The sequence below is a fragment of the Fusarium falciforme genome, chromosome 1 (genome assembly GCF_026873545.1).
Source record: "Fusarium falciforme chromosome 1, complete sequence".
NCBI lineage: Eukaryota > Fungi > Ascomycota > Sordariomycetes > Hypocreales > Nectriaceae > Fusarium > Fusarium falciforme.
This window is the reverse complement of record NC_070544.1, coordinates 3,151,673-4,170,388: the sequence shown is the minus strand read 5'-3', so window position 1 is coordinate 4,170,388 and position 1,018,716 is coordinate 3,151,673. Positions and strand designations below refer to the sequence as shown.

At 54.0% G+C, this 1,018,716-nt stretch overlaps 305 protein-coding genes and 3 pseudogenes across 308 annotated transcripts, besides 3 other annotated features; 161 read left to right on the top strand and 147 right to left on the bottom strand.

Annotated features, from left to right (window-relative positions):
* Positions 1–8,402: 8,402 nt before the first annotated feature.
* NCS54_00117700 (Hypothetical protein) lies at positions 8,403–9,606 on the bottom strand (the record flags this gene model as incomplete). Its single annotated transcript, XM_053146811.1, has 3 exons — positions 8,403–8,913; positions 8,968–9,485; positions 9,538–9,606. The coding sequence occupies 3 exons, from the start codon at positions 9,604–9,606 to the stop codon at positions 8,403–8,405; spliced, it is 1,098 nt and encodes a 365-aa protein (XP_053002786.1).
* An 885-nt stretch (positions 9,607–10,491) lies between these two features.
* On the top strand, positions 10,492–12,241 carry NCS54_00117600 (AA-permease domain-containing protein; the record flags this gene model as incomplete). The annotated part of the gene is made up of 4 exons (XM_053146810.1): positions 10,492–10,899; positions 10,981–10,987; positions 11,094–11,755; positions 11,837–12,241. The coding sequence occupies 4 exons, from the start codon at positions 10,492–10,494 to the stop codon at positions 12,239–12,241; spliced, it is 1,482 nt and encodes a 493-aa protein (XP_053002785.1).
* Positions 12,242–14,383: 2,142 nt separating this feature from the next.
* Positions 14,384–17,434, bottom strand: NCS54_00117500 (HET domain-containing protein; the record flags this gene model as incomplete). Its single annotated transcript, XM_053146809.1, has 1 exon — positions 14,384–17,434. One exon carries the CDS (start codon positions 17,432–17,434, stop codon positions 14,384–14,386), a length of 3,051 nt encoding a protein of 1,016 aa, XP_053002784.1.
* A 1,214-nt stretch (positions 17,435–18,648) lies between these two features.
* NCS54_00117400 (Hypothetical protein) lies at positions 18,649–19,335 on the bottom strand (the record flags this gene model as incomplete). The annotated part of the gene is made up of 2 exons (XM_053146808.1): positions 18,649–18,880; positions 18,929–19,335. 2 exons carry the CDS (start codon positions 19,333–19,335, stop codon positions 18,649–18,651), a joined length of 639 nt encoding a protein of 212 aa, XP_053002783.1.
* A 2,423-nt stretch (positions 19,336–21,758) lies between these two features.
* Positions 21,759–24,847, top strand: NCS54_00117300 (Lgl-C domain-containing protein; the record flags this gene model as incomplete). Its single annotated transcript, XM_053146807.1, has 3 exons — positions 21,759–21,877; positions 21,968–24,072; positions 24,120–24,847. 3 exons carry the CDS (start codon positions 21,759–21,761, stop codon positions 24,845–24,847), a joined length of 2,952 nt encoding a protein of 983 aa, XP_053002782.1.
* Positions 24,848–25,183: 336 nt separating this feature from the next.
* On the bottom strand, positions 25,184–26,029 carry NCS54_00117200 (Hypothetical protein; the record flags this gene model as incomplete). The annotated part of the gene is made up of 1 exon (XM_053146806.1): positions 25,184–26,029. The coding sequence occupies one exon, from the start codon at positions 26,027–26,029 to the stop codon at positions 25,184–25,186; it is 846 nt and encodes a 281-aa protein (XP_053002781.1).
* A 1,545-nt stretch (positions 26,030–27,574) lies between these two features.
* NCS54_00117100 (Hypothetical protein) lies at positions 27,575–28,693 on the top strand (the record flags this gene model as incomplete). Its single annotated transcript, XM_053146805.1, has 1 exon — positions 27,575–28,693. One exon carries the CDS (start codon positions 27,575–27,577, stop codon positions 28,691–28,693), a length of 1,119 nt encoding a protein of 372 aa, XP_053002780.1.
* A 14,431-nt stretch (positions 28,694–43,124) lies between these two features.
* NCS54_00117000 (MFS domain-containing protein) lies at positions 43,125–44,898 on the top strand (the record flags this gene model as incomplete). Its single annotated transcript, XM_053146804.1, has 4 exons — positions 43,125–43,429; positions 43,482–43,858; positions 43,914–44,457; positions 44,514–44,898. The coding sequence occupies 4 exons, from the start codon at positions 43,125–43,127 to the stop codon at positions 44,896–44,898; spliced, it is 1,611 nt and encodes a 536-aa protein (XP_053002779.1).
* A 1,863-nt stretch (positions 44,899–46,761) lies between these two features.
* On the bottom strand, positions 46,762–49,774 carry NCS54_00116900 (Hypothetical protein; the record flags this gene model as incomplete). The annotated part of the gene is made up of 2 exons (XM_053146803.1): positions 46,762–49,368; positions 49,424–49,774. The coding sequence occupies 2 exons, from the start codon at positions 49,772–49,774 to the stop codon at positions 46,762–46,764; spliced, it is 2,958 nt and encodes a 985-aa protein (XP_053002778.1).
* A 1,658-nt stretch (positions 49,775–51,432) lies between these two features.
* Positions 51,433–54,527, bottom strand: NCS54_00116800 (MRNA 3'-end-processing protein RNA14; the record flags this gene model as incomplete). The annotated part of the gene is made up of 4 exons (XM_053146802.1): positions 51,433–52,337; positions 52,387–53,395; positions 53,445–53,876; positions 53,928–54,527. 4 exons carry the CDS (start codon positions 54,525–54,527, stop codon positions 51,433–51,435), a joined length of 2,946 nt encoding a protein of 981 aa, XP_053002777.1.
* Positions 54,528–55,612: 1,085 nt separating this feature from the next.
* Positions 55,613–56,592, top strand: NCS54_00116700 (Histone chaperone; the record flags this gene model as incomplete). Its single annotated transcript, XM_053146801.1, has 4 exons — positions 55,613–55,721; positions 55,773–55,812; positions 55,867–56,175; positions 56,226–56,592. The coding sequence occupies 4 exons, from the start codon at positions 55,613–55,615 to the stop codon at positions 56,590–56,592; spliced, it is 825 nt and encodes a 274-aa protein (XP_053002776.1).
* A 938-nt stretch (positions 56,593–57,530) lies between these two features.
* NCS54_00116600 (Hypothetical protein) lies at positions 57,531–58,264 on the bottom strand (the record flags this gene model as incomplete). Its single annotated transcript, XM_053146800.1, has 3 exons — positions 58,075–58,264; positions 57,923–58,010; positions 57,531–57,873 (listed from the first exon to the last, which is right to left on the bottom strand). Exons 1-3 carry the CDS (start codon positions 58,175–58,177, stop codon positions 57,531–57,533), a joined length of 534 nt encoding a protein of 177 aa, XP_053002775.1. The 5' UTR covers positions 58,178–58,264.
* Positions 58,265–59,061: 797 nt separating this feature from the next.
* On the top strand, positions 59,062–61,543 carry NCS54_00116500 (Hypothetical protein; the record flags this gene model as incomplete). Its single annotated transcript, XM_053146799.1, has 4 exons — positions 59,062–59,864; positions 59,924–60,605; positions 60,661–61,116; positions 61,196–61,543. 4 exons carry the CDS (start codon positions 59,062–59,064, stop codon positions 61,541–61,543), a joined length of 2,289 nt encoding a protein of 762 aa, XP_053002774.1.
* Positions 61,544–62,770: 1,227 nt separating this feature from the next.
* On the bottom strand, positions 62,771–65,326 carry NCS54_00116400 (Ras-GAP domain-containing protein; the record flags this gene model as incomplete). Its single annotated transcript, XM_053146798.1, has 5 exons — positions 62,771–62,931; positions 62,982–64,575; positions 64,625–64,873; positions 64,926–65,059; positions 65,125–65,326. 5 exons carry the CDS (start codon positions 65,324–65,326, stop codon positions 62,771–62,773), a joined length of 2,340 nt encoding a protein of 779 aa, XP_053002773.1.
* Positions 65,327–71,199: 5,873 nt separating this feature from the next.
* On the bottom strand, positions 71,200–71,688 carry NCS54_00116300 (Hypothetical protein; the record flags this gene model as incomplete). The annotated part of the gene is made up of 1 exon (XM_053146797.1): positions 71,200–71,688. The coding sequence occupies exon 1, from the start codon at positions 71,674–71,676 to the stop codon at positions 71,200–71,202; it is 477 nt and encodes a 158-aa protein (XP_053002772.1). The 5' UTR covers positions 71,677–71,688.
* Positions 71,689–72,549: 861 nt separating this feature from the next.
* On the top strand, positions 72,550–73,398 carry NCS54_00116200 (Thioredoxin domain-containing protein; the record flags this gene model as incomplete). Its single annotated transcript, XM_053146796.1, has 4 exons — positions 72,550–72,971; positions 73,038–73,083; positions 73,140–73,305; positions 73,370–73,398. Exons 1-4 carry the CDS (start codon positions 72,658–72,660, stop codon positions 73,396–73,398), a joined length of 555 nt encoding a protein of 184 aa, XP_053002771.1. The 5' UTR covers positions 72,550–72,657.
* Positions 73,399–82,371: 8,973 nt separating this feature from the next.
* Positions 82,372–83,304, top strand: NCS54_00116100 (Transcriptional activator HAP2; the record flags this gene model as incomplete). Its single annotated transcript, XM_053146795.1, has 1 exon — positions 82,372–83,304. The coding sequence occupies one exon, from the start codon at positions 82,372–82,374 to the stop codon at positions 83,302–83,304; it is 933 nt and encodes a 310-aa protein (XP_053002770.1).
* Positions 83,305–84,792: 1,488 nt separating this feature from the next.
* NCS54_00116000 (APH domain-containing protein) lies at positions 84,793–89,167 on the top strand (the record flags this gene model as incomplete). Its single annotated transcript, XM_053146794.1, has 9 exons — positions 84,793–84,891; positions 84,957–85,573; positions 85,624–86,004; positions 86,092–86,119; positions 86,709–87,033; positions 87,084–87,735; positions 87,791–88,108; positions 88,159–88,222; positions 88,289–89,167. 9 exons carry the CDS (start codon positions 84,793–84,795, stop codon positions 89,165–89,167), a joined length of 3,363 nt encoding a protein of 1,120 aa, XP_053002769.1.
* An 875-nt stretch (positions 89,168–90,042) lies between these two features.
* On the top strand, positions 90,043–90,822 carry NCS54_00115900 (Hypothetical protein; the record flags this gene model as incomplete). The annotated part of the gene is made up of 1 exon (XM_053146793.1): positions 90,043–90,822. The coding sequence occupies exon 1, from the start codon at positions 90,049–90,051 to the stop codon at positions 90,820–90,822; it is 774 nt and encodes a 257-aa protein (XP_053002768.1). The 5' UTR covers positions 90,043–90,048.
* Positions 90,823–91,136: 314 nt separating this feature from the next.
* NCS54_00115800 (Small nuclear ribonucleoprotein Sm D1) lies at positions 91,137–91,669 on the bottom strand (the record flags this gene model as incomplete). Its single annotated transcript, XM_053146792.1, has 3 exons — positions 91,137–91,438; positions 91,500–91,549; positions 91,656–91,669. 3 exons carry the CDS (start codon positions 91,667–91,669, stop codon positions 91,137–91,139), a joined length of 366 nt encoding a protein of 121 aa, XP_053002767.1.
* Positions 91,670–92,376: 707 nt separating this feature from the next.
* NCS54_00115700 (Hypothetical protein) lies at positions 92,377–95,050 on the top strand (the record flags this gene model as incomplete). The annotated part of the gene is made up of 3 exons (XM_053146791.1): positions 92,377–92,445; positions 92,546–94,818; positions 94,873–95,050. 3 exons carry the CDS (start codon positions 92,377–92,379, stop codon positions 95,048–95,050), a joined length of 2,520 nt encoding a protein of 839 aa, XP_053002766.1.
* Positions 95,051–95,797: 747 nt separating this feature from the next.
* NCS54_00115600 (U6 snRNA-associated Sm-like protein LSm2) lies at positions 95,798–96,275 on the top strand (the record flags this gene model as incomplete). Its single annotated transcript, XM_053146790.1, has 4 exons — positions 95,798–95,811; positions 95,881–96,028; positions 96,080–96,182; positions 96,244–96,275. 4 exons carry the CDS (start codon positions 95,798–95,800, stop codon positions 96,273–96,275), a joined length of 297 nt encoding a protein of 98 aa, XP_053002765.1.
* Positions 96,276–96,516: 241 nt separating this feature from the next.
* NCS54_00115500 (Hypothetical protein) lies at positions 96,517–99,033 on the bottom strand (the record flags this gene model as incomplete). Its single annotated transcript, XM_053146789.1, has 1 exon — positions 96,517–99,033. One exon carries the CDS (start codon positions 99,031–99,033, stop codon positions 96,517–96,519), a length of 2,517 nt encoding a protein of 838 aa, XP_053002764.1.
* Positions 99,034–100,099: 1,066 nt separating this feature from the next.
* NCS54_00115400 (Hypothetical protein) lies at positions 100,100–100,606 on the top strand (the record flags this gene model as incomplete). The annotated part of the gene is made up of 1 exon (XM_053146788.1): positions 100,100–100,606. One exon carries the CDS (start codon positions 100,100–100,102, stop codon positions 100,604–100,606), a length of 507 nt encoding a protein of 168 aa, XP_053002763.1.
* Positions 100,607–100,853: 247 nt separating this feature from the next.
* NCS54_00115300 (G-PROTEIN-RECEP-F1-2 domain-containing protein) lies at positions 100,854–102,357 on the bottom strand (the record flags this gene model as incomplete). Its single annotated transcript, XM_053146787.1, has 2 exons — positions 100,854–101,603; positions 101,662–102,357. 2 exons carry the CDS (start codon positions 102,355–102,357, stop codon positions 100,854–100,856), a joined length of 1,446 nt encoding a protein of 481 aa, XP_053002762.1.
* Positions 102,358–104,961: 2,604 nt separating this feature from the next.
* NCS54_00115200 (Protein kinase domain-containing protein) lies at positions 104,962–107,469 on the top strand (the record flags this gene model as incomplete). Its single annotated transcript, XM_053146786.1, has 1 exon — positions 104,962–107,469. The coding sequence occupies one exon, from the start codon at positions 104,962–104,964 to the stop codon at positions 107,467–107,469; it is 2,508 nt and encodes an 835-aa protein (XP_053002761.1).
* Positions 107,470–107,675: 206 nt separating this feature from the next.
* On the bottom strand, positions 107,676–110,737 carry NCS54_00115100 (Telomere-reg-2 domain-containing protein; the record flags this gene model as incomplete). The annotated part of the gene is made up of 3 exons (XM_053146785.1): positions 107,676–109,372; positions 109,425–109,853; positions 109,906–110,737. 3 exons carry the CDS (start codon positions 110,735–110,737, stop codon positions 107,676–107,678), a joined length of 2,958 nt encoding a protein of 985 aa, XP_053002760.1.
* Positions 110,738–111,250: 513 nt separating this feature from the next.
* NCS54_00115000 (NEDD8-activating enzyme E1 catalytic subunit) lies at positions 111,251–112,936 on the top strand (the record flags this gene model as incomplete). Its single annotated transcript, XM_053146784.1, has 4 exons — positions 111,251–111,459; positions 111,516–111,614; positions 111,665–111,670; positions 111,724–112,936. The coding sequence occupies 4 exons, from the start codon at positions 111,251–111,253 to the stop codon at positions 112,934–112,936; spliced, it is 1,527 nt and encodes a 508-aa protein (XP_053002759.1).
* Positions 112,937–113,260: 324 nt separating this feature from the next.
* Positions 113,261–114,573, bottom strand: NCS54_00114900 (DNA-directed RNA polymerases I and III subunit RPAC1; the record flags this gene model as incomplete). The annotated part of the gene is made up of 2 exons (XM_053146783.1): positions 114,394–114,573; positions 113,261–114,340 (listed from the first exon to the last, which is right to left on the bottom strand). Exons 1-2 carry the CDS (start codon positions 114,457–114,459, stop codon positions 113,261–113,263), a joined length of 1,146 nt encoding a protein of 381 aa, XP_053002758.1. The 5' UTR covers positions 114,460–114,573.
* Positions 114,574–115,531: 958 nt separating this feature from the next.
* Positions 115,532–115,897, top strand: NCS54_00114800 (Hypothetical protein; the record flags this gene model as incomplete). The annotated part of the gene is made up of 2 exons (XM_053146782.1): positions 115,532–115,680; positions 115,738–115,897. Exons 1-2 carry the CDS (start codon positions 115,664–115,666, stop codon positions 115,895–115,897), a joined length of 177 nt encoding a protein of 58 aa, XP_053002757.1. The 5' UTR covers positions 115,532–115,663.
* Positions 115,898–116,233: 336 nt separating this feature from the next.
* On the bottom strand, positions 116,234–120,868 carry NCS54_00114700 (Hypothetical protein; the record flags this gene model as incomplete). The annotated part of the gene is made up of 3 exons (XM_053146781.1): positions 116,234–119,967; positions 120,022–120,676; positions 120,767–120,868. 3 exons carry the CDS (start codon positions 120,866–120,868, stop codon positions 116,234–116,236), a joined length of 4,491 nt encoding a protein of 1,496 aa, XP_053002756.1.
* A 684-nt stretch (positions 120,869–121,552) lies between these two features.
* On the top strand, positions 121,553–122,487 carry NCS54_00114600 (Proteasome endopeptidase complex; the record flags this gene model as incomplete). The annotated part of the gene is made up of 2 exons (XM_053146780.1): positions 121,553–121,678; positions 121,798–122,487. 2 exons carry the CDS (start codon positions 121,553–121,555, stop codon positions 122,485–122,487), a joined length of 816 nt encoding a protein of 271 aa, XP_053002755.1.
* A 657-nt stretch (positions 122,488–123,144) lies between these two features.
* On the bottom strand, positions 123,145–125,477 carry NCS54_00114500 (Hypothetical protein; the record flags this gene model as incomplete). The annotated part of the gene is made up of 3 exons (XM_053146779.1): positions 123,145–123,253; positions 123,313–123,451; positions 123,503–125,477. 3 exons carry the CDS (start codon positions 125,475–125,477, stop codon positions 123,145–123,147), a joined length of 2,223 nt encoding a protein of 740 aa, XP_053002754.1.
* A 4,247-nt stretch (positions 125,478–129,724) lies between these two features.
* Positions 129,725–131,444, bottom strand: NCS54_00114400 (Hypothetical protein; the record flags this gene model as incomplete). The annotated part of the gene is made up of 3 exons (XM_053146778.1): positions 131,003–131,444; positions 129,956–130,905; positions 129,725–129,898 (listed from the first exon to the last, which is right to left on the bottom strand). Exons 1-3 carry the CDS (start codon positions 131,193–131,195, stop codon positions 129,725–129,727), a joined length of 1,317 nt encoding a protein of 438 aa, XP_053002753.1. The 5' UTR covers positions 131,196–131,444.
* Positions 131,445–131,963: 519 nt separating this feature from the next.
* Positions 131,964–133,003, top strand: NCS54_00114300 (Hypothetical protein; the record flags this gene model as incomplete). Its single annotated transcript, XM_053146777.1, has 4 exons — positions 131,964–132,015; positions 132,068–132,193; positions 132,245–132,354; positions 132,407–133,003. 4 exons carry the CDS (start codon positions 131,964–131,966, stop codon positions 133,001–133,003), a joined length of 885 nt encoding a protein of 294 aa, XP_053002752.1.
* A 1,103-nt stretch (positions 133,004–134,106) lies between these two features.
* NCS54_00114200 (Hypothetical protein) lies at positions 134,107–136,756 on the bottom strand (the record flags this gene model as incomplete). Its single annotated transcript, XM_053146776.1, has 3 exons — positions 134,107–134,383; positions 134,438–136,384; positions 136,443–136,756. 3 exons carry the CDS (start codon positions 136,754–136,756, stop codon positions 134,107–134,109), a joined length of 2,538 nt encoding a protein of 845 aa, XP_053002751.1.
* A 1,418-nt stretch (positions 136,757–138,174) lies between these two features.
* NCS54_00114100 (CBF domain-containing protein) lies at positions 138,175–139,939 on the bottom strand (the record flags this gene model as incomplete). Its single annotated transcript, XM_053146775.1, has 3 exons — positions 138,175–138,342; positions 138,395–139,280; positions 139,332–139,939. 3 exons carry the CDS (start codon positions 139,937–139,939, stop codon positions 138,175–138,177), a joined length of 1,662 nt encoding a protein of 553 aa, XP_053002750.1.
* A 358-nt stretch (positions 139,940–140,297) lies between these two features.
* Positions 140,298–141,221, top strand: NCS54_00114000 (ATP synthase subunit 4; the record flags this gene model as incomplete). The annotated part of the gene is made up of 4 exons (XM_053146774.1): positions 140,298–140,328; positions 140,415–140,863; positions 140,924–141,146; positions 141,199–141,221. The coding sequence occupies 4 exons, from the start codon at positions 140,298–140,300 to the stop codon at positions 141,219–141,221; spliced, it is 726 nt and encodes a 241-aa protein (XP_053002749.1).
* A 676-nt stretch (positions 141,222–141,897) lies between these two features.
* NCS54_00113900 (Hypothetical protein) lies at positions 141,898–144,051 on the bottom strand (the record flags this gene model as incomplete). The annotated part of the gene is made up of 2 exons (XM_053146773.1): positions 141,898–142,483; positions 142,598–144,051. 2 exons carry the CDS (start codon positions 144,049–144,051, stop codon positions 141,898–141,900), a joined length of 2,040 nt encoding a protein of 679 aa, XP_053002748.1.
* A 566-nt stretch (positions 144,052–144,617) lies between these two features.
* NCS54_00113800 (Ubiquinone biosynthesis monooxygenase COQ6, mitochondrial) lies at positions 144,618–146,127 on the top strand (the record flags this gene model as incomplete). The annotated part of the gene is made up of 2 exons (XM_053146772.1): positions 144,618–144,786; positions 144,833–146,127. 2 exons carry the CDS (start codon positions 144,618–144,620, stop codon positions 146,125–146,127), a joined length of 1,464 nt encoding a protein of 487 aa, XP_053002747.1.
* Positions 146,128–146,400: 273 nt separating this feature from the next.
* NCS54_00113700 (NADH-ubiquinone oxidoreductase 49 kDa subunit, mitochondrial) lies at positions 146,401–147,916 on the bottom strand (the record flags this gene model as incomplete). The annotated part of the gene is made up of 3 exons (XM_053146771.1): positions 146,401–146,417; positions 146,473–147,214; positions 147,269–147,916. 3 exons carry the CDS (start codon positions 147,914–147,916, stop codon positions 146,401–146,403), a joined length of 1,407 nt encoding a protein of 468 aa, XP_053002746.1.
* Positions 147,917–148,754: 838 nt separating this feature from the next.
* On the bottom strand, positions 148,755–149,405 carry NCS54_00113600 (N-acetyltransferase domain-containing protein; the record flags this gene model as incomplete). The annotated part of the gene is made up of 1 exon (XM_053146770.1): positions 148,755–149,405. One exon carries the CDS (start codon positions 149,403–149,405, stop codon positions 148,755–148,757), a length of 651 nt encoding a protein of 216 aa, XP_053002745.1.
* Positions 149,406–150,613: 1,208 nt separating this feature from the next.
* NCS54_00113500 (Zn(2)-C6 fungal-type domain-containing protein) lies at positions 150,614–153,609 on the bottom strand (the record flags this gene model as incomplete). Its single annotated transcript, XM_053146769.1, has 4 exons — positions 150,614–151,488; positions 151,574–152,060; positions 152,615–152,671; positions 152,764–153,609. The coding sequence occupies 4 exons, from the start codon at positions 153,607–153,609 to the stop codon at positions 150,614–150,616; spliced, it is 2,265 nt and encodes a 754-aa protein (XP_053002744.1).
* Positions 153,610–157,448: 3,839 nt separating this feature from the next.
* NCS54_00113400 (Glycosyltransferase family 31) lies at positions 157,449–158,882 on the bottom strand (the record flags this gene model as incomplete). Its single annotated transcript, XM_053146768.1, has 2 exons — positions 157,449–158,252; positions 158,322–158,882. 2 exons carry the CDS (start codon positions 158,880–158,882, stop codon positions 157,449–157,451), a joined length of 1,365 nt encoding a protein of 454 aa, XP_053002743.1.
* Positions 158,883–160,574: 1,692 nt separating this feature from the next.
* Positions 160,575–162,431, bottom strand: NCS54_00113300 (Ubiquitin carboxyl-terminal hydrolase; the record flags this gene model as incomplete). Its single annotated transcript, XM_053146767.1, has 1 exon — positions 160,575–162,431. One exon carries the CDS (start codon positions 162,429–162,431, stop codon positions 160,575–160,577), a length of 1,857 nt encoding a protein of 618 aa, XP_053002742.1.
* A 1,189-nt stretch (positions 162,432–163,620) lies between these two features.
* NCS54_00113200 (Hypothetical protein) lies at positions 163,621–164,625 on the bottom strand (the record flags this gene model as incomplete). The annotated part of the gene is made up of 1 exon (XM_053146766.1): positions 163,621–164,625. The coding sequence occupies one exon, from the start codon at positions 164,623–164,625 to the stop codon at positions 163,621–163,623; it is 1,005 nt and encodes a 334-aa protein (XP_053002741.1).
* A 612-nt stretch (positions 164,626–165,237) lies between these two features.
* On the top strand, positions 165,238–166,431 carry NCS54_00113100 (Hypothetical protein; the record flags this gene model as incomplete). Its single annotated transcript, XM_053146765.1, has 1 exon — positions 165,238–166,431. One exon carries the CDS (start codon positions 165,238–165,240, stop codon positions 166,429–166,431), a length of 1,194 nt encoding a protein of 397 aa, XP_053002740.1.
* Positions 166,432–166,716: 285 nt separating this feature from the next.
* NCS54_00113000 (Autophagy-related protein 11) lies at positions 166,717–171,226 on the bottom strand (the record flags this gene model as incomplete). The annotated part of the gene is made up of 4 exons (XM_053146764.1): positions 171,111–171,226; positions 170,945–171,056; positions 166,886–170,899; positions 166,717–166,830 (listed from the first exon to the last, which is right to left on the bottom strand). The coding sequence occupies exons 1-4, from the start codon at positions 171,176–171,178 to the stop codon at positions 166,717–166,719; spliced, it is 4,308 nt and encodes a 1,435-aa protein (XP_053002739.1). The 5' UTR covers positions 171,179–171,226.
* Positions 171,227–171,545: 319 nt separating this feature from the next.
* Positions 171,546–172,362, top strand: NCS54_00112900 (CENP-H domain-containing protein; the record flags this gene model as incomplete). Its single annotated transcript, XM_053146763.1, has 3 exons — positions 171,546–171,720; positions 171,771–171,936; positions 171,987–172,362. Exons 1-3 carry the CDS (start codon positions 171,561–171,563, stop codon positions 172,360–172,362), a joined length of 702 nt encoding a protein of 233 aa, XP_053002738.1. The 5' UTR covers positions 171,546–171,560.
* Positions 172,363–176,424: 4,062 nt separating this feature from the next.
* On the top strand, positions 176,425–177,552 carry NCS54_00112800 (Structure-specific recognition protein 1; the record flags this gene model as incomplete). Its single annotated transcript, XM_053146762.1, has 3 exons — positions 176,425–177,117; positions 177,256–177,473; positions 177,523–177,552. Exons 1-3 carry the CDS (start codon positions 177,060–177,062, stop codon positions 177,550–177,552), a joined length of 306 nt encoding a protein of 101 aa, XP_053002737.1. The 5' UTR covers positions 176,425–177,059.
* Positions 177,553–179,973: 2,421 nt separating this feature from the next.
* On the top strand, positions 179,974–181,914 carry NCS54_00112700 (Hypothetical protein; the record flags this gene model as incomplete). The annotated part of the gene is made up of 10 exons (XM_053146761.1): positions 179,974–180,440; positions 180,495–180,571; positions 180,619–180,689; positions 180,743–180,813; positions 180,867–180,941; positions 180,990–181,216; positions 181,274–181,385; positions 181,435–181,562; positions 181,619–181,780; positions 181,832–181,914. The coding sequence occupies 10 exons, from the start codon at positions 179,974–179,976 to the stop codon at positions 181,912–181,914; spliced, it is 1,473 nt and encodes a 490-aa protein (XP_053002736.1).
* Positions 181,915–182,481: 567 nt separating this feature from the next.
* On the bottom strand, positions 182,482–184,615 carry NCS54_00112600 (Hypothetical protein; the record flags this gene model as incomplete). The annotated part of the gene is made up of 5 exons (XM_053146760.1): positions 184,446–184,615; positions 184,175–184,272; positions 183,898–184,101; positions 182,831–183,844; positions 182,482–182,774 (listed from the first exon to the last, which is right to left on the bottom strand). The coding sequence occupies exons 1-5, from the start codon at positions 184,496–184,498 to the stop codon at positions 182,482–182,484; spliced, it is 1,662 nt and encodes a 553-aa protein (XP_053002735.1). The 5' UTR covers positions 184,499–184,615.
* Positions 184,616–185,118: 503 nt separating this feature from the next.
* On the bottom strand, positions 185,119–185,900 carry NCS54_00112500 (Exonuclease domain-containing protein; the record flags this gene model as incomplete). The annotated part of the gene is made up of 2 exons (XM_053146759.1): positions 185,781–185,900; positions 185,119–185,691 (listed from the first exon to the last, which is right to left on the bottom strand). The coding sequence occupies exons 1-2, from the start codon at positions 185,856–185,858 to the stop codon at positions 185,119–185,121; spliced, it is 651 nt and encodes a 216-aa protein (XP_053002734.1). The 5' UTR covers positions 185,859–185,900.
* A 457-nt stretch (positions 185,901–186,357) lies between these two features.
* NCS54_00112400 (Hypothetical protein) lies at positions 186,358–187,980 on the top strand (the record flags this gene model as incomplete). The annotated part of the gene is made up of 1 exon (XM_053146758.1): positions 186,358–187,980. The coding sequence occupies one exon, from the start codon at positions 186,358–186,360 to the stop codon at positions 187,978–187,980; it is 1,623 nt and encodes a 540-aa protein (XP_053002733.1).
* A 399-nt stretch (positions 187,981–188,379) lies between these two features.
* Positions 188,380–190,244, bottom strand: NCS54_00112300 (Hypothetical protein; the record flags this gene model as incomplete). The annotated part of the gene is made up of 3 exons (XM_053146757.1): positions 189,728–190,244; positions 189,392–189,560; positions 188,380–189,310 (listed from the first exon to the last, which is right to left on the bottom strand). The coding sequence occupies exons 1-3, from the start codon at positions 189,993–189,995 to the stop codon at positions 188,380–188,382; spliced, it is 1,368 nt and encodes a 455-aa protein (XP_053002732.1). The 5' UTR covers positions 189,996–190,244.
* A 3,535-nt stretch (positions 190,245–193,779) lies between these two features.
* On the top strand, positions 193,780–194,337 carry NCS54_00112200 (Cupin-2 domain-containing protein; the record flags this gene model as incomplete). The annotated part of the gene is made up of 1 exon (XM_053146756.1): positions 193,780–194,337. The coding sequence occupies one exon, from the start codon at positions 193,780–193,782 to the stop codon at positions 194,335–194,337; it is 558 nt and encodes a 185-aa protein (XP_053002731.1).
* Positions 194,338–194,500: 163 nt separating this feature from the next.
* On the bottom strand, positions 194,501–195,676 carry NCS54_00112100 (Nudix hydrolase domain-containing protein; the record flags this gene model as incomplete). The annotated part of the gene is made up of 1 exon (XM_053146755.1): positions 194,501–195,676. The coding sequence occupies one exon, from the start codon at positions 195,674–195,676 to the stop codon at positions 194,501–194,503; it is 1,176 nt and encodes a 391-aa protein (XP_053002730.1).
* Positions 195,677–196,819: 1,143 nt separating this feature from the next.
* NCS54_00112000 (Hypothetical protein) lies at positions 196,820–197,155 on the bottom strand (the record flags this gene model as incomplete). The annotated part of the gene is made up of 1 exon (XM_053146754.1): positions 196,820–197,155. The coding sequence occupies one exon, from the start codon at positions 197,153–197,155 to the stop codon at positions 196,820–196,822; it is 336 nt and encodes a 111-aa protein (XP_053002729.1).
* A 1,632-nt stretch (positions 197,156–198,787) lies between these two features.
* Positions 198,788–199,736, bottom strand: NCS54_00111900 (Hypothetical protein; the record flags this gene model as incomplete). The annotated part of the gene is made up of 2 exons (XM_053146753.1): positions 198,788–199,347; positions 199,406–199,736. 2 exons carry the CDS (start codon positions 199,734–199,736, stop codon positions 198,788–198,790), a joined length of 891 nt encoding a protein of 296 aa, XP_053002728.1.
* Positions 199,737–200,629: 893 nt separating this feature from the next.
* NCS54_00111800 (Hypothetical protein) lies at positions 200,630–201,327 on the top strand (the record flags this gene model as incomplete). The annotated part of the gene is made up of 3 exons (XM_053146752.1): positions 200,630–200,749; positions 200,858–201,096; positions 201,186–201,327. 3 exons carry the CDS (start codon positions 200,630–200,632, stop codon positions 201,325–201,327), a joined length of 501 nt encoding a protein of 166 aa, XP_053002727.1.
* A 453-nt stretch (positions 201,328–201,780) lies between these two features.
* Positions 201,781–202,904, top strand: NCS54_00111700 (Hypothetical protein; the record flags this gene model as incomplete). The annotated part of the gene is made up of 4 exons (XM_053146751.1): positions 201,781–201,907; positions 201,964–202,128; positions 202,208–202,288; positions 202,435–202,904. 4 exons carry the CDS (start codon positions 201,781–201,783, stop codon positions 202,902–202,904), a joined length of 843 nt encoding a protein of 280 aa, XP_053002726.1.
* Positions 202,905–203,600: 696 nt separating this feature from the next.
* On the bottom strand, positions 203,601–204,362 carry NCS54_00111600 (Hypothetical protein; the record flags this gene model as incomplete). The annotated part of the gene is made up of 4 exons (XM_053146750.1): positions 203,601–203,670; positions 203,722–204,018; positions 204,139–204,215; positions 204,348–204,362. 4 exons carry the CDS (start codon positions 204,360–204,362, stop codon positions 203,601–203,603), a joined length of 459 nt encoding a protein of 152 aa, XP_053002725.1.
* Positions 204,363–206,493: 2,131 nt separating this feature from the next.
* NCS54_00111500 (Hypothetical protein) lies at positions 206,494–207,700 on the top strand (the record flags this gene model as incomplete). The annotated part of the gene is made up of 2 exons (XM_053146749.1): positions 206,494–206,957; positions 207,004–207,700. The coding sequence occupies 2 exons, from the start codon at positions 206,494–206,496 to the stop codon at positions 207,698–207,700; spliced, it is 1,161 nt and encodes a 386-aa protein (XP_053002724.1).
* Positions 207,701–209,344: 1,644 nt separating this feature from the next.
* NCS54_00111400 (Tubulin alpha chain) lies at positions 209,345–211,098 on the top strand (the record flags this gene model as incomplete). The annotated part of the gene is made up of 5 exons (XM_053146748.1): positions 209,345–209,356; positions 209,555–209,613; positions 209,687–209,997; positions 210,065–210,568; positions 210,623–211,098. The coding sequence occupies 5 exons, from the start codon at positions 209,345–209,347 to the stop codon at positions 211,096–211,098; spliced, it is 1,362 nt and encodes a 453-aa protein (XP_053002723.1).
* An 813-nt stretch (positions 211,099–211,911) lies between these two features.
* On the bottom strand, positions 211,912–213,793 carry NCS54_00111300 (Nucleolar protein 12; the record flags this gene model as incomplete). The annotated part of the gene is made up of 4 exons (XM_053146747.1): positions 211,912–212,403; positions 212,464–213,603; positions 213,657–213,723; positions 213,783–213,793. The coding sequence occupies 4 exons, from the start codon at positions 213,791–213,793 to the stop codon at positions 211,912–211,914; spliced, it is 1,710 nt and encodes a 569-aa protein (XP_053002722.1).
* A 685-nt stretch (positions 213,794–214,478) lies between these two features.
* NCS54_00111200 (Hypothetical protein) lies at positions 214,479–216,567 on the top strand (the record flags this gene model as incomplete). Its single annotated transcript, XM_053146746.1, has 3 exons — positions 214,479–215,572; positions 215,621–216,104; positions 216,160–216,567. The coding sequence occupies 3 exons, from the start codon at positions 214,479–214,481 to the stop codon at positions 216,565–216,567; spliced, it is 1,986 nt and encodes a 661-aa protein (XP_053002721.1).
* Positions 216,568–217,066: 499 nt separating this feature from the next.
* On the bottom strand, positions 217,067–217,400 carry NCS54_00111100 (Cytochrome c oxidase assembly factor 3; the record flags this gene model as incomplete). Its single annotated transcript, XM_053146745.1, has 3 exons — positions 217,067–217,155; positions 217,204–217,328; positions 217,390–217,400. The coding sequence occupies 3 exons, from the start codon at positions 217,398–217,400 to the stop codon at positions 217,067–217,069; spliced, it is 225 nt and encodes a 74-aa protein (XP_053002720.1).
* A 649-nt stretch (positions 217,401–218,049) lies between these two features.
* On the top strand, positions 218,050–220,421 carry NCS54_00111000 (SYMPK-PTA1-N domain-containing protein; the record flags this gene model as incomplete). Its single annotated transcript, XM_053146744.1, has 5 exons — positions 218,050–218,384; positions 218,439–218,604; positions 218,658–218,785; positions 218,844–220,246; positions 220,297–220,421. The coding sequence occupies 5 exons, from the start codon at positions 218,050–218,052 to the stop codon at positions 220,419–220,421; spliced, it is 2,157 nt and encodes a 718-aa protein (XP_053002719.1).
* Positions 220,422–222,343: 1,922 nt separating this feature from the next.
* On the top strand, positions 222,344–223,865 carry NCS54_00110900 (Hypothetical protein; the record flags this gene model as incomplete). The annotated part of the gene is made up of 2 exons (XM_053146743.1): positions 222,344–222,398; positions 222,682–223,865. The coding sequence occupies 2 exons, from the start codon at positions 222,344–222,346 to the stop codon at positions 223,863–223,865; spliced, it is 1,239 nt and encodes a 412-aa protein (XP_053002718.1).
* Positions 223,866–225,550: 1,685 nt separating this feature from the next.
* Positions 225,551–228,995, top strand: NCS54_00110800 (Hypothetical protein; the record flags this gene model as incomplete). The annotated part of the gene is made up of 4 exons (XM_053146742.1): positions 225,551–225,652; positions 225,705–226,262; positions 226,312–228,419; positions 228,476–228,995. The coding sequence occupies 4 exons, from the start codon at positions 225,551–225,553 to the stop codon at positions 228,993–228,995; spliced, it is 3,288 nt and encodes a 1,095-aa protein (XP_053002717.1).
* A 2,242-nt stretch (positions 228,996–231,237) lies between these two features.
* On the bottom strand, positions 231,238–234,038 carry NCS54_00110700 (Zn(2)-C6 fungal-type domain-containing protein; the record flags this gene model as incomplete). Its single annotated transcript, XM_053146741.1, has 7 exons — positions 231,238–231,956; positions 232,049–232,245; positions 232,295–232,369; positions 232,428–232,483; positions 232,543–233,413; positions 233,543–233,655; positions 233,949–234,038. The coding sequence occupies 7 exons, from the start codon at positions 234,036–234,038 to the stop codon at positions 231,238–231,240; spliced, it is 2,121 nt and encodes a 706-aa protein (XP_053002716.1).
* A 4,484-nt stretch (positions 234,039–238,522) lies between these two features.
* Positions 238,523–240,523, top strand: NCS54_00110600 (Hypothetical protein; the record flags this gene model as incomplete). The annotated part of the gene is made up of 5 exons (XM_053146740.1): positions 238,523–238,568; positions 238,678–238,778; positions 238,838–240,185; positions 240,234–240,401; positions 240,453–240,523. 5 exons carry the CDS (start codon positions 238,523–238,525, stop codon positions 240,521–240,523), a joined length of 1,734 nt encoding a protein of 577 aa, XP_053002715.1.
* A 355-nt stretch (positions 240,524–240,878) lies between these two features.
* Positions 240,879–242,340, bottom strand: NCS54_00110500 (Hypothetical protein; the record flags this gene model as incomplete). Its single annotated transcript, XM_053146739.1, has 2 exons — positions 240,879–241,669; positions 241,719–242,340. 2 exons carry the CDS (start codon positions 242,338–242,340, stop codon positions 240,879–240,881), a joined length of 1,413 nt encoding a protein of 470 aa, XP_053002714.1.
* Positions 242,341–243,581: 1,241 nt separating this feature from the next.
* NCS54_00110400 (2,4-dienoyl-CoA reductase ((3E)-enoyl-CoA-producing)) lies at positions 243,582–244,670 on the bottom strand (the record flags this gene model as incomplete). The annotated part of the gene is made up of 4 exons (XM_053146738.1): positions 243,582–244,191; positions 244,239–244,303; positions 244,357–244,550; positions 244,616–244,670. The coding sequence occupies 4 exons, from the start codon at positions 244,668–244,670 to the stop codon at positions 243,582–243,584; spliced, it is 924 nt and encodes a 307-aa protein (XP_053002713.1).
* A 10,440-nt stretch (positions 244,671–255,110) lies between these two features.
* NCS54_00110300 (MAP kinase kinase kinase) lies at positions 255,111–259,176 on the top strand (the record flags this gene model as incomplete). Its single annotated transcript, XM_053146737.1, has 2 exons — positions 255,111–258,579; positions 258,635–259,176. The coding sequence occupies 2 exons, from the start codon at positions 255,111–255,113 to the stop codon at positions 259,174–259,176; spliced, it is 4,011 nt and encodes a 1,336-aa protein (XP_053002712.1).
* A 621-nt stretch (positions 259,177–259,797) lies between these two features.
* Positions 259,798–260,456, top strand: NCS54_00110200 (Cytidine deaminase; the record flags this gene model as incomplete). Its single annotated transcript, XM_053146736.1, has 3 exons — positions 259,798–260,162; positions 260,256–260,337; positions 260,394–260,456. Exons 1-3 carry the CDS (start codon positions 259,810–259,812, stop codon positions 260,454–260,456), a joined length of 498 nt encoding a protein of 165 aa, XP_053002711.1. The 5' UTR covers positions 259,798–259,809.
* A 2,255-nt stretch (positions 260,457–262,711) lies between these two features.
* On the top strand, positions 262,712–264,895 carry NCS54_00110100 (MFS domain-containing protein; the record flags this gene model as incomplete). The annotated part of the gene is made up of 8 exons (XM_053146735.1): positions 262,712–262,733; positions 262,790–263,012; positions 263,068–263,224; positions 263,275–263,336; positions 263,388–263,758; positions 264,016–264,454; positions 264,508–264,600; positions 264,667–264,895. 8 exons carry the CDS (start codon positions 262,712–262,714, stop codon positions 264,893–264,895), a joined length of 1,596 nt encoding a protein of 531 aa, XP_053002710.1.
* Positions 264,896–268,129: 3,234 nt separating this feature from the next.
* NCS54_00110000 (Hypothetical protein) lies at positions 268,130–269,125 on the top strand (the record flags this gene model as incomplete). Its single annotated transcript, XM_053146734.1, has 1 exon — positions 268,130–269,125. One exon carries the CDS (start codon positions 268,130–268,132, stop codon positions 269,123–269,125), a length of 996 nt encoding a protein of 331 aa, XP_053002709.1.
* A 1,015-nt stretch (positions 269,126–270,140) lies between these two features.
* On the top strand, positions 270,141–272,760 carry NCS54_00109900 (Hypothetical protein; the record flags this gene model as incomplete). Its single annotated transcript, XM_053146733.1, has 3 exons — positions 270,141–270,224; positions 270,274–272,460; positions 272,512–272,760. 3 exons carry the CDS (start codon positions 270,141–270,143, stop codon positions 272,758–272,760), a joined length of 2,520 nt encoding a protein of 839 aa, XP_053002708.1.
* A 679-nt stretch (positions 272,761–273,439) lies between these two features.
* NCS54_00109800 (Hypothetical protein) lies at positions 273,440–274,879 on the bottom strand (the record flags this gene model as incomplete). The annotated part of the gene is made up of 2 exons (XM_053146732.1): positions 273,440–273,927; positions 273,979–274,879. 2 exons carry the CDS (start codon positions 274,877–274,879, stop codon positions 273,440–273,442), a joined length of 1,389 nt encoding a protein of 462 aa, XP_053002707.1.
* A 542-nt stretch (positions 274,880–275,421) lies between these two features.
* On the top strand, positions 275,422–277,581 carry NCS54_00109700 (Hypothetical protein; the record flags this gene model as incomplete). The annotated part of the gene is made up of 9 exons (XM_053146731.1): positions 275,422–275,480; positions 275,534–276,107; positions 276,160–276,204; positions 276,266–276,332; positions 276,382–276,625; positions 276,676–276,778; positions 276,826–276,926; positions 276,975–277,197; positions 277,249–277,581. 9 exons carry the CDS (start codon positions 275,422–275,424, stop codon positions 277,579–277,581), a joined length of 1,749 nt encoding a protein of 582 aa, XP_053002706.1.
* Positions 277,582–277,954: 373 nt separating this feature from the next.
* NCS54_00109600 (Hypothetical protein) lies at positions 277,955–279,505 on the bottom strand (the record flags this gene model as incomplete). Its single annotated transcript, XM_053146730.1, has 2 exons — positions 277,955–278,462; positions 278,514–279,505. The coding sequence occupies 2 exons, from the start codon at positions 279,503–279,505 to the stop codon at positions 277,955–277,957; spliced, it is 1,500 nt and encodes a 499-aa protein (XP_053002705.1).
* A 4,448-nt stretch (positions 279,506–283,953) lies between these two features.
* NCS54_00109500 (GPI-anchored domain-containing protein) lies at positions 283,954–284,849 on the top strand (the record flags this gene model as incomplete). Its single annotated transcript, XM_053146729.1, has 2 exons — positions 283,954–284,185; positions 284,239–284,849. 2 exons carry the CDS (start codon positions 283,954–283,956, stop codon positions 284,847–284,849), a joined length of 843 nt encoding a protein of 280 aa, XP_053002704.1.
* Positions 284,850–286,613: 1,764 nt separating this feature from the next.
* Positions 286,614–288,274, bottom strand: NCS54_00109400 (Nitrate/nitrite transporter; the record flags this gene model as incomplete). The annotated part of the gene is made up of 3 exons (XM_053146728.1): positions 286,614–287,634; positions 287,701–288,069; positions 288,123–288,274. 3 exons carry the CDS (start codon positions 288,272–288,274, stop codon positions 286,614–286,616), a joined length of 1,542 nt encoding a protein of 513 aa, XP_053002703.1.
* A 2,372-nt stretch (positions 288,275–290,646) lies between these two features.
* NCS54_00109300 (Hypothetical protein) lies at positions 290,647–291,786 on the top strand (the record flags this gene model as incomplete). The annotated part of the gene is made up of 3 exons (XM_053146727.1): positions 290,647–290,849; positions 290,923–291,655; positions 291,703–291,786. 3 exons carry the CDS (start codon positions 290,647–290,649, stop codon positions 291,784–291,786), a joined length of 1,020 nt encoding a protein of 339 aa, XP_053002702.1.
* Positions 291,787–294,294: 2,508 nt separating this feature from the next.
* On the top strand, positions 294,295–297,067 carry NCS54_00109200 (Hypothetical protein; the record flags this gene model as incomplete). The annotated part of the gene is made up of 2 exons (XM_053146726.1): positions 294,295–295,038; positions 295,088–297,067. 2 exons carry the CDS (start codon positions 294,295–294,297, stop codon positions 297,065–297,067), a joined length of 2,724 nt encoding a protein of 907 aa, XP_053002701.1.
* A 1,272-nt stretch (positions 297,068–298,339) lies between these two features.
* Positions 298,340–299,047, top strand: NCS54_00109100 (Hypothetical protein; the record flags this gene model as incomplete). The annotated part of the gene is made up of 1 exon (XM_053146725.1): positions 298,340–299,047. Exon 1 carries the CDS (start codon positions 298,517–298,519, stop codon positions 299,045–299,047), a length of 531 nt encoding a protein of 176 aa, XP_053002700.1. The 5' UTR covers positions 298,340–298,516.
* Positions 299,048–299,438: 391 nt separating this feature from the next.
* Positions 299,439–300,498, bottom strand: NCS54_00109000 (GPN-loop GTPase 3; the record flags this gene model as incomplete). The annotated part of the gene is made up of 2 exons (XM_053146724.1): positions 299,439–300,290; positions 300,451–300,498. The coding sequence occupies 2 exons, from the start codon at positions 300,496–300,498 to the stop codon at positions 299,439–299,441; spliced, it is 900 nt and encodes a 299-aa protein (XP_053002699.1).
* Positions 300,499–301,405: 907 nt separating this feature from the next.
* NCS54_00108900 (S-adenosylmethionine synthase) lies at positions 301,406–303,485 on the top strand (the record flags this gene model as incomplete). Its single annotated transcript, XM_053146723.1, has 5 exons — positions 301,406–301,409; positions 301,913–301,927; positions 301,985–302,160; positions 302,301–302,966; positions 303,024–303,485. 5 exons carry the CDS (start codon positions 301,406–301,408, stop codon positions 303,483–303,485), a joined length of 1,323 nt encoding a protein of 440 aa, XP_053002698.1.
* A 6,752-nt stretch (positions 303,486–310,237) lies between these two features.
* NCS54_00108800 (Hypothetical protein) lies at positions 310,238–310,849 on the top strand (the record flags this gene model as incomplete). Its single annotated transcript, XM_053146722.1, has 1 exon — positions 310,238–310,849. One exon carries the CDS (start codon positions 310,238–310,240, stop codon positions 310,847–310,849), a length of 612 nt encoding a protein of 203 aa, XP_053002697.1.
* Positions 310,850–312,626: 1,777 nt separating this feature from the next.
* Positions 312,627–314,042, top strand: NCS54_00108700 (PLCXc domain-containing protein; the record flags this gene model as incomplete). Its single annotated transcript, XM_053146721.1, has 1 exon — positions 312,627–314,042. One exon carries the CDS (start codon positions 312,627–312,629, stop codon positions 314,040–314,042), a length of 1,416 nt encoding a protein of 471 aa, XP_053002696.1.
* Positions 314,043–315,800: 1,758 nt separating this feature from the next.
* NCS54_00108600 (Hypothetical protein) lies at positions 315,801–317,123 on the top strand (the record flags this gene model as incomplete). Its single annotated transcript, XM_053146720.1, has 1 exon — positions 315,801–317,123. The coding sequence occupies one exon, from the start codon at positions 315,801–315,803 to the stop codon at positions 317,121–317,123; it is 1,323 nt and encodes a 440-aa protein (XP_053002695.1).
* Positions 317,124–318,245: 1,122 nt separating this feature from the next.
* Positions 318,246–319,311, top strand: NCS54_00108500 (MaoC-like domain-containing protein; the record flags this gene model as incomplete). Its single annotated transcript, XM_053146719.1, has 3 exons — positions 318,246–318,365; positions 318,424–318,472; positions 318,542–319,311. The coding sequence occupies 3 exons, from the start codon at positions 318,246–318,248 to the stop codon at positions 319,309–319,311; spliced, it is 939 nt and encodes a 312-aa protein (XP_053002694.1).
* A 434-nt stretch (positions 319,312–319,745) lies between these two features.
* Positions 319,746–321,577, top strand: NCS54_00108400 (CAP-Gly domain-containing protein; the record flags this gene model as incomplete). The annotated part of the gene is made up of 3 exons (XM_053146718.1): positions 319,746–319,917; positions 319,974–320,376; positions 320,434–321,577. 3 exons carry the CDS (start codon positions 319,746–319,748, stop codon positions 321,575–321,577), a joined length of 1,719 nt encoding a protein of 572 aa, XP_053002693.1.
* Positions 321,578–321,781: 204 nt separating this feature from the next.
* On the top strand, positions 321,782–322,645 carry NCS54_00108300 (C3H1-type domain-containing protein; the record flags this gene model as incomplete). Its single annotated transcript, XM_053146717.1, has 1 exon — positions 321,782–322,645. The coding sequence occupies one exon, from the start codon at positions 321,782–321,784 to the stop codon at positions 322,643–322,645; it is 864 nt and encodes a 287-aa protein (XP_053002692.1).
* A 180-nt stretch (positions 322,646–322,825) lies between these two features.
* Positions 322,826–324,572, bottom strand: NCS54_00108200 (Alpha-1,2-Mannosidase; the record flags this gene model as incomplete). The annotated part of the gene is made up of 2 exons (XM_053146716.1): positions 322,826–322,942; positions 322,998–324,572. 2 exons carry the CDS (start codon positions 324,570–324,572, stop codon positions 322,826–322,828), a joined length of 1,692 nt encoding a protein of 563 aa, XP_053002691.1.
* A 2,168-nt stretch (positions 324,573–326,740) lies between these two features.
* Positions 326,741–327,834, top strand: NCS54_00108100 (Aldo-ket-red domain-containing protein; the record flags this gene model as incomplete). The annotated part of the gene is made up of 3 exons (XM_053146715.1): positions 326,741–326,792; positions 326,845–327,416; positions 327,469–327,834. 3 exons carry the CDS (start codon positions 326,741–326,743, stop codon positions 327,832–327,834), a joined length of 990 nt encoding a protein of 329 aa, XP_053002690.1.
* A 759-nt stretch (positions 327,835–328,593) lies between these two features.
* Positions 328,594–330,738, bottom strand: NCS54_00108000 (Hypothetical protein; the record flags this gene model as incomplete). The annotated part of the gene is made up of 2 exons (XM_053146714.1): positions 328,594–330,546; positions 330,616–330,738. 2 exons carry the CDS (start codon positions 330,736–330,738, stop codon positions 328,594–328,596), a joined length of 2,076 nt encoding a protein of 691 aa, XP_053002689.1.
* Positions 330,739–331,416: 678 nt separating this feature from the next.
* Positions 331,417–331,958, top strand: NCS54_00107900 (ATP synthase subunit e, mitochondrial; the record flags this gene model as incomplete). The annotated part of the gene is made up of 3 exons (XM_053146713.1): positions 331,417–331,437; positions 331,587–331,767; positions 331,885–331,958. The coding sequence occupies 3 exons, from the start codon at positions 331,417–331,419 to the stop codon at positions 331,956–331,958; spliced, it is 276 nt and encodes a 91-aa protein (XP_053002688.1).
* An 860-nt stretch (positions 331,959–332,818) lies between these two features.
* On the top strand, positions 332,819–335,322 carry NCS54_00107800 (annotated as a pseudogene). The gene is made up of 5 exons: positions 332,819–332,951; positions 333,053–333,076; positions 333,136–333,810; positions 333,863–335,000; positions 335,052–335,322.
* Positions 332,819–335,322: a sequence feature.
* Positions 335,323–336,493: 1,171 nt separating this feature from the next.
* Positions 336,494–339,821, top strand: NCS54_00107700 (Hypothetical protein; the record flags this gene model as incomplete). The annotated part of the gene is made up of 3 exons (XM_053146712.1): positions 336,494–337,870; positions 337,923–339,603; positions 339,664–339,821. 3 exons carry the CDS (start codon positions 336,494–336,496, stop codon positions 339,819–339,821), a joined length of 3,216 nt encoding a protein of 1,071 aa, XP_053002687.1.
* Positions 339,822–340,609: 788 nt separating this feature from the next.
* Positions 340,610–344,338, bottom strand: NCS54_00107600 (Hypothetical protein; the record flags this gene model as incomplete). The annotated part of the gene is made up of 3 exons (XM_053146711.1): positions 340,610–343,186; positions 343,242–344,254; positions 344,314–344,338. The coding sequence occupies 3 exons, from the start codon at positions 344,336–344,338 to the stop codon at positions 340,610–340,612; spliced, it is 3,615 nt and encodes a 1,204-aa protein (XP_053002686.1).
* Positions 344,339–345,767: 1,429 nt separating this feature from the next.
* On the bottom strand, positions 345,768–350,709 carry NCS54_00107500 (Hypothetical protein; the record flags this gene model as incomplete). Its single annotated transcript, XM_053146710.1, has 4 exons — positions 345,768–349,475; positions 349,542–349,699; positions 349,816–350,208; positions 350,694–350,709. 4 exons carry the CDS (start codon positions 350,707–350,709, stop codon positions 345,768–345,770), a joined length of 4,275 nt encoding a protein of 1,424 aa, XP_053002685.1.
* Positions 350,710–355,555: 4,846 nt separating this feature from the next.
* NCS54_00107400 (Protein phosphatase) lies at positions 355,556–356,821 on the top strand (the record flags this gene model as incomplete). The annotated part of the gene is made up of 3 exons (XM_053146709.1): positions 355,556–355,977; positions 356,033–356,712; positions 356,766–356,821. 3 exons carry the CDS (start codon positions 355,556–355,558, stop codon positions 356,819–356,821), a joined length of 1,158 nt encoding a protein of 385 aa, XP_053002684.1.
* Positions 356,822–357,286: 465 nt separating this feature from the next.
* On the top strand, positions 357,287–358,266 carry NCS54_00107300 (Hypothetical protein; the record flags this gene model as incomplete). Its single annotated transcript, XM_053146708.1, has 3 exons — positions 357,287–357,374; positions 357,425–357,514; positions 357,563–358,266. 3 exons carry the CDS (start codon positions 357,287–357,289, stop codon positions 358,264–358,266), a joined length of 882 nt encoding a protein of 293 aa, XP_053002683.1.
* Positions 358,267–359,274: 1,008 nt separating this feature from the next.
* On the top strand, positions 359,275–362,724 carry NCS54_00107200 (Hypothetical protein; the record flags this gene model as incomplete). Its single annotated transcript, XM_053146707.1, has 2 exons — positions 359,275–361,311; positions 361,363–362,724. 2 exons carry the CDS (start codon positions 359,275–359,277, stop codon positions 362,722–362,724), a joined length of 3,399 nt encoding a protein of 1,132 aa, XP_053002682.1.
* Positions 362,725–365,705: 2,981 nt separating this feature from the next.
* On the top strand, positions 365,706–366,966 carry NCS54_00107100 (Hypothetical protein; the record flags this gene model as incomplete). Its single annotated transcript, XM_053146706.1, has 2 exons — positions 365,706–366,156; positions 366,218–366,966. The coding sequence occupies 2 exons, from the start codon at positions 365,706–365,708 to the stop codon at positions 366,964–366,966; spliced, it is 1,200 nt and encodes a 399-aa protein (XP_053002681.1).
* Positions 366,967–367,689: 723 nt separating this feature from the next.
* Positions 367,690–368,476, bottom strand: NCS54_00107000 (Golgi apparatus membrane protein TVP23; the record flags this gene model as incomplete). Its single annotated transcript, XM_053146705.1, has 4 exons — positions 367,690–367,847; positions 367,928–368,211; positions 368,271–368,319; positions 368,380–368,476. 4 exons carry the CDS (start codon positions 368,474–368,476, stop codon positions 367,690–367,692), a joined length of 588 nt encoding a protein of 195 aa, XP_053002680.1.
* A 547-nt stretch (positions 368,477–369,023) lies between these two features.
* NCS54_00106900 (Hypothetical protein) lies at positions 369,024–370,043 on the top strand (the record flags this gene model as incomplete). The annotated part of the gene is made up of 2 exons (XM_053146704.1): positions 369,024–369,069; positions 369,127–370,043. 2 exons carry the CDS (start codon positions 369,024–369,026, stop codon positions 370,041–370,043), a joined length of 963 nt encoding a protein of 320 aa, XP_053002679.1.
* Positions 370,044–375,597: 5,554 nt separating this feature from the next.
* On the top strand, positions 375,598–376,433 carry NCS54_00106800 (RRM domain-containing protein; the record flags this gene model as incomplete). Its single annotated transcript, XM_053146703.1, has 5 exons — positions 375,598–375,617; positions 375,671–375,743; positions 375,866–375,972; positions 376,057–376,286; positions 376,339–376,433. 5 exons carry the CDS (start codon positions 375,598–375,600, stop codon positions 376,431–376,433), a joined length of 525 nt encoding a protein of 174 aa, XP_053002678.1.
* Positions 376,434–377,031: 598 nt separating this feature from the next.
* On the bottom strand, positions 377,032–377,998 carry NCS54_00106700 (Gamma-glutamylcyclotransferase; the record flags this gene model as incomplete). The annotated part of the gene is made up of 2 exons (XM_053146702.1): positions 377,032–377,587; positions 377,946–377,998. 2 exons carry the CDS (start codon positions 377,996–377,998, stop codon positions 377,032–377,034), a joined length of 609 nt encoding a protein of 202 aa, XP_053002677.1.
* A 1,357-nt stretch (positions 377,999–379,355) lies between these two features.
* NCS54_00106600 (Hypothetical protein) lies at positions 379,356–380,583 on the top strand (the record flags this gene model as incomplete). Its single annotated transcript, XM_053146701.1, has 4 exons — positions 379,356–379,561; positions 379,660–379,678; positions 379,758–380,049; positions 380,120–380,583. Exons 1-4 carry the CDS (start codon positions 379,521–379,523, stop codon positions 380,581–380,583), a joined length of 816 nt encoding a protein of 271 aa, XP_053002676.1. The 5' UTR covers positions 379,356–379,520.
* Positions 380,584–386,228: 5,645 nt separating this feature from the next.
* On the top strand, positions 386,229–387,923 carry NCS54_00106500 (Hypothetical protein; the record flags this gene model as incomplete). The annotated part of the gene is made up of 4 exons (XM_053146700.1): positions 386,229–386,342; positions 386,525–386,917; positions 386,985–387,440; positions 387,495–387,923. 4 exons carry the CDS (start codon positions 386,229–386,231, stop codon positions 387,921–387,923), a joined length of 1,392 nt encoding a protein of 463 aa, XP_053002675.1.
* Positions 387,924–388,502: 579 nt separating this feature from the next.
* Positions 388,503–389,678, bottom strand: NCS54_00106400 (Hypothetical protein; the record flags this gene model as incomplete). The annotated part of the gene is made up of 3 exons (XM_053146699.1): positions 388,503–388,771; positions 388,827–389,203; positions 389,260–389,678. The coding sequence occupies 3 exons, from the start codon at positions 389,676–389,678 to the stop codon at positions 388,503–388,505; spliced, it is 1,065 nt and encodes a 354-aa protein (XP_053002674.1).
* A 389-nt stretch (positions 389,679–390,067) lies between these two features.
* NCS54_00106300 (Acylphosphatase-like domain-containing protein) lies at positions 390,068–390,552 on the top strand (the record flags this gene model as incomplete). Its single annotated transcript, XM_053146698.1, has 5 exons — positions 390,068–390,079; positions 390,131–390,161; positions 390,209–390,221; positions 390,279–390,348; positions 390,403–390,552. The coding sequence occupies 5 exons, from the start codon at positions 390,068–390,070 to the stop codon at positions 390,550–390,552; spliced, it is 276 nt and encodes a 91-aa protein (XP_053002673.1).
* Positions 390,553–390,726: 174 nt separating this feature from the next.
* Positions 390,727–393,666, bottom strand: NCS54_00106200 (Hypothetical protein; the record flags this gene model as incomplete). Its single annotated transcript, XM_053146697.1, has 1 exon — positions 390,727–393,666. The coding sequence occupies one exon, from the start codon at positions 393,664–393,666 to the stop codon at positions 390,727–390,729; it is 2,940 nt and encodes a 979-aa protein (XP_053002672.1).
* Positions 393,667–394,466: 800 nt separating this feature from the next.
* NCS54_00106100 (Hypothetical protein) lies at positions 394,467–396,145 on the top strand (the record flags this gene model as incomplete). Its single annotated transcript, XM_053146696.1, has 2 exons — positions 394,467–394,717; positions 394,771–396,145. The coding sequence occupies exons 1-2, from the start codon at positions 394,476–394,478 to the stop codon at positions 396,143–396,145; spliced, it is 1,617 nt and encodes a 538-aa protein (XP_053002671.1). The 5' UTR covers positions 394,467–394,475.
* A 3,622-nt stretch (positions 396,146–399,767) lies between these two features.
* Positions 399,768–400,676, top strand: NCS54_00106000 (Hypothetical protein; the record flags this gene model as incomplete). Its single annotated transcript, XM_053146695.1, has 1 exon — positions 399,768–400,676. The coding sequence occupies one exon, from the start codon at positions 399,768–399,770 to the stop codon at positions 400,674–400,676; it is 909 nt and encodes a 302-aa protein (XP_053002670.1).
* A 1,281-nt stretch (positions 400,677–401,957) lies between these two features.
* NCS54_00105900 (Terpene synthase) lies at positions 401,958–403,089 on the top strand (the record flags this gene model as incomplete). Its single annotated transcript, XM_053146694.1, has 2 exons — positions 401,958–402,970; positions 403,020–403,089. The coding sequence occupies 2 exons, from the start codon at positions 401,958–401,960 to the stop codon at positions 403,087–403,089; spliced, it is 1,083 nt and encodes a 360-aa protein (XP_053002669.1).
* Positions 403,090–403,268: 179 nt separating this feature from the next.
* NCS54_00105800 (NodB-like proteiny domain-containing protein) lies at positions 403,269–404,231 on the bottom strand (the record flags this gene model as incomplete). Its single annotated transcript, XM_053146693.1, has 1 exon — positions 403,269–404,231. The coding sequence occupies exon 1, from the start codon at positions 404,076–404,078 to the stop codon at positions 403,269–403,271; it is 810 nt and encodes a 269-aa protein (XP_053002668.1). The 5' UTR covers positions 404,079–404,231.
* Positions 404,232–406,134: 1,903 nt separating this feature from the next.
* On the top strand, positions 406,135–406,801 carry NCS54_00105700 (Hypothetical protein; the record flags this gene model as incomplete). Its single annotated transcript, XM_053146692.1, has 2 exons — positions 406,135–406,688; positions 406,738–406,801. The coding sequence occupies 2 exons, from the start codon at positions 406,135–406,137 to the stop codon at positions 406,799–406,801; spliced, it is 618 nt and encodes a 205-aa protein (XP_053002667.1).
* Positions 406,802–407,434: 633 nt separating this feature from the next.
* On the bottom strand, positions 407,435–408,821 carry NCS54_00105600 (Hypothetical protein; the record flags this gene model as incomplete). The annotated part of the gene is made up of 2 exons (XM_053146691.1): positions 407,435–408,466; positions 408,588–408,821. 2 exons carry the CDS (start codon positions 408,819–408,821, stop codon positions 407,435–407,437), a joined length of 1,266 nt encoding a protein of 421 aa, XP_053002666.1.
* Positions 408,822–409,831: 1,010 nt separating this feature from the next.
* On the bottom strand, positions 409,832–410,899 carry NCS54_00105500 (Hypothetical protein; the record flags this gene model as incomplete). Its single annotated transcript, XM_053146690.1, has 4 exons — positions 409,832–410,215; positions 410,369–410,509; positions 410,563–410,591; positions 410,722–410,899. The coding sequence occupies 4 exons, from the start codon at positions 410,897–410,899 to the stop codon at positions 409,832–409,834; spliced, it is 732 nt and encodes a 243-aa protein (XP_053002665.1).
* Positions 410,900–412,942: 2,043 nt separating this feature from the next.
* On the top strand, positions 412,943–414,316 carry NCS54_00105400 (Hypothetical protein; the record flags this gene model as incomplete). The annotated part of the gene is made up of 2 exons (XM_053146689.1): positions 412,943–413,381; positions 414,294–414,316. 2 exons carry the CDS (start codon positions 412,943–412,945, stop codon positions 414,314–414,316), a joined length of 462 nt encoding a protein of 153 aa, XP_053002664.1.
* Positions 414,317–414,363: 47 nt separating this feature from the next.
* Positions 414,364–415,398, top strand: NCS54_00105300 (Methyltransf-11 domain-containing protein; the record flags this gene model as incomplete). The annotated part of the gene is made up of 4 exons (XM_053146688.1): positions 414,364–414,717; positions 414,792–414,802; positions 414,853–414,938; positions 414,995–415,398. 4 exons carry the CDS (start codon positions 414,364–414,366, stop codon positions 415,396–415,398), a joined length of 855 nt encoding a protein of 284 aa, XP_053002663.1.
* A 62-nt stretch (positions 415,399–415,460) lies between these two features.
* On the bottom strand, positions 415,461–415,914 carry NCS54_00105200 (U6 snRNA-associated Sm-like protein LSm6; the record flags this gene model as incomplete). The annotated part of the gene is made up of 3 exons (XM_053146687.1): positions 415,722–415,914; positions 415,542–415,655; positions 415,461–415,486 (listed from the first exon to the last, which is right to left on the bottom strand). The coding sequence occupies exons 1-3, from the start codon at positions 415,831–415,833 to the stop codon at positions 415,461–415,463; spliced, it is 252 nt and encodes an 83-aa protein (XP_053002662.1). The 5' UTR covers positions 415,834–415,914.
* Positions 415,915–416,307: 393 nt separating this feature from the next.
* Positions 416,308–417,887, top strand: NCS54_00105100 (Ubiquitin-like domain-containing protein; the record flags this gene model as incomplete). The annotated part of the gene is made up of 2 exons (XM_053146686.1): positions 416,308–416,753; positions 416,804–417,887. 2 exons carry the CDS (start codon positions 416,308–416,310, stop codon positions 417,885–417,887), a joined length of 1,530 nt encoding a protein of 509 aa, XP_053002661.1.
* Positions 417,888–418,596: 709 nt separating this feature from the next.
* On the bottom strand, positions 418,597–420,468 carry NCS54_00105000 (Deacetylase sirtuin-type domain-containing protein; the record flags this gene model as incomplete). The annotated part of the gene is made up of 1 exon (XM_053146685.1): positions 418,597–420,468. The coding sequence occupies one exon, from the start codon at positions 420,466–420,468 to the stop codon at positions 418,597–418,599; it is 1,872 nt and encodes a 623-aa protein (XP_053002660.1).
* Positions 420,469–422,861: 2,393 nt separating this feature from the next.
* On the bottom strand, positions 422,862–424,514 carry NCS54_00104900 (Rhomboid domain-containing protein; the record flags this gene model as incomplete). The annotated part of the gene is made up of 1 exon (XM_053146684.1): positions 422,862–424,514. One exon carries the CDS (start codon positions 424,512–424,514, stop codon positions 422,862–422,864), a length of 1,653 nt encoding a protein of 550 aa, XP_053002659.1.
* A 384-nt stretch (positions 424,515–424,898) lies between these two features.
* On the top strand, positions 424,899–425,534 carry NCS54_00104800 (Hypothetical protein; the record flags this gene model as incomplete). The annotated part of the gene is made up of 1 exon (XM_053146683.1): positions 424,899–425,534. The coding sequence occupies one exon, from the start codon at positions 424,899–424,901 to the stop codon at positions 425,532–425,534; it is 636 nt and encodes a 211-aa protein (XP_053002658.1).
* Positions 425,535–426,212: 678 nt separating this feature from the next.
* On the bottom strand, positions 426,213–427,442 carry NCS54_00104700 (Hypothetical protein; the record flags this gene model as incomplete). Its single annotated transcript, XM_053146682.1, has 1 exon — positions 426,213–427,442. The coding sequence occupies one exon, from the start codon at positions 427,440–427,442 to the stop codon at positions 426,213–426,215; it is 1,230 nt and encodes a 409-aa protein (XP_053002657.1).
* A 3,924-nt stretch (positions 427,443–431,366) lies between these two features.
* Positions 431,367–432,596, bottom strand: NCS54_00104600 (Hypothetical protein; the record flags this gene model as incomplete). The annotated part of the gene is made up of 1 exon (XM_053146681.1): positions 431,367–432,596. One exon carries the CDS (start codon positions 432,594–432,596, stop codon positions 431,367–431,369), a length of 1,230 nt encoding a protein of 409 aa, XP_053002656.1.
* Positions 432,597–434,338: 1,742 nt separating this feature from the next.
* Positions 434,339–435,793, top strand: NCS54_00104500 (IU-nuc-hydro domain-containing protein; the record flags this gene model as incomplete). The annotated part of the gene is made up of 4 exons (XM_053146680.1): positions 434,339–434,378; positions 434,426–434,528; positions 434,580–434,749; positions 434,808–435,793. 4 exons carry the CDS (start codon positions 434,339–434,341, stop codon positions 435,791–435,793), a joined length of 1,299 nt encoding a protein of 432 aa, XP_053002655.1.
* Positions 435,794–436,043: 250 nt separating this feature from the next.
* Positions 436,044–436,453, bottom strand: NCS54_00104400 (U6 snRNA-associated Sm-like protein LSm8; the record flags this gene model as incomplete). The annotated part of the gene is made up of 3 exons (XM_053146679.1): positions 436,044–436,238; positions 436,294–436,370; positions 436,426–436,453. 3 exons carry the CDS (start codon positions 436,451–436,453, stop codon positions 436,044–436,046), a joined length of 300 nt encoding a protein of 99 aa, XP_053002654.1.
* A 1,962-nt stretch (positions 436,454–438,415) lies between these two features.
* Positions 438,416–439,839, bottom strand: NCS54_00104300 (CYCLIN domain-containing protein; the record flags this gene model as incomplete). The annotated part of the gene is made up of 2 exons (XM_053146678.1): positions 438,416–439,261; positions 439,372–439,839. 2 exons carry the CDS (start codon positions 439,837–439,839, stop codon positions 438,416–438,418), a joined length of 1,314 nt encoding a protein of 437 aa, XP_053002653.1.
* A 495-nt stretch (positions 439,840–440,334) lies between these two features.
* On the bottom strand, positions 440,335–441,894 carry NCS54_00104200 (Hypothetical protein; the record flags this gene model as incomplete). Its single annotated transcript, XM_053146677.1, has 1 exon — positions 440,335–441,894. The coding sequence occupies one exon, from the start codon at positions 441,892–441,894 to the stop codon at positions 440,335–440,337; it is 1,560 nt and encodes a 519-aa protein (XP_053002652.1).
* Positions 441,895–443,311: 1,417 nt separating this feature from the next.
* NCS54_00104100 (Hypothetical protein) lies at positions 443,312–444,847 on the top strand (the record flags this gene model as incomplete). The annotated part of the gene is made up of 1 exon (XM_053146676.1): positions 443,312–444,847. One exon carries the CDS (start codon positions 443,312–443,314, stop codon positions 444,845–444,847), a length of 1,536 nt encoding a protein of 511 aa, XP_053002651.1.
* A 2,432-nt stretch (positions 444,848–447,279) lies between these two features.
* Positions 447,280–448,641, top strand: NCS54_00104000 (DOMON domain-containing protein; the record flags this gene model as incomplete). Its single annotated transcript, XM_053146675.1, has 3 exons — positions 447,280–447,325; positions 447,381–448,234; positions 448,294–448,641. 3 exons carry the CDS (start codon positions 447,280–447,282, stop codon positions 448,639–448,641), a joined length of 1,248 nt encoding a protein of 415 aa, XP_053002650.1.
* Positions 448,642–449,385: 744 nt separating this feature from the next.
* NCS54_00103900 (Hypothetical protein) lies at positions 449,386–450,130 on the top strand (the record flags this gene model as incomplete). Its single annotated transcript, XM_053146674.1, has 3 exons — positions 449,386–449,412; positions 449,491–449,584; positions 449,859–450,130. The coding sequence occupies 3 exons, from the start codon at positions 449,386–449,388 to the stop codon at positions 450,128–450,130; spliced, it is 393 nt and encodes a 130-aa protein (XP_053002649.1).
* Positions 450,131–451,193: 1,063 nt separating this feature from the next.
* NCS54_00103800 (Hypothetical protein) lies at positions 451,194–453,939 on the bottom strand (the record flags this gene model as incomplete). Its single annotated transcript, XM_053146673.1, has 2 exons — positions 451,194–452,646; positions 452,699–453,939. 2 exons carry the CDS (start codon positions 453,937–453,939, stop codon positions 451,194–451,196), a joined length of 2,694 nt encoding a protein of 897 aa, XP_053002648.1.
* A 1,236-nt stretch (positions 453,940–455,175) lies between these two features.
* On the bottom strand, positions 455,176–455,550 carry NCS54_00103700 (Hypothetical protein; the record flags this gene model as incomplete). The annotated part of the gene is made up of 2 exons (XM_053146672.1): positions 455,176–455,413; positions 455,471–455,550. The coding sequence occupies 2 exons, from the start codon at positions 455,548–455,550 to the stop codon at positions 455,176–455,178; spliced, it is 318 nt and encodes a 105-aa protein (XP_053002647.1).
* Positions 455,551–459,328: 3,778 nt separating this feature from the next.
* NCS54_00103600 (Hypothetical protein) lies at positions 459,329–459,857 on the bottom strand (the record flags this gene model as incomplete). Its single annotated transcript, XM_053146671.1, has 2 exons — positions 459,500–459,857; positions 459,329–459,441 (listed from the first exon to the last, which is right to left on the bottom strand). Exons 1-2 carry the CDS (start codon positions 459,633–459,635, stop codon positions 459,329–459,331), a joined length of 249 nt encoding a protein of 82 aa, XP_053002646.1. The 5' UTR covers positions 459,636–459,857.
* Positions 459,858–460,148: 291 nt separating this feature from the next.
* NCS54_00103500 (Hypothetical protein) lies at positions 460,149–461,212 on the top strand (the record flags this gene model as incomplete). Its single annotated transcript, XM_053146670.1, has 2 exons — positions 460,149–460,480; positions 460,546–461,212. Exons 1-2 carry the CDS (start codon positions 460,314–460,316, stop codon positions 461,210–461,212), a joined length of 834 nt encoding a protein of 277 aa, XP_053002645.1. The 5' UTR covers positions 460,149–460,313.
* Positions 461,213–461,240: 28 nt separating this feature from the next.
* Positions 461,241–462,974, bottom strand: NCS54_00103400 (Nuclear architecture-related protein 1; the record flags this gene model as incomplete). Its single annotated transcript, XM_053146669.1, has 1 exon — positions 461,241–462,974. The coding sequence occupies one exon, from the start codon at positions 462,972–462,974 to the stop codon at positions 461,241–461,243; it is 1,734 nt and encodes a 577-aa protein (XP_053002644.1).
* A 748-nt stretch (positions 462,975–463,722) lies between these two features.
* On the top strand, positions 463,723–464,403 carry NCS54_00103300 (Hypothetical protein; the record flags this gene model as incomplete). The annotated part of the gene is made up of 4 exons (XM_053146668.1): positions 463,723–463,728; positions 463,783–463,900; positions 463,948–464,052; positions 464,108–464,403. The coding sequence occupies 4 exons, from the start codon at positions 463,723–463,725 to the stop codon at positions 464,401–464,403; spliced, it is 525 nt and encodes a 174-aa protein (XP_053002643.1).
* Positions 464,404–464,642: 239 nt separating this feature from the next.
* NCS54_00103200 (Hypothetical protein) lies at positions 464,643–465,971 on the bottom strand (the record flags this gene model as incomplete). Its single annotated transcript, XM_053146667.1, has 2 exons — positions 465,287–465,971; positions 464,643–465,232 (listed from the first exon to the last, which is right to left on the bottom strand). The coding sequence occupies exons 1-2, from the start codon at positions 465,798–465,800 to the stop codon at positions 464,643–464,645; spliced, it is 1,104 nt and encodes a 367-aa protein (XP_053002642.1). The 5' UTR covers positions 465,801–465,971.
* Positions 465,972–466,509: 538 nt separating this feature from the next.
* Positions 466,510–467,844, bottom strand: NCS54_00103100 (Phospho-2-dehydro-3-deoxyheptonate aldolase; the record flags this gene model as incomplete). Its single annotated transcript, XM_053146666.1, has 4 exons — positions 466,510–466,667; positions 466,718–467,620; positions 467,713–467,770; positions 467,839–467,844. 4 exons carry the CDS (start codon positions 467,842–467,844, stop codon positions 466,510–466,512), a joined length of 1,125 nt encoding a protein of 374 aa, XP_053002641.1.
* A 1,350-nt stretch (positions 467,845–469,194) lies between these two features.
* On the bottom strand, positions 469,195–471,166 carry NCS54_00103000 (Peptidylprolyl isomerase; the record flags this gene model as incomplete). Its single annotated transcript, XM_053146665.1, has 3 exons — positions 469,195–469,332; positions 469,389–471,049; positions 471,097–471,166. 3 exons carry the CDS (start codon positions 471,164–471,166, stop codon positions 469,195–469,197), a joined length of 1,869 nt encoding a protein of 622 aa, XP_053002640.1.
* A 446-nt stretch (positions 471,167–471,612) lies between these two features.
* On the top strand, positions 471,613–472,371 carry NCS54_00102900 (Hypothetical protein; the record flags this gene model as incomplete). The annotated part of the gene is made up of 2 exons (XM_053146664.1): positions 471,613–472,142; positions 472,197–472,371. 2 exons carry the CDS (start codon positions 471,613–471,615, stop codon positions 472,369–472,371), a joined length of 705 nt encoding a protein of 234 aa, XP_053002639.1.
* Positions 472,372–472,976: 605 nt separating this feature from the next.
* NCS54_00102800 (DNA replication complex GINS protein SLD5) lies at positions 472,977–473,753 on the top strand (the record flags this gene model as incomplete). Its single annotated transcript, XM_053146663.1, has 3 exons — positions 472,977–473,101; positions 473,160–473,340; positions 473,394–473,753. The coding sequence occupies 3 exons, from the start codon at positions 472,977–472,979 to the stop codon at positions 473,751–473,753; spliced, it is 666 nt and encodes a 221-aa protein (XP_053002638.1).
* A 506-nt stretch (positions 473,754–474,259) lies between these two features.
* On the top strand, positions 474,260–475,012 carry NCS54_00102700 (Hypothetical protein; the record flags this gene model as incomplete). Its single annotated transcript, XM_053146662.1, has 1 exon — positions 474,260–475,012. The coding sequence occupies one exon, from the start codon at positions 474,260–474,262 to the stop codon at positions 475,010–475,012; it is 753 nt and encodes a 250-aa protein (XP_053002637.1).
* A 371-nt stretch (positions 475,013–475,383) lies between these two features.
* NCS54_00102600 (Hypothetical protein) lies at positions 475,384–479,391 on the bottom strand (the record flags this gene model as incomplete). The annotated part of the gene is made up of 1 exon (XM_053146661.1): positions 475,384–479,391. One exon carries the CDS (start codon positions 479,389–479,391, stop codon positions 475,384–475,386), a length of 4,008 nt encoding a protein of 1,335 aa, XP_053002636.1.
* A 5,003-nt stretch (positions 479,392–484,394) lies between these two features.
* NCS54_00102500 (Hypothetical protein) lies at positions 484,395–485,251 on the top strand (the record flags this gene model as incomplete). The annotated part of the gene is made up of 3 exons (XM_053146660.1): positions 484,395–484,396; positions 484,477–485,011; positions 485,063–485,251. Coding segments are annotated over 3 exons (726 nt in total).
* Positions 485,252–485,362: 111 nt separating this feature from the next.
* Positions 485,363–487,111, bottom strand: NCS54_00102400 (Hypothetical protein; the record flags this gene model as incomplete). Its single annotated transcript, XM_053146659.1, has 1 exon — positions 485,363–487,111. The coding sequence occupies one exon, from the start codon at positions 487,109–487,111 to the stop codon at positions 485,363–485,365; it is 1,749 nt and encodes a 582-aa protein (XP_053002634.1).
* A 324-nt stretch (positions 487,112–487,435) lies between these two features.
* NCS54_00102300 (Hypothetical protein) lies at positions 487,436–490,020 on the bottom strand (the record flags this gene model as incomplete). The annotated part of the gene is made up of 4 exons (XM_053146658.1): positions 487,436–488,411; positions 488,466–488,756; positions 488,810–489,486; positions 489,607–490,020. The coding sequence occupies 4 exons, from the start codon at positions 490,018–490,020 to the stop codon at positions 487,436–487,438; spliced, it is 2,358 nt and encodes a 785-aa protein (XP_053002633.1).
* Positions 490,021–491,285: 1,265 nt separating this feature from the next.
* Positions 491,286–492,129, top strand: NCS54_00102200 (Hypothetical protein; the record flags this gene model as incomplete). Its single annotated transcript, XM_053146657.1, has 3 exons — positions 491,286–491,430; positions 491,477–491,769; positions 491,824–492,129. 3 exons carry the CDS (start codon positions 491,286–491,288, stop codon positions 492,127–492,129), a joined length of 744 nt encoding a protein of 247 aa, XP_053002632.1.
* Positions 492,130–492,808: 679 nt separating this feature from the next.
* Positions 492,809–494,043, top strand: NCS54_00102100 (Hypothetical protein; the record flags this gene model as incomplete). The annotated part of the gene is made up of 2 exons (XM_053146656.1): positions 492,809–493,199; positions 493,295–494,043. The coding sequence occupies 2 exons, from the start codon at positions 492,809–492,811 to the stop codon at positions 494,041–494,043; spliced, it is 1,140 nt and encodes a 379-aa protein (XP_053002631.1).
* Positions 494,044–497,954: 3,911 nt separating this feature from the next.
* On the top strand, positions 497,955–500,105 carry NCS54_00102000 (Hypothetical protein; the record flags this gene model as incomplete). Its single annotated transcript, XM_053146655.1, has 4 exons — positions 497,955–498,214; positions 498,287–498,666; positions 498,718–499,758; positions 499,813–500,105. 4 exons carry the CDS (start codon positions 497,955–497,957, stop codon positions 500,103–500,105), a joined length of 1,974 nt encoding a protein of 657 aa, XP_053002630.1.
* A 3,625-nt stretch (positions 500,106–503,730) lies between these two features.
* Positions 503,731–505,501, bottom strand: NCS54_00101900 (Methylmalonate-semialdehyde dehydrogenase; the record flags this gene model as incomplete). Its single annotated transcript, XM_053146654.1, has 2 exons — positions 503,731–504,785; positions 504,838–505,501. 2 exons carry the CDS (start codon positions 505,499–505,501, stop codon positions 503,731–503,733), a joined length of 1,719 nt encoding a protein of 572 aa, XP_053002629.1.
* A 1,096-nt stretch (positions 505,502–506,597) lies between these two features.
* On the bottom strand, positions 506,598–508,503 carry NCS54_00101800 (Hypothetical protein; the record flags this gene model as incomplete). The annotated part of the gene is made up of 4 exons (XM_053146653.1): positions 506,598–507,101; positions 507,151–507,935; positions 507,996–508,287; positions 508,387–508,503. The coding sequence occupies 4 exons, from the start codon at positions 508,501–508,503 to the stop codon at positions 506,598–506,600; spliced, it is 1,698 nt and encodes a 565-aa protein (XP_053002628.1).
* Positions 508,504–510,027: 1,524 nt separating this feature from the next.
* Positions 510,028–510,673, bottom strand: NCS54_00101700 (Hypothetical protein; the record flags this gene model as incomplete). Its single annotated transcript, XM_053146652.1, has 2 exons — positions 510,028–510,459; positions 510,515–510,673. The coding sequence occupies 2 exons, from the start codon at positions 510,671–510,673 to the stop codon at positions 510,028–510,030; spliced, it is 591 nt and encodes a 196-aa protein (XP_053002627.1).
* Positions 510,674–513,889: 3,216 nt separating this feature from the next.
* NCS54_00101600 (Methylthioribulose-1-phosphate dehydratase) lies at positions 513,890–514,986 on the top strand (the record flags this gene model as incomplete). The annotated part of the gene is made up of 3 exons (XM_053146651.1): positions 513,890–514,059; positions 514,304–514,828; positions 514,893–514,986. The coding sequence occupies 3 exons, from the start codon at positions 513,890–513,892 to the stop codon at positions 514,984–514,986; spliced, it is 789 nt and encodes a 262-aa protein (XP_053002626.1).
* Positions 514,987–515,962: 976 nt separating this feature from the next.
* On the bottom strand, positions 515,963–517,188 carry NCS54_00101500 (Hypothetical protein; the record flags this gene model as incomplete). The annotated part of the gene is made up of 2 exons (XM_053146650.1): positions 515,963–516,839; positions 516,893–517,188. The coding sequence occupies 2 exons, from the start codon at positions 517,186–517,188 to the stop codon at positions 515,963–515,965; spliced, it is 1,173 nt and encodes a 390-aa protein (XP_053002625.1).
* Positions 517,189–517,417: 229 nt separating this feature from the next.
* Positions 517,418–517,818, top strand: NCS54_00101400 (Hypothetical protein; the record flags this gene model as incomplete). Its single annotated transcript, XM_053146649.1, has 2 exons — positions 517,418–517,652; positions 517,706–517,818. Exons 1-2 carry the CDS (start codon positions 517,472–517,474, stop codon positions 517,816–517,818), a joined length of 294 nt encoding a protein of 97 aa, XP_053002624.1. The 5' UTR covers positions 517,418–517,471.
* Positions 517,819–518,035: 217 nt separating this feature from the next.
* On the bottom strand, positions 518,036–519,723 carry NCS54_00101300 (Inorganic diphosphatase; the record flags this gene model as incomplete). Its single annotated transcript, XM_053146648.1, has 5 exons — positions 519,037–519,723; positions 518,765–518,884; positions 518,364–518,707; positions 518,228–518,311; positions 518,036–518,177 (listed from the first exon to the last, which is right to left on the bottom strand). Exons 1-5 carry the CDS (start codon positions 519,610–519,612, stop codon positions 518,036–518,038), a joined length of 1,266 nt encoding a protein of 421 aa, XP_053002623.1. The 5' UTR covers positions 519,613–519,723.
* Positions 519,724–520,857: 1,134 nt separating this feature from the next.
* NCS54_00101200 (Hypothetical protein) lies at positions 520,858–521,911 on the bottom strand (the record flags this gene model as incomplete). The annotated part of the gene is made up of 2 exons (XM_053146647.1): positions 520,858–521,244; positions 521,297–521,911. The coding sequence occupies 2 exons, from the start codon at positions 521,909–521,911 to the stop codon at positions 520,858–520,860; spliced, it is 1,002 nt and encodes a 333-aa protein (XP_053002622.1).
* A 1,154-nt stretch (positions 521,912–523,065) lies between these two features.
* On the bottom strand, positions 523,066–523,278 carry NCS54_00101100 (Hypothetical protein; the record flags this gene model as incomplete). The annotated part of the gene is made up of 1 exon (XM_053146646.1): positions 523,066–523,278. The coding sequence occupies one exon, from the start codon at positions 523,276–523,278 to the stop codon at positions 523,066–523,068; it is 213 nt and encodes a 70-aa protein (XP_053002621.1).
* Positions 523,279–524,447: 1,169 nt separating this feature from the next.
* Positions 524,448–526,031, bottom strand: NCS54_00101000 (Dolichyl-diphosphooligosaccharide--protein glycosyltransferase subunit 1; the record flags this gene model as incomplete). The annotated part of the gene is made up of 3 exons (XM_053146645.1): positions 524,448–524,727; positions 524,780–525,631; positions 525,691–526,031. The coding sequence occupies 3 exons, from the start codon at positions 526,029–526,031 to the stop codon at positions 524,448–524,450; spliced, it is 1,473 nt and encodes a 490-aa protein (XP_053002620.1).
* A 1,480-nt stretch (positions 526,032–527,511) lies between these two features.
* NCS54_00100900 (Phosphotransferase) lies at positions 527,512–529,874 on the top strand (the record flags this gene model as incomplete). Its single annotated transcript, XM_053146644.1, has 6 exons — positions 527,512–527,551; positions 528,227–528,349; positions 528,406–528,431; positions 528,484–528,894; positions 528,946–529,400; positions 529,451–529,874. 6 exons carry the CDS (start codon positions 527,512–527,514, stop codon positions 529,872–529,874), a joined length of 1,479 nt encoding a protein of 492 aa, XP_053002619.1.
* A 175-nt stretch (positions 529,875–530,049) lies between these two features.
* On the bottom strand, positions 530,050–531,400 carry NCS54_00100800 (Arginine N-methyltransferase 2; the record flags this gene model as incomplete). The annotated part of the gene is made up of 2 exons (XM_053146643.1): positions 530,050–530,084; positions 530,137–531,400. 2 exons carry the CDS (start codon positions 531,398–531,400, stop codon positions 530,050–530,052), a joined length of 1,299 nt encoding a protein of 432 aa, XP_053002618.1.
* A 1,332-nt stretch (positions 531,401–532,732) lies between these two features.
* NCS54_00100700 (SPX domain-containing protein) lies at positions 532,733–535,247 on the top strand (the record flags this gene model as incomplete). The annotated part of the gene is made up of 3 exons (XM_053146642.1): positions 532,733–533,260; positions 533,311–534,912; positions 534,966–535,247. The coding sequence occupies 3 exons, from the start codon at positions 532,733–532,735 to the stop codon at positions 535,245–535,247; spliced, it is 2,412 nt and encodes an 803-aa protein (XP_053002617.1).
* A 588-nt stretch (positions 535,248–535,835) lies between these two features.
* Positions 535,836–537,589, top strand: NCS54_00100600 (Hypothetical protein; the record flags this gene model as incomplete). The annotated part of the gene is made up of 3 exons (XM_053146641.1): positions 535,836–536,018; positions 536,072–536,812; positions 536,861–537,589. The coding sequence occupies 3 exons, from the start codon at positions 535,836–535,838 to the stop codon at positions 537,587–537,589; spliced, it is 1,653 nt and encodes a 550-aa protein (XP_053002616.1).
* A 204-nt stretch (positions 537,590–537,793) lies between these two features.
* Positions 537,794–540,956, bottom strand: NCS54_00100500 (DNA helicase; the record flags this gene model as incomplete). The annotated part of the gene is made up of 3 exons (XM_053146640.1): positions 537,794–539,652; positions 539,706–540,578; positions 540,626–540,956. The coding sequence occupies 3 exons, from the start codon at positions 540,954–540,956 to the stop codon at positions 537,794–537,796; spliced, it is 3,063 nt and encodes a 1,020-aa protein (XP_053002615.1).
* Positions 540,957–541,284: 328 nt separating this feature from the next.
* Positions 541,285–542,014, top strand: NCS54_00100400 (Coatomer subunit zeta; the record flags this gene model as incomplete). Its single annotated transcript, XM_053146639.1, has 3 exons — positions 541,285–541,396; positions 541,471–541,711; positions 541,774–542,014. The coding sequence occupies 3 exons, from the start codon at positions 541,285–541,287 to the stop codon at positions 542,012–542,014; spliced, it is 594 nt and encodes a 197-aa protein (XP_053002614.1).
* Positions 542,015–542,176: 162 nt separating this feature from the next.
* Positions 542,177–543,718, bottom strand: NCS54_00100300 (Threonylcarbamoyl-AMP synthase; the record flags this gene model as incomplete). Its single annotated transcript, XM_053146638.1, has 1 exon — positions 542,177–543,718. One exon carries the CDS (start codon positions 543,716–543,718, stop codon positions 542,177–542,179), a length of 1,542 nt encoding a protein of 513 aa, XP_053002613.1.
* Positions 543,719–544,095: 377 nt separating this feature from the next.
* NCS54_00100200 (Conserved oligomeric Golgi complex subunit 4) lies at positions 544,096–550,323 on the bottom strand (the record flags this gene model as incomplete). The annotated part of the gene is made up of 6 exons (XM_053146637.1): positions 544,096–545,292; positions 545,341–546,541; positions 546,993–547,485; positions 547,534–548,865; positions 548,917–550,090; positions 550,156–550,323. The coding sequence occupies 6 exons, from the start codon at positions 550,321–550,323 to the stop codon at positions 544,096–544,098; spliced, it is 5,565 nt and encodes a 1,854-aa protein (XP_053002612.1).
* Positions 550,324–551,631: 1,308 nt separating this feature from the next.
* Positions 551,632–553,559, top strand: NCS54_00100100 (Hypothetical protein; the record flags this gene model as incomplete). The annotated part of the gene is made up of 2 exons (XM_053146636.1): positions 551,632–551,895; positions 551,946–553,559. 2 exons carry the CDS (start codon positions 551,632–551,634, stop codon positions 553,557–553,559), a joined length of 1,878 nt encoding a protein of 625 aa, XP_053002611.1.
* A 482-nt stretch (positions 553,560–554,041) lies between these two features.
* NCS54_00100000 (Tubulin-specific chaperone A) lies at positions 554,042–554,604 on the top strand (the record flags this gene model as incomplete). The annotated part of the gene is made up of 2 exons (XM_053146635.1): positions 554,042–554,365; positions 554,425–554,604. The coding sequence occupies exons 1-2, from the start codon at positions 554,186–554,188 to the stop codon at positions 554,602–554,604; spliced, it is 360 nt and encodes a 119-aa protein (XP_053002610.1). The 5' UTR covers positions 554,042–554,185.
* Positions 554,605–554,771: 167 nt separating this feature from the next.
* On the bottom strand, positions 554,772–555,839 carry NCS54_00099900 (Hypothetical protein; the record flags this gene model as incomplete). Its single annotated transcript, XM_053146634.1, has 1 exon — positions 554,772–555,839. One exon carries the CDS (start codon positions 555,837–555,839, stop codon positions 554,772–554,774), a length of 1,068 nt encoding a protein of 355 aa, XP_053002609.1.
* A 415-nt stretch (positions 555,840–556,254) lies between these two features.
* Positions 556,255–557,806, top strand: NCS54_00099800 (Hypothetical protein; the record flags this gene model as incomplete). The annotated part of the gene is made up of 4 exons (XM_053146633.1): positions 556,255–556,303; positions 556,359–556,433; positions 556,485–557,073; positions 557,119–557,806. The coding sequence occupies 4 exons, from the start codon at positions 556,255–556,257 to the stop codon at positions 557,804–557,806; spliced, it is 1,401 nt and encodes a 466-aa protein (XP_053002608.1).
* A 1,237-nt stretch (positions 557,807–559,043) lies between these two features.
* On the top strand, positions 559,044–561,107 carry NCS54_00099700 (Hypothetical protein; the record flags this gene model as incomplete). The annotated part of the gene is made up of 5 exons (XM_053146632.1): positions 559,044–559,711; positions 559,900–560,113; positions 560,170–560,316; positions 560,637–560,701; positions 561,056–561,107. The coding sequence occupies 5 exons, from the start codon at positions 559,044–559,046 to the stop codon at positions 561,105–561,107; spliced, it is 1,146 nt and encodes a 381-aa protein (XP_053002607.1).
* A 2,651-nt stretch (positions 561,108–563,758) lies between these two features.
* Positions 563,759–565,648, bottom strand: NCS54_00099600 (Hypothetical protein; the record flags this gene model as incomplete). Its single annotated transcript, XM_053146631.1, has 2 exons — positions 563,759–564,833; positions 564,888–565,648. The coding sequence occupies 2 exons, from the start codon at positions 565,646–565,648 to the stop codon at positions 563,759–563,761; spliced, it is 1,836 nt and encodes a 611-aa protein (XP_053002606.1).
* Positions 565,649–570,452: 4,804 nt separating this feature from the next.
* On the top strand, positions 570,453–571,040 carry NCS54_00099500 (annotated as a pseudogene). Its single transcript has 2 exons — positions 570,453–570,572; positions 570,678–571,040.
* Positions 570,453–571,040: a sequence feature.
* Positions 571,041–574,226: 3,186 nt separating this feature from the next.
* NCS54_00099400 (Hypothetical protein) lies at positions 574,227–574,936 on the top strand (the record flags this gene model as incomplete). The annotated part of the gene is made up of 3 exons (XM_053146630.1): positions 574,227–574,274; positions 574,350–574,662; positions 574,770–574,936. 3 exons carry the CDS (start codon positions 574,227–574,229, stop codon positions 574,934–574,936), a joined length of 528 nt encoding a protein of 175 aa, XP_053002605.1.
* Positions 574,937–575,411: 475 nt separating this feature from the next.
* On the bottom strand, positions 575,412–577,363 carry NCS54_00099300 (Hypothetical protein; the record flags this gene model as incomplete). The annotated part of the gene is made up of 4 exons (XM_053146629.1): positions 575,412–575,958; positions 576,010–576,121; positions 576,176–576,534; positions 577,341–577,363. The coding sequence occupies 4 exons, from the start codon at positions 577,361–577,363 to the stop codon at positions 575,412–575,414; spliced, it is 1,041 nt and encodes a 346-aa protein (XP_053002604.1).
* Positions 577,364–578,079: 716 nt separating this feature from the next.
* NCS54_00099200 (Hypothetical protein) lies at positions 578,080–579,363 on the top strand (the record flags this gene model as incomplete). The annotated part of the gene is made up of 2 exons (XM_053146628.1): positions 578,080–578,337; positions 578,389–579,363. 2 exons carry the CDS (start codon positions 578,080–578,082, stop codon positions 579,361–579,363), a joined length of 1,233 nt encoding a protein of 410 aa, XP_053002603.1.
* Positions 579,364–580,006: 643 nt separating this feature from the next.
* On the top strand, positions 580,007–581,905 carry NCS54_00099100 (PNPLA domain-containing protein; the record flags this gene model as incomplete). Its single annotated transcript, XM_053146627.1, has 4 exons — positions 580,007–580,066; positions 580,135–580,265; positions 580,315–581,122; positions 581,174–581,905. 4 exons carry the CDS (start codon positions 580,007–580,009, stop codon positions 581,903–581,905), a joined length of 1,731 nt encoding a protein of 576 aa, XP_053002602.1.
* A 464-nt stretch (positions 581,906–582,369) lies between these two features.
* Positions 582,370–583,380, top strand: NCS54_00099000 (Abhydrolase-2 domain-containing protein; the record flags this gene model as incomplete). The annotated part of the gene is made up of 1 exon (XM_053146626.1): positions 582,370–583,380. One exon carries the CDS (start codon positions 582,370–582,372, stop codon positions 583,378–583,380), a length of 1,011 nt encoding a protein of 336 aa, XP_053002601.1.
* Positions 583,381–585,380: 2,000 nt separating this feature from the next.
* NCS54_00098900 (Hypothetical protein) lies at positions 585,381–585,974 on the top strand (the record flags this gene model as incomplete). Its single annotated transcript, XM_053146625.1, has 1 exon — positions 585,381–585,974. The coding sequence occupies one exon, from the start codon at positions 585,381–585,383 to the stop codon at positions 585,972–585,974; it is 594 nt and encodes a 197-aa protein (XP_053002600.1).
* Positions 585,975–587,491: 1,517 nt separating this feature from the next.
* NCS54_00098800 (GPI-anchored domain-containing protein) lies at positions 587,492–588,328 on the bottom strand (the record flags this gene model as incomplete). Its single annotated transcript, XM_053146624.1, has 3 exons — positions 587,492–587,631; positions 587,685–588,083; positions 588,136–588,328. 3 exons carry the CDS (start codon positions 588,326–588,328, stop codon positions 587,492–587,494), a joined length of 732 nt encoding a protein of 243 aa, XP_053002599.1.
* A 5,105-nt stretch (positions 588,329–593,433) lies between these two features.
* NCS54_00098700 (UTP--glucose-1-phosphate uridylyltransferase) lies at positions 593,434–595,520 on the bottom strand (the record flags this gene model as incomplete). The annotated part of the gene is made up of 4 exons (XM_053146623.1): positions 593,434–594,724; positions 594,781–594,857; positions 594,914–595,009; positions 595,416–595,520. 4 exons carry the CDS (start codon positions 595,518–595,520, stop codon positions 593,434–593,436), a joined length of 1,569 nt encoding a protein of 522 aa, XP_053002598.1.
* Positions 595,521–598,196: 2,676 nt separating this feature from the next.
* Positions 598,197–598,919, top strand: NCS54_00098600 (Hypothetical protein; the record flags this gene model as incomplete). Its single annotated transcript, XM_053146622.1, has 2 exons — positions 598,197–598,724; positions 598,776–598,919. The coding sequence occupies 2 exons, from the start codon at positions 598,197–598,199 to the stop codon at positions 598,917–598,919; spliced, it is 672 nt and encodes a 223-aa protein (XP_053002597.1).
* A 195-nt stretch (positions 598,920–599,114) lies between these two features.
* NCS54_00098500 (FolB domain-containing protein) lies at positions 599,115–600,060 on the bottom strand (the record flags this gene model as incomplete). Its single annotated transcript, XM_053146621.1, has 2 exons — positions 599,115–599,345; positions 599,395–600,060. 2 exons carry the CDS (start codon positions 600,058–600,060, stop codon positions 599,115–599,117), a joined length of 897 nt encoding a protein of 298 aa, XP_053002596.1.
* A 7,686-nt stretch (positions 600,061–607,746) lies between these two features.
* NCS54_00098400 (G-PROTEIN-RECEP-F2-4 domain-containing protein) lies at positions 607,747–609,371 on the top strand (the record flags this gene model as incomplete). Its single annotated transcript, XM_053146620.1, has 4 exons — positions 607,747–607,825; positions 607,877–608,115; positions 608,167–608,937; positions 608,988–609,371. The coding sequence occupies 4 exons, from the start codon at positions 607,747–607,749 to the stop codon at positions 609,369–609,371; spliced, it is 1,473 nt and encodes a 490-aa protein (XP_053002595.1).
* A 3,105-nt stretch (positions 609,372–612,476) lies between these two features.
* Positions 612,477–613,976, top strand: NCS54_00098300 (Cellulase domain-containing protein; the record flags this gene model as incomplete). Its single annotated transcript, XM_053146619.1, has 1 exon — positions 612,477–613,976. One exon carries the CDS (start codon positions 612,477–612,479, stop codon positions 613,974–613,976), a length of 1,500 nt encoding a protein of 499 aa, XP_053002594.1.
* Positions 613,977–614,501: 525 nt separating this feature from the next.
* Positions 614,502–616,920, top strand: NCS54_00098200 (Hypothetical protein; the record flags this gene model as incomplete). The annotated part of the gene is made up of 3 exons (XM_053146618.1): positions 614,502–614,591; positions 614,635–614,874; positions 614,929–616,920. 3 exons carry the CDS (start codon positions 614,502–614,504, stop codon positions 616,918–616,920), a joined length of 2,322 nt encoding a protein of 773 aa, XP_053002593.1.
* A 4,076-nt stretch (positions 616,921–620,996) lies between these two features.
* Positions 620,997–622,644, top strand: NCS54_00098100 (Ammonium transporter; the record flags this gene model as incomplete). Its single annotated transcript, XM_053146617.1, has 3 exons — positions 620,997–621,066; positions 621,135–622,058; positions 622,109–622,644. The coding sequence occupies 3 exons, from the start codon at positions 620,997–620,999 to the stop codon at positions 622,642–622,644; spliced, it is 1,530 nt and encodes a 509-aa protein (XP_053002592.1).
* Positions 622,645–623,199: 555 nt separating this feature from the next.
* Positions 623,200–625,210, bottom strand: NCS54_00098000 (3-phytase; the record flags this gene model as incomplete). Its single annotated transcript, XM_053146616.1, has 6 exons — positions 623,200–623,766; positions 623,817–624,022; positions 624,077–624,219; positions 624,268–624,329; positions 624,391–624,458; positions 624,511–625,210. The coding sequence occupies 6 exons, from the start codon at positions 625,208–625,210 to the stop codon at positions 623,200–623,202; spliced, it is 1,746 nt and encodes a 581-aa protein (XP_053002591.1).
* A 2,717-nt stretch (positions 625,211–627,927) lies between these two features.
* Positions 627,928–629,396, bottom strand: NCS54_00097900 (TauD domain-containing protein; the record flags this gene model as incomplete). The annotated part of the gene is made up of 5 exons (XM_053146615.1): positions 627,928–628,372; positions 628,446–628,600; positions 628,689–628,756; positions 628,824–629,054; positions 629,153–629,396. The coding sequence occupies 5 exons, from the start codon at positions 629,394–629,396 to the stop codon at positions 627,928–627,930; spliced, it is 1,143 nt and encodes a 380-aa protein (XP_053002590.1).
* A 2,915-nt stretch (positions 629,397–632,311) lies between these two features.
* On the bottom strand, positions 632,312–635,034 carry NCS54_00097800 (Hypothetical protein; the record flags this gene model as incomplete). Its single annotated transcript, XM_053146614.1, has 6 exons — positions 634,566–635,034; positions 633,811–634,478; positions 632,871–633,740; positions 632,767–632,809; positions 632,538–632,693; positions 632,312–632,415 (listed from the first exon to the last, which is right to left on the bottom strand). The coding sequence occupies exons 1-6, from the start codon at positions 634,786–634,788 to the stop codon at positions 632,312–632,314; spliced, it is 2,064 nt and encodes a 687-aa protein (XP_053002589.1). The 5' UTR covers positions 634,789–635,034.
* Positions 635,035–640,366: 5,332 nt separating this feature from the next.
* NCS54_00097700 (Protein kinase domain-containing protein) lies at positions 640,367–642,094 on the top strand (the record flags this gene model as incomplete). The annotated part of the gene is made up of 1 exon (XM_053146613.1): positions 640,367–642,094. The coding sequence occupies one exon, from the start codon at positions 640,367–640,369 to the stop codon at positions 642,092–642,094; it is 1,728 nt and encodes a 575-aa protein (XP_053002588.1).
* A 338-nt stretch (positions 642,095–642,432) lies between these two features.
* NCS54_00097600 (SWIM-type domain-containing protein) lies at positions 642,433–643,845 on the bottom strand (the record flags this gene model as incomplete). The annotated part of the gene is made up of 1 exon (XM_053146612.1): positions 642,433–643,845. One exon carries the CDS (start codon positions 643,843–643,845, stop codon positions 642,433–642,435), a length of 1,413 nt encoding a protein of 470 aa, XP_053002587.1.
* A 3,221-nt stretch (positions 643,846–647,066) lies between these two features.
* Positions 647,067–647,946, bottom strand: NCS54_00097500 (RRM domain-containing protein; the record flags this gene model as incomplete). The annotated part of the gene is made up of 5 exons (XM_053146611.1): positions 647,798–647,946; positions 647,611–647,634; positions 647,498–647,554; positions 647,267–647,394; positions 647,067–647,167 (listed from the first exon to the last, which is right to left on the bottom strand). Exons 1-5 carry the CDS (start codon positions 647,836–647,838, stop codon positions 647,067–647,069), a joined length of 351 nt encoding a protein of 116 aa, XP_053002586.1. The 5' UTR covers positions 647,839–647,946.
* A 1,379-nt stretch (positions 647,947–649,325) lies between these two features.
* Positions 649,326–650,957, top strand: NCS54_00097400 (Hypothetical protein; the record flags this gene model as incomplete). The annotated part of the gene is made up of 1 exon (XM_053146610.1): positions 649,326–650,957. The coding sequence occupies one exon, from the start codon at positions 649,326–649,328 to the stop codon at positions 650,955–650,957; it is 1,632 nt and encodes a 543-aa protein (XP_053002585.1).
* A 909-nt stretch (positions 650,958–651,866) lies between these two features.
* On the top strand, positions 651,867–652,936 carry NCS54_00097300 (Hypothetical protein; the record flags this gene model as incomplete). The annotated part of the gene is made up of 4 exons (XM_053146609.1): positions 651,867–652,030; positions 652,084–652,196; positions 652,256–652,749; positions 652,799–652,936. The coding sequence occupies 4 exons, from the start codon at positions 651,867–651,869 to the stop codon at positions 652,934–652,936; spliced, it is 909 nt and encodes a 302-aa protein (XP_053002584.1).
* A 1,463-nt stretch (positions 652,937–654,399) lies between these two features.
* NCS54_00097200 (MFS domain-containing protein) lies at positions 654,400–656,305 on the bottom strand (the record flags this gene model as incomplete). The annotated part of the gene is made up of 3 exons (XM_053146608.1): positions 654,400–655,331; positions 655,391–656,007; positions 656,067–656,305. 3 exons carry the CDS (start codon positions 656,303–656,305, stop codon positions 654,400–654,402), a joined length of 1,788 nt encoding a protein of 595 aa, XP_053002583.1.
* Positions 656,306–658,000: 1,695 nt separating this feature from the next.
* Positions 658,001–658,639, bottom strand: NCS54_00097100 (N-acetyltransferase domain-containing protein; the record flags this gene model as incomplete). Its single annotated transcript, XM_053146607.1, has 1 exon — positions 658,001–658,639. The coding sequence occupies one exon, from the start codon at positions 658,637–658,639 to the stop codon at positions 658,001–658,003; it is 639 nt and encodes a 212-aa protein (XP_053002582.1).
* A 2,637-nt stretch (positions 658,640–661,276) lies between these two features.
* Positions 661,277–665,382, top strand: NCS54_00097000 (Hypothetical protein; the record flags this gene model as incomplete). Its single annotated transcript, XM_053146606.1, has 2 exons — positions 661,277–661,330; positions 661,411–665,382. 2 exons carry the CDS (start codon positions 661,277–661,279, stop codon positions 665,380–665,382), a joined length of 4,026 nt encoding a protein of 1,341 aa, XP_053002581.1.
* A 376-nt stretch (positions 665,383–665,758) lies between these two features.
* NCS54_00096900 (Protein kinase domain-containing protein) lies at positions 665,759–667,599 on the top strand (the record flags this gene model as incomplete). The annotated part of the gene is made up of 3 exons (XM_053146605.1): positions 665,759–666,275; positions 666,340–666,378; positions 666,446–667,599. 3 exons carry the CDS (start codon positions 665,759–665,761, stop codon positions 667,597–667,599), a joined length of 1,710 nt encoding a protein of 569 aa, XP_053002580.1.
* Positions 667,600–668,402: 803 nt separating this feature from the next.
* On the bottom strand, positions 668,403–670,523 carry NCS54_00096800 (Protein-tyrosine-phosphatase; the record flags this gene model as incomplete). Its single annotated transcript, XM_053146604.1, has 3 exons — positions 668,403–669,907; positions 669,963–670,268; positions 670,466–670,523. The coding sequence occupies 3 exons, from the start codon at positions 670,521–670,523 to the stop codon at positions 668,403–668,405; spliced, it is 1,869 nt and encodes a 622-aa protein (XP_053002579.1).
* A 1,226-nt stretch (positions 670,524–671,749) lies between these two features.
* NCS54_00096700 (Hypothetical protein) lies at positions 671,750–672,256 on the top strand (the record flags this gene model as incomplete). Its single annotated transcript, XM_053146603.1, has 2 exons — positions 671,750–671,787; positions 671,944–672,256. 2 exons carry the CDS (start codon positions 671,750–671,752, stop codon positions 672,254–672,256), a joined length of 351 nt encoding a protein of 116 aa, XP_053002578.1.
* Positions 672,257–672,692: 436 nt separating this feature from the next.
* NCS54_00096600 (BHLH domain-containing protein) lies at positions 672,693–674,704 on the bottom strand (the record flags this gene model as incomplete). The annotated part of the gene is made up of 2 exons (XM_053146602.1): positions 672,693–674,099; positions 674,174–674,704. The coding sequence occupies 2 exons, from the start codon at positions 674,702–674,704 to the stop codon at positions 672,693–672,695; spliced, it is 1,938 nt and encodes a 645-aa protein (XP_053002577.1).
* A 4,449-nt stretch (positions 674,705–679,153) lies between these two features.
* NCS54_00096500 (Hypothetical protein) lies at positions 679,154–681,415 on the bottom strand (the record flags this gene model as incomplete). The annotated part of the gene is made up of 1 exon (XM_053146601.1): positions 679,154–681,415. The coding sequence occupies one exon, from the start codon at positions 681,413–681,415 to the stop codon at positions 679,154–679,156; it is 2,262 nt and encodes a 753-aa protein (XP_053002576.1).
* A 4,133-nt stretch (positions 681,416–685,548) lies between these two features.
* Positions 685,549–687,761, bottom strand: NCS54_00096400 (Hypothetical protein; the record flags this gene model as incomplete). Its single annotated transcript, XM_053146600.1, has 3 exons — positions 685,549–685,593; positions 685,651–687,087; positions 687,270–687,761. 3 exons carry the CDS (start codon positions 687,759–687,761, stop codon positions 685,549–685,551), a joined length of 1,974 nt encoding a protein of 657 aa, XP_053002575.1.
* A 1,129-nt stretch (positions 687,762–688,890) lies between these two features.
* On the top strand, positions 688,891–692,139 carry NCS54_00096300 (ATP-dependent DNA helicase; the record flags this gene model as incomplete). Its single annotated transcript, XM_053146599.1, has 1 exon — positions 688,891–692,139. One exon carries the CDS (start codon positions 688,891–688,893, stop codon positions 692,137–692,139), a length of 3,249 nt encoding a protein of 1,082 aa, XP_053002574.1.
* A 1,017-nt stretch (positions 692,140–693,156) lies between these two features.
* On the top strand, positions 693,157–693,974 carry NCS54_00096200 (Hypothetical protein; the record flags this gene model as incomplete). Its single annotated transcript, XM_053146598.1, has 2 exons — positions 693,157–693,219; positions 693,453–693,974. 2 exons carry the CDS (start codon positions 693,157–693,159, stop codon positions 693,972–693,974), a joined length of 585 nt encoding a protein of 194 aa, XP_053002573.1.
* Positions 693,975–694,330: 356 nt separating this feature from the next.
* NCS54_00096100 (Hypothetical protein) lies at positions 694,331–700,223 on the bottom strand (the record flags this gene model as incomplete). The annotated part of the gene is made up of 6 exons (XM_053146597.1): positions 694,331–695,655; positions 695,706–695,953; positions 696,009–696,803; positions 696,850–697,982; positions 698,035–699,498; positions 699,552–700,223. The coding sequence occupies 6 exons, from the start codon at positions 700,221–700,223 to the stop codon at positions 694,331–694,333; spliced, it is 5,637 nt and encodes a 1,878-aa protein (XP_053002572.1).
* Positions 700,224–702,557: 2,334 nt separating this feature from the next.
* Positions 702,558–704,750, top strand: NCS54_00096000 (Hypothetical protein; the record flags this gene model as incomplete). Its single annotated transcript, XM_053146596.1, has 1 exon — positions 702,558–704,750. One exon carries the CDS (start codon positions 702,558–702,560, stop codon positions 704,748–704,750), a length of 2,193 nt encoding a protein of 730 aa, XP_053002571.1.
* Positions 704,751–705,337: 587 nt separating this feature from the next.
* NCS54_00095900 (Hypothetical protein) lies at positions 705,338–710,510 on the top strand (the record flags this gene model as incomplete). The annotated part of the gene is made up of 2 exons (XM_053146595.1): positions 705,338–705,758; positions 705,808–710,510. 2 exons carry the CDS (start codon positions 705,338–705,340, stop codon positions 710,508–710,510), a joined length of 5,124 nt encoding a protein of 1,707 aa, XP_053002570.1.
* A 1,193-nt stretch (positions 710,511–711,703) lies between these two features.
* NCS54_00095800 (Hypothetical protein) lies at positions 711,704–714,967 on the bottom strand (the record flags this gene model as incomplete). The annotated part of the gene is made up of 1 exon (XM_053146594.1): positions 711,704–714,967. The coding sequence occupies one exon, from the start codon at positions 714,965–714,967 to the stop codon at positions 711,704–711,706; it is 3,264 nt and encodes a 1,087-aa protein (XP_053002569.1).
* Positions 714,968–719,047: 4,080 nt separating this feature from the next.
* Positions 719,048–720,637, top strand: NCS54_00095700 (Hypothetical protein; the record flags this gene model as incomplete). The annotated part of the gene is made up of 1 exon (XM_053146593.1): positions 719,048–720,637. The coding sequence occupies one exon, from the start codon at positions 719,048–719,050 to the stop codon at positions 720,635–720,637; it is 1,590 nt and encodes a 529-aa protein (XP_053002568.1).
* Positions 720,638–721,300: 663 nt separating this feature from the next.
* Positions 721,301–722,398, bottom strand: NCS54_00095600 (SHSP domain-containing protein; the record flags this gene model as incomplete). The annotated part of the gene is made up of 1 exon (XM_053146592.1): positions 721,301–722,398. The coding sequence occupies one exon, from the start codon at positions 722,396–722,398 to the stop codon at positions 721,301–721,303; it is 1,098 nt and encodes a 365-aa protein (XP_053002567.1).
* Positions 722,399–723,444: 1,046 nt separating this feature from the next.
* NCS54_00095500 (Abhydrolase-3 domain-containing protein) lies at positions 723,445–724,601 on the bottom strand (the record flags this gene model as incomplete). The annotated part of the gene is made up of 4 exons (XM_053146591.1): positions 724,539–724,601; positions 724,092–724,484; positions 723,776–724,043; positions 723,445–723,725 (listed from the first exon to the last, which is right to left on the bottom strand). Exons 1-4 carry the CDS (start codon positions 724,593–724,595, stop codon positions 723,445–723,447), a joined length of 999 nt encoding a protein of 332 aa, XP_053002566.1. The 5' UTR covers positions 724,596–724,601.
* Positions 724,602–725,406: 805 nt separating this feature from the next.
* On the top strand, positions 725,407–725,776 carry NCS54_00095400 (Hypothetical protein; the record flags this gene model as incomplete). The annotated part of the gene is made up of 3 exons (XM_053146590.1): positions 725,407–725,467; positions 725,524–725,561; positions 725,636–725,776. 3 exons carry the CDS (start codon positions 725,407–725,409, stop codon positions 725,774–725,776), a joined length of 240 nt encoding a protein of 79 aa, XP_053002565.1.
* Positions 725,777–726,129: 353 nt separating this feature from the next.
* Positions 726,130–726,620, bottom strand: NCS54_00095300 (Hypothetical protein; the record flags this gene model as incomplete). The annotated part of the gene is made up of 3 exons (XM_053146589.1): positions 726,130–726,307; positions 726,365–726,477; positions 726,531–726,620. 3 exons carry the CDS (start codon positions 726,618–726,620, stop codon positions 726,130–726,132), a joined length of 381 nt encoding a protein of 126 aa, XP_053002564.1.
* Positions 726,621–727,004: 384 nt separating this feature from the next.
* On the bottom strand, positions 727,005–728,773 carry NCS54_00095200 (T-complex protein 1 subunit delta; the record flags this gene model as incomplete). The annotated part of the gene is made up of 4 exons (XM_053146588.1): positions 727,005–727,847; positions 727,898–728,553; positions 728,607–728,658; positions 728,711–728,773. The coding sequence occupies 4 exons, from the start codon at positions 728,771–728,773 to the stop codon at positions 727,005–727,007; spliced, it is 1,614 nt and encodes a 537-aa protein (XP_053002563.1).
* Positions 728,774–729,230: 457 nt separating this feature from the next.
* Positions 729,231–730,706, top strand: NCS54_00095100 (26S protease regulatory subunit 7; the record flags this gene model as incomplete). The annotated part of the gene is made up of 4 exons (XM_053146587.1): positions 729,231–729,233; positions 729,284–729,375; positions 729,432–729,546; positions 729,594–730,706. The coding sequence occupies 4 exons, from the start codon at positions 729,231–729,233 to the stop codon at positions 730,704–730,706; spliced, it is 1,323 nt and encodes a 440-aa protein (XP_053002562.1).
* A 753-nt stretch (positions 730,707–731,459) lies between these two features.
* Positions 731,460–732,320, bottom strand: NCS54_00095000 (Hypothetical protein; the record flags this gene model as incomplete). Its single annotated transcript, XM_053146586.1, has 1 exon — positions 731,460–732,320. Exon 1 carries the CDS (start codon positions 732,123–732,125, stop codon positions 731,460–731,462), a length of 666 nt encoding a protein of 221 aa, XP_053002561.1. The 5' UTR covers positions 732,126–732,320.
* Positions 732,321–733,235: 915 nt separating this feature from the next.
* NCS54_00094900 (Hypothetical protein) lies at positions 733,236–734,566 on the bottom strand (the record flags this gene model as incomplete). The annotated part of the gene is made up of 4 exons (XM_053146585.1): positions 733,236–733,908; positions 733,969–734,031; positions 734,173–734,330; positions 734,492–734,566. 4 exons carry the CDS (start codon positions 734,564–734,566, stop codon positions 733,236–733,238), a joined length of 969 nt encoding a protein of 322 aa, XP_053002560.1.
* A 453-nt stretch (positions 734,567–735,019) lies between these two features.
* On the top strand, positions 735,020–736,457 carry NCS54_00094800 (Hypothetical protein; the record flags this gene model as incomplete). Its single annotated transcript, XM_053146584.1, has 2 exons — positions 735,020–735,337; positions 735,393–736,457. The coding sequence occupies exons 1-2, from the start codon at positions 735,143–735,145 to the stop codon at positions 736,455–736,457; spliced, it is 1,260 nt and encodes a 419-aa protein (XP_053002559.1). The 5' UTR covers positions 735,020–735,142.
* A 748-nt stretch (positions 736,458–737,205) lies between these two features.
* Positions 737,206–738,006, bottom strand: NCS54_00094700 (Hypothetical protein; the record flags this gene model as incomplete). Its single annotated transcript, XM_053146583.1, has 1 exon — positions 737,206–738,006. The coding sequence occupies one exon, from the start codon at positions 738,004–738,006 to the stop codon at positions 737,206–737,208; it is 801 nt and encodes a 266-aa protein (XP_053002558.1).
* Positions 738,007–740,168: 2,162 nt separating this feature from the next.
* On the top strand, positions 740,169–741,179 carry NCS54_00094600 (Proteasome subunit alpha type; the record flags this gene model as incomplete). The annotated part of the gene is made up of 3 exons (XM_053146582.1): positions 740,169–740,171; positions 740,247–740,471; positions 740,532–741,179. 3 exons carry the CDS (start codon positions 740,169–740,171, stop codon positions 741,177–741,179), a joined length of 876 nt encoding a protein of 291 aa, XP_053002557.1.
* A 174-nt stretch (positions 741,180–741,353) lies between these two features.
* NCS54_00094500 (Hypothetical protein) lies at positions 741,354–744,465 on the bottom strand (the record flags this gene model as incomplete). Its single annotated transcript, XM_053146581.1, has 2 exons — positions 743,409–744,465; positions 741,354–743,362 (listed from the first exon to the last, which is right to left on the bottom strand). The coding sequence occupies exons 1-2, from the start codon at positions 744,433–744,435 to the stop codon at positions 741,354–741,356; spliced, it is 3,036 nt and encodes a 1,011-aa protein (XP_053002556.1). The 5' UTR covers positions 744,436–744,465.
* An 11,837-nt stretch (positions 744,466–756,302) lies between these two features.
* On the top strand, positions 756,303–758,159 carry NCS54_00094400 (M-phase inducer phosphatase; the record flags this gene model as incomplete). Its single annotated transcript, XM_053146580.1, has 4 exons — positions 756,303–756,550; positions 756,611–756,678; positions 756,753–756,969; positions 757,025–758,159. 4 exons carry the CDS (start codon positions 756,303–756,305, stop codon positions 758,157–758,159), a joined length of 1,668 nt encoding a protein of 555 aa, XP_053002555.1.
* Positions 758,160–759,761: 1,602 nt separating this feature from the next.
* On the bottom strand, positions 759,762–761,444 carry NCS54_00094300 (Hypothetical protein; the record flags this gene model as incomplete). Its single annotated transcript, XM_053146579.1, has 2 exons — positions 759,762–761,373; positions 761,428–761,444. 2 exons carry the CDS (start codon positions 761,442–761,444, stop codon positions 759,762–759,764), a joined length of 1,629 nt encoding a protein of 542 aa, XP_053002554.1.
* Positions 761,445–761,757: 313 nt separating this feature from the next.
* On the top strand, positions 761,758–769,724 carry NCS54_00094200 (DRIM domain-containing protein; the record flags this gene model as incomplete). Its single annotated transcript, XM_053146578.1, has 2 exons — positions 761,758–763,139; positions 763,187–769,724. 2 exons carry the CDS (start codon positions 761,758–761,760, stop codon positions 769,722–769,724), a joined length of 7,920 nt encoding a protein of 2,639 aa, XP_053002553.1.
* A 263-nt stretch (positions 769,725–769,987) lies between these two features.
* On the bottom strand, positions 769,988–770,521 carry NCS54_00094100 (DNL-type domain-containing protein; the record flags this gene model as incomplete). Its single annotated transcript, XM_053146577.1, has 1 exon — positions 769,988–770,521. One exon carries the CDS (start codon positions 770,519–770,521, stop codon positions 769,988–769,990), a length of 534 nt encoding a protein of 177 aa, XP_053002552.1.
* Positions 770,522–772,436: 1,915 nt separating this feature from the next.
* On the top strand, positions 772,437–774,226 carry NCS54_00094000 (Hypothetical protein; the record flags this gene model as incomplete). The annotated part of the gene is made up of 2 exons (XM_053146576.1): positions 772,437–774,080; positions 774,131–774,226. The coding sequence occupies 2 exons, from the start codon at positions 772,437–772,439 to the stop codon at positions 774,224–774,226; spliced, it is 1,740 nt and encodes a 579-aa protein (XP_053002551.1).
* Positions 774,227–777,381: 3,155 nt separating this feature from the next.
* On the top strand, positions 777,382–779,009 carry NCS54_00093900 (Glucanase; the record flags this gene model as incomplete). Its single annotated transcript, XM_053146575.1, has 3 exons — positions 777,382–777,990; positions 778,044–778,610; positions 778,662–779,009. The coding sequence occupies 3 exons, from the start codon at positions 777,382–777,384 to the stop codon at positions 779,007–779,009; spliced, it is 1,524 nt and encodes a 507-aa protein (XP_053002550.1).
* Positions 779,010–779,740: 731 nt separating this feature from the next.
* Positions 779,741–781,670, bottom strand: NCS54_00093800 (Hypothetical protein; the record flags this gene model as incomplete). Its single annotated transcript, XM_053146574.1, has 7 exons — positions 779,741–780,134; positions 780,190–780,405; positions 780,458–780,980; positions 781,040–781,190; positions 781,287–781,373; positions 781,446–781,493; positions 781,578–781,670. The coding sequence occupies 7 exons, from the start codon at positions 781,668–781,670 to the stop codon at positions 779,741–779,743; spliced, it is 1,512 nt and encodes a 503-aa protein (XP_053002549.1).
* A 2,582-nt stretch (positions 781,671–784,252) lies between these two features.
* NCS54_00093700 (Zn(2)-C6 fungal-type domain-containing protein) lies at positions 784,253–786,538 on the bottom strand (the record flags this gene model as incomplete). The annotated part of the gene is made up of 6 exons (XM_053146573.1): positions 784,253–785,213; positions 785,275–785,880; positions 785,941–786,168; positions 786,225–786,325; positions 786,385–786,404; positions 786,469–786,538. The coding sequence occupies 6 exons, from the start codon at positions 786,536–786,538 to the stop codon at positions 784,253–784,255; spliced, it is 1,986 nt and encodes a 661-aa protein (XP_053002548.1).
* A 3,261-nt stretch (positions 786,539–789,799) lies between these two features.
* Positions 789,800–792,814, top strand: NCS54_00093600 (Zn(2)-C6 fungal-type domain-containing protein; the record flags this gene model as incomplete). Its single annotated transcript, XM_053146572.1, has 4 exons — positions 789,800–790,033; positions 790,108–790,621; positions 790,674–791,415; positions 791,470–792,814. The coding sequence occupies 4 exons, from the start codon at positions 789,800–789,802 to the stop codon at positions 792,812–792,814; spliced, it is 2,835 nt and encodes a 944-aa protein (XP_053002547.1).
* Positions 792,815–793,221: 407 nt separating this feature from the next.
* NCS54_00093500 (Hypothetical protein) lies at positions 793,222–795,495 on the bottom strand (the record flags this gene model as incomplete). Its single annotated transcript, XM_053146571.1, has 1 exon — positions 793,222–795,495. One exon carries the CDS (start codon positions 795,493–795,495, stop codon positions 793,222–793,224), a length of 2,274 nt encoding a protein of 757 aa, XP_053002546.1.
* A 900-nt stretch (positions 795,496–796,395) lies between these two features.
* On the bottom strand, positions 796,396–798,257 carry NCS54_00093400 (Aminotran-5 domain-containing protein; the record flags this gene model as incomplete). Its single annotated transcript, XM_053146570.1, has 5 exons — positions 796,396–796,594; positions 796,640–796,766; positions 796,819–797,062; positions 797,113–798,026; positions 798,086–798,257. 5 exons carry the CDS (start codon positions 798,255–798,257, stop codon positions 796,396–796,398), a joined length of 1,656 nt encoding a protein of 551 aa, XP_053002545.1.
* A 1,910-nt stretch (positions 798,258–800,167) lies between these two features.
* NCS54_00093300 (Hypothetical protein) lies at positions 800,168–801,235 on the bottom strand (the record flags this gene model as incomplete). Its single annotated transcript, XM_053146569.1, has 2 exons — positions 800,770–801,235; positions 800,168–800,718 (listed from the first exon to the last, which is right to left on the bottom strand). Exons 1-2 carry the CDS (start codon positions 801,023–801,025, stop codon positions 800,168–800,170), a joined length of 807 nt encoding a protein of 268 aa, XP_053002544.1. The 5' UTR covers positions 801,026–801,235.
* Positions 801,236–803,061: 1,826 nt separating this feature from the next.
* On the top strand, positions 803,062–803,600 carry NCS54_00093200 (Hypothetical protein; the record flags this gene model as incomplete). The annotated part of the gene is made up of 3 exons (XM_053146568.1): positions 803,062–803,222; positions 803,282–803,432; positions 803,526–803,600. Exons 1-3 carry the CDS (start codon positions 803,185–803,187, stop codon positions 803,598–803,600), a joined length of 264 nt encoding a protein of 87 aa, XP_053002543.1. The 5' UTR covers positions 803,062–803,184.
* A 1,021-nt stretch (positions 803,601–804,621) lies between these two features.
* On the top strand, positions 804,622–805,684 carry NCS54_00093100 (Hypothetical protein; the record flags this gene model as incomplete). The annotated part of the gene is made up of 4 exons (XM_053146567.1): positions 804,622–804,646; positions 804,710–805,114; positions 805,165–805,446; positions 805,500–805,684. The coding sequence occupies 4 exons, from the start codon at positions 804,622–804,624 to the stop codon at positions 805,682–805,684; spliced, it is 897 nt and encodes a 298-aa protein (XP_053002542.1).
* A 224-nt stretch (positions 805,685–805,908) lies between these two features.
* On the bottom strand, positions 805,909–806,559 carry NCS54_00093000 (Hypothetical protein; the record flags this gene model as incomplete). The annotated part of the gene is made up of 1 exon (XM_053146566.1): positions 805,909–806,559. The coding sequence occupies one exon, from the start codon at positions 806,557–806,559 to the stop codon at positions 805,909–805,911; it is 651 nt and encodes a 216-aa protein (XP_053002541.1).
* An 899-nt stretch (positions 806,560–807,458) lies between these two features.
* Positions 807,459–809,358, bottom strand: NCS54_00092900 (Hypothetical protein; the record flags this gene model as incomplete). Its single annotated transcript, XM_053146565.1, has 3 exons — positions 807,459–807,614; positions 807,668–809,150; positions 809,213–809,358. The coding sequence occupies 3 exons, from the start codon at positions 809,356–809,358 to the stop codon at positions 807,459–807,461; spliced, it is 1,785 nt and encodes a 594-aa protein (XP_053002540.1).
* Positions 809,359–810,626: 1,268 nt separating this feature from the next.
* Positions 810,627–813,215, top strand: NCS54_00092800 (Hypothetical protein; the record flags this gene model as incomplete). Its single annotated transcript, XM_053146564.1, has 5 exons — positions 810,627–812,091; positions 812,138–812,215; positions 812,268–812,440; positions 812,490–813,106; positions 813,173–813,215. The coding sequence occupies 5 exons, from the start codon at positions 810,627–810,629 to the stop codon at positions 813,213–813,215; spliced, it is 2,376 nt and encodes a 791-aa protein (XP_053002539.1).
* A 517-nt stretch (positions 813,216–813,732) lies between these two features.
* Positions 813,733–814,851, top strand: NCS54_00092700 (RNA-ligase domain-containing protein; the record flags this gene model as incomplete). The annotated part of the gene is made up of 1 exon (XM_053146563.1): positions 813,733–814,851. One exon carries the CDS (start codon positions 813,733–813,735, stop codon positions 814,849–814,851), a length of 1,119 nt encoding a protein of 372 aa, XP_053002538.1.
* Positions 814,852–815,173: 322 nt separating this feature from the next.
* On the bottom strand, positions 815,174–817,525 carry NCS54_00092600 (TRP-N domain-containing protein; the record flags this gene model as incomplete). Its single annotated transcript, XM_053146562.1, has 2 exons — positions 815,174–815,580; positions 815,638–817,525. The coding sequence occupies 2 exons, from the start codon at positions 817,523–817,525 to the stop codon at positions 815,174–815,176; spliced, it is 2,295 nt and encodes a 764-aa protein (XP_053002537.1).
* Positions 817,526–820,962: 3,437 nt separating this feature from the next.
* On the bottom strand, positions 820,963–824,358 carry NCS54_00092500 (C2H2-type domain-containing protein; the record flags this gene model as incomplete). Its single annotated transcript, XM_053146561.1, has 1 exon — positions 820,963–824,358. One exon carries the CDS (start codon positions 824,356–824,358, stop codon positions 820,963–820,965), a length of 3,396 nt encoding a protein of 1,131 aa, XP_053002536.1.
* Positions 824,359–827,468: 3,110 nt separating this feature from the next.
* Positions 827,469–828,134, top strand: NCS54_00092400 (Hypothetical protein; the record flags this gene model as incomplete). Its single annotated transcript, XM_053146560.1, has 3 exons — positions 827,469–827,477; positions 827,548–827,615; positions 827,801–828,134. The coding sequence occupies 3 exons, from the start codon at positions 827,469–827,471 to the stop codon at positions 828,132–828,134; spliced, it is 411 nt and encodes a 136-aa protein (XP_053002535.1).
* A 2,530-nt stretch (positions 828,135–830,664) lies between these two features.
* NCS54_00092300 (Zn(2)-C6 fungal-type domain-containing protein) lies at positions 830,665–832,187 on the bottom strand (the record flags this gene model as incomplete). The annotated part of the gene is made up of 3 exons (XM_053146559.1): positions 831,767–832,187; positions 831,377–831,712; positions 830,665–831,323 (listed from the first exon to the last, which is right to left on the bottom strand). The coding sequence occupies exons 1-3, from the start codon at positions 832,170–832,172 to the stop codon at positions 830,665–830,667; spliced, it is 1,401 nt and encodes a 466-aa protein (XP_053002534.1). The 5' UTR covers positions 832,173–832,187.
* Positions 832,188–840,204: 8,017 nt separating this feature from the next.
* Positions 840,205–842,109, top strand: NCS54_00092200 (Protein phosphatase methylesterase 1; the record flags this gene model as incomplete). The annotated part of the gene is made up of 4 exons (XM_053146558.1): positions 840,205–840,350; positions 840,484–841,005; positions 841,058–841,878; positions 841,943–842,109. Exons 1-4 carry the CDS (start codon positions 840,244–840,246, stop codon positions 842,107–842,109), a joined length of 1,617 nt encoding a protein of 538 aa, XP_053002533.1. The 5' UTR covers positions 840,205–840,243.
* A 901-nt stretch (positions 842,110–843,010) lies between these two features.
* Positions 843,011–843,864, top strand: NCS54_00092100 (CFEM domain-containing protein; the record flags this gene model as incomplete). Its single annotated transcript, XM_053146557.1, has 2 exons — positions 843,011–843,298; positions 843,400–843,864. The coding sequence occupies 2 exons, from the start codon at positions 843,011–843,013 to the stop codon at positions 843,862–843,864; spliced, it is 753 nt and encodes a 250-aa protein (XP_053002532.1).
* Positions 843,865–844,686: 822 nt separating this feature from the next.
* NCS54_00092000 (Ribulose-phosphate 3-epimerase) lies at positions 844,687–845,621 on the top strand (the record flags this gene model as incomplete). The annotated part of the gene is made up of 4 exons (XM_053146556.1): positions 844,687–844,802; positions 844,869–844,995; positions 845,058–845,303; positions 845,358–845,621. The coding sequence occupies 4 exons, from the start codon at positions 844,687–844,689 to the stop codon at positions 845,619–845,621; spliced, it is 753 nt and encodes a 250-aa protein (XP_053002531.1).
* A 782-nt stretch (positions 845,622–846,403) lies between these two features.
* On the top strand, positions 846,404–848,493 carry NCS54_00091900 (Fe2OG dioxygenase domain-containing protein; the record flags this gene model as incomplete). The annotated part of the gene is made up of 2 exons (XM_053146555.1): positions 846,404–846,551; positions 846,617–848,493. Exons 1-2 carry the CDS (start codon positions 846,488–846,490, stop codon positions 848,491–848,493), a joined length of 1,941 nt encoding a protein of 646 aa, XP_053002530.1. The 5' UTR covers positions 846,404–846,487.
* Positions 848,494–848,928: 435 nt separating this feature from the next.
* Positions 848,929–850,128, bottom strand: NCS54_00091800 (Hypothetical protein; the record flags this gene model as incomplete). The annotated part of the gene is made up of 1 exon (XM_053146554.1): positions 848,929–850,128. One exon carries the CDS (start codon positions 850,126–850,128, stop codon positions 848,929–848,931), a length of 1,200 nt encoding a protein of 399 aa, XP_053002529.1.
* Positions 850,129–851,851: 1,723 nt separating this feature from the next.
* NCS54_00091700 (CUE domain-containing protein) lies at positions 851,852–854,880 on the top strand (the record flags this gene model as incomplete). Its single annotated transcript, XM_053146553.1, has 2 exons — positions 851,852–852,152; positions 852,311–854,880. The coding sequence occupies 2 exons, from the start codon at positions 851,852–851,854 to the stop codon at positions 854,878–854,880; spliced, it is 2,871 nt and encodes a 956-aa protein (XP_053002528.1).
* Positions 854,881–856,648: 1,768 nt separating this feature from the next.
* On the top strand, positions 856,649–858,570 carry NCS54_00091600 (MFS domain-containing protein; the record flags this gene model as incomplete). The annotated part of the gene is made up of 4 exons (XM_053146552.1): positions 856,649–856,936; positions 856,987–857,250; positions 857,301–857,391; positions 857,441–858,570. The coding sequence occupies 4 exons, from the start codon at positions 856,649–856,651 to the stop codon at positions 858,568–858,570; spliced, it is 1,773 nt and encodes a 590-aa protein (XP_053002527.1).
* A 384-nt stretch (positions 858,571–858,954) lies between these two features.
* On the top strand, positions 858,955–860,375 carry NCS54_00091500 (Sacchrp-dh-NADP domain-containing protein; the record flags this gene model as incomplete). The annotated part of the gene is made up of 4 exons (XM_053146551.1): positions 858,955–859,126; positions 859,179–859,335; positions 859,385–859,457; positions 859,509–860,375. The coding sequence occupies 4 exons, from the start codon at positions 858,955–858,957 to the stop codon at positions 860,373–860,375; spliced, it is 1,269 nt and encodes a 422-aa protein (XP_053002526.1).
* Positions 860,376–860,569: 194 nt separating this feature from the next.
* NCS54_00091400 (Phospholipid-transporting ATPase) lies at positions 860,570–865,010 on the bottom strand (the record flags this gene model as incomplete). Its single annotated transcript, XM_053146550.1, has 3 exons — positions 860,570–861,023; positions 861,078–864,550; positions 864,609–865,010. The coding sequence occupies 3 exons, from the start codon at positions 865,008–865,010 to the stop codon at positions 860,570–860,572; spliced, it is 4,329 nt and encodes a 1,442-aa protein (XP_053002525.1).
* Positions 865,011–866,766: 1,756 nt separating this feature from the next.
* Positions 866,767–868,116, bottom strand: NCS54_00091300 (Asparaginase; the record flags this gene model as incomplete). Its single annotated transcript, XM_053146549.1, has 1 exon — positions 866,767–868,116. The coding sequence occupies one exon, from the start codon at positions 868,114–868,116 to the stop codon at positions 866,767–866,769; it is 1,350 nt and encodes a 449-aa protein (XP_053002524.1).
* Positions 868,117–872,065: 3,949 nt separating this feature from the next.
* On the bottom strand, positions 872,066–873,109 carry NCS54_00091200 (TFIIB-type domain-containing protein; the record flags this gene model as incomplete). The annotated part of the gene is made up of 1 exon (XM_053146548.1): positions 872,066–873,109. The coding sequence occupies one exon, from the start codon at positions 873,107–873,109 to the stop codon at positions 872,066–872,068; it is 1,044 nt and encodes a 347-aa protein (XP_053002523.1).
* Positions 873,110–873,764: 655 nt separating this feature from the next.
* NCS54_00091100 (Hypothetical protein) lies at positions 873,765–875,363 on the top strand (the record flags this gene model as incomplete). The annotated part of the gene is made up of 2 exons (XM_053146547.1): positions 873,765–874,407; positions 874,458–875,363. Exons 1-2 carry the CDS (start codon positions 874,090–874,092, stop codon positions 875,361–875,363), a joined length of 1,224 nt encoding a protein of 407 aa, XP_053002522.1. The 5' UTR covers positions 873,765–874,089.
* Positions 875,364–875,624: 261 nt separating this feature from the next.
* NCS54_00091000 (Hypothetical protein) lies at positions 875,625–876,095 on the bottom strand (the record flags this gene model as incomplete). Its single annotated transcript, XM_053146546.1, has 1 exon — positions 875,625–876,095. One exon carries the CDS (start codon positions 876,093–876,095, stop codon positions 875,625–875,627), a length of 471 nt encoding a protein of 156 aa, XP_053002521.1.
* Positions 876,096–877,831: 1,736 nt separating this feature from the next.
* Positions 877,832–879,361, top strand: NCS54_00090900 (Hypothetical protein; the record flags this gene model as incomplete). The annotated part of the gene is made up of 5 exons (XM_053146545.1): positions 877,832–877,975; positions 878,029–878,060; positions 878,127–878,253; positions 878,305–878,809; positions 878,856–879,361. 5 exons carry the CDS (start codon positions 877,832–877,834, stop codon positions 879,359–879,361), a joined length of 1,314 nt encoding a protein of 437 aa, XP_053002520.1.
* A 194-nt stretch (positions 879,362–879,555) lies between these two features.
* On the top strand, positions 879,556–881,079 carry NCS54_00090800 (Hypothetical protein; the record flags this gene model as incomplete). Its single annotated transcript, XM_053146544.1, has 2 exons — positions 879,556–880,527; positions 880,585–881,079. Exons 1-2 carry the CDS (start codon positions 879,748–879,750, stop codon positions 881,077–881,079), a joined length of 1,275 nt encoding a protein of 424 aa, XP_053002519.1. The 5' UTR covers positions 879,556–879,747.
* A 436-nt stretch (positions 881,080–881,515) lies between these two features.
* NCS54_00090700 (Hypothetical protein) lies at positions 881,516–882,418 on the bottom strand (the record flags this gene model as incomplete). The annotated part of the gene is made up of 1 exon (XM_053146543.1): positions 881,516–882,418. One exon carries the CDS (start codon positions 882,416–882,418, stop codon positions 881,516–881,518), a length of 903 nt encoding a protein of 300 aa, XP_053002518.1.
* Positions 882,419–886,491: 4,073 nt separating this feature from the next.
* On the bottom strand, positions 886,492–887,547 carry NCS54_00090600 (Hypothetical protein; the record flags this gene model as incomplete). Its single annotated transcript, XM_053146542.1, has 3 exons — positions 886,492–886,708; positions 886,823–887,071; positions 887,159–887,547. 3 exons carry the CDS (start codon positions 887,545–887,547, stop codon positions 886,492–886,494), a joined length of 855 nt encoding a protein of 284 aa, XP_053002517.1.
* Positions 887,548–888,762: 1,215 nt separating this feature from the next.
* NCS54_00090500 (Glutamine amidotransferase type-2 domain-containing protein) lies at positions 888,763–890,570 on the bottom strand (the record flags this gene model as incomplete). The annotated part of the gene is made up of 4 exons (XM_053146541.1): positions 888,763–888,834; positions 888,897–889,433; positions 889,481–889,891; positions 889,944–890,570. 4 exons carry the CDS (start codon positions 890,568–890,570, stop codon positions 888,763–888,765), a joined length of 1,647 nt encoding a protein of 548 aa, XP_053002516.1.
* A 2,053-nt stretch (positions 890,571–892,623) lies between these two features.
* On the bottom strand, positions 892,624–894,966 carry NCS54_00090400 (Zinc finger transcription factor ace1; the record flags this gene model as incomplete). The annotated part of the gene is made up of 3 exons (XM_053146540.1): positions 892,624–893,887; positions 893,939–894,153; positions 894,217–894,966. 3 exons carry the CDS (start codon positions 894,964–894,966, stop codon positions 892,624–892,626), a joined length of 2,229 nt encoding a protein of 742 aa, XP_053002515.1.
* A 5,788-nt stretch (positions 894,967–900,754) lies between these two features.
* Positions 900,755–902,272, top strand: NCS54_00090300 (Hypothetical protein; the record flags this gene model as incomplete). Its single annotated transcript, XM_053146539.1, has 2 exons — positions 900,755–902,080; positions 902,141–902,272. The coding sequence occupies 2 exons, from the start codon at positions 900,755–900,757 to the stop codon at positions 902,270–902,272; spliced, it is 1,458 nt and encodes a 485-aa protein (XP_053002514.1).
* A 237-nt stretch (positions 902,273–902,509) lies between these two features.
* NCS54_00090200 (Hypothetical protein) lies at positions 902,510–903,961 on the bottom strand (the record flags this gene model as incomplete). The annotated part of the gene is made up of 3 exons (XM_053146538.1): positions 902,510–902,925; positions 902,974–903,202; positions 903,263–903,961. The coding sequence occupies 3 exons, from the start codon at positions 903,959–903,961 to the stop codon at positions 902,510–902,512; spliced, it is 1,344 nt and encodes a 447-aa protein (XP_053002513.1).
* Positions 903,962–905,365: 1,404 nt separating this feature from the next.
* Positions 905,366–907,779, bottom strand: NCS54_00090100 (Dolichyl-phosphate-mannose--protein mannosyltransferase; the record flags this gene model as incomplete). Its single annotated transcript, XM_053146537.1, has 3 exons — positions 905,366–905,784; positions 905,834–907,469; positions 907,528–907,779. 3 exons carry the CDS (start codon positions 907,777–907,779, stop codon positions 905,366–905,368), a joined length of 2,307 nt encoding a protein of 768 aa, XP_053002512.1.
* A 1,814-nt stretch (positions 907,780–909,593) lies between these two features.
* NCS54_00090000 (Hypothetical protein) lies at positions 909,594–910,139 on the top strand (the record flags this gene model as incomplete). The annotated part of the gene is made up of 4 exons (XM_053146536.1): positions 909,594–909,636; positions 909,696–909,709; positions 909,766–909,969; positions 910,023–910,139. The coding sequence occupies 4 exons, from the start codon at positions 909,594–909,596 to the stop codon at positions 910,137–910,139; spliced, it is 378 nt and encodes a 125-aa protein (XP_053002511.1).
* A 189-nt stretch (positions 910,140–910,328) lies between these two features.
* On the bottom strand, positions 910,329–911,159 carry NCS54_00089900 (Hypothetical protein; the record flags this gene model as incomplete). Its single annotated transcript, XM_053146535.1, has 1 exon — positions 910,329–911,159. The coding sequence occupies one exon, from the start codon at positions 911,157–911,159 to the stop codon at positions 910,329–910,331; it is 831 nt and encodes a 276-aa protein (XP_053002510.1).
* Positions 911,160–911,392: 233 nt separating this feature from the next.
* Positions 911,393–912,607, bottom strand: NCS54_00089800 (Actin-related protein 2/3 complex subunit; the record flags this gene model as incomplete). The annotated part of the gene is made up of 3 exons (XM_053146534.1): positions 911,393–911,433; positions 911,490–912,317; positions 912,385–912,607. 3 exons carry the CDS (start codon positions 912,605–912,607, stop codon positions 911,393–911,395), a joined length of 1,092 nt encoding a protein of 363 aa, XP_053002509.1.
* A 405-nt stretch (positions 912,608–913,012) lies between these two features.
* Positions 913,013–913,711, top strand: NCS54_00089700 (RRM domain-containing protein; the record flags this gene model as incomplete). The annotated part of the gene is made up of 3 exons (XM_053146533.1): positions 913,013–913,092; positions 913,142–913,358; positions 913,415–913,711. The coding sequence occupies 3 exons, from the start codon at positions 913,013–913,015 to the stop codon at positions 913,709–913,711; spliced, it is 594 nt and encodes a 197-aa protein (XP_053002508.1).
* A 73-nt stretch (positions 913,712–913,784) lies between these two features.
* NCS54_00089600 (Hypothetical protein) lies at positions 913,785–914,645 on the bottom strand (the record flags this gene model as incomplete). The annotated part of the gene is made up of 3 exons (XM_053146532.1): positions 913,785–913,949; positions 914,047–914,268; positions 914,328–914,645. 3 exons carry the CDS (start codon positions 914,643–914,645, stop codon positions 913,785–913,787), a joined length of 705 nt encoding a protein of 234 aa, XP_053002507.1.
* Positions 914,646–915,161: 516 nt separating this feature from the next.
* On the top strand, positions 915,162–917,377 carry NCS54_00089500 (Alpha-1,2-Mannosidase; the record flags this gene model as incomplete). Its single annotated transcript, XM_053146531.1, has 3 exons — positions 915,162–915,687; positions 915,748–917,087; positions 917,144–917,377. Exons 1-3 carry the CDS (start codon positions 915,186–915,188, stop codon positions 917,375–917,377), a joined length of 2,076 nt encoding a protein of 691 aa, XP_053002506.1. The 5' UTR covers positions 915,162–915,185.
* A 2,012-nt stretch (positions 917,378–919,389) lies between these two features.
* NCS54_00089400 (AA-permease domain-containing protein) lies at positions 919,390–921,412 on the top strand (the record flags this gene model as incomplete). Its single annotated transcript, XM_053146530.1, has 4 exons — positions 919,390–919,726; positions 919,794–920,001; positions 920,063–920,272; positions 920,350–921,412. The coding sequence occupies 4 exons, from the start codon at positions 919,390–919,392 to the stop codon at positions 921,410–921,412; spliced, it is 1,818 nt and encodes a 605-aa protein (XP_053002505.1).
* An 871-nt stretch (positions 921,413–922,283) lies between these two features.
* Positions 922,284–924,143, bottom strand: NCS54_00089300 (Hypothetical protein; the record flags this gene model as incomplete). The annotated part of the gene is made up of 2 exons (XM_053146529.1): positions 922,284–923,771; positions 923,841–924,143. 2 exons carry the CDS (start codon positions 924,141–924,143, stop codon positions 922,284–922,286), a joined length of 1,791 nt encoding a protein of 596 aa, XP_053002504.1.
* Positions 924,144–926,265: 2,122 nt separating this feature from the next.
* On the top strand, positions 926,266–931,004 carry NCS54_00089200 (Vacuolar protein sorting/targeting protein 10; the record flags this gene model as incomplete). Its single annotated transcript, XM_053146528.1, has 2 exons — positions 926,266–930,332; positions 930,383–931,004. The coding sequence occupies exons 1-2, from the start codon at positions 926,404–926,406 to the stop codon at positions 931,002–931,004; spliced, it is 4,551 nt and encodes a 1,516-aa protein (XP_053002503.1). The 5' UTR covers positions 926,266–926,403.
* A 1,249-nt stretch (positions 931,005–932,253) lies between these two features.
* NCS54_00089100 (Hypothetical protein) lies at positions 932,254–935,609 on the bottom strand (the record flags this gene model as incomplete). The annotated part of the gene is made up of 2 exons (XM_053146527.1): positions 932,254–933,711; positions 934,746–935,609. 2 exons carry the CDS (start codon positions 935,607–935,609, stop codon positions 932,254–932,256), a joined length of 2,322 nt encoding a protein of 773 aa, XP_053002502.1.
* Positions 935,610–939,957: 4,348 nt separating this feature from the next.
* Positions 939,958–943,166, top strand: NCS54_00089000 (Mediator of RNA polymerase II transcription subunit 16; the record flags this gene model as incomplete). Its single annotated transcript, XM_053146526.1, has 8 exons — positions 939,958–940,124; positions 940,176–940,530; positions 940,582–940,834; positions 940,884–941,534; positions 941,581–941,700; positions 941,750–941,863; positions 941,914–942,195; positions 942,253–943,166. The coding sequence occupies 8 exons, from the start codon at positions 939,958–939,960 to the stop codon at positions 943,164–943,166; spliced, it is 2,856 nt and encodes a 951-aa protein (XP_053002501.1).
* A 3,771-nt stretch (positions 943,167–946,937) lies between these two features.
* On the top strand, positions 946,938–950,488 carry NCS54_00088900 (Hypothetical protein; the record flags this gene model as incomplete). The annotated part of the gene is made up of 3 exons (XM_053146525.1): positions 946,938–947,440; positions 947,529–948,216; positions 948,299–950,488. 3 exons carry the CDS (start codon positions 946,938–946,940, stop codon positions 950,486–950,488), a joined length of 3,381 nt encoding a protein of 1,126 aa, XP_053002500.1.
* A 3,257-nt stretch (positions 950,489–953,745) lies between these two features.
* Positions 953,746–955,803, top strand: NCS54_00088800 (Ammonium transporter; the record flags this gene model as incomplete). The annotated part of the gene is made up of 4 exons (XM_053146524.1): positions 953,746–954,099; positions 954,239–954,303; positions 954,409–955,169; positions 955,226–955,803. The coding sequence occupies 4 exons, from the start codon at positions 953,746–953,748 to the stop codon at positions 955,801–955,803; spliced, it is 1,758 nt and encodes a 585-aa protein (XP_053002499.1).
* Positions 955,804–956,481: 678 nt separating this feature from the next.
* On the top strand, positions 956,482–956,859 carry NCS54_00088700 (Hypothetical protein; the record flags this gene model as incomplete). The annotated part of the gene is made up of 1 exon (XM_053146523.1): positions 956,482–956,859. The coding sequence occupies one exon, from the start codon at positions 956,482–956,484 to the stop codon at positions 956,857–956,859; it is 378 nt and encodes a 125-aa protein (XP_053002498.1).
* A 1,797-nt stretch (positions 956,860–958,656) lies between these two features.
* On the top strand, positions 958,657–961,113 carry NCS54_00088600 (DNA polymerase lambda; the record flags this gene model as incomplete). Its single annotated transcript, XM_053146522.1, has 1 exon — positions 958,657–961,113. One exon carries the CDS (start codon positions 958,657–958,659, stop codon positions 961,111–961,113), a length of 2,457 nt encoding a protein of 818 aa, XP_053002497.1.
* A 1,047-nt stretch (positions 961,114–962,160) lies between these two features.
* On the top strand, positions 962,161–963,101 carry NCS54_00088500 (Hypothetical protein; the record flags this gene model as incomplete). The annotated part of the gene is made up of 5 exons (XM_053146521.1): positions 962,161–962,193; positions 962,259–962,374; positions 962,436–962,462; positions 962,525–962,655; positions 962,725–963,101. 5 exons carry the CDS (start codon positions 962,161–962,163, stop codon positions 963,099–963,101), a joined length of 684 nt encoding a protein of 227 aa, XP_053002496.1.
* A 787-nt stretch (positions 963,102–963,888) lies between these two features.
* On the top strand, positions 963,889–965,163 carry NCS54_00088400 (COP9 signalosome complex subunit 4; the record flags this gene model as incomplete). The annotated part of the gene is made up of 1 exon (XM_053146520.1): positions 963,889–965,163. The coding sequence occupies one exon, from the start codon at positions 963,889–963,891 to the stop codon at positions 965,161–965,163; it is 1,275 nt and encodes a 424-aa protein (XP_053002495.1).
* Positions 965,164–965,373: 210 nt separating this feature from the next.
* On the bottom strand, positions 965,374–966,699 carry NCS54_00088300 (SGNH-hydro domain-containing protein; the record flags this gene model as incomplete). Its single annotated transcript, XM_053146519.1, has 4 exons — positions 965,374–965,653; positions 965,745–965,933; positions 965,984–966,029; positions 966,153–966,699. The coding sequence occupies 4 exons, from the start codon at positions 966,697–966,699 to the stop codon at positions 965,374–965,376; spliced, it is 1,062 nt and encodes a 353-aa protein (XP_053002494.1).
* A 1,043-nt stretch (positions 966,700–967,742) lies between these two features.
* Positions 967,743–970,304, bottom strand: NCS54_00088200 (Hypothetical protein; the record flags this gene model as incomplete). The annotated part of the gene is made up of 1 exon (XM_053146518.1): positions 967,743–970,304. One exon carries the CDS (start codon positions 970,302–970,304, stop codon positions 967,743–967,745), a length of 2,562 nt encoding a protein of 853 aa, XP_053002493.1.
* Positions 970,305–970,746: 442 nt separating this feature from the next.
* Positions 970,747–972,078, bottom strand: NCS54_00088100 (Hypothetical protein; the record flags this gene model as incomplete). Its single annotated transcript, XM_053146517.1, has 3 exons — positions 970,747–970,853; positions 970,901–971,533; positions 971,589–972,078. 3 exons carry the CDS (start codon positions 972,076–972,078, stop codon positions 970,747–970,749), a joined length of 1,230 nt encoding a protein of 409 aa, XP_053002492.1.
* A 301-nt stretch (positions 972,079–972,379) lies between these two features.
* On the top strand, positions 972,380–973,940 carry NCS54_00088000 (Hypothetical protein; the record flags this gene model as incomplete). Its single annotated transcript, XM_053146516.1, has 2 exons — positions 972,380–972,976; positions 973,338–973,940. The coding sequence occupies 2 exons, from the start codon at positions 972,380–972,382 to the stop codon at positions 973,938–973,940; spliced, it is 1,200 nt and encodes a 399-aa protein (XP_053002491.1).
* Positions 973,941–974,589: 649 nt separating this feature from the next.
* On the top strand, positions 974,590–978,130 carry NCS54_00087900 (Hypothetical protein; the record flags this gene model as incomplete). Its single annotated transcript, XM_053146515.1, has 3 exons — positions 974,590–977,331; positions 977,381–977,472; positions 977,524–978,130. The coding sequence occupies 3 exons, from the start codon at positions 974,590–974,592 to the stop codon at positions 978,128–978,130; spliced, it is 3,441 nt and encodes a 1,146-aa protein (XP_053002490.1).
* Positions 978,131–980,426: 2,296 nt separating this feature from the next.
* NCS54_00087800 lies at positions 980,427–983,901 on the top strand (annotated as a pseudogene). Its single transcript has 3 exons — positions 980,427–980,653; positions 981,484–982,206; positions 982,290–983,901.
* Positions 980,427–983,901: a sequence feature.
* Positions 983,902–984,928: 1,027 nt separating this feature from the next.
* Positions 984,929–988,656, bottom strand: NCS54_00087700 (Hypothetical protein; the record flags this gene model as incomplete). The annotated part of the gene is made up of 2 exons (XM_053146514.1): positions 984,929–987,106; positions 987,166–988,656. The coding sequence occupies 2 exons, from the start codon at positions 988,654–988,656 to the stop codon at positions 984,929–984,931; spliced, it is 3,669 nt and encodes a 1,222-aa protein (XP_053002489.1).
* A 4,550-nt stretch (positions 988,657–993,206) lies between these two features.
* Positions 993,207–994,970, top strand: NCS54_00087600 (Hypothetical protein; the record flags this gene model as incomplete). Its single annotated transcript, XM_053146513.1, has 4 exons — positions 993,207–993,810; positions 993,858–994,243; positions 994,294–994,819; positions 994,867–994,970. 4 exons carry the CDS (start codon positions 993,207–993,209, stop codon positions 994,968–994,970), a joined length of 1,620 nt encoding a protein of 539 aa, XP_053002488.1.
* Positions 994,971–996,491: 1,521 nt separating this feature from the next.
* On the top strand, positions 996,492–999,006 carry NCS54_00087500 (Hypothetical protein; the record flags this gene model as incomplete). Its single annotated transcript, XM_053146512.1, has 7 exons — positions 996,492–996,546; positions 996,817–997,568; positions 997,661–997,775; positions 997,846–998,171; positions 998,226–998,565; positions 998,617–998,811; positions 998,864–999,006. The coding sequence occupies 7 exons, from the start codon at positions 996,492–996,494 to the stop codon at positions 999,004–999,006; spliced, it is 1,926 nt and encodes a 641-aa protein (XP_053002487.1).
* A 219-nt stretch (positions 999,007–999,225) lies between these two features.
* Positions 999,226–1,001,109, bottom strand: NCS54_00087400 (Ppx-GppA domain-containing protein; the record flags this gene model as incomplete). The annotated part of the gene is made up of 3 exons (XM_053146511.1): positions 999,226–999,415; positions 999,471–1,000,940; positions 1,001,000–1,001,109. 3 exons carry the CDS (start codon positions 1,001,107–1,001,109, stop codon positions 999,226–999,228), a joined length of 1,770 nt encoding a protein of 589 aa, XP_053002486.1.
* Positions 1,001,110–1,006,827: 5,718 nt separating this feature from the next.
* On the top strand, positions 1,006,828–1,008,765 carry NCS54_00087300 (Hypothetical protein; the record flags this gene model as incomplete). Its single annotated transcript, XM_053146510.1, has 1 exon — positions 1,006,828–1,008,765. One exon carries the CDS (start codon positions 1,006,828–1,006,830, stop codon positions 1,008,763–1,008,765), a length of 1,938 nt encoding a protein of 645 aa, XP_053002485.1.
* Positions 1,008,766–1,010,072: 1,307 nt separating this feature from the next.
* On the bottom strand, positions 1,010,073–1,011,173 carry NCS54_00087200 (BTB domain-containing protein; the record flags this gene model as incomplete). Its single annotated transcript, XM_053146509.1, has 1 exon — positions 1,010,073–1,011,173. One exon carries the CDS (start codon positions 1,011,171–1,011,173, stop codon positions 1,010,073–1,010,075), a length of 1,101 nt encoding a protein of 366 aa, XP_053002484.1.
* A 2,075-nt stretch (positions 1,011,174–1,013,248) lies between these two features.
* On the bottom strand, positions 1,013,249–1,015,651 carry NCS54_00087100 (Hypothetical protein; the record flags this gene model as incomplete). Its single annotated transcript, XM_053146508.1, has 3 exons — positions 1,013,249–1,014,277; positions 1,014,330–1,014,854; positions 1,014,980–1,015,651. The coding sequence occupies 3 exons, from the start codon at positions 1,015,649–1,015,651 to the stop codon at positions 1,013,249–1,013,251; spliced, it is 2,226 nt and encodes a 741-aa protein (XP_053002483.1).
* A 1,056-nt stretch (positions 1,015,652–1,016,707) lies between these two features.
* On the bottom strand, positions 1,016,708–1,018,199 carry NCS54_00087000 (Annexin; the record flags this gene model as incomplete). Its single annotated transcript, XM_053146507.1, has 3 exons — positions 1,016,708–1,016,995; positions 1,017,045–1,018,093; positions 1,018,160–1,018,199. The coding sequence occupies 3 exons, from the start codon at positions 1,018,197–1,018,199 to the stop codon at positions 1,016,708–1,016,710; spliced, it is 1,377 nt and encodes a 458-aa protein (XP_053002482.1).
* Positions 1,018,200–1,018,716: the final 517 nt, after the last annotated feature.

Here is a 1,018,716-nt window from a genome sequence, read left to right as displayed (position 1 = left end):
ATAATCTTTTATAATAAAGTAATTAAATAAAAATAAATTAAAAAATTCCTTTATAAATAAAAATTCTAAAGTAAATCTAGAGGAATTATATAGGTTTTTTAAGGCTTCTTAGGCCTTATAAGTAATATTTATATACTTAATTTATAAAAGTAAGCTATCCTCTAAGTATAGACAAATTATAATTAAAGCTTCTTAGCTTTTAGCTATAAGGCTTTTTTTTATAGTAATAGAAATATAAAGCTTTTTTTTAGTTAATAAAGCTTCTAGCCTTAAGGCCTAAGTTATATAATTTTTATTTCTAACAAGGGAAGAAATATTATATTTATTATTAGTTATTTTTAAATAATTAATTTTTAAGTATTTTTATATATATAAAAATACTTAAAGTTATAGTCTTTTTAAGACTTATAAAGAAGAGCTTAAAAGTAGCTTTTTCTTTATATAGCTTTTAAGCTAGCTTTACTAGATTTTACTAGTTTTTAGCTAGTTATAGCTAATATATAATCCTTATTAAGAAAATCTCTAATTAAAAGGTATTTTTTTAAGAGGAGCTTTTTTTTATATAAGAAATTATATAAAGTTATAAAAAGAATATCTCTATTAAATAGAGAAATAAAGGGGTATAGGGTAGCTAAAACCCTTGATTTTCCCTTAATTATAAAGAGATAAATAATTAAAAAAGAGATAAATAATTAAAAAAGAATATTCTTTAATATCTAAAGGCTTATTATAGTCTATTATATAAGCTAAGTAACCAGGCTTATAACTTATAAAAGACTAAAAAATATAGGAAATATAGTTTTTAAAGACTATAGGGTAGGTAATAGAGATAAGAGGTAAATAGGTAGTGAAATTAGTTTTTATAAAAAGCTAATTAGCTAGGTAAGGAATTATAAAGTAATAAAAGTGGGTTAAAAGTAAGATAGGGTTAAAATAGAAAAGATTAGCTTCTAATTAGTATTCTTATTACTTATATTATATTAAGATCTAAGGAGCTATTTCTAGAAGAAGGTATATAGCTTATATAGTAAACTGCTCAGAATCTATTAGCCTAATTCGGATAAAAGTTATACTATTAGATAGCCCTAATTCCGGGCTTTAAGGCCTTATTAGTTTTACTAATAACAGATAACTAAAAGCCGAGTTATAGCATAATAGAAACTAAAACCTATAGGGTTTTAAACTAGGATATTTAAAACTAAATAGGAAATACCCTATAAAAGGAGATAGGCTTAATAGTATTATTAAGCTTATAATAAAGCCCTAAGTCCAAAGTTATATAACCTTCCTGAAAGAGAAATAAGCCTAAAAAGGGTAATATTAATACTTTCTTATATCTTACTTATCTAAGTAGTTATTACTTAGGTAAGCTATTTATAAGAAAGCGCATAAGCTAAAATATAGGGTAATATAATCCTAGGCTTATATCCTATAAGCGTATTTTTTTAAAACTTTATTTATAAAAGACCTTCTTAGAAGTAAGGTATTTTATAATAAGCTATTATTATTAAATTATATCTCTAATTAACTAGGTTATAGCTCTTTTAAAAGACCTCTTTTATATTACCTATAATATAACTTTAAAGAGCTAGCTTAAGTATACCTTATAATAATTAGAGTTATATTAAGCTGTAAAAGAATTATACTTATTATTAAGGCGACTACTAGCTTTTACTCTTATTAAGTAAGGCTATAGTCCCTCCTAGAGTCTAGCTATTATAAGAACTTAATATTATATTCTCTAGTATATCTTATAGTCTAATAGAAAGATAGGTTAATCTAGGATATTATCTTTTTATTTAAGTAGCATATAATTAATATAGTCCTTAAGTAAGATCTTAGGGTATAATACCTCTTTATAAGATATAAACTTTATTATAAAAGTATTATTATAAATAGCTATTATAATAATATAAAAGAGAAGGTAAATAAACTTAATTAGGACCTAGGTAATACTAAAGGTTAAATTATAGAGGTTAGTATAGTATATTACTACCGCAAGTTAATATAAAGTACCTTGCGCTCTAGTCTCTTTTAATCTTATTTTCGTGCTACTTTATATATTAAATATAAATACTTATAATAGGCTAGACTTTTATTAGATTAGTAGGGTCTCTTAGCTAGCTAACCTTAATATCCTTATACTTTATATGCCTTAAGCTCTTATACTGCTAGCCGCTAATACTACTGAGGATAATATTCCCTGAGAATAAGATTTACTGGGAAGGTTTATAAAGGATACTAGATGCCTTCTCTTTAATGGTTTAGAGGATAAGTAGTAGATCCTTTATTATTATCTCTTTTTTTATAAATTGCTAGCGCTAGGTTAGGCTAAGCCTATTAGCTAGCCTGGGAATTAACTTAAATCTTAGTTAATTAAATATCTAAGATTAATAGTAACTATACTGGGTAAGTCTTATCTTTCTAATTAGTCTAGTAGGGCCAGACTTAACGCTGCTATAGGTTAAGTAGTATAATATAAAGTGCTATGTATTTGCATTTAGTTAATAATAGAATTACTTTAATATATTATTATTTGCGATGTAAACTAATATAGATTATATATTTTATAGCATCGCTGCATTATTTATATCTTTTTTAGTCTTATACTTATTAGGGCCTATATAGGGTATAGATATTTTAGAGTTTAAGATATATATCTCGAGGAAACTCTTAAATATATTAATAGCATCGTGCGAGCTAGTATATAGCTATAGCTATGTCTTATTACTATTAAGCTTGCTAGCTTTAGTAAACCTAGGAGTATTAATTAGCTAAAGGCCCTAAGCTAGGTTAGCTAGGATAAACTTACTAAGTCTACTCCGCCTAGACTTTATTTTAAAGCGCTAGGGTCTTCTTATATAAGCCCGCACTTTTCTTTAGCGTAGGCTTACTATGGTTTCTTTCTAAGATTGCCTAGATGGCCTTACTAGAGTCTACCTGGATTCTAGGTATACCTTGTTTCTAAGGCTTCTAAGATAATAAGTCTATTAGCTAGGCTATAACTTAAGACCGGGGATTATGTATAGGCAGCTATTATTATTGCCGAGAAAGAAAACATAAAAGGTAAAGAAGGTATATAGAGGAGAGGGGAAAGATAGGAGGGTAAGGTAAGTAAAGAAGCATAGCTTAATCCTCTTAATTTTAGTACTATAGGGCTAGATCCTAGAATTAAGATACCTCTTTTTATGATATCCTAGGAAGAATATATTAAAGAGGAAGGGGCGTGTCTTTCTCCCTTTCTTCCCCTGGGAGCGCTTAAAGTAGTAGGCAGAGGGGAGGCGCTAAAGCCCGTCTGTGCCGGGAAGACGGAGTATAAAAATGGTTGGCATTCTCAATGGCCGGCGCGCGTCTTTACCTAGAAACGGTGCGGAGGTAGGGAGCGGTATTAGCGGGGACTAAAACGCCCTAGAGGGCCGAAAGTGGAGATAGGAGCGGAGAAAACCCGGGACGCTTGATCTATGAGGCCGCTATGCGATGGCTGTCGGTTAAACTCTGGGATAAAAATGCCTAATGTCCGGAGTCCCGTCCGCTCTCCTATAGATAAGCTAGTGAGGGGCGGATTAGTAGTTGGGTCGGTGACGACTAGTGAATCCCCGCTGTTGTATGTTTTTTGCGTCTTGTTTTACTTTTTGCCAGTCTGCTCAGTGTTGTTGCAACTCGGTGCAACGATAATGCGTAGACTTGAGCTCGCAATTTCACACCGTCCAAACAGATACATCTGTGCCAGGTGGTTTGCATAAAGTACAGACTACTAAATGGCTGCGCTCTGCTCTGATGGGAAATTCCCCGTAAGTGTTGTGGGGAAGGTTGACTTAGCTTTCTGGCGGCGTTCATCTGTGACCTTCAGGCGTAGAGCCTCAACCAGCATAGGTGATCAAACCATGATAGCATCCTCGCCCTACTTTTTCTCTCTGCACGATCTCTGTGTGCTGTCGCTCAACATTTAACATTGGATCGCTTCCGGGGCTCTTCCGTTTCGAACCTCCCTGTACCTCGGACACTTCCCCGGACGGCCAGCCCCCTTCAAGGTCACAGCCATCAATCAGATCGATGAATCGCTAGGAACTTCCATTACTGCTTGCACACCCTCCTCTCATTGTTACTGGGCGCCGTAGTACGACTACCGCTTTCCTTGGCTGCCATAGGAGCTCTAGAGCCGACCGGCTTCACCGAGCCGGGTGGTCGAAGCGTCACGAATGCCGGGCACCCTGCGCTCTCTGAATACCTAGGTAGGTACTTGCGGCTCAGCCTAGCATGATGAGGGCAAGAATTGCCGCAAGCCGGTTGGCAAGGATGAATGCTATGATGCTGGGACGGCAAATCAGCGACGCCCAGGCACAGCCGTCTCACCTCGTGGCCGCGGCGGCCGGAAGACGCAAGGGCGCGCTTGTCTTCATTGTGCAACAGAGACTTGCTGCGATTACATGCGCCGGGAATGCAGCGAGTCGTCCCCGGCGTCAATCTGGGGCTTCCGTTTGGTGTGGAAGCCGAGGAAGTAGGCAAGTAGTCAGCGGATGACTTGGGGCGTGTTCCGGTCCTTCACATTGGGGACGGGGAACCAAATACGTGCAGGTTCTGATGACGTGGAGTGGAGCGAATGCTGCACTGGGCTGCCGGTCCGGGCTGCCGCCAAGGCGCCTACATAGTCTACTGCAAAGAAGGTGTATGGAAGGTCGCTGACCGCGTCGTCGAAGGTTTTCGGTGTGACATTTCCATTTACGGTGTTCCGGTTAATTGGATTGACATGAGCTATTCTATAATTGAAGCTACCTAATGTGACGCGACGTGTCGCTGGCGACTGGACATCCATGCTTCCAATATGACAACAAATAAGGAAAGAAAAGCGGGAATGAGGTAAAGACAGAAATGCGTCTCAGCGACGCTATACACCATGAAGCGACAAAGGCAACACAGCAAATTGCAAAACCCCGTCATGGCCTCCATGCCATGAACTAAGAAGCGATGCCGACAGGGTCCAACTTTGCGGGGCGAACCGTGCCTTGCTGGCGACCAGAAAACTGGGCTCCAACCTCAGCCAAGAGACTCTCGTGTGGAGGTGCAGTTTTGGGGTCGTGTGAGAGGGCGCTGTACAGAGGGTCGTCGAGGCTGATGCGGCACCGCGCACCAGGGACGTGGGAGGGGTCTTGGAGGGTTTCGCTGACAGGTCTCCCGCTCCCGCTGCACGTGTCGTTGAGGTACCGAAGCATTAGGTGCAATCTGCCCGTTTCCTGCTGTGGAGCCTCCAGGATCTTGGCACGCTCCCGGGGGCTAAGCCGTGTTAGGAGGTCCCACAAATTGACGAATAGCGGAGCAGCTGGCTTACAAGCTCCGCGACTGGCCTGGGCCGTTGGGCTCGACCGAGCCGTGGTGAGCCTTGAATGAAATGGTAGACATTGCCGTTGAAAAGGTGCGAAGCTGATGGTGTTTCTATGTAGAAGAGCAGCTCTTAGGGAGCTTAGAGAAGTAAAAACAACAGTAGATTCGGGTAGAGAAGGGCAAAGGATAAGCCGTAGTGCAGGTACTGGCCAGTCCTCCAAAGGATAGGTATTCAAGTGCAAAAAAAACGAGAACAGCGCAAGGCACAAGGACGGGCAGAGGTTTGCTTGATGCAGGTCGTATTTATTTCGTTTCTTAGAGAAGTCTTCGTCATGGAGCAGAATACAAGGAGAGCGAAGCTGGGCTTTATAACACATTTTCACCTCACAAGAGAGACTCGCGGCCCGCGCCATGCATCGCACACCTGTGAATTAAAAAGAGTTGGAAAGTTGGGGGAGTTTAGAAGATGATTGGCTTTCTCCAAAGCCCGAGACCCAAAAAAGAAAAAGGCTTGGACCAGAGAGGTCAGCCAAACACGCCACAGAAGTATATGGTACGGGAGGTGCAGTGTTCTAGCCGTGACGGACGAGGTATCCAAGACGCGCCCGTTGGCCAGCCACGACACAAAGGCCCCCGGAACTCAGGGCGTTAGGTGGTGTCATCCGCCACTAACTCCCCCGCTGTGCCAATTTTCTCGGCGCCCGATATGATTGGCGTCCCACGGGGACTCAACCATTCTTGGTTTCTGTGAAAGCAGATCATGGAGCACAAGTGTGCTACAGTCCCGTAGAGCCCAGTACTACATACTGCAATATACCGCCATTTGTCTCACTCGCTGAGTTGGCCAATTATAGGCGCGCGATGTCATCTTGATTTATCCGAGTTCCTGCACCCGTTGGGATTGGCGAAGAAGCAGTCACTGATCTCGGGCAAAACAGCTCTCTAAGCCACTCATTCAGTGTTGAGAGAAGAGTCGGAGGGCAAAAGAAAAGAAGTAGAAGAAGCAGCTAGAAAGACAAGTGCGCTATTCCACCTTCAAGATTTGTGTATTAAAAAAAGGCTTAGGACTCGAGGACGGAACTTTCATCCCTTCTCGGCCGGTCTATCGGCCGAGAACTGGGCACCAATACCAGCCAGATCCTTGGCCGAGATCGCGTCCTTTGGCATTGTGACGCTAGGGGCTGGACGCAGCGAAACCGCGTCTCGGCTGGGCTGTGCTACATGGAGGGGGTTTTGTAGCCGGGAGTTGACGGGCTCTGCAGGGTCGCAAAGATGGAGCGACGATCTTGTTGCTGCTCCATCTTGGAGCAGGCGTTGGTGGAGGCCATCTTGTTGGCTGCGATTGATCCTTATTTCGCATCAGTGTCAGGCCCAAAGTCTCGTCATTCGCCGAGAACACGACATACTCAATGTGCTTTCCATTAATAGAGGGGCATGAGCCATGAACTGCATCGACAGAAGACTTGGTCATGATGGGTTCGTTTGGGGCTGTAGTGTGAAGATGGGGGTAGCCAGTATCTCAAAGGAGCTTGAAGACAAGTGTGGAAACCGGCCAGGTAGGAATCATATAATGTATTAGAGTTAGAGAGGGAAGAGCACCTAGTGGAAGAGAATTGTTTGCTTGGGGAAGATGAGATTGCCTGCTATCGAGGGGAATCCGATCTCCTATTTATACTGCTTCTGGTAAGAGTCAGGATGCATGGGTCTCTCCAACACGAAGGCCAAGTGCTAGTCAATGCTGAGAGAACAGTAACTTGGAAGAAGTGCAAGTCTAGTGGGCGGGCAGATGAGCCAGTCTTCCCGCCGCGTTGCAGATGAAGGCGCCCGGGAGCTCAAGACTCAAACGAGAGCAACTGTGATCCATGTGGAGAAACTACTGCGGCACAATACCCTGCTGCCACGCGAGTGACAGGCATCAGGGATCCGTGACTGGGATAAGCTGGCTAGCTGGCTCGTTGAAACGGGATAGTGTGAACGACTGGGCCGCTTGACCCCTCAAGAATCGCGGGGTCCATCATGCGAGCTGTGCGAGCTGTAGGACTGGTCGATCTGTGCTCAAATTCCCTGCCCCTGATGCGCAGCACGTGTGCCTTTCGCGCCCGTCAACGATGGATAGAGGTGAGAGAAGAGCGGACCACTCGGACATTGCACTGTGCATAGGAACGCAACAATACCTAGCTCCAAGCTGATGGTAGAACACCCCGTACTGTTACTGATGGATAAAAACTTGGTACTGCCTTGTTGTCCCACCCCCACTGCCATCTAGATCTACAATCTCACGTCTTCTGTCTCCTCGACCCCCTGCCAGCCTTTTTTTCAGCTATGCTACCTCTCGGCACGTGTGGTTACTCTATCCCCAACGGAACCGGAGAGAGCGATGTGACATTGGGCCGTGCACGAGGCAGAGAGGCGTTGAAACTTGACAGATAGCATTAATCCTGGATCAGGATAAGGGGTTGACTCGTATCACACGGTGCCGACGAACGGATGATGACGGACACAGGACGGGATAGACGCTTCTCTGACCACCCTGCATTAGTTCCTAGGCCGCTGAGCTATAACATGCCCTTCTATTGATGCTCAAGAGCGGTATGTACGGGCGCATGCTGCAGGTTGAGGAGCACAGCGCTGACGTTCGAGAAGACTCATGGAGCTGTGATCTGCTGCACCCCTGGACCCGGCAACAAAGGTTCCACGCATACTTCCATGCCGGCTGGCAAGCTGAACTGCGAGCTTTCGTTCTCCAGGTCGAGTCGGGTTGCACAACACCGAGTGGCTGGGTCCCTCGCGCGCCCGCATACTTGCGTCTCTGGAAATGCACCTTCGGTAGCGGACGCATCAGACTGTACATGGATGGAAGAGTGTGTGCCTGCTGACACTGGCCGCACGGCTACGCAAGTCAGTGTCCAATTGCTTTTTCCGTAAAGTCCTTGTTTACTATGCAGGTCTTTGAGGCCCGTCGTGTTCCTAAGCCTGCAAGTAGCTACCTTCCGAATTTGGACGAATGGCGCCAACCAGGCTGAGCTCTGTCATGCACTCCCTCCCGCACAGGCGGGGCTCACTCTCTCTACGAGATTCACTCTTCAATCTCGGGGCACGTTTATTTTATCTATCCGATATGCAATTGATGTCTCTTGCTTATGGAAAGTCCCGCAGAAGCCAAAGGCCTGCAGTATATCCGCCTTCATATCTTCAACATCCTCCACACCACAGCTGACCCGGATCAGCCTGGGGTCTCTTCCCTCGTCGCTCATGGCACGCCACTTCGTCAGGCTTTCGACACCACCAAGACTCATCGCATGCTGGAAGATGTACAGCCTGCTCGGCAGTCTCCGCACGTGCTCCTCCTTGTTCATCCAGATGGAAAAGACTGGCCCAAAGCCCCCGGGCATCTGCTTCCGAAGCCACCCACCCTTGAGGTCTGCTTCTTGCAGAGACGTATGCTGTACTTTGTCGATCATCTTTCCGACTAGAGAGCCGGGCTTCTGGACCTCCTCGTGGAGCCAAGGCACCAGCTTCTCGGCAGTTTGGGGCTGCTTGATCACGCGAAGGTGAAGAGTTCGCAGCGATCGGATACCGAGCCAGCCCTCGAAGCTACCAACGATTGATCCCATCACTCTGCGATCCTGATACAGGGTCTCTACCTACTCCTTTCGATCCTGATGCACGACCAGGACGCCGCAGAGCATATCGGAATGGCCTCCAATGTACTTGGTACCGCTATGCATGACGATGTCGCCACCATACTGGAGAGGATCCTGCAGAGGAGGAGATGCAAAGGTCGCATCAACTGAAATGTAAGCCCCAGCCTGACGAGCCTTTGCGACATAGTATTCCAAGTTGCGGGCTTCCCCAGTGGGATTGAGTGGCGTCTCAATGTGCAGAAGATCCCCGCGCCCGAGCTGATTCAGATCCTGAAGGGTCAGCTTCTCTACCCCTGTCACTCGGTCCTGGAGTATGATGCTTCGGTGAACGCCGTGGTAGCCCTCGCCGATAAAGATGCGCTTGGGCGTTAGCAGGGGCATGATGGCATGGAACGAGGCAAGGCCACTCGAGTATGTCACAACACCACCGCCTCCAAAGGGATTGTGCAAGGCTGTCTCGAAGCGGGTTGAGTTAGGGCCATTGTAACGTGAGTAGATGCGGGAGTTAAATGGTGCATTCGGCTGCTATCAGTCAGCTGGGCTCCGAAGAAACAGGGTCAAGATGGTAACTTACGTCCTTGTTCTGCATCGGCACCAACTGTTCAAGGTCTCGATGGTATCGATAGTTGACAGCAACTTGCATGGGGGGAGCAATGGCACTATGAGGCTTGAGAAGTCATCAGCATGGATTGCCCTGGTAACCATGCCCATGTTAGGCAAGGTCTTGTGAAGGGCCTGCACCGTCAGGACAAAGGTTTTAGATGTTGCGTCTTCCTGAACTGATCCTATGATGTCTGAGTCTTGAGCTAGGTTGGACTTTGGTGTCTTGCTCCAGATCTGCTTGGGGAACTCACAGGACCTCGAACAGGGAGGCTCTTTATCGCTTACAGACTCTGGAAGTGTCCATCACACAAGCAAGAGTAAGTCAGGGAACCATTACGTGTGGACAAATCACTGATTTTCCGTGTATTCGCAAAACCCTCAATTGGGCGCCGGTCCTCGACAATAGGGCGCTCCTCAAGGCGCGGCTGGACCAAGCAAGGTCACCCTACCAGCACTATCAAGCCGTTGTAGTCCGCACCCTTTGCGAGGTTACAGGGAACCGTCATCGCCCAAGACTTAGAGATACCAATGGCATCACGATCCGAAATCTCCAAGCTTATCTCGATCGTGCACCCGTGGAGCGTCCTCGAGTGAGAGCCCACTACCTCTGCTTCCCCGGAGATGAGGAAACTCAGATCCTGGGGTATCCACGAATAGGTCAGTCCCTATCTACACTTTACTTTTCAGCTTCGACGTCCGGATATCGCTGGCGAAATTTGGCATCACGGAGATGTCATGTGGAGCTCTGGTATTACCCCAGACTCCTTCGCTAGGAGGATACTGAGTATTTTACCCCTTGGGCAGCTCCCATTTTTAGTGCTATAGATCAGCCCAAGTTCTCTTCTTTGAAAGAGACCTGTTCTTGGAAGCATCACTCTTGTCTGGCATCCTTAACTTCTCCCTCTTTGACTCTTCACCCCTGATCATGGCTTCCAAGGCCAATCAGATGGAGGCAGGCGAAAAAGCCGTCGCCTACGACGCCCGAAGCAACTCATCAGATGTTGCTGCAGGCACCATGGCCACCCATGAAGCTGCCATTGTAAACGCGCCCTTGGACATGTCGGAGCTGAAGGACATGAACAAGGGTCTGCACTCGCGTCACTTGCAGATGATGGCCCTCGCCGGAGCCATTGGAACTGGTCTGTTTCTCAGCTCTGGGCGCGCCTTTGCTCAGGCCGGACCGATTGGAACGTTCCTTGGATATACCCTGATTGGCTTCTCGGCTGCTGGCGTTGTTCTCGCTGTGGCTGAGATGGCGGCCCTTGTCCCGTTGAGTGGAGGCATCATGAGATATGCCGAGGTCTTTATCGACCCAGCCTTGTCGTTTGCAATGGTTGGAATCCGGTCTATAAGGGTATCAGCTTTATCCCCACTGACATTGTTGCCGCTGCGGTCCTGAGGTCGAAGTGAACAGCGCTGTGGTATGAGTTTTCTCCTGAGATTTGGAAGTGTGGCTGCTAAGTAGTATCTACAGTGGATTACCATCCTTGGACTCTTGATGGCCTTCACCAACTTCTTGTTTGTTAGGGTTTTTTGGTGACCTCGAGTTCGGATTTGCCATGCTCCAGATTGCTCTCATCTTTATCGTCAACATCAGGGCGGCTATTATCATTGCCGGTGGCGGTCCCAATGTGACACTCTTGGATTTAGATATTAGAAAAGTTGGTGATTATTTATTGTGGCCTATAACTTTAAATGTCAATCAAGGCTTCTCTATAGACCCACGCCCCTTTGTGCAGTATATGGGCATCCAAGGATCTCTCGGGCGGTTGATAGGATTATATACCACCTTTCCGAATACCTTCTCTGGAATTGAAAACACATCCCTGGCCGCTGCGGAGACTGCGAATGCTCGAAGAGTGATTCCTCAGGCTGCAAAGCGAGTCTTCTGGCGAATCCTGATCTTCTACAGCTTGACCATGTTCCTGGTCGGCCTGGTCGTTCCCTCCAACGATGATCAGCTCCTCAAGTCAAAGGGCACAGCTGCGTCTCCCTTTGTTATTTCTGCTTCACTGGCTGGCATCAAGGTTATCCCGCATGTCATCAACGCCATCGTTGTAACTTCAGCTTGGTCCTGCGGCAACTACGGTATGATGAGTTATATCCGCTACCTCTTTGGTCTGGTGAAGAACAGACACGCGCCTCGCGTCTTTACTCGTCTCAACCGATTCAGGATTCCATATGTGGCCGTCAGTCTTTTTACTCTGTTCATAGCTCTTGGATACTTGACCACGTCTCAAGGAGCATCCACTATCTTTACCTGGTTGTAGGATCTCCTGTCCATCGCGATCTTGGTCAACTGGACAGTCATCTTGATAACCTACCTTTTTTTCTTCTACGGCTGCAAGGTACAAGGCATCGACCGCAACGAGCTGCCCTACAGGTCTCCTTTCCAGCCTTACTTTAGCTGGGCCTGTATTAGCCTGTTCATCCTGATCCTTATCACGTCTGGATGGCAGAACTTTGTCCATGGCCACTGGAATACCAAGTCCTTTATGTCTTCTTATTTCAACATCCCGTTAGCCCTGATCTTGTACTTTGGATTCAGGTTTTACAAAAAAACCAAGATCATTCTTGATGAGATCCCTATCCGCGCGTTCCTGGACATTGCAAACGCTGATCCACCGCCCCCGCTGAAACCGAAGGAAATCCGGAAGCTCAACTTTCTCTGGTAGAGCAGTCACTTGGGGCTTGTACTTGGACCTGGATATTGGATTTGGGGTATGGGGTATGGATGTTCTCTTCGAAGTCACTAGCTAGCTGTCGATGCTGTAACTCATGGTCACTATTTGCAAACCTCGATTTCAACCAATTACAATCCGGTATGGTGTAGTGGCTAACATTTCGCGCTCTCATCAACTCAGTTGAGAGATCCTTAACCGCGGAGCCCAGGGTTCGATTCCCTGTACCGGAGAAGTCTTCTTTTTGCCCTTAGCTTCGATACTTGAAGAAGCCATTCGCTGTGGAGCATCTATCAATAAACGATAAAGTTTTTGTTTATCTTTCTTTTGTTGGATGATGAGAGCTTGCTTAATTATAAAGGAGTGCATCCAGACAACGTTGAGATTAATGAGCTCAGAGCGAGGAATCAATGAGACACCAGGAACTTGGGAGACGTTTCTCTACCTCGTCGTTAACTGGAACGCCCCAATTCACCCCTAACCTGCACATCGTGCCAAGAGACGTTTTGTAAAACGGCACTTAGGGACTCATGTTTACTGAGGGACTAATAGTAATAGACCTATCAAGTCGAGGATGGATTGCGTAAGTTAACTCTTGGTCAGCTCCTCATTGCTGCTGCTCTCCGAGCTTCTATAAAGTAAAATCTCTTATCTTGTGGGTTATCATTTGATTTTAGGACAGCTTGGCGAGCTTGATATCATGCTAATAACAGGGAATCACGCAAGCGATGGTCTAGGGCAGCATATTGTCTAGTCCCTTGTCCTTGTAACCCTACCGCCCCGCTTCCTCTGTGTCCCTGTTCCGCGGATGCTAAGCCTTGATCTCATGGCTGAGGTTATCCACACAGAACGGGAGCCAATCATGTCACGATCCGGCAACAACCCAGAGATGGACAAAGTAGCGATGATTAACTCTAAGTGCATTGACGATGAGTATGCAACGTGCTAACATAGTAGTAATGCCGTATTAATGACATTTGGACGCCCTAACATGAAAGCAGACTGGCTATATGACGCTGTCCCACTGCCAGTGATGATAGATGATGACTTTCTAGACACGCAAGCGAACCCTCCCGCAGTTCGTCCTGATGGCAGAACCACCGAAGTTGCCTCCTTTGTTGAATCTTGAGCTTTATAGTATCGTCAACGGCTCCCTTCTTCAGCTGTACATGAGCCCTAAAGAGAACAAAGTAAAAGAACACGATTTCTGGACTTCTATACTCCAGCTCGTTCCATACCCAGCAGCTCAGTTGTGCACATACAAGTACGTATAAAGATTTTCTCATCTAACGGCAGCGTATCATCCTGCGAGCGCGGTGAGTGGTGTGATTTTTCTTGTTAATTCTCTGAAGAGCTGACAGAATCAAAAGATATCTTCATGTGAGGATGCTGGTTCTCAGACTAATAGATGCCGAGTTCTACCTCAAGCAGGCGAAATTAAATGATCTTCAAGACACCTGCGGAAAGACAAGAGTATGTCACAAAAGCTTGTAGAAGAGTGTTTCGTTCTCTACTTTGAAGCTGCGCATGAGGCCATCGATATATTTCAACCGAACTTGGGCCTTGACACAATGACAAACCCAATCCCTGCATAGTAGTTTAGTGTATTATATAAGAAAACCATCCCAGGATATAAGGAGCTCAGTCACTCGAATAATCTAGTCGTGTATACTGCAGCGACAACTCTTCTAGTTGAGCGGTGCAGGCCTACGGACCCGAGTGCTTCGATACCTGAGCCGCGGCATGCCAATACTCCCTGAAACCAAGCCATTCAGCTATTGAGGGCATATTCGCGAGTAGGAGAGTCAGCCGAACGTTGCGTGGCGGCTCTAGAAATTCTTTCATCCAAGATCAAAGGCCAGTCAAGATCTGAGGAAGAAGTCGACGAAGAGCTGCCACTCAGGGAAATACGAGAAGTCATGTTACAAGATGGTATGAGAGAATTAGGGGATATAGGAGACCCCCTCGGTTGCTCTTGATTTCGAGGGGATGGACTTTATTGTCAACGATATGCTTTGGTTCAACTCATCTGCAGACGACATATTGTTCTAGTATTAACCTTTGGAAACGCAAATACGGTGATATCCGAGAGTAAGAAACCGTTCTACATGAAAAGACATGACACAACATGGCCCCTCAGACAAGAGTGATGGTGTGCTCAAACCGAGTCTCGTCATCGATCCACATTGGTCTGACAGGTGTAGATCCATACGAGGGATAGGATTCATTCCATGCCAAGAGTCCAAGCCCCAGCCGGCGAAACCGAGTGAGAGTCTCATCGGCTGGTTCCAGCATCAGGAGCATTTTGGCAGGGTGCGACTTCTTGAGAAGGTAACTGCTCAATCCTCGATTCTTCTCGCAGCTATAACCTAGCAAATCGAAGGCGTAATAGTCCTCTCGTGATTCGTAGCTTTTGCGGTCCCAGAAAGGATACAGTGAGAGCGGCCTCTTGTCTACCTTGATAGAGAAGTCCTTGAGAAGGCGTGAGGGATACAGAGATCCCTTGAGTGTGAGAGAGCCTGAGACCTGTATTGTGCTGTCGTCGACCTTGGCGTCCGTTGAGACTAATACTGCGAGTGGGATGATGCCTTCGTGCGTCTCTGGCCTGGGAGCGAAGCAAAACGACACGTCAGTTGGTTGAGACACCCACGACCATGTGGGGAAAACAACTTCTGGCGTGTCAGATGGCTTGACCTTCCAACAGAGATTTTGAAGCAAGTTATCTCCCATCATTATCCCTCCTAGGCACGTGCTTTGGAGCTGCTTCTCCATATATCTAGAGAACCCGAGGAAAGCTGGCAGACGTTCGGAAGCTTTGGATAGTGTCAGCTTGGAGTATCTCTCGACTTGCTTCATCCAGAAAGTGGACAAGCCAGAAGAACCCCCTTGAAGCAGCCTATTTCTTGCCTCTTGCCACTCATTTGTGCTCAGTGAACTAGTCGGGGTGGGATCTGCTTCTGTTGTGTGCCTACAAGGGCACTCCCAGTGCAGCATCCCGTCCCCAAAGTGTAATATCCTGCGGCTGAAGAGATGCTCCTGGAATGCCCAGACTTGCGAATGAATCGGGCCCTCCCTCACAACAGACCGCTTGACCAGCCACCTTCGTGACAAGGTATAGCATCGATTGACGCCAGCCTTGAAATACTCACGGTCCTTCTTGCATCCCCATACTTCGGTAGGCACTATGGATAGTGACCGGGTAGATCGAGGGCAAAATAGCCTATCCGAAGTACTGTTTGCAACCAAGCTGGAGATGGTCAGCTCGGCGTGTGAGAATATCTCGGGGATTCTTTGGACATGATAACCCCAGTCTCGGCGGTCATCTTGAATAATGCAGAGTGCTTCAATCCAGATGTATTCAATTCCTAGGCCTCTGGTTGCCAGTATAGCCTCTTGGAAAAGGGTTGGAAGTTTCTCGAACGGAATCTCTTTCATATGCGTCTCAAGATTGGCTTGTGTCGTTTGAGCTGCGATGTCTGACGACTCTCTGCAGTAAGATAACGCAGTATATGGCATCGAGTCAGTCACGCCTTCGATAAGGACGATATGATCCAGGCCATCTCCGACTCGCACTAATCTCAGCGGGTACTCTTTCTCAGGGGTCTGCAGGTCCTTTGGATATTGTTGGCAAGCTGAATGCTGTGGTGAAAACCTGCAATTGCCAAGCCAGGCTCTTGCTGTAAAGAAAGCTTGTTCCGAGCCAGTTCCGAGAAGCTCCTCGTCATGAGTAACTTTGATATTAGAGATTATGTCTTCATCTTGTTCCGAGACCCGGAACCGCTCATACAACTGTCCGCATTGAACTTCTATGTTATCAGACACATGGAGGAGGACAGCGTTGCTGGTTTCCTGAGTTTCAGTTTCTATGCGGACATCTTTGGTCCCGGCTGAGGAGGGTTCTCCTTTACCTGGCCCCATTTGCGTTCGTGCGTGGTCTAGAGTGTCCGCCATGAGATTGCAAAGGGGGCAACCGTTGGACGCAGACGCTTCCAGTTGCTGCCAGTTCTCATGAACTTGGAAATCAAATCTTGGGCTATAGTTGTCCTTGATCGAGTAGTGGCGTAGCAGTGACTGAAACTTGTAACAGCGATTGCAGAGGTTTCCTCGGCCTTCCCAGCTCTTTGATGCAGCCATTCCGTGAATATTGTCGAGGAATCTTTCAATCATACTCTCGGCTGCTTGGAGAATCATTGCTGAAGGCGCTGACCTGTCATTGTGTGGATAGTCAACCTGAGACATGATATGACAGTACACTGGATATAGCTCAGCTGGCGGGACGAGTAGTTTGCTGGTTGAAACCGCAAGGAGTTTCTTTGAAGAGTTTCTCTCATTGGGAAACGACGATGTTGTTGCGGGCGATGGTGATAGTTGAAGACCATAAGATATTAGAAGGGCCATTACTCGCGAGTTCCCAGCCAGTAGAGCAAGATCCAGAAGATTCCATCCATCCGAGGAAAGCCAGGAGCAGTCTGCCCCATTTTCCAGAAGTAAACGCATCATGGAAAGGTTTCCAGCCCATATGGCTCTGTGGATAGGTAGAACACCTTCAGAGCCATCGGCTCTGATCGCATTACTAAGGCGGAGCTTGTCATGAATGGTGGGAGCATTTGCATCAGCTCCATGGCTGAGTAAGAAGAAGATTTCATCCCGACGATCCTCCAAGAGGGCCTGATGAAGTGGTGTCAAGCCGTGGAAGTTGTATATGTCCGGGTTTGCGCCTGCTTGAAGAATCAACTCTGCCGTTTCGAAGTCCTTGTGAGCTAGAGCCTGATGGAGTGGCGTGTTCCGAAAGAACCAAAGAGGACCCGGCGGTAGAGGAGGAATGTTGATGCAGCACCCGTATGGAGGTCCCATTTTGGGCAAAGGGGGGTCCATCTCGCTCTGAGCCCAGGTAATATTCATGTTGATGCCATTCTGTAGACCTAGTCTGATTTTCTTGGCAAAGAGCTTCTTGTTGGACTGCCAAAACTCATCAGGCCCGTCCTGGTTCTCACATCCGACTGCCGCCAGTAAGCTGTGAGCTGTTGGTACCGAAGGATTTGTTGAAACGGGAGAAATTTCTGGCGCTGAAGAAGCTGCTTGAGTAGATGAAGCCGTAGCGGATGGCTTGGAGCGCTTGGAGCCCCGTAAGAGATTGAAAAACTCGAACGGCACATCCCCGTGTTTCCGATGCTCCTCCTGTAGCATCCTGAAATCGGATACAATATCATCAAGTACCATTTCCATCGCGAAAGAGGTTTGTGAAGACATTCTAAAGAGGGAAATGGTGTCGTTTGATGCCGAGGGGGTTGTATTAAGATCCAGAGAAATGAGAGGAGGGCGACGTTCTTTTGTAACCGACAGAGGTAGTGTCCTTGTACAATACAGGCAAGCATTGCGATCCGTGGTGCCTTCCTCGTGGTGGGGTTGCAGAGAGTGGGTGGTCCGGGCACTTCCAACATTAATTCATGGAGAGACTCGACGCTCTTGAAAAGAATTGGAGGACTTGAAAAAGTCTCCTGCAATAGTGTCTGGGAAAGGTAGCCATTACTCACATTTTGATCGAACAAGTAATCAGCTTGCCCTTTCTGAACTACGCCTCATGGTACCGCCGTAAAGTATCATAAACACGCCACGCCATTGTTGGTTGTTGGTTGTGATGAAACATCCGTGTTTGGGGCGGAGCGTGAGAGCCAGGGTATCCTGGAAGGATATGAGGCACCTGGAATGACTGGGTTAAATCAAGGATGGAATGAGGCAATGTCCAAGAGAAAGGAATGTCTCCAACCTGGTATTGAAGATCCAGCATCGATGAAGGACTCTCTCGTCGTCGTGGTAATTCTGGGTCAAGTTTTTCAGTTGGGTATTAACATGCGGCTCAGGTAACATGGACATGTTGTGGAATGGCTTCACTCACCTTCAATAACCTTTCTTGTCAATGTCGAGACTTGTTTTCCCTCTGCTGATGAAAATAAAGTTGGAGCATATGAGTAGGCGCAATATCTGGTTCGTTCTTCAACATATTGGCTTTCAAACTATGTATATGAGAAAGAAACTTGGAAAAATTCAAAAAGAGAAAATGTAACGGACCATAAACCCCGGGCCTGCCAAGTGACTTCATAATCTCATCTAAAAGGTAAAAGAGAATAAAAAGTCTTTACAAGAAGTGTAAAAAGTATGAGCGAAACCTCGGCATCCTCTCTATTTGAGAAACAAATAAACTCCGAACACACGCCCCCTCCATAATCAATACATTTGCAAGACATCCTGTGTCTTGTATCGCTTTCTTGTGCGTTTCTCATGTCGTACCGGTCGTTTCAATGCCGTCTGGCACAATATTCTGTCTGTGGGCTTCTGCAGTGCCACGTCATGTGTGTCATTTCTTCTGTCGTTCAACATGGGAGAGTCACTGTTCGCCTCTCTCAGATATGTGGGTGATCTGGATGCGCAGTCCTCATGTGCCGATCAAAGTTGTCTTTGCGGCTGTAGACATGCCCAGACATCGCTTTGCGGCAGCCTTCTACTTTGCATTGGTAGCCCTCGCCCTTGCGGTGCGTTCTCATGTGTCTTGTCAGGTCCTTCTGTGTGGCAAACGCCTTGTCACATCCTGAGAAGAGGCAAGAGAAGTACTTGATGTGGTACTTTTGGTGCTTTCTAGTTGCGTGTTAGTCTCTGAGAGATTTGCAATACTTTGAAACTTACGCAAGATCAGAGGGACGTCGGAAAGCTTTGCCGCATTGGCACAGATTGCGATCACTGCTCTCTGCAGAACCCATCCAGGTGTAAGCCTCTTCTGAGGCGTTTGGGGGACTTGAGGTGGCGACAGAGGACGAGGATGCACCGCCGTACTCCTGAGGTGGCCACATCTGGTGATCATCTACCTGCTGCACCTCATTGTAGTCTCCTCCTACGCGGTAGGGGAACTGGGATCCGGAGTGTGATTGGTTGGCGTAGTGGTTGCTGAAGGCGTAGGAGCGAGGGTCTGAGGGTTGCTGGTCTGGGTAGAAGCCCGAGGATGAGGATGAGGATGGCCATTGCTGGTAGCGAGCATTGGGATCCGGGTGGCGATACTGATCCGCGGATACCTCGCTAATCGGGTTGTAGCTCATGTCGGGAGGTATGTAATGTGAGGAGGATTGTGGATGGGTGGATGTGTGATGGTGTTGATGGTAATGTCGATCGATGCTATTCTACGCTCGGTACCCATAGGAGGGTTGGCAGAAGCAGTTAAAGAGACAGTTAAATTTGCCAGACCGGGCCTGATGCCCAGTCTCGTTAGGCCTAGGCCATGCTGGCCCTGGAATTAATTGGGCCTCGAGTCAACTACCTATGTTCAGGGCAGAAAGAGTAGGGCTCGGGAATTGAGTCGTCAACGTGGTGACCACGATGTGGTAGGTACCTGCGTACTCGATGTGAGCCCGACTGACAGCAAAGCAGCCCAGCTGGCCGTTTTCGCGGCCGGCAGAATGACCTGCTTATTGGAAGAGTCCCAGCGAGCCATTGCAGCCAAAGAGAGTCGCAGGGCTTCCTTAAGAGGCCCACGTCAGAGGCCAGGTGAGGGGCACGGGTTGCTGCAAGTCAATGGTCTCGATGGGTGCCCAACCGACACGTCGTCTCGATTGATTACACGTTGTAACTTCTCGTCATTTTACACCCCTCCCCGTCTCCAAACACCCAATGACGACACTGAGCCCGCGAGATCTGGCCAAGGGGTAAGAGACGGTGGGCTTGCTGACCTATGCGGGAATGAATGCCTTGCATTTCCCTTCCCGCCGCGGCGTTCAGCTTTTCGGGCCCAACACGATCTTATCCTGTGCAGGCGAGGCGAAGCGTCACTTGGACATGACTGGGCACCGACGTGGACAAGTATGGGACCCATTACAGCCTTATATGCATCCTCCGGGCTCCTTTTCGTTACACGTGGACGATTGGCTTTGCTGCTCGGGGACCCTGAGGGTGTCGCTTGGTCTCGACTGAAGCCCACCATCTCGATACCGCAAGCCTTGAGGCTTGGTTCAGGGTATTAATCTGCCGTGGAATATTAATGGCTCATGTACTCTACTCGAACTGTCATGGAACCGCCCTGTTTCTTGTCAGGTTACTGAGCTGTCAAGACTGTCACGGGATGGTTCTGCTCCTATGCCTAAACGTCGTAGCACGACAGGTGTCGGACACTAATGCGTGTAATTTCGTTCATCCCATGGACATGGATGAGGGTTTGAGAATTGTTTGGGATGGGTGACGCATAGGTTTGGTTGGATGAGAACTTGCAGCTTTGAATTGGCGGCTGGTTGACGAGACACTTTCCAGAACGCCTCGCGAAGGAGTGGGTATACCAGCCGATAATTCCAAACCAACACAAGAATAGATCGAGAGAAGAGAGAACATACCTCGATGTGAATAGACTATCGTTGTCATGCTGGAGTTGTCCACAGCTGGCCACGGGTTTCTAGAGTTTGATCATCTGATGAGTGCGGTTTTCTGCAACTCGCCCGCAAAGAGACAACAAGCAATATCTAGAAACCTTGTGCAACTATATTCAAATATTCGCGAGACTTTATAATGCCTAATTAAGGCAAGGAAAAATTCTACTAAAACTAGCCAAGATTTCAACGCCATCGGCATAGCTCAACGCAAGACACAGATTTAGGAGCGAGACGCGCTCAGTTGTGAGAAGAAGAACCCGCACAGACAAATGAATTTATATACACTTTGAAGAACGCATATCGGCAATCATGGTTCATCGGCAATCAAGGAACGACATGGATCCTCGCGTTGGCACCTGCACTTGCACTTGCACTTGGCCAAACCAACCAGCGGTGAGATATAAACCACCGTAGATCTATGCAACTCACTATCAAAGCGCTGCTCAAACGCACAGACTAACCAAAGCCACTCGGTAGCTAGTTGCAACGGTCGACATACTATGTATGTGTCCTGCACGTGAACTAGCAACAGCCATTCTCAACATTTTTTGAGAATCTGGCCACGCCAAGCTTCCGGATCTGCCGGTGTTCCGCCTCGGCTTGACAGCATTGGTCGAATCTTGGGATTAATCACGCTTCGGGGTCTTGGGGAAAAAAACGAGAGAAGAGCACTGACTGGCTTTGTTCCAATGCGAGTCTGAGTTTGGGGCTGTGCAGCCAAGACTCATGGGCCGTGGTTGATGAGAGATTGGACGTTGTGGAGCAAAAAGAGAAGAGATTTGTCGATGGTGACGGGCTGTATTTGAGAGTTGAACAAAAGTAAAAAGTCGCAATAGGTATATAGTTGAAAGCAAGAGGTAGGAGACGTGCAAGTTGGGAGATAGAAGGAAAGCTATCGGCATTAGTATCAGGTGCTACGGGAACCACAGTATATACAGTGCTCTTGTTACTGTCTTACCCGCACGGACCATGCATGACGTTGGCACTCGGAAGCTCTGGCTCAGGCTCCCTCCCCCACTAAAAACACTTGGGGTCAAGAGCTCCCTCTCGAGCTCTGCGACAAGAGCTAACTTCAACAACACCAGCTGAGCAAGCATCATCTCAAGATGGCGGCTTTCCTGCGAGGCAAGCAGACGGGCATGCAAAATGACTTGTCCGCGAGCATCAGACCCGAGCTATTCCTGCCTGACGACCAAGCCAGATACGGGATAAATTCCCAAATAAGGTGACCAGCCAGACTCCATGCATTCCCGCCCAACCCCGCCAGCCAGTTTCTAGTTGTCCCTTCTCTCAAACCCTCTCTGACTCTCGCCAGCTGCTACGCATACGAGCCCGTCCAGTCCCTCCTAGCCATCGGAACCAGCGAGACCAAGTTCGGCCCCGGAAAGATATACGTCTTTGGCCAGCGCCGTGTCCAAAAGATCCTCCAGCCTCCCCGAAACACTTCCTTCCGCATCCTACAGTTCTGCGCGAACCGCCTCGTCAGTGTCGATGCCAAAAATGAGCTGGGAGTCTGGGATCTCGATACGGGCGACCGAGTTGCCGCCATGGTTGTCGCTGGTCAGGTCGCCTGTCTCCTGACAGATCCCATGCTGGATTGGGCCTTTATTGGCTTGCAGAATGGCGACGTAATGGCCTTTGACCTTGATCGAGGAAGCTTAGCTCGATCTTTCCGCCTGCCCAATTTCTGGAAGGAGAAGGACCCCAGCGCAAAGATCTCCAACCTTGTGTCCATGTCGCTTCACCCTCGAGACGTCGGGAAGCTGCTGTTGGCCTACACCAACGGAGCCGTCTCCTACTCGTTCAAGCAGAACCGAGCTGTGCAATTCTACGAATACGTCCTCCCAGCGGGTGCTCCGGGAGGCAACGGCGTGGCTGCCGACACAGTCCGAAAGCCAAGAGTCACACACGCCTTGTGGCATCCCTCAGGAACCTTCATTTTGACCGCTCATGAAGATGGAAGTCTGGTTTTCTGGGATCCCAAGGAGGAAAAGGTCATTATGGCCAGGACACTTACTGAGTTCAATGTCAACCAGCCATCACCCGATGTGTCTCCGTCCTTGAACGAGCCCATCATCAAGATTGCCTGGTGCTGCAAGGAGAACTGTGACGACAGTGGTCTGCTGATCGCGGGTGGACAAAAGCCCGACGCATCGCCCAAAGGCCTGACCTTTATTGATCTTGGACAGACGCCGGTTTATGCCACCTCAACATGGCAAGTTCTTGCAAACTACACTCGAGGAAAGCGGCAAACTCCCCTTCCCCTCCCCGCTGGCGCCCAGGCTGTCGATTTCCTCCTCATCCCTCGCTTCTCGCCCCATTTTGCCGGTGCCCAGGATCCTATCGCCGTCATCACCCTCTTGTCGTCTGGTGAGCTCATCACAATGAGCTTTCCCTCTGGATACCCAATCAGTCCTACCAATCAACTTCACCCCTCTGTCTCTTTTGTTCATCCATTCGTCACAAAGGTCAATGTGTCATGTCTAGAAAGACCTAGATGGTTGTCCATGTTTGAGAAGCGTAACCAAGGAGAGCTGCTGGTGAAGGGAGGCGCTGAAGCCCAAAGACCTCGAAAGAGATACGAAGAGCGCACCATCATCCAAGCTGCTCATGCCGATAGCACCATCAGAATATGGGACTCTGGTCATGCCGACGACATCGAGAACGGGACTCAACTTCAGGTGGATGTGGCTCGAGCACTCGACCGATTTGATGATATCGACATCACATGCATGAGCATGGCACCCAGCACAGGAGAGTTTGTAGTAGGAACACGAACAGGCGAGGCCATCATCTTCCGCTGGGGCGGCAACCGCTTCTTCGGCCAAGACAAGCCGCCACAACTTGACCCAAACCCGAAGGGTCTTACTGATATCAGTTTGAGGGCTGAACCGGGTCTCAAGGAAGGTCTTCAGCCAGCCATTCTATACGAAATGGTGTCAGGACCCATCACGGCTGTGCAAGTGTCCAACGTCGGCTTCGTGGCCGTGGGTTCAGAATTGGGATTTCTGACAATCATCGACCTCAGAGGACCTGCCATCATTTTCCAGGCTCCCATGACTGACTTTGCAAAGCAAGACAAGCGCTCTACCTTCTTGAAGGGTCATCACCACTCAGCCTCGGAGCCACAAAAGGAGTGGCCTGTCGTGATCGAGTTTGGCGTCATGACTTTAGATGAGGACAAATATTCAAGTATTTGCTGCTTTGTGGGAACAAATCTGGGCAAGGTCGTCACCTTCAAGCTGCTCCCGGGTCAGGATGGAACGTATACTGCTCAGCCAGCGGGCGTCGTCTCCTTTGACGGCAAGATCATTTCACTCAGTCCCATCGAGGCTGATACTGGAAAGCCAGCCTTTGCTACTGGACCAATAGTCGCAGGCCTCAGAGAAGGACGCCAAGTCAATGGCGTGGTGGTAGCAGGTTTGTCTCTCCAGCCAATATGGTGATTCACGACTGACAGGTTACAGTTACACAAACCGAGATTCGCATCTTCAGACCAGCCAACTCCAAGGGCGCATCCAAGGAGTTCGACAACATCCTATGCGACGCGGCCTGCGTAGCGGAGCTTGAGTTGCAAGGTTTTGCCGTTGTAGGCGTGTTCGGAGACAGAACAGCAAGGGCATTCTCTATACCCGGTCTGAAAGAGATAGGTAAAGCAGACCTGCCCATGATGGACGTAAGCCGGAGCACAGCCTCGATCGTGACCCAGACGGGAGACATCTTTGCCTGGTCAGGGCCTAGCGAATTGGCTGTCATTCACGTCTGGGGCACAGGCAAGGGACCCCAACAGTCGCCCGATACCATGATCAACCCAAAGCTGGAATGTCCTCCTCGGCCGACCATCTCCAACCTCCAGTGGATCTCGGGAACACAATACATTTCTCCGACAGACCTGGATCTACTCGTTGGTGGTCCTGATCGACCACCAAGCCAGCGGATGCTAGATGCAGCTGCCGCTGAGCAACGTGCCGCTAGAACCGGCGAGCCCTTGGCATCAGGCTCAAATACCCAAGAAGGGTGGGGAGACTACCTGACAAGGCAGCTGAATGAGAGGACGGAGAAGCTCAACATGATGGGTGACAATATGGAGAATCTTCAGGAACAGAGCGCGGGATGGGCAAATGACGTGAACAAGTTTATCAGCAAGCAAAAGAGGAACGTGGTACTGGGAGGGCTCAAGGGCAAATTTTTCTAAGATGTTGAGAATGTTGTTGATGTGTTTAATTCCCGGACTGTCGATAGATACCACATGGAATGTATTGTGCTTTGGCGAGATGGACATTGCAGCACTTGCATACAGTGTCATGACAAGCAGAGGATAAATGATTTGGCCCTAAAGGCTTCTATTAAGCAGATAACTTGACCAAGTTGCACTACAACTATACTGAAACGAGTGTCCCAGCAAAGGGCCAAGGGTAGGGGGGATCGGTCACTTGACTCAACCCGAACATCTCTTAAAAGGGGGGCGAAGAAAAGGAAAAGAACAGAAAGGAGGCCGTGAAATCATCTTCAACTTTGCTTGTAGACCCCCTCAGCCCACACTTGTGCGACGCTGGCCAGGGGTTACAGGCTTCCACTTCTCGTCTTCTCCATGGGCAGGGCCGAATGATCCCGAATGCGCAGCCCATGTGTTGCGCTGCTTAGGGCCTGACAGAAGGCCACCCGTCGTCACCATACTGCTCGTCGGGTTGGATTTGCGTGGATCCTGCCCGTTGTCAGGAGGGGATTGAGGTAGCCCTGTGTGCGGAGGAGTGCCCGGTTCTGAGCTTGCCGGGAACGAAGCGTGAGGCACGGGGCTGTCCGGGCCGTTTTGGACAGCTTCCTCCAAGCTGAAAGTCGAACCTGGAGGTAGCCCCGAGCCGAACATTGTCGACGAGAAATTGCGCGGTCGCTCCGGCTCCGACCCCGAATCTGGCCCAGACTCTAGCCCAAATCCCGGCTCAGCCTCCTGTCCCAGCCGCTCGGCTTGGGCGATCCGCACCGCCAGTCCCGCATTCTCCATCCTCAGGCGCGCACTCACCTGCATCAGCTGCTCATTGCGGTGGCTGATTTCATCTTTCTGTTCGCGAAGGACTCTGTTCTCCTCCATCACATCGTCCATATCCTCCCGAATTTCCGAGTTCTGCTGGAAGGCGGCGTTCTTGTGTCTCTGCTCTTCAAGCCGCAACTCGTACTCCTTTTCCCGTCGCTCACGTTCCTGTTTCCAGAGCTCGGCCTGGTGTTGTAGAACCAGAGCGAACTGTTCAAGATTCTTCTCGGCCTCCTCTTTGTAATATCTTCCGCCTAGCAAGCAACTGCAAACCAGAAGAAGGGCACCCACAATGCCCAGGGCAATGGCAAACCCGACCTGCCAGAATACCAGTTCCGAGACCGCCATGGAGAGCACAGGGGGGAAATCAGGTTGTTGCAAGTTATCTGGTGATAACGATCTCGGTGTGTTCCCAGCGTACAAGACAGATAAAGTGCAACTGTCGGGTTGAGTGGTGATGTCTCGGCCAGTTCAGCAGGAGCTGGAACTTGGCGTGGCAACACAGAAGCCTTTTAAGGGAGGACCGGCGATCTGGACTTTGTTGGCTTCTCACCAGATGCGAGAATTGTTCATGGCGTTTGTGTGTGCTCAGTGCTCATCTTCAACCCGCATCAATGTCAACAATGCCTTGTTCACTCCAGCCACAGAACAAAAGACTGACTGAAAGCCCCGTATTCAACCCCCAACATCAATATTATCATGTTCGCTCGGGTCTCGATCGTGTTCGCGTCTCGGCGGAGTCTTCGTCGTTGAACATCGGCAGTTCTCTTTTATCGAATTGTCGGTTCGCGAGAGCATCAGCAAGAGGTCAATGTTTTTTGAATTTCGTCAACGCCATGGAAGCAGATCATCAAGAAGACTTTGCAATCCGATCAGAGCGCGTCGTATGGCTCGTCTTTGTCTGGTGCGTCTCCGTTTACTTTTTCGCGACAAGGCAACAAAGCCGATTCGGGAAGGCAGCTAGACAAGGCGAACCACTGTGTCTTCCCGAATCAGGCCATCATGTGACAGGCTGGCTTCACTGCATTTCAAGGCTTCTGTGATGCCTTGGATCGGGAGGTGAAGCCATCGCGGGGACTTTCGTGGGCGAACAGCCAACGCTTGCAGATCTTGACATGTCTCAGGCTCTCAGCTAGACGCTTTGAGTCGTACGCTGCCCAAGACATCTCTTTAAGCATCTTCACGGGTGTCGCGCCAAATGAAAACGTCAGAAATCCTCACGTCTGAGCCTTACGACTTGTCTTCCCGTTTCTGGGTGATGTTGTCAAGGGAGGTCGATTGTCGCGTGCCAAGCACACTGTCGAGGCTCCCTTGTGTAGGAATTCCAACCGCTACAGCCGAGACACATCTGCTGAGAGACGCATTAAGCTTATAGCTGCTGCCAGACCCCCCGGGATGCCGTTCAGAGCAGATCGACGTGAAACCACTTGACCTTGCAACCGGTGGTCTCGCCCTAGAGCGGCGGATCCGTTTCATTCCACCAGATGCTTTCTGTCAAGTCTGGGTGCCATGTCTCTCCTCTTGATGTCTCATTCGTCCATACCGCAGCCGTGCCTGAATTCTGTCTCAGCTGTTGCTGCGAGGAGGGCTGAAACCGGCCACTCTGCTAACGTTTGACTGGAACGTTGTCGGAATCTCGAAGTCGTAGGCCAGGCGAAACCATTGTAGAGTTCAGCCCTCATTCCATAAAAACCCAGTTTTCCCCTGAGTGCCAGAAGGAGGAATGATATCGACAACAAGATTCCACCACGAGCTACTTAAACGCCAGACAAGAGCCCTCCTCTCATCTGACTCACAAGTTGTTTTAAGCAATCAACATTCACCCCGTCTTTCTTTTCTCTTTCTTCAAGTCATTCCTTCTCTTTTTCTTTGTTCTTTGTCATTCTAGTCAAGATGGCCAAGTCTCTTCTCCTTGCCAGCCTTATCACCGCTGGCGTTTATGCTCAGTCGACTCCTGACCCCAGTCTCATCAAAGGTGGCGAGTTCCAGCATCTGGGTTGCGTTGCCATCAAGCCTGGAACCTTTCCTCGACAGTTTGACTTAGGTCAAGCCGGCTGCACATCGTCTTGTTCGACCAATGGCAACATCATCGCCTTCCACGGTAACTCCTGTGCTTGCGATCGCCTTGATTTGTCGCCGAAGCCGATCCCCTACCGGGTGACGAAGGTGGACAACGCGCTATGCAATCAATGGTGCGACCCGGCCGACAAGTCCAAGGGAACCTGTGGAGGTGCTACCATCCGCGGCTGGCCGGTCTATGACCTCTACAAGAGGAACGATGCCAGGGTCGTCTTTGTGCCGTTCCCAGGCGACGTCGCTACTCCTGTAGCCCCTGGACAGACGCCCGCCCCGGTCCCCAATGACCCAGGACACAAGCCCGGCGATGTCTTCCACGACTGCCCCCCAGATGTCGTTGACTGCCCCTATCGCACAAAGTGCCCTGGCGGCAACTGTGACGGTAGCAAGCCTATCCCTCAGCCTTGCCACGGATGTAGCCTCCCCGGCGGTGGCAAGAACTGGACTGCTCCTGCGTGTCCTCCTGGCGGCTGCCCTCCTGGTCAAGGTCCTACTCCTGACGGCGGAGATCAAAATGGACAAAGCGGAAATGGTGGGAATGGCGATAATGGTGGTCAGGGAGGTAACAACGGAGGAGCTGGAGGAGACGCTGGAGGACAGGACTCTGGCAACGGATCTCAAGGAGGCCAGAGCGATGGTAGCAGCTCAGGAAACGGCGGTGATTCGGGCAATGGGGACTCTGGGAGCCAGTCTGGTAGCGACGCAACCGGAGGACAAGATGGCTCTGGCCAGGACGGTGCTGGTCAAGGAGGTGATGGAACGGATAGTGGAAGCAGCGCGGGTGGTTCCGACCAGGGCTCTCAGGGGCAGGGTCAAGGTGATCAGTCCGGATGCACTGGAACAACTTGCCCGACTCCCGTCAGCTTGGGTATCAAGGCTGAGGCTGGAAGCTTGATGTTTGCAGTCTTCGCCGGTGTCTTGGTTGGTCTGTGGTAAAAAGCTCGGGATCGGGGTGGGAGAGGAAGGTCGCATTCGTCTTTGCATTGATTTCGTATAGAAAACGGGAACGGAGTCTTGCTTTTGTTTAACGTTAGCTTTGTCAAAGCTATAATATTTGTCTTGGATCTTTACCTTTCTGCTGCAACCTGCTGCCCAGTGAAGTACACCACCTATTTTCTGCGATGTCGGCGATGCTTGCGGCATCTACATGGCACAAAATCACATCGGAAGGCTCCGTCCGCTTTGGCCGTGACTTGTGTAGAGGCGTGTCCGCGTTCACTGACACTGGGAGGGAGTGTAGAGGAGGTGCATCAGGAGGGCCGGCCAAGTCATCTTTCCGAGAAATATTTCGGGGTGGTAGAACGAATTGGTAGAACTTTGTGCCTTCGAGTTCAAGTTCGAACGCAGAGAGCGCTTGGTCAAAGAGAGAGTTTGGTTGCAAAAGACGGGAGCTTGTCGAGTTTGAGGAAGTTCGCTCACGTCGCCGAGAACATCTTCACGTGACAAAAATATCATAACCACACTCAAGGCAGTTACCCCGCATTAGCATCCTCTATTATTTTGTCACAAATACCCAACCGTTAACATTTGCATCGTCTTCATGACTTCTCTACATCATGTTTCAGATGCCAATCTCGCGTCCGTGTGATGGTGTCACAATTTTATTCAGTCCAATTATTCTTATCTCAGCACCTGATATTACAGCATCCACACACACTACTTCGGCGAAGCCGCCATCCTTGGTGAGCACGCGACCTAATTACTTGACCTTGACTGCTGTCAACTGAGATTAATCCTGTCTAATTTTGGAAACCGTCTGTCTGTGAGACCTAGAAGTTGGAGGGTGAGAGATACAGAAAAAAGTGAGGCTGTAATTTCATGTACCTGACCTCTTTAAACCCCTGAAGGTCGCAGCAACGGCCACGCCAATGCACGACAGCGAATGAGGACGCGACTGCAGGCAGCAGGGTCCCCAGTTAAAAAAAACTGTAAAAAGGGGAAGAATTATGAGTTTGCAGAGCATGTGTGGTCGTTCAAGAGTCAAGTGAAGCAAGTTCGGGGCGGGCGAGAGTACCGAAAGTATTAGATACTACCTAGATTACCAGCCCTACGAAGTAGTACGGCTCTAACGACGATCGTATCTCCCTGATGAGATCCCGCTAAGAGTAGCCTGAAAGATTCCGAGGCCGAGACGGCTGCAATCCCGGTAGCATGGTAAACGAGCCGTTCGTCGGCAATCCAACCCCCCGCCGTCGTGGATCCGGGTCCGAAAGAGGCGAGTTGCGGGGACCTGGGGCCGTCTGGATCATGACAGCTCATTGACACGTCCGATTTATATGAGCAGCAAATTAATATTGAGATCATGCAGGAACGTGTCTCATAATTGATGTAGCACGCCACAACAGGCCACATCAACCTGTAATCCCGTGCCATTGTTCATCAAACATGACGGGTATGTCTCGAAGAAATTTTCAAGACGGATGCGGCACAGCCCACCCTCTCGAGGCAGAACTGCAGTCTCGTCATCAGTTGGCCCTGGTTTAATAAAAGCACGAGCCACACTCCCTAAAGCTGCAGTCAGGAAAGACGAATGATTGCGATTCACGTGGCCCAACTCGTGACAGGTTTGCCATCTCTGACCTTCTATACCTCCCAAATCGAGCTGAGAGCATGGGCTACGTTTCAAATCTAGGTAGCCCTTTCGCTAATACTCTTCCCTGTCTCTCTCCGCACACAATCCCAGGGTTCGAAATGGATCCATACCACACCACTGTAACTGTTGAGTTGACAACTATACGAGAACAGGTTGTTGAGAGACGTAAACACCCAACAACTGCCAGGATCTATGTCCAGGGTTTTCTGTTCGTGTGGACGTTAGGAAATGATCAGCAAGTGCGAGTTCGCGGGCCTGTTTGGAGACGCGTCGAGATACGCATAGTTCCAGAGGTGTCACAGTGGCCATCGTGGCTGGTGGATGATGCTTCGGTATTGTCTGTACACAGGAGGAGTTCTGCTTTAGGATGGCTGCATTGTGCTTGAGGGAGTTGCGTGTCGGGAAGAGTCAGGTATCAATCCTTTAGTTTCCACTGTTGAACACTCACCCCTGGACTCAAGACCAATCAGTAAAGTCTTAACAACTGAAAAGAAGAACTTTCAACAGCGACAATTGTTTATTTACAAACAAACGGTAACCGGGCAGAAACGTGTTATCTCGACGCACTGATCGTGTCTCGGTTCAGTCAAGGCAACAAGGCGACCAAGGCGAACCAACCATTTGAGCCTCATTGTATCGGCGATTGCACTTTTTGCAGTGTCATGACCCATGCTCTCGTCCAAGCTTTATTGCCTATTCGTTTTCGGATCGGAGGGTGACTTCAGTCTACGCGACTGCGACCCTCTTAGGCAAGGCTCCCTAGACAAAACTCGAGCTGTCAAAAGGGCAACTAAAGCAAATTCACAGGGTTTGTATCAGCTGAGAAGCACGTCAATCTTGCTTCCGCCATAGGATGTCTGTGCTCAACCCTCACAGGTCGTGCCAACCCTGAAGACCCTATTCCAACCACTGGACGATAACCAAAGGTCAGCTAACGGGAGCGTCGTCCCGTGTTGGTGACAAGCGCCAGCAATAAACGGCAAGGCCCTCAATGGAGATGCTTACGTCACATCAAAGTGACTACCTACCTAGGTTGCCTTGTGGGTTTGGAAGACAAGGCAGCCGAGCGGAAATAAGAGGGCACCAAATGCAGGCAAGACTTTTTCAACCTGCCGATTGCGTCTGTTAGAGGAATCCACCAGTCAGAGGCAAGATCGAGTCGTGCACGGTTTGTTCCAAGGGGCGTGGAAGCAGAGAGAAGGGAGCAGCCAAGGCCTCTTAGCCTCCCAAAACCAACAAACCATACAGGGACCAGACCCTCTCAAACATCCCTCCTTCACCGAAAAATGCACCTGTGGCTTAATTGTAATATCTGCCCTCGCCGCTCTTGTCATGTTTGCCCCCCCGTCGATTGATCCGGACTGTGTGTGCGGGCCGAACCTGCAGACCCGTATCTTGCAGACCAACATCTCACCGGAGGGCGGCCAAAGAGACTCGACAGCACAGACTGAGCCCTAGAGAACAATCTCTTTGTGACGTGTGCAAATGCAGGTCCACCAGATAGCCATGCTTCTGTGATGACTCCGAGAACATGGTGCTGGTTATGAGTCGATGTCTCAGCTGCAACTCCACGCGGAGCTGAGCCGCCTGGCAATGTCGAGCGAGGACTGGGGACCACCGTCTCCGGAGGTGGGGTTGCTTCATCCACCATGATGGCAGTTGGAACTGGATCCTAACCAAGGAAATGGGCGGCCTCTGGAATGCAAGCGCTCCCTCTCTGGGATGGACACTGGCGATCCCCATGTTTCACAACAGTCAGCTGTCTGCTGTAACTGGTGATTTCTCTGGTCACCAGCGACGCCATAGCAGCCAAGACGCCCGAGACGCTCAAGCTCCACTATGCGGCTCTTCAGGCCGCTCGCCTCCGGCATTTGTCCACCCGGGGAATCGAGCCTCTCCCCCGCCCAACGCACCTTTGAGGCTTGCCTCTGCTTTGAGCCCAGGACGCAGATCAAACGAAGCCGATCCGAGCGGGCTCTATTCATGAACACCTGGCCGAGCCAAGATGGACCCTCTCCTGCATGAACTGATGAAATGCCAGCACATCGACGTACCGTTACAAGTCATCGGATCCGGCACTAGCCTCCCTTGTATTGTTGCAAGAGATTGTCCGCCTCGCGCCCCGGCTCCCTTCCGGCCGCTGTGGCGCTCGTCATCATTGCCTACCTAGTCCCTACACCTCGCGTCGAGCTAGACCTACTAACACAACTGTTTTCTCTTTCCTCATCCCGTCTGCCACTTGTTTCATCTAACCTACCCACCTACCTACCTACCTACCTACCCCGTCGTCTCTTCTCTCAACTGCTCTTTTCTTTTTCCATCTCTTCTACTCATTGGAGCAACCAACCAGGTAAGTAGCCACTCTACCGTTGGTCTTTATTCCTTGCTGAATCCCTCTAGTCCCTTGCTCGCCGACACGCTACTGCGGCTGTCTCGATCTTGTCCTTCTTGGGCCCTCCTTACCTCGCCATGAAGCGTCAAGCTGTCAAGACGCGCCCTAGTCACCCACATGGCTTTCTAGGGTCGAGACGATCGTTATGTCTCGATGGGATGCTTCTTCCTTGTTGATTGAACGACGGACTATAAATAGGCTGGCTTCATCCTATGCCTGCTGTTTTTGCCAGAGCCTTGGAGTCTTCATCACGCCCATCGACTTTAGACTTTCCAGGCAGTCCTCTGTACAGTCGCCATTGAACAACAAGGAGACCCAACAATCCCTTCGACGTGCCCATCCCAGGGCGAGTCTTGGTTCTTCATCCAGGGTACTATGCCTTTAAGTGTTACCTTGCGGAGCCTCCCTTGTACTGACGACTAGTACTTTTCGAAGTTGCTACGACGAACTATCAAACGCGTCGACACCTCCACCGACCGAGACGATAATGGACCGCTACCTTCGAGCCTGCGATGACCCGCTGTCGGTGTTCAACCTCCGATATACCGACCCTTCTCGCAGATATCACTTCGTGGTGATAACATGTTACCGGCGTTCCCGTTTGCTCTGGGTTTGGATCTTGTCAGGCTCAGATGCTATTGAGCTGGATATACGCCTGAATTTACGTGATACCCCTTGAGCAGAAGCTACCTACGATGGCCTCCAAGCGTTCCAAACATACGGCGTACCGAATACTCCAAGAGTAGCCACAAAATATCGAACGCGTTTATAGTGGCTCCAAGAGGTTGGCTGCCGAAGTCTGATCTCCTTGGGGGACATCACGATGGGAACTGCAGCATCAGATCCCATCTTGGTCTTCAAGACGATTTTTTTGAAGAAAAATCTACACTGGCTCTTTCGGGCCGTCATATTTACTAACCCTGACTCCTAATGCTCGGGTTGGTCGATGGCGCTATGGTGCATAGCCAGATAATATTCATCCTTGCTTCAACATCCATTCTTGTGGGTGATGCTCGCTGAGGTTCTCATCCTCGAGTGACAGAAACATAGGTTGATGAAACTATTTGGTTCTACCCCTACAGAAGCTTTCTGCTACTTCTCTTCTCTCTTTTCCTGTTCTCTGTCGGAGATTTTACAACGGTTGAACGCATTTTGCTAAGCATGTCTTCTCGCCTGCTTCAGCTTCCCCAGAAACCGACAAGTCCTGTTGTAATATCCCAAGCCCCTTTACCCCTTATCTTTAGTTTATTCTGTTAATCTTGTCTTGAAAAGACGTAATACGACATTCCTTTCTCCCTACCCCAACCTTCGTGCCCGACATCGTCGCCATCCTGAGTCCCGCCCTTCTGTTCCAGCAACACACCTGGGTTATGTGTCATCTGTATACTCCCCCATCCATCCTCTCGATTATATACAATCAACCCTCCAACCCAGTAGATTCTCAATTACCATCATAGACCATTCAGCTTGTCTCACTCGAAGTCGTTGTAGCTGATTGGCTGGGCTCTATCAGCTCTGATAGGCCAATCAGCACCAACTATTTCCGCGATAGGGAAGCAAGATAAGATAAGGGACTAATAAAGCCTCCCTTCTCGCACTGCCATCGTTCTTGTTTCCAAGCCGAGTAACTTGTAGTTGGACTAGAATGGATAACGAATAGAATGTGGGAGTACTAGGAGAGTAGCTGGGCCGATCAGCTGATAAGATGGGGGATGGCGGTCTTAGAATCTAGATGCCCTGTCAGGCTGTATCTAACGAAGCTTATACCCTTTCTTCGCCACGATGCCTCTTGAGTAGCTAATTAAAGATTTACTATTGGCTAGTCTATTTCGCATTGCCTGTATTACAAGTTGCCCACGAGGATCCTTCTTAATCGTTTGGTGAGAGGATTTTTTCAGACAAGCATAGCATCCAGCACCTTTCGTTTATTTTGATCAACCTCTATCGTGAGTATCTATTCTCGATATAAGGAAAAGAGCTTCTTTTCTAGTGTCTTAACACGCAGAAACAGTCAAAAATCGTCCACGACGACAAGTCTCGCCCAGATCCTATCCTGGTATCCCAAAGCAGGGCCGCTGATGGCCTTGGGAGCCCATGACTCTAGCCTGCTCTATCAATTTCCCTTCTTCTTGTTAAGAATGGGCGCACTATAGAACAATACTTCGTCCCACGAGAAAATAAAGCTCATCATCCTGGACTCGGTGTTTCCTTTTCACGGTCAAATTGTGTGTGTGTGTGCGTGTGTGTGTGGACTTGTGATGACGCTTGGCAAAAGAACTCTACGGAGTCAGGTCAACCAACCGTGATGGCGCAAAACCGCACCATGGTAGAATCTTCCATTCGTTTCTGGTGTGAATGGCCTGATTGTCTCAGAGCCTCGTCTTTCCCCATTGCACTTTGGCCCCCAGTTCCCACCTCAGTGCGTCTCAGCATCACAGCGTAATCGGGTAACACGGCTATTGCGTTTGATTAGGTCAGGTTGTCCCCTGATACATGAAAGATGATTGTACAAGATACCCTCCTCCAATGTGATTTCGACCGACAGTGGGTGATTTCTGTCGCCGTGATTCGTGAGTGAGGCCTTTGTGTGCGTTGGGCTTGGAACGTTACAGGGTTGAAGCGGACACTCCGTCTTGAAACTCTGTTTTTATAGGCCACAACTGGACTGTACTCCTGTCTAGATCCCTTTCTTTGCATGGTCCGGGGGTGGGAGAGTGGTGAGATTGGGCCATTTGCCGCGGATGGTGCCCTGAAGATTCGAGTATCCACCGTGAAGAGAGGCACATAGCCTATGTACCAACGGGATTAACAGCCGACCAGCCCATGCCGCGCACAGTTCAGCTTCATATCATGGCATACACACCAACAAGGTCTGTATCGCGCTCTCGGCTCGGGCCTTGCTAGTCCCGAAAGTTATCGAGATATTCAAGTTCCAGATGATGACAGTCCTTCCCAAGTCTCCCTGCCACGTTGATCCATTGCATTCTCTTCTCTCTCCTCGCACTCTGTCTGCATACGGGGATTTGAAACCGCCACCGGCACTGTTGCCGGAATTGAGTCCCATTGGCCACACCAGCGACGAAGCACGCTGGGCACTGTTTACGATGACGATTCTAACACGCTTCTCCCCAGATCTGGACCGATCCTCATTGAGACATGATTACAACTCCGACATCCAACCATTATTCAAATCAGATTGCTTTAATTATTCTCGAACAAAGAATGCATAGGTAGCTGTCTTTGCTTCTATTCCATCTCCGTGGGGAAGACAAGATTGAGACCTTTGCCGTACGACACCAACGTCTTGCCCCGTGCCATTCACTTGACAATCGATCAGATTCCACTGTTTATCACCCTTCTCGGAATATGTCCCGTACTAGTTCTTGAGACAGCAGAACTCGAGTGAAACAAACGACGGCCGAGTACTCTCCCAAGACTCCACTACTTCGTCCTCGCGATCGACCTGGCTGCACTCGCCAGACCCCCCCTACCTTGCCCAGGTCGCGCTACAGCAACGCGCCCTTTGGCCTAGGCTCTAGCAGTCTCTTGCCAAGGTCAGAGTGCCGGCCAAGCGCGATTCTCTTTGCACTTGGCCTTCAAGACGGCCATGAGCATCGTCTCAGGGGAACTGGGCCTACACATTGACGATGATATTGATACGACATATCATCCGGGACATCCTTCGAGACCCATTTCGCCCTAGACTTTCAGCTTGAAGTTCCACATGTTAGGGCGTGCTACCTAAGATGCCACTAAAATGGATGGGCCGTGACGGAGTTGAAGGGGGGGTGGGGGACTGCTAAACTCAGCTTCCAGCCCTGTTGGCTCCCGCTCCTTCAGCAGCGCGGTGGGCGCCAGGTAGGCTTCGCATACGTAGACCAGGAAGGGGCCAAAACAACACGTAGGCTCCTGTGCAAATTTTTTCATCAATTGAGACAACAACATGGTCTCCTGGAAAAGGGGGAGGAATCACACCTGTCAATAACAACCTTATCCGCAAGATAAACGAGCATCGTGCAGGAATTGCGCAGTAGCGCAGGCGGATGAAGATCCGGAGCTCCGCTTCAGTGCTTTAGGCGATGGGTATTCCAGCTCCTCGGGGCGGTGGTGGGCGAGAGTGCAAGGCACGAGAAAGACGAGTGGGGTGGTCTCGACAGTGTTGCGCAAACAAGTTCAAGAGGACGCGACCAACATGCCTACAGGTGAGGCTGACGGAAGTTTGAATTGTGCAGAAATCAGTGTAAGGCTCACTGGCGGGCGGAGGGCTCAAATTGACGCGCTCATGTTTCATCCTGGTGAGTCAACAGCCAACGCTGAGCAATTGGCAGTTTAGGTACTCGGTACCCTCTGTAAACCCCAGCCTCTCCTTGCAGCTGCCAAACAAGGCGGTATCTGTTCTTTGTAGCCACAGTACATTTAAGACGGTGCGTGGCTCTGGTGGGAGACCGTTTCCAATGGAGAAGAGAGCAGTCGTCTCTTCAGGGGCCATGTATCAGCTAACTCCTTTCCCACGGGACGGGTAAGATGATTGAGATTCTTCAAGAAGCAAATTTATCTTCGTCTTGGACAAGAAATGAGTAAGAGACATGCGCAGGGTCTGTGGAGAACTATGAACTCTGCCCAACGGCCGCTCTAGCTGAAGATATCGACCCCAAGATCATCGCCAGCTTGGCCATCAGGGTGATAAACTACCTGAAAGCGACCCGGAGCGACAGACTCGGCGAATAATATGGTGCCGTCGCCATGAACGGTAATCACCAGCGGAGATGCGGAGCGCGCTTGCGCTGGCGACGGACTGAAGCGGCTGCAAACAGCCCTGAGCATGAGGCCTTTGCTCACTGTCGGCCACTAATTTAGCTCTCCCGCATCAGTAACAGTGATCAATCATACCGCTGGTGAATTGTAGCCAAGCCGAAGAGACGGGGAGGAGAGGCGTGATGACACACGCCCCCTTTCTCTGCTCAGCGCACTACGGGGCACGTCGCTCAGGGCAATCATTGTCGCCTGGCCCTCACCTCAACGCTGGACCCAGGGGCAGACAGTTCTCTCTGGTCTCTGGGGAGAGAAAACAATGCTAGCAGGCGCTTCCCCAGGCGATATCGAACGAGTGAGGCGTCATACTTTTGGAGTCGGGTGCGCCTAACCCATAAAAGCAAGCCCGTTGATCCATCTCAAGTCTTGTTGTCTCTCATCTCACTACCAGGGGTCCAAACTCCCATCGTAACAGTCAACATGACAAACACGCCCAATGAGATCTAGTCCTTTCCTCAGGCAGAGCCTCACGGGGGGGGGGATGGTGGTATGGCGGAAGTTCATGACTCGAGAACCGAGCTGCCTGAACGAGCACGCAAGTGAGGCTTACACAGGCGCTCACCGTATTTTTCCTGCCGCTGAACAGGCTCTCCAACTGTGCCTCGCGCAGTAGAGTGATTGGCTTCGCCGGCCTCGATGTAGAGCATTCGTATGTTGGGTGAGCAGAACAGTGTTGACTCAATACCTGGGAAGCAAAGAGGCGATCCACACCAAGACGCGATGCCAATTTTCTCGGTCGCATCTAGAGTATCGTCTCTCATTCCGCCGCTCTCACTCAGCGGATGCGAAGCAAAGTAGGCAAGCTGATTTCATCTCAACACACCCGATGCAGGGGCTCCATCACCGGCGATCTGCGCCAAGCTCTTTTTGGTCGCTCAGGCCACCATGCGCATGGCGATTTCAACCTGTTTCCAGGCGAAACAGGCGCACCATCAATCAGTGTTGCAATGTCCAATAGGCAGCGCGCCTCGGCGCAGCACGAAATGGGTGGACTGTCGCCAGGCAGAGCGTCAAAGCCAACACAACACATGTTGACACTCGAAACTCACAAGAGTGCTGATTGTCGAATCCAAGCCTAGATATGGAGGGAAACCGTAACAAACCTCATCGTCGAAGCGACGAGACGGCATGTCGTCAACTGGATGATTGTTTCCCCGTACGAAACACTACGGCGATCTGATCCATTGCGGCGCCGTTGGATGGGTCCCGGACTGTAAGCGTGGCATGCAAGCATGCCTCAGCCTCTCTAAAACTCAAGCATGGATTGATCCCGCTATACAGACCCCTCCCGCTGTCAATGTCGATAGGGAAGCAAGCGAAATGGAAAAAAGAAAAGAAAGGCGCAGCAGTGGTGGTGGGGGGGCTTGGGGGTGTGAGTCGTCAAAGGTGTGGAAGCAACGGAGAGAAAAAAAGAAAATGTGATTAGAAAGAGACATGGCTTGCTCTGTCATCATCGTCTCCCTTGGTGTTTGAGTGCAAAGCTCTTATGCTGGGCACTTGGGGAATTCATGGTAAATGACTCAGTTGACGGCTACAGTACCATCAGCGCAGTGGCTACGACTTGCGTATAAGTACCTACTGTAAAGTGTACAAATTGTGCGACAGAGTAATTACAGCTCCTGCTGGGCTCAGCCGGATCCGGCGCAGGGATGGGGGATCCATGGCGGTGAGCACATCTCCCTGGTGGCCTCCAGGCAGCCCCGCTGAGATGCCTGCAGGGACGTACATGAAGCATGGATATTGTGCAGGCTTGCATAAAATCAGTCCAACACCACGCTCCAGCCTTGGGCACACAAAATCCAGTCAACTCATAAGTCAACGCCCGTAGAGAGTGGGCAAGGGGATCCTGGCGCAACAGCACGGGGCTCCGGTAATACGAAGCCAGTAAATACGGGAAGGAATGATCGAGATAGCTTCCGTTAGAGTTGGCCGCTTGCAGCTGGGTACCGTAGTCGTCAAGTTATTCCCGTGCTACACCACCACGAGCCACATCAGGCAAGAACACTAATAGGCAATTGACTACGGTTGCGTAAAATGCGCTGTTTAATCCAAGACAAGACACCGGCTATCTTCTGGCTCAACCGGGTATGTGGTGAGGAAAGTGAAACACCCACGTCTCTCCAGCCATGTTGACGTCGCACAACGCCCTTGGCCAAGCCAAAGAGACCATACGAGCTGGGCGGAAGCAAGACAAGGCTGTGGGAATCCCTCCTCCCCCTCCTTTGTGTGATTGCCGGGGGCTACCTTCCTGGAGAAAAGCGGCCCGGCGAGAGAGGGGGTAAGCTGTGACATCCACTTCTGCTCTTCCCCCGGTCCCCAGCTCGATCGCAATCACAATTACCCTCTCAACGAGGACGTTTGTCTCCCTTTCCCTCGCCTCGTTTGAGCTTATCACGGTGAAGCGGCTTGCAGACCGGCATACGCCATGTCCGTCTGACCACCGAGTCATCCAGTGATCTGTCACTTTTTGCTTTATGCCATGAACTTCTTGAAGCTCGGGTGAGCTCTATCTGCCCTAGCCCTCCCATTCCCCTCGTCTCTCGACTGTTGTTTCTTGTCCAAGACATCTACTAACCATAATCGCATAGTCTGCCGACGACTCAACGCACGACCGACTCCCTCCCGCTTTCCAAGCCCGCACGCTACTGCAACCTAAGGGACGAGCCGACGCCGTCCCTCCAACTAATTCCCGTCTCGTCTCCCTTGCATGGTGGTCTCTGAAATACCACCAAGGATGAGGAGTGCGAGACATCGTCAGTTTTCCATGGCTCCAGGATGACGGCGAGGGAATGCCTACCGACCGGCAAGTCGAGATCTCTTGCAGCTTCTCCGGACTACTTAAGGGGAACGGAGAATCTGGGCAATGGATTTCTTGATGTCACTGCTCTTCGCCAAGATTCTTCAAGCACAGGTGGAACGCTCCTCCCCGTCCGGAACACGGCTCAGCTCTTCACGTGGCACGGCACGATTCTCTAAGCAGGAAACGCTTATTTAGCATATTGAGAATGAGTTCCCAGGATAGCAGAGACCAGCAGAGTCTTTGGCTATCAGTGACAAGGTACGATTCAGACACAGCATCCATTCATCGCGAGGCCATTCCCTTTCCAGCACAAATCTATCTCTACTATGCTGGCATCTGACTAACCGTACCGTTTACAGCAGCGAAGACCACGACGGCAACGCCCAGGCCGGCCAACCCCCCTTTCCTTCGATCGAGCTCCCTTACACATTGGCTCGCTACCTGGACACTCCCGCCCGCGATGATCCATTCTCCACATATGTTCTTCGCGACGGGAGTGTTACCCAAGCCATAATCAACCTGTTGTCTCTTTGTGTCCGTCTCCGACGAAACATGGAGGATGTCAGGGCTGATCTGGCCGGGCTTGGGGCCCAATTTTGGTACACTTGAGCTCATACAAAGCGCCTTGCATCATTCAGTCAACTGTTTCATGCCCGCTTCGGCCAGAGAGAGGTGCAAAGCTTTGAATGGCACCCGATACAAATGCCCGCGCGATTCGAAGGGGACCGAGTGCAGAGTTTAAGGGTCCATCAACTCTCTTTGTTACCTGTATCCACTCGCCAGCATGCTCCATCGCCCTTTTCATATCAGCCAAGGATCTTCAGAGACTTCCATGGAAAGGGATGATTCGGGTAGCAGCACTCCTGTCATTCGGTCGTCCACAACAGTAATCTACAAACCTACGCCTTACCGACGCCCTACCCATGCTCCTTCGCCATCAGCACGCAGGTCAAAGAGAAAAGTTACGAGCTGTCGGGATTGACTCCCGTCAGTTCCAGAGATGTCGGTCCTTTAGTCCACTATGACCAGGGAAGGCTGCCTGCTTCGGCTCGTTGCATAAGACTGCCATTTCTTTGCTTGCTTGTTTCTTTCATGCTTGAATTTACTCTTGTTATTTTTTTAAGCCGATCCTACGCCAAACTGTTGTCCTTTATTCGCCTTCTTGACAGTCGTGGCGGGATTTGTCACTCCAGCAAGCGCCAGACTCTCTTTGTACGCCGACCAAGGCCATATTTAACATTTACATTTGATCCATATCATGATTCTATTCGTTGATAACACATATCTGCCCCTGCTTGTTACAATCACAGGTTTTTACCTTCGTGGAGGTTTGCCTTTGGAAGCAAATAGCTACCCGTCTCCCCCGAGTTTGATTTTGGTATCGCTGGATAGTGACGGGCCGGGCTTTGTCGCGTCAATATTGCTTCCCTTCTCGCCTGGTAGCCTCGATTAATGAACAGTTTTCTTTCCCTCGCCTTTCACTTTGTCTCAATCAAACAGTATTAGACCGGACGCATCCGCAGGAGAACTATTAACCCAACAGCGAGACTTGAACTTCTACTGCTGCAGAAACTTGGATATCAACAAGACTGAAAGACAGATGGAACCAGGTCGCCTTCCATTTCGTTGCCCTTTAGGTATGGCCTTTGGTGCCATTTTAACACGAAATCCATGTCATGTCTCCGTGGCCTGTCTGTAAGTGGGTTCAATTGCCTTGTTTTATCCCTCACTTCATCCCTGGCTGACTCCATCGGCGCTTTCGCTTCGCTGCAGCTTAGTTCTTTGATGCCACTGTTTGGACGATCCTTCTAGCTCTTATACACATTAAATCGTTTCTAAGTCTAGGTCTTCCGCATCTTGACCCGTTGTTTTCACTTCAGAAGCAGCGATTAGCGTCGAGCTAGCACCCACCCCCAATCTGGAACCCCCAACCATCTCCAGATCGTCAGCAAGCTTCCCCAGATCGACATGGCGCATTGGTATGTATCAAGTTTCCAACTATAATATCGGATTGGTGGGAAATAACGGCGTCGCTAAGACCCCTGATTTGAGGGAATTTCTCGGCATCTGCGTCGGTTAGATGCGATCGCCTCAAGGGAGTACGGCACGGCTAAGCGATTCGCCAAGCAGATCTCCGGACCCAACAGTTATTGCCGTGATTGAATCGCTCGGGGCTTGATCAAATACCGACAGGGAAACTCATGATTGTCGGCCTTGAGATCCACGGAAAGGATCATCATGACGAGGTCGTACTCCAGCTTCGCAGGATGGACACGGACCACGATAAGGACAGGGCCTAGGAGCGATATCGGCACCTTGAAGGTTCAGCTCCCAGCCAGACACCGCCTTTTTTATTCAATTAGCTAATGGTTGTCGTTTTGAACTCGGAGCCGCCCTCGATTCATCAGCGAAATTGCTCAGTCGGGAGGGCAGCTTGAGGAAGCCCCGCAAACCCCACCATGAAACCATCACGACTCCAACAGTGGTTCTCTCCCCAAGCTTGTGCGGGAGTCGTTCGTTTCTATCCTCTAGGGGACTTGGGCTGTGTGTGGAGATGCTCCACCAAATCCCTTCCTCGACCCATTTCTAGGGCCCAGCTTGCGTCGTTATCGGCGAGCCGATCTGCTCCTCCTGGGGTACCTATAAAGCCGCCATCGCTCATCTTCTTCTGCCATTCTCTCGCCAGTTTCTCGCAGGATCTGGCAGATCTGGCCGATTTTATAAGATTGGAGGAATTATATACCGAGTCCCTTTTATTCTGCGCTCCACCATGGCCGGCACCGACGTTCATGCCGCCCCGCCGGCGACCAAGCCCCATAAGCAACCTTCAAGCAACGACATCGGTCACCATGAAGTCGAAGAGGGTGTCGGAGAGATTAACGAGAGCTCTGTAGTGAAACCTGGATATCTCGACACACAACAGCACGCGATGTACGTCGAGGCGCTTGCCCAGTACCCGACCGACGACGACATTGATCCGGAGAAGGAGAAAAGGGTCCTGAGGAAGATTGATATGAGGATCATTCCTCTACTAGGCATCTGCTACTTCTTTTACTACGTGGATAAGACCACTCTGTAAGTTCTTTGAGTCGTACACGCGAGTTCATGGCTGACCAGCCTCGTATAGCTCATACGCTGCTATCTTTGGCCTCAAGGAGGACCTCAACCTTCAAGGCGACGAGTACTCGTGGCTCTCGAGTAGCTTCTACTTTGGCTGGCTGCTCTGGGCCATCCCGTCCAACCTCCTCATGCAGCGCAGCCCGCCAGCCTACTACCTGGCCTTCAACATCTTCATGTGGGGGGCTCTCCTCATGGCTCAGGCCGCGGCGCACAACTTCGGTGGCCTCCTCGCTCTTCGCGTCCTGTCGGGAGCCTTTGAAGCCATCGCCGACCCGGCTTTCATGCTCATCACGTCGATGTACTATACCCGTGCTGAGCAGCCAAGCCGCATCGCGGCTTGGTATGCCTTTAACGGCGTCGGTGTCGCGGGTGGAGGGTTGATCGGTCAGTATTCGCCCTCAGTATTGCTGTTCAACAGTATTAACTTGCTCCTCAATAGGGTATGGTATCGGTAACATCAAGGGAGCTCTTCAGTCCTGGCGCTACGAGTTCCTCGTGGTCGGCGCCTTTTGCGCAGCCTGGGCCATCACCCTGCTGTTCATGCTACCAAACTCTCCCAGAACCATCTGGGGCTTCAGTCACGACGAGAAACTTATCATGATCGCCCGTATCCGCCGCAATCAGACGGGCATCGAACAGCGCAAGATCAATTGGGGCCAGGTCAAGGAGGCTTACCTCGACTACAAGACATGGCTCTTCACTCTGCTCGGGTTCGTGTCCAACATCCCCAGCGGCGGCATCTCCAACTTCTCGACGCTCGTCATCAAGGGCCTCGGCTTTGACACGCTCCACACTGCCCTCCTGGGCATCCCTCAGGGCGTGTTCGTCATCATTTGGATCGGCCTGGGTGCGCTGGCGAATAGGTACATGCCTCCTAACAGTCGGACACTTGTCTGCGCCATCTTCATGCTCCCCACTATCGCCGGCGCGCTCGGCTTCCTCCTTGCTCCTACTGATGCTTATGTCGGTCGCTTAATCTGCTTGTGAGTACCAATTGAGTTCCTCATCCCACTCAAAACCGCGCTGACGACTCTCAAAGTTACCTCACTGGCTCCTACCAGGCCTCGTTCGTCATCTGCCTTTCTCTCATCACCTCCAACACGGGCGGGCAGTCCAAAAAGATGATCGTGTCGGGCATGATCTGGTTCGGCGCCTGCATTGGCAACATCGCCAGCCCCTTTTTCTACCGCTCCGAGCAGGCCCCCTCTTACCACCTGGGCATTGGTTCGCTTCTCGTCTCCAACTGCATTGAGCTCGCCCTCTTCTTCGTCTTCCGCTATTCGTTCATGTGGGAGAACAAACGCAAGGAGAGGCAACGTGAGGCCCTCCGGGTAGCGGGTGACGGTGCGACTGATGAGTTGAACGCGACCGCGTTCAATGACCTAACAGATAAGGAGAACCCCAACTTTGTGTACGTATATTAGAGCTGGCGCATGCTTTGCATGGTACGCAGTACGCAGTCGTGACAAAAAACTTGAGACACTAGGACGGCTGCGCTTCATTGAGCCAATAAAGAGTCTTTACTTGATAGCCTGACTATGAGCTGAATAAGAGATAAAAAAACAAATAATATGATGAATCTTTGAATATTCTATTTATTTACCTCTGGTATTTTTCTTATATTTTATTTATTGTATTTAGGGACTATTTTGCATTAGAAGTTAGATAGGGTTGATTTCGGATCTCATGTTTCTTTATGACTACGTGCATGGGACGCAAACTTTAACCTGTTTACCCTATACTGTATGTCCTTGGTGAAGAAAAAGCAATATATGACTGGCCAATCAGCCGTCGCCATGAAGACACCTCATGACTGAGCAATTCCATGGGCGAAGGCTGAGCAAAATCCAACCAATCTTTCTAGCAATGTCATTCTGGCCCTTCCCTAACCCATGTCGAACCCTCTTGAGCACTTCTTTCCGAGTCTTCTCCAACTGAGGGCTCTCCCTCCCCATGTCCTTTTATCCATTTGAAGGTTTATATGGCTCGGATAAAGCAAGACCACCAGAGTATGACATGGCACATGATCATGACAGGGGAAAGCATCCCATCCACCCACTTCCCTCCTCCCAAGCATCGTCCCTCCAAGCCAAGGCATGTCGTTGATCTAGAGTTGCACACGACGGGGCCTGACGAAAGAGCCTCAAACTAAATCCCTGCCTCGTCCCGTCCCATCCCCCCTTAGTGCCCGCCCAGGATGTGTCCGCACCCCCTCCCTCCCCTTGGGACCCCCACGGGAAAAGCCAAGCAGGGGGGCGTACAGAAATCTGTTTCTTGTGCTTCCTTTCAGGGTCGACGCCGTGCCCACCTTCTCCAGGATCGGATCTTGCAGTCGTGTGTGTGTGACTTGTGATGCATCAAAACTCCACCCACCACCAGCACCCCCCATTCCTGACCCTCTTCACACCCTCCCCTTGCCTGCCGCTTCCCTATTGAAGGGTACTGGACGCGTTGAATCCTTTGGATGGACACTGTGTGGATGGTGTCACAGTTGCATAACTTGGTTAGGGGGGAACCAACGAAGCTGGTACCGACGGGTTGGTAGAGATGTCTGTACTATTTCATGGAGAGAAATTGGAGAATTACAGCTTTGAACCATGATTTAGTCCTTTGCAACATGGTGGGACGGATATTTCCATCAAGAGCTGGGCATTGATTACATTCATTGCATTGTGGGTGGGCGATTCTAGTGTTTTTCATTACCCACAGAAATCGAGGCCTGCTTTAAGAGGCGAGGCATTGACAAATTACTCTGCATAATCCCCCAACCTCATACGTATGTACATATCCATTACTTACCCCAAAACTTATACCTTAGGTACTGCCCAAGACACGCAGCAACGCGAGCAGCTCATCCAACCACTCTGAACCGTGACAAGCCGCCCATCATAGCTGAGCCATATATTGCCCAAATCTAATCCCTCTCCGCTTCCATCCTCCCAACCTTCATCACGACATTATCACATTGACTTCACTTTAAAGAAATAGAGACAACCTCATGTGCCGGGTCAAATCACTGATATTGATCCAGAACTATTTTTAGAAAACATGAAAACAACCTCCACCGCCACTCTTCCACCAAACCGGTCGCCCCTTTTAGTTTGTTGATCTCTTCACGCATATTGCGCCAGTGATCAGATCGCTCGCATGCAGTCCATGCCCTACCCTCCGCCCTAGCGATCGCTCCTCTTCAGCCTGTGTTATCCATCACAAGCATCACCTTTCCGCCACATCACCTACGCTGTCCGTCGCGAATCTGTGCCACCTATCCGAGTCGATTACATCCATCAGATGTACCACATGGTGCTTCGGAAGAAGCTGCGCTGTCGCTGCTCACCATCAATGGCGTTCTCTCCGACTCTGCCACCAAGAGGCAGCAATGGGGGCGCATCAGCACCTCGGTCAGGTCCGCCCAGAGAAATACCGCGGGCAACCTTCTCGCGAATCATCTCGTGACCCTTGGGACCAGCTCGGAAACCCTCACTGGTGGCGATGTTCTCATGTGCCCGAGCTCGAGCACTAGCGAGATGGGCATAGTAGACAGCCGGGTGTAGGGAAACCGGAGTAGTCGAGCGAGCGTACGAGTAACACTGCTGGTAAATCATCTTCTGGAGATCGTTGATGGGCATGCCCATCTCGTCAAGAATCACATGGTAGTGGACAGGCCGAGCTGTGCCTTGAATGGCGACATGCGAGCTGAGATAGAAGTCAAACATGAACGGGTGAGTAACCTCCTTCTCGACCAAGGTACCGGGAAGAGGATTGCCGTTCTTGTCGCCCTTCTGGGGGAAGAACCGAATGTGATGTCGCTTAGTAGCGACGATGACCGTGAACTTGGGCAGAGGGGCCTTGGCAGGCAACTTCTCACGGAGAAAGTTCTTGATCTCTGCGATCTCCTGATCAATCACGTAGGCGAACTGACCCTCGCCAACTCCATCTCTGAAGTACATGACATGCGCGGGGAGCTTTCCGGGGTGGTTGACCTTCCACTGCTCGAGAAGGGACCCAAACATCATTCGCATGTTGCCGGGCGTCAGCATCTCGACACGGTAGCCGTTGGTCTCGACAAGTGCAGCGTAACGTGTGGCATCTTTGTCGACAGACATGGTCATGGCAGCTGTAGAGGGAGATGTGCCGCCAGGGGCAGTGTGAGAGACATCCACACCAATCATGATGGTTGGGCGGTTCTCGGGGAAGAAGGTAGGAGTCTTCCAAAGGGGAGGAGTACAGGCAGTCGCGCCGCCCAGCTTTGCGTTGACCTTCATGCACACATTGGAGTGATACTGACCATTGTTCTTTTGGACATGACTGCCCAGAACCACCTGAGTGAGGATGCCGAATCTGCAGTCGGCAGACTTCTTGAGGCGCTCGTAGGTTCCGCTGTTCTTCTTGGACACAACAACAAACAAAAGCTGCGTGTAGCCCTTCTTCTTTGTAATCTCCTCATGAGCCCACTGAACCGCAGCTGCAGCATCGAAGCGCAAGTTTCCTGGAGTGTTGAGCATGATAGCGTCGCCAAGCACCTTGCCTCCGTGACCGATGAAAGTGCTCTTGAAAGTGTTGGCGAACTGCAACAGTACGGGGAGAGTAACAGGCTGTTCGAGAGCAATGAAACCCCAGTTCATCAAGGGTGCGGCGTTCTGCTTCCAGAACTTCTTTCCACGAAGGTCCCAACGACCAGCAAACTTGGGCTCGGCCGTGCCAGTGCCAAACTTGACAGTTGGGGGAGGGAGAATTCGAGCCTCGGTTCTGGAGAACTGAGGTTCAAACGAGACGCCATACTCCTTCAAAAAGGGGTCTTCACCGATGCGGAGCGAAGCTGCGCCCTGCTGGATGTCCCTCTTGCGGATGGGAGGACGGGTGACAGCAATCTTGATCATGGCCGCGGTTTGATCAGGGTTCAACTTGAAGGGGTAGCGCTGCATTGGCTCGACGATAGCGAGCTCAACAGGGATCATTCCTCCCTTGCCAGCATCGATGAGTGGGAGGTTGGCCAGTCTGAGGTTGACGTTGTACTTCTTGCGGTAGTAGTCCAAAACGGACACCTCCTTGCCGTCGCACTCGAAAGTGTATGTCTTCGCCGTGCAACCATGCTCACCATACTTCTCGTTGAAGCTGAAGTCCATGATGGTGTAGACCTTGTCGACATTGGGGCGATCTCGGTGCTTGACCTTGAACTTGAGCCGGCGCAGCTTTCGAAGCTGCTTAAAAGCATCCGAAGAAGCCCAACGGCCGGTCTTGTCTCGGACGGGCTTCAGCACTTCCCAAAGGGAGGCAGGAGTGTGTCCCTGGAACTTCCGGTCCAAGGTGGCCAAGAAGTGGCACATCAACTTGTCGACTGTCTGGTTTCCAATCCAGAAGCAAGTGTTGGCGACATCAATGTTGTAACCGAGTCCGACACCTCTCTGCGCGAGGTTGTGGCTCATTCGAACCGAGGCGTAAGTTCCCTTGTGGACCTCGACGACGGTGCCATCGAGAAGGGGCGTGACTTGCTTGCTCGCGGGATCGTAAAAGTTGCGCTTGATGGCGAGCAGGTTCTGAGACGGGAATTGTCGAACAAGGTGATCCAGGAAGTTCAGTGCTTCTTGGACACTGTTGTTGAAGGACATCTTGTGCTCGAGGTAGCCCTGAAGAGCGGCGACCTGGATCTCGGTCGTCTTGCGAATCGTGACATGGAACTTGCCTCCGTCGCGGGCCTTGACTTTGCCCTCGTCGAGATCGATAGTGAACCGAAGTTCTCCACGCTCAACAAGTGCAGGACCCCAAGCAAGCTTCTTTCCATCGAAGAGCCACTTGTCGCCCTTGAAGGGGCGAAGCTGTCGCTTGGTGACCTCGTGGGCCCAAATCTTTTTCATGACTGGGCCGAGCTTGTCAGGGTTGGGCGAGATGAAGATCTGAAGTCATTGTCAGTAATGAGCAAGAAGTGGGCATGGAACGATTGGTACTCACATCATACTGATGGATCTTCTTGCTGAAGTCAAACTTGGTCATCCGGTACTGGTTGACCTCGATCTGTTCGGGCTTGCCTTCGGTGTTGAACTTGCCGTTTCGCAGCGTGAACAAGTCCTTCTTGGTCTCGGACACGTATGCATCAGGCGGCAATTCCATGCGGGTGTTTCCCTGATCCTGTTGCTGTTGAGGCTTGGCAGGGTCGAAACCTGGACCCTGGGCCCATCCAGCTGCAGGGCCACGGGAAGAAGAGCGTGCGGTTGAGCCACCAGGAGACTGAGAGGGTCGTCTCCCAGAGCCAGAAGAGCCACCCGACCCGGAGGGGCCAGGGGAACGTCCTCTGTCGGACATGATGGCGACTGAGTCTGAAAAAGTAAGCAACTGAGATCAAGGAGATGAGTGATGGTAGGTAATGGTAGTGCTGGGTGGAAGAGTGGTTGATCGAAGTCTGGTGGAGGAAGAGAGGAAGAGGAGGAAGAGGGAAGAGGGAGAGGGAGGCAAGATTTATAGCCCTCGGCCAGGCGAAGACTACAAGGCAAAGAGGGGGAACTTACCGGCAACGAGAAAGGTGGAATGCCTTGCTTGCGCAGACCGCGGTCGTGGAGCGAGAGTTTGTTCTAGCTGGTGTGAGGATCACAGCAACGAGTAGGAGAAACAGAAGATGGAAAGGGGAAGGAAGCTGTGCTTGCAGAAGCTTGCACAAGTGTTGGAGGTGCTTGGTTGAGGACCCAAGCGGAGAGAAGAGGTGTGTGCGAGGGTGAAGAAGGTGGAAGGAAAGGAAGAGAAGAGGGCGGGGAGAGATGGAATATATAGAGAGGGAGACGGGGGGACTGTGACTCACGGTTGCACTCGAGCTTGAGCAAGAGGGAAAGAGAGAGATGAAGATTCTTAGGATGACGAGCAGGATCTGCAGCTCCTCCGGGGGTGAGAGAAGAAGGTGAGGAGAAGGTGCGGTGGAGGGGTGAAGAAGAGGAGAGAAGACCCTGTTGGGCAAGCGCTGTAAACTGACCGCGCTTGAACCTATTCTCTCAGGCAGAAAAACACCCCGCAACTAAGGGCAACGAACACACGGAAGGAGGGGGGAATTTAATGTCTCCAACGAGGGAAGGAGCAGACACTGTTGACCGGATGCACCGCGCGATGTGGCGCTCTAGGTAGACAGGTCACGGTTGATTGCGTCTTATCTACCAAACAGATTGATTAACAAATCTTCATAGGGCATAATTGATGTTCAATTATGGTGCGTATGGTTTTAATTTGGTCCCAGCTTAATCTATTGTCCCAAATTTTGCGAGTTACAGTAGGGGGGGCATCACGCTGTCACTTGATGTTGGGCCCGCCACACGTGGTTTGAGGGGCTGGCAAGTCAAACGCATGCAATTGTTGTAAACCAGGTGTCTTGAAAACCAGGTGTTACTGCAATACGTCCGGCAATAGAAAACAAATCTATGTGGTTACAGGGGAAAGCCGCGGTCATGTGCGTGGTAGGCGTGTTGTGTGGCCAATTAATCTCGTGCTGTGGCTATCCGTCATTGTATCAAGCTCCAACCGAGACAGCGGCAACGTCGTTTGCAACACGGATAAATAGCACGCAATAATGATCTGGTCATCAAACAGGAAGACGGCACAGATACAGCACTTGGGCAATCAGAGGAAACCAGACACGACACTCACACGCAACAAACCGCTCGATACCTAATCCAACGAGTTATATTGATACCATCCTATGTGATTGGTAAAGCTATGAATGAAACGCATCCCAGCCCAACCCGTCATCTTCTCGCCGTCTTTGCACACATCTTCACCTTGGCAAGCAATATCCTCCGTGACAGCCACCGCTTGGGCATGTCGTCGATCCCCCTTCCGAACGCCGAACCCATGCGAGGCAAAAGACAAACCGACCCGATCCTCCAACGTCATCCAAGTCCCATTTTGCAACCCCAGGCAAATACTCAACAGTAATATTAGTGGCATCATGTTTGCGCATCGCGATCCGGCCTCTATCGACCTTAATATCGGTACCCGTACTGTCCTGGCGGCGGCGCGCCGTATCCACTGGGCGCCTGCTGCCAAGCCGACGACGCACCACCCGACTCGGGTGGAGGATAGGGATTGGCCTGGTAGCCGCCACCGCTCTCTGGCCGCAAGGGAGAGTTCCGGTACCCGCCAGCTGCCGACGACACTCTTCCGTAAGGGCTCAGCGGCCGGTTGCCGTACTCGCCGGAAGACTGCCGCGCGTGAGACGGGTTGTTGTAGCGCTGTTGGCCACCTCCCGTCGCCTTCAACGTGGCAGCATCGGGCAGGCTGGTGTCCCGGAGAATGTTGACCAACGCTGAGGGGTTGAGGCGCTGCACGTCAAAGCTCTGGGCCGGTGGGAGAATGTTGAGAAGGAAAGTGATGTCTCTGTGGAGTGCCGATGCCTGGTTCCGACGTTGTTGGTCGAGCCGACGGCCAGCCGCACCCTTAAGGGGTGACACTCCCCGAGCAAGTCGCTTGGGGGGGTTCAACTCCTCGTCATCGATACCCAGAGGTCGCTTCGGTGATGCAGTGGCCCGTACGTATTGTGGTCGGGGGCTCTGCTCCTGTCTGGCCGGAAGTGGGCTGTCTCGGAGCGAGATAGGCTGTTCAACCACGGGCACGGCCTGCTTGGGCCGCATCTGCACTGCCTTTGAGATGATGAGAGGGGTCGAGATTGGATCAAACTTGTCAGAAGAAAAGCGAGAAACAAAGTAGTTGAGCTTGGGGTCCTCTGGGAAGAGCTCTGCCATCCGGTCCTCCAGCTTGGAGATCTGTGATAGCTCTCCGTACTGTGATTCATACTTATGGAAGTAGGCGTACAGGGGTTTGGCCTTGGCCAAGGTCTCGGGCTTGGAAATAAGCCTGTTGACACAAGTCTCGAATACGACTCGGGCATCTGTCATACGGTCAGTCTTGGTCTTGGTCGCTGGATATGTACCACCTACTGGTTGTGTCGTCCTTGGAATGGAGATACTTCAAGTACTCTATCATGAACATCTCATCGTTGGGGAACAAGCGAGCACCGCGCTCAAAGATCTTGGCGCCGACGGGGTCCTTGTAGACCACAGATTCGAGCAGTGCGACTGCAACATACACATCGCTCGTAAGTCGTCCCTTTTGGCGCGCGTCCGTAAAGACCTTGCGCAGACCGCCCTCTGACTGGTTGCCTTTTCCTTGAATACGGCGCATAGCTCGAGCAAGGGCAATCCAGACGTACGAGATGGTACGCGACAATAGCAGCGTCTCGCTCGAGTAGGATTTTTGAATGGCGAGGATCCTTTCCTCCATCGGGGACCTCTTAGGCTTGTCATCGTCATCATCGTCGGCATCGTTCTGCTCGATCGATGCCTGAACGGGATCTTGCGCCGCTGCCTGTTTCAAGGCCGTCACCTCCATTTTCTCTCGCTCCTTGACCTTGTCTCCCATCTCATACAAGGTCTCGAGCACATCGTCGTAGGGCTTGCGGACTGCCTTGGCATATTCCGACTTGTCACCCTCTTTGGCTGGGTAGTTGGCTTCGATGTGGTCAGCATGCTTCAGAGCAAGCAAAACACTCTCTGGGTTCGCCCGAATGCCCTCCAGAAGCAGTTCGGTGCCCATCTCCTTGTCGTTCTCGCGCACATTGTTCTGGAAGCACCACTCCGCGGCGTCCACCCAAATCTCCGGCCAGAATCGCGTTGCCATCAATGCTTGCTTGTAGCAATAGAGAACCCTCTGGTTGAAGACCTTGGGCTCGTCAACCTTGAGCACCAGCGGATCCTCCTTTTCCCAAGCAATCCACTTCTTCCACATCTCGATTTGATCCCGGAACTCTTGGTCGCCGTCGAAACCAGGAGCAGGAGGAAGCCTTGGAAGGTTTGTGCGCTTGAGGTGTCGTGTAATGTTGTCGAGCGCGATGTTAGCACTCTTGGCTGACATGTATCCCGGTGATCGTTCTTGGATGAACTTGCGACCCTATCGGCCAAGGTTAGTACATTCATCAAGCAGATGAAATGAGACTTACAGTCATCTTGTTTAGTCCCATCTCAAACTGGTCATACTCCTTCCACAGGTTGTTAACAGTGAGCATGGGCACTGAAATAGCGCGCTGATAGACCTTGCGCAGCTGGTCCATCTTTTGCTGATCCTGCCATCCTGTGCCACCAATCTGGCCTGGGCCGTTCTTGACAAACTGGACGTAATCCTGCCAGATGTTGCCCGAATCCCGATCCACACCGATGTTGTCGATAACAAACTCGTAGGATTGTGTGATGGTCCTTCGAGCTTGCCCAGACGCATCGTTGTTTAGGTCGTTGCGCCGACGGATGTAGTTGAGGTAGACGGTCCACAGCTTGACGTTGGGGACAGTCATGAGGCATCTTCCAAAGAGCTGCTCAGCGTCGACAAAGTTATCGAGTCCAAGCTCCATCTCGATCCATTCGACCCAGATATCAGCCTTCGAAAGGGTCAGCTACTACACCGTATAGAGTCTGGGTTGTCAACTTACAGCTTGCGGGAAGATTTCTAGAAATCGGTTGTAAGTAGTTCGAGCCTGGTCCAGTCTGCTGGAGCGTCTGTGGTCGGCAATCAGATTAAGCCACGCATCCATATCTCCACGGGGATCCTGCTTGACACGAGCTTCGAGCAGGGCAACTGGATCGAGACCACCAAAGGCTGGAGTCACATTGGATGAGGCAGCAGGAGAAGGAACGGCGGCAGGGGCTGGGATATTGGTTTGGTGAGACGCAGTAGAAGGCTCCGGCTGGTTTTGAGGTGGAACAGATTCCACCTTGGGAGCATCAGAAGCTGGTTCCTCATCCTCGTCATCGTCAGATGCCTCCACTATGAAACCACCGGACATCTTTGGCTTGGAAGGCTGACGTTGAGCCGTGGCGGAAGCAGCTTTTTCAGGGACCTGGACGGGAGTGCCAATCGTGACCGACTCTGGATCATATTCTCCTCCATCTTCTGTACCATTATCCGCCGCATCACCAGAGACAAGGGAGTCTTGAGCAAAGTTATCAACTTGTTCCTCGCTATGCTGAACTTGATCACCCTGGGGAGCCCCAACATCCTCTCCGCCCCATGAAGCACCTTCGGCAGCCATATTGTAAGGTTCAAGAATAGCACCGGAGGGAAAGATCGGGGTCGCGACTCGAGCGCCGGCTACGAGCGCGTCGTCGATGGGCAGGGCGCTGCTCCAAGGCCACAGGGGCTAAGCGTGAAGGGCACTTGCTCGCGATCTGGCAGTCGGTGACGAAAAAGCAGAAACTGGATGTACGTCTTTCGGGAGAGAAATCGCGTTTGCGTCGATCGTAGAAGCGCGACGGAACCGATTGAAGGGAGTAAGGCCCCTGATGCGGTAGTTGAAGATGTGGTGAGACTTGTCGCGACCACGGGCAAGCTCAGAGACGAGCCAACTGGCCCCGATTGAGAAAAAGCTAGACTCGGCGATAAGGAGAGAAAAACCTAAAAGCGGCAGAATAAGCGCCACATATAGTAAGCAAAGACGGTCGAAAGTCGTGTCGTGGCTCAAGCTAGAGCGCAGATGTTTGAGGAGAGCCTGCAATGTCCGAAAGCTTCAACAAAGAACGAAGAGCCTTGAGCAAGTTGAGACGGCAGAAACCGAAAGCGGCCTAGTGGACTCTAGGCGGTGATAGAGCCGCAGGCAGGCAGCTCTGCATGTGGGACCTGAGGACCAAGAGCGCAAGCAGTCGCAATAGAAGACATCACATGACATCTCAGCTGACTCGTAATTTCCCTTGATGCTTCCAGTCTGGTTAGGTTCGCGTCTACCTTGTGGTCCATGCAACCCCTCTACGCGGGGTGCGACCCGAAAACGCGTCCGTCCATGCCCATGCCCATTGTTCTTGCCTTGCCGCCCTGGCTTTTTCCTCGACCACCCATCGCCCATCGCAACCACTTTCGATCCGCTCTTGTTTTCTTTGCTCTTTCAAACCAAACCACTAGCTCGCCGCTCTATATCGTGCAGCACTATCCACGCTATCTCCCCCCTTTTTCTCCATCTATTTTTTGCTGCGCTTCTTGTCATACGCTTTATCAAGAGTAGACTCTCTCATACACCATCACCGTCCTCTACAGCCTTCCGTTGCCTCTCGCATTGCGCATTCTTCGACTTCGCTTTGCCACCCATCGCAAACACCCATCAGTCTCTCCTCCTCCCTAGCCAACATGTCTGTCGTGTCGCTCCTGGGCGTCAAGGTGAACAACAACCCTGCCAAGTTCACCGACAAGTACGAGTTTGAGATCACTTTCGAGTGCCTCGAGCAGCTCGAGAAGGGTTCGTTTGACCTCTACCTTGTGCAAAATCCGCGTCGCTAATTCAGAACAGATCTCGAGTGGAAGCTCACCTACGTTGGATCTGCCACCTCGTAAGCTAGAGCTTCTTTGTTCTCATCACACCGCTTCTTTCTAACGCCCCGCAGCGATCAATGGGACCAAGAACTCGACTCCCTCCTCGTCGGCCCCATCCCCGTCGGCGTTAACAAGTTCATCTTCGAGGCCGACGCCCCCAACACCTCACGCATCCCCGAGACCGACATCCTTGGCGTTACTGTCATCCTCCTGACCTGCGCCTACGATGGACGAGAATTTGTTCGAGTTGGCTACTACGTCAACAATGAATACGACTCGGAGGAGCTCAACGCGGAACCTCCAGCCAAGCCCATCATCGAGCGGGTGAGGCGAAACGTTTTGGCAGAGAAGCCCCGAGTGACTCGCTTTGCCATCAAGTGGTTAGTCGAATAAGTTGTCCATCAAAAATGCCCGAAGCTAACATGACCAGGGATTCCGAGGCTTCTGCTCCTGCCGAGTTCCCCCCCGAGCAACCTGAGGCCGATCTTGTCGCTGACGGCGACGAATACGGTGCAGAGGAGGCCGCAGAGGAAGCTGCCGAGGCGGAGGCTGCGGCCAAGGCCAAGAACGGAGAGGACTCCGAGATGGCTGGTGTGGAGAATGAGACAGAGACCGCCCAGGAAGAGGACGAGATGTCTGAAGACGGCAGTGTCGACATCGAGGGCGAGAGCGAGGATGAGCTCGAAGAGGAGGAGGCCGAGGGTGAAGGTGAGGGACAGGGTGACGACGCCATGGAGGTTGACGGCGCCGAGAAGCCCGCAGCGCCGGCGGCCAAGCCCGTCACTGTGGCGTCCTAGGGACAGCCTGCAATGGTTGGTTCGCTGTTGGCTGCGTCGGCATTTGTCGAGACATGCACCTGATCTGGACTTTGACGGTGATGGATATTAACATATCGGGTTGGAGGATGTTGATTGTCTAATAGAGTTACGAGGACACGAAGGGAATGATATCAGGGGAACAATGGTTTGGAGGCTTGGAGCTAGGCGGAAAACACGTTAGGTCTGTCGGATGAGGGACTCTAGACAGCAGAGTTTCGATACGACGTGCATAGAATCCTGTTAAACTTACAGAGAGACCGAGACATGCAGCTGTCAGTTGTGCTGATGCCATCATGTCAAGGTCACACGGACGATTTCAATGCAGGGTGGGAGGTGTCAAAGCAGAGCCAGCCGAAGTCGGCACGTGGAGGGATGCATCCGAGGTGAGGCTCAAGGTGCTAGGACGGGCGTATCACTAGGCCGGTACGTAAGAGGATTTGCTCAAGCACAAGCGCCCACGAGTAGAAGTTGGCCCAGACCAGTCTATCTGCCTCTGAAACGACAATCTCTTGACGCTCAATCACGGGCGAAGTAATCAAACCCCCGCGATATGGCGCCCCCTTCACTTTGAACCTCCCCCACGGTTCGCCCGGCTCCTTGAGAGGTGTTGGCGGACCATGATGACGTACCTGGGTCGCAAAGCTATTGAGGCAGACAGCTTCGCTTCGGTGGAATTATCAAGCAACCTTCAATGCCGATCGAAAGCCCATCCGTCACGTGCGTAACCATGGCTGCACATCATCTTCCCACAGAGGCCAAGAAATAATCAAGACACACCACACCAGCACGCAGGCCTTAGTTTACCCTTTTCTAAGGGGTGCTCCTGAGGTATAATAAGGAGAGTAAAATAATACATGAAAATTACCCAAAGTATTAATTCTATTAGAGTATTATTTTTAAATGGGGTTTGATAGCCTTTAAGGCCTACTCCGTACTCTCCTGACTGTGTCAGCCAGGTGCTGAAGTACACCGGCGGGCAGCACTATATCATCCTCTCCTTGCCGTGGCGCTCTGAGGAAGAGGAGCTCGAAATCCAGTCGTAATGGTCCTCCGGACACATTGTCAACCGTTTCCGTGTTGAGCCCTCGGCTGATGGTGATGACCTGAGAACGGCTGGGCTCGAGGCTTGCTGTATCGCCCTGCGCAGCTTGCCACCTTTCAATGATGATGTCCTCAGAACTCGGGTCGAACTTGACGAGGAGAACAATATTGACTTGATGATCCGAGGCGCTGAACCACCACTTCATGTCGCTTCTCAGGCTCTCCAGGGACTAAGAATGGCCTGCTTCGATGACGAGCGTCGGCCAACAAGGACCTAGGCGACTTATTTGACCACCGCTCGAGTCTCCCTCGCTCTCGCTCATTGTCGATGTCGGTATAGTCTTGCTGGGAGACATCTGCGATGAGGAGCTGGTTAGTTACCTTGGTAGGTATCTACAAATCAGACAGATAGCAACATACTTTGCACCACAAGGGCATCTCGGGTACCGCCAGCATAGATCTCTTCAAACAACTTTGATACAGTGGTGAACTGGATCGTGATGGCGGATTCGTCAGACGCCATGGTGCAAAGGTTGGTCTTGACAGAAAGCTGGCAGTAAAGGACATCATTTGCTATGCTCTCCCAAGGGTAATCATCAAAATATTCAAAGTTTATTACATGATTTTGGAAAAAATTATTTCTTTGTTAGTAATTTTGTTATTACCATTAACGAAATTTAGGTATAAGAAAGGTAGAATGCTAAGAGGAGTTAGAGAGACTCTCTGTCGTCCTCATCTCTTGTTTTCCCTTGACCTGTGTGCTACTGTAGTTTCAATGGTTTTAAGCAACTTTCTAGGCCTATCAAATGCCGATACAACCAACAACCAACAAGAGCTCATCTGTGCAACCATCACGACCGCGGAAGAAGCGTCATACCGTCTTGAGCCGTCATGAGCCGAGCCGAAGCGACGAGATCGACCAACGCCCTTCGGGTACAGCCTCAACCTTCTTCTCCCCCTTCAAAGTCCTACGAATCCTCTTCTGCACTCCGACTTGCCCGCCTGAGTCAAGCTCAAACCTCCTACAGCCCTGTTACAGACAAGCGTCCGTCCGTCCTGCTGTGCTGCCCCCCCACGTGCGACAAGGTGTCGACGTGCTCGGTTGCCTTGTCGCGCTAGAAGCAGCTTAATCGTGCATCCTCTCGCCCTACTGCGCAGAAGGATTTTGTTTGCCCTTCTGCTTTAGCCATGGAGGTTGACCGAGCTGGGCTCAGCCGCAGATCCGTCGGGGTCCTCCGAAGCATCGTGCTGCCCAACCTGAGGTGAAGGGGGGTTGAGGAAGAGTAGAAATAGGCCTCTACTCTCCCGCCCATATCGACATGCTCCAATATCTTCATAGCCCTGTTCAGTTCAATTTGAATATGGGCATTCATCCATAATCTTTAGCCAAGTGACGTTTATGTGTCAATGACCACAGCAACACCAGCACAGCCAACTCCACAAGCTCTAGACGACTTCGTCAGGGCAGCCGACCTCTTCCATGATCAATATGTCCGCACTCTGCGCGGCCTCCAAGATAGCCTCGCCCCTCGACGGCGTGAGACTGTCGAGGGCGCCTTCACGCCACCCCTGAGAGCGGACAGCGGTCCCATCTTTGCAACTGACTCTGCCCGTCTATCTCCCCTGCATCGTCGCCCTCGAGCCTCTACTTTTGAGAGCACGAGAGAGCGGCCGTCCTTCACTGCTGAGTCTCGCCCCTTTACGAGCTCTCCAAGTGGTAGCCATCGCGCCGTCTACACGCAGGATGACGATGTCAACTTCATCCCGCTGCTGGACTCGACTGGCACCGCAACCACACGTGAGGTCGAGGACTATGCACTCAATGTAGTCCGGAGTCCCCTCAAACAGATGCACTTGTCTGACGATGCGCTCCTGCGCTATCTCCGTGACACAGACTTCACGCCAGAAATGGCCTCTCTCCTCGACGAGGCCATCAAGCGCCGAGCCGACATCAACCTGTCTGCGCCCTTTCGTGACTTTGCCGCTTATGAGCGCGAGTGTTACAATCAGTGTACCTTTGAAGTCTACGAGGTCTGTAGGAACCTCGAGATGAAGAAGTTGAGCGCAGACAGTGATTCTGAGGACCCGTCCGACGTCAAGGACAATTGTACTGAGCAGGATGAGAGTCCGACTGATGGTGTCGATGTCCCAACTGTGTGGGATACTATTCGAGATGTCAATATGAATAGTGAGTCTGTTGGCCGTATCACGTACGTACCCATCCCATGTGTATTTGAGGATGAAGCAGAGAAACTGACACGAATGGCAGTATCGTCCAGGAGCCAACGCCTCTCACTCTGGCTGCTCTTCACGTTGCCATGTCCTCTCACTTTGACATGTCTGAGCTGCTGAAATATCTCCTTACTGATCAGCCAAACCCTGGCCGCACTCATGCGTTCATGAACCGCGCTTATGAACGACCCCCTTCCCCAGCTATATCCAGCTCGCCCTTTATCTCCCCCTCTTCACCAATGTCTTTACCTGTGGAACTACCGCCGCCCCCTCGGACCACGGCCAATCTCCGTCAGCGCTCTTTCTTCTTCGCCTTCAAGTACTACACCGTCGTCAGCCCAAAGCTAGAACCTGCTCCTTGGCAGCGCTTCGACAAGCGTCCTTCTGACAAACGCAGTGGCGACCACATCGACATTGCCGAGTGCGGTGCCGTTCTGGCTCTCTCTCTCGGGGGTGAGTCCACCAGGGCGCCCCCTTGGCGATCACGCCGGGAGCGTACGAGAGAGGGTGTCTTATTTGAGACCTTTGGGCCGTGGCATCTTCTCGCTATCCAGAGCTTCCCAGACAACTCCCACACAGTTCGGGGCGAGGAGTACCAGCGCAAGAAGTATATCAACGGACCATCCGCGTTCCTAGACCTCCTCATTTCAGAATATCGAGACGCCAGAACGCGCAACCAGTTCCTTCACGAGAGAGTTACCAAGCTCATCACTCCTCCTGTAACTTCCCTTCCCCTATCTACTCAGTTGATCCTCGACTAACAGGGAGTGACAGACCGAGTTCATGTTTGACCCCAAGCTGCGTGACAAGCTTCTCTTTGAGGACAAGCACTTCACTTACATTCGACGCTACTTCTGGGCGTACAACACCCTGGCCGTGGTTAACAACAGCATCAGGGCCATGATGGACGCCTACTACGAGACCTTCACTGACAGTTTCTGGGCTGGCACCCACGCGACTCTGTGGCCACATCCGTCACCAGAGACTGCTGATGCTGCCGCCTATCGTGAGCACATGGCCAACTTGCGCCGTGAGCTTGACAAGGTTGTCCAGGAACTTGGTGAGGTGCTCAAGCAGAACGCCCGCACCCGCAAGGAGATTGAAAACCTTAGGGATCAACTCTTCAGCGGAAGCTCCATCAAGGAGAGTCGGAGGGCCATCGAGCAGGGAGACAATATCCGCATCCTTACCATGATTAGCATGATCTTTCTGCCCCTGACCTTTGTCACGGTAAGTCCCTATCCGAAACACTTGCATTAAATTCTACCGTCTCGTCAGTGTTGCAAAGACCTTCACTAACATCTTCTAGTCCGTCTTTGGCATGACAGTCTTCACCATCCCCGCAACAGACTGGCGCTTCGCCCTCACCATGATCTTAGTCTGCGTCCCATTCATGTTACTCATAACCCTCCTCCAGACCCGCTCATTCGGCCTCCTCCTTCGCAAGCTCGCCGTCGTCGGTGCTGTACCCGCCCGTCTCCTGCGCCGCAAGACCCGTGACACGGACATCCCGGACAGCCGCTCCGTCGCCCGGTTGAGACGCAGCAGCGGCACGTGGCCGTGGCTGCGGACCGGCGGTGGGAGGTTGACGTGGCCCTGGGGCGGGGAACCCCCTAGGGATGAGGTGAACGACATGGAGAGGGGAGAGCGTGTTTGATATGATATGTGTTTGCTATGATGTCTTTTGTGCAACGTTATACTTTCTTTGGTTCGATAACAGATTGTGACAACACTTTTCATTATCTAAGGTTTGGTTTTGTACATGGTACTGTAACGGATTATGACGGCCACGGTTATGATTTATGAGATGAGAAAGAATGCTTAGAACTAGAGAGATACCTCCTGTCGCTATCACACATGTATAGTTACCAAGAATGTACTTGTATCTACATCCTTGCCCAGCTCGTTCACTCCCCTTTCAGACTTAACCCTCGCCAATCTGCCAGCAATTAATCTCCAGGCGGCTCTGCCGTCTTACATCCGGGGCGTGATTCATTCTTGAGGCCTACCTCGACCTCCAGCGAATCACGTTCCAGAAGAGGCCGTAAGCAGGGCTCATCTCTGACCCGGCCTGCCAACTCATCTAACCCGGCATGGCAGGTAGTCGGTACACGTTCTCATTGGCACGGTCGCTACCTGGGGACGTGGACGTGGCAAGCAGGTGAAACAAACGTTGGTACCATTCACAAGCCTCCATCACGACGAGTTTGGCAGTCCATGTCTCACTTGGCCCGGTCACTTCACTTCACAACAGTCATTGTAGAACTTGGCATAACTAGCATCATATTGACATATACACATACATAGATTAACAAAGCTAGCACAGCTGGGACATGTACAGTATCGCAGACATTGAAATCCTTCCTTCATTACGAGCATGACTCCAGACTAGGCGCCAACTATCCCTCCGTCTGAGCCATCACTCCTCGTGTCCCAACGGAACAGTTCGTCCCGTGAACAAACTACCAGCATGCATACATAGGTAATCAAGGCGCCGCATACAAACTCCCACTGCGGACCAGCCGAAGCAGAATACCGCCGTCCAAGAAACAAGCAAGGAAGCAAGCAAGCGTTCGGTATATAAAAGAAGCAAACCCCCAGCGTACCCATCAATCACTCACAAAGAACACATGAAACAGACGCTCATGTCGAGAAGAAAAACTGACAAATGAAAACAGCACAAAAGAAACAATGGGTAACAATCCTCCCAGCCAGTCAGCTTACTGACCAAAGGTAGTAGTAGTAGGTAAAGAGAACAGAATATTCCGTGGTATCAGTGTCCATAACGCCAAGCCCCTCCGTTTGATGTGGTCGTAGTACATGGATCAATATGCGTCGAGATGGATGTTCGGCTGAGAGTCGTGTGTGTGTTGTCATACATCGTCTACCAGCCCTTCTTTCGAGCGAAGCGCTTGTTGAGCAGAGCCAGCACCTTTGGCACGTTGAACTGGACGTATTCAAGGTCCAGATCGTCCTGGTTGTCCTTTTGCATCTCAAGCAGGTCATCCAGCTTGAGGTCCAGTTCGAGCAAACCCCTGTTGCGGCCTGTACTTGGATTAGCATGTTACTCGGCTCAGAATTACCAGGAAACTTACCCTTGTAATGCAAGGAAATAACAAAGGTTCCCGGCAAGGGACTTGTAAAGTTGAAGTAAATGTTAGCCCGTCTGTTGTCGGGAACATTGCTCTTCTGAATGACACCCTCCTTCTCGAGTTGCTGATGGGTGAACTTGTAAGGACCAAGGACCTGCTGCTTCTGCTGCTTTCTCTTTGTGCCCTCACTCTGCGATCGCACATTATGCAGGTAGCTCTTGTAGGTCTCGAGCTGTCCGTTGAGGTAGACGTTGTGGTCTCGGATCGTCTTGTACACCTCCTGCAGCTTCGCCGTCTCGGTAAGCACACCCTCCTTGAGAGAGCCCAGGTGTTGGAGCTCCTGTTCAACTTCATCTCGAAGGAGTCCAAATTGGTCGCTCTTGTCGATGACGCGCAGTTCTTGAAGCTGAGACAACAGCTCCATGGCCCGAATACCCTTCCGAACCATCACAGCATCGTTGCGGCTTGTTGCGGCGGCGTCTGCGATGCGCTCGAGTCGGAGCGGACGACGGGCCACGCTGCTCGTGGAAGGAATCGATCGCATAACCTGCACAAAGATGGACTTGGCTTCCATAAAATACACTTCCTCCTGCGTGATATCCAGGGCTGCTGTCAGGTCGTCGATGGCCGTCTCCCATCTGCTGAACAGAGGGAGGTTGATGACCCTGTTCTCCTTGCGCGGCACTTGGGCTGGTGATGTTCCGAGCTCGGACATGATGATGGCGAGGTGCGAGCTTTCGTCTTTGCACAGTTCGGCGTGGTGCTTGTCGATCAATCCGTGCATGGCGTACACTTCGTTGAGAGTAATTTCGAGCTCGAGGTCTTTCTTAGACAGCGCGACGTAATTGTCCATCTCGAGGCTCTCGTAAAAGTCCTGGACCTCGCAAAGATCGAGCATGAACTTGTTGATCCTGTCCTTGTTCTGATGGATAAACGGCTGAAGCTTGGCCATGTACGGCTCCTTGGCGTAGGATGGCTTGTTTGCGAGGTTCTGGAGCATCTTGGCGATGTAGGTCAGGGTTCGTCGCGGTCGCTCGGCCGGGGTTCCATCGATGAGCATATACGATTTCGGCGTGACGATGGCTGGGTTGATGAAGCGCAGGAAGAAGAATCCACCGATCAAAGTGCAAATAACCTGGTCGTTAGCATCTGGGTATTTGCGCTTGGTCAAACTCCTGATCTGCTTGCAGATCCATCGAATGCCATATGGCGCCTCTTCAAGCCCCTCAATGATGGTGGTCAAGAAGCCATTAGCAATCTCGGTCAGCATCGTCAGACGGGGCTCGATGATAGCCTGGACCTGAGGGTTCTCAGCAGCTTGCTCGCCCGTAATTCCCTTGGGGAGATGAGGGGGCAGCTGGCCGGTATCCTCCTCGATCTGCTCAATCATGCGCTCATACACCTTGAGCGGGTTAATTTCCAGGTCCAGGTCCCTCAGCTCGATCAAGCCATTGATTCTATCAGCAAGCACGGACTTGAGGAAACTCTGACCGGGTCCTCTTCGAGTGTAGGTGGTCATCATTCGGGAAACGGGGGTGTTAGCGCGAAGGAGGGAGGAGTAGTCGGGCGTGTTATCGAATTGGTATGTCAAGACAGACTAGGAAAGAGGTGAGCTCTGAATGGTTCAAATCATCGACAAGATGTACCTGGAACATAGTGAGAAGAAGATGCTCTTCGCGGCTTTCATACTGGTTTCCGTAGATGGTAAACATGACAGTCTGCAGCAGCGAGTCGATCTCCGCCATCGAGACGAGCCTACACAGGTGGGCAATGTGCCTGGGCTCGGATTGCAGAAGAAACAAGAGGTTGCCGTATTTTTGCGTCTTGTCGTCGTTAGGAAAGACACCTTGCTGCATCTCGAGAGCATCCTCGAGGTGGCTCGCGACTTCATTTTGCTACAGATAGCGTTAGAATCAACTCTCTTCGTCGAGACCATTCTAGTCATACCTCTTCCAAAGCCATACGGTTCTGAATAAGTAGCGCAATCCGCGAATCAAGATATCGCACATCCTTCTCAAGAACGAAGTTCTTCTTGGACTGAGATGAGATCTTGGACTTGAGATCACGAAGTGCTTTTTGGGCTGTAGAGAAGGTGGTTAATCATTTAACCTTGATCTTGGGATTCTTCACGGCATGTAATGCTTACCTTTAGCGAGGTCATCCTCAATCTGAAGGTCTCCTTCGTTGGCCGAGATGGACATGTACAGGGCCGACATGGAGTAGCGCTTGGATTGGCGCGCAGAGCGCGAACCATCGTAGGAAGACATTGTGTTTTGGCGTGATATAGGTTGGAACGACGAGGAAGAGGCAGTAGAGGCTCGGGAAGGGGTCTGCAACATGACGGACATGGTGTTGTTGATGGCGAGCAACGGCTTGGGAAAGCGATCAGGCTCGCGGGCCTCTTGACCTCATACAGCGCCTGATGGCGGCAGCGATGTTGAGCTCAGGCGTCTCAACGGCCAAGGCAGTTGGAAAGGCGACGGTCGAGGTCGATGTCTCGGTTGCGGCGAGCCGAAATGAGAAACGCGGAGAACGGTAAAGGGCGTTGTCGAGCGATGCGAAGTCGATGGTGTCGTGTCTGAATGGACTTGGGTGCGATGAAGCGAAAAGCGTTGCAAATTCGAGAGAAGCAATAGTCGAGCGATTTTCGTGTATACAGTACTCGAGCAAAGTGGCAGGCGTCGATTTCAAGCTAATGACGATGGATCAGGCGCAACTAGGATGCGGTCGACACGAGACGAGGGCGAAGCAGGCAGACAGGGTCAGAGCAAAGGACCAAGCAGGGGCGATAGCAACAGGTGACGGCGACTCAATCGAGCGGCTCTGCGTGTCGCTCAGCGGACGTCGAAGACCCGAGTTCTCACAAGGAGCGCAGGAGGCGATCGAGGAGGATGGAAGCGCAAAAAGGACGACAAGCGACGGCGGGCAGATGGTGATAACGAAAGTGGAGGTGGCAGCGGTGGAGGTAGGTGGTGTTGGTGCTGGTGGTAGCAGTAGTGGTAGTGGTGGTGGTAGAAAAGGGTAAGGGGGGGCCGTGATGGAATTGTACAGGCGAGGCGGCGAGAGGTACCTGAGCAAGGCAGGTACTTGGCGTGCGGCGGCTCAGGTCACGGACTGCAAGGTACCTAGGCTGGGCTGAGGAGTATTATCGGGCAGATTTATGCACGGCTGAGACGCGGATTTCAGGAGGGAGAGACGGCGCGTGGGACGGTCGGTGGAGAGCGGGCGTCCAAAGCTGCAGGGTCATGCGGGTTTGTGTGTGTGGGGAGCAAGGAAGGATGGATGGAATCGAGAGAGAGCGAAACGAGAAGGGTGACCAAGGACGTACGACAGACGATGGTCTAAGGGATGATGGAGGGTGACAGAAGGAAACGATCGACGCTTGGAAGAAGCAGAAGAAGAAGCACGAGCATGAAGCAGAACAAGGCCAAGGGTGACAACAACAAGAGAGCAAAGAAAGCAGGAGTCAGGGGTAACACTAAGAGGGAGGGATGAATCGATACGGATGGGAATGGATGTGATGGATGCTCTCAGGTTGCAGGTTGGGGTGACGGACGGACACTGAGGAGAGCAAGAAAAAAAAAGGTACAGAATCGGTACCTGATGATGTCCCCGAGGTGGTGGTGGTGGGAATGCAAGAGCGTGGCCAAGCCAGATGTTTAGGCTGCACAGACGGGCGATCCAATAGACGGGAGGCTTCCATTCAGCTTCGAGGTAGCTCCAGGTACTTAGGTTTGGCAAAGCATTCGAGACCCTTTGAGCGTTGCAGCCAGCTCCAACTGTCCTGTAACCATCCGCTACGACAATCACTAGACGGCCAGAGACGGGCATGGACAACGCCTATTCTCGCTCCGCAGTCTCTTGGGTTACAACAACAGACATCAGCCAAGAGTCGCTCACGGCAACAGGGATGCCGGGGTTGAATAAGGGACAAGGACAAAGACGGCCAAGACTGTCCTAGGCGCCCCCGGCTGGGATCAGGGGCAGAGACGAAACCTACTGTACCTGCCCGTCCATGCCCTGGACCTGAGGAAGGTGGAGTCTGCCCAGAGGCACTGCAGCGTTGGAGCGGGCGGACGGGCTCTCGCAGCGGGAACCCACAGGGCAGAGAATCCCCTAGACGGCCCATCACCTAGCCCAACCTAACGTTTGAAGCAACATCCATAGCATCCATTGCATCGACTACTACCATCAGTCAATGCCATTGACATCTTTCGAAACAATTCCTCGCTTCCGGTTCCCGATCCGAGACCTTTTCTGTTTATAAAAGTCAAAAGAATGGTCTCTCGTTTATTCGCCCCGCGGCTGGAAATCGCCTCTTTCAATCTACCTCCCGGGTGGAACGGAGGCGTCAACGGCGAGGAGGGAGTTCTTCCTCTCTTTGGTCTCAATGTGTCCGGCTCGGGTAGTACAAAAAAGCCTCTGACAGAATGAAGAGTGGTTGAAGGATGAACAAGCGGAATTGATCATCCTCTGACCGCCAGAGCCTTGAGAGGTCGATCACGACGATGATCTCTGTTGAGGCTTCTGTTCCAAGTTTCTCAAGACCAAGGACAAGGGGGAGAAAACTTTGAACGGAGGTTCTCTTCCCGGACGCGGAACATGGTCATCTTCATGGCCCGTTCGTCTCTCTTTCACACGCATTCACGTCCGGGCCTCGAAAGCTGCGGCCTTCTTGATGCCCGAGCTGAGGGGACTGACAGAAACGAATGAGAAATAGTATGGCATGGCAACGGCTTTTCACTATTGTTCCAGGCACATAACAGAGGATGTCTGGGCCGACGCAGGGGAGGGGGCCATTGACAGCTACTGGAGGGTCGCCGCAGGACCTCACTGGTGGACGGGCTGCAGACCCAAAACAGCTCTTTTGTCTTTTGTGCCTGGGAGAAACGGACACTTGAGGGGCAACGGAGAGGGAGGGGGAAGAGAAAGAGGGGGGGGGAAGCCGAAATCCTTGTCCACCGAAGCCAGGGGCAGATTGGACCGTCGCCAGTTTTTTTTTCTCGCCCAGGCACAGGCTCCAGTATTAAAGTGCCTGCTTCCGTGCTTATGCACGTTACGGGTCGCTGTGGATGCCCGCGTGCGTGGGATGATGGAGGGGCTGGAGCCGGCCCAGACGCGTGAAAGGGTGCCTGTCCTGTCCGGAGGAGGGGGGATTTGGTGACGGATGGTTTGTTGCTGGTGGTGACGGCGAGATCTGACTGCGATTGAGGACGAGTATCGTCGTCGTCAACCGCCGCGCATGCGCAATTCTCTCTGCCTCGTCCTCTTGCAATTTCACCGCAGAGATTGCTCCCGTGATGGCCAATCTCTTGTGCTATAGGCCCGTCTGACCGCTGTGACCGAGTGAGGTCATAATGCGGGTAGCGAGCTCACGGTCTTGAAAATCAGATCAGCTCCATCCATCAAAAACTCCCCAGCATCCACTTCCATTATTACGGTACGGTACATTACTTCAGGCCATTATCGAGAAAATTTCTTCCAGGTCACAAAGTGATCTTCCTTCCGTGGGCCTGCCCTGTTCCACGAACAGTCCAAGCTCCCGTCTTCTGCGCCGCAATTTGACTAGGTAGAGAGACACCTTGTTTCCATGTCCGGGCTGTCAGTCAACCCATTCCAAGCGCCAATAGCACCTTATTAACCTTGGTACATTTACCTAGATGCAATCCCCTTGCTGCATGTCTCGCATCATCCATCATCACTCTCTGTGTCTTTCCCTCTAGGATCCCATGTCCCCCTGTTCCGTGCTGTGCCCTCTTGGCAGGTCATCGTCCCCCCCGGCCTGCCATGCGACCTCCCCTTGCCATGTATGGACCCGGGTTCCCAGGCTCCCTGTCGTGCGGGCGGCGATTCCAGTTGCGAAGAGGGCCTTGTCGATCGGCCGAGTGGGCAAAACGACACCATCAAGGAGCGATACAACCGAGCCCTGAAGATCAACTTGGGGTCGCTGTTGAAGATAAGCACCGATAATTTCAGATGCCCGTTTCAAGGCTCAAAGACCCTATGCCCAGCGAGCGGTCGTTGGTGACATTCACACGCAAAAGTCTCCGCCAGAAGAGCATATCCTATCATCCATCCATAACAAGATGCAACACAAACCCCCACATTCTCGTCTCAAGCCTCGTCGTGTTGCCCAGGTCCTGCCAAAGCCCAGTTCGTCCACCAGGGAGACGGGTCAAGCCACTTTCGCATCCATCCATACATCACGGGCTAGTGGCCATCACCACCTCGGCGCACGACCAGGCTTGTCAAAGGCCCATGTGCCACTCGGCCACTCTCCATCCAGAGATCAACGTCTTTCTTTAAATGATCATGATCGTTTTGCCTAAACCCGGCGTGGTTACGCTGCACTTTCGAGGTGGCTAGTCCGATCCAGGGCCTAGACGACGCCAGCTCTTGACTGGCCTCGAGATGGCTTGGATTGCTTGGATAACTGGGCGTCGGATTGTGCCAATCAACAAGTCATGGCTCAGAGACGGCTTCGTGCCACACAACCATTACAGACAATGGACGTCACCCGCCTGATATATCACGTCCACTCTCGTTTAATTAGGAGAGCCTGCAACCCCGACTCCGCCGCCAACGGGAGGATGAGGAGACTCGACAGCAACCTCTCGTCAAGTTGCAGTGCAGTACACGACAAGACAAGACGCCTCGCATGTATTCAGCTCGCTGGTTAGCCTGTCGGATCTAGAGCCCGATGGAAAAAGAAAGCAGATGTCAAAGCGGGTGTTGAACTAGTAGTCCTAGTCCCAACGCCCAGATGCATAACGAGATGGCGTCCATGAGAACCACCTTGTGCATCAAGGAGAAGCGAGCCTTGGTCCCTTATCCTTATCTCTGGACATACGCAACTAGGTAGTATTTCCTCGTCGGCATATTAGCCTCCGTCGTCGACGAGAATGTTCCGCGTGAGTCGTCATTTCCAACCCGCCTCAGCGCTTGTCACTTCTGGCTTCACCCGCATTCGAGCCCGGGATGCTAATCCCGCCTACGTATGCGAGTCAAGTCCACTTCCCACGTGCCGGCGGCTTTTTGCGCTTGCGCGCTCTCTCTCTCTCTCTTTCTTTGGTTGACGTCTAACAAAACCGTCCAACTGCCGTGCATGCGTTGCGTTGCGTTGCGTTGCGTTGCGCGTGCGTGACTCGATATTGTCTGACCTATGGGAGAATTGCGTCCGAGTCTGCGGCGCAACCTTGTCGGGATACATGTCAGTTCTTGACCGGCGACTGTGCAACACGCGATATCGCGACTCCGACTGCAGGGAGGCGCCTTGCACATCCAGTCGACTGAGCTAGTCGAGTCGACAGTATTCCTGATATTCTTCGCCCGGCCAGCATTAGGTTTCCCCATCACTTCCAGGTTCTGCCCCTGCCAACCCCAACATCTGGGGTTCCGGACGAGCCGTTTAAGCCAACATCTACAAGTACAGGTTTCTGAAACGAAGACCGTTGAACGGGGACGCACCCGGTCCATCACGGCCGGCTCATCCGACGCAGTGTGGTGCACCCGGTATATGTAGCCTGCCACCCTTGCCCTCGGTTGATTCCGGTGCCAGGTTCTAAACCTGCTTGAATGATCAACTCCTCCGTGTCAAGTCGGGGCTGAGCCTCAGAGGTTGACGCATCGATGCTACTCAGTCTCCCATGTTCACCGCCAACCCCTTGCGAGAGGCCAGGGGTTGCTCGGCCAATAGCTTGATTACCTTGTTTCTATAGGGGAGGGCGTACGTATGCTGATCTCAGCGTCGCTGAAACTAGCATGTGAAACTATAGCACATGGTGCGATATACGCTTTGCTTCTGTATTTAGATGCTTAGCATACCTGCTACTAATAGAACGTGTTTCGTCACCTCTATATCATTATGCTGTGTTCCATGCTTCTTGCCGAGATGATCAGGTCAGTTACACGGGGAGTTGTCATGCCAGGTGGAAAAGACTCTTGACGAGTATCATGTTCAGCGCATTTCTCTAGGTATTGCCTCCATCGCATGATGTGTACACATGTGCAAATCTCGTTCCCTCAAGTTCCCAGACAACCCTCAGTTCTGCCCAGTCCGCGGCGCAAGCAACGTAGATGTCCCGACGTGGACGGTCTCTCCAACACCCGCTTCCGCGCGGCCACGCTCGTGAAACACGCCCGATTCGTCAATGTACCAGTCCTTGGGCTTCCTTTCTATGAGCATGCCCCGGATTCTCAGCGCCTCAAGCACGCTTGTCACCTATTCAATCGAGTCTTGAGGCGGGAGGTCTGAGCCATCGGGGACGCTCCCAGGGGCGTAGATGGCGGATGGGTCAGGAGTTGGGATCGAATTGATAATGTCGGGAAGGTGCTGTTCGGCGTCCTTCTTCCAGATGAAACCGACGGGTGCATCGGTGGCCAGGTGAGTGTGGCGCCCCATGTTGGCGTATTGAGTGACGCTGAGCCTGAATTTGCTGGAGCCTGGCCAGCGATGGGTCTCGTAGAGGATACCGCCGAGTTTTTCATCCTCGGAGGTCTGGATGAAGATGGCGCTTCTGATTTCTTCATCCGGTCGAGGGCTAATTCCATCGTCACATGTGCCTCCTTCGTCTGCGGGAACACCAACAGTGAAGTCAACGATACGCACAACGTAGATATGCTCGAGCCAGGGCGGTTCCGTTGCGAAGAAACCCCGCAAGCGTCCCCAGGCCACATAGTCCACCTTATCAGCAGCCATAGTCGATACTGAACGAGTGCTTCGAGGAGAGGAGAGGAGTGGCTGCTTGGCGATTAGGATGAGGAGTTGGTGCCTCGGCAACGAGGGAGTGACATGAACTCGTTTCTTGTGCCGTAGTGGCAGTGTAGGTGCAGTGTATGTCGCGAAGTATTCCTGGCTTGGAGGAGGAAGTTGTGGGCGAAAGGCCGAGGAGATGGAAGGGAAGTGTTGCTCGTTGGGTGAGTTGTTTGTGTGAAGGCGGAGAATTGTCGAGGGCAGGAGCGCACGTCAGTACATTTTTATCTATTGAGGGTTATTGAGGGCTATTGAAGAGTGTGAATGAGCCGAATTAGGTGAATTTGGGCGTTTGTTTTCCCCAACAGGCAAACGGATAAAGCTCTAGATTGTTCTGCCTGGCGGGCATTGCTTCGGCAGGTGCCAACACCCGGCAGGAGCATCACAAGGCCCTGGATCCCATTCGATGAAAAACTGTCTATCAGAAGATCAGGAAGACTCACTCCATTCATCAACCAGCTTGGATTTCATTATGTACAGACTATAATCGTCTTATTACTTCGATAGCGGTTCTAACAATGGGTTCAAGAAGATGCTTCCCGAGTTCACTTGCAGTTCACTTCCCGATGCAGAGAACAAGTGTATGGTCACAACCAAGTCAAGCTGAAGCATGCTCCCAATGGTGAAAATAATTACAAGTTATAAATCAGCGTAATATTCTACACTACTTGCCTACTCTCGACAAAAACACACAAGAGCCAACAGTGAGACAAGAAACTTGAAGGGTGAAGTTGGAGTACGTATCTCTTAGCGTGGTGGATCGTGAACCCAAACCCGTGATGTCATTGGACTTGCCCTGGCTGTCTCAAGCTCCCCAAGCTCCTCAACGACAACCTCCCCGCAAACAACCCTCAGACACGATTGGCAACCCGACACCCGCCAGGAACATCGCGTATCCCCAGAGCAGCTTCAATTGACCCTCGCAAAATGGCCTTCCGAGCTTCTTTCCGCCGCGCCGCCCTCGCCAGGCCCGCCACCGTCGCACGCAGCTTCCACTCGACCCCTCGAGCTATGGTCCGCGTCGGCCAGGAGATCCCCGACCTCGACGTCCTGGTCGAAGACTCGCCCGGAAACAAGGTCAACCTCGCCGAGGAGTTCAAGTCGGGCAACGGCTACATCGTCGGCGTCCCCGCCGCCTTCTCCGGCACCTGCTCCAGCAAACATGTGCCCTCATACATGAACCACCCCAAGCTCAAGGAGGCCGGCCAAGTCTTTGTCGTGTCTGTCAACGACCCCTTCGTGTGAGTTTCCTGGCTCAAATTATCTTTCGGCCTCGTTGCGTGCCCAATGCTGACTTCATCCCGCAGTATGAAGGCCTGGAGCGAGCAGCTGGATCCCGCCAAGCAGACCGGAGTGAGTAAATGAATATTGCCACGGGCATGTGTTTTTTGAGTTAACTCATTCCACAGATCCGATTCCTCGGTGACCCTACTGGGGAGTTCACCAAGGCTCTGGATCTTGGCTTTGATGCGTACGCCATTTTCGGAGGTATGCGAGGTAAACGCTATGCTCTCAAGGTTGAGGACGGCAAGGTCAAGGAGGCGCATGTTGAGCCTGACAACACTGGAAGCAGTGGTAAGTCATTGTTATGTAATATCGGCTCCGCTCCGGCTCCGTGGCTAACATCGTTGCCATCCAGTGTCCATGGCCGAGCAGGTGCTGGGTTAAGTACGGGACATGGTCCCAGTGCGAACATCGAACTCCAGTGCCATCTGTGTGGAATATGTATAACTGCAGATAGAATCCGTGTAGTGGATTGGAAATTGATACAGGTTACTTCTTTGACCCCAGTTCCACTCCCATTCGCCAGTCTACCACATGAATCCGAGCTCAAGTCACTCACAAAACTCGTTGTCGAGATCGAATCTGGGTTTTCATTATGACGTTTGCAGTCTCTCCTTTACTCGTCTCTATTGTCTCTTTACCTTCCTCGGGGAGTGACTCGAGCTGTTGGGGACCGGTTAATGGCGGCACGAATGACATCTTCATTACAGAGCAAAGCTCATGGACCCGATGAGACCAGATTTCTCGGTCACTTGCCTTGATTGTGGCATTTCATACCGGGAATACCTTCCAATTTGGTCCATTTTGGGGTGCGTTGTATTGTTCAGCCAAGTCCACCAGTACCAGTGAAGGGCACTCTAAGTGTATGCCGTGGATGAAAGTGGCGGAAAGTATATGGCCCGGACGGGTCTATGGTAGGCACCTCGAGCTTATCATGCGTGTTGTGTTTGAATCTATTGGCCCACGTTGACTCTTGCTAGACAATAAAGCACCAGCTCTAGTCAAGCTTTGAGTACACAACACCCAAGTTGGGTTTGGGTTTGCTCAGTGACCGTCATTTGGCGACAACCGCCAGTGATAGTGTTATTCCCGGTTATTGTGTTTTGTCTAATTGGTGGCTGTACCGCACTTGCGGTGAGGGTATTTTGATGAGATGGTTGAATTCACAACAATCAACTCCTAAGCACTGATGTAAGTGAACACACCCCCTTTGAAGTTACATAGCATGCCAGTAGGCACTGGATCGAATTTGCGCAGAGGAGATATTTTAATTGTACGTCTTTGCATGCCAAAAGTGACAAAATTACTATAACTAGCTACTTTGAACAAGAGTATGAGGGAGGACCAGTGTTCGTGATGTCGTTGTCTACCCTGCATCTCGGTCGATATGAGAGTTTCAACCATATCCAGCCTCCTCGCCCAAACCGGAATGCACAACTCTGTCATTGGTTTATACAGTAGCCGATTCGACACTAACGGAAGCCATTGGTCGATTATTCGAGACGTTTTTCAGTGAAGCCAACCGAGTTTGGGATGAAAAACACTCAAGTCTTACGATAGCCGTGGAGTTACATCCACGCCAAGCCAGGAAATTACCTCCCAACAAGCAACTCACCAACCTCCTCTTCAGTTGCAATTTGACAAGTGGCGAGATATTACAGTGATTAATCATAATGGCATTACGAGCTGGTGACATGTCACAGGGGCTCAATTGAAGTCTCAAGGCAGAGTGATATTACGGTCACAGCATCAAAAAAAGCCCGTCATCAATATCACACGGAAATACCGCGTCGCGCCTCGGCTCTAACAGACAGAAGCAAGGAACCCCCGAGGCTCTAGAGCCGCCCTGGCCCGAGATGACGATCGCCGCGTGCGGCCCCGCGAAAGCTCGGATGAGCTCTCTTGGTCGATTTCGAGCCAAAAGCTGTGGCGACAAATGAGAGGCCGTCGCAAGGGGAGCGGGCTCGTCACGAACAGGGGAGAGCTAATTGCGGTTTTGGGACGCGTCTGGGACGTGATATCCTGCCTGAGTGGACGGGTTAAGCGCGCAGCAAGGAAAGGCATTGGGCAGTTTCTTCCCTCGTCAAGGCGAATCGGAGCGGCATGGTGACGGCCGCGTGCGACCCGGGCCTAGTCCCGGGGGCGCCGAGTATGACGGGAGAAGGGCTCTAGAATTCGAGCTGTGACTTGTGTGATAGTAGGTGATATCTCTAGGGGTACGAGTCGTGTTGCGGTGATAGTGACGAGGAGGATGATGGAAACAGGTCCGTGACGGGCGTCCGTGTCGAGGAGCTGAAAGGGATGACGGAGCAATACGAGCCCCGAGAGAGACCGACCGACCGTCCGGGCAAAAGGCGAGGCTGCTCAAGTTACTGGGCAGCAGATGTCAATGTCAGAAAGGGAGAATGTTGCGTGCATGTTGGGAGCAAGCAGTTCGAAGTGGTGCCAGGCTGGCAGCGCAGGTGGGCTGATGAGTGGGAGACAAAAGTCAACAACTTTTGGAACAGAGGAGGCACGCGAATACGGCTTCGTAGGTTTTCCTCCGCCGCCATGCAAAGACGCCCGCAATCTTTGTCAAGCCAGACGGACCTTTGCATTCGAGTACATGGCTTGCCTGATGGCATATCCAGGGCTTGCAGCCCAGCGACGCCAACATACAGCACAGCCAAGGTGAGGCGGACAGGCCGATTCTAGGGGTGCAGACCCGACCCTCGATGCAATTCATCGGGCTTTGATGCGATCCATCCATTACCTTGCCTGGCAACTCTGATACATCTGTTGAGACGACAACGTGTCAAGCCCAAGCACAACCCATACAATAGAGGTGGCCAGGCCAGGCCGACCGACGTTGGGCCCCCTCAGGCCCAGACTTTGTCCATCCCCGTAGATCATACAGGGCGGCTACGTGCATCGCGTTGTGATGTGGGATGATTGGGATGCCATCAACGCATGGCGCATGTGTTCCGTCATCACCGTAATCAATCACATGCGGCAAGGGGACGGCAGAGATGAATGCGTCATGGCTTTAGAGAGCAGAGAAAGAAGTTGTGTGAGCCTCTTGGGCATGGCCAATCGGAAGATTATCGAGACGGGTGCGTTGTTTGTCCAATCGATCCTTGAAGCCTCGGCGTGTTTGAGCGGCCATGCCGTTGATGCTCCCGCCTTTCAGAAGCTGGCAGCCCAACCCCATCCTCATCTCATCCACACTGAAGCCCATCCACACCCATGGGACCAACCACATCAACACCTCCCTACGTAGGCAGTAGACCATCCCCCTCCTTGAATACAATGCTCGATGGCCCAAGGACGCCAAAGACACTGGCATTCACACCACCACGCGGTAGAGCCCCACCACCCGAGACGTGCGAAACATGGCGGGGAGCTATAACGGCAGCAGATGACCGTACAGCAGGAGAAGTAGGTAGAAGCAAGCAGCAGCAGCAGCAGCAGCAGCTTTGCATGCGATGCGTGAGAAGAGGCACAACCGACAACGCACCAACGTAGCACTCCCCCATCGTCCTCGCTGGCCGGTCTCCAGTCTGACCTGACTTGTGCAGTCGAGCTTGTATGCCTTGATACAGACGCGTCAACGTATGCCATTGTCCGTCTTGACCGGAAAACCCATTAGTGAGCAGGTAATGTACGCGCCGCGTCCACGCGTGAAAATTGACCACCGGAGAGGCAGAATCAGAGGCCCACGGACCCTTCGGCAGGTCGTCCCGCACATCCATCCCAACGAGGTGCTACGACCGTGCCACCTTGATCCACAGGGCCAGGATCCACGGCCACTCACCGACTCATAGCGCTCACGTACGAACTGCTGCGGCCGGCATCCAAGGCCCCATCCCATCCCATCCCCTCGACACGGTCGGTACATTGGTTGTTGACGACAGGGCTCGAACGGCAGTGGCATTGGATCCATCCATGGGATTGGAAGCGAGCGTCGGGTGCCTCTGCATGATATCTGCTGCCCTCGACAGCTTCAAGTCCCAGCACGGCACTCAACTCCCCTCCCCTCCTCGAGCGTCTGGTTTGTAAAAAGCTGGCATCAATGCAGTTAGCTGGCACCAGCAACAAGCAGACACGGACTCGGAACCAGCACTCGCAGATCCGAGAGAGTGCAGTACCGTGACTGCCTGCCTGCCTGCCTGCCTGCCTGACTGCGTGAATGAGCCACAGGCCATGGCAAAAAGCCAAAACAAAATCAAGCACACGAGGCTGGCATTGCATTTGTCTCTGATGAGATGCGACCAGTGACGGAGGTGTCCAGATCGCCGGATTCAGGTTCGGCACACCGACATTTCTATTCGTCTCTTGGTGATCAATACTCTCGATCCCTGGGTGGCTGCTACTGTGCGGCTGCTACCTTGCTCTGCCAGCGCCAGCCCAGCCTGCTTGCTTGGTCTGTTTCGCTGCCGTGCAAGTGACCGAAAAGAGGCGAATTTCGCGTCGTCACGTGGAGCCGAGTTGGTCCTTGGGTGTGTGATTTCACGCCTAACTCCATGCTAGCCCAGATCAGAGAAACCCGACGCCACGAGCGGTTCCGGCGCTGGAGCCCAACCCAGTCACAGCAACACGGGACGGAGCAAAGTAATGAATTTGGGAGAGCCTGCTGAGGCCAGCATCAGCAACACCAGCAGGCAAGCAGGCAAGCAACAGCCTGAATGAGTCCAGGTCCAGGATCTGTCGTCAAAGTCCCGCCCAGCCAGCCTTGATGGGGTGGAAATCGATAGCGTATCGATAGGGGATGCTGAGGCTGGAGCCATGTTGGCGCTGCGAACCAACACTCAAAAATGTGAGACAAGTCACATCGAACGGCAGCACATCGACATCCATCATCGGCAGGACGCTCACTGTAACGGCCAGCCCCGTGAGTCAACAAAGCCCAGCCCAGTCACCGCTTTGTCGTGGTCCAGAGCAGGACAGGCTGCCTCTGACCTCATTCTAGCTTCGGTACTTTGGAGCTGAAGCTCCAACAAGCTCACTCCAAGCTTCCCAGCAGCTTCAGCAACGCGGCCTTGTGTCCCCCGTCGTCCGCCGGAAGGTTAAAAAAAGTCTTGGGGCTAATTTTAGTCCCCGAGCCGGATTGCCAGCTCATCCACACACCATCCATCATGGGCGGTGATCGGCCGACAAGAAGGAGGGGGTGAAGACAGCTCGAGCTTGGTTGCAAGTTCTGTCGTCACCGGTTTTGCAACACCCACGCAGGCAGCCTGTTGCTGGAGCAGAGGCATCAAGGAGACAACAAGTTGGGAGAAGCGGTCAGGGACCAGCCTGAGAGAAAGAGGAAAAAAACAAGAGTGGCTGAGCAAGCTAAAAAGGACGAGGCAAAAAAATAAGACAATACGAGACAAGCCCAAAATCATTTTTTTTTGGCTCCTGCGAGTGGCCCATTTTTGCTGAGCGTTTCGTAATCACCCCCCGTCCTGCATTCCAAGGTGAGAATTCGCAGAGGAGAAAAAAAAGAGTTGAACGAAGAGCGGGGTCAGTCGTGAGGGAGACGGAAGGCAGAACATGGAGCGCGTCAGATAAAGGGATGTATCCAAGATCTGATACTTGGGGCACCGGATCACGGCTCACGGGCCAGGGCCATCGAGGGTTGTGCTGCCGGGAAGAAAATAGATAGAATGGAAGACAAGTCGGTGCCCGAGACTATCATGACTTGAAGCTTGCAGATGAGGCAAAAATTACCTGATATTGACTGATGTCGAGCAGCTGGCCAACAAAAAGCCGCAATTCACAGGTCAAGGTGAAAAGCTCTCTGCCCGTGGTGCGGTACGGTGCGGGAAACCGTCATCCGGAGCCCGAGGCCGAGCCAAGACCAGCCCAAAAAAACCTCCCCTCACACCCCCCCCTGGACTGCTGCCTCAGGACTCAAAGGTTCAGCCCTTGCGTCACGCTATGCCCCTCGAATCAGATTTCGGCCTCACACCCCAGCCACCTATGCGAGCCCCACCCAAGGCTGCTTCCGCCAGTCACAAGTCTACAAAGAGTCTGGAGCCCGCCCCTCAAATCATCTCGTCGCATTTCCCTCGTCCTTTCTCGCGGCCTTTCCTCCTTCACGGCCAATCAATCTTCCTGCTCTCCTTCTCGTCCACTCAGCAAGCAATCAGATTCGTCCCAGGCCTCGAAACACTTAATTGTGTCTACTGGCCAGCCATTCACAAATCGCATCCAATCTCGCCTTGATTGGATCCCACGCGCGCGCAAACGCTCCCGTGAACCGCGACCGATAAACGCTCTGCCCTTGCTTTCCAGTTGGCCCGTCCGAGAGACAAGCTTCTGCCTCCGCCCGCCTTGAGCTTCTGCCATTCGCTCATCGCGCGCCGAACCGCCCCAAACGGTAATGCACGACGCCCAGAAACTGTAGTTATACTACAGTTTCCAAAAGCTTGTTCACCAATAGGACTAACACGCGCCTTATCGACAACAGATACCCTCACCTCACCTCCATCAATAGCTTGGTGTCGATACTCGTGCTGTTCTTCAGCCGCGAATTCCATCGCCCAACTCCCTCCCCAACAGCCAATCTACCTACGTTTCAGGTTGTTTCTTTTCAGCTCCAAGGGTGTTTTTCAGCTCTCCGCTTAAACATCCTGGGTCTCTTGCGTCTGCTAAGCCAAAAAGACCTGCTGCGAAACAACTGCCGCGTTGCCGCGTTACCCTCCCCTCTTGGTCTGCACCACTCGCACATTCACGCATTCCACACAACTCTCACATATCTGATTCAACTCCCAACCCCCTCTTATCCTGTCTTACCTCTCCACACCCGGCTCTACTCTTTGACTCGACCGAGTCAAGGCCAACGTTGCGACTTCGTGGGGCACTCGTCTCATACACGCGGCTGTCAGCGGACAATTGTTTTGAAAGTCTGACCAGACGCGTCCGGGTCTCTTGACTTAGCGAGCTAGCATCGGGATCTCTCGCACCCTGGCCTTTTCTGACAAAGCGATTCCTCAGCCGTCACGGTCGCTTCCGGTTCGGACCATCTTTAGCCTGGCCCTTGCCGTCCGTCATCTGGTGGCCCGTCAGACAATTAATTACTTTACTGGCAAGGCTCACGCTGCCGCGCGACAAAACGACCAGCCCTCATCACTCGCCCGAGACAGCCCACCCACCCCAAATCAAATCCACCACGCACCACCAGCAAATCAGCTCGCTTTTCTCACCTCGCTTCGCCTTTTCAACATCTCAACCACAAGGCCTATCATCGTCGCCAGCATCGTCTTGATCCTCTCCATTGGCCGCTTTGTCCGTCACCTGACGACTTCTGCCTGCGGATCCCGATTTACCCCAGATTCAACTCTCGTCTCAACTGGCCTTGTGTGAATCAAGGTCGTGCGAGTAAGCTCTGAGCGCGCCGAAGCTTCCTACGTATCCCGCTCATCAACCGTGCATCCGCGCCTCGTGTGCATCTGTCGGTTTCCTGCATCACAAAAGGTACGTAGAGCCGCTTCTACTTGCTTTTCACCATATGCCCCAAGCTCCCCTTCCAGAGCACTTCCCTTTGAGGCCATCCCTCTTCATCTGGGCGCATACGCGACAGCGCGTCGTTCGCAGCTGGGGCAGGCAGTCGACCGTGTCAGCACACCCAGCATTGTCTCTGCCTCGTCTCCAAAACGCGTCTTTTCTTTTTGGCATTTTCACTGGCGCGCATTTCTGCCGCTTGCCCACGGCTCACTCCAACCTTGGCCGCTGCGCTGCACTGCATGGTTCTGGTGTCACTTACACTGACTCGACGTCGCCGATAATCTACCGCGTTTCATGCTGACAACGCGATCACAGCTGCCGCACCTCTGTCACGGCTTGAAATTCAAGCGAGGCACTCCTACACGCCATTGCTGTACGTACAAGTTTTTCCATTTTGGTTCTTTTACCCCCAGTGTTCTGGCAGAAGGGCGGTCGCGTGGAATTCGAGCACGCCCTCTTTCGTTTCGCTCGCCGCCGACCTGCCTGATTCAAACGTCACCGACCAGACATGCCACTCTGGTTTCCACTCCACCACATAAGCATCATCCCCTCTTCCCCCCACGAAACAGCCTACTCGGGTGTCCGCTTCGTGACACAGAGTCAATGATGTTGTTGAAAGAGATATTGTCCCCTGGTTCTCGCTTTCACCCCTATCCTTGTCGTTCAGCCTTGATATGCACACCCGTCCCTTTGTTTGCGTCCCGTTCCTCTGGCCAGCCAATACCCCGCTCTGGCACCCTGTTACAAGGCGCAGGGCCGCAGCTATCCAGAGTCCCGGAAGGGAATCGAGTCTCCGCCACCAACCAGCTTGGGCGCCGCCTTGCCTTGCCTCGATGCGAGTCCAACGGCGCTTATCTGGATGAGTGCAGCCCAAGGGCAGGTCGCTTCCCATGGCCATAGCGGACCGATTCAACCTCATCCGTCTCGGCATCGTCACTGACGATCAGACATGGGGTTGGCCAGGGACGTGACGAAAAGCGGTAGAAGCTGGAGTCGAGAGTACCAGTGTCTCTTGACATGGCCGTCACCAGTCTGCTCGGCGCAACATGCTTCCCTCTGCTTTGAGGCCTCGAGTCAAAGCCCTTGCTTCCAACTCGAGGCCTGGCCAGCCTAGCACGCCGGGATGGGCTGGTGGGCCCGCCTGTTGCATATTCCGTCATGCATGGGACTCTGGGCTGCCAACGCATCAAGAGTGGCTTTCCAGACGCGCATTTTGCACCCCTTCCCGCTCCCGTTGCCCGCCCCCGTTTTTCTTTCCACGGTCCCACCCCTTCATCCTAGCCTAGCATATATACAGCGTAGCTAACGCCTATGGTTGGACAGTTTTCTCCAGACAAAGCAACTGACCAGCCAGTGCTGTCTCTCGTCGCTCCTTGCCGTCTTCTCGGCCGCCATCTTGTTCCCTTGCCTAAACGGCGCCGCTTACTTCTCACGTGGCTGTGTGAACCGCCGCATCAGCCACTACAGGCAGTATCCAGCCACGACATCAGCTCGCATATGCTGTGGTTGACCGTCTGAGAGACCGCTTCTGCCCCATTTCAGCTTGCCACCTCACACACGTATGCCCAATCACTTGGGTACGCCTTCTCCCAGATCTGTCGCGATTAGAGCATCTTGAAGAGAGGGCTCCTGACTCGACAGCCCAACTCTACCCAAGCCAAACAGCTGGACCTTAAACCCACAACTCTCCAACTCGGTTTCCCATTGCATTGCAACTATTCGTCATTTGCTTCTCTGTCGAACGGATTTTTGGACGTCAGAATTGTTACGCGTCTTACATCTTTGGTCGAATCCAGCTCTGAACCCCAACACGCCATTAACGAATTGAAACGCGACGAGGACGCCTATCCTCGACACCTGCCAATCAAACTGGATTGCTAGTGGATAATGGACTACGGCCAATATCAACAGCAAGGACAAAACACAAACTCAGGCTACGCGAACTCTGGTGCTGCTAACAACATCACTTCGCCCACAAACAACATCAACCAGCACACGGTGCAGACGTCGCCCATTATCCCCCAGCAGCAGCACCAGGCTCAGCCTCAAGGACACAACATGTATCAACCACAATACGGCGTGCCACAGCAGGGCATGCAGCAAGTTTATGGCATGCCCGGAATCCAGGCGGCCGCAATGGCTGCGACCGCTGCCGCGTCTGGCTCCAATTATGGTTATATGCCCTCAGATCCCAACATGCCTCAAAGCTCCCCTCGTATGGGCGGCGCCACCGCTAAGAAGGACAATCGCCAGTCTCCTCGCATGAACAACATGACACAGATTCCCGCCCGCCGAATGAGCCAGGTCACCAGCCCTGGGGTTCCCAACGCGTCGACCATGATGAGCCACGCCGGCGCGCGACCGGGCGTTGCCCCACCTCAAATGCCGGCCGCACAGATGCAACATCCGCAATCCCCGGAGATGCCGGCCGGAGGCGGCGTTGAGGAATCGCCACTATATGTCAATGCCAAGCAGTTTCATCGAATTCTCAAGCGGCGTGTTGCCCGACAAAAGCTTGAGGAACAGCTTCGACTGACCTCGAAAGGCCGAAAACCCTACCTTCACGAATCGCGACATAACCACGCAATGCGCCGTCCGCGTGGCCCTGGTGGTCGATTCCTCACAGCAGAAGAAGTCGCCGCTATGGAGCGCGACGCTGGCAAGGGAGACGGCAAAGCTGATGATTCCGCGGCCGGAGATAAGGCGTCTGGATCCGCAGGAACCAAGCGCAAGTCTGCAGCCGACTCTTCGTCAACGAACAAGAGAGCTAAGACGGACACAGCGAGCCCAAGGGACGACGAAGATGAAGACGAGGGTTGATCGTATACTATATGTATAAATCACCCAAGTCTCCTTTGTTGACCTATAAGCGGTTTACGACGTCACGACAGCAGCACGATTGTTCCTTCTTTTCAACTCCCCACTCGAGTCTATCTAGGGGGTCGGCGACGGGCGAGGGGGTTTATTGTCGACCGGACGGGGGTGTCTTCGGTTAATATGGGTCTGTGTCTTTTTTCTCAAGTTTTGACACCTTCGTTTACGGCTCTTACAGGGCTGTCAGGGCCATGCCAGGACCCGGCAGCTCTCTTTCTTGAAATTTTTTTTTTTTGTTTCATTGTAATACAGCACTGGACTGGCAACAGCATGTCACGCCTGTACTCGGATGGGTGTGGCCTCAGGAATATCGGATGGACAGAATGCATGGACGATTCAACATGATGGATACCCCCTCTTTGTTATTTCGTTCGGGCCTTTCTCCTTTGTCTTTTTCGATTCTCTCATTCTTATTTTTGTCGAACTCTTTGAAGATGGTTCGCAGCTCGTGCAACGTGGGTCTGGCACCAACGAAGTCAGTCACTTGGCTGCTGATGCATATTGCCCATGTATGTGGGCAGGCATTACAATACAAGTTGACAATCGAGGGCGGGATGGAGAGGAGAACAACAAACCCGAATATGCGAAAAAGAAGAAAAAAGAAAAAAGAAGAATATTTTGTCACATGTTAAATACTTCGGGAAGAGAGAAGAATTGAGGACTGGTTTATGGACTTGGTGCTCCTCGTGGCCCCATGGATGTATAAGTTTAGAGTTGCCGCCGAGTATGATTCAATGCCGGATCACCAGTAGCAGAGGGAGACAGTGTCTGAAAATCTAAGCGTGTACATGATTTACACTTTGTTGTTTAATTTGGCCCGTTGTTCTCCGTTGTGAATGTGTAAGTGGCAGTATTAACATGGGAATAAAACAGGCATAACATTTGGTAGATTCTTCAAGATTCTCATCTATCTAGGTATTTGGCATAAGTGAATGACTGTCACTACAACACATGGTAAAGCTATGGTGACCAACCCTTCATGTCTGGCTTGTCCACTTACCACTGTCTAGCCATCCATGAATGTCTTTGATAAGCGTAGCCGATCTCAGCCAGATGAACCGATTGTTCATTGGCTCGGGATCAAAATGCGGCCCCTCATTAGTCTCCATGGCAAGATGCCGAGGAGACGTGACACAATGTGGAGAGATTGGGGAAGAGGGGCAAGGCATGGCCCGCGGCGATGAACTGTATGTAACCTGACCGACCCCAGATTTGGACCTCGGCATGTCCTAGAACGGGGGACCTCAGCTGCAACATAAGCATGTAAAAGCGACCTGGCGACCCCGGTCAGACTGACTTGGGGTTTGTTTAGCTGTCGAGACTTTTATAACCTTCTCCTGTCACATACAATTTACGTCTCGCGAGACCTGGAAGCTCCCTTCTTCACCACTGAGCAGCCCACATCATTAAGACAAGGAACCAACACTCTTGGTCATGGCTGGCAGGGTACGGCAGCCCGTCGACGAGGCGGCGCTCGAGAGGTACATCTCGGATAATGTGCCAGCTATCAAGACGCCGATTGATCTGAAGCAGGTGAGCTCACGACCGCCTTTCGACTATGGGAATGGCTGCGATGCTGACCATGTGACGTCAATCAGTTCGGCTTTGGTCAATCCAACCCCACGTACCAGATCACGGCCGCTGATGGTCAGCGCTTCGTGATGCGAAAGAAGCCTCCTGGAAAGCTCCTCTCCAAGACGGCGCACAAGGTTGAGCGTGAATATCGCATCATGCACGCTCTCGAGCACACTGACCTTCCGGTGCCCAAGACGTACTGCTTGTGTGAGGATGACTCGGTCATCGGCACCCCGTTCTACATCATGGAGTTTCTCGATGGGCGCATCTTTGAGGACTTTACCATGCCGGGTGTCGAGCCCGCTGAGCGCGAGGCCATGTGGCGCGACGCTGTGGTAACGCTCGCGCGCTTCCACGCTGTCGATTATCAAAAGGTTGGTCTGGAGAAGTTTGGCAGGGCATCGGGGTTCTACCCTCGACAGATCAACACATGGGTCACCATCTGCGGGAGCCAGGAGAAGGCCGTGGACGTGGAGACGAAGGAGGCCGTTGGGAGGCTTCCCAACTTTGACGAGACGGTGCGCTTCTTCAAGAATGAGCGACTGCAGCCCAAGGACCGGGCGACTCTTGTGCATGGCGACTACAAGATTGACAACCTGGTGTTTCACAAGACGGAGCCGAGAGTCATTGGCATTCTAGAGTATGTTTTCACCTTATTGTTGGTGATATATGGCTGACTTTCTGGGATAGCTGGGAGATGGCCACGATCGGCCATCCTCTATCCGACGTGTGCAACTTCTTGACCAACTTCTACACTTCCAAATACCCGGGAACAACGCCCTACGACGTGTCCAAGTTCCTCCCCGGACGGACGCCGGGCCTGCCACAGCCGGAGCAGATCCTGGAGTGGTACACGGTGGAGAGTGGGTACGACCCCCGAGCCGAGGTGCCATGGGGCATGGCCTTTAGCATCTGGAAGCTGGCGGGCGTGTGCCAGGGGATCGCGGCGCGGTACGCGGCGAGGCAGGCGAGCAGCGAAAAGGCCAAGCATTACTCGATGACCAGGGGACCGCTGGCAAAGGTCGCTTGGGAGTTGGCCAAGGAGGCTGGGGCTGGCAAGGAGGCAAAGCTGTGAGGGAAGGGATGTGTAATTAGGGGTGGTGCTTTGACAGGGTATGCATGTGTTTTAGAGAGTTGATACAGATCATAAGTATCTAGATCTATGCGCATGAAAGATATGGTGATTGTAGGTTGTCTTCTTGTTAGTGTCTATCCATGGTTCTGTGCACATTTCACGCACGTGGACGCCAAGTCTCCAATGAACGATGGACTGCAACCCAACAAATGAAGCCTCACATCCTAGTTGGAGTCCCCCTTCAGGGTCCTTATCTAATGCCTGATCTGATTTGCTTCCATCAGGTCCTGTCAAAAGATGCATAAGAAACTTGGCCCACGCCGATCCAGGTTCGCCACGTTTTTCGCCCAGGCCCAGCAGACTCGTCCAATCAGTGGCGCAGTTCTAGTGCGACATCAGCGAGATTCAAGATCCAAAACACTGAGCGTTTATGACGTTGCGCGTTGCCAAAGGGATTCGATTTCATTTCCTGCATAGTTTTTCTCTTCTTCAAGGCTTTGGACGTGCATTGAATCTTGATCTTGATTGACTCTTCTTGCCAAGGCTTAAATACCCTTAGATACTGCCTGAGCCTTCTTATCTTGGTAGCCAGGTTAATCGCTCGCTTGGCCCTTCGGACTTTTGAAAACTCATCTCTTCAACAACCCGACGACGCGATCATTTCACCATCTCCAACGCCTCACTTGATTGACCACCTCAGGCCGGCCCGTCAATGGCTGGCAACATCCGCCGGCGCATCACGCTGCCGGATCCCGGATTCGATCCGAGAGCGGACGAGAGGCGTCCTCTGTTGGGCACCCGCCTCAGCACGAGCGGCGTCGAGAACGCCGAGGCCGTCTACAGCTGCATGACGGATCCTCACAGCCACTTGCCCGTGTACACCAACATCCACCGCATCCGTCGCGACATTATCAGCGTGGTTGAGGACTATCTGAGCCTGGAGCAGCTGCAGGACCTGAGGATCAACGTCACTGTTGTGAGGCCGCTGGTGGACAAGTTCTATGGCCTGAATGACATTTCCATCAGTGAGATAGACTCAACCTCATTCTCACAACTTCTTACTGACCTATCATAGTCTACTGTCTACTGGTCAACCGTGCTCAGTTCCTCGATGAACAGTCTCATCTGAACAACAGACACAATGTCAATTTTACGCGCGCCACCCTGTGCGAGCTCATCGCGACACGCATCCTCCGTCGCTTCGGCGAGGCTCACGGCGGCCACGAAGGCCTCCTCCTGTTGGCCCACATCCTCGTCGCCGGCTTCGAGCCCTTCCAGAACGCCCCTGATGAGATCCGCGCCGAGGCGGAGCGCATCACCACCTGGGTTCATCAAAAGACCCTGCCGTCTCTCGAGATTGCCATTGTGACTGAGAGCAAGCATTTCTTGAGCTCTGCTACTTGTCAAAAGGTTGTAACTGCCATCTACGAGGGTCGCATCGTCTACACCCCTTCGACTTTCTGGGACATCATCCCCGATCACTATAAGTTGAAGCCTATATCTATCTACGAGCCTCGCGAGTCGCCTCTTCTCAACCAATACCGGCTCATTGTCCCCCGCACCCGAAACATCCTCGAGTCCCTCCAATTCGCAGTGTTACTCGCTCTCTATTTTAGCGTCATGATTCTAAGGAGCCAGGGCCTACACAATGGCGTCGAGGTTGCCTTTGCCATCTTTGCTTTTGGATGGGGTCTGGACCAGTTTGCTACCATCCTGGCACACGGATGGTGAGTTCACACCCATCACCACTTGATTTTTCACGAGTTTGCTGACCGTGTTTAGGAACGTGTATACCCAGAACCTCTGGTCATTCCTCGATGTCGCCTTTGTCCTTATCTATTGGGTATACCTCATCCTACGCATCTACGGATGGCGTCTTGATGACACAAATATGATTGAGCAAGCATACGACGTGCTCGCGCTCGCCGCTCCTGTGTTGGTCCCGCGGTTGGCGTTCAACCTACTCAGTGACAACTTGGTCTTCTTATCCCTTAGGTCGATGGTGGCCGATTTCTTCTTTCTGACAGCACTGTCAGCTTGGTGTTTTCTCGGCTTCTTGCTGTCGCTTCTCTGGCTTGGCGAGGGAGCTCACCCCATAGTGTAGGTCTCGCTCAGACACCTTGACAAGTCTTGGACTGACAATATTCTAGGACCATCTCGAAATGGATGATCTACATCTGGTTTGGGCTTGACGGTACAGGCATCCAACGATCGGTTAGTACATGACACTCCTCTTCCTATCGAGTTTTCTCAATATAGAGATGTCTAACTTGTATCCAGACCGAGTTTCACTGGCTATTAGGGCCTAGTGTCATGGTGGCCTTTGCTTTCCTGGGCAACACACTGTTTCTCACGATCCTGGTGTCCATGTTGTCCAACACCTTTAGCAACATTTCGTCCAACGCCCTGCAAGAGATCAACTTTCGACGAGCAGTCCTCACCCTCGAGGGTGTCAAGGCCGACGCTGTCTTTGCGTATCAACCCCCGTTCAACATCCTCGCAGTGTTTCTGTTCATCCCCCTCAAGTTCATCGTCAACCCCCGGTGGTTCCACAAGATCCACGTCGCGGCTGTCAAGACCCTTAACTTCCCAGTACTTATACTCATCGCCGTTGCTGAGCGCCGCCTGCTCTGGCCTTCTCGGGTTGTCGAGGACCCTACCGAGGTCAAGGCTCCACCGCCGACCAAGAGTCGGTTCTGGAAAAAGTGGCGGTTAACCGTCCACCGAGATTTGCGCGCCGTGTTCCAGGTCCCGCCACCGGATACGGTGCACGACGATATCGCCGTCGACGACGACTTGACGCATCATCTCATCCGAAGACAGTTTACGCGGAATGCGACAGCTGAGCTCGACCATAATCGTCCGAGCGACCCTAGTGTTCGACGCCCGTCGCGACGTGATTCCATGTTCCCGGGCATCCCACAGAAGCTTCGAGGGTCATTCTCCGACGCCGACGTCTTGGAGGGAACGGCAGAGAGGCTCGCAAACATGGAAAGGGCCATGCGTAGGATGGAAACTATGCTCTCACGGCTCGTCCCATCCAGCGAGGAAGCAATTGACGATGATAGTAACGACGCTGAGCTAGACGAGAGTGGTACACTTAGAGACGATAACACGGCAGCATCTTCATTCAGGGGCTTGATGGATCGGGTTTCATAAGCATTGCGAGGAGTGTTTTTTTAGGGTGTGATTCTCATCAGAATGCGTTAGGAGAGGCACTGACTGACTGACTGGTCTGGCGTTTGCATGCGAGGGCTTGGATACTGATTCACAGGCCCTGGCCCAATAAGTTTTTCTCAACAATACAACTTTCTTTATCAATGAACATCTCGCACGATATCTCCCACCTTCAAGTTCGCCCAACCTCAAACAGCCATCAACATGTGCATCCTAACCTGCTTCGAGCACAAAGACTGCAAGCACATCTGGGTCGTCGTCACGGAGCCGTGCGAGCCGCTCATGGGTCTCAACAACTGCCCGACCTTTTGCGACGGCACGGCCAAGCAACCACCCAAATACTATCGCACGAAGAGCCGACCCTGCCCTCGCTGTGATCTTCACGGCGAGTACGATCGTCACCTGGTCCGGATGGTTGAGGGTATGGGATGGGGGATCAAGTGGGGGGTTGGGCCTGGAAGAGATGATTGGGGTTGCGAAATGAAGTGTGTGGTTCTTTGAGGACTTTCATCGAGTCATGATGAACGGATGGGTGATGATGGAAGGTCAAGATGACTTGTTGAAGCAGGACCGTTAAGAGTGTCTAAAGCTGGGTTGCGATGGAAGCCCTGAAGAGGTCCTATACATGTTCTCGATACGACCCCGTGTCTCGACATCGCACACCACCGAGGCATCTGAAATTCAACAATTCATTGCTCTTTCTTTCTTTGTTTTCCTCTTGGTTGATATTGGCAGCTCCGATACTTGAACTCTAGCTGAATCACGTGCCGCACCCACTTTCCGGCGTAATGGTTTTTCTCATCGTGCAGCTTGTGAAGCTTCACAACTCAACTACATCTCATAACCCCCCAATATTATACACCATGTTACCGACCCCGGACACTTCTCACGTCCCCTACGAGCGAGTCTACGAGCCTGCAGAAGACTCCTACCTCCTCCTAGATACGCTCTCATCCGCAACAGAGGCTGCATTTCTTAACCAAGCTTTCCCAGATGCTGCTCCCCTTGTGGTGGAGGTCGGCACTGGCTCAGGAGTCGTCCTCGCCTTTGTCAACGCCCATGCGCAGACTCTCTTTGGTACACGCAACATCCTCACCGCGGGCGTCGACATGAATGCCTTTGCGTGCCGCGCCACTGTCGGTACCGTTGGCAAAGCTGAGTCTGACAATGTCAACACCCACGGCTTGTACCTGGGCTCGTGCATGGGCGACCTCGTCACCCCTTGGCGTGAGGGCTCTGTTGACGTCCTCATCTTCAACCCGCCATATGTGCCCACGCCTGAGATGCCTGCTCGACCCGAGTCGTTTGCCGCCGATGATCTGGCTGTGAGCGCGAAACCCTCCTTCGATGACGACTCATACCTCTTGGCTTTGTCGTACGCTGGTGGGCTAGACGGTATGGAGACAACCGACAGGCTTATCGAAGGGCTACCGCGAGTCCTCTCCCGTCGTGGATGTGCCTACATCCTCCTCTGTGCCCAGAACAAGCCTGAAGAGGTCAAGCAGCGCATCCAAGGATTCGGACCCGAGTGGCGGACTCTTACCGTGGGGACCAGCGGCAAGCAGGCTGGCTGGGAGAAACTGCAGATCGTGCGAATATGGCGAGACTATGCGAACCCAGCGGAGGAACAGGTATAGCGAAGGAGATGCCGGGTTGGAGGCGCGCAAGAGCATGTATTCAGATATCTTTCCATACCAAACAAGCGATACCCACCCGCCGATGATTCATACAGTTTTTAGGGCCAAGCATCCCGAACGCCAATCCATTGGTGAATAGTTGATATCGTCGTGATACCGTTTGATAAAACCCCTCACGTCGTCGCGCCCCGTCCGCGATCCCGATCTCTTCAAGCCCTACTCGACCTTCTCCCATTCATCTCTCCGTCTGTATACCCATTCGTGTGACCATTGATTCTATTCGTGTGGCCATTGGTCCCATCCGTGTAGCCATTCTAAGGTCGTCCTCCCCGTCCGCGGCCGCGACCACGTCCTCTGCCGCCACCCCTGCCGCGCCCTCGGCCACCGCCCCGCTCGGCCTCCTTGCGGGCCTTGTTCTTGGGCTTGGGCGCATCGTCGATGAGGAGGGTGTCGAGGGGTAACGAGTCGGGGAGGATAAAGTATCGGATGGTGGAGCCTCGGATGTTCATGGTGTCGAGAGAGACGGGGTCCTGGCCCTTGATCGTCATCTTGACGTTGCGGAGGGCCGTGTTCATCTGGGGGGAGACGGAGGAGATGGTGCCGTGGACGATGGTGCCTGTACCAAGGTCAGTGTTAAGCTCGAGAGTTTGTGAATGAGGGGTATGCTGCTCCCGTACCATTCTTCAACTCAATTGTCACCGTCTCGTTGGCGCATTTCATTAGGAATCTGGTCGTGACATGTTAGCCCAGGAGCTCGTGCTTGAAAGAGAAAGCTCAGCATAATCTCCCAACTGCGGCGCGGCGCATGATGTGGAAGGGGGGTTTGAGCTTACCGAACGAGCTTCATCTTGGCGGCTTATAAGTATAAAATGCGCTTCAGCCGCTAAGAGATGTTGAGTGGTGAATGCTCAAAAGTCGGTCGGTTGAGGTTCGGTCTCGCGCGCGTCGTGGATTCGGCGTGAGGCTGAGGCTGCAACACGGCCTCGAGAAAGTCGGTCGGAAAAATCCAGGTTCGGGAGCTGGGAAGGTGCACGTGACGTTTCCTGTGCTGGACGGGAAGGTCGATGTTTGCTCGAGAGTTTCCCACGTGACCGGCTGAGCCTCGGGCAAGCGCCCACATGTTGCCCCGGACCAAAGTTAATTGGGCGGCCTTATCGATAAGAAGTTCGGGGCGCTCAGTAACCCAGTTCGCGGACCAGCTGGAGACCGAATGGCCACCCATAAATTGGATTGCAGCCTCGTCTCGTCAATCCTGAGCATGTCATCCTTCACGAAGCTCGCCTGATGCCTGTGCCCCGAGTTTCCTCTTCTCCCCCTGGACCATCTGCTGGATACTCGGGGTCAGAATCCTCCGTTCCGTTGCATTAACTGACTCTCTCTTGCTTCTTTGCCTGTAGCGCAGCGGCCCTTCTACCCCCGCCTCGAGACCGACTCCCCTCTACCGTTACCCCACTATCCTCTGAGTTCAAGCCAACCCGAGCCACGCGAACGCGTTCTGCCTGCATTAATTTGATACTTGACGACGACATCTCGAGAGATCTTGGGCACGGCAACATGATATCCGGAAGAGGCGGATCTGGCGCACGAGCTGGGCGGATTCGGCCCCCTCGTCGCATCGTGCGTGTAAGTCTGGAAAGCGCCCTTCCGTGGATATGTCAAGAATTCGATCTATGCAAGGGGAGGCCATGTGCTTGGGTGAAGTATACTGACCTCACTGTTTCAGCCGAACGAACGCGACGAAGGAGGCGACTTTGAGGCTTGCTGGAACATGCTCAAGGAGGCCCTTCGCGACATCCACCAGAAGAACTGCAGTCGACTGTCCTTCGAAGAACTCTATCGCGCAGCCTACAAAATTGTTCTTAAGAAGAAAGGTGAGGCCTTGTATGATCGGGTCAAGGCTTTCGAAGAGCAGTGGTTTGCCGATCATGTTATTCCCAAGATCCGAGACCTCGTTACCACGAGCCTGATCAACATCGGCGTCGAGCGAACATCGGTGACGTCGGTCAACGAGAGACGTCAAACGGGAGAAAAGTTCCTCAAGGGACTACGAGACACGTGGGAGGATCACAACATGTCGATGAACATGACGGCCGATATTCTCATGTACCTCGATCGAGGCTATTCACATCTCGAGGCTCAGCGAGTACCCATCTTCGCCACCACCATCGCCCTCTTCCGAGATCACATCCTACGTTCTTGCCTGAACTCCAACACCAAGGATACCGTCATTGATATCCTGATATCCGTCATCCTGGACCAGATCGATATGGAGCGTGAGGGAGATATTATCGACAGAAACCTTGTTCGAAGCTGCAGTCGTATGCTTAGTTGTCTCTACGAGACTGAAGAGGAGAGCGAGAACGACAAGTTATACCTCACCGTATTCGAGCCTCGATTCCTCGCCAACAGCAAAGCGTATTATGCCGCGGAAGGCAAGAAGCTTTTACGTGAGTCAGATGCCGGCACCTGGCTTCGACACACGCAGCAGCGACTAAACGAGGAAATTGACCGGTGCGGGACTACGATTGAGTTGGAGACGTTACCAAAGGTTACGGAAACCATCGACCAGGAGCTCATTGTCGCCCACATGTCCGAGTTCCTCGCGCTGGAAGGGAGCGGGTTGAGATGGATGATCGACAACGACAAGATTGACGAACTCTCTATCCTTTACCGTCTTATCTCGCGAGTCGACCCCAAGAAAACGGCACTTAAAGAAATCCTGCAGCACCGTGTGGTTGAGCTTGGTTTGGAGATTGAGAAAAACCTCAAGAGCACCGATTTCTCGACTGGCCATGGTGAAGGCGAGGATGGTGGCGAAGGAGACAAGGCAAAGACTTTGAACCCTGCTGCGCAGCAGACAGCTGCTGCTGTCAAGTGGGTGGATGATGTGTTGCGTCTGAAGGACAAGTTTGATGCTCTCTGGACGCAGTGCTTCCAGAACGACTTGATCATCCAGAGCGCCCTGACCAAGAGCTTCTCCGACTTTATCAACATGTTTGCTCGGTGCTCTGAATACGTCTCGTTGTTTATCGATGATAACCTGAAGAGGGGCATCAAAGGCAAGACGGAGGCCGAGGTTGATGTCGTCCTTGAAAAGGCAATTGTTCTGATTCGGTACCTGCAGGATAGGGACCTGTTCCAGACGTATTACCAGAGACACCTGGCACGACGACTTCTCCACGGAAAGTCGGAGAGCCATGACGTGGAAAAACAAATCATTTCTCGGATGAAACAAGAAATGGGCCAGCAGTTCACTAGCAAGTTTGAGGGCATGTTCAGAGACCTGGCCACTTCCTCTGATCTTAGCAGCGGCTACCGAGACCACATCCGCAACGTTGGTGACGGTGCCAAGGTCATAGATCTCAACATCAACGTGCTCACGACAAACTATTGGCCTCCTGAAGTCATGGGTCGAACTGCACAGATTGGCGAGGGTTCTCGGGTGACGTGCGAATACCCACCTGAGGTGCAACGACTACAGGCGAGCTTCGAGCAGTTCTACCTTACCAACCGCAACGGACGCAAGCTCACATGGATTGGCACAACTGGAAGTGCCGATGTCAAATGTACATTCCCAGCGATCCCTGGCAAGTCTGGTCCGTTGGCTCGTGAGCGGAGATATGAGATCAATGTGCCAACATTTGGCATGGTTGTTCTACTACTCTTCAACGACCTGGCCGAGGGCGAGTCTCTCAGCTTTGAGGAGATTCAAGCCAAGACCAACATCTCGACCCCGGATCTTATGCGAACTCTAACGGCCATCGCTGTGGCACCCAAATCACGCGTCCTGGCCAAGGAGCCCCTGTCCAAGTCGGTGAAGCCCACTGACAAGTTCTCCTTCAACGCCTCCTTCCAGAGCAAGACGATCAGAATCAAGGCGCCCATCATCAACGCAGTATCCAAGGTTGAGGACACCAGTGAGAGAAAGAAGACCGAGGAAAAGAACAACCAGACGAGAGCTCACATTGTCGACGCGGCGGTTGTGAGAATCATGAAGTACGTATTTGGGATGGCGAACCACAGGCATACAAACATACTAACCAACTACAGGTCCCGCAAGGAACTCAGCCACTCACAGCTCGTCAGCGAAGTTCTCACTCAGCTCTCTGGCCGGTTCCGACCCGAAGTGTCCCTCATCAAGAAGCGTATCGAGGATCTCATCGCCAGAGAGTACCTGGAGCGACCCGACGAGGACGGCATGCCATCACTGTACCGCTACGTGGCCTAAATCCGCCATGGCTAATGTCACGAAATCACGAAAGGAGAAAAGTGAAAACCACCATTTACTGGGCTTTGCATGGCGTTGGGAGGGGGCATGGATCTCGATTGATTTAACTACATAACGTAGCACATGAACTGGGCACGGGGGCGCTTTTTACTGCGTGACCCAGCTGAGCTGTATTGGAAAGCGAGGGTGTGCATACGGGAAACAAGGTGCTCGCTTCTGCATAAAGAAAACGCCATTTGACGTGTTCCTGAGATGTTTTATTCACATCCAGGGGAGGTGTATCAAGGCGGATGGGAGTTGTATGGTTTGTCCTGTTCAAGGACTGTGTAACTACAGAGTGAATATGAAGTAGACTGAATGCCCGATAGAATTAAGAACAGGAGATCTAAGTATAGGAATTGTATTTATAGCACTAAGTCACATTTGCTCGTTTTCTCTGAATTGGCACTTGATCCGCGAGTGACATGCCCTGATGGGAGGTGATTGAGAGTTTGATACAGTCACGTGACCATAACCGTCGTGTGCCTAGGCGTTCATGATGGAGATCCTGCACCACCAACCAACTAAATCGCCCACGTCCTCAGCTAAACCATTCTTGTACGCCGTTAAAGTCCGTGAATCAATCAAGAAGGCCCTCTACCTCTTGCACACGGATAAAAATCTCATTTAAGCGTAACACTAAGGCGTTGCGAGGCTCAGAAACCCCGGCTCATTCTCTCACTCACCCTCATCCGCCGACGAAACAAGATGCTCTTCTTCAGGTACTCATTCACCCCCTCCTCCTAACGTAACCTCTCATACCTGTTTGTATGCTGACACAAATATTCAAGCTTCTTCAAGACCCTCATCGACCACGAGGTCACGGTCGAGCTCAAGAATGACATCCAGCTCAAGGGCATCCTCAAGAGCGTGGACCAGTATCTCAACATCAAGCTTGACGACATCCAGGTTGTCGAGGAGCTCAAGTACCCCCACATGGTGCGCCCCCTTTTACTGTCATCAATTTTTACAGCACTGACCATGTGATAGAGCTCCGTTAAGAACGTCTTCATCCGTGGTTCCGTGGTGAGATATGTCCACCTCCCCGCTGCGTCGGTGGACACGCAGCTGCTGGAGGATGCCACCCGAAGGGGTAAGTAGCCCTGAATTTTTTTTTACTAGAGAGAGATGAGACTGACTTGGGTGGGTTATAGAAGCTGCGGCTCAGCAGGCAAAGGCCAAGTAGACGGGGTGTTATGAAAGCAAAGCGACGTGTCATGGAATAGATTCCCAACAAGGGAGAGATGCATGGATAACTTGGAGTGGCAAAAGGGGGATTCATGTGGCGTTGGCTCCTGATATGGATAATGAAATGCTCTTCTTTTCCCATACCGTGCTTGTGATGCTGTCATGACGAGACATTAGATGGCCAAACGAGGCTTTACTTTACAGGCTACTGTACAAGATCCTATCCTACAACCATTTCACTACCAATATGCCCCCCCTCCCTTGCCCGATTTACCATCCCACAAATCCTTTTCTGATATCTTCTCATCGTCTTCACCTTCAATGAGCGGCACTACAATGCCTCCCCTTCTCCTCTCTGCCATCCAACGATCTATCCAACCCTTCATTCTTTTCCTGGACTGCTCACTGCCCACGTTGACGGTTGGGACCACCCTTTCAATCCTCAAACTCATGACAAACATGGCCAGCTCCCGGAAACTGCTGTGTTCCGAGTATGGTACGCCGAAGCACATGGCTTCCTTAGTGCTGCCCCTCTGTGGCACAAAGTCTTTGTATCCAAAACGGGTTCGCCAACCCTTGCCGTGAAGGATCTGCTCTGTCTGGATGCTTCCGGGTGAAGTATTCGCCCCGATAGCCTTGCCGGCAGGCCTGAAGTTCCAGCCACTGGGACGGAAGCCCACGATGCGACTGAAGTGAGGTTTGTAGCTGTTGAGATACTCCTGGAGAGTCTCGGCGCGTAGCTCCATTAGCATCTGCATATGAACCTGTGCCTCGATGGGGTCAGAAGTAAGCAGAGCCGTCAGCTCTGGGTCACCGAGTTGCTTGCATATCTTGATCTTTCCGGGTGATGCAAAGATCTTGGACTTTAATGCCTTGGCGATGGAGATGCAGATGCGTTCCTTGCCGATCGAGTAGGTACCGCATATTACCAACAACCGCTTCCGAGGTCCTTTCTTAGCACCGTCTTTCCCTGCTTCGTTGGATTTTGGGCCCTTGAAGAACTTGCTGACGCCCTGAGTTCCCTGGGCACTGGCTTTGTCCCATACATCATCTTTGCAATCAGGGTCAGGCGACATTGATCCGCACAAGTCGGCACAGGCTTTGATGACGTCGTTTTGGGGCGGGAACGAGTAACGGGGATTGAGATATGTCGTGTCCAAGTAGCAGATGTCAATCTTTTGCTGCTTGACCTTCCCCGAGATGGAGTCGACGATTTCTGGTTTGAGGAGTGGATGCTGGACTTGAGCAGGACAAGCCCGAAAGTCTCCGCAATGCAAGATGCGCTGAACTCGACTGCCTATCCCATGCTTCATGGTCTTCTGAAAGAGGAACAGGGAGCTCCCTGGACAGTGGTTTGCAGGTATCATGGTGACTGATGCCCCATCAGTTCCGGGGATGTCGTAGGGCTTCTCAAACTCGAGCTCGACAACCCATTTCTCTGCCGTTCGAAGTTGTTGCTTGACCAGACTACCAGTGACCTTGCTACAGTATATAGGCCCGTGTCTCCATTTCGCTGTTAGGCCGATGTAGTGGTCGCTGTGAAAGTGGCTCAAAAAGTACGCCTTGCAACCCTCGACAGCGCCATACCGGAAGGCATCGACGCAGATGGAGAACCCAGGCATGATCTTGTAAAAGGGGCACGTCCTCTCATAAGCCTGCTTCCCTCGAGAAGAGTGTTCAGCAGCAGCGGCTTCTGCCCACGCCGAATCCTCAGCATTGTTTGACATGAGCTTTGCAAATGCTGATTTAGGCGCGGAGCCTGAGGGATTCATCTTGAAAGGATTGGCTTGGCCGGGTCTAGGAATAGCAGCCCGCTCAAACCTTTTAATGATCTCAGTCGACTCCGCCTTGGAAGGCCCCGGTGGCTTTTCCGGGGCTTGGTTCTCTTTGTTTGATAAGGGGATTGGATTTCCGTCGAGGCAAGAGTTGACATGTCGAGTTGCTTCATCCGTCGAGATGCCGGCTAGACTCCCGTTGCAAATGGGGCAACTCTCTATCATGGAACCATCATCGAGGGTGTCGTCTGCAAAGTCTTCATGCTCAACGCCCCCGGCTTCTTCAGCCTCGAGCCGGGCTTGCTCCCTCATGAACCGCATCTCACGTGTCTCTTCGCCTTCGAGGTCGTCTAATTCGAGTAAGTCTTCATCGGCGACGTCCTGGAGGTGGTCGAATTGTTCGTATGTCGAGTCGTCCTGTTTCAACGTGGGGGTCCTGCTTTCTGCGTCCTTGTTGTCGTCCTTAGCAAAACCGTCCATTTGGACCTCGTGATTTGGGGGTAGCTTTGTACATTGGCCAGTCTCTTTAGTTTCCTTGTTGGCGGTATTTGTCTCGGGTTCGTCCTCGCCTTCGTCCTCGCTATCCGAGTCCATCACGAAAGGGGTCTTGATCTTGGGCTTTGGTTGCTTTGGCCGTGAGTCATTCCCTGCCTCGGGAGGCGACGAAGGTTGATCCGCCGTGACTACAGTCTCAATTTTTATAATGGTCTCCTTCTTTACCGCATTCTCGGGTTCTTCGCTTAGCTTCCTTCTCTTGCTGGGCGATTCATCCTCGTTGTATCGAGCCGTGTCGTCGGCAGTGTAAACGTCTTCATCATCGACAGTTTGCGGCGCTGCACCCAAGAAAAGCGACGTCTCCTGCTTCCCTTCCTTTTTGAAGAAGCTGAGGATGCTCTGGTTGGCCTTGACGGGCTTTTTTGAGAAGTTGGAAGCGGGCTTCCTTGGTGTGCGGGATCGATTGGATTTGGTTGACGTAACCATTGTGAAGGGTGATTTGAGACGATGGAAACCAGAGGCGTTGAATTACTGCATGAAAAATCCAAGAAAAGCCTAATCGGGAAGGATTGAGATGGGGATCAACGCCCAAGAGGCAGACACGACGACTTGCGAGGAGCACGAGAATCAGTCAAAGTGGGATGGGGGTTAACGCTACACGCGAGACCGCGCTGGGAGGCAAAGTGGGAATCGCGAAGTCACATGACGTCTACGTGGGTGTCTTGGGGATTGCCATAACCGCCCTGACGATCGAAGGCAACCATTTACACTGCACATATTTCGAACTATATTCAATCCTTGGCAACCTGAATGGAATTGTGCTATTATCTATTAATTTTGATGAGAAAAATTGTCAGTTTTACTTTACTCATCTTTTCAAGCCTTGTTGCTTGATTTGTATGCTTTAGCGATGGCTCGTCATTGAATTCCTTGGCGAAGCAATGACCACTTCGAAATCTGAACAGACTAGGATGTCATGAGAAGGGAAAAGAAGAGCACATACCCTTAATACGAGCCATTGGAGCATCTGCTTCAGAATATGACGGGCAAGATGATTTTACCAATATTGAATGCGACATCACAATATCCTCACAACAATCACTGCGGTTCGACCCGTGCCGTCACGACTTGACAACCATCAACGCATGGACGCTCAGACAAGACGAGACAATAGCCGTCCGGGCTGTAATAGCAGCCGCAGCTACTGTAGCTAATCACCACCGAGGCGCAACATGAGGAGATGAGGGTTGCATCTCTCCTCCCATGAAACTGGAATCCCCATACCTCTAACCCGGGCAAATGCTACTCTACCATGCGCTACGCTATGATGTCTCGCTCTTAAAACCAGGGCGCCACCTCCGCCGCCATCTTCAGCCTTTACCCGCCAACTACAAACCTGTCACTGGCTCAGCGGTACAGTTACTGTATCATCCCGCAATCAACACACCAAAACGCCCGCGCAAAACCATAACCAGCCCTCCCTCCAACAGCTGCAGCCACATGAGCTTCCCGCCACGTCCGTGACGCCTCTTTATTTCTCCTCGAGGAAAACATGTTCCGGACTACGGCCCAGATCCGGCACGTCTCAGCCATCCCCGCCGGCATCCCAGCGTCCAAGGGTGTCGAGATGCTGCACGACCACGAGTTCTTCATCAAGTGCGACCCTCACATGATCAAGTACGAGGCTCTGCAGACGTCCCAGGATCCAGCGCCTGCACCTCCTCCCGGGGGCCAGCCCGTCGTCGCCTCGCCCAAGTGCTATTCAATCACAGACAGGGTGCATGCCCTACCGGCGGGCCTCTGGGACTCCGACGTTGTCAGCAATGCAGAGTTCTTTAACCTTGAGAGGGGGGTCTTCATCCGCATGAGAGGTCCGATGGGCATGGTACTGGAGACGGTGTGGCAGATCGAGGAGGCAGAAGATGGGAGGTGCGAGATCGTCGAGGATGTCGTCATTGCATGTTCTAGATTGCTTGTGGGTGTGGTCAAAGGTTCGTGCGAGGATGGGTGGAAAGGGGTGCATGGCAAGATGGTCGAGAGGCTAAAGGGATCTTCGTGACACCAAGTAAGCTTATCCAGACAGTGTGTGCGGTGTGGTAGAAGGCTTCACGGAACTTGTTTTATAGAGATGTCTTGATAGAAATGCTTAGATTAAAAGACTAGATCTTGACTATGGTATGATCCAAGAGTACAGAATGTTGGGTATCTAGATATGTATGGATAGGTGTTCTCGGTCTATATACAGCATGTCTCGGTACCCTCAATCAAATAATAAATGGGGTCTGAGCGAGTCACAAAGGCCTGCCCTAGAAACTCCTCATGACATGCTTCTCTCCGCTGCTCAGCGATGGAGTCTGGCTCATCGACGGGTCAGGGAATCTCGGATCTCTATCCTTGTCCACCTCAATCTCCACCGCCACGGACGTGACCACGTCCATCTGGATGGCTATCTCGTCGCGTGCTGCACTCCTTAGAGACTCCTGGCTGAGGGTCCGGGTGCGCAGGGCTCCTGATACCTTGTCAGACCTGCTCCCTAGTCGTTGCCACCATCCACCAACTCCGCCCATGCCGGCGGAATGGGACTCTCCGCCTTGGATCCAGATAGTGTTGCCGTACCGGTTGGCAGGGGTACGCATAAAGGCAAAGGTCTCGAGGCCCGTGTCCTCAATATCGACATCGTCTTTGGAACCGAAAACAATGGCATGTCGGGTCGTGCCGAACAGCAGGCAATCAAAGGATCCGTTGCTGGCGATGAGGGTTCCGGCGAAGCAGTAGTATCCCATAGGAACGTGGGCACCAGCCATGGTGGCGATACGGCCGAGGGCGAGAGGAAGAGTACACATGACGTAGATCAGAGGGTACACAAGAAAGGCCGGGTTGTGGTTGAACTTGACTCGAGTGTTATTCGAGCCGTCTTTTTCTGCGGTCTCCTTGGCCTGTCGTCTCAACGATATGTATATGGCGATGTAGAGAACACTGGTTGTGACGAGAGAAAGGAAAATAAAAAGGTAATGAGTGAGTAGTCGAAGATTCTCGTAGGCGTCGTTAATCCAGCACTTGAATCGTGTTAGTACAGTAGCAATCGATGAGTGACCTCCTTGATAGGAGACTTACCCATGGGCCTGCGCGAACATAGTAACCCCCGACATTCCTGCCATTATTTGTGGCTAGCAAAGGGATAATAGCTAGCGAGTAGACAAATATCCAAATGGCTACAATGACTGCGTACAAGATCCTTTGGGGTGGTCGATAGTCTTTGACGACGGAGAGATATGTGTGGACGGCAATGGCTGTAATGAATAAACTGGATGACAAGTCCCCGTTGGAATCAAAGAGACCTTGAACAAAGCAGGTAGGAGTGTTGATAAAGATGCCGCCTCTTTGAATCCAGGTGACGCTCAGAAGAAAGGCAGCGCCCTGGTGCATATCGGCGATGATGAGGTTGAAGACGAGAATGAGGAACTGGTTGGGAGGGTTGTTTCCGGCAGCCTTGATGCGATCGGCGCTCTGGCCGTGTACTGCCCTCGAAGACTGCCCCTGAGGCCCAAACGGCCCCTCCTGATAGGTAAAGTCGGTCACGGGTTGAGGGTCGGGGATGTTTCTCGCGATGTTGTCGGCGCGAGTCTTCTTCTGGATGTGCCATGCCAGGAGTTTGTAGGTCAAGTATAGAAAGAGAGTTGAGGCGAGGAGGAAGGAGAGCAGAGCAAAGACGGAGATGGCGATGAGACCGTTGCGGAGGCTGGCTGGCAGAGGCGCGATGGACTCGCTTTCCGAGTGCGCCTTCAAGTACTCTTCACCTACGGTTGCCATGATGGTGGTGATGCTGCTGGGCTTCGGGCTGCATGGAGTCCGGCAGTCATCAAGAAGCAGATGGGAAACTGAATGATGGATATTGAAGATAGATACAGACCAAAAAGGCCAAGGGATTCAAGCCTCGACATGGAACAAGGTTCTTTTTGAGCATCTTCTTACGGATACTGCCCTGTAATACTTGAACGACCCTGAGCGTGGGATCCAGCCCTCATGCGCCCTCCCACCTCCCGGGCAGGACTAGCTACTGTAAGGTAACTGCCGTATCGGTAGTAGCATTTCAGAGGCCCTTCGATCCAACAGTTCGCGCCAGATGTAAGCCGAGTATCCGATGATGAGGCGAGGTGTGGCTCGAGCCTATCACGGACACCATCAAGGACGCACCGTTCAGCACTCTCGCACACTCCCGGCCAGGGGGATCGATGCAGATGCAGGTACTGACTCGTGAGTCTCAAAGGGACAAAAGGAGGCACGGACGTGGGGAATGAGATCGGCGTCACGGGGAGTCGAGGCTAGGGGCCGGGCTTTGACGGGACTAGCCAAGATGACCGCGATCTTGGGAGTTGATGGCTTAGATGGAGAGGCTTTCCGTTGGAAGCTTGTTTAGTAGAGGGCTTTTGGCTTGTGATGAGGGAGATGAATGCATGACGCCAACCCGAACAATGTCGGGACCTACCGCCGATGTGTGTTTCAACGATTCGAGTCGATATTTGTCATGCTCGTAGTGGTTTCGATGGTCTCGGTATTGCTTCCAACTCTGATATCGTCTTCAGGCCGCACTACCCAGCACCTTGGAATGGGTCAGATGGGCCATACCAGCAGAAACCAGTCAAACCGCCGAGAGGTGATCGACGGATAAAGCCTCGCGCCTCGATTAGTAACCACCGAGAGCAGGCTCGCTCATTCCGAGCTGGCACCAACGGTTGGCGTTTGCTTGGTGTTGGCCAAGTCCATTCAGCTGGGACCAAAAAAACCGCCAGCCATTGGAAGCTCTCCAAAGCGAAGCCCCTTTCTCTTCTGTTTCAAGCCTTGTCCTTCTGGGGAAGGCGGCTGCAGGTGTGCTTTGACGCTGAACAGAGGCAATACCCGGGCGTAGTTGGTGGCCATGGCCGCGGACTTGTTTCGCAGCCCGTTCAAATAAAGGCGCCCCTTGACAACAAGGGGAACCAGTAGCCCGAGACATTTGCAGAATGTTGTTTGTCAGACTATGGCGATGAGCTCGAGGCTCGATAAACGTCGCGATCAAACAGACTTCTTTCAGTGTCATTCCGTGGCGCGTTGCCTCGGTCGCGCACGGACAGCTTCTGTATCTGCAAGCCTCGGCATCGTTCTTTGGCGAAGTGACCGATCCTAGTGGTTTAGGTGACGGCGGGCGCCATCGCGCACTGGACTATTGGGTCCTCTTTATCGGCCGAATCCCCAACCCCTGGGACCCGTCGGCGAATGAGATCCCGGGTCGGGGTGGTCTTCAAATGTCCGGTCTTTATCGGGTACTGTACGCTTGTCGATCGTTGTTCTAATGGAAACTCCAGGCAGCCATGATCACCCGTCTCAGCCCTGACTAGGCAGCTGCCTGCGGCCTGGAAGGATTCTGAAGCGATTCGACGAGAATGATTGACATTGACGTGGGATCGTCAGGTTCTGTATTTCAGTCCTCAGATTCAAGGCTTCATAGACGATGCGTCCGAGTATAAAAGAGCTCTCATGCTCCCCGACTCTAGCACTCTCTTCTTTCCTCCTCAGCTTCCTTTGCCATTCGGCTTAGATCAAGTGTAGTATCTGTTCTTGCACAGGTTAACCCCTGGCATGGGTTCATCGCCCTTCCAAACTAGTTGACTTTAATTTTTTGCTTCGCCGGGGTTCAGCTCTTGGTTGCGCTTGCGTAGCCCAAGCCCGCCCCAGAGTGTCCTTGGTATCACACTGCCTCCAAGTGACGCGAAGTTTCTTTAGTTCGCTGCTTTTCATTGCACTTTTGCTGGTTGCACTAGCGATGCGAAGAAGGGCACTTTTGATAGTTGGTTGCGCTGGCTCATGCGCTGAAGGATTAGCTCGCGTGTCGGTTTCAACTGTGGCGTGGATGAACTGGGTAAAAGCACGAGAGAACTTAAAAAGTTGGTTGATTTTGATTCAGGCCAGACTGATAATGGAGGGGAACTAATACGCAAAATCCGAGCCAGGGGTTGGTTCTGAAGACAATTCCCGTCCCGTCGTCTTTGTTGTCTTCTATTGTGCTGGCACACTCACTAGCCACCTTGACTCGTCCTGCACCGCCACATCCCCCGCCCATTGGCTACCAGGATGGCGGCTGCTGTGACACGAGGCTCGTGCGTGCCGTGTCAGACACTGAACGACAAGCGTCAAGTGGCCCCTTTCCAACATGTCCAACGATCTCAATTTCAACACCACCCATCTTCGCTTCTCGTTTTCCGGTCAAGGATCACGGCCGCCCAGTTTAGCGACACGTGGTCAGGCTAAGGATACCATGACGTGAACCAAACGGTCCTTCCCCAAGCTCTCTAGTCCCGCCAAACGCCCCAAGCCCAAGTCCGTCTTCTCCCCGGCTCAGGCAGCTCAGCCCTAGACGGGCACCAAGATCCCATCAACATGGCGTCGCTCCAGGTTAGAGGCCCGGACTTCTCCGTCACCAAGCAAAAGGCCATCGAGGATGCCAAGAAGATGCAAAAGCTCGTCACCGAGCAGTGCTCAAAGACCGGAAAGGACCCCCCTCAGTACCGCCTATCGGAGCTCATCGGCAAGGGCAGCTTCGGCCGCGTCTACAAGGCCACTTCTCTAACGACAAACCAACTGGTCGCTGTCAAGATTATCGATATTGAGGAGAGTGACACTGCCATTCCCAACCCCAAGCTCGCCGACACATACAGCGACTTGCTCAAGGAGATCAGCGCCCTGAAGTTGTTGAGCGACACGGGCGCAAAGAACATCAACCATGTCATCGAGGCCCTGCCGGTAGGCCAGTCCATGTGGATGATCACAGAGTACTGCGCTGGAGGCAGTGTGGCCACCCTCATGAAGCCAACCTCACCCGGTGGTCTCCAAGAGAAATGGATAATACCCATCCTGCGCGAGGTGGCTGAGGCAGTCCACTGGGTACACAAGGAGGGCATCATCCACCGAGATATCAAGTGCGCAAACATTCTCGTCACCGAGGTTGGAGACGTTCAGCTCTGCGATTTCGGTGTTGCCGGTGTTATCGAGACCAAGTTTGACAAACGTTCAACCGTCATCGGCACGCCGCATTGGATGGCCCCCGAGCTCTTTGATCCTGCTGCCTCGTACGGCACTGAAGTTGACATCTGGGCCTTTGGTGCCATGGTTTACGAGATTGCCTCGGGCTTGCCGCCCAATGTGGCGGCTGGCATGGATTTCAACAGGCTGGGCTCCTATCTGAAGCAACATATCCCTCGCCTCGAAGGTGATCGATATTCACCGGGCCTGAAAGACCTTGTGGCGTATTGCTTGGAGGACGATCCCAAGAAGCGCCCGACAATCGAGGAGGTTCAACATCATCGATACATACATAACACGCAGGAGATGTTCCCGACATCTACTCTCGCACAGCTGGTTAAGGGTTACAAGTTGTGGGAAGCTAAGGGCGGAAACCGCAAATCTCTCTTCTCTGCAGGAGGAGCTCAAGGGCCCTCAGATTTCGCGCCGACAGGATACGAAAACGATGAGTGGAATTTTAGTACGACCGCTGCATTCGATCAACAAGTCCTTAAGATGGATAATGACCAAGCGGTCTATGATGTCTACGGGTCTAATATCGACCTCAGGCAAGATGGCTACGACGATGCGTCACGCACCCAGAAGCCAAAGTCGCGCCGACGTCCTCCGCCACATCTGCCTTCGGTTAAAGCGCCTCTGGAGAAGCTCTTTGATCCGAATACCATTTCGAACTATGAGGACAACTCCCGGGCGTACTATGGTCGTTTTCCTCCCCCCTCCCTAGACTATCCCCCTCCTCCTCCCCCGGCTTCGGACTTGCCCCTGCGAGATGACTCGTCCCAGTCCCAGGGCGTGAGGGAATCTCTGATTGATCTTGACGCGTCTTTGGACGGGAGCAACCTCTCCGAGTTTGTTGATATGAACACCATCCGGGCGGGGGATCCTAGAGCATCGACAGACTATGACTTTGGCGATGTGTCTTACAACAAGCCGCCCCTTAGTGATCCGGAACTGAACAACAATCGGCGGACTCAAGATTGGAAATTCCCATCCATGGCTCCGCCTGCCTCAGCGAACCCGGAGATGTTCAGGTTCCCCTTCAATGATGACCAGGGGCCGAGCACCAGCCGTCTCATTCACCCACCCACTGAGCCAATCCAACCGTCCTCTCAGTTTAATGATCTGGCAGTTCCTTCGCCAATAAATAACCGAGCGTCGTCAGGGAGTCTCATCGATCTAGATATGAGTCTAGCAGACCCTATCAATGATTATCCTCGACCATCTACATCACACTCAGACGTGGGCTCGATAGCTGGCTCAGAAATGGGCGGAGCGAACCCGTTCGAGTTGGAGAAGCACGCCTCTCTTTATGTGATGCCCAATACTATCCGGGAACCCTCCATCTATGTATCAGACGACTCGGAGTACGCCAATGCCATCGCGGATCTCTCCCTCAACGACACCCAACGGCACGATCCCCAACCGTCATTCCAGCAACCACAACCGCTATTCCAAGCCCAGCAGCCACCGCCACAAGGGCCATCCCAACCCCCGCAAACAAACGGCAGCGAGAGGCCATACTCTTTGAGTGAATTCGCGGATACGGACCCCGAGTCATTCACTCCCCAGCCAACAACAATCGCCGAGATCCCCCGCCAACCATCGCCTCTACAGGAGCCGCCACCATCGTTTCAAGACGATTACACCCGCTCGTTCCAGCAAAGGCCATTCATTCCACCTGCCCCTACTGCGCCTTCGCCCCGGGTGATGGAGGGTCAGGCGTCGTCTGAGCAGGTCAAGGAGGAACTTCGTCGTATGGCCATGAGCCTCAGCGACCATCTCAATCAGGCGAATACATACCTGTCAGGCCTGCCCATTCGTCGAGCGAGCACGACCAGGGTCGAGTCTATTGGCGACACGCCTTGATCTACGTTTGCATTACCAAGCTAGGATAGGTAGGAGAGATGATATAATTTGGTCACACTCGGAATGAGTTTGGTAGCATCTTTGGGCCTTGGATCCGGGACGGATGCCGTCTTGCCTGACATGACGTATGATCATGAATCTTAATCACGAATAGAATGCCTCAATAATAGTCTTGATCCCATCTTTGGCTTCTTTGTTTGGACTACCTATTGAAACCCAATCATGTCTCCCATCAACAAAGCCTGATACTTCTCAATGGCCTCACCCAACTTGATCAACACGCCTGCAGCCAACATCTTGACCTCATTCTCCTCCCCACCGTCCTCTCCTCTCGTTCTCTCAAATACCATGGCTACCCACTCTCTCGTCTCCATCACCTCCCTGCCCTGCGCTTCGCAGAGTCGACGCATGTCGCCACCGTTGACCTCTAAGAGTGAAGCCATGGCCACGAGCCATCCTTTCATAGCACCGAGATCGCCCAAGACATGTACCCTTACGCCGAGAAGCAGATCCCACAACTCCGCCGTCAGCTGAGGAAGCGAAAGTGTGGAAGGTCCCGCGGCATGGACGATGATACCGAGAGTCTGCAGATACAGTGCCAGGAGTGCGGGATTGAGGATGATGGGCTTTGCAGAGCGGAGGGCGACCTGGAAGTGAGCCGTGAGCGGCGAGAAGAAGGACGACGCGAGGAGGGCAGCCGTGGTGTTGGGGATGGCGCGCACACGAGGCTTGGACTTGGACTTGGACTTGTAACGTGCTGTGAAGCTCTGAAGCTTGAGGATATCCGGCCCCGTGTTGGCATCAGCAGCTTCTGCGGCTAGGGGGGCGAGGAAAGAGGATGTTAGGGATTGAGAGATGCTGTCAAGGGCATTGGGGGGGAGTGCCTTGAGCTGGGAAGCAGGGAGGACGTTGGTATTGCTGTTACTGGCGGGTTCGAGGTAGAGCTGTTCCATCTTCTCAGGGAGTCGTTTGGATGGGAAAGCAGCAGCTGACTGATACTGCGATACTTCAAAGCCAGCTAGCTCACGCGCCGATAGACCGAGGGTGATAAGAATTGAGGTTCGCTGAGAAAGGGAGTAGTCGCCCTCGAAAAACGTGCGTGCGAACCAAGGTGCCATGGTCTTGGGTTGAGAGACTACCAAGGCAACCATACCCTGAAGCCGCAGATCTTGAAAGTCGTCCATCTCGAATTTGTCCTGTATGCCCACGAGCAGCCCAGCCAACTCGTCGGCATGGTAGCTGACCTCGGTGCCGTAGTTTGCCTTGCGACGGATGAGGACCGGTGCGGTCTGGAGGGCGAGCTTCTGCTTGTCGTACGATTCTGAGTCGCGGAAGAAGGTGATGAGGTCTCGAATGTAGACGGGAGGCTTTGGTCTGTTGCGTTCAACCAGCGTAGCATCGTCATCGGAATCCTCGGGGTCGGAGTCTTTGGAATAGGGAGCAAGATCGTCATCTTCTTCATCAGAAGAACCGATCTCCTCGATGATAGCCTTTGGCTTGACCTCGGCGATAAGAGGCTTCTTCTTCTGCTTTTGTTTCTTCTGGGCAGGTTTGGGTTTTGTCGTAGACTTCCGAGGTTGGGTTAACGTCTCTGTTGCAGGATCTGATAGGATGGGCTCAATGGGTCCTATAGCATCAGAGACCTTTGTGAGGCTCTTGAGCTGCTGCGCCTCTTCGGTTTCCGTCTCTTCCATCTTGAAATCCAGTCGTTTCTTGTTGTCGTCGATAAGAGCTGAGAGGGATTCTCCAACAACTAGACCGAGGAATTGCGCCCTGGCCTGGCTAGAGCCGATTCTGTTGGAGATAGTGGTCATGTATGAGCCTGCCCGCATGAGCAGAGTCAGCTTGATGGGCGAAAGCCTGTGCACATAGCCAGCGGCGAGGAGCAAGATTTGAGTGTGAACTGGAAATTGTTAGTGCTTCAGATTCTACTGGTTTGGACAGGTGTATCTTACCATCCTGCTGTAGTATTGCCGCATGTTTTATGTACAACTCATCTCCGAACTGAGCAAGAGACTTCTCCAAGACAGTAGTAATAGCATCTCGGTCCTGTGAAAGGGCAGCTATTACAGCACGGCGGATGCCGATGCCGTCGCCAAGTCCAGCACCAGAGGATGAGGCGCACCAGTCTATCATAATATTCCTCCTCGCCTCATCGTCTAGGGTTAGTTGCTTGATTATGTTTGCAGCTGCAGAGACTTTCTCGTCGGAAGATGTGTCGCCGAGGTCTAGGTGGCCAAGATGCTTCTGGGAAATATGCTGGAGAACAAGATGGAGGATTTTCTTGGATGATCGTGGCTGGCTGAAGGCCAAATTGACGAAATAACTGGGGGAAACACCTTTAGAAAGGAGAAGCCTATCAATGGCAATCTTGATGAGAGTTTCTAGGGCATGGTGAGCAAAAGAGATGAATATAGGCATGCTATACAATCTTACCTGAGTGATGAAGGGATAATGACTTCTGGAAGAGGTCAGAGCAGAATGTCATCTCTTCGGCCCTGGGTGAAGACTTGACCCATGACACAGTACTGTTCCCCATCCATCTGCTATACTCCAGTCCATCGGCTATCCAGTGACTCTCGTTACGCACTCGATCGCGCCCGACAATCTCGAGGGCCTCGGCAGAGACGGACACGATCTGGCCGTTTGTGAGTAGAGAGCCAAGTTTCTGCGCCTGAACTCTCTGAAGACCTGCGTTGGTAAGCGGCTTCACTGACGAGGCCCATATCTCGCGGATCGATTCGAAACCACGCAGGAGAGAGGCTAGCATATCCAAGAGAATGCCGAGGTTGAGAGAAATATCACTGCGCTTCTCCTCTTTCCCGCCCAGCCGTGATTCTTGAATGAGAGCTCTGATCTGAGTCATGGTCGCGTTGAGACCTGTTGAGCTACGGAGGCAGCGCAGCAGGAGCTCAACATGAGGTTCCTCTGACGAGTCATCGTGCTCGGCAGCTCCCTCAACAAGCAGCGTGTAGTAGTTTGGTACAATCTCGGAAACTAGAAGGTACACGATGGCGGCGCTCTTCGGGTTTGGAGTTTGGAATGAGAAGCCGTCGGATGCAGGCTTGTCGCCATTTAGGAATTTTAGGACTGCGATGAGAGTGTCGTAATCTGGCTGGCTCTTGAGAGCGTCCAAAGCTTCATCCGGAGTCGAGATGGAAGTGATCTTTTTATGCTCAATGATCGGCTTCACTTCTGTTAAGAGCTGTTGAGGCTCGTTTCGAGGCTTGAGATAGGTGGTGCTGACGGGGGTGAGTAGGTCGTCCATGGTGATGGTTGATAAACCATATGTTGATAATATGCCGTAGACGCCCGAAACCTTGTAATGAATATTCAATCGTGACCCATAATGTGTGTGTCAAGAGGAGGAGCATGCAAAGCCCAACTAAACTGGTGAAGTTGACAAGGTCAAATTTACAAGCTGAGCTGGTGACCGTGATACTGGTACCTCAGTGGGCTCTGGTGGGGTGTGAGCCTTCTGCAGCCACGGGCCGCCACAACAGAAGCTTCCACTGCAGGTACCTCGTGGAGCTGGGCTGTGCTACCAGGTTTAATTCTCGAAACTTATTCATATCAGTAGATTTAGGATTACAGTTATAGATCCGTTGAGAATTCAATCAAAAGAATAAACAAACATGCTTTCCCTCTCTTTTCTCTGTCTTTTCCTATATATGGTCGTCATTCCTTTCCCGCTCCTGCCTGGTAAAGACCGTCAACCTGAGACAGTCAACCCCACATTCACCGACGCTCACCGAAGCTCACCGCGCCACCTGGAGCAATCATGATGCTCCCCGCGAACGCACGGATCCCCCAGATCTGTTCTGCCTTGTGCACCTCGACCATCTCCCCCATCTTACACCTCCTACACCTGATTTCCCCCTCGATCTTTAGAAAGCCTGATTGGAATCCTTGGGCCATGAGTGTCGATACTCTAGAACCTGCTGCTGCTGCGTCTCCTGCTTCAGCGGCCGACATTGAAGAGAGACGATGGTAAGGGAGCTAGCTACCTAGTCGACGATCCATCACCTGCTGACCGCAACCAAAAGGAAGTATCTCAACCACATCCGTCGAAATCCAGGCCCCTATACCGACCCCGATGCAACCGGTCCAGAGTTTCTCGAGCAGTTTGACAAGTTCAAGGTTCTGTAAGTCGTCCCGTCCGAGCTATCTAGAGCTATCGTGCTAACCTAGCCAGCGTCATGTCTGTCTATAACCCCCCCGAGCTTCGATCCGTACTCGTACTGACTACAACAGCGGCGCTGGTGGCCTAGGATGCGAAATCCTCAAGAACCTCGCCATGTCGCGATTCAAAAACATTCACGTAATAGACATGGGTCCGTCCGCCACCCCCTCCACCGCTACTGACATGACCATCAGCTCACGGCGCTCTCCAGATACCATCGACATCTCCAACCTGAACCGACAGTTCCTCTTCCGCAAGTCCGATGTCGGCAAGTACAAGGCCGAGGTGGCCGCCGAGTTCGTGCAGAAGAGGGTCAAGGGCGTGTCCATCACGGCGCACAACAACCGCATCCAGGACTTTGACGAGGAGTTCTACAACCAGTTCCAGCTCATCATCTGCGGCCTGGACAGCATCGAGGCGCGTCGGTGGATCAACGCCATGCTGGTGTCCATCGCGGAGGAGGGTAAGGACCCCGATGCGATAAAGCCACTCATCGACGGTGGCACCGAGGGCTTCAAGGGCCAGGCCAGAGTCATCATACCATCCATAACCTCGTGCATTGAGTGCCAACTGGACATGCACGCCCCACGTGCAGCTGTCCCGCTCTGCACCATCGCCTCGATCCCGCGACAGCCTGAGCACTGCATCGAGTGGGCCCATGTCATTGCCTGGGAGCAGGAGAAGCCGTTCCCCAAGCTCGACAAGGATGATCCGGAGCACGTCACCTGGCTGTTCCAGAAGGCCCTGATCCGCGCCCAAGAGTTTGGTATCTCGGGCGTGACGTATTCCCTAACGCAAGGTACCATCAAGAACATTATCCCGGCCATTGCATCCACCAATGCCATCATTGCTGCCGCCTGCTGTAACGAGGCCTTCAAGATTGCCACTGGCTCGGCCCCATGTCTGGGATTCGAGTCCAACTATATGATGTACTCGGGGAACGACAGCATCTACACCTACACTTTCAAGCACGAGAAGAAGGATGACTGCCCCGTCTGCGGACGCCAAGCCCGCCCTCTTGAAGTCGACCCCAAGATTACCCTGCAAGACCTCATCGACTCGTTCGCTGTACGACCCGAGGCCCAGCTCAAGAAGCCATCCATCCGCGCCGAGAGCAAGACCCTGTACATGCAGTTCCCCCCTGGCCTAGAAGAGCAGACACGTCCCAACTTGAGCAAGTCACTCAATGAGCTTGGTCTTGAGGAAGGGCAGGAGATTGTAGTAACCGACCCCGCATTCCCCCTCGAGTTCAACTTCTTCCTCAAGTTCAAGGCGAGTTCCTGATTGGGGGGTCAGGAGATAGACACGGCGTTTGGGTTTTTTTGGGGCATTTTCGGGCGTTGGACATGATGATGCAGAAAAGACTATGACGACGCAGACACAACCAAGAATAGAAGGAGTGAGCATCGATTGTCATGATGAAATGGAGAAGAAATGACTGGCGAAGATGAAGAAGGTGGTCATGGTATCATTCCTTTTTATCTAACCGTAGAGACCGCAAGAAAAAGATGAAGCAGCAACAAGACAAGACGATTATGATACAGCCGCAATAGAGAACAACCTAAACAATCAAGACTCCCCAAGACCCATGCATGCTTGCCCTGTTGACTACCGCACCATGTTGACAACCTGCTGCTCGAGCTTCTTGCACTTGAGCTTGAGGTGCTTGACCGACTCGAGGAAAAGCTCGTCGCTGTCCCACTGCCCTGTGCTCTCGATGGAGAAGATGAAGTGATCCCTCCTCCGGCCCAGCTTGACCTTGCCCTCAAACTCCTCATGCCGTAGGACCTCGCGGCTGACGGTATCCTTCATGGCATCCACCACCACAGCCTTGGTCTCGCCCTCGTGGCCCTCGTAACCGCTGCCAGCCTGCGCAGCTTCCTCGGCGGTGACGCGCTCAAGACCAATGACACCCTGAGGGAAGCACTTGGCAAACTTGTCGGCGTCGGCACCCAGGATGGGCTTGGTGATGGTGATGGTGGGCAGGAGGCGGTACGAGGCGGTTGCGACGGGGGAGAACTTGGCGTGGTCGGCGCCGATGCCCTTGTGCATGTGCATGGCGAGGTTGATGGTCTGGCGCGGGCGCAGCTTGGCGATGAGGATGTCCGGGTTCGTCGGGGCGATGGCGTCCTCCCCGCTAAAGTACTCGACCTGCCTCCCCGTGGGGACAAAGACGATGTCGCGGGCGTAGACGTGGGCGTTGTTGTAGGCCTTGAGGGGGTCATTCTCGGTGGGAGAGGCGTCCGGGTTCACGGTGCACGTCACGTTGAGCTCGAGGCGGACCGTGTTGTAGTCGAAGCAGCCCGAGAAGGGGTCCTCTCCGGGCTCGGGCTTCTTATACCACTTGAGGAAGTCGCGGAGGCCCTCGCGGCCGCCCTTGAAGGGGACGAGGCCGAGTCGGTGGGCGAGGACCTCATCCTGGATGACGGATGTGTTGTTCTCGATGTAGACGTTCTCGACGGCGAGCGTGGGGATCTCGGCGAGGAGGATGCGGCGGAAGGCGTTGGCGAGCGAGGCGTCGATGCCGACGAGGGAGAAGGACGACAGGAACTGGTCGTTCTGGTGGAAGCCCACAGAGAAGCCCTCGCGGAACCGCTCAATGGTGAAGGCGGCGTCCTCGCCGGGGTGGTGTCCGGGGTAGTCGGTCGAAGAGATGTTGGTCACCGTCTCCTTGTTGATACCTACGGTCTGGCGCATGGAAAAGTTAGAACAATAATTTGAGAGGGATCAATTGACGTTACCTGGCGGCGCGCAGTTTCCTCCGCATCGGGAGCCCTCCTCCACGCAGCCTGCTGTGTGGGATGCATCTTGAAATCACTATGCGCTCGCGCGGGTTGGATATAGGTACAGACAGGTTGGTGTGAAGGGCGATGGCTGGTAGAGAGCAGGAACCAAACAATTTTTTGAAGGGTGCCCCTCCTCGGTGAGCGGTGAAAAAATCAAGGTGAGCCAAGGTGAACAACGTCCCCAGATAAAAACTTGGGAGAGGAAGGAGCAGAGAAAAAAAAAAGAGACCCACAGTAGCACGGCGCAGACATGGCCCCACCCCGAGACCGCCGACCGGTGACCTGGCCTAAGCTTCGGTGGCTGTTCCATTGAAATGTGAAAGCGGACCGGCGCAGGAGAGCCCCACCAGAGGACGACCGGAGTTTTGAGTGTGAAAAAAAGAATGGGCCGATTTACAAGACGAGCGTGAGTCGAGGGGCAGATGTCAAAATCATGTGGAATGTGTGGGATGGAAAAAAGTTGCAATCAATCAAACCAATTGCAGAATTGAATTATCAAATGCAAACTATGATAAGTGTCATGATTCATACTTGGCAGGTGTTGTGTTTGCTCTCATCAAGACCTGCGACTTCGGCCTCGCCTCTAAACAAGGAAAAACCATAGAGATCCCTGGGAAAGCAAGAAGCAGAGCCTCTCGCTTACACGACCACAGATGCGGTGCGGTTCCTCCGTTGTCCAACTCGCCGCTCACCGGGCCGGCCTCGTAGTCCAAGTTCAGATCAGCACATGCCCACACCCCCAGCATTCTCCGCGACCTGGACCCCTGGGCTGCGACTCGCTCTCCTCTCTCGGGCAAGGATCTCACGGACGAGCAACTGCGCAGCAGAAGGTGTCACGCGCACTCTGATCCCCCGCTGCAGAGCAGAGATTCCCCCATCGCTTCCCTGCCCGGGCAACCCGGACGACGTCAGTCCCGTGCCCAGCTTTCCAGTAGCCCATCCCTGTCCCAGCAGAGTACTACCTAGATGATGCCGGTCACACGTAGAGGCTCCCTTGGAGTCACCAGAACGTAACCGGTCCGGCCTTGGAGATTTCTGCCAGACTCCAAAACTATATAATGCCTGTCCAATTCCCTCTTGGTGTTCGATTTGCTTGTTCAATCCATCATCACCATCAAAGCAATCAATCAGCCTTGACAATCAAGACTCTCAAAGCCTTAATCAACTACACAACCAAAACCAAAACCACAACCACAACCACAACCAACCCTCCACAACCTTCAAGATGCTCTCCTTCGTCAAGTAATTCACCCCCGCCGCAGCTCCAATCAAAGCACTCGCAATACTAACAAGACCCAGCTACACTCCTCGAACTCACCCCGAGCACAAGAACAAGGACCACTGCCGGGTTCCTTCTACGCCTACGGCTGCTATCCCTCGCACCATGCCCACCGAGACCCCGGCTGTCGAGTCCAAGCCTGCTGTCCCTCGATCTGTTCCCTCTACCACTACCTCTTGAGTCGATAATTCGGCTTCGTATGCATCATGTATCTTGATTAATATCTGGGGATGAATACCCATGGAGTCAGGTGTTATTTGGGCCAAGCAATAGGAAAGAAGGAATTAATAAAAACTTGACATCATTTTGATAACCTCAAACTACTCGTTTTCTTATCTCCCACAACTTGATTAACCCAGGATAAGTACAGAATCCAAAGAATACATTAGCTGAGTGCTTCTCCCGACCAATTGATACACTATCTAAGCTCTAAACTACAGTTGCTTGGTTATTTCGTTTGTTTCATGTGCTATTCATCCTCAACTTCTCTCTACCCATATCCCAGTCTTCTTGCCATTATTCAATATCCTCCATGTTCCACACATTGACGCCTCTCTTCTCGACGCTCCCCTTGAGTTTCTGGAGAACTGCCTGTCTGCGCGCCCTCTTCTCCATCAGGTCGCCCTTCTCTTCCCGGCTGAAACCACTGAGCTTCTTGCGAGGGGGGGTGGCCCGCACCGACGCACCCAAGGAAACGCTGCCCGCGAAACTGTGGCGAAGAGTTCGCGCAGGCGTCGAATCAGGAGAGAACATGATGCTCCTCCTTGCCTGAGGTGTCATTGGGGATCCCTCTCGGCTCGAACCGCCCAGATGGACCTTGCGCAGCTGGTTCTCCAGGACGTCAATGTCTCCACTTCGCTTCTCAACCATGGCCGTCATCTTGGTAATGGTACGGATCACGGCGTCCACCGTCGGCACGCTTGTCTTGCCCTTGCCTGAAGCGCTCGAGACTGATGCAATTCGTGTCTTGAGCAGCGTCAGTGATTCTTCCGCCTCGGCAACAAGCTTCGAGAACTTGGCAAACTCCCGTCTGAGTTCGTTCTGCTGTGTTGCTTGCTCCGCACTCAGTGGCATAGACCGTGTCACTTCGGCCTGGTCAGGGTCCGTCCTGATCATGAGGATCTTCTTGAGATCTTCCTGCTTAGCCCGTAGGCGGTGCATATCTCTTGTCAGTTCGTGGCATGCGTCGAGCTTAGCTTCCAAGTCACGAACACGACCATCCTCAAGATCCGGGTACAGCTCGTTGTCCAGAACTTCCCCAAGCTCATCAATCTCGCAAAGAACCCAATCATCGGGATCCTCGAGATCATCCTTGGTTCGTCCACCTTGCTTACATTCCTCAGTGTGACCCTTGATGAATGACTTGACAGTGCGCGCGTTGAGGCCGAGCGTGTCAATCATCGAGTTGATATCTCGATAGACTGCCTCGACTTGGCTTGGGATGCTCTCCTTGGCGGGAGGTGCAACGTTGGAGTGAGCCACGAACTCATCTAGCGTCAAGCTGCCCTCAACCTCGGATGCGAGAATCTTCTGCACTTCGTCATCCTCCTCATCCACGAGTGGTTGGGTTTCCGCTGCCTCCTGTTTCGCCTTCAACTTCCGGTGCTGAACCATGAACGGATCCTCCGGCGCGCTGGTATCCCTACTTGTGATAGAAGCCCCCATCTGAGACTGTCTGGGACCGAGGATTTGCGATGCCATTCCGGGGGCGCTCACTGACCTCATTGCTTCCGATCTCATCACTCGGTTTGGTATAGCACTCCGAACCGGGCTAGGGGACCTGGGGCTGGTCGCGGTCGGGCGTGGGAACAAGGGAGCATTGCGGCTGATTTCGCCAAACAGGGGCCGGGATGATTCTTGGTTGGCCCTGCTGCTACCAAGAGCAGGCCCGCCCAAACCACCAAACGAGCTTTGAGGGGTGAAGCCAGGTGTGGGGGTTAGGCCACTGACGCTTGGGCTCAGGTCTTTGGCAACGTCGATACCACTACCTTCCGAGCCATCGTCGTCATCCTCATCCTCATCCTCCAGATCACTCTCATCCTCAGTTGACTCGGGAACCGAGGGCACAAAGGAAGGCTCCTTTGAGGGGGCCTTGGGAGCAACAAAATCGGGAGGTAACGGAGCATCGTTTGGTTCCGCGGCGGGCTTCTTTGCTGGCTTGGTAAAGTCTGGTGGCAAGGGAGCACTTAGTGCAGCCGTCGACTTATCTGAGGGCTTGGACACATTGACAAAGTCGGGCGGTAGTGGGGCGTCTGTAGCATCGCTTGACTTTGCTGAGTCTGCAGGCTTGCTCGTCTTTTTCGTTGACAGGAAGTCTGGCGGCAAAGGAGCTGCTTCGGGTTTAGCAGGAGCTGTCGCCACTGCGAATGGATTAGAGGGAGCAGCAGAAGTAGCTGATGAAGAAGACGAATCGCCGAGAGGAAAGGCAGTCCTGCTCGTGATATCAGGAGGCAGGGGAGCGTCTTGTTCCACTTTGACCTTTGGTGTGTCCGCATCAGGGACTGACTTTTGTCCGAAAATCCCTGTATATCCTGTCGTTTTGGCCGCCGTTTGTGGAGTTCCAAATATGCTTGCCTTGGGCGTGCTTTGCTGGGATCCAAATAGACCTCCAGGCTTGGGTGTAGCGGATGAGGATCCAAACAAGCCACCAGGCTTTGGAGTTTCTGACTTGGTACCGAATAGAGTCGACGAACCAAACTTGGAAGGCTGTCCAAAGACAGAGCTTTGGGGGGCAGGCGAGGTAGGAAACCCAAACTTGGATGGTGCTGGGGTAGTTGTCGGAGTGGTAGATTCGGGGCTCTGGGGCGTAGGGAATAACGAGCTTTTGGGTTTAGCAGGAGTCTCTTGAGGCGTCTCAGCAGCCGTATCCATATCCTCATCCTTCGCCGCGGATGTAGTGATGGTGGGTTTGCTAGCAGCGTCGTTGAGAGCAGAGCCAAACCCACTTCCAAACATGGAGGATTGTCCACTTGGCTTAACATCGTCCTTGGCAGATCCATCCGGCTTGAATGAACTTTGTAGCTTAAAAGGAGTGGAGCCGAATGGATTGCTGGAAGGTTGATCTGGCTTGGGTGGGAAAGCTGTCTCGGTTTTAGAGGTAGAGGCAAAAGGACTTGCTGCTGGCTTGTCTCCGCTGCCAAATACACTGCTGCTGGTGTTGTTGTTAGAAACAGAAGCGAAGCCGCTTTGGCTGGCGAAACCAGCAAATCCCCCAGAGGCGCCTGATTGGTTAGATGAGGCTGCCTTGCCAAAGGGGCTGGTGTTGTTGTTGTTATTCGCAAAACTGGAAAAGCCAGACTGCCCAAAAGCAGGAGTCGATCCCGTTCCACTTGATGCAGCCGCCCAAGGGGAGCTCTTCGCGCCCAGCTGTGACGACTGTCCAAAGCCAATAGCGCTGGGCTTGCCGAAAGCTGGTGCAGAAGAGGGTGCTGCGTTGCTGAAGCCGCTCGATCCAAACACAGCACCACCCGTGCTGGGGGCTGCGGCGCCGGAGCCTCCTGAACCCCAAAGCGAAGGCTTCTGTCCGAGTTGAGAGGACGAGCCAAACGCAGGGGCGGCAGCTGATGAGCCGAAGGCGGAGGCGTTACCAAACGGAGATGCAGAAGGTGCTGCTGCTGCTGGAGCCGCCTGAGCTGGTGCAGGGGGGGCAGAGCCCTCTACGGCAGTTAGGTGAGGATAGGATGTGCCTTGCCTGATGGAATCGTTGTAGACAACCCACCACGCGCATAGAATACCCTCATGCGTCAGAACCCAAAATCCAGGAAGGGGCCCTGGTGATTCCTCCAGCTCGACATCCGAAGGGATGGGCTTATAGACCTTTTCCGTGCCAGACAAGTCCAGTGCAACGCCCACGGGTGTCGAGTCATCCATGGAGTCGGTCATAGGGAGAGTCGGTCTCTTGGTGTCATCCAAAAACTCGGTCGTAGTGAAGACACCGGTGATGGAGTCGGCCGGTTTATCGGTAGCCAAAGCGGTCTTGGATCGACTCAATACACCCATCTCAGTGGCAGCAGTAGAAGAGACGATGAGAAGGTCCTGGAGAGCGGGTGGGAAGTCCCGGAGTCGTAGAATAGTATGGTGAGGAGTCTTTTCTGAACCAAAGGGCTCAACGGGGTCCGTTAGCTTTTGGAAGTTGAAAGATGATGGCGGTTGGCGCGTGATGATGTGGTAAATGGATGTTGGTGGAGACTCGTTGTTCGATGTGTGAATAGACAGGAAGAGATTGTTTTCCAGCCAAGTAAGAGATGATACTATCAGGGTGTTAGCCTTACTGAGGTCTTGTTAGATATCTTGAAATCGCTTACCGTGAAAGTCGCCCATGTTAGGGGGCTTGGGGATCTCCCCCTTAGCCTCTCCTTCCGGTGTCATCTGAGCTATTGTGCCATCACCCAATCCCGCGCACAGCTGCTTGCCTTTGGAGCTCCAGCTGATACAGCTGACCTGGTTCTTGAGGGGGTTGCTGATCTGACGCTCCTTCAGATTCGCCATGTGCAAATTGCCGCCGTTGGTTACAATGGCACACAGCTCAGCCTTCTCGGGTGTTGGGTTTGGGATCATAGCTCGAAGGGTTTCGCCATTCGTCGACAGCTCAAAGGCAGAGTTTGTCGAGCCCGAGAGGAGGCTCTGCACTTCGTAAACGGCCAATCCACCACCAGATTCAGCTGAGAGAATCAGGTAGTTCTCGTCTGCGGTAAAGGCGAGTTGCGACACCCGCATGGGCATGGCAATCTTGAGCTGAGGCTCGAATGCGCGAATGTCGGAGTCGCCATTCTTTTCTGATTCGAATGCTTTTCGGACGGATTCAGTGGTGGCGATGATGACCTGGTCGGGTCCGGCAGCAGCGACAAGACCCTTTCGCGAAGCAACACTCAGGAGCGACGCGGTTGAAGATGGAAGAGATGACCACGCAGAGGTCAGACGAACTTTGGCGTCGCCGGCGATGGTAAGAAAGCCTAGATCCTGTATTTGGCGCAAGTGGTTAGCATGGCCTCAATGGGCGAGCAAAACAAATCCAGCCTCAAGATGCCATCAACACAAGCGCAAACTCACCTCTGTCTGGATAGTCTCCAAATCAGGACCTGAAGTAAGCCCTCCTGCTCCGCCGGCGCCCCCAAGCATGGAGTTTCCAGAATTACCGAAGCCGAAAGCCATGACTGTAGCAGAGTAGCCGGCCTTGACTTGGAGAAGAGGACCCAGAGTTCAATAAATTTGCCCTTCGCATGAGAGTGGGCTGGGAAGACCGGGGGAGCTTTTGCTTTGCTTTCGCGCAAGGCTTAGGCAGGCGGTGGTAGGCCAGGGGACGTGCTCAGTGCGAACGCCAGCAAATAATCGTGATTGGCCAGCTGAAGCGCCAGGAGCCCAGCAAGCAATGGATCGAGACGGATGGTTAACCAGAATCTGGGGCGCGTTGTCGATGATGTCCAAAGAAGAAGAAAGTGAGTGCGAATTGGGAGCAAGATATTGTTTCACGACGAAATTCGCAACTGCTTGCTTCCCAGAGTTCGCCTCGCCTCGACTGCGGTGACTTTTTGGAGCTTTATCATCACGTGCCGAAGCTCGAGCCACCGCCAACAACCAGCCTCTACCTGCGCGCCACAGCCCAATCAGAGCGTGTCCCTGGGGTAGCTCAACGACGTGCCTCTGCCTCTGGAAGGCAGCTTTTAGCCTCGTCATCAGCTCTGCCTTGTTAACCTCAACTCGTCGCTGTGAACCACATCCCAACCACAAAGATACCCCCGAACGACTGTCCCATCCTGCGATACCGTGCCTGTCGATAACACCTGGAATTACGCATAAACTGAGATATTGAATCGGGGAAACCAACGTCACTTCACGATGCCCGGCTTCGACTTCTCCAACTACAACCGCAATGCGGCCCTCCACGCCCGAGGAGTCCCTCTGCCAAAGGCCACCAGTACTGGAACAACCATTGTTGGATGCATATTCGATGGCGGTGTGGTGGTGAGTACTTCGGCGTCCCTCTTATGGCGCATGCTTTAATTCTCTGGACGGGACTATCGTCATGACGATAAGAGCTCCCCATCACAAGCACCACCCACTGACATGGCGTCCATCGATAGATCGCAGCCGATACCCGAGCCACATCTGGCCCCATCGTCGCCGACAAGAACTGTGAGAAGCTTCACTACATCTCTCCTCAGATTTGGTGCGCTGGTGCTGGTACAGCCGCCGACACCGAGTTCACCACCGCCCTCATCTCCTCCCAGCTCGAGCTGCACTCCCTTTCCACCGGCCGCAAGCCCCGCGTCGTCACTTGCATGACCCTCCTGAAGCAGCACCTCTTCCGCTACCAGGGCTACATCGGCGCCTACCTCGTCGTCGCCGGTGTCGATCCCACCGGCACCCACCTCTTCACCGTCCACGCCCACGGTAGCACCGACAAGCTCCCCTACGTCACCATGGGCAGTGGTAGCTTGGCCGCCATGAGCGTCTTTGAGACCCAGTGGAAGCCCGACCTCAGCCAGGAGGAGGCGGTGAAGCTGGCGAGCGACGCCATCCTGGCGGGTGTCTGGAACGATCTGGGCTCTGGTTCCAACGTGGATGTGGCCATCATCACCAAGGAGAAGACGACATTGAAGAGAAACTACATCACGCCCAACGAGAAGGAGCCCAAGCTGCAGAGTTACGCCTTCCCCAAGGGCACGACAGCCGTGCTGAACGAGAAGATCATTACCAAGAACGAGATTGGGCGGTACGTTAGCGTGGAAGAGGTGCCTCTTGACGACTCGAAGATGGATGTCGACACCTAAGCGCCTAGATTATGCGTGGGCAGTTAGATGGTTAGAGCGTGGCATGTAACAACACAATCCGGGCACACTATAAACTGGAGCATTGAACTTGTCTTCATTTGATCTCCAAGAGGTGACCATTGATGTTCGTCTAGAGGTGAACAGCTGCAGCTTGTTTGTTTGGCTAGCATTATGATTCTCGAAAGAAGCATCCAAGCTCCATACATGCTTCCAGCTGCACCCCGTGGATATGTCCACTATCTCTATGTGCAAAGAAGGTTACAAGAATAGAATAGAATAATAACAGCCAACCGATCTGCTATGCGCAAATCGGTGCCATACAATCGCCTCTGCCAGGCCACGAAAGCCGTAGCCCGTGCTGGGGATTAAATCATCGCTAAAAACCCCCCATCCCAAAATCCAAGCCCGGTACAGAAGCGAAGTTAACTCCCTTTGTCCAAACCACATCATTGCTCTCCCTGAGCAACGTCGCGCTTGTGGTATGTCGTATGATCAGTCAAGTGTTGCGCCTAAGTCGGTGCATAGAGCACAAGAATACTCCTCCCAGAAAACCCATGAATCCCAAATGCGATGCGCAACTCAAACTCCGATGAAATGGGTATGTCGAAGATCTCATCATTATCGTGGTAGGCGTGTCAAATAAAGCGGCTCGTGAGCTCACTTCCGTCCAAACATGGTTCGGGTTCGAGATTTACTCCGAGCCTTCTTCTTATCCTTCTTGGGTGCGCTTGAGTCTTCGTCATCATCGTACTTGGCTTTGTGAATCCTGTAGCATGGCAGTTAGTAACGGGTCACAATGAGACGCCTGTCTCAGCAGATACATACCAGCTGTTTCCAACCATGCTCATACCCTTGGCTTCAGCCATACGATAGAACTTGGCACTCTTCTTGAGGTTCTTCTTACAACCTATGCCCTGTGCATAGCAGAAGCCAGCCTCAGCCAGTGCATCGACATCGCCCCAGTCTAGTTCTCAGTTAGTGACAACTCATCGACAGTTGAGGCATATAGACTTACTGCCAGCGATCTCAAAGCACCTCAGCGCCAGAGACTTATCCTGCTCGATGCCCCATCCGTTCATATGACTAACACCAAGTTCGTAAATGCTGAGAGCGAATTGCGCCTTTCGAGTTCTCCTCTCAACGACATCGACATGCTTGCCCTCCTTGACTTGATCCTCGTCATCCGCAATCTCGACACTGGCATATTCGGCCGCCTTCCTGAGCCATTCAACGCCCTCCTTCTGGTTCGCCCGCATGCCCCATCCGTGACGACAGGCAAGCGCATACAGGAGCATGGCGGTAGGATCGTTCAGTCGGGCCGCGTATCGAAGGTGATATGTCGACTCCTTCAGGGATCCGTTCTCATGGCATTCTATGCCCTTTGCGAGATGCTCCTCTGCCGACATTTCTGAAGCAGTGGGAGCCGCAGACCGAGCCGTAGGCGGTGGTCGGATCGTGCTAGCGGTGTCGCTGGTTGTGGTGGAAACAGGGGTCCTGCCTCGACCCCTGGGTGCATCTTCTGAAGATCGTGGGTCGTCGATTGAAGGTCTCTCGGGACTAGAAGGTGCCTGCGGCATTGGAGGCACCGCTGTTTCTGAGTAGACCTTTCTCAGATCTGTCGATGGTCTTGGCATCGGGCTGCTAGGTGTCAAGGAATCCTCTGGGACAATCTTGGCTGAAGAGCTGGATGGGCGGGTGGGAGGCGAAGGAGGAGCGTCAGCATGGATTCGCTGCACATTGCTAGGAGGAACCATAGGTTGTTCCCATCGGTAAGAGGCTTGTGTTGGATGTTCAACGGGCTCGGCTCGCTGAATAGTCTTGCCTCTGGGTAGTGAAAACTTGGAGTAAATGTACGACGGTGCGCCTTTGTCGTCGGTCTGTTGCTCTAGAAAGGCTTCGCTATGCATGCTCACTGGTGTATGGGCCGTGTCATCAGCCAAGATGAATGAAGGTTGGCTATCGGAAGAGGCTTGTCTCAGAGGTGACTCCATACCAGGCGTGCCAGACCTGCTGAGAGGTCTTGAGAAGTTGAAGGACGGTCGGGGAAGAGCAGACGTTTCCGAGCTCACTGAAGGCGATCTTTGAAAAGAGCCAATGCCTGGGGATGTCACTGCGCCGTTAAAGGCGGCGCTCCCAGAAGAGAGCTTTCGTGGAGGTAACGAATGAAATGAGCTAGCCATATTACCGGTTGACTCTTCATCGGTAGGTAGTAGGGGGGTGGAAACGGTGCTGGATGATCTCCTCGTAAACATGGTTTGAGGGGGCGCGAGTCCAAGCTCATCGAACGAAGGCTGCTTCGGCTTGTGAGGGGAGCCACTGACAGATCCATTGATAGAACCACTGATTGACCCGCTAGGTCGTCGGTGAGAAGAGAGTGAGGCCGCGTCTTCCTTTCGAGAAGGGGATGATTCGGTTCGCCTATCAGACTGCGATTGAGTTTCACTGCGCAACGGTGAAGGTGAGCGCTCTCTCCTAGCACCAAAAAAGGGGTCTGTCTCGTCAATCTGGTTTAGCAGAGGGCGAGACCGAGCTGGATCACGAGCAGGTACTGCTGGTATATCCTCATCTGGGGTAGGGGGTATGCGGCTCATTCGTGGATGCATCGAGACTGGTCGGTCGGCATCATCGCTAAACGCGTCCTCCAGCTCTACGTCCGTCCTCGGGCCAAAACTAGAACCAGGGCGATCACCAGCCTCAGACCCAGAATCTTGGGACATGGACCGAAAGTATTCAGACCGCCCCTGAACAATCAAAGGGCTCTCGACAGTGAGGGGGGGAAGTCGGCTCATCCTGTTGCCCTCTTTGGCGCTCTCTTGTAATTGCCTTGCGAGCAACCGGCTCTGCATGGCAAAGGCGTCCAACGGGGACAACTCGGGGGGGATTTCGCCGGCGACATGAAGGCGAGGTGAACGGAGAGGTTTGGAGACGGTGGAAATATTCGAATGCTGCGAGTCGGATCGCAAGTCCAAAATGGACGGTCGTGTCGACATGGTTGGTCGCTCTGAAGTACAACTCTAGCGGTAGAGTCTGGTGCCCATGCAGATATTACTATTATGGAAAATCGAATGCGCTATGCGGAAGCGCAACTGAGATTGTCCCTCTCGAGAGTTCCGCCAAAAATCAACGCAACCAGAGAGTGTAGCAGGAGAGTTGGCTGTATTATTCGTTGCTTTGACGCTCGGTTGCAGTGAGGAAGGACCAGGATCCAAGATGGTCGGGAGAACAGGCCGAGCGATTGTCAAAGAGCAGGGGGGCACCGGTATTAACAAGGCGTTACAAAGCTGCGGCAGACATTGGGGGTCGACAAAGAATGGATGATGGCGAACAGACGTCAGGAACGGCGAGACGAGGGTGACGGCGAAAGACAGCCAAGCAGTGATCGGCGGCGGAAGAGGGATCTTTGCGCGGGCCGCGCTATGCGATTAGTGCCACGAGAAGCTCGATGGAACGGAGTTGAAACGAGCGACGGCCACTACGACCAAGAGGAAATCGGCGACGCAGACGGAAGACGGGGTTCGAGATTGTCGGAGATGTGAACGGCGCAACGCGGAGCCGTGCTATGCTTTGTATGTATGCTCTGCGGCGGCGGCGGTGTTGTTGACGGGTCTCGGGTCTTCGTGGGGTGACGGGGCGACGCCCTTCCTTCGTTGATGGGGCCAAGATGAGACGAAGCGCGAACGAGTATTAGAACGAGGGGGAGGATAAAAACACCGAGAGAACGAGCGGCCAAGTATGCGAATGACGACTCGGAGTAAAAAGAGGAAGCGACGAGAACAGGGGAGTCGTAGTAGAGGAGGGAGGATGGATGGTGTTTGTAGACGGGAAGTAGGATTAAGGTCTAAGGTATCTGTAGAGAGCATAGACTTGCGGCCCTAGCTAAGGTAGTGTCTCTCTCGTCCTTCCCCCCAAGCAATAGCCCCCAAGCGCGAACAGGGAACTAATTTACCTTGCCCTGGGTGGCTTTATTAGACCTTGGTTACAGTGCAGAAGATTGATGGATGCGATGTGGAAAGAGTGGAGAGGAGGTGATGGATCATGGATGGATCCCGTCGGGTCCCTTTTGGATGGACCCAGGGTGGAGGGATACCGGATGGGGAGAGGGAGGTCTATGGCGTTGTGCTGTGCAACACTCCAAGAGGACAAGGCATTTTGATTAGGTCGGTCTTGCATTACGCTGTATTCTGCATCCAGCCAGCCCAGCCGGAGAGTGACTATCAAAGGGGCTTTGCCTTCACGGATGTCATGTCATGGATCCAAGTGCTGACTGACCTTTTGATCTCGCCAACTTCGCCTCAAGTTCTCTTCAATGTTGTTGATGTGGATGCCCTCTCTCCACCAGGTCTGTGCTGATGAGGTGTTCTGTACATACTCTTGGCCAAAAGGCTGCACAAGATCCAATTCTCTCAGAGGGCGTGGCGGCGCAGCGATGCACCGATAATCCATGTCCAAAATACGAGGCCCTTGACCTGCACTATTACGCTGCATGTTTCCCTCCCCGCTCTGCGCTGCGCTGCACAACGCCGACCCTCGTGGCAAGTCTAATAAGCTGGTCCCTCTAGACCATCCCCCCATGACCGAAAGGAGGCGTTCTCTTGGACTCGAATAGTCCCACCCGCTCCCAGGCCCCAGGACCATCACCAGGGTTCGAGTTGATATTGACGGGCGGGGACCGAGTCCAACTGAAGACGGAGGCATGTCCGTCTACAGTAAAGGGGATCTCGAGTGTAATATGGATTCAAGTCAGTCGTACCCAGGGAGATTTTATTGCTCGCCCGTCAAGGCTACCAACTCGGGAAGGCAACCTCTTGCTCGCAGTTGCATCCAATTTCGCTGTTTTCCAAGGACCAGCAGCCGCGGTCGCACAAGCAAAAAAACGGCCTCGACGCCTCATTTCGGTGCCTTGCATGCGTCTTGCACATTCTACCACCCTACGGCCGTCATTGTTTTCTTTATTCTACCACTTGATCCCCAGCTTCTTCCCCCATCTCCAACAATAACTGTCTTGCTCCCTTGTTCTCGTCCAAAAGCAAAGGGGAGAGATCCAAAGACCTCCAGGGTGTGTCTCTCTCTCACTTGTCAGACCCCAACCCAAGACGACGGCAAAACAATGAGACCAGACCAGGGTCGGCCGGCTTGAGGCTCCACAGACTCCATGGCTCCAGTGTAAAGTACTTGTCTTATTGCAGCCACTTCCCAGTCTGGGGTACATGCTCTAGGCCTTCCATTGTTATCTTTGTTATGAGAAGCCTATTATCTGACTGTCAGAAGGCATATGCCTGGTGATGGATGCACTACCTGGCCATTGATAAACCGTTGCCGGTCAGACTCAGCCTCGACATCTGCCAGACAACCTATTTTAGCGCTGGCTCCCGTTGTCAATGGTTCACCTCGGGTCGGGTATCTGAACCTCGCCTCTCTTCATCGCCCCCTTTCAGCTCTCCAGGATTACCCTACCCTTTCCTGTCTGCCTGTCTGTTCTCGGCCCCTGGTACAGAGGAGAGGTCTAGACAATGATTGCTTGGCTGTCTGGACTCTTCCGATCTCGTTTAGCCTTGTGTGCTACGTACGCACGCACGTATGTAGCAACGGTCTCGCCTAGCCAAGCTCATTTGTTGTCTCTGGCGGTCCATCCAAGACCCAGTTCTGCATGCCAGCCGAGTTGAAAACAGCCACAAAACATAGGTCTCGTCAACAGGCCTCGCCTCTCAGCATACTCCGTACTGTATGCGCCTCCGCCTCCGCCTCTGCCTCTTGATTACGACTAGTTCACGCCCGGCCCCAGTTCTCTCTCGCTCACGAGTTTTTTATAGTAACTGATGACCAGCGCTAGTCCACCAAGACAGCGACCCAGGCCACAAAGGCAAATTACACGCGTAAACGTCTTTCTTTTCCGTCTTTATCGGAGCCTTGACGTGGAGCGCTGCAACTGCTGCTTCAGCCGCAGCGAATGGCGCAAATCATAATTCTGTTTACCTCAAAAGGTCAAGCCACGCCGTGTCACTGGTGCCAGATGGAGTGCGGCCTTGGATGCCACGACGGCCCACGTATTACAGAGCCTGACGCAAGGGCACAGGGAATGACGCAGGCGGCCCTTTGTTGCCGACAGCGGACGGGACAATTGGATCCCACCTCAAACCGGTTGCTAGGTACTCCGTACATGTGGCTACGGTTTCACCACTGTCATGGCCGAATCTTGCATCTACCCGTTCCACCAAGGGTACTGTACATCATCTGAAGTTCTTCCTCCACCCGACGACAGTGTGTAGTACAGTACTCTGCAAGGGAGCGCAGAGATCGCTAGCAGCCATTCATTGTTCTGTCCCTCACCTGTCAATCGCAAATGAACGATCACCCAAGATGGGCCAATCAGACACCCTGCCTGCACTTCTCCTGAGTCCTCTTACACAGTCCATCCATCTATCTTGCAGCCATTGTCTCTATAAGAGAATCAAGTGGTCAAGACGCATTCAAGTCTCATTTTGAGCCTCTTCACTTTGTTATGCCTTCTCCAGCGGCACCTACCAATGAAACACATCCCGTCACACTGTCCAGCTTCCGACCCCGGTCCTTATCCCGCCGGTGTTTCTCGACTGTCCATGATCCAAGGACATGGTCCCCTGCTGACAGCACCGCTTGACTCAGTCCTCGATTGGTCCCTGAGCACGAGGACTTTGTGCACAATAATCTCACAATCTCGTCACTAATCTCCGTGCTCGCACAAGGCCAGGCACAAGCCAAGGTTCGCCAACCTCAAGGATGTGCCTACTTTCTCCACAACGTCTTCAACGATCGATCCCCTGCTTCAGGGGTTATACGGACGAGTACGCGCAATTGGCCCAGAGAGGATGACAGAATCTCCCAGGTACGATGTCGGTCATTTGCAGATCTCAATTCCCACCCGCTGCCGGATTTGAAACTGTCTTCAATCGGACGCTGTTTTACATAGCCGCCCTCATGAGACATGTGAAAGCACATCTTATAATTCACCCTTCTCTCTCCCCAGTTGACGTTCCATGACCAAGGTTCCTGAACAAGATGCATGTGCCATCAGGTTCATGGCGTCTGCTCTCATGATTTGATAATGCTCCTTAAGAATTCCCAACTATTCCAGAACGCCTAACCCACCAATGCATAGGGAGCATTGGACTTTTACAATAGCTACATAGGTCCCTCACCATAGCTGGCCGTACCTTGCTCATACTCACTCGTTCCCACATCGCATCTATATACTCTCTGCTTACATGTCCTTGGATCGCATCTTCTTGAGACGAGCGGCACCCTCGAACAGTCCGCGGTCAACCGCCGCAGCAACAGTCAGAGTTCCACCAACAATGGCGCAGAGTCCAGCAAGGAAACCGCTAAAGGTCTTGCCCTTCTCCTCGCGGTTGACGACCTTCATGGGGGAAATATCCTACAGCCATCGTTAGTTTCGATTCACTTGTCAAGACAACCACCATAGGGCACTTACATAGGAGAAGAAGACGCCAGGGATACCACCACTGGTATGCTGGCGCTCAGCGTGGCCTTCAGCGGCGTCGTTGCCGCCAGCCAAACTCCTCTTGTGGCTAGTGACAGAGTACTGGTGAGTCTCGACACTGCCATCCTCGGAGTAACCGTAGGCTCCGAGGCTCGTGTCGTCCTGCAGGAGGCCGGCGATCTTGAGACCCTTGCTGTCCCAGCCCAGAGGGAGGTACGATGTAGGGACAATCTTTACAAAGTACATGAAGTTGAAGTTGGGATCCTTGATATCCTGGCGGGTACCGTCAAGAGGGTTCTGATGGTGGTTGGTCCAGGGCGTTCCCTTGCTGCCGACCTTACGAGCGACTTCGTCGGGGAGCTGAGGACCAAAGCGGAGGGAGTGGATGATATGGGTGAAGTCGTGCGCCTTGCCCTTGGGAGCATCCCAGTAGTTCTTCAGATCGTGAACGTGCATGTTGCCGCTGCTGAAGCTTCGTCCAGGAGCAAAGTGGAAGTTGCCAATAACCTTGTTCACGCGCAGGCCACCCTCAATGCGGCAACCTTCCTCACGCTGAGCATCCAGCTTCTCAGCATAGTGCTCGCGCTCACACTGCTCAACGCCCTCTCCACGACCAAAGGCCCACGACGCCTGGGCGTAGGCTTCACGAACTTCGTCGCAAGTCTGGCAGCAGCCGGCCTTTCGGGCATTCGCAGGGGGCTGAGCGCCGTAGCAGCCACCGCAGTAGGAGGGATCGAGGTGGGCGGCAGCATCATCGTGAAGGGAGAGGGACTTGGAGTCGATATCGGCGCCGCCCTTGGACTGGGGTTGAAGACGGACTTTGTTGACACCGTGCATGACGCCGTGCTGCTGCTCGCCAGAGACATCCATGACATCGAGGGTCAGGAGCTCGCAGGGCATCTTGGGGAATGTGATGTTGAGGTGGATCTCCATTCGCTCTCCTGTAAATCACATCCACGTCAGCAACTCGCAACTTTGGGGTCGCAACAGGGAAGAAATCGCGGCTCTATCCCCGGGGACCTAGACGTTATCCCATACCTCGTCCTCTATCCACAATCAACTCGGGGTGTATCTCGACCCGGCGATACTCTGACCATTCACCCCAGGCCAGGAAGATGACGACGATCAGAGACACGATAGTGACAATACCACCACTTGTGGTTCGAATTCGCGCCTCGTCGACTGTCTTGGTGAAGGCATCGAGCCTTGTGAACCTCGACTTGGGAGGCATTTTTGGAGAAGCGTGTCGTTTGTTGGATGCGACGAGGTTCGAGACGGGTATAAGTTGGTAGGTATGAATGCGACAGCAGCGCGGGTCGCTAAAGAGCAGCTGGAAAGGAGAACAGGCTTCAGGAGCAACCACAAGAAGATGGGCAAGAAAAGGATCAAATGCAGCGAATGAGAGACAGCATTCGTCGAGAGTGGCTGCGGACCGGCACCTCACACTCGAGCAGCAAAAAGAGGAAGAAGCGAAGCAATGCGAGAATAAAGAGTTTGGATTGTTCCTATTCTCACATTTCTTAAAGGCCACCTTTTTCCAACTGCGGCTGACTACCTAGTACGGCACCTATCTCTTGGTCCTTCCGCGCCTAGCTTGGGGCCTGCCTGCCTCAGAACAGGGTCCCCCCTCCGTGGTATCTTCAATTGAGCTAAGCCTAAAAAGGCTTGATCCCGAGCTTCAAGGCACTGGGCCGGAAAATCTCCGGTTTCTATTGGAGCTTCGCATGCGTCAGGTAAGCTCTGGTTCAGCCTGCCGCTGTAGGTCCACTAAATCAGATCGCAAGGCTGAGAAATTCCACCCATCACTCTCTTCCAACTTTCCTACACCATCACCATTTCTCTCTGCAACCGCCATCTAAACCAACTATTCCGGTTTAGATAGTTTCCTCGTTCGTTTCCATACTCTGCGCCGCACTTACACATTCTCGACAAACACGCGATCTTCTCTTTTCGTATACGAGATAATCTTCTTTGTTGCCTCCCCGGCCGCCTATTCAACATGTCGACGAGGCCACCCTCTCGCGTTGTGTTTGTGGGCAACATCCCATATGGTAGGCGCCGCCAGCTATGTCCGTGGCTTACTGTATCTGACTAGGCTCGCAGGACTCACCGAGGAGCAAATCACCGAAATCTTCAGCAGCGCCGGCAAGGTCGAACGCTTTCGCCTCGTCTACGATTCCGAGACTGGACGACCAAAGGGCTTTGGCTTTGCAGACTACCCGGATACCGGTACGATTCCTCGATCGCCGACATACATTCACTTCTAACCGACCTTGATAGACTCGGCCTCCTCAGCTGTGCGCAATCTGAACGACTACGAGATCATGGGCAGGAAGCTTCGCGTTGACTTCTCTAACGAGCAGAAGAGCACCGATGAAGACAAGGACCAGGTACTACGCGCGCGAGTTCTATTCAGATTCATACTCTAACCTTGGACACCAGGGCGGCTCAGGCTATAACCCACACGGCTCTAATGGCGCCGGCCCCAGTTACAGCTCTCAGCCAAGCACTCTCCCTCCTCTGCCCGCCGGAAAGGAGCTTCCGCACGGCGTCACCTGCACCGATGCTATCTCGCGCACTCTTGAAACCCTCCCGCCTCCCCAGCTGCTCGACATTCTTTCTCAGATGAAGACCCTCGCGACCAACGAACCTCAGCGAGCTGCCGAGCTTCTCCAGCAAGCACCACAGTTGGCATACGCAGTGTTTCAGGCTCTTCTTCTCATGGGTCTCGTCTCCCCCGAAGCTATTCAGTCGGTCGTCGAGCCCGGAGCACCCCCACCGGCTGCTGCCTATCCTCCCGCCCCAATGCCTGGCTACCCCGGAGCGAGTAACACTCCTCCAGTCGCCAGTATGCCATATCAGGCGCCTGCTCAGCCCTACGGTGCTCCTGCCGCTGCGCCCGCGCCGGCTGCCCAAGATCCTGATGCTCTAATGCGAGCTGTCATGGAGCTTCCCCAATCTCAGATTGACATGCTTCCTGAGGCTGAGAGGCAACAGATTTTGGCTCTCCGGGCTACATTTGCTGGTCAGCGGAGGTGATGCCATGTATAGATACATTCGTGCGCAGTTATTCGCCAATCGTGTTGAGTCAAGAGACTCGCCAGGGGCGTCTCGCATCATGCACTTGGAGGGTATTTGGATGTATTAGGCGTTCAGGCGCAGATATGGGCCATTGATTTACATAGTCCAGGCGGAAGCATATTCCCTAACTAGTTACTGATCGTAGGGTGAGGGTTGGTAGCCAGATGATGCGACATTGCAGTTGTCCGGACGTCCTTTCTGGTGGTCACAACTCCGTCATGCCGAGAAGAAGAGGGTAACACGGCGGTATCTTTAAAGCCAGTTGCCGTTGTGAGGGCTATCGTCATGATGGTGTAAGAGAGGCAACGCGATTGCAATAGTTATCGGACAGGGATTGAACAGATACCCGCGACTGAGGTTAACCAAAAAGAAAATGAAACAGTATTGTATTCCCGGTGTCATTTTGAATACCCACGAATTGTCTGGGTTCAGATGCGAAACCCAGTTGTGTTTCCGGGGTGATGTAGGGTAGTGAGGACCAAAGGCAGTGGGCAAGAATGACAGCTGCTATTCCACGTAATCAATCTATTCAGCCGTGCATGAACCAGTTGATCTATGTTGAGGCTCGTTGGTGCAATTCGTTTCCGATTTTTAAATTTGGTGCGAAGTACATCTAGTACACATTGCAGAGGGGTTTCCTTTGCGTATCTTCAACACTATAATCAAGAAGGCAGTCACAATACCCAAGATACTTGGTTTTCGCTACGGCTCGCGCCCCAAAAGACATGTCAATTTTATGTATGCCCTCCCATGTAAACCGCACACCGAAAAGTATTGGGAACCCAAACTACCCAGCGCCAGATGCACTGTCTGGATGGCGCCCCCAAAGCCCCCCTAAACCAACCAGCCATTTCCAGAGGAACAAGTACTGTACCGTGATAAACTCCAGGCCTACAGGTTGAAAATGCCAATAGGCAAATACAAAAGAAAGAAGAAAAAAAAGAGGGAGCGCGGCAAGACTGTACTGTGTGCCAACCGCTATATCGTGTGTGCCCAACTCTTGAAAGTAACACTCTTGCGTGTATCCTTCGCTTCGGCTCGCCTAGATGTTGGTGCGCCCCTTATACAATGTTGTATACCCTCTTGGCTATCATGTAGCATGCGAATCCAAAGAAAAGGAGACCAGCCGTGATCCAGACGAACCAGGTGAGGTCGCCTTCATACTCTTGACCGGGCACCCAGACGTTCATACCCCACAGACCGGTGATGATGTTCATGGGGAGTACGATGGTGCCCAGGACGGTGAGCTTACCGAGCACGTCGGCCGTTTGTTCCTGGCGCTCGTTCATGCGAATGTTTATCTGGGCGAGGTAGTTGCCATGAGATCGAGCAAGTATTCTGTGTGCGTCAGTACAACTTTGTCCCTTGGTCTTATACACGTATGCAACTCACTTTTCGTAATGGCCAAGGTTGGCAGTCATGGTGATGATGTGGTCTTGGATATCACCAAGATAGAGGCCAATCTCGGACCGAGGCGCAACTTCCCACCGCTCATTGCAGCGCTTGGCGAATCCTTTGATAACATCCGCCTTGTTGCCCAGCAAGCGGTATAGACTCATGACCCTCTTTCTGCAGTCACCTACACGTCGAAGCATGTCACTATTAGGATCAGACGTTGTGACGGCGTCGTCTGGCTTCGAGTTATCTTCCTTCAACCGCTTATCGGCGGATGAATGTAGCTTGAGGATGGCGTCGTCAATCTCGTCTACCTCATCCTCGATATTCTGTATCAAGGGCTGAAAGACATCCGTGATGTCGTCGATAATGGCATACGAGATCCAGTCCGAAGATAGTATCAAGTAGTCGCGCAACTGACGAATTCGTCGACGGACGTTGGCAGGATGCGGCGTCTTGGAGAAGTGGAAGCTCAGGACGCCTTCTCGGAAGACAACCACATACATATCGACAGGCTCCAGGAAGTTTTCGCTGTTGTTGTCTTGATCAAAGGTTCGATAGTTGACAAAGTAGTAGTGCCGGAAGAGCTCAACCTTCTCGCGAGCCTCCTGCAGCATGATATCTTCTGCAGTAAGTGGATGGATGCCAAATGCTTTGGATATGACCTTCATCTCTGGTTCAGTGGGACAGAGTACATCAAGCCACCAGACTGGTCGCTCGCCATATCTCAGGATCTTGTCTTTTGAACCCGCCGTAGTGTCCTGTGAGATGTGCAACAAGCTCTCTTCTGCTGACTTGCGGCCCGACGGAGTAGCCCGCCCTGACTCGCTTCTCGAGGCTACATGTGCCAATGGATCTTTCGAGGGGGATGCCGTTCCCTCAGGCCGGGTCTCTAGAGTATCGCGGGTGGCTGACAACGAGGGTTGGCGCGTATTAGCCTTGGACTCGCTATCTGTCCCCGAGCCCTGATTGCGAGTCTTGGTGGGAATGGTGACAGGGTCCAAATCCTCCTCATCAGACTCATCATCGGAGAGAATTCTGGGATCTGGAATGAAGAGTTCTCGAAAGCCCCCACCGGGCTGGACAAGCTCGGATATTGTCTGGCTGTGAATCGTGCTCTGGAACTCCTCGTTGAAATAAGTGAACCGATATGGCGTTTCCTCATCTGACTGGAACCAGCCTTTGCGCAACGGGCGGAGTCGTCCATTAATGAGCTGCGGCTCCGTGATCTTCTTGACGCGACGTTCCTCGGTTCGGTCCTCCTTCTCCATGTGACTCCATTCTTCCAGGATGGACAAGTCGGGCCATTGACCGCGACGACGGCGTGTTCGATACTGGCGTTGCTCCTGTCCTCGTGACTGAGGCTCGTCATCTCCTATTTCGGACATACCAGGACCTGGGAAGCAAACATCCTGCTCAGCCTCAGCCACCATTCTTCGACCAAGCTCAGGTCGATTATCCCTTAGAACACTCCCAACATCAGAAAGGCCGTCAATCTCGCCTATCAAGCGATGTGGGGAGTCGTCACGGACGCTGCCGAGTTCATCCCGTATCATGACATCCCCTAGACTGAGTTCTATGCGATCGGCGGTGCCAAATGTGGGAGAGCCCGGCATGGATGGCGGATGGTTGACATCGTAACGGTCCTTTGCGCCAGATGAAGTTCCTAGCCTTGTCATGGAGGACTTGTTGGAGGGTCGTCGACTTCGGCTGTGACTTGATACCGCATCACTTGCGCCGTAGCCAGATAGGCCAGTCTGTGAACGTCGTAGCCTCGATTCGCCTAGCAAAGGCGCAGATTCATCCCACTGCGAATGTTCTGGATGCTCCTCTTCGGCGGAAACAGCTGGGATCGAGCGGAGACGGTTGCTACTTGGACCTGTGAAGGGCGAGACCGGAGCCGGGACCGTCGATGATCGTCTGGGACGCATAGGGTGGTGGCCACTGAGTTGCATATTAGTGGGATGTTATAGAACCAATTGTTCATGCAAGCCAAGCTCACCGATGATCTAGCAATGCTTCGCTATCAATGCTCGCGTCGCTCAAATTGGCCTTGGGGAGGTTGAAGAAACCCTCCCCGGCAGCCTCCTCAGCCTCGTCGCGTCCATCATCCTCGTCAAACGCCGCAAAACTCTTTCTGCGAGCGCGCTTCTTCTTGCCACCTCGGTGTCCCTTCCTCTTCCTGGGCTTGGGTCGATCGGGGGTAGAGTTGGAGGCGGAGGCGGAGCCAGAGGCAGCCGGTCGTTGGGTGGGAGTGCCAGGCGATTGAGTATTGCTTGGGTTGGCCAAGTTGCTAAAGCGATTGTTCGAAGCCATATCGTGCTCCTGAAGACAGGGACACTATGGAATTATGTGAAAAGGAGAAGAAAAGGAAGCGTCCAAGGTTGTGGGAAAGTCGTAGGAATGACTGCGCTGTGCCACCAAGCCGCAAATCCATGGATCAGTGATGATGTCAGCTCCCTGGGGCTACCTGCCTACAGTTTGGCGCCTGCATCGGCCAGCTACAGGGGGGCGCTCGCCTGGAGCAATAATTGGCCCAGGGCACTTTTAGCTGGGTTCCCACTAACCGGCCACCAAAGTTACCGTCGGGTCAATCCCCGCAGCGGGGGGGCGATGAGAGTTGGGGTTGCAGAGAAAGGTAAAAAGGAGGTCAGTGTCAGAAGTGAATATCATCATGGTTGTAGATCGACAACATTTCTGGTGTTGAACCCAGTTCCTCCTTGTCTCTTCTTCCCTGCCTTCTGGTATGCGACTCAAAGACAGCAATGTCGGTCATGCCTTGCAGCCTGGATGCACATGTCTGCTCCACACTCACCACTCAATCGGCCATATCCGGCCCTCGCCAACTTGGGGCTTCAAGGCGTTACCACATGACAACTGTTGGGTCTTAGACTCACCACGCTCACTCGCTGGGTTCCCGGTGACATGTGTCCAGCTGAGGACGTTTCTCGCTAAACAACATGTTAGCCGAATGTCCTCTTTTCATCTTTACCGCAACATCAAAGAGGAGCCAGCGAGTTGTCATGATCATGGTGTCCAACATCACCGGCCCCACTAGCTATCGGCTGTCACCACTAGCTCAGTATCACGTCCGGCACGCGCCGTCAAGCCAGCGCAATATACTGCAACACCACATAGCCTATCACAAGCAAAGGCGTGGTGGCAGAGTGGTCTAATGCGATAGACTAGAAATCTATTCTCTTCGGAGGCGTCTGTTCGAATCAGGCCCACGTCGATTCATTTTTTGCCTTGTTTCACGACTGGTGAGGATTTGCTCTTGGTGTTTCTGTTGCCACCGAGACGATAACTCAGCATCGTTTCTTTTTTGCCACCACTGCCTCTTCTCTCGGATTAGGCACCTAAGGTTGCAGGATAGGTAGCAAGAGTGCCCCTGCTTTGAGAACTTGCGCCGTCGTGTGAGGCTTATCAATAAGCACTCAGCAACCCTAGCAACGACTTATACCACATCTTGTGCAAGGAAATACAGCATTTTGACGTCAAGGCATGTTTCAGCGCCGCAGCTCGCCTATCCAGCTGCATTGAAACCTGTGTCCATACTGAGACTAACAAAGTATCCATTGCATATCATTCTAGAGTAACAACTTTTGGTGGAATGCCCAAACACATTGCCATTTGCGCCATGTTCCTCACATCTCTAAGAATTACACGCGAGTCTAACTTGGGTATACGCAACAAACCAGCTTTTGCCATCCTTACAGTCCGTTAAACCGTCTTCACGCAACTTCAGCGGTCTGGGGCGATCCCCCAAAGTCCCACAGCTTGACAAGCAGGCTGTCGGGCTCAGCGTCACCGGCCTCATGAGGCAAGAAGACTTTTTTGGGAATGTGGAACTCGACCACAGGTGCCTTCTTGACGTTCTTGGTCATCTCGGCCTCGAGGAGCTATACGATGGTTAGAACCTTGTCATCAATCTCACACGTAGAAACAACTTACAGTAGCATATGAGTGGTCGAGGAAATCCTCAATGTTGTAAGAAACTTTGGTGAACTGCTCAGAGATGACCTTGGTAATAGTGGCAACGTTCGGGTGATAATGAGACTGGAGCTGCACAAGCTCCCAGAGACAGCTGTCAATCGCCTGCGTCTCCATTGGGTCCGTCTCCTCCGGCAGGAATGGGTCCTCAGCGCCATGTTCGCTCATGTGCTTCTTGACCTCGGGGTCCCTCTCCTCTCGGTGAATCATGAATGTGCATGTCGGGTGACGCTTAAGCAGGTTGTAAATCCAAGGGGTCACAAAGACGATGGCGCTGGGGGGCGCATTCAGCGAAAGCCGGGCGAGGCGCTTGATAAAGCTGGCGACGAGCGCCGCCGGAAGATGGGTTGAGGCGAGGAAGGTGTCCAATAGGCGGAAGAATCGTGATCGGTGCTTGGAGTGAAGAATATCGCGATCCAGAAGGGAGTAGAGTTTTGTGTAGAAGGAGGGGTAGTCCAGATTCCGCTCCGAGATCAAGTAAAAGACACCCGAAAGGGCTAGGAGGGACATGGAACCGCCGACGTCGTAAGAGTTGGTCAGGAAGTCGGCGAGCAGCTCGGGCTTTGTGAACCAGGGAGCAATCACGGTCGAGATGATGTCGAGTATCCGCTTGCGCTGCTCCTTTTCCTCGGCGAGGGTCATGATGGCAAGCCATGCCTCTTGGCCTTGCTTCTTGTGCTGGGTGACATTTCGAAGAGGATGAGCCTTCTTCTTTGGCCGTGGGACGTAATAATCCTCCAGCTCATCAGCGGACTCTGGGACGCCATCCAGAGCTGACAAGAGCGCAAAGCATCGATCAAAGAGTTCTGGTGAAGCATTGTCGTCTGACTGTTTCTCTACAATGTATCTAGGCATAGGTTAGCCGAGACTGTTGATCGGAGGTTTCAAGGCCACGTACTTGACTGAGCTGAATGTAAAGTAGCGGATGTCGTCGTACTGCTCAGCAAACTCCTCGATATAGACATTGCTTGCGTCCTCATTCTCACTCACAAGGAGTGATTCCATAATGTCGCGATGGAATGCCCGAGGGAAAATGTACTCCTCCTTGTCGTACATGAACTGCCCCTCAGCCTTGAGCGTCCTCATGCAAAGAGTCAGGGCGGTCGGGGCCAGCTCCTCATCCCGAAGCATTGCGAGCAGAGTCTTCTTAAACTCTCCGAACTGCTCCTTGAGCCAGCCGACCACGACCAAGTCCTTCTCGGATAGGCTCTTCTTGGCGATGAGAGCACCCTGGGTGAGCAACCGCACAAAGATGCGGCAGAGCGCGACGGTCGCCAGCATGCTCTCGGGCTCGCCCTTTTTGAAGTCATTGGCGGTGCTGAGGAGGACGGTGATGTCGTTGTAGTTCTTCCTCGACTCTAGAATGCCTTGCTCCATGAGAAGGATCTTGGCGTTGGGATCCTCGGACTCATCGCTGGCGCTTGATGACCTCCGTCTCTTGGTGGGCTTCTCTTGAGTTGAGGACCTCTTGCGCTTGGAGCGCTCTTCTGTAGCGGCCTTGGGCATTTCTGTCGCGTTTTCTTAGGCGTATCTGCTATACAATAAGATTAAAAAGAAAAGAAAGAAAAAAAGGTCCCAAATATTGCCGGTTCTGTTACAGGTCTCAAAAACTTCGGTTCATTCAAGTTCATAAAGTTCAACGTCCAGAAATCTTTACTTGACTGTTGAAATTTCGCCCAATCACAGCTGACCCCGGCGCCAAGACCCTCCCACGGCAAAATCCCGGCCGCTCCAGATCCCCTCCGATTTTCAAGGTCACGTGCATCTGATTGTTGCCGAGCTAGCGCGATAAAACCTCAACCTCACTTCCAGCTCCCCGATCAACGACAAGCCCACGATACCCCCATCACGTAACCATCTCACAATGGCGTCACGCTTGGCCCGAAGCGCCGTCGGTACGTTCTGAGAGCCCTCGATACTCGATCCCGGCCCAATTCCATCTCAATTGGCCCTCGCGACGACTCTTTCTGACCCCAAACAGGCGCTCCCCTCCTCCGACCCGTCCTCGCCCGCCGAGCCGCCCCTGCCATCTCCGCCGCCGCCGTGCGATTCAACAGCAATGTCCCCGCCGAGGAGCCCAAGAAGAAGGCCCAGAGCCTCATCGACGCCCTCCCCGGAAACAGCCTGCTCAGCAAGACCGCCATCCTGAGCTCCGCCGCCGGTCTCTCCATCTACGGCATCTCCAGCGAGTACTACGTCATGAACGAGGAGACCATCATCGCCATCTGCCTGCTCTCCGTCTGGGGTGGTCTGATCAAGTACGGTGGCCCTGCCTACAAGGAGTGGGCCGAGTCGCAGAACAACAAGATCAAGAACATCCTCAACAGCGCCCGTGCCGACCACACCGAGGCCGTCAAGGGCCGCATTGAGGACGTCAAGCAGATGGGCAGCGTCGTCGAGATCACCAAGAACCTGTTTGAGGTTTCCAAGGTAATTCCGAGATGGCCGTCGGACCCCGAGGTGATATATACTGATGGTACTGCGTGTTAGGAAACCGCCAAGCTCGAGGCTGAGGCTTTCGAGCTCGAGCAGAAGACCGCCCTGGCCGCCGAGGCTAAGAGCGTCCTTGACTCCTGGGTCCGATACGAGGGCCAGGTCAAGCAGCGACAGCAGAAGGAGCTCGCTCAGTCTGTCATCGCCAAGGTCCAGAAGGAGCTCGAGAACCCCAAGGTCCTCCAGCAGATCCTCCAGCAGAGCGTTGCCGACGTTGAGAGTGCGTGGATTCCTCCTGGATATCCAATTGACTATGCTGACATAATTTACAGAGATCGTCGCCGCCAAGCAATAGATGACCAACCGCCGCTAGAGTCTCGATCCCTAGATTCCACGGTTTCCCTTTGTACCCCTTTTGTGTCATAAAACAACACCTGTGCATTAGCCGAATCAATCAAGACCCTAGTTCCTTCAGCGCTGGAAAGTTGTTGCCTGTGAGATACGTCAAGATAGGGTCAATTGCGTTTCAATTGGGGTTGTCGGAGCTATAATTTGCTCTTCGGGAAAGGTCGGGATCTCCGATATCGCCTATCCTATCTTCCGAGTTGAGCAAAAAATCAAAACAAATATCAACACTCGATGTCGTCTATTCTCTTTGACAGTGACTCAATTGGTATTGCTAAGCAATTGTCAATCTCGGGCAATGCCATCTAGCAATGGGTTATGCTCGCCGGGTGGACGAGCCGACATGACGCGTCCCACGCTTCACCACACCAAGCATCACAGATCGAAACGATCTTACAAGAATGTTCAGTAAGAAATTATTGTGCGTCTGTACATGAGTAATTATACACTCGAGAAAACCAGTAATCCTCAACGCCGGCCATCTGCTCCATGGATTCAAGATCCAAAGCATAGGTAACCACCCACCCATCCGCCCAGCGCATCAAGACCAATAGATAAAAAAGAAATATGGTAAAGGACTGTCTGTTGTGAAAACAGATCAGAAGAATCTGCTGTGAGAACAGCTATTAGTAGATCGGCCTCGGATCTTCCCACTTCTTGGGTTCCGGAGTCCCCTTTGCTGCTGGAGACTCATCCACTCCAGGGCCGAGTGATACGCGCCCACTTCGTCGTCTTCTAGCTCCATCGCCTGCGACAGGACCAATCCACTCCCAAGCACGTCCGACTTCGCCGCTGCGACCTTCTCTTTGACTGGTTCGAACATTGCTGTTTTGCTCAACCACAGCTCGCACTCTCTGCCAGATGCGCTCACGCTCCGAGAGCGAATGCACGGAGCGTAGGATATCGTCTCTCAAGTTAGGCAGAAACAACCAAGGGTCATCGATATCTTCCTCGCCCAGCTCCTTCTGGTTGGCCAATCTTCCCAGAACCAAGTCAACCAGAGCAGGAATCTGAGCCGAAGTGGCGACATGCTTGCGATACCGGGCTCGCATGTACAAGACAGTCAAGATTGACGTCACTAAAAGTCCAATTGTGAGTCGATATCTTGCCAGGCTGAGTCTGAGCGATCGTTTGAGCGCGCAGGTGAGCGGAAGGCGAGCGAGAGACGTGGACGATAGCCGTCGTTCTGGAAGATCGGGGGAACCGGGCGGTCTGTAGGGTCAATAGTGGATCTGGTTAGTGTCTTGGTCAGAAACGGTTTGAGATAATGTCGTCGTTGTCGCGGAGCCCGTTGTCGACGCGTGTGGATAAAGAGATGGAACTTACGGTGCTGTCTCGACAATCTCGATTTCTTCCCTTGCAGTAACCTCTCCAATGGCAGCAGCCCAGAGCTCATCAAACTCATCCTCGTTGAGTCTCTTGGAGCGCTTTCGGCTGACAGTCTTCTTAAGTTCCTGTTCGGGGATGGCAGGAGACTCCTCCTTTTTGCCATCCTCAGTAACAAGCTCTCCACACTCATACTTGGCCCGGCGTTCTCTGAGCTCTTCAATGGCCTTGTCGGCCACAGCCTTGACTCGTCGCGCCTTTTCACCATCAGGTTCACAGGTAGGTGGCAGAGGAACTAGGCCACCAAAGGACAGGGGGTGCGGCTTGAGAATAAAGTCATGCTCGCATTGAACAGAAAAGTCCTTGAAGCAGTAGGCGTGCTGAGGGCAAGGTTCGCACTGAGGCTCGATGTATGGGAGGAGAGCGTCAGGAACAGGAATCTCCGGTGGAACCAACGACTTCGCTGGTGCTCCGATCCCACAGTAGCCGACGGCCATCTTCTCCTGCCGATACCAGGCAAGATACGCGCCCAAGAGGGCCATGAAGAGGACCAGCAGGGGCGCGCCAAGACCACCCTTGCGAGCGACCTGACCAGCAGGTTTGCGCGGTTCAATCGTAGTCTCCCCTCTGCTTGCTGCCTCCTCTAGCTCGAGTTGCTCATCAGGAGTGAACTCCTCGCCAGGCTCAAGCAGATCAGGAGTCGGCTCACGATACTTGGGAGTTGGCTCGCGATACTTGGGAGTCGGGGCTTCAAGCGTCTCTTCATAATTATCGGAATAACCATCTGTTCGTCGCCTCGAAGTCGATTTGACGCTTCGGATAGTGTCTCCGCCGCCGGTTGTGCGTCGTCGGTTGGTTGGAGTCTTTTGAGCGGGTGAGCTCCCACTCTGGAATGGGTTGTCGTATGTGAAGACGCTCTCATCGGGATCTGGCATGATGGTCTCCTCCTCCTCGGGCTCCGCCTTGATCTTAGGTGTAACGGTTCGTCGGGTCTGACGGGTCGAGCGAGGAGCCTCATAGTCATCGTGGTCATCGACATGGGAGAGTGCCCGGCTCACGGATCGTGTGCTCCGCTTCGTCGGGCTTCTAAGCCTAGAGGCGGGGGTTGCGGGGACATCATCCTCAGTCTTGATGCCTCTTGAGACCTTTCGAGGAGACTTGGATCGCCGTTTCGAGACTGATGGGGGGGCAAGATCATAGTCGTCCCAGGTACCCGTGTCTTCGGCGCTACCGGCATTGACGATACCCATGCTAGATCGCTTGGCTCTTGCCCGCTGGGCTCGGAGCTTGGGAGCCTGAGACAAGACATGCTCCTCGACTAGCTCGACCAGCTGTGCCTTCTTTGCTGTTGCGGGGTACTCGACGTTGTGGGTGACGAGTATAGATCGTAGTCGCGGGATGGTGACTTTGTGGGCGTCAAAGCCCTCCTCGAGGTAATCCTCAACGTCAGCCATGATGTCTGCTCTGTTGGAGCTTGGGATATGGTAGGACAAGTTGCAAAGGATGGATGAGTGTGGGATGGCCGCAGATCATAGACCGTCCACGTTGTGTAGGTGGTGAGGTCACGCAGCAGGATCAACAACAAAGATAGCTGCACTTTGCGCCCGCGTTATCACCTGAAACCGCAATGGTCGCAGCGCAGTCGCGAGTAGCGTCTTGCAAAAGATGCCCAGGCGGCGTGAGAAATTCTTGCTCGAGGTGGGGTGATGGACTTTTCCCTCTCGTCTGGACAGATTGTTGATACAAAGACCCTTGACGCAATGATAAAGTTGATAGCGCCGTTGTCTGTGGCAACTGGAGCCTGGAACTTGCACGTTCCTTGTCACTTGACCCGTGCGGTGGTCGCACCGCCACAGTTAGCCACAGTGTGCCACATTTGTCCCGCGAGCTATCGAACGATTGAGGGACGACATTCGCTGGGGAGCTTCAAGCGATGTCTCATCCCACATCGTGAGTCGTGATTTGCCTTTCACGACGGCGTTCTTCTGGCATTGAGAGCTCAATTGACTTTTCACACATCATGCTAGCCAGAAGGTCTGTTTTGGGACAGTCCAGCTTTGTCTGTCAGAGCTGTGTACGCCAATACCAGTCCCAGATCCGCCGGGCGTCCACTGCCGCTCAAGACAACATTTACGATGTCGTCTGTGTTGGGGGTGGCCCAGCGGGCCTGAGCTTGCTCACAGCTCTTCGTAAGTTACTGCATCACTATTGAGAAACTTGCTAACGTCAAATCAGGAGCCAATCCTGTCACCGCCGGCCTGCGAGTCGCTCTCGTCGAAGCCCAGGATCTCTCCAAGGTCTCGTCGTTCTCGCTCCCTCCCACCCAATTCTCCAACCGATGCAGCTCCCTCACCCCCTCCTCGGCCCGATATCTCGACACGATAGGCGCATGGCAGCACATGAAGCGCGAGCGTATCCAGGACTATCAGGAAATGCAGGTGTGGGATGGAGTGACGGGCGCCCGCATCGAGTTCGACTGGCCTCCGGGCTCCGCCGCCGACAAGACGATCGCTTACATGGCCGAGAACCTCAACCTGACGTCTGGACTTCTCAAGAGGCTCCATGAACTTGGCGGGGTGGATATTTTCGACAAGACCAAGGTGGAGAATATTGACCTGGGCAAGGAGACTGAAGAGGTCGATCTGAGCGAGTGGCCGATCGTCCAGCTTTCAGGTGGCCATTCCCTAGCGGCACGTCTTCTCATCGGCGCAGATGGAGCCAACAGTCCTGTGCGTACTTTTGCTGGTATTAACAGCCGCGGCTGGGACTATGGCAGACACGGCGTTGTGGCAACTCTTGAGTTGGAGGGTGATGGCTGGGGCGGCGAGTTCAGCAAAATTGCCTACCAGCGTTTCTTGCCCACAGGTCCCGTTGCGATGCTGCCCCTTCCTGGTAACCATGCTTCGTTGGTCTGGTCTACCACGCCAGAGAAGGCTGCCCTTCTCAAGAGCCTCTCCCCCAAGGACTTTATCGCCATGGTCAATGCCGCTTTCCGTCTGAGCCCTGTCGACATTGGCTTCATGCACACTCAAGCAGATGGCCAGGCGGAAGAGCTCTCATGGCGCATGCAGCACACGACCGTTGATGCCGAGTCGATCCCCCAGGCCGTCGTTGGCGTCCAGGATGGCACTGTCGCATCTTTCCCCCTCAAGTTGCGTCATGCCGACACTTATACCGGCGAACGCGTTGCCCTCGTTGGCGATGCGGCGCACACCATCCACCCCCTCGCTGGCCAGGGCCTGAACCAGGGTCAGGGCGATGTTCAGAGCCTGGCCAAGACCATCGAGTACGCTGTGTCTCACGGTCAGGATTTGGGTACGCAGCTGTCTCTTGAGTCGTACAACAGTGAGCGCTATGCCGCCAACCACGTCATTCTCGGCGTTTGCGACAAGCTTCACAGGCTCTACTCTGTAGAGAGCGGTCCTCTAGTTCCGTTGCGCTCAGTTGGTCTCAGGGCTGTCAATGCCTTTGGACCCCTGAAGAATTTCTTCATGCAACAAGCTTCAGGCACTGGCATCAAGCTGCTGTAAAACTCCTCTGTACTCCCCTTAACGCATGTACTCTTGATCTGTAACATTAGACTTGCACATACATAATCACTCTAGGGCAGGTCAAAAGCCAAAAAAAAAAAAAGTTGGAACTGACATGTTTCATTGATACCTCACAGCACAACATCACCTCTACCTACATAGCTTCTCGCTCGAGCGCACGACATTTGCGGGAGTATTTACCGTGGTCTCCCTATCAGCTATGATTACAAACAAAAGGAACCCATTCTAATCTTCTTTCTTTTCCACTCGACTTTACCGATCGACCTCACCTATGATGGTTGTTAGCATGTGCATATTCTACCGCAAAAAACCAGAGTGACTTACCAAACACCAGATCCATAGTACCAATAACCGCCACAGCATCAGCCAGCAAGTGGCCCTTGGAGACGTGATCGAAACCGCCCAGGTGAGCGAAACCGGGGGCTCGGATGTGGCATCGGTATGGCCGCTCGCTGCCGTCGCTGACGACGTAGACACCCATCTCGCCCTTGGGGGCCTCGATGGCGGAGTAGGTCTCACCAGGAGGAACGGCGTAACCCTTGGTGTAGAGAAGGAAGTGGTGGATAAGAGCCTCCATGTTCTCCTTCATGGCGGATCGGGGGGGAGGAGAGACCTTGTAGTCCTCGACGCGGATGGGGCCGGCGGGCATCTTGTTCAGGCACTGGTGGATGATGCGGAGGGACTGTCGGAACTCCTCCATTCGGCAGAGGTATCGGTCGTAGCAGTCTCCGTTGGTTCCGACGGGGACGTCGAACTCGACCTGGTCGTAGGCATCGTAGGGCTGGCTCTTTCGGATATCCCATGGCACGCCGGAACCTCGGAGCATGACACCGGTGAAGGAGAGGTTCAGCGCCTCGGAGGCGGGAACGACACCGACACCCCTCAATCGCTCAATCCAGATACGGTTGTCGGTCAACATCTCCTCGGTCTCGTCGATACGGTCGCCGAACTGGGTGGCCCACTGGTAAATGTCGTCGAGGAGACCAACGGGGATATCCTGGTGAACACCGCCAGGTCGGACGTAGGCGGCGTGGAGACGGGCACCCGAGACACGCTCGTAGAATTCCTTGATAGTGGTCAATTTCTGTTATTCTCAACCAATTGCCCGCCATTGACCTACCATGAGCTTCTCACGCTCCTCGAAACCCCACAGGAAAGGCGTCAAAGCACCAACATCCATGGCGTGAGAGAGGACGGACATCAGGTGGTTAAGGACACGAGTGATCTCGCCAAAGAGGGTTCGGATGAACTTGGCACGCTCGGGAATCTCGACATTGAGCAGCTTCTCGACGGCGAGGGCGAAGCATTGCTCGTTGGTCATCATGGAGACGTAGTCGAGTCGGTCAAAGTAAGGCAGAGCCTGGAGATATGTCTTGTACTCGATCAACTTCTCGGTACCTCGGTGCAGCAGACCGACGTGGGGGTCGGCGCGGACAATCTCCTCGCCATTGAGCTCGAGAATCAGACGCAACACACCGTGGGCGGCGGGATGCTGAGGACCAAAGTTGACAGTGTAGTGTCGGACCTTACGGTCCTCGACCGAGTTCTCGCGCGACTTTCTGGTGGCACCGGGCAGCTGGCGGGACAGGCCGTAGGGATCGCTAGGATTGGCAAAGTCCTCGTCGACGGGGACGAGTCTGGTGCCGACGGGTTCGGCAGCAGCGTACTTTCGCAGGGAAGTCGTCGAGAAGGGGCGAGCGGCGAGGGCAGCGGGCCGCATTCGACACAGGCTCTGGGCGCCTCGGCTGGCGAGTCTGAGGGAGGCCATTGTGAGAGGAGCGGAGAGGGAGGGTCGGCCGTGAGTGAGGCGAGATTAAGAGAGTCTCCCAGGAGGACCTCTGGCTCGAGGTCAATGGCTGGTTGATGGAGGGGAATTCGCCTTGGTGGTTGTGCCCGTCATCTCCCGCGGTCCGGGGATCTCTGTTGAAACCTGGGAGCTTTGCTCTTGGTGGTGGGCCGGACTATTGTTGATGCGGGGGTTTGCCCAATCAACGTCTGACCATTACTCGTTCGTTTTTATACAATTACCCGAGCGTCCGCCATCACCAATTGTCCAATCCATCTCGGCCGAGAATTGATAGATATAGCAATGTGACTGTAAAGCTCGGGAAAAATTTAATAAAATTATTCTCGATCTATTTTACATCATTCGAATACAATTGAAGCAGTAGTAATGTTCCTGGGCCTGTACTATTTCTGCAATGTGAGGTAGACTTCCAGCCAAGTTTCATCCTCCATGTACGGCGTCATCCACATAGCGTTACCTATGTACTGAGCAGTTAGGAAATCGCCACAACTCAACACCAAGTCCAATAGTCTATGTGTAATACAATCAAGCATTCATCTAATCAGGTATAATGCAATTGATTACGAGTTTGACTTGTATCAGTAGCTAATCGTGTTTCAGCAACAATGAGATAGTCACTCGACTAAAATGTATGACACATTTAGTATGAGTATAGCGCAAGAGGTGAATCAACAATTATGTCAGGCCTTTTTGACATAAACTCCATGTATATCCTCACGACTAGCTAACACGCGAACCAAGCCTACGAAGTCCATATGCCTCTACTCCTAGTCATCTCCTTCCTTCCTCCCCAATCCCATCATGAATCTCTCACCAACTCCTTCACCCCCTCAAGATCACTCCTCAATAACCCAAAGTTGACCACATCCATCAGCACACCAAGCTTCTCCGCTGCTCCCCTCCTCGTCCCCTCCTCAACAAACCCGCACTTCTTCATGACCCTCTGGCTCGCCTCGTTGCGCCCGAATGCCTCCCCTTCGATTCTGTTTAGCCCAGGCCACGTATCAAAGCACCACCGTACAAACGCCCCGATCGCCTCAGTCGCGTACCCCTTGCCCCACGACGCAGAACCCAACCAGTAACCCAGCTCCCATGTCCGAAAGTAGACGTCGCCCTTGGCAATGATGCCCACGCCGCCGATGAAGCGCGGCTCAGGGGATGGGTTGTCCGCCGTGAGAGGCTTGATGAAGATGCCGTTGTGATGGGGGTAGGCCGTGCCGTCGGGCTTACACGCCGTGGAGAGAAAGGCCTCAGCGTCCGATAGTCTATATGGCGATGGGAACCCCGCTCGGAGATTGGCCGGGACTAAGGTGTCGTTGCCCGTCTCGGCCATGGCTGGGGCATCGGAGAGGAAGTATCGGCGGATGATGAGCCGTTCCGTCTCCAAGAGGATAGTGCCGGCCTCCTCACTAGGGGGTGAGGGCGAGGATAGTATAGTAGGACCCGCCATCTTGGACGGGGATACCTAGGACAAGTAATATGGAACTCGGGTCAAGGTTGGTTGAACAGACACGTAGTTTATCCCTGGAGAGACCAGTGATGGTGGTTTTCAGTTGTGAGTTTCCAACCACAGTTCTAGGCGGAAGGAATCTCATATACTATGCTAGGGTGGACATGATTCACCGATAACGCACAGTCACATCTGCTGATTTACAGAGGATCTTATTCTCCTCCGGAGCTAGTGGTTTTCAGGTAGGTGCTCGTATTCCTCGCAGAACAAGCTGACTGATCGTGGGGCTGACCTTGTCCTGTTGGCTACTTGGTGTCAACATCCCAGATCCTTGACTCATTCGGAGAGTTGCAAGGCTACGCACGACACAACAATAGAGCTGTCTCAACCAAAGCTAATCAACCAACCATTGCTGGCAAGGCGAACTAGGCAGGCAATCTTGCACCGACAACGCTCTCCCGGAAACATGGCCTAGGCCGCTTGTCTATTCCTTCGCATCTCTTACACCTCCACCTCGCCTTGCTTTGCTTTGCTCTGCCTTGCCGCGCCTTGTCTTGCCTTGCACGCTCAAACGGCCGTCATATCGTACATGGGTATGGCTGCCACTGCGTGGCTTCTAGAATTCCTCCAAGCTGTGTGGTATCCCTTTCCTTGCAGAAATCGCTCCATGTTCAGTCTCTACCGGTGCCTTTTCTCTGCCCAGGACAAAAAAAAAAGAAAAGAAAAAAAAAAGAAAACCGCCGCCTCCTTCTCCCTCTCTGCCGTGTCGCAGGAGCATTAGTTGTACAACTCAGCCAGTCTAGGCCATTACTATCTGCAAACGCCTCGGCCAATAGCTCTGTAGGCCGTCCAAACTTAGGGGGAATAAAGAAAAGACAAAGTGCCTCCCACATCCCCGTAGGGAACAAACGCCCAAAGCAAACAAAACGAAAAAAAAAGCAGTCAGACAAAGAAACTTTTATGTGAACCCCTCGCCATGCCTCCCAAACGATGCAACGAATACAAGCGAGATAGCCGCTCCAGAGTAACAAGGTGGTGCTTTTGATAGGAAAGGTGGGTGAAAAGAGTGACGGGCGAGTCGACTCCAACTCTGTTTAAAACATAAGAAAATTAACCTGAAGGTGATATATCGAAACCGGTTCTCGTCCACAATCAAGCTCGGGCAATGGTATCCATGGTATAACCGCTCAAGCGGCCTCGGCTGCTGCCTAAGTCCTCCGAGTAACGTTGACGCCCGGGTTGACAAACGATCTGTAGGCAATATCGCTGAACCGCCGCACCACGTTGGTTGTGCCACCTGTGACTTGAGACTCGTCCAGGATAAACTTGGACGCGACTGCGAGCCTGTTCTTGGGGTCGCTCTCGTCCAGGTGCGCGGGAATTGTGTTGCCATAACTAGGGTCGAAGTGAGGCGACAGTTCCCGGACAACAGCAATCGAGTAGAGAACATCTCGATTCTCGCGACCATCAAGAAGATAACGCATCCGGGTCAGAACATCGTCCCTCGCTTTGACGGCTGGCTGTAGTGTTGGGTTCTCGCGTATGCGGACAAATTCTGCAAGATTGTACCAGAAATCAAATTGACGGGTCCGATGAGGGTCGACATCCTGCAAAGGCGGGCAAAGGGGGTTGGCCTGCAAATAGTCACCACACAATAGTGCTTCCACAACCTTGACGCGGTTCTTAGCCTCGTTCGCGTCACCATCTCGAGGTAGTGCCATGGCACCCATGGGAGGTGCCTGGTCAGGGGACTGGTACGAGGTTCGAGCAAGCTCCCACACAATACGTGTTTCGAGAATACCAGAATACGCCATCTGGGCATGGTCGTTGGCCCTCACGGCCTCCAGGATGTTGAGAAAGGACGCCATCAAATCCATCAAGCGTGGGTCCCGAGGAAACGACATCTTTCCACTCTCCGCGAAGTAGTACCACCCGGTCTCAAAGAAGGAGCTCAGCCCGGGTGCGTACATCTCATGATACACCTTGGTCACCTCATTGAGGACTTCCTCGGTTTGAGCCGTCTGTTGGGTAGGTGGGGCTGCGCCCAGGAGGTCGATAATCTCATCGATCTTCATTTTCTTGGCTGTCGAAAACATGCGTAAGCGGATGTTCTCACAGCAGCGCAGCAAACGACGAACGAGGGGAAAATCAAAAGTAGGGGGCGCCACCTCTGAGATGCAGGTTGTTGTCCACCATAGGCTTTTGGTCAACTGGTCTTGAGCCGTCCTGGGCCGATGATGAAGCTAGGCTTTGCAGTGCCGGATCGATTGCGGATGAGTATTCGTATCCGGACTCGGACTTGATGGGAGGAGACGCGACGGTGGAGAGGCTGGACTCGTAGCTGAGCGAGGTGATGGACGGGTTGGGGCTGGCAGTGGTCGCATGTGCAGTAGCGTAGGAGCTTGGGAGCATAGACGGCTGACTACCGTAGGAGTTGGTCGCCCGTGCAGGTAGGCCCGGGTTGGTCGCGATTGACGAGGGGATCGTCGAGGGCACAGAGCTCGGTATCGCAGGTGGAGTGCGTTGGCTCGAGGGCGCAGGCTGGATATTCGACGACGATTGACCGCCCGGTTGCTGTCGAAAGATCGGATCGTATCCGAGACACTCGCGTTTTGACTTTTTGCAGTTGTTGCAGGTAGGATGAGTCTCGTCGCACTGGCACAGAATATGTTAGAGATTGGTGTTGGGCGGGGTGGGCATCTCCACCAGAGAGAGAAAATAGGTAGGGCGAGGTGGGCAAGCAGCTGGCTGGCAGTGCCGCAGCATGCGAGACGCCGCACAAGGCGCGACACGACAAAACGGCCAATGACAAGCTCAGCAAAGCTCAGCAAACGGCCTCCAAACGGTTTCTCCGTCAGTGGCTTACTTGCGAGGTAAGCTTGCAACCTGGGCGAGCTTGGGGCGCGCATTGTCTCGGACAGAGGGAGGCTCTACTGGGAGGAAGAAACATTGACCACGGACGCTACGTGAGTTTGAGTCTTGCTCGCTTCTGCTGTAGCTCCATGGCAAACGAGCAAATCTGCAAGGAACCGCCAGTACAATGCAACCATCTCGGTCAGCTTGTGACCGGCCGTGGCTCGCTGGATGTGTATCTTGCTCCCTTTTCCCCCTCCCAGCCCAACCTCCCAAGAAACCGCGTCTCGTCTCGTCACGTAGGGCAAAACCTTGAGCCGCAAGAGGAATTCAACAACGATGAAATCACAGCTTACCTTGATCCTGCGCTTTCGGCAGGTTAAACATCCTGTCTTGGTCCGACGCTTAATTTCCTACCACGGATGAATCCCGCGTCAGCTCACTCTCCTCACCGTACTTTCACACAAGACCTCTTGAGAGGTCGAACTTCGAGCTTCTAACACACCTTTTTTGGCCCCCTATGTCCCAACAGTCGTGGATCGTGCGGGAGCGCGTATCGAGACATGGGGTCCGAGGGGATCCCGTAACCCGCAGCCATCGGCATTCCGTGGTGGCCATAGAATGGCAAACCTCCCGACACAGGCGCCATGGGCATACTCATCTGCATGCCCTGGGGATTCGTCACGGACGGCCCCGGTTGTTGGGGGACCGGATCGATCGTACGCATGCTCGGTAGTGACATGACGTTGCTCCCAACGGGCATGGGATTTGGTCGATAGGCATCGACGGGTTGTTGACTCGTCACAGCAGGATAAGAAGCATACTGAGCGGTGGTCGCGCCAACCGTCGTGGCGTACGGCGTCGAGGGACCCGGATAGCTCACAGGCTGGCCATGGGGAGCTCCTGGGTGCTGGTTGGACATTTCCGGATTGGACGAGGGCGTCGATGCACCCTCGGAGGCCCTGCTGTCGCCGTTCTGCTGAGGGACCGCGGACGGGGCAGCAGAGACAACAGCAGCCGAGGCCGGCGTATATGTCGGCGCGGATGAGGCAGCGGGGACGTCGGGGTCAGCGGCGGGCACGGGTGCGGAGGGAAGAGCTGCGGAGGCGGTCGAGGCGGTCGGGTTATCCGATGGTGTTGAGGAAGAGGTGCCAGCAATGGCGACGGCGATGGACGGGAGGGTCGTATCGGCTGCAGCAGTTTGGGGCGCGGTTGCTGAACTGGCGGCGTAGGCTGGGGGAGCAGCAGACGCGGCGATGGGAGCTAGAGAGGGAGATGTCGACGTCGGAGCAGAAACTAGAGGGTTGCTGGGAGAGTCGCCGTGACTCTGCCCTTGGACTTCTTGAGCCATGTTGTTTTTAATTAGAAATTTTTATGGAGCCACGAGGCAAGAGTCAGGAATAACGAGAGGCGACCGGGGTGAGGCGACCCTAGGCCACGGAGGAGGACCTGGTGCTGGGCAGGGAAGGTGAATAGCAGCAGCCCAGGGCGTGGAAGCAGCAGGGGGACAAGAGGCGTGTAAGAGGGGCAGGTCTCGTCTCCGGAACCAGGGCCGAGAGCAGCGGGCCCCGTACAAGCAAGCTACCGTGGTGAGCGCGATACGATGCGGCTTGCGATGCGCCTGCGGCAGAGGCAAGAGGCAAAAGCCGTGATGGTGGACTGGGCCAAGGCCAACAACAGGTGACGAGGCGCTACCGCGACAGGCAGATGGGGAGCGGGATCGGAGACGGGAGACAGAGGATGGCTCCAGGAGATCGGGAACAAACGGGGATGGGGGATGGATTGGATCGACTCGCTGTCGTCGTCGAACATCGAGGTCACTCTACCCCCTGCCCGGCTGCCGCGTGGTAGTGGTAGTGGTGGTGGGAGTGGTGACCGTGGTGGTGGTGTTGGCCGCAAATTGTAAGTTTCTAGTGGGGACAGCCGGGCTTGGTAGGCCGATGTGCCATGCGGAACGATCGATACTCGACGAACAAGCGCGCGAGCTTCTTTCTCCCTGTGAGAAGAATCCAGCCTAGGCAGGGAAAGAGAAAAAGCGAGAGGTAGGGGGAACGGGCAAATGGAGACAAACGGGGGGGCAAAATTAGTCTCCAATCGTGGGGACAGGCAGGACAAGAGGCCGAATACAACCTGGGCGCTGCGCTCGCTCGCTTGCTCTCGGGGGGGAGAAGGAGGTTTGAAGATGGGAAACAAGTCGGATTAATGTTTTGCGAGAGACGGGGCCGGGAGGCTCAAAAGAGGTTGGGGGACGAAAAAAAATAAGTTTTTTTTAATTAATTTTTTTATTTCTCCCTCCCGTCTCTTTGGGCAATCAGCCGCGCGGAAGAATAGAAGCTCCAGCTCGAGCTACAGAGAGGCTTTTGCTCGAAGGCAGCTGCATTAGCGGCGCATCCTGCTCATGCTCCTGCCACAAACGACCAGCATGAACAAGCTGATTGAACGGTCGGGTTTTTTTAATCCGAGCAGTAAAGGCGTTCAAGCTTTCTAGAGCTTCCATCCTGGCAGTGGCAGTGGAGGTCATAGTACTGGTTGTATCAGGGCATGAGAATCTACGGTTCCATCCAACTGCAGGCAGGTCCCTTGGAAGCAACCTCCCTCAGCCAGGCTTTACCCCCTTGGGCAAGTCTAACGGCAGCTCATTATTTTGGCAGCTGGACCTGAGCTGGGTAGATACGGTAGGCAGGTACCTACCGTACCCAAGCTCCCTCTGCGAAACAACAAGTGACCCTGTCCATAAGGCATGACCGCGGATATAGCATGGATTGACCTTTCTTGGCATGGAGCTGGCGAGCATAGGTAGCACTCCTTGGCTTCCATGACTTTTGTGAAGAGGGCACGCGGCTCAGCACAAGTGCGACTAGGGGGGTGGGCATTGGATAGGATATGGATCCGGGACAGATCCATGGATGGGATTAACCACTTGCATCAGCATCCTCCGGGACGGAATCGCACTTTGTCCCCGTCCAACAGGGACCGGGGTTTTTTTTTTTTTTTTTTGGTTTTTTTCTGTAATCTCTTGTCGCACCGGGAAGGAAAGGGAAGGGAAAGATGGGTGTCTGACAGGAAATCCCAGACCATGCATCATGGTAAAACATCAAAACTCCATCTGGACAAGCACAAGCCTGGGCAAACCCAGTAACCAGAGAGTGAAAGAAGAAAGAGCTTTGATAGCAGGGCGCACGCCCGTGCTTGATTGTGTGCCACTCATGGTTCGTAGGGAGCAAGGGGCAGCGAAGCTCGTCCACCCAACAGTCGAGGACACACACCCCCCTTTTTCCCGACAAGTCCGTCTATTCGTGCCTTTGGCGGTGACAAGTCGTATGTGCGTCGTGGTGGTGGTGGTTCAGGAGTGAGCTGGGAACGACTGAGAAAGGCCGCTTGGACTGACCTTAGGGGTATGTACTTCGCAAGACAAGACGACCAGGTTCGGGTAATGGCAGGCCAGATGACAGGTGCCTACCTATGGAGTAAAGAAAGGCAAGGTTCTGTTTTCTCTTTTCTCCCTCTGGGTACGATACGCAAATCAAATCAAATCAAATCATGGGCGGACGTGGACGTGGGAACTCCAAGGGGCGTGCTGGCATCGGACCCATCGGGCTCGTTCCTCCACTGTCCAACGACCAGACAAATGGAAACTGTCAGGCCAGGGCCCTGTTTCCCTCCATTGGATCCATTGCTTCCAGGTCCCATCCATCCCCCGCAAGCCACTGGACCCCACGAGTGAACAAGTCCCTAAAACCCTTAGCTCCCAGGGAGGTCCCAAGACGCTAATGTACCTACTCAATTACCCGAGCCCGTCCAGCTGGTGACAGCGAACCTACCCAAACCTTCACAAACCCACATTTGATCCAATCTCACGGGAATCCATCTCAGTTGGGCACACGCGAGGTTGACGAACGGGGTGAGCAAGCACCAGCCATCCAGCCATAACCTACAGTACCGATCGTCACAGAAAATCCCCGATCCTCGGCTCGTCATTCTAGCGTCATAATTACTGTACAGGACAGCACAGGGCAGCATATTTCCATATCTCCATCTCTACAGAAGGTGTGCTATACCCGGGCGGTCCTTCCCATGGAAGCAATAGCAAGCACAGCACAGCACATGGAAGGTACAACGGTACCCGCCAAGCCACCGTCAAATTTCCTCGCTGCCCACACTCCCCCCCAATCTCATCTCATCTCCCCCCTGGACCGACCGGCCTTTGGGAACCTTTTTTTCCCCTTCCCTAGGTTCTTCCCTTTCTTCCAATTTCTCATACCCCCTGGTACTTATCATCTTTCTTGTGTAACCTCACCATGCCATGTTCCATCTCCAGGAGGCAGATGCCTAAACAGGAGGGGAAAGGGCTCCAAACGGGTCCTGGACTGCCTCAGTCAGAGTGACACAGCCGGCCGTTGTTTGCCTTCAGCCATGTCTGAGTTTGACTGACTCTCGCAGCTCTTCTTCAGCTGCTGCGACTGATTCAGTTCTCAGCTCGACACCTCCATCTGATGGAACCAAAGGAAGACCCTCTCCACACTCAGCCGACCCGACGCCAATCCAACCATGGCTTCGTCAACACTCGCTCGCTCGCTGGATGGACGGGTGGATGGATCCTGGCACACAACCATCAGCAAACATCCCAGTTGACAGACGCGGCGGGAAGCAAGCGAGCGAAAGCCGTCAACAAGGGGCTGCAGACTGTCTGGCCAACCACGTCCCCTTCGCGCATCTCACCATCTCGCCTTGGTGACTCGCCTGCGATTAGCTCCCGAATTCCTGGAACGTCGGTCGGGCTTTACCGCCGTAGCCTCCCCCGGCCCCCTCCGTACGATGGGGATCCACGTTCCAGTGTCCCTCTCCACGCCGGTTATCCAAATCGGTCGGCTCTTGAGTCGCGAGCCCGGCCGTGCATGCTGTTCCAATGGGACGCCGTGCTTTTGCTTTGCTGTCTAAAAGGGGCAAGCTATGACAACCTATGGCAACCTATGATACATGATATGATACACCGTCTGACGAACTCCATGCGTGCCATACCGCCAGGCGAAGCCGCCTATCCTTGCAAAACAATGCACCGGAGCCCATCCCAAACCATACCCTCTGTCCCGGACTCGAATTCGACAGCTGGGCTGGGCTGGATGGAGCCCCTAGCCGAACTGAATTCTCGGATCCTCCCTTTCTCAGCTGCACAGAAGCTCACCATCCCCATCATGAGCAGGCTCTGAGCAGTGGCTTCACCTCAGGCCAGTTCACCCCCGATGCCTTTGCCGTAGCGCCATCCGCCCCCAGCAGAACCCAAGGGCTCGTGTGACACCTCTCGCTCTCCATCTCGTATGTCCATGCCAAGCACCGCCGACCGCTCTGCTGGCACCGCGTCTGACAGGCGTTTGCGCTCCTCACATCCCCCCACGAACGCGTGTGCTCGTCAGGCTTGCCCACATGGTCGGCCGTCAATTCGGTCGGTCGTCCCTCGAGCGTCGACATGGGAGAGCCCCCGAACAGTTCCCATACGTCGCGCCATAGCACTGGTTGGTCTCTTTCGGCGAGCGTCTGCCCCACGTGGCGCATCTCGCCGGGTTTGCGCAGGCCGTGGAAGGAGACCAGGGGCGAACAAAAACGGTCGCCCCAGATGCGCGTGATTGACGGCGGTTCGCCGTTAAAGTGATGGTTGTAGCTCTCCTCGATATAGATCCCCAGCTTCTGGAGCGTTGTGGCTACGAGCCTGTCACCCCACGTCTCAGTCATGGACTCGGCGTATGCTTCCTGGACGATGCCCGGGTGCTCAAAGAGGCGCCTCATGGCCTCTCCGGAGATGAGAATGCCAGATCCTCCGTGCCCAAAGCGAGCCTTGAAGTCCCCAACGGCGTTGCCAATGTACTGAGGCTTGCGGTAGTCGACATGACCCAGCAGGAGCTCCAGCGAAGGGCGGACTAGAAAGGTATCATCGTCCAGGATGATGTACCACTTCTTGCCGGGTAGCTCCTTGTAGATCATCTCCATGCCCATGATGAACTGCATGAGGTTAGTTTTGGTATCCATATTTGGCCAACGCCAACCAACTATCGGAAGGGACGGACATACCTTGAGTGCATCTAACTCCCAGCCGAAGCTCTGGCCAATTCTCAGAGCCTCATCCTCATCTCCTGACTCGAGCTTTTCCTGGAGGCTCCTGTACTTGACCAGCCTCGGGTAATTGTCAACCTTGCCTCGGATCTTGGTCTCCATGACTCTCTTGATGGCATCATGCACAGTGACGCCCATCAGCGCCGCATCCGTCTGGTTCACCGTGGTCCAATCGCCAACGACGAGAAAACTCTGACCCTCCTTTCCCAGATAGCCGCCGGTTGAGGCAAACGCAGCGAGCTGGTCGGGCACGCGGTGGCGGGTACCATAGCCGGTCTTGATGAGGTAGCCGACCTCGGTGCTCAGATCCACGCTATACCGCGCCGGTGCTCGGAGCCATGCGTCACGGTCTGTCGTGGCGCCGCGTAAAAGGTTGAAGAAGCGTGATATGTTGAAGACGAGGGCCAAGCGGATGGCTGAGTCATGTGGGAGAATGGAGTAGATGATGAAGAGGGAGAGGATGATTAGGATGAAGGGAGTCTTGAGACGACGACGGAGGCGGCGAGAAAGTATAGCCATTTTGGGAAATAGGTGAGTTTAGAATGTGGTGATGTGAGTGAAGGCGTATAGAGATGAGATGAGGCTCAGGGGGGAGCCGATGTGACTTGTTGAGGTGCCAATTTTGCGCCGCACCATTCTCATGAGGCTACTATTCTCATGAAGCTCTCATAACCGCAAAGGAAACGTTTCTTCTTTGTCAATGCCTTGATCCAAGTGAGAAAACGTCAATGCAGACGTGTGCTGATCCCTTGCCCACTCTGGACCACTGAAATGGGCAAGTCGTAGCTGTAGGTTTTTTGCGTCTACAATTTCAGCATGAATAAAGGGAAAATAACACAACCAGCTTCAATCCGAGGACTCCAGAATCCAGATGAAAAGAAAGGAGCGAAATGATGATTATCGATGAGGCCAGATGCAACAAAATCAGGCTTGGAACAGCAACGACCAAGGCTGGGCCGTCATGCTTGACGTTGGCCTCGACTCCTTTTGATGACTCAGCAGCCGCGGGTGCAAGGGATGGGAGGAACATGATTGGCTGCTAGGGTGATGCGCAATCTTGTGAATCCCTCCAAGGCAGATTTGGATCGTGAAATGTTTCAATTGGCTTCCTGTATACCCTATATCGATTCCTCTTTTCATCGATGATGGAGTCTGCCGGTTTCTATCGCCATTAATACTTTGTATTTAGTCAAACTGGGTACTTCAGATATGACAAAATACCTAGTACAATCACACAACATAGTCGGCCCGTCCATCCAAGGCGACAAGGAGAGCCAACATAAACAAACAAGGATGTTGTTTCAAAGCCAACACAAGTGATCACCGAACCCTCGTCAAAATAGAATTTAGCCATTTTTCCCATTCTTCTCGTATCAGCCAAGAAACTCTATCTTGCCTAATATGTACACACCATGACCGTAACTGGACAAAGGCTGTATTGAGACAGCTGTTCATGATATGCATCATGCGCATGATGACAGGGATATTGATTGTGTTCCCTGTGGTCATCACTCGAGCAAGTGTCTCGGCAGGTGTTGTTGACAATCTGCAGGCTACAAGCACCCTGCCCTCGGAAACATGCCAGTGGTTCTGCAGTCTGCAACAGGCTGACATGGTGTGTCTTCTAGAAGGCCACCCTAGGCTGTGTGGTAGCATCCAATATCGGTATCCCACAATGTCATCGTTTGGGTTGCGGTTGAGCTTGAGCAACTAATTGACGTGAGGAACAGCCGAAACAGAGCCTCTTAAACACCAGGAAAGAGAATAGCTCCGACGATGTACTGTACTTCCATGCTCCAGTTCTCCAGACAAGATATATAGAGGGACTATCGCTCTAAGAGATGCGCTGTATTGATTTTTCATATGCAGGTACGCCTGGTACCGTTCTATCTTCTTCTGAAAGACCGTCACCATCTACAAAAGCCGCTCAACTTCAACCCCGTCTTCCCACCCCAAAAAAAGTGCTGATATCCTTCATCAAGAAACAATGGAATCTAAACCACATCGAAACACCGGCATTTTGCAACGCCAACCCATGCAAGAAAAATAAATAAACAAGCATGAAGATGAAACACGGGCCGACTTTTCACCAAAAAGTCTCGGCCACGCCCCCTTTGAGTAGAGCAAACATCAACAGTAACAAATACACATCCATCACTTCGTGGCACATGATCAACGGCCCGAGATCAGACGCCTCCGAGCCGAAGCCCACTAGGAATCCTTCTCGAGCTCGTAGAATAGCAGATACACCTCCCGCTGCATGCCCAGCACCTCGCTGGTCTTTGCCTCGCGCACCTTTTCGTCGTTGACCCGCCACCACTTGTCCGTCGTCTTGCGCCTCCTTGATCGTTTAGGCGGCGAAACCACTGGCTTTGGGGGTGACGGGCTGTCGTGTGTCTGCTTCGGAGACGTGAGCTTGGAGAGCGCCGACTTGGTGGATGCGGCGACAGAGCGAAGACTGACAGTCTCGGAGTCCTTCTTGCCTATTGCTGGGAGGCTGATCGACGTGCGCAGATCCGAGGGAACGCTCCTCGGAGGAGCAGCCATTGACTCCAGTGACGGCGTTGACGAGCTGTCGCCCGACGATGCCGATAGGAGATCAGGGGTCGAGATTGCCGGGCTGTGCGTCGGGCGAGCCCCAATCACGGGAGTGGAAATAGGCGTCGGGGTCTTGCTGTAGACCTCGGAAGGCTGGAAAGTGTTTGGGTTGGAGTAGGGAGCAGGGAGATTTTGCCGCCTGAAGGCCTCGTAGTGACCACTGTTATGTCCACCACGATGGGTTACAAGGCCTAGAAGCTTGTACTTCCTCTGGTCCATCAAGCCACCCAGGGGCAGTTGTTCTGGGAAAGAGACCTTGGCAGAGTTCTTCTGCGTCATTTGCCCAGCGTCATAGATGGACCGCGAGAGGTGAATGGCCAGGATCTTGGGAAAGATTGACATGCGAGTCGTCTTTGCGATTCTCCGCTTGGGCGCATACCGCATATCCCCAAGCTCCACATCCTCTGGGGGGTTCTCGGGGTCGGTGTCAATGGCGTACTGCAGCTTATCGAGGCTTTCCTGGGCTTGCGCCTTGAAGCTGTCAGATGTCGACTTGGCAATCTCGTCTTTTAGGTTGTTCCTTGTCTGCAGCAGGCGGCACATCTCGCACTTGAAGTCGTCAATAAACTCGGTCTTGAAGATTCCGTCAAAGCACCCGTTGAGGGTTGTGCTCGAGACCTGTGGCACAGCCAGTGTGATGGTACAAAAGGTTTCCTCCCGTGGCTTGGTCTTGTATCGACAGGTCTGGCACTCTAGATGGGACTCGTATTTTCCCTCCATGGGGAAGCCCTCCTCTATTTCAATTGGTAATTGGCCGTTGATCTGGGGGATCTCGGCTTCCGTGGACGGTTCAATGGCAGAATCACCGTTGTCGTTGCTGGCTGACTGCTCCTGTGACGATCCATCGCTATCATTCCCGTTGACCTGGCTGCTCGACGCTTGATCGAGGCTCACGGTGCTGGGCCTGGCTATGAGACCTCTCCGAGCGTGGAGTCTTGCGCGCTGGCCGCAGTGATACTCATCCTTGAGCCGCTCAGCGACAATCTGCAGGAACTCCTGCGCGTCCTGCTGCTGGCGGCTGATCCTCTGCTTAAAAGCAGCCTCCAGGACCTTGACGAACTGGAAAGGCGAGATGGACTTCCTATAGATGGGGCGTTCGTTAAGCGCATCCAGCATCTCCTTCAATCCCTGGGTGACGAGGCCCTCCTGCAGACCCTGTAGTTTCCATTGGGCCATCTGCTTGCCCTCGGGCTGGACGAGACTGGCATAGACGGCAGGATCCTCAATACGGCGACGGTGCGTTTCGCGGATCAGGTAGACGCGCAGCTCCCCGAGGCCGGCCAGGGCCTGGAGGACCGAGTTGATGAAGCAGTCATTGGCCTGGTTCCGCAGACCGACAATGGACTTCTTCTTTGAGCTCGCGGGATCGTGGTCGATGGAAAAGTTGGGCGCAAAGACGTAGATGAGGGCGGCGGCGGCGAGAGAGGCTCCGGCGGCGTAGGTGACGACCGACGCCGACTTGTCGGGCATGGTCAACGGGGGGCGGAGCGGGAACCGTTCAAACGGTGCTCGGAAGGATCGGGATCTCGGGGGGTTTCGAGGGTCGAGCAGCAGCAGCAGCAGCAAGTGGGAATCAAGCTCAAGTCTGACAGGTCAAACGGTTTTACAGCAGGCTGTGGCGCGCGGGCATGCCCGGTGCTGTTTTTTTTCTTTATGCGAGGGAGGGTTGGGTTACGGATAGAGTTTCAGAGCCTTTTTTTTGTGTTCTGCTGCTAGCTGCTGTCTGGGACGGCCGACGAGGACATGGCAAGGTCGAAGATGCCAGAGAGAGGAGTCGGGACGGGAGGAATGCTGTGGAGGGATGCAACCAAGACTGTAACCCAAATCTCAAGGCCAAAAAAGAAAAAGAAAAAAGTTCCGAATGGCGGCGTGGAGCGTCGAACCGCAGCAAAAGGGCGTATGTATTTTTTGGGGGGGCAGCAAGGTGGTTTCCAATCCGATGGCGATGGCGGGTTTTCTGGAAAAAGCGAAGCCGGAGCTCGCTGCGAAAGAATGGGCCGAACCCGCTGAAGGGTCGCCCTATTCAGGCAGGTCGCAAGGGGGGGAGCAGCTCGGGTACGGGGCTCCGGTGGAGGATTTCTAGCGTCCTTTTGGGGCTTCGGTGGATCCCCCGCCCCCTCTCCTTCCCCCGGGAACAGGCCTCGGAAGCTTCGGTGGGGGAAATGTCGTTTGCTGCTGACCACCAAACGTACCAGCGAGGCGCGGATATCTGCTACCCTGGACCTTCACCGTTTCCCGTTAAACCCGCGGATGGACTGCGAAATCGCGGGGCCCTCGAGTGAGGGGGAGGGGCTCTGATCCGCGTACTAGCAATAATAGTCCGAAGAGGTGCATTTCCATTTGTCTGCGTTACTGTTGATCTGCTGTTGTTTTTGCCGTTTTGCCGGATCACCAGAACTTGGCGGTCGGTCTCAAGATCCACAACTCGCCGAACGTGGGGAACAAGGCACCGAGTTTCCAACAACTCAGCAGAAATATCCACAGATTACAGATATTCACGAGATCTCCACTCGATACCAGATGATTCATATACAAGTTGTACAGGGAAGCCTAGTTTTGCGTCGGTGTGAATAATCATTTACAAACGCCTTCGAGGTCTAGACCGTCCTCGTCTCTACCTGGTATTATATCTCAAGTTATCTATATCGTGACTTGCTTGTCAAGACTCCTCCACAACGGTCCCTTGCCAATCCCACAAGCTTCCATCTAATGCTCCTCGCCTCACCCACGTTGTCACCAGCTCTCGGGGCATCTCGTCGCCGTAGAACGAGGTGGGAACATCGTACAGCTCAACCGTCATGCGTTTCTTGGGGTCAATCTGCTTCCAGCGATCCGTCTTGACCCCCCTCCACACGAACCCGGCGTCCAGCAGCACGATCTTGATGTCCCGGTCGAGTTTGGCGTCATCCCGGGGCAGCTTATGAAAGTACTCATCCTTGATGTTGGTGGCCTCGACATTGAGGGACCGCGCGAGGATGACATGCTGCAGCTTGGGGAGCGTCGCAATGTCCCACCACAGCCAGTGGCTGTCCACCGGCGCCCCGAACAGCGTGAGGCGCTCGAGGTCGGGCCATAGCCTCCATACGTCCGTGGGGCTGTCGGGGACACTCAGCGCCGGATAGTCGCCGAGGCAGACAAATTCCTGCAGCCTGTGCAGCCGCTCAAACCCCTCGCGGAGGGTTCTCCGGATGCTGAGGTGGTCATCGAGGGGATCCAGGCTCTGAAATGGCATGAGAACCACCAGCCTCCTCAGCGTCTCGCAGACCTCGCAAAAGAGCTCCCGCACCCAGATCGCCGTGGGCTGATCATCGAGGGATTCACCGAACGGAGCCAGATAGAGAGATGTGATGTTCCGCAGGGACAAGACGGGCGGCAGGCTCGGGACAAAGCGAGGGACGCAGAGCAAGAGGTCGGCCAGGCGGCGGTCCGTGTCGATATAGAGGCATCGCTCTCGCAGAAGCCGAGTGGCCAATCGGTACGTGTCGCGCGAGACCCGGGTCAAGGCGAGGAGCGTCTTTGTCGAGATGTGCGACGGCGGTATCAAGGCGCGAGGATTCGAGGGGAGGACGGACTCGATGATGTGGTAGAGCAGCTCGGTAGGCAGAACGCGCATCGAGGCTGGCGCGTCAGGCTGCGCCTGCGCCTGTGACGTTTGAGAGATCATTGCCATTGACGAGATGGCAGCCTACATGGCTGGTTCCCCATTGAAGACTCGCGCTTCGGGCGTCGGGTGCGGTTGGAGTTTGTATAAAAAGAGGCGGTCCAAAGGCGCCGTCGCCCGCTAGGAGAGAGGGACTCAGCCTTATCGAGCGTCATGACAAGGGTTGCGATAAGCGACAATACCGACGCCAGGAACGTTTACTGGAAGCTGACGTCAGCGGTCTAACTCAGTGCAACTCTACCAACAACACCATGCTAATTGATTCAAAGCCATGATGGCTCAGAAACTCACTGACCTGAAAGATATATCACTGCTAACTTTAGAGTCTCTTGTTGTTCCCATCGAATCGTGCAACCCGAATTAGAACAAGGACAAAGACGCAAAAAGACCCCTATGCCCACGCCCTCCAAGTCTGGTTGTGAACACCACCATGCCTTTGTCTATAAACATCAAAGCAAGAACAATGAAGGGCAAAATGACCAAACATTTGACTTGGTATAAGTATAGCATAAAATTCTTCCAACTCGAGCTTTTGTGATCAGCCTCGAGAACAACAATCCACCCCAATACTAACAACACGATACTTACTACACACAGATCAGTACAGCTACCAACATGGCCAACAAACTAAGCAACAAGACCGAACCAGTCGACCGGGTGGCAATCTCTCACACTCTCGAGCTTGCGAAGCGTGACACACAAAAGGACAAGTGCTGGATAAGCGAAGCCCTTGACGGCGAGATGACCTGCCGAAAGCACAGCGAATACTTCTCCACCATTGTCTACACTCGAGGGGAACTCCAGAAGCCCACCTCAGGGCTGGACGGGAGAACGGATGGGTATCTTCGCGGAAAGATCGAAGTTGTACCTTCTGAGAAGAGTTGCATCTTTGACTTGCCTATCGCCGACAGGAAGGGTATCCCTGGGTGTTGTTTTCCTAGGTGTTCCCCCGAAAAAGAGACCTGCTTCAGGGAGGAACTCATCAACCACCATTTCGCAAACCGCGTCCACGTCTATGATCGTTTCAAGGGCGAGGAGTACATGGAACGCCTGTTGGATAAGGCAGCGGTGATGCTTGACGGGATCAAGAAGCGTGTGTCGGAGGCACCAAAAGGCGGCGACATCAAGTCCCTTGATGCAGCCATCGAGGCGCTCACGGTTGTTGACTTCACCGAGGTCGTTGAGGAGACCCCTCTTCTAAGTACCAGGTTGCTTGACAATGTTCCCTTTTCTGTTGACTTGTTTGGCGGACAGAACGGCCCCAACGCTCAGGCGTGGACAAGACGGCTGAAGTCAGACGACCCCCTCCTCGAGTGCCAGCACATACGCCATCTCATGATTCGCAAAGGTGACAAGCTATTGACTTCGATAGTGCACCGCACTTTTTCTTCCCTGATCCCCCTTCAACAGTTGGGGGATATCGATCATGTTGCTGTGGAAAGGTACTGCCGCGATCGATATGCCCTGTTTGACCTCGAATGGTCGCTTCTTAGCAACCTTGAGAGCCTCTGCCTAGATATCCGTGGCATCAATGAAGAAAGGCACCAACCACTCGAGACCCTGTTCGTCAAGATGGGTAAGCATCTTCGTCTCAAGACTCTTGTTCTCATCGGTGTCCCCCACTTGATCGACTTCAACTCGGTCGGCAGTAAGGAGTATGTTGCGCAACAAGAGGACGACGAGTTTCTGGTATTCCCAGGGGATAAACACAATCCTTCCACCGAACTCACCAACTACATCCACTTCCTCAAGGAATGCCTTTGCCCAGGCGGCGAGCTGCGCCTGGTTGTGACAAACTCCCAGACTTGACACGATTGCTCAAATGTTGTGTATTGACTGTTGACAGACACCATTGAGAGTTGGTCCGAGATTGCCCAGACAGTTCTCACGTCGGTGCCTCCATAGATAGCTGTCAAAATCAAACAAAACATTGCCCTTATCTACCGTCCCGCCTGTATATCATAGGACAAAGGAAAAGTGTCGCTGATGCATCCAGTAGAAACACCCTTCCATAACACCATGATGAAGGCTTCCCAGGAGTTTTGGCTCAGACCGTGACAAGTGAAATCCTACTCAAACAATCGCACATCTGGACTACTTTCTTCCGCCACCCTCATAGTTGTAGTCCACACTCCACAGTGAATCCCATACAACCGACTTCTTCGTCTGGCTCTCAATCGAGTCCTCCCGCTGCACCGCAATCCGAGGCTGCCAAGTGGCCATCAGCAACCTAGGGTCCTAGAAGGGAGTCGACGTTTCGTACCTCGTCCGGTCGGGCGCCGCCGCCTTTTGCTGATGACTCGCTCGGGGGCGACTTGGCAGGGTTGTCCGCTTGTTCGTTCCTCTGCGCGTCTTGGCCGTCTGCTGCTGCCCGGTGTGCAGTGCTGGCATTGGTCGGCGTGAGAAGCCCTCCTTGTGTGGGACTCGCGCCGGAAGGGGTGTCTGTTGGGTGAGCTCGGAGTGAGTTTGTTTCACTGGCCAGGGCGCTGTTCTTTAACAAAGTCGTACCTCCAAGCTGGAACGGTAGAGCCTTTCTGGACCCGGTGCTGCTGCGTCTGCTCTCGAGACTCTTGGATAGAGTCTTGTTGATACCCTCGATACTGGCGACGCTGTCACGACTCTTACCCCTGGCGCCCGTGGCGTGGGTATGTATGTTTGCTGTCGCTTCCACCGTGTTGGCTGCCACCGTTGACTTGCCCATGCCCGGAGTCGAAGGAGCCCCTGGTTTGTCCTCGAAGGCATCGATTAGATACCACCGTAGACCATCTGAGAGCTGGAAGGGATTGTCATTCTCCTCGTCGTTGATCGAGTCCGTCTCGTTGCTCGGCTGTAGACTCTTCGAGAGGTCCACCACACGTTCCTGGATCCGTGAGATTCGAGCAACAAGCCACTCCCGGTGACGGAGTCGATGAGCATCCTGCTCTCGGAGAAAATAGTGAGGGAATCCGACATTAAAGGCCGCCCATGCTCCAGCCTGCTGGTTACGCGTCGGTAGGAACAAGGCGAGATCACCCTCCTTGAAGTGCTTGAACGCAATCTTTTCGTGCGAGTCCTTTTGCAAGTGGTGAGCCTTTTCCCGGTAAGCCCGTGCCTCTCGTTGCCATTTCCGTGCCATGTGTTCCACTTCTTTAATTCTGCGGTAAATGGTCTCCGAGAATAGGTCCATGTCGAAATTGCCAAGCTTGTTCATGAACGCCTCGTACTTCTCGCCCTCAGCTTGCATGTCCGAGTTGCTGAGCCAGTAGAGGAGCTCAAGATCCGTGCTGTCGGCCATGGCACGGCTCAGCGTTCCTGATCGACGGAGAGATGAGCCAGGGTCGGATGAGTCGTTGGGGTTCTGAGCGTTCCTCTCGGCTCGCGGAATCTTGGTAACCGTCACCTCCCCATCCTTCCGCGTAATGGCGAAGCCCACCCGCTCGAGAAGACGACACATGCGGTCGTTTTGCGAGTACAGTCGCTGTGTTAGATCCTTTGTCTTCTCGTCTCGTTGCTCATATTGGGTGTTCAGAGTAGACAGCTTGCCCTGGAGGGCTTCAACCTTCTCCTGGAACAGGTGAAGCTCTTCCTCCAGACTGCCGACCTGAGACTGCTTCGATGCTACCTCTTCCGTCAGTGTCATCACCTTTTTCTCCTCTTCCTCGACCCTCTTTTGCAAGGCTTCCGAGCCAGTTTCACCATCACTGAGTTTAGCACGTAGCTCAGTCAGCTGCTCTCTGCCATCTGCTAGCTCCTTTTCCAGAGCAGAGACCTTTGCCTCTTCCTTGGAGAGGCTCTCCCGAAGGTGGACAGTTGTGATTTCGTCTTCAGAAAGCTTTGAATCCTTTTCAGAAATCTGTTCCCGCAGTTCCTTGGCGGTTGCTGTGAGGTGCTCCACATCAGTCTTGAGCAGATCAATGTCGGCATCTGAGTTGCGCAGCTTGGCAATGATCTCCGTCGCTACAGCAAGGAGAGAGTCTGAGAGATCCACCAAGTTGTCAGGGATGGCAACATCGGGTGAAAGCTCCGCATAGAGCTTTATCAAGGCCTGCCACTGATTTTCAGAGGTCTCCTCGGCAGTCGCCAACATTCTTGAGGCATTGCGAGCTTCCTCCTGAGCTGACTGCACCTGTCGCTCCAAAGTCTCCTGCTGCTCCCTCTGGATCCTCGTCTCTTTCCTGAGAAATTCGACTTGGCCCTGAGCCTTGAGAGCATCGTCCTGGCGTTGCTTGTTGATTTGCTCAATCTCAGCCTCAAGCTCCTCCACTCTGACAACATAGCCAGCCTTTTCGTGCTGCCTAGACTCATCGAAATGCTCGATTTCGTCCTCAGTGTCCTCCAGGCGGGCTTTGAGAGTCTTGATCTCGCTCTCCAGTGACTTCCTTTCTTCCAGAAACTCGCGCTTGAATGCCTCCATGTTTTCGAGTAGATCCTTCTTGGTGGTGTTAACCTCTTGAATCTGGCCGTTCAGGTCCTCATGTCGGCGTTTCAAGTCTTCATTGTGGCTCTTCACATCCTCATGCTGGGTTGTTTGGGCCGCGAGCTCTTGTTGTAGACGAGTCGAACGCTGCTTCTCTTCCCGTAGCTCATTCTCCAACTGAGTGACACGGCGTAGTAATGGATCCAAGCCATCTGAAGATCGTCTGCGGTCATCGAACCGACTTGATCTGACCGAAGAACCGGAGTTGCCCCTTTCGCGTTGTTGAGGAGGACCTGAAGGATGGAAGAGATTTCCCGGACGGGTTGCCTGGCTCTGCCGATGTAATAGGTCTTCCAACCGCCGAACCCGACTCTCAGCTGTCTTGAGCTTGTTCTCGAGTTTGCCCTTGTCATCCTGGAGCGACCGGAGGAGATCATCATCTCCTCGAATCATCAGTCCGCTCCTTCCAAGAGCTGCCTCATGCACGCTCCCATTCTTAAAGGCCTTGAGTCTCTTGGACTGCTGCTTTGTCGGATGATCAAGATCTTGCACAAGCTTCACCACGTCGCCTAGAACAGCCTGATCAATATCTTGCTCTTGCAGGATCTGAATGAAATCTGTCAGATCCTCCTTTGTCACTGAAGGCCAGGGAATGTCTTCTCCAAGCAAGTTGACTTCGAGACCCATGACATTCGTGTCCAGGTCTGGTCCATACATACTGCCAATCATCTTCTGCCATTTGCGCCGCCGCTTCGACTCTTCGTCTTGAAAAAGCGCCATCTCGTTGGCCAGGGTCGACGAATCAGTCTTGACCTTGTCGACCCATTCTCGGCGTCGAACAGCTTCTGCCACAAAGGCAGCGTACATATAAGGGAGCTGATGGATCAGACGCAAGTAATCAAATGTTGTCATGTCATCCTCGGACTGGTTGAGCACGTTGATCTGGGTCTTGACATTGCTGTGTAGAGATGTAATCTCTGTGACGTATCGCATAAACTTGGCTGACTCGGAGGCAATGGAGTTGCGCGCATCGGTGGCATAGTGAAGCATGTCGTCCATCTCCTGGGCTCGCATTTTCAATGTTGGCACCATATGCTCAGTGTGAATAGAGGCTGTCTTGGACGCCTGGGCGAGGTCGCGTTGCGAATTGCTGTATGATAGAGCCGTGCGATAGTCAGAGTCCATCTGTTTCACCACCGCCTCGATGTCCTCGAGGAGCTGCGCAGAGTCGGCGCTATGAGTTAGAGCAGAACGGCTCATCAACTTCTCAAAGTCGCCGATCAATGCTTCCAAGCCCTGGTACATGCGCGAAGCCGCATTGTCGAGTTCTTTGGCCTTATCACTGAACCTCCGATGAGCGGTTGGTGCTAGCTTCCCTGCCTTTTTGGCAGTATCCAGCTCGATCAGGTCTTCCAGGGTCGGCTTGGACTTCTTAACCTCTCGTCGAGTCATGAATTTGACCATCAGGGGCGAAATTGGGGTATTCTTCGCCAGCTCGAGACATCGCTCCCATCTCGATACCAAGTTTCCATGCTCTTCTAAGGTTGGTGTGACCCATTTCTTCAGGTCAGTGTATTTCGGTTCAATCTGCTTGATGCTGATTTCGAGGTTGGTTACCGCGGCATCCAGGCACTTGATGATGACGTCGATTTCGTCGTATCGTGCGTGTGTTGCCGCATTCATGTGTCCGCAGTCTTCCGCCAGGCGCATCGCCCAGTTGCGGCGATCTTGGTACAGGGTTTGCCATGATGATATCGCTTGTACGTCGTCGATCGAGTTCGGCGCACTCGTGATAGCGTAAGGCTTCGGCGCAGAGATTGGGACGATCAGGTTTGCGGCTCCCGACGCGCTTATTCGGATGTCGTAGATAAAGACTTCTTTCTTTGGGCGAGTTAGAGACGATTTGTCTTTGGACGTGTTACACACCTCCGCATGCAGGTTGGCAAACTTGACGGTGCGCCCGTGAGGGGTCAAGGCGACGATATGCTGAGGTGGGATCGAGGTGTTCCTGGAGACCCAGGCCTTGAGATCATCGAGGCTGCGGCCAAGTTAGCAAGCAATCGGAAACAGGATCTGACATGGCGAGTCATACACGGAGAACTGTGCGATATCGACCTCCAGCCGCTGGCCCGTATGGGCTATCAACACCTGGAGAGCCATCCCGAGACATCTCCCATGGAAAGCGATGCCGCGATGCGCGACCGGCGAGGGCGAGAACGTGGGCCAGGGAATATATGAACAGAATCACCGGAGCTTAGCACGATAAGACCGGTGTTTAGCGATGCCTGACTTTCTCATAAAGTGTGTGTATTCGCGTGACGAAAGTTAGACCGACATCCAAGCCACCCGTGATTGTCCTTGGGAGTGCATGTTAGCGTGACCGGTGCCTTGTGACGGTTGCCTGCGCTTATTGGTAGTATACGCCACAGTCTTCAGCCGCATTGCACAGCCACATTAGCACTATCGCGCATATGCTTTCACGACGCGGTTGTCTGGTTGAGGTTATCGACACGAAGAGAAGAACAGTGATATTTCCTTTCTCATGGCGGACTCGATCGATCAGCCCATGGCCAACGGCCAGGATGAAGCATCTCATTTGCCCATATCAGAAGATGAGGAGAAGGTCCTTGCACTCTATGACAGAATACAGGAGCTTCGGTTAGAAATCGCAATCATCAACGCGCAGCGCTCTCACCAGCCAGGTTTGTTTCTGCGAGCAGAAACTCTGTCCCATAAGCTCACATACCCGCAGATGAATCATCATCATTCACATCAGAAGAAACACGCAAGGCGCAGTTGGAGCTTCTCGAGTCGAGGGCAAAGTATGTCCTGAGGAACGAGGTGATTGACACCATTGTCATGGCCAACCCGATCCTCAAAGCCGTTCATGGCGGGACAGAAGCTGCACCTGTTGAACGGTTTGGTCCCCTGTTTTCCCACACAATCACGCATGGCTGACATTCACCAGTGAGCTTCTCCCATATGTGGAACGCAGAGACGAGGCATCCATTGCGGTTGCCCAGGAGGCGGCCAAGACTGGCAGAGTTTGGGACGAATTGACCTCCACGCAGAGCGATACTTTGCTTGCCTCTCGGAAAAACGTGGCATCAACGGCAGAGCTATTTGAGCTCGCAGAGGAGGCCAAGCAAAAGAAGAGCATTCCACCGAATAACACCAAGATGATGCAAGAGCAAGCGAAACTCGAGGCAGAGCTCAAGGTGAGCAAGCAGAAATGGAGAGTAATGAAGGGCGTGGCAAGCGGGATAATCGCTGGCAGCGGGATCGACTGGGCGCGCGATGATGAGCTACTCGATGTTGTTCTTGACCCTGAGATGGAAGAATGATACCACACATGACACCCAGTTTTCGAGAATGTTCATCGTGACTACTCCAACCACAACTGGGAATGGCCTCCGCACCGGTCTGCATCCCGGCGAGAATCCGGCTCTCGAGTGAGATACGTACCCCCGAGATGGAGACTCGAGATCTGCTGGGGTTTCTCGAGGGCTCAAAGAAAACTCTGATGACGCGCCTTGAGCCGTGAGTTTGCGACTAGCGATGCGCGTCGACGGCAGTGCCTGGAACAGCTCGTCATGCAAATGCAGGTGTCAGGCTTCGAATCATGGACCCATCTCTTCTGGTCATCTTCCCTTGCTCGATTTCCCAAGAATTCGCCAGTCCCAGCAGGTGATTTCCCTCGTCTCCATCCACCAGGAACTCCCGATAGGGCTTAGCAGATGTAGGGAGCTATGACCATCGCGTTGATGCACGTGATATGGCTTGGCGATTTCGAGGTACGCACGGCACTGGGAGCTCGGACGTCGACAAGAATGACAGCAGAAACGACAAGGAAGCACGAGAAGTTGGGAAAAATCAATCATGGGGTGATAGGGGGGAGTCGTTCTGATCCGGAAAATCCGCTGCGGAAATCATTCTCCCAATCTCCCTGGGAAACAATGAATGACCAGACCAGATCGGCAAGCCACAAGAGTCGTCACTAGCCCCGGGTTGGGCAGCCATCGAGGCGCGCTGAACCTTGCGCGTTTTGCCATTTCCCTCAGGTCAGCAGCAAGTAAGGAGCACGACAGAAAGCAGGTGGCAGGGAATAGAAAGGGGCAGAAAGACGAGCCCTGCCAGGAAGAAGAGCGAGTGGAGAGGAACGCAGAGTGTTTGCGTGGGTGGGGGACGCTCAGCTCCCCTTCTGAGCTCTGGCGCGAGCCCAGAGCCCGCTCGGCGCCCAGGTACAGCACAGTATCAGATGCCAGGAGGACTACATGACCACCCAAAGACAGGTGTGTCGCGTACCCGCTGGAAGTCTCTGCTGGTACCTCTCTCGTGGGCCACTTACGGCGTGCCTCTGCACCTTGTTTTGGCCCGGCGCGACCAAATGGCGCGCACAGCCCAGACAAGCCCATCCAGACAAGCCCGGCAAACCCGCCCTCGCCGGCCAATTTGCTTGCTTGTCTCTTTGCTCCGGCTGCACCTTGCCTTGGAGGCTAGGAGTTCCTCCTACCACGCCCATTACCTTCACCACGCCCGGCGCGCGGTAGCCCACCAAGGCCTTTTCGCACGACTCGTGGTACCCGCTGCGCCCGCAGACAATGTATGCGTCATGAGGTATCCCTCGTCATCTGCCATTTCTTGTTGCCTGTCTTGGCCGTGTTTTTCTCGGTGCGTTTGAGAGCACTGATGTGCATGGCATCGAGGGGCAATGACCGATGATGCACCTCCTGCGTATGATCTTCGTCTTGTTCTCCGCAGAACTCGCTTGAAGAAGGAATGCCAGTCGACAACCCCGAACTGCGGTGATACACTCAATGGCACACAATACCAGCCTTTCCGCGCTGGAAGCTAGGACCGTATTGTGTCCTTGCACACTGACTCTGGAAGAGTGGCATGGGAAACGAGGGCCAGGCTTTCAGCAGTTGGCTGGGGTGTGGTCTCAAACCAAATGGTGCCTCTCAAGCTCGCTTCGGGGAACCATGAAAACGTGCTGTTAGTTAGAGCGCCTATTGTGATGATGTTTGGACTCTGTCTTCTCCCCTTCAAGGCAAGGCGGCACAGGGAGGTGTCGTTGCGTTGAGGCCGGTATGAAGGGGATGGCTGTGAGGAGGCGAGCATCCAATCCATGTGAGGAGGGTACGCGCTGGCTTGTACCTGTACATTGAAAATTCGTATGACGGTACTTCTCCGTCATGCATGATCAAAGTACCCCGCCAGTCCATCGTTGCTCCAGTTATCAGCAGGAAGCATAATCCATAAGTCGCCGGGGGAAAAATCCCAATGGTCTAGAACTGATGGGAGACAGTCACGGAGGCGACCCAGAGTTGATCGTGCGTAGGCAAAATTGGCTGGCGTGAGAGCATAATCAGAAGAACCATGGGCGCCGAAAGCCGTAACAAGAGGCGAGATGATGTCGTCCAGAGCAGGTAAGGACCAGCCTGTTACGCCCATTGTATCAATATCATCTCTGCTGGCCATCGGAGGTTGTGCAAGTGATACAAATGTCTCTAGGTAGTGTCATCGCCAAGTGTGCACATACGGTATGCTTGAGGCAGTAGCCTCGGCGTATCGCAGCGCAGGGGTGTGAGAGTTGGAGAGTGAGGTAAAACATAGCCCGAGATTGTCTTGGGCACAGGATAGCGCTGGGGTTTCCAGAGACAACGTCCATCTGCCTGCCCGTCTACCAAACGGCAGAGCTGGGAACAGAGACGAGCCCGAAAGCGGGTGGTCGCATTTGGTCGCCCGGTTGCCCGGCACGGATTCTTTGTCTGAACAAGATCGGATACTTTCCCCAGTCTTAGCATGCTCCGATGCCAGGGTGCAACAGTGATATTCGTGGTGGTGAGGTGAGGGTGCTCCGCCGTAGCAGCGCCAAACTCTGAATTAGCAACACAATGAGCATCCACCACCGTCTCTCAATCACCAGCCAGCCTCCCACCGAGTACGGCAAGGTATCACTTTTCAGAGAGCCACTTTTTGTGGGCGACAATCTGCCCTGCTGACGGGTGTTTTCTTAGCAAGAGGAGCGTCGACGTTTCGAGTCGAGTCCCAGAGCAGAGGCGGCTGGGCTGGAGCCAAACGACTAACAAGGAGCCGGCCAGTATCAAGTCTACTCAAGACAAGGACCGATGGGCGAGACACGAGGAAGACGCGCTTGGGCAAGTGACAGACAGACAGCCCGAGATGGCGTTGGATGGAGTCGGGAAACGTCAGCGCCTGGTACGCCAGTCCGCTGCGGGTTGAGCACGCGGGTTAAAGTTCCTCTGCCGCTGGCGCAGGAGCTCACTCCTAGTCCAGCCAGGTATGGAGGTAAGGTAATGTAGTCCACAGTCACGGTCCGTAATGGCAATGTTGTACGCAGCAGGCAATGGTGTGGCACAAGTAACGAGAGCAAAGAAACAAATGGCGCGCAGACAGGGAGGAGGGTGTCAGTAGCGTCCATGTCGAGCGCGACTGGAAGCCCGAGATTGATTGATGAAGGATAGCGGCCTCAGGGAGGTGGAGGTGGAGGGACTGGGAAGTGGTGGAGGGAGACAACGGATGAGGGCGGCGGCAGGGCACGGGTACGGTATCACCCAGAGAACCCGCTGGACTGAGCTCGTTGACTGGGCAAGGACGAGACTGAGCGGCGGCCGGGCAGGGAGACGGAGACAGCGTGAGCAGAGAGAGCCGGAGAAGGAGAGGGGAGGGGAGAGGCACAGAGTGTGGTCAACAACAAGGGTGATCACTCATGGCCAAAGAGGGGCTTGCGAGTCCCAGTCGAAGTCCCGTCGGCCCCCCCAAAAAAAAGGCCTTGGGTCCAGGTATACGGTGCGGATTGCGCAGCAAGTGTCGCGGTACAAGGCCCTTGTACTGTACCTCGGCGCGGCGGGCTGCGTGCGGCTTGTACCTGTACAGTACCACGCAATAATAGCAGCAGGACCACAGGCTTGCGGGCTGGTGAGTGGCCAAAGGCAGGTGCTTCTGAGGAGCTTGGATGTCCGGGCTCGGTTTGAGTCCTGGTCGCTCTCCCCCAGCACCAAGGAAGGGCCAAGGGGGGAAGAGGGCAGGCAGGTGTGGCAGGTACTTGGTACAGGCTGCTCTGCTGCGACAGTACCTCCTACTAGCACCAGCACCAGGCCAGCACCAGGCAAGCAAGCTCGAGGCACCGCAGCCCAGAGTGCGCGCGCGCACCCATTTTTTCGTCAAAGGGCAGGAAGGGTCCGAAGGGAAGGGAAGGAAGGGGGGTCTCGTCTAAGAAGCAAGCACCGCACCCAGTTGTTGCCAGTGCCCAGCATAACAGTCCGTCCAAGTGTGGTAGCTGGGCAGGCCGCGTTCCCTCCCCACGCACAATCAGCTCCCCATAGTAAAAAGGCTGCCTTGGCCTCCCCCCATACATTTTCCCTCCCTCTCTCCTCTCCCATACAATCTCTCACCCAAAATCCTCCCTCATACCCGCGTCTCTCTATACCTACTCGTCCACGCTCGACACGTCTTTGTGGTGAGTACCTTCCTCTGCGACGCGCATCACCAGAACCAGCACCACATACCCATTCTCTTATTCTTTGCCGCATCTGCTCGTGCGAATTGCGTCGCGTCAACTCTCCGATCTCGTTTTTATCTTTGTTGAAAAACCTGATCATCTTGGGAGTTGCGCGCTGCTTCGTCGCTCGCGTTGCATCATCTTCACCTTCGCCTTTTGCGCGCCCGTCTAAGCAAGCATAGCTGACCAAAGCGCATCACAGTTCACGACATCACCACCACTTTCTCGTTCCCAAATTCATTTCCAAGGTACGCGCCTTCCCTGAATTCAGCTTTTTCTTTGCACCAAACACGGATTTTCACGCGACGAGGAACGCAATTGCGTTTGCGCCTCAACCACCATCTCCTCGAACCACCTATTGCCCGAGCTTAGCTTGAGCTACCCCTCGTCATTTACATCGCGTCAACCGCGTTGGCTCTTTCAGCTCTCTCCCCAGCGCACTTCCTCCATCACTTCACCTTCGCGCATTCCAAGTCTTGAGCAAGTTTGACTCACACTCCATAGAACACATCCAAAATGCCTAAGGCTGCTGCTGGCAAGCGTGGAAAGGTTGAGAAGAAGCGAGGCAAGAAGGGTAAGTCCTGATTCAACCCCGATCTGTCTGATCCGGTACCGCCATTGGCAGCTGCCGCATACACTCTTGTGTCGGCGCATAACCCAATCGTGTTGCCTACGATCAAGACACACAAGGGACAATAGCTAACTTGTCCAGACCCCAACGCCCCCAAGCGTGGCCTCTCTGCCTACATGTTCTTCGCCAACGAGCAGCGTGAGAACGTTCGTGAGGAGAACCCCGGCATCTCTTTCGGCCAGGTCGGCAAGCTCCTCGGTGAGCGATGGAAGGCCCTGAACGAGAAGCAGCGTGCCCCCTATGAGGCCAAGGCTGCTGCCGACAAGAAGCGATACGAAGATGAGAAGCAGGCTTACAACGTACGTGTGACCGCAGACTTGGATGACTTCGTGGCTAATTATTGTGCAGGCCGACCAGGAAGAGGAGGAGTCCTCCTAGACAGAGGCACCACACTGAGAGGCACCAAGCGCTGATGAACGCAATGTGACTGGGAATAGTCACCGCATTCAGAGTCGCATCGGAGATGCTCGCACTTGACGTCCTTCTCTTTCCTTGTATTTTGGTCTCGGCGGTGTTGTATGATGGCACAGGATGGGTGCTTTGCTTTTTCATTTTTGTTACCGGAAACTCAAAGGGATATGGTCGTTCGACGCGTTATTAAGGTCTAGAGGGCGGCTGGTCGAGCTGCATGCTCCCACTCGAACGCCCATGATCATGAGCATCTGATAATGAGCTCGGGTCATCAATGAGGAATAAGATGCTTGTACAAAGCATGGGAGCTTCAGCAACACGAAATATTTGATGTGCAAAATACATGACAGCCAACGCGATTTGCGAACCCACTAGGCACTGTATGAAATGGAAGTGAGACTATGCATGATGTATGTTGATGCGATGTGTGTTGTTGACCTGGTGATGAATGTGTGAGGCTGGCGCTGATGGTGAGACTCAAGTGACGGGTCAATTGAGGCCAGTGATGTGCGGCTGATGTGCGGCTGATGTGTGGCTAGTGGTGGCTTGCTGGTGGTGTTGAGATGGGCAGATGAGGAAGGCGCTGCTATTGACAACACGGGGGCCGGGGGTATTCCTCGGTACCCAGCTTAGTCGCTGACCTATGATACTCAGACTATCTAACATCGATACTGATTTGCAATAATAATTGCTTGTTGGGAGATAGAATTTCATAGACATATGTAATCTATATATTCTTTTGCTTATATCATATTTTTTTTCATAATCATGTCGTATTTCAGTGCCTTGGAATAATGTTCAACTTGTCGACTCTTCAGGTACTGATAGTCGAGGCTTTTCGCATATACAAGGCGACACTTCTGTTCCCCCCACTGTCGACGAAGCGAGGTTTCGAAACATGCTTGGCTGGGTCGAGATCTCATCACCTCCATCACGTTCCGAAACCCAATACAACTATGCTTCTCGTCAGCATCGTCCAGAGGAACCACGTTGTCGTATCGAGCGAGGCAACCAGTCGCAGGGCACAGAGGGTTGCGACCCAGCCAAGGGACAAGGAGTGAGAAGAGACAAGTGAGCTGCCATCCTCGGCCTCTTATACCTCACACATGACATGAAGGCTGTCATGACTCGGCTGTCATGGATGTGCAACCCCACGGCAGAGCGCGGCGAGAGTGGCATCATGTCGTGGCCGGCCGAGCCTCATGGCCAGGATGGCCCCTTGAGCAAGGCTCGAGCTTGAGCACGAGGGCGCCGTTGAGCCGACGACCACCCAGGATGGAGTGGAGTTTGGGCGTTGAGAAGCGCACGAGGCGAGGACCTGCACCCCAGCACAGACGCTGTTCCCAAGCGCTTTGAAGGCGCTTTGAGGTCGTCGAGGGCCTTTGCGATCTCCATCATCATCAGATTTCTCCACACAAAGTCCACCTGCCGCGGATGCACCACCAGAGTCGCCGCCGTCGCAACACGTCGCACCTCGACCCTGAGTGGACGGCGGCCTCGAAGAATGGTCATCCTTCACCCATTTCCGTTGTCTCCCCAGCGCCAGTGCCCACCCACTCCCCGATCTAGCCCAGTCGCCGGCCCCGAGCTCCTCATGCATTGGTCTGGCGTCATGTCGAGAGACGCTTGCTATCGTGGCAACGCCTGAGAAGTTGACTCGCCGAGGCGCGCCAATTCCCCAGCTCAATTCGGCCATACACACTGCGCAATTGCCCCCCAATGTGTTTGCGTGCTGCTGGTGTTGATGGAACCTCAAAGTTGATGTCCCGCAGAGCTCGTCCTCGGGAAATGCGGGATATGGGCATCAGGTGGTCAAGACCCTTGTTTAGTTGGAGGACAAGACGAATCCCCAAAGAGCCTCCCGACATTACGTGCATCGACCTGATGGGCTCACTCATGGAGCACGATAGGAACCGTGCACCAACCACGTCAGGGAAGGCCATGGGTATGGGTAGACTGGTGCGGGTGCACCCTCTGGATGGTGTTGAACAGATTGCCCGGCTCGCATCACACGTTTGTTGACGACCTGCATCGGCCGTCCCCTCATCTCCTATCCTGCCCTATTATTATTTACACGTCTCCTTTTCTTTACCCTTGACTTAATCCTTGGTTCCTATCTAGAAATAGGATATCCAACAAACCATCGATATTCATCCATCTCTCAGCACCCTCCATCTACTCAGAGTTACTTCGCTCCCCGACCCCACGACAACTTCCCCGCCGGCGAGCACCTCCTCCTCACCGCATTTGGTACCTCGATCGATTATTCCTCATCAGTATCAAGAGACCACAAGGACAGCACTGGGAGGAAATAGGAAAACCGGCATATACACCATTCACTCTAATACTCAACTCATCCTCATAGGATGAAATAATCCCTAATCGACCATGGACTCGCTTTCCCTCTCTCCTACCAACATGGAAATGGTCCCAAGCGGCCAGCTTGGGCTGCATCTACTTCAAGGCTGTCTGCTCGAGGCACAACGGGCAGACAAGGTTGCATTTCATCTCGTAGGGCTTCGCAATTCTCTTCCCGAAGCCCCTCACGCCCATCTGGTTGTCACTACGGAGGAGATCAGGATCTCGGCCCAACTGCTCCGTGAACTCGCCGAGTACTCCCAGACCCATTTCTCCCGCGTCCCTGTTGTGCTCGATTATCTGGAAATCATCCTTCCCTGTCTGTCACGATCCCTGCGAGACATCACCACACACTATGAGGACAGGACACTCACCAAGGAGAACCGTTGGCGAAAGATGTATCATTCCATGACCCAAGAAGCGGGAGGTCTCTCACTACCCCAACGCTTTATCCTCTACAACCATTTCTTGACATTGTTGCGCGAGCTGCTAACCAGGTTGGCTCCAACATCGCCCAACGCTTGTGAATCCCATCCACTGACACCCGTAAGGTCACCAAACTTTGACTTCAACTCCATGGAAAGCGTTCGGCTGCAGATCATGCAACTGCGAGAAGCCAGAGGCATCCGTAAGTGTAGACGTTCCCAACATAGACATGATGCTAATCATGAGAAGCCCCTCCTCCTATCCGCCTAAACCCCTCGATTCGTCCCGATGTCATACTAGACGACTCGAACCTCACTTCGGTCAGTTCACGTTGAACACATTGATAATGGGCACATCTCTGACGGGGCCGTAGAGCGTACACTGGGCCGAGCAAATCTTTTCCCTACCTTTGCCTTCCCGAACTGCACTCAAGCACCAGCATTCGTGAGTTCTCCATGTAACTCATAACATGATCTGCTCCAACTAACTATTTCCAGGTCCAAGTCATACGGCCCACATCTTCCCTGGAACCAAATCAGGATGCCCAGCGATGCAAGGGTTCTATTTATGCGGTAAGATCAGACCTCCGCTTATACGCGACAATCCACTTACACGAACAGCCCGTTTAATGAACGGCAAATAACCCTGATCGTCTATCAGAGCACCCGAGATAGGTGCCCATACTTCCTCCTACGGATCTATCACATGGGGAGCCCCTGGTTCTCACTCCGCGGCGCACATGAACTGTGCGTTGAACGTGATGGAAGCAGCTTACAGTTCTGGCGGTGGAGTCCGAATGAAGGTTGCGCCAAGCTGTGGGCGAACCTATGTTTCATGACCTGGGAAGGTATATCTCCCTTTCCATGATGGTTTTTGGGTTGTCTCGGTAGCTGACTTGACATAGAACTTGTTCTCATGTACTGCTGTTTTGTGTCATTCAAGACGCGCAACAGTCTTACCGTTCAAGTTGCTACAGAGGACCTCATCCTACGGGGTGAGCGCAAGTTGTTTCAAGCGTAAGCTTCACAGCGTAGTTTTTTCCTATTAAAAAACTAACCATTACAGTCGAATTGTCGATGATGGTTTTATGCACTCCCTCATCGTCTATGAGGATACAATGACAAAGGGCCTCCGCCTCCACGCCGCTGTCTGGGACGGCGAACTCCGCCAATGTCCCGTGTGGACGGCATTCAGTATGTCAAACCCCCGGCTTCAACTGCTAAATCTCTTGGGTGGCTAACTCTCGCAGTCACTCACCAGTCTGCTTCACCGAAATGGATCAAGCGGGTCAGCAAGACAAAGGTACGGCTCGCCGACGTCCAGCTCTACGTCTTTTGCCAGGAGTATCGGCAGCAAAATCAGCGACGAGGCGCTGCTGGTGCCTTTGAGATTTGCTTCGTCAGCGAAGAGGGTAAGTTTGACCCGTTTAGCAGTCAAACCCATATCTCACACTTTGTCTTAGCGACGAAACGATTCAAGGAACTATTTGCCCCGTCGACCGACATGAGCACAACGACAGCAACAGAATCACCAACCAAGACCTAAGAGGATAATTCGCTTCTCGCTACGTCCAAGATTGACACATCAACCATCTACCTCTTGTATTTTTTTTTTCCTTCTCTTTTACTTTTCTTCTTCTTTCCTCTTTATTCTTCTATTCTCTCTCATCTACAGCGTTTGGTTTCGATTCATCTTTTTAGCGACGGCGCCCAACGAGTATTTACTTCAGCAACGGTTTGACGGTTTTTTACGAGCAACGACCTACTTCACTTTTGTCGATCAAGAGTCACGGGACAAGATTGTACGATAGCCAGCAGGGCTTCACTTTTCTCCTTGGTCAGTTGGAAGGGCACGTCTCGTGTTTTTCGATATTGAGAATTGTTTTTCCTTTTTTTTCCCTTCATGTCGTGATGTCTGTCAGTTTGAGCTGCCGTATTCCTTGGTTCTCAGCACACCCTCTGTTTTCATCTCAGTTGGTTTGTCTCAAGAACGCTCAATTTGTCATATATATGCATGCATGCGAATAACAATTTCAGAATCTCAGAATTATCTTTTACTTTGCTTCCATCTCTTTCGTCCAGCAGCCAGATGACCAGCTCTCGCGCTTCTCGTTTAGGTCTTGACGTCGGGCTCGTCACGGCCAACATGCTCCTTGAACTTGAGGAGCTCCGTGGCGAACTTGACCTCCTCCTTCAGGAAGTCCTGAGCATCCAGTTCGTATTTCGAGGGGTCGCTAGTGTGCTGCTCGATGTACAGACGGATTGTGGCTCCCGAGGAGCCAGTGCCCGAAAGTCGGACAACGATTCGGCTACCAGAGGAGAAACCGGCATACAGGCCCTGGTTGGAGGCCACGGAGCCATCGAGGTCCGTGTAGGAGAAGTTGCCAGCCTTGGTGACGGTGCGGCCTGGGGGTGTTAGTTAGGGAGGACATTCAGAAAGTTAGCATCAGGATCTCACTCACCCTCAATGGTGCTGCCGACAAAGTTGGGGTCAGCAACGAGCTTGTTCAGCTCACCAACAACTTTGTTGGCGCCATCCGAGTCGACATTCTCATAGTCGTAACGGGTGAAGAAGGTACGTCCATACTTGGTCCAGAACTCCTTCTGGATCTCCTTGATCGAGGGAGTGACATCGGGGTTCTCAACACCGACACCGGCAATGATGTTGAGCCAGGCAATGACAGCCCACAGACCATCCTTCTCACGGATGTGGTCACTACCAGTTCCAAAACTCTCCTCGCCGCAGATAGAAAGCTTCTTAGCGTCAAAGAGGGCGCAGAAGAACTTCCAGCCGGTAGGCACCTCGTAGCTGTTGAGGCCCTGGGCCTTGGCAACGAGGTCAACGGCACCGCTGGTAGGCATGGAACGAGCGAGGCCGTTGACGCCGTTCTTCTTGAAGTAGGGGATGAGGTGAGCATAGTGGGCGATGATGGCCAGAGAGTCGCCAGGAGAAACAAAGGCATTGGCGCCGTAGATCATGTTTCGGTCGCCATCACCATCGGAAGCGGCACCGAAGGGGATGTTGTTCTTGTCGACAACCTCGACGAGGGAGTGGGCATAGGTGAGGTTAGGGTCGGGGTGGCCACCACCAAAGTCGGGCTTGGGCACGCAGTTCTGGGTCGAGTCGGACAGGCCAAGTTCCTGCTCAAAGATAGCCTTTCCGTAGGGGCCAGTGACACCGTGGAGGCCATCGAAGAGGATCTTGAAGTCGGGGTGGGTAGAGAAGAACTTCTTGATCAGGTCAAAGTCGAAGATGTCTTTGAGCATAGCAACATAGTCGGCCGTGCTGTCGATGATCTCGACCTCGAGGTCGCCATAAGTCTGGGTACCGACGGTAGAGATGTCGATGTCGGGGATCGAAGCGATCTTGTAGGATGTCAAGGTCTTGGAGGCCTCGTAGATCTTGTTGGTGACGGACTCGGGGGCAGGGCCGCCATTGGAGAGGTTGTACTTGATACCGAAATCGTTCTCGGGACCTTGTGATTGTTAGGGAGATGTAGAGAGGGGAGAATCTGGCATTGAAACCTACCACCAGGGTTGTGGCTGGCAGTCAGGAGGATACCTCCGGTAGCCTTGCGAAGGCGAATGACATGACTGGCAGCAGGAGTGGAGAGAATGCCGTTCTGGCCGATGACGAGCTTCTTGACGCCGTAGGCGGCACCAATCTTGGCAATCAGTTGGATAACCTCGGGGTTCCAGTATCGGCCATCGCCACCAATGACGAGGAAAGAACCTATCACATGGATCAGATCATGGCTCGTGTCGTCCGCGGTGGAGGACGTTTCTCGGGTCCCGGCATAGCATACCCTCAACTCCCTCAGGGATGGACAGCAGGATGCTGGTGATGAAGGACTCGCTGTAGTGCGGCTTCTGGAAGACGACGACCTTCTTGCGAAGCCCGGAGCTGTGAGGATTGCAGATCAGTACAGATTCTAATGGAACGAGCAAGCGAGGGCAAATCTCAAAGATAAACAAGCCTTGAGCAGCTCTCGGGAGTAAACGGTGTGGGATGGAGAAGGCCGGAGCTCGCTCAATGGGTGTGGGTGGCGGGGTTGAGAAGATGGAGGGACAACGTACGTTCCGGGCTTCTGGTCCTGAAAAGGTGTGAACTCGACGGTCTGGACGCTCATGGCTGTAGGATACGAGGGCACAGGAAGAAAGAAAGGAAAGGTTTGTTGATTGTTGAGGAAGAGGAATGAAGAAGGGGAAAAGGTGGTGAGACTGAGACAGAACCCACCCAACGACGGGACGGACACGACCTTGCTTTGGGCAAGAAGCGGCGGGGAGGGAGGAGAGGAGCTTCCAATCTTGGGGAAAGCTGTTTGTTGGTGGTGGTGGGGTTTGGAGGGGATGATATCACTTGCGCTAATGGAGGGGCGGCACAATTGGCACTGTGCTATTAAGATTGATCGTGTGCATTGTACAGTGCGGTACAGTGAAGTAGACGGAGTTCGTTGAGGGGCTCCTAGCGCGAAGAGCTCTCATGATGCCATAGCTTGTCCACTCCTTGTTCCAAGACATTTGTGAGTACCATATTGAGCAGTCCATATACAGAAACTATAGATCAATGGCATCAAGCTAGCTGCAGCCAATTCATGACATACACCTTGTGTCATGTCATGTCATGTCATGTCCCTCATTGAGCTCCTCGACTAGCTCATGAGCTTGGCACGACAGCTCCCATGCTCACCGCACCAGCTCCAGAACATGAAAAAGAACGGATACTCAATAATATACCCACCTATCTCGCCTAGGAATGCGCAGCCTTGGCCCCCTTGCTCTTACCAGCCGGGGCCGCGTCAAACGTCGGTCGAAAAATGACCTCCCGGTAGTATCTCGCCTCCTCGATGCTCTCCAGGATGTCGTCCCTGGCCTTGTGCCGGCCCTTCTTGTTGGGCACCTTGTTGACGATCCTCTTTGCGCACCATCGCCTCGCCGCCTCCTTGATGGAGCTCACGTCGAGGATCCGGTGGTGCAGGTGCTTCATCACACGGCCGTAGGGCTCCCGGCGGAGGAACGCCCGGTCACAGTGCACGCTGTTGCCCGCCAGCAGGCCCCGGCGGCGCTCCGGGATGAACCTCGTCACGTACTCGTGCAGCGCCGAGGCCGCCTCCTCCGGCGTCGTGGTCGAGGCCAGGACCGCGGCGGTGAGGCCAGAGTCGGCGTGGGTCTTTGTGCACCAGTCATCCATCTGGTCCAGGCGGGACTGCGGCCAGTGGACGACGGCGTGGAAGCCCTCCTCGTCAAGGATCTCGAGGTTGCCCGTGGTGATTATGCAGTAGATCTCGAGGATCTCATCATTGTCCTGGTCGAGACCAGTCATCTAAGTGAGGCAGGCATGTGAGCATAAAATTCACCACTGACGGTAGTTCATCTGCAGCCACTGAGTGCAACGTTGAAGTCGAAACGTACCTCGCAGTCGATCCAGACGAGGGGATCATCGCTGGCGCTCTTGGGCTGGTTATCAGCCTGACCTTCTACCGTGGCCATAATTCGAGGTTTTCTCTTTTCTTCTTCTGGATGTGGACGGTTGCATGTAACCTCCAAGGCTTCAGTCGCTAGTAGTGGACGAGCTTGCAGCAGTGGAGCATAACAGAGCCCACTAACAGCGACTGCATCCGCTTCCAACCCCCGTGATCCAGCGTCAAACCAACGCGCTGGAACGTTGCGTATTCTAATTCGCGACCCCTCATTGGCTTCTTTGACGCCATCTCACCAACTGCCGGATGTTGTTGACGGCTCAACTCGAGAGATACGACAGGTTATGAAGCAAGCCATTGCAGATTGCATGTCCCAATTATCACTATCGAACATATTTTGTCTGCCTGCGACTGTTGCCTGAATACAACCACCAAAAAGTCAGGTGTCTGAGGCTTGCATAAGTCCGTTCTCACTCACAAGGCAGACGTTTAAACTCAACAACCTCAACTTATATAAACGGCATACTCGACTCACAAACCATCTACGAATCTACACAACCTCATTGACAATGGCCTCAATAAAGAAAATGATCTCCAAGCTTACAACATCTGAAAAGCGAGAGGCCGTCCCAGAGCAGTCTTCATTCCGTGTCATACCTCCCCCAAAGCCCGACATGTCAGAAACCCCTCCTCGCTTCCTCATCATCGGCGCCGGCTCGCGAGGCCGCAACTACGCAGAGGCCATCGACAGCGTCACCAATGGCGTCGTCGCCGCTGTCGCAGAGCCCCTCAAGTTCAAGCGAGAAACCCTCGGTCGCCGCCACATCTGGGGTGATGGTGAGCCTGGGGAGGGCCAGTCGTTCCTGGACTGGCGAGACTTTCTCAAGTATGAGCAGGATCGGCGGAGGAGGGCTGCTGCAGGCGAGGAGAATGTCCCTGAGGGTGTGGACGGGGCCTTTGTGTGTGTCTTGGACGAGATGCATCGCGAAGTCGTCGTCGGCTTGGCACCCCTTGGGCTTCACATCATGTGCGAGAAGCCCCTTGCCTGCTCTCTTCAGGACTGCCTTGACATGTACAAGGCTCTTCGTCCCTCGCGAGCTTCCAAGGTCTTCTCGATCGGCCACGTCCTGCGATACAGCCCGCACAACATGATGCTACGCAGACTGCTCCTCGAGGAGCGCGTCATCGGAGACATCTTGAGCGTCGTTCACACCGAGCCTGTGGGTTGGTGGCACTTTACACACTCATATGTCAGAGGCAACTGGCGCAGCGAGAAGACTACGGCGCCCTCGCTGCTAACCAAGAGTTGTCACGACATCGACCTTCTACTATGGCTGCTTTGCTCCCCTGAGAAGGCGGGACAAGGAGAACCTCACCTCCCCGAGACTGTCTCTTCATCTGGCAGCCTCCAATTCTTCAAGAAGAGCCGCAAGCCCAAGGCCGCGGGGGATGCCACCAACTGCACAAAGTGCCCCCTGGGAGACGAAGGCTGCAAGTTCTCAGCCAAGAACATCTACCTCGGTCCCAAGCTCAACGGCCTAGGGGCGGGCAACACGAGATGGCCCATCAGCGTCGTCGTCCACGACATCGAGGACTACCCCTCACGGATAGCCAAGGAGGAGGTCCTGACCCAAGCCCTCGAGGACGACTACGACGAGTCTACTCCCAAGTCCGAAGTCAAGTCCCGCAACTGGTTCGGCCGCTGCGTCTTTGAGGCTGACAACGATGTCTGCGACGACCAGGTCGTCACCATCACTTGGCCAGAGTCCAACAAACCAGCCAAAATGGCAACCTTCCACATGGTCGCCCAGACCAAAAAGATCTGTCAGCGCTACTCCAACATCTACGGGGAGCACGGCGAGATCTACGCCGACTCGGCCAAGATCGTCGTCGAGGACTTCAACACGGGCAAGACGCACACATACCGCCCGGGCATCGAGGACCACGGCCATGGCGGTGGTGACTTGGGCCTCACACGCCAATTTGTCATGGCATGCGATCGTGTCAAGAACCACGGTTGGGAAGCACCTCGGGCTCAGGACGAGTTCATCGGCTGCACTCTCGACGAGGTTTTGCGCAGCCATGCCATGGTGTTTGCCGCCGAGGAAGCCAGGCTCGGCCGCAAGGTTCTCGACTGGGAGCAGTGGTGGAAGCAGGCTGTTGGGGAGCAGTTGGATAGTGGCGAAGCATAGACCCGCATGAGGCTCTGAGGCAAAGAGAAATCGGATGAAAACGACATGGGATGAAAAATGACAAGTCTATAATTGTTGGTTGTTGGCTGGTTCATTCGTTGGTTGCGAGATAGATTGACGATCCGGGATATCGGCTGGAATATTGACTGGGATATTGGGCATTATAATATTGGGTCCTCATGAACTAAACAACCCCAGATACGACCGCGCTAGAAACGAGGTATAATACAAATTCATGCAATTAATATAATAACCATGCAATTCGACTTGTCTTGCCTTCATGTTCCATTCCCTCGTCTTCCCAGAAAGGCAACAGACTCTTATCAGTCACCTTTGAAATTCCACCTCTTGACATAAAAAGAAACCCTCTTCGCTCTCATGATACCAGTGGCGAGGCTCCTAACCAAGCTCAGCGCGGTTGTTCTCGTTACCGATGGGGTTGACAGCAGGCAGCTCCTGGGCCTCATGCTGCTGGGGCGCAGGGGAATGTGTGTTGTGTCCAGCGAAACCAGGCTCGCCCTCCTTGGGACCGGGGCTGGGTGTGATGCCACCAGGAGGAGGTGAAGTGGACTGGGCAGGCTGGTAACCACCGGCACCGTACTGAGCGGGGTACTGGCCCTGCTGGCCATAACCTTGCTGCTGGGGATACTGGTTCTGGAAGCCCTGCTGCGGTTGGGCGTAGCCACCATAGTTTTGAGGAGGAGGAGAGTAAGCCTGCTGGCCGTAGGCGGCAGCCGCATTGGGGTCGTATGGCTGTTGGTAGCCGGGCTGGAAGTTGGAGGGCACACCTGATGGGTAGGCAGCGTTGGACGGAGATGAAGGAACAAAGCTGGGGCCGGGGCTTTGAGGGTTCTGGGGGTTCTGAGTCTGGGCCATAGCGGGAGCCACGGGAGGGGTGCCGTTGGAGGGAGGAGTCGTTCCGGGAGTCGTCTTCTTGTTGCGGCGACGGAACAAAAGGAAGCCAGCGAGACCAACAAGACCAAGAGCGGCGACACCACCGACAGTGCCACCAGCAATGGCACCGACATTGGGGCCGTCATCGTCGTCGCCGCCGTTCGTGGTCTGCGAGGGAGATGGGTCGACCGTGACAGTAACGTCCGAGGCGTCAGTTCCAGTAGCGGTACCACTTGCAGTAGAATCGCCCGCGTCGTCGGTGGTGCTCGATTCGTCATCGGTCGCGGTAGACTCATCATCGCTGTTGGTGGTAGCCAAAGGGTCGGAGAAGAACAGGCTTCCAGTGCCCGAGGTGACGGAGCAGGCCAAGACTGTGAACGACTCGCCCTTGCTCGTTCCAGTCAAGGTATAGCAGGCGGGGTACGCAGAGGAGCCACTGTTCGTGTTAGTTAGCAAAGAGCCGTAAAAAGAAACACAACCTTGGCCAAATTGCCAAGCATATGAGAATCAAACGTACCAGCACATGGTCTGGAAGTCGTCGAGGATGTCGCAATCACCAGCCGAAGAAGCCTCGTAGTCGATACACTTTGTCTTGATCGCGTTGCAAGATCGTCCAGTCTCACAGCAGCCAACGTATCCGGCATCAGAAGCGCAAGAAGCGTCGCTAGAAACGCAGGTGAAGGAGTCTATGAAAATGCAATGTTAATAAGTTGGTCTTGGTGACTAGGTTAGATGCACTGGTGTATGTCATTCGAGGTGAAGCGCCTGGATATCTCGCCAGCGCTCCATAGATAGACACGCGTCTAACCGCCTTCGAATAGAGCTCAGTCGGGTTTGAATGGTGTCAACTCACTTCCTAGTGAACCCCAACCGCAGGTCTGGGACAACTCAGCTCGCTTGCCCAGGGCAAAGCGCAAATCCATGGCACCAGCGAGTCTGGGTGCATTGGTAGGGACAGGCGACCATCCAATGGCCATCTGGTGGTCCTCGCCAGCATCAGGGCCCAGGTGGCCCGTCTGTACTGGAGCATCGAGCGTGGAATCGGCAGCCGGCTTAAGCCAGGCGGCAGTGGCAGGTGAGCCAAGGGCTCCCAGAGCCAAAAGGGCAGCGGAGCGATACATTGCGCTGAACCTGTATAGCTTCTCCAAGCTCCGGTTTGGGTTTCGAGTTGGCGATGTGTTGGGTGAAGCTTTCCTCCCTCGCTTCCGAGTTCCTCTCACTCTGCAATTGCAATTGTTGTCGTCGGGCTGACAGCAGTTAATAGGGGTCCGCCGATCCTTGGTGTGAGTGAGTCCCTTCCTCCACGATATGTTGAAGCTGTCCGACACTGATTCAAGCGGGACGCTTTGCCAGAGGGTCGCGACAAGCAGGTGAGCGAGATGTGCAGATTCCAGAAACCAGAGGTGCGGCAGAGCAGGGATCAACGGGGGTTTTGTTTCTCTCTCTTTGGCTTGTCTCTCTCTGACTCTGCCTAGGAAGGTTGCCGGGCCCTTCGTACATGAGCAGCCCTCCGTGGGCGGCGTGACGCCTTGAGTGCAGCGCAGCCCAGTACATGTGGTGCCAGAGTGATACAGGGACCCCGGACCAGCCTAGCGGAAAGTTCAATGGCCACAGGGGACTCATGGGTGTTCAAATTGGGCGCCTCAGCCCCTGCTAGCCCTGCTCTAATCCTAGTAGAGTGGCGCTGCTAGGTGACATTTATTGGCGCCAGCAGCCTTAGCGTCTAGAGCTGAAAAGCTAGCCGTCCTCATTGGAGCTCTGGACTGAGAATGGACCACCGTCCCCCGGGCCTCTGCGAGAGTCGACCCAGAAAAAAAACAGCTCAACCAGCTCACATGGTTCTGCGAATCTCAACGTTGCTGTTCCACTCGTAGACAATGGAGATAAACTCATGGCGGGGAAAATACCTTCTGCCGATGCAATACAGTCATGGCGATGCTTGCCGTTGACATTGTGTACCTTGGCCGTCTCATCTGAGCCTCCATGGTCTCTTGCAAACGAAGCATCGTCAACGGAGAGAGCAGCATCCGGTGGAGCTGTTGACAACTCCGCTGTCCGGTGATGGGGCTTGCTGACTGTATCTCTTATTTGACGAGCACCGACACCCTCCAGGACTCAGCCCAGCGAGGTACCCCCTTGGGGACCAAGACCTCGATCATGTTGGACATGCCAAGTGATGCAGCGGAGTAGCGGACATCGACAGGTGGGCAGTACGTAAAGATATGCCTATTGTTCCTGGAGGGCTGCGCCATCCTCGAGTATGGCCCAGGCCAGGTCTTTGCTGCTGCCCGTTGCTTGGGCTTGTTCTCTTGAGGAGGCGCATGAGGCTGCGTTCTGGAACGAGCTCAAGGGGGCCGCCGCCGATCGATTTGAAGGGTGCCATTTTTGGATGCCCTCCATGTTGCTCACTTTTCCGGTTCTGTGTCGTGTCGTATCGTGTCAGTCAAGCATCTCATGTCGCTGCTCTGGTCAATGACGAGAGTGTATCCGTGTGCAAACTTTCGACCCTGTGATGCAACTGTTCCCGTGCGTTTGGAGTCCAAACATTGTCCATGCGCTTCCCCTATAATCAAATCAATGTCAATAATAGCTAATATTGCTTGAGGAGGCCGTCTCTGATGCGGGTAAGTGATTGGTCGCTGCTTTCTTTGTCGGCCACCCACCCCTCATATTCCTTCTCTCCACCATCATGCTCGGCCTACCAGCAGCAAGCAGATTGTTTCTCAGCCTAGGGCCGACATTGGCCCCCGTTTACGAGGGTTTGCATGGCGCGCCGTTTGTTCTGATCCATATCCTCGCAGCGAGGCAGCGCAGCCTCCCGTTCTCCTTGCACTTGACGTCGACTCACAGGCTAACAGGCGTCCCCTGTTCATCTGTTGTCGCCCGGCTGCAGTGATTTTGCTGATCGTACCTAATCGAGGCAGCACGGATTTTATCGGTCAAGTGGCAGCTCCAGGGCATGGATTTGTGGTGCGGGTAGCCGACCTTGTTGCTCCTCATCCCAGTGTTGGTCCTCAGTGTTGGACTGCTATGTGCGGCTCAAGCAGCCTCACCGTTGCACTTTGGTCAGCATCTTCACCGCTGAAGACTCCGGGCGGACAACACGAGCGCCCCCTGCCGAGACAGCGTGTGGACGACTGTGGCCGTCCGAGACAGCAAAACCATGCATTCACGGGCGAGGGATTGCTGGCTGATTGCTCATATCCCAGAGGCATGGGCAAGGAGCCCAAAATCGCAAAGCTCCTTGAGCCGGTTCGCCGCTAAAAGCTGACACTGCCTGGCGGCTCGGGGCTCAGTTGACCCGATGGCGTTTGAGTGTCGATTTAGGCCCTGTTGAAACGGTAAGGCGGACCTTTCCCGCTCCAGTGTGGCCTGGAGAGGCGGAACTGGCAGGGCAGGGGCGAGAGGAAATTTGATGGTGGGCGGGCGTCGGCAGCTTGTCCAGGGCAGCCATCCACGGGTTGGCTGGTTGACCGCATGAAATTGATGCAGGCGAAGGACTGGAGTGGGCGATGAAGGATTCAAGTGATGTGGACTTGGAATGGGGGCTGTGGAGAGCCGATGCATGGATCTTATCCATGGACATTGAACCGGGGGAAGTTGCATCTGAATTCCACCTTCACTTACCCATTTTATGTGGGGCTGGAAAAAGCGCATCTACCCTACAACTCACGGTGATCCGTGGATTTGACGTTATTCACGGACTTTTCGGCATCAACTTCTCGGTGAGTCTCAGCTATTATATTTTACAGCTATTAGCAGTCGTTAACATTGAGCTTTGTTGTATTTAGCGGGTGAATAAGATACAATGTTGGTCGTATGTTGGTGGAGCTCTGAACCTGGTAAATCGTAGAAGCGACAGACAAGCCCTATGAACAAGCTTGGCACTTCCTCCCACTTTACGAGAATCACATCTCGAAGCATATTCCGGCATCTGTTGGAACTCCTTGTCACCTCGAGGCGACCAAATACTTATCCTATCTGCCATCTCGGCTGTTCACACTTATCCAGGGTCCTGACCGGCCTGGTTGGCCGTTACCGGAAAGCCTCGTCGATAGTCTCATGCGCCCACTTAGCAACAAGGCAGACTAGGCCAGCCAGTCGATGGACTCACTCTGCCGGGTTATCTTGCTTGATCAACTTGCGGTGACAGGCCGGCTGACAGTTTGACCAGCACCCCATGCCTCTTTTATCACGAGGAACAACAAAGTCATCAAGGTCTCCACGGGCTTGCCGAGCCTGACAAACGAAACCCTCAATGGCCCTACACAATTCCTCATTTCCTTGGCATATCGCAGTTTCAGCCTTGCCAATTTTTCCCCCTCCCTTGGCGTGAGGGTAAAATGGGACGTTTAGCGACGGGCCCCGGTACGGTACGTACCTTGCTGAAACACGATGGAACCCCGGAACGGGCAGGCACCCCATCCGAATCCGGAAACAGACGCGGGATCGGTCTGTGGATACCCTGCCCCCCTTCTCGCTTAGTGATGCACATGCTTACCCAATCTCGAAACACCACCAAAGTCCCGTGCAAACTCCACGGAACTTGGTGATGTGTAATGCTCGCGATGGCTTCAGACGATGGACCTTGGGCGGAGGAATTGAGGTTGACTAATGTAACAGATGGAGGAAATGGAAGAGCGCCATTGGCCCGTCCATTGACATCCACTGCTCAAGTTGACGTCCTATTGGTTGGCTGTTCATGTCACCATGACTTCACATGGAATGTAGTTCCTCGAGATGGGATTTTAGACAACTATAAAGAGCAAGAGTTCTTCTGCGAATACAAAGACACGAGAATCAGAAAGAAACTCACAAGAACACAATAAACGAACAAGTTACAAAAATCAAGCATCCCATCCGAACACCACATCCAAGTTCACAGCCAACAACAACCACTTCACAATGTCTTCTCAGCCTAAGCCTCTCCCTCCCGTCAAGCGATACATCACCACACATGATGCCGAGGGAAATGCAATCTGGGACGAATCTGTTCCCCTCGAGGTCGAGGAGCAGCGTAGCGGCGGCTTCTCCATCCACTCATCGTACATCCACCTGGACAACTCTCACGACCTCAACAGTGGAAACGACCTCAAGGCTTACAGGGAGCACCCTTATGAGAAGGATCTCGCTCCAGAGTCTGGATCTACTCTCCGAGTCGTTGACTTTTGGCCCGGCTTCCCGGCCGTCATGCACCGGACCGCTAGCATCGACTATGGCGTTGTGATCGAGGGCGAGGTTGACTGTGTCCTCGACAACGGCGCCACCAGAACCTTCCGGAGAGGCGATATAATCATTCAGAGGGGGACCAACCATGCCTGGAAGAACTCGGGAACTGAGGTGGCTCGTGTCTGCTTCACACTTCTGCCTTCGGCCCCCATCAAGGTCCAGGGCAAGGAGCTTGAGGTTCATGGCATGGCTGACCTGGGAAGAATTGCAGAGGAGGCAAGCAACATTGTATAGGAACGTATTAAGAGAAGCCACTTTATCATTATCTTTACCTCTTACCGGGCCTAGCCAAAATGCGTGGCCATGAATACATCCAAGACTTTTGCTCTAAGCATTTTCTGTATCCCCCTAACCGCTGAATCCAGGGAGGCTACCCAAAACGCCATTTTGATAATCCCTACCAACCGTCTAAAACCCGAAATTCATCTTGTGCAAACTTGAATGGGAGTGGTCGTCGTAGTCCTGTTATGATGTCTCCCAGCCTGGCTTCGTCTGCCCCCGAGACAAGTCCCTTGCGGACCATAAAGTCAACCATGACTAGCCCGCAGTTAGGTTTCCAGTCTAGAGAATGGAGGCTCTGCTTGACCTCGTCCACCGAAAGAGCTTCAAACCTTTCGATACCACGCTCCTCAGCATGCGGCTGAAAGCTTGTGTCAACCCTGAGATCGTACACGAAGCGGACTCCAGGCTCCAGATGACCTTCGTTCATGAGACCTGCATTACGGTCCTTGCAGTCATAGAAGGTGATGGCAGGAGCCTGTTCGACTGAGCCAACCAGTCTTGTAGTGCCATCCTCCTGGCCCATAAAGACCTCTCTGGTGTTGAGGTCGATATGCAAGCCCGCCTCTTCCCGTGCCTCTCGTTTCAGGGTGACGCACGGGGACAAGACTCCCGATACTCGATCAGTTGGATCCATGCCGCCTGCGACAACCTGGTCCAGCATACCCGAGTAGCTGACATTAACGCTCTTGGCCCGATGCGAGACCCAGATGCGGTCGATGTTCTCCCTGCCGTCCACCTGCTTGACGGTGTAGACGTTGAGGTGGACTCCCACCGTGACAACCCCGAACAGCCCTCGGATAGGTAGGGGAATGGTGAGATCTTGCCGTTTGCTATCGGCAACATGAAGAGGTTGGAATTCTCGCCGTGGCACATCCTTAGCGAGCCAAGGGTCAATGCAGTTGTTGAACCGCCCACGGTTCAGGAGACATAGGTTCGAGAAGACTCTGCAACATGCCGTCGCAATGTTCTCACCTGCTTGGGTTTTGGGGTTGAGAAGGATAGTCCGTGTGACTTGGTTGAGGGTAAAGTTCTCATCCCATACCATGTCTCGTTGGACGTCGTCCTTCATGTAGCCCACAACTTCGTCGATGCCATGAATGTGGAACGCCCAGACATCCTCTAGGGCCACGGCATCGATCTTGTTCCCCTGCTGAACGACTCCGTAGAGCGAGGTCATATCGAGAGAGTGAGAGGGGGTTCCAGGATATATCGGTTCTGCCGAAGAGCACTGATTGAGGCATGAAGATTGAGCAGTTTCCACCGAGGGCTTGGCCAATCGTGTTGAAGCCATCATGACTCGCGTGACCATAAGGTTCCCAACCAGGGATTTAAGAACCACAGGAGAGGTCGTTAATGAAGGTATTCCCAGAGGATAAGAGAGTGAAGATGTAGGATTCAAAAATCCACACGAGGTCGGCTTGGGCAGGTAGTTATACCAGTTCCTGGTCCGTGAACCATGGACAGGCAGGTGCTCATGTCATGGGCGATTGTGTCCGTACCGTAGTGGCCACAGGCTTTTGCTCTTGTCATTGACCGAAATGTTTATTTCCCGCCATTTCCCTCTCCGAGATTCGCGGCGGAATCCGCTTTGGTACTGCATCCCGTCCATCCGTGAATCCTTGACCGAGCTGAGGTTGTCTCTCTGCAGGCGGCTCTGTGGTCCCTCCACTGTAGACAGGTAACTACAGCAGCCCTCTCCGAGTCATGAGGACGAAGGCTGTACGACAGTCGGGCCGTGTATGAGTGCCCGGGAGGTTGCTCACGCACGTTTCGAGTCGGGTTGGTTGTTGTTCAGCGTTGATTGTCTGGAACACACATGGCCGTGTAGAGCTGAGCTGGGTGCCCTGAGCGAAAACAAGGTGAGGCAAATGCACATGTAGCGTGACTAGCAGCTGGAGCACACGCCAGAGGAGAACGTCTCACCGAAAAAAAAGTGTTGGTTGCTGGATTTACGGCGGGTCAACAAGCTTGACCGCCCGCTTAATGGCATTAGTTCTTCCATCAATTACAAGGAATCAGGTCGATCTTTGCATTTTTTTCTTCTTCTTCTTTCTCATCGCAATTCAATTTGCTAACTAGGTATGTACTCGCAACGACCGTGTCCCCCTTGAGACCATCATCTCTTGGCTCTGGGTACCTATCACGACCAATTCCAGTGGTCTTTCTTTGTACCGGTAGAGCGGTCCTCGCCGGGACCTCGTGTCGTCAAGTGTCTTTGGGTGACACTAAAGGTAAAGCAAAGCATCCAATCCATTGATTCCCATATTGTCATTGTCCTCTTGCGCCTTTGTTCCCTTTCCCTATCCCTATCCCTTTCCAGGTTGAATTTCCCTTGGTATGTCCAATTTACATGCTCGTTCGTTTCGTCATTTCAATTTCCCTTTGCCTCTCTTACACGCAGACCCGACCCATTGCATCTTGGCGCGTCCAAAACTCAATGGGCAGCAGTATGCCGAGTGACTGCTGGGCCAGGATACGTCGCCGCCTTGGCAAAGGGACTCTCGTAGAGGCTCGTGCCGGCCGAGGCAGCAGCGGCAGCGGCGACGGCGGCGGCTGTGGACGTGTCCTCGATGGCCTGCTGTGCGAGTACCGGTGTGGAAAGGGTCGCTGTCGCGGTACAGACGTTACATAGCTCCATCTGAGGTTCGGGTGTGAGGCAGTAGAAGGGGCTCGAGCATTTACGAGCGCAGCGGGTGAAGTCGATGACCGTCTCGCCGAGGCTACGGTGGCAGACCTTGCACATCCGCTGAGCGATTACGGTATGGCACATGTTGAAGGTAGTAGTAGTAGATGTGTAGTCTGGCGCCTAGGTGTGGTGTCGTGGAGAGGAGGGGTGGTAGTGGAGTAGGTAGAGATGGGGGAGAAGAGGCTAGGTAGGTAGGCAGTGAGGAACAGGTAAATAGTAGTAGAAGCTGGGCTTCAAAAAAGTGTTGAACTCCTGATTGTTTAGTTGTTTTGTAGCACAGATTGAAAGAGGCCTCGCTGCAGTGACAACGTCAGCATCCTGGGGCGCAGTGGCAATCGCTGTCGATGTGAGAGGCTTATATGCGTTTGCCAGGCATGTATGGATGGATAGAGAAAGAAGAACAACAGCCTTATCTGACCAAGGCGCAAACACGGAGGCGACCCGATCAAGCCAAGGGGGCTTTGCCGTTCCTTTTAATGTCCCGCAGACAAGTCAAGGTTCAGGACTGTTTGGGGGCAAAGAAACGCACGTACAAGTGACTGCTACATGACGCAGACCAGTCTGAAAGAGACTACCAACAGTACAGTGTCAACCTAGGTAAATTACCTTTTCAAAGGGTAAAAAAAAGAGGGGAGTCGAGACGCCTTGGGAGGGAGCGTGTGTCACCACACAAAGCCATCATCTGACCGTTTCGCCTGGGCTTGGAGCCAGGGGGAAGAAGAGCACAAGGAGCCAAGATGAGGCAGAGAATCACAAACACGGACAAGCGGCCGGTAGGCATGGGAGTAAGTGGGTGTGAGAGGGCCAGCGAATTTGCTGGCCTCACTGCTACTGTAGGCATGTACCATACGGCACTGTACAGTAGCCGTGGCGGGAGTGGCTAACCTAAGGCTGTCTTGTCATGGAGAATGTGATTTGATCGGTCGAGGTGTTTGTTGTTGTTCAAGGCATGCGAAAGAGAGAGAGAGTGTGTGGGATGCCAAGATGATGCATTTGTGACCATTGGAACCTTCCCCGCATTACGCCAGCCGCGAAAAGGGTTAAAAAGTACCTCGCTCTAGCACTGGACGGAATTTACCTTGAGGCTATGGACCTCTTGCAAGGACTCTCCCTGGGGCATGCCATTCCTATTAGGCCCGATGAGGTGCTGGCTGCCGCTGCTTTGCGGGGAGGCACAGCGACGAGATAAGCCAGCCCCAGGGCACGGTATGTCCGGCGCCCAGGTACAGTACAGTAGTTATGGATGGTGTTGGATCGAATGTAGACATGCTCATGACGACACGCGTCCCGGCCCGTCTCTCCAAGCCCCTCTGTTCCTCTATCACCCGAGCTCTAATCGCGGGGAACACCTCCGACTGGGTCAGGGTCAATTGGCTTGTCCGGAGCTTTGACGGCTTCCCGCTTTGTCTGGCAACGGCTTCATCACAGTCAAGTCTCTCTGTGCTACTTCTCACGTCACGGCTTGATCATCGGGGCAGCTTATCTCTGGCCAAACGCTGGCAACTGTCTGCCTATCCATCTCATCGCCGAGCTGAACCGTACATGTCTGTCCCTTGCTGACCGTCAAACAAACGGGATGATGTGAGACAGGGGACGCCGACTGGGCGCTGAAAATGTACATTCAATATGCGCGCCCTCAAACAGGATCGGCAATGATACAAATCGTGGTCGGCTGAATATACTCTCCGTTCTAGAGGGTACCATCTCGATCCCGTTTCACAGAAACGTGCCTCTCATCCCATCCATGTATCTCTTGTCCACCTCGTCAGCGTCCTCCCCAGCCTCACCACCCTGCATCCTGCGCTCGAGGTTCTCCCCCCCGTCGCGAGGCCCAACAAAGTATCTCAGCTTTGTCGAATCCTCCGTAGCCGCCGTCCAAATCGTCATGGCCGCCTCCGACGCCGCCATGCTCTGGCCCCGCATGGCCCCGAACCGCTGGAGCGTCCTCTCGACAAAGGCGCCGTATCTCTCCTTGATCTCTGGCGTCATCTTGTCCAATCCTGCCATCTGCATCGACGTCTGCCCAAAGTTGGTCTCGCTGATGCCGCCATGTGGACAGACCAGCTTCACCCGGATAGGGGGGTTCACACCCTCCATCTCGTACACCAGCGACTCCATGAAAATGTTCATGGCTGCTTTGCTGGCTCCATAGGGTCCGATGAGTGGCAGCCCAAAATGCCCTCCGCCTGACCCAACATAGATGATACGGGAAGGTGATTCTACCTGACTTGTCGCGCGCATGTGAGGGATGAATTCTTTGATGAGGCCCATGGTCCCTATTCACTCGTCAGCATGCAGCCCTCCGCCATGATGCGGATTGTAACAGCACCATACCGAAAACGTTGACTTCAAAGTTGTCCCGGATGGCATCAATGTCCAGTTGCTCCAAGACGCCGTATTGGCCGTATCCTGCATTGTTGACAAGGACGTCGATCTGGCCAAACTTTCCGGTAGCTCCCGCGATGGCTGGTCCAAAGGTCTGGGCCTTGGACAAATCAAGGTACTGGACAAGGAGAGATCCCGATCCCTTGTCCAACGCTTGGAGGGCTGGGGAAGACGTATCTCGAGCTGTGGCTGCAACGTTCCAGCCTTTCGAGAGAAACAGCTTGGTTGCAGCCAAACCAACGCCAGAATTCGCGCCAGTGATGAATGCTGTTTTTGCCATGATGCTTGAGACGTGTTCTTGAACCTGACGGTCTATGGCCATTCTGCCGGCCCATGGCCTTTTAAATCCATATAAAAGGCCATAATATCTCACCGAGAAAAGAGAATTATCTCATCCACGCCCAAATATGAATCCACCTTGGTGTTTTTACAAGCTGGCTCACCTCAGCCACTTGGCTGAATCAAAGGAGATTGGCTTGCTGAATACGCCACGACCCATCGAGACGATCCGAAATTTGAGGAGATAAAGGTGCCCATATTGTGGACTAATCAGGAGGAGAAACTTCATTGATAACCTGGTTTTTGGACAGGCCCAACTCGGGTAGGACGGAAACGAGTGGGCTGCTCAAGTCAGCCATTGTCGTCGGCGGATTGTGACGTATGAAGTGAAGCGACGAGCTAGCTTGAATTGATGAGTCGCAACTTTCTCGGAGATAGTCAGTATCGATAGAAATAAAGTTTTGATTTCCCTGGGTGTTGATGGAACAAGATGTTGAAGTTAGCGTTCACTGAAGAGCTTGTAAGAACATGGTGTGGACTGGTAGGGCCAGGTTCATCAGGTACTGAGCTGTAAATCATAGGCTTCTATGTGTTGGGGAGAAAACATCTCTAATGAAGCCCGCCCATACCATGCAATTGCCGTCATAGAAACTGGTGCAACTTCCTTGACGTCTGTTTACCTCGACGTTGTTGATTCTTGACTCATCTTGGTGCTAAACAGCTAAATTACCAACTTCCGAGACATGATTGGTCAACGGTTGCACAGCTGTCTTACGTAACCCGGGATGAACCCGCGGACCGGCGACAACCTCATCCGGTGGATTTGGATGCGGCTTCTTCCCACGAGGAACACACGATCAATCGCTCAATTGAACGCCGCCCATCCCGCCCAACATGTTCGCCGCACGACAGAGGGCAGCCTGCGTGGCCCGACAGCTGCAGCGGACAGCGCGGACCTACGCTTCCGAGGCCCACGGCCACCACAAGCCCGCCGAGGTCAACGAGTCGTTCAGCGTACGTCAAAACACCCGCAACGCCGCCATCACGTCGTCTACGGTCCCCGCGCGCCTCCCGGATGAGGCCAATGGCAATCTCGCGTGCTGACCTGACCTGCCCTTCTAGACCGGATCTCTCCTCACCGTCGGCGCCTTCTTCGGCACCGTCCTCTTCTACCAGTTCGTCCCCAAGGAGGGTGACAAGTCTGTCTTCCTCAGCCTCATCGACAAGTACCAGTCGCGCGCCAAGGACTGGGAGGAGATCAACGCTCTACACACCAAGGCCATGGAACAGGCTGGCTTCGACCGAAACCTCTTTGAGAACGGCGGAAACAAGCACCGATTCGTCGATGTCACATACCCCGAGTTCGTCATCCCCTCCTGCCCCTACTCTTCGATGATGAGCAATAGGGAGGAGAGAAGTCACATTCAACAATTGCTAATAAAAGAGACAGGGCCATTCAATCCTACTCTCCCCGAAACAACCAGGCTGGCCATCTTGCCAACATGGAATACGTTGTCGAGCACTTCCGACAAAAGCACCTCGAGGAGGAGGAGCGGAAAGCGAAGAAGCTGGCCGCCCAGAAGCAGGAATGAAGGGATGTACATTAGAACGTGGACCGGCACACATGAATTCATTTCTCATTCAGTCAGGGACTACTGTCGCTTCGCAACTGCTTATTTGTCGTGTGTCGACGGTGCTGTCACTTCCCCATTTCAAAAGGCAAGTGTCCTCGATGATCCCAATACCGATGACTGCGGTCGAACCTACTCCCGCACGATGATGCCTTCCGTCCGCTTGAGATCACGTTGGCTCCTGAGCCAGCTAACTTGGATCTGATGGATGGCAGCTACGATACGCACCTGGATATGGTCATGACCTCTTCTTCCCGGTGCGAAATCTTTTCCCTTTCTTCTCTTCAACACTCAACATCTTGGATTCCATCAGTCGTTCATCGTCCACATCGCTAGTTATTTATTAAGAGAATCACTACTCACTCAACCGTCCACCGAGCATTTACTGTCCAATCAAGTCCCACAGAATCAATCATGGCAGCTGAAAAGAGAACACAGTATGGCCCCTTGGTTTCCGGTTCTCTCTACGACGCTGACGTTGATAGGCTTACCTCGTTGACCGACCTCGGTGACTGGTCTCATGATAGAGCCAACGTTCCTGGTATGCTGCCCACATGTGAACCCTTTGTGCTCGACGTCCTGCTCACAGAGATCCAGCATCCTCTTCACAGTCGCAACCAGAGGCTTCTCAAACAGCAGAGCATGGATTGTTCCGTCCTTTGGAGTCTAGTGACCCTGCGGGAGACATGAGCAACCCTCCAAACCGTGATCTAACGGATGCATTCCATCGTGCACGTTCTTCCTCGCCAAGGGATGCTCATGGTATGTTATACACCCTTTATCCTGGAACTGGGGTAGCACTGTAGGTCAATTGTTGGACTTCCAGCTCACAGTGATGCAGGAACGTCTTCACGACATGGATCAGGGAGTCCCGAAAGCATACAGCCAGTACCCCCAGCTCTAGAAAACACTCTCGGTTCAGGTACGTTACCGATCCAGAGACTTGCCCTGTTTGAATGTGTCCCCACCTGCTTTCTTGCACCCCTCGAAGCAAGACAGTTTAGCTATACATGTGGAAGCATGACATATTATACCTCGGCATGTTCACAGAGTTGACAACAAACTCAGGTGCCACTTCCAAATCCACAGCCACCGCCGTGGAAGAGCCTCCGCAAGAGAACTTGGATGCCGTCGACGTCCGCGACGCCATCGACAACCCTGACCCACGGCGCGGCGTTTGTGCGCGTCTCAGCATGGCTGCAGGCCGCCGGATTATCCACGAGACCCCGCTATTTTCCTGCGACAAACCTCGTTGGCATTGGCGACGTCACCAAAGAATTGCCCTTGCGTGGACTGAGTTGAACGGGCCAACCCGTGAGGAACTTCAACATGAATTTGCCGGCCTGCGAGGGCTGAGCACTCGGGCAGGCTTGTCAGAGAGCCAGCGCCGACAGCTGGAGGGCTTTGTCAAGACATATGCCTCCGCAGACACGAGCGGGAGCAGAGTCCACATCTGCAAAATCGCATCACACATCAACCATGCCTGCGGTAGATGCGCCAATGCAAAGGCTTGGGCCGAATCTGATCACCCGAACTAGATGTCCGTCAGGCTCCTCAGGCCTGTCAGTGCGGGCGAGCAGATCCTCATCAATTACAATAAAAAACACCCCCCCTGTCTTGTGTGTGGCACAAAGCGGACACACAAGAGATCTGAGAATCAACGGCGAGACACACACGTGAATCCCCCACAACAACCCCAAGAGACTCAGCAATATCCCGTACAAGACCAGCAGCAACCCCCAGAAGACCAGCAACAACCTCAAGCAGACCAGCAACAGCCTCATGAAGACCAGCAACAGCATGCCTCACGATCCCAACAACAACCCCAGACGAGGGGCCAGCGCCTCAGACAGAGACTTCGGAGGGTAGGTAGATGGCTCGGCCCTGACGAGGCATTTGGTGGTAGAGTCGGTCTCGGAGACGTTGGGAATTGGGGTATCTGAGGTGATGCGTGATGTAGCCTGAGGAGTTCGAATTTGAATGTTCACGAGATGGGCAACAAGTGTGGCAGACGACCAGGAAAGACGGCATGAAACAAGCGTCACCAGATTATGAAACATCAGCGATAGTCAAGGGTAGTCATCAAGCGGACAATGCTCCTTTATTGTACTTTCGTGGTACCCATTGTCATCAGCAACTTTGATAGATGCGTTTGCCCATCTACCAGAACCAGTCCTTTTCGCCCATAAATGTCCGTGAATGCAGAAACCACCCAAGACCGCACCGCAACCTTCTTACTTGAGGGGAATGAAACGAGAAGAGTGCGTGGCACCAATACCGGGCCTACCGTGCTTGACAGGCTTGCTAGGGGAGGGTCAGCGTTTGCGATTTTGCACAAGTGATCGGGAAACGTACTATGAGATAGAGAACTCAGCCAGGTAGTGACCAACCATCTCAGGCTTGATCTCGACCTGGTTGAACTCCTTGCCGGAGTAGATACCAATAACGCTACCAATCATCTCGGGGACGACAATCATGTCTCGGAGGTGGGTCTTGACGAGGTCGGGCTTCTCGTTGGGCTTGGCCTCCTGCTTGGCCTTTCGGAGCTTCTTGATGAGGCCCATGGGGCGGCGCTTCAGGCCACGGTTGATCCTGCGGCGGGCGCGAGCGTGGACAACATCGCGGAGCTGGTCGGAGGAGAGGTCGAGGAGCCTATTGGGAGGGAGCAGATATCAGCATGAGTCGTTCTGTGCAGTCCCCTTGCCCATTATCCAAAGATGCAATCATTTCCATGGTCGAGCGGGGGAGCGCAGGGTCGTGGTATCAACATACTGGTCGAGGTCGATTCCTCGGTAAGAGAACTTTCGGAAGGCTCTCTTCTTCTTGAGCTCGGCGGCCTCCTCAGCGTTCTATCAACCAGGCACAAGTCAGTCAAATTCCATGTCCATTTTTCATTGCATTGTCGGCGAGCGGTGGCAGGTGAGCTCGACGGCGGCGGCGCGGCGGTTGACGAGAGGGAGAGGAATCGAGGGCACACGTACGTATTCGTCAGCCATGATCGCGGTGTTGTGTTGATTGAATTCGCTGATCTACCGAAGAGCGAATATGGATGGGCCGGGATGGAGTCGACTTTGAAGGCGGTTGTTGAGTCGCTTGGGGGCAGCAGGGTACGAATTGGAGCCAAAATTCTGGCAGTAGGGTTTTCGTGCCCTTCACCCCTCATGTCATGTGACCTTGAGATGACCTGTGTGATTTCAAAAACCGGGGAAGCGAATTCTCAAGAATGGAAGCCGGAAAAAGGGTGCGCCGAGGTTCCGGGTTCGCTGAAGGCTTGCATCAGATGTGTGGTGAATGCAGGTGGGGTGGCCCGAGCTCCGATACATCCCTGTCCGGTTTTCGGTGCCGGAACGGCGCGACCTTACGGTAGCTGCATGCCCGAGACCCAAGACGTCCAAGACTTGACCTCTCTGATCCATGAGCTCATCCACGTTTCAACCTTAGAAAGAAGCAAAAGGAGAGGGGCAAGAGTTGCGAATTTGCTTTGCCAATGCTGTACGGGTACGGATACACGGCGCAAGTTTGCGGGTGGAATGCGTACCAAGACCTGCACCGCATTTTCGACCTGAATGACCCTATTCGCGCCAAGTACCCTGGTACCACCATAACCTTATCGGCCTGCCGTCAACTCAGACAGTTTGCCCATCCACCGCAAGACATCAGCCAACCGGGCTACCGAGCAACCTTGTTCCCCTTGCCCGCTTCTTTTGTCTTTTCCCTCTTTTTCTCTGTTGGTTGGAATAAAGAAGCGAGCAAACCCAGCCAAGACAACCGGCTCGCATCCCCTCCCGTCATCTTCTTGCTACTGTCCACTCTCGCCTCTCTTTTGTGTCCTCGTCCTACACTGGGCGGTGCAACCTCGCCCGTGTTGTGGTTTGCTCGGCGCTGACACCTCTGCCTGTGTCGAGTTGCGCTTCTTGAGATCCTACAACTGCCTGTTCCCGGAGATGGGGTGATGAACCCATTTTGAATCACCAGGATGACGAAAGACAAAGTGATGGGTCGTCGCCGAGTCCCCGGTTTCGCTGCAATGCCATCGTCGCATGCGAGGTCGCTCTGCTGTGGCTCTCGGTGGGCACGATTTCCAAGACTCCCAAGACTTCCAAGACCGCATATTCGGCACAGCGAAGCCGGCTTCATTTCCCCCTCGTCAGAGGCCCCGAGTCGCCCAGGAACCCGCGACTCATCAGCCAAGACCATGGCACTGGGGCCAAAAGGCTCGGCTTTTGCTGGCCGGCCGCTACGAGCATTGGCCAGCGCCCGCCTGGGCAGATTGGTCATGGGCGCCCCAAAATGAGCAGAGCTCGGCGTTTTCTCGCAGCGCAGCGCATCGCATCGCGTCGACCATCTCTGTCCATATATATATGGTGCATTGGCGATGGTGAGTAGACGGCCGCCTTCGCCGCTACAGAGCCGTAACTACCTGTACCGCAGCGCAGCCGGGATCCGTGATGTGGGAGCAAAACCTCCATGTTCCGACGGAGCTGCGACCAAGACGACAGGCAAGCGGCAAATGCCCAGACTCGCAGCGGTCAACGTGGACAATGTATCGGTGCAATGCTGGGCTTGGCGTTTCTCGGCATCCACCCGTGATAAGATTTCGCCAAGACTTCAAAGGCCTCAGAAGGGGGAACACCAACGCTACCTGTCGTCTCGCTGCTGGCATGGACCAGTTCTCTTCTTGTCCGGCTCTTTTCGTTCCTTAGCTTCTCTTGTCGTGTCTTGTCCTTCTTGTCCCTGCTCTGCTTCCTTGTCTCCTCGTCCATCCCCATTCCATCCGCCTACTTCATATTCTCCTGCTGTCCTCCGCCCGGATGGCCTTCCAACTCGCCAGAGACGCCGTCCTCGACCTTGTCATCGCCTGCGCATTCGCCCTGACGTGAAGCCTCGTGAGCCCCTCCGCCGCGACTCTGCGCTCCCCGTCGCCTTCCCAACACCACGAGCCAGCTCCACGCGCTGCAGCATCCAGCACAGCAACCGACCGCAGGCCCCGGATGGACGAGATTGGCGATTGTTGCTGAACCGCCGACTAAACTGCAAGCAAGGCACGGCCTGTGCAGCTTGTAGTTGAATCGGCCTGGCGGCCCAGATTCTTGCAAGCTTGGGGATCCATCGCGGCCGCTTGATATCATGTCGTCCCTCGAGGATGCAGAGTCGTTGACTCTCTCCAGCACCGATTCGAGTAACCCGTCTTCGTCATCAGCCGCTCCCTCGTCAACCGTATCTCTTTCCAACCAGACACCGACCCCGACATCTCCAGTGCTGGCGCCCTCGCCAACCGACGATGACCTCGACGATTACCAGACATTTCCTCCAATGACTACTCCCTGGACCGTGCCAATCAGCTGTACATGGACCTATGATGCGGAGAGAGTGCCAGAGCCTGGCGCCACAGGTCCTGTTGCGTGGCTCGACCTGGAACCTATCCCTGGGGCCAAGTCGCTATCCTGTTACCCTGACGGCATGTTCACAGATGGTCGCACTGGTGTTTTCAGTCCAGCTACATGTCCTCACGGGTGGACGACGGCAGAGCTACGCGTAGATACCGATGAGGCCCATGACGATGCAACCACCACAGCTGTCTGTTGTTCATCGTAAGTCCTCCAGTAGACGTGGAATGAATCACGCTGATCATTGTAGGGCATATTCCTTGGATGGCAATTTGTGCAAGCGATTAGTGCCCACAGTGGTGGCGGTTCCCATCACATACAACCACACTGCACGTTCATACGACGTTCTATCTGATTCAACAACCACGCTATACAGCGCAACAATTGCTGTCTACACAATTCGAGCGCTTTTCAAAGACGGAGACAAGGATGCATTGGGACTTAAAGACGAGGATGACATTGGCCCTCATCGGCCAGCCAAGACCTTGTCTCTGGCGGCACGCATTGGTATTGGAGTTGGTGTCGCGGTTTTTGTGCTATTTGTGATCGGAGCGATCGCCTACTTCCTTGTCCGCAGAGACCGAGTTCGATCAGAGAAGAAGCGGGCACACGAGCTCGACGTTATGCGTGCCAGACATGGCACTGGCGGATTGGGAGACGATTTCTATGCTGCGGCCAACGGACACCACAGGAGAGACAGGAACCGCCACGGAGAGCCACCCCCTGCATACGAGGCTGCGACAGATTCGACCAGCGTGACGGACAATGACAGTCGCCTGAGCGATGATTTGACGACGAGGGATGAGGAGCTCAGGGCATTGCAAGTCCAGAAGGCGGCGATCCAGCGCCGCATCGAGGAGCTAGAGCGGAGCGAGTCGAACCAGGACCAGAACCAGAACCAGGACCAGAACCAGAACCAGAACCAGGATCAGAGCCGACAGCACTGAACGGCTGGTGCCTAAAACTGAAGAAGAGGAGGAGGGTGAGGGATCATGAATTAGACGGGAAACGGCCTACTATACCTCCATATGATACCACTTTGCACGGTCCCAGCGTGTTGCTGAGGACCATTTGTTTTGAGTAAATACCTACAAATGCTGGAGGGATTGAGCGGCTAGGCTACACGGGAAAAGGCATAGGTTAAAAACAATTAATTCTCATCTTTTTGACTTTCTCTCAATTTGATATCTGCGGTGTTGGACAGGATGATGACATCCGGATGAGAAAGCATGACCTGTCATACGGTGCTCACTGTATTTCTAGTGTATCAACAACCTTGAAATACCCATGGATACATCGAGAATCCCAGACTTGATCACCGATGAAGCTCTTGGCGTCAAGAGCCATGACGAGATCCAACCACATAGAGACTGCCAATGTCGATTCATTAAAGATGGCCTCATCCAACATTCCTTTCAGAATGTGGTTGCCTTCAGCTCCTTGTCCGAGAACACACCCACTCCTAGATCGCGATTGGTTTGCGGTCCTGTAGAGGTTGCAGCAAGGCAACAGAGCAGCTGCGGATTTGACTGGACAATCGCGCACGACCCAGACGCATAGGGACGGTTCCTGGATGGAAGCCTCGGGGTCGTCAGGTGCATGAATCTTGAGGCATCTCTGATCTCAAGGTTCGCGTATCTAGGCAGCATCTAAACGGATCCATGGATGGTCATTTGCATGAATTGGGATGCTTGGCGTGGTAGTCAACATCTGAGGTTTGTCTCTGAAGCAATTCTTTGTCCTTTCGTTGAGATGAACCTCGTATATACTCCGTAGTGTCCGCTACCGGAACTGTTAGTGTAGTCAAGGTTTAGGCTTCTGACAGCTTGATGAATACTATCAAGCTCACCTAGGAATAGGCAACCGTTTTGAAACCCAATAAAGTCAATTGAATCTTGTCAGCTTTTAGAGACACCTAGATGGAAACATCACGTCATGTTGCCCGTTAAAGGTTGCCCTGCAACATCTTTGACAGGTGTCACGACACGGCGGATCAAGGGTCATTCTGTCGCCTCCAGGAGCACGGGGCAACTCAGCACAGCTAACCGATCTGTATCCATACAGTACCTAACTAGGTACGGATACCTATGGAGCAGCTCGAGCCACCATCAGCCATTCGCATCAGCAACATTTGCCGGGGCAGAGAGGCCGTTGGTAGCATGTTAGCACCTCTGCTCGCACACCACACGAGCCGCCCCTGGCAAGGCAAAGTTGCAGTTCCCTCGCCCGCCAGGGGTCCCCATGCTGCGCTTTCAATTGGCGGTGAGGCACCACGGGGGTACCTGGTGGCTGCGCGGGAATTGGCTGGCGCCAGAGGTACCCCGTGGGATAACCTGAGACACTGGAGCTGCTTTTTTGGCGCGCGCGGCCCATGGTTTGTTTGTTGTCGACCCCGCCAATGCCCACCTCCTGCGGGCACCCACTCACCTACACCTACAGAACCTCCATCCCCAAACACCCGCCGGAAAATCATCACCACGCCCCCGTCTCCCCCTTCCCCTTCTCTTCCTCAAGCGCTGCGCGCGTATATCTCTCTCCCATTCCCCCAACTCCACCTCTGGTCGTAGCTCCCTTAGCTTCGTTCATACACAATGAAGGGCGAGGTAAGTTGCATTGCATCCATATGTTGTCGCCGTGAGACCACTCCCTGCCAGCGAGCTCAACTGCCAGCAGCAGCTTCCCGCTCCCGGCATGGCGTCGGCTGTTCCACTTGGTGTCCTCTGGCTGGGACCCCTATCGTCCACCAAGACCACCACCAAAAACGAAGCTTGCGATGCTGATGCTGATGCTCTGTGATCCAGATTCTTCACCTCCACCTGGGCCAGGCTGGTACCCAGCTCGGTAACTCTGCTTGGGAGCTGTACGTCCACCATCACCGCTACCGTCGCCATCGTTCGACCCCCGGCCCCGAAGCTGACCGATATCTTGAATAGCTACCTCCTCGAGCACGGCCTCGGCCCCGATGGTCGTCCCGACCCCAATGCTGGTGATATTGGTGAGGGAGGCTCCTTCGAGACCTTTTTCACCGAGACGAGCAGCGGCAAGCATGTTCCTCGCTCCATCTTTGTCGATCTTGACCCCTCTCCCATTGACGAGATCCGAACTGGTGGTTACCGCCAGCTCTTCCACCCCGAGCTGTTGATCAGCGGCAAGGAAGATGCTGCCAACAACTATGCTCGTGGCCACTACACCATTGGCAAGGAGATGGTCGACAATGTCATGGACCGCATCCGCCGCGTGGCTGGTGAGTTTCGCAAACCCTGAGGCTGCGCGCCTCACCCCTTGGAACCCTTGCTAAATCGAACGACCAGACAACTGCCACTCTCTCCAGGGTTTCCTTATCTTCCACTCCTTCGGCGGTGGTACCGGCTCCGGTTTCGGTGCTCTCCTCCTCGAGCGCCTCTCTACCGAGTACGGCAAGAAGTCTAAGCTCGAGTTCGCCGTGTACCCTGCTCCCCGAACCTCGACCGCCGTTGTTGAGCCCTACAACGCCGTTTTGTCGACTCACAGCACCATTGAGAACTCTGACTGCACGTTCCTCGTCGACAACGAGGCCGTCTACGATATCTGCCGTCGTAACCTCGATATCCCCCGTCCTTCGTACGAGCACCTGAACCGCTTGATCGCCCAGGTTGTCAGCTCCATCACCTCGTCTCTCCGATTCGATGGTGCTCTCAACGTCGATCTCAACGAGTTCCAGACCAACCTGGTTCCTTACCCTCGAATTCACTACCCCCTCATCAGCTACGCTCCTGTCATCTCCTCTGCCAAGAGCGAGCACGAGAGCTTCAAGGTCCACGACCTCACCTTCCAGTGTAAGTGATGATCGCAACTTGGTCATGGACGACAATTGTACTGACGTTTCCCAGGCTTCGAGCCCAACAACCAGATGGTGGTTTGCGACCCCCGAAACGGTAAGTACATGGCCGTCGCTCTTCTGTACCGTGGAGATGTTGTCCCCCGCGACTGCAACGCTGCCATTGCTGCCCTCAAGGCCAAGGCCTCATTCAACCTCGTCGAGTGGTGCCCTACTGGTTTCAAGCTCGGCATCAACTACCAGAAGCCCATGGCTGTTCCCGCGGCTCCCGAGGATGGTGGTCTTGCTTCCGTCAAGCGATCCGTTTCCATGCTTTCCAACACCACTGCCATCGCCGAGGCCTGGTCGCGTCTTGACTACAAGTTCGACCTCATGCACAGCAAGCGTGCCTTCGTCCACTGGTACGTCGGCGAGGGTATGGAGGAAGGCGAGTTCACCGAGGCCCGTGAGGATCTTGCTGCTCTGGAGAAGGATTACGAGGAGGTTGCTGCCGACTCGTTCGAGCCCGAGGAGGAGGTCGAGTACTAGACAGTTGCATCTTGGGACTGGCTTGTATAACCTCTTTCGACTTCTTTCAAGGCGTGTTGAAGCGATGGTCTTGCCAGGGCTCGCGCCTATGGCGATGCAATGTACAGAGAAGAGAGCTGTGGATTATGTTGATTAAGATTCCCGATATTTGTTGTTGGGTGGCACATGGAGGGGGGAAGGATGTGTTTACCACCAGACGCCAAAGTTTGGCTCAGGGTATCCCGCTAGCACGTGGTCTTTTTCTCTTGGAGCCAGGTCCTAATAGACGAGGTTATCCCTTGACGCAAGTTGGCACTTATTTCTGATAAAGCAGGCAAGTAAAATTTGATGATATCTGTTTCTTCTTTAATGAGAGTAAATTGGAGTACCTCTGGCTTGATTGGTGTGAAATGTGGTTGTGCAGAGTTAATATGGTTGGTTTGCGGTATTATACTATCAGCCACAGAGTTACTCTAATGCTGTTTGCTTGGCCATGTACGAAGGTGCTGTTAGTGATATACAACATTTCAGTTGAGGAAAGCATGTCAGCAAGCATTTAGGTTACAATGTAATAAAAAAAAGATGCCTAGAATCATAGCATTAAAAAAGCAAACTTGCTCAATATCCGAACTGAACTCGTGAGCTTGAGGAATATGTACTTCTATCTCATCTAAGCAACCTTTACGGCTGTGGCCAAAATTCACAGCACAACTTTTCCGATCCCCGTGCGGGCGCGGGGCCCTTCTCAAACATCCGCTTTCCGCACTCAAAGCCCACACGGCCCCTTCTCACCAACTACCCCATCCATGCGTCATCCGCTGTCGAGAATCAGCATCAGCTCTTCTTCTTCCACTCGGCAGCTCTCCTGGCGCTTCGATTTTGCGGCTTGCCTCCCTTGGCCTTGGGCTTGTTCTTGTTCTTGCCCTTCTTGCCAAACTTGAGGTCCTTGGGCAGAGCGTCCCTGGATGTGGCACGTCGGCCTTCAAAGATGACCTGCTCTGGAGTCTTGATCTCGTCAAGGGGGTTAGGAACCTCTTCGGAAGAGCCCTTTGTGGGACGCTTTCCGTGACGCTGCTGAATAGCGGCGGAGCGGCCGAGGAGTTTGCTTGTGCGGCCAGCCATGGACTGCTCCTCAGGTGTCGCCTTGGGCTTGTACTTCATGCTCTTGGGTGCGCCGTTGGTGGCCATAGCCTTGGCCTTGGCTCGCTCCTGAGCGAGGGCCGTCTTGCGAGGATCCTTGGCTCGAGTAACACGCAGCTTGCGGGGAAGCATGGGCGGGAACTTCTTGTCATCAAGGAGCAGGGCGGCCTCGACATCATTGGCGTCCTACAAATCCTGTTAGCCCTTGTTTCATCCGTGTAAGTGGCAAACTTTGCCGAGACTTACATAAAACTGCACATAGGCGATGCCCTTGCCTACGCGAGTCTTGGAGTCTCGGACAACTCGGACATTTTCGACCTTGCCCTGAGTGCTAAAGGTGCGCCATAGGCCCTCCTCAACATCGGACGGAGTCTTGTTTCGCTTCTTCTGTGTAGTATCTCCATCGGCGTTGGTGGCGAGGATAGTCTCGTCATCAACGAATCCCAAGTTGCCAACAAACACGCATCGACGGTGGTCTGTGGGACTGGGGTGAGCGACACTGTCCACCCTCAGGTGTCGGTCAAGCACCTGGGTGCCATTGAGCTTTGCGACGGCCTCCCGAGCAGCTGCGATAGTCGAGTACACGACATAGGCATTGGCCGACTTGGTTGTGGCGTCCATCAGCGACTTGGTGATGTAGGCCGCGCGCTTTGGCAGAGAGCCGCCTGCGTATGCGACAGAGCGGAAGCGAATGGACTCAATGGTCTGTGGTGGAGATGCATCCTTTTCCAAGATGGAAGAGAGATGGGCCATGAGCGTCTTCTTGGCCGTCTTGGAGGATATAGCTTCGGTGGAAACGTTGGCAAGGAAGACTGTCCGAGCTGCCTTTTCCAGATCCGAGGACTTGTCTTCCTTGGCCAGTGTCTCGTGGACGGGGATATCGCTCTCGTCGCCGCTGGCGTCGTCGTCCTCACCCTCAGCCTTCTCACCGTCTTCTTTTGAGCCATCGTTCTTCTGTCGCTTGCCCGCACGCTCAGCCTCCTCCTCTGCAGCAACTTTGCTCAGGTAGTTGCCCTCGAGGTCGTCATTATCATTCTTGCGCTTTCGTTTCCGGTCCTTCTTTTCTTTGCCTTCGGCGGCATCGATAATAGCATCGAGTTCGGCTGGCGCATCTGTCATGGGCTCGTCTGCACTCTCTGCGTCGTCTTCATCCCCTTCGCTGTCCTCTTGCTCTTCAGCCTCAGAGTCTTGCTCATCCTCGTCCTCATCCTCATCATCCTCCCCATAGCTCAGCTCCTCACTGATTTCCGAAAGCACTTCGTCGTCCTCGTCGTCTTCTTCACCGTTCTCCTCCTCCAAGACTACCTTTGGTTGGGGTGCTTCTCGCGGCTTCTGTTCCAACAATGCCGAGTATCTTGACTTGGCGGGAGCCTTGGTAGGACCAGCCTATAATTGATTAGCCAGGAGGGCAGAGAAGACAACAATGTCGCAAAACTTACGCTGGCCGCAAACAGAGCGTCGAGTGTGGGGTCCACAGCCTTGGAAGAGGCCGTCAAGCCCTTTGTGCTGCTTCAGTCAGGATTTTCCATTGTTTGCACGAGACGAGCAATGGTAGAAGAACTCACCGTTTAGCCATGATTTCAGAGACTTGTTTCTGACAGAATCGGCCAACTCGCTAACCTGCTGCAAAAAAAAGTGCCAGCCTCTGGATCGCGACTGGAAAAAGGCACAGAAAAAGTCCAGCTCCAGAGGGTCCACATGAACCTCTGGGTGGGCGTGGATTTGGAGTGTGCCGGAAGCCTTGCTGGCCGGAACAATGCGTCATTGGCCTGAGCCAGGTGCTCCATCATGGCACACCCCCCGAGGCCAGTTTCTGCCGCGGATGACCGCTTTTGCCCCGTCATTCTCAGCCCGCTCTCGGTTTTCCTCTGGCGACTGGCGCAGGCCCTGGCCCCCCAGCGCAAACCGGCACCGTCCACCGTCCATCTCCGTCCTCTCTCTGTCCCCTCCTCTCAACTCAACCGTCCGTCACCGGAAGCCCTTGGCCTTGTCAGCACCTCTCGCGTCTTCCATGCCACAGCAGGACAAAGGCTGTTTCAATCAGCTTCGCTTTAACTCGGCTTTGCCTCTTCAAGTCCACTCTTCACGACACCCGATCCCCAATCACCCAGCTGCCGTTCCTCATCACTCGTCTCCACGGTCGCGCTGCTCCGACCTACCTGCCGATCACCACCACCACTCTTCTGCACCCGATACTGCAAGCCTACCTGCTCTCTCCATTGAGCAAGGCCATAGACACGTCATCGCGTCTTTCAACAACCATGGCGGCGACCGCTACCGCGCCCCCGCCCCTCTCCTCACCTGCAGTTGGGGTTGTTGATCATGAGGACAGCAACATCTCCAGTCCCCTCAGCGAGGTTGACACCAAGGACGACAACGACGAGGACATTGAACACATGCATCTTGACAATGACGACGAAGACAGCACCAGGCCGACCCCCAAGAAGAAGCCTCATGCCACCTCCGATTCTGACAGCGTCCTCTCCGATGCCCACACCTCGGACGGCAACGATACTGAAGCAGAGACTGAGCGGCTCTACGACACCCCGAGGCACCAGCGACAGAGGGACGTCGTTGTAGACCAATTCAACGAGGGCCAAGTCTTTGAGCACACCCCGAGCAAGCTCCGAAGAACCGCCAACCTAGACGACCATCACGACGACGAATCCACCATGGGAGACGACGCCTCTATAGGCTCTCCAACAATCGGAATAGAATCCCCATCGAAACCTGCGACAAAGCACGACGCGGCATTGGAAGATGACCATAGAAATGACTCCCAAGACCGCAAGCGAAAGCGCTCACCAGCCGCCGATCAGTCAGAAACCGAGCAGCCACTTAGGAAGCGGACCAGCTCGGTCCCAGTGGCTGATACAGAGACTCCCCAGCAAGCCGAGGATACAGTCATGCATGAAGATGAACCAACTCCAGCCAACGAGAGTAGCGGCACACAAACTCCTGCTGAAGAGGTAGACGTCTCTCCACGAAAGAAGTCCACAGCTCGCGAGGATGGAGCAGCAGAGCGTACAACTCGCGCGGCAAAGAAGGGCACGCGCGGATCAAAACGCAAAGCGGCAGCCGCCGCCGAGGCCGATCATGACACAGACAATGGCAGCCATGACGGGGCCCGTGATAGTGCCCGGGGGACTGATGTAGAGCAACATGGAGAGGAGCTGGAGGCTGATGCGGACGAAGAGGTTGATGCAGCTACTGCGCACGATGAAGAGAGTAAGGATCGCCCGGCCAACATTCCCAACTCGGTTGACCATACTCACCCAACGACAGTGGAGCGAAAACACGCCGCGTTTAAGGATTGGACACATATCGAGGAGATGTTTGGGGTATTCAGAGACAGGTAGGCCTCGGTTCATCACCTTTGGTGGATTGCGCTGACACCATCTAGACTGTACAAGGACCGGCTTCAACGGCTCGAGGAAGAGGAACAGTCCCTCATCGCCAGCGTCCCAACACACCCCGAGTACCTTAACATGAAGCAGTGCCTGGATGACAGGTTGGAGCAGAAGCTCCGAGAGATCAACAATGAGCTCGAATATCGCGTCAAGGCACATGAGAGGCGCGCAGTTGCTCAGCGAGCTCAAGTCTGGGGTCAATACTATCAGGCGGTACGAGAGAAGCGAGAAAAGACGCTGGAGGCTCTCAACCAGGAGTGGTACGACATTCAAACAGCAAGGCGAAGCGCGCATAGCCTGCAAGATTGCGGCCTGCTCTTCCCCAAGGATCCTGCCCAGCGAGTACGGAATGCCATCGCCTACAACACGGAGGTTTCGACTCTGGCCAGCATAGCCAAGTATGAAGGATTCCCTGCAGGGCCAGAAATGACGGGAGCGTCTCCCTCGGAACTTGATGATGACCTGGCTGCCATTGAGGTATGTTGACAAAGTCAGGTCAACTCCCCGAGACTGCTGAGCTGACTTGTGTAAGCGAGCCAAACGAGCCCGGCAAAAGCCACCACCACAGCGACGCGAAGAGTACTATACGCCGCCATTCGATCGCCTTGGCCCAGCGGGTGAGCAGTTCCTCCGGGAGACGCCTTGGGCCAACCCAAACCACCTAGCCCACAAGATGTATCCAACACCGGTGGCGACGGTTGAGGGACAAGCGGAGAATGCGGCCAGTCGCGCAGTACCGCAGGGCCAGATTCCGGCTGCAGCGGATATCAAGTCCAACCTGAACGCCGCGCATCCTAAGCAACACTCACCCTCATTGCCAAACAGGTTGTCAGAATCCCCCGAGTTGGCACGGACAATGATCAACTCAGCTCATAACCCAATGAAACGGGTTGGCAGCCTCTCGAGTGTAAGCCGAGGGTCGAAAGCAGCCGCAGCTTGAGCAATTGATTGCACAAACTGGTGCATTTCAGCTCATCCCTATTATAGGACTTGTTAGGAAAGGATGGAGTATATTGCTTTTGTACTCGTTTTGTGATACCCATGGAAAACAATCGGCCGAAGCTCGGATGTATTCGATTTTCCTTTTTCTGTCTGGACTCGAACATGGTTAGAGCATTGGGTGTGTCTACGGTGGACAGCGCGGGTCTTTTGATGACGGTTGGAGAGGGGCAGAATCTTGGTTGCAGCGGGCGAGGGCTCGCGGGCTTCGAGAACTATTGTACAATGGTGGTCGTTTATTCATACATGTTGCGCAGAAGAGTTCGCCAACGTGTTGTACAGGAAGGCTCTGGGGTTATAACAGGCGTTTTGTGTGGCAGGTAGCATGAATGGCATAGCTGCGTTGGTGTTCTTCCTCCTTTTAACTTCTTCAATGCTTTGACTTGCAACCGTGATCTAAGAGATGATTCCCCAGGCGTGCAGCCTATCATATGTAGAATTTACTTAGAAGAGGCGGGTTTCCGAGGCTCATCAGGGACCTTGACATCTTCAAAGTTGTCCTGGCCAACGGCGTTGAGGGTATAGTAATCTAGGCAGTGTAAGCGCGTGGTGGTAACATGGAGGCGGCTCGTCGTACAGATGGCTCCGACAACGGTCAAGAGGCCAAGACCGGTGACAGCGTTCTTGAAAAGATAAGGTCGTCGGGCTCGAACGAGGGCAGGGCCTTGTCGCAGGCGGCGATCGTAGTATGTCGATTGCGGGCTGGTTCGGAGGTCATGATCAGTCCACTATGCACAATAATGTAGAACCTAGATGGACGAACCTGGGAGGCATTTTGGAGATGGCAAATATTAGCACGAGAATAAATCAAGAGCAGAGAAAGTAGAAGCCGGACAAATTGACAGTTGCTGGATTATCAGTCGGCGCTTCAAATGGTTGTCGATGCGCCAGAGTCACTTCAGTGGAAGATCTTTGCGGCTGAACCTCGGCTGGGGGCACGCCTGTCGTGACGTCTGAGGTACCTTTCCTCTGGTGGAGCTAAAGCGTGCGTTGCAAGGGTCTGTTCCACGTCCCGTCTTCTTTACTTCCCGCGTCGTCGCCAAAACTTGGAGCCCAGCTTCTACATACATTGTTCGCCCTTTGTCACAAAGACGACGACGCGCAGCGCACGCCCGGGAAGCTGATGCGCCTCGAATCAAAAGCCTTGCGACACCGGATATTCGATACTGGACCTCTGTTTCCATCTTTGCTGATGCTGGGCCTTTGATGCGGAGGATGCCAAAAAGTACACAACTGGCAAGCTCAGCAGCCTAGTCGCGCGACCACCCTCCAAGAGCCGCATTGCCATCCTCACAGCTGCCGCCGCTGCTACCATCGCCCGCTCCTCTTCAACTCATGGTACCCTTTTCGTCCAGTCATAGCTAGACCTTTGGTTCTCTCCCTGCTACCATCCTTGCCGATCGAAGATATTCAGTAAACAACCATGGCAGCGAATCTGTCAGTGTCGGACCAGATCCGGCAGCTCAACGATGCCCGAAAGCTCGTCCTGGGAGACGTCAAATACTATCCAAGCATCGTCAGAGGAATTCTCCCCATCATTGGACCGAACGCGGCGATCGAACTTCGACGATGGGGCGCCGAATTCCTCGCCGAGGCCTTTGCGACGCCAGCGCTGCCGAACGGAGAGAAGGAGACGATGCAGCCCTACGTACTGGCGACACTAGAATCGATGATGGAGAATGATCGAGAAGACCCCCAAGTCATCCGGAGCGTGATCCAGTGCGCTGCCAGCATCTATCCGCTAGCGTTGAGGTGGATGTACGTCCGCACTCCCTAACCTTGTACAGGTTGAGACTAATGTTTGCGATGCAGCATAAATAACAGCTACGATACGATTACGTGGCAGAGAATGGTGGCAATCAAGCAGAAGATTTTACGGATATGGGACAACGCAGCCCCTTCCGTGAGGATCTGCTGCATAAAGTTTGCGCAACGTGTGGTTTTGGCTCAGAGTGTCGCTTCTGGTGCTGAGCTCAGAGTATGGCTTCTAGAGATTGGTTCGCACAGGATATCGCTAACGCATAATACCAGTATGGTGGCACTCTCGATGTCTCCTTGGATAAAGTCCCCCCGGGCCACCAGTCCCTTGACCCCCGGAATTTGGAGGCAGAAGCATCAGGGCTCCTGGACCGAATGCTTATAGTGCTTCAAGAGAGCAGGTGAGAGTGACGGTAACACAGACTCCGGTCTCGGCAGCTGACTCGTTGTGAACTGTAGTGATGCATTGGTCGTAGATGCGACACTCAATTGCTTGTCTATTCTCGTGAGAACGCGCCCGGCAACCTCGAATCGAGTTGTCAATGCTCTTCTCAACTTCAACCCCCTCAAGCTCGCAAACTCACCCCTCACACCCAAAACTCGCGTCATGATGAAATCGATGGAGAAGACAAGTCGACTGCTCTTGATCCACCTGATGAAGCGAGATCCTCACAACCCCATGACGCCCAGGATTCAGCAGCACGTAGAGCGTATGATGCGCACCATGGCTGAGATATTCGACGACTCGGGAAGGAAACGGCCTCTCGCGGCCCAGCACCATGACGGATATGACGCTAAACGACAACGGCTGACTCCCGCCCAGATCCAGGTGCCCCCGTTGGGTCCTGGCACGCACAGCCTGGCAGATGTGTTCACATTGATCGATAATGACGCTCTAAGGAACTTTGACATCTTCCAGGTCCCTGCACCAATGGTGGCCAAGATCGCAGTCACGACGCTTGCGAGTATCGATCAGCAAGTGTTGGCCAAGGCGGTTGATGGTATCCGTGGACGTCTAGACGCCCTTGCCAGTGCCCCGGCTCCCGAACTGAACCCCAATACCGCCCCGCTGGGCGTGGATGAGGATGACGACGACTACGAGCCCGACTTTTATCAGGCTGAGGATACAGAACAAATCCTCAACAAGCTAGATAGCGCTCCTGTCCACGATGCGTCATCAGGTCTAGAGGACAGCCTTGCTTTGAAGTCGTTCCACCTTCACCAACCCCAGGCACTGACACCAGAAACGGCTCTAACAGCGGGTAACGGGACTGTGACGCGGGTGATTGAGATGATGAAATCTTTAGAGGATCCATCAAAGAAGAGCAAGGCTGGCTTCAATAGGCTAGCTGCCAGCTCTGGAAACCGAGACTCGTGGATGACGATACTGGCACGACTGGCGACGCGGTCAGTGGCTGGCCTCGAGGGAGTATCTGTGAAGGACGAGGGTGACCCATCAGCACCGCAATCCCTCAGCAGTAACATCCGCGACGTGCTCTATGCCTACGTGATGGAGGACTTCCGAAAACACATCGACGTGGCAGTTTCGTGGCTGTGTGAAGAGTGGTACAACGACAAGCTACAGCAGAAGACAGGCGGTGATCGACTGCTGCACTACGAAAAGTGCTGCCTGCGGCTGATTGATGGATTCTTGCCATATCTGAACGCCCAGGACAAGGTGCTCACGCGATTCCTGAGCGAGATTCCGGAGCTGAACCGGAATATTCTATCTCGGGTGAAGCACATGTGTCGCGATCCCAGCATTGTGCAGTTGGCCCTAACAAGCCTGCTCTACTTGGTCATGATGCGACCGCCTATCAAGGAAATTGCTCTGGATACGGTGCAAGACATATGGATCGAGTGTAAGTTGAACATGTATCCTGTTTAGTGACATGTGCTGACTTGTTTTTAGTCGAGGAGGCGAGGCCTATGGCGGGCAAGTATCTGTCCAAGTATCGGCCTGCTTTCATGGAGGCAGGACGGGAGGCAGCTGGCGACAATGCTGGGCAGGCGACAGCACCAGCCATCGCAGCTTGAAGCCCTCTGGCCTGAAACAGCCATGGCATAAGATGGGGAAATTTGGCGACGAAAGTGCAAGGCAGCCGCGAATGATGCTTTCGGATTGTATTAAAATGTAAAGGCTACAGACGACGGAATTGGGTGGTCATGATGAGCGGCTGGTGGTGGGACACGGCTCGCTTTCGGAGCGCCCACACGGATGGATACACATCAACTATAAACAAAGAGGGCGGGCCGTCGAAAACTGGCCCGAAAACAAGGGCATTCATTGGGAGGCGTTTCAAGGGGCAACGTTGCGATGCTGCACATAACACAGGCTGGGTCTAGAGATGATGGACAGGGAACAGCCAGATACCTCACTGTCGGGCTGTATGATTATTGTATCAAGTGGCTGCAAAAGAATTGAACCAGGGGCGAGCATCTTTCGATGCAAGCCGAGCACGGATACGTGATGGATGTGAATGGAAGCGGGCACACATCAGGGATATTGATGTGTATCACGACATGGATGAGATGAGTTTGAGCAAATAACGGTGGAAGAATTGACGGGCTATGAAGCCTAGTGGTCATAATTGGCATGGCAAGTTTCTATTCTCAGAAGCAGATGGCTGAATGAATGGTTCTCAAGGCCTCGCTGGGGATGACGCGAGCAGAGATAAAGAGATAATGCATACGAGACGTCTGAATAAAACCTTGGCGTTCAGAATGGAGTTCAGCAAGGCCGACAGCTCGTCGTAATGTGATGCGTATTAGCAGCCTAGGCTCCAAGAAATGCAATTTGGGGATCAGGCGTTGGGACGTTGACGGGAACAGGAATGAAGGTCATGATGAGTGGCGGGTTGAAGCCTCGACAGAAGGGCCCATTATCGTCATGCCACTTCCTTGACGAATTCAAGCCTATCTCTTAGTGAGGGTTCAGCCTCAACTGGGCATTCCTGGAATTCCTATCTGAAAGCGCATGAGAGATGAGATTCCTCTTGCTTGAACTGTGATACAAGGCCTTGGCGGCCGAGCCGGGCCATGCCCTCCAGGCCGGGACCCCCCTGCAGGCTCACCGGAGCATCCTGGGTCCTCACGGGCGCTTTTCCCAAGGGTTCCATTCAGGTCGTAAACATGGGTTGCGTGTTTTGGGAAATCCCGTCATGCCCCGGAATCTCATGTTGCTGTGGCATCAGCGTCTAGAGTTTCAACCTGAAGGTCCGTGACGTCCATCGGCCCCAGGGCGGGATTGATTAGCTATTCTATTCGTGCTGCTCATGCTCATGCTCATGCCCAAATCTTACATTCTCTTCTTTCATCTTCCATCCCTGGTCGCAGTTAGCACGGCGTGCACATATTTGCTTCTTCTGCTTCATCTCGCGATTTCCGCCCACTGACAAAACCTGGCCGATCAATCTCTACAGAGACCCGGACTTCACATTAAACAGGAGTCAAAAAGAGCCGTGAGCGGGCCCCCCGGAGCAAGTGTCCGTCAAACCAGACCAGTTTTATTGCGGGATTGGATACGGACCATCCTCCACTTACCCGTCGAACCATCTAACGCGGCGTCCTTCCAACGGCGGGCGGCGGTGACGGCAGAACGGGGGACCAGCGGGAGAGCCACCTCAGCGAGCGGGAGCCAACCCAAGATTGAACGCCAACGCCAGCGCCAGTCAGCGTAACCCAGCCAGAGGCCCAAACTAACAGCCCAGCCATCCCTCCCTTGAGAAAAAAAAAAAAAAACAAAGAAAAAAAAGAGGCGAAGGCTGTGCGTGTGTTTACTTTACTTGGCTTGCCGATTAATCTATTGTGCTGCACTGGTCGACGCTTACGCCGGGGAGAAGCTTGCTTGCTTGCTTGTCCAATCCTCCTCCTCCCTTTTTCGCAACTTTACCCAACAACAACAAACATCAACTTCCATCAACAACAGGCACCCCCCTTCCGCCTCTTGTCCCGGTGCAATGCGGAATCGCCTGCACAAAAAGGAATTTTCCATTCACAAGGACGCTGTCAACGGTACGTACGTACGCATACCGCACAGAGGATGCTCAGATAGAGTCTACCTATCTACGAATATTCAGCTGCATCTCTTGATGCCGCCCCATCTTTGAAACAGCTCCCCACATCTTGACGGGGCGCATCTGCATTCCCTCCGTCCCGTCCTGCTCGTCCAATGTCTTCTCACCCTCAGCCCTCAGCCTCACTCACTCACTTAACTCCCGCAAAAACTCTTTCCACTCCTCCGCATGAATGTCGGCCGTCGAAAAAAACTTGCGCTAATCTCACCCACTCTCTCCAGCCGCCGCCTCTCTCGCCGCCAGATTCACCGAACTACATGCTCCCGCCGAGAAGGAAAAGACCCTGACGCCTGCCTCCACCGGCTCCATCAACAGCATGAAAGGCCGGAGCCCTGCGACCTACAAGCCGGCAGTTGCCAGGTCGAGCACTATCCGGAGCGTACCCAGCTTCGAGGGCTCCGAGTCAAGCCCCGACAGCAAGCATAGCGCCTTTTCGAGTAGTGTCAACAGCACCGCCAGCGCCATGTCCAACAACCCCGAGCCGAACCACCACGCCCAGACCCCCGTCAAGGCCAAGGCCGACCCAAACAACACATCAACGACACCCTCTCGCTGGAGCACAGGCGCACCTCGAGTGGTAGAACCTACCCCGGAACCAGATCATTCCACAATGTCAGACGGACCCGAACACGCGGACGGTCAATGGGACTCGACGATTGGCAAGGCGGGTTTGGGCAAAACTGGGCGTGTTATCAACAAGCTCGTCAGCGACAATGAATCCCTCAAGCGAGATATTCAGATCGAGCGCCTGAAAGCCGACGAGGCCAAGCAGGCCGCAAAGTTGGTTGAGGACAAGATGGAGCGCATCGTCAGCGACTATGAGAGCCGGCTCCTCGAAGCCAACGTCACAAAGACTCTGCTGGCTCGCAAGGAACGCCAGGTCGAATCGCTAACAGCCACCGTCGACCTCGAAAAGAAAAAGACGGTCAGCGCCCTAGAGCGGGAAAGGAACTGGAAGGACGAAATGGAGAAGACAAGGAAGGAGACGACAGTCCAGGTGGAAGAGGCAACAAATTATGCACAGCTGATGGAAGGCCGATACAACGCCATCTCTTCACACTGGCGGGATCAAGGCGACGAGGTGAAGCGGGCCGTTTCCAAAATGAAGACCGAGATCGATCAACTAAACGAAGAGCGACGGAAAGACGACGACAAGATACAGACACTGAAGGACCTCTGCGACCAACAAGACAGCAACATCAAGCAGCTTCGGCATGAAAAGGAAGAAATCGCCCGCATGTTTGAAGAGTACAAGAAGGCTCAAGAGGAAGCACTCAAGGACATCAAGACCAACGCAAGGAAGCGAGAGGATGAGCAAGAGCGCCTATTAGAGCAGTCCAGAGAGGCACTCGCCAAGCTGAAGTGGGCGTTGAACGTCAAGGAGAACGTCAAAGGCGCGCAATGATTTCAGCCCCGCGCATGTCGTGAGGGGCCAGCCTCTCGTTTCCACTCAATACTCGGATCAGGTCGAACAAAGAGGTTGACTTGACCTCTTACTGAACCCGACTGCTCCGAGGCTCTATCAGCACCCATCTCGTCCTGCCGCTTACTCCAGTTACCCTCTCTCCTCTTGATGTTTCATCAACAGCTCCTCGATTTCACGTCTACGAACACTGTCACGACCACTGCTGCCTTGATACCACTCATTGTATACCTTGTTGTTGCTGTTTGCTTCTTTCTTCACTTCAGATAGATGGACTGGACATTTACCTACTGGATATGGCTTTGTTTTTCTCCCCAGTCTCACCCCGACTCGCCCTTGGGGTCTTGGGGTCGGCAGGGATAGGCGCTACTGGCGTTGGGCGTGCCTCTCTGGCACTGGAAGTTTGGTGCCACTCTGCTCAGCTCAGGTGGCTCGTTGAATTCGGATATTGCCCTACTTTGAGGGAAACGGACTTGGGAAAAATAGAAAAAGAATGGAACCTGGGATTTTCTTGGAGGCGGCTGATAAGAGGGACAACCCAAGGCAAAGGCAAAGGGTTAAGCCAACTTTTCTTGTCCTTGGGAAGACGTGGGATACCCAAGCAGCCAATGAATATATTATTTGAGCGCGTATTGCTTTCGGATCCATGCACGTCAAAGCTGGTTGTCCTTCTTTGTTTGCAAGAATGCTCCCGAGCCCGTTCACAAGTTGAGACCAGCTCATCAACCCCCGATGACCCAACCCGCCCAGTCTATAAGAACTTTATCACAACCATAGTAATAATAATACTTAGAAGAGATGAGATTTCTATGAGATACCTACCTTATCTTTACTTCTTTATCGGTCAGTGATTCACTGCCGTAGCTCCTTAATTCACAGTCGTGAAGGCCGATGCCGCACGGTCTATCAGTGTTTGTCACTTGCCAACAACTGCCCGCGGGAAGGTGCATAGGAGAAGAATCCGATGCGCCTTCCTTCTTTCTTACCACCTGATCAGGTACCCCTCCTTCTTTAGTTTCTGATCTTGTTGTGAGAAATCTCTGCTTTCTTCTAACACCTCCCATCACGAACCCAGGCCCATCAACAAAAGGGGCTACTTTCCACCGAGTTCTTTACATCGCGGCGTATTAAGTCTTAAGGCACATTCTCTAGTTTTCTAGGCCCTCCTTCGAGGGTAGTTCTCTTCTTCTGCCTTATTACCCCCGTACCGTTGGCTCTGCCGGCCGCGACCGCCTCGATCATATCGACAAGACCTTCAAGCCTTAACTCACGAACAAGCGGCCGCGATACCACAACCTTGAACATCACGCGGCTAATCCTCCTTGCCGGATTTATTCTATTCGCGAGACCTGGACCCTCGTGCTGCCTTATCCGACCGAGCGACCCGCGGCCGCTTTCGCCTTACCTTCTCGGACTCGTTACCACGCCGCATCTCAGGTAGCGCTGCGACAGGGAGGGTGGCCATGCTATTTGCTACCGTCTTTTAGATTTCTTGTAACATTTGATTTCATCTGTGGCAAATGACTGTTTCCCGTATCTTGCCTCTTTACTAAGGTGTGTTGATCTACGCGGTTCTCAATTCTCAACAGATGTCGCGAACGTACTAACACTACTGCTTGAGAAACCCACCTAGGATCAGCATCCCAATCAAGGATGCAATAATAACCATGGCAGGCTTTATCGAATTTTACATCTCATGCAACCCTCCGTTGTTACCTGAAGGAGTCTCCTTGGTCATGACAGATCTGCAAGATTCTCTGGGCTCCTCGGTAAGTTCAGCGTGAAGAGTAAACATTTTGGCTCTAATACATTGTTGTGCAGAAAGTCCTCGAGATTCTCTATGACCCCCAAGTACCGTGGTTCAAGGTCATCGCCTATGTCGAATACCAAGCCGAGATACTCCGATGGATGCAGTCTCGGTTGGAACAGCTACTCGAAGAAGAAGCCGGTGCCATTGACCAAGACGCTGATCAAGAGGATGAGTTTGACATTGGGGGATCCAAGGTTCAGCCAGACGTCGAGGTCCTGGCAGACAAGCCTCACATTGTTTCATGGCCAGTGTACTCTGAGGGATTGGAGGCAAGCGTGGGAAAATACGACACCTTCCGATTCCCTCAGCACATCCAAGAACTCCCCCACAAAACAATATGGAGAGGCCTCGAATGTGTTGAAGGGGCTACCATCTCAGATTTGACCTCCAAGTTCGACATCTTATGGCCGACCTTGGACTCCAAGACCAGTTTGCGGAAGCTTGAAGAGCCTGGGAATCTTCAGGTGACATACAACTGCACCGAGACTCTGGCCTATATTGGAACCGAAAGCGATGCACAGTCCCTGGAAACCGCGATACGGAAGCTTGACACGCTCCTGAGCTTCATGGTAATTCTCGACTTCTTCCTATCTCATACAGGATTTCTAACAATCTCAGGATGCCCCCTTCACCAAGGAATCGCATCTGATACTCGCAGAAGCGGCACGCCCATTTCGAGTCTCATACCAGTGTCTAACACATACCGGTCTTTCGAACTTGACATACATGGACCCCACCATCACTTTCGGAGCTGATCAAGAGCGCAAGCTGATTGAAGGAGCCGCGTCTTTGAGAGTTGTAACAGCAGATGCCAGGGGCCGCTTGAGTCTCGACCCTACTGTGTACCCCTTGGAGCACAAGTTAGCCAAAGACCCAAAGCTCGGATTCAGTCCATTTGCTCACTATGAGTACACGAACAAACGCTCCAATACTTCAGATTCAACAGAGATTCGGAGTATCCATCAGACCCGTCGACAACAGCAGCTGCTCAAGAAAGCCGCACAGCCCGTCAAGACACCCAAAGAAACAAGCAGAATCTCCAAGGGACTTGTTAACATCGAGAACGAAGGAAACGAACCCAAGATACTCAGTTCCGCGACCGGCAAGAAGAAAGTACAGAAAGAGACTGGGTTGGAAGGAATCCTCTTCTCAGAATTGCGTGGCGATTCCTGGCAGGGCTCAAGGTCACCACTTCCAACCGAAACTTCAGTTGCAAATTGGATCAACGGCATCGAGCTTAATTACGCTAAAGGGAGTCTGGAACTGATCCCCGGCCTTTCAGAGGGAAATGAAGTTCAGCATGGTATCACCCCTGATATGACTGCATCGGTCATGACGCTCGCTGGTGGTGCTCTTCTTGACCTGGGATCAGACGATCTTCAAGCTGGTCTCGAACAAACTCCCAAAAACAGCGAGACACAGCACTTGGAACTGCTCAATTTTGAAGAAATGGTTCCCTCTCGTCAACCCGTTGGTGTTCGGACACCAAAGCTGAGGCCCGGGGACGATTCTATCCCAAACCTATTGGATTCGGAGTCCCCTGTTAAGGAATTCCATGGGATGTTTGCTCATGTTGACCCCTTTACCCTCGCGGTGGAGACTGGCCTGAATCAAGGTGGCAACACATGTGAGAAACAGAAAACACTGCCGCCAGGAGAGAGTTTGATGGACTATCTCGACTGTCATGTCCACACACCTGCACTAATGGATTCCATGGACAGAGACAAGCAGAAATCTCAGTCTGGAAAGGAAAACAAATCGGTGGCGGGTCACAGTTCCGGCGTGGTATTTGGAAAGCAGGGAGATGCTACCAAAGAATTCTTCCAGACCATGAGGCAAAAAGCGGCCTCCCGTCCTACCTGGGCCAATATCGCTTCGAAGAAGAAACCTACGGAAGGGCAAAACGAGGAGGCTCCTTTTGGCCCAAACGTTCGAGTTTCGACTGTCCTGGCGATTCCCAAGCCAGCAGGTTCAGAGCAGAAGGAGAATCGCACTCGTGTCAACGCCATGGGATCTCAAACATTTTTGGAAAATGAGCCTCCATCCCAAAACGATGGTCCATCTAGAGGAAAGAGCTTGGGGTTGGCGACAGTTTCGAGAGATACCAGCCTACCGGCCAGTGCTACGCGAGCTGTCCCAGGGATGGACCTGGTGACTCCAGATTTCATGGAAGGCATCGAAGTGGTTGCAAAGGCTGAAGGAAAACTTCAGGAACTATTAAGGATTCTACAAGTCACGCCTGGTCTGATTTGTCTAGAAGCAAAGTTTGGCAGGGTGTGCTTCAAGAATCAGCCGCCATCCTTGGTCAACATTGGGCAAGGCCCTGCTTGGTCGTCAGAATCAGTGTTGGACAGACTCAACAGCAACGAACATGAGAGTCAGGGCACCGTTGGCTTCTACACGATTCTGACGACCAATGGCGCGGAAGCTGATCTTCTTTCGCAGCTGACTGCTAGTAAGACTTCATGGATGCTCAGGGAAAAACAGGTCTACTATGAACTCGTCTGCAGATCTCACGACGGGGTGACTTCCCTTGTGGTCAAGGTGGACGCCAATACGTTTGAGTATGAATGCCTCCCCACAACTCAGGAGCTATCTCATCTGTATGTTCACTGCGCCAGACGGGCCTGGGACATCAAATTTGCGATTAGCCGGATGGACTTGGAGGCGGTGCCTGAAGACTTCAAGCTCTTTGCAAGGTCATTGGTTGACTCAATGAGTATCTCGTAAGTTGGATGATTCTTGTTAGAGCAATCTGTCTATTGGACTAACTCTTATAAAGGTCAAAGAACACGGGGCAGATCGAGATCGAGGCCGACCAGGATGTTAGGTTTGGATGGCAAATTGAGAGAATCAACATTCGGCACCTCGCAAAGTATCGGAATGGGCCCAAGGGCCGCAGCTGCTTGACAATCACAATGACACGTATCGTCAAGAAGTTTCCAAATGCGTCAAACAAGCACAAGACCAAATTCCGAGGTCAAACAGTTCCTACGACGCCACCTGGAAAGGGATCACCTACACAGTGGTTCGAGGCTCACATTTCGTCTACACGGGCAGAGAAACTCTTTGAGGAAAACTTGGGCCTGGTGTTTGGGGAAAGAACGCGCTGGACGGTCGAAAAGCTCATGGAGGATGGTATTTTGTCGGCTCTCTGCGAGCCCGCGTTGAGAATGGTGACAAAAATGGACCATATCGGCGAGTCAAACAGCACCTCGCAGGGCTTTCGGACGACTGGAGGACAGGCCTATGGCACAATTGACAATACCAGAGACGGGAAGCAAGAGTACCAGTTCTGGTAAAGAATGAATGGATGGGATGGAATGGAAGTTTGTGAGAGGGTGTAGGGTGGAAGTGGGACACGAGGGTATGCGAATTGTTTGTTGATTGTGCATGGAATGGTTTTATGGGATGTGCGAACTGGTTGATTTGATTTGATTTGATTTGGCGGGTACGAAAAGGTGACAACTCGTCGAGGCATGAGCTTGATTAAGCTTGTCTTGTCATGAAAGATATGATGGTCCGTGTTTAGAGACACGGGGAGGGATCAGATAGACGAGTTAGAAAATATCATGATCCTTGCTTAGAGGTCCCCTCAGTACGTAGCGCCAAGCAACTACTCGGTGAATGCTAGCCGTTTGATCTAATTAATGATGACGCTGATTGAGCCCATTTGGGTAAACATTGATGCAGAAGAAGATGCGTCGGTGTTGAATGATTGATAATCAAGTCTTTATCACTCAGTTTCTCGTGCATGGTAGTTGTCCATTGATGCTGCTGCACAAATGGTACTACGCCGCACACAAGCCGCGGCCCGACCGTTCCACGCGAAGCAGCGGTGACGTTGTAAGGGCATGATATCTCTGCGAGAGCTTCAACTATGTGCCCGATAACTTGATACGCGCAGATTCAATTGGACGAAGGGCGGTGGACTCTCTGCTGCTTTTTCGCGGTGAAGCCGAGATGATGGGTACTTGCAGAAGAGACTCGGGTCCGAGGTTCAAGTTTACTGCCCAGAGCTTCAGATATTGGCACCCGGAAATGGTCAGCTTCTGACACCATGTTTCACAAAGAAGAAGAAAAAAAAAAAAAAAAATCCTATCGGCCGAGCCGAATGATGAATGGGAATTTTTTAACCCCACTGATGCACCTCATATCAACTACCGCAGGGCGCCGCCTCCGCCTCCGCCTCCGCCGCCGGACAATAAAATCCCACGCTCAAACGGCCGAGAGAGGATTGGATCCCCCCCCCACCTGGCCCCCCCGGCCCGTGCCGTCGGTTTCGCCGTTTTCGGGCGCCACGAGGGATGGGGGAATGCGAGGAAACAAAACGGGGTTTTAAAATCCGGGATCTGACGTGGACGAGCAGTAAGTAGTGTTTCAGTGCAAGTGCTGTTACGTAGTGGCTGCTTAGCCCTACGCCCTGTGTTTGTTATTCCACCAACTATGGAACCTAGTTAACCTGGAGGGCTAGCAAGTAAGCTTCCCGGTCTGAAAGCTGGACGCCGCCCGCCGCCGCCGCCGCTAACGGACCCGGGCGTGGCTCCTCGGGGAGCCGGCCGACAGAGGTGTCTCGGGACGGGCAGGTCCACGGATGACTTTGGAGTCAGTGATTTTAATTCAACATTTGGAGAGCGGGTAGCTTGAAATTATGCTAGATTTGACAAGACTACCTTCATTACTGCACAATCCCAGTCACAGTGCATCATATAGTGTACATCGACCCATGCTTGGACTGTGTGTGTCACCTGTCAACCCATTCCCCAATCCGTTCCCTCTCAACCCTCTGGCGAATGACTGTTCCTCCCTAACGTACGGTCCAGGGATAGGGGCTCGTATCCCAAGCATCACCCATTCAATTGTTGGTCCAGTCATTGATAACCCAGACACGCACTCTTGACCTCTCACCTCCTGGTCGCCTGCCCCCCCCCTCATCGTCGTCTCGTGTCTTTGCGTGTCTTGCCTGGGCCGCGTCGGCCAATGAGCTTGCTACAATCAGTGATCTTCATCGACCCCAAATCTTATCGTGATCGGTTCGCTGCCCATAAATCGGTCCCAGGGAGTGCATTGGCTCGTATCAGCCAGCTCTTGGAACCTGCCTTGCCCGCTCATATTGCCATCCAGACGAGACCTTGAGCCAATGTGACCGGTTTGATCGGCAGCAGCCAAGACAACGTTGAGACGAGGGAAATGAAGAAAGAGCGCGTGTCAAGGATGCCCTCCTACCCATGGCGGGAAAATCAAAGGCAGTAGGTGGTGAGTGGGCATGTGTAGGTTGGGTATCAATACTAGATTCTTTCAGAGCCTGTCCCCCCCTTGACGTGATCAACATGGCTTCGTCCAAACGCCTCTATAATCTTTCAACTGTCTCAAACCAACTTTTGAGCACCCAAAGATGACGCTTGGTCTCCAAGGCTGAAAAAATCATGCCACGCTTCGCCAAAACCCGCCATGTCAAGCGCAGAAATCCATCAGTCTTCAACCCATCGCTGCCCCAACTATTGCAGCCTCTAGATCATATCCTCCTCCTCTTCTTCTTCTTCCTCAGTCGTCCAGTCGGTAGATCAAGCGAATGATATTCCAGCACCAGTTCGCCGTCGAGTCTATCTTCTTCATGTCGCGTAGCCAATCTAGATATGCATTCACACTCTCAGTAGCTTCCACGTCGAAGCGTTGCCCGCAAAGCGACGACCGAATTCGTAGCAGCATTGGGTGCTGCTGCGATAGATGCAGAAGGATGAGAATTCCAAACAGGTTCTGTGACCAGAAGAAGGTGGTTGGCACCAGTCTCTTGTTGGTGCACGGCGGTGACAGGGCAATCGGCCACTTGAGCGACGCCTTGAGACACTCTGCCGCACCTTCGGCGTCTTCGCGCGTCAAGCTCTCTGGGTGGTGGAGAGCCTTGAACACGCATGGCCGGTAGATTAGATACTTGTTGTAGTAATATCGGGTTCGGAGGAGTGCCACCTGGATATCGGCAGCGTATGGGTAGCTCGCAGGGGGAGCGTCGAGGTCAGGGGTAAACATGTACGTGCTCTGCAGAGGCTGACCGGTGTAGACAGCGCCGAAGGCATCGTGAGAGGGGTCTGAGAAACCCATCGACTGATTCAAGCTGTCTTGCCATCGAAGGTGGCCTGGGAGCATACCCCGCCATTGATCAAGTTGCGCGTCGAGCTGCTTCATCAGAGCCGGGCTACCACTGCTAGACGACCCTGTAAAAGACCCAAAACCTGGCAGAGGAAGAGCCGAGCCCATCCCAAATGCTGAGACGTGTTAGCATCACTGGTCGCTATCACAGGGTTGAGGGGTATCCTGAAAGGAGTACTAGCCACAGCTAGACCTCCTGATCACTAACCCTTGCTGAGAGTCGAGTGGAAACTCGCAGAAAGCCTCCGCAAGACAATATGTGATGCAAAGTGTTCCTGGAAATGGGTTGCTTGGTTGCCAATATAGTCGTCGTCGGTGATAGGCCCGCTAAAGTCTGGGAGGCCGATGCCATCGTCCAGCTTCTCCAGTCCAGTCAGGGGCAGCCCAAACTCCATATGAAAACACCTATATGGGCCATCAGCACAGAACGTCCGAACGCAAGTAGTCTTCATACGTTTCCATGATGGAGCAATGCCAAAATATCCGCTTAATCAAATCTGCTCGAGGGCCATGAAGCTCATTGGGTTTGCTGTGTTTGTTAGTATGACTTAGTGTGCACCGACCTGCTTCTGAACGGGGGCTCAAACCTTGTTATCAAAGCCTGGCAAGCCAAGGACGCGTACACTGTCATCCTCCAACACTCCTGTAGAACAAGTTAGCACAACATTGTCCAGTCCGGTCGAGTCTCAGCTCAGCATTTACCAGGGCCTGTCCGCAGCTCTGGTGGTACAGTGCCGCCAGTGCAAACATCTGAATATTCTCCAGGCTGACCTCGCTAAGTGCGAATCCCATTCGTTTTCTTGCTTCATTAAAGTACCCGAGGCCAGGTGGCCGATCAATAGTCCCCCCCTTGATCCCTGATGGGCGTTGTTTGTACGCAGATATCGGAACTTCAGAAGTCGTGAGCGCCACCTCTCCGAGGGCAAGGACGAGTAGTACAAGCGACGAGATGGCTCCTTCCTGAAACCCATTGTTGAGGATGGATGTGAGTGTGTTGGAGTTGAACCATTGCCGGTCCATGATGGGGTGGAGGAAGTTGATGACATCAAAGTAGCCCTTGCTGAGACGTTGCATCGTCTCCCAGTCGACACTGGGAGGGCTGAGGTTGAGAGCTGACGGAGAGCCCGTGAGCTGCAGTGGCACCTGAAGGCTGGCGTTGCCCGAAAGGCCCACTGGTTGGAGGCCCTCTGAAGGGAGAGCGATGCTTGAGTCACGGAGCCCCCTTGGGAACGCGGGAATATCGTGCTCGCCCAGTGGCGATGGGGGCTTTTGGCCGAGGCTCTCGAACATCTGGCGCATGAAAGGCCACTCCAGCATCCTGGACACTGAAGAGTCATAGCGATAGCCTCCCCCTTGGTGGGAAGGCGTCGGGCTCGTTGAGGGGAGAGATGCCCCCGGAAGAGGATCTTGGGTTTCGGGGTCCACCAGAAGCGGCGTGCTCGCGGGATAGGCGGTTGCCGACTGCGAAGTGCTAAAGAGGGGAGGAGTCGTGGTTTCTCTGAGGCCCAAGTTGTCTATCTTGGACTCAACAGTTTTGAGGCGGTCTAGGATCTCAACCAAGGTCTTGTCCTTCCTACAAGTAAAGTTTAGCACACTTGAACAGCCAGTGGCGGACGGCGGCCGAGAAAACAACGGCACCACCGTGGAATGGCCATGCTCTGCTCCCATGCCGCTTTGCCAGGCTCTTTTTCATAAGACATACTTTGTGGGTTGAGGTTCTCGGTATCGGCAGTCAAGCTTGAATCTCTGACACGTACCACATTTTGGCCTCTGTTCATCACATCTCTGCTTTCGGTTGCGGCACGTCTCACAGGCCTAGAGGCACATCAGCTGCAGCTCGGATCGACTTGATGGAGATGTACATCTCCAGCGGATGGAGCAAAGACATGCGATGCAGGGGCAGATGGGAGTTGTTGGCATCCATGGAGAGCAGAAGGGGACAACATTGGGGGGATCCTGTCCTGCCCTGCGATGGCCCCATGGATGAGGGGACCGATAGCCAGGATCTTCAACAGGGAACAGAACAAAGACATCCATCAAGAGACGGGTAGAATGAATGAATGAATGAATGGACCAGATGCTCAGAGACGGGCAAATCTTCAACGTACCTGAGCTGCAATGGCGCCGCGTTCTTTCCGACTGGTTTGCGGCCCAGGCCCGGGTGAGACGTTGCTGGATGATGGTGGCCCAGCGTCCATAGTGGGATGGAAGGGGCAGCTTTCTGACCGTATGCTCACATGTGAGTGCGACGAGAGAGGAATTGGGAAAACAGCAGCTCTAAAAAGCTCTCTAAGATGACTGTAATTCCCAGATGTAATCGGTAGGCTCCATTGGGCAGGGCGCCCCGAGGCGAAAGAAAAGGTGGTTGAGCGTTGAGCTCAGGTGGCCCCGTCCAGGGAGCGGCGATGTGCGACGCTTCGCAAGCGGGCAGGCCAGGCGAGGGTGAGAATAAAATAGGAGGGGCAGGACAACAAGAATGCACGCACAAGGGAGCTGAGGCGGGCGGCCAGCGGGAGAAGGAGACGACAGGACAGGACCAGACTAGGGGGGGCGTTAAATGGGGTACGTGAAGTGAAGCAAAGCAAGCGCTTCTCGACGAAGAAAAACGGCTTGCAGACGTTCGCGGGATGGGATGCAAAGGCGGCCGGGCGTTGCTTTGGCTCGCAGGGCAGGGGAACGATGGACGAGTAACAACCACGGGGCGGCTAGAGAGGCCGTGGTGTTGGGATATGGCGAGACATCTTTGGGGAGAGAGTTTTTCAGCACGCGGAGACGAGTGAGGGCGCGGAAAAGATTCGCAAATGGGGACTGGCAGGATGTGAACTGAACTCGACCGGAGCCAAGTCCGACTCCGACGAGAGACGAGGGGAACAAATACAAGACTCGACAGAAGTCGAAGCTCCTGAGCTCCCCCAGCTCGAGGCGGTTGGCAATCCGTCAGAGCTGCCAAAAGGCCTCGTCCGAGCAGCCACCAGGTGGTGGGAGCCCAGGGAAGTGGAGGGTATCCAGGAAAATCAAACCGTCCTGGCCCAGCTCCGTGGTGAGAGTGAGCCCACGCAGAGCAACACAACGCACGCAACGCATCAAGCCCCGGCGGCGCCTGACTGATACACGGTGCACCTCGGCGCCGCGCCGCACCGCACCGCACCACCGCCGCACAGCTCTCATTGCCTGTTCTGCTCTGTTGCGCTTCCGCTTCCACTTTCAAGGGTGGTGTTGATGCGCTGCACTGCCCAGCACCATACCGTGACCTCAGCCGTGGACGCACCGTTAAGCTTGGGCCGCCCCCCGGGGGAAGGCATCGTCACTGGCGTCCCTGAGGTAGCATCCGTGCCCGCTGGACGTCATCGCCGGATCTCACCACGGGCCGGGATCGAGCTCCCTCTCCCCTCCGACCTTGGGGGTTCGGTTCCTCTCATGACAGCTTGCCAGATCCAGAGCCCACTCACACCCCGATCGATACGCGCGCATACACACCAAACGTCTAAATCGGCCAAACACGCGACAGAGAACGTTTAAGAACTCGCGCTTCATCGTCTGATGCACACTCCCTCTGGCGTCAACGCCGTCGTTGCCACTGCCGGGTGCCCGCTCTCTGCGTGATCGTCCAACCCCGTCCACCATCCGCACCGACCGGCCGGAGCCTGTGAGGACACAAACCGTTCTGCTGGGAGGCATCCATCGTGTGTGGGGGAGACGGTCACCGCGTCCGCTTCGGCCTTGCTTGCTTGCCCTCCTTTTTTTTTTCTTTCCTTTTTTTCTTCTCTCTTCAACCCTTGCTTGTGCCGGTGCCTCTGTCGCTGCAAGTGCGTCGTGGCGGCGGTAGCGCCTCGCGATCGGCCTTCTCCATGCCCACATCCTTAGCGCGCGCCGGCCCTGGGAAGCAACAAGCAACTTTTTCTTCATCAATCAGGTGCCTGTGCCTGTGCCTGACCTGGGACCCATGGCAGCGTCATTTCTGCGTCTCAATCGAGTCGACCGCTGCGTTCCCTACCCACGACAATTGTCTAATTTGAGCTCGACACACGATGCAAGTCAGCGAGTGACGAATGTCGATGCAACCATCAGTAGTTGTGGCAGAACCTTGCGTGCATGGCGCTGTGGCACAGTCGAGCACAGTCCCACAGAACAATGGCATTTCGCCAAACGGCCATTGCTAATTAGCATCTGACCGCTTATGGGCATTCCCCAAACCCGATCCTGTGGTGGTCTCCTTCAGCTTAAAATTCGGTTGAGTGGCTTATTCACCACCTCGACGGACTGCTCGAAAATGGACCGGGATACCATGATATCACTTCTCATAGGACCGGGAACTGTAGCTGCATATCATAAGCTCGGGTCAACCCCCGCTGTGGTGGTCCACGGGCCAAGCCATGTGTACCAGACAATCTGGTGTGTAGCGTAGCGAATCCTCAGAGCGTTTGTCCGTTGGAAATAAGGCTGAGTTCAGCCAGGGCCTGATTTAGCCACGATCGGCATGTCATTCTCGGCTGAAAGAATAGAAGAAGAAAGGTTGGAGGTTGACTAAAAAGCCAGAGCCGCAATATGCAGGGAACCGGGGGCACAAGGCCAACGCCCGGGAGGTCCGCCAACCATTGTGTGCCGTGAGGATGTGGATTGTCACCTTTCACACTCATCTCAGCTGAACAAGGTGTTTGTGTAGATCACGATCCTTGGTAGGATTTTCTGGTCCAGTATCCAATAGCCTTGCCGTACGGGCGCTTTCAAGATGGTTTGAGCAGGGGGAAGCCTGGCTGGACGCTGGCACCCAACTGCTGGATCCCGTCCTTGGCCTCGTGGGAGGAGTTGTTTCCGGACGTTTTTAACCCCCACATCTTCTGAAGGTTGTGCTAGGAGGAGCGCCACTTGGGTGTTGCACGTCGGCGGTAGCGTCGTAGTCGTCCGTCCTTGTTCCTACAGCAGGTAGTATCGGTAGCAGTAACGTATGCTTAGGTATCAATGCCAAAAGAGCGCAACGTTGGCTGATGGGACAGCCCATCCATGCCCCTGCTCGATTTTGGAGTTTTCAAAGGGCGACTGCTGATTGCTTGCAAGGAGTAACGGAACATGGAGCAGTTGGTGATAGGTCATATTCAAGCATCAAGGTAGCACGACGCTAGCAACGTCCGCTGAACATGCCAACATGTTTGTGGGCTCGGCACTCTAATGTTCCTGGGGGGGGGAGTTCAGCCAGCTGGTCCCTTGAAAGTGTGCGCATGACGCACGAACGGAGGCAACGAGACACTCAGCTTTTCCGGGTTGTTGCTGGTTGGCAACCGCCAGCTGTGGACCACTAGAATTCCCCAGAGCCGCTTCCATGGCTGAGACGTCGGCCGTGGCTGAAGAAGTCTCCGAACAAGCAACGCGATGCGACGAGGAATCGGCGACTCCAGCGAGGGGGATGAAGGGCCCCCAGGACCAGGGTCCCGCTGGGCCTAAAACTAATGTCGCAAGATGGGGGATCTAAAGGCGCACCCGAGGGCTCCCCGACAGGAGTCGAGCAACGGCGGGCAAGGGTTTGACGGCATCAAAGAGGGTCGATGGAGTCGCTAAGGTTCTGCTGGGTCCAGTGAGGGACGAGAATGAACTGAGAGCAGAGCAAAAGAAGTAACAAAGGTCATCATAGAGTCGTCATCATGCCGAAACGACGCTTCTCGTCATTCAAAGTGACTCGACAACTTGACAAGTAACGCTTGCGACTGGTGAGAGGGAGAAGCGGTGTCTCAGGCCCTCAATTTCTGCGGCGAACAGCATCCACCAATGGACCCTCCCCCTCGGGCTCTGTCTTAGGGGACGAGGCCCAGAACACGCCTCAACGCGTTTTCATGCAAGTGCCATACATCCATACCACCCACGGCAGTAACACCTTCTTTCCGCGCCCTACCCACCCACGCGAGGTAGGTATGTACCTTGCGTTACCGAGGCACCTTCCCCTTGGTGTTGGTGCCACTGCCAGCCCGTCCCCGTCCGTGTAAGTTTACTTGTAACACCTTGCATTGGTCCAGGGAGCAGCTGCCAGTTTTCCTGATCTGCTGCTGCTAAAAGAGGTGTGATGCTGAGGTAAGGACCTGATTGGGCCGAGGGCAGATAACTCCAGATCCGGAAGTAGTAACGACGAATGCATGAGACGATATGACGTACACTCCAGGCCAAAGATGGTGTTATACAGGGTTGATTGCAGCATCAATATAATCTTATCCGACTGGGCAGAACACCATCATTAGCCCAAAGCCATGGGAAACATGAATCGTGAAAGAAGGTTCTCTGTGATCGACAATTCGGCCTTGATTGGATGGTTGAATGTGCGGATATGGGTAAATGGGACCTCCCCCCCCCCACTACCGGCACCTGGCTTTAGCAGTTGTTCCACTCCGGCTTAACCCTCTTCGGCAAGTCAAATTCACAGAACGGAAAAGGAGGGTCTTCCATCTCCACCCATTCTTTGCACGGATCCCATTCCCAAGCACCGACGCCCGTTTCTGGAAGAGGTGAACCAGCCCTGCCTGTCTGTATCATCACCTTGTGCCGCCGGAGAACACGGCGAGTAAGACAAACTCTTTGTCCTGTGTGGTCGCAGCTTGCCCTTGGCACGCAGCGTGCCATGCCCTAGCTGTCGGGTGGGTGCCTTTGCTGTGCTCCACTCACTTCATCGAGCTTGATCGAAGCTCACGTCCTTGCGAAGATGGCATTGGGGATCCTTGAGGCTCCGGGTGTCGAGCATGTCCCTGGTATGTTTTGATGATCATCTTGATTCCCCTTGATGTGCGCGGTACTTGGCCGCTCGCCAGGCTCTGCCCCCAACATGTTGATCGATCATGACACGCTGACACCGCAAAGGTACGACCCGGTACTTCGATGACCCTTCTCAGCCCCAGGCCGCCAACGAACATCATGAAAACCTCAAGTTCGATAGGAGTGGGAAAGAACCCATCATTCTAGTACGCGTCATGTATTCTCGTCGGTCTATAGGTGGCCATAGCACTGACGCAAACCCCAGATTCCTCAGCCATCCGATGATCCGAACGATCCGCTAAACTGGCCACTCTGGCGACGCGACCTCATCACCTTCCTGCTCTGCTTCGCCGGCATTCTTGCTACCGCCCTTGGTCCCATCCTCGCCGCCAATACCATCACGATTGCGCTTGATTTCTCAAAGGACTTCACCAAGGTCGCCCTGCTGACTGGATACTTTCTGCTGGGTTGCGGCGCGGGTGCCATCTTCTTCGTTCCGTCCGGTCGTATCTGGGGGAAACGCCACCTCTTTCTCGTCGGAATATGTATCCTCATCGCTTCGAGCGCCTGGGCTGGTTCTGTCGGTACCAATTATGGCAGCTTCATCGGTGCCAGAATTATCCAGGGTGTCGGATGTGCTCCTTTTGAGAGTCTGCTCAATGCGGCTGTTGGTGATCTATACTTTGTCCACCAAAGAGGTGTTCGCATGGCTTTTACCAACCTAGCCGTCTTTGGCGGTGCCTTCTTCACTCCTATCGTTGTTGGAAAGATCACAGAGGCATTGGGCTGGGATTGGACATTCTACTTTGTTGCCATCTTCCTCGCGGCTACCTTGCCCGCCGTGTTCTTGTTCTGCCCCGAGACAGCGTATCGTCGAGCAGCGAACTTGAATACCGACACGGTTGTCGAACCTGAGACTGGGCCATCGGAAATCAGCGAACACAAACACGAGGCATCGGCGTCTGAGCCACAACCTGACTCTTCGCCTACTGAAGAGCGAGCCGGGAGCGGGGTGAGCCAGACAGGATTTGTCGCCTTTCCCAAGTCAAACGCCCTTCAACCCATCGGCGATATCAACACTCCCAAGAAGACGTTTATTCAGTCAATCTCGCTATTCGACGGCCGAAAAACAAATGACCGATATTGGGTTCTGTTGTTGCGGCCGTTTCCTCTGCTGACCCATCCCGCCTTCATCTGGGGTTGCCTGATTCAGGGAACCATGATTGGCTGGACCGTCTTCATTGGAGTCATCGTGGCAGCGATCTTCATTGGGCCTCCCTACTATTGGGGTGAGGTCATGGCCGGATATACCTACACGGGTGCATTCATTGGTGCCCTCGCTGGCTTCATCTTGGCGGGCCTGCTTGCTGACTCGAGCGTCAAATATCTGACCAAGCTCAACAAGGGCGTTTACGAGCCCGAGTTTCGCATTCTGCTGGTGATCCCCATGATGATTATCGGTGGTATTGGACTGTATGGGTTTGGCCTAACAGCTGGCAAAGTCCTGGAGGGCAGATACACGTACCATGTGCCCTTGGTCTTCTTTGGCTTCGAGGTTGCCGGCATGGTGATTGGTGCCGTGGCAAGCTCTCTATACATTGTTGATGCTTATCGTAGGTTCATGGTTGCCATTGTTGGGTCCCTCTTGCTAACTCTGCCAGGCGATCTTACTATTGAAGGGTTTACCATCATGATCATCTTCAAGAACTTTTTCAGCTTCGTCTTGACGTTTTTCGCGTACAACTGGATCAACGACGGTGGTATCGAACGTACAATGATATCCATCGCCTCTATTCAAGTTGGAGTCTGCCTTCTAAGTGTTCCCATGTGTGAGTTGAATGGTCACGACAACAGTTGAAGCAGTACTGATGTTTTTGCAGATGTTTACGGGAAACGTGTTCGAGCCTTTTACTATCGCCATGATCTTCTTGCTCTGACCGGTCTTCGGTGAAGAGAATGCACGACACAACCTTGCTGCTTGTTCCACATTATTAGAAAAGGGGTTGGATGCTAGATGGACGTATTGATTGATGGCCGCGTGGCCTAGATGTCATTTCATATTAATGTTTAGTACTTCTTGTGAGGTTTGGGGATCCTTGACTGGGCTTGAAGGTTTTCAGTTTTCAGTTTTTAGCATGACTGTTGGAGCAATCATGATTCACCGACTCAAGTTGTCTTGTCACTTTTTTTTTTTCGCTCGTCAGTTACGATATCTCAATCAAACAGTTAATGCAAGCCTAGCCATGCAATCCTATCAATGTTCATTATTCTAAGCGTCCAACCTTGAAGCTTTACCGTCCAGCTCCTCATGCCTTGACACCACCATTGGCCGAGCGAGCAGCAGCAAGAGTTGACTTCTTGACCAAGCGCAGACCACCAAGCAGCAACACAAGCAGCTCAATACCCAGGATGACAGCCAAGGTGACCAGAGCGCCAATAACACCAGCAACAGCCTTTGAGATACCGTTGCCAGAGCCAGAGCCAGAGTCAGAGTCAGAGCCAGAGCTAGAAGTAGAGGTGCCGTTGCCAGAGCAGGCGCCGTCGCTGTTTCCGCAGAGCTTGCACCATTCCGCGTCGTCCTCGATGGCAAACTTGGACATGCCAGTCTTGAAGTCCTTCCAAGGCAGTGTCTCCTCCTTCTGACCAAAGAGAGGGAACAGCTTGGGGGTGTTCTCGGCCGCAGTACCGTTGGCAAAGTAGAAGCGCACCTTGACATCGTCGACGGTGGGCTTGGTGGCGTTGGTAACAAGCTCGATAGCCATGGAGGAGGCGTAGTCGCAGATACCCAGAAAGTCCGAGGATGCCTTGTCAAGACCCGCAGATCCGAAGAAGGCCATAAAGGTACCGTAGGCGCCGAACTGGATGTTGAACTTGGGATGTCCTGGTTGACCGTTGGCCAGGGGCTCCAGAGACTCGAGGATCTGGCCGGCGAGGACAGCTCCGGCCACAGCACGAGAGGCATCAGTTTTGTTGTAGGCAAGGTTCCACTCATGGACAGAAGCGAGATTGTAGAGCCTGTCAAGAGTAGGCTTGTTGAGAAGATTGTCAGATGGGATGCTGGAGTTGTGAATGCGAGCAACATTGATGAGGTCAAAGACTGGACGTATCAGCATTCATGTACTTTTACCAAGAGCTGCTTGACATACTTGAGTAGGCGTTCTTGAAGGTAGCATTAGCCTCCCCGTAAGTGCCATTAATCACGGGAAGGAGGTCTTTATAGAAATCAAGAGAGCCTTGATACGATGCCTTGTACTCGGTGGAGGACAAGTAGGCATTTGAGCTGACCTCGGCGTTGGTGCAGCCGCTGTTTCCCTGGAGCCATGCGCTGTTCTCAGAGTCCTTGGCACTGGCAGCGTTGGCGACAGAGTTGACGGGGATATACTGGTATCCGCTGAGGGGAGCCTCAACCTTGGTGCCGTTGGCGAGGGTCTCGATCCGCTTGGCGGGAGGGTAAAGGCCCTGGAGGAAGACAAGAGCCGAGTTCTGCAACACGGCGTCCACGGGGGCGGTCACGTCGAGCTGGGAGAGGACGGCAGTGTCAGAGCTGAGACCTTTGATCTTGCGAGAAGCATCGTTGTCGACATAAGTGTCACGGTACCACTCGCCCGAGGAATGGACCTCATCAGCTCCGAGGGCAGTTAGATTGACGGGCTTCCAGGCCTTGGCAGTGCGGTCGCCATGACGGTGGAAGACATAGATACCCAGAACATCCTCAGCCGCGGCGAGGGAGGGGATAGAGAGGAGGAGGGGGAGAATGTTTGTAAGCATTGGGGGCAGTAGTTGATGTCGATGTCGACTGAAGCTATACACACGGGGGGTATCAGAGAAGAGGGACGGCAGACCAGACAATGCCAGCAAGAAGAGACTGGAGCCGCACTCGCCAACAAGAATAGAGAAGCAAAAAGAGAAGAGAAAGAAAGAGAGAAGAGAGATCGAGAAAAGTAATGGCACGAGACCAAAGATAACATTATCTTTAGCCTTATTTTGTGATGGAGGGATAGTGGGAAGATCTTGCCCCGCCCTCGGCTTGAACTTGCCGTGTTTGCTGCTTCAAGGATGGGGGGCAACTCGCGAATGGATGGTCGAGCCTGCCCTTGGCAGGGCCAGCTTCCTAATCGGACGAGTAGCAGTAGAGTCACGATGATCCAATTCCACGGGAAGGGGAAAACCTGCGGTCTTTTTGGGTGGGATGCGGATGGAGTCAGACCCCGCTGAAGGAGCTCAGACTCCATCTTTTTTTTCCCCATTGCTCGATGATGCCTGGTTCTGTTGTTCAATTGGACTCATTGGTTGGATGTAGATGCTGCAGAGTCTCTGCAGAAAAGGCTAACGGCTGACGATCAACGTTATTGCCTCTCTCTTCTCTGTATCATGGCCTGAATCAAGCTTACAAGCTCGCAAGCTCACAAGCTCTCCCCCCAGTGTGTGGCTTGCCATGGCGGCCGCTAATGCAGCCTGTTCGGCCCCGGCACTGATCTTCTTGGCATCCAACGGGCATCGGCTCGGAGGTGATTGGACATCGGCCGGCTCGCGGTTGCATTTGATCATCGATGCCGTCTTACAGGCCGGATTCCTCGGGACACTCTATCGGTGCAAGACCCGGGTGCTCCTCCGTCCCATTCACCTCATCAATAGCTGGCAAAACATCTGAGCCAACTTAAGTCCGGATGCTGTATGAGAAAATATCTGCTGTTTCTTGCCAAAAATGGGGTTCACCATCTTCCCCCATCCTTGAATGTTTGGTGCCGAATAGCCGGTGGTGATCCTCCCAAAAAGGGCATCAGCTCATGCATCACCGGAGATGTCAGAATCGAGTAGAGTGCATATCAGATCTTATCTATCGTGCGATATAAACATCTCCGCATCTCCGTCTACCTCATCCTAGTCTTGCTGAGAAGCCAAACAGCCTCTTCTCTTCTATCAAAACACGACTTTGCTCTATCCATCTTCCCATATCAAAATCACCTCGCACATCAATTGCGAGTCCTGTATATATCATCAATCCAACCTCACAGCTTCGCCTTGCCATTCTTTCGCGGATCCCTCAACTTCTGTGAAAACTCGCCCTTGAGCAGGTAGTCCGGATACTCCATGTTCACGTCGATTCCAACGCTGATGGCGCCCTGGCGCCTCCACGCCGCGCCGTCCACCGCCAGAACTTGTCCGTTAACGTAGCTCCCGGCTTCGCTGAAGAGGAACACGGTCGCGTCGGCAATATCCCGCACCGTTCCAAGTCGGCCAGACGGAATTCCCTTGAGGTACTGTTTGCGCTCGGGTACCTCCTCGCTGCCCAGTCGCGCCAGGCCTTCGGTGCCTTCAATACCTCCCGGCGCAATCACGTTGCTCGTCACTCCTCGTGGTCCGTATTCCAGGGCTACCGATGCCATGAGCGAGTCGATGGATGCTTTGGCTGCTGAGACATGCGCCTGGAGTGGCATGCCGGTGTAGTGGAATGTCGCTGAAACGTAAATAATTCGAGGGTTTGCGCTGCGCAGTAGGTGAGGCATCGTGGCCTTGATCGTGTTGAAAGTGCCCAAGACATCAATATCCATAACCGACTTGAACGCGTTGGAGCTCATGCCTTCTATCGGCGCAACAAAGTTGCCCGCCGCTCCAGCACTGTCTTTGTTAGCAGCAAAGATCTTGATTCAAAGACGAAGCCTTACATGACCAAATCAATGCCCCCAAGTTCCTTTACGCATCGCTCTGCAGCAGCTTGCAGACTCTCGACCTAAGGTAGGGCCGTCAGTACTCAAGCCAACCCAGATGCTGGGACAATCTCACCTTTCGGACATCGCAGCCTCCAATTCCAATCACCTTTGCCCCTGGCCTCACAGTTTCAATGTCTTTGGCTGCCGCCTCGGTCTTCTCGACGTTTCTCCCTATGATGCATGCATTCGCGCCCAGACGGACCAGCGCTCGTGTCTGCATGCTGCAGATGCTACCGGCCCCGCCAGTCACAAAGACAACGCGACCATCTATGACACAGTTAGCATGAGAAACTTGGACGGTTTCACATGAGCACCACGGGGCCGGAACTCACCAAAGATCCCATCTCTCCAGACCGGGCTGAGGTAGGTTGACTCGGGAACAGACATTGTGGTTGGTCAGGTCTCACAATAACAGACTATATATGTGATTGATTAAGGGGGGGAAGAAGCAACAAGACGAGACACGCGAAAAGATGCCAAAAAGGAACGCGATATATGAAGTATGAATGAATGCGGAGGAAGTCCAGCTGAGGTGAAATGGAGTTCGTCCCAACCCCGGCTACGTAAGCGGAGCCGTGTGCGTGCCTCGGCTCGGGGTGGGTCTCGAAAAAAACAAGCAGAGAATCTGGGGTCGGCCCCGCTTCACTCACACGTCTCGGCCGAGTCGCGCCGTCCTCTCTCCCGAGGCTCGGGCCGCTGCTGGACCACGCACATCCCATGCGCTCCTCACATGTCAAGGACCGGGTTTTTTTTCTGGTATCGACACGAGGTTCAGAGCGCAACTCATAAAGCTCAGACAATCTATGTAGATCTGATTACTAGATACGATACCCGCTGCATCTACGAGGGCAGGGCTGCAGAGATGCCGAGCTTCTCCACCACACTCTGAATCAAGCAATGGCAAAAAAGGGGGTGGTTTTTCTCCTCATGCAAGATCCTGCAAAGCTTCTATTAAACGAGTGGACGTTGAGACTCGTTCCTGGACTGCGGGCCCTCGTAATACCAAGGTCTCGTCTCAGCTTTAAAGACAAAAAAGCCCGTCCGTCCCCACCACAGGCAGGCTGGCGTCTTCGTCCCGAGTAACTTTTTGGGCCGTGTTCCAGAAATAAATGACGTGCGGCCTCTGAATTGACCAACGAGATTACTCTGAGCACGTTCCAATTTGGCAGACTGCACAATATTTCCAGGTACTCAACCCACAGGCAATGGACGGCGTGTTTCGTCTAAGCAGAGTCGTTGTCCTTTGCGGCTCGGCACGTAGCTTCACCCCCCGCCGGCATTTTTCAGCTTGGGTCGCCCTGTGGTCTCGCAGCAATTTACTCGCAGGTTGCCAATAATACAAACTGACGAGTCAATTCAACGCCTGCCCGCCTTGTCTTACCCGTCACATACCTACCGATATAACGTTGCTTATGCGAGGATAAGGTAGGTAGCCCGGTACGTGGCTCCAGCTCCCCCCATCTGCACGGGCGTGGCACTAACACGGCGCGCAAGCCTTGATTCCGCGCCCAGTTCCCAGCCAAAGAAACGGGTGCCACAGGGGGTGAGAGTGAGGGGGGCACCGTCAGGTCAGAAAAAAAAAGCGAGGGAAAACGGGCCAAGAAAGTGACGGCACGGGACGACTTCATCTGAAGTCTAAGCGACCCCGAAACATTGGCTCTCCTGAGACGGTGGCTGCAGGGATATATCTGGCGAGATCTGGCTTTCCAGGATGGCCTCTCCTGCAATGCACTGCACTGCAGAGTAAAAAGCCCTGCCTTGCTTCCTGTCGCCTTTTTGGGTCTCTTTTCCCCCCATCCCTATCCCTATCTGCATCTATCCCAGCAGGGTCTAGGTCGCCTTGTCCGAGGGCACATCCTCAACCTCCCGCGCGGCACCCTCGGGTCATGATACCCAAGTCGCCAAGACGTCCGTCGCGCTTATTTCTCCCCCCCCTCTCCCGCCCCTCGCTCCCCGCAGTCTGAAACTTATCCCCGGTCATGTCCGTCCTCTGATCTTTCCCACTTCTTGCCTCTTGTCTCGGTCGTCAACGTGCCTCTGCGGCAAAGGGGCGGGGGAGGCTTGTCTAGCGAGCTGTCAGAAACTGGAAAGGGTGGGAGGGGCTCTGGGGCCGACCAACAGTACAGTTCCATCCCGTCTCATGATGGACGCTCATGTTATCCCAAATGCAGCCAAAAGAGACCACGGGCCAGGAACAGCCCTGTTCCTCAATATCAAAAAGTGTTGCCACGATATGATGCCCGTGGGAAGCGCCATGGCTGACTGACATACCAATCTCTACCAACATCATCACATCACATCTGCCAGCCAGACGTCCCCAGCATGCTGACATATCTGTTCACACTAGTTCACTCGACACAATCGAAGTGGTTGCAAACCCCTTCTGCACTCCAACAACGACAATTGGCCATCCACAGTAGCCTAAATGACACTTGAAACTCATATCATTTTCCAATATTTTTAACACCGTAGAGTCACGCCTGCCCTGCTATTCCATGGGGTTGGCCATTCGAAGAAGCCCCCCGACCTAAGTCGTTCAGAACAAGTACAATGATATCCCATGTATCCCTTTCTTTCCCAAATAACCCAATACGCCAGAATAGTATACAATTTCCAGATCCTGCTGAATACGGGCCTTCCAGGCAAAAGCACAAGTCTAAATTTTCAAAGCCAACTCCCAGAGGCAATACCGAATCCAGGTCTGCCTTGTCGTGGCTCTCCCTTTCGAACACCTCGTCCATTATTAAGTTATTGCTGCTTAGCTTTGTTGGCATCCGGGCTGCCACTGATATTCGATCGTAGGAGGCCTTGTCTGGGGAGCACGATACCCAGCCATTATTGAGAGGGCAGTTCCTCAGCACATTCTCCTGTCTGCCGTCAAGGGGCCCGCCGCTGAAGCTGACAATGACGACATTTTCATGTTGAAATCCCGGTCCGAGTACCTTAGAGCTCGAAGAAGCACATTCGTGCCCTTGAGCCTATCGACCAGAGTCGATAGCACGGTCTTCTCGACGGGCGGGTTCAATCTTTGTGAAGTAGATGGAAGAAGCCAGCCTGCCTGCTTCAGCCGCAACACAACGGACAGCTCTCAGGTAGCACAATGTAGCGCTCATGGGGGCCTTTTGGGCAAGCATGCTTTCGACTGCCATCGGTCGACGTCTTGCAGAAATGGGTGCCAGGATCCGTGCAGGACGTGTAAATGTAGTAGTTCTTGGTGAAGTCGCACATGGTGACATAGAAAACACTTTACTGCGAGGCAAAATTAGAACGAAATTGCCAAAAAAGGGTGGGGGAAAAAATGTATAGTTTTCTAAGGGGGAAGTGCAGTCATACCGGAGGACGGAGATTTAGCTTTACGCCTGTAGGAAGAACCCGGAGGAATTGGTCGTGGTATTGCGCGAGACGAGTATTTTACAACAACGACAACAGCCACCAAGTGCTTCTCAAGATTGCGCCGTCTGCTAGACGCCGTAATTAATTGATGTCGTTGAGAATCGGTATCAGATGGGACAATGGGTAAAGATGAGGTGGTGGCGTTTATAACAGGCCTCGGGCTGCAGAGTTGAGACTGATGGTGGGCTCCAAGCTTTTGACGTAGGTCAGAGGTCGGGTTGGCTTGCTTTATCAGGGAAATCTTAAATAAAGAAAGGACTGGACAGGCGCAAAGGGATCGGTGAAGGGGGTGGGATGGATTGGATTGGATTAGATTGGATCCAATGGATGTAAAGCCTGTGAGGACTGGCGATGGTTGTGGATGGGGGATCGGGACGGGGACAGAGGGTCCCTTAAGACACGGCGCCGATGAGACCGTGCCATGTCCCGTGTCTGGGTCGGGGAGCAATGACGCCTTTGCTTCAGAGAGAGACGGACGGGGATGCCAGAGGAAAGCAGCTAGTACAGACAGGAAAGGACAGGACAGACCAGACATTCTGCCCGGCCCAGGGTCTGATCTGTCCGTGTGCCATGTCGTGTCGAGTTCCAGGTCCGGGTCTGTGACGGCGAGTGGAGCGGGTTCGTCACTTTGGAGCTGGTGGGGGGAAATTTAGGCCTGCTCAAGGGCTCCAAATCTCGAACCACGGGGTTGCAGTAGGTAGCACTCACGGGCCAGCTCGCAGCGGTGGTACCGGGAGCCGACGTACCCTTCAATCAGTGAGGTGCAGTGCAGCCATCCCATGGAGCAGCAGAAGCGCAGTGTCGTGCAGCGCGGTCCTGTGCGGTGCAGTCGCTGAGCTCTGGCCGTTGGACGCCGGCCTCGATGGGTTGTGCAGGGCGAGTCGAGCAGACGCTGCGAGCGATTCAGTAGACGCCAGGGCACGCACCATCAGCTCCAGTCTCGACTTCCATTCTCTGTTGCATCCCTGTACGCTGCTGTTTGGATCAGCCATCCATCCGCAACGTCCACGGACAGAAGGGTTGCTCTGCCTATGTTTCTGCTCCTCCAAGCCCGGCAAGCCGGATTGATCCAAGAGGGCATTCCGACTTCCGCCTCAATGCCCCTAGACGTCAACAAACGGCGGCCGTCAAGAGGGAAAAATGAGAATGCCGCGTACCTCCGGTGCCCGAACCGCCGCCCGTCGGGATGGCGTCTCAATGGCGTCAACAGTGGGAGTTGCACAAACTCTGTGGGGTGGGATTCCTTCCCGCACCCTGAGGGCCGGATGATACTGTATCTGCCCTCCTTCTCCCAGTCTTCCATCGGCCGCCAGTACTATTGGGGTCAGCGCCACGGCGGAGTGGCCCTGGCGATGGATCCTTGGATGTTCAACGTTTGCGCTTTCGTGATGCGAATTTCTAGCGGCCGGAACTTGGGCCGTCTTGTGTAGGCGGGCGGGTCGGGAGCCACGGATGACTTCCCTGCTGACGCGCCGGCATCTTGACGCTCGATTGGAATGGATTCACAGGCGTTATCCTAGGTATTCAACTCGTAAACCAGGGGGTGGGAAAGGGGGAGTCTCAAATTCTTCAACGGCCAATGGTCGCCGTGGCGAGCGAATCCTTACCTTGGGATCTCGATAGGTACAGTAGTACTGAAGCCCAAATGCCGGACACATGCAAATTGCTTGCAGAGGACCTATCTCAGGCCCGCGAGAGCTTGCAGTGCCAGCACAGCACTGCACACAGCATTGTACAGCATAGCACTGGCTTCGGATGCCGACCTCTGGGCAAGGGGATACCACGCACACTGAGCACTCAATGGCCTGGCATACCTGACTAGGAGATCCGTGAGTGCAACCGAGCTCACCACATTCTGCCATCCATCCATGCGTGCAGGGCACGATGATGCCCCAAGCACCCAGCACCCAGCACCAAGGGCCTCAGCAACCTTTTCAGACAAGAGGTTGCAGGGGTCGCTAGCGTCGCAGGTTGGCAAAAGTTGCTGATGACGGGACTGCCTACGAAAGCGTACGCAGCCAGCCAGGCAGTCCACCCATCAAGGCCTTGCATCTGTTGGGTTGGGCGTTGGCGGTGGAGATGGTGGTGGACTGTCTTGGCGGCTCTCAAATTTGAAGCTGCGGATGCCGTGGCACGGTGCCTTCTCCTTCCTCCATTAGATGGAGGCCATGTTCCTGAGCAAGCCAGTAGGAGGGGACCTCCCAGTTGCTCGCTGAGATCAGTGCGTCTTATGAGGCAGCCGAAGCAGGAGCTGGAACTGGAGCTGGCATGAGCGGGTTTCCACTGTCCACTCATTCGTAGCTTCCCTTTTTCTGTGCCTTGGTCCTTGCTTCTCACTCCTTGTTCCTGTCAACGGCGAAGTTTTGAGGAAGGACATTGGAAGAAAAGGTGGTGCCTTCCTTTCCACTTTTTTACTCCCGCCTCCACCTCCATGCAGCATCCCATCTCCACCTCCGCTTTCATCCATCCGTCGCTTTGGCTTTCCTGCATCGTACCGCCCTTGCAAATCAGCCCTGGCCTGGGTGAGTCTGCTGCTGCAGTTCTGCACGCTAGGATGCAGCACAGAATATCCATTCGGGTACCTTGGTAGCTTCCTTCGGAAGCAAACATCTGGTCTCTTATTTTCCTCTCATCTTCAATCTTCAGGTCTTGTCTCGTTGTGCTACATCTTGGTCCTCACCTTGTCCCTGCTGCCCACCAACTCCCGCCCCGTGATCTATCTTGGTCGGCTGTTGGTGTTGGTATCAAGTTACGGCCCAAGCACGCCGATCAACAAACCGCCCATGCCCTGGGCCGCCAGCAACCCTGGTTGCCACGCACGCTCGCGGACTACCAGACGGTGACACTGCCTATTGGCTCCACTGCCTCGAAACCCTCGGTGTGATCGCCTAGCAGAGGCTGGCCAAACATCAAGAGGCATTTGGTTGCTTGACATGTCAAATCCAGCCCAAATCCGGGGTGAACCTCTGGCTCTCCACCAAGCTGTGACAGCCAGCGAGGCGAACCTTCGGGTACCTACAGTACATGGTTCTCCTTCTGCGTCTCGTACATCAGACTGGTCAGCCCTAGCCAGGGTTTGGCCTTCCGACCCCACGCCCGGCGGCATCTTTCTGGCATGGTCTGGTTTCTTGCTTTCGGCATCACCAAAGCTTTCGTCTCCTCATCAACCCACCAGCCAACTGCACCCATGGGCCTGTTCGGATGCCCCAGTCCAGGCAGAACCATCCTCTGCTCCTCTGTCACCAACGCAAGAGGGCTCCACGGCCTCATTCACCTCGGCACACCCTGTCCTGGATTCGAGACTGCGCAGCCTCGCACCCAGGTTCCCTCGTCAAGCTTGATATTCCGGGCTCAAAGCTCAGGAACGGCCTAGCAAGATGCCCCGCACACGACAAGGTGCAAGGTTCCATCGCCACGGCACACTACGGGTACCGTTTTACCTGCATCACTAGAGAGCTGCAAAAAGAAAAACCTCGATGACTTCCATGCACACCAGCAGGATTCTAGTGTGGGTTGATGCAAAGATTGATTGACCTTTGATCAAGCGGAGCAGCATGCAGCACTGGTTCACCAAATGCACCAACCACGTTTTACTCGGCTGGTCAGGCCATGGAAGGCAACGAGAACGACGCTTGCCATGGAGCCGGTTAGCCTTGACAGCTTTGGCCTGCTAGTCCGGTCACAAAGCGGCTTCTATTCCCTCAGACATGTTGATTGAGGTGCAATGACCAACTAATACATGAGCATTGGCCATGGCAGCAACATGGTTATCCACCAGGACCTCGCGAGTATCCGCGATGACCAGGATACGGTCCCTTTGCGCCGATTTCATATCATCTCGATGAGATTGACCGCATGCCAAGAAGTCTATTGGAACCAACGACCGAGTAGCCTCATGAATCAGGATACCCTCCTGGAGCGCCTCAAGGTGCGCCAAGGGCTACGAAGATCTTCAGCTCAGGCGTCATGGCAAACAATGCACATTAGTGATCAAAGCTGAAAGCCAACATCGGCAGGGCACTCCCTTGTTCGATTCCCGGAGGCTTTGCTCATTGAGAAGCAGATTCGTCCCGGGACTTGTTGGTAAAAATGGATCGCAATCTTCCTTTGTTCAGCTCGAGATAACCAAAGAGATGCTGACTGTGGATTCAAGATCATGACGTGAGGTTTTGGTGCATCTGGGCCAAACAACGCCTCAGTCAATCTAACGCTGAACTATTGGCCCTCATCAAGGCAGGACATGTCCGACGGCGTCGCGTACTAGTTTAGGAGCAACCATGATCGAAGCGATGCTCCGTTGAGGTCGACAGAAGCTTCCAATTCCATTCAACCCTTGCTGGAAGCGTGTCAGTGTGGACACAGCTCGGCTTTTGCTGGTGCTGGTGCTACCCAAGCGCGAATTGGCTTTCCAGGCCGCGTGGTGTTTGCAACGGAGCCGCCACGGCCGTAAGCCTCCACGCATGGCTACAAACCCTGGAAGTACCTCGACGACTTGTCCATGGCCGGGCACTTGAGGTGGTCTAGCAGAAACGAAGGGGAACAAACTTCCAACCGATGCTCATATCATGCCAGGCTCCCCACTGGGCTCGGAGAAGGGATCGGGGAGATTGAATCACGCGAGTAGAGGATATCCTGGACTGATGGAATGCGCCCATGTCGCCAGCCACAGCCGTGCCATGTCGATCAGAGGCAGAAGCCGTCCCCATACCCACCTAGCGTGGCCCTCACCAGCCACTATTCGATGCCAAAAATGCAGTCGCCACGTGGAAAAGATCAAACGTTCAACTCTAAACACCGTCACTTGCAGACAAATCGATACTCGAGGGCTCACGGACTTGGGTGAGAAGGGGCCAGCAGTCGACCTGGTCGTATCTGCCCAGAAACAGGTGCCCCAAGGAGAAGGGATCCGAGCCACCGACTGTCTCCAAAATCCTTTATTTGTCTTCCCTCTCCTTACCGGATCGGGCCAGCGGCATCAGGTCAAAGCGCTGTCCAGAGTTTCATCTAAGCCATTAGTGTCCAAATTACAGTTCCCTGAGTTTCGCGCTTCATCTGCTACACGACGGCCGGTGTCTGGAGGGCTTCTGACCGAACCACCCAGGTGGTCTTATCCCGCGCAGCGCAACGCAGCGCAGCGTGCCGGGTGCTTCGGCCTGCCGACTTGGAGGCTCCTGGAGGGACGGACAGAAGTGCCCATGTGCTCTGTAACTGACTCGAGGCCAGTTGCCTGCGCGTTAATATGCGAGTCCATCGTGTTTCGCTCGGACTTTTTTGGTCGCCCCTCATGCAATTCTGTTCATGCAGGCTTGAGGCGCCATCCCCATTGGTATTGTTTGCTCTTGTTTAGTAAGTCGCACGAGGCTATATCGGCAAGTTGCGATTCTGCTATTGCTACACTTTGCAGACCGACATTGGATAATATCTGCAAGACTGCAGGATGACTCGTCACACGTTCGCTTCGTGCCAGCAACCAGGTTGGTGGTTGTCGTCGCTGCAGTCTACCTGATCACATGGATGTTGGGTGCAAAAGTTCTGGATGTGTGAATGAACCTCGGGTTACCCCCGGTACGAATTAGACCGGCTTTCGGTTTGTTGTCTCTATTATACCGGTTGACCAGCAACGCTTGGTGATCTTGCAGTGGAGTCTGTGTCCTCGAGTGACGTAGCTGCCAAGAGTGTAATGGGAGGTTTGCTGCAGCCAGGAGTTTGGTGTGATCTTGAGGTGGGGAAGCTGGTTGAAGGTGTAAGTAAGGACCTTCAACGTCCAGTTATACCTACAGGTGGAGTACAGTATCTACCCCCCTCGGGGAGAAGAACCCACGAATGCCCCGTCAGTTCCATCAACACACATCCTCGTTTACGCTAGATAACACGTCCTATTCAGGAACAGGGCAATTATCGGTTCCCCTCATTTGACTCCGTCCGCTACGAGTTCCCTAGGTTCCCGACTGGATCCAGCAGCTGTTGGAAGTCGCACCGGAGCGTGTGCCATCCTTGCTGAGGGCCAGTCCGTCCCTAAGCACTCTTGGAGATGGTGTTTAGGGTGCTACGAAATGTACGTGGTTGAAGACCACCATAGCCCTCCAGCTCTAAACCAGTTTACTTTGTAAGTCTCAGCACGATGTCCAGAGCTAGACTATTAGAACTATCTCCTGGGGGTAATACAGCATCAGGAAGTATTCAACCATTATGGCTACTCACATATATTCTCGTTCGGTGAGCTGCATCTTGTTGTGGAGGCAAACATCTTTGAGTCCCCTGCAGTTTAACTCATGGCTGGTATAACCACATTGCAGTCATGGAACTGCAGACTGGTGGTAAACACCCATGCGGATGAAACCCTCGGGGCATACTCTGTGAATTCTCCCATTATTATTTGTTATCTCAGTACTTATTGGTGTGTCATCGCATGGTCAATACGATACATGTCACTATTCCGACTGGGACTATCCACATGTTTAGGGTAACTCGAGGTAACTGAGCGACAGTGGCACCAAGTGACTCATGGGGAGCCCAAGGCTATATCTAGACTTTTTATCATATGCAGTAAGAGTCGATCTCCCCGGTGCAAGAAACCAGTTGAGCCAACGTTGACGATTGCCATTGCCGTGTGTCAAGCGAGGTGCCACAACATCGATGTGACATGCACCCACCCATAAGGACAGGGACATCAACCAGGTTGTATGGAAGGATAATCAATCCGTCCAACCGGACTCAAGAAAAATGGGCGCCTCTTCACATGTCATCGAATAGGTAGGTACCAAAAAACATTTCACAATGTTTAGTGATAGTCAAATTGGGAGTCTGAGGAAAAAGAACGGCACGTGGTAGTATCGGTCGCATTACTGTCCTGGCCCATTTTGCACTTGGCAGGTGAATGTTTACCTGTCGAACAAGGCCCGCTTGACACACAACCGTATTGACGCACATTAACGGTTTCCCACGTTTTCAAGGGCTCAATCCAATGCCATCCATCCATGATAGCACGGAAAGGAGCAAGCAGCCACAAGGAGCTCGTGCAACACTCTCATGAGGTGGTACCACCAGCCACAGCTAAACCCGGTCTTAGCCGCACGAGCCACGCGGAGAGGCCAATCACAAGCGCGAATGAGGCGTAAATTTGCCTTGGTTGCGCGCGCTTCTCTGCTGAGCGAGCCTGACGGAGCCCACTCCGTCGCCACTCCTCCATGCGATTCATCTCGATTTGCCTGCAACGCAACGGAAGCTCCCCCGAGCTTCAACCCCCCATGGCCATCCTCGATCTATCATAAACCGTCCGCCCGGCATCTCGAGAAGAAGCGCACTTCTCCACATGCTGGCCCTTATCGCCTTCCACGACTCCTTTTCCTCTTCTGCCATCGAGTCCACACGCCGCGTTGAGGGGCTATCGGTTTCCACCTCCATCTGGGTGCTGGCCCAGACAAAGGCACTAGGATGACCGAGTTATCACCGCGAGGGGTACGGTTCTCGGGCACCGAAGACGAGCACTGCGACAAGATCAACAGCCACCGACACGACGGTACGAACGAATCCAATGGCGACCCCCATGCGACAGAGCGTCAAGACGAGCTGGGCACACTGTCCCGGTACACAGAATCATCGGGCCATACCGGATCGTTGACCTCACTGCATCCTGGGACCGTCACCAACGGAAACCCCAAGTCACAGCGAGGCAGCACCGGTGATGATGGCGCCGGATATGCCAACGGCAGTTGGCCACAGCGGCCGCTGGGTCCCGCGAGGACGCCCTCGAGCACGTACAATCCGGCAACGTCGAGAAAACCAGGCCATCCACAAGCAACCCCATCCTTCACCGAGTCCATCCGATCGTCATCCAAGACACGCCCACTAAAGACCGAGAGCAGATTTCGCGCCCAGGAGCGAGCATATGTACAGAAACTCCGGCAAGACTATAGCGGTGGATACTTTACATCGTATTCGAGCATGAACGGGAACGATTCGGATTCGGAAGGGGAGACTCCGTCATCAGAGGGCCCATACGATGATCGTTTTGATCAAGAAACCATCATGTTTTATGGGAATGACAACCTCCAACCCACAGACGAAGACCTAAAAGACCCAGAAAACCGCGAGAGGCTCGAGTGGCATGGCATGCTGGAGGCTGTCTTGACGGGAGACGTCGTACGGCAAGAGAAGAAACGGTTGATTGGCTCAGCCGACCAGCAGGCCGGCAAATCCGCTCACAAGACCGAGCTATGGTTAGGCATTCGTTCCAAGGTCTGCGGAAGACATGTCCCTGTCCAGAGGCGAATGCTTGAGGAAGCTCGAACTACCTTGGACCGCACGCTGGAAGAAATTATCAACTTTGAAGTCAAAGGAGAGAGCGAGGTTGGAAAACCACCATATGAGCAAGTCAAGGACATGGTGAAGAAGATCGAGAAGTGCGAGAACCTGTATCCTTCCTGGTCTGCGCTCGCAGCAGAACACAAGGCGGCAGATTCCCCAGCTTTCAAGGAAGCGCACGAAGCAATCATTTCGTGGTACAACACAAACGAAATGATCAACACCGAGCTCTCTATTCTGAAGAAATGGGTGGGCAATGATGATCTGGATTTTACACGAACCAAGCAAAGGTCTCCCGCTGTCAACGGCATCAGCAACGACGAGACTTCATTCCTGGACAGGCTCATGAAGGAGGATGGACTTCAATCTCTGTACAACGACGACGACGAGAAGGGTATGCTCGTGCCCATATCGACTGTCATCAACAAGGCCAAGGGCACGCTCATCAGGAATTCTGCCCCTTTCCGCAAGCGGCATCTTCCACCGTATCTCGAGGAACTTCTCACGCTCATCAGCTTCCCCTCACGCCTTATCGAAGAGATTACTCGAACACGTTTGGCCTATGCTCGGAGAGTTAAGGAATCTGCCCAGCAAAACCCCCTGATGCAAAACCAGATGATATCTCAGTTCCAACTTCTGCTCAAGTTCGCCATTCGAATCAAGCTGGAATGCACCTCCATCGCGAATCCAGAGCCAGGATGGGACTTGCCCCCTTGCATCGACGAGTCTTTCGACCAAGTTGTGCTGGAAGCACTAAAGTATTATTTCAAGATGCTGAACTGGAAACTGAGCGGCAACAAGAACACGTTCAAGGAAGCAGAACTACTATTCCAAGAATGGGACTTTGCCAACGAAATCGGCAGCCATCTGCAGCGTGGTCACATCGAAGTGGCGGAGCAGTTCAGTTCATTGACTTTCAAGGCTTTGAACAGACTGAGTCAGACTTTCGAGAAGGAGTTGCAGGCGAAGCCCAAGGAGAGCGCAACAGAGATGAGCAAGCGTTACAAGGCTTGCCTTGATTCGGTTCGAGTTCGTCAACGAATGCTTCAACGATTCAGCCGAATGTTGAGTGACAACTACGAACATGCGTCGGATTACAGCATCTCGTTTACCCCAGAGACAATGCAGAAATTCTACGATCAGCTGGTTGCCTCTGCACACTTCCAGGTGGACACGGGAGTTTTTGAGCAGGACAACACATATGTCATTGCGTCCCCTCATCTACGGGAGAGGCTCGAGGACGTTCAGGTTATGATGGCCATAACGTCCCAGGATCAGTTCCCTGACGAGCTCGGGGAGCAATACCTACTCATTCTTCGACCTGAAGATCCGCTCAACTGGTTCGGCGAAACAATCCCTGTGCCATTGCGAGATCAGAACATCGACTTGAAGCGAGGTCACATTCGACTTTGTGCTTCTAGCCCCCAAACACTGCACAATGCGCGAAGGGCGTTCCTCGATGCAGTGGATATGCATGTTGACCTTGTGCAAGAGTCGAGGTCCAACATTCACAAAGTCAACACGAGGCTGACCGAGCTGAGGAGGGTGGCATACAAGCTTTCAAACACTTTCATGGACAGTGTCGAGATCATCAGGAAGCAAGCCCGGGGCAAAGACTGCCAAGAATTGATTCAGACATGTTTTGTGTTTGCTACAGAATTTGGTCAACGATCGTTGCTCTATATGGACAGCAACAGACGGCAGATGAACAATCTCAAGCTGACCAAGCTCGCACTGGACTGGGTGAGTTTCATCTGCGATGACTGCATCGCGTCGGATCGAAAGACGTTTCGCTGGGCTGTCCTTGCGCTCGAATTCGCAATGGGCATGACGCGAGGACGTCACATCTTGGCACTTGGAGAGGATGAGTACGCCAAGCTTCGTTCCAAGGTTGCAGGGTGCATGTCGTTGCTTATCTCGCACTTCGACATCATGGGCGCCAGATCGAACCTTGCGGCCCAAGCCGAAAAGGAGCGAATCGAAGCGCTGGTGGGGCAATTTAGGAAGCTGGACAAGAATAGGATGTTGAACGACGAGGAGGCTTCCCGCTGCATCACAGAGCAGCGCATGGAAGAGTTGGAGAGAGTGGACGAGTACCGACGGGAGAAGGTGGCCGAGAGACAGGGAGTCGGACGAGTACTGGAAGGTAACAACGAAGTCGACCGATCGCTGGCATATCTCTCGTCGTCTGCAACCAACGTCACTATGCGCTGGCAACAAGGCCAGTTTGTGGGAGGCGGAACATTTGGCAACGTCTACGCCGCGATGAACCTCGACACAGGCCACTTGATGGCGGTCAAGGAGATTCGACTGCAGGATCCCAAGCTCATCCCGACAATCGCCGAGGCGATCAGGGAAGAGATGGGTGTGCTCGAGGTCCTGGACCACCCGAACGTGGTGTCTTACTACGGCATTGAAGTCCACCGAGATAGGGTGTACATCTTTATGGAGTTTTGCTCAGGGGGATCTCTGGCCAACCTCTTGGAGCATGGTCGAATCGAAGACGAGCAGGTTATTATGGTGTATGCTCTTCAGTTGCTCGAGGGTCTTGTCTATCTGCACGAGAGCGGCATTGCCCATCGAGACATCAAGCCTGAAAGTAAGTTTTGCATCTCGACTTGTCACCAGAGCGGAGAAGGCTAACCGTTGAAAAGATATCCTCCTCGACCACAATGGTATCATCAAGTATGTGGATTTTGGCGCAGCCAAGGTGATTGCTCGTCAAGGCCGCACGCTTGCGGACCGGCAAACATCGATGCCAAACAGGTCTATGACTGGTACACCCATGTACATGTCACCAGAGGTGATCAAGGGCGAAAATCCCGGTAAGCCTGGGGCAGTCGATATCTGGTCCCTTGGCTGCGTCATCCTAGAGATGGCGACTGGCAGAAGGCCGTGGGCACAGCTCGACAACGAATGGGCCATCATGTACAACATTGCCCAAGGCAACCCACCTCAGCTCCCGCCCCCTGACCAGCTCAGCCCGCAAGGAATCGACTTCCTGAAGAGATGCTTCGCACGGGATCCTCGAAACCGCTCGTCGGCGGTTGAACTCTTGCAGCATGAATGGATAACATCGATTCGAAGCCAGGTGGTGGAACCGGCCACGCCGAGCGACACAAGCGGCTCAGCCCAGTCAACACCAACAGTCAGCTCAACGTCAAGCAGACTGGGTGGTGTTGATGGATTTTATTAGGGGTTCAAGTCCAACAGCGCCTTCTGACATGGCAGGGGGGGGACGAGTTGGGATGAGATTGAGCCTTGTTGAGGAAGAGGAGGTGAAACAAAGGAAAGGAAAGGAAAGGTAAATGGAACGAGGACATATTCTATCGTTTGCTCGAGCACCAGTCTCTAATAGGTAGCTGGGCAGATCTACATGAGCGACGAGTTCGGAGTTTTTGTACATAGGCATTTGTAATGAGATTGGCTACTGGGGAGGAAAAGCGTGGGTGCATGATGGTCATGATAGCAATAAACAAGGAGGCCACAGGATACGAGATACCATCTAATAATGCATATGGATTTGGCAGGATCGAAAGATGCTGACTTTGTTCATGATCATGTGCAGTAACCAACTGCCGAGGGGTGATAAGAGGTAAACGGCCGAGGGTCCGTCGTCTCGGCGCTTCAGCCCCGCAGCCACGGAGGCGCCCGATGCGGAGATGATGGATGTCATTGATAAAGGGCGGCCCGCACCGCGGGACACGGCACCTTCCTTGTCTAGGTACGTGGCCCGGCCTATCTCATCTCAGCTGGGCAACACATAACTACCCCTCCCTCCTCCCTTCGATCACTCCCTTTCAACAACAGCGTAGAAAAGTCAACTGCAATGGAGACTCCAGAGACTATTTCCAAAGGCGACGCCGCCAGGACCGCCGAGATCTGTGAGCAACACGGCATCACGCCGACCGAGTTCTCGGAGCTCCGCCAGCGCGCGACGGCAGCCAAGGCGACGGCTTACTGCCCGTACAGCCGGTTCCGGGTCGGGGCCACGGTGCTCTCGGGCGAGGGCCAGTTCATCGACGGCGCAAACGTGGAGAACGCGTCATACCCCGTGGGGACGTGTGCCGAGCGCGTCGCCCTGGGCACCGCCGTGACGGGCGGCCATCGCGGGTTCCGGGCCATCGCCGTCGCCACCGACATTGCGCCTCCGGCGAGCCCCTGCGGCATGTGCAGGCAGTTGTGAGTCCCATCGTCGGGGGTGTAAGAGGCGAGGCGGGGCCAGTAAAAAGTGAGGCAGGTTTGCTGACAAGGTGAGTTGTCTGGGCGATGTAGTATTCGAGAGTTTTGCACGCTGGAGACGCCAATCATCATGTTTGACAAGAATGAGGACTTTGTCGTTGTGAAGCTTGGTCAGGTCAGTTGTGTGGTCATTTCTCACCTGTTGAACATGAACTCATTCAATGCGCGCAGCTTTTACCCATGTCTTTTGGACCTGATCAACTTCCTCCGCCTGGAGCTCTCAGCAGGACATAAAGGAGCCAAAACGAAACTAATAGCGAGGGCGATGTTGGTATAAGGTTCACCGCGGCACCCGAATTTTCATACGATGGTGTTTCGCGCGTGCGTCTGCACCTGCGTCCATGGCTGGCCAGATCGCATGGCGATGGACGTTGATTGGGTTACATCCGCTGCATCGTTGGAGGGGAGAAGGATGCCATGTGCCTGACCCCCCTCCCTCGGCACGGGAGATTTCGAAAGCCTCCAATAGGCGATGAAGCCAGTAGATGGCCAACAGGCTCGAGTCATCTGGGATGCTTCCATGCAGTTCAGGGCTGGCGGCAAAGGCAGGGAGTGTGCACCTGAGTGCTTGAGCTGTTCGCCTGTATGTAGGAGCTGAAATCAGACATGCTTATTTATGACCCGAATACAGATGTTGTTTATGCTCAACTGTTGTGTTGATAACGACCAGATAACTCATATGACCAAAAATGACCCGAGTCCCATTCTGAGTTCTCTACTCATACGTTCGCCATATCAGGGAATCCTTCTGTTGTCTCAGTGTCTTATTCAAGGGAGAGTGGGTGATAACTAGGATGTGTAGGGGGCCTTGTCTTGGAACCACAACATAGGGTAATCGGCCACCACAAGACAGGTTCGCTCTCTAATTCCAATGCAAACTGGGTGATAACCGAGCGAGATGTCGACCGCCTATCTTGGAGATTTGCAGTCTACCGGTATTTGTAGATAGTGCCACTTGAGTAGGGCATCGATTTCGCCTACTATCCGAGCTCTACAGCACAAGGGTTATATTCCATTACTATAACATAGGTGTTTATTAGATTAATATCAGGTAGAATAAAAACTGGTCGAGCAGATATTGAGCTAGAATTCACCCAAAAACACTCATAACAGTAGTCTTGATTTACAACTAATTCGACACATGATCACATCCTCTTTATGCGCCTCAGCTATTACTATTACCCTCCCAGGCAATAGGCATAACCCCGAGAGCCCCGCGCAGCTCGTACGACACTACGGGCCCAGAATATGAAGACGAAGGCCAAGAGGGCTTCTGCCGTGAAGGGCAGGAAGAGCACTCTTGAACCCTGTCGGGACAAGACATGCAGGCTGCCGAATGATTCAGATGTGCGACAGCTGATACAACGCAACCTAGGGAATGAGAGTGATAGCAGCAGGACTGGCAACCCAGTCCTTGATGTAAGGAGGACGTTTTCTTCTACTCGGCCGCTCCGAGGTTCTGGTAATCAAGAACCTGGCAAATGATCGACGATAGATTGGCAATCGCGGAGGAGTGGACGCTTACACGAGATCCAGAAAATAAGCTACTACACTAGGGATGGAAGGCACGGAGAGAAGCACGGCCCGCCGAGATCATGACCTTCACACCATTCTCACGACTTGGAGACAACTTCTAGACCCTCGGTCCTCTCACCCGTGAGCAAGCTTATTCTTGTTAACCTACCCACCCTCGGAAAAGATTGCGACCCTGGCCTCTTGGCCGTCCACTCGGGAGCTTCGCTGTCAGTCCACGATTTCCCTCCTAGGGCTGGTGCACCGATCCTCCATACATTGAGTCTCCCCCGCATAATGCCGTTATGTGAGCTTCACATATACCCTGCCACCTTTGCTCATCCGTTATCAAATCCGCACCAATCGCTTGTGCCCAAGTCGGCCCGAATACTTCCAAGAGCCAACATCTTGCTTCTTGACGCCAAGAGCCTCAAAATGATCAGCGTTGTGACGGCTAACACCAGTTCATATCCACGTCGCCCGGCAGGAGCTATCACACGCGTCAAGCTCGGCTCAAACTCCTGATCATAAAACATGCTGACAATGAGATCAGTACTTCTATGACAAGAAAAAGCCAAGAAGGTCTCTTCTTGCGCGCCTATGAAAAGCCGGTGCTGACAGCTGATCCCTCCATCTGCCTTGGAAGGAAGGATCATGACTCCCTAGCTCAGCGAACTCTTCACCAAGGCTGATTGATCTTGATCTCCAAACATATTGAGTCTCGGCGGGACCAGAGCGTATCAAGACGAATCACCAGTGCCGAGCCTCTCTATGGCCCATTATGAGCGGGTCACCACGACCCGATGACCTGGGGAATCATGGGCAGCTTGATGAAATTCTGTACTGCAATCCCCAGACAGAGACCGCGGCTTGAAGCATAAATCCGGAGCGCCTCCGACGCTGCTCTTCTCTCGAACCGATGTCTTCATTCAACCTCGCCAAGGCGGTCAATCTTGTGCATAGTGAACTGGTTTACAATGGCGAAACTTCCAAAGATCAGTACGTTCTACAGTGATTATATATGTATTGACGCTCACTAAAGTCTCTTTTAACAGCCAATACTTACTTTGTGGCCCTCGTGGCCACAGTCGGTGGCATGCTCTTCGGTTTCGATATCTCGTCCATTGCTGCTCTCGTCATTCGACCCCAGTACATTGAGTACTTTGACAATCCTAGCGGTGTTAGACAAGGAGCAATTGGGTCTGCTCTTGCCGCTGGATCTGTGTTTGGCAGTTTAATTGCCGGCCCCATCTCTGACAAATGGGGTCGTCGTGACAGGTATAGTGTCACCTTTGCATGAGCCCCTGGCTCATTGCTAATAAGCAGTCTCTAGCATCATGTTTGCCTGTCTATGGTGGATTCTGGGTACAGCACTTCAGGTGGCTGTCAACGGATTCGGTATGCTTGTGGCCGGTCGCTTCCTTAATGGAGTCTGCGTAGGCATCACTTCTTCTCAGGTTCCTGTGTACCTGGCCGAGATTGCCAAGAGAGTAAGTCTTGTCAAATTTCAACTTGTACTTCATGTACTCACTAACTATAGGAACGCCGTGGGCGTATCATCATCATCCAGCAGCTGGCTATTGAATGGGGAATTCTGATCATGTAAGTTCAGCCCCCCTTCAGTGAAGACAACAACTGACTTCATACTCCCAGGTACTTCATTGGATACGGCTGCGGTTTCATCCCAGGAACTGCTTCTTTCAGAACTGCATGGGGGACCCAGTTTATTCCCTGCGTTGTCCTCATGATCGGCCTTCCCTTCCTCCCTCGTTCTCCTCGTTGGCTGGCTAAGGTTGGCCGCGAGGAGGAGGCCATCCAGACTCTGGCAGACATTCAAGCCAGAGGAGACAGAAATGATGCCCTAGTCATTGCAGAATGGCGAGAAATCTCCGAGACCTTGGCTGCTGAGCGTGAAGCCGGCGGAGGTTGGCGCAAGTTCTTCAAGAATGGGATGTGGAAGAGAACAATGGCTGGACTTTCTGTTCAAGCCTGGCAACAGATGAGTGGAGCCAATGTGATAGTCTGTGAGTTTTTATCATATTCACCTTTAAATAAGCGAAAACGATCAAGATTTGAAGGAGTTGTGGTGTTTTTTCATGTTTCATGGTCTGGATACCGCATCGTGATCAGACCCGGGTTGATTTGGCCCCACTTCGGCCTCCGTGTGGTGGAGTGGAATCCGGCCCCACCTGCACTATCCACACCGGCTCACCCCGATGGGCTCCTATCACCAGCACTTTGAAAGAAAACCTATTGTTCATAAGCTAACCTGGCATCCCAGATTACATGACGTACGTCTTCCAGATGGCCAATCTTCAGGGAAACATCAACCTCATCGCCTCGGGTGTCCAGTATGCTCTCTTTATCCTGTTCACATCGATCATGTTCCCATTCATCGACAAGACTGGACGACGCACACTTCTGGTTTGGGGCTCCATCGGCATGGCAGTGTGTCACTTCATCGTTGCTGCGATGCTAGGTGCCTACTCAGTGCCCGTTCCCGGCGGTGTTGAAGGCAACGCCAATGTGGTGATGAGAGTCACCGGCTCCCCGGCCTATACCGTCATCGCATTTAGCTATCTCTTGATCATTGTTTACGCACTCACCCTGGCTCCTGTGGCCTGGATTTACGCAGCCGAAGTTTGGTCTACAGGCACTCGAGCGACGGGTATGGCCATGGCAGCCGAGGCCAACTGGCTCTTCAACTTTGCTCTTGGAATGTAAGTGAATGAGTGAAGACGTTGGACATAAATTCCCGCTTATGACTACTCAGGTTCACCCCCCCAGGATTCAAGAACATTCAGTACAAGATCTTTGTCATCTTTGGTGTTTTGTGTATCGGATCTGCTCTCCAGGCCTATTTTACGTGAGTACCAGACCTTGGCTTGATACCCATCCAGCAATTCGACCAGCTCATTAACGGACGAACCAGATACCCTGAGACATGCGGAAAGACAATCGAAGAAGTGGAGGAGCTCTTCAAGAAGGGAGCGCCCCCAGCATGGAAGACAAAGAAGGGAGAGTCACGTCTTGTTGCGCAAGTGGAAGCCGTACAAGAAGCCAAGGACCATGGCAAATTGGACGAGGTTCTGGGGGATGCACCTCTTCCGGGTACTACTGGAGAGAAGGGCGTGACGGACACTGCTGGGCGCGGGAATTAAATGCGAGTCAGATTGAGTACGCGGAGCGAATTCGGAGAGTTGGGTTTCGAGAAGAGGGTGGCTATTTCATGGTGAGGCAGATAGAATCTGTCTTGTGTGATGGAAGGCGCATAGACTTTAGAGTATATGTAGCTGTGCAAGATCTATCTTGGCTAGGTCAAGCCATGGGCTAACAGTGTGAGATGTGAAGCCGTGCGATCTAGGATGGCCTATTCCCAGCCACCAAAACAAGGGTTGCCTTGAGAATTGCTGGTCAGTTATTGGATGAGCTTAATTCGACTAGATCATGACATAGACAGTGACGTGTCTGGAGGGATTCGCCGTGATGCGTGAGTCGGCATTAAGCGAGACCCCTGAAATTCCCCGGAGAAGGCGATTGTGAGTGGGATCGAGAGTCAAGAAGGAAGCTGGTTGATGGAATTAATCGTGAGGATATGGTTCTGCAGGAGGCACCGCCAAGGACATCACGCGTAGATGGCTCGTAAGAGAAAGGGACGAAATCTCGTGTCACTTTTTGGCGGTGTTTGAACGGTGAGGGTTTTATCGGCCGATGATTTATGTTAAACGTCTAGGTTTGCAGATAAGAGGGAACTCGGCACCATGAGAGCTTATAGGTGTCAAATGACCTCGTTCTGGTCCTTGATAATGTTAGAGGGTAAATTCGAGGGGGACGCGGGATGCGGCCAGAGCCTCTTTGCTGGCGGCATCTAAAAATGGAACTGGCTGTCCTGTCGTGCAGTAGTGCAGGATCCTTGGCAAGAGACCAAGGTTTAGAAAATCCGGGGTTCAGCTGCGATGGGATAGTTTGGTTGTTTTGCTTGTTGAGATCCAATGGAGTTGGAGGATACCGTTGCTGGTTCAATCTTGTGCAGCTCATGCAAGGCGGCAATAGCAACAAAACAACAAAAAGGAATAATCTCTTTGACTGCGCGAAGGCTCCCATTGGGTATCTTGCAGGGATCTCAGCCAATTGCGATTAGTATCTCTCTTCGCTCACCCAAATTGAGATACAGGCCTAACACATTGCGACCAAACTAGCGAGCGGCTTAGATAGTGACCTAGTAGTGGAGACCGGTACCGTGTGGGAGCCTTCGCGCAGTCAAAGAGATACGAGATGCTCATGCTGGGCAACCTGGAAACCTGTAACCAGAGCGAGACGTCATGATGGAGACTTTGACCCTTGCCCCCCTGTGCCGTCGAGATGGGCGCTGCCCAATGAGCTGGGTGCATCCCCGTTTCTCCGTTCACAGGCTTGTCTTGGAGCCTGGGCGCATCCCTGTGCGCGAAGAGTGACCGACTGGACCAGTCAGAGGAGAGGGCGTCAAGCGTTTAAACTGACGGGCCACTGAGCGGCGAGCGACACTTGACTGACTCGGACGGTGAGAGGGAGCAGATTGGTGGCCACTGGCTTTGCGATTCATTCAATGGCGGGTTAAGCGCAACGCAGGTGCAGCATGTGATGGGTGGATGAAAGGAATTGGCCGTGCATGACGAAGGATGGCTTACTCAGGTACTATCTATGCATGCATGGATGCATGCTCGGTTCATGCTCCCCTTTTGCTGCTGCATAAGAGTCAGTCAAAGGCCGCCGTGGGCTGAGCCATTTGCGGCCTTTTCACAGATTTGTTGCTCCCCTCTTGGCGCCTCGCTCGCAAAAAACGCAAAAGCCCAGGCAAGGCTCGAGCTCTTCGGTCTCCCCCGTGAAGGGGTCCACGAGGCCCCTAGAGACCCGGGCATTCGGCAATGGTGAGCCCAGGGGATCCCGGAGAATTGGGAGAGCAAAAAGGGAGGATGAGTCTGGACTACCTATGAATCTCGGAGCAAGTGAGACACTGGCCACAGAGGCGAATGGCCTACAACGGCCGGCACCGACACAGGGAGTTGACCCGGGGATTGGGAATTGTAGACGGACATGTTCTGGAAGGGCGGCGTTGACGATGGGACGGAACCTGTGATCCGGGGCCACCATTGGACATGTAGCTCCTGAAGATCTCCCCTAGGCTGTTGCGCATCGCCATGTTTACTAGTTGCCTAGCTAAAGAGATGGGCACTGAATCAAGGGCGCAAGACGACGTAGCACGTTGCCGTGGATCTTGAGAGGGTTATTGTTTTGTTGTTGATGAGGGGGAACGGAATGCGTCAATGCCCCGACGACGATCGAGACCCCCCGCATGTATGTTAATCTGAGTACCAACAAACAGAGAATTCACCGTTGGCACCAGACATGTTCTCGTCTTGTTCTCCCGTTCCAACGATGGAAGGGCGCAGCCTGCCTGTCTGGAATGTTATGTAGCTTAGGAGTGGCGCCGGCGGTTTTGTTGTTTTGTTTTAGAGCCGGGTCTGCCCCGTCGCGTTTTTGCCGCCGCCGCCTCTGGCAGCCATGCTACATGTCCACAGGTACAGGAGGGACACCGCCCTGACAGAGGAGTTACCCACTGGCCGTCAACCTCCGCCGCCGCTAAAGGGCCCCTAGCGGGCTTGTCGCACGTTCCCCCAGGTCTGCTCCATCGGTGGGTGGCCCCCCTCCACTCCACCCAAGGTACCTTCCACCCTTGACCGTCACACGCGCCCAGTGTCACTCGTGCTTGTCACTCACACCCGACACTCACAGCGTCCTCCCTCAGCTCAGCTCCCGTCGTCCTCTTGAAATCTCCCATCACCTTTCTTTTAACGCCTCACGACCTAAACGCCGCTTATCTCGCTCCTTTTCTCCTCCTTCTATCTCCTCCCTCCCATCCCTTCTTCCGCCACCACCACCTCTTTTCTCGCCGACTCCCTCGAATCTTCGTCCTTGGACCTTGTTCGCCGCTCCTCACAGGTTCCTTCATCGCCTGCCCTCTTACAGCTCTCCTCCATCTCTCCACACATCGAGAACCGCCATTTCCAGCCCGATTCTGAACCTTCCAACCTTGTTCGACCCCGCCTCTGCAGCGACTTTCATCAATCCCGCGAGCTTGTGCTTTTGAGGCGGCTTGTTCTTGGCTCGGATCTGCGAGAGCTGCACCGCCTAGAGATAGCTCCAAGCAACCGACTCTTGCCGTCGGCATAGCTTCGCTTCTCAGCACCACATCCGATCATCGCTTCCCCTACCGAAATCCTCGAAGCGCCTGGCCATCGCCTGCCGCCCACACACCGATCAAGCTTCGGCCGACACATGCCACCGTTGACGCCCTGACGACAGCGGTTGGCCCCAAGTTCCATCCGTGCCTCCATCCACCGATTACCAATCTCGACATGGAGCCTGTTCCTGAGACGGAGCGGATGGAGGAGTTCCGGCCTGCTCTTGTCTCCTCGTCTCCTGTGGTTCCCCCAACCGCTCCCGCTCTGCGGATTCCTAATCCAAACTCCGTCTCGACCCTCAACATTGACCTGCCTCGAAAGCCGCCAAACCTGAGACGCAGCACCGACCCTAGTCCGACATCGCCAGCTTCACCCTCGTGGTCCACCACCACCTTCATCCCATACCGCCCACGCACTACCTCTCCCCTCTCTGGTGCTCATTCTCGATCCCGCTCCACCACCAGCCTGGCGCCCCCAATGTCTCGTACTCAATCCATGCCCGGAGTCAACGGCTCAGGACATATTCTCTATTCGCCCCAGCGTCGCCAAACCAGTCCCTCAGGATCTCCGAGCCGCGTTCGAATCCCGCGGAAGCCTGCCGATGAGGCCTTTCCGCCAATTTCTCCCGTTCGAACATCTGTACTAGAACCCGAGCGGAGGCACGGGGAGAGGCGAAGCAGCTCCCCCATTCTGGGCTTCTCATCAAGCACTCCTGCTCGACTGCGTCGGCCATCGTCTCCTCTGAGAACCATTGCATCATCCAGCACCGGCTCCCTGGCAACCTTTCCTCCAACTCCATCCTCATCAATCTCATCTACTTCGTCCTACCGGAGCTACGATGCTCTGTCGGGGAGCTACGGAACCACTTACTCATCAGTCCCTTCAACACCAACTTCAACCAGATCACGAAGCCCCAGCATTTCTAGCTTGGAGACTATTCCTGACACGCCTGATGCCGAAGAAGCTGCGTTGGAAGCCGAGCGAATTGCGCAGCTCAAAGCTGCCGCGGATGCCGCCGAGGGTAACGACTCGTCGGACTCAAAGGGGAAAGATGGGCAGCCCCGGGGACGCACAATGGGATTTGGGTCCAGAGACAAACGGAAGCGTTGGAGTGTATGCGGAGCGGAGCGGAGAGGGGATCTCGATCTGGAGACGATTTGGGAAGATTGATTGGTCGAGAACGAGACTTGAAGTTGAAGCATGGGGGATAATGGCTTGGGATCGCCGCGGCATCTCGCACATGGATGGCGGGACCGAGGCCAGCAAGGAAGGACGAGACAGACGTTGCTTTACAGTACATGACAGGACCAGGACCTTGGCAGACACGATTGCATCACGGACGGCGGATTGGTTGTTTGACGGTTGCTTGTTTTTGTTTTTTTCCGGCATCAGCATATGGTTTCTCGTTTTTTTACTCTTACAAAGGGCACGACGGCGATTGCGTGACCCTCTTGATACCCATTCCAGCACATCTGCATTATCCATCCCGACAGGAGGATCACCTATCACACAGCCATAGGTCAGGCCAATTGACTTGGCTGAGCTGTGCGAACCTGTATTCTAGGGCGAATTACACACACTCACACTCGCACTCACACTGTCCCTATCATATCTTGATTGTCGTTTGCGCGAGGTGGGCGGGATGAAACCAAAGGGCGATTGAATCTATCGGCAATAGAACAAACCCACACCCACAAGACTTCAACTCTCGTGTCCCGTCCCGTCGCCTCGTCCGTGTCTCGATTGGCGAATTATAATGTCAGTCGCGTTCAATCAATAGGGACCTGGTGTTCAATAAAAACACGAAAATGTCTCTGGTTCCCCTCGTCGGATCTGGGCAGACATTGCTTTTGTCTCCCTTTGTGTCCATTGTATGTGCGATTGCGGTGTCAACTCCCTTGAACGGATCAACAGCCCCACGACCGCCCCTTGAAAGGGCTCCCGACGCTCCCTCTTCAATCTACCACCCTTTGAAAATCTTCAATATTCGTCCCTTTTGATTGACAATTGATTCCTTGAGCAGCAGCCCTCGACAAGATGAAGTCGCACTTAAAGGCCATGGGATGCGTCCCAGAGATACAACTCTCACCACCAGACTCAGCATCTTCCCTCACACTCTCACAGCAGCCTCATCTGTTCACTGGCTGCTCTTTTCCTATTTTCATCTTGATACACAGTCTGCAGCATGCTTCTGCCTACACTCATCGGCGCCGCTGGCCTTTTGGCCACGGCTGTCGAGGCCGCTCCGCGGGGCACTTGGTTCCACAAGGTATGGGTTTGAAAGATACAGAAACCGACATGTTCTGACAGTGATCCAGCTTCGACGAGATGACCAAGAATCGCAGGGTTCTGCAGCAAGAATGGCTGCTCGATCTGATTCTCAGGCTCCCAACTATGCAAATGCTTACAGCCAGCCTGATGTCTACACTCCTGGCGCCAAGTACGCCTCTCCTGACACATACACCAAGGTCGACTCTCAATATGCTGCTCCCAAAAACACATCCACTTCGACCGTCAACTCCAAGACTCTCAAGTCGGATATTGAGTGCCCTACCGGCGGTATCTACGTCTCAACTACGACTCTCGACCTGACTGTCACCGTCACTGCCTCTTCAAATATGTCTTACACCATCTGCCGCGACTGCACCCAGACCGTCACCCGCAACGGTACCGTTTATCTGCCTGGTGGCAAGTATGTTTCTACGCTATCATACGACAAGGAGACCAATGCTGCGTACCCGATTGCCGAGACCACGAACCGTGGCGGCGAGTATAACACTGGCTCTCCTTACCATCCTATCAACGCGACCTATCTCCCACCAAAGACAAAAGATGTCGAAGACCCTGATGAAACTGAATCCTGCACGGATGATTTCCCTTACATGAACTTGACTATCGCCGCTCCTATGTATACTACGCCCGTTGACAAACACGTCTCCGCGAGTGGCTACCAGTCTGCCATCTACAACACTCCCAGCGGTTACAAATCTGATGCTCCCGTCTATACCAGACCAGCCTACGCCAAGCCCGTGTACCCTGAGCCCGGTCACAGCAACTCTTCGATCGAGACTCCGGCCTACACTAAGCCTGTGTATACAAAGCCCGTCTACCCCCGCCCTTCTGGCTCTGGTAACTCTACCATCCTGCCCCCGGTTTACACTAAGCCTTCTTACCCTGATCCATCTGGCAACTCGAGCACCCCTCCTGCGTATACTAAGCCCGTTTATACGAAGCCTGTCTACCCAGAGCCCAACAACTCGAGTATCGTGCCCACCGTCTACACCCCACCAGTCTACACCAAGCCTGCCTACACTGAGCCTGTGATCCCTGGCAACTCGTCGGCTACTCCTCCCGTCTACACAAAGTCCGCCGATCCCTCCGTGTACACGCCTCCTGTCTACACTAAGCCGGTGTACCCTGAAACTCCGGTTCCTGGCAACTCTTCGACGGCCTCTACCAAGTCTGCTGACCCGACTGTTTATACACCTCCCGTCTATACCAAGCCAGTGTACCCTCACCCTGTGACTCCTGGTAACTCCTCTACCGGCGAGGCCCCGGTTTATACCCCGCCCGCCAACACCAAGCCCGTCTACTCGAACCCCGTGGTCCCCGGTAACTCGTCCACAGTCTCTCCTGTGTTTACCACTCCTGTTGATCCGTCGGTGTACACGCCTCCCGCCTACACCAAGCCAGCTTACTCGGAGCCCATCATTCCTGGAAACTCTTCCACCAACGATGATCCCATCTACACTCCCCCGGTCAACACCAAGCCAGCTTACCCCGGGTCCGTTATTTCCAGCAGCTCGTCTACCAACGAGGCTCCCGTTTACACACCCGTCAACACCACACCTGTTTACTCTGACCCTGTCGCCTCTGGAAACTCTTCAATGACTCCTCCGGTCTACACCAAGCCAGTCGAGACTCCCGTCTACTCAAAGCCTGTCACCACGAAGCCTGTTGATACGCCTGTTTACTCGCCCCCGGTTTACACCAAGCCCATCTTCTCCAGCGAGTCTTCAGATGCTTATCCCCTTCCATCCCCTCCTAGCAACTCGACGATTCCTCCCGTGCTCCCTGTTTCTTCCAGCGATTCGTCGTCTGCTGTTGACCCGACCTTCACTCCTGAAGCCTCGACCTCGCAGGGTAGCTCTGTCTCTGTCTCGACTACCTTTGACCCAGCGTCCACCTCGATTGAGCCAACAACCCTCCCCGTGACGCCTTTCCTGACAACCACGACTTCAATCGAGTCCTCGACCACTGAGCCATGCATCATCGACACCTCCATGGTCCCCATCTCATCATCTTATCTCAACACCACGGCCACCACATCGAGTGCCCCCACAGAAACCATCTGCGAGGATGATGCCGAGAACGGTGCTCCCAGGAGCAACACTGCCTACTGTGGTGTCAAGGGTAAGGCTACGGGAATGAACTTCCTCGCCGAGTTTAGCGAAGACAGCTACGGCATGCCCGTCACCCTCGAAGGCTGCTACCAGTTCTGCAAGGTAAGTTTCTACTTCTCCTGATTTCGTACCAAGTGCTAACAAACGATCTAGCTTGACCTGCCATCCACCCGCGGCTGCGAAGCCTACCGCTTCTACCACAACGGCAGCGGCGCTCCCCGCTGTGCCGTCTACGGCCTACCCGTCTACAAAGACATCCGCGAGATCGACTCGACAGTCGAAGACGTCTGGTACGACATCAGCTGCGGTTCCCCCTCCAAGTACCAAGACGACACCAAGACCGACAACCAGTCGAGCGGAATAGGGGCATCCCTCAAGCTTGGTCTCGGCCTGAATTACTAAACACCCCCCTCCTTGATGACAAGACACGTTTTCTTTTTCCTTTGTAACAGCTTCATGGGAGTCGGAGTTTTAAGGGGGGGAGGTTTTCACTTTAATACCTAATTCGAGAAGGGAAAGGGGGAGAGTGATATAAGTGTGTGGCTTTGTACGAAAGTAGTTGCTATTGCGATTGGAGAAGAGCATACATATGTCCATGCGGATTCCGTGTCCCCTGATGGGACGGTTTAATATGTAATTTCTTTTTAGTTATTGTTCAAATGAAAAGCAATTAATCTGTTGAAAGTTTGGCTGCAGTTTATTGTGATGGTGTCTCAAGACCTAGGTGAGAGGGGAAAACTACTGGTATTGTTCGGTGATCGTGGGATGCCCTTGAACGCCGCTGCTGACCAAGACAGGCATCCAGGTTGCCATCTTTTCCGATTACATTTATTATGGGAGTATCACAGTGGAATTTGGGAGAGTAGTACAAACATCTACACGACCCGAGTTGATGCTGTCTATCTGCTCTCGCTATCTGATCCCATGAGCAAAGATGATCAACCGTTGGCCCAGAGCCAGCACATATCGTAAACCCATTTATCCGGGCTCCAAATTCATCAATGTCTCCCAATCTCAGAATCCATCCCTTGGTTCAGGAAGTTGTCCTCAACTTCTCCTCCTTCATTCCTTTCTGGCAGGTCTAATCGCAGACCACATCAGCCTTGATGAGCAGCATCGAGGATTCGTAGTTCTGGCCGTCTGCGTTTCCAGCCTTGTAGAGGAAGGGCGAAATAACCATTTTGACAATGCTCTCCGAGGACGGCTCGGTTTCGTAGCCAACTACATCCATGCTGCTTGAGTTGTATCGCTGACGCTTTGAATGGTCCTGGCAATGGTCTTTCCAATGGAGCTGGAAGAGTGCCTTGGAACACATGAACATCTGGTCTAGCTCGACGGCACACTCGACAATGACCTTGATTTCATCGTTGACCTTTTCTGCCATATCAGAGCTGGCGTTTTGGGCCGAGAGGAATGGCATCAGGCGTTTGGTTTCGATGTTGGCAAGGGCACTCGCGCCTCCTGACTCACAGCCCCAGAGCTGATCGAGAATGCCCGATCCTTGAGCAAGCCATCTCGCAGCTTGCTGGCAAATCTCAGAGCGCTCTAGAGCTTTCTCTCCGAGACGATCTTCAAATATTAGCTCACGCTTTGAGAAAGTCCAAGATGGATGTTACTTACTGATGAGGTTTTTCTGGACAGTCTTGAGGCCGGCCATCCTAGGGCCACCCCAGAGGCGAGTACCAACGTTAAATACTTTGCCGTTGACCATGCGCCACAGGTAACCTTGGAGAAGAAACTCTCGGTAGTCTTGGTCATGAATCTCTTTTTGATGTGACTGCGAGATCCAACTCAGCCGAGAAAGAGCGATCTGATCAAGCCGCTGAGATGGAGGACTCTTTGCCAAAGAATGGGCCAATGTGTGAATGTTGTAGCTGAGAATCCTCCACTTGTCCACAACAGCATCGTCTGTCGCCTTGGTAGAGTTGGCAAGGGCTCCTCCATCCGCGAGGCGTCTTTGCTCGTCTCTCTCGCAGAGAGCCTTGTCGAGTTTGGTGCAGGCGATTCTGTGTTTGGTGCGCATCTCTTTGAAATCCTCGCTGAGTTTCTGGTTTGTTTGGTTTGCCAGATTCAGTCGCTCCTCAAGCGAGGCAACTTTGCTCACTAGATGGTGCTGAGTGAATTGTTGCGCCCAGTTTGTGAAGAACTCCTCGATGCGCTGGAACCCCAGGCTGAGATTCGTAGATATGTTTTGCCCCATCGCCTGGTTCAAAACGATCCTGTCCTCTGCGTTTGCAGCACGGATTTCCTGTAGGATCTCTTGGTGTCTCCCTTCCTGAATGTCCAAAAGGTCTTCCACGGTCCAGTCGTCAGACCGCTCTCGATCTTGGGGTTCGTGCTCGTGGTTGTTGGCGCCGGTTGCCAGGTCCAGCTGAGCGTGATGAGATGGAGAGGCTGCAGTGCTGTCGGTGTTGGTGTCCCTGATGTTTTCAAGTTGTTCCTTTTTAACACCAAAAGATCCAGATGTAGGCTCAGGTGGATAGGAGCCACCCGTGTCGTGGCACTGCGGTTCAGAGCTCATGGCCAACAACGCCAAAGTCGATGCATAAACTCGCGTAGATACGATGAACGCACGTCCTAGGGCAAAGGATCTTTCAGGGAAGACTCTTTATTGGTGAAAGCCTGATCTGAAGAGACTTCTTTGGTGTTCGGATAGGGGACGGGTGACGGCACAGGGCTGAGATGGTATTGAGTGAGTGCGTGGAGTGTGGGTGCAGGAGAGATGTTAGAGAAAGAGAGAAGGTCAGTGAAGAAGGGAGAAAATGTGAAGAAATTCCAAGCCTACTTGCATACCTAGGTAACTCGATCCGTTGAGCAGGCAGGTGGCAGTGATTCACTGACCGACGGGTGCATGCATGTCCTTAAGGGCACTCACCACTTCCAACTCTGTATTCACCCTCTCCGTGTATCAGATAAAAACTCTTACTCCCGTCGCTCCTGGTTCAATCTCCATCTCTTCTCCTCCAACATTGAAAAGTTGGACAACTACCTACTTACCAACTTACCAACCAACCATCCTACCTACCTACCAACCAGACCGACTGATCTTGGCTACGACCAAAGATGGCAACGAACCATCCAACCGAGGATGCTATCATCATTGGCATCGATTTTGGGACGACGTGGGTTTACTCACAACACATCAGCAGGTGTGTGCTAACACTTGTTTGCTTAGATACTCGGGTGTCGCCTTGGCATACTCACGGGAGCCAAACGACATTGCGATCGTGACAAGCTGGGAGGCCGAGCTAAACCACTGCTCAGATAAAGAGAAAGCACCAACTCAGCTGTTGTACGACAGCAATAACGATACCACCTGGGGATACTCCATCCCTGCCGACGAAGACGCCTTGAAGTGGTTCAAGCTCCTGTTGCTCAAGAGAGGCGACATTCCAGCCGATGTCGCGACATCTGAACAGCTCTCCAACGCTCGTCACCTGCAGGAAGCGACAGGCAAGCAGCCCGTCGAAACCATTGCTTGCTTTCTCAGGAAGCTATGGAAACATGGCATCGAGTCCATCAAGCGCAGTATCGGCACCGAGCTGCTAAACAAGTCCAAGTTCCATGTCGTCATCACCTTTCCAGCCATCTGGCCTCCCTACGCTCAGAGACACATGAAGAAAGCTGCAGGCCTCTCTGGCATCCTTGATGCTCGATCATGCGGCGCCACCACGATTCGTTTCGTTTCAGAGCCCGAAGCAGCGGCTCTGGCTACTATCCAGGACCTTTCAAAGAGGTCAACCATCAAGGTATTCCATCTACATCTCACTTGAGGTGGACCGGACTAACATCCATGGCTAGCCAGATGATACCATCATTGTCTGCGATGCTGGAGGCGGAACAGTCGTGAGTTTGCTCCCACCAACACCAAGCATGGCTTTAGGTAGCCCCGACTAAAATGAACAAGGACCTCATCAGCTATAAGATCCAATCGACAGAGCCATTCGTCGTCAAGGAGTGTGTCAAAGGAGATGGCAAGTGACCAAAACCTCACGATAGAGTTAGCTTGCTAACTACGAACAGGAGCCCTGTGTGGTGGAGTCTTTCTCGACGAAAACTTCCTCAATCTCATCAAATCCAAGGTCCCGAGAGGAGCTTGGGATCAAGTCAGCAAAGCAGCGGAAAAGAGATTCCTCAACGACGGGTGGGAGCACGGCATCAAGCCGCAGTTTGCGAATCAGCAAAGAACTTGGCTGGTTGATCTGCCCGACGCCTGCAATGACGCTCCCCGGAAGGTCAAACGCCGCCGTGCATTTGAGCTCACCTCGTATGTTCATACTCTCTCTCTACGGCAAAAAGGCTAACAGGATTTCCTAGGGACGAGATTCTGTCTGTATTTTCTCCCATTGTCGACAAGATTGTCTCCTTGGTGCGCCGCCAGTATGATGCCATTGAAAGAAAGTACTCTCAGCACCCAAAGGTCAGTTCTTCACCCATTCCCTAAGAAGCCTATGCCAACTCGTATAGCACATCATTCTCGTCGGCGGTTTTGGTCGTTGCCGATATCTTTTTGACCGGCTGCAGACCGAGTTTGACTCGTCAGTCCTACAGGCTCAGGGTAGCAAACCGTGAGTGGTATTATCCAAACCAAGGAATGACTTGACTAACACCCTCAGGTGGACTGCTATCTGCCGTGGCGCTGTCGTTCACGAGCTTTCCAAGCAGAACCTTTCTGTAGACATTGGTGTGAGGGTAGAGGCAAGGATTGCCCGCATGAGTTACGGTGTCACCAACAGCTCGGTCTTCGATGATTTCAAGCATCTACAGACTGACAAGTACTGGTCCAAGAAGGAACAGAGGTACAAGGCCATGAACCAAATGACGTGGTTCTTGAAAGAGGTAACTAATAAAACGAGCCAAGGCCGAAGTTCTCACTGACATGTTTCGCAGGGAGATGACATTACCAACAAACGTCCAGTCCGACATTCTTTTTACCAGCTCTACTCAGAACCCGTGGGGTCTGTCAAGAATGATATACACTGTTCCGCGTCCTACCCAGTTCCCTCGAGAAATGACCACACCGTTGAACGGCTGTGCACAATCAGATGGAACAAGCATGCGAGCCTCGGGTCGCTCCCACTGTATACCAACCCCATCGGAGACGCCTACCACGAGCTGAATTATACCGTCGAGATGACATGCGAAGATGGGACTGTCGACTTTGCAGTCTACCACGATGGGCAGCGGGTTGGGGCGCAAAACGTCGAGGTTGAGTTTGACTGAGACTTTAACCTTGGTCTTGTTACTCTCGTGAGTACACTGAGGTGATCAAAATGGACCGGTGCGTTGCAGTTCGGGGAGGGGGGAGTCATGGTCGTCTTGCTTTTGGGGAACGAGGAACGGCGTGCTGGATTTTTTTGGACTGTGCCTGAAAACGGTCGAGACAAGTGTCTCATGGCAGCAGAGATGAGCATTTATTGCAAGGCTCGAGCCTCAGGTCTAGGATCTCACATTCATGAGGAGCTAGCAGTGCGCAGGAAACACGTGTAAGATGTAAAGATCAATCTAGGACAGGCACAGAAAATGTTTGGACATCTTGGTCCATCCCATGATAGATTCATTAAACGCCTTCGCTATCCATACGGGGTGTGATGGTCTAAGCATCTGCCATGTCGACATCTTCTTGCTTCATCGACAGCTCGTCCCTTGAGCTTTGGTCCTCTTTGACTGTTGTCCCATTGGTCACAGGAGCATCTCTGATGTGTCGATACACCCTGACTGTGTTATCCTGGCCCCCGCTGACCATTGTCTCTTCATGAACATCCACCCAAAAGCACACGCCCGCGTGGCCCTCAACCCTCTGCAAAACATTCTTGGACACGACGTCCCAGAGCACGATGCTCCCGTCCTCACTGGCAGAGGCGATGAAAGGGGCGCCGTCCAAGACACCAAAACAGCCACCAACGGCAAACTTTTCATTAAGGTGGCCTTGGTACGTCTTCTTGACGCTACCGGCGACATAATCCCATAGGCGAATGCAGTTGTCTAGGTTAAAGGCCAGGACAAAGCGGCCATTGGGAGAGAAACAGACGTTGGTCACGGCTGGGTTGTCTTCGTGGACGAGGGTACGGAGACATTGGCCTGTTGATGTATCCCAGACACGACTATACACATATTAGCAAGCAACACTCATCCGCAGTGAATGTGATTCTTACATCAAACCGTCTGTTGAGCAACTCACGACCAGCGTTCCGTCGCAACAAAAGTCAATCCCACTGACAGGATCACTATGCGCAGGCAAACTACGCATGAGTCTACCCGCCCTCACGTCCCATAGAAAAACAGCCTCATCGTAGGATCCGCTGGCAAGAATGTTGCCCTTTGGCGAGAAAGCCAAACAGTGGATGTAATTATGGTGACCCTTCAGAGGCGCCATCTCCTGGCCAGCTTCCGTCTTTCGGGCAGTAGTCTTCGGCCGACCTGTAACACGATCCCAAAGGCGAATGGCCTTGTCGTCTGAGCCGCTCGCAATAGTGTTGCTATCAGGTGTCCATGCGAGACAGCTCACACCGGCCATGTGGCCAAACAGTGTATCCATATGCGCGCCCGTCGCCGCATCCCAGATCTTGACGGTGGCATCTGCAGATGCAGAGGCGATGAAGCGCCCGTTGGGAGATATTCGGACCTGGGAGATGGGCTTGGTGTGGCCGTGGAGGACAAGGCGGGCGCGGTAGTTGGGCTTGAAGGGTTCGGGGGGAGGAGTCGGTTGCGGAGCTCGAGGTGAGAGCGAGTCTGTTCGGGAGCGTGTGGATGATGATTGGGATCGAGAGCGTGAGCGTGAGGAGCGGGGTGATCGTGATCGGGAGACTGAAGGCGAGGAAAGGCGCGAGCGCATGCGGGAGTCGGAGCGGGTGGTCGACCTGGAACGCGATCTTGACCGTGATCTTGAGCGCGAGGTACGACGGCTCTGCTCATCATAGTATTTTCGATTGGCGCCGTCATCGCCGGGGCTCGGACTCATAGTCCTACTATTTCGGCGATGCTCACGTATCGAGAGCTTTCGTATCCCCTGGTGGGCAGAAGGCGAACGGCTCGCATCGTCATCCTCGCCGTCGCGTCGAGGCGCGTAAGGGGGAGATGAATCGCCATGCGTCTTGCGACGCTTGCCGCGGGGCGAATCGCCAGAACGCTCGTCGTCGGAAGCCATCGCGAATGGCAGCTCAGCCACGTTGAATTTAGGTAGTTCCAGGCCCCAGAGGGTGGGAGGTCGTCAGGACGAGGCTGACAGCTGGAGTCAAAGAACCAATGTGGGGCACGAGGCTGAGGAGCTGAAGCTGTGTTGTCCAAGAGAAGAACGTGATTGGTCAGCGCCCTCGCAAGCCACTCCTGAAGATCCGGAGACTACCAGAGGTTGGGGAAGCGGAACGGCCAAATTCATTGGCCTTGCAATTTTCATGCAGCGATTCGTTCTTCAAGCCTGGCGCCAGGCTACTCATCTCCGCTGTGACACGGGAGTTGACCAGCGAAACCATTGGCTGCGGCCAGAACAGCTGAGGGACGACGAGTCATCAAACGACCGACCTACAATCCTAGTTTTTTCGCGACTCCTATATGGAGTTGGACAAAAAGATTGATTGCTTTCAGCTCCTCCTAGCCCGGTATGACTGTGCTTCCATCGGAGAAAGAAGCTTCCTTAATTACCACAATTGCCGCCCTGTCTCTCAGATGGGCAGCTCGCACCATGCGGGCGGTCGGTAGTTCAGCCATGGCGCTCGGTTTGCGGCATTCCGTGCGTCGTCTACTGGTTCTTCTCCCGGTCAGCCGCCCCCCCTTTCACAGCTGCCGGGCCTCAGATCAGGTCTGTCTGTGATAGGGGACGGTTAGGCAATTAAACTATCTATTTTTGCAGCAGCGGCGCGACTGGGAAGTTTACCCCGTGAAAAAAATGCAGCTCTGGAAGCCAATGGTCAATAGGGGGATACCGAATGCCCCCCGAGTTGCACAGTCAATACAATCCAGGCTATTGATCGCGTGCCGCGCGCCATGTGGCTCTGAGGAAAGAAGGAGGACAGACAGTGGCGTTCCCTTGTTGTGCTGTGTTTCTCAGTTGTGGGCTGTTTCTGCATGCGGGTAATGGTTGCCCTTTTTCTTCTCTGCTGGTTGAAACCAATGGCCAAGTCGTCGAGACCGTACCATGTTTTGCTTTTTGTTTCTGCTTCTTGTGCTTGTGTGTTCTTTTCTTAGAATCAAACCCATTCTCCCTGTTTTGACTCAAGGCGTCTCTTGTCAGTCAAGACATCCCTTGTCTGCTCTCACTCATCCTTTTTCATGGTCGGCCCGTGGACGAGGTCGAGGTGAGACACTCTTCGGAACTGGGCTTGAGTCGTGCTCTGTCTCCGACTGAAGGAGAGATCCTGGTCGACGTTCCGACCGTTCGTCTGGTCCATTCCGGCCTTTACCACATACCGAGAACGGGCCTTGGCTAGATGGCGCAAATCGACTTCATCGCCGTCTGACAGCTCTTGGCCAAAATCCCTCACCATTCGCTCGGGATGTTTCGAGGACGGGCCACTCAGGAGGCTTCCAGACTACTGGGCAGTTCCAACTATCGCCATCAAGCATTACAGTGGCGTACCCGGAGCTGAAGCCTACTTGCGACTAGCAAGTCACAATAGGCGCGTTCCAGACGCCGCCGGGCTGGTGTAGTTTACACCTACCCAGCGCTACGGCTCAGCTGTGGCTGTTTAGGGGACGAGCCGTTTGTGGCAGAGAAGACCGTTGTATAGCGACCGGCTCGGGCGTCAACGTTTAATTGGCGAATTTCCTGAATTAACCTCCCATCCTGCTTGCGGAGAAGCATCACAGGACAGGTTTGAGGAATTGCACTTTCATGCCCCGAGATGACAGCATACAGGGTCTTGGCCATCCTATTCGCCCTTCCTTGTAAAGCGACCGAGACAGTGCTGGCGAATAATGGCCGCCCACTGGCTCGGGTGGCTTTTGCCCTGATCGACGAACACATGGGGGCGCGTCATTGTGCCGCATTCAACCAGGCAGGGCAAGCAAGGCAAGGCAGGTCGCGTCAGAGATGTCCTAATTGCAGCAGCAGATTTCGCAGATTAGATGCGGACGATGCTGCCGGTGTCATTGGTGGAGGAAGGGCGGTAAAGAAAGGAAAGGCTGAAGGCGTCTTTGTCGGCTTGCCACAGGTAAGCGGAAGGATCTAGGGTCCTCGTCAGGGGATGAGAGCGCCGCAGATGAGGTGCTCCATCTGATCCATGCCCTGCTTGGGGGGCGAAGGAGCACTGGCCATGAGGGGATTACTGACTTCGATATGGATGCTTGCTACTGTGTTCCATGCGAATTGCCTGTTGGCCGCGTCTTGACAGTGTGAAACTCGAATGTCGGTTATATTCTGCAAGGCGGTGCAGCTTGTCAGCGATTTCAGATAGAGTGTTTATGGGCCTGTCGGTCAGAAGTTCAAACATTCTAAGCCAACAAGAATGTTGGTCGTGTGCCCTCTGACCTTGAATACACCCTCTTGTCAAGTCAGGCTGAGCAGCCAACCCCATACAACTCTGCAGAGTCGCAGTGTCCAGATGGTGCCATAGTACCCCATGATCGCACTCCAAACTTTCCGATTTGCGTTTTGCTCCTCTTGGGCATTACCCCTTTACTATTCCAAGATTGCCCCCCCGCTGCCAAAGACCGGCCTTGTAGCCGTCACGGCGCCGCCTCGCCTATTCGAAATGGCACCCCGTCCAAGTCCAAGCGAAGCGGCGACTCTGGGCGGCCGGCTGCCCAGCCGGCTGGGGTCGGTGCTAAGAAGGGCAGTAAGCAGCCCTACGAGCCACAGCGGCTGGGCGAGGCCCTATTAGAGGCGTTTCTGGAGAAAGAAGGTGAAGGCCTCGGCCTGGCTGTCAAGTTTGTCTGCAGCCGCCGTGTGTGTGACGGGGCCTTTTTGTTTGCTCCAGGAGGGCGGGCACCCGGTGCGTTGTGCTGTCAATCGAGTTGACGTAGTACAACACGAATCTATACAACGTTGTACGAAGCAACAGACTTTGGGAGCTTGCCTTGCTGCCCGCTGATTCTCTCGGCGACTCCCACATACGGCAAGTGAGCAGGGAAGAGGTCGAGCCGGGTTTGCATGTAAGCTGCTGGCAGGCGATTGGCCTGGGGAGTTGCATCGCCCTGGACTTTTGGCTCGAGCGTTTCATGACCTGTCGGGATCTTCCATGGAAGCGTCCGTCAATGAAAGGACGACTCTCTTCCCTTCCCTTCGGTTCAATCAATCTGCGACTTTTGTTTCTTTGCCCCGGGCTCGCATTTTACGAGCGGCATATAGCATAAGCATATTCAACCATGCAACATTAAACACTGCGCTGCGAGGCCGAGGCCCAGACTCAAGGTCTAGACGGCAGCATCTCGATAGCGTCTCCAGCGGGTAAACGGCCTTCCTTCTCCCCCGAAAGAGCCTGAATCCTTAGAGAAGAAGGTCTGGACAGGCGCGCCATCCATGGGGCATGGATTCGGAGCAATCAGTTTGACGGAGACTGGATGGGATGGGATGCCAAGCGGGGGTCGCCGACTCTGCGCCCCCCGCGTGCGGCCAATCGCCAGACCCTCGCCCACTCAAGTTAAATTGCCCTCTGCTGCTAGACGGTGTTCGAAGAAGGGCTTGCAGGGGGGGTCCCATAATAGAGCCTGAGAGCACTCGGGCTCGTGGCCCGATCTCAGTCTGGGCCCGCTGCGAGACTGAGGTGCCCAGGTTCCTGCTCCTCCAAAACTCTGCGTGTGCTGCCCCTGGCCGACGAGGGGGGAACCTAACTGTGATCGGTCTGGCCCGAATTGCCCGGCAGATTGGATGGACGGCTGTCGACGAGGTTCGTTGGCGCGAGTAGTGAGAGCGAAAGCGACTTGCCGGTTGGTGACTCTGACTGGCGCAAGGGCATAGGGAGCAGCGCTCAGGGGGATGAGGACATGCACTAACACTGCTGCCAATTAGCTGCTGCCTGCCCTGGATGCGAGATTCAATGCCCTGCGCCGACTTTTGCTGCCCCCTGGGCTAGCTTCGTTAGCCGTTGAACACGCGCCTTCACCGACCAACCGTCCCGCAGGCTGTGTGTGGAGGAGGAAGAGAAGCGGTCGGGTACGTACCAAGCCCTGGTGAGAAGGTCGCAGGAGCTGCAAGCGCCGACGCAGGCACACACACACACAGCCAGGCACAGGCACAGGGAACAAGACCAGGGGCAGGACAGGGCAGCATCTGCGGCGTCCTGGTACCTGCTTTAGCGTCATCCTTGGCGTCAATGGTCTGTCGAGGGTTCGCCCAACCTGGAAATTGTCTCGGGGGTACGTACCGCACGCCTCGTGCCTCGTGCCTCAGGCCCCACGCCCTCACGACCGCTCACCCCCCTCGAGCCTCCTCCGGCATTTATCTCTAAAAACCCCCGGCTTCATTCTCAATTTTCCTTCTCTTCTCTCTCCCTCTCAACCATCCAGCACATACCAACCAGTCACTCTTTTCGGCTTTTAGCCTACCACATTCTTTTTACCAACACTCTCGGTTGCCTTGTGCTCCCTCCAACTCCCTTCCAACCCCAGTCTTTCCCTGTTTTTATATACAGTAATTTCTAAATCAACAAAACCGCCAAAATGCAGTTCACCATCTCTGCCGCCGCCTTCCTGGCTTTCGCTGCCAAGGCTTTCGCCCAGACCGCCGACTTCGACCCCATCTTCAAGCCCGAGGCTTGGCAGTCCGTTGCCGCCGGCCAGAGCTTCCAGATCACCTGGGACGCTCCCGCCAAGTACGCTGGCCAGCTCGTCACCATCTCCCTGATCGGTGGTGACTCCCAGAACACCCAGGTCCCCATCAAGGACATTGCCAGTGAGTAGCAACGCGCGCACCAATTAGAAAGCAAATAACTAACAACCAACCAGCTGGTGTCTCCAACGACGCTGAGGCTTACAACTGGGCTGTTGATGCTTCCCTCGGTGACAAGAACGTCTACGGTCTCGTCATCAAGCTGGAGAGCAACCCCGAGGTCTTCCAGTACTCCAACCCCTTCAAGATTGCTGGCTCCGACAAGCCCGCTTCCGAGAAGCCCACCAAGGCCGCCGAGCCCACCTACGAGGCCCCCGTCTACGGCGATGATGGCACCGCCACCCTCACCGCCCACTACGGCTCCAAGACTGTCTCCGTCTCCCAGGTCTACAACGCTCCCCACACCACCGTTGTCGCCGTCGAGAAGACCCTGACCGTCCCTTGCAACACCACCGAGCCTGCTACCACCTTCGTCCCTGTTGTCAAGACCGCCTCTGTCCCCTGCAACGGTACTGCCACTGCCACTGGCCCTGCTGCTCCTCCCGTCTACACCCACCCTTCCAACCCCCCTGCTCAGAGCAACCCCGTTCCTCCCGTCTACCCCTCCCAGCCTGCTGCTCCCCCTGCTGCTGGCACCCCCACCCCCGTTCCCGTCTCCGGTGCTGCCCGCTTCGGCGCTCCCGTCGCCGTTGTCGCCGGTCTCGTCATGGCCGCTTTCGCTCTGTAAGCGAAGCAAAACCGCGTACCAGTATCATATTTTGGTTTCTACGTGGTGTCATGACGGCATGACTGCATTTAGAGGGTTTCTTGTTACTTCTGGTATGGAGCAGTCTGGGTATCCGGCCTTTTTTGCGCACATACGTTGATTTGGTAATTCCCGAGCTTGGAAGGTATTCTGGATTGTTAATGTATTTGAGGAAAAAACTTTTTAAAACCCACTTGGGTTATTTGTCTTGATCAAGCCCTTTCTGATGTAGCTGCCGCGTGTTTCCTTGCTGCTACGTCTAATAGACATATGACCCAGCTTTGTGTGTTTACTTAGTGGTAATGTCATAATGAAATGTCACTGATGTTCTTGAACTTGATACGTCCATTATCTACAGGCTGTTGCTTGTTGCATGACTTAGTGAGTTGTCTTGAAGGATTTCCTCGAAACAGTAGGCCATAAGCACATTGTCCTTGCGGTTCCGTAACACTTGATCTATCTGAAGCAACCTCTAGCTGACATCTAATCTCATCTATTGTCAGGCTGACAATAACCAGTCCAACATCCTGCTCTCATCCAGCCTCTACCCAGCATTCCCTTGTCACGCAAGCGTACCGCTCATCTGTCAAAGAATCCTTTCCGAAGCCGCAATCTAGCAACGCCAACGCCCAGCGCCACGACTCAAGATGAGACCCCACGCTGGAATGGAATGCCCCAGCATTTGCGATGCCCGTTTCATCGTGCCCGGGAGTGGCGCCGCAGTGTGTGCGCATAGGCTTGCGGCCACCCTGCCGCGCACTGGAATGCTCCCGTTTCCCAGGATTTCCCGCCAACTGAAGGATGATCCAGAGTCGCAGCACCTCGTACCGAGAGATGGAAGAATTGAATAAGCGTCAAACTTTATGCCAGGATAGCCTGCCTGGTTGTGAAATTAGCAAGGGATATAGTTGTGCCTAGTATATAATATACCTCAGTTTGTTGGTTAGAGTTTGGATATTTTGATGAGGACTCTACGTTGTACGAGTTTCACACCAAGAATCGGCAAGGATCTTCACCTGTCACCACTTTTTTGCTTTGGAGCGTTTATCCCTTGTTCACCGGGCAAGCACTAAAGAAAACCGGGCTCCCTATGCCCTTGACTTGATGTCATGGGTGGTTGAGCAAGCTCCCAAGGGTGGTGGTCAAATTGTCTAATCCTGGGTGAAATGTCGAGAACAAAAGACACATACGATTGCGTACGCAAGAGGTCTCAGATTCGTCGTCGGGTTTCACAGCGTTCTTCTGCCCTTGAAATGAAAAGGGACAAACAAAAAAAAAAAAAAACCTAGAAATTCGCCGCGCTTTCTGCACGCCCTCCCTTGGGCGCGTGCCTGATCGGCAGGGGCACCTCATCTTGTCTCATTCTGCACGTCATTGTCTCGGCGACTGACAGCAAGACGCGATCGGCGGCTGTCACATCAATGAATGACGAGCTGTCAAGGAAAGCAAGTCGGGTGAGATCGTCGGTCGGTAGTTGCTTCTGCACGTGTGTCCCTAGGATCGAGGGAGTAATTATATTGAAATGACAAGGGGTGCGCAGCGAGATGGAAAGTTCCATGTTGAATAGCTTTCGACAGTAAAACACAAACATCGTCGTCGGATGCGACGGGATATCCTAGCCATAACCATAACCCATACTCCAGCTCTATCTGCCCATTTTTCTATCTTGGCGCATCTCGTGGCGCCTCATCCATTAAACACCCTAGAGACCCTAACAGGTACTGTGTCTATACCCACAACTCCACATCAGTGACCGCCCACCTGTCCCTTGGGCAGGGGAGGGATCCAGCACACCGCAAGGTTGAGCGCAATGTGAATGATGCCAATGACCCAGAAGCCCATCGCAAAGTCCTTGCCCTGGTTCATGAAGCGGAAGATGATGGCAAAGATGACGCCGCCGAGGTTACCGCCGCCGCCCGTGAGTCCGGACAGGATACCGTTGGCAAAGGGGTGGACGTGCGGCACAAGCGCAAAGTTGGCACCGTTGCCCGCCTCGTGAAAGACCGACATGAGCACGATGAGGCCGACAAAGGTGCCCACAGTGCCACCGTTGGACTCGGCCGGGTTCACTCGGCCGATGAGGATGAGCAGAGCGCCAGTCAACAGACCACAAACCGTGATCCATCCCTTCTTGAGCCAAAGGTTACGTCCAAACTTGTTGTACAGAATATCGGCAATCACACCACCGAGGGGTCGGTTGACAAAGTTGAGGAATCCAAAGATGGCAGCGTAGTTGCTCGCCTTGGTCTGGTCCAGGTGCGGGAAGTTCTTCTTCAGGTACGCGCTCAGCACAGCGTTGATGGCAAGCTCGCCGCCAAAGGAGCAAGCGTAGGTAGCAACGTGAAACAAGGTCTGGGGAGAGTAGAGAACAGGGAGCGCCTCCTTGAGGCTGGGCTTGACCACAATCTCACCCTGCGCAATCTCCATGGCCTCGTTGCGTGTAATCGAATGCTCGTGGTCACCAACCTTGACGCTCTTTTCGCAGCCAGGGCTGTTCTCCTCATCCGATCCTGAGCGATCCGGTGTACCCACTGGTGTAACATCACCAGAAGAAGAAACACCATGTGCTTCCATGTTCTTGCGGACCTGCTGGGCCTGGTCGTCCCAGTCTCCCATGGGGCTGTCGGGGCAGAGCAGGAGCATGCCCACACCGCAGACAATCAAGCAGATCAGAGGAACAATGAACGTCACTCTCCAGGCCTTGGAGGGGGTCAGGCCTTGGTGAGCAACCAAAGAGTCGAAGACAGCAGGCATGATGAAATAGGTGCTAGATTCCCAGTTAGTATTTCATGTTCTGCCATCGTTGTCTTGTGAAGGTATAGGGTTGGCTTACATTCCACCGCCAGCATTTCCCCATCCACCAGCCAAGGCATTCGCGGTGCCGACAACGTTCTTGTCAAAGAAACCGGTGCACCAAACTTGGCAAGGCACAAAGGTTGCGCCCAGAATACCGATAAAGAATCGAGAGATGTAGAGGCCGGTTGCGTTCTTGACAAGGGGTGCAAGGCCGATAGGGAAGCAACCAAGAAGGATCAGGTAAGCAAAAACTCGTCGTGGTCCAAACTGATCACATAGCGGTCCCGTAATGAATCGAAGGAAGAAAGTAGCCGATAGCGAGACGATGTTGGAGTTGGCGACTTGGGCAGGCGTAAGGTGGAGGTCCTTCTTGATAGTGACAGTCAATAGGGGAGGGAACGTGTACCTAGAGTCTTGTCAATACATCACAGTCAAGCAAGTCCCGTTCAAATAACTCACCATGCCCAGAAAGCGAGCATGAAACCCATCCAGGAGAAGAAGAAAACACGGCCATAGATGTCGACGGGGTTGAGTACTGGCACACTTCGAGCTTTCCGGCTGATGGGGTTGACCTCAGGGGCCTTCCACATATGGGTGATTTGAAAACCCATGATGAACGGGCTGGTCGTTGAACTCAAAGAGACCTCAAGATATGTCGTCGATTCTCGTGGAAGCGATCGAATAGTAAAAGGAGGGTCGAGAGTCTGTGGCGACTGTGTTGTTGGTTGCTGGTGTCGAGCCTGTTGATCCTGTTTAAGAAGGATGATGCCCAGCACATATATACAAGAACAATTCGGTCCTCTTCAAGAACCAAAATGTAGGGCAATCTAGAAAATTGCATCTCCGGATCTCCTATGAATGTCCTGCAAGTTTCAAGTCGATAATGCGCCTCTATCTGTGTTTGTGAAGTCTCACCGAGGGCACAGGTGAGAACAGACGTGATGCTCCGGAGCCCGGAGATGCTTGAACCAGATTCCTGCCCACGGTTCCGTGCTGATCCGATAACGACGGGAGTGACGACGGGGGTTAGAGCGGGCCGTCTTGGTGGGAGTGACAGAGCCTCCGGGGCTACAACAACTGTCCCCTGAGCCGGACAAGGGACTAGCCTCGGCAACGGCCACCTAGAGTCCGTGTACAGCTGATTCGGAGTAACGCCTATCGGGTTCTGAAGCTCGTGTAGTCTAGTTTTTCAACAGACTATCTGGTTCCCCTTATACGGCGAGCGAGCTGTCTTTTGAAACCCTGGTCCAGTAACGATAGGGGATCACTCCTCAGAATAGGGTCAACCCACATAATGAAGCTTCCCTGCAGATTATGATTATGCAACTTCCAGGTCCCGCGTCTCAAGAGGTGCAATTCCAAGGATTCGTTCCAGCGTGGGCATGGCAAAGATAAGGCCTGCACCACAAGCAGGCTATGAGATGGCCATATGCCGACGGTACTGGCCTGACCGACACCACTAGGTGCGGCTCAAGCTCCCCATCTATGATAAGCAGATCGTCCAGAGACAAATAATCATGCTACCATTGGCTCAGGGTCCTGACGTAACGGGTAACGGGCGACGAAAGACGATGATAAGAACAAGGCTGGCGCGATCCTGGGGGCGCTGCGACGGTGTCCGGCCGATGTATGGCTAGTGTCCAACAGTTGAGAGATAAGGTCGTAGTGGTGTTAAGAGGATGGTTTGTGAATCTCCGCGGAGCAAACTGTGGCGGGGTAGGGGCCATATATAGGTAGGAGGCGATAAAGGGCGACAAGGCGCTAGCCAATAGTCCTATCTCGTTGCGGCCGTTGAAAGGTGGTGTCGTCGTGTCAAACAGGGTGGGATCCCGGACAGGCGGGAGAGTTATCATCGATCCCCGGTAATCGGATCGTTGAATCTGGCCTTTGGCGGAAAGCTCAATGGTTAAGGAGAGTTCGTTGGCCAGCAATCGCTGCCCCTGGACGGGCGCAGAGGTCCCTGTTGCACCAAACCACGTGCCTAGCGCGTCTTGGAACTGTGAGAGAAAAAGGCTGAACCTCCCAGTGAGCAAGCCATCGAGAGAAGCACTCGCTTCTTCAATCCAGTCAATTCGGTTTCCCTGGCTGCGTGGAATGCTCAAAGACCTGACAAGACTTTTGTCTGGCGACTTAGCCAAACCCAAATATCCACCAACAGCATGCGACGACTCGGCAAAATGCTGCGATAGGCTGCCACGTTCAAACTTGAAACTGGTTCACGGTTGAGCGCCAAAAACCCAAATTCCCTTTCTGACCCCTTGGGAATTCTTGTCGGTTCTGGAAGCAATGGAGCGTCGATGAGGATGAGCCTGGCCCTATGTTTGTCGCAGGACGCTTGACGCATCGCTTAGGCCTCGTAATCTTCAGAGGAATGAGGCTCGAACAGTCCAAAATTTCGCTTGACTCGCGGCGAATCCGTGTTGCTCGTCTTATATAGCTCAGCGAGTTCAATGTCTTTCCAGTCTTCCTCGGCCGAGATTCTCGCTCAAGAAGCAAAGACATGATGCATGGTTGAAATTATCATGGAAACTTGAAGTACCTAAAGCATCACTGGCGGCGATGCCTCTCGGCGCTAAACCGGAGACGGTAAGAGGGGCAACTCGGGCTCTGAGTGGAGGGAAGGAGGGGTCTGAATTTTTTCTGCGATAATTCCTCGAAATGCCCCTCCATGATCGGACTCTCTCTCTTGGTGGGGTCCGAGAATTATTGTTTCTCTCTTCTTCAATTTTCCATCTTTGGAGTAACTGATCCAAGCCGTGTCCCCAAGGTATGAGGCTCTTTGCTGATCTCTTGGTCTCTTTCCCCTCATCACGTGCGTCGCACTGACGTAGGCTCCTCGTCAGAAGCGTAACAACCAGCTCTCAACGAGAACAGTGGGGTTCCTCAGTGTGACGCATCGTGAGTGAGAGGCGTCCTGTCCTCAAGATTCAGACTGACACTTATCTCTAGATATAATACCATTTCTGAGTCTCACTTAGTCGCAATGGCTGCTCCTGAAGTTCCCAAGACCTGCAAGGTCATCACCGCCGACACCATCGCCAAGGGACTCCTCACCGAGGTCAAGGAGACGCTGGCCAAGGTTCAAGGTTCCAACCCCGGCGAGCCTACGCTTGCTGCGTTCCTCGCCAATGGTGATCCCGCCGCCGTCAAGTACGCCGAGTGGTCTAAGAAGACGTGTGAAGAGAAGTGAGACTTTCCTGTGGACTGTCGCCTGTCTGTCGGGTGATGCCCCTGGGCTTGGCGCTGATGTATAGCATAGCGGCTTCAAGTTCGACCTCCGAACGGTTGACAAGGAGCTCCTCGAGGAGGAGATCATGAAGGCCAACGATGACGAGAGCGTCGACGGCATGATCGTCTACTACCCCATCTTCCCCCAGAACCCTACCCACGACAAGTACGTCCAGGAGACTGTCGAGCTCGGCAAGGACGTTGAGGGTCTTCGACACAAGCACATTCACAACATGTACCACAACATTCGCTTCCTGGATGCCCCCGAGAACCGCAAGAAGTCTATTCTGCCCTGCACTCCTCTTGCCGTTGTCAAGATCCTCGAGTACCTGCAGATCTACAACCCCATCCTGGCCTCGGGCAACCGACTTTTCGGAAAGACCATCACCGTCATTAACCGATCAGAGGTCAACGGCCGTCCTCTTGCCGCTCTTCTCGCCAACGACGGTGCTACCGTTTACTCTGTGGATGTCACTGGCGTCCAACTCTTCACCCGAGGACAGGGTATCAAGAAGGCCCGCCACCAGGTCGAGGACAAGGAGGGCTGGGGATTGAAGGACTGCCTTCCTCTGAGCGACGTCGTTATCGGCGGTGTCCCCGTCGAGTCTTTCAAGGTCCCTACCGAGCTCATCCGTGATGGTGCTGTTTGCATCAACTTCTCCTCGTACAGGAACTTTGACGGCCCTGCCATCAAGGAGAAGGCCTCGATCTATGTGCCCTCTGTCGGCAAGGTCACTATTGCTATTCTGTTGAGAAACTTGGTGGTAAGACATTGTAATCCCCCATAACCATCTTGATGCTGACCGGCTAGCGCCTCATTGCCAACCGACCGTCCAAGGATGAGTCGGACAAGAAGAACATCGAGGCCCGGGCTGAGGCCTTTGCTGACGACTAGATATCGTCCCTGGATGCTTGACATTCATGATTGGAGGGAGCTTTGAGAGATGATACCTGCGATTGCTTTGGGTTAGACCATGGAAAAGTAGAATGTTTTGGGACTTGAAACTTTGAGATAACAAAAACAAAGGAAAATGCTTTTATTGATTCAGGAGTCACATTAGATATGGGATAAATCAGAAAAGTTGGGAGAATGGTACGACATGAGACTTTGTTCAACACAATCAATGGGTTGAGATGCGGCCGCTGTGATGAAGCCCTGCCTCAGTATCATGTCCAGCCAGTGAGACAACCGAGCCCATGGTGGGAATCTTGCGATTAGCCATGAAGAAATTCTGAAAATACCAGTGAGACATGGCAAAATCGCCATTGGGTTTTAATTACTCGACTCATGAGCAATTCGCCATGACAGTTCATCTATGAGATCTCATGATCGCTGTTGGGTCCCATGCTCAAAACGTTATCGAGATAGCTTATCCCGACAATAGCCTGTGTTTGTATTACATTTCAAACTGATAAATGACAGTTGCGGCTTTGAAAAGCCAAGCCAACCCTCATTGACTCTCAGCGGTTCGTCAAACATAACAAGTTGTCTCATCTGGACTCCTCCAATATTCGCCGCCCATCATCATGACCCAGTCCGGCAGTCATTGGCCCCGCAGAGTTGCAGTTGAGGCTGCATCTGGAATACGGGGGATTGGACAATGGTGATGAGATTGAAAAGGTGAGAGCGTGCCACGTTGGCACATTTCGCCCTGCGCATCTCATCACTTGGTATCGGGAGCGAAATATTCACCTTGTCGCACTGGGCCTGTCGTGACGCTAAGAGCCCGAGTTGGCTCCTGAATGGTACATCTCAACCACAGCCATCTCAAGTCCATGAGAACTATCAACAACCATCAAAAAAGGGTAGATAGACACATGCCTCGAACCTCGGTGGTCCATTTTCGTCCAGTGTCGTCCCAGGAGAGCGGTGAGCCATTGGGAACGATGGGGAACCCCTTTCTCCCACGCGTCCTTGCGTCCTTGGTGCTTGGTCCATGATCCTTGTCCATGATGGAATGGAAATTAACTGGTGCAACATCTCCATGTGCTACCAGCCATCCATGGTACCGGAGCATACCCAATTGGAAAAAGGGCCAGCGGCTACTGTACCTACCTCTTTGGCGACGACGGATCATGGTTCTATTATCGGACTCGGTTCACATCTAGGGCGGCCATCCCTTTTTCTTGTGATGAGAGCAATGCAATGTGTGTCGCACGGAGCAGATCTCAGAGTAGCACCCATCGCGAGTCCTCATAAGTCTTCCGACGCGAAAATTCGTGCTTGATTTTTCACTGCGACCTCATTAATATTACTTCTGTTTCAATCCCACAGAGCAAAAGCCGCCAATCAAGGCCAAAGGGACGCGCTAACAAGAGCCAGGTGCCCATCCATCCGTCAGGTCTCGAAAGAAGCAGCGAAACAAAGCGGGCTCCCGTGTTTCCCGTTTCATATGGACTACGGGACCGGGCCTGCGATCCATTTCAATTCCACGCTGAAGGTCCCCTAATTAGAAGTTCCCCAACGTTCCATCCGTTAGTCCCTGGAGGGGGGGCTTGACGCCGCCGCAATCTGAGGCTTCATTCCATCCATTCCACGGCCGGCTTTCCCTCATCAGTTCCCGTTCCCGTTGCACCACCCCTGACCAGCGCCATCGAAGCTTTTTCTCGAGTCTCGGCTAAAGCCAGCGCTTCTCTCGCCTGCCTCTTGTGAAAGCAAGCCATCCATCTGAGAGGTCCTCAGGTCTTGTCTTGGACGCAGACACACGCGCGCGCGCGCGGGGGAAGAAGGGATCCATCCATTGGATTGAAGCTGCATAATCGCTTGCCCGTCCGAGCTGAAAGCTCCATGCCGGGAGTTGCCAATTGGTACGTACCTACCTACCCTCACGGGCGTACCGTACATCACCATCACATCTCCAGTTTTTTGCTACTTCGACATCCATCTTCCTCCCCTTGGCTTTTCAAGCCTCTTCTTAGACATGCCAAATTGGCCTCTCGCTGACTGCGTCTTTCGCTACTAGAACGCCTTCTTCGATCCAGTCTCTTGCTCCGCGCTGCTTCTTTCTTTCGTCTCTACTCACCTGTCGCTCGCTCCCTATCACCTCGTGCTTCTTTTCTTTGTCAGATCGACATCCTGACTTCCACCCGCCGCCGCTTCTAGCTTTTGCGCCACGGTGCCATCTGTCGACTAACCGGACGTCACCAAAGACAACACCTCCAATACTATCGAATCACGGAAGCGCCCAGCTGCCGACAGCAAAAAGAGAACAAAGCCTTCTGCAAGTCAACCTGCGTGCGTCGCCGACTCGAGGCCGGCTGTCCAGTTCTGACTTGGCACCGTGTCCTGAATCCCCCGGACGGCTTGATCGACGCGCCAACAGATAAAACTCTCCCCGATCAAAACATTCAACAAGCAAGTTACCTGGTCAGCCCCTTACTCGAGCTACAACGCCGAACTACAATGGCAGCGCAGGCCATGCATGCTCACGGTCGCGATGTCCGCCATGGAAAATCCGGCTCTGGCTCGTCCCTGAATTACGGGCCGGTGCCTGGATCGCCTACTCTGACGAACCCCGATATGATCTTGCCCGATTACGATTGCGATGAGTCCCTCGATGATCGCTCCCAGTCTCCCATTTTGATGTGGAACAATGGCCGAACAAACGACATGCGCTATCACCTCCCTCCGTCGCAAAACCCCTTTGTCGCCGGACCCATGAACATGGCCCCCTCAACACCCATCATCTACGGAAATGGAACTATGCTGTCGGATATCGGCGAGGTGACCGAGGTTGAGAGTGTTGTTGGAAGGGGACAGCGCCGCCCTTCATCACACCTGTCCGACGATGACCCTACTATGACTATGCCGCCTTCGTCCACAATGGGCGTGTCGCGCATCAAGACGAGGTCGCAAATCTTGTCGCGCGAGAGAAGGTCATCGCTCGAATCCAACTCCACAATCACATCTCAAGGCCATGGCGCCCCCTTTGCCGACTTTGACGATTCCGTCAGTGTTGACGATATTAATTTCCAGGGCGACGATGAGGAGAGCATGGCTTCCTCATATGTCGAGGGAACCCCTGCGCAGGAGCCCAGGGCCGCTCGTGTTCCCCGTACACAGGCTGTCGGCGAGGAGCGGTATTCCACCAGCTCTCTTAGTGATAGAGCAGAGCAGATCCTAGCCAACGCGAAGCAAAGATTAACAGTAAGGTCTGCGCCTTAGATATTAGGAGGCTGTGCTAACGATATTATAGACGATGGAAGGAAACCTATCGAGAGCGAGAAGCTCGCTTTACTACTCCCCCATGTCTGACGGCTCAACACCATCTCCCCCGATCGTCCGACCTGCGACATCCCTCCAAGACTCTACCGATCCTTTAGGAATGGGTCACTCGAGGATGCAAAGTGACATCAGTTTACAAGACGACTTTGGTGGCTCTGGATACCCTCAGCGATCTGCTAGTGCCTTGGGAGCTGCAGGAGGCTACCGCCAACCTTTGACTTCGTCCAGAAGCGCTGATGCGCTGGGGGGATATGGCAATTCAACACACAAAACTCCGCTTTATGCTCTGGATACGACCCTGGAAGCCCTGAGCGAGGATGAAGATGGTTTCAATGGCAACAGGCATCGAGACAGCGTTCAAAGTTTCAACATGCAAAGTCCAACGTTCGGCTCATTTGTTGACAAGGATATAACCCGATCAGCGTCAGTTGCGCAAGTTCGCGACTTGAAAGATCAGATGAAGGATCTGAGAGGCAAAATCTCGAGTCTGAAAGAACAAGCACGAGCCGATAGTCTAAAACGCCGCAGTCTACAGAGCCTCCGGACACCCAGCCCATTTACTCACGCGAGGTGGGACCAAGGATTCCTTGAGCCTCGGAGGGTTAAGGGTGCTGGACCTGAGACAGTGCCCTGGCAGGCTCCTTGGAACACTGATCCGACTAACAACGACGCGGATGCCAAGGACACGCCTGATCAGGAGGTGGAAGAAGCGCCAAGTATCAAATATGAGGACACTCCCGAAGCCAATCCTGAGGCAGCGCAAGTCGAAGAGAGAAAACCACCTCTACCAGCTCCTGAACCTGTCGTTGAGGACGAGCCAAAGTCGAATAGCGCCGATGAGCTCGATAACAAGGGCGAGAACTGGGGAGGCGACCTGGAGGGAGTACGAGCAGAAGGGGATGAGGAAGTACAACCTGATCTGCAATACAGTCCGCAGGATAATGTGCCAGACAACGCGCCGGATAACGTGCCAGACAATGTGGAGGAGGATGTGGAGGTTGATCTACAAAATTATCCTCAAGGCGAACAAGAGGGCGAAGAGGGTGAGTTCGTGGACTATGGGAGCGAGAGCGGCGAGTCCCTATACCACGATACCTTGCAGCACCCTGTCTCGCACGAGGATCGCGAGGATGCATTCGACTATGAGCACTTCTTTCTTCACTCAGCAATGGGGACAATCAGCCAGCAGCGACTAGGACGACGAGGGAGCTGGGGCAGCGTGAGCTCAGAAGACTCAGTGGAGACCACACGAGGTCCTTTGCCTGACCTTGACCGAAGAACAAGCATCGACACGATATCTTCATTCGATACCTTTGCGACGGCAACCGAGGGACGCGCAAGCCGTACCTCGACAATTGACGATACGACTGAGACTATTCTGGAAACGCCTGAAGACTCGGATGGACCTCCTACTTCCAAGCGTACCACGTTCGGGGGCTTCCAGTTTCCGCACAATAGCACCCACAGCTCCAGGAATAATTCTGTTGACTTCCATCAACCTCATGGCCGACGCAACACGGTGGTTCACCGGCCGACTAATAGTGTAGTCGCTTCGTCTAATCATCGACCGTCTGTTTCATCTTTCGAGTCGACAGGGACCAACAGAAGCTTCCCTCTTGTCAACAAGTCCAAGGCTACTACCGGGGTTTTGACACCTACGGACAGTACCCCTGGCGGGTCTCCGGATCCAGAACTGAAGCAAATCTCGGAGACACTTATGAACGGAGCAACCAATTTGGGGGGCACGGGCAGTGGGCAGAGCAGCGGGAGGTCTTCTGCAGTGCAAGGGCTGGCAAAGGAAGATGGGATCCTGGTAGAAAGGCTCGTGGCCAGCCTCGGCAAATGCGTCCTGGGATTGACGGAAGCATCAAGGGCCAGCTCAGAGGCTCGAATGTACCGGAGGAGGATTGATGCAGCACGGCGCATACTGGAAGGGCTAGAGGAATGTTAATGTTGGGATACGGCCTCAAACTTGGGATGGGCAAGGTTAGATGGGGGGGTGGCTTTGATGTAGGTCTGGGTCGGCGCTTTGCATGGCAGACAACCTACATATGGTGCTCCAGTTCGGAGCAAACGGAGTTGAGAGCTGTCTTGGATTAGATCAGGTTCGCGTTCGATACCCTTCAGTCTAGCGAATCATCTTTACTTGAGTTGTTGCATACAGTTGTGCTGCGTTGCTGTTTGTGTGGATTCTCCTTGTGGGTGAGTGACAATTACCCAGGAGAGGGGCGAATTTCCACTGTTTGACGTGTCAATCAGGATATCATTGATGGGCTGCCATCTACACCGGTTGTTCCAGTGGTAAGATGACAGACTTGGGTTGAGACAAAGAGGATGCAAAACCCCAGCAACGTTTGTGGCCTTGCGAAAACACACAGGTTGCACGAGGCACAATTCATCAGTTGGCCGCTTAAACAAGAGTAATTGTTCATGCGACGCATTTAGCAGGCTGCCGACTACATTACAATTAAAATCGAGACGGTTTCGTGATGATAGAGATGTTGTCTTGCAGTCGATGTATCGTCAAGTATCAACCATGTCTTCGCGAGCGGAGAGAAATGCGCGGCTCCCAGGATAGGTCTTCTATGCCATTAAGGACCGATACGTTCACCAACGGGGGGCTGGCGCAACGGTAGCGCGGTAAGTCATTACAAAACATCAATTCAAAAATCAAAATTCTAATTCCCTCATTAGTCAGATTCCAGTACACTGGAATTTCCTGAAGGTTAAGGGTTCAAATCCCTTGTCCCTCATCTCCTACAAATTCTTTTTTTGCTGATTTTGGCATCTTTTTTTATTTGTTTGATTTGGACATCTTGGTTCTTTTTGTCTCGTAGAATGCCCATGTCCCAAGGTATACCAGGGAGTATATAATCTTCATAGTATACTTAACTAGATGTTCGTGCCTTATATCAAATTGAATGTGCGGTTATACCTACTATCCAAGCAACCCTGGCCACGCTTGCCTTTACTAGTAACTATTAACAGTAGGTTGGTTGATGAATTCTGTGTTAACTGGTGTCGGTTTATCACATGTCAACACGTAAAGAGTGAATGCATATTCCGTCCACCACGATCGGGTATTCGCATTCACACAAGCAAGTCATTTATATGGAAAGAACTGCCCATGTACAATAGCATTCAATGTCACCATTATTTTCTCCGATCCCGTTGACGTGATGGTGCGCTGCCTTTCACCATTCACCTGGCCAAGAACGCGGAAGTTACCCTGCACCGCTACACCGCTAATAAAAAGCCACGCATCAAATCCTACCAAACCTTCTCCAAAACCCCAGCGATACTAGCTTTGTCCCGCCCATCTACAACGGCGCTGGTCTACTTCGGCTGCACAAAAGACCCCAGAAAGAAGACATCGCGAAACGGTGTCGTCGTCGCAGACATGGAATCGCCGACGCTGGCAACGAGTCTCCTCTCGGCGCTCCTGCCGCCGGATCTTGTCGACTCGATCAACAAACACGTCCTCCATCCGCGAGCGCCCATCCAGATCCTCCTGCGCCACGTCCTCGTCCAGGCGCAGAACCTCCTCGATACGGCGGCTCCCATCATCGAACCACTCTTCGACCGCCTCATGACGGCCATGGCCGAGAACCAGGGCCTCGTCGGCGTCATCGCCTCCCTTCTCGTCCTCGCCACCTTTCTCATCATCCTCAACTGGATCCGGCGCCTGCTCATGTGGTGGACGCGGCTGGCCATGCGCATCGCGACCTGGGCAATCCTCTTCGCCATAGCCGCCTGGGTGTGGGAGCGCGGCGTCTTTGAGAGCGCCAAGGACATGGCCATCGCGGGAGGAAAGGTGGCGGGATACCTGGCGGTTATCAAGGACGTCTGGCTGGAGGAGTACAACAAGTACGAGGCCCAGCAGGGCATGGCGGGTTCGGGCGGAACGAAATCGGGAGCGAGGTCGAGATGATGATGCGACAAGGAATGATTTTTTTATGACCGGGCCACAGCAACAACCAAACCAAACCACCAGCGATGATTCCGTCCTGCCGAGAACAGCAACAACTATTTGGATACCCTGAGAAGGACGCACGATAGGAAAACTCGCAACGACGCACGAAGATATGCAAACGAAGGAGACTACCTACATAATTACCTATACTTTGGCAGAAAGAGACGGAAAGCTGGATTGTCTCGGCGAGAGTTGAGACCATGGACAACCATGCCTTTATTCAGGTCGGTCTCGTACTAAACGACGCAAATAACGCCAGCGCTATGCAATACTATCAAGATCCCATGCAAACTTTGATATCCCATGTCCCTGAATGTGCCATCTTTTCCTCGTAGTCACTATCTGACCGTTAATCCTGATCCTCAAACTCTTCGTCGTTCGGTTCCTTGGGATCCTGGGCCTCGTGGAACTGGATGCAGTCGTCAATAAAGCTCAGGATAGCTGCTACACTGTCCTCATTGGTCACGTCCAGCTTGAGATAGTTGATCATGCTGAAGCTCTCGATCAAACCGGCTACGGCACGGTTTAGACGCCGGAAGCTGGCGCCCTTCATGACTTGATCCTTCTCATCTGGCGGCCTAGAGGTATCGTCCTCGCCCTCGGGTCCCTCTGTGATGCGACGCGTACGCTCGATGGGGTCGTCGTCAAGGAGGGCCACGTCGGGAGTGAGGAAGCGCTTCAGATCCTTCTTCTTGACCTGACCCTTGACGAGGTCCATCTTGGATAGAAGGTTGATGTGAGGCACCTCAAGCATCAGCATGGCACTCATGGCGCTGAGCGTACCGGAGAAGAACTTGGCGCGGTCAACCACAAAGGTGGCCTCGAGGAGGTAGACGGCGGCCATGCGGATGTCGAGGGCGCCAGGCTGTGACAGAAACTTGACCAATGCAGGTAAGATGGGGACATGTGTGTAGAGCTCGATCTGGCCTGGCATATCGAAGATGATTAGATATTCCTCAGTTAGAGAGTCGAGAGCCTCGGTCAGCCAGTCGAGATTCTCCATGAGGAACTCGAAGCAGTAAATGAGGCCGCCATTGGGCCCCAGGCCGACCTCCTCCATGGCATCCTTGAGGGAGATGAGCTCCTTGATGTCAAGGTCGGGCTGATGCTCAAACGTCTCGGCAGCAGGGTCGAGGTTGACGTAAAAGGCGGACCGGCGGTTGAGCTGGAGATGAGTGATGAGGGCGGCGCAAAAGGTGGACTGCAGGCGACAGCCGGTTAGCCAGGGGACGTTGGGGGAATGGCAAGCACGCAATTGAAGAGTGCATATCGGGCATGATGATGCAAGACTTGAGTGAGTCAAGGCTGATGATGATGATGACAACAGGGAGAAGAAGGGTTTCGTTTCGCGCCCAACGTACCTTGCCCGCGCCCGCGGGGCCCATGACCATGGCACCGAACTTGCTCATATTGAATGAAGCCGGGGATTGTTGATGATGGGGGGTTGGTGTTTTCGTCAAGTCGACAGGGGAGCTTCTGCGATCACCTCTAGCTTCCCCGTTGGGTACCCCGAGCTATCTAAGCTGCCCCGCCTGATAAGGGTCCAGTCCTTGGATGAAAGCGAGACCGGGGACTCTCTGTTAAGGACGTGCAGAGGCGCAAGGTCTAGGTAGTGGCTACAGGCAGTTCCCGGCTCGGTTGGGCGTCAGCGAGTGCTACACAGCCTTTGAGAATACAGTAATGCCAGTTGACGGTGACGACGCGGGAGTGAAGGTGGTCAAACTTTGACGTCGTCGGGCAAGGTGGGGTTGTGTGAAAAAAAAGAGCTGGGATAGATTTTTTTTTCGCACCCTGTCCCGGGCATTATGGCGGGCAATTTTTTTTTTTACTCTCCGGTCCCTCGCTGACTTTCTCAGTGTCTGCCCCGCCCCATCATGCCCAGGCTAAACGGCCATCATGATGGCTCCACGTCCCCGTCCATGTCCATGTCCATGGCTCATCCCGATTAACCTCCCTCCCTCGTGCTTCTCCGCCCGATTGCGCTCTTCGGACGTCGGCGCACGTGTATGGAAGGCGGTCAGGGTACTGGCCAGGGTGGTCATGGAGGAGGAATCGAGGCCGACTGGTTCGGCACGGCAGCCCATGTGCCCCCGGGGGCAGCCAGTCATTGAGGTTCTATCAGTCCCAGGAACCCAGCGTACTTTAGCGGGGATAGAAGGCGTTCCGTGCCCTCTCGTTGGGCTGGGTTCAAGGAACGGCGGGCGGCAAGTCGATGGCGCAATTCTGCTGCAAATTTCGGCGTCCGAGACAATCAAGAACCTCCCCCTCCAAGTTTGCTCTGCCTACCCCTCCATGACGGCTACCGCTGCCGATAGCATGTGTACATGGTCTCCACGCTAGCTCCCCATAGTGGACGCATGTACTCTCTTAATATCTGGCCCTGTAGATCAACAAACTGCCGCGACCGACGGCCGGTCAACAACTTTTTTTTTTCTTCGACATCCCCCGCCTCTTCGTCCCCTGCTCCAACAAGAAAGCCAAGCCAAGCCAATCCATTGAACCAGCCCCTCGCATATAGCATTAGGCATTGCTCTGCATAGGTAGGGGCCAGATATGTACATAGTAGCTCGTCAATTGATTCGACTCATTCGCAAGACGTCAAGGTCTCACTGCCCCTTGATTCCCGTGCAAAGTGACATAAGCTGCCCGAGTCCAAAAGTGCCCGACTCGATCCAAATTCCCACCCCCCACTTGCTCGACGTATTCGCACATCCCCCTCCCTCCCGCCTTTTCTTTCCTTCACCTCCCGCTCGATTCTTTTTTTCTTCTCTTCCTTCTACATCCTCTTCCACTTCTTCAATCCTCCCTCCCTCGGCTCTCCAGCGTCTACTCTCCGTGGTACGTCTTCGTCCCAATTGCTTCATTGTCGATGTATATCTAACAATCTGTCTCCAGTGACTCCGTTCTCCCGGTCATCACAGTTGGACTTCCCCGCGCGGCACAGCTTTCCGTCACCTCTCATCCTCCCCTCCCTTTCATCTCACATAATGTCTGCTACCAACGGCACCAACGGCGTCCACGCCGAGCTTTCCAGCTGGAAGCACTACAACGAGGGATCTTTCCTCTTCACCGTAGGTCCCTCCTCGTCTCGCCTATCCCCGAGATTGCGACCCCGAGCCCGGCCTTCATCGGCATTCACACCACGGTCTTAAACCGAGGCTTCATGCATCAATTGTTCCCCTCCTCGACCCCGCTGCTAACATTCATCCAGTCCGAGTCCGTCGGCGAGGGCCACCCCGACAAGATCGCTGATCAGGTTTCGGACGCCATTCTCGATGCCTGCCTGCGGGAGGACCCCCTCTCCAAGGTTGCTTGCGAGACTGCCACCAAGACCGGTATGATCATGGTCTTTGGCGAGATCACCACCAAGGCCAAGCTCGACTACCAGAAGGTCGTCCGTGAGGCCATCAAGGACATCGGCTACGATGACTCCGAGAAGGGCTTCGACTACAAGACCTGCAACCTGCTCGTCGCCATTGAGCAGCAGTCCCCCGATATCGCTCAGGGTCTTCACTATGATGAGGCCCTTGAGAAGCTCGGTGCCGGTGACCAGGGTATCATGTTCGGCTATGCCACCGACGAGACCCCTGAGCTCTTCCCCCTGACCCTCCTCTTCGCCCACAAGCTCAACGCTGCCATGTCCGCTGCCCGCCGCGACGGCTCCCTCCCCTGGCTCCGACCCGACACCAAGACCCAGGTCACCATCGAGTACCGCCATGACAACGGCGCTGTCGTTCCCCAGCGCGTCCACACCGTCGTCGTCTCTGCCCAGCACTCTCCCGACATCACCACCGAGGCTCTCCGAAAGGAGATCAAGGAGAAGATCATCAAGCAGGTCATCCCCGCCAAGTACCTTGATGACAACACCATCTACCACGTGAGTTCTTGATCACTCTTAGTCAGTGAGCCATTTGATATTAACAAGTCTTTTCAGATTCAACCCTCTGGCCTCTTCATTATTGGTGGTCCCCAGGGTGATGCTGGTCTGACCGGCCGCAAGATCATTGTCGACACCTACGGTGGCTGGGGTGCCCACGGTGGTGGTGCCTTCTCCGGCAAGGACTTCTCCAAGGTCGACCGATCTGCCGCCTACGTCGGCCGATGGATCGCCAAGTCTCTGGTCAACGCCGGCCTCTGCCGACGTGCCCTTGTCCAGCTCTCGTACGCCATTGGTGTCGCCGAGCCCCTCTCCATCTACGTTGACTCCTACGGCACCTCCGAGAAGACCTCTGAGGAGCTTGTCCAGATCATCCGGGACAACTTCGACCTCCGACCTGGTGTCATCGTCCGGGAGCTCAACCTGGACCAGCCCATCTACCTCCAGACGGCTAAGAACGGTCACTTCGGTACCAACCAGAGCTTCAGCTGGGAGCAGCCCAAGGAGCTCAAGTTCTAAGCCATCAACCTCGCGAAGTTTCGTGAAGGGAAGAGAGTATTCAACAGCTCTCTGCATATATTCATCCTAGATGTTTAATCAGTCCATTTGATTTGGCAACTCAAGGCGGCGTACGGTTCTCAACGAAACCTTTGTATCTCCCACCGGAAGGGAGGGCGGGCGGTTTCCGGCTTCTGTTTTGTTCTGTTTTTCCAAAAAAGCCATTATTTTGGTTCCACGGCTGCGGGAAATTTCTTTCGCGATATACCAGGCATGGAGTGGGCGTCTTTCAACAAAGACATTTTAGGGCAAACCTGCATTTGTGAGGCGAAGCAAAAAGTCAAAGACTTGCATTACGACGATACCCTGACGACAAGGGGATGACAAAAAGAGACACGACACATACTTATGAACGTGGCGCTTGACGGGGAAACAAAAGAACTTCAACATCTTTTCTTTCCTGGATCTCTAGCCGAGCTTTTGCAGTAAGCGGGCGAGAGCTGAGATATGGCGGTGGATGGATCGACATTCTCGATCTTGGGTTAGGCATGAGAAGATAGGACGACAGTTAGATGCGTCCTGCGGCTGCGGTAGTAGACGGCAGCCAGAACCATGAAATGAAAGAAACCAAGTTCACGGTCATTCTTGATAGTCTTGATCCCTGTGAAGTTCCCTGTGAAGTTCCCTGTGAAGCAAATCGAACATGTGATGTCAACGATGGCCGACAACGGAGCGATAATCATTGTCATGAGGCTCATGGCCGCAAACGGACATGACGAACCTTGCTGCTACCTGTCTGACTGATACCCGGCTGTGTTGATGCCGCCGGCAATCTTACACACGGGAACCTCACGGGAACCCGCCCGGGGACGTCTCACTTCTCACACATACATGGCCGGCAATTCAAACCGTTATCACATAGCCGGCACGCCGTTATTAGACCCCCTCCACGGCAACTTCAAGATGACCGGACTCGGCAGTTGGCGTTACAAATTACCTCTGAAGGTTGAGTTCTAGAAGGCCTCTGGACCCCTTTGTCAGGGCGGAAGCATCCGGATAGGCAGCAACAGTTCTGCTTTTTGACTTCGGCAATGGTTCAAATGTGATGTCATCTCTATCTTCATGACTCCCTGCGTTGTGTATCAACTAACAAGGACTCGCTTGTGATGGCCAATCTTGGTCTAAGCTAGATAGGACAATACAGGGACAGACCATAGATGGATGGTTGGATAGCGCCAATCGAAGAAAGAGATCTTTGTCTCTTGTCAGATATTAACATTCGAGATGAAACGCGAAGCGCGAGGCCAGTTCAGCAGAGCGGAGCCCAGAGGCCAGCATGCCACCTTTGAGAGTCGCCCGTGACCCTTCGGTATTCCATCACATTACTCCTGGCACAGGACCCGTCTATATTGACTCTCTGCCGCACAAGTTTACACCCTGATGACCAGCATGTCTCACCCAAGCAAGGGAGAGGGATCCTTGAGCTCCAGTCAAGCTTGATGCTCAACGCCAGAATTCCTCAAAGCTACTAGCCACAGACGGGCCGTGGTTCGGCGTGGCTCAGGGAGACGGCATACGGGACACCAGAAACGGGGAGACGAGAAACTCTGAGCATAAGGTGGCCTCATGGTGGGCTATGGGGAAAGTAGAATTGCCCCTGGATCTAAACAGGCGAATCAAGATGAAGATGAGAGATACAGCCATTGTCTTCCTGGAGCCTTCAAGCCGTTTTTACTGTGAGTAATTGTCGAGTTCGTCACATCCTATTCCGGTGGCATGCCGCCGGATCTGGACTCTTCGACCCCATCTTGACCACGTTTGACGGTTATTGTCTGTCCGTTTTCATCTTGAGCGGCGAGCGAGTGGGAGAAACCGAACGGTTATCGAGGTTGAGAGAAGATAGCTATGCGTTGGAGCGACAACAAAAGGCCAAGAGAATTTGGCCGAGACTAGGGAAGTCTGCTTGAGGCGGTGAATGATGTGAGGCTGTTGATGAGGCCCAGCCGCGTCTTTGCGCAAGCGAATAAACGCTCGCCCATAGAGAGAAGCCTACTCGGATACGATCCAATAATGATCTGCCATGTCACTGCCGTTCGTTCTGGACCACTTATGCCAAAGGTTCATTAAGCGAGCTGTTCCTGCGCTTGGTGGATGGGTGTGAGGGCGCCAGTTTCGGAACTCATCTCATGCAGGAGTCTGGTCTACCGCATGGTTTTCGATGTCATGTTCAACGTCGTAATAGCCTATCTCTCAAGTTCTGTCTCATGACCTTGCGTTTCGTCCTGCCGTTGATGATCTGGTAAGACAAAGGCTGGTATCATATCATGGGCATATTTCCTGTGTTCGAGTCAAGAAAACAAGCTGGCAAGGCAGTTTGTGAGTCCCCTGAGTCAAATCTTGCTCTCAATAACCACCCACTTAGCTGCGTGCGCTAATGGGAAGCAAATCTTTCCTTCCGTCATATTACGCATTTCTCCTTGACAGTCATCTATGTATTCAGGCATCAATACACATTGGCATCCACGCGGCACAAAGAACGATGCTTCCTTTCTTCCTAAAGAGGGACTAGTTCTTGTCCTAGGATGATCGAGTTTGCATCAATGGAGGGTTGCGAGCGCAGGATCAAGTGCCGGTAACAGAGCCCGTGGCCGCGTTTTCGGGGGATGGGAAGTGGTCGTCCGTACAGTTGCGGCCCCGTATACCACGAGGATGAACAAACGTTAAGGCGTTATGTAGGTTGGGTGCGAGGTCGGTGAGTGCCACACCCGCAGAGTCCCTTCTGCAGCCCACGCACCCGGAGAATCAGAGAGCCTTTCCCAGCCGTCCATCCTGGTTGCACCCAAGACAACGCCGGCGCCTTGGCATAGAGATGCTTCCTTGATAGCTCTCAAAGGCCATAGGTGGTAGGGCTGGCACGAGGTGCACAGCCAAGGGTAGAGGCATGATCCGGAATTTCCGAAGCTGAATCGACAGCGTGAACTTGTCAAAGGTCGTAAAGGTCAGAATAGCATCATACCTTAAGAGAAGCATGTGTCAGGACCAAATAATCCACGAAATCCATAGGTATCAGCTATGGCGGAGAGCAAGTCAGGGGTTCATAGCAAGAATTCGAAAAAGCACTCTTGACCTGGTAACCGAGGGTGCGGTTGGCGCTTGCGGTCCGCTTTGGACTATTGGTATACCTGGGAGCAGGCTTCGACATGGTCTGCCACTTGGCGGTGGGCAGGATCAATCCTGTCGGTAGGCTATCCCTAACCTACTCCGTAGTAGTTTGGGATGATGGAGAACAGCCACAACATAAAACCGTGAGAGGATAGCCAAGCGAATAGGAACCATGGGACAATTCTCAGCGCACATTCCCGGGCGAGAAGCCTCTTGGTCGTCTGATTTGAGGGAGTTCACTCTGGCTGCTCCCTCTTTCTATGAGTTGCTTCAGCTCATGACGCCAGCCGCTGCGTCCAGCTGATTGTTGTTCTTCTTAAGGTGGTTCCCGTGTGATCCATCTTCTCGTCAGAAATCTCCATTGTGCATTTCTCCCAACAACTTGTGAAGAGGGGGGCGTGTACTAAAGCTACCCAACAGGGTAGGATGAAACACATAGATAGTGAATCTGGTGTGAGATGAATAGGACAAGACGTAGCAGCGATACCAAGGAAGTCTCATCATGAAGGTGGGCACCCTCTGCTTGAAACAAGAGTCAAGCCATCAAGGCCAGCCGCAGATGAGCAGCCAATCTCCAAACAGGCATCGGCACTTTCTGACGAAAGCCTATGTAAGGATGTAGAACAAGGCCCCAGGTTTCCAAACTTTTGTGTCTGGGCTGAATGCGAAATACCCGTGCTATTATCCCATCCGATGCCCGTCGAATGGAGATGAAGCGAAAAATGACGACGCTTAGCTGGCTAAGCTACTCAACTTCTGAGTTGTCAGACACTGTTGGCCTGTTCTCTCTTCTGAATAGCACACTATCACGACCGTGAGCGAGGTTCGGAGTAATTCACGGTAGCACTGGCCACCACCTGGCATTGTCCACCCAAACCCAACAGACCGGATGAGCAGAGGATCATCCCGGCACGCCATTATAGCGTAGTCACTGCACTGGTATCCGAAAACTGGGCAAGGTAGGCAGAGGAGGCGAAAAAGGCGAAAAAGGGGGCGAGATGGGGACCAAGGACGGTCCTAACTTGGACAAACAACAGAACCGAGGAGATGGTTTGGCAGTCGGTGCGGCCGGGAGGTCGCTTGGCTTGGATCTGTAGGAGGGGACGGATGCCAGAGATGAAGCCGCACACCACCCAAGGGCTGGGCGAGGGCGCCATGTGCACTTGCATCTTGGGCCCTTCCTTGGTGGAGTGATGTTCATTCGTGTGTCAACAACAGGCGAAGTTGCCCGCTGTGGCATACGTGACGAGTGGCTTGGCTGGAGATGGAAGGGGAAGAGGCCGCAGAGGGTGTGATGAAGCGTAAGCTGTCGCGCCAAAGGGTGACGCGGGTGACCAAGGAGGCAGATGGCGTCACTCTCGTTCATGTGTTTGTCGTGAAGTCATGCAGTTGGCCGACGCCCCCGCACGGAGAGGACATAGGGAAAATAGGTGTGCGCTGTGCTTCAGCTGCGGCCTGAAGATGGAGCCGTGACACTGTGTTGGTGGAAGCCCTTTTCTTCCTTGGCTCGGGAAGTGGGAGGAGTGTGAGGGAGGGAGATGGAGATGGAGAGTGAGAGTCGAGGTTTCCAAGAGCAAGAGGTGAGATGGTTGCGGCAGGCTCACTCGAGAGCCCCGTGAAAGCGGGTCCGGGGCGCGGGCGCTAAACCTAATCTGAAGCTCAATAGGCGGCAGGTGCCCGTGCGCCTATTCAGCCCGGCCGGTCGGGACTGCGGGCTGGCAGGGGCTGTCGGACAACAATAGCAAGCGCGGCGTGGGGACAATAGGAAGCTGCAAGCCCCGTCAAGCCCCGTCAGGCCGCGCCCCACCTTCCCACCTGCCAACCACGTCCTGCTCCTCCTTCCGTGTCCGCAACCCACACCCACCGACGTCTCGCCGGTCCGTTTAGACAATAGACTTGAGGCATCCCTCCACCCAGCCAAGGCAAAGGTACACGTTATTCCTGCCGGGAATGAGCCACTCCTGTCTCATATTGGTGACAATGCTGATCACAGCGTGGAAAGTGATGATCACCCTGTCTTCTTTCCCTTTTCTGATAGATCCTTTCTGCTTTGGACGAGTCCTCATCTTTCTTGGCGTGCGTAATTTGGTTCTTGTTGATTCTCCGAACCCCTTGCCTACCTCCCATCCGTTTACCAAGGGAAATATGACGGCGTCCCGACGATGCACGCGAGAGATGACGACACTAATGCACGGGACGTTGTATGCTTTGATGTCTCCAGCCAGAACCCTCGCTATTTCGCCTCATTGAAGGAACATTGCAGTGGAGACTGCGGCCGGCAGTTTGAATAGGTAGCACTCAGGCACCCAACAAAGACGGAACGCCCAAAAGATGAATTCAATGAGCCGGCTACCTGCCCGCCTGCCCGCCTGCCCTGCAAACGCCGTGGCATGAATAGCTGATCCACAGAAAACCACAATGCTCCTTGTAGTACTTTTCGCCTGCGACTAACCTTGCCCCATCCGGTACTAGAGCTCATCCCATTCCACGGAGATGGTATTCAATGGGTGGCCCTCGCGTTGGTTTCAAGCCGCGTGGTGGAGGGGGAGTGCTTGTACCCTGAGACGAGCAGAATACATGATAGAACAGTGAGAGATGCTCACAAGAGCAAGTCTAAAGTCCGTCCTTGCCGCAGCAAGCGCCCACCCGTTAAACTCGGCCGACCCAGAAGTCCATGCCATAGCGTGGACAACCATCCATCCATAGTGTGTTGACGACTCAGTCACGCCCCAGCACAGTGGGCGTGCCGAGCCTGATTGAGCAACCTGTCGAGACCAAGGTGTGTCTAAATCGATTCACTCGCCTCATTGACTTGTCCATCTACGGTCATTCTTCTTTGCCCATTGTGGTCGCGGTATCACATCCACCACTCCCCGGCCAGCCCAGCCGGGAAATGATGGCTTGCAAGGTCCATGCATGTCATGGCGGCAGCAAAACAAACGCACCTACGCCCAAGCACATACACACACCCGGACGGGTAGATTACTGTTTTTCTTTTCAGATCCCTGTTTGTTGCTGATTGTGAAAAAAAAGAGAATGCCCATGGCGGCTCCACGGACGCACAATCAATAAGTGAATCAGGTATTGACTACCCATCTTTACACCTGGATGGGTAGTATTGTCTTGTATTCACTACCCACGCTCGACGTGGGGATAGCTTCCCCTTTTCTCTTTTCCTGCTTCTTCACCTCTGGGTCTATATGTAGATATTCTTCCCGTCCTAAACTTCAACCTTTCTTGTTCTCTAGCTACATCTAGAATCGCCCCCTTTCCTCCACCACGTACCTTACGCGCCAGTGACAAGCCCGCTGTGGGTGGCGCAAAGCTCTCGACCATTACTACCCCATCCATCCTTTCCTATTGTGTCCAGGTCCACTCCTTGTTACCCGTTGGAATCAACGGCGATCACATCGTTGAGAAACTTCTATATATGACCTCGCTGTCGTCACAATCCTGTCACATCTGAATCAGGAACACACTCACCCCTCCACCCTCGACAACATCTCTTGACAGTGATTCACATATATCTCTGTGTCACTCCAGCTGTCCAAGTCATAAACTCCAAACTCATCTCCATCTCCTCCTTTCACATCAACACCTTTTCCAACATCATGGATGCCCCAAACAACACCACTCAGCCCCAGGACTCTCAGACCACCGTTCCCAAGGACAACTCCCCTCCTCCCGCATACACTCCTCGAAGAGTACCCGACCTCACTGCTCTTACAGCCCGTGCTATCCAGGCACGACAAGGGCTTGCTAGCATGATCCACAACATCCAGTCCCAGCAGCAGCAAGCCCCCTATGCTACCCTTCACCCTGGTGCTGTGGCCGATGATCAAGATGAGGCTTCCGAAGATAGCTCACCCATTTGCTTGCGGATCAACACTGCAGTCAACATATCACGCGGCAACAACATTGTGTGCCTGACGGCAACACCTGCGGAGCAAGCCAATGCCATCTCCAGAGCTGTTGTCCAGGCTCTGAACGAGGGTAGCTCTGGGAGATGCGGAATCCCCATGATTGATGAGTCAGGTTGCCCTCGGCCTCTCAAGATTGAGGTTGATGCCGGTATTGTCGTTGAAGGCACTGGCAATGTTGTCGGTAGCCGCGAGGTGGTCGGCGAGCTTCTTCGACGCCGAGCTGAAGCACCACTCCGACGACCCCGAGAAGAAGATGAGGAGGAGGCATCAGCTGCAAAGCGACGCCGAGCCAGCGAGTGAGAAAAGGTACTGGGTCTTGGATATGGTAGTTTCACTACCTTTTGAGCTTGGAATTCCTTTCTCTGGGTGTCGAAGACGGCACTCACACTCTTCATCCCACTTACCCATCCTATCCGCCACTCTTCTGGTGATTAATTGGGGAAGGATGATGCAACGTGTTTTTCATTGTTTTCTTATTCTCTTCAGGCAAAAAAAATCGTTTCTGGATCTGTTACGGAGCGTGGTGAATCCCGAGAGCGTTTTGGATTGAGACTTTGGGCTTTGATACCAAAGTTGGAGCGAGCAAGATACAAGAAAATTGGGCCTTGGACTGGCTGGCATTTGGAGATGGGGATGGGAGCCCGGGATGGCCAAGAACTGGTGACTTTTGGAGTTTAGGCAAGGGCAGCTTGGAGGCTGGCATGTAGCACAAAGAAGGGAGGAAGGGACATCCATCGGACAGGAAACGAGTCGTTTACAGACGAGGCAGGAATCAAATTATGACGAATTGACGAATGAAACAACTTTGCTCTTCTCCATTTACAAAACGTCGCAAATTTCAAGTCTGCAAATTTGAGTGTCGCCATTCTCCCTCCTACAATCTCCAACCATGGACCACTCACCCCATCTTCCCAGTACTGTGCCCCTTTGCCCTTCTTTTAGAACCGTTGCTAATATTGGCCTTTTCCAGATTCTCCCTATTCTATTCGTGCCATATCTCAATGAATTAACCTTTTCGCTTAGCGCCCTCAGTCGTATCTCGGTCAATAACTGTGTGCTCCTCAACGCCATACCCGCCGTCATCGCGCCTACGACGCTATGGCGTCTGCGTTTTCTTCCTCCTCGCACAGTCAAACATCACCACACCCCTTATTCTGCGCCCGTCTCCTACCGATGGAATGGTAGCTCCCCCGGTCTCCCCCAAGAAGCGCACGGCCGTCCTGTCCCTCGGTCCCTCCATCGCGATCCCAGTTCAGAGGATCGGGATCAGCCAGCCCAAGCCAGTCCAGTCCATCGGGGCTGGTTCCATGTTAGCGGGATGCCACTTTCGAGAACCTTCAATACATGACGGGAACTTACTCAACAGGACTTACCCTGGAATACTCGGGTTTTATTGGAGCTTTTACTTTTACGGTACCTGTATTGATCATGGATCTGGCAATCCTCCTCTCATGCTCCACCTGCTCGACCTGAGCACGTCATTGACACCGTTGAAGAACTCAAATCTGCCAGGTGGCCGTCTATCTCTTGGTACACTTAGGAAGGAGCACCTCGAGGCTCCCTCTAGGTTGAGGACGCGTGCTGGAACCGTGGGATACTGCTGGCTGGTTGCAGGGTTCTTTGGCCACCCTAGCGCCGACACCCACCGACATGGATGCCATACAGTACTGTGCAATTGCTACGGACGGACTGGTGGGGGAGAGCAGCAGCCTCAGCCCTCTCAGGGCCGTTTTTCAGCTGCTTCTGCACCTCTCGCCGCGTCTTGGCCACTTTGCCCTGCCACGCTGTCCCCGCCCTGAGCTTCGAATGTCCAATTGACCCCGCGCGCTGATCTCTGCTTGGGCAGCTCCCCACCTCACCCATGGTTTCGACCCTCGTCCCTGCGCCAGGAGCCGTTTTCTGCCCCTGCCCCTCCTCCCAGCCTGCCCTTACTCCTGAGCTCACCTCAACATTGGGAGATCAACTTCTCTGCCGATTGTCGATCTCCTCAACTTCTTCTCGGCCTGGCCGTCGTTAGCCCCCTTGAGTCTTCGCGCCCTCCATCTCAACCACGCTTTATTCTGCGACAACAGCAAATATGGCGAATCTTAACATTCGAAATCTCACCATCAACCCAATTGAGCTTATCGAGGTAGAACGCTTCGAGGGCGAACGTGTCTCGACGGGAAACATCCTCTCAAACGTGACCAACAAAGTCACTGGCTTCATCAATGCCACCGACTTCAGCTCCCACCAAACCCATGCCAAAGGCGATGCGATCCACAAGGAAAAGGCGTCTGTGAAGGTCGAACCCTTCAAGACCAAAGACACCAACATTCGATCCGCCGATAAGCACAAAGAGGTTGTTCGCCTTACCTTCAAATATGAGGACCACAAGTACGAGGTCGACATTCCGAGCCCGTCCAAGAAGTCTTCTGTTATGAAGAAGCTCGATGGCGGTAAGCACGACCTGACAGTTGTCTATACTTCGAATGGAGCCTTCCTTGCCATCTTTTCCTCGGCCCGTCTCAACAGCTGGATGAAGGAGCTTCACGATGAATGGCCCCTCCCGCTGCTCTCCATTCCAGGAACTCACAACTCGCCCACCTGCCACACCGCCCTCCCCTCGGTTCGATGCCAGGCTGTTGGCGTCCCAGAACAGCTGCGCAATGGCGTCCGTTTCCTTGACATCCGTGTCTCCGCGAACCCCGACAACGATGAACTTGCTCTGGTTCATAGCGTGTTCCCTATCTCCTTGACTGGAACCAAGTACTTCAAGGATATGCTTGAAGACATTTACAAGTTCCTTGACGAGAACCCCAGTGAGACTATCCTGATGAGCATCAAGCGGGAGGGCACTGGAAAGGCAACCGATGAACAGCTCGGAAAGTACCTCAAGGCCAGCTATGTCGATAAGAAGCGGAACCGTTGGTGGACCGAGCCCAAGCTTCCCACTCTCGGCCGCGCACGTGGACGGATCGTTATCGTCCGCCGATTTAACCTAGACAACGAAATGAAGAAGTCGTGCTGGGACGGCCGAGGCTGGGGCATCGATGCGGCTGCTTGGCCTGATAATTGCGAGGACGGCAAGTGTGGTGGTGGTTTCATCCGCGTCCAGGACTTTTACGAGATCACCGAGAGCGACAACATCGAAAAGAAGATTGACTACACGCGTCGCCAGCTCGAGCGTGCCGCTGAGCAAAACTTTTTCATCAGCGGAATGGCTGGCCACAAGGAGGGCGCCACCATCCCGCCGTTCTTTGTCAATTTCCTGAGCGCGAGCAACTTTTTCAACGCCACGTGCTGGCCGGAGCGCATTGCTCAAAAGGTCAACCCATCCGTGATTGAGTATCTGTGCATTCGCCACGGTGAGGATGGCATGGGTCCCAAGAAGCTCAAGATTGGTTCTGCCAGCACTGGTATTGTTGTCACAGACTGGGTGGGCGCCAACGATGACTGGGATCTCATCCGATGCATCGTGGGCATGAACGCGAAGCTGCAGGTCAAGCACTAGTGGTGATGACCAGACCAACCACCCGCCAGTGGTTGAACAGGGCAACGCAAACGACCGCGATGGGTGTTGTGGTGTTTGTGATGGGTATTACACTTGGGAGGCAGGTTATTTAGACTTGGATACATAGCACGTCACGCCGACACGAATGCCAATATGAATCACTAAAAGGTATAAATTGGGTATTGTGGTTTTATTCATCTACTCTTCATGAATCATAAATCATGCACCTGTCAATACTGGTCAGCCATGCCCCATGCTGATTATAAGATGAAAGCGGAGAGATGGGAACCAGATCAGTTCTCCAAGGTGAATTGATTGTTCATCATGATGAACTCAGGGATAGAACAATAGATAGTAAGAAGTCATCATAAGGTAGGGGAGGGGAGGTACGAAGAGAGGTGTCTTACCATGATGTGATGGACGGAGCGTAAGTACAACGACAACGTAAGTTACCTACGACGAGCTTATTAGTACAGCGTCGCTTCATAGCTTCATGGTTGGTGCAAGAAGTGTGAAAAATCTACGCAAGTTAGTGACGGGCCTCCAAGATGGGAAGAGGCAGATGCGTACCAATGGAATCAGATGTTGATATTGTGTTCATATCCCGACAAGCCCGAAGGTTGCGAGTCAAACAGTGTGAATACTTTGAAACAACTCATCATGCAAAGAGATGGAGCAGAAGAAGAGAATTCTTTTTCTAGGTACCTGGATCCTCAATAGTCAGCCGCCGGGTTCCTCAGCCAGACATGGAGACAAGAATCCAATTCCAAAAGAGCCACGATCAGGTGACGAAGTGTCAACAAGAGGTCCCACCACACACCCGCCACAAGGATTTGTACGTCCTTGCTTTTCTAGGGCGGGAGGCAGCAGTGCTCGTTATGTCCGCCCGTTCGTTCAAATCTTCATCATATAGTGGCGAGGCTCGGGAGAGAAGAGACAGATTGCATTACCTATTGACAACGCGAGTTAGCAATTTGCGTCAACAGACAGGCGGCAAAGCAATGATGCGTTGTGATCTCCAGTCAGACAAGGCTGAAACTAATACAACAGTATCCACATAGTATATTAAGAATGAGGAATCCCTGGTGTCGTTTTGTTCATCACACGGAGAGGGGGAGGAAGCAAAGTGTAGAAAGAAAGAGCTAACCTTTTGATCATGGAAGAAACGAGCGCGTCAGGCGGACGCGCAACGCGAGGGAAAGAGCCGAGAAAAAACCAAACAAACTGCAGCCTGTCAGTAAAAGCTCCTGACAAGGTGTCCTCAATGTTGGGATCCAAAGCTTTCTCAGTGTAATTCTAGAGATTGCTAATCACCATGGTTTTGGTATGATTTGGATTGTTCGTGTAAAGTAATCATCATAGAAAGGTCCAGGTCGCGGGGAAGAGGAGAGAGGTCTTACCTAGAAGCAATTGAAGGTCATGGTCACGCAGGGTCGACGACACACTCGTGTCGAGAGCGCAAACCAGACCTTGAAGGATGAAGTTTTTGAGAAGAAGAAGAATCAAAAAATTTCTTGGAGCGCGAAGATATGGGTGCTGACTGAGCGGATACGCTAGGCCACTTTGGGTCTAGAGTGCCCCGCAATCTCTGCCACGGCAGCTGTGTGGCGGTGCTGCCGAGATCCTCCGTTATCTGGATTGTGGCGAATCTTATCGCCGCATAAAGGGCCCCAACTCCCGAGCTGGATGCCTCGCCTCCCCCCTCTACATCTCACTCTCCAACCCCAAGTTGGATCGGAAACGATACGAAACCTCAAGATGGCGTCCTTAGAGGCGCTGTTGGGTCCCATGGCCCGGCGGCTCCTCCGAGTCGCCGTGGCCAAAACCACAAACGTGGTTCGGACCAAGCTCGTCCTTATGACGCGGCCGCTGCAGTCCGAGTTCCACCATCTTACACTCAAGACCGCCAGAGTCGCCCGCCAGCCAATTCACCCCGTCGCTGTCCTCCGGCAGCAGAAGCGCCATACCCGATGGTTCTCGAGCTCCGCTGCTCAGAATATCAACCGTGTGGTTAGGAGATTTGTTAGCTCCGAGCCCAAGGCCGCCCGGTTCGACCGATCCCAGCTCCCGGTCTCCAACACCTCTCGCCGTGTTGGACAGTTCTCCGGCCGAGCCCCTTTCGCCAGCACGCTCCGTCCGAACTTGACCGGAGGTGCTATGCCCCGGACCGCCGGCGGGTACAGTCTCGGAGGCGGAGCTCGGTACTTCTCGCATACCCCGGCCGCTCCGGCCCAGGTTGTGCAGAATGTCTCGCAGGCCATGAGGGCCTTCTTCCTCTCTGGGCAGAAGCTCCGATACGACGGCCTCGGACCCCACGGTGACCGTCAGTATCGCGCCGTGTCACCCGTGGAGGATGAAGCGATGCGAAAGTTCTCTTCCATCCCTCACACCGCTCCCGGCGCCTTTGTCGACTTCCAGCTCAGCCCCACCGTCACGGCTCTCAGCCCTCTCGCTGCCGCCATCCCCTTTGCGTCTGAGACCTCCGGTTTCAAGGCCGAGGCCGCCCTCGCCGGCGCTTCCCTCAACACTGAGGGTTTCCTCGATGTTCTGTCTGCTGATTTTGGCCGAGCATTGCAGGATCTCACCGCGATATTTGCGGATCTCCGCAGACTTGCAATTTTAGGCGACCTTCCGGTTCTTTTAGAGAAGCACAACACTTTGCGAGTCCGGTTCCCTGGAGTCGACGCTGAAACCATTGAGCGACTATGCGATGACATTGGGGTTCAGCGTGGAGTTGTTGGTCAGGACCCCAACTTTGACACTGAAGTTGGCGTCCCGATGGCCCTCAAGTTTCCCTTTGCTCCTGACACCACCAAGTCAGCAATGTCACCGACCATGTCGGTCCGATCTGTGGAGGGTTACGACTTTGAACAAGTGTCTTCCCTGGACGACGATGACTTTGTTCGAGAAGCCTTTATGGATGAGATGGCTGACAACCCCTGGTTGACTGAGACCGAGGGATACGAGACCATGTCACCTCCGGCTAGCTCCATGGCGGGACCTTCGGAAGACTACGAGGGTCTTGAAGGGATCTATCGATTTCTGGAGGAATGTGACAGAGCCAAGGGAAGAGTTGGCTAAGCCAATTGATTTTGAGCGAACCGATACCAGAATGCGGCAACTATCCATTGCTGAGCATCAACATTTGACGATCTACACTCTTTTGTACAGTTTTTGAAACGACAGCAGCTAGCACTGATGCCGTATATGTAGCTAGCCATCAATTGATCTCTTTGAGTACACCTTGTCAGTCTTGTGACTCGTAGAGTAAGGTCGGACATGAAGTGGGATAGGGCTCACCGGCCACCGGAACACCCGCCCCTGTTTTAAGCGGGAGGACCCCTGACTAGTTTGGCTAAGCTGAGTCAAAGGGTCCTATCGGGGAGTTGCCCAGGTTGGTCTAATGAAGCATCAGGTTTGGGTTGTTGAGCCGAGGTAGCTTGTGGGCGGCCTGCCGGCGAGGGGCGGTCCTGCTGGAGCAGGTTGGTGCGGGTAGAGAGGTCCTGGAGAAGCATGCCAAAAGAGATGAGCTGGGCACAGCGGTGCTGGCACTCAGCTGATGAGGAAGACATGGTTGAGCGATGCTGCTTCTGTTGCTGGGCGCTTGGCTAGTGTTGATGTTAGTGGCGAGTTTTGATAAGCTAACGTTGGGGAGCTGGCAAAAATAAGGTAGGTGGGTGGAGATGTGTCAGAAGAGAGCAGGTGGCAGCAAGGGTGGGTTGCGCTCGGTTGCACTTTTATTTTAGTTAGCGATTATCTAGATAATCAGTTGTTGTCTCTCCTCCGTCTCCGTCTCCGTTTCCGGTTCTGGGCACACATCCCATCTTGACACTCTGTCTTTGAGGTTGGCGAGGGACTTTTGGCTGTGCATCTGGCGGCTGCAGCTGTCGCCCAAGGGATAGGGTAGCTCGTAAAAGAGCTCTTTCTTGGCTGACGCCCATTGATAATGGTCACGCTGTGCTCCACAGCTCCGTGAGCCTCGGCTCCGAGCGACCAAGCCATGAGGCATCCATCGTACCAGTGTAATTACACAGGCCGGAATCGCTGCCAAGAGATGGGCTGCTTTTTTACGAGTTCAGCCCTTCGGGGCGCTGGGACGGGGTAGGACAAAAGGCGAGGCCCTTCCGGCCGTTGAGAAGGGAGGGAGATACTCAGACACATCCCTCTTGTTGCTTCTCTTCAGTTTACATACATACATACATTATGTCTGGACCAGGCGTTGGTTATCAATATCCTCCTCAGAGAGTTTCGTGGTTGAGACGAGATGTCTTGCTCTTTGCCAACACAGTTGGCTGTACCGACGATGAGCTTCAGTTCCTCTACGTGAGTTGACAATTCCAGTCTCAAGGCGAGACGGACAGGTTGCTGAGCAGCCCTACAGGAACTTCACCCCAGCTTTACCGTCTTCCCGACATACCCCGTAGCTCTCCGTGAGTTCTAATAATGCCCTCGGTTTCAGATGTATGTGCTTAGCTTACTGATGGTTCACTCAACTCTAGTCTTCAAGGGCGACACACAGGACGTGGTGGACTTTTACGCAGCCCAGAAGGCCGTCAAGATCCCCGGAGTGCCAGACTTTGACCCGAGCCGTGTAGTCGACGGACAGCGCAAGATGGAGTTCCTGAAGCGGCTTCCCGTGTCGTCCGAGGGCAAAAGGTTCGAGTTCCGCACAAAGGTGATTGGGGTCTACGACAAGGGCCACCCCGGCAGCGTAGTCGAGACGCAGTCGGACTTGGTGGACGCGGGCAACGGAGAAGTCTACTCACGGGTGACAACCAGCTCGTTCTATGTCGCGCAGGGGAACTGGGGGGGACCCAAGGGCCCGCCGACGGTTAGCTTCCCTCCGCCGGTAGACGAGAAGCCCGATTTGGTGCTAGAGCACCAGTCAACCAAGCAGTCGGGCCTGCTGTACCGCCTCAACGGCGACTACAACCCGCTCCACGCCACGCCCGAGCCGGGGGCGGGCATGGGCTTTCGGGGCTCCATCATGCACGGCCTCTACTCGTGGAACATGGCCTGCCACGAGATTCTGAAGGAGCTGGGCGGCAGCAACCCGGCCAACCTCAGGGAGTTCCAGGCGAGGTTTGCCAGCCCGGTGATTCCCGGGGACAAGCTCATCACGAGCGTGTGGCGGACGGGGCAGAAGACGGACCAGTACGAAGAGGTACGGTTCACCGTTCAGGTGGCAGGGGGCAAGGTGTGCCTGACAAACGGAAGGGCGCTGGTCAGAGTTGTCGCCAAGGAGAAGGAGAAGAAGAGCCGGTTGTGATTGATGCATTAACGTGAGCGTGTGTTGTTAGTGTTGCCGTTCGCTGTTGTGCTCTTGGACAGTCTTGGCTTGTCTCGATTTTGTCTAGCGAGGCGGGCCTCTGCTTTTGCTTTGTGTTTGCCAGCGACAAAGATACCTCTTTTAATCAAACATTTTCTTAAAAAAAGTGTGCAACCGTGAAATTGTTTCAATCGGAAACTTGCATTGGTTGTATTTGTCGATAATTGCTGCTGCCTCTTGTGTTGCTGCAATTTGCTGTTGTAGGCTACACAAATTCTCTCTCACCCACACCACGGATGATGCTTCAAATTCTGCTGCCTGAGTCGGACTCTCTTCTCAACAACGCAACAACGATCGGCCGCCATCAGCCATGACCATCATCAAGTCGCGCACTCAATAAAAGCCAATATCAATCTCCCTAAATAACCGTCATCATGTCATCCTCCCACCGAATTGGGCAGCGCGTCTCCTACGATGGAGCCCTCTGCACCGTGAGGTTCGTCGGTGAGGTCGCAGGCACCACGGGTACCTGGCTCGGAGTGGAATGGGACGACTCGGCCCGGGGCAAACATGACGGATGCCACAAGGGCGTCCGATACTTTACATGTAACGCGAGATACCGGTCTAGATTTCTCTCTGGCTGACTGACGACCCGGCCACAGGCAAATCAAAGTCCCCCACCGCTGCATCCTTTGTTCGGCCTTCGCGCCCTGCTGACCCGCCGCGGCACTTTCTGGCAGCCGTCAACCACAAGTACGCCTCCGAGTATACCCTTCCCGACGGCCGGAGGGCAGCCGAGGAGATCATCTTCTTCGGGAAGCGTGCAGAGGAGGTCGGCTTCGAGAAGATCCGAAGGAAGCAGGCCAATGTGGCCGAGCTCACCGTCGTCATCCTTGAGGACCTGCAGGTCGCTACCCCGAGGGCTGAGGATGAGGAGGAGGGCGTCATAGCCAAGACGTGTCCCAAGATCACCCAGCTTGACCTTAGCCGCAACTTGTTTGAGCGGCTTGACCCTGTGCTCGACATCTGTCGTGAGCTGCCAAACCTTCAGCATCTGAGCATCAAGTGTGTCCCCTTCCCGGTCTGTCGCAAACAGCAAACAACGCACTAACACGATCCTAGTGGAAACCGTTTCCAAGATGTTCTGGACAATCAAACCACGGGTGTGATTGATGGCGTCAAGGAGTTGTCGCTTGAAGAGACAATGCTGAGTTGGGAAGAAGTCTGCCACATCGCCGTCAAATGCCCCATCCTGGCTGCACTTGATGCTGGTTCAAATCACCTTCATAGCCTCCCTCCTGTCAACTTTGGAACTCTTGCATCTACTCTGACTTCAATCAACCTTGAGATAAACGAGTTTACGACACTTGCCGACATCAGCACCCTCACAGCTCTCAAGGCCCTCCGCAACATCCACCTCAAAGGGAACAACATCTCGGCTGTCGCACCAGAAGGCTCTGAAGGTCCCATGTTCTCCGACTCTGTCCAGTATCTCGACGTTTCCTACAACAACATCCAGTCATGGACCTTTGTGGATCAGCTACCCAAGCACTTTCCAGGTCTAACAGGTTTGCGGATTGGACACAACCCATTCTACGATGCAGCCGACATCGATGCCAAGGCTTCATCCGCAGAAGAGTCTCACATGTTCACCGTGGCCCGTCTTGCCTCACTCAAGTCTCTCAACTTTAGCCAGGTCACGCCTGCTGACCGCACCAACGCCGAGATGTTTTACCTCTCTCGTATTGGAAAACAGCTCGCGGCCGTGCCAGAGAATGCAGAGGCGGAAGTTTTAGCCCATCATCCTCGTTATGCTCAACTTTGCGAGATGTATGGCGAGCCAACCATCAACCGCCGGTTAGCGGTCAACCCTGCATTTCTTGAAGCTAGGTTAGTTACAGTTGGTTTCCACTTGGGCAAAGGCGAAGAGAAGGTCACACAGATTCCCAAATCATACGACATCTACGCTGTGAAAGGAGTTGCTGGAAAACTATTTGACATGTCTCCCCTCAAGATGGGACTCGTCTGGGAGACTGGCGAGTGGGATCCCGTGGCCGGCTTCGATGACCAAGAGGGAGACAGCAGCGACGAGGAGGAAGCCGAAGAAGAGAGGGAACGAAAAGGGATAGACACACACGCCGCGGAGGATAGCTCAGGCAAGGCAGGACGATGGGTCAAGAGAGAGGTGGAACTCAAGGACGGGCCCAGACAGCTGGGCTACTGCGTGGACGGGTTGGATGTCAAGATCCGCGTGGAGGTTCGATAGTTGGACAAACCCTCCGCGAAACTGCATGTGTACTGGCTTCGTGTTTGTCTATTGCAAACTGTGAGTGCCTGTGAAACAAGACACGCAAGATTGACAATCCAAGAACAGTCCTCCTATATATAAAGACAGAGATCTCCCAGGAATATTGCGAGTTGTCGTCTGCTAAACACGTTCACTCATTCCACATCAAAAGCTCTCCAAACTATGACTCCCAGGCCTCTATTCTTTCTGATCAGGCCTGGCCTGGAGCAAATCACTCCCAACGGCCAGGTTCTCGTCCGTCCTGGAACAGCTGTTCCTCTCATCCCCGCTGACATGCTCCCCGAATGGCTGGAAATCATCGGAGTCCCCCGGTATCTGCCCCAAGAGCGGACAGAAGACATGATCAACCTGGGACCCTTTCACGCCGAGGCCGGGACTTACCAGTTGAAGTTTGCCTCTATCTCAGATGATAGCGAAAAGGAGCAGTTGTACTCCGACGACGATGCCTCGACCACTTGCCCTTCCAAGACCGAACCCAGCTCTTCCCCGCCACCTTCTGAAGCCGGCGAGCTTGAGGACAAGGCAAAGCCTACACTGGCCTTGCCGGCTCCAAAGAAGCTCAAACCCGCGCAGGGCCTCGCCTCGAGCCGGCACAACCCCCTCAACAACAGCCAGGAGCTAGAGCACACAATGACTACGTCGCCGACTCCAGTTATGACATCCCCGTGCCGACATTGGTGCCGCTACGGGGCGTGCAGATGGGGGCTCTCATGCCGATTCAAACACGCCATGCCGACGACACCCGAGGGTCTCGCAGAGGTTGGACTCGAGACGTTCCCGGACTGGTGGCTCCAAGCACGGGGTGTCATGCCAATGCCACCAGAGGTGATTCGTGCCGCAGAAACGCGCAAGTCGGTCAAGAAGAGGAAGCAGAAGGTGGTGTCTCAGCGTCAGGTCAACGATGGTGGACAGCAGGGGCAAAAGATTATGAATCGACCAGTGGTGGATGCCAATGTGACGGTGGTCAGAGAGATCAAGGGTGGACAGAAAATGGAAGCAGCGGAAGGGATGCTAATTGAGATCTAAGTCCATGATAGGACAAGGTTGTAGCTGTGATGTCGCAATTGAGATAAAGATGCGCATGTGGGATATTATCGTGTGTATATTCTAGCCTAACGTCGTCATAGACGGGTCTCGTGTTCCCCTGTATCCAAGATGCAATCGCTAATTATTTATACATAGTAATTCTAGGTGCCAACTCTCCTACTATGGTCGTCGGAAAGGGTGGGCTTCTGTATTCAACACATACTCATCTAGGTTCACCAAGTCTGGGGGTGAGAAGATGAGGTAAAAATACTTGAGGGTCTCGGATAGCCAGAAACTCTGCGTCGATATGTTAGCATACTGACATCAATCACTAACAAGGGGGTTTACTTACCTCCATCGAATCGGTTTGGGCAGTCTCTGTATTAGTGACATCCTCGATGGCCGCATTGGCATGCGGGGTGGTGGTGTAGCGGACGATGGCTTGGAACATATCCCACGCCATGTCCTGCCACTGGGGATCGGCCGTGATCCGATACATAATGAAGATGCTCTCGATGGCTTCCGGCCGGAGGATATATCGCGGGTCCCGGGCATTCCGAAAGCCTGGGGAGAGAGATTCCTTCTCAGGGACCCATCGTTCCTTTTCCCATTCGCACGGCTCGAGGGTCGGGCAAGACACAAGGTTGAAAATCTCGGGCATCATGCCCGTGGGAAATGCCTTGTATGCCCACCCGCAGCCTCGGGCAAGTCTCTCTCCAATATCAACATGCTCCTCGATGTTTAGGAGCTTTCCGGCCAATGCAAACATGCCTCCGGCAAAGCAGGTGAGATGTTGACTCTCGGTGACCAACTCGGCCTTGTCGTCGTTGACGTGAACGTCACCAGAGAATAGAATGTCATCCTTCTCTGGTAGCATAGGTCGGTAGAGAAGATGCTTGATGACGGTATCAGAGGCCATACGATACATAGACTCGTAATTCGTATCCAAGCCGCCCAGTAGCGCGTGCATCTTCGGTAGATACTCATAAAGGGAGTCGGCTAGTGCTCCGAGGGAGAAGGTGTTGTCGTTTGCTTGCTCATTCTGAAAGTTGAGGCAGAGAGGCCACATTCCCGGTAAGCGCGTGTCGTTCTGGATTGTCACCAGGAACTGCGTCACGCGATCTGTAGCATCGTAGAACTTGGGATCGCCGGTGAGCTGCGAGAGCTTTGTGAATTCCATCACCAAGGAGCTAGGGGACGCAGACGGGTCGTGGACGCCGGCAACCTGCTTTCCAGTCCGGGCGTCTTCAAAGTTGAGCCAGAAGCCAGGCAGACGATTGGGGGTGTCAAAGGCGACGTAGAGCATCTCGCCGAGTTCGACGGCCTTCTTGAGTAGAACCTCCTCGCCGCTTAGTTCGTAGGCGCTAAGAAGACCTCCAAGGTGACGGATCGTCGTCTCAAACAAGTTGACGGCGCCATCGTGAGTTTCACCCCAGTTGAGCGTGGCAGCCGCTTGAGCAGCCTCATTGAATTCCTCCTTAAGGTCCATAATCCAAAGGGTGTCCAGAGAATCCACTAAGGTTGCCGCCCATCCTCCAAAGGTGTCCTTTCCATTGGCGGAGATGGGCGTCAGCTCATCCCTCATCCATGCATACTGCTTGTATGACCTGTAGCTGCGTAGAAACTCATCACGGACGGCCTTTTGGCGGCTCTTGGTAGTTGAAGTTAGGTGGAATCTGCCCTGGTTGGCCTGGACTTGGGGTAACTTGCGAGGCTTATCCGTCGGCAAGGGCTTGATGGATGAAGGAGGATGAAATTGCGGCAGAGTAGACCAATTGAAGGAGCTTGGTATAAACTCCAGGCCGCTCGTCTTAGGCGCAGACAAAGACGCAGAAGTAGATAGAAGGTGCCAAAGCAATATTATCCCGGCAAAAGCGGCGACCAGCGCCGTGCTTGGCGATAAGGATGGTTGCGAGAGCAAGATCATAGTGTATCAAATAAGCTTGCAGTAGAAGAATTTAAGAAAAGAGAGAAAGTCGACAACTCGTCGACGGGAAATGAGAGACGCTTAGAAATGGAACTATTTGGTCTGGCCCTGGGTAGTTGGGGGAATTAGTACGTCGTGTATCTGCCCCCGACTCCCCGAGGAAGGGCCCACGTGAGGAACATGGCGCTTGTGAATTGCCGCCGGCCGCAGCCGCAGGATGCAACCGTTTCGATTAAAAAGCCCATACGGATGTGACGAATTAGTACTTTGTAGGCCTTCTTCATTGAACACTTGCATGCCCTCGTCGACTCCCTCAGCAGATCCGGCAGTGACTACGGGTCCTAAAATGTGATCACGCCCATCTATTGGCTGGCTGCAAGGCAAGCCATAGTGGGTGCAGACGGGCGCTAGCAGCGCAGAGCCAGTAAAGAACCATACACAGGTCTTGGCGGATCCGCAGTTCCTACCGGATCTGCTGCGGGACGGGAGCGATACGGGAGATATCCCTGTTGAAACACGGGTATGCACTCAACTTGTCGCTCGTTACTACCTGACAACGTGGAAATTACCTCTTTGAACAGCGCTCCGGGCGCGTAATAGGCTTTGAAATGTGCAGGCTTTATGGTGTTGGTTGTGTCTCTTTGATCCTACGTCGCGGTCGTGATCCACAGCTGAGAAAGCCGGCGATACTGGGGACTCCATCGATGGTTCCCTTGGGCAGATCGAGGACAAGGTGAGAGACGTCTACGACGACTACACAGGCACTCTGGGCTGTCACCATCTCGGACATCTGGGTCAGCTTCCGTGATGGCTCTGAAGAGAGCATATTTCCTTCCAACAATGCGTTACCATGCTGTATCGTCCCCAAGAGGCAACTCCTTCTCGAGGCGCCAGGCGCGTACGTTGGCAAGTGACTGGGTTCAAACACACAGACCCCATACGGCCTCCACTGGTCAGCACGTTCTTTGATGCAGATAAAGTGCACGCCGATTCCTTAATCTTGACTATCAGGTGCCAACCAACACTCTGGTTAGAGTCGTTGGCGAAATCACCTTCCACCTCGATCCGGGTCCGCAGATCCGGGTTCCAAGCGACCAGTACATCGCGCCCTTTGTAGACATCGATCGCAAAAGGGCTCAGGCTACGAAGCACAACGCCATAGAGCTCTGGATGAATGGTGTTACCGACCAGCCCGCGAGTCTTTGACGAGGACACTGCCAATAAGTTCGTGAAGCTACCAGCGGGGTGATCCAACCATCTGTCATCTGTTAGTGCAACATCAACAAAAGAAGAGGAGACGCCGGCCGAGGAGCGGGAGGAAGGAGCCTCTGCTCCCCCCGGAGCCGTCATCGGTGGAGCAGTCGCCGGCTCCGTAGTCCGACTGGATGTAATTGGTCTGGGAATCTTCTTCATCCTCCGCCGAAGAAGAGATGCCAGATCAAGTAATGAAGCTGTTGCCGACCAAGGTACAGTCATTAGAATACGCGCCGAGATATCTGCCTGTGGCCCGTCACAAGAAATGCCAGTGTCCAAACTGATGCCCCTGGAGATGCAGGGATAGTCTCACTTTGCAAATGAGATGGATGGCAACACGTATTATTCTATCCAAGGACGGAAATGAATGAAAGACTCACGAACTTGATAAATTTTGAGTAATGGTCGGGATTTCATATTTTGTGTCAATGTAGGCATTTACTCGTTGATACAGTAGAAACGTTGTTGGTGACGGTTTTTGGTGAATCTGATCTGCTTGCTCCATATAGACGTCATACTACCCTCCTCGACAAGTAGATGCCATTTAACAATCAATCCTAATAGATGGGATCAACTATTTCCATTGCGGGTTTATAGAACCTAGCCTTGCTCCTATCTCCATGCTCCTTGCATTAGGCGGAACTTGCCGGCGGGTCTCGGCACGCGGCGTGGAGCTTGACGGGTTTATCTAACCAGGCGAGGCTGTAAACCCGACAATGATACACATGGAGTTACACCCAAGACCGATGGAAGGATTAACGAAGTGAATATAAAATGGATGTTTATATCGTTCAGGATAGAATCATTTAGCAGCAGCATCAGTTAACAATTGACTTCCAACATCTCCTCTACATCTTAGCTTGTACTTCCAAGGACCTTTATTCAGTTGCCACCTCATTCATACCAAGTCCAATATGCCTCAGATTCTTGGAAAGGAAGTCGGTGCCCTTGGCTATGGCCTCATGGGTATGAACTCACTGTACTCAACCCACATGGCATCTCAACTAACAACCCACAGGCCTCACGTGGCGTCCTACTCCTCCCCCTCTGGACCAGGCTATCGAGGCCATGCGCACTGCCCTCGAAAACGGATGCAACGTCTGGAACGGCGCCGAGTTCTACGGCACTCCCGAGTACAACTCCATGACACTTCTCAAGCACTACTTCACCAAGTATCCCGAGGATGCTGACAAGGTCTTCCTCGTCATCAAGGGTGGTCACGATCTCGACAACCACATGCCCAACGGCACACCCGAGGGCATCCGGCGATCTCTTGACAACATCATCAGCCAACTCGGTGGAACTAAGAAGGTTGATGCCTTTGCCTGCTCGAGAAGAGACCCTAACGTCTCCCTCGAGGAGACCTTTGGCGTCATCCAGAAGGAGTACATCGACACGGGTAAGATCGGTGGCATCTCTCTCTCCGAGTGCAGCGCCCAGACCATTCACGAGGCTGCCAAGATCACCAAGATCGTTGCCGTCGAGGTTGAGCTGAGCATGTTCTCCATCGACATCCTCAGAAACGGGGTTGCCGAAGCTTGTGCTGAGCATGACATCCCAGTTCTGGCCTATGCGCCTATTGGCCGTGGTGTAAGTAAAACCAGCTTCATGCAAACAGCTCTAGTTCTAATCACTATCATAGATGCTCTCTGGTCGATTCAAGGATGCTTCCGAGTTCAAGGAATTGGGTATTGTCTCCATCATGCCACGCTTCCAGCCCGAAGCCTTCCAGCACAACCTCAAGCTCGTCCAAGAAGTCGAGGCTCTCGCCAAAAAGAAGGACTGCACCCCAGCCCAGCTGGCAATTGCCTGGGCGAGGGGGCTCAGCAAGCGCCATCATCTACCTACCATCATCCCCATCCCGGGAGCCAGCACAGCGGCCCGAGTCAGGGAGAACACTCAGTACTTCCAGCTCACCGAGGAGGAGATGCAGGCTATCCGGCCACTGGTGGACAGCTTTGAGGCTGCTGGTGCCCGTTACCCTGCGGGAGTGCCCATGGAGACCTAAAAGTAGTTGGAAAGGGAATCTGTTGATGAATTAGCATGCTATCTAGGATATACCAGACAACAATTGCAAGAGATTGAATATTTTCAGCTAGAGTTTGTCCACAGGATGCCAAATTGGCATTCAGAATTGCAGAATTCATAAAAATGAATGCCATCATGAAATGTTCAATGAGTCGCGAGAAGAAGAAAATGACTTACCAATGCAACTAGTCACCGCCATTCAACGTGTCTGGTCACAAGGTCAGACACGAGAAGGCGATGAACCTCCAGCAGCTGAGCAGTGCTGAGCGGCTGGTGCCTGTCTCATCTCCGGTGGTTTTTTTGGAGTAGGTAAGAGGTAGACAGAGGACAGTTGTTGAGGCTCAAGCGAAAAGTTGGTAAACATTCAGGTGGATCTGATGCACGTGACGTTCAATCTCATTGGGACTGGTGAGGATGACAGGGGGCTTGCCTGTCAACAGACGAATTCAAGAATAAATTACATGGTGTGAGTTGATAGAGTTCTATAGACTCTAGATTCCTAGATAAAGGCTCCAAGAATGTTAGTTAGCTGGCTTCGTCCAATAAAGCCTGGAGAGTAGTGTCTATACTTGAGTGATCGGGATCGGGACCTGAACAGCTTCAGAATGCATGATTAGACAGCCTCGATAATTCTCACAGGATATAAAATCTCACGGGGTATACAATCATCTTCTCTGGTCAACTACCTGAAGACACAAGAAATGCGCCCACTATGCCGCCAATACTCCAACACACGTCCTTAATCCATCAACGCGCCATTCGACCCTACGGCTTCAAGTCTATTCACAAGCTTCTTCACGTTTGCCCAGTCCTCATTCTTCAAGCCCTCCTTGCCTCCCAGACCGCTGGCCACCTCAAACACTGTGAGGGATCCGTCGATACCACCAGTGGCAAGACGCTTTCCATCGTTGGGCTCCCATGCCACCTTGTTCAGACTCTTTGAAAGCATGGTTCTACCGTCCTTTCGAGCACTGGGTGATATCCGCGACACAGGTTCCTCAGTTTCGACAGCGATATCCCAGAGCTCGAGCCAGCCGGCACCGTCTACCAAGGCAAAAATGTTGGGCTTGACAGGTGACCACTTGGCGTCGTAGACGACATCCTCGCGCACAAAGTCGATCAGGGGTGAGATAGTACCATCCCCAGAGCCAATGGTGGAAGTTGCTGCAGGTGCCCGAACCTTCCAGAGCTTCACGCTCCAATCCAGTGATGAAGAGATGACCAAGTCACCCAGATCCACTGGACCTCTGGCAGGATGGAAGTCGACTGACATGACAGGTGCAGTGTGTCCCTTGTAGCTGATCTTCTTGTCCACGCCGGCCTTGGCACCAGCTCGGTCGTATCGATGGCAGGGGAAGATGGTGCCCTCCTCGCTACCGACGAGGAAGAATGTAGGATCTGTATCCGGGAAAGAAAGGCACGTCGGGCTCACATCTTCAACAGCCACCTTGGCCTGGCTGGGGTTCTTCAGCTCGAGCAACTCCTGAGGCTGGGCGAACACGTCCATGGTCCAGCCACACACAACGCCATCAGTTGAGCAAGAAATGATGTTGTTGGCGTTTTGAGTACCAACGATATCGACCGAATAGATAGGATGAGCGTGTCCATATCCGGTCAAGGGAGTCTTTTGAACGGGTGCCGCCTTTGCTCTTGTATCCCAGAGCAACACTTGGCCACTGTATGAGCCACCGATGATGAGGTTGTTGTGGTAAGGCGAGAACTTTGCCGTCAGGATATCCGACTGCGCTGTAAAGACGTATTCTGGGCGATCTTGCATGTGAAGGTTCCAGACCTGAACCAAGCCATCAGGTTCGTGGGGCGCCGTTGGGTTCTTGGTGTAAGATGCGAGAACGAGCTCGCTAAATTTGGGCGAGAAGTCGATTCCGCTGATCATGCGCTTCTTGGACCATCGATCATCAAAGAATTGAGCCACCTCCTTCACCCTATGCTTTCCGCGGCCGCCGGTGTTGCCAGTTTCCTCGTCTTCGTCCTCGACATCTTGGCCTTGTAGCGCATAGTCGGTAAGGATATCGTACGTCTCTTGATCAAGGGCTCTCTCAATCACTTTGGTAGACTTTTCCAGGAAGTCGACAAACTCGTCTGACTGCGCCACGGCGTCGAGTTCTTCGGCAGTGAGATTCCTTGAAGGATAGTTCATCGACGTGCTCGGGGGTACCACGCCATCGGTCAGGAACTCCTTTGTCGCCCTTAGTTCTTCCTCCACCTCTTCCCTGATCTTCTGTCGGAGCTCCTCCTCTCGATCCCGTTCTCTCCTGCTCAGCCTCTTGCTGGGCGTCGAAGTTGCTACGGGTATATCATCGGCTTCTGAAATGAGAGACTGAGCTCTGGTTCTGTTTGGGGTCGTCCATTCCTCAGTTGTTTGAACACCTTTACTGTATGAGAAGACCTCTTTTACGGGAGACGGTGGGCACTCGAAGACGGTGGTGAGGGGAACAGTGGTGAGGCTCGGGGGTAGGACAAGAGGCTGGATATGACCGGGAGAGGCGACTTCGGAAGTCTCGTTGCTGAGTTCGCCAGCACTCAATACGCTGTTCGGACGGCTGCCACGAGGGGCCGGAGAGGCAGCGCCTCCTGTGACGGTGGAGCCAGGTCTGCTGTCGCCCACCAAGCTGTTGATGAGCGATTCAATCTCGCGGCGGTTATCTGCTCTTCCGGGAGTCGGGGATATCAACTGCGGTGAAGAGACAATATGTCAACGAGGGGTTCCAATTCCAAGGCGGTGGAGGGTCAGGGGACCAACGTCGCTAGGGGTGCCTATGCTCGAGCGACTGGCGGTCGCCTGGCTGGCCCGAAGCTCTCTCTGCCGCTTAAGCTCTGCGAGCTTTGCTTTCTTTGCTAGGATTTCATCTCGACGTTGCTGCATGGTGGAGGTTCCACGGTCCCATCGCGGGACAGGTCGATCTCTGAGAAGCTATGGATGGCGGGATTCGCAGGTGATGGGGGGCGCAGAGGCGCAAGTCGTGGGCGGACGCGGTTTGATAGTAACACGAGAGAAAAGGACAAGTTGATCCCGGTGTAGCGTGGCGCGTCTTTGTGGTTAAGATCGCGTTGTTTGGAGTAATGATGCAGTGTATGGACAAAGTTGGTAAGTACTTTGAGTAGCTGCTGAATGGGGGTCCAATTGGATGCGACAGCCCGTCCAGCAAACTTGCACCCCGGGAGCCCCTGCACAGGGGACAAGTCAGGGACAGTGCTCAGTGGGAGTGCCAGGTGCCAATGGAACGGTACGTACCTGGAAGATTGAGATTCAGCCTGGCACGTGATCCCGTCGACCGGCTCACTGTCACTGGCTCCAGCTCCCGTCGTTCGCCCGAGCTCCCAGCCGCCAGCGGCTGCTTTTTTGGTTTTACAGCGAAACCTGGAAAAACTGCGACTTTTCCCGACGTCTTTTCAATTCTTCACCTCAAGCCGACGCACCTAATTCCCTCGAGCCACCCCCGACAGGGTCCATTGACAAGCCATTGTCGACCCACGACTATCGTCTGTACCGATCCTCTCGCTTTCCCACTCGATCGCGCAGTTTTTGCGACCCGATTCCCCAATGGCTTCGACCGGAGTGAACGTGCGTGTTATCCTTCCTTATCCACGCCGATTCGGCCGCCCGCTCGACCGTGTCCCGACCCCGAGCACTCGACAACGCCGGAAACGCGACCTTCTGGGCGGCACAATCGCCCCGTGCCTTGACGACGAGGCTAATTGAGTTATTTCCAGGTTTTGCGGTGGTCCGCCCTCGGCCTGGGCGTCTTCTACGGCTTCACCCACCAGCGGGCTATCTTCGCTGCCCAAAAAGCCGAGCACGCCCAGCACGAGTACGAGAAGAAGGAGAAGTTGATCCAGCAGGCCAAGGCGGAGTTTGCGAAGCAGAAGAACCCTACATCAGCTGCTGACTCTGGTATGTCGGCTCCGGCATCGTTGCCCCAATCTGCCCCCCTAGGGAGCAATGGGAGGGCGGCATTTTGCATCTCATGCATCCCGACCGTTGAGGATGCCCCGGGCTAACTCTGGACAGTGATTACCGACCCCGCGGATCCCAAGTTCGACCTCGAGAAGCTGCTGCTGAAGGTTGCCAAGGAGAACCCTTAAGATGGGGTCGTGGCGAAGGGAAAAGCGTAAGAGTGGATGAGGCGGAAGAACAGATGGAAAGTCACGGGCGAAAAGGTCGGCCAACCGTAGGGAAACAAATCCACCGGAGGCATAATCCGAGCCTCGAGCCTCGACTCAAGACTCGGTGTATGATTTGAGGATATACGTGGCGGTCCTGCATAGATGTTTCCTTAGGTCCCTGCTACACAAGTGTACGGGTGTACAATATAACAACTTTAGACGACAAAACGTCAATGGCTTGGTTTACAACTTGCTGCACCTGGATTGTCTGGAAGTGAAAGGAGTACAAGCTGGCACCGGAGCTGGTCTTTGCCATTGAGATGATGCAAAGGGCAGAGAAAGCAATTGAGCAATATTTCAGGCATATGATGAGCTGCAGGTGCCAAGACAGTCAGCAATTGTCATTTTGACCTTCAATGGGCGAAATCTCCTTCAATGGACTCCCCCAAACTAATTGAATAGCAAGCAGCTGTGCCATCACTCCCCCTCTCGGCCGATTCATCAGGTTGACGTAGAATGACCTGGTCGTCATTGGATAACTGAGCTCCTGGGGAAGAGCCGGCGAAACTGCGGCTCCGGCGGGCGCCCCGGCTGTGCAGTGGAGGGGAGGGGACGGGGCCACGGGGGGACGCGCGCTGCCTCATAAAAGGAAAGAGAGGTACGTACCTCAAACGGCCCCATCCACCTTCCTCCCCCTGTGGTGTGTGTGGCCACAGCTGGCATAAGCTCCAAGCTGTCCTTCTTGCTTCCCCAGTGGAGTTTCAACATCTCGGGCCCGTCTCGTCTGTCTTCGACAAGTTGCATCAACTCCAAGGGGCAACCATCGTCGACAATCGCAGCTCATCATGGCGGCCAACAACCAAGATGTGCTTTCCGCGGTGACCGGCAAAGACACGAGGACCCTGCTTAGGGTCGTTATCCTTCTTCTCATTGCCGGCGCTGCCATTTCCAGTCGTCTTTTCTCTGTGATTCGTAAGTCTTTCCCCTGCCCATGATACACGCACTGCACTGTGGGAGAAGCTCTCCAGCGCAGGCTCTCGATGAAGAATCGGCTGCTAACTCGTTTCGCGCAGGTTTTGAAAGCATTATCCACGAGTGTTAGTCCATCCCCAGATACTAACGAGGCGTCGAAGCCGTCGAGCTAACCCCATGATAGTCGACCCGTGGTTCAACTTCCGAGCGACGAAATACTTGGTCGCCAATGGATTCTACAAGTTTTGGGACTGGTTCGATGACCGGACATGGTATCCTCTCGGGCGGGTTACCGGAGGCACCCTCTATCCTGGTCTCATGGTGACGAGCGGCGTCATCTACCACGCCCTTCGCTACCTCACTGTCCCCGTCGACATTCGAAACATTTGCGTTCTTCTCGCCCCTGCCTTCTCGGGCCTGACTGCCTACGCGTCCTATCTTCTCACCAACGAGATGACCACCTCGCCATCCGCTGGTCTTCTTGCTGCCATCTTTATGGGAATCGCCCCCGGTTACATCTCGCGATCCGTTGCTGGCAGCTACGATAACGAGGCCATTGCCATCTTCCTCCTCGTCTTCACCTTCTTCCTCTGGATCAAGGCTCTCAAGCTGGGTTCGATGCTCTGGGGCGCGCTCTGCGCGCTGTCCTACGGCTACATGGTCGCCTCATGGGGTGGATACGCCTTCATCACATGTCTGCTGCCGGTGCACGCCCTCACTCTGATTGCCATGGGCCGATACAGCACTCGCCTGTATGTCAGCTACACAACGTGGTACGCGCTGGGCACGTTGGCTAGCATGCAAATTCCCTTTGTCGGTTTCTTGCCTGTCAAGACTAGCGAGCATATGCCTGCGCTAGGTATGATACATCTAAGAGTACCAGCTGTGTTCCAATGCTAATCCTTCTCCAGGCATCTTTGGTTTCGTTCAGTTGATCGGCTTCATCCAGTACGTTCGATCTGCCATTTCTGGCAAGCAGTTCCAGACTTTCGTTTACACTATCTTGTTCGCGGTATTCGGTGTTGGCGTCGCCGGCGTTGTCGGCCTGACCTCCCTTGGATACATTGCCCCCTGGAACGGTCGATTCTACTCTCTGTGGGATACCAGCTACGCCAAGATTCACATTCCCATCATTGCCTCCGTCTCGGAGCACCAGCCTACCGCCTGGCCATCTTTCTTCTTTGATCTCAACTTCCTCATCTGGCTCTTCCCTGCCGGTGTTTACATGTGCTTCCAGAACCTGCGGGATGAGCATGTCTTCGTTGTCGTCTACTCTCTCTTCGCCAGCTACTTTGCCGGTGTCATGGTCCGTCTCATGTTGACGCTGACCCCTGTCGTCTGTGTTGCTGCCGCCATTGCGGTCTCTCAGGTTCTCGACACTTATCTTCAGATCAAGACTCCCAGCCCCGAGGATGTTGCCAAGGCTGGTGACGCCTCTAAGACTGCCAAGGGTGGTCTGCGAGCGACGCAGAAGCCCAAGGTTGGCATTTACACGACTCTCTCCAAGATTGTTGTGACTGCTGCCATGACCGTCTACCTGCTCATGTTTGTGACTCACTGCACCTGGGTCACCTCCAACGCCTACTCGTCGCCCTCGGTCGTTTTGGCCAGCCGAATGCCTGATGGTAGCCAGCACATCATTGATGACTACCGAGAGGCGTACCAGTGGCTTCGCCAGAACACCAAGGAGGACGCCAAGATCATGTCGTGGTGGGACTACGGTTACCAGATTGGTGGCATGGCGGACCGCCCTACTCTGGTTGACAACAACACGTGGAACAACACGCACATCGCGACGGTGGGCAAGGCCATGAGCTCCCGTGAGGAGGTCAGCTACCCCATCATGCGCCAGCACGAGGTCGACTACGTTCTCATTGTGTTTGGTGGTCTCCTCGGATACTCGGGAGATGATATCAACAAGTTCCTCTGGATGGTCCGTATTGCCGAGGGTATCTGGCCCGATGAGGTCAAGGAGCGCAACTTCTTCACGCCTCGCGGCGAGTACAAGGTGGATGCCGATGCCACCGAGACAATGAAGAACAGCTTGATGTGAGTATTACTCTTGTTTTAGGGGAAACCTGATATTGACAACTATTCTAGGTACAAGATGTCGTACTACAACTACGCCAACCTGTTCCCCGCTGGCCAGGTTGCTGATCGCGTGCGTGGTGTCCGGTTGCCTGACCAGGGCCCGGTCCTCAACACGATGGAGGAGGCCTTCACCAGCGAGAACTGGATCATCCGCATCTACAAGGTCAAGGACCTTGACAACGTGGGCCGTGACCACGCGGCTGCTGCGGCGTTTGATCGTGGCCAGAAGAAGAAGAAGTCGCAGAAGAAGAGGGGCGCCCGTGTTCTCCGGGTTGACTAGATGGAGTTGAGTAGGTTTGCGCGGGATTACATAGGGAAAGGATAAAGGATGCCCATATGGGATGCATGTAGACAAAAGCGCATTCGAAATGTATATCACTGTATTATTTTGACTGAAGCTGACACGGAAGAGGCCGGGTTTCTTTGTGTTGGTGTGATGTAGTCGGCTCCCTATATAGCAGCCTACCGCATCCAGCTCCGAAGCGTCCGTTTGCTGCGATGTTACAGTTCATTGTCTTCAAACGCGAGAGACGGAGCAGACGGAGCATGACGAAATAGGATATTGTTTCTCAAAGACAAAGCGGCCGTTTGCTGTGATGAATTGTCAAGGCAATACGATGTAAACGGAGGATGAAAGGGATTGGGCAAGAGCGCAAGATGGGAAAATGAAAGAAGGCGCAACTAATGCAACTTCCTACGAGGCCATCTTTACTCGTCCTCATCTCTTTGAACTCACATCTGTTCATCTTCATCTTTACACTCGCAACCATCTTCATCGTCACACTTCTTCGCCTTGAGTCAGCAAACAAAGCTTTCACCTCTGAGATTCCGCGGTCACGAAGCTTTGATCTCCCCGAGTTACGGCAAAAGATTCGACCGGAAGGCATTTAAAGTGATCGGTATATCAAGAATATCGGGCACGAGTCATTGTGTCAGCCTCTGCGGCCTTTACGGGAGCATTCGGTGAGTTGGCTGGGTTGGGTGAAACGGCTGAGGATCGACACTGACTCCTATTTCCAGACTTGAGCAGCGAGGACACCAAAGAAACTGGCAAAGTTATCAAAAGCATTCTATCATCCAAGGTATGTCTTTGGATTTCCGAAAAACCGAAGGCCACCAGTGGTTGGTGGGTGGCAGTGCATACTGACAGCTGCCAGTTCCGCCAGCTGGCAACAGCTGTTCAGACAAGTCGACGCGCACACGGGCCCTCTAGCCAGGCAAACGAGATCCAAGAGTCCTGAACGCGTCTCTCTTGGTTATTGCGTGTTAAAACTTTCAATCTGAACCTCACATCTCCAACCTCATTCCTCCATCTCACCCCTATCATCTACCACCCACCACAGTCACTCATTTGACCTCAAACCGATCCGCCCCTAGACTTGTTTCTTCACCGAATAGACCGAAGCCACGACTTGTTTCGCCTTCTTGTGCTCCTTCTGGGTTGCTAAACTATGGGCCTTTTCAGCAAAGCTCGCGGCCGGCGTGGTCCGAATGTTGACCTCCTGGCGGCGGCCTTTGGCCTCCCATTTACGCCTGGCGGACGATCTGGTGGCAAGAATGGTCGCATCAGGATTGAATATGATTCTGGGGACGATGAAGAAGAAGAATTGGATTCACAGTCTGAGAGCTCTGCTCCCTCTGACGACGAGGAAGAGGTCCGCATCGAGAGACGTCCTTCACTGAGGAAGAGAGACAAGGAGAAGAACAAGAAGGAGAAGAAGAGCCTTTCCAAGAGACGACACTACCATCGCCACCATCGAAGGTCCTCCTCTTCCCTCTCCAACTCCAAGAGGTCCTCGGCCTCTTTCTCGACCTCTCGCCGGCCATCTGCCCACGCCATGCCCAAGCATGTCGTTGCTTCCCGTGTACGACCCTCAGCAACATTCCCGCCTCTCACACCCCTTCATGAGTCGGGAAACCACTGTACTATTCCCGCTTCGGCTTTTTCTGCGTCTAATCTTAATCAACCTTTTGGTGCTGTGCCCGTTCGGCCACAGCAACCAGTGTACTATCAAAACCCAGTTGCTTTTGTACCAAATCGACCATCGACTGTTCAGGTGCCGGTCCAGACGGCCCAGTATCTCACCAGCGATATTGCGCAACCTACCGCCGCGCCTCCTCGTTCCAAGTCACCAATCGAGAAATCCAAGGAGCGAAGCCATGGAAGCACCATTTCTGACTGGGCTGAAGACTCGGGGCCCTACGCCAAAGAACTGCAGCGCATTCAGAAGCGCATCGACGGAAAGATGACGGATCTGTCAAAGCAGCCGGCCAATCAGTTTCTACGTCAAGACCTTCGTTCTCTCCAAGACAAGCTCAACTCGACACTGAACAAGGCCATATCGGGCAAGGCCACGATGCATGCCAGACTCCCGTCGGCATCTACCACGCCCGGCTCTCCTCTGTTGAGACTCAAATCACCACAGTTTCCCTCCGAGAACACTCTTGGTGAGACCCGAATCACCCAGAGAGCCATTCAGCAAGAACTACAAAGCCAGGGAGATCAGAGCCCGGAGCGCGGTGACGAATTTCACTTCTGCTACTATTGCGGCGTTTCTCGCTCCGAAAGATTTCATAAAAAGTATCCCTACCCTCCGGATGGAATACGAAAGCTCAGTATCTGTGCGGAATGCCAGGACATGAGGGTCAAGCGAGGGGTGGCCGAGGGCTATCATTTTTGCTTCAGCTGCGGCTCTGCGCGATCTAGAGAGTTTCACAGGGAGCATCCCGTCCTCCCAGGCGAGCCCATCCTGCGAAACTATTGCGGCAACTGCCGGATGGAGGTCCAAGGCGAAATTGGCCTTGTCGAGATGTCTGTCCTTGGCACAGTGAGTTTCTACACGACAACTTTGGAACTCCTCACTAACAATATTTTTGAAGGGCTCTCCAGATAAAAGGACGCGGTGGACACCTCTCGAATCCGATCCTGATGACGAAGTCGACTCCATGGTCCCTCAGTGTGCGAGCACCCGTGGGCCGTCTCGTGTTAGAGATCAGTTTCTCAAGTCTCCAGTTCCGCATAGAAGAGCCCCCTCTCCTCGACGCTACGGCACAACGGACAAGAAACACCGCGACAGGGACCAGATTCACGAGTCCCCAGCTCCCAAGAGAGAGGCTTATTCTCGAAATCAGGAAGCTCGGTACAGAGAGCCTCGTGACAGACGCTCTGAGCCCCTTGGTCCTAACGACGCTCGTCCGAACCATCGAAATGTCTCCCCGCTGTCCCCGGATTATCCTACTCGTGTCACTGGATCTGCTAGCCGCAGAGCTCAGCGTCGCTCTTCTGGACAGATAGATGCCGAGTCTATTCCTCGACCCGAGAAGCCTGCCAACTATCGAGCACCTTACATCGAAGATCTCGCGCCAGGACATCGTTCTCGAGGACATACTCCCACTCCATTCGATGAATCACATGTGCGTGAGAGTGGTAGACCTTCGTCCCGTTTGACTAAAGAGAGATCGCCCATGGAGCACCCCGGACGGGCAAAGGAACAACCATTCGAGCATGCTCGACCTCGAGAGGCGTCCATCGAGTCCGATAGATCCGGTGACTCTATCCCGGCCTCATCCAAGTCGTCTGGCAGCAAGGCTGTGCGATTCAATGACTCTGTTGACATTCGAACGACTCTGCCAACAGATACTGAGGCTTCTGAGGCTGAGGCTGACACTCCTCTCGAAAACAAGAGATATTCTCGACCTCCCAGCTCGCCTCTGATCTCTCGCCAGAAGTCTAGTTTTCCCAACTCCCACGGAAAGGACAAGGATACCCGCGACTACCTTCACCCTCATCGTGATCGGTCTTCGATGAAGAGTCCGGGGTCAGGTTTCCGAACCCCTGAAAGCTTCAGAACGACGACTCCTTCTAAAGGATACTCTCAGGGCGCATTCAGCAGAGACTTTGATCGATCCGAAGACCGTGGTTTCTATTTTAACCCTAGATCTCCTCACGAGACCAAGTTTGCCGACGAGAGTGGGTTCCGAAGTCCATTTGCCTACACTGCCGACGAGTCCAAGGACACTCACAATCACTATGAGGAGTACTTGGAGTCTACTACTTCATTGCCATCCTTCCTCCCCTCGGGTGGCGGCTTCGGTTCCTTCTTCAACAAGTCCAAGAACAAGGCGTCGCCTCCCCCTGGAAGTCGGGCTAGTCCCTTTGGCCGCCACCAATCTGGCCACGACTTCAATGAGACTGCTGGAGACTACCAGGAAGGATTCGGCGCTTACAAGTCGGCCGACAGTTATGGGACACCCTGCCCAGGGCCTCAGCCTTACACGAACGTCAACACTGCCTTTACTGATGGCGACTTCTACACTTCAGCTGCAGACGATGCCGGAAGCAACCCTTACTACACGCCCCGCAAGCGTCGGTTCCCTGGGTTCTCCTTCTACAGCACCCCTGACGGCTGCTCTGAGAAGTCAGCCAAGCAGAGCAACCCTCCCAGCTCCCCTGGCAAGCCGGACGAGTTCTACTGGAACAACGGGTTCAACCCCGTCCCCATTGTTGAGGAGGCAGGTTCCTTCTTCGAGATCTCCTCTGATTGCGCGAATGATCTTCTTGGTAAGCTCGCCGAGATACACACTTGTATCATCTTTCCGTTGCTAACAGACAACTCAACAGAGTACCACACCCTCTCCGACGCCTCCTCCATCGAGACGGACGACGACGAGGATGGCTCCGACAGAGACTTTAGCACCTCGGACGAAGACACTGACGAGAACATTGTCACCGAAGGCAAGCTCGTACTTCATCCTACCTCGGGCAGCGATTCTGCCTAAGGCCTGGTGGCACTCAACTGGGTTCCATTCTCAACAATGTTACAACCTACACACACGCCCTGAAGCCCTGCTACAGAGGCACCCGTCTCAATAAGAGACGTGATGGCGAATATTTGACTTTTTGGAGGGGACTTATGAATGATATATGTTGGAAGGGTGAGAGTTGATCTCTGGACGGACATGGTGAACCTAGGGAATGAATGAGGTCATGACACTGTACTATTACTATTAATGCCGCGAGCGGCCATTGATGTATGATTAGTTTTCATCATCTAGACTAGCTCTTCGAGAAGTCAAGAGAGCCTGATGAAATAAACGGTTTGTCAAATCATTCACTAGGTGTCGCTTGTGACTTATTACAAGTACCCTGTCTCATGAGAACACGTCAAGTGCTGTGATAACAACCACTTGTTCACCGCACAACAGACACAAACCCATTTACATCATATATCATTTTCTATTTATGTTGTTTTTCTGTCTTGACCCATGTACACCCCCACAAAGTAAGTCCCTAACCCATCCATGCCGAGTTGCCGTCCGTCATCCGTTAGAGATGAGCCCATGAGCCCAAAGGCGATTCCAAATACCACTCAAGTATAACAGCAATCATGATTCTTGTCTTCGCCTGCCAAGGCCGTGCCCGATTACCCTTCCATAATGCTAATCCCACAAACACAGCCCGTTGCTCCTCCTATGTTCCCGAATGACGCGCTTGCTTTTCTGTGTAATGTGCCAAGAGCCCAATGATGAAGAAGCTCCTGGAGTCAATTTCGTAGTTCCGCCATTCTTCATGGCACGGGCATGGTGTTCTCCTTGTCTGGAGATAGACGAGACATTGGCGCTCCGAATACGTAGCTCGTCGGGGGCGCGCTTGCTGGTGAAGCCATTCGCGAAAGCGGCGTCTGTCTTGAGACCGTGGTAAGATATTCAATCGCCTCCAGTCGCTTCGCCTGGAATGCTCGACTGCGTTCACGCTCCCGTTCCACATGAATCAGACGTTCCTCCCAATCCGCCTTGATCTGCTCGCCCCTCTTCTTCCTCTCAGCCACATCCTTGATGCGCTTCTCTGTCTTCTGGCAAGCAGCGTCCAGCTTCTGGGCAAGGGCTGCGGAGGCCAGCCTCGGCGACTTATCCTCTCCACGTTCTTGGGCAGAAGCACCCCAGAAGCACCGAAAGACGAGCGTGGTTTGTTTGCCGTTGCCGTCTGAGCCCCAAATTGCTATCGAGTCCCCGTTATAGACTCGAGCCCAGTGATGTGCTGGTCCGCTGTGGTTCTTAGCATCAGACGAAGCAAGCAAGTAGCCATTGATGTGAATTCCAACTGAGGCCTTGGTCGAGATGTAGAAGCAGTACGAGTTCGGGTCTCCTCCATTGCGAAGCCACGGAGGGGGCACCTTGGCAGGGTCCTTTGCAGGGTCAAAGCCATCTCCGTCTCTCCAAAGAAGCAGTTTCAGTGCATACTTGGGTACTCGTGCATCCAACTTGTCCTCAAACACCTCAGTATTCGCCGGTCCACGCCCGAATGACACCAGTGTGTCAGTGACAGGAAAGGAGATGGGGAGACATGACTGAGGGTGGGACTCGAACATCCCGACGGCTTGTCTGTTGGGCTCCTCTTCCGGGACTGGCACAATGATTGGGTTGTGCACAGGAAGGGTGTCGGGGATCTGAGAGTTATCAACGGGAGCCGCAGTCGGCGGAAACTCCATCGCGTCATCAGTCGTGCCCTGATTCTCAAAAGTCAGAGGCATCCGCGAGTTTGACCGGCCTAGTGTAGCTCGTCCTCCTGTCCGTGGAACAGGGGGAAAGTATTTCATAGCCAGATCCCAGAGAGGAGTCTTTCCTGGCGCAAACTCCTCGCTCCTCTCAACAGCAGCCTTCTGAAAGGCGTTGTATTGAAGGTGAGTCATTTCCGGGTAGTTGAAATGCCAAGTCGCCTTGTCCTGCTCCCAGAAGCCCTGCTTGTTGTAGGGGCCGTCGAGTTGTCGTCCTGAGCCCAGTCTTTCGATCTGCGGCACTTGAGCCAGCAGTTTGTACTCCTCCAAATTCTCATTTGCCAGGTTCTCGATATTGTTCTCTGACTTGAGCCTCTTCATAGTGGGCTTTCCCACGGGTGTGCTATCAAACTCATCGCTTGTATCTTGTGAGGGGGGCTTGCGTTTGCTGGTGTTAAATTCTGCCGACTGCAGAGAGTAGTTCGAGGGTGCAAGGTTCTGCACGACGGAGTCATTGCCACCCAAGCTCTGAGAAGCCACGTCTTCCACCAGACTCTGCAGCTGATCATCCGACTGGTTCTGGGCGATAGAAATGTTGGTCTGACGATGAGTTCGGCGGTTCCTACGCCTTGGCGTGGCAGAATCGTCTGACTGATAGGCTTCGTCCACATCCTTGCCTAAAATTTCGGTTTGCCCTCCGCTGAGGTTGCTCGCTTGCAGGTTGAGCAGGTCTTCCGGGATAACTCCTGAGCTGCCAATTGCAGAGATGCCCACTTCGCCAAATAGTCTCGGTTGTTGTGTCTCTGGTCGCCCGCTGAAGTTCTCCTTTTCTGATTCCTCGCCCATGGAGTCGCTGATTCTGTCTTCCTCGAAGTGACGCTGCTGAAGCTGGGAAAAGTTTCCAAGCATATCCTCATCCTCTGAGATCTCATCAAACGATTGTGACGCGCTTATTACCGACTCCATGCCAGTGGACCACGGATGGTTCTCCAACTCCTTGACCGTTGCACGGTGCTCGGGCCGTCTCTGAAGCATTCTGCAAAGAAACTCGATGGCGTTTTCTGAAACGTCGTTTCGCTGCAGAGGCGTAATGTTCAATCGGGTCGTCATAATCTTGTGTAACAGCTCGGAATAGCTGATCCCGCTCTTGACGGGATAAGGAGGTGAGCCTGTCAAAGTATAGAATAGCACGCCGCCCAGCGACCAAATGTCAACCGCGTGGCTGTATCTCTGGCGGGGTGCGCGCCGCATCCTCTTACCTCGACTACGCACTCCGTTGTCGTCATACTCCTCGTACTCGGTGTACACCTCTGGGGCACAGTAAAGCAGCGTTCCGCAAAACGTTCGTAAGAAGGTCTGCTCGCTGTCCACCATTTTTGACAGGCCAAAGTCTGTAAGTTTGAGATCGATAGGGTTCAGCGAGTTGATGAGAATGTTGTCGGGCTTGACATCTCGATGAGTGATGTTGTTGGCATGCAAGTATCCCAAAGCGCTCAATAGTTGTGCTGACATGATCCGAACAACGCCTTCGGTCAAAGCTCCCTGGTCCGAGATGAGTTTGCCCAGATCGCCCCCTGGAACGTATTCCATAATGATGATGAGCAGCCGGTCATCCCATTCAAAGTGCTCTATATAGCGAACGATGTTGGGCTACAAACTCGCGGTCAGTTTCAGTAGGGGTATGAGAGCAGCCTCGAGAACTCACGTGTTGTACCCGCTGCATAATCTTCATCTCATTCTCAACCTTTTGGTCCAAAACGCCGTTCTTGATGAAGCGGCGCTTCTCAAGCTCCTTGGCCGCATAGGGCAGGCCGTCGTATTTGGAAGTTACCTTGTGAACCACAGCAAACGCTCCCTTTCCGATTGATCCGGTTCGATTGTACTTTCCAGAGCCAGTCCACTCCCGTTGAGTCTCTCTCCTGTTACGTGGTGATCGCGAGTTGGCTTGCGTGATCTCGCCAGTCCCTTCTCTCTTAAATCGAGCCTGGACGGGATCCTTGAAGAGGTCGACGTGACCGCCGGGCCCGGGAGTGATGGTTTCGGTCTGGTGCTTCAACTGATGGCGGACGAAGAAAGCTTCAACCTTGTCGGTATAAGCCTGGTCGTATTCATTATCACGACGCGGAATGCGGACACGGAAGGTAAGGTCCCTAGCCTCTTGGTGAAGGTAGACTTTGATGATGGAGCCAGAGGTCAAGACCCATTTTGTCAGGGGAGGATTAGTGTTTCCTCTGGCGTTCGGATTGGCATGGGCGGTCAGCAGGTTGCCGTCGGCCCAAGTACCGTTGGTAGATTGATCCTCGATCATGACCGAGCCATACTCGTTCACATAGATGCGAAAATGAATGTTGCTGACCCTCTTGAGCGGGTCGTGCTTGAAGACAATATCGCAACGCCCTGGATTGCGACCAAAGACGAAGCCGGCCGCAGGGTTGTTGAGCTGGGCTGAGAGACGCAAGATGATGGCATGGCTGCCGGTATTCGTCGGGTTGGCGAGAAAGCGACCGGCCTGGTCCTCGAAGTCGTAGTCCGGCTCGACACCGTCCGCTTCGTCCTTACCGATGATGTGAGGAGAGTCCTCCTGGACCAGACGCTGTAGCTCGAGGCGGGCCGAGTCGGAATGGGGGTAGAGTACGCATATTATGTCGGAGATGTCTTCGTCTGAGAAGCCCGAATTCTGCTTCCCGACTCGGCGCGGGTCGAGGACATTCTGTGTTGCTGTTGGGAGCCTAGGTCAGCCTGGGCAAGAGCTGGATCGAGTCGGAGGCGAAGCATACCTTGCGTGGGCTCGTCGCCGTCCATTGGGAGCGACCCGAGCAGCCTACGCCGCGAAGCAATGCCAGATTGCCGTTTTGGAAGTTATCGAAGGCTGCGACGGTGCAACGGGTGAGATCGTGGAAGAGAGTTGCGCGGCGGTCGCAGGCGCAAACGTTCAAGGCGGGAGGTTTTGGGCGCAGGCAGGATCGATCGCTTTCTGTACGTGGGACAAGTTGGGGGAAGCTGTGGATTATCCCTGTTCGGTCGCGTCGGAGTTGTCTTGTGCGAGGAAGAAGAGTAAGTAAGAAAGAAAACAAAAAAAGAGGCAGAGATGTCTGGAGGAATCGAGAGCCAAGAGAGGGGAGCGGGATGGAAAAAGAAACCACAAGCACCGAAGGAAGGGACGAGGGACGTCACGACAGTCTAAGGACTTCCTTTGGTGGCCCTGGTTGGCTAGGGCCGATCTCTCAGTGAATGAGGGTGAGAGAACTAACAACCCAGGCATGGAGGGAACCATTTCAACTGGTCAGCGCTTCAGGCCCTTCACAGGTCAATTAGGCACCCTCTGATGTCTCCTAGGGGCCGCCTCTTTAGCGACTTTTGGCGCCATGAACCACCTACAAAGCAATTCCTCAGCGGCGGGGAAGTGAATCGAGGTGCCGTGATCACCAACGAAAGACCCCTGCTTGGTGGATGCCTCAGCAACAAAGCTCATCTGATTACACAGAAACCAGCCTTTGTCAACAGGGTCACGTCACGTTCTCTTCTCTTCGCTTCTCCCGAATTCACGCGAGTCCGCGAAAAGAAACCTGAGGCGCGTCCAAGTCACGCGCATCGCCGCAGCCTACGAGAGAAGCCCCAGCCAACGTCAACGGTCAGCCGCCATAGACAATGCCCGGCCTCGAGACTCGCCTTCAGAGTTGGCCTGGATAGAAAAAGTCACTGGACACCAACGCCTGCCAGGGAGTCTCAGGTTCGCCCAGGCCCCACAGTCTCCACCGATCGAGAGGCCACCAGGGACTTTGGTCGATGGCTTCATCCGTGACAAGCCAGCCTCTGACAACCACTCGCTCAACGCCGTAACTAACGTTGAGAACTCAATTGCACGGCCTGGGAAACACATCTTACTTGAACTCAGCCAATCCATCTTGATACTTTGGCTCATTCTTACCAACACAGACAACGCCAGTATTCGAAATAAGATATGCCAGATTCAACATGCATCTATCTTGTTTATTGCTTTTCCTAAATAAATGCAGATGCTTCCTATGCCCACCATGATATGCAAGGCTGCTTCTCGATCGTTGTCGTCAAATCATCCGCTCTACTCTTACATCCTCCAAACGCCCGTGTATGCATGCATCAATGCCTACTCCATATAGTCTTCCCATGCTCATGTTATTCTCCATCAACATCCGCGTACTGCATCTAGCTAGAGACCCCATCTTGTCAATTTCGCTCCATCATTCATAACTTAAAATGCCTGCCCCTGGTACTGTGGGTGGACATTGCGCGGCGCCTGTTGAGATCCGGGCGCCGGGCCATACTGACCCTGTGGCGGCGCGAACCGGGGGTCAACCTGCTGCGGTGTCCGGAGCGGCCGCGAGAAACTGGCTGGTTGTCCGTAACCTCCCGCCTGCTGGGTTCCGCCATACGGCATTCCCCCAGCGCCATACTGACCGCCTCCGCCTCCTCGACCCATAGTGCTGTATGCGCCGCCCATCTGCTGCTGCTGATAGGCTTGTTGCTGGTATGCTGCTTGCTGTTGAGCCATTTGCTGCTGCTGTGCCAGCTGCTGTTGCATCATTTGTTGCTGAGCCATCTGCTGTTGCGCCATCTGTTGTTGAGCCAGCTGTTGCTGGTGCTGCTGAGAGACCTGTTGTTGGTATGCCATGGCGGCCTGCTGTTGCTGTCGCTGGTTGATCGCATGCTGTACTGCCTGGCTGCTCATCCCCTGCTTTATCTGCTGCTTCTCCCGTTCTCGGGCTTCGATGGCGGCGACCAAACCTGAGCCAGACGAGGCTTGTCGCTGGTGACCCAACATAGCGGAACCTTGGGATCCCTGCCGTTGATGCCCGGGCACACTGATCAATGGCGCCCCCGTCAGACGAGCAACCTGCTCCTGCTCGCGAGCGCTAAGATGAGTGGGTGCATCTCCCGAGCTGGCAAAATTGAGAGCCGAGTTCGCACCGCGTGACCCAGGACGGGAGAGCAATTCAGCTGAACTACTTCGTGAATGCCGACCTGGGCCACCTTGGAGGCCCTGAAGCATGTCGTAAGAACTGGTGCGCTTCATTGATCCGCCGGGCGTAGTAGGTCGACCTCCACTCAGCGTGTTGCTAGAGGCGCTGCGAGCATGGGCCGCTCTCTGCTGTACAAACTGCTCAGCACTGAGGCCTTGGGAGGTGGACGGTGCGGCCGATGCACCTGGCTGCCATGCCATCGTTCGCTTCATGTCTTCGGAATCCTTGCGTCCATGAGATCCCTGGGATCCATGGGATCCAGATGACTTGTGCGCTGGCGGTGTTGGCCGTTGGTCCGCAGGAGAATAAGGCCTTTGAGCCGGGTTTGATCCAGGAGTCAGAGCACTAGGTGCTCTGTTGTGCTGTTGCGTGGCGCCGTAGTTAATGGTCGGCCCAAAGTTGATCTCTGGGATGTCATAGCCGGCGTCTCGTGGCATTTCAGGCTCGTCACTGCCACCAACTGTCTTGAGAACTCCAGCGCGAGGTCGCTCCATAGACTTCTTGGTTTCATTAGACTTGTGGGTGCTGGCATAGTCGATGCTGTTCACAGAAGAGCTGTCGTCGTAATGGCTGCTCTGGCCGCTCCTGTTGCTGCCCTGTCGTTGAGGTGGGGGCGGCCTTCTGTCAGAGGTTGGGGTGCCCACAGGTCGGCGGCCTTGATCAAATGCATAGTGGTCGATAATCTCATTGGCTGTCACGACACTGCTGGTCGACATGGTTGACGCCTTGGGTTCTTCAAAGGTCGGCGCTTCAAAAGTCGGCGCTCTCTCGGGCACAGGCTTTCGATGGGCCATCTGCATGGGAGGTCCATGTGGCCCGGGGGGCCCCGGGGGTCCAGGAGGTCCAGGGGGGCCAGGAGATCGGCCGGGGCCTGGCCGAAAGTTGCCGTAAGGACCAGGAGGTGGTGGGCCATGGCCTGGCGGTGGGGGTCCGTTGCCTCGGGCCCGGGGATCTGAGGGTCTCCGGCCGTCGGGTCCGGGGCCTCGGGGGTCTGAAGGCTTCCGTCCATCAGGTCCGGGACGACGAGGATCGGAGGGTCGCCGTCCATCAGGTCCAGGTCCAGGGCGACGAGGGTCCGAAGGTCGCCGTCCATCGGGTCCCATGTCGGGTCGACGGTTGGGGTTTTGCGGATGAGGGGAGCGTGGAGGGCCCATGCCTGGGGGCATGGGAGACCGCTGACCGTCCGAGGTTCCAGGTCGGGAGTTCGGCCCACGCGCATAAGGGCTTGGAGGTCCGTAGGGGGACTGGGCTAGGGGGGATCGAGATCGTTGTTTTTGGAGATTGAGCGGTGGTGGGAGGTTGTTGGAGGAGGGATCCTGGTTTGGCGGACTTAAAGCTTCACGCGAGCGGTTGTCGTTAGCAGATATCCCTACGGAGTTGGCGTGTGATTGAGGTACCGATGGTCCAGATCTCGCAGCGTCCACCTCGCCTTCTCGTGGAGAAGGATTCGAATCATTTGGTCCGCCCAAGCCTCCAGCCGTAGCCAGCTGGGCAAGCGTGGAGCTAGAAAGCCTGCTGTTAGCCCGCCGGAGCTCAGGAGAGTGGTACGCTTTGCTGACGGGCCGGGCCTGGGGCCCATGGTTGAAAGCCGGGGGTCGTGAAACGGGCTCCGGAGTATGCATCTTTCGCATGCCATCCAAATCTCTCAAAGGTGGAGAGCCTGAAGCACCCCGGTTGTGTTCATAACCATTGCCGAGCTCAGCAGGGGCCTGGTTTTGATATTGGCCGCCCACAGGGGTTGGGCCACGCTGGGGCGAACCAGAATAGGGGCTGTTGCCATTGAAATCATGACGAGGAGGAGGAGGGTCGGCCAGATGGTTAGGGTCAGAGGAGTTGCGGCCATGACCTTGGCCAAAGGCCACCCGTGATGGGTCGGCAGGTGCAGAATCCGTTCGCGTGCGCTCAGTCAGTGAGAATGAACGCGAGGACCTGGTAGGACCTTGCTGGTCTTGGAACCCGATTCTCTGTTTCGCACCGTCTCCAAAGCTTAGTCTGACGCTCTTCCGACTGTTACTTCGGGATCGTGTAGTCGGGGCATCATCCATGGCATTCATCCTTGTCCCCGTCGCTTCCTTCAGCTTCTTTCTCCACTCTCTCTCGCCCCAGTTAGAGCTACCATCTTCGAGAATCAGGTTGGAGACGTCGAGGTTTTCGAGATAACCGTAACGTGAACTCTTGGGCATGGCAAACATCAGAGATCGGGAGTCGAGGATGCTGGCAACGAGCTTTCCCGGACGGCCGTACAGGCCAAAGGTATCCCAGGTGGGGAAGAGGAACCGGAGCAACATCTCAAAGCCAGTGACGGCTGGGTGAGTCTCGGGCATGATGAAAACGAACCCCTCGGTAGACGACGGTGGGTCGGTGTGGATAGCAATGTTACCCTCGATTTTGAGCAGCGTCGAAGCCTCGATCAGTGACTTGGCTTGAGGATAGATGGCATATGCCGAGTAAGCGTCCGTGATTGTCGCAATCGGCTGAGCCTTCTTTTGCTTCTTGCCGTCCTTGCGCTGGTCGTAAAACTTGATATCTCCCTTCAGAGTTGGGACTGGAGAACGGTCATATGGCGACCTCTTCTTCATCTCCTTCTGGAGCTTTGCGTACTCCTTCTCGTCGGGCGGTGTGATGACACACCAGCATCTTCTCCAAGGAACACCGGCACCGAAACGGACCCTAACCCATTCTTCGGTCTTGAACCGCGACCTCTCCATGATGACGCCAATATTGTTAAGTGTTTTACCCTTGCCAGCAATGAGGGCACCGGTATAGGCCTCTTGCATTGTGGAATGCTCAAACATGGCGAGCCGGATTCCAGCGGTCCATTGTAGCAGTGAATGCCGCGAGTTGAAGTGAAGGAGATAGCGGTTCCTTCCGGCTGTTGAGATGCTCAGGATGTTCTGTAGGGGCTGTTCATCGCTAGATCTCGTGGGCAAAGATTCGATCTATTGCGGTCGTGTTAGTCTTTCGCAGGTGACAATTCACATGCGTTAAGGGACGAGGCCAATTACCATCTTAATAGACGCATCTGTCAAGTTGATAAACTTGGGCAGGACCTCGCCATCCTCGCCGGCGGCATCGAGCTCGGCAGCGTCCCATAGTGACAGGACGGTTCCCACGAGCTGGGCAAAGCATTCGGTCCAGGTTCTATCAGGGTTCGGGCGGCCCTCTGTCAACTAGTTAGCTCGAAATGCACGTGTGAATGGGCCGCCTCAAGTGGAGGGGGCTTGGCGGTAGGGGCTCTGTGGGGGGAGGGGACAAGAGGGTGTGCGAGATCAAGCATACGTGTATTCTGATCGTCGAGCTTGAGGAAATATCCTTCCTGGTACAGCTTGTTGGAGTGGCTGTTAAGGAAGGAAAAGATGGGCTGAAGCTCCGGAATCGTGTCCTCTGTGATATCCATGATGGGCGGTTGGTGTGCCAGGACCATAGACGGGGGTCGTGATGAGCTGCGTCGACGAGGGGGCGTATCAATGGGTGAACCGCTCACAGGCGTGCCATAATCCGGTCGTGACGGCGGTGTAGTTGGTCGAGAGATGTCGTTGCTGACTCTATGATCGGGGAAGGGCTCGTTGACAGATGTCGTCTTGCGGTGTCCGTACGGCGAGCCGGAGGGGGGAGAGGACGAAGGAGGTGGTGTCTTTGTGCCCGCAGAGAACTGGGACATAAAAGAAAGGACTAGATATTCAACCAACAGGTTAGCACCAGGACGGGATGAGGTGAGATAATATGGCTTCCCGGGGGGCCGAGACCAGAGGGAGGGAGAATGGAGTCCGGCCGGGTCGGGTGTCCCTTGGGCTCAGGGACCCTGCTGAACGGGCTGCCAGTCCCCTGAATGTGCTAGCCCAGGGAATTTTGGACCGGCGCCAGTGGAACTTAACCCAGCCCGTGGGACTTGTGTGTTCCCCCGCCGTAGCGAGAACGACGCACGCCCAGAAGACCCGACTTCCCCCCTGCGGCGGGTGTCGCAGGCGGCGGCGGGGAGCGTCAACTGCCCGTCCAGTGGGCGCCGGGCAGGGACCGCTAGTGCCACCGGGTGGGCGCTCTCTCGTCTCGGCGCGCACGTCCACCATCTGCTGATGGCGCATGCGAAGAGGCAGCCCTGGCGGGCGGACAGGGCCTGAGCTGGAATGGGATTCTTTTACGAATGCACGAATACGCACCTCGATTTCGACCCATGTTGACGAAGCGGCCGGTTCAACCGGGGCAGATCTGTGAGACAGGAGATGAAAATCGAGGCTGTTAATCCTCGTTCGCTCGGCGGGAAGGGAGAGACAGTCAATTGATCCGGCTGTGCGCAAGGGATGCCCAGAGCAAGGGGAACGCCGAGAGATGAAGGGGTTGCGCCAGCCACGACGATGACGATGTGTGTTGTCGTACACGGATGGACAAGTGTCTTTGATAGTTAACTATTGCTTGTCCTCGATGATCGGTCAAGTCAGGGCGAAACCGAAACCGACAGACAAAAAAGTAGAGAGAGGCCAAGCAGCCCTTGCGTTTTTGGGACGTGGCTGGATGATTAACGTTATTGTACGTTGAGACTCTAGACTCCCTTTGGGGCTCGGCGCCGGTCTGTATCCATCAAAAGGTGGTGCTCTGGCGGATGCGTCGGACGACTGGCATGTCAGTTCTTAGCCGTGCCAAGGGTAAAAGGACATCCAGGTCGCAATCTGGCAGTCGGGACGCAATGGACAGGCGAGAGCGACTGCGATACACGGCAAGACAGGCGACACAGGGCTTGGCTCTGCTGCAGCCGGTTAATATAATCACTGAATACGCGGGACGAGGTGGCCGGCGTCGGGCTTGGAGGATCGTCGTCGGGTCGGTGGTGGTGGGGGTAGGAATACGTCGTCGCGGTGCGTCGGTGCGTGCGTGCGTGCGTCCTCCGGAGCTGCGGGCTCCCGTAGCTTAAATCTGTTGGAGGAGGCTGGCAAGACCCAGAGCCAGAGGTTTTTTCTTGGAAGGTGAAAGAAGGAGGGTTGTCCCAAACCAAGGTTTTCTATGTCGCGATGCTCGGCCGGCGCGGGGGTCCCTCTTTTAAATCTTGCGAGCTGGAGCACGAGACGCGCGGAGCGAGCGGGAGGAGGGTCCAGTCCAGCTGCGTGCGTCTTTCTTGCTTGCTTGCTCCGTCCGTCGATGGGATGGTCTGCCTTTGAGTGGTAACGGGCCAAAATGTTGGTTGACCAATATGGCATACGTCACCGACGAGCGGCCGCGGGCTGGGCGAGAAGTCTAAGTGCACGTCCAGAACCGAACGCCCTCACTAAAAATGACCCTCTTTTCACCGAGTGGGCAATAGCAATGTCGGTGAGTCGAGTGACAGACTGGCTGGATGCGACAAAGGATGGTGAAAGCAGGGGCCGGGCCAGAAGCAGACAACTAAGAGGTTCACAAAGGAAACGGCAGAACGAGGCCGGAAGAGGGAGGGGATGTTACATGTGTGGGAGAATCACCAGAGAGGATCATTGTTTCTCTAAATACTTTTTGGTCGTCGTGTCAAATACGCCTCTCATGAAACGAAAATAGTCACGGAAACGCAGAGCAGGTACGAGATCGGGTGTGTGCCTTCCCTCTCCGAACGACAGAGGCGACTGAGTGGACGGCAAAGAAATCTCATGTATAAGCGGGCTGTTTTCCTGTATGCGATTCGATTGTGAGAGAGATGCCGCCCAACCATCCCAGCACTGGCCCCAGTTATCCATGATCCAAACAAGATCCAGACGTGCGTGGTGCAACATGAGAAGACGGCGCGCGTCTGCGCATCTTGGCGCCAGCTTTTCCAGGTTTCATGACGGTCTTCGAGACGGCTTTTCCCTGGCCAAGCACGCGATACACCAGCAGCCAAGCCATGGCACGGCACGACAGAAGATGGTGAATGGCAAAAAGCCTTTCTCTCTCGCTCCTGTCTGTCTCACAGAGTTGCCGGTTGTAGGTTGGTTACCCTGCCGCTGCAGTCGTTGCCGCCGCTCCACTGAGGCCGTCGTCTTCATCATCGCCCAGAACGAGAAAACGAGAATGCTTGCCAGCAGTGGCTGGGGTCCCAAGAGGCCCCCCCAGTCATGAGGTGGAGTCCCTCCCACGATGGATGGCATGGATTCGCCGTCACTGACGCCAGTTCCCAATCGTCGGGGCTGTCGGTCGTTCAATGCTACTACTGCCGTCCCCACGCACGAGCTTCAGCGATCTAGAGCCAGCCACTCCGGTTCGTCATCAGTTGTGTCGCATGTTTCGCGCTGCTACCGTCGAGTCCGCTTCACTGGGCTCGCTGGCTCACTGCCGCGCTGGTCGAAACCGCGCCGAGCCGGGGTGGAAGCCGGCTCTCGTATTGCTCAGTGGTGTCCTCTGCCAAGCCTCAACATCATGTCTCTCGGTGACGCTGCTCCACCATCCCGCTGTCTGTAAGTGCGTCTCGAGGCGCCTGAATGCCGCTAGAACGTCCACTCAGCGCGACAAGGGGTCCTGCAAGGCGAAAAAGCGGGCTCTAATAGTGCTTCTATATCCGCTCTAGCTACGGGTCATGTAAAGCTTGGCACACCGTCGAGCAGCCTTTTTGTCAGAATGCGTTTCTCGTCTTGCGTCAGGATATTGGATCTACCTTGGCAATTCCACGAATACTAGACTTTGAAATGAGGTGTGCCTGGCGGCTTTCTCCTCACCTATTGACTGAATACCCAACTATGCAAGCATAGGTACTATCTCCAGGCTCTTCGACAGATAGATTTTCACGTTCCACGTCGTCACTTCTACTGGGGTGGTCTGGACCACGAGCGGCCGCCAATCCCACATCCTAGCCTGCGCAAGGGCTTCCATGGAAACAAACCAGGGGTCCTCTCACACAGAAACAAACCTGGAGAAGGTCAAGACGACGATTCAGAGTCAGAGGAAAGTAACTCTGTCCCGGATTCCAAATTGTGGAGGCTGTGCGTACTCTCACCACTTGGCAAAGGCTGGATACGCAGTCCAGTCAGTACATGCGGCATGACCGGAGGGAACCCTTGGTGCCCTCCGCGTTGTTGTTCACCCTGAGTCTGACGGGCGTGTCATGCATCATGCGGCGTAGAAATGCATCCAAGATCACCGCATCTTGGTGCTCTAATTCCCACACAAACATGTCAGGGCAAGATTAATCGCCAACCCACCCGGCAACATCGGCTTCCCCTTAACCATGCATGCTCACTCAGCCGCCAACGATCCGCCCAGAGTTCCAATCACGACAACCCTGGCGTATACGCTCACCGGGCGGTTAACATCAAAGGCCAAGAGCTTGCGCGTCAAACAATGGGGAACTCGTCAGTCTTGATTGTAATCGGCAACACCTTCAAAGTCTGTACGTGCTAATACGGTACAAGACGGCAACCCCCCCGTGCCATCAGCCAGGTTCCACCTTGTTTGATCGTCAGGCATTTGAGAGCCGACAACTCACTCACCCTCTGGTTCAACCATACTGTACGTGCTACGTATATGATACATACGGGCGCTCATGCTTGCTGGGATCACGTTTGCACGGAGGTCGGCATGATCGGGTCACCCGACGCTACTGGTGCAAGGTAGAGAGAATTTCAAGATGGCACCAAATTGGGAAATGGGCCTCCTGGCTCCAGTTGAATATCACCATTTATCCCAACCCCTTACGTCATGTCTTGTAGTTGCTGCCAAGTGCCAAGTTGCGATAGTTCTCGTTCATTTGAACCAGGGCATTACTATGTAGTATGGCAGAAAAATATGTGTGCTCGCCTGGACTTATACGAATATTCGTCAATAATACGATGCAACAAAACTGCCCCCAATTCTTAAAGTTTTCGCTTCATTACGAAAACTCTCTCAGTAGCATTGTTAATTTGTGGCAGAAGAACTTATCCGTCTGCATGTGCCCCCAATATTTTCCTGCCTACCTACCGTTGAAGCGCATGGAACTATGGGCTGTAGTGTGCAGTTATGGGACCCTCCTGGTAGGAACTATCAGGGACTAGGATAAGACGTGATGATAGGAGTCCCAATAAAATGCGTCATCTGGCAGTCTTCATTTCGTCGATGTTGATGGCTTGCTCAAGGGAGTGGAGGACACCAATATCATTAGGGCGCCCTGTGGTCGAGTCCTCTATTCTTGGCATTGGATCCAATGCTCGATCCTCCGGATCTGGTTCAAACAAGGTGCGGCACTCTTCTACACAGACACACCTTATTTGTGATCTTCAGGTTGGGCGTTTCATGACGTGTAGATGCTCACCTTTTGCGGTTGGCGACAACACGTGGTGCCTCCAAATCCAGACGGCTTGTTGTTTGTTGTGGTTTTTGTCTTTGACCACAACAGGACTGTCACTTTGAGTCAGGCAAGATCATAACAGTGGCGCATTGCTGCTTGTGACCCCCTCCACCATGGTCGCAAAACGCATCCATCATTGACATCATAGAGGCTTCTTGGCTCTGCCGGTTGTCCAGCTTCCCCAGATAACCATCTCCCTCAACTGTTTCTCAGCTGTTGAGAATATGGGGTAGCTCTAGGTTGGGCGAGGCGACGCCATGTGCTGCTCTGATTGGGCGCTGCACCCTCACGGACGATCCCCGAAGCTCAACTTTTCGAGGACAGCTTCTTACAAAAGCAGCAGGTCGACCGCAGGCCACAGAGGAGCCCGTCCCCCTTCAGGGAGCGATAGGGGAAATTTTTACCATGAGCCCCTCGGCTTAGCCGTCCCCTTCTCGGTTGGGGTCAACAAGGGGCTCGGTTTCTAGCGGGAGAGGGCAGCATGTTGCTAGTGTTTCTGAGCCATTGGTCGCCCTGACTCAAAAGTTGTCTCTCTGTTCTGGATGACGCCCTTTTTCTGGTGCGGTGCGGTATCGGGCTTATCACGTGTCCTTGTCGGTGATCTCAGCTACCTTGCCTGGTATCTCGCGAGTTGGTCGCCCAGACCACTCCTCGGATCGCTACCTATCTGTGGTCATCTCTCTTGCAGAGAGCAAAGCAGCAATCCCATCACAGGTTGCGGCCAGCAACTCCACGGGGCTGCGCCTGGCTTTCACAGCTGGAATGCCCAGTCCACCATCTTCAACTCTGGCGGCCCTCCCGACAACCTTCCTACCATCGCTCACGGTGCGACGCCTGGCACACACGACGACATGGCGACCATGTCGCGAGAGGTGGTTCGCTTCCGCAGCGACACCGCTTTCACATAACCCTCCCGTTTTGCCCTTTCGATTCGAAACTGGCATCGGCCTGTTCGCCAAACGAACGCCCCGCCCGTTCCCCCCGCCATTTCTCTCCCCTCCGTCTACGTCCTTCACAGATCCTCTGAGTACGCATCACCAGAGCCGCGACCGTCGCGCCTTTGTCAACGGGGAGCTTATCAGGGGCAAGACGAACGGCGACGATGCTGTCTACGCCAGCGATTATTTCATCTGTGCCAACGACGGTGTGGGAGCCTGGGCGACCCGTCCGAGAGGGCATGCTGGGTACATTGCCGGACAACTTCCGAGGTTATCATAACTTTTACTGACCTCGGTGCAGACTCTGGTCAAGACTGATTCTTCATTTCTGGTCGGCTGCTATTGAGGAGCAGCGCATCCGTTGTCTCTCATCGGAGCCTCCTCAAGAACCTGACCCCGTTGCCACTCTACAGACCGCGTACGAACAGACCCTCGAAGCGACAACGTCGCACGACTGCTTAGGTACAACGACGGCCTGTGGCGCGCAGTTGCACTTCAAAACCTGCCCAGACGACGAGGCGCAAACATCGCCTGTTCTCTACGTAACTAATGTCGGCGACTGCAAGGTCATGGTCCTCCGACCAAGTGCCGAGAGGGTGATTTACAAGACGGTGGAGCAGTGGCACTGGTTCGACTGCCCGCGGCAGCTGGGGACCAACAGCCCCGACACGCCCACCAGCAATGCGGTTATGGACAAGGTCGACCTAGAAGTTGGCGACATTGTGCTTGCGATGAGCGACGGGGTAATCGACAATCTCTGGGAACATGAGATTGTAACAAGGATACTCAAGAGCGTGAGGGAATGGGAGTCTGGGGAGCACGCAGAGGCGCACCAGGGTGATCGCACCGGTGGTCGCAATGGAGGGATGAGGATAGCGGCACAAGATCTTATGGCTGCTGCAAAGGAGATTGCCGTGGATCCTTTCGCTGAAAGTCCATTCATGGAGCATGCGATCGAAGAAGGCTTGGCGAGTGAGGGTGGTGAGTACTGGCGCAGTTTGCTTTGTCGAAGACAGCCCGACTAACATGACCAGGAAAACTCGACGATATCAGCGTTGTCGCAGCCCTCTGCGTAAAAAACGAGATCTGACGTCAACAGTCTCTTTGCTGGACAACTGAGACGCTCTACAGGGACTTGCAGTAGACTTGGGAGAGTGTCATGTCATGTGGAATGATGCTCCGACTACAGGGTATACAGATAATTGAACGGGCGCAATACGGGATCGGATAGTACTTATAATGAATGATGCTCCAGGCGGATTTAAATTACATAGAAAGAAGTATACTAAGATCAAGATATAGCATAGGTATACAAACCAGAAGAGAGCTGCAGCTTGACATGATCATGGCGAACCGTCGGTGTTGGTGGGATAGCGGGGCATGCAAGAGAGGAGCAACCATGGATGGACCCGCCTCTTATCGCACGTGCCGCAGATTGGCCGGTCGAGCTGATAAGAAATTTATTTTCTGTTGCTCGTCTTCAACGCCGTCGCATCCAGCTTGTTGAACCTCAGTCACCTACCTTGTGCCCTATTCCGCCAATCGCGTATCGAAAATGAGAGGCAAGAGATCGAAGCAGTACCGGAAGCTCATGGAGCAATTCTCCATGACTTTTGGCTTCCGTGAACCGTACCAGGTCCTCGGTAAGTTGTCGCGACTTGCGCCTGAGAAGATGAAGCTTACCCAAATTCAGTCGATGCCGAGATGGTGCAAGACTCTTCTCGCTTCAAGATGGACCTTGAGCCAGCATTGTCGAGAACGGTCCATGGCAAGGTTAAGCCCAGTACGTCTGCCAGCAAAACGAGTCCCGAACGAGTCCTAACAACCCCAGTGATTACGCAGTGCGAGATTCGAAAACTCTACGCCAAAAAGAACGAACCCGGTGTGAGCGCAGCCATTGATCTAGCCAAAACCCTGGAGCGAAGACGATGTGGTCACCATCCCGACGAGTACCCCGAACCGTTGAGCACGCAGGAATGCCTTCGATCCGTTGTCGACCCCAAGAACACGAACCAGAACAAGCACCGCTATGTGGTTGCCAGCCAGGATCAGGATGTGCGAAGAATGCTACGGGGTATCAAAGGCGTCCCTCTGATCTACATCAAGCGAAGCGTCATGATTCTGGAGCCAATGGCCGACGAGAGTGTCCAGGTCCGAGCCCGTGAAGAGAGGAGCAAGTTCCGGGCCGAGCTCAAGAATGCTCTGGGCAAGCGAAAGCGAGAAGACGGGGACTCAGACGATGAAAAGGACAAGGCTCAGGCTGGCGATGGAGAGGCTCTTTCAGCAGAAGAGCAAAAGAAGAAAAAGAAAAAGAGTTACGGCACCAAGGGACCGAACCCACTGTCAGTCCAGAAGTCCAAGAAGAAGCAAGAAGGACAGTCGCGAAAACCAGCAGGATCCGAGAAGAAGGAGGACACACAAGAAGCCCCTGCCAAGAGAAAGAGACGGCGGAAGAACAAGGCTACCACTTCAACGGCCGATCAGGGAGAGGCCAAGGCTGAGCCTGTCGAGGCCGCAGGGGAAGCAGAGAGTTGAGGCATGAAGTGAAGGATCGGTTGTGGCAGGATTCCAAGACAGGAATGTTGCTGGAGGGGCGCATCACAAGCGAAGAACGTGTTCATATTGGCCTACTAGGAGGAGTATTCGCTGGTACAGATACCCGAGGAATATAGCACAGGCGAAGAGAAGGCCAAGGGGCGTAATCAAAAGGATATAGATTTTGTCACGAGCGTGTAATCCTAAAATGGAAGTCAAGATTATCTCATATGCCAGCCAACAGCTAGAGCTTATTGCCCACACTAAACGAACGGCTCTCGGCAAGGACTCATTACCTCGGGCATTTAATGAAAAAGACATCAAGGGCCGCGTGAGGCATGTGAGTGCGAAATTGGCCGGGGCTTGCAAGTGATGGCATGGAGTCGTGAACTGAAGTGATGGATTGGAGACCCATCATGCCATGCCATCCATGGATCCATCCTGGATGCATGCCCGCCCCCCCACTGCAAAACTCACGAAACGTCCACTAAGCAGCCACTGGAAGTCCCGCCAGCCGCTACCATCCGCCAGGACCACCCGCCGCCGACTCAGCCATCCGATGGGCCCACCCCACCTAATGTCAAGTCATCCATCCTTCTTGGAGTCCCGTCAATATAGGAGGTTTCTGAGAGAGGGACGAGGGTTCGTAAGTTCGCCCTTCTTTCTTACAGCAAGTCTGCTCAATCCCTGACATCGGGGGGTGGTCTATCTGGTCGATTCACCACCTACATCATCCTACTTTACTCGCCAATCGGCCCCCAACCCTGACGAGAGTCTTCTGTCTCGCAGCTACCGCGAGGGCCAGGGTCCGTCTTCAGACTACAGCGAGTCCTCTGGGTCGAATAGTGACAGACCGCGGCCCTTTCGATTCTCCCGATATCCGATCCTTCTCAGATCCTGTGTCGGCTTCTCGACGACTTGTCTCTGTCCCAAAGAGAGTCCTATTCGAACCACAGACGCCACACGTCACCCTGAATAGTGCTAGGACCCGCCGACCGTCGAGACATCATGACTACACAGGCCGTCGAAGTGGATGACTTTGGCCTCCCCATTAGGCGTTATCCCACTCCCAAGAACGATGCAGCTGTCGAGCCGATCACAGAAGAGAAGGGCAGCTCGGCCACAAATGCTATAGGCGGTGAACAACCGAAAGCTCCTGAGGAGAAAGCAGACAAGACTTCAAACACCGCCGTTCCCGAGGCCACGAAGCCAGTCGATAATGACGATGACGACTTCAAGGATGCCCGCTCTCAACAGCCTACACCTGTCGAAGAACCAGCCTCGAAACCGTCTGCTCCACAGGAACCGCCTGCGCCGGTCGTGTCCAAGCCCGTGGTACAAACAAAATCCCCTGAGCCAAACACGGCATCCACCAGCGACTCCAAATTGAAGGAACCCGCAGAACCACAGACTGAGGCGACCGAACCCTCGAAAAAGCCTGCGAATGTTGAAGTATCGGTCGGCAAAGATCAACCATCCCATGCCACCGAGTCGAAATCGAATCCTCCCTCTCCCACAGCCGCTCGGGGCCGCGGGACCAGCAATGCTAGCCACCGAGAAGGCGTGTCCGAGTTTTCCCACCAGCACATTTCTACAAAGGTCGAGGAAAAGGAGAACGAAGATGATGGGTGGCAGGAAATGCCGTCATATGCCAGATATGATATGTATAATGACGATAACAAGTTGATTGCCAAGGAATACGACCCCGAGGAGGATGAGAAATATGGCTACGCAGGACTTGGAGGTGCCGGCAAGGGCTATACCCGTGTCCTCGTAGACGACGATGCCGAGTCGGCAACGAGCATGGACGACAACACACAGTACCTCTTCAGGCCGACCAATGGAACGAGTATGGTTGACGACGATGAGGGGCGTGATGCCATCTCCCAGATGCAAGCGACCAAGGATCTTCTCACAGAAGGACAGAGGGTCGCATACGTCGGATTGGTACGACTGGAGATTGTCAAGATGGTGAAGGAGGCAGAAACCCTAGAGACAACCAGGAAGACGAAAAAGGAAGTGAGCCTCTCATCTGAAGCCATGATGATGTGGGGACAAAAGATGATGCTCCGACTATACGCTCACATGGAAATCAACGAGGCCGAGCAGGTCATGATCGAGCAGCTCGCTGATCATGGAGTCATGCCCCAGGACCTATCACCAGCACTCAACACTAACGCGAGAGTGGCGAATCCCATGGCTGACAGCGCCTCAGGAGGCACCTCGACGCCTGGCACGCCGTCGCTGTTCTCGGGAGACGAGACGCCGACAGAAGCCCCTCCACCTTATGAGGCCCCTGACGTCGAGGAACTTCCCGACGTCAAGACTCCCTCGCAGCTTCCAACAACTGCCAAAATCGATATTGACCTCCGTTGGACCGTCCTCTGCGATCTGTTTCTGATTCTAATCGCGGATTCGGTCTACGATGCACGCTCAAGGGTTCTACTGGAGCGGGTCGGTCAGAGCCTTGATATCTCGTGGCTCGACATCTGTCGATTCGAGAAGAAGGTCACGGAAGCGTTGGAAATGCAGCAAGCCGCCGAAAAGGAGAACTGGAACGAGGACGAGCATACAGAGGCCCGCAGGAAGAGGGCATTGACTCGACGTTACGTTATGATGGGCCTGGCTACCGTGGGTGGTGGATTGGTAATTGGTCTCTCGGCTGGACTGCTGGCACCCGTCATCGGTGCTGGTTTAGCTACTGGCCTGACGGCCATCGGAGTGACGGGTACGAGTGGTTTCCTGGGCGGTGTTGGTGGTGCAGCCATCATCACATCGGGTGCAGCGACGACAGGAAGTATCATCGGCGGCAGGGCGGCCGGCCGAAGAACCGGCGCAGTTAAGACGTTTGAGTACCGGCCATTGCACAACAACAAACGTGTCAACCTTATCGTGACCGTTTCAGGGTGGCTGACGGGCAAGGTCGATGATGTTCGGTTGCCTTTCAGTACAGTGGACCCTGTTATGGGAGACCTTTATTCAGTCCTATTCGAACCCGAGATGCTTCGAAGTATGGGAGACACCATTAATATCCTGGCTACCGAGGTAAGTTCTATAACCTATTGTAAATGGACAAGCTTGTCTAACGAGCAATAGGCTCTCACTCAGAGTATCCAACAAATTCTAGGTGCCACCATTCTGGCCGCTCTCATGTCGGCACTACAGCTCCCGATAATCCTTACCAAACTTTCATATCTCATCGATAACCCATGGGCAGTTTCTCTAGATCGAGCCACCTCTGCTGGTAAGATTCTAGCAGATTCCTTGCTCGAGCGTAACCTGGGAACTCGCCCAATCACGCTCGTTGGATTCTCCATCGGAGCTCGAGTCGTCTTTTCTTGCCTACAGGAGCTGTCTAAGAAGGGCGCGGTTGGTATAGTTCAAAACGTTTACATGTTCGGCTCGCCCATCGTTGTGAACAAGGACGAGTATATCCGAGCCAAGACGGTGGTTTCTGGGCGGTTTGTCAACGCCTTCAACCGCAACGACTGGATCCTGGGATACCTGTTCCGACTGACGAGCGGAGGCATCCGTCGAGTTGCGGGTCTGGCTCCGATCGAGGACATGCCCTGGATTGAGAACATGGATGTGACGGATCTCGTGGTGGGTCATATGGACTATCGACAACAGATGCCAACCCTGCTTATGAGGTGCGGATGGTCTGTGGAGAGCGAGGAGTTTGTTGAAATTGAGGACCCGGATCCGGAAAATCACGCCGAGCGACAGAGGGAGCTTATCAACGAGATCGAAGAGGCACGAAGAGAGCTAGAAAAGGAGGGAAAGTCGAAGAAGAGCGGGCGGTTCAGCTTCTTTGGGCGACGAAAGAACGCAGACAAGCAAGACTGGGAGATCTACGACGACACGAAAGGCAAGGGTGAGGCTAAGGGCGAGGCCAGCACCAAGGATGAGGACGCCAACCGGGGCGTGCTGTTTGATATTGATGCAATCAGGGCAGAGATTGCCAAAGATGCACGCGGGGGCAACTCAGAGGAGATCCAGGTGAGGGAGATCAAGTCAACGCTGCCTCCGATGAAGTTGGATATGGCGTCGATTCCATCGTCTCCGGCGGCCGCCAACACTTCTCGAGACGACCTAACTGCAACGCGGGACTCGCGTGAAGCTGGGGTATCACAGGAGCGCTCGCGCAGTTACACACCGAGTTACACCAGACAAGCATCGCCGCCGGACTATGGCGCAGCGTATGGTGGTGGATTTGGCTCGGGACATGGCAATGCATACGGCTCGGCCCGGGATGAGGACGAGATCCAGATGACGTTTGATACGTCGTTTGACGATCCTCCACGATCGACAACAGTGCCACCAAAGGAGGAGACACCGAACCGGCCAGAGATCAAGTCGTCTCACACGCTGCCAACCATGACCATACGAGACCCCTGGAATGACCCGGATGATGACGACTTTGGCAAGGAGAAGGAGATTTCGATGACATTTGCGTAAACCTGCCAGGCTGGAGTTCTTTTATGGGCGACATGAACGGGGGACAATCAGGATGACGGGATGAGGCAATCTGCACCTATCCGAAGGCGTTTCTTGGTTGATGGGTGAGGAAGGGGATGGATGTTAGATTCCCGGCCAGCCTTTTCAAGTTTGTTCGGAGGCGTAGCTTATTTTTGGATGTTGTCGCGATCCTTGGAGCAAAACGGGCCTGGCATTAGTCTCATATCTACGTGGTATGAGCAACGAGCAGATGAACAAAGCAGCAAGCAGTACAGGACAGAGAAGATATATCATACCCACCATCACATATAAAAGGTTCGACGGGGAAGACATTGACCAATCATGGGAAAGATTGTGTGATGTGGATGGTAGCCTTTGTTTTGCAGTCGAGTCTGACGGATCTATATTAAGCATAGGTAGGCATGGATGTCACTGGGCACGTTTGATCCTCCTTTATTCACCAGTTCGCTACACGACAAGTAGCATAATACACGTGTCCCACGGGCCTTGATCCATGGCATTGGCAAGGGAACAACGAGGCTCGAGGGGAGGGGCCGTACGACAACGGTCGGTGGCGAAAAAGGGCGTTGAAGCGAAGAGCCGACAGTGCAAGGTAACGCAAGGAAAAGAGGTGTTTCCAAGAGAGCGGCTGAATGTACAAAAGTGCAACAGCATAGCCGAGAGGGAAGAGGAGGAAAACTCCGTTGCCCGAGTGAGGCTTTGCACATGCCACGGCTTGTTAGATTGGTCGAGGGGGAGGGATGGAAGCAAGGATGGCAGGCGATTCGCCAGCCAAGACGATAGGGATGGGATATTATCAGCAGCTTCACACTTGAATGGGTTGGCTTCTCTGATGGTGGCTCCATTTTGTTCTCGAAGACGACGCTGACAGCGGGAGACGAGGACTGGCACTGTCCTCCTAGCCTCCCTCCGTCTATTGTCGTTAGACGACGGATGATGGATCTACAGTATGTACACACGGACAACTCGGGGGCGGCGAAAAACAAAAACCGCAGACGCATGCTGTTGGATCCATCCCATCCCTCTCTGATCCTGCGACCATCATGTCTGAGGCGTCAAGCCTGATCGGCGGAGATGGGATATTCTAGGTATGGATGTTCATTTACCGCACCACGACGACAACAACAGACAGGGAGGAGATCGCAAGGCCACGAGACTGGATCAGTCGTCGATATTTGATGCCGTATTGGAATCAATTCATTAAATACCCCGACCGACAGAACCGAACCAAACCAGTTCTCTCATAAGCATCAGCAGGAGAAGAGCTGACGGGGCTTAGCGCCAATAAGTGTAAGACGACGCGCCGACCATTGAGCAATCTAGCGGACGCCCGACTGTACTCGAGGTGGAACCCCCCCCCTGGGATTACTCTCAAGCCTTTCCTGTCAGCCGCACCGGGGATCCAATTGGGCTGGGGTACGGGTGGGGTGCTCCAACGCGGGCGTTTCATAGGGCAGAATCCCTTTTCGTGGAAGGCAGTCGCCGACGGGGGCTTGCACCGCCCCTCCCCACTCTTTCCCTCTCCAGCTAAGGGTTGTCTTGCCGTAATACTGGGGAGGTACCTTGAAGTAGCTCGGGCGTATTAAAGGTTCAGTTGGTTGATCAGTTTGATGGTTGTTTTTATTGACAGATCTAATGGATGGCTTCTTCCAAAACGTTCACCTGCACACACTGTCTAGATAAAACGCTCGTCAGAAAAAAGATGCGCATGGCTGCAGGTGTTACATGTTTGCACATTTGATAATTCCCGCTCACTCTCACAGGTTTTTCTCCACTTCCATGTCAGATCCAACAAAAATCCATGGATCCTTTTCATTCCCATTCCTCGTCAGTCATCCGAGAGCAGACTCATTCAGCGCCTAGTGCTTACCGATACACTCCGGTACTTGTGGTTCAAGAATCCAAGGGTCCTAGTCCGCGCAACCCCCCAAGCCTTCTTGCTGGGCTTATTTTGCATCTTAGCTGAGGGATGGGCTGTGTTTTTTTCCGCACCTTGATGAGACGGTGAGAGACGGACGACTCAGAGCCTCGTGGTGAATTGGGCATTGCGTTGGCCAAATATCTTGACCGCTTAGCATTGACACGACATGTTGCAAACCCATCTGCGTTTCAGACTTGATGCATTAGACGGACGGCGGATACATGCCATGCTGTAGCTGGCCGTTGCTTTGCACCCGTTGATGAGCGACATGCACTAAGAACCCACGATTGTCTGGCGTCCGGTGCTGGTGAGTCGCCGTGATTGCTGTAATCGGCTTGACGGCCTGTTGGTGGTACTGTACCCTTGCCCCGAGGTACCTGGTTGTACATTCCGCGGTGGTGCCTCGTACAGGGTCTTACTTGCCGGGCTGAAGACGCCTGGGCTTGCCTGGGCTGGGCCACCTCACGCTTGACCTCTATCTGGATGGTTGCTTCGGGGGAAGGAGGGATGGAGTGTGGTGCAAGCCCAGCCCAGTATCCCAGCCAGCCCAGCCAGCCTGGCTTGCCGCAGCAAGGTCACATTGGCCCCCGGCACCACCCCCGTCAGCCCAGTCAAGCACAAGCAACCTAGCACAGTCCATCCCAGCCCGGAAGGCCCTCGCTCGCTCTCACTCTTACTCTTTCTTGTCTTTGTTTCCTCTGCTTCACTTTTTGCGTCTTACATCGATCACCGAAAAACACCAATTCTCCCATCTGTGGTGATCTTCCATTTCGCTGTCCCCTGGGACTAATAGTCCCATCCTCTGGACCTGGAGCAACACCAATAAACCACCACGAGAACGAGTTCACGATCACGACGACGAATCCTTGAGTTGAGCCTCTTCCCTGGCCGAGGCGTGTTGGGCTTTTGAGCGAGCGGAGCGTACGATTCTTTGGGCGACAAGGCCGAGCCGAAAAACCGTGTGAAAGAGTTTCCACATTAGAAGGATAGCCGTTTCGAAACCCGACATTCACTCGACTTGATCGACAACAGACTTAAGATGGAGGCAGTGACAGAGACCCGTATCAAGGATGACGCCAAAGAATTGGCTGAAAATCCCAGCGGCAGTGGAGGCGGTGGCTTGGAGGGAGAAAGTCCCGAGCAAGAAAGCGGAACTGCGACCACTGGCACAGCAGCTGCTGCAACAGAGACTGCCAGGACAGACAAAGGCGGCATGCCGGGGACCAATTCAGGACAGAATCAAGGCGGCGGCAGCTTAGGGGGTACTGGCGGTGGCCAGTCGACAACATATGTCGAATTCCCCAGGGGCAATGACTACGTTCCCGTCTATTACATGCGTGACGGCACCGCCGCCATCCAGTACAGCACCAACGACATCGTCCTGAAGAACATTTACTGGCAAACAACCGGCTCAGGTGGCAATAAAATTGCTAATGCCGTTTACAAGTCTGGGGATGACAAACCTGAATTTACCAAGGGGTTTCAGCAAGGTGTGTTGCTTTGACTATACTATCATGTGTGTTTTTGCTTGCTAATTTATATCCCTTGAAGTCACCGACGATCAACTTACACTCTTGCTTGATGAAGCCATCCTGAAGGGGTACTTTGACAAGACCATGGAGATTCTGGTTGACTGGGAGTCCGAGGACAAAAAGTTTACTGGCAGCACTCGTTCGCTCTACTTCAGTGTCAGTAACAAATCCCAAACCGACACAACGTTGCAGGAGAAAATAGCGGCCTCGGCCAGTAGCGAGGTATCTCTCGAGACGACAACCGCGGCGACAGCCACCTCCTCTGCTTCAGCAACAGATTCTGCCTCGGACTCTAGTGGAGGAGGTGGTGGACTATCCACTGGTGCAAAGGCAGGCATTGCTGTGGGCGCTGTGATCGGTGGTCTCTTGATCATTGGTGCATTGGCCTTTTTTCTCCTCCGCCGACGTCGTCGCAGCAAGCAGCTCGGCGAGGACTACACCTCTCAGCAAGCGTACACTGTGGACAAGGAGACTCACGGTCGTGCTACGGATTCACCCAACTCTCCCTACTCGGATGAGAACCAAGTTCAGCCCGTCGCACTCCAGAATATCAGCCACGATCACGAGGAGCAGACGGCCCGCGGAACTCCTACACCGAACAACCTCCCTCGCACATCTACGGGTTCCCGCAACGCCCCTACGCCCCAGGGCATGTCATCCAATGTGGCTCACCTGGTCGAGGATGGCATGACGGCCGAGGAGATTCGGAGGCTGGAGGAAGAGGAACGAGAGCTGGACGACGAGATCGAGCGTGCTGCAAGACGGTAGTGCTGCTTCGCTTTGCTTCGCCTGGGCAAGGCCGTTTGTTGCCTGTCGACCAGAGAAGTCGAAGGGCATCATGTTTACGCGCGTCATTGGGCTTGGAGTTCTGGATCGTCACTTTTATCATTCTCTTCACTATCGCTTGTCGGGTCGGCCACTCGTGTACCCTGCTTGATTCGTTCGTCGTCGTCGTAGCGTTGCCACATGTGCCTCGCCCGCTTGGCTGAGGTGCCCCTGCATGGCTAGCTGGTTATGTGTTTGGAGAAATACCATGGATGTTCTGCGAGATGATGAAGGGTAAAAAATCTATCAGCTCGTTTGGATGTATATTGATGTAGCGTTAAGAAGTATGGACTCAAGTTATGAGGGTAATATTACACACTTTGGATTCACTCATTTCGTCTGGCCTGCCCGTCAAATGGTGGCACTCAGACTTGTACCTTTCAAAACGTCCATAGCCCTTTTTGATACAATAAGATGGAAGTAATAGATAATTGATTGTATAGTCGTACATATTTTGCCCTATACCTAGGCGCCGAAACCGCAGAAATCTTGCCCGTAAAACCGCAACCTGATACCTCATTCCCTTACTCTACAAATTGGATGGCCCCAATGATCCTGCTCCTGGACAACGAAACACGTCTCCCGTCTTCTTTTCAACGACTCCCTCGAAAGGCTAGGAATGGAAAAGGTTTGCCTTGAGGGTTACTAGCGTGTGCTGACATTTGATCAGCTGCGCGAGAACCAGTTGCTAACCATGTTGGTCGCGATGCTGCCTGCCAGGTTGCTGGTGCCAAAGGCGCTGCCGGCGAGGTTGGAGGCGTTGCTGAACTTGTCGCAGCGGGAGAAGGCGAGGGTGTTCATGATGGTCAGGACAAGAGCGATGACTAGAGGGAGAGTTAGCGGAATATTTCATGGGACAGGGTGTGAAGCTATTCGGAGCTTCAATAGCGAGGATCAAACGTACTGACGAGCGGCAGCCACATAAAGGACAGCGACACAAGCGCCAGGATGGCCATGATGACCCAGAGCATGGGCTGCAGGTACAGGGCGAGCCAGAAGAAGCGGCTGTCGGTGGCGTTGACCACCTTTGTGCCGGGCTCGCTGCTCTCAAACACCCACTGCGAGTCTCCCGTCTGGGGGTCGACCTCGTTCCACCACCGGAGGCCGACGAGGCGGCGGCCCGCAATGTTCTTGATGTAGTAGAAGTCGGCGGCGAGGAGGAGGATGGTGATGATGAAGATCATGATCCTGGTGTACAATGTCAGTGGTCTTTGCAAGGTTTGTAGGGAATCGTGGTGTAGACGCACATGCTATCTGTCAACAAGAGACCACCTAGAAAGTAGACCAGGATGCTCGCTGCGTTTATACACTGTCAGCAATTGCGCCTCTGAAAGCTGTCGCCAGAGAAAAGCTCACCTATCCGGAAAGCGAGAAACGTCAGGAGCGTGATGGGATGCGCGCTGAGGCGCCAGCTGAGAGAGCCGGCCGCGGGCTGTGGTTGCGTGGCATCCATGTTTCAACGATTGTGCGAATTCGGTGACGGAAGAGGATATGCGATGCGCTTGATATGCGCGAGGCGATTCGGGCTCGTTCGTCTCTCGATGTGTCTGTGTGTGTGTGTGTGTCGTGGGTAGCGATTAAAGTGGTTGAGTTGAAGCTACCTGTTCATCCCCCGTAAGCTGTGGCCTTGAGCCGCGCAACGGTTGGCCCTTAGTAAAGGGATGATGATCAAGAACCCCTGTCTGACACGGCCCGTTGCGGAAGGCGGTCGTGCATGGCACAATTCCACAACAGGAAGCACCCCAGGTACCCTCGGCCCTTGATGAACTGCCGGCGGGCGGACGTCATGAGCTCGTGCGGGTCCAGCTTCGGCGTATAAGCCGTATCCGAGTCGGCATTCAACCTTCTCCTCTTCGGCGTCTTGGTATTTGAAGCTGAGTAGTAGTTGTTATAAACAGCCCAACGTCGACGCATATAATTTATCCAAGCTTTGTAGCCCGTTACTAGGAAACAACCTTCCAAACCACATCTTAATCAGAGGCCCCAAAAAGACCGTCACCATGGCCGCGCGATCTGCTTCCATCATCCGCCGCTCATTGCTATATGGTACTTTACTTTTGAACCCTTCAATTATTTGAAACTGCCACTGACAATCCTCTCTAGTTCCGGGCTCATCTCAAAAGATGCTCACAAAGTCCCTAGGCCTGCACTCAGATAACGTCACATATGACTTGGAAGACTCCGTTACCCCCTCTCTCAAAGACACTGCCCGGAACCAGCTGAGGGACCACATCTCAGGCCTCGACGCCCGGCCCTCCGGAATCTCAGAGCTTGCCGTCCGCATAAATGCTGTGTCCACTCCATTCGCACTGTCCGACCTGACTGCCCTCGCCCCTCTCCGCCATGTTGATGCTGTCGTGGTTCCCAAGGTCAACTCGGCTGCCGATTTGACCTTTGTAACCGACGTCCTCCGACACGTTGCTCCGGAGCGCCACGCACCCGATGCAGAGAATCCCATCAAAATCCTCGCCCTCATCGAGTCGGCACGCTCCGTCATGAATCTCTCCGAGATCTGCAAGGCATCCCCTTATTTGAGTGGCTTTATCTTTGCCGCTGAGGATTTCGCCCTGGATCTGTCCATAACTCGAACACCCTCTTTAACCGAATTCCTATACGCCAGGTCTGCCATTGTTACCGCTGCCCGCGCTGCCGAGCTTCCAAGCGCCATTGATCTTGTCTGCACATCCTACAAGGGAGAACAAGGTCTCAAAACTCTCGAGGAGGAATGTGCTGGGGGCAAAGCCATGGGCTTCAACGGCAAGCAATGCATTCATCCCACTCAGGTCCAAGTGGCCCAGCGTATGTTTGCTCCGGACCAGCAGGAGGTCGAGTGGGCTATTAGGGTCGCAATTGCTGATGCAAAGGCCTCTGTCTCTGGAAGAGGTGCATGGACGCTTGATGGTAAGATGATCGATGTTCCTGTTGTAGGGAAAGCCAACGCCGTCATCGCCAAGGCAGAGCAATGCGGTATTGATGTCGAGGGCTTGCGGACGAAATGGAAGGACCAGGAGCCTGAATAAGGAGAGCCAGTTAGCCACCTCTATACATGTATCGCCTCTCAAAGTGTCGAGTTCATGATTCTAACCCTAGAACCAGTTTGGCCTCCAAAATGAAATCATTTCGGCTTCGGCTTCTGCGCAATCTTCGTCCGTGGCAGTCCTTCCCAAGAAACGCCTTGGTGTATTAAGAGGATTATCCCAATCCACAAACGAGCCCTGACGTCCTTGACCACCGGGCTCCCTTTGCTGGAGTGGGGGTTGCGAATTCCTCGAGGCCGGCCTTGTTATCTCACTGGCCTCGAAATTGTCACCACCCATAGCGACCCCATATGGATCTTGTGGTCCATTCCATCTCTCCATTACCTCATTTTCGATTCTTTCGATGAACGCCACCATGGTTTCTTCACCATTATATTGTCGGAACACTCTAGAATCTTTCTCATTGGGGAGGAATTCGTCTTGTTCATAGATCAGGGGCTCCGGCCTGGCTGGATGCGGTGTTGGGATAGGCGTGAGGGTGGAAACCCTATGATGGAGAGATTCTGGGTACCGGGTGCCAAAATCTGATAGAGGTGCTGGTGTGCCTTGGTACCTCTGCCAGCCATAGTGCCTTGGATGCCTCGCGGCATGTTCCCAAGATTGAGGCGTCGAAAGTCGCTGTGGCAAGGGTTGAACAGAAGGACGGTCTTTCCAGAGACTTGAATCTGGGCCAATGCCAAGGTCAAGGCCTCGGTTGGCACTGCGGATATAGTGATGGCCTCCTTCTGATGTTTCAGAAATGGACTCGGGGCGTTTTTCAAAGCATGAACCTTTGTCCGCTTGTGTAGGAACTGGACAAGTAAGGGCCTGATGTCCTTTGCCATCTGTTGCCTGATCCCCTGAGTCAAGACAGTGGGATGTCACGGATGTATTTGGGTTGCCAGCTTCAATTCGATTGGGGTCTCCGCTAGGCATCGAAAGATCTTTTGATTGCTGTTCCGAAGTCAAAGGATTGGTTGATAGTGATGTCCCAGCTGCTGTACTTTGGTGACTGTGATCCGCTGTCACTGGGAGTGGTTGGTTTGGTCTTTCTGATCTCTCCATCTCAGGGCTAACCATCACTCCTCTGTCTTCGTATGATACGCGCCTGTGTGGATGCGATTTTGATGTCTCGACAGGATCTGACGTGTGGTCATTGGTATCAGGGACAGTCGATGGCTGTTTTCGGCGATGCCCAATTCGAGACAGAAATTCTGTGCCGCTAAAAACTCCTGTCTTAATGAGGTCTTCGGGCACATATTCAGGTGTTTTGGAGTCCCGGACAGACACTGCCTGGTTTGCCGATCCTGAGCGGCCTCGTTGAGGTAGAGATGAGCTTTTGCCTGGCCTGGAACCATGGCAACTCTCGAAACTGATGCCACGATATCCAGATCCCCACGAGGTGTTCTGTGATGTGGGCCTTGTCTCTTGCGGTTGAGTTGCTAGTCTCCCACTTCCCGCGCTCCTTGAAGTTATGGTGCTAAGAGCTGGGGTTGATTGGCGGGAGCTCGAGGGATGCACGAGATGCCTCTCGAAGCCGTTCCTATTCCCCTCTTGTCGGATCTCTTTACTATTCCTGGCACCATGCCCCTTTGCCGACTCTTCTGGCTTCTCCAAGAAACGCATTTCGTTGAACCTGAGGTCGCCAACTGCCTCATAGTAAGTAAAGGATATTAGCACGGGCAGAGCTACACACGTTCTCTTCCAGCATAGGCAGAACTTCGAACATTCGAGGACATGCCGGCTCGAAGTTCGGGATCCAACTAAGATATGGCACGTTAGCGTCGTTCCCAGCTTGCGTTCCCTGTTAATAGACATGACATACAGTTATCCTAGAGGTTCCGAGAAAACTTGATGTAAAGTTGTTCATGACGTCTCGGCTCGAACGAAGTCGAGATTTCTTTGCCCGGGTCTGTTTTCTCGCCCCTTTCGCTTCGCCTTTAGCTGCTCGCGCTTTTCCGTCATCTCGTTTCCTCGAATCATAACGATCAGGTCGGGTTTTGTGTCTGGGCCGTCTTTCGAAAGCAAAGTCATCGGAAGTGAAGTTGGGGGATTGTTGACGCTCTGGTGACCGATGTCTCTTTCTATTTTCCTTATCAGACTCCATCGCCACGGATTCTTCATATCCCCCTGTTGAATAGCTGCCATTGTCAAATCTTTCGGGGCTTCTGGCAATCGGCTGGTCTCGATCAAAGCGTCGTTCTCCTTGTTGGCGATTATGCAAAGGGATGGGTGCAATGGGAAGATTATAAGGACGCCAATCTAACGAGCGACTGCGATCGAGATCTTGGTTGAAGCTATCTTGGTGATTGGTGACCTCATCTTCAGGCGATGTTTGATTCAACCAAGAACGAACAGGGCCAAAATCATCGGAGCCGGCCTCTGGGACATTTTGCGCAAAGCTCCTGGCAGGGCCGTGTTGGTCTTCATGCCATGCGCTTGGATGACCGTGGTCTCGATGATAACACATTCAGGTCGTCGCAGTCAAAAAGGAGGGGATCGAGGATACAGAAATCAAAGGGCTTTGGGGAACACCCAGAAAACAGGATCAGAAGTGCATCGTGAGAGTTGCTCATCACAAATCTTGAGCGAACTAAGCAGCTGTCATGGTGCAAGGTTGCTCTTGCTGCCACTTGCCTCGCTAGGGGTGGAAAAGAGAAACCTGGGCAGGACTTCTCCTGGGTAGGCAAAAGGGCAGGAAAGAAAGTCCATCGCTCTTGAATTCGAGAGTACCTTCCTTCCTATTTACCTAGGTATCTATCTGCCAATGGAAGGCTCTCCTGGGAAAATACAGAAGGGCGTGATGAGGAGGTGCACCGTCCCCACCGACTGTGCCTGACTGACGTCTGAAGTTTCGATTGAATTGCATCAAAACATCATCAATCGCCTCAAACATCAAGAAACAAGTTTTTCGCCTCCCTTTCTATCTACCCAGGTAGCTGGCACCTTTGTCGCGAGTTGGAAATTGCGGATATGTTGCATCTCTTGACGAGTCCTTCGCTTCTCAGGGTCTTCACCGACAGCAGGTCCCGCATGGTCGCGATTGAATGCTCTGTCGCAAGTCATGTTTCACCTGCAATTCACCCAGGCATGCGTTTCGTGTACTCGGCATGAATACCTGGCATGGAAGAATACCCATGCCATCGGTTTCAACTCGAATCAGCCGACAATGCGTAAAGTTTCAATCTCCGTTGGGCCAAGCGATGAATGGTCCCTGAGATGGAGATGGACCGACACGGGTATTTGTCTTGGCGTCGAGTAGGGGGCCAGATCAACCGGCTAAGGCGCTGCCAAGGTAGCATCGCATCAACGCTTAATCTGGCGTTTCAACGCGCTGCATCTGCCAGCACAACCGTTGACACGGATTTCGCTTACGAGTCTCTAATTCGTCCTTGACTTGGTTCTTTGCAGATTTCCGCGACAAGACACCAAACCGGAGCGGTGGACAATGCGGAATCGCGGGGACTGCGGTGGGTTGTGAGGCCCCATCTTTCCATCCCGTCTCCAGAAAGCACAATACGAAGGAGCGCGAGACTACCCCTTGGCACACGCGTGTTTCATGCGATGGTTACGAGTCGGAGTCATCGGGGCTCTGGGGTGGCTTGCATTCGGTTTACCGCCAAGCTGATGGTTTCCACGTCGTCGAAAGATGTCGGGACGCAATACAATTCCAGAGTCCGGATACTGCTGGTTTATTCAAGCATGGCACATACTTGCAGCATACCCTTGCCTCGATCTCCCCTCTCTCCTGCTGCGGCCTTCCCGGCTTCTCGAACGATCTACAAAACGGAACAATCGATGGCAACGATGGTTCGCAGACGTGTCGTTCTATTTATTCCCCGTCTCGGCTTGTTGGACGGTGCCGCCGCCCCTGAATCAATGCCCTCCACAACCAGGTGGAAGAGGGGCAGCACGTGTTTGAGATAGGTCTCTGGCGAAGCGGGGCTCGAAACAAGATGGTGAAAGGAGAGCACCAGCATACGAAGAGGGCGGCACGTTCAAGGTCAGGCACGGGGACGGGGTGCGTGGCATCTTTGCGGCATAGGGCAGCATGAGGGAGAGATTCGTCGTTGCAACAAGCAAGTCTTGGGTATCAATTCTTGGACGGATGGCGGCCAATTGGCTGCATGTGGCAGGTTTCCAATGTCTCTCATTCACATTGTCCATGGCGCAGGCCGGTGTCTTGTCCCGATATAAGCTACCTACCAAAAGCGCAAGGAGCAAGGACCGGGATGCTGGGGCATGTGGGTTGAGGGGGCTATGCGAGCAACGAATGGAATTGGCATAGAATGATGAGAAGGGGCAAGATCATCGGGCAGTTATGCTTGGCCTAGGGGCACAGAGCTATTTGAGCTAGCCGCGGTGCTTGGCTTTTGCGTGGAGAGGCTGCTGCCAGGATGTGGAGGGGGGCCGTCGTCATCACAGACCCGCATGAGCGTCCTCTCATGCCCTTGGACGCCAGTGTCTGCCCCCCCCATCGCCACGGTGAGGTTGGTGGGCATTGCGTTCCCCCTGTGCTTGCCGTGCGTGCTTGCTTCTTCCGCCTAAAGCTTGTTTGGAAGAAGGGCCCTGGGTCCCTGCCAGTGCCAGACGCAGACGACGAAACGTCCATCCGTGGCCCATGCTCATGGCACCCCGGCCTGTCGCGGTGACGGTTCACCCAGCACTGCCTCCACGGATGAGCCCACCGGAGGATCGACGGGAGGAGGGAGACTTGGACCTGAGCTATAAAGGATGGCGGAAATGAAGCGAGCGAGCGAGTGAGCGCCATCCATCTGCATGTGCTGCTTGACATTGGGCTCGCCTGCTAAGACCAAGACCAACTAATCCAAGCCCAGTCCAGAGTTGAGTCTAGAGACAGGCAGACGACAAGATACCCCTGGCCGGCATCGTCATTCAACGCCGGTACCGATCCGGACTACAGATACAACGTGCCTAACCTTGCCTCGCTGCAGGGTGCATACATAACCTCCACGGTCACGCTCCGCCCGCGCCCTCAAAGACCCCTCTCGTCCTTTTGTCTGTCCTGTCGTCTAAGCTACTGCGTCCGCACCATCTTCCCGTCTTTGGAGCTCCACTCTCATCTTTCTCCCTGAACTTCAAATCCATCCACGTTTACCTGTCAGCTATCTCGATAATTAGCGCACGAGTCCAGCTGCTCCGGTGCAAGATCGAGTGCGCCTTTGACAGAGCTGTCAGTATTCATACCTGCCTGAGGCAATATAGGTATGTCCTCTCGCTCTCTGCGGCTTCCTATTCTTCTGCCCTGTCTGCGACTGTGATTGCGATTGCGCCGCCTGCGAATGTAAGCGCGCGCTTCCAGTCGAGGCCACGCGTGGTTTGCCAGCAACATGTCCCTTTCCATGGCTGTGACGGCAGAGTCTGTCTAGCTATCTACCTCTCTTTGATAAAGACGAAGATGCGCAACTCTAATTCTCAGCCTCACGGTCTTGCGACGTCTTGCTGATGAACCGTCGAATGCCGGAGAACCGGACCGTTGCCGTTCTTTGAACCACAACTAACACTTGGACAGATTCAAGACCCCACGATATCCATCATGTCGAAGCTTTTCATCGGGTTTGTCAAATCACCATGTGAGCGGTTATCGCATTGTACTGACCCAAGATAAGTGGCCTAGCATGGCACACTGAGGAGGCTACTCTTCGCCAGAAGTTCGAGGAGTTTGGCCCCGTCGAGGAAGCTGTATGTGACTCCGTTCCTTTCTTCTCCCGCTGGCAAGGCACTCCTGGTTCTGCATTCTCTTGTGGCTCTGGTGCGAGTGCTCGCTAGAGTACGAAGCGGCTTCTAACAATGGACACGGAAAGGTTGTGGTCAAGGACCGCGATACCGGCCGCAGCCGCGGCTTTGGATTTGTGCGATACACCCAGGAGGGAGACGCCCAGAAAGCCATCGCCACCATGAACAACGTCGAGTACGAGTCACTCTGTTTCCTCTTTCCGATGGCAGATTCGCTGTGATCGATCGCCTGTTGGCAGTGAGGTCTAACATGTACTAGGTTTGACGGACGAACGATTCGAGTTGACAAGGCATCCGACAACGGCCCCCGAGGCGGATTCGGCAGAGGTGGCGGCGGCTTTGGACGAGGCTTCGGAGGGCCTATGCCGTACGGCATGGGTCCCCCTGGACCCGGCTATCAAGTCCCACCCCCGAACATGTACGCTCCGATGCCGTATGGTCGTGGTTACCCTCCGCCGCAGCAGCAGGCTTACGGCACGCCTCCCCAAGGTATGTTTGAGTGATGACAGCTCCAGGCTGCGCAAGGCTAATTGCTCTATAGGATTCGTGGCGCCGCAGTTTGGATACCCCGACCCATCTCAGCAGCAGCTCCCTCCTCAGCCCCAGCAACCTCCCCAGGGCGGACGAGGCTATTAGTCGACTGTAGCTAGAGGCGCATCAGGAGTGGGCCACGAGGGCCGTTCAGAGGGTTGGAGAGACATGGCGAGGGTCAATGATTTCGACGAGTTTCGGCACCTGGGCTTTGCGAATCCTTTGTATGACTGGGTGATTAGGCATCGGTGAGCACGCTGGACGCAGAATTATACCCGGGCGCTTAGGTTGAGACATGGTAAAAGGCATGGCATTTGGGGTTGCCATCTTGACACGGCCGTTTTATTAATGACTTTGTGCGGGAAGACAATGGAGATTGCCTTGTTGGGCGGGCAAATGCAACCTAGTGCTATTTGGATCCTTTCCCTTTTGTCTCGTGAGGTCACCCTTGTCAAGCTTTTGCATCGCTGAACTGGTTATATGACCTTGGCTATCAGTGGAATTGGTTCTGAATCGTAGGTCTCACCGAGCACCACGTTCTCGTACTGCTAGTGTGGACAAGGCATTCATTCCACGACGTAATTGAGGTTGTTGGATGTATTGTGTCTAACCCTGTATTGACCAGCCAGGTAGGACCTTCTATACGTGTCTGTATGTCTATGCTATACCAGGATACAGTCTATTCAAGCGATATGCCTTCCTCTCAGGGGCTTGGGTCTTCAATCTCTTCCGCCTCTTCGGTGCTGTGCTTTTGCTGATGGGTGGTCGGCGTAGGGTTCAGGTGTGCGATTTTGCCGCTGCTCCGGAGCTCCCTGACACGGCGAGCGAGGTCGTGGATGTGAACATCGCCGCTGTCCGGAGCCAATTCATTGAGGGCTTCCTCGAGGTTTAGGAGGTAGTCAATGTTGGGGCCGCTGGGCCCTTGACTGCGGGCAATGTGCTCGGCAAGCTCCTGGGGATCCTGAGGGCCGACGAACTGGTCATTCTCCGGAGTGCCGATGTAGACGAGGGTGTTGATCGAGGAAGAGCCGTCGGCGGGGTGAAAGGGGGCGTAGTGGATAGAGTAACCATTGATCTCGCGGATGTCAAGATATTCCTTGACCTCGGCGACCTTTTCGGGAATGATTCGGTAAGCGACACCCCAGACGCGCTCCGGTGCAGATGCGTGACCGTCTTTATCCTTTAGCTGTTCCCAGTAAGACCTCTCAATAAGAGTGACAACACGACCGGGAGCCTCGGGTGTGCCTCGGTGATCCTGGCTGGAGGATACTGTTAGTAAGAACCGTTGTCTTATTCGTCAAGTGTTGGAGTCATGCCTGGCCTGTGAGAGAGTCAGCTGGACGAACTCGACGTGGTCAGCCAATTGAGGGTATTCAGACCTGCCAGAAACGTCGGACATAGCCGTTGACCCATCCAGGGATTCTCCGATCTTGGAAGGCGAGTGTCAGCGAACTGGTGACAAGGGTTGAGACATCGGGTGAGTTAGTTACCGAAGTGTGGCGGAGGCTTCCAGATGAGGCTCCTATAAATCACGGAGAGGGCTGCGTCAGTATTGGGAATCAATCAATATTTGGATGCGACGGCTGCGTAGCCACATCAGAGAGAGCTGAGGCGCACCCGTATCCGTATAACCAGAACTCGGAGGTGTCTTGGGCGTTTTGGACGGTCATGGCTGAGGTTGAGGTCAAGGACTGGAATCAAGGTGTATTAATAATGGTGTTGAGCATATTGCCGAGACTTGCGAGGTGCGTACTTGGTCGGTTGTGCAAGACGGAATGGAATAGTGGACTAGACGAGGTCCTTAAGCCGCTCTAGATAGTCTAAGGCAAGGTGTAAGTGAGTAAATGCTATAACAGCCCGTGATAATAGGTTGCTCGGTAGTTGTGACTCTCAAGACAAGATGGGGAGGACAGGGGCAAGCATGGATGGATGGATGGGAACGGGAATGCCTTGTCCCATCGATCCAATGCGATGAGGTGACCTACGGATGGGCCAGTAAGAGGCAAGCATCCAATGGATGTCAAGGGCCCTATACGCGGGAAGCCGCAGCCGCAGACGATCCAGAAGGCGGGCCGGCAAGAGATTGAAATCCATCCATTCCCATCCCATGCACGGATGGACCCAGTCCAGTCCATGTGTAAAGACGGTGGATCACGATAGATGGCCGCTGCCCCCTCCGCGCCTCCACCGAGATTGGATGGATGCTGTGCTCGAGGTGGCTGAGGCCATCCTCTGCAGTGGCTCATGGGCGCCCGGTGTCACTGACAGATTAGTTACTGCACCTGGAGATGGGCAGACGCTGACTTGCAGATGGAAGCGCTCCATGGAATCGCCCATCCAGCGTCTGGCGCCTCCATCTATCCCTACAGGGCGTTCCACGGGGCGCTTCAGGGGACTACGTACCGTAAAGACGGATATCGGCCTGCCTAGGGGCCAAGCCAAGACAAGCCAAGCCCAGCCATGAGAGGTTGCTCGCAGCGCAGTCAGGCTTCCTCGTTCCTCAGCCTGAATTGGATGCGAGCCCGACGACGTAATCCCGTCTCCAGAACCATCAGCTTGAGCAGGGGAAGGTGCAAGGGCATGTCAGGCTTTACGCAGCAGGTCCTTGCTTCCCTTGCAAATTGGCCAAGTTGTCCGCGTGCCTTCCCTTGATCTCTTGAAAAAAAATCCTTCTCTAATACAAACATCATTTCTCCCATTCACCTACAACCACACACACATATATCTTTCACCTCTCAGAAACCGACGTCACCAGGCTCTCGTCACGCTTGAAACCATCCGCTGCTCGCGTGTGATCGCCAAACCTGGTCCGTCAGATAAAACCCTGGAAGTCGTTTCTCCGACCCTGGGGCTCGTTCTCGCTCTCTCGTCGTCGCCCATAAATTCCCACGCTCAGCCACACTTGCTCACTTCGACGCTCCACCAACAAGACAACACTGCCCCACGCTCATACTCCTCCCTGGGCCTTACCGAGAACCAAGCGCAAAAAAAGGCACGCAGCCATCTGTGACGCTCAGTCCAGTCCAAGCCCAGCCCAGCGGCACCCTTCAGCCGCGCACCACCACCTCAGCCCGACCTCAAAAACCCCCGTCATACTCGACGTCCTACTTGCTCTCCTCCGTTCTTAAAAGGTTCTCCTACCGATCCAACTCTTCTCCAGGACAACAAGACTCTTGGATCACACAAATCACTATGGCTTACAACCGTCCCTTCGATGAGGATGCTCTCCCCAGGTGAGTTGCCCCTCATTCCCCCGCGCCAACCAGCGGTGGTTCTGCGATGCGCCCAGGACAACGTCACGATACCAGTGCTAACCACGCGCCTCGTACAGATTTGCCGAGCCAGACCCCGTACGTTTCGCCTGTTCTCCCATGCTGATGGGTCAGCCATCGAGGGAGGAAGCACATCATATTGACCTTGTATTTGCAGAAACCCGGCCAGTCGAGGACTCCTGCCCCGCAACAACCCCCTCCACAGCAGTATCACCAGCAGCAGCCTCGATATGATAAGCCCTTGCCAGTTCACCGAGACTCTCGATCTCAGTCGATAGGCCAGCAGCATGGCTACGGTCACATGTCGCCGCCTCCAAACCCTGGCGCGAGACCGCCTCAGCCTCACAGCCGTTCTACCCTCAATTCGCGACCTCCCCCTTCACCCGCCCTTGATGGCTCTGGTTCCGACCCTTCGCTTTTGCCCCTATTCCGCGCCGTAGACAAGGATGGTGAGTATCGTCTGTTGATGCCCTTCCTGCAAGGGGCAGCTTTACGAGCAACCTGCTGACCCTTATCCAGGGACTGGTCATCTCTCTGAAAGGGAGCTCTCCGCCGCGCTAGTCAACGGTGACTGGACCGCCTTCGACCCCCACACCGTTCGCATGATGATCCGAATGTTTGACTCGGACCGGAGTGGCACTATTGGTTTTGAGGAGTTCTGCGGTCTATGGTCCTTCTTGGCCTCATGGCGAACCCTGTTCGATCGTTTCGACGCCGATCACAGCGGCAACATCTCTCTGTCCGAATTCAACAACGCCCTCGTCGCATTTCGATATCGACTCAGTCCCCAGTTCGTGGAACTGCTTTTCAACACATACGACAAGCGCAACGAGGGTGTCATGAGCTTTGATCTCTTTGTCCAGAGCTGCATCTCTCTGAAGCGCATGACGGATGTGTTTAAGAAGTACGACGACGACCGCGACGGATACATCACACTAAGTTTTGAGGACTTCCTGACAGAAATCCTCAAGCAGCTCAAGTAAATGATTAAAACGGCGATGTAGTTTTGGAGATTTTGGACATTGAAAATGAACTCCTAGGACTGGAGTGTTATATGGATCAAGTCTTACATAGGACTGTGATACGACCCCAAGGGAGGAAGCCAGCATGCATGATATGGCGGGGTGTATAACGGAGACGGCTGGGTACATGAAGTGGCAAGATGGAATGGACAGGTGGATGATACCCTAGGTCGAGGCTGCGGATCCTGACTTAGAGACCGGGACTTGCCTTTGATACATCACATATGAATTTATGTTGAACAACTCGACGCAGTCCCAAGTTGGTTATACCGTCATATGGGTTCATAAGGTTCCTTGACAACTGGATGCCAGACGCGAAGTCGGGTTCAGGACGAGCAACGGGCGCCGGGTTGTTCAGAGCATCTTTGTGAGACTTCCCTATGGGTAGCTTGCCCTGGCTACAAGGGCCTGAGGAGTTACATACACTCCGTTTCCACCCAAGTCTATATCTTTGAGTTGCACGAGTGCCTTCTTCCGTGATTTAATCGTGCGAAGTCGGCGCAACGAGTGCGATAATCCTGCTGGCAATAAATGTAGCACAGTGAGGCATTCCACCAGGCGACCATTGCCGTGGCAGGCGACAATGAGTCTAATGTCCGATCAGCTCATACGCCTCTCTCGGCGCAATCATCTGTCAGTCCTATACATAAGGGCTTAAGGGGTCCGATTCCTAGTCTCCAATCAGACATCCCAGGCGAACGCAAGAAGAATAGTATTACCCCTGTGACCGCACGGTTCAACAGTTTGACGTCGATTGTGGGGAGAAACGCCACTAAGCAGATATATTGACCGAGTTTCCATAAGAGATGCTCCAGTCGGCAATCTGCTGGGGGGAAGCTTCCAAGAAGCTTGGGTTGGTGGCTCTGTGTTGATCGGGGGCTTTCAAGTAACCTGTAAGGGTCATTGGCTTTCCAGAACATGCGAACATGCCTATATCGAGTGGGATACGACAAGTTGTGATCGGTGCATGTGTGATTTCGGGGGTCGCAAATGGACCTCTCAGAGAAGCCATTCAGATCGTCTGCTTGGAGATCAGCGCCGATTGGCCTGGCTCGTCGTTGGAGGTCTAGACTTCCAAGACAACCCGACAGAGAGCCCAGGCTCGACCATCATCTGATAGTTGCATTGGGTTGTCTGGTGTGGTCCAGGTCATGGAACAAGCCTGTTAGTCCGTGTAAAAAAGGTAGCAGAAGGAGATGGCCGACGAGACGGGTGGCACAAATCTGCAAAGTCGCATTCCTCCGTTCCAACATGTCGGTTTGGCAGCGGACGCTGTTGTATGCCCACTCACGTTTCTGCAGTGCTTATCGGTGGAGTGATGAGCGACCGACGCGAGCTTGGTGCTGGGCTGTGTGTCGGTCGGTCGCATAAAATGATGGTGGCATCCGCTTCTTTTCTGATAACATGCTCAAGTGGTAAGGGTAGCAGATGATTATTTCCACGATTTCGAGGCTCGAATGATGGGTGGTGGGTTATTGAATTCGGCCGAGTCTCGCAGCTGCTCAGATCGATAAGAAACATAACGATGCCCAGACTTGATAATTGAGGGAAGGGAATGTCGTTTTCAACCTCATGCTGGTAAGATTGATAATCCTCGGTGAAGGAACAAGGAAAGTGAGAAGCCTCGTCTCGCCAAACCCATGGCTTTTCAGTCATGGACGACCGGCGTTCCGTGCTCCATTGTCTTACAAGACGGCCAGTTGAGCTCCAAGTTGACTAACTGGAAATTGTTCAATGGGCACACCCATGCCTTCAGGGTTCTGGAACCACGGACACAACGTGGCTATCGCGGCAACAGCATGGTAACCAGCCATTTGAGCCAAGCAAGAGGTGGAGATTTGGGTCTCGAAGGCGCGAACAGGAAGCAGCCTATTGACTCTACCTCTGTCGAGCATGGATGTCCGTCCAAGGTTTTTGTTTTTTTGGTGGTCATGGGATCGAACCCAAGTTGCCCCAAGCTCCGCCCGCCTATGGATTGCGACCCGACAACGAGCCTTTTTATTCCCTCTCTTTGCCAATGCAGTCCAAGTCGAAGGGCTAACCCGGTTGTTTCCTGGGAAGCGGCGTGGACCACGCGGGGAAGCTCTCGATAGGCATCTGAGTCCAATACCCAAGATTGGCAGACCTGATATGGATAGTTTCGAGACTCAAGACGTTGCTCATCCATCTCAAAGGGAAGCTCAGGACAGCCAAAAGACTGGCTACCCTGGAGAAGAGAAAAAAAGACGTTGCCGCCAGTCGTTATTTGTTGCTCGCCCGGCGCCCTTCATCCATCTCCACCCCAGTTGGCCCCCACACGCATTTCCACCTCTCCCACTGGATATTCCCACCCCTTCTCTGGCAGCTGGGAGCTTCCGTACCCGGTTTGTGACTCTGCCAGGAAGCACATCAGCCCTGAGCTGTCGGCGAGCTTCAGCAGTTGCTCGCTGACTGTGCCAGGCTTACGGTTCCAGGCCCGGAAGGTATCTCCGAAGTCGAGAGCGAGGGCGCGATAGTGAACATGTCCGTCATGGAGCTGAGCATCTGAGGTACCGTCGACGATTGCCGCTGGGGTGAGATTCGCAGTGGCCGGTGGTTGCGGCGCGGGGTCACCGCCCTGAGGGCCTCGAAAATAAAGCCGGACTTATCGTGGGCGCGACCTCGGTTCCGCGGTCTTGGGTTGGATGTGTGCGCTTCATCCTTCGAGTCTTGCGACGCTCGCTGCCATTCCCGGTCCCTTTGTTCCAGGCGACTCCCCTAGCAGCATGCCATGCCTTGTCATCGGCGTCCCTCAAGCTCGTTCGTGCGCTTTCAACCGGACCTGCAGCTGGCTGGCTGCCTCGCTCGAGTCAAGCGACAGATTTGACGTGATGGACAGGAGTAAATTCTTGTCCACTCTATCGCCACATGATTTTGGACGTTTCGGACATCAGCTCACCGCCTTCCTAGGAGGCGAACGACCCGATGAGAAGGGTGTAGCGCTTTGCAGCTTTGCCCGAGTCGAATAATGATGGAAGCGAGGGGGAGGACCCTTCACTTGTCTGACTCTGCGCACGCCCGTCCTGCACCTTCAGCAATGCCGGTTCCGTACTCGTAGGGCGAGGAGCTGCCCGCTCCCCTGGCCGGTGATGTCACCGTCTCACAAGACCCGAGACTGTGGTGACAAGGGCTCCAAGTTGGGCTGTGGGCAAGACTCGTGCCCCCAATCGCTCTGCTGCGCATCAGCTCTTCTCCAATGAATAGAGCTTCTCGAAGCTTGCCCCCTCTCGCCAGCTACCCTCCTCCACCACCAAATCGAAAAAGAAAATTCCATCATCCCCTTTCTCGAAAGGAAAAAAAAGGAGCTGCATACCCCTTAAAGCAGGACATGATTCAATATTCTTCTGACTGTGGGGGGCAACGACTCTCACGTCGAATCTCTCCATGTCCACGGCTGCGAACCGTCGCATTCCAAACGCCACATCGGCCTCTGTGATTCCAGCTCAAGTCTAGTCGCCCAGGGCTTGAGCTCCAGCTTCCAACAGCATTGTGTAGCTATGGTCCCGTGGACCAGTTCGTGGCGAGAGTCATGCAGAGGTACTCGTCGTGTACATGTGATAACCACGTCCGGAGTTGGCTTAGGGACAGGATCCGTGAGTGGCAGTTGACCTTGGGTTTCGGCCCCGCCGACCCTGGCCATTCTCCAGACATGGCCAACCTTGGAGGCGCCGGGCCTTTTCTTGCGACATGCTAGGTACCTGTCGCAAGCCGATGGTGTCGACGAGGCCCGGCCGGCCGGGTGTAGGTATTGGTTCTGGCATTGGCATCGCAGGGGGACGTGATCCGCGACCCAGTTCAGCTGCTGATTGACTGGCTCGAGACTTTTGCCTTGGTACTGTGCTGTGGTGGTTAGCTCTGCCTCCACCGATCGCATCTCTTGCAAGCAAGCTCTGGCAATGGACCAAGAGAAGGGGACCTTGAACAAACCTGAACAAGGGACCAGCTCCACCTCAAATGGAGCTTGCTCCCCTGCTTCCTGGCTCTTGGGGGAGCTTCTCGGGGCCTGCAGCACCTTTCACAGGGCAGCAACGTCTGGACATAAACAGCCAAGGGACGTCTGCTCTGCTTCTCAACCTCCATCCGTCCAGACAAGAAGCTCCACCGCCAGCCACCCCCCTCTCCACTGCTGCCACCACCCCTCCCGAGTCATTGCAATGGGAGCCAATTGATTTGCCCGCGCAGGCGCTTGGGCCATGCCCTTCTCGAGCTGCTGATGCTTGCTGATACCTGTTTTGGTGTTGTGCTCTGCTACTGGACGAAGCAGGCTCTTCCGGACCCTGCTACAGCAGCTTTCTCAAAGGCCTGGAGGATTGCAAGATTGAAAGCTTGCCTGCCCCAGTCAAGTCCCAGTCCGTCAAACTCCGTCCCATTCTGGCGCCCAGGCTGCAGCCAGACAGAGGGCAGGAAAAGAGTGGCAGAGGGTTTTTGCTTCTCGCATGGGCCTAGAAGGCTGCTAGACAGCTCCCGTACCCGCACCCCCGGAGCTACGTCCTGACGCCATTGGTCCCGGGCGATAAGTCGTTCGAGGCAGCTGAGATCGCCAGTGGTGGAGGCGGAGGTCTGGCAGTCGAAGGAGGCATGGGAGAGCTCGCTCAGGCTCAGGCTGTGGTTGTGGTGCCCTTGTCGAGGTCGTCGAGGTTTTATCGCCTGCAGTTATTGTTGCTGTGCGGAAGCACACTTCGGTACCGGCCTGGATCCGTTGCCCACACGCCCTCCCGCAAGTTTTTTTTCTCTCTCTCTCTTGCTGGATGTAATTTTTTCCCTTCCCTCGGTCGGGGTCCGCCTGTGTGTTTCTCACTCCAAGCTTGGTCATCTGGTCCGTGAGTGATCTTTGTGTCTGGTGTGTGAGTGTGGACGAGCGAGTGAAACGTCTGGAGCACCGAAATGCTCTTGTTCTTGCTTGTGTAAGAGAACAGAGCTCAGCTCGGCACCACACACCACACACTCGCCGACACACACCCTTTGTCTGTCTGCCTCTTGCACTCACTCCTTTGCTCTTGCCTTCTTGTTCGCTCTTATTACTCACCTGTTCTCACACGCTTTACCCAAAAACATCTTTTGCCTCCCACCTTCCGTCTTTTTTTTTTCTACCTTCTAAAGCTCCATCCTCCGATCCTCTTTCCTTTCCCACTCCATACTTTACCTACCTCTCCTCCTTCCCCTCCGTACCTTCTTCCTTGCTACTCAGCCACCCTCCTCTCGACGGATCATCCGTCTTCTCTCGAACTTTTTTGCTGTTCTCGTCGATTCTCGACACTTCAACAACGTTTTACAGCATTTTAACTCGAATCGATCCCATTGCTTAGCTTCAACGACGTATCAATCGCAACTTCGCTCGACCCTCGCAATCGCATACGCCACTACCGCCGCATAATTGGACCGATTCCGAAACGGTTCCTGTAGCAAGCTTGCTCATGCTCAAGGGCAGCTCATCTCGCTTTTAACGAGCTGCGCCTTGAAATGTCCCTAGCTTTTACAGCTTCATTACCGTCAATTGAAATTATCGCCTCTACAAATACAGCTTCATCGCCAGCATCTTATCGCTACACAACCCCCGCCAGCAAGCCATTGCGCATGGTGGGGTCAAGATGCCGCCTCGATCTTCCTTAACGTCCTCTTTCTCAATTACAGACTCTAACAATGAAGTGGTCTGTCCCCTTAGAAATCAAGATGGCTCCAGCTGTCGCAAAAGGTGTATCGGGGTAAGTCTCCCACGTCTGGTTTCCTTTTCTCTGTCCCTGCGTCTGGGCTTGGTCTCCCGAACCTGCACCCGCCCGACCTTTTCGTCATGTCTCACCACCCTACCTCGCCAGTGTACTGAGCTGGAGAGCGTCTCATGTTTCTCGGGAACGTCCCTCATCTGACCTTGAATTACCAAATATAGGAAAAGAGATATCGTTCAATGCAGGAACATATCCGTCGAGCACACCCCGAACACTACATTTCCAAGCTTCCGGCGACCGAAGAGAGCTTCCTGCTAATGATCAATACCCCACCGTCGGAGCGTCGCCATCCCGATCAGACCTCAGCTCCAACAGCTCAGGGTTTGTCCCACTCTCAGCCCGGCTTGCCCCCGCCCGTTGACCACCTTCAAGGCTTTCACGAGCGACACAATTATCACCGCGACGAGTCCAGCAACCCAGGAACTCCCCGCCGGGTGGAGGACCTCGGCGGTGCTGGACCTCCGTCTGGTCCTATGCTTGGCACTGCCAGTGCAGCAGCCGCCCTGGCTGAGCTGCATGGCGTCAAAAGTGAGCGGGACATGGATTTCGATAGTGTAAGTTGAGCTACCCCGCCGCCTATCGATAACAGAGGCATCGGCGACCAGGGCTAATGATGAACAGGAATATTATTCAGATATGGATGCTCGGCGAAGGCCGCGAACATCAATTGAATTGCCGCCTCTTAACCTCTCGAATCACGATATCACCAGCGACCCTTATTCCTCGGCCAAGTCCAACAGACAGCGCGACTTTCTTCCATCTATCCTCGCAAACTCACCTCCCGGGAGATCATCAACCCTTCCACCCCTCCAACGCCCCCTTGGTCCTAGCCGTCCCCGCAAACAGTCAGTAACAAAGCGAGGAAGGGAGGCTCACCATAAGAAGAAGAATTCGAGAGGATCCGCAACCGACTGGCTGCGGAGAATCCAAAATGAAGAGCGATACAGACCGGGGAATGATAGAAAAGCCATTTCTGTCGAACCCTCTACAGATTTCGGGAAAAGATGGGAAGATCTCATCGACGCAGCTGATCAGGCTGCCTCTGCTGCTGGAGATATTGATGAAGATCGAACTCCTGTATGTCCGGACCTCAATTTTCAATACCTGATAGCGTTACTAACGACTCAACAGGTCCCACAGTCTCCGGTCTCAATGCACAGGGCATCTTTGCCGCCATTTTCCCACCAAACGCAATTCCAACCTGGCAACTACCAAGCTTCACCTCTCCAACAGGCTCTGACACCTCCATCCTATGGCCAAGATGCTGTAGAGCCATTCCCATCTGTTGAGAGTGGTGAGAGCGGCGAAAACTTTCACATTGGGTCCCGGGGGCTTTCTGATTCTTCACCGACATACTCGGCCCAGAACATTCAGATTTATTGTGCCGCTTGCCAGGGCTTCTCCCTGCTCAAGGACTCATACGCATGCACTGAGTGTATCTGTGGCCTCTGCCCGACTTGTGTCGAGGTGCTCATGGCCGAGCATGGAGCACGAAGGAAGTGTCCCCGCTGCGCTACAATCGGCGGACGGTTCAAGCCTTTCCAGCTCGACATTAGATGAGTGATTCCTTGAGAATCACTATTTCTTTTTCTTTTTTCTTCTTCTTGCTCTTCGTTAAGTTACCATTTAGGGGGTTCATGAGGCTTCTTTCACATTGATGCGGCGTTAGGGCATATGACGGGAGCAGATGGACCTGCACACGATCAAGACGGCGAATCATGGTCTCCCCTGGCACCGCCTGTGCCAAATGACTTTCCATTCCTTTTTATATAGGGCGCTGCTGCCCTCTTGGGATATTTCTTTTTTTGCTACAATGGGTTGGGTAAAGGAGTTTTTGGTTTCAACTCGGGGAACATGGATGGATATTGGAAGTATCTCCATGATTCACCCGTTGGTTAGGTTTCTGGGTCGACAGAAGGATATAACATCGATCATTACAGACTAGGCAGTCAATACGAACAAGGGAACTCGAATCGTTAAATATCCTGTGTCGAATCAAGTTGTGAACAATCGTATATATTCTATTGATGCATGATAATGTGTACGTGATAGTTACCCAAGCCAAGCCAACCCAATGTGTGTACCCATGTGACGAACCGAAAACACCTATAGAACAAGGATGAGAACGCCCCATTGACTTTATTTCTTGCCTTCCTTCTCCTTCTTGAGTAATAGGTCCCTCATTTGTGCCCGAACATTGCGACTGCCACCCAGTTTTGGGCCCTTGAGGACATCCTCGGACCCAGGTCGTGCAGGTTGGTTGGCGGGCTTCTTTTTCCGCAGCTGTCTCTGAGCCACGTCCTCAAGGAACTGTTGGCGGAACTCTTCGGCCAGTCGGTCATCGGCCGCGCCGTCCTGTTCAACTTCGGAGGCCTTGTTGGCCTGATCGGGCATTTCGTACACGTCCACTGGTGGAATTGTTAGACCATCTTTCATGTATGAGTTCAGGGAATATCAACGTACGCCGAGTTTCACGGAGGACTTCTTCAACGAGCTGGTCTCGCTTTATGGCGTCGCTGCCACGACGGTTTCGCGGGCGCCACCGCTTGCCGTCCCTCCCAAGCCTGGGCTTCTTTGCGCGGCGCCCCTGCGGGACGTCCTCTTGGGCGCCGCCGCCGCCCTGCGTTATGCGCTCCGTTCTGGCCACGTTGCGGTCCCGTACATCGTCGCCGAGGTCAATCTCCATCAGGTGGCCCTGCATGACCTCGCGGCCGCTGGTCTCCTTTGGTGGCGCGGATGTCGCATGCGGCGCAGCGTCGGATCTAGGTGCGGAGGATGATTTGCTCTGGGATGCGTTCCCACTCGCGCGATTAGACAGCCGGGATTCTATGTACTCCATCCTTGAATGATTAGTTGTGCGTGGTGGGAGGTGCGGTGCCCGAGGGGTCAGACGTACATGTGCTTGTCGTTGAGGTCGGCCAGCATTCCGGTCTGGTGGGTGAATCGATTCGCGACGCTGTTTAGCACGGCGTCGTGTGAGGCCTCGTCTGATTCTCGGGGCACGAGAGCGCGCTCGTGGTTGATCTCGTCGTCGGGTCGGTTCGAGTTGCGAAAGGCGACGCCGCCAAGTCGTCCTCTCCGCGCGTTTCGCAGCCGCAGCGCCGCGGCGACAGAAGCATCTCCGTCATCTTCGTTTGTATCTTTCTGCGCTGCTGTGTCCTCGGGTGCCGTAGCGGTCGCGCTGACGGGAGACTTTGGAGTGTCTGCAGAGTCTTGATCTTGGTCTTCGGTGCGCTGGCGGTAAGCCTTTCGTTTCTTGCCGGCGCGGAACCGTATGGGCTCCGGCGCCGCTTCTGCAGTCGGAGCAGTATCCATGGACGGCTACCGGCTTGCTTGCGATGGTGTGTGTGAATGGTTTGTTTGTTCGTGGTTCAAAGGAGCTGGGGATGGATTGATCTGCTCTGGGTGACATCCGGCTGGTGACATCAACTAGCCAAAACCTTATCTTATCGATGGACCCGCAAATTACCCGCTACAGTGTCTAAGACAAGCTTGCCTTGGGTTGAGCAAGATTGGATGACATTAAAAGCCATAGCAACTCTAGGTCTGGGTCTCCTATAAAGTGTAGCTATTATTTATGCAAGATCGTTTAATGCACGCACTGTAGTTGCTGTGTAACACACCTGTCCCTCCATCCCTACATCTCTCTGCACTTGCAGCTCCTATCAAACGTGACGACTTGCCTTGTACACCAAACCGCAACCATGACGAAGCGGGTATGCAATCTCATTCTCAGCTGTACAGGCCCATCACTGACATGCCTCAAGGTATACTTTGTCGTTCACGGAACTGTCCAAGGCATGTTTGTCCCGCGTCATTCCAGAGCTCTCAACTGACGTCACCAGGTGTCGGCTTCCGGTACGAAGCTCTGTCCCACTGAGATGTTCCGAGAGCGGCATATCTAACCAAGAGCAGATACTTTACGCGGAAGAAGGCTCGAGAGTATGGGGTCACAGGATGGTGCCGAAATACGCGGGATAATACGGTGATTCCAGACACTGCGTTCGATTATTTGCGGTAGTACTGACTGCTTGGGCAGGTCGAGGGCGAGGCCCAAGCCACCGAAGATATCCTAACCAAGTTCCTCAAGGATGTGGATTATGGGCCCAGGCATGCCAGAGTGACCAAGGTCGTAAAGGAAGACCGGGAGATTGTCGAGGGAGAAGACAGTTTTGATGTCACACGCTGAGCAAACAAGACGCAATACCTAAAAGCAGAAACAACACAATCCTACAAGAGAGAGCACTGAGAACAAGCAAGGTATTACTTAGGAAACAAGCCAATAACAAGGTACACCAAGTTTGCCTAACCCAGAACGCTGGCTCATGTTCAATTATATTCTAATGCTATATGATACCCATCGCTAGAACCCTCTCCCCCGCCTCTTGATGACGGGCTTCTTCACAGCTCCTTGCGTCACAAACTTCTTCCCGTCTGAGCCAATCTTCTTCTTCTTCTGAGACCGCTCCTCCTCCGCGTGCTTCCGGTCCTCCTCTTTTCGCTTGTCATCAGCCATCTTAGCCTCAATCTCCATCTTCCGGTTGAACTCGACCTCGGTGATTCGCTTCTCCCTCACCGAGTATCCCTTCTCCTTGACCGAGTAGAAGACGCCTCCCAGGTCAGCTAGCCAATGCGGGTCCACCGCCGTAACCGTTGACACATAAACCTTGGAGGTGAGGATCAACTCGTGATACACGACGTAGTCGGGCGGGTGCCCGGCGTAGAGGGCACTCGTGGGATGTAGTTGTACTCCAAGGTTCGTCCGCAGGTTGATGTATTCCCCTGAACCCTTGTATTTGGCGGCCTGATGGTAGTATCCAGAGCAGATGCACTTCCGGACAATATCCCAGTCCATCCCGCAGCTCGTCAGTTCCATCTTTTGCATTCGAATGATATCCAAGAGCTGCTCACGAATCTCCTTGGCTCGCCTCAACGACTTGGGGTGCAAAAAGTGCTTGACACACCAGCCATCTGAATAGCCATTGGCCTTCCAATTCGTATAAACTTGGAGGTACGTCAAGTGATCAGACTCGTGCACCCAAAACTTTTCACGGGCAGCATCAGCCTCATCTTGTCTCTCTTTGGGCCGATAGAAGACGTTGGGGACTGAGAGCATGGACACGATCGTGATCATCTCCTCACTGCAGCCATACTCTTCTGCCGTAATAAGCAGCTTGGACAAGGATGGGTCCATAGGGAAAGCGCTCATCTTCCTCCCGAGTTCTGTGAGCTCGCCAAGGTTGTCCAAGGCCCCGAGGGCCCAGAGATCAAACATCGAGGTCGTGATAGTATCCTGGGGAGGGGGGTCCATAAAGTCAAAGTCCAAGAGGTCTTTGACACCTAGTGACTTGAGCATCAGGACTGTGTTGGCAAGGTTGGTGCGCTGGATTTCAGGAATCGTTTGCAAGTAGAGGTCTTCCTTGAACTCCTTCTCCGTGAATAGTCGGAACGCCTTTCCAGGCCCAGTTCGACCAGCACGACCCGAACGCTGCGAGGCATTCGCCTGCGAGATTGGTGTGATCTGGAGGGTATCCATACCAATCTTGGGGTTGTAGACTTTCATCTTGGAGTAACCAGCATCCACCACGTACTTGATACCATCAACCGTTAGACTTGTCTCGGCAATGTTGGTGGCAACGATACACTTGCGGACACCAGGTGCAGCCTTGTCGAAAATCTTAGCCTGGAGATCTGCTGGCATCTGACTGTAAATGGGCAGGATACTGAGCTTGGGCGGATCATTGAGCGCATCCAGTCGTTTCTGGATCAGCTCGCAGGTAATTTCAATATCTTCCTGACCCGTCATGAAAACCAAGATGTCGCCAGGGCCCATGGAGACGTGAATCGACAGTACCTGGTGGACAGCTTGGTCGACGTAATCCTCCACCGGAGACCGATGGAACATGACATCAACAGGAAACGTTCGACCGGGGATGATAAACTCGGGGGCGCCCCCGAAGAAGTCGGAGAAACGCTTCGAGTTCATTGTGGCAGAGGTGACAATGAGCTTCAAATCGCGACGCCGTTGGAGAATCTTCTTAAACAGACCCATCAGGATATCCGTGTTCAGCGCACGCTCGTGCGCCTCGTCCATGATGACGCACGAGTATCTGTCCAGGTCGGGCTCATTGAGGGACTCTCGAAGAAGGACACCGTCTGTCATGTACTTGATGACCGTCTCCTTGCTGGTGCAGTCTTCGAAACGGATCGCATAACCGACGGTACTTCCGAGCTTCACCTCCATCTCTTCAGCCACTCGTTTCGCCACACTCATTGCCGCAACTCGACGTGGTTGTGTGCATCCGATCATGCCAGTGCTTCCGTATCCGTCCTCGTGGAGAAACTGGGTCAACTGGGTCGTCTTGCCCGAACCCGTTTCACCCACGCAGATGACCACCTGGTTCTCCCTGATGACGCGGAGGAGATCCTCGCGAACTGCAAAAGCAGGAAGGTATTCTCGCTGCTCCCGTAATGTCTTGCTCTGGCTGAAGTTACTTGCGCCGTCTGATTTCTTCATGTGCTCGCTGAACTTGTTGCCCTTGCGCTCACTGTGGTCGACATCATCCTCAGCCGGCACCGGTAACGCAGAGTCGCCATCCTCGTCCTTCGCCCCCATGATGTTTCCCAGTGTCGTGCCGGTCATGCTTGTAGCTTCCTTGGCCTGTCGCTGTCGCTCTCGTTGCTGCCGTGCTTCCTTGACTACCTTGCTGCCCTTTCGACTGAATACAGCCATGTGACTCTGAGGGTCCTTTACCGCAGGGATTGGTTCGAGCTGCTTGGTGAAAATCGTCCTGCCGTCCAAGAATGGCGGGCGCAGATCATGCACCAGCAAATGGACTCGGGTCGTCTCGTCGTCGTCGAAATCGGCTGCCACGTCTCTTCGTTGCGCAACACCTGACTGGAGCATTCGATTCGTCTCCCAGGCATCATTTTCCCGCTGTCTCTGTTCCCGTCGGGCGTCGAACCGGCTCGACATCTTTTCGTGCTGTACTGATTCTTGTCGTTGTGTCTCCCATGTTGATTCGTAAGAGCCAAAGGGGTTATGGGTATCATCTCCAAACGTGTGGCCTCCAAATTCATCGCCTCCGTACCAGTCGCGATCCAGTACTAACGAGTCTTCTTCGGTTGGTGCTGGTCCTTCAGGCTCCCGAGGAGGTGTAGGCGCGTACCGCGACTGCGCTCGAGGGGTTGAGCCGCGCGACGATCCATTTTGAAACCTTTGATGCGGGTGTGGGCGCGCGGAATCCAGCCGGCGCCTCTTTGGATTGGGATTGTATCCGTCGTATTCTCGATCGTCGGCCATTTTAGCGGTGGTGAAGTTTTGCGTTGTTGACCGAACAGTCTAAAAGACGATTCTCGTACCAGAAAACAATCAAGCTGCCTAGGTGGTGAGATAAGATAAGGCGGAGATCACGTGCAATGTGACATCTCATAGAGGGTATGAATTGAGTTCCCTTCCTCATGGATATCAGAATTCTGTATATTAATACATCTTTAACTATTTATTTTTATGACTCGTCAAATGCGCGAACAGTATAATAACGATCAGCAGCTCGGCTGGTCGAAATGACTGCAACTAAGGAATGTGATCTAAACACCCTGTACTTCCACGCCAGAGCCGGGATATACAACTTGGATGGGGGATGCCCAGCCTTGCATAACAGTTGATGTTTGAGCAATATAGGTGATTATGGTACTTTCTTGAGGTGATTGAGGTGTTCAGATAATATTGTTTCCTACCAAGTAGTGAAGTCTCATATAGCATTTTTTGTCGCTGAGATCTGGACGGCAGCAAAAGACACACCTTAAGTCATATGCTCAGAAGTTGAAGATCATTTACATTACCGAGCGATCTTAAAGTAAAGCAAATAGCAAGCAAGTTGAGCTCGTGAACCCATCTAGACGGCAGTTCATGAATTTCAGCAACCACCGGGCTACTTGGTAGGTATTTGACCAATGCAACTCAACCTCCAGACCAAGCCAAGCGGATTTTCAAAATCCTTATCGATAAACCCCACCAAGAAATTTTTGGAGGAAATTTATCTGGAGCGCCCACCTCTGCACCGCAACTGGGCTTCATCAAGACCATCAGAAGATACCCCGACAGTCACAATGTCGTCCATGATCACAGCCTCGCAATGGGTCCCCAGGGGCTTCGCTGCGCCCTTCCCCAAGAAGTACACACTCGACGAGGCCGAGTTTGAGCGGATAGCGGAGCTCGCAAAGCTCCAGCTCGACGACGCCCAAGAAGACCTGGAGGAGGCGCAGGAGAGCGCTGCCAAAGATGGTGCCAAGGATAAGGAGGAGGATGCGGACATGAAGGATGATGACGATAAGCCGGCCGAGAAGACAAAGTATGTAGCTCGAGAGACGACTGACGATACGGCAGACTAACAGAGGCGTCTAGGATTGACATTAACGACGATGACTTGAAGGAGTATGACCTGGAACATTATGACGACGACGACGAAGAAGAAGATAAGCCCGGCCAAGGCGAGGGCATGAGCATGTTTGGCAACATCAAATCGCTTGCCTACTACGAGTCGAATAAGGAGGACCCTTACATCACAATCGACGCCGACAAGTTGGACGAGGAAGAGGACCGGGAAGACCTCCAGATCCTGGCGACGGACAACCTGATTGTGTCGGCCAAGGTAGAAGATGAGATGGCTCACCTCGAGGTCTACGTCTACGAGGATGCCGCCGACAACCTCTACGTGCACCACGACATCATGCTCCCCGCCATCCCGCTGTGCGTCGAGTGGTTTGACATGCCCGTTAACAAGCCCGACGCGGAGAAGGATGCGACGGGTAACTTTGTGGCGGTCGGTACCATGGACCCGGATATCGAGATCTGGGACCTCGATACCATCGACTGCATGTACCCCAACGCCATCCTCGGCCAGGGGGGCAACGCCGAGGAGGAGAAGAAGCTCAAGAAGAAGAAGAAGAAGTCCAAGAAGGCCAATGACCAGTTCCACGTCGACGCGGTCCTCTCGCTGGCCGCCAACCGACAGCACCGCAACCTGTTGGCCTCTGCCTCGGCCGACAAGACGGTCAAGCTGTGGGATCTCAACACCACAAAGTGCGCCAAGTCGTACACCTACCACACTGACAAGGTGTGCTCCTTGGCGTGGCACGCGACCGAGGCGACCGTTTTGCTGAGTGGTAGCTACGATCGCACCGTGGTGGCGGCCGACATGCGCGCGCCGGACGCAAAGGCACCCCGATGGGGAGTCGAGAGCGACGTCGAGAACGTGCGGTGGGATCCCCACGACCCCAACTTCTTCTTCGTCTCGACTGAGAACGGTGTCATTCACTACCACGACATCCGAAATGCGCCGTCCGACCCGACGCACACCAAGGCGGTCTGGACGCTGCAGGCCCACGACGAGTCGGTGTCGTCGTTCGACATCAACCCCGTGGTCCCCGGGTACATGGCCACCGGCTCGACCGACAAGACAGTCAAGCTGTGGAACATCCAGCCGACTGGGCCGTCGGTCGTGGTCTCGCGCAACCTCGACGTCGGAAAGGTCTTTTCCACCACGTTCGCTCCCGATCCGGAGGTTGCGTTCCGTCTCGCCGTTGCCGGCAGCAAGGGCACAATGCACGTGTGGGATACCAGCACCAACGCGTCGGTGCGCAAGGCCTTTGCCCAGCGGGTGCCGGAGCAGAGCGGCAAGTCTGAGGACCGCCTGGTTGGTGTGAACAAGGACGATGACAGCTCGAGCGACGATGAGGGAGATGAGAAGGAGGATGATGATTCGATGGATGAGGATTAATCGAGAATCCGGCCATGCCGAAGAGGTGAATCAGGAAGAGAAGAAACCGATATCCCCGATCTGGATTGGAATCATGTCTCACTCGACCCCTAAGGCGACCCTAGTGGGCAATGTCTCTGGCCCATATCGAAGCCATGTCTTGCTCAATTGGGGGCTCCCATAAACTACGAGCTTGGAGGAAACACACCGGCGTACAAGGACTGTTTCACAGCGGGAGGACTGGATGAATACAACGTGGACTAGATAGATTAGGCAAACGGGAACGGAAAAGCAACATTCTCAAACATCACAGCCCGTTTTGGGTCAACGGGGCGAAGCGCATAGCATAGGATTTGCCCCTGCAGGACAAGGCTGAATTAAGTGAACCTACACACACAAGACTAGGAAGCCGTGCCAAACTGACTGTTCCGTGCCGTGATTGAGCAATTGATCATGATGCTCTTGTGGATGGGTCGGCTCATTAAAGATCGAACCCGATTGCGTCAAAGGCGCACAAAATAGGCCGGTGGTACTTGGCGCAACGCATCGTACGCTCACAGACACTTGTACTATCAAAAGTAGGTGGTGTAATTTGCCTTGCAAATGAGTCCTTGTGCGCTGCATCACAAGATCATGAGAGTGAGAGAGCTTGTGCCAATGTCTGGTACCTGCATGGCATGGCCGTGCTGGGATGACGGTGGTGCATGATGGTCCCAAGACACTCACTGAATTTGGCGGTTGAAGCTGTGACCCTTCTTGACGTTCGTTAATCGACGGTGGAGGATCGTCCAACCCAAAAATACCACGAGATGGATGAGCAGGGGCCTCCTCCGGCTGATGGTCTCTTGTCTCCTCTCATATTAAGGCACCCTGCCCAAAGGAGACGGGCGCGAAGCAGGGGTTTGGGAGGAACTGTAATGTGACCTTGTGTTGTTCATCGAGTAGTGCGCAGGCGTTGGCGTCAAGGTCTAATGAGTGATGAATGATGATGAACTGGTCTATCAGGCTCTTTAGTCGTGTTCTTGCATCTCGTCACGTCCGGATCGCTTCCCAGGTCTCCAGCTGTCGCCTAGCCGGGCCCGCTTGCGCAGGCACAAGGGGACGTGTCCAGGGGCCTGAAACAGGAGGGACGGTAAGGGCGCTCGAGGCGTCGAGACAAGGGTCCAATGAGCGAGGGACGGCTGTTTCTCGAGCGGGATCAGCCATGACCCCCATGGCGGCGAACCTGGGCCTTGAGCGAGTGTGGAGAGAACGTGGACGAGCAGCTGGAGAAGGGGCCAACCACGGCCTGAAGAGGCCCTGTGCCGTGACGGCCCTGAGGGACGCCTCAATCTCTCCCCGACGAGGCCATGTTACGGTTCGTCTTGCTTCCTCAATGGACCAAGGTTCCTTAATGAACGGGGTATCCTAGATGATCGGGGCGCGGCGTGGCTTCGTGGCGGGAGACGCGCCCGCGCACACACAGCCCAGACGGTTCATCCCATCCGGAGACGATGGGATGGCATGCTCAAATCTCTAGCCAGTAATTGAGTTGCGGGCTTGATCAGGCCAGAAGCCAACTAGTGGGTCGCTGGAAGCAGAAATCAGGACGCAGGCCAGGGAAAGACAAACGTTTGCGGGTGCGTATCGTCGGGTTGTGCGCTGGCCAGCTGGGCTAGAGCAAGGACAACTCATCACCGCCGTACAGTGCATCTTGCGTCCGGTGAGCCAAGCTGTCAAAGAGAGTTGGGCGTCGACTGCAGTTGAGTGCTTGCAGGTTGCATCCATCCCTGGTGATTTTGGGCCAACGGATGTGACTCGGTAGATGGACACTTGTTCCTTCTTCAGGCCCGCTCCAACGTTGGCGACTGGTTGGGTTGGCGTAGCGCGCGGGTCGGTGCAAGTCAGTGAGTGGTGGGATGGATTGTGTGCAAGAGTTGGTGCGTGATGCTGGAGGGTTGTATTGAACGGTGAATGGGAGTGTAGGGTTCCTGGTGGGGGAGTCGCGTCCCCAACGTCGAAAAAAACGTGACTGTTGTTGATGGAGGGGAGGGTTGAACAAAAGGCCGCATCCAATCTGCACAGCACAACCCAGCACAAAGCCAACCTACCTAGGGAGGACGGACCGGACCCAAAATGGTGAGAGGGGGGACAAAGCAAAGCCCAACGAGGGAGGCAAAAAGAAGAAAATTGGAAAGAAGGACGAAAAAGACGCGGTGGGACCACGATGGGCCGCATGGTGCAGTGCATGTCCATGTGCTTCCGTCTTTGAGCGTGTAAGTTGAAGCGCGTCTACCACGGCAATAGATTCTAGATACACACACACACACACACACACGCATTGTTTTGCAACGATTTACAGCTGACGCATTGCCGAGGGTGGCACAAAGAAACAAAGAGATACCGCCCCTGCACTGAATAATGCAGTCGGGCCACCGATCTTGCCATTCACAGCTGGGAAGAGACATCAGCTGGTTTTCTGTTGGCGCCGGCCGCGGGCTTTTCTCCCTCTCGCCCTAAGAGGAGGAGAAAGAGGAGCCGGCGGAAAGCCACTTCAGTGGAGCGAAGACCAGGGAGGGTACGAGAGATAACATGCCATTGGACAGAGGCCTGCATCTGTTCCACTCGCCTTGGAAAACCCACGTTGGCGCGGAGCCAGGGTGTGTTGCTTTCTCGGAGCCTTAGCCAGGGGCGTCGGCATGGGTGGGAAGCCCTTCGGCCAACGAGGGCTCGCATGCGGTCAGGGGACAGGGACAGGGGTCCCTTGGATAAAAGCCTCCAAGGGGCGGCCTGGCCGTTGCAAGTTGGGAGAGAGTCAAGCCTTGAGTCGACTGAGCACTGAGCAGTCACCTCCGTCGACACTGAAAAAGGAAATGGTGCAAAGGATCCATATCTTTTGTTTCGTCCCCCCGTCCCCGCGTCCACACTCCTCGATCCTCTCTTTTTCTCTCCCTTCCATCCTCCAAACGCATCGCCTCTCCTTGCTGCGTCGAAAGGCCTCGTTTGTATTTTCAATTCTTTTGAAAGCGTCCGCCGATTCACGATCGCCACTCTCTCCGGTCGTGTCCGCCTCTCAGTGCGCTTGATTTATACCATTCTCTCATTATCACTCCCATTGGACGACTGCTTCGCCCACCTTTTTTCAGTGCTCGGCACATCCCCGTCGCAGGATCGATCGAACCTCCCGGATACCGACCGATACACACCGTTTCGACGTTGAACGTTCATTTACAACCAGTGCAAACCAGCTGTTATCACTGCACAGACAGTGTCAAAGCTAAACCACTCTCCCTTTTCAGAAACCCGCAACTAGACGTCGCAATCCTGCTCTAGAAGTTGGAACTCTTACGCTCAAGGACTGGACTCCTTGTCTCACTACATATCCAACAAACCAAACCAAATACACCCTCGCACGACTCTCTCGCAAACCTCACTCAACTGGCACCTGCTGGCAAAGATTTACTGCAAAATTGTAGCCTGTCTCTGCTGTCTTGAGTCAGTGCAACGACGCTCGAGCATCCCTCCATCACAAGACGCCTTAAAATTAGTTCACCATTGGATGCAACTCGCCTCACCACCAGCACTTCCAAGTTGCATATAGCCCGCCAAACCGCCAAATTTCGCAACAGACAACTCGAGGAATTAATAGTCGAAATTTTTCAAAATGTCGCTCTCTCGAGCCTTCACCACCCGCAAGAACAAGCTCAGCGGGCATCATGATCTTGCCGACATGACCAAGTCGCCTCAGCGCAGCAACTCGGCCCGCGACCGACACCACCTCCCGATCCTGCGCCACAAGATCTCTGGCCCCATCCAGCTCATTCACACCACCAACATGCTCTCCTACAACGCCCCCGACATCCCGCAAGCCCTCCGCAGCAAGTCTTCTCTCCGATCTGAAGACTCCAACTCCGAGGCGCCCTCGACTGCCGAATCGACACCGCCGACAAGCCCCGATGTCTCGCCCGTGGAGGATTGCCCTGGTCCCGAGCCGAACCACCTGTCAACCTACTTCATGGTCTCAGACAACAAGCCCGTCGTGACGCTGCCCAAGATCGCTGAAGCTCCCGCCATCCCCAAGCGATCGCCCTCTCACACCAAGCAGAACTCATACGAGGCCATTGCCCGTCAACGATCCGTCTCGCGCATGTCCAAGGATTCTGAGCACTCCGTGTCGACAAAGGCCAGCTTCACCTTCTCACGATCATCCTCCACCTCGACCCGAGCCTCATCAGCCTCTTACGCCTCTGCCGGCCAGACCCAGAAGCCTGCAGCAAAGCCCGCACCCGCCCCAGTGGCCGCCCCAGCTCCTCCGCCCTCCTTCCAGCAGCGAACTCCTCTCAAGGACTCACACCCGTTCGGTCAAGAGCTAGCTCAGGTGACTGAGCTCGCCGAGGAGTACAGCGCCAAGACATCGAACAGCAAGGACGAGGAGGAGGACTTGAAATACATCAGGTCCAATGGCCTCCACAAATTCAGCGCCGAAGACTACCTGGGCGATGTCCAAAGTCTCCTGTCCAGCTTCTTCCCAGAGGTGTCACACGCCAAGCCAACAACACCCCTATGGATCTAGACAACCCATGATTCGCCACCGGCATACCGGTTTCTCTATTCGGCTGTACATATTTGATAGACATCTTACGACCACGAAGAGGGTGCGGGGCGCAACAACAAAAAGTCCTGGGCAGGACGACGGTGGATGGATGAGCAAGGTACATAACTCGGGCGCTGTATACAGCGACGTTTATTCTCTCCCTTGAAAAATTTCCTTTTTTTATGTCTGGTCTACCTTGGATGTGTTGGCTTTTGGAGGAAAGGAAAGGAAAGGAAGGGAAGGGAAGGATTGGGAACGATGGATGGAATACCATTGATTGTGACCGACGCCTGGCTAGGCACTATTCCCTGGCTGGAGTCGGCGATGGGCGTTGAAACGGGAATGGGAATGGGAATACCTTTTTTCTTTTTTGATCGATTCTTTTTTTGATCGACCGACTTGTTCATGATTGTGTATCTTATGATGTGGATACAGTACCGCTCTCTCTCTCACGCCATACAAGGCAGAATTTCATTTCATTTCACTTGACCTTACTTTCTCTCGTTGCCGATTCCCGAATTGTGCAGGACTGCTCATGATCCATTCATTGATTACTGTGCCAACCTGCATGCATTTGTGCCATGAAACACCTTGAAACGGCCTATCACTCAGGAGATGTTATGCGGTGCATCTGCAAATAGATCCTTCGTCCGCCCTCCCTTAGCCCCCCTTGTCATCCCGCAAGGAACACTGCAGGATCGGAAACACGTCTCGTTTACTAGAAACCGGCACTCAAATTAAACCAATATGAGGCTGGTGCTATTAAGCGGTTTCAACTAGTCGTCGTCGTCGTCGTCACCCCGTTGTCGGAAAAAAAAAAAAGGGTCATGGGCTGGAATTTAACTTGTGGATTTTGTCAGCCATGGCGTTTGAATTCTTCGAAAAAGAAGACGCCTCCTTTTCCCGTTTAGACTTTTTTTTTACCGTGGAAAATTCGAAACGAGTTTATTTGAGACTAGAGGCTTGAACAGAGGAATGGGTCCCGACAACCCGGGTGGTGCTGTTGGGGAATGATGGATGGTGTTCCCGTCTCGAGGCGCAATTGTGGTCAAGAGCCTGATGAGAGTTTACGGGACAAACCGCTCTCTTGAATAGAGGCAATTGTAATTCGATGCCGCAGAATATTGAACTCATCATTACCTTCAATTCCTCCTCTGTCTTGGCGTGATTCGTGATCTTGGTCATCTTACACGTAGGGCTGGAACACGACCCATTTCCCTCCTCCAAACCACCTCGACAAGCCAGCTTGCAGCTCTTACAATGAAGGCAAGCCGCCTCAGCCAAGCAGCCATAGTGGCCGCCCTCCGCGGCCAGACCCTCAGAATACCAGACCTCAGAGCCGTCTTCCGCTCATGGCCGCGTGCCCATCTCAACCGCCACCACGCGCACATTGCGCCCATTGTCGACAACGCCATCGACCACATGGCAGTGACATACCCGCTCGTCGCCAGCCGGAAGCGGGACGGCATCGCCCGTCTGACAGCTTTCTGGTACCCCCAGGCTCGCAAGACACAGCTCGAGACCTTGGCGCTGTACACGGCTTGGCTGGTTTGCTGGGATGACGCCGTGGATGCCAACGAGGGGGATCTGGCTGCCGACTTTGCTCGGGCTGAACGATGGAGATGTCAGACGCTTGATATGATTCAGAGTGCTTTGGCAATTGATGGGACGAACACGCATGTTGAAGAGCCAGCATATGGAGACGACCCCATCAACCGCGTGTTCCAAGAGTTTGGGTCTCGCTTCTGCGAGACAGCACCGGTCGACCAACGTCGCCGCTTACACTGCGAGATCCGGGCATTCATCACTGCATGCGCCACAGAGCAAAAACTTCGCTTGGAACGTCAAATCCCCGATTTCAGTTCCTACATGGACCTGCGGGTGGCCACCATCGGCGGCACAATGCTCTGTAGTCTCGTCCCGTATGCCACAGATGAGCCATTGCCGGCAGCTCTGACCTCGGCGCCCGAGATCGGTCGGATGTGGCTACAGGCGTGCATCCTCCTCAGCCTCTTGAACGATATGCTATCTCTCAAGAAGGAACTGCGAACCGACTGTGTCATCAATGCGGTTTCGGCGCTCGTTGAGCCGGGGATAAGCCTGGATGAGATCGTGGCACAACTAGAGCAAAGGATGAGGACGGCAGTGAAGGAGTTTGATGAGGCAGCAGAAAGACTACTTCAGATGGCAGGACCTGATGAGGACTTGACAGGTCTAGTCAGGAGGTATGTTGATGGGTGCCGTGCAACTGTCACGGGCACATTGGAATTTACGTCTGTGTTCCTCATCCAATCTTGAAATAGGTGTGCTAACAAACTCTAGGCTGACATCCCCCAGATACAAGATTGCTAAACTCGTCCAACAAGATGGGTCATTAGAGATTATTCTTTGAGTACGCCATAATCCCATTGTCCATATACAAACAAAATCCATGAAATGCTGCCTCCTCCATTAACAACTCCGGGTGTTCCATGCATATCGCCGCAATCTTCTGTACAGCCTTCTATATACCAAATCCCCACACCATTATGCTTTATTCAAGGTCAGATACGCCTCTCAGCAGATAATATCTCACTGTCTTAGGTTCTGTGACGACACAGATTTCACGAGCTCAGTGATGGTGACAATCTTGTACCCCTGCCGCTTAAGCTCGGGAAGAACGGTACGCAGCATGGGCAGTGTCCACGACCTTCTATCGTGGCAGATGATAATAGCACCTGGATGAGCCATGCTCAAGATGTGTTTGGCGTTGGTGTCTGGGTAAGGAATCTGAGGGTCGTGTGGATAAACACTCCCCAGCGTTATGCGAAAGCCCTGGTTTCCCAGCACATCACGCATTCGCCAGTTGAATAGGCCCGAGCCTGGACGGAAGTAGTTGTTGTCGAGGATCTTTCCATTGGCTGCGTACGCCTCTGTCAGCATCTCCTTCACCATGTGAACCTCCTTTAGCAGCTGCTCATTGCTGAGTGACCTCGAGGGCTCATCGTGCATGGCATGGTTGCCCAGCTCGTGGCCGTTCTTGACCAGCTTGACCAGTTTATCCTTGCGACCCTCGACCTGGGACCCTATGACAAAGAAGGTGGCATGTGCATCGTTCTCCTGCAGAACCTGCATAATCTCGTCCGTGTGTGCGGAGGGCGCATCGTCGATGGATAGGGCGATGATCTTTTGGTCGGTCGTCTCCTCGAAGAGAACGTCGGGATATTTCCTGCGCAGCCAGCCGATGAGGAAACGCGGAGGCTTGTAGATGCAGTATGCCGAGTAGAAGGGAAAGACCAGGAGGCCTACGAGGACGACGAGGGCGATGAGAGTCGCCATGCGGTTGCGCCTGACCCTTCGCCGGAGCTTGGTGGGCAGGCGGAAGAGGGAGAGTCGGACCATTGGGGCATCTAGCAAGAGTTGCGGCAGCCAGAGGACCCACACACGAGAATGTGTAGCCCGCGCATGCTCCTCCCTGAGGCGTCGATATGGGAGGAGAGGGAGGGAGGCTGTTGTTGGAGATGCAAGTTGAGCCTCGAGCGTGGTGTAGTGGAGGGGATGGAAAGAGGTGAAAAGGGATGCGCCATGTTGGCTGCGGATGTGTCAGGTAAGTGGAGCCGCATGCACGTCGCTTGTACCTGCTTGCGCTTATGCACGGCGCCTGTCCTGACCAGTCAGACGAGAAGAAGTGGCGGGGGCCTCCCTTGGGTCTATGCTGTCAAGCGCGAAAAAGTGGCTTCCCTGTGGGACCAAAAATACATGGGACTGTTTTGGCTGCATTGTCCGCCGTGATGTTTCTGAATTTTTTTCACTTACTGGGCAACTTAAAAATCTCTTTAAATATCATACTAGTAATAATATTTTCTGGCTTATTATCCTACTGGCATGGCACTTATTAAAATCTGTTTATGCTTGATTGTTCTTTAAATGTTTCTCTGATAATACTTTCAATTCAACTGTGACCAGGGAAACAATGTTTCTACGAGGGGGGCTCCGACTCAGGCCCGTGCACTGGGCTGAGACGCGCATTGCCCTGTGGCACAGGGAGGCGCCACGGAACCCACCTGGCACCCCTGCCAGATTGGCGAGTAATTGAGGCGCGACGGCCCAAAAATGGCACAAACCGATCCCGGCTAGCTCGGCTCCCAGTGCGCGAGTGCGATCGGCAGGTGGGGCATCCGCGCTTAAGCCACACCTTGCAAGGCAGATTATTGGGACGTTAGGCGATCGTGGTGTCTGGTGAATTGGCTTCGATCTGCCGCGCCGTGGCTGGTGTTTGGTGCTCGGGATGGCTGGGCTAATGTTGGTTCCCGTCAGGGGCGCTTGTTTGGGAATCATTTTGCGCGGTGTGGAGTTTCCTCTTGCATACGGGCATCGAGATCTGGAGACAGGATGGATGGACAGCAGGTTATGGGATGTCACAGAGCGTGATTGTTGCCCAGGACATAGTTCATAGAGTCAGAAGATGTTTTGCCTCTGAAACTTTATGGGCATCCATCATGCTCAGCTTATGGTGAAACAGAGAGTGTCTTGCATCGGATGGATAAGATGCCGTCATGCTTAGTAGCACGATCTGATTCCAAGGCCTCTACTTTCGCAAACATGCCCGGTTTACTCAAGGTTAGTCCTCGTGAGGAACTTGTCCTCCGAGAAAGCCGACGTCTAGTCAAAAATTTTCATCCCATCCGCATCGTGAGGGTGATCTGCATGGTGAATCGATGGGCTCCCTCAGACTAGACTTGGCAGGGAATAGTGGAATAGAAGCCAAGCTTTTGCTTAAGCGATGCTCGATTAAGAGGATGGCGGGCGATAATTAATCTCCTATTGGTCTGCCCTATGATACAAGCGGTTCAAACGCATATGCTGCGGACCATCTCTTGTCGTCTCAGACGTCTCGGTAGGTTCTGATGGGCGGCCTGCGGGGAATGACCCTCCACCAGACCCTTGCCCTGTCGCTTCTCGCAACCAAAAAAACCATGCTTCTATGCCTATTCTGGAAACGCAGCTGACAGGCGCCTCGGCATGGTGCTGGGGTCGATCCCAGTCGCTACATTGCAGAGCATAGCACGGCCACACTTTCTTGCCAGGCCCAGCCCTCTGATTGGCCGCGTCAAAGGCCTCCCGGAATCCCCGCAGGGAATAGTAGCTTCAGCCACAGGCGCTGATGGGGCGCGAGCTTGGACAGGGAGCGGGTGCGGATGGATACCGTCACTAGACATGTCAGGGACAGAGAAACTGCGTGCAGCCATGGATTTGATAAATATGACGATCCCAGACGTGGTGTTGAAGATGCATCATCATTCGTGTCATTGTGTGTTTACAACTACACTTTGTTTCGTATATCATCTGCGACAACTCACTACTAGCAACTCCAGATCATCACAGCAATCATCAGCACTCAACCAGCGAACTCTCGCCTACATCGTCCAATCAGATAACCCATTCCTTGACGGCAGTCATGGATCGCCGACAAGACTACAACAACTACCACCGCTCTTCTGAGAGCTCCCGGCAGTGGAGCGACGAGGCAGTCCGGGGCAGCTGGGACTCGAGCTTCCAGCGGGCCTCTGCAGTATCATCACCACCAGACCAGACCTCGTCGAGGAGAAGGATAAGCCCGAATGCGTACGATAGACGGCAAAACATGGTCAACCAGTGGCTCGGGCAGCAGCAGTTTCAGCAGCACCCTCAGGAACCCACCGTGGCCATGGACGCTGTTTCGGACTTTACGACTCCCACAACCTCTCCTGCCATCAGCGACTCTGCAACCTTTACATCCCGAACTGGAGATTACTATCAGATGCACGCTACGACAAACGACTACCTGGCTCCCCCTTCAAGAAACTCGGTACCTTACCGACCATATGACAACGGCGCTCCCTCTTCATCCCGAGACCCGGCACCTCGGACCATGGATTACCGCACCGTCGACTACCGTCAGACTGACTACCACCAGTCTGAAGACCAAGACCTGCGCGGGATAGGGGCATTTGCAAGCACAGACAGCTCTCGGTATGTTCCCAGCATGGGATATTACAGATCAGCACTAACACGAACATAGACGGAAAGTCAAGTACAAGCCACTGAGCAGCTGGCATGGCCTCTGGCTCCCTCCTCCCGAGTGATCGTCACACACCCACTTAACGATTCATTCCTAACGTTTCTTCACTTCACATCAAAGCACCAAGAACCAAAAAAAAAAACAGATACACGGGTATGGCGCATTTCTTCTGTCAAGATTTACGATTCCTCTTTTTTCTCTCTTCTTCTTCTTCTCTCTTCTCTTCTTCTTCTTCTTCTCTTCTCTCGCTTCCCACTTTTCACTTTGGGGCCGTGGTGGACTTGGGGGTTTACGGATGACCATGGGTTTCGGCGTTCTTTATTGGGGAAAAAGCTGCTTCACACTCGCTTGGAAGACCAGTGTCTTGAGTGTTTTTTTCTGGCCTGGCTTTTGTTGGTATAGATTTCTTGGGTCTTCTTCTCTTTCTCTCTTCTCTTGTCGCGAGTTCTCGATTCTCGAGAATTCCTGACCCTTTTTCTACATTCGCTTCATTCTCCGGCCACTCGTTCTGTCGGCTTCCATCATAGATTAGAGGGGGATCTTTGCCATTGGTCTTTTTTTTCTTTTTTTTTCCTTTTGTTATTCAAAGATCAATTCTTTCTCCATCCGTGTCTGGGCTGATATCTCATTTCGTTTCTAACGTCTCTGAACCGCTCTAGTAACCTGGTCTATCTATACTTTGCTTCCTCTACTGGCCTCACTTTTCCTTCCTCAAGGCCTCCAGACCTTGGAGAAGATCCTGCTTCAGGTCCTCCAGACCCTCGACACCAATACTAACCCGCAACAGCCGCTTGTCAACATTGGGATCTGTCATGGCTCGCCACTCGATCAGACTCTCGACGCCACCCAGGCTGGTAGCGTGATGGAATAGCCGCAGCTTGTTGGGAAGACGCTTGGCAACCTCACCATCGCTCAAGTACAGCGAGAAGACGGGGCCATAGCCGTTGGGCATCTGCTCCCGCAGCCAGCTGCCTTCAACGGCCGCCTCGGGCTGAAGACTCGCGTGCTGGATGCGTTCCACGAGGGCGCCCACTGCGGATGAAGCATCCTTCTTCTGCTCAGCGAGCCAAGCCACCAGCGCGGTTGCCGTCTCGCTCTGGCGGAGGACTCGCAACTCGAGGGTGCGCAGAGAGCGAATACCCAACCAACCCTCCAGGCTACCCATGACAGAACCGAGAATAAGACGATCCTCGATGAGGGCCCTGGCCCAGTCCTTGTGCTTAGGGTTGACGGACAGAGTACCGCAAAGCATATCTGAGTGACCGCCAAAGTACTTTGTGCCGCTGTGCATCACTACATCAACATCATACTTGAAGGGGTCCTGCAGGGGCGGCGGCGCAAAGGTCGCATCGACAGTGAGATAGGCGCCAGCCTTCTTGGCCTTTTCAGCATAGGCAGCCAGGTTGCGAGCCTCACCGGTCGGGTTGAGAGGTGTCTCGACATGGATGACGTCGCCGGGCTGGAGGTCCTCGACGGGACAGTCCAGGGGCAGCTGCTGAAGACCTGTGAGGCGGTTGAGGATGCGAATGACACCATGGCAACCGTGGTAGCCGTCGCCGATAGCGATGCGCTTCGGGTTGAGGTGCACGAGCATGGCGTGGAAGGCCGAGAGGCCCGAAGAGTAAGTAATGGTGGGAGCACCGAGCAGCGAGGTGAGGACGGCCTCGAGACGGGTCGTGTTGGGGCCGGTGGCCCGGGAGTAGACGTGAGAGTCTAGGGGAGCATTGGGCTGCGCGAGTCAGCATTGGCTGTTGGACTCTATGGTCGTTGCTGTGGTCTTTGGTCTTGAGTGGACTTGTCGACCAAGTACACCAACAAGATCAAAGGATCGTCAAGGTGAGAGCACTCACGTCGATGTTGTCCCAGGACTTGAGCTGCTCCGGATCATCACTGTAGCGGAAAGTTGTGCTGACGTGCAGCGCCGGTGCGACAGCCCGGTGAGCCTGAATTCCGTCGTCGGCGTGGACGGCGCGGGAGGAGAGCGACAGTCCGGCGACGGAGCTCTCGAGTCGGGCCCGGGAGTCGTCGGTGCCGTCCGGAGCGGGGACGGAGTCTGTGCCGTTGGCAGTCTTTTCAAGAGCCATCTTTGCCTTTCGTTCCTCCTTCTTTCTTTCTTTTTTCTTCTTGTTTTTTGAGACACCTGCCTCTCTTCTTCTGCAAAGTTCAAGTGAACAAGCAGCCGATGCAGCCGATGCAGCCGATTGTTGGCCGACGTGGGTTGGAGGTGAGGGGCAACCTTGGTGGTGTAAAACAGGAAGAAGCTGTACTTGACAAGACAAGATACGCCGCCTCAAATGAGTTCAACAGACGGGGGAAAGAAGCTGCTTTTAAAGGTTTGAGAAGAGAGGAGGAAAAGAAGCCCTTTGTCCCCCCGACAATTCGTGACGATGACTCGCAAATTCGACATTGGCTAACCGCGCGCCCTCCGAGGAGCATGAGCGGGGCTCTTATCCAACGATTACAGCACGCCATTAGCAGTGGGTGAATTTGACATCAGCTGGAGGGTGGGTAATGGGCTTCTATCTCTCCGTCATCGGCCGCGGTTAGCAGCCGCGGTTTGAATCGGATCTGCTCTTGTTTTGTGACGAGATTGATGCGAGATGCTGTCAGGTACGGGAATGAGGCTGTCAGCTGCACTCGTGTTTGGTGTTTATTCTTGTTGGCGAAACCAATAGACTTTAGACCAGGTCTGCTGATACCGTATATGGTTCAGCTGCAAGTCAATGACTCTGACAACACTCTGGACATCACAGAAACGCATAGCTGCAGATGCTTTGTAGAGCATAAATCTTGTCATTACCATTAAGTAGCTCATATTTTCCTCCTTCTCTTTGGGACATAGCCCTTGCCACATACCATTCATCTTGGGCAGTTCATAATGCCGCATCAGTCGCAAATAGCCACTTCCAGTCAAATAGAGCGAGAGTCCTCGGGCCTCTGACCGAGCTGTACCCAATGGATCCGTAACGAATGCGTTTCTAGCCTGACCCTGATCCTGACCCGGTTACCGTGAACGCCGGGGTAAAGAAAACGAAAACTCCAGGTATCTCTAATACATTCATACAAGGGCGAAACTTTGGTTGTGGTCTTCTTCTCATTGCATCTCCTGGCCTTCGGACGAGACTGTCACCTTGGGCGGCGCGTTTGTGTTGTTGTCCATGGGGCCAAGCTCTGAACCCTGGCCACTCTGAGCTCTCTTGCGGCCGTGCATGAGGAAGCGGGAAACGGCGGGTTGGGTCGAGGTGGTGTCCTTTTCGCGGGACTCGGAGAATTTGGAAAAGAAGCTGCGCTTTTGGGGCTGGGCCTGAGACTGCTTGTGGTCATCGAGACCAACATCTTCGAAGCGTTCCTCGGCGGTGGGCGGTTGCTTGAAAGATCGCTCGACTGCCGATCTGGGGAGACGAGGAAGGCGGGCAGAATCGAGGCTCTGGCGCGGGGGAAAGTCTGGGTTGGGCACTGGTGATCGCGCGGAAATGTCCTAATGTCATCGGGTCAGTTCAGTTCAGTTCAGTCGTACGTTGGGATTGGGGTGAATGCCAAGCAGCAACGGTCGCGCAATGGACCGAGGGTCAATTGGGGGCGACCGTGCCCGAGGCAAGGGACAGGGAAGGGACGAGAGGAGAGCACGCACAAATGATCTGCGGTAGGAATCGAAAGACTCTCGGGAGATGGAGAAGTGCTCAATATCGCCGAAGCTGCTGCGGGTGTCTGTCGAGTTGCGGGTTGAGAGGTACTTGCGCGGCCACTGTCCTTTCTCCTCGGTCGGGGATGGCTATGCGCGGTCAGCTTAGTTGGTGAGAAAAAGTGAGTGAAATATCGACTTACAGGAAGATAGACGCCACTGTCATTGACAACTGTTGCGCGAGACTTGAATTAGCCAACTTGGTCTTGTGACTGAATGCCGGATTGCGCCGCCTGTCTCAGTCCCCCTCTCTGCGGTGAGGGGCATGATGGATGATCGGGCAACGGGCAGTCAAGACATACCACTCATCTTGTACTCGCCAGTGTCATGGTTCTTGGTATTCCGGATGCTGAGGACCGAAGTGGCCTTGGAACCGACAGTGTCGACCTTTTCAAAGCCGGGGGCGGTATCAGGGCGCTGGTTCTCATCCTGGACGACGATGCTGCCAGGGCGGCGGGCGAAGGGGTTACGGATAGGCATGGTTGATGGATGGATAGATGATCTCTGCTGGAAAGAGATGTTTTTTTGCTTGCTTTTGCTGTTTACAAAAAGTTGAGTTTGGAGGAGGATAAAAGCTTAAAATAAAGGGAGTCGGAGGTGGGACAAGAATAAGAATACGCCGAGTCCAAGTGGGAAGGAGACGACGAACGAGACGGAAGATGAACGGGGGCAGGAACAGGAACAGGAACAAGAGTAAAGACAAGGAGCACGGGAGGGTCGGGGCACGTTTAATTGATTCGAGTTTGACCTGCCCTGGGACCGGGGACGGGGACGGGAGCACGGACAAGAAGAAACCGAGAATCAGATGTGGCACATGTCTCTGCTGAGGGTGTGAAACGATGCAGAATAGCCTGGCTGTATCGAGTCAAGAGGCAGAATGGACCGATTGCGCATGTAGGGAGGAAATACGCCAACAAATCAGGAGACGGCGGCAACAAGAGCGGCAGTACCAAGCACAAACAGAGTAAAAAAGCTTCGACAAGCATTTGCACAGCCATGGCCCAGAAAACGCATGTCAGCCGAGCATCAGCATCCGCGGATCCATCGCCAGCGCAGCAGATCGACCTAGAGCCAGGTCCCGGGTTCAGGGACTTGATTTACCCCCAAACCTGCCAAGCTTGGAAACTGTACCTCTCTCTGTCTGGTCAAGCCTCGGGGCGGCCGTCCCTCGACGGCATCTGATCGACACCGATGCCCCGACTGTGCCCTCCATTCTTTCGTCACCCCTCAATTAATCCGGCGCCGCATCTGTGCCGTATTGGGCCATCGTCAACGTTGGGTCCGAATATCCTTGGCAGACTTGTCGATGACGACTTGGAGAGAAAGATGGGCTAGATCAACATGGTGTGGTCTAATCACCTTGGAAGAAGGAGAAATGTTCCGTCGAAAGAAGAAAAGTCCGGTCCATCCGAGCCGGTGGATCGATCCCTACCTCCATCCGTCCATCGACTCGCCTCACAGGGTCCGACCCGCGGCCCCCGATCCGTTCTTGCATCGGGGCTTGTTTGCTCAGAGCAGCAACGTCGGCCGATGTGAGTTTCCGGCCACTGACGGGACTCATCAGGTGCACGGCATGGGCTTGATTGCTGTTCGCTTCTTGCTGTTGCGACTTTGCGGCTGTTGCTCTGTACATATGCCAACACCCGAAACATGTTTCAATGGATGGACATTGGCCCGTGTTCAAGGTGAAGCGAACTATGGTGATGCTCTACCTAGTATAATACCACCTACTTTAATCCTAATCGCCATCTTTATTTGATCGAGTCTTGAAAATGGTTTGCCCGGCACCTGTGCATCTACTGATGCTACCTGAGTAGGTGGGCAAGGCAGTCAACAGCAACACGACTATGCAAGACCAATCAATAACTCCAATATCCAAACGCATACATACTCCCTGTCTCGGAAACTTCCTGTCTCCAACTAAACAAGCAAACTTGCTAGTTCCCGCACTCCCTGTCCTGGTTCTCAAACCGATCCAACGGTGCCATTGGATCCAATATCAGATCCCTCCCCATATGCAGGTTTGCGCCTTCGTCTCGTATTTAGGATGTACCACCAGCAGCCAAGCGAGGTTCCTCTGTTTATATTCATCGTCGACCGCATGCCTCTCTGTTTGATCAGCCACAAACCGGTTCGGCCAGCCCACGAACATGTCCGTCCGCCATGATCCATTGTCCGTGGCCTTGCAGTGACACTGCGCGGGGGAAGAACTGAAGGCCCGTCCTGCCAACTTCAGCATACCTGCCTCGTCTATCCCGTGGTTCCTTCCCTTCCATGCTCAAGGCGATCGAGATACCACGTGCTCATCCCTAAACGACGCCCCATCTACCCCAGGAGCTCATCTCTTCATCACCTTAGGCCTCCCTCGTCCTTCTATCAGGCACCCGGTTGTCCTTCACTGTCGCTTTTTTGAACCTGATTGTCACCATTTTGGAACCACCACCACTCGATGTCTTGAAAACAATATTCAATCTTTCTTTCTTTCACGCTCTTTCTCAACGGTCCTTCTCTTACTGCATCATCATGAGTGTCTTCTTTGTCGACTGGGAGCTTTGGCAAGAAATGACCTTTGCAAGTACCATGCCGCCTCTTTGTTGGCAAACCACTCAAAGAATTGTCACTAACCGTCAACTTCCACCCCAGGTCCTCGGCTGCTGTATCGTCCTTGTCCTTGCCGTCGGCCTCATCAAGCTTTGGTGGACGAACCGCGCTATGCGCCGCCTGGAACTCATCGACGAGGAGAAGCGCGCTCGGGTTTCTCTCATGTCGCACTGCGGCATCGAGAACCTGCGACCTCCCGAGATCCCTTTTGGCATTCGTGCTATTCAGAACGGCGTACAGGTGGAAGGTATCTGGATCTCGCGCCCTGATACCCCCGAGTCCAGCCAAAAGACCCCAGGTGCCACCCTCGTCGGCCATCGAGTGGAGATGTCAAAGGGGAAGGGCAGGATGGTTGAACTTGGTAAAACATGTTCGAATCCGAGTATCGGGTCTCAGAGTATCCCGACTCATCGACCCCAACAAGACGACACTATTTCACCCGTCGAGCCCTTCAACCACCACACACAGCTGGGTCAGGCTGAGCCAGTTCAGCCCATATCTACGCCACCCCATCAGAATCTTTGCTCAGGGCGCCAAAGAAACTGGCGAAGGAGCGACACTTCGACATCGACGAGTCTCCGAGATCCTTTTGGCACTCCCGCACAGACGCCAACGACTTGGTCCTTAAGTCAAGTATCTGCTGTCGGCTCAGAGCTGGATTACACAATGTCTGAATTGGCACCCAGCGTCACAGAGCAGACGAGCTTTCGGCATGGCGTGACCAGAGCGACGCGGGGAAGAGTAGAGCTCCCGACGGGATTCAGGCCAGACATAGCAGAGCGCGCACCAGATGTTACACATTGCCAGACCGACAGGCTTCACCAGCGGGTCGAACATCGGCCTGCCGCTAACAGAGCAAGCCCATGCCGGACAAAGTTGCAACAAGCTCTGAGGTCAGAGAAACGGCTGCTTTCCAGGTCATCAACAAGTTAGCAAATCTATGCTTGGTTCTTCTTGATGTGTCTCCTCACTTGATATTGTAGAACTGAGAATGGCTGAAGGCCTGAGATCTTTTGTCCTCATTCAATCTCCAACAAGGATCGTCGTCCGCTGCAAATCCGTCGGGCCGTTTCAGGCTCCGGATCTGATGACACAGTCGGAGACCAGATCTAAGTGCCATTGCACCATTAAGGCCGCCCCTTGGCGAGGGGTCCGCATCGCGGGGAAGCGAACGACCTGCTCAGGGTATAAAAGGCGACGACGACCCCGTTCAACCTCGTTCCTCTTTTTCTTTCCTTCTTCACTCTTCTCTAACGTACTGACTCCTTTACAGACAAACAGAAGAGTGACCAATAGAAACTAAAACTGAAATTGCGTGATTTGTAGACAGAAATCTCCACAAAATGGCTTCCCAGGTTGTTAATGATGTTGCTACCAAGGGCTTCAACGATGCGCAGTCTTATGACACGCACCGGCCCTCTTACCCTCCAGAGTCTGTCAGTAGTCTCCTTGGGCACCTGGGGCTCGAGGGTAAATCTGGTAGCAAGGTCCTTGACCTCGCGGCCGGTACCGGCAAGTTCACCGAGCTGCTGGCTGCGAGGCCCGAGGGGTACGAGATTGTGGCTGTAGAGCCTCTCGACTCTATGCGGGACAACCTGGCGGCAAAGAAGCTCCCCAATGTGGACGTCCGAGGCGGGACGGCGGCCGAGATGAAGGATGTGGAGGATGGGTGGGCGGATGGGTGTATCGTGGCTCAGGTAAGCTATATATCGTTGGAGGCTTCCTAGTGATGCTTTGAGGGTTAGCCAAAGTCAAACTAATACCATCATAGGCATTTCACTGGTAAGATAGCAGCAGCAGATATTCGGGTGGAGGTTCTAAACAAGTCCAAGGTTCGCAAAGGAAGAAGCTCTCCAAGAGATTCACCGGGTCCTCAAGCCCGGTGCCAAGCTCGGTCTGATCTGGAATGCCGAAGACTGTAAGATATCTCTTGGTCCCCGGCTAGGGTTTCTCAAAACTGACAGCATCCTCAAGACAACCGCCCAGAGAGCTGGCCCCCCTCCACTCAGTGGGAGCACGAGCTGAGCGAGCTCAACTTCAACGAAAAGGCTGACGAGGAGCCCCGCTTCCGGCACTTGCTCTGGAAGAAGGTGTTTGAGCGCCAGGCTCAAGCAGAGTCGCCATTCTTCACAACGCCTATCGAGACTCAAAAGATCAAGTGGTCGGTGTGGCTGACTCCGGAGGCTCTCTGGGACCGGGTGAACACGCTTAGCTGGAATGCGATCCGTGAGGGGGAGGAGAGGCGAGTTTTCAGAGAGAAGTTTGACAAGATCGTCAAGGAGGGTGATGGGACTTTCAATGAGAAGGGCGAGATTGAGGTCCACGGGTGCACGTTCTTTGCATGGACCACACGTCTGGAGGGAGCTGTGCGTTCTTGAAGGGCAACAGGCACATCGCTTTTGGATGAGGATCAATCAGGTTTTCATTATGCATTAAGCGTTCATGAGTCTGCCGAGATGTACATAACTATAGGTCTCGTCAGCTCGGTGGTCTAAATGAAAGCGAGAGAATGAATACTCACCGTTGTTTCCTCTAACAAAGGCGTCACCGTACTCTCTGCGCTTCTGTCCGTTGACAAATTCAGTGGTCTTTTCCAAAGCAATGTTCATGTATCCATCCACAGACTGGAGCTCGCCTATTCTGCTCGTCAGCTATTGCCCTGGACATGTGCGGACGTCGATGTGATGCAGCACACACTCACCCTTGTAGACGACGCCCGAGTTGAGCTTGACAGTGACGGGGTTGCCGATGATATCACTCAGGAAGCTAGAGGGGTCCTTACCCTCGCCCTGCGAAATGTTGCCGTTCTCCATGGTGTCGAGTGTCGGTTGGAGATGATGGATGTTGTGGTTGATAGTCTTGGTGGAGTTTGGTTTTGGAGGAACCACACCAAAGAATTGATGCCTTGTCGTGGTGTTAAGGTTGTTGAGAGTGCGCCGCCTTCTCGCACTGTGGCGCACCCTCTCCCGCCGTGAGGCCCCCTAACGCCCCGTTACAGAGGGCGAGGGCGCCTGGAGGGGTATTTCAGCGGGTCCCCCGCTTGCTATTTCTTTGGGCTCTTGGCCAACCTCACAAACAATCCCGCCCGTCGACGGGGACCTACGCCACTCCACGGCGCGTAAAGTGCTACTATCCGTGTTTGTGCCATCACACAAAGAAACAGACAATAACCCGACCAACGTCCCTGATGCACTATAAGAAGAGAGCCCGGGGCCTGTTTTTGCTACTACTACAACTACCTACTACCAATCAACCACTAGACTGACCCAACACTCAACTCGGCCATCATGGAGGACAAAGGCGCGGCGTCGCCGCCAATAGTCAAGAAGAAGCTCCCCTTCAAGCCCACTGCGCTGCGCCGATTCGCCGCGCCCAAGCCCACGCCCACGCAGCCTGACGAGAAGGAGGAGGAGGTCAAGGAGAGCGACGATGATGGGCTGTCCCTGTTCCGGCGCTCAAAGGAGATGGCGCCCATCGTTGCCGCGGACCGCGAGAGGCGCCTCAAGAGGCATCAGAAGCACCAGATGGACGTCGAGCGTCGCACTAGGGAGGCCGCGCGGGAGAAACGTGCGCGGGAGGAGTCGGAAGAGGGTGTGAATCAGGACGAACCCGTTGTCAGTGACGAAATTGGTCCCGAAGTTGCTGCTGGTTCTCAGTCTTCGCCTGCTCGACCAAGGAGCAGTGAAGTTGCTGAACAACCGCCTGCTACTCAGGATACAACTGATCGCGCAAGGTTAGAGATGCTATCTACAATATCGCGCGCTTCAACTGACAACCTCGCAGTGAACTCGTAACCCCTCCACCCTCGAAGCGATCAAGGCTCAGCTCCAGCTCTTCCTCCAAGAAACCCCTACCAGCCCTGGAACTCGACGAAGACGACGACGAACCATTCCGAGACGCATCGCCAACTCCCTTTCAGAGGAAACCGAGCACCCCGAGTCGAGCGCCAAAGATGGTTAAACCCCCGTCAGCGCCTACCAATGTCATCTCGATAGATTCTGACTCTGATTCGGATGATGTCTCCCTCAAGCCCACCTCTGTACCAGCGTCCCGTCGCAGTGCTAGCATCGTGGAACTCGTGGACCGCACCTCTTCAAGGCAATCACCAAAAGAACCGTCGCCGCCCCCTGAGGACGACGAATTTGCAGAGTACGTCCGCAAGGCCAAGGAGCGGCGTGACAGGGATCAAGCACTGCTGCAGACGGGCCTGGACGGCAAGCCAAAGAAGGAATTCGTCGACATTCTCATAACGAGCCAGGTCCCGGGCACCAGGCCGCTCAAGCTCAAGTACCTCTTTGACAAACCTTTCCGCCTCACCCGTGAGACTTGGTCAAGCTACCAGAACAAGTCGGGCGTGTCCATCCCCGTCGACGACGTGATTTTGACGTGGCGCAAGAAGAAGATTTACAACACTTCGACTCTCCTCAGCCTGGGCATCAGACCCCAGGGCGATGGGCGCGTCATCGCAGATGGTCAGGGGTCAGAAGGGTTTGAGGACAACCGCTCCCTCGTGCACGTGGAGGCGTGGACGCCCGAACTCTTCCAGGAAATGGAGCGCAACGAGGAGCTCCGACGGAGGCGAGAAGCCGGCGACATCTCTGAGGAGGACGAGGACCAAGAGGAGGAGCCGGCCGACGACATCAAGCTCAAGGTGATACTCAAGTCGCGGGACCTCGAGGACCTCGGCCTAACGATACGGCCCGAGACGACGGTCGAGACGCTCATCACCTGCTTCCGCGCCCAGCGCAAGGTCGATCCGAACAAGCAGATTGGACTGTGGTGGGACGGCGACCGCCTCGAGGAGCACGTCACGATGGAGGAGGCCGAGATTGAGGACATGGACACGCTCGAGGTGTACATCCAGTGATTGGGGAAGATATGGGATACCCATGATGTTTGCATTCGGCGATTGGAAGGCAGCTGGTGGATTTGGAACGAACTGGATTATCGCGAGACGACAGAGACATCTTTGGCTGCGAATGAGGGCATGGCGCTGAAGGATACCTACCTGCTACACATGATGATGATGATACCCAGGAATATGATTTCTAGTCGTTAGTTGCGAACAAATACTTTCACAGCGAGTCTCACTTGGCATGGAAGTTTCGATTGCCCATTGAGGTTCATTCATGTTATGAATTGTATGATACAGTTATTATGTATTTGGCTTAAAATGATGACCCCTGTCTGCCGAGTCTAGCTCGTGGCATAGACAGATCCCCAACGCCTCTATTCCCCCAAGGCCGAACCGGGCGTGGTTTTCCATGGCCTTGATCGTAACAAAACAAAACAAAACAAATAACCAGCCGCGAGACGAATGATGTATCTCCTAGTAATACATAAGATGCGCCGCCTCCCCAGCCGCTCGCTCCAAGCCGTGGCAGCGTGCGTGCTTCATAATCTGCAACCAACCGAACCGCCCAACCCCCCCTCCCCCCCAAATACGCCGCCAATGCCAAAGAATCCACGTTACATGACGTGAGCCATATGTAGGGCCCTATTCTATTGTTCAAAGAACAAAAAAGAAAGACATTGCTCCGTTCCTTTTGTTTTCCATAAAAACCAGGGGTGAAAAATTAATCAATCAGTCTGCGCAGACTCGCAGGAACTGACTTGGGAGAGATGGTATCGGGCGCCCGTCTCGACGGCGCCATGGTGGGAGACGAGGGAGGACCAGAACTGGAATCGTCCGCCCTCTCGCTCGACTCGTGCTTGTAGAGAAAGTTTTCCTGAGATACCCTGCGCGCGGGGCGCAGAGGGGGGAGGGCGGTGGTATCCTTGACCGGGACATCCCGTTTCGACGGCCCGTTCGGTCCATTTTTCGTCGTCTTTGCCTGAGCTGCGACATTTTTGACCGCCTTGAAACTCTGCATGGCTGACTTCTTGGGTGGATCGGCTGGGAGGGGTCGCCTGCCCGGCTTGCGACCGCGAGGCTTGGTGACCTTGTTCGGCTTGTCGTTTGTCGATGCTTTGCCAGTGAAGGAAATTTTGCTCTGCTTGGTCTTTGCAGGCTTCTTGGCCGCCGAGATCTTGGGGCTTGCGTTGGGTGTCGGAATTCCTTGCACCTGCTCGAACTGCTTCGGCTTTCCTGAAAGCTCTGTCTCGATATCGGGATTCACAGGAATATTGACTGCGAATGTTGTCTTGCTGCGGCGCTCCTGGCTCTGGAGATGCTCTTCCTGAGAGACCTCATAGTCATCTCCAACAGGACAATCCCAGGGGGGAAGGGCGGCTAGCCGAGCAACGTTGTCGCACTTAGACCGCACCACGATGTCCCAGCAGTTCTTCAAATCAACGCCCTTCGGTTCGCTGTCCAGGTTAATCCAAGCAGTGATGCCATCTCGACGACCTCGGGCGACCTGGCACATTTCCTTGACAAGTCTGCGAGTTCCGGGAATCTTCAATGTTGTACCAACAACCAAGACGGCGTCAGGTCGTGCCTTAAGGTCGGCGCGAGACACGTTTCCGATAGCCTCCTCATCGGGGTTGAACTCATTGTAGAGCACAAATCGCGGTCGTAGTCTGCCGATACCGTGGCTTCGCTTTCCAGCATGGGCAGTTCGAACCTGGTCATCAACCACACAGGCGCCGCAAAGTGGGGCCTCTGCACCATCGAAAACACTGCCATCGAAGGGTTGGAGTTGGCCACACTTGGTACAGACCATCTTTTCGAGGCTGCCGTGCAGCTGGATCGTAGCCGGCCATGGTCCTTTGGGGTTGAGAGGAATATTTGTAGCGAGAGGTTTCATCGACGTGTCGATACAGTCAATGTTTTGCGAATAAAGGCGCAGTAGACGGCCTTCCTGGGCCAATGACGCTAGTAGGTGGTGAAAGGGGGTGGGCTTCGCGCTCTGCGTCATCTGGGCCATTTCCCGGACCATCTTGTGAAAAGACCGCGTGGTCGCATCGTGCTTGTAGACCGACGCATCGAAAAGGTGCTTGCCAGATCCTGCGAGTTTATGCTGGCTTTTGGCGGTAGCGAACAATCCCGTAGCGGAGCGGAAGTCGGGAATCCCAGCAGAAACAGAAATACCAGCGCCAGCAATGACAACAATCTTCTTCTTCTTGCGCAGCGCAGTCACTAGCCTCTCCATTTGGCGACTGTCCTCAGGCGTAAACTCCTCGTCGGGCTTCATCAGATCCAGGTACTCGGTGGTGCGCTCTTTCGGGGGCGAAATTCGGCGCTTCTTGGCGGGCGGAGGACCGTCGGCCGAGTCATCGAGAGCTTTGCTGACGATCTCGTGGTCGAAGATGGGCTCGCCGAGCTTGACAGGAGACTGAATGCCTGAGACGGTGGTGGACGTCGGTGAGGGATAGCGCTTGGCCGGGTCGACGGGCATATCGGGCGAGGAAGGCAGGGATGGCGTTTTTGAGAGGTTTGAGAGCGGCGATGAGAGGGTCGACTGCTCCGAGTCGGAAAGGGCTGTTAAAGGACTTGAGGTGCTCATGGCGAGCCGAGATGCTCCTTGTGAGAATTGTGTAGAAGCGAGAAAACGAGGAGCGTGGGCGAGGCCGAGGTTTAAAGGAGAAGGCGCGAGGGAGGTGTGTGCTTGCTCCAACTCTACCTCATGGCGCAAAAAAGGAAAAGTCGCAGGAGGGTCGTGGGTATGTGTGTCTTTGTGCGGGTTGAACTGAGCTGAACAGTCGAGTCTTTAGAGCGGGAACCGGGGAATAAAGAAAATGGGTTCAACGGGTTGTTGTGCGGAATCCGTACGTAGCAAAGGGAACAATAGGAGCGAGTGTTGATTCAAAAGTTGGAAGAAGAGAGAGAGAAGGAAGGAGAAGAGGCAAATCTCGGGGGAAAGTAAAGGTAATGACTGAGAACCGAGTTAAACGGAGGCGGCTCCAGATCGGCAGAGCGGGTTCGGGGGGGAGTAGCTTGTAGCAGCGTCTGCAGGGCCTTGACCAGTCGAATGGGAACCAGCAACAAGCAAGGTACAGTAGGGAAAACAGCCGGGGGCCCTGGGAGCGAGCAAAGGATGGAGTGTGTTGATTAGCGTTTTCGCTACCCACCAGCCACAGCGCCCAAAGAGCCAGAGCCTGCGCAGGATCGCGGCAAAGACTTTCAGGTTTCTGGTGGTGGTGGGGATGTTAAAGTTGGGCCGCCCCTGGGAAAAGGAACCGGCGGGTTTAGGTGGGCCGACTCTTTGGTCCGGGGTGTGTGAATGGTGAATGTGGCTGGAGACCGGTTCTGGTTGGTTTGTTGATGTTTACGTCGTGTGGCCTTGTTGTGGTCAGGAAAGAGGGCCAGCCAGCCAACAGTGAGATCCGGGCGGTGCGTGAGCTGATGCTCGTCAATGCCACAGTTGTGCTGACTGTAGGTAGGCAGATTTGCGCTGAGACGTCAAGTATTCAGACACATCGAGGTTGACAAGCCTGGGCCATGATGCAGGCACACGACTCACATCGAGTTACGGATGAAAGAACCAGATGACAAAAACTATCTATTACCGACCGCTTTGCGCCATCTTTGTGTATCAGCAATTAATCCCGCAGTGCTCACCCAGTTAGCCTGGCCGGCGTAAATTCGTCCAAATGCCACACATTCACTCATGCAACATGAGGACACCGCCGAGTCTTGCAAACGCCCATCCCGTCCCTCCCTACCGAGAGACTGGCATGGCCATGATTCACATCTGCTGCATGCAGCGTGGCTGGTACTTCTGTCTGACACAAGCCCCCCTAATTGGTTCGTCTCATCTTCCATCATCCCCATTTTCCATCCCACAAAGCCAGTCATTATCCTTTGACACGTCACCCAAGCCTTCGCACCACGACCAGTCAGTTCAGTCGAGGAATATCCCTTGTTCTTTAGCTACTATTATGCAGATGTGAAGTTCTTTCATCGTTTAATATGGATGCATCTAACCGGCCTGTTTATGTCACATTGCAGGTGCTTGTACCACCTTCAAGTTCTTTTGGTTCCAGACCAAGGAGTTGTCCAACATCACGTGCCTGATCACCATAGCAAGCTGCATTAGTTTCTAGGCAAATCACTTGCTTGATCTTCTCAACCTCATTTCGGAAATTGTGCTTTTCCCCGTTAATCCAAACGTGAGGCATATTCACGCATGGGCGCTTGCCGAGAAACGGATTGCCTAGAAAAGCTGTACTGCGCATCCGTTACCACAGTTAGCCCAGCGTTGAAACTCTACACCCCTCAGTAACCAGAGTAACCCGACGCAACCTTTGAGTCTACCCAAGAGTCGAAGGAAACCTCATTAACTCCTCGAGTGTATATCTACTCCAGCTCACTAATATCAGGTCAAGCTACGACAAAGAGACTGCCACTACCCACGAGAAGCAAACAGACTTGATGAACTGCATAAACAACCAACCCAGCAAACCAAACAGGACAGGCCGATACACTAGTGGCCCACACCGACTCCTTGACACCATGAAACCATCCTGTCAACAATAACCCATGCCCACAAACACCGTCCCCAGCCCGCAATTCTCGGCAAGCGTCGACCATGGTGATCCGGTCATGTCTTGGTTGCCAGAGAGACGCGCCACACTCTGGCATCATCGTCCGGGGTCTAAACTTCCCTAGACCCCACAGTCCCCACCGTGAATCTCTTGCAGGCCCCACGCGAGATCTAGCGCGATAGGCGCGCGTACTACGCGCCAACTTCGCGCCATCTAAAGTGACAGCCCAGGGGAAGTTACAAGATGTTAGCAGATCATTATCTTCTTCAAAGTATCTTCGTCAGAGTAGTGCGTTATTCCAGTCGTACACGTAATTCTAGGGTATGCCAAAAGTTCTGTATAATACATTGGTTCAAACAACTCCGTCTACTTTCACCCCGTCTACTCGGCCACCCGAGAAGCAGTCCCCTTTCTACTGCGACGGGGTTGCAGTCTGACCTTGTCCAGCAGACATGTCAATCACCTTGCGCTCGCGCTTCTCCCCGGAGCGATTGAGGTATTCGATGCCCAAAATACCCGCAAACATGCCAACGATGTGCGACGCAATATCAACCTTGAACTTGGCCGTCTTGCCAAAGGCTGCAAGCTGAGGCACAAATAGGAGAGCAAGGAACACGATTCCATGCACACCGTTTTCCGGAAGACCAAAGAATCTGAAGCCATCATCACGGTGCTCCCAGAAGTACGCTGAGCACAGGCCTAGAGTAGCACCCGAGGCGCCCAGTGACGTGATGCTTAACCAGCCGCGAAGCGTATATGTTACCAAGCTGCCAAGGAAGCCAACGGCACCGCAACCCAGGTAGAGTGCCAGGAAATTGGCACGGCCGACTTCGTCATGAACGAGGCTGCCAATGAGCCAAAGGGGGGCCATGTTGATAAATAGATGGCTGAGCTTCTGGTGGGAGAAGGGTGAGGTGAACATGGTCACGGGCTTGACGGTTGCCACAACAAAGATCATGTATTTGTTGAACATGGACCAGAGAGGAGGGAACTTCCAGCCGGCCCAGACAAGCACGTTGATCGCAATTATGGCACCCAGTGTCGCATGGGCTGTCGAGATGTCAGGGAACACGCGGTATCTGGCGTCGGGCTCCTCATAGACTGTGGCGACGGCAGCAAGGAAACCAATGACGAGAGCAACAACGGTAGCAGAGGGCAGGATGCGCTCCCAGGCCTTGAGCTCCGGGGGCGCCTCCAGGTCGGATTGGGCCTTTCGGTGGTACTCGGCGATGCGGGGGTTCGTGATCTGGCGCTCCTTCTTCTCGCCGACCTTGGCGAGAGGACCGGAAGCCACTTCTCCCCTAGCCTCGGCCGCCTTACGCTCCTCCTCCTCGGCAGCCTCCTGTGCCTTGCGCTTGGCGACATTGCGCGCTCGTATCTCGTCAAACTTGCTGTGGCCGTAGACGGGGTCAGGCGTATAAGACGAAGCGGGAGCCTTGGCCTCTTCCTTCTTAGCGGCTTCCTTTGCAAGCTTCTCGTTCTCTGCGGCCTCCATCTCTTGTTCCAACTGCGCAAGTTCGTCCTCGGCCCGCAGACCTGCATTGATCACTTCATCCACGGGAACCGACTTTCGCAGATATTTCAGCGCCTTTTCGATTTGGTCCTTGGTAAACGATGCCGTGTGGATAGCAAAGGCTGGGTCGTCGAGGGTGCCGGCAACTCGGCGGCCATGGAGGATGCGAAGCAGATGGTTGGCCCTCTTGGCATTGATGCCCTTTCCAAAGACCCCGAGCACTTCTCCATCTTTGAGATCTATATTTCTAAACGGCAGGCCGACCTGGTCTCTGTAGTCCTTTGGTAGGTCCTCATATTTTCGGATCGTCCTATCGGAGAAGAGCGTTCGTCGGGTCTCGTAGGAGGGATATTGTGTCACAAAAGCCGCATTGTGACTCCTAGCATCCGAAGAAGAAAGGCACAGGCCTTGTCGACTCCGGGATGCACATCCAGATATCCATCTTGTGGGCGCAAACGGCTGCGGTGCTGAAGACGAAGCCTTGGAGGCCACGCCGCGGAGGGCGGACCTCAGCAGGACTCGGGAGGAATTGGAGCAGGCAAAGAGGCTCATTGTGAAGAGATTGATGCGCAGGACGCGCTCACGGGAGCCACTGGCTCAGGAAAGAGGGAGGCCAGAAGAGCCAGACGCGGGGTGAGGAGCAATGATGGTATGATGGGGGGTTTTAGTGCATGAATTAATTTTGGGATCCATGAGGCCGAGGATTTTCGACGAACAATTCGACGGACAGACCGGCAGGGATCGCCCGAGACGGAGGGGTACGTACCGACACACGGAAGCCTGGCAAACCCCCACCATGATTAAGCTGCCCCGCGATTCTCTTTGGATCTTTAACTTGGAGCTTCCAATATCTAGCTTCCACCTAACATCTAAGCTTGTCGATTCCTCTCGAGGCATAACGATCATCTCACCAGCGACATACATACAGTCGCCATCATGTCAACATCCGCCGATACACGCCCCATCGCTCCCGAGCGCTTCGCCGCCGCCCTCAAGGACCTCTCAGTTGGGATGCTCCACCTCAAGGTCCTTGAGATTCGCAACTCGATCGCACACCTAGAATACTCCAACGACCAGCTCAAGCCCTTTGCCGAGGGCACCGCTACTGCGCTCTCCGACTCGTCGACCCCTGCCGCCGCCCAAGAGCCCGACCAGGACTGCATAGACGCTATCAAGGAGAACGAGGTGGTCATCGACCGTATGGCAGAGCGCATCGCCCTCATCCGTGCAGAGGTCGAGGACCGCGGGATCAGCTGGACAGAATTCCAGAGCCGTGATGAGGTAGCTTCACGAGGGGAGGGCGACGGCGAAAAAGCCAGCGTCGAGGTCAACGGAGATACACAGCCCAGCGAGACTGCTGCCTCAACCTCAGCACCCACCGAGAGCCGTCATGAGGCGTGGAGCGACGGCACCTTCCAGACGGGCACGATTCGGAACGGCGAGATTCATATGGACCGTGACGCAGGCCGGCCTGAGGGTGGCAGCCTGAGCGATGAGCAGCTACAAAGAGCACTGGAGGCACGAATGAGGAACCTGGAGACGGATGACGACGAGGGAGGCATGCACCTGTGAAGGACCGGACTAGGACTTGGAAAACGACGAAAAACACTACGTGAACGGCGTTCAGGAGGCGAAGAGCATCATGGCGGTTAATACCCAAAAAGGAACCCGACATTATCAAGACGATAATGACATCGTAATCAGGGGTTTGCATGCATCACGGTCACTGCGAGGACAGGACACCTTGAGGTTTGAATCCAATTTTGTTATTTTTTTCAACATCTCAGCTATAAAAAAGGGTGCTGAGGAATGCCCTCGGTACTATCAGACGCGAGGGGTCAAGTTGATTGATGATTGCGCCGTTGGCGATTAAAACCATGTATCGCCTCCCTTTTTTTGCAAGAAAAGAAGAACAGAAAAAAAAGCATGGCCCATACCAACGCCTGTTTGCTATGCGACCTATTTCCCACTCCAGACCATTCCCATAGAAAATGCTTATAGACAAAAAAGAGGAAAGAAACAATATCAACAGAGGCCTAATCCAAAAGGGAAAACGTGCAGAGAAAATCAGAGGGGGTGAGGAAGAAAGGAGACGGAGTAATGTGAGACATTGTGTCTGAAGGGGAGGGAATGCCAGGGATCATTGCCCAGCAGGGAGAGACGGTGTTGAAGAAAGTCGTGTGGGGGGGTTGCCATGGCTTTGGAACCGTGGCTTGGAGGGTTGATTCAGTTGCAGACTACTAGTCAACTCTAGTCGCTGTCGTCACCGACGGGGGACGCGGCTCCCGAGAGCCTCTTTGATCGAGTCGACCTCTGTCGCTTGGATCGCTTCGAGGCTAGTCGACTGTTGTTTGCCGACCTCGTGCTCATGATGGTCTCGAGCTTTGGCCGTTGGGCGGCGTGGCCAGCGGACGAAGGCGCGCGGCGTGTGCTCAAGCTCATGGCGCTTTGCGAAAAGGGAATCGGGGCGTCAGAGTCTGAATCGTCCGAAGAATCGAGTCCAGGTGGAGCGATGACGGGTCGTAGTCGTGACCGCCTCTTTGCGAATCCGTTATCCAGCGAGTCGTCGGATGCGTCGAACGAGAGGCTTCGTGTGCGGTGGATGCTGAGGGATCGGTTCGTTCGAGTGAGGAAGAGGGATTCGATGAGTTCGGTTTCGGTGGGGTTGGTGTTCTCCCGCTTGAGCTTCTCCATAACAAGCTTCTCCTGAACCAGGCGACCGAGCTGAACATCTTCGCCGATCAGAGTCCTGCCGCTTGACTTGCTTCCTGAGCTGCCTGCGCGGCTCACGGGAACCTTGCCCTCCATGATCTTGGCCGGGGGTGGTGGCTGCAACATCCATTGGTGGGCATTACGCGAGGGGATCTTGCTGCTGACGACGGGTGGGTGGTACTCGTTGATGGGAGGGTTCTTGGGGAAGTAAAAGTCGTGACGTTGCTGCTCTGTCACCTCCTTCTCGAGACCGAGGGTGGACTCGATCAACCTTCCAGCGGAGTCGCGCGCCTTGGAAATGGCATCCATCAACTTTTGGCCTGACCATTGTCCCCATAGCTCCTCGTCTTCGCGTTGGTAACCTCGCCTTCGGTTCCAGTCGTCTGACAGCTCCTCATCCTCTGCGATGACCGATGTGCTGGCGCCCACATGTGTCCGGCTTAATACGGGGTTCGTCTGTTCGGATATGCTGACAACGCTGCTGTCGCCGCCGGAGCTGGTGAGACCGCGCTGGCTCGAGTTCTTGCTGGCCGACTTCTTGGGTAAACTAGGTCCCATGCTAATCTCCTCCTGCCAGTAAGGGTTGGTGTTGAACGGTTGAGGGTGCTGGTAGGCTGTCGGTTGCTCGCCCTCGAGCTCTTGTCTCGCCTTTTCCTGGCGCTCCTTCTTGGCCTGCTCGCGTGCTTTTTGTCGATGCCGTACCTGGGCGCATGGTGTGCAGGCGAGGATATAGAAGACGGCGGATTGGATTGCGACGGGGAGAGACATGGTAGTCGTCGGTCGTCGCCTTTATCGGGCGGCACCCGGCATAAATGAGTTGTTTGACTTGGGTCTTGTAATAATTGAAACGGCACGAAGTAGACGGGAAAAAGAAAAGGCGCAATAAAAAAGGATGGCTGCGTCGTCTTTACACCACAAGGCACACAAACATGAGAGAGAGATATGGAACGAGAAAGGGGCCTAGACCAGCAGAGCGCAGATTGATTGTCGTGGTGCGGGCTGGGGTGTGCGCAACTGTGGAAACCACCTAACGTAGGCAGGCAGGCAGGCAGACTGAGGGAACCCGGAGGAGTAGGTAAAAAGAGGCGGAAACCGGGGATTGATGAGTGTAAATGAAATGGTCTTGTTTCGGTGGACGAGGCGTGGCGCCTCTGCAAGTTCAAAGTGGGAGTTTGGGCCAACGCCAGCAGTGGCCAGAACGGTCCGCAATGGGGATAAACGAAGGATGGGCTGAAACCGAAAAGAGGAGTAAGAAGGAGGAGGGTTCAGTTCAGTCCGTAAGGATTGAATAGAAAAGCTGCCGTTTTCCCTTCTACCTTGGGTCTTGGTATACCCCTTTCGTCCTCGGTTCGGAATGCTGTATCACTGCGTAGGCCCGTCTTCCTCGTGTGGGGAGATTGGAGAGACCCAGCAGTAGATGGTAGTGCAATAACTGATGAACGTGTCTCGTACCGTTCCTGGGCGGTAATAAAGGGGCGGCGACGTTTCACAGCCAGGTGCGGCGGGCACTAGCCGAGTGAGAGGTGGGAAAAACGGGACGGAGGAGGGGGCTTTTTTGGTGGCACTGAGCACCGAACGGTCAGGGTAGAGCTGATGGTCTGGCTAGGCTGAGAGTCGATTGATTTGTGCTGCGCGGTCGGCCGCAATTGATGGGCAATCATGGGAGATTTGATGGCCGTCGGTCGTCGTGTGTCGTCGGTGTCGGGATGCGGACAAGGGTCTGACCCGTCGTTATATACGTAGCTCCGTTGCCGAATGGAGCGGAGGAGGTGGCGGTGATGAAATGGTGCCGCTTCTGCGATGCGATGCGATGCGCTGCGCTGCTGCGGCGACGCGAATCACACAGGCAGACAACCCGTCAGTTAAGACAAATAGCGCAGGCTGGGCGAGCAGAGCGAGCTGCTGCTGCCGCTTCTGCAAGCAAACCTAGCTGTGCGGTTGGAGTTGCAGCGCGCTACTGTAGCACTCGAGAGGTTGGCTTCGACAGGCCCTGACCTATCTGCGGGCTTATCCACGATGCATTCAGGGCGAGGGCCCGACCGTACCTGGGAAACTGAGTTGCAATAGTCGGTAGACAATGTGGAATGACAAGAAGTCGACGCAGTCAATTCATTTATCTGCAATGCCACGGTGGTATGTCAAACTCAATCGACTCAAGACACGCAAGCCCCGACAAGAGGATTCCCACCAAAAGGGTAATGGCGAGGCGTATCATCAACTCTCGTCTGCATATCCATGACCCCATGGATCCTTCCATCCTCTTGACGGGGGAGGGGAGGGGGGAAGCATGGACGCCAGGGACCTTCCAACAAGGGCGCCAGTCCACCAATAACCCAGGTACCTAGCGCCTAGCTACTGTAACCCCCCCCCCCCGCCGTCGCCTTGGTCGCTGGGTGGGGTCGGGTGCCGCGGGTGGCCTAGACCTTCTGAGACTCTTGCAAACCCGCATGAGGGTCAGGAAACACGCGTCATTTGGAGGGAGCACGTTGGAGTAAGTCAAACAGTCGATGATATTGTTAGGCTTGCAATAGACAATTAATTGTGTGTGCAATCCTTGATGTTTGATATTTTATATTTAGATACTTAGCCCTTCCCTCCTTGGACCAGAGAAACAACTCACAGGCCCAAATCAGACCATCAACTCGATAGTCACCGTCATTGTCCATCAATGGCCGTCTCATCCAAGTCTCAGCTTTCAAAAGATGCAACACAACAAAAATTGTCATTGCGCACCCAACCTCAACGTTACATTGAAATCTATCGTACGCATGAACCAAGCGGAAAATAACTGTCCATGGATTCGTACCCTTACAACCTCTCGAAAACTGTCCTCGCCATGTGCTGTCGATACGGCGGTAAGTTTAATGTTTGTTAGCCGGTTGTCCAACACGAGGCACCAAACTCTGCTGCCGCCTCTTCCAGCCTCCATCCGCCTGGTGACGTCTTTGGCTCTTCACCGCGCATCCCAATTGTCTTTTTCTCTTTCCCTTTCTCGCCTCGATCTAAAATCTTTCAAGATCAGATCTTTGTCTCCGTAATCATAGTGCCCCCCCTCCCCGGCTCTGCCGATCTCATACTTTTTTGCAGTACCGTTCATTCCGGTTTGCCTCTTGTCTTTCGTCACCCGCGATCCATAGTAATCCATCCCGCCCACCGGCGTCCCGCATCCCGTAATCCCCGGCTCGGCCTTGGGTGCCGTGTCTGCTCTACGCCTATTGGATACCAGCTCCGGAAACACACCAATCCACTCCCTCTCTCGGTCCAACTCGTTCCCTCATCATCCGGCTTGGCGCGGCCAAGCTGCCCAGCCGACGTGTGCGGTGCGTGTCCCCAACCCATCCTTTTACGCTCTACTCGTCGTCGCATCGCCAGAGCATGGCATGCATACATGAGCCCGCATCACCTCATCCTATTCGCTCCACCACCACCATGCAAGGGCCTCCTCTTTTTTGAGAGGCTCCAGCACCGGTGCCGCTTCTCGTTCATCATGAAAGTTAGTCTGCATCTGAGCTCTTTTTTTTTCTCCTCCCGCCACTCCTGACTGTATGTAGTCTCATGCATGTGAGCCAGACGGTTAAGCCGGGGCGTCATGATGGAGTCCGAGCTATGGATCTCACCCATGAACTCTCCGCAGATATCAAACCACAGCAACTTTTGACGAGACAAGACAACTGGCAAATCGATATCGGCCTTCGCCAAGATCCAATCGTTTCCTCGCTTCTGGGGTTGTTACATGCCACCCCCAATTGACCTCCCTGGGCACCCATGATGAATCCATGACTCTCCCGTCATCCATCTCATCATACCGCAACTTCCCTAACCCGCCCTGCACTTACCTATTAACCGCCTCCTCAGTTCGTGTAAGCCTCAAAACCCCCTCCAGAAACGCCGTGGCTTCTGCATTCCTCACGCCACAGATGCCTCTATCCGACCTTGGCCTCCTCCAGCCATTGCTACCTACATAATTGCAGTAATACACCCCTTGCGAGCCCTTGCCCTTGCCCGTGCCCTGCCTCCAAGACGTGGACACAAACCTTATCCTTGCCTTGACCGCCAGCTCCAAGCAGGGCGTTCAAATCCCATGGCCGAGGTAGGCAGTTGGTCTTTCGAGTCCTAACCAAGCCCAGCCTATCCCCTCATACTGCACACTACTCAGGCAGCAATACAGGACATCATTTCAATACTTGATTCGCAGCTAATTATCACTCGTTTTGTTCTCTTCCTCTTGGCGATCATTGTCGCGTGCTTATGAGCTACCAATACATACATACATGACCCAGCTTCCTCGTGTCCCCCCTTTCAGCCTATATCTCGACCGTAGGCTTCCCTCGATCCCACGGCTGGCATGTGCCTCTCGCTTTTAGACCGTAGATGTGAACTGTGTCCGTGATGTATTCCATCGGATTCGTTATCTTCGACGTGGTGTCTCGCTTCGATAGAATAAACCTCGACCATGAAACCTGAACTCCCAACCACAAACGCTTGTGCTACCGCACCCGACCATGGTCCTGACAATGTCTGTCTGGGACATCGTCTGAGGATCCAATTTTTCGCAGGAAGGGGGAAAAAACTGAAGAAAGGAAAGTTGCCAACTAGAAAACAGTGAAAGGGAAAGAGAAATAAACGTGTTCCGAGACACGTTGTGTACAGAATTGGGCGAGGATGCCGTTAGAGAGAGGGTGTTTGTTATCTTCAAACGTCCCACTCCTCCTCCTCCTCTTCCTCCTCATCGGCAACGTCGTTCTTGTTGGTCAGAGCCGAGAACGATCCAAAGGACTGGGTGGGCTTGGAAGCCTTGTTGCCAATGGGCTGCTGGGGCTGAGCGGCGGGACGAGCAGAGGGCTCGTCGCTGGATTCAACCGAAGGCGCCTTCTTGGAAGCCTTCTTCGACTTGGTCTTGACAGTGCTCCACTCGTCGTCATTGTCCTTGAGCATCTCAATCTGCTCCTCCTCCGAGGGGAGGGACTCGGTCCAGTTGCCACCAGCAGGCTTGGGGGCGTTGACGGCGTTGGCAGGGGCTTGCTCATAGGTGTCGAGAGGCTGGTGGAAACCGTTCGTCTTGGGAGCTTCGGGGGCCTTGGGGGCACCCTCCTTCCAGACAGACTTGGCAGCCTGAGCAGCCATGAACTGAGAACCATCCTTAGCAGCACGGCCCTCAGCAACGCGAGCAGTGCGGCGCTGCTTCTCCTCGAGGACCTTGCGCTCCTTCTCAGCCTCCTCACGAGCAGCCTTGGCGGCCTCGGCCTTCTTGCGGTTCTGACGCTGCTTCTTGGTCTCAACAGGGGCAGCGGCCTTGGGGGCCTTCTTGTTCTTCTTCTTCTCCTCGGTATCGGTCAGACGCAGAATGCTGGGGCGGGCCGGGGCGGCCTCGAGCATGTCGGAGACGTCGCCGGCAACAGCAACGGCGGGGCCAACCTCGGGCGAGGTGACGGAAGACTGGTCGTCATCGGCGTCGGCACCGGTGGTAGAAGAAGGCGCCGACTCCTTGTCCTCGGTCGCACCAGCCATCTTGTTGGCGCGGGACTGCTTGACAGACTTCTCTCGCTGCTTGCCAGAGTCCGCCTTGGCCGCAAACTTGGTGCCTTCCTTGGCCTTGGCGAGTTGTCTGGCGAATTCGCGGTTATCGACTTCATCCTTATCGTTGGAATTGCTCAGCCAGGCGCTTGTGTCGGGTGCTTTAGCCTCTTCCTTGGCCTTGGATGCCTTCTTAGAGGCTTCCTGAGCCTCCGAAGCAAAGGTTTCCATGCGCTGCTTCTTCTTCCTATCCTCCTTGCGAGGCTCAGCCTGCTGGGTCTTGGCCGTTCTCACAGGAGCAGCCTTGGCCTGGTGCTTTTGCGAGGAGTAGTGGTAGGCCACATAGCCGACGCCAAAGATGGCAATATAGCCGGCAATTGTGTAGAGCATACTCATATCGTCAGACATTGTAAATTGGTGATGGGTAGAAATGTGATTGTGGCGATTCGGGTTTGACTCGAGCTTCGGACGAGGAACGGATCGAGGTCGAGTTCGAGCTTGGGGTTCAGGGGATGAGCGGGACGCAGGAGCGTAAGAGTGACGAGCGAATTGGTCAACGACCGAGAAGAAAAACCAAAGACTGGTGCAAAGGTTGATGGTTCAAGATTGGGGAGCAAGGACGAGAGGCTATGCGCAGGCGCGAATTGGAGTTGCACCTAGAGGTAGAGGGACCGCTAAGCTGTCGCAATCATGAGGCCAGATTGTCTTCAACAGCAAATCGGATGCCCACGCAGGGTAAGCGTCGACGGCGTGGGAGATAACGGATGAAAAGGAAGAGAAAAGAGTCGATGATGAAGAAGAAGGAGAAAGGGGGAGAGGAGTCGGAAGTCGGTCGAGAACAAGTCAAGAGCTTGGCGCAAAACGAGAAGAAGACACCAGGTGGCTTGAAGTCAGCCAGCCAGTCGTTTCTGCGCAACCTGAGGCGAGGAAGGGTCGCGGGATTGACTGAAATGGCCCCGAGCTGCAGGGGATGTGACGGGCAGTTCGCTCTGAAGGTAGCGCAGCGGCGGGGGCTTCTTAGGGGCCCTCAGAGTTGGGAATATCGAGTGGGGACGGTCGCAGGGAGAGGTACCTCGACAGCCAAAGATGGGTGAAGTGGTACACGTGTCGGTTTGATTGAGGACAGGCGCAGGCAATTTCACTGCGAGGCTTTCGATAGTTGATGTTCAGATGAAGCTGAGTCGTGGGGCAAATGAGTGTTGGTGGATGGAAATATGAGGGTAGGGTTTGGTGAGGAGAAGGTTATGATGATGATGAGAGGAGGACGAGGTAATTCCACCTCCTGCAGTTGAGATCTCGACTGCTTTTTGAGCAACTGGAGTAAATGGACAGGTGGACTCTATTGACGACAATACGAAGCCAGGGGCGCTCAGGGGAGGCCGGCTAGGGAGGAAGACCCCCGGAGAATGGAGTCTTGGGGCATTTCCGGCACCCTGGCTCTGGCGCTACAGCACCTGCTCTAGTGGGAGATGTAGCGAGTCCTCCAGTAAACCCAAATGACAATGGTACGGTCACGTGCGCATGAGGTGGTCGAGTTTGTGTTACTCAGCGAACAATACGCAAGCTTCTGCGGCACCCGATTGGATGCCCTCGTGAGCTCACTCCTAGAGCCAAGACCACCCAAGTTGCACAGGTCTCACAAGCTCCCTGACGCCTTGGAACTGTATAACCTCTCGGGCTGCTGACGGGATGACAGGTGCTCGTGTAGAGCTTCCTCAGAACGTCGCTCCCAACCTCATATCACGTAGCAGACAAAACTAGCTCTACAGCCGGAGATCGACATGTCTCATGAACTGAGAACTGGACCCTCCAGGCTTATCTCAGCAGTTGTCACCCCACCTGCCCAAAACTGACAAGGAGGGGAAACCCCAAGCAAGCTCCATGTGAAGCCGCGAGCAAAACAAGTGAATCAAGTTGCTTCATCTCTATCAACCATTAGCTTCAAGTAGCTTTCCTTATCTTTTTGGTTTAGTTGACTTGGCTCTATTGGACATTCTTATTCGATCCCACCGCTCCTTCCCTTTTGGAATTTGCGCATATCTCTCCGCCTTACTTTCACCGTCTCTCGCCTCTCTCTAAGGACCCTTATTACCTGCAACACTGAACTTTTTGCCGAATTCTAGAAATCACTCAGTCTCACAACTACCAGAATGGCTCCTAAGCAAAAGATCATTATCGATACAGACCCAGGTATGGAGCCAACTTCTCTCTTTCCATTATCCTCTAACAAGCTCAAGGTGTCGATGACATCCTGGCTCTGCTTCTGGCTCTAAGTGCCAGTCCTGAAGAGCTTGAGGTTCTCATGGTATCCGTCACATACGGCAATGTTCCTCTCCAAAGGTGACCCCACAGCTTGACTTGGTTTCCAGTGCCCGACTAATACTATGGTAGCTGCCTCCGAAACGTTGTGTCTCTCTTCCATGTTCTTGGAAAGGAACTCGAGTGGAGAAAGTCCTCTGGTAGGACTGAAGGCTACGAGGCCATGAAGGCGAGCAAGCCTATTGTCGCTGTCGGTCCGGAACATGCTCTCTGCGACGAGGAGCTTATGGCAGACTACTTCCGTGAGCTCCAACTGATCCTTGCTGGCTCTGTTCGATCGCACTAACAGGGTTGGCTTAGACGGCGCCGATGGCTTGCATAACGTTCATGAGGCTCATCCTGACCTCTCTCCTTCGGAGACTTGGAGGGAGCTTTTCAAGGAGGGTGCAGCAGGTGCTCAAGACTACTCTCCCTTCTTCACCCCCTCCAAGGCCCCAGCCCACAAGGAGATCCTTCGTCTGCTTAAGGAGAACCCCGTTGACACCATCTCGATCTTGGCTGTTGGACCTCTGACCAATGTGGCCATGGCAGCTGCAGAGGACCCTGAGACATTCCTCCGCGTGAAGGAGCTTGTGGTCATGGGCGGAGCCGTGGACTGCGAGGGTAATGTAACTCCTGTCGCCGAGTTTAACTGCTACGCGGATGCTGTGGCAGCCGCTCGGGTATACGCCTTGACGTCGTTCAACCCACGCTTCACGATGCCGGCAGTGCCCCAGGAGCTCTCGACACTGCCTCCTTACCCGGCCAAGCTCTCTCGGCAGCTCAAGCTGACACTTTGCCCACTTGACATCACAACTCCTCATCTCATTAACAAGAACTATTTCGCGGCAAATATCAAGGCCCACATCGATGCTGGAAGCCCCCTTGCCCAGTGGGTGTCCCATTTTGTCACTGGTGCATTCCAAAAGATCGAAGACATGGAGGGAGATGACAATGAGCCTGGGCTTTCTTTGCATGATCCCTTGACTGTCTGGTACATGCTGACCCGGGATGACCCCAAGTGGAAGACGCCTGAGAAGCTGGAGGATATCCGTGTCGAGACCAGCGGTCAGTGGACACGCGGCATGCATGTCGTTGACCGCAGGCTCAGGGTGAAGCCGGCCGAGGTTGCTGTCGCCCTCTCAGCGAACCCAGACGAAGACCCTCATATTCAGACCCTCGACCAGGTTCCAGGTGACGACATGTTTTGGTTGAGCGTGCGCAAGGGCAACCGTGTCAACCGTGTGATTGACTCTCCCGGCCACGATATCTTCAAGGAGGTGCTGATGCAGAGGATCTTTGGCTAGGATGGCCCGGCACTCGCTGGTCATGTGCCGGCTCTATATAGTCGATGAATCCAAGTATATGAATCGAAGTGGCCGTCTTCAAGGCCAGAATGAATTGTCTAAACTCCTTGTACTCGAACGCCAGACCCTGCCAATTGCACAAGACAGGTGACTCCAGTCTTCCCGCCATAGATGCCGTACCCTAGAAAAGAAACACGTGGGAATAATAATGCAGTGTAGGTGACCCCTCTTCTGTGTTGACGGTGATGCTCTAAATGTGTTTTATGCCTCCGATCGCTGAGCCCTTGACTTCTGTCCAGTTGATGCTATCGTCAAGCGCCTCGTCCACGAGGCCGATGGAGCAGACATTGTCGCCACGCACGAGGTATAGGCCCAGGGGCACTTGGGCTGAGGGTTCCGGATCGTCGGGTGTTCGGATAATACGCTCTATCGCATTGTTCAAGACCTGGGAGTGATCGGTAAGCGGAGGCTCCAGTAGAGGGGAGGGGTAAGGCACGCACCAAGTTTGTTGTGTTGTCGCAGGCTGCTAGGGTTCCGACGAGAATTCTCGAGTCTGCTGTGACGATCAGGACTTTCTCTGTGGTACGTGTCAGCTGTTATCAGGTCCCCCGAGCTTTGTGGTGGTGATTTACTGTTTAGGTATCCGCCGAGAGTAGCCATGGTGTCGACGGGGCGAGGTATGCCTTCAGAGGGCCTATGTGGGAGTATGTTCGGTTTCAAGCGGACGTCTGAATTCTATGTATGCGCTCGTATGAAATTGGCGGCAGGACACGGCGGTGTTGGTGGTTGAGTGTCGGGTGAAGCTGTTTCGATATTCACAGAGGGCTGCCGAGTTGGACTTTTTGGAGGAGCTTCTGAGAGGTCGACGCTAACCCACTTTAGGCACCATTTGCACGACACCGCAGGACAAAGCTTCCTGTATGATGGCAAAGACGCACGCGAGGCAGCGAGTGTTTATTTGTAATTTTTCAGGATAGTTTGGCCAGTATTTGAACGCAAGCTTGCATAATTCTTCGCTATTCCCCGTGACTGGCTGGTTTTGTTTAGGAAAGGTACAAATCACTGGGTATCGGGCTTCATCTGCTAGGATGGGAATCGAGAGCAAAACATACATGCTGCACTGCAAGCTCGCGACCCGAACAAAGGGAGTGCAGTGACGACAGATCAAGCAAGAACTACGCAAGTAGATATACTAAGTGAAACGTCGTGATGCAGCTAGACGAGAGTAAGACTTGGTGAAGGAGACAATCAGCGAGGAATCCATGATGAATGGGCTACCCTAGAGATGGCGATCACGTCGACAGCAGCAGTCCTTTGGCAAGGCGTCGACTAGACGGCATCAGAGGTCAATGAAATGCCGAGACAAAACCAGCAGGAGAGAACTTGAATATATATCTTGGGACAGTGATGTGAGTAAATCCTGCGTTGACAAACAATGACCACGTCTTCGCAACACACACGGGGAGCTGGCAGGCAGTGGGCCACACATCAATCAAGTTTCGGCATATCTACGAGTCTTCTTCACCACCCAGGCAAGCCTGAGAAAGCAATGAAAACGGAGCTCAACAAGTGTGAAATTCGCGTCACCTGGAGGCAGTGTAATACCAGGGACACTGTGGGCGGGATCGTGTGCAAGCACAGAGGAAGCCGCCCTACTGCCAAAAATAGGAATAATCACGATTGGTCTCCTTAGAGACCTTTCAGAGATTAAACTGAAAAGAACAGATACTACACTTGATCTAAGCCAAAAGGCAAAGAGAGCTAAGGAGAAAGGAAAAAGAAGATAAAATTGTGAGAGGGAAGGCGAGGTTATATAGCTGATGCCTGCTGGGCGGTGAGGAGGGCTGATTGGCAGAATTTTGGCGGTGCGGCCTGAGGCTCTGCTTTTTGAGATTGCGGTGAGGCTGGAAGGCAGCAGTGACCCGCTGTCAAGTGGGTTTGGGTAACCAGAAAGGGCTGGTGGGAGATTGGCATTGGAATCACCGCCATTTTGAGGCTCTGATTTGCAAAGATGGGAATGGGTAGAGAGGAGAGAGGGTAGTACATGCATCAAGGTTGCGTTCATGCCGGTAGAAAGCATGATGATCTCCCGTTCTGGATTGCGAATATTCACGAACGAGTTGCCGAGACAATCAAGTAATTCTGCATGATTGAATGTCTCGGGCCATAAACGCAGGTGTTGTTGAAACACCACAAGTCGTGGTGGGGAATGGGCACGATAGCTTCACCGACCGTGTCGAACAAGCAAGAGTGGAGGCCAAAAAGGCACGATGCTCACTCGGCAAACATGTGTCCCATGTTCATACGCTGAAAGAGCGGGAATACCAACATAGATCATAAAACGTTTATATTTGCGGCTCGCAGAACCGTCTTTTAGCAATTTCATCTATGGTGCCTTGAATGATCATCAGAAAATACCTGCGTCGCTGGTGCGTCTACCAACTGCATCCAAACGCCAAACCCTGGGAGCGCCCTCCCTTGTGCCGTACTGTCCATACCCTTCAGACGATGCCTTGCAAAATACCGATTACCCCCCTCAAATAGACACAGATTTGCAACTAACTGGAAAAGACCGGAACGCCTCTTGGTCTCATACTAATACAAAGCCAGTGCCTCGCCGTCTCACTCCTCGACCAGCTCGCCCTCTTCATCCTCCGAGTGCCTGGCTCGCTTCTCAGCCCTTTCGTTCTTGGGTTCGCCATCGTCGGGCTCTCTCCGTTTTAGAGGTGATCGTGGTGCATAGTCGTTCTCCTCTGACTTGGACTGCGATCCTCCTTCTCGGCCGTCCTTGCTGATGCCGTTGACTCTGGAAGCGGCGCCAGGGCTTCGACTCGCCCGGTCGCCCTCCATCGGGGTGCCTGTTGTCGATGACAGTGTGTCGGGCTGGCTCAGGAGGGTATCGCCTCGCCGTCGGGTGTTCTCAAGGTGAAAGGCTGGGGATGGCAGCGACGGGTTCTGCTTTCTAAGCGGATTCTCCGTGTAAAACTCACGCATCACCTCAATAGCCTTGGAGCACCGATCCTCATCGCCCTTCAAGTGCTTCCACCAGGGTTCGCCGTCAATATCGTCTATCTGCTGGTTCGTGTGCACGCTGGCGAAGAAGATTGCACTAATGGCGACGTCTCGCGCCTCGATCAAGAGTGGGATGGCCGTCAAGCAGGCATCGTTGCAGAACGCCCAGGCGGCTTGTCGCAGATGCTTGTTGTGCACGATCTCGAGCTTGCCCAGAAGCTTGAATAGGTGTTGGTAGGGGTTGTCGATCATGAGGTCGAATGTCAGCTGTTCCAGCATGACCTCCTCGTACGTCAGGATGCTGTCTCGCCATCGCCAGTACTCCTTGCTCTGCTCGTCGATGATGAGCTTGGCGTTCTTCTGCGCGACCTTGGCAACCGCGATGATGATGTCCTTTGTTTTCCGACAGTTCTCCTCGACCTTGTTTGCCAAGAAGAGAGCTGTGGCAGCGATGTTCTGGTGGAGAAGTGTCAGTGACGTGTTACGGTGAGCTGCATGAAAGATCGAGGGGCACATTGTCATGGTGTCTGTGATACCGGGAGGGGTTGAGGGTTGAAATGACTTACGTAGTGATGTATGCCGCCCTTCTCTGGGAGCATTTGGCAGCGCATGTAGAAGCGATGGAAGAAGACGCCGGCCACCCAGAGTGTTATCTGAGGCAGGTCAAGCATGACCCCAGCTTGGTAGATAAAGTTGACACCCTTGGCTCTGCGCATCCTCTCCTCGGCCGGCGCGAGGCCCTCGATGATGCTGGGCGTGCTTCGCACCTCGTTGGAGGTGAAAGACCATTGGTTGGGACCGGCTCTTGGTGTTTGTGCGCCAGACTGCGCCGGCGACGCCTGGCTCCGGCGCCGCTGGGGTCTCGGGGGAGATGTTCGTGTCGAGTGCTGGGGAGGAGTAGGAACTGCCGGGGGGACCGCATCGCGTCGTCGGGGAGATCGTGATCTGGAATCGCGTTCCGGTCGAGGGTTTGCGGGCAGGCTCGGAGGCTGATAGCCTTCCCTGGGAGGTCGGTAGCGATCGATGCTCGCCATGGCTGTAGCAGAGAGCTTGGATTCGCGATGCTCGGGAAAGAGCGACGATGTTGGTTGGTAGAGAAGCCTCGACTGTTCTGAGACTAGAGGCGAAGATGGTGATCAACAGAAAAAAAGTGTCGAGGTATAGAAGTCAAAGAAACCTGACTTTGGCGACGAGGTTGGCGGCAGGGGCACGGCAAACTAAAGCAAACTACCTAAATCGCACAGGGTGGCGTCACATGATCCGGTGGGGGGTGTGGCACTACCAAAAGGGAAGATTCAATGCAACTCCACCTACTCCGTATTGAGGGAATGATAAAGTGAATCAATCCGGATAATTCTTCTGTTTGCTTCGGATGAAAAGTTCCCCTTTTGGAAATACAAACATCGTCAATGCAACCACCCGAGAAAACAATCATCAGGCAGCTCAGTTGTTTGCTACCGAAAGAAGCAGTAAAATTTTGGGGTATCAAAAGCGCAGTCCGTTTTACCCAGATCTATCCACCCACCTCATTAGATGCCCTCACCGTCGTTGCGGCCCCAGAGCTTGACCGTGCGGTCATGTCCTCCGCTGACAATCCATTTTCCGTCTCTGCTGTAATCTACACTCGCAACCGGTCCAGTATGTCCGCTGAGCGTCTGCACCAGCGTCCAGTCATCGGCCGAGAAGATTTTGACATTTTTGTCGAAACCACTCGAAACAAAGAATGTACTTGACTTTTTGGGGAGCTGGGCACCTTTGTCATCAACACCAGGGGGTATTCCGTCCAACGGATCATCAAGGCCCTTGTACCAGCGCATATCAGACACAGCGCTGGTGTGCGCACCAATTCCACCAGTCCGCTGCACCTTTCGGACATCCCAGCACTTGATCCAGCCATCAGCGGATCCTGATAAGACCCGGTGCCCGTCGGAGCTCCAGTCTAGAGCGTGAATGGGTTTGATGTGGCCATCGAGGTGACCATCCAGAATCATGATGGTGCGCCCGGTTCGCAGATCCCAGATTCTCCCGATGCTGTCCAGACCGGCGCTTGCCAGTAATGATCCATCCGTGTTGAAACTGACAGCATAAACACCTCTCGAGTGACCCTCCTGGAGGAGGACCTCGGCCGTTGTCTCCACGTCCCAGAGCCTCCACGAAGTATCCTCAGATGCGGAGGCTAGATAACGGCCAGAAGGATGAAATTCGATGCGACAAACTCGCTGCGAATGGCCCTGAAGAGTTGACAGGGGCGTGTCCTGGTTCAGTGACCAGAGATGAACGAGGCCCTCGGCACCGCCTGATGCCAGGTTGACTGTGTCAGGAGAAATGTTGTTTTCTGGAAGGGTGGCACCCGGGAACCAAGACAGGCCGCTGATTTTGTTGGTATGGCCACGGAAGGTCATCTTTTCTGTCAAGGTCGGTATCTCAACCAACTTGACCTGTCCACCCCAGTTGCCTACAGCAACCATCTCTCCATTTGGTGATATCCTGGTCATGCTGACGTGTCGTTCTCCAACTGTCTGACTGCCCTGAAGCTCAAAAGCTTGCAACCTTTCCTTGATCTGTTTTCGAAACTTGACATGGGTGCGTAGGGGTATAGTCGCCTCGGCTTTTTGGAACTGCACCCTCTTCTTTGCTCGAGGCAGGGAGTACTCGGCCAGCTTGATTCGGGCCTTGAGAAGCTCCGGGCCACCTCTTGAGTAGAATTCTTCCTCCTGTTCCTCTTGCGCTTCGTCTGCGGCGTCCTCCATGGTGATGTCACCACTCTCCAAACCGTCCATCTCGGCCTGGATCGTGAGAAGCTCGCGCAATCGGTCTCGGCGGTCGACAGGTCCTTCTCCAAAGAGGGTCATGGGTTCCCCCATCTCCCTGAGCTTTGCGCGAACTCGTCCATCGTCGGTCGGTACAGCGATTGTGGCGGCGAGTCGCTTTCGATTGAACTGGTTGAGAATAGCAGAAGCTTTTTCGGGCGCGACACCGGTCCCTCCCATGTGAAGGTCGTAATCGTGATCATCGGGGAGGTCCTCCAAGGCGATGCCTTGGTTCGGTTCGGCGTCCTCCACATACGCCTGCCGCGATGGATGCATCATCTTGCCGGAAGATGAAGAACTGACGAATAGGATCTCTCAGTGAATGTGTAAACGAATGAATCAGATTGGATGAGTCTGGAGGCTGAATCACTGAGTTGCGACGTTGGTGACGCCTGTAATTTTGTCGATGACGGGTGCTGGCTCAAGCTGCCTACGCGATATTGGCGGACGTGAAATTTCCAGAGCTTCACGTCTGGACGGCGCTTTGTTTCGCCGGCGGCCGACGACAGCCCGTGTTCCAAGTTCAAAGAGGCAGGTTGTTTGGGGTTTAGCGCTCCTTGGAGACTCTAGCGCAAAGAGACCCCCTGTAAATCGGAACCCGACCGTTGCTGCCCGCTTGATCGCCGCATGCTCCAAGCCTGTCAGGTTATTGGTGATGTCAGGTCTCCAGATTGTCGGGGCTCGCTTAATGCGTGCGGTCAGCAGTGGATGGAGCCTTCTTCGTTGGCGAGAGGTATTTACGGGGCGAGAGGGGCGAGAGGGAGGCGGCGTCTGCAGAGGCAGAGCTTGTTTGCCCGAGGGATGGATGGACAAAAAGGCGGTGCTAGGCAGTCAGCCACGAGAAGTCAGAAAAGGGGCATCATATGATGAAGGTTAATCTTGATGTCGCTCCTGTTGGCCCATGACACGTAGGTTTGTTTTAATATTGGGTTTCTAGATTCCAGCAGCCACCTTCGGCGCCTCTCTCCCCCTGACTTCAGGGGCTATTTTTACGTACGAAGTACGACATGGTTACTGGCAGCCGCTTGTTAGCCTGGGGCCCTTTAATTCCTCCCCGCGTTCCAAATGGGCAGCGCGACAGGGGCCACCAGCCCGTGGCCTGGACTCTTGTCGTGGCGTGGTGTAGCGGACCGGGTTGGTATTGGTGGCACCAAATGCTGCAGGACACATTTTGGGCGTCCACGGGCCTGCAGTCAGTCCAAGCCCGCCAGAAAAAAGCCGGCCAGATGCCCTGTAGCGTCGGATGCCGCAGCGGGTGTGCCGCCTGAATGGACCGGGCAGCCCAGGGCCACCAACTTTTTTCCAATTTTTCCATTTTAATTCTCGGCCCGTCCTTTGTCTTTCCAGACTCCCTTCCTCTTCCTCTTTACACCATTTTGGTGAACAAGATCCCTTGTTTCGACTTCCTCCAGCCCTCGACCACTGCCAAATGCATATAGCAAAGCCCGCCGTCTTCCGTACTTCCTTCTTCCGCTACCAGATGCGTGTATCGTCGAGCTTCTACGAGATCGAGCGTCACTTCGAATCCCAGCCCCGCGCAGATCCGGAGCGTCGACGCGGATTCGCCTGAAATTCGCAACCCTTCGCACTTGTCCCTGACTGACAGAGGACGAGTGCTCGTGTGTAGTGGTGGTCAGAGGACAACCGTGCCGTTCCGAACCCTCGAGACCTTTTACCACTTCGCATCTTTCCCATCATGATAAGCCAGGCGCCCACCGCGGTCACCACCGTCCGCGGCTTCCAGGCTACACCTGTCGCCTCTGGCGACGAGGACTCCGACCATGGACACAACGAGACTCCAAGGCGCAAGAACCATGGCGGGCGAACCCTCATCAACGATGTCGTTAGCGCCAACTGCAGCCCTACCATTCGCGCCACATCCTCCCCTGCCATGTCAGGCATCGCCAAGTTGCGCCTGCAGATGGAGCCTCTGAGCCTTGACGGCGGCTCTCCCTGCCACTCCATGAGCCGCGCCGGAAGTCAGCAAGGCCTGGAATTTCGAAAGCAAATCATCAGCCGCACTCAGAGCCGAGAGGATGTCCGCAGCGAGGCCGGTAGTGAGGGTTCGGAGGGCTCCGTTAGTTACGAAGTCAACCTCGAAAACGACTTTGTTAGCGAGAGTGTCCGCGGACGTAGTGGATACTTTGAAACCCTTGAGGGTGGCCTCAACCCCAACCGCAAGATGACTTCGGAGGATTTTGAGCAGCTTCGGTGTCTTGGCAAGGGTACCTACGGCACCGTCCTCCTTGTCAAGCAGCGCGCAACTGGACGGCTCTACGCGCAGAAGCAGTTCAAGAAGGCCTCACTGGTGGTTCACAAGAAGCTGGTTGAGCAGACCAAGACCGAGCGACAGATTCTTGAGTCGGTCAACAGGCACCCTTTTGTCGTCAAGTTGTTCTATGCCTTCCAGGATCAGGAACAGCTGTATTTGATTCTCGAATATGGACAGGGCGGTGAACTCTTTACCCACCTGAACACAGAGAAGATGTTTTCGGAGGATGTGGCGTCGTTTTACATGGCAGAGATGCTCCTGGCCATTTCGCATCTCCACAATGACCTGGGCGTCGTCTACCGTGATCTCAAGCCAGAGAACTGCCTCCTGGATGCGGATGGCCACCTGCTGCTCACCGACTTTGGGTTGTCCAAGGTGGCTGTCGACCAGAACGAGAGCTGCAACTCGATGCTCGGGACGGTCGAGTACATGGCGCCTGAGGTTGTGCTGGGCAAGAAGTACGGCAAGGCGGTCGACTGGTGGTCGTTTGGCGCGCTCGGATACGACCTGATGACTGGAAACCCGCCTTTCCGTGGACAGAATCATGCTAAGATCCAGGACAACATCGTCAAGCAGAAGCTAGTGCTTCCATACTTCTTGAGCCCAGATGCCAAGGACCTCCTCACTCGCCTTCTTCGCAAGGACCCCAAGAAGCGACTCGGCGCGGTGATGCCCAAGGACCTCCAGACCATGAAGAAGCATCGATTCTTCCGCAAGCTCGACTGGAAGAAGCTAGCGGCCCGGGAGCTTGAGCCGCCGATCCAACCCATGATCACGGACCCCGAGCTGGCCGAGAACTTCGCCCCCGAGTTCACGGAGCTATCCATCAGCCCGACAATGACCAACAAGGATGCCTGGCCCCGGAGCGCCCCTAAGGATGACCTCTTTGGCGGGTTCAGCTTTGTGGCATCGTCGAGCTTGCTGAACAACGATGCGTTCGCAGCCTTTGCTCAGACCTGAGAGATGTGGTTAGCGAGAATTGAGCAGCAGAACATAGGGGACGAGGAGTTTGGGGTTGGGCCAATGGAGCAGTTTGGCGTATTTGCGAGCGGCGTGTCTTTTTTGCCTTTCGTCTTTTTTCTTTCTTGAGCTCTTAGATCCACGCACAGCTAGAGATGGCTGTCTGACAATGAACGGCCTAGAGTCGGCTAGAGATATTACAGTACAATAGACTCTTTGAATGTTGCACGGAATGTCGCGTCTCCGTGTAGCATCACATTTCGCAGCGAGTGACGATGATGATGCATGTGCCAACAGTGTGCGAGACGACTGGTCCTTGTCAGATCGGTAATGCTCGAGAGAGGAGCCAGCTGTGCGAGTACAACGTAAGCAGAGGCTGAGCTGGCAGATGGTGAGAGAAGTGCAGCTTGAGCGAAGCGATGCAGCATCATGATGGACATGACAGGGGAAGGGTCAAGGGAAGAGTTGGACAAACAGACTCTCACATAATCGGGTCACGACATCCGGCGCAGGGATGAGACAGCTCTGTCCGTCTTTCCATGCTGTCGTATAGTGCAACCAATCTAGCCGAGAGGCTCAGTGATTGCTAGCGCCGGCATCTGCTGTGGACTTTACGGAGCCGGTCAGTTACTGGACAATTGCCGACCGAGGTCCATTGATTCTCTTGTGTAGATGTCATGGGTCTGGGTGTTATGTGTTGATGTTTGATAGCCCGCATGGCACGTATTCGCGTCCAACAAAAAAGGTAAACTTTCCTCCACCTCCCTATCTATACCGAATCGGAAAGAAAGGATTGGACGCAAACAGGATCTTGACACTATCATGATGCCCTCTTTTTTCTTCTGCCGATTCCAATGCTTGTCTGAGATATCTGCAACTAGAGTTTCTCCCCCCGGACGCCGAGAAGGAGGGCCACGCAATCACCCAAGCGCGAGGCGTCGATACCTGCATGCCACAGCTTCAAGATTTCAGTCTTGGCGACGCAGGATCGACTGCTCAGTCATGAATGAATCATCAAAGAGTCAAATCATAGGGAGGAATTAAGCATGAATACGCCAAGACCGGGATCCTCTCTTGTGCACAGAGCTCGTTGAATGGACCTTGCGTATCGCTAATTTCCATAGAGTTTTGTTGTTTTACCCCCTTCTTGTAGTAACCCTTGTCTGGTCTGGGGAAGAAGGGTTGTCCTGGCTGACGTACTCTTCTCGAGTTCTAGACCTTGGCGCTGGTTTATTTTGCAAATTCAGCTTCTGCAATTGGACGCGCCGTCTTTACTTTGTGGAGGCCTCTTCCCCATGCGACTTTGACGTCCAAACGTGCCAGTGACATGCACGGATGCCCCAGCTCATAAGGCGATACGAAGGACTGGCTTGTGCGCCCGAAGCAGATGGTAGAGGGAAAGCTTCGCCAAGTTCATCATCTCGGCCGCAAACCTTCGTAGATTGAGGTCTCGGCGACCACGTGGGATAGGACATGTGGGATGGCCCGCCGGGAGTATGAAACCCTCCGCCGGGGGAACAAGCAGCAGCAAGAAAGCTGTCTCTATCGGGACATGATTTTCCAGCATAGGCATCGTAGAGTCTGGCATTCCCTGGCCCCAATACCGATGGGTCCAATTCCCGGGTGGGCTGTGTTGATTTAAGCTCGATCTACCGACGCTATCGCGGTAGGGGTCGGCCGCCCTTCCTCACGTACCCAGAACCATGAAGCAGACTGTGCGTAGTAACCGGGACCTCGCTGGCCGATTGCTGTGGTATTCCTCATAGCGTCAGCACCTTTTTCAAAGAGGGACCAATAACGGCGGCTTCAACACACTGTTTTCCCTTCAAAGTGGCTTATTCGAGCCAATCGCAGACCTGGACAAACGGCTTGACCATCTCGTCTCCTACACCCTCGCCGAGTTGCCGAATCCGCAGCAACGGTTTGAGCCCATGATAGCGTGGCAGTGTGATGAAACCCTATTTGCGCGCTGGTCCCAGAGGAGAAACGGTCTGGGCTGGGTACCAAAGGGCGGAGCCGAAGCTGACGACAGCATCACAGTCGAGCTCATGCTCATGCTGTGCCGTGCCCATCTTCTTTGACCATTACCCCGTGTCTTGCCAATGCACGCCCCCCTGCTTGGCGCTTCTCTTTGATCGTCCCCCTTCCATTTGATGACGGAACTACCCCAATTAGAGCTCATCTGCCGAGCCTCTAGCCTGCATGGGATTCGTAAGGCAGTGGAGGGCATGTCTCTGGTGCCGGGCGTGGCTTGCAGTCCGCGGCTACCACGTAGCGCACGCAACCCATCACCGTTTCGAGATGGGCCTGACCGTGTTACAAGAGGCGCCCCCCATCTGTGCACATATATGACCATCGATGTGCCCTCCTTGTGGGTTATTCCATCTTGACTGTTTCTCACAATCAGAATCCACCAGAGATCTCGATCCAATATGAAGTCGACAGTTGGCACACTATTAGCTTCCACGGCGGCATTGTGTGAGTGACTCTCAATGCCATCGTATATCCCCCGACTAACACGGCCTTTTTCTAGACGTCCGCGGCACATCAGCCGTCACCTCGGCCTTCTGCCCCAACGATGGAGACGTCTGTTTCCGCTGGGGCGTCCCAGAGGCGTCCGCCAGCTCGGGCTCTGGCAACATCTACTTCCAGATGGAAGCTCCCAGCAGCGTCCAATGGGCCGGCCTCGGTATCGGTTCCGGCATGTCAGGCGCCGAGATGTTCCTCATCTACCAGAACGGCGACGGCAACGTGACTCTCAGCACACGGACTGGCACCGGCCATGTTATGCCCCAATACACAAGGCGGACAGCAGTTGAACTCCTCGCCGGCTCTGGCGTCTCTGGCGGCAAGCTGATTGCCAACATTCGGTGCGGTGACTGCGATAGTCTTGACTTTGAGGGATCCAACTCGTGGATCGCGGCCTGGAAGAATGGTGACTCCCTAGACTCGACCAGTGTCTCGGAGAGAATCAGCGAGCACGACGAGCATAGCAGCTTCTCTGTCAACTTTGCTCAGGCATCCATGAGCTCTGATAGCAACCCTTTCACTTCTAGCAGTGACGATTCCGACTCGAATTCCGATTCAGACTCCAAGACTGGCTCTGGCTCTGGCTCCGGTTCTGGCTCCGGTTCTGGCTCCGGCTCCGGCTCCGGCTCCGATTCCAACTCTGGTGTTGTAACCGAGTCCTCTGGCCCGAGCAAGACCGTGCTGAGAGCTCACGGTATCATCATGTCCATCGTATTCCTTGCTGCATACCCCCTGGGAGCTGTTCTGATGCCCATCATTGGAAAATGGTTTGTCCACGCCGGCTGGCAGTTCATCGCCTTCCTGGGTATGTGGGCTGGCTTCGGTCTGGGTTACGTCTATGCCCGCGACGGGGGCTATGTAAGTCAACCTTTTGAATGCACTCGCATCGTGACTCCGTGCTAACGTGTTACTCATAGTGGTGGCAGCAAACCCACACCAAGATGGGCACAATTGTTGTTGCGCTGATGGGTCTCCAACCCATTCTTGGATTCGCCCATCACCGATACTTTAGAAGCCATGGCAAGCGAGGGGTCATCAGCCACGTCCATATCTGGTTCGGTCGAATCCTCATGATCCTTGGTATCATCAACGGAGGACTGGGCCTGCAGCTTGCAAGCTCCTCCAAGGGATATATCATTGCCTACTCGGTCATTGCTGGTATCGCGGCCCTGGTTTACACTGGTAGTATCTTTGTTGGCGGCATGAGGAGGACGGCTCGCGCCAAGTCAATCTCTCCGCAAATGTCCCAGGAGGAGCAGCGATAAGGTCGGAGGATTGATGCCATGAATGATTGGGCGTTGAATAATTTAGGAGCTCAAGGATGTGATACCACGGGAAGGCCGGGAATATGAGCCGAAAATGACGGATAGAACAGATCGGCTCCTGAATCATTCCTTTTTTTTTTTTTGTGTATTTCTTTTTTGGTATATCAAAAGACTCTTGATCGATAGCTTGTTTGACTTTACCATATGGACACGGGGCCATGGAATGGGATCCTCTCATAGATCCAAGTCGAATCATCATGGCTCATGGCGTGAGAGGGTATCGGACGATGAAGTCATGAGGGTTATGTAGGGGGCACTCGCCACAATTGATGCCGTAGTTGATGGGGAAGAATTCTGAAGCCGTCATGTGAGCATTGTGAGATGTATTGGAGAATCGCCATGAGAGAAGAAAATAATACGGGCAAAAAGAAGCCCAGTATAAGTCGTCAATGTTGGATCAAGCAAGCTTATTCCCAGCAGCCGAAAGCTGTGCAGCAAGATCGCCAATCTGGGTCCAGATCTGGCCAATCGTTCCCCTCCAAAGCCACGTGACATCAGCCACCCGTAAAGCTCCGGGCAACCGTGCGAGCGGCCTGAGGCATCAACACCGCGATAGCAAGGCCGAACCGCTCTAGCCGGGGGGGCGAGCGCCTGTCTTGCCTGCACTCTCACGATTTTTCCCCAAAACCCTCAATTCCCCCATCTCCCCGGAGTACCCAATTGAGCCACGACCAGCCATCCAAAATGCTCAGCCAACTGTCCCGGGTTTCGGTAAGCGATTGATCCCTCGAATTCTCCATACCAAGTCTGCCCGAGAGCGAGGAGCGCTGACGAGAACTTCTTTTATAGCGCGCTCGCTCCGCCGTTGCGGCCGTTTCTCGAGTCGCCCGACCCAATGCCGTCCAGATGAGGGGCTTCATTGCTCCCACCGTCTCTCGGAGAGGTAAGATGCTGTCCCTGCCGATGCCTTGATCCCCCGCCGTTGCGATTTCCGACTCCTTCTCGCCCTGTGTCGATTCCTCATTGTCGTCGGTCGGATCTGTCCTATAGCCGAAGCTGCGCTCCACCCGAGCTCCGACGTCGCCAAAGCCTCCACGATCAGACTCGGGATAACGTCCACCATCTCCATTCGCAGTCCCAACGCCCAATGCGCCCCAGCAACGCCTGAATCCGTCCGATGGTTGCTCAATTGCTGACTTGACACCCCTCTCCAACAGCCGACTTCGTCCAGGAGCTCTACCTCAAGGAGCTCAAGGCCTACAAGATCCCCGCCGTCAAGGAGACCGACTCTGAGGGCCAGGTCCAGACCTTCAACGCCCCCAAGACCCCCGCCTCCCCTGAGGAGACCGACCTCGCTGGCAGCTTGAAGGAGTACGAGAGCATGGCCGTCGAGATTGAGGGCCAGGACACCTCTGCCCAGACCGCCTCTGGCACCCCCGAGGTCGCCGACTGGCTCGAGGCCGAGGAGGAGGATGAGGCTCACCACTAAGCGCCTTTCCTCGCGAGGATACCTAGCTGACCCGGACTTGGCACCTCGGGCCACTTCCCGCCGCCCGAGGCGCCGCTAGATGGGGATAGAAAAAGAGGGAGAGGTTGACAACAACTCAGCCTTGGAGGAGAGTTGGGCTGCGAGAAGCAGTGGAATGGGGATTATAATCCTGTGTACTTTTTCCTAAAATCCAACCTCATGGTTGCCTGTAGGAACTCATTGCGAAATGTGAATGCCAAATGAAGCACAAGCAACTGATACCATCAAATTGCCCGAATCCTAGTGAGAGTGGCCCTTTGGCTCACTCTGGAGTATTGATGATGGCGTCTGCCCTTGGGTCCAACAATGGCTCAACGTCATCCGCTCGGACATGGTGTAGATAACACTGCAGAACTGTTGATCTAGTCATCTACGTCACTAGTGCTTTCTGATGTCGACATTGATTTCTGACATCTTGACTTGATTGCATTCCTAAAGAAACGAAGCTGTTACAGCATGTACTATCAAGTGCCTGGATAATCCACAACTCGCGTCAACCATCGTCTAGTGGCAAGCAACGTCATCTATCGCACACTCACACAAACCACCGTGACTACATCATCACTATACTATTTCAGGCACAAACAACGCTCAGCAAAACTCAAATGGGTGCACTAGATCCCTTCTAGGGTTCCCGGCAACCCGTCATTTTCTTTGGCATTCTCATTCATTACTGCTTATGGCCCTTCCAGTTGAGGCACACACTCGAGGGGGAAACCTCTTTCTCACCCCCCTTTGTTTTGTTTGTTTGCACAACCATAAAACGCCATGAATCCTGTTCAGCACGATCGATGACCAATGCAATGCAATACCATCCGACCTCGATGCAAATAATTCCACAATTAATCATCCACGGCCCACATGCAAACAGAATGGCGGCGGGTCTGGTTTGGGTTGGGTTGGGTTTTTTGGCTTGCGAAATATTACTTTTTGTTTCTTCTTATGACACGGATAGAATCCCCCCTAATCATCGTCGAAACGCCGTGAAGCTGATCCGGGTGCAAAATGCAAATACCTGCCCGGGTTATACGTCAAAGTGTGAGCCTCCCACCATGTGCTCATCGTGAGCAGAAGTCTTCACAATGCCGCTCATCCGGTTCGCCTTTCTGAGGTCGATGTCGTCCAGGTTGTCCCAGTCGTCGTTATCGTGGTGCCCGTGAGCGTCATCCATATCTTCGTCGTCCATTCGAGCTCGGTCTCGCATGTGATCATCCAGCGCGCTTTCGTCCACAAACGTGAAGCCCTGGAAGTTGGCTTGCACCGAGGGAGAGAGGGGAGTCGAAGCCGCGTAGCCCCTGGCCAGTGCCGCCGCACGTTCGTTGAGAGATCCGTTCTGATCCAGCGCAGTCGTGAACTCGGGGTCAAAGTACGACACGTCGGTCTCAGACTTCAACTTGGGCTTGAACGGAGGAGTGATGAGTTTCTTAGAAAGCAGCGTCCAGTCAATGTCACCAAAGAAGGAGTGCCTCTTTAACTCCTCTGCGTCGTCAGTAGCGCCCAGTCGGTGCTTGGGGTTACGGTTCAATAGTCCCTTGACAAAGTTTCGGCCCTCTTGTGAGAGCGTGTCTCGGGGGAACCGCACCTTGCCGAAAGCAATATTCTTATACATTTGCTGCGTGTCTTCGGCGTAGAAAGGACTCCAGCCGCAGCACATCTCAAACACCAAGACACCGAGTGACCAGAAGTCCACCATCTTGGTATAGCCAGACTCATCGAGGAGAACTTCTGGCGCAAGGTACTCAGTTGTGCCGCAGAATGTGTTGGTCGTGTCATTCTTGGTGAGGTTGGCCTTGGATAGACCGAAATCGCACAGAGCAATGTGCCCATTGGCGTCCAGAAGGATGTTCTCAGGCTTCAGGTCCCGATACACAATGTCGTTGTTGTGGAGGTGTTGAATGGCCAAGATCAGCTCGGCAATGTAGAACTTAGCGCGCTTCTCGTCGAATCGTCCCTCCTTTTGGAGATGCCAGAACAATTCTCCTCCAGACATGTAGTCGGTAACAAGGTAAAGTTCTGAGGGCGTCTGGAAAGAGAACTTGAGACCGACGATGAATGGTGAGTCAGACATGGCTGTTCGAACGAGAATGTTACGCTCTCCGACGGTGTGGGCGACTTCCTTCTTTTGCACGATAACCTTCTTCTGGAGAACCTTCATGGCGTAGATGCGCTGCGTATCCTTCTTTCGCACTTGATAAACCTGGCCGAAAGTGCCCTTGCCAATCAACTTGAGAATATCAAAGTCGGTTGGACCAAAGTGCTTCTTCTCGGCTCTGTGATAGACGGCCTGGACGTAGATCTCGCCAGTGGGCGCATTCTCTGCCATTGTATCGGCATGACCCTGGAGCTGGAACCATCCTTGGACAACTGCATCGGGGTCTCTGCTGGCCTGGAAATCGACATGGCCGAGAAACTCCTCACCCGAGGCGGCATGGTCATATACCGAAATGTCAACCAGCATCTCGGAGCTCACGACATCGCTATGGCTGGTCAGTATCTTGACTCTGGTACCTGACTTGGTTAGCAACTTACAATTCTGCTTCGGCATCCCATTTGGGGTTCGTGAAGGAAAGCCGGGCCGACCGATTCCTGAAAGTGTTGTAGTCACTGATGCTGGTGTTGCTGCTCTGGCGGCTTCTCATGGGGATAGCCATTGGGCGGCCAGAATCGCTGCCCTGTCGCTGGATGGGAATTCCACCCATGCCGGGTGTGGCGACACTGAGGTTGTCATCTTCTTCAGTGTGCCTGGGGCCGCTTGAGATGAGTTCACTGCGCTGAAAAACGACCACGACGTAAGGATCTCGGCTCTTTCTAAGTCCCCGAGCCTCGTTGATCTTGATAGTCAGCTTTCCCTTGGCAGCCGGCGCCTGTGTGCCGCCTGAGCTCCTGGGAGTCTGAGTGCCGCTGACTTCAGCGCCATCGTGGCTGGTCCTCCCGGAGGAGAGGGCCCTGCCATCGGAACCGGACGGTCGAGCAGCCGACATTGCTCGAGTAGGAGTTGAGGGGCCGCTCTTGAACGTCATACGAGTTAGCTCCTTGAGTCCATCAAGAGAGTACCACTTGCCGGGGGCTGCAGGGCGAGCACTCGGAGTGGAACGTGCTTCAGGTTGTGAGGGAGGATCAGAGTCCTTGAGAGGTGCTGCGTGGTTGGAGTCGAGCTTGGGGGGCAATGGGTCATTGGAGGGTTGGTAATGGGTAGTGGTGAAGAGGGATGCTGCAGATTTCTTGGTTTGCGACTGTGTTAAAGACTTTGCAGCGGCAGCGGCTTTGCCGTCGGCCCCTGAATCTGGGGCTGCAAAAATCATATCCTGGGAAATAGAGCCCCCAGAAGATGAGGGCTGAGAAGTGGGTGGGGATGGGTAGGGGTTGGAAAGTTTGGGCTCATCCCGCTCCTTGCTTCTTGGCTCGAGACCGAGAGGCTCATGTTGAAGAAGCAAACGATCTGAAGCCAAAGAGGCACACTCGCGAGAGGAGCTTTCGGTGTGCGCCTGCAACTGCAGGTCGGTTGGTGGAGTGGGCTGGATTTGCTTTCGGTCTAGAGTGACAGCGCTCTGGGAAGAACGATTGGGCTTGGGCGAAGACAGACTGTGACTGGTTGTACTAGAAGGGCGTTGACGAACCTGGCCGAAGTAGCTCATGATGCCGGGCAAGCGTTTGTCCTGTAGATCGGGTTGAGGAGTAGCTACACCAGATCGAGGAGTATCGAAACCGATGTGATCGGCGCCATCCTCGTCAGCGGCCGCGGACCTGGTGGTTTGGTTAAACCCATGCATTTTGTAAGAGATTTCCAGTGAGTGAATAAATGCTTTTGCGCCGATGCAGCAGCGCGGGGAAGTGCAAAGTGGGAACACTAGTTCATGACGGCTGCCAAGCGCGTCGACTAGAGGGGAAACAGGGCAAAAGGTCGTGAGGGAACAGGCGGCGGCGACGAGCAATAGCGGCAGTGGTGGGCTCTGACGATGCGACTATGACGAGAAAAACACGGGATCGAAAAAGGCCTTTCAAGGTCAAGAGGGCCAGTGGTGTGTTCGCTCTGGTGTGGATGCGGGCAGCGCGCCAGGACCAGCAGTAATAAAAAATGCGAGGCCTTGCCGAGAGCGGCCGTGTAAGACGAAGCGCGAGCGAGGGGACAAGTGGAGGCTTGGGACCTCGATGGATGTCGACGGGAGTCGAGGGAAAGGGGGATGACGAGATGAATTTTTCACCTCGCTCCGGAAAAGAAAGCTCGATATGCAGCCGGGGGTGGGCTTGTCCAGAGGCTTGTCTGACCGAGGGGAGCAGGACGTGGTTGCTTGTATGTATGTATCTTGCGTGGGAGGCACGGAGCGGACGTGGGAGCGAGAGCTGATGGCGGGGTCGGAGGCGATGGGATGGAAACGCAGGGACTGACTGACTCCAAGACCGGCCGACTGGACCCAATCACGGAGGAGGCGAGTCAGGCCTTGCGACAGAGCCAGAAGCAGAGGAGCTGTCTCTTGCATGTGGGAATGCCGCCGGGGCCATTCTTTGGAGCCGGAGCCAAGTCAGGTTTTGGAACCCAACGGCTCCGAGACGACGGTGACTGCTTGGTTGGTTCCACTGTGATGGCAAAGTTGAGGGTTTGACAAGGCCTTGATTGGAGTCTGCGTCCTTGCATCGAAACCGCCAACTCCTGCTCTCTTCTCCAGGGATCGAGACTCGCTGTGCTGCCCAAGAGTGCTGCCGACGTCCCGTCAGGAATTTGAGGGCTCTGGTGGTCCACTGACGGACGATCCGTAGCACCACATGCCCTAGCCGCAAGTCCGCCAACGCCCTACGGCCGGCGACCTCCAGTGCCTGGACCTCCTAGAGTGCCTGCAGCGCAGGGCAGCAGCGGTGCGGGCTGAGCTCAGCAACTTGCAGATGTTCAGGGCGCTGTCATGGCGTGGGATTGATGCTTGATCAAGCGCAGGGCTTGAGCGAGAGCTCCAGGAGGGTTTCCATGGTGGGTTCCATGGCAGGCGGTGTCGAGGACCGGGGGGCCACTGGAACTAGCCGGAACAGGAGGCTGACTCGAGGAGGCGCTGCTGAAGCTGCTGGGCTCGAGTGCTGAAGGGCCCGTCATCGTTGCCACCATCGAGCTCCAAGACGCCTGGGCCTGGTGAGGGGCTTGCCAACTTCCCTGGGATCAAGCCGGGATATTCGATGTCGGGAGTAGGGCCCCAGCTTGGGACCGCAACGAGATCCCAACGGATATGTAGAAAATGGGCAAGAGATTTGGAGGGAGGACTGAACGGAAGGGTGCAAAACTGTAATTGGACATGGAGAATGAAAGCAAGCACGAACCTTGACATCATGGCCTGGGTGGCCCTTCGTAGGAGGTCAAAGCCTCCGGGGTTTGAAGCAGCGCTCTCAGTGCCTGACATGGCGGCAAAGAGCTGGGATGGGGGAAGCTGCCGCGGCTTAGAAACAGGGCCGACTTGTTGCGGCGGCGGCGGCGGCGGAGGAGGAGAGGGGCGAGGTAGGTAGTGTGAGCAAGGTGAGTCGTCGAATGTCGTCGGGGTTGGGCGTCGCTGGCCCCGGAATAGCTGCGTGGTGGGTTGAGAGCAGGACGAGGGCGTGGTGAGAGACGAGGGCCCTCGCAGTGAGCAGGGAATGCGATGGTTTAATGTTGAGAGAGGGGGAAAGATTAGGATGGCGCGGGCAGGCAGAGAGAAGTGATGGATATGATAATTAGACGTCTTTGGGGCGAAGTGAGTGAGGGTGTGGGCTGGGGGAGTTTAGAGGCACCCGTACAGTGCGATGCAACGGAGCTGCGATTGATTGATGAGTGGATGGAGGGGGATGGATTCCCAGCAGAACCCAATGAAGAATGGATATGGATGCCGCTGCAACAGACCTAACGTTATCCCGACCGAGGCTCCTGCTTCCTGATACTGTACCTCGACAGCTCAGGACAGGACAGTCGGGACTAGGATTCAAACGGGCGAGCTTATCAGAGGTGGAGTTTGTGCATTGTTGATGTTTGCCTGATGCTGATGGGAAGCTTATTAGAGGTTTGTCCTCACCTGCTTCCTCACTTGGGTACCTCACTTTTCATCCAAGCTTTTTTTTTGAGGTCGGGATAGTCTGGGCTGCTTACATCACCTTCTGTTCTGGGCGTTTTCAGGCTTACAGCCTTGTTCTGCTTGCATCTACCTTATGGCTTCTCGACCTTGGTACTTTCAGGCTGTCTCTGCATTGCAGTTTACAAGATGGCGTCGAAGCTGGCTCGGCGCCATCCGCGCAAGCCTCAGAACCAACAACAAACAGGACCAGGCCCGCTCCCAACCCCGCCTCTCGATGAAATGATGGCGCCATGAGACTCGCAATGTTAGCGTGGGCAAGAGTGCTTTAAAGGGCTGGTGGCAGGTATATGATGTATCTATCGGATCCTCTGCCATCGAGCGGGAGGTCTGCACGGCATACGGGAAGGATGGGCTTGAGCTGAGTTTCAGTGCTGACCTTTGCTGACGGGATGGAACAGAACAGAACAGCGGTGTCCAGGTTCATTCTGGAAGATGCGAGTAGAAGCAGCTCCAGCTGGTCTGGGATCAGGTCCCGTCGGTCGTGATAGGCACACGCTGCGGATTACTACAAGAGGCCGGTCACAGTGCGTATTGCCCGGCCGCTGCACAGCTCAGGCTTCAGGCTCAAGCTGGCGGGAGGCGATCTTGGCCGGTCTGGTAGGTGGTCGTTTGGTGCAATCTTGGTGGGGCTTGTTTTCCATTTTTACTTGATTCGGCGGGGTTCAACAAGAGATCTCCAAGCTTCTGATTGCATGCTCCCCTCACTTGAGCCCTCACCATCATCAGCTACAAACGCTTCCGGCGCCGCACCTCACTCTTGGCAGAATGTACGTGCTGGATTGGTGCGTACTTGTCCAGCAGCTAGCTCGATTCCACTCAAGATGAGACGACGGTGAACGTTCCTGGAGTTCCTATGGAGTATTGCTCCCCAGCAATAGGCCCTGGAGGGGTTCAGTCGACCTGACGGATGACGTCTTTGCCAGTCATGAAGCCCGAGACACGTCCGTTGGTGCCAAGACCAGACCGATATCTGCACCTCTCTCTCTCTGGCCCACGGCACGACAATAAAATAAGACGACATGTGCGTCTCCTAGGCCATTCACTCATTGCTTCTCCTCATTCATCTTCATGATCACGCGGGCCACTCTATCGAGCCACGCTTCTTCGGCTCGGGGCGACTCCCGCGACCCGTCATGTTTGAGAGAGGTCTAGCTCTCTCTTGGTATGTTGGACGTTGCTTGATTGCTCACATGGAAGCTGGGGAATCCCAGCAATCGCCACAAACATGACCCTCCCTGCCCAGCTTGAGAGCCCGACCTTGAACCATTGGCCATCACTTGGGGAACCAGTTCCGCTGCTGTCACCATCGCACACACACACGGACACACTCTCACCCTCACATGTTGTGCTCCAATTCCAAATACCCGGTTGCGTCCCCAGGCCCCCGGGCTGCTAGGCTGATGTGTGTGATCCTTTTTGGAACGTCAGGCCCGATATCTGTGTCTGCCAAAATGTGTCATGGCTAGCCGAGATCGACACGAGTCGGTTACCGTTTCCATCCCTTTGGCCGACAGGGTTGACTGCAACATGGGTCTTGCCACTATCACCGGCCTCAACATTTCGCTAATGTCATTCGAGAATGCTACATACGTGTTGCTGCAAAAACACATACATTTATTAATTAGTAAACCGTGGTTGAATCTGCGCCCTGTGTTTTGACCCTCTCAACATGACTGGATGGCAAACTGCGGGAAACGCTGCATCGAGACTAGCTGGTATTAGAACGCCTAGTTATGCAGGCAGCCTTGAAGCAATGATATTTACACACTGTCACTGACTATATACACCTTGTAATCCGTTCATCTCCAATTGACCTTGTCTCGGTTGCCTTGAAACCATATGTTGTACAATAATCACTGCCAATCACGACAGGAGTGGACGGACCAAGCCACCCCTCGGGCAACACAGCCAAATGGCCATCGTCCATTCGCAAATCCCATCAAGAGCTCGGTCCCGATGGGATGGTCACCCCGCGACCTGATCGACTCCCTGCCTCTGCAGCACCTCCGCATGTCTGTCAACTTGCTACGGCTTCATTGGGCTGCACCCCGGCTGTGACACCCCGGACCAGACACCTTCGAATACAGACCTGTACCCGGTCAGGTGCGATGCCGCCCGCAAGTCATTTCTTCTTATTTCCCCCTGCTCGGATATCTTGCATCTCGGATGGATGGGCGAGGAGCATGCCTGGAAGATCACAGCACCTGAGTGGTAACCTCGGGTCTCGTTGATCGATACTGCGGCCATACCGACATCAGCTTACAGCCAAGCTGACACCATTGTCTACGCAAGGGGGCTATGGTCGGCAGTGCCAGTTTTCATATGCCTTGCATTCACGCAGGAACCAACTCCCGTTTGCAGTAGTATGCACGTGATGGAGTTATCCCTTGATTCCAGGAGGACACGACTAGGTAGGCGATTTGCCTTTTGGGTGTGTATTCGTAATATTCAAGAATGTCAAGGATACACGATGAACTAGTATATTTGCCGGGTTTCCCGCAAGAATGCTTGTATTGCATTGCGGCTCATCGTATTGTAGATTAAGAGTTGCCATGACCACAGAACTTGGGGTAAAAAGGCTGAAATCCGATTATTAGTGTGACAAATTCTTAGAGTATAAGACTTGAATTTTACGCGAGTTCGACCGGGGCGATAGAGCTTCTTCGAGGTTGTTGTGTATGTCCCTCTTGACTGAGGATTGGATACGGGGTTTCTTGCAATTCCATATTGGTACACATACAAATACGAGCCTTTGACATATGCGACTGGAATTCACGACTTGCATACCTAGCTGAACTAGGCGATACAGGGGTTGGAATCTCTGAGACAACTTCACCTCCAAGTCGACGACGTGCAGGCCACTCCAAGTTAAGGCAGCAATCCACAACGCCGGCTATCCTAACAACCGCCAGTAGAGTTTATCCCTGAATCACCATGGCACTGATCTTAGAAAGGTCTTTGGGTCCCATCAATGCCCACAGTCTCCGTGTAGAACCACGTTCCCATTACTGAACCCCGTCTAGCCCTGATACTGACCGTTCCTCGCCAGACTGAAAGTCATGTTGAGAGTTACAACTCATTTCTTGGACTGCTCGATGACCTGAAGCCACTTCTTTTCCATCTCAGGTGTTACCCCCGGGGGGTACGTGGTTGACTGCTTCCGAGGGGCGAGCGGGTCTGGGTAGCTCACTATAGTGTTGTCAGCCCGAGCGACTGATGATGAGAACCCAACATCTCCAGCACTTACGCATATTGAAGGTTTGGTCTGTAAGTCTTAGCCTAGCTGCCTCATACTCCTCAGCTACTCTTCTGGCACTGGTATTGGCAGCTCGATCAGCCATTTCACGTTGGATCATGGGCGAGAGACGTGGACCACCAGCCATGTTGAAATAACAACGGAACTCTTGCGATGGATATGGTAGGGGGAATAATGGGAAATAAGAAGAGCAACAGATTATGTGAGGCACAGCTGGAAATAATAGCGATGGTTTGAGACTTGCGGCAGAAGACGACGTATCAACAGAAAGAGAGGAGAGGTGGTGATTCAGCTGATGCTTGCGTCTCGTCTCAAAGGCTGAGCTTCCCTTCGCCTGCCCCACCAACCAGCAGCCACCCCGCAACTTCCATACCTGCCCACCTCACCTAGGACCAGCCCAAACTGACCTGAACTGCCCAGCTAAAGATCTGGGCTTGACAGAAGCGACTTCGGAGATACAAGCGCGGCAGGCGGTCGTGTCGCCGTTCGGCGGGTTGCGCCCAGGTCCCTCGCGTTTCCCAGGTTGGCGTAATCCTCAGCGGGCCACCTTCCTTGAAGCGCTGCGCTGCTCTCCTGCACAGGCAAGAAAAAAACGTAGGTCCCCCATACGTCGTGAGTTTCCTCCCAGCTTTTGGGCCTCCATTCAGCCTATTTTCTTCCCAACAACAACCACCCAAACGCTCTTGCTTCACCCCATGCTCAACCCTGCGATCCCGGACCAGATTTCAAGACACAAACGGAGACGAAGGCCTTGACATATCTAGATCACCGCAGTCACCATTTGGAAAGCCCTCCTGAATTGACCATGTCCAAGAACAAGGCGCCTGTTCCTGATGCTTGGGAAGACGACTGGGAGGCCCAGGCCGACAAGGCCGTGAACGAGCCTGAGCAATCGGCGCCCCAGGCTCCTCTCACCAAGGCTGAGCGCCTTGCTCAGCACGCTGAACAAAATCGGAAGCTGTGGGAGTCTGCGTACGTCCCCTCAGCGTTGCGATTGACATGCTAGTCCAGTTCTTTGCTGACGCTCTTTGCGACAGGGACACTCCCCAAACCTTTCACTACATAGAAGCCAGCTCCAACTCAGGCGTCCCCCTCACAACCCCCTTCAAGCCCCAGGTCAAGGTGCTCAGCCGGAAGCCCGTCATCGCCAAGCGGGATCCCGTGACTGGCATGTCCCAGCTGACCGTCGACGACGACAACGAGGAGGCCAAGAAGGAGGTACCCATGAGCCCAGAAGAGATTCGTGCCAAGCAAAAGCGAGACCGAGAGGAGAAGCAGCGGCGGTACGAGGAGGCCCGAGCCAAGATCTTTGGCGAGTCAAACCCGTCGTCAGGAGCCTCATCTCCGGGCACAGTTACCCCACCGCGGTCGGATGGGCACTTCAGTGGTCGTGGTCGGGGTAGGGGAAGAGGCGGATATAGGAACAGCGAGAATCGCCAGTATGACAATCGCCAGTACGACAACCGCTCGTTTGACGCCCCGAGGAGGCAGAACATGTCAGGTTCCGGCCGAGAGCTGTACGATCCGAACTACACCCCGAAGTCTGAACCCAACAACCAAAGGCGACAGCCCGACCAGCCATCGCCTAGGAGGAACCAGACACCCCAGGACGAGCAGCAGCAGCAGCAGGCTCCCATTCGAACACCAAGAGGACCAGACGGAAGTGGACGGGGAGGGTTTGGCTTCGCTCGAAGAGGAGGCTAGGGCAGTTGATTATTTCTATCGACTAGCTTTACCATCCGCCTCCAATCTTTCCCGCCAGCTGTACCACCCTCTCGGTATCTGTGGCTGTGTCTTTACCAACGTCGCTAATCACCTCACGATAGCTCGTGAATGCCAGTCTATCAAGTCCTATGCCTGTGATCTCCGCCCAATGCGCCAGGGTATCATTTATGTATGAGTGGGAGATGCCGCCAACGACATGCTCGAATGTTTCCTCGCCAACCTCGATGCCGGCCTCTTCTCCCGAGAAGTAGGCCTCGTCAACTTCTGCTAGCCAGTCCTTTTGCTCCTGCGGACCTGGCTTTCCGGAATAATTCCTTCGCTCCATGACGACGGGGTCGTCAACCTTGATTTGACCGCCACCGTTGGTACAGCCTCCGGGGCATGCCATGACCTCGACATAGCTGTGCTCGAGGGATGCCGCCTTTCCTGCCGGCTTGCGAGCGCTTCCAAAGGGCTTTCCGCCAGGCATTCGGGACGGTCTGGCTGGTTTCAGGCGCCTAACGAGGTTCTGAATATTCCTGAAGCCATAATATCTGGCGGCACGGAAAACTGGCTCGCCATTCACAACCACAGAGTACTCGGCAACATCAACATTGCGACCACGGGTGTGAACAATCTCTGCGCCTGGTGTTTGCGCTGCTCGGCTTTGAAGGATGTGGTGCAACAAGCCTCCTGAAGTACCCGCCTCGCGAGGTAGATTTCTGGACCGTCGACGCGGGAAGAGGAAGTCGTGGATTTTGGGATCGGGGAACGGCGTCAGAGTCGGGCTGGGTGGTGCCGTCTTGGGTACATCGAAGAAATTGAGTCCCCTTGACTCTGCAAGCATGAGAATCTCCTTGCTCGTGATGACGCAGTCAACATCCCGAACTCCTCGACCACGAGATTCGCCTCCTGCCCAGACCTCCTCCGTCAACTCTTCCCGACTGGCTTCAAGTTTCTTATCAAAGCATGGCATAACGGCCAGGTGCCAGATGCGGCTGGGGGCGATATCGAGTGTTCGGCTTAGGGTTGTCTTGAGAATGGTGCCCATCAAAGCCTGCGGTGACTTGACCTTCGAGAGATGTGGGAGGACATGAGGGTGTGTTTTCTCGGCATAGCAAACCCAGCCGGGGCATGAGGATGCCAGGATGGGTTTCGCAGGTGTGGCCATGCCAGCCCGCGCCGAGTTGAGGACTTCTTCAGCACCGAGCACAAGGGTAGCCTCCCTCGCGACATTGGTGTCGACCACCCATGTGAAGCCGTTCTTCCATTGCCCGCCGTTGGCAATACCGTCCGGCCCACGCAACAGATTGCTCAGCATGTGCCCGACATCCTTCTCTGAGACGCTCCCACCGCAGGCTGCGGCAAGGTTGGCCCTTGTTTGAGGGCTCACACTAGCCACAAAGAGCTTCGCGTTCTCATTCTCCAAGCCCTCGACCCTGAACCGGCCACTATCGTCGGTGACGACCCTCAAGGCCGGTGCCGCATCAAGTGTGGTGAGGACCTCGGCATGGCTCTGAAGACTCACGAGCACAGCCTCGGCGGATGTTACGCAGCCAGAGCATGCAAGGCAATCTGTGAGAGAGATCTGGGCGGGGGCATTGGGATTGGCCGCGGGTTGCTGGCCGTCGAGGATGACCTCAGTCTCGAGGGACTGCGATTGCGGGGGCGGGGCGGCGGGGAGGGTCTCGATGGGTTTGATGCACGCGACACCGGGGGAGATGAAGTCGTTGAGGTCGTCGGCGGAGAGAATGGCACTCATGGCGCCTGGTGTTGAATCGCGATATAGAGAGGGAGGGAGGACGGCGGCGACGACGACAACACAGGAGTATCAGGAAGTTGTTTGGTATAGAGTTGAGTGACGGATGCGCCCAAGTGGAAGCCGGGGAGTTGTTGACTCTAGTTTTTTTTTACTGGGGACGGACCCTCGACGCAAAGGCGGCTGACAAATAAATAAACCTCTGCAAATCTTCAGGTGCAAATCAAGACGTTATGATTGGAAAGATTGTGACGGACAAGAGAAAGAAACAACTCCGTGAGTCAACGGGCAGAGCAAGATAAGAAGTGCAGGGCGATAGACGGGCGGCGCCCGGCTTAGACCAAGGGCTGTTTTAGTAACTCCTCGGAAATCCCGATACAGGCAGGCAGGCTTGGGAAGGCTCCGTTCTTAGGGAGAGCGGGCAATGAAAATGTGAGGATTTGCAATGGTTTTTTGTCGCCTGTGCCTGCGGGACTAGAGATGCGAGATCGGCCTCCTCTCCCGTGCGTGGCAAAGTCCGGAAAATGCTACAACGGACGGATCGGGATATGGGCCGTTCGTAAGCGGGTCGGTCGCCAAATGCACCGTGGTGACGTCGATGGGGGAGGATCCCCCCCCATGTCAAAGGACAGCTCCCCATGATGGAACCATCTTGAGCTTCAGCTTCAGCTATAGCTTCTAAACCACCAACTAGGTCTTTTCGCAGATTCTTATTTGATATTTGATCTATCAAAGACATCAATTCGTCACAATGAGTGTACGATCCCTACCCATAAGTTTCATTCATTCAACTTGCTGACACGCACCACAGGCCATCGCGACATACAGCATCGGGAATCTCGCCTGGCTGAGCACCCAGGCGTTCCCGCTCATCCTCTGGCCGTCCTTTGTCGGCTCCATCCTTCGCTCCGGGGGCGGCGAACCAACTCGTGAGATACTCTCAAGCTGTGTGAGGAATGGGTGCTAATGTGTGCAGCCCTTGAGACGTACTTTGCCCGCTCCCTAGGCTTCGCCCTCCTCGCCCTGGGCCTCATTGTCATCATCCTCTCTGGCGTCCTCCCTCTCGATACCTCCTCAGATGGTACCTCAACCCTCCCTCCAAGTCCCTCGACGACCTCACTAACCACTATCTTCAGAGGCATCCTCCGACGGAACGACCCCCTCGCCCTACGCCTCGGCCGCCGTCCTCATATCCATGCTACACCACGCCTCGACCGCCTTCTACTGCTACGGCTGGTTTGCCTGGACTCGCGAGACTGGATACCTACTCGGCTGCGTTGGGAGCGCCATCTTTGCCACCTTTGCGCTGTACTGCATCATGTTTGCCAGCGACAAAGCCATGACCAGCCGCTACCACAAGTTTGACCAGAGCACGAGCGGGTTCCCCTTCAAGAACTCGCAGTCGTATCGAGCCAAGAAGAAGGCCCTGTAACAACACATCCTATTTGTATAAGCTGAATCATGATTTCATTGTACGGTCTCGAACATCTGACGACCTATGCTGCTGCTGGAGCTCTCCCCAAAAGTCTCGTAGCCAACTCCATCAACTCCACATCCGTTTAGATATAATAATACAAGGTCACCGACCGTATCGGAGACCGTGGCTGGCTCCCAGTTGCGATGCCCCGACTGGAAAAGAGAAAGAACAAAAAACGCCATTAAAAACCCCAATCATGCAGCAACACCCGCCGCCTTTGTCCCGTTGGTGGATGCCACAACCTCTCCTTGTGCGCCGTTTGCCCGCTCTCCCTCGACGCTCTCTACAGTGCCGGGGATGTGTACATCGGCAGCTCCAGTCAGGATAGCCTGTCGCCGCTCATGCCAGTTCACCTCACTCTTAATCACCTGGGCGAGGAGCACCTCCTTCTCGAGCCACTCCTTATAGTAGACATCCTCCCACTCCTTGCACTCCTTCTTCAGCGACTCACCCACCTCTTCAGCCCACTTGGCCTCCCAGTAGCACTTTCGGTACAGCTTGTCGACAGGATAGGCGAGCTCCTCGGCTGCGAAGAGGTCCTCGGTCAGGGGCGTAAAGTACTCCGAGGTGTGGTCGTCGCCGTTGGCAGCTTCGTCCATGTCGTCGTGGGCACCTTGCGATTGCTGGTTGGTCTTGATGATGATCTTGAGCTTGCCTCCCTTGCCCTGGGGGCCCGACTGCATCGACTTGGGGACGGGATCAGAGGGACGAAGAGCCTCAGTCTCGTGGACTGTCCTCATATGCTTTGCCAATGCATCTGACCGAGTGAAAGACCTATCGCACTCTAGGAAATCATCAGTATAAGCTATCGCGTATCGCGAGTCAAGGTGCGCCGTACCTGGCAAGTAGCAGTAGAAGGGCTTCTCTCTGGTATGGCTGCGCATGTGTGCCTTGAGGGCATAGCCGCTGGCATGGGGGAGACCCTTCCTGTTGCAACTTCTCCATTCGCATGTATACTTCTTTTGCCGATTCTCAATGTGCGAGTTGTGGATATGCTCGACCAGCTTATCCATGTTGCCCTGGTCACCAGCCGGGCAACCGTCCCAGTCGCAAACGGTCACTTGGTCCTGGAAGTCCTCCTCATCGAGACGCGCATTGATCGGAGAGCTGGGGATGTCGCCCGACGTGTCGGATGAGACATCAGACATGCCCTCGAGAGGGTCAGGCTCTGGTACAGTCTCGGGCTCAGCGTCGGGGACGACGGCAGAGGATGTTGTAGAGCCAGCATCGACCCGTTGGCGCTTGGAGGGTCGCAAATTCGTCTCGTACAGCTCATGGCCGTCCTCCTCGTAAGGCTCCGACTCGTCCATGGAGGACAGGGGAGACTCGGCGGGTGAATAGTCGCGTGCCATAATCGCGCCAGACACAGGAACCGCGTCTCCTTTTGTCGATGAAACCCGTTGATGGCTCCAGGAGCGATGATTGAAGATGGAGGAGTGAGAGTAGTGATGGACGTCGATAGGGATCGCGAGATAGTGATTAGGATTGAGCGATCGCAATGAGCGATTTTGGGCTTGAGTGGGTGAAGGGTCGAGATGACGGAATTATCAGTTGGATTGGGCTTGCTCAAAAAACGCCAGTTGGAAGCTCAGATAGCACAGTGTGGATAGTGGAGCTTGGTGTGGCGTGTAACCTTACAAATATGAGCATTGGCCGTACAGTGTGCGTGACTGAGCACAAACAGTATGCGATGTCGCTCGCGCGCCCCAGTAACGGGAACTAGCGAGGCAGACACAGACACCATCAACAGCCTCGTTTCATATCATTCAATGCTTTTGATTGCTTCCATTCTCTCTTGCTCGGTCAAACACGGAGCGCAGCGTAGGCGCCTTCTTTTGTTGAATGCGCCCTCAGTCATCGTACCATGTTTGATGCTTTTATCTATCCCGAAAATCAACACCCTTATAAACTCCAAGCCTCGAAACGAAATGCGCGACCTATTGCGACAAGACACAGTCCTAATCCCAGGCCCAGGACTCATTGTTGAAACATCCAGTGACGACCATGACCATCTTCCTCGTCGCCAAGTTCGGCGCACCCAACCCTCCAAACTCCTACAGCTTAGGCGCCGTTGACGCCGGCGAGCTTACGGCGGTCCTTGACAGCCTGTGCCAGAGTCTCTAGCGTTGTGACTGTGTCCTCCCAGTTGATGCAGGCATCCGTGATGCTCACGCCGTACTTGAGACCAGACTTGCCCTCGGCAGGAACTTTTTGGTTGCCTTAACTCTGTTAGTCTGCATTCGAATGGTACGACTTGTTGGTAACTTACCCTCGTTGACGTTGCTCTCAATCATGACACCCATGATGGCGTCCTCACCCTTGGAGATCTGGCTGGCGATATCGGCGGCCACCTTAGGCTGGTTCTTGTGGTTCTTGAGAGAGTTGCCGTGGCTGCAGTCGACCATAAGTCGCTGTCGCACACCCTTCTTGGCCAGGGCCTCCTTGGCAGCAGCGATGCTCTCGGCGTCGTAGTTTGTGCCCTTGGAACCACCTCGGAGGATTACGAAGCAGTCATGGTTGCCCTCAGTGCCGACAATGGCGACGACACCAGGCTTGGTGACGGAAAGGAAGTGATGGGGGTGCTCGGCGGCGCCAATGGCATCAATGGCCACATTCAATGAGCCATCAGTGCCGTTCTTGAAGCCGACGGGGAAACTGAGACCACTGGCAAGCTCACGGTGAAGCTGGCTCTCAGTGGTACGGGCGCCAATGGCGCCGACTGACAGCAGATCGGCAAGGAACTGAGGAGAGATAGTATCCAGCATCTCGCTGGCAATGGGCATGCCCTTGGAGGTGAGGTCGACAAAGAGCTGTCGCGAGACTCGCAGGCCCTTGTTGATCTTGAAGCTACCGTCAATGTCGGGGTCGTTGATCAGACCCTTCCAGCCAACGGTGGTGCGGGGCTTCTCGAGGTAGGATCGCATGACGATGAGGAGTTCATCCTTGTGCTTCTCCTTCTCCTTGAGGAGGAGGTCGCAGTAGGCGAGAGCGGCCTCGGGGTCGTGGATGGAGCAGGGTCCGATGACGACGAGCAGGCGCTGCTTCTCGTCGGTGCCATTGACGACGGCGACAGTCTCGTTGCGGCCCTCGAGCACTGTCTTCTTGGACTCGGCGGTCTGGGGGATCTCGTGCTGGAGCAGATCGGGGGGAGTCAGAGGGTTGTAGCCGCGGACTAAGAGCTGGTGAGCACCGGTCGAGATCAAGCGCGCCGGCAGACATAGAGGTCGCCGGGGCGAATATAGATTGCCAGGAGATATTACTCACTTCTCCAATCCTCAGACTCGGCTTGGTTGCCGACATTCTTGTTCTGGATGAAGAACTGCTGCGCTACTCGTGAGTCACCCCGCCAAAGGAACAAAGGGAGCAGGGAGCTTGGGAGAGTAGACGTACAGACATGGTGACTGTGATGGCGGGGTAGAAGACGGGAGATACAAGTCAATGGTAGAGATCAAGTCCAATTAGACAAGAGGAGAAGATAGAGAGAGATAGGATATGAAGACGGAAAGAAGGAAAATTACAGCAACGAGAGGAAAAAAAGTATACAATTATATTTCCGTACCCTGAGGTGACCCCGTCCCTTTGCGCCGGCGTCGGTGTGTCACACTCGCTGCTTCCTCCAAAAACTCGAAAGAAGTCACTCCATGGTTGCCAAACTGCCCCGCATGATTGGAGGAGCCGCCTGTTGCCCCCGCCATTCCCGCGCCGGTTTTAGCAGACGATCCAAGGGGAGTACATCGATTGCGCGCGTGGGCCTGGTGGCAGATCGGGTACCCTCATTGTTGCGACGGTTTTTTTTCTCTCCCCTGCCTCGACACCCTCTAAATTAATTGGCTTGAGTCACTCCATCCTTCTTCGCGGGAGTTGAAAAAAGGGCAGACAACCTTACGGTACAGTACAAAAAAAAAAAACTAAGGTAGTTAAGTTAACCGCCACCTTTCTAGCGCTTGTTGCGCTAGGGAACTCCGATTCTATTGTTTCGCCAGAGCTGAACCTGCTTGCTTCCTTCTTTCCATGCGCCGCTTCCATTGTCAATGCCACGTCCCCCAGCCATGTCGTCTGTGTCAAGCATGTCAATCTCTCGTCTTCCAAAGGGCTCAACATGTCCCTTGCAGCCGTGATTTTGACTTTACACGTCCCCACAGCTACGCCCTGAGAACAAACCCCTGGAACACGCCCCAGCCTGTACTGTCCTCATTGGCCGGTTACGTCATTTGGGCTGGTATTTGCTGTTGTTGTCGCCTCATGCTCTGGGCAGGCAAGTTGAGGAAACACACCACCCCAACGTCCTGTCTCGGAAGGTAAAAAGACAGGAAGAAGATTTCCTGTGTAGCACAGGTGGCTGGACTCTCTCCCGCCGGGAATTGAACCCGGGTCTCAAGCGTGACAAGCTTGCATACTGACCACTATACTACGGAAGATGTGCGGTTGTGATCAACCACTGTAGTGAGAGTTCGATGTCTGCTGGTTTGGAGATGCGGTATATAAACCAAGAAACCTGCCAGCTCAGAGAGGAAACGAGAAGGATGTTGTTTGGCATGTGACGCAGCTCGTCTAGCAGGAACTTATTGAAGAAAAGGAAGGCACTAGGACAAAGTATGTACCGCCAGAGCAGGTGCAAGGGGGAGCACCAAGGCCAAGTTGGAGAAACTGCTTGGAGAAACTGCCGGCTGTGCACGTTCAGGACCACGCATAGAACACCTTGAGCAGACAACCCTCATCCGCCCATGAGCGCCTTGTGTCATTGTTCTATATAATATCAATGTTGAGGACCTTGATATCCTCCTCCGGCTTCTCCTTGTGTGTCCGCACATTCTCAATCTTGTGGATAACATCAAATCCTTGTGTTGCGCGACCAAAGATGGTATGCTTGCCGTCCAGCCAGGGCTACATTACAGGTCAGTCACACATCTTCTCATTATCGTAAAGATAGGGGAACTTACAGTCTTTTCTGTCGTAATAAAGAACTGACTGGCGTTCGTGTTGGGGCCTGCATTGGCCATGCTCACCGTGTACGGCTTGTCGTGCTTCAAGCTGCTAAACTCGTCCTCAAACTCGCGTCCCCAGATACTCTCGCCTCCTGTTCCGTCACCCAAAGGGTCTCCGCCCTGGATCATGAACTTGCGGATGACACGGTGGAAGATGGTGCTGTTGTAGTAGCCGCTCTTGCAATGTGTGACAAAGTTTTCGACCGTCTTTGGTGCTGCGTCGGGGAACAGCCGGATGTGAATGTCTCCGTACGTGGTATGGATCACAGCTCCTGTGCCCGTCTCGGCCTTTTTCACCTGTGAGTCCTTCTTCTGGCCCAGCATCGTGGGTCGCTCGTTCTGAACGTCTCGCGTTGACTTGGAAACATCTTCTTCGTTGTTGAACATATAGAATCGGACCTTGCCAACACCCGTCGCCACCAGGATTGGATCTCGGGTCTCAGACTCCTGGAGTAGTGGGTTGCTGGAAGCACCCATCTCCACAGTTGTAACCCCCTTCTTCTGAGGTTGACCTTGGTAGATGGCTAGGTTAACAGCACGGAAGTTTTCCTCCTTTCCGTACACCTTGACCACTTGGTTGGTATATGTGTTGAGAACCTTGATCCCCAGCATCGAACCATAGATGATAAAGTTGCCCGACTCGTCAAAGATGACATTGGACTTGTACTTGAGCGTTTGCGACTCAATGTCCCTCTCATGGGCGGTTCTTCGGCCAAACTCGACGTTATCCAGCTTGTTTGCCCCAGTACCCGCTCGGTGCATCTCCTCGATGGCCTGAAGGGATTCGTCGTACTCTCGGTGCAGCTTGGCCGTCGCGAAGTCGAAGATGCGAATTTTTCGGTCCGGCAAGGAAAATGTTGCGAGATATTTGCCGTTGGGGGATATAGAGAGACATGAAGGTACGGACTTTGCCTTTTTGAAATCAAACAGGTTGGTCGAGCTCTTGTACTCAAAGACCCCTTCGGGCTTCTCATAGTTGCCACTCGGTCGCCAGTACTCCAGCATTCCACCCTCGTCGGCGGAAACGACGCAGTCGTATTGCTCATTGAACGTCATCAGATGGACCGGCTTCCTGTGCAAGCCCTTGATGGTGTGAATGGCCTCCTCCTTTTCTCCTCTTCCGTCGTAAATGTGTATCAGGGGCTTCGCTTGCTCGGAAACAGCAAGCAGTGGCAACGAGGCGCCCTTGGAGTGAACCCAGCAGACACAGTTTGGTGTGTAGTTGAGTGAAATCATGGACAGGAGGTCAAAAGTGATCACATCAAAGATCTTGATCGTCTCGTCGGCGCCAGCAGTCGCAAAGCTCCGTCCATCCTTGCTCACGGAAACCGACACGATCTCGCCATTGTGCGCCTTGAACTCCTTGACGAACTCGATACCCTGGGCGATCTTCTTCCAAAACTTGACGACGCCGTCCACAGAAGATGTGATGAGGAACTCGGTCAGGGGCGTCCATGTCGCAAAGAGGATCTGCTCCTTGTGCATCAGGGACTTTGAGTATCGCGTAGACTTGGGCAGGGCGGCGACGTAGAGCTTTTCGTGAGGGAGGACTCGTCGCTTCTTCTTTGGCGCTTCCGAGGGCAGCTGAGGGCCCATGTCATCGTCGGAGGAGCTGTCTGGAAACTGGTTAGCTTGGTGATGGGAACGCGACAGATGAACATACCTGATGCATCGTCGCGGAATTCGGAGTGACTGCGCTTCTGGGAGCGATTGTCGTCATCGTCCGCTGCCATTTCAAGTGTCGCCTTCAAGGCCCCAACTTTGGTTCAAGATAGTTTCGAAAGTCGACACGAGTATCAAGTCTTGATGCCTGTTGTCGTTGTACTTGAGTGTCGCGACTGGATCGCCGCAGGATCGTCGCCCAGGCAAAAAGTCAGCCTCATGTGGCGCGACCTTGAATTGTGGCTGGTGCTCCAACTTCACACTGTAACCCACCAACGTGAGCTTACTCAGGCTTGCTTCCTTGCAGGCCGAGGTCCACATTGAGGTCATGACGGGTTCACGCCAGGTCCGAGACTCCGGGGACGGGTCAAACCACTTGGATCCTGATCTCATGTCGTCTGTAAATAGAGAAGGACACCTTTTATTTTGTCCGGTTTATTCAATCAAGGTTGTTCTTTCGCCGCTTGCCGCTTAGACTTGGACTCGAAACAACTCCATCATCTATCATCTAAACACAATGGCAGCACACCCTCTTCAGCGACTCACGTCGCCCTCCCGCTCCGTCTCACTCCTTCTTCACGTTCTTGGTTTGGCCTCGTTCAGCTACAACTTCCACTTCCTGATGGTGTGGGAGACGCCTCTTTCTGAATCATATGGCTGGCATTTCCAATTTCTCACCATCATCGGCCTCACTGCATCTCTCATCGCCTTTGCCCTTGGAGTCTTGGCCGACCTCACTCTGAGCCATGCGCTTTTCCAGGCCAAGAACGCCGTGGCCGTCCTCGCTACGCCTCTAGAGGTTGTCATTTCCATCCTCTACTGGGGCATTAGGTTCATCGACCCCAATCTGCTCATGGCCGACGACTTTGTTCTGGACATGTTACCGGATATGGGCTTCCACCTCGCGCCGGCTGTCTTTTTGACACTTGATCTGATCCTTCTGAGCCCGCCGTGGACCATCCCAGCCTATACTATCATGGCAATCAGCACGGTTGTTGCGTTTGCCTACTGGTACTGGGTCGAGCTTTGCTTCAGTCACAACGGATGGTAGGTCCTTACGCGGTCTAATGATGAGATACGATTATGCTTACTCAACAACAGGTACCCATACCCTCTGTTTGAGCTTCTATCTACGGAGCAGCGTGTGCTATTGTTCACCTTTTCTGCTGGGTTGGTTACCGTCTCGTCCTCATGCCTCAAGTGGGTTTACGCGCGAGTCAATGGTTACCAGGCTGCTCAAAAGGAGGCTTACAAGCCTCTCAAGAAGGTCCAATGATTTATTCATGGTGACTATATTAGTTACTCCCAACCAAAATCACAAGAGAACAGAGGCTTCATGGCATTACTCGTCCTGATGGCAGTGTCCGAGAGCAGGAGCGGGATGAAGGACGGCGAGAGAGAAAACGAGGCGATAGACGACAGAGATGGTTATATAGAAATCTCGCAGTCTAGAATAACGACGTGGTAGGGCAATATAATCATCAGATGTAGGTACTTGTAAGTCGAAGTGCATGGTCTGAGAAGACTACAAGAAGGGTGAGGATTGAGCAACGCCGATGACTTGGTGTTAATGGTGCAGCCTTCTAACATAAGAAATAAAACGACATATTCATTTCTCTAAATATTGGCGCTGAATATTCGCTAAGAGTTTCCTTGGTATGGATGACATGTTCTTGTTTATCGATGAGACGGAGGCAAGAGTCAAGGTGCGAGATGGCGGGGACTTTCGCCCCGCTCCCACAGAAACTGTGCTTCTCAAACATCACCAACCAACCCCACCACCACCTGTACTTCAAGGCCGTTTTACAGCAAAACACTGCAGCTTGCGCTAGCTCACACAGTTTCGGCCTCTTCCATTGCTTCGCCAGTATTTCTCACGTGATGGATATCGACGACATTCTCCGCCAGGTTGACCCCGTCTCCCACGGTGTCCCAAGTGAGACGCGCGACCTGCAGGCCTTGACGCGTCTCTGGGTCGCCGAGCGCTCAGCGCCAGAGCTGCTCGAGTGAGTAGAAATGGATGGATACTAGTCTCGAATACTGTGACTGACTGGTTTTCTGCAGATGGCCCACTGATGGCCTGTTTGAGCGCGTCAATGCCCGCATCAAGTCCCAGATCGAAAAGGTCGAGGACATGACGGGCGACATGGACCCCAAGACAAACTTTGCCCTCATCGTTATTCAGACAGAGTTGGAGAGGTACAAGTTCCTCGTCAGGAGCTATCTGCGAGCCCGCATTGCCAAGGTCAGTTGCACAGGCTCATGGGCCAGAACACGCAGCTAACTGTCTCCTTCAAGATCGACAAGCACACCCTCCACTACCTCTCAAGCCAGGAACTCAGGGAGAGGCTCTCCCCAACAGAGGTGGCCTACGCGACAAGGCACCAGGCTCTACTGCACAACCACTATCTCTCGTCCTTCCTGGCGTCGTTTCCGCAGCAACTGCAGAATCTCAACGACACCGCCGGCAACATCAGCATGATTGACTCGCCCGACCTGGACACTGCCGTCTTCATCCGTATGCTCAAGGATAGGGATGTCCACGGCGAGGGCACCGACGCCGACGTTACTCTTCCAGCAGAGAATGGCGACATCCTCATCCTCAGATGGTCCAGCGCCAAGCACTTGGTCGAAGCGGGTGACGCCGAGCTCGTGTGAGCCCAGACTCATTACTTCCCGGGGCCTTTATCTATTCGACTGCTCAGTGAATGAAGCTGGACACACAGCAATTCTGCTCACATAAGCCACACAAGGCTGGTCCAACTGATATATAGGCTGAACTGCTGTTTCATCATCAACCCTAACACCACGGGGCACGCGGGCTCCATCCAAGTCACGCAATTGGTTCCTCGAGACTCCAAGTATTCATTTTTGATCACCATGACTCAATATTCAGAGGATTTTGTCATCAAGACTTGGTCTAGGTGGTTTCCCAAAAGGGTAATCAATCTCAGAGTGGCCTCGATGCCCTAGTCCAATCACGGACTTAGGATTCATGAACGGCCAACATCGGAGATAGCATCTCAAAGGCGACGGCATGTCTTCAAGATGAGTTATTCAAATCATCTATATGCCATTCTCGATGGTATAAAGAAGGACCTCATTCCTCGATGAATTGGACATATCAGATCACATCAGCACAGCACCTCAATCAACACACAACCATGTCTTCCAACACCATCACCCCCGAAACCACCATCGTCCTCGTCACCGGCGCCAACCAAGGCATCGGCCTCGAGGTTGTCAAGAAGCTTACGGCTGAGCATCCAGACTACCACGTCATTCTCTCCGGCCGCCGCCCAGACGCCGTGCAAGAGGCCGCCTCCTCCTTCCAGGCCCAAGGCCTCCGTGTCTCCCCCCTCGTCCTCGACATCACCTCAGACGAGAGCATCGCTGCTGCAGCCAAGTCCATCCAAGACACCTACGGCCGTCTTGATGTTCTCATCAACAACAGCGCCATTTCGGGCCTCAGCTTGAACGTTTCTCCCCGCGCTCGCATGCAGACCGTCTTCGACACCAACGTCATCGGCACTAGTCTCGTCACAGACGCCCTGCTCCCGCTCCTCGAGCGCTCGAACAAGACGCGCCGCATCGTCTTTGTCACCTCCGCCCTCGGCAGCCTGGCCCAAAAGGCTGACCCGGCGTCTGGCCTTCACAAGCCTGACTATGGCGTCTACACGTACAGCAAGTCGGCCTTGAACATGATGGCCCTTCACTACGCCATCAGATATGAAGACGATCCGCAGTGGAAGATCAACATTGTCTGCCCGGGACACCACTGCGGGACCACACTGAATGGATTCCGGGGAGCTGAGGACCCCAGCCTTGGAGCTGTCAGCATTTGCCAAGCTGCCACTCTTGGAGCGGATGGCAAGACGGGCACATTTACGGATGACAAGGGCACCATTCCTTGGTAGATACTCGAGGCCAGTAGCTGAGCTCATCATATAGATCAATGCGAGAGACTCGTGTTAAACGTGCATCCGTCGTTATAATTTGCCTGATATGGTATCCTCTGCAAAATGTTATGCCTCGACTCTAAGTGCTACGAATACGTGCGTAAAATCAATAGTCGGCCCAAACGCCATCGCCAGGCTGTCACCTTGGTGCACAAGCCGGCAACTTGCTCCCTTTACTCTCTATGTGTCCATATATCCTATCCTATCCTGTCCAATCCTGTCCTGTCCCGTCCTGTCCTATCCTTCTTTTCCTCATTTCATTCATGTCTTGAAATAAAGTCTAACGAATGGCTGAAATCAATATCCACGCATCATCCAAGAGATCGAATCTAAACCTGGCTGTGCGAGGTGCTGGGTCGTCCCTCCCAGACACCCTGTCCACGCTGCTGCATTCCTTGCCAGCGGTATGGCATCAGGGCGCTACGGAGGCCGACGCTGTGTAGGCGTCGCTGATCCTGTAGCCCGACAAAGCCAACTGAGCCAGCTGAGGGCTGACGGCGGTGGCTCGAATCCTTGTGCCACACACCGCTGGCGCTCTTGGGAGGCTCGCCAGTGGGGGATTCATCACCGTCGCGGTGGAAAGGTTCCGCCTCGATATCGAGGGTCAGCGCGGTTGAGTAACGGCGCGAAGGGAGAGTGTTGGTACGGGGACGAGGACGAGCAAGTACCAGGGGAAGATTGGCACTATCAATCGAAGGAGGGGCTGGTCCTTGGTCCTTCTCGGACACAGGAGGCGTTCCGAAGTAGTCAGGCGTAGGGAGCGCGTTGAGAGGAGCCGAGGCGATGCGTGGCAGCTCAGCACGTCCGTCGCGGAGAGCAGACGAGGGCTCCAGGTTGGGGGACTCTGAGCCATCAGTGACGGCCGAGTCAGGGATTTCCTCGAGAACTGTCTCAAGGGGAGTTGCAAGCATCTCGGTAGGCGTGGCAGGGATAGACGAAGCTTCATCGTCGTCCACAGGCTTGGGCTGCTCAATCGCAGCCGCATTCACTTCCTGGGCGACTTCAGGAGACTCGGTGATTTCGACCTTGGGAGCATCAGTCTCAGATGGCTTCTCAGAGGCTTGCTCGGCAGCAGGTACAGCAAGGGGTTCTTGCAACAAAGGCGAAGATTCCACCTCGGCGCTTTCGGCAACGGCAGGCGTTTGAACCTTGTCCTCCTTGGCTGTCTCCTTGGCCTGCTCCTCCATAGAGATGCCGGAGTCGCTAGATCCTCGAACCGTCTCGGGCAGGGCGTCTTCGGCCTTGTGGGACAGCTCCTTGGATTCCTCGGGAATGACAGGTTCCTTGGACTCGACGACCTTCTCCTGAGCAGGCTCCTCCGAAGACTCCGGCTTGGGTGCATCAACAGTAGAAGTCTCCGCAAGTGGCTCAGTAGGCTCCTTAGACTGAGGCTCCTCGACCTGAGAGTGAGTTGAGGGAGGCTTAGGGAAGTCATTGATAACAGTCTCTTCCTGAGGTTTCTTCGAGGCGACGTCGCTTTCTGTAGCCTCAAGAGCGACCGGGCTGGCCTTTGGAGTTTGCACTTCAGACTCGTTGGCCAGATGTGTCTCCTTCTCATCCGCCTCAGTCTTCTCAGCAGCTACGACAGGGACAGCAGGCGCAGTGGCCTCAGCTGTCTCAGCGTCTCCACGAAGGCTGGCTGGAGGGGTGGTCCCGAAGCTCGTCTCAGATCTTGTGTGAGGCACAATGGCCTGAGGGTCTGACGGAGCATCGCGAGCATCGACCATCTCCCACTGCTCATCTTGCGAAGTATGAGGTGTCTCATTCTTCTGGGCAGTCGAAGCGGGAGCTTCGGTAGGTTCGGCAACCTGAGGTGCCAAGTCAACAGACTCCTTCTCAGGAGCGACCTCGATTTTGGCATCAGGCTCAGCTGCCTTAGGTGCCTCAACAGGTGTTTCCGTCTGCTTGGGAGTAGGTTCCTCGGGCTTGAGCTCTTCGACCACAGGCGAGGCCGGCGTGCTCGAGTGTTCCAAGACACCCTCAGTTGGAAGCTTCTCTTCAGCCGCCTTGGCCTCTTGGGTCTCAGGCACAGGTGCAGGCTTCTCAGGCTCTTCTTCCTTCTGGGCGGCTGGGGAGACAGGGGCGTCATCCTTCTTGGGCTCAGCCAAAGGAGAGTCCAAGCCGCCAGAGAGGTCGGGCATGCGAGTATCAAGAGATCGGCGAGCCGCTCTTCTTTCCGGGGTCTCGATCGGAGGCTCTTTTGTGAGCTGGATGGGCTCGTCGTCGTCATTGATAGGACGATGGAATTGGACCACTCCGCTAGCAATGGCGTCCATGTCGGACTGCTCTTGGTAGATGATCCTACGTCCGTCGTCGATGATTCGAAGTCCCTCGTTGGACTGGTCCTGGGCCAAAGCACGCGAGGACTTGGGGGTTACAACGATACTGTCTCGGGGGCTGATGCTATCAGTATCCACCAAGCTCGGAGTAGACGGGGGTTCGGACTGGTTCTCGTCGTCTGCGATGAAGTCGGCCATGTAACCGTTCTTCTTGGCCATCTCGAGACCAGATGGTACTCGGCGCAGGTCAGGCGAAGGAGCTGCTGGCGAGGGAGGAGCCTGGGGGCTATCTCTCAAGTTCGTCTGGCCAATCTTCTTTGACAGCGTATGCTCGGAACGGGAGCTGCCCAGAGATCCCGACATGGAAACCTCAGACTCAGGTCGGGGGAGTGAGGCAGAAGCGGTCAGCGAGGGGGTGGGCGCAACTGACGATGTGGCTCCAATTGATGGAGGGGGTACAATCGACGATGCCGCTCCGATGGAGGAGGCAGCAGCACCTCTTGACTTGAGACGCAGGTTTGGTAGCGTGTCAGGACAGTCAATGGCGCAAGTGTCCTTGCACAGCATCGTGATATCGGAACGGATGCGCTCCTTCAGGTGAGCCTCGAGGGCCTTTCTCTCCAAGTCAGGAGAGGCAAACTTCTCCAGAGGAATGCTATCATCCCCACCAGCACCGTCAAGGAAGCCATCGTAGATGAGGTGGCCTCGCTTATGAACGGTCATGGTGGCGAGCGCATCCTCATGGTGCTCCAGCACGTTGCTGATGCCAGTTTGAAGGCGTTCCATGACAGCCTCAATGGTTTGACGGCAATAAGTGACCGAGTGGTCAAGCCGAACAACAAGAGGTTCGTGAACAGACCAATTCTTTCCACGGAGTTCACGGATAGTCAGGGTGAGGTCATCCAGAGAACGCATAGACTTGTCAGTCATATCGCGAGCCTTCTCCAGCTTGGCCTTGACCTGGTTGGCGAACTCGTCAAAGTCGCGACCCTGAGGATCATTAAACAAGACCTTGCTTGTTTGGATGCGATGGGAAAAGTAAGTGTAATCAGGGCCAAGGTTGTTGCGAACCTTGACCATGATATCGACGGCTCCATCCTCAATGTGGGTGCAGCCACCGCTACCCTCAAACCCATTGCAAGTCTTGTGGCGCTTATCGAATTTGCGCTTACAAGAGTCGACAGGGTCAATTACGAGGTTGGAGACACGGGTCATCAGCTCCTCGCCGAGAAGCAGGGTCAGGGGGGAAGGCTGGCGACTATCAATCTTGATAGAGGCATTCCGGTTCTCTGGGTAGCGGGTGGCACAGCGACTGCGCAAAAAGAGCTCAATTGTATAGCCCGAAACGAGTTCGAAAGATTGGGTGTCGTTGGCGAACCGGGATCGGGGAATGCAGGCGGTGGATTGCGGTCGGCCGGTGCACGGCCGGACAGTTTCGGACTCGGCGTTGGCCGGCTCGGGATCGGCAGCGTCAGACCACCGGAAGCCGGGATCGTGGCGCACCAAAAACAAGCCAACAATGCGGTCGGTAGCATTGACAACTTCGCGAGCGTCGTCATGGGTCAGCTCGTACTCCTGGAAAGAGCGTAGCGACTTTTCTACAAGAATGAGGCCATCGCGTTCCACGCGGTATGTGATGCGATAGCGCAGTGGCTTGACATCACGATGGGGCTTGCGGAGTGGGTCGAGAGCGGTAGAATCGTGGCGTGTGATAAGCTCTGCAGAGCAATGCTGGAGGCGCGAGAGCAGCGCTTGGCAGATACGATCCGAGGCCTTCAGCTGAGGTGAGGCCTCATAGTCGCGTACGTGCTCGGTGCCGATTGGGCTCTCAAACTTGACCTGGACGTGTACTCGGAGGCCGGGCTTGACGTTGGCGAGCTTCTGAGAAGATGAAGTTGAAGGCAATACGACAGACGACGGCCGGGGGAGGTCCGAATTTCGGGTCTTTTTCCGGCCTAGGAGCGGGAAGCGGCGCTTGGTACCCGCTAAAGAAAATGAAGGCGACGAAGATGCGACGGAGTGTCCGTCTCCCGAGGTACTCGGCCGTCGGAGCGGCATCTTGGGTCGATTTCACGGGCAGACTCGTTTCCTAACTTTTTCTCCGTGATCGATTGGAAAGGTGCGCAGGTGTGAAAGTGAAGGTTGGGGTTTCGGTCCTCAATGACACGAAGGGTCCATCGAGGACGGCGCAGGCACGATTGGAGGTTCTGGAGAACGAGGCCGAAGGTGGAAGAGGTCAATTGGCGACAGAGGGCGAGTTTAAGAGAAGAGAAGGAGAAAAAAGATTCAAATCGCGAGGCTGGAAGAGTAAAAAAGAGGCAGGAAAAGCAATGAACAAGCGGAGGCGGAGGCGGGGATGCCAGTTGCGACTAGTTGAGTGATCGACTGAGACCTGGGCGGAGTCGCAAAAATCTCGACAGCAGGGGAAAAAAAAGGGCTCGGTCGGTCAAGCTCGGTTCCAGATAACGAGAGGTTATTAATGGATCAATGGCCGGAGAGGCTTTCCCAAGATTGTGCAGCGCAGCGCAGTGCAGTTGGTGGGTGATGTGCTGGGCGCGCAGTAGTTTCCCCCGATCTAATGCGATGGACGTTGAAGGGCAAGAAAAGGTCGTGGCTGGTCCTGAAGGCGGTCGGCCTGCAAGTGAGCGAGCTAGAGTGAACCGCTGGAGCTTGAAGGATCTCGAAATGGAAAAGAGCGAGTTCTCACTGGCGAGCAAGAGGGAAGAGACTGGAACCTGAGGGGAGGGGCGCATGAAGTGCGGCGGGTCACTTTTAAAGAGGTTTATCGCATCGCATGCTTCTGACCTGCGTGCTTGCTTGCGTGCGCGCCCCATTCATTGCTCATTGCTTGCTTCTCGCCTAAGCACTGCTGGAGCCGCTGGTGGCTCATTGCCTTGGCTTGGCCGTGCCCGGTAAAGCAATGCTCATGCACCAATTGATGCCGGTGCCAATGACTGGATGGATCGATTTCCCCCCGGGTCAGATTGGCAGGACCCGAGCATCTTGCCCGTGTGCCTCTGGGCCAAAGTGGACTGTCAATCTTGTCATGATCCAACCTTTTGCTGTGCCGGGACGCGCCGGCGTGGAGGGGGAGGGGGGTGGTCCCTGTGGACTCCTGTGAAAGCCTCCGTGGGTTCTTCGTAGGCAGGGTTGTGCATCATGCCACGCCGCGCTGACCGTGAGGGCGTGACCCATGCCTTCCGGCCGGGTTGAAGCCCGTCGAGTTCGTGACGGGGGAGGGTGTGGTCTGATGTCGGCCTTTTTCGTGCATTGTCGTCAATCTCTCAGCTTCGGCCGGTTCCTGGCTACGCCGTACCTGAGATGATGCCTGAGGCGAGTATCTTTTGGTGGATAGGTACCTAGGTCGGTAGATATCTTCAGTTCCATGACTGAATCCAGGCCGTGCGCACCTGCCGTCAGCGTCCTTGGCCATCACACATGCTCGGCCAGCACCCGTAACCCTCTGTGGGTTCAGCGGATATTGGGGGTTGGTCACCCATCTCCAGGCGGCATGGCATCCCCCAAAAAGCAAAATGGAAAGTCCAACGTTGGTCCAAGTCCGTGCCTGTACCTGCCCGTGCCTGCTCTGCCTGGTGGAGGCAGGCACAAGCTCGGGCGCCACTTGCCTCCTTCCCCTTCCTTCAACGCCCTGGCTCATCGTCCGATATGGGCGGGTTCAACTTGTCTTGAAAACTTAACTCCTAGGATTCCCAACTCCAGGTTCAGTCTCGGGCTCGAGCTTCCTGCTCGCCTCAGATCAGAATCCAGAAGCCAACTGTGTTCTTCTCCATCTTTGGTTTTCTAGCCTCCTCAGCTGAGAGGAAGTCTCCATGGATACAGCTGAAGCAGGACCCTTCAGGGTCTTTTCTCCTGTCAGTGTCCTCTGTTCCCGTTCTCGCTAATACAGACGAACCCCTCTCTTCATCTCGTCTTGCTCTCAGGTCTCGGCATCTGGGACGAGTAAAAGAGGGCGATCGGGGGATTCATCCCTGCTCCCGGTCACAATCCACGCCACAGGTTACTCGCATACCAGGTCTTGACGATCACGGGAGTGGGATTGTGATACCTAGCGGTGATTGATGATGGATCCTGAGCATCTGACCGACCTGGATCCATGGTGAGTTCGAGGTCAGCCAGCCTCTTGGAAGTTTCTTTTCCTGACTCCGATGGATTGGTTGGCTGCATTCCGGTGGCATCATGTCTGATCTTTTTTGGTTTTTATTGTCTTGATTCTTGTTCGCTCATTTTGGCTCGGCAATGAGTAGCCCGATCAGAGCTGGCCAACCAAACTCGAGCCTTTGAGCCTTAGACCCCTACAGGCTGCACCACTCCATTCCTCTCGATACCACAGTCTTGCAGAAGCAGCAGCGAGTGGACGAGATTGGAAAACAACATAGTCTCAGCCAAGCCGTGCCTCAATTGTACAACGAGTTCGAGACAGAAGGTCTGGCCAACCCGTCACCCACGCCCTGCGGACACATCCCGCGCTCCCTGCAATGCATTGACTTGCCCACGCTGCAAGGCGCAATTTGGCGGTTGGCCGCTGCTCTGGTACAAAAGAAAAACCTTCAAAATCTGAAAGCTCTCGCATGAGCCTGCGTGGGTTGGCACCCGGTTAGCGATGGGATCCTTGAGTCCAGGATCCAGACGTCACCATCTGCCCACTGCGAATTGTCCCAGCCATTGGTCCAGGTCTGTTGCTCATCCAACTTGCCAAAGTCGGATCATGCTTGCGCGGGCTTTCCAGGCTTCTCCATTCTTTTGGTACGGGGTGCCATTTTACACACATTGCGTTGCAGCGCATTGCAGGGCTGAGACTCTTCCTCTTCTGTCAGATGTGATTCCTCGAGTCTTTGTCTTGTTTCTGAGGTCCTCTTTAACCATAGCCCGGCCAATCCTGCTCAACTCAACCCTGGTCTTCCATCCCTGCCCCGTTGATCCGACATCCAACTCCCGTGCCTCGACAATCGCCAGAACCGACACATACCACAACAAGAAACTCTTCGACTCGATGAGCATCATACATCCGAGGTCAGTGCCTGTTTACCAACCCATGTTTCCATCCACCCGATTCTCTCCGGCTGCACATGCCAGCTTATCGTCCATCTACATACCCTACACCAATACGGCACCTATCATCCCGCATCTTCCCCTTCTGCCTCATGAGATCGCACCACTCTTCCTTACTCGGACACTGCCTCGCATTCCCTACTTGTTCAGTTGTCCCCCGCTTCAACGGCTGTCTCCATCCCCTCACATACTGTACATGAACCCGTGCACAAGTTGTCTCCGATGCACCGGGACCGGCAACCCCATCAAAGTCTTCCCCGGCTTTCATCCGTCTGGAGCAGACATGCCTCGTTATCGGTCACGACCAGGACTTGTCCCGATGATGACCGGCACCCGCCGGCCGTGCTCAATCACCCACTACACCGACCTGGCTATGTCCGTTCATTCCCGGTATAGTTGTCTGACTTTTCGGAGCCAACCTAGGGCTCATCTGGAAGAATCCTGATTAATGGGCACTGCCTACCTGCCATATAGGTTAACTCTCCACCCAGGGCAGCATAAGTCCGTGACTGTAAATCCAGGCAACATAGAGTTGCAACCCACGTAGAATCACCACCCCGTAACTCTATAGACTGCAAGCGGCTTTGCCGGGAACCATCTGACCGGCACAGCCCGAAAATGATCATGAATCGGGATTCGGTAGCGGCCACACGGAATTGTATCGGCATGGTAGGTCCCATGAACTGTCATGCTCTCCTCAAAACGCTGCACCTTCATCCGTCGTCAACGTGGCATTGAGGCAACAACGACAACAACAACAACAACACCCAAGCTGTCGTGGCCAACTCCAAGACGAAGGAAGTCCAAAGAGGAATTTTTGGATTGAGGCCCCATGCAGCAGAAAAGCCCACTCATGACCCCGGATTCCAACCGGCGTCGAAACTCGGCTTGCTTGGTGCCACGTTCTGAAGATCCACGTCACTGCAGGTAATTAATAAGGCATCAAACAACATGACTGACTTGCATGAGCAGATGCGAATCAACTGCGGAGCGCAAGCGAAGGGCGCCTAAGACTCCCAAAGGACACTAGTTAGCGACAAACAACAGGGAGTCCTTGGGTCCTTGACGTTGGGCTAAGCTCCTGGCAGGCGAGCTAGGAGCTGGAGTACCGGTAGTCAGGGCCAGGAAGTCGTGGCCATGGCCTCCTTCCTGGGCCTCGAAACCAAAACTTGCCTATTTGGGTAACCCACTCCCGAAATAGAAACACCATGGAAAACTCGCGATATCTGTTATTGAGAGTAAAAAGAGAGATGCAAAGAGCATCAATGAGCAAAAAATAACAGTTGACGGCGAATGGGATTGCTCCCGCCAGGGCTTGAACCTGAGACCTTCGCATCACCGATATTACAGTGTAAACTGAAGTATTAGTACGACGCTCTAACCAACTGAGCTACGGAAGCCGATCAACTGTTGAAGGTACTGTCCATTTCGCGGAATATGTCAGTTCACACCCTGGAGCTTCTGAGTTGAGGTTGCTGCACCTATCCAACAACACCTCCAGAGCCCTGTTCCTTGGCCGAAGGAGACATAGGTGAATTATTTCATGTGTCTAGCTCTGTTGTGCAACTCGGTAGAGCCCACCAGTCATACCTTCGATAATCCCCTGATGAGAAACGGCAACATACCTAGGCATGTGAATACCAGTGTAAACATGAACCCCTGTTGAGGAAGTTATTTTTTTTTATTTTATTTTATTTTTCAAAGGCCTATCGGACAGGACTCAGATGAGCATCAAATATAACAGGTGGTAAGTGCAAGGTCGGAACTATGATTTAATATTGCTTTGTAAACCCTTGTGGAGTGAATCAAAGTCGAGGAGCGGGCTTGTGTCCCCATTACATCGATGCAATGGGTTTAGGGATGCCTCGGTGCCGTGTCTTCTTCGCCTGACGGCTTCAGCTGTTCAGGGGAAGAGTGGCTGCCACACTGGGCGCGTCCTGTAGAGCGCCTTGAGAGGAGGTTTCGACGGCAAGTCGCATAGCAAGCAATAGATGTGGGTGGCTATTTCAATTCAAGATTGAACTTGCTAATCCTATTTGTCGAATTTGAGCTAAAGAGAGTACCACAATTTAGGAATACCCGTCTATTTGAGAATCCAACCGGCATCTTGCATTTGGGACATGCCGCCAGGCGTTCTGCGGCGAGTTGCATACCGCGAGTTAACAGCATTCGTGCGCGATGTCAAAACATTTCAGGCCTATTCACACCTCATTTACTCAACACTTTCCACTTTCAACACACTGCTGGTAGTTTATCTTTGCCGACCTTTGGTTCACCTTCCTCTCTATTAAACTACTCGACCTGGACTCAGGGCTCGCCTGACTTAGAAGCCTCATCTGCCAGCCAAACATACAAGACAATGTATCAACTTCGACGATTTGCCACCTCGATGTATCGCTGGATCAAAAATGATGCAGCAGGAGAGTCATCCAAGGTGTTCGCTGACCTGACTGTCAGCTCTGCGAATCCCTCCAAATCCAAGCGCAAGGTCTGGCTTGTCACCCAGTGGAAGGTTTACATCCAGAAGGGCACTTTGGAAGACTTCCTGCGTCTCTGCGTCGACCTCGGTCTCTCTGGTGACCTTGGTACCAAGAAGAAGTGCCGCAAAGTATGTCAACATGCTAGTATATAGAAGCATCTCGAGATTGACTTGCGCCAGGCGATCAGGGGTGTGAACGTCAATATTTGGCAGTTCCTGCGGAGCAACAAAAAGCCCGATGATGTCTGGTTTTTCAAAAACAGATACGGCCTGATCAGATACACGAAAAACACCAAGTCCTTTTACCCAAAGGACAACCTTGGCAAGGAGGATCCGGTTAGGGACTTATTGAGGGTTATGGATGAATAGCCAGATGTGTGTATGTTGTACGTTAGGGGAATCAAGTCACCGGGGATGGACAAGCCACACAAGCAAACAAGTTGTCGATAATCATACGCCGTTCTCATGCTCATTATGTGCCTAACTCCTAATCTCCCACAATCGAATTTTACCCGTGTCGTTTCCAACCGCCAGCAAATCACTCTGTCGTCCAAAAGCAACCGCTGAGATTCTACCAAGAGGTGTCTGCTCCGTGGGCCAGTTACGGTAGACCGTGCAGCTCGGCAGATGCACCAGTCGTAGCGCGTCCTTCTTGTGCTGGCTTCCAAAGGCCATGAGCTGGCCATCGGGGGAGAAGGCAATGTGTGTGATGGGGGTGACGAGCTGCTCAAAGACTCGGGCGGGTGTCGGTCGCTCCTTAATGGTAAACTCCTCTGCGTTGGGCACAATGAGTTCGGCTCGGTCGTAGATGTTTGTGATGCCACTGTTGGAACCGATGGCAACCCAGCGATCCTCGCCTAGATTCGTCGGGCCTTGGTGGCCACCGAGAGCTAGGACGATACCGCCAACACAACCCTCGTCGTTCCAGACACCCACGAAAGAACGGGACTCCATGCTGTACTCGCCAACCTGTCCGTCCTTGCCCAGGATGGTCATTCCGTCTCCAGTGCTCCACCAAGCAAAATCAGCAATTCCGTTGACACTCGAGAGTCTGGCAGCGGCGATCCACTGCATTGATGTTGTGCTGATTACGTTGATGATACCGCCGCCCTTCTTGGTAGAAGCCACAATCGCCATATATCTACCGCAAGGGCTGAGCTTGAATCGTTCCATGGTCTTGTGCTCCAGTCGGTGGCCGAGAATCTGCGTCGTCTTCTGCACCGTGCCCGACTGCAGGTCCCAGTGGTGAAAGTATTTCCGTCGTCCAGCGAAAAACACCCTGTCGCCCTTGGGATACATGAACTCGGCCCTTCGCACGTCAACCTGCTTGACTTGTACCGACATCAACTGAGGATTAGGCGTGGGATGCGCGGAGGGTGCGATGTGGTGAAGGTACAGAACAGATGCTGTGCTCGATGACAGGAGGACTGGGTACTCTGGGTGGAAGGAGAGGGAGGTAACAGGGGCCTTGTGCTGGTCTGGAATCTCTCTCGTCCTCTGGATGTCGATAACTTCGGGTCGTAGTCGTCGCTTCTTTGTCGATCCAGCTCCAGCCAGGCGGTTGACGTCGCGGAGAAACTTCTCGAGGGGCTGGGCAGAGATCTCAGAGTCGGAATCGCTATCGGCATCAGAAGAGTCGGAAGCTGCAGAGGACCGTCGCCTCCTCTTGCTAGGTCGCCCGTCTGCTTCGCGAGCCCATGCCGGCGCTGGGTTCAGTCGGAGGTACTGCTGTCGCAATCTTCTGCTGTACTCGGTTCCGTTGACGAGGTCTTCGGCCTCCGTTAATCGCAGCTTTCGTAGGCGCGTGGCTCCGGCGAGAGAGATGACCAATCGTTCGTCGTCGCTGTCTTCCCAAGCGGGGGCATTGCCGTCTACAGGCTTCGTAGACTTGGTGACTTCAGCGCCTGCGGCTGGCCCAGAGCCCGTGTCGAGCATGAAAAGATCCGCATCGTCGACATCCTCCAGCCCAGCAGTGTCCTGCCCCACGAGCTCAAGCTCCTTGCCCTCTGCCTCCTTGCTAGAATCAAAAAGCCAATCGTCCTTGAACAATTGCGCTCGGAAGCTCGCCTTGTTGCCCAGGACCAATCGCTCCAGCTCCTCTTCGTCCGAGTCCTTGTCGTAGAGGGCGACGGTCGGTTTTTGCTTTGGAACCTCATCTTCCGAGTCGAAATGATCCTCGCTCTCAGAGGACGTGAGGTCCTGCATGTCTTCGTCTTGTGGCGGCGCCATTGTTGCTACTGAGTCTCGCGACGGGTGGGAAGTCTGTAGGTTCTGGCTTGGGCGAAATGTCGATGGGCGTGGAATTTTTTTAGAGGGTCCTCACAGCCTTGCATGAGCGACGGGCTGTGATAGGCTCGTCTTACTAGTGGGAGAGCGGAAAGTTGACCAATCACGTGTAAGTGATGCGGAGAGGCTGACAACAACCCTAACCCTGGAAATATACGAATGCATGAACTTCATGAACGTCAATGAACTTGAATATACTCGTGTTGATGCCTAGGGTATTCTTATATATTTCCCATTCCCTTTTCAATCCCCCTTCAAACGTCCCAATCATAGAGCTGCCGCCTGCGCCAAAACCTTCTCCAGCCGGTGCAAGTCGGGACTCACAGACTCTGGAGACTTGAGTGTGAGAACAGAGCCCGCCTGGGCCACGTCAATCAGATTCTCAACCTTGCCACCCTGAGCCAAACCAGAGATCAATACGCCAAAGAATGTGTCGCCGACTCCATTGACGGACACGATCTTCTTGACCCTCTCAGCGGCTGAAAACATCCTCATGTATAGACCGCCAACGCTTGGGTGATCACTTGTCGCTCGAGCAAGAATGTACTCTTCAGAGTCGGGGTCCTTAAGTCGAGGGTCGTCTCGGCCAAGGATAGTGGTCAGAAGAACGCCCTGAGGTCCAAGTTTTGTCACGATAGTCGGGATATAGGGGAGGAGTTGAACAGACTGAACGGGGACTCCTGCGTCTGTCAGCTCTGCCGAGGTAGCTCTGACGAAGCGATCCCGAGCTCCCCTCATTCCAAAAGCATCGATGACGTCAAACCACTCAGGAGAGTCAAAGTAACCATTGTCACGAGCCGCAGTATACATGGCCTCCAACTCATAGCTGTTTGGCGACGCGATATCAACAGTGGGCTTTGGGAAGACCCGAAGCTTCGGGTGTCCCTTCTGGCGGCAGAAGAGGTTCATCGACTTGGCTGTCGACACGGGCTCGAAGGCGACCTTGCAGCCTTGATCTTGACCTGCCTTTAGCCAAGCCCGTATGTCCTTTTCACTCCAGTTGCCATCGACCACCAACCACTTAGGCTTGGTGCCTCGGACAGCGGATTTCCAGTACTCGGGAAATGAGTGATGCGTGAAGATTCCCATGTCGGCCATGGCCATGACCAGATTCTTGTTGGCATCGTTGACAGCAACGTATTGGGCTGTCCTGTTGGAACCGTGATACTCGTGCCCAAGCTGTCGGATGTAAGTCGTATCCAGACCCGAGGCCCTGAGCCCGTTTAGGACAGTCTTTCCAGCGCTGGATTTTGCATCAGCATTTATGCGAGGGTCGTCTTTCCGACTTTTTACTTACACATCGTCGCCGATCATGCTGCAGAGTCTAACTCGGGCATGCTTGCTCACGGAGTGTGCAGCAAGCGCGACGTTGTGGCCGACGCCTCCGATGGACTGGCTGATGCTGGATGGATTCGAGGTATGGAGGACAGGGGAGGCATCGCCTGACTTGGGGGCGGAGTAGTCACAGCTCAGGTCAATGGCTACGGACCCGGCGACAAGGATATCGGCCTTGCTATCCGCAGCGACATCAGGTTCCTGGGGCTGAGAGGGGGCAGCAGGTAGAGCAGCAGGTGTTGCATTGCTACTGCTACAATTAGAGTTACGTTATTCCCAGACCATGCAATCATCGCCGCAACTTACAAAGTCTTCACGGGCTCGGACCCGGGAGACATGAGCTTCGATAGCTCGACTGCGACGTTGGTGGCTCGGGTGATGTTGGATGTCACTAGTTCCTTGTTGGCGATGACCGCCTTCTCCCCCGTGAGCTGCTTCAGCCTTCCCAGGATGTACGGCGTGTTGGCGCTTCCAGTGAAGCCCTTCTCGTTGGCCTCCCTGACAGCCTGCTCGATGTAGTCCTGCATCTTGGGGGCTGGGATGCCGAACTTCTCGGGAATCGGGTTCGCAAAGAGCAGACCCGACTCGATGCCGAGCTTCTCCTGGGCCAGGATGATGGCAGCGGCCTCCTTCTCGGTGTAGACAACAGAAGGGCTCTTGACACCGCTGTCCCGGGCCCAGAATGCAGGAAAGTCAATATTTCCAGACCTACCGTCGGCAAAGGTCGACACATAAGCACCCTGGGTCTCGAGGAACTCGAGAGTCCTCGGGATGTCGAGGAAACCCTTGCAACCACTGCTAATAACGGCAACCCGGGTTCGGCCCAGCTCGGTGAGATCAGCAGAGATGTCCATCGAGTCCTGTCCACCACGATGGACACCACCCAGGCCACCAGTGCCAAAGACTCGGATACCGGCGAGCCTTGCCAGCAGCATAGTTCCGGCGATGGTAGTTCCTCCATGAATCTTACGTCCTGTGAGTCCCTAGATAGTCCGAATTAGTCATGTGCGATGATTGCTGGGTGCATGAAAGCAAAGAAATCCTCTGATTGTCGACGATTATAGCCGAACTATCATCGTTCGCAAAAACAAACTCCCTCTTACCATTCCCGTGAGGTAGGCGATATCTCTTCTGGATGCCTTGACAGCACTTCCACTCTCAATCATCCGAACAACCTCCTCTGGAGAGGCACCGACTTTGGGCACTCCATCAACAATGGCAATAATAGCCGGGATACCTCCATGGCTGCGGACGAGCTCCGAGTGCTCACGGGCCAGGTCATTGCCCAACGCTCCGTGGGTGTAAATGGTTGACTCGAGAGCCACGACAGGCTTGTTACTGGCAACAGCGTCGGCAACTTCATCCGTGACCTTGAGCAGCTCTCGTACGCCAGCCAGTGACGCGGCCGCGCTCATGAGGCGGCGCTGGGCATGGACCGGCCGAGCCCCGGGGCCGGAGCAGCGCCACATGGAAGGGCCATGCCGGGAGATAAGGCTGGGTAGCCGCGGAGTCAGCATGGTGCCGGCTAGCTAAGCGGTAAAGAAGGCGCAATTGGTAACTTGTAGGGAACCCTTGATGAATGGCGTGGTTGATGTGATGTGATGAGCAAGCAGAGTTGTGTTGGTGGATTGGTTGGCGGGGTTGATTTGATAAGCCAATATGGATGGAGATGGAGGTTATCAAAAGCTCCGATAGGCGAACTCGCAGCGCTTGCCACTTGAACAACGTAACAAGGACCAGTAAGAGACAATTGCCCGAGTCGAGATTCGTAGGATTCGATGGTGTTTGTCTAGAAAAAGCTCCACAAGATGCACGCAGCCTGATTTCCAACGTCCGTTCTGCGAGCCAAAAGCCACGCTTTCGGGGCCCTGGGGCTAGAACACAAGGAAGCGGGCGCCTCACTCGGCCGTCGGAGGGCGCCGTCGGTAACGACGAAAGTGGCTCTCTTTTTCTGTTCCTGTCCCGCCAAGAGAGAAAATGGAAGGGCAAGAAAAATGCCATTTCTCCACTTGATTTCTTTCCGCTGTGTGGGTGAGTGGAGTCCTTCAACCGCCACAACCGATCGATGCGAGTTTGTGGGATCTGGATCGCCATGGTTTTTCCTTTTCCTTGACGTTATGGATCCTTCGAGAGTGTTGCCATATGGATTGGATGTTCAACTCGGCTATATCGAGGACACATATATGCGACCAAAGCAACCTGACCTGTCAAACTCGCATGGTTTGACATGACATGAACCATCTCTAGAACGTGGTTTCAAGGGTTGCTTCGCGTCTGCACAGATTGGGTCCCGTGTGCTTGTCAAAGTCTCTTTTATGCAAGCTAGTCCCTGCCTCCGTTCGAGTTAATTCACAAATAGTTGTTGGGCCGCCATCTGATCCCTGCCCAGGGCTCGACTTTCAGACTTCAGATGAGACAGACATGGATCTGAGGGAATGGACTTGCTTTTTGACAGGCGCAAGATGAGACATGCCGCGGAATATTCTACACCGACTCTATATTTACTTCTTGACTTCTCTCTGACACTGATAGAGCATCCTGAGGCATTGGAAGAATACACACATGATTAACCGGCTGAATATCCGTGTCATCTCGCTTCTCTCTTTTGCCCAGAAATGACCCCTCCAAAAACGCCTGTCCAGGGTATGGACACACCTATCTGGAGAGATTTGACGGACGTCATTTCCGGTTTCAAGTTGTAGATATAGGCAATTAATTCCATCATGATTCCTTTGGTGATTCTCTCCCCGGTTTCACACTTTTACTGTGCACATCTGCCATCATGACAGTGTCACGACTGCTCGTGCCGCTGCTGTTCCTGGCTGGACAGTCGCTGGCGGGTAACTTTACCATTTCCAACGGCCAGATCTTCACCCCTGGCTTCGTTGTGCTAAATGCCCCTCAACCAGACACTCCTTTGGGAGGTGGTAGGTAACATGCGCTCGACACCAACGCTCTGCTAATACCCTCAAGACACGCTACATGTCTCTATTGACGTGACGGCCAACGGCAAGCTACCGCTGCCACCATACGAAGAAGATGCTCCCAGCCAGATTTTCAGCATAGAGATGTTTCTCTACAGTTACACCACGAGACGCAACTTTACTATCTCGAATGGCACGGCTAGCGCCAACAACGCGAGCCTCGGCGATATCATGGCGCAGGAACCCCACAGCACCGTGAAACACGTCAACTGGATCTGGCCCGATTGTTTGGTGGGCGACGGCAAGCCGGAGGATGACGAGAGCGACCGGGGCATTTATAATGTATTTGAATGGTATCTCGCCCCAACTTACATGATGCTGACTTATATACTGTAGATCTCTATCCGGCAAAATTTTAGACTCAACGGCAATGACTACTATACCATTTTCGACGTCCCTATTTCCGTCACTAATTCGATCGAAGAGGATGACGATCGCCCCTCTTGCGACGACTTGTCCAATGAGCTGCTTTCATATGAAGATGTCGACGCAGAGACGGCTAACGAGGTCGGCGTACTGTTTGCCCCAGGAGATGCGACAGAGGTTGAGGCGGGGGACAAGGACTCTGGGGCGTCGATCGCCAATCTGGGGTTGATGGCATATGCTGGGGGGTTGGTGGGCATAATGGCTGCAATCCTGTAAATATTGACCGTCGTTAAATATCTGGCCGCCCTTAAGACGGAGCTCCTACTTGATCAAGCCCGTCCACCGCTGCCCAAGACATTCCAACCTCAATGATGGCTGTTGAAATAGCCTATCCCATCTACGCCACCAACCAGCATAACTCGGCTAGCCAATGCAGGTCACCACTTCGCCAAACCAACCAGCCTCTCACAACCCGCTCCCATCCTCCAACGGCGGCCCATTGCGGGGTTGACCATGCCTCGCCGAGGCTGTCCGTCACGGTCCGTGTAAGTGATGCACTCACTGCAACATCGCGGATCTGCCCTCTTGGTCCTCAACAGGCAAACATTCGCTAGCCGTGTCTCGGCTAGAGCACTATGCCGAAAAGTTGGCGAATGGCTTTCCCAACGCAGCTCTGACTCTCCACCCCCTCGCAAACAGCTTGCCCAATGTGTAGTAAACTCTCACGGACGCCATCATGGGATAGCGTGCCGAGGCTCCAATGAAGTGAAAGCAGGAGCTGCGAGCTCGAGATGCGAGAGCTGCCATTTTTGTTAAAGAAGAGACCATCACCCGTCCGTTGATTCCGTGGCTTCGCACTCTAATTTCCTTGAGAACTCGGCTCTCTATCTCGCGAGCCGGCGATACCGTTCATCACTTACACGTCCATCCGGCCCCACCGAGCATCACCACCGTCATGCCGATGCATCAAGGTCTGATTCCACGCGAGGGCTTCTGTGCCGATGTCGTCCTTCGCCTCTTCCGTCGTACCGTGCTAAACCCGGCCCTCTTGTTCCCACTTGTGCTGCTCGCTCGCTTCACAAAGTCGGGCCAAGACCTCGCCAAACTCCATCCCGCCTCCCGACATCTCGGGACGCTCTTCTGCGTCGCCCTTGCCCGCTGGGCCAGCGATTGGGCGTCGGAAAAGGCTCAAAATAATTGGGTCAACGACAAGTATGATTGGACTCGAGAGATTGTGCTGGTAACTGGCGGTGCCGGAGGCATCGGAGGCCATATGGTCAAGCTGCTCGATGAGCGGGGCATAACGGTCGTGGTCCTGGATGTCCAGCCCATGTCCTTCGCCGTCTGTCCGTTCTCCCGCCTCAATCTCCGTTCTCCGGACCCCGGTCCGGAGGTGCAGAGTAAAGAGTGAAGTGAATGATGCTAACTTTAACGCGAGCAGCGGCCAACGTGCACCACTTTCAATGCGACCTTCGCTCGCCCGAAAACGTGGAAGCCGTGGCCGAAAAGGTCAGGGCTCAGGTCGGACACCCGACTGTCGTCATCAACAACGCCGGCGTGGCCCGGGGCAAGACGGTATTGGAAGCTGAGCCGGGCGACGTCCGCTTCACTTTCGACGTCAACTCGCTTGCACCGTTTTGGACGGCCAGGACGTTTGTCCCCGATATGGTCGCCAACAACCATGGCATGATTGTCACTGTGACATCGTACGCCGCCTGGCTGACGATTCCCAACATGGTTGATTATGGAGCTTCCAAGGCCGCCTCATTGGCTCTCCACGAGGGCTTGACGGCCGAGCTGACTACGAGATACAACGCCCCCAAGGTCCGGACGGTGATAGTCCACCCGGGCCACACAAAGACCGCTCTCTTTACTGGCTATGACCAAAAAACGGACTTTCTCATGCCGCAGCTTGAGCCTGAGACTGTGGCTGACGCCGTCGTCAAGCAGGTTCTCACAGGACGCAGCGGCTACGTTGTTATCCCGGGATTCGGCATGATTCTGTCCGCTCTTCGTATGCTGCCGGATTGGTATGCCATTCCACTGAGAGCCAAGGCGCAGTCGTATATGAACAACTTTAGGGGTAGACAGGTGATTGAGGACGTGGACGCCGCTTATGAGGACGATCATCATCTTAAGAGGGGCACAAATGATACGACTGAGAGCGCAGTGCTGGTCCCTGGCGTCTAGGCCGTTGTCGGGGGCATGATGAATGATGCAGACGCTGCTAGGAGAAGGTTAGCTGGCCAAACGTGGCGGGCTGAAGCAAGAAAGCCTCGGCATGCCGGGCATCTGTCGAGCTAAACAAGCTCCATAGTAAGAGGGACGAGGCAAGGGAGAAGGCCAAGAGAGAAGCCAGTGAGCGGGGAGTTGAGAGTTCATCGTGTCCAACAAGTCCATAATGGATGTGGGTTGCATAACTTCCATGACTAACATACCGTACGACGCTCAGATATCGATTACAATCCCAGCAACCAAAAGAAAAGAAAAGAAAAGAAAATTCTTTATGAAAAATTCTTTTAGCCGGTGATAGAGATAATCGCAAGGATCTGATGATGGTGCTGCCACAATCGACCCGAGTCAAGGGATTTCGAATTGGACAACGGGTATTCGAGGCGGGGCTGCAAAGGGAAGGCAAGGGACCAGGCCAGGCACTGGCTCTATCTTCGGTGTAAAAAAGGTCCGACAAGAGGACACGGAGCTTGCTTCGCCTTACGAACCTCCCATGTAAGAGAGAGGGCGTGCGCAGGAGCTTGGGCGTCAAAGTCCGAGTCCGTTTCTGCTTGTCTCCGGGGTGAGGCTCGGGATCCAATATGAAACGGCACGAGAGGCAGGCCCGTGCATCGTATCGTCTCCGGGACCGACGGTTGGTACCTGGGTACATCCACATGCATAGCAGGCTCTAGATTTGGTCGGGGATGCGTTTGGTGGTGTTGGTGATGGCTGTTGGCCGTTGGCATTGCGTCTGGGCGAGCGAATCCCCGAGTCCGACAAGGTGCCGGTGCATATGAATGTTGCCAGGCTCGAGTGATGGTCAGGCATGGATTGTGCTTGGTGATTCGATCAATTGACGGACCAACAGGCGTGTGTGTATATACCGTAGACGAGAGAGTGAGTCCAGCTACCAGGCGCAAGATGCGCTCGCTTACTGCGGCGTCAGCTCAAGACAGCAAAGCACATTGCCATAAACGGCGGCGGCAGCGGCAGCGGTAGCGGTAACGGAACATAATCGACTGCGGACGGGTTCAGGGTCTCGCAGGGTATCCAGCCTGCCGGACCATCATGAGATGATCATCGTTCGCTGCATGTCGTGGCGAGGGACCCATATTACCATTGTCAATTTGACAGTTGGGGCTGCTCCCAGGGCAGTAAGTAGTTAGTTACATAGACCGCATCTGCGGGACTAGGACTGGGGTCCAACGGCTGGATGACGGGAGATGACTGAAGAAGGAAGCAGAACCTGAGCGTTATCATCTGGCAAGGCGGTGTTGCTGTTGCTGTCCCGTAATAAGCCATGAGCCGCAGATTGGATACTACAGTATCCATGGTTGACGCTGCGAGAAATCCCCGACCATCAGCATGGCAATAAACATGAACCACGGCAGAAGCCAAGACCTGGCCGTGTCAGCTTGAATGAACTACTGCCAGATCCCATCTGGATCATGGACCGAGAGCCCTACGAGTCGAGTTAGTGCGGACACGAGAGCATATGATGTTGGCTCTGTTGCAGATTTGCTCCGAGTCCCCGAATCCCCACGCCTGCCATCTCAGCTGGAGCACGTCCGTCTGCCGAGCCATCTGTGTGCTGGCCAAACCCGTCATCTATCTGGCGAAACGTCGTGGGAACGGCCGGGGAAACCGGTGTGGGAGATGGGCTGGGTCCGCCTCACCCGTGCTGGGCCATGGATGGCTCCATCTGATGACTGCCTCGCAACCAGTCCAGTCCACGTACGTACGTACCGTACATAGCCTGTCCTGGCCATGACGACTATCGAACTGAAAGAGTTGCGAGCGCGAGAGAGGGCAGGCGGAGGAACTCTACATGAGGCCACTTCAGACCCCGACCCTCCATCACTCAGGTGCTGGCCTTGTCCAGCTCACTGCACCATATACCAAAAGGGCAGAATAGGTTAGCATATGCGGACAGGACGTTGCACGAAATACAACCTACAGCCCAGAAAGTAGCTGACCCCCAGTACCGGAGCAGTCAGTCACACAGCTCTCACACACACGCACGCACGTTTTCATCGGAACTAGCAGGTGCATGAGTGGATTCGCCCAGCAACGGCGCAAGCTCGGCACGGGTTCAACGTCTTTTTGTCTTGGGTTGTGAAGATGGTGGTGGTCACAGTACGTACTGTTTGCATGTGGTGATGAATGAGGAGGATTGGTCTGGCCTGGGCGCATAGCGTGGGCGAGCGTTCTAGGCGGATCTTTGGATCATGTTGCTTCTTTCCCCTCATGCTGTCTGTATCATAGGTCCATTCGTAGAAGCTGTCAGCATCTCCCCGGCGGCTTCTGGACTTGTCAATTGATCTTGGCTACAGATGCTTATTTCCGCACTCGATGGAGACGGGGCGCTTGAGGCATCTCTTGAATCAAAAATGCGGGCATCTTTCTTTTTTGTCTTGCTGCTGCTTCTCCAACAACAAACTCCATTCTTGCTTCATCTTAGCGGGCTGCCCTCTGGGGTCGACCCAGCCGCAAGGAACATTTGTCATTCGGCGACCAATCAGATCCGTCCATCATCTGGCGGAGCCGGCGCTGCACAGGCGGATGTGGACCCCTCGTGGACTTTCGAGGACTCTTGAGGGGATCCAGGCCAAGAGAAAAAAGAGTCAAAGTCAAGGCCGCTACTGCGCGGGCAGGGTCCCAGGAAGGGCCCTGGAAGCTACCCAGACCCAGTGGACCGTGTCAACCGTGTCGGCTGAGTGGACCGTGTGGGAGCGCGCCAGCAAAATCTCCCGCGAAATCAGCCCATTTCTGTCTCCTCATCAGGTCTTGCGGCGCATGTCCCCGACCCGCCTCCGCCTGCTGGGCGCTGGCGACAATCGTGTCATGCCATTTTTTTTTCTGAAGGCAATTGTGACCCGACTTCCACCTGCCCTTTGCCCTTTGCCCTTGGTCTTTGGTCCTTGGCTGGTCCTTCCTGCCTGACCCTGTCCGTCCTTTTCACTGATCCCCCTTCCTTCTTGCCCCGAACAAGCAAGTGCCCAGGTACAGCAACGGTACAGCCTACCTATACCTACGACAGAACGGTACACCCCCCCCTCCCTCGTCTCGTAGCCCCCGGTCGCTACTTCCCACCATCCCCGACTCTCCGGCACCTGCCCTGTCTGCCTGCGCGCCCGTTCGTCGGTCGGTCTTCCCTACCTGACCTATATCTGCCTTTTGGGGTCGGAATAGCTTCATACTTAGTCCTCTCTCCCCTCTCTTCTTCTTCTTCTCTTCTTCACCTCGGTGTCCCCCTCCGTGCCCCGTCGTCCTCGCCCTCGGCCCCGTCGTCGCCGTCACCGTTGTCTCGCCGTCGTTTGTCGTGGTCCTCTTTGCGCCTGCGTGCCCATCAGCCCGTAGCTTGTCAGCCAGTCACAGCTCGTCCAATCGTCGCCTTGCCCCGCGACGCTCGACAGCCCCATCTATCATCCACTCTCCAACTCGTCGATCTATTCTATCATATATCCAATTAGTCCTGCGCTCCCCTCCCGCCGAATCCAACAAGTCCCCTTCGACGTTGTCGATTCTTTGATCCTGATATCGGCCCCTCCTAAAATCCGCATCGAACCCTGGTTGCGAGGATCCCTCAAACGACAGCGGGGAGCTTGGACAAATCCCCGAAGAGTGATACGGCACTTGTCGACCGCGTGGACGGACCATCTCGGAGGATATCACCTCACCGGGCATCGCCTCGCAGACCCCCTCACCGCGACCTCCCACAAACTTCTCGCCAGCCTACTTCCTGCAGCATCCTCTACCCTTTCGCCCACCCGTTCGCCCGCCGCCTGTGCCTGTCGCAACCGCTTCAGGACGGCACTCTGTCCACCGCCAGATCTGACAGAGGTCGTCCATGATCTTGTCATCTTCCTGACATCTTCCACCATATAATGGTTCCCGGCGTTATTCAGCCTGATACACCAATGACACCAATGGACGACCCATTCAGCCGCGCGCGCCAGGAAGGCTCGCCTCCCCCGACCCAGGACCCTCTCGCCCTTCTTAGAAGCCTGCCTGAGCCCCCTCTAGAATGCCAAGTATGCATTGTCGGCGCAGGTCCCGCCGGCCTGATGCTGGCCGCCAACCTGACTAGATTTGGCATCAACGTTGAGGTTGTCGATGATCGAGCAGACCAGACACCTGTGGGAAGGTAATGCTCCATTCTTAACCCGGCTTTGCTGGGTAACTACCCCAGAAATTCCCAATTGACCCGTGTAAACAGAGCCGATGGCTTGCAACCAAAGACGATCGAGACCTTCCGACAGATGCGATTATCAGACACTTTGCTACAACGTGGTGTCCGTGTCTTCGACATTTCCTTCTGGCGCAGTACAGCGGACGAGCCCCTTCACCGACTCGGCCGCGAAGTTCACTACCCGCCTATTATCGATGTCCTCGACCCCTACATTCTTCTTGTTCACCAGGGCATGGTTGAAGGCCTCTTCCTCGAAGACATGAAGAAGCGTGGCAAGGAGGTTCGCCGAAACATGGCTTTCGAGTCGTACAATGTCTCCGACAACGCATCGGGACCCCTTCAGGTCAACTGTCGTACCAATGTCACCCAGGATAAGCGATCTGTCCTGACCCAATTCCTGGTCGGCTGTGAGTGATGATGCGTCTTGCCACGATCGCATGAAAACTGACTTGTCATAGGCGACGGCGCGCACTCCAAGGTTCGCAAGAGCATCCCGGATGTCAAGGCTGTTGGTATGTCCCAGGCGGCCATCTGGGGTGTCCTGGATGGAGAGTTGATTACGGATTTCCCCGATATCTGGTCCAAGACCCTCGTCTACTCGCAGGAGCATGGATCAATTCTCATTGTTCCCCGAGAGAGGAACATGACTCGATTTTATATCGAGCTCAAGGCAGGCGCCAAATTTGATCGTCGCGACCTGGGCCAGGAATTCATCATGAAGCGTGCCAAGCAGATAATGGCGCCCTTCCAGTTGGAGTGGAAGTACATTGAATGGTTTGGTCGCTACCAGGTCGGCCAGCGAGTCGCCAGCCGGTTCAGCGACGGCCACCTCAGGGCATTCCTTGCTGGTGATGCCAGTCACACGCACTCTCCCAAGTCGGCGCAGGGTATGAACACCTCAATGCACGACTCATGGAACCTGTCTTGGAAGCTGAACTTGGCGGTTCGCGGCCTGGCTAAGCCGGTCCTGCTTGAGAGTTATGAGGAAGAGCGTCGCAAGATCGCATTGGATCTGGTCAACTTTGACTATGAGCACGCTAACCAGATCGCCGGTGGAGACGCCATTGCCCTTGCCGAGAACTTCAGGACCAACGTCCGATTCATCTCTGGTATCGGTGCCGAGTACGGTGAAAATGCCATCAACCGACCTGGAGTGGGCAACAACCACTTTGTTATGGGAGATGTCAAGCCTGGTTGCCTTTTGCCCCCTGCCAAGGTGACTCGTTACATCGATTCCAACCCTGTCGATATCCAGCTTGACATTCCCATGCTGGGTCAGTTCCGCATCTACCTCCTGATGTGGGATGTTCAGCAGTCGGGCCCTTTCCTCGAGACTTTCTGCCGAGCCATTGCTGGCACCGACTCTTTCATCAGCAGGCTATCTGCCGCAGCTAGTGCGTCATATGCCAACCAACCGCGGAACTCTGCCCCCGAGGATATCTACTACCGGCCAGAGCGATACACCGTCGTCAGCCACCTCTTCACATTTGCTCTCATCAGTGAGTCACCCTTATTTTCAGTGTGGACTACCCACCGTGCTAACCATAACCCAGCAACCATGCCCAAGACAGAAATCGAGATCTCGGACCTCCCCCCTCTCCTGCAGGACAGCCGATGGACCTTCTATCTCGACGACATTCCGGACCAGGACACCCGTGGCTCGCTGTGCACCAACAAGTGGCTCGGCAGCCTTGGACCTGGCGAGGTGGCCATTGTCAACGTGCGCCCCGACGGCTACGTTGGCTCTCTTGGCAGATGGGACTCGGGCGTGGACGACTCTGGTGTCGAAGCTGCTCGATGGCTTGACGAGTACTATGACGGATTTATGCAACTCCCAACGCAGTAAGCCCAGAGGGCGATAATGAGTTTATAGACATGAGCAGCTGGAGCCCACGCGACCACTTGCACCCACCTCACCCCCGATTCAAGGACCAGCGATAGCGGACCCCCTTCCAACTCGAGGGAAGAGAACCCCCTCGATGGCGACATCATCTTGTTTGTATATCCGGGAGCACGGAGTTTTCATTTTGTTGTTTTCGTCTTTGATACCGAAATCCCTCGCCCTGCCTACTGAGCTTGGGCTGGCCTCGGCGAAGGAAAAAAAAGGGGGGATTGGCTAATCGCCACTCCTAAAACCTAGAAAGAGAAGGGGGAAGAGAAGGGGGCACATTTAAAGATGGACCATCTGTATGGAAGATAGAAGAGGAGGGGGGTCAAGGCAACGACGGTATTATCTGTCTGCTGTCTAAAAAAGGGGGATGATGCTACTGAACCAACGACATGTGAGATAGCTAGTAGCTGCTCCTATGCAATTCATTTTATTTGTGATGCCATCTAACTTGTCCTTGTCGACTGAGTCGTTGTCTTGGCTGTCATCCATGTTGCCTATGACCCGTGGTGTTGCCACCTGGACCTGTTGTCATTTGGCCGTGTTCTCTCAATACCTACATGCCCTGTCGTATGTGCCACATGATGCCTCCACTCTTGCTCTAAAACCGCAGTACGTTAATATGGCCGTCTGTGTCCTCGCCCACCAGCCATCGCTCATCACCATAAATGCAGCCCTTGGCCGTTAAGCTGTCAAACCTGCCCAAGAAGAATGATAACTGCTCATGCCCCAATGGGTGCTCCCTGAGTAGATTCCCCTCCCACTTATCTGTGTGATGAGGATAGATGCCGGGCGGAAAAGAGACAGTGATGTCTTGGCGGCGAAAGAACTGGAGGGCCTTGAAACGTACGCCCGCGGCCGTGTCGTGGGCTTGGGACACGGTGACGTAGGGAAAGCTTTCATGGCGCCAACACTGGGGTCTACTTGAGCATGAACAATGGAACGGAGTATGCCCTCTCTGTATCCTCTGCCACCTCGCCAGACCTGGTGTCGTGTTTTGAGATTGATGGAAGTAGTGAGCGTCGAAGAAAGGTAAGTCGCCTCTGACAGGAGGAGCCTTTACCAGATACATTTCTTTCCACGTCGGGCCAATATCCGATAAAGGGATACCGGTTGACTGAACACAGTGCCCAACTCCCGAGGATGGGCCTGCATGGGGGCCTGCAAGTAAGTCATGATCGACTTCGACAAGGTAGACATGGCCACAGGCCGTGCCAGTGTGGTCATCCTGGGTGACACTGTCGAGTTCCAGGCTTCGTAGACGGGGGGCAAAATTCTGCGACAGCCCCAGATGCTGGAGGGTGCTTGTTGGGTGTGTCAATATGCGTCGCGGCTCACTACGTTCTGGACGCGGGCCTGGCCCTGGGGAACTAATGTCTCAGACGATCAACTCCTCTAAAGGATTAACAACAGTGAAAGCTAGATCCGTGGTCGGAATCCATTTGTATAGGGAAAAGTGTGTGTTGTTATGGGTGCAAAAGAAACGGCCCTCATGGCCTAAGGGTCTGTCCATGCTGAACAACTGAGATGGGCCTCTTGATGAGAAGGCCTGCTGGGAAAGCCGTTCGTCTCGGAGGTTCTTATTAGACTCGCTGCTTAGCTGTGGCAGTGCTGGTTGTTGCATGATGATGTCAAACGCCTCGATGAAGAAGCGACATCCTGAATCTGACTTCACCACAAAGGCGAACAGTAGAACACTATGACTGACATGGACCCGAATGAGAGATCCACCAGAGAGTCGAAATGGCACGACACATTCATCACCCGTTTCAATATCCCTAGCCCGGAAATCTAACACATCCAGTCTTTTCGAATTCGGAGCAAGGTAGATGATCAAGCCCTGGTTGGGGGCATATGTCCAGAAAGGATCCCAGTGATGGAAGTCGGCGGTCAGATTGCGCCCATGCATGAATCTGTTCCAAGGCTTCACCCCGTGAGAAACCTGGAGATCCTTTCTTATAACGATCTCGCTTCGTCTCCATGGCTTCCCCTGGCTGAGATGCCAGTAACGACGCGCCAACCGTGCGAAGACGGTGGCCCAATCCGTGGTGTCGAGGTCATTGTCTTCTATCTCTGAACGATTCTCTCCCGTGGCCAAACCCTGACGAACTCTTGCTTCTCGTGCCCGGGGAAAGAAGTCAAGAATCAAGCTCATGCAGAGGGCTTGGCTTGTGAGAGTGTTTTGCAGTGTCTTTGAGACCCGTCGAGGCCGGACAATTTCGTGTGGAGGGACAAGGCAGAATATTTGGAGGAAAAGTGAATATGGAAGATTAACAAGTCCATCTAACCCAGCTTGCGATCTGCAAGAGGGGGCATGTGAATCTCCTGGCCGGCCGTTACTCGCGGCAGGGACGAGATCTTGAGGGTGATTCGGTTGGTTGTCGCTTGCGAGCGAGCGCCCTTGAGAGTTCCGGCTTTGGTTGCTGCTCTCGGGAAGAGAGAGGTGTTGTGAGCCACGTAGTTGCCTATACTTCCTAGGAAACCCAGGAAAGGAGAGAGTAGAAGATCGATCTGGCTGAGTATCTTGCATGGGTGAAGGGGGTCCTCAAGTGCCATCCAGGCAGCTGGTATTCTCTGATGAAGAGACAGGACGAGAGTCGTCGGACGGGACAAGAGTCTGCGGGAAAGAAGAAGACGAGCCATCGAAGCTGTCATGGCGAGTCTTTGGTGCGTGCCAGGCTTTGTCGTCGATAATGGGCTCACCGGCCGTGATGCGGATGGAATCACGGCTCTTGCGTCCAGACTTGCGTTGTTGATATCTGCGGCATGGTCGAGAGAAGACCTTGCTTTTTCGCTTGAGCCACACTTTAAAAGAGCGAGGGTGGAAGATTCTGGGCTTCATGCTCTTCCCCTGAATAATGTCGTTGGTCGTATGTCTCGTGACTTGGCTGGCGACGCAAGAGAAAGAGGAAGGGGCGAGGAAGAGCAAGAGCGAGGAAGTCCAAAAGCTATAAAAGCTCTTTGGATCTAAAGTGAATTCCATCCAATGCCACTTCCCGTATTCACATCAATGGGAAGAATCGTCCCAGCCATGGATGTCATGACCCCTGTGAATGAGGCGTTAAACCCCGTCAACCTCGTCTTTGTTCTGTTTGAAGTTTGGGGGTTTATCGGCTCTTGACCAAACGCTAGTTGACTTGCCCACGCCACGGGCTCTTGATCAGGCAAAGTGCTGGGCGCATGGGGGGAAGCCTGTGCTTCATCTGTGCGCTTCTTGTTTGGTTGCTTGTGTTGCATTCGATCCTGGTTAAGCTTCCCGCGTTGCAACCGTGCATGCGACAAGTGTGCGGAGATGCAGGAACCCATGCTTGCTTCAGGCGAGAAGGATATGACAAGACACAATGTTAGATAAGTGCACGAGTAATGTCAGGACTGGTATGTAAATCTGCCGAGAAACTGGCTGTCGTTTTGATATTCTCAATGGCTCAACTTGAAACCAAAATGAGGCCTGCTCTGCGCCCCTGTTTGTGACTAGTAATTATAGTCCTTGCTTCCACCACTCATTCATTCATTCATTCTCCTTCTCCTGCTTTTGAACCCATCGCTTAATTTCAATATCATTCAATTCCATCATGCAACCCTTTTATTGATGAGTAGGCATGGCCACATCAGCCTTCTTAGCCACAGCATCAGCACTCTGCCACAGAGCAGTCACCGTCTTGAGCTGAGTGTAGAAGTTGATACCGGGTCGGCCGTAGAAGGTGTTGGCACCACCACCAGCAATGCTCTTCTTGTTACCGGTGAAGGAGAACATGGGCAGAGGGACAGGGATGGGCACGTTGATACCCACCTGACCGGCCTCGATGCGCTTGCGGAAGGTCTCGCCAGTGGCGCCAGATCGGGTGAAGATGGCAGTGCCGTTGCCATACTCGTTCTTGTTGATCAGATCAATAGCATCGTCGATGGTGTCGACGTTGAGGCACACCAGGACGGGACCAAAGATCTCCTCCTTGTAGCAGGTCATGTCAGGGGTGACGTTGGAGATGATGGTAGGGCCGACCCAGTTTCCGTTGGGGTACTTGCTGGGCTTGAAGCCACGGCCATCGAGGAGGATAGTGGCACCCTCCTTCTCGGCAGAGGCAATGAGGCTCTCAATGCGCTCCTTGCTCTGAGGAGAGATGACGGGTCCGAGGTCGGCACCCTGCTCGAAGCCACCGTTGACGTTGAGCTCCCTAGCTCGCTCGGCGACCTCAGTGAGCCACTCCTTAGTCTCACCAACCATGACGAGGGTGCTCAGAGCCATGCAGCGCTGACCGGCAGCACCAAAGGCGGCGCCAACAACGCTGTTGATGAAGTGGTTCTTGTTGGCATCAGGAAGGACAGCGGCGTGGTTCTTGGCACCCAGGTTGGCCTGGACACGCTTGCCATTGGCAGAACCGCGGCTGAAGATGTACTCTCCGGCCTTGTTGCCACCAACGAAGCTGACGGCCTTGATGGCGGGCTCATCGAGGATAAAGTCGACGGTGCGGTGGGCGCCGTGAATGATGTTGACGACACCCTCGGGGAAGCCAGCCTTCTGGACAAGCTCGGCAAGGATCATGGCGGCACCAGGGTCGCGCTCAGAGGGCTTGAGAATGAGTGTGTTGCCAGTGATGGTGGCAATGGGAATACACCAAAGAGGAATCATAGCAGGGAAGTCTACGTATATGTTAGCAAGAGCCCAATGGTAGTTTAGGAACTAAGTACTCACTGAAGGGGCAGATAGCAGCCGTAACGCCCAGAGGCTCACGGTAGGTTCGGGTCTCCATGTCCTTGGACACCTCGAGGACCTCGCCCTTGAGAAGCTCTGGGGCGGCGATGGCGGCCTCGGCGACCTGGAGACCGCGGAGGACGTCACCCTTGGCGTCAGCAAAGGTCTTGCCCTGCTCGAGGGTGATGCTGGCGGCGAGGCGGTCCCAGTTCTCGCGGATGAGCTGGACGAAGCGGAACATGATCTGCTGGCGCGAGATGACGGTAGTGTTCTTCCAAGACTCAAAGGCTTTCTCGGCGCTGGCGACGGCCGCCTTCATCTCCTCGTCGGTCATCTGGGGGACACGGGTGACGAGGTTGTTGGTGGCCGGGTCGTGCAGCTCAATGAACTTGTCCGTCTTTGAGGAGACGAACTCATTGTTAATGAAGTATGGGGTGTCGACGGCCTCGAGCTTCTCGTGTGTGGTGGGATAACTCGTGGCGGTCGAGGCCAGGGCGGCAGTGACGGGCTGGAGCTGCTTGGCCGTGGCGTGTATCCGCCTGGCAGCGACCGACGAGGGACCGTTGGAGGTCATTCTGGAGGAGGCGAGGAGGGATGATCGAGACGAGGCAGCCGGAGAGGAGCGGCTGGAGGCGCTCATGCCGCGGGAGATGAGGCGACGCATGATGGCGACAGGGAGGGAGGTAGGTTGTGTGTAAGTGAGGGAGCAAGAGATGGAGGGGCAAGGGGAGAAAAGAGGAATAGCAATTGGACTCTTCAATCCACGAGGAATCAACCTGCAGCTCAGATGGATCGAAAGAATGCACAGGTCATGGGTTCTCGACACCTTTTATACTGGATAGGTGTGCACCGGTAGCTGTGCCGGTGCGGAGGCGACACCGTCAATGTGGGGGGCGTACCTACCATGTGTGATAAGCTCTCTCCAGGGCTCTTTCCCCCTCCAGCTCCAAAAAAACGGCTGCAGAGTGTGGGGTAATATCAAGGTTGCCGTCCTGCGCCCCGATCTCTGTGCCGATGCCGCCAGTTGCCGTCTATGCCGATGGATCCCCGGTCTTGCCTCACCCGGCCTTCGTCCTCCGTCTCTTGTCCTCTCAATGGCCGAGGTTGGGACTCTCTGGGCCCGGTTGTGAGAACGCCGAACTAGTGCGGACAGCCTCAACGCCTCCCGTCTCCCTTTGCCTGCCTAATCGGGCAATCCAACTATCTCCAACAACCTGCCTCATCAAGATGTTCGCGTCGTCTCCACGAAGGGCAACCGCCTGTCAAGAACTAGAGTATCGCAAGTTAAAAAAGAAAACGTTATCGCGACGAAGAGATCACATGGCCCTAGAAGGCGCCGGTGAGCCACTATGTATAGACAAGGTTGTTCTCAAATTCTTGCCTATCTGGGTCAATAAGCTGAGACTGACTCGACTACCTCAAACTATCAACCAAGGCAGGCAGAACCTGGCTAAACACCATTCAAAACGATAAAATCAAATGCCTGCGCCGTGCTTTCAAATTCCTTTCGTCATGACCCAAGCTTATCAGTAATGACAAGCGGCGGGTCAGGTATAAGTGAAGTCGCTTCAACAAAGTATCAACAAATTGATACTGCTGTTGCTCCCTTGATGCATGTGAAATCAGGTAACTGATCAAAACTGACACTCCCTCTTACGCATTCCTATCATCTCTTTTCTGGAGCACATTTCTTTTGCTTGTTTTAGATGTCATTGCCTTCGCAAATCAACACCTGTCCGCCAAGATCTATCAACTGTCCCTTACGACTGGCTGCGAGTGGTACGCTTGCTAGCCTCACCCTTGGCCTTCTCTGCGCCAGTGGTCGTGGCCTCAGCGGCCTTGTCCTTGACCTCCTTCGCCTTGTCCTTCGCCTTCTCAGCAGTCTTCTGGACAGCGGGAGACGAGGTGCCAAGGTTCACCAGAGCGGCGAGGAAGGCAACAGAGACCACAAAGATGGCGGCGATGCCACCGGCGACCTCAGGAACGAACTTGACAGCCTGGATGGGATCATTGGCAGCGATAGCAAGGAAGAGATCAAGCTTCTCCTTGACGTAGAACACGGGGTCATCAAGGAACTTGAGGTCGTTGGGAGACTTGGGGTCCTTGTCCTGCTTGGGCTTCTCAGCCTCGAACAGAGCCTTCTCGACGGGGTGCTTGAGGCCAAAGGTCTCCTCGGCGAGCTTGTTGGCATCCTCAACAGAGTGGCCGATGTAGATGTTGTCGAAGAGGATGTCGTTCTGCATGGTCCAGATCTCGAAGCCAATCTATCACCAGTTAGTTGCTGCGACACCGTAGTCACTCAAGAAAACTTACAGCTCCCATAGGCTCAAAGTTGGCAGGGGTCTTGTCCTCATAGTAGTCAGGGTTCTTGATCTTGCGGGGAGCCCAGGTTCCCTTGTAGGCAGGGTTCTCGACGTAGGGCGCAGTCCACTTGCCCTTGTAGTCGGGGTTGCGCTTCATGGGCTTGGTCCAGGGACCGCAGCCAGAGACATCACCACACTTGGGGTTGGGGACGGTGGGGGCGATCCAGTCACCATCCTCCTCATCATCCCAGTCCTCGGGCTTCTCAGCCTCAGGGTCGGGGATGGTGATGGCCTCCTCCTCAAGCCAGTCATCGGGCTTGGTGGCATCCTCGTCAACAATCTCGTAAGGAGCCTCCTCGTCCCAGTCCTCAGGCTTCTTGGCCTCGGGGTCGGGAATGCGGGCCTGGTCAACCCAGTCATCGGGCTTGGTGTCCTTGGGGTCGTCAATCTCGGCGGGAGGGTTGACGGCGGGGAGGAAGTCCTCAAGAAGGCTACCAGTCTTGACCTCCTCGTTGTTCTGCTTGATGACGTAGGTGTTGTTGGGGTGGACGATCAGAGTGTAGAGCTCGGTCGTCTTGACGATCTTGGCGGTGGGAGGAGAGCTGAGGTGCTTCTCCTCGTACTCGCCAGTCTTGGGGTTCTTGTGGTTGAAGATGAAGTGGACCTTGTTGGTGTGGCCGCACTTGTCAGGACCAAACATGATCACATAAGGAGTGGTGTTGGCGAACTCCTCCTGGTGAAGAGCCTTGTTGTCTCGGAGGAGCTTCATGTAGGCACCACCACACTCGAGGCCGTCTAAAGGACATGTTAGCACGCCGCGACCATCTACGGCTGGGTTTCACGGGTAAATCTTACTCTGAAGCTTGACCTCGTACTGGACGACGAGGGTCTTGCCCTTGTTGTCAATCTTCTTGGGGAACTTGGCCGAGATGGCATGGTGAGCAGCGGGGTTCTTGACAACGAGACCCTTGTCGCCCTCCATTCCCTTGTAGACGACGGGCTCCTCGACGGACCACTCGCCGACGTAGGCCCATTCTTCGCCCTCCTTGTCGGAGCCGGCCGTGTCCTTCTTCGCGTGAGAGGGCTTCCATCGCTGGTCCCAGTCGTCGGTGAACTGCTCAAGGAAGTCGGCCTTGATGGTGGTGGGCTACAGGACAGAGTGTCAGCTTCCAATTGATCGCAGCACATGCTCATGAGAGCTCTGATGGTTGTCAAGAGCTCGGGAAGCGCGTTGGTGAGGACCTACAGTGAAAGTCGGCAACTTGGGCACAGCAGCAGAAGCCTCATCGGGCTTGGTCTCCTCAGCGTGGACGTTGCCAGCGAGGAGAGCAGCCGAGAGGGCCGCGACAGCGTTAATCTTCATGATGAAAGTGGTGACAAGGTAGCTCCGTGGAGGACGGGTAGTTCCAGACGTCACCAGTCGCGCGGCGCGTGTAAAAGAGGAATTGGACGAGAGGGTAGGACACAATCGCAACAGAGACCACGCTCGATGAGGGGATTCCCAGCGCTCGAGGAGAGAAAAGTTTCCAAGAGGTTGGAGGAAAAGAAGCCGGGAGGGAGGTGACGAAGAGGTGGCGTCTTTAGAAAGAAATGGTGGAGAGCTGTTTGGCGTTGGAGATGGAGCTTGAGGACACGTAGAAGCTCACTCAGAGCCGCCCTAAATTTCAGGGATCACACACACGGCAAGGCGCAGGGCGGGGGGTACAGTGGCCCGCTAAGCAGGAAGGTGCGGCGTTGTGCGGGTGCCGAACGTGGGCAGGGCAGGTCCAGGTACCTTGCCGGCGATTCTTGGGGGCGGGGAACTTCCACCTCAGGCAATGGATGCCTCGGCGCGGAAGCTTAGTTTGGTTGTGAATTTCCCGTAGAAGGCTCGAGAAGATGAGGTGGCCGGGCCCATTGGTAATATCATACTGCTTTGAAAAAGGCCGGCCTATTCACCGTGCAAGTCAATTCCGAGGCTGCAGTGAACAATGGAGAAGCCTTTTCCGGAATTCTATTGTCGTCCAGAAGAACAATCCCGGAAGCTTGCCAACTAGTGAAATGCAGGACAGGCAGGACCCTTTTCTTTATGGAACCACTGCCGTCGAGCATGATTCGCTGGTGCTGTTGGACTTGTTCAACTCGCTCCCGCATTCAAAGCAAATAGTTTCATGAGCGGCTAAACTGCCTATCTGGGAATCGAGCACTTCATCATGCCGCCAGTGACATCAGTGATAAGGAAAACCGTTATCCCACGGGAGCAATCATGATGACTTGCTTTGAGTTAGTCGGTCCTAAGGGAATCGAGAACTGGACGAGAACTGGAAGAGGGGCTTCGTGGCGTCAAGGGTACCGGTACATCTGCAGGCCGAGTGTCATTGAAGATGAACATGTAGAGATGTCAACCGACATAAGCTCGAGAGCATGCAGTGAGTAAAATGAGACACATCTCGATCTGCCAAAGTTACATGAGAATTCTGGCCGATATTACAAGGCCAGCCTCGCAGCCTTTCCCTGACAAAGTCACCTGCAATCACTCTCCGAGGTCTTCATTTCGCTTACACACATAGTGAGCGCCTCGTTGTCCCAATCGGTAGTCGTGGACCAATCATGGTAGCCGGGTCCACACAATTCACAACTTCACTGTTTCATGCACTTCGCGAGGAGGGAATGAATGATTTCAGGTGACGCAGAGCGCCAAAAAGTGGTATTGTATTCATGCCCATGTCTTGAGCTTGTATGTGAACGCAAAACGTGTCCCAAATTTGTCCATGAAAAAACGACCACCGGGAGGTCCTCCTCTCATGCTGCCAACATGTTCATGTGATATCAAACTCCATCCATCATTACCGCTCTAGCAAACCCACTACATCCTTCCAATCAACCAGACACCAAAGGGCTGTCCAATTTACAGAGCAAGGACGGCAGCGAAGAGACCCAGGAGAGAGACGCCACCGACGAGGGCGGGAGCAGCGTTGCCAGTCTCGCTGGAGGAAGCAGCAGTGCCGGAAGCAGTGCCAGAGGCCTCAGACTCGGAAGCGGTCTCGGAAGCATTTTCGTCGGAGGCAGAAGCAGAGGCGGCGGCAGTGGAGTCAGCTTCGGTGCCAGTGGCAGTGGCCTTGGAGCCAGCCTTGCTGCTGGAGTCCTTCTCTTCATCGGAGCTGCCAGAGGCGGCGGTCTCGCGGGGAGTACCGTCAACGGTCTTCCAGTAGTTGTTGGCAACACAATCCTGGAGACAGGCAGCGTACTTCTGGGTGTCGGCCTCGGAACCCTTGCCCTTGGGGCAGCCGGCGACACAATCGTTGGTGGCGTTGACCTGCTTCTCGTTGGGAGAAGGGACCTGGTTGGTGATGTTAGTGGCTTGTAGGCAGCGTGTGAAACTCTGGGCAACGTACAGTGATGCAGTAAGACTGGCACTTGACATCACCAGCATCGCAGGCGTCAATGCAGTCGATCTGGGACTGCTGGGCGGGGGAGAGCGAAGCAGTGGCAGTACCCTGGGCAGAGGCCATGGCAGCGAAGGCGCCGGCAACGAGGACGGAGGTGAAACGCATCTTGATGGAGTTGTTAGGGTTTGGAAATTAGAATTAGTAGTGTAAACAAGAGATAGATCTCAAGCGAGAGTTGTGAAGAAGAGTCGAGTTGTCTAACGAACGACGATTGAGTTGACAGCAAAGGTGAGGAGGAAGGGAAACTCAATGGCACGCGACGGGGTCTGCGAGGTCCTTATGAAGGGCAGACCACGGCAAAGGGGCCGCGGCCCCAGGCCACCAGAAATGCTCAGAGCCAGGGGAAAGCCCCCCAAGTCACAAGTCACCATCAATGTCGCCAAAGTCAACAACAGCTCAGGGTCAAAGCCGCAGCAAGCAGGGGCAAGCAGTCGCGCCAAGGCTGGCCTAGTCCATCGGGGATGGAACCCATGTTCTCACATGGGGGGGAGGAGACCCATGCCGGGGCGCCAGGATTGCAGCCATTGGGTCGTCTCGGTTCAGGATTGTGGATTGCTTGGGGCCCAGCATGATTCGGCCTGATTAAGCCGGTTGCCGCGTCGGGGCGGAGCTGTCTGGAGGGCTGCTGTTTGGTGTTCGTGCATGATGGTTTGTTGTTGTCAGTCTGCCTGTATCATATCAACTTTTTGCCCACCCAGGATGTAGGCACTCTCGTGATTCAACCACTGGCAACACGTCCGCAGTGCATCGTGGCACAGTAGCCACCAGGTCATCGAGCCCGAGTACATACAGTACAGAACAGCTCTATCCTGTCGACATGGTCTGCCGATCAACCGTGTTGGGATGTGTCAAGGTGTGTCTGGGGAAGCCCGCCGACCTCAATTTTAAATTTGCAAGCCATGATCCAGCAGACCAGCACTAATTTGCCGTCCCTGGCGGCCCTGGCCTGCGGGCTGCCATGGCCTGACCGGGGGGAAACGGCCACTTGAGCGTCTCGTCCCTGCAATTCCGGCTCCATGCAGATCGTGTGCAGTTTTTTTTTTCTTTCTTTGCCTCGCGTTGATTTTCTCTTTTGTCTCGACATGTCTTGTGCCATTGATCGATGATCGAGCAAAAGCCAGCCGTATGATATGGAAGACGTTGGGATAGGACCCACTCATGGATGATCCTCCACTCCTCCATCCATCCATCATGACCCAGCTTCGCCTCCTTTCTGGCTCGTGTTGCATAGGTTGCCCGGGCGAGATGGCCACCATCCGGATGGATGCCCAGGCGGCCAGACCTGCTCCCTTTGTCTGGACTCGGGCTGTCTTCCACCACTGAACCCCAAGTTTCCAGCGCTGATATGACGCTCGCCCGTTGTGATGTTTCTAGGCTCGGCGTCTAGTTACCGGTGCTAGCGTCGGATCTCTCAACGTCGATTGGACTCGAGCCTGTCTCAGGGGGTGGCAGCGAGCTAGACGATAATAGGCCTTGGGGGCGACGGTGGAGTGAAGCTGGAATCTCTCTGAGACATCCAAATTGGTCGGGCGATGCTCGAGATCCAACGTAAACAGCAGCACACACACTCGAGAGGCGCAATGCTTTCATCTGCCCAGCGCCATCGTCGAGACAGAATTCGGGGGTTCTGCGCCATTCCCGGACAGAAGAAGAGTTCCAGAGCCCCCCAAGACATTTATTCTGCTGGCATATGCAGGTGCTCGTCCATGACCAAAGGATGCAGTCAAGCGTCGTCAGTCAATCACGCGCCGTCACCACTCAACAAACTCTCTTGGCTGCTTCAAGTGGTCTGCCTCGTCTAGATAGCAAACAATGAATGGATGCGCTTCCTGCACAGCACAAGCTTTTTCCGCGACAGCTCGCCGCTGGTGGCGCGTCTGCCGGCGCGTGTCGGAAGCTGTGTGGGTGAGTGATGGCTCTCTGTGCTGTGACCTGTAACGCCGTCTGGTTAGCTGACCATTGGCCTGTCTTTTTGTTGTCGCCTCGCATGAATACGAGCCTAGACCCAGACCCGCTAGCAAATTCCCCGGCGTCCCCCGTCCCCCCATATCCTTCTCATTAGGGGCCGAGCAGGCCTCTGTGGTACCCTGGGCTGGCGCTGCGAGCTGAAAGCGATCCAGCCGATCCAGGGACGGAGGCGTGACACTGGTTGCCGTGCTGTGATGTGGACGGGTTAATGTCCACCGTTATCAGAGGTTCCAGTCCAGGGTCCGAGACGCCCAGGCCTCTTCCAAGGCAGTCAGTCTTTCGCCTACCTATTGAAGATTGCTTCCCCGTTGATGACCAGTCATCACGCAAGCGAAAACCTCCCTGTCAATGGCAGTTGGCTGGCCCGCCCTGATCGAGTCACTCAGATGAGATGAGCCTTGGGGACCTGGGTTCATGCACCGAGATGATTTCCAACGCCATCCCCGTCGGCAGCTATCAATGCGTGACAGACAATGTCCATCCATCCCTCCATCCAATCCAATGTCATTGGTACCTGAGGCATCCGTTCAATCTCCTTCGCCTTTCGACCGCTCCTCGGCTCCCCCGTTTCCGTAAAATCCACCTACCATTTCGCTTGTGTCCCGTTCCTATTCATAGCTCACCGTCGCTTTGGTTCCTTGCCACTCCAACGCAATACAACATCAATTATCAAGGCCAAGCAAGGCAGATGCCATGTAGATTACGTAGGGCAGCGACACATGATCCTGGATGCGAAAACTCTGCTCCTTGTTAGATGCATCTTGGGTAGCCTTCGAGGAGCGTATCCTTGGGCTTCTGAGGTTACTTCTGGTTCTCCCAACGTGGCCCAGTGGCAGCCAGGGAGCGTCCAACGTTGTCGAGCCGTCGTTTCTGATTGTTAAGGTTGCTCGAGCCTGGGCAGCCATGACCTCACTTCTGGCAGGGTACGTTTTCCCACTTCGGATTGGTTAAAAATTCTATTCTCGAGACCCACAATCTCAAAAGGACGGTGACGGGCAATGGCACGGAGCACTCAGCAGCACCTGCCCGGAAATCCGGGTCTCTTCAGCCAGTAGCAGGCCTCTTACCCAGGTCCAAGGCAGGTGCGGCGTCCGATTAAGATTGAACAAACTGCCCATTTCTCGCCATTTTGGCGCCAACATCTGCTGCCATCGCATTACTCTCCGCTCGGCATCATCTCATTCTCCCTCCCGTGCATCGCAAGCCATCGTCCTGCCGCTACCACTACCGTCAGGGCTCCGTATTCCGCCTCAGCCGCTCCGATTGAGATCGGAGCAACGCCCCGGACCATCTTCCAGACCCGGCCAATCTTAGGCCTCTCCGGCACGCCTGGGTTCCGGCGTTCAAGACGCAATGCCCGAGTTCTACGACGAGGCGGCGGAGCAGCAGCGTCCGACTGGTGATGCCCTCATCACTTCCGAGGACCCCAACCACCCAGCCAACTTGATTCCTTCGCTGTGCGCCAAGTTCTGGACCCTCGGCTGGGTCACGGGAACCGGAGGAGGATGCTCTATTCGAGATGAGTATGTTTTCAGCCCAACAATCTAAATTACCTCGCCACCCCGCCTTAATCTCGTCTCGAGCAAGAGTTGTTCAGCTGCAATTGACTCGCGCTACTTGCGAATCATGTGTTAGTTGCTCTTCTCAAGTGAGGAAAGATGCTCTGTTTCAGCTGGGTTATCGACATGGCTTTCTCAAGCCTTGTTGAAGCTCAATTCCTAACAGGAATTGCCTCATTTGTGAATGATGCTCACAGTAATGTCTTAGTGACCTAGTCTACATTGCCCCTTCAGGCGTCCAGAAGGAGCTCATGAAGAACACCGACATCTATGTCATGGCCATCTCTGAGCAGGACCCCAACCATAACAAGTTGAAGCAGCGCACGTACCTGCGCTCACCCCCCTGCTACAAGCCCTCTCAATGCACTCCTCTGTTCCTCGCAGCCTTTACCCGCCGGGGTGCTGGCTGCTGCATCCATACTCACTCTCAGTGGGCTGTGCTTGTCACTCTGTTGCTCGAGGCCCAGGGCCCTGGAAAGGACCGTGTCTTTGAGATCAACAACATCGAGCAAATCAAGGGTTTTGGACGTGGAATGACCAAGACTGGTAACCTGGGTTATCATGATACCCTCCGTATTCCCGTGATTGAGAACACTCCTCATGAGGAAGACTTGACCGAGTACCTCGAGGAGGCCATGGACAAGTACCCCGATACATATGCAGTCCTCGTCCGACGTCACGGTGTCTACGTATGGGGTGACAATGTGCACAAGGCCAAGACCCAGTGTGAAAGGTGAGTTCACAATTCTGGTTATAGGTCGTTTATTGAATAGATCGGATGACTAACATTGACCAAGTCTCGACTACCTTTTCCAGCTGGCAGTTGAGATGAAGAAGCTCGGTCTTCCATGGATCAGCGATGTCCCCCAGATCGCTCCCCAGCGAACCTGATTTTGAATCACACGGCGTTTCAACCGCTAAATGCAACCATATACGCCCCTTTCAACGAGGGTCGATCTCTCGCTTTGTCTCAAATGCAGGTTCTGGTTGAATCTCGATTCTCATCATGGCTGCGATGCTGCTCCCGTCGCACCTCCAGATACGTCTCTAGTTCCACCTCCAGCAATCTCGCCAACCCCGCCACTCTGCTTGCCCACAAAGACTCGAGGGCGCTTTGAACTACCAAATAGACGATGATTCAGGTCGAAGGGGAGCTCCAAGGTTATAGGCTTGAAGGGCTTCTTGGGGCCAGTGGACGATTTCTCGTCTGGTCCGGCGGGAAGGCAAAAACACATGATGGCGACAGGGGTATGATTCGAGTCGTTTCGCCCAGAGTGGTTCAAAAGGAGTAAAGGGTCATAAGGTGGAGTTTTCAATCTTTATAGAAATTTGGATGTCGATGGTATATCACTCCAAAAGAGGTCAGGGGGGCGTTGAATAGAAAAAAAAAATGTTTAATACGCAAAACGTCGCCTAGGACATCTCCTTTAAAGAGCAATGAACCAGTATGCCCAGTGGAGTCCTATCCTTGATGTGCGGCTGCGCATCACTCCTTCATGCCAAGGCATTCAGCCATAATCACGCTACAGTTGTTTTCGTATCCAATCCAATGTTCCATGCAGAAGGATTCCCTCAGCCTTGGACGCCCTGTGAACGGGGCCAGCAGGCAACAGCTCCAGGAGTATCGTCATCGTGTCATCTCACGGCATGAGTTGGACAACTGACCAGAGATGTTGCTCAAATACGAAATATTATACCAGGATAGCTTCGCTGATAAGAATGCTAGACTTGATGTGAGTTGAGTCGTTCTCTGCAGTAGCCAAAGAGCCATTATACTGTTGCGGGCTCCCGGGTATGAGTGAATGACTGATAAACCATTCAAAAGGTCTTTGATTGTATTGGCAAAAGGCGAGTATTATTATTAAACCTAGAGCTCGTCTCTAGACCGTTGTTGGTCTACAACCTCGGGCTCTTCCCACATTCTCTTCTTGGTATTCCGGGCACTGTCAGCATCCCCCTCTTCTGTGATATTGTCCTGCTCATTCGCTTCCTCGATAACATTCAGGATCTTATCCACCTCCTCCAGCACCTCCGCCTCCTTCTCAGTGCCCACTTGGACAGTAGGTAGATCCTCCGCGGGCAGACCTTCCACGGGGACCCCCTGACTTACATCTCCAACCTCTTCCACTTTGGCGCCGCCGGACCCCGCGCGCATCACCGTGCCGCCGGCCGTGGTTCCCACCCCGAACAATACTCGGAGGGGCAGCCACACGAGCCACCACAGCGGCCCGTATAATATCCTCCGGAAGAACAGCCAGCAAAACGTCGTGAGGAGCATGTAAACGGCCGTCTGCAGGTACCAGGTGTCGGACTTTTGTGACTGCACCAGCGTCCCTAGCAGACTCCGCGAGTTGGCCAGCATCGTATCCAGCGAGCTGTACGATTCGTTGAGCTCCTTAAGCGCCGCCGAAGACTCGGTAAGTGTCTGGTGCGCAAACTCGCTGCGCGCCAGCTCCGCCTGAATAATGTCGTGCGTGCGCCGCAGGGCGTTGGTCACATTGGCGCTCGCCCCGACCGCCTCCCGGTCCTCCCCTGAGAGACTAGACGACTGGTGCTGTTGGACCGCGTGGTGTTGGCGCGCATGGCGGACGGCGGCCGAGGGCTTTTCGTCGTCTGGGTGCAGGGAGCCGGCTTCTGAAGTGGGTTGCGAGAACGAAGTAACCATGAGCTCGCGCTCAAGCCTTTGCGCCTGCAAGAGGCTCTGCTTTGCGGATAGTCGTGCCTTTCGAAAGGATAAGCGGCAACTATAGATTGTCAGTCAGCGATATCCAAGACTCCCAGCCATCATGAACCATACCTCGCAAGCTCCTTTCCAATCTTTTCCACCCCTTCCCTCAACCTTGCCCTATCATGCTCCGCCGCGCGAACAAACTCCGCCTCTTCATGTAGGAGCTCATACTCCTCCTCTCCGTCCCGCAGAGTACCTGTGATCTCGGTGCTGAGCTCCCCGCTGACGCTGTTCTCCTCGTCGGTGGCCAGGGGCACGGAGCCAGGCTGAAACTTGAGGGTTGCAAGCCGGTCGATGAGCTCCTTGAGCTGGGTGGTGGTCTCCTGCAGAGCCGTTAGGCGCTCCTGCAGACCCTCGAATGACATGTTGAGCTTTTGAAAGGAACAGATTCGCTAGCGGGGAAAAGTAAACGTCTGTGGTGGGCAAAAGTTGTTAATTCAGTTTCATATCGAAACGTGGTCCCCCCAGGATCATGACGTTGCAGTTGTCGAGTCGGCCCCACCAAGGCGATATGCATCTACCGGGGCCACTTTCTCAACACCGAAATTTCAGCATCACGAAGCAGTCAGTTGAGCAACCTCTTTAAGTGACGTTCGATCCCCTCAAGTCCCGCCAATTGCACGCACGCTGCGTCCCCACGTCGTCGAGATGATTACCAAATTCATGACCGAGGTCACGGCCAAGTTCAACCCGTTCTCGGCTTGCGCAAAGCCCGCTCGCCTATTCCTGACGTTTATGCCTCCGACTGCCCGAGCGAACGGCACAACCATCACCACGACTATCCTGCCCCGAGACTCGAAAGAGCCCAGTTCTCTGCGTGTCAAGTTCAGTGCGTCATTCATATAGATTGCTCAAGGGCGATCAATGGCTAATCCAGCGCAGAGGATGGCAAGGAGCTCGACTTCAACTGTCAAAAGATCAACATCAAGGGATTGGTCGAGGAGGTAGACCGTCACTCTCGTCAGCTGCAGAAGACGGCCGATTTGACCGATTAAATACCAACTACATTGTACCACCAATTATGCATCAACGGCGTTTTGAGGAAGCGAGGACTCCTGTCCATGTTACGGAGCCAATGGGACGACATCACAAGTCTTGTACAGTATAACGGCAATTGATCATTTTTTTTGTATTCTTCTGTCATGCTTCACTTTTTCAAATCTTATGCGTCGGATAGATTTGTATTTTTTACATGAGAACGCCTTTTTACGCTTAAGCGGAGGCACCGCTGATGAAGAACCACTTGTCAATGGAGCTGTCAATCTTCTCGGCGGGAAGCTCCTCGTTGGGGGGCAGAGGAGGCAGCTGGTCAGGAGAAACACGGGAAGGAGACTGCTGGACAGTGACGTTGGTGCTGGATGATGGTCAGTACAAGTATGGCAGCAACATATTGAGGTTACTCACGTAGAGACGCCACCGGGGGCAGTCTTGCCAGTGATGAGGCGGTCCCAGGCCTCGGCGCACTCGCGGACAACATCAAGAGCGTAGCTGGACATTTGTTAGAAACTGATGCCGACAGATACATCAGGGACCGGCTCACCTCTTGTTCTTGCACTCGCCAGTGAAGGCAAACTGGTTCTCGGGCTTGCCATCGGGGATCTTGTAGATACGGAACCACTCGTTGGTGGCACGGAGGAGACCGGGCAGGTGTCGCTCGACGTCCTCAACGTCGTTCAGCTTGGCAGCAAGAGGGTCGTTGATGTCAATGACAATGACCTTCCAGTCAGTCTCCTCCTCGTCGAGAAGGGCCATGACACCGAGGACCTTGACCTGCTTGACCTGGCCAGTGTAGCCGACGAGCTCGCCGATCTCGCAGACATCGAGAGGATCGTTGTCACCCTTGGCCTTGGTCTCGGGGTGGATGGAGTTGGGGTCCTCCCAGGTCTATTCATGGGTGTGAGCGGTCTGGATTGGAGTCGTATCAGACTTGGAATATCTTACCTGGGGGAAGGCACCGTAGTTCCAGAGGTAACCCTTGTGGGGGAAGCAGTTTCGGACGTATCGAAGCTTGCCCTTCTTGATGTCCTGCTTGATGGGGTTGAGGAGCTCCTCCTTGGAGATCTGGTGGGTAGATTGTCAGCATGGGGTCGGTTTGGAGAGACGGTGATGCCCAAGCGAGGGGTAGGGGTAATTTTTTGCAGGCACACGACAGCTACCAAGGTAGCTCGAACAGCGCAACAAGAGGGCGTAGAGGAGCAATTGACGGAACATACCTCGAGCTTGGCATTGGTCCATCGAGGAATCTCAACAACCATGTTCAGGATGGTCTGCTCCTGGTTGGCGTAGAGGGGGATATCGTGGAAGGGAGAGATGGGCTGGCCATCCTGCTCGATGTAGACGCGGTGCTCGAGGGTGTTGGGAGCCGCAACCTTGCGGACGGTGTAAGGAGAAGCCATCTTGTTCTGCTTTGGTGCGGAAACGCTTGATGGAGAAGAAGTAAAGTGTCGAGCGAGCTGGGCAGTTCGACGAGAAGAAGTTTCAAGAGTCGAAGAAGAGGAAGAGGTGGTGGATGGAGGGGGCGGGGTATTCTGCTGGGTCAGGCTGGGCCTGGCTCCAGGGCGACGTGTGGCCAGGTGCGACATATGATTGGCCCGGCCTGGCCCTCTGGACAGCGATGGCGACAGAGACAGCGATGCCGGTAGCGGCAGTGCGGGTGGCCCCCGTTGTGGCCCCTGCGACAGTAGCAACAGTGGCAGCGGCGCTGCGGAGGATAGAGGGTGGTGCTGCGGTGAGCGGCCGGCGGGTAGCCGCGATGATAGCAGTATTCGGGAGCCTTGTGGCCGGAGCATCAAACGGGGCAGCAAGCGGACCGCCTCAAGTGGAGCAGGCCCGGAAAGAAGGGGAGAAAAAAAAAAGAGAAAAGAAGGGAAGAGAGATATGAGGAAAGGGGGTGTGATAAAAATACACCTGGTCCTACTCAGAACACGGCAATTGAGTTCCAAGCTTGTGCCTCTTCTGGCTGCTCCCGCGGTCGTCGGCTGTCGAGCTTCAAGTTTGACCGAGGTCGTTTTTCACTGTTTGGGTTGCTGGCTGGCTACAGGGTGTCTAGACGGGAAAATGGAAAAAAAGGGGGCGGGAATGCACAGGCAAGCGGGAAGATCAGAATTGCGTTCAAAGCCCATCGGACGACGGAACTTGCTGACCGGAAGCTAACTCTGTCTGGACTTAACAGGACCCATCTCGGCTGTGCCAAAATGGTTCCTGTCTTTTTCATCTTGAGATCCACACAGCCAGCCGACAGCCCGAAGTTGAGAGGATTTGTCCGATGAGCCTAAGCAAACTTGGAGTTCTACACCCAAGTCTGGGTTGATATCAAGTGATGTTTTGATATCTTGCTTGACTTACAACTACCTGAAGCTGTAAACACTGGACCAAATCTCGCCTCTCCCTCGTCCTCTCACGCCATCAAGGTCTCTCATGAAAAATTCCTGCTCGTTCCGTAACCGGAAGATGCCTGTCTCATTTGTCCAACACGACGACGCTCGACTCCATCCATCCACACCATTTCTTGGGGGAAAAGCCCCTCAACGCTCCAAGAAGCTGCGCTCCTGACCCACGCCAACGATCACCTCATATCGATTGGTGGTCAGCGGCCCAAGAATCTCAAACTGCTCAGCCTCGGGCCTTGGCCAAGGTTGCGCGCCGTCCGTCTTCGCTCCGCTCTAATCCTTGCGCTACATGTACCTACCTATCCAGTCCCGATAGCCCGTCGTCACGTTTTCAACTACACCTCGGCATTTGGAGCCATTGCGAGATCAGACCAAAGATAACCATTCTTATTCAGCTGACATAATAAACAGGTGGGCGTGTGGGATATAATAGTACAGCAGCAAGCTCGAAAACCATCCTCAGTAATCAAGACAAATAAAACGCAGGTCAAGTGGAACTAAAACATGTAGGTAGTGAGGTAAACTGTCACGCAGCCAACGATCCTCTCCAGTGCTTGCTCAAGCCAAACAAACAACCATCAAGTACAGCCCGGCTCAGACACATGAGACCCAGCTCAGGTATCAATTACTCCAGCAATCGTCATCTCAACCAGCAACTTCGGCATATACGGAAGACTTGGTTCCTGTCGGGGCCGCAGGAGTCGCCTCGGACTGCACAGGAGAGGGAGTATCATCAGCCACCATTGGCTCCTTGCCCTTCTCTGTGATGCTCGGTGTTCGACTCTGGGCAGGTGTAGAGAAAGACTCGGCTTCGGGACGCCAGTCTCGGAGGTCATCTTCGCAGTCGTTAAGGATCTGGCGAGCCTGGGCGGAATGCTCGTAAGCTGGCCGAGTATCGCCTGGCACCACGGGCGAATCATCAAGAAGCTCTAGCAGACGGCGACCATGCTTGGCCAAGATAATCTGCTTCTCGGCTCTCTCGATAGTCGCGGTAAACTCGGCAGCGTAAGCCTCCTTGAGCTTTTGTCGGGTCTGTAGACTATGTTAGCAAATCATGAGTAGCTCGGTGTAAGTGACAACATACAATGTTTGTCAACTGGGCTTCTGCAACCAAGTTCTCAGCCTCGGCGCGAACCAACTCTTGTTCGAGTACAGGTAGCTTTGCACTTCCAGGCTCCTTCAGCTTCAGCCGCTGAATCTCATCGGCAATCTTGTCCTTGTGTTCGCGACTGGGCTGCACGCTCTTCTCGGTGTTTCGGATGGCCTTAAGCATGGCACGAGAATCATCCAGCGAGTGAGCGTACGCATCTTCCTGCTCGCCCATCTCACTCAGGACAACTCCGACCTTGTCCGAAATGTCACTGATGCCATCATCGCACGTATGCTCCCCCCATTCCGACAGCTGCGTCGCGATAGAAATGCGCTCGCGTCCAGCCGTCTCGTGGGCGTTGATGAGGTTGTTTTCAGACTTGATAAGCTTGAAGAGCTTGCGCGACAACTCAGGCTGGACCTGGCCACGGAGCGAGCTGAAGGAGAAGCCCCGCTTATTAGAGGCGGAGGCGGAGCCCCCCTTCGATTTGTTGGAGCGGATCGAGAGTGCGCGGTTCCTGTGGGACATGGCCATGTCAGCCGGTACTTCCATGATGTACGAGCCAAGGCGAGGTGAGGCGGATATATCGAAGCTGAAGCGTGACGACATTGTGGTTGATGTTGCCCGGTATATCCGGGAATGGCTCAAGGGCGATGTCGAGACTTGGACGAGGGTTACAAAAGGTGAACTCACATTTTGGCGACGACAACCTCGATAAGATCGCTTTTACTAAACTATTTGGAAGGAGAAGTTTGGATGGGATGCGCTTTCTTTGTCGTGGTCAGCTTCACTTCCAAAGAAGGACCTGCAAGCCAAGACTCATGATTCCACCCGCAGCACGAAATGACGGGCAGAGCAGTCATGAGCTCACAGACACCTGGAGGCAATTGCTTACACCGTATGAAATGCGAGACGGAAGGATCTTGCTGCAGGGTCGCTTCGGGTGGGAAAATACTTTGTAAATCGTAGTCGTCGTCCGCATCAAGAGGTTACAATGTAAGAAGCTCCTTGAAGGCTGCAAACAGGGGTATGCAGACTTTAAACAACCACGGGGACCCTTCCAAGACCCTCAAGAACTGACGTTTACGATGCCGTCTTCCCTGCTTCCGGCAGACAAGATGGCTAGACCCGTGCTCAACTAACAAGGTACAGTACACACACACATGCACTTACACCAACATCACCCAAGTTAGGTTCTCTTCTTTCTTTTCTTGGAGGGTCCTCGGCGATGATGATGGCGATGGAATGCAGGGTGATGTCATGCACACGCCCTCACAGATCCAGCCCTGCGACCTTGTGTGGGACCCTCCACCCCCGCCGGAGGCGACAGCTACGTCAACAGCTTCTTTTTTGGATACCACCAGTCAAGCTCAACCATGTCATGGAAGTGACCAAGGTCCGTGGCTCCCGGAACCTGAAGCAAAGGCTGGTGTGAGTGAGGCTCAAGAAATGGAACAAACAAATCTTTATGTGTTTGTTTCTTTCGTGTTATGTGCCCGTAACGCTTCTAACCCATTTCGTCATGTTGCTTGCCCTGCCCTACTCCACGATAACAAAAACGCCCAGCTTAACAAAATGACCGCCGTCCCATTCGTCCACTTGATCCGTTCAATATCATATTATACATGTCGCGTCTCGCGTTACACGTCAAAGAAGCCGCCAATGCCGCTAAATTTCAACCGCCAAGTATAGATCATCACCAGTCTATTCAGCACAACGTCATCGAGAGAGAGAGATCTTGACATTGCTGGCTCAGAAAGTGCTCAGACGTAGCGAGTCTCGTAGGCGACGGGGCCGCTGGTGCGATAGCTAGCCCTGGGGCTGTGGCTGTAGGACCGGCGGGTGACACTGGTGTAACTGGCCCTAGGAGAGCGGGAGTGGTGGTGATGGTGGTGGTGATGGCCGTGGTGACGCCGGGCGGGGATGATCTCCTCGTGATAGTAGTACTTGGTCCTGGGCTCAGTGCGGAAGCACATTTTGGCTGACTTGAAGTAGTGATGCTGGTAAAGGTAGTTCTGATAGGTAGGTTTGGTGGCTCAGAGATCGAATCGTGTAAGTCGAGAGGAAGCGACTGAGTAGACTGACTTGAAGAGATGAGGCTCGTAGCGCAAGTTTATGCTTAAAGTGTTCGTCAGGTTGATTGAAAAGATACAAAGGAAAAGGCTATGGGAGGGGACCCCTTCATCATCTTATACGAGTGAGTTAGCTTTCCATCCATGACTGACGCTGGCGTCTTGCCCGGTTTCTTTGGTTTAAACCCATGCCCACCACCACGCAAGCAAGGGGAGGGGTCCTTGACGGGGATGACCATCGGAGCGTGCCTCGCCCACCCACTCCACCTAGAGTACGGTACACACCATCAAACACGGCCTTGGCTGACGGGCGGCTGAACAAATATCGGTACTTTACTTTGCTTAGGCCGCAGGCGGTCGCTGCAGGTAACGTCACTGGAAGTAGCCGCCAATATGGAACCAGCAGAATGCCCTGCAGATGCGAGCCTTGACTCTCAACCACCCTAGACCTAGCTGGTTGTTCTGACGGACGCCGAGTCTTTGACCACTTGGGCTCCAAGGATGCGGGCTCAACCAACTTCCCACGACCTTGGGCTCGGTCAGCCCCAGTTGGGCTAGTAGATGCCTTATTGTGGCTTTGTTGGGTTTGAAACCTCGGATGAAGCGAGTCAACGGTTTTACTTTGTTCATGTCGGGGCCAGTTTGAAGCATCATCTGACAGCGGCACTGCCTCCATCCACACTTGCCTCTGTCCAAGGCCTCCACTTCAACCCAACTCAGCAGGTATCTAGGCATACCCAGATGCGTAACTGCAAATAATGCATATTTCCTCGCCATTACCTGGTTCAACCCTGTTCCTTGCACTCTTCTTCTTAGCTATACAATGGTTTGTCAGCCCTGACACCAACACCATTGGGTTGAGGCCCGTCACACAATCGACAACTTTGTGGCAGCTGTCAGATGACATGCGCCTAGTACACCAGACCCATTCACGGCTGAAATCCATTTCAATAGAAAACTATAATCCCTTTCTATGTTACATTTTTTACATCGTTGCCCAGGAGCAGCTCCCGCTGTTCATGCAAGTGTGAAGAGCGCTCAAAAAAGACAATGTTTCCCTCCTTCTATATATCTTATTTCCTGGGCTTGAATCCCGTCTGCACCTTGCCAAGCGCCCAGGTCGTGATGTAAACTGCCAGCACGCTGACAAAGATGACAGCGGGCTTTCGCAGAGCGCTCACAAGAGGCGCATCATACGAGATGATGAGCTGTCGGTCCCGGAACTCATCCACAAGGTTTCTCGCCTTGATGGTCACGGTCGTTCGGCCAATGGTGTCAAGGTAGGTTCGGGTGAGGTCGATCGAGGTCGAGGTAATGGCCGACTCGGGAACGTTGGTGTAGAACTTGACATTCCTGCTTCATTGTTAGACATGTCGAGACCCAGTGCAATTTTATTTGGACTTACTCGGCGCCCTCGGGGAGGAGGACCTTGACGTTGATGTGCTCATACTCGATGCCCTCGACCTGCTTAGGGCCCTCCAAGAAGGGGACCTTGAGAACGTAGCCTCCAGTGGCAGTTCGGCGCAAAAAGTTGGCAGCATCAGAGTTCCATCCAATGGTGAAGGGGTACTTCCAACCACCGAACAGGGGGTATCGGGGCTTCAGCTCGAGAAGAGACTCTCGCTTGTTACTACGGAAGCGAGAGGTCGAGACATTGCCAATGACGTCGACAAAGTAGGCATCGACGCTTCCAATCTGGAGAGGAACTCGGAGCTCCTTGAGAGCATGGGTGGTGGGGTTGTAAAACTGCGACTGCGCCCACTTGACTCGGTTGAAGAGGGTCGAGAGGTTGGCACCTCGGTGGTACAGATCGTACTTCTCCTCAAAGGCAATGTTGCCGCCCCAGTGGCTGACCTCGATGTCACGGTTGAGCTCGGCAACGTGGGTGACGGGCTTGGTGAACTCGAATCGAACCTGAGCTGGGGAGACGGCACCAGCAGGCTTCTCGTCGAAGGGGCCGTATGTCAGCTTGTTACCCTGCTTGGTGGGGAACTCCTTGACATTGCCGCTTCCAGGGAGCTTGGTATAATCGGGGATCGAGGACGAAATAGCCTTGATCTCGGTCTTCTGCTTGAGCGTGGGATAGGACGACGGGGCGTAGACGGAAAAGTCGTATGTGAGGAACTGGCTCTCGTCCTGGGGAATAGAGGCGGGAAGAGGAGCATAAGCCTTCAGGTAGTAGAAAGTGATGCCGAGGGTCTGCTGAGCCCCGGCCTTGAGGGGAGTGGGCAATTGGATACGGTAGTACTGGACATTACTGGAACGATGGGATCAGCATCATGGTGGCACATGTCAGGGTTAGCCACATATAAATACCTGAGGGCATCGTATTCGACAACCTCGGCCACAAACGGTCCAGCGCTTGCGTCCTTGCGATCCTTGACCTCGAAGCCACCTACACGGGACAGCTGGTCGGCAGTGAATGGCACATAGTAGTCGGTCTGGGGCTCGGATGCGACGTTCTCGATGAGGACGTTGATCTGCTCCTTGACATAGTTCTTCTCGAGCGAGATGACATGCACCAGGTTGGCGTTCTTGAAGACCTGGGGAGGCTTAAAGTCGGCGGGGAGGATGACCTTGGAGGTCTCGGTGGTTGCGCTCGCGAGGGCAGTAGAGACGAAGCTCAGGAGCGCCGTAGCAATCGCGGACGGCTTCATGATGACAGCTTTAGAAAGGGGGATCGCTCATTGACCGAGCAGACCCAAAGCTGTTAGAGATGGAAATTGGTGGCCGGGTGCCGGGGAAAATCGTGGTCGAGGTTGGTTGTTGCAAGCTCGCAACTTTCAAGATACCTCGATTTCGCGAGTCCTCCTGAGACAGCTCCCAAAAAGCATACGTTGCCCATTTGGCGCGCGTCAGCGGGAGCTGCAGGGTAAGCTAGCTGACCAATCAGAAGCCACCTGAAGCTTGGGAGCTCGGCAGATAGTAGCGCCGAGCCCGGGACGGCAACTATAGCTCATATAGGCAAAACGCCAGATCAGATCACCAACCGGCAAACCTGGAAGAGCTCTTCACGAGCCCAAGGTACCCGGCCGGCAGAGAAGCCAGGTACTGGCCCTTCCCCCCACGAACACCAAGGGGTTTTAGGTCACATGTGGCTTGCTGGGCCCTGACATCATGTCACCAAGCTGCTGGACGGCCGACCCCCAAGTCCCCCGACCCTGGTGCATATGCGCACGAGGAAGACGAAGACGAAGCCATCCGCATTGTCGGTGTACGGGGTGGCTTTTTCCTCTGGGTGAATCAGTGAGGCCCCCCTCTTGAGACGCGGGAAGCATCTTGGCAATTACTGCGCATTCCCCCGCCTTGTTGAGTCGACCATCGCTGCTAGCTGTTGCCCCCTCCAACAACGGGCCGACAAGAGCTCAACACTACCTCGCCTAGGGCGTGGGATCTGGAGACGATCAAGACCGGACCAGACTGCATCACCCACGTCCTCGTTGGGCGCCGGGAAGCCACCGCCGCCTCCTAAGGAGCTAGCTTATCGAACCTAGAACCATGTTTGGCCAGGCAGCGGTTTCTCTTTTACTTCCTTTTTAGTAGTTTATTTTTGTTTCCTATCCGAGGGTCAGACCTCGTGCAACCAGTGCAAGCGGTCAGATAAAGACATTACGTAGCTGAGACCACTGCAATGGATTGACAACAGAAACATGCGGCCGCCGAGGGGTCTGGGGGCCCGGAGATGGGCGAGTTGGGTCTCATCCGGGGACGCAATTGGCCCGGCACGCACTGCTGGGCGGCCAAAGCGAGGCGCCGGATACATCCCCAGAGCCGTCGACATGTAGAAGTACCTTGGGCGGATGGATTCCTGACGGGACCTCCCCTCCAGCTCCAGGTTCCATGCTTGAGGCCAACTCCCTGAGGTCAACCTTGCTGCATCTCCCGCTCAACGGCTGCGACCTGGCTGGTTGGCGTCTTCACCTCGACTCACCTCGACCTGCTCCGCTCCACCTCGCTCACCATCCACCCCAACTCCTTTAAAACCCCCGTGTCCCCCTTATTCCTTATTCTGGTTTGGACTCGTCAATTGCTCTTCTCTCGACCGTGTGTCCCTGATTAGCTCCGCGCGTCTTGTCATCTTCTTGTCAACCTCAACCAGAACTACCCCGCCAACCCCGCCAAACCTTCATCGACAAAATGGTCGGCCTCGGACCTCGTCGTCCTCCCTCCCGAAAGGGTACGTATGCTCTTCTGATCAAACTGCTCGGTGTCTTGTGATATGCCGCATGTTTTGCTGGGAACGGTCTCGGTGTGCCATCGCTTGGACATGGACGCTGTCCTGGCTCAGTTAGCTTTTGCCTGTTGACAATGGCTTGGTGGGGCTGACGAGCCATGGCCGAATACGTGGTGATGACGCTGTTGACTTGGCCGCCCAGCCCGGCCTTGGACCGGAGCATCCGTGTAAAAGGCGAAGCCGTCTTTTCCTTGAGAGATTTGCGAGGATGCGGTGCGTCGTTGGACAAGATCTGGCTGAATATTTGTCTCATCGTCCCTCGAGGTTTCGTTTCATCGTCGGTGTGGGCGATCGATCGATACCTTCGCTTCCACCGCCACCACCCGTGTCACCGTGATCTCCAGGTGGAAACAGGAATGTTGAGACGAGACGATCGCTAAGGGTTGAGTCTATTGATCACCGTGGGTCAACTAGCGGGCTGTTACACTGAAGTGCCAGTGGCCATATCAAGATAATTGCGGCGACTGCACTACTGGCAGTGTTGACAGCTGACGAAGCTAAATGCCCGTCTGCTCCTTCCTTCAGCAACTTCCACCGTCTACCTTTTCGTGCGATTTCTTTTGCTTCACAAAACAAACGCAACAATGCCGCACTTCAGCGCTGACGACGTAATGACAGGATCCATGGCCGATGTCCCCAAGGACTTGGCTGACGAGATTCACAAGCTGGAGAAGCTCCTGACTGTTGACGCTGCCAAGCTCAAGGAGATCACCGAGCACTTCGTTTCTGAGCTTGCCAAGGGTAAATCCAGGAAATCCGTGGCATCGTGACCCGACTTGGCTAACCTGCATTCCTAGGTCTCAGTGTTGAGGGTGGCAGCATCGTGAGTTTTTACACATCACAGCATATCAATCACACTTCTAACCAACATTTAGCCTATGAACCCTACCTGGGTCATGTCCTTCCCCGATGGCTACGAGACTGGTACCTATCTGGCCCTGGACATGGGCGGCACCAACCTGCGAGTCTGTCAGATCACACTCACAGAGGAGAAGTCGGAATTCGACATTATTCAGTCCAAGTATCGCATGCCTGAGGAGCTCAAGTCTGCTACCTCGGAGGAGCTATGGGACTACATCGCCGACTGTCTCTTCCAGTTCCTCGAAACACACCATGGCGACTGCACCAATATGGAGAAGCTTCCCCTGGGTTTCACCTTCTCCTACCCCGCTACTCAGAACTACATCGATGAGGGTATTCTTCAGCGATGGACCAAGGGCTTCGACATTAAGGGTGTCGAGGGCGAGAACGTTGTTCCCATGTTTGAGGAGGCTTTGGCCCGACGGGTAAGTTGAACCACACCAATCCTATGATACACCGCTGACAAGATGTCATAGGGTGTGCCCATCAAGCTGGCAGCTTTGATCAATGATACTACTGGCACATTGATTGCTTCGGCCTATACCGATGAGGACATGAAGATTGGCTGCATCTTCGGCACAGGTTGCAACGCAGCTTACTTTGAAAACTGCGGCTCCATTCCCAAACTTGCTCACCTGAATCTTCCCCCTGACCTGCCCATGGCCATCAACTGCGAGTGGGGAGCTTTTGACAACGAGCACAAGGTTCTCCCTCGAACTGTCTACGATGTCACCATCGACAAGGAGTCTCCTCGCCCTGGCCAGCAGGCCTTCGAGAAGATGATTGCCGGTCTCTACCTGGGCGAAATTTTCCGACTTATCATGGTCGACCTTCACGACAACAAGAATGTGCACATCTTTGAGAACCAGGACATTTCCTTGCTCCGCAAGCCCTACAGCCTGGATGCTTCCTTCTTGTCCTTCATCGAGGAGTATGTTGCCTTCGCCTGACACCATGTTCTAGCTAACCTTGCGCTTCTAGGGATCCCTTTGAGAACTTGCAGGAGACATACGACCTGTTCTCATCCAAGCTCAACCTGGCTTGCACACGCCCTGAGCTGGAGCTTATCCGCAAGACCGCCGAGCTTATCGGCACACGAGCTGCTCGTCTCTCGGCTTGCGGTGTTGCTGCTGTCTGCAAGAAGAAGAACTACGAGACCTGCCACGTCGGTGCTGATGGCTCAGTCTTCAACAAGTACCCATTGTTCAAGGAGAGAGGCGCCCAGGCTCTGCGGGAGATTCTCGACTGGCCCAAGAAGACGAACAAGAGGGCCGAGGACCCCGTCGAGGTCCTTGCCGCCGAAGATGGTAGCGGTGTCGGCGCCGCCCTGATCGCCGCCCTGACCCTCAAGCGAATCAACGAGGGCAACCTGGCGGGTATCCTCCACCCCGAGAACTTCAAATGAGAGTGAGGGAACGATAAATCAAAGGCGCGGGTGGGTATCAATGGTTAAAGGGACGGACAAAACGGAGATAGACGTGTATATGAATGGAAGCACGAATAGAGACAAGGGGTTGCTTGAGGACTACCAAACAGCGTGTCACAGTCCAACCTCTCCTCATCCCGCTGCGCTTGAGCGTCTAGCCCATGAATGTACAGACGGGCAATCGGTATTCTGGGAAATAATGTCAGCATGACTCGGAGAAACAAGTGGTTGGGTATCTCACTGTCGAGGGTCCAGTACCGTCGCCGCACGCCCTCCCATTCTCCCTTGCCGGCCTGGTCTAGGCCAGCCATGTCGACGTCGCTCTCCTCCCAATCGACGTCAAGGCCGGCATCGGCGCACTGCATCTCGACCACCTTGGTGTAGACGTCGTAGCATATCTTTCTGTCGGCGCCGAGTCCATTGAAGAAGCTGAACCGGCCCTCCTGGTCCATGATGCCGATGATGCACTCCGTGAAGAAGTGACGCAGCTGCGAGTAGTCTTCGCCAAAAGTGTCAAAGTAGATGGCGTCGTAGACCTCACCGTCCTCGAGCAGCTTGGGCACAACATCCTGCCACTTGCCCTTGTGCACCTTGAAGGCGCCCTCTTCAGGCCCGCTCTTCTCCCACTCAGGGCCGAACTTGGAGCCCGGCTGGGCGAGGTGCTCGAGGACGGAGGGGTGGGCCTCGATGATGTGGTGGCGGGAGGGCTTGAGGTCGGCAAACATGCCATCGATGATGCCCATGCCGAAGCCAATATTGAGGATGCGCTTGCCAGGGGCCGAGTCGGGGACCAGAGCGGCGACGGAGCGGCGCATGATGTCCGTCTCCCAGGCCATCATGACACCGTTCAGGTCTGAGTCGACGAGCTTGGCGTCGTCGTATGTCAGCTTGGAGCTGAGGTATTCTTCGCTCGTGACGGGCTTCTCCTTTGCATCGGGGGGCACGAATTTGGCCTCTTCGGGTGCGGCGACGACTTCTTCGGTGGATACGAGCTGGGGGACTTCGTCTTCGTTCTCCTCTATCTGCATCTCGTCGCCATCTTCTGAGCCAGAAGACAGCTGCTCGTAGTCACCGCCCATCAAGGCAAAGAGCAGCTCTGCGCGAACTCCAGCCTCGACGCACAGATTGTATAGGGTCTTGCGGCCGAGCCGGAGGGCGACGCAGCCGGGGGTCTCGTTGTTGCTGTCGACATCGTTCCAGATGGCGCCGTTGAGGAACAAGTCCTGGACAATCTCCTTGGCCTCCTCAACACAACCGTCCTCCTCTTGATCAGCGCTGTCATCCTCGGGAGAGACTGGTCCGCAGGCGCGGATAGCTGCATGTAGAGGCGTCTCGCCCGTCTTGATGTCTTGAGCGTTGGCCTTGCCGGTGGTTCGCAGGAGTGCCTTCAGACCGCTCCGGTCATGGCCCCATGCATGGTATAGAACTTCTCGGATCTCGTCTGGGCAGTCTGAGGAGATGCGCGCAGGCATGGAGTCATCGATCTTCGCTGTCGGTGCTGTCATGATGGGCTGTGGAGGGGCACACACACAAAATGTGTCGTGGGGTTGTAAGAGGGGCACACGAAATCGATCTCGGGTATCGGCCGCTCGAGGACGGGTATCAATGCTACCACCAGTAAATCGGACAAGGGTGAATGAGATGCCAAGGGCAATCGGAGCGGCACCTACCGAAGGGAGTGTCAAATCGCGGGTCTACCGAGTCCGAAAAGAGGACGAAGAAAAAAAAATACATAAAAAATTATTCGGCCGGAGCTAGGGTTGACCGATGCGCCGGACGACGCAGGAAATATCGAATTCTATACCGAGAGGCATCCACTCTGCCCCGCTCCGAAGCCTGCCCGGGGGGCCGTCGGGGGCCGGTTCCAATGCAGCAGCTCGGTGGCCGGATAGGATGCCGACAGGGTCTGGCTTGCCGTGGTTGCATCACTTTTCAATTGCTTGCATTTGCTCTGCTTTGCTAGCGCAGTTGTGGTAGCAGAACCAACTGGCACCATGGATGGTCGAGCCCATTCCTTGGAAGTGAGGCTGGGCTAATTAATGAGCTACCTACCTGTGGTGACCAGGTATGAAAAGGCTGGCGTGCCGCTGGAGCGAGGTCTCTCCTCAGGTCGGTTTCAAGGGAGAAGAGAACGGGGAACGGCCACTAAAAACTCAGTGGACCTCGGGTTCCCTAGCACGACGGGCAGGCTCTTCTACGTATTTTAGTGCTGGAACTCTACCCATTGGGTTCCTTGCAGTGACGTGCACGTTCCGCATATGAGCTACGCGATTGGCCAATCCCACACGAGGCATCTCGAGCTTGTCTCGCCGAACCAAGGGTTAAACGACAAGCAACAGCTTGACGCTCGAGCAGAAGAGCGCTAGTGGACAAGCTCCACCCTGTGCACGACCTGCCGCGTCTTTCTGCTTGGGCGAACGGCCTTTCCTTGGAGCGACAGATCAACAAGCGACTCGAGGGAAACCCGACTTCGACCTGGCACTACAGGCGAGAGTACAACAGTACGAGACGTGCCGTATCTGCCGTCTCATCTGCCCAGTTTGCGCCTTCTCCGCTCGCAACACACACTCCACCAACTTCGCGCGCTGTCTCTGACCTTTCTTTCCCTCTCTTTCTTCTCCTACCACAGGTAAGCATATGAGGACCTGGATACCATCACCACCAGCATCAGCGCCAGCACCGGCAATCCATCGATTGATTCGTATGGTCTGGTTGCATCGATTCCCTTCTTCATGAGCTTCTAGGCCTTGATTCAGCATCACTCTCGCGTCCGCTATTCGTCACTTCACATCACATCCATCTCCTGGGTGTCGACTCCAACTTCGTTCAATGCGCTCATGCTGATCGTCCAGGACCTCAAGACCCGTTCCAAGACTTGGACAAGCACCCGCTCGGGCAAACGCACCCCCACGGTCCGGCCCGGCGTCGTCGTCATGAAGTTCGGCGAGCAGCTCCGCTCCAGCGTCATCCACGAGTACCAATGGTACTACATCGACTACGATGGACTGAAGGACGAGCTCAAGCATCCTACCGGTCCCATCAAGCTTGGGTCCAAGGGGCCTGAGTGGACCGAGGATGATGAGACGCGCTTCGTCGGCAAGCTCGAGGCCGAGCTCGAAAAGGTCCATACCAAACAGCAGGTCAAGGCTATGGAGATCTCGCGCCGTATCGCTGTCAGCGAGCGCGAGGTCAAGGAGGTAGTCAATCGTCTCAACGAGCGCGGTCTCGACGAGAACGGCCCCAGCGAGGAGGAGTTTATGCTTCTCGAGGAGGATCTCAGTGATATTATCGCAGACGTCCACGATCTCGCCAAGTTTGTCCAGCTCAACTACACGGGATTCTACAAGATCATCAAGAAGCACGACGTAAGCTGCCTATACTAACTGCGTCAATCGAGCTCTTCTAATGGTTACAGAAATTGACCGGATGGCACCTGCGCCCCGTCTTCGATACCCGACTCAAGGCCAAGCCTTTCTATAAGGAAAACTACGATGCGTCCGTCATTAAGCTGTCGAAGCTCTATGATCTTGTCCGAACGCGAGGCAACCCTGTCAAGGGCGACAGCGCCGCTGGTGGTGGCCAGGCCAACTTTATCCGACAGACGACCAAATACTGGGTTCACCCCGACAATGTGACGGAGCTGAAGCTCATCATCCTCAAGCACTTGCCCGTCCTTGTCTTCAACGCCAACAAGGACTTTGACCCCGAAGATTCGGCAATTACCTCGATCTACTACGACAACCCCGAGACCTGGGACCTGTACGAGGGCCGACTGAAGAAGACTGAGGGTGCCGAGGCGATTCGTCTGAGATGGTATGGAGGAATGAAGACCGAGACCATCTTTGTGGAGCGCAAGACGCATCGTGAGGACTGGACTGGCGAGAAGTCGGTCAAGGCACGGTTCGCCACCAAGGAGAAGAACATCAACGCGTACATGAGGGGAGAGCTGCTTCCTGCTGCCATCTTTGAGAAGGCGCGCAAGGAGGGCAAGAAGTCTGAAAAGGCTATTGCTGAGGATGAGCGACTGGCTTCAGAGATCCAGTACTCGGTGCTCAAGAACGGTTATAAGCCTGTCTGCCGATCCTTCTACAACCGCACAGCTTTCCAGCTCCCCGCTGATGCTCGAGTGCGAATCTCGCTTGACACGGAGCTCACCATGATCCGAGAGGATAATCTGGATGGGCGCACTCGATCTGGAGATAACTGGCGGCGCATGGATATTGGCATTGATTATCCCTTCTCACAGCTGCCCCCTGAGGATATTGTGCGATTCCCTTATGCCGTTCTGGAGGTCAAGCTCCAAACTCAGGCTGGACAGGAGCCCCCCGAGTGGGTTCGCCAGCTGATCTCTTCTCACCTGGTGGAAGCTGTTCCCAAGTTCTCCAAGTTCATCCACGGCACAGCATGCTTGTTCCCTGACCGGATCAACCTCCTGCCTTTCTGGATGCCTCAGATGGATGTGGACATTCGCAAGCCCGTCAGCCACGACTTTGGTATCCGACGACCCGGCATGTCGGGAACCACGACCACCTCAGATGACGAGGATGATTTGGACTCTGACGACGAAGAGTTGGTACCTTCGAGCCGCAATCATACCAACGGAGAGTCGAGCGCCCAGGGCGGTAGCCGACGCCATCCCCTTCCCGCAGATGTCGAGGGCCAGATTGCGGACTTGCCAGCCGAGAACGAGGACTATCCCATCTACGACTCGGATGACGAGTACGATGAGAGCTTCGAGCTGGAGCAGGCCAAGAGGATAGGTGGATGGCATTACTACTCGACCCTCATCTCGACCAAGAGCCGAGCTGCCGCCCATCAGGTGGTCTCGGCCCTCAAGTATGCCATCCCGGCGCCTCGAAGCACGCAGGTGCCCCGGAGCGACAGATTGCAGGCACTGTTTGGGTCGGCGCAGATTCAGACCAAGAAGTTCAAGGCACCACATGGAAAGAAGATTTACGTGCCTGTGCGCGTCGAGCCCAAGGTGTACTTTGCGGCCGAGAGGACATTTTTGGGATGGGTAAGTTGGATTTTCCTGGTAATGAAGTGGACACGGCTAACGAGAGTGTGCAGCTGGAATACTCGATTTATATTGGCACTATTGCTGTGACGTTGCTCAACTTTGGCAGCCATCCTACGCCAGCACACTTTTGGGTGGCTGGTATCTTTACTCTCCTGGCTATCATGAGTCTCTGCTACTCAGTGGTTACATACTTGTACCGAAGCAACGCGATACGAACGCGCAAGGTTGTCAAGTACTATGATCGCTGGGGTCCGAGTGTGCTCTGCGTGGCACTCTTTGTGGGAGTGGCCCTGAACTTTGCATTCGAGGGCAGGGAGAGGAAGATCTGGTAAAGGAAAGGGAAGGTTCCTTCTGTTTGGTTGGCAGTTGTATATCATCATTCCGGACGGGGTTGGGGCTGCTGGGAGGCGGTAAGCTTGAATTTGTTGCTACTGTACCGTAGAGGTGAGGTGAGTTTAGTTTGGGGGTAATATCATTGGCTAGTGCGAAAGTAAAAGTTGCAAAACTATCCAACTACACGTCAGCTTCCATGGTCCCCGACCCTTGATGAGCGCCTCAGTGACATGCATTAGACCAGACACGGCGAAGCTGGTGCTGCTAGTGCCACGGGAGCTTAGCTATCAACGCCAAAGACTGCCTTGCCGTTGACTGTCTCGTGGTGAAGGAGGTGTACTAACAAAGCTTTGGTGAGCGGGCTTATTTCAGCTGATTCAGCCCTTTTGGGTCGAGACTTGGTTCTATCCTAGGATGCCATCACCAAGGCGTCTGCCCAGCTATTCTCTAGAGTGGCTGGAGTCCAGGTGACACAATGGCGTCTCTGTGCATGATGCGCATATAAAGATGGGCTTGACCTCGTGTCTCTGTAGTTGAATTACCCTCTAAAACCCCTCCAAGTCTTCATCAACAGACACAAAAACACCATGGTCATCCTCAAGACCCAATCCGAGTTTGGATACGCTCCTCCTCCGCAGACTCCCTACAGCGTCATCTCCAACCTCCCCGGCTGGGACGTCGCCCGGGCCATTCGTGATGGTGATCATGGACCTTTGGAGAGGGTTGTTCACATATATCCTCGCTTTGCACCCACGCACTTTTCCGCGCTGGTGAGGATGTCATATTTGATCTATCGCTGTTTCCTTTGACTAATGCGTAACAGCTCGGTCAAGAGATTGCAAAGTGCGTTGGTCAAGAGGGAAAAGCCGCTCTAGTCTACCTCAACCCGGCTCTATGGCCTTATACGCTCCGGCATATTACTCTCGAGAGTCGCGGCAAACATCGCATGAAAGCTGAGGATGTATCTCTCAGATGCGTCGAGATTGCGGGCCATCGCGTGTACACCATCTTTGTTGAGCCACAGCACATGCCCACCATGATGCCCACATGGCAGCACCCGGGCCTGGGCATCTCTATCCGTGGAGCAGAGCATCTCTTGAAGGGGGCTGATAGTATCAAGGAAGTGTCTATTGAGAGTGACGTTCTGCCGGCGCCAACATGGACGCCCGAGGGTCCGGCGCATCAGGGTATCCGAGAGAGAATCGTTGAACTCCTCAAGCGAGCCCCGTTGGACGTAGACAAGGTCAAGTGCGCGCCTGGCGACGTGTTTCTGTACCCAACAGGCATGGCAGCCATCTTCCATTCGAGCAACCTCCTGATGGAACACCGTCCTGGCACCATCGTCGTTCTGGGCGTCATCTTCCACAATACCTACCACCACCTTATCGAGGAGAGTCCCCACGGATGGAAGCACTTTGGCCAGGTTGACAATGAAGCTCTCTCAGCGATGGAGGAGTGGCTTGAGGAGGAAAAGAAAGCCGGGAGGCCTGTCAGCTACGTGTTTGTCGAAATCCCCGGAAATCCTACTCTTGATACCCCTGACATGCACCGTCTGAAGAAGCTGGTGAGTCCCCCCCCCCTTTACAGAGCTAGACAGGACTAACTCGACCAGTCTGAGAAATATGGCTTCGTCCTCATCGTCGACGACACAGTCAGCGGCTTCGCCAACGTCGACGTCCTACCCCAGTCCGACTTTCTCCTAACATCCCTCACAAAGTCCTTCAGCGGCCAGTCCAACGTCATGGGCGGCTCCATCGTCCTCAACCCTCTATCGCCCAAGTATGACGTCTTGAAGCCCTTGTTTAAAGAAACGCACCACAACGAGCTCTTTGCTTCGGATGCAGAGGTTCTGCTGTCCAACTCGCACGACTTTCTCGAGCGCACAAAGATCCTCAATCGCAACGCTTTTGCTATGGCCAAGTTCCTCCACGATGCAAAGGAAGCCCCTGACTCGCCCATCATCAACGTGCAGTACCCAGGTCTCCTACCCAGCAAGCCCGAGTACGACGCCGTCATGCGTCGGGGAACGCCCGAGCTCCCCGAGCCAGGCTATGGATGTCTCCTGACGGTTGAGTTCAGCGACGTTGAGTGCGCCATGGCCTTCTATCACCGCTGCGGCTTCTATCCCAGTCCACACCTCGGTGGGCACGTTACAATCATGTTTGCTTATAACATGACTGTCTTTGGAAAGAAGGTCGAAGAGAGGGAGTATATGCGTGGCTTGGGCGTCAAGGAGGAGAGTGTCCGGATTTCAGCTGGTCTTGAAGATGAAGGTGACTTGATTGACACCGTGAGGGATGCTTTGGAGGCGGCTATTGAGGCCAAGAGAGGATCAAAGTAATAGTTCTGAATTGTGCAAACTGTCCGGGATGATTGTCAACTTAATATTGGTATTAAATGAGGATAATACAACTATCTATCGTACGTAGCCATGCCCAACGCCTGACCCAGCCAGGAGATCCAATCCCGCCCCAGCCCCCAAAGCGTCGTCTACATGGTATATCATTTACACATCCCTCATGCCTGCCATTCATCACATCACTCTTTAAACAACAGATGTGATCCTGCGGACTATTCTCCTCGCGCCCTCGCCGCTGATCATGATGGCGTTCTCTGCCTCGAGTGCCCTCATCACCTCGTTGAACTCGGACTGCTCGACAGGGACGCTGGCACCCTCGCTCAGCCTGCGGCCAACGTCACCCCATCGTACCGAGTTGCCTCCCGCCGTCATCTCGTCCAGGAGATGCAGAAGGGCAGTACGCAGCTCCTCACGGCGCTTGCGGTCAGCTGCGCTAGTACCCTCGGTGAGAAGACTCATGTCGATACGACCCTGAGCATCCGTGGCAGCAGTCTTGAGGGCGCTCTGGATGAGGCGGTTGGCCTCACGCACGTCGTCACGGGTGACAACCTCGGCAAGACGCATCTTCGCGTGCGCCTCGGAGAGACGAATCATGCTTTCGAGCTGACGGGTTGTGGCCGTGATTCGCTTGTCAGCAGCGCGAACGTCCTGGCCCAGAGACCGCATGGCCACATAACAGTCCACCAGCTCCTGGGCGGCTTCCTGAGAGATGGTCGGCTGAATCTTGGAACGCGCGTACGAGATGTAGAGGGTGAGGAACTCGACAGGGAGAATGTCGTTGTTAGAAGGGGCCGAGTGAGGCTTGTCCTCAAGGTAGAGCGAGAGAAGATGCTTGGCGAGACGACGGTCATTCTTCTCATCGAAGCGGTCCAGAATGAGATAGACCAGATCGAAACGGGAGAGAAGCGTCGGAGGAAGATCGATATTCTGAGGCACGGGGAGGTCAGGGTTGTAGCGACTGCCAATGGGGTTGGCAGATGCGAGGATACTGGTTCGCGCGTTGAGCGTAGTAATGATACCAGCCTTGGCAACCGAGACAGTCTGCTGCTCCATAACTTCGTGAAGGACGGAGCGCGTGGCATCCGACATCTTGTCGAACTCGTCGATACAACAGACACCGCCATCAGACAGGACCAATGCTCCAGACTCGAGAACCAATTGTCGCGTCTCCGGGTCGCGGGTAACGTACGCAGTAAGACCAACGGCAGAAGATCCCTTACCACTGGTGTAGACACCGCGAGGAGCAATCTTGTGGACGTACGAGAGCATCTGCGACTTGGCCGTCGAAGGGTCGCCGCAGAGAAGAACATTGATGTCACCCCGATACTTGGGGCTACCACCCTTGTGGAACGTCTTGTTGGTGCCGCCAAAGAGCTGCAGAAGAATACCCTTCTTCATATCGTCCATTTCGTAGATCGAGGGGGCAAGAGACCGAGCAAGGAGCTCGTAAATGTCGTCTCGCTGTGACGTCTGGCGAATCTTCTCCTCATCCTCGGGGCTGATGGTACGGGTTTCCTCCATCTCGTTCTCTCCGTGCTCGGCCTCCTCCTCGCCTGCAATGCCCAGAGTTGACGGGTCAGCGCCCATACGCTTCTTGTCAACCTTTTGGATATGAAGCACATCCACATATGTCTTGTGCACGCTCTTGAGCGCTCGTTGGCGGGGGTTCACACGGACGGGGCTGACGCGGAAAATGCCTGTCAGTTGCACACGGTCACCAGCCTTGCAAAAGTCGACGAGTTCGTTGTAGACACAGACTGAGACTGAGTGAGGTGTCTGACCAGCAGGCACGGCATCAGGGGTCTCCTGAAGCTTGATAACCTGCTTATCCTCAAACGAACATCGGTTGTGAACGATCAGCATCGAGTTCTTGGACTTGCAAATCTCACGAGGGCACTCGGTGGGTTCTCGAATCTTGCCACGATCCAGGCCAACATTGACTGAGTGATTGCAGACATTGCAACGGAAGAAAGCGTCCTTCATGTCAGGGATAACAGGGGTAGTTCGGATGACCAAGCCCTTAATGGAGATGAGGCGATCCATATCTAGCACATGTGAGTTCAAGGCGAGAGTAAGTGGATAATCAGGGAGTACTCACCAGTTGGGTTAAGATCTCTCAGGTTGATTGTCTTGTCCAAGCCAAACGGCCGAACAACGTAAATAGACGACGACACTTGGTCCTCCAGCGAAGGCTGGTTCTGGTCGGGTTGAGTTCGAGGTGTCGGGGCCTCCTCAGGGTGATCAGAACTGGGGAACACGGGTTCCGAGCTCTGCGCTCCAGGCGTGGTTACTTGATGACCAGCGCTGCTCTGAGAGGGACGAGACCTCATGGTCTCGGCTCGAGCAAGCTCAACCATCATGTCATGGACCGACTGATCCATGACAGGCACAATTTCCTGGGGGTAGGCCTGGATCTGATGCCACAGCTTTCTGGTAGGAGGATAGAGGTTCAGATCCGAGATGTCAAGGTAGAGTCTTGTCGTACCCAGGAGCAACATGTTCTCAAGCGCCTCCCAGTACGGCTTCGACTCGGCATCAGGGGCCGCCCGGACATCCTCATCAGACACACCATCGCGGTACATTCGGTATTTTTGTGTAAAGTTGCGGAGAAAATCCTTGAAGTGGGCAAAAGTGTCATCAATAGAGACAGTCGTACCCCAGATCAGACTCTGTCCTTGTCCGCCGAGGACATCAGCCTCGGAGGTATTGGGATCTCGGTTTGCAAAGGAAGCGGCATCGGATCCGTCCACGGGCCCCTCACGCACAACACGGCCAGCATCATCTAGAATGACTCGACGAGCTGCACGGGGGGTTCGGGCCGCATCCGAGTTGATGTCTCCTCGACGGTGAGGGGCAGGACTACCGATCTGAGAGCTGAGGAAGAGGCCACTACCCTCACTTCGAAATTCAGACTGGTGTCGCAGGGATCGCCCAGGACTAGAGCTGGGGTCGTATCGAATAGGTGAAGATCCTATCCAAGTCAGCAGCTGAGTTATCAACCATTGTAAACCATCTTACCTCCAGGGAACGCGGGGGTCGTGGGGTTGGCTCGAGGGGTTCTCTCAGGATCGATATCACTCTGAGTATCCGTCATCTGGCGCAGCGGCGAGCTGGGAATACCGCTGGGAGCACGGGTGCTCTGACTGTTGGTCATCTGCCTCAATGGCGACGAGACATCGCCGGGGAGCCCATTCTGGTCGCCCCCGGGAGGCGACGACTGATAGAAGATGGGACTCGAGGCCTGCTTGGTCTGTCTGCTGCGGGGGGTCTCGTTGGCTTCCGAGTTGTTGCGTGTAGAGCGGCGAGGGGTTGCCGACTGCGAATTGCGCGTCCTCCGTGGTGACGACATCGTGGGTGATGGATGACAGGTTTGGTCGTCCAAGAGGTAACCTTGTCCTTTGGAGGCGCTGTTGATTTTGGCAAATTGATGGAGAATATGAGGGGGAGGGGATTGGCAGGGTGACGGACGCGTCCCCTTTTCCAGACGCGTAAAGTGGTCGAGATACGCGAGATGCTCCAATTAGAAACGGCCATGCACATGGCACCGAACTCGGGCCCGGCTAAACGTTGGGCCGACATCCCTCCATCGCATGTAGGTGGCATCGCTGGCATCTGGAGGGGGACCTCCATCCAGCTATTCTAAGTACCAGCCTTCTACTCAACCACAAACCGCAATCATGTCTCCTGGAATGACCCTTTTCTCCATCCAGGCCATCCTCATCCTGGGCACCGAGGATGGCTCCCGGATATTCGCAAAGTACTTCCAGCCACCGCACTCAGCGCCCCACGGTACATTGATCCCCTGAGCTGAGCTTCAGCTGGCTTGAAGCTGTCCCTAGGCGCTGACGACCGATCTTGAACAGGCCCTTCGAGCGCCTCCTCCAACCCCTACCCCGATGTCAAGTCGCAAAAGGCCTTTGAGAAGGGCCTCATTGAGAAGACGGCCAAGCAGACTGGCGATATCATCCTCTACGACAACCGGATCGTGCTGTACAAGATGGAGTCGGACGTCATGATGTACGTCGTCGGTAGCGTCGACGAGAACGAGATTCTGCTGTACAACACCGTCCTCGCCCTAAGGGACTCTCTCCACCTTCTGTTCAAGTCAGTTCCCTCCCTTCTTTGGTTCATCATGTCGCAGTAGACTAACTGGCGCAAAAACGCAGGCAATCCGTGGACAAGCGGACAATTGTCGAAAACTATGACCTCGTTTCCCTCGCGATTGACGAGATCGTCGACGACGGCATCATCCTCGAGACCGACCCCACCATCATCGTCCAGCGCGTGAGCAGAGCTCCCACCCAGGACCTCCCCGTGGGTCGCATCGACCTCAGCGAGCAGGGCGTCAACAACCTGGCGCAGCTAGGAAAGTCGAAACTGGCGGACTGGCTCCGGCAGGGTCTGTAAAGGGGGTTTGTTTGGTCTATTGGGATTTTGTCGTTATTCTAGCGCCGCATGCAAACCACAAGAGAAAAAAAGACTTGATGCCACCGGTCTGGGCGATAAAGGGATAAGGAGGGAGGGGGGATCATTTATACAGGGTGCTGGTGTTCTAATTGATGTCATCATTCATGCTCTAATCTCTGACGCCGCCTTGCGGAGGCGATTCATGACCGCCGCAGCAATGTCGATTCTATCCTCTATGCCGTCGACGAAGATGGTGTCTACGCCTTGTCGATCAAACTCCCTAAGCGCCGAGAAGAGGCCCCGGGCGATCCCCTCAGTATCCCTTCCAAGATCAATATCCAGAATTTTGCCAATGGGCTTTTCATTCTCATCCAATAGGTCGCCCTCAACCACCTCAAATGGCGAGTCTTGATCTTCATCGACTGTTTTCTGTCGTTGAAGGTTGGCGCATCTCAATCCAGCCCCTTGCTTCCACCGTTGAGTACGAATGACTCCAATTTTTCTCGTCTTTCTCTCACCGTTGGTGGCATGGCCATTGACAGCTCCATTCGTCGCAGTCGCCAGCTCAGACGAGGCCACTCCCGTCGCACCCTTGGCGCAACTCGATTCGTAGAGCACCACTCTAGCCTTGGGGCTGTAATGCTTATACTTCATCCCTGGAGCTCGTGGTGCGGCCTTGCCCTCTTCGCTCTGGTCCTTGTATGCTATCACTGCACCCTCCCACCCAGGGCAGCTTCGCAGCTCATCCAGACCAATACCACCTGGGCGGAGGACAACTGGGGGATCGCATAGTCCATCCACCACGGTGCTCTCCACGCCAACAGCGCACTGCCCTCCGTCCAGGATAAGCTCGATTCTCCCCCTTAGATCGTCCATGACATGCTGCGCCGTGGTTGGGGAAGGCTTGGTGGAGGCGTTGGCTGACGGTGCTGCAAGGGGGACACCGGCGAGCTTGATGAGGGAGAGGGCGAGGGGTGAGGAGGGCATGCGCACACCAAAGGTCTTGAGGCCTGCCGTAACCTCTGGTGCCAGCTTTGTAGGTTGAGGATTCGGTAGCAGGATGGTCAAAGGTCCTGGCCAGAAACGCTCTATCAAGGCCCTATATCGACTTGGTATAGGATCTTGACCTCCCTCGACCTGGCCGATATACTCGCGCAGCATTTCCAAGTCGCAGACGTGTGAGATGAGGGGGTTATCCGAGGGTCGCCCCTTGGCAGAGTAAATCCCCTTGACCGAAGGACTCCGAGTAGCATCCGCTCCAAGGCCATAGACAGTCTCAGTAGGAAATGCGACAGGTGTGGGTGTGGTCCTCAACTCGTGGGCTGCATGCTCCAGGGCTTTGAGGGCACTCTTGTCCTCGCACTGAACCTCCCAGTGATCCAACCTGGCAAGTCCCTCGCCTGGCCGGAAGCGACCCAGACTCCCCTTGCTGGAGACCTTGACTATGCGCGTCTCCATGGTGGGCGAGGCCTGTGTCGTGAACTTTGAGGATAGCGCCGATGTAAGTGGTCGCAGACTGGGATGTGACCGTTGGGTGAAAAGCGGCACGACGTTGCGTGCGCTATTGGTGAAATTTCGACGTAAGAAGTAGAGAGCCGTGTTCTCAGGGCGTGTTAAATGGCAAATATGCCCGCAGCGGCAGCGACAGAGACGGTTGGTTGTGAGGGTTCGCGATGGTTGTGCGATGGAAAATTTCATCCTCATGCTCACTCATCATGACGAACTAACGGGACTTGCTCTTTTTTTGATCCATGGTTTGACTCACACTCAGACAAACAAAGCCCCAACCAGGCAGCGCCCAAAGGCAAAAGTGAGCCTAGTGGTGCCTGTGCGCCTGACGCCCCTACAACGGTTATTTAGTGGCCCTCCACTCACCACTCACTCCCGTCCCGCTGTCAACACCATACATAGACTTTTATCCTGCATGTATCATGGATACCATATCCTCATTAATTGCCTGAACCAATAGTCCACTCTAGATTGCCTCAGACTTGTGTGTCCTTTCATGAAACGTGCTTTTACAGTGCATCAAGTTGTCTATCATCAACGCCACCCTCCATCGAGACATCATGGAGGCCACTTCAGCCCCTGACCAAGCTCCTTGCCCTCCTCCTCTCCTCGTCAGTCAGAACCCAGTCGATGCCATCGTCTTCTCCATCTTGCGCCATAATCTCATCCCATTCCTCATCTTCCATATTTGCGACCATGAGAAGCTGCAGCACCTTGGAAAACACCTCTCTCACAGCGTAGTCCCCTCTGGAAACGACATCCACCAAGGCGATAAAGTCGCGCTCAATGCGAATCGCACCCAGGGCGTTGGTACGTCCTGCATAACCGAGTACCTTCTTCTCCCATATCTTTGATAGGTAACGTGCTGTGATGTCCAGGAGCTGGCTGTATGTTCCAGGTGTCATCAGCCGCGCGATAGGCTTCATGAGCAGGTCCCAGCCGTGTTCGAAGCGCCGGGGTACTTGTTCAATGAGCTCGTCCTCATCCTCGTCGTTCTGCTGGGCTATTTCGGCAAGGTCGTCTTCGGACAGCGTGTAGTCTGCGTCACGGAACGTATCAGTCAACACAGGGCGTAACCTGAGCTTGACAACTTGGTTGAAGAGCACTTGAATTCCTTCGTTAAGAAGCTCGGTCGTCTTCCCGATAAAGGACGTTTGAAGCGTGTGTAAGGCATTGGCGACGAATGTGACGTCCCTTTCGAAGGGGAATGAGTCCTTGAGTGGCCCGTTCTGGACATCACCATTCGGTATTTGACCAGAATCGCCTATCCGGCCCGTGATGATGCGCGTAAGATACTCATTGGCCATGTCCAGACTATTGATGAGAACAATAAAGTGAATAATCTTCTCCTCGGGCGGGAATCCTCCTTGGACCACTGGCTTGGGATAAGATTCATCCCGCATCTTGCGCTGGATCATGCCAACAAAGTCGGAGCCGAGGACTCTCCCAATAGTTGGTATTACGGAGGCGATGACGTCTCTTTGTGATGTGGAGATGGATTTCTGGATAACAGCGTTTACGATGTACATGACATCGTCGACCGCCAAGATGATATAGGGAGCGTTGCTGTCAATATGCCTGTTCAAACTCAACGACAGACCGGTAGGGTATTCATCCAGTTGAAATGCCTTTTCCACGGATCGCCGGAAGAAGAACGTAGTCATGACATTGTATGGCGACGTGAGCTTTGTCGACACTTTTCGGTATAGATTCGACTTGATCAAAACATCAGGTATGACAAGCGGCGCGTCGTCTGCTGTGTTTGGGTCCTATAACATATGAGTTCGTGTTACAAGTGTCTCAATGGCTCGTCTTACCTTGCATTTGCCAGCAAGAAACCTGGTGTATAATGACCATCGGCCAAGCATCACGGCAATTTCACTTAATAGGCCGTCAACCTCCTTCATGTTGACGCCCTCGTCTTCGCTCTCTCTGGGGTTATTGCCCACCCCAATCGCCGGCGAGTTCACCCTCGGCGTACCACCTCGCGGTGGCTGAGGTAGGAAGCTCTGAACGAGGAACGAGAAGGGATAGCTCCTAACATCTGTGAGTTTCCTGTCGATTCCTCTCTCGTCGCTCCATGTGTCGACAATGATGCCTCCTTGGACGTCGGCTTCCATCTGCAGGCGCTCAATAACTCGGACCATCTTTCCAGAGCCATAGTGACGTTCCACGAGTCCTCCGTGGCCTTCGACAATCTGCGCAATGTGCTCAAAGAGCTTCGTCAGGGCGTTGGCATAGAAGAATCCTTCTTTGCGCTGACTACCCATGGCGTCCTTAAGCGTCGCCCGAGCTGTGCCGGCCACACCTTGACACACGTATCGTCCATAGACATCCAGACCGACGTCGGCTCGACCTATCAGTGGGAAGAGCTTGAAGAACCGTGTGACCTTGGTTCCGTCGCTCTCCTCTGCCGCCTTCTCGAACTCTCGTAGGAAGAGACCACACAGGCTCTCCTTGGCATCCTCCAGCGTCACCCACGGCGGGTCGGGCACCTCGACGCTCGGTACTATGCTGACAGCAAATGGACCCTTGACGATCTCGTCTGGCACCTTGCTCGCCCTCGACAGGTATCCAGCAGCAGCCTCCCAGTCCTGGGGAGCGCCCATGGAACCAACTACACCGTTGACGCATGCCTTGAGCTCTGCAACCTGTTCCACCACGCCAAGCGTCTCCTCGACTCGGCTCTTCTCCAGGTCCAACTCTTTGACTTTATCACTCAGCCGGCCTGCCGTGTCCGCCGCAGTTGCCAGCATGTCATTTCCGATGGATCGTGCGGCGATGACCTGCGCACCGAGTCCTGCCCGCAGGAGGTCTAGCCGACCGAGGTCGCGGGAGAGGTCAGCTTGGGAAGCGACGAGAGCACCGAGACGGGACGTTATAGAGGTCTCGCGGGCGTGCAGGGCGGCGAGCGCATCGCGGATGTCAGACTCAGTCGTGGCATTCTGAAGGGACAAGGTGGTGGATTCGACGACGGTGTGATCGTGCTCTGGGCGGTGGGAGAGGCCGTTTGGAAGGCTTGACATTGTCATTGAAGTATTCTATTCGAACGGCGCATCGCTGCCTTGACGTTTGGGACTTTGGTCGAGGCGGAGAAGGGTCGTGGAGCTCCTGGCGCAACTTGGCCCAGGGCGAGTATATGGGTAGCTGGCGTTGTTAGTGACACGCAGCAAGTCGACGATGCTCCCCGCAATTAACACCAAGCTCCCTGGAAGCTTACCCTGCACCGAAATGGATGTCTCACAGGTTTAACAGAACACATATTGCACTGTGGATTCATTCAAACATGAATAATTATTTCCTTTAAAAGTTTGTAATCTCCAAAATTTCTAAAAACCTTTACGCCAAAGTCGTTTTGAGTTTATACAGTATCTTGGTTACAATTACATCCCGCCTCATCAAACCTTACCCTAACCCTGCCCCTTAAACCGCCTGGCTGTATCCGTTGCCAAAACGCCGTTTTCCATACCTAAGATATTTCCGCACCTCATCTGCCCAGAACACCGTGCTGCACAGAATGAATAGTCGTACAAGATCGAAGAACCCGAGGGCTTCCGTCTGGAACGTTTCCTGAAGCCAGGGGAAATAAATGACAAGCAACTGGCCCGCGATGCTGAGGGAGACGGCCCAATTGAACAGGTTGTTGGAAAAGAGTCCAACCTCGCCCCGTAGTACCGACTTGGACTCAGATCGGCAGCTGAGAGCGTTGAACATATCGAAGAAAACGAAGCAAGTAAAGGTCATGGTCGTGTCTCGTCGCGTCACTTGGCCATCGGCCACCATCTCGCGCCGGTAGATGAGCATTGTTCCGATGGTGATAATGGCAGCCGATGTTAGTACGCGTGAGATGAGTGCGCGAGTAAGAACAGGGTCTCCTCGTCTTCGGGGAGGCTTGGTCATGACGTCGGGGTCTACTCTCTCGACACCCAGAGACTGAGCGGGAGGTCCATCCATGATAATGTCTATTGATGGTTAGCTCGAGCTGTAAACGGTATCTCATTGTTACTTACTGATCCAGAGAATCTGCATGGCGTTCAAGGGGGACTTGAAGCCGAAGCATGTGCAGATAAACACAAGAGCCAGACTGGCGGCGCTGGTGCTCAGCTGGAAGGTCAAGAAGTTCTGGATGTTATTGAAGATGCCCTTGCCCTCCTCAATAGCACGAAGGATCGTCGAAAAGTCATCGTCTGTCAGAATCATATCCGCTGCCTCCTTGGCGACATCTGTTCCGTGACGGCCCATAGAGATACCGATATCGGCCTTCTTCAGTGCAGGCGCATCGTTCACTCCGTCTCCAGTCATGGCGACAATATCGCCTCTGGATTGAAGCGCCCTGATGATCTTCAGCTTGTGATCGGGATTCGTGCGCGCAAAAATCGTCGTATGTTGCATGGCCTGGGCAAGATCCGCCTCGGACATCCTGTCGACTTCATCACCTCGGAGAACAGACTTGACGGTACCCTGGCCACCCATATGACCGCTGGGAGCCGCAATATTCATACCAAGCTGCTTGCCAATGGCAAGGGCTGTTGTTTCGGCGTCACCAGTGATCATGATGACCTTGACACCGCCTCGCATCAGCCGCCTGATGGATCTTCCAACTCCGGGTCGGGGAGGATCGCGCATGCCAACCAGGCCAGCAAATGTGAGGCCCTTATAAATATCATCCGGGTTGTGAGAGAGAGGGCTCTCGCTCCTGTCGAAACCAGGTGTGTTGCGTGGTGCTGACCTGTTCCTCAGTGGTCGTGAGACCGAGCCGCTCGCAAATGCTAGGACTCGTAGGCCCTGGACAGCCATGGTTTCAGCGGCCTGGAGAGCTTCTTGACGACGAGCTGAGTCCAAGACAATTTCTCTTCCATCCTGTTCCAGATACGTGTCGCACGCGGCAAGAACCTTTTCGATAGAACCCTTCATGTAGGCATACTCCTTGTCGCCCCTTGTTTCTGAGCCAATGGTAACTCCCATCCACTTTCGCTCGGAGCTGAACGGCGTCTCGCTTACTCGAGGGCCAATAGATTCTCGAACGTCGTGTTCCTTGAAGCGGTCAAGAAGATCCAACATGGCAACATCAGTAGGCTGGCCAACCCAACGAGTGTAGGTGGACACTTGATCTCGCCCAAGAGTCGAAGATAGCACAGCCGTGGCTGCTTGACCATGTTCCGTATACTTCTGGGCAAGTCGCGCATCATTGGCGATGTTTCCAATGCGAAGGACTCGCAGGGTAGCTTGGTTGAGGTCCGGATTGGTATCCAGAGCCTCATTATCAGAATCAACTTGAACCGGCTCCTGGGCTCCAAAATACCACATTCGAGTGGTCGTCATATGGTTCGTGGTTAGAGTTCCTAGTAATACAGTGTCAGTGGTGTTTCAATTGTAAGTGAGACTCTTCATACCGGTCTTATCAGTGCAGACGACATTAACAGAGCCTAGTGTCTCAACCTTGGGCATCCTTCGCACGATCGCATTGTGCCTAGCCATACGGTGCACTCCAAGAGCCAAGGTAACGGTGACAATAATGGGTAAGCCTTCCGGAATAGCAGCGACAGCCAGTGAGATCGAAATGGTGAAAATTTCAAGGAGCTTCTTTCCCTGTAACCAACCGACAACTGAGATAAGACCAATGACCAGGAATGAAGCTTTGCTCAGCTGCGAGCCGAGATCATCCATGGTCAATTGGAGAGGGGATCGCGGGCTTTCAGTACCAGACACACTGGTCGCAATAGTGCCAAAGTGCGTGTGTCCTCCAGTTGCAAAGACGATGCCCTGGCCGTGTCCAGACTTGATCAAAGTTCCCATGTAAGCAATATTATGAATTCCATCTCCGTGAGAGTCTGCATGCTCATCGGGAGCGAGCGATCCGGGTCGTGGGTGTTGTGCCTTGTCGAAAGCGTAGGAGCCGAGACCACGGCGACGAGCATCGACTGTAATCCTTACAGGCTCTGTCTCTCCCGTAAGATTCGAAGCATCAATTGTCAAATCCGCAGCCTTGGTAACCCGGATGTCGGCAGGAATGCGATCGCCCGTGGTGAAGAGGACAAGGTCGCCAGGAACCAGCTGAGAAGCCATAACCTTGGAAGAAGTGGCATCTAGTATATCGCTAATGGGAGTAACAGAGCCGGGAGAAGGCGCCGGCTCGTCGTCATCGGGACGTGGAGGCCAAGTAGGAGTCTTGCCGACAGGGGGCGCCTTGTTCTGACCACGAACGAGATGCGCATGGTTCGGGACAAGGTGGTTGAGAGCCTCAATAGATTTCTCGGATCTATATTCCTGCACAAAGCCTACGGTAACCACGATGGTCACGGCGACCGTGATGCTGACGGCGTCATCCATATTACCCAGGAGTAGCGATGTTCCGGCCGATACGAGGAGGAGCAGGATCAGGGGCTCCTGGAACTGCTTGACGAAGCGCAACCACAATGGTTCGGGAGGATCATGCGGAATCTCGTTTGGTCCATAATCGCCTAGTCTAGTCAAAGCTTCAGTCGGTGTAAGGCCATGCGTGAGGGAGGTTCGTAAGTTCGCCGCTGCTTCGCTCGGGGTCATGTAGGAGAACTGGTCGGCCACGTTCTGATGACATGTCAGCAACACAATAAAAGCGATTGAGACGACAATAAATGCTAAGCAAGACTCACTCGTGCATGCGCAGAGGTAGTTCTGACATGGCGACCTGGTCGCTGTTGACGATCACCATCGCCAGAGTCGGTAAGATCCCCCACAAGCCCAGTGATGGATGGGATATTGGACATTGGTAGAAGGGAGTCATGTCCAGGGCCCTCGCGGCCGGCCCATGGGAGCTGCATGTTGAAAAAGAAGTTTGCGCCGGTGGCTTTGTCACAATCGAATCGAGGAATGCGTCGAATGCATGGGAGATGGGAGACCGGTCTAGGAGTGAGTGCGCGAGGTCATGAGGAGGGAGGTTCGGTCTAATGTTGGAAATGATTGATCGACGTCAGGATATGCGCCAGGTGGCCACGGACAAGAATCTTCCGATGGCAATTAGAGTCCCGTCGACGAAAAGACTCGCTTCAGCCCCGTTGCCGAAGAAATCTTGACATGGGCAGACGCGGCAGCGAAAGAACGAACGTGAGAAGAGGCCAGCGAGGACGGAACAAAAGCGCGGATGTGTTGGAAAGCCCCAGAGTTCAAATCCAACATGTCCAGGTGTCTTGTCCTCGATGGAGCGCGGGCCGGGCTAGTACTTTTCCAGACTCGGCAAGGCTGCCAGGGGCTTGCATATCAACCTTGAAAGCTTCAGAGCCGGTGGCGCTCATCTGATTCATTCCTGGCCAGTAACAGCGAGAGGGAGACTACGTAGCGTTGCCCCGTCGCTGGAGCAGTCGACTTCAGCTTGTCCAGGCTTATAAATGCCAAGGCCAATGATGCTTGCTGTCCAAGCGGGTGAGAGAATCTGCGACTGATCCTTCGAGGCTGATTCGGCTGCGCCTCGAAGAAATTGAATGAAAGACAGATGGATTATAAGGAAATGACAGAATTCTTCTATTTTTCTAATATTTCATGAATCATTAATAATTCAGGCTGGCTGAGCATTGAAGCTAGAGCCACCTTGGCGATGCTCTGGGGAAACCATCGGAAACTACTTTATCCGGAGCCGAGCCAGGCAAGCGTGATCCGTGCAGGCCTTGCTGAACCACACACCATTTCCCCAGCCACGCCATTTACCGTTGGCGAACGACCAAGGCCACCTCCCCTCTTCAAGGTCAAGGTCCCAATTTCCCTTCCTAAAATCCGTCGCGACATTCAGCGCACACGCCTCATCGATCTCCGAAGCCATCGCTATCGTCTCAAAGTTTGTCGTCGAGCAATCACCCCCATCGCGCGATATAATCCTATTGCTTTATGCCTCTGCGGTGCTCGCGCTGCCGCTTCTGCGCGTAGAGCAATCCTTTCACTGAGCTTGTTTACCGCGCCCAACCTTCAAACGCGCCCCCGGTCCTCGTGTTTATCCACACCACTTCCGCTCAACCACCACCCGCCTCTCCCCCTCCAAACGTATTGGTCATATTTCAACCTCAACTTTTTGGCGCGTCCCTGCAGCTACCACCTCTCTTTTCTTGGGCATCGCGTCTGCATCTGCGCGCGACAGCACCATGTTCTACTCTCATGATTTGCTCCAAAAGAGCGGGCCGCTCGCCCGCGTCTGGCTCTCGGCCAACATTGAACGGAAGCTCTCCAAGAACCATATTCTCCAGTCCAATGTCACGGACAGTGTCGAGGCCATTATCACACCTAACCAGGCGCCGATGGCCCTGCGACTAAGCAGTCAGCTGTTGCTTGGTGTGGTGCGAATCTATCAACGAAAGACGCGTTACTTATTGGACGACTGCAATGAAGCTATGATGAAGATCAAGATGGTTAGTTTCCATCGCCTTCTACCTCCTAATCGCATGCTAACAATCTCCAGGCTTTCCGATCCACGGGAAACAATGATATGGCTGTTAGCTTGCAGCTGCCCAACCGCGAGGCCCTGACGCTTCCGGATAAGATTACGCCCTACGACAACTTTGAACTGCCCCCACCGCCCGACGCAAATTGGCTCTTGTCGCAAGTGGAAGATGTCACTACGAGCCAGGTTGGTCGCAAGGGTCGTCCCAGCCAAAGAGACATCAACCTGCAGGAAGAGTACGATAACAGCCAGTTTCTCAATGGCGGCTTTGGCGCAGAGGATGAAATGATGGCAGGTGCTAATACTATCGATCTCGGCTTGGATTTTGGACTGGAAGAAGAGGAAGAAGACCTAACTGCTGAGGTGGAACGTGGTCGTCGGGCCAGTCAGGCCCCATCTATGGAACCTGACTTTGGTGGATCAGAGGTTGAAGGCGTCCAGAAGAGCATAGAGGGCGAGACATCTCTTGAGCTGCACGGGCCCATGATTGTTGACACCGAAGGAGATATTGCCATGGGCGGCGATATGGAGTTTGGTGTCCCACAGGAAGACCTGACCGAGATGCCCATGATGCATTCTCCTCCTCGCGAGCGTATTTCCGAGTCACCGCTCTCTGATATTGACGAGGAGGTCGCCGCTAATCTGGAGGAGGAGTATTCGAGACACCAGATGACGGATCTTTACGAACCCGACCACGAAGCAGAGGAGACTCTTGTCCGACGACCCGCGCAACGCGCCAGGAAGCAGAAAATCTTGACGCCTGACGAGGAGATTGCTCTTTCCAGCAACCACATTAAGCAACAGCAGGCAAACCGGGATAACATCATCAAGGAGGCAGGATTCCTCCCCCGTGATCCCTTTTTGTTGGCATTGATGGACATGCAGAAGAGTGGTGGATTTGTCTCATCAATCATGATGGAGGGACGAAGCTCTGCCTGGGCCCCCGAGCTACGAGGAATGCTCTCACTAGACGCTGTTCGCGGCTTGAACGAGCTGAAGCGGAAGCGGGATAGCGGAATCGCCGATGTCGAGAGCGATCACGGCGCGTCCAAGTCTCCACGCCTGGTGCTCGGTGAAGATACGGAAATGGGCTTTGGTGAAGGCGGCCTTGGAGGTGAGCTGAGTGTGGCGCCTGAAGAGACTCAGCTCGAAATCCCCGGCGATGATGGAGGTGTCCCGCCTGAGCACTTGGACGAGGAGGAGCCTGGCACCCCGATGCCTGGCTTTGAAGATACCACTTACCCTCTTGTTCACCCTACCGAGAGCGGTCCTGTGTCAATGGGCACCAAGCACGCCGTTCATGTCCTCCGAGATAGATTTGGCGCCGATGCCGCCGACAGCCCCGGAAAGCGACTTGAGAGGGCGGTTAACTTCCAGACCCTCTGCCCTGAGAAGGTGACCAGCAAAGCTGATGCTACCAAGATGTTCTTTGAGTGCTTGGTGCTTGCAACCAAGGACGCCATCAAGGTTGAGCAGGGCCCAGGACTCGGAGACGATATCCGGATACGGGCCAAGCGAGGCCTTTGGGGAGCCTGGGCTGAGAGGGAGGCTGGCGGCGAGATGGCTCAAGAAGACGGAAACGAACCTGAGCCTGCCGCTGTGGTTGCCCCTGCTGTGGCCGTGTCGGCGTGATTCTCTGGATGATAAGATACCTGCTCATTGCGTTATAACGAAGACTTGGAAGGGCGGCATCTTTGGTCGTGTAAAGTATTGAATTCCTGCATTCTGGGGGACAGTCGACTCGAGGTCACCCGAATGGCGTTGTCGGCGTTTAGGGAGATACCATGGCATGTGGAACTTGGATGGAGGCTATACGGGAAAATGGGGAGTGGTTAACAAGACTTGGACGGACGCCGTTGAGCGGTCGGTCGGTATACTTTAGTTGGTTCAGTGAAGACGAGTTCTGTTGGAAAACCTATGTAGTTGGCTCAATGAATGATTAACTGCACGTTGCTATTCACGAAATGGTTTATGAAGTTTGTACTATCTCCTGCCTGAGAAGTGTAACCTTTGTCATGAACGCGGTGAAGCAGATGGCGAGGTTGCCCCGCCATGGACATAAACCCCACGTCGAGCCATGATCTCATTTGCTCTCCTTGTCTTGAACCAAACAACAGGCACCGAATTTCTTCCCGACAAGCCTTTTCTCGCTGCCTATTGCCCCTTGTATTTCGCGATATATTAGGAGAAGCTACACCCTCTCTGCCGCTTTCGAACCAGACCCTTTCCACCCTCAAGTCCCTCGATATCAAAACACCATGGCCCCGCCAACCCCCCTCGCTATCGCCACGAGCTCCGTCAACCGGCTCCTCAAGGAGGAAGCCTCGTACCACAAGGAGGTTGAACAAGAGGAGGCTTCTATCAAGGCCCTGAAGGAAAAGATCGAGAGCGGACAGGGCGATGAGGACGGCAATGGCACGTATATGCTCAAGCAGCAGGTAGGTCGTGCAATTGTCACCCACCAAGGACTATTATTAATGACGGGTTTCCTCTTTAGCAAACCGCCCTGGAACAGACCAAGGCCGTCTTCGAGCCCCTACGAAAGAAGATCGTCGCCGCCGTCCAGAAGCTGGAAGAGCAGATCACCGTGAGCGAGCAGACCGGCGGACAAGAGGAGCAGGTGCAGCTGGCCAAGGAGACGTTGGAGAAGGCTAAGGCGGCTCAGAACGGCGCATAGAGCATACAAAGAAAAGGACGGAGAGGCTGCTTGCTTTTACGATACCACTTAGTTGACCCAACCATTACAAAAAAGACCGACCGCTATTAGACCTCCATAAACCCGAGGGTATCTTGAAAGATGATGTTACAAACGTTGCTCCTCCTGTAGACTGCCTTTTTCCAAAGCTAATTATCCACCTCCATCTTGTCATCGTTGGCCTCAGGTGGCTCAATGGTCACCCGGGGCGTGTTTCCTCCATCATCGCGAACCCGGCTTGTAGCCTCAGAGTCCTCCATATCAATATCCTCCCCTGACTCGGCCTTGCGCTCATCATGTTGTGGCATGGGGGATGCGTCTCGGCTAGGAGCTAGGCTTCCATCGCGTCCCAGAGACCCAATGTGTCCAGGCAGCGGTTTTAGAGTGTCTGGGCCCGGGGTGTCCCTCATGGGTGTTCTTCCACCGTTAAGGGTATCAGGGTTTGGTGTGCCAGCTTCGATGTCTGCCTTGGCCTGGCTGTCCCCATCTGGATGTGGTGTTGCATTCCCGCTGGGCTCGTTCCTGGGCGTCTGGCCGACCTTATCCACTTCGCCATCGTCCTCGGCGCCCTCGTTCATACCCTCACGGCGGTCCACCTCCTCCTTCTCGTCGCGGATTTGCCGTCTCAGAAGCATACCCTCCTCCATGATTCGGTTGAACTGATCTCGGCGTTCCCTCCATGTCTCGTTGTAGGTCTCACTCTCTCGCTCGAGTTCGCGACACTCCTCCTCAAGCTTGGCGAGGTTGGCAATCTGGTCTTCTCGTGGCCTAAGTAGTCGATTCGATGTTATCTTCTCTGCCAGTTCGTCGAACTTCTTGCGTTGTGCTAGTGTGGCCTGCGCAGCCTCGAGCTGTTCTCTGAGCTGCGCATTGTTTTGTCGAACGGCTTGGCATTCGGCGAGGATGCGGTCCTGGTCGGCCGCGTAGCGTTCGCGTTCGCGGATGTTGGCATCGTGGAGGAACTGCAGGCGCGTGATGGAGCTGTCGAAGGCGGCAAAGTCGAGGGCAAGCTCTTCTTTGAGCTGTTCGAGTTTACCCTTGGCCTCACTGGATGGCGGGTTGGTACCGTTCGAGCCGCCATTAGGTGCGGCGAGTGTTGTCAAGCTGTTGAGGCGCTTTGTGATTCGTTTGAAGGGTTTTTCCTCCACATTAAGCAATCGCGACTTGTGAAGTTCGGCCTCCTCCTCTGGGTCCAAGAGATCCCATGAAGAAGACATGGTGATGCTTGGATTTTAGTTCTGCTGGCTGTGTGCCTAAAATCGAAGTGTGGATTGGCGTGGAGCTTATGGGGGGATGAACAAATATATCGTAAGAAAACGAAATGGTCTGCAAGGTGGAAATATCACCTTTCCGTTGAAATCAATAATGAGGATGATGGAGATAGAACAAACAATGGAAGGCTCAGCCTTGCGATTGGCATGAGCGCTGGGGTGTGGCGGGCCAATGAGGCTGCCAACGTGGATGACTAATATTAAGCTTTGGATGATGCACCTACTTCTAATGCCTTCCAGTCGCTTGTTGACTGTTTTCAATCACAACCACCACGATTTCACCTTCATTCCTATATTAATCTACTCACGCTTTTTGTTTTGCAGTGACCTAGAAAAACTGTACAAGGAAACGAATAACAACATGTCAGAAGAAGAGAAAGAGCTTCTTGCCCGCATCGGACAACTTGCGGGTTCGTGCCCTCCATCCATTGATTTTACGCGCAACTTTGGCTCACGATATTCCAGGTCAGATCAACCGCCACAAGAACCAGCAAGCAGGAGTACGGTCGCAGCCATCCCACCACCCAGCGCATCATAGGAGTGAGTTTACTTTGCCAAACTTGACAATTATCAGCGTGTTAACGCCATCAGGCAACGCATATCGTAACGCGAGCTCGCCCTACCCGGCCCGATCGCATAGAGTGGCACGGCCGCCGCCGGCTCACCACCATCGAACATTGCAGCTCAATGCCACAAACTCCCCGAGTTCCCGATCTGCCAGCAGCGGCGCCGAGACCCCACCCGGCTGGGTTTCCAAGACGGATCGCCACCGACAACTCATTAATGCGAACGTGTATGAGAAGGAGACGCAGAACCGGGCCAAGGCGATCGAACAGACGAGACAGCGAAAGATCAGCGGCCATCGGCAACGCGAGAAGGCCCAGTTTGACGAGTTCATGAAACACAAAGCCAGTGCCTCAAATGCACAGACTAACCCCACAGGCCGCAACGAGCTATCTGTTGAAGGCATCCAGTTCCGCGTCGTCGACGGTGGCAAGAAGCTTGTAAAAGTCTCTGGTGCGTACACACCCCAGACAGCCGACGCTCAATGTGCCTTACCTAGCGCAGATGCCCCCAACGCATTTTCCCGGACTCCCAAGAGCGCCATCATTGCTGGTGTAAAGTTTTACCGTACCAAGACAGGAAACCTAGTGGCGAATCGAGTTGTCAACGACCAGCGGTATGTTACAGCGCCCTGGGTGACCAAGTTGCTGACAGCCCCTAGGCGACGCGGCGTGGTCAAGAAGATCAACGAGCCGTGCAAGATCTTCTCAACGACTGGTAATTTCTCTTTCCGAACCTGGAGCGACTCAAACGCCGTTTCCCTGGATCTACCTGGTGCGTATGGGACGAAACTGACATACTACCCCTATTTAGGATCCTGTTCAAAGGGCCCTCGATGCCGCTACATGCACGACCCCAACAAGGTGGCCCTTTGTAAAGACTTTTTGAAAGAGGGGCGATGCATCAACGGCGAGTCTTGCGATCTTTCCCATGACATGACTGCCGAGCGCACCCCCAACTGTTTGCATTTTGCCAAAGGCCACTGCGCCAAGGCTGACTGTCCGTATACTCACTCTAAAGCGTCTCCAGCTGCCCCGGTCTGTAGGGACTTTGGGTTCAACGGGTATTGCAGCAAGGGGGCAGAATGCGCTGAGCGCCACGTGTTTGAGTGCCCTGACTTTAGCAACACTGGAAGATGTAGGGTCAAGGGGTGTAAACTGCCACACCGCGAAAGGGCAAGCGTCCTACGGAATCAGATCAAGGCAGAGGATGAGCCCATGGAAGACGTTTCGAGTGACGACGAGGCAGGCGACTCTGACGACGTTGATTCAGACGAGGTTGCCGAGTTTATCGACGCAGACTCGGACTGTGAGGACTTTGAGGATCAGAAGGACTTTTTGTCCATCTAGACGACCAAGTTGAGGCATGCAGCGCATGTTTCGACCTTTTCACAGGCAGAGAATGGCATCAGCCGGCTCTGATTTGTTGCTTCATCCAGCACGGGGAAGTTGGGAAGGAGTTTTGGCATCCAATGTGTTTGAGATACCCCGTAACGCACCCGCATCCATTCGGCACAGCTGAGGGACATGAAGGCCATGCAAAGGCATGAACGAAGAAGATCCGAAAGATGAGAAGAAGTTGTTTTATGAAAAAGAGGAATATCTCACTTTGTAAAAAAAAAAATAATAAAAGAAGAAATAATGAAAAAGTTTTGTAAAGAGAAGTTTAACATCGTATCTGGAACACGCCTGTGAAAACATGATATCGACTGTCATGGATGGATCCATTGATAGACCAGACCGTTTTGTTGGTGGAGAGGAGTTCTTTGGAGGGGTTGCCCCTTGTCATCTGCAGTGAGGGGCACCGATGTCAGCACGGAGGGTTCACTGGGGATGGTAGGCCATAGCTTCCTTGACGACGGGAACAATGAACATGTTTTGAAATAGATCGTAGTTATCAATGAAACAGCTTATTACACCCCAGTTACTATCATTAGCTAAAACATCTAAAACACAAAGAAACAATCATTACTGATACAGGCAGGAGGCAACTGGTCATGGCTTCCATCTGATCCTTAGCCCCAGTGCCCCTCTTCGCCTTCGGTCAAATCTCACGACCTCTCCCCCCTCTCCAAACAAACACGAGCGACCAGCAGGGGCGGCGGCTGATCCTAGTGCCCTTTGTCTGACAGTGCAGATGGCCGTGGCGCGTAGGCCAGGCTTCATAGGCTGTCTCGCACTGATTCCTGTCCTGTCTTGTCCTGTACGGCGTGAAAGTGCAGCACCGACCGCAGTGCAAAGCCTCGACTCAGCCCCAGCGCCGCCGTTTGCGGGCGAGCCATGGATGGATGGAGGGGCATGATCCTCTCCTCTCCCGTCTCGTTCCAGAGACTGAAATAGCATGAGGTTTGTTCCTGACGATGTGACGACATTTTCCGGGGAACCTATTCCTCTCTTCCTGACTCGACTATCCATTCTTTGCGATTCTGAATTGGGATAGTCTCTGCGCGCTCTTCGTTTCGCTTTATTGTTAGCCGAACCCATCTCATCTCGTGAACGGACCTCCCCGGTCTCCATACAAGAAACCAGTGGGCAGTGGTGGTGTCGTCGCTGTACCTATCTACAAATCACACCTACAACAACAGAAATGGGTCTACGAGATATCCTCAGGAAGAAGGACGACCTCTACGCGGGCCAGCCCCCGGAGAAGGAGACGGTCGACCGTCTCGCCGCGCCCGAGTTTGCCATCTTCCGGTCCGATACGACGACGCAGGAGCGAATCTACCCACCCTCGGTCAAGTCCAACGACAACTTGCACCTCTCTGCAGAGGAGCCGGCTTCCGGCAGCAAGCCCCGGCGCTCCCTCGACGTCTTCCGATCCGGCCGGTCCCGCTCCGCCTCCGAGTCGAGCCAGAACTCCAAGAGGGAGAGCGGCCATAGGCGCCTGTCGCAACGTCTGCACCTGAGCCGCGCCGCGCCGCAGTCCTCCGAGAGCGTCCCCGACAACTTGCCCGAAATCATTGCCCCAAACGATCCCCAGGACAAGGACGGCGCCGAGTCGCAGTGGGAGAAGCGGGCGACCATCCTGGCGAGCCAGAACGACCGAGCGAGGAGCACCAGCCGGCCTGCGACGCCAGTCTCGGGCGACCAGGCCCGCGCCGTCTCGACACAGGAGATTGACAAAGACATCCAGGAGGCTATCCGACTGCACGAGGAGGGCGACCTGGAACACTCGACGCGCATCTTTGGGCGTCTGGCTGATCCCCAGGGTGCCAACAACCCGCTGAGCCAGGTCCTTTACGGTCTTGCTTTGAGGTGAGCGCGATAGAACAGGGTGGACGGAGAGGGGACTTTGTCGCGGGTAGTGGCTTGGAGAGCTGAAGCTTTCCGGGAGGCTGCTGCAGGAACCCCAAAAGTCAAACCTTGATCCGGCGACAATGTCTTGCATCTACTGAAGAAAGCAACGTCCTCGATTGCTGACCCGAGACCTCGTTATCGTCTAGGCACGGATGGGGCTGCGCACCGAACCCCGAGGGCGCCGTCAAGTACCTGTCGGCTGCGGCGTCCAACTCGGCCTCGATTGAGCAACTGGCTCTGCAGGCGGGCATGAAGAAGGGCGGAGCGGCCAAGGGCGAGCTGGTGTTGGCCATCTTTGAGCTGGCAAACTGCTTCCGCCACGGCTGGGGAATCCACAAGGACCCGTACGCCGCCAAGCAGGTATGTTGGAATCTAGACGAGCGCGGAGGAATGTTTGCTGACTTGGGCCTGTGCAGTATTATGAGACTGCGGCGAACCTGGGAGACACTGGTGAGTCTGACGAGAGCGAGCTTAAGCTGAACAAGCATAACACGAATGTGACAGATGCCATGAACGAGATTGCCTGGTGTTACCTCGAGGGCTTCGGGTGTAAGAAGGACAAGGTATGTGCGCCAGTAACGTCAATGTTTCCATGATGCATTCCGTATTCCCCGTCTCAGCACACACGCGGCTCTTGGTCAGATGGTCTCTCGGCGATTGAAGGCTCAATCAAGTCTCCGACTTCAAAACTCGGTGTGTCCAGGGCCTTTGATTTGCTCTCTCTCGATAACTCGGCTCGGTGCCCAACACCCCTGCATGAGACTCAGGCATCGACCGCAGAAACCATCAGAGAAAGTCTTGGGTCGCTCTGTTGAGCTGTTCCTTCTGAACCCCCACGGACGCTGATGCTCGATTCGTCACATGAGGCTGACTTCCTGTACAGTTCGCAGCAGCCCGATACTATCGACTGGCCGAGAAGGCTGGAAACAAGACACTGGGGAACACTTGGTGAGTCCAACCGGCTCTGTGCGGCTATATGCCCGTCCGTCTGCGTACATGCCGAGCTGTAGCTATTCCTGCTACCACCCCTGCTGGCGCCATTGGCGCGGCTCGGGGCGATGTCCGTCGGCGAAGCTCTCAGGATAGGTCCTCGTGGCTCCCGGGGCCTCTCGGTCCGCCGTGCTTGCTGTGCCTCCAGGGGGGAGGCACAATGGATCAGACGGTCGACCTGCCGGTGCAACTGAGAGGCGTCCAGTCGCCTGCGTTTGAGCGCGGCATCAGCAGCGGCGGCAGCAGTAGCAGCAGCAACAGGGTTGGCAGTGCAGTGAAGAAACATGAGACGCTGACTCGATGCTTGCATAGGATCTGGAAGGAAAAGTACGACCCTCCAGGCGAGGGCGGCAGCCGTAAGTAGGCACTGTTGTGCAACGGCGGCACAAGCCCATCCATTCAACTCGCGTGCCACGGAAATCGACAGAGGATGCGCGCGCATTTGCATCTCGGCGATGTGATGATGCCGTGTAAGCATCGCATCATTTGAGGATGAAGAGTCTGGGTGGCTGATGACAGGTCTCGGCTTTACCGCCGTGGAAAGGGGGGCGAATAGAGAGAACATTGTTTATAGCGTATTGGATATATCGGTCTCATGTTTCTGGATACAAAGTGGTGGTTCCTTGAGAAGGGGGGAGGAGGGACAGAGTAGACAAACTGGTGGTGGTTTGTGCTGTACGATGCTATTATCGAACAGAGCACAAGCCCCTCGTGTGTCTTGTTGCACGTATAACATATATTGAGACACTCGACCCCAGGTCCAACTACACTAGACCCTAGATAGACTTGGATGGGTGTTGGTAGACTTGAACACCGATATACGGACTACTGCCCTGTATTCCTCGGTCAACCTCGCCACGACCGCCTCTGTCGTCTCTTCTCTCAGGTCCAACACCCCGTGACAAAGATCCGACCAATCCCCAAGTGCGCTGTCCATTGCTGCCCAATCGCCTCTTTTGTAGCAGCCCTAAGGACGTCTCATTGGCCTTTGCGAGGTGCTCATATGCGGCCTGTTATGGCGGCCCGCGCAGGTCGAGGCCAATGCATGAATGAACCAGTGCCTACTGCTTGCGCGCACACACGGAGCTAGCCAGCAGAGCAGAGAAGAATGGGCTGGCTGAAGATTGAGGAGACGAGAGGAGTCAGCGGGACATGGTGTTGAGGCAGCCCAAGGCGGTCTCTTCGCCCAGATTTCAGGCGTCAACTCTTGCTCTATCTAGGACTCTTGAGACTGTGGCGCGCAACCTAACCCCCCCGACAAGCCGCATCTTGCCTTTGAGTCTGCATCATGCAGGTCTCGACAGCACCGGAACACCGGCCGAAGACTTCCAGATGCAGGACGGGGGAGGGGGGGATTGTACGGCAGATTTTTGTTCTTGTTTTTGCACATAGTAGAGAACCTCACTAGGTAAAAGGGTGTGAGCGCATCGCGAATCGAAGAATTGGACAAGAATCGACCCTTTAAACATGAGGCCTTCTCTAGGGGACTGTGGTGAGCAAGAGAGATAGTGGCAGTGACGCAACCCTCCCCATCCATCTCCGCATCCCGTGCCGTCCCAGCGCCGCGCGCCGCCAAGACATTGTCTTGGACAGAACACCCTTTTGGTACAAGTAGCTCAACTTCTAGTTTTCACTCTAGCCCAAGTGTCTCGCGGCGGGCCTTTCGGGCGCTTCCCTCGTTTTGGTCAAGGCCTGATGACGCCCGCTGCCTTTCGTTTCGTCTGTCTCTGCCCAGATGACCCCTTGGCCGGGGGTTAGACGAGAGAAAAGTGTATCAATCCATCACGTCAAGTCAGCCCAAAGTAAGGACTCTAATCATCCTTCGTTGGGCTGTGCAACTCTCTCCTCTACTGAGGCGCAGTCGTCGCATTGAACAGCCAAATCTGGCAAAAGATGGCACGAGGCAGTAAAGATAGGTACAATGGTCAAGATTCATATGTTCGCTTTTATGTCAAGCCAAGCTACTCTACCACCTCCAGAGGCTCAGATGCTTGCTTGCTTGCTTCCAAAGTAAATACACTAGAACTATGTAACAAACTGAGATGGACATTTTTCTTCCTTGTTCAATGCTCGCTCCATAAATGAAAATGTAAAACTGAAAATCCAAATCATAAATATCTTGCAACCAAAAATGCCAGGCCGCCTGGGGCTGGGGGTCGCTTCAAGAATGTAACAAAAAACAATGGTTCATCGACGAGCTTCATGTCTTCGTCATCATTGCCCATTTCAGTCGTTGTCGTCCTTCGTCGGACAGTATGCATCCATCAATCTCCATCTCGTCCATCTCATCTGATCTCACCCTTTCAATCCCATGCCCATACCAAAGATCCAACCGATATCCGTCCAATGTCCACCCATCCCACCCCCCCTTCCATAAGATCCTATCCTTTCCATGCACCAAGAAAAACCGTCCCGCCAAATAATGTCCAGACTCACTTGGACTGGGCCCCTGTAGAGAATCTGTCTGCTGCTGCTGCTGCTGACCGCTGGCTGGCTACTGTTTCGCCGCTGCCATCGCCGTCGCTGCGCTTGCAAGTCCTACCCCGTCGACTCAAACCCCCCTGTTCAACCTGCACCACACCGCCGCCGTCCCCAAGTTCGCCGTGACCCAGGAAAAAAGTGCAGAGGTATCCAATTTCAAGACAAGACGCAAACACGAATTCCAATCCAAGACAGAGGAAATCACACAAAAAACAATGCTCGCTCGCTTGCTAGATAGATCCATAGGAAATCAAAAACGACTCCGAAGTAGGAAATCCACAAGAAAACGACAAAGGGAAGAGAAGAAAACCGTCCGTTTGGGTGCGTGAGCAACAGGTCTGGTGTGCGCGAGAGAGACGTCGAGTATATGGCGGCTCATCCCCCAGAAAGAGGAAGGAAATCGATCAAGCCGACTCAAGGAAAAGACTTGAGAGGAAATAAAAGAAGAAGAAAAGAACCAAATAAATCAAAGGCATTAAGCACGAAACAAAAGCCGTGAGTGTCGTCATCGTGACATTTTTATCCGTGTCTTCATCATGTCCTTGCTTCGTTGCATTGCTGCTCATTCTGTGCGTTGTTGCATTCTGCCACCATTTTCGCAAAGTTGCGCACCACCTCGCTTGGGATCTGGTCCCAGAGGAGAGAGCGCGTGTAGACCTCTGCTGCACCGTTTTGTTTGTTTGTGGTTCGCATCGACGCCAGGGCATCGGCCAAGTTTCGGCGACCTTGGCTGGGGGAAGACCTCTCGGGAGCGTTCTGGAGGAACTCTTGCGAGTTGACACCGTTATACTGCGCCGCCGACAGGGAAAAGATCTGCTCGTTGGTCTGTTCCTGCGTCGGCTGGGTCAGTGCATCACCGAGCTCAGCAAGCATCGATGGCGCGACACCCTCCATCACCATGTCGTTCATAGGCATAGCGTTGCCCCAGTTGGCGGCACCAGAGGGCTGAGGAGCAGCCGCCTGCAGGCTCGCTGACTGGGAGTTGACACCGGCGTCCTTGAGGACGTTGTCCAGAAGGGTGGCCGAGGCAGCCCGGACGTCTTCGGAAACGCGGGGGATCGATGGGGTCGATCGGCTCGAGAGGACAAAGGCGCCGACGAGGAAGAGCATGAAGAGGAGGCCGCCCTGAGCGGCGGGCTTGTCGCCCTCGACACTGAAGGGGTTGTTCTCGTTCTTCTTAGCGGGAACAATGGCCATCTCCTGCTTGACCTCGGGCTCGACGGGGTAGTCGTGGAGGAAGTTGGATGCGTCCCAAGCGCCACCCATACCCATGTCGTTCATGTCGTCGAATGCGCCCGAGAAGCCGTTGTTGCCGGTCGCGTTGGAAGGCACGGCGGTGCTCTCGAGTCGCTGCACATGCTCGGTGAGGACGCCGACCTTCTTCCTAAGCTCGCCAGTCTCGATGGTGTGAGAGCGGATCATCTCCTCCTTCTCGAGGTTGAGGTTCTCGATGTAGTTGGTGTATGACTGCTTCTCCAGGAGAAGCTGCTCAAGCTTGCCACGGAGCTCGGTCATCTCCTCCTCCATGTCGTTGATGAGAGCCGTGTACTGCTTCTTCTCATCCTCCAGACGCTCAGTGTGCTGCTTCTTGCGCTGTCTTGAGTCAAGGCTGGTGGGGAATTAGCATCAGACAAGGGTCTGGGTGAGTGGGGAAGTGACTTACGCTGCTTGTCGGTTGCGAAGCAGGCGCTTTTGCTGCTTGAGCTCCTTGATCTCTTGTTCATCCGTAGACTGGGCAATAAGCTGGTCAATGTTGCTGAGGTTGCGCTCGGCAGGGATATCGAAGCGAGCGTTCTTCTTGCGGATGCCATCGCCTCGTCGCATATCGTTGTGGGAGCGGATAGCGGGGCTGTTAGGTCGCATCTTCTTGTTCATAGCCTGGTGAGGGGCCATCCACTCCTTCTGGGGGGAAGTGGGGATGGACTGGTTACCGGCGGGGAGCGGCGTGAACATGTTTCCGGCATTTGTGAAAGGCGTAGGGCCGGCCATGGGTCGCTGGAAGATGGAGGCATTCGCATCATACTCGGCAGGGACACCGTCGAAGGGATGAAGAGGAGTGCAAGTACCGGACCAGTTGGCTGTTTGAGCAAAGACATTGGGCTGGTTCTGGTCGAGGCGCATGAAGGGGTTGTTGCTGTGCTGGTCCAAGAAGGGGTTGTTTGAAGGAACCGACTGCATGTCGACCGACTGCCAATCCTCGGTCTTGGGGGAGAACAGAGGAGGCCCGACGGCAAAAGATTCTCGGCGGCTGTCAGCCATGGGGGGCGAGAGTTCAAGACCGGAGTCGATGTTGTTCTGGTCAAGGATGTTGTCGTCTAATACGCTGTTGTCTTCGTCTTCGAAGTACTTCTGTGAATGGGTCGTGTCCACGGTCAGAGGGGCTGGACGATAGAATGGTTGTTGCATTGGGAATGTTGAAGTCATTGTAGTGAATGTGTGGTTGTGTGGGTGGGTATATGTAAAAGAGGAGGAGGAGAGGAAGATGTGTGGGGGGAGTGTTTAAAAGAAGAAACAAGCAGATGCTGTAAAGAGAAGGAGAAGCCAAGAAGGGCAAGGGGGTGAAATCTGAAGAAGGACAAGATGAGACCCAAGGTCAAGGTGAAGAGAAGCACACGAGGCACAGAGAGGAAAAGCGAAGAGGTTGGGTTTTGAGGGGAGGGGCGCGGGAAATAATATGATCTTTTTTTTGCGTGTGGGAGTCAGTGAATCGATGCTTGGTGTGCAGCGGTGAGCAGAAGGGGAGCCTTCGGGCGGGACGGAGACGGGGAATGGGAATGGATGGGGAACAGGACGGGGGGGAAGAGTTGAGGTGACCGGGGGGGAGGCACTTGATGGACGGGTGTGTATTTTTGGCACTTGAACAAGCGGTTTTTAGCACCAGGGCGTGGGCGTGAGAATCTGAGGTCCTGTACGAGTGGGCGCTTGGTGGGGTCAAGTGGCAGGCCAGGGCCAAGTCCAAGGCAAGGGTACGACGATGGTGACTCGATTTTGTGAGGGGGAGAAGGGTGAACGGCTCGTACCTCTCTGGTACCAGATCCTGTTACCGAGGGTTGGATGAATGGAGAGAAGGATGATGGATGATGGGCTCAGCCGTCCAGGTTCTCTTTTCTCTGTCCAGGGCGCAGCAGACGATGGAGAAGAAGGGAAAACCTAACAGGCAGCGTGGGGTTCGGTGCTGCTGCGTGCGTACGCAGTAGGGCTTTGTTTCATGAACTTGTGTTTCGTATCGCCTTGAACCCAAAAAAAGAACCGCAGGATCCTCTACGTGAGGCTGAGGCCGGCAAAAACACAAACGATGTTGAGGGGATTCAGGGATCTCTCTGGTTGTGAATGATGGCGAGAGTGTGTGGAAAAAAACTCGAAAAGAGGCTGGTGGGAGAAGATGGGGCAATAATGGCACGGCATGGCATGGCATGGACCGCGGACGGGAAGCCGGAAACTTTTAGACGGCGAGCACGGGAAGTGACGGGAAGGGCAACAAGCTCAACGGCCGATGCTCACTTTGAGCAGCCAACGACAACAAGAGGGAGGGTGGAAACCAAACAAAGAAGCGCGCAACTGGACCTCCGTCCTGGTGCTGCTTCTGCTGCTACTACTGCTACCGCTACTGCAGTGCAGAATGCAGCGCAGGGCAGCGCAGCGCGCAACGAACGACGACAAGGAGATGGACGGGACCATAAGCACTCACCACAGCAGTCGGAAACAAGGTGTGCGTCCGTCTCCAGAAAAGAGGTATGGATGTGTACTACCCAGCGGGCGGATGTGTGTGGGCTAAGCTCTCGATAGGTAGGTAGGTGCTGATGACGGCCGGGGTGGTTTCCTGGTTGCGTCCTCTTTGGCGTGATACGCAGAGCAGAGCAGTACGATTTATACAGGCAACGGGCGGTGGTGGAGGGATGAATGGATGATGGATGGATGGCGTTGATGGATGCTGCACTCCAGATCTCGGGGGTGGTCTGCGGCCGAAACAAAAGAGGATATGATTGTATGGGCTGGGTATAAAAGCAGAAGCAGGGGCAAAACCCGACGACAACAGACTGCTACTTTGGGAAGCGTGATGGACTCATCAGCCGGCAGCTCGATGGGATGGGAGGAGCTGCTATGGGTTTTGTACCTCACCGGGGCAGACACCCGGCATTTGTGCGTGTGGAGCACCAGCCAAGTACATACATCCATATCCATATCCATATCCATCGACGGCGATACCCAGGCTTGAAGAAACACGGCCATGGAACAGGTCTCTCGGGGCTCACAGGGGACCTCTTAGACGTGAGCTTCATGGGTGAGAGCCCGACCCACCTGGCCCGGCCATGGATGGGGCCGCCTCCAAAGAGAGCAGAGCTCCAAGAAGAACGGGAATGGGCTTGCTCGGGTTGCCCGTGGGTGTGCCGAGCGATATTTTTTTTATATGGGTGTGCATTTACAGTGATGAGGAGGCGAGGATGAGCAGAAAGTTGAATGAGTGAGAACCCGGGCAAGGAATGAGTGAGTGAGCAGGCAAGCAAGCGTGTGAGTGAGCATCCATTCATCAACGAACCACCCATCCATCGAGGTGAATAAGAGCATCTCTAAGGTCTCCAGATCAGATGTGGGTGTGGAGGCGTAGGTCAGGCTTTGCAGGCCTCAGAAGAGCCAAGCACACCAGGCAAAAAAAGGCTGAGAAGGGCTCAAGGCTCACCAGCCAACTGAGCGCGAGGGGTGGTGTCGACGGATCATTACCCATCTCCCATTGTCAACAATCAATCGACATGACCGTCATCGGATTGGTACGTACGTAGTCATAGTAGCGGTGATGATAGCATCCAGCTAGATCTGTAACATGGACTCCATATCGCCATCGTGGTGGAAACAACAATACGTAACGGGGCCAGCATCTCGCGAATGGACGACAGTGGGAAAGCGAGATTTGTGGTAGCTACACCAACGACGGCGTTGATGAGATGCCATGTCAGATGCAAACCGACTGTGCCGCCGTCTAGTTACGGGCCTAGTCGTCCACACCAGGCAGGGGATTTTCCTCATGTGGCATCCGAGCTCGGCACAAGAAGAGGATTAACATGGCCACCATTCGTCGTGGTGAGCTCGTGTGAGCTCAAGATGGTCCGGCGTCACTTGACCGCCGCTCTATTCTGTACGGTACGGGCCTTGGGGTCTCTCGTTCCCCCCTTCTCTACCCCATCAGGCCGTGATCTGATCTATCTGTGGGCGGTGCTTGTGCAATGAGGCCATCGTCGATGGCTGCGCTGCGTGCTCTGCGATGGTTTTGCTGCTCGCTGCCCAGAAAACCTGCCCACCATCCCGGCAACCCCACGCTCACAAGAGCACGCCTAGCCAGTAGCTGCCACTAGGTGGTGTCATGGCTGAAGGGTTACCAGGGGGGAGGGACCATGGGAGGGTACGGGTTGGGAGCCAAGGGGGGGTTCATGGTGTCCCGGAACCGACACGCGAGCGGGCTCGATGAGAAAGGAAGCAGCCATAGAAGATGACGGAGAAGAGGCATATGGGTCCAGAGCATGAAGCATCCAGCAAGACGGCGAAGAAAAAAGCAAAGAAAATCCATGCCCAAGGAGCTTGTTACAGCCCTGGCAGACCGGCCGGGCTGGATCTAATCGCGGGAAGCCATGTGCCAAACTTGATACGCCCTATATCGGCACTGCACAGGTCCAGAAATGGCAGACGCCCTGCCCAACTGCGTCCCTAGTAGTCCAGTATCACTTCTCATTCAGAAACATCTCTCTGTCAAAGGTTTAGCCTCGGGCGCTGCTGGACCGGCCCGGCCGCCTTCCCTTTCAAAGCCAAAGCCCTCTTTGAGGTGACAAGACGGGCAGCCCAGGCCAAAGCTAAAAGTTCCAGACGTTGGGCACCAAAGGACGGACGCTATTTTTCTCTTGGTCTGATGCCACGGCCACTGGGCTTCGTTTCTGCATCAGCCGAGAGCCACCGACGCAAATGGCAAGCTTCCTATTGCACGGTCTGTCTGGTGGGCCGTGGGGTAAAAAGAGCGCGTTAATGGGAGCGCGGTCACGGTCCATGGTACGTACCCGTTCAAGTACCGATGGCTGACGCCGAACAAGGCCGGAGCTCCAGTTGTCTGAGACTGCTTCACTGCGCGCCCCGGATAAGTCTAATGGCTCTGAGACGACGCAACGTGCAACAGACGGCATTGACTGCTCCATATTGGCATCCAGTCGAGACAGCTCTCTCTGCCTTTCTGCCTCGAGCTTTGACTCTAGAGCTACCGCCAGCCCCAGCTGTGCCTGAGTCATACATTGTACGCGCCACAGTGATCCATGGTCCATTGACGATTCGCCTCACCTTGGACCGAGACTTCGTATCCCGTCTGGCTTCATCCTGGCCTTCATCACCAGGGCAGCCACAGATTCAATGCTGCGTATTGACCTACCTAGGTAGGTAGGCGGATGTACGGGGTCCTCGGTAATGGATCTGGGATTTCTCGGATCTGAGCTCAACCGAGCTGAGCTGAGCTGAGCTCTCCCCCCAAGCCCCCCAAGCTGTCAGGCATCTCTCACATCTCACGCAAGCTGAGCCGAGTACCACCGTGCCCCGTGCAGACAAGACCTCAAGTTGACTTTGACTCGGCGCACCTCGGCCATCTCGACGATATCGCAGGCATCATGAAACTTGACAGCGGCATCCCGCCGCCAATGCCGCTATTTGATGATTGATGGACAACACCACACTCTCCCCCCCGCGCGCGGCTGCGATACCATCGTCGATATCACGTACCAAGCTGCTGCCATGGTCCGATTCGCAAGCAACATCTCGAGCCAAGAGATCCCTCCATTGACGACTCTGGCTCTGGGTGGCTGGACTTGCACTGGACGCGCTCACGTTCCCACGCTCCCACATGTGCGCGTACATGATGCGTACGCACGCACATCCGCACGCCCTCTCCCTGTCTGTCCTGTCCTACGTCTAACCACTAGGCTCAACAGCCTGATCTCACGGCTCCACTGTGCTTCATGGCCGCATATGGGCCGGCCATGGTGTCTACCTCGAGCTCTTTGTTTTGTCGGTGTGTTTCTCATGGGACCCGACCCGTCACGCGTGCGCGTCCTCTCCAGACTCCAGAGCGACCAGAGGAAAAAGTCAGGCTCCTCGTCTCCCTGTCACCCCTGCTCCTGCTGACTAGCTCCTCTACGAACGGATCCTAGATGCTCTAGCGTCATGGCTTTGGGGTTTTGGAGCTTGGTGTGCGACTCGATCCATGCCTCGAACCCAGAGAACCCTTCACTTCCGGGCCCGCACCCGAAAGAAAACACCACACATAGAGAGTCGACCTGCAGATCGGCCCCGAATGCCCTCAATGACTACGCTTCGCAATGCGGTAAAGGCTCAACTTGATGACTTGTTCCTCACTCCTCTTGTCGAAACTCACCGACTTGTCTTGTTTCCCCTTCATTTTAGCTAAACCGCTTGCTAACGACATCAGGCGCATCGTCAGGACCCTCAATGCTCCCGTAAGAGGTGTGCGTTTATTTCTGTCACCAGCTGGCCCCCTTCGGATCATGTCCCGGCAGGGTCAGGTTGGGTCAACGGCCGGCGCCGTCCAAAACGGCCCAAGCTGCCATCACAACCAATCACTTTGGTGAGGCGAGCCGTCTCTGCTGCCCTGGCTGCCCAGAGGGCTGACCTTGGTTGGATCCGCGCCGTTCTCGACATGCCCATGTGCTTCCAAGATTGCCTGTCCAAGCAACCAGGTAGCCAGGCTTGGTCCCTACGCGGTTCTCCTTGGCCATTTCCGGCCATCAAGTGGGCTGTGCTCTTTCTCTTGGGTCTTCTCGAACCCATCCTGTGGTTACCGAGAGCTGCGTCTTGTACATCCCCAGAGCCTCATCACATATCGAGGCCGGCCGCATTGACAAGAAGGGGCCTGCAGCCGCTCTCAATGGCTTCCTCATCACCGCACTAACATGATTACTCACAATCCTCTTGGTAGAGCGCCGCCCGAAGTCGTTGCCCAACAACCACAGTTTGTCCACTCATTGGCGAGCATTGCTGATACCGCCATTATGACTCTGACTCTCGGCCGCAATCGCTGGCCCCCACGCCGCCGACGCAGAACTTTGCCATGATCGGTCATGTCGGTTTCAAAGAGGCATCCAGCCTCTGGTTCCTGACCTGGTGCAGGCAGCATTGATCCCAAGCACCCATGACGTCTGTCTGGTATTGTCTTGTCTGACCTACCTACGAGATATTCCGGCCAAGGCTGGATGTTATGTTTGCAATGACGCAGCCTCGAAATCCCCGAAACTCTTTCCATAAGCAGCAAGTCTGGTTTGGGCTCAGGATGACTCGGACCCTGGACCCTGGACAGTCCCCAATCCCCTCCTACATCCTAGTGAGGATCCCCATGGCCCAGAACTCACTTACAACTGGGAGCTTCCATGTGAAAGCTGATGTCAATGGGGGTCAGACCACCCTGGACCATCCACAAGTCGAGCGAGCAACAACAGGATTCCCAGTCCCAGTGTCGCTTGGAGAGAGTCTTCACCCATGCCAAGAGGAAAAACTCGCGTTCCGAATATGCGGTCTGGGTATCCCTGACAAGATTTCGGACCCGCGCCCACATGTGAAGGTGAAGAAATTTTCAGCATAACGATCCACCTGTCTGGAGATTGCCATTTCCAAGCACTGTTCGAGAAAGCCTCGACGACGCCAGCCTTGACCAGGCGGCGTCATGCGAGTTCGCGAGGCTGTGGACCGAAAGGCTGGAGGGGAGGATCGATTCCAAGAGAAGACCCTATTTTTGTTTGAGGATGATGCTGGACCTATAGCACCCCACCTCTTATTTCGACTCTTGAAACTTGGACCGAGACCAACTGAAAACTGCTCGAACTTGGACCGCAGGGATTCCAAGTTGGCCGGAAGATGCCATGGGAGCATAGATTTGATCATGATACAGAAATCTTGGTCACCTGGAAAACGTCAACTGTGTGACAGCCATGTCGCAGCCGGGGATCTGCAATGACGCCCACGGCATGTCGACGACGACTGAGCATGCTGTGCTTCTCTTGAAGGTCTGGACGGACGAGGCAGTCCTCAACAGGACTAGCCTTGGTCTGGCAGGTGCAATTACACTCCCAAATGGAGTTCTATTTGCGAATCTGAGACACCGTTCACGGTACAAAAAGACATTGAAGCCACGGCGTCGAGATGGATGATGGGCAGCAAGATCTGAAACTTTGCTTCTTGTCCACGGAAGCATGCACTCGGCAAACATGCAACCCAAATTCGTAAAGCAGCCATCCATGATATCATCCGCATGATACCCTCAGATCAAGTTACACCTGCATGAAAGGTGGTTCCTGGCATCTATCTTGGGATGCAACACGAAGCTGGGCGTTGAAAGGTTCCATTCTTGGAAGCCACTCTCTCTGACTGCAGCATCGGATCCATCTTCCTCTTCCAGCCTTCTCTATCCTTCTCTGCAACATGATGCTGGGCTCGACGTATGCTACCCTATTGCTCAAGCCCAAGAAAAAAGTCCGGCGGTGAAGGGCAGTGAGAGTGCTCCGCCACATCTGGGGTCCAGGGATCCGGATGGCTGGAGAAGCTCTGTGGCCATTCGATCTCACAACTGGTCGTACTTCTGAAACAAGTGGCTTGCTGGGCTGGGGCGGTTTCCGATGTCAAAGAGTGCCTATGGGAGCAAGCGGGGGGATCCCCGACCTCTACGGGACAGGACGGACGACAGCCCCGAGATCCAGCGATAGCTTGCGGGACCTATTTGCGGACAGCAGGATCTTGCTCCATGTTTCAAAGGTACGATGCGGATGTGGATGTGGCTCCCGGAATATCGCTGGCTTCCATGTTGGTTACGAAGACATGAGCCTGAGCCTCGCTTGCGCCGCCGGGAGATTTTCCTTGACACCACATTCATACCATCACATCACGACACTCGGACCGAGGTGTGGCCTGAGATTCCATGTGTTCTAGCCGTCTGTCAGTCAAGAATCCAAGGGGTTGCGTTGCAGTGCCGCAGTGGCCGGCCCGGTAATTGGTGTGCACAAGGGACGCAACGTCAACTTGTCGATGAGCCACCTCGAGCCGATTCCACAGAGATCCACGGAGAGGGAGAGGAGGAGAGGCTGAAACCAAGTTTCATGACCAAGACTATCCAAAATAATATCGACAACTGTCGGTAAGGCCCAACGACACGACAGGCTGGATGGTTGGGCCTGGCTGTGGTATCGTTGTATTGCGCCGCGACCAAGATCTGTGCCATGGTGACTCGTGAGTCACCCACGATGGCTGTTCGAGCCCATCTCCATCCCCTTGCCTGGAGCCGTCGAGATCGTCAACTCCATGGACTCGGTTTCGGTCGTTCAAGGGACGCTGCGGGACGAGACATTAATTCGTCGTCTGCCGTCGCTGGCGAAGCTCTATCATCGTACACCATCTCAGATCCAAGTCTCTCTTTGCTGTGATCGTAACTCCTGTGATCTGTGATGCTGCTCTCTCTCATCTCACCAGATCGCCTGTGACCTCTTCCCCACGAATCCCCCGCGTTGTTGCCTACCCTATCATGATGGCCCGTCGCCGTGCCCGTCCCTCGGTAACACAGAGAGGCTCACTCTTGAACAACAACAAGTTCCCTTCGGTAGATACTCTCGACCTTTCCTCCCCCTTCCCAGTGCCGCATTGTGTGCCATGCAACCGAGACACCCCCCTTCGCTTGGGGCACACTTTCTCTCCACGCGAACACAGACACCACACCCCTTCCCGTCGTCGCGGCCTCGGAGCAAAGAGACAGATATAATGCGACGACGGGGACGGGCTTCGGGCGCCGGAGAAAGGAGGGGAGGGGAAACTCCATTCGCCGAAGGAAAACATCGCGAGCCGAGAAGCGAACAAGGGGGAGAATCAAAAGACGAACGAATTGCCCCCCCTGGCGACTGAATCCCCCCTTTCAGCCCCTATCAAAGCGGGAAAAGGAGAATGATATCGGATCCTCGACGACAGGCCGGCGATTCTCAACATGAAGTTTGCCAACTTCCCCATCCTCATCCCTGCCTTTACAGCACAAGTACGTCTCCTCAATCCACTCGTTGTGTGTACGGCTTCGCGATATTACCCCCTTTTTACCTGACGCACGCGGTAGATCTACATCGACGCTCCCCTTGTCATAAACCCAGACCTCCTCAACATCCCCTTCGTCCCCAATATCGGCACCCTCGTCTCCGAGCCCGGCTACGAGCCCCCGCTCGAGGCCACCTTTGTCCACGGGAGCGACTTTCTGCGCCGCGACCCGGACGGCCAGAGGGTCCGCCTCGACGTGTCTAGCGTCGTGAGGGACTCGACGTCGGGCGCCATGCTTCGTTTCAGTTACAATGGCGTCGTCGGGGTGGCCGGCGACGAGGGCAGGGTCATCCGTGGGGACGGCAATGCTACTACCACGGGGTTTGGGAACGCCTGTGAGTTTGTCCTCGTGAGCCTTGTGTTTCGAGATTCCCCTTGAGCATCTCGTCCCTTGCCATGCGTCTGTTGGTATACTCGTCAACGCCCTGGCTGATATCAATAGTCGTCCAGGTTAGGTTCGAGACAAACGCTTCCGGTCTCAAGCCCCTCCAAGACAAGCTCTATGTAGGTTCTGGCAGATTTATCGTCGAGGAGAACCAGCCCATCATTGTCGAATACAAGATCAGCGAGGTGGGCGCGCAATGCAGCGAGCAGCCCGAGGGTGGTTGAGGCGTCCATCTCTGATTTTAATGCGCGTGTACGAACTTGTGTGAATGGCGTATGGGGACTGGGGGTTATAATCGTGGAATTTTGTCGTCATCTTTCTTTGCTGAGAGTCCTTGTTTCCAATGAGCGAAATCAATTCGTATTTGATCGAAGCAAGCCTCGAAGTGCTGATGATACAAAAAAAGACGCAAAGCCGCCGGCCGGTTTGCGTGTTTCCTCCATCTTCCGTCTCGCCTTCTACTACCAAACTCCTATACGAAGCTCAAGCTTGTCGAGGCCCCGAAACTCCAATCCGCAGCTCTCTGTTCCTGCAGAAATATGCTTTGCCCTTCTTTCTCTTCTGGATCCTCCAAATGCCAGTCTCGATACATGGCTCCAAGATTGTACACATCTTCCCTGATCCGTTTGACGAATGCTTTGCCTCCTCCCGCTTCCTGTACGACCCCACCGCTACGGCTATGACAGCATGCGCCCAGGTTTATTGGCTCACGCCGGACAGCTGCAGAAGACGCTCGCCCGCCCGGATATTGGCATACTCGTAAGCCTTGGACTCCGGCGGGAAGGTCCCGTTGGCCGCCCAGAGATCGATCAGAGGCTGCATGGGCTCAAGCTCGGCGGGCTTCAGCATGTCCAGGGCAGTAGCCGTCAGCACAAAGTGGGAGAAGCAACTGTTGAGCTGCTTCTCAAGGTTGAGGTGGTAAAAGGGCTCGGTAAAGTGAGCCCAGTACAGGTGGGCGTAGACGCGGAACATCTGTCGGAAGATCATCTGGCAAATGTCGACAAACTTGTCAGGGAAGCCCGATCGCTTGCCGATCCATTCGGGCTCACCGGGGTTCGTCAGCTGGGAGAGAGGTGTGGTGGTGATGGCGGAATTGTGCGAGTACGAGACTCCAGAGGGGTCGGTCGGGAAGATGTTGGTGTCGTCAATCTTGCCCGAGATCCATCGCTGCATAAGTGTCATGTACTCAAAGGCTGGAAGCTCGACGGGCTCCCTATTTCTGTTGAGCCAAGTGAAGGAGTGGTTGCTGGTATATGTGAGTATATGCAATGAACCACGTAGGCAAATGACCACTTACGCTCCAGCCGACATGCGTGGGCAGGAAGTCGAGTTGCAGATGGAGGATCCGTCATCTTCCTTCTCGTGCAGCACCCGGACAAAGTTCCAGAGGTTGCGATAATGCTCAACAACTGTTAATATTAGTTAGCATATGTAAAGAAGCGATGTCACGTGAAGCAGCATACCCTGGTGCGCAATCCATTCACCCTGCTCAACAGTCTTGGGTCGAGCGCTGAGGGTCATAAAGTTTCCCTTGACGATGTGCTTGGCATACTGGGCATTGAGCCAGAGGGGAAGAGGTCGAGGCAAGTGGTAAGCAGAGATGAGGTCGTCGCTGGCCACGGCGCCACTGGATTCATCCATGCCGATGGTCTGGGCGAGCGAAGGAGAGTTGGGCAGAGGAGGAACTTTCGGGGCCAGACTCGCCGAGGATTGACTCCCTTGAGATGACGTCTCTGGAGGTGGCGGCTGGCTGGCAGTGGACGAGGTCGGGCTCTTTTGAGGGCCAGAGGGCTTAGCTGAGCCGCCTCGGAAACGGGCGTTACTATACAAGTCTTGTCAGCGCGAGGCCAGAGAGTGAAGAGAAAACAAAGAGAGGCCGGATCGAGCTGGCATGGCAGAGTCAGGATGGGTTGAGGTGGCAGCACACTATGCTGAGACGGGTGCAGTTGGTTGAAACATTGCTAGGCCCGCCAACGACGGCTGCAGCAAAGCGCCTCGTTTGGAGAAGGTGGCCGTGGTTCCGTGGCGCCCTTGTTAGGGTAGGGAGGCAAAGCCGCCATGATATATGGCTAGAGGCTCTCCATCATGCCAAATCCTCAACATTGAAGGGCGCAAGATTTGCAGCATAGCCATAGATGGCTGATAAAGACTCCCATGCCTCAGAACAGTGTGAACAGCGACCGGGAACGCCTGGAACGGCGTCGGGCCGCTCATGGCCATGCTGAGAAAACATGTCTTGGATGTCGTACTAGGGAACCACATGGTGAGAGTTCGGTTGTGGACGGCCAGGCCTGACCTCACTCAAACCCTCGGTAGCTGCCCCGCGACGCCAGATAAGGACAGTATGATTGGCTTCGGGCCATGGTCAAGAAGGTTGAATACATCAAGACCGTGGATTGGCGATGTTGCACTTGCACAAGAAGTACGAGGCTGAGGTCAGCGGGCAATAACATTGCCTGTGCCTCTCACATCTCACTTGCTGATGTCTCTCTTCCTCTCTTCATGACCACGGAGCCAACATGAGGCATGATGCAAGAAACCTCAGATAAAGCAGCAGGAAAAACGCACAGCGGAGACAAAGCAGACAGGACAAAGACCAGAGACAAACAAAGAATGCTGGGTACTTACATGCCGGAAAAAAGATTCGACATGGTTGCAGTAGGTAAGGTAGGTTGGCAGAAAGGCGGGGTGAGAGGGAGCGTGAGAGGGAGACCACAAGGGGTGCAGGTTGCAATGCAGTCGCTGGTTGTTGCCGTGCGAGTCGAGGGCGTTGTCTTTTGCTGCTGTTGGAGGAGGAGAAGGCGCTATCGAAAGTCCTTCTTTCGCTGGACGAAGCTGCGCGATGTCAGGTTCAATATCGAATATCAAACAGCAGCGTCAGTTCGAGAAAGGGGGTTTTTGAGGTGTCGGTGTCGGCGTTGGCGGCTGGACCGTACAGCATGGAGCGGCTACGTACCCCGTAACTGCCCAAAAAGCGCCACACGCTAACGCGGGTCTTTCCTCTGCTCCTGCTCCTGGTCCCTCTGAACCTGAACCTCACTCAAAGCTCCCTTGCTCCCCCTGCGGCTGGCTTTGCAGGCCACCTGAGGCACGCTATTCTCTTTTAAGGCATCTAAGCGAGAAATCTGCTGCTCCTGAGGTTTGGCCGCGTTTGTGCTCCACTAACCCGCTGCTGCCCAGAGGCGTGTGGCTGAGCTCGGATGTGGCTAGTGAATAGTCAGCCTCAGGCCTAGATCGCCAAATTGATACCAAGACCAAAGCCTCGCGACTTCAAACTCTCGCCTTGCGCGCCCAGCACCAGCTCGCCTCTCCCACCAACTCCATCTCTTATCGGGCACTTCGCTTTTCCTGAAGCTCACATTACAAAATGTCCGACTCAGAAGATCCCATTGACCCCATCGACGAGGGTGGCGATGACCTTTTCGGCGACGAGGGTGACGAGGATGTTGCGTCCACCAAGGAGCGCGTCCTCGACGACGATGACCTCGCTTCAGACCCTGAAGGAGATAGCTACGCGCGCTACCGTAACGACGATGACGATCAGATGCAGTTTCAGACAAGGGATCGAGTTGTCATGGGTGTCAAGACGTACCGGCATAGAATTCCGAAACCCAAGGATGGCGCGGTAAGTGTTGTCATGCGCCTCATCAGACACAGATCGCTAATCACCCTTTAGCTTCGAGTAATGCGTATTCCCAAGTTCGTCAAGATAATGCCCGAAGAGTACGACCCGGACACGTTCCAGCCGACCGAGTTTGATCTGGCCAACGCCAAGGCTCAACACCCCAAACACGTCGCTCGAGTTCGAAGAGATCACAGCACCGGCGAACTCAAGAGCAATACCAACATTTTCCGCTGGAGCGATGGATCCGTCACCATCTCTATTGGCGGCGAGCATTACGAAATCCAGAAGAAGGCATTGGCTCCTTCACCCGACAAGCCCTACAATGAGATTCACGACGGTCACTACTATGCTGCCGCGGCTGAACTGCACAGCAATCTTCTCATGACAGTTGGCCACATCACAGAGCAGTACAATATCCGTCCCAACAAGGCTGTGGGTGACGATGCGCTGTCCATTCTGGCCGAGCGAATGGCACAGGCCAGCAAGCCTTCACAGGGCGGCGATATGATCATCCGAACCACCCGCGACCCAGAACTCCAAAAGAAGCAGGCCGAGTTGGCTGAGAAGGAGAGAATGAAGGCTCAGAGACGACGCGAGAATGCTGCTGCCAAGATGGACGGCGGCTATGGTCGATCTGGACGCGGAAATCTATCGATCGGAGAACTTGAAGGAGGACGCCGAGGGTTTGGGTCATCCCGCAAACGTGGTGCTCCCGGCTCATCCAGGCCCAAGCCACGGAGAGGTGACGACGAGTCTGACGAAGAACTCGCCGAGGCCGTTGGGCGACATGAGGGCTACGATCTCGACGACGGCTTTATCGTTGGCAGTGACGTTGAAGAGATGGACAGCCAGGCCGACGACGATGACGAAGAGGAGTTGCTGGACGAGGACGAGGATGACAAGCCTCGTTCGAAGAGGCAGAGAACCCGGGACCGCAGCCCCGATGAGGATGCCGAGGGCAGCGATGTCGAACAGGTGGCGGGTAGAGCTCGACGGAGGAATGTCATTGACGATGATGACGACTAGGAGGTGTTTTTTGTATCTTATTTGGCGAAGATTTCAAGGCTCCTGAAGATGATACTTGCACAGGAGACGGTTTGTACTATGATAATACATGATAATCTCGGATCTCTGGGCGACCCCAAGCTATTATTGTCTGTGTATCGGCAGCAACTCTTGGCTGGCGCATCGCGACAACTCGTGAGGATGTTCTCCATATCTGCGGCAGGGCTGGTTGATCCTTTTCGCGTATCTACATGCATCAATTGCTTTATAGACGTCAAACTGAGTACATGCGCCATTGCCTGGCATGGGTATTATGGGCAGAATGCGGGAGATTGTCTGGAGGCTGGTGATCTCATTGGCAATCACATGCCTGAAATTAGCGTCCAGCTTCGCACTTTGTTGAAGGGCGGGGAGCTCCACGAACCCAACAACAGTTCAACGAATACAACCACAAGTTTATCCTATAAGAACGGTCTCGCGGCCGCGCCATCGCCTCTTGATATCGAGGCTAGAATCCCAAAGCAGTCTTGCATGTGGCATTGCATTGTTGCTCTCCCCCCGTACGACCATGACCTAGTTAGATGCGCGTGATCCTCCTGCCGCGCTCGAACCGACCCCTTCGGCCCTCTTCGATGGTGCTTGTGATCGTCCCTCGGCAACGATAATGGGGGTAGTTGTCGCCGTCTGGGGTGTCGTCGTCGACGTTGCCAGCTTCTGGCAGAGGGTAACACCCCCATTCCCTTGGCTTGCTTCTCCTGGCATCCCGTCCCGTCTCTGACCATGTCGCTGCAGAAGCTGCGCAGCTGGTACTCGCGCAAGAGCCCCGTCGAGCTGTGGCTGGACATCTTGCGGACTGCCGAGGCTTTCGAGGACTGGGAAGAAGCTGCACTACACCTGGACAATCTGCTTGGTCTTGATCTATGGTACTTGTCCTTGGTGACGCTTGTGCGACTGATGCTAACACATCGACAGGAGGAACAACCCGGCGTCCAAGTACTATGACTGGCGACTCATTGCAGAACGACTCGACTCCCTCGCTAGCGCGCGCGAAGATGGCAACTTTCAACAGCTCGTCAACCTCCTACGATCCGGCCTCGTAAGAAACCTAGGGAATATCACGTCGCCCAAACTATATAACCGATCGTTTGCCGGCACGAAATACCTTATCGAGGAATACATTACACAGATCGCCGAGGCGGTCGAGGACATTCGCGCCCTCCCGACCAGTCCGTCGGCCATCCATGGAACTGGGCCGTCTCTGACGACGCAGATGAAGCTGGACTGCATCCATGACACGAGGCAGGCCTTTGGGAGGAGCACGCTGGTGCTACAGGGCGGTGCCATATTTGGCATGTGCCACTTGGGCGTCGTCAAGGCCCTATTCTTGCGCGGCTTGCTCCCACGCATCATCACCGGCACCGCGACGGGCGCCCTGATCGCGGCCCTCGTCGCGGTCCACACAGAGGATGAGCTCCCTGCCGTCCTGAGTGGTGATGGTATTGACCTGTCGGCGTTTGCGCCCAAGACTGGGACTGAGAATGGCGACGTTTCGAGTTTCCATTCACGATGGCAAACCCTGCTCAGGAGGATCCGTCGCTTCTCGAAAGAGGGTTACTTCCTTGATGTCACTGTCCTGGAGGAGTGTGTCCGGGCCAATGTTGGTGATCTAACGTTTGAGGAAGCCTATAACCGCAGTAAGAGAGTCTTGAACATTACGGTAGCGACAGAGGGTCAAGGAGGCGTTCCAACGCTCCTCAATTACCTCACTGCACCGAATGTGGTATGTTGATACCATTGAGTCTCTCTTTCTACCAATACTAACTCGTGGCAGTTGATCTGGACAGCTGCCGTGGCATCGAATGCGTCTTCGCCATCGCTATATGGTCGCCGCAAGACAACTATGCTCTGCAAGGACGCTCAGGGGAACATTGTTCCTTGGGCGCCGGCCAACACAATCGACTTTCGACACTGGACACACACGTCCTACTCTGACCGTGACTCACCTCTGCGACGTATTGCCGAGCTGTTCAACGTCAACCATTTTATTGTCAGCCAAGCTCGACCGTATCTCATTCCCTTTATCCAGTCCGACATGCATGGGCCGTCCCTTGTCGAAGCTAGGAGCAAAACGACACAGGTGTCTGCCTTTCTAGTTCGTATGGTTGGGCTGGAAATAAGACACCGCCTGCGCCAGCTAGATACGCTGAGCCTACTGCCCGCAGGCATCCGCCGCTTTCTAGTCGACGAGCAAGTCCCGGCCGCTTCCATGGTGCTGGTGCCCGAGGTGACGGCAGGAGACTTTGTGCGACTGCTCGAGACGCCCACGCGGGAAACACTCAACTATTGGATCTTGAGGGGCGAGAGGAGCGTATGGCCAGCCGTGGCAGCCCTAAGGATTAGATGCGCTGTCGAGAACGAGCTTGACAGGTCGTATCAGGTTGTGAGGAAATTCAAGGCCCCCGGTCTACGGCGAAAGGGGAGCATGGCGGCGAGTATGGAGGCCGAAAGGAGAGAACGCAACGGCGGTTTTGGGTCGATTGGCACGGATGTTGATGCAAGTTGAAAGAAGCTCCAGGCGTATTAACTGGTAGCCTTGTTTTCGTTTAGGACACAATTGTACAACAGGCAAGCAAGCATACTCTTGAATACGAATAAGTATGGGACAAAGGATGGAATTCAAAGAATAGCATTGTTCTGGGTCTTGGTTTCATAACTATTCTATCACTGCACTGCCTCTGATGCGATGCTACTATTCGCTCTCGGTTTATACTCGAGTTCACTCAACATCGTGTCACTGTGAACAATGAACATTTTATACTTGGCGTTGTTACAGCCCACCTACCTATTCATTCATCAGCAATGGCATAAGAGCCAATTGTTCCCGGCCTTCATTCACCCCAAGCCAAGCAGCCATATTGTTACTCACAGGAAGTGTGAATATCACTTCAGAGCAACATATACGTAGCCATACAGGTACTGTTATCAAGCTAACACAAACAACACTCACGAACTTACCTCCGACTCACAATGGAAGGCCAGGAACTGCAGAGAAACGTGGTCGAGCCCACATCGGTGCACAACGCCACCTTCATCCTCCTCCACGATCGCGGCTCCTCGGGGGCGGAGTTACAGCACGCCCTCTGCAACGCCCTCCTCCCCACCCTCGTCAGCCAGGTCGCCCCAGGAGCCCGGTTCATCTTCCCGGATGGCCCGTTCTTGGATCCCAAGGGAGGGCGAGACTGGTACGCCCTCGAGTACCCTCAGCTGGAGTGCGGCGAGGCGGCGAGCCTGGATCAGTGGGCGCACGTCATGTACGCAGCTGAGCAGGTCGACATAGTGGTTGAAGATGAGGCGCGGCTCATCGGCAGGAAGAATGTCTTCATTGGAGGCGTCGGCAAGGGGTGCGCCGTCGCCATGATGGCGCTCCTCGAGATGGAGCGTCCCCTCGGGGGCTTCATCGGATTCGGGGGGTGGATGCCGTTTGTCAGGGACATGAAGGACGTTGCGACGCTGGGCATGATCCAGACTCCTGATCCTCCCTTCTCCCAGAGCAACCAAGGCGGCATCGGAGACATGGCTCCTGGCCAGGGCAACGGCTTGATTGACCCTCGCCTGCTCAGCATTCAAAACGACCAGCAGCAACAGCCCTTCCCACAAGCCGTCTCCCCAACTCCCATGCTTGCGCAACCCGACCAGTCCATAGGGGCACGGCACCAACGCGTGGCGCACTTCCTACGTCAGTTTGAATGGACTGAAGAAGCTCGGTTCAAGTACGAGAATGAGTTCAGCACGGCAACGCCCATCTTGCTGATGCACTCGCCCAACGATGACTTGGTCAGCCGCTCGCACGCAAAGGAAGCCCAGATGATGCTGATGCAGCTGGGTTACCATGTGAAGCTGGGGGGGTCGAATACTGGCCACACGATAACCAGGGGGGTGCTGGGCGAGTTGCTTTTGGCCCTGCTCGAGGTATTGCCCTTCTCAAACACCGCTTTGAGATCTGACCTCATGAATTTCATCATGAGCTCAACCATGTAGAGTGTGAGTCACACCTCATGAGGGATAAACATGATATAGCCGCACTATAGTAAACGTCGGGCGAGAGATTCGTCATCTTGAACGGCTGTGGGCGATCATTGAGAGGGGAAGGCCAGCCCAGCTGAAGGCTGCAGGTAAGACGAGAGCTCTGCGGTTGGAATTGGCCAACCAAGTTGACGATGATGCACTGCATCACGTGTACGCGGCATTAACTAAGGGTTTGTGTAGGATAATAGAAAGCGATTGACTCATAGACGCACGGATAATAGAGCATGTATCGGAATGGTGGCTTTGTTGGATGCTTGTGAGACAACTGCGTAGAGCAGGACTCGTTGACAGCCCTGGCGATCTAATGTAGGGAGTTAGACGCCAGCTTTGTCAGGTGCTTGCTTCTTGATTGGGTAGAACAATATCTTATGTCGTAGAACTTTGTAATAAATGTTATCGAATCCTTAAGTGCGTCATTCTGAGGTGGCGAAACACGTCTTGATATTCCCTCACAGCTGCGGGATGGGGAAAGATGAAACAAACCTAATTGGCGATAAACATAGTCAAGGGTTCACCTGTCAGTGCCCCTCGTGTGGTTCATGCTGTCGGGCATTGCCTTATCGGGGACCGATTTGCCGGTTCGAGGCTCGAAAAACGACTCCCTCGTGACAACATCTCGGACGTCGTGTCGTTGGCCACGCTTTGCCAAGCAAGCCAACGCCAACATATGCGCGATGTAAGTGCTTACCGCGAATGAATTCGCCGATGGAAGGCGCGTTGATGCCGAGTTTTTCCGCATTCCTAATTTTTGTTGATTCGTAATATCAACAGAGTACGGATAAGCGAACGAGTCGTGTTGGTTGAGGCAGAGCTGACCAGCCCAGCCCTACGGGGTGTCAGTTGTCGACGTCATTGCTTTCGCGAGCACTTCGTCATCCCATGGATACGGAGTAGAGATGCCCAACTCCCTCTTGCGTGCGTTCATCCGTCCTCGGGTGAGTCGAGAGCACGTCGTTCATGCTAGGACCCTTGGGAACACCTCAAATCAGCCTCGGGTAGTGCCCAGCAGAGTGCCCTCCATGGTCAACCCCTTGCTTTACAGTAGTGAGACCGAGGGAGCGAGTTGCAGGGAGCAGTACGGCACAGCACACGTGAGAGATGGCGCCAACCAACATCGTGGATGTTGACATCGCGGGGATGATGTCTCGATCAGTGACATGCTGTAGCTGTTCCGTCTGGCCGGGCGCTCGGAGAAAGAAAGAGTGAGGCGAGAGCGCTAGGAGAGCTCTGGCAGGTCAATGATAGCTCCGTTCGCCTCATAGCTCTAAGGCCAAACCGGTATAGAGGAGGCTCTGTATGTACAAATCACGCCACAAAGAGCTCCAGCCCAGGCCATTCCCCAGAGTTGAGCTCCGGATTCGCTCCCCAAGTTCCAGCTTCAGGGTCCTCAGGTTATCAGACTGGTCTTCGATTAGCGAGAGCGCCGCACGCCGTTGGCTCAAGGGCCGGTGGCTGTCGTCGCGTCGGTCCCGAGACCGGCCGTGAGATGGATGTCGTCTGTTGGTGGTAGGAGTTGATGGGTTGTCGCGGCGCTGCTGGTTGGTCATTTCTGATGGTGCCGAGCCAAGGAGGGAAAGCGAAGGAGAGTTGGGCTGCGTCAGTGTGCTGCAAGACCAAGAAGTGCATTCCGGGGTTCAAAAAGACCAACATCACCCTCCTTTTCTCTCCTTTTTTCTCTCTCCTACCTTTCTTCTACAACCGAAATTTGAGAATGATTAGACCGTTCTACTCATTCTACCATCACAGACTTATCTGGGCTTTATCAACCCCTCCACTGTTGTCGGTGCTTGGGCTTATTGTGCCGCAACCACCGTGATCACCCACCCACCAAGAGCGCCACTGCACTTCCGTGCCGAACCAACACAGAACATCAAACTTCTGCCGATCATTCTCTGGTCCTCCCTCTGCCACTGATCAAACACGTCCCAACATCTCAACTCGAACCCGCAGCCATGGACGCCGCGAATATCAATCAGAGCAACCTCTTCGAGCCTACCTCGTCGGCCTCCTCCTCCATCATCCTTGATAACCTCGAGATGTCAGAGTCCATGTACAGAGACAAGGTCGATGTCCTCCTAGGCGTCGGCTTCGGTCACGAGCTTCCACCACCTCCAACCTCGGACGTCTCAATGTCAATGATGCTCGAGCCCACGCCCGCTCCTGCACCCCCCGAAGTCCAAGACATGATGGACGAGGACTGGACCATCATCGGCTTCGGCGCCTCCACATCGGCCGGCTCTGAGACGACCCGCCCCGCCACCGTCTCCGTCAACGGCTCCGTCCACGACCTCACGGCCTCCAACGTCCTCCGCCTCGATATGGAGAACAACGGTCCCGAGGGGTCCCACCCGAGCGTTATGAGCCCCAGCTATCACCCAAAGAGGTCCAACACCCGGGCCACAGACATGTCCCCTCCGGACCTCTCTGAAACCTACAGTCCCGCTGCCGCTTGTGATGCGGACGGTCTCTGCGAGATCGGTGCATGGGCTGACATGGCGACGCCTGCTGGGATCCTCGCCAAGAAGAATCGGCAGATGATGAAGTAAAAAGTGCTCTTCCTCATCTCCCCCATCAGCGAGGGTCCCATGGTGAAGAGAAAGGGCGGCAATGTCGTCAGGTAGACAGGATGAAGTCCGTGAGCCAGAAGGATTCTTTAGAGCTGCTGTCACGCGCGGCTCCACGTTTCACTTACATGATTCCCCTTGCACGGATGGCAGATGGTGCTGTCATTCACTGCATATGCTTTTGTGCCTCTCCACTTTGCGTTTTTTTAAATTGTTAGTCGGATTTTTGACATTATAACGGAAGATACCCAAGACGCAGACAGAGATTGTTCAACCACACCGAAGAAGAGATGGAATGTTAAGAATGTAATGTACATCATGGATCACAGGACTTGTACTTAAGGGAGGCAGCATGGAGTTAAATGACATCAAATTGAATCAATTCGTGGCAAGTCAATGTTGAAACAAGACTGTCCCACAGCTTCTCCGTTTTTCAACCATGCGAGAAAACGATCGACAATGATCCGATCCAGTCCAGTCGCCAAATTCCTTGCCCATCTCTTGTTCCCCAGCACCTTTCTGCGGCCGTCTCCCGATCTCGCTGGCCAGGCCTGTGGGTTGAATATCCGAGCCTTGTCGCACGCGCGCCCCATGCCATGTCCCTTGTGCTCATCGCTTCTCCATCCTCCCACGGCCGTGGTGTTTGACCTAGAGAGCCTCTAATTACCGCTATGGGGGAGATCAACTTATTTTGTTCTTCTTGTTGCACGACGATCCATCAAACAACATCGGATCATCGCCCACGCAGACGATCCTTTCATGCATCGAGTAAACGCGGCCGAGATGATCAAAAAGCCCTGGCCATCTCTCAAACCGCCAAGCCCCATCTCAAAACACATGGTACATCATGGATCTCCCCAGCAGGGCAGTGCAGCCAAATCCTTTCCCCCTCGGCTGCATGCCTGCCGGCCAGCCAGCCGAACGAGACCTTTCTTCATTCGTCCTGTCGAAAAAACCGTTATTCTGAAACACCAATTGGGCCGCCGCCGAGCAGGGTAGATCATAGGGTACCTGCGTGTGTGACCTGCAATGACCAACAGAAGATGCAGACGACTGGCAAGGACCTAGGTGCGTCTTCTCCACGGCCAGGGATCATGTGAGAAATTCCAGACGAAGAAGCAAACCTCCCTCCCAACTGGAATTCTTCCATGACAAGATGAAGCCGTTATCCGCCAAAGCACGAACCACCGTGGTACACGACACAACACCTCACATCACACAAACACCTCACATCACACAAGGGACAAGGAGAGGAAACATTTGTAGCAGGGTAGACCAACATTGAGTCCAATTGAGTTCTAAAATACCTGGCGCTCATAACACTCAGAGAAACCGCCTCAGGCGGCTTCTTCAGGGGAACCGCCGGCCGCAGACGCCTCGTGGGGTAACCGAAAAGAAATCAAAGGAGGCATCATTAAAGAAGATTATACACCGAAAAGTCGAAACTCGTCAACCCGCTCTTCTCCCTTGCGCAAATGCATAAACATCATGCCCATATCTTAGTTCAGATAAACCATGGCCATAACGGCACCGGCAATCAGAGCCAGGGATGAGGTCATGCGAGCGGCACCGCTCTCAGGGACAGTAGTGGCACTGCCAGTAGCAGCAGCCGAGGTCTCAGCAGCAGTGGTCTCTGCTCCTGACGAGGCATATTAGCACAGTTCGTCACATATCAAGTCAAGTGATACTCACCCTCGGTAGAGCTGGCCTCACCAGTGGAAGTGGCCTTCTTGGTGGTAGGGATGGGGGTGGTGGCATTCCTGGTGGCAATGGGAGTGTGGATGGTGGTGTGCTCCTCGGTGGTGGTCTTCTCCTTGGTGGTGATAGAAACGGGCTTGGAAACAGTGGTGAGAGTGGTGGCGGAGGTGGTAGCAGGGGCAGAAGTCTCCTCGGCAGAGGTGGTCTCCTCAGCAGAGGTCTCAGCGGCGGAGGTCTCGGCCTCAGTCTTGGAGGGGAGGGTTCCGGTGCCCTGGTAAGAGAACTGTCCGCTGTAGTTGATGGTACCGTCCTCGTTGTTCTTAATCTTGAAGTTGTAGGTGTCGGAGGGCAGGTTGCCGGGGGTGAAGGTGAAAGAGTCGCCCTCAGCAGTGGCTGTTTGCTTGTTAGGGACGCCCTCGGGCAAGCTGATTTCATGAAAACCTACCAGTCAGGACTTCGACGTCCTTGGTGTCGCTGGACTTGCCGTTCTGGAGGATGATGGTGCAACCACCCTCACAGCCAGAGTACTTGATGGTGAAGGGCTTGCCCTCCTGGACGTCCCACTTGCTGTTGAGGAAAGCAGGGGTAGCCATGGCCACGGAGGCGAAGGCAGCAATGGTAGCGAAAGTGTACTTCATTTTGAAGGTTGGGTGGTGTGTGGTTTGAAAGAGTGACTAAAATTACTGTCGCGGATGTCAGTAAATAGTCGTGTTTGGATGTCTGATAATGAACAAAGGGCGAGTGAAGCTGTTAAATAGTATCGCCGTTGTTGTTGCTATGGTGTTGACAATCATGTGGGATTTGACTGTGTTTGGTTTGAGTTTGGAAGAAGTGATTCAGGCACCCGACACTTTCGACGTTGCTCGGCGACTGATCCATGGCGGCAGCTGTTCCCCAGTGGCAACTCGCAATGGAATGAACGTTGAAGTTTCGACTGGTTGGCGGTTGACTTCCATCGTGAATGGGTGTGTGCCGATTGCCAGTGTCGGGCCGGTGCCAGAGATGTGCATGTGCAAGCAAGGGAAGGGCAGATCCGACTATGAAAGGAAGTCTCAAGACTATCGACTTACATTAGGTAGATAGGAACAACGAGGTTGTAGTTGACGAAGGGCGACGTTGATGGAGAACAAGAAAGAAGGGATCGGAAAGGAAGGGGAGGGAGAGATATTATAAAGGGCAACGGAGCAGCGGCAATGGATCATAGAGCACTCATCCATCAAAGGGGGGACGGGCAGATTGGTGGCCCCCGGCAAGGAAAGACAGTGGGAGTCACTTTCCTTCTGGTTGGGGTGTGTGATGTGTGAGGCGTGCAAGGAGGCGTCTGTGGAGGTGGACGACGACGATAGTTCTTCCCCCCTTCCCTTCCTTCCTTCGCTTGGGGTCTCTGGCTTGCCGTTTGCAACTTCCTTGTCCTGGCCCGGTCCAACTTGCCAATGGCCGGCGCTCGGCTCATGCCACACCTGCCTACCTGGGTAGGGAGGCAACTGGTCAATGCTTCGGTACAGCATCCTTGGCCAGCTCACTTTCGCTAGAAACCCTTTCATCATCACATTCCTCCAACAGGCCGGCCAGCCACGGACCCCCGAGCCCCCGAACCAGAACGGACGATATCAAACCCTTGCTGGGGAAATTAGTGAGCCCCGGTCTAGCATACATGCGCTATTCCTATTGTGGATCAAGCTCCAAGCTTGCTGCGGGCGCGGTCCAGGGACACCCCAGTCGCAGGACCAGCTAACGACCTGTAGGGTTGCTGTGCCTGGCAGCCAAAAAGTGGCACGCGCCCGGCCAGAGGGCCAACGACATCCGACACCACCCACAGGCCGCGCAGAGCACGCAGCCTTTCCCTTGATTCTCGATCCATCAGAACTGGAGTCGTTTCCCTGAACCAACTCTTGGCTTTCGGTGGTTACCTTTAATGCTACAATACTTTCCTGGGGGCGAACGGGCCTGCCGCGACGTTATTGGATCAAGTCTTGATTCTGGCCTACGAGCGGTGGCCAAATGCTCTGTCCACTCTCGCTCTCCGCGGCCAAGTGATCTCTGGTCATCTCCAGCCTTACTCGCCCACTGCGCTGTTCATGGTGGTACGTCCCTTTAGCCGCGCCTCTCCGGCGGAGATCGGAGCTGGTATTCCTGCCCGGCTAGCCGTTGTTCTGCAGCCTGGTTCTGGGCTACCGGTACATGTACACCACCAGCAATGGTAGCCGCTGCAAGCCTTTCAACAAGCTGACCCTAGCGAGGCCTTTGTTGTTGTGTCTTGGTTTGGGCACGTTAGCCGATGACTTCCGTTTCTTGGGTTGAGACGGTAGCAAACATGCAGGACGAGCTGTCGTCTCTCTTACACCTCACTCACCCCTTGCCGATGCCCACATTGCACGTTTCTCCGATAAAGAATGGGGGAGCACAGGATCAGCACCCATGCCCATGTCGCCAACGGTCCTGGACAGATGACTTTCCGGGAAATCTCAGCGTTGTCGCCTGCAATAACTGAGAGATTGTTACTCATGGGCGGTCTGGATGCTTGCCGCTTTAGAATGTGATCTCGTTAGCGCACCGACCTTTCCTCTTCGGGCCGCACTTTAATGACCTCGCCCCCTTGGCCTTTCGATAGCTCCAATGGCGAGCTTGCGCAGCCTCTCCCCCTGCAATCCACTTGACCGGATCTTGCCATGACTCTCATGTTTCTTGGAAGCGTTGATGAAAGGGGCGTTGTTCAAGTTGCCGGTCTCTTCGAATCATATCCCCCCAGGGTAGCTCAGGAGCTCGATGGCTTCCCAATTCAGCGCCGACAGCATCTCCAGCCTTCTCGGTCAACACAACAAGCGCTCAACAGCTCCCGGGTGGGTGCGTCTAGCTGCGAATTAGGTTGGATGGTTGTGCCTCGATGGTGCGGGGTGGCTGCGTTGCTTGGGCTGAAAATCGAACAACGAGGGCAACGACAACGGGCAAAAGACAACACAGCATGCAGACGCCAGTCAGTCTGTTCCATGCAAGATCTTTACATGCTGACCGGATCCCTCTCTGGCATTGGCGGATCGACAGGAGCGGGCTTGCCCTACGCATCCATTATTTCATCCTGCTTCTTGGCCCATACCCGACTTGAAGAACTCTCTGCAATGCCGAGAGCCTCGAGATGGAGGGGCAAAGACAGCATACGCAATGGCCTACGTACGATGCATTCTTTTGGTCGAACTGGTTCGAGATGGATAATTAGCCGGACTGATAGTCACCCTTCTTCCCCAGCCTTTGCCATGCCATCGATCAATGCATGGTGACACATGCCGTCAGTCTGGTTTCAAACCGCCTCGCCGCCTCTAGCGTCAACTTACACCGAGGCCAAGTCGGCCTTTTGGTGCTGTCTCTGGGTCGGCATGTTTACTGTTTTGTTCATTCTTCCCATCATCACGCAATGCTTGGTGGCGGAGCATGATTGATGGATGGTCGGAAAGCAGCGAGTGATGGTGTCCAAGGTGTTCGGCGACCTCTTCTTTGAGTCAAAGCCGATGGCCTCGAAGTCGTGGATAGCCAATGGGTCGACGTCAATGGTGGTATTCACAGCCCCCAAAAGAGTTTGCTTATCCACACTTGAGCAGTTTATGAAGACCGATTCCAATAGCACAAGGCAGCTATGCATCGCCCACCGCGGCTGATGGCCTTATTCACACAGCATCGCCTACGCCACGCCGCAGGCTCACAGACGGAGACCAGACCGACGGCCGGCAGCTACTGCTGCTACTGCGAGGACTATTGAGCCGACTGCATCGCCTCGGTGGTGCGTCTCATCAGCGTCGCAGGCAGGGCCGGCCTTGGCTGCCACCCAACGGTCAAGCAAATCCGGGCAAGGCGAAGGCGCGATTCTCAGACAGGTTCTACACCGTTGGGCAGATCCTCCTCTCAGCATGTCTCGCCCTTCTCCGTATGGATCTATGGGTACCCTGGCAGTGAAGAGCCTAGACTGAAGAAGTGAAGAAAAAAGTAAATCAAATCGAACCGAACGAAGCACGAGACTCGGCGATCCAACTTGTGGTCCGGGATTCGAGTCTTGAAGCGCACCGGAGCAAGGAGCAAATCATGAGCAAGCAGCTCGGGAACCCCAACTTTTTCTTCTCGCCCTGGCCTAAAGACCGCATTAGCGTCCACGCCTGGCCCTTGTCCTCCTTTGCCCATCTCTACTCTTTGCAGTGTCTCTACCCACTGGCCGGCCAGCTCTCGTTGGGCTGCATCAGCGACGCAATCTCCCTCAGCCCCGCCCGCATGCAACGACGTGCATTGCCGCTTCGTGGAATGATGGGCCCTTCTGCGAGCGAGACCTGGGTAGCAAGTATACTGGACAGTCCCTGGTTGGCTCAAGAGTCGTTGCTCTTGGACAAGGTTTTGCATGCTGGTCAACTCTTTCTCTCTCTCGATGGCCTGTCTGCCATCCCATCGTCTCCCCAGACCTATTTCTCCAAAACGCCGGGCTGCCGGCTGGGCGCTCGGCGTTGTTGGTTATCGGCGACTGGGCCTCTTCCTGGCCTGACCGCGATAATATCCTTATTAATGCCTCCTGCCGTGGGCATTGGACAATGGCGATAACGGTTACGTCTGTATGATGTATATACGTACCTCTGGATCAAGGCTTCGGCACTTGATCCGTCATGCAGCAGTTGAAGCTATCCAGCTCACCCTGGCTCTATTTGAACATCGCCTTGAAATGCCTCGCCGATGGAGCGTCATGACTGTGTCGATCCAGGTCCTTTGATCTCCCTCTCATAGCAGCTATACAGCAGGGTAATCTCCAAGTGTCTATCAATGATGGCATTGTTGGTTCTGTTCTGCTTGCGGCCATCAACCCCAGCCTTTCCCTCCCCTCACACTCTCACCCCTCGTCTCACCCTCAAACCTGCCTGGCTCTCTTCTCCTCTTTTGACGCCTCCGTCATCCGTCACTCATGCCGCATGCATCATCTCGAGTCTTCCATAATCAGCCACCGCTGCTACCCTACCGAGACGTAACTTTTGTTTCATGCAGTTGTTCTCGTGTTTCACGGCGCTTCCAAAAGTCAAAGGACCTGGCCAACAACACAGACACCACATGGCCATCCGTCGTCTTACTGCCTCGGCCTCGTCCTCCTCGACTCCCGTGACTCCCTCCCCAGCCACGCGCAATTTTAGTCCGGGTTTCCAGACTTGCCGTTCCAAGATTTAAGATTTCGATCTGATCCCAAAATTAGGATAGACCTTCGGGTGATTGATTGTTGGTTGGCTTGGGTTAGTCGATGCCGCCGCCGCCAAAAGTCAATGCCATCTGGTGGCGCGTCACATCACTCATGACCATGACTAGTCCGTCCGTGTCAACAAACACCACCTCCTTTTCAGCATGTCCATTCACTCATTTCGAGAGAAATTGCCATTGTCCTTTTTCGATTAAAAATGTGCTCTTGTACCCTATGTAAAGGTATCGAGCTATTGCTGTTTTGCCAAGTACGTACATACGCAAAGTATATCTCTCGTCATCAGAAGCGATTGGTCGCCCATTACCGGGCCCTTTTGTCCGTAGGCGTAGGCTTGGGAGACTCGCCTCCTCTTCAACCGTGACACCAGTATTAACTCTTCTCTTCCACCCCATCATTGTGTGTGCCCTCGTATAGCCGTCTTTATCCACTCTCGACAGGTCGTGATCAAAGTGACTCCAACAACATCCTGCCACCGAGCGAGCCAACTGGCACCTACAACATGGCCCTCCAGGCCTGCCTCCTCTCCACTCAGTGCTCCAGAAGACGCAAGCTACCCTGGACGACGACGTTCTCGAGGATGGAACCGGGGGGGATGTCGATGGTGCTGCCCTCTGTTGCGACGATGATGACGGTGCCCTTGAGTGTCACGCCGCGGCCGAGGTTGACGGCACCAGTGATGGTGAGGTGATCCAGCTCCAGCACCTTAGGGATGGAGGGGATTCGCTTCTGGAAGTCCGAGACCTTCTTGAAGTCGCCACCCAGCTTGATCAGGGGGGCGTCACCGAAGCGGGCCGCGCTCATCTGGAGCTGGCCGTGCTTGAGGGTGTAGAGGTCCGACTTGACCAGCATCAGGTCAGAGCAGGTCTTGACGGGCAAGAATCGTCTACGGGGCACGTTGACACCGTGGGCGTTGTTGAAGTGGCGGATGGCAGCACCGACGGCCGTCTCGAGCTGGATGATGGAAATGTCCGACTCGCCCTTCTTGTCGCCGGGGATGGTCTTGCCGTTGGGGATGATCTCCATCTCGAGCTCATCGTTCTCCACAACACGCTTGATGGCCTTGAGGTTGAGCCAGATGTTGTTGGTGTTGAAGTACCTGAACTTCTTGATCGACTTGAACTCGTTGACGTGCTCCTTGGGGACCTGGGCAATTTCCAGCAGGCGGACCGAGCCCTCGTAATCGATGATAGTACCACCCTTGACATCGGCCTTGGTCTTGTTGGTCAGCTCCATAATGTACTCGGCGTTGGTCTCCATCATGTGCTGGAGGATACGGAGATCGACGACGGCGCCCAGGTTGTCCACGTTGGACAGGAAGATGATCTCGATGCCCCGCTCCAGGAGCTTGTCGAGGATGCCCGAGTTGTACAGAGACTCGAAGACGTCACCGTGGCCAGGGGGGTACCACTCGTTGATCGAGGCATCAAAGTTCTTGGGGACGGGGAGCAGAGAGTCCTTGTAGATTCGGGGGTATCGGGACTGGTTGAAGGTGAGGATATCCACATTATGGCCCTCGTACTTCTTGATGATGGCGGCGGTGTCGTCGTTGGTGTTGAACGAGTTCATCAGGATAAAAGGCACGTTGACGTCGTAGGTGCGGTTAAGGAACTCGATCTGTCGCACGGAAAGGTCGAGGAAGGACATGCCGTCACGGACCTCGATGACCGACTTGGGACCAACGCAACCCATCGAGGTACCGAGACCACCGTTGAGCTTGAGGACGGCCAGCTTGTTCAGGAACTGGACCGACTCGGTGTTGGCAAGGTCCTCGTAGTCGACGACCTGGCCCTGGGCGGGGGGAGCAATGCGGTCCCAGTCACTATGCGATCATCAGCAACCAGCCTTGATATACGTTTCGTTGGAGGTGAGGCATACACAGCGTTGCCCTTGGCCTTGTCGTTAAGGTATCGTCGGAAGAGGGCGAAGAAGTTGTCCATCTCGGTATCGAACAGCTGCGAAGCACGGTCAGCACATGTTGGTGAAGCCATGGTCACCGCTCGCAACTTGCCTTCTTCTGCTCGGGGTCCTTGACGGTCTCGGCGAGGTTGGTCAGAGCATTTCGCATCTGAGCGGCAGCGACGTTGGTCGAGGTGTTCTCGAAAGCCTGAGGCATAGTGTGTTAGTTGATTCTGAGACTCGCGTTGATTTCGGTTGGTTGCGTGGGAATTGGTGTTTCGAGGGTGGACGGGTAAAGGGACGGAGAGGGAAGCTCGCGATCATGAGCAGCGAGGGCAGTGAATCGTTGTCCCATCATCTTCGGCTTTTGCAGAGTAGCTTTAAAGTCGAGAAAGTGACAGAACGGCGATTCCACCGCGTGCGGTTGTGAATGCTTGTGAACGACGTTTGGTGACTGGGAGCTTCAGGGGGCGCATGGACAACCAGGCCTTATCATCGCCAAAGCAACGGCCCAAGATGTTGGCCTTGTCACTGGTTCCCCCTGAATTGAACCGTAGGGCCTTTCTTGAAGGATTCGCAGAACTGAGGGATCTAGAGGGCAATGAAGGACTCACCATGTGACTGCGCGTCTTGCCATGACGGCGCTCAAAGAGCTGGTCATCACTGCCAGCGTGAGGCTTCAGGTGGGTAGGCAGCGCGCTCTTGATTGCACTGGCCATTGTGACGGTTACGAGGTATGCAGGAGGAAATGGAGCAAAACAAGCGGTCAGGCTTCAAAGGGGTCAAAATTGTGAAGAGCAAAAAAAGGGCTCAAAAAAGAGGATGAGGATGGAGGATGTCGAGTTCAAGTTTGGGTCAGGAATGACGAAAGGTAAAGGAGGGAGGAGAATGGATTGGATGCGGGGCGGTGATGCCCGTAGCTCAGCAGCCAGCAGAACTGGAAGGTGTTGGTGGGGGTGGCGAGGCCGAGAGTCGACCAAAAAAAAAAAAAAATATCAACTGAAAAAAAAAAGGCGCGGTTCAAAGTGTAACAGTAACAGTGACGTTTATCTCGGCGGATAGTCTCCTGTCTCTTGCTCCTTTTGTCCAAAGGCAGGTTACGTTGGGGAGAGAGGCAACCTTTTGGGTGACAGGTCAAGTTATGATGGATTCGGCAATGGTCTGGTCTAGTAGCTCTGGGGCGTTAGCTGTTGAGCTGGCACGCGGCGTTGTTGTGCTATTTTGTCTTTGTTGACGTCGGGGGCTTGGCAATTGCAATGTCTCATCATGATATGCCTACGATTGAGGGAATGGAGGCTTTTTTGTTTCTGCTCACCTTGTTGGACTCTGTCAGGCTTGGAGGGATAGGGGAGAAGCTATGATTTGTGTCACGGAGAGGGAGACGAGGGAGATATAAATATAAACAAAACAACGGGTAGGCTCAGGCATCTGGGAATGGGGGCATGTCCTGTTTCTCCTTTTTTTCCAGTATTAGCTGGACATGGACATCGTATCTGGGATCTCGTCGTAATGATTAATTTCTGGTCTTGCCTTGGACATGGGGAGCAACCCCACCACTTGCACCAGCGATCTCCCTCGGTGGCGTGCCAACCAACCAGGGGAATCCCCCCTCTAGAGGAAGTTCGGGATGAAGGCCGTGAACGAGTCTCTGAGCCGAAGAGGAGGATGCACGACGTGGATGGAACGGAAGCAGGACAGAGGTTGTGGTGGATATCATGATGGGCGGCGAACCACTCAAGCCAGTATCGACGATACTCTTACTCTGCTGCATGTGGCTGCAGTTGGATCCAATGCAACAGATACCGGTATCCATCGCCATCATGATATCCGATCCAGTGCTGACTGGACCTTGTTGGTGGCGGCCTCTACTCGAGGCGAACAAAACCGCTCACCTACTATTGCCGGTGGGCGAAATCTCGCTCCCAGGCCGACTACTACGTAGTACGCCACTCACCAACGAAACGAAATCTGCTTGTAGTATTCCCAACGAACGAGCTTGTTAAGCTGTTCCATTCTTAGTACAGTACAGGTGTCATGAAGTCCCGCCTTTCCATGTCCACCTAAATTAAGGCCCAAGCTTCCCAGGCCCCAGGTCAAAGCTCCCATCGCCAGGCATGCCAGGCGGCTCTTGGGCCCATATCTGGGAGTTGTCATTGGCCGGGTAAAGCAAACGAGCAGCAATCCAGTCTGTCTGGGCCCCGGCGAAATGAAGTGAAGCACAGAGTGGATAGCTGGAGGCATGCGAGTGAGTGAATGGACGAACTTGACGACTTGTCTAGGTAGCTAACGTCAGTGCCATCTCCCGGTCGATCTCCCTGCGAACCAGTTGCCGTTGTCTTTCTCTACCATGTGAAGGAGACATGACCAGGGATACACTCTCGCCTGAGTGAGGCCGTGATAATTAATCACTTGGGCAACATCGGTCTCGTTCATATCGCCTCGAGACACGGACCGGAACTCTCTCGGAGGGCGGTCGGTTGGCCTGGACGACACCCATCCCATCTCTAAGCGCCTCTCCCGTTCCGTTCCGCTGCGGCAAAAGATCTCTTTCTCTGTGTGTGTCTGTATGGCTCGCAGGTGCGCGCTTTCATGCCCTTTCGCCACGTGGGCCTGGCATTGGACACAAGCCGAACTGTCATGTCACATCATGGATATTGGCCGACGTGCATAACCGATTTGAGTTGTTTTGACAAAGGAAGGGAAGCATTCACTGACACACTCACTCACAGGGTGGCAATGGCACAGCAAAGTCCATAAAAAGCAACCTGGTAGAGCCAAGACTCTCCCCAGCCTGTTATCGTCTGCTGCACAACCTCCACTGTCCATGAGCCGGGCTTGGGACCCGCCAGTGCATCATCATCCACCAATCGAAGCTGGTAAGCATAGGTTTCAACGACGCTGCCTCCAAAGTGGAAACTTGATGCCATCACTACAAACATGTTACAACTCTGTGCAACCCCTTCTAGGTGTTTTCCAAGTTTTTGCTTCCCATATATCTGCCACAATGACGAGAAATGCAGAGCGCTTGGCTACGTTCATGTCATCTGCAGCCCTGTGGAGAAGAGAAGAGCCGGCCACCCGTCATGTGGGAAAACGGTCCGTTTTCTCCCCCACGTAAAACGGTTGTTCGGCTTCGAGAGCTTCACGCCTCGTCATCGCAGGCAGACGCCATCATCAAAGAAAAACATCATATGCTCACCGACTTGCAAACGGGCCATCGCCGTCTAGACTCCTCTGACTCGATATCTTCGCCCCCTGAACGCCGGCCGGCTTATTGCAACTGACGGGGTGCTATCCCTTCACATCCCAGAGATAATAAATCCTTCGGTGCCCAAATCTCACCGTAACTTGAATCCTTTAAACTCATCCCTTTGTTTATCTTGTAAGGCACGACAATGGGCAGCGCAGAGACTCTTCAGTACTGGAACTACAACATCCCCGAGGACGAAAGGACGGATCAGTGTCCCGACTTTCTCCAGAACCTCTCAGCCAAGGACGTCGGCATCCTCTCGACCCCAGACTCCGAATTCCACGTCCTCTCCTGGGACGAGGTCCGCCAGATCGTCCAGTCCAACCATCTCGAGGTCTTCAAGCGCGTGCCCTCGGCCCTGCGCCGCTACAAGGCCTTTGTCTTCTACCTCAAGAAGAAGCACGGCAGTGTCGCAAACTTCATCCTCAACCAGCGGCTAGGCTGGTCTGCCCCTGTGGCGCCGCGCGGCGCCCCCTTTGAGTTTGAGGACGACTACAAGATCCTCCACAACGATGCGCCATACGGAATAGACCCCAGGATCGTCCACCTCGTCGTTTGGACAAAGTTTGACCTCGTCGAGGACCCTGCCACGGGGGACCTGGCCGATGGGGCGAGGCAGGAGATTGATGACTTTGTGACGACGACGTTTCGGGCGAATGTCCCTAATGAACATGTGATAGACTCAGATCTAACCTCTGTGATGGATAAGTGCTGACGAGAGCAGGTCATGTGGTTCAAGAATTGGCGGGCTTTGCAGTCTGTGAATGCTGTCAGGCACTTTCACGTCATGCTGTTTGACCCAGATCCCAACTTCATCCGCGCCGTCACAAAGGGAGACATTCCTCGTTGCGGTTTGAAGATGGAATAGATGGAAAGACACGGGGGGTTTTCAGGCGTGGATTTGCGAATTCGTCTCATTTTCGTGTACTATGGTTGAGTTTCAGGGGCGTATTGGAGAATCACATATCTAGCAGTGTACACAAGTCTTTTTTTTTCGTTCATATCTCATATCTCTCTTTTTCAATTAGATTGCATTTTCCTAGATCTTTTCTTCTGTCTCGACTTATTCCGTTTTAACCTCAGTCTGGGTCTCGTCGATCTTGACATCCTCCGTCTTGACTGTCAACTCGACACAGGCCGCATCAGCAAGGGGCACGGCGGTAGGCTTCTCCAGTCCAATACGAATGATCGCTCCATAAAACTCCTCACGCTTAGATCGCAGCTGCTTAGCAATGTGCACCGAGAGATCTGCTGCCAGAGCCTCCAGTGTTTCATACGACGACGCGATCATGGCCTATAAACTGTAAGCTTGCGTCCGTTCGCTCTGACGTCGGGATACTCACATCGACCACCACACTCTCGAGGACGGCATAGTCATCGTACATGGTCTCATACTCGTCTATCCGTACATTCGCTATGACAACCTGCTTGGCGGTGCGCTCATTGCTGTTGACACCGATGAGTGTCGGAACCCGAAGGCCTTCCAGGCCGAGCTCCAGGCTCCGCGATGTGAGCGATGAGTTGCTGAAGAGGGCGGATCCAGAGAGACGAATCGCACTCCCCATCAGTGACGCCTTAGGGAGAACGAGTGAGATGGTCAGTCGACGAATGAAGGCGATATCTAGGAACGACTTCGATTCGCTTGTCGAGGGCCCTCTCAGCCCATTGTAGCGGAACCCAGTGAGATCGATCCACAGCTCGTTCAGGACATCGCTCAGTGACAACGCCGACTTGGGAAGACGACCCAGGGTGCTCAGGATAGCCTTGCTGAGCAAGCCATAATGCACCGTGTCCGAGGCGACCTTGTCATCGGCAGACGACGTCCCGAAGGGCTGGGTGAGCGAGACTTCGGCTGATACCAGGAGAGGCTGCTGCTTGGCCCCGCGACCCCAGGCGTCCTTGGGACCTTGAATGGTTGTCTGGAGGTTTCGCACGCGGACGACGGCGACGGGGTCTCCCTCGTCATTCGAGAGTCGTCTGGACGACACGATGGGGGCTTCTCCGGCCATGGTGGACAGTGGTTGATGGGTCGGCTTTTGTTGGTTTGGCTTGGATAAATGTGCCTGTGACGTTGAGATTTTCGCTAGTCCTCTCCGTGATGTGTGAGTCTCCTGCTTTGTCGATCAGTCCTTTCTTGGATATGATCAAGTTGTCGAGAGCTGATGTCACTGAAGACTTTGGAGAGAGTGAGGCTAAAATGAGAGTCAATGGCGGGGCAAAGGCAATCCACTGTCACCATACAACCGTCCATTTCAAAATCAGGAAAGCTTGTCACACCAAGTGATATAACAATGGTAAAATTCTCGTCAAATTACAGACAAGATTTTGATCATACCCGCACAAAATTCGTATAATTTTCTATCAGTGCTTGTTGACGATCAAGTTATTCACCCACCTATTCCTCACCATGACCACTGGTGAAGCCGCCTACCCTGGACCAACATCGAGACGTCCTGGATGGATGCAAAACTCAAACCAGAGAAGTATCAAGAAATCTGGTCGGAGGAGGATCTATTACTGTTACACACTGCTGGCCAGTAGTTTGAGGTATTCCTTTGATACGAAGCAACTGGTTTGCTCAAACTGTGTCATATATGCTGCTCACATTTGGCTCAGGACACCTGTAACTAGGATTTTGAAGACTTGAGCTTGGTAGCATTTTTAATGAATCTGTTTCCACAAACATAACCTCGAGTGTTCAATGTTAATGAACAATCCAATATGTAACATTTTAATCCTCCGCGACCCGACCCGTGAGAGTTTGTCGGCGATAGATTACTACGTACTCCCTGAGCCCAGATATCCCAAGACACCCGGCCGCATCCTTCCCGCAAAGGAACACACAGGGTTGCATTTTTTCACTCCTTGTCCTGGCACGAGCGTCCTGCAAGGACCAATGCGCTTGGGCATCTTGTCGTATGAGGAAACACCTGTTTCTCCCTCCCTATCTCTTGGGCTCTGAGTCGTTTCTGGAACACGTCTACTGCACCGTGCGATCGACCTTCTCTGCGTGGTTTAACGCGACCGCGCGGGGGATCCCCTCAAAAATGACGCGCACGATTCGGTTCCAGTTGGTCGGGCTCCTGGTAACCACACGGAAGTCGAGCCTGCAGACGCGGTTCAACTGAAAGCCAAAGCAGGAAAAACCCGCCGTGTCAGGCTGGTTGCCCGGGGGTCCGCGGGAACCAGACACGGCATCTCTGGACGAGAGATTCGGATGGCAGGCAGGAGCTGAGATGATACTCGGTTGCCCAACCTATAACCTCCATCTCCATAACGGGTCGCTCAACAAGCTGAGCTCGTTCCGCCAAGACCTGAAGATGCCAAGAAAGGGCATGGTCGCGACCAAAAGGTGAAACCCAATTCCAACCGACTGCCAAGCCAAGACATGGGTTCACTGACAACAGATCTTGTCCCTGCCTTGAAACGGGAGACGATGGCACCATACAAGTGCAACATCAAGCGCAACATCAGGCCCCATCTCGAACAGTTGATAAACTTCGACCTCAAAGCCTAAACCCCAAGACTGCTTGCTATCCTGAGGTCTGAGGCCTGAACGACGCGGCTGCAGCAACGTAGTAGTTCCGCACTCTCTCGTCCCGACACCCGTAATTTGCGACTGCTAAAATGCAGCCGAGTGGCGTTTACTATGCTCGGAGCAGAGAAATAACGGCTTCGACTGCTTCCTTGCTGTCAATACACGAGCAAGCCTCTTTCGTCCACATACGGCAACACTAGCCCCAGCCTCATCGGAGCTGTGTGCCTGCAACTCCGATGCCTTGCGACGCAACCCGCAACAGTGAAGCACAACGTCGTTCTGGAAGAGGGGCATCTTGAAACCTGGCATGGGTATACCCAGGCAGCCTTCTCCTTTAGGTTTGCCTGTCAGTGCTGTGCTCTGAGTTCCGCTGCCCCCCCTCGGACGGAGCCCGCCTTGGCCTCGCAAGCTCCCCCTGAAGCTGGACCTCAACGGCGATCGCAAACCTGGCCTCAAGCACTCCAGGTTTACTAGATGATGCTTGAAGCCAAAAATGGTTGTGAATTCTTAGGCGATCTAGCTCAAACGCTCCCGGCGTTGAAACCAAATCCAGCTAGCCTCCCGGACGACCCATGGGTCTCATCAACTCCAACCCCACGACTAGGTATGCGGGACGTGCCTGAGTCGGTAACCACCCAAACCGTTCTTGGCCTTGGTGATGTTGTGCGTGGAGTCTGGGGACCGTGCCACACGTCGCGTCTTCTAGAGAACAGTAGGTTCGGTGGTTCTAGTGATGGAACCTGTGTCCGTTGTTTCAGTCCTTTGAATCACTTCGCGGCAATGACATCCGTGCCCTTACTGACATCCAAACTTCGTCATCCAATCCTCTGTTCCGCCCTGTATAAGTCCTAGCTTTCCGCAAGTCGGCGCAGAGTAGAGGCCCGGCGCAGAACCGATCAAGTTGACCGCTCAGAAGACCCCTGTCGCGCCCAGACAGGTGCCACAGAGTATCATGCAGGTTCTTTACCCGTCGTGCATGTCAAGCATGTCCAATTTTGCGCTCTTGTCGGCTGAATTGAGTGCCACCACGGAGTAAGCAGGTGAAATTTGCTCCAACAGCACGTCAAGAGACCTTGGGGAACTTTCCGATTATCGCAACGTTTTTACCCACCACAGCCTTGTGCTTATGAGTTGTGGATCTCTTGCCAAGGGGCAATGTAACGGTCAAGTCTTTTATGTCCAAATCGACATCGCTTCCGGGCAGCGGCGGGAGAGTCAAGGGCTGAAGGCCGGGGTTTGCATAGAGGCTAGTGATGCCCCATGTTCGTCAAAGTTTCCCGACAGTTGGATCATACCACCATTGGTGGCAATGGTAGGTCCGCCGTCGCCTCTCTGAGACCAAAGCCGTCTTTGATTCTCAGCCGTTTCGGGCATTACCATAGGGGACTATTGGCGACGAAAGAACACCCTTGAAAGCAACTTTGCGCTTTGTGTAAGTGAGGGTTGCTCGACATGCTATGCTGCCCTGTGCTGTTCTTTTGGCGTCACTCCAGCTCAGGAATTGGAACTTGTTCCACCACACAATAAATTTGGCATTGACAACCGGGACAGGGTTGAGGCTTGAAGGCTTCAGCACTACTGGTAAGCTTCTGGAAGGGAGATGAATGGAAATGGACAAAGCGCCACACGGCCGTAAAGGGTATGTGAGCCGTGACTATGTCAAAGTCTCGGTCACCGGCCCAGGCTTTTTCGATGCAGGGCGTTTCGGAAAGAGATCAAACCCCCGACATAAATCAGTGAGTCCGGAATTGTTGAGGCATCTTGCTGTGCTGATGACCGACACTTGTCGGCCTCACATGCTGTCTTTTCTAATTATTCTGACGATCGAAGTGCCGAATGGGTGTAAGAGAGGCAAGCTAAAAGGAAGAATGCGGGGAAGATGATGGATGGAGGGTGTTAATCAAAGTCTGCAGAAATGATGCTGGCTCTCCCATCGACAACCATCGGAGCCTCCCGGGCCCTTTTGTCCGCCGGACTCAGACAGCCCAAGAATAGATGTGGACTCTGGCGAGGGTCTGATAAGCGGGCCGACAACGAGTTGGTGCAACAGCCGTCTCTCGCTCGGATCCTCAGGAGGTTTGTCGACGAGCAGTATAGAGAATGGGAGTTTCATCTGGTCCTCTTACGCGTACAAAAGACAGCGGGATGTGTCTCGCTCGGCCGAGTTGTTAGTGCACATGGCTAGCCGTTTGGCTTCTCCCGCATGTGTCTTGGGGATGTCGCAAGAAAGGACCGAAGGGACAGAAAAAGAAAGATGACACACCACCAACTTCTCCAAGTTGCAGCGGAAGTGGCTGACAGTTGACCGGGGAGTGACATGACAGACCTCTGGCCCATGTCGGCCGGGGAATGCCAGGTACCTGCATCAAGAGTGTGGCACACCAACTTGCCGTTGTCGGTCAATCAACTCCTTTGTTTTTGTTGGGATGGTCGACTTCGACCTGCTCAATTTCTCGCTTTCGATTTCAGGTGCAGATGCGACATATCAGCTTGGAGTCTCCTCCATGTGAAGGATGTTGAGGAGAAGATGACCTGATGTGATGTGATCATCATATGTAAGCTTGCATCGGGTTGGACAAAAGGAACAATACGACCAGAACGGCAACTCGGCGGCCTTCGATCACCAACCGCTGGAGATCTGCAACCTGGGCCCTGGTCTGATATACTGCAGGGAAGACTTTTTGGCAGGTGGTGACTTTCAGGCATTGAAGTGAGCTCTGTTGAAAATTCCCGCCTCTCCGGGTGCGTTATGCAGCTTATATCGACGAGTCCATGCCTATAGTCAATAATAGGCGTGCTCTGTCTGTTTTGCATTTGCCAGTCAGCTATTATTGATGCAGGCACGCGAGATTGCCATGGCAGTGGAAATGGCATCTCTCGCTGTGACTGGGCCCGACAAAGTCGACGATTGTGGGGAGACTCGAGAGTTAAATTCCAAGAGGCAAATCAGAAGCCAAGTCGGGGTATCGCGAGAGGACAGAAGACTTGGTTCCTGAGTGGCGAAGGCCAGATGCAGGCTCAATGACATGCCCATGTGAACAAGGGGCTTCTGCGAGTCACAACCAACAGACAGAAGCGGCGACAAGAGGATCAATGAACATGAGCATGGGCGAGACGGGAGTGACAAGGAGTGATAGGGTGTGATGGACAAGGGTGCGTCGTGTCTAGTGGAGAAAATCAGCGGGGAGGGGAGAAGGGCCGAGAGGCCAGTCATAGCGCGAGGACGGCTTGTGTCTTGTCTGAGTGCTTTTTGGGCGACGGCTCAAGAGCGCTGTGAGCGAGGTTACTGGCTGCAGTCTGTCGAATAGATCTTGACCTCTCGCAATGGCTTGAGACCAACACAAGATGATCAGCCTTAACAGGCGTTGATATTGATGCTCCAGAACCAGCCACATAACCCAATTCCAGCGACTGGGTGATGAGAAGCGGATGAGCGGGAGCGTTAGGGAAGTCTAATGTGCTTGAAAGGCAGCGCACCAACAGGAACGCCTCGTTCGATGGTGGATGGTGACGGGTACGATATCGGCATTGCTTGAGATGGTGATGGGGTATTGTGATGGGCAATCTAGTCAGCACGAGATCATCATCGTCCCATAGGGGAACATGTCCGGTTGAGGCACATGTACGCACACGCGTGCTTGAATTGACAAATGAAGCATTGGGATGGGAAAGATAGAGATCCTTGAATGCTTACCGTGGGCCATGAGAAACAAATTGTGGGCGCGATGATGGCCTTGAACTGGAAGGAGGCCTGGTCCCGTGACACTTGGACATGCTCGTCATGCCCCGCTTAGATGCGACAATGCGACTCACTCAACCCAGCTCCCTCTTCCACGGGCAGGCAGGCAGGCAGCAAGAAGCAAGTCGATTCGGCCAGGGCGACGTATCGCACGACGTATCCGTCCTGGTTTCCAGAAATACTCACTATGGTGGCGGCGCCTCTCGTTGGCTCCCGCCCATTAAGCTTCGCAGATTCAACGGTTGCGCGGAACTCCGCCCCTCTGCAGAACCATCAACCTGGAGCCCAGCACGGCTGGGGGACCGACCGGATGCCCTGAGACGCGCAGAACGGCACCCAGATGGGTCCCTCCTCGAGCGTTCACCGTTTCGATGGTGGGCGAGCAACGTGGCCCTGAGAACTGCGTACGGTATCTACGTCGACAGTGGTGGTGATGACAATGACGTCTCTGGAATGACGACTTTATCGATAGAAAATCCACCTTCCTTCAATGACAAGGCGTCCAAGAGCATCGAACAAGGACCCTTGATAATGGCGCAGTGAGGCCTCGAGAAACGCCGCCCCGCAAAACAGCCACCACCTAAGCACGCCTAACCCATGATCAAACCGGTGGGACCGAGTATAGGTACGAGCGCCTCTTGACGAAATCTTTTCGAGTCCCAACCTGCGAACTATAGCCGAGACCGCACAGTTACTCGTCATCCAAGACCCAACCAAGGCTCGCAGCAGACTCTTTTTCGCATAACCTATCTCAAAATCAGCCCAGCCCGCCAGGGTCCGGTCAAGTAGCCCCCAACTACCAAGGTCAGCATGGAACAAAACTGTACCACCCGTGAGGGCGGAAAAGGCAGATCGAGGCCTATGGTTGGCCTATATGGATAGCCTGGGCAGTCTCTTCATCTCCTCTGCAGCTCTTTTTTACCACTGGGCCCTGTTGTTTGGTTGGGCAATTGCCAATGACATGCCGACTTGACGAGCCCTGAGGTTCTCAACGTGGCCGCCTACTTGGCTGTGGTACAAGCTGGACTCACGGACCCCGAGTACCATCGATCTGGGCCTGGAGAAATGACCGACCTGATACCAATACACACAAGGCTTGCTGGGATTGAGTGTCCCGCAGTGGGTTGAGTGAGTGAGGTCACCCATCGCCCACAATCTCATTACCGGGGTCTGGGGTTGGACGGCCGTGTCGCCGGAGTCAGAGGATGCAAGGGGAGTGTCGTGGCGGCCGAGACACACATCGACACCCCTGGAGTTCACCCCTGCAGTGAAAACACTGCTCCCCACCTAAAAACCTCCGGCTCCGCCAAAACTCGCCTCTACCCCTGGGACCTGGCAGCAACAGATGCCCTTCTTGGGAAACGGGCTCCATTCGAGACCCTCTCGAGTCCCTGGGGCCTCTCAGGGCTGCGTGTTGGTGGGTCGCTCCCAGTGGAGGTCCAGCAACCCCTGCTCCCTTACTATGCCCCTCCTCTCTCCGCCTCTTCTCCCTTCCGAATGGGCGCCCGCTCGTCATCACCGACCATCATTCCCCCAATGACGGTTCAAGCCGTGGTCTCCAGTAGTCGCAGCGCCTGAGGAGTCGTCAACTCAGCCCTCCATCACGGCCCTATTGGTCCCTGTCAGAACTGCCCTGGTCCCGGTGCCATGCCCGACAGAGGGCCCTCGCCCGTGGTTTATACGGCCCCGAAAGGGTGGGAGAGATGTAGATGCAAAGGAACTCTTCGAGCCTTCTCTCGGCCCAGCATGGCAGGGGTGGCAACAAGACGGAGGCGACCCGTTACCTCCACTCTCGCCTCGAGCTTGGTCCTCGATCCCCGTATTGCGAGTGGTGCTGATGCCGGTAGTGCTGCTGGCCAAATATCCAGATCTCTCTCCATCCCGCCAGCCTATATGACCCGCCTACCCTCCTCCCCACGCGCGACCTCGTCTTTGCTCGTTGTCTGTCTCTTGTGTCTCTGTGCTGACCGCACCATCTTGGTGTTGCCGTCTTGTCTATTGTCTTGGATAATGCTTCTTGTGTAATACTCTGTCTACTATACCGTCTTGGGATTCCTCGACATCCTACCTCATTCACCCTCTCTTGTATACAAGGTCATTCACCATCTCTTGTGTACAACCCTCATTCACCATTGCTTGTATACAACCCTATCGAAACTATCTCGGTACTGCCGCCTCGTGTCACATCATCGACATATCGACGAACCGCTCGCCGTGTTATAGTCGTACTGAACTCATACCGGCGTCAACTGTTCTACTCACTATCGAATCGACTGATCAGCACCATACCTTCTATCTCATTGAACTCGACCGACTTCTATCGACTGGACTGGGGAACCTTTTCTCGATAGGACCTGCGCCTGTTGTGGCCAGTGCCCTTGATTTCTATCGACAGTCTCTTTCCGGTTTTCGTTCACCATGGCCAACACTACGGTTGGGCTAAACCTATGCCCACCGCCGTTCTTCGACCAAACGCTATTTCCCGACGAGGGTGGATGTAAGAGTGTCTGAGCTAGGATTGTTGTCGGGCTATCTAACAAATACTTAGTTGTCGATGGACGGCTCTGTCAAACGGTGGGCACTATGCAATGCTGCCTGCCATGTCCCATGACCGATTGGGTGTACCCTGATCGTTTCGAGACCCTGACGGCGGTCGCGAACTGGGTCGCTGCCTTTAGTGTGCTGTGTTGCGTCTTCTTGCTCCTATCATGGGCATGCTTGCCCGTGGACAAGACCAACCGCCATTATCTGAGCATATGTTTGACCTTTGCCGTGTTGCTAATGAATGTGAGTTGATGTTCTAGGCCCTGGCACGCAGTTACTGATGCAATAAACCAGCTGGGCTTTGTCATTCCTCTGGCAGCGCGACCGGACCAATGCTACAATGAGATCACTCCTCACAGCATGAAGACGAGCCAGGTCTGTGGCGCCTCAGGCGCATTCCTCCTCCTTGGAGGCTGGGCTGGCGTCATGTGGGTGTTCCTCAGATCCGTATCGCTTCACCTTCAGATCTGCTGGCAGGTCCTTGTTGGCCGAAACTTCATGATCTTTGCCCAGGCGGCGGGATGGGGAGTTCCTACTCTGGGCATCATCCTGGCCCTCGTCTTCAGCGGTGTCTCGTTCCGCTTCGGGGCGACATGCCACATCAACCACGCCAACAGCTTGGCCGACTTCTGGATCCCTCTGATGCTCTTCGCCGGGTTGACTGTCATCATCACCTTTGCCACCTTTGGCTACTGCATCAAGGTTTACCTGGCTGCCTTGGGCGACAACGGCGCGTCTTCGGAGGGTTCCAGCCTGCCTACTTACACCCAGAGCATCAAGACCATGAGCCCACGACAAGCATACCGCAGGGTTCGTCGCGTCATCGCCCTTCAATGGCGAGGCATTGCCATCGTTCTCATCATCATCGCCGATGTCATCTTCTTTTGTGTCATCTTTGTATTCCAGGACAACGTCGTGCAGTCTGTGACTGACGACCCCAAATTGGCTGAGGACTGGGTGAAGTGCCTGGTCTTGGAGAATGGCAAAAAGGCCAATTGTCTCGACGAAGCAACAGCACTTGTTCTTAACGAAGCAACCGTCACGGCTGTGTTGCTTCTTCTCGCAGTATGTTGACGTGTCAAATATTAATCTGAACCTCAGCTAACTCGTGATAGCTCAACGGCCTTTGGCTACTCTTCTTCCTCGGACGATGGTCCATGGCCCAAGGATGGCTCGAACTATTCTCGAAGCCGTTCAAGAACAAGAAAGAATTTGTATCGGTGGATGCCCACATCGATGCCAAGAATAGCACACGTTCGTACGAGATGCTCTCACGAGATTCGAGCGCCGCGGTAACACCCATTACTCCAGTGAAGTCCCCTGAGAGTGGACGAAGAACCCCCGACTACTTTGGGCGAACTGCTCGCTACCATGCGCCAGCGCGTTCGTTCTCGAGTCCCAGGCCCCCGCCAGCTACATCATGGGATGCCGGAGAGACGTTTGCTATGCCGACATATAAAGACAAAGACATGCACCCGTTGAGCATGAACCAAACATAAAAGTCCCAGACTTGAACGAAGAGAGCATTGAGAGACGATAATCACATATTTACGCATAATTATACCCAAAATCAACCAACGACCTTCACACCGCTGCGACAGCTACCGCGCAAAGCCTCGAAGCTTTTTGCCGACACGCCGGTCCTCGGTAAGAGAAGGATCAGCAACACCAACGACTGGATCTACTTTTTTTTTTTTTATTAATGGAGGACTTTTCTTGACACGATAGCGAGGCGTTGATATTTGAGATGGGCGCGACTTTGAATAAGGAGAGGAGCAAAGCGCGGAGATACATGTCGACTCTAGCAAACACCAAACCCGAGGGTTTGCTGATGTAGAATAACGACCAAGACGACGAGTCTGAGACTCTATACGAATGCAGTTTCAGCTCCCGTCAGACTTATCCTTGGTGGAGGGGATTGGCGCAAAGGGTTAGTGGGTGTAACAACAGAAAAGACAGAGCCCCTGTCTGTCTACTGACTCCGAAGACACGAGTCTAGAGAGCGCCGGCGGGAATTGGGACATGGATTTGTAACCATACCGGTAGCTGCAGACAAAAGAGCCTCACCAAGTGAGCAACATCAACCTTGAGATATCAGGTTATCTCATTCCAATACAATCATACCTTGAACTACATTTCAATCTATGCGCTCCCCAAGCTTGTCTTCCGTGCCGTTGACTACCAGGAAAGAGCCCTATCAATCAGAACTAAGTCGTATTGAAAGTTACCTCATGTGGTTGCTTTCAATTACACAGAGAAGGCCGACTCTTCGGCGTACTAGGCGTTCACAAGATAACCCGGAGCCCAAGGGAGCATGCGACATATTCTTCCTCCATTTTCATTTTCATCAGCCTTCCGCTTCTTGGGGGGTTGGCGAAAGGTCTTCCGTCCAGACACCCGCCTTAACCCCTTTGGCGTTGATGTGGGACGTTGTGATGTCCGGCGATGGCCGAGGCAGCTTCTTCGTGGTCTAGTCGCGGAACATTTGACAAAAGTATTCTTCTGATGATTCCTTGGTCACTGGGCTTTCGTATAGCCGAAGGAGGTCATCATAGAAGATTCTCTCCTCCCGAGTGAAGTCATTTACCCCTTTGATGATGGTCTCTGGTGGGCGCGAAGATGAGGTTTTGGTGTTGTCGGCGAGGTACCCAGGTACGATAGTAGGTAGTGAACGCACCTTCGTCGCTTACCTATTGTGGTGGCTGGTGACGGGATCCTTATATATCTACGGAGTAGGGAGGTAAGGATGATCAATAGTTCGAAGAGAGCTTAGGACATCTTTATGTAAAGATTAAGCACATAATTAGAAGATACACACTCTCTCCTTAGATTATGCTCTCTTTCTCTCAGCCTATCATTATGATATGATACTCCCAAGGATTTGGCCAAGACACAACAGAAGATTGATGGAAACGAAGGACGAGAGTCTGAGGTTCGGAAGCGGGCGAGAAAGCAAGGCGCAACGGCCGTTATGGCAATGACCATTGACAAAAAGGCCAGACTGAACACAATTTGGCGCGACACCACAGGTGCCCTGGGCAAGAGTGACTGTGTTTAACTCACACCCGACTACACCCCGCAAAAGGTGCAGGTGGAGTGCATTTCCAAGCATGACGCGTGCGAGAGAATGGCTGCTGAGGTACACAGCTGCGGACTTGCAATCTATCTGGGCCAAAAGAGGGCCAAGAAGTTTGCTGCAGCTGGCTCAGCTGGCTCCGCAGGTCTGGGGCCAAAGATCGATATCGACGACCTCCCAACAGAAGCCTGCGAGCCGAAGCTTCTTGTTGACCAGATTGAGCGGCAAGCGAAGGATCTTCTGCGCTTGACCGATGAAGTCAGAGCCCGCGACATGTCTTAAGGTACAATTTGGTATTTTCCGGGTCTCGTTCTGGGTTGGGATAATTCGAGGACATACTTATCAATGGGGTTTGAATCCATGGGGTTTGAGATCAAGCTTGGGTGGTGCAATGGGCATTTACATATTAGACTGGGAACGAAATACATATCGGGCGACCTGGTTGGGCTCCTTGCAATTCGAGCTTCGATTGTTCCGAAATAATTCGTCACTTGATTAGGCTCTTCTACCTATCCGACGCCATTGTGATTCTGACAACCTTTTGGAGATACGATCAGGTTAGTCAATACCTAGGTAGGTAGGGAATGATCCTTCGACTCGAAGAAAGACTTATGGGCGTCAGATTTTCGTATTTCCTCACTACACTTGGTATTCTCAACAACTCTCCCTCGGCCCTCGCCTTCTAATACACATTGCTTCGGTATTGGGTTTTGATACCGTCATGTATTAATGACTGTGTTTTTTGCTATTGTGACTGATGGATTCTGTCATCATTGCAGATACTAATATTAATACACATTGCTTCACACGGCGTGAGGCATTGTGGTTGATGTCCTTGCTGGCGTAATCGGCGGCACGGGCTTTTTGCCAAGTGCGAAGCGCCGAAACATGAGGCACACTACACTGTAATGCCATTACTTGAGTGATGGAATATGGCGAACAATCATAATTTATATCAATTATTCATCAGAGAAGTAAGCAAAGAATAAAATAAAGTCAAAATACCCAAAGCTTATTTCTAATTGTTGTTGGGAAGTCAATTTAGGTTCAAAATGTTGTTGCGATGAAGCGTCCAATGTCCAATTCTTGTGTCGCGTGCTTCCTCGTTCAGCGGCCAGTCGACATTCAGTTGGTCAGATCGCCCTGCATCCTGTTCCGGCCCATCCGAAAAGGGCACCACAGTCCAGGGACCAGACAGCTTATCTGAGCTCAGCAGCTGGTGTGAGAGATATAATAGCTCGAGGTGACCCTCGTGTGAGATGGCTGCCTCAAGATCCTCCTCCACTTCCCTGGTCAGATCAAGTACTGATGCTGAGATAGCGTCATTCCACCACGTCTTTGGTGTGCTGTGTACGCGACGAAAGTCGCTTTCCAACGATCTTCCGGAGACGCAATCGAATCCCCAAACAGGGGAATACCAATTCGACTCGAAGACTCGGTACAACGTGCGATTGAGACGAGATCAGCTGGAAACCCCAAGAGCACACGACAAAATCCCATTGTGGGTGGGCAGCCTTTCATCCTGACAATGAGTGGGGCGTCCCGACTCTCGGCCTTCATCCGCGGCAAGCGGCCCCGCATCCCGGAGACAGACACCGGTCAACGGAGCCGCTTGCTTGACGACTGGATCAACGAAGAGGATGGCAATGATGATAAGAATGAAGATGAGCAGCAATATGAGAATCCTTCGAATTTAGAGTCCACCAGGTTTTACTCATACACACGTTTCCCTACCGACAAAAAGTCAGCGAGGAGGTGTGGAAGAAGAGGCAGATGCTTCCGAAGTCGGTGCTGTGCCATCTTCCTCTTGGTGACGATTCTGGTTCTCGGTGTTGCCTGGACTTACAGGTGGAATATAGAGACTGCTCGTCGCCAGAAATGGACACCAGATGCAGAAACAGAACGTTTCAGCCATCGGCCATTGCAGCTGCCCACCAAGAACAATCAGATCTCCAACTATACATTGCCACTACGGACCAAGGGTCGCAATATCGTCGACGCCCGCGGTGAGCGCTTCAAGCTTGCTTCGGTGAACTGGTACGGAGCTAGCGATGAGCTTTTTGTGGCAGGAGGGCTGGATATCCAGCACCGCGATGACATTGCTCAGACTATCAAGCGTCTCGGCTTCAACAGCGTCAGACTGCCTTATGCTGACGAGCTGGTCATCAAGAACCCAACGGTCAATGCGAGATACCTTCGTGCAAACTCGGACCTGGTAGGGCTGAGGGCCATGGATGTCTTCCACGCCGTCGTGGAGTCACTGACCAAGGCGGGCATTGCAGTGATTGTTAATAACCACATTACGAGCGCTACATGGTGCTGCGGTGCGGACCCATGCGATGCTGCCTGGGCCAACGATTATCTGGGACCGTTCTGCCCCGTGAAGCAGACCGAGCAGGAGTGGATTCAGCACTGGGAAACTATCATGTTACCACATGTGAATAATCCACTTGTCATTGGTGTTGACCTCCGGAACGAGATTCGTGGTCTCTGGGGAACGATGCCATGGTCCAAGTGGGCAACAGCCGCAGAACGTTGTGGTAACAGGCTCCTTCGAATGAACAAGAACTGGCTTGTCATTGTCGAAGGCACTGAATCATCCAACGACCTATCACATGTTGGAAAGCGTCCTATTAAGCTTGACGTGGACCATCGAGTAGTGTATTCAGCGCACGTTTACGCGTGGTCGGGCTGGGGCAGCTGGGAAGGACGATTCCTTCTGCGTGAGTATGAATCGTTTGCAAAGACCATGCGGCATAACTGGGGGTATATCTTGGAGGAGGACATGGCGCCCATTTGGGTCGGCGAATTTGGTGCGCCGTCCAAGCCATCTGTCGGCGATGCAAACTACTGGCAGCACCTCATACGTTTCCTCCGAGAGCAGAACGCCGACTTCGGATACTGGGCCCTCAACGCACGAAAGCCAAAGGGCAATACGACCGAGACGTACGGGCTAGTGCATGACGACTGGTTGACGCCGGTGCTGGACTATCGAATGAAGGACATGCTAGATCTGATGGCGGCATGAGGACGGATTTGGAAGACTCGGCGTTTATATGTGAAACTGGGCTGCGATTTTTAGGGAAATGATGAAAATGCAAACGAATCTCGAGATTAATTGGAGTATAACTGGAACGGCGTTTGTGTCAAGGATTGTATATTTCCGAAAAAGGGGTACAAACAGAGATAGTGTTGGCAACGTTGAACTTCAAGTTGCGAGTTTGGATCAGGTTATGATTCTATAGATGACAGTGTGAATATGCCTATGCCTTCTCAACACCGAATGCACCTGCCGGGGTGTGAGCAAGCTCCTTATCGATAACAGGCGCAAGCCGGAGGCACTGCGCCCCGCCACCTCACCTCGCCTCTCACTCTCTACCACCACAGAAGCACAATCAGTTGTCCTGCAGCATCACACAACTTAACCCTACAACTCTAATAGCCTCGTCGTACTGATCTCCCGGTCGCGACTCGCAACGCACCTTGCCGTATCGCCATTATCCGAATGTTCATGTGCAACACCGCAACGAGGCTCCCCTCCGCGCATCCTTGAATGCTGATGGAAAGCCAACCGTCACCCTCCGCCCCTGCAAAGTTCCCGATTTCAGTGGGCAAATGCTACGCGCAAACCGCCAACGAGCGGGTGAGTCTTTTGAGAATGGGACATGCCTCTCATTGTCATCTAGGCCTCTGCGGCTGACACAAACTGCTTTGCGCCTGATCAGTTTGGCGATGGGGCCAGAGCTGCCATCCGCCAGCGCGAACGGTTGTCCCTAGGCTTGCACCCCACCGACGCCGAAATCCCCTTTACGTGGCCTTCCGAAGATGACGAGAACCAGGCCGGCCCTGAATCCTCCATCTATAGACTTGTACCGAGCATGCAGAGCTACAGAAACAACCTTACGGCTCTCTCTCAAGTGTGCAATGTGCGATCTCCCGGCCTTCCGGTGAATGTGTGCATTACTGACCACCTACCCTAGCTCTACTTTGTCGCCTACCAAGGCCACATATTCGTCTACAAACCCCGCGGAGTACCGCACCAATCGCTTCCTTGCCACCCCGATCTTCAGCTCAAGCCCGAACCGAGTCCCTACTCCCGTTCGGTCGGAGGATATCTCGACCCGAGAAGACCACATCTGATCAACCATATTATCACTGGGCTACTTGGGCACGACGAGATTGTGCTTGCGTGCTACGATGACGGCGACGTGGTTGCGTACTACACGAAGAATATTGGCACATACGTCTTTGGAGGCCGTGAAACTACTGGCTCGTCGCACAGAGCTACACCAAGGCCCTTCTTCCGTGAGAACGTCGGTATGTCTGCATGGGGTTTGGCTATACATCAAAAGTCTCGCCTCATTGCTGTCAGCTCGAACCGTCACGAGGTAATTGTGTTTGCCTTGGCGTTGACATCAGATCCTTTCAGGCGGAAAGAAGCCCTGTCCTCAGACTCCCAGGGACCTAAAAAGCCAGAAGGGAAGATCGGTCATCGGCGAAACCGCAATTGGAGGATCGTCATTGTAATGGGCAGCGACGCGGACAACATGCCCAACATTTGCTTTGTGGATGACTTTGAAGGCCAGGCCCAGAAGGTATGTGCAATTGATATCAAGGGAACCGTTTGGCTGGCGGATATCTGGCAAGCCCACCAAGGCCCGATAGCCATCCAAGCCCTCAATCAGCTCAAGAGCGAGGAATTCTATCCTTCCCCTACTAGAGGTTGGGGAGTACTCGCCTTAGACGACAGTTGCTTCATGAAAGTACGGACTAGCGAGGAGCTGTTTGGCCTTCACATGAGCCAAGTCGAAGTTATCCGCGCATCTAATGGGTGCAGCCACCCGTTGGTTAATGTGAAGAATGCCATCAACAAGATCCCAAACAATCCGCATCGAAGGGCAGCGCAGCCTGCCATGGCTCAAGCTCACCCTCATATGCTGCAACTGCCGTTCGGCTTTCAAGGACCTGGCGCTCTCTTGGACAGCGAAGAAAGCGGCGGCGAAAGCGCAGATGAAGACGATTTTGAAGATACAGAGGTTGGAAGCGAAGAGGAGGAAGATGAAGGAGACGACATAGAGGACGACAACAATCAGGATATTCTTGGCGCCGAAGCCTTCGCCATAATTCCTGCAGGCGGGACGTTCCCGGCAGGCACCGTAGAGCACGCTCTGGTTGCCCCCTTCGCGCCCCACGACTCGTTCGATACGCTGAACGCATTCCTGGACGATTTTGATGGCAAGATCTGTGAGGATGGGAACAGCTCAGACGAGGAGATTCTTCCCAGAAAGGCCGACATGACTTATTTCCCCCACAGCGGCGAAATACTCGAGACGCCTCGACAGGAATCCCGGATGATAGGTTTCCTGAAGCGACCGCCTTGCGGCAACCATAATCGACAAGAACCAGAAGCCCGGCTGGCAGGGCTTAAACGCAAGTTCTTTCTGTTACGGACGTACGAAAAGGACATTGAGATGCGGCCATTCTCTCGGACGTCGGACTGGGACCGCCGAGTAGAGTTTGGTGTTGTCTGCCCGGACGCATTGAGGTTTGGCAGGTTCAAGGAGGTAGGGCTCGTGGCACACTTCCATGCGACGGGTAGACTCAATATGATTGCGCTGGCGCCAGAACTCTCCCTGGTGGTGATTGGGTCACCGATTGGGCGGGTGGTGCTCCTAACACTGACACGCAAGGCTGTGCCGTCAGAGCGCGAGGAAGGAATCTGGGAACACGGGTTCCGAGTAGAGTGGGTGTTGCCGACACAGTCAGATGAGGAGGAGCACAGGAGGGTGCTTCGGCCGATGCACGGCATGGCCCTGAGTCCAATCCAGACAGGTGACGGAGATGGAAACGGGCTCACAGGAGGGCCCGGGCTGCCACGGCGGTACCGGTTGATGCTTCACTATCGAAACCACGACATCTTGTCGTATGAGTTGACGCGGAACGAGCAAACGGGAAAGCTTTGCATATATTGACAAGGCGTTGTTTCAATCTAGGTGATGAAGGATACCCGGCGCAAGGTTTGGGTGCACTTTTTGGAGTCTTGGGATGGTTTCTTTGGAGTTGGACTGGGCTGTTTTGTTTTCTTGTGTATTGTGATTGGGGGTTATTTTGGGGGTGCATTGGTGGCTGTGTCGACATCTATCATGCTCTGATATGCATATTGGAGGATTGAAGTAGAGATATTGATGCCAGTTACAAGCTCGTCGTAGAAGATATAGGGACACGAGTATGAAATACAAAGGATTGGAAGTTTGTTGCATGGGTGGTAGTGGATACTTGGACAAACGAGGTTGACATCCATTGAAAGATTGGTCTGGAGAAGCTGGAGCAAGATGATGCAACCAATCTATCTAGATACCCCACGGTTCTGTAGGCGGGGTAATGATGGTGAATCACGAAAACCCATGACGAAGATTAAAAGGCGAGTTACTACGTAGATATCCGTGAGGCAAGGCGAGGCAAAACACATGGAGCCCCAGCCCAGAGCAGCGGAGCCGGCTGACGATGGAGACGGGGCCCGGACCGGGATCGGGAGTGGTGGCAAGTATGAATTGGGTCACTCATTGAGTGCGGGGACCCGTATCTCGGAGTTCCGGGTCGGCGGGACGAGCAGCTGCCCCCGCAAAGCGAAGCCCATTCTACGCCGGGGAAGGAGGGAGCAGAGCAGAAGGAGAAGAGAATGACAAGGGCGAGCTTCTAGAAAGTGGCGTGACGATATCAAAGATAGCGGAAAATAGGGGGTGGTTATACGATCATGACCAGAAGCGATTTGTGTGTCTTTGATGATCAGGGGAGACATGATTGGTCGATGGGCGAGATAAGGATGGAAAAAAAAGCTTGACTACTTGGCATGGACCGGCGCCACGGGAAGGGAGGCTCAAGTGTGAGTGAAGGTGTGTGTGAGTGGACTCTGATAGGGGGGACAGGAGAAAACCTGGGGATGTGGTTTTCCTGGTAGGTGAGATTTTACTGGATCTCGAGGGTTTTCCCGGTATCCGTGGCTTGTTGTTTGGGGTGAAGCTGAAGATGAGAAATGTGTGTGTGTGCGCGTGCGTATTCGTGTGTGTCGTCTGAGTGACTGACTGGGCGTAGATAAGACATGAAGCCATCTCATCTTGTCGAGACAGAAATCGACTGTTGCCCAGTGCTCGCTCACCTTGACCTAGTGCAAATTACATACCGTGCTGTGTTGTGCTCATATCCGATATTCCTAGTCTTTTTTTTTTCTTCCCTGGTGGCGGCCTCACCGAGGATGCTTGTTGTCCTCGTCCATGCCCAAGTCTAGCAGGGGGTATTGGTCCTTACCATGGTAGTGGATGCGGTTCTTGAAGCAGCAAAAAAAAAAAGTTGAGTGCCGCTGCCCGAGGTTCTTTGCCAGAGGAACGGTAACGGATGGAGGATCCGTCTCAGCCGCCCCGGGATGCCCCGGATAGATTGGGAATCAATCGTGGGCCCTGGGACAACGAAGCTTGGCTTTTCTGCTCTTGTCAAGGTGTAGCGCCGGGGGGTGGTAGAGGGTTATGTAGGCCAAGAGATGGGCGGGTGGTCTTTTGGCGATTTGGGGGGGGGGGGCACCACTAGCTGAATGCGGGCTTGACGACCAAGAGATGCAGCAGGTCGGTTCATGACGTGTGTTGGAATTTTGATACTAGGTAATCAGCGGTAGCAATGCTGAAATACAAAGACGAGACAGACAAGACATGAAAATCCACGAAAGAGAATAAGAGATGTCGTTGAACCAAAGATGAGGCGAGGTCGAAGCTGATTGGTCGACCCTTGTTCATGTGTCTGGGGTTTTAGTCACTGGTCCGACTCCAATTATTTTCATTAAACAAACTTTTGACTCACCGAATGGGATCAGGTACCGCACAGCCTCTTCCCCCACAAATGTGTACATACATACAGTACAATCACAGAAGGCTTCTTCGGTTTTTTGGTGTCGCGTCTTTTGATAAGAAAAAGATGGCTTTTTCACACGTGAGACCAGTAAAAGTCGAGGTTTGACTCGTTAGAGAGAAGACATTTGAACCAATTGGACGTGTTCTATTCTTCTGTTTTCTTTTCTTTTGGGGATTGTTTTTTTTTCTTATCAGCGACTGACGTGATCAAGTAACGGAATATCTTTTATTTTAAGCTTTTGTGCAGTCAGTTTTTCCCTGTCTGTTGGATCTTGCACGTGCAGAGATGAAATCGAGTGATGGTCGGTCCATCGGAAGAGTAATAAATGTCGAGATGGCTTCAGAAAAATCTCGTATCTTGTCCGATCTCGTTACTAAGGCCTTGGCCATGTGTTACAGCGACGCATTACAAGAGAGCTCGAGCTCCCAAAGGTGTAACTCCGTACTCTTCACCTCGGGGAGACCCGGATGGGGGAGCCGGAGCTGATGATTCAGGGCTGGAGAGACCAGGGGGGGACACTTCGTGGGTAGTCGAACAAGTAATGTAATCGATGGCACTTACACATCGTTTTACCTACCCATCGTCATCGTCCGGCGATCCGCTAAGCTACAGCTGACACTTTTTTGCAACTCCGACTTTCGGTTTCAAGGAACCCCATCTCGAGATATTTTTTTTTTTTTTTCGCGTCTTGTTAGTGATTGAAGAAAGCCATCACGCGACAATTGTTCAAAGCCAAGATTCTGTTATCTGAGACTTGACTTTCAGCTGGCCTTCACAGAGATACACACACACACACACACACACAAGCCCAAATCTCGGTTGGATATCAGTCCAGCTCTCTCAGCTCAACCAGCAGCAGCAGCAACAACAACACACACATCTGTTATCCCCCATACTCCAAATTGAGTACCTTGCACATAGCCGAACCCCACGCTTCGAGGGGAGCCAATATCACACGTCAACGGCGCCCCCGGAGCAACGAACCCAAGCAAGCAAAGCAGCAGTTGAACCAAGAGCTTTTCCTCGTGTGCCCCCAGGTTTCTTCTTTACAGAGACAGCGGAGCGTCATGCACGCCCTTTCCCGAACAACGCCCCCTCCCTCTCCGTTTGCGGCAGCGGTTTCAAATGTTCATTTTTTGGGGGCTCTCTTATCATAGATCTTGTAAAGTCGTGTACGTGATCCTGATCCTCCGCTTCGTAGCTTTCCCGAGTGAGCTTCCCCATGGGCAGTGCCGCTTTTCTCCTCCTTCTCACGTCACGTCAACAAGGCGAAGCAAAAGCCCCACGGACTCGCCATGTCCCGAAGACACTCGTTCGGAGGGCGTGCTAAATCCTCGGGTGAATGGGGTGGGCGCGCGGCGAGAGTAGAATGCGGACTCTGTCCGGAGAACCGGGGGTTGAAGGGGATCTGGCCAGGAACCAGGCCAAGAACGGTGCTCGATCGGGGTCGGGGAGGTGTGCATGTAACAGACGCCATGCCTCCAAACGTATAAGCGCCAGCTCTATCGTAGGGGGGTCCACGCTGGTTCCTGGGGCAGAAGCACGACGCCGCTATCTCTACCTTGCCTATCGGCCTGTTACTGTACGTACCGATAAACTATGTGTCCAACCTGTTTGTACATGGAGGCTGGCTCTCGTTCACTCACAGCGCAAGACCTGGGGTACGTACCCATCTCTATCTTTGCCCTGCCCTTCTCTCTCCGCGCCGTATCGCGCCTCTATCTATCTCTGGTCTGGAGCCCTCGTCCATCTCTCATGGGGTATCTCTCATCAACCCGCAGGGGATCTGCAAACCCAGTCCATGCCCGGGCTTGTACCCGAGGCGGCGGGCTTGGTTTGGGCTGAGGTGAAAAACTCGGACAGTAGCTTTCCCGTCTCGATATATAGACTCTCGATGCCCGTTCTGATCTCATTCTCGATATCCTCCCCTCCCATCCAGTCTTACATCTACCTGACTCGGGAAGAGTTCTTGGTCAATTCTTGACTCTATTCCATCTCTAGTGACTCGATCCTTTCACTTCACTCTGCTTTCATATCCTTGTATCTCTTGAGTGACGCCCTACGCTATCCCAATCGACCCCGTCGACCTCGACAATAACTCCATCACGAACCGATAACCGAGAGAAAACCTTGCTACAACCTACCCATCATGTCTTACGTCGAAGTCGGACCCCCGACACCGTTTAACGGTACCAATGAAGAGCTCGGCGGTGACTCCAGTATGCATCAACACCATCACCATACACGCCAAGCCTTTAGAGTATACTAACCAATGTCTTCACAACAGCCACCGAGAACCTCAACCAGTGGTACCAGTCCGGTGATCAGGCCTTCATCATCGTCTCCGCCTGCCTCGTCCTCCTCATGGTCCCCGGCATCGCCTTCCTCTACTCGGGTCTCGCCCGCAGAAAATCCGCCCTCTCCATGCTCTGGGTCGTCATGATGTCCTTCTCCGTCATCGTCTTCCAGTGGTACTTCTGGGGCTACTCGCTCGCCTTCTCCCAGTCTTCCGGCAACCCCTTCATCGGTGACCTTAAGCACTTTGGTCTCATGAAGGTCTGGGGCGCCCCCTCGGTCGGATCTCCTCTCGTCCCCGCCCTCCTTTACTCCTTCTACCAGATGATGTTCTGCGCCGTCACTGGTGCCCTCACGATCGGTGCCGTCGCCGAGCGCGGCCGTGTCATTCCCAGCATGGTCTTCATCTTCTTCTGGGCCACCCTCGTCTACTGCCCTCTCGCTTACTGGGTCTGGAACGCCAACGGCTGGGGCTTCAAGAACGGCGTCCTCGACTACGCTGGTGGTGTCCCCGTCGAGATCGGCTCCGGTATGTCGGCTCTGGCCTACTCGTGGGTCCTCGGCCGCCGCAACGAGAAGATGATGATGAACTTCCGCCCTCACAACATCTCCCTCATCACCCTCGGTACCGTCTTCCTCTGGTTCGGCTGGCTCGGCTTCAACGGTGGCTCTGCCTTCGGTGCCAACCTCCGTGCCGTCATGGCTTGCTGGAACTCGTGCCTGACTGCCATGTTCGCCGCCATGACCTGGTGCCTCCTCGATTTCCGCCTGGCTCGCAAGTGGTCCATGGTCGGCTGGTGCTCCGGTACCATCTCTGGTCTCGTCGCTGCCACTCCTGCCTCTGGTTTCATCGACCCCTGGGCCAGCATCATTCTCGGTGTTGTTGCCGGTGTCGCCTGTAACTTTGCCACCAAGGGTAAGTTGACAAGTTGTCTCTCTCAATTTCATCACTAACAATTCTTACAGTCAAGTTCCTTGTCCGAATCGACGATTCCCTCGATGTCTTCGCCGAGCACGGCGTCGGCGGCATGGTCGGTCTCATCTTCAACGCCTTCTTCGCCAGCAGCTCCATCATCGGCCTCGACGGCGTCAACACCGGTGCCATTGGCGGCTTCCTCGACGGTAACTACGTCATCATCGGCTGGCAGATCGCCGCCATCGTCGCCTCTTCCGCCTACGCCTTTGTCATGTCCGCCGTCATCGCCAAGATCATCGACTTCATCCCCGGTCTTAAGCTCCGCGCTTCTGAGGAGGCTGAGCTCCTTGGTATGGACGACGACCAGCACGGCGAGTTCTCTTACGACTACGTCGAGGTCCGCCGTGACTTCCTTGCCTGGAGCCCCCAGCGTGACGAGCCTGCTGAGGATGGTGATGTCCTCGAGCCCACCCACGGCATCCAGGAGCATCAGTCCATGATGAACACCCCCAGCCTGTCTGATGCCCGCAAAACCCCCTCCATCGATAACACCCCTGAAATGGTGATTCCCGAGAAGCAGGCTTAAACGCTTTCTCATGGAGGACCTCATTTTGCAAATCTATCTTTTATAGCGGTATAGAGAGTGTGTGTGCTTGGCCATTTTTCCTTATTTGTTACACTACACACACAATGGTCGTTGGGAGTAGCCGGCAAAGGCGTTTACGGTTTTTCGAATCTTGTTCGCAATCTACTACATCTTGATTTTAATACCCGCAAAGGCACATGTATATCTATCTGGCTGGCTTCGGAAAAGTGATTCCAAGTCGTCGAGGACGCACATACAATCCCTCTTTGCAGTCTGATACTTTAGATAGTCATGGAATCAGAATGTCCATATCTTTAAACCTGAGCAGCTATAGTGAATTAAATATCCATGTCTATTATCCAGCTTTGAAATGTTCCCTAGTAAACTCAATCCTATAAGCTTCAAATGTAGCGAATATGGCCTCCATCGTTCCTAAATGCTATGTCCTTGTCCCCAGTTTACATGTGAAAAAAGATACTTTGTGGCCCTGCCACTCCTCGCTATGATGATATCCTAGATCGTACACACCCGAAATATACCTCTATCGTACACACTTCAAGATGGGGGCACACCGTCGGTCACCTCGCCATACGGTACTGACGGGTAGTCCCCAAAGCAGGCGTAATCAAACTGGGCCTTGTCCACCATCTCTTCCTGCACCTTGAGGAACGTCTCCAACTCACACCAGCCATCCTTGCGACTGGCGTCACACTCCGGGAAGCTCTTACCTAGAGGAAGAGTCCGCTGGTTCAGCACAAAGTGAATGTACTTGGTCTCCTCGCCCTCTAGGTAACCGGTCCTGTCTGGCGAGACAGGCTTGGGCGCCTTGATGATCTCAATGTCCAGACGGGCACCGAACGGAGTGACGTTAGCCACCGTGAAGTTGTGGTCTCCCGGATACGCGTCAGCTGGGAGCTTCTCGGCAAACTGGCGGAAGCCAAAGGCAGTCAGGATGGAGACAATGTTGGTGTCGTGAGAAAAGTCAAAGTAGAGTCTCTGGTTCAACGGGAAGGTCTCCTCCATGCTGTCTAGTGTCGTGTTGATCTGAGAGCCAGAATAACCCAGCGTGTGGTTCTTAAGTCGAGCAATAACCTCTTGCTGGTAACCGAGGCCAATCGCCCTCTGCGATACTGTCAGCATCACTTGACCACATAGCAAGGGGGAATACTTACGCCCACAGGGCTGTGAAACCCAGCGCCCGAGGCAAATGCAAGGTCAACCGAGTACCCAAAGCCCTGCCACTCCTCATAGGTAAACAGGTCGCAGAACATGCTGAAACCATACGCAACCGTCTCATAAGGACACATGGTCTGAGCAGCATACACATCCTCGAGAGTCCATTTGAATCCCTCAGTCATATTGTTGAATCGATCGGTAGCTGGATGTACGATTAGTGTCATTTCAGCCAGTGGTTTCTAAGTAGAGGACATACCATCTTGCAGATACTTTTCAACCCAAGTTGACACGGGCGCCTTGTAGTCAGCCTTAGCTGCGTTGGGGCAACCGAGGCCGCCGGCGAGCGAGTTGTTGAAGCCGGGGGCTTCGATGATTACCTCGATGGTAGCATTATTCGTCCTAGCAGGGTCAATATGCGGTTTCAGCAGTGACTGTTCGTTCACATACCATTCCAGGCCGAAGAAACCAGCCATCCAATTCTCAGCCGACTTGAGCATTCGGTCTTGGGTCTGTACGAGTTAGCTGTGAGACACTCTTGGGCCAATGTTGATCTTTCTGGATACAACATACCGTCGTTCTGACGATGAGCTTGCTCTGAGGGTTGTACAAGCTGCCATACATGTATGCATGCAACACACCTGTTGCAGACGATTAGTGTCAAGGCCAAAGGTCAGACCTATGCTTGCTTACCAGACTCGAAGAGCTCCTGACGGCCCCTTGGAACCAGAATAGCGTAACCAAGTTCGTATTTCCAGTCATTAAGGAAGGACAGAGCCCCCCTCGTGTTGAACTTGCCAGAGGCATTGGCGAGACGCTCACCCAGCTCGGCTACATTGGAGCCAGGAGTCGGGTATCGTGCACCATGACGCGACAGCATCTGAACCTGAACAATCTCAGCACCCTGAGGAATGGGATACTCATCCACCCCAAAGCCAGGGGAGGGCGAGTAAGGGCTCAGATAACCCATCATCTTGAAGATGCTCTGGTTGCCCTCCTTCATGCCCTCGATGGGGATGGAGGTCTGAAGGGGGTCGTTGGGAACAAAGGTAGCCGTAGGCTCAAAGACGTGAGTCTGAGCCATAAAGGCCGGCTTACCGGTAGCCGTAGCGCCGGGCCATAGCTGCGGCGAAGTCTGGAAATACTGGGGCACCCGGGGTGGGTCGCAGCCGGAGCCGGAGAAGGCATACGGAAGGCTGAGATAGAGGTTCGAGCCCAGAAGGATAACGACGAGCCCCGAGAGGAGCAGAGTCATATTCCGGTAAGTCCGAACCGGACCCCGAGGCATCGCAGGGGGGGCGGGAGGCGGTCTATGGCCATCGTCGTGGCTGTCGTCCTGATGTACGAGGTGGTAGCCATCTTTGGGCTCGCGAGGGGCTGATGATGCCGCCATTGTGATGTACAACCAAGACGATTTGCGATAGCAGGCCCGAAATACGATTCGAGATAGATGGCTGTCTCAGTAGAAACGCACGAGTGAGTAAGTGCAGCCTTTCAGCCAGCCCAGACGAGGGTCTGGGGATGTCCCCCTTGGAGCCGCTCCAGGGGCGGAAACAGCGGCAGCAGCGGGCGCGATGACAACTCCAAGCCACTTGGCGCTGAAGCAATGCTCGATCTGGGGCCTGGGATTGGGGCAATCGAGTCGATGAGCGAGGATGCGTCTTCTGCTGATGCCAGGTGATGCTTGTGGAGGTGGTTGAGAGCGTAGTGTATGTAGCGTGGCAGCCCTGGCGCGCGCCGTGGAAGGTAGGAGCGGGAGATACCTTCCGTGGGTCAGCTCAGCCAGCCCCTGTGGCTTTCGGCTTCTCGATGTTGCGTAGAAAGAAAGGGGGGCCGTGCGCAGGGACCAATAGGCTTTCGGGGCTGACACTGTGCATCCCCGGAACGTGCCTTTGAGATGGAGAACAAGGGGAGGGAACGGGGATGGAGATCTCCAACACGCCGCGCTAGCCACCAACCGTCAGCCCTGGATGTTAAAACCTTGAGAGTGGGCAGGGCAATCGAAAAGAGGCGCAAGGGAGAGAGCTCCAGTGCGATGGCAGCGGTTTCGAGAGGCGTCTGTTGGGCTTGCCAGGGGGCCTGGGCGCGTTTCCAAGGCCAGAGATATCGTCCTTTATCTTGCACTGTCCCCCGCACTGTGACGTATTTGCTTTGTATGGTCCGCTGAGATCCGCGCCTTCTCTCGTGTTTCCACCTCACCTCAACCTGGGGCTTCTAATCTCTTCTCTCATCCCATCGTGCACCCCCGTTCCCATGCATGGCTGAATCCACGTTGGGCCCGATCTACCCAAGAGCCGTTCACCTGCGCTAAGGGCAAGCCAACGGCCAACGGCCAAGGCCATGGCCATGGCTCTGGGAGCGGGAGAGTCGATCCTCATGGAGCCTACGGACGTCTTCCGTAGGCCGTGAACTACCTACAGTACCGAGTACCTTATCCCGTTGTTGAGACAACTCACTGTCATCGACCCCATACCCCAGGTCAGGAGCCAGTGCCTTTACCCTGAATCTCTGACAGCCGTCACTTTTCGGGGTGGGTTCTACCATCTGCCATGCCTGCCTATCGCGGCCGCCATCTTGTCATTCATTCTTAATGTCCCCTCTACATCTACCTCCCGATCGTCAAGCACACCGCCTTCACCGCCATTGAATCGCGATCATGACACGCATGGGGGTAATCATGTCGAGACTCCCTCGTTTGAGGAGTAGAGATGAGGAATGCAAGGCAAGGATGGAGACAAGGACAATCACGCCGAGATGACGATACAAAGCAATTTCTACCAGCAGCGGAAACAAAAGCAAACCTGTCCTGCCATCTGGCCAGTCTACCATACCAATTTAGGCAAAAGCAACTCCGGTTCTGGCACCAATGGACCAACAACCAGTCGATCGAGGAAACTTGTCCGTACTCAGTACGCGGTTCTTGCCTCCTTCATCAACGCCCTCACTCTCTCTCACCCTCTCGAGGTGAGGGATGTACACTTGCCGCCAAGGGATATCTTACATGCTGGCGAAACTCGGCAAAGAAAAAAAAGAAAAAGAAGTTATCGATCTAAGCCTGCATGACACACCAACCGCCTTGCCTTCATCTGCCGAGCCTCTCACGTACGCAGTACAGGTACTGCGTAGAGCAACTCACACCCCAGCAATTCTAAACCCCTACCTTTAGAACTCTTGTTTCATGTCAGCCCTCGAATCATGTGGCCTCCAGCGTCCCGCCCTTCTGGCACGAGAGATCCATTTCGCGGCGCCCGCGCCCCTGCGGTCATGTGCAGCCCGCCTACAGCGACCATGCAGATGCCAGTTTTCCGCCAGTTTTTTTTCTGAAAACAGACGGACTACTGTATCCCTTGTCTGATATTTCGTCTGGTCTTGGTTGAGATGATGACCTTCGATGGCTTCGCCTTCGGCCACCGCCACATGCAGTCATTCAAGTTGGGTCCGATTCGACGCTGCAGTGCTACCTAAAGGACCATCGCATGCTCCCTTGAGCCTGTCGATCTAGATTCGGTCATCTGTGTGCACCGCCTGAGGCGCCATTCCCCAACCCAGCAAAGTGCTAGACGCAGGGTCTAGGCTAGATCTCAGTCACAACCCAGCCATCACATCTCATTTCAACAACCTCCTTGTTCCTGAGAATCTTGATCGATGAAACGTCTCACCTCTGCCACATTGGGAGTCTATTCGTCACCGTCTCTGAAACAAACAATAACAATGTATTAATCTCAGGGCTGTCAGCCTGGCCCGCGCCGTTTCCGAGCGCCCCATTTCAAATACCAACATACAGGATCGACCAAGACAAACCAATGCTTGTTGCTTTTCATGACCAGGACACCGGATGAAGACATATTTGATACCAGAATGCACCAAGGGAACCATGCAAGCCCGAACTTTTGTTTTCTCTCCCAATACCCCGTGCCCTCAGACGCCAATCCATGGACCCCCTTACCTTTTTTCGACGCGCCCATGTTCCAATCTCGTTCCAGTACGGATACTTTAGGTGCTGTCGACAGATGTCTCGAATGAGGAGACGTTGGATGTTGCGATCTACCCTCCTGCAAGTCTCCCTCCCCTCAGTGACGTGGGGCGGGAGGATGCCAGGCAGATGCGGTTTCAATTGGCCTGAGACCGGAGCGGAAAGAAACCGTCGGGCATGGGCTCAAGATGCCAGATCTTGGGAGCCTTTTGGTTGAAGGCGGCAGACCACTCCTGTCTCAGATCGGCGGGAAGCTCCCAACCAAGGTCATCATCCCGAAGCCTCATGCGCACCAGGTGTCGACGCTCCCGGGGCGCCTCACCGTTGACAAACCCTTCCCGTCGGTGTAGGACAGCCAGGTTGTTGATGAAGTGAATGTCGCCGGCCTGGGTGCTGATCTCGAGCTGGGCTGCCTTGGCGATAGCCTCGATGGCGTCGAGGGCTTCCATCTGTCGTGGCGTAACGGTCGGGAGGTTCGCCGGGCGTGGGTGGACGGCATTTCCCGTGAGCGCCACTCTGCCAAAGTTCATAATGACTCTTCCCTCGTGATGGAAGAGGACCGGTCTGCACTGAAAACGGGGGCTGTTGTGTCATACCATGTCAGTCTGGGTGTGCTCCCCCACACAAAGCCACCGATCCCGTGTTGGGCACTTACATGGCAAACGGCCAGTCAGATCGGGCCAGAGTGCGAATCATGTCGGGGCGGCTGGCTGCCAGGACGTTGTAGACGGTGTAGGCCGAAGCAATGATGCATTTGCCTCCCGACGCCGCGGTGCTTCGGGTGAGCCAGCTGACAACGTCGCCGGCTTCCTCATTGTGGAAGGTCCGGAGAGCAAGTTAGCGAGCCATGTTCCCTCCCTGCGCGCGGACGCGACGATCTGGGGGCGACGAGACTTACAATGGGAGATGTAGAATGACGATGGTGACCAGCCTTGAGCTTGGACGAGTTGTCGGCGACGATATGAACTAACAGGGGCAGTCAGTTTCAGGAAAGGGCCACGAGCAGGTATCAGGGATCAGCCGAGATACAAACCTAGCATGTTGCCTTTTCGGTCCTGTCGACCATGGCGATTCGCAATGTACGACTGAATGCCAAGGTACATGACCGTCAGATCCTCGATTGAGTACTTGTGTGGATCCAGGCCGCGGATAACGCCAAAACCCTTGCCATCATGGACATCTCGGCGAATTTCGTCCAGTCGTGGGCCGAGGGTGGGAAGGGGAAAGTTGTCTCGAGAGACGAGATCTCCGTCCAGGCCCAGCGCTGCTTTCGGGTTAGCATGTTGGTCCAACGACTAACGGATCGACTAGCCTAGGGGCCATGCCGCCGTTGGGGAGCCACGAGACACCAGAGGAACGCACCTTTAAAGACCCGCAGAGCATTTTCAGCTTCCTGCAGATCCGACTCACTCAGAGTGTGGATGTAGTCCAACTCATCCGCGAATTGATTGCCAGTCCAAGCCATGGCTTCATCGAGAATCCGTGGCCACCCTTCGGGGAGTCCTGCTGGCGCGTCTGCCACGCGATTCGCACAGCCAGCGGCCGCAAAAGATGGCCCAACTACTGGGGCTAGGCCAATGATGGGCCCGGCTATGGAAGATGCCATTGCGATGGTTTCTGGTTGTGAAGGGAGGGTGTTTGTTTCCAAGTGTCAAGTTCTGATGCTGAATGCTTCCCGTGTTAGTTTACCGTTCAAGGGCAGACGTGAAGAGGGGGGGGGCTGAGAACCCACAAGACGCAACGAGCAGTTGTCTAATACTGGTGCAAGACAAGAAGTGATGAACGAATGGGTGGGTGGGTTGTATCAGATGTCAGGTGTGAGATGTTGTTGAAGAGGTGATGGAGAATGTCAGAAGTGACAAGAACTGCAACGGTGCGAGACGGCGGGTTTAAATGTCTTGGACAGTGTCTCGAGGCGAGGGAAGGCACAAAGGGGCGAGCAACAAAAAGGAGAAGGCCCGTTGTTGATAGTATCGCCGTGTGTCCTGGGCTCACAGAAAGATGACGTTGGAGGCGCACGTTGATGAACCTGGGGACGGAGCGAAGCGAGACAATGACGAAGAGGCAGAAGGGGAGATGAAGTTGATCAAGAGGAAGAAGGCAAGGACGACTAGAGAGAACTGGAGGAGCTATCCTTTGTGGACAGAAGAGGTAAGTTGAGAGGAGCTCTTGAACTAATATAGCTCCCGAGACGATCCCTCTCACCGGCTTGGGATGGATGGGAGAGAAGATAGATGCTTTGTGCATCGATCCCTTCATTCGTCAGGTTTCCTTCTTCCCGCTCTCCTGGACGATGAAAAATTTTCATCTTTTCTCATCTCATCGTTGCCGTCGACTGCTTGCTTACCTTAGGTACACGATAGACCTTGTCTACCGGGTGTCCAGAGTTGATGTCAGGGGCTGAGGACTGACGGGTAGCTACTTCAGAGATACACAACGCAGCCCGTTGGTATACCCACCGACGGGTGAATGCCTTGTACCAGGCGGGAACCGGAAGAACACAAACGAAGGACTTGATTAACTCCATGTCGATCCTGCCACAGACAAAAGGAAACGAACATCTAGACACACCCAGTACACCGATCACGGGGGCGGCAGGAGAGAAGGGGAGGGAGGGAAGAGACAGTCTCCAGTCTCCTCGGACTACCTACTATCAGGCAGGGCTGGGGAAAAGACCACCCCTTCCCCGTGGTCGCGAGTCTAAAACAGACCAGGAAGCAAGCAAAAAGAAAAGTCTCTATGATGAGGCTAAGGGGGAAGGTTGGAAAAAAAGAAAGCACAGAAAAAAAAGAAGGAAGAAGAAAGGAAAAGACTAGGCCTGAAGGGCAGCTGTCCATGGTTGATCTTGGGAGGTATGGTTTGGCTAACCTAAGTACGTCTTGTCATGTGGCTTGCGTAGCTATTTCACCAGGACCTGGCCTTGTACCAACATGAGTGGTCCTTTTGCCATGTTTTAGCAAAGAATAGTAGGTACTGGGCTGTTACTTGGCTTGACATGGGTGCTTCGTGGGTCTCGCTCTAGAAACAAACGGTTTCGCACTAACAACTCAACCTTGCCTGGCTTATTCAAGGGCCAGTTTACAATTTTTGGTTGGCATAAGAATTTGGGCAGGCAGAGGCGTGAATTTAGCGCCGAACAGATGGAAAGGGACAAGACAGGGAGGCAGGAAGGCATGAGGGAAGCAGGTAGGCAGACAGCAGGACGCTTGCATCGCTCATCTCGAACTGCTCCTGGTGTTGATACTACCGCTTCCTCGTGTCACACCGTAACACATACAACACGGCTTTGACCAGCCCAGGTTCCTTGTTTGTCCAACAACTCGGGAGCTCTGTCATGCAATGGATCTCTTCCTCATGTATGTATGCGAGCTTGTATGTCGTTGGTTGACTAGTGAGCAGCCGCGCAGCGTCTGCGCCTGTGCTTCTCCGGCAACGTAGCACCCAGACCGGTGTCTCGGACGGAAGCTCACCTCACGGTAACCGCATCTCAACACCGGCCGCGATTCTGCGCTGCAAACAACACCGCACCGTGACGGCGCCTTCTACCATCCAGCCAGCCAGCCAGCCATGCACTTGGGCTATGCCTCATTGCGTCCGCCCTCCCTCTCCCTACTCCTTGCAGTGGGGGGACACACATGGACGGTACAGTACAGCACCACACGCACAGTGCAACTTGCAACTGGTGGACAAGACAATATCATCCATTGGAGGACAAAGGCATGCGCTCGCTGGCTGCCAGGTTCGGCCCGTCCGGCATGGTCTCCCCAGGCCCCGGCCCCCGGCCGCCTTCACAAGAGCGCCCCGACTTCGATGCATCCCATCCGCTATTTGTGTCTGGACGGACGGGTGACACACCCGCCAACGCCGCAACCCGCCTCGGTCAACATCTCTCGGCTGTTGCTGTGGGGGGCCGTTCTCCGCTCACCGTCCTTCGTAGATCCCTTCAACGCGTCCCGTCCTGTCCGTCCCTCATCTTGTCCTTCCCGTCAACGCCAATCGCCACCACAACTGAAGCTTGTTCCGAGACCGCCCTTTTGAATCATTCTCGATCCATACCTCCTGAACCGATTCTCTTTGGCTGTCTGCCGCCTCATTGTATCGCCATCCCTCGGGAACTCCTAGGACTGCATGCACGCCAGAGCCAGAGCCAGAGCCAGAGCCCGCCTCTTGTCTTCCTTTTCCCACACTATCCATTCATTCCACGCCATGCCACGCCATGCCACGCCAGTTCTCATCTCAAAATACAAGCATTAATGATACGAATGCCGCCATAATCACCGCCCTTGTCATTATCGTCATCGTCATCGTCATCATCATCATCGTTATCGCCGTCAGTCTCGACACGCCCATCCGTTCTCGGCCAGCCTGCACTGCAGCCTCATCGCACTGGGCACAGAGGCATGCCATGTGTGCTGTGCTGCTGTACCTGCTTCTCCAATCGATGCCAACTCTGCATCCCGCCTCATCTCAGTGGGGGCGTTCCCTGGCCTCCCTCCCTCACTACCCCTGCCGAACCTCCAATCAGATGGTGGTCCGAGGCTGCCAATTTGCTTCAAACAGCTGGCTCACGAAAAAGTAATCATGCTCATACGCGCCTGCTTGTCGGAGCTCTTCCCACTCCGGCCCTATGCCATGACATGGTACGTTAGCGCTGCCCCGGGGACTTGGTAATGGAGAGCCTGAGGTGTGGTGGGCCTGACCGGCAGACTGGGGGTTTGGGTTGGGTTTGGGTTTGGGTTCGACTTACGATTCCGCCTGGCGCAGCTGCTGGTGGTGTGCACAAATTTGATCTTTTCCTCATCCAGGCCTGCCAGGGTTCGCAGGTCCTGGTCTTTGCAATCCTCCGAGAAGGGGTAGATGCCCTTGTTGCAGTAGTGGAAGTGCGCTAACAGGATGTTGGCTCCTAGTTCACGCTCACGAGGTTAGCCCCCATTTCCCCTCCGCATTCGAATCAACAAAAGGCTGGGCTTCCTTACCGAGATGGTACTCCTTCACCTTCTCCTCACGCGCGAAACGTCGCTACCGAATGACGCGTTAGTAATCCGCACACTCCGCCTGGCACTCCCTTTGGCCTTCTTACCTTCATGCCGTGCTTCTTCGCATACCCGGCATCGTGCGCTGTGATTAGAGCCGTGTTGTGCAAGAGGATGAAGACTACGAGGTACGTCACCAGCCACGTGCTCTGCTTGTTCTTGGACATCATCTTCTGCAATTTGTCTAGCAGCTCTCTCCGAAGTCTCGTTTGGATGTGGTGGATCAAGATGAGATCCAGCTGAGCACCAAGCACTGGCGGGAGGGGAATCATGCCGTGGTTGGGGCTTGTCTCGTCCAGGATATCACGACGCATGCCCAGCGTTTCATTTCCGACAATGAAGCTTGACCTCGTCGTCAGACGGACCGACATCCACAGCATCAGTGTCTGGTGGAGAAGGTCATGGCACTCTGTCGAGGTCGACTGGTCCTGGTATATGTGCCAAGCGCGTTCATACGTCTTGAACAAGAGGCCATTACGGGGGCCGAGCAATCGTCCGAAGGCATCCTTCATGCTATCTCGGATGTGGTCTTGATACGCCTCCTTCACCTCTTCAAGATTCACCAGTGCATATGGTGGGATCGAGACCGACCTCTTGGTCCCTCTGTAGTCCCATGTGCGCTCCAGCTTGTCGCCAGTCTGGGGGATGAATTGTCGAACCTCAATTTTGACGCACTTGGCCGAAAGCCCATCCGAGATATAGATGGTTTTGAGCTCGTCTGATGCCCAGTTCTGGATTGGGTCCGAGATATTGTTGTTCCACCTTCGTGTCCATTCATAACCAGGCACTTGACCAGGCTTGAACAGTCGAATGTCTGTGATCTTGTATCTCAGGCATGGAAACCGTCCTGCCCTCGAGTTGGACACCTTTTTACAGGTTAGGCACGGTCCCCCTTCCTCATCAGGATTGTTCTCGCACTGAAATGATATCATTAGTTTCCAGTCTTCACACTGAGTTGGCTCAAGTGGCCAACTTCTCATGACTTACGCGTATTCTTTGCATTCTGCATCTGATACAAGACCCTATTTTCCGAGTCTGGGCGGTTTGCTCGCGAAGACTGGGGTCCTTGAATGGGCCTCGCTTTCCGCCTCGCTGATTGGGCAAGATGATTTCGAAATTGGGTTGTTGATCCAGTAGATGAACTTCAGGCCATCCGCCCTGCAAGGCATCTCCTCCGAGTTGCGCAGTTGGGGCCATGCAGTAACGAGAAATATCCTCGGCTGTTACCAACCCATGCGGGGTCAGACCAGTGGTGCTGACGAGATTGGCATCGGAACCATACCCAACCTGTGCAAGATTCTGGGTCATGAGGTGCTGGCCTGGTATCATCGGCTGGCCCTCCAACTGGGTCTCTTGCTTGAGAGATTGATTGGGGTAGAAGTCGCCTGCCGGCAGCTGGTGCTGCTGACTTGGGCCAGCATCGCTAATCAATGGCGCTGCCAATGTCGTCTGGTCAGGCAACAGAGGAAAGCTTGTCAGAGGGGCGCTGGTGAGGTCGGGTTGCTGGTAGTCAAAAGTAGACTGTTGCTCCAGACCAAGGACCGTGTCGGTGTACGGTTCAGGAGGCGCAATTTGCAGTGATGGTTGCTTCTCCGCCACGTACGGCGTGCTCTGGTCGGGCACTACCGCTGGCGTGGTGGAAAGTTGTTGATACCCTTCAATCCGCGTTAGTCAGGATCATTGGCGCTATATGATGGTCGCCAATGGCGATTCAAAGTGAGACCAAGGAATTGGTTGCATACCATCTGGTTGTCTTAGACCATACCCACAGCAAGGGCAGAGGAGCAGGCTCAAGTCAGCTATACGTCTGGTTATCGGTGAAGTCGAGGACGGCCCAGAGGCCGAGGTAGAGTCGGCCCAGCTTGAAGACGAGCCATATTGCTCTTGATTCTGGTCAAAGGGAGTCGACACGGGAAGCTTCTCCAAGGATCCCTGCGATGAGGTTGATCCACGCTCAGGGGCCATGGGAAGTGATGACGAGTCTACTCTTCTTCTCTTTCTACAATACTCCTGGTCGAGTATTTGGTGAATTTGGTAGCCAGACGTCAGTCCATAGAACTGGGCTAGCTGTTCAAGATGTTGTTGAATCTCGTAGGGCAAAGTAGTATAATTGGGGTCCACAGGAGTGGTAAAAGATATTGATGAAGGCACTGAGTCTTCAACCCCCGGCGGGGGGCGAGATCTCTTGGCCTTAAAAGGGTAATGAGGATTCTATACAAGAGGAAAAAATCAATTCACCGCACATTTGGGTCGGGTCTGCTGGGAGGGGCTTGGGGGCGAGGTCAAGAAGAATATGCTTGACCGGGAGAGTCATGGCACGAGAGCCATGATGGGGCGGCGACAAGAGGAAACGGGGGGGTTGATTGGCAACAGCCGCAGGGACCACCCAAAGAGACCGATGGGACGGGGGATCAATGATATAACCCATGCAGCTTGCCGCCAACCGGGGAGAGGGAATCTCTTACCATAATGGCTGCAGTGAGACAGGACGGGGTGTGGAACAAAGACTGCGCAGTAGCAGCAGCAGGAGCGGCGGCGGCGGCGGCAGTAGGAGCAGCAGCTAGAGACAAAAGTCGAGGTACTACCACGTGGGGACCAAAGTAGAGGAAATACAAGCAGGAACAAGGAATGCCTGGGTCGCCCGGCTTGGGCCCAAGAAACACCGGACAAAGTTGAGCGACGCCGGGGTGAGAGGAGGGGGAGTGTGGTGGTAGGCTAAGGTGCCACGAAAGCTATCACCGGGACACTTGATGTTGAACCCCCGTAGTGCGTCGAGTGGAGCGCCAACGACGACCGATGCCAAAATAGCGGCTAGAGATGAGCCCAGAGAGTCGATGAGAGAGGAAGATCGGTACGATGAGAGAGCCGGAGGAATCCAGAGGGGAACTAGGCGGAGAGGGGATAAGCAGGGTGAGCCCAACCAGGCGCCGTCGGCTCACTTCGAATGCGCGCAAGATCCAACGACGATGGTACCGCCTCGAGATGTTGGTGTGATGCCCGTGGCTGTTGACTGGGAAGCCTCGGGACTGCCTGTTAGGAAAAGACGCAGAGCCTTGTCTTGGCCCGCGGTGCTTGCTCTCGACTCGACGATGAAGCAAGCGGATTGAACGGTTCGGTTCAGTCGTGGTACTAGCACACACAGAGTCTGGAGCGAGCAGCTGGTGGTGCTGGCAGGACCGGTATGCTCGCGGCCGCGATAAAGGTAGGGATGACGGCCGATGCGGGCTGCGGGCTGAGCGGGTTGGCGGCTGGCGGTGTGGTGGCCGTAGTGACTGGGCGTTGCGGATGAAGCAACGGCTCGACGGTCTGCTGGGAAGGGTGATGATGGACGAGTCTGTGAGAGAGGAAAGTGGACTCGGTGAGGACGACGTCGACATGGCTCCGTGCTGAATAGTTTTTGACCGGTCTGAGGGGTACCATAGAGTGACAGGGGCCCGTCTGATTGCGGTGCTCGGACGGAGGACCTGGGGATTATTACCCGCCCTGCCGCTCAGTGTGCCTGGAGTTCCCGATCAGGTGGAGAGATGCTGGGAACAAGGCGACAGCGAGGTGGGTTGTCGAAGACGGGGACCAGGCTTGGACTTTTGCTTAAGGCTGTCTGGGTGGTTCGATCCGCCAACTCAGATCCCAGTTTGCCATGCCCAGGCCTCGTTCCATCAACTATCAGTCGAATCTTGATCGGACTATTGTCCCATGGCCACGGGATTTAGTCGCGACAACGGTCGTTGGTGGATTGAATCGCCCATGTGATTGACATGGGGCTAGTGGTTATGGTTGCACAAATAGCCGGGGTTGGCCTGCCGCAGCGTCATTTTGCTTTTTCTTACACGGCCTACATAGGTAGGTCGCAAAGCCAAGTTGGCCGGGGTTGTCGAAACTCCTCAGGTAATCGATACATCAACGACAGGTAACGGCTCCAAGAGGTACAAATTCGCAAGTGCCACCCAGGGGTTGAAAAAGAGGCTTACTCTTGGCATGGTAGCCAGTTGAGGCTCGATCTTGGGAACCCGATCGCGAGAGCAAACCGCAGGATTGCATCTCCATTTGTGACAATGCAACTGGAGCCGTGAAGTGCAGATGCGCCAACACAACAAGGGCACGCGCGCGGCCGGCATTTTCAGTGTCCCAATGTTGCCGAGCGCAGAAATGCATGCCGAGTCCACAGAATCTGTGGGCTTCAGTTTTTTTCCTTCTTTCCAATTTCCCATTCACCCACAGACCTGGTCGACGCTGGGCGAGGTGGCGAACATGATGCTGAGTGTGCCGGACAACGTTGCTTGATTCAGAGCCATGTGACAAGACACCTGTACGCCATCGTCACGCAAAGGCTTTGGTTGGTACAGTGGAGAGCAGGGGCGGGGACCGGTGAGACCAGGAACCAATATCGCTCATTGACCGTCTCCCAGAGACAGGCATCGGACCGATCGTTATCCGGCTTTGTGCATGATTGTTAATTGCGGGTTGTGCCTTGGACTGACTGAATTGGCTGCACAATGGCATTGTCGAGCCGTGCCACGCCAATCTCACCCTTCAAACATGGAAGACCAACGAACTTGCTTCAACATCAGCTATGGCGTCCTTTGTCGAGTCGTATTCGGCGAGGCGCACCGCAACGCCTCCGTGATGAGTGACGGCATGTGCATGCCTGTCTGTGCCTGTGCCTGGCCGGCCATGTTACCTCTTTTCCCCGCCACGTCTTGATCCAAAAGACTGTGTTGCGAAGTGAGGGCGTGAGATGAAATGGAGGCTTGGAGACAAAGGCCGGTGAGGTCGGTTTGTAAAGGATCACGGTGGGTAGGTATCCGTAGGTAGGCTGTGGTTGTAGGTTGCAAGGTGTGGCTGTTGGAAAGACCTCGGAAGTTGATCCCTATATCCCGTGACGTAGGTAGGCGCAGAGTCGCAATGCACCTTCCTAGTAGAACTTTAAGCGACTCCTAACTTGACCTAGTCAAATCGGGTCAGGACGATTTTCACGGAGGAGGCACGATGGAGTTGACCGGTCCCCACCAGGACAACTGACGGCAGGTCCATCCAGGCACAACCACAACCGTTGAGTCCAGGCAACTGGATGGAGATGATCCAACCCAATGGTATCAACCAATTCCATCCTGAGTCACCAATCTCCTCGTTCGTCTGCACTAAGCAGCAAGATTAAAATAACGCGGCCCCGAGAACTAGCATCTAGAAACCGACCTAAACTCGAATATCCACATAGCACATGGCACCCGCTCCGCTAGCTCGTTAGTCTAGCCGCTATCCACCATCGGATCTTCCCGCCTCCTAGGCGAACCTTGCCGTGACTCGCTTCATGTACGGACAGACACGCATGAATCCCTTGCGTTGCCATGCCGTCGCAGAGATTCATTTGCCCAACCACTCTCCCATCAAGCCACATATGCAGCCGCCTACCTGGTCATATTCAAAGGTCCAGCCCGCTCCGCGTCCGGCGTCTGTTTGCCATGCCATGCATCCATCCCCAAGGTGCCGCCGACATGGCAACGCGGCACCACAGGGACGACTCAGGATAACCACTCGGGAGCTTCCCCGGTTTCATCCTAGATCATTTTGACATGGCCTTTACGCACTGCCCAAATCTTCCGACTTGGGTCTCGAGAATTGAAAACGAGACGGCACTTGATGGCTTTTCGGCACGCCGAGCCCGGTATGTCGGGGACCAACAGGTTATTTGGCAACACGAGCAATCGGTAACTCGCAAGACACCCACCACAGCTGACTGTCCAGGGGACGCGTGCCGATGCAGATGGCGATGACGGTTCCCAGGATCCAAGTGGTCGGTAATCCTGGGATTTGGAGATGTGACTACTCACCGGTCTGCTCACCGCCCTTGTTCCCAGATGTCCGGTATTCCCCCACGCAAACATTCCAGGAGCCGCCAGGATACTCGAAGCGAGGGTCATGGTACTTGGTGTTATTTGCGGAAGCTCTGCATTGTCGTCGATTTCGGCTATGTCTGTCTGATCTGATCTGATCAGCAAGCGAGTTTTGGCTGACGAGTTTGACCTGGGGTGCCTCGCTGTTCCTCGTCGTACCTGCTCCTATATCCATCTCCATGTGCTCAAGCCTCCCTCTCTCGCTCAAACGCGAGACTCTTGCTACGAGAGTTCTCCGTCACATTCAGCTTTGTGAAAGTTGTCGGGATGATGGCCAAACCCAAACATGGGCTCCCCCTTGTAACACAGTCTGAGCATTGAGCTTCAGACCCCGGGCTCGTGTCTTACCAGGGCCTTTCTTTCCTCATGATTTTATTTGCTTCTACCTGGGTGCTTATCTTAGCTTCGTCTCCGAGCAGATTCTCCCTGCTAGGATATCATCCATCTCTTAACCCTTGAGTATTATTACGCCCTGTGGTTCTCAAGGCAATCCTGGTGCCGAGATTTGTGCACCAAGGCTCACTTACTCTAAAACAGATATTATGCGCCGGCTCTTGGATTAATCGCGTCTCTGTACCTGGGAAATCTACCGATCGTAACGCAGCTACAAACAGGCGGTCCTGCACCATGGATGCCTGCTTGTGCTGTTGGCGACGAAGGAGCCTTGAGCAAACGACACGTCCCGATCCCGTTATATTGCAAACGCCCCTCAGGAGATTGTAAATGCTCCTGAAGGGTTGCCGCCTCTTCAACGACGGCTTGACCACATAGGATGTCACTTTTTGCGACGCCAGAGCAGAGAAGGCAAACATTTGTGACAGCTCTCTTGCTCTTGGACCACCCAGCCTCGCCATTTCGCTCTTGTGTTTCCGGCTCCTGGCAACGGGTACTTGCCTTACCGACCCGACAACGATTGGTGTTCTTCGTCTTTGCCCACGGATGGTGATTTTGTTGAGCAAGCAGTCCGCCATCTGCCAGCCCAAGTGGAACCCAGCGACGGTGACTCGAGTGAGCATGAGAACTCGGGATTCGACCGCTCTCGCCGAGCTTTCGGTTTGGTCGCCAACTTCACATGGAAACTGTCGCTGCTGTTCCTCCTGTGAGTGATATAGCCTATCACCAGACGGCAAGTGTGATCAGTCACCTTCCGCTCCTGAGGACCAACAGACGGCCGTCTCTCGAATCATGTGATCAGAAAACCAGGCCTGGCCAGGCCGGACTGCTCCATTTCCAGCAACGAGCTTCAGAACCGTTCTATTCGCCAAACTCGGCTGTGCCATCCGCCAACGGCTTACCTCTGGATTCTCTGTCGCACAACAACTGGCAGTCGGCCAACTCTGCCAGCTAAAGCGTCAACCTGTGTTACTCTATTTGCTGCTCTCAGTAGATTCGCCTGCTGATTTCTGTCTTCAACCTGCATTCGCTGCTCCCTGGTCAGATTGGCTGATCTCATCGCAAAACTTCGAGCCTTTGCTCCCTTGCATCTGAGTCTAGAACCCCTCACTTCAACCGCCTGTCGGGTTGGGTAGCATTCGAGACATTCGAGACATACCGCAGGTGATTTTTGCCTCACAGTACGGTTATAGCACATTTTGTAGCTGACTCGGGCCATTTCTATTCTAGGTCTCTTCTTGTCTGCGTCGCATCGTGCCATGGAGTTGAGCCAGCAGTCTATTCACGATGTCATCCATCCCACTGCAGCTTTCTCGGACCTTGTTCCGAACCCGGTCCCGGACTTGGTGAGCCAGGACGGCCAGGCTGTCAGCTGGCAGGATTCGATTCTGAATCCCAAGAACCGGATAGACAGCCTCGCGGCGCTGGAGCGCCCCCTCTGGCGTATCGACGGCTGCACCGCCTTTGGAAGCCAGTTTTATGCCGTACCGCTGTTTGTCGACTCTATCTCGCCGATGCGAGTAGATGTCTTTATCCCAGAGCCCGCAAAGCTGTCACCAGAACTTCGCCGTGTTCTCAACGTGGATGTGGCATTTCATACTACGAGCGCAAAGCGCATCGCGCACCTTGGTGTCACTCGCCATGTGCTCCGCATCCTTCAGCACTGGACTTCTCAGCAGCAAGACCCCACTGAGATGTTCAAGAATATTCCCTTTGGATCCAGGATTGTCTTCAAAAACTTGCCTGTGAATGTTGAAGATGCAGAAGTCTCGGTCGCCCCGACTCATTACCTGGAGCGGCAGCTCTTGTCTGTACCCGGCCTGGAGAACTCCTGGGGTAAGGATGTGCAGCTGCCGCCTACCGTGGACATCAACGACGTGACGTACGTCTCACAGTTGCATGACAGCGTTTGCCTGGTCAAGATCCAAGGGAAAACGTGGATTTTCAAGGCACTGACCAGTTACACCAAGTATCTTTACCATGAGTTGAGGCAGCTCCTCACCATTCAACCCCACCCCAACATTGTTGCTCGGCCGGTCCACCTTGTGACCAAGAAATGCAGCTTTGGGAGCAAAGTGGCAGTCATTGGCTTCACGCTGGAGTATCATACTCACGGTAGCCTGCGTGACCTGATTCCTTTCCTCAGGATACACAACATGGTGTCGTTGGCTGACGAGACGAAATGGGCCCTCCAATTGGCCTCGGCCCTCGTCCACCTGCGCCAGACGTCCGACATGTTCTATCCCGATCTGAGACTGGACAACATTGTGCTGTCAGCTTCTCGAGACGCTGTCATGGTTGACTTTGAGCAGCGTGGAGTCTGGTGCGAGTTTGCCGCTCCCGAGGTCAACGCTCTCGAGTACGTGAGGCTGCTTGCTATTGACGAAGAAATTCCGCTTGAAGTCAGCGAGAAGTACGCCAACATACTGACCGAGATGTTACCTGGGTGGGAAGAGATGGGCGAGGGCGAGGAATACAGGTGGCCCTCAAAGGGCTACAATGTTCCTTGGGCATGCCTTACCCCGACAGAGCAGGAAGCCTGCGAGGTTTACATGCTCGGTCGCGTGCTGTGGTGCATCTTTGAGGGGAACAGTGCTCCTCAGAGAGCTGCGGTCTGGCTGTCGTATCGCTGGGAGCCTCAGGTTGAGTTCCCAGGATATACGACGACTCCAGAACCAATGCGGCGCCTCATTGACCGCTGCACGCGTGGGAGACAGGCCGGTCTAAGCAGGCTGATCGTGAGGGAGCGCAATCAGCTCGTGCTCCGGCAGTACGAGAAGACTGGCCGGTCTACCCCCGAGGAGGTTCAGCAAACGGCGCGCGACTGGTGGTCCAAGGAGATCCAGGCTTCAGAGGAGTGGCTAGGCCAGAGGATTGAGGGTATGAAGACGGGTGGCTGGAAGGAGAACTACTATGACCGGCCTACGCTGAAGGAGGTTCTCGCGGAGATTGAGGCCTTCCGCGATGAGGCTGGACTCAAGGTTTGATATCATAGATGGCGTCTTGATTTCGGCACAAGACAGCCCCCACGCACAGCATCACAACAGCGCAATCACTATAGCATTACGTACAGTAGAACAGATCCACGAGGGGGGGCAGGTGGCGGGTCCCATGAACCGCTCAGCCAGTGGCACGCGTTTCCTCGATTTTCCTTTCTTGCTACAAGACTCGGTTCAGTTTTGATAAAGTCAGTATCGAATTGACAAAGGTATTTTTATATCCATTTCATAAGGAGAAAAGAACGTAGGTACACACGTGCTCTCCCCTCGGAGCGAGTGCCGTTGTTAATAAACCATCCCGTGAAGAACCAGCTTCCAGGTTGCCCTCACCTCACCCGCTTCGTCCTCCGCCCTCCCGTCTGGCGAACGGAGCGCTTCAGCCCTGACCCTGTGCTCGACGCCCTCAGCCTCCCCAGCATGGCACGATACCGCTCGACGTAGCCTGCCGGAGCGCCATACAACTCGATCCGCTCGAGGATGGCTTCAAGGTTATGCAGGAACTGGCTTGCTGCCTCAGGAATCAGGTTCAACACATTGAGGATAAAGTCTTGATCACGATCGCCCACGAGGCGCAGATACAGATTGCGGTCGACGCGTGGGGCGCTCGCTTGGCCTTGGTCGCGGTTGCGGGCCACAACCGAGTCCAGGATGTGGACGAGGCTGCGGGCGGCAGACAGGGCCTCGCGCGCCGAGAGTGGGCTGTCGCGCGTGTAAATCTCGTGGCGCATGCGACGGACGCAGCCAAGGATGTGAGAGGCTGCCCAGGGGACGTCGCGAGGGGACTCGGACCCTGCCGGCGACTGATCTGCGTCCAGGTCCCGGAGCACACGGTCGATGCGCTGGGTAAGCTTGCGGAAGGGGTCGTTGACAGGGTCCGTGGGGCGGGACGCCGAACGAAAGTAATGAAAGAAGTGGTGGTTGTCCAGGAGCATACGGAAGATGGTCTGCTCGAGGTCGTGCCGCTTGAGTAGCTTCTTGCCCAGTGATATTTGGTCAAAGATGTCTGGCCGGAACGACTCTGGGTCTTCGTCATAGACTGAGGAGAGAATCTCTCGAGCTTCTTGGGCTCGGTAGATATCAGGCTCATTGTTATACTCTGAATGCGGAGTAACTAATTGGCAATGTAGTCCATCGGCAAGAACGTCGAGATGGTAGTTTGCAATCTGCTGGAAGGGATCGCCCATCTCTTCAGCGTAGCCGTCCTGGTTCATCTTCAAGGGCTTGGCCAAGTCATGATCGTACATGGTCTGCTTGACGATCTGGTCGAGCAGCCATAGGAGGTGCTCGCAGGGCTGCCCGTCGTTCCGGCACGAGCAGCTCAGGTTGGAGATGCCGTTCTCTGGAGCGCGGATCCGGATGGAGCGCGTGACGAGCTCCGTCATCTGGAAGGCATAGGTGTTGTTGATGCGGCGGCACTTTTGCAGTGCGATCCTCGGAGGCTCCTTGAAGGTATCGCGGACAGTCTCCTGGGTGGCTTCTGGGAGATGGTCGACGGTATAAGTGAGCTTGGTGGGCGAGCGAATCGCCGAGGGCTCAGCGTCGTCAAACTCTGAGCTGTCATCGTCAAAGTCGGAGCTATCCGAGTCCAGCTCCGACCCGGAGGAGGATGAGCTTGACTCATCATCTCTATAGGGCTGTTCTGACTCCGCAGAGAGGGACTGAGCCCTGGTGCGAGAGCGGGTTTCTGGGGGCATGCTCTCGAGTGACAGCCTGCTGAAGCGAGACACTGGGGCAGACATTGGCTATTGAGAAAGAGGAGGATGAAACTGCAAGCGAGAAAGGAAACGGGTCATGTCTGGGAGGATTCCGAAATGGCTTTATAGAGCAAATATCGGGCTTGGATACCTGGGTATACCTTAGGTAGAGAGACGGACAGTCAAAGTGTGCTAGTTAGTATACAATACATCCATAGTGGCCGAAGCTGCGACCATCGACGGTTGGTGATGAGCCTCGAGGCCGGGGACAAGGACGCATGATGGGGTCAAGTCATCGTGGGCCCCCAATACGGCAAGAGTTGATTACCCCCATCACGGTCCATCCATCCATCGCGAGATCGAGCAAGCTCCCCCTACCTGCCCAAGGTGCATAGGTAGGTATGGTATGGTTGTCTGGGCGGTCGAGCTCGTGCGTGCGCGTGGCTGTGGAGGTTGAGAAGGGTGGTCCGGCTAGCGAGACCCATCCGGGCTTCTGGGTGTGTGTGCTGTGCGTGTGGTGCGCCATGACGATGGCCTAGCGGAGCCCTTCCAAGCTACTGTCAATACCGTACGGTACAAGGGCTGGCGAGGTGCGGACAAGTCCACAATAGGAAAACGGAAGGATTGGATCCTTCGGCAGATGATTGAGGGTGCATACAATCTTTCCTGGATGAGGAAAGTCTGTCGATGTTCAGTGAAATTGAGGTGGATGCGTGCGTGCGTGCGTGCAATCGAAAAGACGTGTGCTGTTGGTTGTGAAAACTAGGTGTCTCCTTCCGAGGTGCAGGGTTGTGTGTGCCGCGAACTATCCGCACCTACAGTCCAACACACACGCAGGAAGGAGCAACACAGCCTTTGCTCAACCCCATAACTTCTTCACCTCGCCACCACAGCCAGCACTCTGAAACCGCTCCATCGTGGCCTCTATAGGCGTCCATAGCTACAGTAGCTACATTTCTTCTTCTTCCTAGGCATTCCCAGCGATCATGACAGGCAAGGTCGAGTTGGTTCACCGTTCAAAGCCCCCCGCTAAGCCACGAGGCCGCACCCGACCGCCCTTCCACCCGCCGGCGCTTGCACCACCAGTCAGAGCCCTCCACGGCCGCCGCTTGCGACCGCGTCTGCGACCACCTTGCTCTCTCTGCGTCTGTCTATCGAGACTTTTTGCACAGCAGTATCTTCCACTTTCTCTTTCTCTCCTACTCCTCTTCGTCTCTCTATCCACGGCCGCTGTCGATGCGGCCGAGCGTGCGCCCGGGCTTGGCTTTGGGTCACACGGCAAGGCGTTTTTCTCCCCCCTATACCGACTACCACCTGGGTAGGCAGGTAGGCAGGTATCTAGTTCCCCGATGCTTGTTTGTTGTAGACGGGGCAAGAGAACAACGCCACGAAGACATCTCTCGACGCCGGACGGAGCCGAGGCTGCAGTTGTCTGTCTGTCTGTTTGCTAGCAGGAGAAATGTACGGCGTATCCATAAATCGTGACGTGGAAAGTTGTTTGAGCTGCCGGACCACAGCCCCCTTCCAACTCCGCTTGAAGGAATCCCGCCGCATGTCCATCTGGTCAAGTGACCAAGATTCCAGCGAGATTCTCCTGCTTCCAGTTGCTACTCCATGGCATCTCTCTGAGCTTGTGCTTGAGCCTGAAGTCTGAAGCCTGGAAGCGAGATGCTGTTATCAACCGAGCTGACATCCCGATGTCCACTCCTGAGTCCATGCCACATGCCAGCCCGCCCTTACCGAGCTCAATCCCCCGTCCTAGGGAGGAAAAGACCAGCTCGCGGAGCTGTATCCGTACATTTGCGGCATTTTGCCGTGTGACGACAATGGGGATCACTGCATTTGCAGCTCCGTGTTGGTGGCGGGCAAATTTCCGCATCATGACCAGGATGGGAACCAGACTGTCGGGTCCGGAATGGACTGGACTGTAGAAACCGGGCAGGGAGGAGGAGGTCATGTCAGAATTTCTCAACAGATCAGCTGCTGTTGGGGGCGGACAGGAGGGTACAGTTCTTCTCCCTCATGCTGCTGCAATGCAGATAACCTGTTCGTCATCAGCCCTAGCTCACCAAAGTGTATCTTCAAGTTGGTCGTGGTTGACGTGATCTATCCGTGTCTATCTCAACCCCTATTCTACACCGAAAAGTCCGGACACCTCCACCTCACATTCTGGCTGGCCCTACCCTCCCTTCCCTACCTGCAGGGGATTCGACATGCTGGATCGACCAACAAGACTGATGTTGGTGCCAAGGAACATGGCGATCGAGAGAAGCAGGCTTGAGGGGTATCCCCTTGGCTCTGCAGCAAAGCTGTCTAGAGGTGCATGGAGTTGCCTACTACAACGGTCTAGCTGCATCCCTACCTACCCAGAGCTAACCCTGGCTTGACAACTCCCGCCTTTTCTCGAATTTTAACGTTACAATTCAGAAATCAGTCCAGTTCAGAGTAAGACTAGTCTACACCTGAACCGGAAGTAAGCTACGAGCAACACATCACAAGTGCCTGTCAAGTCACAACCTCCATTCTGCGAATCGAGTTCCATTATCCCTTATCAAACTGAACTCGTTTCTAATCCACATACGACATGCGTGCTTCCTTTTTCGTCTCACCCGTCAAAGTAACAGTGATATCGTACGATTCAAAGCCACCGAGAAAAATGGGCAAAGACAAGGCCAGTCAAGGTCACAATTCTGTACGGTCTGGAACCCATCAAGCAGACTGTGACAAAGGGAAGGGGGGTTGGCTTCTCATGGCCATGGCTTCGAAAAGAAGATAAAAAAAACAAACGAAACACCGCAACAAAAGCTATCCACAAGCAAAAACGACATCTGGCCTATCCCAGGCCAGATCCCCAAAGCAGTTTGTGACTGGTCATATCGCCACTTGCTGAATCAACCTTAATTTCCCCAGTGCACCAAGTCCCAGAGCCGTAAAAGGAGAGGTGTTTGCGTGTCAGGCGAGTCCGAACCAAAAACCACCGAAAAGCTGATGTGTATGCTGAGCTCCCTGCCTGGAGCCCCCTCCAAACAAGTGGTACAATAAGAATTACATCATGCACAGGTTTGGAGTGCGGGTCGCAACCCATCGTCGAAGCGGACAACTCGCGAGGCTGCGTGACTCTTGGTGGTTGCTTTATTGGTCGGGGCCCTGCCTTTTCGGAGGATCGTCTTCGGATCCGGCGAAGGAGATTTGGGGGAAGACGAAGACCGGCCTGCAGACGAGGAAGTCGACTTCCTAGGCAGGCTATCTACAGACCGGTCGGATTGTCAATCGATACCGTGCTGTTTCTTGAGCTGAGCTAAAGACTCGCGGCGGGCTTCGAGGTCCTCTTTTGACCTGACCATCTTGTCGGGCTGATGGTATAGTACTGTTCACGTCGTCAGCGCAAAGTCCAAGTCCGAGGCTACATCCGAGGCAATGTCCGAGGGCGCAGCAGACGGACATGCCGAAAGAAAGGGCGACGCACCAACGAGGTATCGGTTCTGGAAGTTGAAGCCGTTGAGCTTGTCGCAGGCTTGCTTCGCATCCATTACGTCCTCATAGACGACGAAGGCTGTGCCCTTGGTGTTGCTCGCGATACCCTGTCGAACCTGGCTGCAGAGACCGTCAGTATATGTGCATCGATTTGTGCGACTCGAGCCGACATGAGAGCGCGTCGCTGGGGTCGCCGCTGTGGTTGCTCGGGGCCTGTGCATACCGAATTGGGCCAAATTTTCCGAAAAGGTCGAACAACTCCTCCGGAGTGACGTTGTAGCTAAATCGGCATCGATTAGTCGGGGGTCGGACACGTCGACATCGGTCGCATCATACCTCAAGTTCTTGACGAACAGAGCTCTGGAAAACAGTTAGCGACATCTGATACAGCATGCAGGTGTTCGTGGGGTCAGATCGGGGGTCGGGATGGGATGGGTGATGAATGGATGGGGCGTCGGGCGTTCAATGTTGATTCGTGCTGGGTGTCGAGCGCGGGCGCGGGCGAGGCTGGCGACAAACATACCGATTGACTTCTGGGGCTAATTTACCGCCGCGACTACTCATCTCTTGGATGATGTTGATGATGTTGATACAGGTTCTGTAGGGAACGGGGAGAGCGCGGTGGGCGGAATACGGAGGAAGATGGAATTGCGAGCGGAGCGGAGGCGGCGAGGCGAGGCGAAAGACTGGCGACAGGATCGAGTCGGGGCGATGCGATAGCACACGTGACCTGTAGATGTGGTCCGACCTTGCCGCGATGCAGGGCTCTAATTGGCGGGCTAGTGCTAGGTTGGGCGTTTGGCGTGATTGAAAGCGGAGGATGCAGAGCAACGGGTGTCACTTGACTGACTGGGAAACACGTTCGCACACTGTACTGTAGCCTAGGTGTGGTACTGGGCAGTAGGAGAAAAGAGATAAGAAGACGTGAATGAGAGATGGTTCGGATGACGTTGAAGGAGGCGGGTGAGGCTCTGGTGAGTTTTGGTTTATATGGTCATTTCAAGATTGGGCAATTGCGCTCAAGGTCAGTCTTTCTTTTTCGCTTTCCACATCACTTGTTGTCGTACTGCATCACGCGACCTGTCCATGTGTCGTGGTTGGAAGGAGCAGAGTACCGACGTGGTACATGAGGCTCACCGTGATTTTTGGTGGAGAGCGCAGGCAAGGCTATGTACCAGGTGAGTGAAGCCTGGCGCATGCACTCGTACCCGCAAAAGCCCAACACCACTGGAAAAGAGCGGCACTTCCATGCCGAGGACGCAGACTCAGCAACAAGCATCGAAGCCTTCCAGCTCCTGGGTCAGGTCCAATCCAGTCCCTGGCGGTCCCTGGCTTCAGTTGCTCCAGAGGGTGAGGTGCACTGCAGGACCCCCTGGAACCCAGTCGCCAGGACACGTGGAGGGCCTTCCTTCTCCATTCTTGCAGCCTTCTCGCCCGTTCTTTGCCCGAATCAACCAACGCCAACCCCAGCAGGTGATAGCATCTTCGCTCTCGACCGTAGGGCCGATTTTCTTTTACTCAGGGCCCCATTTCCTCTTCTCTGACTCGACGTCGAGCACAGTGTCCCAGACTGTCCCATGTTGAGAGATACGCGAACGAGTAATGCGAGGTTATCCGTTGCCTACTGTGCCTTACCGAGGCTGTGTGGTTAGTTTGAAAGCAACAATAAACGTCTTTGTTGTCATTGTTGTTTTCGATGTTGGCTAAACGTTCCGAGCTGTGAATTTCTAGTCAATTTACAATATGTGCATCCAACCAAAGGCTGAAAACTCAACCTCACAAACACACCGTGAATGACTCCATGACTTCAGGCATCCACCAAACTCTGCCGATAACTTTGTCATGAACTTGAACCCTTTGTTCATAACCATAACTTTGTCTCCCTCATTTGAACCCTTTTCCCTTGCTCAACCCTATCAACAGTTTGCCATCGGACAGATACATTCTCGAGAACCGGTTTTCATCGGGATCACCATGCAAGCTTCCACCCTGTTCCCGCACACTTGACTTTGTTGCCGCATCCTCATTCACCCTCAAAGGGACTGATCGACATGTCCGACCCCGCCCGGTCACGCTTCGGTCACGACGTCCTGCGCACGTTTGACGCATGGCGAGATGCCCGGGATTTCCTTGCCGACGTCATTGAATCCAGTCAGGCATCAAGCGAGACCGAGGAGCTTCTCCAGCAGAGCCTGGTCGCAGATTCAGAGGACTGGCACTATCTGATTGACTGCGCCGAATCACTCCGGAGGCTGCGCGGCTACGACCAGCAAAGTCTAGATGGCCAAGATGTTGCTGCCTACATCTGGAGGATATGGAATGAGTCGGAACCACCAACCTCGGAGCCATGGGAAGCTACCGATCGGCTTATTGCTCGGGCAAAGGAGCTGGAGCGCGACCCCGAAATCCGGCCACCGTCCTCAGCCGAGCTTCTCGACAATCAGCGGCAACGGCGGCGCGATTCGGAGGTCGGGTTGCCCTATTCTCAGCCGCCGGAGAGCGCGAAGCGCCATCTCACTACATCACACTACTGGTCCGACCAGCCCCAAGACCAACGCCCACAAGAAAGCCACAGGTGGAGCATCCCGACTCAATTGCCTCTATTGAATCTTGCCCAAGGCTGTGTGTCTGTGGCGTCACCAGTAACTGAGAATGGCAACCTCAACTACGTCTCAAACCAGCTATATCTCCAGTCTCAAATCAATAACTCCAATGAGCTGGTTCAAGGGCAGTGCTCTGATCAAATAGCGGCCCCTGAAAATTGGACCGGCCTGTTAGAAGATCAAAGTCTGGACGTGAAACATGTCAGTTCAACATCTCCATACTTTACACCACCAATTTCGGCACCAGAGCAGAAGCCTCAAGCCAAAAAGCGACCGCCTCGTGGCACGATATCTGCAGTGCCATTCGCGCCTCTCACCTCGCAAACGTTTGGCCTTATTCAAGAAGTGTTTGCACACGAACCGTTCTGGCTGCTGATTGCGGTAACTTTTTTGATTCGAACAAAGGGTCTTCATGCAATTCCCGTGTTTTACAAGTTCAAGGAGCGTTTCCCCACCCCGATGGCGGTTGTCGACCCAGCGAATACGGATGAGCTTGTCGGCACGATACGCCATCTTGGGCTCTCAGTTCACCGTGTGGCTTTGATGCAAAAGTATGCTCACGGTTTCCTGCACAATCCGCCGAGAGCTGGCAAGACATACAAGGTGAAAAATTACGACCGAAGGGACTTTGACCCGTCGGCGAAAGTATTTCAAGAGTTAAACAGCAACCCTTCAACGCCTTCGGAGGAAGGCCCGGATGAGCATGACCTTGAAGCATGGGAGATTGGACATCTCACCAAAGGCAAGTATGCCATCGATAGCTGGCGGATATTTTGCCGTGATGAGCTGCTCGGCCGAGCCACGGACTGGAATGGGGGTGGGCGAGAGCCAGAGTTTCAGCCCGAGTGGATGAGGGTCCGGCCAGACGACAAGGAGCTCAGGGCATATCTAAGATGGATGTGGATGAAGGAGGGCTGGGAGTGGGATCCCGTCTCAGGTGAACGCACCGTCTTGCGGGAAGAGATGCAGTGGGCAGTAAACGAGGGAAGAGTAGAGTACGATGACACGGGCGGATTGAGGATCTTGGACGAGCCGAGAGTGGGTTGGATGGATTCTGATGTCTTGAATGCTGGGCTGTAGGGACATGTGTATCTTGGACTGACTAAGCTGACTGGAGGTTTTGATGTTAGTGTGTACTCTGTAGGATGAGCAGCTGAGCTCTTGTCGTAACACAGCCCCAAGATGGAAGAGGCATCTATTCAACCTTCTGAATTACAAAAGAACTACCGAGCCTTGATACGGATACTTCAATGGTGCAGATTCGGAAGGTCAAGGTCCGAGGGTGCAGCAAGACGCAGAACAGAGGCTGTGCGCCACTTAGAGAGCAGCCATTGTAGAGCTTCCATTCTTGGGGCTTCTTAGCTGCCGACCCTGGTGGCTGGGGTCCCGTATTTACGCGCGATAGAGGCCCGGTAGTGCTTGTACCTTCCAGCTTGACGGTACCTGACCTGCCCCGGTAGCATGCCTTGCAGGACAGGTCCCTCTCGATTCAGGAGTACCAACCAAAGACCACTCAAGGGAGCTAAAAAGTGGGCACGTCTACCTAGCATCATCACGGGATCTCGAAAGGACACCGTTGTTACAATTAAGTAACCCTCCTTCTCTGAGGTCATCGGCTCCAATTGAACCACAAAGGACAACTCACCTCGACGCCTTGTTCGTCCTGCTTGTCTCTCCTTGCCCTTGCACGCTCTCTATTTTTCCCTAATCTTCGTTTGTAAAGCTTCTCACGCCGTTTAGTCCACCTCCTCTCATTGTTGTTCTCTTCATCCCCCGCGGCCGATCCCACCTTTTTGGCCAAGCTCTCAAGACAAGATCTCGAGCTTGCTTGGTCCTCTCCTTCAACCCTCTTCGGCTTGCTTCCTCATACAAGCTCAAGACTCACTCGACGACGACGACGACACCATAAGCTGCCGCCCGTCGTGACTCGTCGTCAGCAGGCCTGCACGCGACCAGAGAGAGCAACAACTCGTCTACGATTCTACAACCATGTCCCAGCGATTCAACTCTGGCTACGGCCTTGGTGGCCCCGCGCCCTATGGCGCCGCCCAGAGTGTTGATACTCAGCAGAGCGAGGGCGCTCTCGAGCAGATCCGGCTCTATACCAGCAAGATTGAGGACGCTCTCGACAACTTCAGCGAGCCCGTGAAGCCGTGAGTCGAGTCTATTATCAGGAGGAAAGGTTCAGAGAGCTAACTTTGAACAGCTATCTCCCTGCAATTGGTCGCTTCCTGATCGTCGTCACCTTCTTCGAGGATGCCCTCCGCATCATCACTCAATGGTCCGACCAGCTTCTCTACCTGCGGGATTACAGACACAGTAAGACGCCAGCCGCTTACCAGCTAGAGCCGAGTTGAGAGTTCTCACACTTGAAACAGTCCCGTCCGGAGTCACGCACCTCTTCCTTCTCGTCAACATTCTCGCCATGTTCTCGTGCTCCACTCTCGTCATCATCCGAAAGCACTCCGACTACGCCGTCGCCGGCCTCATGGGCGTCGTCGTGACCCAGGCCCTCGGCTACGGCCTCATCTTCGACCTCAACTTTTTCCTCCGAAACCTGTCCGTTATTGGTGGCCTCGTCATGGTCCTGTCCGACTCGTGGGTCCGAAAGACCAAGGCCTTTGCCGGTCTCCCCCAGATCGACGAGAAGGACCGCAAGATGTACTTCCAGCTGGCTGGCCGCGTCCTGCTCATCTTCCTCTTCGTTGGCTTTGTTTTCAGCGGCCAATGGTCTCTGTGGCGTGTCCTCGTCTCCATCCTGGGTGGTGTCGCCTGCGTCATGGTCGTCGTTGGATTCAAGGCCAAGTACAGCGCCACTCTTCTGGTTGTCATTCTGAGCATCTTTAACCTCCTGGTTAACAACTTCTGGACTGTAAGTTTGGGTGCTTTGATCCCACAGTTTCAGCAGCTAACAATTACAGCTTCACGAGCACCACCCTCATAAGGACTTTGCCAAGTACGACTTCTTCCAGATCCTGTCCATTGTCGGCGGACTCCTGCTCCTGGTCAACAGCGGCCCCGGCCAGTTCAGCATCGACGAGAAGAAGAAGGTCTACTAAGCCCCGACGGGCAAGCTAGGCCCAACAGAGAGAGGGCGCCGAGGTGTCCGGCGTTGACAGGGCATTTTCTATTTACATTGGGAACGGTCTGAAAAGTTGCACTCAGTGGTTGACGCCAAGTTGCGAGAGATGGAGGAGCAGCGGGTCGATACGATATTGCAAGTGATTCTAGAAGCTGCTTCTATAGCAAACCAGATGGAAATGAATACATGGACGATTTACTATGCCTTGTAGACGTGTTATGTAAAGATGCTGGGAAACAGCCTGGTTCTAGGGTAGATGGACGGGGTACCTATGAAAGCGACTACAATTTCACAAACGAGGGTAATACCATGATTTAAAACTCTTACGCGGGAATAGCTCAGTATAAATAACCGAATTGGCTGTGAAAATGCGTGAAATCGCCGAGGATATTGCATTGTGGCCCTGGAGTCCTCTTGCGATGGTCAGAGTTGCTGCTCAATCATGAGGAGGTGAAGTCACCCAGTCATGAAATGACCAGTTGCGAACGAGCAAGGCAAACGGGTAGACAGCATTCAACTCCAAAGGAAATAATAGCTTGTATCAAAGGCTCGTTCGTTTATTCCATTGTAGAATACGAAACTTGTGGTTGCTGTCAAACCGACTTGATCATCTATCTATCTACCTACCAACCTGTACAAGACACAGCAATTCAAACAACCACCAACCGAGGCGTCATATAGTTAGGTAAACATATATACCGTCGTATTCCATCCATATTAAAATATCTATAACGATCTATATTGTAAATGTGTCACATGGAACATAGTGATGGGAGGCCAATGTGATGGCGGATACTGGGGAGCGTTTACCAATAACGAGGCTCACCATGAGCCATGCCTATTGCAGCGAAATGTTCTAGATTAAACAAATATGCCAAGATATGTTGGCTTTCGCCTATAGACCTTGCATATGAGCTATCATGATCCTTTGCGAGATATGCTCATAGGGCTGATGGTCACGCAATCAGTAATTCGGCACAGCAACTACTGACCGTGTCATGATGTATAAAATCAGGAATGATTCATATTCCAAAGGCTGTCTGAACATGGTTTTCTTGTGGGTAGAAATGTGAGAAATGGCGAGTGTCATGATTAGACGGCAACGTATCATGGGAGGCCGACATACTCATAAGTTATCCAACACTTCTACTAAATTGCACCCGATGAAACAGAGCATAAGTAATGTAAATATGGACTCGAGAGTGTTGGTATTAATTCACCATGCCGAGATGGGAGCTGAGAGAAGATTACACAGATACAGGATCTGACAACTAAGCAAGAAAGATGTTTATTGGGTTGGATATTGCCCGACAAACTCAACCTTGCCAGATTAGATACTAAACAATCTAGCAGTAGTCCATACTATGGATATTACATGTGGTATTGCGCCAGACGGGCTGGCCAAGTAAAAACCCCGGGACGCTCGCTGCCCAAAACAGCTTACATGACGGTACCCTTGGTCTGAGTAAGCTTCTTGACGTTGATGTTCCTGAGCATGAAGACCCAGATAGCGGACAGGGCCATGATGACGAGGCCGGCAGTCAGCATTCGTGTTTGGGCATAGCCGTAAGACTTCTGGATGGCGAGTCTCGTAGGGCTGTTGACGGGGTAGGACAGCTGAGTCGGGAGCATACTGTAGATCATGGTGATGTTGGCCATGGCCTCCTCGGGCAGGTTGCGCTGGAGGGCGGGAAGGAAGGTGTTGGTCCAGATAGCACCCGAAATGGCACCGCCGATGGCGCCACCGATGCCACCCGAGACGTACAGAGTGGCCAGAGCAGCGGCAATGTACTCTTGCTCGACGGCAGCAAGGACGGCCAGCTGCATGTTGAGGATGAAGATGGAGCCGGCGATAGAGATGAAAATCTCGCACATAACAATGTAGCCGATGTACTGGTTAGGCTGGCGGAAGTGGATCATGAGACCCTGGGCGAAGAGGTACAGAGGGATGGCAGGGTAGAAGAGCCACTTGAAGTAGCCAGTGCGGCGGATAGCGTAACCAACGATGAAGAGGAGGATACCCGAGACGATCTGGAAGGTCGAGTTGACATATCCAGCCTCGGCAGGCTTGAGGTTGGCAACGACCTGCAGGAAAGAGGTGAAGTAGAGGTTCCAGCAGTAGTAGGAGGCCTGGTAGGTCATGTCGATGAGGCACGCGCCGATGACAGTGCGGTCGGTGAGGAACTTGCCCTGGAGGAAGGGAACGGGGGCCCAGTAGTACTCCCAGAGACCGAACAGGACGAGGACGATGAAGCCGACGATGATCATGGCGATGATGTAGTCGGACTTCCAGCCGTTGGGAGCGTGGCTAGCGAGCGTGAATGGCAGAAGGAAGACGGTCAAGCCGCCACCAAAGAGGAAGACGCCGACGACTGCCAGTCTTGTTAGCACGAGAGTATTGAATATGGCCAAGGCCGGGACTGTCACTCACTATCAAACTCGCGGAAAAAGTACAAAATCTTCTGGGGAATGGTGCGGTCGCTCTTCTGGTGGGTAATGATACCCTGCTTGACGGCCTTGCGGAGGTTGATCTTGAGAACCAAGTACAGGGGGAAGGTGACGACAGGCAGGATGATGGCAAAGCAGCCAAAACCCCAGCGCCAGTTCTTGACGTTGAGCAGGAAGGCCTCAGCAGCCTTGGATCCGGCAAAGGCAGTGATCATGTAAGGGGACGAGGTGAAGGCAAAAGTCAGACCTCGATTGCGGAGGTTGGAGGCATCAGCAGCCAGAACACCGACAGTGTAGATCATGCCTCCGAAGCCGACAGAGTAAAAGACCTGGGCAGCGCAGAAGGTGGCCAGGTTGTGCGAGGCAGCAGTCAGGATGAGGCCGATGGTGGCAAAGACAACCATGAGGAGGAAACCCTCAGCGCGACCCCAGACATTGAGCACCTTGGCCATGGGGATATAGACGGCAGAGGTCATGGAATCAGCGACAATAGCGACAACAGTCAGGAGGGAGTGAGAAGCCCATTCGCTGGTGGCATAGGGCAGCATGACAGCGAAGATGGAAATACGGAAGCCCTGGACCAGGAAGAGGAGCCAGATGCTGGCAACAAGATTAGCATAGTGTTTCCCATGTGTTTAAGGTGGTTAAGGGAAGCATACAGACAGAGAAGGGCAGCGAGGGAGCCCTTGCCCCAGACCAAGGTGATGGCCTGGATGTCTTGGACACCATGGGAGGCATTCTGATCGGGAGCGCTTTGGTCAATGGCATCGTTAATGTCTTGGTTGACGTCGGCCTTCTCATCGGCGTTGATACCGGCCTCAGTGACAGGAGTCTCTGTGGCCTCTGGGCGAGCCTCCTTGGGGCCGACGCCGGCCTTGATCTTGTCGAGGATTGACATTGTCGTCTTGAGCAGAAGAGGGGTTTGAACTCGAGATGAAGACAAACGCCTTTGCGAGTGACTGATGCTGAAGAGAAGCGAAAGTCAAGATGGATAAGATGGAGAGAGAAGCTACTATTTAAGCTACATGCGCGGATCGAGACCCTGGACCGACGATATCCCAGGCCCAAGGATGGGCCAGGAAGTCACTCGAGGCCCCCATGAGGTCCATTCCATAATAGGACGATGCCGCAGTTGCCGATGGGGACGGGTATGGGATGGGATGGGATGGGGTGGAAATGCACAAGATGGTCAAGAGAATGCTCAGTCGAGAATTCAGATTACAAGTGGCGAACGAGTGGGGGAAAGAACCCGAGATCGGAAGAGGGTGAAAATTTTTATCTAATCAGATCAAAGGGTAAGATCCAGCCACGGAACAAGTCGACTGTTTTGTGTGAATGGAAGGAGCTGTTGGTAGCTGCTTCCATATTCAACATGAGTAAATGGAGCCCGAGCTACTACCCAAGAGGGAGCTAAGCTACTAAGGTAGGGGGGGTCCTCCTCCGAGGCCCTGAAAGTCAGCTACGAATAGCGTCCGGGCCAAACCTAGAACCTTGGCCTTGGCTTGGCTCTGGGACGGGATCGTCTGAGCTTGGGGGCCAAAGCAGAAAGGCATGGCGTGGGTTCATGGAACGTAGTACGTACTATTCATCTGAGTGAATGGATGGATGGATCCATACTGGATATGTTATGAGTGCGTCCGCCCCTGGCTCACCTCACATGGCCTCCGGGGCAGAGGTGCCGGGCTCTCGTCTTGGCGCAGCAAGCCACAATCTGTCCCCGAACCCAATCACGCCTCATGAGATTCTCACTATATCCAACTTATGCCCGGTCTTGTCTGATCATGACCATATTTGACAAGCTGACCCGCCCACTTTGCCAAGATCTGCAGAACCAACAACGGGACGGAGAGTCAAAAACCCCCCACGACGCTACCGCCCAACCAGAGCCGAGGGCGACGAGATGCCCCTGGCCCTGGGCCGAGGAGCAAATGGCCAAGAATACTACCTTCTATCCCACCCTTTGTCCGAGAACGCCTGATCCCGGCTTGCACAAGAGCCAACGGTTTTCAACCCGGAGCCACCCACCGCAGCTGCCGAGACAAGTATCCGACTTCCAACACCCCGAGTTCCCATCACACCGTGCCATGTCTTCACCCTCCCCCACGCTGTGCCTCATGAGTGTCTTGACTTCTAACGACGATTCTTGAGACCCATGGGGACATGACCCATCCCATCTTCTGCGGGCGGAGGATGCCGCTGACCCTGCATCTCACATGCACACCACACTCTTCACGCCTTCTCCCCTTGCCGCTCGCCGCGCGGCCCTACCTTGAACCAACAGCACAACCTCCTCTGCAAGCACCTGACGACGATCTAGACGATCGGGAACTCAAAACCCATAACGTCTCGCCAATGCATGTGAGTGCCCCCATCACGATCGCTCCTGACCAGCAGGTTGGGTACAAGATTCAAAAAAAGAGTAAGAATAATTGGACTGGAGCTGATGCTAGCTATGTATCGCCCCTTGATCGACCTTTGAAATTTCCCTGCCGTGTTTCCAACTCTGACGCTATCCAAACGCCGCAGACGCTCAAGCAGATTATTTGCTACATCTCATCTACATACAATCATTGTACACGCACGCCCTTTTTCTTCATTTCCGGCTTGGGTCCAGCGCCGCCCACTCGTCCCTGGTGATGCTGTATTCCACCTCTCCCTCCTCGATCCCCGGCGGAGGGCTGTCGTACTGGTTGTGGAACGTCCGAACGTGCTTCAGCCCGATCTTGGACATGATGGCCCGCGAACCAGCGTTGACAGCCATGGTCTCGCCGAAAACCTCATCGGCGCCTAGCTCTTCCAGACCGTGCTTGACCACGGCGCGGGAGCCCTCCTTGGCAAACCCTTGGCCCCAGAACTTGGGTAGGAGCCGCAGGCCAAACTCGACCCTCTTGACATCCACTTGAGGAGTCGAGGCCTCATCCTCTTCCGTCTCGCTGCTGTTAGTGCTACTGTTGCTGCTGCGCCGGCTGGTGCTCTGGCTAGGGGCGAGAATCCACCAGCCGACAAACTCATCACCGGCGAACCCGGCCCAGCAGCCCAGACCTGTGCCCAGGGAGGCAGTCTCGAGGAGCAGCTTGTGGACAATGGCCGAGTCACTGGCGCTCAGTGGCTTGCCGTAGCCAATGTATCGCATGACTTCAGGGTCCGAGTCTAGCTGGTAGATGTAGTCCCCGTGGCTAGGCGCGAGTGGCAACAGTTCGAGGCGTTCGGTGCGGAGAGTTGCCTGTGGCATGATGAAATTGGCTTGGGGGTGTTGGCTGGTGGCTTGAGAAGGGAGTGTTGGTCTAGACTATTCTCTTTGTCTAGTGTGGTTTGATTTGATATGAGGCCTCTGTGAATGGTTGCAACAGTGATCACGACGAGGTTGAGGCTTCCTGTCGCCCCCTTCTTATACACGCAGGCAATGGGCCCCTCGCCGAGCACGGAATGAATGCTTCGAGTAGCAAGCAGCAGCAAGATGGCGATTTGCCATGCTGATCAACGGGGTCAGGGCCGGGCCTGCAAGGACGGACGCTGGGCAAGCAAGGTGCTACCGTGTGAAACCTTGGGGAGGGTTGATCACCATCTTGGCGGGGATGTGCCGTCTGTGTGTGAGATACGTTACCTTCCTGACCTGTGAAGTGAGCGTGCCGTGCAGCAGAGCAGAACAGAGCTGAGCAGGCCTTGGTTTGGACCAAGATGTCGTCAGCGTCGTCGGCCGAAGTGATGACGGACTTACCCCCCTTGTCCTAGTCTCGAAATGAACGGCAACTGCAGTCGGTCAAAAACGGGGGGACAATACAAGGCTGCCTGGAGGCGTTCTATAGGGCACAAAACGTATCAGATTGCATTGGATGGGACGACCTAAATTCGCCGCCTTGGCGACCCCACTTTGTGTGCTTTCTTTTGTCAAATGCAACCTTAATTGGTCGTTGCCCAATCATGCTTTCGGCATCTTCCTTCCCTACTCCCTACAGCCTGCGTCTGGACGGCCAGAGTCCGGGATCCCATTGCCATCGGTTTGCTTCCCCTCCTGTGCCGGGGTTTGTCCGCGATCAGACAATCAAGTCTGTCAGCAGAAATCTTAAATCCACCCGCGTATTAGCGAGAAGGGCAGGGCCAACGCGAGAAATGCCATGCCCACCGTGTAAACGCTTTTCCGGATATTGGAGCATTTTTTGGGTGCACCACAGCCGAGCAAAGAATAAGCATAAAAACGCCTTTTTACGCTTAGGTCAGAGTTTGACATGTTTTATTCCCACAAGGTTAGCTCTAGCCGTATAAAGGGCTTAACGCCGAAGCTTTGCTCTGTTAACAGAAAGGTGTCGTGGGTGCGCCCCCCATGGTGCCCCTTCTTCTCCTTCCTTCCCCCACAATGCGGCTTTAAACCCCCGTCGTCCAATAGAAAGCCGGACCCTGTTCAGGATCCTACCATTGGCCGGATCCGCTCATGGATATGCCGAGTTATGCCAAGACAACGCGACTATCAATCACCGAGCCCGATGCTACTCAACTTCGCTCCTCCATCCACTCATGAAATTTGTTGCCTGCTTTGCGCAAATGAATCCCTGTTCCTTGAGGGAATGGGTCCCAATACTATACGCAAACGTGGAAAGAATTATAGTCGATCACTCCACCGGGATGCCACGCCTTCCCTGCGAGACCAAGCCCAAGCGGCACCGCAACATTCCTCACGCGCGCAACGTCCATGCCTTCTCGGCGATGATCCCCCAATTCAATTGCTTTTCCCGTTCGTCGTCCGGTTGCGACGATCTTTGGCCACCTTGGTGTTTTCTGCGCCATCTTATCAATCACCCCATCTTATCTGATGCCCCGGTTCCCGCTTGACTCGTTCAGAATCTTCCGACATGCCAAGCCCTGGCCGATCCTTGCATCACGCCTAGGATCGTCATTCAGACTTGCAAGTTTTTTCTCTCTGGTCGAACCAAAATGTCTCACTTCCACTTTTTTCTCTTTCCTCTTGACTAATTCCACTTAGCATTTCATTGGCATTTGGATCCATTGCTAGCATCATTGCCATGGCATCTCATCTCTTACCCGTCCTTTCCTCGTCCTTGTCCCTCTCCCTCGTCAGCGGCGGCGGCGGCGGCGAAGATGGGCGGCGGCCAGGTTTCAACATCTTGAACCCCCCTGCTCACCAGCAAAACCCCCCGTGCCCACATATCCGCGAATGGTTACCTATTTGTCCACTTACATACGCACTATGTTGGGTAGTATCCATCTACCTCCATACACCTGCCTGTTAACCTACTCAAAGTTGTGTAGAGTAGCATCAGAATCCATATGGCCACATCCATCCACCCGCCCACATCCCGTGCGTGCCATGTAGGTACATCAAGGATTCATGGACTCACCTCTCACCCACGCCCCAAGGCTGCCGCTCGTGCCAAGGTTGCTGATCTTGCCCTTGATCATTAATCTGCCACCACGTTCAATGCCGTTTGCCATTGCAGTTCGGTGGGCCTGCGTCAATCTCCCGCTTCACTCCCACGGCCCTGGAAAACAGGCATCCCTCCTCGCAGCTCCCCAGTGCTGTGATGGAGTTCTCGTGTAGATAGATAGGTAGTCTACCCACGTCCGTGATAGTAGTCTGGGTCTAGGGGCTCCTATATCGGCTTCTCTGCTGATCACTTTCTCTGCCCATCACCTGGTGATCGTGCTCGAACGTATACGCCTCAGATGCAACATCTGACTCGTTTCCTTCCTCGTCATTCACTTCTCCCTTCTTAGTTCACGCCGGTTTCTGACCGCCCATATCAGCAACCTCTCCTTTTCCACGCCGAGGCCCTATCTGCCTGCATCAAGATAGAGTTGTTGGTTCACACTCCTATTCCCTGCCAGGCCAGAAACACAACAGGAAACTGTAGCCATGGCCGCCGAGCCCGACAAGGCGGCCGAGAAGCCCAAGGGCGGCGTCTGGTCCGTAAGTAACAATTCTTGCCGTTCGGGACTTTCGAGCCTCTCTATCTGCCAACTCGAGCGAGCAGCTTACTTCCTTTCTAGTCAATCAAGGGAGTCTTTGTCTACATTGAGCTTCTCTTTTCCGCCCAACCGACATGGGTTGACATCGGCCTCATCATCCTGGGCACTCTGTGTGCCGTTGCTGCCGGCGTCCCCTTCCCTCTCATGGGCGTCCTGTTTGGTCAGCTCATCGATAACTTCAACGGCGCCACATGTGCTGCTGATGGCCAGGACTCGAGTGCCAGTAGCTCCGTCGACCCCTTCGAGTACGAGGCTGCCATCAACGACAAGGTCATCAAGACAGCCTGGATTGGTGCCATTGCCCTTGGTTTAATCTACGGCCACCTCACCTGCTGGAACATCATCAGCCAGCGCCTCGCCCAGCGACTACGAACCCGCTACGTCGAGGCCCTTTTGCGACAGCCTCCGGACTTCTTCGATACTCGCGGTGCCTCGGGTCAGGTCTCAAGCCGACTTCATGGCGACATTACAGCTGTCCAGGCGGGCACATCGGAGAAGGTGGGCAACATTATTGTCACCATGAGCTTCTTCGTCACCGTCTTCGTCATCGCTTTCACCAAGCAGCCCAGGCTCGCTGGAATCTTGGTTTGCATGTTGCCCGCCTTCCTCCTCTCTGGCATCCTTGGAGGAAGATATCTTGGCAAGTTTGCAATCCGCCAAAACGATGCTGCCGCTTCAGCCTCTTCCATTGCCTCCGAGGCTCTTTCGCATGTCGCAGTCGTTCAGGCATTTGGAGCCGCTCCCCGTCTCGAGGAGAAGTTCTCTGAGCACATGGAACGCTCTAGGAAGTACGCTATTGTGAAGGCGTCCATTGCCGCTGTCCAGACCGGTCTCCTATACTTCATTGCCTACTCCGGAAACGCCCTTGCCTTTTGGCAAGGTAGTATGCGCATCGCAGACTCAGTGGAAAAGAACGATGGCAGCACGACTGTTGGTGAGATCTACGCCATCGTCTATCTTCTCGTCGACGCGTGCGTGATGCTTGGTGGAATGGCTCCCACGCTCCCCTTTTTGGGAGGTGCTGTGGCCGCATACCAGCGTCTCATGGAAGACATCAACGCTCCCTCTGCCATTGACGGCACTTCAGATGCTGGAACTGTCCTCCAGCCGAGCGCAGCCAAGTCCCTCGCCTTCCGCAATGTCACGTTCGAGTACCCATCGCGCCCCGGCCAGCCTGTTTTACAGAACGTGGATCTGGAATTCCAGGCTGGGCAGTACACCGCCATAGTCGGCCTCTCTGGCAGTGGCAAGTCTACCATTGCGGCTCTGATTGCACGTCTGCATGATCCTACAGAGGGTACAGTTGAACTCGAAGGCCACGACCTGCGTGAGCTCAACGTCAGGTCTCTTCGAAGCTTCATCAGCTTTGTTCAGCAGGAACCTTCTCTTCTTGACCGCTCGATCCTTGAGAACATCGCACTTGGACTTGTCAACTCGCCTAAGCCTGCTCATCAGCACCTGAAGCCACTGCTCAAGGGTCCCGAGCTCGCCAAGCTTGCTGCTAAGGGTCGGGACGCCCTCTCTTCCGCTGCTTCTCTGGGCCCCGAGTTCGCTGAGATCGCCAACTTGATCAAGCATGCCACTGAACAGGCCGATGCGGCTAGCTTCATTGAGCGTCTCGAGTCTGGTTATGGTACTTCTGCTGGACCCAAGGGCTCCCTCGTGAGTGGTGGCCAGCGACAGAGAATTGCGCTTGCCCGTGCCTTGATCCGTGACCCTGAAATTCTCGTCCTTGATGAGGCTACCGCTGCTCTTGACTCTGCCAGCGAGAAGAGAATTCAGCTCGCCGTGGAGCGCGCTGCTGCTGAGAAGCGAACCATCATCTCCATTGCTCACCGTCTCTCTACTATTCGCAACGCCGACAACATTGTTGTCATGCAGGCCGGTCGCGTCGTCGAGCAGGGAACGTATGCTGAACTCATGGCCAAGGAAGACGGTGAATTCGCCCGCATGGCCAAGCTGCAGAGCGTTGGTCACGCCAAGACTGAGGCAGGATCCGTCTCTGGCGACTCGATCGATGCCTCGACCTTGAGAATGTCCCTGAACGAAAAGACCGACCTGGCTGAGATCAAGGAGGGTGTCGAGGTTAAGTCGTCGGAGGATGACAAGGTCGACAGTGAGAAGAAGGAGGAAGAGCCCAAGGACAAGGAACTGGATGCCGAGAAGCCATTTGCTTCGGTCATGAGGGGCCTTGCCTGGCTGATCCGCCCATCTCTTGGCTGGTTCGCCCTGGCCATGATCGCCGCCGTCTTCGTTGGAGCCACCTTTTCCGGTTCTGGTATCATCTTTGGTTACACTGTCGGCGCTCTCAACCCCTGCGCGAGCACCGTGGATCGCATTCGATCTCTTGGTCGCATGTTTGCTGGTCTCTTCTTCATGCTTGCAGGTGTCGAGCTCATCGCCAACTTCTTTGCCTGGTTGGGCTTTGGTATCGTTGCTGAGAGGCTCCTCTACAACCTTCGGGTCCTGTCTTTCAGGTCTTTGCTTGAGCAGGGCATCCACTGGCACCAGTCTGAAGGTCGCACCCCGACTAGTCTGCTCTCCATCATCACCAAGGACAGTGTGTCTGTTGGCGCCTTTAGTGGATCGACGTTTGGTACCATCTTTGCCATCCTCATTAATGTCCTTATTGCCATCATCATCTCTCATATCTTTGCGTGGAAGATCGCGTTGGTATGTCTGGTGACTCTTCCCATCTTGCTTGGCTCGGGCTTCATGCAGCTGCGCATGCTGGCTCGGTACGAGGAGCGTCATCGTGAAGCCTTTTCCACTGCCACCTCACTTGCCACCGAGGCTATCCAGTCGATCCGAACCGTGGCTGTTCTATCTCTTGAGAACGAGTACATGGAAGGGTTTGCGCGCCTTCTAAAGCCCCCGAGGAAGCAGGTGGTGCGCGCCTCGGTCTTCACCAACATCTGGCTTGCCATCTCATACACCACTGGCACGTTTATCAACGCGCTGGCCTACTGGTGGGGTTCGCAGCTCATCATGAAGGGCGAATACACGCAGACAGACTTCCTCATCATCCTCGTGGCCATGCTCACAAGCGCTCAGCTCTGGAGCGGTATGTTCTCTCTGGCTCCCGAGTTCTCGCGAGCTCGTCTGGCCCTGTCTCGAGTCATGACAGTCGTCAACATGGGATCGAGCACCCACACTGGCAAGCCTGGTCAGGACCCTTCAAAGGCGGGCGATGATGTCGAAGCTGCTGTAGGAGAGAAGGCCGTCAGCCCCAAGGACAACCAACGCCGCGGTGGCTCAAAGGTGACGTTCAAGAACGTCTCTTTTGCGTATCCCAGCCGCCCTGATGTCACCATTCTGGACAATGTCTCGTTCACCATTCCACCCAACCAGTTCTGCGGTCTCGTGGGACCTTCTGGTGCTGGCAAGTCGACCATCATGAACATTGTACAGCGACTGTACGAGGCCACCTCAGGCACCGTCCTCATCGATGACCAAGACATTTCAAAGCTCCCGACTTCATTCCGCGATACTATTGCCCTTGTACCTCAGGACCCAGCCCTATTTGACGGTAGCGTGCGGTTCAACGTGGGCTTGGGTGCTCCTCCAGGGCACGAGGCTACCGATGCCGAGATCGAAGAGGCTTGTCGCTTGGCCAACATCCACGATGTTATTGCTGCTCTTCCCGACGGTTATGATACTGAGTGTGGTCCATCTGCGTCTCGACTGTCGGGTGGTCAAAGACAGCGCCTCGCCATCGCTCGTGCCCTCGTTCGTCATCCTCGGCTGCTCCTCCTCGATGAGAGTACAAGTGCCCTTGATGCTGCTAGCGAGGCTGCTCTCCAGGAGGGTCTTGAGAGGGCGTCGCGAGGTACGACTGTCCTAGCTATTACTCACCGACTTCACACCGTGCAAAAGGCCGATGTGATCTTTGTTGTCGAGGGTGGCCAGATTGTCGACAGCGGGCGACACTCTCAGCTGATGGAGCGGAGAGAGAGCTACAGGCTGAACGCCATGCAACAGATGCTTCAGTAAGAAGGGTCGGCTTGATAGGCCATGAGGGCATGGTCTTGGTAAGAGGTTGCTGGTTATAGATTGAGTTATTAATTAAAAAGTAGAATATGTGAATGTGTTGGGAAAATAGATTATAAAGTGTATCATTATAATAGATCAAAAAGGATTTGAAACTATCGCAGTGTGATACCCTCATTGATTCAAGACTCTCAACTTGAACCTCGAGTGATCGTCGGGTAGAGAGAGGCTTATTAAGCGCCTTCTAGTCAAACTTAGCCCTCGCCGTCGAATGTTTTAAATCATTCAAACCCACCGAAACCACGAGAACCAGTCGTGAAGCAAACAATTCACACCCTCCGTAAACCCCGCCGTAAATCCCTCTCACAAATTACCTCATATGGCCGAAGCCGTCGGCACCGCCCTCGGCGTAGTGGGCGTCCTGGGCCAGCTCTTTGCGGGCTGCGTCCAGGCCTACGGCTTCTTCACGACGGCGGCCAATCTCGACACCGACAGCCAGCGGTTGCTGTGCAAGGTGCGCATCGAGGAGATGCGCCTCGTCGTCTGGGGCCGCGACTGGGGCGTCGCCGAGGGGAGGCTAGAGGCGCACCTCGAGTCCACGCGGAACCCGCAGCTGAGGAGCCTGGCCCTGCAGATCCTGGGAGAGCTGCACAGCGCCGTGACAGACTTTAACAAGCTCAAGGAGAGGTATGGGCTTGTGGATGAGGGGAGGAGTGCGAGTTTGGAGGTCAAGGGGGGGAAGAGTAAAGGGGGCAAGAAGTCGCCTTCACCTTCGAGAAAAGGGTCGAGAGATGATGAGAGTCGTAAATCGAATGGGTTGGTAAAGACTTCGAGTGCCTCGAGTGAGAGGAGCTGGGGAAAGGAACTGGGGCTGAGGGCCAAGTGGGTGATAGGAGGTGAGCTCTCACATACCATCATCTATATCATCTCAGAGTTGAGGACTAAACATGGTTGTAACAGACAAAGAAAAGTTTATAAACCTACTCAAGGACTTAAGAGGTATCTCTACCCGGCAACTCACCAGCCCACGCTTCCTCACCAACATTGGCTAATCATCAACCCCAAGACTACAACGACGGTCTTGAACGTCTCTTCCCCCTCTCTCACCTCCCATCCTTTCAACGCGCCTGGACACATCAACTCCTCGAATCTGCTCAGCGCGACCTCACCCAGCTGTCCCTCCTCGAGACGGCTGCCACGGGTGTCTACCCCCAGCTCACTACCTCGGCCAACCTCAAGAAGCTCCGCATCAACCTCGACACGCGACCGCAAGCCTCCTTCAAGCCTACCTTTGCACTCAAAGTGCCTCGTCCAGCGCTCGAGCTGACTGAGGAAGAGAAAGAGAGCAACCATCGTGGGCGAAGTAAGGGTCGCCATGAGACGGCAGGCGACGTTGTCATTGAATGGGTAGACTACGACCGCGACGATGTCGAAGAACGAGTCGCCCACGTCCGCCGTCTTGACGACCTCGCCCGGATGATGCACTCAGCCTCAGAATGTCATCCAGATCTTCACAGCATCGACTGCGTCGGCTACGTCGACGACTCATCCCACTGTCGCTACGGCCTCGTATACAAGGCACCCTCACCGTCCTTCTCAACTCTTCACGAGCTCATCGCCAGCCCGGACCTCAAGACGCCAGACCTTGACGACCGCGTCCGTCTGGCTCACACCCTAGCTGTGGCACTCTGGTCCCTCCACTCCCTCGACTGGCTGCACAAGAGCCTCTGCAGTGCAAACATCCTCTTCTTCCCCTCGGCCTTTTCCACCTCGGCTCATTCCCCTACTGCTGCTGCCGCTCTCGTCCCGGACATCCAGCGGCCGTATCTCACAGGCTTCGATGCCTCGCGCCCAGACTTTGACCAGGCCCTGTCCGTCGCCCCTCGCAACCCCTCCATCGCCACCCTACACCGACACCCAGCCTCGTTACGAGGCTTCCCACACTGCAAGCCCATGGACATTTACAGTCTGGGGTTGGTCCTCCTCGAGATTGGACTCTGGAAGATCCTCCAGGCCTACCATAGACCTCACTACTCTGCAGACCGGTGGCGGGACAAGGTAGTGCGGGCAGTGCTCGTTCCTGGTCTGGGGAGCAAGGTTGGTCGTAGATATCGTGATGTTGTGGAAAAGTGCTTGAGTGTGAGCGAGGAGATGACGAGTACCGAGGCAGCCAAAGTCCTGGAAGAGGTTGTGACGGCTCTTGAGGGTATTAGAGTATGACGACTTGATGAATGAAATGAGTTAACATGAACAACGGCGTGATGAGACAAGTTAGCTGAGTTAGCTGAACTTCCATCGAGACCCAGAGGAACAAGCAAACGTAGACAAGTCAACACCTTTACACCATCAGATCACCAACAGGACAGCTAATGTGAACAGCATAGTAATCTATTTCAGTTCTCTGAAATGTATATATAATAGTCGTAAAAGTCCGCTGCCGCCTCGCATCCTCGGTGGCTGCAATACGGAAAAATGCCAGTGCCAATCAATGCCATACCCCAAAGTCGCAATATAATAACAAACCAGTACAAGCGAATAAACAATGAATAGCAAAAGAAATATCATATCCCTTCCCTCCTGGACGCCGTCGCAACTTTGAAACTCCCTGATGCCTTCTCCCTTTCATTCTTCTTCACCTCGGAGACGCTTCATCTTTTCATCTCCCCTTTCTTTCTCTTGGCCAAAAAGAAGAAAAAAACTCCATTCAACCACATGGCCATGATGATTATGCTTGGATGCTGCTTAGTTCCAATCATGTTTCCAGCTTTGAAAAATGGCAGACACTAGAATGCCCAGAGCTGAGAAGCAGTCGCGAGAAGAAAGAATTGGTTGGACATTCATTCAAACACAAACACCCATCCATTATTCCCTTTCGAGCCTGAAACGCCAATGCATGCAGGACGTGAGTGAGATCGCTCGTGCGTGACGTACGTGAGTCATGATCGTGAGGTAGAGTCGTTCGCCTTGCCGCGCCGTCGAGCCGGCGACCGCTTAAGCGGCTTCGCATGCTGGACTCCGACTTTCTAAGCTCCAGAGACCTTGCGAGCCGTCGAGGCCGCTGTAGCCGAGGTCGCGTGGCTGGCACTACCTACTCTGCCGCTGGTCTTGCGGATACCGGCAGTCTCCTTTGCTCGGAGGGGAGACTCGCCCTGGCGCTTGCTGCCACGGACCTTGGTCAGAACACCGGGGGTGCTGGCAACCCGGTCAACGTGCTTGCTCCGTAGAGAGCCGATGTTTTCGGCGTCCTTGGACGAGTCGTTGTCGATCATGTAAATCGTGCTCGTCGTTTGGCTGACCGACCTCGACTTCTCACTGCGGCCTGGCGATTGCGACACCTTTCGGTGGCTGCGCATGCGTAGGTGCCACTCCTCATCAGACTCAGCGCCCTGATTACGGTGCTTGGCCACGAACTCTGTCTCCTGCTCAATGGTCTGCTGCTCCTCGACGGTTCCGGAAGCCGACCGCTGGTAAGGGTGGTGACGATCCCGAACAGTCTTGCGTGGCTGACCTGGTGTAGGTGCTGGGAGATAGTCTTCTTGGACGCCAATGTTATTGCGATCGTGATCAACCTCGCTGAGTGGAGTGCGGTTTGAGGGGCTTCGGTTGGGGGGTGTCGAGGTCTGGCCGTTGCGCAGAGAAGTCTTCTGCATGGCACGGATGGGTGTGCTGGGGACGGGGTTGGAAGCAGCCATCTCCCTCCTGAGCCTTCGCTCAACCCTCTCCTCGATCCACCACTCCCTGAAGGTGCCCTGGTTGAGATGCAGCCAGTGCTGCTGGGGACCGACAACCATGCCGGGTCTCATGAAGCGCATAAACGAGATGACCTCGTTGGCAGTAAAGCCATGGCGGTAGATGAGGTAGGCGCCGATCAGGCAGCCTGTTCGGCCCAGACCAGCCTTGCAGTGCACTGCAATTCCCTTCTTCTTGATGGTGATTGTCTCATGCGCGAGTCTGATAAACTTGCGGACTGTGACGAGCGACGGGCAGGTGCCATCGTCAAAAATCATATCAAGGTGCTGAATGCCCAGAGCCTCAAAGTATGAGGGTGAGTAGAGTGCCGAGTTGAGTCTCACCACAAGGCCAATGTTCTTCTCCGAGAAGTGCGTCAGCACGTTCTTGAAGGGCTTGGGCAGAGTAGGGTGCTCATCTACGGCCGTCAACGTCCGGGGAAGGAAGGGGAACATCTCATCGTCCTCGGTGATCTTGGCAACGGGTTCGTGCTGGGGAGAGGCGAAAGCCAGGAAGTTGGGAGTGATCCAGTTGAAGTCTCCGTGCTCGACCCGCTCAAACTTCTCATACTGCTCCAGATCAAAGTTGTCCAGGTCGCAGCACTTCTCCTCCTTGGCCTTCCACACTCCGTAGACAACATCCTGAACGCTAATGCCGTAGTCGGCCTGGCTGTAGCCCGCATCTCGGAAGGGCATCAGTGGGGGGTCAACCTGCGCAATCGGGGCCAGGGCCAGGTGAGGAGGCCAGTTCTGGATGAGAACCATGTAGCACGCGAGCATGCAGGCGGCGTTCGCACGACCTTGTCTCATTGTTAGTCTCTCTGCAATGCGCGCGATTTGATCGGATGAGCTCACTTCTCGGATCAGCGGCGCTCCAGAACACAATGGGCCGATCCTTGTTCCGCTTCGCACCCAGGACATCGTGGAACTGAATGGCAAAGCGGTACAGGTGACCAATGTGCAGAGGGCCAAAGTCATGGTGAAAGGCGTTGTAGAGGAGGGTATCATCGACGGTAAAGTAGCATGGCGGCGTGCGGTTCGATTTGGCGAGCGGGGTAGGTCCTCGTTGACCTCGTTTCCTGGGCGAGGCGGGAGCCTCAGGGTAGGGGAAGAGGTCGTCGTCGGTGGGAGGATTCAAGTAAGAGGCGAGGTACAGGCGATCTGGGATATAGTTTAGTGCCGTGGCCGGGTAAGGTATGTTGACATTGATGTTGTTGTTGAAGTCGACGGTGCACGGTGGGCCCTTGAGCAGCGCCGTCGACGGGATGGGATAGCAATGCGACATGAGCCTGGACAACCAAAGGGCCATTGTACGGGGAAACGGAGGAAATTGGAGCATTGCAGCTGTTCAGGCATACCTGGGATGTACTCGATGATCTGCGCCATGTTCTGCGAATGTCGGGTGGAAGGCGCCATGGTGAACTGGGTTGCGCTTCTTTTCTCAGCTCAGCAAACCGGCGGGCGATACCGTCGGGGAAGAAGGAGCAGGAGCTGCCGAGTGCGGTCGGGAAAGCGACGAGGATATATAGATATAAACAGTCACAGTTCGAGGGGAGGTGCGAGGCCCGAGTTCAGCGTGGTGGTGATATTAATGCAGGCGGTGACGTGGTAACGGTGGGAATTCAACGGGCAACCTGTAGCGGAAAAGGCGTTTGATGGCTGAAGGGAGGGGAACAAAGAACCCGGATCGGGAGGGCGTATAGCACAACACAAACACTTGCAAGAGCAAGTTTTGTTTTTTGGTTCGAATGGGAGAGAAAGAGAAGGTGGTGGTTGTCAATGTCGATGCCAGAACGGGCCCACGATGTTTTTGTATGGGTTTGGCCTTGGTCGGTCTGTTATTTTCTGCGCTGGGTGAGACCCCTGCCCAAAACAGCAGCCGGCCCCCGTTGCTTGCCCAGGGGTGGGCTAGCAACTCGTCTCCATGGCAACCCGCATGAAGCAGCCGCCGCCAACCTGTGGCTGCATGTCTGGCCGCCTAACCCCCCTGACTGGGCCGGGCTGGTCGCGTGTGGCTCATGTGGCTGGTGACCGCCAACCACAACCCCAACCCTTCGGCCGCTGCACTTCGGCCTCGATCGGAAAGACCCCACACTCGATGGAAAGAAAACATTGGAATAGATCCATGTCGTTGCTATGGATGCCATCTTCAGTCAACGTCAAGCCCATTCGTTGCAGCAAATGCGATCCCAGCTTATCACAGCTTCCCCTCCAATATACTTCGAGGCTTGTTCCACCATGTCTACACATTAAACTAAACAGTTTAAAGTTGACTCATGGCTCTGGCATTGGTTGGCCAATTCTGTCGTTTTTCTCCCACCGCTAGCCCCACCGCCAACCAATATCTCCCCGCGCACGCAAAACAGACACAGCCGAAACCTCAGACAAGACAAGAGCTCAAGCGCAACACCCTGAGAGGAACAGCCCCCCTGCGAACACGCCCTAGAATATCCCGGGAGGGCGAAGAGAGAGCCCGACTTACACATCTTGTTGCATTCCTTCTCCCTTCCGACGACGCCCCCCTCCTCTTCCCCTCCCTCCCTCTTTAATCGGCACCCGAACTTTAAGGGCTGCCCTCGTTTCCTTAGACGGACTGGGGATCGATCACAAAGAGACACGGCAATGCCTGGGAAATGACCGCCATGGCCGCCACTCCCGATCCCGAGTTTCCCTGCTCGATGCAAGCCACTCCCCCTCCATCTCCATCATCTCCCTCCATCCCATCCCATCCTATCCCTGTGATGACGATATAGGCGTTGTCGTCGTTGCCCTATACGTCCTCCACCCACCCATGACGGCATCTAGCTGACCCTTGTTTTTCTTGCCGCCCGCGCAGTGTCCTCAACATCCCGTTTCCCAACCCACGACTGGCCACGACCGCTCTCAAGGCCATTCAGGTGGACCCCGAACTCTCTCCACTTGTCAGGCGACAGCTCACCGTTGTCCCGGCGCCGACGCAGGGCCCCAGCCCCAGCGACCGCGATGCGCAGGTCCTCGAGGTTCGCTACACGGCCACCACCAATCGCATGCTACGCGTCGCGGTCAATGGCTTCATGGAGAGCTTGAAGCTTGTGGTGGAGGTCATGGAGCAGCTAGACACTGACGTCCTCGGCCAACAGCAACAACATGGCCCCGGACTCTCGAACTGAGTTCCTTATTGTTGGATCAAATCTTTCTTTGTTTGAACGTGCTAGACTGCCAGGTCATATCCAATCCAAATAATGGCCATCTGCTCCACGCCGTAAACGCGCCAGCCACACCGCCAAGCGACCTTGCCTTTCCAGTCCCAAGAGACGACCACCTGGTCACCTTCCAACTCCTACCGGCATCGTAATGTCCAAGCTGGGTACCAATATCTACCGCCCCGTGTGGTGTGGCCCAGAGCCGCCCGTCTATCAGTCCGCTTCACCAGCAAAACGACAACATGAATAACAATAAAGAACCGCTGCCACCCGAAAAACTCGAAATGCAATCAGACCCGACCAAGATGCGATATTATCTCCGTCCCAATCAAGACTATCGATTCGCTTGAAGCCCATTCAAGTCGTGAGCACAAGTACAACTGCTCTTCTGTCGTCGTTTTTGTCATTCCTTGCTGTCGGTTCCTTTCAACCCTTCGAGTTGCTTTTTTAGTTCCTCCACCTCCTTCTTCAGGTCCACATTCTCTTGCTCGAGGTTCTTCAGATGCACAATGGCATTCTCGACAACGCTGGCCTTGCTGTTTTGGGCATTGGCCTGCTTTCCTTCCTTCTTATCCCCTTCCTCTCCAGCGCTGCCCTTGTCACCACCAGGTAGAAGTCCTGCCATGATCTGCAAGGCTGAATTTATTCGGTTACGACGACCCTGTTCAGCAATCTTGTGTGAGGTCCGCTTGGATGTAAGATTTGTCGACAGCTCGCTTGGATAAGACACACCCGGCACCTTGTTGCCCTCAAGAATATTCTGGTAGTTGGACTTTGACATGAGCAGTTGTGAAGCAGCACTCTCCGCAGACGTCATACCAGGCGTGCCAGGAAGCAGGGGCTTGATACTGGGAGAAATCCTTGGCAACAACGCGGGAGATACATGCACCGAGCCTGTTGAACGTTTCCTGCTTGACCGGGGCGCGAGTTGCGGAGTTTTCCTTGCGGAGGGGCCTGTCGAGCCTGGGGCCAGCTGAGGACTGGCACTCGCGGAAGCCGGCCCCGAAGGCTTCGGGAACACGGGGGATGGCAAGGGTTGGAAACCAGAGCCCTTGCCAGGATTAGACTCTACAATGGGAGATTGTATAGAGACACGTGAGGCAACTGGGGCGGGCGTCTTGCCACCAGATACCGATTCCGGCAACTCAAGCGATTCAATGTGCTCAGAGACAGCAGGTTCGTGATGGCCAGCGGCTTGCTTGTGTGCCTTGGATGCTGGCAGCTTCATGAGTGAGGCCGGGGTCGCTGGAGCCGGATGAGAGTCCACAGGGGCCGAGATCGGAGTCTGCTGATTTCCCATTTGCGCTTGAATGTAGGGAGATTTACTTGTTGATCTCCTGTTGGGGATTGGAGGCGGGGGCATGTCTGTAAGGGCCTCGGGAGACACTGATGAGTTTTCTTCTGCTGAGGTCTCGGTCGATGTCGCGGGCATGGGGAGGAAAGCACCGTTACTCTCATCCACCTCATTAAGAACCTGGGAGACAATAGCCGGGCTAGGTCTTATCTTTTGACGCTGCGGCTTCACAATGGGCGAGCTCCGAACACTGCCCTTCCGGCTTGACTTGGCAGCTGTCTTCCTTCTCGTCTTCTTTGAAAAATCCATAACGGATGAAACGGGGCGGGCCGGGTTTTCAGGGTCCATCTCAATCGGAGAGTTTGTGTTGTAGACGGCGGAGTGATCATTCTGTGGGATAAGCGCTGGCGATGTGAGAGGGCTGAAGTAGGGGTTCTGGGCGACGAAGCTGTCGCTCATCGGAAAGCCAGGATCGAGAGGGGTAACTGCGGGAGAGACAAGTGGTGTGAAGGCCATCTGCCGGTGATTGTTAGCAAGGAGCGCAAAAGAGCCATGGTATGCTTCAGCTCCAGAGTGAGAGGAGCACATACATCTTGCTGGTCCTTCATGCGTTGATATCCTCTGTCGTAGACGCCCGATTGCGAAACTTGTTCAGCCTGAGAGTAGAACTGACCGCTATTGGGCATCTCCAGACTTTGCGGTGTGGGAGGCACAGAGTGGTTATGGCTGTGGAAGAAGGCGGCCTGCTGCTCTTGCAGCTGGCGCTGCTGTTGTTGAAACTTTTGCTGTTGCAGATATTGGATCTGGGCATCAATGTTGGAGATGGGATCGCTGGCGGGTGTCATCATGTGGGCGGGAATGGTGGGCTGGCCTGTTGACGTCGACATGGGCATTGCATTGGCGACAGACATGAGGCCTGGGTTCTCAGTGTCGGTCATAATTGTGTCGGGAGCGTCGCGCGGCTGGTTCATGAGGCCCTGTGCTGAGCCATCGGGGAAGCCTTGGAAGTCGAAGTGCATGCCATCTCCCAGACTGGCCATGTTGATGAACTGGTGAAAGTCCTCATCGGTAGTTGAGGTCATGGCCTGGTCCTGTCCGTCCCACGCCGCCGAACTCATCATGACCGAGGCGACGACGAGCGTCGAGGGGGGTTGTGCAAGCGAGGGTGCGATCGATACTCGAGAGCGAATAATAGGCGGGCAGCACGAATCGGGGCCGCAAACGTGTAAATAGTGTCAACGGCACCAAAAGCGGAAATTTTTGGGATCGATAGTCGGAGACTGCTCAACGATGAAGAGCGAAGCGAAATAGAACTCGATTCGGAGCAAGAGAGATATTCACGAGAGCTCGCGATGCAGGCGATCAAGTCGGAGGACGAAGCCGGTCGATCGGCAGTGCTACATGCACCGGGAATATCTGGCAATAGCGGGAGAGGAGAGTAAAAAAAAAAAACGAAGGGCGACGACCTTGTGACGAGATGCAAGTCACGGCGTTTGAAGGTCTTGAAACTGGCCTCAACCAAAGCCGAGGGAGAGGGAAGAGAGAAGCCTGGGTCGCAGGCTGGGGAGGACGATTGTCGACAGCGGTTGGTGGGTGATGAGAAGTGGTTCGTGGAGCGGGCGAACGAGGAGGATGAAAGGCGAAGGCGGCTGAGGGTGGTTGGTGGGCCGAGAAGCGAGCAGAGGACTGGGTGGTCTCTCTTACCCAGTTAGTAGACTACCTGGAGCAACTAAAGAAAATGGGCTTGCAATGGGGGTGGGAACATGTAGAGAGACTTTTTGTCTGAAGAGTGGAGTTTGCGCAGGTGAGGGTGGGGTTTACTGGTGGAGAGAGAGTAGAGTTGGGCGACGCCTAAAGTGAAGAGATGGAAGCGCTAGCCTGGTTCCTTTGGGTGCATGGAACACAGAAACGCAGAACGTTCAGTTGCGCCCAAGGGTCGCAGTGACCAGGTTGCAGGGGAGGAGGATAAGGTACCGGTACTTGGCAGTTTAGGTGAATGGATCCATTTCCATCTCCTGCAGGACATTGTCAGCTGGGGATCTCCAAGGACTCCATGGGATGGGATGGGATGGGATGGGATGGGATGGGATGGGATGGGATGGATGGATGGGCGGACAGGAGGAGCATGGCAAACCCTGGTTGGTCCTTTTGGCCTAGAACCTCGTCGCAATGCCTCGAGTACAGCACGGTACAGAGCAAGGGCCTTTCACGAGCACGGCTCACGCGGTGCTCTACAGAGATTCCATCTGTGTGGGAGTCGTCATCTCTGTTGAGGAGGGGTGGTCCAGCTGCTGCTGTTTAGCCTTTGGACTAGAAAACAGGAGCATCAAGGGTCGCATCACTGTAATGGATGGATGGATGTCGTGTATGCCTTCCAGGCTGTGACCTCCCTCCTCCTTAATTCCCATACCGAGGAGCTCTGCACGATGCTGTTAAACCGGGCTTGTGGCTGCCGCCCGCGTGGGATGCCCCCTTGTCCCGAGATTCATTGCACTTGCTGCTGGGCTTTCCTGAGCGCTTAGTGGTGGGCAGCCTCTGGCCCATGCGTCCACGCCTAGGCCCGAATCGCTCTTGGTTGCAACGAGATCAAGCTCGTGGCTTGATCCAAAGAAATCTCTCGGAATTCCTTGTTGCTGTTGGCCGTTGCGTTGACTCGTCCAAGAGAGTTGGCCGCCGTGGGGATAATTCAGTCGAAGCTTTCTTGGGAAATCGATGACATCTTGGCATTTTCATCTCTCACATGCAGGCTGTCCCCCCATTTGTATCTCACAGCTCAGTTACCTAATATCTAAAGTTCAAGGCTGTACCACCCAACGTCCCGTCAACCTCGTCGACACCGCCATCACATGATACCCCCGATCCATGCTCTCTCTCCCAGAACCCAGAAACTCCCCAACCCTCACTCGCATCTGCTAGACAAGTGGGCTTGATCCCTCTCGGGAGGTATCCGGCTCTGGGTCCTAGTGAGGCACCTCATCGAATTTGGCATTCGAGTGGACCGCCCGCCTGATTCCCCGACGCATCCAACACTGTTCGCCTGCCCCGTCGTCGTCCGTCCATTCACAGTCCGCGGATTCACATTTACACCTCAGCTCAGCATAACATGCACCACGGTTTCTTCCGACCGATCACCGGTCCCTCGACTAGCAACTGCTCTGCAGGGGCGCTGGTCTTTCAGGGACCATCCACTTCAGCCATTGCCGTGCTGTACGAGGTCTGGTCCCAAACGGAGAAATTCGCCGGCGTGTGGGTGAAATTGCCTGCAACCTTGCAAGGAGGGAGAGACCAAACATCCATCTGCTGCATCGTGAGCTCCATCTTTCTAGCTTACTGACGAACCCAATATTAACCAACGTCTCTGGACCCTTCCTTGTTGGACTAGACATGAGAAATTTTTCAAAAAACCCAACCGCCGCCGTCCCGTTTACCGATAGCCCGGGCGACACACGGACGACCCCTAAGGCGCTACCGCTCCTCGCTTCCTTTCGAGGGTTCCGCACTAGCACGCCAAGTTTTGGGGCTCTTTCGCTTTACGTGCTTGGATGGAGTTGTTTCTCTCCGGGACCATTTCCGTCTCCGATTCTCTTGACTAAGAGGTACATGACGACGAGTCCCAGAAGGTATTGGGTGCTATCGAGTTTCCAGTTGCTTGGCTAAATTACATAGTATCCAGAAGTAACCCCCTTTGTCCAACCTCGCATACATAGTCCTTCAACTACAAGTCTGCTCGCAACCGTTGAGCAACCAACTTACACCGTCCTCCCAGTCAAAGAGCAAAATTCTCTTTTTACCCAACGCCATCTAGAAAACCCTCTAGTCCGTGCTTCAACAAGCTCGCTTGTCAAAAATGTCCTGACAGCGGCAAAAAGTCACCCTTCCCGCGTCCATCGTGAGCCAAGTTGCCCAAAACACTCACCGAAGGCCACCCCACCATCCGGGCGTTGCTCCATCTCACCCGCTTGGGGCGTCTTTTCCCCCCCACGCCGCGCTGCACAAACCCGGGGTGAGGCTCAGGGTCCAAGGCCAACAACGTTGGTCTGGCCTGTCGACCTGCAGAAAAGCACCTGATTTTTTCCAGAAATCTTCCATTCGTTCTGTGTCTCTCTGGCGCTTCAGCCGACCTTTGGGTGGGGAATCGTTGAAAACTGGCAACGTTTGTGTAACCATGAATTACACTCAAACAAACGAGATGATTGATTCATAATTGAGAATACTAGAGCTCGGCTGCTTGATTCAACCGAGTTTCCTGCAATCATGTGAGGTTGCCCTATGAAATGAGCTTAAAGGGGGGTTTGTGCAGGTATATCACCACTCCCAGAACTCCGTACCTTGGCCTGCTCCTTGTATCTCAAGACAGGTATTCATAGGGGCATCAGCAGTTCAACGTAGAGCAGTCATCTTGCTCGAACGAGAGATTGCCACATATCTCCATGCTTCTTCGGATAATATAAACAAGGCAGGAATTAAACTCTGCCCTACCTCAACGCACCAATCCCCTTCAACTCTTCCCATCCATCTTCTTTGGCCGATCAATCAGCACGTGCTCACGATGCAGACACGTGCTCCCAAGCAGGACAAAGAAAAAGCCCAGCCCGCAGCTCGACAAAAGTCTGATCTGATAGACCACGGACGGGACCGAAGGTAGGAAAAGTGTGGGCCAAGATACATTGAATGAGCTGGGGGTTGATTCATGGATGAATGATGCTTAGATCATATATATATATCACGAGTCAAGACATGTTGCTCTCAGAACAACTCAACAACATCAACGGCTTCAAGAGTGATTTTAACATCGTTTTATTGGGTGAAGTTCCGGCTTTGCAGCCCCCGCTTCAGCGTTACTCTCCATCACATACAGACATAACAAAATAGTTGCCGCCGCTCAACCTCGGCCAGCAACCACGTCCCCTCCTCCTCATCTTCCACAGCAACTATCAACACCCTTACCACCCGTCACTTCTTTTTCTCCATTTCACATCTCCGTCTACATCCCCTCCGCTGACTTCATCCTCCCCATTTGCTACTCTAGCCAATTACATACAACAGGAGGTGGTGGTATCATAAGAACAACAACGATCGACAGAAGGGAAGATAAAAGAAAAAGAAAAAAAAAAACGGCCAGTCCCGGGTCCGCGTCTAGAATGTACAGGGAAGGTGAAAACGTCGGGCAAAAGAAAAAGGAATATGAGACAGATTAGGTCGAGCAGTGAGGTGCCGACGCCGATTCATGCGATGCTTTATCAAAAAGGAGAAAAGAGATGGCTCCTCCCGATAGACGCTGGGTCCATGAGGAGCAGTGAGTGTGTTTGAGTGCGCGTCCTCGTATGTACGTGCACGGAGATGTGAAAGGAGAAAAGAGTGACAGAGCGCGAGATGCGCACAAGGCGAAGCTTGTTCGCCGAGAACCGCTCCTTGCGAGTAAAACAGATCCATCCGCGGTTCGTAAAGACTTTTGCATATGTTTGAGAAGGAGATGCTTGCGTCAGAACATCATGGGGTACATCGGTGCCTCATTAGGGGAGCATTAAGAACCTAGACGCTTCATAATGGTTCGTCGAGGCTCCAAGTCCTTAGACTCGTCGGTCACCGAGATTCAGCCAGCTCATATCTGACGATGTCGATGCCATAGCGAGCTGAGGTTGTGTGCTCACACCAGATGGAGGGTTGCGGGGAGGGGGAGGAACACTCGGCGACAGAGGTGTTCCAAAGTAGAAGCTCGGGTTATAGACGCTGCTGGGCGCTCTATCTGTGCCCCAGGGCTTCGCCTTATAGTCAGGATCCCAAGTTTCGTTGATACTCTCAGGGATACCACTGGAGTAGCCGGAAGACGCCTTTGAGGTGGGGCGCTCAATCTTGCCAGCTACTCCATCTCTAAAGGGGATCTTGCTGTACTCTGCCACCACAGGGCTTCCAGAGTTGACGCGGTTCATCTCAGGCCGGAAGTCAAAGTTCAAGGGGGGGACAGTGGCAGAGTCCTGCGTAACACGGGGATTGCGGGCTGCAATCGAATCTGAGTAGTGAGATTCGCTATCAGATCCGACAGTGTTCCTCTTAGGACCACCGAAGCCAAGAATCTGGAGGGCACTGCCGCCTGACCAGTATCGGTTCCAGCCGGAGCTTCTTCGCATACCGTCTTGCGTCTCAAGAGGTCCGTTGCGAGGGCGAGGTTCCGCAACAGTTGGGTCGAAAGAAACACCTCTGGTGTCCTGACCCTGCAGAACCGGGTGTTGCATTTCCTGTAGGATTGGCTTGCTGATTGTGGCCTTCAGCTGCTTGTGCAGGGAACCAACAGAGCTTCGGTTAGTGCCACTGCTGGGCTTTCGGGTGATGCTCGTCTTGTTCTTTCCAGCTCGGCCCATCAGGATAGCCATGGATGAGTATGACTCCTGAGACAGCTGAGAGTTGTGACCGCGGAAGTGGGCAGAGTTTGGCGAAAGCTGGCCGTTACCAAAAGCCTTCGGGTCCTTCTCATCGGGAGGGTAGTTGTGTCGAGCATGAGCAGCTTCCGGTGAAGGTTGGCGAGTCTTCTTGCGACGACGCAACAGCAAGAGGATAACAATAAGCGCGGCCAGGAATCCAAGAATCGTTCCTAATGTGATACCCAAAATAGCACTGGAGCTAAGACCAGAATCACCACTCTTAGTTGCGCCACCGACGGGGACAATATCAGTCGAGGATGCGGTGCTAGACTCTGAGAGAGTCCAAGAGGCAGTCGAACTGTCTGTCGCAGTGGCAGTTGAGGTGGAAAAAGTCGATGAGTCCGTGGTAAATGATTCCGTGCTCGTGGAGGAAACGGTCGAAGATGACTTGGTGGAAGTCGACTTGGTCGAGGTAGAGGTCTTAGTAGCAGAGGAAGACTTGGATGAGGTCGTTTCAGCCAGGAGCTTCTGTGGCTCGGAGCCCAAGACCTTGACAGAGTCCATCCAAGCGTTTTCCTTTCCGTCGAACATGGCGACGGGCAGCTTGTCACTGCCGCCAACGAAAACGATCTTCCCGTTGCTATCCTGGGCAACAGTGTAGTCGTTGCTGCGCGCTTCCTTCGGTGCCAGTGTTGCGTTGTACGCTGGCCAGTCGCTTCCGGTTGCGTCGCGCTTCGTCAAAGCCTCCGAGAGGGTTACGGGTTGGTTGTCGGCAGTCCAGACCAGGTGACGGCGGACCTTGTTAGGGCTCGCGGTAAGATCAAAAACGTAGAGGCTGATAGATCCATCGTCACCGGGTACAAGAACAGCCCTCATCGAACTCGGAATGGGCTCGGAGAGGGTGGTTCCGGATAGTCGCCAGCCAGCATCGGGGTTATACCAGGAGACGGCGGTGTTCGAGTCGCTGCCGCCAACAAAGCAAACATCGGTGTCGGACCAGGGGAGAAGAATAGGGTTGAGAGCCGATACAGTTGGTCCTGCGGCGAGGATCGTGTGTGGCTCTGAAGCGCCAATAACCCAACCCTCACTCGTTGCTGTTTCACTTCCATCCTTCGTGCCTGCGTAGACAAAGATTCGGTCGGTGCTTTTGAGATAAGCCGCGCCATGGTGCTGGAGATTTTTGGTGATCGGGCTTGAGAGAGTAATGGTCGACCACTTTTTGTCCCCGTACGTGAACTTCTGCAGACCGGTATATGAGTCTGAGCCGCCGGTACCACCAACGACGAAGAGACCAGAGTCAGTACCAACACAAACTCCGCCGGAAACCTTCTCTCCAGTCGCCAACTTCTTCCATTCTGCGTCCTTCTCTAGGGGCAGAGACATGAACGCATTTTGCGTATAAACGTAAAGTGTGTTGTCATGAATGACAGAGCACGCCCCTGTCAGAGGCGATGGTGGCTTCGGTAAACTCATCGCAGCGGAAATTCCCAGTCAAATTACAACCTCGTGATTAAGTTAGTAGACTTGCGATGGCATGGCGGTTTCGATAATTCGCTCGGATGAGATTCGCGTCGCGGATCGAGTCGTTGCAGCGATTTGGCCACGGGCCAGTGGTGATGAAATCGTCGGTTTAGGGGTCGAAGTTCGACTTCGGTGATCAAGACGAGAAGCAACGGGCCGCGCCAAAGGAACGGGACGCGGGGTCGGATCGAATAGAAGGCTTCGCGGGTAGGGAATGAACAAGGTCAGTCGCAAGCAGACAAAGTTGCAGCTAGCAGACGTGGCGATATGGTGAGGCGAAAGCTGGGGAGAGCTGGCCGAATGCAGCGGACAGACAGCGGGCGTCGAAAGGAGTGGAACGGTGGCTGAAGTCTCAACACCACAGGTGCGAGTATTGGTAAAGAGAATAGTTCGACGTGAAGAAATCACATTGACTGCCTTGGATAGGAGCAGATCGTCGTCGCCGTCGTCGAAGGGGAAGAAGTGAGGTTCGAGTCGGGGGCCACAGGTTGCGGGAGGTGGGTGGCTGTTGGTCGTACGTTTGTTCGGGATGCCGGGCAGGTAGGCGAAACAGAAGTGGCAGGGGAATGCACTCGGGCGTGTGAATTCGCGCTACGTGGGAAAAGGAGGGAATCCAGCGATGGGCAATAAACCTCGACGCTCTCGTGCCAGACGGTGTTGCGAGGTCTGGAATGGGTGTGCGGCAGAAACAAGCGCGAAAAGCAGAGCAGGCCAGAACGAGAGGGAGAAAGAGAGGAACGATGCAGGACAGGAGGACGACGGGTTTGGCACGAACAGGTAGTGGAGAGTCGAGACGGGGGGCTTGTCAGAGGCGGAGTCAGAGAGACGAGCAAAGACAGGGCCTCAGCAGACGATCCATGGATCGAGAGACACAAACGAACAGGGGTTGAAGCTCGTGGGATCCTGGTTTGGATGCTGCAAACAGCCACTGGGCAAGCCTCAGTGCAACACACGAGCCAGGGCAAATTTGCTTTTCGGTGCTAAGGACAGAAACGCCTGTGATTCGGCAAGCCAACAGAAACGGCTACGATGTTGAAGCCGGCCAGCCAGCCATTATCGTGAGCTTTGACCTGGGCGTAGCAGCTTAGTATGGAGTTGAGAGAGAGCATGGACGAGGCGGAGTGAGTGAGGTGAGACGCCAGCGCCAACAGCGAGTGATGGACGATACGAAATGCGAGAACAGCAGGGACGGCGGGTCCTTCCTTAGAGGCTGGACGTCTCACCCAGGGGCGGAGGCCCCTAATTGGCCAATTCGGGCCCCGCGCCAAACGTTCCATGACGCCCAGCTGCAGGGGTCCCGGCGGCCTATGCAGGCTGCCGATTGGTGGCATGGAGCATTTCTTCAGGACCTTCAGGGCATTCAGGGCCTCCAGGCCTCCGATCAGGGGGGCGGCGCGGCCCCACGGACCCTGGCAGAGAGCACCTCACCCAGGACAAGGCTCCGGGCATTGAGGCCCGTTCTTCCATCCTGGGCATCAAGAGATTAAAATAGGGGAGGGGGCGAGCAACCAAGCAGCCACTAGAACCCTGGACGCTCGTCACCTTTTTCGTAGCACTTGGGGTATTGTATCATCCATATAGGTAGCGTACAAAGGCCCAGTACCACCCGGTGGTAATGAGATTCTGAGCACGGCCACAGGCTGGACGGCTCCTCTGTGATTCTGGCATTTGCATTTCGGATAGCGCCCTCTGCATAAGAGAGGCCAGCAATGCATAGAAATCTCTGAGCGCCCAGACCCCCCCTCGCATCGACTTACATGCCACGGATGCCCGTCGACAGATACGAGAATCCTCGGGCTCAGGCTTCTCTATCTTCTCGTGTTGATTGAGCCCGCTTGAGCTCGCCTACGTAACCAACGTCGCTCTCCCTCACATCGCCCTCTACCTGATACGCTTCCCCCCGCGATGAGACGCGCAACACGTTCCGCACCTCACACAGCTCTAGAATCCCCGTGCATAAGTAGCTCCCCGTATAACCTACCGCCCGACTCTCACCGGCCGAGCGAGATTGGACTGGATTGGCATGAGAAATTGTGAGGACCAGACCCCGGGTGCGTTCCCTGCTCCATGCGACCTGGCGAACTCGGTCACTCGACAGCGCGAACTCGCGCTCGCTGAGTGATACCCTCATGGTGAGAGGCGCCATGGATTCGACTCGACTCCCACTCTGCTGAGAGGATTCCCACCAACCAATTCGACAAGCACCCTAGTCCTCCCAGGCACCGCGGTTCCATCCCCACCCAGTCGCCTCCAGATGAAACGCGCCATAACGCCCACCTGAGTCCCTGACCCCTGGAGGTGACCAGGGTCGGACAGCGACCTGATGCTCTTATTGAGTGAGCTGGTTTTATTCTCCGCTCCTCGAACTCGTCTGCGAGATGGACAGACGCAAATAGAGTCTACCAGCGACGTTGACATTGATTGCATTTCGCGGGATGAAGGTTCGCTGGGCGGGGGCCACCCACCCCGTGTCGATCCTCATTGCCCTTCCAACAGAGATCGCTCCATCATAATCATGACGGGGGCTTTTCCAAGGTCCTTCCACGTGCTTCCGGTCTCGTCGAGATCTCGCCATCTCAGGCGTGTGCTCTCGCTAACGCACACCATCTGCAGCGTCGTTGGTTCTGATAGGAGCTCTCATCTGGGGCTCTTTTCGGCAGGTCGGCCGGCCACTTGACAGACCCGCGTCAACCAGAATATCGGGTAGTGTCATTTCAGAGTCCTTCATCTATTCATGATGATCAATTTTTATATACGAGAAACATGACGTGCTGTTATCAACTGGTGACGTTGTTTACCATCCTCGAGTACAGTTTCACTTGCTAATGTTTACCCTACGCTGTATCAATTAATTGTCACTACCCGTCTACTGTTACGTACCACTATGCCTGATCGGCTGCTCTACGCTGGATCTCCAACACCGGGCTTTTTTGTAGGTGAGCTAAAACATGATTTGTGAAATGGTATTTCCCGATTTGCCTGCTGCAAATGGTGATCGTCGCCGTTTCCAGATGTGAGGTAACAGTTGCCAGCCAAGTTCGTCATGCGTTTCTGTGGTCGGAACCCTCAACGTGGAATCGTGGGAAACGCTTGTTGAACCATCACGCCACGCATGGACAATGTCAGCAACTGGCTTTTCATGCCCTTTTTGATGCGGGATGCTTAACTTCCAGCCAATACAGTTTGCCATGTTGTCACCTGCGGCCATCTAAGCGCCAACATCTCACCCACAGGTGTCTCACGCGTCTAGTTCCCTCGCATCTACCCTAGAGAATATGCGGCCACTTTGGCGGCGAGGCAGCAGTAAACCGGCATTCGAGGTCGCCAAGATCCGAATGTGACAGCAGAGCGCGCGGCTCTTCAGAAGCTTCACACAGGATGGTGTGGAATGCAGCTGATTGGCCTCTTCTCCAACTCGCATGCAGAGCATCATCACATCCCGCTCCCGCCCCTCAATTTCCCACGAGTAGAGGTTTCTGGGCCAATCCCAACACACTGGCCTGTCACATCATCGGCAGTTGTTGAAGATCACACGACTGCCGTGCTGTTTTGACCAGATGAATGCCTCAGCCAGTGTCTTACCAACATGACTGGCAAAAACCCTGTAGCGGCACATTGCAAAGGACAAAGTCAATATATCTGTTGAATAACTGGACCTGTCTCAGTCACGCATCATATGTTGAGACATGTACATGTCCATTCACGGCAGTTAAATCATCTGTCTCACCCAACAGTATTACTTGCTGTACCATATGTCCATTCTTTTTGTTACACCCTTATTGATCACTTATACAAGGCGAGCACAAATTCCCGCAACTCGAGTCCCAATTTCCTCCTGATTGAAATAATTGCCTCCTATACCACTTCCAGGCCACACCAGACCATTCTGTTGGCCTTCTAATGCTTGTCCGTAAATGCCCCAAACTCCAAATCATCGCTGTAGGTGGGCCGTTGCCCATCCCCTCATTGATATAATGCCGTTTCATCACCCCCCCAAAGTCATTGAAAACTTAATACTGCATCGCCTGGTAGAGTCCCTGCATGGGCATAGGCATGTCTAGAGCCATCACGCGTTGGCCGTCAACCTATGAGCTGGCCATCGTGGCAAAGGCCTCTGGTGGAAGTTGAGCCTGAGTCTGGTTAGTTTACCGCCACCACAAGCCGATAAAAAAAAAGAAATCACATACCTTCTTTTCATTGAAAATCACCAAAGCCTTATCGAATTCCCAGTTGACCTGGGTGAGACACATCTCCGAGTACTGAGGTGTCATGCCGGTTTGCTTTGAAAGCTCAACGATCATCGCCTGGTGCTGGTCGGCCGCGGCAGGAGGGGGAGTGGGAGCCGCAAAGACGTTGGGAAGCGCGCTGTACGCTCTAAGAGACAGCATGTCACTGACCACACGGATGACTCCCCTACCCGGCTTGGCAGGTCCAAGAACGAAGACACGGGAGAAGCTGCGCTTCCCAGTCACGTTGGTGCCTGGATCCTGCTCCTCAAACTCGCCATGTACCGTAATGATGAGACCGTCAACTCCTCCAGGGCTCTGACCGCTGGGATCCGCAAGACCCTGCAGAGGATGGCAATCCATGATGTACTTGGTCAACTCCTGCTTGATGTCGGGATGTCGGGTGAGCGGGAGAGTCTTCCAGGCATCTTGGATGCTGTTGGCGCCTCGGAACAATCGCTGCACACGGGCGTTCTGGTGGTTGATCTTGGTCAAGTTTCTGGAGAGCTTGATGTATGATCCCCATGGCATAGGGGCAGGTGCGTCGGGGTCCCGGGCTGAATGGGTGCTGATGGAGACAGAGAACTGACTGTCCTCGTCGTAGAATCGAGATGCCAGGCCAGGCCGGTCGTTGTCGTAGCAGGCAAAGAACTCCAGGAGGAAGTTCTCGCCAACGCCTCCGACATCTCGGAAGTCAGGGCCGTTCTGAGGGATGGGCTTGGGTCTTGAGGCGGCCTCCTTTTCAGCAATTTGTTCGGGTGTGCGCAGCTGGTTGCCGTTGATGATTTGCAGCTTGGGGAACCACTCAAGGAGAGTGGCTGCGAAGGTGGGATCTGCCATCTCGATAGGGTTGCCCGTAACGTAGATGGTCTCGAGGTGCTTGAGCTTTCCCTTGAATGGCTGGAAAGCCTGCATGTTGGCCACCTGGTTGCCACTCATGTCGAGGTTCTTGAGGTGCGGGAATGTTGTAGCCACCACCTCTACCTGAGCGACGTCGTCGATGTTGTTGTTGGCGAGGCTGATACTCTCGATGGCATCGCGCTTCTCCTTCTCCGTCTTAAAGAGTCCGTCGCAGATAGCCATGAGTCCTTTGAGCGTCTTGAGAGCTCGCTCACGGGTGTCAAACATGCCTAGGGCGACGAGGATCGGATCCGCAGCAAGGGCGTCGAGCTTTAGCAGCTTGTTCGCGCCAATGTATCTCTGGCTGAGGATTTCCTGGAGCTTGGCTCGAAGCTCTTGGGTTTCCTTGGATTCGACTCTGCTGCCGCGATCGGGTATTTCATCCACGCGGATGACCTCCAACTGTGCGCCGGCAAAGGTGAAGGTGTTGAGCTTAATTAGTTCCTCCACGTCCTCCTCGGTCGCTCCTACGTAAACATAGTCGCCGACATAGTGGCTCTACACTGAGTTAGCAGGGAATGTCGAAGGTGATGAGCCAAGGTGCGGGTGGGTGTAATCATCTAGCGTGAATCGCATTTAAATCGCATTCAGATCGCATTGAAATCGACATATGACTTCCAAAGTCTCGGGTTGTCGCGTCGTGTAGTCCGCACCTGATGCTCCGTCAATGATAAACATACCTTTCTGATTGCGACCTTTCGCTTTGATCCGGTGCGGAGTGATGAAGCCTTGCGCTCCAGGAAGCCGAGAAGATCGTTGAGCCCGCCACCGGGGTTGCTCGCAGCCTTGCTCTCCTTCAAGCCACCAACTCGCACCATCTTGAGACCAGTCATGTCCTGTGACCGTGTCTTGGGGCCTCTGCCGGAAGATACGCTAGAAATGCGCGAGGCAAGAGACGAAGCTGAGCCATTGCTCAGATGCTTCAGGACGTTCTGAGCGTTCCGCGAAGCGCCACGTGGGTTTGTGGTCGAGAGCCGGGTACTAGACCTGGTAGGCTTCGAGTCTGCATTTGCAGGCCGCTTCGAGCGTCGACCGGCGCTGTCCATGTCCAAGTCACCATCGCCATCCATGCGGCCACCAGCCTTACGCTTAGAGATGCCACCTCTTGACGCAGCGCTCGCCTTGCGGGTCGCATTCCGCGCTGTAGTGGTCTGACGACCTCGGGGCGCCATGGTAATAGGCTTGGTAAGGGATGAGGTGACGGTAGGTGGTTTTTTTGTAGGTTGTTTTTTTGTAGTGGTTTTTTTTTTAAATGTTGTTTTTTGTGGTTGTTTGGTGGTCTTGTTTTTCTTGAGTTTTGTTTTGAGGTTGATGTTGCGCGAAGCTTTCGACAAGTCGAACAAAGATCAAGCGATGACGTTCGAGATGATCGAGCCCGTGGTTGAAGTCGAGAGCGCAATATCGAGCGAGGCGATGGGTGGTGGTTTGTGCTCAAGTCGGTGAGACTCTTTTGCAGTGGAGAGGCGATCAGAAATAGAACTGGTCGCTGTCGCTGTCGCTGTCGCCGCTGTTGTGGGCGAGGCGAGGCGTCTCTCGGTGAGAGGAGAGTCGTGTGAGGGTCGAGCTTGAGGGGGGAAGGAACGACGGAAAATCAATCGCCTTGTGGTCGCTGTCGCACTTCCGGAACGCGAGAAGTAGCGCAGCGCTGGTTCTTCTGACGTGGGAATGCGAGTTTGTAGTTGAATGAGTAGAGCTTTGTTGAAAAGGGTGCCAGAACGCAAAGGTTCTTCTGGGGTCGATGTGACGTTTTGCAAAGCCCCACTGGTGCGAAGGTGAAGGTTCCCAGGCAAGCAGGCAGCCTTGCAGTAATATACCTGATTGGGACTAGCACCCGATATGAGTCAGTGAAACGTTCGCCCGCGAACACGGTGCGTTGACATGAGCTTGCCAAATTGGTGAATAATCCCTTTGTTCTCTGATAAAATTTCCTTTAAGAGCGCTTGAGATTGTCCGTGATTCTAGCGCTCTTTATGTAAGAAATTTCCTAATTCATGCACCCCTTGTTGGGTAGGTATTGTTGGGCATGACAGGCTTTGATAAAGGGAATGACCACTGCACTGATGTTTGCCCGTCCTTGCACGTGGCCTCGCGTTTCTCTCTTCTCGCCTTGGCGTGGCTTGGTAGGCTTGGCAGCTAGTGCGACGCGTTCCTGCCTGGATCTTTACCAACCATCAACTGTCAATATTTCTGTCAACAGTGAATGAGGTGGCACAATTGGACTACCTCGCAGTTCATGATGCTTTGAGCTCCTGTATTCTGCTATAAATTTCGGATAGCCGCTGCTGCGGCGCTGCTCTCACCATGGACAGTGACGAATTCGACGACAATATTGCCGACGAGGACTTCATCACGGCTCTTGAACAGGTCTCATCCTCTATTGGCGGACAAGGTGCTACAAGAACCATACAGAACTCGGCGCCCCAAGGTTCCAAGCCGACCAGCCAGCAGGACCCAGCAGTCGTAGCGGCCTTGGAATTGGAGGATCTTCCATCAGATGCCTTCTCATCTCCAGAGCCACCCCAGTCAAGGCTACCCGCTTCTGCGACAATCTCCGCGCCTCAGACTGCGCGGTCAGGGTTTAGCAGGACGAGTTCGGGGAATTGGCGTCAGACGACCCTCTTCGGTGGCTCGATATCGAGTGATGGCCCGAGACCATCACAGCCAGCAACTGCGCGCGTATTCCGTGCCGATCTTCCCCCAGAGGCGCGGACTCATCATGCGATAGACGAAGAGGCCATGAAAACCTGGGTTTACCCCACAAACCTAGGCGCCATTCGCGACTATCAGTTCAGCATCGTCAAGAATAGTCTATTCAACAACACATTGGTGGCTCTACCCACCGGTCTAGGAAAAACGTTCATTGCGGCAACCGTTATGCTTAACTTTTACCGGTGGACGAAGACCGCCAAGCTTGTCTTTGTTGCCCCTACGAAGCCCCTCGTGGCACAGCAGGTTGATGCGTGCTACAACATCGCTGGAATCCCTCGTTCAGAGACGACTCTTTTGACGGGAGATATCCCTCCAGCTCTGCGTGTTGATGAGTGGGAGGCGCGACGGGTGTTCTTCATGACTCCACAGACTCTTCTGAACGACATTTCCCACGGTTATGCGGATCCAAAGCAGATCGCTTTGCTGGTCATTGACGAAGCACACCGAGCAGTTGGAGAATATGCCTACGCCAAGGTCACGAAACTCATCCGTCGTTTCTCCAACAGTTTCCGCGTGCTAGCGCTGACTGCCACACCTGGATCAAAGATCGAGACGGTACAGGAGGTCATTGATAACCTTGGAATTTCCCATTGCGAGATTCGTACTGAGGATTCGATCGATATCCGTCAATATGTCCACCAGAGAAATATCGAGCAAGTTGTTCTTGACCCATCTGACGAGATGTGTCTTGTTAGCGAGTTATTCACCAAGGCTCTGAAACCTTTAACCGACAAATTGTCATCACAAAATATCTGGTTCGGACGAAATCCCATGGCTATCACAGCTTATGGCCTGATGCAATCTCAGAAGGAATGGTTTGCATCACGCGGGAGGCACGCAAACCAGGGAGTTCAACATATGATGCGAGCCGTCTTCAACGTTCTCACGAGCATCGCGCACTCTATAAAGCTGCTCAACTTTCACGGAATCAAACCGTTTTACGACAACCTCGTCGACTTGCGCAGCGAGCAGGAAGGCAAGGGAGAGAAAGGGTCCAAGTACAAGCGCCAACTTATCCAAGACTCCAACTTCCAGGAGATGATGGACAGAATCTCCAAGTGGCTACGCACAGATGGCTTCGTGGGCCATCCCAAGCTCACTGCCTTGGCAGATTGCGTGCTGAACCACTTCATGGATAAGGGAGAGGGCTCTGCAACACGGGTGATTGTCTTCAGCGAGTACCGTGACTCGGCGGAGGAAATCGTGCGCATGCTGAACACCCATCGGCCGCTCATCAAAGCTAGCGTCTTCGTTGGGCAAGCCGATGGCAAACGAGGAGAAGGCATGAAGCAAGCCCAGCAGATCGCGGCGATCGAAAGGTTCAAACGAGGAGAATTCAACGTTCTCGTCGCGACATCTATTGGCGAGGAAGGACTCGACATTGGCCAGGTTGATCTCATTGTCTGTTATGATTCCTCAGCGTCACCAATTCGAATGCTGCAGCGAATGGGCCGAACAGGTCGAAAGCGGGCGGGCAATATCGTGTTGCTCCTGATGCGTGGAAAGGAGGAAGACCAGTTCGCCAAATCCAAGGACAACTACGAGAAGATGCAAACCCTCATTTGCGAGGGAAGCCGCTTCAACTTCCGCTTTGATCTCTCGACACGGATTGTTCCTAGGGCCATCCGACCAGAGGTCGACAAGCGACACGTTGACATACCTGTTGAAAACACCCAAGACACGTCACTACCGGAGCCCAAGAAACGTCGAGTTCCGGCTGGAAAGAAGAAACCCCCAAAGAAGTTCCACATGCCTGATGGAGTGGAGACGGGCTTCCAGAGTGTGGCGAGCATGTTGAAGATTGGCGGTAAAGCCAAGCAAACAAAGGCACGACAAAACCCGGAACTTAGTGACATCGTTCAAGTGCCAGACCAGAGCAGGGTTCTGCTTAACGATGAGGAGCTTAAGGAGCTCAACCGGGCGTACCGTGACCTGCCCTTCAACCATACCGTCGTGGAGGAAACGGCAATACCAAGCATGACAGCCTATCCGGAGTTGCAGCGGCAATTGCGACCGGTTTTCAAGCTTAAGCATGGGACTCGCACAAAACGCTGCGTTGAGATGTGGAAGAAGATGGGAACTGACCCAGAAAGCATGGTGTTGCCTTGCCGTTCCGTGGATACGAGCGACTACTTGGAGATCCCAGTACCTGCATTTGCTGGATCTGATGATGAACCGCAGGAAGAGAGACCGCCTGCAAGAGCGAAGCCAGCAAAACCAGCGGCACCGGCTAAAAAGAAGGCGAACAGGCAACCTCCTTCAAAGACGCAGCCTCAAGCTAAGAGGAGAAGATTATCTCCCGTTTTGGAGCCGGAATCCTATGTTCTTGGTTCTATGGTGGACGATGGGATGTCGGACGAGGAGGACGAAGAGGAAGAGGAAGAAGAAGAGGCGACACCCCGTGGCCGTGGACGGCCGAAGAAAGGCAGCAAGCCTCGAGGGAAGGGGAAGCGGAAACCTCAACGCAAGACCGGTGGGATCAACAGCGATGAGGTTGGGGACGATTGTGATCGAGATAGTGATCTGATGGAGACGGATGGCTCTGATGACGGCGAAGATTTGGTCGACTTCATCGTGTCCGACAACCATCCGATATCGAGCTTGCGGGAAGCTCCCGCATCACACCCGCCTGGAACGGATGAAACGGCGAAGCCTTTCTTTGTACCAACACGATTCTCGGCCACACAGGAAAGCGAAGATATCCCAGAGCTGGGGGAGCTTGTTAAGAAGAAAGCTGGTGGAAGATCAGCTGTGGAGGAGTCGGAGGACGATGTTACTACGAGACGGGCAATCCGTGGCCGGCGAGCCATGGTGGTGGATGAGAGCGACAGTGACTTTTAAGGGTTTGAAACATTGTCGTGAGCCGATTCCAAGAGAACAATGGGAGCATCATGATAGTGAACGGAACACATGGTAACATTAAATATCTAGACTAAAAGGATCATGCATGAATGGACGAGTTACGACAGCAAGCTACGTCTTGCTGATCAACAACGATAAACACCCCAACCCATTTCCCACGTCTTTCGTCTCGGTAAGAGCCCTATTATCGTTGGTTAGCACTTCGTTCGTCCATGTGTCGGACAAGAAGAACAAAGAGACAACATCTCGAAACTTCAGAAACCCAATTTATAAGCACCACCACCCCCGACGCACCCACCAGGCTCACCGACGACCAGCTCACCAAGGCGTCCCGCGTGCAGCGCACTCCCCGAGAGAAGCGGCGCACAGCAGGACAGGAGGTGAACCGGCCATTGTCAGGAGCTTAGCTGGCAAGTGCATGTTTCGGGGGCAGTCTCAGACGGCTCTTCCTAAAGCTTGAGGAGGGTTTGAAAAAAAGGAGCTCATCATGCGAGAAAGAAGGAAATGCAATTGGATGTGGCGGGAACTTACAAAAGACAGATATGGGCGTTTTTGGAGGTTTGGGAAGTTGTTGAAGGAGAGGAAGAAAATTGCAGAGAAAAACGCGACTGGATGTGGTTTTGGTTCGTGTTTAAGCGACAGTGCCCCACATTCTAGACGCGGAAGCGCCAGACGCGTTCTTATGGCTTTGTCGAGCTTCAGCCACATCACCCCGCAGCTTGCGCCACACACGGTGATAGCCCCGGCTCATCATGTCCGCCACAGCCAATCACAGGCTCTGCTTCCCGCTCCCGGCAAGCCGGGGGAAGGAAAGGATTGGGTTGGGATGTCATGTTTCCAGGCTCTCATCCCGTCGTCACTGATCTCGTCACCTCATCCCGACGTCGGTTCGCACGGTTTCCTTTCCCCCTCCTCTTCTTTCAACGTCAAACTTTTTTTTTAATCTCAAATCATTGAAACACCATCGACCGAGTTTTTGAATCAATCTTCTCAGCCATGACTGCGACGGGCGTTTCGCTCCTCAAGTTTGTCGGCACCGTTTCGCTCGGCTTGCTGACGGTACGTGCTCTCCCTCTGCTCGGACTTGGGTATCAAGTGATATCATACCAAGCTCTAAGAAACATCCTTGCCCTGGTTCGCGTATCTGAACCTAAAGCTCTGGTCCCATCGAAAACGTGTCTTGAAGACAGCATTGTTGCGCACTTTTGACCTTGTAACAATGCTTTGTGCCGTTATCGCATTCCATCCATATCATCGCATCGCAAGCTCAGCTCGCTAACATCCATCACTAGGGCGTCTCCTACTCCATCTCGACCCTCGCCCTCCCTTCGCTCCTCCGCCTCCCCTCCTCTTCCTCGGCTTCCCAGGGCCTTACCATCCTTAACGATGCCCTCAAGGCTCCCGTCCTAGCCCTCACCTCGCTCGCCTCGGCACCCTTCCTCGTCAGCTTTTTCCTCGCCCCGCGCTCCGCCCGCCACCCTTACCTTCTCTACACGGCCCTCTTCGCCACCCTCTCCTCCGTTGCCCCCGCCCTTCTCCCATCCCCTGCGCCTCGACAAGTCGCTCCCGCCGTACCTCGACAGTCGTCCCGCGCCAAGATGGAAGCCAGCTACGAGGTCCTCGGCGACAGCCACAGCGAGCCCGCTAGCGAGGAGGACATTGACGACATCAACGGCGAGGAGGTGAGAGCTGAGGTCGAGACCCTTGCGCGAAGCTACATCGCTCGGACGGCGCTCTCTTCCCTGGGTTTTGTCATGGCTGTTGTTGGTATCTGGGGCGACGGCGCGCCTCAGGCCGTTGTCTATGTGTCGTAAGAGGGCACAGAGGCACATGACGACACCTCTGTTAATGATATGATCAATTGAGGGACAAGATGCAATCACATAGGCGTTCCACTGGTTTTAAAGCATGATATCTATCTCCCCAGTCGGTTGGGACCATCTCCTGTCAATCGCTCCAAAGGATCGAGCAAATAGTATTAAATCTAGCTATGAAAGAAACAAAAGATGCACTTTCTATCAACAATTCATCATGTATTCGCAATATTGCCCATCATCTTTAAAATTGCCATTCATGTCTTTGTCAATTTGCTCGTTTCAGATCTACAAGGGCTTCAATCAATCAACCAACTCCTCCATCAACCTGGCCAAACAAAACCCTTCCCTTGGGCTTAAATCTGTTGATGATACTCGCGGCAATTCACGCAGTAGCTGCCGCGCGATACGACACTCTCGAGATCACTGTCATCATCCTCCTCCTCCTCCTTCTTGTCCTCTTCGCCCTCATTAATCTCATAACCCCTCATGTCCTTCTCCGTGATCCAGGATGAGGCCCCACGACCTCGAGATGTAGCAAAGTCAACTGCCTGATCCTCTTGTTCCTCGCCATCTTCAGACTCAGCCTTGGCTTGGATGCTAAAGTACCTCGATGCCGAGTACTTCTCACCCAATCTCTTGGCCACGTCATTGGCTTCATTCAGACTCACAAGGCGGCGACGCTCGGGGTGCTTCTCCATCGCGGTGAGGCAGAGATCCCATGCAACAACCTTGGCAACACTGCCACTGAGATCCTTTTCGTCTCTCTTGCGCTTCGTGTTGCTCTCGCCCATGGCGCGCATGATTTGGGAGAACTCGGCCGCGCTGTAAGTGTTGCTGAGCCCCAGATCCGCGAGCAGCTGCTTTCTTTGCTCGGACGTATGAGCTTCAGGGTTGGCGTGGGCAGCAAAGTCCTCCTTCTTCTTGTTGATGAGATAGGTAGCACAGTCGTGCTTATCCTGCTTGATGTTATCAGGCTTCTTGAACTTCTGCTCAGTGAGTCGGTCATGGGCGAGTTCAGCAGGTGTTCGGCCGACAGCATTCTCCCGGTACAGCAATCGAGGCTTGAACTCCACAATGACACGAGCCAAAGATATCATGTCATGCATGATGGTAGTGTGAAGGCACGTCTCGCCCGCAGCGTTGAGCATCTCTAGCTCTTCGCCCTTGGAGTACTCGAGCAAAAGCTTGAGCATCTCAACCGCGTCCTTCTCTTGACCTTCGTAGGGCTTGGTGGTGTTTCTGTAATAGTACCTGTGCCTGCGCCGATTATAACCAGCATCATCGTCGAACTGAACTCCACAGGCTTGCGAAACCCAGGCGTGCAGAGGTGTGTTGCCGTTCTCGTTGAAGTTGTTTCGCTGCAAGAACAGGTGACTGCGAAGGGTTGGGTCAAAGAGGTCCAACAGCTCGCGGAGCTGGTCAGACTCGGGGGTATTCTCCAACGCTGCGTGAAGGATGTTTTGGCCCTTTGAATTGCGAGAAGACTGGTCGGCATTGGCCCCCAACAGGATCTTGACAAATTCGGTGCGTCCAAGGCGGCAGGCAACCAGAAGCGGTGTCTCGCCATCAGCGTTCTTCTTCTCAAGACATCCTGGGCAAGCCTCGACAAGATACTCAAGAAGTTCGATTGCGTTGGATGAAGGCTCACCCACGACTGCGCAGTGAATCACGAAATCGTCTGCAGTACCAGTCAGCACCCTGCATTACAACCTTGGTCGGCACACTTACTGTCGGCTCCAAGCCACTTTGAGATGGCACGGTCAAAGCCACCTGGGCTCTCCTTGAGGTGTCTCAGTCGAGAGTCTTCCCGAGCAGCCTTTGACTTGCCAAATTCGCTGTATAATCTGTGAGGGGCGTCTCCAAGGAAGAACTCGACACCCTCCAGATTTCCAGCCAAAGCAGCATGCAGAAGCGGTGGCGTCTTCTGACCTGATGTCCTAACCACCATGTTTCGACCAGCTGTCGCCCAGTCCTTCCTGTGCCATGAATTAGTATCAAACACCCGCGGCCACCAAATCGAACAGCACATACCTCTTCTTGCCATAGACTGTAAGTCCCTGGTAGTATCGCGGCTTTTGCTTCAGCTCAACGCCGCTCTTCTTGACCAGATGATCAAGGGGAATGCCTGCGCCCGTTCGCTTGATGATCAATGCAAGCATCTGAGTCTTTCCATGCTCCACTGCATAGTTGAAGTCAAACTGGGGGAAGGTGAAGCTGCCAACATGGTCGTCCTCATCTCCCTCACCTCCTTCAAACTTCTCTCCAGCATAGTGTTGTGCCATGTCCAGGAGAGCCTTGAGTCCTGCGACATCATCTCTCTCCAAGACCTGCGTAAAAAGACCTTCTTGGGGACGATAGCGGTTGGTGTGACGGGGACTGGTAGCATTACCGTTCTCCATGTACCAGCTAGGAACATTCCAGCAGATGTAGTCGACCGGCTTGGTGTGGGATTTGACTTGCATGGAGACATGGCCAATGTCGTCAATGGTGAACTTTTGCTGCACCTTCTCCGACACAATACGGGGCTCGTCGCCGGAATCGTTGGATTCTTCATCCGAGCACTCATCTGAGTACTCGTCTTCCTCGCGAGCTTCCATCTTGAAGCGAACCTTTTCCTTCTCTGGCGGAGACCATTGCACCTTGACAATCTCAAGCAGAGCCCGGGCAACATCATGGTGGCCTCGGAGGAAGGCCACCGAGAATGGGGTGTTGCCATCATTGTCCGCGACCGCAGCCACCAAGGGCGGCTGGTCTTGTTCAGGGCCCCAAGCTTGGAGAGTAAGAGACTTGATCCGTTCGACGTCTCCTGACCACGCAGCCTCCAACCTGCCATCGGTTAGAAGAAAGAACGCAAAGATTTGGTGATACTTACAGCTCAATATAGCCATCCCTTCTTGTCACTGTCATCTCGCTGTCATGTTGGAACGAAAAGTGAAACTCATAAGGCTTCGCAGGTTTGTCTTCTGCTTCTTCTTCGCGAGATGCATGACGGCTGGTGTCCGATTCAGTCTTGATATCGGGGTGGAGCTCATCAAAGGTCTTTGCACCTCGGCTGAGGAGAGCTTTCTCGATTGCCTCAAAGCTGGCAATAACTTCGTTGATAGCCCGCTGCTTCTCGGCTTCTCCCTTGAGCTCTTCACGCTTCTGCCGCTTGATGTCCTTTTCGTAACTCTTCTTTGCAACCTTGAACGTCCACTTTGCGTTTTTGATCTGTTCAGAGACCATCCAGTAGGAGTAGGTACCTGGCTTGAACTTTTCCAGAAACTCAGCCGTGCCGGCCGGCTCCGTAGGCTTTACCACTCGGCGTTTCTTGCTGGTGTACTTTCGGAGGCCTTTCAGAGATGAACGGACCAGGTCAAGAGCTGAACGTCCCTTGTTCCAGGTGCGTCTGTACTCGTCAAAGATGAGACTTTCGGTGCTTCCAGGCAATGCGTTGGGATTGGCGCCATTCTCCAGGAGCTTGATTGCCACCTCAGCGTTGCCAGAACGGATGGCTGCGAGCAAGGGTTGCTCCGTTGACTCCTTGAATTTCCTCTGGTTTTCTTCCAGTTTCCCCAGTCTGCCAGAGTGCGATGGCGAAACCTTGGCCGCCTTCAACCAAGTCTCAAAGTCGATCTGGGCCAGGGCGCCGTTGTTCAGAAGTTTCAACACCAAGATGGTGTCGCCGGTCTCAATAGCGCTGTGGATCGGGGCAATTGCCTCGGGGTTCCAGTAACTGCTAGCAAAAACCAAGTGGTTGATGGCTGTCTTGACGCCCGTTTTATCCGTGTCGAGCAGTGTATAAATGAGGTCCCTTTGCCCAGACTCGATGTACCTGTGGAAGGCAGTGCATCCGTTCGAGTCGGCCTGGGAGGAGACGGCCCCAAGTTTCAAAAGGAGCTCAGCCATCGACTTGGCTTTGCCAGTGGGCAGCGACAACGCCAGGGCCAGGGTCAAGATGGCGCCCGTATCAGAGTCGTTGTTCTTGTTGATGAACTTGACTGGTAGAATAGAATCGGCACCATACTAATAGAAGGTTATTTCGTGCTTCGCGAATATTGGATGTTTCTCAACTTACATCGCAGAGGAGCTTGACAGCATCCTCATGACCTTCTGAAATGGCAAGATGAAGGGGTGAGCATGGGACATCCCAAGCCAAGACATCAATCTGATAGTAGTCAGGCTCATCCTCCTGCTCGTCGGGAACCAGATCGTCGTCGGTTTCCTTCTCCTTTTCGACGTTGACGAAGGATCCAGTCACCATAGATACTGTGTCTGCGTCGGTTGTCTCTGCGTCAATAAGCTCACCATCAGACTCTTCATCCGATTTGTCGGAAGCTTCGGCCTCGTGGGTCTCCTTTGACGCCTCGTCTTTGCCATCAGAGTCGCCTCTCTTGGCTGCCTGGCGCTTTCTGTCCTGGCGCTCCTCCTCAGCCTCTTCGTTCTCGATGCTCTTCTCCATCAAGATCTTGATCATTTCCAGGTTTCCTCGGGAAGCAGCCAGGTGCAGAGCAGTCTTTCCATCGGCCAAGCGTGCCGTAATACGAGAGCCGTGATCAACGAGACATTTGACAACCTCTGGGGTCGAAGTCATGACGGCGAGATGGAGCGGCGATCGACCGGTGTAGTCTCGCTTGTTGGGGTCGGAGTCCTCTTGGCTGAGCCAGTTCAAGACATCATCGACATCTCCATCAACGATGGACTGACAAAGTCTGGCCGTGTTTCCAACATAAGCCATATCAGTCCAATCCTGCTCTGTCAGGGGGTTGAAAGAACCGATCTGCTGTCGGCCAGGGTCATCAATGAGGAAAGTGACCTCGCCTTTGATGTAAATCTCAGCCTCCTTCTCCGCAACTTCTTTTTCCTCGGCAGTGACTGGTTTGGGGCAAAAGCCACAGCAATCTTCGACCACATCCTGGACGCGGCCAAAGAATGCCGGGTGACGATGCAGGTAGACCTCTCTGTCATCGGGCTGATTCCACTCCGCATTGAGGAGGAGATCACGCGTGTAGCAGAGCTTCTCAATGCGCTTTGCGTTGAAATGTTGGCCATAAGGAACGGTGAAGGTATGGTAGTTGGAAACATCCTCCTCGGAGAGCCAATCAGCAATCTCATCCTCGTGGTGGTCTTTGATATTTCCAAAGAGAACATTTCGACCCTTGTACACCTGAGGTCGACCACGCTCCTCGCGTCTCTTGTTGAGATATGTTTCTCGGGCGGATGTTGTTGGTAGTCTCTCAAGGACAAGCAGACGGGCCAAGCCCAGCGTCCTTTGGAAGCTTCTCTCGAAGATGGTCGGATCAACGCGAGATCGATCAAGATCGGGCCAGTAGACCTCAAAGTTTCGGTGAGAATACTTGGAGAGGCGATTCTCGTAGGAAGGACTTCGACGGGTAAGGTCAACATGGTTGACCTGGGTGATGAAGCTGCCCAGTGCTCTGGGAGTTACATAGACCTGGTTGCCATCATAGGCGCCGCCAGCGGCGTCAATGTCGAAACCCGTCAGGATTTCACTGACGGACTTGTAGACTCGCAGGACAATCTCAAATGGTGTCAGAGCTGATGGTTTTGAAGAGGGGAAGGTGGATCATTTACCTGAACGTGTCGCACGGGGTATTGACTGGCAATGGTGATGGCATACTTGGTCCTCACCACAGTAACCTCGTTGAGAAGGGCATCTCGAATGGCTTGCTCGATCGTCTTGATCTTCTCGATGGCTTGGTCGTGGGTGAGCCCGTAGAGGAAGAGATCGACATCCGAAGCAGGACAGAACTTCTCATGGTAATACTCGCGGAGCTTGCGCTTGGTGGTGTTGAATTCCTTGGGAACAGGGAGAAGACAGTTGACGACCGAAGAGCCAGCAGCCACAACATTACTCCAGTCCAAGTCGACCAGGGATGATTCAGAGAAGACGTTGAAGTTCTTTTGGAACTCGGTCAGATTGGCAACGGTTGCAGGGGAACCATGAGGGCGGCGCTTGTCATCTGGGAGAGCCATGATGTACTTGGACTTCTCCTCTTCGGTCTCAGTCTCGAGGTTCCTGGCTCGAGTTGTGATGACTTTGGTGTCATCGGTGAAGAGCGGCAGGACGTTGAGATGAGGATCCTCAAGGATGGGGTTCTGGCGATCCTGAGCATAGACGGATCGCAGGTTGGCCTCATACTTGCGGTACGGCTCCAAGATCTCGATCATTGACTTGTCCGGGTTCTCGGAGATGTATCTGGCCAGCCCCGAGTGGGGAGCAGGAAGCTCGGGAAGATCAGCCATGATTGCGATGTTTGAAGGAGAGATAAAGGGAAAGTTGATGCTGGAACAAAGACGAGAGGACGAAGAAATAAAAACGGTGAGATGAGGTCAGGTTGAGTCGAGGAGAGGAAGGTGTAAGTGGGGGATACAAAAAGGGCAGTCGCCGAGAACGAGCGATGCAAGTTGGTGATCCAATGCGAATAGGAGCTTGGTGAGATCACAATTGGATAAGTAGTGGTATGACAATGTCGATTGAATGAGCAGTGACCTGGCTAAGAAGAATCCATCTCGAACGAAGAGGAGGGGACTAGAGGTCTTTATACCAAGCCGTGCGTTGAGCCATCATGTCAACTATACCGAAGCCGTCCACCCGCCTCACACGTATCACACCGCTGGCGGCATGGCGATGCGGAGTACCTGGCACCTCCAGCTTCGTTGGCCGTGATAAAAGGCTGAAGCTCCAGTTAAGCTCCAGCGAGCTGATGCCGAGCTAGCAGCAACATGGTTAGATCGCGTCTGCGGCGCGCATTGGTGGCAGTTTGCGAGTTGCAGGGGGCTGTGCTGCCTGGAGCAGCGAGGATTCGACGCGCGAAAGCCCGTGATCACAGTGTGTGAGACCTCATTTCGAGGTGCTTGCTGCAGGCTACACAGGTCTTGGGGGGGCCTCGAGAGGCTCATGGCCCCGCTGGTGCCTGGCTAATTATCGCCAACCTCCCTTGGCGAGTTGATCAACATCACGCTCAACAACTTGACGCTGGTGATACATCGTGAATTCGCACTGCATAAGACAATGATGCTTCAAGTTCCATGGTCATCCTTTCGGTGAGGGGCTATTCGCATCCATCACACCATCCCCAGGCAGAAAACCTTTCATCTCGCACTCCATCTCACACTTCGTCTCGCACTTCTTTCTCACTCAGCAAATCTTCGGTATTTGACCCTATCGTATGATTGACCGCTTTCCATTCATCTCATCCACCATCATTACCGCGCCGTCGCAAACAATTCAGCTTCTACTGCGGGGAACCACTCCATTAATACCGCCTCAAGGCGGGTCAAAAGCCACTGTCCTTGGTTTATCCAACGATGATCTTGTGCCAAGACTTCTAATTCGAAATCGCGGAATTAACCTCGTCAGAAGACAGTGAGTGGGCTTTCCCACACCAGGGTCTTGTGGTGAATGAACCTAAGTGGCGTTCAGTCATGTTTTCGCTCGTCGAGTTTCCTTGTCTTCGAGTTTCAGCTTCGATGTTTGCTATTTGTGAGGTTGTAATCCAATTCGAAGGACGTACATTCGTGAAATGAATGCAAGAGCCACCAAGGCTTCAACACGATAAGCTGTGTGGTAAACAACTATTTATGTATAGAATACGATATTTATTATGAAAACTCAATATGATAGCTCTGTTCACACATGTTACATACTTTTATCTATAGACTAGGCGGGTTGAAACAGTGCTTTCGAGGGTTCTGTAATTATTACCTCCCCCAGGGTAGCTAGTCCTTAGACCCACCACCTATTTGCACCTCTAATCAACCATACTGCTTGACCTCCAAAAGAAATCTGTTGTTATCGATTGAAGAATTTTGGCTTAATAGGAATTATCCATCTAGATTTCATTCATCTGCACCTAGGTGGATTAAATGGGTCGCCCCTGGCAACAGAGAAGCCGTTTGTATCTGGTCACCTTGTTCGTTATAAACGTTGTCTTGCTTCACCTGCCCCACCTCGGATCTTCACCCAACCATTTCCCTTCTTCATCTATCTTCTGCATTTTTTAAGTCTTGTCTGCTGGAGCGCCTTGCAATGGCGAGCTGATATTGCTAATATTTCGCATCTATTGTCTGATATTGGCCCTACCAGTACACCGCGGGCGCGCATAGCCCCTCCTCCCGCACTGGCAGGGCTGAAGCATTTCCTGATCACGTTGCCACCTCTCCTTCAATTTGAGATTCTGGTTCTCCATCTCCTTGAAGTAGGTATAGCTTTCCAAGTCTAAGCATGTCTTCCCGACAACTTCAAGTTTTTCTCTCAGTATTGCGTACCTAATCCACTAGGCCGACATGTCTTTGGACATGAAACCCCGCTGGTCGGGCACACGATTCATCTTGGACGCTGTATCAGACAGCGTATGCTTGAAGGTTGACGACAGATACGAGTTGGCAGAAACAGTGAGCTCGCTCAAGTTCATCACTCATTTCGCATCGGCCCGAACTCAAGACGAGCGGCACGAAGCCGTTGTCCGGGACTGGGTTGTCTTCGACGTCTTACCAAGAGCTTGCGATCTCTAGGATGGAGCAAACTTCGACAAAGATGCCAAAAGCACACCCAGGAAGCCCTCCAAATTTCAGGAAATGATGTCCCCTGTCCTCGCATACAAGGAAGATGGGCAGCCTCAAGAGAACTCGACTCGCCCTGGTGCTTTCTTCGTGGGCTACTCGAGGTACAACCTCACACCTGTAATGCTTCGAGCCGCTCCTGCGGGGACCGCTCCATCAATTATCTCGGACGATCTGTCAATAGGGTGTCAACTGGAACGGGTGCCCGGTGGTCGTATTGAGAGTACTGAAGTCATCTTGACTGCCCCGGCTGCTGTCCCTGGAAACATTTCTGCCATGAAAACCGCATTGGAGGCAGATGGCAACTTTTGTGATGCTTTCAAAGGCAGCAGTGCTCGATCAGTATATGGACAGCTTGAAGCCTCTTGGACCTCTCTTTCGAACGGTCGTCACCCACACGTCGTTCAGCGTACCGCCCTATTTAGAAGTGGTATTGATGGGCCAAGATATCCTCTCTCAGTCTGCCAACCAAAGGAACCAGACGGACTACTCGATCCTGCCCGCCAACAATCGGTTTCAAATCCTCCAAAGTCACGCATGCTTCCAGATGCGCAACTGTTCCTGTTAAAAGGTAACAGACGCCAACCGGGCTTCCTCTACAAGGCACCATACATGGCAAACTTGCTCTACCCTTCATTGTTGCTATACAAGCTTCAGCAGTTTTCCACCGCGCATCCGGAAGATAGCATATCCATCAAGTCCATGCTGTTTGCTGTTCAGCTTTGGTGCGACATCAAAGCGCACCCGAAACTTCAGAGAGAGGCATTCTTGACTGAGCGTCAGCAGATCCAGGATGTCTCGGTTGACGAATTCATTCTTGGTTTTGAACACTGGCTCCGACATCACGAAGAGAAGCAACTTCTCGAGTACATCCACCCCTTCCGCTTCATACATGCCTTCTTCTCCCGGGATTTGCAGTTGAGTGATGAGTTTTACCCGGCTGAGGATGCGACCCTGGACGCGGAGGAGATAAAGAATCTTGTTGCTCATGTTAGAGCAAAATCATCTGTATTTTCTCCCGAGGCGAGGATTGTCGTCTTCCCTGCCTCCATGCCGGGATCCAATATCCCTTGGCCTACAGGCATGTTGCCATTTACCCCCCCTTCGACCACCGAGATGGCTTTGATAAACTTTGACAATGTCTACTCATATGGCTTACCCTCGTATGCCCTTACGGATAGGAAATTGGTTGAGGTCGCCATGCCCGATATCGTTGCCGAGGGGCGTTTCTGCGGCGAGAGGTTCTGTCTTGGAGAGGCTGACATCCCCCTGCTGCGGGATCTTACTTCTCCAGGTCGCGTCTCCCTTTTTGGCACCAAGACTATCATAGGGCCTATCTGGAAAGCCCCTGAACTACCACAGACGACCATCAGACCTCCTGTCGACGAGTATGAGACCATATCTGGGCGATGGAAGCCTTCAGGACAGCGTCACCCACCTTTCCGCAAGCGGGAGGTGTGTTCAAGGCTGAAGGTCGCGCTAAACGAAATGATATCTTCTGGGGATATCGAGATTCGTTCTGGGCTTCGACTTGATATTGACAACTCCCTTACGCCGTTTTTACGGCAATCTCTGGAAGGCGAAGATTCACTCAACGACACACTCGTGCTTGTTCCTCAGCAATCCAAGGTTCCAAGGATGAGTCCCATGAGGCTTGCCGAACTTTTGATCCCACTACAACACACTGGGCGGGTGCTTTCCGTGGCTTGGAGAGAAGCACGTAGCAAACTCCAGGACATGGATGTTGGAGGGCTCGACGAAGCTAACCGAACCGTTGTCCGTGTCTTAGACATCATCCACGAGGCTCGGGAGCAGACAAAGATGGAAATCGAGGGGCTGAATGAGCTTGTCGCATCTCTGGAAAACGACCCGGAATCCGTGACTAAGCCATTCTTTTCAGGAACGGTGGCCCAGCGAATCTGTCGTATGATAGGTATTAATGCATCAACAGATTGGGAGGAAGATGCCTGGAGCGAAGGTCTGCGGGAAAAGCTCCTTGATAATCAAATATCCATCGGGGAAACGGTAGAAAGGATGGTGGTGCGCTTCGACCCCGCAAGGTATCCCTACGAGTCTGAGAATTTGGGCATTGAGGCCCGCAAGAAGTTGGAGGACTTGATTGCAACGTGTGACTTTGCGGGCCAGGAAGATCTTCTCGAGGCCGAGTATCAGCTCCTCGTACAGCAAGTCAACGAACTTTCTCGCTAAATGTCATCGACTTTGTCTTTCGGACATCATTGAAGGAATCTACTGGAGCTCGGCTCATGGGGCATGGTTAGGACGGAAATCGGCTTGTACCTATAATGTTGGAGTGTTGTAAAATTTCCCCTGAATATTCTATACGTCTCTCTTAAACGTCCAATAGTGCTTAAAGTGACATCAAGTAGTTCATTGGGCCAATGGCTACCTGCAGCAGTAGGCTACCCGTGGGTTCTTTCAAAGGGAGCAGTATTTACCCGCAATGCCGTGTAATCTGAAGTGCTGTACAAAGAAATGTTGATGTATGATGCATACTGCAAACAAGAGTCATGTTGTGGCGTTGTCTTGGCTGAGATGTCGATTGCCTGATTCATTGATCAGCACTTTACGGGGTGGGAATGAATCACGTGCTCTCGCATCCACTGATCCACTGACGCGTGACGCGCGGGGACAGCCATCACGGCCGCCTGGGTCACGATAACAAGCTGACCCTCTCCAAGCTCACCCCTCTCATCCCGGACAAAGCAAGCCACGAGCACCTCGATGTTTTCCAAAAAGGCAGCTGAAAGACGCTCCGACATATACGTGTCGGCTTCATGACTCGCAACAACCTTTCCGAGCACCTGTCCTGGCTGTTGAACGACCAAGCCCGCTTCAAGCCTGCAACACCAACTTTTCCCAGTTGCAGTGACGCTTCTCAGACCGGCTTGTCCCAATCGCAACGCTCGGACTCGCAGGGACGACAGACTCTTCAGTCTGGGCCACCGGCTCAGCCAGGGGACGGAACACACACAAACTACGACGCGTCGACTTCATCCAATGGACGGGGCGGGCTTGGTGGATTGCGGAATACGGACCAGGTGATACTGGAGGACGACACCATGGCCCGTCTCATGTCGAGCTCCAAGTCTAAGAAGCCCAGCTTGGTTTCAAGACCCCAACAGCTTCTTACCCCTTCTTCCATCACCCCCAATCGTCTCAGTCGACAAGACACTCCCGTTAGTCGGACCAACAATGGTAAGCATACAAGGCCATGAACAACATGCCTAATCTAACCTACTTGTAGGCGCACAAACTCCAGAAATAAGCAAGCTATCTGTCTTGCCACCACTGAAGACGCCCGCCCCGTCCCGACCTCGATCACGCAGCCCCGACTTTCCAGAGCTCAAGGCCAATGAGATCGAGTACATGGACCTGACCGATGATGTCCTTGTCTCCTCCGATTCACTGTCGTTTGGCAGCGATGTGAAACTCTGGCGCGAAGATTATGCGTCTCGACCCGAGCAAGAACAACCTGTGTCTAGTGGCAGGAAGCGGAAGAGCAACGAGATAAGCAAGGAAGAATTCAGCGACTTGGGTGATTTTCCAGATGTCTATGAGCTTCTTGGTACCGACCCTCCTGCCCCAAGCCCCGGAAGCCGATCAGGGACGCGTCGGAAGGATGGCTCACGCAGCACTCGCACACGCCGAACCCGTGATGGATTCAAGAACCCTTCCTCGGCCGAGATACCTCCAATCAGCGAGGAGGACCAGGAGATACTGTGGTCGCCTTCAAGACGAGTGCGCAGCCAGTTGGCTCGTGAAGGATCCCCTCAGGTTATACCATCCATCTTCGAGTCTCGACCTGGCACCAAGAGAGCGACGAGTCCCCTGAAAGATTCCCAGAGCTTTGGGGATTCCGAACCGGCACGCCAAGCCAAGCCTCTTCCCCCCCGAATGCAAATGGACCCAGATGAACTCGTTATCCCCGACTCGGATGAAGAGTTCATGACGCCACCCTCCCATAACAGCTCCTTGGCTACACTCAAGGCCTCGACTGTTAAAACAGTGCAGCTCAAGACACAGCCGGCACCGGAACTAGCACCTGCAGTCAAGATAGACTTCCAATCATCTTCACAGCGCCGCACCTCGCCTGAGGCGCAGCCCGTACCAGCATCTCTCCCTGCAGCCCATGTAGGCTCTCAGTCGTCCCCCCCGCGTCAGGCCTCACCGGTGACAACTGCTTCCAAAGCATCCGCACCCGCAGCGACTAGTTCACAGACCACCAGAGGAGCCCCCGACGCTTCTTTCGATGAAATTTCTTCCGGCGAGGCCCCTCCCCGATCGAGCCAAGCTCCTGCTTTTCTTGCCCAGCTGGCATCAGACTCATCAACCTTGGCTAAATGGAGTGAGTTTGTTGAAAAGCTCATTCAGCAAAATGACAAGAACTTCATGCGAGCAATCAATGAGCGATGGCCAAAAGAGAAGCGGAGTGAGGTCAAGTCAGAGAAGGAGCGGCTTAGACGGCAGCAGAAAGCCATCAAAGAACTTGGGGCCCCCGCGGAGGAGTACAGAGGACTTTGTGGGAAACGAGAAGAGCTTGCTCAGCAGATTGCTCAAGCTTACGCCGAGGGTATCGATACGGATGAGGATGAAGTTCGACTTGATGATCTCACCGATGAGATTCAGGAGGTTGAAGAAGCCCTCCTCAAAACCATTGATGGCTCCAGACTGGACGTTGCTGGCTTCCTGGCAAGTGTCCAACAGCCCCCTGCTCCCACACCGGTTGTTGTAATGGGCACCCAGCCCATCTTTCAAAGCAGCGTCAACATGTCAATGCCGTCGAGGGATACTATACCGGCAAGTGAGACAGGGACGCAAGTGGTCCATCAGACCCAACTACCTAGATCCTCTCACTGGAACCCTCCAGGCTCGAGAATCGAGGCGTCTCAAGTGGCGAGTGTTCTTTCTCAGGACGCTGACACTTCCGCTGTCCCGTTCCCGAGACAGCTCACAAACACTTCAAGACCAACCCCGAGATCCATGATGGTGGACCCTATACTTGCGGAAGCAGAAGAAGCGGAGTTTGGCGCGGAGGATGGTTTTTCTGACCTGGACGAGTTTCAGTTCCGGCCAGCGGCCAGGCCTACGACTAACTTGGCCAACACTAGCAGTCGAAGAACCCCTCAGGCGATGCACCACCGCGCTGGCGATGAATTCAGTGACTTCAGCGACGACGAGGAGATGCTTGCCTTTGCACAGGATTACGAGACCCGTCAGTCCCATGCTCCCGTCTCGCAAAACGCGAGGAAGATCTTCTCGGAGACTTCTGGCAATGTTGTTCCCAACTCAAAGTCCAGAGTTTCGTCAAAGAGACCTTTGCCTTCGGTGGCCCCTGAATCGATTCCTGTTGAGCTGATGAGACACCCATGGTCACCCGATGTCCAGCGGATGCTCAAGGACCGGTTTAGAATGAAGGGATTCCGCCACAATCAGCTCGAGGCTATTAATGCCACGCTGGAGGGCAAGGATGCCTTTGTCCTGATGCCAACTGGTGGTGGAAAATCGCTCTGCTACCAGCTCCCGGCTGTTATCAAGAGTGGAAGGACTCGAGGTGTTACCATCGTTGTCTCACCTCTGCTCAGCTTGATGCAAGATCAGGTGGACCACATGAAAGCCCTGGGCATACAGGCTGTCGCATTCAATGGCGAGTGCTCAGCCCAGTACAAGAGACAAGTGATGAGTGCCTTTGAGGAGCGTAGCCCTGAGCACTTCATCGAGCTCTTGTATGTTACGCCAGAGATGGTCAGCAAGAACGTCGCCTTCAACAATGGCATGCGAACACTCCATAGCAAGGGCAAATTTGCGCGTCTTGTCATTGATGAAGCTCACTGTGTCAGTCAGTGGGGTCATGACTTCCGACCAGACTACAAGACCTTGGGCCAAGTCCGGCAGAGATATCCTGGAGTGCCGGTCATGGCACTCACTGCCACGGCGACGCAGAACGTCATTGTCGATATCAGACACAATCTTGGGATGGACAACTGTCAAACGTTTTGCCAGAGCTTCAACCGTCCGAACCTGTACTATGAGGTTCGTCCAAAGACAACCAATGACAAGACAATTGAGGCCATTGCCTCGTTGGTCCAGTCCAAGTACCCGAATAAGAGTGGGATTGTGTATACCATTTCGCGGAAGAATGCAGAGAAGGTTGCAGAGAGTCTTTCGCAGCACGGGGTCGCGGCCAGGCATTACCACGCACACGTCGACCCTCAGGAAAAGGTCGAGGTGCAGAATTCCTGGCAACGGGGTGAGATCAAGATCGTGGTTGCAACAATCGCGTTTGGAATGGGCATCGACAAGCCTGATGTGAGGTTTGTCATGCATCACGGACTTCCAAAGAGCTTGGAAGGTTACTATCAGGAGACTGGTCGGGCAGGCAGAGACGGCAAGCCGTCTGACTGCATTCTTTTCTACGGCAAGCAGGACATAAGGGTCCTGAAGAGACTGATCGCTGATGGCGACGGAAGTCATGAACAAAAGGAGAGACAGATGGCCATGCTGAACCGCGTCACGGCCTTTTGTGACAACAAATCTGACTGTCGACGTGCCGAGATTCTTCGGTACTTTGGCGAGGAGTTTACGGCGGCGCAGTGCAACAAGACCTGCGACAACTGCAAGGCTGGCTTGATCTTTGAGCAGCAGGACTTTTCAGAGTATGCCATTGCTGCCATCAAGGTTGTCCAGGCGCAGAACAGAATCACCCCGGCACAATGTGCTGACATTCTCATGGGGAAGAAATACCCCCAGTACGAGGCACAACTATCAGACAACTGGCATGGCATGGCAAAGGGCCTTAAGAAGCACGAGCTGATCCGAGTCATCGACAAGCTATCGGCCGAGAAGGCCTTTTACGAAGACAACCAGGTCGGCAACCATGGCATGGCAATCCAGTATCTGCGGCTCGGATCGACGTACCGTCTGTTCCTTTCAGGACAACGGAAGCTGATGCTGTCGATCCAAGTACCGGAAGAGGGCGCATCTAACAAGGCGGCCAAACCCCGGTCAAAGAAGGCCAGCAAGAAGTCAAAGGATCAGGATGTCACGATGCCCTCAACCTACGTGTCTTCTCCTGTCGATCGACGGAGAAAGAAGTCGCGTGTTGTGGAAAGTGATGACGAGGATGAAGAAGCCGCCATGCCAAACCGATATGCAAATGGTGGATTCTTGGACGATGATGACGACGATGAGGAAGCCTTTGATGAGTTGCCAAGCCATCGGCCATCGAGACCTCCCTCTCGACAACCTGGGCCTTCGATATCAATGAGAACCGAGCTGGAGGATTTGGACGAAATACACCGAGATATTGTCGACGGATTTGTCCAAGAGGCAAAGAAAGCAGAGGAGCAGATCCGCAACCGGAAAGACCTGAGAAAGCCACTCTTCACCGAGAAGGACTTTCAGCTCATGGCCATTCACTGGACCACTTCGTTCCCCATGATGAAGAAGATCCCCGGTATCGACCCCGACAAAGTCAAGGAGCATGGGCCCAAGATCCTCCGCATCTTGCAACGACACTACAACGGGTACTGCGAGATTATGGATCCTGGCAAGTCTGGTGCCAATGGCCAGGAGATTGTGGATCTGATCAGCTCCGAAGTCGAGATGGACGAGGAAGACGAGGACGGCGAGGACTCGCATTACTTTGGCGCCAACCAACCAGCGGCCGTTCAGGAGTGGCACAGCAGACTCGAGAATCTCGGCAGCCAGGCTGGCCCGAGCAAGCCCAAGTCGTACAGCAAGAGCGGAGGCGGCAACAAACGATACTCGGGGGGCAGCAGGAAATGGGCCAGCAAGAAGTCGACAGGCGGAGTGACGAAGCGCAAGAGCACCGGCACTACTCGCAAGGCCAGCGGGACCTCGACTGCTGCCAAAGCCACCAGCAGCGCGGCAAGGACGGCCAGCAAGCCGCAGCAGCGAAAGAGCGGTATCAAGGCGATGCCGGCTTAATGGAGGGAGGTTGTTTCGAGGCCTCTGAGATTCGATCATGACGACTACAGAGGAGAGACGGCAAAAAAGGGGGTCGAGTTGGCACGGAGAGCGAATGAATATTTCAATGGCATGCATGACTTTTCAAGACCATCTTTCTTCGACGAAGCTAAAGGGGTGAGTTCTCGGGAGCACAGAGAAAGAAAAAAAAAATGGTTGCAGTGTGAGGAGAGGAGTTTCATGGCGATTTGTTCTGCATGGGCGGCGATCAAGGAAAGGGGTTTGCTAATATTTCTTACACCACGCATGGCGTTTTGGGGACGTTGCCTCTCACGAACAGGGAGGTCTCTGCATCCGTTTATACCTATCACAACCAGCGCTACTCCTACTATTGCTACTACTACTACATCATGTATCTGGCACTTAGCTACATAGCTGTGGCTCCTAACGAAAGAGGGATCACTCAGATAAACGCATTACGAAAATGACAATACGGTTACATCACGATTGAATGAATGAAGGAACCATTTACATCACAACTCGAACACTTTTCTTTTCATTTCCGGGATTCCTTGAATTAAATTATTTTCCCGTTTCCTTTCCTTCCCTCCTTGTCCTTTCCTTTCCAGAAGCCCTCAATCTAGGCTCGTAGCTCATGATAAACAGCATCTGGGGGGTGGGTATGATCTGATGAGATAATGGTATAGCGCTTGATTTGACTTGTTCATTCAACGATAATCAGCCCTCCAAGATACCGTACTGTACCGTACCGCTGCACATTTGTTTGTTTGGTTGTCCCCTTCCTTCCACCGTAATTACAGCGCATCATTGAGTTGGCATGAAGAAAACAAAGAAAGCGTTCAGAGAGAGTTTTGAACCGCCACGTCCGACGTCAAAGTGCTCACAAGGGAAAAAGAATGGGGGATTCAAGGCCGTCATCCCTTAAGAGCCGTTCCTGAAACTCCGCCGACCGCCATTATCTCAACCTGATACGCCTTGCTGTTCAAAAGAAAATTGGTCTTTCATAAATGGCGCGCCAGGCTCCTGCGACCCCTGAACCAACAACATATGTTGTGTGTGTATGTGCCGTCTCGAGGGGATTGTAAAAGAACTCAAATTGGTAAAAACATGATGTTACATATATCCAGGAGAAGTCGCCGTCTCCTGAATATTCGGGGTGGTGGTTGTGTTGTTGCTCGTAGATAGGAGGGATTTCAGTGTCGCCATCTTGGCTTCAAGTCTTTTGGCTCTAGTGGGGGAGCTCTTCTCATGGCCATTCGAGCACCTGCAAGCGCCTGGGGGCTATCGCGGCCAGTCTCGCCTTCTCTAGCCTTTGGCTGAGGGAGAAGACTAGTCCTCCTCGACGATGTAGCGAGCGAGCTGGCAGGCCTGCTTTGCCTCTCTCCGTCAGCTCCAATGGACCTCGCAGCCTGCAGGGAAGACCGTCTGCCCGAAAGAGCCGTCGTTGAGTTGTGAGACGCAAGTCTCGGCTTTGGCAGTGGCTGAGCGCTCGGGCCAGGGGATGCAAGTCGTTCTCGGAAAGAAAGGCGCGAGTGTCCAGTTCTAGTGGGCGTGTCCTCGACTCTGGGGGATTCCGACGAGGCGCGAGCAAGAGGACTCCGTAGCTTTGGCAGCTTCGAGTTGCTCGACCCTGGTGTAATTGAGCCAGCTGATTTGTGCGCGATAGGGCTCTTCTTGGCATAGGGACTGGGTGTGGTAAGTGTGAGAGGCTTGAAGTTGTGACCAGTGTCAACATCTGACGTGTTTGTCGAGCCATTCCAACGGGGACGCTGAGGGAGCGTGGATTCTGGTTGTTTGACTGCTGGACGGGGAGCCAAGGTGGTGGTTGATGGAGAACCAGTGACGGTGGAGAGGCGAGAGAAACCGGGCTTCCTGCCAATTTGTGATGTGGGTGCTGGCAGGGAAGAATGTCGTCGGTTCGACGGGATCGGCCGATTGTTGGCCCCGGGCGTGGCTCGCATCTTTGGAGGCTTCGATTTTGGCGTATGAGGATCCATGCCTAGGCTTGACATGATGACTGAAGAAGGTGGCGAGCTACCTGGTGTCTCCCTTCCACTGCCCAAAGTCGAATGGTCATTCGACAGCATGCTAGAGATGGAATCCCGGAGCTGCTGGCCCTTGTCTGCGTGAATCTCGTCAATCAAGGACTCGGCGTCCTTCATCTGATGCTTCAGCGCCAACCATCTAGCTTGCATGTCGGTATGGAGCCGGAGAATCTCCCCGTTGACAGTCAGGCGTTCCTTGACTCCCTTCTCGATGATGGATAAGACACGCTCAATGGCCGGTCCATAATGCGTCTTCTTGGCCTCGTAGCTTTCCAGCTTCTTCAACATGGCAGGCTGGTTTGTCAGATGCAGTCCTGCATCGGCAGCTTCTCTGAGCTTAAAGAGCGACCGCTCGACAGACTCCTGCATCTTTTGGGCTTGGCGACCAGCGCCACGAAAGACAATAACCCAACGATCCTCGCCGAGCTCCTTGCGCAGCGACTCGGCGTCCTTTTCCAGCTTCTTGTAGCTAGCATCGAGTCCCTCGCGTCGCATACTGAGTTCTTCACATGCTGTCGGGAAAGATTGCTCGGCCCTCGCCTCAAACATCGACAATCGCATGGGAAGGAAATCGAGAGAAGCTCTCAGAGGTTGCATACGAGCAAAGAGAGCGAGGAGGCTGGAGTCGTCCTGCGACAGGGTTGGCGTACCAGTGCCGGGAGAGTTGGGGGTAACAGGGAAGGCGGGTAGGCTATAGCGGTTCGGCGCTTGCAGTCTAGATGCTTGGTGAGGATTCTCCTCGACGATGGTTTCGAGATCTCCGATATCGACCGTGTCCGCGCTGGCTGCAGCCATGAGACTCTTATGACGACGTTCCTCCATTTCGAATACCAGCCTGCTCAGCTCGTCCATCTCGCCCTGGACGTCTCCAAGGACATTGTTCCAGAGCTCCTCCCACTCCATGGCGATCTCAACCTGTACCCTCACGGTCTGTAGTGTTCGTCGGATCTTGGCCCACTCCTGCATGATGGACTCCATCTGTGTGACAGCTCGAGTCAAGTCGCTGAGGGGTACGTTGGAAACATCATCGCGGCCTTGCAGCTGCTCGATGGCGCTGACATAGGCCTTGACGAGTTCCTCGAAGCGTGTAATGGCATTTTCCACCTCGGCCAGGCCCTCTCGACCTCCAGCAGCGGCCCACTCCACATCGTCTTCACTGTCGAGACCATCTACAACCTCTGATGCCTTGGATATCCAGCTTCTGATCTGTTCGGCAGCGTTGATAAGAGCTTTAGCGGCAACCTGGGCGGTTGGGATGGCAGTGACTTGGCTGGAGAGCGACCCGGCGTCGGGAAGCTGCAATGATGTCAACTGGGCGAGTTGGTTGGCAAAGGAGACGCGAGATAAGGTGTAGATGGATCCAGGACGGTTATGGCCAGGGGTGAAGTAAGAATTGAGGCTCGGAACGTAGTCTGTTGGAGGCGTGGCGGGAGCAGGCGTTACGATGGGAGGGGTGTCTTTGGGGGGAGGAGGAGGAGGCACGCATCCATCGTCGGGGGATGGAGGGCATGTTGTGCGCTCGATGTGTTCGCGACGGGTATCGAGGGTGACCTTTGTTCCATTGCCGTTGGTATGGTCGGGCAGACGATACTTTTGAGTATCCATGTCCAGGGGCTCGGGGGTCCTGATCTCAGGCAGCAGTGTAACGATGGAATCGTTGTCGTCCACCTTGAAGGGCGGTAAGTCGAGAGCAGGATCGTGGGCGGCGGGCTTGGAGGAGGACAAAGCGCCGGCGCCCTTCCACGGGCGACCACGCCGGGCGATGACCGACTTGACCGAACCCGCCTGATGTTTCTCGTCAAGCTGGCGCAGGTGCTCTTCGTCGAGGCGGCCGATGTGATCGGGATGGTGCGGCGTGGTTGGGGGCGTTGAAGGTTTTTGGGAGCCGAAACCGAGAGCTTTGAGGCGGGCAGCTAAGCCAGGGGAGGTTTTGCGAATGCCAGAGGGTGGTGGCAGGGGTGAGGTTGGAGTAGGGTACGTAAGAAGCGCGGTGGTGGTTGTTTTTGTTGTCGTGGCAGGGGTAACCGCGGCGGAGGCGGCAGGAGTCGTGTTTGCGGTGGAAGAAGTGGTGGCAGGCGAGTTGAGAAAAGTTGTCGTCGTGTCGATTGCAGAGGACGAGGAGGTGAGCAAGCTGGAATTGGGATTGGGATCCGGGGCGTGGGTGGAGGAGGGATCATTCGAGCCGGGGTTGAAGGGCAGGTGAGATAGTTGGCTAGGGACGTCAGCGAATTTCAGCAGGCCGCCCACGGGGGCATCATGGCCCCGGCCGCCGTCGCACTCGTCGTGGCCCACGCCGGCAGATCGGTTAGCCTCAGGGCTTGTCGCAGGAGTTATCAAAAACGGATCAGCCTTTGACGCCCAGTCGCTGTTTTCGACTGCAGGAGCCGTCGCGTTCGAATGGCTGGCGCTCATCTAATCGTTGGAGTTGGCGCCCTCGGAAGGCGAGGGCAACCAGAGTTGGCCGGGCCAGGCCAGGTTAAAGCGTGGACAGGACAGGCTCGGGTTCAGGATCAAGTCCAGGGACCAGCAACCAGGGCTCGACAAGGCCGGGCGCTTGAGATTCGGAAACGAGCTTTTCTCTGTTTTCTCCAGATGGCAAGATAGGGAAACAGGACAGATTGAATGTCCGTGATGAAACGTGAGAGGCTCGGGGCTTATGAGCGTTTGCGCGGGGCGAACTCATGCACTGAGCTGAGAGCAGAGTCCTCCCTCTTTGTCTCCCTCAAATGTCTTGTCTTGCCTCCTGTCTTCAGTGCCACGAATCACTTGGGCCTAACCATGTATTATCCACAGTCTATGGTACTGCAACAGGCGCAGCAGGAGGCCAGTGCCGGTGCAAGTAATGGACTGACTGACTGACTGGATGAACGCACGCTCACACGCATACACATACACATACAGGATGCGATGGATGGGCTGGGAGCCGCTGTCAGCCAGAGCCGAGTGGAGATAACGACCAAGGTCTGAGGGTCAGTGGGTAGCCACTGAGCGGGAAATGCAGCGCAGGCTGCCGCGGCGATTGGAGGTGAGCGCCCTGCGAAAAGCCCAGTAACCTCCTGCAGGAGACAGTAGCAATGGCTGCTGTGAGAGGCTGGGCTCCCTGTCAAAGCTGTGATGAGCAGTCAAATGTCCCTTCCTGGGTAGAGTAGGAGCTGCAGGCCTGAGTTGGAGCACCTCCTAGACGGATAAGAGTGATGGCGCAAACCGTGTCGGCAGCGTAGATCGGTTGGAAGAGAAATCTTGTGATGGTAGGTAATAGAAGGTGCTCTCGTCAAACGTCGTCGCCTAGAAGGGACAAGAAAAAAAGTAAGGCCGTGAAAGCAGCGCGAGCGTATGATGCAGCCCTCTCATCAAATGCTCGCAGTATCATCCGATGGGCCAAAGGGACCGATGCGTCTCTGGCGGGGACAAAAAAGGGGGAGGGTTTCGGAGGGAGAAAGCCGGAATGAGAAGAATGAGACGCGGCAAAGATTGGCTGGCTGCATGAAAGTGTGAGAGGCCGTGATTGAACACCCGAGGATGAAAAAAAGAAGTCGAAAAGAAAGAAAAAGTTGGGAAATTCGACTGAGAAGCTGGCCGAGGCCTCTTAGATGAGGAGTCCCAAATTGGAAGGGTAGGAGGCAATGGACGGCAGGCCCAATCTACGGGGTACAACTTCCTTGCGCAATGGAAGACCGGACAAGGGCGGCTTTCGGCTTTGAAAGGTAGAAACTTCTAATGAGCCGAGAAAGATGGATTCAATGAAGACGAGACTGGACTTGATCCGGCAGATTTACTTATTATTTAGATCTGCTAATGGAAGAAGCCGTCCAAAGTTTACGAGGCTCATGGAAGCAACCAACGGGTGGACTAACAAATGCACCAGGCAACGTCCACCCAAACCCATGATCATCCATCATGACATCCATCCATCTCCATCCGGTGCCGCGCCGCGCCGCGCAACACGGGGATGCAATTATTACATTCGCCCAGATTGACGGGCAGAGACGGGGGATACTGTATCTACCGGGGGATCTGGCCCAGATGGATCTTTTCGTTTCTCGAGATGGCCTCTGATTTGGCCGACCTCTTGATGAACTGACGGCCCTCCCTGGTCGCTGATCTCGCCTAACAACAGTCCGGCCTCAACTTAGAGCACCACGCGCGACTAGCGCACTTCCATGCCCAGGTGCCGGATAATGCAAGCCATCGCAGGTTATGCCTTTTTTAGAGGCGGCAGATGGGTATGCGCATTTCGGATGGGGAGAGGGCATGCCGTACTATGGATAGTCTATGGATTTGGACGATGGTTGGTTGCACAGGCGCTGCTACTGGTTGATAAGATTCTGGTGACGAGCAAAGATATCAGAGAAGATATGGGCAAGGAAGAGGCAACCAGTGAGACACCTGTCAGCCTTCTGTCAACCGCTTAGAGTTGAGCCTAGATCGCCTTGGCCTTATGGCCTGGGTGTGCTTTAAAAATAGCCTCACAGGAGTGCTGAGCCGCCTCTCGGGCAGAAGCTCTTGATACGAGCTCCCTATGGATGCCAAACGAATGCCGAGGCTCCAGATCCTTGGGTAGTTAACCTCGTGCATACAAAAAGAGCTGGTCAACCTTGGGGAAATAGACGGACGGTCCTCTATTGAGTGGACCAGAGGCAGAAGCACCAAGGCCACACGGACGGAGCTCGCACGTGTCGATCAACAATAACACGATCATTTATCCCACACTTCTCTTCTCGTCTCGAGCTAGAAGCATCGAACACTGTCCTCTGCAATCCAGATGCAACCTGACCAGAGCTTCAACGGGAGCTCCGAGCTTGGTCCCCAGGGAGCTCCAGCCAACCGCGTGGCTTGCATGAAAGTCCAATCACGGAGGAATTTCCCTCGGAGCCGGGATCTGACCCGGGGATGGTATTCAAGATGCCTTGCCTTGCCTGTGGGCACGGAGCGAGACCGGTAGGTATTCCCTGATGGGGTCGATCATGGAGAAATTTCTCTCTGCTGCTGAAAATATGTCTGAAACTTTGTCCCGTGAGGATTGGACCTAGTGATTGACAGGACAACCGAGACATGCGGGCGCGTGGCGGCAGCGGGATAGAAACGTAGCAGATTCCAATCAATCTGGAGGAGATTAGACAGCAACCAGCCTAGCTCTCTGACTGGCCGAGTCTGCCTTTCGAGATGGGGTCTCTCAACTCGCTCGTTTTGGGGATGGATCGCGGCAGGACGGATACTAAAAGGTTGCCCTGGGATATGACACACGGGCTCTCAGACAAGCCTACGTCTGTGTGTGTCGTCAACGCCCAGCGCCGTGATAAAGAGTCTCCCCCCGTCGCACATGACGTTTGAATGCTTTGACGACTCCATCTGTTCATCCCTGCCCATCTCACGGCTGTGCATCTCTTGTGGTTTTGGACGTTGCGCTACTGCAAGAGTTGTTTGGCTCCAGCTTCCATTGGGAGAAGCTCCAGCTACCTCCTGCATAGGAACTAGCCGTGAGCCCCTGGCCAGTCGAATCCGCCTCAACGGTCTTGGTCTTGGTTCTCGCTGAGTTGCAGGACGTACCTGTTTGGCTTGTCTTATCGTCGATCACTTCTCTCTTGTTCAAGCCATTGTTTTTCATTCTGCCCCCTTGTTGAACAAATTAAACCAACTAACGTGCCTCTCAAGAAAAAAAAGAGGCCCATCCATGTTCACCAGAACAGAACAGACGCACGCTCATGCATCTCCTTCTTTAGCTTCAACGTCTCGCTAACAGGCACTTAAAAGTCCCGTCTTCTGTCTGTCCTCGCCTCTACCGACTTTTCCACAAGACCCTGACATCACATCACCTTCTGGAAACCAATTCCTCTCCCGATCCTTGCTAATCGTTAGCTCTCTGGTTCCGCCAATCCTCGCGCACTTCCCCCGCTGTTCCAACGAACGGACGCGAAGTAATTTCACCCTTGTCGAGTCCCGAGGCCTGTCCCGCCAACCAGCCCGGCCAGCCTGGAACCGTCGCCCCATCACCAAAGAACCCCTGGAAATAATCCATCCCATCCCATCCCGTCCATCCACCATCCACCATCCGTCCATTCGTTCGTCCTTGTATTACCCCTTCGATTTGTGCTCTCTTTCACTTTCCCCCTCTGTCCCTCGCAGAGCTCGACTTTAAACCTTCCCCTCCCTTGTCGCGCTGCCATTTTCTCTCTCGCTGCCCCTCGATTGCTGTTGCTGTTGCTTTGCTCTCACTGGCGTACTCGCTAGCTGCAGTGCCGTTCAAGCTCCTGAAAGCTGCCCGTTGCTGTGGAACCTCATCTGTCGTGTTTGTGCATCTGTGTAAGTGCAGATCATCATTCACGGCACGGCACACCACCGTCAACAAGCATTACCGCCCAGGCCGAGAATCAACGTTGATCACGCGGGGATAATTCTGTTGGACGATTCTGAGAGATCGCATTCGAAGTTTGGAATACTCGACAAACCATCCATCCACTCGCCTTGGCTAGGCATCCCTTTCATCACCAAGACATGATGGCCAACCACCAAACTCCGTCCTTCCGCTGCGACTCGCCGCCTCCCGATGCGCTGCCAACGCCTGCCATCGGCGCGTGTCCGGAGCTCTCTCGCTGCTTGTCTACCACTTCGTCATGGTCTCACGGCTCTAGCACCGATGCTGCCTCCCGTGACTCCCTCGGGAGCGAGCCGTACAACCGCCATTCCACCGGCAGTCTCCTTAAGCACCGACGCTCCGACATCTCAACCTCCCGACACTCGAGTTACAGCTTCGACGGCCGGAGTCGTCGCCGCGGATACATGCGGCCCCAGGGCACCGACTTTGCCGCCAGCGCCCGTTCCCGTGAGAGTGTCATGAGCCTGGGCAGCATCGCGCATCTACAGTATTACTTTGCCCGGACAGGCTTGCTCGACGGCAAGGGTGGCCAGCTGGCTAGGAAGAAGCAGCCGCACCGGGCAACCCTCGATCTCTCAGCTCTGGATACCAGCGGTACCCTTCCCAAGATTGTGGGTTCCGATGTTGACTCCTCCTATGCTTCCACCGGCAGCAGCCCCGACTTTGGAGCCCAGGGCTTCGGCACAGATAATCTTGTCGAGTCTCCGATTGAGGAGATAGACGACTACTACGACGACACCTTCAGCGAGCCTGGGGACATGCTCCCTCCCACCGTGAGCACCTATCACCACCGCGAAAAGGTGGTCCCCAAGCCGCCCACCATTCTGGAACTCAAGTCCGAACTCGAGCATACACTGCGCGACGCAAGAGAGGCATTGAAGGAGGCACAAGAACGGAGGGCTGGCACTTATCAGGCGCCACCCAACGCGCCCAAATACCCCAACATGCCTTCAGAGAATTCTCAGGGATGGTTTGAACTTCAGGGCATGCATATGCTCGACGTTGTGACTCTGGCTATCCGCGCCGCCAAGATGTACTACACGGCCCACGAGCTACCCGACCGCCTCGACTCTATAAAGCCCGAGAAGCAGGTCAGGGCTGACCTCTTGGCCGTCATGGAGGTGCTCAAGCAGATGGCCACCCGGAATTTCAAGGATGGCATGAGAGAGGAGGAGATCAAGACCATGGATACCTGGGTCGACAGCGTATTTGGTATCCTCAAGCAGGAGCAGGAGATTGAGGACGCAGAGAGGGCCGAGCGGGATGGCTGGACATGGCTCAAGGGCGACTGGACCGGCCGCGAGTATGAGCGGGAGCGAGCATTCCTCTTGTCCATGGACACGACGGCAGACCCTCTGCCCGAATGGACGCCCATGTCGCCCACAGCCGAGAAGCCGACGCCTTTCCTCGAGAGTATGCAGAACGGCCTGCGACTGGTCAAGCTGCACAATGCCGCAGTGCACAAGTCCCGGCGGCGCTGGGGCGCTATCCCGACCTTCCACACCGACACTCAGAAGCCCTACCGCAGCGCCGATAACCTACGCTACTGGGTCAAGGCCGCCGAGCTACGCTTCGAGGTCATGCTGACCGTCGACGCCCTTGGAGTCGTCTACAACACGTCCCCAAAGGTCTGGGTAGACTTTGAGGCGGCCCTACTCAAGTGGTGCCGCCACGTACGCGAAGAGATCGCCAAGGGGCTAGAATTATGACCACTTATGCCGACACAAGTGAACTGGCAATAATGATTGGACGTTGGGGGGTTAACTGGAGTTTCTTGGCTTTATCTTATTCCCTTGATTATCTTTTCTTCTACTTCTTCTGGAAGGACACGGCTCGAAATTGCATATTACAGCAGCGAAAAAACCAACAAGACTACACGAGAACTTCCACCCACCACCTTTTTTTTTTTTTTTTTACCGTCGTCATGAAAGCGCTTTGGAGCATTCTATTCACTTTTTAACTTGGGCCTGGAGAATCCGGCCCCCTTGAAACCCCTCTACATTCTAGCATATACCCATTTGCATACGCCTAGCGCAGATGAAGATTCACTTTGTTCAGCTTAAAATATACTGAATAGACACGTTACAATGTCATGTTGGAGATTTTCCTTTGTATTTATTCTTAGAGGATAGCATCACGTTAATTAGTCAAATGTCAGTCAAAGTCACAAGTTTCATTATGAGAGTGAGAAGATGTATATAATATTTTTCCAATTTTTTCCAACTATATAATACCAATATCGATGCAATCCGTGAACTATTAAGCCATGCCAATCTCAAACAAAATCAAACCAAACCTGGTATATGCGAAACCATCAAAACACTCAAGGATATCTTTGCTCGTCTTGTTGCCTGCCCAATGTTCCATCCATTTTACTCAATGTCCACCTTGCGAATCTCGGTCCACTCCCTCTCAACCTTGGGAACCGTGATCACCAGGACACCATCCTCCATCTTGGCCGTGATGCCAAAGCTGTCAATCTCGTCACGCTCCTCAACTCCCTCGGGAGGGAGAGCCACGTTGCGCTCAAACAGGCCGACCTTTCTCTCGCCGGTGGCGAGTGTGTTCAGGAACTCTTCATCACCAGGACGGTGGACGACACCGGCAATGTTCAGCAGGCTGCGGTCAGCATCCCAGTTGACACCGATGTCTTCCTTCTTAGCACCGGGCAGTGCAACGTGGAGGACATAGGCCTTTTCTGTGTTGAAGATGTCGACGGGAGGGTTGAAAGAGTTGGAGTCGTTCTGGTTCTGGCTGTCCTGGAAGCGCTGGGCCTGCTCGCGAATGTTGCGGAAGAAAGGGTGACCGGCCCAGCCGCGGAAGAGGCCAGAAAAGTCAAAGGGGCCGCCTTGGCCGGGATAAGGAGGAGGAGGATGAGGTCCAGGTCCGTGGTGAGGACCGCGAGGGCCGTGAGGGAAACCGCCTCGTCCTCCACGGCCGCATCGACCACCTCGGGGACCACCACGTCCACGGCCTCGACCGAAGCCAGGACGTCGACCGCATTGGTTCTCATCAGGGACAACCTCCTCGGGATCAGGGGCATCGGCAGCCATGGTGTCGGGGGACTCGCTCTTCTCGTTGTTGGTGTTGACATCTCGCTCTACGTCTGTAGTCGAGGACTCACCCTCGGAACGATGGTGCTCGTGATGACCGCGGGGACGATCCCAGGGGCCAGCGCCCTGATACCAAGGACCCCATACGAAGCCATCGGCCTCAGGGGGAGGAGGAGGGCCGCGAGGACCAGGTCCATGGAGACCAGGGAAACCGTGAGGACCTCCGTGAGGACCTCCATGAGGACCAGGGCCACCGGGACCACCAGGACCTCCGGGTCCTCCAAAGGGGTAACCGGCCATGAAGGGGAAGTGGGAGGCAGAGTTGTGATCAACTCCGCGACCAGGTCCCTGATTGGGATCGAATGACTGGACAAAGTCCCAGAAGGGCATCGAGTAAGGTTGCTGGCTCGGGCTCATGATTACTTGTCTTGCCTTGTCTTGTTGTATGTGTGTAGTAGATGTAAAGGGAGAAGTGTTGTTGAGAAGCTGTCAGATCAGTGAATGATGTGAGTGAAGCTGGAGATGGGAAGATTGTTCCAACACGGTCAGGTGTGTCAACTTATATACTCCTCTCACCTTGTTTTCCCACATACGGCAATACAAGTACACTTCTGGCAAGGGGGGCGATTTCTCACACGTAACCGTCTCCGTAACCTGAACTCCAGGCAGAGAAGTGGTAGGGCTGGCACACTTGCGCAAGTCATCGAACCACACAGAGCGTAAAGGAACACCACACAAGTTCGCACACCATCTCGGACGTAGGAGTACAAAAAAAAAAAAAGACGGTCAGGTCGGGCAAAAATCTTTGCCGCGCGTCCAATCCTCACTCTCGCCTTCGGGGTCCGGGGTCACGATGATCGGTCGGTCCCGAGAGGTGGTCGGCCAGCAGCGCCAATTGGCGCGGGGCCTTCTACCTCACGTGCCGGAAAGTGTCTGCCCACCTTAACAGATTCGGCCCCGAGGAGGGCTAGAAGGCGGAGAGGTCTCCATTGCTGGAATTTTGCCCCCTGTAGCAGAGAAGAGATGGACTGAACAAAAGCCCGAACACCAAAAACACCGTTGTGGAAAGGCAGCCGAAAAAGCCGAGTCATTGACATTGGCGCCTGTCCTGTCGCCACATCAAGTCTGCCAGACAGCCGCGCGGCTTGATATCGTCAACCTCGGGCTTCCTCGTAACACCGGTCGAATAAAGTTGGATTATGAAGAATTAAGCAATTCTCCGCGTTTCTCGATGACTCGAATTTAAGACTTGACGTGTGTTGTGGTGCCTGGCATTACGCTGCCCTGGTCACTTACACGACGACAAGCCTACGTCACCAGAGTATTGACGTAGTCTACTTACGCCTGAACATCAAACATGGTGGCAGAATATCCATTTTGTTTACTTTTCTGATATTTCCCGATAGATGTGATTCTTTTAGTTCAAGGCATTGGACAACATAGCACAAGTTGCCGCACCCACTCTACGACTCGAGCAACCACTTCAGGCCTTCCACGACATCTTCCTGACGCTTGCTGCTAATCTCAAGCTCCGGAAAGAGAGCCCAAAATGCATGAGGCAGACCTGAGTATATGTGAATCTTGGTAGGCACCCCATCGTCCTTGTATACCTGCTCAAGCACAAGGCTGCAGTCCCTCACTGGGTCCAGCCCGCAGACCTGGAAGTAAGTCTTGGGTTGACCAACGTGAGTGGGAAATGCGACAGGGAACGCCAGAGGGCTCGTCTGATCGGGCTTGTACTTGGCTGCCACACGAGTTAGTGATTTGTTGCGAGAATTTGAGGTAAATGCCTACAGTGAACAAACTTGAGCGACTCTGTGTTGAACACGGGCGCATTGGCGTTCTGCTCCTTGCTGAAGAAGTGGTCCTTGTACTTCTCAGGGACTGTTTCTTCATTGACCCCAGAGGTAATGGGCGCATATACACCGGTCAGAGGAGGCTTCATTTCGGCATCCTGGCAGAGGTGGGCGACAGCCAGAGACATGTCGGCTCCAGAGCTGGTGCCACCGATGATGAAGCCCTTGGTAGGGTCGATCCCCAGCTTGCTCACGTTTTTGGCTGCCTGTTTCACTCAGCATATCATTTCCTTATGCGCTTCGATAATACCCACCCAATTAGTAGCATCAAAAGCGTCCTCGATGGCCTGGGGGAAAGGATGTTCCGGCGCGTGGCGGAAATCAACATTAACGGCGACGCCTCCAAGGTTGGTGAAGGTAGCACAGAGCCCAGCTTCGGTGTCGAGATCGCCCAACACAAACCCGCCTCCGTGAAACACGACGATACCGGGGCAACCATCAGATGGGGCGTCCTTGGGAGTGTATACTCGAGCATCAACTTCATGGCCATCCCTCAGTGGGATTTTGATGTCTTCCATGCGGTAAGATAGAGAGTCGGGGTCAGGCTTGGGCCGTGATTGGCGGACTTGAGCCATTATCTCGCGAATTCCATCGAGGTCGGTATCCATGTTCCAAGCATTGAGCATTGGGTTGTAACATCTCACAATCTTGATGAAACGTCAGTAGCTTCGTGTATACGTGGGTGATGATCCTAGGCTCACTGGCTCAAACTCGGGGTGAACCTCGCCGAGTGCACGGGTCTCTTCGATGGTGAGCATGATGAAGGAGTTGTATCTTGATCAACTGGGGATTTCTGAATAGACCGGCGCGAGTGGTAGGTTTTGAATACAACAATAACAACAGCGACGGAATGTATGCATGTATATATCGAAGTCAAGGTTGCCTCTTCGCCTAACGCATCAACATAGGTGGACCAGACTACTGTACGCGTCGCAACTGTATGTAAGCGCAGCGCGAACTTGTGATTGGGCAAGACCACATCTACCATTCTCATTTCAACCAATGTCAACATCTAATATCAGAAGAGACAGAGATTCGTCCAATGTGCAACTGCTGACCAAAAGGAAACCGTCTCAACGGGGACAGCTTTTGTTGTTACCGGGTTAAGTCCGACGGCGCCAAGTGACGGTTGGACCCTTGCGCATCCGGAAGACGCCGGCCCCACCATCGGCAACCACCTTGAAGATGTTTCCCCAGACTTGAAGATGAATACTCAGGGCCAATGCCTCGTCTCAAGGTTGATATACCCAGCCCAGGTCAATAGTAGTAACTGGTAAAAATGAAGTGACACTTCCATGTGTATCTATCTTGAAGTTTACATAGAAATCTCGAAATGACGTCAGCGAGCAAGTTGATTCTTTCACGAAGTCGTCGCGACGCCACGTGAGCCGACGACAAATGATTGGTCATCCAGCAAGCTTAGAAATCTGCTCGTCCCAGGAGCGCATTTCGCCATTGAAAAAAGTTATGGCCTGCTAAGCCCGACCCGAACCACCCTACTTACACCTATAGCTCTCTGACCGGCCGGCGATCCCTTCTTTCCCCAAAGACAAATTCAAATCAATCAAGATGGGAGCTTCACAATCGACACCTTCTGCCCCTTCGCCGGTGGCTGTCGCAAAGCCGAACCGTACGGACAAACCCCTGCTCCGGGAAACTGGATCCCCCGCTAACTCTTTGTGCTAGCTACGAACACCACCACCGCCGCCTCCGACAAGCCCAAGGTGAGAGCTTCCCAACCTCGATATATGCGCCCTCCGCCCCTCAATCGCGATAGCTGACGCCTCAACCCGAATAGCCCTGCTGCGTGTGCAAGGAGGAAAAGTCGAAGCGAGACGAGTGCATGCTCTTCTCAAACGCAAAGGACCCGGCCGAGGACTGCAAGTCGCTGGTGGAGCAGTACCGCGCATGCATGTCGGGATACGGATTCCAGGTTTAAAAGAATAGACGGCGCCATCGGTCATAGAGGCCGTGTACAATACATTGTAGACATACGGGCAATCCAATTCGGCATTCCTCTCTGGTTCAAAAATGCTTCTCGGTGGTGGCGTGATGTGCCGCTTAAACACGGGTACAGCACATATCCACGATCTGATTACGGAACCTTCTGATATCTCTCGGAAAAGGGATTGACTTTGCTAAAGCTGTCGGAAAGACTTCAGTGCACAATTGATTAGAGAATTGTTTGATTTGACAAATGTTCATGACCTCATGCTTGAGAAATCCTGTCTCAAGATCTGCCATAGCATCCTCCACATTGCGTCCAGTCATGGCTGCATGCATGTCTGGCAATCACCTGGCTTGCTTCATGTCCTTCTCCCTCCCACGAAAGCCTGCCTTCATCATGTCTTCAACCTCTCGAGTTGTATCGTTGACCTTGGAAACAAGCGTTTCCATCCGCTGCTCGATCTCCTTTCTGCGCTCAACGGCCTCGACAATCTTCATGACAGATGCAGCGCAGGCGTCAGCCCTTCTCGCGGTCAGCCTTGTTCTAAGCCTAATGTTGGTCATTCTAGCATAGACTTACTGCTTTGAGCACCGTTCTTTCTGGTATGCGACAACACGACTGCGTAGCTCTTCCATAGCTGTCGCCGAGTCCTCAACCAAGGCGCTCAAGCGCTCATCTCGATCTCTCTTTAGCTGTATACATCTCAGCATCTACTAATATTATCCACCTGTATCATAGTCCTGACCTGAAAGAGACGATGTTGCGCTTGCATAGCAATGAAGCTAGGGTCATTCTCGTCGTTGCTCGAGTAATTGGAATCGTCATCTGCAGCCATGGTGTAGAAGGGGTAGACTCCCAAGTCGTTGTAAGGCAAGAACTGGAGTAATAAGCTCTCAATTTTACAAATGCCTGCCGTCTTGTAGTTGAGCGAAAGGAGAGAATTCGTTGAGTCTTCTGCTGTTATTGAGTGACAATTCCAAAGGGTGATCTGCTCTGACCTGCGATTATGGCAGGAGCGGCCTCTGTTGCACCTGCCGACTACAATAACTCCTCATGAGCGCTGCAAACACCACTTGCGACACTTCAGCTGACAAACACAAAAAATGCACAAAGACTTCACCCGCGAAATAAAGAACGTAAATACTTTTAGCAGACTCATGCCCCATTTTGGTATTCTCATACAACCCAAGGCAGAACCCCGCTGGAGGGATATCTCACTCTATCTGGTCAAAGCAATGTCGTCTATCCGCAGAATCATCTTCACAGTCTCGGCCGCCAGCTCGATCGCGCTTGTGCTAACGAGGAGGGGCTGCAGGACGTTCTCCTTGGAGATGTTGGTGTTGACACCTCCCGACTTGATACTGACTCCCGCGTTCTTCTCGCCCATCTCGTGACGGTGTCGCAGCTCCGTCACCACCTTGATGCTGTTGAGACCAGCGTTCTCGGCCAGCGTGGTGGGGATCACCTCCATAGCATCTGCAAAAGCCTTCCAGCAGATGGCCTCGGTGCCCGTCAAGCTGCGCGCTTGCTTGGAGAGCTGTGCGGCAATCTCGATCTCAGGGGCACCACCACCAGCGATGAGAGCCTTCTTTTTCACCAGACAGCGCACAACGCAGAGCGCATCGTGCAGACTTCGCTCCGCCTCCTCCAGAATCAGAGAGTTGGCACCTCGCACCACCACCGAGACAGTCTTGCCGACCGACTTGGTGCCCGTAACCTTGACCATGCGCGATCCCGAAGACTGTACCTCCTCCACGAGATCAGCATAACCCAGCTTGTCCTCAGTAAAAGAGTCGATATCAGCGATGGGCTTGCAGCCAGTGGACTTGCAGATAAACTCGACTTCATCGCGCTCAATGTCCTTGACAGCGAGGATGCCGAGCTTGGCCAAAAAGTGTAGTGATAGGTCGTTGACAGCGTCACGGAGGATAGACTTCTGGATCAACAGGACGTTGCACTTGGCCTTCTTGATCTTCTTGGCCATGTTCAACAGGTATAATCGCTCCTCCTTAACGATCTTATCCATCTGTCGGTAGTCGTTGACCTGGATGGTGTTTTCCATCTGCAAAGTGTGAGCATAATTTCCTACCCATATCAAGAAATCGCACATACATCAGGCTTGGGGGGGCTCAGCTGGAACTGAATCAGACCAATCTTTGCCTTCTCCATGCGAACTGGGCCACCGGCGTTCTTGAGCACGGGCTGGGTAAGAACCAGACCATCGACAAGCTCGCTGTCCTCGATCGTTCCTCCAACTCGCTTGACGATTCGGATGTTGTTGAGATCGACATTGTCGGCGGTCTTCAGGTCGATAGTCTTTGTAACAGAGTTGACGGCCATGGGACCAAGCAGGTTCGAGTACTGCGACACAATCTTGGACGACAGCGAGGTGTTGGCAGCCTGGAGAAGAGAGGCGGTATCGGTGAGGGCGATGGGCAGGGACATCTCGTGGAGGACCTCGACGGCGGCGGCGGCAGCTCGCTGGAAGGACTCGGAAATAACTGAGGGATGGATGCCCTTGGAGAGAAGTCGGTCGGCGGCACCAAGAAGACTTCCGCAGATGACGACGACAGAGGTTGTACCGTCACCAGCTTCCACATCCTGAGCGCCTGAAAGGTTGACCAGCATCTTTGCTGTGGGGTGCATGACCGACATGCTCTTGAGCATGGTGTTTCCATCGTTTGTGATAATGGTCTCGCCCTTTCCACCACGGATCATCTTGTCCATTCCTCGAGGACCGAGAGAGGTTCTGATAGCATCGGCGACGGCTGTGGGATGGTCAGCATGAAAGAAACGCTGAAGCAGACCGAGGGCGCCGTACCTCGAGCGGCGACGATGTTGGAGGAGCGCACCGCCATGGGCTTCTCCTTATCCTATCGACATGGTCAGCGGGGAGCTCAAAAGCTTGGTGGAAGCTCTGCATACACGAAAAGTAGCATTGCTGGCGCCACCCGCTGCAGGGGCTGGAGCTGCGGCCGGGGCAGACATTTTGAAAACTAGTTGGCGGTGCCAGGAATCCTCAAGACAAAACGAAGATGTTGATGGCGGGGCTTTTGAAGGAACACGACTTCGCAGTAGAATCCAGCAGCCTTGACAATGTCCCACCTCCCTAGGCTGCCCTACTCCGCCATAGGAATTGTCACCCAGAAATTTTGGATCGGGGGTACAGATCCTCCAGCTCCGAGGGGTCCCTCGATCTAGCCTGTTGTGGCTTAGCCGTGCAGCAGCCTCATGGTGTGGGTCCGTGCTTGAAGCTCAAGGCAACTCACAGATTACGGAAGGCCCTCACTGACACCTCCATCCCCAAACAACCACGACGTCGACAACAACCCATCAACCTCTCCCATTCTCCTCATTACCAACAACACCCCCCGCACTCTCACCGCATACGATCCTCGATCTCGTATAATTACACACCAGATCTGTCAGACCTGCGGAGTTCATCATGGTGCGTCATTGCGCTCCCTCGCAAGCTTGTTTGCCCACTGACAGCTCCAGCCTTCCGCAACCGGTCAAAACTGGGAGAAGTACCAGAAGAACTTCGCCGACGATGAGATAGAAGAGAAGAAGATCACTCCTCTAACGGACGAGTACGAACGACGCGCCTACAGTGACAGACAGCTCTTGGATGGCTAACGCTTTGTAGGGATATTCAGGTCCTCAAGACCTACGGTGCCGCACCCTACGGAACATCCATCAAGAAGCTCGAGAAGCAGATCAAGGAGAAGCAACAAAGTGTTGATGAGAAGATCGGCGTCAAGGTCGGACTACCAGTCCAGTTCCCACCAGCAATTCTAACTCTCAACAGGAATCCGACACAGGACTTGCGCCACCACATCTATGGGATGTCGCCGCCGACCGTCAACGAATGTCCGAGGAGCAGCCCTTCCAAGTTGCGCGGTGTACAAAGATCATTGCCGACGAAAAGGGCGATGAGTCCAAGAGCAAATACGTCATCAACGTGAAGCAGATCGCCAAGTTCGTCGTCCAGCTCGGTGACCGGGTCAGTCCCACAGATATCGAGGAGGGCATGCGGGTTGGTGTCGACCGCAACAAGTACCAGATCATGCTTCCCTTGCCGCCCAAGATCGACGCGAGCGTTACCATGATGACTGTGGAGGAGAAGCCTGATGTCACTTACGGCGATGTCGGTGGCTGCAAGGAGCAGGTTGAGAAGCTGCGAGAAGTCGTCGAGATGCCCCTGCTATCTCCCGAGCGTTTCGTGAACCTTGGTATTGATCCTCCCAAGGGTGCACTGCTCTACGGCCCTCCCGGAACCGGCAAGACCCTCTGTGCCCGAGCTGTCGCCAACCGAACAGACGCCACCTTTATCCGAGTCATTGGCAGCGAGCTGGTCCAGAAGTACGTCGGTGAAGGTGCAAGGATGGTTCGAGAGCTGTTCGAGATGGCACGGACAAAGAAGGCTTGCATCATCTTCTTCGACGAGATTGACGCTATCGGCGGTGCTCGATTCGATGATGGTGCCGGTGGAGACAACGAAGTCCAGCGAACTATGCTGGAGCTGATTACACAGCTTGACGGTTTCGATGCACGAGGAAACATCAAGGTCATGTTTGCCACCAACAGACCCTCCACCCTGGATCCTGCCCTGATGCGACCGGGTCGTATTGACCGAAAGATCGAGTTCTCACTGCCCGACCTCGAGGGCCGAGCCAACATTCTACGCATCCACGCCAAGAGTATGTCCGTCGAGCGCGACATCCGCTGGGAGCTCATCTCTCGTCTGTGCCCCAACGCGACGGGTGCTGAGCTGCGCAGTGTGTGCACTGAGGCCGGTATGTTTGCCATTCGCGCGAGGAGAAAGGTGGCATCGGAGAAGGACTTCCTCAGCGCGGTGGACAAGGTCATCAAGGGCAACCTCAAGTTTAACTCGACGGCGACGTACATGCAGTACAACTAAGGTAGACATTGGGCAGCGGTGTAATTTAATGCGGTGTATGAGTAAAGGGCAATTGGATGGGCGGGATTATAGACGCCTCAATGAACAAGTTGCTTTTACAAGCAGTACGCCATTTAGATCTTTCTCCGTAATGTTCGATGCAGGGCAGTTTAAAAAGGACACATACGTGAATGCTCAGGCATCAATTAACTTTGAGGATGTGAGCTTGCCGGCTTCTTGTAGCCTCAAGCTCATTCTCTATATACTAGATCTTCCTCGCCAGTCAGCCACAGCAACGTTCCCCGTTGCTCCTTGTAGCCACTATCGATTGAATTCACATCACATGCAGAACATTGGCTATGTTGAGTTGAGGACTTGATTAATATCCTTCGTCGTAGGAAGGCTCTCGCCGACAATACTTGCAGGAACTGAATCGTACAAGATGCCGCTGACATCCATGTTTCTATCTATCTACCTAGTGATTCCCCGAAGCAGTGTTGCAGCCATCCATGTCATGCGCATCAGAACCGAGGCCCGCCTGAGGCCTTGAAATGAAACGCCATTGCCCAACCCAAATGCTTGTTCCCCATGATGATGCGTATGTTGCTGTTCCCTTCCCTTCCCCGCCCCATCTGCTCAAAAAGAGGGCCCTCGTCGAAGAGTGATACGCTTGCTAATAACTCCCAGATGCAACGTGTACGCCCAGAGCAGTTGCGAGAATCCCATCATTAATCGTCATTATAAAAATCCACCGACGCTATCCATATCCTTCCTTCAGGAGCCCTCCATGCGGGAGAAGCAGCCCAAGCATGCAACGTCTCCTTCTGCACCGCGTTCTATGCAGCATCGACTGCACACCACAGAACGGTGTCCAACAGCATCCCATCCTTTATTTGCTTCTTGTCCTCCCTTGGCATTGCGTTGTGAGGGGTGATCATCGTCGGCGTCGTGCATATGAAAAGACCTCGAGAACGCTTCTTGTTCTGACAGTAATGTGTCTCTATCCAGGTTCCAGCCTTGACACTCTCGAATGCAAACAAAACACGTTCGTTCACCACAGCCTTGACATTCGGCAAACGAGTCGAGGTCGGACTTTTTCGTTGGCTTGCGGTGGCAGATGTGGCAGGGAGCGAGGACGGCACCGGTTGGCCGAGGTGAAGGACGGCTGGCGAAAAGGGGCTGCACTGGCATCATCTTGAGCTGCGAGGACCGGCGCCGTCTGTGAGAGTTGGTGTAGGTAAAGTTGTCGTGGGTGAGGATGTCATCCTCGGTGATGCGGGCTCGCTTGGTCAGGGGAAGGATCTTGCGCGGGGTGAGATCGGGCCGCTGGTTGAGGAGGTAAAAGTCCTTAGGCTGGTCGGGGCGGTAGGATGTCGGTTCATGGTCGTCGCTGAGTCTTCGCTTGATCCCAGGGCGGATGTCTTCACTGACGAAGGGCATGGTCGCTGGCGATGTTTTTGATGCCGTCGCCGGTGGGTGCTTGTTTTGGCATGCACGGCTCAGCGAGAGGGGGGGCCGCCTAGGTAGGAAAGGATAGGGAGAGAGGCAGAAACTCGTACAGAGAGAAGAGGAGGAGGAGGAGGATCGAAATTGGTCGTGAAAGGACGTGGTGTGAGAGAGGAAGAGGAGGTTGAAGGTTGGACAGGATGGATGGTGAGTGAGTGGATTGGATGGGATGGAAGAGGCGTCGGTCGGAGGCAGGCACCTGCTCCCGCCGAGAGTGCTCCGTAGGTGCTCCGTGCGTGAAGGAAGTCCAGGTGCTGGTGCTCCCGCCGGGAGGTGGAGGGGAGCGCTAGCGTCTGTTGAGTTATCGTGGCGAGCATCCACTAATGAATCCGTCCATCCACTGTGAATATTGGTGGACCACTAAAGCTCAGCAACTTCAGTGGATTCCAAGTCTCATCGTGAATATGAACGCCCGGGCAGCACGATGATGCCAACAGGCAACAACAATCCCTCGTACGTGAATTCTGCTCAATGGTATCACCTGTTTCTCTAAGTCCACTTCATGCAGGGGTCCAGTACGTTTGCATTCTCAACTCGTCATATACGTAAACTCGCAGCTTGACTGGGTCGAGGATCTCATACGTGAAACTTAATAAATGCAACTTCACATGCCACCACCCGACGCTGCAGTGATTTATAACCATGTATATCTCAATGAATTATACAGTCTGTGCATGATTACGTTACAAGGCATATATATCTTTCGGGTGGCCAGGAAATGTACAGTTACTGTTGCATATTTAGACACCTCATACATGACCGTTGATGAACTTTGTTGGCCAACTCAACCTCAACCTTGATTCACATAAGATAGACTCCTTCAAACACCTTCAACACACGTCACATTGACCCAATATGTTCAAAACTCCAGATGTGGTACTAGGTCGAATAAGGTATTGGGAACGATTCATCTGATTTACACTCTAACATCCGCCTCCTGCTTTCCTTCCTTCCACGACTTCGCCTTCTTTTCTACCCGCCACCGCCGACAAAGGAGCTGCTCTAGGGGGCGACTAGTATACAAATGAGACTTTGACACCTTGTTTAGCGGCGGACCTTGACCTCCTTGGGGGGGTCGTAGGCGATCTTTCGGGACTTGAGCCAAGCCCACTTGTATCGCTTAACCCAGACACTGACGGCCCACAGCGAGGCCGACACAACGAGCACCTTCATACCCATTCGCTTTCGGTCGTCCATCTCGGGCTCGGCAGCCCAGTTGAGGAACTCGACAACATCCTTGGCCATCTGAGAGGTGGTGGCGGGCGTGCCGTCCTCGTACTCGACGAGATCGTCGTACAGGACACGGGCCATAGCAATACCGGTACCGGGGAAGTAGGGGTTGAAGTTCATGCCGGGAGCGACCTGGACGCCAGCGGGGGGCTCCTCGGGGTAACCAGTGAGCAAGCTGAAGATGTAGTCGCAGCCGCCGTGGCGGGCCTTGATGATCAGGCTCAGATCCGGGGGAAGGGCACCGTTGTTGGCGAATCGGGCAGCCTCCTCGTTCTTGTAAGGAGGGAGCATGTAGTCGGCCAGCTTTCCGGGTCGCATCTGGATCTCGCCCTGCTCATCGGGCTCACCGGGGTACTCGTTCTCCTCGGCGAGGGCCTTGGCCTCGTCAACGGTCAAGACGGCACCGACCAGAGATCGGTAGGGGATTCGGCTAAGGGAGTGGCAGGACTGGCAGACCTCCTGGTAGACCTGGAAACCACGGCGGAGACTGTGAGGGTGGGTCAGCAATTCGACCTTGTCGTGAAGCGGGCATCGACGGCATTCTTACGCCTGGTGGTCGAAGGTCTTGAACCACTGGTTGTGAACCCAAGGGTACTTGGTGGGGTGCAGACTGTGATGGCCTGGTCAGCAATTGTCACATCCATCAATTGTACGGATCATCGATGCGTTGCAGCATTTATGCCTCATCCCGTGGCTCGGGACGGTACGACATGTGCCAGCGCGGCGACCGTCATCAGGGAGCAGCACGTACCCCTCCTCAGCGGGAGTCATGGCGTGGGCCACGGGTCCATAGAGATGATAGTACCAGGCAATGGAGCCCAGGGCGAGGGTGGTCGAGGCGGCGGCGGCCACGTTCAATCGAGTGGCAGAGGCATCGCCGGCGGCGCTGGAGCTCGAGGAGGCGGCACGCTGGTGAAAAGACACAGTCAGCAATTGGATACATGTATTCCAGGCCCATCCTGATGCGATTGGCGTGGTTGCGGCGTGTCGAGGCTCGTGGTGAGGTTCCCTCGGCAAACGGGAAGGGAAGCTCGTCGTCACCCGCGGGTTTCGTCTGGATCGTGCCATACCTTGGAGACAGCGGAAGGGCCGTTCCGGAGGCCATTGAAGGTGCGCGTCGAGCGCAAGCACGACCTGGCAAGCATTATGGGCAAGCTAGACCGTCGCTGCTGGATGTGCCGCGATCGAATGTGAGACGTCGATGGGGAATCGTTCTCGGGGTCGGAGGACAAAAGGGCTCAGCAGAGATCATTAGCATCAGACAAAATCCTATCGAGCGTTCCGAAATGGACCGACGCTGATTGGACGCGGTCACGTGCTGATGCAGCCGCTCTTGACCGTGGTTGCTCTGAGCCTCCGGCGGAACGGCAGGTGACCAGTGGTGACCTAACAACTTCAACCACATCCCAAGTTTTTCCGACCCGAGGGGAAAAGCCGGGTTCTCGACGGATGACTCAGCAGGCTATGGCTCGGCTGCCCATGGCGATGGGAAATTGCGAAAAAATTCCCAGTCCAAGCCTCATTCGGACGTCAATGTACTGCCTAATCTGCGACGTACCCCACCCCCACCTTGAATCAACTCCCACAGTCTTTTGCCCGCTTGGCCTCGAGTCTTCAGTTTTCCGCTACAACTTCTTGCGACATACAAGCAGCAGCATCCTTGCTCTTCAGCACTTGGCGGCGACCTTTTTTCTTTGTGCGCTTTACTTTTTACGAATAGAATGGCTCCTTCCGATAAGCTCTTTACCCTCGAGGGGAAGGGCCTCAAGCTCGACACCGCCGAGGATCTCGAGCCTCATATCGCCCCTCTCCGGGCCCAGGACGATGTCGAGGAGGTTCGCCTGCTGGGAAACACTCTGGGTGTAGGCGCCTGCAAGCTTCTTGGTGAGGTTCTTGCGACCAAGAAGGGCCTCAGAGTAAGTCTATAGCCCGCCACTCTGGCCAACCCTCAACTAACACCCCGTCTCCCAGGTCGCAAACCTCGCCGATATCTTCACCGGCCGACTCCTTAACGAGATCCCCGAAGCTCTCTCCTCCCTCCTCACCTCTATTCTCAACCTCCCCAAGCTCAACACCATCAACCTTAACGACAACGCCTTCGGCCTGAACACCCAAGCGCCCCTCGTTGCCTTCCTTGCCGCCCACGTTCCTCTCCAGCACCTCTACCTCAACAACAACGGCCTCGGCCCCCATGCCGGTATCCTGATTGCTGATGCCCTGTCCGAGCTTCACGCCAAGAAGGAGGCCGCTAGAAAGGAGGGACAGGAGGTCCCTGACCTCGAGACTGTCATCTGCGGCCGAAACCGACTCGAGAATGGCAGTATGACGGCCTGGGCCAAGACCTACAGCCTTCACAACAAGATTAAGGAGGTCAAGATGGTGCAGAACGGTATCCGACAGGAGGGTATCTCTCATCTTCTGAGCCAAGGTCTCAACCACGCCTCCGAGCTCAGGATTCTTGACCTTCAAGACAACACCTTTACCGTGACCGGAGCCAGGGCCCTGTCCAAGGTTGTCTCTAACTGGACCCTCCTGCAGGAGCTCGGTGTCGGTGACTCTCTCCTGGGTGCCAAGGGTGGTGTGCTGCTTGCCGGTGCCCTTTCCAAGGGTGCCAACACCAAGCTCGAGACCCTGCGGTTGCAGTACAACGAGATCACCGCCGCCGGCGTCAAGGGCTTCGCCGGCGCCGCCAAGGATGGTCTGCCTGCCCTGAAGCGAATCGAGCTCAACGGCAACAAGTTCACCGAGGACGACGAGTCGATCCTTGCTCTCCAGGAGCTCCTCGAGGAGCGCAAGGAGAAGAACGGCGGTGACGTCGTGGCCGAGGACGACTGGGGCGTCGACAGCCTGAGCGACCTCGAGGAACTCGACAGTGAGGAGGAAGAGGAAGAAGAGGAGGAGGAAGAGATCGAGCCCGAGGAGCGTGCCGAGAAGCTGATCAAGGAGGCCGAGGAGGCTCAGGAGGAGCCTGTGATCCCCGTCAAGGACAAGGAGGTGGAAGAGCTGGCAAAGAAGCTCGAGAAGACAGGAATTTAGATATACCAGCACAAACAAACCCCCTTATAGATGAACTACACGATGATGACCATTCACTTCAAGCCTAGATGGAATTTGATACCCCTTTCAGGATGATGGCGATGATACGAGTATGATTAAGATTGCATTACAACGAGGAGCAGGTTCAGGCACTCATACCAACACAGTGGATATCAAACTGAGAAATAAAACCAATGTATTAACTTGGACTATGGAAGTGAAACAGACAGGGCAACAATACATCGAGTAAACGTCACGCTCGCACCAGGGCCAATTTGGTGAGTACGAATCATCAAGGGGGCAGGAGTTGCTGTTGATGGGGAGAACGACGTACCTCTGGCCAACGAAATTGTTGCCATCTGCGTTCTCTAAAAAGACACAACGTTAGCACACATTGCAACGCAACAGCTGGACAACCTGAAGGAAAAGTACAGGAGAAAGGAGTTGTGGTAGTTTGCAAAACGAAGTCCCCCCAGCGCCAACCATTCCATAATCCTTAAAAGCCATTGTTTCGTCCATAAGCTCGTCCATCCTTTGTGTGTAGATAAATAAGGGTGCCAATAATAACTGGTATCTCCTGAGACCCGCCATCCTTTCAATCATGTTTCCGTCTTCCTCGTTCATTCTCGTGCATAAACTTCCCCCATACAAGTAGATCTGCCTCTCCCAGAGCCTCTATCTGTCGTGGCTGCAGACTGCGTGGCCGTGCTATTCTGATGCTTGGCTTGGGAGAGGGGACAATGACTATTTACATAACATCCATCGAGTCCGCCTCCTGCGCTCGGAAACCTTGATAGGCGCCATACTGGGTCGCCATCTCCATCATCTGCTGCTGACGAGCAAAGTCGGGGCCCATGTAGACAGGGTCCGTAGCGTGGGTGTAAGACGGACCGCAGCTCTCATAAGTGCTCCTAGGCTGGCTGTCCATGGCTTGTCGCTCGCGCTCTCGTCGCATAAGTTCCTCATAGCCCGAGGCCATGTAGGGCTCCATGTCCTCCTCCGTGTTCTGGACCCACCTACCGTCACCTGCTTGAACTGGAGTGCCGTCCAAGCTCATGACTGGCTGGTTCCGCCCAGTCAAATTGTCATATCGCAGGCGCGCGAGTTGCTCCTCATGCTCGACGCTGGTGCTGCTCCATGCCAGAGCGGGAATATCCCCTCCGTTGTTAGGAGGGCAGATGTTCCAAAGTTCAATGAGTCTCTCCTGCTGTGGAGGGTCGGCGACCTTGAACAGCTGAATTTGAGAGGGTGTAAGTGTCTTTGGGTTCACGCCATGGTATTGCAGGATAGTCTCGACACTGGGGCCCTCGGTCTGGGGAGGTTCTGAGGAAGGTCGAGGCTGCTCCTGGGGGGTTACTTGGGGCCTCGCGATATGGGCAGAGTGGGTGTAGTGAACAGAGGAGTAGACGATGGGCTTGGCAGGTTCTGGGTGGTGCTCTTGAGGGATGGGCGCCGGGGCGGGAATAGGCTCTGGGTTGAAGGTGAGGTTTCGGGAAAAGAGGGCAGCGAGGTCATCCTGCATCTGCATGTTGGGCTGGATAGAAACCATGATAACTGATATGGCTATGCGAACTGTGATATATGTTAGCAAGTTATATCCAGATCGCAAGGTGGGGGTAGGTTGTCGCTCTACCTAGCTGAGCTGTGCAGTTGTGCTTTTTGTGAGAGCACGCAAGTTTGTGTATAGGCAGGTATTCCAATGTTTTTCTCTGTCAGAAAAGCAAGGGATTTGGCAGAGTCAGTGATATGCTGAAGTCAAGTCGTGAACTTGAGATGGATGCTTGAGTTGGCTGGACTGGGGTGGCAATGAATGCGGCGGGGTGATATAGACGGAGGTGTTTCGGTATCTTTTGCAACGGCGCAGACGGAACGGGGGGAACAAACGGTGGGATTTTATTTGGGAGCTAAGCTAAGCCTCTGAAAGGGCAGCAAGGAGTGTTAAAGAACAAGAAGGAAAGCCAGAGGAAACGAGAGGGACGAGAAATAAAGAGCTCTTGTCTCTCTGGTTCGTTCGGGGGACCCTTTATTGGGCGTGGACGGGACGTGGGCGTTGGAGGGGCTTGTCTAAGAGCGGTGGACCGTTGGGTCGGATTGCAGGGAGCGCACGGGGTGCTTGCCCGAGTCGAGGTGGGGAGAGAGACAAAGCAGGAAGGATGGGATGATGTGGTAGATTGGCTGATGCTGTGAGGAGTGCAATAAAGGGGATGTTCAATATACGGGCGTGTCTTCCTTGTTGTAGAGCAAAGAATTGGTGAACAAAAGTGATCAATGTTGATTGAAGCGGCAGAAGCTGAAGGTGATGGAGGGATGGATGATGGAGGGGTATGTACAGAAGCAAGCAACGCGGGACAGCGGGACCCCTTCCCTTCCTTCCCTGTCATTTCAGGTTGCCATCCTTTTCGGGTCATGACGCAGCGGAGGCAAGTGACACAGGCACATGATTGTCATCATGATGAAGCGCTCTTGATGCACGCTCCCATTCTCTTTGCTCCAGGCTCATCTACAGAGCGACTGTGATCTTGTTCATCGCAATAGTTCAATTAATCTCCCCAGGCCAGGCAGTCAATACTCACTCGTCGCATTCACTTGTTCACGCCGTCAAGGGTTCAGAGTCAGGAAACCACTTCCTACAGCACCCCCGGCCCCTCGGGCTTGCGTGACCCAATGAGCCTGTGCCACACGACGACCAGCACTAAGCGCGCAGGCATAGGCTGTCAAAGCATCCATGATGCATTTCACGCCCATCCCAAGCGATCTATCTGCTTTGATCAACAAGCCGGCTCGGCCACGTTCTGCTTTTGGAAGCGTGAACAATTCATCCTCACTTCTGATATTCATTGCCTCTTGTTCGACCAGAGCAGATCGACTCTATTCCCTCATGTCTCTCTCACCCATCCCCCCCTCCTTGCTAGCTCACGTCAGGCCTCAACAAATGTGCCAGCTCAGACTCACCGCTAGCCACGAACTGGTCATCCTGTTTCTGTAGTGGCCCTTTAGTGGCCCTTCAAGGGTTGGCGCTATGAACGCTTGTCGCTCCAGCAGAAAGACATGCAGCCAACTTGACGGTGGAAATGGGCCTCGGGATGGGCGAGACTTGGCCGTTTCATCTCCAGAGTCGGTCAGGACGGTTAAGGCCAGTTCTGATGCTTCCTGAGTCTTGAACGGCCAGGCAGCTACGAAAAGGCATAAACTTCAAAGGGCTTGTGACGAGCGCCATCCATGGCTATGAAATGGCATTAAATACCCCATGCAAATACGCGCGCTCTAGACCCCAAGGATATCAGATCTAGAACGGGACCATCCATTCGTCCTGCATCGCATTTCTCGAAGTTCTGCTGCAGGGGAAACCGATGTCACACGGGAGGGGCTAGTGGGTTGGTTCCTAAGCCACTCCCGCATCTCACTAGCCTCCACAGCCACCCTCAGCATGTGGCTCGTTGATCGAGGCTGCAGGTGGCAGATCGTGGCTAGTAGTCCGTGGCTGATGCTCTGTGGCTGACATATTCGTCGCCTCAGGCACCAGCTCCCCAGCCTTGCGGGCGGTGCCGTGCAACTGCAACACGCAGCTCCAGGCTGCCTGAAGGTGAAGCTCCAAGCCAACTCCATCGCAAGCACCTCGACAACCAAGCTCTCTGCTCTCCCAATTCCCAACCATCTCCCCCTGCCCTGTCGAGCTAAACTTTACGAAATTCACGAGAGCATAAAGACAAAATGGTGAGCAGATCCCGCACGTCATTAACCACCTCTGTCGTCATCCCAGGGAGAGCTTCCGGGTGCTGACCTTCATAGACGTCGATAGGCACGGGCTACGATCTCCTCAACTCCATCTTCTCCCCCGATGGCCGCAACTTCCAGGTCGAATATGCAGTCAAGGCGGTGGAGAATGGCGGCACTTCCATTGGTATTCGATGCAAGGACGGTGTCGTCCTAGCTGTCGAAAAGGTGGTCGCATCAAAGCTCCTAAAACCCGGCGCCAACAAGCGTATCGCTACTGTCGATAGCCATCTTGGAGTTGTAGGTTTCCCTCTACTACTGCGCTCGCCTCCCAGCCTTCTTTACTAATATCTTCTTCAGGTGTACTCCGGCATGGTCCCTGATGGACGTCACTTCGTCGACCGCGCCCGCGACGAGGCCCAGAGCTGGCGACAGAACTTCAGGACCCCCATTCCTACATCCGACCTGGCTACCCGCATGGGCGGCTACCTTCAGGCCTACACCATGTACGGCTCCGTTCGACCATTCGGTATTACCGCCATCGTCGGTGGTTTCGACACCCCCGAAGAGACTCCCGTTGACGGCGAGGTCGGCTCAGGACCCAAGTGTGGTGCTGGCGGCAAGATTGAGGGCAAGCATGGTGGTCCCTTTCTCTACATGATCGAGCCCAGTGGTCTGTACTGGGGCTACTATGGTGCTGCGACTGGTAAGGGTCGACAGGCCGCCAAGGCCGAGCTCGAGAAGCTCGACCTGCCCGCCGGCAACATCACCCTGGAGGAGGCTGTAAAGGAGGCTGCGCGCATCATCTACGTGGCGCAGAAGGACAACAAGGACAAGGATTTTGAGCTGGAGATGACCTGGATCAGCGGGCCCGACGGTCCCACCAAGGGACGGCACGTCGAGGTGCCAAAGGAGCTGAGGGAGGAGGCTGAGAGATTAGCAAAGGCTGAGGACGAGCTAGACGATGATGATGAGGATGGAAAGGATGACGAGAAGATGGAGGACTAGAGAGAGCACTGTGTCAAAGAAAACCAAGGCACCTGTACTATCATGATGACAGGATCATAGAATTTTAATGGTTTATCTGCAAACATGGCATTATCTCGGGTCTATCTATGTACGCTCGTCTGGGCGTGGATCTATTTACAAAAAAAGACGAATATCCTTCCAAGGGTATCGGTATCAAGCATTGTTGGCCTGCGAGGCCAGGTTCTGGCACCAGTTGTTCCAGTCCGCAAAGAATGAGCTCTGAAGCTTCGTCTTACCAAGCACCCAGTTGCACTGCGAGGTAGCATACACAGCAGTCACGTCCTCAATCTTGCTCTTGTCGGCGGCGAAAAGAGTTGATGCAACAACGAGACTCGCCGCACTGGCGGCCTTGGCGTAGGCATGAGCGTTGTCCTGGCCGGCAGCCTCATGCACCTGGCGGAGCAGGTTCAGCAGGTCATCCTCCTCAGCAGCTTCATCGGCTTCCTGGCGGTTGCCACGAGCCTTCTTGAGGGCCTTTTGGTAGTTGAGAATGATCTCGCACGCTCGGGTGGCGAGGGCCTTTGTGCTGGTGGTGCGCATGAGACCAAGCAGGGGCAGCAACAAGGCCGGGGCGAGAGGGCTGAGGGACTCGTTGCGGACGTAGATGTCGAGAAGGTCGAGGATACGGTGCTTGAAGTTGACGACGGACTGCTTGGCGTCGCGCTTCTGCTTCTTGGAGTCGGAGCCGCGGTTCTCGATGCGCGGCTTGATGGCCGCAGCGAGCTGCTCGTCGATTGCAAACATCTCCGAGTCGGACATATCGCCGTCAGAGTCTGATGATTCGGCGTCGGCGTCCTTGTCCAGGCGGTGGCTCTTGAGGATCTTTTCGAGGAACTCGTCCAGGTCCTGGGGTTCGTCCTTGTTGTCGTCATCGCCTTCTTCCTCATCCTCATCTTCGTCCTCGTCCTCGTCTTCTCCATCCCCGTTTTGCTTGAGATCAACAAACTCAACATCAGAGTCAATCTCAATATCCGAGTCGTTCTCATCATCGTCATCTGACCCCTCCTCCTCACCGTCAACCTCCATCTCGTCATCCTCGGTGTTGAACAGCTCCTTCTGGCCCTTTGTGCTCTCGCCGGATGCCAGGGGGTCAGTCAGGAGCTCAAGGCCTGCAGCTGAGATTTTGGGTGTGAATGCGTCAAAGACTTGCTGAGAAACCTGGCGCATAAGGGATGAGGGTCGTGCGACCATTGAGAGCAGAATTTCCACTAGAAGCTCCGAGTTTCCCTCCTCGCTTTCAGCGGACTTGCCCTTCTTGAGTCGGTCAGAGTACTGGTCGAGGTCCTTAAGGACTTCCATCGCATCAGGATCTTCGTTGTATAGTTGAAAAATAGACACAGCATGTAGCATGGCCAAGCCCTGAGCGAGGTTTTTCTCGTCGTTGTCTTTGGTCTTGCGCTTCAGCAGCTTCTGCATTCTCGCAAGTGCATCCTGGACGGCAGACTTGATCTCCTCGGACATGGCAACAGAGTCAGGGTCGATGGAAGCCACAGCCTTGCAGAGAGTGCCATAGTCCTCTGACCTTCGGCTGACCTTGGCGAAGGAGGACTCGAGGCGTGTACGGCAAAGCTCGCGAATGCCCTCTGTCAGGACCTCTGAGGGGATGTTCTTGGGCTGGGAGTATGCCAGCTGTGACAGCTCTTGCAGGGCAGCAGAGAACACGCCTTGCTGGATTTCGCCAGACGAAGACGATGCCGAAGCGGTCAGGATCTTGGACAGATAGTCGGCAGAGATCCGAAGTGTGGATGTAGCTTCATCAGCCTCCTGTTTAGCCAAGCCGTCGTGAGGCTCCTTGATGATCTGGATCGCCTCGAGCCCAGTCTCTTCCGTCACATTCTGCAGAATCTTGTCGATCGTCTTCGAGCGGGTCCGCTGGTCAAAGTTGTAGGCTCCATTCTGGCCCAGGAGGCTCTTCAACAGGGGTATCAAAGTGGAGGGATGAGCCGTGTTTACTGCCTCGATCGCGCGGAGGGCCTTTGTCGCTGCTCGGTGGAGGTATCGGTCTTCCTTGGCGGCTTGGTTCATCATGCACAAGGTGAGGTTCTTGCTGAAGAGTACCTGGATGTAGGAGGGGAGGTCGACGAGTCCCTCGAGCATCTTTTGGAACACCATGAAGCCCTTGAACTTTTGGCCCTCGGTGGCGCCCTTGGAGAAGAGGGAGTCTATAGGGGTTAACATGCGCTTTCAAAGTATTGAAGATTTACTTACCATCAACTACACGAGTCCAGAACAGTTCGAATTCGTGAACCTCGGATTCTCCCGCCTTGACGTAGTGTGCCAAGATGATATCCCAAACAAAGTGGAGCTGCGCAGTCCAGCTGGCCTGCTTGTTCTTCTGGCCGCGCTCATTCTGCTCCTTGTTCTGATCTTGGAAACTCTCTCTCAGGACAGCAGCAACGTCACCGAGGGACTTCTTGGAAAGAGGGCTGCTCTTCCATGGCTTGACCTTGAGATCGGGGAACTTGCTCGTTGCGACAAGCCAGAGAGCAACACCTTCGGGGGTCTTGCCCAGATTCGCCTCAGACACCTTCTCCAGCGTCGCCTCGGCGTCCTTTTGCTTCATCTGCTCAATGGACTGGACAATGACCCATCCACACTGCGAGCGAAGCCACACCTTCTTGCTGGCGAGCTTCAGCAGCAGATCAAGCACCGTGTTCCACCTCGAGATGTCGCGGAAGAGGATGTTGGCTCGGACAAAGGACTCGATTCCAAACAGCTGGCCAAAGAAGTGGTCTCTCTCCTCCTGTCCGGGGATGTTTCCAATGGCTTGGGTCTTTTCGGTCAGGATCTGGAGGACTTTGTCGAAGGAAAGTCCCTGGTACTTGGACTCGGCGAGCGCCTTTTCGCCATACAGCTGCCCAAGGATCTCTGTGAGCACCAGGCTGAAACCAAGGCGCGAAGCATTTCTGCCACTCGCGAGTCCACGGAACAGGCGACGGTCCAGGTGCCGTTGCAGGACAGCCTCTGGGACTCCCTCTCCGTCCAGGAGGCCAGAGACGATGCAATCGGCAGCCTGGATCCGGTCGTTTCCATCCTCGCTCCCCAGGAGCTCGTAGAGTCCAGCTTCTCGTTTGCGCTCGTCGCCCAATGGCGTCTCGACGAAGGGCGATTTATCAAAGGTCGGCTTCGGCTGCTGGACGGTTTTCGCAGGAGTATTGGAGTCGTTCTTGTTGCGCTTCTTGGGGTTCTGAGCGGCATCCTTAGCCGCGCGCTTTCTCTTGCCACCTTGACCCATTTTCAAACGTTTATGGGGTTTGAACGTTGAGGTACTGAATAGCTCGTGAAGGCTACGCTGATCTTATCGCGACACCACTGGCGATACTTTTTCAAAAAATTACAGGGACCTCGGGTTCTGCCAGTCCTCACCGCTAAAAAGTCACCCCGCAACCCCACGTCCCGGCCATGAACCATATGTGGGGGGGCTTCTAGAAATCTTCAACTTCATGAACTTGACGAGATTTACTTGATACGGCCGAGGAACTTGGTATTGGCTGATTACGCTGTTATAAATTCTCTTATTTGCCTTGCTATGTGCCCAGAAGTCACTAAAGAGTCTTGTCTCATCTTCAACTGCCCAGTTACACACTGATGCATCCACTCAATGATCAGACTGAACTCACTCTTGTGAAGGAACACCTGAACTGGAGTTCGCAATTGCATCCGAAAACCCATAACGCAGCACGCATTTATACACTGTTCTCGGCTGACTCGGGAATGAGTTACCGTGAGTTACCGTAGACTCGGTGAAATGATCCTTACCAGTGTTCGTTGACTCACAACTCTTTGCCGGCTGTTACTCCAGCAAACTCTTCGTCCCACCGTTCTAACCAGCAATTGTTGACCGTATGCAGAGTTTTTTCTTGCGGTTTTTTTTCACAGTTTTACGGTGAAGATTGTATTCCCACTTCCATGCTTTAGTTCGTCCGTTTACTTCACACCGCCAGCACTCGTCTATTCTACCCACAGGATGGTGGGTGTCAACTGCATTCCATGGAGCCTCAGTCAACTCAGCAACGAGAACAAAGAGCCCACAAGCTAACCCAGAACTATACCAAAACTCCGGTCCCAGTTAGCCAGTGACTAAACGCGCCCTTTGTTTTGAAGTCTCGCGCCGCATTTGCTCCTTACCCTATGTCACTAGGTACGGGACTTCGGTCAGGCACTTTGGTCGATAAGAATGATAATTGATAGCAATGATAATTTTTCCGTCTCTCCTATTCCTCATTCCAAGGGTATCTATGTATGTTTAATTGCCTATATTGATATTGATATTCTAATCTCGCCTCGTGTGGCTGGTAAACTGCTACCTGGCAGTTGCATATAGCCAGAGCAAGGCTGGATAGCTTCGTCCCGCCAGCATGGGAACCCAAGTCTATAATTCACTCCCGGGCCTCTTCCGCGGTGAGAGCGGCTCTTTTCCAAAAACCTTCTTTGCACCGGTGAAGTCGCATTCGCTTCTCCACTGCCCAATCCAGACCGTGTGAAAAAAAAATTCGCTTTGCTTCCCCATCCCGAGCGCCCCTGACTGCGGGCTCTGGAATGCCAATAGGAACAGCAGAGTTTCGCTGCTGCTACATAAGCTCGACGCATGAATATTGACCCAGGCACTGGGGTTATATGTTACATCGGCGAGCGGGGAACAAGGTTGCGTTTCATCGGGTCACTTGTCAAGTTGCTACGTGAACAGGGTTGCTGTTTGGGATAGATTCGACCCTTTGCTTTGCTTCTCAGTCGCGTGTTTAGCGGTCGTCAGTGTCAGGAAACACTGTTTCAAGCAAAAACACACACCTACAACATCGCAAGGCCATGCTTCGATGGCTTCAATGCCGCGTTTTCTCCATCTTTGGCGGGGCGGAGGAGCCGGATCTTTACGCTGGAGCTGCCTGATGCTACCCGGACGACGTGAAACCCATAGGGCCGCGATACGCTGTGCTTCCGGTTCGTGATGTTTGTTTAGATGCTTTACAGGGCCAGTCGGCGCAAACATCGGAGCTGTTGCCCATGCCATGCCACCGTTGAGTAACGAGGCTCAACGCTAAAGAGACCAGCGGGGCATCAACAAGTTGTGTTGTGCGTGCACAAAGATGAGGCTCACAACTTACTGACTGCGTTGTATCCATAGAGATGCATCCACGCACATGCATAGTTACGCAACACCATGGCAAACACCACCACAGGCTGCGGCTGCGTCTGCGTCTGCAGCTGCAGCTGCCATGACCCGAATCAAAGCTCTGCAATTACAACGCCCGCACCCTCCGAGAAAAAACCATTTCGCATCTAGACAGACACCTGAGACGGAGCTAGCTGCTGGACCCTGATTGAGCTATTCGGAGCTACCCTGAGCTACCCTGAGCTACCCCGAATTAGGGACTCCGCTCACAACGTCTTCATCTGAGCTTTGATCTTGGCGGAGGGCAAGCAAACCCACAGCGGAAATGCCACGAGGGAACAAGATCCGAATGGCTTCATATCTGCAGGGTCAGGACCTTGCTGCGGCTGAGCTATGCTCACGGCATGGAATAGGCGAGAGGCCCGACTCTGCCCGCCCGCATACCTCACCTGAGGGTTGTGCGTGCGGTCTTAGTCTTGGGTCGGGGGCGAACAAGAAGAAGCTTGGACATGCGCAGCGCAGCGCTGCGTGCGTGCGTGGTCTTGGATGAGAGGTGGTCTCTCATTTCCCGGCCGGGCAAATTTCATGCCCGTGCTCGCAGAAACGGCCAGCCGCAAGCCTGACTGCAGTGCACTAGGCTGGCTACGTGTTCGTCTGGTCGTACGACACAAGGACCATGTTCGTTGTTGAGATATGTTATGTCGAACCGAGAGGCATAACTAAGAAGCTGTCAGTTTGGTTGCCGTGTGGGTCGGCGACCGACCGACAGCTTCACGGGACCGTTGTGCATACTGAGCATGCGCATGCATGCCACGCGCAAGAATGTTGATCAGGATTCGGGCAAGATACGGGGAGATTGCACAATTATAAAGTTGACAAGCTCCAGTCTACTGCTCAACTTCGCCGAACTGTGGCAGGCTGAAGTAGACGTTTCGGGACATGATGAATAAGACAGGATTCACGCCGGCACACTTTAAACAGCTGCGAATAAGGTCAAGTGCGTGCCAAGTGACGTAAATCTTGGCCAGTTTAGCCAGGTACGCGGAAGCTCTGGCATGCGGGCATGTGGCAAGACATGTCTCGAGCCGGCAGCCTCACTCTAGAGGCGGACGTGGCACGCTGGGGAAATGAGTAAGTCTTTGCGGCTCATCATAGACACAGACGCATGAGCCTGTCACGGCCCGTTCAGTTGGTTGGTGAAATCAAAGTTGATGGCACGTGCATCTGCAATTCCAGATCCCCCAAGCAACAATTGCAGGCCGAAGCTGGGGATGGCCGACCTGGAGCGGTGACAGGGACAGGCCAGAGACAAAGATTGTCGGTAAAGAAAAAAAAAAAAACATTATCACAAGTCATCAAAAAGAAAGCAATTCACGACGGCGTCTTTCGCCAAGCGATCCAAGGGAGAAGAGGCGCCGAAATATCTCAAGCTACTAGATAGCCACGGCCGACTATCTGACATGTCGTCGCCGACAAAGAAAAACCAGAGACGGATCGTAGATTGGTTCTTGTCTTGGAGCTGCTTGTTTGTGGCCGGCGGAGACGGAGGCCCGGGGCGATGTGGGGCCGGTCGGTGGCCGGGACCGAAAAAAGGAAAGGAAGCAAAAAAAGGGAGGAAACAAAGAGCACGTGATCACGCGAAATTGACTGGGTTACCGACACCAGGAAAAAAGAACGCGACACGTCTAACGCTTGTTTACTTTGGACTTTTTAGCGGGTGTCAATGTTTACCCCACGAACCACATCCCGACGGCTTCAAACGCCGCACAGCAGCAGCATTCGGAAAAGTTCCAGCTCTGCCCTGGCCCTTGCTCTAACGGAATCCTGTACAATGCATCACACCATCACATTGCGGGCATTTTTACCCCTCACTCGAGGGTCAGGAGATGCTGTGGATGGTAGGGATGACGAGCCTCTAGGAGAGAGGGCTTTTTTTCTCTGACTCTTGGAGGGGTGACGCGGTGGAGCTAAAAAAGCAGCGGTCCATCCCGCATTGGGAGGAGCCCAGCCCAGGTGAGGGATTGATTGAATGGATGGATTCCCAAGGCGAGCTGACGAGCTGCGAACTTTGACCGGCTTGATGGGATTCTGGGCCAGGCTATTGGACCGTGGCATGTCGTCTCTGACAATTGCGGGCTGGGCTGCAGCTCACCACCATCCGTGGAACCCGGCCTCTGCAACATCATTCGTCTCTGGGGGGAAATCTCCCATGGAGACAGTAACTAGCTTGCCTCTCCCCCCCCGCCAGACCGATGAGCGGACATGCTGCGCAGCCTAAGCAACGCCGCCGCCTCGGCTCGTCCGACGGGCTGAGTGGCCAGCAGAGGCAGGGCAGGGCAGGGAGCAACGGACAAAAGCTTGCAGCGTTATGAGGCCCATCATCTCCAGACTCTAACCGTCCCCGTGCACGCTTCAGAAGAGCCAAAACGGAGCCACCCTCCCCATCTTTTCCGTTGCTATGCACATAGTGAATGCAATGCCGGGCGGTGGGCTTGTGATGCGGCTCGGCTGAGACCAGCGGCAGTGCGCCGTGTCGAGCCGGCGTGAGGCAGCATTGCATCGCCCGGGGACCGTTTGCGACCGTCTACCTAATGCAAAACGTACATGTAGCAGGAGTCGGCAGCGATGACGATCGTTAATAAGAAGAAAGACGGCACATGGTCAAGAATGACGTCGAATGCTGAGACGGTGTCATGTAGGGGGGGATCGGGATTAAAGGCGATGGATCGACGATACAGCATAACACAGCACAAGCGAAAAGCACACACTCCCAACGTTTTAGCCAGACGGCCGGCCGCCTGGGTCCGTATCCATATGCGAGGCCAGCCATGGATGGATTGGATGCATTCATTGCCAGGCCTCTCCCTCACGTCCGTCGCACCTTGCACAGCGTGCAGCTCCACCGACAATGCCATGCCAGGGAGTGTACGTCGTAGTGTCTGTTGACCAGACCAGGGCCGATCCCCAAAAGAGTTCAAGGCGCATCCAATTTGGGAAAATCCCCGACCTTGGAAGAGGGCATTCTTGAGCAGGAATTACTTGATTGACGAGGCTGGGCCAGAGCCAAAATCGAGATTGGCGATCTTTTGGGTTCAATACCAAGTCCGCCGTGGCTGAGTCTGGCAATGCTAGGCCGATCACAGTGTTCGGAAGCTGCTGAAGGTGTCTCCAGTGCATGTCTAGGTCGTGCAACATGGGATCCTGGATATCGCTACGAACACGCCGACTCTGATGAGTGAGTGGAGTGGAGGTTTTCGAGGTGGGGGGACCCTGGAGAGAAAAAAAGGTTCAGGTCCCCGCTATCGCCCAAAGCTTCAGAACAGAAGAAAGGAAAAATGCACACAAATAGAGGAAGCGAGATTTGTACTGGACGCCGCAGAAAAGGGCTGAAGGTGGAAAGAAGCGAGAAAAGAACGATTCGACCAATCCACTTGCAACAATTGACTTGACGATTGAGCATTGAGTGGCCTCTGCTTCATCGCGGAACATGGGAACAAAGACGGAGCCCATTCCTTGATCGTCAGCCTTGGACGGTCCCGTCCGTAATATCTACAGGGCAATTTAGCCATGGCAGCAGCACAAAAAGCAATGGACCGAGCTCCTTGTTTGAAACCGATGGGCTGCATAGAAATTCTGTCCAAGTCTCGTGTTTCTTGGTGATGCTGATGCTGACGCTGACAATCGATATGCAAGCCCCAGGGCACACCATCAAAAACGGCGGCCGCTGACTCGTCGCAATCGCAGTCACAAGCCCATCTTTTTTCCTGCAGCTCCCAGGCACGAATGATGCAGCTAAATCTGGCTCGGGTTCACGGCCAAAAAGGGTAGGAAGTAAACAAATCGACCCGACCTGTCGCGATTTTTTCGCGCGCTTGCTGGACTTGATGTCTTTGAAGTTCATAGTTAGAGACATGACTTGGAGATATGTCATCATTGCGATTGACTACTTCAAGACTGATATTTCAATTAATGAAATAGAGCACTTGACTTTACCAAATACATTCATCCATCCGACGCGGTGCGCCAGAGCAAGCTGGACTCCAGTTATTTTTCTCCTCACACCCATGCGAACCCCATCTTATCCCTCAACCTGGCTAGGGCTAGATGCACCTTGGACTCGGCGAACAGGGGAGGACCCCGGTCCAAGAAGCTCCCGAGGTGGTGGTGTTGCTGCAGTGTCAGCGATAGCATCAGCACGCGCGGCGGAGGCTGTGCCAGACCAGACAGACAGTAGAGACGATAGCTTGGGGAAGCTTCTTGTTTCGAGAGGAGGGGCTGAACAGGTGATTGCCGGCAGTTGGTGGTGCTGAGCGGCCAGAGCTTTCCTCTCACGAGGACCCATTCGTGGAGTTGATGGATCAATCATGGCTTGTCTGGATGGACGGATGTCACAAAAAAAGTCAATTCCCTTTGTGCCGGATGACTGACTGACTGACAGCCATGTCAAGGGAGAGCTGACGTCCATCCATTGGAGACAAAGACTGGGCGGTTCCCAACAAAGAACTCACCAACCAGATCAACTTGGCCTATTCACCGTTCAAAGAACTCCCTTCAAATGGAGAACCCAAAGAAACCGGCAAAAACAAACACCAAGACAAGGCCGATCTCATCTGACCCGGAGGGTCCTTAAAAAAAGAGATCCACGATCGACTCCATCAAAACGAACGCCCCGTCCACCTCCAACTCGAGGTTCAGAGCTCCTTCGGCAGGACAAGGCCGAGGACATCAATGCGCTCAGACTCGACACTGCAAGCGCCCGGCTGAACAAAAAAGAAAAGACGTAAGCTTCCCCTGGAGCTCGAGGCGTCTCAGAGTAAGGTAGAGAGAGCAAGGATGAGGGCGGGGTTGGCGGATGTGATGATCAGCAACCCAAGTTCGTTACCAGAGCGCGACACTCTGTCATTGGAGGCTTCCCATGATAGAGGCTGCCCAGCTTCTATCAAGTTAGAGATAATGCCAATCCTTGGCACCGGAACCCCCGCAGCGAATGACGCCTGCTATTGACTGCTTGACGGCATCCCAATCTCGGCGCCACGGCGCGACATAGCCTGCTTTACCTTGCCTCTCCCTCGGTGCCGTATCTGGCCACGCCTGGGATTCATTCCCAGCTTGGTAGGTAGCATTGGAGACTTTTCCTGGGGGTCTGCAAGGCATGACATATGGCGACATGATACTGTCGATCCGCGGTTGTCAAAAAAAAGAGGTGGCCGGGAGAGCAAGCCATCCGTCCATCCTCGAGCTTGGCCTTTGTTCACCAGAGTCTCACCATGTCTGCATTCCTACACCCGTCATGCGCACGTGGGGTCGGACATTGGGGAGAGTCAAATGCCAGTCATGGAAAGTCTGGAAGCCGCCCTTGTGTTCCTCTCTTCTGCAGCATCCGAATCACATTCGATTGTTTCTGTCCAGCGCGTATCTGCGTATCTGTCCATATGGAGCAACTGCTCAAGCGAGAGGGCGGTCGTCGAGTAATCAGACCTAGTGTCTGGGGTGATCTGCGAACCGCATTCTCAGCCTTGGGAGGGATCCCGCAGCCTGCAAGGCAATTGGATCTCGGAAGAGTTGAAGGGAGTTCTGTGCCTGATGGATCGAGCATGGGGGAACACAGAAACCTGAAGCAATTGCGCTGTAAATGGGCTGAGTTTGCGTCTTGCGAGCATGAACTGCTCACGTACGCGCAGCGAACTACAGCTAACAATAGCTCACACGCCCCCTCCTTTTCACCTTGCCCAGCTGCTATCCGCTCTCTGTTCCCTGTTGCGATGCCGTTTCCAACTGCTCTCTCTGGACACTAGCATCGAGCTAGACATGGGTTGGATCTTGCTGCCAACCGAGCAACTACAGCTGGTATCATGGATGGTAGGTAGGTCACCTTGCACAACCGCCGACCTGCGATTCTGGCAGCCGTCGCGTCAGCGCCAGCCGTGTCAGTGTCAATTGTCGAGTCAAGTGGTATCCCATCTCTGAATATTTGAGGCACGGTGGCTCGTTGTCTCTCTATGAGTCGAAAAAAGCTCCGTAGGCTCTGGCCTCGATCGCCAAGCTTTCGCCGGATTGAGCATCACCGCGCCTATTCGGAGTCACTCTCTGTCTACCTTGGTCCAAATCGCCAATCTACCACTGTCATTCGTTGTTGCTGGGTGTGGAGCCCGTTGTTCTGTTTCTGAGCCCTGGTGTGATGTGTCTGAGACAAAGTAGAGGAGGGACCCTGGATTTTCTGCTGCGACGGCTCCATCGCTGGCTCAGCGACTCAGCGTGCGAGAAGCCGTTTTGATGGTTTCTCCTCCCTCGCCACAGCGTCTGCATTGGGAGAGGCTTGGGACATTGAGAAAGTTTCTGACGGGGATATGCTCGTTCAGCGACGAGGCCGAGACCTGGAGAGAATGGCCTCGTGAAAGGTTACACGGACGCCGGCGGCTTCAGACTTCAGCAGGGCCCTGGCTGGTCCGTACATGACGGGGGCATCCGAGAGTCGCCGAGGCGGCCAGGCCCTGGATGTTCCTGGGGACGACGGAAGGGAGCTTGCCTAGCTGGAGCAAGGGCCTAGCAATTGAAACACAGCGCACATGAGGAGAGCCAGGGCGGATTCAGGCACAAGATGGTAAAAGGCCGGGGGGAAGGGGCCGTCAAAGGAGCATGAACTGTTCCATCCGAGGCAGTGTTTCCAAGAACCGGTTTTTCCTTGGTCGTCGGTCGTAGGTAGCCAAGATCCCAGGCGAACGGCTGGGTGGTTAACGTCATTCCTGGGGCGCTCGAGGCACAAAGACCCGCGGGATAGCACGATTGGCAGTGCTAGATGGGCGGGTGTGGGCATGGGAATGCTTGCACTGGCACTGACACCGAGTTGTGCTGTGCTATTCCTAGCGCAGGATAGAGGCCCGTCCGTCCACCAGAGGGAGACATTTTGACATTTGAACTGGAGACTTCTGGAGCCTCTAGGCAAGGGACCAGACGAAAGAGACAAAGGCGACCCCCGCCGAGGACAAAGAAGACGAGCTAGCGACGGACCACAATTGCATTCAAGGGAGGGAGATTCGGGGGAAGCAGGGCGGCTCTTCTGTTTCGACGAGATGAAGCCGCAGAGTCGACTCACAATCACTCTACCTGTCTCGTTTTGCCCCGACGACAGTGACGAGAGAGCCCCGACGCTGGACTTAGACGTCTGCGAGTCAACCGTCGCTGTCTCAACCAGGTCGCGGAGGCATGTCGCTGTTCCGGGCCTGTGGCAGCCTGCATGGTCGAACGAGCGTCGAGATTGATAGACAAAGGCGTTCACTAAGCAGCGGTAGCCGGCCCCGAGTTGCTGGATCGTTACACATGGAAACGCCCCCCATCTCGAATGTCTGGCTGGGCGACAAAAGATACGACTGACGTGACGAGAGGTGCATTGTTGTCGAGTCCTTGATCCAATCCCGGAGGAACGGTGGATTGAATGAAACTAGACGCGGAAGCTGCACCAAGCCACAGCATCCATATTCCAGATCAGATCTGATCGGAATAGTGCTGAGTCTCGAGGGCCAGACAAAGCCCAGTTGAAGCTCTGTGTCTTGTGGCGTGTATTGATGGTTTGAGATCGAGTCCTGTGGCTCTCTATTTTCCTGCAGGCCCGTCTTCTTTGTCCCTCGATAACTACGTGGGCCGACGATGCGCATGCACGCACGCAGGCTTGACTCGAGCGTGTTCCCTTTGTTGTCTTCTGCCGGTCTTCATCTATCTCTTGCTTCTTGCATATGTTACTCGGCCGACGCCAACCAGGGACTGGAATCGACCGTTGATTATCGCGGGACGGGAGAGGACGCATCTCAGGCCATGCATGGGTTGTATATGTTGACGCCCTCACCGCCTCTTGCCCTGGACGCGATGATGTAACCCAGGTGGTCGGTGCATGGCATAGGTCGAGACGCATCGGGACCAGTGTGTGAGATGTGGATGAGTGAGTGTGTGTGTGAGCAAGGCTGTCTGGGGTGGGCATGCCAATGCCAGCCAGTGCAGAGGGAGAAATACACGGTCGGTCGGCGGCCATAATTGATGCAAGTCTTGCCAGAAGCGGTCGCTGAGTTGAGCCATGATGATGATGATGCAAGATCTGAAGAGTAGCCCAAACAGTGGCCTTGCACACTTGCAACTTGATTTCTCGAAACCAGCTTGAATCCTGCTTCTCTTTTCAATGACAAGCAGAGCCAAAGATGAGACTGGCCCATGTATTTCGCCAGCCAGTGTGGGTGGTATTCTTTATGCGAACCTGACGTTTGTGCCTGTGCATCCGTGGGCGAAAAGTGGGCTGAAGCTCTAGAAGCTGCTCGGGAATGGGACAGCTCTGGATAGCTCTTGCACTTGCAAGTCCAGACAACGCCTACCTAAGCTTAAGGTAAAGCACCTCAAGCACAAGACAGCACGAGGGAATGGAATACCGAGCCCAGCCCGGGCAGTTAATGCAAAACACCCACACTCGGCTGCACAGCATTGGATCCAATCCAAGGAACAGACCTCTCATCGCAGTTGGCATAGCTTAGCTCCTCGGCCTGGTTTCTTGCCAGTTGCTAAGTTAGCTAGCAGCTAGGGACCTTGTCCGCTGGAAGCTTAGTGCGTGGCCGCTAAGCGCCCGAGCAAGGTTCCCCCCAAGGTGACATCCCCACCTCCGCTGAGCAACCGCGCGCTGGCCTCCGGGGCGACGTCCATTCAGCGGCGACAGCGGCCCTCGCGGGTGGGCGGCGGGCTGGCTGAGGAGGACCGGCGTGCGCTGTGATTGCTTCACGGCGTCCTGCAGCGCAGCGAGGCCCTGGCCGTGCCTTGTGCCTTGTGGGTAAAATGCTGTCGAGTAGCCATGGCACGGCACCTGATGGTGCACGCCCTCCACACACCCTCCGGTCGGAGGCTTGGAGGTTCTCACACCCCCTGGAGCGTCCACTGAACCACCCTCTGCACTCCACTGTAAGTCGGCGCTCCCCAGCGACCCCCAGGGCCCCAGCAAGCTCCCAAATCACCCCTAACAACCTGGGATCGCCTGAAAAAACTCCATCCCAGGCCTGCCTAGGCTTGGGTGACTGGGTCTTCTTGAGACGGCCATTGAAAAGGCTTCTGCTCCCGCATCCAGATCTTTGCCTTGTTCCCCCTTCCCACCCATCCCGTCGTCGTCGACCTCTGGTCATCATCCATCCAACTCCAACCACTCGTTCCTCTGCATCACTGTACTTCGGGCAACGCCTCGTCACTAATTAAGAACCCGGCCGAACAATTCTACCGTGGTCCAAGACGAGACGAAAGACAGAACAAGAAGGAAGGCAGGACAAGAGTTAGAGGGCTATTTCTCCGTCATCTTTTTTCGTCTTGACCTTGGGTGGAACAAAAGGTCTTGGGTACCTGGCTCAGAAGCACTGCATTGCATCGCATCTGTCTCTGCCTGGTCCTGTGCGTATTTCTGCCTCTGCCGTGTGCGCGTTTGGTCCTCCGCCATCCGCCCAGCAACGCACCTAGCGACCCCCCGGTCACTTTGACACTTGGTCTAGTCTAGATGTCCACGCTCTAGAAGTCCAACTCTCCTCACAATCTCGTCCAACTCAAGGGACTGGGCCTTATCTCCCGGCTCTCCTGCGTTGACTTGCTTCGTAACGACTGTCTCTCACGAAATCCACGATTGCGTCGACACTCGCTCGTCACGTCCTCAAATGTCCTTCGAACGATTATAACGACAAACGACGACGTCGACACCGACCCCGCTACGAGCCAATCTCTCCTACCAGACCACTCCCTGACCAACGAGTCGACCTCAAGACGGACGACACTTGCAAGGGATTTGCTCAGACACTCATTCGATAGTATCTTGGTAGAGGAGTTGCTGCAGCATTGACTTACTGCAGAAACATCCTCTTGCATTTTCCATCGCCGTGTCGTTGATACCGAATACCTACCGATAGCTGGCGTGCTTCGGCAGAGCTCGACTCAACTCGAGTTCCTTCGAATCGTCCCCCCGCTACCTACCTACCTTCTCGACCATGGAGGCTTCCTCTCCCCTTGCGGCTCTGCACCGCCCGATGCCCGTCCCCGGATGGGGCAGCCGTGATGTGTTCCGTGGACACCCTCACTACTCGACCGCCTCGGTCACCTCTGCTACAATGAGCCTGCGCGAGCAATTGCACAAGACTGCCGACTACTTCAACGTCAAGGACGTACGGGGCTCCTCGCCTGCTGCGAGTCTGGCTGCTGACTTGTCCCAGAACTTTCGTCTTGACAATGACTCGAGGTTCGTTGCGTCCATCCCTGGTACTCGGGGCCAAGTGTCTTTGGTTAACATCACAACCAGTCCTCAATTCCCCACTCCGAGACGGGCCCTGTTCACTGCCGGCATGATGGGTGGCATGGAAGGTCGAGGTGAGAAGCCCAACGGGTCCATACCTTCAAGTTGGGGGTCCCAGGTTACTAATTGGTTATCTTCCTGGAAGCAGTCACGACTCCTCCGTTGCCCTCCTCGTCGCCCGCGCCCCTGACCGAGCTCATGGAGGTTTCGCCTCTACCTCACAAGGCACCCTTCTTCACACAGTTTGAGATCACTTCTCCGACGCCTGGGTCAACTCCAGCCGCTGACGACGAAATGATGCTCGACTCACCCGCTCCCATCTCGCGGCAGTCTTCTCTGGAACCGCCGAAGCATATCGTGGCTGAGTCAGTACCATATTGGCACATTCCTGAGGGTATCCATACTGACGTCCTTCCTTAGCCGCAGGATAGCTGTGCCGCGAAGACCTTCACTCACACGAATGAAGGGTCTCAGCACAACGGCAGTGCCTAGTCGGTCACAAGGTGACAGCGAACTGCCCCCTTTCCGCTTCGGTGCGGGCTCCCGTCTCAACCACACCAGCTCCAACCTCTCCCTTAGTGAATGCTTCGAGTCAACATCACCACCCCAAGAGCGACGACCTGCCTCTGCCAACAGCCCCTGCCCCGGTCTCCCTCTCTCCCGTGTGCGACCCCAGTTCCTCAACTTCAACGCCGCTCGCCATGGTTCGCCCATGAACTGCCACTCTCGCCGGCAATCCAACCCCTTTCTCAGAAACCGAAAGCAGTTCCGCCGGTCACTAAGCATGTTCGAGCATCCCGCTGACATCATGAAGAACAAGTCTGAGGGCGAGGAGAGCACCTCGTCTGCACTGCAATCGGTTATGGATGTCGAGGAGGCACAGGAGCCCGCCCTCCCCCATTTCCTGACCGAGGATCCAACCGACACCATCCCCCGTATTACCAGGGAAACCCTTGTGGACGTCTTGGACGGAAAGTACTGTGAGCAATTTGACCAGAAGATGGTGATTGATTGCCGATTTGAGTACGAGTACGATGGTGGCCACATCGATGGCGCTGTCAACTACAATGACAAGGACCTCCTTACCCGCCAGCTCTTCGATACTCCCATGAGCGGGCGTGTCCTCCTCATCTTCCACTGCGAATACTCGGCCCACCGTGCTCCCCTCATGGCTCGCCATGTCCGATCCGAGGATCGCACCGTGAATGCAGAGTCATATCCCAAGCTTACATATCCTGAAGTCTACATCCTGGATGGTGGATATTCCGGATTCTTTGCCGAGCACCGAGGCCGGTGCTACCCCCAAGAATACGTTGAGATGTCGGATGAGAACCACCAGCGCACCTGCGAGCGCGAGATGGGTCGGCTAAAGTCTCGCAAGGGCCTCAGCCGTGCCGCGACCTTTGCTTTTGGCCAGCGTGGACCTTGTGTGGACGAGTCACCGACTGCTCCTAGCCGACCTTCATCACGACATCTGCACCCTCCCATTGCCATGATTGGCAACTCACCCATCCTCGGGGAGAGATCACATACCCGTCGTATGGCCTCATACTAGACACGTCAATCTTTCCGGCTTTGTCTGCTGTGCTCGTGGTAGAGTCCGACTCCATCGGTGCTGGTCTCACCGAGTCTGCTCTTTCAGGTCTATGGTCATCCGCATCTATCTCTCTTCATTCCGACAACGTTGCTAAGCGGATTCCTCACAAAAACTCCCCCATCTGATGAATCCATCGTGCCACTGGACCATGGCGATATGATTCCAATAATACTTGCCCTGGTCTTCCTCGACAACCATCGCCTTGCAACTAATTCTCACACTCCTAATCCGTATCATGCTCATAGCACCACCACGACCGCAACGACTTTTTCGCTTATAGATCACGGCGCGAGTTCTCACTCATCGATTGATTTCCTTTTTTCCACGTTTTATGCATCACAGACCGGTTCATGGTTTTTTTTTTTTCGACATTTACACGTTTACGTACCTGGTCCATTGATGGAACCTCATTCACACACACATGGGAGCCACCCCCTCCCCTTCAGCATTTGGGCGTGCGCGTTATTCTTCTTTTTTTGCTACTCGACATGCATTTGTTCTTGGCGGTTTTTCGATCTGCGTTTGGTTCCTGAGACATGTCGCGGGAACATCATCTCCCTTGCGACTGTGGCGCTGCTCGCAATAGACATTTCGACACCACCTGTCTCGGTATCTCCCCTACCCGTGGCTCCCCCTTGAAAGTCGCTCCCTTGGGAATACCAAGAAAAGGAAACCTACAGAAGGCCACCTTGGCCTCACACCACAAGAGTCGCATCTGCCATTCGGTACTCTCTATTCGACAGTCTTTTGATACCAGTATCCTCCTCTTCCGGATACCCACCTCCACCCCGTCTGCGCATATTGTCGCACCTATACCCCCCCAACCTGACAAGACGGGACCGGTTTTTTAACCAACTTTTTTTTTATGTTCAACATACATATTCAGATATCCCTTCCCAGGAGAGAAAATAGGGAAGATGGAAACAATTACAAACAAACCCTCAGGCCTGGACCTTGTATCTTTTTTTTGTTCTCTGATCCCGGGCCCCTCTGGTTTTGCGGTACCAAGAAAGATTGTTACTGCTGTACTTTTCTGTAGGACTAGCTGGACAGGAGGTGTGGAAAAACGTTTCATGGCTGGCGAAAGATGTGGTTTTTGCTGGTTGTACATTACGTTGCCCAAGGGGGGTTCCCCTGGCTAGTAGATACCTACAATTGAGGGAAAACAGTTAAAGTTAAACTTGCTGGTTCTCTACTGTGATTGGTGGTTGTGGTAAGCGAGTTGAGGCTATAGTGTGACGAACTTTGCAACACACAGGGTTCGAGTTGCACGGAATCAACTCCCCTAGCCAAGTCAGTTGCCTCTCGTTGAGTTGCACAAGGTTAAGTGCACATGGTTTAGCTGTCTTTGTTTGCATCTTGGTTCTATCAAGGCCGACTGACTGATTCTATCCTGCATTAGACGGCGGCTTCTCTATCTCTTGGTAGATACCATCTCGATGCTCCGAATCATATTTCGACCCAGGAAATAGCCCGTGAAAAAACCCAACCCGCCCTTTTGAACGCCGCCCATGCATCTGCTGCTACCGATATATATACGCACATCTCCATTCAGGGGTATCAAGCAGCGAAATCCCATTCCTTGAACGCCTCCCTGAAAGCTTCTACATCCTGTGTCTCCTCCTCGACCGTCTGCTCACAGTCTTTCCAGATGATGCGGTCCTCGAGCCCCAGGAGTTTGGCCACAACCCGGCGGCCAAACTGCAGATCGAAGCGCATGTCAGAGGGCAGCGGCATGACGAGGGTTTTACCCTTAATACGGTCCTCGCCGTCGTCTGCCCAAAGCCACACGCGGAAAAAGTCGCCCCCTGACTCGGCCTGCTGCGCGAGGGTGAGGTCGCGAGTGGTGAAGGCTGGATAAGACTGGTTCTCAGCCTCAACGCGGAACGCAGCTTCGGCGACGTCCTTGTAAATGAGGTCGGCCGGCAGGGGAAGAAGTTGCCAGATGAGATGGACGTTGCGCTCACGGCTAATCTCCCATGTGACGACGCCGAGCTTGTGGGAGCTCTTGGTTGCAATCATGGCCTGGATCGCCTCGCGGAAGCGCGTCATCTCGTTGTACGCCTTTACGGCGTCGCCCTCTGGATCCGAGACGGGGCCAATGCTCGGGATCGTGGGGTTGTGTGGAAGCGGGACGATGATGAAGTGTCCCGGAAAAGAGAGGCCTTGCTCAGCAAAGGTAGAAGAGGTAGGAAGAGGGCCCTTTGCAGTTGAGACATACGCATCATTGCCGATGCTGCAGCACATATGAACAGCGAGGTTAGGGTTGGAGAGACAGAAGTAACATCTGTCGGGACCAGGTGGAGGAGAACGATGGCGATGCTTCTGTCGACCACGGTAGCCCCTCTCACGATCGTCGCGGCCATATCGGTTGTATGAGTCGTCTTTCGCCGGGCGCTTCTTGGGGGCGTTGAAGGGCGACGACGTAGCGCCCGTGGGAATAGCAACGTCAGCCTTATTAAGACTGAAAGCATACATCGCCTTTGCCTTGGCGTCGTTGCCGTACGGCGCCATCGAAATAAATCGCGTGACGGCAGGGTTTTCGGACTCCTCTTTGGTAGGATGCACAAAGGCTTCGCGTTCGTAGAAGAAGTTGCTTGGCGAGGCGGTAAGATGGTATCGAGGCTTAAGAGAAGCACATAGTTGAGCGATGGACTCCGAAACAGCTATGGAGGCTTGGTTCGTGGGATCGAGAGCAACTTGAGAGCCGGTCCATACGCCCGCGGGCCACATCGAGGTCAAGAGGATATCAGCGCTGTTGGCGCCGCGTAGGCTGTTCGCATCATCGACGGTGTGGAGGGGCAGGTGTTGCTCCTTTGACTGGCCCGCAACAATGTTCGTATCGAGCTGGCCACCCAAGGCGACGATGCGCACGCCGTCAGATGTCTTGGTGATGCTGCGCTTGCCCAAAAAGTGGAGGTTTGGGCAAATGTCCTCCTCGGCCTCGACCTTGGCGACGACACGCGGGGGCAGAGGGTTGCTACCAATGGTGAAGTAGGTTGGTAGAGGGACTTCCAGGGTTCCATTCAACAGGGCAGAAACTGTATCGTCGTCGTCGGGGCCGAACACATCGCCGGTGAGGATGGCCATGGAGAAGTTGTTCTTGGAATGTAGCGTTGCGAGCTTCTTGAAGGCGGTCTCTAGCTGGCCATTGAGGCTGCCCAAGACGATACTAAGTAAGACAATGTCAGTCTGGGTCGCTATCAAGCAGAATGATTATACATACATCTTTGGTGCCGCCATCTTGGCTGTTGTGTGGTGAGGACCTCTTGGCTTCTCACGCGATCAAGAGAGAACGGATGAAAGCTGAAGCTGTAGGTGCGATGATGAAAGTGCCCAGGCGCGTAAGATAAGAGTTTGCGGCGCGGTCTTGATTGGCCAGTGTGGGGCTTCGCGCGCTAGCGCCGTCTTATCGGTTTTGCCGCGTATCTACCGTTGAAAAAAGTTAGGAAATTTTGGCGGGGAGCCGCTTCGCGGTGAAGCTCTTCTCGCAGCGAAACCTGGACCTTGGATCGCACTCTACAAATCTCTTTTTCCGGCGTGCAACACCGCCAAGATGCCGTCCAACTCTTCCGGGCGCATCGCCAAGGTGCGAAAGAACAAGAATCTGACACCGCACCAGAAGAATCATCGATGGGAGTCTTTCAGCACCAAGATCTCCAAGTTCAGTTCCCTGCAGCCGTTGCGAAAAGTTCGACGCCATGACCTCGAAACCGAAGACCTTTCGACATCGACGTCGTACTTCCAGACCGGGCTGCAGAAATGGGGAGAGCTCAATGTCTCGAAGCCCTTCTCCGCCTTCAAGACAAAGGTGTATCCGCTGTGCGAGAGTCTCCCTCAGCTTCTGCACTTCGAGCAGCGGATAATGGACCTTTTGGCCGATTTCATCTCAGGCCAAGACAAGGAAGCTCTGGAGCCTCTTCTGGATCTCCTTACAGCATTTTCACACGACCTGGGAGTCCGATTCGAGAAACATTATGGGAGGAGTTTGGATTTGATGGTGGCAATCGCCGCCAAACCTCAGCCTGTCGAGGTTATCGAGTGGACATTTGGCTCCCTCGCCTTTTTGTTCAAATACCTCTCCAAATTGCTCGTCCCGGACCTGCGACCGACATTCAAGGTCATGGCACCTCTACTCGGAAAGTCGCGACATCCTCCTCATATCGCCCGGTTCGCCGCTGAAGCCCTGAGCTTCCTGGTAAAGAAGGCCGCCGCGCCGTCGCACCGCGAAACAGCTCTCAAGCGCCTGGTTGAATGTGCGCGGGACGATCTCATCAGCATCAAGTCTGATCGCCAGTTCACCCTCTACAAGGACGGTTTGATGACCATGTTCGCCGAGGCCATCAAGGGTACAGACAACATCATCCACTCGACTGGTCCAACAATTTTTGCCGCTTTGGTCGATGCTATTCCTGAGGAGGAGCGCTCCCTCGCAGAGGAGACTATTTGGACCGATGTCGTCTGTGGTGTTCTGACCAGCGTGATTCACCATGCGACTGTCGACACCTTTGGAGAATTCGCTGAGGGAGTTCATCAGTCGGTTCAAGCCAACATGGAGCGTGTTTCCGCGGCTGATCGTCAGTGGCAAGCAATTCCTCTACTCAGGATCTACGGCACCCTGGCTGGAGTTCGAAAGGGATATCGACTGAGCGACTGGGCTCCTCTTATCCGCAACTTTGTCGAAATGCTGTCGAATATTACCAAAGCGGCGCTCGAAGTGCCAAAGGATGCCGAAAGCGTTGTGTGGAAGTCTGTTATTGTCAACATCGCCATTGTTTGGCATCACGCGCCGATCGACGCTTTAATACCCCATATTGTTTCACTTACTCAATCCCTGAGCCGGGAGCCGTTCATGAAATGGTTCATCCCTTTCTGCTCATACTTTTGCGAGCTGGATGCTCAACGTTTCGGAAGTCTGTTCCGGAATGATTTCCAGAAGTAAGCCCCCTTCTTTCTATGTTTAATCTCAGGACTAATCATGTCAGGTTTATTGCCAACCACTGGTCTGAAGGCCCTAATGAGGACATGTTATGTGTCTTGTTGCCTAAGATGATCGAGAACCGCGCTTTTCCGCCCGCGGGCGAAAAGGACAGCTGCAGGATGCCGCAAGCCTGGCAAGACCAGATCGTTTCCAAGTTTGAGCGCTTGGAAATCTCGCCTTTCCCTGAGAGGGGTCCTTACAACAAGGATCCTCAGGTCTGGAGGGATAGGTGTCTGCCAAAGTACTCTGCTCTGCTCCGAATTCTGGAGTTGACCACGGTTCATCCATCCACAAACGCTCGCATCGCCGAGCTTCTGCTCCGAAAACTCAAGTTGGCTCTGCGACCTTCCTCATCTCTTGCATCTGATGAGGTTCATTTTATCGTTGGCCAAGGATTCCATGCATATCTTCGTATGAGCAAGGCTGCCGGATCTGTCGACATTGCCTTGAGCCCTTTGCTGCGAGCTGCTGTACCACGCTTCGCACAGTCTATTGGCTTCCTTCACGCGTATCTTGCCTACGAGGAAATTCTTCGAAGCAAAGAGACGACTGAGAGACAAAGCAGCACAAGCAGTGAGAGTTCGACGAGCGAAGAAGATCCAGTCATCAAATCATTGGTTGAGAACCTGAGCTCTCCGTCTCACGAAATTCGCCTGGCATCTTTGGAACTGCTCAAGACACTCAACCCGGTTGCAGATGCCTTCAACAGCGTTGACACTATGATCGAAGTTGAGCAGACTCCCCTGGGCCTCGCACATACAAGAACAATTGCTATGCACCTTCGCAAGCTGGGTCAGAATTACGCGTCATTTGAGGACAAGTCGTGGCTGCAGCAGGCAGTTCCGTCATTCCTTTACGGTATGCTGACGGTCAAGCTCTCGCCCGTCTGGGATGATTCCGTGGAGACGATGAAGCAAATCGCCCAGACCAAGGCTGGAGAGGAAGCGGTCTGCGAGGTTGCTTTCCGCTGGCTCAAAGTTCCTTCGGCTCGCTGGGGCCCTTCACAATCGGAAACCCACTCTTCGGGTCCGACATTTGTGTCCGACTTTGAATGCACCGCAGTTCGCCGGCTTGAAGAAGTTGCAGATGAGGTGGAAGAGGCCATTGAACGCCCAGATGACTTGATGCTGCAAAGTTTCGACGAGAAGCAACGGACAGCAGAGGTTGCGGCTGGTAACTCTAGATCCCGCGCGCTCAAAGTGTTCAACGCGATCCCTGCCATTGCAGAGAGAAGATCTCGTCACCTTGTTCCACACTTCCTCGCCTGGGCGGGTGACGATGACCGAACTCCTGACTCGGCTGATGAGCAAGACACCTCCGAGGGCGCGACCTGGTCTCTCGCGGACCGCAAAGCCATGGTTGGTGTCTTTTCGCAGTTCATCAATCCTCGAGTCCTGTACCAACACGAAGAAGTCTATGCTGCACTTCTGCAGCTGATGGAGAATGGTGATGTTGAAGTCCAGAAAGTCACTCTCAAGGCTATCCTTGCGTGGAAGCAAGAAGCCATCAAGACCTACCAAGAAAACCTCGAGTTTCTCCTTGACGAAGCTCGGTTCAAGAACGAGCTTACTGTCTTCCTTCAGGATGATACTGCCATCAAGTCGGAACACCGGGCCGAGTTGATGCCTGTCCTCCTTCGATTGCTCTATGGTCGAACCATCTCCAAGAAGGGCGCGGCTAGTGGTCGCCACGGACTTCACGCAACCAGGCTTGCTGTCCTGCGAAATCTCAGCGTTGAGGATATGGGCAGCTTTTTGGACATCGCCACCGGAAAGCTTAAGGATGTCATGGTCGTCGGCGCATCCAAGAAGATATTTGACGAGCCCCTGCTCCCTGTTCGAAAGCAAATGGGTTTCCTCAATATGATTTCCTCTGTCATCTCCGAGCTTGGAAACAACGCGACGCCCTACGTCGAAACCCTCCTCAACGCGGTTCTTTATTGCCTTGTTTTCGCCTGTCGACAACTGAGCGGACATGGCGCGGATCCGGAAAATCCCCTTGACGAGGAGGAGGAGGAGAAGGCCAGCACACATTCTCTTCTCAGAGTGATCCGTTCGACTGGTCTGAAATGTCTGAATGCGCTCTTCCAAAACGCTCAATCTTTCCAGTGGGCGCCGTATCAAGACATCATCATTGAAGAGGTTGTTGTTCCAAGACTTGACAATCTACCTATCGAGACGACTCAGGGAGTATCGGGCATGCTACAGCTCTTCTCGACCTGGTCAGTTCTTCCTCGTGTCGCTCTCTTCCTCGCGCCACACGACAAGGTTCTTCCGGATGGAGTTCTTCCCAAGGTTATTGAAACCCTCTCAACCAAGGGCAAGGACGAGGTCAAGATTCACGTGCTGGCCATCATTCGTAACCTGGTGAAGCTTGCCACCGCGCCCGCTCAAGAGTCGGAGTACAACGAGGTTATCAAAGCCGAGCTCCTTGACACGAATGCCGCAGCGATCTTAGCCCAGATCACAACGGTTCTGGATATGTCAGGCCTTAGCAATGACCTGTTGGAGGCATGTGTGGAGACCATCTTGTCTTTGGCACCGATTGTTCAGGATCCCCAGGACATTCAGTCTGTGATCAAGATTTCCATCTTCCTCCTGAACCAGCCTCCGCGACGAGTCAGCCCCAAGCTCAAGGGCAGAATCCTTCTCATTGTCGAACAATACGTCACACGTTCCAATGCCGTTGAGGACCGATCACTCCTTGACGACGTGTACGACACTGTTTCATCTCTCTACAGCTATTTCAAGGACCAAGAGAACCGACAGTCCCTGTCAAGGGCGTTGCTGGCTCTCGCTGGGAAAGACAATGATCTGGTGGAAGTTGCTGGCCTCTGCGAAGCCCTCAATTCGTTCAAAGAGGGTCGGATCGAGGAGCCAGATTACGACAAACGTCTCGCCGCCTTCAGTGCCATTTCAGGTGACCGGGAGGTCCCTCTCACTCCAAAGCAGTGGCTTCCTCTGCTTCACAACTTGATTTTCCATATTCGAGACGACGAAGAATTTGGAATTCTCTCGTCGAACTCGGCCGATGGCATTCGACGATTCATTCGAGATGTGGCTGCTTGCACAGTTGATGCTTCAAAGGAAAAGTTCGACGCTTACCTGCGAGACGTCATCCTCCCTGCTCTCTATGTCGGAGCCCGCGAACCCTCCGACACCGCTCGACGAGAGTATCTCCGGGTCATGGGACACCTCATCATGACAATGCCCGAGTGGGAGCCCATTGCCGACCTCAGCGCCTTGTTGAATGACAGGACAGAGGAGACTGCAGAGCCAACCTTCTTCTTCAACATTCTGAGTCCCGCGACTTCGAGGCAATTGGAGGCTCTTCAGATTCTCGAGGCTGCCAACAGCCAGAAGGAGATGGGTAGCCAGAATCTTGCTCAGTTCTTTATCCCACTTCTGGAGCATTTCATCTTCGGTCGTACTGATGGAAGCGATGACCATGGGCTCGGTGCGCAGGCGACCAACACCATTGGTAACCTAGCAAAGTCTCTGCACTGGAAGCATTACCGTACTACCTTCCAGAGGTACATCGGCTACGTCGAGTCAAAGCCCGATCTTCAGAAGCAGACAATCCGTCTCCTTGGCAAGTTTTCCGATGCCCTCATTGCTGCATCTGAGGAGGTTCCAGAGGAACGCATGGAAGTGGACCAAGTCGATGCCTCGTCCTCCACCAGCACAAGGCTTCCTCTCACGATTCCAAAGGCAGAGAAGCTGCATGCTGAGGTAGAAAATTCGTTCCTGCCCACGCTCATCAAGCATCTTCATCTGAAGGATGAGTCGGAGGTTAGTTACCGTGTCCCTGTTGGTGTAGTCATCATCAGGCTCCTGAAACTCCTACCTTCGGAGCAAATGGATCAGAAGTTGGCAGGTGTCTTGACGGATATCAGCCACATTCTTCGAAGTAAATCTGTGGAGGCTCGAGACATGGCTCGAGATACCCTGGTCAAGATTGCTGTTAACCTTGGCCCCTCATTCTTTGGCTTCATTCTCAGGGAACTTCGAGGAGCTCTCACCAGAGGATACCAGCTTCATGTACTCTCGTACACTATGCACTCGATCTTGGTTGCAGTCATCCCTGGCTACTCTCCTGGTGACTTGGACTACTGCCTTCCAACTATCGTGACGGTTATCATGGACGACATTTTCGGCGTCATCGGACAGGAGAAGGATGCCGAAGGATACACCAGCCAGACAAAGGAGATCAAGAGCAGCAAGAGTCAGGACTCAATGGAGCTGGTTGCCAAGAATGCGTCCATCAGCCAGCTCATTGAGCTTGTGAGGCCTCTGCGGGCCCTCCTGATGCAGAAAGTTGACCTCAAGATGATTCGCAAAATTGATGCCCTCATGACGCGCATTACTGCGGGTCTCCTTCAAAACCCAGCTGCCGAAAGCCGCGACACTCTGGTCTTCTGCTACGAGGTCATTCAAGACGTCTACAACTCACAGAAGCCCGAAGTTGAAGAGAAGATCGATCCGAGGGTCAAGAAGTACTTGGTCCAGAAGGGTGCCAAGAAGAGTGGCGAGCGAGGTAGGACAACCAAGAACACCTACAAGCTCATTCGCTTCGCCGTCGACATTCTTCGGGCCATTTTGAAGAAGCACGACAGTCTGAGGAATGCTGCCAACATCTCTGGCTTTGTTCCTATTCTGGGTGATGCCTTTGTGGGCGGAGAGGATGAAGTGAAGATCTCGGCCTTCAGACTACTGGCTGTCATCGTCAAGGTGCCATTCCCTGATGACCAGGCCGATAAGCTCTACAAGGTTGCTGTCAAGGAAGCAACAAAGGGTATCTCGATGGCGGTCTCTACCACGACTGACCTGTCTCAAGCAGCGCTCAAGATGCTGGCTGTTGTCCTTCGAGACCGCCGAGATGTCCCGGTCAAGGACGCGGCAATCGACATGTTGCTTGCCAAGCTTAAGGATGATCTGACGGAGCCCCTGTATCGACACGTCACATTCAACTTTTTGCGATCGGTTCTAGACCGACATATCGAGACTGCAGCCATCTACGACACTATGGACTATGTCGGAACAGTCATGATCACCAACGACGACAAGGATACTCGTGATCTGGCACGAGGCGCCTTCTTCCAGTTCATTCGAGAGTACCCTCAGAAGAAGGCCCGTTGGGCCAAGCAGCTCAACTTTATCGTCGCCAATCTCAAATACGACCGAGAAGGTGGTCGTCTGTCTGTCATGGAGATTGTCCACCTGTTGCTCATGAAGTCTTCCGATGACTTCGTCCAGGAGGTTGCCGCCACTTGTTTCCTCCCGCTCTTCTTTGTCCTGGCCAACGATGACAGCGAGAAGTGTCGACTTGCAGCGGGCGAGCTGCTAAAGGAGATCTTCCGCAAGGCTGACAAGGAGAGGACGCAGACTTTCTTAGGCCTGTTGCGTTCGTGGCTCGACAAGGATGGGAACGAGGCAGTTATCAAGCTCGCCCTCCAAGTCTTTGGCTACTACCTCGAAGCCCATGAAAACGCCTCGAAGAACAAGAAGGACTTCAAGCTTGTTATTTCCAAGGTCAACGGCGTCATCGAAGCTGAGGATATCCGTGAGGTCGATGGAGAGCTCCTCGAGGCTGCGCTGGGAGTTGTCCGAGCCTCTATGACCGTGTTCCCCGACAAGATTCTGGCAAGCAATAGTGAGGACATGTGGGCGAACATTGCCAAGTGTCTCTCTCATCCTGATACACCTGTCAAGGTGGCGTCCATCGGCCTGATCAGCTCCTTCTTGGCTGATTTCGCACAGAAGGCTGGTAGCACCCCTATTGGCGAGTCGGTGGAGGGCAGCTATGGACTTGAACTTGACCTGGCAAAGGTACAGGATCTTGTCAGGCAGGCGCTTGGTGTTCTGGCGACTCGTGATGTGGATGAGAAACTGGGGGCAGAGGCTGTCCAGGTTCTCGTTTTCCTGACTCCTCGTCTGCCCGTGCGACCTCCGGTTGAAGAGGAGGAGGAGAGTGAGAGCGAAGAGCAGGCGGTGGAGGAGGAGGACGCTGATGAAGTCGAGGAGAAGCAACGAAAGACGGATCTTCAGCATCTGTTCTGGAAGCTGTCTCACATCATCCGAAGGGAGATTCCCCCCAGAGCGGTGGCCATCACGCCCAAGGTTGCTGCTATGGAGGTTCTCGAGACTGTTTGCCGCAGGTCTCCTTTGGATCGCCTGCAGCCATCTCTCAAGGCCATCCTGGTGCCGCTGCACAACCTCACCGACCCCTCGATTGCGCCGCCATTCTCAAACGATGAGCTCTTTAAGACAAAGCATGAGGGTCTCAAGACCAGAGCGCAGATTCTCATGGATGCCCTGCAGAAGAAGTTTGGAACGGCCGAGTACACGAAGCAGCTGCTGGCGATCAGGGAGGAAGTGAGGGCCAAGAGAGAGCAACGGTCCAGCAAGAGAAAGATCGAGGCGCTTGCGCACCCTGAAAAGTATGGACGGGACAAGCGGAAGAAGTTTGAGAAGAACAAGGAGCGGAAGAAGACGCGATCCAAGGAGCAAAAGGTGATGAGGCAGTCGTACAAGCGGTGGTAAACAAGTTGTGGCCGAGCATCAAGTGGCGTTTTGGAGTTTTCGGCATTAGACAGCACCTATTTCAAGGCGTTAGCTTGTGGATATATAAAAGTTCACTGTAGATGAGATTGGGAAAATACACAACGCCATCAAGGCGAATCTTTATCAATATGTTTTGTCTATGAGAAGGGTATCCTACCAACGCCACCCAATGCCCTCTACTCTATCATACAACATGGTGCTCTTTTATCTTTGTTCGTACATCTTAAAACCCATATGGCGACTTATGAATTCTCGGTCTTTCCAGCCCCCTCTTCAGATTGAGCAAGAGATTCCTCTGGCCAGAACTCAATATCGCCGTCCTCGCCCAGGCTTCCTCGCTTGACGAGCTGTCCCTTTTCCCGCATGAGATCCTCGACGGTGATCTTGCGATCTCCAAAGATATTCAAATGATCGCTGATGACGTGACGGTTTCGGCATTCAGGGCAGGTAATAAGCGTAGAGCCATAGTGGTAGCCCTGCTTGGAGACGTTGTGGTGGGAGCGATGGCCGCAGGGCACGCAGGTGAAGGACAGCTGGTAGTACGACGGCTTGATCTCTGGTCGCTCGCCCTCGCTCTTGGGCTCCTCTCCGGGCTGTGCCTGCTCGCGGTTGGGCTGCGCGTACTTTTGCGTCGGCGGGCGGGGGATCGAATGCGCCGCGCGGGAGGCGATCAAGGGTTGGAAAACTGCGGCGGGGCGAGCGCGGATAATGCGCTGGGGTTGCGAGCGCAGCTGGCGCAGGATCGAGGAAACGATTGGTGTTGAGCGAGAGGCCATTTTTTGCGTTGTAAGGGTGAGGATGAAAGGTAGTGTTTTTTTTGGGTAGATGTAAGTGGTGATGGTCAAGTCGGAGTTGAGAAATGTTTTAACATCCGGGGTTGCTTTGCCGCGAGACGTCATTCGTGGGTCCGGGTACTTAGTAAGGTCCATCATGGAATCTTGACGAATCACGGCAGTTGGCGCACTTACACGGTCGACTTGTACTTTTTGACTACACTTGAGTCCGATGTTGACGGGAGAGGCCTATAAATGTTTTGAAACTATCATGAAATACCCAAGATTGGAAGTGTTGATGCCAATGCCGCGCTCTTAGAGCCATGTGCCTGCCATGGATATTATCAAGCCCACATGGCAGGACTCAGCCCATGTGTGGACTTGCCTTGAATAAACGGTTGTTACCAAGTTAAGCAATTGCAGATAATGGGTGGAAGGACGTTCTTTCCTCCTAATCCCTCTCTTAATACAATCCTTTTCGAAGTCCCAGAGAATTCATGATCCCTCTCCTTTAATAACTCCTAACCTTTGCAGAAACCCTACCATCACATCTCCCTATTGACCAGCATCTGATTATCACTCCTTCGTTCCTCTATAGAAAACTCCGAGAATTCTCATTATGAAGCTCATTCCAACTCTTGCCTCCTTGACCCTCTTCCTATTCGCCGCCCTTGTCTCCGCAAACGACGACCTCGTCCTTGCCATCAACACAATCAACCAAGCCCGTCAGGCCAAGGGCATCAACCCTCTAGGCTAGAGCCCAGATCTCGCGGCCTACGCACAGTATTGGGCAAATCAGATGGGATCCGGAGCGCAACCCTTCAGTCACGCACCTCCTGAGCTCCGACCTTTGCAGGGTGAAAACATCTTTCAGCAGACAGCTACCCAGTGTGATGCTGTCCACGACACACCTCTTCAGAATGCCGTGAATGCTTGGCTTTCGCAAGAGAGGCTTTACACGGGGCAGCCCATCAACGATGGAAAGGAGCCTTGGCTTCACTGGTGTAAGTGGCCACGCTCTTGCAATGTGTGCTTGAAGCTGATAACCACAGCTCAATGCATGTGGTCACAAACAACCCACATCGCTTGTTCAAGAGCATACAGCGTGTCAGAACCATGCAGAGTATTCGACGTTTGCCGTTTCTACCCAGAGGGAAACATGTAAGTCTACCATGTCGACGAAGTGGTCACCGCTAACGACTGCCAGAATTGGGCAGACGCCGTTCTGAGTGACGACTATCGATTAGTCGTGTGCCCCCGGAAATACTGATTGGGTCTAGATATAATACACGAATGTGTTGTGCAACGGTTGAATTTCGTCATGTGGATCACTGTAATGGTTTTCGGAGAAGCCAGGGGTTCATTCATGTACATACTTCGTCACTGTTGGTTGGATTATCATCAAGCATGCACATGGTTACCAGTAACCTATTAAGAGTAGGAAGAAATTACGTATGGAAATTAAGATGGAATAATATTACAGATCAAGCTGGTATCAACAAGTCATCCCAACTTCATAGCTGCTGAGAGAAAACCAGGCTTTCTGATGCGAAGGTCCAGGGTAGGCAATCACACATGATTACATAATACAACCCATAGGTGGTCAGTGCTCTCCAAGGGAAACACCGAATTTGTGGCAGACAGTGAGCGACGCGATTGAGAAAAAGGCCCCCAGTTCGCGACTCCATCAAGCATCGAGCGCTGAAGCCATCACAACAGACACGCCAAAGTCACCACGTCCCCTCCCATTCCACGACTGTGCACTTTCCATCACTTTCGCACAGGCCCCGGCAACTTGGTCGTCTTTTTCGCGTCCCGGCGCACTGGAGCAAAAGCGAGAGACGAGTCCTCGCGCGTCGGCATAGCTCCCTTTACTGGTCCAGTATAGGATGACCCTCGAGGTCCCCTAACGCACACAATGGAACGATCAAAGCCCCAGGCGTTCTTGTCGAGCTACGCGCCGCGATTGCGCGGCTACAACAACTCCCTCCTCACCCCCGTACTGCCGAGCGCGCCTTCTGGCCCCGTCTCGAGAACGACCAAGCGAGGCACCACCATCATCAACTACGCCGAAGATGGGTACGACGACCTGGATGAGGATAGCGACGACACCCGAAGACGACCCACCGGCCTGAGAAGCTTGCGCAAGGAGGACTCGGTCAGCAGGCAAGACATCGCTGAGAAGGCAGGCAAGGACACCAAGGAGCCCGTCGAGGTCCAGGGCATCTGGCGCGATTGGATGGCCAAGCATCGTTTGGCTCGGAGCGATCAGCAGAATGCGGTGCAGGCTACATTGCCGCTCACACTGATTCCGATCCGGATCGACCTGGATGTTCCGGCCTTCGTGCCCCCGCCTCCATTTCCAACACCGAATCCCAATACCGTCGACATCTCCCTCCCTCAGTATCGACAACAGGAGATGACGGTGCCATATAAGCTGCGAGATATTTTCTGTTGGAATCTCCACGAGACGCTGATCTCGACCGACCAGTTTGCTCAGACTCTGGTGCAGGATCTCGACCTTCCTCACAGGCAAAACGCTATCGCCGAGATCAGCAAACAGATTCGGACGCAGCTCGAGGAGTATGCGGGCGTTGCCCTCCACCCGCTGTTCCACGCGGAGCAGCCGGCTCCTTCTCTCCCGCAACCGACGGTCAGCGGATTGACCCCAAGACCAAGCTTCGCCCTCAAGTCTCGGGACGAATCTCCCGCTTCTGCGATCCGAGGCACCTCTCGACCAGACACACCTGCGCAGACAGGAGGCGCACCCACTCCATCTCAGACACAGGCCCCAGATGTGACAGCTGAGGCAACTCCCATTCTCCCCGATTCTGATGACTACAACCCTGACGATACATATCGATGCATCATCAACCTGAACCTTAATCTGGCTTCAATGTTGTACACAGACAAGTTTGAATGGTCTCTGCTGCACCCACCAGGCACTGCTGAGGCGTTTGCCAAGGTGACGTGTGCTGACCTAGGTCTTACCGGAGAGTGGATTCCAGCCATGACACATGCTATCTATGAGGCTGTCCTGCGACTAAAGAAAGAGGCCTGCGAGGCGGGTGGACTTGTGGCCGGATGGGGTGGACTACAGCAAGAACTGCCAAACGATGCCGCCCACGGTGTGGAGGCTGGTTGGAGATATGATCCCGACCACCTAGGAGACGACTGGGAACCCAAGGTAGAGTTCCTGAGCAATGAAGAAATCGAGAAGCGAGAGGGCGACCGAGAGCGTCAAGTCCGTCGGTTACGTCGGGAGACGGCACGGTTCAGCTCTACGACAGGCATGCTGGGTGGCACACCGTTTGGCGCTCCGATGGAGGTCGAGGAGGAGCGGATGGGACGAGGCGAGCGGTCGAAGAAGAAGCGGAGATTCCGAAGCCTGAGTCCGCTGGGCCGAGGAGGGACGCCGGGAGGGCGAGGAACTCCAGACGTGGGCGGATATGGAGGCGGCGGAGCTCTGACGGACCAAGAGAGACTCCAGTGGAGATGCTGGCATTGCCAGATATGGGGCACCAGCGTCTGGGCAGTGCGAGACGGCCCTGCAGGCCCAAGGGTAGGTGCAGCTCCTCAAGGATTTGTTGACTTGTTACTGACGGTTCCTAGACCCTGTGTGCCAACTGTGGATATCTCTATGAGCGAGATCAGAGGCTTCCTCGCCAGTGCAAGAATCTTCATTTCCAAGACCCTCGTATTGTTTAGGAACCTACAGATGGAAAGCAGCAAGAAAGAAGAGCAGCCCCTGAAGCTCGGGCGAGTAAAAGTTCACGGTCGCCAAGCAAGAGTAACAGACAGCTTAGCCGAACGCCGTCTATCACTCACCTACGCTGGCAACCCGTGCATGTTCAGTGAGCGAGCTCGCTCCAAGACACAAGGGCATTGCATATATCTATCCTATCAGTCTCATTTCGGGAGTCTTGTTTTTGCGAGCAAAAGCTTTGGGGCGGTGGCTTTGGGACTCAGGGATGTTTTACGGCGTCTCGGGAGGATATGGATTCCTCAGTGGACGGTTTTTGACGTTGGTAATTGTGGAAACGGGGATGTGCCAGCCAGCCAGGATGGATGGATGGATTCGAGGTGTAGAGTATTGTGCAGTACCAGTACCACCTTTGTAGAATATATTAGTGCAAAAGGGGTGTTTTGAGCCGACGCCTGATGGATGGACTCTGTGGTAACATGGTTATGGTTGTGTCCTCGGAGGGAGGTTGCCAAGGTTGATCCTCGAAGGAGCAATAAAGTGGCTTCCATCCAAAAAGAGGTGACATGATATGCATGATGCTTGATTAAGGGGGCGGTTGAAGCATCCATGCTTGGAAGATGCAGGTGATGCCCACGACATTTGGTCGTCACGTGTGCCACCTGACTTTGACCTCCAGGCCAAGCTCTACCCAATCACGACACCATCAACCTCCATCATGGCCCTGAAACACCGGCATTGAACGGCCTTCCGGAGCCCGAGAATGGGTGCTGCTACATGCTACCCTAGCTGCTTATCCCCATCCCTTGCTGCCTCGCCTGTCGAACCATCCATCCCATCACACCAAGAAGCTGTCCATATTGGGACAATCCGGAGGAACCCCTTCCACGATCGAATCCGTCCACCACTCACCACGGCCACTCGAGCACCCCGCATGCTCCTTTGGGAAGTCACATCACTGTCGCATCTCGGCCACTTCCTCCACGTGCGGTCATTACCTCCGGTCTGGAGTACCGGCCGGCTTGGCGACTGCCATAGGGCGGTTCGACCCGAGCCAGCGTCCAGGATTCAGGGCCACCTTTCGGCCTGCGGTGGCCGAGTGGCTGAGGGATCGCATCTGCCTTGTCTTTGCCTCGGCAGGACAAGGCTGAGGGGCCCTCTCTGCTTCGATGGGCCTTCTCGATGGCGAAGGATCAGGGTTTGACTTTGTCTTGAACCTTGAAACATCAAGACCTCACTCGACATGCTACCGCAGATCCTACCAAAGCTAATTCATAAGTTCCCCGGACCGACCAGCCATTCAACGCTTGAAGCATAAACGCCATTCATTTGGTGCTAATTAGTTACTGCGACCTGGCCATCACATGCGACCTCCTATCGCCAAGGTGCCTGCCGGACATAGATTCGCCGAGACCCCTACCCAAGGCCCTCCTCACAAGGCAACGTGGTGATTCCAGACCCATGTATGCACGACCTCTCATGGAAAACCCGCAAAATGCTGGATCTGGATCGGGAAGCTCTCCAACCTTATTACCTTGTCCGTCAGGGGTCCACGGCTCCGCAAGTTCTGCCTGCCACATGACTCGAGTGTCGGTCTGGGATAGACAAGATGGCACATGAGCAACGTACGATAGCCTCAATGTGACTATGGCCGCACATCCTCATCATCGTGAGCGTCAAACTAGCTGGAAGGCGAGTGGAAACCGACGGCTGCATTCCCGAAAGTGCCGTCGACCCGTCTCACTCGACGACTTCACGCGTGTTCGTCTCGAGCCCTATTGTCGAGAAAGGCCAATACGGGATTTAAGCTCTATGCAGTTGAAGCGCCAATATTGAATCTGCGTTTATGGAGAACGAAACACAGGAGGGCTTAAGCGCCGAGGGGCACTTCCTGTCCAACAAGACTCTGATGGGAAACACGTCAAGGCTACTATTGATACCAACATAGGACAAACTCGTGCGGACAAGTACGTACTTGAAGGAATATCGAGTGGGCTCACTGCTTTCTGGGATGCCAATTTTCTGCTCACGAATCCTCCATGTGTGCAAAGGGCAATCTTCTCCGTCATCTCGCCTATACCACGAGACTCCTCGGACTTGGCTGCTCGCTCTTGGGCTAAAATTGCAGTTTATTCGACTTCACTCACGGCTTTGATCGGAAGCTCAGGCAAAAACGACCCGCACGGAGGCCCTTCGCCCGTGGCAAGCGCCTTTCCAGCCTACAACACCTCAGCCTTGACGCTCGAGAATCCTTCGACCAGTCATGGGATGGCTTCCCTTGTCGACACACACGGCTAAATGGCTTGCTTGACTAGGAGGCGAATGTCTGAATAAGATTGCGGGGTGAAGCTCTCCCGCTCAGTTGCCTTCCCAGGGGGGGTATCCGATCACCGGATGATCCGTCCTTGGCCTCAGGTCCACGCTCCGTTAGCTCACGGCAGACGCTCGATGGAAGCGACGGCCCGAGAATGGGGAAACGATGACAGCCGCTTTCGAGCCTCCGGAGAAGGACGCCTCCCTCGAGGCATCCCTAGCCACTCACACATGGCTGTCCTGGGCGCAACCTGGGGAGCTCCTCCAATGAGGAGTCAAAGCGAGTGCAGCCTCTTCGGAGGCTACAGGTCAACCTCATCCTGGAAAGGCGGACCGATTCGGTTGTTGTTCATGGTATCTTGTGGGAAATCATCTCATCTTTACCATTCTGGACGGTAAGCGGAGATGAGCTAGGAGACCAGAGGCTCTAGAGCGTACCCACCTACACCACTTGGATGTCACGATGTCTGTAGGTGATGGCTCTCTGGTCTTGGTGCGCCTATTCTCTCGGCTCATCAACTGAGGAGCTCGGATGGGCTAGTGGCGATGGCGGCAAGGCAGTGCCTTGGAGGGAAGAGGCGGCCCGAAACCCGGTCTTGGTCTGGGGAGTGAAGCTGGAGCTCTCTATCGGCATCACGGCTTCCACTGCCACGACTCCATACTCAACGTGCTCACGATGAACTAGGAACTAAACGACTATGGCCTTGTCAACTGTGTATTGCCACCACTCCATGGACGAGCAGACGACTATATAAGGTGTTGGACCTCCCATCTCAGATATTCCTCATCAGCCTCATCTCATCAACCTCATCACTCACTCAAACAAAGGATACAACCTCAATTCACAATGTACCGCATTCTCGCCACCGCCTCGGCTCTGCTGGCAACCGCCCGCGCCCAGCAAGCCTGCACCCTCAACGCCGAAAGCAAGCCTGCCTTGACCTGGTCCAAGTGCACATCCAGCGGCTGCAGCAACGTCCGCGGATCTGTCGTGGTTGATGCCAACTGGCGATGGACCCATAGCACCTCCAGCAGCACCAACTGCTACACCGGCAATACCTGGGACAAGACTCTCTGCCCCGATGGAAAGACCTGCGCTGACAAGTGCTGTCTTGATGGTGCTGACTACTCTGGCACCTACGGAGTCACTTCGAGCGGCAACCAGCTCAACCTCAAGTTCGTGACTGTTGGACCGTACAGCACCAATGTTGGCAGCCGTCTCTACCTCATGGAGGATGAGAACAACTACCAGATGTTCGACCTCCTGGGCAACGAGTTCACCTTTGATGTCGATGTCAACAACATCGGATGCGGCCTGAACGGCGCTCTCTACTTCGTCTCCATGGACAAGGATGGTGGCAAGAGCCGCTTCAGCACCAACAAGGCTGGTGCCAAGTACGGAACTGGCTACTGCGATGCCCAGTGCCCTCGCGATGTCAAATTCATCAACGGAGTTGTAAGTATCTCGAGTCACCAGTTTTCAGGGGTAGTTACTGACAATCATCAAAGGCCAACTCCGACGAGTGGAAGCCCTCCGCCAGCGACAAGAACGCCGGCGTCGGCAAGTACGGCACCTGCTGCCCTGAGATGGATATCTGGGAGGCCAACAAGATCTCCACGGCCTACACGCCCCATCCATGCAAGAGCCTCACCCAGCAGTCCTGCGAGGGCGATGCCTGCGGTGGCACCTACTCTTCTACCCGCTATGCTGGAACTTGCGATCCCGATGGTTGCGATTTCAACCCTTACCGCCAGGGCAACCTCACCTTCTACGGTCCCGGCTCCGGCTTCAACGTTGACACCACCAAGAAGCTGACTGTCGTGACCCAGTTCATCAAGGGCAGCGACGGCAAGCTTTCTGAGATCAAGCGTCTGTATGTTCAGAACGGCAAGGTCATTGGCAACCCCCAGTCCGAGATCGTCAACAACCCCGGCAGCTCCATCACCGACAGCTTCTGCAAGGCCCAGAAGGTTGCCTTCAACGACCCCGATGACTTCAACAAGAAGGGTGGCTGGAGCGGCATGAACGACGCCCTCGCCAAGCCCATGGTTCTCGTCATGAGCTTGTGGCACGACGTGAGTATCTAACCCCTGAGTCTCGGACAAGACACTAACATGACATTCTAGCACTACGCCAACATGCTCTGGCTCGACTCCACCTACCCCAAGGGCTCCAAGACTCCCGGCTCTGCTCGCGGCTCTTGCCCCGAGGACTCTGGTGTCCCCGCCACCCTCGAGAAGGAGGTCCCCAACTCCAGCGTCAGCTTCTCCAACATCAAGTTCGGTCCCATCGGCAGCACCTACTCCGGCACCGGCGGCAACAACCCCGATCCCGAGGAGCCTGAGGAGCCCGAGGAGCCTGGCACCGTCCCCCAGTGGGGCCAGTGCGGCGGCATCAACTACAGCGGCCCCACTGCCTGCGTGTCTCCCTACAAGTGCAACAAGATCAACGACTACTACTCCCAGTGCTACTAGATTGACAAGAAGAGTCTTGTCTCTGAAAAGAGGTTGCAACAAGGAGATTTGAGTGGGATGAGTGAGGGTTGAAAGGGGGAGAAAAGGGGTGGTCGTGAACAAACGATGCTGAAAGAGAGATGATTTGTTGACTGTTTTTCTTCTTCCTGCACATAGCTTTACATCCTTTTTTTTGCCTTTTCCAGTATTATACTTTTTTCTTTTGCAAATACAATCTGTCGTTATCTACTCCATCTACCTGCCTTGTTTGCTAAGTGACTCGTTTACCCCTGAATCTGACTTTTGCAATCTTCTCAAGATGGGAGATGGTATACAATAGGTTGAAAGTATAAAAACCTTTTGACTTGCCTGTGAAGTTTTATAGGATGAACGTAGAGCACCCATACAGGAGGAACTCGGGTTAAGGGCATTGCTGGTGTAACCTATCCACAGAGCTACGTTGATCACCAAGATAGATCGAGATAATATGTCAATATTTTTGATGCATTTGTTGACTAGGATTTCCTGTTAATATGCATTCCAATTACTTCCAATTCCACTCATCGAGCGGTTCTTGAAATCTTGTCAATCACTCGGGACCTGAACCAACACGCGCAAACATTTCAGGGGTATGCCCATGTATTGACTCCATCTTGGTATCTACATCAAAACAGCGTGTAAAAACAACTGCCAGTCTCATAATGACTCATAAACAAAGTCTACCAGAGAGACCTCTCCTAAAATCCCTTCTCTTAAACATCCTCGCGCTTCCTCTCGGCCTGCTGAATCTCAGCCCCGTCCTTGAGCTCCACGGCAGGAGTCACCTCGGCGCCGATCATCTGGGCTCCCTTCTCGGTGTGGTCGGCTCCGCCAAAGATGGCGTCCATGTGCTCGAGGGCGATGCCCTTTGTCTCGGGGATGAAGAAGAAGACAAAGATGCCGAGGAGGATGTTGACGCCGAAGAAGAAGAAGAGGCACTTGAGACCCGTCTTGGCGAGGAAGGTGGGGAAGAACTGCTGGAAGATGGTGTTGGCGACGTTTTGGCACTGCGAGGCCATTCCGACGGCCTGGGAGCGGACGTTGGCTGAGAAGACTTCGCTGGTCCACATCCAGACACCGGCACCCCAAGATGGCTTGTAGAAGAAGCTGTGGATGTTGTGTTAGAGGGTGTGTTGAGTTAGACGGGAATGTATGAGCTTACATGAAGAGGTACAGCATCACGACGATACCAATGGCCGTTGGCTCCGACTTGGGGGTAGGAGTCGCAAGACCGATGACAGGGACGATGAGCATGCAGACGGCCATACCAGCAGCTCCGACCATGAAGAGCCAGCGACGACCGAAGCGATCAGCAGTCCAGACGGCGTTGAGGGTGAATAGAATACCCATGGTAGCCCAGAGCGCGTTGATGAGGTTGCTACAGTCCAAGAGTCAGCACTATACTTGAGAAGCACAGGAGGGAAACTCACATCTTCTCGGAAGAGGTCCAGACCTGCTTGTAGATGGAAGTCGAGTAGGTGTTGAGCGTGCCCTGGCCGGTGAGCTGCTGGCCGACGTTGAGGACAAAGGCGAGGTAGAGACGCTTCCTGATGGAAGGGTCCTTGAACAGAGCACCGTAGCCAGGGCTGATGGCCTCCTTCTCGTACTCGATGGCAGCCAGGATGGCCAGCACCTCCTCCTCAACCTCCTCCTCGGTATCACGGATCCGTCGCAGGGCGGCGCGGGCGTCGTCGATCTTGCCCTTCTTGATGAGCCATCGCGGGGACTCGGGCTGGAAGGGCAGCAGGGCGATGACGATGATGGGGATCATGATCTGGAAGATGACCACCATGCGCCAGTCCCACTCGCCGAGCTTCTCGCGGTGGAGGCCGCAGGCGTAGTTGATCCAGTAGGCGATGAAGGCACCGACAGAGTAGAAGAGCTGCCAGAAGGTCATGACCTGTCCTCGGATGCTGGCGGGGGACACCTCGCCAATGTAGACGGGACCGGCAGCTGAGGTGGGGTTAGTACGGGTATAACTTCAAGTCGAGAAGCCAGGGGGGGTTACGTACTCAGAGCTGTGCCCTGGCCCATGCCGATGAGGACTCGGCCGAGAATGAAGACGCCAAGCTTTCCCTTGGGTGAAAAGGCCTGGATGAAGGCGGCAATGATGGTGACGAAACATCCGACAGCCATGCCAACCCTTCGACCGCAGAGATCGGCCTGTGATGGGGGGTATCAGCACACACTCTTGGCTCCCTTGGCTGCATTTGGGGAAGAGTTGGAGGCAGACAAGGGTATGTAGGATGTTGAACATACCAGGGGGCCACCAATGAAGAAGCCGCTAACGATGGCACCGATGGTGTAGCACGTGTTGATCAAGCCGACAGTGTAGCTGTCCCGCTTCTAGAGAGTGGAAGATCCATGGTTAGCCACGAGCTGCCAAGAACAAGACGCGGCAAGGGAGAGCCGACTTACAAGGTCGAGGTTGAACCAGTCGAGCCAGTGCTGAGATGCTTGGAGAGCCTGCATGTTTGATACGAGTCAGCGATGGATGTTCTTGGGGGCGGGAGGCGAGTCATGTTTGGGGAAGGGTTTTGCTTTGCGTACGTTGAAAACACTCGAGTCAAAGCCGTAGAGCGTCATGCAGGACGCTGCCACCATGGCAATGAACCAGTTGTAGGTTCTTGTCTTGCTGACCATCTTGACGGCTTGTGATGTACTCGTATATGGGATCTTGTGTATTGTAAAAAGACAGGAACAGGAACCCCTTGGTTGTCGAGCAAGGCAGAGAGAGAGAGATACCCCTTTGTATAAGAAAGGAAGGGGGAGGGAAGAGAGGGATGGTTGAGCACAGAGATCAGAAGAAAAGAAGAAGAAGAAAAGGCTTCTCCCGTCATCTTTTTATCTTTAGAGATAGTCCTCCCCCGGACCCCAGACCCCAGGTCGAGACTGTTAGCCTGCTCCACCGGGCAGAAAGGAACAGGAGACTCATGACTAGGGAAAAGACAGAGTAGGAAGATCACGTATGAGAGACCAAAGCCCATGTTAGCTGCAGTAGCTTCCCTGAAACTTTGAACCCGGCACGTAGTACTGTAGTAGTAGTCGCTTAGTTGGTCGGCCCGTGACGTTTGCTTCGACTGAAGTTGTGGTTCGGTTTCTCCATTAGTTCCAGAGCTCAAGCCTCAGTTTGGGACGGACCCCCGCGAACCAAAGCCGGACTCTAACCCCCAACGCGGAGTCGTATCTTTTTTTGACTCTGGGTCTCTTCCCCCACGGGCGCTTGTGAACGGCCAAGGCGAATCTCTTGGTGTTTCCATCGTGATGAGCACTCAACATGATACGTCCCCTTCATCTGCTGTGCCGTGCCGAGTTCCGTGAGCCCTGCCAACCCCCCTTGTCGTTTTCCTCCACCAGCTCGGGAGCTATGTCGGTTTTGGGTGCGTCCATTGCCTCTCTCGCCCCCCCGATTCCTGTGGCTAGCCTCACCTCCACAGACGCTGGGGGTTGATTTGCTTTGGGCTTTGGAGGTTTGGGACGTTTAGAAGTGGGTGTGGGGAATGGGGGAAGGGCTCGTGGGCAGATGGGATGGTTGCGTCGCGTCGCTAGATCGGGGTTCTCATTGGTGGGAAAATTATCCGGGGCGAATTTCTCCGTGTGGTCAAGGCTCAGACCAAGGACGTCGAGACCCGCTTCGCTCTTTCCCTCCACGATTTCCATTTCCGCTCTCTTGTGCCGTGCGGAGTAGCTGGTCGTTGGGCCTATCTTCCCCGCATCTCCATCACCAACCAAGATGATATCGTGGAGAAAGAAGCGAGGCCTAACTTGTTTGGACGGAGGATTCTATTTACAAGAGAAGGTTATCTAAGATAAAGACAATGCTCATACTGTGTTGTGTTGTGTTGATGCTGTACCAAAGAAACCCACTCTCACCATGCCATCGCTCATCATCATGTCCTGTTCAACCACGAGCTTCAATCCCTAGAATGACTAACCAGATGCCTACACCTCCCTTCGGTCAACTGATGTCCCTTCTCGCCCGTGCAATCTGCAAGGTGAGAACACACCACTCACCGAGACAATCCTGGCCAGCCAAGGTCGATCCTTCTCGGCCACGAGCCGCCGCCGTCCAACGCCAAGAACCGCCGCCCATCACCTCACCCGACTCTCACATTAGCTGCAGGCCATTTATCTGCTTGCCCCTGGCAGTGCCAGACCGTTCCCGTCCCCTCAAGTCGACTCGAAGCTTACAGGACCGCTTCTTTTTTCCTCTTTGCTTCGGTTCCGCACCGAGGTGAGAACGCCCTCGGACATTATCGGCCAGAGCAGAGCATGAACCCAGCCAGGGGTCGGTCACCATACGCCCTATATACGCATCAATCAATGCCTGCTATCCCTTCTGATTGGACTCGTTCAAATCAACATCAACATCGAAATGACACAGAAAATGTCGCCTGATCACCATCAAGCCGCATTTTCTCCACCTACAGCACAGCCAGCTTCCACTTGATCGATCGAGCCTATCCTCCGACTCAACACACACACACACACACACACAACTTCTCCTCGAGAGCGAGGCATCCCTTCTTTTTCCATTTAGCCTAAGTATCCAAATGACGAGGGGGGCTCATACCATGGAACCTCCCATCTCTTGGACTCGGCCTTTTTACTCGGAAAACAAAACTCGTCTCGAACCCATCCATGCCCACTTCCTCCCCAAGCCTTTCAGCCTCCTTTTTCATCCACACTGCCTTAACCTCGGTCATCCAAAGAGTCTACTGCTCCTTAGTACACGGGTTTCATCAGTTCTTTCTGCCTACCGTCTTCGCAATAAGAGCAAACATTGAAAATTACCGGTTCGATTTCAGCTGTTTTCCTACCCCTATCAGCAAAACAAAACACTTTCAACCCCAGCGCCCACACATGTCCCGCCAACAAAGATATCACCACCAATCTCACCCCATGCGCCCACCAGTAACCCTTGTCCATCACCTACCTGATTGCTCCTTGACTTCCTTCTCTCTGCCTTTAGACTGCGAAATTTGATGTTTACCATAGGTCCATACTAATCGTGGTAGCCTACATCTCATGTGTACTTCCTCCTCCAGACCATCCCCGAACCCCTTAGCCTTCTCGCCCCTTCTCAAGTCACAATAGCGACATTGGAGATCAAGTGCCCGGGATCTTCTCATGCACGGCCGATTCAACACAAGACAACAAGGGCGACCGCCTGCCTTCCTTTCATCCATCCATCCATAAACCCTTCAGCCACTCCATCCCAGATCTCATTGTGGAGGAAGACCTCCTCGCATCATGTGCCCAACGTCAACCCCCACCCACCGCATTTCCTTAGGTTGCTGTGGATTCTGCATCTGTAAACCACCTTGATGTTGCGGCGGCGTCCCTCCGCTCTGGTACTGCATCTGGCGTTGCTCCCTTGCCGCATCGCGCATCTCCCTTCGCCTCCTGAGTCGCTCTACCAGCTCCTTAGATGCCCTTGCAAAATTTTCCTGCCATGTCGATGCATCCGCCCATCGCTCTGCATATGCGTCCAACGTTTGTGAAACCTTCTCTAGACATTGTAGGCTGCGGTCCAAGTTGTCCTCTCCATTGAGCCCCTGCGGCTGCAGTCGTCTTGGCAGGGGTGGGGGCGGTGCCGCGCCCGGCGGTGGTATCGGTATCGGTACCGGCACTCCTGACAGGAGCATGTCTTCTGCGTCCTTCAATACGGCGAGGAACTGATTGGCCATAAAAAAGACCCTCAGCACGTCATGGTATGTGCAGAATCCGGTATTCTCACTCTGGTGGGCAATTCGGTGAACGCTGTCGAGATATGCCATCGAGTGCTCAAATATGAGGATGCGATTATAATCCGTGATACGCGGCGCCCTGGCCGAAGGAGCAATGCAGTATACATAGCTATATCTCAACTCCTGCTCGAATAACTGCCGGATGTTGATGGGAAGATCGGTTGGAAGAGTCTCTTGCCACTCTCGCATGTCAAGACATACCCTCCATATATACGAAATTGGATCCGGGAGGGGCGTCGATCCGGATTGGTACAACACTTGGTACCAATGGGACTGAGCTCGTCGAAGCTCAAAGAGCAGCTTTGCAGGATCAGCAGCCGGTTGCCCTAAAATGCCCCCTGTATTTGACGACCTTCGTGGGGCTGCTGCAGGGTACGCGACATTGATAGTATCATCGGTGAATGAGAATGTCCGCGCATGAACCATGCTGATGGAACTGGACAGGCCTGTTAGGAAACATGGTCGACTAGAATTCTAGATACTTGGGACCAACGTACCGATCAAGGGCATATACACAGTAGAATATCCTCCTTCGCATATCAAGAGCTGTTTTATCAGAGACAGCAGACTGGGGAGGGTCTTGGTGGAAGCCGAGGTCGACGATTGCCCGTGCTGTGAACCCTATCAGGTGCCAGCTGTCAAAATGTGCAGGGTCCAGCATCGCATACTGTGTGAGTAGAAGCAGAGACTGGATCTGCGTCACATATCCAGGGGCGAGGGCGCCGTCAGCATAACTCATCGCTCGAGTGACGTATTCGACGCCGTTGCGGTAGTGCTCGTCTTGATTTCGTTGGCTTTGGACGGCACTGCCAATGGCAAGAACCATCCATACCATCCAGCAGTCGGAATCCCTAATCGCCCGATCGTCTTGCTGGTAGAGATCATCGATGGCCGTCAGAAGGGACATCTCGGCAACGCAAGGATACATCGAATGGACGTTTTCGATATAATGCTGAACAATTCCCTGGGCGATATGTCTAGGGGGCAACCGAGATTCAGGCGACTCTGGAAGGGCATCATTCGTGGTGGCTGCCAAAACCAGTCTCGCAAATGTCATATTTGTCGATATAGGCTCAAAATCTCGTGTCGTGGCATTAACAGAACTATCGACACGCATTAGGTTCCCTATATCGCCAACGCAGGACGACACGGAGAGCACTCACAGAAAACCAAAGTCTGATACGAGCGAATTGACATCAGAATTCTCCTTCTTCCGCGCCGCCTTGCGATATACGGCAGCGCGGATGGCGGCCAGGGAATCCCTTCTATCCATTGGCTGGATATTAAGAGCCGTGTCAGGATCATGCAAGGCAACCGATGCCTTACGTGACTTGGCATATTGAAGCCTTCTTTCGAGTTTCTCAATCCGTAACTCGAGTGCTGCCACATAGCTAAACTGGAGTCAGTAGCCTGATACAAAACAATATGATCATGGGCCGCCGTTTACCTTCTTTCCTTGCCCCTAGCAAATTGGTCATTCGCTGCCGAACATTCACTCGCACGGCCAGCCTTCTCACAGGCTGTGCAGGCAGGCAGCTTACCATCACACTAAACAGAATTAGCCTCGGCTACCAGCAATGATTCAATCATCAAGGTATCTATCTCACCTTGACTTTTGCAGTGCGGCCTAGAAGTTGAACTGAATTAGCATTTGTAATTTCATCACTAGGTAGACAGATGCCCCAACTCACATCGGGAGCAAGCCGAGACAGGCCGTGAGACCCTCAAAAGAGGATTGTGAGAGAAGCTAGTGCGGGGCATCTTGTCGAGGAACCTGAAGAGCAGGTGCTCGCTGCCTTGGCACTATCGATGGATAAAACCCTGGGGAAATGAAAATACCCTGGTGTAACGAAAAAATCAAGTCGTTTGAGGTAGGCAGGCCAGGTAGATGGAGCGTGAGAAACGGGCGATGATGAGAGCTTGATGGTGACGGTTGGAATGTCGTCAAATTTCTCCACTTCAGAGGGGGACAGGACAGTTGAGGCCACGAGGACCAGGCTGGCTTCTAGAAAAACGGACCGGAACCAGCCGGTTGGTTCTGTCCTGTGCTTGTCTCTAGATGAAGCGCACGCACGCCCTGTGACTGACCAGAAAGTCGGCAATAAGGATGTCGAGGACAGTCAAAAGGGGCGTGAGAGACAGACGAAGAGAATGCGGTGGTGGTCGTGGGCGGGCAGTTTAACCCACTTCGCCTGGCGTCGTTGGTTGGCGTGCAGGGCCCGAGTCGACGGTTGCGGGATGAATATTGAAACAATGGAATGAGGCCGGCGACTCGGCGCGTCGAGAATGGCACTAATGTCAGACTGGGCTCTGATGCTGGTCTCGGATCAGAGGCGAAGGATGTCGGCTAAGGCAAAACAGAGCCGTTGTTGGAAGGAGGGATGGGGATCGGAAGGATGCAGTAGAAATTACCTAGGTAGCTAGGTTAGCATGAGATGAGGGGGGATGAAAACCCATGAGATTTGACTACGCGGCGCGAGAGGATGAACCCCAGCCTGTCGTCTCATCGGTCGCACGCACACCTCACTTCAGTTCAGTCCCGTCGTCGTCAGGTGGGGCACCCGGAGTGGAATGGATGGAGCCCAAGGGAGAGGAGAGACCAGTCTTCAATGGCGGAGGCGATTGCACAGCAGCGTTGGTAAGCCAGAGCCAAGGCGGTAATGGCAGCAGAACTGTAGCGGATGGGCGTGGGGGTGCGGGGGGCTCGCGGATATATCGCCGACGGGATTTGAGTAGTTTTGATGAAGATAGAATGTCAGATAGAGGGGCAAGCATTGTGAATACGAGCCTAGGAACGAGATCCATGGTTGTTAACATAGGTATTTGGTGGAGTAGGCAGGCGAGTGAGTCGTATATGCCTTCCATCAACAGGTGAAGAGGAACAGGCCCAACAAGGCAGAGGAAGTATTCATCGCGAAGACTTACCCAAGTCATCAACAGATAAGCCCGTGGTGGAGGCGGAACTTACACGTTTTGACCAAGTCCTGGCAGATTCTCTGAAGAGGTCCATGGAAGCCTAGAGGTAGTCAAACAAGTAGCAATTCCAATTCTAGATACCCACCACGAGAGTCGGATATCCTTCTTCATCGGGCAATCCGGTTCGCTTTCCCCGATGGCAGAGTTCAACTTCATAGTGCCGCCGAGAGGCTAGCTACGGAGGTGCACTGCCAGCAAATCGGCGCATTTCATGATCCCGATCGCCGGTACCTGAGTGTTGGTTTCTTGATGGAATAACCTTTGCTTTTTGACGCGCATCGGTGCCGGGAATATGAAAGATTCGATCCAATGTCACACTGCCCCCATCTTAGCCTAGCCGAGGATGCAAGCACTAGAGGAAAAGAACAGGGCATGGGTTTTATGAATGCGTCCCTCCGCCGTTCTCAGTCACACCCTCACAGACTTTACGGAGAAGGAAGCGGATCAGATATTTATGAACGGAGGGGACAGCGTGGGAGCCGCTCTTTGTGGTGGTTTCGGTACTAGGTGTATGATGAGCACTTTTATTATACACAACATAATACGCAGAGGCCCCAAGCCACTAGGAGGGAATATGAACGCAGTGAAGGAGGCGCCATATGTCAAGTTAGAAGGGGATGATATGATGAAAGCAGCCAGACACAATATAAACTCCGCATATGGCTACCTGCCTATACAGGAGGCGCCTGCTTGACTACATACAAGGGCACTTCAATATGGGTATCAGGGGCGTGGCACGGGTGGCGTGACATGCTCCTCTGTCGAAGCTTGAGTGGACTAACACAACCCACGGCAAATGCATGAAACCAGGTCGGGGAATCGTGGATGGATCCGATCTGTGGTGATGAGGCGTTTCATCACTTTGCCAAGTTAGCTCACAACCACGTCGTGCAGCACACGTGAGCCACGGCTTACACGCGACACAGTCCCCTCTTCTCTCCCTCGCTGTCATGACGAACGGCGCATCTTCCGGAACCCTCGTCGAAGCCTTGAGCATCCACATGAGATGCCATCCAATGTCTTGAATTTCTCTACCGAGCTGATCGGGCCTTTGCATCTGTCATCTGTAGATCTGCGCTAGACACCTGGGCTAGTCCACTCCAGGTAAAACCCAGCACCTCTCCAGCTGGACTGCCACCCAGAGAGATTAGAGCAGAGAGGACCTCGAGGCGTGTAAGGGTTCTGTTTGGTCCACGCCCAAGCCCACTCGACTCCAGTTCAGCTGCCCTGACGAAACCATGAAACAGCCAGTCGTTGGGCTATCAAACATTAGATCCATACAGCGAGGGTCACCCTGCCTGGATGGAACCAGGAACACAAGAAGAAAAAAAGCCACACTTTTTTTCATTACTCTGCCGAAAGGCTCTTTTCATTTATAGAGATGGGCTCCGCATTCGATGCCATTTTAGCCTTGGGACTGGATCATTCCAGAGTCTAGACCATCCTTCTGATAACTCTTCCCCTTTGGTTCATCCAATCCCCCGCCAATTGAGCCAAAATACCTTACCCTAGACACTCGCCTCTCGTCCATGTGGAAGTGGAGGGGTGTTACGTTAGCGAACCAACTGACCAACCAACCATCCAGTTGCTAAACACAAGCTCGTGGTCTAACTCGACTGGCCTTCCCTGCTGCCTTTCACTTGCCCCTCCTTCCTCAACCTTACCCTACCTACCTTCCAGTATCGTACCTACCTCCTGCTCTGTACATACATCGTCTTCTCGTGTCTGACCTCCCCACGATTCTCACGACATAAGCTTCTCACGAGCTACTTGGTCTACTCAACCCTCGGCTATGCCGCTGCCAAATTATCCATCTATACTCTTGAATCTTCTCCGATAGAAAAGACATACCCCCTCTCTGCCCTTATCCACCTTTGTCTCTTCCACGTCTCCGGCCGGTCCCTGTGTCCTGCCTCCGTCTTCCGTGCCTAGGTGACCGTGCCGCTCTGCGCACAGGCTCACGACACCGACAGTATAAGCCTCACGGGCCTTGCGCAGAACCAAGGCCCGCCAACATCGTATCCCACGATCCCACCAACCCGCCCAATGGACCCGGCGGACATCTTTCGACAAGGCTTTGGCCATGTCGGTCCTCGCCCGAACAACGCCGCCTTCATGAGCCACCCACAGCATCCCATGGCGCATCTGCAGAGGCAGCAACACCCACAGTTCAGAAAGCCCATGCCCATGGTCAAGAATGAGGACTCGTCATCGGGTGGCGACGGCCCCGGCGGCCAGCGCATTGCTCATACTCTGACAGCCTGCTGTCGCTGTCGGCAGGTATGATACCACCTATCTCCCCGAACCAGTGTCGACAGGATATGTTCATGCTGACATGTTTGCCCCCCACGTAGAGAAAAACTCGATGCGATCCTAATCTACCGCGCTGTCTGCCCTGCGAAAGGTCTGGATCGATTTGCGAATATCTGGATGCAGCCAAGGGTCGCAAGATCAACCGCCACTATGTCATCAAGCTGCAGGACACTGTTAGACAACTCGAGGCCGAGCTCAGCCAATATACCGACGAAGAGAACGAATACCCCGGGAGTAACGAAGATATGGTGCGCCCAGGCGGAATGGTTCGCCTCAACGGCGGTGACGAAACCCCTCGATATCTAGGACCTAGCAGTGGCATCGCCATGACGCGCCTGCTGATGGAACAAGCCAAAGCATACACAGATTCCAAGCGCATCTCGGATCTGATCCCCAGCGTTCGTACCCAGCCGAACCGTATGCAGTCCATTCAGATGACCGGACCGACTGCCAACAGTAGGAGGAAGAGCTACCCCATGATTAGCCAACACCCCGCGGAGAACCTACCGACGAGGGCTATCATGGATAAGCTGCTAGAGGTTTTCAAACAAAAAGGTGAATATCGCGTGCGATGCTCATGTGCATTGTGAACGCTAATGGTTGATAGCTCAACTCTTCTGGCCTGCTTTGCACGAGAAGGACCTCGAGCAAGACGTCGATGCAGTCTACAACGGCGATAACGACCCCTACCGACTTTTCATCGTTCGCATGGTTGTCGCAATTAGCTTGCAGAAACCGGGAACTCTATATGCCGGTTTGGCCGACAGCTACTACTTGGCTGCAATGCAAAATTTTGAGGACGTCCTTCAGACAAAGGACCTCAAGACATTGCAATGCCTTGTTCTGCTCGGGCAATACTCGCTCCTCACCCCGACAAGAATCCCTATTTACTATGTTATTGGTCTTGCGACCAGGATATGCCAGCAGGAAGGCTTGGCAAGCGAGAAGACCATCAGCCCCGGTTACAACCTGAGTGCCAAAACGATTGACATGCGACGACGGTTAATATGGACAGTTGCCGCTATGGAGTACGGCCTGGCGCACAGCATGGGCAGACCTAATAGTTTCGCAACCGGGGACGACCGCCTGGACGTGGATTTCTTTGCGACTGTCGACGACGAGTACATCACCGATCAGGGGATCCAACCCGGCCCACCCAGCGAACGCAAGCTTGTGGCTATTCACTTCTACAAGATGAGAATGTGCCAGGCGGAAATTCGAAGGACGTTGTACGAGAAGAAGAAGCCCGACCCTAGGAATGACCAGCACCCCTGGTTTGCGAGAGTTGAGCAGATGAATCAAGATTGGCTCGATAATTCGCCGACGAGCCCAAGCTGGTGCAAGTCATGGTATGTGTTGGACCAAGATATCAACTGGCAGTGGGTGATTAACATGTTTAATAGGTTTACTGGCCGATATCACCAGATGCGCATCTTCATGTACAGGCCATCTCCCCAAATACCAAAACCCTCACCTCGCGCCGCCAAGATCTGCTTCGAAAGCTCAGCCATTATGATCAAGTTGAATGCCAAGCAGATGGAAGGCGGAGGAGATATCAGCTGGGTGTTCCTCTTGACTGTCAATATGTCTCTCAACACACTGCTCTGGACCGTGTCATACCCAGAGGTTCGACAGGCGCACCCTCGAAAGGAGGTGGAAGAGCTCGTCGACATCTCGATGGAAGTTTTGCAAGGCTGCGCAGAGCGATGGCCTGGAACCGCATCTGCCTCGCAGCTGTACTCTATCTTCTCCAAAGCCTGTCTACAGAGTTACGACGCACGCCCTACGACAGGACAGCCCGGTGGCTTCTTCACGACACCCCCATCGTTTGCTGATCCCAGTTCGCCGCCCGATGCTTTCTCCCAGCCAAACCCCCAACAGGCTCCCTTCCTCAACCCGCCCCAGTTCAGCCATGTCTTCAACTCTCCGCCGGAGGCGATGAATTCGTTCGCATTCGACCCCAACTACCCGCCGCCGCAGCCAACTTTCCGATCCAACTCAATCTTCTTCAACCCTGCTAGTGGGGAGCCAACAGGCCGGAGGTTTTCGTACTTTCCTCCTGATTATATGCAGACCGGCGAGGCAGCTCCGGATGATCCAACACCACCGGCTACTACCACCCCTGAGCAGCATATGGCATCGCCTCCGGACCATGTGTCGGATCAACTTCCCACGCCCCCTGATTCTGTACCGACTGGCAACATGACGACCCCGACACCTAGCACGGCACTGTCGCCCCCAAACACCATGACTGCGCAACCCACTCCCATCATGCAACACGCATCTCCAATGGTGGTTCCGCTAGGACCTGTGCAGAACATGTCTCCCCAAGTTAAGATCGAACCTTCCCAGGGTGTACCGACCTTCACCGTCCCGCCAGTGACACAGACACAAGCTGCCCCTGAACAGCGGCCTCTGCCGACACTGAGTGATCCCAACCTGTGGTTCTCCCCACCAGCGCCTCTCATCTCACCATATACCTTTGCCAACATGAGCAACAGCTTCATCAACAACGGAATGGGCAACACAGGCAACTACAGTGACATGTCAGGGGCCGGTCTTGGACTGCAAAATTTCGGGACCAACAATGTTGCGCCTCCTCAGTTTGACTACGGCTTTGGTCGCCAAGGCAGCCTTACACAGTCACAACAGATGGAGCTAATGAACGTGCTCGAGACGGAGGGCATGGGCGACATCGACGCGTTCCTCAACGGGGGCGACATACCAAACAACAACAGATGGTACTGAGGGGGGCAGCGACTTGAAGACGAGACGAACTCACGCAAGGGACGGGACTGGCACGGGGGGCATTGGTTGGTACAGTACAAGGCATTTGTATGCATGCATGGCGGGCGTTTTGTGGGGGTTTCTTATAGCATTAGAACCGTGATATTATGGATATCTCAATGATAGACCTGCTTGCTCATCCTCCAAGTATTCTCCGTAACCTATCGCCTCGTTGCAAACCCAAGTAATCGGTCAAGCAAGTCACGACAGGAGAATCGTCAAAAAGATTTGCCCTTGCCATACAAGAGATGCGTAGATGCCAACACCAAGGCATGTTGGGAGATCAAGCGCCTTAGATGCAAAGTGCTTTAGATGTAGCAAGTAGCAAGACAGAGAGAGATGGGTAGAAAAGCAAGAGAAGGCCATCATCACGGCTCCGCAGCATCCCCAGTGGCGTCTTCGAGACGCAGCTTCTCGACCGAGTCGCCCAGCGCTCCCGCCTTGCTGGGCTTCTTGGTGCGCTTCTTGCGCCTGGTGGTGCCCGTAACAACCGGGGCTTCGCGCAGCCACTGGGAGACGGCAGCGGCCCGCTCGGTCAGGATGGGGTAGTCTTTGCCGTCCTCAACGGACCACCGCCGGAGACTTGGGTGGGTCGTTAGACCGGCACCGTAGACAGGGGCAGGGGGGATGTTGGTGGCGATGGGCAGACGGTCCTGCTCGGCACCCATCTCCTTTTCGATGAGCTCGTCATCAAATGCGTCTAGGAAGGCCTGGCCCTGCCGGAGCTGCTCGTCGGAGATCTTGGCTTTGGACTTGGCGAGGTGGGTATCGTAGTAGAAAGGTAGGGGAGGGGGCGCGCAGAGAGTCTCCCAGGAGGCGCTCAGCTTGAGCTGGCTCTCGGTGCGGCGGAGAACCTCCATCCAGTCGGACCGGGCTTGGGAGCGGCTGGCCTGGAAGATGGGAAAGCCGTCAGCCTGGCGGACAAGTCGGGCCACCATGTATGTGTGGCGTAGGAGCTCCTTGGGCGAGGTCTGGACGAGAATGTGGCAGAGGAGAAGCGAGTGCAGCGCCTCGGTGAGAAGGGGATGGTAGGTGGTCCATTCACACGTCAACGGCATATCCGATGCCTGGCCAGGCTTGGTGATTTCTTCGGAAGGGTAAGGGGGGAGGTCTGGAGGAGGTACGGCGGCAAAGAGGTCGGCGATTGAGTAGGTGGTGTAGGGCTCCAGAGAGTAGGTGGCCTCGGAGGGTCTCGGGTTTCGGACGCCATGGGCCGCAAGGTTAACACGGTCGTTGAAGTCTTTGGCGATAACTGTAGGAAGATTCGGTGCATATTCCAGTTGCGAGATGAAGGACATGAAGTCCCGGAGGGCCCGCTTCGCATATGTCTTGACAAGCTTTCGAGACTCGGTCTGTTTGCGGAGTGATGCCTCTGCGTCAGCGTCAGCATCAGCATCAGGCTCTGCATCAGCGTCGGGTGAGTTTCGCCCGTTGGCTTCAGGGACTGGGTTTCCGTCCGAGTTGTCTGCATCGGCGTGTCCGTTGGCTTCCTGGGCTGGAGGTATGCCGTCTGCCACGTGCTGGCAAGCCATTGTCAGATATGCAGTAGCTCGTAGAAAGAGTAATTGTCCTTCTAGACTCGTCGGCTGGTCCTTGTCGGCGAGAATAACGTCTTGGGGCCGCCTTCGGCCCTGATTTGACTCCTGAGTTTGCGACTGCTCCCCGGGCTTCTGGTGCGATGGCTGATGGAAGCGACTTATTGACAAGGCGTGAGTCAAGTCCTGAGCAGCCCCCTCGTAATCCTCCTTGAAAGTCCTCACGATGGCGCGGGTGCGTAGGGCTTCCCCTTCGCTCGGCTTCTCCGATATTACCTCTGTCAAGGCCTCCAGGCTGGTGGACTCGGCCAGTTGGCGCGAGGGTATCTTTTCATGAAAAAAGTGCACATATTTGGCGTCAGGATCCTGCGGGCTGCGCTGCAGTACCAGTCCAGCGACCTCTTCTATCGGCGACGAGCCCTGCATGGTCGCGACGCTGCACGCGATCTCGTCTAGACGATAGGCACGGCTGAGCTTCTGGCTCGCCTGCTCTCTCATCCGGAATTTCCGCTCGCGGCTCAGTTTGGTCCCGTGGCCTGGTCCCCCCATGCCAAGGGCCGACATGGACGATGCGCCGGGCATGCCTCCGTTGACGTTGGTCATGATCGGCGAGGAGATGTCACTAGCAGCTCTCACGGCGAGGTTGGTGGCTTCGTCGACGAGCCGGCGGATCTTGGTCATGTCGAAGAGGACGGCAGGGTCGATGGGTCGGGGTCGCGGGGTGTTGTAGTTGACGTTGGCGATGGTTTCGAGTATCTCGATGGGCATTTGAAGCCATGGGCCGTGAAAGGCCGAAATGAATCGCCAATGCCTGCAAGTTGGAGCGTCAACATGGCGAACTCGAGGGAGACGGGCAGCGGGCTGGCAGAGGAGTACAGCACAGGGTAAGCAGGGGACGTACTTGTTTCGACATATTATGAGAGTCTGCGAAGATGATGTCGATGATGTCGTCTTGGGTGACTTGGAGGTCTTCTTGGACCCTCCCGCGGTCGTGGCGGGCTGTGGTTGTGGTTGTGTTTGCGAAGCGTTCTCGAGCGTCGCATTCTGCCCCTCACCAGCACCAGCACCAGCATCAGCTGGAGCCTGCTTGCTCTTCTTCTTTGCCATTGTTCAGGGCCGCGAGGGCAGCACCGAGGGCTACAAATATGATGAGGTCATTCGCCTTGGAGTTGGCCGTGTCCAAATGCCTTGGACTGGAAGGGCGAGCGCACAAAAGCGATCAAGCAGCGTTGTCGATTGCTATGGTTAGCGTGGGGTAGGTAGGTAGTTAGTGTAGCGATAGAGAATTCCACAGGGTGGGTAGCTTGGAGGGAGCGAAGAAGTAAACAAGAAAAGAAAAAATGGTGGATGAGAAAAAAGATGATGGAATCTGTTTATATTCTCTCAACCATTTTGTTTCGAGGGAGAGAAGAAAATTGATAAAAAATGACCCGTCACTGGCTGTGATTCAGTGCTTGTCTTCTCAAGAGTCATTTGCGCCTGAAGTGTGGTGGTTTGGATGCCATAGGGATCACGTGCAGACCAATGTGCAATGTTGATCGAGGCAGGTTTCACAAAGCGACAGGTGATAGGTTGTAACCACCAGCAACCAAAAATGCATCAATAGGCGCCTATTTTCATCCTTTGTATTTGGTCCTGACGTGAAATACTGACCAGTCTATTGTTTTACCTCTGACCCTTGTTGAACTGGTCATTGTTAAAGCCCCGAGTCTCACTCAGGCGGTTGGGGGCTGGATAGTGTTGCTAGAACTGCAATAGTGCCTGTTGAGCTGTTCTATGCCAAAAGAATATTTGGAGTCTTACTGCTTTTAGTATTTTAACATAATATCAAGATATCTAATCCATTCGATTTTGTACGAATCCAAAGCCTTTTATCTCAAGACGCCATACTCCCACGCCCTCATCTATGCTCCACGCCATCCTTTGATAACTCGCAACGTTGAAGAATAGTTGTACAACAATCCAAATATTAATCATCCCAAGGCCTTTACCAAAAACAGGCAGCATCTACAAATCCTTTAGGTAGCTTTCGTTCGCCATTCCATGTATCGCATACGCCTCTCGCAGAGGTAGATGTATCGAATCCTTGGAAGCCTCGAGCAACGGGGCTGTCTTGGCCTCTGATATGAACTGGTTATGGAGAAAGTGCAGTAGAGCTTGAATGTCGGCTTTTGTAGTCATGGCACCAAGGCTGGCGCGAACAATACTACGCATGTTAGCTCTGATAGAGGTAAGTAGCCAGTGAGCTTACCCAGTTGGTCTTCTGTTAATAATGGCCATCTCGTTAGCACCGCAGGCGTGTCCGCTCGAGAACATCCTGTTCCACTCCCACTCCTCGTACTCAAGAGCCTTTGAAACACCACCAGGGCAACAGACACCTGGAAATTACAGTCAGCAGAGTATGTTTGGACAACAGACAGATCTCCATACCGCCAGCTCGGATATACACCCCAGCATCATTGGCTAGCTTCTCAACATCCGTCCAAGGAACATAGGTGCCATCCTGCCTCATAATGTTGAAGGCGAACGTCGCCCCCTGTCGCGAAGGGTCTCCATATGCGCAAGGGTCATCGACATAGATCTCAACGACGGGAGCGCCGTTTGGATACCTGAGAGCCACAAGACTCTTGTAAAGGGAACGCGCCAGGTAGCAGCAATGTCGAGAAATAGCATCCTGGGAGTATGTTAGCGCACCGAGTTCAAATAACACCGCGTGCAATATACCATGGAGCCATAGAGTCGAATATGAGTATCAATGGCCAGTCCAAGGGCCAAGATGCTGTGGAACGGAAGAGTCCCGTCCTCGAGACCGTCGTGGATGTTCCACATGTCGTACTGATCTCCTAAGCCGGGAACCTTCTTCGCAACGCGAGTGTCACCATTCAAAGGAAACAGTTGTGCCACCGTCCCTCCTCCGAAATATCTTCTTAGGTTGAGTACGTGTCCCGATGCCCGCCTGACCACCAGGGCGCCGAGATCCGGAAATCCAAAGATCTTGTAGAACGAGAGGCAGGTAAAGTCGGGCGCATCGGAAGGGTCGCTGAACAGTGAGCCGAGTGACGTCGTCATGGCGAGGGCTGCTGCGTCAAAGAGTGTGTACGTGTTTCGAAGCTGAGGGTTCTCTCGTATTCTCCTTAACCATCCCTTTGGTAGCCGGCGGCCACTGAGGTTCGACTGACCGGGATATGCAAATAGGCCCAAGCCTGTGGGTTTGCTCTTTCGAACCTCAGGGTTGGAGGGATAGTCGAGCCATTTGTCGACGCTCTCGTCATCCTCAAAGCAGTGATAATCCCCAGACGTAAGCTCCCGAACACCAATTATACTGGTGTGAGCCTCCCTGTGATATCCATACCAGAAGCTCTTTGTCGGAGTCTTTTCTCCGAGATCTCGAAACCCGTCTGCCACCAGCTTGATGGCGGCCGTGGCGTTTGCGACGAACACAAGATCGAAATGGTCAGGGTCAGCACCAAGGAAGTCGAGAGTCTTGGCACGAATATTATCCACCATCTCACCCGAGAGCTTCGCTGGTAGGTTCTCCGAGTGTGGGTTGCCCCATAGGTTGCTGATCATTGCGTGAGAGAAGCTGCTTATGAGAGATCGAGAGTAGATGGTGGCGCCGCCATGATCGAGATAGGCCCCTGAAAGGTCAGCAATCGTGGAACATAACTTATAAGTCAGGGGTGTTGGACGTGCACACCTTGGGCCATGTTGGGATACTCGTCATCTCTGAACCTGTCAACCGACGGGTTATACTCCATGACTCCTGTTCCAACCGCCATCCTGAGAGGCTGAGAAGCCACTGTCTTTATTTCTGTCTGTAGGGAGAGACAGTCAGTATCAGCCATGGCCTCATACACAGCATGTAGCATAGTTGTGTGGCTTGTGCCAGGCTTGAGGAGCTTGAGCCAATGTGATGTAAGGGGTAGAAAGTCTTCAACCGGGCATTGTGCAGAATCTAAAACTAGTTGGTTGGTTGGTGAATAGATCGGCAACATACAAGAGTCGAAGAAGCCATGTGCAGGCGCAATGTGGATAAAAGAGTTCAGACGCGTTGCGGCGATTGCTAGGCGCCGAGACAGTCTCGTAAACCAGCCTAATAGCGACAAAGTCCGAGCCCACGAAAAACGAGAAGAGACAGTGCAGAGTTATCTCGATAGATGATTCCTAAAGGAGAGTTTCTCGGAAGGAAAAGATCGTCAACTGTCCAAATCGAGCGGCGAGCAGCTTAAGCGAAGATAGCTCAGGTCCCCAGATACGAGGCGTCAATCGATATATATACGCATGCCTCCTCCAAAGCAGACACTGGCATCCTTGCTAGACACCATCGGAGGCTACTTCTTCAAAGGGAAAAGATAGCATTTGGTATCCGTGCAACTCCACAAAACACCAAGAGGCAAGCCTCGAGTGCGGCATGGCTTTTGCCAGAAATAGGCCTTAGCTCGCCCTAGGGCACGGAGCTGAAGATGAGATGCAGGAACCGGTCCATTGATGACGAAGGGAAATCAATTCACAAGGTAGCAAAAAAGGTGCCAGGCGCTGGTGAGGGCAGAGTGGATGTGTCAGATGCCGTCTCCACAGGACGGGACCACAGGGCTGAGTTGTTGATCTCGCATTTCGCCGTTCATTGCGGGCCGCTATCCCGTACCGGGAGCTAGGTCGATGGTGTTTGTTATTCGGGGACTTGCAGGATCCTTCAAGCCTCGTTTCCTCCCCGACATCCGAAGCTTGTTAGCTGATGCTGTGGACTTTGTTGGCTGCCAACTTGAAGAGGAGCCCCTGGTGTTGCTGCCTTGGATGTTGCGGCTGCATAGATGGAGGGGGCGAGAGATGACAACCCCGGACGCTCATCAACGCCCGTCAGCTCTAGTGAAAAGCTGCATGCACTAGGGCCGGGCCTCGGCGTTCAAAGCCACCAATTCAAAACGTCTGTGAGAAGAAGGGGAAAGCTGCCGAGTCCCGGGCTGAGCGAGCGAGTGAGCGGTCGGTCCCGAGGGAAGAATGACGCTTGGCAGATGGCGAAGCTTGGAAGCTTCTGAAAAGGCCGTCGTCGATGGCTGGTGTTGGTGAAGCCCTTCATGAAACGCCCAGAAAACCAGCCGAGGTGGACCTGCAGATGTCCAGTGCGAAGCGCCCAACCGTTGTCAACGGCGCCGCCGACATGATAAGCGCCGATGTCTAGCGTCTATGCTTTTCAGATTGATTGATTGACCAAGGCAGACTGAGAGGAAGAGTGCCAAGATGGAGAGAAAACGGGGGATCCTGGATTAACATGAGATGCCTGCCTGCCTGCCTGCCTGCCTGTGTAAGTAATCGTGAGTTATTGTGAGCGGAAAGGAGGCACATACCAGAGCCGAGACACAAAAGTCAACTATCAGCCCATTGTCGCCACGCCTTACGAGGGCGTCAAGAGTCACTGATTCAGTGGAAACAATGTGTTTCTCTCCAGATCGACATCTGCGACGCTGATACCCTTGTCCGTTTCGAGTCTGAAAAGTGGAAATCCATTCAATCTCAAACAGATGATGGACAACCTTGTCGGTATCAAAGAATCAAATGCTGGGTTAGTAGGGCTGTTCACGTAAGCGAGCCAATTTAAACTTTGTTTCAAGACATCGACTTCAACGTATTGTCATCAAGTTGAAAGATCCTTTTATTTTCTTTTGCTACCTATGTGAGTCCGGAACTCCTGCTCATTGTTTGCACCTTGACAATCTCAAATAAAAAACCATGTGTGCTTCGCCCCAGTGTAATAAATGAAACAATATCAAGCACCCATCCCTCATAGCGCCAAGGCAAGAGCAATGACACCTGCCAGGGCCAAGTGGACAGGCAGGGCCAATGTTGAGGCTGCGTTCGGGGTGGTGGACGATCCAGTCTCGGTGGAAGAGGGCTCGGGTTCCTTCTGGGTGCCTGAACCTGAGGGTGTCTTGGGGCTGGAGCTGGGTGTCTCAGTGGCCGGGTTGACAGTCTCTGTCGGAGTCGGCAGGTAGTTAGGGGCGGAGTAAGACTCGTTGGTCGCGGGGGTCTCGATCTGAGAGACAAAGTTGGCGCACGTCAAGCGGGTCTTGTTGGCATAGTGCAACACAAAGGAGCGGTTTCCAAAGAAGGCGCCGATGCCTTCCTTTGTTGAGGCGTAGTAGTCGATGTACTCGGCTTCAAAGGGGTCGCTGTCGATCTTGCCGTGCTTGCCGCTCAGGTCACCGACTTCGCAAGATGCAGGGTCCTTAGCATCGCAGGGGGTCTCGGCGCCGCGCTCATAAGGATCGAGATGAGCCAGCGTCTCGGTACAGTTGCCGTCCTCAGGGACGGGTGCAGCGTGGAGGTGATAAGCTATGCGTTGTTAGCAACGTTGCTGGGACCGATGGGCATGCATGGACTCACTGAAGGGGCCACCCTCCTTGGGGAGGTTGCTGAACTTGACCTTGAACTTGACGCCATTTCCGCTGTCGGTTGCCACGGCGAGGATGGAGCCCTTGGCGTTGCCTTGGAGCTCGGCGTCCTTGAAGAAGCGCTCCTTGGGGAGCGTGGCCTTGTAGGGCACTCCGGGAGGGTTGTCCATGACCTTCTCAGCATCCTGGCCGACGACCTGGCCGGCGAGGGCCGTCAAGAGGAGAGCGAAGGTAGCGTGGGCTCGCATTCTGAACGAGGGTGTGATGGCGGGTCGGAGATGAGAACGACGTATGCGTGCAGTGTAAGCGATAGGCTGTGTGCGACAGACAGGTACTGTAGGTACTGGCAAGTAGGTCGTAGGAATAAAAAGTGAGCGAACGCGAGGGACCTCTTGGGTCAAATAGAGAATGGGTCTAGCCCGGAGGTGAATCAATGAAGGATATGGAATGTCTGAATTGGAGGGGGGAGGAGAAAGGGTGAGAGGCAAACCGGCAGCTGGCAGCAGCGGCAAGTCGAGGCTATATAGTGCAGGGCGTCATCACTGCCGACAGCGGGCGGCTGGCGTTTGACTGACTGCCCGGGTTACGAGATGGGCTGGATGCTGCTAGGTAAGGAGACTAGCTGGGGGACTGGCAGGGCTCTCTAGCGGCATAAACGAGGGGATACCACTGCACTAAAACTCTAGCCAAGAAGAGGCTCTGCCTCTGCCGCATCTTGACGAGCACCGAAGATCCCTCCCCCCACGAATAGATTCTCAGCTACAGACGCGGGGAAGAAGTCATCTCCTCTGAGAGGCAAGGGGCCAAGGGCGTCAGCTGTACTGTAATGGATGCCATGCCAGTCCATTCCAGCGCCCAACAAGCGGCGAGTCCCCCTTGTGCTGGCGTCTGGGCGCACCCATTGGCCATGACGTGCCGGGGGGCACAAGCGGGAGCCCGTATTCATTGGCGACGTGGCTTGCTGTTTCAACACGGCGCGACGTCTTTGTTCTGTTGGATTGATTGATTGAACGGCTGCGACGGCAGAACGGGCTTTGTGGTCCATTCCCCCTTCTGCACAAAGCACTCACAATTGTTCCATGGGTCCGTGTTTGCTCCAATCCGAGTCTGGCCCTCTGGCCGTGGCAGTGCAGTCAGTCGCTGACAAGCTCCGCCAAGGCATGGAGGAGGAGGAGGGTTGCTGGCGTGCGTAACCTCGCACAGCGCCTAGGTAGCTGGCTGGTTGGTACCTGTGAGCTAGGCTCCGGATGCTATATTGGTCATTGGCCGTCGCACCCAGACAAGAAACAAGTGCGTAATGATAACATCACGAGTTCCCTTTTTTGAGAGACCCTGAATGCCCTCAAAGTCTGCTGCCCAAGCCTCAGCGATGTCGGCGCGTGGGATGTCAGCTCCGAGGGCTTGAACAAGAAGGGATCACCGGTAAGACGGCAGTCTGCATTGAGATGAGCCCTTGATCGCAATTTAATAGCCTCATCTAAGTGAAGAAATGCTTGCACCGTAGCGGGCGATCATGAATGGGTACGCGTGGGATGTCTGCCCTGTCTTCCGGCCTGGCTCGGGAGGCGTTTCGTCTCGTTTCGTTTCTTATGAAGCCCTGCGAGGTTGCTTCCCAAAAACCATTGGCCGCGTTGCCATGTCCGGCACCCTCAACGCCAAGGTCGCTTGCGGAACCAATGCCGTCTCGCATCGTCTTTGCCCTTTTCAAGACGGACTAGCCCACCTTGGATCGGCATCAGCCTTCGATAGCCCGCATGTTCCACGCCTGAACGGCTTGGGGGCAGTCCTCCTAAGACCAAAGTGGCTGGCATTAAACTATCGCCCACGGTGCCTTTCCTGGTTGTTGCGGCTCCTCGAGATGCTTCGGGGAATACGAGTTGCTCATCTCAATTGCCTTTGGGCCGTTGAAAGGACATCTGCGTTTCCTGTTACGTATGCAGCAGGCCGAACTTCCATCTTAAACCAGGCGAGGCGTTCCCAAGCGCCATCGCTAGATCCTCTAGATCCTTAATTGAGGTTATTCGTGTAAGTCGGGATCGGCGAGAGTGGGTAAGTCGTTGCCAAGCGGTTTTATCTGATCCGAAAAGCCAGAGCATGGTGATGATATCAATTGACTGTTGCTGTTAGTGAGCTGGAGATTCAAGATGGTGGTGATGTGGCGCAGAGCCAGTGTGGCACAGGCTGTTGTTGTTGTTGTTAGTGTTGGCGCCTCTTGTGGCGCATGTTCCAGCCTTACCACTGAGGCAGGAATTCAAGGAGCCAAACAGCGACACCTTGACGCAACACCAAGCAGGCAGCTCCAAGCAAGCTTCCAGCATCGACGCCGCCAACCGAATCCGCATCCCGTCGCTCGCAACGCAATTCCGTTCATTCAGCCACCTCTGAGCTTCCCCAACCTTTGCCCATCATGAAGCCCGTCGTCAGCGCGTTCAACGCCTGGTCTTGGTTCGCCAATCCCTAGTTTCATCCCCCATCATGACGCGGCTAACATCGAGCTCCAACAGCACCGTCCTCTCCGTCTTTGCCATCGTTATCCTCAGCATCCTCGCCCTCCTATACCGAACCGGCCACGAGGAGTTTACTGGCGGCGTGTCAGACCCCGATGATGGCAAGGCAGTTTCGGGAACCATCTTCACTGCTGTTCTCGTATACGTTGTACGTGCCCCTGTCACGGATATCATTCGAGGCTCATATGAGCCCCCGACTCTCTCACAACATCCAGAAGGAATCAGAAACTGACCTATGTAGGCATTCTTCATCTTCTGCGGCATCCAAGGCCTGATGCACGCCCGAGAAAGCCGAAGAGGCGCGATCGCTCTGTAACAACAACACAACTTCCAGCGAGTAGAACACGACGCGGAACCTGGCGTTCTGGGAGCTTGATCGATTTCAGTTTTGGGCTGGCAATTGTATTTGAAAGAGAAGCATAACCCTGCGTGTTTGGGACCGATGGCACGTCACATGGGGTGTTAATCAAGGGGCGTGGACTCGATGAAAGGTCCGCCATGTATGGAATATTCGATTGCTTAGACGGATTGCGCATTTTATTGTACTAAACTATGGACTTATCGTTGTCTTCGAGGATCAATTCTTTTTGTTCATTCGCTGGGCCTAGAATGATGTGTTCCGAAGATGAAACCGAGACGACTTCAGAGCAACAGCGCCTGGGCTTGCTGCTCTGATGCGCAGCACGCGTTCCAAGGCCAAGAGTTACTGTTCGCTTGTGCATCGGGCCTATTGTTCTCGCGACCGGACTTGCATCCGAATCCGTGGCTCCGACTGAGCATGACGGCTAACAAGACTGCGACCCGGCATTGTGGGGCCGCTCCGGATTCCGGGCATTCTGCACGGGAGTCACCGGAGCGTATTTACACCCGATCGGTATTTGTGCATGATAAGAGAGTCCATCGAAAGATGCCGTTCGCATGTGGAGCTGGTTCCTTTAACGGGAAACCGCCGTCATCCTCGCGCAATGAAGGATAAGTTGCTGGAAATACTCAGTGAATACTATACAGCGCCGCAATGATCAAGCTTGACCATGCCCTTGAGCTTGCAGACGCTTAAAAAGCTGGCTCTTAGATACCTTAGCAAAGCAAGACCAGTCAGAGCGATTGCTTGGCTGGAGAAACTGACCCATTCGGTGACGACAGTTCTCAAGCCCTGCCCTTTATGTCGTCATAGATCGATCACCATCATGAGTCCGGATTGAAAGGTCCGCCACGTAGATAGTGAACGGGTATTAAACCTGAGGAGAAGAACCTTCCAAGAAAACTCCGAGGGTTACTTTCTTTCCTTACAACATAATCGGTAGCCGATTGACGCCTACGGTACAAGTATACACAAAATGACGACCCGGGACTTTCACAACGGTATGCGTTCCCATCGATGATAATCTCCCAGTCAGCTTGGCATATGTACTGATTCCTTTCCAGAGAAGGATATTCCTGTCTCCCACCAGGACTTTCCAGGCAAGGGTCATGACATGCCCGATCCTCAGCCTGTCCAGGACACACTGCCCGAAGCCGGTGGCGACGTGAGAACCTACAAAGGCTCTGGAAAGCTCCAGGGAAAGAGAGCCATAATCACCGGAGGAGACAGTGGCATTGGTGCTGCTTCGGCTGTATTGTTCGGTCGGGAGGGAGCCTCCGACATCGTCATCGCTTATCTGCCTGAGGAAGAAAAGGACGCGCAAGACACCAAGCAACAGGTGGAAAAGGAGGGCGCCAAAGTCCATCTCATCTCCCTCGACCTGTCCAAGCGGGAGAACTGCCAGAAGCTGGTCGATTTTGCTGTGGAGAAGATGAAGGGGATCGACATCCTCTTCAACAATGCAGCATGTGAGTGAGAACCGACGAGATGTGTACGACGAAGCTGACCTGAGCGCCAGACCAGATGATGGTTGAGGATATCAAGGATCTTTCCGAGGACCAGTGGATTCACACCTTCAACATCAATATCCACTCCTTCTTCTACATCTCCAAGTATTCCTTGCCTCACATGAAGGCTGGAGCCACCATCATCAACAACGCATCCATCAACGCCTACATTGGCCGGCCTGACCTTCTCGACTACACCTCGACGAAAGGCGCCATAGTCGCATTCACACGAGGTCTGAGCAATCAGTACGTTGGGAGGGGTATTCGTGTCAACGCTGTTGCCCCAGGACCAGGTGTGTATGCCGTCTCTTTCAGAACTGGCATAGGTAGCTAACATGACATGTAGTCTGGACGCCTCTGATCCCGGCCACGATGAACGAAAAGGCGCAAAAGGAGTTTACAAGCCCAATGGGACGGCCTGCTCAGCCTTCAGAGATCGCCACCTGCGTAGTCTTTTTGGCATCAAGTGATAGTTCATGTGTGAGCGGGCAGACGATCCATTGTAACGGCGGCACCGTGGTTGGCGGCTGAGAATGTAGTTGCTGCATGTATTGACGAAAGACATTACCCTTCTAACTACCTATGGAAGGTACAAATAGTGTTCTAGATTTAGGATCAGGAAGAAAAAGCACCTAATGCAATCATTAACATCGAGGATCTGTATGCTGTCTTGAACTCGCGCTGTTGGATATCTGCGATAGTAGAATTGGTGCCGCTTGCAAATCGATAATACAAGAGTGATGTTATGCTCGAGCTCATGATCCAAGGAGCGTTGTAATCTCTAGCCTCTCATGAACAGACCCCGGCACCTCAAATGGCCTCTCCTCAAAGATAAGGCCCAACTCCAAAAGCTCCTCCTCGCTGATGTCTGGCCGCTCATCGATGGCCCTCTTCAGCTCACGGGCCTTGTCCGTGACATCCTCAATCTCGACAATCCACTCGTCTGCCCATTGTGTACTGAGCGCCCCAGGGATGCCAACCTGGATGCTCCGATATGGCAACACCCCAAGCTTTGGCGTCCGCTCAGGGTCCCACTGAATCCTCACGTCGCTGGTCTTCTCACGCTTGGTGGTCGAGTCCTCAGGAGCCTTCTTGGCATGTTTTGACAGTACGCCACGTTCAAGAAGTCCGATAAAATGCTCGTGTTTCATGCGAATGGCAAGAATGTGGGATTGGCGGGCATCTTTGTACGAGTAGCCGGCACGGTACATCATCCAAGCCCAGCTCGGTTTGACCCATGTCATGCGGCCGGGCTTGAAGTCGGGGGATGCGTTGAGTTTTTGAGCAGCGACGGCATCTCTAGCGATGGATTCTTTGTATGCTTGATAGACTGTTATGGTTTTGTCGTCATAGTGGGCGCGTATTTGGTGGTAGGGGACAGATGTGTCTGGCGAGGTGGAAGCCATGATCATGATGGTTTAGATTGAGATGGAATATGAGATTTCTGAGTTATGGGCTGGTAAACTGTGAACTTGGGCACGGCGATATTAATTCAGGGTAAACATGAGGGAGAAGATGTTTTAAATATGCCCATATTTCGAGAATATAGACATATTCAGCCCTATCAGCCTTGTCGGCATGAGTCTTTCGGCGACGGGAGACTAGAGGCGCCACATGTTAGCGGGGCATTGTGATGGTGCTTCAGCTGCCCCCAGCCTAGATGGAATGAATCAGATTCAGCCAGTTCTTGTCATGGGAGCCAGGGGGATTCTATAAATGAATACTTAAAGTACATTCTTGTTCAGAGCCATGCTGGGTTTAAGAATTATTTGCATCTGACTGTATAATCGGGCGGTGCTTGGAGGCGACATCACAGGCCGGAACCGCCAAGCTCCAGTGCAGATCGACTACCTAAGGTAGGCAATCCGAGCCCATCAAAAACGTCCCGGAGTTCTGTACTGCAATTTTAACACATGCTGAGACATCTTTGTGGCAATGGAAGTATCGGCTTCTTTCATACCTGCATACCTTTTGTGCTCGGTACTCCGTACATTCGCGTAACTTAGTACTGCCTTTATACCGACTGAGGTTCTTACACATACCACTCGGTTTTACTGAAGAAAGAAGATAGTACATGCAAGTAAGTGGTTATTGGAAATCATCATCACGTTGAGGTGAGCGTCACAGCGCAGCGTCAAGTCTATATCGTGCCATATATACAACCTCGTAACCTTCCTTGTAGATTACAATTTTTTTTTTGCCATCCCTTCCTCTGACGGCCTGATCATCAAAGGCCTTCTTTTTCATCATTCCCTACCAATCCAAACAACAGAAGCATAAAGAAAAGTCCCGCATCGGGTATCGTTTAGTGGTGGAAGAGACGGATGTTCTGCTCCACAAAGGTGATGCCGAGCTTCTCGGCCGTCTCGAAGACGGCGCTGTCGTTCTGGCTGCCACCAGGGGCGGCAATGTAGTTAACGCCTGAGCGAGCAACGCGGAAGACGTTGTCGATGAAGGGGAACTGCAATCCATGTTAGCAAATCTAATGAAACTATAGTGCGAGATGGTACTTACGAAAGCGTCGCTAGAGACGCAGACCTTGGAGAGCTGCTTCATCCAAGCCTCACGCTCCTCGGCAGTGAAGGCGGCGGGAACCTCCTCGAAGACAGCCTCAAAGGCCTCACGCTCAGGGCCGTCCTTGGGGAGCTGGCCGCTGACAAGCAGGTCAATGGCGTTGCTCTTGTCAGGGCGCTTAGTGCCCTTCTTCCACTTGATGCCGAGGACACGGGAGTGGAAGCGCATCCACCAGTTGTCGGCCTTGTCGCCGGCAAGACGGGTGCAGTGGATACGGGACTGTTGGCCGGCACCGAGACCAACGACCTGGCCGTTGACGGCGTAGCAGACAGAGTTGCTCTGGGTGTACTTGAGGGTGATGGTGGCGATGGTAAGGTCGCGAGCAGCATCAGCGGGGAGGGAGCCGGTGTCCTTGGGGGTGATGATGGTGCTGAAGTGCTTGGGAGAGATCTGGACATCGTTGCGGGCCTGCTGGAGGTTGATGCCGTAGACGCTGCGGGTCTCAATGGAACCGGGGTGGTAGTCGGCATCAATCTCGAGGACCAAGTAACGGCCGCCCTTCTTCTTCTTGAGGATCTCAAGGGCCTCGGCCTCGTAGCCGGGGGCAATGACACCGTCAGAGACCTCCTTGGAGATGATCTTGGCGGTGGGGACGTCAACGACGTCACTGAGAGCAATCATGTCACCAAAGCTGCTCATACGGTCGGCACCTCGGGCACGAGCATAAGCCTGAGCGAGGGGAGACTGGTCAATGCCCTCAATGTCGTGGACAAAGTAGACTTTCTTCTCATCCTCGGTGAGGGGAAGGCCAATGGCGGCACCAGCAGGAGAGACGTGCTTGAAGCTGGCGGCAGCGGGCTTGCCGAGGGCCTGCTTGAGCTCCTTGACCAGGGGCCAGGCGTTGAGGGCGTCGAGGAGGTTGATGTAGCCGGGAGCACCGCCGAGGACCTTGAAGGGCAGGTTGCCTTCGGTGACATAGGCGGCGGCGGGCTTCTGGTGGGGGTTGGCGCCGTATCGGAGAGCCAGGTGCTGCTGGCCGTTGCCGGCGTACTCCTTGCGGAAGAACTGGGAGATGGCGGCATCGTAGTCGGCAGTGTGCTCGAAGGCCTTGAGGGCGTACTTGTTTCGGCTGGCCTCAGTGATCTCGCCCTTCTCGAGCTCCTTGAGGAAACCGGCGTAGTCCTGGGGGTCGCTGAGGATGGTGACACGCTTGTGGTTCTTGGCGGCAGCACGAATGAGGGTGACACCACCAATGTCAATCTCCTCAACGGCCTCGGGGATGCTGACATTGACCTTGGCGACGGTGTCCTTGAAGGGGTAGAGGTTGCAGATGACATAGTCAACCTTGTTGATGTTCTGCTCGGCGAGGTCCTTCTCATCGGAGGCAAGGTCTCGGGCCAAGATGCCGGCATGGACGGCGGGGTGGAGGGTCTTGACACGGCCAGCCAGCATCTCGGGGGCCTTGGTGATGGCAGAGACGTCCCTGTAGAGATCCAATTAGCCACCAATGATCAGGTAGGCTCGTATTTGTTATTGTGTACATACTCGACAGGGAAGCCTGACTCCCGGATCATCTTGGAAGTGCCACCCGAGGCAAGGATGCGAACATTCTGCTGGACGAGACCCTTGGCCAGGTCCAGCAGGCCGGTCTTGTCATAGACCGAGACGATGGCGATCTTCTGAGAGGACATTGTGATGGAGAGAAGAGAAGGGATTGATGATGGAGAGAAAGGGAGGGGAGGAGAAGAAGATTTAAAAAGGAAAAAGAGGAAGAAAAAGGAAAAGCAAGGCTGTACAACGAGTGGGAGTGGTTCTCGTTCGCGCCCGGCGAGAAGGGGAAAAAAAGTTTGGCGGGGTAAGAGGCGATTGCGGAACGAGGATTCGAGGGAGGGGGCGGGGCAGGAGCGAGAGAGAAAAAAATGAGCACAAGAAGTGCTGCAGTTTTTGGTGCCCGGCGTGTTAGTGAGGGAAATTCGTCATCTATGGAGCTAGTAAATTGATTTCAGCCTTATGATAAGTCTTCCCGCACCAGACGAAATACTAATCGCACCACCATGACGAAGGGTAGAGAACTGAGATGTATAGTATGATAAGAAGGTAAGAATAAGAGATTAAAGGGCAAATAAACACAGGGATATAGCTACAGTGTATAGGCAGCCTTATTATTCTTATTGGCATGTTGGAGACGTCTAGGCTATCAAACCAAGGAGGTAGGGGGAGGTTATGATAGCTTCACATTGGGCTTCAAGGTGCAATTGTGTGGCACACCTACAAGCCCTACTTAAGCAGTATATTGCAGCATAATACTGTTATGGCCTGAAAATGGTCTCGATATTTCTTTTCACATATCTTATCAGAATTTACTCATTATAACCATCCATCAACTTTATACAATAAACAACATTTAAACACACGATGAACTCGGTCACGTGAAATACAGCTCTTGACCCCTGTGCCAGAGTGGATTTTCCACTATGACCCACTCCAATTTGCACGCCCGAGGTGTAACACACATGAGGTTCCAAGTGCTTATTAGCGGAGCTAGCCGCTGGAGATGGAGAAGGAGGGAGGAGGGGTCCTGCCATGGGTGAATCCATGAAGGCACGCGCGCCAGCCTCAAGTTTAGGTCGTCATCTATGCCTTGGTTGTCTCGAACTTGACGCTGACACAGCAACATCACTACCAGCGGCAACCAACAAACTCTCTTGGCTATTTACTGCCTAGACTCTCCCCCCAACATCACGTCGGAACCTTCTGACGCCCTCCAACTTGGTCCTACCGCCAGCTTCTCGATCCGACTTTCCCTGAGCTTCGACAAGCTCCCCGCTCTCGAGATAATACACCCTTGGGCTTCAGCCTTGTAGGACTGCGGATGGGCTCTCCCCCTCATCTCATACAATCCTACCCCTCGCCTTGACGTCCCGACTCCTCTTCCACCGCCAACCGCCCGAATTCTTGCATGTCTCCCCCGGAGCAGTCCGAAACCTCTTCCAGCCAGCTTGTCCCCGACGAGACGCTGCCTAGCAAACCCGATGTCGAGGTGACATCTGCCAAACACCTCGCCGCGGGGGAGACCGATACAAGGGAACGTGACCGAGATGCAAGCCTTGAGCATGCTCCAAAGTCAAACAGCGGCCCCGAGGGGGACTTGATCGACTTCCAGGACCAGCCCTCGAGCGTACCGCTGCAAGGCGACAACGCAGCCGCTGGGGAGCCTCAGTCGGAAGTGGCCAGAGGAAAACAGGTCGCTGACCACCAGCGAACCGGGAGCGATGCATTAAACGCACAGTCCTCATCCCTGGCGACCGTTAAGCCCATGATACTTCCCTCGTCGAACGACACCGCTACGCAGTACCTCACCGCCGAACCCTCCACTTACGTCGACCCCACGCCTGCAACCCCAACAACTTCTCAGCCACCTTCAAGAACTCCTTCAAATGCCGCCCGCTCGCTTCACCCCGGAGAGACCTCTCCTTCCAAGTCAGATGCCGAATACGACGAAAGGCGGTACCTGAGCGAGGATGAGCAGGAAGGCAGATCACGGTCCGAGATTCAGAGCATCATGGAGCAGTTCAGTGAGGTAGGCGGCGGACCCGGCGAGGAAGAAGTCATGAGCCCCAGGCTAGAGATTGCGTCGCCCATGCTGGGACACCCTGTCCAGCATCCTCCCCGAAAGTCGAGCCTCGAACCTCTTGCACCGTCGATATCTGGACAGCTTCAAGGCCTACACATCTCGACCAGCTCACCTCCCGCAGCAGGATCAGTCGATGCCGGCATCGATGATCATGGGCCACCAGTACCCCCCAAGGATGGAATCCATGGAACGCCTCCACGCCCCAAACCAGAGCGTACTGCGAGCATGGCCACTCCAAGCTCACCGGCACAAGCGTATCGACCCCCACCTCCCGAGCCAGAGCCAGAACCAGTTCTTCCCTTCGACTTTCACCGTTTCCTAGAGCAGCTTCGGAATAAGAAGGCAGATCCAGTAGCGCGATATCTCAAGTCATTCTTGTCGGAATTCGCCAAGCGGCAATGGATGGTCCATGAGCAGGTCAAGATTATTGGGGATTTCTTGGCCTTCATCGCCAACAAAATGGCACTCTGCGAGGTCTGGAGAGATGTTTCGGATGCCGAGTTCGACAATGCTCGTGAGGGAATGGAGAAATTGGTCATGAACAGGCTGTACACGCAAACATTCTCTCCCGCCATCATGCCGCCCAAGCCCATCCCTGGGGCAAAGCCCAAGCGAAAGGGAGGTGATATCCCCCTCGGGCCTGGCCGGCGTGGTCAACATCAAGAAGATGTCGAGCGGGACGATATCGTTACCCAAAAGATTAACATTTACGGTTGGGTCAAGGAGGAGCATCTGGATATTCCACCTGTTGGAGAGAGTGGGCGCCGCTTCCTGAAGCTGGCTCAGCAAGGTCCGCGCATTCAAACTATGTGTGGTTTATCGCTAACTTGGAGCAGAACTACTCAAAATCAAGTCGTACAGAGCACCACGCGACAAGATCATCTGCGTCCTGAACTGTTGCAAGGTGATCTTTGGTATAACGCCTATGCCCTCCCTCAGCTGACAGCGTCCACTAACGCGGCGTAGGTCTATTGAAACACAACAAGTCGGACTCATCGGCCGACTCTTTCATGCCCCTGCTCATCTACGTCGTTTTGCAGTCGAACCCTGACCACTTGGTCTCTAATGTGCAGTACATCCTTCGGTTCAGAAACCAGGAGAAGCTTGGAGGCGAAGCAGGCTACTACTTGTCCTCCCTGGTAAGACATTCATTAGGTCAAGGAGTTTAACATACTAACAGAGCCTCAGATGGGTGCCATTCAGTTCATCGAGAACATGGATAGGACGACTCTAACCATCACGGATGATGAGTTTGAAAGGCACGTAGAAGCAGCTGTCTCAGCTATTGCCGAGAAGCATGCAGCATCGCCACCAGCGACCCAACAGCCCGTATTTAACGAGAAGGCGGTACCTCCTGGTGAGCCGGCCAGCCGACAATCTCTCGATGGGCAAAATACGCCCGCACCCCGCCGTTCAACGTCGAATGATGGCTACACGGGTGATGACAAGGCGGCCATTACAGGCCTTCTCAAGACAATCCAGAGACCGCTCTCCACGATCGGAAGGATGTTTTCCGACGAGCCTGTTGCCACCAGCGAGCCAGGCCCCAGTAGTGCACCTCGCACTCCAGCACCGCTAGAGCAGCTTCGCCAGAGCCGTGAAGAGCCCCGTGAACCCCCACACCCAGCAGCAAGGCACGAGCTATCGGCAGAAGAAGCAGCTGCCCGGCAAGCGAGTGCCGAAGCGGCAGAAGCCCAACGACTCTCCCGGGCTGAGCACGCGAATGTCGTCGAAACGTTGGCAGGCATGTTCCCAGATCTAGACAAGGAGGTGATTAGCGATGTGGTATACGAGAAGGAGGGAAGGTGAGTAACATGCATGATCCATCGTCCTTTGTTTCGGTCAACTCAGGCTAACACACCTCTTTCCAGGGTTGGACTAGCTGTTGATGCATGCCTTGCACTATCTACGTGATGAGGCTGGGGTGTGATGAATAAGCGGGGTTCAATGTTGCATTGCAATGGATAGTTATTGTTAGCTCTACTGGTGCTGTACTTTGTTGGGCGATTTGCGAAGCATCACAAGGCTATCTGGGATATGCCATTGGGGCAGATGGCAAGTTACAAGAGAAATATCACAATATCCAAAGCAAGCACATGTGCCTGTAACTGTGTTGAGCTGGGTGTCTGCATCTCGAGCTGAGTGTTTCCAAGATGAATAAGAAAGGCCTGTAATTTGCATTCAATACGAGATGATACAAATTCCTAGTAAAAGAGCACAGCCTAGCTGCATCGTCGTGTTGGTCTTGAATGTACCCGAAGCAAAGCATCCTTGTCAACGGACCGGGTTGACTCATCTGGCCGGCTGAGCTCAGACCTAACAGAGAGGATGGAGTCGTTATATAAACTCAGCCTGCTTCTATCAAGTATCCAAATATTGAGCTGAAAGCATCCTACTATCAACCCAGTTTCAAACTCGTCTTTTCCCCATCATGCCGCGAAAGCTCGTCACCGTCCGGCAAGTATCAGCCCTCACACCAATCCCCGGCGCCGACCGCACCGTCGCCGCCTCGGTCGACGGTTGGACATGCGTCGTCGCCATCGGAGAATTCAAGTCCGGTGACCTCGGCCTGTACTTTGAGATCGACTCCCTCCTGCCCGGGTCGGACCCCCGGTGGGCATTTCTGGCAAACCCCGCTCCGGATGGAAATGACAACGGCCCCACACCGGACATCCGGATCAGGACGCGCCGGGTCCGGGGCGTCGTTTCGCAGGGCCTGCTCATGCCGCTGTCCAAGTTCCCAGAGGTAGTCGCCGCCGTCAAGAGCCTCCCTCCCGAGGAGCTGAAGGAGACTAGTTTCGAGGACATGCTCAAGGTCCGCAAGTTTGAGGATCCCTCGACGTTGTTGCCTGTCTCCGGCGGTGGCACTGCCCTACCAGAGTTTCCCTACTTTATCCTCAAGACGGACCAGGAGCGTGTGCAAAACATGCCAGAGGTGTTTGACTCCCACGCAGACGAGGTGTTCCAGGAGTCCACAAAGATGGACGGCTCCTCCATGACGGTGTTCTACGTCCGCGCCGACAGCCCCCACTACCCGCTCCTGGCCCCGGAGATTGTAACCGACCCATCGGGCTACTTCGGCGTATGCTCCCGGAACCGGACACTCGTCGAGGGCCACCCAAGAAGTCCACCGCTCTTCTGGTTCACGGCACGGAAGCTCAACCTCCCCGCGACACTCTCGGCGCTGGGTAGAAACGTAGCCATCCAGGGCGAGCTGTGCGGGTCTAGCATCCAGGCCAACTACGAGGGCTTCCCCAAGAACACGCACAACTTCTTCATCTTTTCCGTGTGGGACATTGACGCCCAGCGCTACCTGCCTCCAAGGGAGGTACATGATGAGTGGGCGCCGCGGTTGGGTGTGCCGCACGTCCCTGTGCATGGATATCGGCTGTTGCGCGAGATTGGAGGGAGCGTGGCTGAGCTCGTCAAGCGGGCCGAGGGCCAAGGCGTCAACGGGAGGAAGAGGGAGGGCATCGTGCTGAAGCGAGAGGATGGCGGGTTCAGCTTCAAGGCCATATCGAACTCGTACCTGATTAAGCACGGGGAGTGACGGATACGATACGCCAGTAAGGCTTCATAGAGCTCGCACCAAGTTACGAAGGATACCATTGACAGTGTTGCATAGTTAAAAGGTTCTATTGGACAAAAAGATGGTGATGCGCTTCCGTGGTAAAACAAAGTCTTTCGCTTCAATACCCCCCCTCCGAAGTGAATTCGGTCCCTCCCTACCCAGATTGTCTTTGTACATATAGCCAAGACCAGACTCTCTCTCAACAGACAAGAAAGGCTCGGCATGAGCGTCATATGTACAAGCAGACCAGGGAATAGAAATACAAGAGTCATGGATCGTGAGGCTTAACTGCCACTGTCGTTCAGAAGCCTCTGTAGCCGCCCCCGTTTCCGTACCTGTATGATTGCCTGTTGAGAGGGCTGTAACCACCGTACTCGTTGTCATAGCGCCCCATGCCTGGCGGACTTGGCGCTCTATGGGCCCAGGCTACAGGGGCAGCGCCTTGAGCGTGTTGCGAGTCGTTGTGATCCATGGCGGTCAAGTCTCGGTAGTACGAAGGAGGGCTCGAAGAGTAATCGTTTGCCCGCAGGCCTTCCTCAGCAGCAACATAGTTGTCACGGGACATGGACCGTTGGTGCTGCTTCTCTTGAATGGGGACCGAGACGGGGAACATGTTGATGCTAGTGTTGGTGTTGTCCTTGCGGTCGAGGAGGAGCGAGTTGCGGGCGTCCAGAGGAGTGAGCGTGTCCATGTCACGCTGAGCTTTCTCTGTAGGTTGTTGGTTAGTATCAGAGTCATCCATCAGACCATGTCGAGTCAACTTACCCATCTCCTTTCTTCGCTTGCGGTGGGGGTTCTCCTTGACCAGGAGGTTGATGGCGTTCCAGATAATGAGGATCACCAAAAGACCAGTGAGGGCGGACTGCACGGCGATCAGGACTACGCCAGCAACCGTCTTGCTGTCTTGAGGAATGTTGAGCTCATGAACAAAGATGAGAATGCAAGCCACCGACAGGACGCGCACAGTCTGGATGGCGATGCCGATGATGTTGCCAGACTTGCGCTCAAAGGGCCGAGCCCAGACGAGCAGGATGAGCATGATGCTCTCAACGACGAGCTGGGCAATTGTCTGGGGCAGGCCGTTTCCATCGCCAACGGCAAGGGTGCAGCCCTTGGCGAAGAGGTAGACGATGGTGGGGATGAAGATCCACCAGTACTCCTTCTTGTACGACTCGTAGAAGAGAGAGTACTTGATCCAGATCTCCTTGTTCTGGTACAGGCCATCAGGGCTACCCTCGGAGCTCTTGAGCTTGCGGACGGTGCTGAAGATCTTCCACGTGAAGAAGGCAAGGATGGCGGTGAAGATGGCCAGCGTCACACCAGCCAGAGTCTTTGCCGCCCACGAGTCACCTTGAGTGAATTGGAACACGCAGTACAGAACCCAGATACCGTAGAGCACCAGGATAAGGTGAGTGATGGTTCGAGCGATGGAGCCCCAGTAATGCTGACGGAAACCAGCCAGAGACTTGGGGAAGCTGGCGAACAGAGCCCAAATCTCGAGAATGACCTTGACCAGAAGAATACCGACAATGATGGCGGCAATGATGATGGCAACCACCAGCAGAACAGTCATAAAGGTGTTGGACTTGGGCACGCTGTACTGCTGGACAAAGGCCGAGATTCCAGAAACGGAGATGACGTTGGTAGCACCAGACTCGCCAGATTCAGAAGATTCGCTTGAGCCGCCGACTGAAGTCTCCAGCTCACCACGGGTGGCCAATCTGGCCAATGACTCAAAAGTGTCGAAAGCTCGCTTGACCTTGAATGAGTGCTGCTCCGGGGTGCTGGTCGAGTTGTCGGGGAAGACGAGCGTAGCGTTCTTGAGGAATTCGACGCTGTCCGTGGTGAGGTCGCCTCCTGTCATGCCGCGAAAGTTGTCGATGGAGATCTGGATCTGCTGCCAGGGGATGATACCAGCCGAGAAACCAAAGTTCTTTGCGAAGCTGCGGTACACGGGCGGGTAGTCGACTGACAGCATGCCGTTCATGGCCATGCCCTGGAACCATCCCAAAGTCTCTGCGAAGCTGGGACTGGGGATACCACCACTGGCAGCGCTAGCACCACCAAGAGCAGACGATGCGGCCGTGGCACCAGAGACGACGAGGGCGGCTCCAATAACACCGACAGAGAGGTAAGTTACGGCGTTAACCGAGGCAGTCTTGCCGTTTTGGACTTGAGATTGAATACAGGCAACCTGCTCTTTGTCGTCGTCGAGACTCAAGAGCTTAAGAGTCGCTTGAGCAGCAATATCGGGGACCTGGAAAGCGATGGCAGGGACCTTGTTTGCCCACTCAGCAGGGATCTTCTGAGTGCCCTTGGCAGCGAAATGGTCAGCAGGTACGGGGCAGAGCTGCTTGATACCCTGTTCGCAAGGGTTGAAGCTGTTCTGATAGACTTGGCGGCCGTATGCTGTCACTTCGAGATAAGCAGACACGTTCCGTCTCGTCTTGCTAGTGCCGGCCACATCAAAAGTAACCTCCTGCTTGTCGTTGTCGTAGCTAAGGTTAAGCCTCTCAACCGTGATGTCGGGAACGGTACCGCAGTCGGAGAAGCCAGAAGTCTTGAGAACATTGTCACCCAGAACGCCAGTGACGAGAGCCGCGGCCGTCGCAACCACCTTCCATGCGCTCCACTGTGAGTGAGATCGAGTCATTTTCGGAGAAAGTGTCGTACAAGGAAACTAGAGAAAAAGACGGGAAATTCGTAACTCGTTCGCGACTGAATCGAGTTGTTGGGCTTCGAAAAGTGTTGGTCGTCAGGGTATAGTCAAGAGACACAGTTGAGTAGTGATATCCAAGAAAAATTGATATGGATAGCGGAAAAGAAACCGAGAAATAGTTGGAAATCGTTGGAGGATGATGTAAGGAATGGTATCAAGACGATAAAATAGAGATGTAGAGAGAGACTGTAGCTGAAGAGCTGTATGTGTAATGAATGGCGGAGATGCAAGTTATCTCAAAGGTTAATGGCAAGGCAGTGCAAGCACGCGCAAAGATGGCCGAGGATCAACCTGGAAAGAAAAGAAGTGAAAGGGCAACGAGTTGCCTAGACGCCCGTGAAGTTCCAACGTGCCGGCGTTTGATCGTTCGTGGGTGTCGTGTGTCGTGGAGGTGCTGAGTGAGGGTGTCGTGATGGGGCGGGCGACCAGTCCGCTTATAAGGGAGGGTCGGGGCTTTTTCGAGTCTGTCTAACGGATGGGATGGGCCGATTGGGCGCGTTATGTGATGCTGAAATGAGAGGCCAGGAGTCGACAATGCCGCAAAGGAAGCAGCATGTCCTTCTTTGGACGGAAACAGTTGCAAAGAAAGACAATGAAAAAGGAGAGATGAAGACAGAAACGACGCTTGAGATGGAGTTTGTACAATGCAAAGGACCAATGTGATGAGAGAGAGAGATGAGGAGAGGGAAGAAAGAGCAAGAGGAGGGAAAAAGAGGAGAAGCCCAAGAGAAGAAAGGATAAGACAAGACGGGACAAGGAAGCACGAGCAGAAAAAACGAGAACTAAACGGGGATCCCAACCCAAAGGTGGAGGAGGTTCCAGGTTCTGAGGTGCGGTCCATGATCCATCCATCAGGAAGGAGGGAGGGAGGCGTCCCTTCCGATTGATAGACGCCCCAAACACCAAAGGGCCTCCAGTTCACGGGCAGGAGCCAACCACCAGCGGGGGAAGCTACGACCTACGCCTGGAGTCGCCGCAGTCAGCAATCAACAACAGCAACATCCATCCAGTCAGTGGGCAATCAAGCAATTCGGCCATCCTTGAGCGTGAGAACGGCTCTGTCGAACCACCACCGACGACGGATCGAACCCCTGAGACGCCAACCCAAGATCCCTGACCCGCTTGCCAGGGGGGCCCCCTCCCACCCGTGGAGCCTCAGTGGACCGTCAGCCAGGGGCTCGCATCAAGGGTCCTGGCTCAAGGCACACTCACACTCGTTTTTTGCTGCTTCCAGCGGCTCTTCTGCCCGTCCAAGCAGGTTCTTGAAAGTCTTGAGATGCAGGGGTTTGACCCTTTGACCCACAGAACCCGACCCTCCCTCTCAGACGGTGGCTTCTCAGCGGCTGACCAGTCCCAGGCCAAGACGCGGTCGACCCCAGCTTCTTCTGAAACCAGCTTAGGAAAAGAAAGCTGTTCCCAGCCAGCCAGAGCGGTGGGCTTGGCCTGCTCCATATGCTTATTCAACGTCCGTTCGGGTTTGTGGGTGGTTGTGCATGCACATCTCGTCTGTCGTCTCAGCTCATGTGCCAACATCCATCATCACGAACTCGTCTATCGGGTTTCTCCTCACTCTCTGTGAACCAGATATGAATTGAATGTCTCTTGAATATTGATCAATATGAACCAACCGCTCAATGTCTTGAGCTGCCAAGTCTCAACCTCGACTCGACTATCCAACCAACCTTCTGGCGTGAAATGATCTGCCACCCGCCTCAAGCCTCCCGACCGCAAAATCCAAGCACCCATGCTTCATCCATGGAAGTCATGAATTGCCCCAAGCTCCTCTGTCCCTCGTCAAGGAATAGCCCGTGTCCAACCTCGGCGCCCTCCCCCTTGGTCGAAATCACGTCTTCCTTTTCTGCAGGTCCAGGCCCACGCGGCATCAAGTGCTTCAAGCCGGCGTGTTCCACACATATTGCGTCCCAGGTTGCCCTGTCTATGGAACACAAGACGAATGATAAACCTCTGTGCCGCCTTTCCGTCCTCGTTGTCATCAGCAAAGGCAAACCAGACGCTCGGGAGGAAGCTACGCTACGGTGCCACCGTTGATCGTAGTCCAGACACTCGGCCGTGTCAAGTTATGTCGCCACTGACTCGATGTTCCATCACTGACTTGTCAGCGTCTCAGCAGCCGCTGCTGCAACTTCAGCTCAACAACAAGGCAATCCAGACTCTTTTCGTGTGCTCGTGCTCTGGCCGATCTGTCGAAAAGAATGTCACGAGTCCTCGGCCCCGAAAAGGGAGACCGGGCACTGACTGAAGTCGACCCTGTTCGGTCTTTGATGAACCCAGCGCCGCCACCACCGTCGTCGTCGCCAACATCCATTTATTTATCCATAGATAGAAACATTGATCCATCCATCTATCATCTCCTTACTCAGCATGGCCAGGGTTGACGCGGCCATTGCAAATCTCGGTAACCAACCCAGCCACAACGATCCTTGCTTGGCCAGACTCGGTCACATTTCTCGATTACCTTGTTGTAATAGACACTGAACAGAGAATGTCGCGTAGCAGTAATAGCACACGCGAGCAGATGAACAGAGAACTAATTACAACAAGCTAGTCGATATCAGTCTGCTCAATCTCCCTCATCTCATGAGACCACAAAATAAGCCAGATTTTTTTTTAACGCCCATCAACCTCAAACGCCCGGTCGATTTCACATACGGCCCAAGCGCCTCCCAAGCGTATCCCAACTCTATTCTCCACCACACACTCTCAGAGTCCATATGGAATCCACAACCGCCCCAAGCCCCCTTTTGAGACGAAAAGCTTGGCTTGCAATCGCTCTTTTTAGACCCAGGCTTCGTCATCCATTGCTCACGCGAGAGGCGTGTTCCCGCTGAGCCTCCCATGTCTTCCCCATCTCGTGCCGCAGCCGGTATATTTAGCAATGCCAAGTGCAGATCATAGAGTCTCGATGTTATCGCTGCAAGATGCAATTTGACATTTTCATTCATAAATCAGACCCTGGCGCCAGCTTTGTATCCCTTTCTCGTCTTGCTTTGTCTCAAATCCCTCCTTATCCAATGTCCCTATGGTGCCGTTCCAGATTGCTCTGCCTCAAAGCTTCGAGTCATCCGTCGCCAACACCCTCGCCTCCCAGAGAACCCCCAGAAAGAATTCAAGAAATCTAGTCGGCCCAAGAAAAGAAACAGGCTCTCGCCTATAAGCCCAAATCATCGTCCGTAAGAATCGTCATGGTATCCCAAATACATTGCCATCCTCCCCTTTTACCATTCATGGTCTGGCTTATGCCGCCAGACATAACAATAATCCCCAGATCCCGCTTCACTCGTAGACGGTGCGAGCCAGGACAGCCGCAGTCATCACTCATGTCCTCAGGTCTCGGGCTAAACATCCTCTTGCTAATATCCAGGCATCCGCCCATCGCTCCACATGTTTCCGCCATTGTTGTTGTTGGCATTCAAGTTTGGTGAGTGCGAATAAGGCGATACTGATCCCTGTCCACTAAATGGGCTTCCATTGCCGCTGGACGGGTCCATTATCCCGTCGTACCCCATCTGTTGCATCGGTACTCCGTGGTTTTGCTGAAGCCCAAGCGCATTCGTTTGGGTGTATGAATCTACCCCGTTGCTCGGCATCATATAGCCGTTAGGGCCTTGCTGCACGTAGCCCCCGTGGCGGGCAACAGGCATTTCCTGCATCTGCGCGGCGTGGTTAAAGCCGCTGTGGTTAATAGGATGCATCCCCATCTCCGCATGCGGATTGGGCCCGACATTGCCAAATTGGTCTTGGTAAAATCCAGGGGGTTGTTGATATGCGTCCGTCGGCATGACTGGCTGGTAGATCAGGTGGCCCGGTTGCTGAAATTGCATCTGTTGAGTACTAGGTGGGAATCCCCCGCAAGCCCCCCCAGGGAATTGCATATCAGAAACGGTTTGGTCGACAGGCGTTGTGAGGATGTTTCGTGGAGGAGGATCCTGAATTGGGCTGATGACAGTGTCTGCTTCGAGCTCACTGGCCTTGGCATCCACCAGGCGCAGCACCGGCAGTGATATTTGCTCCATGTGGTTTGCCAGGTGAACCGTCAGCTTCTTCCAGGTCGGGAACGCCTTGCCACAGAACCTGCAGGGCTCATCTTGTGGCCGCTTCGTTGTCTCTCGGTGGCACTGCTCAACCTTTTGCCATGTAGGCTCCGCACCGCCTGCCTTCTTTATCGCGGCCTTGGTCTTGACCCTTGGCTCAGGATACTTGTGCTCTCGCACGAGATGCTGAAGGAAGTTGTCACGTCGATAGCACTGGTGATGGCAAGCCTCAACATCGCACGTCCACCATTCAAGATGGCGATGTCCTTCGTTCTCGTGTCGAACCCAGTCAGCCTTGCGCTTGAACATCTTTGGCTCCCTGCACTTGTCCCAGGTGCAAGTGAAGGGTTGCACATCCTCATGAACGTGCTTGGTCCAGTCAGAGGGCTTCGTAAACTTCTTGCTCGTGTAACAAAGCTGGCACTCAAACTCGGCCGGCAGCCGGCTGGTCGGAGGCATGGGAATATCCTGGCGGAAGCTCTCATGGTTGATGGCACCCTCAACCGGGGTCCCGTCATCGACATCGTTGGGCGATGAGAGAGGATCAAGTTCTTGGGGGCTATTGTTTTGGTCGAGAAGAGCAGCCGAGCCACCTCTAGCGATGCACAGGATACCGGAAGGGCACTTGGCACCCAATCCGAGGTGGGTAACCTTGTTCTTAAGCAAGGACTTGTAACGTTGCACTTGTTGATAAGCAATACGATCAACAAGATAGTTATTGGTGTTGGCCAAGTCGGGATTCAGATCGATGATGTGCTGCTGGAATCCTTCAAGGTTGGGAGTGATGTTGTCGATGATGTTGGGGTTTGTCTTCATATCGGATTCATCCAGGTCCTCGTCATCGTCGTCTTCATCGTCATATTCCGTATTCTTGGTCTTGGCCAAGGCGGCTACGGGTGGTCCTCCCGTCTCACGCTTCCACATCGACACAAGAGTCGGGTGGCTCTCTGTCTGCATGCTGGCTGGTGTCGGCTTTGGGAGATCCGACTTGCTTCGTTGTCGCCGGATGGAGCCCTTGATAGAGAGGCTGCCAAAGGGACTCTTCGGCGAAGTCACAGATGCCACAGGTGTGGCACTAACGGATCCATTGCGGGCGTGTGTAGTTCCGATGGATGCAATGTTGCTACCCATAGAAACTATAGCCGTATTGATCGACGGCATGGGCTTCTTGCCCCAGCTTCCCATGCGGACCGGTGGCGCAAGACTTTCGCGTTTGTTGGAAATGCTATCGCGCTTCGAGTCTTGGCTTCCTCGGCTATCGTTGCTTGGTATACTCTCATCGTCGTTCCCGGTGCGATTACGCTTAAGGATTTGAGAGGTACTAGGCCGACGCACCAATGTTCCGAGACCCCTGAGCAGGCCGCCTGGCTTGCTCCCCTTGTCCCCTCGGCTCACAGAGAGCTTCTTGAGAATGCCGCCGCTGGTGACTTCGGACATGTCAAGATCAAACAGACTAGGGAGACTTCGCCGGCGGGTGCCCCACGTGGCCGCTCTTGAGATGATCGAATCAGTGTCTCGACACATTCTTTCAAATCTCTCCATGGCAGCTGCCGACGTTTCTGGCTGATATCTCCCATCTGCTCCGTTTCTGATGCCATGCACCATCGGAGCATCGGCCCAGTTCCGGTCAGCAGCAATCAAGTCGTAGTCTGTTTGGTTCATTTCGCCTTTGCCATGATAGTAAGTCTGGCCAGGGATGACCCTGTTTTCGGTCTGGCGGTTGAATGGGACCCCGTCATGAGCATCATCACGTGGGCGATTGAGCTCATTGATAGTGTCCTGAGACGTCTCTGCCGGCTGGACAGAAAGGTCATTCATCTTGTTGATCAACCAGTCACCAACCATTCCTTTCCGCTCCTCATCGTTTCGCCTAGTAGCCAGCTCGTTAATACTTGGCGTCTCCTGCGAGGTACGGTTGTTGGGGTCCAGCCCAGCATGTCCAGTCACTGAGTTGCGCTGCCATTGCCCTGTGGAGTCACGGACTGCGGAATTGTCGCTTGAGGATATCAAGTCCCCGGCCGACTCAAACCCGCCGCGAACTGTAGTCGGACTATCCTCAAAGGAGCGTTCGATAGAGGTATGAAGAGGGGTCTCATCATCCTTACCCCACATTGAGACAGTAACTCGAGGACTAGTCATGGCCGCAACACTAGGCGCCAGGCCGTCTTCGCTGGACCGGCAGCTGCTACTCTGACTGGGTGTCAAGGAGGTCTGTGTGACGATGGGAGGTGGGTTGAACTGCTTCTGAATCACCTGTGGCGAGATGCAATTGGGAAGCTCTGGAGGGGCCGATCCCTTGATCGCGTGGGAGAGGTCACTCTGGGGGGTTCTTGTGTGCACCGACGCCGTTTGTTCGGGAGTCAATGGATTGTAGGTGTTGATGTCCACATCCTGGCCCGACACAAGACCGGGAGAAATAGACGGGCCAAGCACAGCCTGGTCTCCAAGGAAGATAGGATCGACTCTCTCGATGTTGTTGAAGTCGGCGCCGAAGAAAGGGTCCTCCTCAAAGTCGCTATAGTCACTGGGCTGGTACTGGTCAAGGCTAGAGTTGGAGCCGGGGGTCTCGAGGTAGTTGATGGGCGACAGCGACTCGCTATCGATGCGCGACAGGGTGGGTGGTAGTTGGTTCGAGTCGATGGAGGAGGTCGATGGGCGTTGTTGGCCAGGGAAGGCTTGAGTATGAGGGTCTTGGACCTCGAATGTGGAAGCCATGGTTGCGACTGGGAGGAGAGGGAGGAATGGGAGTATATATGCAATGAGTGGATCTTGACTGGGCGTGCTCCCTCTGTCAGATCACAGGCTGGGGATCATGGTCCTGGGGACCGGTGCGCGGCGGAGGAGGTGGGAGGTGGATCGGCTCCGTTGGAGAGCGATCGTGGCTGCAGAACGAGGCCGTCAAGGTTCAGACAGGTCGCGGCGACTGGTAGGATGCAAAAAACAGGAGCCGCCGGTAGGGTTGAGAGTGACAGGTGAAGGAGAACAGTATTCCCTTGAAGTCGGGTTGAGAGGAAGAAGGAGGGGGAAAGGGCTGAAGTTGGAACGCGGCGTCGCGCGTGAAAGCGGATCAAAGAGCGCTTAGGGGCGCCGATGCCCCTGCTCAGTTCAGGCAATTAACCCAGGACAGCGAACCCACAGAAGCAGGAGACACAAGAGATCGGCGCAGGATTGTGGCGCGCAGGTTCAAGCAGACGGGAGGGATTGAAGCAGCAGCAGAATGTGCAGAGAAGCGAGGCGAGTGAGTGAGTGAGTGAGTGTCTTGTTGAGGGGCAGCTGGCAGGGGAGATGTGGGAGGGGGGTTTCACTGGAAATGGAAGCCGGCGTCTGTGATATGGGCGGAGGAGGGGCTGGCGACTGAAGTGAGAGCAAATCAGAACAGGCCAGAGTCGGCGGCGCAGGGACAATACTGTGCAGAGGCTGACTGGAGGGCAGACACAAAAGCGACTGTGGCAGAGGCGAAGGTGGATGAAATGAGGCTTGAACAGTGAGGGCCGGCGTTTTGATCCCAAGGGAAAAAGACGAGGGCGGTAAGGTCGTGCGGTAGTTGGCCCAGAGCGAGGGGCGTTGCAGGCGCAGGCGTGACATCCATCCATCCATCCAATACTGTACAGCCTGGTCCGTCCCCTTGCTTGTGCGAGCCATGCTGGAGAGCAGAGGACCAGCGGGTGCCCAGTCGCAGGGTTGGAACCGCCGGGGAAACGGTCGTTTGGTGTCTATTGCAACCACAGACCACAGCTGGACAGGACTCTCGCATCAGGCCCGCTGGAAACGGTATGCCTCTATCGCCCGTATCCATCTCCGCTAGGCGTTCTGGATGGGGGGGCTTTGGAGCCGAGGCGCATTCAACCCAGCCCCACGCCCCATGAGAGACCCTTGTTCCAGCTCGTCCATCATCCAACCATTCAGAGCCTCTGGCCCATCTCCCAAGGCGTTTTCCAATGCCCCGACTTGGGAACGGGTCAACCACAACTGGTGCTTTGTGTGTGCGTGCGAGGAACACCAGTTGCGGCGGAGCTTGTCTTGGTTCGACTTTGAACGAGGCAGGGCAGGGGGCGCCTTTTGGGAACCATTACAGAGCATATTGTCGTACCAGACACACACCTCAAGCGATGCTCTGCAACCCTAGCGTCGGGGGGGAGACTCCATCAGCCTTGTAGGGTTTTTCTGATGTCACTGCTCTGCTGTCGGCGTGAGACGTGTCTCGGCGACGAGGCACTTTTCAGTCGGTTGTCGGCTGGACCCTGCCGCCCTGTTTCGACCAAGCATCCCTTCTTTGTCTATCACCGCTCCCAGGCATCCGAGCTAATACCATGGCGATGGCCTGCAGGTATCAGGCAGAAGCGGTGCCATTCTTGTTTGATTCCCTGCTTGAGAAGATACCTCAAACTTGACGGAGTTTTTCCACTTTATGGTGCGGCTGAAACTGGAGTTGATTGAGGAGGGACACAGCCTCTCGCCTGTGCTGCGCATGCATGGTGCGATAGGTCTATTGCCTTGTCGATCACCGCTCGCCAGCTCCTCTTTTAGGGCATGATTTCTGGAAGTCTTCCCGTGTCAGCTGCGGCGTTTCTTTGAACCTCTGGGCAAGCCTCGGTAGAAACGCCGTCAGATTTCATCATTGACAGACCATTGTCTGGGAAACATCGGCAGTCTCCATAGACATGCTCTAATGCCACACTGTCCATATCAAGGGGTGCGAAAAGCGCCTTACGCAGCATGCGTTGTCCTGACAGGCACTTGCTTGCGCGAGGTTGCGGATCTTGCATGCAGTGGTTTACGCCCGATTAACGTTTGAACAAGAATCTCTCGGTCGCATAGTTGGTGGATCTCGGGGACTGTGGGCAACTGGTCAAGCTGAAAATAGTCTCAGGAATAACCTAGACCAACTCCGTCGACGGCAATGATTCAAATGTGACGTTGAAGCAGGTGTCTCTGCAGCTTTCCCCAGTTTTCTCCCAGCGGTCCTGTCAAGAAGTCATGATGAGCTCCTGATTGGGCAACGATGCGCAACCTGGAAAGCGCTCAATCGTGATGCAAAATGTGCCAAGATGTCGGTCCCTGTCAAGGTCGGGAGTAGCGCGACCCTCAGCGGCGGGTTGTTACTGAGTCCAAGCGTCTGGAGTCACAAGACTCGGGCGATTGACTGCCAGGCAGGCCAAGTACAAATAAACCCACGAACCAACCTCGAGGCTGTGTGGCAGAAACATGGCTATTGGGCAGAGGAATTCAATGTCGAGTCGAAAGTTGCCGGCGAGTTGCTGAGTGTGAGATCAAACTGGGGCGGTGCTCCGTCAAGCACAAGCCATGCGGAGATTTGTTTATCTGCCGCTCGGTTCTGTCATCTCGAAAACATGGATGTGCTACAAATGGAATGAAGCGCCGGATGCTGCATTCATTCGCAAGTTCATGTGTCGTCTCTGGTTCTTGATCGCCGTGGCTTCTAGGTTGGTTCATGTGGCCATCCAAGAAGGTCCCCGACCTTCTCTGTGAGGTGCCCGAATTGCCGATTGCACGTGACGATATTTCCTTCCGAGCGTCGCGCCTGATATGGCGCCCATGACACCTTTGGCCCGCTAGTCCGAATCAAGCCAATCCATCTTCAACTTCACTTCTCCATCTTCACTCAACGTCGATGCTCTGACTGTTGTCCTGCGCCCAGCTTCATCGCCTCTGGCTTCTGCATTTTAGCGGATCGTGCACGTCCTCTGTTTCTGCAAAACCTCGCTGTTCTCTCCTCACCTACCTACGCCCGAGGGGCTTTGCTGCATCATTACGCTGCACCGTGCTGTAGCTCTCGTGCGACTTCTGCCGCCGCTGTGCCCATCATGTTCCAGGTCCGTGACCGAATAACCCGCAAGCACGTATCTGCTAGAATGCTTCTTCTGACAAGTAGTTGTCGTATAGCCCAATCCAGATGATCAATTTCACCTGCGCCTCCACAGGGCGCGGTCTGTCGTCTTGACAACTCAAGAGTAGGTGGCTTTCTGCTGCAGACATAGCCTTGATCCAGATCTCTTGTCCGAGAGCAGATGGATCTGGCCACAGGCTTCCATCTCCTTGGCACTTGGCTTGGATGTCCTGTGGGGATTTCTACCCCTCACTCCCGTAACCCTGCCCCTCGTAATGCTCATCTCTAACCTGCCGGTGTCTCGTATAGGCTCGTGGAGATTCGGGCGGCTCAGCGCACATTCGAAGGCGCATACGTTCGCACAGCCCTAGGTCAATTCTCATTTGCCCTGATCATCCTCAAGATTTTCACTTCAGAGTTCTATGCCATCGGCGCTTTGTTCGCAGTGTATGGAGTGGCAGTGATGCTGGTGGCCATCTACCGTCGCTATGAGGGCAATCACCAATTCTTCAATTCCGCGTCACCTGATGGAACACTGAAGCGCAAATTTAGGACGAGCGGGAACAGTGTTTTGCTGCTGACGGTCCTCAGTCTGAGTGCTTACGTGACGTTGATGGTGCTCACCTGGCGTCTGGTTTCATAGGGGCGATTTGTGGCGGTTTTCTTGACAGCTTTTCTAATGATTGCTATTAGTACCATGTGGAGGAGCTTTATAATGTTCACTCGGGGGGCATAGCGGTGTTTCTTGGTTGGGTTTCTTGGCTACTTTTCATTCTGGCATTATCATATTCTCATTATCCATCAACCTGAGTCTCGAGTGCTCCAGTGCCGCTCAACTAACCCGGAGCAAGAAGGGAATCTGTGCCAAGCGTCGTCGCTTCGATTGAACCAGCCTATGCCACACAATGGCGACAACGACGACGGGGTTAACAAATCCCAGCCCAATCACCCAGGGATCCCAGTAGGTCAAATGCTGCTCAGGCATTGTCACCAGTAGCGTCCAGCCGCAAGCAATGAAGGAGACTGTCAATGCTCGCTGGGCCACCCAGAAGTCGTATTCGGCCATGCCTGGTGCTTCATCTGAGAAGACACAGATGCATTCGGGTAGACAAAGCGCTCTTTGAGTGCGCTGACCATAATATATCACGGTCTTTTCGATTTCCTTGCAGGCCTGTGCAAGGAGATGGTCCACGCATGCAGCGAAGAGGTGTCCCATAGTGCAGACTTGGCGGTGGCTGATGAAGGCGCTTGAATGATGATGAGCTTCGGAAGGTGCACTATTGATAAGAGCTTTGAAGGGGACTCACTCTGTTTTTGATCTGCGTTGATCTCTATCGATATCTGGAAAGGAGTTCTGTGCGTGCTTGATTGAGGTTTGGGTTGGATATGAGGTCGTAGTCGTCGGGAATATTGAGTTTTTAGAATCACGTCGCCACCAAACACTCATGAAATGTATTTAAACACCGTGTCCAAGTAAACGGCTTTTGTGGCCGATTGCAATCTTGAGTCATGTAGTACAATTGAATTGGCCATACCTCACAAACCAGCGCCAAGTTGGGTCCGTGATATCAATCATGGTGTTGAGCCCTTGATGCCCTAATCTTTCAGCTGTAGTGCTTCAAGAATAGTACGGGTCCCATTGAACCAATAAAAGGGCAACTAGACTGCAAATAACAAGAGAAAAGTACCCATCATTGCATCGCATTCATGTCTTCCTTGCTGAAATCCAAACTTCCAATAGGCCCTGAGGGCACGTGCCTGAGCCGGATCCGCTACCCTCAACCAATCCTTTTGCTGCCGACATGGAGATATTGAATATGGCGCCTGCTGTGAAACCTCAAATATCGGGCCATGGAAATAAGATGAGCTCTGCAGCTTCCATCATGAAAAAAGAAACGAGTTGAGGCCGTTTGACTGCGGCTAGGCGGAGTAACGTTACGGCGCCAGCGCGTGTGATTGAAATTTTTGATCAAGCCTGACGTCTAGATGCTTCATTAAACACCATGGAGACCCAGACAGATGCTGCATGTTTTGATGGTGCATCTTCCTTGTCCCGTCATGCACCTCACGGTCCTTCTCATGTGGTTTGCCGGCCAGCCATGCTCCGCCAACGTCCCCCAACACACACGGCCCCCAACAAGCGGGACCAAGCATGAATCGGCTCGCCCAGCAACTCTTTGACCCGTCTGAGTTGGTACGTGACTCTCACATGAAAGCCCACAGGCCGCTGATGTCCGATTCCAGGCTCGGCTCCCCCAGCACCCGTCCAGTTCGACGAAGGTAACGCAGCCGGTATCGCTTCGCCAGAACAAGGTCAAGCCAGACGATGCATATCATACAGATCGGGTTGACAAATCCCAAACCTGTAACAACCGGGTCAAGCATCTTGCCCTTAAATGGCATCACGACCCAGAGAGCGAGGGTGGAGAATAACCACGAGAAGCCGAACATGGTAGCCGCCTGCGCATGTCACTGTCCCGCATGCCTGGGTCTTGTTCCGAAAAAGGTCGAAGGTTTTCCGGGAGGCGTAGTTTTTCTTGAAATTGTCTTCCCCTTGCTATTATTGCATGTCGTCGTTTCTGGATAACTTGGTACTCAATCATGAAAACGTAGAGGCTGAAGAAACCCCTCCAGAGTATCCGCGCGATGAGATCCCCAAAATCGTTTGACATGGTTTAGAGCGTGGCCTTGGGCGATGGAATCCCGTATCAATCGTCAAAACGTGAGGGCGAGTTCCTGAATGTCGGGTGAGGCGGCCTCCGACAATGAAATATGTTTGAGGTGAATAATTTCTGCAAGACTTTTGGCATGCTTGCTAGAAGGATACCTAATCTTTATCCAAAGATTACCATGGGAAGACATCGGGTGCTTAGAAACGACAAAGTTTAACAGTGCAGCCTGCTCAACCTTGAGGGACTTCAGGATCGAGGAAACATGTTCTAAACAGGCCACCATCTGAAAATGTGTATTAGCCTCCATGGTATGCCATTTTCCCCATATCGCTACCTGGCATGAAACATTACAAGTACGGGGGCACATGTCCAAGGCCAGATGCCCCGGTTTTGAAGGCCTTATGAGCCCTACTTCCCAAGTTAAAACAAGAAGCCAGCCACAATAAACCAATGTTCATAAACAACAACGCTTAAACATGCTCCTGTACTGTGAATCCGTCATTATCGGTTCTGGTAAATGCCAGCTGTGGCCCCATTATCGGTGAGTTGATGGCTGGCGTCAACCGCCTGTAGGTGGGGACCTCGTCCCCTCTCCCCGTACATCCAGGCGCCGTAGGCCTCTGAACTTCGTGGGAAGGTGTAGTTGGCTTGTGTTTGTGATTGATCCCAAGTCTCAAAGCCGGTCGGGGGCACTGCTCCGGCCGAGAGAGGAACCGCCGTATCCATACTCGTTGTGGTGCCTGCTTCGAATCCCGGAACCATGCCATCCATCGCGGGAGTGTAAACATCGGATAACGTAGAAGATCTCCGCTCATATTGTCGGCTGGGGGCCATCAGATGATACTGGGGTGTATGATGGCCAGGCATGGGCTCGCCACCATAGGACATGGATCGTACTGGGGGCGCGTACTGAGCCCAGGCCATGTCTTCGCGAGAGGGGGGTTCTGAACTTCCAGATGCCCAACCAGCCGACGCTGGAGACACAGAGAATGGGGAGAACTGGGCACTCATGGGCGATTCTGCTGGGTATGATCGCCAAGTCGGATTGGGTTCTGCTGTTTTCGATGTTGGGCTCTGGGATGAGTCTGCTGACACCCAGGTAGGTACACTTTGGTTACCCACCTCAAAGGCAGGAAGATTTGTCGACGATGGTAAGGACACTTCACATCCCTGTTAGTATCATGTGGCCCATAGTTCGAGAGAGATGACTTACCTCTCATTTCAGGTGGGAAACCCTCATTTCTAGGAGCTTCCGTAACTGTTGGAGCTGTGACGGGCGTCACTTGTGCTGTTGATGGGCTGAAAGGTTGCTTCGATGGTTTAGGTCGCTCCGTTGGGTTGCTAGTAGAAGCCGCTGGTGATGATGAGGCAGAAGATCCCTTAGGCCCGGCCGAAGATCGAGAAGTTTGCTTCGCTCGTGAGTCGTCCGGTGGTGGCTGGTCTACCGGATAGAAGCTGCATTCCTTCTTCAAACGGATACAGTTTATGCATCGACCTTGGACATCAGATGGGGATGGGATACATCTGATCTTTCGACGTCGACAATGGCCTTGGGTGGGTTAGCCAAAGGTGAGGATGACGACAAACCAGACCTAAAACTTACCACAAGCTACCGAGGTGCGATGATATCCAAGCTTGTTTCTCTTCTTTTCCCCCGAGGTAACCATCTGTTGCTGCTGAGCTTCTGTTTCCGGCGGGTGTAAAGGCGTAGCGCTTGACGTTGAAAATGGCCCCTTGATGCCCATGTTGTGGTCTTGACTGGGCAATGGTGCATCATGGACATTGGCCATACCCAAGGAAGAGAGCTGCTGTTGTGAAGGGACAGTGTAGGATGGCACGTAGCCTGAATGTGCCATGTCCATCTCATTACTGAGAGGAGGCAGAGGTGGGTATTGGTAAGACATGACCGAAATCATGGGCACTGACGATGACAGGGGATCCGTCACCAGATTACCAGAACTAAAGAGGTAGTGATTCGAGTGACTGGATGACGGGATAGCGAGGGCCATGGAATAGGTCCTGTGGTCCAGGAGATGAGTTGTAGTATCAAGTTGGGAGGCCAGGAGCTCTTGAAGGCACGAGAAATATAGAGTTGGTCGCAAGGTAAATAGGGTGGTGGCAAAGTGGATGGTTCTAGGACAAGGTAATTCGCGGGCCTGGAAATGATCTCATAGAGAATGGCGAGAGGGCGGCATGTATTGGGCGGCGATGCAAGAGGCTGGAAAGAAAGGCACTCGTGCCCTATCGTGCCTGTAGGTATGCAAGACAGAGAGGCGTGTGACAGGCCAGGGCCAATCGAGAATGCTGTGCAGGTGTCTGCTTGCAAAGGCGGCACCCGCAGCTTTGAGACCCAGAGTTGGCAACAGTAAGCTTGCCAAGTCAAGTAGACGACAGTGAATCCGTGCTGAGACGCCTGCGAGCCGATTGACGAGAGCGGAAGGGCCGAGATACCGAGCACAGAATATGGAGACGAGAACGAGAACGATGGCCTTGCCCTGGTCAGGTTCAGTGCGGTCCCCTTGAAGTATTTGAATCCTGTCCCTGGGGGGCAGATCGACTTCTAGTGTAAGCCAAGGTCAAGGATCCTATGCTTTCTTTCAAGATGGCCAGCGGGAGCTAAGCCAACGAACCGGGGAGGGGGGTGAGGAATCACGGTGTCGAGTCGGAGGGTTAACCGACTAGCACGCAGTTCCTGCTGTGGGTATTTGGCCGCTTAGTACCGACGACTAAAATGGTGGATATGAATGGGTGGTGACAACAAGTGTCTGGAGCGCCACCGGGGGGGGGGGTTAATATTGGTCAGAGGCAGTTGGGGTGCAACCTGAACGACATGGGCGTCTATCAACAGGCCAAAGATCGACGATGCCTGAGAGTTCCTGCCGTATTGTCTTTCGTTTCTTCTCCGAATGTCTTTGCGCGGTTCCCAGGGTGGCGGCCGAGACCAGATATAAGAGAGTCTGTCGTGGATCAATGGGTGGACATGATGATGACGAGCAGCCAAGACCTTTCTTAGCCTAGGGCGTGATGGGCACGCCGGAGAAAAGGAGCTGGGGGTTCAGGGTGTCGTGCTGACTGTGGCATGGCATGGCTTGAGATATCCAACGACGACGTCTCGATAGTTTCCTTAAATGGCCCTGTCTAGCATCCGAGAGGGAAACACTCTGAAAGTTATTTCAGTCCCATAGACGCGGTAACCTCCAAGATCGTATGAGAAACGATCCACCTGGGGAGCCCTTGGACGTCGAACCCCGATATAGAATCCGTGACCACAGATCAAGATCCTTTGGAGTTTCAGGTAAGCACGCTATGCGGCACCTTGAATCGTGGAGCGGCTCAAGCACCCACTAGGGCTGTGATCAATAATTGGGATCTCAAGGCAGTCCAGCCAGGCCCATAAACAGACCCGTAGGGATACGTAGTGTGTATATCCGTACCAACGTCCCTCCTTCTGTGAGGCTTATTGTTACGAGCCTCTATCCCTGTATACGAATGCCGTGGCGGCAGGGCAGATGAGTTGCGACCCCGATACGGAAGCGCCCTCCTGCAAGCTGGGCTCGCGGGTGCCAAGATTGCATGGACCACAAAGCACCACGACTGTCCAGTCGGCCAGTCGACATGGCTGATCTCCCATCTCCATCTCCAGCCTCTGCAAAGCGTCTGCCTGTCCTTGGTCCGAACCCCTGGCACTGAGGCCCCTCTGGAGGGCAGATCAAAGATGGGGGGCCCGAGGCATCATCGTGGAGGTTCCATCCCGCAGAAACCCTCTTCTAATGACGAAAGAGAGAATTTCCAACTGCGGTTGCGTCCAGAGCGATCCCACATTTTGTCTTGCACTTCTTGGAGAGTGGTCACCAGGAAGCTGGTTGTTGGTCCATGCTCCACTGATCTGAGTCGTGCCATAGCATCCAAGGGGCGCGTTGCGGATACATACGCCTCATGCACAATTGTTGTCTTTTCTCTTCTCTCCGCTTGCCTGCCTCTGTGGACATTGGTCGGGAGAGACAAGCGCCGATAGAATGATCAGGCTTCTCCATCCGTCGAGCATTCGCGCATGTGTTTGAAGTCTAGATTCGGACACCCACTCCTTGGTGAAGAAAAAGCAATGGTCATGCTCATGTCCAAAGGGACCAGCTGCTTGTTTGCGACGGCGCCACCCAGATCCAAAAGATGGACTCCATGTACTACTGCAAGGTGCCGTTGCTCGTTTCCTTTTTTTCTCCTTGTCGCTCTCAAGTTCTGATTGCTGTGGAAATTCCGGGTAGATGGAGTTAGCGTGGTGTCGTGTCTCGGAGCCACTCCCCGCCAGAACTGAATTGACCAAGATGAGTGAGTGACACAGACGCGTCAACATCCATGGATCCTAGCTGGCGCCGATGCGCGCTCCAAATTACGGACAAACAATGTGGCCGACCAACCCGCAAAGTCATCCCCAATGTGGTAACGGGGGCCAGAACAAGGTTCAGCCCAAGCGTTGCTACACTGCACGCCGTAGTCAGGGAGCTTAGAGCTGGGTTCCTGAGTCGCTTCAGCGGAAGCGTTCTTGTTTAGAGGTTGATCTGGTGTGTCTGTGCGTCTCCCTGCTTCATGCCCTGACAGCTTGAGCCAGCCAGATGCAAGAACACACCATTAGCCGCTAGATAGCATCTCTGGCTGGAGCTGCCATCACCCCTCTCCCGAGCTTTTGTGATCCCTTGTGGATACGGTATCGGGTAGTCGATTTGTTGGGAGCAGGAACCAGCGAATCCGACAGGACAAACACGCTGCCAGGCGACCCCGTTTCCGACTTCTCCAAGCCTCAAAGAAATCTCTAGGCGGGGAGCCGGACACTCGAAGTGAGAGCCCCTTTTCCAACTAGCCCCGTAAGCGGCCATGACCCTGCTAAGACCCCAATGAGAAAGCTGAAAGAGCTGAGGCCGCATCTGAGGCGAAGGATCACGCACTGCCGGGCGCTATGGTGATTCTGGCAGGCCTGTGTGGCTCTGACAGGCTTTGGTAGTGGTGATATGTAGTTTGGTTGCAGTGCGAGCGCGCCATTGAACAACCGAAAGGAACCCTAATTCAGTTCGGGGGTTCCATCTTTAGATGTTGATCTCTTCGCATCGCATCTTGAGTGGAAACCAACACGGGGACAGCGACGATGCTAATTCAGGGGCATGGCATGGCAGGACAACAGGTGCTGTAGTGACCGGGATGGCTGGAGAGTTCAGGTTGCTCCCGTTGGAGGTTCAGGTGTCAAGCTGAGGGTACTCCCGCCGCTAGCTGAGTCGGGGCGGAGCTTGCGAGTGGCTGGGAAGCGAGTGGCTGCAAGTGGCGACAGCGGCGACAGCGGCGACAGCGGCCAGCAGGAGACTGACAGGAAGAAAGTCGAAATAGGCTTCATCAGAGCGGTTTGGCCGCGATTGGCGTGCGACGGAACCGACGAGAAGGCAGAGCGAGCAGATTTCGCAGTCAGGTCAGTGCCAGGCCAGTGTGATGAACAAGGAACAGGGCACCAAGCAGAAAAGAGCAAGGCTCAGCTTGGCAGGGACTTCAGACCCACTTTCTAGGAAGTAAGCGACGGGAATCGGCCTCCCGCAGACGCACGTGCCCTGTCATGCTCCAAGCTTCCTCATTGGGAGGCAGAGATCTCTGTAAGAGGTGCGCTATCTCTCCGCTTCCGCTGTCTCCTCCACCTCACCCTCCCCTCCCCTCCACCAGATGGAGGCCACCTACCAAGTGCCGGCCCACCCATCATTCAAGGATCGTCCCCGCCTGGGCAAGCTACAGAAAGCGACATTTGCCATTTTTATTCTCCCATTCTCAACTCGTCCATTGGGAGCTGCCGACGCACCGCTGTACCCCATTCTCAACCCCTGAGGCGCCCGTTCTTGGGCCTGTCCTCTTGCCTCAAGGTTCCCTCTTGCGCAGCTTACTCTGTGGTAGTTTGCGGAGTTCTTATCATTTCTCACATCGAACGGTTCGAGACATGGTCCGATGTGGCCATTGCCAACCTGGCCAGGCCAGGTTGAGAGATGCCATCATCCCTCAACCTTCTTTGCCTAGCACACGCAGAGAACCTGCCAGATCCAATGACGGAGCACTGCATTCTCGGAGTGGGTAAACTGGATGGGCTCCAGTAGAAATGTACACACCAAGCCTTCAAGTCTCAGAGGGCTCGCGGATACCATCATCTCCGTCTCTTCCATCCACGGCCTTTGATGGTTTCGACCAAACACGCAACTGGCTTCCATTTGCGCTCCAATCTACTGCAGAGCTGTCAGACACACAGCAGATTCTCAGCAGGCATGTCAGTTTGCGTCACTTCTCACAACAGGGAACACACCTCTCCACGAGACCATTTACGGGGGCCTGGTTGATCAAGATCCACCTTGATCTGATGAAATCTTGCGTCTGGTCGGCTCTCCGGATTTGCGGATGGGATGTGGTCGCAATTTTTTCCAGGGCGTCTGCGGCAGTCTGTGCTCTCCACCCCCCGTGCCACTCAGCTGGGAGGCAGAGGCAGAGGCAGAGGCAGACACTCTCTCACCTGGTGGTGATATCAGCATACACCTCATGTTACATGCACATGTTCCCTCTCGTGATTCTTCTTGGCGACGCATGGTGCTGTCATTGATCGAAACACCCAGAGCAACGGGGCCTCAAAGCTTCACCCAAAACGGACGCAATGACCGAGCAGGGATGACATGCTTTCAGCACATGAATCGGATGGGATCAGAAGATGCCGACCAAGGTCGGACTCCTCTGTCAGCCATTAGTTGGCATCTACCAGGGTTTTATCCACTCGGATCACCCAGGCGTTAGCCTCCCTGTGAGACAACACGCTCCTCGACTTGTACATTCCGGAGGATTGTACACCTCCCCGTCTTGTTCCGAGAACTCGAGCTACGACCAAGCCAGGTCTCTTCGTCAAAATAAAGGAAAATCGAAACTGCCTCACGCCAGCGGCGGCTGGAGCATTCAAGTGCCGTGCAGTTCTCCAGTTCTTGCGGGGGCCACCACGGAATCATAAGTCGCCGGTTGTTGCCGCGAGCAAGACCCTGACTCCATCGTGTCTTTCCTTTGGTACCAAGTACGGAGTTCTGACGCGACCTTGACTGACTCAGTTATGTCTTGCCAAGGTCAGCCCTCTTCGCTCGGACAGGCTGGATGTTACTGATCAGAATCCAGCTATTGGCGCATAATTTCCGTTACCCTCCTCCAACAGCCGGAACGTTACGCCAAATGCCGGTTCAAGGGCTGCAATAGCGTCAAGCAGCAGCGACCGTTACTCTCTCGAGTTAGCCATTTCATTACTGCCGAATCAAGAGCCCGCGCGAGTTCTTGCCGTTCTGACGGACGATATCCGTTTGCCACACAGCTAATATTGCAACAGTTGAAAGGATCTTGTAGCATATTATCAGTGGGGTGGCGTATCCAGCGCCGTTGGTGGCTCATTGCTACATGGGAAATACGTCTGCCTCTCTACTTTCCCATATCCTCGTTCTCAAACGATTCGCGCGAACATGGGAGGAAGACAGACATGCAGTAGCAGCTCTACATACCTGGATGAGCTGGAAGTGACAGCACCTTTCGATCTAGGTGGGAAAGGATTGTCAGGCCGATCGAACACCAAGCCCTGCTGGCCCCCAGAGATAAAATGACCGACTGCATGAGACGCCACCGCTAGATCGATCCACGGGGTCTTAGATCCCTGATGGCTGCAGCCCCTTGGACATTCAGGAAAATGTCCGAGGGGCGTCTTGCCTGTTCCAGACTCTGACAGTAGCCCAAGACCTGTGACTTATTCAGCTACAGTAAGTCTCAGGTCCCCCGCGTCTTTGGGGCAGCGTCTGCTCGCCATCTGCTCGCTGCCACAGGGAGGGCTGATTGTTCTAGTCCTTGTTGAGCAACCCGTCGTTTCCCAGCGTTCCCCGAAAGACATTCTGGAGCGGTGGACGATCTTTACCGGAATCGGAACAGGTTCTAGGTTGCCAGAGCCCCCACGCTCGGACATTAACAAGATTTCCCCCACGTTCACAGATCCAGGCCAACCTGTCATTCACCTTGCCTTGATGGATTGGCTGTTGAGAGGAAACCCGACAAGGTTATGAGGCGTGACCTCACCGAGCTTTGATGGCGCACCTTCATCCTAGTGCCATTCATTCAACCAGAGGCAGTGTCTGATTGGAGACAAAAGAGCCTCGACCCTTGGGTCGATCTCAAAGCCACTTGGCGTGTATGGTCACCTGTTTTAGATGCTCTATTTTTCAGCTCACGCGCTTTCTCCCCCTTCGAAAGAAGCAGTCCCGGTCTCCTCTTTCGCCCACCACTTCACCTGTACAGATGCCGGGGGTCCGGTCCGAACATGCAGGAACAAGTTGGAGTGGCTCTAGTGGCGGGCGATGAAAACCGGTTGCACTTCTTACCGAGACTGTTGGTTCCTAAACTGGGTTGCAACGGATGTTGCGGTCTCGTTTAGCTAACCCATTTGGGGATTCATTGCAGTTGGATAGACTTTATGTTTTCTTTTGCGACGCCTAGGTTGGTAGGCTGGCTCAATCAGTTAAGATCGACAACTAAGGTCTGCGACACCATGTCACTTTTGCTATGGAGCCATTGATCCCCGGGTCAAGAAATATCCCAGGGAAACGATTCCTGATTATCACTCAAACCGCTGCCCTGGTACGCGGAACCATCAACTTCAAACTCCCGATCTCCCTTGCGACGGATTTTTGCTTTTGGGGGCCCTTGGCTGGGGAGGTGAGTTCTTCTTTCCGGTCAGCGGCCTTTTCCTTCATTATCTTGAGGGACAGCTTCGGAAAGGGTTGGCGATGATCAGGGTTCTCTCGGTTGGCTAGCTTCAGACTATCTAGCAACTATGTTATTTGGTTAACCCTTTCGTGGCTCGGTTTCCCGGAAGCCGGGAGCGATGATACTCACTTAGACTGTCTATGGTCATCTACAGTGATCATGAGGGTAAAGTCTCAACTCTATCGAGATGATGGGTACCCCAAATATGAACGTGGTTGACGCGCGTTCGTCGCTTGCAGGCCCTGATGGTCCCTTAGTGTCCAGGGACCAACACATAAGATCCTCTACTATACTCCCCACAGCCCCTCCTCATTGTGACAGATTCGAGTTATCATTTTGTCGGCCAGGAAGACCAAGTTCTATCATCCATCTGAATATGACAGACAGACACCCCTCCAGGCACTCCACCAGACAGCCAACTTCGTCTCCCCAACTAGGCGATTGATCTCCTTAGCTTGGTCGGCTAAAACAGGGAAGTTAACTAACATCACAAGACCAGGGTTTACGCCTGTTTCTAATCTCGCCGAGAGTTTAACAAGGATGCGCGCCGACGAGGGTGCGAGTGAGATTCCAGTAGCTCTGCAAAGGCAAGCGATTTCCAATTGGGTTTGCAGTTTCCCTATCGACGCATGCGGAAGATCATGCGAGGATGAAAGTATGGGGCTCTTGGTTGTGAGTACGGAAGACTACCGACTTTTTTAAAGTATGCCTTTTTCACTCGCCAATGGATGTTTTTGAAACCCTTTTACGCGAGGCGGGTGTGCTTGAAGGATAACGCCGGATCGAGTTGGCACCGCTCAACGGGTGGAGATAATTTTCGATCCTGCACCGCAACAACACTTTGTCTCACAGAAGTGAGCAAGAGGCAAGTACTATGAGGTTCCATTAGTCGTGGTCCTTTTGACAGGAGGCCACCAAGTTGGAACTGTGGATGTGTCTTGGTTTGGCCGGGCTGATGGATTTACCCTACAACGCATTTGAGGCCCTCCTTGATGATCAACTCCCCATACAGAAAAGATCATGACTCTTGGCCCAGCCACTGAGTTTGAGCTGATCAGGGTTGTGTACTCTGTACATGCCATCCAATGAACCCATGGCCTCGTGGTTGCGCTGCAGAGGGGCGAGATGGTTGGGTAAATCGCAGGCGATGTTGAGGCGAGTTGACACTCAGCCCAATACTCATTGGACGCAATGACAAAATACCACTCATCCGACCTATACTCCAGAAATCCATAGACTAACACCATCATACCCTGGTCGAGCGTCTTCAATTGTCACACATGTGTTCTCATGACTATGTTGATGCCAATCCTCGTCCAAGTTGTCAGCGCCTGTCACTCCAGCGATACCACCAGGCCCTGGGCCAGACCGTACTTTCCATGGCAGTACTTCAAAATGTGAGCTCGACAGAACATTATGTCGACCATGATTCAGAACCAGACGCCATAAAATGGGAAGACTGACACCGCACTGTATAGGTAGGTGGTGGTAGGCAGGACACTTACAGTGTGTTAACAACCATATATGAAGCGAGCACTGTGCCCCAGTAATTGCGCCTGCAAACAAGTCGGGTTGGCTGACAGCCCCGGCACTGTGGCCCAACCATCATCATCAGTGCGGCTGGCTTCACAAACAAGAAATCGGAAAGAAGACAGAGAGAGCGGGAGGACTGGATGAGAAGCGGCTCCTCGACGGATCCAAAGCAGAAAGAGGCAGGAAACATCGAGCGCAAGCATCGGTCAAAACATCTCCGCCATTCTTCGTTGGTGGAGGGCACGCCTCTCGTCTGCACCCCGCCTCTCAGCTCAGCTCAGTTCAGCTCAGCCCATGGTCCATCATGAGCGACCTACAGCGAGCCTGGGCAAAGTCCAAGTATGGCATGTCCAACGACATCTTCAACGAGCTGGACGAGGAACAGGAGACTGATCAGGTCCCTGAACTTCCGGAGCCTGTGGACGACGACTCCTCGTCTGCATCCTCGGCATCGTCCGTCTCCTCCACCGGCACCGTCATCCCATCGCCGAACCAGAAGCTATTTGCTCGACCTCAAGGGTAGTTCCAACGCATCTTGCTGAGAATCCATGGCGGGACTGACACTTCGCAGAGTCGCCCGTGGTAGGACCCTCGAGCAGATCCCTTGGACCACCTACTTTGAGCGAGAGTTGTCCCTGAGGTCGGAGCAGGACCCTGAGGTGGTCTATCATGCCTACCTGACATCTCCAGTGGACAAGGGGCCACTGTTTGTAATGCATCATGGAGGAGGATCCTCTGGGCTATCGTTTGCCGTGGTGGCTTCTGAGATTAAAAAACGCCTGCCCGCGGCTGGCATTCTTGCCCTCGACTGCAGAGGTCACGGGTCGACGGTTGTACCGGGAGACGCGGCACTGGATCTGAGGCTGGAGACACTATCGACAGATCTCTTCAACGTCATCCAGCTGACCAAGTCTGAGATGAAGTGGCCAGGGATGCCCCCGATCGTGCTCGTGGGACACTCCCTTGGTGGAGCCGTCGTGACTGACCTGGCTAAGACGGGCCGGTTGGGAACATCGGTCTTGGGGTATGTCGTGCTGGATGTGGTGGAGGGCTCAGCCATCGATGCCCTGCAGAGCATGCATACGTACCTATCTACGAGACCCTCGGGATTTGCGACGCTGCAGGCAGGTATTGACTGGCATGTCCGATCGCGAACGATCCGCAACTCGATCTCTGCCCGGACGTCTGTCCCTGCACTGCTGGTCTTTGATGAGAACCAAGACCCGACGCGTCCTTGGAGATGGCGGACCAACCTGGGCGCAACGCAGCCATTCTGGGAAGGCTGGTTTGTCGGCTTGAGCAAGAAATTCCTAGAGGCCAGAGGAGGAAAACTGCTCCTGCTGGCTGGGACTGATCGACTTGACACTGAGTTGACCATCGGCCAGATGCAAGGTATGTCGGCCCTATTCAGTGACACCCCTTGAGACATTGGGTACTTACCAGAGTGTGTGTACAGGGAAATACGCCTTGCAAGTCTTTCCGGAAGCGGGCCACTTCATTCATGAAGATTTGCCAGAGAAGACGGCTGTGTCGCTGGTGGACTTTTACCGCCGGAACGACCGAAGCACTCTGGTATTGCCCCCCAAGGTGTCGGAGCTGCTCAAGCAAGGGAAGAGAGTATGATTTGCAGTCACAGTCACAGTCACAGCCACGAACAACCAACATGCGTATTTCTCGAGTACGTATTCGCACTGGCTGTAGGGCTGCGCTATGAATCCGGACCCTCGGAAGAGGAGCGACCAACAAGCCGGGGTCAGGGTAGAGCTGCGGGTGGGCATCGGCATCCATGGATGGATGGGTAACACAATGGCATGCAGGTGCAGGCAGCATCACGTACATGTTGACGGGTGGCACCAACTGCATTATGCCCTTGCTTGTGCGACTGTGACGAGTTTCTGATGGGTGCCGTGCCGGGGACAAGACATGAGGATCCGCGGGAGGAGGCGTCTATTGAGCATGGGGCTAGGTACATGTAGTCTTTTGATTGTCATCCATGGAACTGGGCTGGACCCGAGATAGAAGTGAGCTGGCGCTTATAGACTGAGGAATAGCAGACAGGTTGTTATTGTCAATATTTGGAGATGGTGTAGTTTAAGGCTTGGCATGGGCTGCATACCTCTTTGTGATGGTTGAATGTCGTTGAACACATAGGTAGCAAGCCTGCATTATTGAGGCATCCATGGTTGCTATTGAGACGCCATCGTCAGTGGGGAAATTGGCCTTTGGCAGGACATGTCCTCGTGGACAGACGTACTTCCTATCCAATGTGTGTTTCTTATTGATTCCAAGGTTTGATCTCTTATTCATGGATGACAATCCTACCCAACAATTCGAGCTACCACGTACGTAAACTGTAATTCCTTGTCCAACCCTGTTGAACTTTGTCGTACTCGCTGCAATAGTTGCTACTCGACTCATGTGCCGGCATCAAATCTCCCGGTCTAGAACCCGTGGAATTGCGACGAGGCGGCGATTGGCTGGGTTTTTGGACATTGGGGAATGGCGCGTTTTAGGCCCATGATCCATGATTTCCGGGGTTGGCCTTATAATTAACCGTCGCCCTGGAGCTGGGGGACCTTCCGACGACCCCGAAGGACCGAACGCTGATGTTCTCAACAACCTTGTTTTGAAGCATACAAAAGCCCAAGCTCTCTCGTCCGTCTTTTGCTGTCGCTATTCAATTCTGTTCTTCAACAAAGACATCATCATCTGCACGGTTCGCAATCTGTTCATCATGAAGTCTACACTCTTCATCGCTGCCCTCTTCGCGGGTCTCGCGTCTGCTCAGCAGGATAAGCTCCCTACATGCGCTGTACGTGCCCCCTGATCACGACCGCAATCTCACCGCTCGTCGCGTGAAAAGTCGCCATTGCAAGCTGTGTATCCTTTTATTTACTAACTTTTTGTCTATAGCAACCCTGTGTCGACAAGTACACCACGGGCAAGGGCATCGCCGGATGTGGCCAGTTCGACTTCAAGTGCATCTGCAGCAACGAGAGCTTCCTCGACGGCATCGCGTGCTGCCTCGAGGACGAGTGCGACGACAAGGGCAAGGCGGCTGCGGTCGATTACGCGAAGAAGATTTGCTCCACCTCGGGCGTCGAGGTCCCCGACGAGGTGGTCTGCAAGGACTCGGCCAAGGAGAGTGCGAATACGAGCGCGAGCGCCGCAAGTGCCAGTGGTAGCAACACCGCCGCCAGCGACACCGCCAGCGGTACTGCGAGCGGTACTGCTGCGGCTACAACCGAGACCGGCACCTCGACAGAGACCAGCGGTAGCGGTGCCGCCGAGACCAGCTCCGCTGATAGCGGCAACGGTGCTTCGCGCGGAACAGCGGCTGGAGTGCTGGGTGCCGTCATGATGGCTCTTGCTCTGTGAGGGACAAGCCTCCTATAGAGATCGAACGGATATTGCTTGGGATGGGTGGTTGAAGCGGTTTGAAGAGAGGGAACATGTTTAACGAAAGGAAGGGGTAATACTATCGACGGCGACGGGAGAGTGAGCTTCTTCTTTACAACATCGAGTTTACAGAGCCAGTCATGTATACCGGAGAGACTATACGGTTGCCGCAAGGCCGCCTTTAATTACGAATAGATTTACGTTGAAGACACATGGGCTTGGGTTACGTTTTGATATCCTTTGGGCTAACATCTGCTGAACGAGGTCGAATTACCAACACAGCAAAGGATCATAACTTCGGCTCAGAGAGGTAAGGACATGCCCTCGATGATATGAAGCATCTAGTGTAGAGCTCCAAGATGTCGGTCTGGTGGGTTGCTTCTACCTCTTTTATCTCCTGATCTATGGCAAGGCATGCCCACATCTTTTGCGTCGAACCAGCACTTACACCAGAATCATGACACCATTTCTTATCCGCAACTCACCCCTGTTCGGCCCTATCTTTAATTCTTCCAATTTATCCCTTGCGCCGAGCCAGCCTGGAGAGATTGAGCAGGCCTCTTGCTGGCAAGACTGGTTAAAGGCCCCACCAAAGGTCTCTGGGCCAAAGAGAGCAACGCCAATGGGTTCCTGGGACCTGAAGAGACGACCCCGCCAACAACGTCACTGGCGAAAGGGTAAGAAACCCCACCAAGACGGGACCCCCCCAAATAGCCTCTGACTATGAAGTCACCTCTTATTCTCTCTCCACCATCATACCTCCGTCTCCCTCTCGCCAGCTGACCGTAGACGCCCTCAACAATGGCTCCCAAGACCATCATCGCGCCCTCCATCCTGTCGGCTGACTTTGCTCAGTTCGGCCATGACTGCGCTCGCACCATGGAGCAGGGCGCCGACTGGCTGCACGTCGACATCATGTAAGTGCGCCTCCATGGCGGACGAGTCTCTCGTCATGTGCGATCGAGTGCTGACTGCTGAGATAGGGACGGCCACTTTGTCCCCAACATCACCTTTGGACCTCCCGTGGTCGCCGCGATCCGAGGCCACGTCGACCAGCCCACCGAGGCACTTGGCAGAGGCACCTTTGACTGCCACATGATGATTGCAGAGGTAAACAGCACTCTCTAGGCGGTTGATAGAGCATGGACAGGGGCTAATTATGGGGACATCAGCCCAAGAAATGGGTCAAGGAGTTCAAGAAGGCCGGATGCAACCTCTACTGCTTCCACTACGAGGCCGCCTTTTCCAGCGACGCCGAGAGCCCCGAGCAGCAGACCGACGAGAAGACCAACCCCAAGGCGCTGATCCGATATATCCACGACAACGGTTTGCTCGCTGGTATCGCTATTAAGCCCGATACCTCTGTCGACGTGCTGTGGGAGATTTTGGAGAACGCTGAGGAGCAGGAACGACCTGATGTAAGACCTCGCCTAGATGGCTTTTACGGGAGAAATATTGACATGGAATAATAGATGGTCCTGATCATGACGGTTTACCCCGGTTTCGGTGGACAAAAGTTCATGGCCTCTGAGCTGCCCAAGGTCCAGGCCCTCCGAGAAAAGTACCCCGAGCTCAACATCGAAGTCGACGGCGGTCTAGGCCCCGGCACGATCGACCAGGCCGCGGATGCCGGTGCCAACGTCATCGTGGCTGGCAGCGCCGTGTTCGGAGCCAAGGACCCCTCCGAGGTCATCTCGCTCCTGCGCAAGTCGGTGGATGACCGCAAGGCAAAGTAAGTTGGGAGTTTTGAGTGTGTGTGTTGCGGATAAGCGATTTATAGACGGGAGTTGAGCGATGATGTATGTGATGAGAGATGATTATACGCGAAAAAGTTGATTATTCTAGGAATTCTTGGAGAATAGATTCCAGTCTACCTACTGTTGAGTCTCTGACTTTTGTCTACTAGTGTTTCTTTTCATCCCGTCTCCCTGCTTTGACCAACTCTTTTGGTATGATGTTGCCTATTCGAGCTTATTGGTGAACTAAGCGCCAGCCTCGGCGGCTCTAGCTGAGTCTCAAAACAAGACCAATGCAAACCATTGCCCTCTGTCTTGGAGTTGGATCCTTTTCATCTCAAAGCCATGAGTCTGCCAATGTTGTGCAGGCGTCTAGGTGCATAATCCATGCATAATCCACTGTGCATCATGGTGGTTCAGGCGATCAGATAAGGCGGTGGAGCTCTCGAATCATCATCATGGGAGCTCCGTGTTAGCGCCCGTGGCGGCTACAAAAGAGTACAACTCGGTGCAGCAAGCAGAGACACCGCCAATGGCAATTGACTTTTAATATGTAGGAAATCGATCTTGAGAGACATTTTTTTTTTTAAAAAAAAAAAGAAAACTTGAACTGACAAAAATCTTGTGGCTGCCCCCCAGCCCGTGTATTTTTCCAATGCGACAGACAGACGCAGGGTACAAGGGGGGCGCGCGAACCGCCCATGGGATGATGGGTCGATTTTCGGAGCCAGAATTTTTATAGATTGGCGACGTCAGCCCATCTTTTTTGCGACTTCGCACACTCCCAACGCCCCGAAATTCTTCTCCCCCAAAACTCCTTCATCCATACAATTTCTGGTTGCAAGAGTCAATTGCCCAGGGACAAGATGAAGAGAAAGGCAGACTCCCGCGCCGATGCCTCGGCCGCCATCAGCAAGAAGTCCAAGCCTTGTGCGCATTCCCAATTGCTCCCCCCCAACCCAGAGCTCGCCCACTGACTGACTTTGACGGTGTAGCTCTCAGCGCAGAGGTGGCCAAGGAGCGCTTCCGTGCCGGGCTCTTTGACAAGGACGTGCTCAACTCGTACACAGAGCAGTACGCCAAGTCTGCTCCCTACAAGCATGCCGTCATCAACGGCCTCGTCAACGACGAGCTCCTCCGGTCGGTGCGCGCCGAGATCAAGGCCAACGTCGAGTTCACCCCCAAGGAGACCGACATCTACAAGATCCACCAGTCGGGCGACCTGGCCAACCTCGACGGCCTCGACGACGAGTCCCTGTCCAAGCTCCCCTCGCTGCTCAAGCTCCGCGACGCCATCTACTCCGAGTCCTTCCGCGACTACGTCTCCCACATCACCGCCTGCGGTCCCCTGAGCGGCCGCAAGACCGACATGGCCATCAACATCTACACCCCCGGCTGCTACCTGCTCTGCCACGACGACGTCATCGGCAGCCGCCGCGTGAGCTACATCCTCTACCTCGTAGACCCCGATAACACTTGGAAGCCCGAGTGGGGAGGTGCCCTCCGCCTCTTCCCCATCCAGGAGCTCACGGACAAGGACGGTGAGGTCGCCAAGACTCCTCTGCCTGATGTCACCAAGGTCATTCCCCCGGCATGGAACCAACTGAGCTTCTTCGCTGTTCAGCCTGGTGAGAGCTTCCACGACGTCGAGGAGGTCTACCACGCTGCCACCAAGGAGCAGCTCGAGAAGGACGGCGGCCGTGTCCGCATGGCCATCAGCGGCTGGTTCCACATCCCCCAGCTCGGCGAGGAGGGCTACATCGAGGGCGAGGAGGAGAGGAACGCAAAGAATAGCGGCCTCATGCAGCTCCAGGGCAACCCGGCCCAGTACGACATGCCTCAGCCCCAGGTTATCAAGGTCGACAGCTCACAGTCGGGCCAGGAGGGCTTCGATGAGGCTGATCTTGAGTTCCTGCTCAAGTATCTCTCGCCCACGTACCTGGTGCCTGACACCCTTGACCAGATCTCGTCGCACTTTAACGAGGTGTTTGAGATCACCCTGACCGACATTCTCTGCAAGAAGTTTGCTGAGCGTCTCAGAGCCTATGTCGAAGCTGAGGAGAAGAAGCCTACACCCGAGGATACCCCCACGATAGAAAAGACCTCATCATGGCGTGTCGCGAAGCCTCCTCATAAGTACCGCTACCTCTACCAGCAGCCCAGCGGCCCTGATCAGCTGCGCACTTCCCAGGAAGAGTCGCCCATCACGGAGCTTCTCGACATCTTCCTCCCCAGCCGTCAATTCCGCCAATGGCTCCAGATGGCCACCAACACCACCATCGAGAGCGCAGATCTCTTAGCTCGTCGCTTCCGCCGAGGTCTGGACTACACCCTGGCCACCGGCCATGAGGGCAAGGCACGCGTCGAGATTAACCTCGGCTTCACCCCTACACCTGGCTGGGGCGACGATGAGGAAGAGGAGGGGGAAAAGGAAGAAGCCGAGAAGAATCGCAAGGAGGCCAAGACCAATGGCAAGGGCAAGGGCAAGGCCGTTGAGAAGGATGAGCCCGCGCCCAAGGAGGCCGACGAGGTTGGTGGCCAGGAGATCTTCATGTCGGGTGACGACGACGCCGATGAGGACGCTGCCGTGTACAAGACGAGCAGCGATGACGACAACATCCTCTTCTTCCAGGCTGCTGCTTGGAACAAGATGACCATCGTCCTGCGAGACAGCGGCGCCCTCAAGTTCATCAAGTACGTCAGCAAGAGCGCCAAGGGTGACCGATGGGACATCTCGGGCGCCTTTGAGATCGAGGAGCAGGACGACAGTGACGAGGAGGAGGCTGACGCTGGCGAGGGTCCTGCGCCGGACGAGTCTGAGGAGGAGTTCCAGGGCTTCTCGCCCGACGCAGCACAGAGCGATTCTGACTAAGTGAAATGTCTGCCATATCGCGACGATAGATACCACGAAATAAAAAGCCAGGCAATGATTGATTTTGATTTGATTTTGAAAATATTTGTATTTCCCACCTATCCAATTTGATGGTGCTCTTCTGCGTGATATGCTCCGACTCTCATGGTATCGTAAAATGTCAGCTCTATGAACTGGTAATCGCTGTTCCCAAAATCCTTCTATGATACAAGAGTTCTCTTTAAAACTCAATCTGGCGCACGTCCCTGTGCGCAGCTGGGCACTGATGAATCAGTTCCCTTTCATCTCTTTGCCTGCTTGCCCCAGCTAGGAGCTTCCTGTTCAGGGCTTGCTGGAGCATAATGGCGACTACGGCTCAGGAGATACGGGTGTATGCTCAAGAGGCATAGTAGTCATCCAGCCTGATTATGCAGAGATAGATATCCGGCGTAATCCTCAAGCTGGCTCCAACTTGTCGTTGAATAGGTTTGCAACCTCCGCCTGCAACAACTCCGTTACCCCCTGAGCCTCCTGAGTTCTTCCCGACTGAGTCAGGTGATTGACAGTGTCATGTCCAAGAAACGCAAGCCAGGAGACAACGCTCAACTTCTCAGGCCTCGACTTCTTGGGCCCAACAGCATGTACCAGTCTCCGTAGCCTCTCCTTGTCCTTGAAGAACTGGAGCGCCGGTACGTGGTCGGGATGTGTTGGGTGGTAGAGGTGAAGATGAGCCCGTTCCATGAGGAATGGCTGCGGTAGACGATCAGCCGTGGCGATGTGGGCGTCAAAGAGCTCTTCGGATGGCGCGGGACGGCTGTAGGCCTCGACTGTGGAGAACCACGAGACCGACCTCCACGATGAGACCAATAGTTCCGAGAGTAGAGGGCTGGCTCTGAACATTTCCTGTGCTTGCAGCATAGTGGAAATGCCCGAATCGAGGTTGCCGTACTGGGGTTGGCATTTTGTCCGGACAAGCTCACCGAGAAGATGAGACGCTCTCTTCAGTCGCTTCTCCTTGGACAACTTGCTAGAAGGATCGTAGATTGTCCGCGATAGCCACTCCCAAGCTACTTCTTCCATGCCCTCAGCAACCAAGAATGGAGCCAATGTTCGAACAAAAGTCTGGTTGTCTAGGAATCGGAGATCTTGTTCTGCGCCGCATGATTTGAGCCATCGCACAATACGCGCTGCTGTTCCTGCCGAGGCAAGGCCTCCGAGGCCAGGCTCCTGTGCTTGTAGCTGCTTTGACTTGGCAATCATACAGCCAATGGCGGCCTTCGGTGTCATCAATCCTCTAGCCACGGCATGATCGAAAACCTCCATGGGATCGCGTTGCGGAGCGACCAGCGCTGACGTAGATATTTTCGTGGGAAATGTTGATGTGACATCCTTGTTATAGCTGAAGAGGGGATTCGCGAGGATATCCTTCAAATGCCGGTTCGTAGCGGATAATCGGATAGGCTTGGGCGGATCGGCATGTTTCGTGGCAGGTGGTGGGCTTTCGGAGGATTCTCCATATTCGCGGTCGAGTTGTTTTCGAAAGGATGTCTTGAGACCGTCGAGTAGTTTCTGAGACTGCTGTTTGGACAGGGGGAGGGGTTCGTGGTAGGAGGCGAAGAGGTTCTTGAGCGAGTTGACCGACTTGGTGGAAAACATCGTGGACAAAGGTCAATTGGGATAAACGGGCAGCAATGTCGGTGGCAGGCCCTGCCCTGGAAGAAGCTGACTCGACGCAATCCACGGAATTATCGCGTACTCGGGAATGGGGTTGGTGTTTGCGATAGACGCATTGCGGTCATGCGGCCTCGACGTTCAAACATGATGCCATCGTCGAACGAGACGCCACAAAGCGGGGCGGAAAACGTGTCATGTGATGCCAGGGGCTTGTCAGCCTCAAGTGGCTTTGGGGGAGGGGCGAATTGGAGAATGGAGATGGATGTGAACCGCCCGCTCAAGCAGGGAGCTCAGGTGGGCCCTGACGCAGCCCCCTGGCTTGAAATTTGGACCGTCGCCAAAGTACTGAGACATTCATGGCCACCTGTCCTGTCCCTGGGGTTGCCTGGCGGATGCGGCCTGCCGGGTACCGATACCTGAGCCAGAGACAGCCGCACCGCACACAGCCTTGGAAGCGCAAACAGCCGGCGTGCGTGATAGGACTGGAGCGACAGCTACCGAAGTCGCTGAGATACGCGGCACCCTAAAATGACGAGACGCGGGCAGATCCAATGGTCGCAATCTCCAATGGGCGCAATAACAGGGCAGCAAGGCCTCAATTGCAGCAGGGAGTCGGCAGAGTCCCAGAGGAGGAAGGCGAGGTCTCGCTGCATCAACTTGGCATATCTTTTCCCTGCGAATGCGACGCTGTCTACTCCAGCTTTGAACTCGATCCCTTTGTGTAGTAGGTGGCAGCCAGGTCTCGTGTGGGCTCTGGCTGGGGCCGGAGACGGAGAGAGCTGGCTGATCCTTGATTCGACCCGACTTGGGGCTAAACGAGCAAGGAAGGTCAAGGTTCTTGTTGGTCTTGGTTCCAGGTTGCGCAGGTACCTCCCGTCTGATCTCCAGGGCCGGTGGTCGTAGCGATGGAAGTGGCACAAGACGGACGGCAGCGGCAACGCAACGCAACGCAACGGGCAAGCATAGACTCTCGCTCTTGAGGATGAGAGGTTCCCGTCAGGTACCCATGGCTGCGCCACCTGGCAAACACGTCCAGGGCGATCTGCTTCCGGTCAGGGCAAGCGTCGACGCCGACGGCTTCAATTGGGCAGAATGCCAAGCTGGCCAACTCTGGACGCGATCAGTTGAGTCGAGTACCACCACCGAGGCATTCGATTGAGCCACCCACTGTAAGAGGGCTGAGAGACAGGCTAGACAGCGCAGGTGGGCGCGGTTGTCGCCTGAGTCGACGTGTTACCAAGTGGCGCCAGGGCCTGAAGGAGCCTGGTGGAGGGACCTGGCCTGGGAGGGGCACTAACCTTTGCAGCACAGTACAGGCAACCCAGGTCTCAGACTGGGACTGGGGCGTCACCACGGGCCAGCCGCTAGAGGCAAAACCTTCGTAACCTGAACCTTTCTTCTGCCTCTGGGGAAAACCTCGTGCCTCTTTCTCCTCTTCCTCTTCCTCTCCCTTTGCCCAGAACCTTCCACACTTTTTCTCCATCTCCCGGCCTCTCCTTCATCGACGCCTTCACTTGTCGACCACGGATTCACGGTCGACCCCTTCCTCCCACCTGCCTGTTGCTCCCGCAGAGGACAGCTGACAGGCCTTTTTCCCTTCCATTGTTTTCCTCTCTCCACACTTTGAGCCTAGCTCTCCTCCTCCCACCACACACTGCATACCTACGCACACTCAGCTCATAACCAACCACAACAAACCCATCTAATGTCCGAAGTGACTTCACGGACGTCCGCCTCGCGCGGCAGAGGCTCCGGCCGTGGTGGTAGAGGAGGTTTCGCCGGTCGAGGTGGCCGTAGACCCAATGGCGACAAGGCCGACCACAAAGCCGACGACTCGCTGGCTGCATTTGAAGACGAAGGCGACTTTGGCGAGCTTCGAAAGCAATATGGCGACAAGACATCGGTAATCCGCGAGATGTTCCCTGACTGGTCCGAGGCCGATGTTCTATTCGCCCTCCAGGAGACCAACGGCGACGAGAACGAAGCCGTCACTCGCATCGCTGAGGGTATGTGTGGCCTTTTTTCCTGCCCTGCCTTGTCCTCTCTCACCGCACGCGGCCACGCTACACATCCACAAACTGCTGGAAGTCGCTGCGCGCCCCACGCCCTCGCCCTTGAACCCACCACACATGCTAATCCTGCTGCTAACCTGCGATCGTCATAGGTACCATTTCGCAATGGGGCGAGGTCTCAAAGCCCAAGAAGGCTTCCCGAGCCAAGGCCAAGGAGCAAGCTCCTGCGCCTTCGAACGACGCGACGTCTACCGGTCCTCGAGCCGCCCGCGGCGGTCGTGCTGTATCTGAGGGACGCGGTCGAGGTCGAGCTACGGATCGAGGGGGTCGCAGCACTCGCGGCCGATCTGCCCATGCTGCTCCTACCAACGGCGCCCGAACCAAGGAGAACCAGCAATTGTCTATCCCCACAGAGGAGTCATCTGCTTGGGGCAGTAACGAACCCAAGGGTGATGTCCCAGAGGAGAAGGAAGTTCTGTCTGAGAAACCCACACCCTCTGCGAATGTCGAGGCCCCGAAGCCTGCTGCTCCTCCGGTCAAGACATGGGCGAGCATGTTGCGACAGTCGACCGTTCCTAAGGCCCCGCCCAAGCCAAAGGAAGCTCCTGCACCTAAGCCCGCCCCCGAACCTGTTGAACCTGAATCTGTTCCCGAACCTGTCGAGCCCGAGCCTGAGCCTGAGGTCGCTCCCGAGCCCGAGCCCGAGCCCGCACCTGCCCCTGCTGTTGCCGAACCTGACGAAACCACCCCCGTTACCGATATCGTTCCCCCCTCCGAAGTTCCTCATGTCGTAGAGCCCGAGGTGGCTCTACCCCCCTCCAAGGACGAGCTCACCGAAACAAATCTTGAACAGGTTGTTGACGACTCTAAGCCACCTCCAACTGGTACCGCAGCAAGTACCGCCGCTGACTCTTGGGACCCTCGACAGAACCCTGCCAGTGTTACTGCTACACCTCTCTCGGCTGCTCAGCAGCAGCATATTCCGCCTCGACCTGATGCCAGCGGTTTTGCCGCCACTGCCGCCAAGGCTACCGCTGAACGAACCACCCGTACTCCTAGCCATCATCATCACCACCAACGACGTGTGCTTGACCAGGAGGAAGCTGTGCGCATGCCCGGCAACCGTGAGGTTGACCGCGCCGCTGTCCAATTTGGAGCTTTCAACTTGGCCGATGCTGATGAAGACATTGATGGCGACCGAGAGGAGCCCGAGACTCGGGCTCAACCCCCTGCCGATTCCCCTGTTGCTCACCCTCGCACCTCCCTTCCTCCTGCTACTCAGGCTGCTGTCCCCGAAGCTTTCGCTCAGAAGCCTGCTTCTACTGTCACCCCGATTGCGGCCCCGACTGGTATGCTATCTGACCCTGATTCGACCCTCAGCCTCGATACTAATGCCTCTTCAGCACCCGCTTCGCAGGCTCAGGCTCCGGCTCAGGCCCAGGTACCTAGCCAGGCCCCCGCCTCTAACGCTCAGCAGTTCGGTCGCTTCGGTCAGGCCGGTGCTCAAGAGGCCGCCGCAGCTCCTCAGAAGCCTCTGGATCCTTTCAACCAGCAGAGCACCCCTTCTTCTCAGCCTCCATTCGACAACTTCCCCACGCAGACCTCTCAGCCCCAGCAGCCTGGTGGCGCCTTCAGCTCTGCGCCCAGCGACTACGGCTCATACTACACTGCCAACCAACCCGATCGCAACGCTACCTACGCGTACTACAACCAGCAATTTGGCCAGCAAGGACAGGGACAGCAGGATGCCACTGCCTCCCAACAGCGACCTTTTGCCGGATACGGAGCATCACAGGCGGATAACCTCAGCCAGTATCCTCAGAGCGGCGCGCTGCACAACCAGCCCCGATTTGGCGGAAGTGCGGCCGATGCCCAGAACAGCGGCAACAGCACCCCTAACCCCACGACCCAGGCTCAGCAACAGCAGCAGCCTCAGCAGCCTGCTCAACAGCAGCCTGCCCAGGGATCGCAGCCGCAGTCACACGGCCAGCAGTATCCCGGCTACAACCATCCCTATTACAACAGCCCTTATTACCACCAGTACTACTCTGGATATGGTCAGGGCGGATTCGGCCCCTATGGAAAGAGTGGCATGTATGGACAGCCGTACGGCATGTCGCCTAATGCGCCTTATGACCACACGTCGTCCCCTGCTGGATTCGGCCAGTCTTCTCTGCACCGCGATAGTGGCCTGGGTTCTGGTCTTGGTGACTACGGCCGTGTTGCTACCAGTCAGGCTGGCAGCCAGCCCGGCCTCGGAGGAAGCGCATTTGGTAGTGTCCACGACAGCTTTGGACGCAGCGCCTCTTCGTTCCAGTCTCAGGGACAGTCGTTCAACAGCCAGACACAGCCTGGCAACGCTGGCTCGACTGATGAGCTGAAGCCATTTGGCGAGACCAAGACGGCTGCAGGCCCATCCCCATCGCTCGGCGGAGCCCGCCCCGGATCGGCCACCAATGCCCCGGCGGCTCAGGCCGGTCTCCCCCCGCCCCAGAACTCGCAGATGGGCGGCTACGGTGCTGGATACCCCAGCCACCTCCAAGGTCATGGCCTGCACGGCAGCAACGCGTACGGTATGGGCGGTAACGCGGGTGCCAGCCAGCAGCATGGTAACAGCCCCTACGGATCTTACGGCCAGGGCTTCGGCAGCGGCTACTACGGCGGTGGCCAGCAACAGCAGCAGCAGCAACAGCAGCGCGGCTGGGGTGGTAACTACCACTAGAGGAATATGGAGTACGCCCAGTTATTGAGGAACGCATTGGAGGAAGCGGGCGTAGAGGTCGACGACGATGACGCATAATCAACATGATGCATGGGGCTCACGGGGTAGGGCAAGGCATGGCATGGTAAAGCAAGGCAAGGCAGGGCAAGGCGAATATTCTCTCAACACTCCTCGATGTGTCTACGTGTACGATTGTTTTCTTTTTTTCGAGAATCACCTCAAAAGATCAAGGTGGCATATGGCAAATGGAAGGGAAAGGCAGGGCGTTCGTTTCCGCCGTGGTCTTTATTTGTTTTTTCTCACGGTGCTCTGCCGGACCGGAATCAAACAACAACAACAAGAACGAACTGGGATTGCGCGTGTCTTTTAGTGTCCTCCCCCTCGCAACGCTTTACTTGCTCGCTTCTTTTGATATTTGGTTGTTTTCGGGGGGAGGGTTGCAACAACAAGCAAGGCAAGGGCTGGATTTGTTAATTGGGAGACGGGGGGGGTTATAGTTCCTTTGCGGTCTGTATTCTTTTTGAAATGGAGTGGAGGCGAGAAGGGAAAAGGGCGTGGGCGTGCAAGGGATGGATGGGTATGAATGGGCTGGAATGAATGGGATGTGACGATATGGGTGGAATGGCAGGATAGGACATTCGCCAGACACACGAAACCCGAAGCGACGTGAAGGGAAGCGAAACCAAGCGAAGCAAAGGGATTGAGATTGAGAGACGCTCTGATTATGGGCTCGAATCCAATGAAGTCAATGAAAACCAGAAAACTTGATGGAGAAGGAAGCAAGTGTTGGGTTAGGTTCTCGTGATTGACGCGTGATGATGATGTTGTTCCAGTCGGAGTTGTGGTATAAAACCGAGGAGACAGGATCAATGCTTTGAAATCAAAGTCATCTTGGGCGTTGGTGTGTAACCCGAACCGGTAGGATGTGGTTGATGGTGTAGGGAGCTACTGCAGTAGAGTTGAAAGCCACGATGAGTCAAGGGACGTCAAGAGTGGGAGTTGATCATGTTTTATCGTGATAATTGACTTTTGTCTGCCGACATGGGTTGCCGAGACTGACTCGAACAGATCTAGCTGACTCCTAGAGGGGGATAAGAATAAAAGCGGAATAGGTAGAGACACGTCACGGGACCATCAGCCCTACCTCTTTGTCTGTCCAACATTGGAGATGGCTGGCTTCGGAAGCAAAACCCGGCTGTTGTGTTCCCCAGGGGTCTTTGAAGCGGGTTGGGGGGGGGGATCATCATCTCCATACCGCCAAGTTGGAGTAGTCTCTCAGCTTCCCCAGCCGGATAGAGTTGCCAATGCATCTGCAGTGCTCTTTGAGGTTGATGCCTTCTCGGAGTTACGAGGATACGCCAGTCAATGGGAAGAGAAAGAAGCTGTGCCTCACGAGTCTCTCTCGTCTTGGTGGTGGAGGAATTGACCCTCCCCCCGGGAATAATAACCAAATCAAATCAAAGGCCTGCAAGATTCGCCATCCTTTCGCCTAATGACCTCCGACCTTGCTTTGCCCCCACAGGCAGAAGGAAGAATGCATGCGATTGGGGGCATTCTTGGCAAAGAAATCACTTGTCTGGGTTGGGTGGTGGTGTTTTGTGACATATATTAACCTGATGCCCTGCCACCCACGTCTCTCACCGGTTCGTGTTGGGAGAAGTGAGACGCTCGTAGAGAGAGAAGTTGATTTTTGTCCTTCAATTGACTCGTTGAGACTGTTCTTGGATACTTGATGAGTTGCTGAAGAGTAGACGACACTGAAAACATCATGACGGGTCGCGACGGTGAGAAGGCCGAGATCGGGGTCAGCTCTGCGACGGAGAGGAATGATGCTGTTGTCTCGGAAGAGCAAAACAATGAAAAAACGCCACAGACTCGGACGAGTCTCGGCCGCGACAATGACAATGCCAATCTCAACGACATTGTTGACGCCAGCACTATTGGCAACGATGATGAGAACGACAACGACTCGATCGACTCCAAGAACGAGCTGACTCTGTCCAAGGCGCGATGCATCGCCCTTGTCACGACGGTGACGGGAGCATCTTTTCTTAATGTGAGTGTACTTTAAACAATGGCATTGAGCTATCATTAACAATATTTCAGACCCTCGCCAGTCAGAGCGTCGTCATCATCCTCCCCCAGATCGGCAAGGCCCTCGACGTTCCCGACACGCGCCAACAATGGATCGTGTCCTCGTACGTCCTCACCTTTGGATGCTTCCTCCTCCTCTGGGGTCGCATCGCAGACATTTACGGCAAGCGCCTCATCTTTATCCTCGGATCCTTCTGGGTTACTATATGCTGCGTCGTCAACGCCTTTATCCCGACCGAGATCGCGTTTGACCTGTTTCGGGGGCTGCACGGCTTGGTGAGTTGGCTGCAATGAACTTGAGAGAGAGTCATGGACTGACGAGATAGGGCGCTGCTGCGAATGTGCCGACTGCTATTGGCATTCTAGGTACTACGTTTCCTCCTGGCAAGGCAAAGAACTATGCCTTTAGCGCATACGGTGAGTCTCATTCTTCACTGGAACACAGGCACAGACTGACACTCTGCAGCCGCTGGAGCCCCCCTCGGTAGCGTCTGCGGCAACCTCGTCTCGGGCCTCATCGCCGAGTGGGCGAGCTGGAAATGGGTCTTTGGCGCCCTCGCCATCATGGCCGGCCTCATCTCCGTTGCCGGCGTCCTCTTCATCCCGCCCCCTCCTCCCGGACTCCGGCCGGCTCATGACAACCTCCGGGCTAAGACGGCGGCCGTCGACTGGATCGGCGCTACCCTCATCACCTGCGGACTCCTGGCTCTCATGTTCGCCCTGACCGAGGGCAACGTGGTCGGATGGACGGCTCCGTGGATCCCTGTGCTCATTGTCGTGTCGGTCCTCATTATCGTCGCCTTCTTCTTCTGGCAGCGTTATCTCGAGAATAAGACCGATCGCCCGCCCCTAGTCAAGGTGTCCATCTTCAACAACTGGCGCTTCACCTCCGTCATGTGCATCATGGGCCTCTTCTTTGGTGGCTTCAACAACTTTCTCATCTATGCCACCTACTACTTCCAGGACTACCAGGGCCTCTCGCCCTTGCAGACCATGCTGCGCTTCATCCCCACTGGTGTCAGCGGCTTCGTCGTTGCTTTCATAACTGCTCACCTGCTAAGCCGCATCCCGACCTTTTTCATTCTCGCTATTGGACACGTTTGTGTGTCCATCGCTGCTGTTCTCTACGCCGTGCCTATTCCTCCGACAACGTCTTACTTTGCCTGGGGCATGTGGGCTATGATTCTTTCCGTTATTGGTGCTGACACAGCCTGGCCGTGTCTCACGCTCTTCACCTCTCACTCACTGCCTCAAGAGGATCAAGCCATCGGGGGCGCCCTCATCAACTCGTCGGGCATGATCGGCCGAGCCATTGCCCTCGCCATCGCCACGGCGATCCAGTCCTCTGTCATGGCCAGCGACCGGGGCGTCGATGTTAAGAACGTCGGGCCCGTCGAGGCCTGGGATGCGCCGTCGCTCAAGGGTCTTCGGGCGGGAGGCTGGACCAATTTTGCCATCCTGATTATGGCGCTGGGTCTGGTGGTGTTTACGTTTAGAGGTATGGAGATTATCGGCAAGGTTCCAGCGAGGCGAGAGCGGACTGAAGGGGTTATGAATGAGGAGACAGTAGATGTTGAGAGAAGAGGTCAGCCATAAAAAAAGGAGATATAGATGAAGGAGTGTTGAAGGTCTATAGAGGAAGATTTGGATATAATATATAAGATTGGTATATGACTCAATTGCCTCATCTCACGTAAGAAAGTGGTCCAGAAAACATCGTGCCCATCAGCTCATCCCGTCATGCTATACATGTAAAGTCGTGCTTGACCGGCCTTCAATTGCTCCGCCGGCCCCGCTCCGTCCAACGACGATCCCCGGGCCCGGATCTGCATCACGCCGAAGAGTGGGGCTGGACCTCGATTCGTCCGCCACTCGGCCGATAAGACAGAGAGCCTTTGGCTTATAAAAGAAGTCTTTCAGCGACTTTCATTCATTTTTACTCATGCAGATCTTCAAAGTTTTCTTTTGTATACTAGAATCATGGCCGGCAAGATTGACATCGTCCTCCTCGGTGCGACTGGGTACACTGGTCGTCTCTGTGCGGCTTACATGACAAAGGCCATCCCTGACACCGTCTCATGGGCCATCGCAGGTCGAAACCAGAAAAAGCTCGAGGATTTGCAGAAAGAACTCAAGGAGAAAGGAGCAACATGTCTGCCAAACCCCTTCTCACCGGGACCCTCCATCCATGCTGATTGCTCCAGGCACCGTTTACGCCCTCGACCTCAACTCGGACACTGCCATCGCCGAGCTTGCACAGACGGCTCGTGTTATTATCAACACTATTGGCCCATACTCTGCGACCTGTGGAACGGCTATAATCAAGGCGTGCGCTGAGAATGGGACTGATTACGTTGACTGGTAAGTATTCCAACTCACCCTTGAAGTCCGCGACTTACAAAAGAAATAGTAGCGGAGAGATGCCATGGATGCAGGGCATAATAGCCAAATACGACGAGACAGCCCGTAAAGCAGGCTCAAGAGTAACCTCCCTCCTGTGCAACTTTCCTTACCTCGACTGACAGCACACCTAGATAGTTATGACCGCCGGCTGGGGTGCTGTACCAGCCGACCTCCCAACCTACCTCGCCGTGCGCCACATCCGCGAAACAATGTCCCTCCCAACGCGCGAGGTGCTCGTCTCGCTCGATGATCTCCGGGGCTCTTTTAGTGGTGGCAGCATCAACTCCATGTGCGACCTCGAGATGAGTTACGGCTCCGCGAGGATCGCCGCCGCATCGGCACCTTTTGTACTGTCACCCATACCGAGGAGTAGTGCTGAAATTGCAAAACGCGGCGTGCTCCCTGCGCCGAATGTGTTTGGTGTCCAGGTGGTTAAAGGCATGGGTGCTCTAGTCGAGGGCTCACAGACGGGGATAGAGACGGGCATTATCGGTCGCAGCTGGGGTCTATTCGCAGGCCAAGAGTCATACTCTCTTAGTCCAGACGGGTACGGCAAGAACTTCTTCTTCTCATCGCGCGTGAGACAGTCTGGTCCGTTTATGGCCTGGATGTTTCGTGCTGGGTTTATTATTCTCACCACTGCCATCACCAAGATCCCTCCACTACGCAACCTCGCCACCAAGACACTCTTTCCACCAGGGACAGGTCCGTCCGAAGAGCAGCGAAGAGGAAACCACTTTACGTATCGTGTCGTGGCCATACCCGACCAAGAAGGAACATCACGCCGTGTCGAGGTCAAGTTTGCGTATCGAGGAGACCCATATGTCTTTACAGGCGTGTCACTGACCGAGGCGGCGCTTGTGCTACTTGAAGGCGGTACGCCGGCTCACCAACGTGGAGGCATCTTGACGCCGGCCATGCTGGGTGACAAGTTTGTCGAGAGGTTGAAGCGGCCACAGGCAGGTGTCGAGATAGAGATCAAGATTGTAGAGGAGTAGAGTGAAGTGATACCGTATTCTACTTATTAGATTGCTCTGCTATATATCGTGTATCGTAATAGGAAAATCTATGCAAACAGCCAATGAATGATGCCGCTGATCAAGTACTAACCAGCACTTGTTGTCTAGGTAGGTTATGGGTATCAAAACACCAGACAGAAACAAAAGAAGCGCCAGACAACCGTCTAGATATGCTACCGTCCCCTTTCCTCCTCAATGATAATGTCATCCAGGTCAGGTTCATCCTCGTCCACCGGCTCGTCACGGGACAAGCGCTGGAGGCGTTGCCGCATGGCAGGATCCTGTTCCAACTCTTGCCAAAGCTCCACGTCCCATTCCTCGATGTTATCTCCGCGTCGACTCTGACCCCAGGGCGGCCACTGCCAGAGGCCGCCGATGAGAAGAAGCCGCTTAGAGCACTTCATGACAATCTCCATGAGTCCGATGAGTCCGAGAACGATGAACAGAGTCGACCACCACACAGCGTCGTCGCCAAAGAGGTGAGTGAAGCTGTTGCGTATGGCATATGGACCAGAAGGCGAGGGCGCATAAACCCCGTCAAGGAAGGCCAGCCAAGCAAACCAGCCAATCGTAGTGATAAAGAAGCTGACCATGACGATTGCCGACTTGTAATGGGTCTCAAAGATACTGTGACAGTTAGTCAATGTTCTAAATGTCAGACTTCAAGGTTGCGTTGCTTACAAGAGCTTCCAGTTGATCCAGAGGACCCCAACCGAGAATGCGAGCGTGCCCAGAGCATACAGCCCCTGGTCGCGCGCAGACGGCGAGATCCATCCATAGCCTGTCCAGACACCATACCAAGCAATGACTCCCTCGACGGCTCCGAGAAGCATCCACCGGGCAAACTTCCAGATATTCAGACCCATGTTGCGCTGCCCAAAGACATAGAGCTCGGGGACAGCCAGGAGCGTCTCGGCACTGAGGTCCTGCTCCCAGATTCCCATACAGATGACGGCCAGACTAGTGAACAAAGTGTTGAAGACAGTCAAGCTTGTGGCTTCGTACAGAGAGGTTCCGCTGTAGCCAGTGTATCTCTGATACTGCGCCGTGGGTAGATAGAAAAACATCTCCTTCCAGAACGTATAAAGAATGAACTTGGCGGTGCGAACATAGTTCCATCGCCCGTGGACAAGCAACAGCCGCTGCAGGAATCGGAACTGAGCAATGGCATAGTCTGCCACACGAGCAGCCTGGAGACCTTCCTTGCCCGAAATACCAATGCCGACGTGGCTTGCCGATATCATGGCCAAGTCGTTTGCACCGTCGCCGATCGCCAGAGTGAGTCCTCGCCTCTGCTTTCCTCGGAATGACTTGAGACGAGACCGGACGGTTCGGACGAGGAGCGCCTTTTGCGCCGGTGATGCTCGACAGCAGATGACCGAATCGACTTGCAGCATGACCTTGAAGAACTGAACAGACAACTCGGATGATTTCTCCACAGCTGCCAGCGTCTGGCCGTCGATAACAACCACGCTGTGGATCGAACCAGCCTGGAGATCCTCGGACAAGGCAACCAACTGTGAATCCAAGCCACCCTTACTGACATCGAGAATGTACAGATCAGAGCCCGGCTTGCAAATTCGAGCAGAGTGCGCAATGTTGATAGCCGTCTCCCGCTTATCGCCCGTCAGCATCCAGATCTTGATGTTGGCCCTGCGCAGCCTGTCGATGGTTTCAGGGACTCCCTTCTGCAGCTTGTCCTCGATGGCAGTTGCGCCGACCAGATCAAAGGCCTGTTCAATCATGTCACCAGCCTCCTCAATGCGCTCCTTACGGTTGTTGAGGCTAGTCGAGGCTTCATCCCAGACCTTCTTCCAAGTCTTGTAGTCCTGCTCCGAGATGAACTTTTGCGCAAAGAGTAGAGTGCGCAGTCCCTCCGTTGCAAAGTCATCCAGATGCTTGAAGCACTTTGTGAAAGTCTCCGAGTCATCAAGAATGATTGGATCGTCCAAGAACGCCAGGTGATCGGGCAAGGGCTGCTGGTAGTGAACTGGAGTATTCAAGTACTGACCCCTGGGTGCGTCGATCGACACCCCGCGGGTCGCGATAGACAGACGAGGCTTATCCTCAGAGCGACGAGCAAGTCTGCTGAACTCAAAGGACTTGCTTCTGTCCGTCTTGGGCCGTCTGCTGGTGCTCCTATCCCTAGAGATGCCCGGGTTCCGGCGAACTGTAAGACTGGGTCTGCCGCCGAAACTGTTCCGCGGCTCCTGCTGCTCGCTTCGTCGGTACATCTCGCGTTCCAGATCAGCACTCTTGCGCACCTCATTTGCCTTTTGCTTAGCGAGCTGCGACATCTTAAGCCGGGGAAGAATAGCCGAGTCGGCACCCTTGCAGATGACCGAGATACGTCCATCAGGGAAACGGACGATGATGGACATCTTCTTTCGTGCGCTGGTGAATTCGATAACATCCAAGACCTCGTATTTGAGCTCCTCCTCTTGTCCATCAGGGTGAGTGATATGCAACGTGATCGTCTGGGTCGTGCGGTTGATGACAAGATAGCCAAGTTCTTGAGCCGCCCTCACAAGGGCGAGCTCATCTGGAGACGCAGCCTGGAATTCCAATTCCCCATTCTCTTTGTGTTCTGGCAGACAAGTGTGGCATAGTGCTACCGCCAAGATATACTGCTTTGCTTTTCTGGCGAAGCCCGAGTTGGGTCGAAGACGGATGTACTCAATAAGGTCGTTTGTCGTCACATCGGGCTGGACATGATCCGGACGTCCGGTTGAGCGCCATTGAGATGACGATCTGCGACTGCCAAACGACATCCTAGAAGGCGCCATTGAAGGCCTCGAGGGGGCCATCGAGGGACGGCGAGACATAGACGGTCGAGGTGACATAGACGGCCGAGAAGGGGACGCGAGCGGCAATGGCGAAGTCGGCTCCTGAAGCTCCTCCCTAATTACAACTGTAACAGGTTCAGTTTTGTAGACAGATGGTTCGCTGGCGGATGACTCTTCGTCGCCCAATTTGGCTGCTTCAATCTCATCGACCTTGGGCTCAAGATCCATCTCATGAAGCCAGACGGTTCCTGCGACACTGATCTTGCGGAACTTCATAACGTTGTCCGTCAGAGTTCCCGTCTTGTCTGAAAAGACGTAGCCGACCTGTCCAAGATTCTCGAGAATAGTGTTGGTGTTGCAGCGCGCAGGGGTGTCCGTCTCCTCATCGTACATCTCAATATCTGAATTGAGCATCAGGAGCTGCCCAATTTTGACAATTTCCAGACTGATGTACAGTGCCAGAGGGACGACGTTGTTGAACATGATGATGAAGGCAATGATGATCTGGTAGAAGGGCACCCTGGCGTGCTCCAGATACCACGAGTGCCTCTCGGTGCTCTTCTGCCATCTGAGATATCCGCCTGACACGCCGACGGAGAGCACAATGACGTAGAAAGCGAGGGTAACGACAATCTTGTTGTTGATGCGTTCGAGGGCGGGCTTCTTGGCTTTCGGGTGCTTGTTGGCGTTCATGCGGATCTTGCAGTCCTCTCCCGTGTTGATGACCAGGCCAATGGCAGCATTGGTGTTTCGCATGACGCTGCCTCGGTAGATGACCTCGCTCGAAGTCAATGGAACCGTCTTGCCGTTGACAGTGACGCGACCATCAAAGTTGTACAGATCAGGGTTCGGGTCCTCAACAACGAACTCGGCGTTGCATTTGGATATTCCCTCGAGAGTGTCACAACCCTCCAAAGCGTGTGCGACCTGTTTGCTCTTGAGGTTCGTCTCGCCGTCAAGCGCCATGGTTTCGATATATGCGAGCTTATTCTCTCCATCGCTGTGCAGCAGGACTATATCGGCAGGGATAGGTTCGTCACGACACAGCCTGACAATATCTCCAACCTTGATCTCGCTCCATCTTACGGGAACCCATCGTAGTCCGTTGAACTCTTCGTCGGGGGCGAGGTTCGGTTCGGCAGTCGAATTGATCAAGAACGGATTCCATCGTCTCCATCGAGTAATTGGCTTCAGCTTGCCCGTATATTTATCTTCTCTTCCAAGAACTGTCGCAAAGCCAGCATTCTCCAATTGATCGAGGCGGTATCGCCGGTAGTCGTCGTAGCCTTCCTTGAAAATAGTCAAGAGAACAAAGAAAAGCAGCGGTAGGATGGTAGTGTAGGATCCGGTGGTCGAGAGACCCGGGATCTAGATCCAGGGGTTAGCAATGGCACCATTCCGTCACACCGAGCTAGTTTATACGCACCATCTGCGGCACACCGACGCATAGGAAGTAAAAGTTGCCGACGCGAGAGAATTGAAAGAAGAGCTGTTTGGGGAAGAAGTCCCAGACGGTATATCGCGACGTCCGGATGCTGTTGGACACGTACGAGAGGCCACGGCGGGTATCGATCAGAGGCTTGTCGTGCTCGAGTTGGAAGGGGATATGTCGCCCGTCGGTGGCAGCAACGATGTGCTTACGGCGTAAGATGGGCTCGACGACGGTCTTCTGGTAGAGGGACGCGGCGGCATCCTTGACGCGACGGGCCAGCGGCGCAGAGAGACTGGCGTCGTTGCTGCTACGGCCGAAGCGGCGACGGACCTTGGAGTCCCTGCCTGGCGGCTCAGGCCCTGGGCGCGCCTCCGGGTCGGAGCGGCCTGGGGACATGATGGCTGGCTGGCTGTCAAAAGGGGTCAAGCGAGCTGGCTGAGGCTAGTCGTGGAGGAAGGTCAAGGCCATGTGCGAGCTGCAAAGGAAGCAGTTGGATGCGCGTCTTGAAACGAATGAGTGACTTGCGTGCCGTGCTCCGAGTCTTGGAATTATGACCATGACCTAATGACCGTTGCGTTGCCGTTGTAGGGGGGAAAGACTGGACCTGGCAGGCCAGGGTTTCGGCTTCTTAGAGTGGCCCGATCTCGATCTTCGTATTTTTCTTTGCCTTGACTTGCCTTGCCTTGCCTTGCAACGCTATGCTACGCTACGAGGAAGGGATGAGCGAGGCGTGGCGTGGTCGGGGCTGTTTCGCCCGATGTCCGACTGGCTGGAAGCGCCGTCACTAGTAGAGAAGAAAAAAAAAAAAAAGAGAGTGAAGGATAACGAACGGTAGCCTCGTCCTAGGCCGAATGATGATCGTGTGCAATGGCCATGATAATTCTCATGACGGTCCCTCGGACTCCCCGAAAACCCCAGAGTAGGTGAAAATTAGGTCGTCCCGTCAGCCACAGGGGGAAGGGATGGATGGACTGGAGGCGAAATATGGAGTGCGTGTACGCGTGGAACGTGGAGCGTGGAGCTGGCCTGTGATGGCCGGTGGCTCAGCTCCCTTCCGTCCAATCTTTGCTCAAAGTCTAATCCATCGTTTCCAGGATTAGATCATGGTCAAGGACGTTGCAAGGACCGTCTCAACGTCCGTCTCCATCTCGGAGCAGAGTTACATCCAACTTCCATGACGGAACAACTGTCACCGTTATGGTGGACCACAGGGCTCCTAGAAAAAGGCACCGTTTCTTATCCATCCCCGTCCATCAGCCATTGTTCCCTGCTTTGTACCTACTATCGCAGCCTCAAATTCAGAACAATGTCCGTGCTGGCCCTGCTCTGCACCCCTGGTCTGACAACGTCGAGGACCACTCGCACCTCTCCACCGCGCTCTCATCATTCATGAGATCCTTGCCCCGAGTTGATTCGATAATAGCGGAGCTGCTCAACCCTTCTAGAGTTCTTCGCCTGGCGGTCCGCGCCCAGAGTACCCGTACCTTACCTTGATGTAGTACCACCACCACGTAGCACTGTACCACCTCGCTTGTCAGTTTTGCTTCTTCCGCAGGAGCTTAAACCGGCGAGACGAAAGCCAAGACAGGTGACGTTGAACAAGGGTCTTTGTCTGTAGAGCAACATCATATCATCTTTAATAACTACAATCAGACTGCATCCCAGACGTCATTCAACGGTTACACAAGATGGACAAAGTAAATGAGCTGTGAAAAATGCCGCTATTAACTATTCATTACCCTCCCTCTAGCTCATATCATATCATAGGTCTCGTACATATTACGATTACTCTACTATGACACTCTCCTTCTCTTTAGCTTACCAACTTTTGCAAATGTAGAAAAAAAAGACACTATACCACCCATACCTTTTTGTATCCATACCATCTTGAACCCATCCTGGGCTGGTAAAACGTAGCAGAAATCATCTTTTGTTGAAAGCAGATAGCCAACCCCTTTTTGTTTTGGTTCGCTCCCCAAAGTAGAAAAAAATCATGCGCCCTGAAAATACCATCCCTTTCTTTTATGCATGCATGTGGTGATACTGTCACCCTGGTGTCGTTTACCCGCATCTGTCGTGTACTTGTGCTGTTGATGTTGTTGAAATGTGAAAAGTCATGATGCTTGCTTGAGCTTCACTTCGCTTCCTCCTTTTAATGCACTCCTGTATGCTCAAACAGGGCCCGGATGGCATCATTGTCCATGCCTATCTCGAGGGCCAGCTGAAGTTGGATCCTCGCCTTTTGAGGGTTCAGGAAACCCGCGCCGATGCCTGCCTCGCATGGGCCAACGAAACCGCCCTCCGGTCGCCGACTGACCACGACGGGAATGTCCGTCTCCCGGACCACTCTCCGGATCTCTTCCGTGCCTGCTGACGTCCAAAATCCTGCGCCGAGTCCAGCGAGCACGATACCTCGAGCGCCGAGGTCGATGGCCGCTTGAAACATGCCGATGCTGAGCTCCTGGTAACCGTACAGCACCTCAACCTGGGGCAATGCCGCATCAGGGGCGAGTTGATGCCCGGGCCAGCGCCCATTGGTGCGCTGAAGGTCGAAATGGCGGTGGCCAAGTGGTCGAGAGGGCGGGTAAAAGAAGACGGGTTGAATGTTGACAAAAGTGCCCAGTTGGCCGCTGTCTGGGGACTGGAAAGAGTCGAGGTGGTTGGCGTTAACCTTGGTTGTGAAGCGAGCGGATCCAATGCGGTCGTTGATAACAATCATGACTCCCCGGCTACGGGCGCTCTCTGTCGCAGCTAGCGTCACGGATGAGAGCAGATTCATGGGTCCATCGGCGCTGATGGCAGTGGCAGGCCTCATTGAGCCCGTCATGACAACGGGCTTGTCGCTCTGAACGGTGAGATCGAGGAAAAAGGCCGACTCATCAAGAGTGTCGGTGCCGTGCGTCACAACAACGCCCTGGGTATAGGGGCTGTCAAGATCATCCTGGATTTGCTCGGCCAGCATCATCAACATGGTCGAATTCATGTCAATGCTGTCGGCATTGGCAAACTGGACACCGCGCACGTTGGCGACGTTGCACAGCTGCGGCACGGCGTCGATGAGAGCTTGGACGCCGAGGGCACCAGAATGATACCCCGTCGTCTGGTGCGCGGAGCCCGCGGAGCCGGCGATGGTCCCCCCCGTGGCGTAGATGGTGACATTGGGGAGGTTTGGGGAGAAGCAGTTGAAGTCGGAGACGGTCCTGGCACCAAAGGGCAGGGCCGTCTGCATCGGCTGCTGCTGCTGGGCCGAGTGGTGGTGAGGTTGGAGGTACAGCTCGGAGGGGACGGGTGAGCCCCAGACGGAGGCGGCCCAGGCGCCAAAGGGGAGCAGGGCAGTCGAGGGCGCCAGCATGCTCACGATGAAGCGCCAAAGGTAGGCAGCCCAGGTAACGGAAGACGAAGCCATACTGAGAGAGGACGATGCTCCGGACCCGGAGCAGAGGACGGGAGCAGCGGCTACCAAGGCGCGGCGGGCATGGACGGTTTTTAAGCTAGGCATCATCACGACGGGATCTCTTTGATATTGGATCTCTGAGCGATGCACGAGCCTTCTCCTTCTCACACACACAGCTTGTCTCCTTGTAGATCTCGTCAGATGGCGGGTCGGTTAGCTCTCGGCCTCGCCTTTTCCTTCTCGTCAAGGTCCAGCCTGTGAAGATGAGAGAGAGAGACTGAGCTGAGCTGAGCTGAGCTGAAGATTGGTTGTTAACCAAGGTAGGCAGCTAGCTCTGCTTGGATGCGTCTGTTGAATCATCGGGAGCGGTTTATAATTAGCCAAATCCAGAGGTCGAGTTGAGCACGGTGCATCGGGCCGGTAGACGAATCGTAGACTGTAGACAAGACACCTAGCTTGTAGCTACTCCATCTTACGACCCTGGTGCGCCGGAGCATGGTCTGACATGGTTGCATTTTATTGTCTTTGGTGAACCCGTTTCCCGAGGTCTGAGCTTGCCTCAAGCCACTGGCTGCACGATGCGGGCTGCAGAACAATGGTGGATGCTTGTGCTGGTGCCGGTGCTTCTGCAAGCAAGCAACCTAGCAAGCCCACACCCCAGGCTGGGGCCAAAGTTGCTTGCTCCATGCTGTTATGGGGCAGACAGGCAGAGGCAAGCAAGCATGGGGCAGGCAATATGGACCCTGGCGTGGTGGTGGTGGTGGTGGTGAATGGATGGATGTGGATGGGAGAGAGGTAGCAGCAGCGTGATAGTACCAGTGGTGGTGGTGGTGGTGGTGGTGGTGAAAGATGGGGGTGCCCTGTATCTGCACCGATATGGACGAGTGAATGTGGGCAGGCACGTCCCGGCCCATGAATGGAATCCATGGCGGGCGACGTCGCTTACAGACAGTGGATGCTGCTTGGCCACAGGAAGCAGGCTAGGTACGAAATGCCTTCTACGACGTGCATGGCGATACCAACATTGCAATTTACCGGCAAGAGAGGATGGCAGTGGATGGGATGGATGGAGGGATGGATCCATGGATGGGATGGTCTGAACCAAAGTTATCCAATCCTTAACAAGCAGGTCCTCGACAGGGATTGCTTTCAAAAGCGCTCCGGGATGTTGAGAATTCCCTTTCGAGAATCCCACGTCTACCAACCCCTGCTAGCCGACTTGTCGAGTTGGAGTTGGATATCCGATGAACGCTCACGGCTCATGGCAATTCATGGCTCTGGCTCACTCGCTCGCTCGTGCCCAGAAACGCGCGTGCGTACGCTAAAGCACAACTCGTGGCATGACATGCATTGCATTCATGGGTGTTGTTGCTAGATAGCGTAAGCCTGGTCTGGGCAAATGTCCACTGTTGGTGTCTTTCTTCTCCTTCCTTCTCTTCTTTTTCAACCCTCCGAGGTCGGTTCGAGCAAATATGAAGAAATAAAGAATAATAATCAGCAGCATGATTCTCAAAAACATTCGTTATCATTATCAAGAAAAACAAAAAAAAGACACGCAAGATGCAAGACGCAAGCATGTACATGTCAGGGTGCCTGGCATCGTGTGGGGCTTCCCAACCTGGGTCCTCAGCCGACGCCCCGTTCTCCATATGAGGCAATTCCATCAAAACTTCTCACATGCCAGGGCAGTTTTTTCTTGAGCATGTCCGCGTCCCGTTGTTTTTTTGTCCATCAATCTCCTCAATCTGGAATGGCTTCTGTTCATTCTGTAACAATCCTCATGGCTGTTGGATAAAAAGGTTGTCGTCCTTTCTCCAGATTATACCACCCCCCAAGGAGCAACAGGAGCACACCACTCAACGGCCGTGGCGCAACACCATCCCGCTATTAGATTCACATGATGCCGCTGACACGCGCCTCATCGTTCTTCGCAACCACCTCCCGGGTCTTTCCTGGCTCAATAACCTCGTGTAATATTTCTCACGTCACTCACTCCAACATGGAGATGCGGTGGCCAGGGTACGAGCCGCCCATATACATAGGTACAGTACAGTACACAAGTTACGTAGCCTGCATTGGATCGTCACTCCTTCGGCGTTCAGTCCAGTGCCAAGCCCCGCCGTCCGCCGTTCCCGGAGGGCCGTCCGCCGCCCAGACGGTTTCAGATCTTCCGACCCGTCCAAGCCGGTTCACCGAACTGAAAGTCCGGCTGCTACAGCCCATGCCACCATCACCCGTCCGTGAAGCCATCGTCCGGCGGGATCCCCCGTTACTCCACGCTCCGGCCTCTACTTTAGAGCCCCAGTCTCGAATGATACGTTGAAAGGGTTTTTTCTCCTCCTCTTCTTCCTTGTAAAGCCATCATGGTCCATCCGGCGGAGCTCGCTTTCTTCGACGGCATTCCCGCCCCATCAATTTCCACTTTGACAACAACTCATGCCGGCACTCGCAGCTGGCCCCAACGTCAAATGTCGCGGCTCTTATTCGCGGGTCCAGACACCTTGACTGCCAATGCGCCATCTCATCAGTCTTGGCTGGAATGGAACCTTCCAAGCGCCCGTTGCCCGCCGGGCCCCCGTTGTAACACGGCTCTCTCTGTCGCCCGTTCACGATGGAGACAAGCGAGCGCCGTCAGCGCCTACTGAGCATTTTGTAAGAGAAACTCAACTCGGCCTTCAGACGTGCCCTGCAGCACGCACCCCCCGGCAGCCGATCGAATGATAAGCGAAGACGCCTCCCTCCTCGACGTGCCGTAGCGTCGATGCCGGCTCTCCTTCTGCGCCCGGCTTCTCTACCAGGTTCTGACTCTGGGCCTCTCCTGTCAGATGTGCCCAGGTGCATATGCCTCCCTTCGGGCCTCCGAGACCATCGACGACGTCCCATCGGCTGCGACGGTTGCAATTGGACCTGGGCCCTGCTGCGGCTTGGTATCCGCATCGTGATGGGGGTCTGCCCCACGGGACTGCCCAGCGTGGCAAGGGTGCGATGCAGTAGGCAAACGAAGGGACCTGGCAGTGCAGAACGAGCTTTTGCGAGGTTGTTGCGTTGCAAACCAACCCCGGCTGCAACGTACCTAGAGATACAAAGTTACACTCATGACTTTGTCTCTGCAGTCGGCATCAGATTGGAGTGCATATTGTGAGTGATCATCATCAAGCACATCCACAATGCCATTGGCACACACATCTGTAGGTAAACCTCGTGTGAGACATCCGGGCCGTTCATATTCGGCATACGATATCTTGCATCAAGGCAGGCAGGCTGCTGAACGAGTGTTTAATACATTCGACTATAAACAATACAGTCATCACTCAACTCAACTGGGCTCTCTGTTGAGGCTCCAACACCAGACTGAAGACAAAGGCTTTTAGCAACTAATGAATTAGTTGAATTCCTACAAAATTCACCAAATACATGCAATAGCAATGCAACTGGAGAGCGAATATTGAACACACCAGCTCGGTTCCCTGTGCAGCCATTTGACACACTTGATGTATGGTTCGCCTGCACCTGAGCACATGCATGAGGGTCCGTCAGTACGTAGCCACAATCCACTTCACTCTGCCTGAGATCATTTTTCACTTGCTTTGAGATTTTAATGATATGACAACAAGAAACGGAAGGTGTCAGTAAGAATCTGATTAGGATGGCCCAGTTGGGGGTCAAGGGCCAAGCGTTTTGTGACATGTCCATATTCTTCAACTCCTTCACCCTTGGGAACCCCACGGATTGCTAACAATAAAGGTCACAATCATTATTTTGAATGAATGGGTATTTAAGATGACTATTCATACTACCAAACTCGGCCCGTGTTGCCAATAAACCTAGAGAAGTTCCCTCACTGATGCTATCGTGACACACGACACAATACCCTTTTGAGAATAAGCATGAGAATTCAGGGACAATCAGGGACACATCAACCCATGGCAGAGACGGGATGTCGCTAAAATCATATATTAATATAAAGAGAAAAGACAATCTTTGGTCTGTTCCGGTATCGCTTTGTAAACCACGTCTTATAAACAATTGCAATGCCCAATTCCTTCACCCACAGCTCTTAAACCTGAACCTGGGGGATGTTATCCATGCTGCCGCCGTTCTCGAGCCATTCCTTCTTGATGAGCTGCTCCCGCGCAGCGAATAGGTGCTTGTACGCAGTCTTGACGGTGCCGTCGCTGACACCCGCCTGCTTGGCGATGGGGAGAGACGGGCGTGGCTCTCCGACGAGATGGCATGCCATGTAGATGCATGCTGCGGCGACTGACAGGGGTGATCGGCCTGCGAGTGCCGAGATCTCGTTGGCCTGCTCAGCCAGATCCCGTGAGATCTTGGAGATCTTCTGCTGGTACTTGAATCCGAGCTGAGACACGTAGCGGCCACAGAGATCCTCGGCGCCCACGGATGTGTTCTCGTAGTTTGTGACGGTGTTGAGGCCTGTCGCCTCGCCGTCCTGTCCCTGCAGCTTCTGCAGGAAGGACTGCAGCTGCTTGAACACACGTCCGACTTCCTTCTTGCTCACGCTGGTCAGGTTGAAGATTTCGCGGAAAGTTCGAGGCACGTTGTTCTGCCGGCAGGCGATGAAGATGCATCCGGCGATGACGGCCTCCTGGGGCTTGCCCTTGAGGAACTTGTGCTTGTCGACGAGCTTGAAGATATGCTTGGCGGCGTTGGAGACGTTCTGGCCCATGTTGATAGCTTCGCACAGTGAAACGATCTCCTTGTATGCCTGCATGAGGCCCTTCTGAGCCTTGTCCTGATTGGTGTTGTTCTGGGTGCGGGACAAAGCCTTGTGAGCCTTGGACTCGGAGAAGGCCACAGTGGTCGCGAGCTGCTGGCCTTCAACGAACTCGTCCTGCGGTCCACCGACACGGCTAGGGTCGTCGCCGCCCTGGTCGTCGTTGGCAAAGGTACGCCATTCCGAGCGCGTGTCGATGATCCGGGTTCCGACTACGACGCCGCAGCTCTCGCACACCACGTCACCACTGGAGAACTCCTCGATCAGGTTCGGCGGGATCTCTCTGCAGTCGGGGCAGCACAGGATGTTGTTCAGATCTTCTTGGAAGGCCTCCTCTTTCGTATCGCCGCTGCCAGGCGGTACCATGTTGGAGAAGTGTCGCTCCGCCGCTTGAGACTTGTGTATTGTGCCTTAGGGTCTGGGGAGCGCTGAAGTGCGGAGGTTCAGAGGTTCCAGAGGTTGTTGTTGAGGTTATGATGAATGGCTGCCTCAAAGAGGTGAGAGGAGGCCAAATGAACCTCCAAAGTGATGACTAAGCCACAAGAAAGCCCAAGTAGGCGCAGTGATTCACTGCGGGCGGTGCTAGGCAGCCTCACGTGCCTCACAGGCTGACGGTTACTCCGAACCAGTGAGATGAGTTGAAAGTGATTGAAAGTGCAAGACACCGTTATTAAAGCGGTTCAATGGCCGGATAATAATGAGGCAGAATCCCCGAGACGCTTCCAAACTACCTGAGCATATGCATTAAAAATTGGCTTTTGTTGTCTTGGTGTCTTACACCCCACTTGTTAAGCTCCCGCTGTCAGGGCAGTGTGGTTAGATAAGCTAGCGAAGAGTACCTGATCTTTTTGCATTATAGGGCAAAATTTCCTCTTCTTTAGGTACTCCATGCTAACACCGACAACTTTCCCTTTCCATGGGATTCTCCAGCCTCATTCAACGAAAATGGGTAAATTCATTGAAACGACACCACAATAACAAACACAGTGCAGAGTATCACGTCTTTGAAATTTAGTAAAAGATTGACATCTCGTTACTAATCTTACGGAACCTTGACCCCTTCACCGATTCTGATACTGATTGTTGTCTCCCTGGTGGCTTAATATTGTTGTCCGAGGTCGGCCAATCATCCAGGGCATATGAACCACTCCGCAGACAGGTACGTACCCTCGAACAAAGACTGAGTCAATAGCATCTCGAAAGGTAGAGTCAGAGGTTTAACAAAGAAAGTGCAGGATTGCAACTTCTATATAGTTTCCCTGTGGTTCGCCTCATCTCCCAGCTCACCATCTAGCACCTTCGCTCTACTTCCAGTGGCTTCTCCTTCTCATCGTTGCTCAGAAAACATGGCATCTCAAGCACAAGAGGCCCTCCCGCCCGTCAACATCAAGCCGCTTCTGACCAAGCTCTGGCCTACCGACACCAATGTCAGTCCGCAGGAGATTGCCGAGGCCATCTCGCACTTCTTCACCAACCAGGTGACAGAGGCGCAGACGGCCTCGCTCCTCATGGCCCTGCACTTCACAAGGCTAGACTTCAGGGCTGATGTCCTGGCCGAGTGTGCCCGGGTCATGCGCCAAGCGGCTGCCCCTATCCCCGTCGAGCAACTCCTGGAAGTCATTGAGCGAAGGGGGAGAAAGGAAGGCAACTACAGAGGTGGTCTGGTGAGGTTTGCATGCACCGCTCCCATTCTCTTATATTGACCTGTTAACAGTGTGACATTGTTGGGACTGGTGGTGACGGTCACAACACGTTCAACATCAGCACCACGTCTTCCATCATTGCCTCGGCACTTCTCATGGTGTCCAAGCATGGAAACAAGGCCAGCACCTCCAAGTCTGGAAGCGCCGACCTGGTCAACTGCATGCAGCCCAAGCCTCCCATCATCAGCGCCGTCCGGCCGGACACACTGGTCAAGGCGTACTCGGCCACCAACTACACCTTCCTGTTCGCCCCAGTGTTCCACACGGGCATGCGTTACGTCGCGCCTGTTCGCAAGCAACTCCCTTGGAGGACCGTCTTCAACAACCTTGGGCCCCTGGCCAACCCCGTCGAGGATGTCCTCGAGGCTCGCGTCATCGGCGTCGGCCGAAGAGACCTGGGCCCGGCCTTTGCGGAGGCATTGTGCATGGCCGGCTTCAAAAAGGCCCTCATCATCTGCGGTGAGGAGGAGCTCGACGAGGTCAGCTGTGCCGGCAACACTCTTTGCTGGATGGTTAAAGAGACGAGCGAGGGCAAGCTCGAGGTTGAGCATTTCAAGGTGCATCCCAGCGACTTTGGTCTGAGCACCCACTCCTTGGACACAGTGTCGGGAGGCAAGGAGCCCGAAGAGAATGCAGAGATCCTCTCCAAGATCCTACACGACGAGCTGCCGGATGATGCTCCACTCCTCGAGTTCATCCTGATCAACACTGCAGCCCTGCTGGTCACCTCGGGCATCTGCGAGGCCGACACCAGCGACATGGGGCCTGGCGACGACGGCCAGGTCATCAAGGAGCGAGGTCCCGGAGGGCAGCGCTGGAAGGAGGGTGTCAGAAGAGCTCGCTGGGCTCTCAAGAGCGGCGAGGCCTGGAAGCAGTGGGAGAAGTTTGTCGAGGTCACGAACGAGATTGGCGCCTAAAAGGGGGGACAGCAACAACGACATCTTTGGATAAGGAGGTTAACGGTTGAAAGTTTTCATTATTCCGGTAAAACTAAAAGAGGCTTGAATCTACATTATGCCTCTGACATGATTCTGAAGACGTCAATCTTGAAGTCGTCTCGGTGTAGGCGCGTAGCCATGTGGTATATCCAACTCCTTGCGCAATCCAAATGACACGGGGTCGTAATCTGTAATCCGTTCCTTCTGTCTCGTATAATCATGGGTTTGTTTGTTTGGGTATTAAAATGCTCTTCCGATCCCCGGTGACGCTGGGCTTTCGGGTGTAATCGATAACGTCGGCGATTGGGGGTTTGCTGAGCTTGAAGGGGAAGGGTAGGGTTGAGGTCGCTTCGACGAGGAGCCGGCGCGGGCTCGTGAGCGATCAACTCCGGGATGGATACGCATCAGCTTCGACCTGTTGCGCTGGATATCGGCCTCGTAGGCTTTCCAGTCGCTCTTGAGGCCTGGGTTGCGCTCCTCCTCTTCGGTATCGCCGTCGTCGAACTCCACCCTGTCGGTGGCGCGCGACGAGGCGCGGCTCTGTAATGACTTGCGAATCATAATCTGGCGTTGGTGATCCTCCTCCTCGACCTTTTCGAGGTCCGACTTTGTGCGCTTCTTCTTTCCGATAAAGGTGAATGTCTTGGACTGGTCGTCCTGCCGACTCTGGCGCGGCTTCACCCACGAGTAGATGTACGATAGAATAGCCATGGCGGCAATGATGACAAAACAAATGAAACGAGAGAGATACGAAAGAACGATGACATTTTACCAGAGAAGTCCTCCCTCCAGCAACGAGGGCAGACAACACCCGTATTATGTATGTCTGCGACACTACGGAGGTGGGGGAATCCTGGGGAACGAGAACCATGATCCTGGGTAATGGGGAACCAACATGCAACGGCTACAAGCCGCGCAATGCCACGTAACTGGGTTATCAAAAGCACTATACCTTAATCTTCCGACTGTCCACGGAGAGGAGGAGACGGGATACGGGAGACGGACGGGAGGGTGGGCGCACGGCGGGCGGCTCATTTGTCAGTTTCTATAATTGGCCTTTGAGCCCAAGCCAGCCAGGGCTTGAGTAGGCGTACATATGCCGTCCAAGGTCGGTGTGTAATGACGGATCGAGAACCCTATCGCCAACAAGAGTAAGGTCTAGGAGAACAAGGGATCCTCGCCTCGCTGTCAATGCGACAAAAGGGTCAGGCCGCGAAAGGAGCAGCTGAGGCTTTCGGGGTCTGGGGGGAAAGCTGAGAATGGCGCTCGCTGGGAGTCCTCCGATACAGCCTCATGCGGGCCTGGGGCTTGCAGTGTGATAGATCGCCAAGGGAGGCTGAGGCGCGGATTGGTCAAAGCCGGAAAGCAAGCACGAGCAGGGGGGTGTTCGACAGCGACGAAACGAAAAAGAGAAGCTTCACGATGGGCCATGTTCAATACGAGAAGCCGGTGGAGGCTATGTCAACGCCTGGATCACCACCAACAACGCCCGAGTCGTCCTACTTTAGCTAATGACCCAGAGAAAATTGTTTCAGAACAGCATGTTCGGGACGGGGAAATGCTGCAATCGCATCCATGGCCATAAATGGATGCATGGCATGGAAATGGAATGGCTCTACTGTACACAGCCAACATTCTAGCAAGCCCAGGCTGGCACGGTCCGTCTGGAGGACAGGGCATTACTGTAAGCAAGGACTTGCTCGATACGAGAGCAAAAAAGCCAACTCAACAGATGCTTTTTTCTTCTTTTTTAAGTCGGTGTGTCTCGGGCCGTTTGTAAATGATTCATGCAAGGGATTTATATCGATCCTTTGTTATTGAAAGCCCGAATTGAACCCTGAATTTAGCTGCGCGATGATGAATGTCTTGCTTGATTCCATCACAGAGAGGGGGGCTGATGCCCATCGCAAGCAGCCTCAGCCGCTATGGATGAATGATCGACGACCCCCAGACTTTTTGCTCTGCTGCGCCCACAATGCAACGCAAGCCAGCGTGAATTAGCAGCATGCTCGCTTTAATCGGCACTTTTTTGTTTCGCGGCGATACCCTCATCTTTCCCGTCGTGGCTCAATCAATGTTCAACTTGAAGTCATCCCATCATTGCGATGCGACTGGTTATTGTTACACCGGCTCCGAAATGCCTGCCTTTTCCTCAGCAACTCTTTCGGAGCCGATGACACTCGTCAACGGCAAGATTGACTCGGCACCGAAGACTTGACGCTTGATCGCCCGGCGCGGGTTAACACTATCGCATGCCGAGGAGCCCCGAATCTCCGCCGCTCATAACCGCCAAGATCAACTCGAGTTCCGGCTCCTGTTCCGGCTCCGGTGTAAACGTCTCGATCGCTTCAATCTCTCAAGGCTTAATTAACCTCAATTTCCCTCTGGCTCTTTTTTTTGAGAACTTCTGTTTGCACCGCCTCTGAACCCCTTTAGCCTCGCGGAACATGAGCCTGTTCACTGCCGCCAGATCCCTGCGCTCCAAGCCTCTCAATGGCTTGCTGCGCGTCCGCCGGTACTCGAGCGCCGTGAGAACCGGCCTTCCGCTTGAGGGCATTCGCGTGCTGGATATGACAAGAGTGTTAGCCGGTGTGAGTTTCCTTATCCGCAATTTCCTGTCCCCAGCAAGCGCTGACCGTCATAGCCATACTGTACTCAGATTTTGGGTGACCTTGGGTGAGTCTGGGAGGATTTGGATGTCATCAAGACCCTGGCCAGGCGTTAACTTGGCCAACCGCGCAGCGCTGAGGTGATCAAAATCGAGCACCCTGTTCGAGGCGATGACACCAGGGCATGGGGGCCCCCATATGCCAAGTACAAGGAGGGTTCATTAGCCAAGGGACCTGGCGAGTCTGCTTATTTCCTCGGGGTATGTTGAGCCTCCCCAAGTGGTCAAGTTCAGACGCTCATCCTTCTCAAGGCGAACCGAAACAAAAAGTCTCTCGGTCTGTCTTTTCAACACAAGGAGGGAGTCGAGGTCCTTCACAAGCTTGCAGCAAAATGCGACGTGCTGGTCGAAAACTACCTCCCGGGGACTCTGAAGAAGTACTCGATGGACTATGAGACTCTCCGCAAGATCAACCCAGCATTGATCTATGCTTCCATCACCGGCTATGGCCAAACGGGTCCGTACGCCAACCGAGCCGGCTACGACGTAATGGTTGAGGCTGAGTTTGGTTTGATGCACATCACCGGCGAACGGGACGGTCCACCAGTCAAGGTTGGTGTTGCAGTGACTGACCTAACGACCGGCCTCTACACTAGCAACAGCATCATGGCTGCGCTCCTCGGAAGGGCCAAGTCTGGCAAGGGCCAGCACATTGACGTTGCGTTGAGTGACTGCCAGACTGCGACCTTGGCCAATATCGCCAGCAGCTGTCTGATCAGCGGAAAGAAGGATTCCGGTCGTTGGGGCACGGCCCATCGTGAGTCTCGTCGTGAGCTTGAAGCGCGAGTTGCTAACCGAAATAGCTTCGATTGTGCCATACAAGTCATTCGAAACCAAGGACGGAGGAATCCTCTTTGGAGGAGGTAACGATCGGCTATTTGGCGTCTTGTGTGACGGGCTCGGCCAATCCCACTGGAAGGACGACGCGCGTTACAAGACCAATGCCGATAGGGTCGCCAACCGCAAAGACCTCGAGGCCAAGATAGAGGCGCTCACCAAGCTAAAGACGACACAGGAGTGGCTCGAGATCTTTGAGGGCAAGGGCATGCCGTACGCCGCAATCAACGACGTCCAAGGGACGCTCAACCACGAGCACACAAAGGCCCGCAACATGGTGGTCGAGATGGACCATCAAGAGTGCGGTCCCATTAAGATGGTCAACACGCCCATCAAGCTATCAGAAACCCCTCCCACGATTCGAAGTGTGCCGCCAACACTGGGTCAGCACACGGATGAAGTGCTCCAGGAGCATCTCGGACTGAGTGAAGCCGATGTCATCTCGTTGAGAGAAAAGGGCGTTGTCGGATAAAGCGCGCATAGAAAAAAGAATAGAGTACCTATATGAATGAATTAAATAATATTCAAGGGCATTTAAATTGCCCAAAGGAAGAACAATTGCGGTGTCTTCTCAGTCGAGTGAACTCACGTGACCCCACGTGTCTGAGGTTTATCGCGACAACTCAATCTGAGCTCACATGCCATCGACTTCAATTCCCCGTCAGAGCCAACTTGGGCGCAACAGGTTTTTCAAAAATTCTTTTGGTCAATTCTCGATTGTTCCTGTTTCATTGTTCTCTCAGTCCTCATCTGGCTCCCACTTTCAGCGCCGACGCCTTCCTCAGCACGCCCAACCATTGGCTCGCGAATAGGAGCTGGCAGGCCTCATCAGTGGACGCGGTTCGACATCTCGACAATATGGATGGGTTACAAGATCAAGTCATGGTTGGAGGTATCGAATCTTCCGGTCATGACATGCGCAACGGTGATACATCTGCACCAGCCGACGCCTCCTTGAGGCCGCTCTCACCAGATCAAGCCTCGTACACCCCTCAGTTCTCATCCAACGCCTCCATCATCATGGACCGCATAAATAGCAGCCGCCAAGAAAACACGCTCGAAAAATCAAGGACGGCAGTGGCTCACGATCAGGATGCAACTCTAACAGTGCCGTCGGCATCGCCACTCCTCCAGACTCTGCCCATGTCAGCGAATCCAACTTCAGCCGCGTGGAGCTCCTCCAACGCTGGGACCAAGAGAAAGAGAGAGTCATCAACGGAAAAGGTTGACTTTACGCAAAGCACGGTCGCCTTCCCGGTGGCAAAGGGGACAGATGCTCCCCGGCCAAGTCTTCAGTCTCGACCCACGGTGCAGCCGGCTCAGTGCTCGAAATGCGAGGGGTCTGCGCAGACGAGCCAGGGCCCTTTGGCTACGTGCGCGCACTGTCTCAGGTCCTGGCATCATCAGTGTCACTCTCCCACGATCACCAGTGAGGCCATGGCTGCCTCGATATTCGTCTGTGCTGCATGCGCTGCAGATCAAGAACAGGCGGTCAGGCTCAAGGGGAAGTCGAGCCAGCAGCGGCAATATGAGGTCGAGAAGCTTCGCCAGAAGCGCCTGGCCGCGCTCCCAAGGGGCGTCGTTCCCGCAAAGCCTGGACTCGTCGGGTTCAGCGCAGGGCGCGCTCCAGACTCATCGGTAAGTCAGGCACTTGCAGCGATTGCAGGGAGTATCAACGCTAACACTGTAGCAAAGCGGACCGAGTACTTTGACCAGATGCGCAAGACTGATCTTCTGAACGTCCTCTCTCTATGTGACCAGCTCAAGCCCAACCTCCTCGTCGACATCCTTGTGTCTGTGTCGAAGAGACACCCTGATCTGCCCATGTTTGATTCACCAGACTGGGAGGCTCAGTTGACAACCCCCTTTCGCGTTCACAAGTCATCAAGGCATGAAGAAAAACCACGGCACGGCCACGTTATTATAAGTAGCAAGGCAAGGTCGAAGCACAAGACCACCAAGAAGATACTAAAGCGCACCCGCGTTATTGAAGTCATCACAACTGCACCTGAAGAGGATGAGGATATCCTACCTCCAACGTGGGCAAAGGCTGGTGAGGGACTGTACGCAAAGTTGGCCCCGGAGACAGAAGACAGGAGTCTCTTGATGGACGAGAATGACGAAGAGTCTTTTAGCCATTTCTCAGTGGATGGTTTTGGTAAACAGATCATGGAGCCTGTGGGGGCATGAGTCAAGTGTGTACAAGGCTTACTTGGAAGATTGTTGTGTATTAGTACATTGTTAACATTACAGGCTGTCGATATCAAGGTCGATATCAATACCCAGGAGTTTTGGAATGGAACTGAGGAGTAGTTTTTACCAAGGCCGGTTCCTCCGAGATGTTATTTCCGAGTTTCACTCTACTGCAAGCAATCACTCAATCAATCATTAAAGCTCAAGATTCTCAAAACAACCCATGTTATATTGTTTACGTGCACTCATGTACAGCTATTAATGAAAAGGATTAAGGCAACCAGATCCAGAAGCCCAAATATTGTAAAGAATGATATCCTCCAAGTTAATAATGCCAATCATAGCTCATCCCATCTCCTTATATCCAATTTTAGTGAGTGTAAGTATGTTTCAAGTGCGAGCCACTCGACTTTTGACTCAAAAGACCGGGCGCTTAGCAGTTGCAGTTGAAGATGCCGAGGAGGCTGCGGAGGAGGCTGCCAACAATGCACAGCAGGCTGTTGACGGTGACGGTGAGGATGGCGCCGACCTTGTTGACGATGAGGATGACATCGTTAACGAGGCAGAAACCGATGAGGCCGTTGATGTAACCACCGATGGTTCCCTTGACGTCGATGTAGTTCTTGCAGCCCTTGGAGCAGTAGGAGACACAGTCGTAGACCTTGCAGCCACCGAGGCCGAGGGCGCAGGTGAGGCCGCTCAGGAGGTCGACGACGGCGTAGAGGAGGCCACCGACAACATCACCAGGGCGGACGGCGTAGCCGTACTTGTTGGTGTTGAAGAGGGCAACAGCATCAAGGACGTTCTCGAGGTAGAGACCGGCGAGACCACCGCAGACGTTCTTGAGGGCGAGGCTGATACGGGCGTTGATGTCGATGAGCTTGCCGCCGAGGAGGGAGATCTCGGCGTCAATCTCGAGAGGGGCGAGGAAGACGACGTTGAGGAGGCTGGCCTGGCAGTAGGCGTGGTGGGCGTCGTACTTGACGATCTTGTAGGGAGAGGCAGCGCAGTAGGCGCCGAGCTTCACCTTGACATCGACAAAGGCCGAAGGCGAAGGCTTGGGCCAGCAGCCGGTAATGACCTTGCCGGTGCACTTGCGGGCCTTGCCGTCCCAGGCCTGGCCGGGGGGGCAAGAGCAGGCACGGGTCCAGGGGCAGTAGGACATGCCAGTAGGGCACTTGAAGTTGCCGCGGGCCTCGAGGGAAGAGTCATCGCGGATGGTGAAGTCGCGGGCAGCGAGGGAGGAGGTGGTGTCGAGGAGGGCGTCAGGGGCCGGGATGGCGGCGACCATGGAGGCCATGGAGGCGAAGCCGAGGACGATCTTGGAGAAGAACATGGTGAAGAAGAGTAATTAAAGTGAAGGAAAGCGAGTGCTTGGTTGGATTGGGTTGTTGTGAGAGAAGTGAATGGAAGTGAAGAGCAGGAGATGAGATGCTGATGCTGATGAAGAAGAAGTGGAGATATGGGGGGGAAGATGAAGCTCTATATATACTTGAAATCAACCATCATGAGAAGCCCAAAGTCTCTCTTGTCTCCTCTTCCCGAAGGGGGCTGGACTGACAACTCACACACTCTCTCACCGTAGTCCTCAACAAGTCTGCCAATCTCCCGTGATCCGCAGGAGGTTCGAGTCCGTGGTTTGTCTTTGACATCCCCACACCCCAATATCCATGTAAGTCGAGCCAAAAGGTTTCAATGCATTGTTTTGTTTCCCCCACAAGAGAGTCTACAGTCCATGAACAAGATTACCCGCGGTAACCCACATCCTTGATCTCTTTTTGCTCTGTGCTTTTTTCAAGGTCCGGCTAAGGAAGTGAGACAGGAGCTTCACCTCCCTTTGACCCAACGTTGGACTCTGTAAACTCTGTGATATCATTTTTTTGGGTTTATTGGTTACTACTGTCTCTGCCAATGTTTCGGTTCACCTGTTACACTTACAGAGATCTCTCAGAGCTGAAAGAAACAAAGAATCTAGCGTAGCAGTTCGGAAGCGTCCTACCGAGCACAAGAAGCAGCCCTACTGCAACTGAAGAAGGGGGGGAGGGATCGTCGACGGGGGGCCCATCTCGGTCAGGCAAGAGGATGTCCGCAAAGGTGTTGACAACTATCCAAGAGGGGGGATTCCATATGCAACAAGGACCAGGATTTTCAGTTGTTCGATTCTTTGGCGATCACTCTCTCAAGAGAGTGAAGAGGGCGTGTGTGTTGTAAGCTGGGGCGAAGACGTAGACTTTGGCTCTACACCCTGCCCGGCAGTTGCTGCAAGTCTAGCTCTGGACAAGGGTAGCTTACATGAATTTTCTTGTTTTGTTTGCTCTGAGGAAACAAAGAAAAAAACTTAGAGAGTGTCAACCGGTTCGTTCGGATTTCGGCGTCGCGGGCGGCGGGCGGTGGTGGATAACAAAGGATCTCGGGCCGCAGCGGGACCCCGACAACCCCAGTCTCTCTCTCACTCGAAGCGTGGTCCCTGAAAGTTTTTGTTTTACCTTTCAGTCTGGTCCAATCTTAACGCATCCGAGTTTCGTTTCAGGAACAGTCGACGCGAGTTCCGTTTCCTGAAGGATTCGGGTTCTGGACCGTTGTCGTGGCCCATTTCGGAAAGGTGCTCTCCCATGCAACAGCAACAGCCTGGACTTGTACATGTCTTCTGAAGGATTGCAGTGCAGCGAGTCTATTTCCAGCAGAAAATGATACTCTGCAATAAACAAGGGGTCAAAGGCTCTTGACTTCGGCAGATCGACAGACAAACTGCCTTGCCAAGCTGCGAGGCTACCAGACAGAACAGAAACATTCGATAGACCAACAAGCCACGAGCTGGACTCAGCAAGTTTGTGTGTCTCTCTCGTTCCTTGCTTTGCCCTTTGTCTCAGTCAGCCCAGCACCTTTGGTCGCCTCAAACATTAAACGTGGGGAAGAAAGGATAACCCAGCTCAGCAGCCAATTGAACAAGTACCGAAGTTCAGTCTATGACGAAATTGGTCAATTGCCATCGGTTTCCCTCTCCTGAGATGCCGTACCGTAAGCTAAGAAGGACGCAAATGGACGGGCTGCACCATTTCAAGGGGGTGTGTTAATCAAAGGCCAAGCGTTGATGGAGTCTTCCCGCTCACACCTCTTTGATCAATGACTTACGTGCATGTCCCAGCCGTCTTAGCTCCGTGGCAATTGACAGCTCGTAAAACGGGCGACCCGTCACTTCGGCCCAAGGGGCTTACTCTCCGTGCTAGGGTAGGTAGACAAGAGAGACACATCCGTGTAGCTCTTGAAGTCGTCGGAAGTCGCGCCTGCTGAGCTGGTGGAAGTCGTCCAGGCGTGCAAATCTTTGCCATCTTGAGTGAGGCTATTCGGCTTCTAGTCGACAATAGTTGTTTGCCCAGCTAGCCATGTCTCTCCACGACTCATAGGATCTAGCAGATGCAGCCTCTGATTTGTCCTCAACATCCTCACGATAGCGCTGAGCCTGCTGCCTCTCTCTTTCACTCTGCGGGATCGAGTAGGTCACCAGGTGGCCCAGGCTGGGCTAAGCTGGGGTCGCCTCCCGTCGCCTCAGGTACAGCGAGCGGAGTCGGCGCGCAACAGGTGGAGCATCACGGACGCTTTCCAACAGCCTCAAAGGGTTCAGGTTCAAGCTTGACCTCTTTTTTTTTTTTTTTTTTTTGGTGGCCACGGGATGGAGAAGCTCCGATGTACGCCAAGGAAAGGGTCCGCCGGTCTCAGGGCGCGCATTTGCCATGCTGTCCTACATCTAGTAGCTGATTATCTTGGGGGGCGCTCGATCTCTATGGCGGCCATAGTGGTGGCCGCCGGTCTAACGTCTAGCATGAAAACTACGGTAGGTTGACGTTGGTGGCAGCGGTGACGCTTTGGCATTTCAAGTCCCCAAGTCTCTCCCTGGTGTTGAATCTATTGTTTCTGACATAGGACGTGGTTCGTTGCTTTTGCCCTATTGAAGTGTCTAGTTTTGTTTTAGCGCCGCGTTTCAAAGTGCCCGGCTCCATGGGACACAGACTGACAGACCATCATGACACAGACAGCTCGTTAATTAACGAGATGGAGGGCGGAACTGAATTGGTAGCTGAATGTCAGGTTCAGGGCAAAAAGCAAGAGGGAACTTTCTAAGCCTACTAACGTTGCTACCTCAGCAGGTCATGTGCCAAGCAATGACAAAGACATTCTTACCAACAGCCTGTCAACTATCACTTTGTCCATATGGGTCTCTTTTACTCTCTCCCTCAGCCCTCAGCTCGAGCTCCTGGATAGGCCGTCAGTTTTACCCCTGTATTCTCGGGTGATCGACACTCGCCAACCATGATCTGATGCTCCCAGAACGGCAATCGATGCCCTGTTTGGGACAGCCGTTTCCACCTTTTCCCGCCGTCTACTGCAAGACGCCCTGCACCCATTCCCAGCAAACACTACACAACCAACAGACACAGCAAGCATCACAGACTCAAGCAATAGCAAAAACAGTACGGGTTCCAAGGAAACAAGATCCTCAGCATGCGAGATATACAAGGCCCTGCACGATGAACAAGACCAGGGACGCGGTACTCGCAGAATGCAGTTAATAAGCATATGGCAACACACATCCTTTACTCTTCCCAGACAAGAAGGGATATTCATACCATACCCATCCATCAAAATGGAGACATCATCTCAAAGCAAGGGCAACACACGCCACGATGCAAAAGAAAAGTCACCAGCCCCTGGCCTGCACACACGGCATTTGCCCATGTCGAGCAGGATCATTGACCGGCAATTTGACCGTTACGGCACTTTTCGGCATGGAAAATACTGAGAGAGAAAAAAATGCTACCACGCAATCAGAGACAATGCTACACTCGGACAGAAAAAAGCAAAGTTCTAGACCATACAGAAGGGTGAGAGAAGGGGCCCAAGAAGAAAAGAAGAGCCACCCATGCCCAGAAGGCCAGCAGGCCCAAGACGTGGTCTCAGACACGCATACGCACTAATCAAAAAGCCTCTTTCTTTGTGGTCCTATCATTCACCATCACCAACATCCATAGTTACCATCCCAGCATTCAACGTTGCAACCCCAAGAGTGAAATTTCTCTATCGTGAATGCATCTCTACGGGTCATTACTTTCCCCATGAGTCCGTCTGTCCTCTGTCTTTCCCCACTACCAGGGAAAGCATCTCGTGTATTCCCCCTCCAGTATGTAACAGAGTCTTGCTCATCCACTTTGACTGGGCATCTGTATGTCCATGTCACTCATGTAATGTAAATGCCCCATCTTCCTTCGACACAGTCGTCGTGATGATTAAAAAAAAGAATATGCCCAGAGAGGGATACGAGGTTTGACGTGGAACCTCAATATCAGAGGGAGCACTTCCGCTGCTCCATACTCATCTTCGACTTCCACTTCTCATCTGTTCATCCCAAATACCTCACAACGAGCAGCTCCAGCCTCGTTTCGACTCGGCTGCCGTTCGTCGGGATCGTGAGGCGGACCACCAGGGCCCGCCGACCATCTTCCTCGCCCGTCCCCGAGCTCCAGCTGTCATGCACCGCCGCCGCATCCGCAGCCGCTGCCACCAGCACTGCATCCACAGCCAACAACCGACGATCCGGTGAGACAGCAGAACATGGACCAGGTCCCAGCCCCTATCGCCGAGTCAGTCAGCAAACTTCACTCAAGAAGAAAAAATGTCTCTCCCGCTGCTCTGGTGTGGAGAGCACAAGAGATTGGGATATGACGGGCTCGCAGCTGAGACTTACAGAATTGCAGAGACAAGACCCAGCACCGGCCCGCCGGATTGCGAGGATGCCAAGTTCCAGTACGTGTAGTCTGCCGGAAACACTCTTCCCGCTGCGAGAAAGCCTACTAGGCTCCCGACGAGCACCGCCGCGGTGAGCATCCGGAGCACTACAGCGAGGCCGGACCACGGCCGATCGTAGAAGCGGATGGACCAGATGCCGAGGCCGACATCGCAGGCCAATGCTGCCATGAGTATCGAGGCTCTGATTCTGCAGTTCCCCCAACGTTAGTGATACTGTTCTGGCTTGTCTTCTACCTCTCTAGGCTATCCCTCCCCTCGGGTTCTCCCAACTTACCCATAACTCGACGATGCAGCCCCCGCGTACGATGCCAGGAAGATGGCCAGCATCAGCATCACCAGCATGCATGAAACAATTTGCAGGAAGTCGACTGATATCCTCACGGCGCGAACCACCGGGCCCTGCGGGTCCTCCTCAACCTCTTCCTCGGGAAGGGGAGTCAGCAGGGGCGTCAGCTCCTTTGCCAGAAGCACGGGTGTCCTAGATACCCGGGGCAGCGACCTCGGCCGGGTCACGATGCTGAGGTTCAGCGGCGGAGGGCGGTTTCCCTTGCGCATGGCGTCGGCGTCGGACTCTAGGTGGTTGAAGATGCTGATACCTGTCGCGGACAGGCTGGCGTGTGTAGAAGAGGAATCCCGGTCCCTGACCTGGATGAAGCCGAACATGAAGGGGTATAGTAATGTAGAAGTGTAAATGTGTAGATGTGTGTGTGTGTGTGTGTGTGTGTGTGTGTGTGTTTCAGTGAAGCATTGAGAGGCCTCGTATCGGTCTTGTGACGTGTACCGAAGGATGCGAATAGTAACAAAAGATGGAAATAGTAACAAAAAAAAAGATGGTATTGATCAAGAGAGGCAAAAAAAGAAACAATGACGAATGAACGAGCGCTAGAATCAATTGAAATGAACAGAATAACGAGAGAAAGAGGGGGAAAAAAGAAGGAATCTCGACCTCAAAAGAGAATCAATGGAACAATAAAAAAGAGGGAAGAAAAAAAAGAGGCAGCAAAGAATCAATCGATTCATCGATCCATTATCGACAATTTGGCGCGCGCGAGAGACAGGGAAAGGTCAAGAACGGGACAAGACGGCAACTCTGACAACGAGTGGAAGCGCCGGAGCTCCTTCCTCCTCGTATCGATGCGATAGACGCCCAGCATCAAGGCAGGAGCAGGCAGAGAAGGCAGGGGCATGTCGCACCACTCAAGCCACTATTTTCAGTTGACCACCGCCATTTGATACTCTAGATAGCAGCTCTACTCTATATTTGGTCACCCCTGACCGCTTTAATCGACTTGTCTGTTTCGTTTCTCTCGAAAAACAATGCCATGTCTGATCCAATTCGGTCTGTCCCTGCTTATCGCACGTGTTTTTGTCTCGTCCTCGTTTCTGCCAAGCTTCCCCTGTCAGCACGAGCTGCCAAGAGTTAGAGTCTCTCACTGGCTCCCTCCCCCTCAACACCACATGGTGCGTCTCAGGTCACAATGCAAGGGGGCGCACACCTACACACACAAAACACAGCATTACCGTCCATTGACATCCATTGACGTCCCCTCCAACTGTCATGCATCCAAGTGACATGATATCTGAGCGAAACTTGCCCTTGTACCTGAATTTTGTCTTATTACTCCCCCTCTAGCTGCAAAACACCACGCCAAATGTCTAACCATCCACACTACTCGGCTCAGACTTGCCTTTACGACTTCATTGGCAATGCCCATGCAATAAAACACCAGACTAGGCGGAGGGTTAGCTGTACTAGCCAGCAAACGCACACTCGCTCAGCCCGTGTTGGCCCATGGTTTGCAATTGCCTCGGAAGTATCTGAGAATCATCACTGCCGAGTTCCTTGCTCTTCTCTATAGTCACTCGACTGCTTTGACTTCACGTAGACAACAGCGTCGTCCCCTTGACCTTGCTACTCTCCATCTTGGCCGTCCGAGCCCCGAATTGTATCTAGGTAGCCAAGCTTGTCAATACCTTATCCTTGGAAACGGAACAATCGGCCGTGCACTTACCGCCCTCTTCTTCTCCCGCGCAACCGTGCTCATGCCAAGAGACTGGGCTACCAGTCGCAGCACTCGTTTCTCTGCATCCAGAGATCCTTCGCCGCTGCTGTTCTCAAAGTCGCATTTCTCCCACACGGGACATTCGATCGCCCACTTGACAAATCGCTCGTCCAGGTACGGGAACCTCACTTCTCGGCCCCAGTGCGCCATGACCCGGTCATCACGTCCGAGATTTCGCTTTCCCAGCCGGCCCACGTCCAGTTTCAGCTCCTGGACAAGCCCCGAGTAGCCGCGCTGCGTGTACACTACGCCATGTCGGCCATATCCGCCAAACAGCTCGTCGGCGCCCAGCCCGGATAGCAATACGCGCGCGGTTGTGCTGTACTGCTGTGGCGTTGGCTCGCCTATCGTTTCGCTTAGTCCCTGTCCTCTGGCGGCAAAGTATAGAGCACACGCAATCGAGAGGTCCATCTCCGTGTTGTGTGGGTATATGAGCCTAATAATATCGGCTCTGTGCTCGAGATTTTCTGTATATGGCACATTCGCCTGCGGTGGTCAATAAACAAAACGCCAGAGGATCAAGATGGTCATACTGCTACAAACCGCCAGTTCCTCTCAGGGCAAACTCGACTGAGCTCTGCAAAGGCACTCCGTCCCGTCAACCGGTCAGGGCACTTCTCATAGAGATCATCTCGAGAACATCCCGGGAACTGAGCAGCTATTCTGGGGTTCTCAAACGCCACGTTGATCAAGTCAATAGACTGGTCAAGGGGGATAAGATCATGCGCAAGCCGTGCAAGCACGGTGCAGTCGAGACCTCCCGAGAACAGCACCGCAACTCTTGCATCAGTATGAGACGCCTTTGGTGGCAGCGGCACATCCAGGACTCGAAGCTTGAGTGACTCGACGAGATGCAAATGTAGGTCCTGCACAGATATTGAGCCCGGAACAAGCCTGGTAGCTTGTTCAGGGACCTCCTCGTTGAAGATACCGATGCTCGAGACCTAGAGACGTAAGTAGCAGGCTTTTCGGGGTGTCTACTCACACATAACTCACCATGGAAGTGTCCGGTGTCCAGTCATGTCGGACAGGTACCATTCCGCCGGCCGCAACCTCTCCAAGCTCCAGAGTATAGCATCCATCGGCCTCAACCTCACTCCATCCTTCGACGGGCGTCTCGGCGATGCTCGAAAGGGCAAACGGCAGCCCTTCTTTGATGAGCAGTGATCGACGGCCCAGGCGATCACGTCCATAGTAGAGCCGCTTCGCCGGTTTGTCCAGGTAGATGAAAGCGAAAGGCCCTTCGATGGCTCGCAAGGCATCGAGAATCTGGCCTGGCGTGTGTGCCGCACTACGGCTTGCCTCAGCTAACAGGGCGAGGACTGCTTCGCCGTCATTGCCTTGAACCGGTTCTCCTCGGAGCCCCCAGGCCTCTCCATTCCAGCAGAGGATAGAACCCGAAGCGGGGTCGGTAAGGGGCTGCTTGGCCACATGATCTCCTCGTAGCGACAACACAGTCGACGTAAATGTCAAGAAAAGGCCAGCTTGGTCGGGTTCGCTACCGTCGAGCCGAGCCTGCACAGTCCCTGTGTGATCTGGTCCTCGGTTGATAAGACATCGCTCCAGTCCAGGGGATATGCAATCGCCGGCGTTGGATGAGATGACGGCGTGAATGCCGCACATTTTGCGCGTGCTGTTGCTAGAAGTTGAGAACGCGTGAGGGATGGAAGATCCATGGATCTTGACCTTCGCGCAATGGGACTGAGATTGCACGACTCCACTTTGCTACCCTAAACTTCGACGTCAAGAAACCCAGAGCGATAGAATCGTGCCATCAAGAAAAAGAGATACCTAGTATTTGTTTTACTGTTTATCATTCGATCCTTGCTTTGGGGTTTATCTGGATAATATTTGTTCTTTCCAGTCATGAGCGGTGATGAAGCATTCATTATTCCCAACGCGAATCCTGCACCCTCGCGTATTAACCATGAAAAATCCAATGATCAGTTCGCATACAAGGCAAAAGAAAAGTTGATTTCTAAACACATATGTGCCAAAGCTTACAGTCACGGTGCCAGATTTCCGTTACCAAAATGACGAGTGTCATGTCGGTGGTATGTCGGTACCAACCTAGACAATTAGACGAATCCAACAGAAGGAAACCTTGCCTATTTGCGGATGAATGAATTCAACAAACCGAAAGTAAACTTAGGGACCTGCCTGAAAATGCAAGCCCGAGTGCCCTCTTGATTAACCTGGAGTGAAGGCGACCAAGAAGGGTAGGTGGTTGAAGCTAGCTCAACGAGCCGGATCGTCGGAGCCAGTTTTCGAGTAACGAGCACGATAGAAAACACACCAAATCCCAGAAGCCCCATGGCTACCTATACGTAACTCGGTCACTAAACCAACAATGGCATAGAGGTCAATATAGACTTTGCTGTTGTCACGCATGACAGTTGTAACCGTGTCCCAGCATTGAGGGACAGGTTGGGCTCAACACCAAAGAGTCAGAACCTGGTGATAAAAAGCCAAATGAAACTTTATATAGCTTAGAATATACGACAGCACTGGAACTGCGGTGAGAACTCGTGCTTTTGGCGATAAGGGGTCTAAGTGGAAGTTGAGCTACCCGTTAACGTCCAAGTTCGTGGTTGAGACGATTACGACAGCGAGCCTCCCATCAAAACATGTGATGTACGAAGATACCACGAGCTTGAAAGTACAGCCAAAGGGAATACAAACATGGCGAAAAGGAAATAGAACGTCTTGGTGAGGCAAAATGGGCGACATGAGGCGCCCGGCTGTAGAGTGTGCTACTCCGTGCCACCGTGTGTGATCTGGATTGGTAGCTACTGTCAGACCTTCTACTGATCAATGATAGTCATCGATTTTAACGATCTTCTAAATTACGATGACTCCGGACAGAGCAATAGTCCAAAACAAACCCGTCACTTTTACCGTTGTTGGCACAACTTGCCCAAGCTGAATATACTCACCAATGGACAAGTTGACCACCCGGGCTTTGTAGAGGGAGATCCGGCAGGTACGGGAAGCCGTCATTGATTATTCAGATAAACCTGATCTAGACCCATGCTTTAACCGGCCTCAACATGGTAAGACAAGATGACCTTGAAGTCGAGTTTCACCAAGCATCTAGACCAACTCTTGCTTACGGTAGCACGCCAAGTTGCCACCCAATAGCTGACAAACGAATATCATCTACCTCCATGTAATCCTTGCATGGTTCGGACCAAAGGCAGGCCTACAATCATAGTCACACGTCAAGGTTGGGAACCAATGCTTGTTGTTGATGTGGGTGTATTTCTATCCCTAAGAATACTGTACGAGAGAGGGGCGAACTCTATACCAGTGAAAACCAGATCTCGCAAAAACCGAACCGTGCAGTGTCATATGGTGTTGTGTAGTGATGTGTTGCGTGTTCTGATACCCAATTTGGTCACTCAATCTCCCCTCCATTCTCAAACCCCCATCTCCCCTCGTCTCTGCAAGACGGTAGCAAGCAACAAAGCAAGCAAAGCTAACGTAAGGGGCAAGGTAAAATCTGCTCATATTACATGAAAGGCCTCATCGCGCTCTCGATGGCCTGAGAAAAGTCCGTCATAAATCGTAAACCAAAAAACTGATTGGTAATTTTAAGGGGGCATGATACAATCTCGAGCCTTGTGCTCTTTTATTTCTCCGCCTTCACACGAGGCTCCTCTGGAACTTCCGGCATCTAGTCCGTGAAGTTCTGCTGGAAGTCCATGTTGGACAGGTCCATCTGGAAGAGGTCCTGCTGCGAGGTCTGGGAGAAGCCAAGATTGGCGCTAGGGATTTCGCCAAAGAGTGGCTGCTGGTACTCGTTTGCCTTGTTTGTCATGCCGTTTCCGCTAGGGAAGAGTGGGAAGTCCATTCCCTCTCCACCGAAGGAGTCATCGAATCCTTCATCAACGTCTCGTAGTGAATTAGGGGTGAAGAGCATAGCCGTCTCCTGGCCAGTTGGGGAGAAGTGTGGGGCGCCAGTTGGAACAGTGACAGGCTGGGGTGCCTGGTAGATGGGCAACTGCTGAGCCATCATCTTAGGGTTGGGGTTGTAGAAGGCCATCTGGTCCTGTGTGGGGAGCTGAGTTGGCAGCTGCATGTGGGCAGCATACAGGTCCTCGTTGTCGAGGATGAAAGCCGAACCGTTCTGGTAAGGAGCATACTGCTCGTACGGGCTGGCTGAGGCGGGAGAAGTGCTGTCGAGAGTCAAGTCCAGATCAAGGGACTCGGCAGGAATGTTGTTGATCGACATCCAGTCAGACTCGTTAGGGTAGAGAGGGAAGTCAGCGCCAACGAACTGGGTAACGTCGTGCTGAGGAGGAGTGGGAACGCCGCTGTAGGTGGGCGTGGTGGAAGGAGTCGAGACGTTGACCAGAGGAGGAGTTTGCTGGGTGGAGCTGGCGGGCTTGGTAGGCAGCCTCTTGCCGTTGGTCTTGGTTCGCACGTAGTGCCAGCCGTGGGCCTTCTCCATGTGTTGTTTGCAGTTGGACTCGCGCTTGGACTTGTACGGGCAAGGCTTGAAGAGGCACTCGTACATGGCGGGAGCATCCGAGTGCTTGTCGTTGTGGTGGCGATCCATCTCCTTCTCAGTAGGCCATCCGTAGGTGTGGTACTTGCAGGTAGGGACGGGGCACTTCCAGGGTCGAGAATGTGTCTTCTCGTGCTTGGTCAGGTCGCAGGGGCGCTTGAACTCCTTGTTGCATCCGGGCTCGCGGCACCTCTTGGGGGCCAGCTCCTCGGGGGAGGCGTTCTTCTTGCGGCGAGCCATGGATCGCTGGATCTCCTCCTCGTCCTCCAGCTGCTGGCTCAGGGAGCGCTTCATCTTCATGGGAGCCTCGTCAACGTCGATGGGCTTGCCGGTCTCCAGGGAAATGTAGGTGCCGTCCTTGCGGACGCGGACGAGCTCGGCGGGACGTCCGTTCTCAGCAATACCACCGATGAGTTTGATCTCATCAGATCTTGGGGAGGAGTTAGTTGGGTAATCCAGAGGAACAAAGCTGGGTACATACGCGTCGACATCCATGTCGTCGCCGTTGTTCTTGGCGGCGAGCTGCTTTCCGTATTCAAGAATCTGGTCCTTCAGGTCGATGAAATATCCGTTAGTGTAAGGCCGATCAGCAGGTCGAATTTGTTCGCGGTCGCTGAGATATTCGACGGTCGCTTGAATGCATCGGACGGAGGTAAGGCAGAAATCGAGGTACAAGGCGGCGGACTTGGTCCTCTCCTTCACACACAGCATCCGATAAGTATTTCCCCAAACGCCATTATCAGTCAGAAGCTGACTTACCGGTGCCATAAAGATCAAGGTCTTTTCAAGATCTCGGAGGCAGATGATTTCCTTTGATCGAATTCTTCGTGGGATGTCAAGGACTATGGGCTCAAAGTCCTTGAGAGTTGGTTTGGCCAACAGTGGGCGCAATGTGTGCTCGTGAATGCGGTTGATGGCCTTTGAGCCGAGGGATGGAAGCTTCTCTGTTGTTGAGGCAGCTGCAGATCTTGTGATGGCGGAGCGCGTCTTTGTCTCCTTTGTTGGAGTGACTGCAGCATGCTTCTCGTTTGTGGAAGCCACCGAAGTCCCAAGGCCGCTGTCGGAAGCATGGTGCCGTGAGTGTCGGACAGAACGAGGACGCAGTACGCGCCTCTCAGCTTCCTTAGCCATGGCTGGGTCGACGATGGGTCCCTCGAGGAAGCCGCGAGGGATGGGCAAGCTGGTGTCCCGAAGAGACTTGGGCTTGCTCTTGGGGGACCTGGGCGACAGAGAGAGCTCTTCGGTCTTGGCCAGAGCCTCGTCGATGTCGTTCAAGGTCAAGGCGATGCGACGTCGGTTGGCATCGACGACATCATCCAAGTGAGACTGGGATCGAGACAGGCGAGGAGGGACAAAGGTGAGGTCCGAAGCTGAAGAGACAGGAGAAGTAGGAGAGTGAAAGGTTGCACCCTTACGGAGGGTCGAGTTGGTCTTAAGGGACAAGGCATTCTCGGTGTCGCTGCCCGGGCGAGTCACCGGAGTCCTTCGACGTGGGTGGGAGAAGGACATGGCTTAGACCTGAGAGGTGGGTACAAGTCGACAGGACAGTCGACCGATAGCCACGGGTGTCTTTGAAGCTGCAACGGGGAGTCCCGTTAGTTGACAAGATCGATCTTGTATGCAAGCAAGTGCTTGATAGTGGAGGACGGGATGGTGAGTCACAGTCGAGGTTCCTAATTCCCACACCCAAGAGGGATGAAAAGGCCTAGACGTTGACCGAGTCCAGGTTTGGGTTTGGGGGGATTGACCAATGCTAGGTTGTTTGGCAAATGTCTGGGGGAAGAAACCGGAAAGGAAACAATTTCGGCGTGACGAGATGGAAATCCAAGACGAGATAAAATATGAACCGTACCAAGTGATAGAGATGCAAGGGCGCGCAGCGGATGTCAATCCTGCCGTCAACAAGTCGAGGTGCGGCGGGTGGCGCGAGACGACCAAGAGGATGACAGGGAAGGCGGCGGATGAACGAGTCGGGGCCAAACAGATATATTTCTCACGCGGAAAGATGACCCGGCAGGGTTCGGCAGGATCGTTTGGTTTGACGAGACGCTGGGCGACGAGCGCGTGAGAGTCGGCGGTTGAAACGAAAAATGTTGGATATCAAGTCGTAGGGGGATGCAGAGAGAGAGGCGAGTGGAACTGGACAGAAGAGGACGGGGCGTAAAAGGGTATATGAGGGATGGCGGAGGGGGGCGTGTTGCCAAGCGACGCAGGGTGTGCAGGGTCCGTAAGACGAGAGCTGGGGGGTAAAGACGCAGAAGAATCGATTGACGACGGCGGCTTCAGGACAACGACGGCAACGATGATGGGAAGGGAAGAAAAGGGAGGAGTTGGATTGATGGAGAGGGAGAGAGGGCGAAGTGGTGGATTTGGGGGTTAATGCCACTTTCCCCAATGTGCTTAGAAACCAAGCTGGGGGAGACCGCCCTCTCAGCCCATGGCAGACTGCTGCCTGGAGGCCCGGCCCAATTAGGATTAGGGGGCGCCGCGGGCTGAGGCGTAGCCTGTGCGGAGGAGGCGTATCCCTGCGCAAAGTCTACGGCGATAGGGTCACTAACAATTTCTGGGGCACCTTGAGGGAGAGTTACTATGGCATCTAGCCGAGATTCCTGGGACGAGAATGTTGATTGTTGTGACGGGGAGAGCATTCCACAGCAATTTCCGCCGGGATCCCCCCCAAAATCCGTCGCAGAGCCGCATCAGACGCTGCCGGCCGGAACCAGCGGGTTTGGCATCGGTGTTAATGGCCCAGGTGCCTCGACTATCACGGGCGACTTGGGAATGTCTCCACAAACTCCGCCCCGCTCACTCTCGCACCCGCTCTTGCACAGGTGTCCGCCGTCCGGCGTCACGTTAGGACGATTCGCCATTGATTGACCAGTCCAGTCCGTCCAGTCCGTCCAGTCCGTGTCTCCTCAAGGCGCATCACATCGGCGAACCTCCGCGTGCGCAGGTGCGAAATGCGCAGGACGATTTCAAGGCCTGCGATGAATGATGGGGAAGAGACAGAGACAGAGTGCAACTTTTTTGGCCCCCAATATGCACATCATTGCGTATTCTGCTGTCGTGGCCTCGGGCCCTTCTGTTTTGGTCAGGCTCATTGACAAGTCATGAGCTTTTCTTTACATACAGATGTCGCTTACGAGGGTTCCATGCTCATCAACGCGAGACGGCGTCTGGAAAAGGGCAAGGGGGTGTGATGAAAAAATGGTGTTGTTCCCTGGGTGCGTCTCCCGAACCGAACGAAGGAACTCAACTGTGGCCATGACGTCGGATGCTTGTGGTGTTTCTCCTGCTGCGAGCAAATGGCACAACCGTGGCCATGAGCCTATCGAAACGCCTTGCGGAGTCGATGCAGGGATCGACGCCCGTTGCGAGGGGTCTCCTGTTGGTGTCTGCCCCGTTGGCGCAACTTGCATCTCCCAGATGGCCCGTGTCTGTCAGAGCCAGAGAGCTCGCTCTTCCGTGACATCTTCGTGAGTCGCTTCCTGACTGCTTAGGTTTCCACTAGACAGTCGAGCATTGGCCAGGATGAGCCCGCGGTCCTTTGATTTGCCCGTCTTTTGTTGGCCGAGTTGGAAGTTGATGTACCTTGACCCTCCACCTCAGCCCTCTTTTACGGCTGTGCCTGCGATGGCTGCTGCGATGGACCTGGCGTTGCGCAGCCTCCATGCAACTCTGGTGCATTGATGGGGACCGACTCTTGCACATCAACTCCATAGTCTCGTGCTTGGATCTGTTTTGAATCGTTTTACCTTGTCGCAAGTCCAGGATTTGGATGGAAAGGGCATTGCACTGCCGAGTCGACATGCATATCGTTCGTTTGCTGAGGAACAAACACCGAGGGACTTCCTTGGAGGGGGATCCATTGGATCTGGAGTGCAAGGGCCAAAGTCCTACGATGCCACCACGATGAGTCTAGTTGAGACGCGATCCGGGGCACGACCAGCATGTCACTGATGAGTCTGAGTCTGCCGGCACCAGAATAACCTCGTTCCTCCCTCCTTGTCCCCCAAGACCAAGAGTTCTCCTCGCCTCTTCTGGCTGCGAGCAAGTCTCTCTGTCTTCTCTGCGTGGGCTCATCTGCATGCACTCACGCCCCCCTCCAGCGGCCAATGGACCACAACCACCTCCGCTTGATCCACACGTAGGGCTGCTTCTCTGGACCAGGGGCCGGGGCGAAACAAAATGTCCTGTCACCGTTGACTCAATCAGCCGTTCGGCGATTTCCTTTTTGGTTCACGCTCGCAATTTTCGGCCCCCAATTTCCTCCAAAGATCCATTCCCACCCTCTTCCATCCCTGTTGCGGGCAACCTGTCCTCAGGTATGCGTCCTGAGGCCCCATCTCGTCTCTCATCGTCCTAGGGTTCGTTGCTGCGACACTTGCATCCCGACTCTTTGATGGTAAAGGTGGTGGTCGTCGCCCGGGCCCTGAAACCTGCGTCACTCAGTCACGCGTCTGCGAATGTTTTGTTCTTGGCATGTCACTGGTCCAAACAAAACTGTACGAGTCTTATGAAGCCATCGCAGTCTCAACTGGCGCCAAGACGACCGTAAACATGCCGAGTTGCGCAAAGTCGTCACCCAAGTACGCAAACATGCAGCCATTCAATCAAAGGGCACATGTATCCACGCAAGCTCAACCTCAGCCCTACCATTAGCAGCGCTCCGTCAAACACAGTGTCGTCGACTCGTAAAAAGGTCCCGGCCATGAGCCAATGGCCGTCGACTTTATCGGGCAGCCTGCCCGTGACCCTCTCGCGTAAGGGACAAATTTGGGTGCCTCGGCTGGCGAACCCCATTCCCAAGGCACCCGTATTTCGGACTCGCAGGGGCTACGTATGCTCTTTTCTTTTGGTTCTTTTGGGCTTGATTTAGCAGTGGTTCAGAGATCTCTCCTTTCTTGATGTTCCCTTCCATCCTTTCCTGTGGGCCCTAGAACAGGGAACAACCCCCGCTGTCTCACGGAGTGGCTGCAATCTTTCGAGATCTTCGCTGGTGGTTCAAGGGAGCTAGGTCGTAAATAGCCTCGTAAGAATCTAAACCAGGACAACCCGTGGTCAAGGCACCCGTGAATTGGTGGCCCTGATTCGACGATACAGTGTCGAGTCCAGTTCCACGCTCCATGGGTTCCAGCGATGGGGTCATCTGGTCCAGGGGCATCGCAGAAGTTCCCGATTAACTGGTTGCCTACATATCTCAAGTCTCGATCTAGCATCATCTCCATTTTTAACCACGGTTCCTGGACTAACTGCAAGGGATCACGATGGCCTTGAAAGGCCTCAAGGCAGCATTTTATTTTCGTTCGGGTACTATCTTTGTCCCCGCTCAAGTTAGATCATCTCTGAATCTTGTCGGCGACGTGATCCCATGACAAGACCCTTGGCACTGACATGCATGGTTTACCCGTGCTACTATTCTCGGCTCACGGTCTATCTTTATGGGTTTTCTTATTTTATCTTGACTCAAGTCGACGGCGAGTTGATGATCTAAGAGAAAGTTCAGTAAAGTCTGTGGTCTTGGTATGAGCTTAAGAATTGGTTTGTTTGTTTAGTTGGACTGCGTAGGTACTCCGACAGCTCTCAAAGAACCAGCCCCATACATACAAGTTACCCATCAGACATGAGATCAAGATGAGACTTAAGCCTCATCGTAATTTATAAATTAATATTTCACTTTCACAGTCACAAATGCGAATTATCTGTCTAAACGAGCTGATCAATTACTACACCTTCAAACCATTCAACTCCAAGATAGTGTTTGCAGATCCCGCAATTCATTACCTACCTAAAGATCCCATATTGACCACCCACACAAACTTTGTCTTCTCAACACCCGTACCCACACTCCGAGTCAGTCTCAGCGCGCCGGAGTTGGATCGTTGTAGTAGGTAGACCTGCCACGAGTGGACAGTGGAGGGCGTTCACCTCGTGATGTCGACCCCCTACGCTGTCGGGATCGGCTGCCGTCCCGATGTTGAGAGTGAGATCGCCGATCCCGTGATCTGGACTCCCTACGTAACGGGGGACGACTGCCATTCCGATTCTGAGTACGAGGACGCTGGTCCTGTGGTATTGACTCCCTACGGCTGCCATCTCGGGGTTGAGAGCGAGAGCGTTGTGAGCGAGAGTGATGTGGGCGATGAGATGTAGAACTAGGTCCCTGGGAGGAGTGGCGGCGGCGGCTTGTAGGCTCACCCCTGTTGGAGGACTGACTCAGATTTCCGTGGTAGGCTGTCTCTTGGGCAAGATACGCAGCTGGGGACATCACTTTTGTTCCCAAGTTTTGACTCTGACCGCGGTTGAATCGCGACTCCCGGACAGCGGGAGAGGGTAGAGGTGTTTGTTGCTGACTAGCCGCCACAGGAGGATCTTGAGGATACTGCATCCCTTGCTGAGACTGAAACCCAGGCGTATCATGCGGCGAATAATTTCCCTGCGTATAGTCGGATAATGACGTGTCGAATCGCGAAGAGATGGGCGGCACATCCGCCAAGGGATATTGATATTCCCTCGGCCGCTTCCTCTGTGCCTCGATCTCCTCTTCCCTGCACTTGAAACACTTACTATCCATGTCTTTTATGAAAGTGATAGTTTCGCAGGCTGGAGGTATTCCGCCGGTGCATGTGACGAGTGCGTAGCAACAGTCGATGTAATGTAACTTTTCCCAGAACCAACCCCAGCACGGGGACCGTCGCTCGTAGAAGGTATGTCCACAAGTATATTTGAATCCGTCATAAGTGCACATGGTTTCTGTGTGATTTGTGGTACTGGGGATAGTTCTGCTACTATTGATACTGAGTATCGAGTGTGGATTATCTGAACTTTGGAACGGCATTCCATGAACTCTTATATCTCATCGTCACTTGGCCATCTCATCTTGGATTACATCGTTATTTGCGATCTGCTTAGCTTTCACCGTGAAAGAAAAAGACACAGCTCTCAGGCAACAAGGTCATTGTTTGGTTGTCCATGCATTGTGCACTTCCTGAGAAATGCAGAGTTCTGAAGAACAAAGACCTTGAACATGACCATCTTCCAAAACGCCAACACAACCCCAAGACGTCCCCATATTATTTCCTGTTCTCAGTTTATTCTGGAAATGTACAGACTGTGTTCCTTATTTGCGTCAAGAATCAAGAACAGCCTACCACAGGTATAATAATCAGTCTTGTCATTAGCCAGTCTTCTTGCTACTCCCTCATCTGACTATCGACTTTGCAACACATCTCTCTGGACACTATTCGGAGAGACGAAACAACCACCGCAAGTAACTTTCTGCAATCTCGTCAACATCATGGCTTTGGAGTGGTTCAGCCAGATTTTCCCCTGCCTCTCCGTCCGACGGGTTCACGACTCGACCGACGTCCCTGATGTCGCGCCTGAGACCAGGTCCGTTTCAGGGAGATCTCTTTCCTCAGAGAGACGGTATGTCACTGAAATAAGCCCCCCCATAGAGAATCGGTTCAGCGCACAGAGAAACCCTTTCGAAAGGAGACCATCATGGGAAAGTCTACCACTTGAGGGGCCCCCGCCTAAGGGACATGAGGAGACCCTCTCCTGGATCGATAACGGTAACGACTCTGGCGTCATCGCCGCCCGGGACGCGGCCGACCGTGAGATCAGAAAGTCCCTTTCGAGTGAAGGTAGCGAAATCTCGTACGGCGCAACAGAGGCGATCAGAATCCAGAGGGACTTTGGCAGGGACGAAAACGGCTTGGATCTCTTCGCTGTTGGATCCCCTGGTAGCGCGGGCCCCTTCACGCCTCAATTTCCCTCTGCTCCTCCTACCAAGGAGACCCTTAGCCGACGTAGAAGCCCGTTTTCTCGGGATCCGTCTTCGCTCGACATTACACGTTTCGATCGCTCGCCCCCTTCCTCTACCGTGTCGTCCCCTTGTGGGAGTCGGCCCACTGATTGGAGCCAACTCGATCTCCCATATGCTGGTATTGTCTGGCCACTCGGGGTGGGCTATGAAAGCTTCAACGAACGCATCAATGCTCTGAGCCTCGCGGTGCCTAAGAAGAACCAAGCGGCTGAAGAGGACATTTGCTGGAAGCGAGGCAGCGTCAACAGCAGACGCCCTGTGCTCCTCATCGACACTCAGTTAGAGGCTATGGTTCGACCCAGAGCCGCTTTGGTTGAATCTCCCTCTGAGAAAGGGAGCCAGACACACAAGTCGCCTGAGCTGCCTCCCATTGTCCCTCCTTATCATCACGGGAGCCGTGAGGACGATTCGCCCAAGTTAAGTACCGTCCTTACCCTTGCTTCTGAAATGAGAAGAGACTTGGACGATGACAATGGTAGCAGTCTCGATGGTCATGCTGGGTCGCCCACCACGCCCGTTAAAGTCTCCGGCTTTGGGAGCATGACCGGCGATGACGATAACAGGCATGATATGCATCCCGATTCTCTGGTTATTGACAAGTTGACCGATGATAGCAACATCAACGCCGATGCATCTGTTGACTCGCCTACTAGTATCAACACCGATTCCACTACCATTGAAGAGTTGATCGACGACATCACCGGCTTCCTTGATGGCATTGCAGCGTCATGTGCCATTATCAACGGTGCCCCTGAGGCTGGCAGATTGGCCGACGACAGCAACAGTCATATTGGGGTACGTTCAGAGCCATCTCCACCATCCCCGGTGGTAAGTGTGGTAACTGAAATGAAACAGGTTGAAAATGATTATTGGGACGCTGACTCTGATGGTGTGTCCTTTGAAGTTGAGAGTGAGTGCGGTTCTTCTGAGAGTGATGGCATGAATCAAAGGACCTGGACGGAACCTGGGTTGAGAAGACATATTTAAGATGAATGAATGAATGAATGAATAAATGTTGCAAAATTACAGTATCCTCGTACTGTTTTCCGAGTTTGTGTTTCTTAGAATAGGTTGTTGATCTCATGGATTGACGCTATCAACGTCCTCAGCCGCCCATTTCGTGGGCTGGTATCTCATATCATAGGTAGACAAGAGAATCGTGTTTTTTCTTTTTGGGTATCTCACTGGGCAAGCCTTGCTTCCCTGGCCGTGCCATTGAACTCATCATACATGTGCCCAGCCACGGGCTACAAGAACCTGCATCTCGTTAATCAAACAAAACTCACCCGGCTCCCTTCTTCCCAGGCCTTCCTTCTCCCATCTCGCTATACGCCTCCTCACCACCCACCTCTCAAAGGCCACCACCGTCCAGCGCTTTAGCCGGTTGATCCAGAGGCCGGAGAAGATGTCCCACACTGACACCCAGGCTCCTTGCTCGGGGTGCACGGCCTGGTAGGCGGCCATGTTGTAGCCCACTCGCACCCGGGGATTAAGGTAGACGCCGCGGGTCTTTGAGAGTGGGTTGTCGGCGTGGATGAGGCAGCACTCGGACCCTTCGAGGTGGTGCTCGGCAAGTGAGTCTGCGACTCCACGGAAACGGAGTTTGGAGGATGAGACAAAGGGCTCGGCAGGCATAACGACTAAGTCGGTGAGTATATGGACCACCATGAGGAATACTGGAGACTAACCAATCCCGTTCCAGCAGCTCGTCACTGGTACGGCGTCTAGATGATTAACCAGAGCGTTCCTCGATGCGCTGCTCTTAAAGTAGGGCCATGACTGTGTGGTGTGGGACTGGCCAGCAGTATCTCTAAGAGCAAATGTGTCGTAGTAACTCGGTGGTTTGGCAAAGTCGAGTGAGCAAGCAGCAGCGTAGTCGCCCCCATTGGTATCGAGAAGCTTAAGGACGTCGTCGGTCTATCCAGTCGCAAAGAGTGAGAAGCCATTGCGGAAGACCATCAACTGGAGCAAACATACCGTAAAGACCACGTCGTTGAGGAAGAGAACCTTGTCAAAGCGCGTGCCCTTCTTGTGCAGTTCAAGCAGGTCGCGGAGCGTCTTGTTCCTCAGCCTGGCAAGGTATGGTATCCTCCTCAGCTCCCTCTTCCCTCTCGCAGTATCAATCCACCCCTCATCTTTATTCTCGGTCTCGAGCTCGTTCTCGTGCGTCACATCTGACACCTCCACGCGATGCGGCACGCCCAGTCGCTCCAGCTCGTTGTCTAGCTTGAGCAGCTCGGCCTTGCTATTGTCCCAGCTTCCGCTCTCGTAGACACTCACAAAGACATTCTCAGGGCGCAGCGTCTTTGCGAGCTCTATGACGGCATTATTCCAATGCTTCTTCAGAATGTCCTCGTTGTTGAAGTGCATGCTCGCAATGTAAATACGCTCTGCGGGCTGCGAGAGCTTGGGGGTGGGCGTGCGGTCGGCATCGAGGATGTTTCGGTGGATACGGAGGACGTCAAGGATGTTGACGACGATGAGAAGGACGAGGAGGATCTTGGTGGTTCGAGAGCGGAGGAGGCGACGCAGGAAGAGACGGTTTCCATGCGAGATCATGATTCCTTGAAGGGGACGAAAGCTCGATTGCGAGGACAGCAAGGCGGCATCATAGGGAGAGTTCCAGCCACGTTCTACGCTAGTGGAACTTCCTGGACGGTTAGCCCGAGTAAGCATTGAATCGAATACTCATGTGAAACGTAGGTGAAGGGCGGGAGTAATCATGTTGCCAGCGTTCCAGCTCGAGCTTTGACATGGGGAGATCAGCAAAGTCGGCCGCCGTCCCTCTGCTCCTTGCATTCCACCTATCTTGCAAACACGTGTGGGGGAAGGAGGCTTAGACGACACATGTCGGCTACTTAGCGCGCGTCTTTATCAAACCACGCCGTAAATTGACATAAATGGAAAGTCTGGGGATTCATTGGGTCCAATACGAACCTTAAGGATTCTTCTTAACGAGATATGGTAATGGGGCCAGAGCTTGCCAAGCTCTCCACAAAGCCTTAAGGGGCACCTTGACAGGCCTTGAAAAGAAGGATGGAGCTTACTGCTAGTTAATCAATTCACTGATCCAAAGTGTGTTTTGCCGGGTGAGCAAACATAGGCCTATGTATTGAATTTTACTGGACAGCAAATCACAAACTACAAGATAGATCCATGACATTCGCGTCCGAGAGCTAGTTTTCATGGTAATATCATGGCTTGATGCTCTCACTGCACATGGAAACCGCCGCTTAGCTGAGACAGGCTGCTGCAGGAGTGACAGCCACTTGGCAGCAAAGCACAGCTGTTTGACTGACATGTCGTCTTGGCTAATCAGAACACAGCCTTCAAGTATGACGCGGCTGTTAGCAGGGAGTTGAAAGCAAACATAACGCAACGTATGTTTCTGCCCAATTATCTTTCTGCTACACTCAAGTACCGCACCCCATTCAATCCTAGGAGACACTCCGGAAGCGTCGGTTATCGGCAAATCATTTGCGGGGGCTCCCATCTCTGAGTTAGGGATCCTCACCTGTGAACCCCTGGATTTCACCAACAGTGAGCTGCACACAGCCTCAGTATTGACTGACAGCGAGATTGTGACAGAGTCGGTAACGTTTTACCTTCCTGATGCTGTGCCAGTTGCAGAGAGGTTGTCCTAGGTGGTGGATCTCGATGCTTGGCTGATGTCAATTCACCGGTCCTACCGCCAGCTACAGGATCTATGTGGGTTAATATGTGCCTGATTAGCTTAAGTCCTTATTTCTGTTTTAGCCAATCCGAACCCCTGAGTGAGTCGCGAGCTTTACGAGCTTCATACACTTGCAAACACAACACAATCAGTTGAGATACTCAAGTAAATTAGCAACTAGCTTCCCTATACTCCCTCTTCCACCTTTTCGTCATATCAAGAGAGATTGCTTCGTCAGGTATGTTACATTCCTCCCCAGAACCCCTGATCTGTCCCAAGACCTTGCCATGTGTCAAGGTGGGATTGCATAAACCCCTCGAGGAGCCGTCATATATTCCTACACTAACGTCGACTTTTCAACATGTTTTAAATCTTGAACAAGTCGATTAATCTGCTTGCGCAACCATTTATTTGGCAAAGTGCAGATCGTAACCGAGCCACTTCCTTCGGAGGATCTGCTCAACCGACAGGCCAGGGTAGCCGTAGGTCAGGGGAAGGAAGAAGTACCAGCCGGCAACGATGATAGCCAGCACAGCACCGCAAGCGATCCAGGCGCTGAGCATGCTCTGGCCAGCGAATCGCTCTCGGGCGGTGACGTGGTGCTTGGGGCTAGGGGCAACCTTCTTGTCCTTAATGGCCAGCTCCTCAGCGGGCTCCGAGTTGAAGATGAACTCCAGTAGAGCACCGGCGACGAGACAAGAGGCCAGGTGAGCTGGAAGATAATGATGCAAGAAAAGCTGGCGTCCCATGAGGTAGAATGGGAAGTAGTGAGTGGCCCACGCGAGGAAGAAGAATCCAGTCGAGTTGTACAGGCGGGAACGAGTGCCTAAAGAGCCATTAGTATACGAACAACATCAGAACTCTGATTTACTTACGGTGGTCCAGGGCATCAATGCCACGGCGCAGAGACACCTGATCAGCAAGAATGATACCGGCATAGACAGCAAGAAGACTGCTCGCGAGCCACCAGCCGAAGGGGTTACCCAGGAAGTAGATCTGCTGGCGGGTCTCGCCCTGAGTCCAGAAGCTGACACCGCGGAGCAGGAAGGGCCACTGGTAAGGGTGGCTGGAGTAGGGGTGGCTGCTGGTGAGCTTGCTGTTGTGGTAGAACATGGCGCGCTGGAGCTCGAACCACTTCTGGAGGAAGGGCAGTTGCTTGACCTTGCGCTCAGGCTTCTGACGGCGGGGGTGGTCGGCGGGCAGCGAGGGAATGTCCTCAACGATCCAGACGTTGGAGCTAGGCGCAATCTGCTTGTTGCCGTTGATCTCCTGCTGCTTGTATCCCCACTCAGGCAGAGGCTTGGTGTGAGTCCACATGGCGACCTTGCTTGGGTTGTGGATGAACTTGAAGTGACCCGAGACGGACTTGAAGTTCTGGTTCTTCTTGCCATGCTCAATTCGGACCTCGAAGAGAGTATCGTTCTGGCGCTTGCCGTAGGCATCCTCAATTGAGACAGCCGTGAACTCCTGGTTGGTGGGGTAGTAGGGCGAGGCGACATCGTGAGAGAGCAGGATCTTGTCGGTACCAATGTGCCTCAAGCGGACCAGGTCGTGGTTCTTGACGGTGCGACCCAGCTTCTTGTCGTCGTTCATGGGCAGAATCTCCCAGTAGTTGTTGGTGTCGTTGTAGGGGTAACCAGTGACCTGCTGGCCCTGGCTAGAGACACGGCCATCGTCGTAACGGAGAGGGTATCGGTCCTCGTGGCTGTGGAGATAGGTCTTGGTCTCCTTGTGGCGAATGCTGATGCTGTCGTAGTACTGGATGTCAATGGCGTTGGCCAGCATGACGTTGTCGCTGAGGGTCTCCTGGAACTCGGGGGTCATGAAGTCGTCGCCGGGGCCGGAACGGGTGAGGACGGCAAAGTGGACCTGGAACCAGAAAAGGTAGAACAGGAAGGGCATGATGATCAGACCAAAGGCTCGAGCAGCAAAGTGCTTGGTGAACTCCTGGAGGCTGATAGCGCCATTGGGTCGGTTGATGTTGAGCAGGTCCCAGAGGTCAATGATGACAGCGGAACCAATGGTGACAAAGGCGAAGAGACCAACGTACTTGACCGAGATATCGCAGGACAGGGCGAATCCGGTCAGGATGAGCCACTTCCACCACTTCCTGGAGAAGGGCTCGTGTCGGAGCTTGTACCACTTGATGTAGAAGAGCAGACTGCAGGCCATGGCGAGGACGAGGGTAGCGTCCAGGAGGATGAGACGGGTCTGGCCAATGTGGGCATTGTCAAGGAGGATAAGACCGGCGGCGAGAATGCAGGCGGGAAGGCTGTATCCAGACTCCCACATGATGAGGTAGGTGACGGAGACGGTCAGGGCACCGAGGATGGCGGGCAGAGCTCGGAAGGCCACGTAAGGGACCTTGTTGGCAATGTAGGAGTCGCCAATGTTCTCGAAGTGGAAGTGGCCATCATAGCCGACCAACCAGCCCATAAAGGCGAAGAGAAGCTTTCCGAAGGGAGGGTGGACATCGAAGAAGTAGGTTCGCTCGAGGTAGTAGGAAGCAAACTGCGAGTCGATTGGTTAGCCATTGCGAATCAGTCGGCAGATAATGATGCCAAGTTACCTTTCCAAAGTGCACCTCGTCAAAGACGACCTCGTTGGGGTGGCTGATACCCCAGAATCGAGTGACAAAGGCCAGAATGGTGATGATGGCGAGGCCAATCTTGTACTCGCCCTCGCCCTTGCCAGCTCTCTGGGCGCCGGCCTTTGCAAGCTTATCAAGCTCAGTTTCGGGGTTGAAAGTATCGTCAGAAACCTTCTTGGACGCAGTGCCCCTCTGTCGCAGGCTGCCCTGCGGCGTGGAGCTGCGAGCCATGATGGGAGTCGACCGTGGAAGCGCAGGCTATGATAGAGCACAGCTGTCAGTCAGGGTTGCTTCCTGGGAAATATAAAGAGAAGGTTCCGACGCGAAAACTCGGAGGCTTGTCGCAATGGGCTTACGCAGCGTCGCGACAGGGTCTCACAAGCCGCAACAAGGAACGATAAGTCTCAGAACTTACCTCAGGGGTGATGGAGGAGGCTCAGAGGCCAGGTATAACCAGCAAACAGCAGTGGGTAAAGGAAGATAAAACAAAGGAGCGGATAGAAGGACAGATTGAAGAGGCAAACGCACAGAAAAGAATTGCGCGCCTCAAGAAGAAGAAAAGAATGGTAGAAAAAGGGGCAGATGGAGACCTCCCTTTGCAGAAGCAATGGATTGGAGTTGAAGAGTTCCTGGCGATGAGCTGAGCTGAGCTGCCGTCGAGGACAACCTGGCCACCTAGCTTCCCTTTTTTTCCTTGTGACTTAGCCAGCTGTGATGGGGATGCAGGGGGTGATGGCTTGCCCCGCTTATGTTATACTATCAACCGTCTGATAGCCCCTAGTACTAACAGACGCTCTATCGCCCACTGGGACGCCCTAACACCCCGGATAGAGGCGCTATTGACTGGAGCCGACAAAGGGGACCAATTGGATGACAGTGCGCCGGCGGTTCATCGTTTTACTGGTTACCAGCGGGCTTCGGGTTGATCGGGCAGGGCTGAATGCCATCGGCTACTATAGATTGAGGGTTGTAACACCAGTAACATAGGGAAAGAGGGCTGTTAATCTGATGAGACTTTGTTAGGCTAGTATAAGACGCTGACTTCCCCTTGGACAGGGCATTGCATATTAACATTGGATGGCTCCATCGATGTATGCGTAACCATGAGCTGATGTTGACCTGAAGACGACGCTTATCGATAAGAGCCGTCCGTGTAAGACGATTCTCATGGCGGTGACGCAGAACCCATGGTGCAGCTTGCAGAGTAGAGTAATCGATTTAATTGTCTTGATCGCCTTGTATTTAGTATCTATATCCAGTTTCTTATAATTTTGGGAATTGTCCCTTTGTATGAGGTTCGGGGTGGGCATTAATGCTCTATCAGTAACTACGAGCCGAGCAACCTGTTCATGGACATATTGAATTCCTACACATACCCTGAAACGCCTGCATCTCATAATCACCTATATCCATTCCCACGATTCGATCAACATTCCCCTCAAAACATAGAACCATCACTTCCGTCAAGGATATTGTACGTAATCCCCCGAACCGCGGGACCCCTCCGGCCCTGGCCGCCGTGTCCGGAGGGCGCGTTGCGGGGCAAACCCAGCACTCTCACCCCAGACACGTCGACAGTTAGCCGATCAACGGAGCCCAGGAGCGCCCAGTTAACTGATCCCATGTACCTACACGTGTAATGCGCTTGTAATGAGAGAGCGCGCGCTCCATGGTTAGCCCAGGCGCAGCCGCCGTTTTCCACCGGCTTCCACCCTCCGACGAATTGGAGGCGGCGTGATCGGCTGCCCCTCCGAGCTGCCGGAGCTTTGTCGAATATAAGGCCCCTCGTCCCTCCGCTTGGAAGCTTGCTCCGATCTTTTGACGCAACCAAAAAAGGAACTTGACCTCTTTCATCACATCTCAATCATCTTCTCTCTCTTCAGGTAGGTAGTTTCTTACCGTACCCAATGCTGCCATCTCTCGCCGCGCGCCGAGCTCCCCGCTTTGTCGCCTCTTCTCTCAGAGCAGCCGCCCCGCGTCTTGTTCTCCCTCCCGCTGTATCAGAGGCAGCCAGGTTCACACGTTCGATTAGACACCAGTCCACCATGTCCGACCAGCAGATCATCTTCACCAAGAACGCCCCTGCGGGTAAGTATTCATTTTTCACCTGAATGTCGTAGAATGTCCGCTGACGGATCCTCAATTAGCTGTTGGCCCTTACGTATGGCTCCCAGAGCTACCCCTCATTCATGCCACCAGTGTATTGACCTTCAACAGTCCCAGGCCATCAAGACCCCCAACATGATCTACTGCTCTGGTCAGATCCCCCTTACTCCTGAGGGTGAGCTCGTTGAGGGTTCCATTACCGCCCAGACCGAGCAGGCCTGCAAGAACGCCAAGGCCGTTCTCGAGGAGGCTGGCTCCGAGCTCGCCAAGGTCGTCAAGACCACCATCTTCATCTCTGACATGGCTCACTTTGCTGTATGAGTCACCGTCATATATATCGGCATCTTCATGGCTAATTGATGTTATAGGAGCTCAACGCCGAGTACGAGAAGTGGTTCTCCCACAAGCCTGCTCGCAGCTGCGTTGCCGTCAAGACTCTCCCTAAGAACGTCGATGTTGAGATTGAGGTCATTGCTCTTCCTTAAACACTCACTTTGACGAAAAGTTAGGATACCAAAAAAGTCAATCAAAAAGAAGATCAAATCTGTCATGTTTCCTCCCAGCTACTGATCATGTGCTCGCCACCAACATCCTGACTCAAAACGCCCCGACAAACAAACCAATAGACTCCAACTCAATCAAGAGAGCCCAGAAACCAAAACACAAGTTGGTGCTCACGGAAAAACACGAACCAGATTCTCCAGATCCTCACGGTTATCCAGATACTCCAGTCTTTCACAAAATGCCATTCCAGCCTGGAGGACGTTCCTCGCCTCCGCCTCGTGGACGTCCCCTCGCTCCAAGACAATATCAAAGACCCTCGCGATATCCTCCGCAGCTGCGTTCACCACACTCATACTCTCTAGCGCTCTAGATACCGATTCTGAAGATAGCATCTGCAACGCATTCCCCCTGGCCCAGAGGATAGAGCAGATTCCGGTCGTGTTAGTCGTCAAAGAAGCCGTCACGTGTGTGCTCCTGTAGAGACTTCGTGCCGTCTCGTCGAATATAGAAATACGGTCTGGGAAACGACGAGACTCATTATGCTGAAGCTCCGAGAGCCGCTGTTCAATGTTGCGCCGGAAGCCCTGGATGAAATCTTGACTAACTCCAAGACAGATGTCGTGTACTTGTCGGGCGACGAAGCATCGGAATCCTGGGTCGTTGAGGGCGTGAGCGACGTGTTCAGGCACGCCGTTGTCACTGAACAGGGACATCACGGCGCTAGTATCGTCTCGTTCAGATGATTGCCCATAAGGGGTGACATCTCGAGAATGAGGTCCCGCCCCTATATGAGCTTCTCGTGGGATGCCGTCCGCGAATGGTCCATGGCCATGGTGTAGGGTCGGGGAGAACCGGTCGTAATATTCGGGCGAGTCAGGCCAATCTTCTGAAGGTTGAATAGAAGATGGATAGCTGCTTAGATCCGTGCTCTCGTCTCTGGGCTCGGACATGGTCGGGTTTCGCTCGTAGATGAATCGGCTAGGGGATTTAGGAGAAGACATGGTGGGTGAGGGTTGAGTGATGGAAAGAACTTGGAGGAGCCAGATTTCTTCCTAGTGATGTATGTATATATATGTATGTGCACTATACAAGGCAGATAAAACGCCAAAAAGACCTTTGGCACATGCGACAGAGGCCTGACACAAGGCACTCATTCGAGAGGATGACCAGTTTTTGTCGGTGAATCTTGATGGTTCTACATGTCTTTGTCATTGACAATCTACCCCTGAACAATCTACGCAGCCCAGACCACAACCCTACCATCAACGCCGCTTGCTACAGCCTTTGTTAGCTTTTTCTGATATATGACAATGAATGACTTTGTGACTTACTGCTAAACTTGGTCACACGCTCTCCATCAGTCTCGAAAGGTCGAACGGTGCCAATGGTGTTTTGGTGGACCGTTTTGAGCTGAGTGTCGTCCTTGGCCTTGCCCTTCAGATCCATCTGTCGGAACATGTTGAGGGCAGACTCCTCACGGTGCTCGCCCAGGCTGGGTCGGCCCTTTGTCTCGATGGTACCAGCCAGTTGCCAACCACCCTCACCTCCCTGGAAGCGGAAGGCCTCACAGTCATAACCGGCAGCAATGATCTCATCCTCACTGGTCCAGATCAAACTCTTGAAAGGCAGCTGTTGGGTGGTGACAGTGACAACAGCACGGGGAGGTTGCTCAGGTCCGGAGGGATACACGACAGTGATGCTGCTGTCATGAGCAGCAAAGGCAAGGCTGTCACCGCTGGGGGAGAAAGAAACCGAGTGAACCCAGCCAGCAGAGTTGTTCAGGTACTCTCCACAGACAGTGTTGAAAGGGAGTCGCTCGCCCCAGACTCCGGGAGGAGGACGGGCGTCCATGCCCTTGATGAAGGCAGAAAAGACTCTGGCGTGGGCATCGGTGGAGCCGGCGGCAAGGAGGACCGAGTTCGGGTGCCAGGCAACGCTCGTAATGGTGCTGCGGATGGGCTTCTTCAGGTGCTTGGAAACCCACCAGTCGTTCTCCTCCTCAAAGTAGCAGACGGCGATGACGCGGTCGCCGGAGCCGACGGCGAACTTGGTCTCGGACGGCGACCAGCGCACAAACGTGGCAGCCCTGCTGATTCGGAGCAGAACAAGAGTCGGCTTGTAACCGGTGGGAGAGGGCTCCCAGACCAGGGCGTTACGGTCTAAGTGACATGTCGTGTTAGCGTCATGAACAGCGTTGTCGGTATAGGGGTAGCTGCGCATTCATACCCTGAGAGCAGGTCACAATGCGCCCGCTGTTGGGAGCAATGTCGACACTCGTGACCGTCTTGTCGTGGCCCTTGAGCTCATCCTTCAGCTTGTAGGCATTGCCGACCCTGCCGTAGAGCTCAACAGCGGTGTCGCGAGCGACGGCGAGGACGGAACGATCGGCCGAGAACGAGTGGTCTGCGATGGGGTTGTGGAAGAGGTGATGAACTTCGGGAGCGGCCATGGTGAAGGTATTGGCGATAGGAGTAGCTCTCTACTATCGCTTCCGAGTCGATTGAGAGAGTGAGAGAGACAAGAAGGGGTTGGTTAGGCGCTGACGATAGATGCTGGCTGTGTAGGTTGCGCTGGCTAGATGGCTGGTGGGGGTGGGGGGTTACGTAGGAGCTCCAGCAAGCTTGGGCCACAGCAGCCGACGGCAGCGCCTCATGGACGAGGCTGGCAATTCGTCGTGCGGCAAAAAAACTCCATCCCGCTACTACACCACCGCCAATATCACCACGCTCGATCCTGGCGCGCCCGCGCATCCTTATACGATTTTGGTTTAGGGACTGTTAAGGAGGACTTATAATATCGATCACAAGCACAGAAATATCGAACCAAGACTTCGGTCCTTCCGCCATCTGTCATAATGGCCACCACAGCTTCTCGCGCTCTCCAGCCCAACTCCTCCTTGCCGGCCAAGGTGCAGCCTATCCCTCCGAACCAGACGTCAGTTCCCCTCTGTATATCTCTAATTACTGCGTATTGACTGTTGCAGTCTCTATGTCACAAACCTCCCGTCCTCGAAAATCCAGAAAGCCGATCTGCGAACAGCCTTGTATATGTTGTTTTCCACATATGGTCCTGTACTAGATGTTGTCGCCCTCAAGACGATGGCGATGCGTGGCCAAGCCCATATCGTATTCCGAGATATACAAGCAGCCACACAGGCCATGAGATCTCTTGAAGGACAGACGTTCCTGGGCCGCGAGTTGGTTGGTGTCCTTTGTCGGTGTCGCTTACACAGTAGCTCTAACGCGCTGCTCTCTAGAAAATCCAATACGCCAAGTCGAAATCGAACTTTGTGGCCAAGCTCGACGGCACCTTCAAGATCCCTTCCACAAATGCGGGCGCTGCCAATGTCGAGCAGACCGAACTTCAACAGAGCATCTTCAACGCTCCTCTTCCTGGATCAGCGCCCGCTGGCCTCCCTGCTAAGCCCGCCGCGAATGTCGACCATGTGATGAAGGACGTTGGAAGCCCCGGGAGCCGTGGCCAGAAGCGAACGCGCGACGACGAGGACAGTGACTCGGACGTGGCTATGGAGGAGGACAGCGATGATGATTAATGATGCGTATGAATGGTCGGCTATATCGATGAGAGAGAAAACCGCGTCAAACGACGGGACCGAGAAAATCGCCTCATTGGATCGCCATTTCTTTGGGCACCCACAAGCCCACGCAGCCTCCCACCAGCCCGATCCATATCATCAGGTAGTTTGTCCTGTCGCACTCGAATTTGGAGATGGCATCCCCGAGCAAGCAGGGGTGGACAAAGAAGGACGGGACACCCGTGACAGGGTGATGCTGCGAGCAAGGTGTTAGTTAGGCCAACCGATCTTGACGATACCCAGGATTTTTGAATTGACTTGTGTAAACAGCTCTCTCTCGTCTCCGTACTCACATCGGCCGAGATGCCTCCAACTGCTCCGAGCGCGCGGAGGCCCGCCTTGTACTCATCGGGGACAAGGCGGCGGAAGACGGTGTCAATATTGAATGCGGGCTCATCTGGGGGCAGATTGCGCAATGTGAACCACAGACAAGGCACGCGATACGTAGGATGAAGATGAATCTCGTATTCCACCAGGCCAACATCTGGGCGAGATTGGGGCTTCACAATAGCGGCCTGGAATATCGTAAGACAACGGTCTAAGTAAAAGACAAACTCCACCGAGGATTTATTACCTCGTCAGCCTCTTCTGCGTCCATCATGTCTCTGTCTCCACCTAGTACATCATGGCTCTTTTCATCGGAGAAGGAGAAGTTTTCCAAGTCTAGCGAGAGATCCCCATGATCGAGACCTGTCTGTAGCGGGCGTCTGATCTGGATATATGTCGTATAACCCCCTTCAAAGGAGAAGTCGGTGCAAAGAGCAGTGCACACCTTTAGCTTCCAGCGTGCCCGCTCCGGACCCAACTTAGCATGGCAATACCGGCTCTCCAGGTGATGGCACGCTTCTGTAAACTCGTCTGGGTTCAGCGAAGGAAAGTTTGCGATGCTCATGGTCGTATCCTTCTCCCGAGAAAATCAGCACCTTGTTTAATCGACAGGCCTCAAGTTGGTTCATGTCCAACGAAGTTGTGGACTGGCGCTTGACGACCCAATAAAATCGCGGGTCCTTCACACGCAATAGACGGCAAAAGGGTTACAGGGGCCGCAAGCTCAGGGCAGACGCGGTCCAAAGCTCCCCGGTGCATTGATGAGTTTCGGCGGGGGCGGTGGTCGTCATGGATGGAGGACAGGCTACGTTACGGACGGCGCCTGTGGTCTCGTGCTTCGCCAAGTCCCCAAGGTCGCTTTTATTCGAAGTGACATTCTGTCCTCGTGTTTCCGGGGCCGGACTTACCTAGTATAGTCTCTACTGTACCTACAGACTCAACTCCTTTTTGCATCCATATTCCATCTTTGACTTTGGCTGTTTGCAGTCTTGTACATCAAACTCTGTTTATTTATTTGCCTTTTATCCATTCCGGCTAAGTATTTATTAATTGCATCAACAACAACACCACGAACCCTCCGTCCCGAAATGACCAGCTCAAGTCAATGATCCGCGACCCTTTCAACATCCGAAGCAACAGCGCCTTCAACCGTCCGCATCCTCGAAACGTCCCGAACCAACAAGAATCGGCATCGCTGGCCGTCGCCCATGATTTAGCGATGGCCTTTTCCATCCCCAAGAACGTACCCTCCTTCGAAAACCGGCATCGAGATCTCGAGGACAGATTCTGGGGCTCCGGCGCAAGCTCCAAGAAGGGGTTGCCCATGTACAAGGACAAGCCATATGGCTATTCGCCGTACGAGCAAAGACGACCGCTATGGAAGCGCAAGAGGGTGATAGGTTTCCTTACCTTTATCGTCTTGACGTTACTATACTGGACCGGTTCTTCGTCCAAGAAACAACAATCCCAGAAGAGCACCGTACCGACCGACTGGAGCTACTCGGGCTTGTCTCAAGATGACAAAAAGGCCAATTGGGACCATAGGAGAGACCGTGTCGTGGAGGCGTTCGAGCTGAGCTGGGACGCCTACCGACGATATGCATGGGGTGCGTCCAGATTTTCAGGTCTTGAGACAGAGTATGCATGCTAACATGGGACCCGGACAGGTTATGACGAGTACCACCCTGTCACCAAGAGGGGCAACAACATGGCGCCCAAGGGATTGGGTTGGATCATAATTGATGCCCTCGATACAATGATTCTGATGAACCTGACATCGCGGGTGCAAGATGCTCGCGGGTGGATTTCAGATTCATTAACATGGGACCAGGACCAGGATGTCAACACCTTTGAGACAACCATCCGCATGATGGGTGGCTTGCTCAGTGCACACTACCTGTCCAACGAATTCCCACATCTCGCCCCCTTGACTGAGGACGATGAAGGCGCGGCCGGGGAGGACCTCTACCTCGAAAAGGCAAAGGATTTGGCCGATCGCCTGATGAGTGCCTTCGACTCCCCCTCTGGTGTTCCTTATGCGAGCGTCAACTTGCACAAGTATGAGGGTATCCCATCCCATGCCGATGCGGGAGCATCGTCTACTGCCGAGGCCACAACTGTTCAGCTCGAGTTTAAGTATCTTGCTAAGCTCACAGGAGAAAAGGACTTTTGGGACCGGGCCGAGAAGGTGATGCAGGTGGTTGATGACAACGGTGCTCAAGATGGCCTTGTCCCCATCTACATCTACGCTACCACGGGCGAGTTCAAGGGCAAAAACATCCGACTCGGCAGCCGTGGCGACTCATACTACGAGTATCTCATCAAGCAGTATCTCCAGACGAATAAGCAAGAGCCCATTTACGAGGATATGTGGGACGAAGCACTGAGGGGTGTCCGCAAGCATCTGGTGACATACACCAAGAACTCACAGTTTACGATCATCGGAGAGCGACCCACTGGACTGGACAGAGCCCTCAGCCCCAAGATGGATCACCTCGTTTGCTTCATGCCTGGAACAATGGCACTGGGAGCCACTGGAGGTCTGACTGAGGCTGAGGCCCGAAAGCTGCCTACGTGGTCCAAGAAGAACGAGGAGGATATCAAGCTGGCGCGCGAGATCATGGAGACTTGCTGGGGAATGTACAAGTTCACCGAGACAGGGCTGTCGGCCGAGATCACCTATTTCGAAATTGACAACCCACCGCAACCCTTTGGCAACCCCCGTCAGAGCCCGGCGGTGTTTGACCCAGCCCCTGACGCTGAATGGCGCAGCGACTTTATCGTCAAAAATGGAGACGCGCACAACCTCCAGCGCCCAGAGACGGTCGAGAGTCTGTTCTACATGTGGAGAATCACAAACGACATCAAGTACCGAGAATGGGGATGGGAGATGTTCAAGTCTTTCATGAACCACACGGCCGTGAGGAACGGGGGAGGCTTTACGAGCCTGCGAGACGCCAACGTTGTGCCGCCCAAGGTTCGAGATAACATGGAGAGCTTCTGGCTGGTGAGTGACGAGCCACAACTATCCAGAGATGAAGCCACTGACTGACACCGTAACAGGCCGAGACACTGAAATACTTTTACCTCTTGTTCTCACCCCCCGACCTCCTGCCTCTGGACAAGGTTGTGATCAACACTGAGGGCCACCCGTTCCCCAGATTTGATCTACCAACGCTGTTTTCAACAGGCTGGAAGCGAAAGCCAAGAGACGCATCTGGTCAGATTATTAAGCCCGTAAGCGCAGACACGGGTTCCGAAGAAAAGGTAATCACGGAGGAGAAGAAGAGCACCTGATCCTTTGGCCGCAACTTGACGTGATAGGAGCCAAGGGAATTGGGGCTGTGTTGGCATAGTATTCATTGGGAAGCGAGTCTTGGCTGCACATAAGATGATTGGACATGGCATGTACTCATTCAGCAGAGCAAAGGCGAGATTTGGACAGTACGTAGGGTCACTTGTAGAATACTGAAAGCATTATCTACCAATGTTAGTACCTGAACCATGCGGCAGCCACATGTGCGTGGCTAACGAACCGTTGCTTCATCAGTCTGCTCAAGATGGAGTGGACCAGGTTGCCACGATCTGTTCAGCGGCTCGTGCACGTTGAAGGACAAGGACCTTGATACAACTGGGCTCCGCTTCCCCGTCTTTGGAGCAGATTGCATGTGATCAATTCTCAGATTAGAGAGCTCGGTTCTGAACGAAACGCATCGTCGAGCAGGGCCAAGAGAAGAGGCAGCCCTGAAAGGCCAAGTGTAGCATGATCCCTGGCAAGGGGGCGCTGGGGATGGATGCTGGCTGGTCACAGCTCTACGGCACGCAACACTTCTCTCTTGTCGACGCGGGATAAGGAGGTCGCCAAGCCTCGAATGGGTCGGAACCGAGAGAGGGAGGGGGGAGGACGCCGGTACCCGAGGATCTCGAGTGTTTTCTCGGATAGACGCAATTGGCGAGGATTCGTGGGAGGGTGTGGCACGCGATGGGCTGGGCTGAATCGAGGCGACAGAGCGGTAAGGATCCTGGAGAGGACGCCAAAAGTTAATGAATGCACCTGCTGTAGATGGTCTGGCCTGGGCGGGCGGTCGGGCAGGGGTCTTTCTGGTGGTGTTGATGGCCGCCGGGTGATGGACGGGGGTTGTATTGATCGACGGGAGCTTGGTGGGTTGACCGTTGGGAGTTGACACGAGTATGCCCACGCTCACGAGACATTCGAGAGGGTATTCGCATTCATCCTTTGTCCTGTCCTTCAATTAGCTGCGTACCTAGGTAGGTACCGTACCGTACCGAGTCTCATCCACTCTCCTGACTCTTATCTCTCCCGTCGTACAACAACACCTGGGCCCAGGCTGGACTAACGAAACTGGGCTCAAAAAGACATGGGCCTGGACCACACAAGCCTAGGAGCCCGGTCCAAGTGGTCTTCAGCGGGCCCCCCGCGCAGAGATAGCGCTCTCCCCACCGAAGTGAGATTGGCCAACAGGTGACGGTGCAAGGAATCTCGAGGATGGATCCGTGGACGAATACAGCATGATGGCTGTTTGACAGCTGGGCCTTGGGATGATGCTTTTTAGCCTGCAGCCCATCGACCAAGTAGTTAATGGAGGGGACCCCATCCATTTCTGGCCCAGGGAGGAGGGACTTGAAGGAAGCCGCCCCCAGGCATGTCCTGCCTTCCATCCATCCATTCCCATGCTTGTCTTAAGTTGCTTGTCCTTCCCAGGTTCGGTTCAGGTCGTCAACGCCAAGCAACCAGGCATCTTGTCACCGACGCTTGATAAGCCCACCACCATCTTCTTACCTCCAGCCCCTTCCTTCTTGTTGGCCTATCTAGTCTCTCTCTCACTCTGTTACACAGACGGGAATTCTTCCTGTTGATAATCTCATCCGCTCGCTTCTTCCTCCGGGATCTTCGAAGTCTACACCTCTCCATCGAGTTCGGCTCCGAAATCTGTCGATCCATCGCCGACTTGTACATCCACCACCGAGCTTCCAACCTGGTGGCGATATGCCGACCGAGACATCACCAGGTTCCCTCTCGATCTTACGCTTCCGACGACGACGACGATACGACCTGATCTAATTTCATCGCCTATCTATTACCACCTTTAATCGTAACCCTGACGAACTCGACCAACGACAGAGATCCTCCTCGCCCATTGGATCGCCTTCTCACTACCTACCTGTCGCCCTCACCACCAACCTTTGGCAACGACACAACAGGTCCCCTGCCCGCAGCCGGCTCTCGCCGTCCCGGCGCCCAGCAATCCCGGGACCGACAAAGCGTGGGCTCGGCACGGCGGGCGAGGATGACGCCGCAACCCGACGTTGAGCGCAGCAGCCTCAAGATGAAGGAGGAGTCGCTCGCGCCGGGGAGCTCATTCAGCATGCGCGAACCCGACTACGATGACGATGCGCCGCCGCGGTACTGGGACCGCTTCGTCGATGGCTTCAAGCGCGACCGCAGTTCCTCCTTCTTTACGGCCGACCCGTTGAGTCAGCTCGAGGGTGGCGCTGGCGGGAGGGTTCACGATGGCGTCCACTACTACGATATACAGTCTGCCATGCTGGAGACAGCCAACTCGGGCCTTGCGCGCAAACTCAAGGGCAGGCATTTGCAGATGATTGCTATTGGAGGGTCCATTGGTATGTTTTGGCGACTCGAGCGTTGGAGGGTTATCTCCGGAGCAAACGCTAACATGATGTAACCTAGGTACTGGCCTCTTTGTCGCTTCTGGAAAAGCTCTAGCAGCTGGCGGTCCTGCATCGCTGTTGCTAGCATTTTCAATAGTTGGCACCATGCTATTCTGTACATGCCAGGCTTTGGGAGAACTCGCCGTCATCTTCCCAATTGCTGGTTCTTTTTCAGCCTGGGCAACTCGATTCCTTGATCCTTCATGGGGATTCGCCATGGGCTGGAAGTGAGTTCCTCTTGTTTCTGTAGCTATCTTGATTGTAACGCTAACCATCATATCATGATAGCTATGCCATGCAGTGGCTGATCGTGCTGCCGCTAGAAATCATCGCCGCCTCCCTCACCCTCTCATACTGGGATGAAAGCTTAACTCGCGCCATTTTCGTCTCAGTATTTCTTATCGTCATCATTTTCATCAACATGTTTGGCGTCAAGGGCTACGGTGAGGCTGAGTTTATCTTTTCCATCATCAAAGTCATCGCTGTCATTGGCTTCATGTAAGTTCTCCCCACCCACCTCGCTTGACGCCAATCTATCATGAGACCCCTTGACTGACTCGCGACGCCTTGACTAGCCTGCTCGGAATCATTCTCAACTGCGGCGGCACACCAGATAGCGGTTACATCGGCGGCAGGTACTGGCAGAACCCTGGCGCCTTTAATAATGGTTTCAAAGGCATGTGTAGTGTCTTTGTTACGGCGGCTTTTGCCTTTGCTGGGACTGAGCTTATTGGTCTCGCTGCCGCCGAGACTGCTAACCCGCGCAAGTCTTTGCCAACCGCCCTCAAGCAGGTGTTTTGGAGAATCACGCTCTTCTATATCGTCGCCTTGACATTGGTCGGGCTCCTGGTTCGATACGATGACCCTCGCCTGGTCGGTGGTGAAAGCGATGCAGACGCAAAGGCCTCCCCTTTTGTTATCGCCATTGAGGAAGCGGGTATCCAGGTCCTGCCCTCGATCATGAACGCCGTCATCATGATTGCCGTACTATCAGTTGGAAACTCGGCCGTCTTTGGTTCCTCACGTACACTCGCCGCCCTCGCGAACCTCAACCAAGCGCCCAAGATTCTCGGTTACGTCGACCGCAAGGGCCGACCACTCGTCGCTATAGCCATCGCCGCAGCTTTTGGCCTCATCGCCTTTCTCGCCGATCTCCCTGAGCAGGGTGCTGTCCTCGACTGGCTCATGTCCATCTCAGGACTCTCCACCATCATCACCTGGGGCTCTATCTGCGTCTGTCACATCCGCTTCCGCCGCGCCTGGGCAGCCCGTGGGCGCTCTGTCTCGGAGCTCCCCTTTCAGTCTCAGGTTGGTGTTGCCGGCTCCTACTTGGGCATCATTCTCAACGTCCTCGTGATTGTCGCCCAGTTCTGGGTCGGCGCCTTTCCTATCGGCTGGAAGGAGGATTCGAGCGCTGAGATCGCCAGCAACTTCTTTCACAAGTGGGTGGGCGCACCCTGCGTTCTCATCTTCTTCATCGGCCACAAGCTGTACTATCGCACCACCTTTGTCACCATCCAGGACATGGACGTCGACACGGGTCGTCGCGACTTCAACGTTCCCATCTTGGTCGCTCAAGAACGCGAGGAACGTGCGAGCTGGCCGGCATGGAAGAAGTACTACAAGTTTTTGTGCTAGACAGCGTTGCTGCTCCGCTTTGGAGAGCCGCAGGTTGGACCAGGATTGCTTGGGATTTTGTATCATTACAATGGGACTTGGATTAGCCTGGAGTCGGACGGAATAGGTCGCCTTTGCAGCCAGAGCTGCTTCATTTTGGAAATATATCAGGGCTTGGATCCTATGGCGTTGATGGATGGATGAATGGAAATGGGACATATCAGGCCTTTGAGCCACGGATACTTTTGATACCACTACGAGTTTAAATAGCAAACAGCACCGCAGCCTACTCGCTCTTGATAAGGGCATGGTTGATGGGCCAGGGTATTTGTACTTTACGCACAGTTGATGAGCACGAATAACGAGTTTCGCATTCTATCATCACCATGTGCTTCTTAAAGGGTTCCAGGTAAAGGCAGTATCTGATTGAGCTCCCAGATGATATCGATACATTCCTGTGCCGCAGCACGAGATCCCCTTTTTTCAACGACACCAGCCATCATACCTGTCCACCAATGGATGCCGGCACTTATAGCCATTCTCGGATTCTCCTGCTCTGCTCTGCTCTGCGCCGTCCGGGACCGATTTTCCCTCAACACCCTACATGTAAGGCCGTGAAAAACAAAAACATGATGAATAAACACAAACAAGACAAAAAGACCAAAGACCGTATTCCGAGGACTGGCGCTCATTCTTCAAGCAGCCCGTTTCCAATGTGGAAAATGATGCCGAGAATGAACCCCCGTGAACCATGAGCCGTATGTACGCATACATCGTTAAAAAGAGAAAAAAAACGAGTAAGAGAAACACGCAAACATAAAACAGTGAAGGTCAAAGAGGGGGATGTGGTGGACGCCCCCATTGCGGTCCCTAATCAAACACTCCCTGGCACTTAAAAGTCCCAGAAGTCCTTCTTGGCCGATGTTGTGGGTTGCTTTCGAGTAGGGAGGGGCTGCTCGCTCAGGTCGCCGTACAACCAGTCACGGTTTGTTCCCTTCCTGCCGCCCATGCCATCACCAGCAATAGCGATCTTGCTATCCTGGGTCTCACTGGGGACGCCGCTGGCTCCTTGCTTCCGCCCAGGCACAGACTTGGACGATTCCTCCTGGGTCTCGTTGTAAAGCCAATCGCGCTCAGTTCCCTTTCTACCGCCCATGCCGTCACCAGCAGTGGCGATCTTGTTGCTCTTGCCGAGTGGAACGCCAGCGGCAGCGACATTGGCCTGTCGAGCAGGAATAGACTGGGCGACTTCCTCAGTCTCACCATAGAGCCAGTCCCGGTTCGTACCCTTTCGACCTCCCATGCCGTCGCCTGCAATGTGAATTCGAGAGTCGTTTGTAGGCTCCTGAACAGGCTTATTTTCCTTCTGGTGGGCTGGAGATTGGTCGGCGATGTCAAAGTGGTGGCCAAAGTCCTTTCCGCGGTTGACGTTGGTGATATTACCCAGAGGACGCTCGTTGGATCCTGTTTCTTCCGTGTCAAACAATTGGTTCTTATAGAGCCCAAGGCCCTCGTTGTGGGCATATCCTCTTGGCTTGGCACCAGGGCGCTGTGGTTGGGGCACTCTCTCACCATCGTCAAGGAGCTCGAAGTGTGCTTCGGCATCGCGTCGAGGCTTGGCAGGCTGCGCAGCGGCCTCGTCCGCGGTGTTCTCATCCGCGCCCCAGTGGCGAACATCCTGAGTTCGCATACCCCGGGAGGGTTTCACCTTCTGGGGGGTGACGAAATCCTCAAAGGACCATTGGCTATCGTGCTTAGACTTGGGCTTCTCGTCAATGGAAACGCCTTTCTGAGGAGCATCCTGCGGGTCACTGCCATCGGCAAAGTCAAAGTGAGAATACTTGTTGGGGTTGGGGCGAATATAGCGTTTGTTCTGCTGAAGGGGCTGATCTGGCACGTCGGTGTGCTCATAACCATCGAAGAGGCGCATAGGCTGGAAGTTCTTACCCTGGCCAGCCTTGGCGGGCGATATTTGCTGGCGTCCAGAACTCGGTGAATCAGGCTCATAGCCCAGAATCTCGGTGAAGGATCGCTGTCGGGGCCGGGTGCCGGCGTAGGGTGACACAACAGCAGCGGGTTCAGTTTCAATCTCCTCGCGAGAGCCAAACAGCTGCAGGGAAGCATGGGGGTCTCGGAAGGCATTGCTGGAGTTGCCTCGAGTTCGGACAATGGATTCGTTGTGGCTGAGAGGAGCGGGAGGCGCGGTGCCAGCAGACTTGATGGCTGATCGGATGTAGGTGATCTGCTCCCGGCTGTCCCTAATGGGCCAGTTGCGACCAGACTTGCCGATAACCTCGACTTGCTTCAGAAGTGAACCCTGGTCCCATTGGAGTCGGATCTGCGAAATCTTGCCCGCCTCGTCAAATGACACAAAGTGAGTCTAGAGCCAGCATTGTCAGTATGCGCCTCGGTCTGCGCAAGAGCGAATGCGCCCAGGCGAATGACGTACAATGGGGAGATAGACGTCTCGGGCAGACAGAAAGTTGTCATCGAGGCCTGGAAGATAAGGGCCGCCGCCAGTCTGGAAGCCCAGGCCGGTGTCGATCTCGAAGACGGCAACGTTTCCGCCGTCGACAACGTTAAAGACTTCCTCCTTCTTCTTGGCGACAACCTTCTGAAGGCCATTGAGGTGCTTAATGATCTGGGTCGGGCCAGAAAAAGTGGTTGTGGTGGTCACATAGTACAGCGCAGCTGTGTCGGCCAGCAGCGACGAGCTGGGCGCAGCAAGGAACTGCTTGTAAGTGGCCGCCATGACGATGACGGGGATATGCGACTCGTGGGGAATGGACGTTCACTACCGCGGTGTAGCAGCTGGATTCGGAGGATAAGCGGGGGAAAAGTGAGGCCGCGACTCGAAGCGACCGATATCAAGATGCAGCAGGCGATAATGAAGATGGAGATTAAAGATCTTTGTGTTTGGGAGAGAGAAGAGAAGGGAAGAAAAGATGAATTCAAAACAAGCACGTGGAGTCGTGAAGTGGGATTGGGAGAAGTGGGAAAGCGGCAGCCGGGGCGAGTCAGGGGTCCAGAGGTACCTGCCTACTGGTACCCTTTGATCCTGGCCACCGGCATCAATGCGCTCCAAGCAAAGCATGCGCATGCGCTGCACGCACTGCGGATGGATGGGCCTCAAGGGTCAAGGACCAGCAAGGGGGCGGATAGTCTCCCTTCTCCTCCTCCTGCATTTTGGGGGCTCCTAGTGGCGCAGTCGAGAGAAGCAGAGTGTTTAGGCGCATCCAATCCCTCTTGAGGAAATGAAAGGGTTGGCCGCCCTTGCTGGAAGTGCTGCAGAACCTTCGTTACGAGGCCGTATCTGTTCCTCAGCTTGCCTGAGACAGCCTTACTACGGAGCCTCCGTATATCCTCGTGATTCTAGTTTCAGAGCTCTAAGGATGGTTCAACTGGCACCTATCATGAAGCAAACTCAATCCTGAGGGGTTGCGCCCAGACTTGAAACAAGACAACGGTACCTGTTTGGCAACGCCAAGATAATTGCTACGAGGTACTTCTGAGCCAGGTACCTGGGTACTATCACCACATTGCCAGAACATGTTGGATGTCAGCAAACACCACCACATGTGATGAAGAAATGCCTGGTTATTCAATGCGCACTTGCTGACGTGCCATGTTTTCCTCTATTTGTTTGGTTTGTTTGCCTGGGTGGTGCCGCATTGCGCTAACGCCTAGCTCCAGGAAGCATCCCTCCCCTTAACTCAACGAGTGAGCTTTGCGCTTATGACAGGCATTGAGAATGCCCCTCCTCATGAAAGATTAGATCTTCGGCTGATTGATCTTCGGGTCCTCGGCAACAATGTGCCACATTGATGTCATATTCGATGCCTCATCTTGTGTCGATTATGCTGCCCTTCCACCAACTCTACCATGCCAACAAACAATGATTAAATACGATGCTATATCTAAAAAGGGGCAAAGCTTGGGCGCGTTCTCCAGTAACTGTCCCCGCCTACGCGTTAGCTGCGTCAAGCTCCTGGTCCTGCCCTGAGCTGCACCATGTAAGACGACGGAGCCAGCCCAACGCCGAACCAGGGGCGCGTCACAGCAGAGCCCCGCTGCGTTTCATGTCTTGCCACACCTTTCCTATCTTGGTCAGCCCACCTCCTCCGCTGAGCTTCAGACATATCTGGCCCTCAGCTTGGGGAGAAACAAGCTGGCGTTTCTCAATATGATTGTGAGATCTAATAGTATGACGTCCATTTCGGTGCTGATGGCTTTGGCAAGTGGAATTGGCGAAACTATTTCAAATGAGCAGGCAAAGACCCCGATGGGGTTCCACTATATCAGATTATAACATTGTCATGCATCCGGATATTTACTTGGCGTGTAACCTTCTAGAGCATCACCAGGCTCTGATTCCATAGGTACGTGGTACAACCAGCGGCAATCAAGCAATTATCTACTTCGCATCCAGCGATAGTATCTTCACTCCTATGCGGATAAGTTTTGGCTCGTTTGTGTGGTATCTCCATCCAGGCTACTTTGCTAGATGGATACCTCATAAGCAGCTAGGACTCACTGATCTGATTACGGTCCTAGCCTAGATGCATCCGTGATCTGAGCTTGGCCGAGAGGCCAGGTGATCCGACATGTAACCTCAAATGCGTATCATAGAGTTGATTAACGGACGAAGAACATCATCTATTTATGGACCTCTTGTCTCACAGCTCACAGCTCACAAATGTCCTGTCCTTATCACCAGCCACATGAGGCGCGGGTGCCTAATCGCGTGGACCGGCAACTGTGGCGCGAAGCCTGCGCCACACTCGGCGAAACACGAGCTGCCGCCTCACTGCTGACGTGCCTGCCTCGTCCCTCCAAGGAGCAAAGTGTCCTACGCTCACTTCCATCACAACATTGCGACTTTGAAATCGACACTACAGCATCCACGACTTTTCTGCCGCCCGAAATCATCGCGGCATCGCGAGATAAACTCTCCTTGGCCCCGCCGGCTCCGTTCGTTCCTTCATGATACCCTCAACCCGAGTTCCGTCGCAATGATGAGGTCCGTAGCCTGGGCCGCACTCTCATGGCGCGTCTTCTGGCTTTCTCTGCTCTGGACAGCAGTGTCAGCCAAGCAAGACAAGCCCAAGGTCGATTCTGTGATGCTCGAGCATCCCCCGCTCAACTTGAACTATTTCGAAGATAGCGACGTCATCGTCTTTCAAGATATCGAGGAGCGAAACATTTACAGATCCGAAGATGCTGGTTTTACTTGGAATAAAGTGTCAGGCCTCCCCGATGGGGGTTCAGCGTTTCTCTATCTCCACCCTTTCGAGTCCTCGACCGCTTTCGTCCTTACCAAGGACAGGAAGCATTACAAGACAGAAGATCGAGGCAAGAGCTGGACCGAGTTCGACAGCGGTTCCATGCCGAGCGCCTTCCAGCCCGACACACTCATCTTCCACGCCGGCGATCCGAAGCGCATCATCTTCAACGGCATGAACTGCGATGGCATATTTTGCGACGAGGAGACTACTTATACGCTCGATGGTTTCAAGACGATCCAGCCCTTGCGCCCCAGTACTTCGGGCTGCTGGTGGGCCAAGTCCAACACCGAGTTTACAACTGGAGATGAAGATCTGGACAAGACAAGAATCCTATGTATTGTCACGGATCCTCTGAGCATCTTCAAGACAAGTCAGAAGCTGTGTGTCTCGGACACGTTCTTCAAGAAGGAGAACAATGGCAAATACCAGGAATTCGAACCCACTTTGGACAGCAACCGAGACGTGACTGGAGTCGTTAGTCTGGCTGCCGTCAAGAGCTTCATCCTCGTGGCTTCGTCATCCGCCAACAGCGACGAAATGGCTCTTTACGTCACGAGTAATGCCAACCAGTGGCACCGGGCCATGTTCCCCAGTGACGACAGTCATGACCATTCCCACCAGATCAACCAAGAGGCTTATACTGTGCTCGAGAGCACAAACTATAGTATCCAGATCGATGTCATGACATCTCATCCGTCCAGGCCCATGGGCGTCATCTTCACGAGCAACTCCAATGGCACCTACTTTACCGAGAACATCCCGTATACCAACCGCAACATCAAGGGTCATGTCGATTTTGAGAAAATTAGCGGCATCCAAGGCATCTTCCTTGTCAACACGGTCGAGAATGGCAAGGATGTCGACGAAAGCGGCGCCGAGAAGGTTGTTGTCACCCAAATCACCTTTGATGACGGTCGAACGTTTGAGCCGGTCAAGGCTGGCGATCAACGGATTCACCTCCACTCCATGACCCAGATCAACAACATCGGGCGCATATTCTCGAGCCCGGCTCCTGGTCTGGTCATGGGCAATGGAAACACGGGCAAGTCACTTGGCAAATTCGACGACTCGAACCTCTACGTGTCTGATGACGCCGGAGTAACTTGGAAGCAGGCGCTTGAGGGCCCTCACAAGTACGAGTTTGGTGATTCAGGCACTATCCTTGTTGCCGTCCGCGACTCTGCCAAAGAGGACGTTGACAAAGTCTCGTACTCGCTCAACTATGGTGACACCTGGGAATCTGTCCCACTGCCGAAAGACCTGAAGATCAGGCCTGCACTCCTCACGACCACTCAAGACTCGACCAGCCTGAAGTTCCTCCTCATCGGCGAGCATGATAAGAAGTATCACATGGTTGCTCTGGATTTCGAGAGCCTCGAGAAGCCAACGTGCGGCGACAAGGACATGGAGTCTTGGAATGCCCGAGTGGATGACAAGGGCCAAGCGACCTGCATCATGGGCCGTAAGCAGACGTACAAGCGCCGCACCAAGAAAGCAGACTGCTTTATCAAGAGCAACTTTAAGGATCCTGAACCTATCAATGAGCCTTGCGACTGTACCGATGCCGATTTCGAATGCGATTACAACTTCCAGAGAGACCCTGAGGACAGGACTGTCTGCAAGAGGGTTGGATCCATTCCTATGCCACAGGGCGCATGCAAGGACAAGGACGATAAATTCAAGGGGTCGTCCGGCTGGCGAATGATTCCCGGAAACCAGTGCAAGCGAACAAAGGGTGCTCAAAAGGATGATGAGGTGGAGCGAAAGTGTTCTGAGGGCGGTGGCGGCAACTCTGGAGGCGATGGTTCGTCTCCCAGCGTTCCGGCAAACGGCGAGATTTCGCATAAGAAGAACGACTTCGACTCCGAAGCTTTGGATATGCAGAAGTACTATCTCATCCGTGGAGACTCTAGCTCGGGCACAGACGAAACCATTATTGCTAGGCCCATTGGAAAAAGGACAGGCAACAGCGTACAGGTGGAAAACAAGGTGTGGCTCACCTCGGACCACGGGAAGTCTTGGAAACGCATCCTCGATCAAGAAGACATCATGACCATCTTCCATCACGACTACTTCAAGGATGTCATGTTCTTCTCTACCAAAACTGACAAGATCCTTTACACGATTGACCGTGGCCAGACCTTCCACAGTTTCAAGACACCCGTGGCTTCGGATGACTTCACTCTGAGCTTCCACCCGGACAAGAAGGACTGGCTTATCTGGGTTGGCACGCACTGCGACGACGTATCCGGAAGCAAGAGCTGTTTCCCTGCCGCGTCAATTTCCACCGACCGTGGCGATCATTGGAAGACGCTGCTGCGATATGCGACCAAGTGCGAGTTCACGGGTAACTCTGCATACAAGTACCGCCCTCTCACACAGATTGTCTGTCTCGTCCACCAAGAAGAGAACCTCGAGTCCCCGAAGACCATCGTCACGATCAATGATTTCCTTGTCGATGACAAGCTCGTCCACCATGGCACGGTGGCAAGCTTCGCCACCATGAACGAGTTCATTCTCGCTACTGACGAGGTTACCGAGGCCGGCAAAGAAAAGGCTGGACTACAGGCAATTGCAAGTCTCGACGGACAGCACTTTGAAGCGGCCCAATTCCCGTACAACTTCCACGACTCTCATTCATCCCTGTACACCGTTCTCGATAGCTCTAACCATGCCGTCAACCTGTTTGTTGCCACCGACCTCTCAGATGGTCGACGCCGTGGCTCGATCATCAAGAGCAACTCCAACGGTACGACGTACGTGTTGAGTGCCTCCAACGTGAACTCGGACGAGGCTGGCTATGTGGACTTTGAAAAGGTTGCCGGGCTTGAGGGTGTTACCCTCATCAACGTCGTCGCCAACCCCGACAAGAAGGATGGCAAAAAGGAGATCCAGACCAAGATTTCGCACAATGACGGTGCGGAATGGGACTTCCTGCCACCCCCCTCGAAGGACGTAGATGGCAAGGCGTACAAGTGCAGCTCCGCAGGTGACAGCAAGTGTGCTCTGCATCTGCATCACTACACTGAACGGGATAACAAGCGCAGGACATTCTCCGCGAGCAAAGCGATTGGCTTGATCTTTGGTGTCGGAAACGTTGGTTCGACTCTTGGGGAGATGAAGGATGCGGATACCTTCATGTCTGCAGATGGCGGGATCAACTGGAAGAACGTCAAGAAGGGCGCCTGGACCTGGCAATATGGCGATCAAGGCTCAATCATTGTTCTGGCAGAGCGAGCCACCCATGGAAACGGCGCAAAGACCAAGTCTGTCTCGTACTCACTTGACGAGGGCGAAACATGGAACGAGTATCAATTTACAGACAAAGAGGTGACCATCCTGGATCTGACCTCGGTCAAGACCGGAGCGGCCCGAAACTTCTTGGTGTGGTGCCGATCAGATAACAAGCAGCTGTTCGCCGTCAACATCGACTTCACGGGCTTGACGGACAAGGCCTGCGAGTACAGTGACAATGCGTCTGCTTCTGACTACGAACTGTGGTCTCCCAAGCACCCGCTTCAGAAGAACGACTGCTTCTTTGGGCACGTGGCTAAGTATTTGCGAAAGAAGAAGGATCGCAAGTGCTTCAACAAGGCGACGCTTTCGCTGTTGCACGGATATGAGAATTGCGAGTGCACCCGACGAGATTTCGAATGGTAAGCCAAGCCCCTGACGACTAAAGTCGAGCAAAGCTAACATGAGGCAGTGCATACAATTACGAGCTGGACAACCATGGGCAATGCTCCCTGGTCCCAGGCTTCCAGCCCCTATCCGGCGAGGAATGGTGCAAGCAGAACCCTAACGAGACAACCTGGTTTGAGCCGACGGGCTATCGTCGCCTGCCGCTGACGACTTGTAAGAACGGTGTAGAGCTAGACAAGACATCAGAGGAGCACGCCTGCGAGGGATACGAGGAGGAGTTTAAGCGCAAGCACCGAACATCGGGCTGGGTCATCTTCTTTGCCGTCGTGATCCCGATCGGCTTGGCTGCCGCCATCGGCTGGTATGTCTGGCGCAACTGGAATGGCAAATTCGGCCAGATCCGACTGGGAGACAACAGCTCGACGTTTGACAGCGATCAGCCATGGGTCAAGTATCCCGTCATCGCCATATCTGCCGTGGCAGCAGTGGCTGCTGCGATGCCGCTCGTCATCACCTCCCTGTGGCGATCTGCTACAGGCGTGTACGAGCGGGTCTCGAACCGAAGCCGAGGCGGCAACTGGTCGAGACGGTACACGACTCGCGATAGCTTCGCCCGAAGCGACTATTCGATGGTGGACGATGACGAGGGAGAGCTGCTCGGTGAGGAGAGCGACGAAGAGGTTTGATGGGTTGTACGAGCTACGACAGGAATCCAGGGACTGGGACTGGACTGTAACATGAGAATATGGTGTATTGACTGGAGGAACTGCCGCCGAAAAGTACAGTGGCATGGGTTTGTATGTTGAAGATGAGCGGATGGATACTCTTTTTGTTGGGGATATAGAATGGACGGTCAGGATGGTATAATTAGCAGTTTATCTGTACTCTTTGGAATATGAAGCATGGTTCTAAGGCTGGATCCGCGTTGATATTTATCCTCAAGTCCTTACAGACTGGAACACACAACCCAGTATCGGATATCACAACATGCATCTTGGCAACCTGATACAGCCGAAACGAGAGGACCTCCTCTCCTTGGCATCGAGATGGCACAGTATATCCCCTCCCCCCCTCTCGGACCGGAGGCGGACGCAGGCTCCGACGGCACGGCGCCGGTGCTGCAAGCCACGAAACCCTTCCGACGCACATGTCCGCCCGGCGCCAACTGCTACGCCACAGAGCTTGGCTCGACACACGACATTTCGCAAATGCATCTCCTTCTGTGCTACTCCTTGTTTGGTCTCTTGTGGCCCCCTCTTCCCTCTCCCTTTATGGGAGGTGGTGCAGCTCACACAGAGCCCAAGAGTTACTCCAAGGTCAGAGGTTGCATCAAAAGGTAGGTTGTTCAAGGTTATAAGGTCACACAAGGACAAACAACGTGTCAAACATCCATGTCAGCACATGTGCCCAAAGTTACACGCATGTCTTCTTCTTCATCTTTTTTTCATTGTCATTTCGATATGGATTTCGCTTTTGATACAACGCCTTGCTTCCCAAGGGCACACAGCCTGCAACTCCGAGTCATATTCTCTTGGCCCTCCCTAATTCTGATGCCAGTGCAACCAGGAGCCTTTATTGATGACGTGAACCCTTCCAAAACAGCAGGCAACAAGAAAACTCCCTCAACTCCTCCCTGTCCTTTAAGTGATTGTAGGTGATGTGCTAAACGATGGATGGTACCGCCCCGTAAGTCGACGAGGCCGTGGCTGGTAAAGCAGAATGGGAGTCTATGGTGATTAAAAAACAATTTGGGGTATTTGTTAACAGACGAAAAGGAGATCATATCGTAACGATTCGCTTTGAAAACCCATCGGCATGAAAGCCTCATGCCGCAAAGAACAAACTTCCGTAGAAGCGCCACGAGGGCATCAGATAGTTCTCAAGTACTCTCTCTGGTAATTGAGAGGGCGTTGAATAAGAGGTCGTCAAGGGCAATCATGTCCGCTTGACCCGGTTCCAGAACCTCTTCACAACACCATTGTCGTGATCAGCGTCCTCACCCCACTCGTCCAGGGCTGCGAGTTGTTTCTCGATGCTCTCTTTCGGGTTACCATCGCGAGCATAGATGACAGTGTTGGTTGAGGAGTCATCCCGAGAAGAGCCCCCTCGGCTGCTTCCGGGCTGCTTCCAACCGTAGATTTGATCCTCACTTTGCCGAAGATCCGGTCGCGTCAGCGTCATGCGAAGAGTCATCTCTCGACAAGAAGCCTGATCCAGGACACTCTTGTCGCTCCTGGCGGCGCATGGAGGCTGCTCAGTGCTTGTCCGGGCTGGTCGCACCGGCGCCGGCTTGTCAAACAGCTGAGGTGTTTTCGGTGAGTCGGGCTCGGCTACTGATGCATCATCGCTGTATTTTGATGACCGGTCGTCTTCCAAGAAACTGCGGAACTTTTCTGGCTCCTTCGCATTCTCTTTCTTGGACCCGACGGGTCTGGTAAATGTGGGCTCCCGGGGCGAGCCATCCTTGGATGGAAACCCAAACTCGATTGCCTCATCAAACTTTTGGGGTGAGGCAAGATACGCTCGCAGCTTCTGGCGGGCCTCGGGGTCTTGATAATGAGTTGCAGCGGGATCGATAGGAGGGGATGAGCGTGGTGACATCTGCTTGTTGGGGGACACCAAGGATAGGGCGCGAGACTTGCGTCGAATGTGCCCCGATGAGCCAATGGCAGAGTTCTGAGAGGCTGAAGGAGAGATAGAGGTCGGTGACACAACCCCTTCCCTGGGTAGAGGTCTGGTGTAAGAAACTGAGGGTCTGCCGAATGGCAATTTGTTGATCGACAGATGTCGTCGGAACGATGGTCTGCGGCTTTTGTTTGGAACCGGCACCTCCTCACGCAGATTGATGTGGTAGTCGTCCAGGTACAGACGCAGATCCAGGCCTTCCTCATCCTCGAGCCACCGGAAGCTATCGTAGAAAGAATCCGGCCTGTTGCTGTCCGAACGGCAAGGTTCTCTGTCACTCTTTCGGCGCTGTACGCTGGAGAAGGACGATTGGCCCTCAGACAGCCCTGGGCTGGACTGGGGAGACTGCATTCTCATTTCTTGTGACGGGCGCTTCTTGCCTTGGTCCAATGGTTCTCCCGCGGCTTCGGGGGTTGATTTTGGTCGGTCGTGGGCGATCAAGAGTTCCTCCTCCGTCAGGTGGCGGCGCTTTATCTTCTCGGGCAGATTCGCGTAGAACCGCTGATCCGTTGATGTAATCCGAGGTCGGCGGTTCGAGTAGAGGGTCGAACTATCAGAAGTAACTGGCCTCTCCAGCTCGCCCCAGTTCGAAGACTTGGGCAGTGAAGAACGGGGTGATAGATGGTCGTGTCCGACACTCCCGAGGCATGAACGAGACTCCAAACCGGGGTAATGGGTGAGTTGTGATCGCTCAATTGTTGAAAAGTACTGCACAAGGTCAAGATTTAGCACCCAGAATTGGCACAAGACACAACGATCAAAGCAACAGACGGCCAACCCAGAAATTACATCAAGACAAATGAAGTGAACAGTAGATAGTAGACTGCAGGCGATCGAGGGGGATCCCTGGTTCTTAAGGCGAGAGAGAGGGGCAAACTCGAAGGGGAATGGACATGTCTCAATCCAGGAACGAAGCGGCACAAGCAGGGCAGAGAGTCGTTGATGTGAGGGCTCGTGGGGCCCCGAACACCACTGTCTTGGGGCGGATGAGGTCCGGCTGTTGGTTGTGCACGAGCTTCCTTCTGCTCCGAGTGGCATGGATCGTCCAGGAACTGCAGGCCTAGGGCGTTGTCACAGCGCCTTGGGCTGGGGATGTGATTGCTAGGCAAAGGAGAGAGCTCACTTTGTCGCTCAGCTCTGGATGCTAGGGGACATTGGGGGAAGACATGGGAGAATATTGAGCCTGGTTCGACCAATGGCCAAGCGCCCAGCCCACAGACTGCGTGGAGCCACCACAACGGGCGCCATGAGCCAGGCCAGAGGAGGCATGGCCGAGACATGGGTGCCAGTGGGCGGTGGCTTTTGGGAGTGGTCTTGGTCTTCCGCCGAGTGCTTGACGGTCCTACTGGTTTGCTCGTCTGCTGCCCAGGCGGCAACTAACCCCCGGCAGCTGCAGAGCAGCACCCGTGGATGCGGATACAGCCAGGGCTCGTCGAATCATGGCCGCCCTATGCCGTGTTGTCTGACCCAGATATCGCAAGACACTTGTCCAAGCAGCCCTGTCAAGAAGGTCACCCAAGACCATGGTTTCGGTGGTTCTCGGCTTTGCTTTCTGGGTTAATGGGAAGATGTGAGGGAAAGGGGTATGAATGAGATAGCCCATCGAGGCTGGCGTCAAGAATGAGCATCCCGTCTGCATGTCTTTCCCAGCCCATTCAGTAGATGAGAAGATGACGGAATGAATGTAGTCCGAACAGAAACGATAACCTACCAAGTGAGAATAATGAAAGAAGCAAACTTACTTTTCTCTGGATCGTGGGTGGCAGTGCCTCGAATTCCTCCCTTGTAATAATCATTGACGGCCGGCTATCATCCATTGGAGGCTGACAATCAGAAGAAACGCGAGGGTTGGAAGAATCAGACCCGGAGCTTCGATTACGCCGCCAGTGTAGCAGGTGGCTACGGGATGAAGATGGGCGGTTGTCGACTGCGGCAAGAACATTATCGGGAAAGAGGAATTCGGAGTCGATTTCACTGAGCAAGTCGTGATATTGTTGAATGTTGGGGCACTGGCCGTCATCGGGGAGAGCTTCAGTAGGGAGACGTAGCTCGACCCGCCATGGATGGTTCAGACCCGATGATATTGGCGATACATCCGTCGTACTGGTTGTCATGGCCATGGTCGCGATGCTCGTTGGGCGAGATATCAAGAAACTCTTGTCACCGAAATCTCGGTCCTCGTCAGTAGTCAGAGTATCGCTGAGGTCGAGCTCGACAAGAGGGTGGCGTCGCCCTGTTTGCAGTTGCGGCTCGGATCGGTCTCGAGAGTGGCGGTTTGCGAATGCAGGTGCATACGCATGTGCGTGCTGCGCATGTATACGGCTGTCGGCGTGAACTGGTCGGCGCTGGTAATGATGCAGAGGCCTTGGGTGTAGATGATGGGACGAACTGCCAGAGCGAGAGCAGAGGGTCTCAGTGTCGAGGAAGGTTCTATTATTATCAACATCGAAAGGCGACTCGGCAGCGTCGCTAATATCGCTGACAGTAAGACGATTGTTATCGTCCTCGATATTGCCGTCTGCGGCTGCACCTTGCGTTGGCCATCCGCCTCTAGTCCACTGAGGACTCAAGACCGGCGTCGCATCCTCTCCATCGCCCTGGCCCATGACGAAGCCCAGTAAAGAGTCGATTGGGGCAGGCGGCAGCTAAAGGAGCAGGGTTTTAGATTCCTGCGACAGGGAGCGGTGATTGAATTGGATGGCGAGCGCTGATCATGAAGGGATTTGGAAATGAACCGTGATGCAAGGTCCACTGCTGTCAACCTGGCCCCCGCGGGCGCGCCTCTCGCCCTTGCCTTTTCCGTTTGCCGTTGGTGTGAGTGAAGATCGAGGGGGAGACAACAAGAGAGGGAGAGAGTAGAGCTGCCCGGGCTCAGTCGACGACTCTTGGAAGAAGTAGGTTTGGTGAGGGCTTCACGTGGATGCGAGGGAGGAAGTCGCTGCTCCTGTTCACACTTGCCCAAAGACCCCGGTATCGTTCATAGTGCTTCCTTCGCAGGCAGTGGCAGTCGTCGTCGGGAAACCGTGAATTCGCAAATCGGCAGGTACGGGATCTCTCCTTTGAGGTTAGTCTGATGACGTGAACCAACTGCCCGGTCGTCGGCTTCTGCTGCTGCTGCTGCTAGAATTTAAAAAAGGCCTCTCTCACAAAGAGGTCAAAGATTGCAAAAAGGAAGAAGTAGCTCGAGGATTTTGGCGTTGCAATGGAGATTGGACCCCTCTACATATGACGAAAGAAGAAAAATAAAAGCACATGGGGAAAAAAAGGCCGGCCACCCACGATCTATCTAGGTAGCCAACTTCACCGGCGGCAGCGCAAGTGTCGTATGGGGTCATGAGCTTCGGGCGGCATAACTGACTCCAGATTCATAGGTACGGACACAGTCCGACCACTGACCTTCCCCCCGTCCCCGTCGTCCCGTCGAAAAGGCCAAAGTGAACGGTCTACAAAACGAACAAAGTCCGCGTGCAGAGGCCAGCTAACGGGCGAACAAGACATGGATCTACAGAGTATGTACATGGACAAGGTCACATTCTTGTTGAAGCACAGCGCTGCATCAAGTTATGTCGGTGCCCGTCGCCGCCAATCCTCGGCCCCTGGTCCCTGGCAGAAATGGCCCCCAGTTCGTGGCCTCCCCTCCCCCCAATGCTTGGCCTTGCTTGCCCTTCACCGTCCGTCCTTGCAACCCACCAGGCCAGTCCGTTTTAGCCTCGAGTCTAGCACCACAGCCGGCATCCCAAAATCCCGGGCGCCTTCATAGCAGCAGAGCGTTGCGTTCGGCTGAATAATGGCACCTCGACGAGAGGGGGCGGCGCCATCTCAACGCCGCGACCGGAGAGCCGGGCTTCAGCTAACGTTAGAGCTCTGCCGAGTACTGCAAGCTTGACTGAGTCTGGGGGGTTACAAGCCGTGATCCATCTCTGTTAGCCCCTTTGTCTGGGGGGCACCAATGCACCTGGCATTGGCCATTTTGAGGCCGTCTCTGCAAGGCCGTCTCTGCCCCGGGCCCGCTGCACCGGTGGATGAGGTGGAAGCTGGAGCGATGTGATCCACCGCTCGCTCACTGCCCACGTCAACTTGCTCACTCGTTCTCAGAGGCTCAGACCTCAGGCGCCCCCCAAAGACGGGAGCAAACATCGGTGGATCCACGCTGTCTCGATTCCACCAACCTCGATTCTGCACGGCTGGGGCTCTCGCCCGACGAGCCAAGGGTAGCCAACGTCAGACCTAATTGAGTCGTCTGTCACTTTTGCCTCGAAATTCCTTTTCCTCGATAACTCAGGGGCTTCTACCAGCTACTTGGGTCTGTCCAATCACCTAACCCTGCATTCCTTCGTCCTCCTTTGGATGCCAAGCTCAACTCTGTTCGGCCTCATGCAGCCGCCTCGCGTCCAACCATCATCCTCAGCACATCCAGGAGGACACGACAAGACATGTGAGATCAACTGCCAGATTTCCATGCAACGCTGAGAGCCACAGGGAACCGGGGCCAGCGCCCGACTAGCCAGGGCACGCCCGACCGTTCAATGCTATCTTTAAGCGGCCCCTGTGACAGGCATCCGAAGGAACCACTCCTGAGCCATCGGTTCCTGATGTGGCCAACGGCCTTGTCCCGTTGAGTCTCTTTGGGCATCTCTCCCGAATAGTCGAGCTAAGCTCTGACGTCTGTCGCCCGGTTCTTGCGAGAGCATCTCGCGGCAGGGCGACCGAGAGCGAGCAGTTGACGTTGGCAACAGGCGGCCAGCAAACCCCTGTGCAACTGGCTGTGCCACATTGGTGCCCCAACTTTTTAGGTTCCTCCTTGAAGATATTGACTTTGGGCTTAGTTCAGGCACATCGTCTGTTTTCGATCCCCTGGCCGTTGGATCATCTTCTACGTTGAGAGGCAAAAGCAATTATGAGCCTCCCAGGGGTCCCGGGGCTTGTTGGGAACGATGCCGGCGGCATTTGCCGCCTCGCCGCGGCCGATAATGATGACGGAGCCGAGGACGTGGGCAGTTAGGTCAACCATCGTGGTTTGCATTATCGTGGTGGTTACACAACTCCGTCGACGAACCTACGGCTTCAACCCGATGGGCCGTAGTGCAACGGATACAGAGGACTCCAGTACGAGGTACAGATCAGTTACGGGACAGCCAAGCTTTTAGCAATTCGTTCACCGAGTTTTCAATCCAGTCGACAAGTTGAGTCAGACTAAAGGTGCGGAAGTCAAGTTATTGGAAATCCTTCAGGCTAGGCCTCACCCCGGTCTCTCGAGAGTGCCGTGAGCCGTGATAGTAACTAGGAGGGACTATCCGGGGGTTCATCCCTCTTGGTCTCTTGGCCTATTTTGCTGACGACAGCTATTGCGTTGCGCTTGAAAGAGCGTCATGATGTCCATCGGATAATCCCAAAACATTGTTTTCAGTCTGACGATCCATCTGGGGAAGAGAGACGTCCATGTAACCCAACAGCTTAACTCTCAACTCTAAAGGGCCATTCCATTGCCTTGGAGAACATTCTGGGTTACAACACGACCCACGAGCCCTGGGTGAGGTCGTCGTATATCTGGCCCCAGTGGGTCACTGCTGCACAAGCACATAGACTCCATTCAGAGCCGCCTCCGGGGTTCGCCAACAACAGTGAGTGGGCAGGACTAGCAGGGCAGTTCACCGTTGACCACGGGGAAACAGCCTCAAAATACCTATCCCAGCAGTAGACCCTCCCGATCAACCCGAGACGGGCTTGGGCCCGGTGATGCCGGGTTCGTATTTGAACATGTTCCCTTGCAAGTTTCAAGACACACGTAATCATGGAGATGAGTCTCTGGAAACACACAGTACGATGTCGAGGGTATGGAGATGTTGGCATCGTCGATAAGCCATAATATCATTTGTACCTGAAACTGCGCCCATGGGAGCGTGTGGAGCACAACATGAGAAGCACAGACGACGCACTCTTCAGGGCCAGGCTTCGCTTCTGGACGCCACTTACCGTCTGCCGTGCATATGTGCACTTGCATCCAAGGGCCCGTGATGAAAGGAGTCGCCCCATTCCAGTGCTCGACTCGTCCGGGCGTGGCGCGATAGCCATCGGTGGCTCCGCCTAGCGACACCAATGTCCAGGAACCACATCGCCAGGCAGGGTGAGCCCGGCGTGTCAAACGTCGCAGTGAGCGAAGACCAACTGCCGAGATGGCTCAGCGTCTTAGGAGGAATGGTGCGATTTTCTCTAGGCGGCGTAAGCGATGGCAATTTGACAGTGATTCGAAGTGAATCGTCTTTGTGAGATGGCACGAGCTAACACGGACGTGTAGACGAACCGAACTGGCCACGTGAGCAGAAGCTCAGCTGGCAGTTGCTCAGTACCTCGGTCAGCTGCCTCTCATGATTACAGGCAGTTCTTGCGTTCATGATGCTTCAAGATGGTGAGAGCATGAGCCAACGCAAACATCGTGGACGATGACTCAACAATCTTCAACTTGAAAGACGTGGTTGAAGCAGCTTCCCGTGGCCAATAGTGCCAGAAGACACGGCATCTTTTCAATCTCCCTTCCAAGACAAAGAGAATATGAAACAGCGTCTGCATGAGGTGGTCAACATCTCATCCAGACGAACAAAGAAGTCTCAATGACACATGAAGCCCTCAATTTCTCTGAGTTGAGAGATGCAGACGCGCTAAAGTCAACGCGTCTCGTCGTGAACTTTTATGTCTTGCCGTCGTTTTTCCGGCGTGGCATCCACTGAAGGCAAAAGCACAAGCCAATGAGACAGCGTGTCAGCCAACACCCACGGCCTCAGCCTCAGCCTTTCTCAGTCCAGCCATCCATCTCTCTAACTTTATCCAGCTACAACTCAGGCATCACTGTTCATCGCCTGGCCATGTTGAATCGGTGAATCAGGGTTAAACTTTTGCTACTCATGTATTCTTACTTCTTTTTTTGACCTTTCCTTTTGATACCCTGTCGCTCTTCCAATGACTGCGGAAAAGATGCCTCTCATGCTGGATAATGCCATGCCAGTGGACCTCAACGATGTCGACGACCTCTTTGGCGATGCCGTGGGCCTTTCGCTTCCCGTAAGGGCTCCAAGCAAGCAGCTCCAGCAGAGGATGGACGATCTCAGAAGTCGAGGGTGTTGCCAGTATGAAAATTGCAAACATGTCGGTGGACGCTTCAACTAACCTCACAACAGGACTGTGTCTTGGTCGAGAACCGGCACCATCGCTTCCATCACGCCAGACGGCCAGAATCTCGAGCTTCGCTATCTGCGGCGCAGTACAGACAATGGCTCGTGGGACCTCAGTGAACCAACCACATGTCCCCTTGTCAAGGGCTCACCCGCTGTCCCTCTAGCCCACTTGGTATGGGCAAACACGAGCAGCCCTGACCTGGCTATCATCGATGCAGTCGGGCGTGTCAGTATTGTCAGCTTCTCCATCTCGCTCAACCATCCTTTCCTCCAGAGGAAATGGGACACTGATCCCGTTGATGATGTACACGCCGTCGTTGGAGCCTACTGGCTCAGCATCACTCCATCCAACCAACAGGTATGTGCAGGTCGAGAAGCCCTTGAATTTCTTTCTAACAGAGTATGAAAGTCCTACAATGTCATGTACGGACCAGCGACAAAGCATGGCAACGGCTATACTTATGAAAGCTCTTTTGTTCAAGCAGGTGGTCCCTCACACCCCAACCCAGCAAAGAGCGCTCTATTCACCCTCACCACAAACGGTATTCTCAGAATGATATGGTCGCAAAACAATAACAGGATCGAGGAAACCACTATAGAGCTTGAGAGCGTCAGCTCATCTGATGATGTCATTACTCATGCTGCCTTCGCCTCCGAAAAGAGTGCGTATATCCCCCATCAACCCAGTGTACAAGTACTGACCACTAATAGAGCACCTACTTCTCGCCTTGGCTACAAGTTCAAAGCAATTAAGGCTGGTCAGGATCGAGATACACTGGGGCCAGACACCTCAGCCCGACAAGAGCGCTGGCCGGCCAGCTGGGAACCTCAATCCATCCTTGGTTGAGAAACACCTAGCTACCACAAATTGGTTGCAGGGCGGCTCTGGTGATTCAAACAACGATGCTTCCATGGCCGAGCTCTCTCATCTGGAGGTTCTCCCCTCACTGGTGGATAGCACTGGTATGAACACCACACCGCCAATGGTTGTCGTTGTCAGGTCGCGCACCTCTAGTGAGGGGCCCTATCAAATGGCCCAGAGTTTCATCGATCGCTGGGAAGCCGTCGAGTCACGGCAACACCTGCATCAGGCCTTTGAGCAGCTCGGGGGTCGACGAAACAGCCTTTCTTCAGAGCTTCCCAACATCACACAACTTCGCAAGATTGCTCCCGTCATTATCAATAAGGTTGTCATCGCATTCCACACACTTCATTTTGGCAAAGTGCTGGTCCTGGCTTTTGCGGATGGCACGGTCGAGTTTCGCGACAGGCTCACATTTGAGGAGCTCTACACAAATCAAGACACAACCAAGGTTGTCAATCTTCGACAGTTAGGATGGACCTTTGCCGATGAAGGACCTTGTAAGTCTCTTCGCCAGCATCATGATTTGCGTTAACAATTCTTTAGGCCAGCAAGTGGCCTTCTCGCCTACCTACTGCTCCATGATTCAGATGGGCGATGATGGAAAGGTGAGGTGGAACAAGCTGCATTTTCCTCTGGGCGATATTGGGAACTCTATGCAAGATCGTATGTCCACTCCTACTCAACCCTATGGACGTCTTACTGATAAATCTAGCGCAATACTCCGGAAGCATTGCCGCCTTGACCGTGACAGCTGCACCGTCGATGTTCTACCAAAACAACTATGATGACATGCTTGCCATTGTCCGACCGTACACCACAAAAAAGAGTAAGCTGCTTGTGCCGTGAGAAGCATGAATATTCGCTTATAAAAAACAGGATTTGTCCAAGACTGGATTACGGAACTGATCAGGATTCTCAAAATCCAAGTGGACTACTCGGAGGATACCCACCACGATGCCCTTGTGCGGAATGGTTCGCTACAGTATTGCTTTAGCATCATGAACGCATTGGGATTCCGCGGCGAGTTCAATTCTCGATCTTTCCAGGGCAGGTTTTCCATGCTGGCATTGAACGTGCGGAACGCCGTGGTTCTTGTTACGATTGCGAGCAATACTCCCCTGACTGTCAGGGAAAAGCTAAGTCCTCTGGATGAACCTGGTAAGTAGTCTGGTCACGCAAATTGGTACTAAGGGTAGCCGCTCACATTTGATGCAGAGGTCGTAGAAACTCTGGCTGGCTGCGGTAAATGGGCCTTGGATCTTGTCGCTTGGTTGATTGACTGTCTCTTCGAGCTCATGAACGACAACAAGTTCTTGGAGCTATTGACCCGAGAGCGTTTTAACGAGATCGCTCCATACTTGCATGAAAAGGGCAATATCTCGCTTCATTTCCTCTTAAGCTCGTCCAGCCGAGGCTTCTTGTCGGCAGTTTGCCGCAGATTGGGCCACTTGGAGGCCTTGAGCACACGAGCCATTGACTTTTATCGTCGACAGTCAGCCGTGGCAGATGGTTCATCGACTGGCAGGACAGCCCCTCAGCTGCAACAAGCCTATCAAAAGATGCAGCAAATGACGTCGTCGGGCCTCGTCAAGGTGGCAGAGTTTGAGGCTCTCCTGACTGAGCTCAGCAAGGAGATCAGGCAAGCCTACCAAGTCTTCCTCCCAAACCTTGTCAAGGCCCAGCATAACGCGCCGCAGGGGAAGCAGATTGATGTGGCTGTCAAGACAGCTCGAATCCAGTTCGAGCTCTCTATGCTCCTGGCTGCGTCGCCTCCGCCGGCATTTCTTCAGATCATGAAAAAGTTCTTCACCACAGACCTACCAGCATTCCGAAGTTCCACGGACCCGTCACGGCTGTTCTTTGCAAACTACGACCTCCTCGAGGTTCAGGACGATGAACACAGTCTTGCAGAGAAGAAGGCACGGGGCATGTTCTACGTTGACGTGTTTAAGCGGATGGAGATAAAACCTTCTCCCAACCGTCAATGGAGACGATGCACGCGATGTGCGGCAGTGATGGAAGATGTGTTTGGCAGCCGTCCTGGGTTCACATTTGTTCTGGGTCAACAGCGCAAGTGCTCGTGTAGTGGCCACTGGACTCTGTTGCCAAAGGGGAAGCCGATTTCGTGATGGAGCTTTTTCTGGGTATAATAGGCGTCTCTATTGATTCTTGTTACAGTGGGTTGTTGCATATAACAGCGTATAGATAACATATCATTTAACAGTGTTTCAGTTGCTTGTTTGTTCCCGGTGCCTACGTGTCCATGATCCTGAGGTATAGGGGAGTTCACAGGGTACCTGTCGAGCGGCCGTTGGTTGTCGATCTTGACCAAGAGCCACATTCAACTCGGCCGTGTGGGAATAAGGCATCCCAATGCGGCCTGTCTTAGGTTTCCCGTGCCCCCGGTTTCCGGTTCTGTCAGCTTTCATCTGTCACAATTCACACGGCGCCTTGCCTCGAGGTCTCGGCTGATAACTTCGGATGGTGTTGGTGGCATGTCTCAGGGCCACCAACAGGACAAGTTGATTCGCAACGGGCGAAAGCAAAATGAGTCGAGGCGTGCAGCCGGTTACAATATCAGCAATCACAGTAATCACACGCATATGAAGAACTATTAGATGATGGCTGCTCGGGGCTACATGCTGATTTGATTATGGACGCAGATGGGCAAATCATGTCATCTCACGCACGCGCCCAATGGCATCTTGACCCATGACGATGCCAATACCCTACAGCACCTGTGCTTCCGTAAAGGGATTCGATTTTATGAAAGAGGCTGGCTGCCTTTCCCAGAACGGAGAGCAACCCCGGAAACTACGCAAGCTGAGTCTACGATCGGCGGCAACTCGAACACCTCCGTCGAGGGTTGCGATCAACGTCGCTGTCGTAACTTCCCCTGATACTAAAAGGATCGATCGGCATTGGTTTGGAAGAGGTCTGTGTTTGTGGTTATTGCGCGCTGCAAGCGCCACTCATTTCGATCGGTGGGGGTGGGAACGTTCTTGATCGGGAGATCAGGGTTCGTTGGCCTCGACTCGAGGGGAGATATGTAGGTTGACGACGTACTACGCGGTAGCTTGGAGACGGCGTCTTGGTCTGATGAAGTTGATATGGTAGTCAGTTTGGCCGTCTTCCGAGATATGCCGCTGTTCCTCTGCGAAGGGAAGGGGTTTGCTGGCTAGAACAAGGGATCGACAAGCTCCCTCGTCATCTACCCTTGAGGCGGCAGTTATCGAAAGTTCATGGTAGCAAATGGCACGCATCTTTACTAGCGTCAGCTTGCCACGGCAATAAAGAGGTTCCTATCATTGTATTTTCGTAAATGAGCACATCATGGGCCCCCCTCCCTCCCCTGCTGGGCAAAACGGAGATGGACCTCGTCTTGGTTAGCGGAACTGCCCCCAGATTCGAGCCGTCCAAGGCAAGACGCCTGATGTGATCAAGATGCAATTTGTAGGCCGAGTAGATTCAGGGTTGCATCATTTATTCAAATTTCCGAGTCGTTCCCTTGGACCCTGATCTACGTTTTAGGTTCAGTCAAGGCGGAGATGGACGGGAATTTGAAGGGAAAAGACCCTGAGATGGAGGCTGACAAGTTGAGAGTTGGTAGCCACGAGCGGTTGTGACGACGAGAAATGAAGCGTAAAGTATGTATCGGTATCATCAAGTGCCGGACGCTTCCTGATACTACAGACGTCGTGCACGTATCGATGAAGCCGCGGCGCCGTCGATCAATGACACGGTTCCTGCCCTAGCCAATGCGCCAATGGAACTGCAAAGAGCCGTTGAAGTATGACAAGGCGCTTAGTGTGATTTCAAGCTGTTCACCGCCATCTGGCCTGCCGTTCCAAGAAAGAGCCGGGGGTGTTGGTTAACGATCCAGTGTTAGTTATTGCGCGCGGGCTCTGAAGATAAAGTTGGGTCTGCACTTTACAAGCCTGCCCTGTCACCGGCGGCGTCTCTGCATCGCATTGGATTGCATTCTGCGAGCTAGCGTTAATTAGCGTGGCGTCCATGTGAAGCACGTGAAGCACTAGCAGACCCGCGAGGTTCGATAGACCCTTCCAGGCTGGTTCGAGCGGTAAAGCGGGTATGTGTGGTGTGTTGTTGCTGGGGGAATCAAGGATAACCTGGGCATCACGACGAGAAATATCCGCAGATGATATCACTTGCTTCAGCAGACGCTGGAGTAAAACAAGCTTTTTTCAACAGTACGGGCGGCTACGTGCATATATGCACAGAGCGTCCCGTCTCGATAGCCGCCGAACGGTAACGATCACGATACAAGTGTCGGTTGCACAGCATGACACAGCATGGCATGGCCTTTAAAGATGGCCGTGACATCCGCTAGAAGATGGATCAAAATACCAGGCTGATCCCAGGAATCTTGATTCATGCCGTCCACCTCTTGGTGAATGCCCCCCCTGCACCAGCCCTGCGCTTCCCTCTCATGCCTCATGGCTTCGGTGGCCCAACCACGTTAAGCCACACATAGGCATTGACCACGGGTTGGCCTTTGTTGTTTTTCCGTCTCTTTTTCCGGTCTCTTTCATCCCATCAAGGGTTTGATTTTATTATTGCCAGAGGGCCAACCAGATGAACTAGGCCGTTCCAGCAATCAACCAGCAATCAATCAATCGCAGAAACCCGTCAGCGTGGGCTTGGGCTACCTCCCACTTACAGCTGCGCGTGCCACATCACAGCAGAAGAACCGTCCACTCAGAGCGGCGAATTGGTAGATATCTGGAAGGTTGCATTGCAGACGCCCACTCCTTGCCTATACATGAACTAAAGACAGCAAGTGGTTATGCCGCTCATTGCGCAGAGATATTCAATCGTCAATTACAGTAATTGCCTGCCCCCTGAACGCACCACCGACTGGAGTGGACGAATCCCTGAAGCGCCCAGGGCAACCTTGAACCTTGAGCATTCGCGCTAGCGCAGGTACCCCCCCTGCCCTCGCGTCTCTGTCCGCCATCTTCACCTTCATCACCACCATCACCAGAAAGCCACCCTGGTCACTCGGTCGCAATTGGTCGCCCAGGCCACGGCCTCCCCCAGGTTCCCGGCGCTTCTCAGGTACGGACGACCTCTGTCTGAGTGGTTCAGCCCTCTGTCTCGCGCCGCTGCGAGGTCGTCGTCTGACTGGCTGATTCGTCGTTTGCTGCCGACCGTGACATGGTCAGCCAGCCAAAGGCGTTCTCCATTCAAGCCTCGCCATTCCACGCCTTCGAGATTCCTACTCTGACCTGGTGATTGGCAAACAAGCCCAAAGAACCAAGCCTTTCTTGCCTTGGAAGAGGCCTGGTCTGGCTTGCGGGGGTCCCACGCACACGGTCCAGGATTAGCTAGTAGCTCACTCCAACCGCCCGTCATCCCCACCGAGGCTGCATCCCCACCCCCTTTCTCCCGTCCCCTTGAAGGCTTCAACAAGGCCATTTTCAGCGTCGACAAGCTCTTTCGAGGCCCATTGGACCCCTGACTTAGCGGCGATACAGAGTCCGGCCGACCGTCGACCAGCGCGCATGGTCCCCAGCCATCGCTGCAATTCTCCCCTCTAGCTCGGCGCGTGCTCATTCTCTCCATCTCATCCCTTCACTTCGTCTCCTGGGGCTCCTTCTTTTCCTCTTGCTAACTCGTTCGCCTGCCCTTACTGTCCGCTATTCTATCCCATCCCATCCCGCCTATCCATGGGTCAATTCCATTTCCGGCGATAAGACACTATTGCTGGCCCCTGGGTCAACACGTCACACGCCCATTGTCTCGACCTCACCCCCCACACCACTCACACACCAACTCGACTTGGCTGGGCTCTTGCCGCGCTCTCCCCCAAGTCCAAGGCCTCATACGAATTAACCTCTGGGTTCGTATCGAGACGGTCGTCGGTATATCTTCCAAATATGGAACCTGCCCTGGCCGCCGCCCCGGCGCCTGCTGCAGTGCCGATGCCTTCTTTGTCCACCTCCAACTCTGATACTCGTCCTGATACTACTGCATCTCCTGTCGACGTTCCATCTGCCTCGGCTTCTACAGACCCTGACGACATATCTCGCCGGTCCTCTTCAACATCGGACCACCCTCTTCGAAGTCTGCCCGAAGCCTCCCCTAGGAACGCGGCCGCGCATTCTCGCTCCCAGACGGTCGACTACAGCTCTTCCGCCTCCGGCCCTGCTGCTCCCGCGTCCGCTTCCGTCACCTCTCCGACCGGGCCGCCCATCAAGCGCAAACCTCTCTCGTCGTCGGCTTCCGCACTGGCACTCCGATTCTCCTCCTCCGGATCGCCACTCCCCTCGCCGCTGCAGCTCCCAAAGCCAGACCAGAGGTTCGCCAGGCCCGATTCCGTCGACAGTCCTACGCTGTACGAATTCTCTCCCGCAGCCCGTGCCTCGCCACCGGCTGGTCAGTGAGTCCCCTCGTCCGTTCTTTGTCTCACATACCCGAATCCCACCTCCCCATGGAACCCGTTGCTGACTGGAATCCTCTCGTGGTAGACCCTCCGACAAAAGTCTGGCGACCCTAAGCGCGACTCCCGTTGGGTCGCAGAACATTCCAGGCCACAGCCCTACCGCCTCGCACTCTGACTTCTCTGACGTCCTGGATGGATATGATGATCTGATCTCAGACTTCAAGTCAGACTCTGCGCCAGACGTTACCCCCGAGACCGTGCTCGACGGGAGCGACACCGACGACGACACCAGTGACGAAGAGGCCGAGATCGCAAAGGTTGCAACCGTCGCAAAGGTCACAAAAGTCGATTCCAGTGACAAAGAAACTGTCGTTGGTCCTAGCGCTGTCAGAGCAGTCGATCACGTTGATGAAACAGACGTCAACGTCAAAGAAACTGGCTCAATCGCTTCCGAAACTCCTAAATCCAAACCCGCCCCTGCGCCCATGTATGCCCCAAAGCCGACACCTCCTCATCTGAAACTTGACAAGGTCGCAATCGACGTCGCCAATTACGATACACCACCTGACGGGGCACAAACACCACCTTCTGTTCAGACCACGCCGTCGCCTCAGTTGAACAAACCCTTGCCCAAGTCGCCCGGCCAAACCTCCCCGTTCGCTGCCCTCTTTAGCTGGGCAGCGCCTTCACCATCCGCCACGGAGTTCTCATCTATATCGTCGCCCATTTCGCCTGGGAGGAACGGCGGAGCAAATGACTCCCCCTATTCAACGGTAAGCATATCCGATGATACTATAGCCAGGGGTGGCTTAGTGGTCGCAATATATGTGATAAACATACTCACAAGTTTCACAGTCTTCAACTTCTGCGCAAATCGACGAAATGGAAGAAGAACTCAAGGCCATCAGCGTCGAGCTAGCAAGCTCTATCCGGCGCGAGATGGACCTGGAAGATTTGGTGGACCGACTTCAAGATCAAATCAACAACTCTCAAACCCCTGGCAAGAGGACCAGCGACTACTACTCCGACTCGGGCTACAGTTCAGCCAAGACGAGCGACAGCGAACTAAGCCGAGACGAACTGGACAAGGTCCATAGAAGAGCCGAACAAGAAAAGGCCTCAATACGTTTAGAACTTACCAACAAACTACAAGATGAGCGGGGGAGACGAAAAGCGCTGGATCAGCAGATCAAGGAGCTTGCCGAGAGGGCATCGCAAGTTGATCTGGCTCAAATGAACAACATGGATGCCAGCGGGCGACTCAAGGACCTCGAGACAACTTGCGGCGATCTTAGGAGGCGATTGTCCGAGGAGCGCACAGTTAAGAACAACTTTGAGGACCTCATCAACGCCATCCGCGGGGAGCTCCATGAAGCTTGCAGCGAGCGCGATAATCTCCGGGACGAGATTGTTCCCCAGTTGAGGGCGCGCGTCGAGGGTCTCGAGGCAGAGGCTGCCGAGTACTCAAATCTTACGTACGAGTCCTCCAAGATGCAGCAGGAGCTTCAGATGCTGAAGCGGGAGAATGACACATTGCGACAAGGCTCGAAATCGGGTGCTTCGACACCTCCCCTCAATCGCATGTCCCGCGCCATGTCTGGCGGCCTTGCGCGATCAAACTCGGTCGCGACTAGTTCGTTCCGAGGACAGAGGCCATCGGGTCTTTCGAGGTCCAATAGCGTTAAGAATGTGCAGGCGGAATCTCGAGAAGCCCTCGCTGAACGACTAAAGGATGTTGAGGCTCAGCGAGATGCTCTTCACAGTGCCCTCAAGAGCCTCCTTGAGCGACAGGAGTTTCAAAACCGGGAGAATGAGAAGAAGATCCGCATCTTGCAGCACGAGCGGGAGAGACTCATGTCTACGTCACCGCGCAAGGCTGGTTTCGAGAGGGAAATCTCCAATTTGCGCACCGAGATTAACGTACTCCGACGCCGCGCTGAGGATGCCCTTGAGCAGAAGTATCAGGTGGAGAATGGCCTTGGTGGTTTGAAGATGGATCTCGATAGAGCCGAGGAGGAAATTGCCCTTCTGCGTGACCTTCTCAAGGAGAAGGATATTCTCATTCCGGAATCATTCGCTCGTTCGAGTGGCTCTAGCACTTCCAGCGGCTCATTTGCCAGCCCCAACGGACCTGTCACTTCAGAGTCCCTGGAGAAGGCCTACAAAGAATTGCAGGCTGCGTATGCCGACTCCCTGGAGCGCATCAAGCAACTCGAGCACGACACGGCAAACGATGATAAGACCCAGCTCGCCATGGAACGACTGGAGCGCACACTCTCCATCGCCGTCTCCGAACGTGACGCTGCCAAGCATGAGGTTGACGCTCTCAAGAACCAGTATGATGAGCTCAGCGCCAGCGAGGGCAAGGCCTTGGAGAGCGAGCGAGCCCTTGCCGATGACCTCAACGAATCCGCCCGTCGGGTGGAGGAGCTTGCTTCCCAGGTTCGGCATCAACTCTCATCAAACGCCCAGCTCCGAGAGCGTCTTGCCAATGCCGTGACTCGAGGCGAGAACGATCGCAAGGCCAATTCGGACCGCATCGCCGACTTGCAGGTGCGCCTCAGGACCATGGAGGAACAGCTCATTGCTGCGCAGACAGCGTCGGAGGATCGGGTCAACCGTCATGAGGAGGAGATCACGGCGATCCGTGAGGCTCACAACGCCCATCTTCAGCGCATGAGCAGCCCTACCCGCGGAGGCCTGCGCTCTCCTAGTTTCCAATCGGGTCGCAAGCCTTCGCTCCTGAGCCCCCTCAGCGCGCGATTCCCTGGCCCTGTTTCTCCACGAATCACGGATAAGTCCTTCGAGGATGCTGCGCAGATGGAGGTGCTCCGGGAGCGCGTGTCGGAACTCGAGAAGGCCCTCGAGGACGCTGAGCATGAGATGCAAGATGTTGTTGCCAGGATGAACACCGCTCAGATCGAGGTCCTGAACCTCCAAGACGAGCGAGAGGCCGCGGTCCGCGAGACGCGGCGATTACAGAAGCTCCTCGAGCAGGAGCAGATGAAGTCTTTTGAGGAAAGATTCAAGACGCTGAGTGGTTGAAAGAGGGGGACGTTAAAGAATGGGACACGCCCCTAATGAGAAGAGGACAGGGAGCACATATCAGGTGTCTTGACACGGATGCTGCATTTAGCGAAACGGAGTTTCTTGATTTCACGACTTGCCAATATTTGGCAACGATTCATAGCGGCCTGGCAAAATGGGACTGGCTACGCATTTCCTCGGTGGCCTTGGAAGAGTCACCTGATGGACCGAGTTGGGTACAATATTCTTTGGGATACGGTGCCGCGCACGCACACATATATGTTGGCGCTCGCGATTGGGAATAAAAGAAGACACTCTGGAGTTTTGACGGTGAAGGGCTTTCTCAAGCCTGGATATACATTGCGTGGGTCATACATTGACCCCGACCCTTTTTGGTATATAATGTCTTGTATTACAGTTTGGCTATTCGGAGAGGAGTGTAGAAGTGTAGTCCACGGGTTGTATAATGTACATAGCCTATCAAGTCAATTGATACATAACAATGCTCCATGGTTTATCTGCTATTTGTGACATGTATGCTGAGCTGGGAACGCTCTCTCACATCAAGCCCTCTTTGTTTCAACTAAGTACGGTGCTGATACCCTTGCGCAACTTGCAGTCCGTGGGCTATTTAGCTGTGTACCTACAGTGCCAATGGCTCAGCTCGGCCTGAGAATTGGTTGCTTTGGCTAAGTTGTCCTCGTGTTAAGAACTAACTGCTCCGTTAGCCTGTTGTACGATAGAAGCGGTAGGTGACGCGGACACTGTCACCATTATACCCCAGTATTTGTCTATACTCATTCAACCAACACAAGTCTCAGACCAGATTGCCACATCAATTTCTCTTATAAATCGTCTTGTCTTCTGGTTTATCTTTTCACGTGCCCTGGCAATGTCGCGTCTATACAGGTCAAAGCAACTCTGTCTCATATCCTTTCACCCGTTCCTGTACAATTTCCTCTTTTGGGGAAGACTTACCGGTCCCTCCTGATATGACTACCCCGGAAATACCAGGAACACTCCAGATAGCACCAGGAACATGCAAATGGAAGTTCCGGGAGGCGAGGTTACGGCGGAGGATGGCAAGCGTTGAGCTAACACGACCCCGATCACCACAGGGGGAACAGGGAGAGTGAGATTCCTCATTCGGTGTGTAATAGTTAATGACCTTCTTTATCAAGAAGGATGCATATCGAGCGTACGATGGAAGGAAAGTGAGGCTCCCTCTCACTGATGGTCGGTCTCGTTACTTGGCTCTCCATGCTCGACACACCGTGCAGTAGTCAGGGGCAAGCGCCACCTTTCCTGACGTCGTTGATAATCGGCCTGGGGGATGCAACTCGACATGTGTGTACCTGAGAGAAATGGTCTGATGTGTCATAGCAATCAATTGTCGAGTTTTGCGAGAGTGATAACAGTTGAAGGCAGATCAGGGGGGCAGTGCAATGTGTTTCTGATCGTCATCACAGGGCATCGCCAGGTACAGCTCATGATCTTCATTAAGGGACAAATCACACTACTCAGCGCGTATCCAAGAAACTTCTTTTATGAATGTGTTTGAGATCAATATTGGAGAGTCGTGAGGACGTCACTGCTTCCCGTACTATGCAGACTGCTGCTGTGTTTGTACCTGCTGCTGACGCTCAAGCCTTCTGGCTTATCACTCCGCTATCTCGAAACCTTGACCAACAAGCCTGGTAGGAATCTTGATCCATGGTGTGTAATCTTTCCCCCTGAGCAATCTTCTCTAAAGTTAGAGTTGTGAGCAACTCCGCGGATGGAACGGGGACATGTCAAAATGTGACAAGTCTCTGGAGAAAAGCAAAACCGTGAAACTCAATCACAAGACAAAAAAGCCATTGTGATTGATTCATGGGAATGAATGCCGGATTCATCAACAAGGACATTGTGACCTCGTTCTGTCCCGTCGACGCACGCTTGAGGCTGGGCGTACATGTCTTGATAGCCCCCACCTGGGCCGGCGGCCAATGGACGTGGGGTAGCTTATCAGCAGCTGAGACCCCGGACATCATTTGAGGCTTGGAGGTTTTGTACATAGGTACCTACGTTTCCTTTCTTTTTACTGACAGGGAGGAGGAGGAGGTCATGGCGACTTGAACTGGGGAAGGTGTGCTAGATGAGGCCATTGTCTGCGGGTTGTTGAGATTGAGTGTTGCTACACTTGATGCTGGCGGTGGTAATGGAGGGTTCGACCGTGTAGTCGGGATGATGAATAGCTTCCTCGAGATAAGGCTAAGCAACATTTCCGTCATGCATTCCGCGTCTTCCGGTGCTGCCGTGCCGTCCTCTGACGGAGTGTCAAAGACATCAAATTTCGTGTGTTTTCATACATGAGCTGGCAGCAGAGGAACAAGCAAGTTCCATGACACGGCAGATCTGAGAACCTGGTCAATAGAAGGAACCAACAACAGCTGGGAGATTTTTAAACGATCCGGCGCATCTTGGCTCCTGGCGGGTGAGTGAGTAAGGGCAAGCACGAGGAAAGGAATCCAGGGGCAAGATTTCAGTTCAGGGATCTGGGGTTCAGGTAAGGGTCTTATCAGTCCCAAGATCTGGGGTGTCTTGCGAGCCTGTCTATCTCCGGTTTAGTAGCCGTTTGTCTTTCTTTTACCTGAAGAGTGATGTAGCGAGTAATTGAGGATGATGTTTGACCGAGTGCTGGTGTCAGATAGGGCAGAGATTTGCGCCAGGGCACACAGCATGAATGGACGGTGAGGCGAAGCACGGTATTCTCGATGTCTTGTTGTTCTTGACTGTCATGGTGATGATTAAGCGGGTGGTGTTTGAAAATATGGATGTTTCTTCGGGAGTCGGCAATTGAATCGATCGATAGGAATTGAAGCTTTTGGGATGGAAGAGTTTGTTGACCAAAGCGCGCGCAATGACATTTTTCTCATACCTGGATGGCATTTGAAGTGCCTGGCGCTGATGAAGACGATGATGAGGCCCGGTAACGCAAATCGATAAGCGTCCGCCTACGCCGGGGGCTAGTCCGGGGGAGGCAGGTTGCAGGGTGGGGGCAGGAAAAAAAGAGGAGCAGCCAAATACCTTGAATAGGTGGTGGAGTGTGCGAGCTAATTTGTCCCCCCCTTACCCATCGCGTTGGGTCCAGTGCGTCGCCAGAAAACGCCACGGCCGCATCCTGATAACTCTGTTTCCAGTTTCTGGGCCGTCGCCCGACACACTCTCTCTCCTTCAACCACTCTATCGATTTCCTTATCGCTTCCCTCCCCAGCCAGCCAGCCAACCCAGACATGCCCGCAGCTCCTCAAGCAGGTCCTCCCCCCTCGGGGAGTCCTACTTATCAAGCCGCATCCCCAGACCCAGGACCGTCCAACTTGTCGTCCTCGAGGTTGCGCCCCAGCTACCCCTGTCATGAGAGACTCGCCCGTCGCAGTCTCTTCCAGTCCCGCCACCTTCTGCCACACGCGACACCGATACCGACGACGCTCTTGACCTTTGCGGTCCTGCACTCATCCATGGCCACATCAACCGTCGCTGCCATGGGCGGCGACGGCGACGCAAGAGGAGCGACCCAACTCAAGTACAATGGCACCGGCGCGACTGGCGCCAATCCCCTCGAGATGGACGTCAACATCTGGTATGAGGTGAGTTTCTACCCTTCCCTCCCATCCCACCTAGCCCAAGCCCCCTCTGCGCACTGCCTTTGGACGCCCGCTCTGTCCACCAGTGGGTCACAGGGGGTCCCGCAACCAACGCCCGCAAGCTGACACTCTGCGCCCGCAGCCTGGAGATATCGCTTGGATGCTCACGTCCACTGCTCTCGTCTTGTTGATGGTTCCTGGTGTCGGGTGAGTCTTTTAAATTTTTCTCCTAGGTCCCCTTTTGTCGGTCTGGTCTCAGCGAACAATCCATCTCCATCTAGATTGGTCGGTGGGCTAACATGCGTCATGCAGCTTCTTCTACTCGGGTCTCGCCCGTCGCAAATCTGCCCTCTCATTAGTATGGCTCTCAGTAATGAGCGCATCGGTAACATGCTTCCAATGGTTCTTCTGGGGCTTCTCTCTCACCTTTTCTCACACGTCGGGCCCCTTCATCGGTGACCTGGCCAACTTTGGTTTCAAAGATGTCCTGGCCCGGCCCTCGGTGGGCTCCGCTCACGTCCCGGATATGCTCTTCGCCGTCTACCAGGGCATGTTCTCCGCCATGACCGTCGCCCTTGCTACCGGCGCCGTCGCCGAGCGTGGCCGCATGCTCCCATGCGTCATCTTCATCTTTATTTGGGCTACTATTGTATACGACCCCATCGCCTGTTGGACTTGGAACCCGAATGGATGGTCTAACAAGATGGGTGTGCTGGACTTTGCCGGTGGCACCCCTGTGCATATCGCCTCGGGCAGCGCTGCCCTGGCCTACTCCATGATGCTTGGAAAGCGCCGAGGCCACGGGACACACGAGCTCAACTACCGTCCTCACAATGCGACCCACATCGTGACGGGCACCGTCTTCCTCTGGGTCGGCTGGTTCGGCTTCAACGCTGGCTCCGCCCTCGCTGCCAACCTGCGCGGTGTCATGGCCGCCTTGGTCACTAACCTGGCTGCTTGCGTGGGGGGCATTACTTGGTGTCTGCTGGATTACCGCCTGGAGAGGAAGTTTTCGACGGTTGGCTTTTGCTCTGGCGTAGTCGCAGGGTTGGTCTGCATTACCCCTGGCTCCGGTATGTTCCACCACACACTCAAACACACTCGAAGAATACTAGCTAACATCCTCTAGGCTACGTTCCTCCTTGGGCTGCTGTCATCTTTGGTGTCCTCGGCGCTTCTGGCTCCAACTATGCCACCAAGGTCAAGTTCCTCCTCGGTATCGACGATGCTCTTGATATCTTTGCTGTCCACGGCGTCGGTGGTTTGATCGGCAACATCTGCACCGCCTTCTTCGCCAGCCCAACTATCGCAGCCCTCGATGGCCACTCTCGAATCAACGGCGGTTGGATTCACCACCACTGGGCGCAGATGGGGTACCAGCTCGCCGACTCCTTCTGCGGAGGCCTATACTCGTTCAGCGTCACCTGCCTCATCCTGTTCATCATGAACTTGATCCCCGGTCTCCGACTACGCGTCTCCGAAGAAGCTGAGATTCTGGGTATCGACGACGCCGAGATTGGCGAGTTCGCCTACGACTACGTTGAGCTTACTAGGGAAGTGGTCAACGACGTTGAGGGCGAGGCCGGCAGCCGATATTCCGCGGACCCCACAGCGTTCCATCCCTACGAGAAGCACAGCATTCCCATGATAGATGCCCGCATGTTTGGCGGTCAGCCTCCGCCTGCTCCTCTGGGGTTCCCCCAGTGAGCGTTCCCTCGTTAACCTTCCGACGCTTCTCCATAAGGGGGAACACCATGTATTGAACGCATCAATCGGCGTCATGTTTTATTTGTTCGGATATAGATACCCGGTGTTTTGGCTTGCGCTTTTTTGGGATGGACTCTTTGTAGATTAGGACGACAAGTTAATGCTAGCATACTATGCAGGTTCAGGATATAGAAACCGGCAACTGGAATATTAAACCATACATATTCACCAAGCTCTGCTCTTTTTTCCCATTCTCCGTATCACCCCATTAGTGAGTCCACCCCGCCTTTTCCAGGAGTTTGCCCACCTGGTCTGACAACTCCCTAGGTGAAGCTTCGTGATCGCAAAGGCCAGCCCTTACCAGTCTCATCCTGAACCACCGTCTTTGTCGCATCGCAACTCATTTTCAACATCCACTGGAAACGAACGAGGAAGTCCAATTCCAGAGGAGTACATGCGCCCAAGGTAGGCGGGTTACCTCAACACTCGCTATTGTCAATGTGCTGCTTAAATGCCTACTTTAGGTAAATCTTGGGCTTCTCTCATCCTAAGAAACATGCATGTCTCGAGGGCTCCTTTGACCTAAGCTCACACAGCACACAGATCTTCTCCAAAAATTTTGCTTCAACTGCGAGAAGCTTCACCTTTCTCTCAAAATCACCCGCCTCTCACTCGACGATGGGGCAGTCGCCGTCCACCCCCGAAATGACCAAGGAGCTCGAGCCCACTGATGAAGATTCACCAGATGATGCCGGGTCATGGGAGACCGATTCAACAGGGAACTACTCAGAATGGAGCGGCGTCGATGAGAAGGAGCCTGAAGAACCGTGCCAAACAACAACGACTCCGGAGTTCCTCCAATGGCGGGAACAGGTCGAAGAGAAGTTGTCTCTCCTCGAGAAGAGCATGGACCCTTTGACAGCAAGAGCGCAGTACAACTTTGAGAACAGCCCAATCTATAGCGCCCCAGACGAGATCCTTCTCATGGCTATGCGATATCTCAACGACGAAGACGAGGTCGCCTTCTTCTCTCTACGCCAAGTCTCGAGACGCTAGAGACGTCTTGTTGACTGCAAAGCATTCCGGACGAATCCCTTTTCAAGATACGACAGATGCCTTTGGTGCGATACGTGCGGGAAGGAACCAGGCGGGCATCGTGGCCTGTCCAAGTGCTGCTTCGAGGAGAAGGCTAAAAAAGGCAAGGGTGGCCCCCTTGTGCAGGTGGACGAGGCTGCGTCACGCCTCCGAAAGGACCTTCTCTGCGTGAGTTGCCAGCGAGCATACAGCAATAGGAAGAGTCACGGCATATCAGTCGCGTGCAAGTTCGACACACCCGAAGGCGACAACAAATGGCTGCACTGCTCCGGTTGCAAAGTCGACCACCTTTCTACCGTCTTCACTGACGAGGAGGCAATGAAGCCCTGGAACAAGCGCCTGTGCATTGGAAGACAGGGTTACGTGCGTCTCTGTGAGCACGAGGTCATCACATTGGCGGATATCGAAACGTGCATGACTCAAGCATGGAAAATGCCCACCGGCAAGTCTTGGGAACTGATGAGAAGGTGTAACATCCCGAACCCAGGACTGGAGCGCAGACTCAACCGCGACATGGGCTGTCACCGCCACCAAGCTTCTATCTCGATTTCAAAACCATCGGAGAGCCCAAACTGCAGCGTTCTTTTGATGTTGCAATGGTTGGTGGACTTAAATCCCATGATTACACCAGGCATGAAGCCTTCAGAGCTGCTCAGTGCTAAAGAGATGAGGGCCATTGCTCAAGCTTTACGTCTCGGAGGAGCCGCATCCATCATCCCATCAGAAGGGCCATCCCATCTCCCAGAAATGGACTGTTTTGCTGCTTCTTGGGACTGCAACCCCCTTCGGAGGAACCTGAGAGTGAGTGCAGGGCAAACTACCTCTCGCTCTGGCACCAGACTTCCTCCAGGGGATAGATGTGCATCGCAGCATGCAGTGGTGGATGGCTCATGCACTGGTCAACACTCGACAACAAGATTTCTCACACTGTTATCAAGTGTTTCGATCTCAACAACGAGAGGGCTACCGCTTGTCTCAGAAAGCGACCTTTTCTGTCAGTACAAAAAGATAATCAAGGTCGACGCCGACATGGATACCGTCTACGACACTGACGGAGTTACGCTAAGACCCAGCCATGAGTGGTATCACGCGATGGACCGGAACTCTTATTCGTGGCAAGGAGGCTGCGGTGCGCTGGAGTCGTGTGAAAACCAGGCTTGCCGGAACTATTACAACTTGACGGCAGTGTCTCGTCACTACTGGCGCCCAGATATTTCTAGGAACTGCGGGTGCGAGAGGGAGAGTGTGGATGGGTGAAGATCAGGCACAGAGGTCATGGCACTGGGTGAACAAGGACGGGGGGCATGACATGTATCAGTGGGCTATTCACTCCGCCATGACTGTGCATAGACTGGTGCCCCAATAGAGCGATCCATTCTAATTGACTCATCAGCTATCAAAAGGCCATGGTTCAGAGTGATTGATGTGTGGTTGAGGTTGGAATATCCTTGTGCTTGTTGCAGCCTGTGACATTAGTGATTGGTGGCTTGAACATCAAGCAGCCAATCATGAGTGGCCTCCAGGCATCGATCCGGAAGGTCATGGTCCAACGTGAATCATTACCTGACAATCAACCAGCATCGACAACCTCGTCTCCATCTGCGCGCTTCAGCTCACGCTCACATGACTGCGGCTCTCAAGTGCAGGCATCAGCGGAGGCCGTTACCGACATGAAGGCATTTAAGCGCTCATCGCCGCGACTCGCAACCCAGCACCAACATTCCTTGTCGCCCAGTCAACACGGTATAGATTCACGACATGGCTTCACTGCAAGAGAAGATAGCATTCTTCGACCAACTGAAGCCGCTCTACAGCGATGACGAATTTGATGCGAATGAGCAGACGGAGAGGAAGCGCTGTCGCAAGTTCTTCAGCGCCAGGCCCGTCTCCAAATCTTCGAATCGCGAGGAGCCTATCGTGCTGGACCTGACGGGCGATGAGTCTCAACAAACGAGGGTCACACCTAGAAGAATCTCATCGGCTCCGACGATAGAGCCTACCGGGAGCTCCAAGGTCATCAAAGGCACACCGATGACAGCGACAAGCCAGAAGAACAGGCTTGATACTCTATTGAACCAACACAGCGCTGGGGCTATCCTAGTCGACGATACACCTATCCCCGAATCCGCGCGACCAGTCCAGAGAGGCCTCCTTAGAGGTGGTTCTACGCCGCTGTTCCCATCTAGGCGGCACCTGGGCCAGGCGAAAGACGACTCTCCGTCGGCAAGCATCTCGATGAGGAAGCGAAAGCGAGAGCCGAAGCTCAAGCTCCGCCCCGAAAGCGAGCAGATCTTCAAGGACCTCACATTCTTCTACGTTCCCGATGATGACGTTGCACCGGCTCGTCGGCTGCGCATAACAAAGGCCCGCGAGTTTGGTGCGACGTGGGTGAGGGCACCACGCATCGCAACGCACATTATCGTCGATAAACACATTCAGTTCAAGGACCTAGAGGGGATCCTAAAGGGTATCAACAAGAACCTCCCGCCCAAGGTGGTTAATGAGGACTATCCTATCGACTGTATCCAGTTCAAGGCGCTTCTCGTGCATAGCCAGAAGAAATACCAGCTCGTGGGTCAGCCAGTAGTTCAGGAGGAGGACAAGGTCTCGACTACGCCGTCGAGCTCTGAGGAGTCCATTGAGTCATTACAGATCAAGCCAGCACACAAGAACCCAAGGAGATGGGACTACATCGCTCCCAGAGGCACGCCGGACATGAGTGGAGAGTCATCGCGTCCAAGTCAAGTCTCTGAAACACCTATTCCAACGGACTCGCAACCAGTCATTCTTGACCTCGAAGCCATAGCATCCTCTCCGAAACAGGCCTCAGAGGATGACCCAGAGTCTTCTAGGAAGGCGTTTCAAGATGATTTGACAGGTGCTCGAGGGAGCGGAAAGAGTCGAATGAATGATGGAGAACAACTGCAAAAGATGATTGACCACAAGGATGAGTTATCAGATTACATCAAACTAATGATGGAGTACAAGGACCTCCCGTTAGATGCCGATGAAGACGACAACCATAGTGTGGTAGAGATGGGCGACACTGGATCAGACGAGCTTCATCTTTCAGGCTCAGAAGACGAGAAAGCTCGAAGGCGCAAGTCACGGAGAAAGACACGATCTGGTCGCAAAGAACTCACTTTTCAAGATCGGTTCGCCTGCAACTCGGCTGGGGCAAAGGATGCGAAAGCGGGGAATCCAAATGCCCGCACCATCGAAGTGCTCCAATCCATGGCTGACTACTACGATCGGATCAACGATCATTGGCGCACGACCGGCTACCGCAAGGTCATCAGCACTCTGAAGCGTCAAGAGACCAAGGTGACGACGGCAGAAGAAGCGCAGCGACTCCCCAGCGTCGGGACACGCCTAGCACAGAAGATTGAGGAGATTGTCACCACAGACCGACTGCGGCGGCTTGAATACGCTCAGAAGGAACCGATGGATGAGGCGTTGCAGTTGTTTCTTGGGATCTACGGCGTTGGCACCAGCCAGGCTCAACAATGGCTTGCCCAGGGATTCAGAACCCTTGACGACCTCAAGACGAAGGCAAAGCTCTCACCCAATCAATTACTTGGCATCGAACACTACGATGATCTCAACACCAGGATCCCGCGGCGTGAAGTGGAAGCTCTGGGTACAGTGGTGCGGAAAGGCGCCCAGCAGGTTGATCCAAACGTTGAGCTCATCATCGGTGGGAGCTACAGGCGAGGAGCGGAAACGTCAGGCGATATCGACTTTATCATTACGAAGCCAAACACAGACTCATCGTCAGAGTTAAGACCGTTTCTTGACGACCTTGTCCATCGTCTTGAAGCCGAGGGTTTTCTCGTCGCGAGACTGGCTTCGTCGAGGTCAGCCAGCGACGGCAGCAAGTGGCATGGCTGCTGCGTATTGCCCAAGATCAGCGGCTTCAACGATGAAAACTATCGGCCCATCTGGCGACGCATCGATTTCCTGCTGGTGCCTGAGACAGAGATAGGAGCAGCTCTGTTGTACTTTACGGGCAACGACATATTCAACCGCAGCATTCGACTCCTGGCGTCCAAAAAGGGAATGCGACTGAACCAGCGTGGCTTGTACAAGGACGTAGTGCATGGGCCGCAGCGTGTAAAGGTCACAGAGGGAGAACTTGTCGAAGGACGTGATGAGAGGAGGATATTTGAGATTCTGGGGGTCAAGTGGCGGGAACCTCACGAACGATGGTGCTAAGGGTCTCAGAGAGGGTCCCTCGGGCCATTTCTGGTCTACCGAGGTCAAAATTTACGGTATTTGGACTAGCATAGCGTGGAGTTTGGGGAATTGGAGACGATGAGCATGGGTTGAATTCGAGAGGGTCTCGAGGCATTTGTATCTTTAAGATTGTCTTTGATGGAGGCCTTGGATACGGGATATATACGTACCTGCCTTGGATCTCAACTATGCCTGTCCACTTGCACATGTGAATCTGGCCGTGCATGAGTCGAGGTGGCATTTCCCCAGATCTTGGCCATTGGAAGCTTCCTTCGAGCCGTGATGGATCACATGTGAAAGTCCCTTTCTCCATGAAATCGAGCTAAAGAGGTGCTCCAAATCCTCACTGAAGACCTTCAGTGGACGGATCCCCTAGACCGCCCTGCGTCATAGTGTACCCTGTCACCCGGACCGAGAAAAATGGCACAGTATATGTAGGCAGAGAACTTCGCCCCACCATACAGGCGTAATTTTGAGCAAAATAAATAAATAAAAATACAGAATGAATAAAATTTTTTCCTCAAATATTTAGATATGAGCTTATTTTCATAATAGTAAACCTTATATACTGTGGTTTTGCAAATTAAAAACGTAGACTATTCGCAAGGTGTACTATTATTTTCTGGCTACTACCCCGTCCCCTAAAGCCGTCCGTCCAGCGGCGGGGCCTAGGGGGGTGCCGGCCCAAGCTGCCGTCTCCGCAGCACAAGCCGAGCGCACCCCAAACATCCGAGGCTCGCGACCAGGTGACGTGCGTCGAGTCCCATCCAGTCATGGGAGGCTCAACTCTATTGATAAATGTCTTGACACCTACGAAGACAACCTCCGATTACTACATCCTACCCCTGGCACGTGGAGCTCACGAGAGGAATCGAACGACGACAACATCCGATGTGCTAAGAGGCTTCCCCTGCCGACCCTTTTCCTTGCACCCGCTGCTAGCTCGAGACCCTGCGACGCCCAGGTTTCCTCTGGTGGATTAGGACCAGGTGCTTTCTGCCGAGGCTCGAGAGCTTGGGGGACACGATGGCGTCGTCGGCGATGATTGAAGTAGTCAAGGTACTGCCCCATCGATATATTGCGACGAGGAGGAGGGACTCTGTGCTAACGGAGCTTTCGGGCAGAACGCGCTGGAGGAGATCGTCAAGAACCCGCGATACCATGATCTCTTGTCGCTGATCAAGACGGCGCGCAATGGCGCAGTCTACGGAACCAAGGTGCGGTTTCCGCACGCGCTGGTGTAAGCATCTTCCATTTCCACATTTGACGGTTTGCGACGTCGCTAACTTGGTTATTTGCAGGATGATCTTCCTCTTCCGCTCTGGAACGTACGTTGGACCGCCTCACGAGATAACAACCCCCGAACGAGCTAACGCGCATTGTGATGCAGATTCCGACACAAGGCTGGATTGGTGTTACGAGCGACGAGACACCATGCGAGCAACCTAGCGCGATTCGCCGTCATCTACAAGCTGACCATGTTGGCGCTCAAATACTTTGGCTCTACGCCTGGCAAGGAGGGTACGTCATAGCTGCCGGAACCATGGACCACCAGAGGATTGTCGAGTTCTAACGGGGAGAATGTTATAGGTACCTACGACTCGTTCGTCGGCGGTCTCGTCGGAGGCTACTTTGTCTTTGGCGGGCGCTCCAAGCGCACAGGCAAGATCTCGTCGGTCAACCAGCAGATCGTCATCTACGTCTTTGCGCGCGTCATGCTCGCCCTCGCGCGCATCGCCGTCAAGCCGGGCCACGGGTTCCCCATCGTGTCTTCGGAGCCGCTACACTCGACCATTAGCCACTACGCCTGGCCGGCGTTTGCGTCGCTGTCGTGGGCCATGGTGATGCTTGTGTTCCGCTACCACCCCGAGGACCTGCAGTCGAGTCTGCGGTCCAGCATGACGTACATCTACAAGGACTGCAACGACTTCGACTCGCTCCGGACCTTGCTCTGGCATAACAAATAGACGGGGGTTGGCTGTTGGTGGTGTTTTTTGTTCTTGGGTTGGTTAGGTTGGCGTTTTAGGCGTGGTTGGCAGTTGTCAAGGGAGGCATCGTGAATGTCTGCCTGGGTATTTGCATAACATTGGAGTGGGAGATTATCCATACCTCGAGGGTTCAATGGTCAGCTGGGCCTTGTCTTTATAGGTAGCATTGTAGACTTTGGAATATGATAACCGAGTAGACTTGCAGTCAGTGTCATGGTCTGAGAGCAGTATTGTTTGCGTATGCCTGTGAGCGTCTTGAATAACCTCCAGCCCGTATAATACCGGATCCTTTTGTTGTGAAAGCAACAATGTGTGTTATCCGCTGTAGATACTGGGCAGTGAACAGCGGAAGATAATTCTTCATATAATGTTGGCCGTTGAAGGTGTCCACGTCGGTTGTTGCATTACGCTTTTATGGGGTAATGGTACCACCAACGCCTCTCCGCGATAGAGAAAGATTTCTGCCTAACAAATCTCTCAAGAAAACACTCTTCCCCCGGATATTGAAATCCATCAGGACCCTTAATTCAGCGTGGAGTCTCAGACAGACTTCCGAGGTCAGCTTGCCACGGTCAATATCTGGCGCTAATCAAGCAAGCTACCCCGCTAAAGCTGCCCCCTGCTTGCCCCTCCACACTGACGCCTGCCGTGAGCCTCAACTTCCAGGCTGGGTCCAGTCCAGGCAACTCCACCTCCACTCACGCTCACCAACTTCCTATTGCTTCCATCCTCTCCTCATCAACCTCCCCGACGAAGACCGACAACCATGGCGCTAAACCCCAAAGTCGCCGAGGCCATCTCGCGAGCCGAATCCGCTGCTGGGGAAAAGGGCCCCCTCTACGAGCAGCTCCTCGCCGAAATCAAGACGCTCTCCTCACCGGCCACCGCTACCGACGACCTCAATGCCGTCGTCGACTCCATCTTTAACCAGGCACTCGGCATCGTAGCCACGAGGTCCGCCCTCGCTGCCTTTATCAACACCCTCCGCGAGCTCAAGAACGAGGACATGTGGATCGAGGTCGGAACCCGGACTCTAAACACCATCTCCGCCCAACCCTCGTCGTCCTCATTCATCGACGCCGGCGCCACGCTCCGCGAGCTCGTCGCCACCGCCCATGAGAACAATGAAGACTTCCTCGACGCCGCAAAGGCCCTGTCCGAGATTCCCCTCGAGAGCTCGCAGCGCAAGGTCACAGACGAGGAAAAGGCCCGTACATGGGTCCGCATCGTGCGCAACTACCTCGAGGTGGACGACTCGACGGCTGCCGAGATGTACATCAACAAGCTCAAGAATATCATGCACCTGGTGACAGACCAGGACTTGAACTTGCACTTCAAGCTGTCCCAGGCCCGCATCCAGGATGCCAAGCGAGACTTCCTTTCTGCTTCGCAGCGATACCACGAGATCAGCTTCTCCCCCGCCATCGCCGAGGAGGAGCGCCTGCATACTCTTAGCATGGCCGTCAAGTGCGCCGTCCTAGCCCCCGCCGGCCCCATGAGGAGTCGCACGCTTGGTCGTCTGTACAAGGATGAGCGATCAGTGCAGTTGGAGGAGTTTGGTATTCTAGAAAAGATGTTCCTCGATCGACTCCTGTCGCCTGAGGAGGTGGACAAGTTCGCCGAGGGTCTGCAACCGCACCAGCTGGCGACGACTTCAGATGGTTCCACGGTTCTCGCCAAGGCCGTTGTGGAGCACAACCTCCTGGGTGCGTCCAGGCTTTACAGTAACATCCGTTTCGAGGCCCTCGGATCACTCCTTGGCCTCGATGCCGACAAGGCGGAGGAGACCACAGCTCGGATGATTGAGCAGGGCCGTCTAGTCGGCAGGATGGACCAAGTCGACGGCATAGTATGGTTTGAAGGTGGCGAGGCTTCAGGGGAGAAGGGCAGTGGAAGAGCCGAGATCATTGTAGGCAAGGAGATGAGAAAGTGGGACGACAACGTCGAGAGTCTGGCTGAAGATGTGGAAAACATCACTAATGCGTTGCAAAAGGAGTTTCCCGTGAGTATCCCTTTTCATTTAGTTGATTACTACGCCTGATGCTAACTATCCATCTTCCAGGAATTTGTGGCCGTGAATCTCAATGTATGAAAAAAAAAAAGAAGGGATAGAAAGAAGCATCAAGGCTTTTTGTTGCGCACGGCGTTGGGGGGTTGGGCATCGAGGACATTTCCTCCACGATGAAATGAATGCATATCCATGTAGCTGGCTCATTTGGTTTTAGACTGGCATCATGAACAGGCCAATACTCTAGTCCAAATCTTTCTTGCGAACGACGACGTAGCCCTCGCTGATTTTGCGAGGGTTGCCCTCCTCCTCCTCGAAGACGAAGTCATCCTCGAATTCCAGCTGAGAAGGGCTGCCGAGGGTCCCTTCGCGCCGCAGGATGTCTATCAGAGCGTCGGCAATGTGATTTCCCATCCAGTCATAGCCATCATCGCGGAGGTGCAGTCCGTCATCCCAGTACTTTTCACGATCTGCTTCCGAAAGCGAGTGAAAGGGGATGTGAGCGTGGAGGTCAAAGGAGTAGCTACTAATCGTCAGCTGGGCTCTCCATACTTGGTGGTGGGTATTGGTCCGAGTGATGCATCATGTAGGTGTCAAGATGTCCCGTGACTTACTAGTTTGTGTCCTTGTTGTTGAGTATCATCTGGTTGAGCTCATGCCTGGACTGGGTGCCTCGCTCACCCTTGGCCTCGCACTCGGGGACGGTAAGGGCGAGGACCTTGTGCTCTTTGCTGAGGGCAAGGTCGTAGATGCCTTTGAGGGCTTCAAAGATCTGGGCTGGAGGGATGGCGTAGGCTATGTCGCTATATTCACAGTTAGAGGTGGGCGGTGAGAAGAGGAATATGGAACTAACTTGGTGCCGCCTAGGATGATGGTCCAGTCGAAGGTCTTCTTGCGCCCTAGGTGAAGGTGTTATCGTTAGTTATATGCTCGCTGAGAAGTATGTTGACACTCAAGCTAGGCTCAAGCAGTGGCGTGAAGACCGTCAAGCATCACGACATGGATGAGTGAATTTGACGTACAGGCAGCCTCCATCCTCTTGCGAAAGCGTTCAAAGGAGGCAATGTCCCCAGGTTGGCCATCAGCGACCACCTCAAAGTCGACATCGGGAAAGGCACCCGTAAGGCGATCCTCGAGCTTGAGAGCGTAGGGGTGGGAGCCCATACCCCAGGCGAAATAGCCCGAGGTCAGGGAGTCGCCGAAGCAGAGGATTCGCAGGGTCTTGCGCCCCATGATTCGAGATTCGGGCGGAGGATGCGTGACGGGGATATTGTGAGTTAGGTGGGGGTGATGAAGCTGAATGGCGTTGAGACCGTGTGAGTGTAAGCGGGCGAGACAGGCAGCAGCTGTAGCACAGCCTGGTTTGGCGGGTGCCTGTGCAGTGTTGAACCGGGAGACTTGAGGCTCGATGGCCAGACGCGCAATGTGAAAGCTGTTGAGGAGTGATGAACTGATGAAGTGTATCTGGTGTTGGTTCTCAGCGTTCAGAATGACCTGCGCAGTTGCTTCACGAGGCGGGCTGTTGATTGTGTAGCTGTCAAGTTGTTCGCTTCGGTCACGCAAGTACATGCGAGCACGAGATGCTGAATTCAGAGTACGTATAATGCTTGTGCCAGCCACAATAGGTACTGCACTGAAGTGCTCGGAACGGCCTATTATATAACCGCATGGGTGAAAGGTAAGAAATAAACTACCTAATTCATCTCATTCATCAATCAGAGGCAAAGCATTGTTGCTCCATTGTCCCATCTCAGCTGAATCGGGGCTACCTTGTAGGGTAGTGAGTTGCACGCCTGATCATGAGCACCTCACCCAATGGTGGAGTTCAATGTGACATGCACCTTACAAATAGAGAAGCAGTAATTAATCACACTGAAGGCCGTCAGAGTCCAGGCTTACAGAAACACGAGCCCAATATTAAGAGCAGGGCGTTCACCTGGAGATTGTCGGCCTGCCGCTCGTGACCGTGAGGGGATTGTACCACAATTGGAACTCTCCCCTCAACAACCTCCGGTGAGATGGCCGAGTTGGTTATGGCGTCAGGTTAAGGTCACCTTAACAACCTAAGATTCCTGATGGAGCAATCCTCCTGGGTTCGAGTCCCAGTCTCATCAAATGTTTTTTTTGCCCTCATTCCCAATTTTTGGGATGACTTCTCTTTTTGCTGAGCTTCACCATCAATGTGATTATCATCAGCGGATGTGGCGCGTCATAAAACGCCAATGTGCAGAGCCATAAACTCAATTCCTGGGTAAGGTAGCTTGTCCTCCAGCTTGTCCCCAAAACACCAATTCCATCCATCAAAGCTCAGAACTTGATCCCCCTGATCAAGCATTCAACACATGGTATAGACTTCAGTGAGCTGTGACATCACCTCAACGTGATAATGCTTTGTCCACTTGCAAGGTCTGTATACGCCCTGTTTTCTATCTTGATTGAAAGTATATGTGGTAATACGCGAGAACCCCAAACCATCCAGTATTATCCCTTTTGCTCCAGTCCCCCGTTGCCGTGATCCCGGCCCCAATAGCAAAATCAAATCAAATCAACTCAAAATTCTGTTCTTATACACTGTGATGTTCATGCCCTGCCCTGCCCTGCCCCGGCCCTGATTAGTCTTCGATATCATCATCACTCAATACCAACTTCTGAGCCAGCAGCCCTGTCACACTGCCGGACTGAATACCCGCTCTTCGTTTCCGCGGGCTTGCCTCCTCAGATGGTTTATCGGTTGCCCACGCCTCCCCGGGTGCATGGTCCTCCTCTGCGTCCGAGTCCTGGTCTGGAGCGTTAATCCCTTGGAACGAGACCACCTTCTCTAGGTCGCGGAGCCGGAAGCTGGACGTCTTGCGGGCGCGGGAAATGTGAGCCATGTATGGGAGCCGCTCGAGAAGCATTTCACGGCGTGCTGCGCTGCCCAAGGAGAGGAGGGGCGGGTTCTCGTGTTCCTCATCTGGCTGAGGTTTCGTAACAGGGGGGCGATTCCGTTGCTGGCGATGCATCCAGGATGTTTCTGCCGATGATTGCTGTTGTGGGCGACGGAACGCGATGGCTCCGTCGGTGAGGTTCTTTGTAGCCGCATGATCCTCGCCCTTGAGCAGTTTCGCAGACCACATATCTACAAGACCCTCGAGTTCCTCTTTGGCACGCCAGAGCTTGAGACTTGTGGGGTAAAACATCTTGAACGCGTCGGTGCCTTTTGTGTACGATGTCTTCCTCTTGACTGGGTTTGGCAAGGCGAATAGCATACCGCGGACGGCGACTTGGAACGTCATCTCGTCCTGACGCAGGAGATGGCTGCCAGAGTCCCGGCCGGAGAAGCCGCCTCTTCCACCAAAGAAGATGTCTCTTGAGGGAGAGAGGAGGTCGCTCTGGGAAAGGTACTCGATGCATTCGTTGACGTAGTCGATTGGAGTTGAGAGATCCATAGGATCTGTACTCTCACACGAAAGGACGTAGTTCTCGTGCAACGCTGATATGAAGGTATGTGTGTCTGTTCCAGTCTCATCGATGAGAGAGTCGACAGAGACCTCGGAGCGCTTCGGCCTCGAGTGGTGCGATAAGAAGTTTGGTAGGGTTTCCACCTTGTCATCTCGAGGAGCAACTTCATCTCGTTTGTTGTATACCACCTTTCCAACGGCATGAAATATGCCCAGACTTGCCTCACGCTGAGATATTAGCTCCAGACTCTCCTGCTCCCCATGCGTGAGCTTGATTGCATCCTTGACGCCTTTCTTTTGTTTTGTAAACGCCACCTTGCCGCCCCAGTCTGCTTGCTGATCGCCCTTCAAGCAGAGGAACTCGAGAGAAGACGCGGCGTTCCGGATATCTCCAATCTCACCCAGGCGCTTTAGAACCTGGGGGCCCGGTGTTTTCCTCCGGCCCGATTTCCTAGCTTCCTTTTGCACGATCAACTCGAGCGCTTTCTGCAACAAGGTGGGCGCAATAGCATTGAACTCGATCACCCCGACCCCCGGATGCCGTAGGATCTCGGGCCCCAAGAGTCGGTGGGCTGTAAAACTATCTGCCGAGGCAGAGGTTGTGGTTAGGAGAGTCTCCGAAATGATCATGACCATGGGTGTCACGGGTTCTTGTGAAGGCTTTGCGAATGTGGACAATGAGGGCGTGTTATCGGCGAGGTAGCGTAGTATGGTGTTGCGGAACGATGTCAGAGCTGTAGAGGACCTCGAAAAGGTGTTGGGAAACTCTTCAATGAGTATGATTCGCTTCGAATCCTTCTTATGTGTCCCATGGAAACTGTTCTGCATGGGAGGCCCAGTCATGTCTGTATCTAGGGCGCCGAATTTACCGCCGCGACCGAGAAACTCTTCGAATTGCGCCGATGTCGAAACAAAGCCAAGCCCAGAGCTTCCTGTAGGATTTCGCCATTCAAGAAGCTCGCAACCCATGTCGTTTGCCAGAAGCCGCATAGTCGTCGTCTTGCCAGACCCGGCCGCGCCCTTGAGGATGAGGAGGCGCTGTCGCATGCGCCCGGCCATGACATCCTCAAGCCATCTTCGAACGTCCGCAACCTTCTTCTTGTGCACTGCCAACTCCTCCAGATTTTTCGGCCCAAAGCGTTCTGACCAAGGACGCAGGTCCTCATCGGCTGCTGCTAGGCGTTCTGGCTTTGGGGGCCTCAAGAACTTCTGGCTGGCACTAGGAGCTTCCGATAAAGTTGTCTGAGAGCTGCCTCGGATTCTCTTCTTGGCGCGTTGGCCGACTAAACTCGTAGTACCCGCTGTCTGCTCCGAAATCTCATCATCCTCCGAGATGGGATCGCTTATTATGTCGTCGAGAGGAACGGACCGCCTATCCCCGTTTCCTGACCTCGCAGCTCGCTGTGCCTGGTTTGAAAACAGAGTCTTGAGATCTGCAGTCTTCCCCTTGTCGTCTGATTTCCCAACGTCCTTGGTCTTCTTGGAGCTTGGGCTCGTGCCGTTCCTATGCGATTGCGGTCGACGAGGTAGGCGGTTCGAAGTAGTCGTGGAGAGCTTCCCCGTGATGGGCTTGCTCTTGGATGGGCTCGGCGATGCGACAGGAGGGCGTGTCTTTGGGGGTGAGCTCGGTGAGGAGAGCAGGAAGTTGGTGAGCGTGTTCGCACGGGGCGGCTCGTCTTCGTCGTCTGAAGCGTCGACGACATTCCGTCGGCGGCGCTTCGCGGGCGGAGCCATCAACGCAAATTATGCATCTGCAGGGACAGCATACCGCGGCTGAAAGACTGCGCGATTGGCCCGGAAGCTTCGAAAAGGTGATTGCCGTATAAGTTGATGAAGATGCTGAATCTCGAAGTAATGGCGTCGTGAACGGGCTGTCGATGCGCTAGGGACCCGCAGCACAGTATTTGTGGAGAATTCGCACTCAATGATCTCAGCAGGGCTCTCGCTATATAAAAGACATGAATGGCGAGTAGGCGATATTGGCATAAAATAGTTCTTTTTATGATGGTAGTTTCATCTCCTTTGTTCAAGCCATTATTTGAGTATTTGATACTAATACAATGCAAAATATTGTAGTCCATTTCCAATGCCAGCATATACATTCGTTTGTAACCATCCTGATGCAATTTTCGTTAAATGTATCGTAACTAGACGTTCTGAAAGCATTTTTCAACCGTTAAAATGTCCATCCTTGAAAGTTGTCCACAAAGGTGAGGGCGGCAAGGAGGTACCGGTTGTTGGCATCACCCCAAGTCTTCGACGCCTCCTTCATAGCACGGATCGCTGTCACCTGTTAGTCATGGTTCAAACATGAGAGATGGTTGCCTAACCTTTGACGTAGTGAGCATCGGTGGCCCAAGACGAGTTCAGAGCCTTGTCCACGACGTATTTCCAGTCCCTGCCTTTCAGGTCGCTGTCCACATTGTCCGGATTGGGCAGAGGTCGGCCCCTGACGATGAATACGGCAAGCACCAGAAGCCACCACTCTCGGACAAGAGTGATATGGTGCTCTTTCGGGAAGAAAGGTAGCAGAATTCGAACAGCATGACTCGTGGTCAAGAGATGAACCAGGTAGAAATCGAAGGCATGAGTTCCTGGCTGAACAGTAGCAACCAGTATAGCCACTGCAGCTTCTTGCGACATCTCAAACTGTTTGAGAGGGTCGTTAATCTCCCAGGCATTCCAGTACTCCAGGATCAGATCCTCGTGCTTTTCGAAGATGTCCGGCAGTTCATCGAGATCGGGGTGTTTTGGCAGAGCATTGAATCGCTCGTCCTTGGTCATCTTGATGAGTAGCTGAAGCGGTGAGTCGGAGGTGAAGGAAGCCTTCTTGGTGTAGGATTTGTTGTCAATGTACTTGTGGAAGAAGTTGTACTGCACGCAAGCGAGGCCTAGTGACTCCATCGCAACCTCCTTGCAGTCCATCTCAATGGCATATCCAAGATGAATGAGAGGGTGTCCAACTGTTTATGTTAGTCAATGAAATTCGCAAGTCCTTGGATGAAAGGATAGTCATACGGCCACCAATTAGACCATGCCACAATGGCTCGTCGCCCGTGAACAAATAATGGACCAACTCTTGTCGCCAGTCATAGTTGAAGCGCATGACAAGCTTGTCTTCGAAATAGTCGACAAAGGCTCGCTGGTATCTTCGGTCCCCTCGGAGCTCCTCCCAATCATCGTCGCCAACCTCAGCAGGCGAAGGCACCCATGGCTCCAGCTCAACAATCTGCTTGTCGTAAATGTCATTCAGTTGAGAGACACTTGCCCCAAGGAGGTACGCCGAGCTGAGGACATGAGGGTTGTGGTTGTCGAACTGAAGATTGTGGTAGACGATTGAGTAGTTGGCATGATTGGCCTTCAACAGATGTTTTAGACATCTCGCCCTTCTGTCCGGGTCTGTCTCAATCGAGTGAACCTCGACCGGGGGGACGTCGATTGACTGACGGGTTGAGACCAGTCCCAAGAGTCGGTTCACGACGGGAACCTGTGATAAGAGGCCAGCCATTGTGAGAAATGAGAATGTGGAACTGATACGAGTGTGATCTGATAATGAGAGAAGCAGAATCACAATGACGTCCAAGTGAGCCGTAGAAATGGCCGGCGCCGGTTCCGTTGGGGGCGTTCAACGGACACTAACCAAATGGCGGGGCAAGCTTTTTTCCTTTGGGGACTCTCAGGTGTTCTGTCACTCAGTGACGCGTGCACGGACCAAGCGGCAGTGGATTATCAATCTGCAGCCTGGTTTCGCGTCGTCTCATCTTGAACATCACAACTCTTCACATCGACATACGCTTTGCTCTCTCGCAATGGAAGCCTCAAAGGACATATCGATATACGCCGAGCTTCTGTCAAATATCAGACAAGTATCGGTTGTCGCGTCCTTGTTATCACCTCCTGACTCGTCCACCAAGGCAGAAATCTTGCATGAAGGCCGGCGCCTTGAAGTAACCCATCAAGGGCAGACAGAATCCATATCCCTCCCGGCACAAGTCGCCCTCACTGCGGCCCTTCCGGTGGCGACAAATGGACGCCCTGCTCTGTCCTGGAGACTGCCCGTGTCTCCAGCCGAGGCAAGGCCCGCCCGCTTCTCCCTGGAAAATCAAGCCCTGCCATGGACCTCAGTCGATATAGAGACTGGCTCGCGGATAGGCTGTCGTAACTGCGACAACGAGTTCGTCACACAGCACGCCATAAAAGCCTGGAAAGATCTGCCAAGCGAGAACTGGGCTGAAATGATGGAGTTTTGGCATTGTCATAAACCCCATGACCACGACCTGCAAGATCCCGAATCGCTGGCGAGCAAGGGCTACGGCGCCAACCATGCTATATCTGCCCAGCCGGGCATTGGTTTTGTCGACCTCACCTCATTCCTCTTCTCGGAATCTGACTGTAAAGGTGTCAAGGTAAGTAGCGATTCTGACGCGACTGCTTTTGTTCCATGCTTGACCTCGCCTGTACCGGGTCCCAGCCTCCAGACTGGGGAGAAAGAAGATGTCCATGTCGGTATACCCAACCTTTCAGTGATCTGGCCATCGATACAACTCCCCAAGATGAATGCATCGTCGTTCCCATTCTGTGGGCTGGTAATCTCCTGGAAACCTTCTTTACCGAACGGGTTCCTTGCGTGACCTAGAAGACGCAACCACTCTTTTTCATCCGGCTTCTCAAAGATATGGGAAACAGGAGATTAACAGGAGGCACATTTGCTTACAGGAACAATGTTGATGTATCCTGGACTGTCGATTAGCTGCTTACACCTTGTAGTATTCGTCCTCAACCGTGGATGCTGGCTTCGACCTCTCCTCTTTGGCCTTGGATGACAACGAGGCCAAGAGGTTTCTTCATGTCTTTTGCCAGAAATGCCAGACTGAGGTTGGCTTATTCAACATTCTGGCATCGTCCGTGACGCTGTTCAAATGGCAAATCACTTGCCAAACCATCAAATCAAACCCCAGGCCCAGTAGTTCTGAGTGCCTGGCAGCCACTCTTCTGGCAACAATTTCCCGGTCAGGATCCTCCAAGTCTATCATCACACCACACATTCTGGGCCCGGAAAGTACAGAGACAGACGAGACCAAGACAAATCTCTTTCTCTGGGTTCTGAACCCAAATGTTGTGTACGCCTCCTCTTCTGCCACTGGCAGCAAAACGGCAATGAAGATACTCTACAGACAGATCCCGGTAGATGAGGGCGAGAAGCTGACCACCTCCATGATCTCGGATGTTCAAGAAATCAGTTTGCCCGCCTCGGCCATCAGAGCAGCCGAGGATTGCTTGTCTTCCAGCAGCCACTTGCTGCCGGCTCAGGAGAGGAAGTTCAAGGCATTTGATGTTGGGCTTCTTGGAAGGTGGGAGGCTACTTCATGAAGATTGGCCTTGAATGCCCATCTTTGAGAAGCACATCGACTCGAGCATGGATAGTGAGCACCCTCCGAGAAAGAGCACACAAACATCAACTATGCATAGATAGCTGGAGGATATAATACACTAATCTCTTCCCAATGCGTGTTATTGCCGCCATCATCGTTGCTGACCTAGATCATGTGACTTGCTACACACTGGGGGAGCCCCTGATAAAAGAGCCTGGTGTTGGTCAGTTGAGAACGGCGTGTCAGATTTTTCACTTTCATTTTACCTCGTCAACTTAATCAATTTATTCAGAATTCCATTAATCTGAAGCAGTACGCGCTGTTTTTGCGAGGACCGAGCCGATGCCTGAACGATGCCATTGACTCGGTTGTGCTTTCCTCGAGATTTGCCTCGACGCACAGTGCTCTGATTCAATAGCACGGTGTATCACAACCTCCACACTCCTAGGCATCCGTCTGCACCTTGACACCTCTGCCTCCTCCATCACTCTCACTCACACCAACAAAGACTCCGAGGAACCAATCCTATGTTCTTCCTTTTGAGTGTTGCGGCTCATGTGGACACTTGACATCATTCGTTCCCCTCGCTTGCACCGGACTCGGCTGACCCGCCGTCTTGTCTGACTCTCTGGCTATCAGTCTGATGCATGATGCATTCTCAAAGCGCAGTTCTCATACCCGCTGGATGTTTGTCCGTCTCTCGAGAGGAATGCTCTTTGGCTTCGGAACTCTGGTCTCTCGATGAACTTGGTGATTGGAGGACCTTTGACTTGTCGCCGGATTCGCCATTCCATCTCAACCTTGACACTCAACAACGATTCCTTCCCCAAAACGTGCAATCATCACTTCGAAAGTCCCGAAAGCTCGCACCATGCATGAAATTACTTGAAGCATCATGGATCAGGCTCGAATTCCGCGTCCCCCATCGGACTTCGGAGCGAGGCACCTTCCGAGTTTACCTCCTCCCAGATGATATCTTGCGCAGCACTGTGAAACGATCAGACGCCACATTGATCAAAGCAAGAAGGAAGATCCTAGGCCAACTGGATTATTCTCAGGAAGCCTGGCGAGGCGATATCCAATGCCAGCGCGCCGACATGCCACGTCTGCATGAAGACGCAAGCCAGAGCGACGGGTCTGACGAGGACGTGTCGCTGCTGCACTTATTCAACACCATACCATCCCCTGACCCCGATCCTGAGTTAATACTAGACCCGTACTCGAAATCTGCCATGTACGATCTGCTCCAGAGCCAAGTTCCCGGCCTCAAATCTCAGCTCTACCCTTACCAGAGAAGGTCGGCAGCGTTGATGTTACAAAAAGAAGTTCAGCCAGGGACTGTACTTGACCCACGTCTACTCCACGTCAAGGACCAAGAGAGCAGAGAATGGTATTTGGACCCCGTCGCCGGTACGGTTCTCAAGGAGCCACGTTATTATGATGGAGTGTCTGGTGGAATTCTAGCCGAAGAGATGGGTTCTGGCAAAACAATCATGACCCTCGCCCTCATCCTCGCGACTCGATCGTTGCCTACCCACCCCCCAGAGCATTTTCGTGCCGGAGATGCCCCTGTGAGAAAGCGCCTTGCTTCGCTGTCCGAGATGGCTGCTTCCTGCGCAACCCGAAACTCGGTACCATGGAGACCGTACTTTGACCTCTTCAAGGAACAGACTGGGGATGATTACGAACGCTGCATCGAGGCCCTGGAAGGAAACCCAGGCTATTATTATCTCCCACCGCCCGTGCCTCATTACGTTGGAAGGCGGTCCCGTCAGCGCATCGAACCACCTAAGAAACTGCTGTATCTTAGCAACTGCAGCCTCGTTGTAGTGCCTGCTAACCTGGTCGAACAATGGGAGCAAGAGATCCGCAAGCATACAGAGGGCTTGAAAGTTCTTGTGATAACCAAGGGCATCCAGCTACCGCCAACCAAAGAACTATTGAAGTACGACCTCATTCTTCTCTCCCAGACCCGTCTCGAAACTCTGGCCCGGCAAGGGGGCGGCAAACTAAGCGAGTCTCCGCTGTCCAACATCCACTTCAAGCGATGCATCTTCGATGAAGGGCACAAACTTGGTAATTCATCGATCAGTAACCCAAGTAACTTGCTCACCAGTTTGGATTCTTTGCATTTCTCATCCCGCTGGGCTGTGACAGGAACACCATCTCAAGGGTTATTCGGAGTCGATGCTCAGAAAACAGGGAACGGCACCACCACCCACCAAGACGATGATGCGAGTAGCATTGATACGGCGAAGCCCATTACTGGGAGTAGCCCTGAAATGGAAAAAAGGGATTTGGAGAGAATTGGATCTCTCACAGCTGTCTACTTGAAAGCCCGACCCTGGGCGAACAAGCTCGTGGACGTTGGAGATACCACGGCTGACCCGAAGGTGTATTTGATGCTACCAAAGCACACGTCAGCTGGCCGTGGCCGCTCGGATTGTCTGAAATCGACACTCAACTCTCTCATCATTCGACACCAGTTCGCGGAGGTGGGCGATCTCCTCCCACCTGTGAACCACAAGGTGGTTGTTCTAGAAGGATCGTACCAGGACCAACTGTCTGTCAACGTTTTCTCGATGATGATTATTTTCAACTCAGTTCAGTCACAACGAACAGATAGGGATTACTTTTTCCATCAGAAACAAAGGGAATCCCTGAATCAACTGGTTCGAAACCTGCAGCAAGCTTGTTTCTTTGGAGGCTCTTTCTTCTCAAAGGACATGATTTCAACGGCTGTCAATACTGCAGAGGAATTCCTTCGCGGCGAGAAGGTCCCTATCAGCGCCGAAGATCGGCACCTCCTGGAGCAAGCAATTAGAATTGGCTATGTGGCCATGGAAAATGCAGTGAGGACACTTAGCAACCGATTTCATGAATTGCCAGTCTGTGTCAATGGTTTTCCGCACAATCTTGGCGGTGCGTGGTCCCTGGATGGCGACTTGGATGATGCCATGTGCAGTTCGTCAAGCATGCTCTTGGCACTTCAGAAACTAATCTACAAGTCGGCCTTGAAACCTGAGGAACTTAACTCTTTGCTCAATGGCCGCTTGATCCAGGAAGGCGTTATCGAGAGGCGTCGTATGTTGGATGAGTCTCTCGAACAAGCCAGCGACAGGTCGCAAACGCTGGCTGGGAACACGAAACTGGGAAACGACAGTCACAAAGCCACACAGACTCTTAGAACCAACATTGTGAAGCCCGAAGAGGTAGCAGCTGCGGATGGTGCCCTTGGCCCACTAGAAGCAGCGAGGATCACATCAACCGCGTCGTCTAAGCTCTCCTACTTGATCGATAGCATCATCAAGTATCAGGAGGACGAAAAGATTGTTGTTTTCTATGAAAACGAAAACGCTGCTTGGTATCTAGCCAGCGTACTCGAAACTGTGAGCTTAGAGGGAATTATGCCGAAGACTTGCCGCTGACAATGGACAGCTCCAGATTCAACATCTCATCTATGCCAGAGGGCTCACTAACAAGAGGAAGGGCCAATATGTCAAAACGTTCCTTGTGAATCCCGATTTCAGGTAACCCTCTTCACTTGCAGGCTGGATATTGTCTGCTAATAGAACCCCTAGGGTCCTTCTCATGGACATTACGCAAGCCGCCTTCGGTCTAGATATTAGAGTTGCATCCAGGATTTACTTCATCAGCCCAGTTCTCAACCCTCAGGTCGAGGCGCAGGCAATTGGTCGAGCACGACGCATCAGCCAGCAGAAACCAGTCTCGGTCGAGACGCTGGTGCTTAGCAACAGCATCGAAGAGATCATCATTGAGCGGAAGCAACACATGACACAAGCTGAACATGATGCAGCCAAGACGATATTGCAGGTCGAACGAATCTACAACTGGATCAAGGACGCAAGAATCATCCCATTGCCCAATGACAAGACCAGCAAGGAAAGCCAGATGGCGCCTCTACATACGCCTCAATACGTGTTCGGAAGAGGCTTTGGCTGCACCATGCATCCAGACGACGGGTTGGTACTGGATGATTCTCCAACTAGGAAGAAGGATGGTGTGGGGGAGCCTCCCCAAATGACGAATGGTTTGAAGCGAGCACACGAAGCAGGCCCAGGTGCAAATGGCCAAGTTGAAGGAAACGCGTCGTCATCCGATAAGCGAGATCTTGCTGCGCGTCCAGCAAGAAGGGTGCGGTTCACGGTTGAAGCAGACGAAGAGTGAAGGAAAGCCAAGTTATTGCGGCTGCAGCTTGCGCCACCAGCCCCCGCGCCAAGTTGGAGATGGGTGGAAGCTAGGTTTCAGAACCAAGTTTACAAGTTGGAAAGACGGCAGTGAAGGTGTTTGGAGCTGGGCGTCATAGACATAAGATACAAGGATGGGAATTGGGATTTTTGGAATCGGCTGGGATACTTTGAATAACAATTTCGCAGCAGGACTGGATCCTAGCAGCCTAAAGCGTGGAACTCTCTGTGACGGACCAGAGATTTGCGATTCACTGGGGCGAGGAGATCAAAAGATGCCTTTTTGGTGTTTGCTGCAGCGACGTCCTGGGGCATTGTTCATGACAAGGCATCCTTACTGTCTGGTTTAGACAACAGGGCTATCGTGAGGTGACAGCGGAAGCAGATGATGAGAGGTGGGTTTGGATGAAGCCACGGCAAAGGAACAGAGCGAAGCAGAGCCGAGCACTTGTCACGGCAGAAGTGAAGGTGCGGCTATCCCGCCAGGATCGCTCTCATGACAACCCCCGCAGCGGATGCACAGAACAGGAGCCCATGGACGGATACGGTGTGCGGTCGGAAGGATTCGAGTGCATCGGAAGTCAGTTGCGGTCTGGACAAGACGGGAGCAGCGGATGGCACGCACGGAGCAATAGCTCTGAGTAAGTTGACGACATGCCTTGCCAACAAAGATGGCGAAAGATGGCAAGTCGGCCAGCACGGGGGCTACGTGAGTGCAATTTCGGAGGATTTATGCCGTCAGCAGCTCGACAATATCGATTTTCCGCTCTTCATTGCATTCTCGGTCAGCACGGGATGGCGATTGCTACTACTCCGAGTCCAGGGCCATGTTCCCGGCTTCCGCTAGACAGAGTGAAGGGAAGGAAGGGAAGCAGACAAGGGAGTCTCCCGTGGCCTGCCCTGCTCTGATCTTAACAGCATGGCTGGGATCCCTGGCTCATTTTGGGGCGAGCTAGGTTTGTCGCACAAGCAGATGAGGATGGTTGCCTGCTGTCAATCTGTCCCGCTCACTGGAACAGCAAGACGCGCCGACAAGGAGGAGCTTGAGTTTGGTCGATCAACGTGATGCTAGCTAGCCGCTGCAGCGGCGCCCCCAAATGCTCCGACTGGGACACCCCGGGCGGGCCCACGGACTCGAGGGAGAACGACAAGTGGACGACGAGAAGTGAGAACGATTCCACTGTGAGGGGTCACAAGGACCCGCTGATTCGAAGGCGTGAGGCCATCAAGACTGGTGGTACAGTACAGGGATGCTGTTGTGCTCCTCGACAGGGTACTATTTTTGACCTTGGGCGGGTGGTTGGCGGTACATCGTCACCATCACGGTTCATGGTTTCACACATTGGAAGTCTCGAACTGTGGCGGGAAGATGGCGCAAGAAAGGGCGCCGCTAATGAGGCTCTAGTCGAGGGTTGGATCTGTCCTGGCGCTTGGAGGGAGAGGCTGTCTGTTACAGGGCACTTCTCCTTATTGCTGACCTTCCCTGGCGTCAATGCTAACTCAAACCCCAGGTTTCCATGATGGAGCAAAATCCAAAACACAGCAAAAAGCAGGGAATGGTCATGGGCGCCTTGGCCAAGGGGTGGGTCGTCATTGGCTCCGCCACTGTCGAGGATGAGGAAGAACAGTGGTTCTTGGGAGATGGCGCTGTTTCTGGACGCGAGCATGGCTCCTTCGGCTGCTCTTGTTGTTGTTGTTTTGGCCATAGGAAGAAGGATGATACTTAAGTTTGACGGTTCCCGTTGGTCAGCTTGATTTCGACGCTTCACGACGTGCTCACGACGCAACTATCACCACCATAACCAACTTGACGACCTGGAAATCAAGGCCTCGTGGCTTGGAGAGGCGAAAGGGGAAACCAACGACTAACTGACTGTTCGGTGCGGTACCTGCTCGACGCTTGCCGTGCATGTCTGAGTTTTTTTGTCCCGACGGCGCCGCAATTGATGCAGAGGCGTTTTATTGTGTGCTCTCCCGACCGCTCTCCCTGATTTCCTGCTGGTCGATCGATTTATTCCCTTGTTCTTTTCTTATTTCAAGCCGTCTTCCCCTCTTCCGGGTCCCCTTGGAGCCTCATTGTCCTACTCTCGTTTCATTATCCTCGAGGTTTACGAGCTTGTTCAGACGTTGATACGCCGCCTTCTGGGAGGGCTGAATGCAGACACCCATACGAACTCACATCTAAGCGCCATTGGAACATATACGATCGAGCACCCTGTCATATTGTGTTGACGCTCCGTTCCGTCCGGTTCGCCAATCTTACAACTCCACCAGCCAGCCAGCTTTGCTTGGCCTGGCATCACCAAGACCCGGCCGCCATGTTCGAGGTTCCGCACAACCACCATGGCAAAGACTTTAAGCGCTTCTTCTCGCCTGGGCGCAGCTCCATGTCGGCCATTGAGGATAAGAGGGCCGACGAGTTCCGCAAGCACGTGTGGGCGGTCACCATGATTGACGAAGATCCCTTGTCGGGTAAGATGAACCGACACTCGACCGACCTTGTGTGAGTCTTGATCTTTTCCTTTTTGTGTCCTTTCTTTTGTTCGTTAGAGATCAGGACCGAACCCCTTTCCCGCGCCTACATGTGCTGTACAGTGCAGTAGTTTGGCCCCAGCAGAGGTGGCCCGTTGGGCCGTCTCTCTGTATGCGGGCGTCTGCAAGACAGAGGACGCCTCAATCCTACCAGCATCTGGCCATTACCCATTTTTCGGTACCCAGCGGCAGTGGCAGTGGTGGTTTGAGCAGTGTGTGCTTATTCTTTCTTCCACTGAACTCCTCTGAAACCCCTGAGTCAGCCTGGAGGATGGGCTGCTACCAGTTGCTGGGCCAGACAAAGCTGTTGAGCCAGAGCAACTGCTAGTTGATGAACAAGGAGACAACAGACGCCTCCATCATGTCTCTCCTCGTTCCGTCTGCCGAGCACCGGAAGTGTCTCACGGGCTGCACATGTTGCCCCAGCGCTCTGGGCTTGGCTGCCGCCAACACCATGGACGGGACTAGCGCTCAACTCGAAGACCTTGGTTTGATTACCTGTCCACAATTTCCCCTTGGTGGCGTCCCCAGGTGCCTGGCAGCCTCGCGCTACGCGGAGCCAAGAGATCACCCAGGCTCTTTCACATACGTCAGAACTGTTCTAGACGGATAGACTTGAAGCCGGGTGTGCCTAGCCCGCGCCTGTCCGTGCTTTGCGCTGAGGAGTCTTTCATGGATGCATCGGGGAGTTTTCATTATGTATACTTGCCTTTTTTTCCCCTCCCGCAGTTGTAGAACTTTGTGTGCCTTTTCTTCTTTTTCTTCTTCGTCTCTTCCTTCAAGCTGACATTGGTTCATCAGTCGTCCTGGACCCAACAAACTCAGGTCGAAGAGAGCATCTGCCTACGCTGGACCACCACCGGTAAAGCGAGGGAATGACAAAAAGTACAAGGAAAAGTCGAAATCAGCAGACCTCACCATGCGAGAGCCTACGATTGCAATTCAACCAATGCACCCTCCATCCTTCAAGTCGCCGACGGACCTGTACCCGGTAAAGGAGAACACCATGGACGATTTCTTGGCCAATGAGTCCAAGGACAACTTGCCTCGCACCTCGTACCCGATACGTCCAACCTATGCTGTCCTGGAGACACCATTGGCCGATCCCACAAGGAGCAGCGATGGTCTTCCTGGCGTCAAGCTCAACCGGCCTCGAAAGCTCAGCAACAACTCGATGACCAGCATGTCGTCTCTTCAGAGCCGGGAAAGCCTGAGCACAAGACGAACTCCGTCCTGGGGAAGCAGAACCAGCGTTGACACTTCGGATTCCATGGCCCACTGGCGGCCTGATTACATGTATCAACGACCCATGCCCATCAAGAAACAGGCACCCGTCCGAGATCCCTTCAAGCCGAACGAGCTCTTTTCGATGCTGCCTATCGAGGTGCTCTCTGTCATTCTGGAGAAATTGAGGGAACTCCATGTCGGATACAAGAGCGGGAGCTGTGCAACTTGCTGGATGCGAGACGCTTGCAACATGTGCGTCGTCTCTCGCAAGTGGTACGGTCCCGCCCAAGAAGCCCTGTAAGTGTTTTTTTTCCATGGTCGGAATGCGATCGCCAGAGATGCCGGGTGGCGTCAAGCTAACAAATTCCTCTCTGGTTCAGGTACGAAGACATTCAGCTGGTTGGCCCAGACTCGGCCGCCCACAAAAAGAAGTTTAAGCTGTCTCAGGGCGCCCGAGTCATGATGCTCCGGCGCCTGCTACGCGCCAAACCCCGGATCGCCGCGATCGTCCGGCGGCTCAAGGTTCCGGCCCCCGAGCCGCTTCCGGGCAAGGGGTCCACCGTTGCCGACTACGACAACCTCGTCGCCTCGCTTGTTATGGCCTGCCCCAATCTCGAGAGCCTCTCCGGCCTGTCGACCACCTACGATCACTCCTTCAAGAAGATCTTTCATGCACTATCGACGAGGACCAACCTCAAGGAGATGAACTGGTTGATCCAACCATCGCCGCTTCAGAAGCAGCAGAGGATCCAGTCGAGTACGCGGCAGCTAGGTCTAGTTATACCTGGGGAGCTCAAGCCGTTCCAGGAGGCCGCCTTCTTGAGCCATCATGACAACTGGTCCCAGCTCGAGACCCTCACAGTACACTGTCTTCCTGGAGCAACTCTGACGCCCGAAAGCCTCCTTACATCGACTCTCAGCTACCTCCCAAAACTCAAGCACCTCCATTTGTGCAACCTCCCTGCCAACAGCTTCAACGACACTGCTCTCCTCGCCCTCCCCCCGCTGGAGTCTTTGACCCTCTCTCACATTAGCGGCATCTCCTCCAGCGGCCTCTCTGCCTTTGCGACTCACTCTTCGAGTATGCCCCTGCGCAAGTTGACCCTGCGCCATACACCCCTCACCTCCCTTGCTGCTCTCGCACGCATTCTCTCCAATCTGAGGTCACTCATCACCTTCTCCCTCGTCCAAGCCTTCCCGCCCGTCATGCCTGAAGACGACACTTTTTCCCTGTGGATGATGCCCTACCTCGCATCTAGCAGCGTCAAGAAGCTGCATTGGGACATCACAAGCCACGCATCTTGCGTCAACGCCGCCGACGACATCCTCGCACGGAGCATCGCAGCCGGAGGCTTCCCCGCGTTGAGGGCCCTCCGCGTGCTCAACGACCCAGACGGCATCTTCCAGGAGTTGTGCTACCCCGTGGAGAGGATTGACCTCCATACAGATCGATTCCGAACCACGGAACAGCCTGGTGATGTGTCCCCCTTCGCCGTGGCCCCAAGCTCCAACACCAGCCCCATGTCACCGACACGTCTCTTCAAGTCTTCCAGCAGCTCCCCCCTCCCTTCACCACGGACCCCAATGTCCTTCTTTGGCGATTTGCGCCACGCCCCCTACACCAGCCTCCACACGGCGCGCCTCGCCGCTCAGGCCCGTCTCGAGGCGGCTCGTTCCCGGCCCCGCTTCACCGTCAATGTGATCGATGAGGACGGCACGACAACCGAGACGTTTGCCATGGCCGGCTTCATCGGCACACCAGGCAGTGTCATCCGCTATTACCTCATGTCAGATCCGGGCACAACAGACGACAAGGGCGGTCTAGTCGATGTGCGTGACCTGGACGGCGATGGCGGTGAGAGTCTTGCTGGAGGTCGTGAGGGCTGTACTGGACGCTGGAATATGCGCGACGGCGTCGTAGCAGACAGGAAGGAAAAGGAGAGGTGGTGGCACACCGAGAGAGGCCGCTGGACAAAGGTCTCCCTATCATGAACGATTCTTCTCTTTTTTATGGCGTTTTTTCGGAACATTGGGATACTTGATAGTACGAGACTGGGCTCTCGCATCGGCAAGCATGGTAATGATATCACGGCCAATACATATAAACGGATCTTGAGGGAATCTCTATGGATAGGTACTGGGCATTTTGATTTTGAGTTTAGAAATTCGGGTAATTGGGGCAGGGCATTAAAATTTGGCAACGTCTGGGATAAGGTAGAGATTGAATATAAATTCTGCATCAGTCGACGGGAGTCGATGGCAAGGCATCATGACAACTCTTGATACTATCCGCGTGACATGTCTTCCGGAGGCGAGATATAATTGACTTCAAACGGTGCGAATAGAACGATGAGTACACAATGATAATTAAGCTATCAATTCTTTAGGTAAACATCATAGTAACTTCTTCCAAGGATTCTATCTAGGTGTATCCAGGTATACAGTATAGACATACATGCATACATACATACATACATACATACACACCAAAACTCCACGCTACATACAACAAAACTCAATTCAAAAAACAATTAAACATTTTTTTTATCCATCCAATTATGTGGATATGGCTCTATATCAACTCTAAAAGTATCCTTTCCGACTACATCTGTGTAGATTTTCTCATGCTAAGTCGTTAAAATGTTTTGTTCTGCGCGCCCAGGTCTCCTGTCCAAAATATCTGCGTGCATGTGTGTGTGTGTGTGTGTGTGTGCGTGCGCGTACGTATATGGTAAAAAAGCAGACAACACCTTTGAGGGGGAAAAACAGCCTTATCCAACATGTACCTAGCCAACCAGCTCTCGTCAGAATAGAAGAAGAAACGAGCTCGAGGCCCAAATTACGGTTGCAATGGTAGAAGAGTAGCAGCACTCCAGTGCCGGCAAGGTAAAAAAAGAGACGCAAGAAAACAAGTCCGAGACCCAACCCCCAACATGTACAAAACATTGGGAACTCCGCAGCCTTTTTTTTGGGGGGGGAGCTCCCAGAGAGAGGAAATGGCAGGCAGTCCATTGTTGATTTAGAAAAATCCCTTCTTCTTCTTTGGCTTCTTATCTTCGTTACCCAAGATGTCGTCAAAGGTGGCTCCAGATGGTTCCGGAGGAGGAGACTCCTGTTGGGAGCCATGAGCGTTACCCAGCGCGGCCAGGTTGCCGACAGACTGGCTTCTCAAGCCAAGCATGACACTGGCAGGTCGCCCTCCCAGGGAGCTGCTCCGCTCTCCAAAGGGGCTCGGGGGCTGGAGAGGCACCGGCTCAAGACCAAGGGCAATGCTGGATCGCCAGGCCTGGTTGGCTCGGCTTCCGCTTGGAGAGTGTGTTCGGGGTCGCAGGGCAGCCTGGGGGCTACCCATAGGCGAGGGAGGAGTGTTCAGTCCGCCGAAAGATGGGGGCGGGGTGGGAACAAAGTCGTCGCCGTCCAAGAACATGGAGCGAGGAGGCTCGAGCGGTGACAGAGGGGGCTCCGTCGCCTGTACCGGGAGCGCTGAACCGCCATTCTCATCCCACTGTGCAGCAGCAAGCCAGCAGTGACTTCGGTGGTAGGTGGCTTCCACACTAAAGAGAACCGCGTCGGTAGACAACTCCACCAGGCCACCTCCTCCAGCCACCTCATACCACATCTTCTTGACCTGCTGGTCTCCGATCCACGGGGGATTGCCCATGGGAGGCTCGCAAAGGAAGTACTCGACTCCCTCGGTGAACTGCATGCCTGGGGCGTCCACCACCAGGACAGGCAGCGACTGAATCACCGTGTAGAGGAAGAGCCAGTAGCCAATGCGTTGATCAGCAAAGTCCAGTGGCGTCTTACCTCGGGCCTCTCGCAACTCAAATTCTTTGAACTTGTCCAGGAAGGGGACCTTGATGCTGTTGGTATCGTAGTTGTACGCCTTGTTGAGGATGAGGATGAGCTCGTGCTCCTTGATGTTCTTGTCGAACTTGGCCTGCTTCTTGGGAGGAAGCGTGTCATACGTCTCCAGAATCGATGTGGCCACGGGCAGCTGGGGGCAGTCGTACGGAATGGGCGGGAGGACGGGTGGCTTTGAGCGATCAAACTCAGACATGATGTTTCGAAGGGCCGACATTATCATCTTGTCAGTCTCTTCAGAAAGAGCTGGCACCTCGTCCATGACTCTGGATGTGCGGTTGGTTCGGTCCACAATCAGGTCATACAACGCACACATGTCCGAGTACAGGACCTTGAGCACCAGTCTGTTCAGTCCGCTTTCGGCGAACGGGTTCTTCTTGCTGCTGGCCTTGGGAGGCCAGTTACCAAACGTGTGTTTGTAGTAGCTCATGACAAAGTGTCGCATCTTGCTGAAAGAGCTCTTCCAGACCTTGAAGCGCACATGCCTGAGTTCCGCCATCGAGGTTGAGTTGGCGATGCCAGAAAAGATGGCCGGGAAGTCAAAGTTCTCCAGGTGCTGGTTGGCGTTATGCTGTCGGTTGAGCAGGTCCAGATGGGCACGTTCGAGGCTCACGCGAGTCTTGGGCGAAACCTGCTCGAACAGGGGCAGTCGGAGCTCCATAATCGCCGCGTACTTGCCTGCAGCATGAGCAAATGCTTCATTGTAAAGGTCCGAAGATCTCATGCGCTCGCCGAGAATCAATGCCTCGAGTGTCTTTTCCCTGCTGTGTCGGCAGTCCGCAAGAGCGTGCTGGTCCATGTAGAAGCCGAAGCTGAGGTCGACCGCATCTCCAAAGGTGGTGCCATCGAAGCTCACGAAGCCAAACTCCTCCAGGAGCGCGGCGATCTGAAGAAAAGCGTGGAAATTGGTAGGTCGAGTCTTGGTTGCTACCAGAGGCTGTCCGGTCAAGAAGGCGAACAGATTTCGGATACCGATCAATCGGTCGAGGTCCGGCTGCGCACCGGGGCCAGGCGCTGCGAGCTGCCCGGAGCTAGTAGGCGGGGCGGTAGGCAGATAGAGGCGAAGGTCATCGTATCCATCGTCAGGGACGGGGGGTGAGTTTGGCGGGGAGAGGTATCGGGCCGCGTCTTCGGCAGTCAGGCTATCACGGCCACCAAAGCTCCTGGCTCGGCTTCGACCGGCGGGCGCTTCTCGCTCTGTCTGGATGAGTTCATTGAAGATGTAGGACGAGCTAATGGTGAATTCCTGCACCTTGAACGACGGTCCGTGGCCGCTGTCCTTGGGGTACAGGTAAACGAGCACAGCTCCGCTCTCGTTCCAGAGCTCGGGGACCTGGTGGAAACAATGATTAACTCTGAAACTGGGGTGCAACAGGGGACGATGCCATCTACCTTTTCTCCGTTCTTGAGCAACGAGACATTGTACTCGGCTCGTGTGTCGTCGGACAGGACCCAGGCGCTCGAATCGTTTGCGTTGGAAACTTCGACAGAGTTTGAGCGGGATCTTCCGCCGGGCAGCCAACTTCGGCGGAGACGGCCCCGGGTCGGGCTCTGGCTAACATCGCCCTTGGATGAGCTGGGTCGGATGGAAAGCGGCGTCGAGACAACGCGGCTCTTGCTGTTGCTGTTGCGCACGGTGGGGGGCTGAACAGAGGATGATCGACGGCCGCGATCGGGGACAGGAGATGTTGTCCGCTTCTTGAGGCCCTGCACGGGAGGCTCGCCGCCATTCGCGATGTGCTGGAGGGAGCCGCTTCTTCGCCGAGCGTCGGGGTTCTCCTTGCGCAACTTTCCAGTGTGCTCCACGGGAGCCGTCGGAGGAGGGGGAGGGGGAACCATGGGTTCCTGAGGAGCCAGAACAGCCCGGTGCATCTCAGGTGATGGCGGGATCGGGGCCATGATCTGAGGGTTGGGGCTTGGCTGAGGCATCTCGAGACTGTCGCTCTCACGTGTAGGAATTGAGGCTTCACTGGGCGGGGAACCACCAAACCCGGGGAGGTGCAGATCCTGAGTGGTGATGGCCAAGCCGGGGCGATGCTCTTCGGGCATGTGGGCCGTGGGCTCGACGATGCTCGGGGTGCTGGAAGATGGGCTGTCGTCGACGGTTGTAGGAGCCGTTGCGGCCGTTGTCACCGTGTTAGTGGTGGTGGAGGTGTTGGTGGGAGAGGAAGATTTGGTGGGTGCAGGAGAGGGTGCGGCAACGGGAGCGGGAGCCGTGGCGGTTGCAACGGCCGCAGGTACGGAGTGTGTTGGCACTGGCACGGGTGGTGGTTGCGCTTCAGGTTGTGGAGGTGCCGCAGCTGGTGCTGTTGTTGGCGGTGCAGGTGGTGCCGTTGTTGGCGCTGGCACAGGCGGTGGTGCTGCTTGCTTGGCTGGCATCTTTTTGGGAGAAGCCGGTGAGGATTCCGAGGGCAGCGTGATCAAGGGGAGAAGCGATGAGAGACGGAATCTAGATTTTCGGTTTGATTGCTGCTTGGCAGATGGTAGGTTGGTTGTGGACTGAGACTTGGGCAGAGTTGCCGACTTGTTGGATTCCCCGCCGCTGCTGCGCTTGGTGAGGGTCTTGGGCCGTTCGGGTGAGCGAGTGTGAGCTTGAGCGTTTGAGGTGCTCTGATCGTCGTGTCGTACGGCGTCCTTCTTGTCGGAATTAGGCGCAGAACCGGGATTGGAGCTGTTGTCTCGCAGCTGGGAAAGGTCAACGGTGTTTGACTTGTGCCAGGTCTTCTTGCGGGGATCGTGGGATGTCGAAGTCGAAGTTCCAGCGGTGGAAGAGGCCGAGGACGAAGGAGTCGACGACTCAGGATCAGTGTTGGACCGCAGCATGGAGAAGGACGCGGGTATGATGGACGCCCGGAAGGACTTGCTCGACGTCATGCTGGGCATTATGAGCGGCCAGCAAACGCCAGCGTTACATGCAGCAGCGAGATGCTGCTACTAAGAATGGAACTGGAAAAGCTGGGGAGTGGCGAGGTACGGTACGGCGTAGTTGATCGAAAACGAACGAGGGAGGACCTGAAGGGGGGGAGAGGAGAGGGTTGGCGGGTCGCGGCCAGGCTAGAATATGTAGGTATGGGATGTCCGCAGCCGCAGGCCGAGAGAGAGCGCAGGAAGCAGCAGTTTTGGAAAAAGGAATCAGCAGAAACAGGCAGGCTCTCGTTCTTTTCTGCCAGAGGGCTGCTGCACGAATACCATGGATGGACTGCTAGGCACGCCAGGGCACACAGTATTTTAGTCTGTGGCTGCGTGTCAGATCTAGGACGGGTCTTCCCTGCGCCAGGACAAGCCCCAGAGATGGGGTCCTTGGAGGAGCCCCCGAGAGCGAGGGGACCCATAGGCGAGCAAGAAAGCTCGACTCTGGATGGCTGTCAGTCTGGATCCAGGGAGTACTCGCAAGGTACTTCGTATGCTACTTTTGGGGCGACAGACGCCGGTCTCTGGATCAACGGGTTCGGGGGCTCGGGAGCGGGTGGAGACGCGATGACGTTGGCTGGCTCAGCGTGAGTGGATGAAGTTTCTGTCTTTTTTTTTTTTCGTCGTCTCTTGTTCGCTGCTACGTAAGTTGAGGTATAGTCTCCTGAGCTTGGGACAAGGGGTGTGTAATATGTCCCCTTGTGCCGGAATTAAAGAGAGCTTGAAAAGAAAGGAAGACATCAAGCAAGAAAAACAACAGAAACAAAACACTCCAAGAGAGAGCAGGCGCCCGTCAAGATGCAGACGTCCATCCGTGTATCCAGACAGTGCGTGGACACTCACTCTACTCTGTGCCTGTGCCTGTGTTTGTCTCTGCTGCTGTCTCGTCCAGCCCCAGCCGGGCTCGTGCTCGTGCTCAGCGCCTTGCTGCTCGTGTCGCAGGTACGCAACACGGAGCCGTGGGATTGGAGACGAGGCATAGCAGGCGGGTCCCCTTCTGGCTCTGGTGTCTTCTTTGGGGTCTGGGCTTTGGACTCTTGTCCTCCTCCTCTCTCTCGCGAGACGGCGGAGTGAGTTGAGGGTGATGAGAAGTGGAGTACCTCACAAGAGACAGGTCCCGGATGAGTGAGACCGATTGTAGGAGAATTAAGTAAGGGAGCCCGCCTAATAACAGGTCACAACGAAAGCCTCATCCAATATCGGCAAGGAAACGAGCAATAAAATCCCGTCATGGCTGAAAAAGCAACGGGGCGTGAGAGGAGAGGAGAAGCCAAGATGATCTCAGGGTTTGCCATCCTTAGTCAAAATCCCAAAACATCATTGTCTGGGGTGTGTTTTCGTATTCCAGCGACGGAATGGATCTGTTGGAATCTATGATGTGCAGTCACTAGTCCCCTTTTCTCCTCTCCATGTTTTGTCGTGAACGTATGGATATGGATGCTTCTGCTTGCTCCCGTATATCCAGCAGCATAACAAACACCTGACTCTCGTTCCCGCACCATTGACCGTTGTGGCAGGTACAGAGTAATAATACTGGGCTCCAGCTGAGAGTGAGGGACTCGTCAGGGCCAAATCTCGTCCACTGCTCGTTCAATGCTGTTTTCCGGGGTGGCTTTGGGCAACCGCTGGGATCTCCCACCAGGGATTGTGAGTATTACAGTACAGTACAACACAGTAAGAAAAAGGTCATCCTCCTTTCCCTCTCCCTGACCCCTGGACATGGAAGCCCGGGGATGACCAAGAGGCCGAGAGGATGGGGACCTTTTGAGAGACAGAGGGGGAATATGCAATTGGGGACGGCGATGGCGAGAGTGCGCGGAAAGTGACAGCGCGGGATTGAGCCTCATGAGGGGATAGGCGTGAATTGGACCTATGAATGAGAATCGCAAATGGGAGGGGACCCTTTTTCTGACTGAACGTTCGGTGGTACTCACTCGGTACCAGAGCCCAGCCCCGGCGTGAAGAGCCGGTCAGGTACCTGAGGGTGACTTGCAGCTGGAGCCCAGCCCAGCTCAGCCAGCCCTCGCCGGAGAGCGCATGCTGTTGTGTTGCATGCTGGAGGGTCCTGTCCTGTCTGATCTGTCTCCTGTGTCTTTCCTGTACCAGGCTGAATTGGATGAGACGGCATTGGCCTCTTGTGTGCGTGCGAAGCGCCTGTTTTGTTGGTAGCCCAAGTATTGGCATCGACACCACCAAGCCAGGGCGGCGCCGCCAGGGATCAGGGACTCCGGATCAGTGAGAGCCAACCGTCAACCCCACGGTGTCCCTGCCACACACAGTGCTTGGTCGTTTCGTGGTTTCAGCTTTCCTCTGGGCGACGCGGCGGCCAAGAAGAACAACCAAAAGCGACAGTGACAGTACATACAGCACATTGCCAGGGCGTGCGTACGGGGCAGAGAAAGAAGCCTCTAGGAAAAACAAGATTATCAGTTGTCGGTCAATCAATCATCCACTAGCCCCTCCTCAATAGCATGCAGTCTTGGTGCATTCAGCTCACCACCTCCTCTGACGCGGATGATACCCTTCCAAAACTAATTAGTCGAGCTGCCTCCCGAATCGCAAAGCACCACTTGCCGAAATCCACGCGGCCTTGGCTTGTCGTTGCCGGTGCCGTTGTTGTTGTCGTCGTCGTCGTCGTCGTCGTTAAAGGCGTCGTCAACGGCCGGCCAACGGGCATCAATTCTCACCCGAAACTTACGGCAGCTGCACGGCGCAGTAAGGCGGGCTGGGGCTGGCTGGCAGCATCATCGTCATGGCCAATACTCACCACCGGCTCGTGCCATGATAGTGTGCTGTATCACGGAATCATCATCTTGGTCACCGCCATCATCAGCAGCATCGCCCATCGTCATCCCTCAATGGATCTCATCGACATGTTTTGTTCTAGATGTCATCACAGTCAGCCAGCGCCCGCCCGCAGCATCGCCTCTTTCCTGTTTTTGGTGCTATTTTGCTTGCTTTCAGCCCTTCTAGCCGTGGGCGCTTGGCTGCCGCTGAGCACATTTGCCGTCGTAAGATCTGCGAGCCGAGTTGCGTTTTCCGGAGTTACGGTACCTCCTGAACGGCGTTGGCTGTCTTGTCTCGCCCGGTACAAAATGATCGCCTCTCCCCTTGATTCAACGGCCATGGGGATACGCGCAGAGTACGAGATTCCACGTCGTATTGCAGTTTTCTTGTCGCGGCACCTGATGGTGAAATTTGGAGCTATTTGTTAGTGACGTGCCTACCAAAGGTCACCTTGTGAGGTGTTGCAGTTCGTACTCGACTCGTACTTTGCAGTCTAACCCACTCGGCCGACTCGTGTGTACTGTAGCGCCGGCCAAAGTACTCATGTACGAGTGGCGATAGAGAGAGGACGGTGAAACAAGGGCGGGAAAGGTCTGGATTTTAAGAATTTGTCGCTGTCGTATCACCTCAGGATGCAAACGCCCATGTACAATACTGCAACCCCCGGCCAGCCGCGTTGATGAGGTATCCGGTGCTTCATGACGATGGAGGTCCAATACCGAGCACGGCGTCCCGACCGTCGGAGAACGACGCCTCATCTCTTGCGGTGGACGTCTTGGCGACGGGTCTATTAAAAGGGTTCCGTCCCTCCCAACCCAACTTCGCACCCATGACGACCCGCACCAGATCTGCGCTTGCATCATGACGGTGGGTGCCCCCTAGACCCAGACCCTGGCATGGGCAGCCCAGGAAATGTGGCTCCGTCGACTTGTTTCGAGGGGCTGAGCAGCAGCCGAAATTGGCCCTGCACATCAGAAGCTCTTGGCCCAGCATCCGCGGGCTGTGTGATCCCACGCTGGTGCCGTTTTTAGAATGTTCCGGAAAATCGAGCCACCCGGCCCCTGTCCATCCTGTTCCTCCGGTCGTCTTGTGGGCTTGGCTGTCGTTCCCCGTCCAGTCCTATTCCTCCTGCTCCTGAAACCGTAAACGGGAGCCAGTGCGAAAAGTCCTACTTCCACCAACTAGAACGACCTTCATATAGCTTTCGATTCGAGAGATTTGGCTCGTATAGTTCAGAGAGTTGTCCTCAAAACTGTTGGCATCGTCTCAGCCGGCATTGGTCGCGAGTTTGCAAGGTGCTGACCATCAGGCATTTGCATGATGAGACATAGGAGAGACGCACCGTCTCAGTGACACTCATGCAACGTGCTCTTTCTTGCCTCGGACAAATGGCCTTCTGGTTGATAAAAATTCCGCTGAATAATCAACCAAGAAACATCCTAGCTCAAAGGGCATTCTTCAGTCGAAAATTGTTTGCTCGGTTGTTCGCTCTTAGTCGGGTATGTCTGCATAGACAGCGCACCACGTGACACATAACTTCCTGTTTCAATCTCACCGAGCACAATCCTCTTCCCCATCTCATTGGACGTGGACTTTGCATGTCCCACTTTTATCGGGCTGATGAAGCATCTTTGAGTGACCAAGAAGCAAAGAACTCAATGAGCGGAGTTGTTATCCATTCAATCTTTGTTTCATTTGGCTCAACCTTTCTGTAATCATCAACAGACGCATGTTCAATGGCTCACATCGACCCCGCAAGCGTCCCGGCTATGGATGATGACCTGGAGGCGTGGCTTGACGTCGAGGGCCTCTGCGAGGACTCTTCGGACGACCCCGGACAAAACGCTACCACGGCACAATATGATATCAGCTCGACTTTGACTAGCGTACAGACGCCCCCGGACCATAATCCACAAAGTGAAGCACAACCTGCTGGGCAAGAAAACAGAGCATGCCCGAAATCGCGACGGAAGACCACCACCCGTACCAACCCGTCTGTCAACTACTCCGTCATTTGCTTCCCTTCAAATCCTGCCAAACCTGACGGCATCAAGAAAAAGAGAAAAGATTTTGACGAAAAGAGGAGGCTCGAGGTTGCCCAAGTACGCAAGACCGGTGCTTGCTTCCGATGCAAAGTGCGAAGGATCTCGGTACGTGCTCCCTCACTTACACGCGAGTATCCGCCAGAGGATGGGTCTTTTTATGAGTGGATGATTGACCTTTTCCATTTCCAGTGCGGTGTTGGAGAGCCATGCCAGGCTTGCAAGAAGGCTGCTGGTTCTCTTGGGCTTCAGCTATGCATCCGAGAGAGATTAACGAAGATGAGGTTCAGTTCAGGTGGTCAGTTCGCCCGCGTGGAAGCTTTCCGGCCTAGACTGACATCTTAGACCTTCATTACATCGACTATACTGCGCGCTTGCTCGACCAAGAACTCATCGCCGGGACGACCCACCTCGGTCAGCCTCGCAAAGTCTCGATATCCATGGACTACGTCGGCAACCCAGCCTTGGAGGTTGAGGTTCAGGATTATTATGGCAACAAGACACCGCCTTGGCTGTGTTGCTGGGTTGTCATGAATCAGGTTGACGGTCATATCGAGTTGCACCGGGAGGAGAGCGCACGATATGCTCTTCCGCAACTTCTTCCATCAAGTGACCTGGTCGACTGGGTCGAGAATATTATCTTTCACCAGGACACAAGGTGTATCGGCTTCCAGCAAGCCGTGGATGCCTTCATCATGAGGTACAGCAAGTCGAGTGCGTCTCTCCCGATGGTGAGTATCTTGACCTACAGTTGGATAATTTACAATCTAACAACTTGCAGCATGGATTTGTGCGAAAAGTCCATAAACTCAACTGCTTAACCAAGATACGACTAGGACTGGTCCTCTGTGTTGAAGAGGATGGCAAGACGACACCGCCCTCTTGCGCTCTGCACACGCAATTCGGTCAGATATCCAAGGCTGCCTCACAACCAATCGAAAAAGAGGTCCTATCCGAGTTGGAGAAACTCATGTTTGGCACCGCTGGTATCGGCCCTAACAACGCCATAGCTCTGTGGGCGAGCCTGTGGTGCTTGATCCTCATGTACCGGAAACTGGTCCGGTCCTATATAGCCTTCCAGCAGTTCCCATGCCATGTCCCCGAGGACTACAGCGGCTTTCCGGAATGCAAGCTGGAGGTGGGCACACATTTCTACCACTACCTCGTCTCAATTTATGCCGCCCTGTTCCGTGTCACCAGTCCGCTCTACACAGACTTCAGGGTTGCAGCCACACGGAAGCTTCTGGATGAGGATGAGTCCCTTGTGCGGGCTTTTATGAATTTGCGAACCGAGAGTTTTTACTTTCGTAAGTATGTTTATCAGCCTTGGGACTGTCAACTGACCTAGCCACAGAAAGAGAATCGTGTTCCATGACAGCGCCTCAGGACCAGCTCCTGCGGCGTATGATCTTGGATCGAGAGGCGGGACTTAAACCAAAGCAGCTTCCTGCTACATGATCCTGATCACTACAGCATCGACCAGAATGGTGCCATTTCATTTGTCTTTTACCTTGACGACCAGGATACCCCTATATTCTCAACAGACCGCCCACAATGGCAAGCCGCCATGGCAGAGCGAGACATGTTTCTTGGACGGGAACATCAACATCGCATAAAATATTCACGATATATCACGTCCAGTCACTGGTCTGTCCGACCTCAATCAAGTGGAAATTAGAAAACGATCAAAAGTCTAGGTTAGTGCAAGAACTTGAAGGGAACTCGATAAAGTCCCATTGGCTCCCCATACTAAATCACGTATATAGTAGCGCAACGGCGATGTACTTGATTTTGTTCCTCATTATGATTAAGTAGCGTCATTTCGGGAGTTTTCTGGGAGTTGGGATATCCTTCGTTGTGTCTTTTCTACATATCCGCTCATGTGCTGTTTGTTTAGTGTTAGAGGTGAGGGTAAGAATGGCTACGAAACGGGTATCGCATAAACATAAACACATATTTACCATTGTCTTTATTACTCCAGTAATAGTGACAAAAAGTGCAAGGTATTGTATTGAATGGACAGTATGTGGTGTTAAGGGTAGTAGGGACTTGACTGCAGGCCAAGTTGACGGATCCCATGCTTTACCCTATACCAACTCGATTGACAAACAGCACTCCTTTTTTGCCCAAGTGAAAATCCCAAGCACTGGAACGACAAAGGGAAAAAAACTCAATTGGCAGCAGTCAAACTGATAAAGTGGCGGTGGCTTTTGTTGAGATGCTTATCAGTTTCCAATTCTGACCAGGGGGTGGTTAAACATTCACCACGACACGTGAGCTCAACGGCTATGTGTGCGCTAGCGGTTTTAGGTTGACATCCGGCCTCAAAAATCGCTCTTAGAAGTTGGGGCATGGAATGGGCGGTATGAGGATTCGGGAAAGTAAAAAAATAAGAAGGGGCGGATCTGGTTGGGTATTGGTTGAGCTTAATTGATGTACTCAGGGGTTGATCGAGAATGCCCCACATGAGGCTATTCGCACTTTGACGACGGCTCAGAGACGGGCACTCTCACCGAAAGAACAGTTGGAGCCAAGACAGCCAGCTTCGGTTCCTGGGCCCTTTTGAAGTAGTAGATATGATAAAGAGACAAAATAGACAGTGAAAGAGAGACAATGAGTGAGTTGAAGAGAGATATGTAGAGTTGCTCAGCAGGAGGGCAGAGGAGCATATGGGGGACACAGTTCGCCAACAACACCAAGACTCTCATGTTGAATATCGGGCATCTACTAGGTCAATCCAACTGTAAACTAGTACCAGGAACCCTATATCAGCCATTATAAGCGGAATCCCCGTGGTTGACGGCAGATCCAACCTCGAGCTCATGTTGATGAAGAGATGAAGTTGCTTCAAACCACCAAGCTTTACCAACCCATTGGCCCCCGACTGGAAAACCGGGGCACTCCCTGGCCTCTGGCCAATCCAAGCCCGCGAAGGTTGCAATTCTCGGTGAGTGCAGGGATGTTTCTTGGCCCAGATTAATGGGATCGCGCAGCGGGGTGGCCAATCAGACGGCGGGCCGGCGCAAGCGTGTAAGTGAGCGAGTCCACCATGAGGACCATGAGGCTCGATGAAAGGCCGAATTATAACTCTTCTGGTGCCGGGACGTGTCTCTGAACCGCTCAGATCTTGCACAAGCATCAGGCACATTTGGAACTTTTTGCCCGACCCCTTATCGTCTTCTGACAAGTTGCTGCAAGCTTCAATTCGTCCAGCATAGGAAGCCAAGGTTCCACCAGAAGGCAGAAGGCAGCGCATCAACACACAGCACACACCCCCCCCTCGTGACCTGACTTACATCCGAAGGGGACGTCTCGAGCATGGATAAAAGGGCTGTTGCCAGGGACTTTTCCCAGATGGGTCAAGAAAACCCGCGTGTTCCCACCTCCCCGGGCCTGGACTATGATGAGCTCTTCAGGTCCGTCTTTGACTGGGAGCTCTACTGTGATTCCACCCGGCCCTCCTCGGACCAGACCTCGTCCTCTTCCTCGTCTCCTTGCACCTCTTCCCTTGGCCGCAACAGCCACAGGGACCTCCCCTCGCTCATCACTGAGATCCAACCCTTCCTTGACCACCTCTCCCTCGACCGGGACGGGTCCGGGTACCTCAGCATGACCCCCGGCCTCAGCCCCGACCATGGCGAGAGGACCAGCTCCGAGTCCATGGGCCAGACTCCCCCAGAGCTCATCCGCGGTGGCAGCACCTCCCCCTCTGATCACTCGGGCTCCGTCTTCCTCGACGCCGCCGACGAGGGACCCTACCGGCGCCGGCCCCAGGTCAGCCTCGAAGAGTTCCAGGCCCAGGATGATAAATGGACCTACCCCCAGGCCATTCCCAGCAAGCACACCCCCCGGGGCTACCCACCTCGCATCCAGGTTCGCGAGTCGTCATCCCGCCGGGGTTCGCCCCCCCAGACGCAGACGACGTCCGGCATCAAGCGGCAGAGGTCTGGCAGTAGTAGCCTGGACAAGAGGTCGAGGCACCTCTCTGATCCCGACCAGACGGCCGACGTCCGGAAGAGTGGGGCCTGTCTGCCGTGCCGCATCTCCAAGACCCGCGTAAGAGAAAACCCGCCCACCAGCATCTCTCCTCTCCTCTCCTCTCCCCTCCTCTGTCGTCTCTCATGTATGCAAAACTGAGCCAATCCTAGTGTCAAGATTGTGGCGTCTGTCCTCACTGCCGCAAGGCGTTCCCAGACCACTCGCACCTGGTCTGTACCCGTAGGACCCCTGCCGTGGCTCCGCCCGTGATTCGTCATGTCGCCGGTATGTCGAGCAACCCCCCTGGCTCCCCCAATCTGAATGTGAGACATGATGCTGAGACACATCACATCAGACGTCTGGTCCCCCAACCCCGCCGAGGAGCGCCGCTGCGTTGACGACCCTCGCTTTCCCACGGCCAAGCCTAGGGATATCCTCATTTTCTTCACCCGCGAGCCCGATGCTCCCTACCTCCGCGCATCGGTCCAGGCATACCATTCTCAGAATGGTCTTGATGAGAACCCCAGGAATGCCGCCTTTGAGCGCGATAGATTCCCTAGCTATACCGAACTGCAGCGATGGGTCGAGGCCCAGATCAAGCGTGAGCGCAGCACCCACTTCGAGCATGCCGTGCAAAACTTTTTGCTCTCCTACTCGGAGGGTGGCTATGATCTCCCCAAGGTGAGTCCATCGAGATATTATTACCACTTCAACATCAAGCTGACTGTGTCGCAGCATAAGCTCGTGTCCAAGGTCCACACTATGAACTGCTTCTTCAGGATCTGGAAGGCCCCTCCCTTCACCTGCTGCAGCTCATCCAACAAGTTCTCTCATGTTCCATTTACCGTCCAAGCTGAGCTGAGGCGCATCGCATGGAAGGCACTTGTGTCTCATGAGCACGATATCCTCAAGCTTCTTGAGGAGTGCTTGGCGCAGCAGGAGCCCCTGAAGCCTCGCGAGAGAATGGCTGTCTGGGCTAGCCTGTGGCAGCTCATGCTCATGTATAGGGAGCTGGTGATCGCGCATGACAACTTCTTCATGCGTAACCCGAGCGCCACAAGGGATCCCGCCGTTGGTAAGGAACCCCAACTTGGGGCTCAAGTACTTTGCTAACAAACTTGAATAGCCATGCCTTATGACACCCTATACAACGTCTTCTTCCCCTTGATTGCCATCTTCTATCACTGCCAATTCAAGACTCCTAAGAGGCTGGAGATGCCTATGGACTGGCTTAAGGAATCGGCAAACCCCACTGGGTCGAGCCGTATCGCCAAGATCCACCAGTTCTCCAAGGATATGATGAATGCGAGGAAGGGATTCTGTAAGTGACCGAACTAGGCCCAATCCTCCAACATGAAACTAACCATGTCCAGACGAGGGGATCCAACGGTCTCCATACAAGATTGATGAGAGGCTGAGCCTCTTGGTGGTTAGCCATGAGCTTAAGAAGCTCTCCACCAAGCGACGTTCTAAGCCTGCTGGAAAATCCAAGGGTGGTTCATGCGATGATGGCTAGTCTCGCATATCCACGTCCAGTCATTACTGGGAGACGAAATGAAATAACGATAACGAACATGACGAATATGAAAAGGGAAAAGAAAAAGAAAACAAAGAAAAAAAACATGGCTGTCCTTAACGGTAACGAATGTAATGACGCTCGCTGCATATGAAGTGTGTTCAATGGGTCGAATTCATGTATTGGGCTTGCTCTTCTTTTTTGACGAGAAAATGTGTGTTATGACTGCAAGCTCACTTGGGCGGTTATCTTGAACCTTGGTTTCTTTCCCCCGTTCTTTTTGGCGGCTCCCTCGACTCTGTCGGCGAGATCTTCTAAACTGACACCCTCTGTGTTGGCGGAGGCGACTCCGATCGTTAACATGATTCTGTCCTTCTTGTCCTCGGCTTTCTTGATGTGTGATGTGATGCTGTGTGACTGTTAGATAATCTTGTAATTCGGAAGAGGGCAATGGTGTTACTGACTTGATGGCTTTCTTGACTTCCTCTGCAGTCCTTGGAGGCACGGGTAGGGCCATGGCAATGAGACCAGCCACGGCACCAGTGTATGAGGCCCAGAATGGGGCATCTCTGTGCTGATTCTCAAGGAGATCAGAAAGGCTTTGCTGAAGCTGTGCCTCCAGAGGTCCCAAGTTCCCTCCCCATCGGGCTGAGGTCGACAGTGCGAGAAGAGCCCGGCTGACGTGTGAGAGACCGGGGGCGTCAGCGTCTCGGGTAATGGCATGGTGTAGTAGAAACGAAGTGTTGTTGTCTGCATCATACCCCTGACGAGCCCATATCTCGCGTACAAACAAGGCACCCAAACCAGTGGTCAGGATGGTCGGTACTGTAGAAAAGTCCACTTCCTTGGGGAAAGCGTTCTTCAGGATGTCCAGGACGGCATCAAATATGGGTTTCTCCTCAGCCGTGACGGCAGCAAGAACGTTGAGAGGGTCACTCTCACGAATCTCAAGGGGAAGCTTCATCATCAGGGCGCCCTGGCGATTGGATCCTCCGCAGAATGTCACATTGCCAACATTTGGCACAGCAGCCAGGAACGCCTCGATCACGGTGGCAATGGCGGGAAATTGTTGGCGGCGGCGGCGCGAGAGGCCAAAGATACGGCCATCATATTCGTCGTTGATCCTACGCATCCTCTGAACCTGAGAGAAGAGCGATCCTGGAGCAGTGTAGCCGTTGGTTGACGAGATGGGGTACGACTTCACGGCGTCGTTGTGCATGAGCATGCTACCATAGCCTCGGAAGCCGCCGCCGCACATGAAGACGTTCACGCGGGCATCGCGGCCCTGCATGCGGGCAGCCCGGATGGTGTCGAGAGCGGGGAAGCGGGAGCAGAGGTTTGCATATGCCTCTTGCATGCCGGACTGTAGCTTGGAGATCTCGGCAGCTTGGACATCGGCCGGCTGCTCGTGCAGGACGCGGATCAATCTGGCAGCTCCAAAGGGCAGGCTCACACCCGCTCGGGCGGCCTCGATCTCGTAATTAGCCTTGCTGGTGTCGACCCATGTCATCTGCACGCTGCCGCCTCCCAGGTCCAGGAATAGGGCGCCACCGTCGACACTTGCGAGACCACTTCGCGAACCCATAATAGCACCGAAGAGGGTCTCGACTGCAGGTTCCAAGATGCTCACTCTGAGACCTCCCGTCTTTGAAGCAATAGCCTCAAGCATGTCGGCGGCGTTGTCAGCCCGGCGCATGGCCTCGGTGGCGAGAATGGTGATGTGCCTAGCTGGGACTCCATACTGCACCGCAACCTCTTGGAAGCGCGCAAGGGTACTAGCAACTGCAGTGATAGTCTCGGGAGGAAATACAAGGCCTTTTGAAGTAGTGGTGAGTGCATCAAAGAGAGAAATTGGGGCTCGAGTTGAGTAGATGGGACGAAGTAGCCGAGTGAAGGGAGGGGCAAGAGACGTAATGGAGAATCGGATACCATTGCTAGAAAGGTGTTAGGCTAGGTGCTCGCCCATGCTCCAAAATCACAGAAGGAGACATGCCTGCCCATGTCGACGATGGCATATAGCTGACTCTCGCCTTCGGGATTCCATGGCGTAAGGGTTTGCGACAAGTTGTCGAGGGTGATGATGTCAGGAGCTGCTGTAGACATGATCGAACGTAAGTTGCCAATCCTGGTGGATAATAAAGGAAGCGAGTGTATGGGGTAATTCAAAGCCAAGAGAGAGCATCTAGCTTGACTCCCAGGCTGCATTCATGAAGCGTATCGTTTGTTGCCTTGCTAGGCTTTGAAAAGTTGAGTGAGGTTCAAAACTGGGTCACGTTCGTGGAGCCGCAATGGAAGGAACTCTCATGTAAGGGCATGGAAGGCGGGGTCCCCCATTCCGTGGCCGATGCCCCGCGACGGCGCCGTCTCTCGGAGCGGCTCAACGCCAGGTCCGGCATTTGTTACCAACCACGAGATTCCCGACAAGGCAGATTCACAGGCCTTGGAAGCGGCCATATCACATTCTAAAGGCATGGATTTAAGCGCGCGTGGCGTAGTGTGCCTGACGTTTCTACTTGGGTCGCCGACGGCCTGGATGGCCTTCAGAATGGGACGCGGCACGTGGGCGAAGCTATGAGAAGGAAGATGGCCGCTGCGGATGTGACCGATCACGCACGATTAAGCGCCGTACTCTGCGTCTCATGCTCTGCGTCCCATGTCTTGCGTCTGGATGCGACCTTGAGGCAAAGGCCTTCGGAGACATATCCTTTGACTCTCGCATGAACTGGATGTTGCAGGCTCAAGATGTCTTCCAGGGTGAGCCGCAGAGCATGGGGGATGGGGCATCTTGCTGTCATTGTTGTTGTTTTGGTCAAGAGACAACACCAACCCCAGTTGGCGCGGTATCACTTGGGCCGCCACGAACGAACCCGACTGGGCCGTCCCATCTTGACACTTGGTCGTCCTCGGGACTGCCACGATGAATACGTGTTGGGTTGACGGGCTGGCCTCTTTGTCGGAACAACAACAGATGACAGATTGGTTCAGGGACCATAGGTACAGTACATCCTTCAGGGGCGATGCCAACCTGCTTCGGGAATGGCCTCGCCGTTTTGCTCTCGTCTGCCAGGGGATCCTCAACGCCCAGGACGCTGAATCCGAAAAAAACAAGACAAGCGCCGGCAATGTCACCCGCGGCGAGGCCCGGTTGACATTTTGCCCTAAGTTGTAAAGGTACCTGCGTGGTCCGTTCTGTATGTCTCAGTCTTACCCGGAGTCCGGATGACAGTTGACCAGGACCAGGGCTCTGAGCCTCCTCTGGTCTGTGAGCTCGGTCCTTTTGAAGACTCTTACCCCCGTTTCTTGTGTCGAGATCGTCGGTTCTGCAGTCGAGGCTTCTCAGTGCGGAGTCAGAGGTCTAGACCACAGCCGAGGTGCGTCGGGGAGAGTGATGCCATACCAACAATCCTCAACAGCAGAATCAAGGCAGTCTCCAAGAAGCATCAGCATCCATGATATGATGTGACGCTGAATCGCTCACTGTCGATCCCGATAGCTCAGCTTACTAGGCTAGCTCCCCGCGGACGGCCCCAAGGGAAGGGCCCTGCACCGCACGCACCAGCCCAGCCATGAGAAAAAAAGGACGAGACCACACAGGAGCTTGTCGATGGATGCAGCAAGGAGTCGGGAATGCGCCTTGCGTTCTGCAAGCCAGCGCATGCGCATGCGGCGTTCCATACGTAGCTCAACGCGCTCCAAGGCCTCTAACAGGCTGCGCCAGTTCCTGTTACTCGGACAGAGATATCCACTGAAAGTAAATATCAACAAAACAAACTTGAAGCGAAACAAAACAAGACCAGATGGCATTTGTTGGACGGCGGGCGCCGCAAAAGGGGGAGGGGGGAAAAAGCAAGAGAAAGAAACTACGCGCCTAGGGCCGCACGGGAAGTGGAAAACCGTTTGATGCCATCCATCGCCTGCTTGCATTGCCGCTCCAAGGCATTAGACGGCCGCTACATTGTCTTGGGGCTAGCTTTTAGGGCTCAGCAGCGAGAACCGCATCGCGCGTTTGAGGAATTGCCAACGACGTAATCGAGCCCGCGACAAAAACAATCCGGCGCGGCGGTGATGTCAATCGAGCTGACCTGGATCGAGATTGTCAAGGCATCCCTCTCATTGTTTCAACCCACGCCCCGCGAGTTAGAGGTTGATGGTGATCGAATTGAGCAAATGTCGTGAATCTTTCTCTCTGCCTCTCTCTTTCGAGAAGAGCTCCCCTTGTCAGAAGTCGTACGATGCTGCAGCATGGCCCCCTGTCTCCGGGAATACGTACCGGGACAAGCATCATATCAGCCCAGAAAAGTGCGCTGCACTCCAGAGACTGAGTGCCTCTTCTCTCTGGCCAGGATGCTGGGATATGGCTCTGGCCATGGAACGTGGGGGGAGTCGCCCTAGCTAGCTCTGAGCCTGATACGGTTGAGATCGACAGCGGGAGACGCATGTTGCACTGCCGTGTAAACCCATCGTCAAAAGTCTTGCCAGAACGTCGCATCCATTCATTATCTCTGCATTCACACGGCGGGACATCCAGGTTGAAGTGGGACACGGGAGGCTAGTTACTCCAGGATCGAAAGGAACCCCATCATGGATCGTATCCAGCTCAGCTCACTCAGCTGGCGCTGAAGCAGTGAGTGATGCGGTCTGCCATCACCAGCTCTTGATCCTTCTTCTACAGGACCCCGGCCAGACGGACCTGGTTAGCCAACAGCGGTAAGCGGGCGGATCAAGACATAGTCCGTGAAGCGATATGAGCCTTGGCCAACCTCCTCTGACTTGTTGGCCAGCTCGATGTCTGGTTGGTAGAAACCAGCACGCAGTCAGCAGGCCTGGACGCTTCTCTGCTGTTTCTGTTTCGTTTGCCGGCTTTTGACTTGCCCCTCGTCGTGCGAAGCTAGAGCTGCCAGCTGCCCCCCCTTGACCCAAGGCCCGAGCTTTGTCTGTCACACAACCAGCCAGCCTCTTTCATCACACCCATTGCTCTGGGATGGAATGCCCTCGTCTGGAGAGAGAGGCTTAAGCAGGCGTGTGTGGTGCTGCACGTACATCAGAGCCCGGGTTGTGCTGCAGAAGCGGACGGGGCGCTGCAGTGCCCACCGAGGACCGAGGGGGTATCGACATGGGGACTCCTCCGCACTGAGAGAGGGGTTCGTCGAGATTGGTCAGTCTGGAGAGTTGGGGTTGGCTTGCCCAAGCTTATGTGACGACGATTCGTCGGCCGTGAGTGGCTGGTGGCGACGCGTGCTCCATGTTGATTTGATTTCGCGCAGACGCGCCTCGGGAAGCATCAGAACCTTCAGTTGTTTTGTTCGTCTTTTCAGACGGTGCTCTAGGTTAGCAGAGTGCGTGCAAAGTTTGAATTCATGCGAATTGGGCAGTAGGGCGTTTGTAGATAGACGTTTGAGACGATGGCTTCCCAGATGTTGACGTTGGTGCCATCGTCATCTTGACCCGTTCTGTTGCGTCGGTAGTGCAAAAAAATGCCCCCCTCAGTCCGATAAGTTATGTGTATGAATCGCTTGTCTTCTTGCCGCCGACGTGCATTGGCTTCTGTTACGCCTCCAGGGCTTCCGGCAGGGGACGAAACATGTGTCGACGCTCAGCCTCTGGACGGGCAGGACGAGCAAGCAGGACGAGACGGCCCATCGTCATCCATCCTAGCTGCCGACCTTTGTTTTGAGTTACGGAGCTGACGTTCGCTCCGGGCCAAACGATAGACAATTGTTAACTGGCCTGTCTGCATGGTGGGTTTGCACCAAGGTGTGGCATTACCCGAGGTCCCAGGACGAGACTCGAGAGCTGTGCTGCGGATGGATGTCTCAGCCTCGATCATAACAAACAAACGGGAGTTACTGGCTGAGATCGCGTTTCCCATTCTACTGGACCCAAAGTCCGTCGAAAACTTGAATACGCACCAAAGCATCGGAAAGTCTGTTGGTGTTTGCTATTGTATGTACGAGTGCGGTGGTATTCAGCCGTCCTCCCGAATACAATAGATACATAGATAGACACGCACACACACGCTCGCACCCGCGTTGGCCATACGCCGCATCTGCTGCGTACCTACATGCGAGGTCCCGATCAAGTCCAAGTGAATACCAATGGCGGCGGCCTGTGGTTGACCGCCTCTGAACCGTGGGAAAGGCTCAGGAGCCGGCCATCAAACGCAGCCACCCTTGACCTGAATCACAGCCGAAGCCTCCATTCTTTCTCCTATTGTCGACGTCGAGATATTAGTTACTTGCAGTATCCATCCACCGTCCCTGACTACTCTCGCCTCGCCATCTTTTGACTATCAACGCAGGGTCTCGGTCGACCGTCTCATCTCCATTCTATCACCTGGTCTCGATCAACCTCTCCGTCCCCAGCCGCACCCTATCAACTCGACAGACTAACCAGACTATCCAAGGGCCCTTGCTCGAACTCGCGCAACGTGCCCTCGTCGTCCACTGACCGCTGCTTGAGCCCTCTTCCTGTGACGGGTGCTGCCAGAGTGGGCTTGGTCAAGGGCTCCTTCTGCACTAGCTCGGCCGCAACCCAACTAACTCGTCGACTCTCAGACTCTGCGCAGTGAGTGGACCTCGAGAAGCTTGCTCCAACAGGGGACACGACCACCACGGGGTTACAGAAGCCCTGTTCCCTGCTGCCGGTCCCAGGGTGTGGCCCCAGGCAAGAAAGCAAAGCAGAAGCACCAGCAGCACAGCACAGCACAGCACAAGCAGCAAGCAAGCAACCTTGATCAGTCCCGTCTGGGCCGGCATCCACCATCCAGCCCAGCCCAGCCCGCCTGCCAGGTACCTCGACAGCATCGTTCGCGCCACCCGCTTCTCGCTGCTGGCCCACCTCGACGGGGCCTCGTCCAGTTGGATCCCCCCGACTGCTGTTTCTGGCCGTGGTCTCTCTCTTCTCTGGCTGTGGTGTGCTGGCTGGCTGCCCAGTTGTAGGGCACCTCAGGTCGTCAAGTGTACCTGTACTTGTACTTCCTTCCCTCTTTCTCTCCCCACCCACACAGCACACAGCAGACCTACCTGCCGACTGCACCTTCCACTCAGCGCGCTCACTTGGTACATATCACACACCATCCGCCCGCCACACCCACACTCTCTTCCTTCTGCCGCCTTTCCCTTCTCTTCTCATCTTCACATCTTCTCCATTCCAGTCCTTCGTTTGCGCGCTCAACGTGTCCCCCGTGCTCCTCTGTGCTTCTTGCGCCGTCCTTCGGTCGCTTGAGCTCAGCTTGTCTACCGTCTGTCCAGCCTGGGACCTGAAACCGCGACGGTGACGCCTGGCTGAGAGCCCTCAGTCGCCCTCGCTCACTTGCGCCTGCGAGTCGCTACTAAGATCCGCGGCGGTGACAACAAATTGGACGCCGGCGACCACGGCCACAGACGACCATCACGATCACGACTGACGACCAAGACACCCCCTTTTCCTTGCCTACCTACCTATCGCACATGTCATAACATCGGGTCGACTAAATCCTTAACCTATTTCCTTGCGTGTTTCCCACCTTCGCGTCTCCGGGGACCAGAATCAATATACCCACGAAAACTATACCACGAACCGCAGGCTTTAATATCCTTTCGCAACGTCGCCAACGTCTGAACCTTGGGCTTCGAGACTGCTGATAACGCTAATTGCCAACCGTCAACTCTGCGGCCCGCGTGTTGGATCCAAGACAACATTGTCGCATACCGAAACATTTGCATCGTCTCGTTCCGCGCTCGAACCAGTCCGCCTGACGCTGCCTCCCTTGGCTACTTATATACCAGCTCCCCTGGGCTTCACGCGACACCGCTGCGCAGTTCGCGTTGCTCCCGCTCCACCATGCCTCCCTTCCAGCCTTTCGCGGCCCCTTGGTCGCGGAGCGCACGTCGCGACGAAATCCCCACGACGCCTGAGCCTACTCTCGCAGGCCAAGTACAACCCCCGTCGCCCCCGCGACCGCGATTCCGAGTCAAGAGGAGGAATGCGTCTAATCTCAATGCACCCACCCAACAATTCCTTGCGTCAGTTGCCGCGGCCGATATCCCCATCCCCAGTATCGAGGAGCCCCGCGTTATGGACGAGGAGATGGAAGACACTATGTATCCTATTTCACAACTGAGCGACATGGAGGACATGCCTCTGACACCGCACGGCGGCTCGGACCGCATGTTCTCACCCCCCAAGACTCCCGCCCCCGGCGCCTTGCCTGAGCTTTCCCCGAAACAGTATCCGAACTGGTCCATCGACTCGACTCTCAGTAGCCTCGAGTCTAGCCCAGACTACGAATCCAGCCGGCCTTCTACTGCCCACTCTACTCACACAAGCACATCCCTGCTCAGCTACTTCTCCATCAGCTCAGAGGAACTGAGCCAATGTGTGAGTCCAGACACCGAGAAGGCTGATAACTTTGCCGAGCTGTCATCCGTCGAGGATAACGATAAGACGATCAAGGCGCCCCAAAAGGCAGTTCCTAGAGATACACTGCGGAGGGCGCCGTGGACAAGGCCCATGATTCACCACCTGTGGTCCACATACACGATGTACCTGCAGGATCCCAAAGTCACACCTTTCCGCGTTGGCAAGAGTGGTATCCCCCCTCACGGAGTCTGCTTGCGAGTTGCTCGAGAGGCCAAGAGAAGCTGGAGAGGATCCAAGGCCCAAGCCAGTGCCGCCGACCAGAACAGCGGTAGTGCTACTCCCACCGCCCAGGGACCCTCTGGCCCATATGTGCAGTGGCCTCACACTTGCGCCGCTACACGTGCTCAACTCCGCGAGCTTTGTAAGATGAGCATCCGGACAAACGCGCGTGGCAACCAACATCTTGTTCCTAGCCCAACCCCATACGGAAACTCGGCCGCTCGATTCTGGAATCGCCGTGCTGGACTAGCCCGTTCGCCTTCGGTCTTCTCAGGTCAAGATATGGCCATGTCATTGGCGGTCAGCACCTCTGAATCTATGCAGCTACAAGGTCCTCTGGCCCAGCTCACCAATTCTCAACCTGATAATGAGCTCCCATCTCCGCCACCAAATGTTGAATCCTTGGCGCCCGTTGCTGGAGTTGAGCCGCTCGAGTCGGAACGAACCCGGCTCGCTTCTCCCTTCCCTATGCATAGCTACGGGCCTAGCTCGAGCTCGTCAAGCTCCCTACCCTCAAGCTTGGTCGTGGACGCGAAGCAGCAGCGACAAACCCACACGGGCGGCCCGCGCCGTGTTTTGATGTCCCCAGTCCGACTCACGCGCAGCCGATCCACCCAGAAGCGCCGGACCAAGCAAGCCATGCACGAGCCTAGAAAGACCAAGCGACCTAGCCTTGGTTCGGATCTCTGGGTGGACCCCGCCTCCATTATCGATATTACATCAGACACCGACGCACTTCTTCGCCGGGAGCAGGAAGAGCATCAAATGGCTCTTGACGAGATCGAGAAGACGATCGCACCATGCAAGAATCTGCAACAGCTCTTCGAAGCCTCTCAGCCGGCAGCTGGCGATCATAACATGTTGGCTCCTCCCGTCACTGAGGTTCCCCGACGACTTGGCTCGCCCTTCTCTTTGAGCGGCTCTAGCTTCTCATACCCCAACCGCCTCTCACACGGCAATGGCGTCGACGCTGATGCTGCTCGCCGTCCCTTTGCCACGGTTCAGCAGTTGAGCGTGAGCGAGAACACGCCTGCTGTTACCCGATCTTCCCTCGCAAGCCGACTTGCTTACATCGACGAACGACTTAAGGACTTCCGCCGTCGAGACCGGCCCCGCCGCCGATCCGAATCACCTCTCTAATCACGATACCACGTGCTTTTATGTTTTCTTTCATGTTTCCTTTGTACATTTGCCCAGAACGTTCATGTTGTCTGACGAGTTTTACGAGTCCATGGACGCCGACATATCGACTGAACATGACCTGTTGGTGTCACACGACGCATACCACTTCGCATGATGCATTATCTAGACGGCAGCAGCTTTTCGACGACAGCTTCATTTCTTGTTGCACCTCTTTTTTCATCTCACCTTCTTCGACCACTTCTCAACCATTTCCTTTTATATGTCGGCATCATGTAACACCCTTTTGTGTTTGGAACATGTCCTCGCACAATTGCCAACCATACTTGTCCCCCCACAAGACCTCACCCTTCTCACTTGCTTTCAGCGGGAATTCTTTCCTTTTTACCACTTCTTCTTCTTCTCATGCTTCCAGAACCTGGACTGGAATGATCTTACAAGCTTCATGATGATATGATGGAACGAACAGCTGGCTGGCCAAACAGAGCCGCCCTTTTTGCCGTGTTATTTTTTTCTAGGAACGGGGGGGGAAGTATGGACGGGCATCTCCGCCAAGGGGAGATGACGCCATGAGGACATGATGTATCTACCCCCTCGTCTGGACGCAATAGCGAAAGGGAAGAGCCTAGACGAGAGGCATGAAGGAGCTTAATGTCCATAGAATGAGGAATGACTAAAATGATGTAAAACTATTCTCGGCCTGTGATGTGAATGAGTGCATGCATCAATGGTTTGATAGACAATGAAGAAGTGAGGACTCTTGTAAACAGACATGTCAAGGCATTGCGGTTATCTGCTGCTGTCTCTTCTCTTCTCGTATGTGCATTGGTATTAATTACTAGTTACAAAGAATATTAATCTACATCATAGTCAAGGCTTGCTTTACTCGTCCAGTGAGCTCCCGCCGGGGGTAGTGTAATATTTGGGAATTATCGTCTAACAAAAAGAAAGGCCGGTTGGAATGACCAGCATCGTCGACAGACGTGAGGCTCCCCCATGTCGCGGACATAGGGGAGCGATGTGAGGGAGGGCACAGCGCTCCTTCGCTAGGATATGACTCGAGCCACCAAGTTCAGTTACATGGGCGCTGGCTGGTACAGTAGCACGCTTGAACCCCGGAAAGGTTCTTCTTGGAGAGGGGAAAAATGTGTGTTTCGCCTCGTGTAGCAGAGTTTCGTGCCTGGTTGCTGGTAGCTCGGTCCGTCTTTTGGCGGTGACGGGGGTATGACGGTGATAAAGGAGAACCCCCCAAGGTTCAACCGCCGACGCGTGGGAGAGGGGAAAAACTCTAGGGTTTAAAACGTTCCTCACATCTTGAGCGTACTTGAGATGGACCTCACGTGCTTGATGGCCTTGGCTATCTCGTCGTCGTCTTCTCCTGGTTCCTCATCGGCGGGGCCGGAGAATAGGGGCTTGGGCACGACGTCGCGGTACCTCCGTGTCGGTGCAGTGAGACCGGTCGACTCGGAGCCCTTCTGCTCTGGCACGGCGGCTCCCGGGGGGTGCACGCGGCGGTGCTTTGACGATCCGGCATCGTGAGGGCACCGGCGCTCGCCGACGCTTGCACGGTGTGAGTGGAAGGAGCACTGCCGGAAACCAAAGGCGCGTTCTTCGTTGCGGAGGCGGTTGGCCGGGATACGCAGCTGCGGGTTCTTGAAGCGGATGTCGAGTCCTGAGAGGCGCATCTTGTTCATGTGCATGTCGTAGTCGGCGGCGAATTCCGAGAGCTCCTCGAGCAGGTCACTGAAGCGAGCTGGTTCCGAGGCAGTAGAGTCTTGAGGGTGAAAGGTAAGGCGAGGTCCACCAGTGAAGGAGAAGGCAACCATGGCGACAGCCCAGCGTCGAAGTCGAATAGCGGCAAGGTCCTCACATTCTGTGTAGAGGAATGTGACGAGTCCAGGAGGGACATCCCAGTCGCAGCGCAGGTAGAGGTCCTGGATGGCGTCCATAGAGAGATCCTGAAGGCGGTAGAGACCAAGACGGGAAGCAAAGAGGTGCAGGCGAATCATGGACCAGTGGATGTTGCGAGTGGCCTCATCTCCAGCATCATAAGCGTTGGAAACAGCCTCATCGAGATGCTGACGGAAACCGAGACCGAGGTGGACCCAGTCGACAAACAAGCCAAACATGGAAGCCGACTCACGAGGCAGCCACAGGGAGATGGACTTCGAGGAGTTGGAGGGGTCGTCGAAGCGCTCGGCAAAGAAGGGCGAGGTTGCGCAGAGGAGCTGCTTATTGACCTTGAAGCGCTGCTGCTTGGGACCAATGAGTACGGTTGCCATTGGTTCGGTGGAAGGTTGTGACAGTGACGGTGACGGCGCCGGCTTGTGAGAGGTGCTACTTGAAGTACGCCGGCTGTGACTGTCGAGGAAGCGGCCAAAGCCAGTAGGGCTAAAGATGGGAACCATGGTGGCAGTAGTAGTAAAGGCGACTGTCAACAGAGCTGAGAAAGGAGGCTATCGTAGAGTTGATGAGCGAAAGACAAGACCCAGCTTGGACGAAGAGACAAGAAGGGAGAGCAAGTCTGAACTGGCAGAGAAAACGAAAGGAAAAGGAGAAACAATGCTTTAGCAGTAGTTTAAGAAAATGCACCTGGCACAGCCAGCTTTGAAGTAAAGAGTGAAGAAATCAAACGGAGAGAGAGAGAAGAAAAAAGACGAAACGAAAGAGCCGTCACCAGAGTGGCCCAAGGTAGCATTATCAACAATCCGGGGCAACGCTCGTCGACAAAACCGCCAGAGTCCTCTTACAAGCTCGCTTGAACCCCCTGGCTCGCCTGCCTCCTCAGCGGTCGCTGGGCCAGTCACGGCGCTGCTCACCCACATGACGAACGTTCAAGATGGCCCCTGGCGGGTTTCAAAGCGATCGAATGGGCCGTGTTCTAGCCTCGGAGGCTTCTAGCGTTGCTGGGCCCTGCCTCCCAAGGCTCCAAGGCGCGAGCCGTGGCTGGTGGCGATACAGCCAGCAGCGAAGCCTATTGATCGAGCAGGCCCTGGTCGTTGCTCACCGTTTCAAGTCGCCGGATCCAAAACGCCCTCTGGCGCAAGAAATTCCCTCCAGTGAGCAGCCAGACCCTTGCAGCCAGCCCAGCGCCCGTCACACTGCTAGAGGCGAACCGAGCATGCCTAGGGACCCGCGCCGGCGCCAGAGCAGCCAGTCGGAGCTGGAGACGCAAGAGGGAAACGTGGTCCGCGATGCACTGGGCGCTCTCGTGTCGAGTCAAGTCGTAGGGATCGTCGCTGTCTTGCAGTGCTTCGCGTGAGCCAGCGTTGAGCTTATCTGGGGCCTTGCATCATCTCTTGCTGGGGATGCACAAGATATGCGAGGGCTGCAAGTGATGAAGCCGTCTGTTCCTGCGGGACACCTTGGCATTATTCTTGAGGCCTGGCGAATAGGTAGCCGAGATGACAATGCACCGTTAGATACGAAGACCTCGCGATAGTTGGAAGCAGTCCAAAAGAGGAACAACGGAAAGAGTCAAAGTAAAAAAAAAAAAAAAACGCAACACCGCTCTTCTGAGTGGTCATCTCCATCGTCTGGCGTTTCAAACCAGCCGCACAAAGTTCTGTTCCTGTCCGATCAGCGGTTTGGCGGTCCAAGATTGCAGTGGGCATCTCCACCAGAGTGCGGGCTTCCACATGGAACCCCGGACGGGAGGAACGTCCCGTGAACCCGTGGCCGGCGCCTAGAGGGAAGTCACACACACACATCTGTAGGTGCCTTCCCCCCTTTGTTGCTGCTGAAACCGCCGTCGCCTCTCGCGGCTTCCCAAAGCAGGATATGGACGGTTTCGACGCTGGAAACTGCTCACGCCGTCATCGGCCCAGAACCCGAAACTTTTCGTCTTTTCTTTTCTTGCCAGCCGCGCGACACGGCCTCTCGCAGCTCATGAAACATTTATAGTCTCGAGTAAAGTGCTTGCATCTTCACTTTGATAACGACACCACCTAATCACCAATCACCAATCAATTCCACGCATCAATGGAAACCGAGGTTCTTTGCTTGTTGTGTCCTGTCAGCTCTATATTTACTCTGCACCTCACGTTGGGCATCAACTTGTCTTATTAACCATAGATGATTGAATGTGAATTAGGACGCCGTCACAGGACGTGCTACCAAATACCTCAAGATCTTTCTTGTTTGGGTACCAGATTTCCGTGTGATAGCAATGTGATCAAGTCTCTGGCACCCATGTGTGATCAGCTCCCTGTTGTGCCCATGTCGAACCACCATCCCCTCCTCAGTTTCACCGTGGTTCTATCGACCTGCTGCTGCCAAGCTCGCGCGCAGGCCCTGGTCGCAGATCCGTTTCCTGTTTCCCGTGCCCCGTCCCATCATCACATGTGTTGAATGTCAAAACTCCATCCCCGCTGCACTGGAACGTACCCGTTATCGTCCCTTCTCGCGTCTTCTTCCGGGGGTATCTAATGCATGCAAACCCAAACGCCGTTGCTCCAATGCTCATGCTCGCTGTTCCATAACATTAGGGAAGGGTAGCCGGGATATCGTCGTCATCACTGTCGCTGTCACTGTCGCTGTCCGAATCATCATCGATCGACATGGGATCTGCTTGGGTGCCCACTAGGGATGCACTGGTCCCTTGTCGGGCGGGATCCGGTGTCTCACTCATCTTGGACTGCGGTCTGCCGGTGCCAGTCAACGACTTTGAAGGCACATATCGAGGCTGCGTTGGGTTTAGGTGGGTTGTCGGATCAGTGAGCTCAGCCGTCGCCTGTGACCCCGACAGTCCACCCATTTCTGACACAGGAACTCTCTTGCGGGGACTGTCCTGTTGACCGTTGGGTTCTCCAGTAGCCGCTGGTCCCTCAGTATCAGTTCTCGGTCTCTTGTTTGGACGAGACTCGCTATCACGAGTTGGCGTAGCGCTGTTGCTTGATGGGGCCATAATTCGAGCTTGCTCGGCCGCGATCTGTTCTTTAGTTCGCCTCTCGCGGAGCCGAATGCCATACTTCTTGCGTGTCGTGCTCATCTTGGTATTGTAGCTGTTTTTGAGACTTGCCAGGCGGATCCCCCTCTCGGCTTCCGGCAACTCCATGGCATCCCTCATCATCTTTCCATATCGCTCTTCAGCCTCTCTCATTTTGGTCTCAAACTCGATTCGTTTCTGTTCCGTGAGATGTGCATATGGATCACGACCTGGCGTACCGCTTGGTGGCTGTTGCGAGGGTTGTGGGGAGGCCGTCCAGTTCGATCGAGATGCAACATTTGGAGTTGATTGGGGTGGTGGCTGGCTCATGACAACATTTCTCACCTGAGGAGGTGGAGTTGGAGCAGCCGGTGTATGCTGCCCGGAACCTGATTGCTGGCGGAACACAGCGATCAGGTTCCGCATCTGTTCTCCAGTCTCGGAATTGTATGTCCCGCAGACGTTGGATTTCTCGTGGTATAACAGACCACCGCCGCTGCCAAACCTACACCCGCAATGCAGGCAGATGTCTCTGCCAGCCTGATCCTCGGGTCTGACTTTGTCGCAGGCTCGTTTCTTCAGATGCTATTCAATGTCAGCGAAATTGGCTTTGCGAGACTTGACATTTCCAACTCACATAGTTGAGAGCTTCCTTTGAGGTGCAAGGCCAGCCGCATTGGCAATAAACGACACCTGGAGGATGTGGGATGACCTGAGGCACAGTCATAGGCACCATTGCTTGAGTCTGCTGCATTACCTGTGGCGGCTGTTGCGGGAGAGGTGACGTCGGCTGATACTGCCTCACAGCCATTGTTGGAACTGGCTGCGAACCAGGAGGCAAGGAGATTGAGTGCAGTGATGGAATGACATGCTCGCCATTTTGCTCTTGGACGATATCCTGCAAATCATACCCCAGTCGCTCAGCCCGTGCCAACGCATTCACGAGGTGTCGTGCTGGTATCGTCTCTAGGCGTCTTGCAAGTGCCTTGTCGAGGAACTGATTACTAACGCGAGGCAGTATCAGATCCACGAGCTCATCAAAGTCATCCGGGCTGAGATGCTCCATTATCTCTCGCTTCGAAGTTTGCACCAGGTTCTGACCGAAACCTCGGACTGCCCGAGAAAGGGTTTCAGGGCTGGCCTGATGCATTGTTGCATTCAACTGTCGGGTGTGTTAGCTGATACTGAAGAGGGGATGAAATGAAGTGGGCGACGGTGAATAAGTGCGACTGAAGACGAGATGATAACACAGTTGACGTTGTAAATGACAGGAAATGCAAGACTTACGAGGAAAGCGATGTGGTACTGCGAACCCAACAGTGCCTTGTCCCATTTATCTCTAATAGCCTGACGGACGGCCGTTGCGGGTGAGTTGTTAATGAGCTGGAGCAACTGCTGATATTCGTTTGTCTCTTGAACAGCGTTTATCGACTGTGCCTGAGCTTGTGGTGAAGCATGCCCATGAACTTGAATTTGCTGTGGAGACCCTTGGGATGGTTGGTGCTGAAAACCGTTGGGCGTCTGAGAAGGTTGATGAGAACTTTGGCTGAGGGCAGCTTGCTGCACTGTAGGTGACTTGTGCTGCGCGAGCGGGGAGGATTGGGCTGGTGAGCCAGCCTGCGATGCCCTCTCCATCGGCGCGACAAGTGCAGAGTTGGCTGAAGCTGAAGCTGAAGCACTTGAAGCTCGACGCGATGCAGAGTGACCATTCGGTAGTGTTGGAGGAGAGACCGCTGTGGGGGCAGCCGGAGGAGATGCAACCTGTTCGGCTCCGTTTGTGCCATTCACACCGTTGTGCGCAGGCACACCAGCTGGCAGGGCCATCATGTTTCCCTTTGCAAACGCCTCCGATACAAACTGTGCAAAGGCGTCGCGCCTGGCTTCGCCCTCGGCAGAAGTATCGGGATCCTGCAGGGATGCGAGAAGCGTGTCGATAGAGGTTGATGATTCGGCGACCATCGATATCAATGGATGGGTTAGAAAAAGGGAGAAGCGCGCATGCGGAAAAGGAAGCTCGAGAATGCAAAGGAGGCGGGGGGAAGAAGAAGAAAAACGAGATTAGATTACAGCTGGAGATGTTCAAATGTTCAATTGAGCAGCCCCCTTCTGCAAGAGGAAGTCTTCACCAGACGCGTCCCTGCACTTGCTGTGCCGAGAAGTCAGAAGGCGATCCGGGTCTAGGCTGCCTGTGCGCGCGCCGAGGCGTGGGATATGGAGCGGGAGAGAGGCAAGGCGCGTTATTTAAGGGAGGGGGCCTTTTTTCTTGTAAAAATTAGCTACCGCGTTTTTCATGCACTATAACGCAGCTAAGTGGCACCATGTGCTCTTGTTAGTGCCTGAATTATAGGGCATATTTATTAGCTGCTCCACAGCTTATATGGTTTGACTAATCACAAGCCTAGCTATTATAATTTATCTAGGTAAAAATGCTAATAAAGGCATCATATGTGCATCTCCCTTTTATGGAACTCCAACTCTCCCTTGACATGAAAACACTTATTAAGGCGCTACTCTCCTTTATTATTCTTGCACACACATTAATCAACCATGCGCTAACAGTTCACAAACAATTAACACTAAATGTTAACAGTTTGTCTATTAGACTCACTGCTCGCAGTAAAAGTAAACTCAATCGGACAATCAGCAGTGGCCCCACTTGGCAATCCTGCTCTAACAGAATGACAGGTTATAAGCATGTCACCTTTGTCAGTGCTCTGGCCTACCCACTTGGGGTGTGATGATAAATATTGTCACTCAAAGTTGTCAACATTCAACGAGTTAATATGAGACAATGATACGACGAGGAACGAAATGACTTTAATATCTGGTATCTTAAGTTATGCTGCCGTTGCCCCAAGTAGGTCCCAGACGAGAGCCGCCGCAGTGCCAAACAGGTCCCCAACGCCAGATCATAGAAAACGGCCGTAATGAGGCTGCGAAGCCCAATCCCACTTGCAATCTTGCACCCCAATCGTCCCATTGTTTCCATCTCTTTTTCTTTTCTCGTTGAATCGTTTACCAGGGCTCGCCGATTGCTGCCAGCATGGTCCTCCTGTAGTCTCCTGAGGTCTCTCCCTTGATTCGGCTTCCCAGGCTTCTGCCGTACCGTTGCTGGTAGGCGCCCTTGACGTTGGCGAGTGTGTTGCGATCCCAGTGGAAGCGGATAACACGTGCAATGAGAAGATGGTCCTTGGTGCCCATGCCGGCCATTGAGTCCTCGAGAAGCTTGGCTGCGTGCATGTACTTGTCGGTGGCATGGCGCAGCTGGAAGAGGAGTGCATCCTCCATGTGGCCAGAGAATTCCTACGCATGTTAGAAGTGGAGTTGAGTGTGTGATAGAGACTAAACTTACACTCTTGATAACCTTTTCGAGATCCTTGTTAAACTTTTGCTTGTAGGTGTGCGCAATGGCGCGGATCTGGTTGTCGTTCCTTTTGCTCAAGATGCTGCAGACCAGAATCTCGTCTGTGCCCAGCTTGCCCTCAGTGGCCTTGTAGATTTGCATGACATCGTCGTCAACCTGGCGAGGGTCCACGGGGGCAGAATCTTCAGCTCTATTGGCAGCCAAGACAAGCATGAAGTGCCGCTCCGTCTTCATGCTGAGATCGCCCTTTACAACATCCTCGAGCTTATCATGGAATGTGTGGTAGTAAGCGCTCTTGATGGCCTGCAGGTCGGCATTTGATCGTCCAAGCAGAATATCGTTGAGAACAAGTTCCTTGGTGCCAGGTCCGCTCATTGCCTCGTGGAGGTTGTGAACATCGGACAAAAGGGGACCACGAGCCAATTGAACCAATGCCTTCTCAAACCATGAGCTCGTCTCGCTCTGAATGTCAGAAACCAAGTTACGGCGGTGGGCTCTCTCGTAGGCTGCACGGAGGGTATCAATCTGCAGAGGGTCCTTGTTAGAGAGGATGGAGATCAATGCCTTCTCATCCGTGCCAAAACCCTTCATGGCCTTGCGCAGCGCCTGGGCATCCGGATTGGCGTCCCATTGAATGATCTGAGGAGGACCGTAGCCCAGTGATGGTGGGGTTGGCTGTGTTGGCGGCGCGCCATACTGCTGAGGTGGCGCTCCGTAGGGTGCACCAGGTGGAGGGGCACCGTAGGGCGCGGGCGGAGCGGGCGAATGACCGCCATATGGCTGTTGGTGGTGCTGAGGAGGAGGAGCGCCGTATTGGCCTGGAGGGGCGCCGTAGGGCTGAGGAGGAGGTGGTTGCTGATATCCTCCATATGGAGGCTGCTGGGGAGGGGGATAATGGCCCTGAGGCTGCTGATAACCTCCCTGTTGAGGATATCCTCCTTGTTGCTGCTGATATCCGCCGCCGTACGGTTGCTGAGGTGGGGGATATTGACCGGGGGGAGGAGGGGGATATTGCTGGCCGTAGCCTTGCGGCTGCTCTGAATATGTGTTAGACAAGTGTCGCAAAAGCTCGACTGTACGAGCTCGAGAGAAAGAAAACTTACGGCCATAAGGCTGACCGTAACCCTGTCCTTGATAAGACATGAAGCTGGAAATGAGTGTTTTGTCTGTTGTCGCGAGATTTCAAAGTCCGCACTGAGGGGTAACGGAATAGGTCGGTAGGGATGGATGGAGGGGTAAATACGCTTTTGGAGCTGGACAGTTCAAAAGGAATAAAAAGGAACAGGAAAAGTCGAGGTCGAGTGTGGCACGAGGCTTCTCTTATTAAGTAGGTAGGCGATCGCTCTTGGGTATGTAGGTACCTGGAAAATGCCCAGACGCGCTGCACCTGCTCAGCCTTGGGCTTGGGCGTGATGGATGGTGGTGCCGTCACGATGTGGGCTGCTCGGAGGCGGAGCAACAACCTAGCCCAACCCGACAACAGCCAGAATCAGAATCCGAGCATCGGTTGGACGTCATCTTTTGGCTCGCTCCACGGGATCTCGCATCTTTTTTTGCCCCAGCCAGTCCATCCATTACAGAAGCAGGTACAAGTTATGTACTGTACGCGCGTAGAAGCAGGGTGTTCTATGTTTAAGCATTCTGGGCTCTGCGGGCCAAG